The sequence below is a fragment of the Schistocerca americana genome, chromosome 4 (assembly GCF_021461395.2).
Source record: "Schistocerca americana isolate TAMUIC-IGC-003095 chromosome 4, iqSchAmer2.1, whole genome shotgun sequence".
Classification (NCBI taxonomy): domain Eukaryota; kingdom Metazoa; phylum Arthropoda; class Insecta; order Orthoptera; family Acrididae; genus Schistocerca; species Schistocerca americana.
The window spans coordinates 221,193,450-222,324,012 of NC_060122.1; the positions used below are offsets into that span (position 1 = coordinate 221,193,450).

The 1,130,563-nt window shown below is 43.3% G+C and overlaps 4 protein-coding genes across 5 annotated transcripts; 3 read left to right on the forward strand and 1 right to left on the reverse strand.

Moving 5' to 3' along the window:
- Positions 1 to 3,795: 3,795 nt before the first annotated feature.
- Positions 3,796 to 6,260, forward strand: LOC124612693 (serine-threonine kinase receptor-associated protein-like). The gene has a single exon (XM_047141036.1). It carries the CDS (start codon positions 3,835 to 3,837, stop codon positions 4,813 to 4,815), a length of 981 nt encoding a protein of 326 aa, XP_046996992.1. The 5' UTR covers positions 3,796 to 3,834; the 3' UTR covers positions 4,816 to 6,260.
- A 33,456-nt stretch (positions 6,261 to 39,716) lies between these two features.
- On the forward strand, positions 39,717 to 659,899 carry LOC124612248 (hepatic leukemia factor-like). Of its 2 annotated transcripts, XM_047140323.1 has the most exons (7): positions 39,717 to 39,829; positions 39,967 to 40,499; positions 603,568 to 603,695; positions 637,630 to 638,014; positions 645,070 to 645,173; positions 650,847 to 650,984; positions 656,093 to 659,899. In XM_047140323.1, exons 2-7 carry the CDS (start codon positions 40,079 to 40,081, stop codon positions 656,177 to 656,179), a joined length of 1,263 nt encoding a protein of 420 aa, XP_046996279.1. In that variant the 5' UTR covers positions 39,717 to 39,829; positions 39,967 to 40,078; the 3' UTR covers positions 656,180 to 659,899. The 2 variants fall into 2 exon arrangements, with proteins under 2 accessions (XP_046996279.1, XP_046996280.1); XM_047140324.1 differs by lacking the exon at positions 39,717 to 39,829 and having other exon boundaries at positions 39,837 to 40,499.
- Positions 659,900 to 760,473: 100,574 nt separating this feature from the next.
- LOC124612519 (peptidoglycan recognition protein 1-like) lies at positions 760,474 to 892,808 on the forward strand. Its single transcript, XM_047140777.1, has 3 exons — positions 760,474 to 760,575; positions 846,526 to 846,720; positions 890,559 to 892,808. The coding sequence occupies exons 1-3, from the start codon at positions 760,539 to 760,541 to the stop codon at positions 891,134 to 891,136; spliced, it is 810 nt and encodes a 269-aa protein (XP_046996733.1). The 5' UTR covers positions 760,474 to 760,538; the 3' UTR covers positions 891,137 to 892,808.
- Positions 892,809 to 1,043,237: 150,429 nt separating this feature from the next.
- Positions 1,043,238 to 1,106,490, reverse strand: LOC124613360 (peptidoglycan recognition protein 1-like). Its single transcript, XM_047142058.1, has 3 exons — positions 1,106,424 to 1,106,490; positions 1,053,635 to 1,053,834; positions 1,043,238 to 1,043,684 (listed from the first exon to the last, which is right to left on the reverse strand). The coding sequence occupies exons 1-3, from the start codon at positions 1,106,488 to 1,106,490 to the stop codon at positions 1,043,280 to 1,043,282; spliced, it is 672 nt and encodes a 223-aa protein (XP_046998014.1). The 3' UTR covers positions 1,043,238 to 1,043,279.
- Positions 1,106,491 to 1,130,563: the final 24,073 nt, after the last annotated feature.

The following is a 1,130,563-nucleotide window of genomic DNA, read 5'->3' on the forward strand; positions in this document are numbered from 1 at the left end:
AATTTGCATTCTCTTAGTGACGCTACTGGCGCCAAATTTTAATGTGCGTTATCTTTCATATGAAGATACACGCCTACCAACTTTCGTTTATGTCGCACAGTTCCTTCTTGGTATTGCAATTTTCTTTTCTTTTTTGACAGTGTAGATACTATACGGCTCACCTGCGGCAGTGTGATACGCGTTGTACGCCTCAAATTGTTCACTGCTCTAATTCACAATGAGATGCCGCCAATTTGTGGCTCACGGATTTGGATGAAATTTTGCAATTAATTTTCGTCTTTGTAGAAACTATCGAATAGTTTTTGGGCTGAACACTCCCTGGTCTTTGATGGAAATGACATAGAAGTTTTCAGAATTGCCTTGCGTCCTAAAGACTACAAACAACTGATTTGCGAACGGATTCCATGGGCCTGTGGTTCGAAAAAACAGTCAGCATCTAGGTATTACGGAAAAAATTACAGCAGGAAAAAATTGTTCGAAATCGAAACGCCGATTCTGAATCTGAATCCGTGAATTCCGAGAAGAGCGCTTTCACTGATTGCCGCAGGACTGTCTCGAGAAATTGTAATAGCTGTTAAAGAACTTCTGAAAACACTAAAGAACCCTGAGCAAAAAACAAAGGAAGTGTCGTTTTTTCTTCAATAAAGAACTTGTGTACGAAATTTTATTCAAATCCTTGACCCACAACGGGCAACCGATTTCTCTCAGTTCTGCTCATAATAAGTTGATAGATGGATAAAATGTGCACGCGTTTGCTAAATAGCCCATTACCCAATATAGTTACGTCGAGTTTATGTAAATGCTTCACATATCACAGAGTTAAAAAACTTCTTGAGCTGGAAGAAATGCCATACGCATGTGAATATCACTCTGCAGCGGATGGCTTTAAAATACTGCTAGCAATTTCTAAGCTGAGATAGAGGGTTGTGCTGAGTTAGAGGGTTGTGCTGTACAGATTTAAAAATGTGGTATCTATTGCCGAAATTAATGAGTTGTTGTAAGCGCCTGCAGAACAGTGCTCACCTTTCAATACAACCGTTCAGATAATGTTCAGATGTGTGTGAAATCTTATGGGACTTAACTGCTAAGGTCATCAGTCCCCAAGCTTACACACTACTTGACCTAAATTATCCTAAGGACAAACAAACACATCCATGCCCGAGGGAGGACTAGAACCTCTGCCGGGACCAGCCGCACAGTCCATGAATGCCAACAGTTCAGAATCGTTATTGAAGTGTAAACCGTTTTTTCTATCAAATGCTCACGGAGGGAATGCTCTGCAGTTGCTTTTCAGTGTGTCCACATTATTAAACGTAAATCCCGTAAGCAGCTATATGAGATGACATAGTTAAAATTGCAATCCTTTCTCATAGTTAAGTCAGTCATTAGTCACTTTGTATTTATGTAATGCCAGTAGAGGTGTTCATCAAGCGCGTAAAGCTAACACGAAAAGGTGAAAAGGTATTCTGCTAGTTTGGAAGGAAAAAAATACATACCTGACGGATGAACCAAGGAGGACATAAGATGCGGTCTAGAACGGGCAAAGAGGGCATTCCGCTAAGATAAGTCTGTTAGTATCAAACATCGGACTTAATTTGAGGAAGACATTTTTGAGCATATACATCCAGAGCAAAGTACTGTATGGTAATTAATCACGCACTATGGGAAATTCGGGAAGGAAGGGAATCGAAGCGTTTGACATGTAGTCCTATAGAAGAATGCTGAAACTTAAGTGGAATGATAAGGAAAGGAATGAAGAGGTTCTCTGCTGGGTCGGTGAAGAAAGCAACATAAGGAAAACACTGACAAGAAGAAAACTGGACGGGTGGCAAACATACGTTATCAGGGAATAGCTGTCAAGCTGTAGAGGGTAAAAATTGCCGAGGAAGAGAGAGGTTGGAATACATCCAATAAACAATTGAGAACATAGGGTGCAAGGGAGGAATTCGTGGCGGTTCGCACCGGACCAGCCGAAAGACTGATGACTTAAAAAGATTCGGGAAAGGAGGAGAATTCGGGTAAACCCGTTCAGATGAGGATGTTGCCATGATGTACAAGATTGTGGCAGAATAGCGACAGCACGAGCTGCGTCGTTCCTTTAGTTTCTGGTAAAATATTTTACACAATAGAGTAAAAGACACGTGACACTAGTGTAGTATTCTACATTACTTATTTAAGTGACTGATTTTCTGGTGTTAGACCAACAGCAGGTACAAAGATAAATATGTATGGTCAGTACATATTGCACGATATTACAGAACTGTCTGTTTTTCATTCATAAGGTGTATTTTATGTAGCTATGAAAGGAAAACATACAGTCTGAAAAGTTTGCAGATGGCTTCAGCACCTTTACTCACGGGTAGATATAAGCCAGGACTGTGTTCTAAAAGTTCCACTCTAAAGCCCTGAATCGTCCTAGCAGTAAGGATGGTAATGTCTACTAACACGAACATAACACTTCCAGATCTCAGGCATTACACAAACACAAGAAGATCGTTTCAGAACAAAAACAGTCTCTATTGCGAAATTATTTACTGTCGATGATGCGTTTCACCCTATTGGAACATCACTAGATGATGCCTCAAGAGGGTGAAACGCGTCACTGACATTAAATAATTTCGCAACCAAGATCGTTTTTGTCCTGAAACACTTTCAAAGCGGCTACCAAGATGGAAAGGGAAAATTTTTACAAGATGGTCGGTTAAAAGTCAGTTATGAAGTGTATGGATGGAGCGTGGTCTGGAAAATGTTTCTCACTCGAAGTCTCCACTGTGTAGCAAAGAATTTGCAGAACAAAGCAACAAGCTTGATTCTGTCATGTAGGAATTGAGATAGCTAATATTTTCACTGAGATGTGATAGGTCTCGCAGTTGCTAATGCCAGAAGTCCATCAACCTCTAAGAAATCGATTGTGTGCAAAAGAAAAAAAAAATTTAAAAATCAGCTTTAAAAATACCTGAGATCGGTTGGTTATTGGCACGTTTCAGTTTCGAAAATGTTAAACACTGCTGGCAGATGTTGCAGGCTTCTTAGCATGCTCCTAAAGTACAGCTGCCCTGATTTTCGGTGCAGATTGTATTTTTAAAGCATTTTGTGTTTGAGGCCTCTGCGTTAACATGATGAAAGTAATGACGTAAGAAAACCATGTCTCTTCATTAGTCTCGCCGGCGCTCTGCTATGATAATTCACACACAGTAATTTTTCTCGTTGCCACACAAAAATGAAGCAACATCAGAGTGGAGGCTTTGGCTTCCTGCAAACTGAGGACCTGCCCATGCTAGTCCACAAGCGCAAGGTGATCCTTGTAAGCGACCATATTTGCTAGCAGCTACTTTTATCTAGCTCTTATAATTATAAGATTCGTGGGAAGTGTTTTCTGTGCTCTGAACTGTGTGTTTCATTGTTGCAGGTAAGTCTACTAACTACAAGTGGAGGACGCTTCCGTTGGTAGCAGAGAGGTAAGTACCATTCCTCGAGCCACGGAGCAACTGAGGCCCGAGCCTGATGATGCAGTCTCCAGCGTCCGTGGTGGGTTTCGACGTCCATCTAACAAGGGGAGGCCGCCAATTGTGAAATTCAGATTCGATTCATACTGCGCATAATAAAAGCTCATGGCCAGAGGTGTAATGTGGCAAAGCACCAAGATGCACTTCTCAGCCGTTGTCGAGAAAATCGACAGTTAGAAGAAACCGTTGCGGTGAAATACTCTCTACGATTAATAATTGTCTACAGCGTCGTGGCGCAGCGGTAAGCGCACGGCTTCGTAATCCGAAGGTCGCCGGATCGAATCACGGACGAAACACGAGGGTAGTGTGTATAAACGGTTTTGAGAAAATGGCTAATTTGAGACAGACTCCTTTGACTTGCAGTGGACATACTAGACCAGTAGTGCATTTAGCTTTTAGTGATATAACGGAATGTGGATACTTTTTAATATCGGCTTGCAAAGATGGCAAGCCCATGCTACGCCAGGGAGACACAGGTGACTGGATTGGCGCATTTGAGGGTCATAAGGGTGCTGTTTGGGGTGTTGCACTAAACCCGCAGGCATCAAAAGCTGCCACAGGTGCAGCTGATTTCAATGCCAAGGTGTGGGATGCTGTTTCCGGTGAAGAGATTCATTCTTTTCAACATAATCATATCGTAAAGAGTGTTAATTTTTCTTCAGATAGTGAACTTTTTGTAACTGGTAGCAACGAAAAGCTTATCAGAGTCTTTGATCTCAACAAACCAGAAGCAACCCCTTCCACATTTGCTGGACACACTTCGGGAATCAGGCATGTGTTGTTCTTCAGGAATGACTCTCATCTTGTGAGCTGTGCTGACGATCGCTCTCTGAGAGTTTGGGACCGAACATCTGGACAGGAAGTACAGAAACTTGAATTCTCAGCCATTCCCAGTAGTCTGGAGGTGTCACGAGATGGTACAACTATTACTGTGACCCATGGGAATATAGTAAGCTTTTGGGATGCAAACAGCTTGGAGAAGATAAGAGAATTCACCGTCCCTACACAAGTAAATTCTGCATCGTTGCATCCTGATAAGACTATATTTGTTTGTGGTGGAGAAGACTTGAAAATGTATAAATTTGATTACACTACAGGAACTGAAATTGAATCCTTCAAAGGTCACTTTGGACCAGTTCACTGTGTGAGGTTCTCCCCTGATGGTGAGCTGTATGCTTCTGGTTCAGAGGATGGAACTTTACATTTGTGGCAGACAACTGTTGGCAAGACGTATGGCTTGTGGAAATGCATTGAGGGAACACTGGCAGAGCCAATTGCCCCACAAAAGCAGGAAGTTTCAGCCAGCTAGAATTGACTGCTATGGAAGTCTCGTATTTATTTGACTTTATAAATATGTATAAAAAGAATTATCTTCTGACAGCTGAATCTCTCTCGTGTTGTCATGATTTTCAGTGACTGAGGACACTTCGTATGATAGGGTTTCAAGGAAAATGGAGGAGGAGAAAGAAACTTACTGCTTCATTTCATGTTTCTCTGGGAGAGATGTGATTTTTTTTGGATGCATTCATGTGACAATTACCATGAACGAAGACACCACTTGTGGTAGTTCTGAATTGTTTAAACACTTTTTTTTTTTAAGTGAGTCACAAAATATTTAATGGCTCACCAAGTTTTACTTGTGCAATTTTAACCCAAGTCTTTAGAACTCCCTGCATTTAGAACTGTTACTTTCTTTGTGTAGTCAGTTCAGCTCCTATTAGAAATATTTAAGCATTTTTGTTATAAATTGTTTTGCTTTGTAGTAAATATTGATGTGTAGCTTTCTGGGAATCACAGTGAGGAAATGTATTCATCAGATCATTAAATCATTAACTAGTATGTACAAATGGCAGTATTTCCAATTTTGATAGATCTTAGCTATGGTAGTATATATTTTGCAGCTTACTCAATGTGCAGTAGTTTCAACTGTAGAGCCATGTTAGTAATTGAAAAACTTTGCTCCTGTGAATATAGTACCTTTACTCATGGAAATTTCAGATTATAGACTCATAAATTGTCCAGTTGTAAAAATATACATAAATGTGGTTTCATGGAGTATAAAATTTTATGATGATTTATTGACAATCTTTGCTTTGCTTTTTGTGTTGAAACCGTTATATTTTATGGCTTATGTTTTTATTTCTGATTCAGATGTAATTACCTTGGTAAGATTTCTCACAGTAATGTTTTATGGTTTAACCAGAGCAGTTCTAAATGAGTATTGTGGGCCGAATGTAGTAATTTTTCATTGTTGTGTAAAGCTAATTTTTAATTCATGATAAATAGGATAAGGGTATAGAAATAATTCTAGTATAATTGTGCATTTCAATAAATGTAAGTATTCATTGTAGGTGATGGTATATCTTTTTGTACATGTATGACTGTAAGTGGGACAGGTATGCCAAGTTCCTGGGGTCAATGCTAATTTGGAATCAGTTTCCACAGTGCATTTACTAGGGCCATGAATTAGAAATGTGGGAGGGGGCATACCAAATGAATATTTTTCTCGGGCTGTGTTCGTAAAAAGAACACATGGGGTATACGAAGTGGTTTGAGCATAGTGTATTTTATAACATTAATACTTTTTATACCATTAATAAATAGTAGCTTCCATTTTGTACAGTGTATTTATTGTGTGGAAGAACTAAGCCATTATAAGAGTATGTATGCCCTGTATATTATTGACTGTATGAAATTAATTATGTAAAAAGTTCATTGTAAAATGAAATAAATCTGTACATGTTTTGTTCATAAAAAAAAAAAATCTCGCGCCTTGCAATTTTTTTTTATTATTAGTTTTTTGTAATTCAAATATATATATATATATATAAAATTCCCGGCAATCAGTTGCAACAATTATGCATATAATAAGTTGTTGAAAGTCATTCGTCGTGGAAAAACTGGCGACTTCGAACATGATTATGTTTTCCGCAAACAAAGTTGTATTTCACAAATGTTATTAATTGTCTTCGTAATGTTTACACGTGTAGTTAACAGAAGACGTAGAAACGATATTCCGAAACGAATGCGTATAGTGTAAGTCAAACGTTCGAATTAGAGTAGAGATCCCACGATATATATATATATATATATATATATATATATATATATATATATATATATACTCCTGGAAATGGAAAAAAGAACACATTGACACCGGTGTGTCAGACCCACCATACTTGCTCCGGACACTGCGAGAGGGCTGTACAAGCAATGATCACACGCACGGCACAGCGGACACACCAGGAACCGCGGTGTTGGCCGTCGAATGGCGCTAGCTGCGCAGCATTTGTGCACCGCCGCCGTCAGTGTCAGCCAGTTTGCCGTGGCATACGGAGCTCCATCGCAGTCTTTAACACTGGTAGCATGCCGCGACAGCGTGGACGTGAACCGTATGTGCAGTTGCCGGACTTTGAGCGAGGGCGTATAGTGGGCATGCGGGAGGCCGGGTGGACGTACCGCCGAATTGCTCAACACGTGGGGCGTGAGGTCTCCACAGTACATCGATGTTGTCGCCAGTGGTCGGCGGAAGGTGCACGTGCCCGTCGACCTGGGACCGGACCGCAACGACGCACGGATGCACGCCAAGACCGTAGGATCCTACGCAGTGCCGTAGGGGACCGCACCGCCACTTCCCAGCAAATTAGGGACACTGTTGCTCCTGGGGTATCGGCGAGGACCATTCGCAACCGTCTCCATGAAGCTGGGCTACGGTTCTGCACACCGTTAGGCCGTCTTCCGCTCACGCCCCAACATCGTGCAGCCCGCCTCCAGTGGTGTCGCGACAGGCGTGAATGGAGGGACGAATGGAGACGTGTCGTCTTCAGCGATGAGAGTCGCTTCTGCCTTGGTGCCAATGATGGTCGTATGCGTGTTTGGCGCCGTGCAGGTGAGCGCCACAATCAGGACTGCATACGACCGAGGCACACAGGGCCAACACCCGGCATCATGGTGTGGGGAGCGATCTCCTACACTGGCCGTACACCACTGGTGATCGTCGAGGGGACACTGAATAGTGCACGGTACATCCAAACCGTCATCGAAGCCATCGTTCTACCATTCCTAGACCGGCAAGGGAACTTGCTGTTCCAACAGGACAATGCACGTCCGCATGTATCCCGTGCCACCCAACGAGCTCTAGAAGGTGTAAGTAAACTACCCTGGCCAGCAAGATCTCCGGATCTGTCCCCCATTGAGCATGTTTGGGACTGGATGAAGCGTCGTCTCACGCGGTCTGCACGTCCAGCACGAACGCTGGTCCATCTGAGGCGCCAGGTGGAAATGGCATGGCAAGCCGTTCCACAGGACTACATCCAGCATCTCTACGATCGTCTCCATGGGAGAATAGCAGCCTGCATTGCTGCGAAAGGTGGATATACATTGTACTAGTGCCGACATTGTGCATGCTCTGTTGCCTGTGTCTATGTGCCTGTGGTTCTGTCAGTGTGATCATGTGATGTATCTGACCCCAGGAATGTGTCAATAAAGTTTCCCCTTCCTGGGACAATGAATTCACGGTGTTCTTATTTCAATTTCCAGGAGTGTATATATATATATATATATATATATATATATATATATATATTACAAAAACAAATACTAAAGAAAAAGGTTGCATGGCGCGAGATTCGATCCGGCGACCTTCGGATTACGAACCCGAGCTACCGCTGCGCCACGACGCTGTAGGAAAAAATCGTAGAGAGTATTTCACCGCAACGGTTTCTTTTAACTGTCGATTTTCTCGACAACGGCTGAGAAGTGCATCTTGGTGCTTTGCCACATTACACCTCTGGCCATGAGCTTTTATTATGCGCAGTATGAATCGAATCTGAATTTCACAATTGGCGGCCTCCCCTTGTAAGCCTGTACTACTCAAGCCACCTTACAGTATGTGGCAGAGGGTATTTTATGTGCCTCTGTCACTTCCCCCCTTTTCCTGTTTCAGTCGCTAATGGTTCCGCTGGAAGAACAAGTGCTCGTAAGCGGCCGTGTGATCTCGAAATTCTCTAATTATACCTTGATGATTTTTTTCGGGAAATTCAGGTAGGAGGAAACAATTTATTGGTTCATTCCTTTAGGAAAACACACGCTCGAAACACCGTGATGCAGAGGACGCCGCTCTTGCAGTGTCTGCCACTGTAGCTATCTGAGCATATCCGTGACGCTAACGCGCTTGCGAAATGAACCTGTGACGAAACGCGCTTTCCTTTGGATCTCTTCTATTTCCTGTGTCAACCCTATCTGTTACATATCCCAAACCAGATCTCAGACTGACGAGCAGTATTCAAGTACGACGGTTTTGTTAGCTACCTCCTTTCTTGGTGTGCATTTCCTTAGGATCCTTCCAGTGAATGTCTGGCAATTGCCTTAGATGCGATTAGTTTTATATAATCGCTCCGCTTTAAATTGCTCAGTATGCGTACTCCTTGGACATGTTATGGATGTGACTGCTTCCAATGGTTGTTCTGCAGTCGTGTAATCATATAACCCCCGTGCAACGTTGCTTCAGGCTTGTGGTCACAGCTGAAAATAATAAAGTTTAATATAAATTAAGATTGCGAGTGATTTTTTCCGCCAGTGGTACCTGACGGGTATGCGATTCCTGTTACATCGTACTTCTGATACAGCCACAGGAGGAGATTTTACTCGTAGCAACTACGAGAGGAGAACGAGGAGGACACTGAAACGCTGATAATGAATAGTGGCAAGAACACACGAATGCTCAAATTTGTACAAACCGGCTCAGGCAATAGATCCTGAAGTTCGACTACTAATCCATAAGCTAAGGCTTGGTAGTAAACAGTTCTTGTCCCACTAGAAGATTCACTGACGACAGGCTGGTGTGAAGTCGCTAAAAGCAGACGATGCGGTGCGAAGTACACAATTAGAAGGCAGTCTTCTCGGTAATCGAGCTGACGCTGTGGCGCCGGCGCGTATCAGTTCTCTGGTGACGCCACCGCTGCGACTTCTTGGAGCGGCAGTACGGTGTCCCTAGTGTGGGTTGCCGACCTATCGACGCCTGTGGTACTGCCTGATGCTGCGCGTTATGCTTGCGACACCACATTTCCTATTAGGCAGCGGCCTTGGTGTGAACCAGAGTACTGACATGAATAGTCTAGCAGTGGCTGTTTGTACAGGGTGTTTCAAAAATGACCGGTATATTTGAAACGGCAATAAAAACTAAACGAGCAGCGATAGAAATACACCGTTTGTTGCAATATGCTTGGGACAACAGTACATTTTCAGGCAGACAAACTTTCGAAATTACAGTAGTTACAATTTTCAACAACAGATGGCGCTGCGGTCTGGGAAACTCTATAGTACGATATTTTCCACATATCCACCATGCGTAGCAATAATATGGCGTAGTCTCTGAATGAAATTGCCCGAAACCTTTGACAACGTGTCTGGCGGAATGGCTTTACATGCAGATGAGATGTACTGCTTCAGCTGTTCAATTGTTTCTGGATTCTGGCGGTACACCTGGTCTTTCAAGTGTCCCCACAGAAAGAAGTCAAAGGGGTTCATGTCTGGCGAATAGGGAGGCCAATCCACGCCGCCTCCTGTATGTTTCGGATAGCCCAAAGCAATCACACGATCATCGAAATATTCATTCAGGAAATTAAAGACGTCGGCCGTGCGATGTGGCCGGGCACCATCTTGCATAAACCACGAGGTGTTCGCAGTGTCGTCTAAGGCAGTTTGTACCGCCACAAATTCACGAAGAATGTCCAGATAGCGTGATGCAGTAATCGTTTCGGATCTGAAAAATGGGCCAATGATTCCTTTGGAAGAAATGGCGGCCCAGACCAGTACTTTTTGAGGATGAGGATGCAGGGACGATGGGACTGCAACATGGGGCTTTTCGGTTCCCCATATGCGCCAGTTCTGTTTATTGACGAAGCCGTCCAGGTAAAAATAAGCTTCGTCAGTAAACCAAATGCTGCCTACATGCATATCGCCGTCATCAATCCTGTGCACTATATCGTTAGCGAATGTCTCTCGTGCAGCAATGATAGCGGCGCTGAGGGGTTGCCGCGTTTGAATTTTGTATGGATAGAGGTGTAAACTGTGGCGCATGAGACGATATGTGGACGTTGGCGTCATTTGGACCGCAGCTGCAACACGGCGAACGGAAACCCGAGGCCGCTGTTGGATCACCTGCTGCACTAGCTGCGCGTTGCCCTCTGTGGTTGCCGTACGCGGTCGCCCTACCTTTCCAGCACGTTCATCCGTCACGTTCCCAGCCCGTTGAAATTTTTCAAACAGATCCTTTATTGTATCGCTTTTCGGTCCTTTGGTTACATTAAACCTCCGTTGAAAACTTCGTCTTGTTGCAACAACACTGTGTTCTAGGCGGTGGAATTCCAACACCAGAAAAATCCTCTGTTCTAAGGAATAAACCATGTTGTCTACAGCACACTTGCACGTTGTGAACAGCACACGCTTACAGCAGAAAGACGACGTACAGAATGGCGCACCCACAGACTGCGTTGTCTTCTATATCTTTCACATCACTTGCAGCGCCATCTGTTGTTGAAAATTGTAGCTACTGTAATTTCGAAAGTTTGTCCGCCTGAAAATGTACTGTTGTCCCAAGCATATTGCAACAAACGGTGTATTTCTATCGCTGCTCGTTTAGTTTTTATTGCCGTTTCAAATATACCGGTCATTTTTGAAACACCCTGTATAAGCAAGTGTTAATGATGATCTGACTTGCGTCTGATCTCACTTATGATAGCCCCACAGTGGTTGAAGTCTAGATCTCCAATAAACAAATTCTTAGACTGAGTGCTGTACATATCTCGACTTTAAATACTATCTTCATGCCAGCGGCCTTGCCGCAGTAGTGACACTACTTCCCGTCAAATCGCCTGAGTTACGTGCTTTCGGGCTTGGCTAGCACTTGGATGGTCACTGTCCGGTTGTGCCGAGTGGTGTTGGCAAGCGGGGTGTACTCAGCATAGGAGAGGAATTCGTGGTGGGCCGCATGAAACCAGTAAGAAGACTGATGACTCAAATAATAATAATAATAATAATAATAATAATAGCCAAACTCCCTGTATAGTCTTGCGAAACCTTATGAATTTTTTGAAACACTATGCTTAAACGTCATTTAATGGTTACGTCATCATCAACATCTACTGGACGTCCACTTTCTGATAGAGACTCCTCAAGAGTCTTCAGATATATGCATCGATGTAGCTCCTAATGTCATCTACCAGCCATCCATTGCGTTATAATCTCGGTCTTTTTCTTACGAAGTCTAGGAAGGAACTTCTTTGGTGCATCGACCATCAATCTGCATTGGCAAGTATACCGCCCACGTCCATTTTGTTGTCATTACGTTCACAATGACGTTTTCCACTCCAATCTGTTTCCTTATTCATTTAGTTGTAATTCCCTATTTTCTGCTAAATCTCAGCGTGCGTGTCTCTCTAGTGTTTTTAAATGGTTTTCGCGCTCAGAGACCACATTTCATTGCTCGAAAGTCGAATCTAGTGACGCACATTGATTGATTTTAAACGTTTTGTTTCAGACAAATCGCTCCTGTCAGCGCTTGTCGGCACATTCCTTTGGCTGTTTTGAACGGCAGAGGTGGTAAAAACGGTATTTGATGGAAGGGGACTTTGTCCAGCCTTGAGATGACACGTCGCTTTTCCCGCGATTCTTTGTAAATAGGTCGTGGTTGCCAGGACCATGCACTGGCCTAAGGAGGATTGTTTTTCGCATGATGGTAACTGTGTTACGCATCTTTTGGTAATGAACTTCGAAAAGTTGTGGCAAGGAGCAACTCATCGCTGAAGAGTGCTATTAGCATGAGCAAGAAATGGCCAATGGGAATGCTTGAATTCCATTCCTGAGGCAGTTGGGCTGAAAGGGCTGAATGTTAAACTTCGTGAAGTAGCTTGTAGGAAATCCATAGAAGAATCTGATAGTGCAGTCCCATGCAGGGGTGGAATTCTGACTGAGCTATTACCATTTTAAATTTTTTGGAAACATTGTCAGCGATCTTATATTTATATGATATTTGAAAAACAGTCTTGACTGTTCAGTTCAGCGTTGTGGAAGTCCACCTGCCGTTCTGGAGTCTGAAGATGATCCTTAAGGATTGAAACCGGTCACTCCGATTAAAAGAAATTTGCGCGATCAAGATTGTTTTTTAATTATAATATTACCATTTTGCTGGCATTTTGGCACACACTCAGACACGGAATCGATGAGAATTAAGTGAAGCCAGTTAATTACATGTCTGTCCGTGGAATACTAAGACGTGATGTTTTTGTGCGACTTCTACCTATTGACTTTGGACTGAAGAAACCGAGGGAGGATGGAAGGAACGTTCAAAGTTTAGTTGTAAAACCGTGTTTAATTTACCAAATGCACTGCAGGTAATTTTTACGCTTCTCTGTTTTTTCATGCAGTCGTTGTTAACAATTGCGCTAGACACAATCTCATCAACTGTTTCTATGACTTCATTCTTAACCTGTAAAATTGTCATTCGATTTGCTTATAGTACATTATTTTAGCCTCATTGTTGTTAATTTTCAGCCGTGCTTGCGAACTTACGCTATTAAATTTCTCCATTCGCTGCTAAAAGTAAAGTGCATTACAGATGTCAGCACAGTGTTATCGGCAGTACGGAGGTGATCAAGATGTGTGGCAGTAATATCTTCTACATCTTCTTGTCCTTAGTTTGTGGACCCTAAAACTTCTATTCAAGTGTTTATTGGCGGAGAATACGTGCTACTTAGCAGATACAGAGATGCTTCGGTATTGTCAAACAGTGACTCAGGGGAAGCTGTAACATATTCTCTAACGGCAAATATTGTTTTCGGAGGATCTTAAGTGTTTCTTTCTTACAGCTTTGTGCTAACCCTGCATACCCGTCCGATAATCCTAATTACGGACGATTTCTGCGTAAGACCTTTTGTTTCTGAGCAACCATTGGCAGGGTACAACTACCCCAAATTTTTATTACAAAAGAAGCTTGTTGAACAACTGACTACATGGAATGCAGTTTATTTCAACTTAGAGTCCCAGCAATTTATACCATAGACTTGCGAAAACATCTCAGGAAAGTTTCTAACACCGTTATTTGGCTACCAATGCGCCATTAGATTTTTGTTTACAGTGTAAGAAAGACGTTTACAGAAGAACATTGGGTAAAAGAAAACATGCCAGGTTGCATCAGGACTATTAACGTTACATAAAGGAGCGTAAAGATGCATTAAGACTAGCGTCGTAACTTGATCTGTAAGTATAATTGTGCGTTGAAATTCAGGATGGGTATATTTTATGCTGTTCTAAAAAAGAAACCTCTGCATATTCAGATAAGGATCCAGCGCTACATACACAGTCTGATAGCCGCCTCACGGTGAATGAAGAGGCTTTTTCTGGTGCTATCATTTCCTCCGTATCTTGTTCGAGTCACAAGTGATGCGTGGGAAGACTGACTGTCAGTGAACCTCCAGATGAGAACCAATTGGTCCAGAGTCATGGTCATTTCGCCACACGAATGTGAGAAGAGGTAACACGATAGCCGACTCTTCTTTGATCGCCCCTTTAGTAGCAGACATCCCTGTGATGAAATGCGTCTCTCTTGTATCGTCTACTACTGGAAATTGCTGAGGATCTCTGTAATAAAAAATGGCTGTAAGCACTATGGGACTTAACATCTGGGATCATCAGTCCCCTAGACTTAGAACTACTTAAACCTAAGGACATCAGCCATGCCCGAAGCATGATTCGAACCCGCGATCGTAGCAGTAGTGCGTTCCCGGACTGAAGCGCCTAGAACCGCTCGGCCACAGCGGCCGGCGATCTCTGTAATACTCTCGCGCTTACTCAACGAACCTAGACGCTAATAACTACTTCTTGTATATCCTCTATTAATCCTGCGAGAAACGGTACCACGAGCTATACTAAAGAACTGGTCGATGAAAATTTTTTGTTACTTCGTATGAGAACGAATTATGTTTCTGTAGAATTCTACCAATTATTCTCATCTTGGCACCTGTTCTTCCTACATTAAATACTGTACATTATTTGAAACTGTATTGCAGATTTGTTCTAAATTGTGAGACATGTGGTACGAAGTATTCGCTGCGGCATTTCTCGACGTTGTTTCAGATGCAGAGGAACTGTCGCAACTTAACGATGTTATGGATGAAAGGTCACTCTGGAATAACTGACAGTGAACAAGTAGATGCCGCGGCGAAGCAGCCATCTCTTCGTGGAACTATTAACTATGGTAAAGTCCCTCTCGCACATATGACACCCACGCTCTGGGTTCGGTTGTCCTCGGACTGACAAGAGGAACGGTCAAGGACATCTAAAATTAAAGGCACTCACTATGCACTGTTTCACCTCGCATTTCTGAGGAGCTTCACGACAGTTATAGCACAGCTGAAATTTAACCACTGGAATTCAACAAACACCTTCAGCGGCTTCACCGAGGCGCCTCCCCTCTGTATGTTTGCGGATAGATATAAGATCCAAACCATATATTTCTAGGACAGCCTCGTAACAAGTATCAGATAAACGTCCTTGCAATCTTAGGGCTCTTGATTATCAGTTCCCAAGCAGCCACGAAAATGTGTTACCATCCAACGTTATAGGAGAGTATAAGCTACTGTAAGAGTTTGTCAACAGTGCCAACATCTAGTGCTCCTGGTACTTAAGAATGCCAGGGGAAGCCCAAAGCTCAATTAAGTGACTATATCCTCATGTGCTGCTCTGCAGAATATGAAAAGCTCAGCCTTTAGACGTATGTCACTATGTACCTCCTATACGTATATCACTGAATGCTCATGTCGCTGCTACACACAACTTTGGTTAATGTAAACTGTTCTCCTGCTCTGTCTAGATGGTACATCTAGATCTGCACAAATATTGAATTCTCTATCCACAGCTTTTGAAACAATTCTCGCAGAACATACAAAGAACATTTTATTGTTAACTTAGACATATATAGTCATTAATATGGACTGAATTGAGAACATTCCAAATGTGTACCAAATGTGATTTATCGTTTCTTATTGTATTACCAGTAGGATTTTTATTGTATCTGCCTCTGTGCATCCTGTTTTCCATTTTCGTCTTGTTTAATCGTTTTATTCTACTCTGAATTCCTTTGTTAATTCTATGTAACTTCGTACCAGGGTCGACTTAAAATATTGTCTACCATGAATTGTCAAAGCAAATTGTAATGTATCATTTCCTGTGTTGAAATTGCTGTATGGGCAACTTCGGAAAGCCAATAAATTAAAAAAAAGGTATTTGATAATGAATTATAATCCGATATAAAATTTGTAATGTGTATAATTTTTTTTAAAAAAAGCTAACATTCAAATTAAATAATAAAACAGAATAATGTGTGTGAACTTTTTTTACTATAAAGAACTTTTTTATTGCCTTCCAGCATATCACTTTATTTTATCTCCCGTATGTGGGAGGCTGTACAGCTTTTCACTTTTTTCGCGTTGTACTTGACTAACTTTATTAACCTTATTAGATCTTGACACGACGCGCATCCTTCGCGGTTATGACGTCACCAATCGTGACAGCCATCCTACCGCTGAGAGAGAGAGACCACAGAACATCACGTACACGGGGGTCATCCCGATTAAATGCATAGGTATTGAAATCTGCACATTATTAGTTCCTGCCAACACAGCCAGTGGGGCTAACAGATGCTACTTCCCGAAATTATCTACGTGCCGTTTCGCGGTTCTAGGCGCTTCAATCTTGAACCGTGCAACAGCTACGGTCGGAGGTCCGAATTTTGCCTCGGGCATGGATGTGTGTCATGTCATTAGGTTAGTTAGGTTTAAGTAGTTCTAAGTTCTAGGAGACTGTCCCATAGTGCTCAGAGCCATTTGAACCATTTTACATGCCGTTTCATTACATACGGACCTTTCCATATGCTAGTATTCATCGGCCCACAGTGTTCTTATAAGGGCTGTAATAATCTGTTACAACACAAACTGGCGTCATTGGGACTTTCACAGTTTACTGAGTCGCCTAACATGGTAGCAACTTCGTGAACAAGCACTACGTAACAGATACGTAAACAAGTCTTAAATTGATAGGGCAGTGTCCATTCAGCGAACAAGAGTATGTCTTATGTAGGCTATAGGGTGCTAATAATTAGCTTAGTCACTCCAAGGTATTTCGGAAACGTGACTGATTTTGTTGGATACGTAGATATTGTGTTCGACTGATACAGAAGTCTGTGCATATGAGCACAAGTATAGTAGGAATCCACAAATTTTTATAAACAAGTGGCAAGAGGCAAAGTGCGACTATTATGCTATATGCGTAATGAAGTGAAGGTTTTTTTTTGCCCACACTCATATATTGTAGAAAACTTGTTTTCTTATTTATAGAGCTCTCAAAGGGATCGTCTGATAAATGGAAGAGACCAAACTGTCACCAATGTTTACTTTGTAATGGAGGTGAAACAGTGCAATGCTATCAGGCTGGACAAGCGTTATAACACTGTACTTCTCTTGGAGGTACTGAATACGGTTGAAACAACTTCGTTGCACTCACTGCTTTCCATATAATTTCTGACCGGAATCTTCGTTTCTGCATCGTAAACCGCTCATGAAGCATTGACGTTACCTATGTCACTTATTGTTCCCGATGTTCCGTTAGCCTCCTTTCAGTTCTGGCAGGATGCATTTGAGTCTAGCTATAAGAACCTCGTCCTTCAAGTAATGCTAATATTCGACGACAGTCTCGGAAACGCAAACTGCCTTCTCGGCGATAAGGTCGTGGGGGGGGGGGGGGGGGGGGGGCGTTTTGATGCTGCCTTTCTAAAATGTGTTATAAAATCTCGAATGCGTTATTGAACCATGTGGCTGTGGGGAGTGCTTCTACAGTTCAGTATCGTGACTGCGTTGTAGTGGTTGAATATGAAATGGAGATAACTAAGCCTGTGCATGCCTAAGTTATATTGGGATACCTGGTGTTATATTTACTTTGAGTCTATATGACTAACTATAACAAACCGAAGATAGCTGCACTGTTAGCTGAAATCTAGATCTGCGATAAAAAAAGACAGATACTGACCTTCTTTCCGTCCTGGAAATAGAAGGGATACTTGAACCTGGAGCCGACATATAGTCTACTCCTCTCGAATAACACAAAGAGTGTCACCGACTTTAATGTCCGCATCTAAGAGACGGATTACCGTCAGCTGCGTCATACGCCCTTTTATTAAATATTGCGGATAAATTTGAGAGTCCATGAAGACAATGGCTCCGTTTCTGACAAGAAACTGTACGCCACCGCCTCCACTGCCGGTTAAGAGTCTAATCATGAAACTGTCTTTCACCATCAACTTTTTGAACCGGCCACCTGCTGCTCGAATGGTGACTCCAATTTGGTGGTGCTTAAGACATGTGCAAAAGAAGTTACGTGATCGGATTGTATTATTTTACAAAAATGCAACGAAAGCAAAATATACATGATCAGTCACGACAGTAAGATAATGAACAATCGGAAATGACATTTTTGTTTATGTCAAAAGGCTTACGAGTTTTCTGTTTGGTGCTTTTCAACCTTCTATTCAATAGAAGTCTATTATCCATGCTGGTATTCAGACGCAAAGCAACTCGTTGCACACGATGCCATAGACTACGCTGTTATGGTTCTGGAATAAAAAGGCGATGACGGTGAAAAAATATAAGAAATAAATGTAACGTTTGCTCTTTCTGCGGATATCTCTTGAAGATTTTGTAGTAGATGGAAATAGAATTGTGTGTCAATGTTCTAGCACGGTTTGAGATTCCGTGTCCCACTGAATGTGTCACTGCCGGTCTTCACCCGCTGCCCTGTATTCTACAGGTTTCAGGCTATTCCTATTACGGGAACAGTTCGTTGTCTTGTCTATACTTAACTGTGCAGCTATTATGCCGATTATCGTGCTAGGCTTACCTAAAAAACAGGTGGTCTGCGACTTCGACTATCCGGAACCAACTTTTCATCTCTAAGAACATTCTAGTCTTATCACATATCGTTTGTGTGGGTTTCGTGTCAACGTCCACACCGATCACTGCTAGTGATAGCGCACTGAAAAATCGGTCAGTATATTATGAAATTAATGTGTTTTCTTTGGAATACTTTGTAAATATTTTCAAGAAGAGAAAAAAACTAGATAAGTCCGCATAAAATATATCAAATATTAAGCTACGATATGACTTAGATTTACAGCCAATTGATGTAGGAGAAAATTTGATCTCCTAAAGCTGGTGACTTTGTTACATAGCAAAACGGTCGTCAGTTGCTACGATCGAGCCTAGTACACTGCACTTTCGTGGCTGATGCAGGTATTCCGGTCCCTGGTACCTGAAGAGTACCGCGAACAGAAAATAAAACGTCGGAGGGGAAACCTGCATAGTAAGCCAGACACCGTTTGTATAGAGCAACCGAAAGTAGAAAAGAAAGAGTTTAAGACGCTGGAGTTAAGGGTTCCAACTCTTCCCGGACAAATCAGATTTAGGTTTTCCTGGTATGAAGCGAAATCGAAAATGTAACCACATCGGCTGCTAAAGCTACTAATTACTATTCCGTACGTATTCGAGCAGCCAGTTTCAGCCCGCTGCTAAAAAAATGGTTCAAATGGCTCTGAGCACTATGGGACTCAACTGCTGAGGTCATAAGTCCCCTAGAACTTAGAACTACTTAAACCTAACTAACCTAAGGACAACACACACATCCATGCCCGAGGCAGGATTCGAACCTGCGACCGTAGCGGTAGCGCGGTTCCAGACTGTAGCGCCAGAACCGCTCGGCCACCAGCGGCCGGCAGCCCGCTGCTAAATTCAATAATAAATTTATCAGAATACTTCAGCGCAATTGTGTACAAGTCGCTGCTCCAGCTGATCATGGAGTGCGCCGCCGTAAGTATGTGGGAATGCAACGGGTTCAAGCTTTCAGCACACACAGCCGGTGTAGGATCGTGCATTGCGACTGGTACGCCTCCTGCAACGTCAGTAGTGTAGCCACACGAAATGATGTACAGATGCTGCCGTATGAGTACCTGATACATTTGCAGGCGTGTAATACAGCGATTATCACGCTGTGTAGCTGAGGATAAAGACCTTCGTGCTCGGAAATTGATTGCCATTGGTGAAAAATAAAAAAATACAGCTTGTTGGATATAAAATATGAAATTAATGTAAACGCTGACTTTTATTATATTTTCCAAGACATGTTTGGGCATATTATTCCCCCATGGTATCGTGGATTGTGTCAATGAAGGTTCAGAACCTGGAACTTAGAGGTTCAAGCCGCCACCCCAGCTGCCTTCTTCATCACACAGACGGATGTATTACATTTATAAAATCTCGGGTAGCCTGTGCCACTGTCTTTCAGTGGCAACCGACAACTATATCATTCATTCATTCATTCATTCATTCATTCACGCGATCAGGCCCAGAGGACCGCGCGACACCACAGTTAGAGCTCTCCATCCGTCTCTGTCTTCTGCTATCTGTCTCCAGTTTTCCGTGACTCCCAGCTGCAACAGCTCTTCTCTCACTCCATCGATCCACCTGTTTGTAGGTCTTCCCACTGGTCTGCTGCCTGACGGGATCCAGTCCATTGTGATTTTGGGCCATCTTGTTGCCTCCATTCTAACAACATGTCCAGCCCATTGCAGTCTTTTGCTTCTCATCACTCCCAAGATGTTAGGCTCCTTGTACAGCTCTTCTATTTCAGTGTTTGGCGTCTTCTCCATTCTCCAGTAGTCTGATCTCTGACTGGTCCAAATATTTTCCTGAGGACTTTCCTTTCAAATGTTAGCAGTCGCTGAAGGTCTTGTTTTCGAGTGCTCCAGGTTTGGGAAACATAAAGTACTACTGGCATTATTAATAGCTTTAGTTGTTGAGAGACACTTCTACATTTTAATATAGGGTCTAGAGAGTGATAGTATCTGTTTCCCGCCTGCAGTCGTGCTTTTATCTCTGCTTCAGTTGATGTTACTTCTGTAAAAAATGATCCAAGGTATTTGAACTCTTTCACATGTTTATACCTGGTGTTGTTCACAATTAAATCTTGAGAGTTCTGGATCTTTCTTCCTATGGTCATATACTCTGTCTTTTCAGAGCTAATTTGTAGACCGATCCTAGCTGCCAATAACTCCAAGGTCTGGATACTTCTCTTCAGATCTTCTTGTGTGCATGCTAATAGTGCAATGTCGTCTGCATAGGCCAGTGGCAACCGACAACTATTCAAAACTTAATTGTGATATCACATGCACTTCCGTATAACCGTGCACTGATTACCCAAAACATTATGATCACCTGCTTAGTAGCTTGTGTGTCCGTCTTTTAACGAAGCACATCACCGATTCTGCGTATCAGGGCTCAGACAGTTCGTTGGTGTGTTTGTGGAGGTACGTGGCTTTAGGTGTTTGCGCCCAGGTCATGTAATTCGCGTAAATAAAGGACCGTTGATCTCCCACACAGTGATGGCGCCAATAGATGGGTTGTATAGGACTTACATCAGGCGAATTTGGTCGCCGACACATCAATGTGGGTACATTATAACGAACCTCAAATCGCTGTGGCACGACTCTGGCTCTAAGACACAGACAATTATACTGCTGAAAGATTACATGACCGTCGAGGAAGACATCAAGCATGAAGGGATACAGGTGGTTCGCAGCTGTCAGCGTGTCTTCGATTACTACCAAAGGTCCCTTGCAAACGCAGGAGAATGTCTCTCATAGCATAATACTGCTCTCATTAAGGGCAGAGCCCCAAATCCTCCCGCGGTCAGAAAAATGGTACCGAATGCTCCCAAGCCCGCAAGGCTCTGAAAAACGATGGAACCGAATCCTCCCGTTTGAAGCAGTTAGCAGTTATGAACGTTATGAACACTCCAAGCAGGCAAAGGAAAGCATATGAAGTTACAGTAGAAGATGTAAAAAAATTTCGCGTGTATTGTATGTTTAAAAGTTTTATGTTTTATCTTATTTAGATATTTATTTTTAGAAACTGGAATCTGTGCACCGTTCAATCTTTCGACCAACTTTGTTGTATGGGAGCGAAAGCTGGGTGGATTCAGGTTACCTTATCAATAAGGTTGAGGTTACGGATATGAAAGTAGCTAGGATGATTGCAGGTACTAGTAGATGGGAACAATGGCAGGAGGGTGTCCACAATGAGGAAATCAAAGAAAAACTGGGAATGAACTCTATAGATGTAGCAGTCAGGGCGAACAGGCTTAGATGGTGGGGTCATGTTACACGCATGGGAGAAGCAAGGTTACCCAAGAGACTCATGGGTTCAGCAGTAGAGGGTAGGAGGAGTCGGGGCAGACCAAGGAGAAGGTACCTGGATTCGGTTAAGAATGATTTTGAAGTAATAGGTTTAACATCAGAAGAGGCACCAATGTTAGCACTGAATAGGGGATCATGGAGGAATTTTATAAGGGGGGCTATGCTCTAGACTGAACGCTGAAAGGCATAATCAGTCTTAAATGATGATGATGATGATGATGATGATGATTGGAATCATTTATAGCCTTGATTTCTTCATAATTAATTCGTTACAGTAGCAAATCATGATTTCGCAACACATGTTCTATGTCAGAGTTCATTTTATGAATTATAGTTACATTTCCAGCAAATCTATACATTCAACAAATTGATAAGTGTCCGATGCCTGAATATAGGAGATGGTTAAGAAAACTTAATTTGAATGGTCTATAGAAGCGCAATAGACGGCAAAAAATATTTTTATAATTTCTTCTGCGTGCCTGTTTGTACTCGCATTATGCAAAAAGTAATGCGCGAAGTTGGATGCTGTTTTGACACTCATATTGTTGCGGTTCTAATGTAAAATCTGGTACATATTTCTTCTTTATAAGCAGCCTAGAAGCAGAGCTATAACAGTTTTGCCGTAAGACCGTGCGCGGATGCCAGTTTCGTAGCTAGGGGTTGGTCAGAGGGTAGGCACTTGCACCTGCAGCCACCACACCGCTGGGGCGCAGGCACAAAATTATTGTGGATTGAACATGATATTGCAAAAAGCATAAATGTTGACATTGTAGTTGGTAAGTTAGACTCAGAAAAAGCCCGAATACTGTAGGCCTACTTTAATGAAAGCTCCTAGTTCTTGGAAATAAGCTGTAAAGAAGATGCATGTGAAAAATATCAGTTCGTTTAGCGTTACCCGGGCTGCACCACAAGGAGGCGAACTGATTCACACCCCAAAAATATTTACATTTTTAATTTTTTAATTTTTTTGCATTTTTAAGTATATTTACAAAAATATCATTTTATCCTAATATGTTTATGTACATCCAAAAATCACAATTATTTATTGTGTAGCTCTTAGTGTGATTTTGTATAAAACTGAAAACTGGAAATTTTACCAGCTTCGAAATTTACCACTTGCTGTTCCATAAATTTCAACTATGGGCAATTTCTTTCCGTTTTCTGGCGTTTTCGACGAATTTAATGCAATTTTAAAATCGAACTGAATTTGTTTCAGCACTTGAAGAAATCGGTAAATGTCAGGACTTGAGGAGTAGAACTGACTATTATATTTGCTATCGAAACTTACGCAAGCATTAGTTGTTCGCTGTCTGGTACAAATTCGTTCTGCCCACACGGATTGAGGAAAGAGTGCATTCTCTTCTATATAAGTTTCTAGTAAATAGTCACAAAAGGCTCGCAATTTTTCCGATGCAGGTATCTCTGCCATGAAACAGTCGCCAACCATATCAGGAGTCAGCATGGGCAAACCAAATATGTACGACAGAAACCTTCCAATTTCATTTTTTGCGTAGTAGTCATGTGCAAGCCCCAATGGTATTTTTCGCCATGAGCTCTGTGTTAAATGAACTTTGCATCCTTGAATGCGAATGTCGGGCCAGAAGTCACTTCCAGCTTTCATTATGCTCTCTTTAGGTCAGATCTCTTGCCTCTGAATTTTGTTATGAGGCATTTCTTCATGATTTTGCTCTTCTTGACACTCCACAACATCCAGTTCCTCAATAGAAATAGTTTTAACAAAACTTCTGCAGCCATTAATGTGGCACTTCCATCGCGCTACACCACCTTTCAGCAGTTTTTGAAAACCGAAGGTGTTATCTTTCAAAACCAACATTTTCCTTCCCTTCCTACTTATTGAAACTGTATGCTCATCTGAGAACATGTTCACTCTACAACGATTTGCCGCGAACTACGAACTGTTGGCGTCGATGACTGTCTCTGTGGAGACGCCCATGGGCCTAGTGTAGCAAAACTGTGATTCATCCGAAGAGCCGACACGTTCCCATAATCGACGGTAGAATCCCGATGGTCCCGTGACCACTGCAGTGGTAATTGACGATGTTGTTAAGTCACCATGTGAACTCGTAGGGGTGTTCTGCTGCGGAGCTCCGTGTTCAACAATGTACGATGAACAGTGTGCTCAGAAACATTTGTGCGGGCACCAGCATTGTGTTGTTTCGGCAGGGATGCAACAGATCACCATCTATCCTACTTTACAGAGCGGACAAGACTCCGAACCATACGTTCTGTGAAGAGAATACGAGGGTAATCCCAAAAATAAGGCCATGCTGTTCAGAAAGTTATGAACCTCTTCTTTCACCTCGTCGTGGAAGCTGAATCGCTTTTTGGACAAATGTTCTTTTAACCAAGGGAACAGGAACTGAACGCCAAGTCAGAACTACAGGGTGGGTGGGTGATTATGTTCCACTGAAACTGTTGCAGGAGAGCAACGGTTTGCCGAGTGATGTGTGGGCGAGCGTTTTCATGGAGAATCAACATTCCTATTTCCGGTTCTCAATTGCCCGTTTGAGTTTTTTGAGAGTCTCACAGTACCTGTCAGCGTTAATTGTGGTCCCAGCGATTCAGCTCAGACGACGAGGTGAAAGAAGATGGTTCAAATGGCTCTGAGCACTATGCGACTTAACTTCTGAGATCATCAATCGCCTAGAACTTAGAACTAATTAAACCTAACTAACCTAAGGACATCACACATATCCATGCCCGAGGCAGGATTCGAACCTGCGACCGTAGCGGTCGCTCGGTTCCAGACTGTAGCGCCCAGAACCGCACGGCCACTCCGGCCGGCGGTGAAATAAGAGGTTCATAACTTTCTGAACAGCATGGCGGCGAGCTGATATGACATGGGCATATAAAAACTGCCACAGCGTCTACAAAAATGCATCGACAGAAATGGTGATTATGTCGAAAAATAGCGAAATGTTCTAGCTGTAAACTGATGAGAAACAATTGTAGAAATGAACAGGTCTATGTACTTATAAAAATAGGAGACCTTACATTTGTGATTACCCTCGTACATACTTTGACTCTTTCACATCCCAGAGACTCCTCTCCAAGGGATCCATGGCAAACGATAAATGTAATGTAATGGGAAAAATGAATACCTGAATTTTTCTTTTCAGCATCTGATTTATCTTTGATAATCACGAATTGTAGTGTTGCAACCAAGCTTCAGGCGAAATTTGTTGGAATTTCTAAGAAAGCCGCCTTGAAGGGTTGTATTAGCTACCGTGGAAAAAGATCGCGACACGAGCAAGCAATGCTCGGTAAAACTGTTCCGCGCACCGGTAAAGTTGCCGGAGCGGGCAGGTCGATGTCACCACAACAGGGCAAGACCCATGTCGTGAGCTATGTGACGGATGCTGGGTAGTACAGCATCAACATGACGCAAAGGGCCACGCTAGACGACGAGACAAGTGGACACTGCTGGTTACAGCTGTGGGTTTGAGATCGGGTTGAGTCAGCCGCCTCCAGCAGAATTTCTCCTCCGGCGCCAACGAGGTATACAGGCCCTGCAGCGAATTTGTTACGTCACACTAGTAGGCTTGTCCGCCACGCTTCGGGAACTATCTTTTGGTTCAAAAAATCGTTTTTTTTTAAATTGCATTTTTGGACCCATAAAAGTGTTTAGAATCCCCCGCTGAAACGGTTTTTCCGAATACGGAAGGGAAATGTTTGTTATTCGCGGTTGAACAAAAGAAAATGCACTTGCCTGAAATCGGCCTTTTCCAGGCACCAGATTTTCCTTTCGGAGGACGAGTTACTCTACCGGTGCTTGGAAGGACACACATAAAATTCAAATGAAAGTTTGATCGCGTGCGTTTGGAAGTTAGCCGCCAAGCATTTGCATTCTGGTGCGAAGACTGTGGAGATAGCGACTTTTCTGGCAGTGATCAGCTTCAGCGAATGGTATTCAGCAAATTTTAAGACCATGACAACGATAGACGTCACACTGGGACTCTGTTCGACACTGTTCGCCGAGCATTCGGACGACCACCGGATTCAAGCGACCGAAAACCGCTTGTCATCGGCCATACGAGCGGCTCTGGAGCAGCGCAGGATGGCCCAGATCGAGCAGAACGCCTTGTATGAGGAAGAGGAAGGACTAGTTTATGGACCCGGATTATTAGATTGAACGTACGTTGCATAATTTTACTTTTATATGTAGTCAAAACTTCAAACGCTTTTTTTCTCGGAATGACTTTTTTTTATCGCGCAGTATGGTAACTTCAAATCTACTGAACCGATTGGCATGATTCTTCGTTTCCGACGAAGGTAACTAAATTGTCTAGGAGTTGTACCAGTTTTATTTCGATACATCAACTACAAATATTTTTACTTGGCCGACGAAGTCGAAAAATCGATGAAAAATACCCTTTTTTTTTTCAAATGGTCGCCATTTTGATTCCTATGGTCCACTAACTTGAGCGAGGTACAACTTCTAAATAATCTTATATACTTCGGTAACTTCAACTCAATTTTGATTTCAGACGAGCAAGCTGACCTGTGACATACCGCGCGCAGAGGTCTACATCGAAATTTTGTTTCGTTCCGACGGCACTTCCGCCTTTGTCCTTCGACATTTCCGGTCGAAAAAATTCCAGTTTGTAGAGGAAATATCAATAAATATTTTGACCCAATTGGACATTGATATCTGTAAGACATACCGAGAAAGAAATTCTCAAAGAACATGCTTTTTTCGGGCCAATTGAAAAGGTACCCACTAAAGATCTCAATTTTATCGTGTGCTATCGAGAACTTGCATGCATTTCAACGCGCATTTAGTAATTATTGGACTCGTTTGAAATATTTTGCAGTGAACACATGGTGTGTCGTGGGGCGATCACTCTGTTTTTAATATAATTGAAAAGCCACGTTCGCTTCAATATCCTTTAATAGATGACCGGTTTCAGTACAGTGAAGATGCCACGTTGAAGATCCGATGATGGCACCTTCAGACTGATGAAACCGGTCATCTAGTGAACGACATTGAAGCGATCGTGGCTTTTCAGTCATTTGAAATAATTACTCGCTCCCCGCCGTAGGCGGCTGCTGGTACTCGTAAGACCTGGAGTGTCCCGTGCTGTGACGTTCACGCCGCGGCCTTTCTTTCTCGTGGGCTTCGGTTTCCCCTGTGTGACGTGGTGCCACGGCAACGCCGACCTGCCGTTCACCGGCCTCCTGCTGGGGGCCAGGGGATCTTGTCCTGTGTGCGGTGGACGCCAGCCGAGCCTGGGTCACCTGAGTGCAGGCGTCAGCAGAAGGAAGAAACGCGCAGCTGACGTTGGGGCCGCGGCCTGCTGACTGACGGCCGGCCGCTACCCATCCTGACGTCACAGGGGCCGAGGCCCACGAGAAAGACAGGCGGCGGCGCGCACGTCACTCACACAGGTAGGCCAGAACTCGCTCGCCCGCTGAGCTCAGCAGGCAAAATGCGTTTCCGAACCTGTTGACTCGCAGCTGGGCGTGTACGTACTAACGACAATTCCAGCTTCTACTGGAATCTGCTATTATAAAGTCTTACTGATTAACAGTGCTACTACAAAATTTAATTCAAGATCAATACTGGATATAAATGGTATAACGGGTTGTTTATACACTACTGGCCATTAAATTTGCTACACCACGGAAATGACTTGCTACATACGCGAAATTTAACCGACACGAAGAAGATGCTGTGATATATGCAAACGATTAGCTTTTCAGAGCATTCACACAAGTGTGGCGCCGGTGGCGATACCTACAACGTGCTGACATGAGGAAAGTTTCCAACCGATTTCTCATACACAAGCAGCAGTTGACCGGCGTTGCCTGGTGAAACGTTGTTGTGATGCCTCGTGTAAGGAGGAGAAATGCGTACCATCACGTTTCCGACTTTGATAAAGGTCGGATTGTAGCCTATCGCGATTGCGGTTTATCGTATCACGACATTGCTGCTCGCGTTGGTCGAGATCCAATGACTGTTAGCAGAGTATGGAATCGGTGGGTTCAGGAAGGTAGAACGGAACGCCGTGCTGGATCCCAACGGCCTCGTGTCACTAGCATTCGAGATGACAGGCGTCTTATCCGCATGGCTGTAACGGATCGAGCAGCCACGTCTCGATCCCTGAGTCAACAAATGGGGACGTTTGCAAGACAACAACCATCTGCACCAACAGTTCGACGATGTTTGCAGTAGCATGGACTATCAGCTCGGAGACCATGGCTGCGGTTACCCTTGACGCTACATCACAGACAAGAGCGCCTGCGATGGTGTCCTCAACGACGAACCTGGGTGCACGAATGGCAAAACGTCATGTTTTCGGATGAATCCAGATTCTGTTTACAGCAGCATGATGGTCGCATCCGTGTTTGGCGACACCGCGGTGAACGAACATTGGAAGCGTGTATTCGTCATCGCCACACTGGCGTATCACCCGGCGTGATGGAATGGGGTGCCATTGGTTACACGTCTCGGTCACCTCTTGTTCGCACTGACGGCACTTTGAACAGTGGACGTTACATTTCAGATGTGTCACGATCCGTGGCTCTACCCTTCATTCGATCCCTGCGAAACCCTACATTACAGCAGGATAATGTACAACCGCATGTTGCTGGTCCTGTACGGACCTTTCTGGATACAGAAATTGTTCGACTGCTGCCCTGGCCAGCACATTCTCCAGATCTCTCACCAACTGAAAACGTCTGGTCTATGGTGGCCGAGCAACTGGCTCGTCACAATACGCCAGTCACTACACTTGATGAACTGTGGTATCGTGTTGAAGCTGCATGGGCAGCTGTACCTGTACACGCCATCCAAGCTCTGTTTCACTCAATGCCCAGGCGTATCAAGGCCGTTATTACGGCCAGAGGTGGTTATTCTGGGTACTGATTTCCCAGGATCTATGCACCCAAATTGCGTGAAAATGTAATCACATGTCAGTTCCAGTATAATATATTTGTCCAATGAATACCCGTTTATCATCTGCATATCTTCTTGGTGTAGCAATTTTAATGGCCAGTAGTGTAGCATTTAGTGTCTTCTGCTTAACAGTTCTCATTTTCTACAAGAAGTGGTGCCTTATGCAACTGATAATCATTTTGGCATGAGTTTAATTCTATTGCACCCCAGTACAGCCGAAACAAGCTATAAGTAGGCGTATGGTCTTCAGATCATCGTAGGACTAATAACAGTAAGGCACCGTAATGGCGGATTCCAGTAGAAGAAGAAATTCTCGTTTGTACGTACACACCTGGTTACGAGTTAAAAGGCGTAGAAACGTAGTTTGCCTGCTGAGTTGAGTCTGCGAGCGAGCTAAGGCTACCTTTGTGACGTACTCGCCGCGGCCCGTCGTCATCGTAGGCCTCGCGCAGGGCGCTGACGCGTGTTGTTGTGTGCCGAGGCGGAAGCCAGCCATCCACTGGCCATCACCGGCCTTTCGTACCAGAGTGGCGTGTGTCTGCCCCACATTGTCAAAGACGAAATGTGTAATTGAACCGTAATGAAATATTTTTCTCGACCCCTAGTCTGTCACTGGGCCTCACTGGCCAGTCACTCCACCACTCACCCCTCAGAGTGGTGCCAACAACTGCATTATTATTTCTTTCCTTTCTCAGACGTTATGTCCGGTTAAAAATGGTAAGTGACGCGGACCTTGATCAAGCGTGACTTCCTTTCAACTGTACGGTGTATGTTACATTGCATTTAGGAACTTTCAGGTAATTGAACATGTATCAATAATTACAGATTTCTGTAGTTGTATATATGCGTTTGGATGTAGCTGTATTGCGTTGATGTACTGGTGGATATTGTGTGGTATGACTCCTGTAGTTGATAGTATAATTGGTATAATGTCACCTTTATCCTGATGCCACATGTCCTTGACATCCTCAGCCAGTTTTTTCTCCTGTTTCTTTCTGTATATTTGTTGTATTTGTTGTATTGAGTATGGATATTTCGGTTAGTTGTGTTAATTTCTTCTTTTTATTGGTGAGTATGATGTCATGTTTGTTATGTGGTGGTGTTTTATCTGTTATAATGGTTCTGTTCCAGTATAATTTGTATTCATCATTCTCCATTACATTTTGTGGTGCATACTTGTATATGGGAACGTGTTTTTTTATTAGTTTATGTTGTATTATTATTATTATTATTATTAATTGGTTTTGGTAACTAAGGAGCACATGTAATAACTTACGTATTCTTTCATTTCTCCTTTCTTTCTTTCCCGTAATTTTGCATTCTTTCACTGTTTTTCTCTCCTTTCTTGTGTCTCCTGAAACCTCTTTCTTTTGCTCTGAACCTTTGTCTTTCTTCCTCCATTACGCCCATTTCCATCAGGTCTGCTTTAGCTTCTTCAATCTACGTCACTGATGTTTTGGGGTTTCTATCAAAGAAGTTAAAAACTCCTTTTATTTTCTTGTTTTCATCTAGCCTTTTTAGGTGTCCATTGAATGCAACTCTTCTCTTCCTCATCATGTCTGACATTCGCTCTAGTTTTTCATAAACTGCTTGATAACTTCTTAATTTCCATCTCCCACTCTCATATTCCGCAGTGGTAAACCGGTTGCCGTCAGATCACCGAAGTTAAGCGCTGTCGGGCTGGGCTAGCACTTGGATGGGTGACCATCCGGTCTGCCGAGCGCTTTTGGCATGCGGGGTGCACTCAGCCCCTGTGAGGCAAACTGAGGAGCTACTTGATTGAGAAGTAGCGGCTCAGGTCTCGTAAACAGGCATACGGCCGGGAGAGGGGTGTGCTGACCACATGCCACTCCAGTGACGCCTGTGGGCTGAGGATGACACGACGACCGCTCGGTACCGTTGGGCCTTCCAAGGATTGTTCGGACGGACTTTAGTTTTTTTTTTTTAGTCTCATATTGTGGTCCCAAGATTTTCCTGACTATTTTCCTTCCCTTCTTTTCTATTTCACCTGATATTTTGCCTGTATTTAAGGACAGGTATTCTGATGCATAAAGGATTTGTGGTTTAATGGTAGTATTGTAGTGCCGAAGTTTTGCATTTATGGAAATAAATTTCTTGTGATACAGGTTTTTTGTTAGTTGAAAAGCCATCTCCACTTTCCTTGCACTTCCTAGGTTACCTTTTTTGTCTAAGGCATCTGGTTGCGTTATTTCACCTAGATATTTAAATTTTGTAGCCTTTTTTATTCTACCATTGTCAGTTTCCATATGTTTCGGTGCCACCTTCACATCTGCAATATCATCTGTTTTTTCAAAAGTTATATGCATTCTGCTTTTCAAGCTGTCTCCTGTAGGAGGTTTATCTGCATTGCTGCATCTACTACAGATTCAGCAAAGATGCCAAGATCATCTGCTAAAGCCAGACAATCCTCCTTTCACTCAACTGTGATTCTTCCAATTCCTTCTTTTCTTTTCCTTCAGTCCGTGAGTACCTTTACTAGTACACCGTTGAATAGCAGTGGCGAAAGTCCACCTTCCTGCCTTACGTCAGGTGAAACTAAGAGGAAAGAGGTAGGAGTAAGGCTACACAGCGTTTTCGCTTAACCTGCTCTTACGCATGGTTGTGAAAACTTGATTATAAGAAAACGAGAGGAACAAACATTTGTGGCAACTGAGATGCGGTTCCTGAGGTCACTTTCTGGATTAACACTGAGAGACACTGTGCGAAATGATGCTTTGAGGAGTTCAGGCACTGCAAAAAAAAGCACATCAGATGGTTACCCACTGAGCGCCTGTCATGGCGAGCATTTCATTTTAACGATACTGGATGAGGGCTACAGGACGGCCAATGCAGACAACAGTTCTGTTAAAAAAAACGTTTGGTTTCGGAAAGGACTAGCAACTAGTCCAGGAAATGGGAGTAGGAGAAGAAGACCATTATTATTCTCCATCAATTATAAAATCCGATACAGTTGTAAAAATTATTTTTTTCTAAAAAGGAAAGCACAACTGGATCCAGGACCTGTGTCCCATCTTCGGGTGCGTCTGCAAAATTGTAAATCAGCGATAACACCCGTCCACATTGTTAATATAAGAAAACCTAAAAAGAAGCAACAGAAATTCCTAGGGAAATCCTCTATACGTACATGAAAAAAGTGAGTCCATAAAGGATTCATAACCGAGGTTAAAACAGTTTGCAGTATCTCAAAATAGTGCATCCCTGGTGCATGGCATAAAAAACAAGCTGTCCTCTTCGATGAGCCGGCCGCGGTGGCCGTGCGGTTCTGGCGCTGCAGTCCGGAACCGCGAGGCTGCTACGTTCGCAGGTTCGAATCCTGCCTCGGGCATGGGTGTGTGTGTTTATCCTTAGGATGATTTAGGTTAAGTAGCGTGTAACCTTAGGGACTGATGACCTTAGCAGTTAAGTCCCATAAGATTTCACACACATGCGAACATGCCTTTGTTGAAAGTCTTCCTCTGCGAGAGACTTTCTGGCGGGTCTAGTATCGAAGAGGTCGCCCTGTTTTACGCCATGTACCACGGATTCACTATTTCAACACATTGTTATCTGTTTTAATCTCGGTTATGCATTCTTTATGGACTCACTTTTCAAGTTGCGTATAGGGGTGTTTCCTAAGATATTCTGTTGCTCTTGTTTAGCTTTTCTTATGTTAACGTGAATTGGTGTTACTATTGATTTATAATTTTACGGTGCACTTGGAGATGGGCATAGGTCCTGACACGTAGTTGTGCTTTCCTTTGCAGAAATAAATAAGTTTTACAACTGTAGCGTATTTGATCATTGATGATGAATAACAGTTACGGATGCCCCGTCAAGAGAAAACATTATAGTTCCTTCCCGGAGAAACGTGATTTTTTTGCTGCGAAACAAGTGTTTGTTGGAAGACAAGTATAAAAAGTTACACGACGCGAACGCAGTACGCACAGAGCTTGCATAGTTCAATTAAAATTACTTGCCAATTGACGTCTGTCGCTTGCCGCTACAGTGTTGTCACGTCGTCTGCCGGCTACCACTCTCTCATAGGTGACGCACGAACAGGGCAGGTAGAGTGTGACGCAGCGCAATGGTGGAAGCGGTCGCCGCGAGGTACGTCGAAAATGCGAGATGCTCTGTCCCCTACTGGTTTTGAGTGGCCAATGACAGAACTGCGGCAGACGACGCGTTTAATAGCTTCGAATTTAAACTCGTGTCCTAAGCTAACCACGAACTTGTGATGTGCAATGTATACCAGAAAACGGCTGTCAGCGATCTGCGTCGGAACTAAAATCACGACCGCTTTGTTCACGCCGATTAACGGTAACATTTAAGAGCAAACTAAAGACAGAGGAAGTTCATTTTCAGCGGTAATAGCAAACAGTAATTTCTCGCTATTATTGATTATCTGGAAGTACCTTCACACAGGCTACACGAGCTGGCGCGTAACCAACCGATGAGCAGTCCTCGTTGGTATTTTATTGCAGACTATAGCCGACACAGGCGGATTCCCGAAGAAAAAAGAATGAGAGGAAGAAAAATGAGATCAAATAAAAACGCCAGTACGATGATGTAAAATGAGGCGGAATGGAATTAGAAATTAAAAAATGCGTCTAGACCAAATAGTTGAATATAAATAATAATCATACTCTGCGTTAAGATTGTAACTGTTGAAATTCTTCAAAGTTGGGGAGATTACTGAGTAACCTACCAGGAATACGACTAACGTTGTTAGCGTTAGAAGGTTTTCTTGAAACAGCCGCCTCTAACATGAGGAACAGACGCTGCCCACAAGCCGCCCAATCTGGGTACAGACGCTTGCAGTTATAGATTTTTGGTTCCTCCGCTCTCTCAGCCGAAATACGGGAAAATACAGGTATCTAAACATTTTAAATATCTTGGTGAACTAATTCAGCCTGTGGCAAAAGGTCATCCAGCCTGCAGGGCTAGAATACAAAAACTAGAGACAGCAACTCACTACTGCAGACAAATGTATTCAAAAAAATGTATATCCAAATACATTAAACTCAGACACTACCAGACTGTCATTAGACAGCAGATACTATATGCATCAGAAACACTGGCAAATTTTACATACGCAGTACAGATAGAAAATCGTGAAAGAAGAATTGTGAGGACAATTCTTGGACACAGGAAAATAACAGATGATCAAGGCAAGCCTGTATACAGACTAAAAAGCAACAAAGAAGTGTATACGAAGTGCAGCAAAATTACAGACGAAATTAGAAAAAGAAGATGCTCCTTTTATGCTCACATCATGATGATGAACCCGAATAGGCTTACAAAACAAATATTTTCGTACATCGCAAATCTAAAAAATAAAAATTTATGGTTTATCAACACAGAAAGAGATCTAAAAGAAATGGACATAGATCAGGAAACAATATTTAACAGAAACCTTTTTAGAAAAAAACTGAATTCATTCACGGGTTTCGGTGTGAAAATTAAGAAGACTTGTGGAACTAAATGGTCTGAAGAGAGAAAAGCCGCCTTCAGCGCAAGAATGAAAGAAGTGTGGACTGAGAGAAAGAAGACTTCCCAGAAGCGCAAGAAATAACTGTTTTCACGGTCTTTAACGGCCAAATTTGTATAATAATAATAATAATAATAATCATACTCTTTTGGTTAGACATACGAATAAAAAAAAATAGGTCGTATGACGAGATTGGACCCTACGACCTTCTACACGGCAGGTTAATGCGCTACGCCACAATACTGTATCAAATAGTTACATCAACGACTGTGGTCACCCAGTCGCAACGATCAGTTGCAGCCTAGAAAAATCGGCTTCACGCAAAGTCGTGCGAAGCGTAACCGATGTAAACCGATATCTGTGATTATGATAACTGCACATGTGACGCTGAATCGCGTCTTGTGCGAAAGTATCCAGCAGTGTTTGGTTAGCGCTGTGTGGGAAACGTTTATTTAGAATGAGATTTTCACCTTGCAGCGGAGTGTGCGCTGATATGAAACTTCCTGGCAGATTAAAACTGTGTGCCGGACCGAGACTCGAACTCGGTTCCTTTGCCTTACGCGGGGCAAGTGCTCTACCAACTGAGGTCCCGAGTTCGAGTCTAGGTCCGGCACACAGTTTTAATCTGCCAGGAAGTTTCATATCAGCGCACACTTCGCTGCAGAGTGAAAATCTCATTCTGGAAGCATCCCCCAGGCTGTGGCTAAGCCATGTCTCCGCAACATCCTTTCTTTCAGGAGTGCTAGTTCTGCAAGGTTCGCAGGAGAGCTTCTGTAAAGTTTGGAAGGTAGGAGGCGAGGTACTGGCAGAAGTAAAGCAGTGAGGACGGGGCGTGAGTCGTGCTTGGGTAGCTCAATTGGTAGAGCACTAGCCCGCGAGAATCAAAGGTCACGAGTTCGAGTCTCGGTCCGGCACACAGTTTTAATCTGCCAGGAAGTTTCAACGTTTATTTCTTTAGCATCGATGTGTGTGTGTGTGTGTGTGTGTGTGTGTGTGTGTGTGTGTGTGTTTGGTCTGATTGTCATGTGAGATGAAATATGGATGCGAAATACGAAGTAAAAGTTATTTTATTATTTTCATCGTGGCAGCGACAACAGCAACCGTTACGAAATCGTCTTAAATGAAAAACAGCACACAGTTGCACTAAATTATGGTTGCGACAATGCTCCGTTACGAATTTGTCATAAAGAGTCATGAGCTGTTTTTATGTTAACAGTGGTTTGTGTTGAGACAGATATGTTAATGTGCCCTTTGTTATCTTGTACAATGTTACCGCTCTCTTGCACTAGGATGCCAGTCGTAGAACTAATGTCAATCATTGGTAGTGTCGCTATGCACAACGACTACGGTCGGCTGCTAGAATTAGCCCTATAAGCTATTAGAGCGTATAATGTAAGCTGGAGTTATATTTGGAAATGATTGTCTCGTTTCCGAATCCTGCATCAAATAGTGATACGACAGTCTTTGTTGTATGATGTTGTTAATGTTGTAACACTCTAATGATCGTATGTAACAGTGCTTCATCCGTTGGACATTGGTATTAATAAATATATGGTGCTTCATTTGCACATGTATGTTTGTTATTAATTTATTGTCGTATATATTGACTAGTTGCCTGATAAACGGTGCGATGTAGCTCACTGTGGTGAGCGCCACCTATGGTGCGCGGGGTGCAGCACATTTGACGGCATTGCGCCCAGTATAACAGAGGTAGTGGCGGGGGACGTACGGTGCCATATGTAATTTCACTTATGTTCGGAACACGCTCATGTCTGTTGAAGTTATTTTCTTGGTCTTGACGCAACCGCTGGGTTAAGACATTTCTCATGTATTAGTGTGTATGTAAGTAATATGTTATCACTTACGCCGCCCGGGGTGGCCGTGCGGTTCTAGGCGCTACAGTCTGGAGCCGCGCGACCGCTACGGTCGCAGGTTCGAATCCTGCCTCGGGCATGGAAGTGTGTGATGTCCTTAGGTTAGTTAGGTTTAACTAGTTCTAAGTTCTAGGGGACTGATGACCACAGAAGTTAAGTCCCATAGTGCTCAGAGCCTTTTTTTTTTTTTTTTTTTCTATCACTTACGTAATTTTGAAGTTTATGTGTAGATTGTATCACTGGTCTAGATGTTATTTTGATCATTTTTAGGACTTCTGAAGAAGACTATATTATTACGAGGGCGGTTCAGAAAGTAACCTCCGATTGGTCACAGTGCGGGTTGTGGGGGGAGTAGCGACGCCATCTGTGCGTTCACGCACTGAACAGGTCAGTCGGCATCAAGCCGTGGTCGAGTGAACGTCGTACCTGCGCTAGTTTAGTTTTTGTGGCAGTTTGAAATGTGTGCTGCAATAGAAAACCCCGCCAAATGTGAAGTGCGTGCTGTCATAAGGTTTTTTACAGCCAAAGGATATTCTGCAGCAGCTATTCATCGTGAGCTTTGTGCCGTGTACGGACCAAGAGTTATGAGTGAAGGAGTTGTCCGTGAATGGGTACGTTTATTTAAAAGTTAACGAGAAAACGTTCATGATGAAGAGAGGAGTGGTAGACCATCATTGGTGACTGACGAACTCGTTCAGACAGTTGATGCAAAAGTTCGTGAAAATCGACCATCCACCTTACTGCCCAGACCTGGCGCCAAGTGATTATCACCTCTTCATGCATTTGAAGAAATGGCTCGGGTCACAGCGGTTTGATGACGGCGAAGAGCTCAAAGATGCGATCACAGGCTGGCTCCAGGCACAAGCAGGTGATTTTTATGCAGAAGGAATTTCAAAGCTTGTGAAGAGATACGATAAGTGCCTCAATCGCTGTGGAGACTATGTAGAAAAATAGTGCAAAGATGTAGTTGTAAGATGTATATATTAAAATATTTTTATTTAACTTGGTGTATTTTTTTAAATCAACCGGAGGCTACTTTCTGAACGGCCCTCGTATAACTGAAACCATGGTCAAGGTTTAAAATAAATATAATTTATTGCAACTGTGGTCTGTTTTTCATTCAGATACATCGAGAAAGAATGCCGGACAAGGAATTAGAGGCGCACTGACCAACTGCAATAGTTCGTCAACAGCGAACGGTCCGGCTTTGGCGGATTGGAGAAAACTAACTTCAGCGCGTGAAACGTCAATTATGATGTAATTTTCATCGTACCATAGGATGCCTCCTTAGGTTGTTGCTCCAATGCCGCTGTGCGACAGTTCAATAGTCTAGTTGCAGCGTCTAAGCTACCATCAAAGCGGGTAAACTTTTGTTTTGTGTGGTCAGTTATCGAATGTATATTGTAATGTTACTTTAAATCCGTCTTGATTGCAAATTTTTTTTATTATTCATATGACCGGTTTCGGTTCATTCAGAACCATCTTCAGATCTGATATTTAAGTTACAGGAGTAACCCGTCCAATTCAGCAACTTTCACATGCTACATGTGACGTAGCATGTGAAAGTTGCTGAATTGGACGGGTTACTCCTGTAACTTAAATATCAGATCTGAAGATGGTTCTGAATGAACCGAAACCGGTCATATGAATAATAAAAAAAATTTGCAATCAAGACGGATTTAAAGTAACATTATAAAATCACTGATTGCTGTTATCCCATAAGACATTATGTCTGTTTTTGCGAATGTATATTGTTTGTAATGGCGGCTAATGAACCGACACCTGGTCCTTCCAATGTGAAAAGGAGCAGGAAAAGTGTTAAATTGACAGAGGAACAGTTACTTAGTGTTCTAAACGACAGTGATTTTGTGTGCAGTGAGGACGAGGCATACCAAGGAGATTGTCATTCAGAGGGTGCAGAAGAATTGCAGAGTGACGATAGCGTGGAATCACAGCTTTCGAATCTGTTTCGTGACAGTTCCGCTACTAAACTGACGACCTCTAACAGAGTCAATCTTACAAATGCACATTTGAAGTAACTATAATTTCAAATGAATCCAATTTCGTTTTCCCTTTTTTTCCTTCATAAGAATTTGCGCTTTGGAATCCAAATTTTTCCTGAATGCGGTGGATTTGGTGCTTGTTTGAATTGTAGTTTCTGTTACATTATCAACAAATCACGAACATTTGAATGACGCCTGTTACCCCTATAGGTGTCAGACAGCAAACAGTCGAAGCTTATGTGAAGTAATGAATCTAAGGTGTCATCATTAAGTCAGTATAGAACATGATCCCACAGATCTTACAAGGTCTTGACGTCAGCCTGTAGCTCAGGTGTGCTTAGGAGCGTCGGTTACGAGCGGAACCTGCCGTTTCGGAGCGTTACCGGCCCGCACTCGCACGTTGCCGGGCCGCACTGGAGAGTTGCGCGCCTGCACCGATGCCGCAGCGAAAGTGTTAAAACTAGTAAGGTCATCCGAAGACCAGTATCAGTTGCAAAGCGATTTAGAAAAGAATGCTGTATGGTGTGGCAGGTGGCAGTTGACGCTAAATAACAAAAAGTGTGAGGTGAGCCACATGAGTTCCCAAAAGAAATCCGTTGGAATTCGATTACTCGATAAATAGTACAATTCTCAAGGCTGTCAATTCAACTAAGTACCTGGGTGTAAAAATTACGAACAACTTCAGTTGGAAAGACCACATAGATGATATTGCGGGGAAGGCGAGCCAAAGGTTGGTTGGACACTTAGAAGATGCAACAAGTCCACTAAAGAGATAGCTTACACTACACTCGTTCGTCTTCGGTTAGAATATTGCTGCGCGGTGTGGGATCTTTTCCGAGTGGGATTGACGGAGGACATCGAAAGGGTTCAAAAAAGGGCGGCTCGTTTTGTATTATCACGTAATAGGGGAGAGAGTGTGGCAGATATGATACGCGAGTAGGGATGGAAGTCATTAAAGCAAAGACGTTTTTCGTCGCGGCGAGATCTATTTACCAAATTTCAGTCGGCAACTTTCTCTTCCGAATGCGAAAATATTTTGTTGAGCCCAACCTACATAGGTAGGAATGATCATCAAAATAAAATAAGAGAAATCAGAGCTCGAACAGAAAGGTTTAGGTGTTCGTTTTTCCCGCGCGCTGTTCGGGAGTGGAATGGTAGAGAGATAGTATGACTCACTTAAATGTGAATTGCAGAGTAATGATGTAGATGTAGAAATATCCCTCAACTGCCGCTGGTGTGCATTGCGATCGCGTATACCACGTTGGGGCGCACGTACCGTATGCACAAGTCGCATGGTACCTGAGCGTTCAGCAGCACGTGGAACTTAGCACGCTCAACGTTAACGTTCGACAGCACGGTCCGTGTGCCGACGGCTTTACCCTCGTGAGCCAATTACACGTACGTCGCTCTCCGTGGCACAGCTGTTCTTTGCGCGGCGGTCCAGCGGCGGGGCTTCCCCTCCGGCGCGCCCCACTCGCGGCCGCATTAGCGGAATATCGCGCGGGCGGCGGGGCGCATGCGCGGCTGCGCCCCGCGACGTCCAACAAGTGTGTGTGCGCGCGCGCGCGCGGGGGTTGGCGGCTGTGCGGGCGAGGCGGGCAGCCGCGGGCACGTGCGCCGGCCACGTGCGGCCCGCGGCCTCGGCGCCGCCGCCTCCGCCTGGCGCAGTCTGCCGCCGGCCGGGAGCTCACCAGCACCACCGACCACCAGCCGCCCACTGCGCTGAGTATCGTTGCTGCCGCATGTAAACACCTTGTCTGGTTCTCGCTTCTGCCCGCACACCCCGCGCGCGCCTCCCCGCCTAGCGCGAGCGCCTTCCTTCTGTAGGCGAGGGCACCCCCGCCTGCCGCCGGCCCACGGTCCGCTTGTTCTGTCCCGAAGGTGCCCAGAGGCGGAGGCCGAGTAGCGACCGCGCGCCCGCCGACGCCCCGCTGCAGGTATTGCAGGCCCGCTCGACAGCTATGGCGAGGCGCAGTGGCGCCCCCGCACGCCGATGAGTTTCCCGGGCCGGCTGACCGGCCACGTCTGGGACTGCTACTACGACGTGAAGGCGGCGGCGTACGCGCCGCTGGTGGTGGAGCAGCACGACGTCGCGGGTGCCGGCTCTGGCGCCGCCTACGCCCACTGGGGCCCGCCGCAACAACAACAACAACAGCAGCAGCAGCAGCCGCCGCAGCACAACCACAGCCACAACCACCAGCCGCCGCCGCAGCACCACCAGCAGCTGCTCTGGGCCGCTAGGCAGCAGCACCACGTCGAGCAACAACAGCAGCAAGAGCAACAGCAACAGCAACAACAACAACAGCAGCAGCAACAGCAACAACAACAGCACCAACAGCAACAGCAACAACAGCAACAACAGCAGCAACAACAACAACAGCCGCCGCCTCCTCCCAAGAGATTTTTGCTTCAAGGTAACAGTAGCAGTCTTGCTTTTGATGAACTTCTCATGTTTCACAAGCTGCGACATCATCGCGAAAAGCCCGCATCTCGTGGTCGTGCGGTAGCGTCCTCGCTTCCCACGCCCGGGTTCCTGGGTTCGATTCCCGGCGGGGTCAGGGATTTTCTCTGCCTCGTGATGGCTGGGTGTTGTGTGATGTCCTTAGGTTAGTTAGGTTTAAGTAGTTCTAAGTTCTAGGGGACTGATGACCGTAGATGTTAAGTCCCATAGCCGGCCGAAGTGGCCGTGCGGTTAAAGGCGCTGCAGTCTGGAACCGCAAGACCGCTACGGTCGCAGGTTCGAATCCTGCCTCGGGCATGCATGTTTGTAATGTCCTTAGGTTAGTTAGGTTTAACTAGTTCTAAGTTCTAGGGGACTAATGACCTCAGCAGTTGAGTCCCATAGTGCTCAGAGCCATTTGCCATTAAGTCCCATAGTGCTCAGAGCCATTTGAACCATTTTTTTTTTCATCGCGAAAAAACAGTGACCCGTATGTGTAATAAGTTTCCTTTAATTTACGTCTATGGTCACAAACTTTTTTGTTAACAGATTACCTGTTTCGGTCTTTAATGACCACCATCAGATCTGTTTCATGAAACAGGTAATCTGTTAACAAAAAGTTTGTGTGCAGAATGAGATTTTTACTCTGCAGTGGAGTGTGCGCTGACATGAAACTTTCTGGCAGATTAAAACTGTGTGCCGGACCGAGACTCGAACTCGGGACCTTTGCCTTTCGCGGGCAAGTCCTCTGCCAACTGAGCTACCCAAGCACGACTCACGACCCGTCCTCACTGCTTTACTTCTGCCAGTACCTCGCCTTCTTGTGACCATAGACGTAAATTAAAGGAAACTTAGAACTTCTCATGGTCAGGGCTCACAGTCATGTAGAATTTTCTAAAGGACGTCAAATTCGCCGTTGACTGTAGAAATTATTTATTTTACTATTGCAATTTCAGCCTTTGGGCCATTTTCAAGTGGTTCCGAGATTTTCTTCAGCACACGCCAGACTTCAAAATTCTCCGATATTTATGCGCGTCACCGTCAAAAATATGTCTTTTTCACTCAGAATGTTCCGAAGACCGAAATAGTGAAATAAATAATTTCTACAGCCAATGGCGAATATGATGTCCTTAAAAGCCTCGCTTTTCTTCGTATTACTTCCTTCGTACTTGCGCATAGGGCGTTCGCACTTTACAAGAAGTTTGACATTAAGATTTTAAACAAAGCTGCGTTTCAGCAACAATGCATGCAATAACTTCGATGGATTGAAAATAACAGCCATACATTTGCAAAATCTAGGTCTGTTGAACTTCGTCAGTGGTTTCGATAATTTTGAAACTTTTTCATAAGGTATTGTACGCAGAATCACATATTATCTACAGGCTGTTCCACAATTCACGTTACACGCTTCTGCAGGTTGTAGAGGGGACGTAGTAGCTCAAGTTTTAAACAGAAACCCATGTTCGGAAACGTTATCCAGCGACGCTACAGAGCGTCAAAGTTATAAGCGCCGGCGCCCTTAAATGTATGTATATTCTGGGCGATGACGCGATGATGTTACAATCTTTCAGGGATGATGGAGATGGATAAATGTTTCAGTCTGATGCACGGGTCCTTCTACCGAAAGCGAACGAGTCGGATGTTATAAATAAAAGCCGTTCTCATATATCTGACAGTGGAATACACGTACTGGTACTGTTGTTGCTAAGATTGCAGGGTAACCAACTTTCACAGGTGGTAGTATGGACCAAAACAGGAAAAAATGTCCAGTAAACATGGGCGTTAAAATGCATACCTGAGAAGCTATGAGCACTTGTTCATCTTCACTACTATGAAATACATCTCCTCAGTTGAATAAATGCTCATCGCCCATCAGGTATGCATTTTAGATCCCCTTTTTACTAGACATTTTTCTTCTTATGGGCCATACTGCCACTTCCGAAAGTTGCCTAGCCTACAATCTTAGCAACAACAGCACTAGCACCCGTATTCCACCATTAGAGATATCAGAACGGTTTTCACTTATAACTTTCGACTCGTTCGTTTCCAGTACAGGGAGCCTTACCTCAAATTGATAAATTTACCCTTCTGCATCATCCTAGAAATATTGTAGCATCATCACGGAATCATCTTGTATATATATTTAGTCACCGGCGCCTGTATCATTGATGCTCTGTAGCGTCGTTGGATGACGTTTCCGTATAGGCGTTCCTATGTAAAGCTTGATCTAATAAGTCGGCTCTACAACCTCTAGAAGTGTGTAACATGAATTGTGAAACACCCTGTATGTCCCACACGGGAGTCGTTGACTCAGTCTAGTACATATGCCTGTCAACCACTTAATCACCATTTAAAATAAATTATTTCGAAACAGTAGCCTTCTACTGTAGGGCTTTGTCTTAAAACTTTTTAAAATACACACTGTTGACAAAGGATCCAACAACGTGTAGTGTACCACTTGAAAACTTGTATTTATACAAATCTTTCAAGTGGCACACTAAACGTTGTTGACTCCAGTGTCAAATATGTGGTATTTAAAACGTTGTAAGACAAACGCTTAATACGCAGCTACTACTTTTAAGCCACATATTTAAATGGTGATTAAGTGGATGACAATCACATGTACTAATCAACGATTCCCGCACCAGATATAGATAATATGTGATGACACGTACAATGTGTTTTGGAAAAAGTTTTTAAACTGTCGAATTCATGGGCAAAAAAATAGCTCTGAGCTCTACGGGACTTGACTGCTGAGATCGTCAGTCCCCTAGAACTTAGAACTACTTAAACCTAACTAACCTGAGAACATCACACATATCCATGCCCGAGGCAGGATTCGAAATTGCGACCGTAGCGGTCGCGCTTCAGCGCCTAGAACCGCCCGGCCGGCGAACTCATGGGCAAGGTTCAGTATACCTGTATTTTTCAATTGGTTGGCTGTTATTTCCAGTCCATTCAAATCTGACATTTCTTTCCATTTCGGCTGCCACAGACCCGAATTTATTGATAGAAACTCCATTTTTCACGAGCTATTTACTTTACACGATCAGCTAATTTCAGCGGTGTGCCATTTTCAAGTGTTTACTCATGTCCTCAGTCAGGCTGTATGAGTATACACAATTTAAATGACAGGCGTACACTGTACGCACCCAAACAAGACGACTTTAAAATAACTTGAAAATGACACCTGCGAGGTGAGCTGAACGTCTGACGTACGAGGGCATGCTGAAAATGCCTCCGAATTTTTTATGTGAAAACTCGTGCAAAGTAAAACAAACGTTATCGCCATACTGCATCTTTATATGTCTACATATTTGACAGAGCGAGGGGGCGCAGTGGTTACCACACTGGACTCGCATTCGGGAGAACGATGGTTCAAACCCGCGTCCGACCATCCTGATTCAGGTTTTCCGTGATTTCCCTAAATCGCTTCAGGCAAATGCCGGGGTGGCTCCCTTAAAGGGCACGACCGACTTCCTTCCCCATCCTTCCCAAGTCCGATGGGGCCGATGACCTCGCAGTTTGGACTCCTCCCCCAAGTCAACCAATCCACCTTCATATTTGCAGCACTCTGCCGCTAGAGGGGTCTGAATTGTAGCGTGTAACACGGCGGTGTGTAACTATGTCCGTGCGGAGAAACAGCGTGCAACGCTGCTAACCTCGTCGTTGACTGCCCGTAAACTCCAAAACCACACACACACATAGAAACAGTTGCTGTAATCGAGTTTCGAATTCGAGGAGTGGGTTCCCACATCGAGCACACTCTCCTTCGGCGTGACTGCGTCGTATCACACTCGAGCGCTGCGACAACTGCAGCAATCCGATGCCTTGGGTTCATTGGCATCCAGTCATCCTCCATACAGTCCCGACATCACCCCATTCGATTTTCGTCTCTTTCCAAACCTCAGAGAACATTTTCGAGGACTTCGCTTTGATGGCGGTGTAGCGATGCAAGCAGAGGTTGAGGTTATGTCAGCGTCAACAAAGTCAAACATTCTACACTGACGGTATCAGCAAACTGGTCTTTCATTGAGAGAAATATGGTCCTCGCCAGGGTGATTTCCTTGAGAAGTAGATATGTAGACTCGAAAAATAAACATGTAGAATGTTAATAACGCATGTTTTATTTAAAAGCTGTAAGAGTTTACACGTAAAAAATTCGTAGCCGGAACCGGTTAACTGTACTTTATCAAATGCTATCGAGACGTTTATGAATGAAAGTGTTCGTGAGTAATGCTCGCTTACTAAGTACTTTGACCTGCTTCTTAAGCAGCGCTTCAGTGTTCTACTTTCCAGGAAACCTCGTAGTTCGACCATTTCGAGTGGTGTTTACGAGAGGTAGTCAGACTTTTAAATATCACCTCGGAAAAAATCAAGTCTCGACTACGACACTCGGTTGTAGTCATTCTTTACATATTCACCCTTCAATTCGACGCATCTCGTGATGGAAACCATTGTTACGAAGGTTTGCGTTTTGGCTATTCTGGAAACGTTCGATCTGGAAAATCACCACCTCGTCTTTCTCAAATGCGTACCACGTAATGATTTCTCCAGGCGAAGAAAGAAGAATAATTCACTGGCCGCCATACCAGGAGAGCACTGGGGGAGGCAGAATTTGGTGGACCAAAGAAGCAGCAAGTATCTCTCATGAGCAAAATGAGCTAGGGCTCGGTGCAGACTGCTACCTCTCTTATTTTCAAAAGTCGCGCAAGACTTGAAACTAACCCGTGGCTGATTTTCACTTCTTCAGTATCTCCTCGATTGTGCTACTCCGATATTCGAGCAGCAGAACTTCCACTTTTATGCGGTTGCCATTTCTTCCAAGTGCACAATCTGTCACTTCTTCGTCATTGCGGCTTGTAAGGGCACACTGGTAGCGTGTGTGCTACCCAACCGCTGAGCTTTACAATGTGGCATTTCCACCAATTTATCATGGCTTGTCCAACGTTGTTTCCGTTCAAATGAGGAAAACGAGGTACCGCTTGATACTTGACTTCATTACTGGGTAGCGCCACTTTTTTTTTCGCCTCTCTCGCCGTGTGCTACGTTACTGGGCGGTTTTCAACGTATACCAGGACTGCACACATACACCAGGAAACAAACAAAAACAAATTACGTAACTTCATTACCCCGAGTTATTAATCACAAGTTTTCCACTACCGCTAGTGTTGACGTCAACAGTACACTAACTCTCACAATGTAGACTTTCACGGCCATTGTTTACTCCAGCTAAAACTTCCGGGCTGAAAGGTTGTGATCGATATCTCCATCACTGAACGACTACCTTCGAACCCGGAGCACGGTATCCAAATCCATTTGCAGCTTGACTGTTCCACGATGACAAAATATTGATTTACGAAATTTCGCGTAATTATTGAACGGATACAAAAATTTTAAATGCTGTCGTAATCTGATCATTAAGAGGTATAATCTTCTGTTTAAAGTTTAACACAATAAGACACATACGCTCTCAGACAAAAAAAAATGATGCACCTCAATTCAATTATCCGTATGGGGCGGAAATCGACAGATGCGATACACACGTACAGGCAAACAAATTATTACAATTTCAGAAAAATTGGATTACTTATTCAAGAGAAAGAGCTCGACAAATTGAGCAATAACGCAATGGTTCACCTCTTAGCCTTATGCAAGCAGGTATTCGACTTGTCATCTATTGATAAAGTTGTTGGACATCCTCCTGAGAGATAATGCGGCAAATTCTCTCCGGGCATAATTTGACAGGACTTAGCTCTGGAGGAGATCCAACCACTGTATCAATTAATGTCAAGCATAAGGGGCAAAGGTGGACCAACGCGTTGTCGAATACAATTTATGAAGCTCTTTCTCGTGAATAAATCATTCAATTAATCCATTAATTTGTCTGTATATGTACATCACATCTACCAACTTCTGTCCCACTGGAAAAATTTCGTGTTGCGTCTTTTTTTATCTTTTTTTCCCGGACTTTATTCATCCAATATTTGAGAATAAGAGCATTTAGCGACTTCGAAGGAAAATTAAATATAATATTTCAATTCATCTACAAACCTTTGCTCTCTAACTCTCCCCTCAAATTAAATACATAAATAAAGAGCCGGCCGGAGTGGCCAAGCGGCTCTAGGCGCTACAGTCTGGAACCGCGCGACCGCTACGGTCGCAGGTTCGAATCCTGCCTCGGGCATGGATGTGTGTGATGTCCTTAGGTTAGTTAGGATGAAGTAGTTCTAAGTTCTAGGGGACTGAAGACCTCAGAAGTTAAGTCCCATAGTGATTAGAGCCATATGAGCCATAAAGAAAGAACGAAAGGGTACTGCTTACTACATTTCCGCTGTTCACGCAGTTAAGCTGCAGCATAATTTATTACTACTTTGCTAGCTACTACCTCTATTGGGAACACACTTTGCAGACGGTTTCTACATGTATCAGTAAATGTACCTGCCAAATTGTGTCATTGTGCGATACACAGTTCAGGAGATACGATATCATGAGCGTTTAGATGCGTTATAAACTAGCTTATGCTTACAATGCAGCGGGGAAATCCCCTCTTTTTGTTCATCCAGTGTTTCATAATGAGATAACTTAGAGACTTCTAACAAACTTTAACCACAATATCAAACCTTTTGTAAACTTTTTCTCCCTTACATGCTTAAAGCAAATATTAACACATTAAAGCATTTATAATCAGACGTTTGACGCTTTTTGTTATTGGAGTTTGGTTCTTTAAAGAATCTGGGATTTCCAGAATGAGATTTTCACTCTGCAGCGGAGTGTGCGCTGATATGAAACTTCTTGGCAGATTAAAACTGTGTGCCGGACCGAGGAGTGCTAGTTCTGCAGGGTTCACAGGAGAGCTTCTGTAAAGTTTGGAAGGTAGGAGGCGAGGTACTGGCAGAAGTAAAGCTGTGAGGACGGGGCGTGAGTCGTGCTTGGGTAGCTCAGTTGGTAGAGCACTTGCCCGCGAAAGGCAAAGGTCCCGAGTTCGAGTCTCGGTCCGGCACATAGTTTTAATCTGCCAGGAAGTTTCAATCTGGGATTTATTGGTATAAAACTACTCCGTGACGTTTCGTTTCCGTACACACCTGAAGATGGTTCCTGCAGACGGAGACGAAACTTCATGGAGGAGTGTTGTACATCGACCACGGCCTCTCAGACCAGACGGTTTAAGCGAAGAATACTGACTGTGGGAATAGTGGGTGGGAGAACCAGAAGTGGTCTTACAGACGGAAACAACTTTCCATTTTTATTGTTATTTGTAACTCCTTCCCATGCCCTAAGAGTGACAGCCCAGATGCGGCCATTTCGTCGCTATTCCGTTTTCGATTAAATTAATTAAAAATAAAGAAAATAATGTCTGCAGGAAGTGCTCCTCAGCTGTTAAATCAGACATAATATACCGCTAAAAGCCATTAAAACTATAATAGTAATAATTTTCCTTTTCAGTGTTAAATCGTTATCAGGTCGAGAAATGTGATGTGATTCTTTGGCATTTAAAGTGCTCACAGAGGAAGAGAATATGCAGTACGAGGCATCATGGTTTAACAGCATAGTAGTTCACTTCCTTGACATCGGATGAGTAGCCTTGTTGAACTACAATATATAATGGGCACTTATAACTTACTCATCTGATGTCGCGGGCCGCTGTGGCCGAGCGTCAGTACGGCACCGCGCTGTTGCTACAGTCGCAGGTTCGAATCCTGACTCGGGCATGGATGTGTGTGATGTCCTTAGGTTAGTTAGGTTTAGGTAGTTCTAAGTCTCCGATGTTAAGTCACACAGTGCTTAGAGCCCTTTGAACTGTATGATGTCAACAAACTGAACTACATTGTAACACCGCGATACCTGGTACTGCATACTCTCTTCTTAGAATCTGTTCTTTTGATGTCAACGGCCTCCCGTGTTATATTTGTGGACCTGGCGGTGAGCTAAGAACGGACTCAGTTGTTAAAATAATAATTGTAAAAGAGATTACAGCGGTTTCTAGATGTTCTTTCTGAAACTTGGTAATATAATGAGATTATTAAAATCTATTGTCTCACTTCGCTAATGGTGATGCGTATGATCTTGAAACTGAAAGGGTGACGGTGCTTTGGGTTTCTGTTAAAATTCAGTACGGAAATATTTGGGACATGGGTTGAAGAGTAAGCGATATGACAAAGTGGAAGGAACATTGGGACGGGATGTCGATGGTAGGAGGAGGGTAGGATTACACCTCCTTGCCATCTGTTCAGAGTAACATGGAAAAATAACATCGATGGCGAATGTGACCTTGTAGAACTGACCCTCCCGCCAGTCATCAAAATTGATTTGGGGAAAAGTGAATCTACTTGGCCCCACGGTATGTGGAAGCTGCTACCTTCCAAATTTAAGTCCAGTGACTAAACAGTGCGCTCTCAACTAGACCATGGAAAACACTGCCCTGACGGCAGACGAAACACAGTTTCTCCCAAACCTGTGTCCAAAGTCTCAGCCGCTGTGTTACATTTTCATTTCTCTAAAATCTTGGTGTCATCCACAGTTTATCTGCAGAGTCAAAGCCATTGCAGGTCAACGACAGAAAAACTACTCGTGGCTTTCTGTTACAATTTATTTAGGTTTATGCACTATGCCTTTCGATAACAACCCTTATGTTGAAGTGTAAATTATTAGTGGAGTGTATGCGAGAAATATTTTGAAAGTGAGAAAACAGTAAGCGATTAGTTTCTGACATTGGTAACGTTACATTTCTACCGGCTTTCAGTATTTTCCTCGTGAGAGAAAGAATGTTAGGCCTTCCTCACACGGGACGAGGCAGCTAACTTTAATGTGGACGCGGACGGGAAATCCAGCCTCAAGACACGCAGCGCCCGCGTCACATGGGACGTGCTGGTTAACGTGACACGCGACTGTAGCGCTCTCCGGTGTTAGCTTCGGCTGTATGTGGCTGCCAAACCACTCTGTTTGTTCAAGTAAATCGACGCGCTTAAAGTTGCTAACCTAGTGTATTGAAACACGCATTTCCTCCCTTTTCCGTATGCTAATCACGTTGTTCTGTCTTGTACACATAAATAAAATCTTCGATGCCCATGTACATGCTATAAGACGAAAAAGAAAGTTCTAAGCACTCAGTAAGGAAACTTTCTGGCAGATTAAAACTGTGCGCCGGACCGAAACTCGAACTCGGGACCTTTGCTTTTCGCGGGTAAGTGCTCTATCATCTGACCTACCCAAGCACGACTCACGACCCGTCCTCACAGCTTCAATTCTGCCAGTACCTCGTCTCCTACCTTCCAAACTTCACAGAAGCTCTTCTGCGAACCTTGCAGAACTAGCACTCCTGGAAGAAAGGATATTGCGGAGAGATGGCTTAGCCACAGCCTGGGGGATGTTTCCAGAATGTTATTTTCGCTCTGCAGCGGAATGTGCGCTGATATGAAAGGCAAAGGTCCCGAGTTCGAGTCTCGGTCGGGCGCACAGTTTTAATCGGCCAGGAAATTTCATATCAGCGCCCACTCCGCTGCAGAGCGAAAATCTCATTCTGAAGTCAGTAAGGACATTAGCTTATAAAACTGCACAAATTCGGACAAACTGTCCCCTGAGAGGGGTAAATAACATAGATATATTAGAGAAAATATTTCTATTAATTCAATAAGAAAGTCCCACAACTCTTTAGAAAACGTGAAGATGAAAAAAAAGAAAGAAAATAGATACAACAAGCGCGAACCTACTAAACATTGTTTCGGAACTTGGCTCCTGTACCAACTACGTGACGTTGAACTTCACCACGATATCACCTCTATTTCATGTTACGAGTTTTCGAAGGTTTTAATCGTCGGTATGTTGCCGATATTTAACCATAAAAAAACCAGAACGACGCGTTTTTTATGAATCTTCAGTATGTTTCATAATGTGCGAGCTACAACACAAACTTAATGAAATACTAAAAATTTTTAGCCACCAGTATGACGTTTCCCGTCACTTTATTTCAGCAAACTGTACCAATGAAGACGCGTTCTCTATATATTTAATACGCTGGTGCACAGAAACAGCATATATTCATAGGGTGTGAGTTATTACACAAAACTCATTGGGAGAGTCGTTAGAAAATGTAGTCCATCAACAAAGGCGATGGCTTACTGAACACTCGTTCGACCTATACTTGAGTATTGGTCATCAGTGGGGGGTCCGTACCAGGTCGCGATGACGGAGGAGACAGAGAAGATCCAAAGAATAGCGGCGCGTTTCGTCACAGGGTTATTTGGTAAGCGCGAAAGCGTTACGGAGATGTTCAGCAAACTCAGGTGGCAGACTTGCAAGAGAGGCGCTCTGCATCGCGGTGTAGCTTGCTGTCCAGGGCGCGTTTCTGGATGAGGTATCGAATATATTGCTTCCCCCTGCTTATACCTCCCGAGGAGATCACGAATGTAAAATTAGAGAGATTCGAGCGCGCACGGAGGCTTTCCGGCAGTCGTTCTTCCCGCGAACCATACGCGACTGGAACAGGAAAGGGAGGTAATGACAGTGGCACGTAAAGTGCCCTCCGCTACACACCGTTGGGTGTGCCTTGCAGAGTATAAATGTAGATCTAGATGTAGATGTAGAACTCGCCGAATATGGGCTCAAACTGGAAACGACAAATACATTATGCCTCCTTGGAAGTTCTTCTTGTGAGATAGAGACCATTCTTGCTTTTAATTGGTTCAGTATTTAGTAGCACTTGCTGAAATATCGCAGAACTTATTTCGTGTTTCACGCGACGGAATGGCTCCTGACCGTGAAATAGCAGGACGTGCCTTCAGGAAGCTCGTACAACCCAACGTCAACCTTAGCGAACTCTTCAAGTGTGAGGATGGCTTTACTTTTGTTCGATTACTGTCTCGTGCAACAAACAAATTTACGTAGTCTTCCTGTTCTTTCTTCAACATCCACTTGCTGTAACTGAGAGAAGCAACAAGAAAATGTAAGCTACGGCAGCCGTCCCGCAACCTGGGGCTCTCATTTTACAAGCTGTTGTCTTCCCACTGCGTTAGCTCATGTGAACCTGCGTCCTTGTAGACCGACGAGGTCATTGTAAATTATGTCGTCGTCGTCGTCGCCGCCGCTGCCGTCTGCCTGTTCCGTCTTCAGACACTTTTGTCCATCTGCTGGGCGACCTATTCTTGGCGTCCCAGAAACGTTCGAGAGGTTGCAGAGACTGTGTTGAGGAACAAATCGAGGATAGGAACCTGTGTCCGGAATCGCCATGCAGCGACACCACAGGGGGCCACCCTTTCCGGCAGCAAACGTGGCTCGTATAAGGCAGAGGCGGTGATGAAGGGGCGGCGACACCGGTACACCAGTGCTTAAAGACTCGATTCCGAAGTCGCTGCCCACCCCGGCGTCATTTATTGGCTCTGGGCGCGCGCGGCTGAAGGCAAGAACTGACTAAATAACCTGTCCCGCCACACCTGAAGCAACGCCGCGGTTCCCTCTTAGCACCTCCCGCCGATGTCAATTCGGAGTTTTCCGTGACAACGCTAGCGGGCTGAAACTGGCATCCCTCGTCCGCGAGCGGTAACGCAGATATCGCTACAACAGCGGCACGAAGTTCTTCCCAGGTTGAAAGATGATCACGAAAAACAAAGTGCGACTTATCCACGGCGCGCATTCCCCTTAGGACAATAGAAACCAACTCCCTTTCTGGCATATCGACCAACAAGGCCAAGCAGGCGTCTTGACTCTGTCCTCATATTGATGTAACTCCTCTTTATCTTGTTGCATCTTCCAGATATAGAGACACACGAGTTGTTTGCGAAGCCTCATGGTCAATCTTTCATTAATTACCGACCGCCTCAATTGCTGCAAAGAGAACCCCTCTGCCATGGCTCGGGATACGAGGGTCCACAATTCGCCTCTAGCTAGCGGATATAATAGCGACAAAATGCCAAAGGCAGCAGCGTGCTGCTCAAGGCGAACTAACAACCATAATAAGCTTTCAGTTTGCTCGAGTCGATCTGGGATGTCACGAAGGAGGTGCACCAAAGGGTTAGGCAACTTAGCGAAAGCTGCGTGTAACTTCTCGGAAGACACAAAAGCATCACTCCGAGACTGGCTCCCTCGCCCCTTTGGAGATAGCGAGTCCTGTTCCTCAGTCCTTTTTCCATCAAGTTCTAAACATGTAAGCTTAAACTGCAAATCGTTACCCAAGGACCCCAATTCGTCAATTGATTTCTTATAACTCTCCTCCAACCTTAACGCCGCTAAATCGGCTATCCGGTTAGTTAAATGCATAAACTGCGCCCGCACCCTGTTTGATTGCCGCTAGGTTGAGTGCCTTCCAAAAAGTCTATAGTGTCCTCAAGGCACCTAATGGCCTTAAACAAAAACTCAACAGCTGCTTCTGTCTCCCCCACAACATCCAGCGTGACGTCAACCGGCTGAAGAACGGGCCCCTAAAAACACTACCCTCAATAGGCTGATGCCTTATCGCCAGTACATAAATGAGGTGGTCCTTCCTCAACAGCCCGATCCCGGGGCACTGTTGACCGCCATTACAATTAGTCAACTAAAACAACACAATACCAAAATAAATATCCATTTAACACTGACAGAACTACAATTGTACCAAGAGTAACTGAAATGGTCATATGACAATCGTAACCACGCTCTGCTACCACTTGAGAGCTACTTTCTCAGGATGGGGCAGGATAAGGTTGCGATTGTGGGTGGGGCCGCAATCAGTTACTCTCTGTTGCACAACAAATTAAAATTTTAAAACAATCTCTTAAAAGAAACACAATTGACTGTATGACTGCTGAAGGCCTTATCTCAGAAAAAAATTTCACAATTTTAGGGCCAAAGGCGACCAACAATAACCTCAAACAACAAACGGCTGAAGGCCTGAATCAGAAGTCAGAAGAACAATTCCAAATAACACATATCAAGATAAATACTTCGTTTTAAAACAAACTGTAATACGGCTGAAGGCCTTATCACCAAAGAAGTGAAATTATTGCTTGGCTGAAGGCCACACCAACAATAATTAGAAAATTACAAACATCCTTAAAACAAACATCACAATCTAATGAATCTGGACAAGCGGTTCTCAGCAAGAGTTCCTAGGGTCGTCCTGGGAAGGTAACTCAAACATAAGGTAAGGTGAGACAGGCAGCCAAGAGTTGTACTCACGTAACAAGATGGCAACTCAAACTAGGGGCAGCTAAAGCGCCGACCGACGACTAACCAATCCGCCTAACGTGCGATCACCGGTAAAACGATGGAATATTTTTAGGCAAGGGTGAAGAGACAGACAGCACTAAGTCTTCAGAAAACACCCAAGGCCGAAGGAAACACTAGAACCAAGGTAGACCTCCCAAAAAAAAAAAAGAAATGCACAGTACAATACAAGAAGCTGTCGAACTACACGCCGTGTCGGACAGCATCAACACGACGAGGAAAGATACACTGCCGGAAAACTACGCTAACCTCCAGGGAAGGTAACTCGGGCGTTAGCAGCCACAAGGCAGAAAATACCGCTGGTTGCACTTCTGTAATAAGAGTAATACTAAAGTCAATCATGAATAACAAATAGAGAAAGACAGCTGCAATGTTTTATCATCATGAAACACTTCAATCGTTGCCGCCAGGCTCAGCGGTCCTGGGAGCAACGACCCGCCGACCAAAGGCGAAATCTCAGAATAGTCGAGGTTGCATTAGCAGCTAGCTCTTCACTCAACTTAAACGTCCAGGGTTCGGTGTGCAACGAAGTCGTCGCTGTCGCAGTTACCCCACCTTGTTCTGGCAGTGGGAGCACGCCACCAGCGGCCCGGGCTTGCCCCCGCGCTGATCGGACCTGCTCGCTGCTGCGCCCCTAGCCGATCTGATGTTCGTTCGCAGCTTCCCCACTCCACACAACGCGACCCGGAAATAATAGCGGTCGCTCCAAAGATAGTACCACAGTACTCTTATCGATAAGCGCTGCTCCTGTCACTCACGGGCAGGCAAGCCAGCAAATTAGTGACGCCAGTAAATTGAATAAGAAACGAGATGCCATAACCGCAATGACAAGAAGCCAAACAATAAACGGCATGAACACGAGCCGCGCACGGCTCACAGTTATTATTTATTCATCAGATTTACAGTTGTGTTTCTCCTCCTCAGCATCGGCTGACGCCTGGTGCAGGTTACACAGAGGAATTCTGGTGACTCCTTTTGTCGGCTCGGCAGTTGTGGCCAGCAAGGACGCTGCTCCAGCAGTTCAGCCGATGTACGGCGCACTGCCATCCGGCAGGCGTAGCTGTGGTGTGAGGGTATGGCCTCAGACTCGGTTAGAGCGTCCTCGATCCCGCTCCAGAAGAACTGACTTTTAACCACAGTGTCCCATCAGGATCTACTGCGCTGGCGGAAGTCGTGTGTCAGATGATCCTGGCGTCACCATCAGTCCCCTTGGTACCCGGAAGTCGATCAGGAATAGAGGCACCGAACGGCCCTCACACCCAGCAGTAACGATGAGGATAGTGGGAGAAAGACCGCGAGATACGCTGGTGACAGAAGTCCCTCAGTCTCCCCATCAACGATGTGGTGGGCGACCAGTGCAAAGTCCCACGAGTGGGATGTTGTGGTTACTTGGATACTATCATCTCGGGAAGCAGCGTATTCACGAGAAGTGCTCGAACATCTAATAATGGATGTCACTACAGCGTAATGGTAGTTGATTCTAATGCTTCGGTAAGAACTTCGTCGATCCTAGTGACCAACTGAATTCAGATCTGGAGAACTGGGATATTTTTGGTGACTGGCAGCAAGCTATGACGTGTGGCTCTGTTTGTTATGACGTAATGTGCCCCCCCCTTCTTTGTTAGAGGTCGGCGGTCCTCGTTCCTTCGTGTTGGCTTAACAATTTGTTGCAAGCTCCTAATGGCACTGTAAAGTCTACAGTACGTGTTGTTGCTTCCTTTGTATCGCTTGTTGCTTAAAGTAACAAGAGCTGTCTCATTCTTACAGTGGACGTTACGCTGAGGCCGGCCGGTGTGGCCGAGCGGTTCTAGGCGCTTCAGTCTGGAGCCGCGCGACCGCTACGGTCGCAGGTTCGAATCCTGCCTCGGGCATGGATGTGTGTGATGTCCTTAGGTTAGTTAGGTTTAAGTAGTTCTAAGTTCTAGGGGACTGATGACCTCAGATGTTAAGTCCCACAGTGCTCAGAGCCATTTGAACCGTTACGCTGAATGTGTAACTTGCGGCTGGTGGTTGACCCCAGTATAGCAACCTGTGCCAGTTTACGCGACCGACTTTGTGTCGATTGTTTCTGTCTGCTATGTCGCCACCTCTTCCTAGTGTCGACTGTGGATGTGCTAGCGAGAACTTACGAAAATCTTTTATTTATTACCCTCTTGTATCCTGTGGCGTAACATTTGCCTGCCCTTTTGGCCTGAGGCAGGTAATCCTTGCCATTCATTAAGGCCTAGAAGTTATTTCAATCCACTCGACCGCAAGCCTTTTCAGAACATATGGCTTCTATTGCCCTTTTTGAACGGAAAGAACTTTCGTCAAATTCCACCTTCGCCAACACATATTAATAAGCTGTTGGAATCTGTTATTGCACACCCAAAATCGTAACACGTTGCTCTTCTTGTAGATTTCATTAAGAATTTCTACGTTTTAGTTTGGTCAGAGCGTAGCATGCTTTTTAGATAGTTTTCACCTTGTCGTGAATAAAATATTTCATCCTTTTGTTACTTGGCAGTGATGATGTGTCATTTTGACGACGACATTTGTCATGTTGGACGCCTCCACCGTCGTAATGAAGCAGGCCTAAAATTCCAGTTTTTTTATACGTCTGTAGTGTGTCTGAGTCCATTTGTCTCGTTTATTTTTTTGTTTTTGGACTTATTTATAGAAATTTTATAGCTAAAATTATGTTCAAAACTGTTTTTTGTTAACTGGTTTCGACAAGTAAGACTGTCTTCTTCAGGTCTTTAAAAACTTTTGTAGCTGTAAGTCATATTACATTGTGCGTTTATTACTCATGATTTTACATATGTAACACTGCTTTGATGCTTGTCAGTTGGAGTTAGGAGCGTGCTTGTCAATGTAGACATGCCAAGTTCCACAAGGTGCTTTTTCCCAGTGTATATTTTTGTTCTGACAAACCTGTTTGTAATTTTATTTTTACAAACCTGTGTGGAATGTGCAATATCCTTTCCACGAAAATGTTAACATCGCATGAGTAATGAACGCACAATCGAATATGACGTACAACCAAAAAAGTTTTTAAAGACCTGAAGATGACAGTCTTACCTATCGAAACCGGTCAACAATAAACAGTTTTAAACGAGATCTTGGCTGTAAAAGATTTCCGTAAAGGACATACAGATCGCTCCTTCTCGTTTCTCATTACGAGAAACTCCAAACGGATTGTTATTTCTTTTGTGACTCATTATTTTTCTGGTTGTGTTGGTTTGTCTATAGCAGGGACGAGTGTACCCAGGATCTGAGTTGGGGGGGGGGGGGGGGGGAATAGGTGATGACGAAATAGATACCACAGTTCAAGCCAAATTTCCCTTAATATATTTGCTAATAGTAATTATTACGGTTCTGGCTTTCTTGTTGCCAGTACTGGACTGAAATGTCTATCTCTTTGGCGGGCCGCATATGTGTCCGGTGTGCGAAGATGACTTTTTTTTCTGTTTGAGGATGGGAGAAGAGTCGCTGTTGCCCTTTGCTGCGACGGGGACACTTTAATGTGTCTCAGTACATCGGGAATCGACAGTCGAAACTGCTTCAACAAATCTTTAGTTCAGATGCATCATGTTGAGTGGGATACTTACGAGTGTTTTCTTATAATCTATTTCTCTTCACTTGGAGGCCAGTTCTTTTATGACGAACGTCAGCGTCACAGCCTATGTCGTAACAGCTTGCCACCTACATGTCATCGCTTTCTGCTTATGACATTGCGCACTAATTGGATTATTAGGTTAGATGGTAGACAGCTGCAATTTGACCATTGCGAATTTTACCTGCAGGAGGTTTATGTATTCACATACTTTCCATTACGTAAAAGTGCACTTCCTCAAGTGCTCTATTCTAAGAGCATTACAGGGTTTTCACCTAAGAACAAGTCACGGGAAGCGAGATATGGAACTAAGAGGTGAGGGAAGTACCGTGCAAACGCAGTGCCTAGACCTCTTTTTACTTACTAACTGTTGCTATGTGTTTCTTGAAACTTTGGCGGAAATTTTCCCAACAAGCTCCAGGAGTGCGCTTGCGAAGTTGTTTCATCTTCCAATATTTTGGCTACAAACCTTATAGGCATCATGAAGGAATGTCGATGACTAATTTCCGATTGCGATATTTTGTCTAAATATTTCTCAAAGCGTCACATTGTTAAACAGATGAAAAAAAACAGGTGCTAATTGTCTATCAGAGCACAAAAACACAAGGTGGGAAATGGAAATCCGTGGTTGTACATTAGGCGTTTAGTCATTTCACGTTAAAAACAGTGCAGACTCACAATGAGAGTTCCTATGAGAACGTGTATTTAATATGTTGGCCAGACTGACAACTTGTTTGTTTAAGTTTTCTGCTGATCGTAGTTTTCACCGCATCTGTAACCACAGTGTCTGTGATCAGTGTTTGAATGTTGTTGTAATTCGTAGCGGCCAGTAGGGATACTGTGCTAAAAAGTGCAGTACATTTGATCGGCAGAAGTCTGGCCCCGTTTTCGATTCATCGTTCACATACGGTCCATGACATTTGTGCTGTATAATATTTGCAACGTTGACACGGAATCTGAACTCCTTTCGTGGTAGTGGAACGTTTTTAACGTTCGCTGTAACAGATAACGTCTTGATCTGTGAGATAAACAACCCTACCACTCGATACTTTTCCTCTTATCTGCCATAACGGAAACGGTTATACCAAACGTTGCACCGTCAAAAAATTCGGGAACTGATAATTGCCAGTGTCAATGTCACACACACACACACACACACACACACACACCGTACGTACGGTACACGATGTCTCGAATTCGGACGGCGTATCCGTCTTCTTATACCGAACAAACCTGTGGCTAAGTGTTGTACCTCTACTGCCCACAGTTACGTGTGTTTAAGGCTCTGTGCTTAAAGGAAAGGCGGAAATACAATTAGCATATAACTAATTAAGTGTCGAGAGAATTTCAAATTTATGCTCTAGTAGGAAATTTCGTTCTGGCTCTCCACCACCAAGCATTTTGAAAGACCATTGGTTTAACGCTTAATTTCTGTATTTGGCTCTTTCATGCATACCTTTTGTGTCTTAAACGATGCCTTTGGCATTGCTTGTGATTTCTCTGTTTAATCCCGTTGAAGTCTCTACATCTACATCTACATCTACATTGATACTCCGCAAGCCACCCAACGGTGTGTGGCGGAGGGCACTTTACGTGCCACTGTCATTACCTCCCTTTCCTGTTCCAGTCGCGTATGGTTCGCGGGAAGAACGACTGTCTGAAAGCCTCCGTGCGCGCTCTAATCTCTCTAATTTTACATTCGTGATCTCCTCGGGAAGTATAAGTAGGGGGAAGCAATATATTCGATACCTCATCCAGAAACGCACCCTCTCGAAACCCGGCGAGCAAGCTACACCGCGATGCAGAGCGCCTCTCTTGCAGAGTCTGCCACTTGAGTTTATTAAACATCTCCGTAACGCTATCACGGTTACCAAATAACCCAGTGACGAAACGCGCCGCTGTTCTTTGGATTTTCTCTATCTCCTCCGTCAACCCGACCTGGTACGGATCCCACACTGATGAGCAATACTCAAGTATAGGTCGAACGAGTGTTTTGTAAGCCACCTCCTTTGTTGATGGACTACATTTTCTAAGCACTCTCCCAATGAATCTCAAGGAGTAAATAGACATAACATCGCTCCAAACATCAGTGGAGGGAGCTCCTTGAGAATAGCTTTGCTGTTTGTAACCTAGATATAGGATAATATGAAATAATTATGTCCTGGCCGGCCGCGGTGGCCGAGCGGTTCTAGGCACTTCAGTCCGGAACCGCGCGACTGCTACTTTCGCAGGTTCGAATCCTGCCTCGGACATGGATGTGTGTGATGTCCTTAGGTTGGTTAGGTTTAAGTAGTTCTAACTTCTAGGGGACTGATGACATCAGATGTTAACTCCCATAGTGCTCAGAGCCAGTTATGTCGTGCAAGCACTCTGGGCTGTAGTCGGAACAGCTCTCGGTTTATACGTTATATCTGTTGTGGATGACGAACTGCAACTTTCATGTAAATTGCCAGTTTACGTAAGTAGTATACACAAACAGCTGCGTTTTGTCTTTTGTGTGGTTCATTATACCATTAACTATTTTAGAGGTACTACATCAAATAGAGGTGTTACAGGAACGTTACTTTGTGGACCATGGACAGCTAGAGTCTAGGGTCGTGGTGCTGACGAAAATAACGGAAATTTATGAGTTAACGAAGTATGTACGAAATTATACTAAAACGATCAATACATATGCAAAGCCAGAAGCGAAGGAATGAAAGGCACATCTGCAGCAATAAAAAAACGAGAAGGTAACAATAATGATTATACTGCAATTGAAACAGAAGGTGTTAGAAATATAGTAAATGAATGAAGCGAACAAATTAACTACGTACTCGATTTAAATATCGAAGAGAAAAGGACAGGAAGAGATAGACGAGGAATAAGAAATAGAAGAAGAAGAAGATGGGTAAGGGGAAGAGGAATTGCTCCTAGACCCACAATTGGAACACAGAGAAGAGGAATGAAATAATTGTGGTACATCTTAAGCAATCTTTTACGCCAGACGGTTCTAGATCCGTCGCATTACAACATGCAGAACTTGATATCAATTGACTTCCAAATGTTGCTGAACATTGTGCTGTAGAATGTAGCATTACGCCACCCTACCTCCCTTCCACCACCGCGCCCCTTAACCCCAGTGCTCGTCAGTATCCTAGTTCTGTCTCTGATGTCTAAGACAGAATATTAAAACTTAATCTGCCTCCCGTGTTCTAGTATAGTACGGCAGCGTTGCCCTTGTGCGTGACGGGGCATGACAACAGCTACAGTTTCGCACTGTGGGTGATCTCTTCCATAATTCTCACAATTTTTATTTTCGTTGCTTAATGTCTGTTCTAAATATTTATTCGGCGTTCATTGTTCGAAAGTTGCGTTTTCCAGAGATGTACTTTTAACGCCTGCAGCTTTCGTCCTGGCATCTATTCCATACTCAACGCACCCGACAGTTTACAAAGAACCATTCGTGAAGAAGAAACTACCGCTTGATTTCATATTGCTTCCATATGGAAGTGCTCGTATTAAGAAGGGTGTAAGACAAGGCTGTAGCCTTTCGCCCCTACTCTTCAATCTGTACATCGAGGAAGCAATGATGGAAATAAAAGAAAGGTTCAGGAGTGGAATTAAAATACAAGGTGAAAGGATATCAATGACACGATTCGCTGATGACATTGCTATCCTGAGTGAAAGTGAAGAAGAATTAAATGATCTGCTGAACGGAATGGACAGTCTAATGAGTACACAGTATGGTTTGAGAGTAAATCGGAGAAAGACGAAGGTAATGAGAAGTAGTAGAAATGAGAACAGCGAGAAACTTAACATCAGGATTGATGGTCACGAAGTCAATGAAGTTAAGGAATTCTGATACCTAGGCAGTAAAATAACCAATGACGGACGGAGCAAGGAGGACATCAAAAGCAGACTCGCTATGGAAAAAAAGGCATTTCTGGCCAAGAGAAGTCTACTAATATCAAATACCGGCCTTAATTTGAGGAAAAAATTTCTGAGGATGTTCGTCTGGAGTACAGCATTGTATGGTAGTGAAACATGGACTGTGGGAAAACCGGAACAGAAGAGAATCGAACCATTTGAGATGTGGTGCTATAGACGAATGTTGAAAATTAGGTGGACTGATAAGGTAAGGGATGAGGAGGTTCTACGCAGAATCGGAGAGGAAAGGAATATGTGGAAAACACTGATAAGGAGAAGGGACAGGATGATAGGACATCTGCTAAGACATGAGGGAATGACTTCCATGGCACTAGATGGAGCTGTAGAGGGCAAAAACTGTAGAGGAAGACAGAGATTGGAATACGTCAAGCAAATAATTGAGGACGTAGGTTGCAAGTGCTATCTCTGAGATGAAGAGGTTAGCACAGGAAAGGAATTCGTGGCGGGCCGCATCAAACCAGTCAGTAGACTGATGACAAAAAAAAAAAAAAAAAATGGAAATGTATTATTAGAGATGCTACTTTAACTGTAATCGAAAACACAGAGCTAAATAGGTTTTGGGAAAAGTGAGACCCGGAAATCAAAAAAATGGTTCAAATGGCTCTGAGCACTATGGGACTTAACATCTGTGGTCATCCGTCCCCTAGAACTTAGAACTACTTAAACCTAACTAACCTAAGGACATCACACACATCCATGTCCGAGGCAGGATTCGAACCTGCGACCTTAGTAGTCGTGCGGTTCCGGACTGAGCGCCTGAACCGCTAGAACCCGGAAATCGGTTATGGCCTTGTTGAAGTAACCGTTCCAGGATTCGTCCGAAGTGAACGTGGGAAACAAAAAATGCGATGAAGTCCAAAACAACCAAGTCCATATTTTGACGCTTTATGAGTTATGGGTATCGCTGGAATTGTCTTGTGTTAAGCTTTCACTTCGTATTCAGAATAACACACAATGATTATTTTGTGAACATGTATTTCGGGTAGGCTAAAACATCATAAGAGGAGAAACAAATGATGTTCTGGTAAATACTTGCAATGAGCGCGGTTGACGAACAGCACAAGTCCGTATCTCTTCTAGCTCTCGCTCGATATTCTGTGCCCGGTGCAAACAGTTAGAATTACAAATACAGTGTGAAAATATTGCCGTGTGAAGTGGATGTAAGGGAACAGCTTGAATTACGTAGACTTTTTACACTCAAATGAAATGAATAGACAGAGAGAGAGAGAGAGAGGGAGAGAGAGAGAGTAGAGGAATATGGCTAGTCAGAACGTGTGATGAATAATTACTTGCAGATATTCTTTTCCCAATGAAGCCTATAACTGAGATATTCTGTGCAAAGAAGCTTTCGTTATGCGTGATAAGATTCATCTTACATCGAACAGTCAAAACCTCATGTTTCCGTACACAGAACTTACCCGTGGAAAAACATTAAATGTTTTTTTTTTCTCCGTTTCATCCAACATTGCGTTCTACCGAGTGTGCCTGTATATTTTCACGAATGCCTGTACAGCTCAAAACCGAAACAACACTGTTGGTGGAACGATGATAGTCTTTTCCTTCGAAAGAAACATCTTTGTCTTTGGAAGAGTGTACAGGCGAAACATTAACGACAAACAGCGGTACAATGAATTCTATGCATCGTGTTACCGCTCCGAAGTTAAATGATTCTTTTTCTGTTTCTTGTAAAGGCGTGGTAACGCTAGTGGTTGTTTCAGAAAAAGAATTAAGTAAAATGAAAGATATGGAGACGATTGTCAGGCATTTCCTTGGGAGGTGTGTACAGGACTTTAATGCACCAGCACTCTTAAGATGTTATTCACAAAGGAAACTCCCCATCGCAACCCTCTCAGGTTTAGTGGTAAGATGGCCTAGTGGATATCGTGTCAAAAGCTGAACACGGACCAAGCATGAAAACGGAAGAATGTGGAACGATACGAGCTCAACATCGAGCGAATTAGCTTAGCCACGGTGTCGTGGTTCTGTGTTCACTTGTTTGGACTGCAAAGTGGAAGTGGAGATCCGTGGTCAAACCTACCTCGTGCCTCATTTTTTTCACTAAATTATGAACTGTCAATCCGGTGACTGACGTGTCTGTTCGCTGTATCCAAGTCGTGGTTCAACGTCCGTTTGCAACTGCGAGGTGTAAGGAAGGGACCTCCTATTTGTCCTACACAACATGTTATGACTCTTGCGTTCCGTTTTGGAGGTTTTGACTCTTCAATTCCTCTTTGTAACATAATTATTTGTTTCTTTTTTTCCATTTCTGTGGGAGATCTATGCGGCACCTCACCTGCTCTCACTATTCATCAGATTTACTTGCGACGGTAATATATTCTTAGCACATGATTCATTTTCTATAAACAATGTATACTGTCACAATTACCAAGACTACAGAAGGAGAACAGACACGTCAGTGACCGCACGGAATGATCATAATTTTGTGAAAAAAAAAATATAGGGCACGACGGAGTTTTGGATACGTATTTTCCGGTTTGCATTCCAACACTATAACCACACAACTACGACGGCGTGATTCTTGCATATCGCTCGATGTTACGCATCTTGAGTTAAACTGTTCACTGTTTGTATTTTGCTTCTTCTTTCACAGTTCAATACACCTTCTTCTTGTTTTCATGCTTCATTTTTGTCCAGTTTTTAACTGCCATCCACTGGGCCGTTTCACCACTAAATCTGAGGTGGGTGCGATGGGGAGTTTATCTTGTTAGCAACAAATAGCTGATGCGATAAAATTCAGTCAGATTTATTTCTGTTCATAGGGTTCGTATAATAAAAACAGGGTAAGTGGTGAAACGTTTTATTATTCAAATTGATAATGTACACGTTCACTGCCAAGTCCGTGCTAATCTTAACACAGACAGGCACAAACCCTTTGATTCACGTTAGCAAGTTTATGGTAACGTATTTCCCGAAATCTGGACAGCTACTAAGCACGGATTGTTCTTAAATGAATATTCTCGCCATGCTACTAAGTTCATCGGTGTCTAACGCACTCAAGTTTTTAGTCAGTGATCTGCTCAATACGCCACCCGGAATTACTGTCTTTTCTCATACACAAAATTACTTAAAAAGTCGGTACTTTCTAAAAAAACACACAGAACTAAATATGGCTTCATTTTAAAACACTTTTGGAACGTGTTGCACAACTAAAACCGGCAAATTATGACTTCCTTCGGAGCTCATACTACACACGACTGTACCATTGAAAGGTTGGGCTCCGACTACTTTAGACTGTTGTGAGCATTCTATACCTAGAAGCGAAAAGAGGCGCGAAGAATACTCCGTTCTGATTGGTCAGTTTTCTTTAAGGCCAATAGAAAAACATTATTCTCCCACGTTTCATGACTAACCAGCCAACATATGACACATTTTCGAAATGTACGCCGGCTGGGTGGCCGAGCGGTTCTAGGCGCTTCAGTCTGGGACCGCGCGGCCGCTACGGTCGCAGGTTCGAATCCTGCCTCGGGCATGGATGCGTGTGGTGTCCTTAGGTTAGTTAGGTTTAAGTAGTTCTAAGTTCTAGGGGACTGATGACCTCAGATGTTAAGTCCCATAGTGCTCAGAGCCATTTGAACCATTTCGAAATGTACTTTTTCCCGAAATAAATATTTAACATTCTGACATATTTTTTGTACTTTGTTGTTAAGTATTTTCATTTGCATTCGAATTAGCTTTCCCTTTTACCATAAACGTACTTAACATATTATGACATAAAATTCCCCTTCGTACAACGTTCATCAGTAGAACAATGATCTACATATTTACTTTAGACCACTTTCACGCATCATTCACACTACTAAAAGCATATGCAAAACTGTACAAACATAAATAAACAAAAACGCCTTCAACAAACAAACAAACAATTAAAAAAACATTGCCTTGACCAGTTTCTTGAATGTCTCTGTGCGCTACTGTCCTCTAGCCGATGAAAATTAGAACTACGGACTCGACTGATCCCGCTCCAGACCATCTGTCATTGTGCACGCATGAGTCGTTCTCCCGATACACAGTCTCCAAGACAGGAGCGACATAAGGCGCCACGCCACAATCTTGGCTGCTCTGCACTTCCTTTTTTTCCCGTTCCTGAGGGATTCATATTGTTGTATTCCTGTCTTTCCCCGAGCATTTTTTAAATTCTTTCTTTCGTCAGTCAGTTGAAGTATTTCTTCTGTTACCCAAGATTTCTTCGCAGTTACCGTCCTTGTACCTCTGTCTGTCTGCCCAACATCTAGAGATTGCCCATTTTAGAGGTATCCACTATCTTCAACTGAACTGTCTACTCTGGTACTCTCTGATACTCAACAAAAACAGTTCAAATGGTTCAAATGGCTCTGAGCACTATGGGACTCAACTGCTGAGGTCATTAGTCCCCTAGAACTTAGAACTAGTTAAACCTAACTAACCTAAGGACATCACACACATCCATGCCCGAGGCAGGACTCGAACCTGCGACCGTAGCGGTCTCGCGGTTCCAGACTGCAGCGCCAGAACCGCGCGGCCACTTCGGCCGGCACAAAAACAGTAACCATAAGATTCTCTGTATGTTTAACTTCTTTCTTCTCACCAATTATCGTTGTCAGTGTCTTTCAGTGCGAGATTTAGTAGCGTTACTGCTTTGTATATTGAGAGTAGTCGCTAGCGTCTCCCATTCAAACGAGGCCTGTCTGTTTATAGTCGGATCGGTATGTATGACGATGCTATCTGAGGTACATTTCAATATTCTTACAGGTCTGTTGCACTTCGGTGCAAATCGACAACAGAGCAATCGTCTTAGCACTGTTTCTCCTCCTTTGTGTAGCGTTCTGGCAGAGGCCTGCTACCTATCTGTATGTTTCGATATTGAGTATTACTGTATCACAATTCACATTTTGCCTTCCAAATTTTCACTGCCGTTTCAAGATTTCCGTATGAACCGTCCCTGTAGTTGCTTTGTAGTACTGTGATTCTGTTTACACCAGAGGCGTTTACAGGTCTCCAGTTCCGACGCAGGATATCCGTATTGGTGTCATTCCTATATTCAGAATTCACTTATACCGTAACTGTACATTAGCAGTTCACAGACTCTCTCATTTCAGATATGTATCTGATAAAACATTCGTATTTTTTACATAATTTGGATAAACCACTGTCTTAGGAATGGTAAGAACAACTGAACTTGCTGCAGAAGACCTACGTCCTTTCTCTTCCTATACTCGCATCAGGTTGCTAAACACCACGTCTTTATGCCCTATTTAGTCTGCTGTTTAAATTTTTGCGTTGAATGTGACTAAGTACATGAGAATAAGCAACTAACTCCACTACTGTTAAAACATTAGTCAGTTCCAATAAAATTCTTCTGTGCTGAACACCGCGACTTATTGCAAAATAATGAACCAAGTTTTCGGCCACTTTCAGTAGTGGTCCAAACATTGGTTTATTATTTTACAATATGTCGTGATCTCTAACAAAGAATAATTTTATGGAAATTGACTCCAGTCGCAGAAACCAACAAATACACTACTGGCCGTTAAAATTGCTACATTAAGAAGAAATGCAGATGATAAATGGGTATTCATTGGACAAATATATTATACTAGACCTGACATGTGATTACATTTTCACACAATTTGGGGAGCATAGATCCTGAGAAGTACCCAGAACAACCACCTCTGGCCGCAATAACGGCCTTGATATGCCTGGGCATTGAGTCAAACAGCTTGGATGGCGTGTACAGGTACAGCTGCCCATGCAGCTTCAACACGATACCACAGTTCATCAAGAGTAGTGACTGGCGCATTGTGACGAGCCAGTTGCTCTGCCACCATTGACCAGACGTTTTCAGTTGGTGAGAGATCTGGAAAATGTGCTGGCTAGGGCAGCAGCCGAACATTTTCTGTATCCAGAAAGGCCCGTACAGGACCTGCAACATGCGGTCGTGCATTATCCTGCTGAAATGTAGGCTTTCGCAGGGATCGAATGAAGGGTAGAGCGAGGGTTGTAACACATCTGAAATGTAACGTCCACTGTTCAAAGTGCCGTCAATGTGAACAAGAGGTGACCGAGACGTGTAACCAATGGCACCCCATACCATCACGCCGGGTGATACGCCAGTATGGCGATGACGAATACACGCTTCCAATGTGCGTTCACCGCGATGTCGCCAAACACGATTGCTACCATCATGATGCTGCAAACAGAACCTGGATTCATCCGAAAAAATGACGTTTTGCCATTCGTGCACCCAGGTTCGTCGTTGAGGACACCATCGCAGGCGCTCCTGTCTGTGATGCAGCGTCAAGGGTAACCGCAGCCATGGTCTCCGAGCTGATAGTCCATGCTGCTGCAATCGTCGGCCAACTGTTCGTGCAGATGATTGTTGTCTTGCAAACGTCCCCATTTGTTGACTCAGGGATCGAGACGTGGCTGCACGATCCGTTACAGCCATGTGGATACGATGCCTGTCATCTCAATTGCTAGCGATACGAGGCCGTTGGGATCCAGCCCAGCACGGCGTTCCGTATTACCCTCCTGAACCCACCGATTCCATATTCTGCTAACAGTCATTGGATCTCGACCAACGCGAGCAGCAATGTCGCGATACGATAAACCGCAATCGCGATTGGCCACAATCCGAGGCATCACAACAACGTTTCACCAGGCAACGCCGGTCAACTGCTGTTTGTGTATGAAAAATCGGTTGGAAACTTTCCTGATGTCAGCACGTTGTAGGTGTCGCCTCCGGCGCCAACCTTGTGTGAATGCTCTGAAAAGCTAATACTTTGTATATCACGGCATCTTCTTCCTGTCGGTTAAATTTCGCATCTTTAGCACGTCATATTCGTGGTGTAGCAATTTTAATGGCCAGTAGTGTATAAATTATTAGGTGCCGTTACTACGGGAGATAATCAGACCATCAGTATTTAAGTATAAATAAATTATATTCAGCGCTCCACATGAATTCACTCAACGGCAGAATGAATTTCATCATTTACTTTTTAATTTGTAGGAACGTGACTGATCTAGAGTAATATTTGCATTATATAAAGATGCAACATGCCAAATAATTTGTACTTCGCAATACAGATAAAGACATTACGGCAGGCAACTTGCGATGGTGATAACATAAGCAAAGTTCGAAAAGGTAATCGTTCACAGCCTTGTTTAAGAAGCTAAGCGCTGTTGATCAGAAAATAACCTTTTATATATGTAAGCTTTCCGTCATCGTTGATTATGCTGTGGGGAACGAAGTCGTGTTAGATTTTAAAAAAAGGAAATTAGCTCAGATTATAATTGCATGATATTTTAGTATACCAAGAATGATTTCGGGGCTTCTAGACTCATCGTCAGATATACCTGATACAGACAGGCGGTAGATAAAAATACGGAAACCCCAAAAAAGGGACACATTACCACGCCTAATATGGTGTAGGGAAACTGTTGACAGTCAAAAAATTGTCCAATCGTCGCGTAATAGATAAGTGCAGATCCTGTTTGGTTTTCAAAGAAATCTTACACCAATCTTTCTGCAGAATAGTGGCGTGTTTAGATAACGGTGATTGAGGTAAATAGTGCATCGCGATCGTACACCCTTCTCTCCAATATAGGCCACAAAAGGCTGAATAGCACGGAACTCTGTTGACTGTTGTGGCCAGGGCAGATGCGACAGTTCATCGTCGTACTCGCAAAACGAGTCCTGGACGATGAGAGCTTTGTGAACGGGGGCCATGTCGCCTCAAAACGCAGCATCATCATTGAGGGAAAAACATTGCTCCGTGGTATGGACGCGATTTGCCAAAAAGTTCAACGACCGAGGTGGCGCAGTGGTTAGAACACTGGACTCGTATTCGGGAGGACGATGGTTCACACTCGCGCCCTGCCATCCTAACTTAGATTTCCCGTGATTTGCCTAAATCGCATCAGGAATATGCCGGGATGGTTCCTTCAAGAGGGCGCGGCCGATTTCCTACCCAATCTTTCCCCAATCCAAGCTTGCGCTCCGTTTCTAATGCTCTCGTTATCGATGAGACGACTAATCTCCTCCTCCTCCTCCAAAAAGTTCACATAAACCTCGACAGTGGTTCGACGTTGCACAGTAACGATAGTCCCGTGGTATATCACGTTATAGCTACCGAATTCATCACCGAACCTCCACCATATTTCATTCTTGGTTGGTGAACTTGGCCAGAAGTTGGAAACAGGTGTGCACTAGGACTCAGCTAAGCAAATGACAATTTTCCATTGCTCCATAGTGCATGTTTTATGGCTTTTGCACCACTTTTTCTTGTTAGGGGCATATGCATTACAGGTGATTTGTTTTGGAATTGCGGTTAACCCTGCAAGTCCCTGCTTGTGGCGCTACATTCGTGTTGTGCTGAGAGGATTCGCGAGCGCGCTGTTTACGAGGGTCGTCCAATAAGTAATGCCCCACTTTTTTTAAAAAAATATCATTAATGTACACAGACAAAATTCCTTGTTGGTGCTTCACATTTGGTGTTTGTTCTGAGCGCCGGTGAAGTTTCGAACCGTTCGGGCAGATGGCAGAGCCCTAGTACAGCGTCAAAATGGCGTCTACATGCGACTCATGTTACAAGCAGGGTGCTGTTTTTGAATTCTTGTGTGCAGGAAAGAAACCATGGTGAATATCCAGAAACGTTCGTGTGCAGTGTATGTCGATGCTGCAGTTGATAGTAAAGAAAGTTACTGCCTCAGGAAATGCAGAAACAGAGCCCCATGATCAGCCGCGCTCGGGGTGTCCTGTCACAGCCGCTGCTCCTCACGTGCTGAATCGTGCCGACCGGCGCATCACAACTCGACAATTGGTTCTACAGTTGTCGGCCAGCATTGGAAGTGCGTCTGCAATGATCGAGACTCTCGGATATGCAAAGAGGTGCTCACGATGAGTTCCATGAATGCTCACAGCGGACCACGAGATTCAAAGAAAGGCCATTTCATCTGAATTGTTGGAGCGGTTTGAGACCGACGGAGAACCCTTTCTGTCACGGATCGTTACGGAGGACGAAAGCTGAGTGCACCACTTTGCGCCGGAAACAAAAAGGCAGTCCGTGAAGTGGCATCATCTTCATGCATCACAAAAGAAGAAATTCAGGACCACCCACTCTGCTGAAAAAGTCATGGTGGCAGGCTTCTGGAATTGTGATGGCGTCACTCTCGTGGCGGGATGCCAAGAGACATCAATTCAAGGCATACGTGAAGACTCTGAATAAACTCAAGAACCGTTTCCGACGTGTTCGATCGGACAAGAATCCAGCAGAAATCTTGCTCCAACACGATGATGCACGGCCACACACAAGTCTGAGAACTCGGGAACACGGGAACACATCGGCAAATTGGGTTGGACGTAATTGCCTCATCAACCCTACAGTCCAGACCTGACACCCTCGGATTCCATCTCTTTGGGCCGCTTAAAGATTCTCTACGGGGAACACACTTTGAAGATTACGAGAGTGTCGGTCTTGCTGTGAAAACATGGCTACGTCTACAGGACAAGAGTTTTTACCAGCAGGGAATAAATGCTCTTCCACAACGTTGGCGTACAGCCATAGAACGTGAAGAGGACTCCGTAGAAAAATAGGACATGGGCAAGACATGTTGCTGTATATTGTCACCAGATTCTGACTCTTAACAATAAATACGTTATGAGAAAAAAAAAGTGGGGCATTACTTATTGAACGATCCTCGTAGTTCTGCAGTGACTTTTGCAGCCATCGTCCTCTTCTTTTTCGCCACAATCCTGCTCAGTGGCTATCCGTTGCGATCGCTCAACACACGTTGTGACTTAGCGGGTGATGTCTTTCCGCTTTCTCTGTATGCAGTATAAATCTTCAATATGGTGCCGACAACACACACTTCGGGTACCTTGCTTACTGAAGCATCCACTACACGAACACACACAAAAAAAAAAAAAAAATGTTCAAATGGCTCTGAGCTCTATGGGACTTAACTTCTGGGGTCATCAGTCCCCTAGAACTTAGAACTACGTAAACCTAACTAACCTAAGGACACCACACACGTTCATGCCCTAGGTAGGATTCGAACCTGCGACCGTAGCGGTCGCGCGGTTCCAAACTGTAGCGCCTAGAACCGCTCGGCCTCACCGGCCGGCCGAGCACCAACAATTTGCCCACATTCGAACTCACTCATCGCCGAGGCGATGCACTCATAACTACACAGATCACTGTTCTGAGACCACGGCCGACACTTGAAACGTACCGAAGACATTGCAAAAGTGCCGTTCATGGTAAAATACAACAGAGCAACCTGAAGACTTCGCTAGTATCTGCATCTATGTTCAGGCAAGTAGTCTCGCGGTGTTACCGCATTCTTCCAGTCTTGTACATGTCGAAGCGATGTGCAGTATGTTCATCTTTGGATCATGTCTTACTGACACCAGCTGTCCTTCAGTGAAGTCCACTGTCAAGATCTGCAACCGACTGTTGGGGCTATCGCTTCGTCAGTGATGCCATGAGTCCTAGGTTTGAGGGTGCGCTTTGTTGAGGCGATTTCAATTTTTTTTTTTTTTCTAATTGATTCTTCACAAATGAATACCTTTCTTTATTCCACATCATTATATACAGCCAACACTTTCGGGTGGGCGAGCGAGCGAGCGAATCAACCAGTGATATGCATTAATTTCTTTTTAAAAATAAATCGTTGCTTTACTATTCTTCCTTCACAATTTCATTTGGGCGCCCCATATACGTGTGCGAACGGTGAGTGGTAATGATTTAGTAACCTGATTTGTTTCCCGTACTTATTGTCTGGCCCGTGAATTACAACCAAAAAAGGCAACGTGAACACACGACCACGTGGCAATAATAATTCGAGGACGTTGGGATTCAGGCAATAACGTAGCGAGCATTTTGTAAAGTAATGGAGGAATTACTCCCTGTTTCGTGAATGGACGGATCCGGACGGATGGTTAGGTGTTCAGTCCCTCAGATGGCTCCATTTCGGGTTGTTCGACAGCTTAACACCTATCCATCTATATCTACAGGGTGAAAACCATTGAACTATATGAAAAAAACATAAATTAATTACTAACTACGGCGTGCACACATTTCATTCAACATGTAAACGTAGCTACAGATATTCGGATTTAAGTTACTGCATGTCCGATATGCCTGCCATCATTGGCGATGGTGTGGCGCGGACGAATAGCGAAATTCTGCGTGACCTGCTGAAGTGTCAGAACTTCGATACTGTCGATGACGTCCTGAATGGCTGTTTTCAGCTCAGCAATGGTTTTGGGGTTATTGCTGTACACCTTGTCTTTAACATAGCCCCACAAAAGGAAGTTGCATGTTTTGAGATACGGAGAATATGGCGGCCAATCGAGGCCCATGCCAGTCGCCTCTGTGTACCCCAGAGCCAGAATGCGGTCCCCAAAGTGATCCTCCAGGACATCAAACACTCTCCTGCTTCGATGGGGTCGAGCTCCGTCTTGCATGAACCACATCTTGTCGAAATCAGGGTCACTTTGGATACTGGGGATGAAATCATCTTCCAAATACTTCACATACCTTTCGGTGGTCAACGTGCCATCAAGGAATGTCGCCCGATTATTCCGTGACTGGACACTGCACACCACACAGTGACCTGGTGAGGGTGAATAGATTTCTCGATCGCAAAATGCGGATTCTCAGTCCCCCAAATGCGCCAATTTTACTTATTGACGAACCCATCCAAATGAAAGTGGGCTTCGTTGTTAATGCGCATGCGTGTACTAATTTCCATCATGCCCCGCAGCCAACTGTGCAGTTTGAACGTCCTAATGCAAACTGTTCAGGAGTCATGACGATTTTGGTTCATTTAGTTCAATAATAGTCACCTTGTATGTACATCTGTATCGAAGACCATACTCTAAAAGCCAGTGTGAAATGAATAGCAAAAGTTACTTACCATCGTACAGGCTATTAAGATTTCTTCGCGTTCCATTCACATACGGAGAAAGAGATGAACTGCGAGCTAGAATTAGTCCAGTCTTGCCTTCGGCAACCCTACAGTAGGCGTACAATGACAAACGAATGGATTACATTCCTCCTCATTTCAGCAATTTATTTGGTAAAACGGTCATAATCACAATTTACACAGTGATTTCGTGATGCTACTGACCAATTTAGGTTAAATTATTCAAATATTCCTACGAAGATACAAACTGAAAATACGGATTAATTGAGGGTGCGACTTGCTAAACAGAATACTACTGAAAGAATCATATTAGAGATTTGACCTCAGTTCCCGTACTTGCAGAAAATAGTAGTGAATTAAGGATGGGTCCTCCTTTTTGCAAGTACATAACTATTTCGCCATGCGTAAGCTTCACAGTACTTTTACCGATGTCCACAGGTTGATCCCAGATACACAAAAACCCTTTTGGTACATAAAGACAAGTTTGTCACACCTAAGTACTGGCAAAATGCTACACTGCTAAGGCAAAAAAACGATCATATGCCACGAATTTCACCTGAACAAACATTCCAAAGACTGGATAATAAACAAAAAATTCAATACAGATGATTTTCTAACATCCCTAATATTTGAGGATGACATGGTTTAATAATTTAGACCTGTAGGGTATTTGGCTATCAGCCACTAGACACACACGTAAAATAAAGGGTCAAGTGCACATACAGTTTACATTACAAGAATCTAATGTCTCGTATTGCTTAATCTAAAAATAAACTTTATGTATTTCAGGCAAATAATAAAGACCCACCGAGGATGAAAAAACATGTTTCGGTGATGAAACAAAACATTAATATGTGTACTTGCAAAAAGGCGGACCCATCCATAATTCATTACTACCACTGACAGACATTATCATTCCCTCGAGTGTTTCTTTATGAACTTCTTATCAAGTGTTCAGTTATACGAAAACTTAAAAAAGTGAAAGAAAGTGAACTGTTAGCTACTGCCACATCACAGCTGTGATATTCCGTTATTTGACATCTCTCAGAAAAGATCTGTATCGGCGCAAGCGTCGTGTAACAGATATGAGCAGACGATGTAAATGATGCTTCCTGTTACACAGTTCTTCTGCCACAGAGCGCCTTACAAATTCAGCGTCGTTTCGCAGTGAGTTAAGAGTGCCTTTCAGTCTTAAATCAGACTGGCCTCACGGTTCCACGTCTGTTTGCCTATTATCGTTGTTGTCAGATCTAGCACCCTTCCAAAGTGTGGGGGATCTCCGGATTAATAAAACATATTTGAGAGTCCCACTTTTACGGGATCCTGGGTGCAGTCTATTGGAATTGCTGATGGGGCCCGAACCGAGTCGCCCGCATTAAAGCTTAATTAATACCCTGTATCTACGGCTATTACAAATGTAGATATGTGCCGAGATGAGATTTGTCTGATAAACGTGTACCGTGTGCTCTGTGGACGCATTTGTGAGACGCGTTTATGCTAAGCTATACGCTGATATGGCGTATAAGCGATGACTGGAGAATAAATATTCTATAGCTCGGGTCTTTGTATCACTCAGGGCGGACATAACAATGAACGTCCGCAGACAACAACCTTCGGTGACCGGAAGAGCACTGTCCTGTCGTGTTGCAGGACTCAGTGACCTGCTGGCTTCACCAGCATGTCTCAGCCACCTGCTTGCGCTCCGACATGTTGTGTGGCAGATCGAGTCCTCATGTATTGAAATAGACCGTGGTCTATCCCCAGAGACGTCCGCATAGGGGTCAAGAGAGGACGTTTACCCCCTTCTGGAATGTGGCTACAAAAGTGTTACTAATTGCAGAATTCCAACACATGTCTGGGTTACCTGTGATTGTATTATTCTGTATGCTACATATATACAGGGTGTTACAAAAAGGTACGGCCAAACTTTCAGGAAACATTCCTCACACACAAATAAAGAAAAGATGTTATGTGGACATGTGTCCGGAAACGCCTAATTTCCATGTTAGAGCTCATTTTAGTTTCGCCACTATGTACTCTACTTCCTCGATTCACCGCCAGTTGGCCCAATTGAAGGAAGGTAATGTTGACTTCGGTGTTTGTGTTGACATGTGACTCATTGCTCTACAGTACTAGCATCAAGCACATCAGTACGTAGCATCAACAGGTTAGTGTTCATCACGAACGTGGTTTTGCAGTCAGTGCAATGTTTACAAATGCGGAGTTGGCAGACGCCCATTTGATGTATGGATTAGCACGGGGCAATAGCCGTGGCGCGGTACGTTTGCATCGAGACAGATTTCCAGAACGAAGGTGTCCCGACAGGAAGACGTTCGAAGCAATTGATCGGCGTCTTAGGGAGCACGGAACATTCCAGCCTATGACTCGCGACTGGGGAAGACCTAGAACGACGAGGACACCTGCAATGGACGAGGCAATTCGTGCAGTTGACGATAACCCTAATGTCAGCGTCAGAGAAGTTGCTGCTGTACAAGGTAACGTTGACCACGTCACTGTATGGAGAGTACTACGGGAGAACCAGTTGTTTCCGTACCATGTACAGCGTGTGCAGGCACTATCAGCAGCTGATTGGCCTCCACGGGTACACTTCTGCGAATGGTTCATCCAACAATGTGTCAATCCTCATTTCAGTGCAAATGTTCTCTTTACGGATGAGGGTTCATTCCAACGTGATCAAATTGTAAATTTTCACAATCAACGAGAATCCGCACGCAATTGTGCAATCACGTCAACACAGATTTTCTGTGAACGTTTGGGCAGACATTGTTGGTGATGTCTTGACTGTGCCCCATGTTCTTCCACCTACGCTCAGTGGAGCACGTTATCACGATTTCATACGGGATACTCTACCTGTGCCGCTAGAACATGTGCCTTTACAAGTACGACACAACATGTGGTTCATGCACGATGGAGCTCCTGCACATTTCAGTCGAAGTGTTCGTACGCTTCTCAACAACAGATTCGGCGACCGATGGATTGGTAGAGGCGGACCAATTCCATGGCCTCCACACTCTCCTGACCTCAACCCTCTTGACTTTCATTTATGGGGGCATTTGAAAGCTCTTGTCTACACAACCCCGGTACCAAATGTAGAGGCTCTTCGTGCTCGTATTGTGAACGGCTGTGATACAATACGCCATTCTCCAGGGCTGCATCAGCGCATCAGGAATTCCATGCGACGGAGGGTGGATGCATGTATCCTCGCTAACGGAGGACATTTTGAACATTTCCTGTAACAAAGTGTTTGAAGTCACGCTGGTACGTTCTGTTGCTGTGTGTTTCCATTCGATGATTAATGTGATTTGAAGAGAAGTAATAAAATGAGCTCTAACATGGAAAGTAAGCGTTTCCGGACACACTTCCACATAATATGTTTTCTTTCTTTGTGTGTGAGGAATGTTTCCTGAAAGTTTGGCCGTACCTTTTTGTAACACCCTGTATATCTACCATTGTCGAGTGCGACGGGTCATATTGTGGTTTCAGCAATGACTATTAAACTGGATTTGTTTTGTTGTTAGCCTGGTCAAGGAGAGTGATGGCTTATCCTTTGCGCAGTGATCATTGCGGGGCAGTCCGACAGTCACGGCTGATGTGAAGATTTACAGAATATTTTTTCTTTCTTTATTATTACTTTATCCCCCCCTCGCCCCATATGGGCTCCCGGGTTCGATTCCCGGCGGGGTCAGGGATTTTCTCTGCCTCGTGATGACTGGGTGTTGTGTGATGTCCTTAAGTTAGTTAGGTTTAAGTAGTTCTAAGTTCTGGGGGACTGATGACCATAGATGTTAAGTCCCATAGTGCTCAGAGCCATTTGAAGCAACCCATATGGGCGGGGAGGGCAACTCTGTCAGCGGTATTGTACAGAATGGGCGTATGGGTAGGCGGTGGGCGTTATGGAATGAATAGGATAATTTTTAGATAAAGGGCATTTATTGGCGAAAGCAAGTTAAAAAGGGGTCACATGTGTCTAGGGAGGTGAGGGTGAGCCAGAGCGTAGAGTTTGGCGAAACATAGTTCACGAAGCTAACGAAAGTTGTCTGCCGCAGCACCGGGAGAAGCGGGAGATGTTCACTGCTACAGTGCGCGCATCCGACTCGCGGGTGAGCAAGAATACAAGAGAGTGGGCCTGGCGACGGGCGGCCGGGTATATTCGACGCACCACGCGGCTTCCTCCGCCCTGATTGGTCGGGATCGAGAAAACCGTGCGGGCGGCATGGAATTTTCCAGAGCGCCGCCTGCTAAGCGACGCCTGGGGCGGCGTTACCTCGTCAGCATGTGAGTGAGGTGCACGGCCGAGGTGCCCTTCCTCGGTGCTGACTTCCTGTTACTAAACCGTGTGACGACAGAATTTACAGGCAGCCAACGCTGCCGGCTGTGGCTTGGCCGTAATGGAAAAATGAAGTTACTGTTTGAAAGCTCATATAATGAAGTAAAATCCCCTACTGTCTGGCTCATCATTTACAGTACTGTCCACCCGCTCTTCAGCCAATTGCCAATAAAACAAAACGTAAATCTTTGAACATAGCTGCTAAGGTTCAGTGACTGTGTCAGAATTATATTGGAACAAATAAGCCCTCGGTCACAAATATTAAGTCAAAATTGACCTGGTTTCGACGCTACTATTAGCGTCGTCTTCAGGATTAGACTAACTGTTCTAGAACATATTAGGTATATAGTACATTAATAAAATTAAAGTTTGCAATGACTCGAAAACATGCAGTACTTACAAGTCACATATTAAAAAAGGTCTAAGTCGGAAAGGCGACGTCATGAACAGTTTTGAGATGGCGAGCCGCTAAGGGCTGCTCGTACTGTGCCTTTCCGGCTTAGATCTTTTTTAATATGTGACTTGCAAGTACTGCATCTTTTCGAGTCAGTACAAACTTTAATTTTATTAATGTACAATATACCTAATATGTTTCAGAACAGTTAGTCTAATTCTGAAGACGACGCTCATAGTAGCGTCGAAACCAGGTCAATTTTGACTTAATATTTGTGACCGAGGGCTTATTTGTTCCAATATAAAACGTAAATCTCTCACCTTTATGTTAGTGTTTTGTATTCTCAAGTGATTTTACAAAACTTTAAAGGATGAAAGTAGTGGGAAGTATTTCTGTGTGTAAGAAACAGGTCTTTGTTCGTGTTTAGTTCAGTAATTTTGTAAAGGTAAAACGAAAAGCAACAAGGGAACATTTAAAATACGATTTGAAAAGGTTTTGATATTAAAAAGAGGTACTTCGCTTTCACTAAAACTGGAAGGACGTGCCCTGTGACTGGTACACTGTTGTTGAATGGCGAAAAGTCTTTCGTGGAGGAGGGTAGGGTGTGGTGGTGTAAGGATGGAGTACGGGGGCGTGTTATCGATGGGGCACGAGTGGCTCTTAGGAAACAAGAAGGGGGAAGTAGATGGCGGTATCAAATGGTTCAAATGGCTCTGAGCACTATGGGACTTAACTTCTGAGGTCATCAGTCCCGTAGAACTTAGAACTACATGAACCTAACTAACCTAAGGACATCACACACATCCATGTCCGAGGCAGGATTCGAACCTGCGACCGTAGCGGTCGCGCGGTTCCAGACTGTAGCGTCTAGAACCGCTCGGCGACTGGGGGTGGGGGGGTGGGGGGGGGTATCAGTTAGTCTAAAATTTGAAGGGGAAAAGGGTAGTTGGGAAAGAGAAAGCGGAAGGGGAAAAAACGGAGTAGGAAAATGTCAAGAGAGGAAAGAGAGGGACCCCAGATGAGGTGGAACGAATGGGTGGATTTATAGTTCGTAGGGTGGGTACATGTCGGGACGGAGTTCATGATCTGGGAGGGGGAGACGGTTGATATAAGGTTGGCGGGATGTGTTGAGAGAGGCGCAGCAACACATAAGGAATGGAAAGTACGGGAAAAAAATAATTATTGGGGTCGACTTTACGGATGGTTTACGTTGTTCGGAGGTGTTCAGTGTGAGTGAGAATTTGATTGGTTGGTAAAGGATACTTGTCGGGAAAGCGGGACAGATGAGGAAAGTTAGACGGAGTGAATGGTTTTCCAGGATCTGGAAGGACTGATGGAACGTAGCATAGCAAAGGACAGGTCGGATCAAGGCTTTGTGGGTGTAAAGGACTATCGAGCGGTGCAATCCCATTGTTCGGTCAGTTAGCAGTCGTAGTTCGTTATGGGATTTCTGGTGGATGGTTAGTAGGTTAGGGGGCCACTTGTGTTGCCGCTTGATGGTTAGTCCAAGATATTTTAGTGTATTAGTTAACTGCATAGGACAGCTATAAATGGTAAGGTAGAACCCGTAATGTTCGAATAAACCATTACTAATGTCCTGCTTGACGGAGTCACGTGTTTAAATATCTGGGTGTAACGTTGCAAAGCGATATGAAATGGGCGAGCAGTCGAGGATTCTGATAGGGAAGGCGAATGGTCGACTTCAGCTTATTGGGACAATTTTGGGAAACTTTCATCTGTAAAGAAGACCGGGTATGGGACCGTAGTGCTACCTTTTCTTGAGTACTGCTAGAGTGTCCGCGCCAGGTTGGATTAAACGACGACATCGAAGCAATTCAGAGGCGGGCTGCTAGATTTATTACTGGTTGGCACGCAAGTGTTACGGAGATGCTTTCCCTGGAGGGAAGCTCTTTTCGAGGAACACTAGTGAAAAAATTTAGAGAACCGGCGTTTGAAGCTTATTGCAGTACGAGTCTATTGCTGCCAACATACATTTCGCTTAAGGGTCACGAAGATAAGATACGAGAAATTAGAGCCAATATGGAGGCATATGACTATCGATTTTTCCCTCAGTGTATTTTCGAGTAGAACAGGAAAGGAAATGACCAATAGTGGTACAGGGTTCCGTGCGGCACTCACCCAACGATGGACTGCGAAGTTTGTATGTAGTTGTCATGGAGACGAAGGGTAGCAGTTCAAAAATGGCTCTGAGCACTAAGGGACTTAACTTCTGAGGTCATCAGTCCCCTAGAACTTAGAACTACTTAAACCTAACTAACCTAAGGACATCACACACATCCAAGACCGCGGAAGGATTCGAACCTGCGACCGTAGCGGTCGCGCGGTTCCAGACTGTAGCGCTTAGAACCGCTCGGCCACTTCGGCCGGCAAGGTAGGAGTTGTGCGTCCTATAAATATTAAGTGGGTTTTGGAAGGGAGTCATTGGTTACCTCAGAAGATAAACTGATTGAGATCGAAACTTGCTGGCAGATGTAAACTGTGTGCCGGACCGAGACTCGAACTCGGGGCGTTTGCCTTTCGCGGGCAAGTGCTCTACCAACTGAGCTACCCAAGCACGACTCACGCCCCGTCCTCGCAGCTTTACTTCCGCCAGTACCTCGTCTCCTACCTTTCAAACTTTACAGAAGCTCTCCTGCGAACCAGCTTCCGATTCAGAAAAAATACGAACAAAAAAAAACTGTTGATTAGATTTGGGAATCGATCACAGGCTCTGTGCTTCCCAGCCAGATGAGCTGATAGCTACGCCAGCGGCATTTCCGGTGAACAACGTTATCCGCCTTGGTACATAGGCGGCAGTCGAAAAAGTTTCTCTCCTCGATTTCTAGGAAAATATGTGTGAAGATGAACAATTCTCAGTTTTCAGTTTTCTATCATGTCAATTTTGAATCGATTACGCCTCTTGAATTTTTGATGTGGTTTTCTCAGAAATTGAGGGATCTTGAGCCAAAATATCTTAGACTTTCATTTTATGTCGTACAAAAACGAGCTGCCATACATGACACACACAACTTCCTTTGGAGAGCAATCAAGGCTTAGAGATAAGAATAACAATAAAAAACACTCATACTGAATAACCATTTAAATTATCATAAAAATTTTAACGATAAAAAAGTCATGAATGATGAAGTGTTTCCAATAGCCGCATAGCTGTATGAAGGTGATTTTTTTCGCAGCTACTGGTTTCACATTAGTAGAGACACATATTGAGGTTTATAATAGTTATATTTTCATAATGTCGGTGGACAGTTACAGAGCTCGAGCATTCAGGAAGTTATCCACGTTAAGAGTCAAATTACATTGGTGGGTTGTCATAATAATACAAAATAATCTTTACGAACTCCCAGAATGCAGGAGTATATTGGATCAGCAATTTCTTTTAATCAATAGAATGAAAAACTAGTCCAAGTTGCAAATATTTTATTGTTCATTCGATGAATCGTTTCGGGCCGAAACCCATTTTGAAGTCAATATTACAATGTCGAAAGTGACATTTCCGAAGATGTCAACAAAATGTGTAATGTTCAATCACAGTGCATATAGATAACTATGCGCAACAGATAACTATGCGCCGTGAATGTACATCACACATTTTGTTGACATCTTCGGAAATGTCATTTTCAACGTTGTAATGTTGATTTGAAAATGGGTCTCGCCCTAAATTAGTTATCGAATGAAAAATAAAATATTTATGACTTGTATTGGTTTTTCGCTCTATCAAAAGATGTTCGCTAAAAGCATACAAAGCATGACTGCTGAATGAGCCAGGCCGGATATCACCACATAGGATGTAATACAAGACTCGGTATACAGCAGCTATATAGAAAAGACTTAAGTAAAATTTAAAATCCTCAATGATGTGCGTACATCCGCCGTACTGCCAACTGGGCGATGTCCTGAAAGCAGCCCGTGGAGACTGTATAATGTTATTCAGGTTGCCAGGTATGAGTCGAATCTGTTGGCCTTCTCAGAGGCCTTCCACTTGTGAAACAAGAGACTGCGTTTATCGCCACGGGAAGAGGGGGGGGGGGGGGGGGGGAGGCATCTTCTCGCAGGCTGGAAGCAGGAACACGAGAGGTAGGAGAGAAGTCACGTACCCCTCCCGGTTATTTCTTAAGCCGTCTCTCTTGTTTTCTCGATCAGTTCGTACGCCCCCAGTGCGGCTGTACCTGCGCACTTGATGGGGGCCTATTTCGCCACGCCCCCGGCCGAACTCTTGCGGGTTTTAGTCTGACCGCTATGGGAGCTAATTCTGCTAATAATCGTACGTATAGCTACAGAGCAGTTTGTACTGCTGACTTGTACCCACAGCTTGTTTCTCCGGAAATAGGAACATAATTTTAAATGCGTGTGTCGCCGGCGCCTCTATTGATAGCTTGTAGCGGCGGCTGACGCGCGGCAGCGGCCCACGTGACCCGCGGCACGTGGCCCCGCCTGCTGGCTCACCTGCCGGCCCACGTGACGCCTCTCGCTTCCCGCCGCCTCCACCGACACCACCCCCGCCGCCGCCGCCGCCGCCACCCTAATTGCCTGTCCAGCCGCGCGCCCGCTGCCAATTACAACTTATACCTGCGTTTGATCCGCGCCCACCGGCCAATTTCGCAGGCCGACAGCGCGGATTACCGCTCGGCTGCTGCGACCTTCTGTCCGCGCTTCGAGCGCCGGCTGCGCCTACTCGGCCACTGCGCGACGAGTCGAGAGGGGGGGAATACGTGACTCTCCTTTGTTTCACTCACCTAACTGGTTTCTTTTTACTTTATTGGCCCGATAATAAGCCGCCACCGCGTATAAACAGCCCCCCCCCCCCTAAATTTTGAGAAAGAAACACAATATATATTTTGCGCGAGAATAAGTCACACACTGAATGAGACGAGTAATAATATCAGTAATTTATTTCTTGCATATGAGACGTCGGTATGTATCGTAAACATTTGTTGTAACATACGGTACAACACATTGGCACTGTGACGTATAAAAATTTTCGGTGCCCACAGTGTCACGTCTTTCAGTGTCACACAAATTTTTATTTTTAAAGGGGATCAAGTAAGACTATTTCCATGGGTTCGCCCCTCAAATTCCTCCCTCATATCACAAAATTGTCGTCTGATGTATTACAAACTGAAAAAATAAATTCGTTTTAAAGCACAGTTTCGTACATAATTTATATTCAAAACCTTACACCTGTCACACAGAACAAATCCTACATCGAGAATACTTGACACAAGTTTAAGGGAAGAAATGCTCCCGATAATTATTACAGTATTTAAAGAACATCAAAATATGAACAGGCTGAAATGAACAAACAGTACATGAGACTATGTTAATCAACTCAACTGTAAAAAGCTAAGGAGCATATTATTAGCAAAATGAGAAATATGCAAAAGTGAAATGCCAAAATGAGCACTTCTCAATTAGAAGTAAATCAAAACAATCAGAATGGCTGAAAGAGAGCACAATAACATGAGCCATGAATGAATAAGAGCTAAGCAGCTAAGCAAGTAAGAGATGCCAACAAAATGTGAGTTCGCCGAACTCCGTCGGCACTTATATACAGTTGCGCTCGTGGCGGCACCTCGCGGCCCACACGCAACAGGCGCGCCTGCGATCGCAATGCACTCTTAGCGCTCGCGGCGGCGTCTACGCAAGTTGTGCGATTGCTGTCGCAGGTCGACCCTTAATCTATGATGATACAGCACCTAACATACCTGCATCATATTTTGTCTTGGTCACTCTCAAACTATCAGTACGGTACCGGTATTAACTTCATCATTCTCTCTGTCACTCCCATCATTTTCTTCCTTCCGTACCCACCATTCGCCATCCTCGCTGCTATCCAGCACATTCGATATGTAGCATTTCTGGCACCAGTTGATGATGGATTCTGATCATGTAGATGACTATGAAGCAAGAATCAACTTGTACAGGAGGGACTGATGGCTTCTTACACTTAACAGACGGTGTAAAGACGTGGTCTTCTCCCAGGAGCCAATCTGAATGCGTATATCGGAGGTTGTCCTTGAAAGGATTGTTTATTGCCACAGCTAGCTCCTGCATTTTTGAAGTCATTCCTCTGGGTATTACGACAAGGTGGTCTTTTACGCAGTAAGTTTATCTTTTACTTCAGCAGTTGTATGTCCGTTAAAAGCGTCAAAACTAGCATGGCTCTCGTAGCAAAAAAACTAACCTAAGGACATCACACACATCCATGCCCGAGGCAGGATTCGAACCTGCGACCGTAGCGGTCACGCGCCTCCAGACTGTAGTGCCTAGAACCGCACGGCCACTCCGGCCGGTTCTCTTAGCAAGCAGTGCCCCAGAACCGTGATTCAAAACAGTATACAGCCACTCAAGTTTGCATGATTGTGTAATAAAATATCTTGCTGTTTTATCGATTGCAGAGGTAACTGTATTGTTGCAAATAAGCATAAATGTTTAACAGCAACGATATCTAGAAAGAAAGGTAGCGGTTGTAAGGCGCTTGCTAACTTTTCTAGAGTGACATTTCGATAAAAAGTGCGGCTCATTTTCGGGCCGATGCGGTATTTATTGGCCTCCGAGCATACCACGTACAGCCAACGCATAAATAAATCAGAATTACATACAGCTGGTGTAGATAACAAAGCTACATTCATAAAACAAACACTAATGAAGATCACACAGAACAAAGGCAAAAACAACTCGAAATAACATACTGACAGTAGCCGAAGTTATTCACTTTATGTGGGTTTGTTCAGATCTTCCTTTTCGCTTTCGTTAGAGAGGAGTAAAGCTTTTCTACACTGTTCAAGTCTGTGGCTGCTATTAAGGTTCCCACTGGTAATTGGTATTTCTTCCTCACAACATCTCTTAACATCTTCGATGCGAATTCCCACGGTCGTTACATCCAAAATAATTATTCAAATAAAAATAAATTTTTAATATAATACGTTTTCTAAATGGGCCTAAAAATTTTAAAACAATTTCTCCTATTCCCATGCCCGATAGTTCTGCAAATTTATGGTTGTGTATTTTTAATAGCTATGATAATACTTGTAAGATTTAATAACGAAAAACGTGGGCAAATGCAGTAATAAGACTTGGTAGATAAACAAGTCACGCATGAAGTATGTATTCAATGCGCCCCACGTTTTTCCATTATAAATCTTACAAATATTTTCATATCGATTAAAAACTCACAACCGAAAATTTTCAGAAAATCTGGTTTGGGAGATAAGAAGAAATTATTTCTACTTTTTAGTCTGATTTAAAATGTGTTATATAAAAATTTATTTTAAATTTAAATAATTAATTCTGCTTCTTAGTCTTGTTGGCGAATTTTTTCCATCGATTTCAGACATTTTGATGAGAATACGATAGAGACATGTAGTAAATTTTAGGCTTATTTGAGTTTCTCTACACGTGAGTCACCCAGTATATAGCTGCATCCCACCTACATCTCACGAAAAGACTGTAAAGGTAAAAATGAGAGAGATTCGAGCTCACGTGAAGGCTTAGAAGCAACCGTTCTTCACGCGAAACATTCGCTCCTGGAACAGAAAGAGGGGAAATGGCGGTGGCACACAAAGTACCCTCACACGCGAGACGAGACAGCGAGTTAATACTGCACTGTCATCCAATTCTGAAGTAGGTTTAAAATTTTAAGTCTCCCGCTCATCGAGAAATTAGTTTAATCCTCGCAGTACCATAGGGAGGTGGAAAGGGGTTACTTGGGTACTTTTGCCCCCCTCTTGAAAACATTGCAATCTTGTCAGCTACTTTACATCTTAAAATTTTGAAAAAATTGTTTTTAATTACTGTTTTTAATTAATTATTTCACCATATTCCATGACTGTTTTAAATTTTTCAGTTAAACTGAGTCCTAGACGTAATTTTCTGCAATGAATGTCATTCAGTAGTTTCAGGACCTTACATACCCATCAGAATATCTTCAAAAACTATATTTTGAGTAAAAGTCAATAAAAATTAACGAAATTTGTCATTTTTAATTTTTTTGTGGTGATCATATAGTGCCCCATCTTGGCAGTAGACGTTATTCAAAATGCGTTAATATTTCTATCAGTATGGTAAAACATATTTTCACGTTCTGGACCCAACCTATACGTCAGTAATTCTTTAAAGAGTATATTGATAACTCAACAAATAATGATATTTTTTTGCTTTTTTGGAATGGTTTAAAGTGCACGCTCTCCTCTTTCTAATGTACGTTATGGAAAATGCATTGGTATCCATAGGGTTAAAATCAATTGCAAAATTTGTACCGCACAGGCAGAGAGGCAATAGAACAAGTAATAAAAACTGGGTAAAATGAGTTATGTAATTTGGTTGAAATTGCTCTAGAACTCTTGAGCTATGCTTTTATATCACCCTTTTTTTCCCACCACCTTCAGCCATAAGGGTGCAAGGGGTACTGTTGTCACAGTAATTTTTTTCCAGGTGTCAAGTGATACGTGTACACAGTTTGGTAGAAATTGCTTCAAGTGTTGCCGAAGTTTACTTACAAATCGAAGGAGTTGTCGCGAACACTTGGTGCAGCGGGTAAATTACGCACATTGCACGTGTAGGGGCTGTGACGCAATGTGCTAAGCACAGCCATCGTGCAGGAACTCTAAAGGACAGGCGGTGCTCTGCGGTATGCTTCTTTGTCAGCCTGTTGTTACCGCTGGCCCTCTCCTATTGCAGATAATGGTTGTTACCACCACATTACTGCAGTCATCCAGTTCCGAGTTACGTTTAAAATTTCAAGTTTCTAGGTCATCGGGAAGTTAACTTTAAAATAAGTTGCAAAATTGGAAATGAACACACAGACACCCAAGAAAGTGACCTAATAAAAATGTTTTATTGTGTCTTCCACCTCGCCACATTTACCAAGTGGATATGGTGTGTTGTTCTTAGGCGGCGTAAGTGCTGTACAAAGCACCGGTGGTTGAACTTCACCTGCGCTATATGAACTGAAAATTTACTGGTACACGGGGGGAGTCCACGGTGCTAAGGTCTGGTTGGTAGAACTGGTGGCATTTGGCCGTAGTATTTTGCTTCAGTTGAGAAGCTTCTCATTCTTTGCCCCACTCATTCCGAATCCTTTGTCTGTATGTCGGTAATATCCTTTACTGGAGCATTTGTATACTATTGTGTGATGTGTCGCTCACACCGACACAGGGAAAACAATGATCAAAGTTTACAAAAGTTTATCGACCAAGGAAAGAAACGTCTGCTTCAATGATAAAAACAAAATCACAATTATAGTATCTCACAGCTATGGAGATTTGGTAGTGGGATGATTCCAGAATCTGGCAAAGTAACACATGTAGGATTTACATAGAGAAGTACACTTGTATGGAAAATATTCCAAGACTGATGAAGCTGTCCTGAATAACACCGGCATTGGAACAGAAAACTCTATCCCGGATACAGTCTGATTGCACCAAGGGAAACAACGACGAATGCTGAACATAGCGGCGTCGGTCGCTATGGTGGACTTAGAGAGAGCGTCCTAAAACGATGGGGTGAGTAGCACCCATCCGGAGGCTAGGAGATTCTCTCGAAGCTTGAAGAACTGACTTGTGCAGATCTGGCGCCTGCCTTCATAGCGGCCGGCCCTGGAATACTCGCGTCTCTATTTTTTGGTCAGGTATGTGGTAGACGCGAATGGATCCCTTAGAAGTGGCGGCCTCTGCTAGCGCTGGTTCCGCATTGGTGTCCCTCCGTTACTGCTACAGGGAGAGTTCGTGATTCTAAGACGTGCAGAGTCCACATATGCTGCATGTGTGCCAGATGTGCCCGAAGGGTTGCTGATCGCTTTTGCATAGATCTCCGGTATAGCATCCCGTGCCCGAGGTCACCGCTTCCTTAACGTGTCAGCGATCTCGCTGCCCAGTGCGTTGTTGTGAGCCTTAGTCCAATGCATTTCCTTTCCAGATGGCTTACATATGGTACTGTCTCGTGGGCTATTGGGTGATTTTTACGCCCTCAACGAAAATATGTAAGAAGAATGAGCGCAGATTAGGGTGCGAGAGAATACCAAAGTTTTCCTTCATGGCAATATTTTGGGCTTGCAAGAACGCTGCAAGCTTTGCCGTCAGTATTGTAATTTTGTTTCGCAGCTTGTGCTTAAATACTACTCCACATGGCAGCCATCTGCACTGACCACTCAATTACAGAGGCGAGTCTTTCATTTATGAGTGGTAGTCACAACGTTTTGATTAGAAACTTCGGAAAAACAGAACTGCGACCATGAAATGGTATGATGGTGCTGGCCCCTCTCTACATATTCTCGCTTCAGTGCGGTGAATTGGCAGAGACCTTGGTTGTAGAAGTCTGCGTGTTGGCCGTGTAGGAGACGTTCCACGTTCGAAGTCAGCTCGTCATCGTTCTGGAAATGCCTGCCACGAAATAGTTTCTTTAATACGGACATAATCTGTTAACACCACACACATGGCAGTCCCAAAATACACTCACAAGGGCACCGTACGAACCACCAGTTTGATTCATACTGACAAGGTGTGTAGGACGTGACTAGGACTTCAACATATGTAAACAGGAAGACGCAACACTCAACCGTCTTCGAGGAAATCGAGTTTAAAATTTTAGAGGAAATCGAGTTTGAAAATTTTAGGAGTGGTTATAACCTTTGTATAGTCATTCGTCTTCAAGGTGTCCGTAGCTGAGCGGGTGAGTGCTTAGTCTCGTATGCACGAGGCTCAAATGGCTCTGAGCACTATGGGACTTAACATCTGAGGTCATCAGTCCCCTAGAACTTAGAACTACTTAAACCTAACCAATGACATGACACACATCCATGCCCGAGGCAGGATTCGGACCTCCGACCGTAGCTGTTGCACGGTTCCAGACTGAAGTGCCTAGAACCGCTCGGCCACAGCGGCCGGTATGCTCGAAGCCTCTGGATCGAATCTCGCTGCAGGTACTTGTTTTCCTCGTCTTTTTTTTCATTTACAGGTAATTCTAACAACAGATTAGCCGGCCGGAGTGGCCGTGCGGTTCTAGGCGCTCCAGTCTGGAGCCGGGCGACCGCTACGGTCGCAGGTTCGAATCCTGCCTCGGGCATGGATGTGTGTGATGTCCTTAGGTTAGTTAGGTTTAATTAGTTCTATGTTCTAGGCGACTGATGACATCAGAAGTTAAGTCGCATAGTGCTCAGAGCCATTTGAACAACAGATTTGTTATGATTGTACAAATTATCAAATTCTTCTATGGTAGCTCCACCGATAGAATGACGACATAAATCTTGTAATCCTGTGGAACATAATGGCTTTCCATTTTCGCCTGCTTTACTTCGGGATCGTAATCGTCTGTTGAAGACGACTTCTTCGGCCTTCAAACGGACCTCCTTCGTGGATTTTTTTTTTTTATGGTCAATTAGTTCGCCTTGTATCTCGAATTTTTTTTTCGTTAGCATTTCAAAAACATTGCAAAATATTCGTTCTCCAATATCTATGTGTTGTTGTATTGCTAGGAACGACGGAGACGCTTCGTCCCCTCCGTAGCGCTCACAGTGGTACACAACTCCACAACAGACCACAGCAGTCCACTCACCCCACCGCCGCCCCACACCGAACCCAGGATTATTGTGCGGTCCCCATTTCCGGGAACGTTTCATACTAGACGAGTGTAACCCCAGATGTTTGCGTGTTGGAGTAATTATGGTGTACGCATAGGTGGAGACAGTATTTGCCCAGCAATCACCGACATATTGTGTCTGAGACGGAATAAGGGGAACCAGCCCATATTCGCCGAGGCAGATGGAAAACCGCCTTAAAAAACATTGACAGACTCACCGGCACACCGAACCTCGACACTAATCCGCCGGGCGGATTCGTGCCGGGGACCGGCACGCCTTCCCGCCTGGAAAGCAGTACATTCGACCGCACGGCTAACCGGGCGGGCTTGCTGTGTTATTACTGCAGGATTGGAAACTAGAAGATTGTTTGGCGAAAGACCTGTTCGCTGTACACTTCTCAGTTTTTAATCGCACATTTCAAACTACACTACAAAGAGATTCAGCTTCGCAATCAGTTTCACATTCCATTGCTGAAGAAATACCAGGCACATCTCCAAGCGAGGTGGCGCAGTCGTTAGCATACTGGGCTCGCATTCGGGACGACGACGGTTCCAACACCCGTCCGGCCATCCTGATTAAAGTTTCTCGTGATTTCCCTAAGTCACTTCAGGCAAATGCCGGGATGGTTTCTTTGAAAGGGCGCGGCCGACTTCCTTCCCTAACCCGATGTGACCGATGATCTTGCTTTTTGGAGGGTTGGGAGCAACTATGTCGGTAGGTAATAAACGAATGAAATATTGTATGGGTTTTCGAATGCTGTTACCTTCCTCCCTCCACCAACCTAAAGTCTTTTATGCTCATACAGCGGTTTCTGGCGGCGCGAAACTACGTGTATCGTGGAGTATGGGTTCATACGGTGTTTTACAGTGATAATAAACCTGTCGTCAGAATTACATGGGAATGAAAAAAAAAGAACTGAAGTACCGGCAACGGGATTCGATACACAGACCTCGCTCTCGCTCTTGCTCGCTTAACTACGGACTCCTTCTATAGTGGCAACCATACAAAGATTATAACCACGTCTAAAATTTTCAAATTCGATTGCCTCTGAAACAGTTGTGTGTTGCGTCTCCCTGTTTGCATATGTTGAAGCCTTAGTCGTGTTCTACACATCCTGTCAATATGTATCAAAACGGTGAAGGAAAGTTCGTAAGATCCCCTTGTCAGAGTCTCCTTTCCCGACGGTGATTGGCTCTTCGCCTTTTCGGCTGTGGTGAATCCACGTGTTTTCACAGCTTACTTGCTCCTTTGTCTCGGAGTAACAGCTATACAGTCAGCAATCGTCCTTGGCGATTAGGTGGCAAAAGAACTCCTATGCACTGACCCGACACATCTACGACACTCGCACTGTTGCCTGGATCGGCGATCCTCCTGAATCGGTGAGAGCAGTCTCGCGACCCTGCGGTCAACCACGTCTGACGTGTTCAAAATATCGAGAAAGATCTTGAGAATTGATCCACGACAAATTCAAATTTTCACTTTTTCCACCACCGCCTCGACTGATACGCTGGCCTTCGTGCGCCATTGCCCCTACTTCTCTTGCAGTTCCTGCTCTCTCATAATGAGATAGTCTGTCGTTTCATACTTCACCATCCAGTCTTGTCTGACCATACTATGAGCGTGTGCACCACCTGACCACTATGTCGTATGACGGTGCATTGCAACCACACACTACCGCCAGCTCAGCACGGATTTGGGCGGTGTTTTTCCTCTTCAAACGCAGAAAACTAATTACCGCAAGGTGCTCCACTTTATCGTCCACATCCGTATCTGAGCGGCCAGCGCGGCTGGTTGCCCGGCGTGGGGACAACGGTTTCAATTCCCGGCACTACCAGGGATTTTTCCATTGTGGGCGGACTAGGACGGGATGCACTCAGCCTCGTGATTGAAGAGATACTTGACCAAGTAGTAGCTGCTATAGTTCACGAAAACAGACAACGACCGGGAGAGTAGTATGCTGACCGCGCGCCCCTCCATACCGCATCCAATGACGCCATTGGAAGAGGATGACACGGCGGTCGGTCGGACTCCCGGGCCCGCCATGGCCTTTGCACGGAGTTTATGGTTACGTTACTCCACCTCACCAATAGAGGGCGAAATTTTGTTTTGTCCTCTGGTGGCGTGATACGACAAGGAGATTTCAATGTGTAGTAGGACCACAGACATGCACTTGCAAAGAAACAAAATATTATTTACGTGACGCATTAATTTATACTTTGTGATTACACCTCGTACTTCTGGCCACCATCATTCATCGCGCTGTTTTTACTACTACCAAAGTAAAGAAGAATAACTTCTGTGGCTGTTAGACCCACCGTTTTACTGTAATCGCGGCCTCTGCATGCCACAGCAAATAAAGCGAAGACCCAGGTAACAGTGACGTATTCGCGAAGAAATGTTGCTCCAAGAAATTGTAAAACAGCAGTTAACGCTCGTGGAGGTGTAGTACCTGCTCCGTTCACAGCCACCACCTACTGTCATGGTGCAAGGCCTGAAGATGATCTCAAAGAGACCGAAACCGGTAACGTCGTTTGTATAAAAAGTTTGAGGTTGTGACTGTTCGTATTCATTTTAAGTAATAAATAAACCGCTGTACCCCGGACAGAGATGTCCTCAAAAATTACAGACTTCAGCAAGATTCGTGTCCATTTTTTAAATCGGACGTGGCATATCCACTTTGGTACTGGCATGTGTTGATCATGTGTCTTTATATGATTGCTTCCTCGACACAGTCATCGGTCGACCACAAATAGAAATCGTGACAAAGTAACTGTATCATCCTATTGATGATGAACAGAACCAGCCTTTTTTGCCTTTATAATACGCATTTAAATTGTCTGTGTGAAAAAGATGGTAGGCGCTGTTGCACACAGTGTACAACTGCGGCAGCTCCACAGGTTCTGAAACTCCAGAACTTCCGAATCCGTGAGAAGCCGGCCGCTGTGGCCGAGCGGTTCTAGTCGCTTCAGTGCGGAACCGCGCTGCTGCTACGGTCGCAGGTTCGAATCCTGCCTCGGGCATGGATGTGTGTGATGTCCTTAGGTTTAAGTAGTTCTAAATCTAGGGGACTGATGACCGCCGCGCGGGATTAGCCGCGCGGTCTTCGGCGCTGCAGTCATGGACTGTGTGGCTGGTCCCGGCGGAGGTTCGAGTCCTCCCTCGGGCATTGGTGTGTGTGTTTGTCCTTAGGATGATTTAGGTTAAGTAGTAAGTAAGCTTAGGGACTGATGACCTTAGCAGTTATGTTCCATAAGGTTTCACACACATCTGAACATTTTTTTGACTGATAACCTCCGATGTTAAGTCCTATAGTGCTTAGAGCCATTTGAGCCAATCCATGAGAAAACGCTCGTTCGCTTGACATGCTTTACTTTTTGTGTTGATCGGCAAGCATTTTTGCTGTCCACTTGGCATTCAGTTTCCATCACCCAAACTTTTGCATAAGAATCTTGTAAATATTAGTGCACACATCGCATATAAATTCATCAACCAGGCCACCATGCGTCAGTCAGATCGCAGTTTTTGGTCGACTTGTTACTCGATTTCATCACTCTTGATACTGGACTGCCACTCCGCTCATCATCATGCACATTTATAAGGCCCAAAAAAAAAAAAACCTCCTTCCGAACAAGCCTTGGGAGGCCCAAAGGTACCGACCGGCCGCCGTGTCATCCTCAGCCCACAGGCGTCACTGGATGCGGATGTGGAAGGGGATGTGGTCAGCACACCGCTCTCCCAGCCGTATGTCAGTTCACGAGACCGGAGACGCCATTTCTCAGTCAATTAGCTTCTCAGCTTGCCTCACACGGGCTGAGTGCACCCGCTTTGCCAACAGCGTTCGGCAGACCGGATGGTCACCCATCCAAGTGCCAGCCCAGCCCGACACCGCTTAACTTCGGTGATGTGACGGGAACCGGCGTTACCATCGCGGCGAGGCCGCTGGCCTCAGAGTCTCGACATCATTATCTAAACTTTCCTCCAGTCATTGCGGTTGGGACAACTGATGATGAATATCAACACCTGTAGATCCAAATCCTTTTCCAAACGTGATCAGAATTACAGCACGCACTTCGCAACTGTGGTTTCGCAACGATTACTGGTTCAGAATAACGATTCTATGGCTTCGTAAACAATCAGTAGATGGGACTGTATTTGTGTACCTTTATTCTGAGCGCCCAACATTTAAATATAAGCAAATGACTCTTGTTTTTCGAATATTCCTCATACAAAATAACTTTTTATGTAAGTGGTGCTCGTGAATGCGGAGTTATTAGTTTCAATTCAGTGTGATACATAAACATCAGCGGGTCAGCAACCAGTGTCCCGCTAGGCGGATCCAACCGGCGAACGGTTTCTACCCGACCCACGGAAAAAATGCGTGGGGGAGAGAGAGAGAGAGAGAGAGAGAGAGAGAGAGAGAGAGAGAGAGAGAGGGAGAGAGAGGGCAAGTTAAGGGCTCCTCACACGTTCAATATTACTGTCAATACCTCAACATAACGACCGTCTGGGGACGAATAAGGTATTGTCCACACTAGAGATATTGACGAACAGTACTGATGCGAACAGTACGTTATTGAGCGTGTGGGGGTGAGTACTATCGGTTTGATAATTAGCCGTTCTGTTGTTCGCAGTTTTCCAGCTTGGCTTCTATATAATACAGCTGATGTAGGCTAAGTTCAAGCGATTTAAGCGGCCCCTAGACGTTCAATATTATTGCACAATAAAATTGTGTAGTAGGCTCTATTATTGACGTACTCCCTAGACAGCTCAATAATATTGTGCATTAACACTGTTGTTCGAAGTGCTGGGCGATAAAGACGCTGCTGGTGTTTTAACTGCTGTACTTTATTGCTAGCAGAAAAAAAGCGTATGAAAAAGTGGTTCAAGAAGCGCCTAAGATCGCTCACGAAAACCTGTTGACAGATTTGAGTTTGAACGAAAAAAAAGTGTGATATAAAGTTTTGTGTGACGATGGTCCAACAGTTGATATATCAAAACCTTTTGTGTGTTAATGCTCCAACAACTATGCATTATGATACTTTGCTACTGGGAGTCCTTTCGACAACTTAAATTTTACAAGTGCAGTTTAACATTCCAGTATTTCAAACATAGTTATCGAAACGTGTCATGCAATAACACGCTCACTAAATGATTACATTCGGGTGAGTAATGTACACTTTTATTCACAACTTTGAATTAACATTTTTTGAACATCTCTCTTCGTGCCCGTTGCCTACATTTTCTGAGCAATAAATTATACGATTCATCTGTCTTAACATTTCGTTTTTGTACTCATCTCTCCCGACATTGCACGATGACGGAAATGATTTATACATTTCAATGCCCACTAATGGTAAGGCTCTAGAGTTTTTGTTTTGAACACAACAGCGAACCTAAGGTTCTTGGTCTGCGCAGCACGCGAGAGACTGTCGGTGGTATTGTCAACACTACCCACAGACGGCACCATATTTCCAGACAGCGCAATATACGTCCAGAGTTCTTTATGTTCTCAATATTATTGCGCAACCTTTCACTCCCACTCCAGGACGGTCAATATTGTTGCGCAACCAGAAAATATTGTCAGTGTTATTGACCGTCTAGGAGCTTACGACCTTTTAAGATTTTAAAATTAACAAACCATCATCATGCGATCAGCTACCAAAAAACATTTTGCACAAATATTTAAAAAATACTTGCTAATAGTGTTTGCGGATGTTAACATATTCGAATAACGTGCCTCTGGCCAAAAAACGCAAAATTACTCCTTATTGCTTCTCAGCTGGGATTGCCTCTCTCATTGGCGTATTTTGTTTCTCTGTTCTGTCTCGTACTAACATTAGTAAATAATTATTGTTCGTTGTTGATGTATTAGAACACGGCGACTGAAGAAAGGGAAGGTAATTTACAGTATATTGAATTAGGTACAACCCGTTGCTTTCATAAGCGTTTATTTTCCGTTATGACATTTCAAAATGCGTAGCATCTGATCTGCAGATGTTAACATTTATTTACCTTCGTGAACATTTTTCTTTACTTACGGCGTTGCAGAATTTTGCAAAAGGAGTTTTGAAGATAGCTGTTGTAAAATGTCGTGAGTAAAGTAACATTGTTGACGATACGTAAACAACTGTAAACATCTGAAGATGGGTGAACATGAAATGAATGTATCCCTATAAGCTCGCAGTTTAGGCGTAATATGTTGGCGTGACTTGTCGGGAAAGGGGTGCCATTCGTATTAGTACCTTACACCATAAATATTAACGACACGGACGCTACAGTTTTCGACTTCATGCGCTAGGAGCGCTGCTGTCGCTTCACTTGACGAGGCGATCCATGAGTTTAAGCAACTGAATCCGATCGCCGGGTCACCGAAGGTTTCACATGTCTGAATTGAGCGTTATTTCTGAATATCAAAATTTGAGTGTAAATTACTAATCTATAGGAGAGCGCATGGTCCGTGTGAAATACACTGATGAGTCGAGACATTTTGACCAACTACTTAGTAGCTTGTTTGTCTGTCTTTCGAACGAAATACGTCACTGATTCCGCATATCAGGGATCCGAGAGTCTGTTGGTAGGTTTTTGGAGATATGTGGTACTGGATGTCTACTCATAGGTCATTTAATTCGCGTAAATAACGAACCGCTAAACTGCGTACGCGGTGTTGGCGCCAGATAGATGAGTTCTGTAGGATTTACATTAGGCGAGACATCAACGTGAGTTCACTATCACATTCCTCAAACCACAGTAGCACGGTTCTCGCTCCGAGACACGGACAGTTACAATTGAAAGAAAACAGCCCTCGGTCACTATTTTTAACGAATTAACCGGGTTTCAGTACTGCTATGAGTGTCTTCCTCAGAATTTAAATCAAAGAATGCTCTATAAAATGGTCACAGAATTATGACTAAAAACTTATGATAGAGTATAAGTACGGAATGGTCGTGAAAGACTGGCAGTACTTACATGTCATTTATAAAATAATAAATATGCCAAAAGGGCATTAGTCACAAAGGTATTTAAGATAAAGAAAATTGTGATGGCCTTAGTGGCTCGCTCTAAGCTTGTTGATGCCAGTGCCTACCAATTTTAATTGTATATTACAGCACTAAGTGACCGAAAATCGATTTTGCGGATAATAAAACAAAAAAAAATACGACCAATGCTGTTTCTCCTTCCAATTATATCCATTATCTGGTCGTGGTGCACAGAACACTCCATGGAGTCGCCAATCAATTCTTTAATCAGTTACCATCCGAACTCTATCACATCCGTGACACTTTCTCAACTATTTCGCGATAGTACAACACTATCTTCGCTTCTTCAGACTTTTTCGCTGTCCTCCGTGAATCCTATTAGGTACAGATCTCACACCGCACAGCAGTACTTCAACAGAAGACAGGCAAACGTAGTGTAGGCAGCCTCTTTAGTGGATTTGTTGCATCTACTAGCCGGTACGACAATAAAACGCAGTCCTTGTTTCGCCTTGCCCACTGCGTTATCTATGTTATCGTTCTGACTTCTGTTAATCGTCGTCGTAATCCGTAGGTATTTAGCTGAACTGAGAACCGTTACGTCTTTGCGATTTATCGTATAACCGAAATTACGTACAGCATATTAGAAACCCCCACTCCCCCCCCCCCCCCCTCCCCCCCACTAGCCCGCAAACTTATCTCCAAAAAATTAAGTTTCTTATCTACTAGCTAAAACTGACATAATTACATAATTTTATTTAAATTGATTTACCTGCAAGGGGTTCTTCGAGAACCAAGTTGCCTTTCTTCCATAGATACGTAGTAAAGTTACCATAGTATTTTTGCCACACTTTCTTGAGGACTGTAGAGGACTGTTACGACCCCAGCACTACGTCCCTGAACTCATTCGATGTCAGGTATCACGCCCAGTTGATAAGAACTGCAGACGCTGGAACACTAGTCTAGAATTAGTCGCACCTGCGTCTTACAAGCGATTTCTTTTGCCAATGCTCTCGACTTTCCCAAAACCATTCCAGTAAATGTAAGTCTTCCGTTATCCTTTCTCACTACTGATACAGCGTGTGCGTCTCATTTCATATGGCTTGTTGTTATACTTCCGTGATGTGATTCAAGATGTTCACCACTAACATTGTAATCTGAATGTTCACTACTAGGCTCTTATTCGGATGATATTTCGTGTTTTTCTCTGTTGTAGCCGTTATCCAGCATCTATCCTCATTTAAACTTAACTGCCAGCCATTACGCTTTTGGGAAATTTTGTTCAAGTCTTTATGCATTTCCTTAAGATCGTCCAGCGATGACAGGGACCTGTTCTCTATAATTCAGAAGTTTTTAAATTACTACATTTATTATTCTTACTCTTCTGGCTCTGGAAACCGCAGTCGGTTTTTGCCTCGTCAAGTAGCTTTCTCGACAACCTTCTGTCCTTGGCATCTTCTTACCTTGCTCCGCGTATCTGAAGATCCTTGGCCGCCAGGTCTCTCCGTCTTATTTTCGGTCTGCCCAAAGGTCTTCGTCCTTCAGGTCTCTGATGCTTCTCTCAATCTTGATCATTCCTCTCTTCTATAGACCTGACCGATACATTTGTCTCCTTTTCTTGGGTTTCGGAGCATCTGGTTCATAAATGCAGGTCACTCCTTCGGCGGCAAACATGACTTCTACACTGACGGACCGTAGGTGGAATATCTCGGAATGTTGTCTGTTACTCAGTGATGGCGACTGGTTGCCACGAACGGCAGTGGAGAAGTTCTAGCTGCTGCGTAGATAGGCCTTGTCTCCTATGAATGCGACGCTTTGTTGCCTTGTAGGTTGACGGCTACGGACACGAGTTTGCATCTGCAGTTAACTTTCTTCTTTTTACCGAAAAACTTGGATATTTTAGAGGGTTCCAGGAGAAAAATAAACTGCCTATGTAAACCCGTACGAGTGCCGGGATGGTTTCTTTGAGGGCTGGGACAATTTTCTTCCCTGTTCATGAAACAATCAGAGGCAGTGCTCTGCCTCTGATGACCTCGTTGTCGACGGGATTTGAAACCCTAACGTTCCTGCTTTTCATCCTGGAGCTCAAGGGTATGTCTTTCTCTTTCCGTCTAAAGTTGGCTATGCCGAGCGCCCTACACTGACTTAAGGGTTACTGACAACAAAAGTTATCCAGCACTTGTTTCAAAAAAATGGTTCAAATGGCTCTGAGCACTATGCGACTTAACTTCTGAGGTCGTCAGTCGCCTAGAACTTAGAACTAATTAAACCTAACTAACCTAAGGACATCACACACATCCATGCCCGAGGCAGAATTCGAACCTGCGACCGTGGCAGGAAGGAGCACTCTCCATAGGATTGCTAATAGAAGGGGCAGGAGTGACTCCTGAAAAAAGCCCGCATTTAGCTCCTGAGGCTTTTTTGATTGAAAGGGCTGAATGTTAAAACGATTTTGTGTGTGGTTTAGAAACTGGGAAACGGAACAGTTTGCTGGCAGCTATCTTGGATGCAGATTGTGGACCCTCTGGGTCAGAATTGTAGTCTTGAACTCAAATCGATAGTTAATTATTCTTCATGGTCAACAAAGTTATTTGAGTATAGTAAGCGTACAAGAAATCGAAAATGCATTACAGCGCACGGACTAGGAACCCAGATTACTCATTCTTTCTATTCTCTAGACGAGTGTTGCAGCGTAATGAGTGTGCTAGGTAGAGAGACACATCATTTTAGATCAGGAGCCATTAGCTTACTGTAGATGGCGAGTACCAATTGAATTGAGCAAGAAATTCAGTTGTTTCAGTGGAAACTTTAAGTGTGTCATTTTTGTGCGACTTTCGGCCTACGGAATTTGAACTGTTCCCCTGTTTTTTCTCTGGAGATTGTTGGCGTAAGTTGTTCGGAACCAACGAGAATGTAGTGTTTGGATGTCGGAATCTTCCTCATGTAATTACACAGCTACAGGGCATTAGATGTTGCTTTTGGCGCAGTGACAATTTTAATCCTTTCTTTCAGGTCAGTGCCCTGTCGGCGACTGCTATTAAGACTGTTTATTAAGTGTATCACTGTAGATACTGATCCACGTCCATCAGTAAATGTTTCCTAGCTAATATTTGCATCAATTAGTCGTGTAATTTGTTTCGCGCGCTGAGAGCGCGTAGATTCCGCCCGCAGCAGTGAGCGAGGCCTCGGGCGACGTCAGAACGTCCCGGATGGGAGAGAGGATTTGTGACACCTGGATGCCGTCACGCCAACACCTTGTGGCGCCGACTCTGCCCTTGATAATGGCCTCAATTCGGAAGGGTGAAACCTCTTTAGGTATGCCGTATTCAGCTGCAGCGACCATGTTGCGGGGATGTTGACTGCAACATGGCATTCACTGTTCCAAGTAGTGCCATGCGTTTCCTTGGAGATTAAGATCAGTTGATTTAGCGATAGTGTTCGTGAAACGAGGAATATAAGTGTATGACCAACACGATGCAGGAAAAACGGGTCAGCAACTTACTTCTATTACAACTACTTGTAATGAGAAATATCCATTATTTGTCGGGACTAGTTTCGGACACGACGTACTGTATCAGAGCATCGCCTATGAATATATTACTGTAGTTCCCAGAAACGTTCTTTGAGATGAACAATTTCACATACAGAGGACATAGTTTTTCCTCTTTATAAAAAAAAAAATAGTTCTATACATTCATCGTAGGTATTGAGACATACGAGGGCAGTTCAATAAGTAATGCAACACATTTTTTTTCTCGGCCAATTTTGGTTGAAAAAATCGGAAATTTCTTGTGGAATATTTTCAAACATTCCCGCTTCGTCTCGTATAGTTTCATTGACTTCCGACAGGTGGCAGCGCTGTACGGAGCTGTTAAAATGGCGTCTGTAACGGATGTGCGTTGCAGACAACGGGCAGTGATCGAGTTTCTTTTGGCGGAAAACCAGGGCATCTCAGATATTCATAGGCGCTTGCAGAATGTCTACGGTGATCTGGCAGTGGACAAAAGCACTGTGAGTCGTTGGGCAAAGCGTGTGTCATCATCGCCGCAAGGTGAAGCAAGACTGATCTCCCGCGTGCGGGCCGGCCGTGCACAGCTGTGACTCCTGCAATGGCGGAGCGTGCGAACACACTCGTTCAAGATGATCGACGGATCACCATCAAACAACTCAGTGCTCAACTTGACATCTCTGTTGGTAGTGCTGTCACAATTGTTCACCAGTTGGGATATTCAAAGGTTTGTTCCCGCTGGGTCCCTCGTTGTCTAACCGAACACCATAAAGAGCAAAGGAGAACCATCTGTGCGGAATTGCTTGCTCGTCATGTGGCTGAGGGTGACAATTTCTTGTCAAAGATTGTTACAGGCGATGAAACATGGGTTCATCACTTCGAACCTGAAACAAAACGGCAATCAATGGAGTGGCGCCACACCCACTCCCCTACCAAGAAAAAGTTTAAAGCCATGCCCTCAGCCGGTAAAGTCATGGTTACAGTCTTCTGGGACGCTGAAGGGGTTATTCTGTTCAATGTCCTTCCCCATGGTCAAACGATCAACTCTGAAGTGTATTGTGCTACTCTTCAGAAATTGAAGAAACGACTTCAGCGTGTTCGTAGGCTCAAAAATCAGAACGAACTTCTCCTTCTTCATGACAACGCAAGACCTCACACAAGTCTTCGCACCCGAGAGGAGCTCACAAAACTTCAGTGGACTGTTCTTCCTCATGCACCCTACAGCCCCGATCTCGCACCGTCGGATTTCCATATGTTTGGCCCAATGAAGGATGCAATCCGTGGGAGGCACTACGCGGATGATGAAGAAGTTATTGATGCAGTACGACGTTGGCTCCGACATCGACCAGTGGAATGGTACCGTGCAGGCATACAGGCCCTCATTTCAAGGTGGCGTAAGGCCGTAGCATTGAATGGAGATTACGTTGAAAAATAGTGTTGTGTAGCTAAAAGATTGGGGAATAACCTGGTGTATTTCAATGCTGAATAAAAAAACCCTGTTTCAGAAAAAAAAGTGTTGCATTACTTATTGAACTGCCCTCGTAGTACAACCTGTATATCTGCAAATAGCCACAATCGGCAGTCACGAGTAACATTTCAAAATCGTGTACATCAGTGTTTCTTGCCACACGCCACCAGGAGGCCTGATGTGAATTTACAGCAACTTAAAGGAACAACACCACAGGCCGCTAGTTGTAAGAGAACCTATTCGCGCCTTGACCTACGATCTGCCAAACACTTTTACAATGGTGTTACTGCGTAGTGTTAACTGTGTACTAAATTTAGTTCGTATACTAAATTTAGTTCTTACTGCCTACAACTAATTACAGTCTACTAATGGAACGTAAAATGCTCAACACACAAAGTCATAAATAAAGTAACTGGATTAAATATACAGCGTACTACAACGGCGCAGTTCTAATCGCGTAACCGAATTTTTAAAACATACAAGAAAATCGTCACATAGTAAAACAAGAAGCTTATTAACAAAAATGTCATGACGAATGGCAAATAACAATAGGCCGGACCTTATCGACAACGTCAGTATAGAAACGGAGATTAGCGATCATAATGTCATTATAGCGACTATGGTTACGAAAGTTAATAAATCAGTTAAGAAGACTAGGAGTTTATTTCTGCTAGAAAGAGCAGATAATCAGTTGTTAGCATCTGGCTTGGTGATTTGACATCACTTAAGTCAGTAAGATGGACGTAGAGGAATTATGGGCAGACTTTAAGCAGAAAGAATTATGTGCGTAGTAATCCGACTGACGACAGAAAAGATCCACCATGGTTTAATAAAGAGATTCGGAAACCGCCGACGAAGCAGAGGCTGTTGCGCTCTCAGTTCAAAAGAGAACAAGCAAATGACGACAAGAAAGTCCGTTTGACACAGTGCCCCATTCCAGGCTGTTAAAGAAGGTACGAGCATGTTGAATATGTTAACAGATATGTCCACAGATACATATTTTTTAAGTAATAGAACCCAATATGTTATCCTCGAGGGCGAATGTTCATCAGAAACAACGGTATCGTCAGGAGTAACACAGTGAAGTGTGATTGGACCATTCTTGTTTCCTGTATACGTAAATGATTTGGCAGACAGGGTGGGCAGCAATTTGTTTTGCTGATGATGCTGTGGTGTACGGTAAGATGTCGAACTCGAGTGACTGTAGGAGGATATAAGACGACCTAGACAAAATATCTACAAACATCAAAAAAAGTTTTGAATCACCCCGGTTCCCAGAACTCCTGAAGGTAGACGTTGACTGAGGATATTGTATCACAGACACGGTCCCTTTGGCTGTTCAGCGATGTCACTAAACCCGCCCAAAAATGTAAATAACCATGCATGAGCAGCGCCTATTAGACGGAGGGGGTCCGACAGCCGATCAGTTCCAGTCATTCCACCAGGAAGGAGGTACACAACTTGTGTTGTCTGTTGTTCAACCACGTCTAGACGGTCAGTATCGCGGTTCGACCGCATCCGCATTGTTACTTTGTCCCAGGATGGGCTCTCAACAATAGAAGTGCCCAGGCATCTCGGAGTGAAACAAAGCGACGTTGTTCGGACGTGGAGGAGATGCAGAGAGACAGGAACTGTCGATGACATGCCTCGCTCAGGCCGCCCAAGGGCTACTACTGCTGTGGATGACCGCTACCTACGGATTATGGCTCGGAGGACAGCAACGCCTCCATGTTGAATAATGCTTTTCGTGCTGCCACAGGACGTCGTATCACGACTCAAACTGTGCGCAATAGGCTGCATGATGTGCAACTTCACTAACGACGTCCACGGAGAGGTCCATCTTCGCAACTACGACACCATGCAGTGTGGTACAGATGGGCCCAACAACATGCTGAAGGGACCGCTCAGGATTGGTATCACGTTCTCTTCACCGATGACTGTCGCATATGCCTTCAACCAGACAATCGTCGGAGACGTGTTTCAAAGCAACCTGGTCAGGCTGAACGCCTTAGACACATTGTCCAGCGAGTGCAGCAAGGTGGAGGTTTCCTGCTGTTTTTGGGTGGCATTATGTGGGGCCGACTTACGCCACTGGTGGTCATGGAAGGCGCCGTAACGGCTGTATGATACCTGAATGCCATCCTCCGACCGTTATAACCATATCGGCGGCATATTGGCGAGGCATTCGTACTCATGGACGACAATTGGCGCCCCCATCGTGTACCTCCTGTGAATGGCTTCCTCCAGGATAACGACATCGCTCGACTAGAGTGGCCAGCATGTTCTCCAGACATGAACCCTGTCGAACATGTCCGCATCTCGTGGTCTTCCGGTCAAGTTCTCGCTTCCCGTGCACGAAGTCCCGGGTTCGATTTCCGGCGGAGTCAGCGATTTTTACCTGCCTCGAGATGACTGGGTGTTTATGTTGTCCTCATCATTTCATCATCATTCATGAAAGTGGCGAGATTGGACTGAGCAAAGGTTGGGAATTTGTATGGGTGCTACTAACTACGCAGTTGAGCGACCTACAAACCGATCATCATCATCCTATCGAACATGCCTGGGATAGATTGACAAGGGCTGTTTATGGATTACGTGACCCACAAACCACTCCCTCCTGACATGTGGAATCATCGGGTCTACTGCCGGATATTCGTGTCGCTCTGGCACAATATTGCGGCCACGTAACTCGATGCCTTCTTCAGGTGCAACCTGAGATTGCCGTATTGGAGTATCTTGTAAAGTAGTTAAGCCCAGAGGGCGCTGGGCGCTCTTTTTGCCGTCCGCGCCCGCGTGGCGCTGCTTAAAGGTGTTGTCTCTTCTCCCCCGCTCCCTCGGACGTCCGCGCCCGACTTGGTCGCCATCTGTGGCAGCTCTCTGAGGCCCGTCCTGTGTCGGGCGCTCCGTTCGCGGTCCGCGCCCGCCTGGCGCTGCTCCTGCGGTGTCACAACTTCTTGAGGAGTTTCTTGGTTCCTTTCGTTGGGCCCTGATAAGCTCCAGAGCCGGACTCGACGCCGAGCTGAGCTGGTAACCGCTGTCTCGGTTTATTAGGTTGACTGTGACCTTGATCTCGATGGCCTCCTTTATGACACTGTCCCAAAATCTTGGCGTCTGTGTCACAGTTTTGGTGTTGTTGTAGTCCATTGAGTGACCGAGCTCCAGACAGTGCTCCGCTGTGGCAGATTTGGTTGCCTGTCCGAGTCTGGTGTACCCATGGTGTTCTTTGCACCTGACGTCCACCGTCCTCGATGTCTGGCCAATGTATGACTTTCCACACTGGCACGGGAGGTTGTAAATGCCTGGTTTACGTAGCCCCAAGTCGTCCTTCACACTCCCTAGCATTGTCCCAATTTTGAAAGAATTCTGCTGATTTTTGCAGAAATAGGTCCAGCATATGACCCGATTATTCCACATGTCAAGATCTCGCCGGGAAAGCCTGAAGAGTTACAACATTCCCTGCTGTTTGCGGGCTGTGTACTTTCAGACATTAAACGCCGTACGCGCCAACGGCCGTCTGTCCGAGGGAGCATAAAAAGTAATTCACCTGAAAAGGCCACCTGTCACCACTTAGCGGACGCCCAGTTGCCGTACTGGCGTGCAAATACCAGCCTTTGTCGCCAATGAAGAGCTGCCTGCATGGGTGCATTAACCAGGTGTCCTTTGGGGGGCCCATATGTAGCAACATTCGATGACCGCTCGGTAGCCCGCTAGCGCATGTGAGAGGTACCTTTATTCGCCCGCACGCATCTCAACAGCCGTCGTTCACTCCTGTCCTTGCTGTATCACAGTTACAACGACGCCGGTTTTGGATAACGCCATTTTGCCATGCACCGTAGCCTATACTTTAATCGCAGCTGCACACTAACAGTTCACAAACTTCGTAAATGCTTCCAGAATGAGATTTTCACTCTGCAGCGGAGTGTGCGCTGGTATGAAACTTCCTGGCAGATTAAAACTGTGTGCCCGACCGAGACTCGAACTCGGGACCTTTGCCTTTCGCGGGCAAGTGCTTTACCATCTGAACTACCGAAGCACGACTCACGCCCGGTCCTCACAGCTTCACTTCTGCCAGTATCTCGTCTCCTACCTTCCAAACTTTACAGAAGCTCTCCTGCGAACCTTGCAGAACTAGCACTCCTGAAAGAAAGGATACTGCGGAGACATGGCTTAGCCACAGCCTGGGGGATGTTTCCAGAATCAATGGTAGAGCACTTGCCCGCGAAAGGCAAATGTCCCGAGTTTGAGTCTCGGTCGGGCACACAGTTTTAATCTACCAGGAAGTTTCGCGAATGCTTCCACCCTTAGCTTGAAAGTCAATGATAATGCCCTTATGGATGTCAAATGAATCGCTCCGTTTCCGTATTACTACGGTTGCACTGTTTTCCGCATCACCCCCCCCCCCCCCCTCCGCACACATACACCGTTTTTATATGCGCTCCATTGTTAGAGCTGTCACCTTTCGTCTGTGAGTGGTTATTTCACGTTGACGTCGCATTAATGTGATTGTACCGCTTAGTTTTCTGTGGTCTCGATTACACTCCTCTTTGTCTACATCGAAAGCATGTCGGTATATTTGGTACCGTGACTTACCATTTGACCTCTCATGGTTCAAATGGCTCTGAGCACAGTGGGACTTCACTGCTGTGGTCATCAGTCCCCTAGAACTTAACTACTTAAACCTAACCAACCTAAGGACATCACACACATCCATGCCCGAGGCAGGATTCGATCCTGCGACCGTAGCGGTCGCGCGGTTCCAGACTGTGGAGCCTAGAACCGCTCGGCCTGACCTCTCATGTTTGCACGTTTACTAATCAATTAAGAACAAGTCGTGTAGAGCCAGTGGTGGCCCTGACGACGCTCTGATTTCAGTGTGCCATCCCCCTGCATGCTGTCACCTCGCTGTTGAGATATGCAACCATGGGAAGACACGTGGCTAGAAGTGACTGACAGTAAGTCCCTGTAGTAGGGCCCACAACAGGGCCGTGGCATACCTCCTTCCAGCCACACCGACGGGACGCGGCCCTCGTACTCGTCTTCGCATAGGCCACAGCCCTATGACGCATGCCTTCTTACTCCGGTGGGAGGACCCTTCGATGTACGGTACTTGAGGCGTGCAGATCACTGTGCGCCACATTTTTTTGGACTTTTACGGTATATTGATAATGTTTACTTACGGACCGTCTGACAGCAACTGAATAAAACACAATTTTAGTGCCATACGCTTTTGGCCTTTATTTTCCGCAAGGCATCATCAGTGGCAGGTTGCGTGGACAATTTCTTACATATTACGCTCCTGTTGCATTTTTGGTGTTGTTCTTCTTCTTATGAATGCCAATTTGCGGTTTTTTCCCCACATTCCACAGCACTATGAACTGAACTCTTGTTTCAATGCAATATTTTGGTTTTCAATATACCGTAATATTAGACGCAACTGAGGAAGACAGGACTACAAAAGTTTTTTGGACTGTGTTTTATTTGCCGACCGGCTGGCCACGGCGGATTTGCCGACGTATCTGCCCTCTACTTTAACTAACGTTCAAACGAATGTGGATCGTTTTAAAGTTTTGTGAGTTGTCCAGCTTTTTTCTCAAGATATTAGGTAGATGGTTTTAATGAGTTAACAGGGTAACTGGCCCACCCAACGTTTTTGTAAGTGGTCAGCCAGTCACATTTCCCTGCGATTTTCTTTTAGCTCTTCCGTGTTTTGTGTTCTCTGTGTTTCAGTTTCATGCATAGCTACTTCCCCCCCTCCTGTGTTTTAGCACATGCGAGAAAGGGTGGCTGTGTGACCATTTCGAGTGCATGAGAGTGCAACAATTTTGTACTTCTAACAATACCACCACTTGCAAAGTAGGTTATAAATCAGATTAATAATGTTGCTTACGCAGCATATGTTCGCTTTATCGGGCAACAACAAAGTTATTGACTGTGGATGGTATCGTCAGAATGGAGATAATGAAGTCACTGTAAAAAAAAAGTCATTAATTTTGGCACTCATCTTGAATGGATTCCCACGGAGATTTCGTCGAAGTTGTTAGGCTCTGAGCACTATGGGACTCAACTGCTGTGGTCATAAGTCCCCTAGAACTTAGAACTACTTAAACCTAACTAACCTAAGGACAGCACACAACACCCAGCCATCACGAGGCAGAGAAAATCCCTGACCCCCCCGGGAATCGAACCCGGGAACCCGGGCGTGGGAAGCGAGAACGCTACCGCACGAGAAGTTGTTAGGACTCACCTTGTTGATTCTAGGGTGATTCCACTGTTACTGCTAGAAGGTCCAGATCTGTATTTTAGCAATATTTGAAGACCTAACAAATGCGTTTTTTGTAGGAAATTCTTAATGATCAATGACTTGGTGTTCACGATCCACATTTTTATTAAACTTCTTGTAAATTCATATATACTACTTCTTAATTAATGATGACTAACTGAAACCCTCAGATGCCAACAGGTGTTGTTGATATACCTCGATGTGGACAGTTGCAAATGTGTGCCCCGACCGGGACTCGAATCCGGAATCTCCTGCTAACATGGCAGACGCTCTGTCCATCTGAGCCACTGAGGACACAGATGAACAGCGCGACTGCAAGGACTTATGCCTTGCAAGCTTCCCGTGAGACCCACATTTTCAACTGTCCACAATTCTACATATGTAATGTACCTTATAGACATTTGCCCATCCACTCATTACTCGCGCACGCTTTGGCGATTCCCGTAAGAGTTTGGGCAACCTGTGCGCATTCGCACAGACGAAGGTCAATGGCTGGGTAGCCTTTAACTATATATATGAAGACAGTAACTGTTCTCGAAAGAACAGAATACTTTTGATGACCGTGCAGCTTTTCCCTGGAATAAATGATGGCTAACTGAAACCCTCAGCTGCCGACAGGTGTTGTTGGTATACCTCCATGTGGGCAGCTGAAAGTGTGTGCCTCGACCGGGACTCGAACCCGGCATTTTCAACTGTCCACATAGAGGTATATCAACAACACCTGTCGGCAGCTGAGGGTTTCAGTTAGTCATCATTTATTCCAGGGAAAAGCTGCACGGTCATCAACAGTATTCTGTTCTTTCGAGAACAGTTACTGTCTTCACATACACTTCTTAATTGTCACATCATCAAGAAAACAGTTTTGTATCAATCTTCACATATTTAATTTCCACAAGACTTGACTGTTCTTTCACAAAGCGAAATAACAACTTAACTTCTGCAAAGTGAAACAAAGACTGCTCTGTGCGCATTCGCGCCAAAACGGTTGCAAGTAAGTCAAAGATTATGACAGTCTCACAGAAATGAATACACACAAGAACCATATTACTGTAATATATCGATACATCGGAGTGCTTATACATTAATAAATCCAAATGTGAATATTTTCACAAAAATATGTCTGTTACTTCGCAGAAAAGTAGTACGATATTACTGGTATCGAGAACTGGGATTGGAGTGCCGTAATGGTCATGTAAATAAAGAACCATTACATACTTCATCGCTATATTGGTTTGTTTTAAAGACTGTAAGGGCGCTGATGGCCTCACCGTTCAGCGCCTATAATATCCAAAAACAAACACAGACGGGCGCGCGCGACGCTCGCGGAGAGGGTGTCGAGGCTTCTGACAAGGGAACCTCCCCATCGCACCCCCCTCAGATTTAGTTACAAGTTGGCACAGTGGATAGGCCTTGAAAAACTGAACACAGATCAATCGAGAAAACAGGAAGAAGTTGTGTGGGAATATGAAAAAAATAAGCAAAATATACAACCTGAGTAGTCCATGTGCAAGATAGGCAACATCAAGGAGAATCTGAGCTCGGGCACGTCGTGGTCCCGTGGTTAGCGTGAGCAGCTGTGGAACGAGAGGTCCTTGGTTCAAGTCTTCCCTTGTATGAAAAATTTTTCTTTCTTTATTTTCCGAAAGTTATGATCTGTCCGTTCGTTCATTGACGTCTTTGTTCACTGTAATAAGTTTAGTGTCTGTGTTTTGCGACCGCACCGCAAAACCGTGCGATTAGTAGGCGAAAGGACGTGCCTCTCCAATGGGAACCGAAAACATTTGATCGCAAGGTCATAGGTCAACCGATTCCTCCACAGGAAAACACTTCTGATATATTCTATACGACACTGGTGACGGCATGACAGGAATATGTTGTCGACCCACCGAACTTGTACACTTGGCGAATGGGTAAAAAGATTCTTCTACCTTGCCCGATTTAGGTTTTCTTGTGGATGTGATAATCACTCCCAAAAAACTGATGAAAACACAAGAGTTTGTCACATAAACTGCAACAAATGAACGCAACCGTTTCACAGTCGCACACTTTTCCCTGTGCTCTGTCAAAACATATGTTTTTAACGTTTTCAAATTTTTCCGTGCGTAGACCGTCAAATCCTGCATATGTCCAAGCAAATCTGAACATATCCTGGAATTTTGGAGAGCGAAGTTGATTATGTGTGAGTGCCTTTGATAATTGTCTGAAAATAAATAATTAAAATATTCGCGCGAGGGAAGTCTTGAACCAAGGACCTCTGGTTTCGCACGTGCTCACGCGAACCACAAGACCACAACGTTGTCGATCTCTCACGCTCCCGCACATGTACTACTCAGTTTGTATATTTTGCTTATTTTTTCCATAGTTCCACACAACTTCTTCTTGTTTTCTCGATTGATCTGTGTTCAGTTTTTCAAGGCCTATCCACTGTGTCAACATATAACTAAATCTGAGGGGGGTGTGATGGGGAGGTTCCCTTGTGAGTGGCTGGCCCACGTCCGACAGCTAGCCAGTCATCCAGCGCTGCGCGGTGTAATCGCGTCAGCACAGCCCAGCACGGCGCAGCTCTGCGGCGGCCGGAAGACCCGCAGGTGCTGTGGCCTTGCCCCGTGGGAAACCCGGCACGAATAGATACGTGCTGTGGATGCGACGGCCGAGGCCGGAATAGCTGCAGTGGCAGCCGCAGGCGCCGCAAAGAAAGCGCCGGAGCTTACCGGCTACGTAGCGGCAGGCTCAAGGCCGCTAGGGACCTACTCAGCAGGTTCATAACGGAACGAAATCGGCAGATGTAAAGGTAATTTGAGGAGTACCTCAAGGAAGTGTGACACTGTTTATATGACCTATCGGGGGCGGGGGGGTTGATGGTAGTAGGAGGTGCAGACAGCTAAGGAAAAAAGTAGAAGCATGCGGTCAGACAAAAATCTTATATTTTATTACATTACATTAAAATTGCTACACCCGAAGATGACGTGCTACAGACGCCAAATTTAACCGACAGGAAGAAGTTGCTGTGATATGCAAGTGATTAGTTTTTCAGAGCACTCACACAAGGTTGGCGCCGGTGGCGACACCTACAACGTGCTGACGCGAGGAAAGTTTCCAACCGATTTCTCATACATAAACAGCAGTTGACCGGCGTTGCCTGGTGAAACGTTGTTGTGATGCCTCGTGTAAGGATAAGAAATGCGTACCATCACGTTTCCGGCTTTGATAAAGGTCGGATTGTAAGCCTATCGCGATTGCACTGTATCGTATCGCGACATTGCTGCTCGCGTTGGTCGAGTTCCAATGACTGTTAGCAGAATATGGAATCAGTGGGTTCAGGAGGGTAATACGGAACGCCGTGCTGGATCCCAACGGCCTCGAATCATAAGCAGTCGAGATGACAGGCATCTTAACCGCATGGCTGTAACGGACCGTGCAGCCACGTCTCGATCCCTGAGTGAACAGATGGGGACGTTTGCAAGACAACAACCATCTGCACGAACAGTTCGACGACGTTTGCAGCAGCATGGATTATCAGCTCGGAGACCATGGCTGCGGTTACCCTTGACGCTGCATCACAGACAAGAGCGCCTGCGATGGTGTACTCAACGACGAACCTGGGTCCACGAATGGCAAAACATCATTTTTTCGATTGAATCCAGGTTCTGTTTACAGCATCATGATGGACCCATCCGTGTTTGGCGACATCGCGGTGAACGCACATTGGAAGTGTGTATTCGTCATCGCCATACTGGCGTATCACCTGGCGTGATGGTATGGGGTGCCATTGGCTACACGTCTCGGTCACCTCTTGTTCGCATTGAGGGCACTTTGAACTGTGGACGTTCATTTCTACCCTTCATTCGATCCCTGCGAAACCCTACATTTCAGCAGGTTAATGCACGACCGCATGTTGCAGGTCCTGTACCGGTCTTTCTGGATACAGAAAATGTTCGACTGCTGCCCTGGTCAGCACATTCTCCAGATCTCTCATCAATTGAAAACGCCTGGTCGATGGTGGCCGAGCAACTGGCTCGTCACAATACGCCAGTCACTACTCTTGATGAACTGTGGTATCGTGTTGAAGCTGCATGAGCAGCTGTACATGTAAACGCCTTCTAAGCTCTGTTTGACTCAATGCCCAGGCGTATCAAGGCCGTTATTACGGCCAGAGGTGGTTGTTCTGGGTACTGATTTCTCAGGATCTATGCACCCAAATTGCGTGAAAATGTAATCACAAGGCAGTTCTAGTATAATATATTTGTCCAATGAATACCCGTTTATCTTCTGCATTTCTTCTTGGTGTAGCAATTTTAATGGGCAGTAGTGTATACATTATAAATTGACAGTGTCAACTTTGCCTTATTCGTTACCAACGTATTACAGGCACAACACATTCTTCAGTCTGCGCTCTGCATTCTTGGCTCGCCTGTTGTGCTCTGCAGACGTAAATAGTGTTTTTATTGACCGTGCGACGTGGCGTAGTGATTAGCACACTAGATTCGCATTCGGGAGAACGACGATTGAAACCCGCGTCAGGCGTTTAGGTTTTCCGTAATTTCCCTGAATCCCTCCAGGCAAATGCCGGGATGGTTCCTTTGAAAAGTCACGGCCGACGTCCTTCCCCATCCTTCCCTAATTCGATGGGACCGCTGACGTAGCTGTTTGGTCCCCTCCCGCAAATCAACCAACCAACCTGTTTTCATTGGCTTTGTATACTGAGTGAAAGTGTCTGTTAAAAGAAGAGTGTATAATGAAGGATTTATTAAGTATTGATTCACGTTTATTGAAAAAGACAGTGTCAAACTTCGGCAGAGTGTTGTGTGTTATAATGTCGTCACGACTCAACGCGGCGTGTCCGTCTGGAACGTCATTTAACAACATCTCACTCGGTGTAAAAATAAATCGAAAGAGCTTTTTCATTGGAAAAAGGAATTCTACAACCCGCATGAAACTCCACTGGGATTTTTCGGCAGAAAATAAGGAACTTACCAAAGCGTCATAACAAACTTCTCTCTTAGTAGCAAAAAACAAAAAAACGAACACTATTCTGAGACTTTAAGCAAATCATCCTTTCTTAAAGCAACCATAATTGTTTTTGGAGAAGATAGTTAGCGGAAAAGTGGTAAAACACCCTCTTCTTTCATTATTTCTCTAACTTTTTCATTCCTCATCCTCTCTCTCCTTGTTACTCCTATCGTACTTCTGAGGAACTTCATTTCACATGCCTGCAACCTGCTTATATTTTCTTTCTTCATTACACAAGTTGCAGATGCATAGGTCAGCATTAGGATGTAGTAATATCTGTATTTTGCTTCTTTGCAGTTTTATGGGACGTCTTTGTTCCAAACCAGTCTTTGTTCCAAACCAGTCTCCTAACACTTCACAGGAATGAGCCTGCCTGTCTGCCACATTCACCGATCTCTTTCTCAGCTCTTCCATTTTCCGCTGTCACACTTCCCATGTACTTGACATTTTCCACCTTTAATTGTTCACCTCAGCCGCGCGGTAGTAGCCGAGAGGTCTTAGGCGCTGCAGTCATGGACTGTGCGACTGGTCCCAGCGGAGGTTCGAGTCCTCCCCCGAGCATGGGTGTGTGTGTTTTTGTCCTTAGGATAATTTAGGTTAAGTAGTGAGTAAGCTTAGGGACTGATGACCTTAGCAGTTAAGTCCCATAAGATTTCACACACATTTGAACTTTTTTTTTTCCACCTCAAATCTTAATTTCATTAGTTGGTCTGGTCTTCCCTTCTTTCTATTTGTAACCAGGATCGCTTTTTTTTTTACATTAAATTTCGTCCATAATATCTTTCTTCTCAAGCATCAAGCTGATCCTGAACCACCTCCCCCATGTTTCCCAAGGTCATCAAGTCATCTGCGAACACCATTGCTTTCGTCTTGTCGTCAGTTTGTCCTACCACCTTAGTCATTATCTCGTCCAGGACAACAATGAAGAGGAGAAGTGACAGTGCACTGCCTTGTTTCACGCCACTTGTTTGCTGGAACCAATCCGTCCTTTCATTTCCCAGTTTCCTCCAACTCTGATTTACACCGTACATTTCCTCTACTCTGGTTGTCTATTATTTTACACCTTCTTTTCTAGTGATTCCCAGACCGTTCTTCCACCGACGCTATAAAATGCCTTTTGTGTATCGAGAAGGCCATCATAGAGTCTTCCCCAAATCCGAGGAGGAGGAGGAGGAGGAGGAGGAGATTAGTGTTTAACGTCCCGCCGACAACGCGGTCATTAGAGACGAAGCACAGGCTGGAATTAAGGAAGGATAGGAAGGGAAATCGGCCGTGCCCTTTCAAAGAAACCATCCCGGCATTTGCCTGAAGCGATTTAGGGAAATCACGGAAAACTTAAATGAGAATGGCCGGACGCAGGTTTGAACCGTCTTCCTCCCGAATGGGAGGACAGTGTGCTAACCACTGCGCCACCTCGCTCGGTCCCAAATTCGAAGTGATGCTCTTGGAGACGACTCACTGCAAATACGAGATCAACAGTTGACCTGCCAGGTCTGAAATCATGCTGTTCCTCTCTCAATTTGTTCTCGACCCTAGTTCGGATTCTCCTGTCCTGGATCTTTCCATATACGTTGGCACAGTGTAGTATCAGTGTGACTCTCGTGTAGTTTCTACAATCCTTCCTGCGGTCTTCCAGTCTTCTGGAGTCTTCTCCTCATTCCACACCGCCGACCGAAGTGGCCGTGCGGTTAAAGGCGCTGCAGTCCGGAACCGCGCGACTGCTACGGTCGCAGGTTCGAATCCTGCCTCGGGCATGGATGTGTGTGATGTCCTTAGGTTAGTTAGGTTTAACTAGTTCTAAGTTCTAGGGGACTAATGACCTCAGCAGTTGAGTCCCATAGTGCTCAGAGCCATTTGAACCATTTTTTCATTCCACACCTCACGCGATGCAACCACTGTTTCCCAGCCTCCCCTGCTGCCTTCACCATTTCGACATTTACTTCGTTCACATCTGGTGCTTTTTCTCCTTTCACCTTGTCTGGTGCCATTTCCATTTCTTTTCATGTCAGGTCCTTCACAACCCCCCCCTCCCTCTCCCTCGCTATAACTACCCTCATCTCAAAGTCTGTTCGGATTCAGCAAATGCTCAGGGTAGTCCCTTGTCTCATTATTGTTAACCTCTGCCCCATTGTTATTCATTATTGTTGCATCCTCACTCAGACCTGTCCTCTTACTTTTCACCATTCCATATCAGAACTTTCTTATCTCCTCTGCTATCTTCCTCCATCATCTTTGCCCATTATTACATATACTCTCTTCTGCCCTCAGCCACTATCTTATTGCATTTTCAAGAAAACTTTTGAGGAAAAACTCGGTAGCCTCGGGGAATGGTATTTGGGTAATCAGTGGATCATTGGTTTGAATCTCACCATTGTCTAACTCTTTCGTTTTAATTTTTGCTCAACTGGAAAATCTGCATCATTCACATGTAAAATTCACCAAGTATACGCTAATTAACACGTCTAATCTTTTTTTATGAAAAATGCACGACTTCTTGTTTCTAAATTCATATTGCCCAGAAAATGCCCGTTTTTATTGTAAATATAAGTTCTAAATTATCGATACTCATTAAAAGCTACTAAAACAATTGTAATTTTTTCAAAGTTTAAACGAGATTTATTATCAATCTTACGTAACCTATCGATTATTATTCTAATATTTAAATTTCGTGCGAAATGTAATTAGAAACAAGAAGACGCGAGTTTTTCATAAAAATGATGATTATGTAAGTGTTAACTAGCCTATATTACTTTAATGTTATATGTGAATGATGTAAGTATTCGAACTAAACGAAAAAAAAAACGACAAAAAACAGACCATGGCGAGATTCTAACCAATGATCCATTGATTACCAATCTTCCGACTCTAACACGTGAGCCACTTCGAAAAAAGTCACCTTAAGTGTAGTCAATTAAGGTTCCTCGGAAATAAGAGTCGAGGGACATGAAAGGGAAGCAGTGGTTGGGATGGGAGTGAGACAGGGTTGTAGCCTCTCCCCGATGTTATTCAATCTGTATATCGAGCAAGCAATAAAGGAAACAAAATAAAAATTCGGAGTAGGTATTAAAATCCATGGAGAAGAAATAAAAACTTTGAGGTTCGCCGATGACATTGTAATTGTGTCAGAGACAGCAAAGGACCTGGAAGAGCAGCTGAAAGGAATGGATAGAGTCTTGAAAGGAGGGTATAAGATGAACATCAACAAAAGCAAAACGAGGATAATGGAATGTAGTCGAGTTAACTTGAGAGATGCTGAGGGAATTAGATTAAGGAATGAGACACTTAAAGTAGTAAAGGAGTTTTGCTATTTGCGGAGCAAAATAACTGATGATGGTCGAAGTAGAGAGCATATAAAATGTAGACTGGCAATGGCAAGGAAAGCGTTTTTGAAGAAGAGAAATTTGTTAACATCGAGTATGGATTTAGGTTTCAGGATGTCGTTTCTGAGAGCATTTGTATGGAGTGTAGCCATGTATGGAAGTGAAACGTGGACGATAAATAGTTTGGATAAGAAGAGAATAGAAGCTTTCGAAATGTGGTGCTACAGAAGAATGCTGAAGATTAGATGGGTAGATCACATAACTAATGAGGAGGTATTGAATAGAAATGGGGAGAAGAGGAGTTTGTGGCGCAACTCGACTAAAAGAAGGGATCGGTTGGTAGGAGATGCTCTGAGGCATCAATTTAGTACTGGAGGGCAGCGTGGAGGGTAAAACTCGTAGAGGGAGACCAAGAGATGAATACACTAAGCAGATTCAGAAGGATGTAGGCCGCAGTACCTACTGGGAGATGAAGCAGCTTGCACGGGATAGAGTAGCATGGAGAGCTGCATCAAACCAGTCTCAGGACTGAAGACCACAACAACAACAACAACAACGTAAATCTTCAGAGGCGGTTTGCTCGAGAATTTTTTTGAGTTGCATCGGCTTGCTGTGATCGATTGATATTTGTGTTTGAACTTCTCGTACCATAAATATAAAAAAAAAGACGCTTGCCGATTGGTGTCCGCGTTAGTTCTTCGGCGGCGGCTGCGGAGCCGGGGCGAGGTCCGTAAGCGGCCGGGTCCGGAGGTACGTGTGTGTACGCTGTGGACTGCCGCCTCGCCACCTCCAAGGCTGAGAGCGGCGTCCTGCGCGCGCGCCGTAAGAATCTCATTCGGCGCGGGACGCATGCAATATGCATGGTCCCGATACATAGCGTGGGCCGTATTAAAATGGGAGAACTGTGTCGGCCGGCTGACGAACGGCCTTTTACGGTAATGAAATATTGCTGGCTCCCGCGGGACTGCCGGCCGCCAGTCCTCGTGTCTTCTAGCCGGCTGTAGGCGCAGGCGGGGAGAGGAGGCGCATCATTGCCTTAATTACACGGGCCCGGTAGCTGCTCCCAGCAGAGGCTGAGGCTGCCGCCGCATCGGATCAACCCGATAAACCCTGTGTTAACGGTCGTGCGTTTGAAGGCTTATCACACCCGTCCGTGTCGACTCGATCACAGGCTTTTCGTGTTCAGCAGTAATTTAGCGACGTACCTTACTGCCGATTCACATTGTACGTCAAATAAATGGAATAGAACAGAATGCAGGTGACGTCACCGTCAATTGGTGCTTCACACTAGACGGAAAGTCAACACAGCAGCATTTCGCTTTGCCCATAAGCGAACAGTGAAAGTGAGCTATACAACTGAGGCAGCTAAGAAAGGCCGCATCAAATACACTGAAAGGCCAAAGAAACTGGCACATCTACGTAATATCGTGTAGGGCCCCCAGAGCACGCATGAGTGCCGCAACACGACGTGGCTTGGACTCGAATAACGTCGGAGGTAGTGCTGGAGGGAACTGACACCATGAATCGTGCAGGGCTATCCATAAATTCGTAATCCTAGGAGGGTATAGACAACTCTTCTCAACAGCACGTTGCAAGGCATCCCAGATATGCTCAATAATGTTAATGTCTGGAGAGTCTGCTTGGCAGCGGGAGTGTTTAATCTCAGAATACTGTAGGAATTCGGGACGTGTAGGGTGTCGCATTCTCCTGCTGGAATTGCCCAAGTCCGTCAGGACACACAGTGGACATGAATGGATGCAGGTGATCCGACAGAATGCTTAGGTACGTGTCACCTGTCAGAGTCGTATCTAGACGTATCAGCGGTCCCATATCACTCCAGCTGCAGACACCTCACAGCATTACAAAGCCTCCACCAGCTTGACAATCCCCTCCTGACATGCAGGGTCCATGAATTCATGAGAATTTCTCCATACCCGTAGACGTCCATCCGCTCGATACAATTTGCAACGAGACTCGTCCGAAAAGGCAACATGTTTCGAGTCGTCAACAGTCCAAAGTCGGGCCCAGGCGAGGCATAAAGCTTTGTGTCGTCCAGTCATCAAGGGTGTACGAGTGGGCCTTCGGCTCCGAAAGCCCATATCGATATTGTTTCGTTGAATCATTTATACGCTGACACTTGTTGATGGCCCAGCTTTGAAATCGGTAACAATTTGCGGAAGACTTGCACATCTGTCTCGTTGAACGATTCTCTTCAGTCGGCGTCGGTCCCGTTTTTGCAGGATCTTCTTCCGGCCGCAGAGATGTTGTTGGAGATTTGACGTTTTAGCAGATTCCTGATACTCACGGTACACTCGTGAATGAGAAAATCTCCATTCATTGCTACCTCAGAGATACCGTGTCCCATCGTTCGTGCGCCGACTTTAATAACCCGTTAAAACTTACTTGGATCATGATTAGCTGCCATTGTAGCAGCAGTAACCGATCTAACAGCTGCGCCAGATACTTGTTGTCTCACATTGGCGCTGCCGACCGCTGTGCCCTATTCTGCCTGTTTACGTCTCTCTGTATTTGAATACGCTTGCCTATACCGTTCTCTTTGGAGCTTCAGTATATATCCAGAGTAAATAAACACAGGGTGCTTCGCCTGCATCTACTAAGGGTTTCATGCAACCCACACCTTTAAAATCCACGTGCAGGATTTTGATATCCTCTTACTCACTACGCGAAATCTGCTAGTCCTACAAAAAACAAGAACAGGCTCTTTTTGTAGGAAATTCAATGTAGCTAAAGTTTGAACTGGGGTACATTTTCGCTGGAAGCATTTGGATGTCACTTTCGTACGTTTTTCTTGAATAATTCGAAAACAGTCGCCTCCGGGCATCTGTACAATGTTCTCAATACGTCCAAAATGTCAGTTGCCGTCAGAACAGTATCATGTGTAGCTGTGAGTGCATTATCTCGGAGCCGGCCGGAGTGGCCGTGCGGTTCTAGGCGCTACAGTCTGGAACCGAGCGACCGCTACGGTCGCAGGTTCGAATCCTGCCTCGGGCTTGGATGTGTGTGATGTTCTTAGGTTAGTTAGGTTTAATTAGTTTTAAGTTCTAGGCGACTGATGACCTCAGAAGTTAAGTCGCATAGTGCTCAGAGCTATTTTAACCATTTGAACCATTATCGTGGAGCCAAGTGATTTGTAAAGTGATCAGAGTGGTGTTCGTGTGGTAGATACTTCCGTAACCAAGGTAGCTAAAGTGGTTGATGTTTCAGCAAGCACTGCATCGAAGATTTATACTACTTACAAGGAACGCTGGAAACCACCGTCCGCTAAGTTACAACGTGGACGAAATCGTGTGCTGAACTATGGTGACAGTCGATCATTGAAGAGCCCAGCGCCGCGCGGCGTGGCCGCGTGTTTAGAGGCACCACGTCACGAATTGCGCGGCCGCTCCCGCCGGAGGTTCGACTCCCCTTTCGGGCATGGGTGTGTGTGTGTTGTCCTTAGCGTAAGTTAGTGTAAGTAGTGTGTAAGTCTAGGGACCGATGACCTTAGCAGTTTGGTCCCTTAGGAATTCACACCCATTTGAACTTTGAAGAGCCCTGCGATAAAGACAAAGAGTACAACAGCTGCAAAAATCACAGAAGAGCTGAATGTTGCACTCGTGTGCCCTGTCGGCACCAAACAATACGAAGGGGCTCTATAAGCTGCGAATTACATGGCGAGCTGCAGTTGCTATACCACGCATGAGTGATTCAAAGCCCGTTACCGGAAAACGTGTCGCAGCTATAAAACCTACGCTGTGGAAGAAAGTAATTTGGTTGGATGCGTCTTGTATCACACTGTTTCCAACTTCTGGCTGTGTTCAGGTCTGGCGTACGCTGTCCCAAGCGTACAAGGTACACTGCTTGCTGCCAAGAATGAAACATTGTGTGTGTTAAGTGATAATTTGGGCAGACCTATCGTGGTATTCCATGGGCCCCATGGTAACTCTGCAACTTCACATTACTATCAAGGATTGCTGATCAGGCCCATCTCATGGTACAATACTTGTTCCCCAGTGGTGACGTGTGTTCCAAGGCGGCAGGGCCATGTTCACACAGCTCGCGCCATCCAGTACTGGTTTTGTGAGCACGGGGGATAAATTTTCGCATCTCTCCGTACCACCACAGTCAACAAATACCAACATTATTAGGCTTTTTTGGTCTACTTTGCAGAGAAGGGTGCTTGATCGCTGTCCACTTTCATCATCGTTATCAGAACTTGCCACTATTTTTCAAAAAGAATTGCACAATATTCCTTAGAAAACCATACAGAACCTGTATTTGTCCATTCTGAGACGACCAGAAGCTGCTTTGAATGCCATCATTTTCCCTACATCGTATTAAACATAGTAATGTGTTTTCGGTGGTTCTATATTTTTCTCTGGCCCCTTTAATTTATTACTGATACGTACGCTTAGCGTTGGTAGGGCAGTGACTGACGCTGTCACAGAAAGCTTGATCTGGCGAGGATATTGCTTTTTTTATGTAATCGTATAAAGAGAACCAAAATATTGTACATAACAACAAACTAACGAGCTATGTCTAGAGACACTTATAACATATCATGTTACATTGTTAGGAAATTTTAGACCAAAAGCCGACCACATGTAGCGCATTTCGGGTAGCCTTCGTAATCTATTTAACAGTTCAGGTCCTTGGGCACAGTTCACGTATCATAAGGTGGATATATGGTATGACCAGACTTCATCTGACGGTTCCTGCATCTTCGTCTATGTCCGTGGAACATTCAGTTTTACAACGTCTTAACAGTGATATATTAATTCTTGCGTATTACTGTTGTTGTTGTGACCTTCAGTCCGAAGAATACTTTGATGCAGCTGTCCATGCTGCTGTATTCTGTGCAAAGCTCTTCATCTCAGACTAACTTCTGCAACCTACACCCTTCTGAATCTGTTTGCTGTATTCATCTCCTGGTTTCCCTCTACGATTTTTACCCCCTCCTGCACCGCTTCCCTCCGGTACTTAATTGGTGATCCGTTGATGTCTCAGAATGTGTCTTACCAACCGATCCCTTCTTCTAGTTGTGTTGTGCCATAAATTTCTTCTGTCCCTGATTCTATTAGTATCATATTACTATAGCTTGGTAAATGAACAGAATTTTCCGGAGATCTGTATCTTTGTTAGCTTTTGGAAGTTTGGCATCTACATCGTTAACCTCTCCGTTCTTAGCGGAGTCAATTAGCGTTAAAAAATGGAAACTAAACTCGATAACACAAAATGATCTTTTGTATGAAAAGGAAACAAAAGAAGAAGCTGCTAACCTACAGATTCTTGCCATCAGCCTGATCGTTAAGTGAGTGTCCCGGAACAGACGAAAGATTTGCTCACATACCATCAGGGCCTAATGTTAGGGTCAGTAGCGGTGACTGCATCTCTTGCCAACGGTATATTCCACCAAACCCTGGAATTCCCGCTTGCTTTCTGTTGCAGACTATGATCTGTAAATGTGTAACATGCTCTACACTACAGATGTTGTTTTAAAACTAGATTAAGCCGATACATGAGAAATACTACACTGTAATCCACTGCCTAGCAGGAGGGGGAGGTTCAGGCGTCATCTGCTATACCACCTTTGGCTATAGACACGTCAGAGGGCCACGACAGAGGCCCCAGGATACGGTTACGACGTTTTGGGTAGCACAGATGAATGTGACGATCCATCGCGGTTCGTAGAGTTTTACGGCGTTGCTGCAAGTAGCATATAATTAACTGCGTACATCACTCGCATCAAACTTTGTCTTATCACTTGCACTGTTGTGGAAATTTATCATTTATTTTGTAGATAAAAGTGACTCAAGTCGTCGCTAGTAATGGAACAAGCATGTATCCTACTTAGAGAAGAACAAAAATTCGTTCCCATTAGTTACAAGATAAAAGGTCCGCCGAGCACGAGATTCATTTAGACAATTACTCCCCCCCCCCCCCCCCCCCCCGCCAACCCCACCCGGCCTTTGTATACGTTTCACAAACACGGCAGGTACATAAACCTCAAGTAAAAGCTTATACGAGCCACGGGTAAAATACGACCTTGACTTTGTCATCAGTGCTAAACTAATGTGGTCTGTTTTAAAACGAGTCAGCACATGCCATATGTATCAGGAAAATCGTATCAGAAGGAAGACAGAGATCAACATTACAGTATAGAGTAATTCGTGTATCTAGAAGCAAAATTATGGGATATCTGATGCTTGGGATACTCCAAACAACCATATTCTATTCCAAAAGAAGGGTCTTCATACGCTGCTATGTAGAACAACTTCCTTTCTTACAAATAAAAGAAAAATGTGGTTGTTTTACAGTATTGATGTATTTAGTTAACCAGGTTTTGAGTTGATGCCATCATAAGACGATAACTACACTCATCAAAGAGAATACAGTACCAGTGAAAAACTTTGCAGAACATATTACACTTGGAAAGTGAGATCCAAAAACAGAGTAAATGTCATCTTTTCTAATAAACTTGTAACTTAGTTTAAAATATTTAAGATAAACATTAAATGAATGTGAAAGAAACATATCAAAAAACATTAAGAGTAAACACTGAAACATCTTTGCGTGTATGCATGCGAGGATGAGGTGGAAGAGGAGCAAGAGCAGGGTACAGGTAAAAAAAAAAAAAACTTGCTACACCCGAATATAAATTTGTAACCACTACAAGTAGTACACGAATGCCAGGTTAATATACTACAAATAGTATAAATAATAAACTCAACAGAAGAGATAACTTCATATGTATCAAATTAAAATGTGTTGACAATCACAGAAAACCAAATAGATACAGGACAAGAATATTTGAAGAAAAACTTGAATGAATAATTACGTACGGAGGTGACTGAGAAACAGAGGATCAGACATCATTTACAATTGTAACACTGCTGCAAGCACATGAACAAAACTATACTGATGGACCAAAACATTACGACCATTGACCATCACAACACTGAATCTTCGTGGTGGCGTTGCGATTACGCGACGTGATAAGTAAAATATTTAGGAGAAACAGACGCGGATAAGGAATGATTCTAGCGGTGGTACGAGCCACATATGGGGAAATCCACTGATATAAACAACTTTGACAAGGGGCAGAGAGTTATGGCCCGGCGCCTGAGTAAGGCGATACTGGTCGTGTGATGGCGTGCTGCTGCCCTGAGCATCTGTGGAAAGTGGTTGAAGGACAGTGAAACCAAAAGTAGGAGACAAGGTGTCTGACTCTCACGCCTCATCACAGAACGTTGAGGTCTGACGCTTGTCCGCTCTCTAAAGCAGGATAGGTGGTGGTGTGTGGTAAACCTGACAACTGAGCACAATGCTGTTGCAGGCGCAAGCGTATCGGAGCGCTGCCGAGTAGCAGTTCGCAGTTAGACGAAGTGTGGCATGTTTGGTTGTTAGTTTCTTCGTCTACGGTACACACCGAAATCAAAAACGCCTATCACCGATACAACAGTTTTTTAACATCGACCGAAGACGCAGTACACTCGCATTCACGTGGCTCAACAGTTACCTCCCTTCTCGTTCTCCATACTCTTTGTTGGTGTTTCATTATCGATCTATCGATGTATTTCTACAGTTCAACAGATCTCGCTTAGCATTACATTGAGTACAAAATTGACACTTCACATTATTAAGCTCGTGGAAAATAATTTCAAATAACATGTCAATAAACGCACAAACACACGACATTAGGGAAAAAAACATGACAAAAATAGCAATCGCGTGCATAGGAACTCCATTTCAGGTACAGAAACAAAATTGCACAAAGAAGAAAAGTTACAAAATCCGACCTATAATAAATCTTCCAATGTACCATAAAGAAAGCAGAAAACAAGAAAAGAAGAAATCATGGGAAAATAAAAAAAATAATATTGTTACGTAGTATTTTCCTCACAATTTGAATATTTGAACTACTTTCCAAAGTAGTGGGTACTTAATTGAAGTTACTGATACATTTTGCTGAAATAGACTGCACATGGTACGTAATCAGTCTTCTGGCTGGTTTGAAGCGGTCCACCACGAGTTCCTCTCCTGTGCGAACCTCTTCACCTCAGAGTAGCATTTGCAAGCCGTGTCCTCAGTTATGTGCTGGATATATTCAAATCTCTGTCTTCCTCTACAGTTTTTACCTTCTACAGCTCCTACCATTCTACCCCTCTTCTTGTCAGTGTTTTCTATATATTTTTTTCCTCGCCAATTCTGTGAACTTCCTCCTCATTCCTTACCTTATGAGTCCACCTAATTTCCAACATTCGTCTGTAGTACCACATCTTAAATGCTTCGATTCTCTTCTGTTCCGATTTTCCCATACTCCATATCTCACTGACACACTGTACTGTGCTTCAAACGTACATTCTCAGAAATGTTTTCCTCAATTTGAGGCCCCAGTTTGATACTAGCAGGCTCGTCTCGGCCAGGAAAGCCCTTTATGGCGATACTAGTCTGCTTTTGGTGTCCGCCTATCACAGTATAACGTTATATGTTTGGATGTGGGTCCATTATCACGGGATAGTTATATATTTTTATTTTTGTAATTATATATTTTATGGTTTTGGTTGGGGTGGCTATAAATAATGTGGGCTAGCATGAGACTTTTAATTAACGTATACCGCGATAACACTTGAGCCGCCCTGTGTGGCCGAGCGGTTCTCGGCGCTTCAGTCTGGAACCGCGCGACCACTACGGTCGCAGGTTCGAATCCTGCCTCGAGCATGGATGTGTGTGATGTCCTTAGGTTAGTTAGGTTGAAGCAGCTCTAAGTTCTCAGATGTTAAGTCCCATAGTGCTCAGAGCCATTTTTTTTGTAGTTATTAATATGGGTCTCAGGGGCAACTGTTTATTTATGTACCAAACTACACAAGGATTAACTGAGCTGGAGCCGAGCGACCGCTACGGTCGCAGGTTCGAATCCTGCCTCGGGCATGGATGTGTGTGACGTCCTTAGGTTAGTTAGGTTTAACTAGTTCTAAGTTCTAGGTGACTGATGACCTCAGAAGTTAAGTCGCATAGTGCTCAGAGCCATTTTTGATTAACTGAGATATTGCAAAATGTGATGATTTTCAATATTTCTTGTTCATTATTTACAAGGCAAAACTGGAGAGAATGTCATCTGCCGCTAGGCGGCCTAACTTGAAACATACTGAACTCATTCAGTATTCTATATATTAACAAACTAAATCTATTTTTACTCTGTCAACTCTGAAACTATTGTAAGATCAAGGTAGAGAAACCTCTCACATTTACATTTAATATTATGACATGAAATTTTAATTAAATAATACAGTCAGCGTAATGGCCGACTAAACCCTGCTAGGGGAGATGAGCTCCCTGCACTACGAAGTTCTGTGAAAACTTTGTTAATTATAATTAATGGTTGCGATCATGAGAGGTGACAACTAACTCAATAATAAACACTTTCTAATAACAATTTCTATTATATTTTGCAAATTTCAGAAAAACTTCCATTAATTACTATCCAGCGCTACAATGGTGGTTTACTTCTAGACGAAACAAAAACAGGAAAGATGGTTCAATCAAAGCATTGTCTCTTATGTAAATGGCTAATGTTACACAGAGATTATACAAAAAAAACTGTGTTTTCTTAATTACATCGATATTTGTGTTTTGATAATAATAACTTACGTTCTTTACTATTTGTTATACATCGTGCAGACGTACTTAGTCTTTAGATAATTTATGTTTCACACGTCTCATAGCAAAAACTTGTTTTCCCTTTCTCCAAATGTCCATTTATGTGACGTACCGTCACACGCCTTATTCCGTCCGTCATTTTGCTGCCTAGGTAGATTACTTCCTTAACTTCGTTTACATCGTGATCATCAATCTTGATGTTAACTTTTTCGCTGTTTTCATTTCTACTACTTCTCATCACTGTCGTCTTTCTGCGATTTTCTTGCGGTCCGTATTCTGTCCTATTTAGACTGTTCATTCCATTCAGCAGATACTGTAATTCTTCTTCACTTTCACTGAGGAACCAAATGATTCTGGAAACGTAGATCCCGTGAGTGACTGACCTGACCGCCACGACTTTGACACCCACGTCAAACAAACACATGCCGCGTGGGATTAGCTGAGCCGTGTCAGGCGCTGCAGTCATGGACTGTGCGGCTGGTGCCGGCGGAGGTTCGAGTCCTCCCTCGGGCATGGGTGTATGTGTTTGTCCTTAGGATAATTTCGGGTAAGTAGTGTGTAACCTTAGGGACTGATGACCTTAGCAGTTAAGTCCCATAAGATTTCACACACAATTGAACAACAAACGATTGGTCACCGTTTTGCTTCTCGTGTTGTTGCGACTGTCTGACGATATTTCCGTGATCTCATAGTCACACACATTCAAACCATACACGGTGCCTCGGGGCTGGCTGGCAGGTGAGCAGAACCGCGTTGGATGGGGGCCAGGCGTCCTCGCCGGCTGTGGTGAGGGAGCGAGTAGCGACCAGCGACCAGTGAGTAGCGAGTGCCGGAATTAGACGGGGGAAGTCGCCTGCGGGCTCGGCGCCCTTGGCATTTTCCCGCACCCGCCAGAGCCGGCCCGGCACCAGGAGTCGCTTGCCGGTATCGCCTCGGCCCACGCACCGCCAGTCGAAGAGACACACACATTTACAAAAAACGTGTGGTACCCTGATAATAAAAACTTTGAGGTTCGCCGATGACTTTGTAATTCTGTCAGAGAGAGCAAAGGACTTGGAAGAGCAGTTGAACGGAATGGACAGTGTCTTGAAAGGAGGGTATAAGATGAACATCAACAAAAGCAAAACGAGGATAATGGAATGTAGTCGAATTAAGTCGGGTGATGCTGAGGGAATTAGATTAGGAAATGAGACACTTAAAGTAGTAAAGGAGTTTTGCTATTTGGGTACCAAAATAACTTATGATGGTCGAAGTAGAGAGGATATAAAATGTAGACTGGCAATGGCAAGGAAAGCGTTTCTGAAGAAGAAAAATTAGTTAACATCGAGTATAGATTTAAATGTCAGGAAGTCGTTTCTGAAAGTATTTGTATGTAGTGTAGCCGTGTATGGAATTGAAATGTGGACGATAAATAGTTTAGACAAGAAGAGAATAGAAGCTTTCGAAATGTGGTGCTACAGAAGAATGCTGAGGATTAGATGGGTAGATCACATAACTAATGAGGAGGTATTGAATTGAATTGGGGAGAAGAGGAGTTTGTGGCACAACTTGACTAGAAGAAGGGGTCGGTTGGTAGGACATGTTCTGAGAAATCGAGGGATAACCAATTTAGTACTGGAGGGCAGCGTGGAGGGTAAAAATCGTAGAGGGAGACCAAGAGATGAGTACACCAAGCAGATTCAGAAGGATGTAGGCTGCAGTAGGTACCGGGAGATGAAGAAGCTTGCACAGGATAGAGTAACATGGAGAGTTGCATCAAACCAGTCTCAGGACTGAAGACCACAACAACAACAATAACAACAACCCTGATAGTAAAGAATCTGAATCGATAACTTGACGAGAGCACAGTACATAAGACATACTTTGCTACTCTTAAAAAGTTTACTAAGGGTTAGAGACAAGAACTAAAATAGGGAAATAAATCTCTCGAGCAGCAGGACCAACCAAAGCCCTTAGACATTGTCTTGTATAGGATCTACTATGCCCAAATATTATCAGAAGTTCTTAAAGCGTGGATGGGAAAAATTGGTTCAAATGGCTCTGAGCACTATGAGACTTAACATCTTAGATCATCAGTCCTCTACAACTTAGGACTACTTAAACCTAACTAACCTAAGGATATCACACACATCCATGCCCGAGGCAGGATTCGAACCTGCGACCGTAGCGGTCGCGCGGCTCCAGACTGAAGCGCCTAGAACCGCTAGGCCACAGTGACCGGCTGGATGAGAAAGTTCAGAGGATTGGATCTAGGCATAGATGGTGATTACAAATCGAATTTGCTATTAACTGTTGTTGTTGGTATTGTCCTCAGTCCAAAGACTGTTTGATGCAACCCTCCTTGCTGTTCTACCCTGTAAAAGGCTCTTCTTTTACGAATAACTGCTGCAACCTACATTATTTTGAACCTTCTTACTATGTTCGTCTTTGGTCTTCCTCTACAATTTTACTCCCCCCTCCCTCCCCCCTCCACAACCACACTCTTCCGTCAAGTACTAAATTGGTAATGCCTTGACGTCTGACAAGGAACTCCTTGAATGCTACATCGCAAGTCCAATCTTTTGTAAGATTCTTTTGAAAGCGTTGTGTTAACAATTAGGAAAAATTAATGAAGGGCGAGGGCCACAGAAAATGAGTGTCCGGGAGGTGCAAAGATCAACCCTCTACGGATATGTGTATTACACTTTCCAAAATGGAGATAATCGACATTCAAGAAATGATCAAAACAAATCATTAATTTGCTCCATGAACACCGAATGAAAATTGGCACGCCAAAGTGATCACAAAGGTTTGCAGCGTCAAGATCGAAGGCGAACTCCTTAGGAAGCGCAAATCGTGGAGGACGTTCAGCTAGGTATCAACTCTTTAAAAAATGCATACAGAATCGTAACGAGATAATAACTGATGGAATGTGATGGCATGCAACCAAAACCGAAACACGCTACCGTGGAGCTTATCGAGAAACTGGCTATCGTTTAAGACCTAGCTGCAGATAGAGCGGTAATATGTTTTGTAGGCACGAGAAAACAAATACCTAGGGGCTGAATTTGTCCTGTGGTTCCAGGTGGTATGAATTGCAATGTCACACACTTTTCAGGAGGGATGGTTTGCTCTAAAGCAGAAACAAGCTTAGCTGCAGATGATATTCCAAGTACGTAGTTATATCTAGTACCCGTTTCTTGGACAACGATTGTCCTTCACTATATTTCACTGGAGACGGGATTTGTGGCCCCCTGACCGACAAGGATGATTGAACTACGTGCCTCGACGCCTGTTCCAATATTGCTTTCACTTGTTAATCAGTATCGTCGTGCCGGCCGAAGTGGCCGTGCGGTTAAAGGCGCTGCAGTCTGGAACCGCAAGACCGCTACGGTCGCAGGTTCGAATCCTGCCTCGGGCATGGATGTTTGTGATGTCCTTCGGTTAGTTAGGTTTAACTAGTTCTAAGTTCTAGGGGACTAATGACCTCAGCAGTTGAGTCCCATAGTGCTCAGAGCCATTTGAGCCATTTGAGCCATTTGAACCATTTGAACCATTTGAACCAGTATCGTCGTCATTGTACTCCTCATGTACATTGTCTGCACAGTCGAGCGCATACTACATCACACATTCCACTGACTCATCTTGCAGAAAAGCCAATATTTCATTTGCCACTTCTTTCTCACCCTGCGAAATTCCATGAGTTCCTTTCTGACGAAATGCCAACTTCGGAAACTGTTGTATATATAACGCAATGTTTGCTTTGTATATCGTTACCATTGCTCTACTTTGGATCAACGCTACTAGGACTGTAGCACTGTTCGATACCCTATGTTCTCTTCTTGTCAGAACTATTTGCCATCAGGCAGGCCTGTGTGACCGAGCGGTTCTAGGCGCTTCAGTCTGGAACCGCGCGACCGCTAACGTCACAGGTTCGCATCCTGCCTCGGGCATGGATGTGTGTGATGTCCTTAGGTTAATTAGGTTTAAGTAGTTCTAAGTTCTAGGGGATTGATAACCTCAGATGTCAAGCCCCATAGTGCTCAGAGCCATTTGAACCTATATGGCACCCGCCTTCCACTTTCGTATAAGCCTACACTGCAGACAAATACCTTCACAAAAGACTTCCTCAAACTTAAATCTATGTATGACGTTAACAATTTTCTCTTTTCCAGAAACGTTTTTCTTACCACTTCCAGTCTACATTTTATATCGTTCCTTATTCGGCTATCATCAGTTTTTTACTGCCCAAATACTACTACTTTTAGTGTCTTGTTTCCTAATCTAATTCCCTTGGCGTTAATTCGACTACATTCCATTACCCTCGCTTTGCCATTCTTAATCTTCTATAGTCTTTTCAAATGTGTTCACTCCGTTCACCTGTTCTTTCAAGTCCTTTGCTGCCTCTGATAGAATTGCAATGTCATCCGCAGACCTCAAAGTTTTTATTCCTTATCCCCAAACTATAATTCCTACTCCAAATCTCTCTTTGGTTTCCGTTACTGCTTGCTCAGCGTACCGATTGAATAACATTGGGGATAGGCTACAACCCTGTCTCACTCCCATCTCAAACACTGATTCCCTATTATGCCATTCGACTCCTGCAACTGCTGTCTGTTTTCTGTACAAGTTGTTAACAGCCTTTCACTCCGTGTACTTAACGCCCGCTGCCATCACAACTGCAACGAGTGTATTCAAGTCGACGTAGTGAAAAGCTCTAAGTCTACAAATGCTTTAAAATAGGTTTACCTTTCTGTAATGTGTCTCTAAGATGATGGTAAAATAATTTCGATGCAGATGACTGTGGTGTATAGTAAGTGTTGAAGAAAATGATAGAAACGTACAATAAGGCAGGACAGCAATAAATTTTCCCAAAACGTAATGTCTCTATAGGAAGAAAACAAAAAGACATCATAGATGGGAATACTATTGAGTCATGTCATACGTATAAATATCTGGGAGTTATAAACTGAGATCAGGAATCCAAGAAACAAGAAATAAGGTAGAGGACAACCGAAGCTAAAAGGGAAATATTTCAGCTGAATTCCATCGTTTTATCAGATAAAATTAATGAAACACAAAAATGGTTAGTTATACGAATCCGTAATCCAAAGAATTTGTTTCTACGGAGCGGAATCCACAGAAATAACAAAACTTGAAGCCGTACAAATGGATTTTTTGAGAAGTTGTGGAGTTTCAAGGCGAGAAAAAAATCCCAAATAAGGAAATCAGGAAACGAAACATACTACACAGAAGAGGTGGAAAAATGGCACTTAAAATGGTATTGGATTGTGATAAAATTACTGGACGAACATTGGCTGAAGAAGTATTATGTTGGAAACCTCCATAAAAAAAAGACCCTGTGGAGAATGGAAAAAACAAGTGGAGGAAAATATGCAACGAAGACATTTAAAAGATGATCGCGCAAGGATCAGGAGGCTTGGAGACGAGGTTGCGAGAAACGACCTAAAAAGCTGTAAACTACTCCTAATAATAATAATAATAATAACGTAGACTACTACCGATGAAAGTGGGCGAGACCGAGACAACGACAATGTTACATTTCGGATCACCAGTTGAAGTGTCCTCTTCTGGTAACGCTATTTTGTTATTGCACTCAAGGAGGGTGAACCGACGTAACGGTTCGTTTGTAATGAAACTTTTAGCACGCCTGTTTTTGTTCACACAGTTATAGTGTAAAAAAAAAATAGTCGGGAGATAGCGGGTTTTCTTTTTCTGCGTACAACTTTTTAGCTCCTAGCACAAGAAAGGTGAATATGATTACGAGAAAGGCGACTTGCCAGACGTTCGCCTTGAGCTGACAGCAGGCGGAGGATGATTACTTGCAGTGTCCTCACTTACTGTGGGTCAGCTAGAGTTTATTTACTTATATTTAGCGTGTCGCATGTAAATCACTCATTATCATATACGTGAAATACAAACAAATCGCAAGAGTCACAAAAAACAGATTTTTACATATTTTATTTATCTTGGGCAATGATGAAGAAAGCAAATCACTGACAAGAGTAAGAGTACTTTTCTGAAACGTGATAGGTGGTTCGTCTGTTCACACCACACTGACATTCTGATGAAGCTGACATTCACCGGTAAGCTGACATTCACCATCGATGTGTGACTGCTGTGTTCGGACGCAGGAGGAGCTGGCCACTGTTCGCTAACGCTGGACGTGTTGATGGCCGCGGTCAGCCGTCTTCAGGCTGCTGCCTCGGAGTGTAGCGGCAGTAGGGAGTCTGGTGTGTCGCATGATACACCCCAGGTATTACATGCTTCACCCACCGTCCCTGCTACCCCAGGTATTACATGCTTCACCCACCGTCCCTGCTGTCGAGACATCTTCGCGGGTACCGGGGGCGGTTGGGCCACCCTCTCCCCAAGGGGAGTGGCGGGTTCAGCGGCGTTCGCGGCGCACGAGGCGGAGGGTCAATGTGAAGGCTGGCCGTGTGTCATCGCCCGCTCTGCCTGTGAGTGGACATGTGGCCGCTCCTTCAGCAAGGTCCGAGCAGGCACACGGGGGGAGGGGTTTATTAGTTATTGGGAGCTCCAACGTTAGGCGGGTGATGGAGCCCCTTAGGGAAATAGCGGAAAGGTCGGGGAAGAAGGCCAGTGTTCACTCTGTCTGCTTGCCGGGTGGTCTAATCCGAGATGTGGAGGAGGCCCTGCCGGCGGCGATAGAGCACTGGGTGCACCCGAATGACTCCTGCCGTTTGGGTTCAGAGGTCTTCCTCAGTTCGTACAGGCGGTTGGCGGAATTGGTAAAGGCGGAAAGCCTCGCTCGCGGGGTGGAATCTGAGCTAACTATTTGTAGCATCGTTCCCTGAACCGATCGCGGTCCTCTGGTTTGGAGCCGAGTAGAAGGCTTAAACCAGAGGCTCAGACGATTCTGCGGAGATCCGGGGTGCAAATTTCTCGACCTCCGCTATCGGGTGGAGAAATGTCGGGTCCCCCTGAATAGGTCAGGCGTGCACTACACGCCGGAAGCGGCTAGGCCCGACAAGACGCCTCCTGAGACGCGGCAAGGTAGGAGTATGCAAAATGCAACAGGGAATAACAGTATTAATGTGCTAATAGTAAACTGCAGGAGCGTCTATAGAAATGTCCCAGAACTGGTCTCATTAATAAACGGTCACAATTCCCACATAGTACTAGGGACAGAAAGTTGGCTGAAACCAGATGTAAACAGTAATGAAATTCTTAACTCAGATTGGAATGTATACCGCAGAGACAGGCTGGACAGTGAAGGGGGAGGCGTGTTTATAGCGATAAGAAGTGCAATAGTATCGAAGGAAATTGACGGAGATCCGAAATGTGAAATAATTTGGGTGAAGGTCACGGTTAAAGCAGGCTCAGACATGGTAATTGGATGTCTCTATAGGCCCCCTGGCTCAGCAACTGTTGTGGCTGAGCACCTGAAGGATAATTTCGAGTAGATTTCCCCACCATGTTATAGTTCTGCGTGGAGATTTTAATTTGCCGGATATAGACTGGGAGACTCAAACGTTCATAACGTGTGGCAGGGACAAAGAATCCAGTGAAATTTTTTTAAGTGCTTTATCTGAAAACTACCTTGAGCAGTTAAACAGAACCGACTCGTAGCGATAACATATTAGACCTTCTGGTGACAAACAGACCCGAACTATTTGAAACTGTTAACGCAGAACAGGGAATCAGCGATCATAAAGCGCTTACTGCATCGATGATTCAGCCGTAAATAGAAATATTAAAAAAGGCAGGAAGATTTTTTGTTTAGCAAAAGTGACGAAAAGCAGATTATAGAGTACCTGACGGCTCAACACAAAAGCTTTGTCTCAAGTACAGATAGTGTTGAGGATCAGTGGACAAAGTTCAAAACCATCGTACAATATGCGTTAGATGAGTATGTGCCAAGCAAGATCGTAAGAGAAGGAAAAGAGCCACCGTGGTACTACAACCGAGCTACAAAACTGCTGCGGAAGCAAAGGGAACTTCACAGCAAACATAAACATAGCCAAAGCCTTGCAGACAAACAAAAATTACGCGAAGTGAAATGTAGTGTGAGGAGGGCTATGCGAGAGGCGTTCAAAGAATTCGAAAGTAAAGTTCTATGTACTGACTTGGCAAAAAATCCTAAGAAATTTTGGTCTTATGTCAAAGCGGTAGGTGGATCAAAACAAAATGTCCAGACACTCTGTGACCAAAATGATACTGAAACAGAGGATGGCAGACTAAAGGCCGAAATACTAAATGTCTTTTTCCTGAGCTGTTTCACAGAGGAAGACTGCACTGTAGTTTCTTCTCTAGATTGTTGCACAGATGACAAAATGGTAGATATCGAAATAGAAGACAGAGGGATAGAGAAACAATTAAAATCGCTCAAAAGAGGAAAGGCCGCTGGACCTGATGGGATACCAGTTCGATTTTGCACGGAGTACGCGAAGGAACTTGCCCCCCTTCTTGCAGCGGTGTACCGTAGGTCTCTAGAAGAGCGTAGCATTCCAAAGGATTGGAAAAGGGCACAGGTCATCCCCGTTTTCAAGAAGGGACGTCGAACAGATGTGCAGAACTATAGACCTATATCTCTAACGTCTATCAGTTGTAGAATTTTGGAACACGTATTATGTTCGAGTGTAATGACTTTTCTGGAGACTAGAAATCTACTCTGTAGGAATCAGCATGGGTTTCGAAAAAGACGGTCGTGTGAAACCCAGCTCGCGCTATTCGTCCACGAGACTTAGACACGGGTTCACAGGTAGGTGCCGTGTTTCTTGACTTCCGCAAGGCGTTCGATACAGTTTCCCACAGTCGTTTAATGAACAAAGTAAGAGCATATGGACTATCAGAACAATTGTGTGATTGGATTGAAGAGTTCCTAGATAACAGAACGCAGCATGTCATTCTCAATGGAGAGAAGTCTTCCGAAGTAAGAGTGATTTCAGGTGTGCCACGGGGGAGTGTCATAGGACCGTTGCTATTCACAATATACATAAATGACCTTGTGGGTGACATCGGAAGTTCACTGAGGCTTTTTGCGGATGATGCTGTGGTGTATCGAGAGGTTGTAACAATGGAAAACTGTACTGAAATGCAGGAGGATCTGCAGCGAATTGACGCATGGTGCAGGGAATGGCAATTTAATCTCAATGTAGACAAGTGTAATGTGCTGCGAATACATAGAAAGAAAGATCCCTTATCATTTAGCTACAAAATAGGTCAGCAACTGGAAGCAGTTAATTCCATAAATTATCTGGGAGTACGCATTAGGAGTGATTTAAAATGGAATGATCATATAAAGTTGATCGTCGGTAAAGCAGATGCCAGACTGAGATTCATTGGAAGAATCCTAAGGAAATGCAATCCGAAAACAAAGGAAGTAGGTTACAGTACACTTGTTCGCCCACTGCTTGAATACTGCTCAGCAGTGTGGGATCTGTACCAGATAGGGTTGATAGAAGAGATGGAGAAGATCCAACGCAGAGCAGCGCGCTTCGTTACACGATCATTTAGTAATCGCGAAAGCGTTACGGAGATGATAGATAAACTCCGGTGGAAGACTCTGCAGGAGATACGCTCAGTAGCTCGGTACGGGCTTTTGTTGTGAAACGTCCCCTTTCAGCAATTATACATGACTGTGTTTAAACTGACACACAATATTTTTTTTTTTTTTAGCGTAACGCAATCTGACTTTCAGAAATCCCTACAAAAGAATGGCCCTGACTAACATTAACCTATACCTTTCATAAATCACTTACCTCACAAAAATCTTCGTTACTCGAACTACTGCAATACAGCGAGCGCCACTACTGCCAGCTAAACAAAAGATTCAAACTATGGAAGGCACTAACTACTGATAGGCATAGTTAGCAAATGAAAGATTTTAATAGAGAACAAACAATGTATTTACCTTAATAGTGTTGAAAACTCATAATATACATAGCAGTTCATGACATCCAGTCTTACAAATTTCAAAACTCCGCCATTTCTCTCCCCACATCCACCACTGCTGGCGGCTCACCTCCAACTGCCGAACGCTACGCGCTGTTCACTTCCAGCTGCCCAACACTACAATGGTAGACAACAATGCAAACTAGCCACAGACTGCACACAGCACAGCCAGTGATTTTCATACAGAGCGCTATGTAACGTTGCCAATAAGAAAACATAAACAGCGTACTTACAGTTGAAGTTTCGAGACCATACCTTCACCGAGGAGTCAAGCAGTATATTGCTCCCTCCTACATATATCTCGCGAAGAGACCGTGAGGATAAAATCAGAGAGATTAGAGCCCACACAGAGGCATACCGACAATCCTTTAGACGAACAATACGAGACTGGAATAGAAGGGAGAACCGATAGAGGTACTCAAGGTACCCTCCGCCACACACCGTCAGGTGGCTTGCGGAGTGTGGATGTAGATGTAGATGTAGAGGTGTAATGAGTCCCCATGTTTTCCGTGGTTTGTTCTTATCGTGTTGAGGCCGTCCAGTGTGTTTCGGCGTGCATGAAGCCTGTCTTTTTTTTGTTTCTTTTTCTGTGATACAGGGAAGGTGTAAGCACATAATGACGGTGACTCTTCCGACTGTTTTTATTGCAACGCTTCGGTGATATTAAAACTATACGCAAGGAGTTTAGTTCTGATAATATTTCTGCTGTAGCCATAGCACCACAGGGCTTTGCCTGTCTCACATCTAGCATGGCTTTGATGATGACTGAAAATGGGTAGTGCTTATCGGTCTAAATGATTGTATATCACCGTTGTCTGTTATCTGTTGCACCCTGAATTGTAGACACCTGCTTCTTATCTGAAGCATCGGGTTGTTGTGTTCCTAACTGATGGACGAGTTGGTGGGTAGGATGGAAGTCTTCTCACGGAGGTTTTCTGGCTTTCTTTTAATGCAGGTATCGATAGATGGTTCGCGCAAGATGTCCCGTATATACGTGTTTGGCGTTTTTCAGCGTTGACTTTGACGCGAAGGATTTTGTTCTACAATGATCGTAATTTGCTCAGGTGTGTGTCTGGCGCCATGAATCACACCACTGATACGTACAGCATGATAGGAAGGATCACACTACTGTAGATCCTTAGCTTAGCCTCTACCGACACCCCCCACCCCACCCCTCCCCCACCCTTTAGCAGCGGGCACAACTGATAGAATACAGCGCAATTTCTCGCGCTGTTGATTTGTTAAGCGTCTATCTGGCAGCAGGTCAAGACATATCGCCGAGTCGCTCCATTCTGTTACTCTGCCTGTCACAGAAATCTTTCGGTTTGGAGGCGTTACCTTGCTTGTGAATATTATTGCAGCGCTTTTGTCGGGATTAATCTTTATTTTCCAGATCTTGCACCGCTGGGTGATGGGATCTAGATTTTCACGTAGTTCTCGTGCGATGAAGTTGAGATTGCTGCTACTTCTGTAGAGCGCCGTGTCACTACGCGAAAGATAATTTCTCTTCCTACCAATTTAGGAACGTGAATCGTGTAGACCGTGTACAGTTCCGGGCCCCAGAACCGAGCCTTGCAGAACCCGGTCACGGCGTTCCTGGTCGTGCTAACCTGCTTGCCGCACCTGACAGAGTACTGCCTTTCTACCAGGAATGTCGATCATGTGCCTTGAAATGTCTAACAGGGACAGTTTCTAGATTAAGCCAACATGCCAGACCTTGTCGAACGCTTTCTCGGTGTCGAGAAAGACTGCTCCGCTGCAGTGCTGTGGTTTCTATCTCTTGCTCTGCGTATGTTTTCGCCGTGCGGTCAGGGGCGCCTTGTCACGGTTCGCACTGCTCCTCCCGTTGGAGGTTCGAGCCCTCCCTCGGGCATGGGTGTGTGTGTTGTCATTAGCGTAAGTTAGTTAGATTGTGTGTAAGCCTAAGGACCCATGACCTCAGCAGTTTGGTCCCATAGCACCTCAACACAAATTGCCAAACTTTGCGTATGTGTTCCACCATATATAGGGATTCGTGGATAGTACTTTATTCTGGACGGACTACAACTGCTCTGGAGGGGAGAGGTGTGTGATAATGTTGTTATCTCTCAGGAACTAGGTGAGCACTCTGTGGATAAAACACTCCAGCATTTTCCCAAGAAAGCACAGCCGGCCGGTGTGGCCGAGCGGTTCTAGGCGCTTCAGTCTGAAACCGCGCGACGTAGCGGTCGCAGGTTCGAATCCTGCCTCGGGCATGGATGTGTGTGGTGTCCTTAGGTTAGTTATGTTTAAGTAGTTCTAAGTTCTAGGAGACTGATGACCTCAGATGTTGAGTCCCATAGTGCTCAGAGCCATTTGAACCAAGAAAGCACAGCAGTGAAATGGGTCTGTAGTTTTGTGGGAGGATTGGGTTCCTGTTAGGTCTAGGTTGGATTATGACCTGAGCAGTTTTCCAAGTGGTTGGCAAGCAGGTTATGGCGATGCACTACTTGTAGATTGTGGTGAGGTGTGTGACTTCTGAAGATGGTTGGTGCTTTAGGTGGGACACACACACCTTGGGACCGGTTGATTTGTTATTTCCTAGCCGTCTCATGTAGGGACTCAAAAGTGATCGGAAACCGAACTCTGTCTCTGGCCTAATATCTCTCAATTGAGCCTGTCGTTCGACTATTTCTCTCTCCTGTCTTTCACTTTTGTCGTATTCGATGACATGACTTCCGAATTGTGGCACCTGTGACGTCACCGGTACTTCCACTTTCTCCTCACCGTCAAAGACAAGTTCATCTTCCCCTCGGAGTATCCTGTCTTCCCTGCCCTCTACGCTTTCGTGACCTTCCATACTTGGTTCATGTCCTATTCCGTGACTATAAAGCGCTCTCGTCCCTCTCATGTACCGGTAGAGTGACCCACTTGCGCATGCGTTTACGGAAGGTCATAACGGAAGAAATACCATACTGCTAGCAGAGGTATATGCTGCCTTGGCACTCTCTGTGAATGGTGTAGTGTCACAAATATTGGTCGACAAATGAACGGTACTTATGCCTAAGAGAACTAGCTATTGCGTCTCGGACTCCTCATTTTTATGGAGGTTGAAACCAGAATCACAATTACTTAACTCACTCGTAAAACGTATTTCAGTACCTTCTCTGAAACCCGAATCCAGAAGGATGATAAAAGATATTAAAATTGGGACATTCTCGTAGCGTGATCTATCTGGTGTTCCTCGGCGACCAGCAGGCGGGCATAGCGTCGATGGTCCACCCAACGTTCTTCGGTTTATGCATGCGCAATTGGCTCTCCCTTCCGGTATACACTCCTGGAAATTGAAATAAGAACACCGTGAATTCATTGTCCCAGGAAGGGGAAACTTTATTGACACATTCCTGGGGTCAGATACATCACATGATCACACTGACAGAACCACAGGCACATAGACACAGGCAACAGAGCATGCACAATGTCGGCACTAGTACAGTGTATATCCACCTTTCGCAGCAATGCAGGCTGCTATTCTCCCATGGAGACGATCGTAGAGATGCTGGATGTAGTCCTGTGGAACGGCTTGCCATGCCATTTCCACCTGGCGCCTCAGTTGGACCAGCGTTCGTGCTGGACGTGCAGACCGCGTGAGACGACGCTTCATCCAGTCCCAAACATGCTCAATGGGGGACAGATCCGGAGATCTTGCTGGCCAGGGTAGTTGACTTACACCTTCTAGAGCACGTTGGGTGGCACGGGATACATGCGGACGTGCATTGTCCTGTTGGAACAGCAAGTTCCCTTGCTGGTCTAGGAATGGTAGAACGATGGGTTCGATGACGGTTTGGATGTACCGTGCACTATTCAGTGTCCCCTCGACGATCACCAGTGGTGTACGGCCAGTGTAGGAGATCGCTCCCCACACCATGATGCCGGGTGTTGGCCCTGTGTGCCTCGGTCGTATGCAGTCCCGATTGTGGCACTCACCTGCACGGCGCCAAACACGCATACGACCATCATTGGCACCAAGGCAGAAGCGACTCTCATCGCTGAAGACGACACGTCTCCATTCGTCCCTCCATTCACGCCTGTCGCGACACTACTGGCGGCGGGCTGCACGATGTTGGGGCGTGAGCGGAAGACGGCCTAATGGTGTGCGGGACCGTAGCCCAGCTTCATGGAGACGGTTGCGAATGGTCCTCGCCGATACCCCAGGAGCAACAGCGTCCCTAATTTGCTGGGAAGTGGCGGTGCGGTCCCCTACGGCACTGCGTAGGATCCTACGGTCTTGGCGTGCATCCGTGCGTCGCTGCGGTCCGGTCCCAGGTCGACGGGCACGTGCACCTTCCGCCGACCACTGGCGACAACATCGATGTACTGTGGAGACCTCACGCCCCACGTGTTGAGCAATTCGGCGGTACGTCCACCCGGCCTCCCGCATGCCCACTATACGCCCTCGCTCAAAGTCCGTCAACTGCACATACGGTTCACGTCCACGCTGTCGCGGCATGCTACCAGTGTTAAAGACTGCGATGGAGCTCCGTATGCCACGGCAAACTGGCTGACACTGACGGCGGCGGTGCACAAATGCTGCGCAGCTAGCGCCATTCGACGGCCAACACCGCGGTTCCTGGTGTGTCCGCTGTGCCGTGCGTGTGATCATTGCTTGTACAGCCCTCTCGCAGTGTCCGGAGCAAGTATGGTGGGTCTGACACACCGGTGTCAATGTGTTCTTTTTTCCATTTCCAGGAGTGTATAAAGTGAACGGGAGAGCTTTATTTTCAGTCTTTACAGCTTTCTTTTAAGATGTCTGAGCACTTTACAGTGGAAATGTTTGTAGAAGACAAAGTCTGGTTACGGCTGAAATCCCACAGTTTTCTGGATAAAGTAATAGCCGTGACAATATGATTTACAAGTAGTTCATTGTCCTTTAGATACAGAGAGGCTCTGGAGCGAAGTCTATTACCACACCTTCGGACATTTGGTCGATTGGGAACAAAGGATTACTTTGTATCGTTATGTGGCCGCTGACAAGTAAACGGCTCTGCCGTATTTGGGGTGAGTAAATGTGGCGGATCGTTGAGGCCCAATTGCTAAGCATACACATTATCGATTCAGGTATGATTCCAGTGGTGTGTCTCACTTCTCTATCTACCTACGTAACGTGGGCATTATTGAGCCAGATTGCCGCGCTACGTTCTGCAGCAGCAGATACTGGATTCAGGGGTGAAATTCGGAGAGTAGTACCCGAAGATCCCGATGTGCTACTACACAGTTTTGTAAAAGTTGGCCGGCCGCTGTGGCCGAGCGGTTCTAGGCGCTGCGGTCTGGAACCGCGCGACCGCTACGGTTGCAAGTTCGAATCCTGCCTCGGGCATGGATGTGTGTGTGATGTCCTTAGGTTGGTTAGGTTTAAGTAGTTCTAAGTTCTAGGGGACTTATGACCTCAGCAGTTGAGTCTCATAGTCCTCAGAGCCGTTTGAACCATTTGTAAAAGGTGAACAAACGCTTTACGAAATATTGTACCTGACTTTTCTCCCGGTAAGTTATGCATTCTTCTAAGTACGCGCTCACACCCTGCAACACTCCGATTCTTCTTATAAGGGTACTGTGCCCACCGTGCTCCAGATTTTTGCGACATGTACATTACGTATTTGTTGTGTGACGTGTAGCTACTTCAGTAGCACGATGCATAGATGCTCGCTCCTGCCCATGCCGCTCTGCACGCACCACACAGCAGCAACGCAGCGCGTGCGGCTGGGTCATGCCTTGGAACACTTGGGAGGGGATGCGGGGTACGTCACGAACTATGCTTACCCGAACAGGCAGACACATGAGGGCAGCTGACGTTATTGCACGTTCGATAATTGACTCACTATCACTCATTATCAGAAAATCATTGATATGCGAGTGCAGCCATGGGTAACAGCTAGACTTAAAACTCAGTCAGTTGCCGACTCTGTACTGGTATTCGCTCTTTCTCGATATACTGTACTCATGCTTCTTTGTGTGGTTCCAAAAGTGGCGTAACGTCGGCAGTTTCCTATCTTTTATTTACCTAAAGCGTTGGACCCTAGCAGCTTCTAATTGGCCCACTTCACCAATACTGTTCGCCTCTCCATCACAGTTGTCCGCAATTACTAACAAAATTTAGTGTTTATCAGCTGTGTTATAACTTGAGTAGTTCACAGTGTTCAGGTGGACGCAGCGAAGAAATTTGCTTCAGTTGGATACGTTTAGCACTACATGGCGCTTCTCACCTACCCCTCTGTAAAACTGCATAGAAATTACACTTTGTGTAGTTATTTACATATCGGTAGTCAAATTAATTGTATACACCCCTCAGTTTACAGCATCTTCGTGCTCTTCAAGAACACTTTCTATCACCACGTAGCTGTCAACTGACTGTTCTAGTCACCTGTGCTGCAAGAAATGTTTCAGGTTTGTGTTGTTGCTGAGGAAGCAATAGGATGTAACCCAGTGTTAACACGTAGCCCATTCCTCAAAAAAAAAGTCACATACTATTCATGAATAATTCCAGTGATCATTTTGGCAGGAACAGTGCACCACTGCACCACCTCCTTTGCTCCTCTTACTGGCCAAATTCTGCCGATAAAAATTTTAGCTACAATGAGGACACATCTGGCTACCTCAGCGTCAGTGCAGTAGTGGTCGTTTGAAACTTGGAAGATTTGTACTGTTGTAAGGATAACAAGTCTTAGCCAAAACTAAGCCTTAACAGTTTTTCGCTTCTGTCTTAAAAAAGATAGTGGTAGGAACAAATTTGTTGTCGGAATGTTCTTGGAACAGTATACGTCTCTCTGACGCAGAAAGACTCTCTCTCTCTCTCTCTCTCATCATCTGTATTGAAGTCAACTGTGCCTCTCCATAGCGGTGTTGCACGTACTAAACGATCCCGTGAGGAACCCCGCCACCCTTCGTTTGATCTTTTGTGTCTCTTGTGTTAATCCTACATGTTAAGCATCCCAAACTGTATCCTACCTGATAAGGATCTCATAGTGATGAGCAATATTCAAGGATCAGTCCTACAAGTTTTTCAGCGAGCCACTTCTTTTGTGAATGACTTACGTTTCCCTAATATTCTTCAAACGAATCTTATCCTAGTATGTGCCCTCGCTACGATCTTCCCAATGAGATTAATCCACTAAAGGTACTCCTGGATAGTTGCTCTTACGTATCTTACTAGTTTTGCTGTTTCTAGTGCTTTATTATCAACAGCACTATCGAACAGTAGTGAATCTCTTCGCCAATTTGCTCACAACATGTTACATTTATTAACTTCCAGGGTAAACTGTCAGTTGCTGTGCCAGTGGTCAATTGTCTACAGTTCTTCAAATGCAAATAGCTCTGAGCACTATGGAACTTAACTTCTGAGGTCATCAGTCCCCTAGAACTTAGAACTACTTAAACCTAACTAAGCTAAGGATATCACACAGATCTATGTCCGAGGCAGGATTCGAACCTGCGACCGTAGTGGTCGCGCGGTTCCAGACTGTAGCGCCTAGAACCGCTCTGTCACCCAGGCCGGCTACAGTTCTTCCTACATTTTATTGCCTTCTTCCTGCGTTGCCATCTTCGTACAAATGACAGCATTATTCGCCAATAGTTTACTGGAGCTTCCGACGCTATCCGCTGTATCATTTATATATGAGGTGTAGCAAATAATACTGATGGCGGAGACGTCATGCAACTAATCTACACAGCACTGGAAATACAGGCGTTAACGCCAGACGCTAGGCCAGCCTTTTGGCAACAGACGTGACTGTACGCTGTCTTTGTACGCTAACGCTGTGTTAGCGGTCTCTGCAGTGGCGTGAAAGGCGTGGACGTGTTACATGCTACCTAACGACGCACATTACGTGAAGTAGCACGTGAAAACTCAAGTTTTTCGTCGACGAGGCGACCTAGTTTTTTCCGTTCATCCTAGCAAAGTCGACACTAATAGAGGGCATGAGAAACCTTTGTTGCCCCGTGGCGCTGTTTCATATGTTTAATAACTAAGCTTGCGGACCGCCTCGATACGTGACGCGGCGCGGCGCGGGAGCAGCGATCCCAGGGCATAAAGTGAAAACTGTAGCGCCCGTGCGTTATTGTTTTGCGGTTACGCACCGATATGAATGGTAACGTATTCCCGACGCGACACGCCAACAAATTATGCTTCAGAACACAACGTTGTTGAGACCACATTCATTTTATGTTCTCTCCAACTTCATACGTTTACATGTAATTACGCCTCGTGAACTTTGTTTCTTTAGTTACGACGTTGCACAATAGCTGTCTTAAAAGCTTCTGTTGCAGATTCTGCAGCGGCATTAGTGAACAAACGAATGTCACGGCACATAAATAAATGTCTTGAAATACAGTCATGGAAAAATAAAAGCCTACAAAAACAACTGGTTGCCGTTAATTCATTATAAACCGTATATATACAGGGTGGTCCATTGATCGTAGCCGGGACAAATATCTCACGAAATAAGCGTCAAACGAAAAAAAAAATACAAAGAAAGAAACTTGTCTAGATTGAAGAGGGAAACCAGATGGCGCTATGGTTGGCCCACTAGATCGCGCTGCCGTAGGTCAAACGGATATCAACTGCGTTTTTTAAATAGGAACCCCCATTTTTTTATTACATATTCGTGTAGTGCGTAAAGAAATATGAATTTTTTTGTTGGACCACTTTTTTCGCTTTGTTATAGTTGGCGCTATAATAGTCACAAACATATGGCTCACAATTTTAAACGAACAGTTGGTAACAGGTAGCTTTTTAAATTAAAATATAGAACGTAGGTGCGGTCGAACATTTTATTTCGGTTGATCCAATGTGATACATGTAGCTTTGTGAAGTTATCATTTCTGAGAACGCATGCTGTTGCAGCGTGATTACCTTTAAATACCACATTAATGCAATAAATGCTCAAAATGATGTCCGTCAACCTCAATGCATTTGGCAATACGTGTAACGACATTCCTCTCAACAGCGAGTAGTTCGCCTCCCGTAATGTTCGCACATGCATTGGCAATGCTCTGAAGCATGTTGTCAGGCGTTTTCGGTGGATCACGATAGAAAGTATCCTTCAACTTTTCCTACAGAAAGAAATCCGGGGACGTCAGATGGGCGTGCGGGCCATGGTATGGTGCTTCGACGACCAATCCACCTGTCATGAAATATGCTATTCAGTACTGCTTCAACCGCACGCGAGCTATGTGCCGGACATCCATCATGTTCAAAGTACATCGCCATTCTGTCATGCAGTGAAACATCTTGTAGTAACATCGGTAGAACATTACGTAGGAAATCAGCATACATTGCACCATTTAGATTGGCATCGATAAAATGGGGGCCAATTATCCTTCCTCCCATAATGCCGCACCATACATTAATCCGCCAATGTCGCTGATATTCCACTTGTAGCAGCCATCATGGATTTTCCGTTGCTCAATAGTGCATATTATGCCGGTTTACATTACCGCTGTTGGTGAATGACGCTTCGTCGCTAAATAGAACGCGTGCAAAAAATCTGTCATCGTCCCGTAATTTCTCTTGTGCCCAGTGGCAGAACTGTACACGACGTTCAAAGTCGTCGCCATGCAATTCCTGGTGCATATAAATACGGTACGGGTCCAGTCGATGTTGATGTAGCATTCTCAAAACCGACGTTTTTGAGATTGCCGATTCTCGCGCAATTTGTCTGCTACTGATGTGCAGATTAGCCGCGACAGCAGCTAAAACATCTTCTTGGGCGTCATCATTTGTTGCAGGTCGTGGTTGACGTTTCACACGTGGCTGAACACTTCCTGTTTTCTTAAATAACGTAACTATCCGGCGAACGGTCCGGACACTTGGACGATGTCGTACAGGATACCGAGCAGCATACATAGCACACGTCCGTTGGGCATTTTGATCACAATAGCCATACATCAACACGATATCGACCTTCTCCGCAATTGGTAAACGGTCCATTTTAACACGGGTAATGTATCACGAAGCAAGTACCGTCCGTACTGGCGGAATATTACGTGATACCACGTACTTATACGTTTGTGACTATTAAGCACTATCTGTCACAAAGCGATAAAAGTGGTCGAACTAAAATATTTATATTTCTTTACGTACTACACGAATATGTAATAAAAAATTAGGGGTTTCTATTTTAAAAAAGGCAGTTGATATCCGTTTTACCTATGGCAGCGCCATCTAGCGGGCCAACCATAGCGCCATCTGGTTTCCCCCCTTCAATCTAGACGAGTTTCGATTTTTGTCGTTTTTTCGTTTGACGCTTATTTCGTGAGATATTTGGCCCGGTCACTATCAATGGACCACCTTGTATATATGCTGATTTCATCGTCTTAAGACCAACGTGTTGTGTCGCACTATTAGGAAGTCCTGAATCCATTCACAAATGTGGTGCGATGTTCGGTAAGCTCGTATTTTGTTCACTAATCGACAGTACGGATTGTATCAGATGCCTTCCGTCGTCCACTACGCGTGGCTCACAAGATCACCATCTCGCGTGCAGAGCTGGACGGTGTGCGGCTCTGAACCCGCCGGCGTATCGGGCGAAGCGAGCGCCGCATTAGGCCGGCAGCAAACCCGTCACGCTCGGGCGGTAAATGAGAGATGGTTCTCGGTACCGCACCGTCCCCAGGCCGGCGGACGTCTGCGGGGCTCGTGCGTCCACTAGCTACAGGCCTCCGGCCACGGGGGACCCGGGCCCCGGCGCTGCGTGCCGCGGCCATCAGCTTATTGGCCGCTCCTTCATACGGTAAGTGACCGGCGCCGCGGACACGCGAGGAGCGATTGCGTAACGCCGCCTCGCCGGGCCGCATGTAAATCTTGGGACGGCACGGAAGGGCCGCGGGACCGCCTCGCATAAAAATCCGCTCCCGCCTGTTTATCCGCCTCCCGCTACCGCCACCGGCAAAGCGCTCCCCGTGTCGTCCTACCTGCGGGGATGCGCGCCCTTTTCCGCAGGAATTCGAATAGCTCTTCGCTCCGAAAGGGTCGTTTAGGCCCTGTGCGGCAGTCCTCTGTTCTCCACTTCGTTTAGGCTTTCATAAAATTCTAGATGTTGTTCCCGAGTAAACGCGTACCATAAAATATCGCTTATCTTTCGTGAGGGTGAGGGGGAGGGGGACGGCGCTGACGTCGCGAGTTTAAATATTGCATTCCCTCGTGGGCTGCTTACCTCACTGCGACCAGCATTTTATTGGAGCTCACAAAGAGACTGCACACAACTTGGATTTTCGTATTCATTGATGTTCATGGTACGTGAAGTCCAGATCTCAAATATCATAATCCCAAAGCATTTGGATGCAACTCTTGCAAGATATCGCTTCTAAACTGATACTGTTATTACTCAGCTTAGCTGCGAGTCTGTAGAGGGTAGTATATGTCACGTACGGTATAAGTGGTCAACATTTCCACCCGGAATTTGCGAGTGTAAGTCGGACCTTCCTTGATCCGCCTTGGTGGGTCGTGTCGTCGGATTTCCTCCTACCTGTGCGCGGTGCAGCTCTCGTAAATGTCGTCCCGTGCAGATTCTTCATTGGCACATTGGATGTCTCTGTCGGTGGAAGCTAATTATCTGAAATTTCTGTCGATCAACTTTGGGGTACCTATTTACTCGAAATTAACATTTATAATACCGTAATATCACTTTTATTCCTATTAGATCAATAATGAAACACTCATGTCACAAACTACTCTTAACCGAGAGCATGGCTACCATCCAACAAGAAAGGAAGAGCCGGCCGGTGTGGCCGTGCGGTTCTAGTTGCTTCAGTCTGGAACCGCGTGACCACTACGGTCGCAGGTTCGAATCCTGCCTCGGGCATGGATTTGTGTGATGTAATTAGGTTAGTTAGGTTTAAGTAGTTCTAAGTTCTAGAGGACTGATGACCTCAGATGTTAAGTCCCATAGTGCTCAGAGCCATTTGAACCATTTTTAGTTAGGTTTAAGTAGTTCTAAGTTCTTGGGGACTGATGACCACAGATGTTAAGTCCCATAGTTCTCAGAGCCATTTGAAGTCAAGAAAGGAAGAGCTCTTAACGCCGACTGCCGAATTTGACGTGCAGTCCGTATCTCTTACTAGTTTCGTGACAGTTCGTGGATTTCAGATCAAGTTCGTACTTACTAGGATATGCATTTGTTAATGACCGGGTGTGAATTTTAACGAGGCAAAATTATGGTAAATAGTTTTAAACATCCAGGGGCTCCTCCTAGCATTCATGTTGTCATATATGACTTTAATTATTAAATATAAATAAACAAAATCGGTGACTTTGGCGCCAAGATGGCGGTACTCTCCGTCTTGTAAATTTCCCAGGCTAACGCTTATTGCTACGGTCAGCGCCGAGCCCCAACCCACTACGCGCGACATATGGTCGCTTCGTCACCTAGCCAGCCAGCGTGGGAAATGCTCTCCGGCTCATGGCCGGCTACGGACTACAGCACTTCCAAACTATCGTGAATACATCAATAAGAGACAATAATTTATTAAAACTCGTTAAAATGTCTTCCTCACGTAAGAGGCACCTTACACTCTCAAAAATTCTCGAAAAAATCGACTTTGAAATTTCTCGAGCGTCTTCAGTATCCTAAAATAAGCGTGACTTTGGGGTAGAATGCTCGCTTGCCACATCGGAAGCCTGGGTTCGAGTCCTGACCGTAGTAAATCTTTAAACAAAGCTACATGTTCTACGAGAATTTCCATGAATCGTAAAACAGGTAACGATGGAAGAAAATCAGTAGTAGCGCTCGAGACGTAATCGCTGGTTGGTTGGTTGCTTCGTGCCTAGTTTCGGTCATTATGATTTTCTTTTTCTCGTTCAATTCGAATACATACGTTATTTAAATGTTACATTTGTCAAATATATGCTAATTATCAATGTCATTTTCATGAAAGATGTGCATCTTCTTATTTGTAATTTCATATCTGACTCGAAAATCTAGTTTTCATTGCAAATATAAATTATTAATTACCGATCTTTTATTAAAGAATGTAAATAAATATCGTTTAAATTAGAAAATGCGAATTATTCTTTTAATCTTTTTATGTAATTTACGCTGCACGGCAATGCTCGCGTAACATGCGTCTTTGTTCAAAAATTGCCACATCTAGGAATCCATCCCACACCATCCACATGGCAGGCGAGCGTTCTAGCACAGAGCCACAGGAGTAGTTGTTAAAAAAAAAGACTTTACTGTAAGATACTAAAGACACTCGAAAAAGTTCAAAGACGATTTTCTCGAGAATTTTTGAGAGTTCCATCAAACTGCTTTGTGTGCTCCTACCACTTGTCGGTTCTGAAGCGCCGACAGTAACCGTGCTTGCAGACAAAATTGTGGGAATTCAGGTCCGCCTGTTTACGCAGGCAGCTCTTGTTTTTCTGGTTCTTATGTTTCTCTGGAGTATTAGCTGATCGAAGTCCATGGGCGTACTGCCGGTTGATAGTGTCCAGTGAGCACAATATTTCTTTGATGAAACATGTCGCCATCGTCAGGTGCGCTCACGAACTGACCTGCTTAGGGCGTCCCCCCCCCCCCTCTTACCCCGTCCTCATGACGGACGTCCCCCTCCCGCCCCTCACCCCTCCGGGCCACTCGGTACACGGCCAGCACGAGAGGCGATTGCGTCGGCGTGTGTGGGTGTGGCACTGTGGATGTAGGCGCTCCGTCTACGCTGGCCGTCACTTCCTTATGTTTGCTATCTTCTTAATTAGACGCTGAGACTATAGCCGCACTTCTGGTTGATTTCCCCATTTGGATATTTTGATGGCCTGACGACACTGTCCCAGTATTTCGAGGTTTGTGCTAAATTCCTGGTCCGTTAGTATTCCACCGCATGAGTGGAACAAACAGTGCTCTGCGACCGCCGACTTGTTAGGGTAGATCAATCGATTGTGCTGTTAGTCTTCTCAGATGAAGATGATGATGATGATGATGATTGGTTGTGAGGCGCCAACTGTATCAGCGCCCGTACAAATTCCCAATCTTTTCACTGTCCAAACTCGCCACTTTCCCGAATGATGATGAAGACAACTCCCAGTTCTCGTGTAGAGAAATCCCCGACTTTGTTGGGAATCGAACCGGGGACTCTTGATCCAGAGGTAGCAACGCTAACCACTAGACCAAGGGCTGTGGACGGTGTTCTAGGCAGCGATTTTCGATGGTGCACACTGTCCAGTACATGTCTTGCCGTGTTGCCACGCAACCTGGTATACACCGGCCATCCGTAAACCGAGGTTATCTTCGACGCAAAAAAGCTTGTTTCTATTACGAGGGTGGGTCAAATGAAAACCTTAAATATTTTTTGAAATATTTATCGTGCAGAAGTGGCAGAAAGCTGTATCACTTTTCAACATAATCTCACCCACGCTCAACAACTCCTCCCTCCAGCGCTTACCAAGTGCATAAATTCCTTTAGAAAAAAATTCTTTTCGTAGTCCGCGCAACCACTCATCCACCGCGTGGCGTATCTCTTCATCAGAACGGAACTTCTTTCCTCCCATTGCGTCTTCGAGTGTTCTAAACATATAGAAATCACTTGGTGATGAGGAATGGCGCCATTTCTTGCTCGCTCTCTTCGTTTCCGGTTAGTGGAAGTGAACCCATGTTTCGTCCCCAGTAACGATTCTTGCAAGGAAGCCGTCACCCTCTCGTTCAAAGCGCCGAAGCTCTTCACAAGCATCAACACGTCGTTCTCTCATTTCAGGAGTCAGCTGCTGACCCATGACAAATCTGTAAAAATACTGCGGTGTCATTCAGTGTCACTCGGTGGTTTTCCTTCACTACGGCTTCAACTGCTGCAACATTCTGTGGAGTCACAACTCGTTGTGCCTGACCTGGACGAGGAGCATCTTCCACTCAAGTCACACCATTTGTGAACTTCCTACTCCATTCGTAGACTTGCTCCTGTGACAAACATTCATCACAGTACTGAACCTTCATTCGTCGATGAATTTCAATAGGCTTCACACCTGCACTACGCAAAAACCGAATAACAGAACTCTGTTCTTCCCTGGTGCAAGTCGCAAGTGGGGCGGCCATCTTCATACTGATACGGCGACGGTATGTGTGCATCTGCACAATGCTGCCACCTACAGTCAACTCTGCACGCTGTTTGTAGCGCGCTTACCAACTTACAGGATAACGGCGCGAATATTCCGATTTGTTATTACAAATTTAAGGTTTTCATTTGACTCATCGTCATAGGTCCACAAAGAGAGGATGCCATCCCAGAGGGATTTCTATCCACACGACTGTCGTATCTTCGCTTGAGTCGATGTTAAGTGTGAATTTTCTAGTCGATTCATTTGCACCTTTGTTGATCGTGCCGTGAAATCTACGGATATGAAGAATGACATCGTTTCAACCAAAGTGATATTTCAAAATAGTGCTTTACTGAGCACCACTAGCTAGTTTCGAGCTTTCCTCATTCTCAAGTGTACAATAGCGGTGGATACATCATGCATGTAAGTTTTATGAAACAAATGTCGTATGCAATACACAGTTATGCGTAGCATGGTCGGATATGTGGATGAGGATGATGTATCTTCCTCTGTTATGTGCTTGAGAATAACTAAAGCTTAGGTTGGTGCTTAATAAAGTACTATTTTAAAATAGTAGCCTGGTGGAAAAGCTATCACTTCTTCAAAGTTGTCGAGACTGCGGTTCTCATCCAGAAGAAAATCGAACCTATCGATGATAACGTATTCTTTTAACCAATTAATGCTATGGAAATACTTTGTATAGGATGCGGTTTTGTCACACTTAAGTCAATGTCGGATGCACGTTGTCCAGTTGGCAACGTCGAAGGCACATTCCAATGCCGATGCTGTTTCGAATGAGTGGAGTGAGAGAAAAAACTCGGTTTAACTAGGATCAGAGTTTCTAAGAGCCGTAGCCGAACTAGCTAGTCGGGAGCTAGACGCACAGCCATATCCCAAATAAAATTCAGCATGAGATGTATTATATTCTAAGCACAGAAAATTGCACTGACGACTAACCATTTACTTCTGACCCTGGGTGAAACTTAGGTTAGTTTGGCAGCCACTACATGCATTACCGTTTTGAAAGTAATGAACAACTAATCGCCCAAAGGAAAGAGAATCCACATTTTTGAAATGTATCATTTTGGTTTAAAATGGTTCAAAAGACTCTAAGCACTATGGGACTTAACATCTGAGGTCATAAGTCCCCTAGACTTAGAACTACTTAAACCTAACCAACCTAAGGACAACACACACATCCATGCCCGAGTCAGGATTCGAACCTGCGACCGTAGCAGCAGCGCGTTTCCGGACTGAAGCGCCTAGAACCGCTCGGCCACAGCGGCTGGCTTTCATTTTGGCGTGGGCCATATTTAGCACATCAAAACTACGTCGTTCGGATCTCCGTCGTCTTCAGGATGTGTTCCTCACCTGGGAGAATCCATAAATTAGTTTCTATGGAGGTGCGCCAACCACATTCGAATAATTTACACGTTTCTTCGAGAGATTAGTCTGGCTGTGCCTCGGTTTTATCGGTGCGCGGCACTGTATTTAAGCGTACGTTACTCCTTTTCCTGGTACAATGTTTAGCCGCTGCCTTCCCAGTTACCGATACGCTTCTTGTCTCGACCTGTGGAGAAAATCGGAATACAGAAGTAGCCGTTTCCTTTCTTTGATGTTTTTCCTGTGTGTGTGTGTGTGTGTGTGTGTGTGTGTGTGTGTGTGTGTGTGTGTGTGTGTGAGTGTGTTTTTCCACTACTCCTGTAGTATCATGGAAGTTATTCCGAGATGTCTGAACGGATGTCCTACCATCCTGTCCCTTCCTCTTGTCAGTATATTCCATACGCTCTAGTCCTCTCCGATTCTTCGGAGAACCTCATCATTCCTTCTTTATCAGTCCACCTGATTTTCAACATTCTTCTGTAAAATCCACATCTCAAATGCCTTGATTCTCTTCTTTTCCGGTTTTCGTACAGTCAGTGTTTCACTACCATCATCGTGTAAACAGCGTAAAGTTTCGATGGGGAAACTTCCCCATGAGTAATTACTTAGTGCAAATGAAACATTTTTTATGCTAGCTATGTAGCTGAACTGAAGATTGTTATTTAAAAGTGGAAGTAAATTTTCGAAACTCTTTGTGAACATGTAATGTTTCGTGACTGTCTATTTATCTTCGGTTTTAAACGACAGTCGCTGGTGTAGTCTTTAACAACACAATTATGCCCAGAGTGAAAATACATTTTACCTGATTCAACTATGGGTTCTTGGTGAACATCGTATAATGTATTAACTAAATGAAACACTTCTGTAGCCTTGTTTCACAAACTTTATTAGTGCTGTATGACATACGTTTCACATTGTAAGCTCATTCTTAATACATAATTGATCCCAAAGAGGAGAACCAAGCAAAGATAAACATGTCAGTTTCTTAATTATTTACTGTAATGCTGTCGAAATTGTCGACAGAGATAACTTTGACAATGTAAGTAAAGAGCTTTGGCATGTTTCTTTTTGCTTGGTTCTTGTCATTGGGATCATTTATGTCCTAGCAAATGAGCTTATAAACCTAAATCTGGGTTGTACAGGAATAATGAAGCTGTGAAACGTGATCAAAAATGCATGTCAGTTTTTAGAAGTATTGGATATAAAGTTAAAATACTGCGAGAGATACGATTACAAATGTGAACTGCAAATTCACCTTCAGTATGAAAGTGTTGACAGCATCGTATTCCGAGTAACTAGAGTCAGTTGTGCCTTTTGACATTTATTACATTAGGTCTACACCTTTGGTTCCGCCGTTATCTCTAGAAGTTCCAGGTTTATTGCGAAAAACTAACAAAAAATTTACTGTTCAGAGTACTGGACATCGCTGGCACTACTTTCTCCCATCTCGCGGGGCAACATACGAATCACGTGGCGGAAGAGCTGGGCGCCTTTTGAGGAGCTCCATGAATCGATCCAATTTTGCACTTGTTCATATGACCAGAAGCGTTTGTCACTCAGACCGTGTGCCACTGATCAAATAAGGAGGTAGGACTTCCATTTTCAATGTTTCCAAGTACGTTCTGACGGGTTTTGCGAACCGGGGCCGAGCATTGTCCTGCTGCAAAATCGCCTTTTCATGTCTATCGCTGTTTTGTGGCTGTTTGTCTTTCAGTGCTCGCCGCAAGCGCATCAGTTGCTTTAGATAACGATTTCCGTCGGTTTCGGTGGCTTAGAAAACTTCCCTTCCACCATCATGCCGGACTTCATATTTTATGAGCCTTTACCGCAGATCTCTTCCTGTTAAAGCAGAAAATTAAAACTTCCCGTAAATGACGAGAATTGGACTCTTAAGTTGACATATTCGAGAATAAATTTATAATGCACTCACAAATTAACTAATACATTCAGTTCCACTAAAATGTGTACGCCATAATGTTAAATGTAACGTCCGCAACGACATCTCTGTTAGTGGTCTCGAATTTGTACTCGACGCGTTTTTGCACAGTGCATAGATAAACAGTGTGAGAGTTGAATGTTTTGTTCTGTCGATTGTAGTTTTGGCTGTTTGCACTTACAGCCAATTTAAACGCTGAGAAAATGTCCAATGTTTATCGAAAATGAGGTCATTTATGAAGCTATTTGGCTCGAACAAGGTAAGCTGGGTGTTTCAAGGGGATAATGATCTGAAGCATCCGTCTGTGTACCGCGTCGAACCAAGGTGTCCACGATGGATTAGCCTGCAGTGTCTCAGTATGCAAATTCGATGGAAAATGTTTGGTCATATATTAACACTTTTCCGTCCGCACGTCTCGTACAAATTTATTCGCCTGTGGCTAACAGCGCTAGTTCGGATTACTTGGCTTGTCGCCGGCCGCTTCTCACCTTTCCGTTGATAACAAGCTTCAAACACATTGACTTTTGCTAGCTTTAATTTTCCTGAAATCCTCTACTTTGCCGTATCGTTCCACAAACTCGAATTTTCTTTTCAAGTAACTTCTCTGCAAGTTCTGCACTGTTATAATAATCATCCATGCAGAGGTGATGCCACTTTCCATCACAAGGTGTCAATAGCTCCATCACTGTTTTTGCTAAAGCTGTCCAGCGCCGGAATATATCTTGAATGAGGAAATGTATCCCGTACTCGAATCACACAGTATCCGAATGAGTATGCCGTACTTCGTAATTTTGGACGTATTGTAAACTTTAAAATTTAACCGTCCACGCCACGGTATCATTCCTTCAATTTGAGATGTTTTGACTTGGATTAAACGTTTCTTTAAACTTTTTGGAAAAATAATCAATTACGAATTGCCCTTTGACAAGCCGGTTGGCATTATCCGGTTTATTGTTGCTGTCGGAAAAATGTAAAAATGATAGTATTTGTATGAATCGGTTGCGGGACATCGTTTTGCGAAATATCGGCGTGTCTATCAACGGATTCGTTGACCAAAATCATCGATCCATGCTTTTTTTACAGTTCCCATAAGGATAGCAAGCCCAAAGCATTTTCTAAGTTCGGATCCCGTAACGTCGACAAATTAAGCATTTTTTTAATCCAGTTACCTTCTATTGCAATTTTGACTGTACTACTTGTTGGTTTCGTTGCTAATATATTCAGTTAGATCGTTCCCAATATATAATTCTATGATATCCTCGACGCTCTGTGTTTCTTTGGGAAATATGTTTGGACCCGGGGATCTTTCAGATTTATTATTGGTCCTCGGTAAATCAAAGTCAAACCGCTATGCACTATCTTTTTCGTCTGATTCAGCTGAATCAGTTGGCAACCGTAGCGTTCGCCGAAATCTTCTTGGTCGTATTTTACTATCTTCCTACGATTCTGCTTCACTTTCGTTGTTTTTTTTTTTTATATCTAATATCTTCTTTCCAATCGGCGAAGTCGTCCGGAAGTTAGACAAGACGCCCGCCCATTCATCGTAAATAATCCTTTTGTCTCTTTCGTCCGCCATGATGAAAGGGCACAAGTACTTATGAAAACAAAAAACTTGTTGACGTGTGTAACTTATTGTTACCTAAACAAAACACCAACAGTAAAGTGCTGTCGCCGGCCTCTGCGCTATACTGTGCTCACGACACCACTGTGGTGTCGCCGGACGGCATATTGTTAAGATGAAGCTTAAAGGAAAGCCAATATACACTTTGAAGCAGCTGTCATATAAAATCAGGACGATATGGAGATCGTTACTAGAATACGCAGAAAATCTCGTGTAAAGCACCCCGAAAAGGTGCCAAGCTATAGTCGATAATGGCGGCGATCGGATTAACTATTAGATAATTGTGCAACTAGTAGTGACATGTGTTTTCATGTAAACGTATATTTATAATAGTGTCTTTTATTTCGTACAGATGACGGCGTACACTTTGTTGTGGAACTGACTATATTTTGATGGATGGCGCTTTGTTTACAAAATCCTAAGCTTACTGTATAACACTTGCGACCTACCACCTGCATCACCATTTGCCGCTACTGCTATCTACTACAAAACGCCGGAAGCGAAGTTGCAGGCCTAATAAATTATCAACGTAGAAATAAACTACTTACTAAAGTTTTAGGCCATTATATTCATAGTTTTCTTTTTTTCTTTTATCGGAAGCCTTTCAACTATCTTTGACAATATGAAATTGCTGCGTACGGCAGCCTCTGCAATGGAGGTTAAAGTAACCGCACAGATCAATTGAGTGCGTTGTGTATACAATCGTGATCGGCACTAGCCGGCTTGTGTAGGCCGCCGTGTCTATCTTCATACTAGGTTCCTGGGTGTTTCTTGTGTTTTCTTAGTGGGCTACCTAACTAGATTTTCTAAGCGATTTAGAGGCCAGTGGAAGTACGGTGCTGACCTCATAATCTCGGTGTTTTCCCGAGGTCGCAAAAAGTCTGTAGCGTCAAGTCTAGTGCACAAGGGAAACACGTTTCCCGTTCCTAACGCTTGGCGTAAAATTCACCTCTAGAAACAGCTGTCAGGCGTTTTTGTATCCAATTGTTTCTTTCATTTCTTATCATTCCACACACTCTCGAAAGACTTATGTGAGAAAAAGTAGTTTTTATGAAGGCTGTTTGCCAAACAAAACGTGAATCATATCAGCAGTGTGAAGGTTCGTGAACATACCACGCATTGAAGTCTCTAATATGTCTTTTTAAGTTCGCCTCGTCATCTCGGATAATATAAATTTGTATGGCAGTTTGACAAACAAGAAAACAAATTTAGTCCTTTGATAGGTTAAGGTTTCGAAATTAACGCTGTCTAAATGGTTGTATGCTGAATGTCGACAACGCCATTTGGTAACGTGTGGCCGATTTTGGCGGTAAATCTACTCCGCTTAATAGGTTCTAATAAACAGCCTGTGAATTTAAATCTTCGTTTTATGGACATTGCGGGAATATTGTTTACATTTTAATCCCTCAATTTTCTATATAACTGCAAGTTTTTTCATTAAAAATAAAAGTTGCAGTAATCTAAAGCGCTGAGTTCCAGTCACAACATCGACTTCAGAACTCCCGGATGGAATTCAAGTAACTGCTTCTGTGAAGACTTGCAAGTAATGTTGAATTTTTTTCTGTTTATCTTGGATCCTGATGAACTGTTGGTGTTCGGGTTTTGGCTGAGCTGCAGTTGGCATCTGACACTCCGACTTGTACTGATATGTTCATTGAGGCCTAATACCTGGCCTTTCATAGGGTCAATCCAGTAAATCTCCCTTATTTTCCCCCATCCACTGTGCAAAGATCATAGACTCGTCGGAAGTAATGCTGTTTAGCCAATACGGGAATGGGTCAGTTACAACGGTGCAATGTGAGAGGTACGCATTTGTTTAAAATGCTCTCAGAAACACCTGCGTTCATTTGATCACATGCCAAAATTTAAAACTCGGGCAATAGATAATCACTCTACTTTAGTTGTTTGACACTGCCGCCGCTACACTTTCATATAAATAGCTCTGTCCTGGTACCTGCCGAGGATTACACATTAAACTCGGTTAAGATAACTAAAGGATTTATATCACCCGTTTTTATTTACTCCAAATTGAGAAATCAACATTTAAAGAAATCGTGAGAAAATCCTAGGTTCTATTTAATATTAATGAACTCTGATACAGAACGATTTTGGAAAATCAAAATTAACATTGCAAGAATTGAAATACAAAATTAGGAACAGAATTATATCACGGCTTTAAGTAAGAGGACTTGTGTTTCGTGACAGCAAAATATCCTTATGCACAAGATCAGCTAGGGCAACAGCTTAATTGCAAATATTATAAAAAATATCGGCAAGGAGATGAACAAAATTTCGCCAACATAATATTAACGAAAGGAACCGATACTTAAGGCTCCACTGAATCTGGTTACTTTGATAACAACGGAATCAATCAGACCATATCGAATGACCAGAACTGCCAGTAACTGTCACGTGAGGAACACAGCTACTTTTTATTGCCGCATCGTCGGTACATCGACTCGTCAAAGACCTCACACCAGCGCAGTCATGCACATTGTAGCACGCTGCCTGGGTCGTCGCTGGCTCGTCAAACTCCCACGGAAGAAGATTCCAAGGGTGGGACGCATTCTCCCACTTCGGTTAAGACAAGGACAACAGCGCTGCCAACATCGCCCGGTTTCCCCGCTCGGCCCTGCTGCTGGGAAATAAAAGATGGACGGCACCGAATCCATCACGGCACAAATAAAACTGCACAATGCCCATCACGACATATCAAGCTTCCTGTAATTCTTTCACAGAACAATGACAGCGTTCTTCGACGGATCTGTAAACGATCTCTGTATCAGGGTGACAGCTTAAGCACTCTGCAGTTAATTGACGTACTGTATATATGGGAAATGATACACAGTACAATAGCGTGATCTGTATAGTTAGACATACGAGAGAGACGTCGGGTCTAGTACTTTTCCGAAGCTTTCACTTCACGATAACATCACTAATAGCACAAGTGAACTAGTGGTGCCAGTAGAATCTCACGTAATTCTATATGTTAAAAAATGACGTAATTCCTCCAGCTGTATTAAGGTGTTGGTTTTATTGGCAACTAGTTTCGATGTTGTTACATCATCATCATCTTCTTCTTCTTCTTCTTCTTCTTCTTCTGGCCCATACTTGTTGTCAGTAACCGTATGTGTCTAACACTAATAGTCAGTGGTGAGATAGGCATGTTAGACATATACGGTTACTGACAACAAGTATGGGCCTGAAGATGATGATGATGGTGATGATGTAACAACATCGAAACTAGTTGCCAATAAAACCAACACCTTAATACAGCTGGAGGAATTACGTCATTTTTTAACATATATTATACCAGCTGACGTCCCAAGTCGTCCGTTTTAATTATGGATATACGAAGATTATATAATTCTGTCTCACTGCATTCTTCGGTTAATTCTGACGGGAAACACTTCTGGTATTTTGATGCATTACCTGATGGCACACCAATGACGTTCATAGATGTATACAGAGCGTTTACGAAGTCTGTTGCAACTCTTAAACACTCCATTTATAACCCATTACTTTCTTTGTCTTCCAAATTTGATTGATATTAGTAAGATGTCGATAAAAATACTACTTATTTGGTAATAGTTGTTTCTCTACTGTTAGCTTGATAGAGACACTGCAGTCACTATTACATTCAGTGTAGTTCAGTTCTCCGTCCGGGCATCTTGATTTTTTTTCTTCTGTCATGGTCATAAACTATTTCATGTTTGCATGTAACAATAACCGGCCCCATTAATATTCAGTGAGTATCACTTTTCTGCTGCTGCTTCTGAAAGGAGCCCTCAGCCTATGAGCCAGTCGCAAGAAACATCAGCCGAGATCGAACGCTACTAAGTGGTTCGTCAGATGTTGAAACAATGTTGTCACGTCGAAACCACAATCAAGTCCAAATCCGAAGACGGAATCGTCAACGAAGCATAGTACCTAGAAATGAAAGCATGTTTTTTCTGTCACCAACGTACAGCGAGAACAGAACTGATCTCCTGTACAGTGTGTGCACATACTTACACAAACATCGAATGTTCCAAAAAGCTAGTACTTAGACAACCCTCGAATATTACAGATGTATAAACATTACGAGATATTTCAAGAATCTTTTAGAAGCCATAAATATTAAACAACAAATAATTGCTGGTGATCAGGTTTGAACCAGCGATCAGGCAGAAGCCCCAAGAATATTTATCGGGACTTAGTTTCTTTGCTGATACGCCCGCCATTTACCCACTACAGTACTCAGCGACACCTGTCGCCAGGATTTCGACTATTTGCTGTGTTGAATCATTTTCTTTCTTTTGCCTTGATTGCATCAGAGTGTCCAAAACGATGTGCACGCCCATTAGTGAGTAACGTTAAGTATAATGTAGAAAAACTCTGGCAATGATAGAGGTACGAAATTTACAACCAGAGTATAGAAGACATTCAGTTAGTGAAAGTATTGATGTAGTATCAAACAAGTAAGAAAATTTGTTAATCTGCAGAACAACAATTGGAGAAAAAAAAGGCGCTGACTCACTTCCACATCCCTTGTGATCCACCGACCCCTTTGCCCCAGTTGACACGTGAACCATCTTGCGAACTGAGTGATTCAAAAGTAATTCGCCGTTTTAAGAGATGCATTTCATCCTTAGCCTCTACAGAACTTCAAAGTGTGATCTCTTCTTTCTTACCTCTTTGCACTCAAGTTGTCACCATCGTAATTCCATTGTTGTTGCTCCGATCCGATACGATATTAACATAGACGTTTCATACAGTTTCTGTTTGAACGAATTTTTATTAGACTCTTAGATGTCTTAACATTGTATTTCATTTTAATAACCACTGTTCTCCTTTTGTTTCAGGTAAGTTTCCGTGGGAGGACGAAGTCAACCGTAAGTAAACCTTGAAATAAAAAAGCTAGATCATTTTTAGCAAGTGACCAGGATTGAAATCTGTCAGTATGTGCTGACTTTCTCCTTATACTTTCTCCTTATACTTATTTCATTGTATGTAAGCTGCGTTTTAAAATTTTGAGAAAAGACAAACCTGGTAAGGAACTTGTCATTTGTTCCTATTAGTATAAATGTATTTGAGAAGCAAACTCATTAACGTAAGAGAACTATCGTTGCCAGACTGTTACGAAATTCACTATACACTAAGATGACAAAACTCAAGGGATACCTCCTAATATGGAATGTAGTCGAATTAAGTCGGGCGATGCTGAGGGAATTACATTAGGAAATGAGACACTTAAAGTAGTAAAGGAGTTTTGCTATTTGGGGAGCAAAATAACTGATGATGGTCGAAGTAGAGAGGATATAAAATGTAGACTGGCAATGGCAAGGAAAGCGTTTTTGAAGAAAAGAAATTTGTTAACATCAAGTATAGATTTAAGTGTCAGGAAGTCGTTTATGAAAGTATTTGTATGGAGTGTAGCCATGTATGGAAGTGAAACATGGACGATAAATAGTTTAGTCAAGAAGAGAATAGAAGCTTTCGAAATGTGGTTCTATAGAAGAATGCTGAAGATTAGATGGGTAGATCACATAACTAATGAGGAGGTATTGAATAGAATTGAGGAGAAGAAAAATTTGTGGCACAGCTTGACTAGAAGACATGTTCTGAGATCACCAATTTAGGACTAGAGGGCAGTGTGGAGGGTAAAAATCGTAGAGGGAGACCAAGAGATGAATACACTAAGCAGATTCAGAAGGATGTAGGTTGCAGTAGTTACTGGGAGATAAAGAAGCTTGCACAGGCTGGAGTAGCATGGAGAGCTGCATCGAACCAGTCTCAGGACTGAAGACCACAACAACAAACAACAACGATTTCCGAAATGGAATGTCAGTTGCGTCCAGCTCCAACTACCATTCCGTCTACAAAGCGTGTTAACTCCCGTCGTGCGGCGACACTCACGTCGGAAACCTTTTCACGTGAGTCACCTGAGTACAAAAGACAACTCCGCCAATGCCCTGTGCATTTGTACCTGGTTGCGCGATACTGCTGCCGTCTTTGTTGTTGTGGTCTTCAGTCCTGAGACGGGTTTGATGCAGCTCTCCATGCTACTCTATCCTGTGCGAGCTTCTTCATCTCCCAGTACGTACTGCAGCCTACATCCTTCTGAATCTGCTTAGTGTATTCATCTCTTGGTCTCCCTCTACGATTTTTACCCTCCACGCTGCCCTCCAATGCTAAATTTGTGATCCCTTGATGCCTCAAAACATGTCCTACCAACCGATCCCTTCTTCTAGTCAAGTTGTGCCACAAACTTCTCTTCTCCCCAATCCTATTCAATACCTCCTCATTAGTTACGTGATCTACCCACCCAGCATTCTTCTGTAGCACCACATTTCGAAAGCTTCTATTCTCTTCTTGTCCAAACTGGTTATCGTCCATGTTTCACTTCCATACATGGCTACACTCCATACAAATACTTTCAGAAACGAGTTCCTGACACTTAAATCTATACTCGATGTTAACAAAATTCTCTTCTTCAGAAACGCTTTCCTTTCCATTGCCAGCCTACATTTTATATCCTCTCTACTTCGACCATCATCAGTTATTTTACTCCCTAAATAGCAAAACTCCTTTACTACTTTGTCTCATTTCCTAATCTAATCCCCTCAGCATCACCCGATTTAATTTGACTACATTCCATTATCCTCGTTTTGCTTTTGTTGACGTTCATCTTATATCCTCCTTTCAAGACACCGTCCATTCCGTTCAACTGCTCTTCCAAGTCCTTTGCTGTCTCTGACAGAATTACAATGTCATCGGCGAACCTCAAAGTTTTTACTTCTTCTCCATGAATTTTAATACCTACTCCAAATTTTTCTTTTGTTTCCTTTACTGCTTGCTCAATATACAGATTGAATAACATCGGGGAGAGGCTACAACCCTGTCTCACTCCTTTCCCAACCACTGCTTCCCTTTCATGCCCCTCGACTCTTATAACTGCCATCTGGTTTCTGTACAAATTGTAAATAGCCTTTCGCTCCCTGTATTTTACCCCTGCCACCTTCAGAATTTGAAAGAGAGTATTCCAGTTAACGTCGTCAAAAGCTTTCTCTAAGTCTACAAATGCTAGAAACATAGGTTTGCCTTTTATTTATTTATTTATTTATTTATTTATTTATTGTTCCGTGGGACCACATTTAGGAGAAGTCTCCATGGTCATGGAACGAGTCAATACATGAAATTATAACACGATTGTAGAAACAGATAAAATGAAACAAGTCGTTAGTTTAAATAAAGAAAATCAAGAATGTAACACTGGAATTTGCTTAATTTTTTATCTCTTCCAGGAGCTCCTCGACAGAATAGAAGGAGTGAGCCATGAGGAAACTCTTCAGTTTAGACTTAAAAGTGTTTGGGCTACTGCTAAGATTTTTGAGTTCTTGTGGTAGCTTATTGAAAATGGATGCAGCAGAATACTGCACTCCTTTCTGCACAAGAGTCAAGGAAGTGCATTCCACATGCAGATTTGATTTCTGCCTAGTATTAACTGAGTGAAAGCTGCTAACTCTTGGGAATAAGCTAATATTGCTAACAACAAACGACATTAAAGAAAATACATACTGTGAGGGCAATGTCAAAATTCCCAGACTATTGAATAGGGGTCGACAAGAGGTTTTCGAACTTACACCATACATAGCTCGAACAGCCCGTTTTTGAGCCAAAAATACCCTTTTTGAATCAGAAGAATTACCCCAAAAAATAATACCATATGACATAAGCGTATGAAAATATGCGAAGTATACTACTTTTCGTGTTGAAATGTCACTTATTTCAGATACTGTTCTAATGGTAAATAAAGCGGCATTTAGTTTCTGAACAAGATCCTGAACATGGGCTTTCCACAACAGCTTACTATCTATCTGTACGCCTAGGAACTTGAACTGTTCCGTCTCGCTTATAACATGCCCATTCTGTCTGATTAAAATGTCAGTTCTTGTTGAATTGTGGGTTAGAAACTGTAAAAACTGAGTCTTACTGTGATTTAGCATCAAATTATTTTCCACAAGCCACGAACTTACTTCATGAACTACATTATTTGATAATGTTTCAATATTACACACAAGATCCTTCACTACCAAGGTGGTGTCATCAGCAAACAGAAATATTTTTGAATCACCTGTAATACTAGAAGGCATATCATTTACATAAATAAGGAACAGCAGTGGCCCCAGCACCGACCCTTGGGGAACGCCCCATTTAACAGTGCCCCATTGGGACTGAACATCATTACCACTCTCAATATTGCGGAGGATTACCTTCTGCTTTCTGTTCTTAAAGTAGGAGGCGAACCAATTGTAAGCTACTCCCCTTACTCCATAATGTTCCAACTTCTGCAGTAATATTTTGTGGTCAACACAGTCAAAAGCCTTCGTTAAATCAAAGAAAACACCTAACGTTCTCAACCTTTTATTTAATCCGTCCAAAACCTCACAGAGAAAAGAGAATATAGCATTTTCAGTTGTTAAGCCATTTCTAAAACCAAACTGTACATTTGACAGCAAATTATGTGAATTTAAATGCTGCAGTAACCTTGTATATACAAGCCTCTCGATAACTTTAGCAAACACCGATGGCATAGAAATAGGTCTATAATTGTCAACATTATCCCTGTCTCCCTTTTTATAAAGTGGCTTCACTACCGAGTACTTTAATCGGTCAGGAAACCGACCACTGCTAAAGGAAAAGTTACAGATATGGCTAAGTACTGAGCTAATATACGTGGAACAATACTTCAGTATTCTGCTAGATACCCCGTCATATCCATGAGAGTTCTTGGTCTTTAGTGATTTAATTATTAACTCAATCTCCCTCTTGTCAGTATCATGGAGGAGCATTTCAGGTAACAGTCTCGGAACACTTTTTTCTAAGAGCGCTATATGATTCCCTGTTGGGACTAGGTTTCTATTTAGTTCACCTACTATATTCAGAAAGTGATTATTAAGTACTGTACATATATGCGACTTATCAGCAACACGGACATCCCCACTATGCACTGATTCTATATCCTCGACCTGTCTCTGCAGACCAGCCACTTCCTTTACGACTGACCATATGGTTTTAATTTTATCCTGAGACTTAGCTATTCTATCTGCATACCACATACTTTTTGCCTTCCTAATAACTTTTTTAAGCACATTACAATACTGTTTGTAATGGGCTGCTGCATTTAGATTTTGACTGTTTCTAACGTTTTGATATAATTGCCACTTTGTTCTACAAGATATTCTTATCCCTTTAGTCAGCCACCCAGGCTGCCTGTTTGTGCTAGTACCCTGTTTTAAACGTTCTAACGGAAAGCAACTTTCAAAGAGCACGAGAAAAGTCTTGAGGAAAGCATTATATTTATCGTCTACTGTATCAGCACTATAAACATCTTGCCAATCTTGTTCCTTGATAAGGTTTACAAAAGTCTGTACAGCAACTGGATCAGCTTTCCTAAAAAGTTGGTAACTATATTTAACATGTGTTGGAGCACAAAAATCTTTTAGACTTAAAATTTGTGCATCATGATCTGAAAGGCCATTCACTTTTTTGCTAACAGAATGCCCTTCTAATAATGACGAATGAACAAAAATATTGTCTATGGTTGTTCTACTGTTCCCTTGCACTCTCGTTGGAAAGAATACGGTTTGCATAAGATTATATGAATTAAGGAGGTCTACCAGCATCCTTTTCCTTGCACAATCACTTATACAATTAATATTGAAGTCACCACATATAACTAACTTTTTGTATTTCCTATAAAGTGAACCAAGAACCTCCTCTAGCTTTAGCAAAAATGTTGTGAAATCGGAGTCTGGGGATCTATAAATAACAACAGTAAGAAGTTTAGCTCCACTAAATTTAACCACACCTGCACAACATTCAAACACCTTTTCAGTGCAGTACTTTGAAACATCAATTGACTCAAATGGGATACCGTTTTTCACATACATGGCTACTCCCCCACACCGCAAAGAGCTCCTAGAAAAGCTGCCAGCCAACCTGTATCCTGGTAAAGGAAGTCTCTGAATTATCTCCTTATTTAAGAAGTGTTCAGATATACCAATAATTTCAGAGTCAACATCTATAAGCAGTTCACTAACTTTATCTCGAATACCTTGTATATTTTGATGAAATATACTAATTCCCTCATTAATCGGATACCCAAGCTTTGTAGAAAGTGGTTTCTTTGTTAGAGAGACTTCCCTTAAGCAGAAATACCTATCAGCTGACTTCAATCTAAAAAATGTACAGCTCTAACACCCACAACTACCGGAATTTTCCCATGAGTGATCCCACCACCCCCACCTATGCTGTCACCTATAAGTTTTGCCAACCTCCCCTTCCCATACCTGTTGAGGTGCAGGCCATGTCTGGTGAAACCCGTCCTACTGATAGACTCCACCGACACCACTGAAATGTGACTCATGCCTTCTGTCATCAGCGCACCCCCAAGTCTCATGTTATTACGCCTGACGGCTATATTAAGATGAGGCCGATCGTGACGCTGAAACAGTTCCACGAAATGCACATTCGTGTTGCCAGTCTGAGTGGCTATCTTTTCCAGGTCACCATCTATGTCATACTTCCCATCCCTATCAATACTATTACCAGCCCCACCCACAATCACTACCTGATCCTCTTTAGTAAAATCCCTACATAACCCCCCTATGTTAAAAGTCACCTGAGCCAATCCTGCATTAGGCTTCACAATGCTGGTGACCTGGTACTCACTCCCCAAAACTTCCTGCAACTGCTGGCCTACACCTCTACCATGAGAACTACCTAACAGCAGAACCTTCTTCTTTCTCTTAGACTTTGCAACTGTCCTAGCCACCGTAACTGCTGAGGTCTGCTGCATACTTCCTACATCTACAGCTACTAGAGATTCCTCTCCACTAGACTCTGACAGTTGGTCATATCTATTACAAACACCAATAGTAAAACTATCTGAAAATCTCCTTCTCCTAGCAGATCTCTTGCCAACAGCCAGCTCCCATTCCCCAACCCCCTTCTCCCTCCTCATCCTATCTAGCTCCTCCTGTGCGTTTTTCAACTGCACCTGAAGGGCACAGATCTTACGCTCCTGCTCCTCTATCAACTTACTCTTGCTACATAACCTGCAGTTCCAGGAGAGGATCTCACCAGAATGCCCACTGGCTTCCCCACTGCATTCCCCCCAGTGAAAATACTTCGAACAAGTCTCACACCGCAATCCACTACTCACGAACCTACGGCAAAGCCCACACTTCTCACTCATGGTAAAATTTTACAATTATTGAAACAAGAAAACAACTTTATCTAAGTTCCGCTACTACAGTAAGAAGATGTTAAAAACTGACTACAATTATCACAAACTTGCTCTACAAGGGAAGTAACTACTATTATTGACAGTATTAATCAACAACAAATGAGAATATAACAAAATACTAACACAGAAAGAAAATCAAACGTCTAATGACAGTAACGAAACTGAAAGCAGTTCGCAAAAATTTCTTCTGAAGTTATTTCACCGGAAAACACCAAGAACACCGGTTGAAGACTACTAAAGTTCCTAAATAAACTACTATACACAAACAATTAATTAGTACTTAGCTTTCGATGCGCCGCTACAGCTGCAACTGGTCAGCGCGGAATGTAAACACGGGTAAGAGGTTAAGTTGCTCGATACGAAACACTCACAAATATCAGGCCACAACACACGAAATGCAGAGGTGAATGAAGAAACCACTAATAAGTCACTTATATAGTAAATATTATCGCAAAAACAGTTAAAATATATATCTGAAAACTAAAAATAGATGAAAACTTAGAGAGCGATCTCACACGCAGTCACGCGCTTATGACGTCACACCAAAGACACAGATAAGATAAGATAAGATAAGTCGTAAGGTTAGTATTGCCTCACGTGTTCCAACATTTCTACGGAATCCAAAGTGATCTTCCCCGAGGTCCGCTTCTACCAGTTTTTCCATTCATCTGTAAAGAATTCGCGTTAGTACTTTGCAGCTGTGACTTATTAAACTGATAGTTCGGTAATTTTCACATCTGTCAACACCTTCTTTCTTTGGGATTGGAATTATTATATTCTTCTTGAAGTCTGTGGGTATTTCGCCAGTCTCATACATCTTGCTCACCAGATGGTAGAGTTTTGTCATGACTGGCTCTCCCAAGGCCATCAGTAGTTCTAATGGAATGTTGTCTACTCCCGGGGCCTTGTTTCGACTCAGGTCTTTCAGTGCTCTGTCAAACTCTTCACGCAGTATCTTATCTCCCATTTCTTCTTCATCTACATCCTCTTCCATTTCCATAATATTGTCCTCAAGTACATCGCCCTTGTATAAACCCTCTATATACTCCTTCCACCTTTCTGCCTTCCCTTCTTTGCTTAGAACTGGTTTGCCATCTGAGCTCTTGATGTTCATACAAGTGGTTCTCTTCTCTCCAAAGGTCTCTTTAATTTTCCTGTAGGCAGTATCTATCTTACCCCTAGTGAGATAAGCCTCTACATCCTTACGCTTTATATATACATACGTCTTTATATATACATATATCCCGTGAATTTTTTGTCACCTCAGTATACTATGTCAGCGAGAAACAACTGAACTTCTGGGACGAGGTATCGACAGAAAGATGTGGTCTGTACCAACAAACGGATATTCACATAACAGTGCAGAAATTGATGAAACTGCTATATACCACGTTAAATGGCCGAAGATGTTTGCATTTTTCGCATTTTGCGTATCTCTTTAGTTCATAACTGCAGTCCAGCTTAGTGCTAGTTTTTTTTATATACCACTTTCAAAATAAAATCGTAAGGGAGATACCACGCGCTGCTAATTTATCTGTTAGTGAAGATTTTCTATAGCCTGATTATGGCGGGTTCCATGAGATATGAGACATTGTGAGCTTAGGGCTGAGCGATGATATTGACGGTTTAGTGAAAATAAACAAGGAATTCCTAACGCATTCAATCAACACGTGGAAGGCGTCAGAGCAACCCAAACGTAAAACTTCTACTTATTCGGTTGTATGAATAAGAGCAGCAGTAACTTTGTAAAGATGTAAATACTGAAACACTGCCCCAATTACGTATTTTCTCATGGTTTACAGGACGCTTTTGGAGAATTTATTCTCATTATAAACTGCAAATATTTACATATATATTTTGTGTTGTCTTCGCATGTTTGTTGTTCTTCCTCTCTTATACTGTAGTTGTCTTTTTGTGGTTATACTGCAATCGGAAAATCGGACAAAGTAAATCTTGGTATTTTTTACGTGCTGTCATACGAATATTTAAATAAAATAGCCAAGCATGAGAGTCCAATGTGAGATAATTCTTGAATGAATGAATGAATAATCATGTAAGCAGGCGGTATCTTGAAGTGCTCAGCGCATCTTATATTGGAATGAAGAAAGCGGTAAAGAAAACGAAAAGGTTATAGAAGTCATTCTGATCATCTGTGGTGGAAAGAGATTCAATACGGTATTTGTCATTTGCTTCCTTATTTCCTAATTTTTATCCTGTACGGCCGCCGATTAATCATGTGGATTTTTATTTACCTAGACTGGGTGAAGTGTGTTGACCATTTTTATCGCAGTTCTGATTCACGGTTGTCACTAATAGAAAATCGCTACTACTATTTTCAGAGCACATGCTACTTACCAATGTGCTCCGCAAAAGAGTTTCAGGTGTTAGTGGTGTGTGTAACTACGTCAGACGATTAAACGTTACCTTTTAACTTTTTCACCTTATTCCACACGCTTAACTAAATCTGCTGGCAGTATTTTGCATAGGTGTTTCACTTCTGTGTGCTGAAAATTCCCTATCTTGCTGTCTTGCAACTTTGGAAAGAAGCAAAAAACATTGGTCTGTCAGGAAACAGGTAAATTTATTGGAAGCATTCATTGTTTGCACACTCTCGTTCTCTTAAAACAATATAAAAAATAAAATTAATTCTCCATAGGTTAGTTCAGCTATTCTTATAATTAGTTGCTTATAACTCTGTTGTTACTGTGTTGTTTAGATACGTCCTGATGATGTGACTATAAGCGGCGAAACCAGTAGTGCCTTAATAAATTGGTTCAAAGTACAACTATCTGCGGAGTTCTTGCTATAAAAAAAAGTCCTCCTTATGGTCAGAAGTTTTCACTGCGGTGTCCCATTACGCCCCAAGTCGCAACACACTATAAATTTGGTCTTGATTTGCACGGCGCAAAGATCTGTCTCGCTGCTTGACGCAATGGGTTGCTAAAAGAATATCTGAGAAAATTACAAGTTGTTAATGCGGATTTAATGAATTTGTAGCCCTCAAGTGAGCTGCTAGAAACATGGGATCAGTTGGGATGCGAACTTTCGTTGAATGAATATTGTCACGGCATGCAAGCTGGTCCGTCCCACCGAAGTACATGTTGTACCGTTGTTTCTTTTTTACCGTTGATCTCAGCCATAAATCATTATAGTGCAAGTTTCCTGCAATCTGCATTAACAACTGTACGTATTTTTCAACGCCCTCCGATCCAGAATTATTACAGCTTCTGTGGGTTGCATCTGTGAGGATGTTCTGTTTCTTAAATGTTCTGATAACGTTTCTATGAGCTACATCTTTTTTTGTTAATACCGTGACGTACATGACGAAGAAAATCGTGTGTTATGACTCTTAGAAGAAAAGTCGTATAACTCTCAAGAAAAAAGTACACAACTTTCGCAGTTATGTTCAATTGACGTTCTGTTTATAAATAGATACCTGCCCCGAAGGAATCTTCCAAGTAATCCCGAATCTCCTCAGAATTAATAATAATTATCTGGGAAGCTATTCTTTTTTATGAAGCAGTTCTTGGATTGTTCCCTACTGTTTGCTTTCCTATTTCTTCCGCACATTGTCATTCTGGGGAACCACTTGCTTTCAGTAAAACTAAAAATATTTAAAATTTCTAGTGTTTGTTCTATACAGAGGTGTCACGCATCCTTCGATACCAATAATAAAATTTTAAAAAATATTGAAAATTAGCATATGGATCTGTAGGACACTCACCAACTTAAGACTTTAGATAGCTGCAGTTTGTCATCGAATTTATACAATCATGAGTCTATTACCATGTAATAAAAATGTGAGAAAACACAAAATGCCTATGACAAAGAAGAAAAAAAATCAGTGAAAGAACTCGGAAAGAAACCGCGAACAGTCGTAAATTTTATGCAAGATTTGTATCGCCCACGAGACAGATATTGCAGTCACAAATCCACTTCATCTGTGATTTCATAAAAGATCTGTAACATGCACTGCTTCTTTCGTTAATATCACAATAGCATATTTTGATCATCGTATGTCTCTTTAATCCCTTTCATTTCGATCCAGATATATTATGTTGTTCACTTAATAGATCCCTATTTACGCTGTGCGTACCAGCTGATAACATTAGTGCATCGAAAGGCATTGTGCCATGTGTGATTGGGTGCAGCCATCGAATGATACATATCCGAATGAACCGAGAAGTGCGTGAAATAACGCGTTATAAAACCGGTTAAGAAAAAAAATTACTTCCATCGACGCAACTGACGAACAATTACGTTCGTAGATTTATATCTTGTTATATCCTGACAGTTACAATTCAGTTTTCCCCACCTGAGTTTTTAAGGCCCTCATTTGTGAAACACGTTGAATTTAATTGTGGCTCTTTTTAGCTGCTGTCCAAGCAGTGGAACATTAAGGACATTTTTGTCGGATAACAGACAAATGAACCAAGTTTGTTACATCAGCTTTGATCGAATTCCGAGGGCGATTTAGCATGGAAAACTTTTACTTCGAGCAAATAAATACCTCGCTTGGGTTATTTCTCTAACACGCTCCCACAAACATGAACGTATTACAGACTATTAAGGGAAGTAGATCTCAGTAGGAAATTGTCCCACAGTTTATAATTTCAATTAAGTTACTCAATTGTTATTTGATATCACGTAAACGTGTTCATGGCAGAACTTGTACTTCCGAAAAATCTAAATGTGGAATCGAACAAGAGGGCATGCTACGTTACATAATTGATGCTGTGAGCTAAGTGCGGTTCTTTTGGCGTCGTGCATAATATTTCAGGCTTCCCGAAGAAATGGTACGACACTATGGAATGGTTCAGGTGGACACATGGGTACCTGAAGTATAGCAAGGATTGGACAAAATCGTACAGCAGTGGTAGACTTGATCATTTCGGCAGAAAGACTGTAGAGATCCTGTCTGTCTGTTGTACCGTTCGAATGGTAACAGCAGCCTTCTTCACTTGTCACGTCACTTTGCGAGAAATCCTGACAAGAAGCAAGTTGCGGGGAAGTAATCGGTGACCAACGAGAATTTCCACATCTGTTTAACAGGCTTTTCGGCTGGAAGGCGTCAACTTGAAAATATTATTCTGGCAGCTGTTAGGAGCTCGTAAAATCGGGGAGTCAGCCGGCGGCACTCGTGGGTATAGGATGCAAGTCGTGGATCTCGGGGTCCGGAAGTGATGTTTAAATTTTTTTGTTCATTTGGGTCTACAGCATAGTATACGTGAGATGATGACATTATAACAAAGAAGGTCTAGAATAGCTGCAGTGTGATTATGTCTTTATTTCACGGCAGATCTGTTTCGGTTTTCATTGCCCTTTTCAAGCAACCTGCGAATACAGAGTTGGTGAGATCCGTTACATGCAAAGTAAGCCTTGCATACTCGATTGATTATTTATTGGCACGTACGTCTAGTTGAACATGACGTCAATATTACATCGATAGTAAACTGTCACGTAACTGTCAGTGCTCAGTTGTTAGTAAAATTTTATAATTGTAATAGTTATATATTGTACATGTTCTGACAGTAATTTGACACTCCTCTTACTACGATGTTTACACAATATATGCGGATAGAAAGCGCTGATGTTATTTACCACTAGCTGGATTTCGGGGAAGGCTACCTTTGGTTGTTGTGTGGTGTTTGTGATTTGATCCCTTTTGTGTCCCACTATTTCAATGAAGCTTTTTGGGTAGAGATTGTGTTTAAAATCTGTATGGTCATTTAATATTTCTTGCGGATAGTTTCTCATGTGTATATAAATTTCTAATTCGTCAAGAATGTTCATAGTGAGATCTGTGTATTCTATGCAATATTTGTTATGCATTTTCAATTTTATGGTCTGTGTGGTCTTCATTTCTCAGATGGAGAAAAGATCTCAATTGGTTATTGTCGCTGTTTTCATCTAACTTTAAAATTTCGTCCTGTTCGGCCGATGTAGAAGTTACTGCGTTTTTTACACATGATTTTATATACACTTGGGTGAGCATATTCTGAGGATTTAGTGCTACTCGAACGTAGTTTCATTTTGAAGTTTTCGTTACTTCGAAAGGCTAGCTATATATTTGTGGTTTTGAACACTCTATTTATTTTGTTGGATATTGACCTAGGTAAGTTATTGTTACATATTTTGATATGAAATTTCCGAATTTGGGCGTCAGCGCGTCTCATTGGATCCATCAAATTAGACTGTCATTACAGAATGGTTAAGAGAGTTCGTAAGTGCATTCCCTTGCGCAGTAGTTGTATTCTGATTGGTCATTTCCTCAGTTTATCCATGTTAATTATGATTATAGATGGAATTACTCGAAGAAATGCAGCAACGAACCGAATAAGTCATTTTCTGCTTCTTATAGGAGCGAGCCAATAAGTCTTTTTCTGTCTGTATGCGAGTTCTCTTCAGTCTTAGTGAAAAGGGAAGTGACAGATGCCTCCTGGAGCCATTAGCTCGCTAGCAGTTGGTGTTTAAGGAAGGAGACGGTCTTCGTAAGATCTAATTGAAGCCAATAAACCACTTTGATTTTTTATTCTCGTCGTATTTAACTGTGAGGTGCTATCCAGTGTTTGCCCTTGTGGAAATTTCTGCGGAAGTCGCGAGAAACCATTTGGGGCACGTAAAGTGCCCTCCGCCACTCACCGTTGGGTAGCTTGCGGAGTATAAATGTAGATGTAGATGGGGCATACTGACGGTTAAGGGGGTACATCGTCTGTCCAGAAAGCTTGGAGACTGATTTCAATCCTGACTTACAAGCAACGTCAGCGGAGCGTGAACTGTCATCTGTAAACCACAGATGTGCTTTCTACCAATCAGTTGTGAGCAGGCAGTGTTAAGTAGTGGACGTGCGAACGTAGTGTGTCAACGTTGTTGTGTCACAAATCGCAGTGAAGTAACATAATATAAATCAGACGTTGAAGATATTCTCCAGAACCTTTTGAACAAGAGGAAAGGGTTTGGCGCGCACTTCGACTCTCCAACCAAAACAATGATGTGTGGACGCTTGCTACGACTTGACTGTAATGTAAGACGCGCACAGTTCTTTTCTGGTAAAATCATCGCGTGCGACTAGACTTGGTATTGCCAGTACGTGCATATCAAAAAAAAAAACAATAAAATGCAGACAGTCACATGAAGGGTCAACGCATTGACGACGTAACAGAGATTGAAGCCAATATGACGCGCAAGCTGGACAACGTCCCGAAGAAGAATGAACGTTCTGTGAGTTCTACTCAAATGGATGGATACTATGTAAAACAGCTGAAGCGTTAAAGCCACCATCTTAACTTTTCTCTGTTTCTTATTAAACCAGTCTCGAAACATTTTGGTCTGACGGGGTATGTTTTGCACATCAGTGGCCAGATCTGTGAATCTTTCTGATTACAGTTCGCTCCCTCTCTCTCTCTCTCTCTCTCTCTCTCTCTCTCTCTCTCTCTCTCCTTTTCGGAGCTATCTTCTCGCATGGGGGAGATGCAACAGAAGCTCTCAGAGTCTGCCTACACTGCGCTTATCCGTCCTGTGCAAGAGTATTGCTGTGGTCGTATGGGATCCTGACCACATAGGAATGACGGAGGACGTTGAAAACATTCCAAAGGTAGCTCATTTTGTACTATCAGGATACGCAGGAGACTGTGTCGCGAATATAATACGCGATTTGGGATGGTAATCATTAAAACAAAGCCATTTTTTCATCGCGGTGAAATCATTTCACGAAATTTCAATCACCAACTTTGTCCGAAAGCGAAAATATTTTGTTGTGGCCATCTTAAATTGCAATAAATGATCGCTGCGATAAAATAAATAAGAACTCGCATGGAAAGATTTAAGGTTTCGTTTTTCCCTCACGCTATTCGAAAGTGAAAGCACTCAAGTTGCAGAGTAGTCATGTAGATGTTTTAGGAAATTTATTTTGTTTTAACTTTGTGGGCGACCGTCCTTTTCATTTCCACAGTCGTCAGCTAACACTAAGGAGAGATGCCGTGTGTGCCACCTGTCTGTGAATCGTATAAACCAGGAACACACGACCGCGGCCCGCAGGCCACACGCAGCCGGCCATTGATTTGATGGTGACCGACCCCTCACTGCTCGTTCTTGGATTTTTTTTATTCATCTGTCATTCCCTCGCGTGAAGAACAGAGCGGGGTATTGTAGAACTTAACTCTTTTGTACTCTGTCTAGCTAGTGTTGAGGCACGGGAATCCCAGTTCGGAATAATAGGTTGTCTCACGCCACGGTATTTTTGAGGTTGCTGACCTTAGTCACAGTGAGGGATTTGCGGCCCGCGGTAATGAAAAATCTGTAAACATAGGTTTTAAACTTCGTTCTGTGTCTCACCGTGTTTTAATTGTTTGTGCACCGTATTTTCTGAGGGGAGATTGGGGACCAGCCAACCGTTTCCCAAACGAACGTGGAAGATCGCCTAAAAACCACTCGGCGCGTATCAGATCAAATATCTTTCATGCAACCTGTAGATTAGATCATCTCCCAGTTTCGCATGCCAGCGTTCTGCGCTTTCAGCAAAACGAGCAGATCTAACAGTATTCTAAGTCTGCAGGATATTTATCATTAGTGTTAGAGCAATGACCATTTTAACCTTGTTTCGCGGTTCATAGCGAGGCTGGAGACTCTTAAGAAGACTATTTTGTCCGAGTAGCAGTGCAGGAAATAAATCCTCATCAGCTACAAAACGTTATGATGGTAATCAAAGAAGCAACATGTCGAAAAATTTCTCGCATGTTTCACGTCGCTTTAAAAGACGCCGCTGAATTTCCGAGGACAAGACGATGGAGCGTTCCAAAGTTTCAGAACTACGGATTTATTGTACATTCCCAGCAGCAGGTTACGCACGAGGGGAATAACTAATGCAATAGATTTTTCTTTTTCTGAAAGCAGCTTCATTTTGTTCAGGATCCCAATATACCAGCCGGCCGGAGTATCCGAGAGGTTCTAGGTGCTCCAGTCTGGAACCGCGCGACCGCTACGGTCGCGGGTTCGAATCCTGCCTCGGGCATGGATGTGTGTGATGTCCTTGGTTAAGTTTAAGTAGTTCTAAGTTCTATGGGACTGATGACCACAGAAGTTAAGTCCCATAGTGCTCAGAGCCATTTGAACCAATATACCATATTATTCCCCACTCTTTGGCTGCAATGCATTATGCCATCTTACTGGGAGGGTCTATAGGCCCGCAAACTACCATTCGACTGCTCGACATCGGAGCTAACGTGTTGCTGCATCAGTAACGTTTCTATCATCCAAGTACTGCTTCCCACGGATGTGCATCCTATCATTGGGGAAGCAGTTGGAAGTCTGAAGATGCGAAACCCTAGCTGTAGGGTGGATGAGGAAGAACAGTACGGTGAAGTTTTAAGCTCCTCTAGTTGCACAGATGCATGTGAGGCCTTGCGTTGTCATGGAGAAATTCGTCTGCATTTTTTTGGCAACGAACAAGCTGAATTGGTTGCTTCATTTTCCCGAGGGTAGCATAGTACGCTTCAGAGTTGATTGTTGCACTATAAGGGAGGACTTGAAACAGAACAATCCATTCAGAATCCCAGGAGACCGTCACCAGGACTTTGCCGGTTGAGGGTGTGCCTTTGAACTTTTTCTTGGGAGAAGGGGTTGTGTGGCACCAATCCATGGATTGCCTTTTTGTTTCCTATTAGAAATGAGGTTGCACCGCCTGTGGCGACGTTCGACAAGATGTTGTCACCATCAGCCTCGTAACGCGCAAGCAGTTCTGCGCAGATGGTCCTTTGGTTTTTATGATCTTCTGCTAGGCGGCGAGCATCCCAGCGGGCATACACCTTTCAGTACCCCAAGAGGTGAACGAGTGTGTCAGCACTACCAACAAAGACGTCCAGTTGAGTGGCGAGGTGTTTGATTGTCATCCGTTGATCACCTGAATGAGAGCGTCTACAAGTTCCGACATTGCAGGAACACTGTTGTGTGCAGCCGACCGCCACGATGGAGATCGAACTAGTTTGCGCGACCTCGTTGCGATGGTGACAGGCCCCTCGCCCAACGACTCGTCGTGCTTTTGTTCATTGTCAGGTCTCCGTGGACATTCGGCAAGCGCCTATGAATATCTGCGCTTCTCTGGTTTTCCGCTAAAAGAAACCCAATTGCAGGAACACTGTTGTGTTCGGCCGACCGGCACGAGGGAGATCGAACTGGTTTGCGGGACCTCGTTGCGATGATGACAGGCCCCTCGCCCGACGACTCATCGTGCTTTTGTTCATTGTCAGGTCTGCGTGGACATTCTGCAAGCGCCTATGAATATCTGCGCTTCTCTGGTTTTCCGCTAAAAGAAACCCAATTGCAGGAACACTGTTGTGTTCGGCCGACCGGCACGAGGGAGATCGAACTGGTTTGCGGGACCTCGTTGCGATGATGACAGGCCCCTCGCCCGACGACTCATCGTGCTTTTGTTCATTGTCAGGTCTCCGTGGACATTCGGCAAGCGCCTATGAATATCTGCGCTTCTCTGGTTTTCCGCTAAAAGAAACCCAATTGCAGGAACACTGTTGTGTTCGGCCGACCGGCACGAGGGAGATCGAACTGGTTTGCGGGACCTCGTTGCGATGATGACAGGCCCCTCGCCCGACGACTCATCGTGCTTTTGTTCATTGTCAGGTCTCCGTGGACATTCGGCAAGCGCCTATGAATATCTGCGCTTCTCTGGTTTTCCGCTAAAAGAAACCCAATTGCAGGAACACTGTTGTGTTCGGCCGACCGGCACGAGGGAGATCGAACTGGTTTGCGGGACCTCGTTGCGATGATGACAGGCCCCTCGCCCGACGACTCATCGTGCTTTTGTTCATTGTCAGGTCTCCGTGGACATTCGGCAAGCGCCTATGAATATCTGCGCTTCTCTGGTTTTCCGCTAAAAGAAACCCAATTGCAGGAACACTGTTGTGTTCGGCCGACCGGCACGAGGGAGATCGAACTGGTTTGCGGGACCTCGTTGCGATGATGACAGGCCCCTCGCCCGACGACTCATCGTGCTTTTGTTCATTGTCAGGTCTCCGTGGACATTCGGCAAGCGCCTATGAATATCTGCGCTTCTCTGGTTTTCCGCTAAAAGAAACCCAATTGCAGGAACACTGTTGTGTTCGGCCGACCGGCACGAGGGAGATCGAACTGGTTTGCGGGACCTCGTTGCGATGATGACAGGCCCCTCGCCCGACGACTCATCGTGCTTTTGTTCATTGTCAGGTCTGCGTGGACATTCTGCAAGCGCCTATGAATATCTGCGATTCTCTGGTTTCCCCTTACAAGAAACCCAATAATAACTCTCTGCTTTGAACGCACCTCCGTTACAAAAGCTACACTCCTGGAAATGGAAAAAAGAACACATTGACACCGGTGTGTCAGACCCACCATACTTGCTCCGGACACTGCGAGAGGGCTGTACAAGCAATGATCACACGCACGGCACAGCGGACACACCAGGAACCGCGGTGTTGGCCGTCGAATGGCGCTAGCTGCGCAGCATTTGTGCACCGCCGCCGTCAGTGTCAGCCAGTTTGCCGTGGCATACGGAGCTCCATCGCAGTCTTTATCACTGGTAGCATGCCGCGACAGCGTGGACGTGAACCGTATGTGCAGTTGACGGACTTTGAGCGAGGGCGTATAGTGGGCATGCGGGAGGCCGGGTGGACGTACCGCCGAATTGCTCAACACGTGGGGCGTGAGGTCTCCACAGTACATCGATGTTGTCGCCAGTGGTCGGCGGAAGGTGCACGTGCCCGTCGACCTGGGACCGGACCGCAGCGACGCACGGATGCACGCCAAGACCGTAGGATCCTACGCAGTGCCGTAGGGGACCGCACCGCCACTTCCCAGCAAATTAGGGACACTGTTGCTCCTGGGGTATCGGCGAGGACCACTCGCAACCGTCTCCATGAAGCTGGGCTATGGTCCCGCACACCGTTAGGCCGTCTTCCGCTCACGCCCCAACATCGTGCAGCCCGCCTCCAGTGGTGTCGCGACAGGCGTGAATGGAGGGACGAATGGAGACGTGTCGTCTTCAGCGATGAGAGTCGCTTCTGCTTTGGTGCCAATGATGGTCGTATGCGTGTTTGGCGCCGTGCAGGTGAGCGCCACAATCAGGACTGCATACGACCGAGGCACACAGGGCCAACACCCGGCATCATGGTGTGGGGAGCGATCTCCTACACTGGCCGTACACCACTGGTGATCGTCGAGGGGACACTGAATAGTGCACGGTACATCCAAACCGTCATCGAACCCATCGTTCTACCATTCCTAGACCGGCAAGGGAACTTGCTGTTCCAACAGGACAATGCACGTCCGCATGTATCCCGTGCCACCCAACGTGCTCTAGAAGGTGTAAGTCAACTACCCTGGCCAGCAAGATCTCCGGATCTGTCCCCCATTGAGCATGTTTTGGACTGGATGAAGCGTCGTCTCACGCGGTCTGCACGTCCAGCACGAACGCTGGTCCAACTGAGGCGCCAGGTGGAAATGGCATGGCAAGCCGTTCCACAGGACTACATCCAGCATCTCTACGATCGTCTCCATGGGAGAATAGCAGCCTGCATTGCTGCGAAAGGTGGATGTACACTGTACTAGTGCCGACATTGTGCATGCTCTGTTGCCTGTGTCTATGTGCCTGTGGTTCTGTCAGTGTGATCATGTGATGTATCTGACCCCAGGAATGTGTCAATAAAGTTTCCCCTCCCTGGGACAATGAATTCACGGTGTTCTTATTTCAATTTCCAGGAGTGTATTTAGAAGGCTAGCTATGGCGATGCCACCTTTCGGAACTTCATGAAACTATAGGGACTGAGCGGGAATATTCTGCGATGTCCCACAACAAATTACGCATTTTCAACCGAAATTGGCCGAGAAAAAGAGCGTTGCATTACTTACTGAACGCCGCTCGTACTTCGGATGTCTTATAGGATCATTACAGCGAAAAAATATTACTTCGTCCTCACTGGGCACTTCTTTTTTTTCTGCTCTTGGGGAAAGACGGCACATGGACGAATGCAGGAGCCATACCGCTGTGAGTCGCCAAACCACTTTGCCGGAGAAATCGATCGCCATTTTCTGAGAAACAAAAAAAAAAAAAAAAAAAAAGAGGCTGAACGCATTTCTCGGCGGACCCCAGTATCAGTAGGTCGAAGAGGCTAAATATAGTCGACCATATTAACGAGCAGCTTCCGCCGGGCCGTAAGGCGGGAGCGGGAACGCGGATACAACAAAACAGGCCTGCAGAGGGGACTGACAGCGGAAGAACCGGGCTAACGAGCGGGTGGCCAGGCAAATACAGTAAGCGGGGTTGTTAGCGATAATTACCTGCAGGGGTGGCTGGCTGGTGGGTAGCGGCCGTGGCTTGTTACCGCACTGCCCACACACCCCGCGGCGGGACGCGCGCGCCGTCTCCCACCTCACGGTCGCCCTAAGCTGACGCCGGACACATTGTCCGACAGCTGCGTCGCATCCCCTGAATCGGCGCTATCTACGTACTCACCGTGAATCACCGTGTAATCCTAAGACGCAGAAACAAACATCACTCAGGGGAGGTAGTCATAAGTTTTAACAATGACGTGCAAAAATTAAACTGTGGCAATGAAATTTTGTTATTCATTGTCTACATGCACGCTCTGATCAGAAAGTGCCCGATCAGCCCAGTACAGGGTGATTCAAAAAGAATACCACAACTTTAGGAATTGAAAACTCTGCAACGACAAAAGGCAGAGCTAAGCACTATCTGTCGGCGAATTAAGGGAGCTATAAAGTTTCATTTAGTTGTACATTTGTTCGCTTGAGGCGCTGTTGACTAGGCGTCAGCGTCAGTTGATGCTAAGATGGCGACCGCTCAACTGAAAGCTTGTTGTGTTATTGAGTACGGCAGAAGTGAATCGACGACAGTTGTTCAGCGTGCATTTCGAACGAAGTATGGTGTTAGACCTCCTGATAGGTGGTGTATTAAACGTTGGTATAAAGAGTTTACAGAGAATGGGTGTTTGTGCAAAGGGAAGAGTTCTGGACGGCCGAGAACGAGTGATGAAAATGTAGCACGCATCCAGCAAGCATTTGTTCGCAGCCCAGGAAAATCGACTCGCAGAGCTAGCAGAGAGCTGCAAATTCCACAATCAACTGTATGGAGAGTCCTACGAAAAAGGTTAGTTATGAAACCTGAACGTCAACTATCCGAGGCGATGGATCGGCCGCCAGGCAGCCCGTGACAGAGCACTTCATCACTGGCCTCCAAGAAGCCCTGATCTTACCCCCCTGCGATTTTTTCTTATGGGGGTATGTTAAGGATATGGTGTTTCGGCCACCTCTCCCAGCCACCATTGATGATTTGAAACGATAAATAACAGCAGCTATCCAAACTGTTACGCCTGATATGCTACAGAGAGTGTGGAACGAGTTGGAGTATCGGGTTGATATTGCTCGAGTGTCTGGAGGGGGCCATATTGAACATCTCTGAACTTGTTTTTGAGTGAAAAGAAAGCCTTTTTAAATACTCTTTGTAATGATGTATAACAGAAGGTTATATTATGTTTCTTTCATTAAATACACATTTTTAAAGTTGTGGTATTCTTTTTGAATCACCCTGTATATTGGGGAGTGACCATTAAATATAACGAGACGCAGATCCACCAGTACAAAAGGAACCTTGCCGACCGCTGTGGCCGAACGGCTCTAGGCGCTTTATTCTGGAACCGCGCGACCGCTACGGTAGCAGATTTGAATCCTGCCTTGGCCAAGGGTGTGTGTGATGTCCTTAGCTTAGTTAGATTTAAGTAGTTCTAAGTTGTAGGGGACTCTTGACCCCAGATGTTAAGTCCCATAGTGCTCAGAGCCATTTGAACCCCATTTTGGACAAAAGGAACCAAGACACAAGGAAATGACAGAGATTAGCTGCTAGTGGATATTGATTAAATCAGTGAGTGAAGTTGAAAATTTGTGCCGGACGTGGATTCGACCCTGATCTCCTGCTTACTACACAGATGGGCTGACCACTGCGCCATCCGCACACTGCTTATGGCATCTACATCCATACTCCGCAAGTCACCTGACAGTGTGTGGCGGAGGGTACTTTGAGTACCTCTATCGATTCTCCCTTCTATTCCAGTCTCGTATTGTTCGTGGAAAGAAAAATAGTCTTTATGCCTCTGTGTGGGCTCTAATCTCTCTGATTTTATCCTTATGGTCTCGTCGCGAGATATATGTAAGAGGGAGCAATACACTGCTTGACTCCTCTGTGAAGGTATGTTCTCGGAACTTCAGCAAAAGCCCGTACCGAGCTACTGAGCGTCTCTCCTGCAAAGTCTTCCACTGGAGTTTATCTATCATCTCCGTAACGCTTTCGCGGTTACTAAATGATCCTGTAACGAAGCGCGCTGCTCTCCGTCTTCTCTATCTCTTCTATCAACCCTATCTGGTACGGATCCCACACTGGTGTGCAATATTCAAGCAGTGGGCGAACAAGTGTACTGTAACCTACTTCCTTTGTTTTCGGATTGCATTTCCTTAGGATTCTTCCAACGAATCTCAGTCTGACATCTGCTTTACCGACGATCAACTTTATATGATCACTCCATTTTAAATCACTCCTAATGCCTACTCCCAGATAATTTATGGAATTAAATGCTTCCAGTTGCTGACCTGCTATATTGTAGTTAAATGATAAGGGATCTTTCTTTCTGTGTATTCGCAGCACATTACACTTGTCTACATTGAGATTCAATTGCCGTTCACTGCACCATGCGTCAATTCGCTGGAGATCCTTCTGCATTTCAGTACAATTTTCCATTGTTACAATCTCTCCATATACTACAGCATCATCCGCAAAAAGCCTCAGTGAACATCCAATGTTATCCACAAGGTCATTTAAGTATATTACGAATAGCAACGGTCCTACGACACTCCTCTGCGGCACACCTGAAATCACTCTTACTTCGGAAGACTTCTCTCCATTGAGAATGACATGCTGCGCTCTGTTATCTAGGAACTCTTCAATCCAATCACACAATTGGTCTGATAGTCCATATGCTCTTACTTTGTTCAATAAAGGACTGTGGGAACTGTATCGAACGCCTTGCGGAAATCAAGAAACACGGCACCTACCTGGGAATGTAGATCGCAGATGTAAGGACTAGCCTAGCATGGCTCACGCCAGCTCAGATTTTCAACTTACCCACGCACTGACGATGTAGTGCCCGTTGCCCATTATCCTTATTAATCGCATCACTGCGCCGATTCATGTAAGAGTTTGAACGCGGTGTGTATATGCACTGAAGTGACCAACTGGTTGTCCTCACCTTAATTATATATGCAGTGTCTGTTCTTTCGAACATGCCGGGCATGAAGCATTGTGTTGGCAGTAGAGAAGGAGTAATTGCAGAATAGGTCGATTAGGCGAGCTCAGTGACTTCTAACGTGGATTAATCATTTAACTTGAGTAGCAAATTTATCAGGAACATTTAACATTTGAACCCTTCTAAAGTGCGCAGGTATACTGTTGTGATTGTGAAATGGAAATGCGGAGGAATAACCGTACCTAACCCAAGACCAGGCAAACCTCATATACTGACTGAGAGGGACCGGGAGGGTGGCTGGGGAAAAAATCGTAAAGGAATCAGTCGAAAGAATCACTCGTGATTTCGAAGGTGCTAGCAGCAGTCTAGCTGGCACAGTGACTGTGCGTAGGTACATACAAAGAATGGAGTACAGCGGTCGAGCAGCTTGTCATAAGCTACAAATTCTTGTAATCAGTGTCAAGCGATGCTTGAGATGGCGCGTAGAGCGACAACAGTGGACAGTGAATGACTGGATTTGGAGTGACGAATCACGCTATACCCTGTAGCATTCCGACGGAAGGATCTGGATTTGGCGGATGTTTCGAGAACGTTAGCTGCCGTCATACGTAATACCAGCAGTAAATTACAGAAAAATGTTCTGTTTACGGCACAGGGGTTGTGCTTGAGTTCAGGATTAGTTCTCCTTATGGGGCTTAAGAAAACTCTAAATGCCCCAGGATATGAACACATTGGACAACATTGTTTACAACTTACCCAAGAGGAACAATTCGAAGCCGATGCTTGTTTGTATCAGTATGACAGTGGACCTTGTCATAATGCATCATCTGTGAGGTAATGGGCTGTGCGCCATAACGCTTCTGAAATTGTCGAGCCTGCGCAGAGTCCCGAACTGAACCCAGTGGAACATCTTTGGGATGAGCTATAACGTCAACTTCGCTTCAGAATCATGCTTCCAATATCACCACCTTCTCTGGTTTCGCTCTTGAGGAAGAATGGGCTGCCATTCCTCCGAAGACATTCAGAAAGTGTCCCCAGCAGAGATCAAGGCGACATAAACGCGACCGGTTGACACACCCCGTATTAATGTCCACTGACAGATACTTTCGATCAGATACTGTATTGACCCTTCAAAGTGACACATTATTCCAAGCTGTGGATGACTTGGTGGTGACTTTGTGTATAGAATTCTGCCTTTTGGCTGTTCGAGAAACGTTTGTCCTCGAAAATTACCTCGCCAATATTTTGGAAATGCCTGCCATGGTTTCATCATCCGAGGACAGAGGAAGACGTCAGTCAATATGTGTCCAGTGTACAACGAAGTGGGGCGTTGTCGTAGAGCTAATGCAACCCCTTGGACAACTTCCCGCGGCTCTTCCGTCTTGATAGTCTTACTTAACCGCGTGAGGAGATTTCAATAGTACGCTCCTACGAAGGTTTGCCGCTTACGAACATGTCAATAGCACACCGTGGCAGTCCCAATAAATCACACGACTAAACATCTCGTTATCCAGTGATGGGCTTTCGCCTATTTCAACGATGGTGGATACACTTATTTTCACTGCTTGCTGTGTTCCGATGTCTGGGAGTCATAGTGTTATATCCACAACTCGTCCATGGTCTCTCTCATCTCTGACGTTCTGACACAACTCCGATGTTTTCTCAGCTGTTTCTGTTGGCGAGATTCTCGAATGGGTGTGAGCAGTTGTTGAACAAATGGACAGAAATCTTCGTAATGTTCAAAATGCAAGATGATGAAAAGTGACCCACTATTGATTTTCACTTTCTCCTCTATCGTTTCAATTGCGGTACGCTCGTCTGCCTCCACTGGCCTAACGATTCTCGGTTCATTACAGAGAGATACTTTTCCACTTCGTTCTTCATCATTCAGACTTGTTTGGCCCCACTGGAAGCGTCTGCGCCACCTAACCGCTGTGTCGTATGATGGTGTATTGTCGCTGCACACTTCTGGGCTGTTGCACCAAAGTTCCGCTTCAAGTAGAGAAAACGAATTACCGTGCGATACTGAACTTTATCGATAGGCTGTGGCACTTTCTTTTGAATCCTCCAGCGGCGTGCTACGGTACTGTGACGCGGACTCGTTAGATTGTACTAAAACTGTGAGACATATACCTGCAAAAAAGCAAAATATCTTAACTGTTCACGATTATTCTTAAGTCTCTCTTGTATTCATTCAGGTATTCACAGCCAACCATTAGTCATAAAATCTTAAGAGTGCTGCAATGTTGTCTTTTTTTTATTTTATTTAACTAAGATGCTATTTTATCTTGATTTCATCGTTAGATATTTTATTGTTGTTGGTCTCGGGGTTCTAGTAATTTATATAGGCCCAACATGTTGCTTGCTCCAAAACTTCGATCATCACCACATTTTAGGCAAAAGGAAAAATTTAGTAAAGAAAACATGGTCCAAACAGGCTGTAATATATGTATTGTCCGTGCTATTAGCTAATTCCGACTGTTAGTCGTTTTCAAGCACTTTTAGTTGTTTTCAAGCACTTATCACAAGCTTCAAGCTTCACCTCATATATGACTAAATAGCCTGTACATATGTAAAGGCCCATGTCGCTTCCATGCGCGTGTAGCACAAATACAATCCAGTAGTGTACTAGATTACATCCATTAGTAATTACATGAAAATGATGTGTGCCTTTACATATATGTACCGGCCATTTAGTTAAGGTGATGTGGAGCTTGAAGCTTATGATAAGTGCTTGAAAATGACTGACGGTCGAAAATAGCTAATAGCACGGACAATAAACATATTACAGCTTTTTTTTAACCAAAACATATTGAGACTCTGGACGCTCACAAGAACAACATTCTGCAAAAGAAGAAATGTAAATAATGAATTAATAATTAATTAACGAACATGTGGTCACACTGTATGTGGTCTCATGTAAGGAAAATTCTTATTTCTGACAATGAAAGTTATTCTGTAACAGAAGTTGCTACCAATTTGTGGCTGACTGAGATGCGAAAATTCAATGAACAACCTATCCTGCACTCGTTAGCTGGTGTTAACTTTTACTATTCGTTTGTCTGATCTACCCAGTAAATGTGGCTTATGTCAGCGCACTGGATGAAATCAGTGGCTCTCAGTACGTGTGTTGTCAGTGCAGACAGTTTTGCGACGTAATCACCTAGCTCTTAAGAATACGCTGAATATAGACTTTAGATAGGACTTCAAAATAATAACGAAATTTTTTTCTTTCTATACTAGTGCTTCTTTTTCTTGTGCTTTTCTCCCGAATCGGCACGGAGTGGGCATGGTTATGTGAGAACTTGGCACAGTTAATATAAGTGGTGGCCGGATGCTTTTCCTTTCTCCACACCGTTATCTCCTCCCTCCCTGCCGGAACGTGAATATCCCAGTTGTCTGTGTGTAGTGTTATTCATGTGGAAGAGAGCGAAAATGTGTAACTTAGCCCGGTATTCACCTAGTAGGATGTGGGAAGCCACCTAAAAACCACATCCTTGCTGGCTGGCACACTGACCCTTGTCGTTAATCTATCGAGTGGCGCATCTCTCCTGCCAGGAAGGGGCGCACGGCAACCCCTAAGAGAGTTTCTTTCTATACCAGTTGCACTTTATATTTGAAATTTAAAAAAATGTATTTTACACCAAGAAATCAAATCTGAATTCTTTTTCGGCAACTGTTGTCTTATCGATGTGGGCCAATTACATTAAGTCGTGTATTATCGAGTGACACTGTGAGGCTGTCCCGACAGACCTCACTAGGGTTGCTTCCAGTAACGGCATCTCCCTGTTGACATCCTCCACTACAAGCTATTTCATTAAATTGCGTAGATGTTGTGTTATAGTTCTCATAAAACTTTTCTACTTTTTATGCTGATGCTGGTGTTTGTCAAGGTATAGTGTTCGTCACGCCGACCGTGACGCAATAAGCGCCAGAACTCGGCAGCTCACCGCGTTTAATCGTCGTAACTACTCTCGCAATTAACAGTCCCAAAACTGACACCGCCCGCCAACAGACCCATGACTATTGCGTACTTCTTACTTCACGCAGTGTTCTTCACGTCAGTCCGTAGAACGATGTAGTGAATCCTTACCAAATCCATACTTTCTGGAACTATTTGCAAATTTCGGCTGAGCTGCTCGGCATAATACTGGGGAGGCGGGAGCGAGAAATAACGCGGTGATGGCATTTCTATTTCAGTTGTCAGAAAAAAGGGTTCATTATCTGCAGAAAACATTTTATTCATTAATAAGGAAACTATCTAGTATAAAGTCCACGGGAAGTTAATAACTTCTAATGTTTGCATAATGTCCTTTTTTGTTGTTAAGGTTTAGTTATCTTCAGAAGTGTGCATTCGAATAGCGCCCGGTGCTCTATGAAGTGTACTGAGAGGTCGATCTCTGCGATGTTATTGTACTTGATGAAGATGATGATGACGATGACGATTTTAGCGATGATGATGATGATGATGATGATGATGATGATGATGATGGCTACGGAAGAAAACTGATCTTGGAAGTAGAAGACTTTGCCTTCGCCTTCGCTGCCGCGTTCCGCTGCACTTTGATCACTGCTGCAGCGCGGGTAGCATCGTGTAACAACGCAGGCGCTGGCCCTTGAAACGACTATCCAGACATAACCTTGGGCTGTGCACGTCATGAAATGTTATGCTCACGTAGAAGTCTCCTACGTCTTGTGTTTTGCCTGAAGCAGATTTTTTTTTTTTTTTTAGATATTACTGTGAAAGCTTGGCCAGTTATCCTAGATGAGAATTTTTATCTATTTGCTTTTTGTACACGAAGATGCAGGACTTCCAAAAAACTGAGAGGTGGTGACCGTTTATTAGTGTGCATTTGAGGTAAACATTCTAACTGCGTATTTATTTTACTCATTTTAAAGTACTCTCCGTGTATTTTTATAAAATCAGTTGTAGACCGAGATGAAAAATCAGATGTAGAACGTGGCCTACATTGCTATCTAAAAGGTTTATTTCGTAAAAATAATTGATTAATACGGGGGGCTGAAAATACCGCTTCAGTTGTAAAGTTCTTTATTATCACACGACCGGTTTCGGGCTCTTTAAGGTGTCGTAACTTGGTGCTGTGGCCCCCGAGCGACGCGGTGGACACATACTAGGCGCTGTGTGCTACCTATAAACGCAGGTAGCACACTGATGGACTGACATCTGCATTAGAGACGGTATAAACTGAAGCATCGTTTCTCTCACGCTTCCCTCTTTCCCCGTAGAAACTATATGAGTAGACATCTGTCCGAAATTGTTCTTCAGTGTGTCCAATATACGAGATGTGGCTAGAAAAAAACCGGACTAGTACTGGTGAAACAATAAAACGAATGCAATAAGGCTGAAAGTCGCGTGGCCTGTCACGTGACTCTCGCTCCGCCTACTGCTCGAGTTTCATCTGCCTCCTGCACTCAGTCTGCCCGTGGCGTCTGTTTTAAGTAGTTGACGTTTTGTCTGTGCGTCGGAAAATGTTGAGTGTGCAGAAAGAACAGCGTGTTAACATCAAATTTTGTTTCAAACTAGGAAAATCTACAAGTGAAACGTTTTTAATGTTACAACAAGTGTACGGCGATGATTGTTTATCGCGAACACAAGTGTTTGAGTGGTTTAAACGATTTAAAGATGGCCGCGAAGACACCAGTGATGACACTCGCACTGGCAGACCATTGTCAGCAACAACTGATGCAAACATTGAAAAAATCGGTAAACTTGTTCGACAAGATCGCCGTTTAACAATCAGAGCAGTGTCTGAGTTAACAGGAGTTGACAAGGAAAGTGTTAGGCAGATTCTTCATGAAAGTTTCAACATGAACAAAGTGTGTTCAAAAATGGTTCCAAAGTGTCTCACAATTGAACAGAAGGAACGCCGAAGAATGATTTGTTCTGACATCCTGGAAAACATTGAAAGTGATCCCACCTTCTTACAAAATGTTATTACTTGCGATGAATCGTGGTTTTTTTTACGATCCCGAAACTAAACGCCAATCGATGCATTGGAAAACTCCTGGTTCTCCACGACAAAAAAAGCACGAATGTCAAAATCGAAATTCAAGGCAATGATGATTGTTTTTTTTTTTTTTTTTTTTACATCAAAGGGATTGTGCACATTGATTGGGTACCACAGGGGCAAACAGTGAATCAGCATTACTACATTAGCGTCCTGGCTACCCTACGTGAGCGAGTACGGAGAAAACGGAACGATTTGTGGAGAAAAAAGTCGTGGATCCTTCACCAAGACAATGCCCCAGCTCACAGTGCGTTGTCAGTGAAGACGTTTTTGGCAAAACACAACATTCCCATCTTAGATCATCCACCCTACTCACCTGATTTGGCCCCCTGTGACGTTTTTCTTTTCCCTAAAGTCAAGTCAGCTTTGAAAGGAACTAGATTTGAGACTGTTGAAGCAGTAAAAGAAAAAGCGACGGAAGTAATGTATGGACTTACCGAAAATGATCTACAGCATTGCTATGAACAGTGGAAAATTCGTATGGAGCGGTGTAGAGACCGAGGAGGAGACTACATTGAAGGAGATAACATGAAATTGTAAATAATTGTAAATAAATGTTTTTTCCAGCATCAGTCCGGTTTTTTTCTAGCCGCACCTCGTACTTTGCATCCCTGGTTGCGGTCTGAATTTATAGATACAGAAGAAGTAGGAAAGAAGTTCAATAAAGCTCACAGGAACATTGAGTTTACCGTAGAGCGCTAAACTGACAGCAATTTGCAATTGCTCGATCTTAATATTAAAAGATAGGGCAATAAGCACTTGTTTACCGTTTAGAGGATGCCGGCAACAACTGATGCTGTAATTCCAAATTATTCGTGCCATCCACGGGCTTATAAAACGCTGCCTTCCGTAGCACCATAGCAGTTAATAGCGGTTACAGTGTAGATCTTGTAAATAAAGTATGCGCAAAGGTAATAAAAACAGAGAAAAGGTCCACTATGCTGTATTATGGAACAGTCTCGCAAAAGGTACCGGACATCTTTAAAACATGCTGTTAAAATACCGTTCCAGACAATCAATCTAATAGGGTTTAACAATAAGGTTTAACCTGAGACAAGGTATCAGCAAGAAGATGAATAAGTTCGAAAGATCGGCGTTTATAAAATTCAGTGTGAATACTGAGATGAGATTATTTTGGACATAGAAGAAGAACATTTTCGGTCAGGTACAAGAAAGATGTATTCGGACGGGGTAGTTATGACAAATCATCTGTTACGAATCATGTATACGGAACAGGCCATCCCTTTAAGGGAATAAAAAAAGAATTTGAAATCTTGCACATAGGGAAGAAAGGTAGAAAACTCGACTTGCTGGAAGAATTGTCCCTGAAACATGGCAACATTCCGAATGCAGAAGGTAATGACAACGGAATGAGATTTCTTAGTGGAATTACAGAACTAATTTAAGGCAGATACATAATTATAAGCCGGCCGAAGTGGCCGTGCGGTTAAAGGCGCTGCAGTCTGGAACCGCAAGACCGCTACGGTCGCAGGTTCGAATCCTGCCTCGGGCATGGATGTTTGTGATGTCCTTAGGTTCGTTAGGGTTAACTAGTTCTAAGTTCTAGGGGACTAATGCCCTCAGCAGTTGAGTCCCATAGTGCTCAGAGCCATTTGAACCATAATTATAAATTTTCGATGGCGCTCTGTCGATGTAGCTATAAGCGGACTACCATACACTTAGGAAATGGGCTAAGTATAAGCGACCAATAGAACAGCAATATGGTTGAGCCAGTAGTTGCGCTCACGCTGTAATACCGCGCCCACCGGAGCTCTGCATAAGACTCAACGTGTCAATCTCGGAGCCCACAGCAGATCAGCAGGAAACGGCCTGGTGTAGTGATAAGGGGCGGCCACTGACAGAATTCGTCGATTTTAATGTGAGACGACAGCACATAGTCCAGGGTGTTTTCATTCCATTTCATTTTGTGAACGCTGCAACTGTGTTGGTAGACATTTTAGCGTTTTAACCTCATGAGCTAAGATTTACGATCTGATGATGTGAAGATTGTCTCCTGAAACGCGTAGTTGAATTGTATGTAAGACAGAAATTACGGGTGAATGCTACCAGTTATTAATGTCAAAAGATATCAACCGTTGCGTCACATCCACAATGGATAATATTAAATCGGTTACTTCAATATGTATTCTGTAAGATGACGCAGCAGTATACCTAGAAGAATTGTAATGAGTTTTATTTACTTCGTCCACTCTACAATCTCTAGAAGTGAGAAATGCGTATTTTGGAACACCCAGTGTATGTAATATGGAGGACAAGTATCGACATTTATATCTACACTCCGCAAGCCATCTTATGATGTATGGCGAAAAGTACTTTCAGTAACATTATCACTTCCTCCTTTTCCTGTTTCAATCTCGAACAGTCCGCGAGAAGAACAATTGTTAGTGATCCACCGTGTATTTCGATATTTGACATTTTAACGTTCGTACAACAATTTGAAGGAGGAACCGTGATTATGTTCTTCCCCAATGAAATAGTTGTGGAAGAAGTAGTATTTCTGCTTTCTCTCTATCCTCCGTTTCGATGCCATTATGGTCACACAGTTTCTGTACATGGGTTCGATCCGTTTACTAATTCAAAATTCTTAGGATTTTCTGTTCAATAGATAGTTTCACTTCCAATTTCGCTGAATACGTCACTCACAGCTCTCCTTACGCTAATTTCAGCATAGTTTTGTTTTCGTTTGTACAAGGTTGAGTCAAATGAAAACCTTAAATTTGAAATAACAAATCGAAATTTCGCGCCGTTATCCCGTAAATTGGTAAGCGTGCTAAAAACAGCGTGCAGAATGGTCTGTACGTGGCAGCATAGAGCAGATGCACATATACCGTCGCAGTATCAGTATAAAGATGGCCGCTCCACTTGCGACTTGCACCAGGGAAGAACAGCGTTCTGTTACTCGGTTTTTACGTAGTGAAGATGTGAAACCTATTGAAATTCATCGACGAATGAAGGTTCAGTACGGTGATGCATGTTTGTCACAGCAGCAAGTCTACCAATGAAGTAGGAAGTTCACAAATGGTGTGACTTCAGTGGAAGATGCTCCTCGTCCAGGTCAGGCACAACGAGTTGTGACTCCACACAACATTGCAGCAGTTGAAGCCATAATGAAGGAAAACGGCCCAGTGACACTGAATGACATTGCAGCATGATTACAGATTAGTCATGGATATGCACACCACATTGTGCATGATGAGCTCCAGTTTCACAAAGTGTCTGCAAGATGGGTGCCACGGCAGCTGACTCCTGAAATGAGGGAATGACGTGTTGATGCTTGTGAAGAACTTCTTCGGCGCTTTGAAAGAGAAGGTGATGGCTTCCTTGCAAGACTCATTACTGGGGACGAAACCTGGGTTCACTACCACCAACCGGAAACGAAGAGAGCGAGCAAGGAATGGCGCCATTCATCATCACCAAAACCAAAGAGGTTTCGAGCAGAACAATCAGCAGGGAAGGTTATGCTGACTCTCTTTTGGGACGAAAAAGGCGTCATTTTGGAGCATTACATGCCTAGAGGGACAGCTGTCACCATTGCATCATACACATATCTCCTAAAAAATCATCTGCGACCTGCAATCAAATCTAAGTGACGTTGATTGCTGTCAGCAGGTGTGGTGTCCTTTTGCAACATGACAATGCAAGGCCCCACACTGCTCGTACAACAGTTGCAGCAATCACAGATCTGCATTTTGAGTGTCTTCCTTATCCACCATACTCACCAGACCTTGCGCCAAGTAATTTCCATATATTTGGTCCACTCAAAGACGCCATGGGAGGAAATAAGTTCCGTTCTGATGAAGAGGTACTCCACGCGGTGCATGAGTGGTTGTGCAGACTACCAAAAGAATTTTTTTATAAAGGAATTTATACACTTTGCAAGCGCTGGAGGACAAGCATTGAGCGTGGGGGAGATTATGTTGAAATGGAATATTTAAAAAAATATTTATGGTTTTCATTTGACTCACCCTCGTATGATGCTTCGACCACATTTAAATTTGCAGCGAATCTGTCTTTGCTTCCGTAGCAAGTTTCTAACACGTCTGTCGAACCATGGCGGGAGTTAAATGATGAAGTGACAAACTGTAAAACATGGTCAGTAATTTTACCAGTTTTGCGATATATTTCCTTATCGTGTTCACATGTGCAGGCGCTCAATAGCTATAGTGATGTGGGAGAGTTCACCGATAAATTATACCTCGAATGCAGTTTTATCTGCTAAAGGATTTTGTTGAAACGCAGCTGCTGAAGTCACAAGTTGCAAATAAACTGTGCGCTCCAAACCTTGTCTTAATCGGTTACGCAAAGGGCCTTGTTCAGTGAGATAACGATGACTTGCGGTGACACATTATGGTGGCTGCGCAGATCCTTCAGCTTTATTTCGATAACAGTCTTGTGTAATAGTATCAGTCACTACACACACACGAGAGCATAATCGAGAGTGCGCTAATAAGACATTTTCATACGACTGACCACATCAATCAAACCAAGTAAACACACGTCATCCGTACGGCGCGCGAGGGTTATCGTGGGGCGCAGCTTCTTACCACAGCGATAAGCCCTTCAGTATTCGTCTAAAACTTCTTGAAATGTGAGGATATGTTGCAGTCTCCTGGAGCGCTAGAGCACAATTTGGATCAGACAAGCGTGTTAGGATATTCTGCAAAGGGGACTTTCTTCACAGTTAATTTCTCCGATACTCCGCCTTCATTTGTTTCATCACTCTCTGACCAATGACATAAGGGATGTTGAAAATTAATGTCTTTTGAATGTATAGATCAAGAACAGAAGAATAAATCTCTACGACCTTAAAAGCGATCTTTAAACGGGGGGATTTATAAAGTTACATTTCACTCCCTGAGCGCTTCCGGTTAGTGTCGAGTAACTTCATATGGTAACTCGTGTAGACGAAGCGTTTCATTCTGAAGGAACAAACAGGTAAGCAAGTGTATTCGGCTGCTAGGTGACTGCTGGGTAAAAGAACAATACTGGTTCATTATAACAGGAATAACAATACTCAAATGGTTCAAATGGCTCTGAGCACTATGGGACTTAACTACTGTGGACATCGGTCCCGTAGAACTTAGAACTACTTAAACCTAACTAACCTAAGGACATCACACACATCCAAGCCCGAGGCAGGATTCGAACCTGCGACCGTAGCAGGCGCGCGGTTCCGGACTGCGCGCCTAGAACCGCTATACCACCGCGGCCGGCCTAACAACACAAGAAAACTGAAGTTCTCTCTATCCTTTACAAAAATAGTTAATGTCAATTAAATTGAGATTGAAGACTAGCAATATGACACCAGAAATTTTTTGTTAGCTTTTGTTTCAAAGATGTTTATATACATAGTACATGTTTGTATAGTACTACTACCTTTGGTCTCTAAACCGAACGTTTCCGGTTTTTTATCTGCTTCTGGCTCCTCTCATGACATTCCAACAGCCGGCCGGGGTGGCCGAGTGGTTCTAGGCGCTTCAGTTTGGAACCTCGCGACCGCTACGGTCGCAGGTTCGAATCCTGCCTCGGGTATAGATGTATGTGATGTCCTTAGGTTAGTTAGGTATAAGTAGTTCTAAGTTCTAGGGGACTGATGACCTCAGTAGTTAAGTCTCATAGAGCTCAGAGCCATTTGAACCATTTTTGACATTCCAACAATAATCTGCAAGCTTACATGAGTTCCACTTACCCTGATGCCTTCTTGCTGTTGCTAAAGTGTTTTGAAGGAAGGCTCCCCGCGCTCGTCACTAACAGTAAAGCAATTACGTGGAAAGAAGTCGAGATGTGAGTCCAAAAAGTGGATCTTGAGCTACGTATTACAATCTAGCTCTTCGTATATCATCAGAAGTAACAATTAGATTGTAATTTTCTGCTCTTTGATTTCCCAAGAAATTAAACATTTTTGAAGACTTTCCAAGCTGCTCTCTCTTCACCTTCTATGGCCCTATTAAATGTTACATCTTTAAACAGTTTTCGAATTTGCGGTCCAATGAAGATACCTCTTTGAGCTTGACATCACTGAGATGTGGGAATTTTGTTTTTTAAATACTTGAAAGCTTTTCCTTCTTGATTCATTGGTTTCACTAAATTCTTTATAAGTCCTAGCTTTATGTGTGACGGTGGAAATAAGATTTCATCCTGATCGCCACATATCTGCCACTGATGAGCTGTGCAATTTATTTTTTCAAGAAACAATTTTACATATCCATAGCTCTTCGCACGCACAGAACGAAAACTTTAATGTGTTGTCTTTATTAATGGAGCCGTTTCATGTTTCTGAGAAGCAAGTCACTTCACCGCACACACAGCAAAATTTTTTTCTCACTGTTAACACATTTCCATGTCATGTTAAAATAGTTTTAATCTGAAATCTGCTTGGGAAAATTTAGATTATGGATATGTATTTTGCACCCGTGAAGATAAATAAAGGTTTGCGCTTGATTTATTATGTGCCTGTGAAACTTCAAGCACACAAAATTACTGAGAAGGAAGGTCAGATACGGTCTCTATCCACAGCAAAAGATATTTATGTAATCGAAATGGCTTCTGTAGGGACAAAATATGGCATACTCAGTATTGACAGCTTCATTTTTGACAGTAAAAAAGTATCAACACTGCAAAATTTCGCTCCATCATAAAATTAATTTCTGTTTATTCTAGGGACTGAGAGCTAAACAAACATTTTAAACATGACATTAATTTATTTCACATCGAAACGAATAGGCTTTAATTATTTCAAACCTGATAGAAAAATGGTCCAAATGGCTCTGAGCTCTATGGGACTTAACTTCTGAGGTCATCAGTCCCGTAGAACTTAGAACTACTAAAACCTAACTAACCTAAGGACATCACACACATCCATGCCCGCGGCAGGATTCGAACCTGCGACCGTAGCGGTCGCGCGGTTCCAGACTGTAGCGCCTAGAACCGTTCGGCCAACCCGGCCGGCAAACCTGATAGATTTTGAGTGTAGAGCAGTGTAATTAAAACGCTTTTATCCGGCTGATGTGATAAGGACACGCAAGTTCACAGCAGTTGTAGCTGTAGAAATGAAAGCGGACCTTGATTGTAAGAACATGATAATAGGTGAATACCGTATGTGTCTTTATGACAGATTAAAACTGTGTGCTGGAGCGGGACTACTAAGTAAAAGCCTACTTTTCGTGATCAGTTCTCTTGCCGTTTGTACTATGTAAGCGAAGCTCATAGCTTTAATTCTGTCAACACTTCAGTTCTACCAAGCATGGACCCGGAGTTCGAGTCCTGCAATAAGATTCCAGCAGGAGACACTGGGATACAGAGGGAAAGATTAGTTCTCTGCAATATGTTCGTCGTTTAGTGCTGTGCTTTGTTACAATGTTATTTAATTTTTTATTCATGTAATAACCACACCGCCGGCCGGAGTGGCCGTGCGGTTCTGGGCGCTACAGTCTGGAGCCGAGCGACCGCAACGGTCGCAGGTTCGAATCCTGCCTCGGGCACGGATGTGTGTGATGTCCTTAGGTTAGTTAGGTTTAATTAGTTCTAAGTTCTAGGCGACTGATGACCTTAGAAGTTAAGTCGCATAGTGCTCAGAGCCATTGTAATAACCACACCTGAAAAAAGGCCACTCACTATTAACTGATCCCGCAGAGGCACCAAACTGCGGTGGTTGCTACAGTCAGTTCCACAAGAAAGTGTATGCCATTATCTGTATGAAGTAAAAGACACTATTATATGTCTACACGAAAATACATGGTATTACCTGATGCACAATTGCCGCCATCATCGATTATAGTTTGGCACCTTTTCGATATTTTCTGCACATTCTCTCGGTAACGATTTCCATATCGTCCTGATTTGATATGACAGCTGCTTCGAAATTTGCACCCGGAGACATTGTAGGCCAATCCATGTGGACATCTCATTGTCTTGTTACCACTCTGTACAGAGACGGCTGCCATGTTTCGGATCATTATCCTCTTGAAGTACCTAGTTTGCCTCGTTCGAACAAAATAGCTTCTTAACGGACCACAGAAGGCATTTTTGATAAATATATTAATGCAAATAAATGACGTGTCAGATATTTTGCACTCATTTTAAACTGCAGCCGGCAAAATAAAACATTCAGCTCTGACACTGTTTGTCCATACATTGTGCAAAATCGCGTTGGTTACAGATTCGAGACAGCGAGATGTCGCTGCTGGCGTTACATTTAAAATTATGGCGTACACATTTTGTGGAACTTATTGTACGTTTCAACAGATCTTCCATCTTGTGCCGCACGTTTCCTGTGAGAGAAAAAATCGGGTGATTTAGGGGGCGAGTCGCTGTGTTATAGGCCGCCCGAGTGTAGTCAAATCAGGAACATCAGTGTGCAGTCCTATGAAGACGACTGTCCTCATCTTAGAAGACGGGAAGTGCATGTAGTTGACTTTTGGAATCATGTTTCTCGCAAAAGGCAATTGTTCAGCGGCACATAAAGGTGCTCGCCTTTAAAGGGCAAAACAATGAAGAAACTGGCCGGTTGGAGCCTCGATGCGTCCGAGGAGTCGCTATTCTGTCTCTTTGCAGATCATACAAGGCTTCGAGTGGACCGACAACCCAATAGACGTTTAAACCGCTGTGCTTGGAGGGTGTAATTTAGGCCGCAGGTGTTGCTGTGATGTTTTAGTGATGTTTTATATACCAGGAGTTGGGTCGACTAATTCATGTTACCATGATGTTTATTTCTACACTCTCGGAGATCATGTGTTTTCTCTGTCTTCTAAATCTTCATGTGTTGCATGCTATACACTTTTCTGTCTTTCTAAATTAAAAAAGCTGTGTTCACATTGGCGCACGCGTATGTTTGTGGCTTGATGAATATCAGGTCCCCCTGAATCAACCGATTTTCAATCCCGTAGGAAACGACTGGAACTTTTTGAAACAGCAGGTGAAACATAGCATTAAACATCTTCGCAGTTTGGTACTTCTGCGGGATTTAATTATCCGCGGGTGGTTCCAGCTATGGCGCACCTCAAGAAACTTGTGGGTGTTCTACCTCGCCAAACTAAGGCCATTATCAATGCTAGAGGCCGTGGTAAATGGTATTATAGTGACTCCTGCTGCGTTGGCTAATTTTTAGTGCTGTGTACTTACTTGCAGATGTACTTTACTCTGATTCCCAAATTTTTGTGCCTAAAGTTGTGGCCTTTGAGCTTTGAAACTGAAAAACAATAAATATAACTGTTTGGCTATATAAATAAATGGGGACTATATTTTGTTCATCATTATCATTCTTCTAATTGTGTTAATGTGACCGCCACGACTTCCTTTTCATCCGAGAGTAGCACTTAATGTCCTCAAATATTTGTTGACTGTATTGCCAACTCTGTCTTCTCCTAAGTTTGTACCCTTTCTACCTCCCTCTAATACCTTCTTTTATTTCTCTCATTGTTTCTTCGATGTACAAATTGAAAAGTGCGGGAGAAAGTGTGCATCGTCTCTAATCCGACATTTTCTTCTTGTTCTTCCGTTCTTATTGTTCCATTTCAATTAATATACATATTTTATATTAGCTTCCTTTTTCCACATTTCCCTGACAGTTTCGAACATATTGCACAGTCTTATATTCTCGAACGAATTTTCTTGGTCAGCAAATTGTAAGGATACGATTATTCTGAAGTCTTGCAACCATTATCAAGAGCAATGTGGTATTTATCTGTCCTAAAACCAAACTGCGCATATTCTAAGAGCTCTTCAATTTTCTTTTCCAGTCTTCTGTGTATAATTCTTGTGAGCAACTTGGATGCAAAAGAATTCAGTTCGTTCTGTGATTTTTCTGAGATTTATCTTTGCTTGCTGTGTTTGGGATTATGCGGACCATCTTTTTCCAAGAGTTTGATCGTATGTCTCCAAAGTTCTGCTCAGTTGGTCACTATTTCCCTAAGTGTTTACTACTACTATTATTATTATTTCTTTTCTTTCTCAGACATTATTATTATTATTATTATTATTATTATTATGTTCTGCATAGCACGTTAATTACAATCAAAAGCGTCGCCAGGAAACGAAGTAGTTCACTATTCAAACTACGTCCAAATTAGAAGAAATCGTTATTTGTGTATAGTGTTTCTTACCTTTTTTAGTTGAGTCTGTCAGTTTGTGGATAGATGAAGAATTCCCATGGTCAGATCCTATACTTGTTGATGTATTTCCATCAGTGCCTGCTCATTGTGACTTACAAATCAATAGTAATTAAACTGGAAAACATTGAATACAACTATTGCATATACAAAATAAAAAAACTGTATAGTATTCACTTTCCGCCGTGAAAAACTTAGCATATGACTTCCGAACAGTCTTCCATCTCAATGGAAGCTGTAAATTTATGGAAAGAGAGAGGATTATTTTATTCTAGTATAAAACATATATTCATATAGAAAACCCAGCTGCAATATTTCATGCCTTCGGTCTTCTTACTTATTTGACGTGGTCCGCCACGGCCTCCACTCCTTTGCCCATCTCATCGCTCACAAGGGAACCATCAAACCTGTTCAAAAAATGTTCAGATGTGTGTGAAATCTTATGGGACTTAACTGCTAAGGTCATCAGCCCCTAAGCTTACACACTACTTAACCTAAATTATCCTAAGGACAAACACACACACACCCATGCCCAAGGGAGGATTCGAACCTCCGCCGGGATCAGCCGCACAGTCCATGACTGCAGCGCCTAAGACCGTCAGACCTGTTAATTACGGATTTTGACGAGGGATTCAGAGTAGCCGGTTAGGGGCTCTTCATGCAACGGCCCCTAGTTTCCGAGAAAATCGATACTGAATACTTACGCGTGTCTCCCATACCAACACCGTTAATGACGGTTCGACCATACTAGTTCAGCACAGCGGCTGAGGTTCACGGCTAACACGCTGGCGGTCCAGCCACTATGGTATTTTTTCTTTCAGTTTCATCGTAAAGAATATCATTAAATAGTATAAACCATGCAAAATTATTAAAACCTAGTCGTTTTCATCGTAGTAATTTCGTTCAAATGGCTCTGAGCACTATGGGACTTAACTTCTGAGGTCATCAGTACCCTAGAACTTAGAACTACTTAAATCTAACTAACCTAAGGACATCACACACATGCCCGATGTAGGGTTCGAACCTGTGACCTTAGCGGTCGCGCGGGTCCAGACTGAAGCGCCTAGAACCGCTCGGCCACACCGACCGGCCAGTAATTTCGTTACTAACTCGATCACTACATCAAATTTTCTTCAAATGCTATTTCGTTTCCTACATAATAGATTAAAGATTCGTCTTACTCGATGTCGCTTGTATCACTTGCTGTGCTAGAACAGAATTCCGGATGGTATTTGTCGTAGAAGCAAGCGAAACAGAAATTGGTAAAAAAGAACGCACATTTAATGGAAACTACTGTTTTGCAGGTGCAAGGAGTTTTCAGAAGGGATACCTGAAATCAAATTTCGTTTAAATTCAAGAAGTTTGTTGTTTCGTCGATCAATTTCGATAAAAGAAAGAGTATTTGATCATTCACGTGAAAGCAGGTACACAAAATTGATGCAGAATTAAAGGATCTTGCCTCGAAACGATTTCTCTGTTAGTCTTTAACACGTCGGGAGTATTTTGAATGTTTTTCGTGAATAATTTAAACCTGACTGGAAACATAAACATCACAGGCTTGGCAAAGTGGAGTACTTTCGGATGGGATAATTTTTACGGTAAAAGTGTATGTTTTTCTTTCAACTAGAAATATCTGACAGTGAAAGTACTTATCAGTGTGCCTTCCCCTCGAATCGATAATGTAAATAAGTTTTTCTTGTCCTACGTGCGGAAGAAAATATTTAATTTATGAATCAGCTTGTCAACTCTTTCTTGAATATTTCGACCAAATTTCCCGTGTGTTGTATGCATATGTAAGTGAACGTAAAGGTATATTTTTCTGACGCAGCTATAGTTTACTGTGCTGTAAAGGAATGAATAATCTTGTTCAGTTCTTTTTTCTGCACATGGACGGTTTTCGCTCCAAGTTCCGCAAGGAATTTGCTGTACGTCGATTGGTACTGGCAGCCGGTTTGATCGGTATTAATTCCGTAATCGTGATCAAAAATAGGGATGAGTACTTACGTTCATGTCTGGAATCCTTTCGCAGCCGTTGATGTTTCGTTCATAGCTGTGAACTCGTCGGAGCTGTCCAGATATTTGGAATATTAACTACGAACCACAAACGGAAGACACATATGAAGAAAGTGTGCTGTAATGACTAGTTTGTTGATGAAATTACTACGGCGAAAATGACTATTTTTTAATAATATTTCAAGAGATGTGCTGTTCAGCGGTACTCTGTGTGATAAAAATTCCTCAGTTTGGCAGGTACTCAGGACATACCTAAGACAAATGGTTCAAATGGCTCTGAGCACTATGGGACTTAACTGCTGTGGCCATCAGTCCCCTAGAACTTAGAACTACTTAAACGTAACTAACCTAAGGACATCACACACATCCATGCCCGAGGCAGGATTCGAACCTGCGACCGTAGCGGTCACGCGGTTCCAGAGTGTAGCGCCTAGAACCGCACGGCCACTCTGGCCGGCTACCTAAGACACATCAAATCGATAATTAACAGGTCTGATGGTCCCCTCGTCAGTTTAACACTTAAAACCAACCTCCTCGATTATTGTCAATGCCAATGAAATTCACCAACAGCCGTGTAACTTACGATATTATTTTACTTTATTGTGAAGGCTACCAGTTTCAGCATTTCATTATGCCATTTTCAGGTCCATATGCGTGTATCCAAATTAAAATGACGAAAAATGTCATAGAGTCACAAATCTCTGGATATCATGAATTCAGTCGGCACACTATTGCTTAATTCGAAGACTTGATAGCAATTTAACCAGCTGATGTCCCCTGTCCATGATGGACCAACAGAGATCTTCGATTATTTGTTGGATACATAGCTATCTCTGCCTTCCACTACAATTTTCGTCGTCTACATATCTGTGCAGTACCATACAAGTTACTTCCTGATGTTTTAACACATTCCGGTGTTTGTTACATATTCCTTTACTCGCCCATTCTGCTGAAAACCACCTCATTTGTTACCTTTTCCGCCAACCTGACTTTCAACATCCTTCTGTAGCACCACATCTCAGATGCTTCCATTTTTTTTTTCAGTCCATGATTCACTTTCATGCAATGCTGTGCTCCAAATGCGCCTTCTTTGCCTGTGCAAATCTGCTTTACTCGTCACGCGCAATTTTGCTGTCCTTATTGAATACCAGATCATGATTTTCAATCACGCTATTTACGGCTTACACCCTTCACTAGAGAACTGGAACGAAGGGGGACTGGAGGCTGGATAGTGGGCGAGGAGCGTAACAAATCTGTAATCAATCTGGTCGCGGTAGCGGGCAAGGGGACAGGCAGCGCAAGGGGATCCTCCGGAGCACACTTGCGGTCCGGTCCCAGCTTTCCTATCGGCCGGCGGCGATCTGCCTCGCGTCGCGACGCGTCGGGAAAAGTGAAAGCAGGGAGCGGCAGTGCGCAGCCGCGGGCGGCGTGGCGCTCCCCGTTGCCTAGCGACCGCACACCGCCGCCTCAGCCGCCAGGGCACCCTTCACTGCTGGACGCCGCGCCTATCCTGTCCCATCTGTTCCAGGCGCGCCACACTAACCTGTCTACAGCGGGCGGCGCCGCGGTGGCTAAAACGAATTCGCAGAGACGAAATGTCAGGAGAAAGGGGCACACGGCTCTGTGCTTCCGCGTCCGCCACACGCCTCGCTGCCTCGTTGGACGCCGTAAAGTCTCGCCATCTTCTGCTGTAGTTCTTCTGATTGCTGTAACAAAGACGTTGTTTTTCTTTCATTTTTTTACTATAATCTTAGTTATAATGGTTAAATCTTGCCTTGTGTGTGCTACTGGCTGCACTTGAAATTTAGGATACGTTGACGGACGACTTTGGACGACGATAATTCGATTGTGAGTTGGCGGAGCCGACGAAGTCGAATACAAAATAAAGGTTGTACCTACAGATTGATCTGTAGCTCGGTTTGATGTCTGCAATTCATCTACATCTGCAACTACTTACATACTCTGCAAGCCACCGTATCGTGCGTGACGGGGGGTACTCTGTACCATTGCTAGCCATTTCCTTTCCTGATCCATTCGCAAATAAGGCGAGGGAAAAATGACTGTCAGTATGCCTCTGTACATGCCCGAATCTCTCAAATCTTATCTTCGTGGTCCTTGTATTGTATTGTATTGTATGTTAACCGGCGACCTAGAAACGACGGAGAGACTCCGTCCCCGCCGCAGTCGCAGTGCTCCACAACTCCACGACGACTACCGCAGTCCACTTCACCCCTCCGCCGCCCCACACCGAACCCAGTGTTATTGTGCGGTTCGGCCCCCGGTGGACCCCCCAGGGAACGTCTCACACCGTACGAGTGTAACCTCTGTGTTTGCGTGGTAGAGTAATGTTGGCGTACGCGTACGTGGAGAACTTGTTTGCACAGCAATCGCCGACATAGTGTAGCTGAGGCGGAATAAGGGGAACCAGCCCGCATGCGCCGAGGCAGATGGAAAACCGCCTAAAAACCATCCACAGACTGGCCGGCTCACCGGACCTCAACACTAGTCCGCCGGGCTGATTCGTGCCGGGGACCAGGCGCTCCTTCCCGCTCCGGAAAGCCTTGCGTTAGACAACTCGGCTAACCAGACGGGTTTCGTGGTCCTTACGCAGAATGTACTTTGGCCGTAGTAGTATCGTTCTGCAGTCAGCCTCAAACGCCTTTTCTCTAAATTTTCTCAATACCGCTGCCCGAAAAGAACGTCTCCTTCCGGCCAGTGATTCCCATTTGAGTTCCCGAAGCGTCCACGTAACACTTGCATGTTTTTTGGTAGCAAATCTAGCACCCGCCTCTGAAGTGCTTCGATGTCTTCCTTTAATACGATCTGGTGCGGGTCCCAAACACTCGAGTAGCAATCAACAATAGCTCACACTAGTGTCCTATACGCGATCTCCTTTTAGATGAACCACACTTTCCTAAAATTCTCCCAATAAACCGAAGTCGACCATTTGCCTTCCCTACTGCTGTCCCTACATGCTCATTCCATTTCATATCGCTTGGCAGCATTACTCTTAGATATTTAATCGGCGTGATTGTGTCACTTTCCCATATTTTACACGTACACGTATGGGCACTGATTTGGAAAGCATCGTTCGTGGAAAACTCAGGTTGCCCTTTTTTGGCACTATGTGCCGTTATCGAAGGGGCTAAAAGATTTTTTAAATGACAGAACCCACTACGTTATCCTGGACAGCAAGTGTTCCCATAAGGATGTCGTCAGAAGTGCCCCACCGATACGTGATGGGACCGCTCTTGTTCTGTGTATACGTAAATGATCTGAAAGAGTGATCAATAATCCGCTACGGTCGCAGGTTCGAATCCTGCCTCGGGCATGGATGTGTGTGACGTCCTTAGGTTGGTTAGGTTTAAGTAGTTCTAAGTTCTAGGGGACTGATGACCTTAGAAGTTAAGTCCCATAGTGCTCAGAGCCATTTGATCAATAATCTGCGAATTGTTTGCTGTTTGATGTAGCGTACGTGAAAGTGTCATCAGATACAGTATTACTTAGAAAGAATTTCTATCTGGTGTGATGTACGGCTGTTTGGTCTAGTTGTATAAACATGTAAGTTAATGCAAATGAGTAGCAAAAGTAATGATTTAATGTTCGAACACAGTATTAGCAGTGTGCTGCTTGACACAGTCACGTAGATCAAATATCTAGTCGTAACGTTGCAAAGTGATATGAAATGGAACAAACACTTACGGACCGTAGTAAGGTAGGTGAATTGTCGGCTTCGGTTTACTGGGAGAATTTTGGGAAAGTGTGTCTCATCTGTAGCGAAGAACGCGTATACACCCACACTTGAGTACTGCTCGAACGTTTGGGACCCCTGCGGGGTCGGATTAAAGGAAGACATCGAAGGAATTCAGAGGCGTTCTGCTAGATTTGTTACCGTTAGGTTCGAACAACACGCCAGCAATAGCGAGCTGCTTCGTGAACTCACGAGGGAATCTCTGGTCGGAAGACGAAGTTCTTTTCGCGTAACATTCGACATGCACTGTATGACTCTCGAAGACTAGTAAAATATTAGACACTGAACTTGATCAATACTCTGATTTATTCATCAGACTTAAATAACAGCCATAACAGATAATAAATGACATACTTCGTGACCTGTTCGTGCCGAGTCGAAGTCCACCAGAGCCCAAAGCAGAATAGAATAGGTTAACCGCAATGTTTAGGGATCCAAGCCGCCGTACGCATTAGCAAAGTCGTTTGATATCATAATACCGCACGCGCCCGAGTTCACAGGCAATGGTAGGTTTCTGTCAGTTCAGACGATGTCACTTGCTGCTTGATGTTGCGAAGTATTTTTGCACTGTTTCTTCTTCTTTATCGTTATTTGAATTCTCCACGATTCAGCCAGTTCACAGCGAACCAAAGCCGCCCTTCAGCCATAGTTTGTGCATACTAAAAGAAGTTTTGAAATACATCAAGAACGCCGACCTCTGTGACCGAGCGGTTCTAGCCGCTTCAGTCTGGAACCGCGCTGCTGCTACGGTCGCAGGTTCGAATCCTGCCTCGGGCGTGGATGTGTGTGATGTTCTTAAGTTAGTTTAGTTTAAGTTGTTCTAAGTCCCATAGTGCTCAGAGCCATTTGAACATAAAGAACAGATGACTATAAATGATGCTTTAAAAAAAGCCATTGATGTACAATTTTTACGATATTTAAAATTTTCATACTATTTTCAATTACACTTAAAATCGCTATTGATAATGGTAATGTGGTATAATGCTGATGCTGGTGGAGGTTGAGTATGGTCATAGTCATGATAGAGATGGAGGGATGAATATGACTAAGAGGCCCTGTGGAACCATAGGTAACGACTCAAAGTCAGTGAATTGGACGAATGGGCAGGAGTGAAAATGTAAGAATGATGTGGAGAGTTGTGACTAGGGTTGGATTGAAGGATATATCTCGGGATAGAGTTTGTCTTTCGCTAGTAGAAATTGGTTGAAGATCCAACGGGAGATGATGGGTGAGGCACGAAGGTGCATGGAAGGTGGAATAGGGATGTGTTGGTGCAGCAGGGTACATGGATTGGTGATCAGTGGAAAGTGTGTTGGGTGCCGGGATTACGTTTAATGATTACTGCTTTGGACCCGAAGGCGCTCTAGGAAGGGAAGAAAGTGTGAGAAGGGGATAAGTTGGTAAACGATGCGAGTTGGGAAAAGGTAAGCGGATAGAAAAGGCGAGGTGACGAATGTTTTATCATCGATATCCGTAACTTGTTTATCAACATTATCGTCCAGTCTTGAATATCCCTTGAATTAGGCGACATGCGCTACATTGGTGAATAATAAAGAATAATTTCATCATCGCAACTAAGACTGCTTCCTTCTCCTCTTTTTTCTTTTAGCTTTAGGAGTATTACATAATATGATTATAATATTTGCACAATTAGTATGCGAGACATTTACTGATAACTTTTAGTTTGTGTAAGACTCTTTCGTTGTTCTCGTTGTGACGGATGCAAGATGACTCGAGAGCGTGTTTTTGAGCAACCTAAGGAAGCCGCTAAGCAACACACTTGACACGAATGTTTCCTCAGTTCGTTGTTACTGACACTGCCTCATGCTTCGCTGTTGTCATCCCTCACGAGAACCTCGGCTACTTTGCATAGGCGAGTAATGATGCTAGACTACTCTACTTCAGCCTTTTTCCGGCGTTGTAATACTTATTGGTGACTGTTGTATGAAATACAAAATTTACAGACTTTCACGTTTCATTCACTATTTAAATTACGGGATTTCCCGTTTGTTTGGCAGCGGCAAAATTGCTGGTTTCCTTTCTGTCGAGCCTCACATGTCAGCGTGAGCGCACGTCCTTGAGCCGAATCCTGCGCACCGTGAATTGCCGGATTTCATTGTCCTGCGCTGCTGTCGCCGCGAGCGGAAGCCGTACGTCGCCTCCTCTCTGCCTGCCGTTTGCTCTGGTCTTCGTCTTCGCGTTGCCCACAGAGAGACCTGGTGACCTGAACGAAAGCAACATATTCCGTGTATACTGTTAAGATGTCTTTTACACTTTAAACCAAATAAAAAATAACACAAGTCGCATGGAGGATTATAGAAGTGACATTTGTGGTCCCCACGGAAGTTTAATAAGCTCTCTGCTGTTCTTAACCTATATAAACGATTTAGAAAATAATATGAGCAGCCCTCTTAGATAGTGTATAGGCGATGCTGTCGGGTACCTCCAGTAAAGTCTTCAGAATTACAAAACCAACTATCAAATGATGTTTGAATGGTGCAGGCGGCTATCGGCTATTAACAATAAAACGTGTGACGTCTTCCACGTGATTACTAATAAAATTCAATTAATTTTCGGTTACATACCCCAAATTTAAAGGTTGTAGATTCAACTAAATTCCTAGAGATTGCAATTACGAACAACTTCAATTGGATCCATCACGCACAAAATGTTGTGGGGAAGTCGACTTTGTTTTATAGGCAGAACTGCTGGAGCTCTACTGTAGCAGCTGCCTACACTAAGCTTGTCCGTCCTCTTCTGGAGTATGGCTGTGGAGTATGGAGTCATGACAGTCGTGTGGCTAGGGCCTGCCGTCGGGTAGACCGTTCGCCGGGTGCAAGTCTTACGATTTGACGCCACTTCGGCGATTTGCGAGTCGATGGGGATGAAATGATGATAATTAGGTCAACACAACACCCAGTCCCTGAGCAGAGAAAATCTCCGACCCAGCCGGAATCGAACCCGGGCCCTAAGGATTGACATTGCGTCGCGCTGACCACTCAGCTACCGGGGGCAGACTATGGAGTCATTACCAGATACGATTGACAAAGGACAACCAAAAAGCTCAAAGGAGGCCAGCTAGTATCGAATAACAGGGCAGAGTGTGTCACGGATACGATACGCGAATTGGGGTAACAGTCATTAAAAGACAGACGTTTTCTCTGCGGCGAGAACTTGTCACGGATATTCAGTTACCAACTTTCTCTTCCGAATACCAAAATATTTTGTTGAATACATAAAGAGAAATGACTACTGTAATAAAACAGCAAGAACCAGAACTCGGTGGAAAGATTTAGGTCTTCATATTTCCTGAGTGCTGTTCAAGAGTGTAACTACAGTCAACGAGTCTGAATGTGATTCTGTGGACCCTGGTGCCGAACACTTAAGCTGAGTTGCAGTTCTTTGTAAGAGAACCGCGTTTGTCTTTTTAACAAAGGAGCTTGAGTGAGTATCCTGAAACATTACGCAATTTTTTTCATTGTCTTTATCGATTGCAGATATTAAAAAAAACAGCTCATGGAAGTTTTTTATATTTTCGCAGTTCCCGACAGTAGGACTGATGTTTAGGACCGATTGATTAGGTTGCAAATAGCAACATCACTTTGAAAATAGATAACAAATGACAAAACTGTTTTTAGGTGCAAAATTCACTTGAGCTCAAACAATTAAGAACTTGCACACATAGAGTTATACCAAATTTTCTCGTAAATGAACAAGGTAACATCGATCACCCACTGTAAAAACAAAAGCTGACTAGAAATTTCTGAAGAATTTAAAAAGGTTGACAGCTGTTAGAAGACGTTATTTTAAAAAAATCAGAGCAACTTCAGAAGAGCAGCTTAATAATAGAGAAAGCAAGGTGTGAAACAAGACTACAAACTGATTATGACATTAAAAAAACGTTTAGGTACAACTATTCTCTTCAGTCATTCTTCAATGATGCCAGTTTTGAATACCACAATCTTGCTCAACTCGGCCGCTATTAACATCCACCTCGTTCCATTACACATGCGGCCTGGCAAACGATAAACCTTCATCAGCATATATAGTTTTCATCACAAATAACCACAAAAGTGTTCATATAAAACAATTCAGCCTCAGCAACAAGACCCAACATCCTCTTATAACATCAGTTTAAACATGTTTAAATGACAACTGATTTTGAAAAATTGCTCTCATTAACAAAGCAAGGCATGTAATCTGGCCAGTACGTCAAACAAAACAAGTTACACCAGTTTCCATGGAGCTAAAAAAACAGCACAACTACTGCGGCTAAGGTCGAGCAGAGAAGGGAAAACATCAGCACTGCCTCACTAGGCACATGTTAATCACATTTACGTGCAATGATGTACCGTGTCCAACATGCGAGAAATCACAGCCACAAGTGCCCACACTGCACCAGCGAGCCACACGTTCCCTAAAAGGCAGGCCTGTACTCCGACCGACACGACACGTGGCTGCCTCCACTGCCGCTCGCTCTCTGCACTCCGCAGCTCACTACGCCTGCGCGGCTCACAGTCAAGCCCCCTGCCACAGCCGCAGCCGCGAAACATCACCGTTCTCGCCAGACGGAGCAAACATCATCTCTGGCCAGCGACTCGATGAACCATAATCGCACCAAAAATCGTGCCACCCTTGGCACATTATGAAATAGAAAGATACACCAGAAGGTCTAATTTATTACCAAAGCCATACAGCGGTTGAAAGCCTCCTATTTTCTGTGTAGTCACAATAGTTTCACAACATAAATGTGCGTGTGGCCGCTTGGTACAAGTCTTTTTGGAATCCAACCTTTCTGGGAATGGAACCCGGGACCCTGTGATCAAGGGTCAAGAAAGCTAACCAAAGACCACGTATTGTTGAAGCTAGCTTATCAGTGACGATGAGTGATGGTGACTGTACTAATATAAAATGTGGACTTCCTAGAATTATTAAATAGCGTTAAACTGGCGAAGAAAGAAAATAAATAATTTGTAGTTTTGTGTAGCATAAATTTTATAACATTTGCACGTGCAGTAACGTCAGATGCCGTCACGTTTCTTCCTATTACTCACAGCTGCGCTTGCATAGCATAATCAAATGCAGCTTCACTGATAACTTCCCAAGTTGTCTCTCTGTTTGTCGTACAGCATTTAAAGGACGTAGTAGTTGCGAGTCTTCAAGCATCTCAGAAGGTGTAAGAGACACGTGATGCTTAGTAGCTAAAATATGATTGCTTTGTGACTCAAGTTAGAACAGAAGCATGGAGTAAACACATTGAGGATTGTATAAGTACTGTATTCTTTACGTTGAATCATCTTATCTTACCCAACAATAAAAGCATATTCGTAAATATGACAAAGTTCGAAAGTCAAATAGTAAACAGACTTGTCAAAGAGTGATTATTGTTCCATATTTCGCGTTCTATTTTTCTAAATTAGACTATGTTCTTCTGCAGCGATCAAGATATCTCCGTACTTTATAAAATCGGTTCAGCGGTTTAGTCGTGAAAGCGTAACAGACAGACTTACTTTCGCAGTTATAATTTTAGTATGTATTTCTTTTCTGCCTTTGTTTTGTATGTGCCGAATATCAAGGAAAAAGTGCAGTAAATGTGGACTTCAAATTGCGTGTCCAAGAGATATGAGAATTTGTACATCTTCACTACTGTGAAACACGTTTCTTCTATTGAAAAGTATCCCTAGCTCTTAAGGTATGAATTTTAGAGTCTACGTTTAATGGACTTTTTCTTCTTATTTTGGTCCATACCACCTCCACACAAAACATGGAAAGCGAAGAGCTTGCGGTAGAAGAGCCGTCTTTCACGGTATTGAATATGAACCACTGCTTGTAGCTCTTGATGTATGCATTTTAGAGCCCATGTCTATTGGACATTTTTGCTTGTTTTGGTGAATACTACCACATCTTGAAAAATTCTACACCCCATATGTGATAAATGTCCTTTAAAGTTAGCAGATGTCTTCATTCTTTATTCTATTTTCGTGCCATTCTCCCGTGTATTTGGCTTGTGATTCATTTCTTTGAAATGTTCAGCAAAATTTAAATGGCTTATTCCATACTTTGAGGCTCTGATATGTCTTTTGTATCGGATGTCTAGTTAACTCCCAGTTTGTCCTACATGCGTACTATCAGATGTGTTACATAGTAACTGATGGATTTCTGTCTTTTGTTCCCTTTGGGATGTACTTTTGAACAGGACTGGCTGTTTTGAATGCCGTCTTGATATCTTCTCTTTTGATGTGCTTGTAAGTCATTGTGTACCACCTTGAATCTTCTCTCTTGTGACGTATGCTTTGTGTTGTTTTTGTTGTTGTTTTCCTTTCAAGTGGTGTACTTCTTTTTGTGGGGTTTTGTTGCGTTGTTGGCTGTGGCTGTGTGTGTGTGTGTGTGTGTGTGTGTGTGTGTTTATTAACTGCATTTGTTTTCCAACGTTTGTTCCATTTTGGACTAGATTATTAGTACCTATTGTTTGTAACTATTTTTACGATCATGTGTAGTTGTTTTTGGTAGTTTTCGTGCTGAATGGTGCTATTTTGAGTCTACGGAGCATGTATCTGAGTGCTACTTGCTTACTTCGTGAATTTCAGAGTAGTCACATAGATCTAGGTGAAGATGACGTTAATCGCATCAGGACACTAAGCATTGTGATGTTGTTTAGAGAATCCATTTCATATCAGTGACAACTTACCTGCTCGTCGAACTCTACGCCAGATATTCAGCAGTTCGATTTCAAAACACGTTATGTCCATCAGGATCCTAAGTATTTTTTTTTTTTTTTTTTTTTGCATTTACCGGTTTCTGTTTCTGCAACATCTCATTAAGAAGTATACTATGTCAAACTTGACATACAATATTTATCAAACTACAGTAACTAGTAATCACCAAAATGTGTTGCAATTTTCGATAAAACATCGTCTGGAACATTTATTAAGCTTATCATTTCTTTAATTATATGAACAGTGGTATAGTGCTGTGGTTTTATTAAGACGTCATGCCTTCAACTAAATAAATGTCGTGTAGCTAGCGCCTCCCGTCGGGTAGACCGTTCGCGGGGTGCAGGTCTTTCGAGTTGACGCCACTTCGGCGGCCTGCGCGTCAGTGGGGATGAAATGATGGTGATTAGGACAACACAACACCCAGTCCCTGAGCGGAGAAAATCTCCGTTGGGAATCGAACCCTGGCCCTTCGGATTGACATTCTGTCGCGCTGCCCTCTTAGCTACCGGTGTAATATTGATGCATTAATTTTTTCTGAAAGCGGTGCTGATATTCAAGACAATAAAAGCGGGTCAAAAGCTGTGAGCCATCTGGGGAAGTTAACCTTGCATTACTGAGCAACTGTTTCACCAGGTATCCAGTCTAGCTTACCAAATTCCCAACCAGACTAACATTGAAATTTCCTGGCAGATTAAAACTGTGTGCCCGACCGAGACTAGAACTCGGGACCTTTGCCTTTCGCGGGCAAGTGCTCTGCCTGCAAGGTTCGCAGGAGAGCTTCTGTAAAGTTTGGAAGGTAGGAGTCGAGATACTGGCAGAAGTAAACTAGAGAGTACCGGGCGTGAGTCGTGCTTCGGTAGCTCAGTTGGTAGAGCACTTGCCCGCGAAAGGCAAAGGTCCCGAGTTCGAGTCTCGGTCGGGCACACAGTTTTAATCTGCCAGGAAGTTTCATATCAGCGCACACTCCGCTGCAGAGTGAAAATCTCATTCTGCAGACTAACATTAATTATAATCTTTTAGTAGTCATCTTACGATAACCGGTGATTATATATATAAAGACAATTTAAATAAAAAGAAATAAATGAGTTTATATTTGGACATTTATTTTAACATTGATCATTGTTCTGTTAAAATTTCAGCATATTAAACTTGATTCATAACTAAACTGGTGCCTTATTTAGGATTGTGAAAATGTGAGTTTGTAATCTTACAGAACACATCAAATATGGAGCCAAGATTGGGAGACTGCATACAACACTGCATTCATAAAATAACACACGAAGAGCGTTGAAACATGTGCAAGAGGACATTAACCACAACCAACCGATTCAATTTTCACCCAAAGAAGTTACGTTCTTAGCGCAATCCTGTCCGTCATGAAATTACCACACACCAGTATACTAAATTCATACTAACTCTCTGTGAAATTTTCCCGAAAAGAATAGCTGAGGGCTACTTTGATGATTACACTACGTGCTTCACGTGGTCAACTTGGTTTACACAAAGAGTAACTCCACAATAATATTGATAATTAAATAAATTACATCGAAACACAAATTACAAAAGAAAAACCTCGAACTGGTTACTATCGTCTTACTATTAACCTGATGGGTCAAACAATTGTATAAGCAAGTGGTACTGGTCTCACAAAGTACACCCCACGTGGGTTGAACATAAAGAAAAGTTGCTATATTGAAAAATATTGTCAAGACGAGACGTTATAATCTCATGCACATTCGCATTTAAGATTGATGTTCTTAGGTAGAGCTACGGATCATCCACACGTGGTTCCACTTTACTCACAAAGTAGTGACAAAGCAACTACTGGAAGATATTCTGAACTTCACACTTGAATTACACTGCGTTGCAATTTAAGATAACATTAGATATTTTAGATCTAAACCTGAAATAAATGTGATTAAATTTTCAGTTAGGCTGAACTTAAGAAATCCGTTGTCCTACGGACTTAGCGGAGACGCGCTTAGCCGGAGATCTTACCACTTCAGGCGCTCGGACCGACTCCCGTGGACCCCTACCGAGGGTGCTTCACAGATACAAAGCGGAAGTGACCAAAGAGGCAGCTCCCTATACCAACATGACAAGGGACGGACAGGACCATACTAAGAATAGAAACCTCTTTGCTTTTAGAAAGCGGAGCTACCTGTTCCGACGTTGGTCCTAATGTTCTCTAGCAGACAGTCTTGTCTGCTACCATCAAGCACGCAACTAGAAATACATTTGCTCATTCATCCTTTCACACAGAAGGGAAGGGAGATGACAGTATCTTATCATATACAGTATATAAAAGAAAGCGGATGTAGGTTCCGTATGAGACTGTGTGACATGAATTACGTGTAAACTGTGTTTTAAAGTGTAGTAGCGTGACAGATCCTTCTTGATTATGTGTAAAAGTAACACGTTCCACTGCTCACAAGGAAACCTCCCCATCGCACCCCCCTCAGATTTAGTTATAAGTTGGCACAGTGGATAGGCTTTGGAAAACTGAACACAGATCAATCGAGAAAACAGGAAGAAGTTGTGTGGAACTATGAAAAAAATAAGTAAAATATACAAACGGAGTAGTCCATGCGAAGATATGCAACATCAAGGACAATCAGAGTTAAGGAGCGCCGTGGTCCCGTGGTTAGCGGGAGCAGGGAGGTCCTAGGTTCAAGTCTTCCCTCCAGTGAAAAGTTTAATTTTTTATTTTCAGTTTAATTTTTTATTTTCAGTTTATGTGACAAACTCTTATGTTTTCATCACTTTTTTGGGAGTGATTATCACATCCACAAGAAAACCTAAATCGGGCATGGTAGAAGAATCTTTGTACCCATTCGCTAAGCGTACAAGTTAGATGGGTCGACAACATATTCCTGTCATGTGACGCACATGTCGTCACCAGTGTCGTATAGAATATATCAGACGTGTTTTCCTGTGGAGGAATCGGTTGCGATCAAATGTTTTCGGTTCCCATTGGAGAGGCACGTCCTTTCGTCTACTAATCGCACGGTTTTGCGGTGCGGTGGCAAAACACAGACACTAAGCTTATTACAGTGAACAGAGACGTCAATGAACGAACGGACAGACCATAACTTTGCGAAAATAAAGAAAGTAAAATTTGCAGTCGAGGGATGACTTGAACCAAGGACCTCTCGTTCCGCAGCTACTCACGCTAACCACGATACCACGGCGCTCCTGAGCTCATATTCTCCTTGTTGTTGCCCATCTTGCGCGTGGACTACTCAGTTTGTATATTTTGCTTATTTTTTTCATAGTTCCACACAATTTCTTCCTGTTTTCTCGATTGACCTGTGTTCAGTTTTTCAAGGCCTATCCACTGTGCCAACTTATAACTAAAACTGAGGGGGTTGCGATGGGGAGGTTCCCTTGTCAGTCTCCTCCCAGATAGTCAGAAACACCATAGTAAATTTATAAGTGGAATGTATGCCGTAAATGACAACAGTTTTAAAAAAATTAACGTGAAAGGAATCCAACAGAGACCTTTCACCGGGGGCAGACATACCTTCAACTATGGGATAGTAAATAGTTCTATCCCATAGAATGTTCTTGCCTGCACCTCCCGGACACTCCAATTTGTGTCGCCCTCCTGTAACACATGGTGAGTCATCAGTAGAGATGGGCAAACTCGTTCATCCTTGGGAACTAGTTCACTGCTGATCGTTCTTTTTTGGAAACCGTTCATTTTTACTCGTTCACCTTTCATTTGTGCTTGGTATATGGATCTTGTGAAAAACTGAAAACTAGTAGTGTAGGTGACTGAAGGATGGATGGCACAAAGAGGGGGCACACGCCTCCCACCAGTAGTATAGAGTTTTTATTCATTACAGAATTCTTACACACTTTTAGAAGTAATTTCTGTGATTCTGCAGAACCTCTCGTTTAGCCAACTTTATCGTTGTGTGGCTGATCGCAGGGGAATAATATAGGGTGGAAAACCGGCCCCGAGTACAGACTGCTCGCCAATTACGGACGATGTGTGGCCCGTTACCAGCACATACAACAAATAGACAAACATGTATTAATTAGGCAGTGGAGAAATAACAAGCTAATGCAAACAACAATTGCGAAACAATCTATGATGATGTGTAGAGAGCTAGAGATGAGAACATGAAAATCTCACGCGACGCGCAGAGGCTATAGCTCAAGTAGTCTTGTAGACCTGTTGGTGGCTGTTTCCCAATTTTATAGACCGCAAGGGTCTTGTATAAAATTCTTCGACTTCCACGAAATAGCTATGCTACGTTGTAAACAATAATCGTTTACACCCTATATACACTTCACGTATATATACTTATACTGAGTTCGTAGGCGAAGTAGAGACTTTATGGAAGCATAAAATAAAATGTGGTTTTCTCATATTTGCGTCACACGCTTAGTAAAAATTATGTTTTTATGTTGCATTATTAAAGTTAATGCAGCAATAATAATGATAATTAAGTTCGCAGTAATAAAGTTTTTGGTTTGAAAGCTCCTTGTGAACAAATGTTTTTGAGATAATAAGTAAATACGATTTCATGGCAATCTATGTCTTTTCAAATGGAGAGGACCGCTTTTCCTACTGAGCCAAAATGACCCACAACCCACTTTTTTTTTTTTTTCAAAGAAACCAAACTAGCAGGTGATGCAAATTGGAAACAACCAAACTTAAAAATAATTAGAGCCTTCCTAAATGTAATGTTTTGTTTATGAATGATACACGAAAATCGTTTTATATGAATTTTCTTACACTAAAAATTAAGCAAATTATTGAAAGTTAGTTGCTAAATCAAATCGATGAAACCAAAAAAATATGAATAACAAAAAATACTTGCCTTTATATAAGTATGTTTTCTGCTATTCATCGATATAATGAAGTGAGCTGATATGCCCTTTTGTTACCTGAAAAGACGTACCTATTAGATACAACGTAATTTTTATGTAATTAACGTAACTATAAAATACTTTTTGATTACCGGTCGTGGACGCTGAATAGCCAGAACCAATTGCAAGAACAGTTTGGGACACACGTAAAATGGGCGAGCGCAGTGAACGAAACGAGCAATTGGATACTGAACTAACTAGGAGCAGTCGGCAGTGGAACTGAGACAGGCGGTCATGCTAAGAACGACGAGTGCGGCCGAGGGAGACCGATACTGAGACGAGCACGCGACCGAGGCTGGAACGAGAACTGCCGAAGTGACCGCCGCGACCGAGGCTGGAACGAGAACTGCCGAAGTGACCGCCGCGACCGAAGTGAACTAGTGAACTATGAACCTATCGTTCGTCGTTCCCGGGAACTATAAGTAGACCGCCGCGACCGAAGTGAACTATGAACCGATCGTTCCTCGTTCCCGGGAACTATAAGTAGACCGCCGCGACCGAAGTGAACTATGAACCGACCGTTCCTTGGAATTCGTTCCTCGGTCCTCTCGTTCATCATGGTGAACCGTTCCTTTGCACCCGTTCGTTCGCGAACTACCCATCTCTAGTCATCAGCAGCTAATATTTTTCCTGTCATAATTGTTAACACAACACTTCCGACCCCACAATCAAGGGGTTCCTTCCGAGGCGGTAGTGTGGGGGGTTGTGGTACGGAGTCGCGGCGTCGGCGTTCAGCGGCGGGCACGCCTCCTCTGGCCTGGCGGGGAACGCCCCCTCCCCCCTCCCCACCTCTTCACCGCCCGCGGCGCGTGGCCGGCTGCCGCTGTGCCGGCGCCAGTGCAGTGCCGAGAGCGGCGCGAGCAGGCGGCAGCGTGCCGGTGCCGTGCTTGAGCTAGCCGTGTGTCGTGTGCCGCGCCGCGCCTCCGGTCCGCCGCCCCCGCCGCCGCCGCCAGCCATGGACTACCACCCGGTGCCCGTGGCGCCCGGCCCGCCGCCGCTGCTGGGGCTGCCCGCGGCCAGCGCCGCCGCCCACGCCGCCCACCACCCCTCGCTGACGCACGCCGCCGCCCACCACACGCTGCACACCCTGCAGACGCTCGTCGCCGACGACGCCGCCTCCTCCCGCTGGACGCACTACCAGCACTTCTGGCGCCAGCACCACGCCCACCACAACGGTACGTTTAAACCTCCCGCCCCCACGAGGCGCCCCCCTAGCTGTGAGTGCTATGAAAACAATCGCGAGGAATGCGAATGGTCGTTCACCATCAGCACACAGTGACCACCTATTTCCCATGTGCTCTACAGATTCTCGAAAGGATCAGTGTTTTGTCTTCTTTGCAAAACTACATTAATGGTTCGTTCAGTCGCTGCCTTACGCAAAATATTTCGTGCAGTAATAATATATAATATATATGAAGACAGTAACTGTTCTCGAAAGAACAGAATACTGTTGATGACCGTGCAGCTTTTCCCTGGAATAAATGATGACTAACTGAAACCCTAAGCTGCCGACAGGTGTTGTTGATATACCTCGATGTGGACAGCTGAAAATGTGTGCCCCGACTGGGACTCGAACCCGGGATCTCCTGCTTACATGGCAGACGTTCAGTCCATCTTAGCCACCGAGGACACAGATGAATAGCGCGAATGCAGGTACTTATTCCTTGCACGCTTCCCGTGAGACTCACATTCCCAACTGTCCACAACTCTACATATGTAATGTACCTTATAGACATTTTCCCATTCACTCTTTACTCGCGCACGCTTTGGCGATTCCCGTAAGAGTTTGGGCAACCTGTGCGCATTCGCACAGACGAAGGTCAATGGCTGGGTAGCCTTTAACTATATATATATATATATATATATGAAGACAGTAACTGTCGGTCGGGGCACACATTTTCAGCTGTCCACATCGAGGTGTATCAACAACACCTGTCGGCAGCTTAGGGTTTCAGTTAATCATCATTTATTCCAAGGAAAAGCTGCACGGTCATCAACAGTATTATGTTCTTTCGATATGTAACAGGATTTCGAACATTATGTATCACCTCGGAGAAAACTATTGACACACAGTCAACATTGGTTTAGAAAACATCGTTCCTGTGAAACACAACTAGCTCTTTATTCACATCAACTGTTGAGTGTTATTGACAAGGGATTTCAGATCGATTCCGTATTTCTGGATTTCCGGAAGGCTTTTGACACTGTACCACATAAGCGGCTCGTATTGAAATTGCGTGCTTATGGAATATCGTCTCAGATATGTGACTTGTGATTTCCTGTCAGAGAGATCACAGTTCGTAGTAACTGACGTAAAGTCATCGAGTGAAACAGAAGTGATTTCTGGCGTCCCCCAAGGTAGTGTTATAGGCCCTTTTCTGTTCCTTATCTATATAATCTATTTGGGAGACAATCTGAGCAGCCATCTTCGGTTGTTTGCAGATGACGCTGTCGTTTATCGACTAATAAAGTCATCAGAAGATCAAAACAAACTGCAAAACTACTTAGAAAAAATAATCTCAATGTTGCGAAAAGTGGCAGTTGACCCTAAATAACGAAAAGTGTGAGGTCATCCACATGAGTGCTAAAAGGAACTCATTAAACTTCGGTTACACGATAAATCAGGCTAATCTAAAAGCCATAAATTCTACTAAATACCTAGGTATTACAATTACGAACAACTTACAATGGAAGGAACACACAGAAAATGTTGTGGGGAAGGTTACCAAAGACTGCGTTTCATTGGTAGGACACTTAGGAAATGTAACAAACCTACTAAGGAGACTGCCTACACTACGCTTGTCCGTCCTCTTTTAGAATACTGCTGCGCGGTGTGGGATCCTTACCAGATAGGACTGACAGAGTACATCGAAAAAATTCAAAGAATGGCAGCACGCTTTGAATTATCGCGAAATATGGGAGAGAGTGCCACAGAAATGATACAGGATTTGGGCCGGAAATCGTTAAAAGAAAGGCGTTTTACGTTGCGACGGAATCTTCTCACGAAATTCCAATCACCAACTTTCTCCTCCGAATGCGAAAATATTTTGTTGACACCGACCTACATAGGGAGGAACGATCACCACGATAAAATAAGGGAAATCAGAGCTTGACGGAAAGATACAGGTGTTCGTTCTTTCCGCGCGTTGTACGAGACTGGAATAATAGAGAATAGCGAAGGTGGTTCGATGAACCCTCTGCCAGGCACTTAAATGTGGTTTGCAGAGTATCCATGTAGATGTACTTGCTAAGTATCGACGTATTTGATCAACACCGCAATGCGAGTGGGTGATCGGGTATTAAAATAACAGAAAAGTGGACTGTACCCTACCAGAACATGTTAAAGTTCTGATGGGTTTCTTTATGAAATAACTTTTCCTCTGCCATACACCATTTTCTTTCTAGTTACACTTTGCACTACGCGTTTCGGCAAATGATGTTCATTTTCAAGTGCGTTTTCTGTGTTCGATGTCATTTACTCCTGATGTTTTTCGATGAGTGAGGTGCTGTCATGCATTATTGTGTTCACTGTACTACACAAAAGTTGCTAGTAAATCATCGATTGTCACATAGAGTTAGTGGCGAAATTTTGAAGGATCTTTTACTTTCGGTTTTCGTGTGGTCCACTTGAGCAGAAACTCGCACGTATTAAATATCTCACACATTTTTCTATGCACAGTACACATTGAAAATAGCCAACGTACATAAATAAACAGTTAAAAACACGTTCTTACATGTATGCAACAGAGATAACACTATATGCCGTCTACAGAGTGTATGTACTTTCGCATAGAGGGTATTTAGCTTAACCTGGATCGTAATATGCTTATATATATTTACAGTTGTGCGTGGTTTTGTCTGTTACTATTTTCATTTAAGTATACTGTCGAAGCATGTGAAGAAATTCACACAATCACTTTTCAGTTTTTCATTTAATATTTTACCTTTTTTGAGTGAATATATATCCAATTGTTCAGACAGATGCATTCTGAGACATTATTCCTTTAGCCGGTGAAGTACATTGACATTTTCCTCGTGTGTGTGTGTGTGTGTGTGTGTGTGTGTGTGTGTGTGTTTATTTTTTTATAGCAAAGAGAGCAGAACATTGCAGCACCTCACACACTGAAAATATCACAAATACGTGGCATAGCAAACAGAAAACGCTCTTCAAAATCGGAATCATTTCACGTACCCACCCATCATGCAATGCATAAATAAAACAGATCTTGACTGGTAGTAGAAAATTCATTTCATAAACAAAACACATCTTTTTACAGTCGAAGTGTTTCACCAACCCTTTCTGATGGAACAAATTAAGCGATGTTCCAAGTTTGTTATTGTATATTTCAGTTGTTGCAAATGATTCTGTAGACATTTGCACGTATTATTTCGTCTCAAAATGCTGAAAATAACAAGTTTTGAACAGTACCAAAACAAAATAAATATTGTCTTCGAAACAGAGCTGACACAGACTCGGTACAGAAACGAGAAATAGCTCTTCGATGGAGTGACTCAGTTCCCCCTTGTCTTGAAATACACAGAGACGGAGCAACGCTGACATGGGTCATAGTCAGGGGTAAATTGTATTTGTCCACTGTCACGATCGTCTGGTCCTTCAGATAACATTGTTTTGCGTCTGTTAGGTAACTCCACTTTGTACTGTTTTATTCCATCTTTTGCTTACTGTTGGTTGTGAGAACAGTCCTACTAACTATCAGTTTCTTGTAACGAAGAGGTATTACAACGTCACTACGAACGGAATTAGCTTTGATCTGTGGCGAGGCGTTTTATCGCCATACCCTTCCTTCCAAAACAGCCATACATATGGTGTTTTGATATGAGAGGCGGTTAGTGGCAGAATAAATCCAGGCTAATTGTGTTGAGGCGTACATTTAATTACCATACGTGACAATAAGATATCATCGAAATAAACTCGGGTTAAATTGGTTTGCGTGTTCTTTATTTCACTTGTGCAAAGACAATTTTCTGCCACTCATCTATTCGAAACTGACAAAAATGTCGCAATCTGTTGGTGAGCTCTGGAAGCTCATAGGGCTGCTGTGCTGTTCTCCCATATTTGTTAAAGACGTGTGGTAGTAGTCTGACGTTTTACGTAGTAAACTGCCATTACCTTTGGACTTGAAGCACAACTTCTCACCTATACTCACATCTTTTACTTTGAATTTAAATCGATAAATCGCGCTTTTAATCAACGGCCATGTGCTCCATAGCTTCACTAAATACAGCTTTGAACTTGTAAAAGTCAAACTACCAAACATAATAAATACCTCTGTAATCAACGCGACCCAGAATAGTATTTTCACACCTAGAAACCACATGGCATATATGTTTTCGCCCTCTAAGAAACACGTGAAACCATTACTTATCACTGGCTTTCTTATTCAGCTTATCGTCCCAAAGCTTCATCTTTTCACTTTGGCCCTGCCTTCTATCTTGCGTCCATGCGTTTAAAGTTTCAGATTCCTTCCTATTGGGTTTTGGATATGGAGTTGTGTGTGTTCATTTTTTGCCTGTACATGGTCCGTTCAGGTATCAGTGGGTCAATACCGGTTTGTGAGAGTCACTCTGGGTTTTATCAGTATTTTTTGTTGTGTTTTCTCGATGTCTTTGACGTTGGTGGTTAATCATGGCGTCTCCGTCGCATCGTGTGCTTCTGTAGCAACGACTGTGCGGTAGTGACAAAGTTTTTCTTTGGTGGACAGACATTTATTGTTGTACTTATTCCATGTAATCGTGTCGGCTTTACAAATTTTTGTGCACCTACACTGTTAGCTACTGTTTCTTTGCCAGTGTTTCCAGTAATTTCACTTATATACTTAAAGTGTTTAACTTGAGTAAAGATGTCATACTTGGCTGAAATTGATCTCAGGTTCAAGCTATTGGAGTCTACGTAGCGTGTCCTTTCGTAAGAAAGAGTCCGGTCTTAATGGCGATATCACGAAGCTTCTCAGTGGCGTGGCTGGTTTCCTCGAGGGTTCGGGTGATTATTGCTAGGTCGACAGCAAAAGAAAGATACCTAATATTGATTCGTTTATCTTTTGTTCCCATACTTATTCCAGGTATTTCTTTCTCCCCAGTTCAAATGGTTCAAATGGCTCTGAGCACTATGGGACTTAACATCTGTGGTCATCAGTCCCCTAGAACTTAGAACTACTTAAACCTAACTAACCTAAGGACATCACACACATCCATGCCCGAGGCAGGATTCGAACCTGCGACCGTAGCAGTCCCGTTTCTCCCCAGTTTTGGTAGTCTTATCCAGTACTAGGTTGCAGAGGAGTTGGGAGAGCCCGTCACCCTGTTGTCCTCCAGTTCTAATATGGAAATGTTCGGAAATTTCGCCCCCTGAATTTTCCTTTAAAGAATATGTATGTCAAGGTCTGTTCGATTGACGTGGTTGTTTTGTTATCCACACCGTATTCACGAAAGTGACAAAAGTGCGGCTTAACTTTCGGTGTTGCAGTATCATCTTGTGGTTTCGGATACGTTCTGCACATGACTATGAACGTATACACATGATTGTGAACTATTTATTACGTACACCAAAACTGAAGTTTAGCTTTCCTGTGTAATGTTTATGCCTGGAAGCTTTATCCTGTACAAACGAAAGCTTCCACCGACCGTCACAAGGAGAACGTATCCGTGAGCTAAACGGCGCAGAAGCGAAAGCTGAGACACCGCGACGAGGAAGTGAACCCACTGCTTCCAGCCGAGGACAGGATCTACAAACTGTGCGTATCCTGCTCGCGTCTTAACGAGACCGCTACGAGAAGAGGATTTGACGAGAACTATTACTGGTTCAGCTTTGCATATAACGGAAGACCGAGAAGGGATGAATGAATGATAATTATTTCTCCGTCAGCTTAAGGACGTGTCTGGATACATCGAGAAAACGGTATATACAGCTTCCCCGAAATGCCGAATCAAAATTGAACTGTTATCTTCCACACCTTTCCGCACTGGAATCGTCACAAACCTTAGCCTTCTATAACTAAGCTAATCGTGTTAAAACATTTTTTTCTCTAAATTTCCAAACCAGGTAAAAAACTGTTCTTAGTACGGTGTTCTGCATATGTAGTTCAGTGAAGTTCTGATTTTTATAATGTACCGTCAGCGCATTTCCTGTGCCCGTTCAAACCGAATGCTCGCAGTGATTGTTTCGTATGGTCTTGACGCCCGTGCCAAAGCTGCGGTATGGTGTCTTTGTGTGCCGACACTTGTATAGCCAGTGGGAAGTCGAAACACCACGAAGGAAAGTGAAATTTTTAGTTCCCCAAGGGACGAAGGAAGGTCATAGCTAACTGCTCTTCCAAACTCACAACCACAGTTTGCATATTTCAGATATTTGTTGCACATCCGTACAGCGAAGATCTTACTTTATTGTCGTTACGCTTCTTACACACACGGTGAGCAGAATACTGATTACTTAAGAGAAAACATAATATTTTTCTGTTTCACTACTGTAGGATACGTAGGAGTGTATTTTTGAAGAAGAGATGGGTAATTATTGAGCGCTGGAGTGAAAATTGTTGCAAATAGTTCTCTATTTGAACACATTTACGTATCCTTTAGCATGTAAAACATATGCAAGAAAGGGTAAACAAGTGTTACTTTTCTCCTGTCTGCATCTTCACACACAATGGAATGATTTTGATAGACTTGACACTTCTGACAACCTGACCGACAAGGTTTCTCCTCAGTTAATTTTTCCCCCGTGGTGATATGACGAAATCGACCTTGAGTGGTGCATATGAAATGAATCTGCTCAACTTGGAGTCTTTTTCTTCCATTGCTTCATTGCACTCAAAGATATGTGCAATCTTATTCGCAGAATTACTTCGCTTCTCGAGTGGCAGCTCTGGAGAAGAGATCATAATGATAACTTCCAGGAATCCAGCTGAGATCTAAGCAGATACTCTACTGCACGCTTGTGAACGGTTGACTCTACATCGCAGGCCGGACAGCGTATTGTCAGAATAAAAGGAAAATCACTTTTTGTGCAATTAGAACAACTACTGTGTGTTCAGGCTGGCAGCATTTTGTTCTCATAGCCCATTATAATCACTGGTGACTGAATCTGCACTCAGGGCAGTACATAAAATGGCGATGATAGGTGGAACTCGCAACTGATGAGCTGACAAGAAAATATTGTGTATTTAACCCTTTCATCACCAGCAGCGTGCCTTCATTATGAGGCCCGTTCTGTGATAGACCAGGTGAAAGCCGGCCGTCACTGCGAGTCGAAGCAGAATCATTAGTGTCTAGGTCACTTCCTGGCAGATTAAAACTGTTTGCCGGACCGAGACTCGAACTCGGGACCTTTGCCTTTCGCGGGCAAGTGCTCTATCGACTGAGCTGCCCTAGCACGACTCACGCCCCGTCCTCACAGCTTTAATACCGCCAGTACCTCGTCTCCTACCTTCCAAACTTCAGAGAAGCTCTCCTGCGAACCTTGCAGAACTAGCACTCCTGGAAGAAAGGATATTGCGGAGACATGGCTTAGCCACAGCCTGGGGGATGTTTCTAGAATGAAATTTTCACTCTACAGTGTAGTGTGCGCTGATATGAAACTTCCTGGTAGATTAAAGCTGTGAGGACGGGGCGTGAGTCGTGCTTGGATAGCTCAGTCGGTAGAGCACCTGCCCGCGAAAGGCAAAGGTTCCGAGTTCGAGTCTCGGTCCAGCACGCAGTTTTAATCTGCCGGGAAGTTTCATATCAGCCCACACTCCGCTGTAGAGTGAAAATTTCCATTCTAGAATCATTAGTTATTCAGTGTTATCGACGTAGAGTTAGAAAATATAACGCAACCAATGAAAATTGCAGTTGCTTCCAAATTTTGTTTCTTAATTGACTGATGATGTGACTTGAGTGAAGTATTTTTTAGCGTAGTTGGGTGTTCTTTTTCAGAACATATACCCACCTTTGTTGCTTGATGTTAACTGTATAGATCGCGTGAAAAGTAACAACCAACAGGAATACGAACGCCACTGCCAGTCCATAGTCTACATCCAAAAGAAGTATGCGAAATTTTTACTTTATTTCGTCTCATCTAGTCTCGTACCGCGTGGGGCCAAACGGTGCGGCTATCGCCGGCGTTCGGGTCCTGATGGTCAAGAGAACAGCGGTGCGAATTTCAGTTTGTATCGTAGCTCCACAAATAGCGACAGTGTTTTATACAAGACAGTAAGTTCGCCCACAGTACGTAAGTCCTTTTCAGGTAGCAGCGGTTCCCAGGATACGTTATCTATTCCTCCAGTTAGTGAACCTGATAACGATGTTAGCACAGGCACACCCGTCAGCTCTTCAGTCGTCTAAGAGAATGATACGCTTATCTGAGTATGTGCTGCCTCCTCTGTTTCTTTCTGCCTCTCGTTTGAAGCACGAGAGCACCAGGTGATATTCGAGAAAGCGACGAAGATGCCAGAATAACATGGCTTCTGCTCCCCATGCAACTTTGTGAGACCTATCGCCAAAGGTCTGTAACGGAATAGTACAACTGGATATAAGTTTTGAGCTGGAATTACGCTACCTGAAGTATCGAACGAAAGCTTTATTCCGCTACAATATCTCTCTTCCCCTTCCCTTGAATCTCGGAAGTAATGTCGTGGTAATGTCCGCCTGTAGAGAGCAATATCGGACATAGCATACTAATATAGCAGACGTAGAAATCGCCTTCAGGGCAAATACACTACTCGCCATTAAAATTGCGACACCAAGAAGAAATGCAGATGATAATCGGGTATTTATTGGCCAAATATATTATGCTAGAACTGACATGTGATTACATTTTCATGCGATTTGGGTTCATAGATCCTGAGAAATCAGTACCCAGAACAACCACCTCTGGGCGTAATAACGGCCTTGATACGCCTGGGCATCGAGTCAAACAGAGCTTGGATGCCGTGTACAGGTACAGCTGCCCAAGCAGTTTCAACACTATACCACAGTTCATCAAGAGTAGTGACTGGCGTATTGTGACGCGCCAGTTGCTCGGCCACCATTGACCAGACGTCTTCAATTGGTGAGAAATCTGGAGAATGTGCTGGCCAGGGCAGCAGTCGAATATTTTCTGTATCCAGAAAGGCCCGTACACGACCTGCAACATGAGGTCGTGCATTATCCTGCTGAAATGTAGGGTTTCGCAGGGATCGAATGAAGGGTAGAGCCACGGGTTGTAACACATCTGAAATGCAACGTCCACTGTTCAAAGTGCCGTCAATGCGAACGAGAGGTGACCGAGACGTGTAACCAATGGCACCCCATACCATGACGCCGGGTGATACGCCAGTATTGCGATGACGAATACACGCTTCCAATGTGCGTTCACCGCGATGTCGCCAAACACGGATGCGACCATCTAGATGCTGTAAACAGAACCTGGATTCATCAGAAAAAATGACGTTTTGCCATTCGTGCACCCTGGTTCGTCGTTGAGTACAACATCTCAGGCGCTCCTGTTTGTGATGCAGCGTCAGGCGTAACCGCAGCCATGGTCTCCGAGCTGATAGTCCATGCCACTGGAAACGTCGTCGAACTGTTCGTGCAGATGGTTGTTGTCTTGCAAACGTCCCCATCTGTTGACTCAGGGATCGAGACGTGGCTGCACGATCCGTTACAGCCATGCGGATAAGATGCCTGTCATCTCGACTGCCAGTGATACGAGGCCGTTGGGATCCAGCACGGCGTTCCTTATTACCGTACTGAACCCACGGATTCCATATTCTGCTAATAGTCATTGGATCTCGACCAACGCGAGCAGCAATGTCGCGATACGATAAACCGCAATCGCGATAGGCTACAATCCGACCTTTATCAAAGTCGGAAACGTGATGGTACGCATTTCTCCTCCTTACACGAGGCATCACAACGACGTTTCACCAGGCAACGCCGGTCAACTGCTGTTTGTGTATGAGAAATCGGTTGGTAACTTTCCTTTGTCAGCACGTTGTAGGTGTTGCCACCGGCGCCAACCTCGTGTGAAATCTGTGAAAAGCTGATCATTTGCATATCACAGCATCTTCTTCCTGTCGGTTAAATTTCGCGTCTGTAGCACGTCATCTTCGTGGTGTAGCAATTTTAATGGCCAGTAGTGTAGTTGCCGCTAGGAATTAAGTTTTGCTCATAACGTGCGAGCATTTTCACTTACTCATTGCTTTGATGGCAACATGTTAAAGCATCGTCAATACAAAGCAACCAGTACCGAATCAAATAATACGCGACGTGTGGCTGTTTATCTGTACGCCAAACAGTGTATGAATGTCACTAAGGTTGACGGTTCAAAACAGAATCTAAGTACAGAATTCGCATGGTCGTTGCTCATGCACTGTATCGTTGCCTAGTCAAATGGCTCTGAGCATTATGGGACTCAACTGCTGAGGTCATTAGTCCCCTAGAACTTACAACTAGTTAAATCTAACTAACCTAAGGACATCACAAACATCCATGCCCGTGGCAGGATTCGAACCTGCGACCGTAGCGGCCTTGCGGTTCCAGACTGCAGCGCCTTTAACCGCACGGCCACTTCGGCCGGCAGAGCCAATAGGAAATCAATATTTAATTGTAAAGGTTCACCCTATAGGTCTTTATTTTTTCGTGTGCTACCGACAGCGTGCATGCGTTTAAACACGCAGTTGATAATTAATAAACTCGTCTCAAGCAGTTACTCGCTGCCAGCAGAAGACCGCTTCTGGCACTCGTAAGACATGCAAAGTCACGTGCTGTGATGTACGCGCCATTGCCTGCCTTTTTCGTGAGCCTCGTAACAAACGCAGCAGCGTATTTTGCGACCCAGGTTTTTAATTATAGCGTTAACTGTACGGTTACGGCATTGAAACGAATAAGGGCATCCGCTGGATTCTTTAAGACACTGTCGAACCAGCGTCTGACTGGGATGCTCCCCTTGTCGGCAGTATTGAGCTGATCAACTTGATTGCCCTAAGCTGAGTATAATCGGCTTCAGCACAAAGAAAGGAATATTAAGGTTTAACTTGCCGTCAGCTGTGAAGTGAAAAAAGAAGTTTCAGTGAGAATGTTTATAGTTTTACATTTCTCGTTTCCAAATTTTTCAGCTTTTTTTTTGTAGAGTGAAAAGTAAAAGTTTCGAAAATGCTGAGAAATTATAGAAAATATTAAGCTATGTTCAACAGTGAATCATCGTACTAAGAACAAATTTAAACAGTTATTATTATTATTATTATTATTATTATTATTATTATTATTATTACACTGAGGTTACAAATGCCATGGGATAGCAATCTGCAAGTATACAGATGGCGATAGTATCTCTTTCACAAGGTATAGAAGTGTAATGCATTGGCGGAGCTGTCATTTGTACGCAGGTGATTCGTACGAAATGATTTACGACGCGATTATGGCTGCACGACGGCAATTAACAGACTTTGGACGCGGAGTGATAATTGGAGCTAGACGGTTGGGACATTTCATTTCGGAAATCGTTAGGAATTAGTTATTCCGAGATCCACAGTGACAAGAGCGTGCCGAGGATATCAAATTTCAGCCAGCACGTCTCACCACAGAGAACGCAGTGGCCTACTGTTTTCACTTAACGACCAAGGGCAGCGACGTCTTCGTAGACAAGGAACACTGCGTGAAATAACTGTAGAAATCAATGTGGGACGTTCGACGAACGTATCCTTTAGGACAGTGCGGCGAAATGGGAAGTTAATTGGCTATGGCAGCAGACAACTGAAGCGAGTGCCTTTGCTAACAGCACGACATTGCCTGCAGCGCCTCTCCTGGTCTCCGGACCATACCGATTCGATCATAGACTGCTGGAAAATCGCGGCCGTGTCGATTTGTCACGATTTCAGTTGGTAAGAGCCGATGGTAGGGTTAGAGTGTGGTGAAGACCCCACGAAGCCGTGGACAGTAAGTTGTCAACAAGGCACTGTAGAAGCTGGTGGTGGGTCCATAATGGTGTGTACATGGAATGGACTGGGTCCTCTCATCCAACTGAATCGACCATTGACTGGAAATGGTTACGTTTAGCTACTTGGAGACCATTTGCTGCCATTCATGAACTTCATGATCCCAACAACGATATAGTTTTTATGGATGACAATGCGCCGTGTCAGAACATTCTGGACAATTAGAGCGAATGATTTGGCCACGCAAATCGCCCGACGTGTATCCCATCAGACATTTATGGGACATAATCTAGAGATTACTTCGCGCACAAAATCCTGCATCGGCAACACTTCCGCAGTTATCGACGCCTATAGGGGCCGCAGGGCTCTTGTATTTCTGATGTGGTCTTCCAACGAATTGTAGAGTCCATGCTATGTCGAGTTGCTGCAGTTCGCCGAGCAAAAGAAGGTCCGACACGATATTGGAAGGTATCGCATGACTTTTGTTACCTCAGTATAAATGACCTATTACAAAGTTGGGGTGACGGCAAGTTCGAAAAACCAAGGAAATTGTAAATATATGTGGCCGTACGGGGCTTGAACCTTCGCTCTCACGAATGCGAGTGTCTTACCATTGCGCTAAATTGCTCTTGCTACAGGAAATAACACGGACGCAGCTGCAGAAATTTCTTTCGAAAGGGGCAGCTGCATGAGCGTACTTAAAGCCTAGATGCGAACCCAGGGCCTTAAATACAACTCCGCTTCCCTCCTTTGGACACAGTTTTGTCGTAGCAAACAACGTCTGGGCAATGGATAATACACTGAGGCCTCTGTGTCATTGTGTGCATATTAAATGTGACGCAATTATTATCGTAGTCGCGACTTCCAATTGTAGTTGAGCTGGTAGGCAACTGACCCTTAATGCTAAATATCCGCGTCGGCCCCTAGTGTAGCAAGTAGCTTTAATGTCTCTCTACGAGTCCAGAGTACAGACTTATTCGGCAGTCGTGACATACCGGCATTTGCCGGTACCTTATACAACGTACCACAAGAGGCAGTGTTACTTTTAAAATGACTCGAAATGTACTGCGAGCGAGGTGGTTCCGAACTCGTTATTTCTGGGGAGAGGGGCTCAGATTCTCGTCTGTCCAGATATAGAATTTTCGCAAGTATTCCGAAATAAGTAAATGGAAACGGCGAGAGGGTGCATCAAACAAGATCAGAAACAATTTCCTTCCGTATACTTGCCCCTCCTGAGTTTGTGGTTTACTTCTAATATACTTCGACTTCGAGAATTGTTAATCTCTAACTTTGCTTTTAAACATACTTATGGATTCACGGAAAATCTGTGGATGAGCTGTTTAATCTAATACAGCCACTGTCATTCACTGAATTCTAAACAGATTTTTTTGGCCAATGTTATTGGTTCGTATCCTGCCACGTTGAGCACGCAACGAAAAGCTGAAATGGCAGACCGGTGCGCCAGAATGAAAACCACACCGTCGGTATCAGCTTGCGTCATTCGAGTCATTATTCCGCAGGTGTTCCTGAGATGTGACGTCCACCACAGTGTGTTCGTATAGCACCGCTTAATGTCATCAAGCACAATAGCTCGACCGACCACGTGCTTCACAGGTTGAAGCAAAAAATGCACGCGAATGAACTTGTCGAATGTTCGGTGACCCTTTGCTCCGAGAACATATTCGACGTTGAAGATTGCTCGTTGACACCCAGCTCATAAAGTGTTCGCGGCTTCCCAAAATTATACACAGAGAGCGAGCGGGTATGTTGTCTTGTGCGAATCAGAGAAGCTGCGTTGGCTACTCATCGAAGCTGACCTGGCGACTGCGCGCGGCCGGCCACGTGGTCCTCCTCCCTCCCCCCACTCCCTTCCCCACTCCTAGTCGCCCCCTCCTATCCAACGCCGCCGATCACGCCTTCCCAGCTTCTATGCGCACACGCGAGGCTTTCTTTCTTTGTATACGCTTTCCACCTTTCCGAGCTCTTCGTCCAACCTTCTTCAGACACAAAAAATTGTTTACACACATGTGCTAAATGACTAAGCTGTTGATGGCTCTTTTGTTATACCACGCCACTGTCACATATATGCCAACACTGTCTACTGTTTCGGATGATGGATCGGACACCTAGGCATTGTGTTTGAGCTCAATAATACTGCGCTTCGTATTGCGCCGTAGATCTTCGTCTTTTCTCTACAGTCGGTATTCGTTATTTACTGGTAGAGTTTCACACCTTTATTAGTCCATTTTATTGTAATTAAATGAAATCAGTAATTGATGATAAATTTTGTTTCACTGGTATATTCAGTTGAGCTCTAGTTCAAAATGTTCAGCACATTCTTCATATTTCTGTGATTTTAGGAAATTTCAAAAACTGAGGACAAAAAACAAGAAACTGAGGACATTTGTAGTCCTCAGTCAGTTTTAAAGGAATTGAGGGCATAGGATGAAAACTGAAGACTATCACCAGAAAATGGAGACGTCTGGTCACCTTATTTTAATGATTGAAAGTAGAATAGGAGATTTGCATTGTTGTGCTGTTGGATGTTGGTGGTAGTGGATGGGGGAGAGGGGGATATCGGGGAGATCGATAGTACGAGGTGCATTCAAGTTCTAAGGCCTCCGATTTTTTTTCTCCGGACTGGAAAGAGATAGAAACATGCGCATTGTTTTAAAATGAGGACGCGTTCATTGTCAATACGTCCCAGAGATGGCAGCATCGTACGGCAGATGGAATTGTACCGCCAGCGACGAGAATGAGAACTGTTTTAAATACTTAAATTGGCGACGTTTTCCTTACTTGAACAGCGTACAATCATTCGTTTTCTGAATTTGCGTGGTGTGAAACCAATTGAAATTCATCGACAGTTGAAGGAGACATGTGGTGATGGAGTTATGGATGTGTTGAAAGTGCGTTCGTGGGTGTGACAGTTTAATGAAGGCAGAACATCGTGTGACAACAAACCGAAAGAACCTCGGGCTCACACAAGCCGGTCTGACGACATGATCGAGAAACTGGAGAGAACTGTTTTGGGGAATCGCCGAATGACTGTCGAACAGATCGCCTCCAGAGTTGGCATTTCTGTGGGTTCTGTGCACACAATCCTGCATGACGACCTGAAAATGCGATAAGTGTCATCCAGGTGGGTGCCACGAATGCTGACGTACGACCACATGGCTGCCCGTGTGGCATGTTGCCAAGCAATGCTGACGCGCAACGACAGCATGAATGGGACTTTCTTTTCGTCAGTTGTGACAATGGATGAGACGTGTATGCCATTTTTCAATACAGAAACAAAGCGCCAGTCAGCTCAATGGAAGCACACAGATTCACTGCCACCAAAAAAATTTCGGGTAACCGCCAGTGCTGAAAAAATGATGGTGTCCATGTTCTGGGACAGCGAGGGCGTAATCCTTACCCATTGCGTTCCAAAGGGCACTACGATAACAGGTGCATCCTACGAAAATGTTTTGAAGAACAAATTCCTTCCTGCACTGCAACAAAAACGTCCGGGAAGGGCTGCGCGTGTGCTGTTTCACCAAGACAACGCACCCGCACATCGAGCTAACGTTACACAACAGTTTCTTCATGATAACAACTTTGAAGTGATTCCTCATGCTCTCTACTCACCTGACCTGGCTCCTAGTGACTTTTGGCTTTTTCCAACAATGAAAGACACTCTCCGTGGCCGCACATTCACCAGCCGTGCTGCTATTGCCTCAGCGATTTTCCAGTGGTCAAAACAGACTCCTAAAGAAGCCTTCCCCGCTGCCATGGAATCATGGCGTCAGCGTTGTGAAAAATGTGTACGTCTGCAGGGCGATTAACTCGAGAAGTAACGCCAGTTTCATCGATTTCGGGTGAGTAGTTAATTAGTAAAAAAAATCGGAGGCCTTAGAACTTGAATGCACCTCGTAGTAAACCAAGATGGGTCGTCATTTTTCAATTGTCACCTAGGGCGGTAAAATACTTAGCAAGGGACCTGTGCAGGACGATGGGAATAGATTTAAGGCCAGGTAAATGTAGATTGGGGGTCACAAATATTTAGCTGCATTGCTTATATATCTCTGAGCCCCCCCCCCCCCCCCCCCCCCGCCAAGAATTGTTGAAATAAACACAGTTGTCGGGGGGTAACAGGTGATAAGAGCGTTGGCCTTGTTATAGCAGCGACTGTCTTAACAATGAAGGCATTACGTTAAAAAATACGCTTGTTTTGTTTCTGTGTACTGGTGATATGCAAAAATTCGTATCAAGTCCGACAGGATAAATAGGGCCAATTTTCAAAAACAGTGATGTATACGGGAAATTTTATCTGAAAAAGAAATGGGATTCTGGGGAGGCAGAATTCAATACCTAAACCAGTTTCGTCCTGCGAGCAGTCTACCGAAGAAAGGAGAAAAGGAAACAAGACTACGCTTCCGTCTACGAAAGAAGCTCCAGGTGTAGGAAAAGACACTACACGCTCGATATTTTGTCTTAACGGTCAGAACTCGGTAGCGCCACGAGCATCCTTTCCAGAAAAAAATCACGAATCTTCAGTGTACGGCTTTTCTTATTTAAAAGTTGTCACAAATATCAAATATGTCATCCCACGTAAACTTTCACTGGGACTATATCGCCTTCCTCTACAAACACATGCGGCATGCATTGTTTACACGTTTCACGTCATTCATTGTACGTTACATACTAGCGTGTCGCGATATGGTTTGCGTGACGAGAGTACAACACACATTATACAGCAAATGCAAGGTCACTTAACATCCAGACGGTGCTGTGACGCCGTCATCTTATGAAAATTTCATGTACAACATCTTAACAGGGTACCGTCGGGACAGAACGCTTTCGTAACAGCAAACTAGATCTATTCATTTTTCTCCGTAAACAAATGTTCTCAGCCGGCCGGTGTGGCCGAGCGGTTCTAGGCTCTTCAGCTTGGAACCGCGCGACCGCTACGGTCGCAGATTCGAATCCTGCCTCGGCCGTGGATGTGTCTGATGTCCTTAGGTTAGTTAGGTTTAAGTAGTTCTAAGTTCTAGGGGAATAATGATCTCAGATGTTAAGTCCCATAGTGCTCACAGCCATTTGAACCATTTTTGAGTGTTCTCAATTCCTCGTTTCGTCATTTCCCAGACTGAATTCCAAAATATTGTGGAAGCAGGGATGCCACGCGTTTGTTGAGGCGGTTCTCTTCCTTATTTAGAGGATGAACAGTAATGAAACCGACGAATTGCAGGGATGGGTTCTTGACTGAAAATGGAGGGAAAAAGGTCCTATGAACCTGTGCCCGGAAGTGCATCGTTTCCCCGGTAGATGGCACTGACGAATGAAAGTTCCTCTGGCCACGTGCCGTGTCTGTACCTCACACACATGACGATTATTCAGAATGATGACATCAGTTCTGGTAAAGATTGCTTCGTCGGTAAAGAGGACTGATGACAGAAATCTTATAATTACGATGGTCTGGTGCAAAAATCATCAATAAATCCTTCCCATAGAGGGAAATCGCTGCTGATAATCCTTTCAATCGTTGCAGGTGACAGGCATAGTAGCCTCGACGCAAATGGTCGGGGTGGTAGCTGTTGTTATGTAGGATACACATAACCTTACTTTGCTTAGACCATGTCGGCGGACCACTTGCCTGGAGCTTGTACAAGAGTTCGTGTCCATACCCTGCAAAACTCGGTCCTCTAAATCAGCTGTACACATAGTCCGTCGCCTCCCTGCAGTTTCGTCTGCCTGAAAGGACCCGTGAGCACACAAACGTCCAAAAAGGGCTTAAAATGTTGTGTAATGTGGTTGTTGGTTGGTATAGCCGTGCTGCCATGGCCGAACACAGACACCATCTCGGCTAGTTCGCCGGCCAGAGTGGCCGAGCGGTTCTAGGCGCCTCAGTTTGGAACCGCGCTGCTGCTACGGTCGCAGGTTCGAGTCCTACCTCGGGCAGGTTAGTTAGGTTTAAGTAGTTCTAAGTTCTAGGGGCCTGATGACCTCAGCTGTTAAGTCCCATAGTGCTCAGAGCCATTTGAACCATTTGGGATTGTTCCTAACATGAATACTAGACCATCTGGCGGCTTGCAGTACGCTGCATCAATCATGCAGTCTGCAACAGACAAGGAGCACACGGCATGTCGTCAAGAGGAACTTTCGTTCGTCAGCGCCACGTACCGTGGCAACGATGCATTTTTTACTCCTCCATTTCCAGTGAGGATTCCGTCCCTGCAGTTTATCTGTTTTATTAATGTTCACCCTGTATGAACTTGTTGCAGTGTTCCTCGACACTCCACGAAACCTGTGTGATCTCTCTGCGGCGGTGACTTGGCGGAACATCCGCTGCGCTTCTGAACTCGTGGCTTGCGTTCTGACTCACTGTCAGCGGACGCTTGGCGCCTCGTCAGATGCCTCATGCCTGATTCCTGAAGTTCGCTTAGTCAGCCAACATTTTTTTTTTTTTTTTTTTTTTTTTTTTTTTTTTTTTTTTTTACCCACGACCAGTTTACACCACGGAAATACATCCCACATTCCATTACAAGACCAGTAAGTTTTTGATCTATATATGAATCATCTTCAGAACGTTTTCTTATTTACTCGTGACTCGCATTCCTGGCAACTAAATCAACTGATACTCAAAACGTTTTGTACTGTTTCATGAGACTATTTTCTAGTCCAGATGTCGTCGAGTCCCTTCCGACCACGCCCCTCTAAAGGCGTCACGTGTATCTCTCACATATCTCCATTCATTTGTCTAGCATTGTTCATTTTCCTCTTTTTTGTACTTATCAACATAGCCGTTTGTTTGATTCATGATTTTTGTTTTTCTTTTATTGTTGTTACCTGATATTCAATCAGAAAATATGTATAGTTTCACTGTAACTTCCAACTGAGATCCACTGATTCTAGAAATGCTGGATGGTTTCCTCAACGACGCTGCTATTGATTCTTTCGCACTAATGACCTACTGTTTTAAGGCGTCTGTCGCTCGAATAGCACGGTGTTGCTCTCTATCTTTTTCTCTGTTCTCTTAATCTTCTAACACGTACGTAACTCAAAATGGTTCAAATGGCTCTGAGCACTATGGGACTTAACATCTGTGGTCATCAGTCCCCTAGAACTTAGAACTACTTAAACCTAACTAACCTAAGGACATCACAAACATCCATGCCCGAGGCAGGATTCGAACCTGCGACCGTAGCGGTCACGCGGTTCCAGACTGAAGCGCCTAGAACCGCATGGCCACAACGGCCGGCCTGTGCGTAACTACTACACTCCACATCCTATATAATGTGTATTGCATTTTCTACTCTTGGTCTGCACCCACGTAAGGACTTCATACTACAAGTTACTCATGTATTCCCACGCTAAGGCCACTGAGAAACAAGAGGCTGACGTTGTCAGAGGAGGGAACATGTTCCAGTTTCCCGCAGAGACATTCGTACTGCGGTACGGCTAATAGGACCATCACAATGACGACTGAAAAGGCGCGGTAAATGGAAATCCACTCCTTAGTTAAAGTACGCAGAACTTTTTGTGGACAAAACGTCAGAACTGCACGGATTCACCAAGAAATTCAGGCGACATGTGGACAAAATGCAGATTCACGTCCAGACGTAGTGAACTGTGCCAGTAATTTGACCAAGGCCGCACAGACGCCAGTGGTGCTGATTGGGAAATGGATTTTTCAGCGTGCGATTTCCAACTTTTCGGCAAGCTAAAAGACCACCCGTGGCGGGGGAGGGGGGGGGGGGGGAAGAGATTTTTGAACTATGTGGACGTTCACAAAGGGGTTCTCGAATGGCTCCATGATAGAGGAACTGACTTCTGTCGTGTAAGAATTGAACTACTGGTAGAAAACTGCCACCGTTCTTTACAGAGTGACTTGGTGACAATGTTTCCAAAAAGTGTCATGGATCTGTGCCACTTTGAAGTTCTGTGTAGCATTCGATAGAATTGTTACTTGGCCTGCCGCCGGCCGCGTTGGCCGTGCGGTTCTGGCGCTGCAGTCCGGAACCGCGGGGCTGCTACGGTCGCAGGTTCGAATCCTGCCTCGGGCATGGGTGTGTGTGATGTCCTTAGGTTAGTTAGGTTTAAGTAGTTCTAAGTTATATGGGACTTATGACCTAAGCTGTTGAGTCCCATAGTGCTCAGAGCCATTTGAACCCAACTTGGCCTGCCATAATAATAGTCCCCTCGTACTATTTCATCCCTGTGCTTCTCTTCCGAGCGCTTAGTTATTCTTGGATGCCGTACTACATGTCCCATTAACATTCCCATTCTTCTGGTAAGGGTGCTCCATATATTCCTTTCCTTCTCTATTCTACGTAGTACTTACTCAGCAAGCAATCCGTCGCTTTTTGCGTTGAATTCAAATACATATTTAGAGGAATTACAAAATCACTTTGTTAGAATTTCATCCGTTCGAAATTGACACATTGTGGCCACTAATAGAGTCTTTCCTTATTACCCCTTTACCTTGCAAATCGTGTTGCATCAACGACGTACGGACATCTAGCAGGTAATCTGTGAACGTATCATATAATCACTGTTCTGTGAGCGTATTGCGTCTTCCTTCCTTGCCTGATGTGTATTTAATATACAGAAAAAATTACCCTTAAATCATAGACTGACGTATACAATCCAGACAACAATCATTGCTGCGATTGGCATGTAGGGTCTGGCGCTTCTCCAATTTTGGTTCATTCGGCTGCTATCATAAATAATAGCTTTCCACATATACAGGTACACTTGAAACGAATAACTGTCTTTATGAAGCAACAGTTTCAAAGGTCAACGCTTGGCTCTTCTAACGGACTGTTAGTTATTTTGCTACTCTCTCAGGCCAAACCAGAATATATAATTTCTCTCTCTCTCTCTCTCTCTCTCTCTCTCTCTCTCTCTCTCTCTCTCCCCGTGACATTGAGGCTGAGTGAGCGAGTACAAGTACCGGACGAACTTCCTGACTGCACAGTGCTATGTGGGTTATTTTTAGATGTTAGTTTCAGCAACGACGCAGATAGCCCTTGAACGTTTTAACAGGATGCACTAAATTGATAAACATTTGGAGCGTAATCATACGATATTTACAATTCAAGCGTACAAAACTGAGGTACAGATTTGTTATGCAGGAAAGTAAAGGGGTTCGATCTTTGTGCAAGATTCTGCAATTCACAACTATAGCGGCTAAAAGAAGCACGTGAAACTTCCAGTTCCATTCCGAGCTGCAGCTAATTTTGTTCCCCACTCTCCCTCTTCGATCACAGTAAGGACACTGTTGTGAAAGCTATGCATTGCTTCACAGATACGTGTTTGGCGGTGGTAAAGGGTACCTTGGACCACTATTAACCACTAATTGTCTTATTTATGTACTTTTTTGTACTTTCATTTTCATATTCTCGTTATGGATCGACATATTAGTTGCAATTAGGATTTTCTTAGTAAAGTATCACAAATTTGGTCGCTGGATAGAAATATCTCAGCGCGGTAAGTCTATGCCTGAATTCTAAAATCTTGACAGTAGTGAGGAGATGAAATACAACTATGAAAGTATAAATGTTCGAAGTAATATCAAGCTGTCGCATAAGCAAAAGAACAAGTATCTTGCTGTAGCCTCACTAGCTTAAAATACGTAAAATCGAAACGTTATTATTAAAGAGATGAGACACCTAAAACACACTCATTTTCAGAAGAAAAAAAAAACAGCACAGACTAGAGATAGGACGTTCATATTCATAGCACATGTACATTAGTATGTTCTGCGGAAATGATTAGAATTTCAGTCACTTCGGTTGGGCATATGTCCTGTTGCCTGGTAGGCACAGGGTCCGCCATGGGCACTGGTAACTTGTTCCATGCGTGATGGCATCGAGGCGTATAAGGCACGAATGGCGTCCTGTGCCATCTATGCTGCATTCACCTGGTCCCGAAGTTCAACTGTGGTGGCTGGCATTGGCTCACATCGCTGTACTCGTCGTTTCACCCTATCCCACACATTCTCGATTGGCAGCAAATCTGATCATCTGGAGGGCCCGGGGCAAAAGGCTTGACATCGTGTGACACCGAGAAGGCGCATGTTCGTGCAGCAACACGTAGTCGTGCATTGTCTTGCTGAAAAATGGCGTCTAGGGTGTTGTGCAGAAAGGGTATGGCTACAGGTCGCAGGACGGCATTCACGTAGGTCACACCGGTCGCAGTGACCTGCACAAGCAACAACTGTGATTTGTTGTTATACCCAATAGAACCCCATACCTTAAGGACTTGAGTTGGCGCTGCGGTCACTGTGATGCCGCTCCCCCTGTCTGCGGCAAACAAAAAGGCGGCCCTTACTTTCAAATAAACAGAACCTGGATTCATACGAAAACGCTATCTGATGCCATTCCTGTCTCCAGTGACGTCGTTCCACACGCCATTGCCGTCTAGAACGTTTCTGCACATTCGTAAGAGGTGGGTGGAGAAAAGGACGAAGCGCACTTAACTCATGCCGTAATAAACGGCGACGGACTGTCAACCCTGATAGTGCACGATGTGTTACACTGTTCCAGTGTTGCGGCATAGCCGAGCAGGACGCGGATCTGGATGAGGTGTCGATCTTCTCTGGGGGTTTTGTGGGTGGTGCGAGCTGAGCCATCTCCACGTGCTCTAGGGCCTTCCGTGCACCATTGGGCACACACCCGTTGCCCTACGGAAACACGTCGTCCTCATTCCACGCGAGCAGCAATTTACCGGATGGATGCATCACATTCTCTCGTACCAATAATGCGCCCTCTTTCAATTTCTCTGATTTGACGGTACCGTTCGTGCTTACGTCTGCGAGGCATCCTGCACGCCTGCTAAAGTCACATTGTTCCATTACTTTCGGTTGATAGCGACAACGAGAACCGTGGCCACATTTTACCGGTAGATACTGTTGCGCCGCGATATCGATGTTAACCTTGAACACGCGAGCCGACATGGTGAAAATGCTAATCATTTCTGCAGAACGTTCTAATGTACTTGTCCTTTGAATATGAACGTCCTATCTCTAGTCGTTCAAGGTGTTCAGTTTTTTCCTGGACATGAGTATATTTTAAAACTGTTAAATGATGGTTTTCATTGAAAAAAAAACTGTTCACTTTTTAGTTTTAAACTGTATGTATAAGGAATTGCACTGACAAGCGACATGAGAGGGAAGGTCAAACGTTCTTTAGGGTCATAGTGTTAGTATAAACAAAGGTATGCAGTTAGGTTTAAGCTGTGGAGAAGAGGGTAGGCGGGAATATGGATGGTAGCAGACAAAGAGGGTTGGGTTGTTCCGAGGAAGAGACCAAACTGCGAGGTCATCGGTCTCATGGGATTGGGGAAGGACGGGAAAGGAAGTCGGCCGTGCCCTTTTAAAGGAACCATCCCGGAATTTGCCTGGAGCGATTTAGGAAAATCACGGAAAACCTAAATCGGGATGGCCGGACGCGGGATTGAACTGTCGTCCCCCCGAATGCGAGTCCACTGTGCTACAGACAAAGAGGCAAACCAGAACGATTATGAGCAAAACTTTCGCTGTACGTTATATAACCCTAATTTTTGAATGACTTTTCTTCTGGGTATTTCATGAACTCCTTTCACACTACAGTGCGTTCTCCCACTCGCACCGATGTACGCAGCCGTACAAAGCGTGGGAACAGTGACATATATGAAAGTACATCAACAGACGAGCCAAAACATTATTATAGTCTGTTTAGTACTCTTTCGCTCCATCTTTCGAACGCAGTACAGAGGCGATTCGAGGTGCACGGTTTCTAGAAGTCCTTGGTAGGCTTCCGAAGGAACGTAGTATCAAATGTCTACTAATAGGTATCGCAATGCCCGTAAATTACGCGCCTTTAGTTTCTGGGCACGAAGCTGTCACATTATAGCGTGTTATGTCGCGGTCATAACTGGCGAATTTGGCGGGCAAGATAGCAAAGTGAGTTCAGTATCATGGTCTTCAAATCACGGTAGCACGATTCTGGCCTTACGACATAGATGGTGACCCCGGTGGAAGATGTCGTCGCTACCCCCGAAGACATCAAGCTTGAGAGAAGCAGATGATCCGCAATGATTTTCACGTGGTCCATAGCTGTCATAGTGCCTTCAACTGCTAACACAGTTTACATGGAAGCCCAGGTGAATATCCCCGATAATATGTAAAATACTGACGTCGCCAGCCTGCTACTATTTCCCAGTGCATGTTTCGAATAGCCACATACATGGAGACGGCATATCCCAACATGACCATCAACATGGTGTAACAAGAAACGTGATTCGTCCAACCAGGTGACATGTTTCCATTGATCCATGGTCCAATCTGTACTATCAGGTGACCGCTGTAATCGTAATTGTCTATGTCGGTGGCTGAATGTGGAAACATGTAGAGGTTGCATGCTGCGGGGCCCCATGTTGAACAGTGTGCGCTGGACAGTGTGGTCCGAAATATTTGTCCCTGCTGTAGAATTGTATTCTGGTGTCAGATCTGTTACAGATGGTCACTTATCTCGCTTCACAGAAGCGGACAAACTTCCAACCTCCACGTTCTGTGATGAGGTGTGGACTTCCAACACCGTGTCGACTACTCGTGGTTGTACCATCTCTCAATGCTTTTCCATTGGTGTTCACGACAGTAGCATGTGAACAGCTGATGATATGCGTTCGCAGTTGCCAGAGAGAAACAATTTCCCCTTTGTCAAAGTCATTTATGTCAGTGGATTTCACCATTTTCGAATCACATTGTCGCTAAAATTGTTCTCCATTTGTTTCTGCTCGAATAATATACAGCATTATTCATAGATACTCCGTGAACTGCGTGAAAGCTACACAACATATAGAAAATAGACACACACCAATGGAAAGAGCATCTCTTCAACTTTTTAACTGAGGTTACAAATTCTCAGTATGGGGACCGTTTACTATGCGGCAGATGTCAGCACTCAACGAGGTGGCGCAGTCTTCAGCACACTGGACTCGCATTCGGGAGGACGAAGGTTCAAACCCGGTTCCGTCCATCCATATGGCCCTAAATCGCTCCAGGCAAGTGCCGGGACGGTAGCTTGGAAAGGGCACAGCCGATTTCCCTCCCCATTCTTGATACAATCCGAACTTGTCCTCCGTCTCTAATGACCGCGATAATGACGGGACGTTAAATCCTATCTTCCTTCCTCAGTACGGGCAGAACAACACGTACAATCCATTGGATTGCTTGGAAAGGCGTAACGACATCAGCCCACTTTGTGCGTCTGTTCACTGTGTTGCCTATCTGCAGCTGCAACTATTTCGACACCAGAATACGTTCAAAAATCGTTCAAATGGCTCTGAGCGCTATGGGACTTAACATCTGAGGTCATCAGTCCCCTAGAACATAGAATTACTTAAACCTAACCAACCGAAAGACAGCACCCACTTCCATGCCCGAGGCAGGATTCGAGCCTGCGACCGTAGCAGCAGCGTGGTTCCGGACTAAAGGGACTAGAACCACAATACGTAGCAGATGGTTAGTCTGCTTGTCCTGACACGCATGCCCTTAATACTCCACCATAGCGTGTATTAAAGAACAAAACTTGAATAGATGCCCCACTGATATGCGTCGTTATCCTTTATGTCTTGTATTTTTCGCGCTGTCGTCTTTCCGAAACGCTGGAGGTAATTATGAATAATCCTATAATTTCCTTATCACGTCACGTGCCTGCAATGCGATCAGGCTCATCAGTGTACATCAGCAGATACTGATAGCCGTGGCAGTGAAAGTATGTGTTTGATAACAGCTCTGCGTGCAGAGAACTGAAGTTGTGATGGCGCATGCAGAGTCGCCCAGTGTCCTCGCCGAAGCTGGAGAAACGTGAGGTCGCAGTAGTGATCGCGCCAGACCAGCGGATGCCACGCGCTGCCGCTATGGCCGCCGCCGCCGCTGGCTGATGGATGCGGCGCAACTGCACGTCCTCCGAAGCCCCCTAATTGAGATCCCACGGACCCGCCGTCGCTGGTTTTTGCCCTCACCCCACGGACCGCGCCGCCATAGGGAACGTTTTTATGCCGCTGGTAAACCACACGCTGAGACATGCGCCTTTGTCGGCCGCTGCAGACAATGGCTGTCTGTAAATCTGTGGCACCCCACAGTGCTTGTTCAAGTATCCGTTAGCAGCGAGCTCATGACGCTACGGTAGTCGGTCTTGATGAGGCGACGTGCAGAATGGCCACATACGCGAAAGCTCGGAAACCTAAAACTAATGCTTTTTGGGCAGAAATTAAATTTATAACTATCAGTTGAGGATTAAAAATACACACACCAAAAAAAGTTTTGCATAACCTCGGTTCCGAGAGTTCCGGAACCTTTACAGAAAATTGGAATAGAGATCAACATAAACATCATTTCCGCCCATTATATGGCTCATGAAAACCACACATTGCACGTTGTACCACCATACAGCGAGACCTTCAGAGGTGGTGGTCCAGATTGCTGTACACACCGGTACTTCTAATACCCAATAGCACGTCCTCTTGCATTGACGCATGCTTGCATTCGTCGTGGCATATTATCCACAAGTTCATCAAGGCACTGTTGGTCCACATTGTCCCACTCCTCAACGGCGATTCGGTGTAGATCCCTCACGGTGGTTCGTGGGTCATGTCGCCCATAACCAGACCTTTTCAGTTTATCCCAGGCATTTTCGCTAGTGTTCATGTCTGGAGAATATGCTGGCCACTCTAGTCGAGCGATGTCGTTTTCCTGAAGGAAGTCATTCACATGATGTGCACGATGGAGGCACGAATTGTCGTCCATGAAGACTAATGCCTCGCCAATATCTGCCGATATGGTTGCACTATCGGTCGGAGTATGGCATTCCCGTATCGTACAGCCGTTACGGCTCCTTCCATGACCACCAGCAGCGTACGTCGGCCCCCACATAACGCCACCCCAAAACATCAGGGAACCTCCACATTGGTGCAGTCGCTGGACAGTGTGTCTAAGGCGTTCAGCCTGACCGGGTTGCCTCCAAACACGTCTCCGACGATTGTCTGGTTGAAGGCATACGCGACACTCATCGGTGAAGAGAACGTCAGCGGTCCATTCAGCATGTTGTTGGGCCCGTTGTACGTCGCTGCGTGGTGTCGTCGTTGCAAAGATGGACCTCGGACGTCGGGAGTGAAGTTGCGCACCATGCAGCCTATTGCGCACAGTTTGAGTCGTAACACGACGTCCTGTGGCTGCACGAAAAGCATTATTCGACGTGGTGGTGTTGCTGTCAGAGTTCCTCCGAGCCATAATCCATAGGTAGCTCTCATCCACTGCAGTAGTAGCCCATGGGCGGCCTGAGCGAGGCATGTCATCGACAGTTCCTCTCTCTCTCTCTCTCTCTCTCTCTCTCTCTCTCCCCTCTCTATCTCCTCCATGTCCGAACAACATCCCTTTTGTTCACTCCGAGACGCTTGGACAATTCACTTGTCGAGAGCTCTTCCTGGCACTAAGTAACAATGCGGACGCGATCGAACAGCGGTATTGACCGTCTAGGCGTGGCTGAATTACAGACAACACGAACCGTGTGTACCTCGTTCCTGCTGTAACGACTGTAACTGATTGCCTGTCGGACCCCCTTCGTCTAATAGGCGCTCCTTATGCATGGTTATTTACATCTTTGGTTGGGTTTAGTGACATCGCTGAACAGATAAAGGGATCATGTCTGTGATACAATATCCACAGTCAACGTCTATCTTCAGAAGTTCTGGGAACCGGGGTGATGCAAAACTTTTTTTGTGTGTGTGTAACTGCTGTGCACCGTCGGCTACTGCCAAACCATCAAATTGTCGGCAAGTGTGCAGTGAAATGACTGACGTTCATAATTTTCATTTCGAAACGGAGTTTATACAGTTGAAATTTAAAATGATTAAGGAGCGGCAGTTAACGCCGTATGTTGTTACATCGGCAGGTCGGCTTTATAAGTGCCTGAAGGAGATCGAATCGCATTTAAGAGATCCACATGGTAATTATATGTGTCCCGCGTTGATTGGAGGGTGGAAATCTGACGGAAATTATAACATTTACATTAGGGAAACTTGAAGTACCACAGTACCCACCATTTGAAAATGTGTGGCTGGTAACGCCATCAACTAGCATACACTGAGAACTATGCTGTACTGTCCTACCAGTCCAGTCCAGTCTGTTAATATTTATTTGTTCACTCATCCCGTAGCTCTTGCAGTATTTTGCGAAGGAAGCAGCCGCGAGACAATATTTTTTTTATTTTATTTTATTTTATTTTATTTTTTTGTGAAATGTTACAATACAGCATCACCGGCCTATTGCGGTCTAACTGTGTTGGTGAGGCAGTAAATTTCCACAGGGCAGTGACTGCGTCACTGCAATTCACTTTGGAGGTGTGGCGGTGGGACTTGTAGTCCCGTACCACCCTCTGACGGTGACAGTACTACATGAGTCAGGCAGAAAAATTTAGCCTAACATGGGCAGGTATGATTGGAAAGTATCGGACGTAGAATGGGGGCTAGTCCCGCCAAAGGATGCGTCCGTGGTGGGCGTGTGACCATGAGACAATATTCCCGTTTTGTCGGTGGCGACCGACCTTTCCTGCACTTTCGACTGCGAGAAATATCGGATAGTCGGGAAGTCAAAATAAAAGAATATGCCACGATGGAAGGCGTTTAGAAAGTTAAGAAATTATGCAAGCCACTAAATTTGCAACTCTGCAGTCATCACCTAAATTCACTTAAGTTCATGGTATATAATTTGACTTGCGAAGTGTCTCTAGTAGTAGTTAAATTAGAACGAAGGCCCAAGAACTATGATTTTTACTGCTTTGTGGCTTTCCAGCATGCTGGACAGCTTTCAGGACAGCAACTTCTGTTAACCATTTCGAAACGGAATCATGCAACTTTGGCTATTTCTGTATCAGACTAATTTCATGTCTTCCTTGAAGACTGTCTCGACGACATTTTATTTTCTTTCCAAAATCTGTGGTGGTTGTAATACCAAGTCGCCCAAGAAACGTGTTCTCCCATTTCCAGCGCGAACAAAAGCGTGTTATTCTTGATCACTTAATCTTTTTTTAGACCTTGGCTTTTCTGGGCAGAATGTTCTCTCTGAATTTGGCTAATAAGTGAGCATGTAAGCTACCTCCACGGTTACCATTTCGGCGAGAAAACCGAGCTGGTCGTGTAAAGCTAAAAGTGTTGACCTCATCTGAGGGCCAAATTCTAAGACAGAGCATCAGTAGGAGCTTAAATGTCGCTTTACTCGTATTCATACGAGACTCCCAACAGCGAGGGCTATACGGACGATACTGTTTGCCGTGTTCCTGTGACCCGTTACTACGCACGCTATAATTTGAAGGCTGAGCAGTATTCGTCAGATTGAAAATACCATCAAGAGGGGCCAAACGGCCTCCAAGCCCTCCAGCACCGCTGTGTAACAGCTTCCAGTACACGTCCAGTGTCTTCATTGCTGTAATTTCTCAAGCTCGTGTCTTTCCACCACATTTTGAGTGAGTGGTCGTAGTAAAAACATTCTTTGCACATAAACTGAACTTATCGGATAAATACTACGGTTACTTTATGAACTAAACATGGACAGTTTCATAAATGGTACACTTTATTTACGTGATTCTGTGCTATATTATGCATTTCTGTGAAAAACACGACAACTTCTGTTTTTTAATATCCTAATGAAGGTTTTTCTTTTTTACGTCTTGAGGTCTTGAAAGGACGAATGACGTTACCATCAAGTAATACATTAAATTTCTCAGCGAGAATTGTGCATTTGTCTACTGGAGTTTCATGTCGAATTGACCCTGAGGACGTCATAAAATGCAGAACATGCTCGAAATGGACAAGTATGGAAAGAAATCGAGTGACTCCTCGTTTAACGATGCATCGCGGTATTTATTTTATGAACGAAAGGTCAGCGATTCCACCACTCCACAACACGTACTAGAGCAGTAACCAGGGATCCCCTGTAAGTTTTCGCTCACTGCTGGATCTCGCCAACAATTTACAACGAGTAGACTTGTGCCTCTGGCTCCTAATCAATTACGGCAATAAACAAATTAAATAACTTCTCTCTGGTCAGTGTTCGTTGTCGTGCCTTTAATAAATTCAGTGTAACGGAAGAGTCGCGTAGTTGTACCATATCGATTCTCGACGGAATTGCTTCGACTTGTGTTTTATTTTTTATGACTTTGAAAGGAATTACTCAGAGCTTTGTCGGGACTAATCGTTGGTATACAGCCTGGCACTCAGCCTTCTCTTTTCATTTATCTATTGTAAGTGTCTACCTGCAATAGCCCGTACTACCAAGTACAAAATTATGATAACATACAGCAGTATTAAACTGAAGACACTTCGAGAACAGGTTATAGAACATAATGAAAATTTTAAAATGACGTTTCCTTGTTGCAATTGTAACTAAACTGAACGTTTCGTCATTCAAAGATAAACCTTAAACTTCTTTTTTACTGAGTCTTATACACTGCTGGCCACCGTAAATGCAACACCAAGAAAGACAAGAGGTAGCGCAACAAAATTTATTTTGTAGATAACATGTTGACCAAGTATCAAATGATTACGTTTACAGACGTCTGTGACATGTGGTTCCTGCTAGAATCAGTAGCCAGAGTAGCCGCCATTGTTGGAGATCACCGCTGCCACACGTCTCGGCATTGAGTCAAAGAGACGTGGGATGTGTTCCTGGGGTACAGCAGCCCAAGCAGCTTCCACACGTTGCCAAAGATCATCTGGTGTGGCAGCTGGGGATGTAATCTGGGTCACTCGTTGAGCAACCATGGACCACATGTTTTCTATCGGCGAAAGATCCGGAGGGCGAGCCGGCCTGGGAAGCAATTCAATCTGGTTATTGACGAAGAACCTTTGGACAATGCGTGCCACGTGTGGTCGCGCATTATCCTGTTGAAATATGGCTGTGGCCGAGCCCTGAAGGTAAGGAAGGACAACTGGCTCCAGCACCTCGGATGTGTAGCGCCGGCTATTTAAAGTACCGGCAATGCGTACTAGAGGCGTGCGAGAGTAATATCCAATACCGCCCCATACCATAATACCCGGTGCAAGACCAGTGTGGCGGTGCATAATGCAGCTGTCCAGCATCCTCTCTCCACGGTGTCCCCACACTCGAATCCGACCATCGTGGTGCTGCAGACAAAAGCGTGCCTCGTCAGTAAAGACAACGTCATTCCATTCTGCCGTCCACATCCGTCTGTCATCACACAATTGGCGACGGAGACGTCTGTGGTTCTGCGTCAATGGTAGACGAAGCAATGGACGTCTTGCGGACAGACCACTCTGCTGTAAACGGCGTCGAATGGTACGCGCAGACACTGGATGATGCGTTAGAGACGCAATGTGCTGTGCTATGGTTCGGGATGTCACTGAGCGATCCGTCACTGCCATGCGCACAATTTGCCTATCAGCACGTGCAGTGGTGCACCGAGGTGAATGCGATCGACCACGTCGGTCCGTCGTACCCTCCTGCATCCAACGGTCACATATCCGCATTACAGTTGTTTGGTTTCGTCCAACACGACTAGCGATTTCTCTGTATGATAATCCACAATCTCGGTAAGCCACTATCCTTCCTCTGTCGAACTCGGATACTTGATCAAAAGATGTTCGCTGTTCTCTACGAGGCATAACTGATCGTCTTGTGAAACAACCACAAGGTAAACACACGTGCCGAACGTACACTCGTCGTAATCGCCAAGCCTTAAATGGCGCTATGAGGTGGCGCCACAGGCGCGCGTGATGTGCGTCTGCGCTGAAATTCTAATCAGTTGCATATCTCATCGCTGCAAACTCATGGTGTAAATTTCACTCGATTCGGATGCTTCGTTCAGGGTGTTGCATTTACGGTGGCCAGCAGTGTATATATATAGGCTAGTTTGTTCGAAGTATATAAAAGTAAAATGTAGTATTTCTGCGAGTATATTTGTTCTTTCTGCACCTTCTATTAAAAATGCCGTATCCCTTTTTCACCTGCATAGTAATCGCACAAGGAGAGGAAATGGGCTTCAGCAGGTACTTCGTTTTATTGGTAGCTATGTGGCCTGCTCTTAACATGTTAATGGTGTCAGTTGCCTTCCATAATTAAGGAACTATGAGTGATGCAAATTGTGTTGATGGAAAAAAGAATTGTACTCACGATAGTGGGTGTTATGACACTCATGGATACCGTAGCATCACTAAATTTGTAACATACTGAACTAGTTGCAGTGCATGGCGTTGCCCAGGGTGTTTAATATCTGCCGCTCAAAGTAACTGGCTCTGTGCCTTGTTGATACTCATAGCGAATGCAAGCCTCATGGGAAACTGGAATTGCTGTACATCGAAGTGCACTTTCAAATCACTGGGTGTCAACGCAATGCGAGGAATGAATTCGTCTTCGCCTGCGGCATAATCAAATGGCTCTGAGCACTATGGGACTTAACTTCTGAGGTCATCAGTCCCCTAGAACTTAGAACTACTTAAACCTAACTAACCTAAGGACATCACACATATCCGTGCCCGAGGCAGGATTCGAACCTGCGACCATAGCGGTTGCGCGGTTCCGGACTGTAGCGCCTAGAACCGCTCGGCCACTCCGGCCGGCCCCTGCGGCATAATCCGTGATGATGGTGGACTATATTATGTTCGGCAAAAGGTTCTTCACAGCCAGCTTGCATTTGCAACAATGGCAACTAATCAGTAACTGACAGTTTGCGGTCTCGTTTCTGTCAAATTCTCGTCCGGCGATCGAGTGACATTTTGTGGTACTGAGACGGGGTACTAAGACACTGTCGTTTATTCTCGCGATAGGAATTACAGTCAGTATACCACGATATATTTCGTTTGTTAAGCATTTAATCTTCCATTAATTTTCTTCATTCTTTCATATAAATACAGAAATTTGAAGTAAATCGGCCAAGAACTTTTAGAGACTTTTGGTAACAACCTTTTCTCTCTATATATTACATACATATGTCTTTCAAGTCAGATACGAAATCTTTTGCAGACAGTGACCTTCCTCTTGTCTTGAAGGTAAAGTGCGCAAAATTTCATCAAGATCGGAATAAAACAAACTAGTGCTGGTTGGTCTCCGCGTTTTCTCGACCAAAGCAAAATTGACATTGAACTGACAACCATCTTACGTTCTAAGCATGTGGTTCGATGTTAGAAATTTTCGTTTGGGTTTCTTTCGCCCAAAATGCTTTATTCTCCCACAAGATACCGTAATCTGAGACTTTTCGGTGTAAGGAATGAATTCAGTGGCCTAACTAATTTATGGCAGGCGGGGCGCGTGTCGTTGTCGGTTTTTCCGTGAGGGACGCAGTTTCGTGAAGGGAAAAAAAAAAGTGAGAGAAGACGGAAGAAAAATTGTAAGATTGAGGCGAAGTAACAACGGGAAGGAGGAGGAAAATAAAAGGACTGGGGGCTGCCAAAATGGGGAGGGGATGGAGGTGTATGAAAGGGAATCAAAAGGAGGTTCCTAAAGGAATGCTTTGGCCAACAGTTTAACAAGACGCTTGCTTCATGCTTTTGGCTACTAGATGGTGCCGCTCTTGTAAGCCAAGTGGACCAACGAAACGAAAAATTGTAAAGAGAATGTTTTATGTGAATTGTTTTGTTTGTTGCGGTTTCACAGTAGCCAGCAGTGAAACAGTGAGAAGCGAATCGCGATATTGTTGCAAGCAGTGCGACCATGTTGTTCCGTACTCTGAATTCTATCCTACAAAATATTGTTATGGATATGTGTACTGACTTCTTTTAAAATTGTCTTGATCTGGAAAAACGAAGAAACGAGCTAAGCGGAGTTGAGGATTAAAAATAGCGAAGTTCTGATGTCAGCAGAGGGGCGGAAGAGGTAGTCCATTATCGAAATTTAGCCAGTACGCCAGGTACACTAGTTATGGGAATGAATGAACTTGAATCTTGAACTCTGAGGCTTACGTTCCGGGACGAGTGGAATGGTCGCCAGTACAGCACGCGTAATTGGAATAGATGGTATATTCACGTGTCGCAAAGTAAGTTGAGCTGCAGGCTGAGAGTCATTAGTTACTCGCTGCAGCCGTTCAGGGAAACAGCGAACCCATCCTACTGATGCCTGACACGCAGAAGGCAGGTTACGTAGTGGGCTGCTGGTGAGGTCAAATCACTGTCCGACCATTGTGATCTACCCGTCTTTAGCAGCTGAATAACGGTACTGTTTCTTTGACAGGGCCACGGTTGAGTTCTCCGTTGTGGGCAAAAGCAGCCTCTTTTTATTTTCTCTAGTGGCCCCGATTTCGATCGTTCATTGATTTCTAAGTAAAACAATCGTTGCGGAGACGTTTCTCCTCGGCGCTGCTAGAAGGACGGACAGGAGTTAACCGTGGCGGTGTAGGGACGCAGCCAGCGCGCGCCGCCGGTCCGTTCGTAGCTTTCACCTAACTGTGCACCGTTAGGCCTTTCGGTGGCGCCACACGTGTGCCTCGACGCAGGATTCGTGTAGCGGGTGGTGCTTCTCCCACGTCGAGGCAGTCACCAGTCACTCGTCAAAGCAGTGATAAATTTGGCGGTACCCAGGACCTCACACTTTGCTGTCATAATTAAGTCTAAATGGTTCAAATGGCTCTGAGCACTATGCGACTTAACTGCTGAAGTCATCAGTCGCCTAGAACTTAGAACTAATTAAACCTAACTAACCTAAGGACATCACACACATCCATGCCCGAGGCAAGATTCGAACCTGCGACCGTAGCGGTCGCTCGGCTCCAGAGTGCAACTCCTTGAACCGCACGGCCATTCCGGCCAGTTAATTACGTCTGACGTTCTCTTTGTTTATTTGTCGTCAGTGAGGTCTGCCGTCTAGTGGCTATAACTGTATTATACATTCTCTGTTTTTACGTGACTTCTGCCATTTGCAATCGATTTCGAAGAAAGTAAGACTGTGTCTTCTGGCACTTTAACACTGTTTTCGATGTGATACATTACGGCAGGGATACGGGGAGATTTTGATAAATGGGGACATGTCATCTACAGATCTTCAAACATTTTTTGGGTTGTACGTCATGTTCCAGTCTGCGTACATTGCCCATGCGATGTTAGCAGTTTTTAACGCGATCTTGGCTACAAAAAATTTCATTAAATTACGTGCATATCGCCCCTTCTCATTTCTCATTATAAGAAACTTCAATTCAAAATTTCTTTAAAGATTCCTCAGAGACCAAGGAGCAAAAAGGGTCGTACCGATATTTGCCAGGAGAAGCTTTACAACGGAGGTACACCCACATGAAGGAGGACAACTAAATACTTAGGGATTACAATTACAAATAACCTAAATTGGAACGATCACATAGATAATATTGTGGGTAGAGCAAACCAAAGACTGCGATGCATTGGCAGAACACTTAAAAGGTGCAACAGGTCTACTAAAGAGGCTGCATACACCGCACTTGTCCGCCCTATTCTGGAGTATTGCTGTGCGGTGTGGGATCCGCATCAGGTGGGACTGACGGATGACGTTGAAAAAGTACAAAGAAGGGCAGCTCGTTTTGTATTATCGCGAAATAGGGGAGATAGTGACACAGACATGATACGTGAATTGGAGTGGCAATCATTAAAGCAAAGGCGCTTTTCGTTGCGGCAGGATCTTCTCATGAAATTTCAATCACCAGTTTTCTCTTCCGATTGCGAAAACATTCTGTTGGCACCCACCTACATAGGAGAAATGATCATCACGATAAAATAAGAGAAATCAGGGCTCGAACAGAAATATTTAAGTGCTCGTTTTTCCCGCGCGCCATTCGAGAGTGGAAAGGTAGAGACAGCTTGAAGGTGATGATGATGATGATGATGATGATGATGATGTTTGGTTTCTGGGGCGCTCAACTGCGCGGTTATCAGCGCCCGTACAAATTCCGAACATTTGCTCAGCCCAATTTCCCCACTTTCATGATGATGATGAAATGATGAGGACAACACAAACACCCAGTCATCTCGAGGCAGGTGAAAATCCCTGACCCCGCCGGGAATCGAAACCGGGACCCCGTGCTCGGGAAGCGAGAACGTGCCGCGAGACCACGAGCTGCGGACAGCTTGAAGGTGGTTCATTGAACCCTCTGCCACGCACTTTATTGTGAACAGTAGAGTAATCGCGTAGCTAATAGCTGCCTCATTAGAAGATGCTGTGGCGCATTAATAGAATATATTTGTGGTGGTATATACGTCGATAATAGAGTTAAAGTGCCTCAAGATGAAGCCGTATTTTCTTCGAAGTCGGTTGCAAATGAATTAAAACAATAAACACAGCTGAATGGAAAAATACAATGAGAATAGCCTTTGATTTCCTCAATAGGGTACATATACCGCCTCAGTTATCTTCCTAGCTATTGGGAAATTTTTCGTAGAGACTCTTCGTAACCTATTGCATTGATTTGATTGGATTTGATTTGCACAGGAAGACAAAAACAGTAGACCTCACTGTTTCCCGCATCGATACAGAGCTTTCTGTGCGGTTTCGCTCCGCGTAATTCTAATCAAGAGCAGTCACTTGGTCCTAATTAGATCTGGATTTAATGACCCGGATATTTTGTTTCTTTTGCCTACAACGCTTCCCATTGGAAGGTTAGGTGTGGTGTTGTTTCATCCTCCTCACAACCTAACCTTAGGGCTTCTTCCGCTACATGCGCCGTGTGTAGGTGTTTAAAGATCCCATTCTCAATCACAAGTCCTCTATCGTCAGTATAATGTCTCCTGTTCAGATCTGGGATTACAGAGTTTCTCTTGAAACATGGCTTTGGCCACACCTTGTCTTGCCATGTTTTTATTTTTTAGATCACAGTCCAGTATTTTACTTGCTGCCTCCTGATTCAGATACGTAATTTTGATTTTACCATCGCCTTGGTGATGGCTATGGTCCTGATTCCTGAGTGACCAGGGACCCAAACCAGCTTGACCCTGTTGCTCTCCCCTACTTTCCCAAGGGCTTCATGTCAATTTGCAACGATCAGGGGCTGATACAGAGATGCTTGGCTGCCTGAAAAAATGTAAACGCAGCAGCACGAAGGCGTATTGTTCTCAGAGCACACACTGATAGCGTATATTTTCGCCTGGAATACCGTGGCTTCCCCTCCTGGCACCAACGCCATGAATTTGACTGATCTCCAGAACGGTGTCATGGTTCGTTCTTCCACTGCTCGCTTCTTCCAGTTGTTAAACTGCAGCTGCTAGTTACTGTAAGGTATGCCAGTGTTTCTCCGTACATACCTGTATTTACCACACTCATTATAATGGTGTGAGATTCTGGATATCCGAGTGATATCCAATTATTTCCAGTTTTCAAACGTGTACGTGTTCCCTCACTGCCCTTCAGAGTCTGGATGATCCAGAACCAGTCCACTCCATCGTTGGACGGCTCCAGGACTGCCTCCATTTGTTCCCGGATGGGGGAGCCCAGCCGTCTGGGCTGGCCTAGCAGTTCTAGGCGCTACAGTCTGGTACCGCGCGACCGCTACGGTCGCAGGTTCGAATCGTGCCTCGGGCATGGATGTGTGCGATGCCCTTAGGTTAGTTAGGTTTAAGTAGTTCTAAGTTCTAGGGGACTGATGACCTCAGAAGTTGAGTCCCATAGCGCTCAGAGCCATTTGAACCATTTTTTTGGGGGAGCACAAGTGACGTCCATGTGGGTTCCTGGCCATGTTGGTGAGCCTGCGAATGACACTGCAGCCAAGGCCGCTGTCCATCTCGGTCGGCCCGCCTCTCCCTCTGTTCCCTCGCAAAATATTCGCAATTTTCTCTATCGGCGTATCACGTCATATTGGCATGACCATTGGTGCTCTCTTCATGGGAACAAACTCACAGAAGTCAAACCTCTCCCAACAACCTGGTCGACTTCCTCCCGGCCGTCTCGCCGTGAGGGAGTAATGTCGGCTCGGTTGCGAATAGGGCACTGCCGCTTTAGTCACCGCCACTTGTTGAGTGGCGACCCTGCACCCAGCTGTCCTTTCTGTAGCCAGCCATTTAACATTCAGGCATTTCCTGATCACCTGCCCTTATTTTAGCCAGTTACGTCTCAGGCTCGGGCTGCCGCCCGCTTTGCCGGAATTTCAGCGGATGACTTGCCAGCTGTGGCTCGCATTTTAAGTTTTTTTAAGAGCAGTAATATGACAAAAGAGATTTTATTTCTACCTGGTGACTAAGGTGTCTTGTCGACGTCTTTTAGATACTCTTCCGTAACGTCTTGACGTTTTAGATTTGTTTTTTCTTCCTTTCTGTATTGGACCTCGAAACGGTTTTTTTACCCTCGCGGTCCCAGCATTCTATGGTTCTAGACTGGGCTCTTATGACCTTAGATGTTTTGCCCCCTAAAACCCATAAAAACCTGTATGCCCCTACCGCTGCCTCCCTTGTAAACCCAAATGCACACGCAGAAGTTACCTCGTATCGGAGATGGCACGACTAGGAGACACCGTCTACTTCACCAGTCGGCAGTGTATTCCGGAAGCTGGGGGTTCAGGTGAAAGCAGTCTTGGCTTGGGAGCCGATCTGCCGTCCGCTGGCACTGGCTGGCCTCCTCGTGCGGTCGGTGTGTGAGTCAGTATAAACCAGGCGCCGCGGCCGCAGCTTGCCGGCTAGCCAGTGGAAGGCCTTGGACGGCCCGCGGCTGGCAGCGCTGCGCATGCGCGTGCGCGTGCGCTGTTCGCACAGTCGGCGACTCACTGACCTGCCGCGTATACACGGGAGCGCTACGCTGTTTTGCAACTCTAATAGCAGCGACAACACGTGTCCGCGACGTCATTACCTGCCTCGCAAGTCCGCTAATCATTGTTTGCGGGCACTGCCTGATAACTCTCTTCCTGACGGACCAGCGCGAGCACTGCTGTTTCTGCCTCTTTCGTATGCGCGCAATGTTGTCTATACACAGTATTTGTGAAGCATTTTATGTCACAAAGCGGACGTTCATAACGTTGTGCCCAGAATTGTTTTGCAGCAGTGATGCTTTGCTCAAGATGTTTAAAACAGTTCACCGTCTGTGCGACTGCGTAGGTATAAAGTCGGCTCGTGTAGAAATGAGTGTTGTCCTGTCTTGCACCCAGCTTTCACAGCATGCTTGTGTGGTGATATTGTAATCAGGTATGATACAGAAGGGCAAATGTATCGATTTGATGTGCTACAGCGGAAATGAGGGAGTCAAAAGTTGTACCTGAGAAACGGCTCAGTGGTTAACGTAGTAGACTCTCATTTGTTACGACTGGGGTTCACATTCCCGTGAGATCATCCAGATTTAGGTTTCCGTAGTTTCCCTAAAACTCATAAGGAAAATGTTGGAATGATTCCTTCGAGACTGACACGACTGATTTCATTCCATATCGAACCGAAGTTGTGGTCTCTACTCTAAAACGAAGACATACGATTTCTTGTTTTTACGATGCAATAAATTGATACACATTGCTTCTATCACTACGATGCAGATAAATCCGACCAACAGTTAACAATACCGCAAGCACCCCACTGAAGTTACTGCTGACAGCATGAGGCGTATGTAACAGCCGATGTGCGAAATCGGTCAAATCAGGAAATGGCCAGTTTCCATCTTTTCTTCATTTCGGGGCCGGCCGCTGTGGCCGAGCGGTTCTAGGCGCTTCAGTCCGGACCGAGCTGCTGCTACGGTCGCAGCTTCGAATCCTGCCTCGGGGATGGATGTGTGTAATGTCCTTAGGTTAGTTAGGTTTAAGTAGTTCTAAGCCTAGAGGACTGATGACTTCAGATGTTAAGTCCCATAGTGCTCAGAGCCATTTGAGCCATTTTTGCGGTTCGGCGGCGCCCTCAGCGTTGCGTTTACTCGACCCAGCGCACCACTGTGCCGTTCGCTTAGCGACGGGAGCATTATATGTATATATATATATATTTGTATATAAAGTTAAGTTTACGCGGTACCCCCAATGCGCGAGTCTACTCGCTCTTGGCCAGTTCTTTTTTTAAAGTTGGTGTCACACTTTACCTAATAAAATGAGCGATTTACTAGATGTTCATGCGCACTAGCTAATTTCTGCAATGCAGTCTAAATCGGTGCTGTGAGACAAAACGTGTGAAAAATATAACGGTGTATTAGAGACACAGGAAGCACGGAAAGACGTTTTGTGTTGAAGTTTGCAGCGACTTCGATGAATCTGAAGTCACCAAAAATGGGTTTGTGTAAGCATTGAAAAATTCATTTTTGTCTAATAAGAGACGTAGTGCATAAGGGCATTTGTACACTCACCACGTTTTTGAGGTAATTTAAAAGGGAATAATTTGAAAATTAAGAAAGTAACCAATGAAATTTATTTAAAAACATATCGAATTAAAATATCGTACAACTTTTTTCATTCTTCTAAAGAGAACATCTTAAATTCTCTCCATGATCGTTGCTGAGCATGTGTAGAGAAAATACAAAACATAGTATGAACAGTGTATGTCCACCTTTTCACAGATGATTGCGGGACTTCGGCTGTGTGGTACAGCAGGTCAAATGAAACACCTCTCAGCCGTATAAATTTTCAAATTGTCATTTTATTGGGGTACCGGTTTCAGCGAGGTATTACACCATCTTCATGCCCGACTGTTCAGTCGGCAGGTTCTAACAATACCACCACTTGCAAAGTAGGTTAGAAATCAGATTAATAATGTTGCTCACGCAGCATATGTTCGCTTTATCGGGCAACAACAAAGTTATTGACTGTGGGATGGTATCGTCAGAATGGAAAAATGAAGTCACTGTAAAAAAGTCATTAATTTTGGCACTTATCTTGAATGGATTCCCACGTAGATTTCGTCGAAGTTGTTATGGCTCATCTTGTTGATTCTAGGGTGATTCCACTTTGACTGCTAGAAGGTCCAGATCTGTATTTTAGCAATATTTGAAGACCTAACAAACGCGTTTTTCAGGAAATTCTTAATGATCAAACAATCCCAGATCAGAACAGTGGTGTGGTAGAAATAATTTTTGACCTGGTGTTCACGATCCACATTTTTATTAAACTTCTTGTAAATTCACGCCGGCCGGAGTGGCCGAGCGGTTCTAGGCGCTACAGTCTGGAAACTCGCGACCGCTACGGTCGCAGTTTCGAATCCTGCCTCGGGCATGGATGTGTGTGATGTCCTTATGTTAGTTAGGTTTAAGTAGTTCTAAGTTCTATGGGACTGTTGACCTCAGAAGTTAAGTCCCATAGTGCTCAGAGCCATTTTGTAAATTCACATAAACTTCTTCTTAATTGTCACATCATCAAGAAAACAGTTTTTTTATCAATCTTCATATATTTAATGTCCGCTTTAACCAAACACAAGACTTGACTGTTCTTTTACAAAGCGAAATAACAACTTAACTCCTGCAAAGTGAAACAAAGACTGCTCTGTGCGCATTCGCGCCAAAACGGTTACAAGTAAGTCAAAGATTATGACAGTCTCACAGGAATGAATACACACAAGAACCATATCACTGTAATATATCGATACATCGGAGTACCTATACATTAATAAAACCAAATGTGAATAATGTCACAGCCCGCATCTCGTGGTCGTGCGGTAGCGTTCTCGCTTCCCACGCCCGGGTTCCCGGGTTCGATTCCCGGCGGGGTCAGGGATTTTCTCTGCCTCGTGATGGCTGGGTGTTGTGTGATGTCCTTAGGTTAGTTAGGTTTAAGTAGTTCTAAGTTCTAGGGGACTGATGACCTAAGATGTTAAGTCCCATAGTGCTCAGAGCCATTTGAACCAATAATGTCACAAAAATATGTCTGTTACTTCGCAGAAAAGTAGTACGACATTACTGGTATCGAGAACTGGGGTTGGAGTGCCGTAATGGTCACGTAAATAAATAACCATTACAATGTGATGTTTGAAGTGATCGCTGTCTCAAAAATATACGGATACCAGTCACTGAATGCTGGCCCCTATTTTGAGTGGACCAGAGGTGAGAATCTTCCTACACGGCGGCAAGGGGACCTGAAGAAGGCGTAATATATCGCCGAAACTGGAAGACCAATACAATAACAATCTGGAAATTTAGACGGCTGAAAGGAGTTTCATTTGACATTCTCCAATATGAACCGTGTATTCTTGAAAGGGTTTCAATCGTTTTCGGTAGCAAACGGAAGCGAACCGAACCGAATGCAACCACATACGTGTGAAACGGGTGTTTACGCGGGTAGGAACTGCAGGAACTCCGACGCGAAGCGCGTGAGGGAAGGCGGCCAATGGGTGCCGCGCGCTGTCGGGTGTGCGGTGCTGCGCGTGGCAAGGTGGCGGCGCAGCGCGCTGAACAGTCGGAGCCGGCAGCCGGCAGCCGGCAGCTGGGCAAATATTTGGACGCGGCCGCTGTGGCCTCAGCAGGCGGACACTTGCCGAAGGCTCTGCTCTGCGCCGCCAAGGCCGGCCGCACACAACACAGACTGCGGCGGGAGGAGGACCGCACAGCTTCCCGCCCACACCACTGACTTATCCATTGAGGCAGAATAAGGGGAGGTGGCACTACAGACTTAGCTGTACATTGCCTCGAAGCCGGGACCGCCATATTAGTCGGGCCAAACATAAACAGGCAAATGTTTACAATTGCTTCTTGTTCCAAATTTCTGTCGTGTCCAACCAACGCTTCTTTTAAATAGTGAATATTTAAGTGTTTTCGTGAATGATACAGTGTCAGGAAAGCACTTTTAGAAGTTTTTTTCCGGTCTTAAGGACAGAATTGATCCAATAATACGACGGATTTGGCCTCACTATTCTCTTTGTTAACGTTTTGAATAACCGAGAAGCGAAGTATGTCATACGTAAAGGATGTTTTCGTAATCCAGCACATTCCTTACTACGGCTGATGAAACCCCATGTTATGCTATGTCTGGATAGTTTGCAATATTTCCTTCTCAAAGCGTTCAACCAGAGCGTTCTTCGGGTTGTATTGACAGAAAATCTGAAATGAAACTACTACAGTAAAAGAACCCAGTGCAGCTAAAATTCTTGTACATTAAAGAAAATATCGCTTGAATGAGTTTACTTGCAAATGAAAGTGATTCCTTTTACATTGTACTATCATCAGAACGAGTAGTACAACTATAAATGGTGCAAGCTTGCATTTTTTTTTTTTTTTTTATCAAAACGCTTCCACCAGAAGGCGATGTTTGGCCATACTAACATGGCGGACGTCGGCATCAAGTTTGTGACGTCACGACAACTCTCCTCATTGTACCTCCATGGTATCATCGCCCTTCTTCCGATCTCACCGGCAAATGCCGTTCCAGCTATTCGCATCTCTGTACATACTGCGGGATGGTTCCTTTGAAGAGGACCGGACCGAGCTGCTTCTCCGTCCATACCTCACCTTCTACAATGACCACATCGCCAACAAGATGTTAAAGATTAGTTGTCCTCCATTATTCGCCAAGCATTCAGGCCGTCAGACAGCTACACCGACAACGAAACCTGGCCGCCAATGTGCGCTGTCCTTTTTCGCTATTGTAGTCGTCTCGGACAGTTTCAGGCTGAGTGCTGGAAGAGGACTTTCTCTCTGCCTGAAGAACATGGGTCGCTTTCCGTAATCCCCTCAAAATGGGTGGTAGTCTGAGGCGAATATGCCGATCGTGAGGGCGAGTAAATTCACCATGATGGGCGCAATTTTCTGACACCCGTTGCGGAAATAGGTGTAAATGTCCCGTAAGCACGCTTGTAATGTGCCTCTTCAATGCTCTGTTTTCAATGACTTGACGTTTCATCGGACTCGAGTCATTATTGTGAAGTTAGTTACATCGAAGGGCATATTTACGTATTTTATTTTGCTGATTATCTTGGTATCGGTTTCGTCGTCTTCTTTGGAGGCATAGGTCCACAGGTTTTCTTCAAGTATGGAGGAAGTTAACTGATGAACGGATTGTAAAAAATAGGGTAATTCTCTAAATACTAAATGAAGTAAAGTATCTGAACATTAAAACTTTTGTACTCCGCAAAATTTCAGATTTTATCTCGGCACAATTTGAACAAACAAAACAAATAAGTCGTCTGCTTCCTGCAGCCTCACAACACGACTCGACTTCCATTTACAATCCCTGCCGGACGAATCTGAACACAATGAAAATGACCTGAGGTACTATATTAAACAAGGGGTTTACATCTTTGTCAGACATTCACTGGTACATGTTCAGCAAAATTAATAGTTTTATTAAATTTTATGTTAAAGCTTCCACATGGTTTTAAACAGCCTGCATGGAATATAATTATTTAGACGTGAAATTATTAATTTTTATAAAGAGAGTATTTACATAATTTTTCTTTATGTAAACGGAAGTATTGTTGGGTTGATTAAATTGCACGGTGAACCTTACTGAAGCTCTGTTGCTATTAGGCAATGACCGATGAAAATACTCGTGCATAGGGTTCACTGGAAGACCTGAATTTGAAATAATGTTGTTGATCTCGGCGAAATCGACAATTCGGTCGGTAGCCTTCGCGAGGTGTTGTGGTCGTCTGCTCTCTGAAGCGGAGGTGGTGTATTCATTGTGTATTTCTGAAGTCGGTAGCTGATGATCCTTCGTGATCACATTACTTATTGCAATACTGGAGACTGAGAGAATCAGAAGTGCGTTTCGTGGGCGCGGACATGGAATTCTGCTTTGGCACTTTCTTACTATTCTCTGCTAATGTTGCGGATTACTGGGCTTGTACTTTTTCGGTAATAAGAGAGGCCTCAGAGGACAGCTTGGAGCCATTAGCTAGATGGAGGTGGTGTTGAAAAAACTGACAGTCTTGGCCAGGGTTAACTCATACCAATAAATATTTCATGTGTTTTCGTGCGACGGCCGCTGTGGCCGAGAGGTTCTGGGCGTATTTGAAAGCGATGTATGTGACTCTCTCCGTACTGACTTTAAACTGAATGCCTATTTGTTGTTGTGGTTATTATCGGCAGTGTGTTGATCTTTCAGCGGTGACCTTATTCCAGTCCAGTAGTCGAATATTGGAATCTTTCTTGAAAGAAGTTAGATAGCTACAGGGTTTCTAATAATTGACTTTAGAATTGCGAGAGCTTTTAACGGATTAAAACGTGACAGGCGATTCTTAATTTAGACCGAAGGTGTAGCAGAGCAGTGAATTAATCCTGATCCGTCAGTAAACGTTTCCGATGAAATCCGCGGAACAAAAGTTGCGTAATTTGTCTCGCGCGCCGCACATAGACGATGGAGAACGTGTATTCTGGACACGGTCACTAGTGTGACTCGCGTGACGCCACAGAAGTTTAGAGGCACAAACGAAAGGAACGTTTCACGATGACTTGAAGCGCAATTCAAAAATCAAATGGCTCTCAGCACTATGGGACTTAACATCTGAGGTCATCAGTCCCCTAGAACTTAGAACTACTTAAACCTAACTAACATAAGGACATGACACACATCCATGCCCGAGGCAGAATTCGAACCTGCGACCGTAGCGGTCGCACGGTTCCAGACTGAAGCGCCTATAACCGCTCGGCCACAGCGTCCGGCCCAAAGCGCAACTCAGTCATCACGTATTAACTGTAGGAGTGCTGTGGAAGGTCGTACCTGAAGACTCTTTCTTCTTTTACCACTGCAGACTGAGAGGTTCCAAGGCTTAGCCCTCATACAACTACAGGAGGAAAAACAATTCCGTCTTCAACGCTGAGACGAAAAATATCACTTCTGTTCCCGTAAAGGTGGAGTACAGAAGTTAAGTTCACTTGTGGTTTTCCTATTATTGACCTAAATTTCATTTCGTTAAATTTTTTCGTTACTTAAACACTTGGTTCGTTACTCATTTATTCCTGCTTATAACTGTCAATATATCACAAACTGTCAGCAATCGATTAATATTGCTATGTGACATATCTTAATCCGTCTTTGAGAATAAAGGGTAATACCACTGTAAATCCAACATCGAATTACACCCAAATTAACTACCGTGTGCTCGAACCTTCAGCGGCAAAACTGTGAAGAAGATAGAAATTCTAAACCGAGATTATCGGAAATGAATTTTCTAAGAGCTGGAGTGTGCATCGGACTTCCGAAGCAGCTACAAAACCCCCTTGAATAAGTCCTCCACAGGAGGAAACGAAACGTTCGGGTTTAGTAAGGCATTCATCCGAAAACAGCATAATAACCCGGAATATTTTAATAAATGTCTGTAGCATAAATGTTCTAATAGACACTACGTGATAAACTATTGTGATGGTTTCGTAAATATGTTTTCCACGAATGCCGTGCAAACGGGTTGTCACTTCCTTTTCGCAACGACATGCAGCTATATCCTTGAACTTCCAGTTTGTGACCCGTACTTTCGTAACAGCCTTTACTTGGTTTTTATCTCTTTGCAGTCAATACAAAGCCGCTTTCATTTCAGTTTCTAATTCGACAGACATATTTTTCCCCTGCAACATCATATCTGATGCAGAAGCAGAAATATAATTGGACAGCATCCATCTGTGTGCAGAATGATATAGAGCTGTAGTTTTATAGAATAAATAGAAGACTAAAGTTCACTTGTATTTCAAATAATGAAAAACAGAAACAGCTCCGTCAAAATAATTAACCACGACCAGTTTCACATCTTTAGGTAAGGAACTGTTGATCTAAAGAAGATACAAAAATCGTAATTAGAACTATCTTAAAACTGGATTGCCGAATTCGTATAGCTTTGCTTAGCAAGTGAGGTATACGGAACTTTCAATTCATCATCAGCCATTTCGACCACTAGGTGATTTGCCCTTTTCAGTCGGCGTGCAACATAGGATCCTTGCAAATTCTTCCACTTACGCCGATCTTGAGCTTCCCGTTGCCACTTCAGTCCGGCTATGCTTGTTAAGTCTTTCCCTTCTGTCCGGTGCTCTTCCCCGTTGTCTTTTTTGGTAACTTGGGCTCCAGTGAAGTACTTGTTTTGACCACTTGCCATCGTTTCTTCGAGAGACAGGACTGGCTCACTGCCATTGCAATGTACACGCTCTTTCTATTATGTCGCCAACCTTTGTTATCTGTCTGATATCAGCTGCTTTCTTTATGTAGCCGGTATTGATCTTTCCATTCCTCTATGAGCTACTATTAGTTTTTTGACAGTGAGTTCATTTAAAGTCCTTGTCTCACACCCAAAAGTTATTACTGGCACTATAAATTGGTCAAAAACTGTTTCCTTCAGCTCGGCCGACAGCTTGAAGTTCAAAACTGAGGAATAGCTTCCATAAGCTTGCCAGCCTACTTTAATACGTCGAAACATTTCTGGTTTTAGGTCTTCTTTCATATTTAGCAGTTGAGCCAGAAAAACGTATTCTGTAACCATTTGAAGTTGCATACTTCCAACAGATGAATTTCCATTCGGTGTCCGTTCATTCGTCATGACCTTGGTTTTATCATAGTTCATTTTTAGGCTAACTTCAGAGTAGACTAACCATAAGTTCGTCTATACTATTTGAAAACGGTATAATATCACCAGCGGGCCTCACGTTGTTTAATTGGATTCTATTTGTTTTCCAATATAATTTAGAAATGACTTTTTCGAGAAAATTAAAATAATTCGAAGCAGAAGCAGTAGAAAAGATACTGTCACAGCAAGTGAAGAACTGGGTGGCCTGTGCAAATCTCAAAACCAATCAAAGAAACTGACAAACTAAACGATAAGTTTGATGGACAAGAGAAGAAAACTGAAAGTAGAAACAGACAAAAATAAGACAGAATATAGAGAACTGTGCAAGGCTCTGAGAAAGAGTATGAAAGATGACACCAATAAGTATGAAGAAGATACGCTAAAAGCCAGTCTTCAAAATAAATCTAGTATAAAAAGAACCAAGCACAAGCCTATGATTGGAACGAATCAGATTACAGCGTTAGACACAGACCAGGGCCGAATTACAGACAAGAAAGAAATACTCTAATACATTGGAAATTTTTATATTAACCTGTACAATAAAGTCAATGATGATATCTTAATTCTAGACGAATTGGATGCCTCTGATTCCAAAATACCGGAAGTATTCCGCTCAGAAGTCAAAAAATGCTATAGACAAGATGAGAAAATGAACCACTCTAGGTAGTGATTACCTCCCAGTCGATATTTTTCAATACATAATGCCTTTAAAATCTCTGTGTGGGTAAGTAACAGAAGTCCCTTATCTTGATGCACAAAAATGGCGTCGTAGAGCACACAGCCGCCACGTAAAAAATAGCCAGTGGAAGAAGAGAAAGTCGTAACCGTAGATAAAAATTGTTGAATAAAAGCGGGCATGATAAGACGTGGAAAAGGACCCGAATCTACACGAGCTTACCAGACATAGGGGGTAGCTCTTCTCAGTCATTTTCCCTCTGTGGCTTGATATTTTGCATGTTATGTCACATTGTGTTATGATATTGTTATGTCTTCTTGTTATCTGTAAAGCTGTTCAGACCTCCTGTGCTGGTTTTTTGTTGTGTACAGAGGTTTCCCTATCTTCCAATAGTTACCCGTATTTATACATTTTTTTTTTTTAGTTTGGCCCTTTACCGTTGCTCTTCGCGTTTGTTTGTGACCTTTGACCCATTATCTCGAATACGCAGGTTCTGCTCACGCACTGCTGTGCGTCGTTCCTAGGCGTGGGCCTGAATGTTCGGTCTTAATTGTACTCGTGGTGTTGGCCGTCGTATCTTCTTTACGTCAACAGTTCGTTACCTGAAGATGCGACGGTAATGTCATGAAACTAGTCGTGATCTATTAATCACTTTTACGCAGCAGTTGCAGTATTTTTTCATTTGAAGTGAATAGAAGAGATTAAATGAGTTGTGTAAACATGTAATGCAAGTCGCCATAGCAGAGTAGACGATGGCAAAATGGTTTCCTCGATTACCTACGTGGCGTAGTTTGGGACTCAACAGATGCTACACGTGGCAGTCACTTTGTCGGGAGAAGATGGTTGTATCAGTACCATTATCTGTCGGCAGAACTGAAGGGCAGCAGGGAAGGCTGCGAGCCGTCCTCCAGCTACAGATGACATTGCAAGCGACGGAAGGGCGGCCAGGAAGGAGCGTCAGGACGTAGGATCAGACAATAGGCAGGAGAGGCACAGTGGCTGCGCTGTACAGTACAGTATTTGGGGGCTGCCATCCGGAGGATGAAGGACAGTGAGGCCGTGGCGGCTCGTGCGGAACTCGCGGCTGTCCGACATTGTGGCAGTAAACGGTTTCCGTTCCGCACAAGGTCCCCACTGCCCGGCTCCGACAACTGCGATCTTTGCCTCCTGTCGTTCTGACAAGGGACGGCGCGTGGCTGGGGGTTGGAACCGGGGAACGAACTGGATTGTCGTATAGAGGGCAAAGCCCAAATCTACCGGTAAAATTTCGGAGGTGTTTGCAGACAAGCTTTCTATTTCACTACAACAAACACGTTGCCTCTGACGACTCATTAAGGAATGGAAATGTAATTACGATGTATTCGGCCTCTTAGCCCAATTGCTTTTCGAACTGTAATAATATTTTTAAAACAGTGAAAACTGCTGCTTTATACACTGAAGAGCCAAAGAGACTGGTACAGCTGCCTAATATCGTGTAGGGCCCCCGCGAGCATGCTGAAGTGCCGCAACACGGACTGGACCAATGTCCGAAGTAGTGCTGGAGGGAATTGACACCATGAATCCTGCAGGGCTGTCCATAAATCCGTGAGAGTACGAGGAATGGAGATCTCTTCTGAACAGCACGTTGCAAGGTATCCCAGATATGTTCAGTTATGTTCATGTCTGGGGTGTTTGCTGGCTAGCGGAAGTTCCTGGAGCCACTCTGTAGCAATTCCGGACGTGTGTGGAGTCGCATTGTCCTGCTGGAATTTCCCAAGTTCGTCGGAATGCACAATGGACATGAATGGATGCAAGGAATCAGACAGGATGCTTACGTACGTGTCACCTGTCAGAGTCTTATCTAGACGTATCACGGGACCCATATCAGTCCCAACTGCACACGCTCCACACCATAACAGAGCCTCCACCAGCTTGAACAGTCCCCAGCTGACATGTAGGGTCCATGTATTCATTAGGTTGTCTCCATACCCGTTCACATCCATCCGGTCGATACAATCTGAAACGAGACTCGTCCGACCAGCAACATGTTTCCATTCATCAACAGTCCAATTGACGAGCCCAGACGAGACGTAAAGCTCTGCATCGTGCAGACATCAAGGGTACACGGGTGGGCCTTCAACTCCGAAAGCCCGTATCGATGACGTTTCATTGAATGGTTCGCACTCTGACACTTGTTGATGGCCCAGCATTGAAATCTGCAGCAATTTGTGGAAGGGTTACACTTCTGTCACGCTAAACGGTTCTCTTCAGTCGTCGTTGGTCCCGTTCTCGCAGGTTCTTTTTCCTGTCGCAGCGATGTCGGAATCTGATGTTTTACCGGATTCCTGATATTCACGGTACACTCATGAAATGGTTGTACTGGAAAATCCCCACTTCATCGCTAGCTCGGAGATGTTTTGTCCCATCCCTTATGCGCCGACTGTAACAACACGTTCAAATTCACTTAATTCGTGATAACCTGCCATTATAGCAGCGGTAACCGATGTAACAACTGCGCCAGACACTTGTCGCCTTTTGTAGGCGTTGCCGACGACAGCGCCGTATTCTGCCCGTTCACATATCTCTGTATTTGAATACACATGCCTGTACCAATTTATTTGGCGCTTTAGTGTATAATTACCAAAACAAAATGGGATCGGGTTTCTGGTACGGACAAAAGTACTGTGATGTGGTTGCTATCGCTGCGGGAACAGCTCGGAATACGTCGTTGTGGCGTTTTTCCAATGCGTTCAGTGAACACATACACGAGTGGCACGTTTCATCAATAAACCTATCCATATTGCTGTGTATCATGATTAACGTAGAGAAAATGCGAGAGTATTGAGGAACCGCGCGCCCGCTACGGTGGCAGGTTCGAATCCTGCCTCGGGCATGGATGTGTGTGACGTCCTTAGGTTAGTTAGGTTCAAGTACTTCTAAGTTCTAGGGAACTGATGACCTCAGATGTTAAGTCCCATAGTGCTCAGAGCCATTTGAACCATTTTTGATAGTACTGAATGAATGCTTCATGGGGAAAGGTGGAGAGCAAGCAAAGCGAGCGAATCGAAAGTTTCCAAACTAGACACGCAGCGCATACTGTCGACATTTGCACTTTCATGTAGACATTTTCGCTGCTATACGGATAAAAAGATGGAGGTGACAAATCAAACGAAATGCAGTTATGCTGTTAATGAGCCACGGAGACCGCGGGCCTGTTACACCAAATAGCTCAGGGTATATTGCTGAACAAAAATTTTATCGGTGGAATTAGATTTCATCTGTAAATACGTAGGCTTCCCCGATGGGAGTTGTCTAATTAAAATCAATTTGAATGCCCTGCCGCTTCACCTTATAAAATACTTTAAATACTGGAACACTGAAATATCCGACGTTTCGGCCGTGTTGCAGCGACCTTCCTCGTAGTGTTGACAGTTTAAGGCTACAGTGGGACAAACAACACAGAAATTAGATAGTAGTTGTAATTTGGTCCGTCTACTCACTATTTCGCAGCTTTTCAAATGATTCAAGGCGTCGACTGCACCAACGGCTTAGTGAGGCGTTTAACCTCTATGGAAAGTGTTACCAACGGTGGTTCTGTGACGTATTGGGCGGGTTTTGTTTCGTAACATCACTCACTCAGGTAATCGTGAGCATGAGCCAGGATTTTAGTTTCAACATTCTCGTTGTTTTTTTCCTCCACATTTTCACGATGAGTAAGCCGTGGACACTTCCCATCTCGCAAGAGGAGAATAGCTTCGTTCACGCTGCTGAACGCGTACATTCCTGGCATGACGAACACACAGGCGCTCTACCGCTCTTCGGTTGGCCCGCTAAATCGCCCGATCTTAGTCCTATAGAAAATGACTGGCACTGTTTTAGATCAACAGGTGAAATGTAGATTTTAACACGCATGCTACTTGACTTGACAACTCTACGAGATCTGATGCTCAGTGAGTGGAATCAGAAACTTGGGGACGCTCTTCGTCGTCGAAGTGAGGTCGCTACCAAGACTAGAGGCGGAGTTACGTGGTATTAACGTGACGTCCCCAGGAAGTGCTTATATAACGATATTATGTAGCTGTGAAGCGTGGTCGTAAGCCGATGAACAAACCCGTATAACGGATGCTGAGAACGGAAATGCCTCGGACACGGCCAACCGATTTGGGTCATACTAGATTCGTCGATTCTGTAAAACCTAAAATGAAAGACTCTAATATACACTCCTGGAAATGGAAAAAAGAACACATTGACACCGGTGTGTCAGACCCACCATACTTGCTCCGGACACTGCGAGAGGGCTGTACATGCAATGATCACACGCACAGCACAGCGGACACACCAGGAACCGCGGTGTTGGCCGTCGAATGGCGCTAGCTGCGCAGCATTTGTGCACCGCCGCCGTCAGTGTCAGCCAGTTTGCCGTGGCATACGGAGCTCCATCGCAGTCTTTAACACTGGTAGCATGCCGCGACAGCGTGGACGTGAACCGTATGTGCAGTTGACGGACTTTGAGCGAGGGCGTATAGTGGGCATGCGGGAGGCCGGGTGGACGTACCGCCGAATTGCTCAACACGTGGGGCGTGAGGTCTCCACAGTACATCGATGTTGTCGCCAGTGGTCGGCGGAAGGTGCACGTGCCCGTCGACCTGGGACCGGACCGCAGCGACGCACGGATGCACGCCAAGACCGTAGGATCCTACGCAGTGCCGTAGGGGACCGCACCGCCACTTCCCAGCAAATTAGGGACACTGTTGCTCCTGGGGTATCGGCGAGGACCATTCGCAACCGTCTCCATGAAGCTGGGCTACGGTCCCGCACACCGTTAGGCCGTCTTCCGCTCACGCCCCAACATCGTGCAGCCCGCCTCCAGTGGTGTCGCGACAGGCGTGAATGGAGGGACGAATGGAGGCGTGTCGTCTTCAGCGATGAGAGTCGCTTCTGCCTTGGTGCCAATGATGGTCGTATGCGTGTTTGGCGCCGTGCAGGTGAGCGCCACAATCAGGACTGCATACGACCGAGGCACACAGGGCCAACACCCGGCATCATGGTGTGGGGAGCGATCTCCTACACTGGCCGTACACCACTGGTGATCGTCGAGGGGACACTGAATAGTGCACGGTACATCCAAACCGTCATCGAACCCATCGTTCTACCATTCCTAGACCGGCAAGGGAACTTGCTGTTCCAACAGGACAATGCACGTCCGCATGTATCCCGTGCTACCCAACGTGCTCTAGAAGGTGTAAGTCAACTACCCTGGCCAGCAAGATCTCCGGATCTGTCCCCCATTGAGCATGTTTGGGACTGGATGAAGCGTCGTCTCACGCGGTCTGCACGTCCAGCACGAACGCTGGTCCAACTGAGGCGCCAGGTGGAAATGGCATGGCAAGCCGTTCCACAGGACTACATCCAGCATCTCTACGATCGTCTCCATGGGAGAATAGCAGCCTGCATTGCTGCGAAAGGTGGATATACATTGTACTAGTGCCGACATTGTGCATGCTCTGTTGCCTGTGTCTATGTGCCTGTGGTTCTGTCAGTGTGATCATGTGATGTATCTGACCCCAGGAATGTGTCAATAAAGTTTCCCCTTCCTGGGACAATGAATTCACGGTGTTCTTATTTCAATTTCCAGGAGTGTACATTGGGTCATCACCTTCCTGTTTTTGAGAAAACCACTCCTGAAGTTCACGACGCGTTATCGACTCAAAATTGGCGGGATGGATAGATAACTGAAAATTAAGCATTTGTCGTCAGTGTCTGCGGTGTCCACAAACGCATATTTTTCCTATAAATCGAGGAAACAGACTATTATCAATGCCGCTTGTGTACCCATAAGGTAAACATTTTTCAGCGAAAGCGCCGCTGGTTTAGCAGCCAAGGCGTCCGGGTGTGTTCGATTCCCATACGCATTCTGCAGTTGTTTGTAATTGTTTCCGTACTGAAATTGGTAGCAGTAGGAGGGTTCATAATGTAATGAATAGGGAATAATAACATGTTAGGCAAATAAATTTCTCAAACGGCTTTCGTTAGGAAAGAATTAAAATTTTAAGCATTGTTTTGTGAAAACAATTCGTAGTGAGACTGCTGCGAGTTCGTCACGGGATCCACAGACAGCCAGCCTGGCGATATTCGTGTATAGCGAGGCGCGGTACAGAAGTTTATGTGGAGGTTTAAAAATTGAAACGTGCTTCTGGAAACCCAGGGACATTTGCACAACCGCGCACATGCAACAGCGATTCATAGCTTCCAGCAGCGATATTTCAGGCGATATTATAGTATGCGCAGTAAGCGTTAACGTTAATTCCCGAAAAGTAAATAGGTTTCAATGTAAACCAAGTCTGTTTTCCGAAAAATCTTCGGAAGGAACGACGTAGTTGCGCGAGGTTTGCATTAGATGTTCTCGGTACCACGAGTGTTTATTATTATTGTTGTTATTATCGTCATTATTATTATTCCACCTAGTTGTTCGAAGGATAGTGAGAACATGTACCAGAGTGTGTGAAAGCACAATGCAATTCTTTGTTAAGCCAAGTCGTTTGAGTAATTTATTTGCCTACCATGTTATTCTTCCTTATTAATTGCGCTATCTAAGCCATTTCGATACGGACAAAAAAAGAAGCTGCAGAGACATTGTCATGTTGGAATCGAATACATGTTCTGTGCTTCCTACTCGTGTGTCTTGATCGGTACACCAGCGACGCATTCATCAACAGCCGTAAAAGTTCCTGTCCTCAATTTTTACGAAAAAACGTGTTTGCAGACTCCACGTATGATGACGAAGAATGCTCAATCTATCCATCCAGTTAAATTTGAGACGATGACGAGCCATGAATTTCGGGTGTGTTTTTAATGGAATGGTTTTGGCTCAAAATACCTTATTTTAGGTTCTACAAGCAACCTACCAAACACGAGCCGAAACGACTGGCCGTGTTTGAGCCCTTACCTTGTGAATATTTCACAAATCAAAAGTGTGCTTGCCTTTCTCCATTCCTAGAGATTAAGCAAGTACATGCTGCGATTACGGAACATAACGTTTCTACCAAGGCAAGTCGGTTAAACCGGCGTAGATCTGCGACGAATCTGGTGGTGGGCAGAGATCGATAGGCATCAAATCGGAAACTGAGCTGTTGAGAATACGGACAGGAAACAGGACACACGCGCCCCACTGCTTTCTCTCAGCACGTGGCGCCAAAGCTGCTGGGAGCTGGCGCTGGAATCATCAAAGGACGCCGCACCAGCGCCTCGGGTGTTCACGAGCGGGCCTCTTGACAGCGGCGAGAGGAAGGCGCTTGGCGGCTTCATCGGGAGGAGGAGTGAGCGACTGGGCGGCAGGTGGCCGTCCAGTTGGCAGCTCAGCTCAGCTTAGAGATAGTGGCGCCGGCTGCACAGAGCAGGGCCTGCGGGGGCGTGCCGGTTGCTTTGCTTGCTGTTGCCTGCCGGCAGTCTGGTTGTTGGCATGGGCGTACCCAGCGAGGGGAATGGGGGGGGGGCGCAGCTGCCCCCCCCCTCCCCCCCTATAAGATATTTGAACTCGTTCGCGCAGATCCGGGAGTAATTTTTTCGTCTTCGGCACGTTACTGTCGGCAAATCCTAGAAGATTATTACTGAATTAAAAAGTTGTATTTTTAAACCAGTGCATTCTTATATTAAAAATATTTACTGAAAGCAGTTTTTCACTAGTTTACTGTTTTATTTAATAAGAAGTGCTGTATGTTGTTCGAGTCCTTGTTTCCTGAGACTGGTATGACCTGCCCCCCCCCCCCCCCCCCCCAGTTCAGATCCTGGGTACGCCCTTGGTTGTGTCTGTGCCTAGCACTTTGGCCCGGCCCAGTAGTTCAGTCCCAAAGTGGAACACTCCTCTCCAGTTGAAGTTACATTGAATAGACAGTGTGGGATGTTATATACTTTAACTGACGTACAAGCGTGCACTTATTGTGTAGTGATGTTACTGAACTCGTTGCCACCAATTGTTCATTTCTTTGCTTGAAATTTAGCCTGTGTGGATATCATATTCTTATTATACCTCTAAGACAAAAATAAGAAGAAAAAAAAACGACGCACCACTGAGGAGTTATCCGAATGGGGCGGAAATTTGTAGATATAATGCACATGTACAGACAAAGAAAAGATTACAATTTCAGCAAAATTAGATCAGTTAGTCAAGAGAAAGAGCTTCGCAGATTGAGCAAGTCAGCCCTCCTCTGGCCCATGCACGAACAGTTGATTCGGCCTGACATTAATTGATACAGTTGTTGGATGTCCTCCTGTTGAGATATCGTGTCGAATTCTGTCCAATTGACGCGTTAGATCCTCAAATCCGGATATGTTCGGAGGGCCCTGCCCATAATGCTCCAAACGTTCTCAATTGGAGGAGATTCTGCGACCTTGCTGGCCAAGGTAGGGTTTGGCAAGCACGAAAACGAGCAATAGAAAGTGTCGCCGTGTGCGGGCAGGCACTATCCAGCTGCTAAAATAGAAGCCCACGATGGCTTGCCGTGAAAGGCAACAAAACGGTGCGGGGAATATCGTCGACGTACCGCTGTACTGTGAAGATGCCACGCATGACAACCAAGTGAGCAGTGTTCTCAGCACCAGCACGCACAGGCCTGCTCCACGCCGACGATTACTGCTGTCACCGACGAATGTAGACCTGATAATGGTCTCTGTAGTAGATCGAAACCAGTCATCCACAAATGAAAAGTAACAACATATATGCGACCATGTGTTTACTAAATAAATTTTAATATTATTGGAGCGCTGTTCGCTGGAACAGTGTTCCAAAAAATGTTAGACAACCAAACGGGGCCTGCTATGAAAAGAAATGGCGCCCTAGAGCATCACTCCTGGTAGTCGGGTCGTATGGAGGGCGAAAGTTTGGTTGGTACCCCACCACTGCTCAGATCGTCTCCAGACACGTATCCGCTGGCCATCGGGACTCAGTTCGAAGCGGGAGTCGTCACTGAAGACAATTCCACTGCAGTCAAAGACATCCAATGGCCAAATCCATCCGACATTGCCGCAGACTGGCCTTCTGGTGTACAGAGGTCAGTGGTGAGCTCACTCCCCTTTCTGTTAGCTGCCTACTAACGTTCCTGTCAGTAGTTGGGCTAGGCCGCTGTCACCCCAAAATACGTCATTCAAGATGGCTGCCGTGACGTCAGCTGATGACGCGAGTACCATTATCTAAGATGGCCACGCCCCCTGGCGGGAAGTTTGAATTTTGGAGGGAAGATAGGTCAATTGCGCTACCTCTACTAACCTAAGAAAATGGCAGGAAAGAAAGGGCACTTAGGCGATCTCTACTAACCTAAGTAAATGGTGGGAAAGAAAGGACACATGGGCTACCTCCACTAACCTAAGTCACCTCTTCCTAGGAACTGGACATAAGTCTTTATTTAAGCCATTAGAGGCAGTACCGCCATCATATAGGTATGAAAAGGGGGTCGCTTCGCTTTCAACTACCTACTTTCAGCTACTTTTCAAGGTCATCCAACCACCCACTTCCACACCGGAAATCCTAAGACATTTCTTATATATTTCTATGTGCATGTATTTTGCATCTGACGACTGCTCGGTCCTCACCAAACTGTCGTTATGGCAGTTTGGTCTATGAAATTTAAGACAATAAATAACTCATTCTTTCCTATCAATTACGGCTTTGAAATGGTGTCCACTACCATTTCTCTCTGTGAATTGTACAGTCATTTTTCACAAATCATTACGAGAAGCTCAAACAAAGAAGCTTACATACAAAAACAATACTAAATCAGCTCTTCTTCAAGGTTTTTACCCAGAATTGTAGTTCTGCTTATTTTGGTTTTGCTACTTTCCCTGGTGTACCATACTTCATGCTGGACGACCTAAGAAGTGTGGACAATAAAATTTTCTCGGGCTTCGAGCCGCGTCAGGTGGTTAAAATCGTACGAGCTTACGACCGAGCTCTCCTCAGTTACTGTCAAGTGGAAAGAATGAGCTCGGTCGAAAGTTCGTGGGATTTTACCCACCTGATGCGGCTGGAAGCCCAAGAAAATTTTATTAATTCCTATCGCTGCAAAACCATGCATTCATACACAACCTCATAAGTGTTGTTTTTGGATCATTAAAAACGTTACTGACCTTCCTCCAAACTTTCCTTTTTTCTGAACTGCATCAATAGCTTTAGTTCTTTGAGATGAAATCCACATTCTCTGACCGACCTTCTCCATTATTCTCGTGAAAACTGAAATTGGATTCAAAGAGAGTAAGGGTATGTACTAGTAAAGACAGATTTTAAACGCTAAATAGTAAGAGGGCCTTTTTAAACGACAGGGGCCACAGTCTACCATTTGTTAACCAAATAAATTTTTAACCAAAGATGTAAATGAAACCACTTAATCATAAAAATTAACCCTAAATCTTACTGTGCAGGAACACAAATGTTTTGAAAGGTTTCGTGGCGAAGTCTAGGGTAATATCGAAAAATGTAGGCTAGTGCAAAAAAATTTTTCCATTGTCAACACATACTTAACGGCGATCTGATGAGCAACAAATGTAGGTGGCAAATTGTGTACTCCGCTGCAGCGTGGTGGAGGTCTAGTTGGTTCCCTTAGAAATCAGGAGAATGTAGAGCCAAGAACCAGGCGGTCCGCTTTGCGTGGAAGGGGGGGGGGAGGTCAGTGTTTAGGGCACTTTCCTGTACGTATTTGCTCCCAGCCAGTTCACGCTACAGCCTAACCCGGTGCTACGTCATTCCACGAAGCAGTGTTCGTGGATCTTGGCGGCACTGGCTGCGGCATCCTGTAGCTTTAGCGTCACCTGCTGAGCCGAACGGAACCTCAACTGTGACGCAAAAATCACCTTGCAGTACATTATTTACTGAACTCAGTGATCGAAAATACCTCGAGCCAGGCACTGTTACCCACCTCTCGTAGCTTGCTCTTTCAGTAATGACGTCCACATACTGTAGATGGAACATCCAGTTCCCCTTCAGGCTGCAAGTTATTCGTTCTAGTAAGCTGGGCGCACAGCAGTCGCCTGCCGGTGATCACTGTTCTGTGGCTGGGATAATAAGGGCAACTGGAGAGGGGATACTAATGTGCGCGGCAGATGTAGGGCCTGGTGGAGCAGCAGACAGCTTTTTATTCGGGGGAGGTCGCGTGCCCCGCGTTCTCCGCCGTACCCTGTCATGGCAGGGCTCTTCCGCTGCTCCCGTTCCCAACAAAATTCGGCCTTTCGGTACAAGCACAACAGTAGCTCCGCGGCGACCAACTTGCAGCTTCATCTGCTTCGGTATGGAAGAGATATTTAGACGTGTTCTGCATCAATATACAGGGTGATTCAAAAAGAATACCACAACTTCAGGAATTTAAAACTCTGCAACGACAAAAGGCAGAGCTAAGCACTATCTGTCGGCGAATTAAGGGAGCTATAAAGTTTCATTTAGTTGTACATTTGTTCGCTTGAGGCGCTGTTGACTAGGCGTCAGCGTCAGTTGATGCTAAGATGGCGACCGCTCAACAGAAAGCTTTCTGTGTTATTGAGTACGGCAGAAGTGAATCGACGACAGCTGTTCAGCGTGCATTTCGAACGAAGTATGGTGTTAAACCTCCTGATAGGTGGTGTATTAAACGTCGTTATAAACAGTTTACAGAGAATGGGTGTTTGTGCAAAGGGAAAAGTTCTGGACGGCCGAGAACGAGTGATGAAAATGTAGCACGCATCCAGCAAGCATTTGTTCGCAGCCCAGGAAAATCGACTCGCAGAGCTAGCAGAGAGCTGCAAATTCCACAATCAACTGTATGGAGAGTCCACATTGGCACTTATCTGTCCGTAACTACCTGAACGTCAACCACCCGAGGCGATGGATCGGCCGCCAGGCAGCCCGTGACAGAGCACTTCATCACTGGCCTCCAAGAAGCCCTGATCTTAACCCCTGCGATGTTTCTTATGGGGGTATGTTAAGGATATGGTGTTTCGGCCACCTCTCCCAGCCACCACTGATGATTTGAAACGAGAAATAACAGCAGCTATCCAAACTGTTACGCCTGGTATGCTACAGAGAGTGTGGAACGAGTTGGAGTATCGGGTTGATATTGCTCGTGTGTCTGGAGGGGGCCATATTGAACATCTCTGAACTTGTTTTTGAGTGAAAAAAACCTTATTAAATACTCTTTGTAATTATGTATAACATAAGGTTATATTATGTTTCTTTCATTAAATACACATTTTTAAAGTTGTGGTATTCTTTTTGAATCACCCTGTAGTTCGATGTCGGCTCTGCCTATCCGAGGTTCAAATACACTCCTGGAAATTGAAATAAGAACACCGTGAATTCATTGTCCCAGGGAAGGGGAAACTTTATTGACACATTCCTGGGGTCAGATACATCACATGATCACACTGACAGAACCACAGGCACATAGACACAGGCAACAGAGCATGCACAATGTCGGCACTAATACAGTGTATATCCACCTTTCGCAGCAATGCAGGCTGCTATTCTCCCATGGAGACGATCGTAGAGATGCTGGATGTAGTCCTGTGGAACGGCTTGCCATGCCATTTCCACCTGGCGCCTCAGTTGGACCAGCGTTCGTGCTGGACGTGCAGACCGCGTGAGACGACGCTTCATCCAGTCCCAAACATGCTCAATGGGGGACAGATCCGGAGATCTTGCTGGCCAGGGTAGTTGACTTACACCTTCTAGAGCACGTTGGGTGGCACGGGATACATGCGGACGTGCATTGTCCTGTTGGAACAGCAAGTTCCCTTGCCGGTTTAGGAATGGTAGAACGATGGGTTCGATGACGGTTTGGATGTACCGTGCACTATTCAGTGTCCCCTCGACGATCACCAGTGGTGTACGGCCAGTGTAGGAGATCGCTCCCCACACCATGATGCCGGGTGTTGGCCCTATGTGCCTCGGTCGTATGCAGTCCTGATTGTGGCGCTCACCTGCACGGCGCCAAACACGCATACGACCATCATTGGCACCAAGGCAGAAGCGACTCTCATCGCTGAAGACGACACGTCTCCATTCGTCCCTCCATTCACGCCTGTCGCGACACCACTGGAGGCGGGCTGCACGATGTTGGGGCGTGAGCGGAAGACGGCCTAACGGTGTGCGGGACCGTAGCCCAGCTCCATGGAGACGGTTGCGAATGGTCCTCGCCGATACCCCAGGAGCAACAGTGTCCCTAATTTGCTGGGAAGTGGCGGTGCGGTTCCCTACGGCACTGCGTAGGATCCTACGGTCTTGGCGTGCATCCGTGCGTCGCTGCGGTCCGGTCCCAGGTCGACGGGCACGTGCACCTTCCGCCGACCACTGGCGACAACATCAATGTACTGTGGAGACCTCACGCCCCACGTGTTGAGCAATTCGGCGGTACGTCCACCCGGCCTCCCGCATGCCCACTATACGCCCTCGCTCAAAGTCCGTCAACTGCACATACGGTTCACGTCCACGCTGTCGCGGCATGCTACCAGTGTTAAAGACTGCGATGGAGCTCCGTATGCCACGGCAAACTGGCTGACACTGACGGCGGCGGTGCACAAATGCTGCGCAGCTAGCTCCATTCGACGGCCAACACCGCGGTTCCTGGTGTGTCCGCTGTGCCGTGCGTGTGATCATTGCTTGTACAGCCCTCTCGCAGTGTCCGGAGCAAGTATGGTGGGTCTGACACACCGGTGTCAATGTGTTCTTTTTTCCATTTCCAGGAGTGTAGTTCAAATGGCTCTGAGCACTATGGTTATCAGTCCCCTAGAACTTAGAACTACTTAAACCGAACTAACCTAAGGACATCACACACATCCATGCCCCAGGCAGGATTCGAACCTGCGACCGTAGCAGTCGCGCGGATCCGGACTGAGCGCCTAGAACCGCTAGACCACCGCGGCCGGCCCTATCCGAGGCACAGACAGCCACGCAGGGGCAGACAGGCTACGTAATACACCCGGGCGTTCAACCACCAAGGACAACGCATGAGCATGTGCAAAGGATATGTGTTTCTGTGCCAAATTCATCAAAAGGGCCTTTGTGTATGGTGCTGACTTACGCAAGCCAATTAGTTGTACATCAGTGTTAGTTGGCAAGAGGCGAGGGTTTAGCCCCGGAAATTCCAGCAGATACCGCTGGTGCCAGGTGGCAGAGGTCAACCCCTGGAACTTTTCCACTGAAGGGAGCAGCCGCCTCTGGCCGCGAATTGGCTGGGGCGACGCCGATGTGTATTCACTGATCAGTTGTGATGGCAGCACAGTGAATTCCGCCAGGCTGATGGCGCACGAGACGAGTATGCTGCCAGTGTGCTTTTAATTCTGATCTTTATCATAGTTTTGTCTGCGAACAATTCTCCTTATTATAACGAAAAGACTTGTCCCCAGGGCCGAGCGGTTCTAGGCGCTACAGTCTGGAACCGCGCGACCGCTACGGTCGCAGGTTCGAATCCTGCCTCGGGCATGGATGTGTGTGCTGTCCTTAGGTTAGTTAGGTTTAAGTAGTTCTATGTTCTAGGGGACTGATGACCTTAGAAGTTGAGTCCCATAGTGCTCAGAGCCATTTGAACCAATAAAGTTTCTATAGTCGCCACTGGGGTGTTGATAATTCGCGCACTAGATATACGAGAAGCTCCAGGTGAGATTTTCGGTGAACATTTGGGCTGCAATTCTTTGAGATAGCCTTATTGGATACCAGAAGTTCCAGGTGAGGTTTTCGGTGAAAATTTGGGTTGTAATTCTTGGATGTAGCCTTATTGGACCACACATCTTACCGGATCGAGTGAATGTTGCATGATATTTGAATTTCTGGAAAATACCGTGCCTGAACTTCTAGAGAACGTTCCCATGAAACTGCGCACTTGTTTGTGATTTCAAAACGATGGTACTCCACATCACTTTGATTATAAGGCAAGAAGGGTGCACCTCACAGAAAACTTTAGGTAGGGACGAATTGGAAGGGGATGTCCAGTCCCTTGGTCAAGTCCTTGACTTCCACTTTTTACTCTGTCGTCATCTAAATTCTTGTACTCAATAGCAGTAGGGACATCTTTAGAGCGTTTGTTACTATTAGAGGGTAGCGCTGTATCTTACAGAGAATCATACAAATCAAGGTTGCACTTTATGTAACTAAGTTCATGGTCATCACATTAAAAATCTACTCTTACAGTACTGTAGCCACAGGTTTTGTTTGCAGTATTTGATTGTACTGCATTGTTAATAAACGTTTTCCAAACTACAGTTTTCTGGTGTTTCCTTAAGCCTACCGAATGCGGAGAAAGTGCATAGTTGTGTAAAAACCTTATTTCAAATTTCCGGTTTAGGTTCCTTATATCAAAACGTTCAAAATTTCATCCTTTACAATCTCCCAAATTTTTAAAACGTGCTTCTGGTACACCCTTTATAAAACCAATTGTCTTTGCCCCGATGGGGCCAATCCCCTGTTTCTCAAGTTTCCACTCAGTGGTCTGTACTTTACGACTAGGTCCACACAGCGAGCTCTGTGAAGCACGCTTTTCTCCTCAAGAGATCCTATAGCATTCGATTACCAACCCTTACGCGCCACTGCGTTTAAATATTCAAATTTCATAAGTTGTAGCTGATGAAAAGCTGTATATAGCAGGCTATGTCGGACAAACTTCGAGAGCAGAACAGTCTGCAGTCAGTGGTTCTCTGAGCACTGGAAGAGAGGTTTGCTTACCTCCGTTCATTGGATTTCTTCCTCCACCTCCTCCCCCTCCTCCTCTCTCCTGTCTCTATGTAAAGCTGAACACTGACAATAAAAGTGTTGAACAGCGTTGCTGACACGGTTCCAAAGTGAATTCCCACATGTCATTTAACTTAACAATGGATGCCGTCCTAGTTTTTATTCGTCCTTCAGTGCTAAATAAGGGGAACTACACATGTAACTGGAGTTGTAGTAAACGTAATACCGCGTGAAAGCCAGCAACATACATAAATGATTATTTATTTAAGGTCCGCAGTGTCTAACCCTAATTATGAGCCCCGCACCTGTCACGGCTATTGCCACCGTCTTACACTAACAAGAGTCACTTTGTGTAGCGACATCAGTTTGTTAGTGTCAGGCAAGTGGCAGCCAACAGAAAAACTTGCAGTAGCCCAAGGCACTTCTCACAGCTTCTATAGTTCCTTTAATGCAAAATTCTAATACTGTGTATCGGCTATGTCCGCGCAAGGTGTGGTTCGTTGATGATCGGCAATCTCCGCCGACCCTCGTGGTAACGATATTGTGTTAGATTCTGAAGAGTTTTTTAAAAAAATAAAATAGTATTTCAAATAGGAACATCAGTTTGAATAAAGGTTCCTGTGTCGTTGACTTAGCTTTGTATCACGTTCTTTTGTTAATAATTAATATTTAAAGCTAGAAGTGTTAGCGTATATTTGAACGGGAAACCCTGTAGTCTGTCCTAGCCTGTGGATATGTTCTTCCACCAACTCAAGCTTTGCCACACACCGGATACGTGTGCATTGTGTAGAGCGAGTAAACACGCCTGTTGCTACAGCAAACATACCTCTGCATTAAAGAAATTGACTGCCTGCAGTTTGGCCTAGTTTCGATTATGTCCTCAGATAACTTCATTCATAACCTTCTAATGAGGATACTGTTCCAAATCACTTGCTGTTTTATCAGTTCAGAATACTCTGCGTCATCGAGAAAAAGAAAAGAAAATTACATCGTGTCTGTAGCTGTCTGTCTCCAAGCGTCAGACATTGTATTCCATTCATAACCAAGCGTGCAGATTGTTTGCTTTTTCAATTATGTAACTCGATAGAACAAACATTTGGCCCCGAACTCACTGATTAAACTGTTTTATACTTAGTAAAAAAAACATAATTTTGCTGAGATGTCACAACTGAGCCTCATGAGCCAAAATTTATCAGCACGTGTTCTTGAGCTATATCTCACAAATGCTTGAAATATCTTCGGACTAACGCTGACGAGTTGTGACATCACTATCTTTCCCTACTCTTTTTCCGTACTCTCGTTCGTATTTAGATCGTTCTAGCACCTGCTCTCTCGCCTTCCTTTCCCTGCTAGTCCGCGCCCCTTTGTCCTCCATTAAGTAACTGCTGGTTGCGCTTCAGTTACGATTGGCTTCGTTAGGACATACGTTAGAAGATTAATAGCCTTCAGACGTGCGTAAGAAGATATCATACTGTAAACTAAGCACAGTATAGAATTAAGTGGAAGAGAAGAGCCAAAATGTAGTGAAATCTTGTTTTTTTATTTGTTAATTGTGCTACATTAAAGATTAATATGTTACAGGGCAAAAGCTTGTCCTGAATTTGAATTTGCGGCATTTATTTGATGCTAAATTACAGTGGAGTAGGAGAAAACGTTTAGTGACGTTGTCAGTCGGTAAGATGGACACTTTTTAACACGAGAACGTTGTCAGTCGGTAACATGGACACTTTTTAACACGAGATTGATATCTGTGTAAACACACAACTGACCATTTTTCCTGCTCTCCATCTGCTTGTAAGAAAATAACAAGGAGGCTACTACTTGCAAGCCGCTTCACTGCGACACGAATAAAGAAGCATACAGGTGAAGATGTGGACGGATAGTTATCAGCTTCTCAACTTCCTTGGTCACATTCTGTCTATATGCCTGGATTACTTCCCGATCCTCGTAGATTATCATTTTATGGGCATGGAACTCGTTTGATTTCCTACAAGAAGACTATGGGACAAACATAGCTGGCGAAACAAAACAAAAACAAAACACACAAGAAAAAGAGAACCTAAATTTATTAAGCAAATTTTGCTGATTCGCACAAGACACGATGCGCTAGAAATTGTGCAAAGCGTTTGAATATGTTTGTGCAAATTAATTACGTATGCCTAGCGATTTGAATAAATTCGCTTTAAATAGACCCGCGGCGACGAGGGCACTTTCTATGTGGCCGAACTGTAGCCTATACGCCGATGTTAAATCACTGTTACAAAGTTAAATTGTCTTCTGTCCTTTCCTTCTTGTGCATTATGATTGACATGTCGAAGAAATTTAACATTCCGTTAGCTGGTTTCATCCTTCAAATTATCTCCATATATGGATGAAACGTCTCTTCGTTGATGTAATGTTCTGTCGATTCTGATATCCATTGATTCCATGAATGAAGTAAGACAGTAATAACAAGATAGTAGATATAACGGTCTCGTATAGAAAGGTAATTATCGGCACGCGGTGCTAAACTATGAAGGAAGGTACAATGAGCAAGTGGTGCAAACAGCTTACAGTAGCAGCATCTCGAGCATGTGACATATGAAATAACGCACATGTTAATAGCTCGCTTTCAGTGTTTCTTTTGTGTATGGAACAGCGATAAGAAACTAACATTAAATATAAACGGCAAGTAGTTACTGAGAACTGAGTCCGTAAGATAGTAGAGCGGTTAAAAATTACATTGCTATCATTTTCATTTCCACTCTTCTCACTTTTCTTGTGCGAAGTCAAACAGATGCAAGTACTGAAACTTCCTGGTAGATTAAAACTGCCTGCTCGACCGGGACTCGACACTGAGCACTGAGCCTGCTTTCCACGGGAAAGTTCTCTACTGACTGAGCTATACACGCACGAATCACGACCCACCCAGGCGGCTTTACTTCCGGAAGTATCTCTTCTGCTATTTACAAACTCAACAGAGGTTCTTCTGCATATCTTGAGGGACTATCACTTCTGGAAGCAAGGTGCTTGGATAGCTCAATTGCTGCAGCACTTCCCCGCGAGAAGGCAGAAGTCGCAAGTTCGAGTCCCTGTTCGGCACACGTAATCTGCCAAGAAGTTTCAAATCAGCGCACAGCCCACTGCAGATTGAGAGATGTCGTTGAATGACTTCAAGAAGATACAAGGTGACTTAAACAGAATTTGTAGTTCATGCGATGAATGGCAGTTCTAAACATAGAAGAATGTAAATTAATGCGGATGAGTGGGAAAAACAGTCCCGTTCCGTTCGACTACAACATTAGTAGTGCGCTGCCTGACACAGTCACATTGATTAAATATTTATGCGTAGCGTTCCAAGCTATGTGCAATGGAATGAGCACGTCAGGTTGGTATTAGGGAAGGCGAATGCTCGACTTCGTTGTATTGGGAGAATTTTGAGAAAGCATAGCTTATACTTCACTACAAACACATTTCGTTTTGTGTTTTCGTTTCTAATAGAAAATTCGCAAAATGAATACGTGACAGTACCCGGGCTTTTCAGCTAGTAAATTAATAAAAAGCTATATTGCTATGGCAACGGCCTTGCCGCAGTGGATACACCGGTTCCCGTGAGATCACCGAAGTTAAGCGCTATTGGCCGTGGCACTTGGATCGGTGACCATCCAGCCGCCATGAGCTGTTGCCATTTTTCGGGGTGCACTCAGCCTTGTGATGCCAATTGAGGAGCTACTCGACCGAATAGTAGCGGCTTCGGTCAAGAATACCATCATAACGGTCGGGAGAGCGGTGTGCCGACCCCACGCCCCTCCTATCCGTATCCTCCTCTGAGGATGACACGGCGGTCGGATGGTCCCGGTAGACCATTCGTGGCCTGACGACGGAGTGCTTTATATTGCTATATTTTTTTTAAATTTTGGGTACTAGTTTCGTTTTATAACACCCTCCTCAGACCGATTAGACACAGATTTTATTGTTACTGACTGTGAACTTCGTTTTACAAGTTCTGAGTGTTTCTCTCATAATGGCAGTGGCAGAAACGAAGTCATATATAAAGACATGTACATTAAGGGGTCTAGACGATTTTATTCACAAAAGGTCGCATTTGAAAGCTCTTGGCTCTGTACCTGAGCAAGGTTACACTGAGTGTTAACTCCTGATATCGTGTAGGACCTCCTTTTGCCCCGCGTAATGCAGTTACTAGACTTGACATGTGGACTCAACAAGTGGTTGGAAGTTCTCTGCAGAAATATTGAGCCATGCTGCCTCTATAGCCGTCCACATTTCCAGAAGTGTTGCGCGATCAGGATTTTGTGCACAAAGTGACCTCCAAGTTACGTCCCATAAATGATTGATATTCACATCAGTCGATTTGGGTGGTCATATCATTCGCTCAAGTTGTCCAGAATATTCTTCAAACCAATTGCGAGCAATTGTGGCCAGGTGACATCACGCGTTGTCATCCATAAGAATTCCATCGTTGTACGGGAACATGAAATCCATGAATGGCTGCAAATGGTCTCCGAGTAGCCGAACATAGCCTTTTCCAGTCGCTGATCGGTTCAGTTGAACCAGGGGACCTACTCCTTTGCTTGTAAGCACAGCCCACAGCCCCCGCCAGGTTGCACAGCGCCTTGTTGAGAAATTGGATCCATGGATCCGTGGAGTCTGCGCCACACTAGAACCCTATCATCAGCTCACCAACTGAAATCGACTCATGTGACCAGGCCACAGTTTTCCGTTCGTCTAGGGTCCGGTAGACGTCGTGCTATTAGCAAAGGCACTCGCGTCGATCGCCTGCTGCCGTAGCCCGTTAACATCACACTTCATCAAAAAATGGTTCAAATGGCTCCGAGCACTATGGGAATTAACATCTGAGGTCATCAGTCCCCTAGACTTACAACTACTTAAACCTAACTTACTTAAGGACATTACACACTTTCATGCCCGAGGCAGAATTCGAACCTGCGACAGTAGCGGTCGCACGGTTCCAGACTGAAGCGCCTAGATCCGCTCGGCCACACCAGCCGGCCCAAACTTCGTCGCAGTGCCCAAATGAACACGTTCCCACATTGATTTCTGCTGTTGTATCGTGCATTGTTTCTCGTCTGTTTCGCATTCGGGAGGACGACGGTTCAATCCCGTCTCCGGCAATCCTGATTTAGGTTTTCCGTGATTTCCCTAAATCGTTTCAGGCAAATGCCGGGATGGTTCCTTTGAAAGGGCACGGCCGATATCCTTCCCCATCCTTCCCTAACCCGAGCTTGCGCTCCGTCTCTACCAGTGGCTCTGAGCACTATGGGACGTAACATCTATGGTCATCAGTCCCCTAGAACTTAGAACTACTTAAAACTAACTAACCTAAGGACATCACACAACACCCAGTCATCACGAGGCAGAGAAAATCCCTGACCCCGCCGGGAATCGAACCCGGGCGCGGGAAGCGAGAACGCTACCGCACGACCACGAGCTGCGGACGCTCCGTCTCTAATGACCTCGTTGTCGACGGGACGTTAAACAACACTAACCTAACCTAACCTTCTCGTCTGTTAGCACTGTCTGTGGTTAGAGATAATGCGTGGAATCTGCTATTCTCGGCACACTCTCGACACTGTGGATCTCTGAATTTTGAATCCCCTACTGGTTTCCCAAATGGAATGTCCCATGCGTCTAGCTCCAATTACCGTTCCGCGTTCAGAGTCTGTTAATTCCCGGCGTGCTGCCGCAATCACGTCGTAAACGTTTTTTTTTTACACGAGCCACCTGAGTGTGAGCTACAACTCCGCCAATGCACTGACTGCACTTTCACACCTCGTATACGCAATACTACCACTAACCCGCAAGGTTAGCCGAACGCGCTAACGCGCTGCTTCCTGGACTCGGGTAGGCGCGCCGGGCCCGGATCGAATCCGCCCGGCGGTTTAACGACGGAGGCCTGGATGTTGTTTTAGGCGGTTTTGCACACCCCACTAGGTGAATACCGGGCTGGTCCCCACGTCCCGCCTCAGTTACACGGCTCGCAGACATCTGAAAACATTCGCATTATTCCATGGATTACACTAGACACAGACAGTTGGGGTGCACTAATTCCGTCCCGGGGGGTACGGGGTGGCGGCAGGAAGGGCATCCGGCCACCCCTTCAATTAACCTTGCCAAATCCGATTAACCATGCCGACCTTGCGTCATTGCGGGATAGTGGCACAAGCAAAAGAATACGCAATACTACCGCGATCTGCATATGTGCATATCCCTTTTACTTCATTGTATACCTCGCCGATGTGTAGATGGCCTCTCGGAAGGTGGCGCAGTGTTCCGAAGAGCTAGCGGCAGTCGGTACGACGAGTTTTGGGGCGCGCCGAATGCAGAGCGGCAGTTAGCGGCGGCGCGGCGCACGTGGTGGCGGGAGCGTGCGTTATCTCTGGCCGCGGCCACACATGCCTCTGCAAATAGCGCCGGCAAACACGACGCCGACGCTCGCTCACTGGCGCCTTTCTCGTTTTCCCCAAACACCGCCCGCCCCACAGGTGTCCGCGCCGCACGCGCAGAAACCGATCGCTCTCCACTTCAGAGCGCTGCCGAACGAGCGCCGCTCCGGGCGCTGCGCCCGTGTTGTTTAAATTAGGACATTTCCCTCCTCAGAGCCGCCGCCATCGTATCGTAAAGCCTTTACGACCGGCAGCTAGCTCGCGTGCCTTTTGGCTGCGCTGCTCGCGCCAGTAGACGGGTGTCGGGTAGCTGGTGGCGAGGCACGCGGGCTGTTGAGTCGGTTATCTGGCCATCGTAATTGAACGGCTCGTCGCGGGGCCGGCCTGTCCAACGCGGCAGCCGCTGATAACCGCCGCCTTGAGCTTTGCTCCGCCGCCAGGCTCACCAACCACTGCTGTGCTGCGCTCCTAGTGCGACACCAGAAATGCTGCCGCACTGATTTCCAGCCGCACATATCACAATCTGCAGCAATTGCTGCCGAAACGTAGGGACCGCAAGAAAAAGGTACAGGCCTCCTATCTTTCTAATCTGTATATACACTACTGGCCAATTAAAATTGCTACACCAAGAAGAAATGCAGATGATAAACGGGTATTCATTGGACAAATATATTATACTAGAACTGACATGTGATTACCTTTTCACGCAATTTGGGTGCATAGATCCTGAGAAATCAGTACCCAGAACAACCATCTCTGCCCGTAATAACGGCCTTGATACGCCTGGGCATTGAGTCAGAGCTTGGGTGGCGTGTACAGTTACAGCTGCCCATGCAGCTTCAACACGATACCACAGTTCATCAAGAGCAGTCGAACATTTTGTATATCCAGATAGGCCCGTACAGGACCTGCAACATGCAGTCGTGCATTATCCGGCTGAAATGTAGGGTTTCGCCGGGATCGAATGAAGGGTAGAGCCACGGGTCGTAACACATCTGAAATGTAACGTCCACTGTTCAAAGTGCCGTCAATGAGAACAATAGGTGACCGAGACGTGTAACCAATGGTACACCATACCATCACGCCGGGTGATACGCCAGTATGGCGAGACGAATACACGCTTCCAATGTGCGTTCACCGCGATGTCGGCAAACACGGATGCGACCATCATGATGCTGTAAACAGAACCTTGATTCATCCGAAAAAATGACATTTTACCATTCGTGCACCCAGGTTCGCGTTAAGTACACCATCGCAGGCGCTCCTGTCTGTGATGCAGCGTCAAGGGTAACTGCAGCCATGGTCTCTGAGCTGATAGTCCGTGCTGCTGCGAACGTCGTCGAACTGTTCGTGCAGATGGTTGTTGTCTTGCAAACGTCCCCATCTGTTTACTCAGGGATCGAGAGTTGGCTGCACGATCCGTTACAGCCATGCGGATAAGATGCCTGTCATCTCGACTGCTAGTGATACGAGGCCGTTGGGATCCAGCACGGCGTTCCGTTTTACCCTCCTGAACCCACCGATTCCATATTCTGCTAACAGTCATTGGACCTCGACCAACGCGAGCAGCAATGTCGCGATACGATAAACCCCAATCGCGAAAGGCTACAATCCGACCTTTATCGAAGTCGGAAACGTGATGGTAGGCATTTCTCCTCCTTACATGAGGCATCACAACAACGTTCCACCAGGCGACGCCGGTCAACTGGTGTTTGTGTATGAGAAAGAGCTTAGAAAAAATAAGTGGAACATTAAAAAATGAACTAGTGACATGTAGTGGGAGTTCTTCTGAATGGAACACTATGTACTAAATTTTGGTGACAAACTGCAAGGGTTTGACAGATCAAGATAACCTTTTGCTTAGCAGGTCGAAAACAATATTACAGACTATCTTGCCACCGAATTGTACTGTATATTTTTCCAATTACTTTTGTTCTCAGAATAATGGTTGTAAATTTGTCACACAATTCATAATTTAATGTATCATATTTCATCCAAGCCAAATCGTTTTACGCCGTTTTTACTGAAATAATTCCTGTAGTCGAATTGTCGTCTTCGAAAACCAACAGCGACGCTCTGTAGATGCACCTAGTTATAAAAGCTATGATTCCACAAAAAAGTTCACAGCCACACCTATTTATCTACGTATCAGAAGTTCGCGTAATATCGAAAACAGGTTTGAAAAGCAATAAATATTGTAGCATGTTACACCAGTGGCGTGTGGTTTTTCATACAAAAGAAAGATATTCGTTTACTCTCTGAATCACGCAAATTTAAATGTCGTTTCAGCTAAATACCTAGGAAATAAAATTATGAACAACTTATATTGGAGCCATCGCACACAAAATGTGGGGAAGACGAAACAGAGGATGCGTTTTATCGCCTGAACACTTAAAACAGCTGCAACAGATGTTCTGAAGAGACCACCTGCCCAACGCTTTTCTGTCTCTCCAGGAATATTCCTTACCAGATAGGACTGATGGAGCACATCGAAGAGCAAAGAAGAGCAGCTTGTTTTGCATTATCGCGAGATGTGGACCAGTGCCACGGCTAAGCGAATTGGATGCCAGTCATTAAAACAAAGGCCTTTTTCGTTGCGGTTATATCTTTTCATGAAATTTCAACCAACCACTTTGTCCTCAGAACGTAAAGATATTACGTTGACTGCCACCTACATGGGGAGGAAAGACCATCATGATAAAATGAGAGAAATAAGAGCTCGATCTAAGTGTTCATCTTTCCCACGCGCTATTCGAGAGAGGAACGGTAGTTAAATATACTGAAAGTGGTTTCTTTGAACCCTCTGCCAAACCCTTAAGTGCATAGTAATCATGAAGGTGTACTCAGCACTTCATGACATTCCTGTGAGAATTAGGAATCTCTACTTTTCTTGATGTCGGAAATCAGATGGGTATCCTACTGTCTCGGCTAAATCCTGCTGTCTCAGTTAAGTAAACACTGTGTTCCAACAACTTCATTTCTTGCCGGCCGCTGTAGCCGAGCGGTTCTAGGCGCTTCAGTCCGGAACCGCGCTTCTGCTACGGTCGCAGGTTCGAATCCTGCCTCGGGCATGGATGTGTGTGATGTCCTTATGTTAGTTAGGTTTAAGTAGTTCTAAGTCTAAGGGACTGATGGCCTCAGATGTTAAGTCCCATAGTGCTCAGAGCCATTTAAACCAACCTCATGTTTCTTCACAGGATGTGTACTTGCTGCTGTGGCCAACTAGCATAGGCTCAAAACTGCCGCAAAGAAACGGATATACTGAGCAGAACAGAAACTCTATCGTGCTCTATTGTACGGCCACTGCCTCTCTCCAGCTGTGTACGTTAACTTCCGCGCGAAATCTCGTACCTTCTAGGACTTTCCAGAGAAAGCAGCCGCGCGGAATTAGCGTCGTTTTGTGCGTGACTGGCAGGTTTTCCGTGCTCGGACGCTGCCTTCTGTTACCTTTTGATGGTTTCTGTGCTGTACCGTATTAGGATGTGACTTCATAGCGCTTGATAGAACGGCGCAGTGTGATTCCTAATTTCTTGTATACGAAGTTTTGCTTTCTTAAACTGTTTTTATAACTCAGTCTTCGGCACTTGTGTGTCTTCTCTGTGTATCCACAGCCTTGTATAAAAAATATTGTACATGCCTGACTTATTTCCTACATATTACGTCAAATACATTTGTAAGGTAGTTTAACTATACTCCCTCTGATTAACGTGCGCGGCAGACGTGCTGTCTTTCAATTTAACTTGTGCATTTGTACTTATATTAGTTGCACTTGCAGATGGGACTGAAATCCCGAAACCGGGTAGAGTAAGACTTGAGTAATGAAAACTTTGTACATCTGTAGCGGAAGTTTCAGTTATGCACATATTTATTTTAAGCCCAAAATAATGCATTTGTCCATTTATTATGATTGCTCATCGTAAGTTGTATCATTTAAGATTTGTATTTCACGGGACGGCAAATTTCTATGCACTTCATGGTTCTACAGAACATCATATGCAAAGTAATTGGCTATTTCTTTTGATTCTTTTGTAGTTGTCCATATTATGCTTCCTTGGTATGTTTTGTTCGTAAGCACCGACTTCGCCGCATTTTGATATACCCACTATTACTTGAAATAGGGATATCGTCATTCGGCCGTAGCAGTTACAATGCTGTTGATTATATAACAGTTTATTTCCGTCTCGATGGCGAAGTATTTTTGTTTGTTAATGTATGACCTGTTTCAATGGCTTGGCTATAGTAAATCGTCAGCGTGAACTGTGCAGCGTCACAAGCTAGATGCTTCGACTGTCCCTCCAGCTAATAGTGAGCTTTTTTCCTTCATTTTTGTGGGGATGAAAGAAAATTAAATTTGAGAGTAGTTTCTAATGTACGGTGCTGTCGTAGAAGACGGAGTGCAGCTCAACTAGATGAGAAGATGGTGAGGACTGGAGAGGGGGGTTAAATCTGCAGAGAATTGAACTATGCAAGAGTTCACATCTCACACTGTGGTTATTTGGTTAGGGACAGCTTGATTCTGTGCCTCAAGTGAGGATACTACGACCACGTGTGTTCTTCAAACTGTTTGGCTCTAGAGAAACAATTCTAATCGGCTTTGTAATGGAATAAAACGGATAACGTATCGGCAGGTTCTCAAGTTGATATTGTGAAATGAAATAAGATATTTCAGACCGCAACGAGAATGGAAATGAGATACAGACATAGCTGACTGCATATATTTTTTGATGCTGTCGATCTAATGAGGACTTCTTAGTAGTAAAACGTTTTACCTGTCGAAATTGCCCCCGTTATAGGTATGCGTGCTAGGTTGCTAGACTATCTTTGCCTTGACCGTCAGGACTTGAGAACCACTATCTTTTCCTGCTGCTGATAACGGAGCTACTGTGAAAAGTCTGGCTGTTTACTCAGAACGAACAAGAATTAGATACCGTGAAGATTTTAGAAAAGAATAGCCCGCGAGAGTCTTCGTTCTCCAAGCGCTTCTGATTCCAGCCGAAAGAAACTCGCGCCTTCATTCCACTTATCTTACTTCGGACCACTCGCCAAAGCCGTTAGTAGGATACGAATCTCCTTTGCCATTCTTCTTTCTGCTCGATGTTCTTTACAAGGATACGAGACATTTCTGATGCATAATTAGTTTCAGCCATAATGACTATGTTTGTAAACTGTGACTGTGGGAAAATTATTTGAATTTTCTGCTACCAGTCACTTTTTATTTTATGCTTAATCTAACATAATGCAACGCTTTTCGAACATTTTTTGTTGATTTTCAAGCGTTTGTACATGCATACAGCGAGAAATGTTACTTAAAATTAAACAGTTCTAAACTAGATTAATCTAGAACACTTTGTTTTTTGCTGTAGCTGCTGGTGTGGCATTTGGGGGGGGGGGGGGGGGGGGGGGGGAGGCGGGGGCAGTGTATATCTAGAAATCGAAGTCAGTGATGTCTTCTGTTGGTTTTCTTCTTTGTTGTTGACTATGTATATCACAGCCTGTATCGGATACAGACAGATTTGTATCAGTTATGTGTTACGAAAATAGTGTGAAAGGCTTTTATATGACAGTTAATCACTTACAGTTACATCCTCTTGTTGCTTCACTTGTATCACTGGTGTAATGGCGGAGCTGTTGATTCACATTACACTATTGCACATTATATTTTGTCACTGAATGCCACTGCACAAATTGCTTCGATGTTATACACACAACACAAGATGGCGGACTGTAGTATGTGAGTCTGTATCGATTATCGAGGTTGTGTATCGATATTCTTGGTTTTAGTCGATTATTTACATTGACATTTCGTGAATCTATTGAGTTAGAACTGGCTTAAGACTGTTGAAGAATTTTGAGTTTTTGAATACGGTTATTTCATTAAGAATTTTATCTCCATGCTTTGTGTTATGTATGAAAATTTCCGTTTCTTCCATGATATCCATTCTTTTACTTTTTCCTATTTTGTGTAAAATTTCAATGTTGTCTTCGATTTTCAAAGGGTGGCCTGTGTCTTTAATGTGAGTTGCTACTGCTGATCTGTTACATTTATCAAGACTGTAGTAGTCTAAATGTTCTTTGAATCGGGTTCTGAAATTTCTGCCTGTTTGGCCGATATAATATTTATTACATTGTCTGCAGGTAATTTTGTAAATGCCAGATGCATCAAGACTTTTATCTGGTAGTTTTATATTGTGAATAAGCTTCCTACTTAGGTTGTTGTTGGTGCTAAAGCTAATTTTTACTTCTGTGTTTTTGAATAGCCTTGCTAATTTGTCAGATACTATTTACATATTTGACTGCTGGGACACTGTCAGTTGTGAATGTAGTTTGATGTTTGTTCAGTTGATTTTTTATCTGTTGTGACATGGTATTAATTAGAGAAGGCTCAGATCCATTGTTTATTGCAGTATATGTTATGGTTTCTATTTCTTGTTGGAGTTCTGTATGTTGAAGTGGAAATATGTGTGCTCTGTACAGCATTGATCTATAAGCAGCTTTTTTGTGGGAGGAGGGATGTGTTGAGGAGTTTGGTATAGTGGTGTCAATGCTAGTAGGTTTTCCGTAAACATTGAAAGCTACCTTTTGGTTCTGTTTTGATATTTTTATGTCAAGAAAAGGTATTGTGTTGTCTTCTTCCTGTTCAAGGGTGAATTGAATATTTTTATGTAGGCTATTGAATTTGTTGAAAAGTTTGTCACTTCATCCTCTGTGCCATCAAATAGAATGAGGTTGTCTTCTACATATCTCTTGTAGAATTTAACTTTGCTTGTGATGTTATCATTTAGTGTTAGAATTTTATTTTCTGTATGGTTGATAAATATTTCAGCTAATAGGCCACTGAGAGGGCTTCCCATTGATAGTCCTGATGCATGTTCTGAGACATCTGCGAGATTACATCCCACTTCCGCTATCTGCCACGGCTCTACAAATACAGTTCGTGGTAGGCTTTGAAAGCGACGTGACATAGGTTACATTAACCTAATAGCAGGTTGTGAATCGACACGTATACCATTCCCATGTTTTCCTTCTTTTGAGACTATTTTGCGTTTTACGGCACGTTTTTTCTCGTACTGTGTACCTTTGTAATACTGATACAAAACGGTTTTTGCATCCGCAGCGTACCCTTCGATGTTCAGTGAACTTTGAAGCTTTCGCGGAAACGGCATTCAGAATGTGGGACAAGTGGTTGTATTGCCCGTTGGCGTAAGGTCATCGCGAAGGACGACATACTGGGCAGGCAGCAGGGGGGTTGGGCCGGCACCGGTCACACGAGTTCCACTGCGGCGCTTTTGTTGTCAGCGCCGCGATAAACGAAGCCGCCTTCCTTCACATGGACTCTCACACACGCGCACACACACACACGCGCCGCCGCTGAGTAATTGCTGGCTCGGTGCTCAGCCTCGTGCCCACGCAGACGCGGAGTTGGCAGAACTGCTGCTGATAGGACTCCTATCTCCCTCGAGAGTCTCAACACTGAAGGATGCTGTTTCTCAAACATCTTCTGCCGCGGAATATCGCGCCTCGCGAGTAGCTGTGTTACGCGCCGTCGTATGCCGGCGGTCCCGATGAAGAACACCCGGTACTGCGTTTCTTCTGTCTTGGGCAATTTGCGGCGCCTTCGCCACTTGATTTCTTACGTACAGGTGCGGACGGTACCTCGTCAGGATAGCGGGGATCTGGGCACCAAAATGGAGTTTTTCCAATGAAGGAGTAAAGAATAAGCGGCTTACGTCCACGAATCAGCATGGTCTTAGAAAGCATCGCTCGTGCGAAACTCAGCTGGCCCTTTTCTCACATGATATACTGCGAACTATGAATGAAGAGCAACAGGCAGATTCCATATTCTTATATTTCCTGAAAGCATTTGACACGATGAGCCATTGCAGGCTATTAACGAAGGATTCATCGTTTTGATTTGCAGCTCCTTGTGTTGGCCGTGTTTGCAGTTAAAATTGTTGGATGTGAGGTCCGCCAGTTGTAAAACAAACAACAGACACAGCTTCACCGTATTCAGGAAACCGACGACCACAAGCACCACCATTCACAACCTATCAAACCACCCATTGACACATAAGCAAGCAAATTTCAGATTCATACTGCACAGATTAAACAGCATACCCATGAACAAACAGAACTACACACGTGTTTTCACTCCCACGCTTGTAATTGGCTATCCACACCGGTGCATTGTGGCCTTGTCGGCACATGCTACAGGAACAAACAGCCTTCTCGTGTGACTGTCCTACTCTGCACGTTTAGGCCACAATGAATAGGACAGGGTGTAGGCCCTGTAAGTACGAGGGCTATCCACAAAGTACATTACGTTTTGGAATTAAAAATAAATAAAGTATTGGAAATTTTTTTATTATATATAGATGAAAGCCACACTTAAATACTACTTTTCTACATAGTTGCCATTTAAATTAAGGCACTTATCGTAGCGATGGACGAGCTTGGAAATTCCTTCGTCGTAAAATTCGGCCGCCTGCGCCTTCAACCACGTAATGACTGTCTTTTGGGACAGAAAAGGTGTGATTTTTGTGGATTTCCTGGAAAGAGGCACTACAATAAGCTCTCAAAGTTATTGCCAAACTCTGCACAACCTCAGAAGAGCAATACAAAACAAGCGCAGGGGAAAGTTGGGCTCAAAGATCTTGCTGATTCACGACAACGCCCGGGCCCACACGGCAAATCTCGAATCTTTTAAGTGGGAGTTGTTTCCTCATCCACCGTACAGTCCCGACCTGGCACCGAGCGACTTCCACTTATTCCCAGCAATGAAGACGTGGTTGGCTATGCAGCGTTTTGATGACGAGGCACAGCTTCAAGAAGAGGTTACTACGTGGTTGAAGGCGCAGGCGGCCGAATTTTACGACGAAGGAATTTCCAAGCTCGTCCATCGCTACGATAAGTGCCTTAATTTAAATGGAAACTATGTAGAAAAGTAGTATTTAAGTGTGGCTTTCATCTGTATATAATAAAAAAAATTTCCAATACTTTATTTATTTTTAATTCCAAAACGTAATGTACTTTGTGGATAGCCCTCGTATAAAGGAAATGCTGTGAAATTAAAGAAACGAAGAGGTGAGATGTACTTAACATTTATTTACAGCGAAAAATACAGTGAATCGTGAGCCCCTGAAACATCAATACACAGTTCTGTATGTCTAAGCATAATCGGATATAACCGCAGTAAAGTTCGGATATCGATGGCGCCAGCTTCACGGTTGGCATTGTCTTCCAGTTCCTGTATTGTGTGTGGATTTGTTTCATAGACCTTGCTCTTCAAGTGACACCACAGGAAAAAAAATCACATGTTGTTAGGATTCGGCGGACGTGGTGGGCATAAATGTTTGCCGACAGTTCGTTTCTCAGTGAAGACGTTATAGCCTCGTTCCAGGGATACCATAGACGTGAGGCGTGTTGCCTCATCTCGGTGGAAGACGCAGCATTGCCTTTCATATTCAGTGAGTTGAGCACAAAATGTATCAAAAATATCCCTATGCGCAACCGTGTTGAGGGTAGTGTCAAAAAATATCGGTACAGTGATGCGTGCTCCTGTTACATAGCACCAAACACCGATCTCTTCATGACGGAGGGGTTGCGGACACACAATGTTAGGGTTCTCCGGTTACCCAGGTCCTCGTGATTTGCAAATTCACATAATCGGAAAGATGAAACTAATCACTCGTAATGTAATGGAATGGAATGGGTCTAACAAACAATCGTTGACGTCATTCAACACCCACATGCAGTAATCTACACGTTTCTGACCGTCATCCTCCCGTAATTCATGCACAACTGCCACAATTCCCCCTACTTGCATTCTTCTGTTGGGCCAATTCGCGTGTAGGCTTCTTCGAGCTCTGAATAATTTTTCGGAAAATATCTGCGTTAGCTTCTGGTGTGCGAACAGAAGCAATTGTTTGTCGTTTTACGTTTTGCACAGTTCCGTAGGTGCGCTAGTCTTTATACAGACTCTATACTGCACTCTTTGCCGGTAATCCTTTATCCGGATACTTGACCCCGAAACTTTCCCGAGTTTCCTTAATCGAACCTGTTTTCACATATGCTTTCACTATTTCAATTCTTTCCTCTAAAAAAAAATTCGTTTTGCAGACCGCGAAGGCAAACATCTAATTTCACGTATGAAATAAACTGAAATGCTCACAGAAAAATGCTAACAATCGATTATTGCACAAAACTGTCCATCGTTGTAGCTGTTTACTCTATTTCAGAAGTCAAACTTGTAACTGTGCCACCCTTTACTTCAACATTGCACAACGATATTAAAGTGAAAAATTAGAACTAAAACAAAAATTTGAAATACCAATTAGGCAGGCTAGGCGACCAGCACACTTACACCTCGTGTGCAGAGTATAAACAGGAGAAGGCTAACCGGTTTTAACATTGATTGCTCATTTATTGCTGGCGCATTTCCTGACTCATTAATGGTATCTTGCTACGATTACGGTCGGTTGAGTCGGCGCATTAATTAATACACTTCTTAGCATTGAAATTGCAGCGACATGAAGACGATAAACAACAAACGCAACATAGGCTCAAAGGGCACTTCATATTTTAATATACAAAAGTGGGTAGAAGTAACGCGATCTACATTCTGTATACAGAATGTCCCACGAGGAATGCTCAGTGTTCAGTATTATGACAGGAACGATCGTTTCAAACAAAAAGATTCATATGGACGTATGCCTTTTTTCGAATGAGTTCAGAGATAGAACACATTTAACGTACATTATTATTTATTTCCTGTTATTTATTCAACACGTTGTCAGATTTACACATGTGCAAATTTAGTAAACATTCCAACATGCTTTTTAACAAAATACTGCTTGTCTTCAGTGCTTCTGCGCGTTCCCTAATAACAGTAACGGCGTCCATGGTGCGACGAACCAGTTCATCTCAGATATTCACCTTTCGTTTGTACGCGTCAGGCGTTACCCAACGCCATAAACAAAAATGTAACGGCGCAAGGTCTGGCGATCTTGGTGACCAGTTAATTGTATTACCACGACCAACCCAGCGATTAGGGTTCAAATGGCTCTGAGCACTATGGGACTCAACTGCTGAGGTCATTAGTCCCCTAGAACTTAGAACTAGTTAAACCTAACTAACCTAAGGACATCACAAACATCCATGCCCGAGGCAGGATTCGAACCTGCGACCGTAGCGGTCTTGCGGTTCCAGACTGCAGCGCCTTTAACCGCACGGCCACTTCGGCCGGCCAGCGATTAGGGCAGGTGCGTTCAGACGGTTCCCTTGCGCGTGTGGTAAAATGTTGATGGACTCCGCCATGTTGCAAGAATGTTGCAGTCCACGTGGCCAAAGGAACTTCCTCGAGGTGTTCAACAAACGAATTTTCCAAAACAATGCAAATAATTCTGTCCTGTGATTCGCTTTTCTAAAATGACTGACCCTAACAGCGTGTTACTGGTCATGCCGCACCAAACACTGATCGAAAAACGAACTTGGAAATTGCATGTGGATTTTTCGGTAACCATCGATCATTATTACGTGTCTCGTTGATTCCATTCTGTGTAAACAATAGAATTAACAGAAGCAAATGAGGATAGTCATTTAATATTCTGCACATGCTGCATTTGAAGTGGGTACAAGTTTTCTGCACGTAATGTTCGCCATATACGTGTTCTTGGGACACATACATGTAGAAACTCGCCATGTAATGGGACTACACAGCGTCATTGCAGCAGTTTATTGCTGTTACTGCATTGGTTGCTGAGCCACACATTCAGGAGGGAACTGGGAACTCGACAGAGTACATGATTCACGTAGTGTCCTGAAAACGCTGCTAAACGCTCTGCGATTAGTAATTCGACGTGTTGGAAAGCGCCGACTGTAATTTTCGACAGCATCAAGAGCACTACCATCACAGGCACCATAAACATACTACGCCATATTCTTCATTAGTGTAACTTGCCGATTTTAGACAGAGCTTGTAGAAACACAGGTAAACGATGGTTCTCTATGATATACTCTCAACCTGTCACACTTCTTCGCTCGCAGGATACCATGGACAACTGCGCGTTTAACGAAATAGTTTACTGCAGAAAGATATTCCGAGCAAAGAGGCTGAAATCAGCTAGGTCATTAGGCTAGAGTAAAACGACAAAGAGATTGGATGGACAAGAGACATACGTGCTCGCCACTAGCCCTAAACCACATGTGCATGAAGTGTGTTCCGTCTCGGAAACCATTCGAGAAAGCGCGTATGCCCATGTGAAGCTTTTTGCTTCAAATGGGCGTTCCTGTAATATCCCTGAATACTGAATATTCCTCTTGGGACACTCTGTATTAGGAAAAATGACGCATTGGGTTACTCATTCAGACATTTCATTTGACGGTTGTTTGTGAGAAGAGGGTATTACGTCGCATGTAGGAAGCCGAAACGTATCTCATGCTCGTACAGCCACATGACGTTTCTTGACCCAGGAAGTGGGGTTGTTTGCAGCTAGCCAAGTGTCCACAAGGACAGCGCAGAGCATCACGAACGGTTGGTTCAAAATGGCTCTGAGCACTATGGAACTTAACTACTGAGGTCATCGGTCCCCTAGAACTTGGAACTAATTAAACCTAACTAACCTAAGGACATCACACACATCCATGCCCGTGGCAGGATTCGAACCTGCGACCGTAGCAGTGGCGCGGGTCCGGACTGAAGAGCCTAGAACCGCTTTCAAGATTCCAGTGCTGTAATAAGCTCCCTACATATAGGGTAGGCGAAATAAAACCGGCCCGCTAAGTATTTCGTCCACGTTAGATAGGCAACCCAACTCACATCTTCCACCCCGAATGCAGTTGCGTAAGTCGGGTTGTATATCTAAATCGAATGAAACATTTTGTTGGCCAGTTTCACTTTGCCTGCCCCTATAACACACTCAAAGGTGGAGTTAACTCCGCTGTTGACGAGCGCGCTGCAGGGCGTGTGCCGAAGACTGTGGGAATCGCAGCGCATGTCAGACGCTGCGCAGCTGTGCGGCGGCATGAATGGGAGGCAGGCTAGCTCCGCCGTGCGCTCGCCCGTGGCCAGTGGTTGTGAAGGGCCTCCGTCACGGTGTGGTGTGGCGGAGCCCTCTGGGAGTTTCTCAGGGCCCCTGCGGCGGCGGCGGCGACGACGGCCGCCGGAAAGAGCGGCCACCGCTGCTGCTGCTGCTAAGCGAGACCAGGGGCCGCCGCAGCCTTCACAGGCAGGCCGGCTGGTCAGACCGGGCCGCCCTTCACGCTGCCGTGGGAACCCGGCAAGGACGCGCACGCCAGCCAAGCCACGGCCGTTCCTTCCCAGCAGGGCCGACGATATTCCTGCGAATCTTGGGCAACACCGTCGCTAGAACCAACCTAGTGACAGTCGGGCTACGTACGGCAGACTGGTTTGTCGTTGAGGTGCTCAACCATCGTTGAGGCCACGTGGGCTGAATTTTGTAATTTCGACTCTGGGCTCGTGTAATTTCTGTACTAGGTATTAGATGTATGCTATTGTTCCATATGGCAACGACCGTCAGATCACCGAAGTTAAGCGCTGTCGGGTGTGGCCGGCACTTGGATGGGTGACCATCCGGGCCAGCATGCGCTGTTGCCATTTTTCGGATGCACTCAGCCTCGTGATGCCAATTGAGGAGCTACTCGAGCGAATAGTTGCGGCTCCGGTCAAAGAAAACCATCTTAACGACCGGGAGAGCGGTATGCTGACCACACGCCCCTCCTATCCACATCCACATCCTCATCTGAGGATGACACGGCGGTCGGATGGTCCCGATGGGCCACTTGTGGCCTGAAGACGGAGTGCTAATTGTTGCATATAGCATATTGATACGTGTTACAAACCGGACACAATGGGAAGGACCAGGCCCCTTTGCTTTTTTCTTTTATCACTCGCTTATTACATCAGAGAAATGCACATTTTAAGACAAAATTTAACTACATGAAATACTGCTCCCAGTAAATGTTAACATAAGCAGTGACAAAACTTAGTTGTCTAAAGGGTTTTCTGCTGGCAACAAATTTTAAGGAAGCAATGTAAGGTTTATATCAGTTTAGCTCAAACACGTAGCTAGTGATTGAATCACAACACAGAGACTTCAACAATTTCGGTAACAAATAAGTAGCGTGAATTTGTACTCACAGTAACCAACTAATCAACAACCTTGCCATTGAATAAGTAGTCGGCCATTTGGAACGAATTAGCAACACCCCGCAACTAGGGGAGTCTTTAAATGTCTTGCTCCCCATTAAATAAACAAACTTACAGTAATTAAATGAAAAACAAATCAAACACACTACGCTCCACTCAAATTCCTCAGTGGAAGCCAAGCCAAAATGGAGATTCCATTAACTGACTAGCACTAAAGCTCATCTCTGTGTTCCCAGACACACATGGGGCAAACTTATACAAGACAAGATTGTGAAGGGAACACATCGGTAAAACCGGTAGTGGAGCTAACTCGAGCCACTGAAAATTAAGGTACTAGACCGGGGACAAGGTGATATACAATGAGGTTGCCTTAGTGCTATACTGCGCTCCAAAATATTAGTTCAAATGGCCGATTCAAAATTAAGTATACATAAACCAGCATTAATTAACGAGGAGTGACACCAGGTCGCTCGAAGGGATGACAACACTTAATTGAAAAGACAAATGCCGGAAGCGGCAGTAACATCAAACACCTTCGCCGAGTTTTAACCAGGAGTCACTTCCCGCTATACAAGTAAACATTTAACCAAGCTCAAGGAAGGAACCCCCAAAGAGAAAATTCAGATAAAACCCCCAAAAGATTATAAAGCACAGGGAACCGCAACTATTTAAATTTAAAAGAATTAGCTCTCCCCAAAGGCAGTGTAAACGCGAAGGCCACACTTAAGAGGCCACCAAAATTGGTTACAAAAGGTCTTACACATTTGCTCCTTTCCTTTAAAGAAACACAAGGCTGCTTAACTTCTGCTGGACGTCCGGTATGGCCCGTGTAGGATACACCAGGCAGCAACCCAAGCTAGGCGGTCGTAAGGCACGGAGAGCAAAATCAGGAGAGCAGACAGGCAGGCAGCCAACACACATCCCCCATGCTGAACCGGCAGACCGCGTACAACCAACCCCACATATACGTTTCCACCTCGTACCTCGCGGCGTCTCAGCAGGTAGCCCGAGCAAACGTCAACTGCCACTCGCACCGCGAATGCGGAAAATAAAAAGGCAAGCAAAGATAAGAAACATCGAAGGATCGATAACGGACATCCTAGAGACTGGCGCGCCAGTAACGAGCGCCACGGCTCACATATAACGATGTGCGAATTTTGGATTTATGGCGCTCGACATCGTGATCATCAGCGACCTTACCGGGTATCAACATGAAAGTTTGTTTTCGTCCGTCCCTCGGAGGTTCCTCGACATCGGGCGAAATCACATTCGTGTCGCGATCAGAATCAAAGTAGTAGATTTTGATGAACTAGTTTGCGAGTATCTGAATACAGGGTGACATTTATTGATCTATGTGAAAACACACAGATTAGTTACAAAAAAAGGCGTGCACACACTTTATTCAAGATGCCTGTGGCTCCACGCTGTTCTGAGGCCTCTTTCTACCGAACCAGTCCAAGCTGACTATGCGCAACACTCGTCGAGAAAACAGAATTCTATGCCCACGCACGACAAAGCAGTGTGAAATGCTTCGTAGGCTTTCCGAACCGAAAAAGTAACGCCGCCGGCCGCTGTGGCCGAGCGGTTCTAGGCGCTTCATCCCGGAGCTGCGCTGCTGCTACGGTCGCAGGTTCGAATGCTGCCTCGGGAATGGATGTGTGTGATGTCCTTAGGTTAGTTAGGTTTAAGTAGTTCTAAGTCTAGGGGACTGATGACCTCAGATGTTACGTCCCATAGTGCTAAGAGCTATTTGAAGTAACGCCGTTATAACGACGATCCTTAGCAACAGATTCTCGAAATGGTAACCGTCTTAAAACAGAAGCTCTGTCCCTTCAGGGCCCAAGGCATGGCATCGCAATCCTACCAAGACTACCGGTCGACTCCCCGACTTCGCTAGTTTCAAATCGCTGCATGAAAATAACATACAGGTCTTTCAACCAATCAGAATCACGAGCAATGTTTAGGTATTCTCATTGGTCATCCCTGTTCCTGCTTATAGCGCTGCTGCAAGGTGCCGCTTTCTGGCAGGTCTTTGCAACAGATGTTGAAAATATGGGCTGCCATGTGGAAATTAGTAGCCTTAAAATCGGCCTAATCGTCTCCATAAGTCTCCTATTTAGGACGACTAGAGAAAAACCGGCGTATCTTCTTCAGGCCTAATAAAACCCCTCATCCCCCTGCAGCGCCGGCCGCGGTGGTCTCGCGGTTCTAGGCGCTCAGTTCGGAACCGCGCGACTGCTACGGTCGCAGGTTCGAATCCTGCCTCGGTCATGGATGTGTGTGATGTCCTTAGGTTAGTTAGGTTTAAGTAGTTCTAAGTTCTAGGGGACTGATGACCACGGATGTTAAGTCCCATAGTGCTCAGAGCCATTTGAACCATTTGAACCCCCTGCAGCCGGAAACCGGCTGAGGCGACTTCAGTATCCGCTTGCGGGTGGCCAGGAAATGATGTGTTGCAAACACACACGTCCATACTTTGAACGCTGTCTATTCTCATAAACGAAACTGCTGTGACGTTTCCACAAGAACACACATTAGTGGTTTTCTCAGAATGATTATGTCGACACAAACGTGGTTCGTCACTCATCAGTTATTCAGTTACTTCGCCATTAAAATCCACGAATCGTTTGGAGAAAGGTCCTTATCGCTTTTCATCTCATAGTTAATGTTTGCATTTCCAATCAAATTGGCGTCTTCGTAATCCAAGGAAACTGTACTGCACCAGATTCGAGATACTAGTTAATGGAATGAGACTCAAGCGAATACAAATTCTAAAACTATCTGTTCAGTGTGGACGACTGAACACTTAATAAAAATTCAGGATCCGAGTCATCCACTCAAAGCTCATTGCCCCACAACACTTCAGATAAATAACTCTACACTTAATAACATTTTAAAATGCCCGTTACACTGTTCTCACTGCCAAACAGAGAGTTGTCTTATGAAACCCATGTTAAAATACAGGGCGTCTACTGATTTCCAAATGCAGTAGTAACAGTAAACGTTTATCTGAACGTGCTTGAGCAACTTGCTGTTGCTCAGTTTCTTACCCTTCAAGCAAGTGTGACCTTTGATCGGTGTGGTGCACCACCGCACTGCAGTTCACATGTTCGTGGCTTCCTGGACCGAACATTTCCACATCGATGTACAGGACGTAATGGACAAACAAAGTGGCTATCGCGATCTCCAGACATAATCCCTCTGGGTTTCTTTCTCTGGACCCCTCTGGATTTCTTCCTGTGGGGTCATGTGAGAGGCATTATGTATGCCTCACGTGTACGTTATCTTAATGAACTCTGCAGAAGAATTGTGGCTGCAATAGCCTCCATCGCCCGGGACTTGTTTGAGCGCGCATGGGTTAGATAGTGTATCAGAATGAGATTTTCACTCTGCAGCGGAGTGTGCGCTGATATGAAACTTCCTGGCAGATTAAAACTGTGTGCCGGACCGAGATTCGAACTCGGGACCTTTGCCTTTCGCGGGCAAGTGCTCTACCAACTGAGCTACTCAAGCACGACTCACGAACCGTCCTCGCAGCTTTACTTCTGCCAGTACCTCGTCTCCTACCTTCCTACTTTACAGAAGCTCTCCTGCGAACCTTGCAGAACTAGCACTCCTGAAGAAAGGATATTGCGGAGATATGGCTTAGCCATAGCCTGGGGGATGTTTCCAGAATGAGATTTTAGATAGTGTATCGTTTAGACGTTTTACGGGTTTGCAAAACAAGTCCATGTATAAGCGTGTTACTTTTTTGTACAAAAATTTGTGTGTTCCTTTACATAATGTCGCAAACCGCAAGTACCTAGCTTCACTACATTTTAATAACATTTGGAAATCAAGTAGATTTCATGTGGACACACTGTATATCGTCCGGAAAGTGGCATTCCACAAGCTTCGCATATTAGTGGATCATCCCGCATGAGGAGGAAAATGTTATAGCACATAACTTCTGAAGCAACATGGCTACAAATGGCTCTGAGCACTATGCGACTGAACATCTATGGTCATCAGTCCCCTAGAACTTAGAACTCCTTAAACCTAACTAACCTAAGGACATCACACAACACCCATTCATTCTGAAGCACCATGAGGCTCTTTGCGAATGATGATGTTCTGCATACTAGAAGTCGCAACGTGACAAAGTTTTTAGCTGTAACTCTGGGATCTTACCCATAGACCAGACCGTGGCGCGAAATAACTTGGTAAGAGGACTAGTCACAGCCGCGCTCTACTTCACGGTAGAGCGCGCTCGTATCTCGCAGTGCAAGCGCGGCGAGAGATCGCGTGAAACGCCCACGCTGGCAGCCGCAACAGCTTGCTGTTAACGTCGTCAAATTAGCTGACGTTGAGGAGGAGAAAAGTGTGACAGTGGGGACGGTAAATGCGAAGGAACGACCGAGCAAAATGTTAAAGTTAAGTCCAATAGTTAATAGTGCGACAATTACAGCATGACGGACACGGGTGAGCCGAATGGGATTAGAGCATTTGCCGCAAGAAAACAACAACAAAAGCGAACAGAATACTCCGATGACGAAATGTATAAATGTGTTGTTATTAACCAACGATTTTTGTGATATTATGGACAATACAAGGAAATACTAACTTCGTCAAAACTTCATAGCATTTCTCGCTTAGAACTGGACTTAGAGGTTGGCAAGAAAAATCCGATAAAAATTATTCTGGCTGTGAGGTTTGGTTTTAAAAGGCCTACACAATCGCTCTGTATTTTAACATTCCACGACGTATTACAAGATCTTACGCAACCGCTTAGTCAGTTGATCTGCGCAGCTCGCACGTTACGCTACTTTTATTTATTCATTGGGGTAATATAAGGGCCTTCAGGCCCTATCTTACATCTAACAACGCATTCTACACGTTTTATGTTATGTACTGGACGTCATAGGAGGAAAGGTCAATATTCATTGACATGGCAGGAACTGTATTTCTAAGCAAAAGTCAAGTAAACAAGAGCTTTAAAACGGGTACCTTACGAGCTGGGAGCCTTTGATCAGTAGAATAGATGTGTTTCACAGTACTGAACATGAACAAGTCCCTGTTACATCTTTGAATGTTGACCATTCCTCCCGTGACAGCCTGTATATTTAGAAATTAAACATTACGCGTTGAACATAACCGTAGAACAGATAAAAATCACACATTTTGTAGTCGTTCTTGAACGGTACAATCTACATGTCCCTACTGATTGACTGGCTGACTCACTCACTAACTCACTCACTCACTCACTCACTCACTCACTCGCTCACTCACTGACTCATCATCGCCCTACCCAAATCACTAAAGATAGAAATTTGAAATTTGCAAAGGATGTTGATCTTATCACGTAGGCGTTGTGTAAAAAGAGATTTTTCGAAAGTCCACCTATAAGGGGGTGAAATATGGGATGAGAATTTTTATGGAAATATTTCATTATGCAAGCGTTTTTCAACATAAATGCATGAAAATGTGTATTTGGCTTCTCTGTTAGAAGTAAAAGAATTCTCATTTCACTGTTGTTGGATACTCAGCCCCTAAAGGGATGAAATGGGGGGGGGGCGGTCGGTTGAAATGTTTTATGATAATATTTTGTTGTGAAAGGATTTTGAAAGCTAAATCTCCGACTATTGGTATTTGGCTTCTCAGCCAGAAATGAATAAAAAAAAACGTGTTTCGGTGTGTTTGAAAATTCTGTCCCTAAAGGGGTGGAATGGGGGATGGAAATTTTTAAGAAAGTATTTTGCTATGTTAAAAAGTTTAAATGTAAATCTATGAAAAATGGTATTACAGTTCACGCTTGGATATTAAAAAAATATGTGTTACTGGTGAAGTTTCTTTGGAAGTAGCACAGCAAGAGTGCAAAAGGCATAAGTTACAAAAACCTTGGACTCCAGCTAGCAGAATCGGTTTTTGGTCAGTAGTATATTCGGCAAAGAACATGCTTCTATGACCTTACTTAGCATGAAAAATTTAGAAGGTGTTGCATTTTGTGAGCGAAAACAACAAAATGCGATTCAAGAAAAACAAAAAAAAAATCTATGCAGACCATACAGTCTACTCTAGCGAAGCAGCAGACGCTATGTTAGTGTTAAATAGAAGTTACAGAAAGTAGGTTACAACTATGAGCGCGAGCAAAAGTGAGCATCAGAGAAAGAGGTGAAAGAGGAAGAAAAAGAGGACGTGATATCACACAGTTGGTGAATGTAATGGAGAAGAAAGTGGTGTGGCTCTAGAGGATGGAAAACAGGAGGAGTCGGAACTGGAAGAACCTAAGGAGCATTGGCTCCGCTATTTGACAAGGGAGGGGGGGGGGGGGGGGATATTGCCCATAGACGTTAATTTTTGGAGAAACGTTTTGAGGGTGAGTGAAAGAAGTGCTACAGCTGCTTCTTTTTTTTCTAAAAAAAAAATCGGGCATTGAATTGTGTGCAAAGTCAGGGCATCTCGTTCCAGAGGTGGGCAGCAGCAACAGCGAAGCAGTTCGTGACTGTTTTTATTTTACGAATAGGCACAAAGGGGGTAGTTCGAGAGGGACCTTGTGTTTCGATTACGAAGAAATGACAGGTATTTAATCTCTAATGCGAGGTACGGGGGTGCTTGCGCACTGAGGAGCTGGCAAGCACCTAACTTTTCTGACCACAGCCACCATAACTGAGCGTATGATACTCTGGCTTGGTCATATAAAGTGCTGCAAACGTGAAACACAGAAGATTTCGTCATTAGTTCTTAACTGTGTAGTGTTTTGACTGAACGTGCCGCGTTGAATTACGCCACAACAGTGGAGGTTCGGCAGAACGAGTGACTGCACGAGTTTACATTTCACGTCCCGAAACTCACGTTCCTGATCCAGGACGGAAAACCACCCCGTCGGCGCGGCCTATCTTAATATGCGTCCTATCTCGTCGGTCGTTGAGACACGAGGGCAGACAGGCCACCTGCGTTTCCTCGTAACCCCGCTCGGAATGCTGCCGTTATTTAGAGAGGGGAAGTGGAATTTAATGGCGGCGGGCAGTCTCCAGTGGTGGAGAGATGATCACTGCAGTCTGCGGCGGCGGCGGCGGCGCTGTATTTGGACATCCCTGGGCGGCAGAATTAGCATTCGCGGCCGCTGCAAGGTCGTTCGCTGGACCACTCGCCGATGTCTTACTTCCCGCTCTGGCGCGCGCGGCGCTTCCACAACGCGATAACACCGCTCTTCGCCCGCGTACCATCTGCACGACTTCCTATTTGGTCATCGGAGAAATGTGCTCGCGAAATATTTACAGCTAAAATACACTTAACCTATCTTCTCTGTTCACTGTTCCGAGGGTCACTCCAAAAGAAATGCACACTATTTTTGTAAAAATACAGTTTTCATTATGCATGTGTGAAAGTCTTAAAGTGTGTAGATAAATCCTTCCCGCTTGTTTTCAATCTTAGTTCAACCTGTTCCCGTGAGTGGCGCCCTCACAGCATGTCTTCAACATGGCTGCTACACCTGACTTTCGTCAGAAGCAACGTGCTGCCATAGAATTCGTGTGCAGTGGCAGGACTTGTACTGCACACACTGCAGACAATGTGTAGAGAGTTATCGAATTGGTGACTGTGGACACACGCATCACAGTGAACGAATTGTCACGCTACTTTGGGATAGGGGAAGGAAGTGTTTGCAGAATACTGAAAGTGTTGGCGTTAAAAAAGGTTTGTGCCAGGTGGGTTCCCAGGATGTTGACAGTGGCTCACAAAGAAACAAGAAAAACGGTATGCAACGAACTTTTGGGACAGTACGAGAATGGTGGAGATGAATTTCTTGGAAGAATTGTGACAGGTCATGAAACATGGCTCCATAATTTTTCACCAGAGACGAAGAGGCAATCATTGGAATGGCATCATGCAAATTCACCCAAGGAAAAAAAAATCCAAAACCACACCTTCTGCTGGAAAAGTTATGGCTACGGTGTTTTTCGATTCCGAAGGACTCTTGCTTGTGGACATCATGCTAAGTGGAACCACCACAAATTCTGATGCATATGTGACGACACTGAAGAAACTTCAGTCTCGACTGAGTCGTGTTCGACCACATTGGCAAAAGCAGGATGTTTTGCTGTTGCACGACAATGCATGGCCACATGTCAGTCAAAAACTCGGATGGGCAACACTGAAACACTCGCCTTACAGTCCTGACCTGGCTCCATGTGACTGTCATCTCTTTGGGAAACTGAAAGATTCTCTTCGTGGAACATGGTTTGAAGATGATGACCCCATTGTGCACGCTGCCAAACAGTGGCTCCAACAGGTTTGTCCAGAATTTTACCGTGCGGGTATACAGGCGCTGGTTCCAAGATGGCATAAGGCAGTTGAGAGGGATGGAAATTATGTGGAGAAATGAAAATATTGTTCCTAAAGGATGTATCTAAACACTGTAGAACTTTCAAACATGTAGAATAAAAGATGGATTTAAAAAAAATAGTGTTCATTTCTTTTGGAGTGACCCTCGTATTTGCAACTGAAACGCCATTTTTTTATCTGTTTTAAAATCGTTTAGATAGCGAGGCCTCAAAATACGAGGGCTGTTCGGGAAGTCGACTGGGCGCGAAATGGAAACCACAATGAAAATTCACTAAAGCCTTGCACAGATATGTTGGGCAGTGTCTGTAGTATGCGCGTCGATCGCGTCACATCGCTCTTTCCAGTTCTAAGCGTACTGTGAGCACGTAAGGATGTCTAGAAAATAGCGTTTACTGACAAGTATGGGCACTGCCATGAGATTTCGCCTGATTTCATGCAGCCCACATAACGTAACTGTCATGCATTTCCATCTTCATGACAGTTATCGGCAGCACACTGCAGGGGCAATGGAGACCCTTCTGCAGCGTTTTCGATGGGAAGTCTTTGATCACCCATCATACAGCGCGGACTGCTCGCTCCGATTTGCATCTCTCGTCACGTGAACCGCTGGCTGCGAAGACAAGGCACTGACAGCGAGCTATAGACCAGCATGGAGAATTGGCGGAAAGCACAGGCTGGTGCCTTTCATGATGAAGGTATTATAAAGTTGGTACAGCGCTACAACTATTGTGTAAGTCGGAGTGGCGAGTATGTAGAGAAGTAGCTGGAAGGTGTGACCAACTGCTGCCAAGAAAACATTTTCGGTTTCCACAGCGATTTCCATTGCGCGATCGATCGGGCATTATTTTCCGAATAGCCCTCGTAGATCGTTTTCACGTCTGGTCGGAGATGGAAAACCGAAACAGTCTTTAACCCGTTGAAGGAATCATTCCACCATTAATTTAGACAAGTACAATACGAGGGCGTGCTGAAAGTATTGCCTCTGCATTTTTTATTCTCTTCTCAAAGTCGATTGAGGTATTACATGTCATCTATATTACTCGGTCGACCTTCCCCAGTTGCAACCCTCAGCCACTAGAGGGTTCGGAATAGTAGCATGTAACATGGCCGTCGGTGACGTAACTATGCCGGCGAGTGAGAATCAGCGCGCTGCAATAGAGTTTCTAACCGCAGAAAGCGTGCCTCCAATTGAAATCCAGAGAAGAATGAAAGCTTTGTGTGGTGATGATTGTGTCGACATCAGTAATGTGCGACGTTAGGTTGTTCGTGCTCGTAATGAAGGAAACAGTGATGCTAACCTCAACGTGTGTGACGGAGTTAGGAGTGGCGACCGCGTACGGCAATCGATGGCACTCAACAGAATCAGTCTGGTGAACTCATCAAAGATAATCGTCGCGTAACACAGACACAGCTCTCAGATAGGTGTGGTATATATCCGGAGGGCGTGTACAGGCTATCATTGCTGAACTGCGGTACAGAAAACTGTGCACGGTGGGTGCCCGCAGTGCTCACTACTGACAAGAAGCAGAGGAGACTGGACATCTGTCAACAATTCCTTTTGCGTTTTGAGCGTGAGCGTGATAGGGTTCTTAACAGCATTGTGACGGGAGATGAAAACTGGATTCACCGTTTTGATACTGAAAACAAGAGAGCATCGATGAAGTTTCGCCGCAAACGATCACCAACGCCAAAAAAGTTAAACACCATGCCATCAGCGGAAAAAGTCATGCTCACAGTGTTCTGGGATATTCAGGATGTGGTGCATTAGGAATTCATGCCTAGAGGTACCACTATAAACTCCGTACGGTACTGCGAGTCTCAGAAAACTGGAAACACGAATTCGAAGAGTTCGTCCAGACGTGGTGCACAATCTCCTTCAGCATAGTCATGCCAGGCCACACACGACCACTGCAATAATCCACGTGATCATGCTCAATATAGTCGCGAGTTGTTCCCCGTCCGATTTCCATCTGTTTCCAAAACTTAGAGAACACCTTCGAGGAAGTCACTTTGATAGTGATGAAGTGATGCAAGCGGAGGTGAGGTTGTGGATTCGTCAACAAAGTCAAACAATTTACAGTGACGGTATCAACAAACTGGTGTCTCGTTGAGAGAAACCTGCTGGTCGCGCGGGTGACTATGTTGAGAAATAAATATGTGGACTTGAAAAATAAAGGCGTAGAATGGTAGTAACATTTGTTTTATTTAAAAATCATTAAGAGTTTTCACTTTAAAAATTCGGAGGCATCACTTTTCAGCATGCCCTGGTAAAAACAATTACACTACCAAAATCTTGCAACTCCATTTGCGCTCTGAATGGCAACCAGAAGATTTTGGTTTGTGCAAGATGCAGTACTCCATTGATAATCCAGTAGGTGCTCCATTATCTGTGGTTCTCCGCAGTCACAGTTGGTGCTACCCAGAGGAAACTTTCATTTCTGGATCTTACTCCTGGATAAAGAGTTCCTCTTTTGGGTCAGCTGCAACTGTAAAGGCCGTTTAGTGAAATGAAGAAATCGCACAACAGTTGACTAATCCACAATTTTTAATTGTGTACACAATTGGTGTCGAAACACTTAAAAGTTCCATCATCTGATGTAAAAAATAAAACTACTTAACCATATGAAGTCATCCTCACCCCAGTGTTCGCATGGAACGAAAGGTTCCGTGACAAAATGATAAAAGGGACGCACATTCCGTAAGAACAGGTAAACGCCATCGGGGGTACAGTTCTTGGGGAATTTATGTCCATTTTGTGCTTTTGATACAGAATCTTTGCTTCCACGTGAACATTGGGATTTGAATGACTACAGATGGTTAAGTGATTTAATTTTTTCACACCGAAACCGGAGGTGTACAGAATAAAAGATTGTGGATTAAGTGACTATTGTGCGGTCTCTTCGTTTTACGAAATTACTCCTGGATGTTCCAACTCCAGAATGAAGACTCAAAAGTGACCTCCATGGGATCCAGTTCTGATCGTAACCAGTTGTATAGTTTACGCTCTAAAGTCAGTCTGGCAGGCCTACAATGCAACGGGGTCTAATAATGATCGTCGTGCAACACATTCACCTCAGGCGATGTTTGTTGATGTGAAAACCGCTGATGTTCCCCCTATAATTGACTGCGTTATTCAACTGAAAGGAAGGAGGACCAGCACAAAAAAAGCTCTGTGGTGTTCAAACCAGTCTTAGGTGTCATGGCAGCTTTACACTTATGGCGGCGCATATATCCCTATTCGCTGCTTGGAAGCAGAACAGTGTCCACGTCCAATCTAGTGTCCACATTCCTCGTTGGCGAGATAAATAGTAAGAACAGTTTACAGGTGATACATTTTCTCTCTCTCTCTCTCTGTGTGTGTGTGTGTGTGTGTGTGGTGTGTGTGTGTGTGTGTGTGTGTGTGTGTGTGTGACGATTTCCGCGTACAAGCGGGTGTTGGTGTATTCTGGCGGCAGCGTTGCGAGACGCTGCCAGTGGGGCAGAGGTGCGGGGCGGGTCGTTTGCACCAGTGCTAGCTAGTCATTCCGGGTCACCACTTTGTCGTCGCGTGGACGTGCCTTCTGCGGTATCGACGTCCTCGAGACGGTCGTGCGGCCGGCTCCTAAACTATTGATGGCGCTTGACAAACCGCCGTCGGTGGCACCGCAGCGCAGCGTGCTGACGTCTTCGTCGCTTGATTGGAAGGCTCGCGTCGATACGCAGCCGCGGCTGGGCGGGTCGCGGCAGCCAAACTGCAGAACACCCCCACCTGGCTGCGTTCCCACCGCGGGGCGCATCCTGACCCATGCGTCGCGGAAGCCACTGGCATTGAACGCCGTTACTGAAGCTAGGCCACTACCGTTGTCCGAATGCTGATTATTTTGTAAGCAGAAGATTTTGGGCTGTCTAGTCACCACCACCACCACAGTCGTCCCCGTGATCATCGTCGTCCTCGCGATCATGGTCATCCTCGTGATCATGATGATAATAAATAATAATAATAATCACCATCATCAAAATTATCAGGACATGGGAAAAAGAAGTCAAAGGAATCCAAATTGGCATTAGAAAAGATAATAGATTCAATGTGAAGTGTTTAGCTTTTGCGGATGACCTTGCAATCCTCACAAATAATAGAAAAGAAGCCACTAACGCCATAGAGAAGTAACACGAAATTGCACAAAGAACTGGCCTGCAAATCTCATATGAGAAAACCCAGTACATAGAAAGAGTGCCACAAGACAAATTGCCTATTGTGACAACCCATGGGAAAATCGTACAAGTGCCACATTTTAAGTACCTGGGAGAAATCATCCAGCCATCAGGGATCAACCTAAAGGCCAATGAGGAAAGAATAAAAAAACTACAGAAAGCATATAAACTCACGTGGAACTATTATAACAAAAAGTCCATATCCATTAACGCAAAATTGAGGCACTACAACACTGTCGTACTTCCGGAGGCACTGTATGCATCTGGAACAACACAAATAGATGGGCAAACTAAAATCAAAGAAATAGAGAAACAAGAAAGGAAAATTCTCAGGAAAATTTTTGGCCCGATACAAGAGCAAGGAATCTGGAAGAAGAGACCAACATCAGAACTATATAAATACACAGACAAGATTACGGATACAATAAGGAAAAGAAGAATGCAGTTCTACGGACATATCCACAGGATGAATGAAAACAGAATTTCAAAGCGAATTCTTAAAGTCATCAACTCAGGCAGGGGAAAAACAAAATGGATAAAAGAAGTTGAAGTGGACCTCAGACAAGCACACATAACAGTAAACGATGCAGAAAATAGAACTGAATTCAGGAACATCATCAAAAAACATAGATTTGACACCACAACACAGAAGAGACCAGGATGCAAATGGACAGCGGAGCGAAAGAAACAACACAGTGAACACATGAAGAAAATTTGGGCTCAGAAAAACATAAACAATCATCATAAAGGAATTCAAGTTCAAACGCTCTCTTAAATGGGAATAATCGAAAATAATAATAATAATAATAATCACCATCATCACAGTCACCAGCACCACCACCATGTCATGAATTAGGTAGGAACACACCGATTTCGGCATACTACAACTCTAAAGTAGCTCCTGTGAAAAAGAAATCCCCAACCGAAATGCTGTCCCTAGAAATAAGCTACGGGACAAAAGATAGACACCATCTCTACCCTTGACAACAGCCTCAATTTAACGAAGTTACTTCAGTTATATTAACTGCAACGTTTCACCTGCTGCTCCAAAAAGCTCCAGACATTTTCTACTGCATTAGGAGCGGGAGGTTTAGCGGGTCAGGCGAAGGATGACAGATTGTTTGTCAAACTAGCGCCGTATGCGCCCAGTCCTATGAACATGGCTGTCATTATCTTGAGAGTGTCCGTGGCGTGCTAATCGTGAAGATATCGAACCGAGAGCAATACCTGTTCATTGAGAATCTCGAAATAAGCATCCGAGTCATCACCATGGTAACCTGAGTGAGTAGGCCTAAGTCATGGTAGGCAAAAGAGCCCCAAAACATCACAGAACCAACTCCAATCTGAACTACATCCTCCACCTCACATCGTCTACAGCGCTCCAATGCGACCAGTGTGCCGTTGTAAGTGGGTGACGAGTATATTGCCAGTGAACTTCGTTTTATGTGTTATCTCCAATTTACGGCGTTCCGGAAATTTTCCTCCATTTACCTTACGGTTGTTACTGTTTCCAGCTATTTCTCTCTGATACTGTAATCGGACTATAGTCTTCTGCCTACTTAGTCGAAGTTTCTTTGCGGCTCAACTGCCACTTCCTGTATTAAGCGTTGATCATTTTCAGGCCTTGCGCGTTTTCTGTATAGAGCAGTGTTGTTCGCTAAGATGCTGAAACGGCACTTACTTGTTTTGTCTGCTGCTGCTTCAGTTGGTAATACGAGAATAAAAAGGCTTCATCAGTAGATGTTTACTACCGATATTACGACAAACGAATAATTGATGAAGTAATGTACACACATTAAAATTGTCGAAAGGACAAACTACTTTTAACGAAGAAGCATAGGAGTTAGACATCAGAATTATAAAAACATTCGTAAATTTCTGAGGTTCATTACACCTTATGAGTCTCAATTATCAGTGCTGTTCTGGCATCAGTAAGTGGTAGCATCTCCTGTCGAGTCTGTTACAACCAGGCATCTACTTCACATTGACGGAATGGGATGGGAGATCTCACCTTGATCAACGTTCTGCCAGTGATGTGTAAGCTGCACATCTGCCGCAGACTCTGGATGCTATCTGCAGCCTCCAAAACTTTTATTTGAAGGGTATCCCAAAGGTGCTCTGTAGGGTTTAGATTAGGAGAATGAGTAGGCCAGTGTCGCACACTGAATGTTCTACATTTCAAACCATTCAGACACAGCTCCGACAACATATAGTCTGGAATTATCATGCATGTAGAGGAATTCAGGCCAATATTGCAAAATGCTTTGAATATAAATATTTGCGCACTGTGTTCATCTTGCAAAAACGAGGACCTTTTTCATATTGGTCATTATTCTTCCTCAGACTGTGCTAGACGCTCCGAGAAATTTGTGGATCCTCTTTACGTTCCTAAGCCTTTCTGCGTCATCTGGCGCCTTCAGATGTGCACTTCTCTGGAATCTGTGTGGAAACTGACGTGTAACCCACCTGTAAAGAGGACTTTTCCGTACTGATTCAGTTTTCATGTTATTGGCACCACAAAGCACTACGCGCACGATTTCCACGATGAACAGTTGGAAACCTTAAAGGTCGACGGCATGAAGGCCGCTTTCTTGCGGTCTGTTTCTGGTACTTTGAATTGAATCACGTGTTGCAAGACATCTCTGAACATTATGGCTGTTGAAGCTCTTTTCCTCAGAGATCACACACAGGAATAAGTCTTGTCGTGCAGTGGTAGAACTTTGATTTCGTCAGTGCCTTTTTCTAGGCCGCCAAATTGTTGATGACGACTACACATGCTTGAAATTACATCTCTTCCCGTATTTAGAGGCCTTGCAGCATCAACTTGTGTTCCATTATTTTCAGTTATGTCAGTTGCCTTAAACATTTCATCATGATTTAAATGACGACGTTACTGCATCATTAAATCTATTCCTGACCGTTCTTTACGATTTTACCCACTTATTTATTATTTGCGTCCCCTGTTAAAACAGACTTAATTCTTTCCAGTGTAACAACACAAAAAACACTTTTTACTGTGGTAACTTGGTGGAACAACAGATGTCCAGCACTTTAATATTTACATCAACTAAGTTTTGTTATCTGGTTAATTTTCTTTTTAATATTTACAGTTTTTTAGTTATTCCTTAGACAGTTTTGATATACATATTTGGATTAGTTTTTGTTTTCTATTCTACATAATTTTTATCCTGACCACTATAGACACCACCAAACGATCGCTTAATACCGCGTAGCTTCTATTTTACTTGTCTTTTACCCTCGTAGTAGACAAATTTATTGGCACAGCAAAAATAAGTTTCTCGATTGGCTAAGTAGGTATGTGCCGCAACGCAGTCATCAGTGAAGTGTCAACCAGCGAACGCACCTCATCGTTCGTCTCGCAGTCCTAAAAAGCATGCCTTAGAGTGAACTTTTTGTACTAATGTAATGATTAACTAATTAATTACATTTTTGTATGCACAGCCGATTCTGTGCTGATTCCCACAATGCACTTACTCGACATTATCAACAAAATAATTTACAGTAATTGCACTGCAACATTACCTTGAGGGGTTATGACATAAGATGATTTCTCTCCTTCAAGGACGGAACTGCCAGGCAGTTCTCAGCCCAGTCACATTCATTCTCCAGCAGGAGCTGTCGTAAAAGCTTAATGCAAGCAACGTAGTTTTAGATATCACTACACGACACTTGCCCGATGGCAAACTTGTAAATTCGAATTGCTATAAAATTAACTCATTTACGTCTCCCCTGTAACGCCTATACTTGCTCTGGCCTAAACAATACGATCTGTCATCAGCTTGAAGCCTCCAACATCTCTGCGCCTGAAAGTACACGTGTCTGGAATCTCCGAAAGAAACGTAACCTTTCACCTGGCCGTCTCATCGTGCAGCTATGGTTCTTTAGATTATGCGTGGAACACGTTTTGTAGACGCCTCTTACGAGATTAAATGCTCCGAAAAGGCAATCAACTCGTCAGGTTCCGACTGCGCCATCTGTCTGCCGTAACGTGAAGACGTGCATAGTCCGCTGGCGGCAAATGCAGTTCCGTCAATAGTTTATTTCGCCCAACGAAACGTAACTTCACAGGAAGTGGCAAATCTGCAGTCACGAGCGTTGCGGAAACTGCTGTTACAGATTATGAGAGTGTCCGTGTTGCAGAATAGTAACGGTATACTAGATTCTCCATTATGCAAAATAAAAATGCGTATAAAATGGGTAACAGCAACTGTACACTAATAATCTTTTATGTCTTTAGTGCATCATTAACAGACATTTCATTAGTGCATCATTAACAGGCATTACATGTACGCTGTGAATATTTTTGTTTATAATAATTCTATATCTAGATACATACTCCGAAAGCCCACTTACGGTGCGTGGCGGAGGGTACCCTGTTCTACAGGTAGTCGCTTCCTTTCCTGTTCCAATCGCAGAAAGAGCGAGGCAAAAACGACTCTCTATATGCCTCCGTATGAGGCCTAACTTCTCGTATCTTCGTGGTCCCTACGCGAAATGTATGTTGGTGGCAGCATGATCGTTTTGCAGTCAGCTTCAAACGCAGGTTCTGTGAACTTTCTCAGTAGTGTTCTTTGAAATAAATATCGTCTTCCCTCCTGGGACTGCCCCTTGATCTCGCGAAGCGTATCCGTAACACTTGCATGCTGATCGAACCTACCGGTAAGAAATTTATCAGCTCGCATCTGAATTGCTTCGATGTCTTCTTCCAATCCGACCTTTCGCGGATCCCAAACACTCGAGAAATACTAAAGAATATGTCGCACCAACTCCTATATGCGGTCGCGTTTACAGACGAACCACGCTTTCCCATAATTCTCCCAATAAACCGAAGTCGATCATTTGCCATCCCTATAACAATCCTCACATCATCGTTCCATTTCATGTCGCTTCGCAACGTTACGCCCAGATAGTTAAACGACGGGACTCTGTCAAGCAGGACACTAATAGTGCTGTAACCGAACATTAAGGGTTTGTTTTTCCTACTCATCCGCATTAACTTACGTTTTACTGTATAAAGAGCCAGCTGACATTCATCACACCAACTAGAAATTTTGTCTAGGTCACTTCCTGCCAGATTAATAGTGTGTGCCGGACAGAGACTCGAACACAGAACCTTTGCCTTTCGCGGGCAAGTGCTCTACCATCTGAGCTACCCAAGCAAGACTGACGCCCCGTCCTCACAGCTTTACATCTGCTAGTATCTCGTCTCATACCTTCCAAACTTCACAGAAGCTCTTCTGCGAACCTTTCAGTACTAGCACTCCTGGAAGAAAGGATATTGCAAAGACATGCCTTAGTCATAGCCTGGGGGATGTTTCCAGAATGAGATTTTCACTCTGCAGCGGAGTGTGTGTTTGCTGATGTGAAACTTCCCTGGCAGATTAAAACTGTGTGCCGGACCGAAACTAGAACTCGGGATCTTTGCATTTCGCGAGCAAGTGCTCTACCATCTGAGCTACCCAAGCACGACTCGCGCCCCCTCCTCACAGCTTTACATCTGCTAGTATCTCGTCTCCTACCTTCCAAACTTCATGTCAGCGCACACTCCGCTGCAGAGTGAAAATCTCATTCCGGGAACATCCCCCAGGCTGTGGCTAAGCCAAGTCTCTGCAATATTCTTTCTTCCAGGTGTGCTAGTTCTGCAAGTTTCTCAGGAGAGCTTCTGTGAAGTTTGAAAGGTAGGAGACGAGATACTGGCAGATGTAAAGCTGTGAGGACGGGGCGTGAGTCGTGCTTGGGTAGCTCAGATGGTAGAGTACTTGCCCGCGAAAGACAAAGGTCCCGAGTTCGAGTCTCGGTCCGGCACACAGTTTTAAACTACCAGAAAGTTTCATATCAGCGCACACTTCGCTTCAGACTGAAAATCTCATTCTTGTCTAGGTCGTCTTGATCACCTACAGTCACTTATCTTCGACACCTTCCTGTACAAAACAGCATCATCAGCGAACAACTGCAAATTGCTGCCCACTCTGTCTGCCAGATCATTTATCTATATAGAAAATAGCAACTGACCTATCACACTTCCCTGGGGCACACCTGATGTTAGTCTGTCTCCGATAAACACTCGCCGTCGAAGACGACATAATCGGTCTCTATATTTTGCTTTCCTGTAGTAGCCATACACGTTTCGGAACTGCATCTCCATTTTTAAGGACTACACTGACGTTTATTGCTGTTACATGTGCTTCAGCTTATTACCCACCGGTAAGTAATCGATGTAGTAGTTAGTTTCCCGCGAAAAAACACCACCTTGAATTAGAGTTGCTGCTCCTCATTTTTTGCGCGAAAGAGAAGTCGGAATCGGAGATATTTCGCAACATGACGAAATTCGGCGCGCTGTCGTGTGACCGCGGAGGCGTGCTGTGCGTTTATCAGCTGCACGTCTGCACTGTGCAGAGACGCCCCGCGCGCTGCGCAGTAGACGAACGAGGAGAGCCGACACGGACCGGTTAACAGAAGTGCCACAGTCGCAGAATATTTGTAACGTCAAACAGTCAGGAATCTAAATTTATTTAATCGTATGGCTAGGGCCTCCCGTCGGGCAGACCGTTCGCCCGGTGCCGGTCTTTAAATTTAACGCCACTTCGGCGACCTGCAGTCGGTGAGGATGATAGGATGATGATCAGGACAGCACAACACCCAGTCCGTGGATGGGGAAAATTCCCCGATCCAGCCGGGAATCGAACTCGGACCCAGAGGATTGACGATCTGTCATGCTAACCATTCAGCTACCGGGGACGGACGGGAGTATAAATGAAAAAATGAGATGATAGACGTGAGAGCAGAAGCACCACCACACGGGTACAGTAACAAAGTAGGCGGCGAATACTGGTACTACTGTGCAGTGTGTACAACTTCGCTTTCTTTTCAGTCGATTCTCGGATAACATATTTGCGACAAAGGGAGCATCATGTGGAATTTCAGTTTCCTGAAGATTCTGAATTTCACTATATATTCTCAGGTAGAAGTACTCTGTAGTCAAAGAAACCACTGCAACTAGATTGCACGGGAAATGAACTTTCGAGATCGGAGAGTTCCCTCAACCAAGAACTGACGACAAGAATCGTAATGCTTTCCCCTGTAGTTTTAATCTATTGCAGAGGCTTCGTGTTCTAACGCAAATATGGAACGTTAGTAGAAATAGCTTTATTTTTACTCACATAAATGTATAAGTTTCCATTACTTGTTGAGATTAGCAATGTAAGTCCTTTTATGTCAAGCCAGGCATCCTCAGAGACCCACTTTACAATTAATATTGCAATGTCCAAAGCGTATAAGCTGCATAGTAATAACAATAATTTCTTATCTAGCCTGTGGAATATGATGGTGCAGATTACGCTGCTGCAGTACGTAATTAATGAGAATCAGATAACAGCAACAACTGCAGTTGTACTTTCGATCACCACGACCGGTTACGACCATCAAGACATTTTGCAATGGTTATGAGTCTATTTGACGTGGGGAGTACACAGGCAATGTAAGAGCCACTGGTACTCTTATTTGATTCCATATGAGAGAAATAGTAGTAAACAAAAGTATTACGGTAATGTCGCTCGCATAAAGTACTTTACACGTAATAAATCACTGTGTACGGGTAGCTGGGGGTTCTTCTGAATATTTCTCCAGATCTTCAGGAGAGCATCTGATCTTCGTAGAGCTGCAGGTTGGATGTTACTTAAAACTGGTAGCCATGCAGTTTGAATGCTACGTATGCAGTTTGTGATAAGTCGCATTGTCTGGTTGAGTTGCACATCTATCTTGCTACACTGAGCACTGTCGCTGAATGCTGTTGTCCAGCTTGAATGAACAGAGTATGATAGTGCCAAAGCAGTTGAGCTAAGGGTTTGAGCACTGCAACCCCAGGAGGTACCAACGAGCTTCTGAATATATTACGGGTCTTGACTTTTGCGGGCACGTTGGAGGGATGTTCTCAGAAAGTTAGGGACCTATCGAGTGTTATTCCAAGGTACTTCGGTGTGCTGCAGTACTGTAGGGTTTGTCTTCGGAGTTTAACTTATGGTTTATAGTCAGAGTGTCTGTTCCGAAGGTGGAATGCTGAAGTAACAGTTTTCTGAGGGTTTAGGGTGAGGCACCGTTTCCTGAAGTATGTGTCCAGGATTTCCATGTCGGCAGTTAATGTGCTTTCAGCAGTGGTGAAACTGTAGCTCTGGGTTACCAAATGGCTCTGAGCACTATGGGACTTAACATGCATGGTCATCAGTCCCCTAGAACTTAGAACTACTTAAACCTAACTAACCTAAGGACAGCACACAACACCCAGCCATCACGAGGCAGAGAAAATCCCTGACCCCGCCGGGAATCGAACCCGGGAACCCGGCTGGGTTACCAAACAGATGTCATCAGCATATATGAATTTCCTTGAGGTTGTGGCTCGCAGGTCATAAATGTATAAGTTTATGACCTGTCCTGCAAACAATAAATCACATTGTTGGTGAATGCACGAAACGAGCCTTCGGGGATCAATAAATGACATCCACAATTCGTCACCTGAAGGGCTCAACTGGATCAACAGATTGGACTTAGAAATCTAAGAACTTGTGTAACGTGTACATAATTTAGCATAATACTTTGGACATTTGATTCTGTACCTGTATTTCGCTTGTCATTTCTTACACTGTATGCTCCTAAAATAATCTATTTGATCCAAGCTCTGTATCATCATACTATAAATAAATAAATGTAATAAATGGAAGTGTGGCTTAAGAGGTGATCAAAAAGTTTCCGGTTGAGGGCGTCGCTGCAGCGTATATTCAACGTACCGGGAATTCGATGCCGGTATATGAGCACCGACATGTAAGCAGGGATCACTGTGGCATTCGTGTCTTTCTGACATGTGTTTGGTAGATCAAGACCCCGGCCGATCTGGAAGTAGCCTCATCTTCAACTGGAGGACACCCGAACATCCGCCCTACAGTCCTCATCTCTCTTCTTGTTATTATCACGCCTTCGGTCCCTTAAAAAAAGTCTGAAGGGTCGACAACTCCTGTCGGACGAGGATGGGCTACAGGCAATCACGGGCCTCTTCACGCCGTTGGACACGGTGTTTTAGCAAACGGGTATCTTCAGCCTAGTGCATCGATGGGATGATCACCTCAGTGTTCACGTTCACGGCAATTTTGTCTGATAGGCTTACCGATTCTGAACTGTTCGGCCATCGAACGGAAATTTTTTGACCACCCCTTCAATAAACGCATGACAGCAGTGCTGAACGACACAGATTGGGAGAGGAAATAACTGGTTTGGGAAAGAGAATTATCAGAGTACAGCAGGAAGAGAAAATGAAACGGAAGCTTGAAATGGCGCGGAAAGCTGGGAGAGAGCCGGCAATGTGGCAGAGATGGTGATTCGCTGTTAGACGGGAAGAAGGCGGGAGTTTTCATCTGTTCTTCGGCACATTTTAGTGAAAGTAAGCATTTTTTAAGTTAAAACCAACGTGTATTTATTAGTCAATGTAAATATTGACCCATAAGACTTTAAAAAAATAACAGTTTGCGAGAAACATTTCAATTTCAGTGTTAAAAAATTTTCGTAACCTTGCATCGTGGATGTAATTCCTCTCTAATCATAACTTCAACAGAAACTAAAATCTTGATAAGTCTGACATCGCAGTATCATCATGGCAGGCATAATATCGAGTCTGGATGATAGCATCTTTGTGTATACACTCTCTTATGTAGAATACCAATAATTTACGTGATGGGTGTTGTGTGCTGTCCTTAGGTTAGTTAGGTTTAAGTAGTTCTAAGTTATAGGGGACTGATGACCATAGATGTTAAGGCCCATAGTGCTCAGAGCCATTTGAACCATATTTTTGAACTAATAATTTATTTTAAGGCTACAACTACCTATATTATTTTTGCCAGTCTTATCACCCGCTTTTACTATTCTTACTTAGACGACTCGTGGGAAGCTTTACGCTGGTATTAGCCAGTTATGAAACGTGCAGTCTTGCGTCGGCACGTAGCGCGCTGCTCATTGCTTGGAAAACAGACGAGTTCCAGCCCTCATTCTTTCTTCCTCTTTTTGCGCCATCTTCTGCGGTCTGGAACAGAAAACATATTATATTTTTATTTTCTACTTGTAAGTGGATGAGGTTATCTCCATAAACCAGTAACATGCCATACAGCTGCAAAACAGTGAATTACTGTTTGTTTATCGTCTGAACTACTTACGTTTTGCATATTATCGCACCCGCCCACTGGTGTGTTGCGCGCGAGCCATAAAGCCAAGACTCAACGAAGACGAAAAAAAAAAAATAGCCGGCACGTAACTAAAGAATGAATCTTCCATTATATACCAAAGTGTTGTCTGTACTGAAACTCCCTGGAAGATTAAAACCGTGTACTAGACTGAGTTCTGAAATCTCGATGTATTGAAATACGAGCTCTTACTTCTTATGCGAATCGTTTTTATTTGTAATTGAAAGAACTGTAGCTATTCTTAGCTATGTATTGAAACCGGCGCTCGCGATCACGCTGGTCAGCGAAAAAAATTAAACCCATCCATCCATATTAGCGACGCCATTACATATTTTTCTTTCAGTATTGGTGTGTAGATGAAGTGTTGTAAGAATAATTATTGTGTGATGTCGTTTCACAATATGGAAGGGAGGATCAATGCTTACACTGGTTAAATAATGTTGTGAAGGTACGTTAAAAATATAACCGTAACTGTATGCTTTTGCTATTAGGAGGTGAATTTTATCTTTCATTGGTGCCACAACATTATGAAATCAGTGTAACCATTGATCCTTCTCAAGATGACATCGAAAACTAGGTCAAGCAGTTTGAATAAACCTTTCGTTTGACCTACTGACCGCCTGTTCAAATGGCTCTGAGCACTATAGGACTTAACTTCTAAGGTCATCAGTCCCCTAGAACTGAGAACTACTTAAACCTAACTAACATAAGGACATCGCACACATGCATGCCCGAGGCAGGATTCGAACCTGCGACCGTAGCGGCCGCACGGTTACAAACTGTAGCGCCTACAACCGCTCAGTACCCCGGCCGGCCTGACCGCCTGTATTTCGCTTTATCCACACGAATTATTATTATTATTATTATTATTATTATTATTATTATTATTATTATTATTATATCTTCTTGGAAATGTAGTCAGTCTACGGAACTATCTAAATAGCTATTTGCTAGCATGCCATACACGTTTTACTTCTTTTACTGGCGTAGCATCATCTGAAGCACAACAAACGAGCGTCAAAAGCGAACCGGCGGCAGGTCCACACCTCCCTGTGTCACACGGAAGACACTGAGCTGCGGTCTTAGGAAATAGGGCTTCGGCAGTGGTGATGAAATTTGCCAATATGCTGACCTGCAGGATACATGCACCGATTGGATGCGTGTACTATCAGTGACCGTGCTGCAGCTAAAAAAAAAAAAAGCAGCAATCAAAACCCCCGAATAGTGAACTCTCCACAGAAAATGAGGAAAAATATCTCGCTGGTCATTTACTACAAAAACATGTTTAAGATCTGAAGATGACAGCAAAGACTGTCGAAAACGATTGTCTTGAATAAAAAATATTTCGTGCGATCTTGGCTTTTGAGCAGTTAAAACATATCGCCCTTCAATACTGTCATAAGGAGAAAATTCAATGAAGTTGCTTTTCTGCAAACAGCTGATGGTGACATCCCCATGATTTGGCACAGTTTACAGATAGCAGTTGGTCGGAGACAGCCTGTCACAAAGCGTCCAGTCATGTTCAGCTTGTTTGGCGCGTAAAAAATGTTGCCAAAATGGTTCAGAATGATCTGTCGCGGAGAAACATAGTGCCAGAGCAGATGTTCGAAACACTTTCCATTGAGCGCCCTCGGTGGCTCCTGCAACTTTGCGGATAACGTTGTTCCGGTGTTGATATTTCGAGCTTTGTATGGAAACTGGTGACTTGTAAACATGTATATAGGAACCTCGGAGGCTGGTTTAGGAAGAGGCGGCCGGCTCGTGCAGTGGGACGACGCCGGCTGGGTGACAACCACAGGAGACGCCCTGCGTGCGCCGATAGTCAGGTGTCTGGCGTGGCGCGGCGCGGCGGCCTTGCCACTGTGCTCCCGGATGTGTGGCACGGCGCGGCCTTCGCTCGGTGCGCCGCAACTCTGCGCCGTCTCGCGAACCGCCGCGGCACAGACTCGCTTCCACTGTACCGGCGCGCTGTCGACGCAGCCCACTCACATAATGGACAGCGTCAGTGCCAGTCTCCAGGAGCCATGTCCCAAAAACTCTAAATATGTATCGTTCACAGTACCAGAGATAAGATTCACTATCATACACTCCTGGAAATGGAAAAAAGAACACATTGACACCGGTGTGTCAGACCCACCATACTTGCTCCGGACACTGCGAGAGGGCTGTACAAGCAATGATCACACGCACGGCACAGCGGACACACCAGGAACCGCGGTGTTGGCCGTCGAATGGCGCTAGCTGCGCAGCATTTGTGCACCGCCGCCGTCAGTGTCAGCCAGTTTGCCGTGGCATACGGAGCTCCATCGCAGTCTTTAACACTGGTAGCATGCCGCGACAGCGTGGACGTGAACCGTATGTGCAGTTGACGGACTTTGAGCGAGGGCGTATAGTGGGCATGCGGGAGGCCGGGTGGACGTACCGCCGAATTGCTCAACACGTGGGGCGTGAGGTCTCCACAGTACATCGATGTTGTCGCCAGTGGTCGGCGGAAGGTGCACGTGCCCGTCGACCTGGGACCGGACCGCAGCGACGCACGGATGCACGCCAAGACCGTAGGATCCTACGCAGTGCCGTAGGGGACCGCACCGCCACTTCCCAGCAAATTAGGGACACTGTTGCTCCTGGGGTATCGGCGAGGACCATTCGCAACCGTCTCCATGAAGCTGGGCTACGGTCCCGCACACCGTTAGGCCGTCTTCCGCTCACGCCCCAACATCGTGCAGCCCGTCTCCAGTGGTGTCGCGACAGGCGTGAATGGAGGGACAAATGGAGACGTGTCGTCTTCAGCGATGAGAGTCGCTTCTGCCTTGGTGCCAATGATGGTCGTATGCGTGTTTGGCCCCGTGCAGGTGAGCGCCACAATCAGGACTGCATACGACCGGGGCACACAGGGCCAACACCCGGCATCATGGTGTGGGGAGCGATCTCCTACACTGGCCGTACACCACTGGTGGTCGTCGAGGGGACACTGAATAGTGCACGGTACATCCAAACCGTCATCGAACTCGTTCTACCATTCCTAGACCGGCAAGGGAACTTCCTGTTCCAACAGGACAATGCACGTCCGCACATATCCCGTGCCACCCAACGTGCTCTAGAAGGTGTAAGTCAACTACCCTGGCCAGCAAGATCTCCGGATCTGTCCCCCATTGAGCATGTTTGGGACTGGATGAAGCGTCGTCTCACGCGGTCTGCACGTCCAGCACGAACGCTGGTCCAACTGAGGCGCCAGGTGGAAATGGCATGGCAAGCCGTTCCACAGGACTACATCCAGCATCTCTACGATCGTCTCCATGGGAGAATAGCAGCCTGCATTGCTGCGAAAGGTGGATATACACTGTACTAGTGCCGACATTGTGCATGCTCTGTTGCCTGTGTCTATGTGCCTGTGGTTCTGTCAGTGTAATCATGTGATGTATCTGACCCCAGGAATGTGTCAATAAAGTTTCCCCTTCCTGGGACAATGAATTCACGGTGTTCTTATTTCAATTTCCAGGAGTGTATTATTACACTGAAGCGCCGAAGAAACTGGTAAAGGCATGCGTATTCAAATACAGAGATATGTAAACAAGCAGAATACGGCGCTGTGGTCGGAAACACCTGAGTAAAACAACAAATATCTGGCGCATTTTTCAGATCGTTTACTGCTCCTACAATGGCAGATTATCAAGATGTGAGTTTGAACGTGGTGTTATTAGTCGACGCAGGAGCGATGGGACACAGCGCCTCCGAGTTAGCGATGAAGTGGGGATTTTCCCGTACGGCCACTTCGCGAGTGTACTATGAATATCAGGAATCCGGTAAAACGTCAAATCTCTGACATAGCTGCGGCCGGAAAGATCCTGCAAGGACGGGACCAACGACGACCGGAGGGACTAGTTCTTTGTGACAGAAGTGCAACCCTTCCGCAAATTGCTGCAGATTTCAGTGCTGGGCCATCAACAAGTGTCAGCGTGCGAACCATTCAACGAAACATCATCGATATGGACTTTCGGAGCCGTAGGTCCACTCGTGTACCCTTGATGACTGCACGACACAAAGCTTTACGCCTCGCTGGGCCCGTCAACACCGACATTGGACTGTTGATGGCTGGTAACATTTTGTCTGAAGTACAACAAACGATCGTCGAAGACGAACCGGCGGCAGGTTCACACCTACGTGTGTTACGTCGAAGGCACTGAGCTGCAATCTCACGATGAAAACTCAGGATATGGGGCTTCGCCAATGGTGATGAAGTTTGCCAATGTGGTGACCTACATCAGTAACCTTGATGCAGATAAAAAAAGCAGCAATCAAAACCACCGAAAAGTGAGCTCTCCACAGAACATTAAGAAAAATATCTTGCTGTTGATTTTTTATTATCTTCCAGTCTGCAGTCTATAAATTCTTGTATTTTGTTATTACTATATCTGTTTTACGGAACTTTCTCTGCAATAGGTTCTTTGAGTGTATTAAACTGTGTATGTATGTTACTAATAGTCTACCAGTATTGTAATATCGTTCCTGGCCAAATAAGATAAATCAGGTTTCATTGACGCATACAGTATAGGGAGTCCCACATCATTATACTCAAAATGACACAGACGCTACAGTCTCTTAAACTGAGTGTTTTGAGATGAGAAACCAGTATCGAGGTGAATACTTCAACAGATATCATGTCGGGAATGAGCAGTTCTTCTGATGCGCATGCTGGGAAACTCCTTCGTCATGAATTAACCTACACAGAATGTTTCCATCTCTTGCTAGATCTTCCGATGCGTCTCGTCCCATATCGTTAATAATTTACATACGATTCGGAAGGTCTTTCACTATCCAGCATTTGGTGTCTTCATACCAGTTTGTCAGGTACTTGCTTATTTTTTCCAGGTCTGCCTGCACCTCTAATTCTACTGGTATTCTTGCATTTTTTACGAGTGTAATTATGTTCTGTTATAGAATAACTTATTGCCCTTAAAATTTCATTTCTGCATTATCTCGTATACCTTTTTTTCCCCCTCGCAGGTTTCGCTGCCACCGGACTGGAATGGCAGTAGTCCTATAGAACTTGATTCTCGTTTGTTATCGGTCCTCTTTGACGACCCAGACAACTATGAGACACACTTGCTTGAATAGTTTACGGTGTAAAATAAACTTGCTTCGGACTGGACCCTTGGAACGCACGCAGTTAACTTTGCTGTAACTTTAGAAATGTCACCATCTTTTCCCCGTAAGTTATTTAAATTGTAAATGGCGTGCTGTAAACTGTCTTATGTTTCTTCAAGTATTGAGGTACCGTCTGCATATAGTAAAACTTTCAAAACTGTTTCTTTTGATAATCCAGAACCTCTGTAATTAAACTACATCCAGTTACGGATGATGGCATTAATATAAATGTTCGAAAGAATAAGTGATACTGGGTACCTTTGTCTCAAGTATTTATTTATTAAAATTTCAGCTCTCTTTGTCGTTTCTCTGTTTATAATATTCTTTTTACAGGCTTTAACATTGCCTTTACTGATTTTTGAGGATATTCATTATTGCCTATTGTTGATCACAGTTTATTCCTATTATCGTTTTCCAACGCTTTGACGAAGAGAAGATGAAATTCACTTCCTTTCTCTTATACCTGCCGAAAAATAGTCAGTTTTGTCCTTCTCTAGTAAGATCTGAAATTTATGTAAGCCTCATGCCTTTGATTCATCCCGAAATATGTATCTTGAATTCAGGAGACTTATACCATAATACTTAACACCATTTTAAATTTTGCAAACTGCACATTTTGCAAATTGCATGCTATTTGTGCCAACGATGATGGAGGTATCTACAAAAACAGTGCACAATCGTTTGTGGTGTATTCACTACGGATTTTTTTCCAATGCGAGTACATGAAATTGTTTGTGCAGGGTGGTCAAAATAAAACTGCCCGGAAAATATTTCATGAACCGTAAGATAGACAATTCAACTTATATGAACGGTCTGGGCTGCGGAAAATGTAAGTTGGGTTGTCTGCCTTACTTGCATGAAATATTTTCCTTACAGTTATATTTTGACCATGTTGTGTATAAAATCCCAGTAGATACCGAAGTTCGTAGACCCTAGCTGTTCGTGACACTGTACAATGGGAAACCAGGTTGTTGGCTTATTTTATGCGCCGTGGTAGTTCGTGTAATTCATGTATTCAGACTGACGGCCATCACTTTTTGAATGTTTTATGAGCTGAAGTTCTTGCTATTATTATGTTGGTAAAACAATAATACTGTTGGTTAACACACTACCACCGAAAGGCAGGGTTCCAAGTTCGAGTCCTGTTCTATCGCACGGTTTCAATCTGCCACGAAATTCAAAACACTTATACCTCTGAAGAACGAACGTCTCATAATAAAAACAACCACTAGGTTGTGGCAAAGCCATTTCTCCGCATTACGTTTGCTCAGTGAATGCTAATCTTTGAGGGTATGGATAAGACTTTCTATGAAATTTGCGAAATAGTAGAGGGGTACTGTCAGAAATGAAGCTGTGGACTGTGTAGTTCAGTCGGTAGCAGCACTGGCCGAGAAAAGCTAGGTTCCAGTTTCGCGTCCAAGTCTGTCACATGTTCTTAGTGTGCTGAGCTTTTGTCTGTTCTTACTTCTGTCGAGCTACACACACACACGTTAATGTGTATGTATTTGGTAATGATGCTGCGTTTATTACTTGATATATGTGCCGGACAAGAAAAATGATTAAATTTCGTCATATAACGTCACTGGCTCACCCAGAAAATAATACTTGTCACATTTCAGATCAATATACACGCAAATGTAATGCACCTAATGATGGCAGCAGGCTGTCGAAACGGGTCGTGCAAATTGGTGTTGTAGTCTTCAGTCCGAAGACTCCATACAGTGCATGCTTCTTCATCTCCGAATAACTTCTGCAATCTACATCCTTCTGAATCTGCTTAATGTAGTTACTGTCTCTCTCTCTCTCTCTGTCTCTCTCTCTCTCTCTCTCTTTGTCTCTCTCATTTCCCTCCAACACTGAAATGGCATTCTCTTGAAGTCTCAGAATCTGTCCTATCAACCGATCCATTCATTTAGTCAAGTAGTGGTACAAATTTCTTGTTTCCCCAATCGTGTTGAGTACCTCGTAGTTAGTTACGCTTTCTACCCGTCTAATCTTAAGCATTCTTCTGTACCACCACATTCCAAAATGCTCTGTTGCCTTCCTGTTTAACATTCATGTTTCACTTTCATATGTGACTACGCTCCAGAAAAGATTTGAAAACATATATGATGTTAACAAATTCCTCTTCTTCGAGCCGGCCGTGGTGGACGAGCGCTTCTAGGCGCTTCAGTCTGGAACCGCGCGACCGCTACGGTCGCAGGTTCGAATCCTGCCTCGGGTATGGATGTGTGTGATGTCCTTAGGTTAGTTAGGTTTAAGTAGTTCTGAGTTCTAGGGGACTGATGACCTCAGCTGTTAAGTCCCATAGTGCTTAGAGCCATTTGAACCTCTTCTTCGGAATCGCCTTTCTTTCCACTGACGGTTTACTTTTTATGTCCTCTCTGCCTCGGCCATCATCATCAGTTTTTTTGCTGCCCGAATAGTAAAACTCAACCACTACTTTGTCTCGTTTCTAATTCCGTCTTCATCACCTGGTTCAATTCGACTTTATTCCATAATCCTAGTTGTGCTTTTGTTGACGTTCGTCTTATGTACTGCTGTGAAGACACTGTCCATTCCGTTCAATTGCTCTTCTAAGTCCTTTGCATTACAATGTCATCGGCAGTAAATATTAGTAAAAAGTGACTGATTCACAAAAAATTGTTCCATAAATATATGATAAATTCGCTGACATCAAACCGTTCCAAATAACATGGGTAAATTTAAATTCGCTGACTTCAACCCGTTCCAAATAACATGGGTAAATTTCAAGTACACAGGAATGTACTTCTTGTCTCCAGCTGTTGGAGGTAATTTTGAGAGAGCGGGCTGCAGCAAGCAGTGTAGGAGGAGAAAGCATTGTGCAGGTAAAATGCAACGGTGACCGCCGTTGCGGCAGCGAGGACTCCTGCCCGACACAAAGTGGCGGCGTGACCGGCTCGCTGACACCGGTGGACGGGACCCGCAAGACGCTTTCCTGCTCGGACGGTGCCAGTCACGGCGTTTCCCATAAAATCGGCGAGGGCGCGTGGAAAGCGCCCTGTTCTTCTAAGGAGAAATTCTGTCCGCGCCTCTTTGCAGAGACCGGGGATTGCAGACACGTGCGCGTAAAGTGAATCACCAATACGAGGCACGTAAACAGGTAACAGCGAGTTAATTACGTAACCCTCAGCGGAGCTACCTTGGGAAAAAGAGTTAATGAACTACCATTTAGGTTGCAACTATGTTAGTCCGAATGTGTGTTTGAGTGTTGTTACGCTGTCTCATTTAACACTTCGGACACAGCTTGGAGGTTCTTGTTTTGTTCACGTAATAGCTCACTGCTCAGGAGCGAATTACACAACTGCTACTTGATGGGTTTTGCATGAGATAAGTATAGACGGCCATCCCATAGTGTGCGTATCCACTACGTCAAGTCGTGAAGGAAATAAGGATGAATATAGTACTTTTTAAGACTGAACGAGCGAGAGAGAGAGAGGGGGGGGGGGAAGGAGGGAGGGAACCCGATGCTTCAGTATCACTGTAGTACGTGTCGCACATAGGTCAGCCAACAGACTTGTAGTTTTTGATGCTGTTCACTAGCCACAAGAGTGTTGCTTTTGATCGCATCCTTTATAGTGTGGAGTAGGCGAATACTACTACTTTAGTTATGCATACACCTATTCCAAGCAAAACAATCGTTCACAGTTGAGAGCTTGGCCTAATAGCAACACAACAACTTTTTTTTTTGCATCAGCGTGCACTGCAGATAATATAACGCGTGAAGCTCATTAAATATCTTCCCGGGTTCGATTCCCGGCGGGGTCAGGGATTTTCTCTGCCTCGTGGTGACTGGGTGTTGTGTAATGTCCTTAGGTTAGTTAGGTTTAAGTAGTTCTAAGTTCTAGGGGACTGATGACCATATATGTTAAGTCCCATAGTGCACAGAGCCATTTGAACCTCATTAAAAATTAATATCTTCCCCTATTTCCGTTCAAAAATTGTTCAAATGGCTCTGAGCACTATGGGGCTTAACTTCTGAGGTCATCATTCCCCTAGAGCTTAGAACTACTTAAACCTAACTAACCTAAGGACATCACGAGGCAGGATTCGAACCTGCGACCGTAGCGGTCGCGCGGTTCCAGACTGTAGCGCCTAGAACCGCTCGGCCACTCCGGCCGGCCTATTTCCGTTCCATCCATTTTAGTTTTGTCTGTTTAATTTACGACCATGTTCGTTATGTTTAGGAAACGAGCACGTAGCACTTTCTAAGAACGTGTGTTCATCCCTACCTCCACTACCACTGCAACAGCAACAACAACAGTACAGAAAAAATGTTACCGATCAGGATATTATTGCACTTGGCCTCCCGTAGCCGTTATCGGAAGCACGCGGCGACGTTACAGTAAACAAGTACAGCGGTGACTAAGGGGAACGCATCGCATTGTGAATAATTTTAAGACAGTTGCGCATATACTATCAAGAGATACAACATGTCCTCGTGAAATATCACGATAAAAACTCATGATAAGCCGACCGAAACGCCCTCACTCTCAGGTGTAATAACATTGTGGTCTGCTACTAGCATCTTCCAATTTTCTATGCCCAAACGTACCACACCACAAAATGCAGTTGGTAAACTCCTTGAACTTATGCGATTGTAGCTTCATTAAAGAGAAAAATATTTTCAGTTCCAGCGGTAGAACAGTCTTTAGATATTATTTTATGGAGTTCGAAGGTAACGTTAATCTAGATGAAATAAAGGAGCCAGTTAAAGAATACCCCTGCATTTGCCCTAACAATAACCTCTCTTCTTTGAAACGATCTGTGGACGAAAGGAAAATGGAAGGTGTTTTCTAACTGCTGACGCTGCGGGGCTCGTTGTCTTGAGTAGCTCCCTGAGATATTTGGAGGTTTGACATTGCTGACTTCCTGCTACGCAACAGGCCTTGGGAATAACAAAGAAAAATTACCTCCAGATCCATTACTGACATGACAAACTTCCTTTACGAGAATGAATGAATGAATGCGTAGCGCAAAGGGTAGCAATGGATTGCATTACGAAAGAAGCGCCGTGGGAGAATGTTCTTTCATTCAGAAACAGAGTCGAGTTGCTGCATTTGTAAACGAAGAATAGCGAGGAGTCTCCATGTAGTAGACAAACGTAAACACAGCGGGGAAAAGTTGCTGTCGATGGGCCACCTACAGAAAATGTACAATAAAACCCTCAGATACTGTAATAAATATTTTATTTTCAGTATAACTTCAACAGCATCTTTTGGATTTCACTGTAGTAGACACAGAAGTCGTAAATATTCAGTATCAATGAAATATTTGAAAAATGTCATTGACCCAATCAAGGTGACTGGTTTCCTTCATTAGGCCAGGTATGTTCTGTGATTGGGCTGTAGTATGCTAGCTGTTAAGTACTTCATACCTTTAAATACGTGTCAATACATTTCAGATTTTTTTACATCTGAAACCGAATAACATATATACGAAACCAAACAAGCTAGAAGTAGAAATGTCGCCTTCGAAGGCAAAGAAAAACACATTTGACAGATTATCAAAACACAAACTATTAGAAAACATATAATGAAAACCATTCCTTAAATTTTTTCATAGTGGTCTGCTTAGGCCTAAGATTAGACAAAATTCGACGTGGCTCTTTCAAGGTAACTCGCACTGCGTCACTTAACGCTTAGTCGCTGTCAACAGCATGTAACTTTACATTGTAAATATGACAAAATGGTGTAAACTGCTCGTACTTTCCAATTCTATCTGCAAAAATTTAATCACTGTTACCATAACATTATAATGCTTCAATGATTAATACTAGTCAATTACAAGAACATAGTGCAAATCTTACCTTTTTTCACTGTTGCTTTCTGTCTTTGTGGAACACCTCAGTACTAAGATGGCAAATCTTTGTCAACAAGGGTTACGCTTAATGGGTTAAATGGCTCTGAGCACTATGGGACGTAACATCTGAGGTCATCAGTCCCATAGACTTAGAACTACTTAAACCAAACTAACCTAAGGACATCACACAGAAGGGGCCGAGGGGCTGTAGGCGCTTCAGTCCGGAACCGCGCTGCTGCTACGGTCGCAGGTTCGAATCCTGTCTCGGGCATGGATGTGTGTGATGTCCTTAGGTTTGTTAGGTTTAAGTAGTTCTAAGTTCTAGGGGACTGATGACCTCAGAAGTTAAGTCCCATAGTGCTCAGAGCCATTTGAACCATTTGACATCACACACATCCATGCCCGAGGCAGGATTCGAACCTGCGACCGTAGCAGCAGCGCGGTTCCGGACTGAAGTGCCTAGAACCGCTCGGTCACAGCGGCCGGCTACGCTTAATGACCGCTAGTATCTGCGTATTATAAATAGCCACAGAGAAATCTAGTTGGCTCATCGACGGAACCGGCTCATTTATAGGAGCCTTCCCTAAAGTAACTAACGTAGTACATCTTTATTGCGTTCCCTCAGATATTCACTCCTTTGCGACAGTGTCATTTCACTTTCGCATTTCGCTAGCGCAAACGCCGGTATTTTCTTCTCCGCAGAGACTCTCGAAATGGACAAGTTTCTCCGAGCGACTATATTGATACTACGAGAAGTGAACGTCCAGAAAGATAGCCAGCAGCCACACCTGACAGATCGGCAGCAAGCAGCCAATTGGCCCTGCAAGCGGCTAGTCACTTAGCGCCAGTTAGACCCAAGCGTCGTCGGCACATGTGTTGGCAGTACGTGCTTCAATGGCAAGATTTCACTGTGAGGGTTAGACCCCCGCAACTAGTGTAGTGACTTCTAGTGGGCCCCTTTTCGCGCTGTACAACTAATCTACATACACACACACACACACACACACGCACGCACACACACACACAAAGAGAGAGAGAGCGAGAGAGACAGAGAGAGAAAATAATCTTACGGTTGCGAAGTATCCCCTGGCATGTATTGTACAGTGTTTTTGAGTGTTTGTGTGTGTGTGTGTGTGTGTGTGTGTGTGTGTGTGTGTGTGTGCGTGCGTGCGCGCGCCCTTGTGCACAGTTCAGTCAAATTAATGTGACCACCGTATATGTTCGACGCAACGTGCAATACCCACTCACAGATGGCAGCACTGGCAGTGAAGGGGGCAGGGGGGGGGGGGGGAGGATGCAGAAAACAGTGCTGTCATTATCGTAATGCAGAAACGGAGCGATTTATGTGACGTCCAAAAAGGGAATGACCATTGGGTTTCGGGGCAAAGGTAGAAGCATTTCCGAAACGGCTGAGTTTTTTAGCCTTTTGAGCCATTTCGTTTTTCCTCTCCTTCCCCCCCTTTCTTCTTTCCCATCATCTGTCCAGGTTCCCCCCACCTGCCCTCGGCTGTGGTATGTCATATTTGCCAACTTTTTCGTGCAGTGTTCAAGTGTTGTTCAGTGTTGTTCGTCTTTCCAAAGTGTTGCGAACAGAAATAATGCTGTCGCTGGGTGTGAATTTTATGTCTCTTGCGAACAGAAACCAGACTGTCCCCGTGTTTTTTAATTGTCTGTCTATTGTTGTATCTGTCTGCTTCATATGTATTTTATTAGCATCATCATCCCTTTGTTCTACGTTTAAGTTCCAAGATTTTTCCGCCGTGTTACCATTTAAGTCTCCGATTTTATCGCTTGTTTTTATTATTTATTATCTTCATCTTTTTAAAAGAAATTCTGTAGGCTGAAGAGCGGCGTACTAAGCTGCTGCCAAAGCCCATTATCATTGGCAGGAGGCGTATCTCGTCTCCAGTCCCTGGCGGCTAGGATTTTTGTACGATCACTATTATCTCGTCCGCAGCTCGTGGTCGTGCGGTAGCGTTCTCGCTTCCCGCGCCCGGGTTCCCGGGTTCGATTCCCGGCGGGGTCAGGGATTTTCTCTGCCTCGTGATGACTGGGTGTTGTGTGGTGTCCTCAGGTTAGTTAGGTTTAAGTAGTTCTAAGTTCTAGGGGACTGATGACCATAGATGTTAAGTCCCATAGTGCTCAGAGCCATTTTTGAACTATTATCTCGCAGTGTTACGTGGCTGCGTATGGCACACCATTCCTTGGAGACACGTCTGTCACCCGCCTTACTGCGCTGACTCCATAAGGACCTAGCGGCTCGAAAAGCACCACTCCGCTTCAGGAATTACATCAGCGGCGGAGGTACCCGTTCTACCCCATGTACGGTGCTCCAAGGCGAGCAGTGCGCTCCTCCCAGGGCTTCTCTAATATTTTGCTGTGTCACAGGCACCAGTTTATTTGACGAGTGCCGGACGCTAGGTAACACGTTGTCCAACAGAGTTGCTACGCGAGGCGCCTCTCGAGGTGCAGGCAGCCTCGGCGGTCGGCGGCGGCGGCGCGGCGCAGCAGCGGCGACAGGAAGCGGCCAGCTGATTACTGTCATCTGGCCGTCATTAGCGCTCAGCCTGTGGGAGCCGCCGCTTCCGGCCGCGCGGGCTCTCACGCGACGCCACTCGGCGCTGCGCGTCGCGGCGATTGATTTACTACCGGCCAGCCGTGGCTGGCTGCCTCTCGGAAGGCCAGCAGCCTCGTCGTGACGTTCTGCCGTGGAGGGTTGCGTCTTCCGACTGGTTTGACGTGGCCCGTAGCGAATTCGTCTCCTGTGCCATCCTGTTAATCTCATTGTAGCACATGCACCCTACGCTCTGAATTATTTGTTGATTCCCGTCTGTCTGTTCCTCTACAGTTCCTACAATATACAACTGCCTCTACTACCTTGGAAGTTACTCCCTCATGTCTAAACACTTACCGTCACCTGTCCTTTTTCTTGTCAAGATTTCACCGATTCTGCGGAGTTCCAAATTTCTTATCAGTCCATCTAATTTTTAATATTCTTCTGGAACACCACAACTCACATTCTTCGATTCTTTTCTATTCCAGTTTTCTCACACTCCATGTTTCACTACTATACAATGCAGTGCTCCAAACGTCCATTCCCAGTCATTTCTTTCCCAAATTAATGCCGATGTTTGACCACCCAGTTCGGCAATACCATCGGTGCCATCCGCCATTTTTTGTTGAGCATTTTAAAAATCTACAAATATGGAGACAAGTTGTGACAGAGCCCTAGGTGCCTATATATGGCTGCTCTAGATTCGGAGGGGTGTCAGTGGGTTGCCTGCCTGCAGGCGTCAAGAACAGGTAGATTTTTTAAGTGCCCAACAAAGGTGGGCGGGTGGTACAGAGGGTGATGCTGGAAGGGTTGGTCAGATGGACGCCTTGCCGCTTTATTCACGTGTGCGTCAATGTAGCATCCCTCTAGGACCGTGCCACAGGACGGTACTAAACAGGAGAGCTGAAACAGCATAAGCACAATATGCTGCTTCGGATGTCGTTCAAATTTCGTCGAATGGTTTTGAACGATCCCTAGTGGTTCCACGCTGTACACCGAACCAAACATTGTGGTTGCGCAGCACTTCACAAAGGGGAGCTTGCTCACAATGTCCCTAGAGAAGGCCGGCCGCGGTGGCCGAGCGGTTCTAGGCGCTTCAGTCCGGAACCGCGCGACTGCTACGATCGCAGGTTCGAATCCTGCCTCGGGCATAGATGTGTGTGATGTCCTTAGGTTAGTTAGGTGCTATAAATACTAAGTTCTATGGAACTGATGACCTCAGATGTTAAGTCCCATAGTGCTCAGAGCCATTTGAACCAGTTTGAACCCTAGAGAAGGGTTGAACCGTCGCGCGGGTTTCAGCACTGTCAAAGGTTTCCAAGCACTACAGAATTTCGTTTTAGACTGCGAAATGCGAGGGAATCAACACCCCAAAGAAAGGGGTGATTACACTGACGACCGTAATGTCACTGCCTAAAGTTTTAAGTGTCGATTCTGAGCGGCGTTCGTGTGAAATGTTTTCCTCGGTCACAGATAAAGAAACTATGTGATTACAACGCCAGGCGTCGCATTTGTGACATCCGTCGCAGGGAGGTCAAAAGCAGGGGTGAAATGTGGGTAAGAATCGGTGTGACGACCTTCCCATCGTTTGAGACGACCACGGTGGCGTTGGGCAGAATTGTGGTGAAATTTGATGCCAAACTGGCATCATTAACCCATCTATATCAGTCATGAACTTCTAAGCTCTGCCCTTTTTCTTGCTCATGTGTCGACATCTTGGAGTCTAAAGCTGCGCCGAGTTCGAGTGTGACGTCGTAGAGCGCCACGCTTTTGCACAGAGGAATGTTTCAGGCACTTTGAACCACATTTCGAACTTATTCGTCGCAGTGGGAGACAATTACATGGTTTCGAAAAAGTCCTCCTTCAATTGCGTGTCGCGCGGTTAGAAGCGCCATGTCACGGATTGCGCGGCCCCTCCCGCCGGAGGTTCGAGTCCTCCCTCGGGCATGTGTGTGTGTGTGTGTGTGTGTGTGTGTGTGTGTGTGTGTGTGTGTTGCTCTTAGCACAAGTTGGTTTAAGTAGTGTGTAAGTCTAGGGTCCGATGACCTCAGCAGTTTGGTCCCTTAGGAACTAACATACATTTTTCAATTCCGTTGCGTAGTGTACCACTTGCTCGCCAATTTTAGTTTAAGTTGATCGCTAATCTCATGTCTGCTACTCGTAGTTATTTTCCACAGAGACAAAACAGGAATACAGGTCAAAGTCAGTTGGCTAAAGAATTACACAAAAACAAAATATCCTCATGTTTCACGGGAAAACGCCACGTCCAGCTTGATAACGGTTCCACGTTCTGCTATGAGTACCGTTTCTATCAAGTACGTGCGTGTCTAGGAATGGCGTCTAGGAAACCGGAAAATTTCAACGCCCACGGTCAGAAACTCACTTTCGATTCTTTTAGCCTTTCCCTGTGTGAAAAGCAGCTTGATTGTTCACTCTCTTCCGACTCGATATACTCGACTGTCAAAAATATGACCTCTGCCCCACAGGGGCCATTACGTTTCCCTCTGCTCTCGCGACGGCTGCTTCCCCAACGCCTCGATTTCGCCAGCTCCGAACCGCTCCACAAAATTGGTTGCAATAAATCACGTAGCGTGGACCCCAGAATGTCATCGGCATCAGAAGTACTTTGTGTCTTCTCTGTACTGTGCCCGGTAAGATTCTGGATGCGCTGTTTTTGGGATTCGTTGTGGAGAGTTGACGCCGTTGAGCTACTGCGGAATATCCCGCAGGGAAGGAAAAGAACGTAGCCCCTCACATTCATATTCCTTTCTTCTCTGTCAAGGCCTCTCTCTTTCCACATCTGAGAATCGGGGGGCTAGACTCCGAAATGTGACAATCAAATGCCGGAGAAAAATCAAATGAGGACAACATTATCTGTTCGATGAATTATTTTTCCCTGAGTATCTCGTAGGCAGAGACTGTTAGAGATCAGTCTGCGAGAAAAAGAGATTTAAAGTTCCGGTTGCTCATACACCTGTTGATTTTTAACTAAATGCAAATATCTGTAATTATTCTTCACGGTCAGTGGCGTGGTCTGCTTGACGAGCTTTTATGCGATTACCCAAGTCGTTAGGCAGAACAGTCATTATCGGCTGTAGGGTAATTATTTCGAGACCTTTCGCGTTCACCAGACCAAGGGCGGTAGACAAGCCTCTTGTCGCTTACATGCTTCATCCACAAATGGATTCGTGTAGCACAGATGTCCATTGCATACTTCCTTATATATTTATCTCCACATTTTTCATCAAAAATTTCATACATTTCTCTACGGTAGGATTTTTAGAGAGTACGAACACAAGCTCCCCATAAGAAACCTGTGTATGGACTACTCCTAGACAAAGACCTGTGACAAAGCTTCGAAAATTTTAGTGAATGTTGTCCACTGAAAACACTCAGGATCGCTTCTTTGCTAATAAGCATATGTGAACGATAAATATAACTAGCTTCAGTGCAATCCTATGATCTTTATCTGTTACTTATCACGTCTTTCACTTCTGACAGTGATTGTTGATTTGAAAAATGTCCAGTTGCACCGTGGTTCGGAGTCCACGTTAAACTGTAAGCGCCCCCTGTAACACTCTGGGTGAGTCAGTTCAAAGGTCGGAGGGAGGCAACGGCGTACCACCTCCAACAGGAAAAGCATTGTGGCGTTCAGAACAGTCTTCAGACTGGTGACTGCATTTTTTAAAAAAAATTAAGTAAAATGTATAAATATAACAGCATGTTTCGGTTAGGGTGCACAATATCATTTTGTAGGACTTGAAATGCACACATTGGTGTGTATGGTTTAGGAATGTTGTGTGGCTCGATGTCTAAGTAGGACCCAACAAAAAATGGTTCAAATGGTTCTGAGCACCATGGGACTCAACTGCTGTGGTCATCAGTCCCCTAGAACTTAGAACTACTTAAACCTAACTAACCAAAGGACATCACACACATCCATGCCAGAGGCGGGATTCGAACCTGCGACCGTAGCAGTCGCACGGTTCCGGACTGCGCGCCTAGAACCACGAGACCATCGCGGCCGGCAGGACCCAACAGCCCCGGGTTAAATCGTCGATAGGTTATAGGACTTCTTAGTATACTTAACGATTCTTGGATTTGTTAACACGAAAAATGCAGAATTGCATCTTCTGGTGGTCTGCCTATCGCGAGGCGAGTGTTATTACTGGTACTATTAAATTAGTTTGCTTTCCCGAACGTGGACGCGCAATGATTCTAAACCCCGATAAAGGTGCAAGTGCCAGGTCAAGGTGCCTAAAATGAATACACTGATAACGCTCAGTGATTAATAGTCTTAAAAGGCTGTCAAATGATATGGAAATGGCGTGGGGAGAGATCGGGATTGTTTGGAGGATGTGTAAGGTCTTCCCAGCGAAACTTCTTCAGCATACTCGAAACAACCTTCCGAACATGTGGGCGAGCCCTGAGGAAAGACATTTGTGGGCCTCAATTTCCTTCGGACGAAGAGATGCATACCTGGGTACAATGGTGGTTCCGTAGACAACCGCAAACTTTTTTCGATGAAGGAGTTGACCACCTTGTCTCACAGTGGGACAAATGTGTTGACAGTTATGGCGATTACTTTTGAAATAATAAACAGTTTGCTTACTTTTTCCCACCTGTCTCCTTTTCATTCAACTGCCCCTTATACCATGGCCCTGATAGAGGTGTTCTCACCCATCTGTCGTGACGGCTCGCAATGGGTAGAAGTTGTAACTCTCGGAGACTCTAACGTTTCCAAGGAATAATTATCCGCAACTTTCCGCAAACATTTACCAACGGCAAGTATAACTTTTCAATGCTAAACTTCATAAAATAACCACTGCAAAAGTCAATCATTTCGATAAACATCGATCTAAAAGTCAGAACAACACAAATATAGTCATGAAAGCTTCATATATTCTGAATACACACAAAAACAACAAACACCATCCAAACAGGTCTTGAAGGTCCAACCAAGCCTGACAATGCGTAACTTCGGTGATCTGACGGGAACCAGTGTTACCACTGCGGGAAGGCCGGTATCATTTACACATAAAGCGCCGTAATATTTCCTAAGCAGGTAAATTCAGTTACAATCCAAATAATTGTCAGAGACATGGCGCATAAGTCGTCCAGGAATACAGCGCAGTGGTCGTCTCACCCAATAACATTAGTGTTATCATTTTTTTCGTTATTCAGGAATGGCGTTATGAGACTCTTTGACGGTTGGGATTGTGCCCTGCCATCACTGCTTGCCCATTTCGTTACCAAGTACTGTACTTCGCACGGTAGATGGGCTCGTTCCAGTTCGTAACTTCTACAACACCGTCATCCAACTATTTGCATAAAAACATTCACCCACCGTAGCCCGCTTGACCTCTCAGCATCAACGATTATTAAGAATATGATAACCTGACGGTTTGTTTAGGGATTAAAATGGATATTGACGGTCGCAATAAGCGTACCTCGCAACCGTGTGTTGGAGTCCACAACATCAACGTGGATGTTCACGTACAACTACTTGGGTGAGTCCACTGTTCGAGGGAAGGCAGTACGACCGTGCATACAGCGCTGCACAACTGGGAAGGTTGCGTGATGCGTTCTGCCCAGAGGGGGCTGGAGAATACTTTGCGATGTCTCCATTGTTATCATCTCTCTGTCCCACGCCTCACTCGCCAGCCGTTGCCTACCTTGTAACTGGCCACCCTTTTCCTGTGTCTGGCTCTCCCTACAAATATTGGTATGCTCGGAAAACTATCGCTGTCGCTTCCTGACGTAATAGTTATCCTGTTTGCTTTTTGCCACCCATAATGAACACTACAGTGGCCGTGCACTCTCAATGTGCGTAAGCTAACATGAAAAACAGTGTTAAAAGTTTCTACATGCACCCCGATGCATACTCTACAGGCAGACGCTGTAGAGCGACGCCATTGGCTGGAGCATCGGTTGATTCACTTGTCCTTGCGAATCGACCCATCACCCGCCTTCTTTCGTACACCGCACTGTAGTCGAGCGCTGTGGTGTGGACAGCAACCTCTGAGACAGATTTTTTATTTTAGTTCATACAACACATCAAATGTTTATCAATGTCTCATATATTATTGCACTTATAAAAAAAAAATAAAAAAAAAACGCCCTGAGCACTATGGGACTTAGCATCTGAGGTCATCAGTCACCTGGAACTTAGAACTACTTAAACCCAACTAACCTAAGGTCTTCACACACATCCATGCCCGAGGCAGGATTCGAACCTGCGACCGTAGTGGTAGCGCGGTTCCAGACTGAAGCGCCTAGAACCGCTCGGCCACTCCGGCCGGCATTTCACTTGTATTTAAATAACTTCTTAATACACCTGAAAGAGAGAGACTAGCAGTTCTGAAAGTATAATTTATTGTAGGTTTATCTACATCACTACTCCGCAATTTACACTCAAGTGTCTGGCAGAGGGTTCTTCGAACTACCTTCACAGACTATGTCTTTACTGTCCCACACTCTAACAGCGTGTGCGGGAAATGAACATTTAACTTTTTCTGTACGAGCGCTGATTCCTCTTGTTTTATCATGATGATCACTTGTCCTTACGTAGGTTGGCGACAATAAATCATTTTCGCATTCAGAGGAGAAAGTTGATTATTGAAACTTTGTGAAAATATCTCGCCGTTACACAAAACGCCTTTGTTTTAATAATTGCCACTCCAACTCGCTTATCATATCCGTTACATTTTCTCCCCTATTCCGCGATGATACGAAACGAGATACCCTTCGTTGGACGATGTTCTCTATCGGTGACATTTGATAAGGATCCCATAGCGCACAGCAACACTCAGGCGGAGGAAGAATAAGGGCAATGTAGTCTCCTTAATAGATCTGTTGCATTGGTTTGCCCGCCCACAACATTATCTGTGTGCTCCAATTTAAGTTGTTAATAATTGTAATTCCTAGCTATTTAGTTCCACTGAATGCCTTTCAATGTGTGTGATTTATCGTGGACCGAAATTTAACCGATGTCTTTCGTTGCTCATGTGGATGGTCTGACACTTTTCCTCGTTCAGAGACAATTGCCACTTTCCGCACCATATATTTATTGGGTATAAGTCACTTTCTAATTTATTTTGGACTTCTGATGACTTTATATACGCTAAATGACAGCATCATCTTCAGCCAATGTAGGAGGACTGCACGGATTGTCTCCTAAATCTTTTATATAGGTTTGGAACAGAAGAGGGCCTATAACACGACCTGGAGGAGGGGGAGGGGGGGGGGGAGGGCACGCTGTATATCACTTATGTCTTACTTGATCATTTTCCGTCGATATCTACATATAACTACACATTGTGATTGACTTCACAATTACGTACAAAGAAGTTTGACATTGTTGTTGTTGTGGTCTTCAGTCCTGAAACACATTTGATGTAGCTCTCCATGCTACTCTCTCCTGTACAAGCTTCTTCATCTCCCAGTACCTACTGCAACCTACATCCTTCTGAATCTGCTTAGTGTATTCATCTCTTGGTCTCCCTCTACGATTTTTACCCTCCACGCTGCCCTCCAATACTAAATTGGTGAGCCCTTGATGCCTCAGAACATGTCCTACCAACCGATCCCTTCTTCTAGTCAAGTTGTGCCACAAATCTTTCTTCTCCCCAAGCCTATTCAATACCTCCTCATTAGTTATGTGATCTACCCATCTAACCTTCAGCATTCTTCTGTAGCACCATTGTTCTGTAGCACCACATTTCGAAAGCTTCTATTCTCTTCTTGTCCAAACTATTTATCGTCCATGTTTCACTTCCATACATGGCTACACTCCATACAAATACTTTCAGAAACGACTTCCTGACACTTAAATCTATACTCAATGTTAACAAATTTCTCTTCTTCAAAAACTCTTTCCTTGTCATTGCCAGTCTACATTTTATATCCTCTCTACTTCGACCATCATCAGTTATTTTGCTCCCCAAATAGCAAAACTCCTTTACTACTTTAAGTGTCTCAATTCCTAATCTAATTCCCTCAGCATCACCCGATTTAATTCGACTACACTCCATTATCCTAGTTTTGCTTTTGTTGATCTTCATCTTGTATCCTCCTTTCAAGACACTGTCTATTCCGTTCAGCTGCTCTTCCAAGTCCTTTGCTGTCTCTGACAGAATTTCAATGTCATCGGCGAACCTCAAAGCTTTTATTTCTTCTTCATGGATTTTAATACCTACTCCGAACTTTTCTTTTGTTTCCTTTACTGCTAGCTCAATATACAGATTGAATAACATCGGGGATAGGCTACAACCCTGTCTCATTCCCTTCTCAACCACTGCTTCCCTTTCATGCCTCTCGACTCTTATAACTTCCATCTGTTTTCTATACAAATTGTAAATAGCGTTTTTCCCACGTAACACGAATTATTTTGCGATCCTCGGTGTACTCGTACTTATGCATTTGAAAATAGCCCTGCGCCGAAACTGGCTAATACTTCAAGACAAATACTGAAGTTAGGGCTCATCTTGTTTCAATATATTAAGCAGTATGTTGTAGACGAAGTGGGTGTTCCCTTCATAAAATACCCTGAGGCTGTGGGCTCAAGTGTGAGGAAATTAGTGCACTAAACAGACTGCTCCAAATTCTCATGCTGTTTTCAATAAATAATACTTTCACGTGTTTCTTGTGGCGCTCGACTAAACCTGAAACTTCAACGGCGTTGCAATAGTTTGTAGTCAAATGACACTAATCACCGGTTCGCTTCGGTAAGGCTACTGACCTAACAAACTTCAAACGACTTTAGCTTTCAGACGTATGGCGAAAAGTTTATTTTTCCGCGTGGGACAATCACTGACGCCACTCGAGTGACTTCGCTTTAGGTTCACCTGGGAACACGGCTTCAGGGTTGGTTTCCGGCCAGTGCTGGCTGGTGTGCTGGCATCAATTGATGTACCCGTTTGGTGAATCACACAGCGGGTGCTACACGTGTGTGTGTGTGTGTGTGTGTGTGTGTGTGTGTGTGTCGCAGGCAGCCGCTGTACCCGGTCACTGCGAGGGGATTACGGACAGACGCTCATGAATAAAGCTGTCTGGCGTTTGCGTTCGTAATGAGCCATTTGCCGGCGCTGAGCGGCCGGCCGAACGCCAAGCCGGGGCATTTGCCGCTCCTGAAGTCGCTCGCTAGTCTCAGCGTTGATTGGCTCTGCGATAGCAACTGATGGAAAGTTTCCGAGGCTTCTTGTTCTTTTCTAATACTGCCCGCCTATCAGCGCGATAGCTACCACGCGATAAAGCAACCGAACGTATGATTCTCGTTTACGTATTGTGAAGTCTGTGTAGGACGAACATACCAGTGACGAAGGAGCTTACTCATATGCGTATTTATGTCCGCGTTGATTTGTTTGATGAATTCGTATATTACCCAACTCATTGGTCGTCGAATGCAGCCGAGTAACAAGGTCAGATAAGTGGGAGAACTATCGCACAACCAGTTTAACAGCTCATTCATCCAAGCTGCTGACGAGATTGATGTACAGAAGAAAACAAACTTTGGGAGATATTAGACGATGTTCAGTTTGACTTCAGGGAGTTCCAGCAATACCGATGGAGGGCGCCACGAACTTGTAAGTAATTTTCAACCAGGTGTCCAGATACTTTTGGATTACATAGTGTACATAATGAATGTACGAGTATAGGTTGGAGGCACACTGTTGACGACATATGGACGTTTGGACCTGGTCGTGAGTCGTGCTTTGGTAAGGCGACCGCTTGCGATAAGCGGCAAGTCCGGGTTCAAGTACCAGTCGGCCACAACTTTCCATCGTCGTCATTCCATTATACAGATATTGGTTGTCATATTCGCAGCTGCGAATATGTTTCATAACGGCTGTAGTCGCCGCAGTGTCTGAATCGTACTTCGAAACAACACAGGCTCTGCAATATGGTAACTGATGGAAGGTGACAGACCCTGTTAAATGAAAACAAAAACTTGCAGATAACGTCTAAGCTGCATAAACAGGAAAAGCCGGCAGGACTCTAAAATGACTACAGAGAGCACCACCACAAACAAAATTTCAGTAGGAGAAAGGGTCATGTATGACTAGGGTTAAGCAGCGTCAACCCAAAAATAGTACATACACCCGCGTCTGCAGTGAATATCTCAGCAGTTGTGATGGCAGCACAGATGCGTGCAGACTTCGCTTCGGTAGAGCGTAAGCTACAATAAATCTTTGTGACTGAACTGTGCACAGATTTACAGTCACGGGAGAGGCTCTGTGCCTTCTTATATTCAAGCGTTTTGCAGTATTCCGCGTTGTTCTATGAGACCAAGCATTTCGGGATGAAATCGGTGCGTGTTGCTGAAAGATGCTGGCTCGTGATATCCAACCGCAAGTCCCGGCGGGCACAAGTGAGACGATAAGCACTGCATTTTAATGTTCGACCATTCGTAGAGAACAACCGTTTAATTGAGAAAGCGTGTTAGTTGGATGGGATAGTTAGCTGCATCCCCATTACCTATCGGGGCAGCAACAGGTGACGGGGAATGTCGGGTCGCGTACGTGTGTGTGTATTGCTCCGGGTCGCGCGCGTTAGCGAAGCTGCGGTGGCGGCGGCAGCAACAGCGAGGACCTTGGAGCGCCCATTAGCAGAGCCAGCGTCCGTGAGCATCTGCCCTCGCTGTCGTCTCGTGTCCACCTCTGCGTTACAGTACACCACTGAGCGGTTGCTGTCCTCCGGGAACCGTCGTTGTTCTCTCCGCACTAACAGGGATGTCGATAGACTACTACTTCCTGCCATCAGGTCAGTTATGTCCGTCACTTTATATTGTTTAAGCCAGAGTCAGTCGCCGGCCGAAGTGGCCGAGCGGTTCTAGGCGCTACAGTCTGGAACCGCGCGACCGCTACGGTCGCAGTTTCGAATTCTGCCTCGGGCATGGATGTGTGTGATGTCCTTTGGTTAGTTAGGTTTAAGTAGTTCTAAGTTCTAGGGGACTGATGACCTCAGCAGTTAAGTCCCATACTGCTCAGAGCCATTTTTGAACCAGAGTCAGTCTGTCCACGCCTCCTTCTCCATAACCTCTCCGCCTGCAGATTGTCTGCGCAATTGCCCGTACAGTATTTTGTAAATACTTTTGCTATACCGTATCCGTAGTATGTAGCTATATTCGTGATCTGTGCAAATAGCTTAACGCTCAGCTCACCAGCTTCCGAGACAGCAGGTGATTTCATACCTGGATCGAATCTCGCGTCCGTTGGGGCCAGCTTGACTTGTGGTTTTCAGACGGAATTACACGTTGAATTAGGCAAATTCGTGACTGGTCCCCAGTATCCCTCAGACAGACTGAAACAAGTGATACTGGGTCCACAGGCGATTATATTGAGAGAGGAAATCAATAGTCAGAAATGCATATTTATTGTGTTATGGACATACACAGTGCACACCGCGTAACAACAACGTACCTCTTAGTAATTCGGGAGGACGACGGTTCAATCCCGCGTCCGGCCATCCTGATTTAGGTTTCCCGTGATTTCCCTAAATCGCTGCAGGCAAATGCCGGGATGGTTCCTCTGAAAGGGCACGGCCGACTTCCTTCCCCATCCTTCCCTAATCCGATGAGACCGATGACCACGCTGTCTGGTCTCCTTCCCAAAGCCAACCAACCAACCATAGTAATTGTTCAAAGCGACGACCGCCAGTCCTGATGAATGTATTGCATCGGTACTGCAATTCTGCCGCACTCTAACAAAAATTAAATTTTCTCATAATGAGAGTACTGAAGGGCGTTCTGTTACAAACCATTCAAAAGCCAGGATCGTAGAAAATATCTTTTATTTAAGACAACCAGTTTGAACGGTCATAGTTGTCATCTTCAGGTCTTAAACAAGTCTTTTTGTAGTAAAACACCTGTTCCTTTTACACTGATCTCATGCACAGAATGTCAAGTGGATAAAACTCAAGTTATAAAGGTTTGGCATCGCTGAAATCTTTAAAAACACACAGCATCTTGTCCAAAAGACTATGTCATTATACATATTGCTCGCAGATGCTTGTTACATGATACAAATACGGTACGCAATAGCTGTCGTGTACGTAGCAAGCTAGCCGCTGTGGCCGAGCGGTTATAGGCACTTCAGTCCGGAACCGCGCTGCTGCTACGGTCGCAGGTTCCAATCCTGCCTCGGGCATGGACGTGTGTGATGTCCTTAGCTTATTTAGGTTTAAGTAGTTCTAAGTGTAGGGGACTGATGACCTCAGAAGTTAAATCCCATAGTGCTCAGAGCCATTCGAACCATTTTTGTGTGTAGCAAAGATTCCAGGTGTCTGTTGTACACTAGAGGAGGCAGCGGGTGATAAACAGCGTACACCCCCGACCACCAGACAGAAGTACTGTACACAGCTTTGCTCACAGCACGTGTGCCATTTGACGACCGCATGCATCGCACCGACGCATTTACCTGTGCCGCAAGCACGCGGCTATACCTGGTGTCAGCTGTCCATTGCTTCAGACAGCTTGTCACATGTTCATGGTGAGATCTGTTACTGTGAACAGTGCATGACACACAGTCAAAGATTGAACGTCGCGTGAGTTGGCAGACATGCATTTAATGTATGGTGCGGTAGGATGTGGTGGCAGTAAAGCACCACGAACGTACAGAGAACGGTTTCACAACAGACTTCATCCAAATGAGAAGAAGTGTACCTCCGTGGATACTAACTTACGAGAGATGGGATCGTTCGCGGGAATAGAGCTGGCCATTGTTCCCACCATAGTCATATCCGAACACGAGACTTTGAGAAGATGCTGTTGGATCATGTGGCCGACCACTCAGCGATATGCACCCGGCAGCTTAACCGTAAAACGCACACTTCGAAGGAACCGTGTGCAGATTATTGGTGGAACAAGTATTACACTCCTATGATAAACAACGTGTACAAGCGATGGGACCAACGGATTTTGAGACTCGCGTTCACTTCTGTCAGTGGATTATCCACCGCCGTGCCGAACTTGTTCACGGATGCGGCCTCATTCCCCCGTAATCGTGTTTTCAACAGCCACAGCAGCCATGTCTCAAGTGAGCACAATCCCCACGCCGCCCACGTCGATAGCCACCAGCTATAATTCTGTGTCAACGCCTGGGAGGCATTGTCGAAGACCACATAATAGGATCGTATTTGCTGCCTCCCCGTTTGACTGGTCCACTTTACCTGGTGTTCCTGCGAGATGTTCACAGTTCTTGGAGACTGTAGCTATTACTGTCCGCCACAGGATGTGGTTTCGTCATGACGGTGCACCAGCTCACATCGATGTTAATGTCCAGGAGCACCTAATGAAGACGTGCCCTCATCATCGAATGGCAGGCTCTGTTCCACGTCCAGCGCGATCGCCGGATCTAAAGCCTCTGGAATTTTTCCTCTGGAGTTACAAGACTCGGATGCATGAAACAGCCTTAGAAACTGATGGAGACCTGCTTGCCAGGGTCCAAGCTATATGTCTCCTAATACAACAGACACCAGAGATCTTTGAGAGAGTGCGGCAGAACTTCATACGCCGTTGCCATACATGCATTAACTCTGGTGGTCGTCGCTTTGAACATTTACTATGAGCTACGTTGTTTTTACGCGGTTTGCGCTGTGTAAGTCCATAACCCTAAATCTGCATTTGCGACGGCTGGTACCATATCAGTATAATCAGTTGTGGACCCACTATCACCTGTTTCAATTTACAAGCCTCTACATCTCTGTGTAGGTAATGCAACATACATCCGTATGGGTAGACGCTAACTCCGCGACTCAGGAAAGATCGAGAAAGGATCTACTAATCCCCCTACTCGAACTCCGCGTCTTGTCCTATAGGCAGAAAGGCGCGCATAAATTTATATACCCCGAGTTCACAGTCCAACAGCATCGAAGAAGAACTTCTGCGGATTGTGGAAGAATTGGTAAGAGTCCGTGACGAACAGGCTCTCAGATTCAGGTACTGAGGCGTGCTAAGACAGCTCAAACGGTAGAATGTTTTGCTCTCGAAAGTTAAGTATCTACGAAAGGAAATAGACGTAATGCGATGAATTACACACCCATATCACAGACGTCGGTTTGCAATAAGATTCTGGAACATTAACTGTGTTCGAACTTTACAAATTACCCCTGAGATAACGGTCTACTGACAAATAGCCAACTAAGATTCGGAAAATATCGTTTTTATGAAATTAGCTCTTTATTTTCACGAAGTAATGAGTGCTGTCGTCAGGGAATCTCAAACTGATTGCTTATTTCTAGCTTTCTAAAAGGCTTTTGATACCGTTCCTCACAAGCGACTTCCAATTAAGTTGCGCCGATGGAGTATCGTTTCAGTGGTGCGACTAGATTCGTGATTTCCTCTCGGAAACGTCACAATACGTGGTAACTGACGAAAGTAATCGAGTAAAACAGAAGTGGTATCTGGCGTTCCCCAAGGCGGTGTTACAAGCCTTCTGCTTTTCGTAAACTATATAAAGTATTTAGAGAACTGTCTTAGAACCCCTCTTAGATGGTTTGCAGATTATGGTGTTATATACCGCCTAGTAAAGCCATCAGAAAATAAAACACAATTGCAGAATGATTTAAATACGATATCAGTGTGGTACGAAAAGTGGCAGTTTATCCTGAGTAACGAAAATTGTGAAGTATCCACATGAGCCCTAAAATAAATCCGCTAAATTTCGGTTTAGGGCAACTCGTTTTATATTATCGCGTAATAGGGAGAGAGTACCACGGAAATGATTAGGGTGTTGGGGTGGCAGTCATAGTCATTAAAACAAAGGCGTTTACCGTTGCAGCGAGCTCTTTCCACAAAGTTTCAGTCATCAACTTTCTCCTCTGAAGGCAGGAATATTTTACTGTCGCCAGCTTGCATGGAGAGAAATTATTATCGTAATAAAATAAATCGGAGATCGTACGGGAAGATTTAAGAGCCCATTTCTCCAGTGCGCTATTAGAAAGTGGAACTGTGGAACTGCAGAGAAATAGACAAGTTAGTTCGAAGAACCATCTGCCAGGCGCATAATTGTCAGTTGTAGAGCCGTCATGTTGATGTAGATGAGGATGGAGCCACAGTCTGCCACACAAAAGATTTAAATTGTAGTGGGAAACTTGTGACACAAGCAATACAGAGTTTGCGCATTACAGATGTCAAGAGAAACGCGCCTATGTTAATCCGCTGGGTCCTCAGTGTTTTGTATCTCTAATTAAGGTTTTAGGACAGCATTGGAAAGAACAGTATTTTTAGTACCCAATAAGTCAAGTTATAGGCAAAGAGATAGTCAAGATATACTCTTCGCAGTTTTAAAGGTTCCTTGCTAAATGTCACTGTTGACTGTTGAGCTATAGCATGAGAACTTCCACAGCAAGAGTGGTACTGGAAGCTAGACGAACGGGCCACGCGGTAACATCACTGCTCAGGGTTAAAGGTTCGCCTTGGATGCCAGATAAAGTTCCAGGAAATGGAGCCACTGCGGCGTAGCAGCCTCTCATTCCAGGAAATTTACGTGGGCCAACAAACGTTCGTCACCAAATCTCCTGTTTGTGATGTTCAGTGCAAACGGCTTCTCAGTGGTGCTGATTTATATGGTTCATACTGTGATCTGGAAACGGCAAAAATGCGAGCATTTGTATGCGTTTGGAAGTTTTCTGCTTTTCATCATTTCTGTTTGTATGTTCGAAATAGTAATTTACTATTTATTGGCTCATGTGTCGAGTATTCATTGTATGAGGCTCTTCCTGCCTCAATGTTTCAACAACATGCCTGTTGGACAACCCGCTCTCATTGCGCGGGGGAATTCGTCACGCTACCGGAGCGAGTTGACCTAAACATGTTGAAATATAAAAAACAAAACAATTTTATAATTCCTATTTATCAATTACAAATGTTTTAACTAGGAAAAAGTTAACTATATTGCCACACAGCGTACAATAACACCATAACGTTCTCGGAAATGGAACACGAAATTTCACAACGGACTTCGCCATGAAATTCTGATTCAGCTAACACTTGCTTTCGTTAGAAGAAACGAAAATAGGTTAGAGTTCATCAGTCCGCTGGCAGTGAGATGATTAAAAGCGTAGCATGCACTAGGCTGGACCAGGATGAGGAAGAAATCGGTAGCAGATTTGAATTCCGCTCCTCCAAAATATCTTAACTTTGCACCTCTCTACTTAACATTAATCTGCAGTGCTTAAATAGCAATACACACGTTTTTTATATCCCAAAGAATTTCATTTTCGCTAGACACAGTAAGGATTGATTTCTGGAGATTAGTATTAAACCGACATTCGTAGCCTCTTGTAGACAGCGACATATAAAGCTGGATAAAAGTTGAAATGTACTGTTTTCGACGTGACAACGGGTCACACATTGTCGTCGTCGTTTGCGTTACGAATATTAGCTTGTCTATCCTTTGGCTACACCTTTTTTATGTTCTTAGACCCTATGGGTGAGTTTATGTGGCCCGCCACGAATTCCTCTCCTGTGCCAACCTTTTCATCTCAGAACACCACTTGCAACCAAAGTCCTCAGTTATTTTCTGGATGTATTCCAATCTCTGTCTTCCTCCACAGTTTTTACCCTCTACAGCTCCTTCTAGTACTCTGGAAGATTCCCTGATGTCTTAACAGACGTCGTACTAATCTGTCCTTTTTGTCAGTGTAATCTGTATATTCCTTTCACCTCTGATCATTCCTTACCTCATTCTTTCAAATAATTTTCAACATTATTCTGTAGCACCACATCTCAAATGCTTGGACTGTCTTCCGGTATTCCCACAGTCAGTGATTCACTACCATACAATGCTCCAAATGTACGTTCTCAGATTAAGGCTGATAGCAGCATTCTCTCGGCAAGGAATGCTCCTTTTTGGCCATGCTTAGTCTGCTTTTTATGTCCTTGCTTCGTGTGCTGTGGATTATTTTGCTTCAAAAAGAAATGGTTCAAATGGCTCTGACCACTATGGGACTCAACATCTTAGATCACCAGTCCCCTAGAACTTAGAACTACTTAAACCTAACTAACCTAAGGACATCACACACATCCATGCCCGAGGCAGGATTCGAACCTGCGACCGTAGCAGTCCCGCGGGTCCGGACTGAAGCGCCTAGAACCGCACGGCCACCGCGGCCGGCATTTTGCTTCAAGGGTAGCAAAATTCCTTAACTTATATACTTCGTGTTTCCCAGTTCTGATGTTCAGTTTCTCGCTAATCTCATTTCTGCTAGTTCTCGTCACTTTCATCTTTCTTCGGTTTATTTTCAGTCCATACCCTGTACTCATTAGACTGTTGATCCTATCCAACACACGCTGTAATTATACTTCGCCTTCACCGAGAATTGCAATTCCATCAGCGAACCTTATCATGCAGGCTACATGAACATTATTGCAGACCACATGCTACTCTTCGTGCTTCGTTGTGGCCGAGCGGTTCTAGGCGATTCAGTCCGGAACCGCGCTACTGCTACGGTCGCAGGTTCGAATCCTGCCTCGGGCGTGGATGTGTCTGATGTCCTTAGGTTAGTTGGGTTTAAGTAGTTATAAGTCTAGGGGACTGATGACCTCAGATGTTAAGTCCCATAGTGCTCAGAGCCATTTGGACCTTCGTGCTTTATGTCTTCTCCGACGGTGATGCAGTATTTCAGCAGGGTAGCTATCCGTGTCACAAGGCCAGAATCGTGCTGCAGCAGTCTGACGAGTGTGATAGTGAACTCTCACTGATTCAAATGATCGGAACCCAATGGAACTTATCTATGACGGCATCAGGCGGAAGTTACTTGTCCACAAACTCCCGGTCAGTAATTTAAGGTACCTGTCGGTAGACATCTGGTGCCTCTCGATGATTTGAAAATTGGCCCCTACCCGAAAAAAGCCATGAAGTGATAAAAGTGAAATTTGCAACTTTGGCTATTTTCCCGTTGTATTGTGTATGTATGTGTTGTTCGTTCTTCGCCGTTGTGTGCGAATAAAGTATCAGGACAACACATCTATGCCAAGCGTGTCTGCAATCAACTATGTAAATATCGAAAAATATCTCTGCCTCCCAAAACTGTCGTTTGTATTTGATCGGCCTTGACATGTGCATCGAACAGCCTGTGGTTTCAAACGGCCAGAGTGGTTTTCTGGGAGTGTCAGCGTAGCGGAAAGCGGCCCCGGAAGCAGCATCGCAGAGAAAGCGCCCCAGGCAGTACTGGGCCGGGCCGGCTCTGCCCAATTTCTCTCTTATCGCCATTCTGCGCGCCGTTCCGCCCGCCTGCTCGTAACCACTCACGCCACGCGAAACCATCGGCCGGTTTTTCTCTCTTTTGTCTTCGCTACTCTGCAAGGGCAGATATGAGGAAGGCGGTAACAGTGAAAAGTTGTGCCTAGTCGTAAGATTCCATTCTATCCCGCGCGTAGACCGCACGGTCATGGAGATGAATTAAAGATTATAAAACTCAGTCCTCTTGCTCCTATAATATTTTATTAAAAAGTGGTTTCAGCTTGTCAGCCATGATCAGACGCAAAAATCAGAAAAAGAAACAAAAAAGTATCAAAAGATTTACCAAACAAGAAATGGAAATCCGATGTGGGCATGAAATGAATACGTGTCCAAAAATTTGGGTGCGACATGTAGGCACGTAGTCAGTACATAAAGATGCATATTTATAGCTTAAATAAAGCTTACAACGATTAGCGATAGTAAGATAGCTGGCCGCTGTGGCAGACCGGTTCTAGCCGCTTCAGTCTGGTACTGCGCGACTGCTATGACTGCTACGGTTGCAGGTTCGAATCCTGCCTCGGGCATGGATGTGTGTGCTGTCGTTAGGTTAGTTAGGTTTAAGTAGTTCTAAGTCTAGGGGACTGATGACCTCAGATGTTCAGCCCCATAGTATTCAGATTCATTTGAACCATAGTAAGATACCAAATACAGAAAATCGAATATATATAGACTGGAGCGCTAAAGAAAGTGGTATAGAGATGCGTATGCAAATACAGACAGAAGACGGCACTGCAGTCGCCAGGTTATCAAGATTTGAGTGAGTTTGAACGTGGTGCTACAGTCGGCGCACGAGCGATGGGGCAAAGTATCTCCGAAGTAGCGATGAAGTGGGGATTTTCCCGTACGAACATTTCACAAGTGTACCGTGAAAATCAGGAATCCGGAAAAATATCAAATATCCGACATCACTGCGGCTGGAAAATCATCGTATAAGAACGGGACCAACGACGACTGAAGAGAATCGTTCAACGTGAGAGAAGTGCAGCCCTTCGGCACATTGCTGCAGATTTCAATGCTAGGCCATCAACAAGTGTCAGCGTGCGAACCATTCAACGAAAGATCATCCTTACGCGCTTTCGGAGTCGAAGGTCTACTCGTGTATCGTTGATGAATGCTCGACACAAAGCTTTACGCCTCGCCTGGGCCCTTCAACACCGACATTGGACTGTTGATGACTGGAAACATGCTGCCTGGTCGGGCGAGTCTGGTTCCAAATTGTATCGAGTAGATGGACGTGCACGAGTATCGAGACAACCTCATGAATCCATGAGCCCTGCGCATCAGCAGGGAGCTGTTCAAGCAGGTGGTGGTTCTGTAATGGTGTGGGTCGTGTGCAGCTGGAGTGATATGGGACCCCTGATACATCTAGATACGACTCTGACAGGTGACACGTGTGTAAGTATCCTGTCTGATCACCTACATCCATTCATGTCCATGGTGCATTCCGACGGAGTTGGGAAATTCCAGCAGGACAATGCGACACACCACACGTTCAGAGTGGCTCCTGGAACACTCTTCGGGCTGTAAACACTTCCGCTGCCCACCAAGCTCTCCAGACATGAACATTATTGGGCATACATGGGATTCCTTGCAACGTGGTGCTCAGAAGAATCTCCACTCTCTCGTACTCTTACTGATTACTGTACACCCTGCAGGATTCACGGTGTCAGTTCCCTCCAGCACTACTTCAGACATTAGTCCAGTCCATGACACGTCGTGTTGCCACCTGCCACTGTAGCAGAAGTAACCGATCTAAAACTGCGCCATACACTTATATACGCTTTGCCGACTGCAGCGCCGTATTCTGCTTGTTTACATCTCTCTGTATTTGAATACGCATGCCTATACTAGTGTCTTTGGCGCTTCAGTGTAGAACGGCTCTGTGCCAAACTTAAGCTCGCTTCGAATCAGATGGACCCGCCGGGATGTTTTCAAGACTTTTCCTGGAATAGGAAAAGTCCCCGGCGTTTCCATCTGATTCGACACGTGATTCAGTGTAGCACAGAGCCGTACTATTATTTTTAATATGTCGCGAAAGTAAAATTTTAAGGTAATCTGAAGATGAAGATGGCCGACGAAGGCGAAACGCGTTAAAAAAAAAAAAGGTTGCAACGAAGGCTGTTTTTAATTCAGATATTTTACATACAGTTGCTGTACTAGACGTCTAAGGTAGTGGTAGAAATTTTACAGAAGTCTGAACTTGAGACGGACGTTTCCTCCGTCTGGTGAATAGTACTGTTGGTGGTCCGCAGCGCCACGCGCTCGCCGCTGCTGGCTGGTGCGAGCAAATGCAGACGTAACATTCTAAGAGCAATGGCCCGCGACGGGGCGCTGTTAGCACGGCGGCTCACTGAGTTACGAGCAGCGGCCGGCAGCCGGCAGCCTGCGGCCACACGACCGGATCGGGCAGAAGACTGCGTGCTCGCTCATTCACCGAGCGCTCGCGCCCAGTTACGCCTGTCGTAAACGCAGATGCTTTGCCGTCCGGGCGGATAGGCCTGTTATCTTAATGTCCAGCCAGTATATCTCAGGAAGGCGCATCGGCTTCAGGCAAGTCTGTCGCGTCGTAAATAGTATTTGCGACTTTACGACAGGAATGGGGAGATGCTCTTGACCAACGTAATAGGTAGTTTATAAGGCGACTTTCGTATCTAAAAACAAATTTGCGTCTAGTGTTTGAGTTTCATTTCCAATTGAAGTTTCCCAGCATCAGTCACAAACGCCTTTTAATATGAAGAAAAAAAAATAGGCATTACCACATAATTGGTGACACACACACACACACACACACACACACACACACACACACACACACACAGAGAGAGAGAGAGAGAGAGAGAGAGAGAGAGAGAGAGAGAGAGAGGGTGTGTTTGAAATTTTTTGCCTCAAACGTCTAGCGGTGACACATCGCATCGTGGTGATCAACTTTTATTAGAAACAAAACGTTCGATGGCGCTCCCTTGAGAGGTGACATTGCAGCGTGTGTATGCCTTGTGTGTTGCCTATAGTTATATCATGTTCGTCTCGGTAACTGCGGTGTCAGTTCGGCAGATTGCTGCCGAAGGGGCGCGGGTTCGTTTCCCGGTCGGGTCGGAGATTTTCTCCTTACGAGAATGAGATTTTTCACTCTGCAGCGGTGTGTGCGCTGTTATGAAACTTCCTGGCAGATCAAAACTGTGTGCCGGACCGAGATTCGAACTCGGGACCTCTCCGCTGCAGAGTGAAAATCTCATTCTGGAAACTTCCCCCAGGTTGTGGCTAAGCCATGTCTCCGCAATATCCTTTCTTTCAGGAGTGCTAGTTCTGCAAGGTTCGCAGGAGAGCTTCTGTAAAGTATGGAAGGTAGGAGACGAGGTACTGGCAGAAGTAAAGCTGTGAGTACCGGGCGTGTCGTGCTTGGGTAGCTCAGTTGGTAGAGCACTTGCCCGCGAAAGGCAGAGGTCCCGAGTTCGAGTCTCGGTCCGGCACACAGTTTCAAACTGCCAGGAAGTTTCATTTCCTCCTTACATTCGTATAGCCGTTACTGACACGAAACTTGCCTCGAACACGCTGTCTATCATGTTTCCACTATTGAAATGGCTGCAATGACACGAACTGAAAGTCACTAAAACTGAAAAAAAAGTTTGAATTATCTGCTCCGTATGAATGGGGGTAGGTCCAGCAAAATTGAAAACGACAGATCAGCGTAGGGAATTGGTGGAAAGCACAGGCTGCTGCCTTCTGTGACGAGGGTATTGGAAAATTGGTAGCGCGCCACGACAGGTGTAAGTCGGAGCGGCTGCTAAGTAGAGAAAGTACCTGGAAGGTGTAGCTAAATGTTGCAAATAAAACAATTTTAATATTCACTCTATTTCGCGGTTCGTTGGTTGAGAAAAACATAGACCTCGTATTTTGTTTTTGTGTTTGTGGTTGTGAACGCCACGAGAGCATTTATGCTTGTTACAGTGGGAACTAAAAACGTTCTGACGATGTGGTAAACAGGCACAAACTGAGACTGCGGAAAGGTGGAGAAGGAAATGAACCGTGGCCCTTTCAAAGGAACCATCTCGCCATTTGCGTCAAATGATACAGGGAAACAACGGAAAACGAGAATCCGCATTGCCGGACAGATTTGAACTGCCGTCGTTCCAGAAGCGAGTCCAGTGCCTTACCACTGAAACGCATCTTTCTCTCTCTGGAAAGAAATTACTGAAGCCGCCAGACACCACTGTAAAAATACAACAGAGAAATTTCTGTGGTTGGTAAAAAGTGGCTCTTATTACTTTTCGTGTAAAATGGGGAAGACACTACTTTTAACAGTCGATAACTACAGGAATATTCACAAGTGTTGAAGAAGCTGTTCTAGGCGACATGTAATTTTCCCTTCAGAGAGTATCCCCTCCCCCCCCCCCCCTTGAAAACTGCAGTGTTTCTCGGGGTTAAAACTGCACAACAGAGGTGTACGATTATGAAACCATTTATACCGCAGTAGGAACATTATCGTCAACTCTTACTTTTTTGTACTTTTCGAAGGACGCTTTGCGGTGAATTCTATTAGCGATCGTGAGACTTGTGAGTGGTTCTTTTCCCGCTTTGTAAGGAGCTGCTGAGAGCACGTATGGTTCACGGAGAGTCGCCCTTGGCCTTTAGATAAGATACTGCCTCGCCACAAGCTGGCGTGTCGAACGGAACCGTTCCTGTCACATCGCAGGACCGGCCGGCACACACAGAGTTCTCACTTGCTTTACTCGAGTGATCTCACGCTCCATTCAGCGTTGCCTCTCTACAGAACGGGCCGTTTATCGTGTTTGAAGCTGCTCCTCCTCCTCCTCCTCCTCCTCCTCCTCCTCATCATCATCATCATCATCATCATCATCATCATCATGAAGGATAAGGCCTTTTGGCCTGTTACATCTTGGAATTGTTCACGCCGTCTCTTTTAATGGACGTCAACATTTCTCTTTTCTGTTGTCTTATGACACTGATAAGCCAAAACATTAAACCATTGCCCACCGCGGCGTTGGATGCCACCTGGTCACGATGCGGGCACGTAACACGATAACAAAAATGTGAAAGCGGAGCAGACACGGACTGGGGATCACCCAAGCTAAGATACGGGCTGCAGATAGGGAAATCCATTGAGATAAGTGACTTTGACAAAGGGCTGATTACTATTAAGCAGAGCCTTTGAACAAGTATATCGAAAACGGCGAAGCTGGTCGTATGTTCACGTGCTACTGTCGTGAGCATCTACGGAAAGAGGTAGAAGGACAGCGTATACCGCTAGGAGCTAAATGTTTGGACGTCCATGACTCTTCGCAGAACGTCGGATTTGGAGGCTTGTGTGCTCTGATAAAGTAGTGTATTGTGCTGCACTCTTAGCATCATCCACTGTTCAGCAATTTTTTACGTAGTTTTCTTTAAGGCCTCGTGAGACTTGACCTCCTTTGTGCTGCCAATGGAAATTATTCTCCGTAGGAATTTGTTGCTGATCAAAACAACACCTGTCGGCAGCTAAGGGTTTCGATTGAATTATCATTTCGTCCCAAAGAGAGTTGTAGCCGTCATAAAGGCGAAAGATTGACCCACCCCATATTGATGTCCAATAATAGGGGTCCGGACTCTTTAGAGCAAGTAATGTTCTTCAGCGTAGCACATTACGATGATACGTAGCAAGGACATTTAACGTATTCTAGTACTAACCAGTTTATCAGTGAAGATCAGGTATTGTACCAAGTGTGGAAAACAATATATTTTCTGACACAGGTTACAACAGGACTGTATTAAGTGCCTGAAGTCGTCTCGAGTTTCACAGTAGACAATCGATACCTGACCTTTCCAGTCAGAGGCGAGATGGGAGACGCCACAGCAATTAATTTCACTCCACGCTACGCTTAGCTGTATACAAACAACTCTCAACGAACGATGCCGTCGCGGAAAGTCTGACAAAACGATTTTGATGCAGATATGAAACTTCCTGGCAGATTAAAACTGTGTGCCCGACCGAGACTCGAACTCAGGACCTTTGCCTTTCGCGGGCAAGTGCTCTACCATCTGAGCTGCCGAAGCACGACTCACGCCCGGTCCTCACAGCTTTACTTCTGCCAGTATCTCGTCTCCTACCTTCCAAGGAGGTTTCGCAGGAGAGCTTCTGTAAAGTTTGGAAGGTAGGAGACGAGATACTGGCAGAAGTAAAGCTGTGAGGAACGGGCGTGAGTCGTGCTTCGGTAGCTCAGATGGTAGAGCATTTTCCCGCGAAAGGCAAAGGTCCCGAGTTCGAGTCTCGGTCGGGACCCCACAGTTTTAATCTGCCAGGAAGTTTCATATCAGCGCACACTCCGCTGCAGAGTGAAAATCTCATTCTGGATTTTGGTGCAGTTTGCAGATTTAGTACGTATGTACATAAAAAAAAGTGCTGCGAACCAGATCGGCTGTGGAGCAACTTGTAGCGATCGCTGGCGTGTAGCGCGCAGCATCCTCGCCCTCGGCCTGATAACGACCGCCTCCCAGCCAGCCTTGACCAGGGCGGGTCGCGCTGCACCCTGGCTGATAACAAGACCGACGCCTCCTCACGCCACGACAGGAGGCGAGCGAGCGTCTCGGCGCAAGTCTCCGTCTCGCACTTGCCCAGTAGAAGGGCGACGCCGAGTCCACATTGTAGGGACAAGCTCCACCTGGAGGGCTGCGCTCACTGCGTAGTGTCGCAGTCCCCAGATTGTCCAGGAAAAGCCTTTCCGTGAACACAGCGAACGCAAACACGTGAATCATCCCTAGGATTTCGACTGGGCCAGCGCCGGGCGAATAGCAAATACACGTGCTGGGAGCAAATACACATCCTGCTTATTACGGATACAGGTGTTCCGGGAAGCAACTGACGTGCTAAGAACAGGTTCAAAGAAAAGTCTTCTTTTGTCTGTTTCTCCTCAAGAGTGAAATTTGTGGCGATACCTTTAGAAAAATTTATGAATTACTGTGCTGGTAAACCCCTTACGTTATTTGATTTTCAAACAGCTGAGCAGAATTGAACGTACTCAGACATTTCTCTCTTTACTTATTCTTATCAACACATAACTGGCACACAATATTTTTAGCGCAACGCAATATGACTTTCAATAATCCCTACAAAAGAATGGCCCTGACTAACAATAACCTATACCTTTCATGAATCACTTACCTCACAAAAATCTTCGTTACTCGAACTACTGCAAAACAGCGAGCGCCAATACTGCCAGCTAAATAAAAGATTCTAACTACTGAAGGCACTAACTACTGATAGGCATACTTAGCAAATGGAAGATTTTGATAGAGAACAAACAATGTATTTACCTTAATAACATTCAAAACTCATCATATATATCAGTTCATCACATCCAGTATTACACACGTCCAGATCGTCCGCTCCTAAAATTGCTGCCATCTCTCTCCCCACATCCACCACTGCTGGCGGCTCACCTCCAACTGAGCAACGCGCGTGCTCACCTCCAACTGAGCAACGCTACGCGCTCTTCACATCCAACTGCCCAACACTATAATAGCAAAAATTCCAACAATGCAAACCAGCCACAGACTGCACAGCACAGTCAGTGATTTTCATACAGAGCGCTACGTGGCGTTACCAACATAAAAACCTAAACCGCCTACCTACACCTTCGATTTATAGATCCATTTATTTTGTTGCTTCCTTTAAACCTACTCCCTCTCTATTTATACAATATGTAGTGTTTAAATGTTTAATGATGTCGTTGCAAGTTTTGATGAATACAAAGTGCCGTAGTCTCCCGATTATTTGTATTTATAATAATCTCCTTTTCTATACTATCATTTTTTAGACTCATTGGCTAATTTAAAGGCTAATTAACTCGGAAATGGCGCAACGTATGGAATTTTTTTCTGAACAATTATTGCTCAGCAGAATCTATCCCCTAACAAACTTCTAAGATTTTCAGAATGTTTCTGACGGCCCTTTACATAATCTTAATGAACGTTATGTATCTGTAACACTATCCGTCGACAGACTGTTCGTATTTGTATTGGCTAAAGGAATGGAATAAAAAGAATGAATGTGGACAGACGATATTCTATAATAAGAGCCGTATCAAAATAGAGCTACTTTGGGAACTTCCGTGGCAGATTTAAATGGCGTGTCGGACCGGGATTCGAATCTGGACTCTCACTTTTCGCGGACGGTGCTATTGTCTTCTAAGCTATCCAAGCACGACGAACTACCCGAGCTGACAGCTTCATTTCTGCCAGATATTCTCGCCTGCTTTCCAACTGTACTTGTCCCAATGGCATGGAATCATGTGTATAACTGGCATTCTCTCGAGCCACTTTGGATTTCCCATGATTCCTTGACTCCAACTTTTTATCGAGCCCCTTTCACGCTTTATTATGCTTCTTAAATAAATATGTTTATATATCACATAAGACATGAATAAGGCTACGAATTGAGAGATTTGAAGTTTCGTGTGACAGTTAAAAATGATTTTCTGTCAACGAGAAGAGAAAAATGTTAGGAAGCCGAAGGTGTAATGAAACGTTTTAAGGACAGTTAAATATTCTGGCTTCTTTATCAAGATTTGCTCGTTACAGTTAAGCAACGGCGACCAGTTAGCTTCAGTCCGGAACCGCGCTGCTGCTACGGTCGCAGGTTCGAATCCTGCCTCGGGCATGGATGTGTGTGATGTCCTTAGGTTAGTTAGGTTTAAGTAGTTCGAAGTCTAGAGGACTGATGACCTCAGATGTTAAGTCCCATTGTGCTTAGAGCCATTTTTTCGACCAGTTCGGTTCGAATCCTGATTCAAGAACAAAGAAGTGTGTGCATAGATCAGAAATATCATCTTATTAGCGATCGTCCATTGGTCACGGCGTTCACTTAGTCTGGTGATGTATTTTACGATTTGGCAATACATGTGCTCCAACTATGTTGGCGGATGACGCCCATGTCGCTACTGTCAATCTAATGTGTTCAAGTCGGGTGTGCCGTTTGCCTGTCGGTCATATAATGTTTGTTCTGTCGATTATCGACTTTTAGATGTTTACTTCTGGTGCTTCCTGAAGCGCAGGTTGGGACCAGCCCGCCATTTGCCTGCCAAAGGGCGAACCTGTGCCCCGATCTCTGAATCAAAGGCACGCGTGACGTAATTTGGCGTAGAGCCCCAAGTATCACAATAGGGCGTGCCTGCTGCCTGCTTGAATGCCGTGCAATGTCCGCCGTAGCCCGCTCTTTTGGCTCGGCAGTGATGACCACTCAGCCTTCAGCTTCAGATATGCGTTTCGTGATATCGCTGCGCAGGCTGAGGTGGACGCCGATGTGCAGAGCCTGTCGTGAACGCCTTCTGTATGGTGGCGCCTAAACTGACAGTCTTGGCACTCTTCACTGAAGATACAAGACTCAGGACTACGTTGTTTCGTATTGCGAGTCTTTCTCATGTTAGGTGACATGTCGCTGAATTTATTCTGATTGTCGGTTACTTCATAGATCAAGTTTCGAGCGTAAACGCAAGATATGACTCAAATTTCAGTTACTAATTAAGCTGCTATCGTAGTTTGCGAGCTGATATATATCCCCTTCGAATAGATTTTATATAAAAGTACTCTAGTGGAATCCTTATCAGATGTTATTGGTTACACAAATACACATTATCTTACGAAACTTTTTCCGCATTTTGGCAGACGTCGTTCCACGAATACAGTGAGTCCACCACCCATAGAGAGTAGTAGACAGGACGGAAGAAAATCGCAAATGAAAAGATAATTAATATAGAGTAACGAAATTTCGGGTGTACATTTGTCTAGGTAATATATTTATCCGCTGCTCGAGGTCTCGCGGTAGCGTAATCGCTTCCCGAGCACGGGGTCACCGGTTCGATTCCCGGCGGGGTCAGGGATTTTCCCTGCCTCGAGATGACTGGGTGTTGTTGTGTCGTCTTCATCATCATAATCATTCGTCCCCATTACGGCTGGAGGAAGGCAATGACAAACCACCTCCACTAGGACCTTGCCTAGTACGGCGGTGCTGGTCTTCCGCATCGTTCCACTTACGTTAACCTTTAATCTTCCACTGTTAGTTACGTAAATGTATTGATGATGATGATGATGATGATGATGATGATGATGATGATGAAGTCCCATACTCCGTAGCGTAGCTCTGTCACGGTATGGAACTTCATCATCATCATCATCAATACATAAGTAACTAACAGTGGAAGATTACAGGTTAACGTAAATGCGAGACAAGCGTGTGAAATGCTGGTACATAAATAACGTGTGTAACCGCCAGAATGTTGACTGCAAGTATGGAAACCTGCATACATTGTGTTGTACGAGTGCCCGATGTCAGTTTGTGGAATTAAGTTCCATGCTTGTTGCACTTAGTCGGTCAGTACAGGCGCGGTTAATACTGTTAGTAGGTGACGCAGGTGTTATCGTGCGATGGTGCCCCATATGTGCTAGATTGGAGGCAGATTTGCTGATGAAGCAGGCCAAGCCAACGTGTCGAAATACTGCAGAACATGTTGGGTTACAGCAGCGGTATGTGGGCACAGGTATTCTGTTGGAGAACACCGAATAGCACATAAAAATTAAAAAATTACAAAGAAACAATCCAGAGATGTTATAGGTGTCCGTTGTATAGCATTCCATACAAGTAAGCACTGACGTAAAGAATTTTTTGTAAGTTTTAAATACAAGATGCTGAGGACCATCTACTGAAGACTCGGGGCTTTTGTTGATAAGTGGCCGAGCGGATCTAGGCGCTTCAGTCTGGAACCGCTACGGTCGCAGGTTGAATCCTGCCTCGGGCATGGATGTGTGTGATGGCTTTAGGTTAGTTAGGGATTAAGTAGTTCTAAGTTCTAGGGGACTGATGTTAAGTCCCGTAGTGCTCAGAGCCATTTTGATGATAATGACATTGCACTGGCGCCAGTAGTACTATTACCAGCGGTTGTGCCGCTTCAGTGGCGGATGCTAATACGACGAGCGTTGAATGAGTAACGCAACACATTTTTCTGAAAGCAGGTTGATTTTATTCAGGATTAAAATACACCATATTTTCCCCCTCTCTTTTGGCTACAAAACACTATTTTTCAGCGTAATCTCCGTTCAATACTACGGCCTTACGCCACCTTACCTGGAGGACCTGTAGGCCCGCATGGTACTGCTCTTCTGGTCGACGTCGTCGAACCCAACGTCTTGCTGCCTCACTTACATCCCCTTCATCCACGTACAGTTTCCCGCAGTTTGGACCAAAGATATGGAAGTCTTCTGCAAACAGAAGGAAGTCTTCGGTTAGGCGGCGAGGGGCACAGTGGGCACACAGCTTTGAGTGCCCCAAGTGGTGGACGAGTGTGTCAGCACTACCACCAGAGACGTCCAGTTGAGCGCTGAGGTGTTTGATTGCGATCCGTCGACCACCTAAAATGAGAGTGTCCACACGTTCCAACACTGCAAGAGGCTCAGCTTTGTGCGGCCGACAGGAACGCGGGAGACCGGAAAGTTTTGCGCCGCCTTGTTGGGACGATGACAGACGCCTCACCCAACGACTCACCGTGCTTTTGCTCTCTGCCAGGTCCCCGTAGACACTGTGCAAGCGCCTATGAATACCTGCTATGCACTGGTTTTTCCACCAAGAGGAAGTCAATGACAGCTCTCTGCTTGGAACAGATCTCTGTTACAGACGCCATTTTGAATGCTACGTATAGCGCCGACATATATCGGAATTTCGTGAAACTATAGGAACTGACCTTTCTTTATAGTCATTACCGCCATTAGACTGTCGCTTATTTACAGTGTTACATTTACGCTTACACAATCATTATTTCGGCTTCAAAGTGCCATTATGAAGTGTTTTAAGTGTTATAAATTGCCTGAGATGGCATACTACATTTTAATACGATAGTATGCCATCTTAGGCAATTTATAACACTTAAAACACTTGATAGTGGCACTTTGAAGCCGAAATCATGGTTGTGTAAGTGCAAATGTAAAACTGTAAATAAACAACAGTCTAATGGCGGTACTGACTTTAAGGAAATATATTATGACTGTGTCCCCGCATTATGAAAAAATTATTATAGGAGCCGAAGAGGGAATAATTGATTATGTCCCACAACAGATCGCCATTTTTCAACCGTAACTGACCGATTAAAAAAAAGTACTGCATTAGTTAAAACTCTTGGCCGTAAGAAACGTCTTCAACAAACTGGTTAGGCCCTCGTCTCAGTCAGTTTCCAGTTCGTTACTCTCCGCCGGAATCGCTAAATATAATTTTATGTTTAAATTTATCTTTACCCTTGCATTGCAAGTAGGTCAATGGTATTCGTTTTCGTGCCAGTATTTTTCGCACTACGAGTACCGTTCCGGTTACTTTGAAGTGGCGGCAAGAGGCGAATATGAAGTGACGAAAAGGAACGTAGCCCGCCCGGCGAAATGTGCGGATGCGGGCACATGTGAGGCTCGCGCGAGCGCGCGTGTGTGTTTGCAGGAAGAGAGAGCGCCGCCCGCCGTAACTTTCTCCGCGCCGAGCCGGGCGGGCGACCGAGCCGCCGAAAGCTGCCTCCGCCGCCGTCGGGGTCCGAGCGGCGCGCCTGCTAATGAGCGGCGGATGTGCGGATCCGCGAACCACTGACCGCCGACGCAAAATTCCTGCCAGCCGGCCACCGTTTCCACCTGCTTTCTCTCCTCCCGTCTTCCTAATCCCCCCGCCACCACCGGCAGGCGGCTGTCACTTTGAGGGCAACACATGTTGCCAAAAGTGTAGTTTAAATAAAGTTTACGTAAATTTTAGGCGGTAAAGTATGATCGACAAACTGTGACCAATCTTCCTGGGACCAATCACGACATTTACACGTGGAACACGTAATATAGACTTCCCTAACCGTTACAATAATATTTCCGCTTAGATTCGTCAGGAATTAAGTTCTCCTGATCAAACTCAGACTCCGTCCGAAAAGGCCTCGGAAGGCCCATCGGTACAGACCGACCATCATGTCATTCTCAACCGACAGGAATCACTCGATGCGGATATGGAGGAGCACGTGGTCAGCACGCCACTCTCCCGGCCGTTGTCAGCTTTCGTGACCGGAGTCGCTACTTGTCTCTCACGAAGCTCCTCAATTGGTCTCACAAGAGCTGAGTGCACCCCGCTTGCCAATATCGCTCTGCAGACCCCGATGGACACCCAACCAAGTGATAGCCAAGCCCGACAGCGCTTAACTTAGGTGATCTGACGGGAACCGGTTTTACCACTAGGCAAGGCCGTTGGCTTTCCTGGTCAAGGGCCATATAAATCGCCGCTGGCCGCGTCTTCCCCACTTGCCACCTTCCACAAAAATGGTGAAAAGGCGAAAGTGTGTCCATCCTAGGTTCATGACCTGGTTGAATTCATACTATCGAACTGAAAAGTCAAAGTACCTCCGCCAGCCACAGTACAGCTGCCTGCGGAATGTACACAATCTGTTCAAAAGTGTCCGGACGCCTATTAGTAGACCCTTCGCCTCTGTGACAATGTGAACATCGCTGGGGACACTTTCAATGAGGTGTCCGAATGTCTGAGGAAGAATGGCAGCGTATTTATCCTCAAGACCCGATACCATACAAGATAGCGATGTCGAACACTGGGGTCCGGAGTGAAGTTTACTTTCTGACTCATCCCAAAGGAGTTCCATTGGGTCCAGTTTTCAACTCTGGACACGCCAGCCCATTTCAGGAATATTAATGTCCACATACCGTCGCCTCACACCAATGCCGTCTAGTATGTTTCTGCACATTCGTCAAAGGTAGGCGGATAAGTGGTCGACGTGCACGTAACTAATGCCGCAATAAACGGTGGCGGACTGTCACCCTTGATAGTGTGCAATGTCTTAGATTAGATTTACTTTCATTACAGTTGATCCGTAGTGAGGAGGTCCTCCAGGATGTAGAACATGTCAGAAAAACAATACATGACAAATATTTAAAACTCAAACAAATAAGCTAATGTACCATTCCACAGGTCCCAAGTGGAATGATCATTTTTTAATGAACACTATACGAAAGAATCATTTTACAAATGCCGGCCGCGTTGGTCTAGCGGTTCTAGGCGCTCAGTCCGGAACCGCGCGACTGCTACGGTCGCAGGTTCGAATCCTGCCTCGGGCATGGATGTATGTGATGTCCTTAGGTTAGTTAGGTTTAAGTAGTTCTAAGTTCTAAGGGACTGATGACCACAGATGTTGAGTCCCATAGTGCTCAGAGCCATTTGAACCATTTTACAAATACTAATGCACTGAATTTAAAATAGAAAAAGTTTTTTATTTATTTATAAGGTAATAAACGTGTAATACAACTACTATAATACTTATTTACAATGAACACATTACTGCACTGAAATTGTGTAGAAGTTATATTGTTGTTATATACTTATACACACAAATCAGTTGTTTCTACTGAGAAATTCATCAATGGAGTAGGAGTTGGCCACCAATAAATCCTTTAGGCTTCTCTGAAACTGAATTTCACTTTAAGCTTTTTGTGACTGCTGGCAAGTTATTGAAAATGTGTGTTCCTGAATAATGCACACATTTTTGTACAAGACTAAGTGACTTTAATCCTTGTGAAGATTATTCTTATTTCTAGTATTGATTCCATGTGTTCCACTGTTGCGCCAGAGCCAAGGAGGAGCTAGATCTGTCCTGCAGTGCCACTCGGATGAGGTGTCGATTCTCTCGGGGTTGGTCCGTTTGGTGCGACATGACTCATCTCGTGTTCTACGGCCTTCCATGAACCATTCTGCACACACCCATTGCACTGCTGAAACACTTCGTTCCACACGAGCAGCAATTTCCCGGATGGATGAATCACATTCTCCTTACCAGTAATGATCCCTCTTTCAAACTCACTGATTTGATGATATAGTTCGCGCATCCTGCACTTCTGCTCGACAACGAGAGACGTAGGCACGTTTTACCGCCAGGTGGTCTTGCGCCGCGATATCGATGTTGGCCTTGAACCCACTTGTCGACATGCTTCAACTGCTAATCATTTCTGCAGAACGACCGAATGTGTATTGTGCTGTGAATAAGAACGCCCTATTTCCAGTTGTTCAAGGTGTTCTGTTCTTTTCTGAACATTAGTGTAGCTGCGTTGAGATACGCTGAGTGGTGAAGAAGGTGCTGGAGTAGTTCAGCTAGGAGATGAAATTCGAATGCTTTATGAGCATCTGCTGGTAGACAGGTATGTGGAAGGTGCTCATGAGATGTTGCGGACGACGGCAGCAGTGAGACATGGGTGGGAAGCTGTTGCAGCGAGAAAATTTGAAAGGATTATTCCGAGGGTTGGGGCAGTGGGACAGGTTCTGAATGGTTGTATGCTGGGGAACAACGACAGGTATCTAGGCGCTATACATGGCGTAGAAAAACTTTCAGGAAATATTCCTCACACGTAGAGATAGAAAATACGTTTTATGGATATGAGTCCAGAGACTCATTGTTTCCATCTTAGAGCACATTTTCTACTTCTCTTCATAGTCATATTTATTGTGGGAAAACACAGGTAAAGCACGAATCAGGACGGTATGAAACTCTTTCCTTAATGAAACGGCCCTCCGTCAGCAGGGCTGCATGCATCAGCCCGTCGTCGATTGAATCCTGGAGGCCCTGACGTAACCCTGGAGAAGTGCGTACTGTTTCACAGACTTCCACAATAAGGACACGGAGACTCTGTACGTCTTGTATCGGGGTTTCACACACAAGAACTTTAAAATGCCCCCACGAATAAAAGTGGTGGCTTCAGGTCCGAATAGCGCGGAGTCCATGGAATTGGTCCATTTTTACCTATCCGTCTGTCACGGAATCTGTTATACTAGTTGAGGAATGAAGCTAGTCACATGTCAAAGCAAGAAAAAGAGAGTCACATCTGTACATTTGATCTTAGTTCATTTGGAATAACAGACACTGTCGCCGAATCACACCAGTACAACTTATTCAACATTTTAACCAAACATAGCGAAGAGAGTGGTTTGAACATATCATGTAAGAAAACGTTTCACGTAATGCTGGTGCATTCCGCTTCTGTGTGTTTCCCATGTTTAATGTAATTATGAGCAGAAGTAGCAAATGAGCTCTAAATGGAAGTGCAGCGTTTCCAGACCCCAGATATACCACGTATTTTATGGGGAATGTTTCTTGAAAGTCTGCTCGTACCTTTTTTGTTGCACCCTATATTTCACTGTAACACACATTTTCCCGCTGCCTCCACGGATGGAGCAGGGGAGAGCGACAGCTTTTATTATTCCATGCGACCTCTTAGTAGTCTCCATATCATGTTTAATTTTATGTACACACTTATCTAGGGCAACAGCATGTAGAGCCACTACATCTATACAGAGTGCAATAAAACCATGTTGACAGACTTCGATGTCTTGGATTTTTAAAGAAAAAAATTAGGACAGGAACATATGTGCAAATGGTGAGAATGTTACAGTTGGAGACAATGCAGCATTAATGAGTACAGGCAGGCTTTTGATACGGAACCCAGTGTGCCTGGCAGAACAGTAATCGGTGCCGTGGGAGCGTCGAAAGTGAGAGTACGGGAGAAATCCCGTCCGGTGGGCAGCGAGCGCCTAGCCTAACTCCCTCTAACCTCCCCCTCCTCCCCCCTCCCTTCTCGCCCACCCCACCTACACGCTGTCCCCGTGGCTCGTGGCCGGCGCGATCGCGCCTTTCTGTTTGTACTTCACCATAACTCAATAACTGCTTCCTCAGCCTGGGCGACTTTCACTCACAGGAGCCGACACTCCTGACCTCCATTTAGCAGTCACCCCAGAAGAAACACAGTGGACCTCGTTCCTAGCAAACTGAATGGGCTCTTTCTGTATACTGTAAGCGATCTCTCTTAGACGATCGTGATATCTTAGGCGCGGTTCTCCCTAACGCGATACGACGCGTTGCGATACAGGTCGCACAACGGAACACTTACCGGTGCGACACTCGTGTTCCCAAAGGACCGATACCACAAGTAACGAGACACAGCAGGTGGCAATAGCCTAACCTCGCGTGTGGCACATCGCTGCCAGTCTCGTCGCCGACAACCTCCAAATAGTAGGTCACTTTTTTACTCAGGATTTCCAGCGTTAGCCGGCCGCGGTGGTCTAGCGGTTCTAGGCGCTCAGTCCGGAACCGCGCGACTGCTGCGGTCGCAGGTTCGAATCCTGCCTCGGGCATGGATGTGTGCGATGTCCTTAGGTTAGTTAGGTTTAAGTAGTTCTAAGTTCTAGGGGACTGATGACCACAGATGTTAAGTCCCATAGTGCTCAGAGCCATTTGAACCATTTCCAGCGTTATAAACAATTTTGATACTTTGGCGACATTTGGTATGCAGTATTGTGTGACTTAAAATGCATAAAACGTAAACTGGACAGCGACTACATTATTGCTGCAAACTTTTCAAAAGATGCCCTGTGTTCCGAAATATTTATGAAGGAGATTGTACCTGTTCGTCATCACCGATTTCGTCCAAATTTATGCCTTATGCAGGGCTTCGCCTGAAATGAAAGTGACAGAAATGGTAGCTTCAGATGGCCAAGCCTGTAGAAAAAAAGGTATCATTTTTGGCGCGGGACGGATGAGCTATCAGGCTTTTGTCAAATATTGCTCGAAATTTATGCAGCAATGGCAGGACTCCAGATCTCTTTCAAAGGAAACCGAATATATTGCCGACATCAAGTGACCACCCACAGTACCACAGGTATACGACGGAGCAATTAATATCAGTTAATGTCAGGGTACGACATTAAACCCGCCAGGTTAGCCGAGGGCGCTAATGCGCTGTTTCGTAGACTCGGGTAGGCGCGCCGGCCCCGGATCGAATTCGCCCGCCGGGTTAACGACGAGGGCCGGTGTGCCAGCCAGCCTGGATTTGGTTTTTAGGCGGTATTCCACATCCCTCTAGGCGAATACCGGGCTGGTCCCCACGTCCCGCCTCAGTTACACGACTCACAGACATTTGACACGCATCCACACTTTTCCATGATTTACGCTAGACACAGACAGATGGGGTACTCTGATTCCATCCCAGTGGGTATGGAGTGACGGCAGGAAGGGTATCCGACCACCCCTTCAAATTCACGTGCCAAATCCGATTTAACCACGCCAACCCCGCGCACAATGCGGGACAAGGCGCAAGCGATAGAAAATGGAATGTCAGGGTACATTCCTGCACAGTAATTAGTAATAAGAGAAACAAAGATCGTGGAGGGTATATCATAGGCCCTATCGAACAAAATTATGAGTTCAGAGACGGCACAACCATGAACTCTATACACATGTAGAGTTGATAAGTCGAGATTCCAGTACTTTTTCAGTAAGAATGGTTGACCGAGCTAGAAGACGACCTGCCAGAAGTTGGATGATACTGGAGGATATCCATTAACGCATTCTACTCGATCAGTAACTCCAAAGACCAACGTGGTCTCGAAAAAAAGACAAAATTGACAAAACATGGTCTGAAGAGAGGAAGGAACAGCATCTTATTACCAAACTGGCCTAGAACCAAGCAAAAGTTGCAGGTTGGCCACTAAACGGGTTCCAAGTGCAACAAAAATTTGATTTCAGTATTTCGCATGGTTAATGACCGAATTTAAAAATGTTGTAATCCGCTCAATAAGAGGTATAATCTTATGTTAAAAGTGTAATACAGTAAGACAAGTATTATAGTCAGAAACTCTGTTTGTTTTTCTCAAGGCAACGTAACTGACGGCGCGCAAATACCCAGAGTATATTTTTGCAGCATTTGAGAATGAGAGCTCTCAGCGACTTCCAACAAACTTTTACGAATCTTTTTCTCCTAGACACCCCGCACAAAATTGTAAAAGGAAAAAAGTTTATACCGTACTACATTTTCGCTGTTCATGCAGGAAAACTTCAGCGTCATTCATGTCATTTTAATTTCTTTACTACTAAATCTAGCCGCGCGGGGTAGCCGCACGGTCTCAGGCGTCTTGTCACGGTCCGCGCGGCTATCCCCGTCAGAGGTTCGAGTCCTCCCTCGGGCATGGGTATGTGTGTCGTCTTCAGCGTAAGTTAGCTTAAGTTAGATTAAGTAGTGTGTAAGCTTAGGGACCGATGACCTCAGTACTTTGGTCCCATAAGACCTTACCATTAACTCTATTCGCAGCGCACTTTGCGGACAGTCTTTGTATCACTGAGTGTACCTGTGAGCGAGGCATAGTTCAGCAGATACGACGTCATAACAATCGAGATTCGTGAAAAACGAGTTTTGAATAAAATGGAGCGCAAATTACGCTTACTATATTCATCCATTGTTTCATAATGTATCGATTCTGCGGACTCCAACAAACTTGAAGCCTAATTTCAAAGCGTTCTTAAACTTTTTCTCGTAAATGCTTGAAGTCAAATATTTAATACATTTACTCGGTCCGTTAAAGTAAAGTGTTCACTAGTAGGAAACGAATGCGCGAGTACTGGGGTAAAGTCAGGGTCCAGACGTAAGGGAATGCAAAAGTGCAGCTGAAGTAATGCAGTCGGGGGTGCCCAATCCGAAAAGAAGAAGAAACTCTAAATAGGCTGAATATATATTGGCCACGACATCTTGGTAGATGATTGTTGCAGTGTCTGTGTGTTTATGGGTTGCATTTTTTCGTATGACTTGTCAAGCCAATGGCAGCACGGCATCTCTTGCCGCAATTGTCACAAGTGTATCTGGCTACTGAGACAGGAGCAGTGGTAGCATTGCGAAGCTTTTTCTGCCTTAATCTGTCTAACAAGCCTTCATCATGCTTCGACATTCCAGATGATATATCATCACGCCACTCTGGTCTCATGCTAGCCCGTGCCTCCCATCTGTTTGTGTCGATTCCAAAGCTCTCCATATCTCGTTTACAGGAGTCCTTGAACCACAATACAGAACGTCCTACAGGTCTTTTGGCTATAGAGATCTCTCCAAACATCACCTCACTTGGTAATCTGTCAGGATCCATACTGAGGACGTGTCCCAGCCAGCGGAGTCGTCTCTGCTTCAAGATGGCTGAAATACTGTTGCATTTAGTTTTAGATAGCACTGCTTGGTTGGTCACTCGGTCCTTCCACTTTACGATAGCACTGCTTCGTTGGTCACTCGGTCCCTCCACTTTACTCCGAGGATGGATCCTAGGCACCGCATGTGGAAAGCATTAAGGCGACGTTCTTGTTTGGCATAGGTAGTCCTTGTTTCCGATGCATACAAAAGGATGCTGAGAACGCAAGTTTGATATACATGAATTGTGGTGATCAAAGAGAGTTTGTTGTTTTTCCAAACACGTGTAGAGAGTTTGCCAAAAGTTGTCGCAGCCTTCCAACGCGAGCATCAATTTCCTTGTCAACAGACATGTTTGAATCTGTAGTAGATCCGAGATAGCAGAAGTTATCTACGACTTGCAGAGTAGTGCCATCTAGTGTGACGTTCGGCTTTGTGTTGGCACCCTGAACCATAATTACGGTCTTACTGCTGTTTACACTCATCGAGAATAGGTGCCATGCATGACTAAATCTTGATACTAGCTCTTACAGCTCTTCTGCGGAGTTCGCAACAATTGCAGCATCATCAGTAAACAGGAGTTCACGAGCGACAATCTCGTAGTGCTTTGTCTTACTCTTCAGAAGACTGACATTGAAAAGCCTTCCATCTTTCGTAGTATGCAGATGTACTCCAACATTCCAATTCTCGAAAGCCACTTGGAGCAGACCCGAGAGGAAAATTCTAAAAAGTGTAGGTGCCAACACACAGCCTCGTCTTACGCCACAGTTCATACTGAATGGTTTAGATGTACTGCCATCGAAGATTACAGAGCCACGCATATTGTCGTGAAAAGATCTTATGAAAGACAGCAAAGTTGGGGGACATCCAATATTTTCCAATACGCTGTAGAGTCCCTCCCTACTGACGTTGTCAAAGGCTTTGTTGAGGTCAACAAAAGCCACATATAATGGCACTTTGTGTTCGCGGAACTTCTCTTGTAGTTGGTGGATCTGCCAGTTAGAAATCCACACTGTGGCTCAGAGTAGATCCGAGCAGTCAAGGTTTCCAGTCTCTTCAGGATTATCCTTGCACACGCCTTTCCAGCAATTCTCAAGAGAGATATTCCTCTATAGTTGCTACAGTTACCTCTGTCGCCTTTTCCCTTATAGATTGTTACTATACATGGGCTGAATATGCGTACTATTAACGGGGAAGCAACCGTATACAGAGATGGGTGGAAACATGTGAATTCATTGAGAGATGAAAGACTAAGCATGAAAATCCTGACGTGAATGCGAAAGGAAGAAGCGACACAGGTCGTCTGAGAAGACGACAGACGTTAACTCTGTGAAGACGGGTAGACTGACGCCTAATCCGTGTAGTCAAGACGACGGCGCGACGCCTTGCTGGGTTACCGCTGGCAGCTGGCAGCTGGCAGCAGTACACGGCGGGCCCCGGCTGCTAGGTTTAGAACAGTGGCCGGCGCTTCCGAGAAGCCCTCGCAGTGTGGCCCCGTCGATCCGTATCGATTCCATCCAGCCCTCTCGCCACGCCAGGAGCTCCCTGCGTTGGATTTCGTCCGCCGCTTATTATGCCTGCTCAGGGCAGTATTGTGAAGAGAAATAGAACGCATCCTATGATTATCTTGGAACCGAAGGCGACTGTCTACACTGACTCGTTACGCACACACCAGCGTTATACCGTCTGCCCAGGTTTTTCCTTCTACACCTTCTACTTTATACGCGTAAAGCCTACCACCGCTTGACTCGTGCAGGATCCACTGTACGTACGTATTTCGATATTTAAGATCATTTAGAGTAACAGCGAAGATGTATTGCGATTAACCTTTGCAAATTGAAAGATGTATACGTCTTTAGTTTTCCTGTTGTTCATGAAGTTAAAACAAAGCAATTCCTAGCCCTCGGAAGCTAAACATCGGCGACCGGCCTCTTCGGAAGTGTGGTAATGGCATAGTAACAACAACAACAACAACAACAATTACTACTACTACTACTACTACTACTACTATTACCACCGATCATTTTGCACGACAAATTGTAATGATGTGGCACCAGTTGTTTTACATTCACATTTCAAATTCATTTCTAAATATGGCTACACGCTGAACATTAATACGAGGGGCGTTCAGAAAGTAAGCTCCGATCGGTCGCGAAATGGAAACGACTATGAAAATCCGATAAAGCTTTGCACAGATGTGTTGGGTAGTGTCTCTAGTATAACCCCAGTTAGCATCACGTCGCTCTTCTCATTTCTGAGCTCGCAGTGAGTGCGTAAAGATGTCTAGAAAATAGTGTCTGCCGCCAAGTACGAGGGCCTGGTGCGAAATTTCGCCTGAAGCTATGCAGCTAACATTACATAACTGTCGTGCTGTTTCGTCTTCACGACAATTCTCAGCCGCATTCTGCAGGGGCAATGAAGATGCTCCTGCATCGTTTTCAAATGGAAATGTTAGATTACCCACAATACAGTCCGCAATTGTCTCCCCCTGAGTTTCATCTCTGGTCACATGAACCGCTGTCTTTGAAGAGAACATTTTGACACAGACAACGAGGTGTAGGCCAGCGTGGAGAATTGGCGGAAAGCACTGGCGGCTGCCTTCTATGATGAGGCTATTGAAAAGTTGGTACAACGCTATGACAAAAGTCTAAGTCAGAACGGCGACTACGTAGAGAAGTAGCTGAAAGGTGTAGCTAATTGTTACAAGTAAAACATTTCTGATGTTCACTGTGGTTTCAATTTGGCAATCAATCGGAGCTTACTTTCTGAACAGGCCTCGTATACACGAGTTATTTATCCCTACCCATCACAGTATTACAATAATAGAATTTCTTCTATGGAATGCAAGGAGTTGTCAAAGGAAAAACTCTTTCAGTTTATTTTCGAATTTTACTTTGCTGTCTCTGGACAATTGAACAAAAATTTTATTGAAACTTCCTGGCCGATTAAAACTGTGTGCCGGACCGAGTCTCGAACTCGGGACCTTTGCCTTTCGCGGGCAAGTGCTCTACCAACTGAGCTATCCAAGCACGACTCACGCCAGTCCTCACAGCTTCGTCTCCTACCTTCCAAACTTTACATAAGCTCTCCTGCGAACCTCCATTGCGGTGTGAGCTGTTCAGTTAGAACCTTGACGACGTGTATGTCTGCCTTCACTTTCAGATGTAGTTCAACATCGGACCACTGTCACATCCGAATGCCCCATCTATCTGGATATTCAATGGTTTGACAAGCCGGCCAAATGGACACAATTGAGACGACTTTCAGACTATGTCAGGTGCTGATAAGGCTGTCTCAGTTGAGTACGCGGCATCTCCGTGTCCTTCATCTGATGATCGAGTTATTCAAATCTGCAATGTCGCCATAATGGCTTTCATGAAAATGTCAATAGAACGGCGCGTAGTAATCCGCTCCAGAGCGCGTCATAACGCGAGATTGCTTGCCCGTCGTAGCAGAAAGTACGTCAGTCCTACGGCTTAGGCATCGATTAAACCTGTCGTCAGGTAGCTACGGTCTGGAATAAGTACAGGGTGTTTCAAAAATGACCGGTATATTTGAAACGGTAATAAAAACTAAACGAGCAGCGATAGAAATACACCGTTTGTTGCAATATGCTTGGGACAACAGTACATTTTCAGGCAGACAAACTTTCGAAATTACAGTGGTTACAATTGTCAACAACAGATGGCGCTGCGGTCTGGGAAACTCTATTGTACGATATTTTCCACATATCCACCATGCGTAGCAATAATATGACGTAGTCTCTGAATGAAATTACCCGAAACCTTTGACAGCGAGTCTGGCGGAATGGCTTCACATGCAGATGAGATGTACTGCTTCAGCTGTTCAATTGTTTCTGGATTCTGGCGGTGCACCTGGTCTTTCAAGTGTCCCCACAGAAAGAAGTCACAGGGGTTCATGTCTGGCGAATAGGGAGGCCAATCCACGCCGCCTCCTGTATGTTTCGGATAGCCCAAAGCAATCACACGATCATCGAAATATTCATTCAGGAAATTAAAGACGTCGGCCGTGCGATGTGGCCGGGCACCATCTTGCATAAACCACGAGGTGTTCGCAGTGTCATCTAAGGCAGTTTGTACCGCCACAAATTCACGAAGAATGTCCAGATAGCGTGATGCAGTAATCGTTTCGGATCTGAAAAATGGGCCAATGATTCCTTTGGAAGAAATGGCGGCCCAGACCAGTACTTTTTGAGGATGCAGGGACGATGGGACTGCAACATGGGGCTTTTCGGTTCCCCATATGCGCCAGTTCTGTTTATTGACGAAGCCGTCCAGGTAAAAATAAGCTTCGTCAGTAAACCAAATGCTGCCCATATGCATATCGCCGTCATCAATCCTGTGCACTATATCGTTAGCGAATGTCTCTCGTGCAGCAATGGTAGCGGCGCTGAGGGGTTGCCGCGTTTGAATTTTGTATGGATAGAGGTGTAAACTCTGGCGCATGAGACGATACGTGGACGTTGGCGTCATTTGGACCGCAGCTGCAACACGGCGAACGGAAACCCGAGGCCACTGTTGGATCACCTGCTGCACTAGCTGTGCGTTGCCCTCTGTGGTTGCGGTACGCGGTCGCCCTACCTTTCCAGCACGTTCCCAGTCTGTTAAAATTATTCAAACAGATCCTTTATTGTATCGCTTTTCGGTCCTTTGGTTACATTAAACCTCCGTTGAAAACTTCATCTTTTGCAACAACACTGTGTTCTAGGCGGTGGAATTCCAACACCAGAAAAATCCTCTGTTATAAGGAATAAACCATGTTGTCCACAGCACACTTGCACGTTGTGAAAAGCACACGCTTACAGCAGAAAGACGACGTACAGAATGGCGCACCCACAGACTGCGTTGTCTTCTATATCTTTCACATCACTTGCAGCGCCATCTGTTGTTGAAAATTGTAACTACTGTAATTTCGAAAGTTTGTCCGCCTGAAAATGTACTGTTGTCCCAAGCATATTGCAACAAACGGTGTATTTCTATCGCTGCTCGTTTAGTTTTTATTGCCGTTTCAAATATACCGGTCATTTTTGAAACACGCTGTAAATGCTGTACTTTATTTAGAAGGCGAGGGGAGTGAGGTGCGCAGCGAGCACGTGGCCGTTCTCTTTGTTCCGCTGCGGCGATCTGGCGCCTCGTTAGATAAGGCGGCGGCGGCATTACAGCCGAGACGCACTTTCGCTGTCTCCGGCAGTCGCGCTGGGCCGCGCGGAAAGTGAGAGCGCGGTGCGCGACTCAGTGACCCAGTGGCCACAGCGCCGGCGCTGCCGCCTGCCGGAGAAAGTGGAAGCTGCCGCTGCCCCGGGCAACTCGTTACCACTCTGCGACGGACGGCGCGTCTGTTGACGCCACACCTACACCGCAGTCTCCGGCGTCGCCGTGGCTCGGCCGCCAGCGGCAGCTGTAACAGCGGCGTAATGAAAGTATTGCGAAGTACACTTTGTTTATTTCAGTGTGGCAAAATACAAATGAGGTGGTAGTGTGCGACTATGGGAAAAGTTTTTCGTTCATGTTGTAACCTACCCGTTCTCGACTATCTAAGTAAAATTTGAGTGCTCTATACTCCAATTAAACGAATCTTTAGCACATTCTAGAAATGGTCCAGGAGCGAATAACATTCGCGCACTGAGGGTTCCGTACGAACTTAATTATACAGGGTGATCAAAAAATCAGTATAAATTTGAAAACTTAATAAAATGGTTCAAATGGCTCTGAGCACTATGGGACTCAACTGCTGTGGTCATAAGTCCCCTAGAACTTAGAACTACTTAAACCTAACTAACCTAAGGACAGCACACAACACCCAGCCATCACGAGGCAGAGAAAATCCCTGACCCCGCCGGGAATCGAACACGGCAACCCGGGCGTGGGAAGCGAGAACGCTACCGCACGACCACGAGATGCGGGCGAAAAATTAATAAATCACGGAATAATGAAGATAGAGAGGTAAAAATTGACACACATGCTTGGAATGACATGGGCTTTTATTAGCACAAAAAAATAAAGAAACAATGTTCACAAAATGTCCGACGGATGGCGCTGGACAGCAAAACTGCTACCGCGACGGGTGAGAGGTACGCCGATATGTTACAGAATCGCATCATCCCCAGCCTGGCTGATAAACACCTGCTGGATCCGACGTTTATGCAGGATGGGGCTCCACCCCATATTGCTAGACGCGTGAAAGATCCCTTGCGCGCGTCGTTTGGTGATTGTCTTGTGCTCAGCCGCCACTTTCGTCATGGTTGGCCTCCCAGGTCCCCAGACCTCAGTCCGTGCGATTATTGGCTTTGGGGTTACCTGAAGTCACAAGTGTATCATGATCGACCGACATCTCTAGGGATGCTGAAAGACAATATCTGACGCCAATGCCTCACCATAACTCTGGACATTCTTTACAGTGCTGTTCACAACATTATTCCTCGGCTACAGCTATTATTGAGGAATGACGGTGGACATATTGAGCATTTCCTGTAAAGAACATCATCTTTGCTTCATCTTACTTTGTTATGCTAATTATTGCTATTCTGATCAGATGAAGCGCCATCTGTCGAACATTTTTTGAACGTTTATATTTTTTTTTTGTTCTAATAAAACCCCATGTCATTAGAAGCATATGTGTCAATTTGTACCTCTATCTACATTATTCCGTGATTTATTCAGTTTTCAAATTTATACGGACTTTTTGTTCACCCGGTATATACAGTGTGTTCGGAAATTCGCGTTACAAACGTCTAGGACTTGTACCGTTTCCGTGTCACAGCCATACGTCAGATTGGCTGATGACGTTTGACGTCTGCCCTACCCCTCTGGTCTTGTTCGAGCCTCATTGGCGTTTGTGAGTGTGAGGAGAACAATGAAGTACACGTTTTGCAGAATACACCGACATGATCCTTCTGTAAGGCCAAGCTCACGGAAATGGAAGAGCTGCTCGTTGCCTTTATTAAGATCGTTATGCAAAGCGCCCGACTCCATCGCGTACCCTTTCCAGGGGTATCTTGACCGTCAGCAGTGGTGCTCAAAGGAGACGCTGCACGCCCGAACTTAAAAGAGGCCGTACTGCATCACCGCGAAGAGAACCCGTCGACGAGTACACGTGCAATGTTGCTCCCACCACCGTTTGATATGTTGTGGATGACCAACAACTACATCCAACGCTCTATATACCGTCTCTAATGCTCACAGACATGTGAATGAGGCTCGAACCAGGTGAGGTCTCAAGTGACATCAGCCAATCAGACGGAAGCAGCCCCCCTCCCCACGTCCCATCCCGCGACTACCCTGTTGCAGACCTACCTAGCAAACATGTCTACAAACGGCTGTAGCACGGAAACGGTACGTTTCCGCACATGGGTTCAAATGGTTCAAATGGCTCTGAGCACTATGCGACTTAACTTCTGAGGTCATCAGTCGCCTAGAACTTAGAACTAATTAAACCTATCTAACCTAAGGACATCACACACATCCATGCCCTAGGCAGGATTCAAACCTGCGCCCGTAGCGGTGGCTCGGCTCCAGATTGTAGCACCTAGAACCGCACGGCCACTCCGGCCGGCCACAGGGGTCCTATTCAGATATTATGTACTCACTTCCCTAGAATTTACTAACACCGCGTATAGACAGTCCATCCATTCAGGAAATAGAGGATCTCGACGATTTTTGCTTGTCGTCGACATTGTTACTGGCAATATATCTGTGCAAGGGAGTCCAAGACTTTAGAGAGTATTTTAATTTCATATCGCAAAGAGGATAACAAATGACAAAAGAAATAGTTTTTCGTGTGATATGATTACAAAATGATAATTTTCGGTTTTTTACTTTGGTTTTAGCGTGAAACCTTGCTTGTTGTAGAATTTCTTGATTCTAGATCAACAGGAAGTACGCTGTAGAGTTTGCGAGCGTCCGAATGTGTCACATAAGTGGCCGTATCTTTTGATTGCATTGACTTGGACCATAGACCTTAATATGTCATACAAGTTTCAACTTTGTATCTCCACCTTGGTTTGTGAGCAGTGGCACGCACACGCGCGCGCACACGCGCGCGCACACACACACACACACACACACACACACACACACACACACACACAGAAGGTCAAAAAAGTTACCTATAACGGTCCCGTTTTTACCGGCTGAGGCACGGAGCCCTAAAAATGACTTAAAACAAGAAGCACAACAATTTTTTTTTTTTTACCAATTTCGCTGTAGTTATTCTAGTGTTGTAGCCAATTCTCAAGCAGTTTCCTAAGGGTTTCGGGATTATATGCTAAATTCAATTAGCAGAGGTTCTCAACGACGATCATTTCACATCTGTATCTTGCAAGTTATTATTACGCACTCTATTTCACAACCAACTTAATAAATAGATAAATACATGAATAAAACCACGTGATCGCCAAGGACGACATGATAATTCTCTTACAAATCAGAGATATAATAAAATTCTTAAATATTATCGCCGGCTGGGGTGGCCGAGCGGTTCTAGGCTCTACAGTCTGGAACCGCGCGACCGCTACGGTCGCAGGTTCGAGTCCTGCCTCGGGCATGGATATGTGTGATGTCCTTAGGTTAGTTGGGTTTAAGTAGTTCCAAGCTGTAGGGGACTAATGACCTCAGATGTTAAGTCCCATAGTGCTCAGAGCCATTTGAACCATTTAAATATTATTTTCAACATAATTTATTTATGAAAATGTTTTGTATTTTAATATTGTTTCATCGTTGGAAAACATATTAATGTAAATTCTCATTTGACTTTTGAGTAAAATTATAAAATAAAACAGTCTTTGACAAGACAACCAGCAAATATTGCCACTAGAAAAATATAAACGAGCAAGCTAACAGTACATGCTCAACAGCCTTCCGCAGTGATAACACCGGTTTCCGTCAGATCACCGAAGTTAAGCACTGTCGGGCGTGGCTAGCACTTGGATGGGTGACCGTCGGAGCCTGCCAAGTGCTATTGGCAAGTGAGGGCCCTCGTGGGGCCAACTGAGGAGCTACTTAACTGAAAAGTAGCGGCTCCGGTCTCATAAACTGACAACGGACTGGAGAGCATTGTGCTGATACATGCTCCTCCCTATCCGCATCCAGTGACGTCTACCAGCTGAGGATGACACGGCGGGCGGACGGTACCGTTGGGCCTTCCGAGATCTGTTCGGAACGAGTTTAATAGTATGCAAGTCGCAAATCACTCAATGAGCAGACCAATACCGGTCGCGAAAATAAGTTAACACACCTAGACCCGCTGCACGAACGTAGTAATCCTCCTGATGTCATTTTACCCATCTGTGTTCCGTAGAGCAGCTTGCAGTGTGTGGCGGATGGTTGTTCGTGTAGCACTATCATATATCTCCTTTTTGGACCATTCGCGAATGGTGCGCCGATAGAACTATTATCAATAGACGTCTGTACTGCTCTACATCTAGTTTTAGCATCGTGGTCATTTCGTGACATACGTTCAGTAGGAAGTAATACTTGTTTCCGGCTGATCCCGGCGGAGGTGCGAGTCCTCCCTCGGGCATGGGTGTGTATGTTTGTCCTTAGGATAATTTAGGTTAAGTAGTGTGTAAGCTTATGGACTGATGACCTTAGCAGTTAAGTCCCATAAGATTTCACACACATTTGAACAATACTTGTTTCCTTATTCTTGGAAAACATCTCTGTTGCACTTTTTGCTGCTGCAGTTGTTTGAGCTTTAAGGAAACGTGTGAATATAGGTGCGGCCGTTGTTCTAGTTTTTCCTCTCTCTTCCGCTAATCCGGTTTTGTGAAAGTTCAGTTACCTCTTGCGTCGATTGATTACACTTCCTTAAAGTCCCTCAATGAATGCCCAGTGCTACAGTCTGGAACTGCGCGACCGCTACGGTCGCAGGTTCGAATCCTGCCTCGGGCACGGATTTTTGTGATGTCCTTAGGTTAGTTAGGTTTAAGTAGTTCTAAGTTCTAGGGGACTGATGACCTCAGAAGTTAAGTCCCATAGTGCTCAGAGCCATTTTTGAATGCCCAGTATTTATATTTTCGAAAGCTAGTTTTATATGGTCGTTCGAGCTTAAATCACTGTGAATGCATACTTCCTTAAATGTAATTTTTATGACTAATGCCATTCATCACCAGGGACTGACACTGACTAGTTTGACTTGTTTGAGAGAGCTCAATTACTTCAGGGTAACGTTTTACTGGAGTCTGTGTATCCCGCGAGATAAGTTGCTCTCATACGTGTTGATTAGGATTATTAGTATGCTAGTAATCTTGCTGTTGACTGTTGAAAACCCACACGAGAATATTAATGGTCACTGGAATGCAACAAAGCGTGTTCAGAAAACCCACAGGCTGATTAAGTGTACAGCCGTACCGTCACGTATAGCTCCCGTCTTATGGTACGATCATCTAATAATGTCCGCCCCAGTAGCTGAGTGGTCAGCGTGACGGATTGCCGTCCTCTGGGCCCGGGTTCGATTCCCGGCTGGGTCGGAGATTTTCTCCGCTCAGGGACTGGGTGTTGTGTTGTGTTCATCATCATTTCATCCCCATCCGGCGTGCAGGTCGCCCAATGTGGCGCCGAATGTAATAAGACCTGCGATATGGCGGCCGGACCTGCCCCGCGAGGGGCCTCCCGGCCAATGACGCCAAACGCTCATTTCCATTTCCATCTAATAATGTGAGAAAGCAGACTTAAGCGGGCAACGTTAGAACATCCTTCGTCGTACAACTCTGTGCACGACACACGGAGCTTTCGAAATTTGTAGTTCTACGTACACTGCAGTCTGCACTCCGGAAACCAGTGCCGATGCGACAGGTGCATTTGTTGTCATGCCCGCCACGTGTACTGTGTGGTTCACAAGTTGTGTTACGTGGTTCAGACCTCGTAGATCAGGTTAGTAACAGGGGCGTGTAGGAAGGCTCTACGTCTCGCATTGACGTCTGGAGTGGTTAACCTTGCACGCCGAACCTGTTCCCCTGGAACGACTCACCATCTGACGGGCAGCAGCTGCGGAAGATGGATAAGTGTCCCCTCACGCACTGCACGTGGCGTCTTCGAGACACTTGGTCTCTCTTCGTCGTTGTGTGAAGAAAACTCTACCTTAATACTATTTGCCACTCACGCTTTATTGCGGCTACGACAGTAATGTTTGTAAACTATGTTTCGCTCTTGAAGTATTACGACCCACTTGGAGAAGAATTGCTGTTATGTTTTCTTTGATACCATAAAACTCCTTTAAGTTTTTCTGTGATTGAAGTCTACATCACATTGCTTACAGCATAAATACATTCCCAGTTTTGAATGAGATCTGACGCCATCATAGCAGAGCCATAAGGAAGGGAAAGCAATGAACTAAACGAACGTATCGTACGTCAGTGGCGTTTTAATAGCGGATTTGTTACAAGCTGACTAGTATAATCCCGTGAGTGGGTAGTCTGTAATACCACATCTTACGGAAGCGTCGACAAACAGTTAAGTTCATTTGAATGTGTCCGAATCGACAGTTGAAGAGTAGTTATTCTATAGCTTGCGAAATCTCATAGGTAGTGCTTTATAATGCCAGGTTAATACGAAAGGTAGAAATACCTGGCACAGGTACCTTTCACACTCTTCCATTTTGATGATATATTTGGACTTTGTTAATTAGCGTGAGGGCTCTTTTTGTAGAGTTCAACAGCGCCATAAATCGATAAATCGTAGTTATTAAACACTTTTTCAGAAATTCTTTCGGCAAAGAAGATGCAGTAAATGTTTCAGAATTTGAATCGGGAACGTCTGTCCACAATTTGGAATTAGTTACTCATGATGAAGTGCGGCAATTTAAGTCGCTTAATAAGTTCGAGCCTTCGGGACCAGATTGTATACCAACTAGGTTTTCAGTGCCATGCAAACCTACATCACACTGAGATGAGTGATATGAACTGTCCAGTCAGGTTAATGGCACCAGCGACTGTGTTCGACGCTAACGTGCAATAACCACTCGTAGATGACAGGTGGCAGCACAGGAGGGGATTCTTCTAAACTCCATCTATAAACAGATAGGACGTATAGAACGGAGTGAGCAGGCAGTATTTTGATTTGGAACCCATGTCCGGAAACGTACCATTTCCATGCTACAGCCGTTTGAAAACATGTTTGCTAGGTAGGTGTGGAACGGGGTAGTCAGACTGGGGGGGGGGGGGGGGGAGCGTTCTTACGTGGAATTGGCTGATGTCGTTTGACATGACGTAACCTACCTCTCTGACCTATTTCGAGCCTCATTCACGCGTCCGTGTTAAAGCAACGTGATTGAGTACACATCTACAGAACACACCGACATGGTCCTTCTCAATGGCGAACCTCACGGCAATGGAAGAGCTACTCGTCTTTGGTTAGTAATGAGGAAATTGTAAACAAGTGATGTACTAGGCCACGCCTGATAAATTACTTGTAAAAGTGGTCGCGTTATCAACTTGTGCTCAAATGGTTATAGCACGGAAACTGTATGTTTCCGGACATGGGTTCCAATAAAAATATGATCTACTCAGTCCCCTCTACAAAACTTTCAAATTTGTAAGGGAAAATTTTAAAGCACCCTGTATAAACAGTGTCGAATTACACGGAGAACATCGCAGTCGTTGTAGTAATGCGGAAACGTCGGAGGACATGATAAATGGCTTTCGGACCAAGAGTGAAAGCATTTCAGAAACGGCTACTTTTATAAACTGTTTGCGTGCCGTCGTGATCAAAGTATACCATGCATGGCAAAATGGCGCTATCCTACGCCGAGGTAACTGTGATGCACCACGAGCCACTGATTACAGGGTCAAAAATGGCTAATAAGCCGTGTATGGGCGACGAGCCGTACAGCTGTTGAGCAGCTGACGGCCCAGATGAGCCAAGGGCATACCAACAGTGACACCTCAACGACGGCCCAGATGAGCCAAGGGCATACCAACAGTGACATCTCAACGACGGCCCAGATGAGCCAAGGGCATACCAACAGTGACACCTCAACGACGGACCAGATGAGCCAAGGGCATACCAACAGTGACACCTCAACGACGGCCCAGATGAGCCAAGGGCATACCAACAGTGACACCTCAACGACGGACCAGATGAGCCAAGGGCATACCAACAGTGACACCTCGACGACGGACCAGATGAGTCAAGGGCATACTAACAGTGACACCTCAACGACCGTTGCTGCGCATAGACATCCGCAGTAGGCGCTTGGTTCATGCACTTATGCTGACTGCTGTTCTTCGGCGACGAAGGCTGGAGTTTACACGCCGATACCGCAATTGGACGTCCACTGAGTGGCGACAAGTGGCCTTTTCAGATGGATCACGTTTTATGCTCCATAGGACAGATTGGCTGTTGGCGTGTAGAGCGTGAAACGTCTGGGAGTAACTCTGCAATAATCGTCGGAAGGGTCTAGGACGGAGGATTTGGTGTTATGGTCTGGGGAATGTTTTCATGACACCCCCCGAGTGATCTCATCGTTCTGGGAGGCACAATGGATCAACAAAGGTATGCATGTATCCTTGGGGACCATGTCGACCGCCACATGGAGTTCGTTTTTTCGTCTGCATGATGGCATCTAGCAACAGGACAACGCAGAATATCACGCGGCTCGCAATGTGCATGCGTCATTCAAAGAGTATCAGGATGAGTTTCCCCTACTCCCCTGGCCACCAAACCCCCAGATGTAAACGCAATCGAGAACCTGTGAGATCACCTCCGTCGGGCTGTACGCTCCATGGATCCTCATCTGAGAAACCTAGCGCAACTGGCAACGGCATTGGATTGTTCAAATGGCTTTGACCACTATGGGACTTAACATCTATGGTCATCAGTCCCCTAGAACTTAGAACTACTTAAACCTAACTAACCTAAGGACAGCACACAACACCCAGTCATCACGAGGCACAGAAAATCCCTGACCACGCCGGGAATCGAACCCGGGAACCCGGGCGTGGGAAGCGAGAACGCTACCACACGACCACGAGCTGCGGACAACGGCATTGGAGTCAGCGCGGCTCCACGTCCCTGTCGGTATGTTCTAAAACCTCATTGGCCCTCTTCCTGCACGTCTCGCGCGACAAATGGCTTTTGGCAGGTGGTCACATTAATGTGTGCGTATGTTGTATTAACGTATTTAGTTTACTGAAATGATTGTTACTGGTTCATGTAGCTGTTTTAGAATTTATCGTGAGTCTATCTGCAAGCGTGTAAGCACGCCACCTTCAGTACAGTAACTATTTTCCTAGGGTACGGGGTTCGTTTCTGCTGCTTTATGTTGAGCGCCGAACTTGGTGGGTGAGCACATCACTAATCAAGCTATTTCCAATCTCTGCATTACTTTGACAGAGTATCAGTGTTCTGCGTGATGTGGAGAGTTTATGGAGCTATACCGCAGGCTGCACGTGTATCGGCGCCCCACCTGCTTGCACGTGCGGCGTTCCCCACGTGCTGCCACATCCCACGCGCAGCGCGCCCGCGTGGCTGCTTTCTCCAGCACGCGCAGCATCCACCCTTCCCCCCACCCTCCACCACTCCGCTTCCATGCCTCTCCCGCCCCTCGAGTGTACCACAGCCTCCCGCTATCCGCACCCCTCCCCCCACCACTGACTTTCGGCCGCGTCCCGTGGCGCATGCGGCTGCCGCCCACCTCTAAGCCTCACGCGGTTTCTTTACGTCATACCACAGGTGACGACAAGCACTAGATCCAGCTGACACGTGCGACAGCCCGTGCATACGCCTTTGATTAATGTTCTTGATACAGCCCTACAGGCGAGGACGCTAGAATGTTAAACACGGTCCACAGCCACCACAGATCGCACGTTCTGCCACACGGGCTGCCACTGGATCGGCTTAGAATACTTCTTTACGTTTCATCTTTATACATTGCGCAGCCAATAACCCGGTGCATGGTGGACGGTACCCTACACCACTGACAATTATTCCCTTTTTCGAGGGGAAACCACTGGCCGGCCGGTGTGGCCGAGCGGTTCTAGATGCTTCAGTCTGGAACCGCGCGACCGCTACGGCCACAGGTTCGAATCCTGCCTCGGGCATGGATGTGTGTGATGTCTTTAGGTTAGTTAGGTTTAAGTAGTTCTGAGTTCTAGGGGACTGATGACCTCAGATGTTAAATCCCATAGTGCTCAGAGCCATATATATATATGGCGTGTGACGAGGGCCTCCCGTCGGGTGGACCGCTCGCCTGGTGCAAGTCTTTCGATTTGACGCCACTTCGGCGACTTGCGCGTCGATGGGGATGAAATGACGATGATGAGGACAACACAACACCCAGTCCCTGAGCGAAGAAAATCTCCGTCCCATCCGGGAATCGAACCCGGGCCCTTAGGATTGACAGTCTGTCGCGCTGACCACTCACCTAGGGGGGGCGGACAATTGAACCTTTGAAAACTACTGTCTTTATGCTTTCGTGAAATCGGGAAATTTGTGGTAAGAGCCTGTGGGACTAAACTGCTGCGGTCATCGGTCCCTTAGCTTACACACTACTGAATCTGACGTAAACTAACTTACGCTGAGGACAACACACACACCACCTATGCCTGAGGGATGACTCGAACCTCCGACGAGGGAAACCGCACGAACCGTCACAAGGTGCCCAAGACCACGCGACTACCCCGCGCGGATATACTTCCATATGAGTCATTTTTCTGATATTCACTTCGCGGTCCTTACGTGAGATTTGCGGTGGTGCAGTAGGATCATTCTGCAGCGTCTCACAAATGCAAGTTCACTAAACATTCTCAACGGGTTTCGTGTAAAGAGCTTCTCCCTTCCAGGATTCCCACTTGAGTTAACCGAATATTTCCGTGGTACTCGCATGTCGATGGAATCTACCGGTAACAACAGCCAGGCCGCCTGGTGAAAATTTGCAACGAATCTTCTCAGCACGCCCCTGAATTGCTTCGATGTCTTTGTACGTGACGGTCTATTGTTGGACTGACACGTCTCATGTTCCGTTTTCATACTTTATTTAAATTCATTTAGTCTGAATTCGATCGATATCAGTTCATAAATACCCGTGTCTATAGCACCGAAACTCAGCGTTTGGGGAGATCAGGACGGCAGTTAATAATTTAATATATTACTTGTCTCTGTGTGTACTGGTGGAAGTTACATTTAATTCTTTCTGCAACTGTCTTCCAGGTGCTGTTTTTTAGTTGTTAACTCTGTGAACGGCGAAGGTGATGTCCCTTAAGATCCAAGAAGACGTGGGTCCGTTTCAGCTACATGGGGATAGCACTCTTTGAACGCGTGAAAAATAGGTGATTTTTGTGATTTCTTTTAAGTAAGATAAAAATTTATGCTGTACCTGATGGTATAGTTTTATTCCTTACATTTTCTTCTCTAAAAATTCATTTTTGTGTGCACATAGGATACTCCCTGTAATCAATGCATCATGTGGAAGCATCCCTTGCAGCCGAAAAATTTTCATTATTTTTTGTTAGCATACGTAGGATCATTGAAAAATATTGAGTTCCAACTCAAGAATGGGTCTCACTAGTGTTCCATACGCTGTCTCCTTTATAGATCAGCTACACTTTTCTAAATTCCTCCCAATAAACCGAAATCTACCATTCTCCTTTCCTACAACCAACCTTAGATGCTTGCACCATCTGCTATTGCTTTGGAACTTTATGCTTCGATATTTACTCGACCTGATTGTGTCAATGACCCCGTGCTAATACTGATTCTAAAATTACGTGATTATTTTTCCTGCTCATCGGCATTAACTTTTCCGCATTTAGAGGAAGCCGCTATTCGATGTACCAAAAGGAAAAATTCTGCCCACATAATTCTGTGTGCTTCTACCATCTCTCAACAGTGACACTGTCCCATACCCTGCAGCCTTATCAGCAAGCAGTGGCAGATTGTTGGTACTAAAACGCCTTCTTCAGTCGCGATATTTCATTTTCTTGTGCAAGTCCAAAACATTTCGGAGCTACAACTCCATTTTCAACAAGTATATCAACGTTTTTCGTTGTACATGTCCTTCATTTAATTCAGGTGGCATTTAATGAACGTCACAGCTAGTAGTGTTTTCGAGTTAAGCGTCTCAATGGTTGGCTTCATTTAGTCACAAAATGTTTGTCTTTTTCACCAGTGAAAAATTTCCCTATTGACACCTTTTTCAAAGGATTTCTACGGGGTGCTTTCCACATTTCTGCTCATCCAACTACGTGTGTTAATTTCGTCAGGCATCCTCTCACAAAAAGAGATCGTAGTCGGGTTAAGTCTCCTCAGAACATTCAGACAAAATTCAAAAGTTTCGAGGATCTGGATCTGTCAGGCATCAAAATACATAGCCAGAGATGGAACGCATTACCGCCTTGCGTCTTCAGAGGCTCAAAGTGATTTTAAGCTTGGCACAGTACAAGAAAGCTTGTACTCCAGATTATATTTTTACAACTTGGTTTTCGTCCATTTTAAGTGCCTCCCACAGTTTTATTGTTGTTTATACAGATGGATCCCAGCAAGAGAATATCCTCGGTTGTTCTACTGTTTTCCCTGATAGGGTTTTTGAAGTGCATCTTCCGGAACAATTTACAAAATAATGATGCCGAATTATATGGCAGTCTGATGGCACTGGAGAAGGTTCACAGACTTCACCGTACAGGGTTTGTTGTCTGTTCCGACTCGTTTAGTGCATTGCAAGCACTTCACCAAATGTATCCAATAGACCGCTGATTCAGCTCATCGTTGACGCCTTACAGCGGCTCCAACACCGTGGCAAGGAGTTGATCTCTTGCTGGGCACCTGGCCACACCGGGATACAGGGAAACGTCATGGCTGACAAAGCCGCCAAGGAAGCATGTCGGAATGGTTCTGTTCGTCAATGTCCCATCCTGTTGCACGCCATCGTTTCATTTTCTGCGTCAGTGGGAGACGTAATGGTTGAAAGTGACAGGAAACAAACTGCAGTCGCTCAAACCGACCACAAACAGATTTCATGTAAGCTTAACCGCTGGAAGGAGGTTCTGCTTAACTCCTCCGGCGGGAGGATCCACTACCATGTGAAGTTTGGTGCGTGCCACTTTCAGTTCAGCATATTTTGGCAACGTGTGTCCTATATACTGATATTAGGGTAGCCCTCAGTCTCGATGGAGATCTGCCCACCATCCTCGCAGATACTTACTGATTCCAGTGTTGCAAATCTGCTGAAATTTTGTGAACTGTCAGGCCTCATCCTTAAATTGGTGGGGAAGGGAGGCAGACTTCAATGCATTATGAACTCTTCTGCATATGGGGGACAGTTTTCGTCCCCATCCATGGGATTAGCATGCTGACTTCTCGTCAGGGCGCTTATGACCATGATGTCAAGCGCTCAAATCATTATCACGAAAGTTTCGAATGCATACGCGTAACCGTTGCCTGTTCACTATGATATATTCTGAGGTTCTTTTAGGTAGGAACTTCAGAAAGTAAGACCATTGCGCGACAAGAGTTGCCTATTATCAAAAGAAAGTACATGTTCCGGTTTCGTGCAGGCCGTGTTCTTCTGCGGTACGGTTAACAGATGCATCACAGTGCGGAAGTGAAATGGCGCAGCAACTGCAAACGTACTAGAAAGTTGACGTATGCGGGACACTACCATTCTTGTGGGCAGAACGTCTAAATTGCGCACGACTCCTCGTGAAATTCTGGCAGTATATGGACCAGTGCAACATCGCTTCCTGTCGTAGTGAAACGGTGCCCCCAAGTTGACGAAGGCTGCACAGATGTGGTTGATGCTGACGGGGAAGGTAGGCCACCGACGTCAACTACGGAGGACAGTGTGGAGGCAGCCGAGGAGCGGGTTTCTGCCGTCGAGGAATTGAACGATTGATGGAACGTTCCAGCTGCAAAGACGTGGTGACTGTGCTGAAAAACCTGTATCCACATGTATATACGTACTTCGCAAGCCACCATTCAATAAAAGTTTCTTAATCTGCCGTAATAATGTCTAACTAAATGTTTCAAGTCCCTTCGTACATCTCTGACCGGTAGCCATTGTAAAGCACTGGAGAATGTGGAGAAGCCGGAACCAAATCCTCTTCCAGGTATCCGGGTTAGGTCTCCCATAATTTCCCCTAAATTGATTAATCCTTCCTTACAAGTCTTTTCCAACCCGAAACTGTACGTCTTCAATGTCATCGTCGCCGATGGGTCCTTAAATCTTATTTTCCTGCGTAACTCTTTATTATTGTTATTATTATTCTTTCGTTTCTCAGACGTTATGTCTGGTTAAAAATGGAAAGTGACGCGGACCTTGATCAAGCGTGACATCCTTTTAACTGTACGGTATATGTTACATTGCATTTAGGAACTTTCGGGTAATTGAACATGTATCACGCGCGACTGCTACGGTCGCAGGTTCGAATCCTGCCTCGGGCATGGATGTGTGTGATGTCCTTAGGTTAGTTAGGTTTAAGTAGTTCTAAGTTCTAGGGGACTGATGACCACAGATGTTAAGTCCCATAGTGCTCAGAGCCATTTGAACCATTTGAACATGTATCAATAATTACAGATTTCTGTTGTTGTATATATATGTTTGGATGTAGCTGTATTGCGTTGATGTACTGGTGGATATTGTTTGGTATGACTCCTGTAGTTGACAGTATAATTGGTATAATGTCAACTTTATCCTGATGCCACATGTCCTTGACTTCCTCAGCCAGTTGGATGTATTTTTCAATTTTTTCTCATTATCCGGGTGCCGGTCTTTCAATTTGACGCCACTGTGGTGACCTGCAGTCGATGAGGATGATAGAATGATGATGATGACAGCACAACACCCAGTCCCTGGGCGGAGAAAATTCCCCGACCGAACCGGGAATCGAACCCGGGCTCAGAGGATTTACAATCCGTCACGCTGACCACTCAGCTACCGGGGCGGACTGGTGAACAAACGATGAACGCTCACAACGTAATTGGCAGTTTGGTAAAAATTTTTAACGATTTCTAAACGTTCAGGAAGCGTGGGCAACCGCATGATGCGAAACTGCAAATTATACTGGATATTTTCACACCTGGGAGCACACAAAGAAATGTATCAGAAACTATAAATTACAATTTCAAGACGTATTGCTCTTTAATGAAAGACCCAGAACAATGTTTCTTAAACACCGTGAATTGATGTCTTACAGAACTGTTATTTTCATACGTACTTTTGGATATTATTATTAATAATAATAATTATTATAAACAGGGCCGTGTCTACCGGAGCACAGTGATCTTCAGATAAACCTTCGCAGTGATGACTGCCTTACTTTTTTACTTATACATGCCTTCACGCTGCAACTGCGTTCAGGCAAACGAGTCATGAACTCAGTGAACTGTTGTGCCTATACAGATGTTGCAAACCGGCGTAGTTTCAAACCACTGCTTACGACGACATTACACCTTGAGACTCATCACTGAGCACGTTAGCAAAGTCTCTTTCCGCTTTTTATGTTGCTAGTGCGGGTGACAGATGTGAAGGCTGATTGTGTAACGGCCCTTGTTGCTGCTAAAAGCGTTTCTACGCAGTAAATCACTTTGTAGCATTTGGTTTTTTTCTTGTGGCTCCGTTGCGGCTTCTTGTGTTCCTGACGCTACCGTAAGTCCTCCGCTTGGCCTAGGTCATGCTCTGCTACGCTACACTGTCGTCAATGTCTCGCTGGAAACAAGCTCAACCGTGCGTAACAGTCGTCCTACCGACTTCGTTTCACACATGAATGCTTCAAATCGTCATTATTATGGTGCTGCACTCTAGTCTTCCAGATATATCAGCCACGTCACCTACTAAAAAAAGACATAATTATCTGCTATGAGCGCTCTGTCTTCGTATATTTAAGTACATTGTTACTGGTTTTACAAATACTAAATTTGGCATTTGCTCTAAACGGGGATATTTCTCCGGCGATGGTGTCAAGAATATCGCTGTGTTGCATACGTGACAGGCGTGTGACTTGGCGCAATGCGCTGTAGTATTCTGTTCGCGTGCTGTTACGGGTGATGATGGAACTGAAAAGACGTGGAGGAAAACCGATGACGGCACGTAGCCTATTCATACTGAGCAGCATAGCTACGACTGTCAGGAGAAATAATAAGCAGATGTCATCCACTTGCAGCTTTCATACGGTTTTTTCGAAGCGCAGCAAAATCGCTTACAGCACAAATTCGTGAAACTGAAGGTGACCCTTCCAACCAGCGCATCTATTTTGTCACGAACGTACTCAAATATACAAAGCCCTTCTTCGTTTTGTGCGAGATTGGAACGTTTGCATATGAAATTTGGTGTTCTATCTGTGAATGCACAAACACACTAATCTCTGGTGTATGCTTCTCAAACTCTGTTGAGTTCTTTTAATTTTCTATTTTGTTTTACTTAAGAAGTCAGGTTCCCTTAACTACATGTATTGTACCTTTGTGGGCAGCGTAAAATAATTTTAAATCATTGTTCTAACTTGTTGTGTTTTCTCCGTATATATGCACCAAGCTGTTAGCGGTATGGTTCAATAAACCAAAGCCAAATTTTAACGGACAGAATATTATCAACAGTTTCTCATGTCCTCCACTTAGAGACACAATGGAAAGGTTTGAGACATACCCGCTAGTCAGGAACTTAACCCACCAACATTGTGAGGCGAAAAGCTTTTATTGGTACTTACAATTTCCTATTAACATACTTCTCTTTCGTACCTAAGCGCCGTTCGCTTCTAAGCACTTCGCGGAACGTAGCCCAACGCATAAAAATTCCGAGCCTTGTAACTGAATCAGTTGGCAGTAGTGGTCTAGATTGCTTCATTTTCAAATCGTTGCCCACCAAGCCATTGTTTGAACTGCAACAAGTGGTAACAGTCCCTGTGTGCGAGTTCGCGACAGAGACGCGGATGGTCGAAAACTTACCAACGGAAATGCTGAATCTTACCTTTGGAACTGTAAATTATAGTCAAGACTTCGCTACTGTGTACAGTCCTACGCACTGCTTCGAGAAGGAACGTGACTGGAACATGACAAACAGCAAACGTAGTCATGTTTGTGCTTTCGTTGTGGGCAGAATCACAATGCAGTAATACAAAGACACCTTTGGCCATGATGGAAGGGACCGCTGTGTTATGAAGAAGTCTATGGATAACTGTGTTATGAAGAAGTCTATGGATAACTGTGTTATGAAGAAGTCTATGGATACCCGTGACTCTACGCTGGCCCCTACTTGTACAAGATGGGATTCTTCATACAGGTCGTTCCAGGGGCCAGAAGATGTAATGTAACGCTGAAACTGGTAGCAAAAATAAACCAAAACTGGACATTTAGACTGCAGAGGGTGTTTTGATTTGACATTTTAGTATGTTTGAGTTTGGTAGGTACCTCCAAGTACATGTGACAAGAGCAAGCCAGTAATGCTTATCTTCCCCTGGGCAGCAGTCAGGTGCGGAAGTGTGGATGCATGGTTGCCAAACAGTTAGCCTATACTGACAGGCAAAGTCTGCTTAGTGGTGCAGTGACGACCATGTAGGAAACATCAGGTAGTAAATTATGTGTATGTTTGTAGGAAGACTGTTCGACGCAGAGGAAAAACAACCAACACTTAGATGTGTGCATCTTAAAGTTCTGCATGTGAAAATATCTGCACTTACATCAGTTACACCCTGTATTTACAGTTTTTTTACTTATTTTCATTTTGTCAATGCGTAAAATTTTGTTGCCTAGAAGCTTGTCCTTCGTTTACAAAGTAGTTCATGAACTCTCCCCTGACATGTGTGGCATAAAGTGCAATATTTCCGACGATATATCTTTGTAATGGTAACACATTGGAATTTTCTGATGTAAGGCTATCATCGATATGCCTTTTTCTACATCCGCAGTATCTATGGCATCATGTGGAGCATAGGCCTGACGCACTCTGCTCGTTAAATAATGACATAAAGCAGCCGTTAATATGGGAAAAAGTTTTCTGTTCTTAACCACTCTTTGAACCACATATCACGTCTCTTCCATTGTTTTTCCATAATGCAGAGAGAAATCCTGCCGGAGCCAGGCCATCGTCGCCTGATCTTAACAAACACTGTGGTACGAAAAGTCAGGGGGTACTACCTAGTACTGTTTTGGACTCCTTTTGCCCAGTGTAGTGCAGCACTTCGACGTGACATGGCCTCGACAAGTCATTTGAAGTCTCCTGCAGAAATATTGAGCTATATTGCCCCTATAGCCGCCCATAATTCCTAAAGTGCCGCCGGTGCCGAATTTTGTGCACGGATTGACCTCTCTGTTATGTCCTATAAATGTTCGACGGGATTCATGTCGGGTGGCCAAATCAATTCGGTCGAATTGCCCAGAATGTTCTTCAGACTTGTCACGCTGGCTGACATGGCGCATTGTCACCCGTAAAAATACCATAAATGGCTGCTGCAAATGGTCTTAAAGTAGTCGAACCTAACCATTTCGAGTCAATGATCGATTCACTTACACCAGAGGACCCAGTCCTTTCCAACTGAAATCGGGACTAATCTCAACAGGCGACGGTTTTTCACTCGTCTAGGGTCCAAGCGATATGGTCACGAGCCCATGAGAGGCGATGGAGACGATATGGTCCTATTAGCAAACTTACGTCCCGCATTTCACGCAGTGTTGCTTCTCTGTTAGCACTGACACCTCTATAGAAACGCCGCTGCTCTCGTTCGTTAAGTGAAGGCCGACAGCCACAGCGTTGCCCCTGGTAAGAGATAATGCCTGAAATTTGTTCAGGGCAGACTCCTGACATAGAGGATCACGGAATACTGAAGTTCGTAACGAGATCCGAAATGAAACGTCCCATGCTCCTAGGTGCAACTACCTTTCCTGACACTGTGGAGCCGGCCACTGTGGCCGAGCGGTTCGAGGCGCTTCAGTCCGGAACCGCGCTTCTGCTGTGGTCGCAGGTTCGAATCCTGCCTCTGGCATGGATGTGTGTCATGTCCTTAGGTTAGTTAGGTTTAAGTAGTTCTAAGTCTAGGGGACTGATAACCTCAGATGTTAAGTCCCATAGTGCTCAGAGCCATTTGAACCAATTGTTGACATCGTGGATCTCTGAATATTGAATTCCGTAACGATTTCCGAAATGGAACGTCTCATGCGTCAAAGTGCAACTACCATTCCGCGTTCAGGTCTGTTAACTCGGGTCGTGCGGACATAATCACCTAGGAAACCTTTCCGCACGAATCACCTGAGTACAAATAACAGCGCCGCCAATGCACTGCCGTCGTATTCCTTGTGGTGCGATACTACCGCCATCTTTATATCTGCAGATCGCTATCCTACGACTTCTCTGTGTGTTTCTAGTACAAAGTGATGCTTGTGCAAGCGTACTTGATGAATATTTTGCTTGCTTGCATGAAAGGCTTCTCAAGCATGCAGTTAGGTGTGTGGCCACATTTGGAGTGCCAGGGGAGACGGGCGTACGTGAAGTGTGGTTCGATACGAGAGTATGTGCGGGGCACTTGTTGGGAGCCGGTGCGCCACTTTCCCCACTGGCCACTCGCAGGGATGGAGGGCCCTCTCCGGCCCTGAAGGACGGCGTCACTCACGCGCCTCACAAATAGCTGGCCGCAGCCGCAGCACGGAGCGTATTTTTACCGCTCGCCACGCCGCACGTGCGCGCTCATCACGCGTCCAATTACCGCCCACCGTCCAGAAACTCCGGGAAATCTGATACCCCGCCGGCAGCACCGCAATAATGACATTCTGGTAGCGCCGCTTTCGGAAAAAGAGCTCCGCCGACTTGTTACAATATGCTCGGCGCGAGGGAAACATCTCGTCCTGGTAACGTGTTTCCCAGACTCGTAGGGGCGAGTTGTCGGAGCAGTAATATTTCGATCCAGATCTCAAACTCCATAAGTAATTTTCCGTGCAGTGATATGTGCCGTGAAAGTGAATCGTGGACAGTGTGTAAACTGCAAAAACAGTGACTCGAAGCGTACCAGATACGCTATTACAAAAGTATAGAAAAATGAAGAGAAGTGATGAATGAACGAGGAGGTCCCCTTTAGAATCGGCGAGCAAAGAAATGTGTTGAAAACCCTAGAAGAAGGGACAGGATGGAAGGTCATGTGCGGAGGCATGAGCGGGAAAAACTTACGACGCGCGGGATTAGCCGAGCTGTCTCAGGCGCTGCAGTCTTGGACTGTGCGGCTGGTCCCGGCGGAGGTTCGAGTCCTCCCTCGGGCATGGGTGTGTGTCTTTGTCCTTAGGATAATTTAGGTTTAGTAGTGTGCAAGCTTAGGGACTGATGACCTTAGCAGTTAAGTCCCATAAGATTTCACACATACATTTTTGAAAAACTAGCCCTTACGTTGCTGTGAGCGTGTATGCACGTCCTGCAACACCGTTTCCTCAGGTGCTGTGAACACGTATACGTGCGCCGCTTGGGTTTTCGTACAGTGCTGTGGACGTCTGTATGCGTCCTGAACCGCCGACCTCCCCCCGCTGCGGACTAATTTTGTCTCAGTGAATGTAAAAGTTCCTATTATCGTACAACGTATGTGCCTCATTGTATGCTATCGTTTGTAAAAAGAGACTCCGTTCCAATATCTTGAATCGTTTGAGATATGACGATTGTTATGACCACATGCTTCACGTTGCGCAAGGACGTGAATGGGTGCGTCTGTTGCATATGAAACCCGACGAGTTGAGAACAAAAGAGATATCGTTATGCTGTCAGTTTTAAATACAATTTAGATATCTTATCTACATTTGATTCAGAGCAATGTACAAGCTAAAATCGATCGTCCGCAATCCATATTTACCTCTGCGAAGTCTTTAAAATTGTGTGCAATGTTTTAATTAATTTGATGGAAGGAAGTAAATATTATAGACAACGAAAATAAATTGATATCAGACTGTAAGAACTGCCAAAATAATTTTCTTTTCACCTAAGTTTTCTAAAAATCGGATGCCAGCTATTTCATATCGACCGGATCCCGGACTCTCAGCATAGGCACGAGCATTCGGCGAGCAGTACGGCCATAACGAAAGCCGCCCTCTGCGGCACGTCTGTAGCAGCGAAATGGCTAGAGTGGCGTGAATTAAGCAAAATTTGTAGGGCAAGACATTAACATATCCATGAAATAAATCAGAACCAGAATGAGATTTTCACTCTGCAGCGGAGTGTGCGATGATATGAAACTTCCTGGCAGATTAAAACTTTGCGTGCAAGTGGTAGAGCACTTGCCCGCGAAAGGCAAAGGTCCCGAGTTCGAGTCTCGGTCCGGCACACAGTTTTAATCTGCCAGGAAGTTTCAAATCAGAAGCAGATGAAAATGCTCTTTTCGGATGAAGATGTTGGCTGTCGTGGCGGGCTGCATCAAACAAACCAGAAGACGGATGAAAAAAAAGAAAAAAAGATGTATTCATTGAGACGAGCGCTGACATTAACGAGATTTCTGGAATAGGTTTGGAGTTGCAAGGGGATTGGGATACTGCTTTGATCGAAATCTTCATAGGGACAGGTGGATTTTCCAAAATGCGATTATAGCGAAACCGTGAGGGAGAACTTTCAATGCACGGAGAATACTTTCTTGGAGGTTGGGAACCATCCCGTGAACCGACAAGTAGAAGGGTTCTTGTCAGGTCACGAGGACTTTTTAGATCATTAATTCGCGAAGTGAGATTTTGAATGGTTCCACCAAACGGCAGCACGGAGTTAGTCATTATTGCCTGTAAAAGCATTTACAGTTTTGACTATTTAACCTTGATCTCAACTTTCATGCAATTATATCTTACTGTTGAACGTCTGGTGTGTTAGATTGGCAATTTTCCTCACCATAACTGTCTCCTTCAATGGGCTCCACAATCATCGGTCCTACATCCATCATATGTGATGTGTTCGTCTCGCCATTTACTTGGAACAGATGTTAGGACGTGTTAACCATAATCTGTTTGGATGTTTCTAGTATGACGCTGACCACTATATTGACCTTATCACATCACAAAGGCTGGTTAATTAATTTCACTGACATGAAGTAGATGTAATCGACGAGACTGATTCGAATTACATGCAGTGACATAAAAAATTATATCGGGGACGAAAGCTCAGAAGATGCCGAACATCAATGTGATTATGTCGTATCATCTCCGTATCCTTTCCTACGGACCTCGTGTTCAGCACTAACCAGGATGAAACAGAAATAACACTGTCTGGCCATTAGGCGTACTCAGGTCGCCTAATGATTACAGCGACTGCTCGTGAAAAGAGGGAACTATGGGTTCGAGTATCCATAATGGCATAAATTTTCAGTTATCACGATGTATTCATCACAGCGGACAGTCATATAGCAGCCTTGTAAGGATGAAAGATATGATTCTATCAGAGTTCGCCTACGAGCAAACTCGCTTTTCCCCTCCTTTCTGGGTACTGTGTAATGCACATGTGCAACCCAGCCATAACAGTAGTGTCGCAACGAAAACGCCTTCCGGAGATGATCGTCAGCAGCTGTGCATATCGTGCTGTAAAGAACCAGATAATAAGTAATATACAGTAGTCGCGGCCTAGCCTGTTTGTTTCTGGTTGCAGTGACGTGTTATCAGGAAGGCCACAGACTCGTGCTATGCAGAGGCGCCTCGGGGATTTGTCCGTCTGTATATAGCCTTGTACAGGGCTTTATCGTTCGATCAACTGGGAAACGGCTTGTAAGTCGCTTTCAGTGTGACGTCTAAAGTCGTCGATGGCAGACTAGTCAGTCTGCACGACGTTGGAAAAATACGAAATACTGAATCATTCTCAAGCGAAACCCTAAATTTCATTTTGATTTCAAATAAAAATAATCATGGCAATGTTTATTCTAGCTGAAGTGTTACATTCATCAAATACAATTGGCTACAAACACAATATAGGGCCGGCCGGAGTGGCCGTGCGGTTATAGGCGCTACAGTCTAGAGCCGAACGACCGCTACGGTCGCAGGTTCGAATCCTGCCTCGGGCTTGGATGTGTGTGCTGTCCTTAGGTTAGTTAGGTTTAAGTAGTTCTAAGTTCTAGGGGACTGATGACCTCAGATGTTAAGTCCCATAGTGCTCAGAGCCATTTGAACCATTGTGAACCATAATATAGGTAGCACTAAGAAAACGACTTACAACAGAATCTTGTTGTCATTATTGGGTGGCTTGCTCGAACGTAGCAACAACACAGCCTCATCACAGGGCCAAACAAGAGGCTAAAAAATCAGGCAACTAGTTGCAAACAAATGTTTATTAGCCCTTGACCTAGGTTTCAATATTTGTAAAAATATCTTCTTTAACAGTTGGCCTTAGCCTCTGGCAAGATGTACACGTACCTTATGCAAACATTTTATCCTGTGACACCTATTACAATTTTATGTTGGCAAGAGCCTCTACCTGTGTGCAAGTACTAGTGAGCATTCATTCTGAAGTAAGATATATGTAATCTGGCTGCTATCTAAAGCCATACCTTAGGATAATTCTTGTTTTGTCAATTGTATATGTGACAAGAGCCGCTCGGCTTCACCTAATCTAATGTACCATCATGTGATGTAACAAGGCCCAGTCCTTCTGAAAAAGATATTTTTACAAACATTGGAACCTAGGTCAAGGGCTAATAAACCTTTGTTTTGCAACCGGGTGGCTGATTTTTCAGCCTCTTCAGATGTACACAGTTGTTGTTTCGCAGCCATGTTTAAGATTTTGGCAAACAAGGCCAAAAATGGCGGCATCGCAGATTAACAATAATTTACAATGATTTATTAAATGAAGATGCACTTTACGCAACTTGAGTGTTAAAATGATAGCCGGCAATGTAGTCAAATGTTCACTTGCACTGATGACTATTTGAACGCTTGTCAAGTCCTTAATCCAGTGAACGTAGTCTAACGTAACAAGTAGCGTGTCCCGGTGAGCTCTTTTGGACGGCTACTGTAGAAATGTCCTGATAATGTCTTGAAGTCAGTGCTACTACTGCCGAACAAACTGTTGATACATTCAATGGACCCATCCGTCTGCTTATGTTCGTGTTTGGCGGATGGGAACTATTCGCGTAACGTAAGGCGGAAGCATAAAATAGTCTCTGTTGGTGCGCACACTGAGGCGTCTGACCCCAACTATGTTGCACCTCTAAACGCCGGCCTTACCATGTGGCGCCTAGTACGGTTGCATTTCGTATCTCTGTAGCATAAAGGTTTACGATCTTGTTATCTTCGTGCTGTGACCTCCAGAGATAGAACAGAAATGGCAGTTATTTGTGATCTTGTGGTTTTGTCTCCAACAGGGGCTGATAATGTCATTGTGATATCTGCTACTCTGTTGGTTGGATAAATAAAAGATGTACATTGAATCCTATGCACTGACGTCGTACAAAATGGGAAACTGACGCACTCCTTGGTATATCACCTAATGATCCCGGGAACTATCGCGCAAGACCAACTTTTTTGGGAGAGATCTGTAACAGGATCCATTCAGGTTGGTAAAGCTAACAAAGATATTGAGGGAATAAACAAGCAGCGGGACTGGTTAGCAGCCTATCGAAGTGACATCAAGTCGTAAGGCTTGCATCTGTCTGGGTGCGATACGGTATTTTAAATTATTCTCTTAAACCTCTGTCATGTTTAGCATTACGTCATTGTACGCCTACAGGCTGTAAAGTAAGTGGGAAGGAAAAGAAGACTGGGGTCCATTCTACAATGTGATCATCAGATATAAGTAACGGGGGAAGGGGTATCACCGTGTACTTGTCATTGGAGCCATCCCAGAAATCGTGTTAAGGGGTACAGGGAAACATCGTTCTCATACGAGGTGTGGCTAGAAAAAAACCGGACTAGTACTGGTGAAACAATAAAACGAATGCAATAAGGCTGAAAGTCGCGTGGCCTGTCACGTGACTCTCGCTCCGCCTACTGCTCGAGTTTCATCTGCCTCCTGCACTCGGTCTGCCCGTGGCGTCTGTTTTAAGTAGTTGACGTTTTGTCTGTGCGTCGGAAAATGTTGAGTGTACAGAAAGAACAGCATGTTAACATCAAATTTTGTTTCAAACTAGGAAAATCTGCAAGTGAAACGTTTGTAATGTTACAACAAGTGTACGGCGATGATTGTTTATCGCGAACACAAGTGTTTGAGTGGTTTAAACGATTTAAAGATGGCCGCGAAGACACCAGTGATGACACTCGCACTGGCAGACCATTGTCAGCAAAAACTGATGCAAACATTGAAAAAATCGGTAAACTTGTTCAACAAGATCGCCGTTTAACAATCAGAGCAGTGTCTGAGTTAACAAGAGTTGACAAGGAAAGTATTAGGCAGATTCTTCATGAAAGTTTCAACATGAACAAAGTGTGTTCAGAAATGGTTCCAAAGTGTCTCACAATTGAACAGAAGGAACGCCGAAGAATGATTTGTTCTGACATCCTGGAAAACATTGAAAGTGATCCCACCTTCTTACAAAATGTTATTACTTGCGATGAATCGTGGTTTTTTACTTACGATCCCGAAACTAAACGCCAATCGATGCATTGGAAAACTCCTGGTTCTCCACGACAAAAAAAGCACGAATGTCAAAATCGAAATTCAAGGCAATGATGATTGTTTTTTTTGACATCAAAAGGATTGTGCTCATTGATTGGGTACCAGAGGGACAAACAGTAAATCAGCATTACTACATTAGCGTCCTGGCTACCCTACGTGAGCGAGTACGGAGAAAACGGAACGATTTGTGGAGAAAAAAGTCATGGATCCTTCACCAAGATAATGCCCCAGCTCACAGTGCGTTGTCAGTGAAGACGTTTTTGGCAAAACACAACATTCCCTTCTTAGATCATCCACCCTACTCACCTGATTTGGCCCCCTGTGACTTTTTTCTTTTCCCTGAAGTCAAGTCAGCTTTGAAAGGAACTAGATTTGAGACTGTTGAAGCAGTAAAAGAAAAAGCGACGGAAGTAATGTATGGACTTACCGAAAATGATCTGCAGCATTGCTATGAACAGTGGAAAATTCATATGGAGCGGTGTAGAGACCGAGGAGGAGAGTACATTGAAGGAGATAACATGAAATTGTAAATAATTGTAAATAGATGTTTTTTCCAGCATTAGTCCGGTTTTTTTCTAGCCGCACCTCGTATAGCGCGATGGTTAAAGCGACTTCCAGCCAATAGCACAAAATCTACCACAAATTTCCATTACTTGTTTATCACAAATAGAACTGTACGTTTCTGACCGTATGATTACGTCACTGCTTTTAATTCAATTGATGTCCAGATTCCATCCTACTCATGCCTGTGAATGCAATTCAATTGAAAAATATTACTTTCTTCGCTCCGTGCTGCTTGTTAAGACACGTTGAGAATGAAGAAAGCTCCAGTGAAGTAGAAATAAAAAGAGCACCTGCGTTAGAAAGTAGGTGCTAATGCATCATCCAAATTACCGACTGGGCCAGTCGCTCCGACCTTTTGACTGACACGCGCGTGAAGAGAAAGCCACGGACGGCAAAGTGCTTTGCGAACTAGCGAAAGTAATTATTTCGCGCCACGTTCTGCGACTAACTTTTCAGAGCTCGAGATTGGCAGCTAGCATAGCCGAAAACACGCTCTACTTTTTTTTACGCCCTTTTATTGTTTCCGTTCAAATCGACCGCAGTTCGTCAATACCTAGATAGCCTTTTGTTTAGGTAATCGTCTAAACTTCCTAATGGCTGGTAAGCCTGAAGCCACATTCATCGCACAAGGGAGCATACACCATGCGGTTTTCAGGTTCAAATGGTTCAAATGGCTCTGAGCACTATGGGACTCAACATCTTAGGTCATCAGTCCCCTAGAACTTAGAACTACTTAAACCTAACTAACCTAAGGACATCACACACATCCATGCCCGAGGCAGGATTCGAACCTGCGACCGTAGCAGTCCCGCGGTTCCGGACTGCAGCGCTAGAACCGCACGACCACCGCGGCCGGCGCGGTTTTCAGGTTCTCCTCTCTTTTCGCATTATTGTCGTACTCACTTGCTATATAACAATTGCTGCTCTAATACGATACGCTTCTAAATCATTTCCGAGAAATCGAAGTTCAGAGTTCAGTGAGAATGTTGAATCAAAAATGGGAGCGTCAGCCATCAAGCAGCGACATTAGCGCAACCGCCTAAGCCATGAGACTAGATGTCCGGGCTTACTGCTTTCGACTTGCATTGTTTGTTTGTTTATTTTTCATTTTTTATTGTAATTTTCCACCAAATACTCATAAGATGGTTCTTCAGTCGCTCGTAACGGTTACCGACGTCAGCCGCGTGAAGGTACTACAAGGCTTTCGCCTGGATAAAGAAGATCTTCTTGTCAGCTTTGACGTCACCTCACTCTTCACACGAGTACCGCTGGAAGACTCCCTAACGCTGCTCGAAACACGCTTTAGTGAGGACACAATAAAGCTGTTCCGGCATGTGTTAACAAACACCTACTTCAAGTGTGGAGGCAAATTTTATGAACAAGTGGATGGTGTAGCCATGGGGTCCCCCTTAGCTCCAGGCATCGCTAATCTTTACATGGAGCACTTTGAAGACATAGCCCTGGACACCGCCCCATTGAAACCTAAAGCCTTTTACAGATATGTGGATGACACTTTTGTCGTGTGGCCACATGGTAGAGAGAACCTGCAAGACTTCCTGCGACATCTCAACAGCATACACAGTAACATACAATTCACCATGGAGGTGGAAGAAAACGGAAGCTTGCCCTTCCTTGACATTCTAATCAAGAGGCACCCTGATGGCACCTTGGGTCACGCTGTGTTTAGGAAGAAGACACATACGGATTTATACCTTCATGCACAGAGTTGCCACCACCCAGCACAACGCAACTCAGTGCTTAACACACTTGTGCACAGGGCCAAGTCTATCTGTGATGATGACAGCCTACCTGCAGAGTTACAACACCTAAGGAAGACCTTCCGCAGCAACGGTTATAATGAGACGCAAATCTCGCGCGCCCTACACAAGAGCAGGAAGGTAGACACACCAGAAGAAGAAGATGAGACCAGATGCCTGGCATTTCTACCATACGCGGGACCGCCAACAGCCAAGATTGCCCGCATTCTGGAGAAACACAACATCAAGACAATTTTTCATGCCCCAAGTAAAATTAAGGACATACTTGGCTCAGTCAAAGACCACCTAGGACTGCAGACTCCGGGCGTATACAGTATTGAATGTGAATGTGGTACGAAATACATCGGACAAACGCAGCGCTGCATCACGCAGAGGCGCTCGGAACACATTAGAAATGTACGCCTTGGTCAGACAGAAAAATCGGCGGTAGCGGAACATAGCATTAACGAAGGACACACCTTCCTCTTTGAGGGTACGAAGAAGCTGTGTGACGCTAAAGGATTTTGGGATTCAGTTTTCAAAGAGGCTGTAGAAATTCGGTTGAACAGCAACCTGATCAATCGAGACACTGGTTTCCAACTTAGTACAGCTTGGAATCCCGCAATAACTAAAATTAGAAGAGAACGCTCCGGCACGAAGACGGTAGCGGCCACAGACGTATTAGGAACCGGCAGGGACTCGACGCCCGGTCCGCGCCGCGAACCCTCCAGCACTGGCGCGGCGGCCGATTCCGCAGGTACCTGATTGGTCGGCGCCCGGAATCAGTCACTGGTCCAGGAGCCTTTATAGGACCGCGCAACACAGCATCTCGACACTTCGCTTGAAGATGATGGGTACGAAACCCTTCGAAACGTTGCGAGAAGACGACGCCTTTACTCGGCTGATCACCCGAGAAGATTTCACGAATGGAATACGCCGAGAAAGTCTCAAATCACATTTGGCATTGAAATAATTCAGTGGCAACTAGTGAAAATTTGTGCCAGACCAGCACCCGAACTCGGATTCCCTGCTGTAAGAGAGCGGTCGCTCACTTGATTTTGGAGCTACGTTTATTAGGATTATATGCTTGTTTCATTGTCCTTTACTCGACGCTTTCGTTTCTACCTGCAATAGCCAAACACCATGTATATTGGCTACAATCACTTACGTCGTAACATAGTAAAAGTTATCGTTCGCCTGTGTCGGCAAGCTGCAGAAACAGTTGTAACCCTTATCGCAGGACCTTTTGTTGAAAGTGGTTCAAATTTATGGCCGCAAGAAACTGGTGTACTGCTCTAGTGTCATGCGAGCAGTTGTTACTGGCAGTGACTGTAACTGAAGCAGTAGATATATTGCGAGCCACGCAGAGCTCCAGGTAAGACAGTTTACGCCGCGTTAGCAATAATACGGAATTGTAACACGTCGTGGACTGCAGACGATACGGAATTCTAAGACGTCGGCGACAACAGACGGAAGCGAACCAAACTGAACCATGTCGTCTTCAAACTGAATTTTTTTCCTCGCTTTTCCTCGTTAATACATACTGACTTCGTGCTGGTCTAGTGACCATCAGATGCTGCCTATAATTCACACTCATTTACACCTACGGCAACTTAAAGAAAGGGAACATTACGAATTGTAAGCCACATTTTTTTGCACTCTTCATCTAATTTGGAGAGAATGCGTAATGTACGTACCCTGCTCTTCATTAGGGAAATCCTCCAACACTCTTTTCCTGTGCTCGTCTGTTTCTTGCTTCGCAGTACGGTATTTTGCTTTCAAGATAGCAGAATTCCATCACTTCGACTACTTCGTAGTCCCCGAATTTGATGTTGAGTTCACCGCTAACCTCATTTCCGATACTCCTCATTACTTTCGTCTTTCTTTGGTACTGTATAAATCAATATATGTGTTCATTTGACTGTTCGTTCCATTCCTCCTTGATTTCACCGTGAGCACCAATCTCATCAACGAATCTTGTCGTTGAAACGTAGCACTATATAGCACGAACAAGGATGGAGTAAGAAATAGAGCGCCACCTTTTTAAGCATCCGCCCACCAATCGCTTGCGATGACTTAGAGAATCCGCCGAAAAATTCATAGGTGAGTCAAGGTCTTAACCACAATGCCACCTTACTCGATCAGGAAATTAAGACTATTGCGGCGACATAAAATAGTGAAACATACTATTTCACTTTATGAAAGAAATGTAGTCTCACCGGAATTTATGGGACTTAGGTGATTTGTGTGTGCGGATGTGGTCCAGCGACCTATCAAGACCTTGTTGTTTCCACGCCACAACGTGGTGCCGCTGTTATCCGTGCCAAAGGTGGGCATACCGACTATGTGGTAGGTGGTCATAAAGTTTTGGCTGATCAGTGTATATAGCTCCTTTAATATGAGGAGCTGTTTGAGATTTCAGAACACAGTCTAACAAGAAAGCAACCGGGCAATTTTTCTTGCAGTTTATTGTATTTCAAATGAAAAAAGATCGTTTTGGTTTATCAGTAATCACTGTGATAAATAAAAAGGATGAAGAAAACGATATTGACGAAACGTATAACCCAACCCTAAGCTACCCAACCACCCTCCCACACACTCAGGCCTTCCGTCAAGTTAGTAACTGTTTCACGGCATATGAGAAGACTCTACCGTGTAAGAAGAGAAACTGCAGAGAAGTGCTTCCGCGTTCCTACGCCCATGGCTTCGTGCTTGCAGACCGTCGGGATAATCGACCAGTACGCATCGCGCTACCGGTACTGGTGACGCGTCATTAGCAGGTGGGCTGACGTAGACCGAAGGGAGGAGCAAGCGAGCAATCAGGCACACAGTCGCAGGTGTGCCGTATGACACTTCCCGCGAGTTTTCCTTTCGCCTCCTGCCGTGGTGGACCACACTGTTAATTCAAAAGAACCCTCCGCTTCAAACTGTTGGTTACTGGGTGAGTGGGCAATGCCCTTTAGCGTTAGCAAGGGGAGCGCTGGCAGCGGCTCGGCAAACGGGCAGTGAGTAGGACGGAGCCTTCGCGGTGGTGTTTGCGGTGGACCATCGCCTAACTGTTGTCTTTGAAACTTGCTGAGAGTGGTTTTATTTGTTGATGGTTTTCTTGTTCTTTGACGAATTGCATAGTTGGAGATCGTTGATTACTTCGATTATCATGCGGCAGTCAATCTTTGTAATGTCGATTAGGTTGCATTTTTCTGCTGGTGTGAGCTGTTGTTAAGGGAAAACGCGCAGGGTCTAGAAATTTAACCGCTATTGGCGATATGTTGCTGTGCTCGCGTACCTTTCCTCGAGAGGGAGTCATTTAACGTTTGTTAAGTGTGCTTACCATTGCTCGAGTAGCTCCTTAAGAGTTTGCGTGGGTTTAACTGCTGCACTGATTAGCCTGGCACCTATTTAGTCTGCCGTGCTGGTGATACATCGTTGCAATTTTATTCTGTACAAGTCCGTCGGTGTTAGTAATATTCATGAGGAGCGGGTTCGATTCCCGTATAAGCATATCCGTTGAAAGGACTTGCGTTCGGTTTCAAGTATTTCCTTAAACTGCGTGTTAGTAAATAGTAACAGGGTCACGTTGCTCGTGGTTATATGGCAGTGAGTTATCCGGAAGTGAGTGGGCTTGATTCACGGGGTTTTTCTAATACGTCGCTTGACGTGTTATTGTTTTACCGCTAAGTTTGAGTTAAGGGTTACACACAAGTTTACAATATGGGGCGGACAAAGCTTGAAATTCATAACTGCAAAAATCTGTTAGTTCCTGATTTATTCACGGCCGGTTTCGCTGCGTTAAATTAGCATCTTCAGGTGGTTCTACATACGTCTGCAACTACAGGGCTACTAGGAAAATGACACTTAAGTGCCTGGTGGTGTTCATCGAACCACCTTCGCAACAATTCTCTATTATTCCACTCTCGAACAGCGCACGGAAAAGAGGAACACTTTTATCTTTCCGTGTGAACTCTGATTTCCCTTATTTTATTATGATGATCGTTTCTCCCTATGTAGGTCGGCGTCAACAAAATATTTTAGCATTCGGAGGAGAAAGTTGGTGATTGAAATTTTGTGAGAAGATCCCGCAGCTATGTGAAACGCATTTCTTTGAATGATGTCCTTTCCAAATCCTGTATCACGTCCGTGACACTCTCTCCCCTATTTATCGATGATGGAGAACATGCTGCTCTTATTTGAACTTTCTCAGTGTACTCTGTTAATCATATCTGGCAAGGGTCCCACACGCGCAACAGCACTCCAAAAGAGGACGAACAAGCGTATGGCAGGCAGTGTGTTTAGTAGACCTGTTGCTTTTTCTAAATGTTCTGCCAATAAATCGCAGTTTTTGGTTTCCCTTCCCCACAACATTTTCTGTGTGTTCTTTCCAGTTTAAGTTATTCGTAATTGTAATACCTAGGTATTTAGTTGCATTTACGGCTTTTTGATTTGATTGATTCATCGTATAACCGAGGTTTAACGAATTCCTTTTAGCACTCATGGGGGACCACACACTTCTCGCTGTTTAGGGTTAATTCTCAATTTTCGCACCATACAGACATCTTCTGTAAATCGTTCTGCAATTCGATTTGAACTTCTTATGACGGATACGGATCTTCCATCGAGCGGCAAGTGATGATCCAATGCATAGCTATGTTAAGAAGAAACAGACGAATACCAGTGACCAGTGACTGTTTGCTGGCCCCAATTCGACTGTGTAAAATCTGGAACTTTTCCTTCTTGTTGGTCAGAGGGCTGCGGATGGTGTAATGTAATGCTGAGACAGGTTGCACAAATAAAATAAAACTGGAAATTTAGATGGCTAAACGTGCTATGATTTGACATGTACGTTAATGAACCTTTCTACGTAGAACCACCTGAAGATGCAGCTTTAACACAGCGAAACGGGTCGCGAATAAATCATTACTTAACAGCCGTTTACGGTTTTCTAAGTAATTAGTTTGTGCTTCAGTGGATTTCCAGATCAGATTCCCATGTGGCCGAGCGGTTCTAGGCACTTCAGTCCGGGACTGCTGACCTCAGATGATAAGTCCCATAGTGCTCAGAGTCATTTGAACCATTTTCCAGATCAGATCCATCTGATTTTTAGAGTTTATAGGTAGATCAGTCATTGGGGTATCCAGCTGGAGATGAAGTTTGTTGTAGTAGCAATGCTGTTGTGATTGTTTTTTTTTTACTTTTAAACTGTCTGGTTATTTGTAGTGCAAATTTAGGGGCCTTAAGACTTGAATTGGAGGGGAACCAATGTCCGATGTGTCTTACGTCGTTTAAAGCGGCTTACTTGCTGCGTTAGTTGCTACTCTCCATATGAGGTTACTTTTTACTGTACATGAAGTTGGCCAGGGTCGCATTTCTAAGTAAGTTGTGAAACGCATATAACCTTAAGCCTGGCAGATCGGTAATTGGTGTATGGCTTAGTTGCCCTAGTTGGTTGTCGGTTCTGGTCCGTGACTTGGGTGTTGTAGTTAGAGGTAGTGGAAGAGCCAGGACACAGCGCAGCGCGGCGTAGCGGCGGCAGGCAGGCGCTGCGCTGCGCCGTCCTGGAGAAAGTCGGGCCCGAGCAGCACGCCGACTCTGCTCCCACTTTCCCTCGCTGCCGCTGCCCACTTCCGGAACCCGCCGCCGGGCGCCCCCGCGGAACAAAACGAGTCACCGCCAACGTTTCGGGAGTACCTCGGACCTGCCGTACACCCACCCTGAGGAGACCCTCCGTGAGGTGGCTGACGGGATTGATACACTACTGGCCATTAAAATTGCTACACCAAGAAGAAATGCAGATGATAAACGGGTATTCATTGGACAAATATATTATACTAGAACTGACATGTGATGACATTTTACCGCAGTGTGGGTGCGTAGATCCTGAAAAAATCAGTACCCAGAACAACCACCTCTGGCCGTAATAACGGCCTTGATACGCCTGGGCATTGAGTCAAACAGAGCTTGGATGGCATGTACAGGTACAGCTGCCCGTGCAGCTTCAACACGATACCACAGTTCATCAAGAGTAGTGACTGGCGTATTGTGACGAGCCAGTTGCTCGACCACCATTGACCAGACGTTTTTAATTGGTGAGAGATCTGGAGAATGTGCTGGCCAGGGCAGCAGTCGGACATTTTCTGTATCCAGAACGGCCCCTACAGGACCTGCGACATGCGGTCGTGCATTATCCTGCTGAAATGTAGGGTTTCGCAGGGATCGAATGGAGGATAAAGCCACGGGTCGTAACACGTCTGAAATGTAACGTCCACTATTCAGAGTGCCGTCAATGCGAACAAGAGGTGACGGAGACGTGCAACCAATGGCACCCCATACCATCACTCCGGGTGATACGTCAGTAAGGCGATGACGAATACACGCTTCCAATGTGCGTTCACCGTGACGTCGCCAAACACGGATGCGACCATGATGATGCTGTAAACCGAATCTGGATTCATCCGAAAAAACGACGTTTTGTCATTCGTGCACCCAGATTCGTCGTTGAGTACACTATCGCAGGCGCTTCTGTCTGTGATGCAGCGTCGAGGGTAACTGCAGCCATGGTCACTGAGCTGATAGTCCATGTTGCTGTAAACGTCGTCGAACTGTTCGTGCAGATGGTTGTTGTCCTGCAAACGTCCGCATCTGTTGACTCATGGATCGAGACGTGGCTGCATGATCCGTTACAGCCATGCGGATAAGATGCCTGTCATCTCAACTGCCAGTGATACGAGGCCGTTGGGATCCAGCACGGCGTTCCGTATCACCCTCTTGAACCCACCGATTCCGTATTCTGCTAACAGTCATTGGATCTCGACCAACGCGAGCAACAATGTCGCGATGCGATAAACCGCAATCGCGATAGGCTACAATCCGACCTTTATCAAAGTCGGAAACGTGATGGTAAGCATTTCTCCTCCTTACACGAGGCATGACAACAACGTTACATCAGGCAACGCCGGTCAACTGCTGTTTGTGTATGAGAAATCGGTTGGAAACTTTCCTCATGTCAGCACGTTGTAGGTGTCGCCACCGGCGCCAACCTTGTGTGAATGCTCTGAAAAGCTAATCATTTGCATACCACAGCATCTTCTTCCTGTCGGTTAAATTATGCGTCTGTAGCACGTAACCTTCGTGGTGCAGCAATTTTAACAGCCAGTAGTGTAGAAGGCGAATAACGTCGATCAGTGGTTTCCGGTCACTAAGAACTGTGGGTAGCACACAGTGTTAAGAATTTTCACTCTGCACTATGGCAGGCCAGGATACTACCCCAGAACTTTCGCTTTTCGCGGGCAAGTGTTCTGCCGGTTGAGCTGCCCATGAATAGCTCACGGCCCGACATCACAACTTCACTTCTGCCAGTACCTCATCTCTTGCTTTCCATACTTCGCACAAGTTATCCTGCACACCTTGCGGTGCTAGAAGTCCTGGAAAAAGGGATAGAGCATTTATTCGTGCAATACAAATGTTCTGTTCAAATGGCTCTGAGCAATATGAGACTTAACATCGGACGTCATCAGTCCCCTAGAACTTCGAACTACTTAAACCTAACTAACCTAAGGACATCACACACATCCATGCCCGAGGCATGATTCGAACTTGCGACCGTAGCGGTCGCGCGGTTCCAGACTGAAGCGCTTAGACAAAGGTTCTGTATTCGGGTCCCCCTCCAATGCACAGTGTTAACCTGTCAGGGAATTTCAGACAATGCTGTGTTTATTTTCTAATGACAATTATTGTTTTGTTCAAGTCCCTCACACATCAGTACAGAGTTGCACGACGACTGACGGCTGCTCTGTTTTTCGTTTTATTTGGCCTCCACATATTATACTCTACTTAGCCATCTAAAACAAATGTTGATATTGTCTACTTAAGAGAGTTATCTGCAATTCCGGAATCTTTCTGACATCAGCTGCGTTAGGTATGAAATATCACCTATTAATGACACAAGAAAATTTTTGCCAGACCGGGCCTCAGACCCGGATTTCCTGCTTGTCGCGAGCACTCGCCTTGCCACTTTATCAGTTCGAGCCCGCTTCCAGGACCGAATCGAACTTCCCTATCTCATACTGTCTACGACTCCATCGCTCGCAACTTTGCTTGTATCCCTGCCACAGGGTTTCAGTTCTGTGGCAGGAATCCAAGTGAAGTTGCGAGCGATGGGCTCGTAGACAGTATGACGTATGAAAGTTCGATTCGGTCCTGAAAGCGTGCTCAAATAGCCGAAGTGGTTAAGACGACCACTAGCGACTACCGGAAATCTGGGCTCGAGTCCCCATCTGGCACAAATTTTCATGTGTTATCAACAGTTAATGTCTTCATAACAAATGCAAGAATCTCAGAAAGTTTTCGCAATTCTGAATAAATCTCATAAATTTAGTACAGGTGCAAGACCGTCACCAATGTCTGTTTCTTCAGACATTGTTAAAAACAAGTATTAGCTACTTAACAGGGCAGATAAAATACGTACAAGCTCATACACAGGCTTGAAAGCGCAAACTGCCACTGTTTTCTCCGCAGTAAAGTTTTTCACAAATAAACTAGACATCTCTGTCTTACCACTTCGCGTTATTTTTTAAATTTAATTATAAGCGATACGGACAAATGATATTATTAAAACTACATATTTTTCCTATACTCCTAACGTAAATAACAGTCACTTTATAAAGTTGTACGTCTTCACCAACGAAAGTAGAAGAAGCTGACTGAGGGAGGCCGTATCCCATATTCATCTACTTCTTACAAAATTTCGACACTCAGATTTGAGACACAGAAAAAAAATATCCTTTACATTATCTTCTGACAGAATCACGCTCACATGCAGAAGAACTGTAAATGTTGGTTCTGTGTAGATGTAAAGAGGCATCCTTAAAGCGGAGTCGAATGATGGAAATCGATGATCGGCGCAAATGAGCCCCCGTAACCATGGTCTTGTAGGAATTTCAGGTTGAAATGCCGCGTATCCACCTGACACGTTCCTTGTCAATGTTTCCTGTGGCTGTTGACTCCAAGTGAAAAGTCTGCACACTGAAATTTCGAATCCAGGCCAGTTCGTATGGATGACGATAACAGAAAAAGCTTAAGCACACGTTCCTGCTTCGGATCACGTTCCAATTTCGTCGAATGCTTCTGAACCGTCCCTCGTGGTTCCAACCTGTAAACGAGAGATAAAATTGGGGTTGCGCTGCACTCCAAAGGGGCGGGATCACGTTCAATGGGGTGGCAACCCCACAATGCCCTCGGAACGCACAGGCGTCAGAAGAACGGGTGGAATGTGGGTAAGAAGGGATGTGCACGGTGGCGTTCGGCAAGATTGCATCGAAATTTGATGCTAGTGTGACATCTTTAACCTACCTCACACGTCACATGAATGTCTGATCTCTGCCTTTTTTCCTCACATGTCGACACACTGCTATTTGAAGCGTCGCAGGGCGCCACCCTTTAGCGACATTAGTGAGGAAGGTTACAGCCACCTTAGAGCGCCAAATTTCAAACTTCTGCCTTGCAGTGGGAGACATTTATGGGGTTTCGAAAAAGTTATCGTTTGATTGTGTTGCGCATTGTATAAATCGATCGCGTACTATTTGCTGGCGTTGCTTGTCAGGTTTACGAGAAGGCTGGATCGCTGCTGTACGTATTATACGATGTGGAGCATTTGCCTCGAAATGTTTGCGTATTTTGTAATTGAATAACTACACTCCCTGTCACAATTGTGCTCTATAGTTGCAGTAAACAAAGGGAATATAACTTTCCCTGTAAGGTCTGGCCAGTTCCATGCTGGGAATCAAAAGAGAGGAATGGCCAGAAACTGACAAATATTCTGCCAACGGCAAAAACAGACGACTTAGAGAACGAGATGAACGTCCAGGAGAAAAGAATGTAGAGCATCAGTTGTTAAACTCCCTCATCAGTTGTTAAACTCCCTTTGTAAGAGAGTGTTTTCGTATCAACTGCTAATCTCCAGTTAATTCAATGTGGTTCCAGGAATTACGAAGTAACCAAAAATCATCCATAGGGGTCTCAGAATCGTTACATTTACACTAACAGCAGTACCCTCTTCGACCTTAGCTGGTTCGAATATTAATGTAGAACGATACTTCAGTATCGATAGTTTGAGGATTGTATACTATAGTAATCCGTTGCGGAACATTTCTTTCATTTCTCCACTACCTTGTAACAATGCTGCAATTAGGACGTGCTCACTGCAGCCATCTGCACTGAACTGCCACAAACTGCATAAAGCATAAGAACAACAGAAGGAACAGGAATACAACACCTTCCTGTGACCATTCGAAATGGTGACATATTTGACGTAGTGCTCTATTACATGATACCAGAATGCCTTAAAGGGGGGGAAGAATTTCTTAGTGAATGTGGAATGCTACATTTGATATAGGCCCTAATTGGTCATCATGGTTATAACGAGTTTTCGAACCAGGTAATAATTCACAAGCAGTGAAGGGTGAAATGCAGCATTTATTTGAGATTGCGATCCTTTCTATCCATGACTCGTCTCTTACTCGACAGTAAAAGCTTTTGTGCAGCTGTGGAACTGCAAGCGAACAGCAAAACACATGTTTTTTCCGGTGAAAGTCCTTTGTTGTTCCACCGGACTCGCTTTCTAGTTCATGCAAGCTGGGTCTCAACGATTTATTTTGCCGTTTATATTCGTCTCATTGACCACTTCTTCCCCACTAAATGCATTCAATTGTTCGCACCAAAAGCTCGTAGCCACCGTAGTGCCGGAGAAGGGCTTGAATGTTAAAAATACTTGGAGAAAAGTGTCATGGAATATGTTCCAGCGAGATTGCTGCCCGAAGGATCCTCCACTATTGATGGAAATAAGACGCAATTCAACAGCTACAGTTCGTTAACAGTAGCAGCACCAAATGAGACATCAGTAGGGATTGCAGGAACAATGTCTACAAAGCCAGAAATAACATCAGCATTATAATCTTCGGTAAACAGAACGTAAACTTCGCCAGCGCTACAGGTAAACGATATTTCATGGTAGGTGTCTCTCAGTTTCTGCTCCCGTTCTAGCTTTTGTCTACATTATCTTCAGTAAGGGCGCAGCTGTAGTCCGCCTCCAATAATCTGAATATCGGTAATCAGCTATAAACATCCTCATCTCTTCCCTTCCTTCCTTTGACAAACTTCTGATAATCTATAAACTATTTTAAATTTTGAGGAGTGAATCTAGACGCAAGACTGTCTTGCTAGCATCACGTGCCGGATCTTGTATTTAAACTGAATGCTGCTGTTTTCGCTATACGAGTTATCTACGCTACTGCTGACGCTGAAAGGGAAAATCTTGTTTATTTTGCTTGTTTTCAATCTATTACGCTCTGTGGTATAACGTTCTGGGCCAACTCAGTGCGCTAACAAGGAATATTCTTAGTTCAGAAAGGAACAGCCAGAGCGATGTGTCATGTCGGTTCGCGAACTTCGCGCAGACCGTTGATCAACTCTCTCGACATTGCAACCGTGGTATCACTGTAGATAAAATTCTTCATGTGACCCGTTCAATAATACAGACTCATTTAAAACGCAGCAAGGTCTCTAGCGAACGACCGACAGAATAATGTGTTGTTCTTTGATAATAATTCCTTAACTGTATTGTTCTACAAGTTCCATTTTCAATATGCTCCTTGCAGAACTGAGATTTATGAGCAATAAACCCCAGATTTTCAAATCTGGGTTGAAAGGTTTCCCTTCACCCGTTTTCCTCTGTACTGATATTCCTTGCAGTATTATAAATCGTTTCACTGTATTAGTTATCTGTGTGTACTACAGCAGATCTTGCGTTGTGGTGTTGATTAGTTGGCCGGCCGGAGTGGCCGTGCGGTTCTAGGCGCTACAGTCCGGAACCGCGGGACTGCTACGGTCGTAGGTTCGAATCCTGCCTCGGGCATGGATGTGTGTGATGTCCTTAGGTTGGTTAGGTTTAAGTAGTTCTAAGTTCTAGGGGACTGATGACCACAGATGTTAAGTCCCACAGTGCTCAGAGCCATTTGAACCATTTTGTTGATTAGTTTTTAAATTTTGTTTCAGCATTCTGTGAACGACACAGCGACTCGTTCGATGATAATTTAGCCTTATAGTGCCATGGAAACGGAGAAAAATAAATAAGATCAGTAAACACATTTACAAATCGGGAAAAAAGGTCAGAGTGAAACATTCGACTGGCGGTCTACAGAAATATGTACGATTTCGTTTCGTAACAAAGTTTAAGTGTTTCATTATATTGTCAAATGGCAATGGCCTTGGGTGAATTGCGTAACGATTTTTTTAATCGTTCTGTTCATTTTGGTTAAATGAAGACGTGTTTCCACTGAGGCAGGAACTTTAAATCCTCATATTTGCTATTGCTCAATTTTAATCTCTTGGTTAAAAAAAGAAAAAATTAGATCTGCGTGTGTCTTGAGCATTATCAGGCTATTTGCACTAAGGTGCACAATTGAATAACAGCTGTGAAGGCGCATTTCAACAGTGTTACCTGGAACATCTCTCAGCATTATTCCCAATACTTTTTTTTCACGCGTGATTTACAAACATTAGCAATATGGCAACTTACATTCAGATGTTTCCTAATTATCATGACTTTGAAACTGGACAACTGGACTGTATTTGATGGTTGTGCACCCAGTTATGAAAGGAAGCAGTCGTTCCATACTGGTTAACAGCCCTATCTCCAGCGCTGCAGTTCACCACTCAGAATAAACACGGGAAAGTATGGAGTATTAGTATGAGACCAATGACTTCAGGTTCAGTACGGGAGTCTAATAAAAAGAGTTTCCCATATAATTACTCCTGTGCCATTATTCGCGTTTGCGGGCTATCGAATGCGGAAATCGGTACAACGTCACATAGGAGCCACCATATGTTTGGTATCCCCTTTCTGTGCACCGGAGGCACGTGGGAGGACTGCTTTCCAAAAGCAGACTTGGCGCGACGGGTTCCAGTTTGGAAGGCGGCTCAGGTCCCGAGGTCTCGGCTGTAAGGAGGGAAGCTGTCGTGTTTCCGCCTCGAAACCAGTCACAGTCTACCGAGAATATTAATATATCTGCTGTTGCTGCTAATTATATCTACACTACTAGCCATTAAAATTGCTACACCACGAAGATGACGTGCTACAGACGCGAAATTTAACCGACAGGGAGAAGATGCTGTGATACGCAAATTATTAGCTTTTCAGATCATTCACACAAGGTTGGCGCCGGTGGCGACACCTACAACGTACTGACATGAGGAAAGTTTCCAACCGATTTCTCATACACAAACAGCAGTTGACCGGCGTTGCCTGGTGAAACATTGTTGTGATGCCTCGTGTAAGGAGGAGAAATGCGTACCATCACGTTTCCGACTTTGATAAAGGTCGGATTATAGCCTATCGCGATTGCGGTTTATCGTATCGCGTCATTGCTGTTAGCGTTGGTCGAGATCCACTGACTGTTAGCAGAATCTGGAATCGGTGGGTTCAGGAGGGTGATACGGAACGCCGTGCTGGATCCCAACGGCCTCGTATCACTGGCAGTCGAGATGACAGGCATCTTATCCGCATGGCTGTAACGGATCATGCAGCTACGTCTCGATCCCTGAGTCAACAGATGGGGACGTTTGCAAGACAACAACCATCTGCACGAACAGTTCGACGACGTTTGCAGCAGCATGGACTATCAGCTCGGAGATCATGGCTGCGGTTACCCTTGACGCTACATTACAGACAGGAGTGCCTGCGACGAACCTGGGTGCACGAATGGCAAAACGTCATTTTTTCGGATGAATCCAGGTTCTGTTTACAGCATCATGATGGTCGCATCCGTGTTTGGCGACATCGCGGTGAACGCACATTGGAAGCGTGTATTCGTCATCGCCATACTGGCGTATCACCCGGCGTGATGGTATGGGGTGCCATTGGTTACACGTCTCGGTCACCTCTTGTTCGCACTGACGGCACTTTGAACAGTGGACGTTACATTTCAGATGTGTTACGACCCGTGGTTCTACCCTTCATTCCATCCCTGCGAAACCCTACATTTCAGCAGGATAATGCACGACCGCATGTTGCAGGTCCTGTACACGCCTTTCTGGATACAGAAAAGGTCCGACTGCCGCCCTGGCCAGCACATTCTCCAGATCTCTCACCAATGGAAAACGTCTGGTCAATGGTGGCCGAGCAACTGGCTCGTCACAATACGCCAGTCACTACTCTTGATGAACTGTGGTATCGGGTTGAAGCTGCATGGGCAGCTGTACCTGTACACGCCATCCAAGCTCTGTTTGACTCAATGCCCAGGCGTATCAAGGCCGTTATTACGGCCAGAGGTGGTTGTTCTGGGTACTGATTTCTCAGGATCTATGCACCCAAACTGCGTGAAAATGTAATCACATGTCAGTTCTAGTATAATATATTTGTCCAATGAATACCCGTTTATCATCTGCATTTCTTCTTGGTGTAGCAATTTTAATGGCCAGTAGCGTATTTCTAAAAATCGTGTTGGTGATCGTGAGTTATCCTAACCTAACGACGCTTTCGCATTTATGTTCTAGAATACTTAGGTTGCACGACTTCGTGGATATTCATGACAAATTATTACGGATACTACGAGGCAATGCAATGTAAGATCCTAAAAAATAACAACCTCTTCGTTACGTAAGCATTTCGTCAAACTATGCCTAAATTTTCATCATTTTCGCCAGGAACATGGCCCTGGCTTCTAGCTGCACATGGCGCAGGAAACGGTGTTCCTGTATCACCCCACCATACTGATCATGCAGTGTCTCTGCAGCTAGTTAATGGTACAGTAATTCGTATCAAATTCAAGAAAGTGACTCATATTATACTGACATAAATCGGCAATTTGAATCAAAATTGCAATTCATCGTTCACAGTGATATAGAGAAATCCGGAATCATATTTGTGTAGGTCTAGTGAATCCATCATAAGCATTCCGTGAAGATTAATAATAGCATGCCTACTTCATTCAGAAACCATAATCAGAAGGTGTAAAGGAAAAATATCTCGGCCGACCTGTGTGGCCGAGCGGTTCTAGGCGCTTCAGTCTGGAACCGTGCGACCGCTACTGTCGCAGGTTCGAATCCTATCTTGGGCATGGATGTGTGTGATGTCCTTAGTTTGGTAAGGTTTAAATAGTTCTAAGCCTAGGGGACTGATGACCTCAGATGTTAAGTCCCATAGTGCTCAGAGCCTTTTTTTGAAAATATCTCGCCCCCCAAAACTACTGATAGCCCTACAATAACTTCCTGAAAATGTAAGAGGTGCAGTCCAACGGTCCTGGTAGATCGGGTCCCGAATGTATAAAGTTAGCCCTTAAGTCATGGAGGTTTTTCGTAGTAAAACTTACGCGTGAGGAATAAAATGTTTTGGCAGTAGGTTTTGTGTTGAAACTTCCTGGCAGATTAAAACCAAGTCTCTAACTAGTAATTTAGCCTTTCGTGGTCATATGCTTTGCCAACTGAGCTATCCAAGCACGACCCGCCCTCACAGATTTGCTCCCACTAGCATCTCGCTTCTTACCTGCGCTCAGTCCGCTGCGGGGTGAACATTTCATTCAGGTTTTATGCTATTCCGTAGGTAACTATGTGCTCCACAAGACTGTGCTTAGTGTTTTTTTTTTATACTGAAGTACTTTCTGTTCTTTTAAGGTCATAAAAGCGGAGTGCGCCTTTAATCGAGGTGCCAAATCCACAGAACCTACTCGAGAGATTTGAGAAGTGTATGGCGAAGAAGCGATGCCTCTTAGAAGAGCTCAAAATTGCTTTAAGCGATCCAAAGACCGCATTTTGACTTTAAAGACATTCATGATCCACCACGAACTGCTTGATCGGAACCAAACAATGGATGCTGAACGTGACGCCCAACACGTGCAACGATTCAACGACGCTATGCAGGAAAAACGACCTGATCGGCGACACAGCATTGTGCTGCAACACCACAACGCCCTCAGGTCGCCACCGAAGCCATTCAGACACTTTGCGGGAAGTGCTGCCACATTCACCATATTCTCCCGAATCAGCGCTTACGGTTTCCCACCTGCTCCGATCCCTCTTGAACGCAGTGCGTGGCGTTTCGTCCAGTAATGATGTGGAGGTGAAGGCTTGGTTGGACGATTTCTTCGAGTGAAAAACTGGAAAGCAGGTGATTTCTACTGTCCTGGCATTAAATAGCTTGTTGAACGTTGTGAAGAAGTTGTAAACAACAATGGATAATTCACATTGGCTGATATATTGTTCATTTCTTGTTTATTAATGTGGAAACCGAAACTTAAAAAAAGAAAGAAAAAAACGCCAGAGCTTATGGGCCATCCCAAAACTGTCATTTGTGGACGAAGATAACATACGCATACTGAGTCTATTTCTGCTGATTTTTGCTGTTGTGTAAGAGCGTTAAAAAGAAAATAAGTTGGAGCCAGATACTGACTATCACTTCAGTATCATTTGGGGGAACAAGAATGAGGAGGGGGCCATGCTAATGTCCTCTTCCGGTGGACAAATCATCATAAATTGCGGCTTTCTTACTACGTTGCTGAAAACACTGCGGTGTGTATTAATATCTGAAAAAAACTGAAAGGAATGCTGTTTTCGTACATCAGTCCAAAAGTAGTTCAAAGAACGATACGGAGGCGAGTTGGCCAACATCATTCGCGAGATTATGAGCTCGTTTTATGATATCTCCCATCGCTGTTAAGATGATATTATCACTGAACAGAATGAAAAACAACGTAATTAATCTCTACCAGATTAAGCATATGTAATGGAGAATGTTGCCATTTAATCTTAGTGGGGTTCTGAGTGGTTCTGGGTTTATCTCGTGCGTGTGCGATCAGTATCAAGACGGTATTGTCTCATCCCCAGATACTTATTGGTTGTGGTTCATGAGTCGAATGCCGGAGGTACCGTAACTGTCCTACCAAGGAAGCGCCTAAAATGCATCTGCCACACAGTTGGATAATCTGTTTCTAACTTCCTCTGCGTAGAAATGAAAATGACATAGCCGTTTGTTTCTAGAAAAGATCCATTCTAAGAGTGCACCCATAGACGGGAAGTTGCAGTTAAGTACACACTCAGTCTATTTTTAATATTTTTGTGACAGTCCGAATTTTCTTAAGCCACCTCAATGTAAAGTCCAAGAGAAAATAAAATCATTATAAAGAAATATACTCGACTTATTACACCCTTCTCATATACATAGACACACGCGAAGAAAACACTTGGCCGACTGCTGCAAAGAAGCTGTGCGCATTGCACTGCTAAACCGCGTTTTTACGGTCTAGCGAGTTTCCGGTCAAAACCGGCTATTCGTGGTGGTTCTTGCGTGCAAATCAGCCGCCGTCTGCGACGTCAGTGATCAGTTGACTGAAGATGGCGTAGAGTTCTAAAATTTGAGTATGCTGCCGATCGCGCATGAGCAGAAACAGGAGACGTTGGTGTTGTCTGCCGACGTCGAAAGTTCGCCTAGCTCACTCCTGTTGTAAAAGATTTTGTTCTTTATCTCTGTTTCGTTGTTTGCTTTGTTTCCGTGACAAATTATGGAGGTTGCATGACGATCTGGTGTTTTTCCTACTGGTGTTCTCCCACGACATAGACGAAATATGTGGAAAGCAAAACAGTATTTACGTTTTACAGTAGCTGGACAAAAAACTATCCTATGCATAAATAAGAATGTAAATAGATGCACGTTTATTAATGAAAACTAACGTAACCTACAACTCGAGCCACACAACTGACTGCAGACCACCTAACGGTAGGTAGAGTACTGTGAGTAAAACATCTTCATACCCTGCCGACACTTCTGACGGAGCGCCAGTGCAACGACTGTGCTAATATCCCCAACCAAGAGTCGCGCAGCTCTTCCCACAAACACGTATTTACCTCGGAAACTGTGCGTTTCTGGACCCATGTTTATTGGACTTAATTTTCTTGCTTCGATGAGTTCTACTACCTCTCAAAATGCTCCACACTTTAACAGCCTGCATAATTTAATTATCGTTACGTCATACATGACGTCCAGCCGTAGATGCGTAGTACTACCTGTCCGTTGCCGGAGCGGGTCGCTAGTAAATAAACTCGTAAATTTTTTTCTTTTCTCAATTTATCGTACTGACCGACATACATTGCCTCCTCGTGATACCATCAGCATACGATTGTAGCACTGTTGGTGTGAAAGAGTCGCAGAGTGTCAGTCCGAATGAATGTGTTCCCTAACGGCCGCTGTCCTGTCCGGTAATTACGCCGTCTGTGTGGATGTAGTCAGGCTGCAGACGGAATGAACTGCTGGCGGTGACTCACCGCCAGTCGGCATAATGGATTTTAACAGCGAACACGTTGCCACGCCGCCTTTCGGCAGCATGTGGTTCTATAGGCTGTACAACTGTAACACGTGGAACTTCGTATTAGCCTCGACAAGATAATCGCTACCGCTGTTTTAGAGTATTATGATCCAGCCAATGTGTATATGTTGTTTGTTTATTTTTATTTATTCGTTTCGGATCAACAGCCTTTTGTCTGGTTTGATATGGTCCGTCACGATTGCCTTTACTGTGCCAAACTCTTCAGAGTAGGCACTCAGTCCTACAGCATGCCAAAGAGAACTTCACGTTGTACCACTTATTTGGGCTTCTCCCGTTACATTCATACATTAAGTGTTGGAAGAACGACTGGTGAAGCGCCTCCACCAGCATTTTAATCAATCGTCTGTTGGCGACCCCTACGGGAGCGATACGTAAGGAGTTGTAGATCCGTCAAAGCTGGTTCTTGAAACTTTGTAAGTAGGCTTTTACGGGATAGTGAGAGTCTGTCAGTATCTCCCTGGCCACCCCCCCCCCCCCCCACCACATACCTCTCCACCCTTCAACCCTTGTGGGGCTCGAACAAGCCTGTGACCATCCCTGCTGCCGTTCTTTGGATAAGTACAGTATCCCCCGCTAGTCTTATTTGGCATGAGTCCCACAATAATATTCCAGATTAGTTCGCACGGATGCTTTGTAAGCAGTCTCCTTCGTAGACGTTGCATAGTAGTCTGTCACTGACCAAAATGTCGCACATATTTGTGAACGACTGTCTGATCGTTCCCTACCATATCCCTGGAAATCATTACACACAGCTGAATAAGCCGTATTCCAATTGTGGCTTATCGATACTGCAGTCATATTCAAGTGCAAAATTCCGTGTTTCTGAAAATTTCAAGTAATTTGCCAATCTTTGCAACATTTTGAAACTCACCATGTGGCTGAATATTTGTACATTATTTTCAGACAGTGCCTTATTATCTGTATCATCTGTGAAAAGTCATCTCGTTCGTCACAAGGAAGATAAGTGGTAGTATGCAAAACATGCTGTGGAGTTAATTCCTCGCATATGTGCCTGTAGATAATTGCGTAGTCACACACAGAGGAAGGGCATAAACAGCGCAATTCGGGTCTGCGGGTACCACAATTCAGCAAACTTTGCACGCTTGTCAAATTATTTGGCGACCTTCTGCTTTGTCTGACCTATTTTCTAAACACCGTCTTCGAAGTATTTGAGAAAAATTTTGATCAAAGGTCGATTTGACAAAAAATTTGACCACTTACGCAAGTGGTTTGAAAACAAAAGACAGTTGATTACCTTGCTATTATCTGTAACCTTGAGACATCTAGCAATTGGAGCATGAAGCCGGCCGGGGTGGCCGAGCGCTTGTAGGCGCTACAGTCTGGAACTGCACGACCGCTACGGTCGCAGGTTCGAATCCTGCCTCGGGCATGGATGTGTGTGATGTCCTTAGGTTAGTTAGGTTTAAGTAGTTCTAAGTTCTAGGGGACTGATGACCTCAGATGTTAAGTCCCATAGTGCTCAGAGCCATTTGAACCTTTTGAAGAGTTGAATTTGTATCCTGAATTGTACCTCGTACTTTGCCCACTAGTCAAAATACTTCGCCCATAGATACGCGCACGTGTTTGGTGCGGTTGCGCGCTTGTTTGACAAACTAGTTGATGGTAAACAGCGAATTTGGCAAAGAAGTTCGGTCGTTTGCAGGGGTCTTTTACGGTAACCTTGGCCCTCGCGGCAGCGGACAGCTGTTGCGCGCGGCGATACTGTGACGCAGCTTTGGAACGGCTGCGCGGCTTCCCTCTTCCCTGGCCACCCGTGAGGCAGAGGCGAGCCAGTTGGCGGCCGGCCTTGAGGACCGGCGCGGGCCAACCTTGGACGCGTGTCAAAAAAGCCACGCTCGCACGACGCGGGACGGGGCGTCCGCTCTCGGTGACCGGCTTCAGCCGCGACGGGAAACTGCGACCGTACCGCAGCGTACTAGTTTTTGGGCGTATGTCGGGCCCGCAGTAGATCCGACGCGGCAGTCTCTACCGTATTTCCAACGCGTCCGCTTCGAGGCCGGGCCCCCCTAGTAGCTCGCGGAATGGCCGCGCATGCGCAGTTTCGCAGTGTGCTCGGGCGACAGGTGCGGAATACTTACGACGCCGGATGCCAGCGATACTTCCACGTGGGTGCGACCTTAAAGGCTGTCATATACTGAAGGCTGAATACATGAATAGCAATTGTAGTGGTAGAGTGGAAAAGAAAATTGAGGATAGATTAGACGACGATCAGTTTGGCTGTAAGCACCAGGTAGGCACTACTGACGCGGTTGGGATGGAAGCAAGACAAGGACAAATCATGGGATTGTAGACCCGGAAAAAGTGTTCGACAGTGTCAAATGGCTCTGAGCACTATGGGACTTAACATCTGAGGTTGGTTGGTTTTTTGGGGGAAGAGACCAAACAGCGAGGTCATCGGTCTCATCGGATTAGGGAAGGACAGGGAAGGAAGTCGGCCGTGCCCTTTCAGAGGAACCATCCCAGCATTTGCCTGGAGCGATTTAGGGAAATCACGGAAAACCTAAATCAGGATGGCCGGACGCGGGATTGAACCGTCGTCCTCCCGAATGCGAGTCCAGTGTGCTAACCACTGCGCCACCTCGCTCGGTAAACATCTGAGGTCATCAGTCCCCTAGAAAGAACTACTTAAACCTAACAAACCTAAGGACATCACACATCCATGCCCGAGGCAGGATTCGAACCTGCGACCGCAGCAGTCGCGCGGTTCCGGACTGAAGCGCCTAGATCCGCTCGGCCACCGCGGCCGGTCCATCTACAGTGTCAAATGGTGCAAGATGTTCGAAATTCTGAGAAAAATGGGGGTGAGCTGTAGGGAAAGACGGATAATATACAATATGTACAAGAGTCATTAGGGAACAATAAGAGTGGAAGACCAAGAACGAAGTGCTCGGATTAAAAAGGGTGTGGCACAGGGATGTAGTCTTTCGCCGCTACTGTTCAATCTATAGATCGAAGGAGCAGTGAGAGAAATAAAAGAAAGGTTCTAGAGTGGAATTAAAATTCAAGGTGAAAAAATATCTATGATAAGATTCGCTGATGACATTGCTATCTTCATTGAAAGTGAGCAGTTTAGTGAGTACAGAATACGGACTGAGAATATATCTAAAACAGACGAAAACAATGAGAAGTATCGGAAATGAAAACAGCGAGAAACTTAACATCAGGATTGGTGATGAAGTTAAGAAATTCTACTTCCTAGGCAGCGCCGGCCTGTGGGGCCGAGCGGTTCTAGGCGCTTCAGTCTGGAAGGAGCAGTGAGGGAATCTTATCATAGATATTGTTTCACCTTGAATTTTAATTCCACTCTCGAACCTTTCTTTTATTTCTCTCACTGCTCCTGTTTTCAAGGACCCAGGAGAGGAAAACCACAGTGGATACGACAATGAAAAATGCACCACATTGTAGAGCATCTCAAAGAATTTTTATTCCCGCGTCAGGAGGGCCAAGTATCGCCGCCAGAGTGCAGTATGGTCGCATGAAGTGAAAATGGCAACTCCACAGTAGCGCGCGCAGGGAGTAGTGTGGTTTGCAGAAACAAAATCGCCGATTACTGTGCAAAGAAATTATCATCGTGTGTATGAATGTGATCCACCTGATGAGGAAACAATTAAGGAATGGTATAGGAAGTTTCTCGCAACAGGAAGTGTTCTGAAACATTCTGGCGGTGCACGTGGTTTGTCGTTTGGCGTCAGATGTTGCAGAATTTACACTTTGTAAGTACACATACGGAGACGCTGGTGAACTACACGATGCAATATTGATCCAGGTACATCAAGTTGCCTAGATGCTTGACGAATTGACTTACGTGGGCTTCTGAGAAACGTTTGTCTGATGTCCTCCACTGTCTCTTCTGAAACTCCGTAACGTGCACCGCCATAATGTTTCAGAACATTTCCTGTTGTTGCCAGAAACTTCCTATACCATTCCTTGGCACTTCTGACGCGGGAATATAAATTCTTTGAGATGCTCTACAATGTGGTACATTTTTCATTGTCGTATCTACTGCGTTTTTTCTCTCCCGAGTCCTTAAAATCAGGGACGTTTGAGTGGGGCACCCTGTGCTTGGCGGACGGAGTGACTAGGACGTGCAGACTAGCACTGGCAAAAAGGAAATTCCTGGCCGAGAGATGTCTACTAGTAACAAACATAGGCCTTAATTTGGGGATGAAATTTCTGAGAATGTACGTCTGGAGCACAGCATTGTATGGTAGTGAAACATGGACTGTGGGGAAACCGGAACAGACGAGAATCGAAGCATTTGAGATGTGGTGCTACGAAGAACGTTGAAATTTTAGTGGATTGATAAGGTAAGTAATGAGGAGTTTCTCCGAAGAATGGGCGTGGAAAGGGACATGTGGAAAACACTGACAAGAAGAAGGGGTGGGTTGGTAAGATATCTTTTAAGACATCAATGAATAATTTCCATGGTGTTAGAGGGAACTGTAAAGGGTGAAAACTGTAAAGGAAGACGTAGATTGGAATACATACGGCAAATAATTGAGGACAGTGGTTGCAAATGCTACTCTGAGATGAAGAGGTTGGCAAAGGAGAAGAATTCGTCGCGAGCCGCATCTCACTAGTCGGAAGACCGATGACTCAGAAAAAAATTGTGTTGGTGGTGCTTCAAAGGAAGCACGTGAGCTAAGAATTCACAACATCCAGAAATATTTGGCCACAGTACGCCAGTGTCGATTATTTTTGAGAGGTATATATGGGACCAGAAGTTGGCATAATGAATTGCCGAAACTGGTTGATAAAATAAAATAACATAGCAATTGCACGGCTGTTTGGCGAATTTCATTCATAAAAAAACTTACATCATTTGCACCCGGGGTAGTGGATGTAAGTTGGATTGCCTACTTTAAGGTGCAGGAAATTTTTCTCGAGCAATTTTTATTTCGATCACCTTGTTATATGTAAAGTATAAATCTGTTACATCCATGCGTTGTATAAACTTCGATGCGGTTAGTGTAAACGTTCGTCTTGATACAAATGATTATGGTTTGAAGCATCTTCTGTAAATAATATTGTTTTTCTATACCTGATGATGGTCTTTTGTTTTACCGATACTGCTAGATTTAACAAAGTGACATAAATAGTTTGTATCAGATCATGATTTTATTTTTAAATACTGAAATTATAAAATTTATAACTTCTTTAAAAATAATCTAAGAATAGTATTTCTGTTCAAAAACACCATGACCGTTGTGGGAAGCCACTATCTACGAAACGTTGCCCTCGTATGTGCAAGGTCAAGGATATACTGTAACAAATGACGTAGAAGGCTCAAATAATAAGAAAGCAAGAGTACTGCGAAACCAGAAATGATCTTAGATAAGATGGGTGCATGTCAATGTACAGTTAGGAACGGAAAGCGGATCATGTATCTTATTCAAGTTTTCTCTGTTTCAGGTGAGTCCTGGATAGACGGTGCCTTGCCAAGTCGAAGTCCCATATACGGTGAATATTTCTTTTTTCTTTTCTTTATACACATTTTCTTAGTTTAGCGCTCGGATTTGGCTCTCTTACGAGGCAGTCAGACGATCTATGCAGTAAGGGTGTTCTGCAGTGCATAAGGTCTAACGTTTTGAGACTCCAGTATATCTGGTTATAATACAAAGCCTGCAAGGCAGCCAAAACCACGCGTTTATTTTTAAGGCCATTAATATTAGTCACTTTGTTTTTCTTATACACACTGTCTTTCCTTTACAGAATTTTTTTCGTAGTAATTGGTCTGTATGTTAGCAATTCTTAAAATTTGGTTTAATTTGTTTCCTTTGTGTTTCGTTATAGTGTATTCGTTGATACTGATACTGTGTAGTTTTTGGTACTAATCTTGTTTATAATCTTTTGTATAATTCTGTGTAAGATTAACAGTTGGGACGTGTGCCTTTGCACTAGTGTTAAAGTAAAAAGAAATGTTTTGTTTGTTTCTGACAGTAACATTGATGTCGGCACATCTTTTCCTCTTGCTTGAGATTTCACCAGTAGACTTGATGTAAGAGAGCTGCGTGGAAAAACATAGCTGTTACGGAATCTAAACTGTGTATTCAGTTCGAATTTTCAAAAGCTACTGTCCGAGAAATTCTTTAGATCTATATGAGGGCTTTCGTACGAACAGCAGTAAACGCTGTAGCATGAATCATTCCTCTAGCGGAGTATACTCCGTTTTGAAATTAGCCCGGACATTTCAGCAATAAACACTGTTAGTTGGTACTGCTGTTCCAATAACAGTGCCCATTGGCGACCACTCTGTTGATATGATTCAGTCAGTACTTCGAATCACATGTTTGGTAAAGATCTTCCCTGAATACGTCTAATTACACCGTCACACGGATATCTCTGTGAGGAAAACTAGAGCACCATGAAGGAGACGGTAGTGGGGGGACGTACGATGTTTGGTCTGTGTACTGAGCTGGTAGCGCAGAGGAATAAATCGACGTTACAGATACATACCTTAGACCGTATCCCTAAACAACAGTTTCTATCCTAATCCTGAATTCTATTGTACAGCATACCCGAAAAGATTCGCACGCGAATTTGCAGCCAACTAAATGTCCGACATGTTCGATGGGTGGAGAACGTAGCTGAATAATAGTTAGCGAGTTGGAGAGCTGTCATAAGGGACAGATCTCTGTATAATATCTGTCTTCAATTTGCTTATTTTTGCATGCGTTTCGTTTACATATTCACTCTTCGTCCGTGTAATTAGCAAGAGATACCGTCTTGCTTAGTCGTCTTCATCCTCCATTTGACACTCGCCGTCGGCCGGAGTGGCTGAGCGGTTCTAGGCGCTACAGTCTGGAACCGCGCGACCGCTACGGTCGCAGGTTCGAATCCTGCCTCGGGCATGGATGTGTGTGATGTCCTTAGGTTAGTTAGGTTTAAGTAGTTCTAAGTTCTAGGGGACTGATGACCACAGCAGTTAAGTTCCATAGTGCTCAGAGCCATTTGAACCATTTTTGACACTCGCCGTTGAGTATAGGCATCCTACAGACTTCTCAATACATAACGATCTTCAGCGGCAAATAGTCACCCGTGTTTAACTTAAAACCACACAGCTTTTATTAAGTAGTCAACTTGGTCTATTGTTGCCTGTGGGAATTGGAAAAGTGCTGTATTGTCTGCACCATTCATTCGCCTGAAAACATATACCACCTATTTCCTTTTCAGTCAGTTTACATCTTAATTTCAAGTTTATCCAATGATCCTTTATTTTCTCCCTGGCAATCCCTAACATCCATTTTTCCACTTCCCTCTGAGCAACCTACATGTTTTGAGTGGTTTTCGCATTAAATGTCGTCGTCTTACTGTCAGAATTCAAAAAGTAATCTTTCCTTTACAGACATTTGTGAAATTTAGTTTTGAAAACAGTAGTTCTTTCTAGCACGGTTATTGTGCATACAGTTATTGCCGCCAGCTGTCCTAAATATAGGTTCTATAGCTGCTGAGAACAGTTTCGGCAGTATGGGATCTCCTTGCGTGCCGCCTCTTTCAATTCTGAATTTCCTACTGTTCTTATACAATCGAATGAAGCCGCATTAACTGAAGCGATATTCACGCAGTCGATCTTAACAGCTCGACACCTTCACATCACCATCAACAGTGACACATGCCCTCATTTCGCGAGACTCTGCGGAGAGGTTTGGTACTTAAATCAGGATATTGGCGCAAAGACTGGTGATCAGGAACTTAACGCCACAACCGCTCCTGCCCTTGCCGGCCAAATACCGGCAGTGAAATTTTTTTCACCACTAGGATTCGAACCGACTTACCCCCGAGAAGAGCGCCACCGCACGGGAATGCGTTAGCGATCTCAGCTACGGAGGCGGGTGTTACGACACTGTTAAAGACGTATTTTGCACTTGAACGTTCACTGTGTTATTTTCCACGCACTGCACAGCTTCATGCTTTCCGGTCCCTTTACCTGCGCTTACGTCCTCTTGCTCCAAAATAAAAAAAAGAAAGAAAGACAAGCTCCACCCCTCTGCCTCTTGGTCTATCACGGCATCTTTTATCTTAGGTAGCTTCCCAAAAACCACGCAAATAACACAGCCACATTGCCTAACGGCGTGCTTAGCACTAGTACTTACCATTACTCTTCATAAACAGAGACATTAAAAAAAGTCTTCCATTACTCCGTTTCCCAGAACTCCTGAAGATAGACGTTGACTGTGGATACTGCATCACAGACACAGTCCCTTTGACTGTTCAGAGATGTCGCTAAACCCCCCGCCCCCCCCCCCCCCTCCCATGCATGAGCAGCGTCTATTAGACGGAGGGGGTCCGACAGCCGATCAGTTCCAGTCATTCCACCAGGAAGGAGGTACACAGCTCGTCTTGTCCGTAGTTTAACCATGCTTAGACAGTCAATACCGCGGTTCGGTCGCGTTCGCATTGTTACTTTGTGCCAGGAAAGACTCTCAACAAGGGAAGCATCCAGGCGTCTCTGATTGAACCAAAGCGATGTTGTTCGGACATGGAGGAGATATAGAGACAGGAACTGTCGATGACATGCCTCGCTCAAGCCTCCCAAGAGCTTCTACTGCAGTGAATGACCGCTACCTACGGATTACGGTTCGAAGGAAGCCTGACGGCAACGCCACCATGTTGAATAACGCTCTTCGTGCAGCCACAGGACGTCGTGTTACGACTCAAACTGTGCGCAAAAGGCTGCATGATGCGCGACTTCACCCCCGACGTCCACTTTTTCCACGTGCCTTGTTTAGATGTCTCCTATTCTTTGCATTGGGACTGACCCCTAGTCGTTTCCCTTGTCTCTGTGTTTGCGTTCTATAGTTTTGACTTGGGCGCGTATGACCTCACTTGTTTTTCGCACCCCAAAACAAAACAAACAAACGCAGTCTAAAATTAGATTTGGAATCGAAGTCCTTAACGCCAGTGTCCTAATACAAAACTCTGCCCACTGCTCTAGCTGGGCAGCAAGGTTATAGAGTACTCAAGCAAGGTCCTTGTCGTACATGTGATTACAGTGTTGCCAAATTGCCTTTCTTTGACATCCATTCCATACTGAAAATGTCCATTCGACGAATTTTTGTTAGAGACATGTTGTGCTCTTGGTATACAAGCGATAGCGCTGCGGCCTTAGGGTGCGCGAAGTTTAGCTCACTCCGTGTAAAGAACACATTACACTTCCGTAAGCGACAGCGGCGTAAGGTACATTTCAGGCAACTGCTCCCGCGCACGTTGACTGCGATTTATATGAAGGGTATAGGCGGAGAAATGTGCACGTTTCCCTGAAACTGAGGAAAATCTCTCAGATGGGCGCCAGCAGACTACTGAGGTTGGGGTCAGTCGTACGGGAGGCTTGACCGGGGTCATCGTTCGGGGACCGACCTGCCATTAACATGAGTGCATTGGGAGATCGCCTGAAAGGCGTTGTCAATGGCCAGGACGGAAATTGCGTCTGGGCTGGCGTGAATGTGGATCCGGGACGTTGCGATAGCCCGCTCCAGGGCGCAGAACGGCCGAGCGGGTCCGGCAGGCGGCCCGCGGCACGGCTCTTAGGGCATCAGTACTCTGTCAATCGTAACGATTCACGTCAGCGTCCAACTTGAATGGGAGGTACGTTCGCCGGTCCTATCGGAAAGAGAAAGCCAGAAACTGGAGTTCCTAGTTTCCACAACGATGTTGATCTCTTTGTAGAACTATACTCACACGCTGCTTCATACGGTTGCTCCTGTTGCTAGTAAAAACCGCAGCCGTGCGAGAGAAACATAATAAGTAATTAAATTCACTGAGTATACTACGTATAACACTATCCAGTGAAGCCGCTACTCGCTGTGATACGAACGTCGTGGCATCGACTCTCATGAGCTTCGGTTTTTGCCTGAGAAATAAGCTTTTAGTTAACTACATGCTAGACGAGTGTCAAAAGCACGTCACTGGTCGGCGAGATCCCACACTTTGTGAACACTTCATCGTCAGTAAGCAAAGAAGTTACTTCTCCAACGATACCTGCTAAGCCCAGTTTTACCATACTCTGTAATTTACAAATTGACCATTATAGAATATTTCCTTTTTGGGGGCATAATATTTTAATTCTCATCAATATTTTTTTCTATTGTGAATAAAGTTGCCTCTATCAACAGTGAGGTCACAGAAAAATGACCTTTTTTTACTGTTCCGGCCTTAATTGCTAACCTTTTATTTACTCTAGCACCGTTCAGGCCCTGCGATACGTCAACACTGCTGCATTCATGTGCTTTTAGTGTAGATATGTACCGGAGTCACTCACAACTTACGTTAATTTTCTCCTACAGTACCTAGAAGAGTATAAGTCTTGGGTATCTCCAACGCCTGTATATTTAAATCGTAATATGGAGCTAATAATGGAGAAATGTCCTGTAACAATTCAGCGATAAATTTTGCTGATGACGCAGTAGCGATCGCCGACAGTTTTGCTAAAATACAACAACAACTAGGTAGCAGAAAACAAAAGGAGAATAGCGCAAGAAAGAAATAACAAGCATTCTACAAGTTAAAAAGAATTTATTTATAAATAAAGCCTGCCAATATCCAAAAATGTAAATACTGAGAACAGAACAAGATTCACGAAAGCTATATTTCGAGAACAACTCCACGAATCGTGGACAATGGGAAAAAATGGTTCAAATGGCTCTGAGCACTATGCGACTTAACTTCGGCGGTCATCAGTCGCCTAGAACTTAGAACTAATTAAACCTAACTAACCAAAGGACATCACACACATCCATGCCCGAGGCAGGATTCGAACCTGCGACCGTAGCGGTCGCTCGGCTCCAGACTGTAGCGCCTAGAACCGCACGGCCACTCCGGCCGGCCGGACAATGGGGAAGACAGACATGAAACAATTAGAGTAACATTTTAGGAGAAGTGCAACGAGCCAACAAGGAACATTTCGAATGATAACGCAATTAATCGAAGAGACGGAATGTTTCTGCACATGTGAAGACAAAAGTCGTTCCGGGAAATGTTGTGACACGGATGGTCGAAAGACGGAATCCAAAGAGGGGGTTGAGCGCTCACTTAACTATCTCTCAACCATCTCATGCTGGTAATGTGGTTATCTAGGTAAGAAGAAATAAAATGTTTGACCTTTACCAGCGATATAATTTATTCCTCAAATATTCTGGAATGTATCTTCCATCTTCAGGTGTATTTGATTGAAATAATTAGATTATGCCGGTGAACGTATTCGCGAGATATAATTAATTACATACCTCGGCTACGCATTCGTGGAATTCCTCTACATATATCACCTAAAAACCACCTGAAGATAGAAGATACTTGCCGGAAGATGTAGTGTGAGGAATACTTTATTTCACTGACGAAGGTCGAACATTTTATTACCTACTGCTTACGCACGTGGTTCACCGTGCAAGATGCAGAACTTGTGCTAAAGTGAATGGAATAGACAACAGGTGACAGGACTGGAGAACTGCATTAAACCAAACCTTAGGTCTGATGATGGACATAAAACAACTCTCCGAGAAATGGTGCTAGTGACATAAGAAAGTAGTAGTTCACGGCAAGTGTGTCTTTGTAAGAGAAACTCGTCGCCATGAGCCCACGTGAACGATGGAGCTAGGTAATAAATTCCCAGGATGCTAGACTGCCATTTTGGAGAGGGAAGGTTCATATTCCCAGCCAGTCATCCTGATGCACATGCACATGCACTGTGCTTTGCCCAAATCTCTTCAGGCACATGTCGACGTGATTCCTTAAACAGTTCCACCACCAGTCCCTTGTCCACAATGAGCTATCACGTCGTCCTTAACGCGCTTTCCGTCATTTTTAATAGTCTTTCCTCCTTTGGCAAAAGTAACACCCGACTCGGTTATCGCGCGCTGTGAAACAGCTTGTTCTAAACACGATATTGGTCAGAGCTGTTCTCTTTTCAATTGCGTCACATTCTACAGCTGTTCTCCTGGCCAACCACTCCATCAGACACACGATTGTGCCTGTCATAGTATTATTTGATACGCAGAATGAAAGGAAGCGTAGTCGAATAGCTCAATTGCTAGAGCGCCTGTAGTGACATTCGTGGACGCCAGCCTCGCGCTCGGTTTTATTTTGCTACGGCGATTCATTCCGGCGCGCGCACCACAGCAGAGCACGAGATTTCATTTTGGGAACTCTCCGTGTAGCGGTCACGTGGGAATAAACGCTGACGTGTGAACAGCGGTCCATTCCCGCTCACGCTGCGGTGAGTTACGCATAGCTGATTGTTGCTCTTGCTACTCGAGATGTCGGGACGCGGAAGGGGACGCAAAGCTGCTGCCTCGGCGGAGTTGCTGCTCACGCTAGCAGGAACATCCGGCAAGAAGAAGTCTGCAGCGCAGTGCTTTCGCTGCCAAAAGCTTGGCCACGTCGCCAAGCACTGCAGTGGAGCAGTTGCGTGCTTGAAGTGTGCGCAAGCACACGACACACGTGACTGCAAAAAGCAGAAGGACGCCCCCTGCTCCTGCGCCAACTGCGGCGGCGCACATGCGGCCAACGCCCGTTCCTGCGCCTACAGAAGAAACTGGCGCGGACCGGAGAAGAAGACGCAGAAGCAAGTGACCACCACACACGAAGAGGTGGTCACTTGAACGGAAGACGTCGTCACCAGGCGCCTCAACGACGCCGTACAAGAAGTCATGTCCGCCTTCAAATCCGCCATGGCGGAAGAGAGGGCGGCCATGCTGGCGGAACTGGGCGAGGCTCGGCGTCAGATTGCTGTGCTGACGCAGGAGTTTCGCTCAGCCAAAGAAGTTTCCGCCACAACAGAAGACACCGCCACCCAGACGACTCCTCCACGTGAGAAGGAGTTCGCGACGGTGGCCACGCAGGCGGACGAGCCTGCCGAAGGGGAGGCGACACAGCACAAGGAGGACACCGAAGCAGCAGCGCAAGAAGAAGAGTGGGAAGAAGTCCCATTCCTCCCGCTTCCAGACATGTACAGCGCAAGCGCTGTAACGAAGAAGATCGCTGACTCGCTTCGCGATCTACATTTATACTCCGCAAGCCACCCAACGGTGTGTGGCGGAGGGCACTTTACGTGCCACTGTCATTACCTCCCTTTCCTGTTCCAGTCGCGTGTGGTTCGCGGGAAGAACGACTGTCTGAAAGCCTCCGTGAGCGCTCTAATGTGTCTAGTTTTACATTCGTGATCTCCTCGGGAGGTATAAGTAGGGGGAAGCAATGTATTCGATACCTCATCCAGAAACGCACCCTCTCGAAACCTGGCGAGCGAGCTACACCGCGATGCAGAGCGCCTCTCTTGCAGAGTCTGCCACTTGAGTTTATTAAACATCTCCGTAACGCTATCACGGTTACCAAATAACCCTGTGACGAAACGCGCCGCTCTTCTTTGGATCTTCTCTATCTCCTCCGTCAGACCGATCTGGTACGGATCCCACACTGATGAGCAATACTCAAGTATAGGTCGAACGAGTGTTTTGTAAGCCACCTCCTTTGTTGATGGACTACATTTTCTAAGCACTCTCCCAATGAATCTCAACCTGGTACCCGCCTTACCATCAATTAATTTTATATGATAATTCCACTTCAAATCGTTCCGCACGCATACTCCCAAATATTTTACAGAAGTAACTGCTACCAGTGTTTGTTCCGCTATCATATAATCATGCAATAAAGGATCCTTCTTTCTATGTATTCGCAATACATTACATTTGTCTATGTTAAGGGTCAGTTGCCACTCCCTGCACCAAGTGCCTATCCGCTGCAGATCTTCCTGCATTTCGCTACAATTTTCTAATGCTGCAACTTCTCTGTGTACTACAGCATCATCCGCGAAAAGCCGCATGGAACTTCCGACACTATCTACTAGGTCATTTATATATATTGTGAAAAGCAATGGTCCCATAACACTCCCCTGTGGCACGCCAGAGGTTACTTTAACAAAGTCTGTAGACGTCTCTCCATTGATAACAACATGCTGTGTTCTGTTTGCTAAAAACTCTTCAATCCAGCCACACAGCTGGTCTGATATTCTGTAGGCTCTTACTTTGTTTATCAGGCGACAGTGCGGAACTGTATCGAACGCCTTCCGGAAGTCAAGAAAAATAGCATCTACCTGGGAGCCTGTATCTAATATTTTCTGGGTCTCATGAACAAATAAAGCGAGTTGAGTACTTACCCCCACCATGACAACCCTTATCCTTTCGTTCCACCTAACCATCCTAAACCTCCACCCCCACATCACCCACTTGGGTATCCAGAAGGCCTTATTGGTCTTTCTAGGGAGGATTTCAATTTGATTGATTCCCACCCTATCTTCACAGAGTGGCAAATGCGCTACATCATCTTCTCTCTGGTCAACGGAGAGTATGAAAAAGCAGGATACATTACGCAAAGTATCCCAACCGAGGGAGAGCCCTCACCAACACGAAAGAAGAAGAAAAATAGTCATATCGACAAGCCCAAGAAATAGGTCATCGGCACTCCTTGCCAGTCCAGATACAACCACACGTACAGAAAGAAGACTCTACAAGATTCCCAGGGGAGTAAAGGCCAACCGGCCACAAACTTCCACTCGAACCTCCTCACAGCGAGGAAGTCATAATAGGAGAGCCAGCAGAACAGCGGGTCCATAGTACCTTCGTTCATCGGCCAGACACACAAGATTACACTGGCCCGTGGGACAGCGGTTCCAGTGTAAACAGGGCAGGCAGCTGTCCGGGTCCATAAGGGAGACGAAGCGATCACAGCGGGCACTTGCCGGCGCGACAGAAGAAAGTCGGTCCGATCGGCGCGCCCTGCGTTTGTCTGCGCCCGCAATTGGCTCTCGTTGACACTTGCTCCGCATTCCTGCGCGGGACTGCGGCATGCGCCTTAGCCGCCGTGCCACCGTCGCCGCTTCTCGGGCCCAACTTCATTGCGCGCTGCTTCGTCTGCCGTCTTCCTCCACCGCTGCCAAGAGCCCTTGTCACTCCGTCCAATCCCTTAATGGCTTCCAATTGAAGTGTGTCCGACAGTGTCTGGAGAAAGTGCCCGACGTACTACAGCGTGACACGATGGACGTGGGTTTAACACTCCTCGAATCCTTTTCATTGTGGTAGCTAGTCGAATTGTTTTGGAGCTTAAATATCTCCAGTTGACGCAACTGCAGTGGAGGCGATTTTGTTTCCCCAGATGGTATTTCGTCATCCGCGTGTCCACGTGTCTGAGACTCCTTCGAACTGCGCGCCAAGTGCACGATATTTGCGACTGATATCAGTTGATTTTTAAGATGTCGAGATAAGGGAATTAAACCGAAGAAAACTGAAATTGTTCTTGATGGCGGAATATGAAAGGTACACCCTTTCCACGCTGACCTGCTACTTCACTCTCCTATTGGCACAATGTGTTTCTCTTGCAAAAAAATTCAGTATTAATTTATTTGTCAAGTAGTTCTCCAATTAATATAACGTTCCTCAGTACCATTTGACAATGGCTTAAGTGCCGACAGAGGATTTTAGTAGAAAGTGTGACTCAGCTGCCCCTACCAATGGGATACATGCAACCCATAACACCTTCAAATGTCACGCACAAGATTTTCATATTCTCTCACTCATTATGCGCAAACTGTTAGTCTTACGGAAAAAAATGAACATGACATTTTTGTTGGAAATTTAATGTACTTAAATTTTGTAATGGAATATGTTTTCACTAAAGACTATAGTTTTCGAATTAGTCAAGAAAAACGTACAAAAGTGACCTTCAGACACGTTTTTCTTTAATAACTCGACAACTGTGGCCTCCAGCGAAAACGTATCCCAGTAAAAAATACTAACTACTGCAAATTTCCTGAAAAATGTCCCGTTCATTTTTCTGTAGGACTAATAGTTTGCACGTAGCGAGCTAGAGAATATGAAAAATCTCGTGTGTGGTTTTTGAAGATGTTGCAGGTTGCATAAATCCCATAAGTAGGGGCAGCTGAATCACCATGCGTGTTAATAAACGATGGTTTTAACCTTCAACATGTTATTAGCGGCTGTAGAACCAAACTTACAGAATACGACGAAATAGTCCATTGACAGAACTTAGTTTTCAGTTCAAAATTATTTGGCCCTTTGCACGTTGTTTGTCTTTGGGCGTAACTGCTGTGCCACCAGTAAGATCCATCCTGTACTCTGAAAGTGTGCTTTTCGAGGTCAAATTTACGAGTGTTTGTTGACGATTCTTTCCCCACACGATCCAACACCACCTCCCCACAATTCTTTACGAAGACCTTGGACAACTGTATGCGGCTCGAATAACTCAATTTGTCGTTAATTTCTGTGTAAGTCTACCAGCTCCTGTCAACGTAATACTCCATCTTGGAGAATCTGTAAATAGTATTGAACTCAACTTTTGATACATAGCCGACTATTGTGTAATTTTTTTCAAGATAATGCAGCCAATGTTGATGCAGCAAGCATTTATTTGTTGTGAAGCATGTGGAATTTACGGCCACGCCTCAAACTCGTCGCTCGTTCAAATTCTCTATGCAGCGAGCGAGGTGGCGCAGTGGTTAGTACACTGCACTCGCATTTGGGAGGACGACGGTTCAAACCCACGTCCGGCCATCCACTTTTAGGTTTTCCGTGATTTCCCTAAATCGCTTCAGGCAAATACCAGGATGGTTCCTTTGAGAAGCCACGGTCGACTTCCTTTCCCCATCATTCCCTAATCCGATAAGGCTGGATAACATCGCCGTATGGTCTCTCCCCCAAATCAACCAATCGACTAATGAAATTCTCTATCGCTTTAGATAATAATTTTCGAGCCTTGGTTTCTGCTCTCAAAATATTCAGTTTATAATCCTGTACATTAGGCATAATTCGGACCGTGGAGGTTAGGGATTCCCTGCAAATTATTTTTGAGACATATGCCTTTCGCGAACGACTATCTTTCGCACTAACAGCGAAAGGCCGAGTACGGTGTTCTGTAAGACTACGTAAGTGGAGCAGATAGCGTAGTTCCGAAGCGTTAATGTTCGGAATATAATACAGGTATGTTTATATAAAATGTTTGGGTGAAAACCACATTGCAGGAAACCCAAATAAAAATCCTCCCGGAAAATTTTTTTACCAGCACAGAAAACGTTACTCGGACTCTAAATTGGCATGGCTGCATAATGTTACTGTTCCGCCGTTGCGAACAGCCTCTCGTCAAGCAACTGTAATAGAAATAAATGTGTGACTAGGGTCTCCCGTGGGGCAGACCATTCGCTGGTTGCAAGTCTTTCGATTTGACGCCACTACGGCGACTTGCGCGTCGATGGGGATGAGATGATGATGATGATTAGGACAAGACAACACTCAGTCCCTGAACGGAGAAAATGTCCGACCCAGCGGGAATCGAACCCAGGCCCTTAGGATTGACGTTCTGTCGTGCTGACCACTCAGCTACCGGGGGGCGGACGTAATACAAGTTGAAATTCCAGAGAACAAACCACTGCCCTAGCTTGTAAACGTCAATTATGACTCTTCGTTTTAAATCTCAACATCTCTTTAAAGCAAAGGTACATTTTGAAAAAAGCACATCTCGTCAATCCATTCACACTCCTTGATCCTTTCACAAACTTTTTTTTTTGCTGGGTTGAAAGACACTAATATAGGGTTATTTTCATTACTGTCGCATATAGACGAAACAATATGAAAAAAATTCCCGCCATTTCTTTTTCCGATGCACGGATTGGTAGGACATACGAGGTTATTCGTATGTACCTGTGCGGTTCCACAAGACGCCTGCACAGAAGCTGGAAGACATACAGAAAACAGACACACATCAGTGGATGCCACAGCACCTCTTCAAGTTTTTTTGACTCATGTTCCAGGTGCTGATAGGAACAGCTTGTGACGCGGCAGACGTCAGTGCGAGTCCGCAATTCAATGACACGAGTTGTCCAGTAAGGATGCCTATCCGCAGGCACGAGCGAAATCGATGTGACAGTACGGAACGGCTAATTTATCTACATGTTATACCAGCAGGTGCAATTTGTAATAATATAAGAATTCCGCAAACCGTTATCAGGTTTCCCTTTCTCTCTGGGACGTTGTTACAGAGCAATAACGTGCAGTAATTTCCCATTGGTTCTCTGATAACCTACCGCGGGACACATATGTTACAGTAGTAGTATATGAGGTAAAGGGACATAAAGATGCTTATATATAGCTAATGTCAATGATGGAACGGTGTGCATCTGATAACCGCTGTTGCAAACACGCAAATGAAAAACTGAGATGTTCTTTTAAACCGATGATGTTCCGGCCCTACACCGAGATCGATCGTCTCTAGTAAGATGTACCATTACAGCTGTGTATTGCATAATGCAGTTCTTAACATTCATTAAAGCTCCACAACACCATTGCCATAAGGTATTTCCAATAGTGTGTTTCAAGACTTTCATGTCACCATCTTGTATTTTGCTTCTTTCTCTTCCTTTCATTAACCTGGACTCAGAGGCATACTTCAGAATTGGAAGATATTGCGTTCCATATTCAACCGTTTTGCTGCTTAAATTCTGAATAAAAATCACCAACAACGGCGGAAGACACAAGGTGGTGCCATCCGCAATCTACCAACGCTGTCAGAGGAGCGGACAGAGTCTCAGGGCTCGCTCAAGCAACTCATGGCAATAACAACAAATGTAGAAAAGATAGCAGACGAAAGCTCTGTGCACTGGTAGCGCCGTAGCGGAGAGGACGCGAACTTCCTGTGATGGTTCGCTAGAAGACCAGCAACCGGTGAAAGACGAGTGAGTACAAGCGAATAGAAACCGAATGTGCCCTCCGCCACACACCGTTGGGTGGCTTGCGGAGTATAAACGTAGATGTAGATGTAGATGTAGTAGTGAAACGGTTGAAATAGAAAGGCGGTATGAATACAAATATTCGTTATATTTTTAATTACAAATATATATAGTGCAGGAAGTAGTATTACCTAACCTTCATAATACCAGCTGCTTATAATTCAAGTGCAGCTGTCACGGGTGTCCAATGAGGGCTGTAATTATCGTATGGCAGTGAAGCTTGGTAGATATGATAATGTGTTAATGCTGAACTGAAGTACACTGGAAAAAAATAGTTTCTATTTTGGCCACCAGGTGACAGTCTGCTGCTGTGGTTGGAAGAAAGAAGTATAGAAATGTTTTCATGTGTAGTAGATCAGGAACTGGATGTGGGCAGAAAGGGTCGAACAAATGAGAAAGGCGTACTGTTCATTTTATTACTAGCGACCGCTTACACAATTTGTTCAGTATGAGCACGGAAGACGTCGACGAGATGCTGCATTCGTAAAACATAGTGATCAACATTTCCTCGCAGCAGCTCTGGTGGAATCTGAGCAACGTGTTCCTGTATGTTGGCCTTCATATCAGGTAGAGATCGAACCTGTCTGTGGTAAAGCAAGAAGTTATATGCATTCAGGTCAGGTAGTGTTAGAGGCCATGCATCTGGACAACCTCTGGAGGTAAACCGTTCGTGGAAGGTTGCATTAAGTAGATCTTTCACTGGGCGACCGACACGAGGTGCTGCCCCATCTTACATGAAGACAGTGGTTTCCATACAGTTGGGCCCTTCCAAAGCAGGAATCACATGCTGTACAATGAGGTTTCGATAACGTGCAGACGTTACGGTTCACCTGAGAAGCCCTCTGAGTGTATTATCTTCATACAAGAACTGACTGAAAATAAAGATGCTTGTGGCCCACGCCACACAGTCACACAGCGCATTTGGCGAGTGCGGTGGCTCTTCGTGCACAACAAGTGGTTTAACATTACCCCAAATTCGGCAGTTGTGTGTATTCACTGCACCCTGTAGTGTGAACTGCATCTCGTCACTCCATAGAATATTGCCCAATTACATGTCGCCTACTTCGATCCACGTCAGGCAGAGAACGTTACTGCGGATCTTGAGTATATACAGGGCTATTACAAATGATTGAAGCGATTTCATAAATTCACTGTAGCTCCATTCATTGACATATGGTCACGACACACTACAGATACGTAGAAAAACTCATAAAGTTTTGTTCGGCTGAAGCCGCACTTCAGGTTTCTACCGTCAGAGCGCTCGAGAGCGCAGTGAGACAAAATGGCGACAGGAGCCGAGAAAGCGGATGTCGTGCTTGAAATGCACTCACATCAGTCAGTCATAACAGTGCAACGACACTTCAGGACGAAGTTCAACAAAGATCCACCAACTGCTAACTCCATTCGGCGATGGTATGCGCAGTTTAAAGCTTCTGGATGCCTATGTAAGGGGAAATCAATGGGTCGGCCTGCAGTGAGCGAAGAAACTGTTGAACGCGTGCGGGCAAGTTTCACGCGTAGCCCGCGGAAAATTGGCTCATGCCACAACTGGAGACCGACAGCGCCGACTTCATCTTTCAACAGGATGGTGCTCCACCGCACTTCCATCATGATGTTCGGCATTTCTTAAACAGGAGATTGGAAAACCGATGGATCGGTCGTGGTGGAGATCATGATCAGCAATTCATGTCATGGCCTCCACGCTCTCCCGACTTAACCCCATGCGATTTCTTTCTCTGGGGTTATGTGAAAATTTCAGTGTTTAAACCTCCTCTACCAAGAAACGTGCCAGAACTGCGAGCTCGCATCAACGATGCTTTCGAACTCATTGATGGGGACATGCTGCGCCGAGTGTGGGAGGAACTTGATTATCGGCTTGATGTCTGCCGAATCACTAAAGGGGCACATATCGAACATTTATGAATGCTTAAAAAAACTTTTTGAGTTTTTGTATCTCAAATAATAAAGTTATTGTAGAGCTGTGAAATCGCTTCAATCATTTGTAATAACCCTGTAGTTGCTATACTCTCTGGATCTTGTACGGGTACCAGTGGGAAACAGACCGCAAAACTTTTCGTACTGTTGATCGTAGGATGGATAACACCCTTGAACTGCACGAGCACTAGCACGTGCTGCATGGTCAATTACAACAACAACAACCTTGTCAATAACTTGCGCTGGAATAGGACGCCTTCCTCTTCCAGGTGCCACACCAAGCTCCCTAAACCATTTGATGACTTCGGGCCCTCTCCTCAGACCTTTCAGTAGGCGATACTCTCTCAGTGCAGCACCGTAAATGCTGCCGTTCACATAAAACACTTCACTAACAGCGGACAGCCTCTCTTCTCCATTGCCATGGAGATCACTCATGTTATGGCTCGTCAAATGCCAGCGTGGATGTCATGCCGTCATACAACAGTGTTCAGCACCATATTTGCACCTGGTGGCCAAAATTGGAACTAATTTTTGTGCAGAGTAAATCGGTTCCGTATTATCGCTTTGCCATACCTACCTTCGTTGCCATACTGGACCTCCATGAATAGCTGCACTGCGCAGGTATAAAACAGTGTGTGAAACCTGATAGTAAAGGAAGGCAGGATTTGGTTACGATTTTGGACGGGGCCGAAATCAGTTACTATTGGTTCCCTTTTGCAATTACACACATTTATTTTAAAGCGATAATTCCAGATTCAGCAATAAATAAAGATATCACACGTCATTAATGAAAGAGTAAACAATTGTGTAATTAATAGTGCTTTCAGTGCATTACAATTTACCAAATGAGCATAACTTACAGACACAGCAAATAAAGTTTTTAAAACAAGCCAGTGTGACCTCAATTAGAATTTTAAGGCACGTAACCACAGTCACGGCTGAAGGCCTTTAACGCCAATAAAGGCTAAAAAAATTTAACAAACTCACTGTAAAAAGCAATGCAATAGCAAAGGTTAATTTAAAAAGATAGCCAACTGATCACCAAACGGGTGAGACAAAATGATGGTAAACTTGGTAGCACAATCATGTAAACCTCTGTAACGCCAAGAATTGCAATTACAAAAAATTTTAGAAACATACAATAAAACAGCAAATACAATAATAAAACAGAATGGCCAGTCACAGACGGTGCACCAGGAATCGACATCTGAGTAGGTCCGCCAAAACAACATTTTCGCGAGTGATGAGATAGGCAGCCGAGAGTTCCATTCACTTCACAGGATTGTAACTCAGACTAGTGGCACTAACGAATGAGTAATGATAATCTTGGTGGGCTACCTGACGTCCAATAAACCAAAAGCAAAGATCTAAAAATATGCCCAAGCCGGAACTGGCAGTCTGGCCCCTGTTCGCAGAATACTGTGCTTAGAGCGCCCAGAACGAGAAAGGAATCACTGCCACCAGAGCAGAAGAATCGCCAACCAACTTACAATCGAGAAAGCTGTCAAAACTACACCCTCACCAGACAGCAGCGGCAAGGCGAGGAAACGTACACTGCTGTTACATACACCCAGGGCAGGTAACTGCGGCTTTAGCAGCCACGAGGCAGGAAAAATACAGCTGGCTCAACTTAACAAATAATAATAAACTGAACGGAATAAATGATAAATAGAAGTCCAGGAAAGCTAATCAGATCCGCCTTCCCCCAGCACTCCACTCGCTGTTCTTCGCTTCGGCAACATTACAAGCAGCAACACGAACCCAAGTCACTGGGGAATTGCAAGATCTCACAGTGATGGAGGTTTCTCTACTTGAATCCAATGCACTCAAAGCTTGCAGGATTTGGTTTGCGACGAGGTCGTGCACCCTCGTCACCATAGGAGGTTCAATCCGGCAGTCCATGCGCGCCGCCAGCTGTCCCGGCGTGTACTGGCACTGCGCGGACCTCGCTCCTCCTGAGTCCCCAACCGAGCTACACACTCACTCGACCCAGAAGAACCATGACGTCGCCCCAAAGATAAGGCCACAGTTACTACATATCGATAGCCGCCGCTGCTGCCAGTAGCGGACAAGCAACACTTGCAAAACCAAGTGGCGCCAGTCAACACGAGAAGAAGACAAACAGTCGCAACCATGTCCACTAAACGATATGCTCTGGCCTCCAACAGAGGGCGGAAACCTGCAAGCAGCACCAAAGCGAGCCGCAGCATGGCTCAGTGAGTCACTACAGTTCTACGGAAACTCCTCGATCAAGTCCGAATACAAAGCAGCGACTGACTTTATCATATCACAGTGTTAATTTTCATAGTTTAAAAACAACTTTTTTGTTACGGTGGCTGTCTCATCATTTCCATGACCAGTCATCATTAGTATCAGTTTTTCGGGTACTTGGACCCTCCTGGTATGTGAGGCTGGGTGAGAAAATGTTCTTTGCCAACCAGTAACACGAAACACACAGATTTACAAATGGAATTTCCCCTTCGGTTCCCTTTTTCCTACCAGTCAGCAGCGGGTCCTTTTCTCGTTTTAAATTAAGCAGATAAAAATGGATTGTTAGAAAATGTCTGAATTTATAATTTTTTTTATAACGCTCAGTTTTAACCTCTCATGACTGTTCAAGACGAAAGTTAAGTATCACATGAGCAGACAAGTTTATATCACTTCTGTCGACCACGTTGTAAGAGAGGGAATAACAGACAAAATCTCTAGAACAAAGTGAGCAGACGTTGCAGCAAGTAGGGGTTCAAAAATGGTTCAAATGGCTCTGAGCACTATGGAACTTAACATCTGAGGTCATCAGTCCCCTAGAACTTAGACTACTTAAACCTAACTAACCTAAGGACATCACGCACATCCATGCCCGAGGCAGGATTCGAACCTGCGACCGTAGCGGTCACGCGGTTCCAGACTGTAGCACCTAGAACCGCTCGGCCACTCCGGCCGGCTGTAGGGGTAAATACCGGTGGGAGTAGTAACTCGTGCAGCACGTAGCAGCAGGGCGGCCGACTGGGATGCAGGCTTTGTTTTGGACGCGGTAACTGCGCTTTCACGGAAGAACGTGTTTGTCCGCGCCCGGTGAAAGGTATTTGGTCAAGCTGTTCGCTGCGGCGCCGGCACCGGGACGGCTTTTATTTCGAGCGCAGCCCCAGATTGGTATCTTTTTAACGGTTCCGCGGCGTGCAGCCCGCTGGCTGTTATTGTATTCCGCTCTGCCTCCACAGCGGCGGAGATAGCGGGAGGCGGCGTACACGTCAGGTGCAGCCGTTTCTTGAGATCAGAGATGCTCTGTCAAGCCTTTGTTCCCGCCCACAAGCGTGCGTCAACTTCGTAAGCGCCAGGGGTCTTTCTCTTACGATTTCTCTGTCGCCCAATTGCTTTTCCTAGGAGTTTTATGTAACGTTCGTAAATGCACAACGTTTCGGATTGTCTTCTGTGTTAATGGATGACTCTGAGCACTATGGGACTTAACATCTGAGGTCATCAGTCCTCCAGAACTTAGAACTACTTAAACCTAACTAACAAAAGGACACCACACACATTCATGCTCGAGGCAGGATTCGAAACTGCGACCGTAGCGGTCGCGCGGTTCCAGACTGAAGCGCCTAGAACCGCTCGGCCAGACCGGCCGGCTGTTAATGGATAAACACTTATGCACATGTCGTAAAAAAAAAACTGCGACCTATCGATGGTTTATTTTACGTGATGGGCGCTTCTGAAACATCTTTGATTTAATTTTCAATGAGAAACACACACAGCACAAAAACCTCATGAGAAATAAGACGCGTAGTGGAATGAAATCCATAAATACTACTTTTTTATCTAACAATATTGTTCCGTCTGTGCCAGCCTCTTCATCTCACAATAAGACATACACGCACCTTCAAATATTTATTTCAGATATTCCTATCTCCGTTATCCTCCACATTTTACCCTCCACGGTTTGCTCTTAAATCATGCGTTTCCTAAAATCATAAGGTCTATTTGTAATTTTGATCTTTTTTGTCAGTGATTGCCACATATTCCTTTGGTGTGCGGAGAACAACCTCATTTCCAGAATGAGATATTTTCATTCTGTAGCGGAGTGTGCGCCGATATGAAACTTCCTGGTAGATTAAAACTGTGTGCCGGACCGAGACTCGAACTCGGTCCCGAGTCTCCGCTGCAGAGTGAAAATGTCTCATTGTGGAAACATCCCCCAGGCTGTGGCTAAGCCATGTCTCCGCAATATCCTTTCTTCCAGGAGTGCTAGTTCTGCAAGGTTTGCAGGAGAGCTTCTGTGAAGTTTGGAATGTAGGAGAGGAGGTACTGGTGAAAGTAAAGCTGTGAGGACGGGACCCAAGTCGTGCTTGGGTAGCTCAGACGGTAGAGCACTTGCCCGTGAAAGGCACTGGTCCCGAGTTAGTCTCGGCCAGCGCACAGTTTTAATCTGCCAGGAAGTTTCAACCACCTCATTTATTAGTCTGTCATAAAAAAATCCTAAAGAGTTATGCCTTCTCGATGTATCCACTCTCATCTTTCACGGGGTGTTCGTTTCAGTTGAGTGTAATTATGAAGTCCTATCCTTTAATCGACGCCTTCCGAATACTTCATCTTTTGTCCTCCTCTTCCGTTCATTCCCAGCATTTTCCCTCCAACAATATTAATCAAGAAGATGGTGTGTCCAATACATTTTTTTCTCTTTGTCATTTCCTCCAGTAATCTTCTCCCTTCGTTGACGTCTCTAAAGACTTCCAGGTTGGTCTTTCTTCCCGTCCTGCTCATCCTTATCATTTTCGGCCATATCCACATTTCAGCAACACCATGTCGAGTCCTTTCCAGTTTACTGAGAGACCAGGGTACTCCATGCAAATGATTTTGCAAAGGATTTTCTTACATCTATGTTCATACGTTTGCCGCTTAAATTTTTTTTTAGTTGAAAATGCCTCCTCTCTCTATGAAATCCTTCTCTTCACTTCTATTAAGCATCTGTTGTCCTCTGTGACTACCAAGATACCAAAATTGTTGCACCGGATCAATTGTGAAGCCCTCAATTTTTGTATTTCTTTTAATTTCTCCCATAGTTTTCGCACTACAGCTACTTTTGTTTTTAGTTTGTTCACTTTTAATTTCCATAGTTGGACGGTCGCTGATAGGACTAGAAACATTCTATTCATTTATATTTCGAAGTCTGCAGCTGTCACGATGTCATCATCAAATACTATATACCCTTTCACCATTCGATTTTATTCTCTTTGTCTTCTTCACGATCTAAATAGCTTCGTCAGTGAACACGTTAAATAAATTTGGGGACAGAGGACACCCTTGTCTAATTCCTTTTCTACTCCTGGACTTTTCCTCTACCTTATTGATGTTTATCTTTGAGCTTTGGTTCTGATACGTTTGAGTCGCATCATATGTTTTTCATAGTTCTAAATAGTTATTATGTAGTTCGTCCAATTACTTTCTTAGCAACCTTCTGTAACACCACATTTCAAACGTCTCAATTTTTAACCTTTTTCGTACTTCCTCACAGCCCTGGTGGGTACACATATTAAAGTTTACGAACTTAGCGGAACGGTTAAGTTAGAGACCAACTTAGTAGAGTGTACTGATATGTGTTTGTTTCCCTAAATCAGCTACAATGGTTCAAATGGCTCTGAGCACTATGCGACTTAACTTCCGTGGTCATCAGTCGCCTAGAACTTAGAACTAATTAAACCTAACTAACCTAAGGACATCACACACATCCATGCCCGAGGCAGGATTCGAACCTGCGACCGTAGCGGTCGCTCGGCTCCAGACTTTAGCGACTAGAACCGCTCGGCCACTCCGGCCGGCCAGCTACAATGACGGCAGCAAAGTTTTTCTTTAACGATAAGGGCATGAGCGGTTCCACATAGATCCCTGTCTCTGATGTTCTCGATGTCAACGAGTCGTTAGCCTCGTAATTTTGCTCTCTTCCACGTCCTGCCTCCTGTCTTCCTTCGCATATAATTGCTAGGAGCCATTTAATATTTAGTTCGGGAATTCCTTGAGCCCGGCATATCGGCGACGAAAACACTTGAGCCGAAATAATTGCAGCGGTCCTCCTGAAATGAGCCCGTCTTCCGCCTGGCGCTCCACTTAGTCGCGGGCAGACGAGAGCCATACTAGCATGCGTACGGTTCGATCTGTTATAATCCCATTCCAGGCTGCGGCAACATGAATAATTCATAGGGTCGTTACTTCCGTTATGTGATTACGTGTGCTTAATGGAGAGTAATAGCTCTTCCATTATCTCATTGACTTCCAAACGAATTTTCTTATTCACTGTGGAGTAGCGCTGTTTCATATTAAATTTAACTATTCCTCGGTGTGTCTCGAAGGTGGAATAGCTCTCACTTGAAATAAGTTTGTATGTAATTTTTGAAAACGTACTGGAGTGCGTCATATTGAAGTTTCTGTACAGCACAGCTCTCAAAATTTTTCGCAGAAGTCAAAGAACATTTTGGTGAGACTTACTACGTTTTTGTTCTATAATTATCTCTCAACCAATGGAACGATGTGGTAGATCTACATCTTGTGTGGCGGAAAGTACTTCTGCTATCACTCTCTGATTGCGCTTCCTTGTTCCATTCCCGAAAGTCGCGTGTGAAGATTGTTCATAGGTAATATCCCGTATGAGCTCTTAATTTCTACTAAGGCGCTGCAGTCATGGACTGTGCGGCTGGTCCTGGCGGAGGTTCGAGTCCTCCGTCGGGCGTGGGCGTGTTTGTTTGTCCTTAGGATAATGTAAGTTAAGTAGTGTCTAATCTTAGGGACTGATGACCTTAGCAGTTAAGTCCGATAAGATTTCACACACATCTGAACATCTTAATTTCTAGTCGCTTCAGTCCAGAACCGCGCTGCTGCTGCGGTCGCTGGTTTGAATCCTGCCTCCGGCATGGATGTGTGTGATGTCCTGAGGTTAGTTAGGTTTAAGTAGTTCTAAGTCTAGGTGACTGATGATCTCAGATGTTAAGTCCCATAGTGCTTAGAGCCGTTTGACTCGTTTCTTTTCGTAATCATTTCGCGAGACGTATGTGGAGCAAATAATGTTTTAGGACGCTTCCCGGAACGTACTCTTTCTCAATTCCAACAGTAAACCTCTCCCTGAATCACATCGCCTCTCTTGTACCTTCTGCCACTGGAGAAGGTTGAACATCTCCGTAACGCTCTCGCGCCGACTAAACAGTCCTCTGAAAAAATACACCATTCTTCGTTGGGCCGTGTATATTTTTTCTACTTAGTTAGTTAATGTTCAATAGATCTTTTGAACGATTCTTTCATCGAAATGATGCGGAGCGAGGCCGTTTGCAAGGTATTGTGAAACATTTTAACATTAATAGAGACATCATTATTTAATCCTACTCATGCCACTGCACTAAAAAAACTAATCTTTTTTTTACTGGCTGCCAACTTTTTAATAAAAATTCGTCCGTGGAATAGGAGGAATTGTCTACGAGAAATGATTTTATATTAGACTCAGAACTTGCTTTGTTACGTGTCAACCACTTGACAGTGTAGGGCAAATCAAAAAAATTTATCTCCGGTGTTGTAGCTTTGGATATCACAGTTCTTCTCAAATTGTGATGTAAAAACTATAAAGAATCTCGTTAGCGAATGTATGTATTGCGATGATGCAGTTAAAAATGACCAACTCCTTGACGAGGTACCTACACGACGACAGCAGATTAACACCACGTATGATTCTTACTACTCGCTTTTGTGCACTCAAGTGATCAGTTACCGGCAAAACATTATTGCGCAAGACATTACTGAGTGTAAATACGAGTATGCAAAATACGTTAGGTAAATTAGTTTGTTTCCAAGACTAGCGGTTGTACGAAGAACATTAGTAGCTGACCTTAGTTGTCTGAGAAGCTCAGTAATGTACTTATTCCACTTCAAGTTTTCATCAATTAATCCATTAATCAATTGGTAGGGTTCCCAGACTGATACACAATATCCAAGAAACAGGCTAACCGCCGTTTTGTAAGCCACTTCTTTCGTGGTTGAAATTCACTCCTTAATCTACATCTACGTCCACTTCGACAGCTACGGTGTAAGCTTGGCCGAATGCCCAGTTTCGATTGCTAGCCGGTTCGGAGATTTTTCTCCGTTCGGAGATCGTGTGTTGTGTCGACCTCATCATTATTTCATCATCATTTCATCACCACCGACGCGCAACTCGCCTAAATAGCGTCACATAAGAAGATTTGCACCCGGCTGCGTGCCGCCACACGACAGGGAGAGAAAATCTACATCTGCATGATCACTGTGCAGTTCACGTGTAAGTGCCTGGAATCGGATTCATCGAACCACATCAGAGGTATTTCTCTACCGTTCTACTCTCGGAAGAAAGACGAAGTGCGAGCTCTGATTTGTCTTATTTTATTGCCATTCACGTTTCCCCCTACGTAGGGGCGCCAACAAAATATTTTCACTTTCGGAGAAGAAATTTGGTGAATGACATTTAGCGAATTCCTTTTAGTACTCACGTGGGGAACTTCACACTTTCATTATTTAGGGTCAGTTGCCACTTCTCTCACCATATTAACAATTGGTTTTGATCATGTGATGAGGAAACAGCATCGTCCGCGAATAATCTCAGTAGTAGCAAAAATTTATAGGTTGTAAAATGAGACTGTGTCAAGATAATAAACGTGTATACAGAACCCAGCGCAGGTCATTAAGTGAATCGCTTATTTCTGCCAGTTTTTACAGCTTCATTCAATGGTTGATAGGTGCGTTAATAGGAAGTTTATGTTCACCTGTTTCGGACATTCAAGTAGTTTTCTAACTCTGTGTTATTCAGCTAACCTCTCAGTTTAAAAGGAATCTGTAGTTCGCCTTTAAGTACTGCAAAGTAGACGTTTAATATCACTTTCTAGTTGTGAAAAATTTCGGGGCATATGCCTGTAAACATTGGTGAATGGAGTACAGCTTCTGGAAGATATGAAAATATCGGGTTGTAATTAGAATAGGCTCATATACTGCGTAATTTTCTCTTTCACAGGCAGATAGCACAGTTAACTAGACCGCCTAGTTAATTGTACTACTCCTGCTTAAGTGAAAATATATTTCGAATTAATAATAATAATAATAATAATAATAATTAGACACGGCACCTCTTTACGCTTTTATGTCTGATTGGAGGCGGGGATATTCAGCCACCAGATAACTATTAAAATTTATGGTGAAATCTTTAGCTGTCATTTATTTTGCACAATTCGCTACTACTTGCGGTTAATGACCATTATCAAGCTTACTGGCATAAACGGCAGGAATATTAGTATAACTTTCCTGCCGTTTATGCCAGTAAGCTTGATTACGATCATTGACCGAAACTAGTAGCGAATTGTGCAAAATAAATAACAGTTGACGCACTTTACAGAGCGTCGACATATTTGTCTTAGATGATCAACTTACTGACTCCTTATGGATTGTTTAGAACCTTCATTCGATCACATACGTACAGTTTGCAGGAAGTAAACTACTGGAGTCAGTTCAAGGGAAGACGATTTTGCTTCCTTGTCAATGGGTTGTGTGGCACGCGTCCGAAAAAGACATCTGCAATCGACTGCCTGTACCATAGTTCAGAAAATGGAAAAGTGTCACATTAGAGCAGGATTCATGCGAGTTACCACACGTACCGAATCAGTAGCGAGCGCAGAGATCCTAAGAAGTTTGCGAGCAGTATCTCTTCCACCATCCTGAAGGTTTAGGCGAATGCCGAAAGAATTCAACTTTGGGAGGTGCGCTTGTATGAAGTCTCTGCTCGCATGCGACACGGTAAGTTGCGTGACGAAAAGCACAAGTGGGGCTGCAGGTACTTTTCCGTACTTGTGTAAGGGTTTCTCTCGCAAACCGTTTCATTCAGCAACCTAGAGGAAGATGTTCCCATAGTACGCGCAGCCAGCAACAGTTGCGGCTTAATTGCAACTGCCTTGAGAAAACATCAAGGGCAGAAGTGCCTCGAAAAACGTGGAGACGATCTCGGTTCAGCCTCAGGGCTGTAGGAACCTACAGCGAACTGGAGAGACGTAGCAGATGACTCCAGCCACAAGCGCCTACTGTCAGCGATTGACGTTGTCCTTTACTACAAAGTGATGCAACGAGTAAGTACGATAATTGTCCATTCCCTTCTTGATATGTCCGTCATAACATTTTAATGATTTGATACGTTAAGATCGCCTAATTATTACAATATTGACATCATCGGTTTCGTAAATTTATTGGCATCTTCAGACGTGTGAATTAATCCACAGTCAGTTTCGTCATGATATATAAATTTCAAATTATGCATTCTAAAGTTCATTAAATGGTATAAAATACGTTAACATAATTTTTATTCAGGGTATCTGTAGCTTAAGGTTATATATCACTACAAACCTGTTTCTGAGTTAATCATCACATCAGTTTACGAAATCGCTAATGTGAGTGCTGTAATGATTAGGCGGTATTTACGTTATAAATTACTATATAAACATTTATGCGGTCGCATGCTTCCATTTGACAATATATCAGTTCTTAAAAAGCTTTGGTGTCGAGTTTGCCTCAACGATTAGTCTTATTAAAGTCCTGTCGACTGTCAAGTTACCAGAGATGGAATACAGGCTCAGGTTTTGGATAAGTATTGGGAACAAAAGCCCCCATCGCCTTGAAGAAATCATTCTGGCATTTACAAGTGATTTTAGGGAAAACATTAAAAAGAATAGCCTATATGCCCTGAAGGGGCTTCTTATCCCGCTCCCAATACTCCGCCATCTCTTCTCGAACCATATCAATGAACTGTTATCTAATCTTTACTGTGTAGTCTTCGTGACAGCAATCTGTTTCGAACATTTCCGTCGCATTAAATATCTTTTCCACATTTTCTAAGTATTTTATTTTATACGTACCAGTGGTCTCTACACCGGCACATATTCATCCTTTTTATTATAATCACTGCTGAAGGGAATGGCTTGTGTTTTTCGGACCTATACTGTGTCGTCACGGCTTAACAAATTTCATGGAAATCAACTCGACAGCAGCGGACTAGCACTTTACAACAATCGTTGTCTTAGGTTCTGCCGGAAAACGTCGTGTGTGAGGTCTGCCACAAGAGAAATGACGCGGCTGAGACTTGCTGCCAGATTATAGATGTATTTCGGACCGGGACTCGAACTCGATACTTTGCCTTAGGCGGGCAGTGATCTTGCTGACTTAGCTGTCCAGGCGAGATCTGTCCTTACAGCTTCATTTCTGCCACTGTCTCTTTCCTTCTTTCCAAACTTGCTGCTACACGTGCACGACTATGCAGGAGAAGTTTCGTATGGATACTGGCAGAAGTGAAGGTGTGGGAATGCATGTGAGTCGTGACTGAACAGCTCAGACGGTAAGAATATTGCCCGCGAAAGGCAAGGTATCGGACTTGAGTCCCAGTCCAGCAGACAGTTGCAAGGTTCCAGGAAGATTGAAAGCGGCGCACATTCCGTTGGAGAGCGGAAAATTCATTCTGGAAATGACTCTACTGTTGTATATTTGAGTGGTCCTCGCTTTTAAGAAACGACCAACCTCCTAACGCATTTGCACGTTTCCATTCAATAATGTGTATGGAATAAGTTTCTAGGGTAACTCATGTACAGGGGGATCGCTCCTACTCGGCATCACCGATTTCGACCCAGTTTATGGTGTATGCGTGGCTTGTTCAGGTATGAGGGCGACGGAAATGGGAGCTCCAGATGTCCAAGAATTTACAGAAAACAAAAAAGGCATTTTTGACACGGGTCGGGCGAGACACGAGACATTTATCTGAGAGTTGTTTCCAGGAAGCGCTTGGCGCTGTGGAAGGAGCACAGAACGGCAATCCGAATGTTGTGGGATCGAATCCGTATGTGAAACTTTTCTGTCTTTTCTTATTTTCTATTTTTACGTTAGTCGCAGTGGAAATTAAACGGAAATAATGTTCAATATATTGCATTTATTAATATCTTCATATAAGGCATGAAAAGGAGAGGAAAAAAATTGTGATTGCAAACAATTTCCATGAAAGGATTGTGCTTACAGCCTCCACGAGGACGCTGCAAGTAACTGTCCAAGAAGGGACTGCAATTAAAGCATACAGGACCACCGTTAGTTTCATTTGGACCTTCGAGCAGCCCACAGCAGCCGCACGCAAACAGTAGGTCTCCTTGTTTTTACGATGAATATCACCCCAGCACGTGTAAATCAACAACCGTAAAATAATAAGAGTCTAATTTTATATATGAAGTTCTCGTGTACGCCGTACAATCCCTACCCCAAAATGTCCTTTGCCTTTCCTTTTAATGCCTTTCAGTACAATTATATTGCGCATTATTTCGTTTTATTTGCGGTATAAGTAACGCAAAAATTGAAAATAAAAAGAAAGTTTTCGCATAGGGACTGGATCCCACGACCCTCGGATTATTATCATTCTGTGCTGTTCCCGCTGCAACACCCGCTTCCTGGAAACTGCGCCAGGCCCGCGCTCCAAATACTATTTTTTTCTAGACGCTTGGCCATTTTGATGTCCTTGTTCAGTCTAATGTCTGCCCAAGCGTTGCATATACAAAATATTTGGAAAGAATCTGTGATGGCGAGTCGTAGGTATCTGTTCAAGGTGTGTGTGTGTGTATGCGCGTTTAGAGGTACATCAAGATGACTACGGATGAACACACATTTCATTCTTAATATTTCCCTTTGTACAATCAATACTGTGTTTACAACACATGTCTGAACCTGTGATTTTTTTTAATGCCGTACAGCTCAAGAGAGGATGTCTAATTTATCTATGGTGTGGCCTTGCGACATGATCTTTCGTCCTGAAACACGAAATTTATGTTCGATGAATCTTCTTCTTCTTCTTACACCTGCCCATTACGCCTTTCTGTCTTCCACGTGCCTCCTACAGCTCCCTCCTCCCCTTCATCTTTGTCTACTCCCTCATGTCCGTCCGTTCTCGTCTCTCATCTCCATCCATCTCCTCCTCTCCCCTCTCTCTGTTCACCTCTTATGTCACTCTCACACCAGTTGGAGCTGTGTACTTTTTATCCTAACAGGGCTTCTTTTCAGTCAAAAACAGACAAAAAGATTTTTTGTGCCGAATTTGGTTGAAATCTATCCAGGCTTTTGTAACGCATTACAGGTTGTTTCCCTGCTTAATGGACCACAGGTGTCATATGACGAATTGTTCTCCTCGATTTCCTTTATACCATTGTGGCACAATGTGAACAGCACCATTTACATCCTGTATATATAAACAGTAGAAGAAAAAAATGAAGTTTATGAAACATTAGTAAAGCTGTCGGTGGCTCAAAAGGAAAATATTTTTGTTCGTTTGCCCATTAACATATCATTCAGACAGGTAACAAGACTAGTTTCACATCTAACCTAGAATCAGTTCTTCTGGACAGCAACTCCTATTCCACAGACGAATTTTTACTTAAAAACTGATGGCCTGCAAAGAAAGTTGAACAAGTAATACTGAAAAATATCTTTCTTAATGTTAAATTTAAAATTGTGTATACATAGCCTGGAAATGGCTGGGAATGGACTCATTCCATAACATTTCGATAGCAAAAATCGTTCAAATGGCGTATGGAACCTGTAACTAGTTACCTAACTAACTAAATAACTGATCTGTATGAGTCCATACACATTTTTGTATTCCTTCCTTCCACTGCTCGACATAGTTAGATATGTAGTTTTCCATGAGATTGTTCACGAGCGCCATGGTGTTTGCCTTCCGGCGGAGAGCAGAAACACAGCTCTGTAGTAAGTGGCTCGCTACTACCACTGAGTTCATCGATTCGTCGCCTTTGTCACCAAATGAACGTCAGTCCGCGTGGTTGCATGAACCAGCCGTCTGCTGCAGACACCCACACGCAGCAACGTTCGCCGAACGGTCTTCGAGGCGGTATTTGTTCGACAGCTGCATGTCTATTCGCCGTAGACGTCCCTGCAGCAGTCGTTCACCCCTGTCATCTATGGCATCTGGTGCGCCACTGTTACCTGGGGGCCGGTTTTGGATAGCGCCACTTTGCCATGCACGGTATACTCAACCCACTACGGCACGCGAACAGTTTACGAACTAATCCCTTTCGGGAATGCTTCTACCCTCGACCCGAAGGCCAATGACCGTGCCATTTAGGTCGTCAGATAAATCGCCCCGTTTCCGCATTGCAACGACTGCACTGTTTACGGCGTCCCCTGACACGCTTTATATACCCTGTTAGTGCTGTCACCTTCCGTCTGTGAGTGGTTATTGCACGTTGACGTCCAAAATTGGGGTTGGTCATATTAATGTGACTGGACCTTGTAGAGTATGTAGTGCTGGAAGGTCTGCGGGACTTTTTGCAGACGATACTGTTGTCTGTAGAAAGGTTGCAATGCAAGGAGACTACGAAATGCGACAATAAAGTAATGAGACTGATGTGAAAAAAGTGTTGTCTCCTTCAAAGTAGTTCCCTTCTGATAGCACACACTTTTTCCAACGCTCTTGACATTGATAGTAACCTTTCTGGAACTCATCTTCTGTAATATCGTCCAAGACCCTCGTCATAGCTTTTTGGATATCTTGTGTTGTTTGAAAATGGTGTCCCTTGACCGCCATTTTGACTCTTGGAAACAGAAAAAAACTCGCACAGAGCGATATCTGGTGAATAAGGTGGCTGTGGTAGTACTGAAATTTGTTTTGAGGTTAAAAATTGCTGTACTGACGGAGCAGTATGGGATGGCGCATTATCGTGATGCAGAATCCAATTATCAGCAATGTTGGCACGGACACGATGAAGTCTTTTACGAAGTCTTTTTAAAATTTTTGTGTTGTAGTGTTGTAATATTGGTTAGCTGTTTGTCCAGGAGGCACCCACTCTTTATGAACAATTCCCTTGGAATCAAAGAAGCACACAAGCATGCATTTCACTTTTGACTTTGACATGCGAGCTTTTTTTTTTGTCTGGGTGATCCCATTGAGCACCATTGCGAACTTTGGCGTTTTGTCTCTGGATCGTACTGAAAAAAACCAACTTTCATCACCAGTGATAACACGGCTCAACAATTCTGGATTGATTTCCGTTTGCTCTAACAGATCGGCTGCCACATTTTTCCGTGTTGTGGTGTGAGATTTTTGGGGACCATTTTTGCACAAATCTTTCTCATACCAAGATCTTCAGTTATTATTAGACGAACCGTTTCTCGATTGATGTTCAGGTCTTCTGCAGTTTTTTTCACGGATTATCTTCGACCAGATCGTACGAGTCACGCACCCTCGCCAAGCTGACATCCATTCGTGAGGTTGATGGTCGTCCACTGTGGTCTTCATCTTCAACATTCGTTCTGCCTTCACTGAACATTTTATGCCAACGAAAAACTTGAGCTCTTCACATAACCTCGTCTCCAAAAGCCTTCTGAAGCTTACTGTAAGTTTTCGTCCCGTTTTCACCCAATTTAACGCAAAAAGAAATGGCATACCGTTGCGCAATATTATGCGGTTCCATTTCCGTGACGAGAGACAAAAAAAATGGTTCAAATGGCTCTGAGCACTATGGGACTTAACATCTGTGGTCATCAGTCCCCTAGAACTTAGAACTACTTAAACCTAACTAACCTAAGGACATCACACACATCCATGCCCGAGGCAGGATTCGAACCTGCGACCGTAGCAGTCGCGCGGTTCCGGACTGAGCGCCTAGAACCGCTAGACCACCGCGGCCGGCTTGACGAGAGACACAAACACGTGTTAACGTATTACAGCACAACTCACTACTGAGCAGTTGCATCGATGTGCCGCTTGGACTAGAAGCAGCTTATAGGCCAAGGTGAAAAGTAATTGTGCCAGATCTTACAAAGAAAATCAGTCTCATTGTTTTACTGCCGCATCTCGTATAGCGAAATGCAGAACCACCTGCAGAGGATCGATGATCGTTATTTAACCGTAAAATACGCAGATTAACCTCCTGTTCCGAGCTAAAGTGGAATGACCACGTGAAAGAAGTGGTAGTAAAAGCAGATGCCAGGCAGAGATTCACTGGAAGAATCTTAGGGAAATGTAATGCATCCACGAGCCAAGTGGTTGACGAAACACGTGTTCGACCGATTCTTGAATATCCTTCATTAGTCTGTTGCCCTTACTTGGTAGGACTGATAGAAGATACAGAGAAGAGCGGCGCATTTCGTCGCGGAATCGTCTGGCCGGCGCGAGAGCCTTACGGAGATGCTCAACAAACTGAGCTACGAGAGAGGCGTTGTGTATCAGGGGGAAGTCACTATTGAAATTCCGAGAGCGTACGCTCGAAGAGGAGTTACGTAACGTATCATTTCCTCCCATGTATGTCTCCCCTAACAAATACGACCAAAATAATCTGAGATGTTAGAGTTCATACGAATTATTATCGACAGTCGCTGTTCCCAAGTACCATTTGCTAATGAAATAAAAAGGGCGGTTGTAGATGTGGATGTAAATGTAGAGTGAATGAATGAGTGTAGTGGTCTGTGACCAGTCTATGTAAACGACAGAATGAGCATTCCAATGTCAGGACTCATTGCTGCAGATCTAAGATGTTAGCACTTGCTTAGAGTGCGCTACGCAGAAACTGCAAAACAGTGAGAACAAATGTAATGTTTGCTGTGCATCACTATTGCAGAATTACGATTTAGCAAAAATTTTCTGGCTCTTGAATTGGCCATAGCTGTTGGTACCGCCGTCTGGCGCAGTGGTAGGGAGCACGTGTGGCACTTTTCCTGTCCGCCTTGTTAGCATTAACTGGGCGGCAGTGGAGCCGCCGAATTGGCGAGTAATTTGCATCTCGCCGCCGACTCAATAGGGTCAACTTCGATATCGACCGCCGGGTTGAGGCGAATTGACGTCTGCCGGCCGCGGAAGCCACTCTGTGTGCTCGCAGTACGTAGACGCCGCTCAACGCCCCTACGGGGTAAAATAATAATAAAAAATATTGCAGCGCCGTCATGGGAATATTTTGAAATTATTGCTGTATTCGCGACTGTCACTGTGCTCTCTTGCCCGTAAAATAATGCGTAAGCAGCAATCCTGATTACACGTGAAGTCGCTGTTTAGAAGAGGCCAGGCACAGCACACACCATGTTGGTACAGTTTTTGTTGTGAGCTGTTGTAAAACAGCAATAAAGCTGCTCCGTAACCATTAGTGCTCTGATGGCTAGAATATGGTTCAAATGGCTCTAAGCACTATGGGACTTAACAGCTGAGGTCATCAGTCCCCTAGACTTATAACTACTTAAACCTATCTAACCTAAGGGCATCACACACATCCATGCCCGAGGCAGGATTCGAACCTGCGACCGTAGCGGTCGCGCGGTTCCAAACTGAAGTGCCTAGAACCGCTCGGTTTCAGTGGCCGGCGGATAGAATACCTATTCCGGCCAGTCTTGATTAAGAAGCTGACTAAATTTTTGATGCATGTGTGGACCCAAAATGAGAGTGAAAGTCTGGTAAGTAAGCTTTAGTTACTGAGGGATAGAAATAATTCAGTCAGTTTTGTGACTGAAAACTCGTATTTTTTGGATGTAGGTTACATCTTCTATGCAAAACACTGTCTTTTTCTGTTACCCAAACGGGTTTCGGCACCTCTGTGCCAGCCATCATCTGTGGGTTTTGTGTATTGAACAACTATAAAAAGTGAACATATTTTAGTTTGTAACTGATACAACAAAACGAGGCCTAAGGACAGTTTTTCTTCGTCTGTGTTCTTACCTTGTTCTTACATTATAGAGTTTGGCAGGGCCATACGTGTGGTGTTCTGCACTGGTAGATTGTCATCTGCAAACCAAACGATGTAAATGTGAATTCTATCAGCGATTTAACACATCCTTTTATTTTTAAGAACGTAATTTTCGTATGGCAAGATGCTTTGTGTATATATTCGTTATTACTCAAGTTCTGTTGCGACTGATCCTTCTTCGGAGTAATGTATTGATTAATTAGGTTACAATGTGTAACAGTGGAAGTTGGGAGTTGCTTTAATATTTCATAGCTGCATAAGGAACAAGGGCTCGGTAGAACTTCGAGCCAGCCGCACCTGATGCAGCGAAAAAAGAAATTCCACGTCTCTAGATAGTGTTACATGCTATGAAGTGGTGTAACAACCAACTACATAGAGTGTTACATTTTCAGATTGATTCGATTTAGTACTGGAGAAACTCAGCTTGCTTTTGCTATGTTTGTGTGTGTATCTCATTTTCACTGCCTGTTATATACCATCCGAGTCAGTGTCTGTATGTGTCGTTACTATGTACTGCTGATCTGTCCGATGTGGGGCCTGTCTTATTGTAGCTGTCTCTGTGCTGCATGTAATGCTCGTGATACTTCGTCAGCGATGGTATTTACAGAGTTCCAGTCATCTTGAATGGATCCTGGTTCCCTAAACTCGGTTTTGTATATACAACGGCATCGCAGGTGACCACTGGTCTGAATGACGTGTTTTGGCAGTTCTGTGAACGCCGTGTTTTTATTTACGTTTTAATTTTTGCTGCCGTTGAGTGCGGCCTACAGTCTTTTAGTGGACAGCACATTTCGTTTAATGCTGTATCTCGTTTGTTCCTGTTGTGACAACATTTACCTTTGGTGTTAATGAGACACGATTTAAGCTCGTATGAAACACTCGCTTGCCCTTTGCACCAGACAGCATGTTTTACCTTCAATCGTCTCGGAATACGTTTGTCAGAGAGCCACGGGAGCCATGAAGGAGACGTCTCCCCTGGTCTAAAGGACACCTGTGTATAAACGCTTCAGGCTTAGGCTTCCGTCCGTAACACTGGTGTTTCTTCGGATGCGTTTTCAGGCACGGACTGTCTTTCGGTTCCGTGCAACATATAGCACCAGGGTGGAAGTGGTGAATTTACACTGTCTGCGCAACTTGTGATGTAACAAAATAAAAGTGATGTTGTTATTCAATGGAAAAGTTGGAATTTGAGATTTCGCTTACTGTTTTATCAATCACAATTGGCATAAGAATCATGGATTGACCATTGTCATAAGATATTGCATTATGAAATGTGAACAGTCTTTACTTGCAGTTTCTCGTGGCTTGAAGCAGTCACAGCTAGCCTGCTATTGATTAAGATATTGCATTATCGTATTTCTAATTACTTCATGATCGTAGATACGATCGTTCCCGGTCGTGAAGTTATTGTTATGAGAAAACAATTTCCTAAGGAACCAGAAAGTTCTTAAGGGCGCAAAAACAAACTGAACATCACACAAAAGGGAAATTCAGTATTAAAGCTGATGCAAGAAGACGATAAAACAGTTTTCTTTTTGTCAATGTTAGCACATTGGACTGCTGATCTTGGCGTCTGTAATCTTAGCAAAACTGCATAATTAAAATGAAAATAGTACTGAGGAGTTGATAGGAATGAGCACTGGTAAATGATTCAATATTTCCAGAACAAATATTTATTATAACTAAAACATACATCGTAACTTATGCTTAGTGCTACAATGACGGTAATTTTTATGTCCGTTTCATGTCCATTGAGCGCACTTTTATATAGCCATTGTCCTTCTGATTCGCCCGTGCGTCGTCACGATAAGTTAAAACAGTTCTTTTTACACTGCACTCAAACTTGGACGTAACGTTTTTATACATTTAGTAAAAATTAGATCAGACTGCCACAAATATGCGCCCGTCTTACTTGAGAAAAACAGTACAAGTGTTTAGCGCTCAAGGCTTCATTTGTTCTCCAGCGAACAAAATAGTGAAGGAGCGCATACCTATCCGTATCCTTCTGTTTATGTTCCCACCCAAAGACGACGAATTACATTATTTAGGAAATTCCGTCATCGCTATGCGACGCCTTATTATACATTAATCATTCTTTATAAACAAGTATTTGCCTTCTGGCTGTAAGTGTTAACTATTTGCTGTTTTAATGAAGCCAAAAATAGCGAATATCACAAACTCCGCCTACTCTTGTTGTGCGCCGAAAGGAACGTAATGGACCCCCCAGTCTTAGAGAGATCGGCACTAAGCAGGGAATTGGTGCAAGTAATAACTCTGAGCCGATAGGAGTCGCCACCGTGGAGTGAGAGTATGGAGAACTGGACCTAACTAGAGATGGGCAAACTCGTTCATCCTTGGGAACTAGTTCACTGCCGATCGTTCTTTTTTGGGAACCGTTCATTTTTACTCGTTCACCGTTCATTTGTGCTTGGTCTATGGTTCTTATGAAAAACTGAAAACTAGTAGTGTAGTTGAGTGAAGGATGGTGGGCACCAAGAGAGGGCACTTGCCTCCCCCCTGGAGTATAGAGTTTTTAGTCATTACAGAATTCTTACACACTTTTAGAAGTAATTTCCGTGATTCTGCAGAACCTCTCGTTTAGCCATCTGTAGACGTGTAGCTGATCGCAGGGAAAATATAGGGTGGCGCGCGGAAAACCGGCCCCGAGTACAGACTGCTTGACAATTACGGACGATGTGTTGCCCGTTATGAGCAGATACAACAAACAAGCAAACATGTAATAATTAGGCAGCGAAGAAATAACAAGCTAATGCAAGCAACAATTGCGAAACAATCGATGACGATGTATAGAGAGCTGGAGAAGAGAACATGAAAATCTCACGCGACGTGCATGGGCTATAGCTCATGTAGTCTTGTAAACCTGTTGGTGGTTGTTTCCCAACTTCATAGACCACAAGTGTCTTGTATAAAATTCTTCGTTTCGACTTCCACTACATAGCTATGCTACGTTGTAAACGACAATCATTTACACCCTATGTATACTTCACGTTGTCTCTGAGTTCGTAGAGATTTTATGGAAGCATAAAATAAAATGTGGTTTTCTCATACTTGCATCGCACAGTAAAAATTATGTTTTTATGTTGCATTATTAAAGTTAATGCATTAATAATAATAATAATAATAATAAAGCCAATGAAATATCTTAAAGTAAGAGACCAAAAGATCGAAATTGTTAAAGAATTCAAATATCTTGGTGAATGGATTAGCTGGAACGCCCTTGAGAAAAAAGCAATAGAATTAAGAAGAAACAAAGTTGAACTAGCCTTTCAGCTTACTAAAAATACTTATAATAAAAAGTCCCTCTCATGGAATTCAAAAATAAAACATTACAACACTGTCATTAAACCAGAAGCACTATATGCAGCTGAGACATTATCTATCACTAACCATGGCCCAATTGAAAGGCTAGAGATCAAAGAAAGAAAAATATTGAGAAAAATTTTAGGCCGCAAATTTCATAACGACAAACTAATTCATACCAAAAATGAAACACTCTACAAAACCACAGAAAAACTTTCGGATACAATGAGGAAAATAAGAATTGAGTTTTATGGGCACATTCTCAGAATGAACCCAAATAGACTTACAAAAAGAATGTTTGACTACTTCAGGAATAAAAAATCCAAACCAAATTGGTTTATCCAAACAGAGAAAGACTTAAGAGAACTACACATCACAGAAAAAATGCTCACAGACAGGACCGCAAAAATGATAAGCAAAGACAGAAAAGAGGGATTCCAGCTCCAAAATAGAAAGAAAAGAACGATTGTCATCTCTGATGAGGAAAGAAAAGCAAGATCAGAAAGAATGAAGCAGTACTGGGCGAAAAGAAAGGCACAGAACACACAGAAGTGATTGATTCAACGTACCCCAAAGTTGGGTGAAACGAAGAAGAAGAAGAATAATAAAGTTCGCAGTAATAAAGTTTTTGGTTTGAAAGCTCCTCCTGAACAAATGTATTTGAGATAATAAGTAAATACGATTTTACGACAATCTATGTCTTTTAAAATGGAGAGGCACCGCTTTTCCTACTGAGCCAAAATGACCCAGAACCCACTTTTTTTTTTTTTTTTTTTCAAAGAAACCAAACTAGCAGGTAATGCAAATTGGAAACAACCAAACTTAAGAATAATTAGAGCCTTCCTAAATGTAATATTTTGTTCATGAAAGTTAGCTGCTAAATGAAGTTGATGAATCCAAAAAATATATGAATAACAAAAAACACTTGCCTTGTTATAAGTATGTCTTGTGCTGTTCATCGATATAATGAAGTGAGCTGATATGCCCTTTTGTTACCTGAAAAGACGTACCTATTACATACAACGTAATTTTTATGTAATTTACGCAACTATAAATTAATTTTTGATTACCGGTCGTGGACGCTGAATAGCCAGAACCAAGTGCAAGAACAGTTTAGAACAAATGTAAAATAGGAGAGCGCAGTGAACGAAACGAACAACTGGATACTGAACTAACTAGGAGCAGTCGGCAGTGGAACTGAGACAGGTGGTCATGCGAAGAACGACGAGGGTGGCCGAGGGAGACCGAGACTGAGACGAGCTCGCGACCGAGGCTGGAACGAGAACTGCCGAAGTGACCGCCGCGACCGAAGTGAACTAGTGAACTACGAACCGATCGTTCCTCGTTCCCGGGAACTATAAGTAGACCGCCGCGACCGAAGTGAACTATGAACCGATCGTTCCTTGGAATTCGTTCCTCGGTCCTTTCGTTCATCTCGGTGAACCGTTCCTTTGTACCCGTTCGTTCGCGAACTACCCATTTCTAGACCTAACTAGACGGGTGTATGGAGTGGGCGACGTCGGTGTGTTTGGCGAGTGAACAGTGGCCGCTTTCTGGCTCCCAGAAGCGGAGGCTGCGCCTGCCGGGGCCACCTGTTGCTGCGGCAGCGAGCGGCCAGTTAATTGGCGGCGCGTGCTGCGGGCACTTAGCCCCGTCTCGGCCGGTCGATGTCTGTCTGCCTGTGCCACGGCGTAACGTCTCCAGCCGGCAGCCGCCGCCGCCGCCGCCGCCGCTCGTTCAGCCAACGCCTCGCCCACACTTCTCTGCTCCCTGTGAGAAAAACAGAGAAGCCCTCGCCGATAAGTTTTGCGGGAAATATGGCCGATCATGTCTTTCCGGCAGACTGGGCACCTGCGATGGTGTCTCACGTCGAACCCAAAAATGTACATTTTTGCGCAGTTTTCCGCACTCTTTGATTGCTCCCATTCTTGTAGGAAGACCGCGCCTATTCGTCATTACCGATTTCGTTCACATCTATGGTACATGCATGGCTTGGCTACAAATGAAAGTGAAGGAACTGGAAACACCAGATAGCCAAAGGTTTAGAAGAAAATATAGTTTTTGATGCAGATTGGGTACTTCTTGTTCAAATGGCTCTGAGCACTATGGGACTTAACTTCTGTGGTCATCAGTCCCCTAGAACTTAGAACTACTTAAACCTAACTAACCTAAGGACATCACACACATCCATGCCCGAGGCAGGATTCGAACCTGCGACCGTAGCAGTCGCGCAGCTCCGGACTGAGCGCCTAGAACCGCGAGACCACCGCGGCCGGCGGTACTTCTTGTGTTACCATTGTTCCCCAGCAGCGATTGACGCAACGGAAAGAGTACGAAACACTGATTCGAGTGTCGTGGGGTCGAGTCCCTATGCGGAAACTGGCTTTTTTATCTTAAATTTTTACATTACTTACACTGCAAAAGAACCGAAATAATGGTTCAAATGGCTCTGAGCACTATGGGACCTAACTTCGGAAGTCATCAGTCCCCTAGAACTTGGAACTACTTAAACCTAACTAACCTAAGGACATCACACACATCCATGCCCGAGGCAGGATTCGAACCTGCGACCGTAGCGGTCGCGCGGTTCCATACTGTAGCGCCTAGAACTGTTCGGCCACCCTGGCTGCCTCCCGAAATAATATTCAGTGTATTGTATTTATTAATAAATGGCTCTGAGCACTATGGGACTTAACATCTATGGTCATCAGTCCCCTAGAACTTAGAACTACTTAAACCTAACTAACCTAAGGACATCACACAACACCCAGCCATCACGAGGCAGAGAAAATCCCGGACCCCGTATTTATTAATATTTTCATAAATGACATGTAAAGGAAAGGTCAACGAAAATGTTCCATGATGGTTTTGTTCTATAGAGAAACCAAAGGTGATTTACATTCATAAAAGATTCTCTAACATGGCACAGTTTGGCAGCAAACCACAAGTAACGCGTCATTTCGCCAAATATTCTCAGTCGAACTTATTTTGATGCATTCGTTTCGGGATGTGAATTCTTTTGCTCTCACGATGAGGTAGGAACAATTTTGAAACTTTTTGATCAGATTCCTTGCCTGACGATAGAAACAGACGTCGCAGGGTTGCCCTAACGTTTGCATTTTGATGAAGTAATGACGACATTCCTGTATGGCAAACAGCTTGCCATGGACACTTACTTGTTCTGAATGGACGGCGTGATCGCATGTCAAACGCTCAGGTATCCAGTGGTTAACTTACCAAACGCGCAGAAGTTAAGGTGGTTTGACGAATTACGAGTTGAATGATGTACGATGTTTAAATGTAAATACTGTCTTCCTCATACACTGTCGAGTATTACTTATCGAGCCCGCTCTTCCGCTATAACAAAACTGAGGTAGAGCTACACTCTGTCCACATGTTGGGCCGAGCCAAATAGGTCTTCACATGTCGTAGGAGAGGACACAAAATTAAATTACACATTATTATGGCGGCCCATGTAAGTTTTCTTTCAGCTTACTGAGACAGTGGCCTTCATCTGGACACCGAGCCACGTAGGCATTCCAGAAAATGAACTCGCCGACCGTCTAGCTATAGACGCAAATACAGGAGATTATCTTGACTTCGGAATACGTGGCACATACTTACGATTGCAACTTCGACACAATGTTATGAGGCTCTGAGAAATGGAATGGCAGGCTACTACTACCCAAAACAAGAGGGAATAAGGTGTCTACTAAGGTGTGGGATACATCTTTCCAGGACTCTCGGAAAGATGCCATTGTGTTGTGCCGACTGCGCATCGGCCACACGAGACCCCCTAGCTCCTTCTGGAGGATCCTCCTCGCTGCAGCTGGGATAGTCTACTGAAGGTAGCGCATGTTCTTGTTGAATGTGCTGTGCTGGCCTATCCGCCACACGCTCTCAGCTTGCCTACCTCACAACCTCAGATGCTTGCGTATCACGAGGCAGCCACTACCAAAGTGTTGCATTTCCTGACAGAGGGCGGATTTTTCTCGAAACTATAACACTCCCGCATTTCCAGTGTTAGGGGTGGTTGTGTGTGTGCGTGTGGGGTGAGGGGGGGGGGGGGGGAGCCTTCCCCTGCGGCGGGTATCCTCCATGCGATCGCAGGATACCCCCCTCATCTAGTTGTGCCTTTGGAACCTCTCGTGCAAGATGCTGCCTCTCTTGTCTCTCGTTTCTTTCAACTTTCGTGTTAGAACTACTGTCACGCCCTTTTTTAAACTCTTTGACTTCTTTATACGGTTGGAGCAGCCAAGCCCCCAATTTTTTCGCTTTTTATCTTTTTACGTGTTTCTCTCTTGAGATGGAAGGACTGATAACTCAGTAGTTTAAACCCATAATCATCACCACCACCTTGCCGAAAAGGTGGAAATCGTATGTTGAAAGATATAGACTTCTTGATCACCATCACCCACGTCTGTGTGGCTTGGTCAAATTGTAGACACCGTTTCACAGTGGCTGGACACGACTTTGCAAAGCTGTCCAATGTAGACAATTCGCTCATAAGAACTGTAGTGTTCCACCTGCTGCCAACTGTGAAGTACGTTTCCTGTTGCCGCGCGATTTTCCTCGCACACTGTGATGAGCCTGTTACACGTACCGCAGCAGAAACTAACAATATGTACTGTCTTCTGACAATGCGCCATTCTTTTTACGCAGTGAAAGGAAGGGAGATTAGAGTTACCGTCCCGTCGACATCGCGGTCATTAGAGACACAGCACTATCTCAGAAGAACCACATTGCAGTTTGATATTTTTCACGCATACATACGCTAGAGATGCAAGACAAGGTAAGTAAAATTCGAAGGATCGAGCCTCGGACCTTAGTACAATGTCTGAAGCATATCGAATTTACTATGAAAGTAGTAGACATGTATAACACAAACAAATATGCTGGAAATTACAAAGTTTCTTTCATAACACGAGTAACAAAATAAGGTTTTTGCATTTCCTGGATGAAAATTGGGATGAAGGCACTCACTGCCGTGTTGTGTTATTGCATTGTTAGTACTTCGTCCAACCTCCATTCTTCCAAATTACCTCAAAAATTCTTTTCGGGATTGATTTTGTTAGCGTTTGTAGTTTTTGCAGTGAAATTGTGCCTCACTCTTCTCGTATAGCACTTTTCAGCTCACATACGGCCTCAAACTGCCTTCCATTGCTATAAACACGCCTTGCAGGTATTTCTCAGAGATTTTCCACTGGGTTTCAATCCCGACGAAGTGCAGGACAGGGCAAGACATCGATCTCTCTCTCTTCAAACCATACACAGGTCATTATCTTGCTGAAACATTAGGCTTTCGTCCCCTAGATCCTCTTACTTTATAGTCAATTCTGTTCCTAGCACCCAGACTATATATTCAATTTATTCCAGTGTTGAGTCAAGCAGTGCGCGATTTACCTTTAGCCCAGAATGCTGCCCAAGTCATAACACTTCCACCAGCAAAATTTTTCCACATTCTTACATGTCGCTCTGTTCTTAGACCATCGCAGTAATACTGAAATCCACCCCCGGCCCATCCATGTTAAACTTCTTCTCATCACTGAAGATCACTTTATCCCGTTCTGAAATCCATGACATATGCTTTTCAGCAAATTCTAAACTAGTCTGTTTACGTGTTGGTATTAATGCGGGTTTCTGCAACATGTGTGGAACATTTTATGTACAAGGGCATGCTGAAAAGTAATAGGCCACCTCCGATTTTTTGTAGAAACTCTTAGAACTGTCCAAATAAAACAAACTTTATTGACATTTTACATCTTTATTTTTCATCCCTATTTATCTGCAGACCTCTGGCGTCAGAGGGCTCCCAACTGTAGAACTGTGGCATGGAACGTGGAGATGTGTGATGTAACTATGTCCGTGCGTGGGAATCAGCGTGCTGTAATTGAGTTTCTAATTCCAAAAGTTCGTCCACTTCAGCATGACCGTGCCAGACCAAACACGAGCTCGGCGTCATCTGCAACAGTCCGACGCCTCCATACGGTCCCGCCTCTGGTTCATACAATTTTCATTTCTTTGCATATCTTAAGGAACACCTTCGAGGACTTCGCTTCGATAGTGATGACGTGGTGCAAGCGGAGATAAGGTTATGTCTCCGTTAACAAAATCAAACATTTTACAGTGGCTTTATCAACAAACTGGTCTCTCGTAAGGAGAAAAGGGTTCTCGAAAGGGTGACATGTTGAAGATACACATGTTACAATTTTTAGGCATAAAATTTAAAAATAACTGTGAACTTTTTATGATATGAATCTTCAGGTTGCAACAGTCCGACGCCTCCATACGGTCCCGCCTCTGGTTCATACAATTTTCATTTCATTAATTAGACTACATTCCATTATCCTCGTTTTGCTTTTGTTGATGTTAATCTTTTACCCTCCTTTCAAGACACTGTCCATTCCGTTCAACTGGTCTTCCAAGTCCTTTGCTGTCTCTGACAGAATTACAATGTCAAATTTTTATGATATGTTTACAGAAATGACCTTGCCATTGCCAGTCTACATTTTATATTCTCTCTACTTCGACCATCATCAGTTATTTTGCTCCCCAAATAGCAAAACTCCTTTACTACTTTAAGTGTGTCATTTCCTAATCTAATTCCCTCAGCATCACCCGACTTAATTAGACTACATTCAATTATCCTCGTTTTGCTTTTGTTGATGTTAATCTTTTACCCTCCTTTCAAGACACTGTCCATTCCGTTCAACTGGTCTTCCAAGTCCTTTGCTGTCTCTGACAGAATTACAATGTCAAATTTTTATGATATGTTTACAGAAATGACCCGCCATAAACTGCAGCTACAAATGGTCGCTCACTTACGATGAAGGTGATTTTAGCCCGTTGGACACACAGAAGATGACACGCAGGCGTAAATAAAAAAAGGATTTGATTATAAGAACCTTCAACATCGCAGCGCGTCAGCAATCGTTGGTTAATATATTAAAAAACTAAAAACCCGCCTCGATTGCGAAAAAAGCACCTAGTGTTAAGTGTTAAACCAGGTTTCGGCGTAGATAACTACACCTTCTTCAGAACAACAATAAAACCCACAAGTGCCTAAGAAGACCTTTGTGAATGATTAAAAGAACACCATAGCTATACATTTAGAAACGAAAAAGAAAAGGAAGACACAAACAGAACATATGTACAAAGTCAAAACCAATACTTAACTTAGTGGTGTACGCTCCACCTCACACCGGCCTATGTTCGATGGGCCATGACCCGCCATAAACTGCAGCTACAAATGGTCGCTCACTTACGATGAAGGTGATTTTAGCCCGTTGAACACCTCACGTTTTATCCATATATCTTTATTACCACGTCTTGAGATTACGTCCCCTCAGCCTCCCCCCCCCCCTCCCTCCTCCCCAGGCTAACTACTGGCTTTAGGTGTAGTTTTTATAAGAGTTCCTCCTGTTGTCATAGGTAGCTTCATATATAAGTTTCTTTACTAGCATAAGCAACCGTGTGCGGTTATTTTTAGGTTTCATCTCCGATTTAGCTCGTCTCTTGTTCTATCCATTCCATTTTTTGATATACGTTGATCCACGGTTGGGAATATATGGGCTATTTAACCCCGACCCATGTATAAACTTTCTCGCATTCGTATGCGCTTGCGCATTCAAGTAACTTCCCTTGTCTTCCTCATGTGCATAGGTAGCGGGTCAGGCTTGTGAGCGACCATTTGTAGCTGCAGTTTACGGCGGGTCATGGCCCATCGAACATAGGCCAGTGTGAGGTGGAGCGTACACCATTAAGTAGTGGTTTTGACTTTGTTCATATGTACTGTTTGTGTTTTCCTTTTCCTTTTCGTTTATAAATGTATAGCTACGGTGTTCTTTCAATCATTGACAAAGGTCTTCTTAGGCACTTGTGGGTTTTATTGTTGTTCTGAACAAGGTGTAGTTATCTACGCCGAAACCTGGGTTAGCACTTAACACTAGGTGTTTTTTTCGCAATCGAGGCGGGTTTTTAGTTCTTTAATAAAGGATTTGATTATGTTTGGCGGAAATCAGAATTTATGAAACGAAATTTCATTAGCGAACATGAAAAAAACTTTAGCAGGAACCTACGAAGAGGAGTTACATGTGCTGGTCGATATGGGCACAAAGTACTCGTATCCACAAAACCGAGCGAGTTCGCTTCTGTTGCAAATGACGCAAGCACTGCTCCTGGTACTGTGCGAGATAGCCGCCTGACCACCTTACACGTCGGATTTGATAGATGTTGTCTTGACAAACATTACTGGCGTCCAAAGACTGCAGTAGCCGTCAGAGGGGGTGCTGGCAGAATGCTGTAACTCGACTCTAAACACGCACTCGCCGCTGCCAGCAGCAGGCATGTCGAAAGCAGTGCCTGGTGTTTCCCGTCCCGCACTGAATTACGTTTACGACAGCGCTGTCATCCCATTCCTCTTCATTCCCTCCCTCACCAACACACACACACACACACACACACACACACACACACACACACACACCCTTTAAACTGTCAGAAGACTCGGCATCCGCACTAGCGGAAGGTACGCGACGGGAACCAGTCCGCGAGTGCTATTGCTCGGTGAACGAGCTTTCAGTCACTGCGACGCTTCTGAGAAGTGTTTTACTGGATTCAAGACACTCGACGAGCCTCTGGAGAACTGGTGGAGGAGTACGGCCGCTTCATCGAATGTGGCAGTCAGCGTGTTTAACCGGATGTTGGAGTCGTTACAGAAGTATCTGTCGCGACTGACGTGCTACATTCTTTGGACCAAGACTGATTGTCTGATCTCAGGTGAGAAGCAAAAACTGGGAGAGAAAGTAGAAAAATTAAGGTGCGCCTACTGTAGTGGACAGAACGATGTATAGCAGTGGTTAACACTGGTCGGGTATTCAGGACGTAAAACAGTTAAAATTCCCGTCGTCGTTGTTGTTGTTGTGGTCTTCAGTCCTGAGACTGGTTTGATGCAGCTCTCCATGCTACTCTATCCTGTGCAAGCTTCTTCATCTCCCAGTACCTACTGCAGCCTACATCCTTCTGAATCTGCTTAGTGTATTCATCCTTGGTCTCCCTCTACGATTTTTATCCTCCACGCTGACCTCCAGTGCTAAATTGGTGATCCCTTGATGCCTCAGAATATGCCCTACCAACCGATCTCTTCTTCTAGTCAAGTTGTGCCACAAACTCCTCTTCTCCCCAATTCTATTCAATAACTCATTAGTTATGTGATCTACCCATCTAATCTCCAGCATTCTCCTGTAGCATCACATTTCGAAAGCTTCTGTTCTCTTCTTGGACAAACTATTTATCGTCCATGTTTCACTTCCATACATGCCTACACTCCATACAAATACTTTCAGAAACGAATTCCTGACATTTAAATCTATACTCGATGTTAACAAATTTTTCTTCTTCAGAAATGCTTTCCTTGCCATTGCCAGTCTACATTTTATATTCTCTCTACTTCGACCATCATCAGTTATTTTGCTCCCCAAATAGCAAAACTCCTTTACTACTTTAGGTGTGTCATTTCCTAATCTAATTCCCTCAGCATCACCCGACTTAATTAGACTACATTCCATTATCCTCGTTTTGCTTTTGTTGATGTTAATCTTTTACCCTCCTTTCAAGACACTGTCCATTCCGTTCAACTGGTCTTCCAAGTCCTTTGCTGTCTCTGACAGAATTACAATGTCAAATTCCCGTCACACGCCTTATTTGTGGTTTCCCAAAACCAGTTAAGGGAGGGGCGGCCAAACATTCGGCTCGTAAGCCGTGTCCTGACACGGGTTCCACAGCAGCGAACCTGACTGCACATTTCCCCCAACCGCCACGGCACGCTGTCTGAAAGGAAAGAGGGAGAAACTGCAGACGAATTGGTTTTGTGTTTCACATTTCGCAACAACATATAACACAGACTGTGGTGTCACCGCCAGACACCACACTTGCTAGGTGGTAGCCTTTAAATCGGCCGCGGTCCGTTAGTAATCGTCGGAACCGCGTGTCGCCACCGTCAGTGATTGCAGACCGAGCGCCGCCACACGGCAGGTCTAGAGAGACTTCCTAGCACTCGCCCCAGTTGTACAGCCGACTTTGCTAGCGATGGTTCACTGACAAATTACGCTCTCATTTGCCGAGACGATAGTTAGCATAGCCTTCAGCTACGTCATTTGCTACGACCTAGCAAGGCGCCATTATCAATTGCTATTTATCTTGTGATGCATGTACCGTCAGACCGATGTTCACCAATTATGGATTAAAGTTAAGTATTCCAGAAGCTACGTACTTTTTTTACTAGACTCAACTCCTTAACTGTTCCAGACCTCACGCCAGCCTGCGTGAACTTAAACGCGTGCCTTTCGGCTACCTCATAGTGGCTTGGCTGTCTTGCCAAGTCACAACACAGACAAAACATTTTCAGTATTATTTGTTTTTTTTTTTTTTTTCACGCTGAAGACAATTTTCATCTAGTACGAACTGCTGGCATAAGGACAGACGCAGAGAATTTCACAGACTGTCTCACTTAGGTTGCCACGTAATCGTGATCTATTTAGTTTTCGTAATCGAAAAAGCCTTTGCAATGTTTCCCAATTAAATCGTAACCTTCGTTGGACTGGTAGTGTGGGACCGCGCGTTATAGTGCTGCAGGATGAGTCCGCCCGAAGCACTTCTGGGCGTTTTGACTTCACGGCGCGTCGCAGTTTCTGCAAAGTGTCTTCACTGCGCTGAGCGTTGATTGTGGGTGGCTCCACGCTCGAGGAACTCGACGAGATGAGGGCCCCTGCAGTCGGAGCAGGTCACGGTAACGCCCGCTGCCGCACTGCCAGGGCTACGCTTCAGCGATTTAGTCGGGAAGCACTCCAATGTCCTGCGTACAGCCCGGATCTTTCACTGTGTGATTTTCACATCTTTTGCGACTTGAAGAAACACATACGTGGACCCCGGTTTTAATCGGACGTGGATATGAAACAGTGGGTGTGGTTGTGGACCGTCTGCGGCAGATCGCGTTTTACGAAAACGGAATTTATAGTCTCGCCTTCCCTTGAGACAATTGTCTTAACTCCATCGTCCCACACTGGCGGCTGCTCGGTTTTCATTTGACTGTCCCTCACATATGTGCGGAAGTTTGCTGGTCTGAAACGAACAGCCGGCCGGTGTGGCGGAGCGGTTCTAGGCGCTTCAGTCTGGAACCGCGCGACCGCTACCGTCGCAGGTTCGAATCCTGCCTCAGGCATGGATGTGTTGGATGTGTGTGATGTTCTTAGGTTAGTTAGGTTTAAGTAGTTCTAAGTTCTAGGGGATTGATGACCTCAGCTGTTAAGTCCCATAGTGCTCAGACTCTTTTTTTTTATTATTTAACGAACAACAACGGAATGAACTTGAATTAACCTTTTACACTTTTCCTAACACAGATTGCACTCCTGCAACTTTTGGAGAGGGTGCTTAAAAAAAAAAAGTGATATACACTGCTGGCCACCGTAAATGCAACACCAAGAAAGACAAGAGGTAGCACAACAAAATTTATTTTGTAGATAACATGTTGACCAAGTATCAAATGATTACGTTTACAGACGTCTGTGACATGTGGTTCCTGCCAGAATCAGTAGCCAGAGTAGCCGCCATTGTTGGAGATCACCGCTGCCACACGTCTCGGCATTGAGTCAAAGAGACGTTGGATGTGTTCCTGGGGTACAGCAGCCCAAGCAGCTTCCACACGTTGCCAAAGATCATCTGGTGTGGCAGCTGGGGATGTAATCTGGGTCACTCGTTGAGCAACCATGGACCACATGTTTTCTATCGGCGAAAGATCCGGAGATCGAGCCGGCCAGGGAAGCACTTCAATCTCTTTATTGACGAAGAACCTTTGGACAATGCGTGCCACGTGTGGTCGCGCATTATCCTGTTGAAATATGGCTGTGGCCGAGCCCTGAAGGTAAGGAAGGACAACTGGCTCCAGCACCTCGAATATGTAGCGCCGGCTATTTAAAGTACCGGCAATGTGTACTAGAGGCGTGCGAGAGTAATATCCAATACCGCCCCATACCATAATACCCGGTGCAAGACCAGTGTGGCGGTGCATAATGCAGCTGTCCAGCATCCTCTTTCCACGTTGTCTCCACACTCGAATCCGACCATCGTGGTGCTGCAGACAGAAGGGTGCCTCGTCAGTAAAGACAACGTCATTCCATTCTGCCGTCCACATCCGTCTGTCATCACACCATTGGCGACGGAGACGTCTGTGGTTCTGCGTCAGTGGTAAACGAAGCAATGGACGTCTTGCAGACAGACCACTCTGCTGTAAACGGCGTCGAATGGTACGCGCAGACACTGGATGATGCGTTACAGACGCAATGTGCTGTGCTATGGTTCGGGATGTCACTGAGCGATCCGTCACTGCCATGCGCACAATTTGTCTATCAGCACGTGCAGTGGTGCACCGAGGTGAATGCGATCGACCACGTCGGTCCGTCGTACCCTCCTGCATCCAACGGTCACATATCCGTATTACAGTTGTTTGGTTTCGTCCAACACGACTAGCGACTTCTCTGTATGATAATCCACAATCTCGGTAAGCCACTATCCTTCCTCTGTCGAACTCGGATACTTGATCAAACGATGTTCGCTGTTGTCTACGAGGAATAACTGATCGTCTTGTGAAACAACCACAAGGTAAACACACGTGCCGAACGTACACTCGTCGAAATCGCCAAGCCTTAAATGGCGCTATGAGGTGGCGCCACAGGCGCGCGTGATGTGCGTCTGCGCTGAAATTCTAATCAGTTGCATATCTCATCGCTGCAAACCCATGGTGTAAATTTCACTTGATTCGGATGCTTCCTTCAGGGTGTTGCATTTACGGTGGCCAGCAGTGTAGTAAGCTTTTGTAACTTTCTCAGTAAGCTGACTAAACACCAGGATATTTCAGAAAATAAGGAAAGGGAAGAAGCGCCCCTCGGTCTTTGCGGTTTCCACTTTCCGTCCGCCACCCTAACTGGTCTGAGTGTTGACCAACGAGACCTGCAGGTGAAAGGATGACCGTGGCGCACCACTTCCCCGAGGAACTTCCTTGTAGACACAAGCCTTACGCCGCTTGCTTTTAACAGGCGCGTCGCAACTCGTAGCACGTACCGTGAAAGCTGTGTCAATCCAGTCCACATAACTTCCGTAGCCGCGTGGGATTAGCCGAGCGGTCCGGGGCGCTGCAGTCATGGACTGTGCGGCTGATCCCGGCGGAGGTTCGAGTCCTCCCTCGGGCATGGGTGTGTGTGTGTGTGTTCGGCCGTAGGTTAATTTAGGTTAAGCTGTGTAAGCTTAGTGACTGATGACCTTAGCAGTTAAGTCCCATAAGATTTCACCCACATTCCAACATTTTTTTGACTTCCGTAGCCGCGTGCATCGGCCACACACAGCGGCTGCTGAAAACGAATTACTGTATTGATGAATGTTGTGTTGTTCCGTTTAGCGGCGTGTTGTAAGCGCTGTTGCGCGGGAATACCAGTGTGCAGCGGCACTCTAGACAGGCACCTGCAGACAAACAAAATACTAATGAGGTAACTTTATCTTTTCAAGAAGACAGTTAAAACTTCATCCCTCGTATCTTCGTAACTCCAGATGTGAAATTAGCTTCGGCTGTACCCGAACGGTGTGTTACAGAATGGTTGCTTTTCACTATGTAGCCGGCCGCGGTGGTCTAGCGGTTCTAGGTGCTCAGTCCGGAACCGCGCGACTGCTACGGTTGCAGGTTCGAATCCTGCCTCGGGCATGGACGTATGTGATGTCCTTAGGTTAGTTAGGTTTAAGTAGTTCTAAGTTCTAGGGGACTGATGACCTCAGAAGTTAAGTCCCATAGTGCTCAGAGCCATTTGAACCATTTTTTCACTATGTAAGTGTGAACCACGTTAAGTTGGACATCCCGAAAGTCGTAAACGGGTGTAGTTATCAGAAAGAAGTTTCCACAAAGTGATAGCACGCAAATGGTGTCTGCTGTATTCGTAAAGCTTCTATCTTTCCTTATCTGTCGAGATACTGAAGCAACTGTTCTATTAATGGAACGATGCATTTTTAATGGCGCTCTCTTCGGTTGCAAAAGTACTGCTGTAAGTATCTGGCCACCTGTCCTGTCACCCGTATTTAGAAAATAAAGACCAAACCTTATCGAGTGGTGAACACAGAACTCATCTTTCCACGAGGTTTCGAATGCCACTAAAAAATACATCGCTTCCAGTATCGCTGTAGATAAGGAAGACAGAAGTGTTATCAATATAGCAGATTCTCATCCGTATCTACATCATACTGCTCAAGCCACCAAATGGTGTGAGGTGGAGTGTACTTTTGTTACCACTAACTGATCCCCCCTACCCTGTTCTACTAGCGAATGACGCGTGGGAAGAATGATTGTCGGTAATCCTCTTTGTATTGGCTCCAATTTCTCGAATTTTCTTTTCGTGGTCATTTCGCGAGAAGGAATATGTTGTCCGTCTCTTCCTGGAAACCTCTGTCTCTAAATTTAGGCAGTAAACCTCTCCGTGATACAAAACACCGCTCTTGTAACGTATGCCATTGCAGTTTGTTGAGCATCTAGGTAACGCTTTCACTGCGACCGACGAAACGCGCCGCTCTTCGTTCGAAGTTCTTACGGCTGTCTCTTTCATCTAGGTACATGAAATGGTTTGCGAAGTATTCAGTGTGTTCATGTTACGTAGTTGTATCCATTTGATGTTGTAGATGCCGTCTTAGATAGTGCAAAAGCTATGCCAGAGGATCGGTACTCAATATTTTGCGTTCAGAGTGAACAAACACATGAAAAGTTTAAAACAAGGTTCTGCTTAGGAAATGTAACTCATTGAGGAAGGAGGTAGCCTGTAGAACTGTCGTTCTACCGATCCTTGAGTACTGGTTAGCCTGGGACCATTATCAACGTCTATTAACAGCCGAGGTACGAAAGAATCGTAGACGAGCTCCGCAGGTTGTTATATTCGTAACGAAAGCATCATGCAAATGCTCGGTCAACTCCAGTCGTACACGCTAAAAACCAGGTAGTGTACGTGACGGAGCAGTGTACCATTGAAATTCTGATCGAGAATATTCCAAGGCAAGTCAAGCGGCTTATTACGTACTATGTCTTGCAAACTATCCGTGCGGTAGAGCACGAGAAATTCGAGCTTAAGCAGAGGATTATCTTTTTTTTTTAGTTGCCTTTAGTTTGTCCCGAGCTGTACCCGGAAAAATAATTGCTCATAATGGAAAATTAGTACGCTATTTATGTGGTAAAACAGTCTATCAGTAGGCAAGTCAGAGGGTACTCACGAACACATCCATTCACTGCCTCTGAAGTTAGCCAGAAGAAATACACTGTTACGGGTTGAGACTCTCCTAAGAGCTCTACCATTAGGCAACAGCGAGCCGTTGTCAAACCGCAGACCGCTGTCCTCGGGAGAGCACGCGGAGACACTGTGCATGGGGGCTTAATTGAATAAATTTGAAAATCATTTAAATTTTTAGTAGCTGTATGTCCGATTACGCTGTTTCGTAAACGGTTGGCCCTGACTAGTATTAGTACGCAATCTGACTGCATAGAACAACAACAAAGAATGAAATGAAAATTTCCTGTTAACACAATTAATTAATTAAGTCCCCAGCAACTATAAAACCTACGAAGCCAACAAAGCACAAGTGTAGCTGTTCTGTGTGTGGAAGTGTGATACAACGTACACATCTGGCACGGTTCTTCTTCACTAAGACAAGAAATTTTAAATACCATTTATACTGACGTGATAAAAAAAAATTAGAAATACTATAATTCCGCAAGAAACCCAGAATTACACTCTAATACAAGAACACACGCCAGATGCTTTGTTGACTGAACCTGTAATGACGCATTATTCAGGACACTGAAATAATGAGAGAAAAGAATTTTTTTTTTTTTTTAACCTTCATTTATATTGATGAAAAGCACTCTAAACATTACAATCTCTCCACACCGACTCGTTACTATCACATCTCAACAAGAACTTTTCAGTATCACATCTCAGAAAGCACAGACTCCCACGAGTTCTCCCCAAGCACTGACTACTAAGAGTCCTCGACAGGCACTGACTACCACGAGCTCTGCCCAAGCACTGACTACTACGAGTCCTAGACAGGCACTGCCAGTGGAGGCGGCTGAATAATACTCTTTGGCGCAATCTCTGGCGCTGTGGCTCAGTGTACCCACCTTTCAACTGCCGAAAAAGCAACCGTACAGAGAGTGAGCCCAGGGTCCAAGTTGCTTAGCCCTGACCATAGCGCTAACCATTGTTGAGTCCAGGTTCTGTCAGTCAGTTTCCAAGGAACCCATAGCACTCTATCTATAGTATTAGTTTTGGCGACATTCACCTCAGTTGCCAGTGTAAGTCTCTTGCGCTCATATGGGGGACTACATATTCCAAAAAAATCTGTCGAGGTAAAGACCGAGGGAACTCGGCGTGGCCCAAAAGCCTTTGGGTTAGTAATGAATTCCACAGTGTGAGAAGAGGGAAAGGGGGAGGGTGAACGAGAACATGGTACTAAGTATTCGCCATCGTAAGGTGGCTACTTGATCAAATGGAAACCGATAACCGTCCTGCCACTGATTATTTAAAGAATCAAACAGCTTCTCATTACTTAACAAATGAGTTAATTTGTTAAACAGTTGTCGCAAAGCAAGTGAAATGTTTATTGTTGAAAATGCAAAGTATTCAGTAATGTTTCAGGATACTTTATGCAAAATATATTGCGAATGGAGTTAGTCGTAAAGAAGTAATAAAATAAAACATGTCAGATGCTCAAGTTTTACAACTTGAACAGTTGTGGGCCGTGTGCTGGGACAAGTGCCAAAGCGCTAAGCCTCGCTACACACTTCCCCCACCGCCATGCTACGCCGTCTATGAGCGAGGAGAGGGTAGAGGTGGAAACTGGCAGCACAGTCACACTGCGTACGAGTTCGTTGTATATTTCACAATTCTGAACAAGACAAATCACAAACAAAACAAATTTTCAGTCCCATTTAATTATTTTTGACGCAGTGAAGACGTAATATAATTTTTATATGATAGCATTTTGCGACCTTTACCTGAGGAAAACAACACAGATGTCCTGGACAGTTTTAATGTAGAAGGATTTGTCATTAAAACGGGAATAACACTGCAGGTCAGTCAGTTACATCAGCACATGCACAGCGGCGCTTTCAGCTGAAACGGCAAACGATCTCGAAAACAGAGATAAGTTTGTCAGAATTTGTCCCTTCTACAACACGATTTTACCTTTAAATGTATTCCCAACAAATGACAAATAAGTTGTTTCTCTCCTTGCACTGTCATACTGTGGAAAGTGTTCAATCAAGTCCACTTAAAAAGCGGGATGTTCTAATTTTCGTTCCTACACTCCTTTTCTGCTTCATAAATTCAACAACAACGAGTTTTAAATCGAAAAATTGTTCCGCCCGTACCCTTTGACTTAACCAACGTACCTTGCAGTAATACGAGAAGTCCCTGTTGTGGCGTAACAAGACAACCACGCCACTCGGAAGTAGCCGAAAGGCACGCGCTAAGCTCACGCAGAATAGAGATAGGTCTGAAACAGGATACGTAATGAATGCTATAAAGAAAAGTACGCAGCTGCTGGAATACTTAACTTTAATCCATTCTTGTGGTACATCGCTCTTGATGAGACATGCTTCATACGATAACTATCAATTGCTATGTAAGGCTAATGGCCTTGCTAGGTCGTAGCCATTGACTTAGCTGAAGGCCATTCTAACTATCTGCTCTGCAAATGAGCGAGGCTTCGTCAGTGTGCATCGCTACCTAGGTCGTCCGTACAACTGGGGCGAGTGCTAGTAAGTCCCTCGAGACCGGCCGTGTGGTGGCGCTCGGTCTGCGATCACTGACAGTGGCGACACGCGGGTCCGACATGTACTAATGGACCGCGGCCGATTTAAAGCTACCACCTAGCAAGTGTGGTGTCTGGCGGTGACACCACAGTCCCCATACCCTTCATCGAATTCTATTGAAAACTGTTGCAAATGACATTGGAATAATGTGTGCGACTTCTGAAATTTTACTATTCGTACCACCAATTTCTTCACGTACTCCATGCCTGCAAATTTCACACAGAGTACTTCTTGATGTACAGAACAATGAATTAATCTGTCGATCGTTGTAATTATCTCTCTTTCTATTGTGTACATAGTTCCGCGTAGTCAGCGCGTACACAACTTTCCCACTAGAGCGCGCCCCGCTAAGCGCAACAGCGCAGGCGCAGCGCTCGTCCGTCTCCGCACTACGAGATGGCGCTGTCTTAGAGACGGACCAAATGCTGCTTCCGCCGATCCGCGTATTAATATGTAACGCAGCCAATGAGATTGCTGCTAACGTAGAACCTTTTCTCCTCGCGGATCACACTCGCGCAGTGATACCTGAACGCTCGAGGTATTATAAGGAGTGTACAGACCTCCGATTAGTCAGTCTGCATCAGTCTGCATTTGTCTGTAGTCAAGTTTCAGTCTGCGCCTAATAAGATTATCGTATTCCTGTACATAGCCACGAAGATAAATGAAGAGACACTTTGTCAAGTATCAGAGATATGTGAGAATAAGATTAACGTACCAAAACCAAAGGAACTTCAGATTGTCAATTGTAAATAGCGTACAGAACCAAGTTAAGTAATTTTTATGCTTGTTATTATTTAAATAAATGCGTGTGAAAATTCATCAAGTTCTGTTTAGAGTTGGTCACCGTCAATCTGCTACTCTAAGCGTGCAAGTGGCATTTCTATCGTCTGACCTAACGGCAGAAGATAAACACGCCACGATAAGACCACGAGACATATTGCTGACACTCGCCTACTTCGTTAGAGCGACAAGTCAAATAATCCGATGGTGTGTGTACCGAAGGATTTACAATACGCACACCACACTTTCATTGCCAACTAAATCTTTAAATTCTTCGTGCTCGGTACTGTAGTTTCAGTACCTGTCGATCATGTTACCGCACAATAGATAATGAAAATTCTCATTCCTCTCTTCTGTGTTTCCCATTCGGTTTTCAAAGCTTGTGACTATAGATCGCTAGAGTGCCTCTTGGTATGAAAACAGCCAATGGCGGCCTCTTACTGTGTTGCACACCACGAACAAATAGCGAAGAGTAAACAGCGCTGATACTACGATTTTGCCGGAACAGTTGTGCCTACCGAAAAATGTTTCTTTCGGGAAGAAACGACCGAAACTGAGAGAGACCGAGGGTTTGCCCGCAAACACGGCAGCCGTGAAGTTTGGCACGCCATGGCCGGCCGTGTTCTGAGGCGTTTACTAATACAGACGTAGATAAATGATAATTAATTGAAACCCTCAGCTGCCGTCAGGTGTTGTTGATATACCTCGATGGGGACAGCTGAAAATGTGTTCCTCGACTGGGACTCGAACCCGGGATCTCCTGCTTGCATGGCAGACGCTCCATCCATCTTTTTAAATCTCATTTTGTTCACTTTTTGTTCGTTGCATCTGCTCGGGGCGGACGTCGTAAGACATCCAGTTAAGTTCGTTGTTGATCGATCAACTCAGTATTTTTATTACTATTACTACTATTTATTAGTACCCGAACACGTTGAGCTACCGTGCCTGCTGAGCCACCGAGGACACAGATGAATAGCGCGACTGCAGGGACTTATCCCTTGCACGCTTCCCGTGAGACCCACATTCCCAACTGTCCACAACCAACATACGTAATGTACCTAATAGGTATTTGCCCATCCACTCATTACTCGCGCACACTAAGATGACGATTCCCGTAAGAGTTCGAGCAACCTGTGCGCATCCGCACAGACGAAGGTCAATGGCTGGGTAGCCTTTAAGTATATATATGAAGGTAGTAATTGTTCTCTAAAGAACAGATACCATTGGCCGGCCGCGGTGGTCTCGCGGTTCTAGGCGCGCAGTCCGGAACCGTGCGACTGCTACGGTCGCAGGTTCGAATCCTGCCTCGGGCATGGATGTGTGTGCTGTCCTTAGGTTAGTTAGGTTTAAGTAGTTCTAAGTTCTAGGGGACTGATAACCACAGCAGTTGAGTCCCATAGTGCTCAGAGCCATTTGAACCATTTGAACAGATACCATTGATGACCGCGCAGCTTCTCTAGAATAGACAGGCAGCTGAGGGTTTCAATTAATTATCATTTATTCTAGAGAAGCTGCTCGATCATCAGTGGTATCTGTTCTTTCGAGAACAGTTACTATCTTCGTATATATATAGACGAAGGTACGTGAGTTCGTGTAAATACGACTCTGGCAGGTATCTGAATTGACTTTCAGGTCTCATCGCCTCGATGTCCTTAACGGAGGATTTCAGCGGCTGTCAGTGGAGAAATGTAGTGATGAACAGAGGGTCCCGTATGCAAGGCCTGCAGGCAGTCGAAAGTGTGAGCGGTGCGGGCCACGCGTGCGGCTGGGTGCGTGCGTGCGTCGCCCACGCGTCACCCCGGCGCTCGCCGCTCGCCCAGAACAATGGCTCATTTCCATAGCCGCCACAGCCTCGCCTCATGACGGCTCTCGCCGGCCGTGCCGCAGTCGCTGCTTTCCTTGCCCCTGGGGTCAGCGGCGCACTCCCGCTTTCGGTAGTCGACCGGCAGAGACGCTGCTGCCGTAAGTCTGCAAGTACACAGCGGACCAAAATCGTTCGTATCTGAAATTTCATTCTGGAAACATCTCACAGGCTTTGGCTAACCCATGTCTCCGCAATATCCTTTCTTCCAGGACTGCTAGACTTCCAACTTTCCCAGGGGAACTTCTCTGAAGTTGGGAAGGTAGCAGACGAGGTACTGGCGGAAGCCGTGACGACGGGTCGTGAGTCGTGCTTGCGTATAGTCTGTCTGTAAACTCAAGCGCGAACAGCGCTTTTGGTGGAAGAAGTGGCCTTTCCCGGAAGAACGTTGCCACCAGCATACAGGGGCACCCAAACTGTGTTGCCCGTTACCTGTTTAGCGGTGTAGAACGGCGTGCACTGATATACGTCGTTTCTGTTCGTGGGATCTTAGTTGCCATAGTCATTCAGTTAACTTTGTATACTTACTGATCGTGGTGTGCGTACTGTAAGACCTTCAGTCTTATCGTGGCGTGTTTATCTTCTGCCGTTAGGTCAGACGATAGAAATGCCACTTGCACGCTTTGAGTAGCAGATTGACGGTGACCAACTTTAAACAGAACTTGATTAATTTTCACACGCATTTATTAAAATAATAACAAGCATAAAAATTACGTAACTTGTTTCTGGATGCTATTTACAATTGACAATCTGAAGTTCCTTTGGTATTGATACGTTAATCTTATTCTCACATATATCTCTGATACTTGACAAAAGTGTCTCTACATTCATCTTCATGGCTATGTACAGGAATATGGTAATCTTATTGGGCTCTGACTGAAACTTGACTTTAGACTGGTACAGACAAATGTAGAACTCGTACAGACTGGTGCAGACAAGTGCAGACTGACTAATCGGAGGTCTGTACACTCGTTATAATACCTCGCACATTCATGTATCACTGCGCGAGTGTGATCCGCGAGGAGAAAAGGTTCTACGTTAGCAGCAATCTCATTGGCTGCGTTACCTACACTCCTGGAAATGGAAAAAAGAACACATTGACACCGGTGTGTCAGACCCACCATACTTGCTCCGGACACTGCGAGAGGGCTGTACAAGCAATGATCACACGCACGGCACAGCGGACACACCAGGAACCGCGGTGTTGGCCGTCGAATGGCGCTAGCTGCGCAGCATTTGTGCACCGCCGCCGTCAGTGTCAGCCAGTTTGCCGTGGCATACGGAGCTCCATCGCAGTCTTCAACATTGGTAGCATGCCGCGACAGCGTGGACGTGAACCGTATGTGCAGTTGACGGACTTTGAGCGAGGGCGTATAGTGGGCATGCGGGAGGCCGGGTGGACGTACCGCCGAATTGCTCAACACGTGGGGCGTGAGGTCTCCACAGTACATCGATGTTGTCGCCAGTGGTCGGCGGAAGGTGCACGTGCCCGTCGACCTGGGACCGGACCGCAGCGACGCACGGATGCACGCCAAGACCGTAGGATCCTACGCAGTGCCGTAGGGGTCCGCACCGCCACTTCCCAGCAAATTAGGGACACTGTTGCTCCTGGGGTATCGGCGAGGACCATTCGCAACCGTCTCCATGAAGCTGGGCTACGGTCCCGCACACCGTTAGGCCGTCTTCCGCTCACGCCCCAACATCGTGCAGCCCGCCTCCAGTGGTGTCGCGACAGGCGTGAATGGAGGGACGAATGGAGACGTGTCGTCTTCAGCGATGAGACTCGCTTCTGCCTTGGTGCCAATGATGATCGTATGCGTGTTTGGCGCCGTGCAGGTGAGCGCCACAATCAGGACTGCATACGACCGAGGCACACAGGGCCAACACCCGGCATCATGGTGTGGGGAGCGATCTCCTACACTGGCCGTACACCACTGGTGATCGTCGAGGGGACACTGAATAGTGCACGGTACATCCAAACCGTCATCGAACCCATCGTTCTACCATTCCTAGACCGGCAAGGGAACTTGCTGTTCCAACAGGACAATGCACGTCCGCATGTATTCCGTGCCACCCAACGTGCTCTAGAAGGTGTAAGTCAACTACCCTGGCCAGCAAGATCTCCGGATCTGTCCCCCATTGAGCATGTCTGGGACTGGATGAAGCGTCGTCTCACGCAGTCTGCACGTCCAGCACGAACGCTGGTCCAACTGAGGCGCCAAGTGGAAATGGCATGGCAAGCCGTTCCACAGGACTACATCCAGCATCTCTACGATCGTCTCCATGGGAGAATAGCAGCCTGCATTGCTGCGAAAGGTGGATATACACTGTACTAGTGCCGACATTGTGCATGCTCTGTTGCCTGTGTCTATGTGCCTGTGGTTCTGTCAGCGTGATCATGTGATGTATCTGACCCCAGGAATGTGTCAATAAAGTTTCCCCTTCCTGGGACAATGAATTCACGGTGTTCTTATTTCAATTTCCAGGAGTGTATTAATACGCGGATCAGCGGAAGCAGAATTTGGTCCGTCTCTATGGCAGCGCCGTCTCGTAGTGCGGAGACGGACGAGCGCTGCGCCTGCGCTGTTGTGCTTAGCGGGGCGCGCTCATTTGGGAAAGTTGTGTACGTGCTGACTACGCGGAACTATGTACACAACACTGATATACTTCAATGTCCGGAAGTGATGGATAATCGTCTAGCATTGCAAGAAAATGTGCAGAATACGAGGAAGAGGAGGTATTTGCGGAGTAACGATCGTTCGATCGTCTCTGATGTCAGTACAGCGTGTATTAAAGAGGCGACCCAAGAAGAACTGTTGGCTAATATTACCAGTCCCAGTCAAAGGGCTGCCATTTATGCAAACGTCAGCGTCGTCCAATAGGACCCATGAGGAAGGAACGCGAAAATAAGCCGCATGGTTTTGTGGAATCGTCACGAAGGAAAGCTAATAATCTTGGGAGAAAACCGATCATTATACACTCCTGGAAATTGAAATAAGAACACCGTGAATTCATTGTCCCAGGAAGGGGAAACTTTATTGACACATTCCTGGGGTCAGATACAGCACATGATCACACTGACAGAACCACAGGCGCATAGACACAGGCAACAGAGCATGCACAATGTCGGCACTAGTACAGTGTATATCCACCTTTCGCAGCAATGCAGGCTGCTATTCGCCCATGGAGACGATCGTAGAGATGCTGGATGTAGTCCTGTGGAACGGCTTGCCATGCCATTTCCACCTGGCGCCTCAGTTGGACCAGCGTTCGTGCTGGACGTGCAGACCGCGTGAGACGACGCTTCATCCGGTCCCAAACATGCTCAATGGGGGACAGATCCGGAGATCTTGCTGGCCAGGGTAGTTGACTTACACCTTCTAGAGCACGTTGGGTGGCACGGGATACATGCGGACGTGCATTGTCCTGTTGGAACAGCAAGTTCCCTTGCCGGTCTAGGAATGGTAGAACGATGGGTTCGATGACGGTTTGGATGTACCGTGCACTATTCAGTGTCCCCTCGACGATCACCAGTGGTGTACGGCCAGTGTAGGAGATCGCTCCCCACACCATGATGCCGGGTGTTGGCCCTGTGTGCCTCGGTCGTATGCAGTCCTGATTGTGGCGCTCACCTGCACGGCGCCAAACACGCATACGACCATCATTGGCACCAAGGCAGAAGCGACTCTCATCGTTGAAGACGACACGTCTCCATTCGTCCCTCCATTCACGCCTGTCGCGACACCACTGGAGGCGGGCTGCACGATGTTGGGGCGTGAGCGGAAGACGGCCTAACGGCGTGCGGGACCGTAGCCCAGCTTCATGGAGACGGTTGCGAATGGTCCTCGCCGATACCCCAGGAGCAACAGTGTCCCTAATTTGCTGGGAAGTGGCGGTGCGGTCCCCTACGGCACTGCGTAGGATCCTACGGTCTTGGCGTGCATCCGTGCGTCGCTGCGGTCCGGTCCCAGGTCGACGGGCACGTGCACCTTCCGCAGACCACTGGCGACAACGTCGATGTACTGTGGAGACCTCACGCCCCACGCGTTGAGCAATTCGGCGGTACGTCCACCCGGCCTCCCGCATGCCCACTATACGCCCTCGCTCAAAGTCCGTCAACTGCACATACGGTTCACGTCCATGCTGTCGCGGCATGCTACCAGTGTTAAAGACTGCGATGGAGCTCCGTATGCCACGGCAAACTGGCTGACACTGACGGCGGCGGTGCACAAATGCTGCGCAGCTAGCGCCATTCGACGGCCAACACCGCGGTTCCTGGTGTGTCCGCTGTGCCGTGCGTGTGATCATTGCTTGTACAGCCCTCTCGCAGTGTCCGGAGCAAGTATGGTGGGTCTGACACACCGGTGTCAATGTGTTCTTTTTCCATTTCCAGGAGTGTAGGTTCAAAATCACGTAAAACCTTTGATACTTATCGAACACTAAATCTCTATCTCGGTCACTATTCACCTCATTCTGAGACATATTGCTTGAAATATGTGCGCATAAGCTATTCTAAACACTGCTGAAATTTTCTTTGAAGCATGTGCATCGATTCTGGACTTCTAAGCAAAAAGCTTGATATACGAGGTGCGTTCATATATTAATTTTTATTTTTCGGTAAGAACTTTATCTACAGCAATGTTATCCTCTTCAAAATGTTCCTCATTACATACTATACACTCGTGCCAGTGCTTTTTCCAATTTCCGGAATTCTTTAGGAACTATTCCTCGGGATAGTTTATAGGTCTCTTAACTGTGCATTTTTAATCTCATCCATGGTTGGAAAACCGCTGTCCTTTAAGGCCTGCTTTGAAATGTTTATACCAGTTGTATGCCCTTGGTTCACTCATAACAGGCTGACCAAAAGCAATATTTAACATTTCTAAAAATTTCACACACTTTATTCCATTTCTATAACAAAATTTAATACAGATTCTCTGATCTGATCTGATGCTACAAAAACACATGTAACCTTTTTGACAGCTGACAACAGAGTAAATACCCAATATGCATAACATTGTACACATACTTTTGAGACATGTTTACGAAGACAGTGACAAAAAATTAGTGCAAATCGGACTAATCAACATATAAAATTATAAATTTCTGCTTACTTTTTAAAAACTCTTCGTGTTGCAAAAATTATTAAGTTTCAGTGCATTCCTTCAAAGAAAACTGCTACCTTTTAGTAGAAACACAAAGTAAAAACAAGCCTCAAATTCTACAGATTCACTGCATTACGTAGGGTTCGTTTTACTAATAGCAATAGAAGAACATACAATACATTCACATGAATAAGCATTTGGTTCTGTGTTTGTAGTATAATCCTGACTTCCATTCTTATCTTAATATTATTTACTCTATAATTTTGTGTTCCGTAAGAAAGCTGACGTTTTTCGTATTCCTTGTGGGATTAATGCACTTGTCTAAAAATGAACGCAACCGAGACGTATCTGTACACGGCGTCGGCACAGATTTGAAGCGCGCGCCGCGGCGGGGTCGCTACTACGTTGTGAAACACAGCCTGTAGAAGCGCCTTGTGACGTAGCTGGGTTGGCAGAGTGGGGACTCGCGCGCTCGCTCTTCAGTTTACCGACAGACTGTAGCTCAGTCGATAGAGCACTTGACTGCGTAAGGCAAAGGTCTCGAGTTTCAATCTGCGAGGGAGATTCATACAGAGCGTATTCCGCTGTAGAGTGAAATTTAATTCACGTGATCAACCAGTCGCACCACGAGTGCGTTATCTGCCGTGTCCAAGCCTTGGAAGCGCGCACGCTTTATCAACGTCGACATCTGAATACACATTCAAATTCAAATGGCTCTGAGCACTATGGCACTAAACTTCTAAGGTCATCAGTCCCCTAGAACTTAGAACTACTTAAACCTAACTAACCTAAGGACATCACACACATCCATGCCCGAGGCAGGATTCGAACCTGCGACCGTAGCGGTCACGCGGTTCCAGACTGTAGCGCCTTTAACCGCTTGGCCACCACGGCCGGCGAATACACATTCAGCCAAGCCATGTGCATTGCATGGCAGACTACATTTAGCATTGAACCAAACACTACAGTTTCTTCCCTTTAGAATCATGTATTGAGCGCCGAATGAATAACGGCTTAAATGCTTCTGTGCATGTTGTAATTATTATCACCTTCTCTTTACGGACGCTACCGTAATCATACGTTGGGGCCCGGCGTATATTTCTAGATTTTTCAGCTGACAATGCTTCTTGAAATTTGTAAGCAGATTTTTCCGGGCTAATTTGCATATATCCTCGACCAACTGTGACGCTCTTCCGTGAGTCGAATAAACATTCTCCCGTTTGTTCTTTCATTCTCTGTGTACGTTCAGTACGCCATGTTAGTTCCGCACACATGAGCAGTAGTCTAAGATGGAATGTACGATTGTTTTGTATGCGGTTTCCTTTGTAAACTAAGTTTTCCCAGTATCCTGCCAACGAACCGAAGTCTGCAACTTCTCTTGCCTGCGACTAAACCTATGTGATGGATCCATTCCATATCCCTTGAAATTGATACACAAAGATATTTTATTAGCTGACTGTGTACTTGCGCACTTTCTTTAAGTAGCAACGTGTTCCAAAACGCCACGCGTAACAATGGGATAGGGGCCTTTCGTATACCCAACTGAAGGATCATCTTACTGTAACTGTGCTGGGTCAGAGTTATGAACATTAAACACTCTTCCAGCATAGGCAAATGGAGCAAATCAGTTTGTTCTTTTTGTATTAAATGTGGTCTACAGTGACCCGTATGTGGCTTATGGAGGCACCATTTAGTTCATGGGCGCTTCCTGAGACAATTCGTAAAAAGCGTTTTTCACCACTTTTTCGCCGTCAGCAACTGTTAGTATATTTAGGGTAGTTATTTTAATGGTTCAAATGGCTCTGAGCACTATGGGACTTGACTTCTGAGGTCATCAGTCCCCTAGAACTTAGAACTACTTAAACCTAACCGACCTAAGGACATCACACACACCCATGCCCGAGGCAGGATTCGAACCTGCAACCGTAGCGGTCGCGCGGTTCCAACCTGTAGCGCCTAGAACCGCTCGGCCACCCCGGCCGACGTTAGTTATTTAATTAGTTATTAGTTTATTAGGGTAGTTATTTAGTAATTTAGGTTAGTTATTTAACTAACCTCAGCAAACTGCTCGAATTTTAACGGTATATTCTCTACGCATTTATCTAGAAGTGCTATCTTCCCGCTATCAAAAATCTGTATCCTTATCGAGAAACACCGAGAGAAAGTGGTTTTCTAGTACCAAAGCCGTGCGGGGTACCTATTGGTACACGTAAAATACGGAGTGAGGCGAAAACGTAATTTATGAAGTATCGTAGCACGGAGAAATATGCTGTAAGACATGCCAAAACTGCTTGAGTTATTTAACGGCTTCTGCTTGTCAGGCTGGTAGGGTTGCGGCATTTTTTCTTTTATTCTTCAACCTGTGCACATTTTATAGAGAAGACTATTTCATACGCCATGCAGGATCATTCTTCTGTAAGCCAGGTTACGGAAAAGCTGCAAATTTTTGGAAACGTTGTATATACTGTTCTCGGCGTAACACTTGCTATAAAATTGCAAATAATTAGCTCTTGATGCAACCTTTTCTCATGCAGCTGGCTATTGTCCTTCATTATTACCGTCTTCCTGCGAGATTACGGTGTACAACCTGGCTTGCTCGCGGTGATGTTTTCAAGCTACTTACTGTCATTGTCTTCGTATTTACGAATTTGTACCATCGCATGACTACAGCTAATGATGTTTTCCAATGCATAGTCAGCGCTTTTTTACGTTTTGAACGATCAGAATATGATTTTACATAGCAACCGAAACTAGTTATCATAATTTAATTGTAATAGCAAAATTTCATCCTATGCATTAAAAGATTTTTTAAAAATTTCATTTACTGAAAACTGAAGCATAGTATTGTAATTACTCTGGCAATATTTTCTTTTCATTTTCACTCAGAGTAGAAGATTCTAACATAGCAGCTATTCTAGGTCACTAGAAACAAACAATGGCTCAGTTGAATTATATAATGTTGGAGGGTAATGGCCATAGCCTTCTTAAAGGGACCATCCTGACGTTTACCTTAAACAGTTTGACGAAAAGACGATACAGAAATCATGACAGCCGCATGGATGAATGTGAGTTCTGCTCTTCTGCAATGCGAGCTCCGTTTACTAACAAAAGAACCATTTCATTTGTCAAGAACAGAGCAAAGTAAGTTTCTGTATGCCTCTACAGAGGTAGCTACAGTTCAAATGTTCGACCAGTTTCCATATTTTAGATTTGAATATTTTTACTTTAAATTAGTGTAGAGGGCTACCGGTATAGTTTCAAACACATGGAAAAGATGGGCTCTCCTCCCCAAAGCTCTGTTGACATTTGACGTTACGGAATTATTGAGATGCAGGATTTGTATTTAGTTCAAAAATGGCTCTGAGCACTATGGGACTTAACATCTGTGGTCATCAGTCCCCTAGAACTTAGAACTACTTAAACCTAACTAACCTAAGGACATCACACACATCCATGCCCGAGGCAGGATTCGAACCTGCGACCGTCGCAGTCGCGCGGTGCCGGACTGAGCGCCTTAATCGCGAGACCACCGCGGCCGGCTTTGTATTTAGTCATACCGAATTAAAACTTTCTTTTCCAAAAATTCCGCACTGTCTCCTCTCTACTGATCTCTCTCTGCTCACACCAAGAGCACCATATCCAAAAAGGAATTTCTCGCTTTCTCCTTGTTTTGCCTTGTACTGAGTCTACGCGTTATTTGGCTCCAGTACTGCGAAAAACTGCTTGCAAGTTCCAGGCACCCTGGAGCAACTTGGATTTCTGGAGGCCTACGACAGAGACACCTTTGTAGAACTTGCTCACGTCTGATAGGGTGTAACAGGCAGCTAAGGTCTGTAAATATTCACTAATCGATCAAGTAAGATGACAGTGGCAGTATATGACATTCCGCTACTCGGAGGAATGACTGTGTTTATTGTCCCTGCACTGGTCTTACCCAGCTTCACGACGCTACCGCAACGTGTAAGTAAGGGCCCTGGATAAGTATTACTATATTTACTTTCGAAAGAACAGTATAACAACGGCTGGATGATGTTCTCAGGACGCTTTCTAGATAACGAAAAGTAAAAATAATACCTTTCTCAAAGTCTGTGTCCGTAATTTCCATCTCTGTGGATACAGCTGATTTGGTTGGGGAAAGTTATAATTGTACCGTAATTTTTCGCTCTAGTTTTTGTACCTAGCAGAGCTCGATAGTAGTTCAGGCACTCAAATGATCACTTCTGCCTCGTAAATAACAGCTTATCAGTTTCCAATTACCGAAGGAGAAACCGGTACGCGGAATTATGATTGTCCGACCAGGGTTCGCCATAGCTTAAATTCGAATAATTCTTTCTATACAACTGCTAGTACAGTACACCCGTTTTTCGCCAGGTTGTACTCATTCTTCTTCCGAAGTATTTTCCCCTCAATTTTGCAGTCACTCGAAGCACAGTGAATTGCCCCGATCGCTTCATGGATGATTATTGTAATTCTTGGCAGCACCGTTACTTTTCCGATCACATTGTTCGTATTTCCTGTTAAGTTCTCTGCTGCGAATGAGGGGTCGCACTTTTCTCCGTTCCGCTTAAGATTACAGTTGGTAGTTACCTATCGCTAGAATGCACAGCGAGGCATACAACTTTTTTCATTTATAAGTAAATAGATACTTTGTAAATACTGTTTATGTTTGATAAGATTAAATCGGTACTGGGACAGATATATTGATGACTTTGTTGGAGATATATTTCAGCGTTCCATAGGCTGTCCTCGGATAATCGACTTCCTTTTCATAGTGAGGCGCAATAGAAGACACAAATTGCAATATCCATCTCTTTAACATCAACAGTTTGGTGATGGTATTCTGCAACATATATGGAAAGCCTTTATATAAGTTCTTCCATGAGTTTGATGTTACCCTTTGTAGGGCTGACAACTTCCTGCTACGCTGATAAAAGACGTGCTTCGCTCCTACTGGAAGGTACTCTTCGACACTCTAGAGTCTCACTCTCCTGCTGTTTCTGCTTCCAACAACAAATGTAGCAGAGTCCATTGTAATTAGTTATCACTGAATGTACCTAGGGTGAGCACACTTCGTTGTGCACAAAATACTCGGGGCTACATTTTCGCTTTTACACCAATAGCGAAAGATCGCTACCAGTGGAAGCTCAGAAGAGGTGTACGACTCATGTTGAACACAAAGTGCGTGGGAGTAGAGTGTAATCGTTCCACTAATGATGAACATAGCGGTTCTGCGTATGGCGTTTTGAGTATCTGCGATATACAGTTCAACTAGAACGCTTTTTTACAAGTATTTGCCTGAGCAAATCTGTCAAGTACAGGACGTCTGTCATCTCCAACAGTGCCATACGGACTACGAAGTACGATGTTCCAGCTGTTGTGTTTTTCAACTGCTTCTCGAAGAGTATAGAGTAGCCTCTGGGTGCAAACTTTTACCTTGACAGTCTTCAGGAGCCGGTCGCTGTGGACTTTTACTGAAATACGAATTATCTAGGTTGCAGATACACGGACGGATTGCATTAAATGTATGAAATAACATTTGAGTGGTCTGGCTATTTAAAAAAAACATTACAGGCAATAAATATCCTCTGCCGAACTTCATTCAGTGAACTCGGCTGCAACAGCGTATGAAGGTGCTCTCTTCACAGAACTACACTACTGGCCATTAAAATTGCTACACCAAGAACAAATGCAGATGATAAACGGGTATTCATTGGACAAATATTTTGTACTGGAACTGACATGTGCTTGGATGGCGTGTACAGGTACAGCTGCCCATGCAGCTTCAACACGCTACCACAGTTCATCAAGAGTAGTGACTCGCGTATTGTGACGAGCCAGTTGCTCGGCCACCGTTGACCAGACGTTTTGAATTGGTGAGAGATCTGGAGAATGTGCTGGCCAGGGCAGCAGTCGAACATTTTCTGTATCCAGAAAGGCCCGTACAGGACCTCCAACATGCGGTCGTGCACTATCCTGCTGAAATGTTGGGTTTCGCAGGGATTGAATGAAGGCTAGAGCCACGGGTCGTAACACATCTGAGATGTAACGTCCACTGTTCAAAGTGCTGTCAATGCGAACAAAGGTGACCGAGTCGTGTAACCAATGGCACCCCATAGCATCACGCCGGGTGATACGCCAGTATGGCGATGACGAATACACGCTTCCGATGTCGCCAAACACGGATGCGACGATCATGATGCTGTAAACAGAACCTGGATTCATCCGAAAAAATGACGTTGGCCATTCGTGCACCCAGGTTCGTCGTCGAGTACACCATCGCAGGCGCTCCTGTCTGTGATGCAGCGTCAAGGGCAGCCGCAGCCATGTTCTCCGAGGTGATAGTCCATGCTGCTGCAAACGACGTCGAACTGTTCGTGCAGATGTTTGTTGTCTTGCAAACGTCCCCATCTGTTGACTCAGGGATCGAGACGTGGCTGCACGATCCGTTACAGCCATGCAGATAAGATGCCTGTCACCCAGACTGCTAGTGATACGAGGCCGTTGGGATCCAGCACGGCGTTCCGTATTATCCTTCTGAACCCACCGATTCCATATTCTGCTAACAGTCATTGGATCTCGACCAACGCGAGCAGCAACGTCGCGATACGATAAACCGCAATCGCGATAGGCTACAATCCGACCTTTATCAAAGTCGGAAACGTGATGGTACGGATTTCTTCTCCTTACACGAGGCATCACAACAACGTTTCACCAGGCAACGCCGGTCAACTGCAGTTTGTGTACGACAAATCGGTTGGAAACTTTCCTCATGTCAGCACGTTGTAGTGTCGCCACCGGCGCCAACCTTATGTGAATGGTTTGAAAAGCTAATCATTTGCATATCTCAGCATCTTCTTCCTGTCGGTTGAGTTTCGCGTCTGTAGCACGTCATCTTTGTGGTGTAGCAATTTTAATGGGCAGTAGTGTAATATAAGAGCGACAGTGTGTGCTACAATAGTTCAATTAGGCCGCTTCTGAAAGAGTTTCCCTTGATACTAGAGTGGCTGCGTAGGCCGGCTGTTAGATGAGGGAAGGCAGATACACACCGCAAAGTAGTGAGCCGTTTACGCCGGTGAGGACGTTCAGTGGTGGTGGCGAGGAGCGGACGGAACTTGGTGGCGGACGCACGGCGGCAGGATGCGGCGGCTGCGGACGGCTTCCTGTTCCGACGTGCTGCGGTGAAAGTGCCCGACGTGCAACTAGCGAATGACGCTCATCCGCGTGGCGCCCGTTGCGCCACCGACGCGCGTAATATTATCCACAACATAATTGCGGCTGCCTAGTACCACAGTCTGCCTCTATGCCTAGCAATGAAGTACCATATTCCATGTTATTCCTACTATTCGTGCGCGCTTTGAACGGAGCTCATGTTCGTCTTGTAATAGCGGTACAGGAGGTGTGACCAAATGTCACTTAGAAGGGAAGAAATGAGTGAAATGCACTAGAAAGAAATGACATTCTCGGCGAGGATGAAATCAATGTAGATACGGGGGGCGTTCGATAAGTAACAACAATTTTTTTTTATCTCGGCCAGTTTCCGTTAAAACGTGTGAAACTTGAGGCACATCGTGGACATTTCCGCTTCAGCCCCTATGGTTTTATGACGTTCCGACAGGTGGTGAAACTATACCTAGCCATGTGAGACCTTAACTTTTCCCGGCGAACTGAATGTTCAAATAACTTACGGGTTTGCTGCCGGGTGACGTCGTCGACCACCGCCGATATTTCGACAGGAGCACACCCTGCCGTTCTCAAGGCACAAATGCGTTTGAGAATGGCAGGGTGCGCTCCTGTCGAAATATCGGCGGTGGTCGACGACGTCACCCGGCAGCAAACCCGTAAGTTATATGAATATACCTAGCCATCTAAATGGTATCTAAGGGATGTGCGTTCCAAGGAAAGAACTGTCCTTGAGTTTCTTTTAGCGAAAAATCAAAGCAAAGAGTTGGCAGAGAACAAAAGCACGGTGAGACGTTGGTCGAGGCGTCTGTCATCATTGCAACAAGGTCGCGCAAACCTGTCCAATCCCCCGCGTGCCGGCGGACCGCACACAGCAACTCTAAAGTCTATTGTGCTAAATTAAACTCCGCTTGGACAGGCTATGAAGGCCCAACGGAACCGACCGGCCACCGTGTCATCCTCAGCCCACCGGCGTCACTGTTTGCGGGTATGGAGGGGCATGTCGTCAGCACAGCGCTCTCCCCAACAGATGTCAGTTTAGTACTTCTCAATTAAGTAGCTCCTCAGTTTGCCTCACAAGGGTTGAGTCTTGCCAACAGCGATTGGCAATCCGGATGGTCACTCATCCAAGTGCTAGCCCAGCCTGACAGCGCTTAACATCGGTGATCTGACGGGAACTCGTGTTATCAGTGCGGCAAGGCCGTTGGCAAAGTCTATTGTGCTACCGTCAGCAAATTGAAGAAATTACTTCAGTGTGTTCGTCGCCACAAACATGCAAGCTACCTTTTCCTTCTCCGTGGCTACGCAAGGGTTCACACAAGTCTGCGCATCCGAAAGGATCTCGCAAATCTTCATTGGACTGTTCTTCCTTAACCACCCTACAGCCCGTTTCTCGCACCTTCCGACTTCCAATGAAGGTTATACCGCGGAAGATGTTCTCGCGGCTCAAACCAATCTTGTTGTATGCATTTCCACTGAAAAAGACTTGGGTTGCCTGGTGAGAGTTTCAAAGGTTCTAAGGAAACTACTGTTCGAAGTAAACTGTTCCTTGATTTTACCCAAGGCTGAGGTAGTTTCATGACCAAAACAGTGGATGAGCTTCACCGTTTTCAGCCTTCAGGCGTTTATCATCGGTTGTAACGTCTCAACGAATATTTGGTGGTGCGATACCGACGAGACAGTAATTGTCTCAACGCGGGTTGTAATCAGCCTGCAAGCTTCGTTCAGAGCAGTATCCACACCTTTGGCATGAGATGATTTATATGACACAGAGGAGACATTGTCTGTAAAACCAAAGTTGTGGTTCTAAGAACTTATGACTTAGCTCCCTAGTTGTGCCTCTTAACTTTTTCAATATTTTGCTCCGAGTGCTGCTTTTCTGTTAAACGTTGTAGCATTGTTGCATGAAGTTGAGGGAACGGTCCAGTGTTACGCCTGAGTACTTTGGAGTAAGGCAGTATTCCAAGGGGCGCCGTTCCAAGCAAAATTCAATTCTCTTATGGCCTCCCTGCTCGTGAGACTAAAAGCGCAGAGTGGAATTTTAGAGTAGTTGGGCTTTAGCTGTTTAGCGTCAAGACTGATTTCTGTCTCGTCAAGTGTTTCACCTCGGTATGTAAACACTTTTGAAAAGCGTGTTTAAAACTGTGTGAATACGTTTACCATCATTGAACAGTGCCATTTTCAGTATGAGACAAATGGTTTGCGAAAATGCACCGGCAATGAAACAGCTTCGGAGCATTTACGGAAAGATTTGTAATCAAATCCCTAGTCTTGTCTCCGTGAAGATTTAACGCGACGTCAAGTATCCTGGAGCGGAAGCTAAACACTAGTAGCTCCACTTTCCTTTCCTACGAAGACTTTTTTTAAAAAATATGTATTGGCCCCGAATCTGAGACGTGTGTTCCGCATTCCCCGGAATCGCAGACGTCTGCGCTCCGGCGCTGCAACTAGAGCGCAGCCACGCCGTCACGACGCGTGATCGCCATACGCGTTTCCACACACTGAACGGCGTGCTGTGTGGCGTGGCGAGCGGTCGCGGAATGCTGATAGCGCCGCGCCAGAGTTGCTGCTCTTACAGGAATCTGGCTTTCGCTCGATGAAAAGCAACTCGACGGCGGCGCACGTAGTCCACTGTTCGGCGTACGATTTCCCATCTGTACAAAGCTGCAGGATCGGAGCTCGCGTGTCTGTGCGTCGTACAGACGAATATACTGAATGAAACCTTTGTTGATACTGGTTACCATAAAAATCCAGGATGAATTTTCAATCTGCGACGCAGCGTGCGCTCAGATGAAACTTCTTGGCAGGTTATACGTGTGTGTGCCGGATCGAGACTCGAAAACTTGGTATCTTTGCCTTTCTCAGGCAAGTACTCTACCGAGAGAAGTACCCAAGCAAGGCTCACGACCGCACAATGAGCTCTGCTTTTGCTGGTACCTCATCTCCAACTTCCCAAACTTCACAGAATTTCTCCTGCATGTCTCACGGGGCTAGGACTCCTGGAAAGAAGGACATTGCGAAGACTAGGAGACTGTTTTCAAGATTTCTTTTCACTCTGCAGTGGAGTATGCGGTGATCTGAAACTTCCTGGCAGATTAAAACTGTATATTAGACTGGGACTCGATCCTGGGACCTTTGCCTATCGCGGGCAAGTACTCTACCGACTGTGAGGAGCGCTAATCCCGCAAGGTCCAGCACACAGTTTTAATTTACCAAAAAGTTTGATATCTTAAACTTGTTTTGTCGTTTATATTAATTGACTAACAGATAATATTACGCGCCGAACGTCATTAATGATTTACACAAAGTACACCCGACACGGGTGCGTTTTTGTGCTAGGGTTCAAATGGTTCAAATGGCTCTGAGCACTATGGGACTTAACTTCTAAGGTCATCAGTCCCCTAGAACTTAGAACTACTTAAATCTAACTAACCTAAGGACATCACACACATCCATGCCCGAGGCAGGATTCGAACCTGCGACCGTAGCGGTCGCGCGGTTCCAGACTGTAGCGCCTTTAACCGCTTGGCCACCCCGGCCAATTCAGAGCTTGTGTAATCAATGGTGTGCCAAACAGAAGCACTATTTTCAGCTCGTAGTCGTGTACACTATATTACAAGGGTGACACCTTGCATGGGGGCTTAATTAAATAGAATGCAAATATTTTTGATTTTAGTAGCTGTATGTCCGGCTACGAAGTCTCGTAAACGGTTGGCCCTGGCTAGTATTAGTACGCAATCTGACTGCATAGAATAACAACAAACAATTAAAGGAAACTTCCGTTAACACAATTAATTAATTAAGTCCCCAGCAACTATGAAAGCTAGGAAACAACAAGGCACAAGTGTAACTGTTCTGTGTGTGGAAGTGTGATTCAACTTACACATCTGGCACGGTTCTTCCTCAATACGGCAAGATGCTTTAAACGCCATTTACAATGAAGTAGTAAAAAAAACAGAAATACGATGATTGCGCATAGAAACCAGAATTACACTCTAATACATGAACACAAGCCAGATGCTTTGTTGACTGAACCTGTGACAAAGAGGCATTGTTATTTAGGAAATTTTAAATACAAAAAGTTTTTGTTACCTCATATATATTGACGAAAAATACACTCTGATCATTACAACATCCCCAATCGAACAGCATCGGATGTCTAGCCCATCAGAACAACTGCACACGACATGCTCACAACTAGTACTGCTATCGTCATCGTCTCAACAAGCACTGCCCACGGCAACTTCAGAACTACCACTGCCCACGGCAACTTCCGAACAAACACTGCCAGTGGAGGCGGCGGAATAAAACTCTTTGGCGCAATCTCTGGCGCTGTGACTCAGTGTAGCCACCTTTCAACCTTTATTTCGTATTATGAGATTATGTGCATGTTGATTACCAGCAAACAGTCTCAACGAGCTGGGAGGAGAGTCTATGAATAGGGGCTTATAAAGGATTTCAGTTCTTGTACGGTAGGGGATGGGGGGGGGGGGGCGGGGGGGACACCGAAGGAAGGCAACGCAAAGGACTTATCGTCTAAAATACGGGGTGTCCCAGATTTTTTTTTTTAAACCTTATGGGACTTAACTGCTAAGGTCATCAGTCCCTAAGCTTACACACTACTTAACCTAAACTATCCTAAGGACAAACACACACACACATGCCCGAGAGAGGACTCGAACCTCCGCTGGGACCAGCCGCACTGTCTATGACTGCAGCGCCCTACACCGCTCGGCTAATCCCGCGCGGCTGTCCCAGAAATGGTGCAACAAACTTCGTGGAGTTGTAGAGAGTGTCTTGAGGATAGGAATGTGCGTGCGGAACCTTCATCGAACGACGCTACAGTGCGTCGAAGTTACAGCCGCCGTAGCCTGCCATTAGGCCACGTTTCCAGCACCAAACGTGACACTGCACGCTGATGGACCCAGTGGAGAAAATGTAGCTATCTGCTGCGTAGACAGGCCTTGTCTCCTATGAGTGCGATGCTCTGTTGCCTCGGTGGATGATGGTTTCGGACGGGGGTTTCCATCCGCAGATTTTCTCTTGGAACCCTCTAAAGTCTCCATTGTTTTTCGGGATACAGTATGAAAATAAACTGCAGATGGAAACCCGTGTCCGAAACCGTAATCCAACAAGGCAACGATGCATCGTTTTCATAGGAGATAAGACCTGTCTGCGTAACAGCTAGCTTCATCTCCACGGGCGGTCGTGGCAGTCAGTGGCGATCACTGACAATAACAAACAACTTTGCGAGAGTTCCCGCCTGCGGTCCGTCAGCGCACGTTAGCTGCCGAAAGGATAGCCTGGTGGCAGGCGCCGGCGCCTGTAATTACGGCGTTCTGTAGCGTCGTTGGATGAAGTTCCCTGACGCGTTTTCCTGTCCTGGGGCTGTTCCTCTAGACGCCCTCTACAACCCATCAAAGTTTGTCACAACATTTCTGGGACATCCTTTGTACTAGAAGCAGACCTTATGATGTGATCTAGAAAAGACCATAAGATCAAGATATTCTGACATACGATCGAAACCTCTATGCTTACAATATTTTGTGTTCAACAGCCACCCGGAATTTACTGTCATGATCGAAATTTTGAGGGTGTTATAACTAGTCGGTAAAGTAAAGAGCGAGCATGCGAGTGCCTACTCTACGAACTACGTCATAAGGAGCAACTACAGGCTGTTTCACGATGTTATTCCGGCCCTTCCGCAACGCGCCTTTCAAGTGAGTGGCAACGCAGTGCTCGAACATGAACTGGGAGGGAAAGAAGTGGAGGAAGGAGGATTGACGAGAGTATGCTGCGTGAGAGATAGCTGTTGTGATATAAGGTGGGCCATTCCTGTATTCTGAAGGTCGAAAGGGTTTTAATGTGTCTCACATTTTGAGGAAGATTATTCCAAAGATGGGTTCCTGATATAGTGATTAATTTAGAGAACGTGGCATTATTTCTGCTGTGTTGTTCAAATAATACTGTAAGGTTTCAAGATAAATAGGAAGGAGTGCTATTATTGGAAAGCCGATACAGCGAACACAGGGTATAATGAATCTCTTTCGTTTATCGGTAGGTACGCATGATAACTTTTCGTAGGCATGGGTGATATAGTCGCAATAGCATCCATCACGCACTGTATCGCAAACAAGCATTCATCGCCAGTTCCTGCCCATGTGAGCTCGTATACGCAAGTCCTTGGCTAATAGGATCACCATAGTTAAGGACAGGGATATTTAGTGACTCTACGAATGTAGTCGAATTAAATTGGGTGATGCTGCCGGAATTAGATTAGAAAATGAGACGCTTAAAGTAGTCAATGAGTTTTGCGATTTGGGGAGCAAAATAACTGATGATGGTCGAAGTAAAGTGGATATGAAATGTAGACTGGAAATGGCAAGGAAAGCGTTTCTGAACAAGAGAAATTTGTTAATATCGAGTATAGATTAAAGTGTCAGGAAGTCGTTTTTGAAAGTATTTGTACGGGGTGTAGCCATGTATGGAAGTGAAACGTGGACGATAAATAGTTTCGACAAGAAGAGAATAGAAGCTTTCGAAATGTGGTGCTACAGAACAATGGTGCTACAGAAGAATGCTGAAGGTTAGATGGGTAGATCACATAACTAATGAAGAGGTTTTGAATAGGATTGGGGAGAAGAAAGATTTGTGGCACAACTTGACTAGAAGAGGGGATCGGTTGGTAGGACATGTTCTGAGGCATCAAGGGCTCACCAATTTAGTATTGGAGGGCAGCGTGGAGGGTAAAAATCGTAGAGGGAGACCAAGAGATGAATACACTAAACAGATTCAGAAGGATGTAGGTTGCAGTAGGTACTGGGAGATGAAGAAGCTTGCACAGGATAGAGTAGCATGGAGAGCTGCATCAAACCAGTCTCTGGACTGAAGACAACAACAACAACAACAACAACAACAACAACTAGTTTTTTTAAGCTCGAGAGGGAATACTTTCTATATTTATGAAGTGAAGCTGACACCTTGCAGACTACATTAGTATGTTCAGTCCAGTATTATCCGCAAATTCTTTGCACAAGAAATATCCTGTACCACAGGATAAGTAATCGTCGATGGGGCATGGTTGTAACCTAGTACACTAGAATAAATGTTGCAGACACTGTGAACATCTAAACTCGGCTCAATTACTGCCTGGAGAATCAACACTGAGTGCGCAAAGATAGGCCTTTTGAGCGCCATCTGACCTATGATGTTGACGAATGAATCACTAACCCGTCAGTATACACGTACACTACTGGCCATTAAAATTGCTATACCAAGAAGAAATGCAGATGATAGCCGGGTATTCATTGGACAAATATATTATACTAGAACTGACATGTGATTACATTTTCACGCATTTTCGGTGCATAGATCCTGAAAAATCAGTACCCAGAACAACCACCTCTGGCCGTAATAACGGCCTTGATACGCCGGGGCATTGAGTCAAACAGAGTTTGGATGGCGTGTACAGGTACAGCTGCCCATGCAGCTTCAACACGATACCACAGTTCATCAAGAGTAGTGACTGGCGTATTGTGACGAGCCAGTTGCTCGGCCACTGTTGACCAGACGTTTTGAATTGGTGAGAGATCTGGAGAATGTGCTGGCCAGGGCAGCAGTCGAACATTTTCTGTATCCAGAAAGGCCCGTACAGGACCTGCAACATGCGGTCGTGCATTATCCTGCTGAAATGTAGGGTTTCGCAGGGATCGAATGAAGGTAGAGCCACGGGTCGTAACACATCTGAAATGTAACATCCCCTGTTCAAAGTGCAGTCAGTGCAAACAAGAGGTGACCGAGACGTGTAACCAATGGCACCCTATACCATCATGCCGGGTGATACGCTAGTACGGCGATGACGAATACACGCTTCCAATGTACGTTCACCGCGATGTCGCCAAACACGAATGCGACCATCATGATGCTGTAAACAGAACCTGGATTCATCCGAAAAAATGACGTTTTGCAATTCGTGCACCCAGGTTCGTCGTTGAGTGCACCACCGTAGGCGCTCCTGTCTGTGATGCAGCGTCAAGGGTAACCGCAACCACGGTCTCCGAGCTGATAGTCCGTGCTGCTGCAAACGTCGTCGAACTGTTCGTGCAGATGGTTGTTATCTTGCAAACGTCCCCATCTGTTGACTCAGGGATCGAGACGTGGCTGCACGATCCGTTACAGCCATGCGGATAAGATGCCTGTCATCTCGACTGCTAGTGATACGAGACCACTGGGATCCAGCACGGTGTTCCGTATTACCCTCCTGAACCCACCGATTCCATATTCTGCTAACAGTCATTGGATCTCGACCAACGCGAGCAGCAATGTTGCGATACGATAAACCGCAATCGCGATAGGCTACAATCCGACCTTTATCAAAGTCGGAAACGTGATGGTACGCATTTCTCCTCCTTACACGAGGTATCACAACAACGTTTCACCAGGCAACGGCAGTCAACTGCTGTTTGTGTATGAGAAAGCGGTTGGAAACTTTCCTCATGTCAGCACGGTGTGGGTGTCGCCACCGGCGCCAACCTTGTGTGAATGCTCTGAAAAGCCAATCACTTGCATATCACAGCATCTTCTTCCTGTCGGTTAAATTTCGCGTCTGTAGCTCGTCATCTTCGTGGCGTAGCAATGTTAATGGCCAGTAGTGTATTATACCGTGGTGCCACTGGACACAGTCCTTGATGTGTGTATGTGTGTGTGTGTGTGTGTGTCACAGGCTGATTTCTATATCGCCTGATAGCACGTAACATAAACATGCTCAACGAGTGCAGGGACGGGAAAAGCGGACCGCGCACCGAGGCACAGTGGAGGCTGGTAGCAGCAGAGAGGGGTACCCAGCTGGTCCGGTGGGCGGCCATGGCCGCGCTGGCCGGCGCTGGCAGTGGCGTAGATCACGGGGCGGCTATTTTTGCCCGGCCCGGTTATTAATAGCGGCGCCAGGTGCTTCGCCGAGGTCACCCCCATTCTTCGCACGGGACACTCACTGCTCCGCCACTCCCACTGACACGCCTCTGCGCTCTATCCCCAATACGACTTGTCCACACAGTCCGTCAGTCACATGCGCTACGTATCGTAACCGTGTGGAACGAGTCAGTTTTCAGACCTACGAGGGGCCTTCGTAAGTAATGCGAAACATTTTTTTCTCGGGAGGTTTCGATTAAAAATAAGCGGAATTTGTTGTGGGTCATCGTAGAACATTACCGCTTTAGCCGTGTAATTTCGTGTACTTCCGATAGGTGGAGGCGCAATAGGTAGCCTTCGAAATGGCGTCTGTAACGGAGTTTCATTCTGACAAGGGAACCTCCCCATCGCACCCCCCTCAGATTTAGTTACAGTGTGTTAACTGTAAGACGGCCGAGTTGTGAGGGGAGTACCGGGAGAGGAGGAAGCAAGCACTGGCTGGCGAGGGGAAAAATGGTTCAAATGGCTCTGAGCACTATGGGACTTAACATCTATGGTCATCAGTCCCCTAGAACTTAGAACTACTCAAACCTAACTAACCTAAGGACATCACACACACCCATGCCCGAGGCAGGATTCGATCCTGCGACCGTAGCAGTCGCGCGGTTCTGGACTGAACGCCTAGAACCACTAGACCACCGCGGCCGGCTGGCGAGGTGAGAGGAGCCGGGGGGGGGGGGGGGGGGGACAAGGCACGCCTACCAGTTGCAGTGCTGGCACTACAAATTGCGCGTCATGCTTACACGAAAGCAGACGAAAGGCTTGGAAGTAAAACTCGCTTTAAATGTTGTTCGTAAACGAAACTGAAATCGTCATGTACATGAAATATAAGGTAATTCGGACGAAATACGGGGCTCCTCCAACGTGATCGCGAACAAAATATCTGTAATGGAAACTCACCTTTTCTTGCCAAGCGTTTGTGGTGATACGCCAGGATGATTCTTGGAAAACTGTTTCAATCTTCCAATGCTACGCATGCTTTGTCCTGTGTATGTAGCACTGAAGATTTGTAAATGGGGTGAAGCAATTTTTTGTGCTCCCTTTCGCAGAATTCAATCACACGCAATATAATTTTGCGAGCGTTGCTACGTAATACTGGTTTCCTTCTAACCGTAGGCCTACTGGTAGGGATTGTTGCCGACTCCCAAGATGGGCCAGCAACTGCCTCTTCACTCATTTTGATAATGTTTAGCACAACTGCACAACAAAAACACGCAGAACAGTACAGCGCAAAACAATAACGAAGCAGACGTACAACACAGTCGGCTACGTAATGTTGGCAGCAGTCGAAGCCTCCCGACGTTTACCGACTTCTACCGATTCAGGACTAGGGAGAGGTCTGCCATCTAAAAGTTTACACACTGTGTAAGTTGGCACAGTCGATAGGCCTTGAAAAACTGAACACAGATCAATCGAGGAAACAGGAAGAAGTTGTAACTATGAAAAAATAAGCAAAATATACAAACTGAGTAGTCCATGCGCAAGATAGGCAACATGAAGGATAGTGTGAGCTCAGGAGCGCCGTGGTCATGTGGTTATCGTGAGCAGCTGCGGAACGAGAGGTTCTTGGTTCAAGTCTTCCCTCGAGTGAAAAGTTTACTTTCTTTATTTTCGCAAAGTTATGATCTGTCCGTTCGTTCATTGACGTCTCTGTTCACTGTAATAAGTTTAGTGTCTGTGTTTTGCGACCGCACCGCAAAACCGTGCGATTAGTAGACGAAAGGACGTGCCTCTCCAATGCGAACCGAAAACATTTGATCGCAAGGTCATAGGTCAACCGATTCCTCCACAGGAAAATACGTGTGATATATTTGCTGGATTCATATTGCACACGGAATACGTCTCACGTATTTAATGCAGTCTCGTCCAAAGTAGCGAACAGTCAACTGCCAGCCAGGGAGCCTCGTTAGCAGGAATACTCTCTCTTCCGTGCGCTGTAGTCGACTGACGTTCTGTGTTCCGATGTTTCTTTAGGTGTAGCGTCCCCATACTACGGCGCAGTTACCTCGCATCGGAAGGACGGACGGACAGATAATAATTGTCTGAAAATAAAAAATTAAACTTTTCACTCGAGAGAAGACTTGAACCAAGGTCCTCTTGTTCCGCAGCTGCTCACGCTAACCACGGGACCACGGCGCTCCTGGCTCACACTACGCTTGATGTTGCCTATCTTGCGCATGGGCTACCCAGTTCGTATATTTTGCTTATTTTTTTCATAGTTCCACACAGCTTCTTCCTATTTTCTCGATTGATCTGTGTCCAGTTTTTCAAGGCCTATCCACTGTGCCAACTTATAACTAAATCTGAGGGGGGTGATAGGGAGGTTCCCTTGTGAGCAGAGCGCTGTCATTGAGTTCCTTTTGACGGGAAACCAGAGCATCGCAGACACTCTGAGGCGGTTGCAGAATGTCTGCGGAGACCTGACGGTGAACAAAAGCACGGTGAGCCGTTGAGTGAGGCGTCTATCATCATCGAAACAAGGTCACGCAATCCTGTCCGATCGCTCTCGTGCTGGCCGGCAGCACACAGCTCTTAGATTCAAGAAACGACTTCTGCATGTTCGTAGGCACAAAAATGCAAATGAACTCCTTCTCCATGAGAACGCAAGGCCTCACACCAGTCTGCGCACCCGAGAGGAGATCGTACCTGTAGAATTATATCACTGTCACACATACTTCGGCAGATGACGTGATGTCAATTGAGATGCGTAGAAAACTAGTTTTTTGCTTTGAATGGAGCGCAGTTAATGCACATTATATTCATCCAGTGTTTTATTATGAGAGCTCTTAGCGACATCCATCAAACTATAACCATAATTTCAGTCCTTTTCTGAACTTACTCTCGCTTACATGCTTAACTTCAAATATTTAACTCATTACCTCGTCTGTATAATAATCAGACGTTTTAAGCTGTTATATTCAAAGGAGTCTTATTCTTTTAAGGATCGGGAGTTTACTGGTTTAAACTAAATGACACCTCTCGAACATCTACGTCTACGTGATTACTCTGCTATTCACAATAAAGTGCCTGGCAGAGGGTTCAGTGAACCACCTTCAAGCTCTCTCTCTAACGTTCCACCCTCGAACGGCACGCGAGAAAAACGAGCACTTAAATTTTTCTCTGCGAGCCCTGAGTTCTCTTATTTTATCAGGATGATCATTTCTCCCTATGTAGGTGGGTGCCAAGAGAATGTTTTCACAATCGGAGGAGAAAACTGGCGACTGAAATTTCATGAGAACTCGTCGCAGCGAAAAACGCCTTTGTTTCAATGATCGCCAGTCGAATTCACGTATCATCTCTCTGGCAATAATTCAAAATGAGCTGCCCTTCTTTGTACTTTTTCGATGTCATCCGTCAGTCCCACGAGATGCAAATCCCACACTGCACAGCGATACTCCAGAATAGAGCGGACAAGGGTGGTGTAAGCAGTCTGTTTAGTAGATCTGTTGCACCTTCTAAGTGTTCTGCCAATGAATCGCAGTCTTTGGTTTGCTCTACCCACAATATTATCTATGTGATCTTCCAATTTAGCTCATTTGTAATTGTAATCGTTAAGTATTTGGTTCAATTTACAGCCTTCAGATTTGTGTGACTTATCGCGTAATCGAAATTTAGCTGATTTCCTTTAGTACTCATGTGAATAACTTCAAAAAAAATGGTTCAAATGGCTCTGAGCACTATGGGATTGAACATCTGAGGTCATCAGTCCCCTATAACTTAGAACTACTTAAACCTAACTAACCTAAGGACATCACACACATCCATGCCCGAGGCAGGATTCGAGCCTGCGACCGTAGCGGTCGCGCGGTTCCAGACTGAAGCGCCTAGAACCGCTCGGCCACATCGGCCGGCTTGAATAACTTCGCACTTTTCCTTATTCAAGTTCAATTGCCACTTTTCGCACCATACAGATGTCTTATCTAAATCATTTTGCAAGTCGTTTTGTTCATCTGATGACTTTACAAGAGAGTAAATGACAGAATCATCTGCAAACAATGTAATAGGGTTAACGAAATTGTCTCCTATGTCGTTAATATAGATCAGGAACAATAGAGGGCCTATAACACATCCTTGGGGAACGCCGGGTATTACTTCTGTTGTACTTGATAACTTTCCGTCTATTACTACGAACTGTGACGTTTTACAGGAAATTACGAATCCAGTCGCACAACTGAGGCGATACTCCGTAGGTCTGCAGTTTGGTTAGAAGACGCTTGTGAGGAACGGTGTCTAAAGCCTTCATCAGGCTGAAAGAGGAGTGCAGAGCGTGTTGCATTCCTGTGTGTGCCGGGCCCGCGCGGCTTTGGGCGTGGCTGCGGGAGGCCGATGGGAGTTCATCGCATAGCATCGTCGCGCCAAACGTAACGCTACACCCGCTGCCGCGCCGGCGTCACCGATACCCAACACGGCCCGCCCGGCCGGACTTGTCTTACGGTGAGCGCATTTTTACGAGGCGCGGATCGGTTCCGCGTGTTGGCACCCGCTCCCCAGCACACTGAAACGTTCCTCTTTCGTCCGCTCTTCGCAGCTTCCGCCGCGTCCCTAGAACAACAACTCGCGGCCGCGGTATGAATCCACGCATTCTTGGCGATGTAAGGCGCGCGAGGAGACAAATTATGCGACCGACTGTTACGCTTTTATAATTAGAAACGTTTATTAAAGGACCTGGATTAATTGTCTGCATTCCGATACAACTAACTGGCCAGTCTCCGTCTGACCCGAAGACAGTGTCAAGAACGTGTCTTTAGTCCAGTTTTAATACAAAAACCCTGTAGCAATCCAACTGCTTCCAGGAAAATTTCGAAATGCGAACACTGGACTGGAATATGTACACCACTAACAGTTCACACACCACCTTCCAACTCTCGCCGATATTCAACATAACAACAAAACAGGAATACAGACCGAAGTTAGTTGCGAAGTGAGTGTGTGTGTGTGTGTGTGTGTGTGTGTGTGTGTGTGTGTGTGTGTGTGTGTGTGTGTGCGCGCGCGCGCGCGCGCGCGCGCGCGCGCGCGCGCGCGCGCGCGCGCGCGCGCGCGCGCGCGTTTGTGTAGTGTAATGTTTGTGTTGGATGATGACGGTGATGATGATGATGATGATATGATGATGATGATGAGAGAAGGGAGAAGGTGAAGCCCGGGTCCTGCACATCGGCTACCCCTCGCGAATAGCACGGAGGGGCCACCAAGCTTAACGTCACGTCACCATCGGCAGTGTAACATGCCCTCAGTTCGTGAGACATTGCGAAAAGGTTTGGTATTTAAATCTGGACACTGGCGTGAAGTCTGGCGATCAGGAACTTTACAGCACCATCTCTCCTCCCTTTGCCGGCCAAATACTGGTAGCGAAAATTTTGACCACCACCAGGATTCGAACAGGCACAAACGTGCTTTAGCGACCTCGGCCACGGCGTCCCCTGTAAGACAGCTTTAATCCCGTTGTCTGTTCATACCGATTACAAGGGAGATTGGATTGTCTCCGGACGGTTTGTAACTCATCACATAATTATTATATGAGACTAAATATCTCATTGATGCATGTTACATGTCTGTAACACAGTGATTTACATGCACCATGACTAACTCTTCTGTCTGTTAACGGTAGCTTCTGCCGTCAAGGCCAAGATACACTATGCGACCAAAAGTATGCACACACCCCAAAAAACGTACGTTGTTCATATTAGCTGCATTGTGCTGCAACCTACTACCAGATACTCCATATCAACGACATCAGTAGTCATTAGACATCGTAAGAGAGCAGAATGGGACGCTCCGCGTAACGCAAGGAACGTGGTCAGGCGATTGGGTGTCACTTGTGTCATACGTCTGTACGCGAGATTTCCGCACTCCTAAACACCTCTAGATCCACTGTTTCTGATGTGATAGTGAAGCGGAAACGTGAAGGGACACGTAAAGCACAAAAGCGCACTGGCCGACCACGTCTGTTGACTGACAGAGACCGCCGACATTTGAAGAGGGTCGTACTGTGTAATAGGCAAACATCTATCCAGACCATCACACAGGAATTCAACACTGCATCAGGATCCGCTGCAAGTACTACGACAATTAGGCGGGAGATGAGAAAACTTGTATTTCATGGTCGAGCGGCTGCTCGTAAGCCACACATCATGCAGGTAAATGGCAAACGACGCCTCGCTTGGTGTAAGGGCGAAAACATTGGACGATTGAACAGTGGAAAAACGTTGTGTGGAGTGAGGAATCACGGTACACCATGTGGCGATCCGATGGCAGGGTGTGGGTGTGGCGAATGCCCGGTGAACGTCATCTGCCAGCCTGTGCAGTGCCAACAGTAAAATTGGGAGTCGGAGGTGTTATATGGTTCAAATGGCTCTGAGCACTATGCGACTTAACATCTGAGGTCATCAGTCCCCTAGAATTTAGAACTACTTAAACCTAACTAACCTAAGAACATCACACACATCCATGCCCGCGGCAGGATTCGAACCTGCGACCGTAGCGGTCGCGCGGCTCCGGACTGAAGCGCCTAGAACCGCTCGGCCACAACGGCCGGCGGAGGTGTTATAGTGAGGTCGTGTTTCTCATGGAGGGGGCTTGCACACCTTGTTGTTTTGCGTGGAACTATCACAGGACAGGGTTACATTGATGTTTTAAGCACCTTCTTGCTTCCCACTGTTGAAGAGCAATTCGGGGAAAGCGGCTGCATCTTTCAACACGATCGAGCACCTGTTCATAATGCACGGCCTGTGGCGGAGTGGTTACACGACAATAACATCCCTGCAATGGACTGGCCTGCACAGTCATGAGCTGAATCCTATAAAACACCTTTGGGATGTTCTGGAACGTCTACTTCGTGCCAGTACTCACCGACCGACATCGATACCTCTCCTCAGTGCAGTACTTCGTGAATAATGGGCTGCCATTCCCCAAGAAACCTTCCAGCACCTGATTGAACGTTGCCTGTGAGAGTGGAAGCTGTCATCAAGGCTAAGGTTGGGCCATACCATATTGAATTCCAGCATTACCGATGGAGGGCGCCACGAACGTGTAAGTCATTTTCAGCCCGGTGTCCGGATACCTTTGATCACATAGTGTAGAAACGTGAATCTGTCTCCTTTCTTCCGTTCTTCTGAACAGAACGCTGGTAGCGGAAGTTTTCGGCCTCCATAATTCATGACTTTTAATTGAGGTCTTGTCAGAAGCTTGCCCGATATGAAGTACTGAATTGTATTTACAACAGCACAGTGGATAGTACAGCCCGCAGGAAACATGTCACAGTTGTTCGATTGGTCATAACAAGAATAATGGTGTATTTGACCCAGAAGCAGATGCAATTGTTTCGTTCTGCGCTTTGTGTAACTAGGCCAGCATAACATTACCTCACAGTCGTTCGAATGATGTAAAGCGAATACAGCGCTTACAGTATAACAGCGAGCGGAAAGTCCCAGCGCTCTCAACTGCTAGACCAGGGACGCAGAAGAGACTGGGTCGGACAAGGCCGGGGTCATGACCACGAACACCATCTGGAGGCGAGTGGTTTCGCAATGGCAGCTGACGCACAGGTGGTGTCTGCTCATAGAGCCAAGGATGTCTGTTGCGCCCATCGCCCCTGATTCAGCATCTAACAAACAGCGTCTGACCAGGGATCGGCTACGTTACAGAGTTATGTGAGAAAGGCCAGAGATCTTGCCAAATGATAAGCCGGGGTCAGTCGCTCAGTTGATTAAAAGTTTGTCCCGACCGCTACGGTTCTGCAACCAAAGACATACAGTGGTGTTGACAAGCGAGAGAGAAATTTATTTATCAGGTTCTGTGGGACCATGGAAGCCAAAGCTATTTCTTCATGGTATGAACCGGTATATAGTTTACAGAACGATGATTAGAAAATTTATAAAGAAAACACACTAAAGAACTACCACACTTGCACACTTGCAGATAGACGGCGCGCTAAACGGAAGCGGCTGCTCACTAAATACCGAAATCCGATCTTCACCGAGGATGTAGAGCATATATTATTACCACCAACTTTCAAATCGTGCAATGATCACCATTCAAAGATAAGGGGAATAAGAGCTCGTACTGAGGCGTTCAGACAGTCGTTTTTCCCTCGCGCGATCCGCGAATGGAGCAGGGGGGTAGGGGAGGGATGGGGGGGGGGGGGGGGGGGGAATATGACATTGGCGAGATTTCTGCCCTCTGCCACACACCGCTTTGTGGCTAGCGGAGTATATATGTAGATGTACATGTAAAACACGAAAAATTAACTGTGAGAGAGTATACGAATGTGCTCAACTACTGCAAGGTACGCCAGTGTATAACAAAAAATAGTGCCACAAAGAAACCTTTTGGCTTGGATTAGCAGACATAGTGTTTACCACTCATAACTTTTAGTTCTGCTGGAAGTCTACTGAAAATAAAACCCACTGCAATGTGCACACCTTTCTGTATATTTCTTAAAGAAGAGTTGTCAAAAGCATATATTTTTCCAGTCTAGTGTGAATGTTGCAGTTCCTTCTTAATGAGTATTTATATAAACCCCGTGATGGAGTAAATGTAGAGAGACGGCAGAGTTAGAATTCAGGGTCATCTGAACAAGAGCGTACACGTGGTTTGCGAACTGACAACGCAGACCTGCCTGACCGTCCTATTCACGGTTTTAAAAAAATTCTTTGCGAGCACAGAGCTGCTCCTAAATAGACTATAAGACAAACATTAAAAAAAAAGGCGCACCAGGAAAGATCTATCCGAATGGGACGGAAATCGGTGGGTGTGATGTACGTGTACAGACAAACAAATTATTATAATTTCAGAAAAATTGGATGATTTATTCAGGAGAAAAGCTTCACAAACTGAGCAAGTCAGTAACGGGTTGTTCCATCTGTGACCCTTATGCAAGCAGTTCTTCACCCTGGTCTTGTTTGATAAAGTTGTTGGATGTCCTCCTGAGGAATACCTTACCAAATTCTGTCCAATTGGCGCGATAGATGATCAAAATCCGCAGAGGGCTGGAGCGCCCTTTCATAATGTTCCAACCGTTCTCAAGATCTGGCGACCTTCCTGGTCAAGGGAGGGTTTGGCTAGCACGAAGACAAACAGTAGGAACCTGCACCGTGTGCGGACGGGCATTGTCCTGCTGAAATGTAAATCCAGAATTTCTTACCATGAAGGGCAACAAAACCGGCCGTAGAATATCGTCGAATTACTGCTGTACTGTAAGGGGGCCGTGGGCGGCAACCAAAGGGGTCCCGCTATGGAAAGAAATGACACCCCGGACGATCACTCCTGGTTGTCAGACCGTATGGCCGGCGACAGTCAGGTGGTGCCCCACCGCTGTTCTCCAGACACGTCTTCGGCCAGGAATCTCATTGACTGGAGTAGAATTTTCTTCAGTGATGAATACCGCTTCGAACTGAGCCCCAATTACTAGCGAAGATACGTCTGGAGATGCTCCAGACCAACGCGGTGTTGACTTGCTCAATTTCCGAAGCTCTTTCTCGTGAGTAAATGATACAGTTTTTCTGAAATTATCTTCATTTGTCTGTCTGTACATGTACATCACATCTAACGATTTCCGTCCCATTCGGAGAATTCCTTCGTTGGTACGTCGTTATTTTTTCATCACAACTTTACAGGTAGAATAATTTAAAAATTCTATGGGTAAGATTAATAAATTAATTTTGTCTTATACCCGGAGGAAATCATCTGCAGCTGGTGCTGAAAATGATTCATGACAGCAGCCGTTGTGGTTCAGTGTGATTCGCAATTGTAATAATTACTCAGAATATCATATGTATACAATATATGGGCTGGCGAAAGACGGGGGAGCTTCGTCCGCCAACTATGATGCGTTTCAGTATTATGGCAGTTCCTAGCTGGCCTATAACCAGAGCGCCGCGCTGCCACTGAATGAGCAAGTGCTGTAAAGAAAGAAGCAAACCGCTGCCGACTGCAGCGCCTCTCTTGTCACGAACATTATTTTAGAACGCAGAGACAGGAAGAGTTAAGTCATATTATAGCATAGGTACTGAAAGTAGGACGTTCCCTTAGTCACAGATGACGGCACCACATCGCCTTTCTTCCACGTGCTCGACGCCTCAATTACAGACGGACTTTTCCTTCAGGTGGCGGACTGGACAGTGAAAGTGGATGGCCTTGTCACCGTCTCCGAGGGAGAAAGCGCCTATATTTTTATGATACAATGAAACATCCTTGACAGCGCAGCGCCCGTGAACATCAGTGTAGTCGATAGCGTATCTAAATTATACCTCATGCAGGTGACCTTCAGAGTCGCGTCCACAAAGGCGGCGCGACATGCTACGCTGACTAGCTCGTACAAATATTAAGGAAGAGTGTGCTAGCCCTCACACATCGACAGGCTGCCGCCATTTTCTAAAGCAGTGGTGATATTGGAAGGAAACATTTTTTTTTTTTTTTTCGGGTGCGACAGTCAGATGTTTGTGCTGTGGGAGATCTGTAGCATTAAAGTATGACATTTATATTGTAGAGTGTGGGGACGAATGCCATCATTAATATTTGTTAAAATAATTTATTTTATCACGCAGTCACATTTATATTTTTTTACCCGCGGACTTCGGAAAGTGCGTTGCACATGTCTTCCCACGCTAAGAACATTGCGCAACAAGAGTGGCACATTGTGATGATCTAGCTTCCCTGTAGACACAGTTCTGCTGCGTTGCATCACAGTGTCCGAATGAAATGGTGTGACAGCGAGAAACGTACTCCACTGTTGAAGTATAGGGGATAGTAGTATTCTTGTGAGCAAAACGTCTAAATAGCACACAGATGTCACTGTGAGAAAGGTATGGCCAAACTTTCAGGAAACATTCCTCACACACAAAGAAAGAAAATATGTTATGTGGACATGTGTCCGGAAATGCTTACTTTCCATGTTAGGCCTCATTTTATTACTTCTCTTCAAATCACATTAATCATGGAATGGAAACACACAGCAACAGAACGTACCAGCGTGACTTCAAACACTTTGTTACAGGAAATGTTCAAAATGTCCTCCGTTAGCGAGGATACATGCATCCACCCTCCGTCGCATGGAATCCCTGATGCGCTGATGCAGCCCTGGAGAATGGCGTATTGTATCACAGCCGTCCACGATACGAGCACGACGAGTCTCTACATTTGGTACCGGGGTTGCGTAGACAAGAGCTTTCAAATGCCCCCATAAATGAAAGTCAAGAGGGTTGAGGTGAGGAGAGCGTGGAGGCCATGGAATTGGTCCTCCTCTACCAATCCATCGGTCACGGAATCTGTTGTTGAGAAGCGTACGAACACTTCGACTGAAATGTGCAGGAGCTCCATCATGCATGAACCACATGTTGTGTCGTACTTGTAAAGGCACATGTTCTAGCGGCACAGGTAGAGTATCCCGTATGAAGTCATGATAACGTGCTCCATTGAGCGTAGGTGGAAGAACGAAACTAAAATGAGCTCTAACATGGAAATTAAGCGTTTCCGGACACATGTCCACATAACATCTTTTCTTTCTTTGTGTGTGAGGAATGTTTCCTGAAAGTTTGGCAGTACATTTTTGTAACACCCTGTATATGGAGCAAATGCAATGTCGCGTCCAGCCGTAGTGAAATGGTGCCAACAATTTGACCAAGGCAGTACGTACATGGGCGATGCTGATTGGAATTGAAGGCCATCGACATTGACCACAGACGATAATTTTTTTTTTAAATGAAATGCCTCCAGTTGTACTAAAGATTTTATATTTACTTCGCTACTAATTTCGACGTTGCGTCAACGCCACCTTCAGGCCCGCGACACTTCGATGAAATCAGTTTGTGTGTGGCTCAGTCTAGCAGTCCGCGGTGAGACCAACACGTGCTACACATGAAGATGGCGTTGACGCAACTCGAAACTAGTAGTGAAGTAAATATAAAATCTTAAGTACAGCTGGAGGAATTTCATTTTTAATAAAACTTATACCAGCTGCGTCCCACCTTCATCCAGTTTAAATATGGATGAGCGAAGACAGACGACAATGTCCAGGCAATGGTGGGACTATTCGCAGCAGTCACACATTTGCCAACGACGAGGGCGCTCCCACAGCGGTACTTGGATGGCTCCGTGAAGAAGGAGCGGATGTCTAACGCCGAGGAATTGAAAAATTGCATAAATTATAAGTAGACTGTTTAGGTTTTTATGTTGGTAACGTCACGTCGCGCTCTGTATGAAAATCACTGGCTGTGCTGTGTGCAGTCTGAGTCTGGCTGGCTGGCATTGTTGGAATATTCGCTATTGTAGTGTTGGGCAGTTGGATGTGAACAGAGCGTAGCGTTGCGCAGTTGGAGGTGAACCGCCAGCAGTGGTGGATGTGGGATGAGAGATGGCAGAGTTTTGAGAGCGGACGATCTGGACGTGTGTCCGTCAGAAAAACGAAATTTGTAAGACTGGATGTCATGAACAGAGTGTGTTTCTCTTGAAACGATCGATTCCATATTCATATGTCTTGGGGTCCCAAGCTCGCGTCTTGGATTCCCAGCCTACGGGAGCAGCAATATTGTGGAACGATAAAGTTCAGTTGTATCTGGCCACGATCCTGCCACTGTCTAATACCGAGACGTGAATTCTTACACAAGGCGTAATGCGATCTTTTCACAAACAAGCGCCGGCCGGAGTGGCCGAGCGGCTCTAGGCGCTTCAGTCTGGAAGCGCGCGACTGCTACGGTAGCAGGTTCGAATCCTGCCTCGGGCATGGATGTGTGTGATGTCCCTAGGTTAGTTAGGTTTAAGTAGTTCTAAGTTCTAAAGGGCACGATGACCTCAGAAGTTAAGTCCTATTAGTGCTCAGAGCCATTTGAACCATTTTGAACAAACAAGCAACAAAGGAGACCCCTAACTAACAAACTCTAGATTGCGCCACTGCTGCGTGCCTTTTGTGGCTGTACTGAAATGATAATCATTTGCACATCGAAGCATGTAGTACACGTCATACCAATATTGGGTTAGCTCCATGTTGTCTTCATGGAGCTGCAATTTTAATGGCCAGCAGTGTATTAACACTGGTTTCCTGCCAGTAGGCATGTGGACATCTAGTTGTCGACCACAATATTATTGCACTTTGGTGAAGGCTATTCGGTCGGCTAATCGGGATTGATGGTATGCATTTTCCTTAGTCACTCCTGTGCTTGTTTACTGTGGTTCCGGCAGCGGGCAAGTGCAATAATATCGTAGTTGAGTTATACTGCTTCTCACGCATCAGTGATGTGTAGAAACCATATCATGACGAATGCAGGTTCCCTATTGTTAGGTTTATTGCACTAGCTGATACACACACAAACACACACACACACACACGTCTACATCTGCATCTACACGATTACTCTGCAATTCACATTTAAGTGCTTGGCAGAGGGTTCATCGAACCACAATCATACTATCTCTTTACCATTCCACTCCGGAACAGCGCGCGGGAAAAACGTACACCTAAACCTTTCTGTTCGAGCTCTGATTTCTCTTATTTTATTTTGATGATCATTCCTACCTATGTAGGTTGGGCTCAAAAAAATATTTTCGCATTCGGAAGAGAAAGTTGGTGACTGAAATTTCGTAAATAGATCTCGCCGCGACGAAAAACGTCTTTGCTGTAGTGACTTCCATCCCAATTCGCGTATCATATGTGCCACGCTCTCTCCCCTACTACGTGATAATACGAAACGAGCTGCCCTTTTTTTGTTCCTCCGTCAATCCCACCTGCTAAGGATCCCACACCGCACAGCAATATTCTAACAGAGGACGAACGAGTGTAGTGTAAGCTGTCTCTTTAGTGGACTGGTTGCATCTAGTAAGTGTCCTGCCAATGAAACGCAACCTTTGGCTCGCCTTCCCCACAATATTATCTATGTGGTCTTTCCAACTGAAGTTGTTCGTAATTTTAACACCCAGGTACTTAGTTGAATTGACAGCCTTGAGAATTGTACTATTTATCGAGTAATCGAATTCCAACGGATTTCTTTTGGAACTCATGTGGATCACCTCACACTTTTCGTTATTTAGAGTCAACTGCCACCTGCCACACCATACAGCAATCTTTTCTAAATCGCTTTGCAACTGATACTGGTCTTCGGATGACCTTACTAGACGGTAAATTACAGCATCATCTGCGAACAACCTAAGAGAACTGCTCAGATTGTCACCCAGGTCGTTTATACAGATCAGGAACAGCAGAGGTCCCAGGACGCTTCCCTGGGGAACACCTGATATCACTTCAGTTTTACTCGATGATTTGCCGTCTATTACTACGAACTGCGACCTTCCTGACAGGAAATCACGAATCCAGTCGCACAACTGAGACGATACCCCATAGGCCCGCAGCTTGATTAGAAGTCGCTTGTGAGGAACGGTGTCAAAAGCCTTACGGAAATCCAGAAATACGGAATCAACTTGAGATCCCCTGTCGATAGCGGCCATTACTTCGTGCGAATAAAGAGCTAGCTGCGTTCCACAAGAACGATGTTTTCTGAAACCATGCTGATTACGTATCAATAGATCGTTCCCTTCGAGGTGATTCATAATGTTTGAATACAATATATGCTCCAAAACCCTACTGCAAAAACATGGTTCAAATGGCTCTGAGCACTATGGGACTTAACATCTATGGTCATCAGTCCCCTAGAACTTAGAACTACTTAAACCTAACTTAACCTAAGGACATCACACACATCCATGCCCGAGGCAGGATTCGAACCGGCGGCCGTAGCGGTCACGCGGTTCCTGACTGAAGCGCCTAGAACCGCACGGCCACACCGGCCGGCAAACCCTACTGCAAACCGACGTCAATGATATAGGTCTGTAGTTAGATGGATTACTCCTACCACCCTTCTTAAACACTGGTGCGACCTGCGCGCGCGCACACACACACACACACACACACACACACACACACACGCACGCACACGCAAGAACGCTGATGCGGAAGAAGGATATCCACAGCGGGAGCCTTGTGCGTGTGCCTTCGTAAAATAAGAGCAATTACGCTTGCCAGCAGTAGACGTCCGCCGGTGGAGAGCGGTCTTGCTGGTCCGTATCTGATGGCCGCTAACGGACACGTCTTTCTCCGAGCGTGACCAAGCCGCTGCCCGCTGCGCCGTCCGCCGTAAATTCGCTTTCACCGCGCCGAGCCGCTGTCCCAGCGCTAGGCGGCCCCGCACCGCTTAACGACGAGCGCGCGGTAGGGACTTCCCCCCTCCCGCACCACCAGGCGCACCAACTGCTCGGCGGGGTGGTCGCCTCGTCACAACAGACTCGCTTTTCTGTGTGCACTTGCCCAGTCTAAATACTCTGTATCAAAATGTACTAAAATAGTCACAGATAAGGAGAAATCTCTAGGCAACAGAACTTCATGCTTGTCTCAAGCGGTATAATTAAGATTTGTTCCACCTCCGTGGTGCAAAACACTCGTGCGACTCATCCCGGAATATTGCTCAAGTATATGTGAGCCATGTCAAACGTGAAAGTATATAAAGAAGGGTGCCACGACTGGTCACAGCTTTTTTTGACCTAACGCATAGCGTCACGGGGACGCTGGAAAACCTGAACTGTCAGACGCTTGAGTCTAAGACGTCAGCTATCCCGTACCAGCCTCCTTTCAAAGTTTCAAGAACCAGCACTGAGGAATCTATGAATATACTTCCTACAACCACGCTCCCGTAGGGACTGCGAAGACAAGATCTGACTAATTACAACGCGCACAGAGAGACTTAAGTAGTCATTCTTCCAGCGTTCCATTTGCGAATGGTTCAGAAGAAACTCCTAACATGTGGAACTTCCGGAAATACCATCTGCCGTTTGCAGCTTCGTCATCATCAGTTTTCTGCTATATTAGCAGGTCCTTTGCATCTTCATTTTCTGCGATCCATTGCTTCCTTCTTAAGGCTGCTGTATGTTGTACCGTCCATCACGTCATCCAGTATCTGAAATCTCTTCGCTTCCGCTTCCCTTCTACATAACCTTCTAAAACTGTTTTTATCAGTCCATTATTCTTTCTTAAAATGTACCCAATCCAATTTCTTTTTCTTCTATTTATTACATCTAGTAACTGTCTTTTCTCTCCCACTCTTCTCAGTACCTCTTCATTTTTTACTCTGTCCATCCAACTTATTCTTTCCATCCTCCGGCATGTCCACATCCCAAAAGCCTCCAGCCTTTCTCTGTCTTTCTCCCTCAAAGCCCATGTTTCAGCGCCATACAGAAGAACACTCCATACAAGAAATTTTATGAGTCTCTTCCTGACCGCTGCAGAAAATTCTCCTTTTCTTATAAAATGCCTCTTTTGCCATTGCCATCCTTGTTTTAATTTCTATAGTGCACTTCCAGTCGGGGTCTATTCTGCTTCCAAGATACTTAAAATTTTGCACCTGTTGTAATATTTCTCCATTCAGTATAACTTTTGTGTGTTTATTTCCACCTAGTGACAATACTTTTGTTTTCTTCGTGTTAATTTTAATTCCATAATTTTTTCCGTTAGCTTCAATGGTGTCCAACAAATCCAGCAATTCTTTTTCCCTTGTGGCTAGAAGGACCATGTCATCAGCAAACCTCAAACACCCTACTCTCCTTCCTCTAATTTCTACTCCTTTCTCATCTAATGAGTACACTCCGTCAAAATCTCGAATGCTTGCTGCTTCGCGACCTGTTAATATTTGTTTAAGGACGTCTGCACTTAAAATGTTTAATAGGTAAGGATGTATAGCCTACCGTCAGTGGCAACTGTTACAGAGAACAACAATCAATTGTATTTAAACTGATATCTACAATGTGACAGGTATGTACATAACAGCACAAACGTAAGTCTAGTCACATTATGTATCTCTATATCAAAGCCTTTTATATCAGTTATAAATTCATTGATATTGTCAACTTGATATTCATTTAAAAAGCAAACAGCCATGGGGATACCTAGAAACCAATACAACCATGTCTATGGTTCAAATGGCTCTGAGCACTATGGGACTTAACTTCTGAGGTCATCAGTCTCCTAGAACTTAGAACTACTTAAACCTAACTAACCAAAGGACATCACACACATCCATGCCCGAGGCCGGATTCGAACCTGCGATCGTAGCGGTCGCGTGGTTCCAGACTGAAGCGCCTAGAACCGCTCGGCCACCCCGGCCGGCCAACCATGTCTATGTTAACACGTTGGTATATGGATGTCCCACCTCACAGTGCACATATGTATGTTACTGCTGTCACTTGTCGTGCGCTGACAATTATCTATTTTTGTACATGTTTTATACTATTTCTGTATTCGAAGCTTACATACTAATTGTCCAAATATGGTATATTCCGTATACGAATACGTGATCACAGATGCGTATCAATATGGTCCCAGAAATAACAACAGCCCTGTACAGTAGACTCTTTGGCCTATCTGTCAGTTCCATGTTTGCTTTATATGACAGTTATGTCAAATGTGACCAAGAAATGTCACTGCCTAAGAACTGACAGCAGTAACGTACACGACAACATGTGTACTGTGCGGTAGGGTGGCTTCCATATACTAACATATTAACAGTTGGGTTCGAAACGAAAGAAGATTAGCATTTAAAGTCCCGTCAACAACGTGGTCATTAGAAATCCAAATTTGGATGGTCGGACGGAAATCTGAACCGCCGTTTTCTTGAAAGCGTATTCCGTATGTTAACTACTGCGGCACCTTACACGGTTTGACGCATTGAGAGTTGTTATTTAGCTGGGATCTAGGAAGTGCAGCGGCTCCAGGAGGAAAAGTGCGTATATAATTGATTCAGTAGGAAATCGGGAAAAGGAGTCCTTGGAGGAGAGAGAAAGAGAGAGAGAGAGAGAGAGAGGGAGAGAGAGAGGGAGAGGGAGAGGGAGAGGGAGAGAGAGAGAGAGAGAGAGAGAGAGAGAGAGAGGGGGGGGGGAGTGAGAGGGGATCTGCGTGACATAACGTGTGCGCTTGCCTAGAGCCGCGTGACGCTTTCTCCAGCTCGGACGAAAGTGAAATGACGCCGGAAATAAAGAAGTGTGCCGTGGACAGGCAGCTCTCAGGTTTCTGTGTCTGCCGCTCTGTTTACCGACTTCCGAGTTCCCTGTCGACGCAGACACGCTTTCGGGGTTACCGAATGGCGTCTTTGCTCAATAACATAAAAGTGTTCTGGTAATGACGCTTTCGGACGTCAGCGAAACTGCTTTTTCGACCAGGATCCGAATCAAAACATTGGTACAGTATGACAGAGTTGGCGCCGTAATAACACCACAACACGCGTATTTGGCAGGACCTGAGTTAAAGTTGGGCTCCGCTCATTCCGATTTACATTAAATGTATTCGCAAACGTAGGTACGGACAGTCATCAGCTGTAGAATTGAAGGACTAAAATGAAACTTTGTGCCGGACCGGCACTCGAACCCGTGTCTCACGCGTACCGCGGACAGTCGCCTAACCATTTGCCTATTCGTGCACTACTCACGGCCAGACACAAACTATATGTCGTGAAGTAAGTGTCTACAACCTGTACTCGTATATCCGTTATGTATATTCCCATACGGGTGAGATATTGTTTGAAAGTCGATTGCCCGATATCGGCGGATAAAAACATGTTGCAGTGCCTGTGTTATTGCGAATTACGACGCAAAGTTGCTTTGGACATGCAAGCATACTACACATCCAAAGGAACTTTGCATCGTAATTCGGAATAATACAGGCACTGAAACAGTGCATTCCGATTTACGTTTTCCTTCTCTTTTCTGAGGTGAATTGTGTAGATGCCGGGATGGTTCCGATGGCTCTGAGCACTATGGGACTTAACATCTGAGGTCATCAGTCCCCTATAACTTAGAACTACTTAAACCTAACTAACCTAAGGACATCACACACATCCATGCCCGAGGCAGGATTCGAACCTGCGACCGCAGCGGTCGCTCGGTTCCAGACTGTAGCGCCTAGAACCGCACGGCCACCCCGTTCGGCTGTTCATAACAACGAGAGAGAAGGGAGACAGCCTAAGCAGCATTTCTTATTTCTTCTTCATCGGTCCTCTGACCGATTTTGATAAGGTGCGCTACGAATTTCTCTTCTATACCAATTTCCTCGTCTCAGAGTAGCACTTACCCGTAAAGTCCTCAGTTATCATTTTTACTATACCTGGTGTCTTTCGTAAGAGTCATCAGGCGCATTTTCTCTAGTGTGTTGGCAGATGCCAGCATCTGTGGCCAAGCGGTTCTAGGCGCTTCAGTCCGGAACCGCGCTGCTGCTACGGTCGCAGGTTCGAATCCTACTTCGGGCATGAATGTGTGTGGTGTCTTCAGGTTATTTAGGTGTAAGTAGTTCTAAGTCTAGGGGACTGATGACCTCAGATGTTAAGTCCCATAGTGCTTAGAGCTATTTGAACCATTTTGTTGGCAGATACTTGCAGTTTCGTTTTTGAAGTGTGTAGCTGTAGTCAGTCCAAACAAATGCTGCTCTCCACGTCTTTCATGCGACGTCCAGCGTCGACAGAAAGCAGCGGTTTGTTTTCCGTTACAAACAAAATGATTTCTAATGCGGAATTTTACGTACTTAGTTGATAGAGCGGTCCCAGATTACTGCAGTGCGATATTCGTTTCAGCGACATATATTTAGAGGGACAGTAAAGCACGAAGGATAACCAGTATTCCAGCGCGACGTCACCTCCCTGACTGACTGCTACCGCCATACTCAGTCGATGCTCGAGTACTGATTATTCTTCGTGTTTTACTGTCCTTGTTAATATATATCGATGATACGAATATCGCTCCATATTAATTTGGTACCGGTCTATCGAATGGGCATGACAAATGCACTTTCAAAATGATCTTATTTGTAAAGGGAAACAAAGCGACGCTTTCCTCTGACGCTGGGCGTGGCACGAAAGACTATTTGTTTAGGATGACTCCATCTACACATTGCAACAATTAAATTCCAAATACCAGTTGAAACACCAAAAAATGCTCCTGACGACTCTTAGGGAGACAGCCTGTATATTCCAGTCTCTGTCTCCCACCCGCCTCCATCCACGGGTATCTATATTACTAAACAGGTAGCCCGGTTCAGGGATGGTGGTTCGTAGTTCCAGTTGAGGCTGCCTATCTGACGACATCCGCGGTCAACAAACATTTGATTTTGAATATTACGCGTAATTACTGACCGAATTTAAAATTTTAAAACGCTGTCATAAACTACTCATTAAGAGGTATAATCTCACGTTAAAGATTTAACACAATAAGACAAATTTATTTTTCTTTTACTGTAAATCCAGTCACGTACCACAAAGTTTATCAATCACGTTATTATTTTCGGTCGACGATGACCATTTTTAGACCAGAGTTTGAATAAAATAAATTATTGCTTAATAACTTTTGAACACACCGTGGGAGCATACAGTGATCAATGTTATTACTAATAGTTACTATTAAAATCAGTCTTGATCACAAATTCATTTATTCTGGTAACGGGTTTCGACCACGCCTGTGGTCATCTTCAGACCAAAATGATGTATGAGCAGGAGCCTCCTTCTGGTGGTAAATCACTGCTCAACCACCAGAAGGAGCCTCCTGCTCATACAGCATTTTGGCCTGAAGATTACCACAGGCGTGGTCGAAACCGGTTACCAGAATAAATGAATTTGTGATCAAGACTGATTTTCAACAGTAACTAACTGCTTGATAGCTGGACAACCCTACTGCGACTATGTCGCGACTCGTACATAAGACAAATGTTGCAGTTAGAAACATTGTGCATGAGAACACTTAGTGCTTACAATAAACTTAACATATAATTTCAATCCTTTAGCAAATTTTTTTCTCGTTTACAGTACACAAAATGATGAACGGAAAAACACTTGTCGCTTATTACCATTTTCGCTGTTCGTGCAGTAAAACTAAGGTATCAGGCATGACGATTTATTACCTGTTTGCTACGAATTTTTCATTCGCAATACATTTTGCAGATCGTATCCACATTTACTACTGAACGTAGCTGCAAGATTCTATCATTGTACGATACATAGTTCAGGAGATATGATGTAAAAATTTAGCTGTGTGAAAAAGTCGCTATTGCTTGAAACGGAAAGGAAATTAGAATATACTCATCCAGTGTTTGAGAATAAGAGCACTTAGCGACTTCTAACAAACTTTGAACATAATTTCAAATCTTTTTTAATTTTTTCTCGCTTACATGCTTAACGTGAAATAGTTATCAGATTAACTCAGAAGTCTGAAGCTCTTTTATACACGGGAGTTCGATTATTTAGAGAATTTTCTGTTTATTCCGTAACGCCTTAAGGTACGACGGTGAATGAAATATAAACCAGAATTTTTGTTGTATGCGCCTTTTTGTAACCGGCTTCTGCTTTCGTTTCCATTGATTGTTCTCCACACCTAGAACGTTGTACCGTTTCTTTAGCCAGAATCGCAATGTCAGAGCAAGAGGTACCGCCAGCTGTTGTGCAACACATTATAATCAAGTTTCACACAACAAATTTTGAAAAGACGTGCGGCACAGTTCGGGGATAAGCCCTGAGAAAGACTCAAGTGTATGTGTGGCGCAAACAGCTTCTACGAGAACCAGAAACAGCTGAGAATGCAGCTCGCCATCATCACCCGGCGATTAGCATCAGTGAGAAGAATATCTGAATTGTTACCCAGTATTTGGAAGACGATAGCCAGATAACAGTTCCTCAAATTGGTACTGAGGTTGGCATAAACTGCGGTAGTACTCGGGCGATTATTACTGCCAACTTTGGATTTTGGAAAGCGTCCGTAAGGTGGGTGCCTCGTCTTCTCACTGCAGAGCACAGAAAATTCAGGAATTGTTCCGGACCACACTAGAACGTGCTCCCTACAGTCTAGCCTTATCGCCTTGCAATTTTCATTTGTTTGGACCAGGAAAGGAAGTAGGCGGAGGACACAGATTTGATGACGACGGGACTGTCGAAGTGTTTGTACGCAACTTCCTATCTGTCAAAAAAAATGTGTTTCCCGTTCAGGAGACTATACAGAGAGATAAGTTCGTGTGCATGCATTTTTCTGAAGCTTAAAGAAACTGACAATTTTCTCTTTGTGATTCACCCTCATATATCATCCTGTCCCTTCTTTTAGTTTGCATTTTCTACAGATTGCTTTCCTCGCCGCTTTTCCTGATAACCTCCTTACTTAAGAGTTAACTCCACGTAATTTTCATCATCGATTCTCTTCTTCTCTGGTACCGCCACAGTCCATGATTCATTTCTCATACAGTGCTGCCCTCACAGTGTACATTCTCAGTAATTACTTCCTCAAAAAAGACCTACGTCTGATAAGAACAGACTTCTTTACCAGTGTTAATCTGCTTCTTATTGCTTCGTTCGCCGTGCGGTATTTTGCTTCCGAGGCAGCAGAATTCATTCACTTCGTCTCCTTCGTAGTCCCCAGTTTTGATGTTAAGTTCATCGCTAATCTCATTGGTGCTTCTCCTTAATTCGTAGCCTAACGGTCTCGAAAAACTCTGAGGCGCCGCAGACATTAGCGTCCCAGTCTGACGGATAAATTGCTATCAACGATATTTAATGGGCGTACTCCGATGCTCGCCCTCGCTCAAGTGAATGTTGCGATGGGTGGCATTCGATTTACGTCCTACGGCTGCTCCAACTCTACCATTATTTTTATTTATTTTTTTCGATCATGCCACTCCTTTGTTGGAGATGTGACTGCCGTTGTAGAGCGACGTAATCCCGCTCACTCCGTGAAAGAATGTAATGACATTTGACATGTACAACGAACATAAACAGTCTCGACCGCAAGAATCCTTTATTTTTATGGTGACCGGTACGCTCAGTTACTGACCATCTTCAGACCTCATACCATGATGGTCGGCGGTGATGGAGAACGGATCAGGCGCCAACTGATGATCGGTAACCACAAAAATAAAGGTTGCTTGCTGTCGAGGCTGTTTACCTGTACTGTACTAAGAAAAACCGCTGTTCTCCGCGAGCAATTTCAAAAATTGCCGATTTGGCGTTTAGTCAGGACATTAGCGCCCAAACTGGTTATCAGTAACTGAAGCCACATCTCGCTTTGATGGTCAAATAGCGATAGTTGGCGATCATGGCTAAGGTCTCAACTCTTTTAGAAGTTGATTTCTATCCATAAACGAAGTGACAAGAGGAGCCCTGGCCAACTGTCGATAACAGGGAAGAGAAACATATTTTGTTTCTCGTCTATGGCGTAACCATCTCTTCTGTGTTCTGCTATTACTAGTGATCTGTTTTTGTGGTGCTTTTCTTCTTGTTTTCAAAACTTGTTATTCTTCTCTGGCAAAGAAGCAACTCACCGTAGGACTGAATACTTCTCAGTTGCAAATGGCTTCGTAATTCCACATAAACAAGTACTAGAAACTCATTGCTCTCCCGCTGACTATCTGCGAGGACGCAGAATGATAATTGTATCCCCTCGATTGCGTAACGAACCCATCACACTAATCGTCAAATATTACGCGGTTCAAATATTTTAAAATAATTTTTTGTTGCTGACTTTCATAAGGGAGCTGGTCTGCAGCGGTAAAGCGCTGTTGCGCTGAAGTTGGAGTGTTAGTTCGTGTGCAGAACTGGAAGGACTGGGCATTATCTGTCGTTCCTCAAACTGTTGAGCGAAGGTCGACTAATGGGGCCATTGCGTGTACTAAGACCTGCGCTGATTAGTGTCTGTAATTGGCAAGTAGAAATATCACATATTTTGCCTTTTAGTTTGTTCTGAATAGAATTGCGAGGTTGAATGAGGACTACAAAAAATTTGAGCACTTGGGGGAAGACTCTAGTATTATAAAGGAAAGAATGGATGATTGTTTGACATAGTTAACCTCATGTCAACTGTTAACATGGATAGGCATGACAAGCCATTTGATAGATGAATACTCCCCATATCTGTAAAACACACTTTCATTGTGCAACAGTTGCATTTAGGCGATATGTTAGTTCAACAGCAGCACCAACGTAATGAAGGCATTCCAGAATCTTCACATTCCAGGACAGCGGTATTTTGTTACCGTCAGATGCATGTGCATTACTTGTCAGAAAACTTAGCAAGGAATTTTAGCAGCGCACAACACTTATTTAATCTTCACCTTGGACTTAGCGATCATTAGAACTGTTCTCTGTGTTGTGATATTGGGCAAGACTGCCTACACTGGTTAGTACCATATTTCGTATGTTTGCGCGCTACGAGGTAGCACAGTGGTTACATTGAACTAACGGGAGGAAAGAGGTTCCAATCCACGTCTGGGCATCCAGGCTTCGGTTTTCTGTGAGACGTGAAAGTAACTTTGGGAGTACCGATCTGAGTGCTACGAGACCGTTACGTTTTATAATATACATGCATGTTCTAGTGGTTGAACTTGTGGTATTACACACATTTTATTAGGTAATAAAGCTACGAATTAAAATACAGAAATCTGCCCCCCCCCCCCGATTGTCCTGAGACTAGATTGAGAAGAAAATTACTCAGCATCGTTCGCTTTGGGCAGGAGTAATTGTCGGCTAGGTTAGTTTTAAGGCAGCGCCTTTCGTACTATGATCTACATCTACATCTACATTGATACTCCGCAAGCCACCCAACGGTGTGTGGCGGAGGGCACTTTACGTGCCACTGTCATTACCTCCCTTTCCTGTTCCAGTCGCGTATGGTTCGCGGGAAGAACGACTGTCTGAAAGCCTCCGTGCGCGCTCTAATCTCTCTAATTTTACATTCGTGATCTCCTCGGGAAGTATAAGTAGGGGGAAGCAATATATTCGATACCTCATCCAGAAACGCACCCTCTCGAAACCTGGCGAGCAAGCTACACCGCGATGCAGAGCGCCTCTCTTGCAGAGTCTGCCACTTGAGTTTATTAAACATCTCCGTAACGCTATCACGGTTACCAAATAACCCAGTGACGAAACGCGCCGCTCTTCTTTGGATCTTCTCTATCTCCTCCGTCAACCCGACCTGGTACGGATCCCACACTGATGAGCAATACTCAAGTATAGGTCGAACGAGTGTTTTGTAAGCCACCTCCTTTGTTGATGGACTACATTTTCTAAGCACTCTCCCAATGAATCTCAACCTGGTACCCGCCTTACCAACAATTAGTTTTATATGATCATTCCACTTCAAATCGTTCCGTACGCATACTCCCAGATATTTTACAGAAGTAACTGCTACCAGTGTTTGTTCCGCTATCATATAATTATACAATAAAGGATCCTTCTTTCTATGTATTCGCAATACATTACATTTGTCTATGTTAAGGGTCAGTTGCCACTCCCTGCACCAAGTGCCTATCCGCTGCAGATCTTCCTGTATTTCGCTACAATTTTCTAATGCAGCAACTTCTCTGTATACTACAGCATCATCCGCGAAAAGCCGCATGGAACTTCCGACACTATCTACTAAGTCATTTATATATATTGTGAAAAGCAATGGTCCCATAACACTCCCCTGTGGCACGCCAGAGGTTACTTTAACGTCTGTAGACGTCTCTCCATTGATAACAACATGCTGTGTTCTGTTTGCTAAAAACTCTTCAATCCAGCCACACAGCTGGTCTGATATTCCGTAGGCTCTTATTTTGTTTATCAGGCGACAGTGCGGAACTGTATCGAACGCCTTCCGGAAGTCAAGAAAAATAGCATCTACCTGGGAGCCTGTATCTAATATTTTCTGGGTCTCATGAACAAATAAGGCGAGTTGGGTCTCACACGATCGCTGTTTCCGGAATCCATGTTGATTCCTACATAGTAGATTCTGGGTTTCCAGAAATGACATGATACGCGAGCAAAAAACATGTTCTAAAATTCTACAAGAGATCGACGTAAGAGATATAGGTCTATAGTTTTGCGCATCTGCTCGACGACCCTTCTTGAAGACTGGGACTATCTGTGCTCTTTTCCAATCATTTGGAACCCTCCGTTCCTCTAGAGACTTGCGGTACACGGCTGTTAGAAGTGGGGCAAGTTCTTTCGCGTACTCTGTGTAGAATCGAATTGGTATCCCGTCAGGTCCAGTGGACTTTCCTCTATTGAGTGATTCCAGTTGCTTTTCTATTCCTTGGACACTTATTTCGATGTCAGCCATTTTTTCGTTTGTGCGAGGATTTAGAGAAGGAACTGCAGTGCGGTCTTCCTCTGTGAAACAGCTTTGGAAAAAGGTGTTTAGTATTTCAGCTTTACGCGTGTCATCCTCTGTTTCAATGCCATCATCATCCCGTAGTGTCTGGACATGCTGTTTCGAGCCACTTACTGATTTAACGTAAGACCAGAACTTCCTAGGATTTTCTGTCAAGTCGGTACATAGAATTTTACTTTCGAATTCAATGAACGCTTCACGCATAGCCCTCCTTACGCTAACTTTGACATCGTTTAGCTTCAGTTTGTCTGAGAGGTTTTGGCTGCGTTTAAACTTGGAGTGGAGCTCTCTTTGCTTTCGCAGTAGTTTCCTAACTTTGTTGTTGTACCACGGTGGGTTTTTCCCGTCCCTCACAGTTTTACTCGGCACGTACCTGTCTAAAACGCATTTTACGATTGCCTTGAACTTTTTCCATAAACACTCAACATTGTCAGTGTCGGAACAGAAATTTTCGTTTTGATCTGTTAGGTAGTCTGAAATCTGCCTTCTATTACTCTTGCTAAACAGATAAACCTTCCTCCCTTTTTTTATATTCCTATTAACTTCCATATTCAGGGATGCTGCAACGGCCTTATGATCACTGATTCCCTGTTCTGTACATACAGATTCGAAAAGTTCGGGTCTGTTTGTTATCAGTAGGTCCAAGATGTTATCTCCACGAGTCGGTTCTCTGTTTAATTGCTCGAGGTAATTTTCGGATAGTGCACTCAGTATAATGTCACTCGATGCTCTGTCCCTACCACCCGTCCTAAACATCTGAGTGTCCCAGTCTATATCTGGTAAATTGAAATCTCCACCTAAGACTATAACATGCTGAGAAAATTTATGTGAAATGTATTCCAAATTTTCTCTCAGTTGTTCTGCCACTAATGCTGCTGAGTCGGGAGGTCGGTAAAAGGAGCCAATTATTAACCTAGTTCGGTTGTTTAGTGTAACCTCCACCCATAATAATTCACAGGAACTATCCACTTCCACTTCACTACAGGATAAACTACTACTAACAGCGACGAACATTCCACCACCGGTTGCATGCAACCTATCCTTTCTAAACACCGTCTGTACCTTTGTAAAAATTTCGGCAGAATTTATCTCTGGCTTAAGCCAGCTTTCTGTACCTATAACGATTTCAGCTTCGGTGCTTTCTATCAGCGCTTGAAGTTCCGGTACTTTACCAACGCAGCTTCGACAGTTGACAATTACAATACCGATTGCCGCTTGGTCCCCGCATGTCCTGACTTTGCCCCGCACCCGTTGAGGCTGTTGCCCTTTCTGTACTTGCCCAAGGCCATCTAACCTAAAAAACCGCCCAGCCCACGCCACACAACCCCTGCTACCCGTGTAGCCGCTTGTTGCGTGTAGTGGACTCCTGATCTATCCAGCGGAACCCGAAACCCCACCACCCTATGGCGCAAGTCGAGGAATCTGCAGCCCACACGGTCGCAGAACCGTCTCAGCCTCTGATTCAGATGATTATTGGTGGTTACCAAAATGGAGGTGACGGAGAGGCTCTTTGGTTCGAAGAAAGGTGCGAGTAGAGCAGGGATACGTTCCTGGGACGTAGCTGGTGCTTACAACCAGAAACGCAATGGCAACCTGTCAGTTGTGGTTAGTTCCCTCAGTAATCTCCGGTAAGATACGCACAGATTTTTGCAGGGACGGGAATTTAGGGTGGCAATAGAAAATGGCGCCTGCCCTGTTAGTCTGGTGTTTTCGTCCTGAAACTGAGTTTTTAAGCAGCTCACAGCAGGGTCAATCAACCTCAATTTTGTCGGTATCCTGGAGCAGTCGACGTACAGCTTCTATGTACATCACAGAGGACCCCGTGGACAACCGCCAGTCACCGCGCCACAACACGGCGAGATTCTACGGCCTACAGGCTAGGCAACGCGCCATAGTGCTCCACTGCCGCTCCTAATTGTTAGAATTTTTCCTTCTCCCTCATCTCCACCTTATAGGGGCTCCATTGGTTGCATTTTTCTTATTTTATCTCGTGCTGTATAATCTGTGAAGTCGATATTGAACACTAGTCCACTCTGCCCTCCCGATTTGAATGCTTAATATCCGTCTTCTATTGCTTCCTAAATCTTCAATGCGAAGCACATCGCCGTTAAGAAGTGAAATATGGCTTCCAAGGCCACACGGTACGACGCCAGCTTCATGAAGTTCCATTCGTTAGCTGGAGGTCTGGGCAGGCGGGGTGCAACAGCGCATCGTCGGACGCTCCATGAGCGTGTTCGAGTCGATTCTGTTCCTGAGGAAGGTAACAATGCCAGAAGACTGCGGCGGGTCGATACGTAGATGATCGACGACTGGTCTAAGGACTAGTAGTTCACTTTGAACGAACGTAAATGGACGTATTACGCACAAACAGGCGAAGGGAACCATTACCGATCGATTGCGCTGTTGGCGATAATCTACTGGGAAACAGTGATGTTCGTAAAATACCGTACAGTACCCGAGAGCAAATTGGAATGACGGCACAAAAACTTGTTGCACGAAAAGGAGATAAATGCCTGAAATGCATGAAGAAAAGTGTCTGATCCACGAATGAAGTGGTTTACAACACATTCGTTCGATTGTTTCTTGAATATTGCTCATCAATATGACACCGTTACGTGGTTTGATTGCTAGAACTGGTAGAGAAAAGCCAAAGAATTGTCATTCCATTGTTCACTAAGCGCGAGAGCGTCTCAGAGATGCTCTACAAACTGCAATTGCAGATGCTACAAGAGAGGCGTTGTGCACCACGGAGAGGTAGACTGTTGAGATTGCAGTTGTTTCAAAGAAAATGCCTTTTGCATGGTGCACATCGAAATTTTTATTTTTATTTATGCACCCAGACGCGTTTCGCCTTTTTTACAAGGCATCTTCAGTGGGGGTCCTGAAATATTACATGATTTGTCCTTTTTACACATAGGTTATGGTTTCACATGTAGGTTATAGATTTAAAAACCCTTGTTTTTTTTTGTTTTTTTTTTTTTTTTTTACGGAATGGAAAGGTACTTACAGGTAACTTATAGTGCACTGCATCTGAGCAAATTCCTTTTTCTCATCTGGGAACCAGGTGGACATCTTACAGTTCACTATTTTCGTTGCACATCACTGTAACTGCCATCTTTTTAATACAGAAATTCATTTCTTTTCCTATGTGTTACCAACTGTTTGGATTTCGCCTGCAGAATGTTACCTGCCAACATGTGTGGTGCGATTGCTGTACGGAGAGGGTGGTGTTACGGTATGAGAGCTTTTATGTGTTTAAGGTGGAAGGATGTGAAGGCATTTTACCGCAATGTATCCTGTGTACGGTAGAGGGACAGATTGGAGACGGTGATTGTATCAGCATGTCAGTGCATCCTGCCGTGATGCAGCGTCTGCGAGGCAATAATCTGTGCACAAGTAACATTCCTGGAATGGACTGGCCTCCTCAGAGTTCTGACCTGAACCATATCGAACACCTTTGGGATTAGCTAGAACGTCGATTTCGCTCCAAGTCCCAGTGTCCAACATCAGTGCTTTGCCTGGTTTCGGTTGAAATGGACTGCCACGGACATTTGGACAGCTCATTGATAATGTCCGAAACACATTGCAAGCCGTCATGAAGGCGAACGGCAGACACGCTCCATATTAATGTGTACTAGTAGGTGTGCGGATGCCTTTCATCAGATGGTGTACGTCTAGCGAAATGACCGCGACGAGATAATCGGAGAGATTCATACAGAGGCGTACCTATAGGTGTTCTCCCCAGCAACATCGATCGCCGTGAGCAGCAGCAGGGTTTTATAGAAATGTTCGTGCTGTGAGCCGTGGCCGTTTCCAGGCAGCAGAGGCGAAACCAAAGGAGGCGAGCCGGTCGGCTGTCGCGGGGTATCATCCGATATCGGGGAGCGCGCCCGACAAAACAAGGCGCCAGCAGTGGTAGGCCGGGGCTGTGGTCGCTGGCCAGCCAAGGGCGCCACGGCGCGATGCCCGCTGGCCGGCCTCTCCGGTTACCACCTGCTGCTGCTGCTGCTGCTGCTGCCGCCGCCGCCGATCGCTGCTCAGGACGGTCTTGTCTGGTCGCGATGCCGAGGAAAATCCATAGCTCAGCAGTCCAGACGCTAAGTTACGTTCACTTATACACTACTGGCCATTAAAATTGCTACATCACGAAGATGTACTACAGACGCGAAATTTAACCGACAGGAAGATGATGCTGATATATGCAAATGATTACCTTTTCAGAGCATTCACACAAGGTTGGCGCCGGTGGCGACACCTACAACGTGCTGACATCAGGAAAGTTTCCAACCGATTTCTCATACACAAACAGCAGTTGACCGGCGTCGCCTGGTGAAACGTTGTTGTGATGCCTCGTGTAAGGATGAGAAATGCGTACCATCACGTTTCCGACTTTGATAAAGGTCGGATTGTAGCCTATCGCAATGGCGGTTTTTCGTATCGCGACATTGCTGCTCGCGTTGGTCGAGGTCCAATGACTGTTAGCAGAATATGGAATCTGTGGGTTCAGGAGGGTAATACGGAACGCCGTGTTGGATCCCAACGACCTCGTATCACTAGCAGTCGAGATGACAGGCATCTTATCCGCATGGCTGTAACGGATCGTGCAGCCACGTCTCGATCCCTGAGTCAACAGATGGGGACGTTTGCGAGACGACAACCATCTGCACGAACAGTTCGACGACGTTTGCAGTAGCATGGACTATCAGCTCGGAGACCGTGCCTGCGGTTGCCCTTGACGCTGCACCACAGACAGGAGCGCCTGTGATGGTGTACTCAACGACGAATCTGGGTGCACGAACGGCAAAACGTCATTTTTTCGGATGAATCCAGGTTCTGTTTACAGCATCATGATGGTCGCATCAGTGTTTGGTGACATCGCGGTGAACGCACATTGGAAGCGTGTATTCGTCATCGTCATACTGGCGTACCACCCGGCGTGATGGTATGGTGTGCCATTGGTTACAAGTCTCGGTCACCTCTTGTTCGCATTGACGGCACTTTGAACAATGGACGTTACATTTCAGATGTGTTACGACCCGTGACTCTACCCTTCATTCGATCCCTGCGAAAACCTACATTTCAGCAGGATAAAGCACGACCGCATGTTGCAGGTCCTCTGCGGGCCTTTCTGGATACAGAAAATGTTCGACTGCTGCCCTGGCCAGCACATTCTTCAAATCTCTCACCAACTGAACACGTCTGGTCAATGGTGGCCGAGCAATGGGCTCGTCACAGTAACCCAGTCATTACTCTTGGTGAACTGTGGTATTGTGTTGAAGCTGCATGGGCAACTGTACCTGTACACGCCATCCAAGCTCTGTTTGACTCAATGTCCAGGCGTATCAAGGCCGTTTTTACAGCCAGAGGTGGTTGTTCTGGGTACTGATTTCTGAGGATCTATACACCCAAATTGCGTGAAAATGTAATCACATGTCAGTTCTAGTATAATATATTTGTCCAATGAATACCCGTGTATCATCTGCATTTCTTCTTGGTGTAGCAATATTAATGGCCAGTAGTGTAGCTTTCAGAGATTCCCCGTTATTCGTGCAAGTGTGCGGGACACGACTCAATGTTAAAGGGAGTACTTACAACGAAATAAGAAGAGACCAAGGATGGAACGTGCTGGTTGACATGAAGAAACGTGAAGTTCGAGAGGCGTTCAGTAAGCAGTGCAACACACATTTTTCTCGGCTAGTTTCGGTTGCAACAATGCAGAATTAGTTGCGTGGAATATTGCCGGTTCAGCCCCTATAGTTTCGTGAAGTTCCGATAGGTGGCGGCGCTGTACGTTGCCTTCAAACAGTCTTCTGTACTGGAGGGGCGTTCCAAGCAGAGAGCTGTGGCTGAGTTCCTTTTGGCGGAAAACAAGAGCATCGCGGATACTCATGGGCGCTTGCAAAACGTCTACGGAGACCTGGCAGTAAATAAAAACACGGTGAGTCGTTGGGCGAGGCTTTATCGTCGCAACAACGTCGCGAAAACCTGTCAGATCTCACGCGTGCCAACCGGCCGCACATAGCTGTCTCTCCTGCAGTATTGGAACGTACGGACCCTCTCATTCGAGGTGATCGACGCATCACAGTTAATGAAACAAAACGGCAATGCATGAAATAACGCGGTGCCAAATCCGAAGAAAAAGTTCAAAGCTGCACTCTCGGCTTGTAAAATGATGTCGATGGTCTTCTGGGACTGTGAAGCGGTTATTCCACTTGATGTGCAACGATCAACTCTGCGAATTGAGGATGCGACTTAGAGAGTTCGTCGCCGCAAAAACGTAAACGAACTTCGCCTTCTCCATGACAACGCAAGGTGTCTCACCAAGTCTGCGCACACGACAATAGCTCACAAAACTTCATTGTGCTGTTCTCCCTCGTCCACCCTGCAGCCAAGATCTCGCAACGTCCATCTGTTTGGCCCAATGAAGGATGCGTTCTGCGGGAAGCAGTACGGGAATGACAGGGAGGTTACTGATACAGCAAGATGTTGATCCAACATCGACCAGTAGAGTGGTACCATGCGCGGATGCGGTCCCTCCCAGTAAGGTGGCCTAAGGCCGTCTCATTGAACGTAGATTATATTGAAAAACAGGGTTTTGTAGCCAGGGAGTGGGCAATAATATGGTTTAATGGAATCCTGAATAAAACCAACCTTCTTTCAGAAGAAAAAATAGGTTGCATCAGTTACTGAACGTCCCTCGTAGCAGGATGGATGCATATGACTAAAGACCGCAAAGCGTGGAAACGTCTTGATCAGCCATATAAAGCAGTGGAGCTCTAATGGTGATAATGATAATGGTGATATCTACCCAGAGCCACAAAGGGGATGTAGAGAGACGAAAATATATAACTAACAAAGTTAGAAAACTATGTAGGATGGGGCTTTTGGTAATCCCTTGGCTTTATAAAGAAAAATGCTTTTAGAAAAAGCTTATTTACTCAACATACTCCCCTTGAGCTCAACACAGCTCGCGCTATTCGTCCACGAGACTCAGACGGTCACAGACACGGGTTCCCAGGTACATGTCGTGTTTCTTGACTTCCGCAGTGCGTTTGATACAGTTTCCAACAGTCGTTTAATCAACAAAGTAAGAGCATATGGCCTATCAGACCAATTGTGTGATTGGATTGAAGAGTTCCTAGATAACAGAAAGCAGCATGTCATTCTCAATGGAGAGTAGTCTTCCGAATTAAGAGTGATTTCAGGTGTGCCGCAGGGGAGTGTCGCAGGACCTTTGCTATTCACAATATATATAAATGACCTTGTGAATAACATCGGAAGTTCACTGAGGCTTTTTCCGGATGACGGTGTAGTATATCGAGAGGTTGTAACAATGGAAAATTGTACTGAAATGCAGGAGGATGTGCAACGAATTGACGCATGGTGCAGGGAATGGCAATTGAATCTCAATGTAGACAAGTGTAATGTGCTGCGACTACACAGAAAGAAAGATCCTTTATCATTTAGCTACAATATAGCAGGTCAGCAACTGGAAGCAGTTAATTCCATAAATTATCTGGGAGTAGGCATTAGGAGTGATTTAAAATGGAATGACCACATAAAATTAATCGTCCGTAAAGCAGATGCCAGACTGAGATTCATTGGAAGAATCTTAAGGAAATGCAGTCCGAAAACAAAGGAAGTAGGTTACAGTACACTTGTTCGCCCACTGCTTGAATACTGCTCACCGGTGTGGGATCCGTACCAGATAGGGTTGATAGAAGAGATAGAGAAGATCCAACGGAGAGCAGCGCGCTTCGTTACGGGATCATTTAGCAATCGGAAAAAATGTGCAACTAGGACCGAAAGATAGAAGATAGCCTTGAAAAACAAATGCAGGATGATTGAACGCCGAAGGGAATTGCGGTACTCCCGAATACGAATTCAGTATGTTAACCATGACGCAGCTTCGCTACGTTTTAACTTTCTCATAGCCAAGGTTAATCTCCCCTTATATTTCCTTTCTCAACCAATAGGGTTGGTTTTTTTTCTTTTGAGAACAACTACTTCGCTGTTACCAAAAATTGGCATTTAATTTTCTCCCGCTACGGACATAGTTGAAGTGGTGACTGAGCGTGCAGTTTTTTGTAGGTTTGATTTAGCAAACCAGAAATTGATCTTGTACCGAAGGTTTCAGTGCTACAGAATGCTTCGCATGCTTTATTGTCTGTTTCATTATTTATGACGAGTTGCCTGGAAGCGATCATTGTTAATGTTACAATGTTGCAGTGACTGTGTTATTCTAATTGCAATGCAAAGTTTCTTTGGAAATGCACGCATGTCCAAAGGTATTTTGCATCGTAATTAAAATAACACAGGCATTGCAATATCGTATTTATCTGCTGTTACCGGGCAACCGACTTATAAGTACTACGTCTGACCTGTAGGAGAATATACATAATGGATGTACGAGTAAGGGTCGTAGACGCATGGTTGAAATTTGGGTCTGGCAGTGAGTTGTGCACGGATAGTCCAATGGTAAGGAAACCACTCGGTATAAGCAGGATATCTGGGTTCGAGTCCCGTCCGGCACAAATTTTCATTCTACAGTTGATGGTTGGCCTTATTCGCAATTTCGAAATCATTTCATGTATTGTTAATATTTTCCGACTTGGGTCACTAGAGGTAATGTAGCATCGATGCGGGACTCAGTAGGCATACAGTAATACGAGCGAAAGCACACGAGCACACGAAACATGACTGTCTGCTGTAATGAGTAAGGTTTCTGGAAGTATTTACAGTAAAATACGGTCCATTCTTGTATCGTGTTTTCCGCATGCGATCAGGACTGTTCGTTAACTGCAACGGTAAACGCTCTTGCGACCGAACGTCGCAGTTTCGCACTGAATTAATCTCACAGAACGAAACGACTTCGATTGTGTTGCACGAGTAAAACGATGGCTGTACTTTACAACTGTTGCGAAGACATAGATTTTTCACTCAACTGATTCTTCATATCAGAAGTGTTTTTGGGCACTGTCCGCTTGGTACGGCCACATATGAAGGCAGGCAATATGTCGCTGCTATGTGTGTAAACGCTCGAACCTCTGGCTGTGTTCTGCGGCGTAGGAGCAGGGAATTCCCACTGCGCTTGCGCTGTGAGAAACATTGTAATTAGCACTACACAACCGGTTCCGCGCTCTTCGCGACGGCTCTGCCTGCGCAATGCTCGGTTTGCGTTTCTTTAAAGGTATGACAAGTTCCAGCTCGGAATACTGAATTGCAATTACATACTTAAGAAGTAATTGTCTTTTATTATAACACATCATCCTATATTTTTAGCGACTCGTCTGTATTTTCTTTTCTATGCTTTCTAATTGTCTTTGCACGCTGTGTTTCACTGCCTACGTCAGCCTATTTTTGTCTCTTTTGATTCATGATTGAAGGCCAAACTGAAACTATCACCGCCGAATTTTCTGCTAATACGAGAGGACTTCAAAATGCACTCCTGGAAATGGAAAAAAGAACACATTAACACCGGTGTGTCAGACCCACCATACTTGCTCCGGACACTGCGAGAGGGCTGTACAAGCAATGATCACACGCACGGCACAGCGGACACACCAGGAACCGCGGTGTTGGCCGTCGAATGGCACTAGCTGCGCAGCATTTGTGCACCGCCGCCGTCAGTGTCAGCCAGTTTGCCGTGGCATACGGAGCTCCATCGAAGTCTTTAACACTGGTAGCATGCCGCGACAGCGTGGACGTGAACCGTATGTGCAGTTGACGGACTTTGAGCGAGGGCGTATAGTGGGCATGCGAGAGGCCGGGTGGACGTACCGCCGAATTGCTCAACACGTGGGGCGTGAGGTCTCCACAGTACATCGATGTTGTCGCCAGTGGTCGGCGGAAGGTGCACGTGCCCGTTGACCTGGGACCGGACCGCAGCGACGCACGGATGCACGCCAAGACCGTAGGATCCTACGCAGTGCCGTAGGGGACCGCACCGCCACTTCCCAGCAAATTAGGGACACTGTTGCTCCTGGGGTATCGGCGAGGACCATTCGCAACCGTCTCCATAAAGCTGGGCTACGGTCCCGCACACCGTTAGGCCGTCTTCCGCTCACGCCCCAACATCGTGCAGCCCGCCTCCAGTGGTGTCGCGACAGGCGTGAATGGAGGGACGAATGGAGACGTGTCGTCTTCAGCGATGAGAGTCGCTTCTGCCTTGGTGCCAATGATGGTCGTATGCGTGTTTGGCGCCGTGCAGGTGAGCGCCACAATCAGGACTGCATACGACCGAGGCACACAGGGCCAACACCCGGCATCATGGTGTGGGGAGCGATCTCCTACACTGGCCGTACACCACTGGTGATCGTCGAGGGGACACTGAATAGTGCACGGTACATCCAAACCGTCATCGAACCCATCGTTCTACCATTCCTAGACCGGCAAGGGAACTTGCTGTTCCAACAGGACAATGCACGTCCGCATATATCCCGTGCCACCCAACGTGCTCTAGAAGGTGTATGTCAACTACCCTGGCCAGCAAGATCTCCGGATCTGTCCCCCATTGAGCATGTTTGGGACTGGATGAAGCGGCGTCTCACGCTGTCTGCGCGTCCAGCACGAACGCTGGTCCAACTGAGGCGCCAGGTGGAAATGGCATGGCAAGCCGTTCCACAGGACTACATCCAGCATCTCTACGATCGTCTCCATGGGAGAATAGCAGTCTGCATTGCTGCGAAAGGTGGATATACACTGTACTAGTGGCGACATTGTGCATGCTCTGTTGCCTGTGTCTATGTGCCTGTGGTTCTGTCAGTGTGATCATGTGATGTATCTGACCCCAGGAATGTGTCAATAAAGTTTCCCCTTCCTGGGACAATGAATTCACGGTGTTCTTATTTCAATTTCCAGGAGTGTATTACATAGTATTAGGACAGGCAAGCCAAGTAATTGTTATTGAATGCTGCGCCACACTTCAAACTCGCACTGATACATGACACTATTTTTCAACGTAGCCACCTAATCGGTCGGAACGTTCTACTTATCTACACAGCCAGTATAGATTGCCCATCAAGAGGTTCGTTAAAGTATTCACACCGCCCGTATCTCGTGGTCGTGCGGTAGCGTTCTCGCTTCCCACGCCAGGGTTCCCGGGTTCGGTTCCCGGCGGGGTCAGGGATTTTCTCTGCCTCGTGATGGCTGGGTGTTGTGTGATGTCCTTAGGTTAGTTAGTTTTAAGTAGTTCTAAGTTCTAGGGGACTGATGGCCATAGATGTTAAGTCCCATAGTGCTCAGAGCCATTTGAACCATTTGAAAGTATTCACAGCATTATGTTCAGCGAAATATAAAATCGTTAACGCCAGATTATAAAGCGATGGATGAGACATTGTTGTTACATCATAAAATAAATAACGATACACTATCAGTCTATAAAACTGTGCTAGGTAGTGCACTCATGCATGCTATAATTCCAGTCGGTGTTACAACGCTGTGAACAGATTCATATCATGTACATGATACGATTCTGTTCACAGAACGCATTTATCTAGAAGTGACTTTTTCCACATTTGCGTGCAGTTTAACTCAAGAAGTATAGAACCGTTCATTATGAAAATTGATAGATAAAATTAGGAATTATGTGAACCACCTTGTGAGGTGATATCGTGATTTTAAGCGCATTTTCTTTGCATAATTAGAGAAAAAATCTTGAAAATCGAAGTAAATTGCTCCAACGCCTGCAAAATTTTTAATTTTCATTATTTCACCTGCATTGAGGTTCACATTCTTAGAAAATAAGTTATTAATGTGAAATAAAAACCTTTTGATTTCAGATGAAAATCTGAATGGCTACTCTGCACGCAATTGGAGACCTATACTCACAACCTTCAGCGGACACCGCAGCGTAACTTTGTTATTTTTGACTGAAATTATGTAAAACAAAATCACAAAAACTGTTAGAAATACGAATGAAATGATGCCAAAATTTGATTAAATTCTAATTAATCCTTCCCACCCAAAAAAATCCCGAAAAATCAGTATTAAACACCCTGCTAATGTGGTTTTACCTCGAATCGGACAAATAAGGTGTGAGGAATGGGCGACTGCCAAATTCTAGAAATCATCCCGGCATTTGCTTTGCTTGAACCTATTTAGAGGAACAACATAAAATCTAACCTGTATAGGAGGACGGGATTTTGAGAGAATACGAGTCTGTATGTTAAACGCTGCGGCGGCTCGCTCGATGCGAGAAGACATGGTCGACTTCCCGACATAAAGAGCGCCTGTTTGTCACCGCCTCTGGACCGACTACCTTGGTGAGGAAGACAGGAAAATATCTCAAGGCTCTGAGCGACGACAAACAGTGCCTACCATTCACCCGCAGGGCGACTGTGGAGGCAGAATCAGAGAACGTGGAGTACGTATTCAGCGTGTTGACGAAACTGCTCCTGCTGTTGCTCACAAAACTTCTTTTTCATGTTTTTCATGTCTTCGATATTAGAGGTTACAGCCTCTCCAGTACTTGAAAACAGTTCTTTCTTCAGCTATCTCTCTATATTGTAACTGCAGAAACGCCACTGTTTGTTATTACACTTTGTGATCAAAAGTATCCGAACATCGGGCTGAAAATGACTTACACGTCGTGGCGCCCTCCATCGGTAATGATGGGATTCAATATGGTGTTGGCCCACCCTTAGTCTTGACGACAGCTCTCGCAGGCATACGTTTAATCTGGTGCTGGGAAGTTTCTTGGGGAATGGCAGCCCGTTCTTCACAGAGTGCTGCTGCACTGAGGAGAGGTATCGATGTCGGTCGGAGGACCTTGGCACGAAGTCGGCGTTCCAAAAATTCCCAAAGGTGTTCTGTAGGATTCAGGTCAGGACTCTGAGCAGGCCAGTCCATTACAGGGCTGTTGTTGTCATGTAACCACTCCGCCACAGGCGTGCATTATGAACAGGTGCTTGATCATGTTGAAAGATGCAATCGCCATACCTGAATTGCTCTTTAACAGTGGGAAGCAAGAAGGTGCTTAAAATATCAATCTAGTCCTGTGCTGTGATAGTGCCACGCAAAACAACAAGGGGTGCGAGCCCCTTCCATGAAAAACGCGACCACCCTATGATGCCCCCGTCTCCGAATTTTGCTGTTGGCCCTGCATACGCTGGCAGAGGACATTCATCGGGCATTCGCCATACCCACAACCTTCCATCCGAACGCCACATTGTGCACCGTGATTCGTCACTCCACATAACGTTTTCCCACTGTTCAATCGTCCAATGTTGACGCTCGTTACCCCGAGCGAGATGTCGTTTGGCATTTACCAGCGTGATGTGTGGCTTATGAGCAGCCGCCCGACCATGAAATCCAAGTTTTCTCACCTTCCGCCTAACTGTCGTAGTGCTTGCAGTGGATCCTGATGCAGTTTGGAGTTCCTGCGTGATGGTCTGGATAGATGCCTGCATGTTACACACTACGACTCTGTTCAACTGTCGGCGGTCTCTGTCAGTCAGCAGACGAGGTCGGCCTGTATGCTTTTGTGCTGTACGTGTCCCTTCACGTTTTCACTTCACAATCACATTGGAAACAGTGGACCTAGGGAAGTTTAGGAATGTGGAAATCTCGCATACAGACGTATGACACAAGTGATACCCAATCACCTGACCACGTTCGAAGTCCGTGAGTTCCGCGGAGCGCCCCGTTCTACTCTTTCACGATGTCTAATGACTACGGAGGCCGCTGATATGGAGTACCTGGCTGTAGGAGGCAGCACAGTGCACCTAATATGTTTTTGGGGGTATCCGGATACGTTTGATCACATAGTGTATACTAGAAACAAAAACAAATTTTTTGTGTTTGTGTGGTTTTTTCCTTGATGTTTCTCGCTTCTGGCCGTCGTTCGGTCACCACCTTCTTTTTGCTTTGTTTTCTTTCATTTCCATACAGCACAAGACCTGTAACTGCTACAGAAGACATGGGGCGAAGGTTGCCGCTTGGTCTGTTACATTCAGTAACAGTATGCTAAGCAGTTGCACTGAAATTTAAAACGGCGACTCAAAAAGAGAACGATCTTTCTCTGCGTCAGAAATATGGAAACTGATTTAGTGAGCTTTCTCCTTTTTATTAGGAGATGTGATCAAAAATACCTGGTCTACTTTAATTTTTTTTCGTCTTTTCAACTAGTAATTTTAGTCCTTTTCTCCTTTAAAATGCTCGTCTCCTCTATTGTCTGATTTTTTTTCAAGCGGTTTTCGCCAAGTTGTAATGGCAAACTGGTTTTGTAATGTCAGTCAGTACTCGTGACGAATTCCCGTTAATCTCATCTATGATGTCCAGATGGAAAGCTACGATTACTGATTTTAATTTCAAAATACGGAAAAAGATTACAGGAAGCATAGTCTTTCGGGAAGGATGGTTGGATTAGAGGGATAATCTTATTTTTGGCACAAAATCTAATTGAAGTCGAGTAAACTGGTACGTTGTCATGAGGGAGGAACCATTGAGTTGTAGTTCGCGAATTTTCTCGCGCAACCTTTTCAGAATGATATTAACGTTTCACCGTTTAATATAGAGGCAGGACTTTGAAATGCACCGTTCCACAGAATGGAAAGAAATTTTTTGAGCAACGAATCGCGACTATCGTTAATTTGTCTGAGAATGGAGATCCTTGGTCAAACCAATGTGTGTGTTTTAGAGTCTTTGCTATAGCAGCAGGAAGCACCAGAAAATGGTCTCGAATAGTGATGCTTCATCTCGTGTATTTCATCTTAGGTTGTTCTAGGAGATCCTTCCAAACATTCACTCAATGTTTCTCCTGCCTTAATTCATCAAACGAGGCGCAAACTTCGCTGCAGCTCATGAACGCTGATTTTTTTTTGTGTTGTAATATCGTGAGTCGAACCAGTCGAGATGCTAATCTCTCCTTAAAGTTCTCAGGCAGACGACGATTGGTGCGAACCAGGTCCTTGATTTTCTGGATATGAGCGCGACCAGTGGAAATCGCAGACCTTCCTGGTCGAGGGGTGATTTCAATTGATTAACAACCACTGTTGGATCAGGAGAACCATTTGTAGCGCTGCGTTCCAACTAGGGTATAATTTTATTAAATTTGCTTAAAAATATCAAATCTTTCCGTTAATATTTTATCCACCTTTTTCTTTTTAAAGTATTATTTGCATCGTTGCTCCTGTAAATCAATGCAAATATCGTCACTAACCCTGTATCTCGTTCACGCAAATAAGAGCTTCTGAACGAAACGAGAGATCAGATACGTGAAATAACTTGATTGGTCAAAAGGTTATTACGAATAAGAACACTGCTGTCGTCAAGAAGCTAGGACACTTCGTTGGCAAGTGAAGAAAAAATTTCGGTAAGGTTTTTAAAAATTCCCGTTCAAGGATCCCTAGAGTTTCTTATGATTGACGTTTTGCATTTTGATATTCATGTATAAAGATTAAGATTATATGAAGAGACAAAATCCTCAAGAAGTGTGTTATATCTCTCTTAGCAGTTTTCCTTGGACACAAGTGAGTCGCTTTCCAACTTCACTCCCAAAATGGCAGTCCCTGGTTGTTTTGTGAAAGTTCGGCCAACGGAGCGCTGGCCGTTGGGTTTAAATGAAATCGGAACGCAGGAGCAGTGCGGGATATTTAATGCTTAACCGAAAGTAGCTCTGGCGACTTTCAATCCGCATTATCAGAGGCGAACTTCGTCAGATCCTCTTAACGGAACGGCAGTAATCTCACAGACCGGTTCTGATGATCCTCTTGTTCTTGCACGCATCTATATGAAACCTAAATCACTTCTTCCTGTTAGACTGCGTCGCGCCCTAAAAGCATTGTTTCTGATTTGCACAGATCATTTGTATTTCAGTTTATTTTCATTTACGTACAACCAGTTGTCAAGTTCCTAAATCGGACCGTATTTGCGTTAAAATACGATATGAAATATTTCTCACATTTGTGAAAAAGAAAACCATTTTTTTACGATGTTGATTCAGTGAATGTGCGTACGTATTTCATTATCATTCTCTTCAATAGCATTCATCAAAAAGTCACACAAATATTTACTAAACAAAAATTTCACAGGTTCTACTTTTCACTTTTCGGCCACCCCGGCCGGCCACTGAAGAGGACTGTCGGAGAAAAACATGGAGCTGACGCTAGACAAGTGACGTCAGAACTCAATCAGTAACGCGAAGAACCTGTTCCTGCGACCGCAGCCAAATGGATCTGCACGAACTGAATATCGTCGTGACAGCCTCCGTATCTCTAATAGCTACTACGAAAGTATTTAAATGACGTAACTGGTTCCTAAGCAACGCAACGTACACCGAAGATAGTTGGTAGGTTGTAATTCGATCCGACGAGTGAACGTTTTATGTAGTCGCTCATAGAAGACTAAGAGACGAAATGCCTCCTGTCGATTGTTTGAAAATGGAGTAAGTCCCCAGTGCTTAGTAGTTTCATGGTATTTTGTAGGCCTACTGCACAAGTACGAACGATGGACAATAATAATGAGGACATTCTTGCTGACCAATTGCATTCTGTGGCAGAGACATTGTTCGCTAACAAACCCGATTTACTCAGCTTGTTCTATTGTTGCTCGATGTACGTGAGGATGAATTTTATCGCGTTCCCTTGCCATTCCAACCACCGAAGGAAAATACTGAGCCTCTACGATCAATTTCCCTACATATTTTTCTCCTTTTGTCACTGCAAGGTTTAAGTTCAGCATTGCACAATGCATGGTATGAAATCTCTCACGGCATAATTTATGCAAGGTATTTTAAAGTTTCTATTATGGGCTTCTAGGCGCTCTAGAGGGGAGTTATGTCCGGAAATGTACTGTTTGGATATAGAAGTAGTTTGAGCTTCGGATCACTTTAAATCTCCCGCTCCACGATACGCACACAGAGAAGAGGGTCCTGTCGTCAGTCCCTTTTATAATTACATGCAAACTGAAGGCGGTGAGGGGAAGAAGGGAAAGGAAAGGGAGGGGATCACTGTTGTCTCCTGCAGGAGATACCGGGTTCGAATCCGACAACAACATCGGCTGCGAGGAACTGGTACTTTCGCAACTAGGAGGGTTGACTGCCGTGCTCCACGGACGTGCCGCACTCTTGAATTTGGAAAGAGCGGCCTTCCTCGCGCAGAAGAGAACCCCGACGACAAGAGCATGGAACGCAGCCTATGCCATGGGCTCCAGCAAAGCACACAGGGCCATGTCTCATTGTTTCCGCTGTTTGCGCACCGTGAAGCGGGGCATCTGAGAGTGGCTCGATATTCAAATTTAATTTATATCAATACTGTACATTATCAAAACTTAACAGATAAAGGTGCCGGCAGCGGTGGCCGAGCGGTTCTAGGCGCTTCAGTCCGGACCTGCGCGACTGCTACGGTCGCAGGTCGAATCCTGCCTCGGGCATGGATGTATGGATGTGTGTGGTGTCCATAGGCTAGTTAGGTTTAAGTACTTGTAAGTACTTGTAAGTCATTTAAATACTTTCGTAGTAGCTATTAGAGATACGGAGGCTGTCACGACGATATTCAGTTCGTGCACATCCATTTGGCTGCGGTCGCAGGAACAGGTTCTTCGCGTTACTGATTGAATTCTGACGTCACTTGTCTAGCGTCAGCTCCATGTTTTTGTCCGACAGTCCTCTTCAGTGGCCGGCCGGGGTGGCCGAGCGCTTCTAGGCGCTACAGTCTGGAACCGCGCACCGCTACGGTCGCAGGTTCGAATACTGCCTCGGGCATGGCTGTGTGTGATGTCCTTAGGTTAGTCAGGTTTAAGTAGTTCTAAGTTCTAGGGGACTGATAACCTTAGAAGTTAAGTCCCATAGTCCTCAGAGCCATTTGAACCTCTTCAGTGTGGAGCAATCTCAGTCGCTGATGACTTGGGGGCGTCATCTGTTCCTCCATACTGATGGTTTATCATCTCTAGCTTTCGTATCTTCGCATCGCAGTGGACCTTACTGCTGTCAATACACCTAACGTATTCACAAATTTCGAAACACTTCATCCAAGTAATCCAGCTCTAACAATTAGCCACCCTTGAGAGGGAGGTCTGTCATTTTGTGGTTCCTACGAGTTCCGAGGAAAAGTCCGTGTTACATCGTCTAGCATACTGTAAAGGACCATGCTCTTTAGCGATCGTAATCGACAGTAACTTTGCACCAATGGCGGGTAATTGTTCCGTAAATAGATGTCTCACAGATAGACGTCTTATTTATTTTATTTGTTTATCTTTCATACATTCTGTAGCGAACGTAATATTTTAAAAAATTACGAGACTATGATCCCAAAACAATTACAATTATGTATTTATATCTTTCCTTCATTGCGTCGATTGTAGATGTTAGCGAGAGAAAATCTATAACAGTTGTGGTGGGCTTGGCGCGTCTGTTCCGCGAGTCTATCTCGACCAACTATGTCAAGCGATTTTGTGTCGGTTTCCATGTCAACACCTCAATGACGACGTAGCTCTGTAGAAGAGTATTGTTTCGCCAGCAGCAGTTTGCGCTGGGCAGTTGAAAGTCATCAACAGTACTGTCAGCTGCCAGGGATCATCTCTCGCCGACTTTACTACAGTTTCGGGTCGCAACCCCATTGCCAAGCAATCCTGTATAAAAATGTAGATACAAGTAAAAAGTGAAACACGTCGGAAAATTTTGCTGAATTAGATTATAATAGCGTTCTGCTGGTAGTAATTGATGTAATAACATTCAAAGATAAGCCTTTGGAAAAACGTAACATGTAGTACAAGTGACAAACATGCAATCTGCAAGCGGAGAGCCCTACTTCGACATGGGAATAATAATTATAAGACATAGAATCTAACATTCCACACAGCTACTTGCTTGGGGTACGCAACTATTTGTTATCTATACTACATTTTACGCTCTGTAGAGATTAATTTTCGATGGTTTGTTACATGTATTAATGGCGGTATTACGGTGTTATAATCTAAACTGTCTGTCAAAAAAAGGTGAACTATCCAGAAGACATGGTCGGATGTCAACGTAACTTCACTCACGAACACACCATCGGCTTGAATGTGTATGATTAGAGTTGAGGTTCACTGTCAGAGATGGAACGGCCACCACAGTATATTAGTGTAGTTCGTTTTTGGTGTTGTTACCAGGACTGGTACAGTATAAAAAGGGCACGAACAGTGTCAGACGTTGCGATGACTGAAGGAGACGGAGATGATTCATACTTGTGTAAGACAGCATTATCAGCAACTGACATAGTCTGAAAGGGGCATGATTGTCAGTCACAACTTGCGCAGTCGGGCAAATTGTGCAGTATCCAGATTCGAGGGCACTTGTATGTCACAGTGACCAGATGTTGGGCTGCTTGGGAACACGAGGGCATACTCATCGTCCAGGTTCCGGACGACCACATCTTACCACCACAAGGGAGGATCACTGTACTGTCCGCCAAACAACATATTCTGATCTGCCCGTGCTATCCGAGAACAGGTAATGGACCTCCACAACTGTTTTGAGACTAGCAGCAGTCGAAGTGCGGAAATACAATCCCACGCGTAGGCCGTCGTTGACAACTTAACACAAACTGTAGCGTCCGCACGTGGCGTGATGTGGCCGAGCAATGTGAGCAACTAATGAATGGTCGATTGTGTGGAGCGATGATCCGCATTTTGCAGTACTCTAGTACTCCGGACGAGCATCCCCGGCGAGATGGCGGCGCCATGGGGTGAGGTCCCATTCTTCCAATGATTTTGAGCCACATAGCGGTGTTACTCCTGGCGTGACGTCAGGTTAGAGCAAAATTAGTTCGAATGGCTCTGAGCACTATGGGACGTAACATCTGAGGTCATCAGACCCCTAGAAGTTAGAAGTGCTTAAACCTAACCAACCTAAGGGCATCACACACATCCATGCCCGAGGCAGGATTCGAACCTGCTACCGTAGCGGTCGCGCGGTTCGAGACTGAAGCGCCTAGCACCGCTCGGCCACACTAGCCGGTTGAGCAATTAGTGATTGAGGGAAATTGGACGGCACAACGGTGCGTGACGAACATCCTGCGTCCTCATGTGTTATCTGTCATGCGACTGTATCATGGTGCCATTTTTCAACAGAACAACGCTCGTTCACCCATAGCACTTGTCTCTCTGAACTGCCAGCGTAATGTTGAGGTACACCCATGGCCAGCAGGATCCCCAGATCTGTCCCCGCTAGAACACGTGTGGGGCCAGCTCGGACGTAAACTTCGCCCCAGTTCCAGCGTCCAGGATATCAAGAACCAATTACAATAGTTGTGGGCCAGATTTGCTCAGGAGAGGGTGCAATGGCTTTGACACCCTTCCCAAGCATCTAGGCCAGAGAGGGTGCACCGTCACATTGATACGTAGGCTCATACTGCCAAATTCTCTGTAAATATGACTGGACGCCTCATAGCCATACATTGCAGAATCTAAGATTCCACACAGACATATGTTGCGGAGCTGTCACTGGATTCTCCTTCAAAAGCACTGGATATCATCACGACCAATCACCAGTTTTACAACTCCCCGAAGGTTGCGCGTCCCGACACAGGGGTGTTTCCACTGTCCTGGTTAGCCTCACCGCAGCAACCCATCGCTCTCTGTTTGCGGGCAGCTCGGAGCACGGACTGACGTCGTGAACTGCCGAGCCTCCGCGCTCTTCTCGTGGCGGTCCACGTGACTGCCTCCGTCACGTGGGGGCGCCTTGCGGCGTGGCCTCCTCCTTCGCTGCCCCGGCTCTCCAGGGAATCGATACCCCGCTCCTGAGCTTCGCTACCTCCCCCTCCCCCCTCCCCCCACAGCTTCTGCAGCGCCGCTGGCCGTCCCGTGTACTGACGAGGACACGCGCCACTGGTTCCCCCTCCTCTTCTGAGAACGCCGCGTGCCTCCTGCCCCCCCCCCCCCCCATCCGATCCTCATACTTATGACAGCTTTGCTGCATGCTCACGCTGACACCGCAACCACCACCACTACTACCACCACCACCTCCACCTCCTACCTCACCTGGAAGTAGCGCAGACGAGTACGTCCTTCGACGCGAAACGAGTGCATAATTTGCGCCGCTGACGCGATGAATGCCGAGTCGCTCCTGAATGAAAGTCATTGTTCAGTAACGGTGTGCACCTTAACTCGAATCTATTCATTAGCGCCAACAGTTCGAGGCTCTAATGCGTAGCTCCTAATTAAACGACGTAATTGGTTACTAGGCCACGCAGAGTTCACAGAAGATGGTCCGTAGGTGGTAATTCGACCCAACTAGTTTCTTTGCGACAGCAAGTGAAGCTAGGTGACTATTGTTTCAAAATGGAGCGGTGTGGCTTGTAGCTTCATGGTATTCTGGTGGTCTGTTTTCCACGTACGAATGACTGCCAAGAGTCTTGAGGCAATTATTGGTGATCAAGTGTATCCTATTGTAAAGAAGTTGTCCCCGAACAAACCCGATGCATCTACATCTACATGATTACTCTGCAGCTCACAGTTAAGTGCCCGGCAGAGGCTTCATCTAACTATCTTCAAGCTATTTCTCTACCGGTCCAGCGCACGTGAGAAACTAACACTTAATCTTCCAGTGCGAGCTGTGATTTCTCTTATTTTATTCTGAAGGCTGTGCGACTGGATTCGTGATTTCCTGTCGGGAAGGTCGCAGTTCGTAGTAATAGACGGCAAATCATCGAGTAAAACTGAAGTGATATCAGGTGTTCCCCAGGGAAGCGTCCTGGGACCTCTGCTGTTCCTGATCTGTATAAATGACCTGGGTGACAATCTGCGCAGTTCTCTTAGGTTGTCCGCAGATGATTCTGTAATTTACCGTCCAGTAAGGTCATCCGAAGACCAGTATCAGTTGCAAAGAGATTTAGAAAAGATTGCTGTATCGTGTGGCAGGTGGCAGTTGACGCTAAATAACGAAAAGTGTGAGGTGAGCCACATGAGTTCCAAAAGTAATCCGTTGGAATTCGATTACTCGGTAAATAGTACAATTCTCAAGGCTGCCAATTCAACTAAGTACCTGGGTGTAAAAATTACGAACAACTTCAGTTGGAAAGACCACATAGATAATATTGTGGAGAAGGCGAGGCAAAGGTTGCGTTTCATTGGCAGGACACTTACTAGATGCAACAAGTCCACTAAAGAGACAGCTTACACTACACTCTTTCGTCGATGTTAGAATATTGCTGCGCGATGTGGGATCCTTACCAGGTGGTATTGACGGAGGACATCGAAAGGGTGCAAAAAAGGACAGCCCGTTTTGTACTATCCCGTAATAGGGGAGAGAGTGTGGCAGATATGATACGCAAGTTGGGATGGAAGTCATTAAAGCAAAGCGGCGAGATCTATTTACGAAATTTCAGTCACCAACTTTCCCTTCCGAATGCGAAAATATTTTGTTGAGCCCAACCTACATAGGTAGGAATGATCATCAAAATAAAATAAGAGAAATCAGAGCTCGAACAGAAAGGTTTAGGTGTTCGTTTTTCCCGCGCGCTGTTCGGGAGTGGAATGGTAGAGAGATAGTATGATTGTGGTTCGATGAACCCTCTGCCAAGCACTTAAATGTGAATTGCAGAGTAATCGTATAGATGTAGAAGATCATTCCTCCCTAGCTAGGATGGCATCAACAAAATATTTTCGCACTCTGAGGACAAACGCTACGATCGCAGGTTCGAATCCTGCCTCGGGCATAGATGTGTGTGATGTCCTTAGGTTAGTTAGGTTTAAGTAGTTCCAAGCTGTAGGGGACTAATGACCTCAGATGTTAAGTCCCATAGTGCTCAGAGCCATTTGAACCATTTGAGAACAAACTTGGTGATTGAAATTACATTAGAAGATCCTACCACGACGAGAAACGCCTTTAAAAAAAAAAATATAGTACAGAACAACTTTCCCTTCTCTGAACTTTTTCGATATCCTTCGTCAGTCCTATCTGATGCCGATCTCACACCGCACAGCAATACGCCAGATTCCTTTTAGCACTCTTGCTAATGACTTCACATTTTTCATTATTAATACTGAATTGCAGCTTCTCGCACCGTACAGGTATCTTGTCTAAGTCGTTTTGCAATTTGTTTTAATCACCTGTTAATTTTACATGACGCTCAATGGCAGCAACTTCTGCAGACACTCCAAGAGGCCTGCTCAGATTGTCTCCTGAGTCGTTTAGGTAGCTCAGGGACAGCAAAGTGCCTGTAACCCACTTTGGGGAACGCCAAATATCACTTCTGTTTTACGGGATGTTTTCCGTCAGTTACTACGAATTCTGACAGGAACTCACGGACACAGTCGCACATTTGAGGCACACTACGAGGGTTGGAACTTTAATAGAGGCAACTATTTATTTACAGCTCGTACAAAATAGATACGTGTTTCAAAGTTTTACTGACCTGACACCAGCATTGTGTATAACCCGTTGCCAGCGATGTGGAAGTCGTAGAATACTCTTAGCAGTGCCAGTTGTGTTGACAGTTCGAGCGGCGCGTTCTATTGCCCGACGAATTTGTAGCAGTTCTGAAGCGAATACCGTGAAGTGCTTCCTTCAGTTTAGAAATCGAGTTGAACTCACGAGGGCTTAAGTCAGGGGGGGTCCAGTAGGTGTTATAGCACTTGGCAGCTCCATCAGTCAAACAAATCAGTAACAGCTTGCACTGTACGTGCTTGAGCATTGTCCCTCAAAATGATAGTCAGGTCCTCTAGAAAGTGTCATCACTTCTGTCTCTAAGATGGTCGTAGGTTGTGTTTCAAAAATGAACATTGCGACAAGAACTGCACGCAATGAACGTTTGGAGTCGGCCATGTCACGAGAGACCACTGCTCACACAAGCACATAGGACGACAACGACAGAGTTCGTCGGACTGGAAGAATATGTGACAGATTTTCTGAACACACGCCCTCCCTGTTACATCTCGAGTGGCTTGAAAAACCACTTGAACCTCCATAACAGATCTGTTCAGCATCGCCGCAATTTGGTAGATCTGTGTAACCAAAATCTCAGAGAGCGGGTTAACCAGGATGCTACGCACCTGCCTAACCTTCTGGACTCACTGCCTACCCGAAAGCGGGCAGTTATCAAGCCCAGCTCCGGAATTACACGACATTAAATGGTGCTTGCAAGGATTTCTCTTGGGGTGACAAAATTTTTTGTCCGCTAAGCTTACCTGAAAATACATTCCATGTCATCTCCGATCTTGAGAATGACATGAAGCTTCTAGATGTTATAGTATGGCATCAGAGACGATCTGGATATATTCCTGAGGAATCTATCTGCATGCTGTTTGTATACTCGTCTGAGAACAAGTGTCAGTACTAATGTGGAAGAGCTATAATATGTCTTATTTGACTGTCACGAATTATACGCAAGAAGTATGTAGGAGGAAATAACATTTTTCTTCACGGATCATCTTGAAACGTCTGCCATCTGAATTTTAAGAGTAAAACTTTCAGTGATCCAGAATGCTCTTGTAGCCTCTCCTACTGGATGTTTTCGAGTACTGTGTGGCACTTTGGCAGTGTTTTGTCAGAGCGTATGTTATGGCATTCCTTATGATGCATGTTGCAGTTGTCACCTTCCACTCTTATCTTCTTCATAGCCGAGCAGTGAGGCATCAGCCATTCATTACTTGCCCGGTAAAAGATTATAAAAAAAATGGCTATGAGCACTATGGGACCTAAAATCTGAGGTCATCAGTCCCCTAGAACGTAGAACTACTTATACCTAACTAACCTAAGGACATCACACACATTTCATGCCCGAGGCAGGATTCGAACCTGCGACCGTAGCGGTCACGCGGTTCCAGACTGAAGCGCCTAGAACCGCTCGGGCACACCGGCCGGCAAATGGATTATCCCTCCTGACATCATCATCTTCATTGGAGAGGGGGTCGTCCATATCTTTTGTGATGTGTGTGTTACTTGTGTTCTTTGTGATTCTTCGTCTTTTGCGATTTGTTTGTTTTGTCTTTCGCGATTTCTTCGTCTTTCGCGATTTCTTCGTCTTTCGCGATTTCTTCGTCTTTCGCGTATTTTTTGCTTTTTGTGGTGTGAAACTCTTCGCTCTTTCTAGAATTAGTAGGGGGAGGGGGTCGGTTACATTCCACTCGCTTATGTTGGATTTGCAGCAGTAGAAACAGGATCACCTATGTGTACTTCCTAATAAGCACCATTTTTACTGCCCTGAAGAATACTTAAGAGCATCACTTTTTTTTAGTTATCAGTTTTGCAACTGGTTTGGTGCGGTTCTCAAACATTTCCTGTCTCCTGATAATCTTTTAATCCCTACATAACTACTACACGCAACACCCTCTATATTCTAATAATATCTGCCTCTACTATTTCCATTTCTATTGCTCCTTCCACAACCAGAATAGTAGTTGAAAAAAAGCAGACTGTCTTTCAACTTTAAATGTGAAGCTGATCTACTAAGAAGAGATGAAAAATTCTGTAAATATATTCCTGTCTCCTACTGGCAACAGTCTTCCCCGGCCTCTTTCCTCACTTTTTTTTTCGGCGCTTCCTTATTTCGTACTTTGTGTGTCTACTTAATTTTTTAACATTCTTCTATAGCGGCACATCGTAAATGCTTCCATTTTTTTCTGCCTTCATTTTCGATGGTCCACGGTTCACTTCTGTACTATGATTTGTAGCAGCGTACACTGCCAATAATTTGTTCCCCGTTTCCATATGAAGAGTAGAGCTCTTTTACGAGTACTGATGGCAGCTGTCTTTGTCTGTGTCGATCTGCTTCTGTTATTTCAGTAATTCAAATATCCTGAATAACCTTACTTCCTATATGAAAGAATTTCTGTACTTACTCCACTTTGCAAGTTAAATACCATAATCAGTCGCCGGTGAAGCTCGTGCTCGCTTCTTCACTCAGTTCTCCACAGAAAAAAGTCGATACGCAGCGCACCAAACGGAAAACAGCGCCAAACGATACTCCTCTAGCTGATAAAACGCTTTGATGTTGTCAGGTCGCATTGGTTGGCTGCGGAAGAAGCAAACACGACTTGTGCGGAAGGGAACGAAGATTAGGTTTAAATGCCCCGTTGACGACGAGCTTAAGCATTTCTGGAATTCAAAACAGTCTTTGATGGAAAAAATTTTCACATATTTTGCGATAAGTTTCGATCTATGCATTTTTTTGTAGGTTTGGATGTATTAGATCATAATGACATAAACTAGAAAACAAAAAATAAAAAGCTTCTACGCGATATAGGCACAGTCAATAGATTAAAAATATAATAAAACCCTGAGAAACAACGTAATCCCGTGGATCTAAACCGGTCAAAAGAAAAAAAAGAATGCCTTCGAAGACTGTCTTGAATTCCACAAATTCTAAACGCTGTTTCGCCATATACTTCAACGTGCTTATGCTACATCACTAGTATTACTTCACTGTTAAGTGCTCGTCACATTTCACCAAGACGACGACATCACTAGAAGCGATGCACTAGATCGAACCAGGATGGAGAAGGAATTTGGGGACAGACACCTGCTCCGCTATTCAGTAATGATCTAGGAATGATACACTGATCCTCGTACCCGAATTCCACATCTTGGCCTTCAGGCGGATGAACACGCACGCGTATTTGGACAGAGAAGCCGTCTGCGCTTCGGAGGACGTTCATAACATGCTAGAATTTTCATTGTGGTTTCAACTCTCTGTCTGAATTGGCCAGCCCTAGTACTTACATTTTTGTGAGTAATTTGAGAAGGGTATACACACAGACTTCCATTCGGCGAAACAGAGTCGGCTCTAGTTCAGTTCAAAAAATTACGAGGAAACGAAAGAAAGACAAGTATTTATCTAGAACAAATTTATGGAATGCCAGCTGGTGAAGGGGACAGATTGGACTTATTGAGGTACGTTTCGGAAAAAGTTTAAATATCCTGAATTAAAGTACTTGCAGAAAAGAAGTATCCTATGACAACAACATCAGTGAGTCACAGTTGGAATTAGTTGACTCGTACAAGTACCTCGGTGCAACAACTTGTAGGAGTAGGAAATGGAATGATCAGATAGGAACAATCGTAGGTAAAGCAAGTGCTGGACTTCGTTCATTGGCGGGATACTGGGAAAATGCTTTCAGTCTGTTGCTTGCAGATCACTTACACGTTACATCGTAGGACCCACACAAAATACGACTTACAGGCGACAAACCAGCGGCCTTGTCACGTTTCAAACATCGGTTCTCGCCCGATCACCGAAATTAGAAAAGTCGGGTCTGGCTCGTACGTGGATGGGTGACCGCTTGGGAACACCGGGTGCTTTATGTATGTTTAAAAAATTGTATCATTGGCTCAGGTATACGCAAGAAGCCGAAGTGCTGTCCAGCTGATAGACTTACACCAGACCGTTGAGCAATACAGCGTTACTGTAAACAGCGGACATTAAAAGTATACAAAGAAAAGAGGCACGAATGGTCTCAGCTTTGTTTAACTCCCGGAAGAGAGTCACGGAAATTTGAAAAGGCTGAACAGAAAGACTCATGGAGGAGGTACATACAAATTAAATTAACGCGCAAAGGCCTGTTTATCAAATGTAATCAATTTCCAAATAATTATTCCCCTACGTATCGCTTCCGCATGGATCTTGAAGGCGAAATAGACTAATAAGAGCCGCGCGGGATTAGCCGAGCGATCTAGGGCGCTGCAGTCATGGACTGTGCGGCTGGTCCCGGCGGAGGTTCGAGTCCTCCCTCTGGCATGGGTGTGTGTGTGTTTGTCCTTAGGATAATTTAGGTTAAGTAGTGTGTAAGCTTAGGAACTGATGACTTTAGCAGTTAAGTCCCATAAGATTTCACATACATTTTTTTAGACTAATAAGAACATACACAGAGGCATTTAAGCAGTGATTCTTATCTCGATTGAATGGTTCGGATGGCTCTGAGCACTATGGGACGTAACTGCTAAGGTCATCAGTCCCCTAGAACTTAGAACTAACTAAACCTAACTAACCTAAGGACATCACACACATCCATGCCCGATGCGGGATTCGAACCTGCGACCGTAGCGCCTAGAACCGCTTGGCCACCCCGTCCGGCATACCTCGATTGAAACGGGAAGAAACGTTAACATCAGTTACCATGTTAAGTACCTCTGATCTTACAATGAAGGCTTTCACGACAGGGTGTCTTAACTGCTGGTGAACCTTCCGGGCTGTACGGCCGTGGTCCATGAAAGTTTCTAGTTCCATACGTTTCGACTAGAGCTGTGCTGGACATCTTCAGAGGCAATCCTGGTTCCACTGAGTCCTGTTCGACTGTCACCAAGTCGCGAATACTCAGCGGGAACAGGAGCACCTCTGAAGATGTCAAGCACAGTTCTGGACGAAACGTCTGGAACTGAAAACTTTCATGGACCAAGGCCATACAAACCTGGAAGTTCACCAGCAGTTGACTACCGTCTGTCATGCACTTCGCAGTGGTATGGAGAATGTGTATGTAGATGTAGTTGAACTCATTATTATATTTTCTTTTATTTGAACACATTCTCGCCTTCCTTCTGTTAAATAAGGTATTTAAGATAACGAGAGGCGTCCAATAAGTAAGTTTTACGAAAAACATTACCCACGCTTAATCATGTTGAAATACTTTTTTTGACGTAGTACAACGCATCTGTTACTTTCCTACATAGCGGTTATGTTTTTCCAAGCATCTTTGGTATCGCGACACAAGTTTCTCCAAACCAGTATTGTCGAAGGTCGACTCCTGTGCTCATAGCCAGCTATTCGCTGTCGATGTGACTCACCGACAAGATGATCTTTAGATTTGGAGGAACATGTGAAAATCACTCGAGGCAAGATCTGATGAATATGGAGGGTGCGGGTTGAATCTTACGAACCACGCTTGGGTCATTCGATCTGTATGAGGAAGGAAGAGAAGTTCGCGAGATATAAGTCCAGGACATTCTCTTTTTACGACGGCTAGCAGATTCCTCAAGACACAATACAGCGTTTCTCTGCATTCATTGCGGTGTTGCGAGGCAAGTAGTTAACGAGCAAAACCCCCTGGTAGTACCAGAAGAAAGGTGCGACAACTTTCGCTGCCGAATGTGTGATCTTTGGTGTTTTTGGGGCACTCTCTCTCGGTTTCTTCCACCCCGCGCCCTGACGTTTTGTCTCAAGAGTCTCATCCCCAGCGACAAGCCGTCTGAAGAGAAAATCCGCCTCTCTCTGCTGCATTTCCAGAAACATTCTGGCCGAATCCCTCCTTTGTTGTTTGTGAACATCATTTCAGCACACGTGGCACCCATCTTGCGCAAACTTTGCGGCAGTGAAGATGGTCTGTCAGGATCTTTGCGATGGGTGGGCACTCAGTTGGCCATTTGGTCTATACGGTAGTCTGTCGTTGTTGCCGTCGGACATTACTTGTATTAAAGAACGGCACCATACTTACCCTGGAAGTATTTTCCGAAGTGCGGTATCAATGAAGTGCAATGCTCCATTTTCTTTGAAAGATTAAAAACGGGGACAGCCACAACAAATTTGCATCATATGAGGAGAAAACTTAGAACTTAACAATTCATTCGTAGTTTACGAAAAAAATAGATAGTAGCCGATCTGCTGCCCGTGTCAGTATAATTCGCCTTTATCTGCTTGTAGCCCTTGAAAACGAACAAATGAACATGAAAAAGAAAGTTCTTCAGCCTCAGTTTTCACCCTTTAACATTGACTCTTTGTAATGCCCAAATACTGGTATATTCTTAGATTATTTTCGAACAGAGTTTCAAAAAATTAGAATCAATAGGAGAATACTGATGGGCTTTTGTAGTGTTCAACCACTTATCAAGGACTAAGGTTTCATTTATTTGCGTATTTAATTTGATATTTTGTTTCTACAAATATTTTTTCTTGAAACTGTGGGAGTCAAAACTTTTCAATCTCTCTTACGTTTCTACATTTACCACAGGAAATAACAAGAATAAAAAACCGAAAAGCAGTCATTTCAGAAGCCAGTTATTTTGAGCAGTTTTAACTGACAGGTTAAATTGGCGTGGAAAAGAGATATAACGGAAAATCGGTTGTTTCAGCGATGACCGCGGACCATAGTGCACAGCAGGTAAGGACAGTTTTTGGCAAGTAGCCAGGAAATCAGGTGTTTACTTTTCAGAGGAATCATTTGCCGTATGTAATTTAGGAAAACCAAGGAAATGCAAAACCTGGATGTCCGAAAGGAGATTTGAGCGCGAAAGCCAGCCTACTGTGTTAACCACCGGGTCACGTCGTTCGATATACCGGGTGATCAAAAAGTCAGTATAAATTTGAAAACTTAATAAACCACGGAATAATGTAGAGAGAGAGGTAAAAATTGACACACATGCTTGGAATGACATGGTGAACCAAAAAAAAAAAAAAAAACAACAAAGTTCACAAAATGTCCGACAGATGGCGCTGGACAGAAAAACGTCAGTGACTGCGCATGACAATCGTGTATAAAAGGAGCTGCAATGAGAGAGAGAATCAGATGCGCCAGCAGTCGCAGCATGTTGACGTTACCCGAAAAGGCGCTTTTAGTGAAGCTGTGTTATCAGAATGGGGAATGTGCTAGTCCAGCGTTACGATCCTATCGCCATAGGAAGGGGATTCGAACGGGTAAAGGTCCGTTGACAAATGCAGCTGTGGCGAGAATGATTTCGAAGTTCGAAGCCACGGGTTGTTTAGACGATAGACCCCGTAGTGGCCGACCGAGCACAAGGCGTAACGCTGCTGAGACACTTCAGGAAGAAATGGAGACTGTAGCGGGTTCGTCTATGCACGGGGAAGTCAGCGCTCGTGCAGTCGCATGTTGCACGGGCATTCCATACACTACTGTTTGGTTGGCACTTAGGCGTACCCTCTGATGCTATCCGTATAAAATCCATCGGCATCATGAACTGTTACCTGACGATTTAGTGAAGCGGGGGGCATTTGCGGTGTGGGTGTTTTTAAAAGATGGCTGAAGATGACGATTGGTTGAGTAACGTGTTGTGGACCGACGAAGCTCATTTCACGCTCCGAGGGTCTGTCAACGCCCACAACCGCAGAATTTGGGCTACCGAAAATCCTAGAACTGTCGTGGAAACTCCACTGCACGACGAGAAAGTCACGGTATCGGTTGGTTTACTACATCTACCGTTATCGGGCCTTTTTCCTTCGAGGAAACGCGTGACTCTGGTTTTGTAACTGCTACCGTGACGGGTGAGAAGTACGCCGATATGTTACAGAATCGCATCATCCCCAGCCTGGCTGATAAACACCTGCTGGAACGTACGATGCTTATGCAGGATGGCGCTCCACCCCATATTGCTAGACACGTCAAAGATCTCTTGCGTGCTTCGTTTGGTGATGATCGTGTGCTCAGCTGCCACTTTCGTCATGCTTGGCCTCCCAGGTCCCCAGACCTCAGTCCGTGCGATTATTGCTTTTGGGGTTACCTGAAGTCGCAAGTGTATCGTGATCGACCGACATTTCTAGGGATGCTGAAAGACACCATCCGACGCCAGTGCCTCACCATAACTCCGGACATGCTTTACAGTGCTGTTCACAACATTATTCATCGACTACAGCTATTGTTGAGGAATGATGGTGGACATATTGAGCATTTCCTGTAAAGAACATCATCTTTGCTTTGTCTTACTTTGTTATGCTAATTATTGCTATTCTGGTCAGATGAAGCGCCATCGGTCGGACATTTTTTGAAGTTTTGTATTTTTTTGGTTCTAATAAAATCCCATGTCATTCCAAGCATGTGTCTTAATTTGTACCTCTCTATCTACATTATTCCGTGATTTATTTAGTTTTCAAATTTATACTGACTTTTTGATCACCCGGTACTTATCAGAAGTCTTCCGACGTCTGTCGAAAGAATAGGGAGGCGCATGGGAGCTAAGTAACTTTACTTGGCTAGCAATACAGACGCAGAAGGTGCGCCCCGGCTAGCCGAGTTCTCTTAACTGGGTTCGCGTTTCGTTTGTGCACCTGGCGGTTGCACGTTGTCTGGTGAAGAGCAGAGCTGGTGGCGTGCACGTGCAGTGCCGCTAACAGTGTCTGAGCTTGGCAAGTGATCCACCCGTCTCTGGCGTAGCGGTGTGAGCCACGGCCCAATTGGCCGCCAGCCGGCGACACACACCTGTTGACTCTAGCGGCAGCGTTCTCCGCTCTTGTTGACACGAGGACTGTGGGAGGGCCCTATCTCACTCACAGCGTCAATCGTTAGCTCAGCAGCGTTATACCAGCAGCTGAGCCACTTTCAATGTGTGACAGTTCCTACACTACCGAGATCGGGCCCATTACAGCGAGGGAAGTGAGACCGCGCTCACTGGAAACACACTTCGATTCTCGAACTTTTGTCAGTAAATTGTCGAAGTATTCGTAATAAAGTTCAGAATGTACTGCCCCCCAGGAAAGTTCTCGCGCTCGAGTTATTCTTGTGACCGAGAGCTGGGTGAAATCCAAAGCTCTGAAATATTTAGTGAGTCGTGGAACGTATGTCGGAAAGGCAGATTAGAGTCGATAGTAGGGGGAGTGTTCATTGCAGTTGACAAAACTATTGTTTCTATTAAGGTGGAAGTTGAGTGTGATAGTAAAGTTATCTGATCGCGTACAACACGTGCAGGTGAAACCAAGGTATAACTGTTGGATGTTTTACCGGCCACACGATTCCGCTGTTACTCTTTCAGAGTCCGGAATGAAATTTTCACTCTGCAACGGAGTGTGCACAGATACGAAACTTCCTGGCAGATTAAAACAGTGTGCCGGACCGAGACTCGAACTCGGGACCTTTGCCTTTCGCGGGCAAGTGCTCTACCGACTGAGCTACCCAAGCACGACTCACGAGCTGTACTCAAAGCTTTAAATTGGCCAGTACCTCGTCTCCCACCTTCCAAATTTCACATAAGATCCCTTGCAGACTAGCACTCCTGGAAGAAAGCATACTGCGTCGGTAGAGCACTTACCAACGAAAGGCAAAGAAAGGTCCCGAGTACGAGTCTCAGTCCGGCACACAGTTTTAATCCACCGAGAAGTTACACTTCTAGAGTCATTCAAAGAAACTCTAGTGTCAGTAGCGCGTAAATACCTATATCATGTAGTACTAGTTGGAGGCGACTTTAACCTACCTACTTCGAGTATACACTGGGATATCTATGGATTAATTGCGAGGGTTATAGACAGACAGTTGTGCGAAATACTTTTGACCACGTTTTCTGAAAACTGTCTTGAGCAGCTAACTCGACAGCCCAAACGCAATAGAAATATCTTCGACCTTACAGCTACAAACAGACGGGATGTTATCGACAACATAAGTATAGAAACGGCTTTTAGCGATCGTGACGTCATTACAGCAACTGTAGTTTAGGAAGTTAAGAAATCAGTCAAGACGGCTAATAGTGCAGTCTGCTAGAAAGAGTAGATAAGCTGTTGTTTACATGTCACTTAGAGAGTGAATTGACATCTCTTAGTTCCAGTAAGATGGATGTAGAGGATTTATGTGCAAATTCTAAGCAGACTGTAAATCGTGGTCTGGAGAATACGTGCCTGGTAAGTGGATTAAGGATAGGAAAGATCCACCGTACTTTATTAAACGAAATTCGGAAAACGCCGAGGAAGCAGAGACTGTTGCACTCTCGGTTCAAAAGAGAACGCACAAATGACGACATGCGAAGGTTAGTACGGATACGTGAGTCTGCGAAAAGATCTATGGGCGAAGCATACAACAACTACCAGCGTCATAACGTAGCAAAAGATATGGCAGAGAACCCGAGAAAATTCTGGTCCTATGTAAAACCGCTAAGCGAATCTAAGGCTTCCACCGAGTCCCTTGTTGAGTAGTCTGGTGTGACAGTTGAAGAAAGACGAAGTTTGAAGTTTCACGTTCAAAAATCGTTGACGCAGAGTAATCGTACATACATACCGTCATTTGACCAGGGGACAGACTCCCGTATGGACGACGTAGGCCGGCCGGATTGGCCGAGCGGTTCTAGGCGCTACAGTCTGGAACCGCGCGACCGCTACGGTCGCACGTTCGAATCCTGCCTCGGGCATGGATGTGTGTGACGACGTTGTAATAAGCATCCCTGGCGTAGAGAAACAACTGAGATAGCTGAAAACAGATAAGTCGCCAGGTCCGGATGGAATCCCATTTGGTTTTTACAAAGGGTACTCTACGCGTTGGCCCCCTCACCTTGCATTTATGGCGCATCTCACGCCCAGCGCGAAGTTCCAAGCGACTGGAAAAATTCGCAGGTGACTCCTGTATATAAGAAGGGTGAAAGAATAAACGCGCAAAATTACAGATCAATATCCCTAAGTTCGGTTCGCTGCAGAATCCTTGAACGTATTCTCAGTTAGAATATTGTAAATTTTATTGGGACCGAGAAGCTTATGTAGACGAATCGGCATTGTTTTAGAAAGTATCGCTCGTGCGGAACTCCGTTTCACCTATTCTCGCATAATATACTGCGAACTATGGACAACAGGCACATTCCATATTTCTAGATTTCCAGAAAGCATTTGACACCGTGCCCCATTGCAGACTGTTAACGGAGGTACAAGCATAAGGAATAGATTCACAGAGATGTGAATGGGTCGAAGACTCTTAAATATAGAAACCAGTATGTTGTCCTCGACGGTGAGTGCTCATCAGAGACAAGGTTATCATCAGGAGTGCCCCAGGGAAAAATGATAGGACCGCTGTTGTTCTCAATGTACGTAAATGATTTGGTGGACAGGGTGGGCAGCAATGTGCAGTAATTTGCTGAAAGTGCTTTGGTGAACGGTGAAGTGTCGAAGTTGAGTGACTGTAGGAGGATACAAGATGGCTTAGGCAAAATTACTAGTGGGTGTGGTGAATGGCAGCTAGCTCTAAATGTAGAAGAATGTGAGTTGAGTAAGTTAATACAGATGAGTGGGGAAAATAAACTCGTAATGTTGGGATACAGCTCTCTGATGTCCTGCTTGACACTGTCGCGTCGTTTAAATATCTGGGCGTAACGTTGCGAAGCGATATGAAACAGAACGAGCAGGTAAGGACCTGGCAAGGAAGATGAATGGTCAACTTGTTTATTGGGAGAATTTCACGAAAGTGTGTTTCGGTGCAACCTGTTCTTGAATACTACTCAAGCATTTGGGACCCGTAACAGGTCAAATTAAAGGGAGACTTCGTTCGAAGCGGGTTGCTAAATTTGTTACCTGTAGATTCTTTCCGAACGATTCTACTGCCGCCAACATACATTTCGCGTAAGGACCACTAAGATAAGATACGAGAATTTAGGGTCTCATGACGGCCTTGGGAGAGCCAGTCCTGACAAAACTCTACCATTTGGTGAGCAAGATGTATGAAACAGGCGAAATACCCTCAGACTTCAAGAAGAATATAATAATTCCAATCCCAAAGAAAGCAGGTGTTGACAGATGTGAAAATTACCGAACTATCAGCTTAATAAGTCACAGCTGCAAAATACTAACACGAATTCTTTACAGACGAATGGAAAAACTAGTAGAAGCCAACCTCGGGGAAGATCAGTTTGGATTCCGTAGAAACACTGGAACACGTGAGGCAATACTGACCTTACGACTTATCTTAGAAGAAAGATTAAGGAAAGGCAAACCTACGTTTCTAGCATTTGTAGACTTAGAGAAAGCTTTTGACAATGTTGACTGGAATACTCTCTTTCAAATTCTAAAGGTGGCAGGGGTAAAATACAGGGAGCGAAAGGCTATTTACAATTTGTACAGAAACCAGATGGCAGTTATAAGAGTCGAGGGACATGAAAGGGAAGCAGTGGTTGGGAAGGGAGTAAGACAGGGTTGTAGCCTCTCCCCGATGTTGTTCAATCTGTATATTGAGCAAGCAGTAAAGGAAACAAAAGAAAAATTCGGAGTAGGTATTAAAATTCATGGAGAAGAAATAAAAACTTTGAGGTTCGCCGATGACATTGTAATTCTGTCAGAGACAGCAAAGGACTTGGAAGAGCAGTTGAATGGAATGGACAGTGTCTTGAAAGGAGGATATAAGATGAACATCAACAAAAGCAAAACAAGGATAAGGGAATGTAGTTTAATTAAGTCGGGTGATGCTGAGGGAATTAGATTAGGAAATGAGGCACTTAAAGTAGTAAAGGAGTTTTGCTATTTGGGGAGCAAAATAACTGATGATGGTCGAAGTAGAGAGGATATAAAATGTAGGCTGGCAATGGCAAGGAAAGCGTTTCTGAAGAAGAAAAATTTGTTAACATCGAGTATAGATTTAAGTGTCAGGAAGTTATTTCTGAAAGTATTCGTATGGAGTGTAGCCATGTATGGAAGTGAAACATGGACGATAAATAGTTTGGACAAGAAGAGAATAGAAGCTTTCGAAATGTGGTGCTACAGAAGAATGCTGAAGATTACATGGGTAGATCACATAACTAATGAGGAAGTATTGAATAGGATTGGGGAGAAGAGAAGTTTGTGGCACAACTTGACCAGAAGAAGGGATCGGTTGGTAGGACATGTTCTGAGGCATCAAGGGATCACCAATTTGGTATTGGAGGGCAGCGTGGAGGGTAAAAATCGTAGAGGGAGACCAAGAGATGAATACACTAAGCAGATTCAGAAGGATGTAGGTTGCAGTAGGTACTGGGAGATGAAAAAGCTTGCACAGGATAGAGTAGCATGGAGAGCTGCATCAAACCAGTCTCAGGACTGAAGACCACAACAACAACAACAACAAGGAGTTTTTCCCTACCTCTGTTTTCGAGTGGAACAGAAGTGGAGATGACGTTACATGGTACCCTCCGCCACGCTCCGCACCGTGGTTGGCGGAGTATCGATGTAGATGTACATTAGCGCTGTTAGTACCAGTTTTTGGTATACCTTAGTTTGCTGTGTGGCGAGGTGGATGTGTGACCGATTGCAAATCGGGAGGTCCGGGGCTCAACCTTCACTCTGTCTCACTATTATTTTCTGTACAAATGAAATGACACAATTTGGTAGACTTTAGTGGTCTCTCACAGGTATGATTTTGTGTATATAGACTGATGCGGCGAGTGAATCTCTATGTAGACAAGTGTAATGTGCTGCGAATACGCAGAAAGATAGATCCTCTATCATTTAGCTACAAAATAGCAGGTCAGCAACTGGAAGCAGTTAATACCATAAATTATCTGGGAGTACGCATTAGGAGTGATTTAAAATGGAATGATCATATAATGTTGATCGTCGGTAAAGCAGGTGCCAGACTGAGATTCATTGGAAGAATCCTAAGGAAATGCAATCCGAAAACAAAGGAAGTAGGTTACAGTACGCTTGTTCGCCCACTGCTTGAATACTGCTCAGCAGTGTGGGATCCGTACCAGATAGGGTTGATAGAAGAGATAGAGAAGATCCAACGGAGAACAGCGCGCTTCGTTACAGGATCATTTAGTAATCGCGAAAGCTTTACGGAGATGACAGATAAACTCCAGTGGAAGACTCTGCAGGAGAGACGCTCGGTACGGGCTTTTGTCAAAGTTTCGAGAACATACCTTCACCGAAGAGACAAGCAGTATATTGCTCCCTCCTACGTATATCTCGCGAAGAGACCATGAGGATAAAATCAGAGAGATTAGAGCCCACACAGAGGCATACCGACAATCCTTCTTTCCACGAACAATACGAGAGTGGAATAGAGGGGAGAACCGATAGAGGTATTCAAGGTACCCTCCGCCACGCACCGTCGGGTAGATTGCGGAGTATGGATGTAGATGTAGATGTAGATGTAGCCAGTGAAAATTTGTAGTAAGGCCGGGAATCAAACCCGTGTCTCTTGCTTACTAGGCAGATGCGTTAGCCACTAAGCCTTGGCACAGCGGTTCACACAACTGCACCGATTACCCAATCACGCCACCCTCCTGGATCCAAATTCTCACTGCCACCCCAGTCTACTGTAAATTCCAGTACATGGAGAGTCTCGGCATGCCTTTCGTGTAAGGGGGAATTTAAAGCAGAATGGGGCGGCAGTTAGAATTTGGATCGAGGAAGGAGGTGTGCCAGGGTAATCCGTGCAGTTGTGTGAACCGCTGTGCCACGGTGGCTTAGCGGCTAACGCATCTGCCTAGTAAGCAAGAGACCTGGGTTCGATTCCTGGCCTTCGTTCAAATTTTCACTCGCACTTTCGGACTATATGAGTAAAATTAATTTCTGTCACTTCTACACCTACACATACAGCTACATCAACATACTCTGCAAGCCACTCTGTGTGGCGGAGGGTATCCTGCACCACTAGTAATTTCCTTTCCTGCTCCACTAACAAATAGAGCCAGGTTACGCGAAATATATGTTGACGGCAGTAGAAACGTTCTGCAATCAGCTTCAAATGCCGGTCCCGTAAGTTTTCTCAGCAGTGTTCCTCGAAAAGAGCGTCGCCTTCCCTCCAGCGATTCCCATTTGTGTTCCCGAAGCATTTCTGTAATACTTGCATGTTGTTCGAACCTACTGGTAACAAATCTTACCGCCTTCATCTCTGGCTAATATTTGTTAATGTGAAAATTATCGCCGGCCGCTGTGGCCTAGCGGTTCTAGGCGCTTCAGTCCGGAACTGCGCTGCTGCTACGGTCGCAGATTCGAATCCTGCCTCGGGCTTGGATGTGTGTGATGTTCTTAGGTTAGTTAGGTTTAAGTAGTTCTAAGTCTAGGGGTCTGATGGCCTCAGATGTGAAGTCCCATAGTGCTTACAAGGGAACCTCCCCATCGCACCCCCCTCAGATTTAGTTATAAGTTGGCACAGTGGATAGGCCTTGAAAAACTGAACACAGATCAATCGAGAAAACAGGAAGAAGTTGTGTGGACCTATAAAGAAGAAAGCAAAATATACAAACTGAGTAGTCCATGTGCAAGATAGGCAACATCAAGGACAGTGTGAGCCGAGGAGTGCCGTGGTCCCGTGGTTAGCGTGAGCAGCTGCGGAACGAGAGGTCCTTGGTTCAAGTCTTCCCTCGAGTGTAAATTTTACTTTATTTATTTTCGCAAAGTTATGATCTGTCCGTTCGTTCATTGACGTCTCTGTTCACTGTAATAAGTTTAGTGTCTGTGCTTTGCGACCGCACCGCAAAAGCGTCTACTAATCGCACGGTGGCACGCTTTTGCGGTGCGGTCGCAAAGCACAGACACTAAACTTATTACAGTGAACAGAGACGTCAATGAACGAACGGACAGATCATAACTTTGCGAAAATAAATAAAGTAAAATTTTCACTCGAGGGCAGACTTGAACCAAGGACCTCTCGTTCCGCAGCTGCTCACGCTAACCACGGGACCACGGCTTTCCTTGGCTCGTATTGTCCTTAATGTTGCCTATCTTGCACATGGACTACTCAGTTTGTATATTTTGCTTATTTTTTCATAGTTCCACACAACTTCTTCCTGTTTTCTCGATTGATCTGTGTTCAGTTTTTGAAGGCCTATTCACTGTGCCAACTTATAACTAAATCTGAGGGAGGTGCGATGGGGAGGTTCCCTTGTTAGAGCCATTTAAACCGTTTTGAAAATTATTAAGTTTCTCTGTCGTTCGAATTCCACGTTACACTCGAACTCCGGTATAACTGAACGGGCAAGTCAGTTCAAAGGTTGGAAGAAGGTAACGTCGTCTTCGAGAGGAGCAAACGTAGTAACTCACTTCTGTGTTCAGCCATGGGTAAGCTTTATTTAGAGATTATTTTCTGTCGTTGTCTTACCAGTACTGGTGTTTAGTGGTGTAAATACCGTGGCGAAAGTTGTGTTGCAGACCGTCACTCTCTGCTCAGGAAAGCTTATTTGCGTCGATCAGCCGGGAGACTAAATAGGTACTGCTGCGCGGGATTAGCCGAGCGGTCTGAGGCGCTGCAGTCATGGACTGTGCGGCTGGTCCCGGCGGAGGTTCGAGTCCTCCCACGGGCATGGGTGTGTGTGTTTGTCTTTAGGGTAACTTAGATTAAGTAGTGTGTAAGCTTAGGGACTGATGACCTTAGTAGTTAAGTCCCGTAAGATTTCACACACATTTGAACATTTTCTAAATAGGTACTGGTTGATGGCTCAAAATGTCTCACATCAACCGATCCTTTCTTTTCGTCAAGTTGTTCCATAAATTTATTTTCTCCGCATTTCGATTCGGTATCCCTCAGTTTTTCGATCTACCGATCACATCTTCAGCATTCTTCTGTAACACCGCATTTCGAGTACTTCTGTTTTCTTGTGTGGGCTATTTATCATACACGTTACACTATCATATAAGCTTATACTTCGTACAAATACATTCAGAAAAGACTTTCCAACATTTAAATTAAATTCGAAGTTAACAAATTCATCTTTTTCAAAAGTGCTTTCCCTACTACAGCAGTCTGCGTTTTAGAGCCATTCTTTTCTCCATCACCAGTTACTTTGCTACCCAAATAACAAAATTCCTCTGTTACTTTTAGCGTCTCATTTCGTAATCAGTTTGCTCAACATCGCCTGACGTAATTCGATCACATTCCACTGTCTCTCTCTGTACTTTGGTTTATATTCACCTTATCACCTCTTTTCAGCTGTTCTCTGACAGAATGACGTCATTGGCAAACCTCCAACATTTTATTTCTTCTCCTTGAACTTTCATTCCATTTCCATATTTCTCTTTGGTTTCCTTTACTGCTTCCTCAGTGTGTGATTGAAAATATCGAGGGTAACGTACAACTCTGTATCACCGCCAAACAAACGAAAAGAGCCCTGTAGGCGCGCGGCCCATCCGAGTGGCCCGCACGCGACTGCGCCGTGCGAGAGGGAGTGTGAATACACTTCACGTAGCTTGGCGGAAGTTACCGAAGATGACCGAAGCTGCCTCGCCTGATGACACAGCCGAAAGAGCACTGTCCACGGCCACGCGGATGTCACGTGCTCGCGCTCACTTGCACACGAGCTGTGAATTTGCAGTGTGCGCATGCGCGACGTGCTTCCCGTACTGCACCTACATCTTCCCCGTCGCCGCTGATAACATTAACGACTGTAACCAGCCCTCTTAGTTCATTTGCTCGATTTATGCACGGGAGCCTCCCGTGTAACTAGACTGAACTTTCGTTGTTAATTACATACAAAGTTGACACATATAGTCACTTGTCACGTTCTTCAACGTAAATCTTTTTTCATTTCTTCTGTCCAAAATACAGCTGATCGTCTGTGCGATTTTAGCTGCAGACAGAATGCGAGGGTTGTTTCATGAGCTATTCTTTGACACAAATTTACAGTTCCACAGCGAAATTAGTGACCTTCAGTGACGTTCAATGTTCGATTGTCATTGTCACTTTGAAGTCCGTTATGCGTAGTCATAGTCGCTGTAGTAATAACGTGCTAAATCTCAAGTATGCAGCATACACTTTCTCCCAAGAAAACAGGGAATCGACAGACAAAGAGGAATTCTAATTCGAAATGCGTTACAACGCTTGCCGGTCGATCCCATTAGTGCCGCTACGTTGTGACGAAGCTGCGATGTATCAATGTCCACTCACCTCTTGCCGCGTGCTCAGCACGTGCAAAATGAGTGAAGCGGAACGAATGTCGCTTACACGGGTTCGCCACATAGATGCAGCGCTCTACAAACCACCGGTTCCAGTTCACATCTTAGGATTTTTATAAATGTAATCCTGTTTTAGTAAAAGTTATATGTAAGCTTTTGCTCCATGTATTTTATCTCTGCTATCTTAAGAATTTCAGAGTGTATTGTTATATATTCGCATCTAATGTTGTTGGACAAGTCATTAATGTACAATACAAACAACAACGTTCCTATTACAGAGATACACCTCACGTTACTGTAGTGTCTATAGATGACTCTCAAATGGTTCAAATGGCTCTGAGCACTATGGGACATAACATCTGAGGTCATCAGTCCCCTAGAACTTAGAACGACTTAAACCTAACTAACCTAAGGACATCACACACATCCAAGCCCGAGGCTGGATTCGAACCTGCAACCGTAGCGGTTGCGCGGTTCCAGACTGAGGCGCCTAGAACCGCTCGGCCACTGCGGCCGGCAGATGACTCTCCAACTAGGAAACGTGCTGTGTCTACCCGAGCCCGCCCATAATTTAAAACTGTGCACTTCACAAAACGAAAATACGTAGTACAGCACGAAAAAAAGTCAGTGAATTACAACCGAAACCCAGGGTGTCAACGTACGAAGGAGATAGCTTACAGGACACTCGTGTGACCATTCTCAAATATTGTTGAAGTATTTGGGATCTTTACCGAATAACACTATCAGACGATATTGAACATATCCTAAGAAGAGCAACACTTACGTCCATGAGGTTTGATTGACACATGAGAGAACGGCACAGACACGCTGAAAAACGAGAAATGGCAGACAGATGCCTGAAGAAAGACGCCAATATTTCGAAAGATTTCCTACAAAGTTATACGAACAAGTACGAAGTGAGGAGCCTGGGCTAGTGCAGCAACCCTCTAGTCCCCAGCTCCTGGTCTAGTAGCTAGCGTTGCTCCCTCTGGATCACGTGATCCGGGGTTCGATTCCCGGCCCAGTTGGGGGTTTTCTCCGCCCAGGGACTGGGTGTTTGTGTTGACCTCATCATTTCATCGCCATTCGGGAAGGTAGCGAGGCTGTACAGTGAAATGATGGGGAATTTTACGGGCGCTGATTACCGCATGGTTGAGCGCCCCACAAACCAAATATTATCATTATCATTATCACACATCATCATCATCATCATCATCACTATCACTATCAGCAACCCTCTGTGTATCACCCCATTAATATGTGAAAAATATATTAGACTATTACAGCACGCACAGTGGCTTTCAAGTAATCATTCTTCCCGCGCTCTACACGCGAATGGAACGGGAAGAAACTATAATACGTGGTACAATAGGAAATAATCTCCGCCATAGAGTATAGGATGTGGATGTAGAGTTGTGACATGATGCAGCCTTGGAGCATTATTCTGCAGTTTGTAACTGAAAAATAATGGGACATGGCGTGGACAGAAATATAGAAACACTGAGAGAAATCCAGGCTTCACCATAAACGCAGGTGCTAGCCAACAGTGCAGGTTGCTCTGTTGCATTTGACCTCCAAAGGCACCTGTGCAATGTTCTCAATACGTTTCAAGAATCGTGGTCAGAACAGTATTCTCTGTGGTTGTGAGTGTACTATGTCGCAGCGCAGTGCATTCGAAAGTGGACAAATTGTTGGTGCTCGTGTGATGGGTGATTTCGTAAGAAAGGTAGCCGAAGTGTTTGGAGAGGCACCATGAAGCAAGTAAAGTAAAATAAACACCATTCACGGATTAGACCAAAGGATTGTTCCGACTGGCCGCCTGCTGCCTACAAGCTAGAACGAGGAACGATCTATGATCGCGGTACATGGGAGCAGGATATTGCCAATCCCTCTGACCGTTGTTGTCAGTAGATGAATCCTAATGATGCCGCTGCTTCTTCATTCAAGCGGCTCTTCATCTGGCCTCACGTCGGCTGAGTCGACCACGAACCAGGCGTCGCTGGCGAAAAAAAACTGAGGTGCTACCGGGAATTGAACACGGGTATTTCCGTGCCGAAGGCAGCGACGCTAGCCGTTCGGATATGGAGACGGTCGGAGGCAAGCTATCAAAGGGGAAGCGAGAAAATGTAATGCGCCGAGTCACAACATGGACGAAAGTGTGTGTTGAGAGCATGACAGATGGTCATTGAAGGCGATTGTGAAGAAAAGTAAGAGGCCAGCAGCTGCAAAAGTTACTGCCGGACTGAATGTCCTACTCGTGAGCACTGTCAGCACCAAAACAACGCGAAGGCAGCTCCATAACCAGCGGACTGAAGGATGAGCTGAAATTCCAAAACAAATCATCACTGATGCAAATGCCTCTGACAGGAAAATGTGGTGCACACGTCGTTAAAAATCGACTGTGGAGAAGTGGAAGAATGTCATTTCGTCGGACGACTCTTGTTTCATACTGTTTCCCTCTTCTAGACAAGTTTACGTCCCAAGAGTGAAACATGGTGTCGGTTCGGTGATGGTTTTGGCAGCCATATCCTGGTATTACCCTGGTTACTCTGTAATGTCGCATTTCTGCCAAGAAGTACACTCCTGGAAATTGAAATAAGAACACCGTGAATTCATTGTCCCAGGAAGGGGTAACTTTATTGACACATTCCTGGGGTCAGATACATCACATGATCACACTGACAGAACCACAGGCACATAGACACAGGCAACAGAGCATGCACAATGTCGGCACTAGTACAGTGTATATCCACCTTTCGCAGCAATGCAGGCTGCTATTCTCCCATGGAGACGATCGTAGAGATGCTGGATGTAGTCCTGTGGAACGGCTTGCCATGCCATTTCCACCTGGCGCCTCAGTTGGACCGGCGTTCGTGCTGGACGTGCAGACCGCGTGAGACGACGCTTCATCCAGTCCCAGACATGCCCAATGGGGGACAGATCCGGGGATCTTGCTGGCCAGAGTAGTTGACCTTCTAGAGCACGTTGGGTGGCATGGGATACATGCGGACGTGCATTGTCCTGTTGGAACAGCAAGTTCCCTTGCCGGTCTAGGAATGGTAGAACGATGGGTTCGATGACGGTTTGGATGTACCGTGCACTATTCAGTGTCCCCTCGACGATCACCAGTGGTGTACGGCCAGTGTAGGAGATCGCTCCCCACACCATGATGCCGGGTGTTGGCCCTGTGTGCCTCGGTCGTATGCAGTCCTGATTGTGGCGCTCACCTGCACGGCGCCAAACACGCATACGACCATCATTGGCACCAAGGCAGAAGCGACTCTCATCGCTGAAGACGACACGTCTCCATTCGTCCCTCCATTCACGCCTGTCGCGACACCACTGGAGGCGGGCTGCACGATGTTGGGGCGTGAGCGGAAGACGGCCTAACGGTGTGCGGGACCGTAGCCCAGCTTCATGGAGACGGTTGCGAATGGTCCTCGCCGATACCCCAGGAGCAACAGTGTCCCTAATTTGCTGGGAAGTGGCGGTGCGGTCCCCTACGGCACTGCGTAGGATCCTACGGTCTTGGCGTGCATCCGTGCGTCGCTGCGGTCCGGTCCCAGGTCGACGGGCACGTGCACCTTCCGCCGACCACTGGCGACAACATCGATGTACTGTGGAGACCTCACGCCCCACGTGTTGAGCAATTCGGCGGTACGTCCACCCGGCCTCGCGCATGCTCACTATACGCCCTCGCTCAAAGTCCGTCAACTGCACATACGGTTCACGTCCACGCTGTCGCGGCATGCTACCAGTGTTAAAGACTGCGATGGAGCTCCGTATGCCACGGCAAACTGGCTGACACTGACGGCGGCGGTGCACAAATGCTGCGCAGCTAGCGCCATTCGACGGCCAACACCGCGGTTCCTGGTGTGTCCGCTGTGCCGTGCGTGTTATCATTGCTTGTACAGCCCTCTCGCAGTGTCTGGAGCAAGTATGGTGGGTCTGACACACCGGTGTCAATGTGTTCTTTTTTCCATTTCCAGGAGTGTATATGACCATTCTGGCGGAACGGGCCCATCGTAGGTTACAAAGTTTGCTCCCCAGTGGTGATGCTAAGACGTTAGGGCCCCTGTAAACAGTTGACGTCGTCCAGGTAGGTTTTGTCAGTACGACGATGAACTGTAACATCTCCCCTAGCCACGACAGCATATCTGAGTATTACTGAGGCTTTGTGGTCTACTTTGGAGAGAAGGTTGCCTGTTTGCTATCCAGCTCCGTCATAGTTACTTGAACTTGCCACTGTTTTGCAGGAAGAATGGTATAAGAGTCTCCTGGAAACCATGCCGGACCTGGACTCATCCATTCCTAGAGGACTGGAAGTTGTTTTGAACGCCAAAAGTTTTCCTAACCGTGTTTGGCGTGATAAAGTGTTGTGTTTTTGGTGCTTCCACATTTCTACCCACCTCTGTACATCATCGTAGGAGGGCAGGGAAATGAGTATCTGCCTGTAAAGATGTGTCCAGTTTTTACTGCTGAGCTGGCGAGAGGCAAGAAGCCGCGAGTGAGGTTGCACTAGCGCCGCCGCGTCCCGTCACCCATTACGCTCGGAGCGTGCTGAGGCCTTCCTGCCAAGGTCTCCCCGGCGAGGCCTTGGGATCTGTTCACGCCACGGACGGCGCGCTCAGATACGGGCTCGCTCAAGTTTCCCGTGCCGGTGCTGCCTCCTTTAAATAATCTCCGCTCTGTTCCCATGCTCTGCCGGTGTGCTGTGGCCAATAACATCGCAGCAACATCGAAATTAAATACCAATGTTTTGTTCAGTCACCTCCGAAATGAAACATCCTGTCTTTGCACTCACTGAAGGACCCTTTTGCTTAATGCAGTCGTAATGGGAACATTTACAAAGAAATAAGCTGGGAAGATGGTAAGAGAGGGGGAAGGGTGAGAGATTGGGGAAGTACAGCGAGAGGCACAGTGGGAGCGATTAAGACGAGAAATTCATTCTAAGTGTTTCATAAACTTTTCCATTACTTTTAGCAGAGCAGTATTTTCGCCTTTGACTGTCAATTTAGTTCCAGTCAACACAGCTGCAGTTTCCATAGCGGGGTTGTTTTAAAGTGCAAGATTCTATCGACGCCCTTTAAAAAAATAATTAAACTTGTTTTGGCATACACGACCATGGTCATACTGAGAGCAAGCAATGGATTCCAACGTCATCTTCATTATCTTCACAAATCTCAATGTGTATTGCTATGTAGGCATACATTTATAACAGCAGCTGACACAGTTTGCGTGGGGTGTGTATACTGTTGTGTACAATTGCACATCATAGCATGTTTGCGTTGCACGGATCATACAAAAGTACCTTCATGTTATAAAGTAACTGAGTTACTGGTGTAATATGAATATGAACTCAGCTAGTTTTCTGAGTTTTGTGAAGACATGGACTGTTATTTGACTACGACATTCAATGTTTATGTAAACGAAAAATAGTATAAAATTTTTGACATGTGCGTAGGTGCGAAATCTTACATCCGAGAATTAGTAGTACCTTTAAACTACAGTGCCGAGGCAGGATTCGAAACTGCGACCGTAGCAGTCGCGCGGTTCCGGACTGAGGCACCTAGAACTGCTCGGCCACCGCGGCCGGCTTGGTGACTGAAATTAGTGTCATGTGAAGGCAAAAGTGTTGTCCTTCAGAAAGTTCCAGCTGAGTGTGAACACTGCTTAAGAAAAGACGAGATCAGATTTAATAAGCCAATAGCTAGCGTATATAGAAAAATCTTATTATCGGACAGCAATAGGAATTTCGTCCTCTACTCTCTTTCGTGAAAGAATTGGGACAAGAACAGTGAAAGCTCATATTTAACGAAGACACTTCGGCGCCAGCCCACAAAGAATCTTTGGCATTGAGGAGACAAGAATTTGAAGAACCCCCTGAAATGCCCTTGTCCCTTCATCTAATATTTTGAGCACACTGGAGGTTTGGCAGCAGCAGAGGGGTATTCCACAGACTTTTCCCAAAATCACGGCTCAGAAAATGGATGCGAACTGTTAACTGGTGGAAATCGGACAAAAAGTACGTTGACCAAGGATGATGATAGTTCGAAAAACGAGGACAATTTTGAACTAACAGCGTAGTATTTTATTTCCAACCGGATAACCTTTCATCTTGCCCACATAAGTACGAAATTCGCACATTACTATACAGAACTGTACACAACTATTACTATTACTATACTATGACAACTGTACTATGGTAATGAGGTGACCAAGTAGAACTCATCCATATTAAATACAAGAGGCAAAGGCAGACTTCACCAGCTTAGGATCGAATTCACGGTTTTATTGGTGACGAATTTCAGTAATAATCATTATGTCTCGGTCGTTGACTTCGAAGAAACGTAAAATATGTTTTAGGAAGATGGTTTCCCTGAAATTGTCGTGTCGAGACGGAAACGCAGAGCTCGACGCACTATCGTCGTAATTCTTCAGACGTAAAGTAAAATTTTGTTTGATTTACAATTCCAGCACCGCCAAAGTGAAACATTCTAGAGTGAAAAATAACAAAATTACGCTGCACGTCGAGTTTAGTAATTTTAATAGATTTGCGTTAGTGAGATTACAAATATCTTTTTTATTATTTGAGTGATGTCTTGACATAGTAATCTTTTCTCCTTTTTCTTTAAATGTTTAACAAGTAGTAAGTAAGTTGATTTTTTTTCTGATTGTCTTTAATGCGTGATCTGATATTGTCGCCGACATCTGATATAAATTTCCAGTGTTCACTTACACACTTCCGAGTAAACACACATTTTCAGATCACGTTTCCTGTTTTTTGGACAATAGAAAGCTCTTTCCTTGGTTCTGACGTGGTCTCTTCAGGCGTTAAAGCTTTTTTTCGGTTAGCATTTTAATTTAGCTGTATGGAGAGGTTTGTATTACCAATTAAGTTTCCACAAAATCTGTAGATGCTTCTTATCACACAGTAATGAACGTGGAATTCATGAAAGCCGCAAGCAAGTACAGTGCGATACCACGCAAGCCAGAAGCTTCATTTCTGACAAAGCATGACTGGCGAAAAGATAAACACAGATTCCTGTCTCAGTGAGAGTGTTACCAGTTAAATCTTTCAGCCTAGTGCTGATTTCTTGATTGTAGTGCAGCGACCAATTTTCATTCTTTAGGGGCTACAGAACGAAAGTTCCTATTCAACAGAAACGGTTGTCCTCAGTTCCCGTGAGATCACCGAAGTTAAGCGCTGTTGGGCGCGGTCGGCACTCGGATGGCTGACCATCCAGGCCGCCATACGCTGTTTGCGATTTTTGGGGTGTACTCAGCCTCGTGATGCCAATTGAGGAGCTACTCAACCGACTAGTAGCGGCTTCGGTCAAGAATACTATCATAACGACCGGGAGAGCGGTGTGCTGACCCCACGCCCCTCCTATCCGCATCCTCCTCTGAGGATGACACGACGGTCGGATGGTCCCGGTAGGCCACTCGTCGCCTGAAGACGGAGTGCTTCTTTTTTTTTTTTTTTTTTTTACATGTTCGTGCAGTGCTCTTAGCAGCATTTCGCAGTACGGATTCCAATACTACAGTTCCGAAAACAAATATCTGTTTTTCCAGGTGTCTGCTTTCACGAACAGTAAAGCAAGGAATTCCGTCGTGGGTTTGGGGAACAACATCCGAAGGCTGGAAATTAGTGCCAGACGCACCTCTCTATATACCTCACCCTACCGTGATTACAGCAGTTGTCGGCGTCGTCTTCGTCGCTGTCGAGGTTACTGCTGTGCAGTCGCCATCAGACAGACATTTTTTTCGCGGCATTCTCACGGCCATGACAGCATTTCGCGTTATTCGCCGGATGCGTGTGAACACTGCTGCTGGGAAACACAATGGGACAAATAGCAGGAAACGTTTTGTCTTGCGCTGAGTGACGCGGGAATCGTCGTCCACAGAGCCATGCTGACTGCGAGCTGTCACCTCAGAGGCGCCGTCCTTCAGCTCGCTGCAGTGCAAAACACCTCAAGCACATGTTGCCTTTTATTTTCCGAGTTCACGAGCGCTCTCTTTTCTCCTGTACTGTGCGAACTTGGATGCAGATTGCATTCTGATAATTTCGCTGAGTCCGGCACATCATAAACGTTAGCCCTTCTACTTTGGGCGTGTGCCTGCTCTGGTAGTCATCCGCAAGAAGTGTTCAAGAAAATTGCAGGCAGACTTGCAGGTCATTTAGTTAAATCACTGCAGAGCATCTAAGATTTACGTTTAACAATGGCTCGCAGCCTCACTTACACAAGCACTGAATAAAGACCAAACAGGAAGTGCAGTCTAGAAATAACATCCATCGCAAATTGGTTGGAATCAATTGGGTTTCACAACCAGAGCGGTTGGGAACTACTGACTTCGTGCTAGTCTGCCGCAGAGTATGCTTGCCCTAGTCTGCCACAGAGTATGCTAAAGAAATCGACCCTTCTTTGAATGAAACATATAGACCAATTACTGGTTTGCTAAGACCAACACCACATGATAAAGTTTACTTCGCTCCACCAGATATCAGACGTCCATGAACGACAGATCTAAAGCACTTTCTCACACGCGTACCCGTTGTATTGATATCAACCTGCCCACAAACGACTGAGGTCTAGAAGGAATCTCCTCCATAAAACTTAAACTCTAAACGAACCTCGTGAGACTGAAAAGTTAAGATTATGAAGGCCGAGATACACTCAACTTGCTGGTTGGAAGCAACCAATCGAACGTGTCCGCCCCTCCTCCTACCATATGAGGGACACTTGTCTACCCGGAAATCCTTAAACAGACTTCTTAAATTCATATTGGTGCTGACAAATCCAGAATGAGTATGTTATAAAGGGGTACACCTAGCCTGTCTTCGTGAACTCAGGCAATTACCTTATGAGATTCACAATTGAGGATTTGATGACAACGACATCTAATTCCCGTGATTTATTAAAATTCTGAGCAGACACTATTAGATATGTTTTGTCATTAAGTTCTTGTTGTTGTTGTGGTCTTCAGTACAGAGACTGGTTTGATGCAGCTCCCATGCTACTCTATCCTGTGCAAGCTTCTTCATCTCCCAGTACCTACTGCAACCTACATCCTTCTGAATCTGCAAAGTGCATTCACCTCTTGGCCTCCCTCTACGATATTTACGCTCCAAGCTGCCCTCCAATACTAAATTGGTGATCCCTTGTACTACCAACCGATCCCGTCTTCTAGTCAAATTGTGCCACAGATTTCTCTTCTCCCCAATTCTATACAATACCTCCTCATTAATTATGTGATCTACCCATCTAATCTTCAGCATTCTTCTGTAGCACCACACTTGGAAAGCTTCTGTTCTTTTCTTGTCTAAACTGTTTATCGTCCACGTCATTAAGTATCACCATATAATGCAGATTTTATTTTTATTATTGTTTGCTTCTAGTGCGAATAAGTAAGTTAATTAACGTTGTTGCTGCGGATGCGCAGAGTAATATGTCTTGCCAACAGATGCTCCAAATGAACAAACTTATACAGTTTAGTATATAGTACGTCATCGCGATAAGAAGTGAGTACCACTAGTGCTAAAGGGGAACAGGCGCTCTCTTCACGAGCCTGTTGTAATTTTAACCACAATAAATGGTTCAAATGGCTCTGAGCACTATGGGACTTAAAATCTATGGTCATCAGTCCCCTAGAGCTTAGAACTACTTAAACCTAACTAACCTAAGGACATCACACAACACCCAGCCATCACGAGGCAGAGAAAATCCCTGACCCCGCCGGGAATCGAACCCGGGAACCCGGGCGTGGGAAGCGAGAACGCTACCGCAGGACCACGAGATGCGGGCTGAAATTTTAACCACCTCAGCTACATTTATACGCATGTATTGTGTTACTACCGGTTTCGTTTCTTGGAATATCTTTAGGTTGCTTGGTTGTGCTGAAGTGAAGAAATAGAAGATCTTTTTTTCGTACACAGTGTTAAGGACAGCATCCAAGAACCACTGATCATAAAATATTCTGCCTGTTTACCCTCTTCGCCCCTCCCCCCCGCCATCCTCCCGGCGCGGGACAGTACTGTGCTGTCAGTACAAGAGCAGTAACAGTAGAATGGGTTGGTCAGGAGGGTTGAGTGACTTCAAACGTGGACTAGTTGTTTGTTGTCACTTGAGTAACAAATAATCGTAGTTCAACATTTCTAAGGGTGCCAAAGTCGACTGTTGATGTGATGTGATTTTTAAGTGATAACGCGAAGGAACAACCACAGCAGCCGGCCGCGGTGGCCGTGCGGTTCTGGCGCTCCAGTCCGGAGCCGCGCTGCTGCTACGGTCGCAGGTTCGAATCCTGCCTCGGGCATGGATGTGTGTGATGTCTTTAGGTTAGTTGGGTTTAAGTAGTTCTAAGTTCTCGGGGACTGATGACCACAGCAGTTGAGTCCCATAGTGCTCAGAGCCATTTTTGAACAACCACAGCTAAACCCAGACAGACATCTTGTACCGACGGGCAGAGATCGTCGAACATTGTGAAGTGTGGTAACATTGTGAAGTGTGGTCGTGGAAAATTCTCATTAAATCAGCAGCGGGATTTATTCGTCAGTTCCAAAGTGCTGCCAACAGTCTAGCTAGCGCAGCGCGTAGGAAGTTAAGGGGTCCACACCGTGGTTCAGGTCGAAAAAAATAGATTTTCGGTTTTCATCATATTTCGATAGATTAAGGTTTTATTTAAGTACTCTGAAAAGGATTTTGCTGAAAAACAATTTTTTCGAGCATTTAAAAAGCATTTTCCTACCACTTGTGTTTATGTGCCACGCCCACTTTTCAGCATATATTTTAGATCTTTATATCCCCTACATTGCACGTTAGGGATTTAGTTTTTACTCACGAGTGTGTTGGCTATCCTTGGAATGCAACGGTCGGTATTCTTTTGTTTCTGCTATTTGTAAACAACACGCTTCCAAACATGCGGTTACTTTTGTTCGTATGTGATTGCGAGTAGTTGTTATAGAAAACTTGCAGGTATACTATTGGCAAGCAGTTAGGAGAAATAAAGAAAATCTGGAGGCAATGAAGAGAGATGTTTGGGCCATATTCTTCCATAAATCCTCTACTGATGATAAGCCATGTCATGGATTGTGTCCATCAGGAGAAAAATCGTGGTGCAAATACAATAGGGCTCAGGCAACTGGAGAATCTTATTCTCATCAGCATTCTCTTCCTGCTGCTGTTATTACAGCAATTAAATCTATTTTCAGAGACTTGGCTCATCCTGTCATTCTAAGGAAATGTCTGCATGGGCAGACACAGAACCCAAATGAATGTTTCAACAGCATAATTTGGAACCGCCTTCCTAATACTATTTGTAGGCATGCATACAATGAAGCTAGGAATTCATGATACTGTTATTACATTCAATTGTGGTAATATTGCCAAGTGTTGGGTACTGAAAAAGCTTGGAATTAATCCTGGTGAAAATATGATCACTGGGCTGCAACATTGCGATAAAATGAGGATAGCCGATGCAGACAGGTCTGCATCTAATATGACCAAGAAAGCAAGACAAACATCCAGGAAGGTGAAAAAGAAGCTGGAAGACCTGCTAGAGGCCAAAGAAGGGCCATCATATGCAGCAGGACAGTTTTAATTAACTGTAAGTAACAAATTTCAAAAGTTTTTTCTTTGAACGCTATTTCGCGCAAACTAAAATTTTCAGTACATATGCCGCATTATATCAGAAGCTATCATAGATAAGTGAATGAAATTTTCAGGGACTCTGTATAACATAAGAAGCCACCTCTGGTACTGCATTCATTAATATTCCCCAATTAGGAAGTTCACAAAAAATATTTTCTGCAGAAAAATCTTAATTTTTTGTAAATAAATTTAAAAAAGTATTTCTTAAAAACTGTAAAATGGATATCGCAGATTTTAGTACAGTTGACTCTATTAGCATCATGTAACATACAGTAAAAATATTAAGGTCCTGCATCAAATAGCTTTTTTCAGAAATGGGTCAAATACTTGCCTAAATTAACATGGGTTAGATAGGCAGGGTGTGGTCATCAAGAAAGAGGTTCAGTGGCCGAACAGGTCCTCGTAAGCCACACTTTTCTGTACTCGGTATGACTGTAAACGAATGATTTTGAATGATAAGTCACGCTATACCGTATGTGGAACGGATGGGAACGTTTGGGTTTGGCTAATGTCTGGAGAACGTTGTCTGCCATGTGTTGTGCCAACACTGAAGCACAGAGGAGATACGGGTGTAATTTTCGTGGCTAGGCTATGGTCCCCTTGTTGCTCTTAAGAAGATGGTACATGCAGAAGGATATGAACATATTTTACGGCATTATGTACTGTGTGCAGCACAGGATAAGTTCGAAAGACGGTGAATGTTTGTATCAGAAAGACAGTGCATCCCGTCGTATTGCAGCATCTATGAGGCAGTGCTCTGTGGACAATAACAAGCCTGAAACAGACTGGCCTGCTCAGAGTTCCGACCTGAACGCCGTGGAACACCCTTGGGATGAGTTAGAACGTCGTCTTCGTTCCAGATCCCAGCGTCCAACAGCGATACCTTTTCTGGTTGCGGTACTTTAGGAAGAATAGGGTGCCATTCCTCTATATCTCCAGAAAAGTTCAAGCCGCAGTGAATGTGTCTCCAGCAGAGTACAAGTCGTCAAAAAGGCGATGGGTGGTTTTAATGTCCACTAATAGGTTTTCGGCTACTTTTCGAGATATTGTAATGTTGTTACATTAATTTATTCTGCAAGCAGTGCTGCTATTCTAGAGCGTAAAGGTGGGTTAAAAGCTGTGAGCTGTCTGGGGAAGTTAACCTTGCATTACTGAGCAACTGTTTCACCAGGTATCCAGTCTAGCTTACCAAATTCCCAACCAGACTAACATTAATTATAATCTTTTAATAGTCATACGACAACCGGTGATTTATATATACATATAAAAGAGAATTTAAATATAAAGAAATAAATTAGTTTATATTTGGAAATTTATTTTAACATTTATCCTTGAAATTTCAGCATATTAAACTTGATTCATAACTAAACTGGTGCCTTATTTAGGATTGTGAAAATGTGAGTTTGTAATCTTACAGAACACATCAAATATGGAGCCAAGATTGGGAGACTGCATACAACACTGCATTCATAAAATAACACACGAAGAACGTTGAAACATATGGAAGAGGAAATTAACCACTACCAACCGATTCAATTTTCACCCAAAGAAGTTACGTTCGTAGCGCAATCCTGTCCGTCATGTAATTACCACACACTGGTATACTAAATTCATACTAACTCTCTGTGAAATCTTCCCGAAAAGAATAGCTGAGGGCTACTTTGATGCTTACACCACATGCTTCACGTGGTCAACTTGGTTTACAGAAAGAGTATAACTCCACAAAAATTTTGATAATTAAAATAAAGTTACATCGAAACGCAAATTACAAAAGAAAAACCTCGAACTGCTTTCTGTCGTCTTACTATTAACCTGATGGGTCAAACAATTGTATAAGCACGTGGTACTGGTCTCACAAAGTACACCCCACGTGGGTTGAACATAAAGAAAAGTTGCTATATTGAAAAATATTGTCAAGACGAGACGTTATAATCTCACGCACATTCGCATTTAAGATTGATGATCTTAGTTAGAGTTAGTGATCAACAGGTGGTTCCACTTTACTCACAAAGTAGTGACAAAGCAACTACTGGAAGATATTCTGAACTGTACACTCGAATCACACTGCGTTGCAATTTAAGATAACATTAGATATTTTAGAGCTAAACCTGAGATAAAGGTGATTAAATTTTCAGTTAGGCTGAACTTAAGAAATCCATTGTCCTACAGACTTAGCAGACACGCACTTAGCCGGAGATCTTACCACTTCAGACGCTCGCCGCGGCCAGACTGCCGTGGGTCCCTCCTGAGGGGTGCCTCCCAAATACAAACGGAAGTGACCAGAGAGGCAGCTTCCTATACCAACATGCCAAGGGACGGACAGGACCATACCAAGAATAGAAACCTCTCCGCTTTTAGAAAGCGTAGCTACCTGTTCCGACGTTGGTCCTACTGTTCTCTAGCAGACAGGCTTGTCTGATACCTTCAAGCATGCAACTAGAAATACATTTGCTCATTCATCCTCTCACACAGAAGGGAAGGGGGATGACAGTATCTTATCATATACAGTATATAAAAGAAAGTGGATGTAGGTTCCGTATGAGACTGTGTGGCATGAATTACATATAAACTGTGTTTTAAAGTGTAGTAGTGTGACAGATCGTTCTTGTTTATGTGTAAAAGTAACACGTTTCACTGCTCAGTCCCCTCCCAGATAGTCAGAAACACCACAGTAAATTTAGAAGAGGCATTTATGCCGTAAATGACAACAGATTTCAGAAATTAACATGAAAGGAATCCAACAGAGACCTTTCAATATCGAACGGAAGGTACTTCGTTTCTCAAGAAAATGCGGCGCAGACAGAACATCACTGGCGAAAACTGGTCACACAAAGACCAATATGAGGCTCTAGAAGTCCCAAATCCTCGGTGTAGCAGCGAAGAACGGATTCGTAAGACTAACAAGCCACGGAAATGAAATTTCTAAGAAGTTTCAAATGTTGTAGCAGACTGGATCACATTCGCAATGGAGATATAAGAAGATATTTGAATAGTTTCTAAGTAACAAAAAATTGACAAATAGGCACAAATGACTTAAGCCTATACCGACCGATAGGCAAAATGCTTTTTGGGAAATTGAAACTGTGTGCCGGACCGAGACTCGAACTTGGGACCTTTGCCTATCGCGGGCAAGTGCTCTACCATCTGAGCTACCCAAGCACGACTCACGCCCCGTCGTCACAGCTTTACTTCTGCCAATATCTCGTCTCCTACCTTCCAAACTTTACAGAAGCTCTCCTGTTAGTTCTGCAAGGTTCGCAGGAGAACTTCTATAAAGTTTGGAAGGTAGGAGACGAGATATTGGCAGAAGTAAAGCTGTGACGACGGGGCGTGAGTCGTGCTTGGGTAGCTCAGATGGTAGAGCACTTGCCCGCGAAAGACAAAGGTCCCGAGTTCGAGTCTCGGTCCGGCACACAGTTTTAATCTGCCAGGAAGTTTCATATCAGCGCACACTCCGCTGCAGAGTGAAAATCTCATTCTGCTTCTTGGGAAGACTGAGAACTGGTGGACCAAAACTGACGCGCATGACAGTTGTCAGTGTTGATGATACATGCGGGTAAGTTAACAGCTGACGCAGGTCAGTCTACAATGAAAAATTATCTCTTTTAGACTTAGAAAAATAATCGAAGATTTCAAGTACTGACGTTTGCGTAACTACGTGTCACCACCTACGTTCCATTTGCTGCCCTCCATCACCAAATAACCACGAGGAAGAACAACAGCATTACGTCTCGTGGAGCGGACGTCTTTAGCCATTAAAAGGACCATTATGAGTAAATGACGCCGTGCTCTTTTTTAATACCCGCTCCCGGTAGGCGTTACAGTCCTTCAGCCCCAGGAGGCTACCGATGGTGAAAGCCGGTTCTTCAAGAGCAACATATCACTCCCTCCGTCTTCCTTCTCTAATTTCTTCGAATCACCGACTTGAAGGCCACGTCTTCTATTGTCCCGCAGCTTCCTCCTGTCTTCTGCCAGATGTATTGTTAGTACCAAGGTTGTTCCAGTGACTTCCTTCATCATTGTCGTCCCTGTTTGTTTCAGGATCGCCTGGCCCTCTCGATTCCGCCCTTCCGCCCAAGAATTTATACTATTTCTGAGTAACTCCCTAGTAAATTGCATGATGAGAAAATGATCCACCGTCTTGTCCGTTTATTCGTATTACCGGTTCTGACTTTTTTCTGAGGTCATCTTCAGAGCCAAATCTAATTACTGCGAGACCACAGTTTCACAAAGGCTCTGAATAAATACGATCCCGAATAAACACATAATGTGACTTTTTCACTCTATTAAAAGTGCTCGCCATGTCCTCTACTTTGTTTTCAAATATGATGATCCACAGTGACCTCGTACTGCTTTACGTTGAAAAGAGCGGAGCTGAGCTGGAAATGGTGGTCCCGATCAAGAGAATTAATTATAAATTTTAAAAGCGAGAAAATGCAAGAACTATCTGAATGTATCAGGTAAGTGCCGATAACGCTTGCTACTTGCATACTGCGTCTTGCGTGCGGAACGAAGGGCTAGAGAGTGAGAGTCGTGAACAGTTCGCCAGTGACCATTTGCACCTATTCAGGAAACGACTGCAGTGCAGCGGGCGGAACACAACACGAGAGGAGCGGTAACGAAGCAAGCGAGCACTTCCAAGGTTGGGTGGTTCGCATTGGAAGATTTCATTTACTACAGTGCAAAACAGTGGAAACAAAATTATCGGTTCAAAACGCCGTCTAGTCTTCTGCGAGTTGCCTAATCCCTTATGGCGAATGTCGGGATGTTTCCTTCGAAAGGGCGTGAACGATTTCCTTTCCCATCCATCCGTAATTCAACTTTGTACACCGTACTTACCAACTTCGTCGTCGACGCGAGGTGAAACACTAAGCTCCCTTCCTTTCCTTTCTCCCGCGTTTACTCACTGCAGTTGTACGAAAAAATGCAGACCAGGTCACTAACTAAACATAAACAACATCAGCCGAATAAAGACAATTTATTGCCACGTGTATCTTCTTCTTCTTCTTCTCCTCCTTTTCTCCGTCATCGTCGTCGTCGTCGTCGTCGCTTGGCCATACTGAGGGCCAAGTGTCTTTCTTATGGGTAAGCGACATTAGGAAAATTCCCTCGCGGATGGCTTGCCGGAACCAAAGTCGGTCTTGTGTTGTCTCTATCGGGATCTCCAGTTGTTCCAGACCGAGGCGACCCACTTGCCACTGTGTAGATTCTGTTGGTGAGTTTTTCGGGGTTCATGTGGGCCAGCGGGTCAAGTGTTCGTAGAAGGCCAATCGCCTTTTCCACACACGCATGACGATGCCCTCTTGGTGTTTGTGCAGCTCGTCGTTGTGCCAGATTCCGTGTGTGCCTTCCTCTTGTTTTGCTAGTCCTAGTATCCACCTCAGGATCTTTCTCTCTTTGATTTCCAGTTACCTGAGTGGGCCCCTTCTGGCCATTACGATGCATTCGTTATGTCAAGCCTAAATATCTTAAAGTTTCGCATTTTCTGTTGCACTTCAGCCAAATTGCACAATTAAATGTGTCTCCGATATTTCTCGGTAATCATCAAATCTTTCCGTCCAGCTGTTCCACCACTCACAGAACACAGGCGAATACCAGGTGTAGAAGAATTCCCCTATAGATGGTGCTAGCCGTCAGTGTAGGGCCCGTGAGACCGCGTCTGCAGCGCCATCTGCTTCCAGTAAAGGCTGACGACGAATGTCACACACAGTAACCCAATTTCCATACATTGACATCAGTTTCAAACCCGTAAATACGTAGAGTTTTGTGTCTACGAACTACGATCTGCAGACAGCATTGGTTCTCTGTTACCATTTGAAGAAAACTGCTGCAGAATTGCATCGAATGCTTGTCGAAGCTTTCGGAGAACATGCTCTCGGGAGTACACAGTATTTCGAGTGGTTCAAACAATTCAAAAGTGATGATTTTGACGTGAGAAACGACGCGGGAAACCACCGGAGAAGTTCGAAGACAACGAATTGCAGGTGTTATTCATCAAGATGATACTCAAACTCAACAGGAACTCGCGGAACAATTGAATGTGACGCAGAAAGCCGTTTCTCTTCCTTTGAAAACTAAGAGAAAAGTTCAGAAAGTGGGAAAATGGATTCCGTATGAACTGAATGAAAGACATCAAGCAGTTCGAAAGACCACTTGTGAAAGTCGTTTCTCCATCAAACAGTGACAGGTGATGAAAAGTGGATATATTTTGAGAATCCTAAGCGTCTTAAATCATGCGTGAATCCAGGCAAACCATCGACATCCACTACAAGACTAAAGCACGTTGGAAAGATGGCAATGCTCCTTGTTTGTTGGGATCAGAAGTGTGTCACCTATTATGAGCTGTTAAAACCCGGTGAAACCGTTAACACTGATCGCTAACAGCAGCAAATCATCGATTTAAATCGAGCCTTACGTGAAATACGACCGGAGTATGGAAAACGGCAACACACAGTCATTTTGCTCCATGATAACACCCTATGACACACAGGGAAACGATCGAAGAGTTCAGTTGGGGAATACTGGGGCGTGCGGCTTATTCTCCAGACTTGGCTCCTTCCGATTATCATCTGTTTGCATCATTGGGACACGCTCTCGCTGAACTACGCTTCAAATCGTATGAAAATGTACGAAAATGGCTCACTGACTAGTTCGCTTCAAAAGAGGAATTTTTTGCGTGGCATTCATAGCCTGCCGGAGAAGTTGGGAGAAATGTATAATTAGCAATGGTGGAGATTATTTTGAATAAAATATTGTTTATCGGTTTCAAACAACAGACGTACAATTATTGCAACCATATTCCGGTTTCATGCTTCTACACCTGGGGGTAAGTTACAACGACGAAAAATGCTGTTCAAGCGAATGCTCTGTTTTGCTTGTACTGTGGCGAGCGTCGAAGTGGAGAGCGCGGAAATGGTTCATTGGAAGAGAGACAACGGAAGGAACACGAACGAGCAGCTATGAACCGAGCACGACCGAACTTTGTTCGCTAGTGCCCGCTTAGCATTCACACCCGAAAGAATGCTCTTTTCGCTGAAGATCGCTCTGTGTAAAGCATTCTTCACAGAAAGCGGCACCCTGCCAGGCTGCTTTTGTGAGACGAAGCGAATGACGACGAGGGCACACACATAACTAGTTACTTTGAGGATCCTGTGAGAGACTGGTACAAATATCACAGGCGTACGAAAGAAAAATTTTTTAATGAAGTTGCCGATACTTCTGGCTTTTAGTGAACTGAATCCTAAAATTTTAAAGGAAAAGCCATATAACTCACCATTTTTTTTAGAATTAACACTCTATAATTTAAGAAAAATGCAATATTAGCGATTGTAATTATACATATTTTCCATTCCACTTCAATTATGTAGAGTTAAAATTTCGGTAGCCGTGGCTGCACTGACTAGTATATTTGTGTCACAACTACAGGGGGGGGGGGGGATAAAAACTGGCCCTGGAAATATTTTATGCACCATAAGATATAGGCAACGCAACTTGCATCATCTGCCCGAGCTACGGACGACGTAAGTTTGGTTGCCTACCTAAAGGTGCATATAATATTTTATGGGCCGGTTTTATTTCGCCCACCCAATACTGTAATAAACTCTTCGGCTCCTTTTCTCTTCAGATGAACTGCATGGACCGGAAAAAATATATAACACCTCTACACTTACACGTAAAGTTGTGCCTAATGAAAGACTCTGTGAAAGCCTTCCCAAAGTACGGAGAATGCTTAAAGTACCTCTGCGAAATGTTTCCTCATCTAGCAGAACCAAGATTCAAAGAAGGTGTGTGTGTGTGTGTGTGTGTGTGTGTGTGTGTGTGTGTGTGTGTGTGTGTGTGTGTGTATGTGTGTTTTAGTTAGACCTGACAATCAGAAAACGAAGTCCGATTCCAGCGTTGAACAAAAATGACCCTGAGTGAGTGGGAAGCTTCGGCATAATTCAAGCCTGCGTTATATTTCCGTTGTAGCACACACGTTGGATAGATCAAGAAATTAGGTTGTTTGACGAGCCTGGAGGTTCACGTGATAAAAGGATAAATTTGAGTCGATATGGAAGGCGTAGGGAAACTCATATGAGACTCAGAATATAATACAGTTTTGAAAGGCTGGCAATCAAATAACTCAGAAGGGATAGATAATATTCCTTTGGAATTTCTAAAATCACTGGAAGAAGTGACAATAAAACGACTATTCAAGATGGTCTGCAGAAAACTATGAGACTGGAGACTTACCATTAGACTTTCGGAAAAATATCATCCGCACAAATGAGAAGGTAGCGGGAGCAGAAAGTGCGAAAAGTATCGTACTCTAAGTTTAACATCTCAAGGATCAAAGCTGCTGACGCGAGTAACATACGAAAGAATAGAATAGAAAAGAAAATTAAGGATCTTTTAGACGACAATCAGTTGGGGTTTATGAGGGGTAAAGTAACCAAACAGGAAACTCGTCGTTTCGCTTGATAATGGAAGCAAGGCTTAAGAAAAATCAAGACGATTTTCAACCTAGAAAATGCGTTCGACAAAGTGAAATAGTGAAAGACGTTCGGAAATATGGGGAATATAGGAGTAAACTGCAGGGAAAAGGCGTGTAGCATACAAAATGTACAAAAATCAATGGAAACAAAAAGAATTGACGACCAAGAACGAAGTGCTAAGATTAGGAAAGATATATGAGAAAGGCTTCCACGCCCACTGTTCAACGTGTACATCGAAGAAGCAATGACGGAAATAAAATAAAGGTTTCCGTGTGGGATTGAAAATCAGGGTGAAATGATGTCGGTAATAAGATTCGCTGATGATATTACTACCCTCAGTGAAAGTGGAAATGAATTAAAAGACTTATTAAATGGAGTGAACAGTCTCACGAGCATAGAATGTGGACTGACAGTAAACGAAAGTAATGAGGAGTAACAGGAATGAGATTAGCGACAAAAACATCAAAATTGTTGACCAAGAAGTAGAATGCTGCTACCTTGGAAAAAAAATAACACATTACGAAAGAAGCAAGGAGGCTATAAAACGTAGACTAGAACAGGAAAAGGGGGCATTCCTGGACAAAAGAATACTGCTGATACTATAAAGTGAAGCAATTCTGCTACCATGGAAACAAAATAACACATTACGAAAGAAGCAAGGCGACAGGGACTGTGAAAAGAAAGAGACTAGAATCGTTGGAGTTCAGATGCTACAGAAGAATGTTGAAAATTAGGTGGACCGATAAGGAATGAGGTGGTCTCCGCAGAATTGGCGAGGAGACGACGATCTGGAAAACACTGACAAGAAGAAAGGACAGTATGATACGACATGTGTGAGGGAATAACTTACATGGTGCTGGAGGGAGCTGTAGACAGTAAAAACTGTAGGTGAAGACAGAGATTCGAATATATCCAACAACTTAGGTTGTAAGTCCTATCATGAGATGAAGAGATCGGCTCTAGAGAGGCGTTCGTGACAGTGAATCAAAACAAGTCAAAAGATTGATGACAAGAAAAAAAGGCGTATGATAAACTTGTCTAATGCTTGTTCGCTGGCATCTTCAGCACTCTGTGCAGAATATGGAAGATTATGTTAAGATTTTAGAGGTCATCAGAAGCAGGTTCGGACCAAGCAGTTGCAGCCATACATTAACTGTTATCGCTCACATGTGGCTTTTTTTTCTTTAATTGGCTTTCGGTACGTGCCCTTATGACCATTTCAACAGTAGAATGTCAATTATTATAATATGAACGTAAAGGCAACACAATACCCAGTCCGCAGGTGGAGAAAAATCTCCGACCAGGCCGGGAATCGAACCCTGGTCCCTTCGTTTAGCAATCTGCCGCGCTGACGTCGCAGCTGTGGAGGAGGACCGCTCCCACGTTCGCTGTTCAGAACAGAAGGTTGGAACATCAGCTGAGATACCCGCTGTCCAGCACGGGCCGTTTCAGTGTCCGCACTGCGCCCTTGGACGGCCGGCAGTGGTGACGCGGCGCTACGCAGCGGAGATAACGGCGTGTGGCAAGTGCGTCACGCACCGCACCGTGTCTCATATTTTCGGGCGGCGGCAAGGACACTGCTACCGTACAGCGGCGGCGCCCGTCTGCGTTGTAAACGCCTGTCTGCGGCGGGAGAACACATGTTTACGTCGTACCGCCGTAATCCTCAAACCGCACCGTTCGTGCTGGAAACGCATTCATCTACAGCGTCCTCGAATAGGTCGTTAGCGTCGAGACCTTTGCCATTATCAGTTCTCAGCCTGTGGCCAGACGCTACAACCAAAAAGTAGACTTTTATTCTTCCTTCCTGACTCGTCTCCAGCATCTTAACAGCTCTCACGTCCGTATCGTGCACGCAGTCTCTGTTGTTTTCGTGTATTGTCCTAACTGTTCATGTCCAGTAGAGCAGCTCACTCCTTACTTCTATCGCGTGCCCGTACATTAGACATCTTTATGGTGGAAAGAATATAAAGGAATGAGATAATGTCACTTACAGTTCGAGAAAACGCTGATATGCAAAATTTCTCTAGCGTCGTAACCATCTCGTTAAATTTTCCGAATTCATATGTTATTTTTACTTCTGGCTTTGAATTCCGTCAATCGGATTGAAACCTTTATTCACTCAGGAAGTTAAAAAGTAAATATTTAACACTATTTGATACATTACTCATCTGAGCCCAGTCATGAAAGACAGCAGATGCTCCTGATTTCTTTCATATATGTAGCAGATTATTCAAATTAATGTGGTTTTTAAAGAATGCACATAACTAAGGTTTAGTTTCTCAGCTGGTATAGTCTTTTACGTATAATGTATCAGAAACTTAAACCTGTACGCTTGCAAAGAACGCAAGAAACCGTAGACCATTCTTATTCTTCGGGAACCACTTCCAAACCGCGAGAAAACTGACTATCTGAATTACACCATGCTACCAGCGATTATAGTGCTTAATTAGAGTCTCAAGATAACGGCAGGTTATATATATATAAGGTATCCCAAGAAAACACGGACGAGCCTTAGGGACACTTTCCTTACACCGAAACAAGGAAAACGTCTACTAAACATGGGCTCTAAAATGCACTACTTAGAGCTGTGCGCGCTTGTTCATCTTCGATACTATGAAATGGATCTCTTCTACGGCGTGGAGGAGGTAGTACGGACCACACTAAGAACAAACGTCTAGTAAACATAGGGTCTGAAATGCGTACTTTAAGAGCTATGAGCTCCACCTTCTCATCTTCGCTAGTGTGAAACACATCTCTTCTACTGAACAAGCTCTTAAGATATGCATTTTGGAGCTGATGTTTTATTAGACACATTTTTTCTTGTTTGGTGTAAGGAACCTGTCCCTAAAGCTTTTCAGTGGTACCTAGATACCTACACATATCAGTGTGTTCGTTCTTTTTTCTGTGGGTCGAACATTCCCACAAATACATCACGAACTTCACTACCTGATGTTCTCTGCATGGCTCTCAGTAGACTAGCCTGCCAGTTTTGACTAACCATTTTGCGTCGATGTGTCCACACTTCAACACCTAACCCTCTCGGCAGGAGAAAATAAACATTAACAGCTTGCTCTTACCACATGTACTTGGAGGTACTAACCAAGCCAAAAACATACTACTCTTAATAGCCGTCCTCAGTCGCCAACACTATATAAGCGGGGTGTAATGGGTATAAATGCAGATATTTCCACTGGTGATTGAGGATAGTGTACTGAAAAACATTACATAAGTATGTATGTCATTTGTAGACTAATAATTATAGGTATTACAAAAAAAAAAAAAACTCTGCTCGAACAGGCCATGAAGGCTCAACTGTGCCGCCCGGCCGCCGTATCATTCTCAGCCTACAGGCATCACTGGATGCGGAAATGGAGGGGCATGTGGTCAGCACACCGCTCTCCCGGCCATATGTCAGTTTACGAGATCGTATAGCTATTACAAGTCATATGTTTTTAGGTTGGATGGCACCTCCAAGTACATGTGGCAATAATGGTTATTTTCCCCTGGGCAGCAAGTCAAATGTTGCAGTGTGAATGTGTCGATGTAATACAGTTACTCTATAGTGACAGGCGTTGTCCACTCATGATGCAGCTACCGCCATGCAGAATATATCAGGTCGTAAAGTTTGTGATGTGTTTTTGGGAAGACTATTTGCCCCAGAAAAAAAAAAAAACTGACACATATGTGTGTACATATTAAAGTACCACATACAAAAATATCTGAACTTATAAACGTTACACCCAGTTTTTGTGTGTGTGTGTGTGTGTGTGTGTGTGTGTGTGTGTGTGTGTGTGTACTTCTCAATCCAGACTCCTGTGTATGGTGGAGGGTACTTTGTACCAATATTAGTGAATTTTTGTCCTGTTCCTATTGCGTATGTACTGAGGAAACAATGTGAATTCGAATCTTTTGTATAAGAAGGACTTTCTCCTCATGAAATCCTGTTAGGCGGATGGGGAGGAGGAGTACCAACAGGGTTTCGCTCGAGAACAACTTCGCCTTTGTGTCAAATATTGGAATTTACATTTTCATAGCTGTTCAGTTACTCTTTCTCCATGGGCTATGCTGACCTGTTCCTACTTTAGACGTGTCTCTAAATTCGTTCGGTTTCAGATGCCTCTCCTACTGGATAAGCGCTCTATACGCCGGGGCAGCGTTGATCTCACCAGCGTCTTGTAAGCCGTCTCCTTATAGACGAAGCCGAGAGCTACTGTCTTCACGATTCTTACAGTGCTGCGTTTAACTGCTGCTGAAGATTTTTGCGACAGTTAGGAAGGCAAAAGGAAGTAATAAATATTGTATTTTTTTTTTAGGCTGGCGGTAGGCTATAAACCATGTCACATGAAGTATTTCTTGGGTAAGGGTACGCGCAAGAAAGTAAAATTTTCGAGTAGTATTACCTTTCCACATGTCTTATGTAGGATTAGAATACAACGATATGTCTCTGAGTGGAATAGAGACGTAAAGTAACACTCTCTTAGGCCTGGGCGCGCTGTATCTCTCGAGTACATACTCAAAGCTATACTTCGAATTTTATCTAATAGCTGGTAGTGTTTAGAGACTAAAATTTTCTTACAGACGGTGCAGTGAGGCTATTTTGAGGTGAGTGCTGGTTGACAATGTACAATTACAGGCTCCGCGTCTTATCTGTTGGTCGTATATTCGGAGAGACGTCCGTACTGATAGACTGGTTTGATTGCCAGTAAAGACGAGTGCTCTGGTGTGTTACAGGGAAGACCAGCGGCAAGGATGGCCCTGAAGACAAGAAGGACGACGGCGAGCTGTGGTGCAACGTGGAAGCGCAGGCCGCCTTCCTGGGACCCAACCTCTGGGATAAGACGTACGACGCCGACCTGAAGGTGAGTACACCTCCCAACACTATTAAACAACGTCACAAAATGATGCATACTTCCATCATTCCATGCGAAAGCGCTACCCACATTAGCTACAGATTTTACACGGGGATTATGATAAACCGAAACCCAGACAGTTTTTTAATTCAAATGCACTCATGTCAAAAGAAAATGATCCGTTTGGTGTCTTTCAAGTCTCTCTCTCTCTGCTGTGTATTATCATAAACAGCTACTCACATTAAACGGCTGTGTAAAGTAACTATACGTCAGGATAACTACCACTCGGACTGTGTCTCAAGATTCCTCGTTCCTTTGAAGTGGTGCAATGACGTGCCACGGCTGCGACAGTCAACCATAGCACGAGGTAAAGAGGTAGGACGTAGCATCAGCTGCATAAATCATTTACACTACTGGCCATTAAAATCGCTACACCGCGAAATTTAACCGACAGGAAGAAGATGCTGTAATATGCAAATGATTAGCTTTTCAGAGCATTCACACAAGGTTGGCGCCGGTGGCGACACCCACAACGTGCTGACATGAAAGTTTCCAACCGATTTCTCATACACAAACCAACAGCAGTTTACGAAACGTTGCTGTGATGCCTCGTGTAAGGAGGAGAAATGCGTACCATCACGTTTCCGACTTTGATAAAGGTCGGATTGTACCCTACCGCGTTTGCGGTTTATCGTATCGCGACATTGCTGCTCGCGTTGGTCGAGATCCAACGACTGTAAGCCGAATATGGAATCGGTGGGTTCAGGAGGGTAATACGGAACGCCGTGCTGGATCCCAACGGCCTCGTATCACTAGCAGTCGACATGACAGGCATCTTATGCACATGGCTGTAACGGATCGTGCAGCCACGTCTCGGTCCCTGAGTCAACAGATGGGGACGTTTGCAAGACAACAGTAATCTACACGAACAGTTCGACGACGTTTGCAGCAGCATGGACTATCAGCTCGGAGACCATGGCTGCGGTTACCCTTGACGCTGCATCACAGACAGGAGCGCCTGCGACGGCGTACTCAACGACGAACCTGGGTGCACGAATGGCGAAACGTCATTGTTACGGATGAATCCAGGTTCTGTTTACAGCATCGTGATGGTCGCATCCGTGTTTGGCGACATCGCGGTGAACGCACATTGGAAGTGTGTATTCGTCATCGCCATACTGGCGTATCACCCGGCGTGATGGTATGGGGTGCCATTGGTTACACGTCTCGGTCACCTCTTGTTCGCATTGACGGCACTTTGAACAGTGGACGTTACATTTCAGATGTGTTACGATCCGTGGCTCTACCCTTCATTCCATCCCTGCGAAACCCTACATTTCAGCAGGATAATGCACGACCTCATGTTGCAGGTCCCTTGCGGGCCTTTCTGGATACAGAAAATGTTCGACTGCTGCCCTGGCCAGCACATTCTCCAGGTGTCTCACCAATTGAAAACGTCTGGTCAATGGTGGCCGAGCAACTGGCTCGTCACAATACGCCAGTTACTACTCTTGATGAACTGTGGTTTCGTGTTGAACCTGTATGGGCAGCTGTATCTGTACACGCCATCCAAGCTCTGACTCAATGCCCAGGCGTATCAAGGCCGTTATTACGGCCAGAAGTGGTTGTTCTGGGTACTGATTTCTCAGGATCTATGCACCCAAATTGCGTGAAAATGTAATCACATGTCAGTTCTAGTATAATGTACTTGTCCAATGAATGCCCGTTTATCATCTGCATTTCTTCTTGGTGTAGCAATTTTAATGGCCAGTAGTGTAGAACTACAGACCTATCTCACTGACAACAATTTCGTGTATTTTCTTTTTATTTTTTGGAGATGTCTTGAGTCATGTAGCTGGTTTGTTACAGCTCGCCACGACTTCCTCTTCTGTTGCAACCTCTTCATCACACAGTAGCACTTAACACGAAAATTCCTCGATATTTTGTTCGATATATTCCAATCTCTGCCTTCCTCTACAGTTTCTGCTTTCCACGACTCACTCAAGAACCGTGCAAGTTTCTCACTGATGTCTTAACACATGTCCTATTATGTTGTGCCCTCTTTTGTGTTTTCCACATATTCCTTTCCACCAGCTGTATAATGGAATAACGAAAATGAAAATTTGTGCCTGACCGGGACTTGAAACCGGATTTCCCGCTTTTTGCGAGCGGTTGTCTTACCATTAGGCTGTCAGAGCACGCTTCACACCAGCCCCAAACTTCTATATCTCGTCGACCATGTGCCTACAACCTGCAATCTTACAGCCATTATGTTTATTCCCGTACAGGGAAGACATTTTAGTTGAAGGTCGCTAACCCGGTATCGGCGGATAAATTGCCTGTGATGTTCAGAAGTACGATGCATTGTTCCTTTGGTCATCACCCTATTCCTTCAGACATGCACGCATGCATGTTGCTGACGAAAAGCGGGAAATCCGAATTCGAGTTCTGGTCCGGTACAAATTTTCATTGTCGTCATTTCATTACGCAGCTGATGGTTGTCCATATTCGCAACATGTATTTCATAACGGCTGTAATCGCCGCAGAGCCTGTTCCTTCCATGCATGTTCAAAGGAACATTTTGTCGTACTTATGAACAAAATGAGCAATGGAATATCGTACACTCATTCCTTATTCTATAAGCCCATCTACATCAAACGCTTCGATTCTCTTCTTTTCAAAATTTCCACAGTCCACACCGTGCTGTTGTCGAAACGTACATTCTTCCAGAATATGTTTTTGTTTGGAATCGTCAGACCTTTGACTGGTTAGATGTGACCTGTCACGACTTCCTCTCCTGTGCCAGCCTCATTGCCTCACAGTAGCACTTCCAGCCTACACCCTCAATTATTTGTTGAATATATTCCAATCTCTGTCTTCCCTTACAGTTTTTATCCTCCACCATGCCGTGGAAGTTATTCCCTGGTGCCTTAACATATGTCCTATCATCCTGTCCCTTATTCTTGTCCGTATTTCCCATATTTTCCCTTAATCTACGATTCTGTGGTGCTCTTCATTGCTAATCAGGCCACCTTGCTTTTAACATCCATCTGTGGCTCCACATTTCAAACGCTTCGATTCTCTCGTATTGCAGTTTACCCATTATTGTTCAAATGGTTCAAATGGCTCTGAAAACTATGGGACTTAACTTCTGAGGTCATCAGTCCCTTAGAACTTAGAACTACTAAAACCTAACTAACCTACGGACATCACACACATCCATGCCCAAGGCAGGATTCGAACCTGCGACCGTGGCGGTCTCGCGGTTCCAGACTGTAGCGCCTAGAACCGCTCGTCCACCGCGGCCGTCCGAAAATTTCCAACCCGGCCGGGAATAGAACCCGGTTTACCACTCAGCTAAGCAGGCGGATCCCATGCAATATGTCATTATAGCACTGCAGCCCGGCGCATCATTCTAAAGGAATTTCGCCGCACGTCACAGTGATGAGATAGACATCTGTAATATCTCTTTTATTTGCAAAAGCATACCATACTATCCATGCATGGGCGTATTTCTTTGAATCGATGTACGTGCTGGGCATAATAAAACCGCCCTGGAAACTACTTCATGCAACTTAAGATATTCAACCCAACTTAGATCATCCTCCTCAGTTGTGGACGATGCGAGTTGGATGTCCATATTAAGGCGCATGCAATGACCCGCCAGGTTAGCCGAGCGCGCTAACACGCTGCTTCCTGGACTCGGGTAGGCGCGCCGGCCCCGGGTCGAATCCTCCCGGCGGATTAACGACGAGGGCCAGTGGGCTGGCCAGCCTGGATGTGGTTTTTAGGCGCTTTTCCACACCCCCCTAGGTGAATACCGGGCTGGTCCCCACGTCCCGCCTCAGTTACACGGCTCGCAGACATCTGAACACTTTCGCACTATTCCATGGATTACACTAGTCGCAGACAGTTTGGGTACACTAATTCCTCCCCGGGGGGTACGGGGTGGCGGCAGGAAGGGCATCCAGCCACCCCTTCGACTAACATTGCCACATCCGATTAACCATGCCGACCCTGCGTATCCGCGGGAAAAACGGCACAAGCAAAAGAAAGAAAGATTAAGGCGCATGAAATATTTCCCGCAGTACTTACTTCCAGATGAGATAGATTTCCCAGGCATATCTGACAACTGACTGTTTATTCTCAAACCGATCATTTATATTTTAATGAATATAAACAACATCAATAAAACGCAGCCTGAGGAAGACTGTGATGTTTAAGGTACTAGTAAAATATATGGCGGCTGCGAGCCTCTAAGATGTCCTACTGCTTGGCTACATACGAGTTTCAGCAAATCTGAACAGTTTGCACTGATACCATTTCATGTCATTGCTTCTTGATTGATTTAATCGTCATCGATCCATTAACTTCATATGAGTGCACTTAATTCGTTTCATATGCGTGTTGAGGCTTAATGTTGCCCTTACCCATTAGTCTGTGCTCTGCTACTGCTGATGTTTCGAAATTTCTATTCCTGGAGTGGCGTTAGTATTCGGCACTGCGATCCATAATAGTTTGTAGAGATTGTCCCGCATAAATGTTACCGTACTCGCATGGAAATATATAAAAGCCTGACGCACTTAAGCGAGATCGTGTTTTAGAAATCGAATTGTTTCTGTAATTTTTCTGGGTGGCCGGAACGCATCAGTCTTACTTTTTGTTAGGCCGCAGAACGGAACCTGAGCTCTATGTTCGCCCTCCTGGCTTGGTAGAACACTTTAGTGATTTGTTTTTCTATAGGGAGCTGAATAAATGTCATGGTCTGAGTACCCGATGCTTCTAAACACCGTCATTAGATGATTCATCTCGGAGCCGAGATGGCTTTGTCCGAAACTGTTCTGACGCTGTGTATTCAACAAAACTCTTTTCTAAGGTGTAGGATGAAAGCTGCGCCTCGCAGCCAAATATAAAATGTATCTACGTGAAGGAATGTACAGCATGGGCGAAGGTTTTGCTGTACTTGCAATGATCACGAACCAGCAATCCTCCCTTGCGCGCCCACCAGTTGAACATTCGCTTGAATACTGCTGTTATTGGCAGCCACAATGGGAAACATGAGCTTCTCATGGCGTATTAAAAGATCAAGTAACTTACGAGAATTTAGCCGGGTATCATCGTCGACAAACGCCAATATTTCGATAGGTGAACACCCTACCATTTTCAGGGCATAAGTGCAACTATAGATAGATGTGCATGTTAACTTAAACCTTGGTGGGCGGGGATACGTCAACCAGGAACCAAAATGCGGCGTATGCAGAAAAATAGTATTAGTGCCACCATACAATCAATGATCACCATCAGACGCTATCGGCAGTGGGATATTATTAACAACGGGTGCCGAAGTAGCACTAACTCCGCCCCTCTGTTGTTTGACCAGTGCGACAGACAAGGATTCCAGGCAGAATTTAAGCAAAATCCCCGTCCCTTTTTACAATGTCACATGCTAGTTTAACATCATTAGCTCTGCATTGACTCTTGCTGCCTCGCTGGTCGAACAACAGAGGAATACAGTTAGTAATACTTAATCATCCGTTGTTCATATGTTACTAGCGATAAAGTGTAACGTTGATTAACGGTGTGTTTTCTTTCCACATACGCTTTCTTTCGGTTCCCGGTTGGCATACCCCGCCCATCTGTGACTCAAGCTGCCGTACACAGCGATATCTCATCATACTTGTGCCTTGAAATTGACAGTATGCTCTTCTGTCGAAATATCGGTTGTTATCGAGGACATTGCAGGACTGCGTTCCCGTGTCATCTGAACAGAAGCCATGATCTTTGGACATGACGTTACAAATTCTATACGTGGACATTCAACGAGAAAACGTACAGTTTTTGGCTTCCCGCTTGGCTAGAACTCAATTCGCTAGAGCTGCAAGAAGAACACAGTTTTGATTATTATACAGGCTGTCCTAAAAATAGTGTACCCATTTGAGTAATGTTTAGTAATGGTTTCACAACTGAAATGTTCATAAATATTTACAACCTATATTCAGCAGTAAATGTTTGAAAAACAACATTAGGTATATGTCCACCACCCACGTTTTGGCAGTAACAAATCTGTACCACAACATGTTGCATGAACTTTTGCAAAGACTCTTGCGAAAGTTGGCGGCTTACCATGCTAACGTTGTCTTTGACAACAGCAACTGTCCGTGTTTAATTCCTGTAAATACTGTCCTTGAGAAAACCCCAAAGAAAAATCCCCGGGCGCCGAGAGATCCGACGGTATCGGCGGCCAACTGATGTTTCCATTACGAGACATGACCCGACCAGGACACATTTTCTTGAAGAAGTGGCATGGTTTGTCAAGCGCTATCGCAGATGGCGCCGTCTTGCTGAAACCACGGTAATGTTGTTACAAAAATGTGTAACACGTCACGGTATCGTTCCCGTTCACAGTGACAGCCATTCCTTCCGAATTTCCAAAAAAGAAAGGACCAAACACAGGATGCTACCTTATCCCAAACCACACACTATGCCCGTGGAGAAGTATTTCGTGGATACTTTTGGTTGTTCTGCGGCTCAAATGTGCCAGTTCTGTTTATAGGGAAAAACACTGAGATCAAAATGAGCTTCAACGCTCGTTATAAGTTCGTTGCGGAAATTGGTATGCGCTGCCATTAAGATAAATTGATCTGCAAACTGCAGTCTTTTTGGGAAGTCAGTAAGAAATATTCTTTGGAATATCTGAATTTTATAGGGACATGTGTCTAAGTCACCTGTTAAAATTCTACGTAACGAAGATTCCGACCGCGCGACCGCTACGCTCGCAGGTTTGAATCCTGCCTCGGGCATGGATGTGTGTGATGTCCTTAGGTTAGTTAGGTTTAAGTAGTTCTAAGTTCTAGGGGACTGATGACCACAGAAGTTAAGTCCCATAGTGCTCAGAGCCATTTGAACCATTTGAAGATTTCGATATGCAAAGTTGTTGAGACCGGCGGCGAAGTGACTTTCGGTAACTGTTTGTCCTTGATGCGCGGACATTGTCAATTTTCGCAGCATTCCATCAGGATTTTGGACGTCCACGTCTGAGTCTATTGGGAAGATTACCAGTGTCACCTAACTAACTGACTGCATTACGAATAGTGCATTTTCTTTTATGTATTTGCTGGGTTTGTCCAACGCTTTGGCCATGTCTGAAGTACAGTTCACGTATAGCACCACGTGCTTTATTACTTCACTTATTCTTGACTTGACAGAGAAATCCGGCTTTCCTGGGTATTTGATTATAGCCGTGTCCGACACTTCATATGCTTGGAATTTATTTTTGACTGATAAAGCTTCTTTGTATACTGCGTTTCTAATAGTATGGTAGGGAACATAAACGAAGAGCTTGTTTGCTTCATTAATGTGGGAGAAAATCACATAGAGCTGGCCGTGCGAAAAGCAGCTGCCAATAAGTTCCACAGCCGTTCGCGGTGTGTCTGGCCTTGTGCGTCGTTTATGGTCATGGAATAACGTAAGCTCACTGAAAATTGAACACATTTAAAGAGAAATGGTAAATTGTTAAGTATAAGCGGGATATAAAAACTCGCACGCCTACCCCATTTCCCGTCAAAATTTCCGTTTTTGTGGAATTACTTTGGAGAGAAGTAACGTTAAGCCTTTGTGAGTGACGGGTTCTGAGGAGCGATATAATGCAGACGCTTTCGATCAGAGTTACGTTGCACCTCGCTTTCAGAAGGAGTTTCCAAAGAGCGAGTTAAAAACCTGGTGTTCTGGAGCCACAGTCAAGTCTAGCCTCACGATCTTCATCGTATACTTGAGGCCGCGTAGTCCTCACTCTGTTAGTCGTCGCGATGTAATCAGAAATACACGACCGTTTTCTAGACATTCATATTCCTAAGCAAAACGAAATCAAAATTTAATAAGTAGATACCCAAATCATACAAACTCGTTTTTCCTAGAAAAGATATAAATAAAACCTATCGAAAGAAAGACAGCTGTGTCGTTATGTTTTTAATACACTAAGCGAAATCAATAAATCCATATATCCTAGCCAAGTAAATCCGCTGTTCGGTTGTATTTCTAAAGATAAGATTGCGGCGCTTAATTCTGTCACTGACGTAAACTGCCGAAAATACATTTCACTCATCAAGAAAAAAAATAAAATAAAATAAAATAAAATAAAAAAGATCTGCGCAATCTGTTAGTCCTTAGATGTACTACGAATTTAACAGCGCTATCTATTGGTTCTTGATACGTATGTTTTTGGATAGGGTCTGCCTTTAGCAAAACACAATTTTGTTTTTTAACCTAAACATGTTTCACTGTAGTTGCAGCATCTTCAGTGGGCTTTTATTTTTCACCTTTTAAAGATAAAAATGTTCTTTACTGTTTGTATACATGTAACTACTAGTTTTTAAATCGTAATTACAGATATTTGTAATTGCGATTTATATCTGATATCTGTAATTACGATTTAAAATTAATAGTTACATGGATACAAACAGTAAAGAACATTCTTTATGTTTAGCAGATGAAAAATAAAAGCCCACTGAAGATGCTGCAACTACAGTGAAACATGTTTGGGTTAAAAAACAAAATTGTGTTTTGCTAAAGGCAGACCCTATCCAAAAACATACTTATTGTTACAGCAAATACGGAAAAAAAGAGCTTCAACCTCTAGATGATAATTGGTTCTCGGGTGGATTAACCATCCGAACTACTAAGCTGAGCAGACAAGTTTAGATAAAATTTTAAATTACGATATCTTTCATTCCGTGTTCCGATTTTGCTGAAATAATGCCTGGATGTTGTACCAAGCTGCAACAAACAAAAAGTTTATGATGATGTATTAAGCGTTTTATTTGCATTCCAACTGCGTGCACTACTTTTGGGACACACTGTATATCCGTCCGTCAGAACGTTGTGAGAACGTCACTGTAAGCGTGCCCTCTTGTAAGAACGTCGCTGGGTGGGGGGGAGAAGGACTGTGTTGTTTTTGTACGAAGAGGTATCCGTGGCGGATTAGGTTCCGGGTGTTGGCGCATCGAGCTGAGGGCAGCAAGGCCGGCGTCTTCGGAGAATCCTGAGCCGCCGTAGCGCACCTACCAATTACAGCACTTCCGCCGCAAATTGTGCGTTGTCTCCGCAATTACCGGTAGCCGTCCTTCCACAGCCCATCACAGCGTGAAATGGAAACGCCTTCCGCGGCGGCGCGCCGTGCAGCGGCGAGAAAGCTCGCCTCGCGGAAGTCTGATAGGCTCGTCTCGCAGTTATAGGTCTAGAAATAGTCTATAATAGATGAAGAGGTTCCCTGCCGTGCTCGCGTGGCTGTACACCTGTCACTCTTGCACCGTTCTCTGTTCGTCGTCAGTTTTTAGCGCCGAGGCCCATATGGTGCCATTTATTCCTCCACCTTCATACCTATGTCACTGGATTCTCCGACCTGTGGAACGTAAACCGCACCCTGTCGAGTGCAGTGACGTGAGATCAGAAGCGTACTTTTATGCAGCAGTCGTAGGCGGCGTTATTGGCGCATTTAGTCTGCAACTCCTCTGTCCTATACCCCACAGTAGCTGGGATCTATGTCTGTATTAATACTCTGAAAACCGCTGCATAGCACTCATTACTTCCCATTGTACCAAGTATTAAGGTTTCTTCCCTCTGCATTCGCGTTGGAGCGAGGGAAAAATGACTGCTTAAATGCCTCTGTGCTTGCTATAGTTAGTCCAACCTTATCTTCGCTGTCCCTGTGGGATCCATATGTAGAGATTTCTGTGTAAAGTACATCCAGATTTCTCACTTAACCCCCGCAGTACCCACCTTTTGAAAATATTGTAATCTAATTATGAAATGTCGTGTGACTAGGGCCTCCCGTCGGGTAGACCGTTCGCCGGGCGCAAGTCTTTCGATTTGACGCCACTTCGGCGACTTCCGGGTCGTTGGAAATGAAATGATGATGATTAGGACAACACAACATCCAGTCCCTGAGCGGAGAAAATCTCCGGCTCAGCCGGGAATCGAACCCGGGCCCTTAGGTCTTACATTCTGTCGCGCTGACCACTCAGCTACTGAGGGCGGACAATCTAATCATATACGGTATATTTTAAAATTTTGAAAAAAATTATTGTTTTTAATGATTTCTTGTACCAGACTCCATAATCCTTTCGAATTTCTCAGTAAAACGCAAGCCTTACTAGTGAACGTGACTGTTCTCAACAAACGTTATACTTATATTTTCAAGTTTGTAAGGGTGTTTCAAGGTAGTTTGTGTCGAGAAATAATTGTTAAGAAAAAATACGATACGTTGCGCCGTTTCCGAATTAATTAGCATTGAGGTTAGCCAATCAGGCCGTTGCACGCGCAAGTTCATGCGGCCCGCCAGATCAATTAGTGTCAGTTGTTGTCTTAGCGTAGATGATAGTGCTCGAGAGTGCCCAGCATTTGACTCGGGTTCGATCCTTGCTACCGTTCCATGTCCAATTTTTGTATTGCTCTCTCGTTCGGTTTTAGGAAACCAAACGAAGCACACGTTTGGCGACATCTCCTCTGGCGGGCCACTTGAATTTGCGCACGTAACGGCGTGATCGGCTGACTTCAATGCTAATTAAATTGGAAACGGAGTAACGCACTTTTTCTTAACAATTATTTCTCAGCACAGCGTAACCTGCTACACCCTACACCCTTACACGATTTTCATAATGTTTTTGACCGCCCTGCATAATCTTTAAAAACTATGTTGTGAATAAAACTCAGCTACAGTAAACGAAACATGCACTTTTTAAATTTTTCCTGGTGCTCATAAAGTACCCATTCTCCCAGTGTGCACGTTACGGAAAATGCGATGGTACTGCTAAGATTGCGCTAAAAGATATTTTAGGTCCTGGGTCCTCTTTATACATCAGTACCTGTTTAAAAAGGATGTTGTTAATAAAAGTTAACAATTAACGAAATACATATTTTTAAAAAAAATTTTCGTTGTGGTGGGCACAAAGTACTACTGTAGATTTAATTTTCATTGTTGTTCGCCAAAGGCAGATGTCTGGGTGCATGCTTTTAATAGCATTCTGCAGCATTTCCTTCTACGCTCTTCGCCAATCCGAGCTCGTGCTCTCGTCTCTTAAGACTTAAAGAAGTACAATGGGTTCAGAGCGATATTAAACCTTTTCGTGGGCAAAACACAGAATTACACAGGTCAGAAGTAGAGGAAATGATGCGAATGCAGCGTAATCGAGTCTCTCCTGGCTTCTTCGTCCTTCGGCATGCTGTAGAAACAAACTGTGCTATTTTGCGAGCACATTAACGTTGTACACTCAGAATTAAGTGGTTGAATACGAGTTAGTTCCCAACATTGCAGCATTGCCTCCTTCACTTTGCCACTGAAGTGCCTTAGACCCTGAAAGAACCTTATCAGCACAGTCTGCTGATAGTTTCAGGTTGCTGTTTCAAAAAAATGGCTCTGAGCACTATGGGACTCAACTGCTGTGGTCATCAGTCCTCTAGAACTTAGGACTACTTAAACCTAACTAACCTAAGGACATCACATACACCCATGCCCGAGTGCTGTTTCAGCAACCGCCATTTTTCAGACTTGTATAGTCGGACACATTAGCCACCTGCCAACATTCTGCTATGAATTCTTGCTGGCCGACGGCTGTACAGATTATTTGCATTAACGTGTACTTTAGTGACAACCGACTGTGCAGCGATACGGTTTGGAAGTGTAGCCCAGTCTACTTATCTCTTATTTCCAATTCGTACACTAAGTAAGTATGCGTTATTCCTTTTACGTAGCGCATTCCATTAACAAAACACAAACTAGATCGGGTCCTTTCACTGTTTCGATAACCAACATAACAAACTCTTCGCGACAGTACCCACCGCCAAGCACTGTACATCGGCTTGGAGCTTATAAGAGTAGATGTACAAGTAATGACCTCGAGCCACGGCAATAGATGTTTACATCTGGCAACTTCCAACTGCACCCCACCCTACACTAAATCCAGATACCTTCCTCTCAACCAAATGTTTGTTCCAATACTCCTCAGGTACCGACTGAAAGCTTTTATTTGCTGTATTCCTTCCAAACTATAGGGAGGTTCACACACGATACCATGGGACTGGAGAAAAGGGGAGAATGAGCTGTGGCGATGGGATTTGGCTTTTCCAAAGCTTCACGTTTCTAAGGCCGTATTCTTTCACTATTAACGAGCCACGTAGTGTTGACTGTATGTAACGTACATCGGCGTAAACATTTGCATTCGAAGGAGAAAGTTGGTGAGTGAAATTTCGTGAGAAGATTCCGCCGCAATGACAACGCCTTTGTTTTAATGATGTCCATAGCAAATCCTGTATCATTTCGGTGACACTCTCTCCCATATTTCGCGATAATAAAAAAACGTGCTGTTCTTCTTTGAACTTTCTCGAAGTGCTCCGTTAGTCCTATCTGGTAAGGATATCATACGGCGCAGCAGTACTCCAAAAGAGGACGGACAAGCGTAGTGTAGTCAGTCTCTTTAGTAGCTCTGTTACATTTTCTAAGTGTTCTGCCAATAAAACGCAGTCCTTGGTTTGCCTTCTCCGCAACATTTTCTGTGTTTTTTTTTTTTTTTTTTTTTTTTTTTTCAATTTAAGTTGTTTGTAATTCCTAGGTATTTAGTCGAATTTACGGCCTTCAAATTTGACCGATTTATCGTTTAACTGAAGTTCAACGGATTCCTTTTAACAGTCATGTAGATGATCTCATACTTTTCATTATTAAGGGACAACTGCCAATTTTTCGCGCCATACAGATATCTTTTCTAAATTGCTTTGCAGTTTTTTGATCTTGTGATGACTTTACTAGACGATCGATAAACGACAGCGTCATCTGCAAACAACCTAAGACGGCTACTCAGATTGCCACCTAAATCGTTTATATAGATAAGGAACAGCAAAGGGCCTATAACACTACCTTGAGGAACGCCTGAAATAACTTTGTTTTACTCGATGACTTTCCGTCAGTTGCTACGAACTGTGGCTTCTCTGACGGGAAATCACAGTTCCAGTCGCATAACTGAGAAGATATTCCGTAAGCACGCAATTTCACTACAAGCCGCTTGTGTGGTATTGTCAAAAGTCTTCTCGAAAACTAGACATACGGGATCAATTTGAAATCCTTTGTCAATAGCACTCAGTACTTCGTATGAGTAAAGAGATAGTCGTGTTTCAGAAGAACGATGTTTTCTAAAACCGTTTTGACTGTTTATCGATAGATCGTTCTCTTCAAGGTAATTCATCATTTTCGAACGCAATGTATGTTCCAGAATCCTGCTGCATATCGTCGTTAATGATATCGGCCTGTAATTTAGTGGATTACTTCTACTACGTTTCTTGAATAATGGTGTGACCTGTGCAACTTTCCAGTCTTTGGGTAGGATCTTCCATGGAGCGAGCGCTTGTACATAATTGTTAAGTGTAGAGCTGTTGAATCAGCATATTCTTAAAGGAACCTAACTGGTATACAGTATGGACCGGAAGACTTGTTTGTATTCAGTGATTTAGGTTGCTTCACTGCTCCGAGGATATGTACTTCTAAGGTACTTATGTTGGCAGCTGTTCTTGACTCGAATTATGGAACATTTACTTCGTCTTTTTTGGTGTCAAGAAAACTGGAATATACTGTACTTCTGGATCCATTATAGGCAAAAGAATACCGCGAGAACTGATTTGAGGTTACAGTTTTGCGCAACTTCGTTGAAACAATGGGTAGCGATTATTGTAAAAAAAAGTACGGAAAAAATCATGGATTCCTTTTCGTGGGAATCACATTTAATACTGCCAGGACGACTCGATGTGCTATTCAGCAACGTGCTGTCAGGGGGAAGGTCACTAGAAACGACGTCAACGGGGGATTACTCGCAGTTATTGATGTAGCCCCAGCAACCCATAAACAAAGAGCCCGTAAATATTTAAGCTCCGAAGACAACTTGAAATCCGAGCTGTCTAAAGTTCAATTTCATCGGGAGGGTCCGTGCTGGGCGACCTGGAAACGGAATGTAGGTAACCGGCCGCAACCGTACAGGCCATGTCGCGCGAGCCTCCGCACCATCAACCTGCCTTCCCCCCCTCCCCCCTCCTCCCCCCTCCCCACCACGCCACATCAAGATTTGCCAAGTTCGCACAGCGTATCCAAATTTAGTCAACAATAGCAGATTACGACCACATCCATTGTTTCAGCAACATACCTCTTATAAAAGTATCTCAAAATTAGTTGCTTGTAAACCAATGTATTTTGTAAGGAGCTGGATGTTAATTATCAAGTCTTACCATGCCAATGTTTTAGATTTTCTACTGTATGATATCTGAGCTGGTTTTTTCTTCCTAAACCTTCACGATTGGCATTTACACTGGAACATATTGCACAACAAGAAAGTAGGCCTAAGAGAGAATTTTTCTGCAAGTAAAATATTCAAACCATAGTAGGGTATAGAATGAACGGTAGTTGCATGACGGAGATGTACTGAAAGTATTTGACTCTCTCGGTATGTCGTTCAGTAGTGTAACGTAAAAAAATAGGAAATAATGTGTGTCTTTAAGATCTTGACAAGACAGTCGTCGGGAGAACACCAAGAAGCGTACGTACGGCTTTCTCAAAAGGTAGACGAATTCTGTCAAAAAATATATGGTACATGAGACAAATACTAACGCGGAAATCTTTTCTGAAGCATTTAAGTGCTTTTGCCTTCATAATAAATGTTGTGTTGAAAATAGATTACGGTTATTACGAAAGGAGAAAAAACATGTAGGTTCTCTTTATGTAGGTATTTCAACAGATGTTGGGTAGTATACAGTATATCTTCCTCGATGTATTTTTCTTCCAATTTCACCCAGACATGTTTCAGCACTTTTTGTGCTATCTTCTGTGGATTTGTTTATTTTCCTTCTCATATGCTGCTAATGGATATTTATGCTAGTAGCTTCAGGTCTACTACGCAATCTACCATTTTTCATAGTTTTTTTGTGATGTTGCGGTGTTTCTACTGTTTTGTGTTCAGATAACATGCGTGTTTCTTTAGTTTTTTGTCGTTAAATGCTTGGCAAGAAGTCTTATAAAATGAATGTCTAATGACCAAAAGGAGAGAAACACAAAACAGTAAAAACATCGCAGCATAAAAAAAAACTATGACAAGATGTAGGCTGCATAGTAAAGCTAAATGTATTACCATAAATATCCAGTGGTACCATGTGAGAAGGAAAGTAAACAAACCCACTGGAAAACAGCTTCAGATGGTTCAAATGGCTCTAAGCACTATGGGACTTAACATCTGAGGTAATCAGTCACCTAGACTTAGAACTACTTAAACCTAACTAACCTAAGGATAACAGCCACACATCCATCCCCGAGGCAGGATTCGAACCCACGACTGTAGCAGCAGCGCGGTTCCGGACTGAAGCGCCTAGAACCGCTCGGTCACAACGGCCGGCTGGAAGACAGCACAAAAAGTGTTATGGGTGAAAAGAAAATTACAAAGGTGTCTTGCATGATGCGGAATTCGTCTCCAAGAAATACCTGGTTTAGAAAAGTGGAGATACTGACAGGAGCAGGCCACGACGTTGGGATCACAGATTTGCTTCAAACTTTGTATGCCTGTATTAGGCCATTACAACAACATAATGTGAAAGTAGTGAGGTGAACTACTCTGGCAGTTCCGAGAAAGTTTTCCTGAAAATGTCTGCCTCTCGTGATTTGCGAAATGCCTTACACATGCAGCCTGGTAAGGTACTCGGAACCACTTCGCACGTCGACACCTCGAGCTGCAGACGCAGAGGCTGGCCCCATTTTCCAGTTAACCTGCGTAGCGGTGAGACGTTCCTAATGCAGTAGTAACGGATAGCGTAAGTGAAATTTTTTTTGAATATCGCAGAATATACACTTGTACTACAGAAATGAAGTTTTGAGCGGTAGTCGAACCGTCGCTTCATACACGTTCGACTTAACGAAACTCGAACACTAATTACTTGATCCCCATGAATTCTAACGTCCAGCACCTGCAAAGATACCTGCACAGCCTCGTTGTATCATCGCGAGTCTTGTGCAAAATACTTTAATACTTTCACAGTGTTCTAGTGTAGCTGGAATTTTGGTTGGAAGGAGGAAACAAACACGCCAACGTCGAGTTTATAAGAAGATTAGTGCTAGACCACGCGGTCAAGGATCAGGAGGTAACAGGAAGAGTCCAAGTAGTCACATGATGTGCTTGAAGAAAACTACAGAAAACGTTTGATGGCCGGGCAGGTACTTCAAGTTTCCTCCTCCCTTGATATTCCTGGGAAACATCTGTTTTCTGTATGATCAGAACATCTGGCAGAACATATTTATAAATAACTTTTATTTGGCGTTAACCGCTGTACCGTCGTAGGCACGATATTACAGGTGCCTTCAGAGTGCTGAATCAGTAAAAAGATGGCTGCGTGTACTTCATTTCTCGGAGATACGTTCCGGAACAAAGCTGCAAGCTTACTTTTCATATTTAAAATACTTCGTGACTGCTAGATTTAAAAATTTATCGAGATGAAAAAATAACGAATCGTTTATGACTTTAAACGACGGCTTACTTGCTACAGTCTGAAAGGACCGCCTCAGCTATAATTTACTTAATATTAGTTCCTTCGAGAAAACGTTTTGTTTAATATAGAGACAAAAGACTGTAAGTCTTGGCGCGAAAACAGTAGCAATTGTAGACAGTTGACGGACGGGCGCTCTCGCGACACAGACTTGTGGTATTTGCAGACGTTAGCAGTTGACCTCGTTCTAGATTAGCCCCAGAGGAAGTTTGGAGATTTGCACAGGACCGTGAACTGGACCAGAAGCACGCCGCGTTTGCTGGAGCGAGGAGGGCAAGGCTGGCCGCCCTAGTGCGCCAGCCATGCACGTGCCAAGGGCGCTGATAAGCCGTCGAAACAGGAAGCGACGCCCTTAGATCCAGCCCGCGGGACGCAGCGCCCGCTCCTAAAGTCTCTTTCGCCTTCCGCTTGGACTCGCATTCGGGAGGACAACGGTTCAAACCCTCGTCCAGCCATCCTGATTTAGGTTTCCCGTGATTTCCCTAGATCACTTCAGGCAAATGCCGGGATGGTTCCTCTGCAAGGGCACAGCCGATTTCCTTCCCATCCTTCCCTAATCCGAGTTGCTGCTCCATCTCTAATGCCCTCGTTGTCGAGGAAACTTTAAACTCTAAGCTCCTCCTCCTCCTCCTCCTCACGGTAGTATCGCGTACGCAAGGTATAAAAGGGCAGTGCATTGCCGGAGCAGTCATTTCTACTCAGGTGATTCAAGTGAAAAGGTTTCCGACCTGACGGGAATTAACAGACTCTGAACGTGGAATGGTAGTTGGAGCTAGACGCATGGGACATTTCATTTCGGAAATCCATAGCAAATTCACTATTCCGACATCCACAGTGTCAAGAATGTGACGAGAATACTAAATTTCAGGCATTACCTTTCACCATGGACAACGAAGTAGCGGACGGTCTTCTTTTAACGACCGAGAGCAGCGGCGTTTGAGTAGAGTTGTTAGTGCTAACAGACAAGCAACATTGTGTGAAATAAACACAGAAATCAATGTGAGACGCACTACGAACGTGTCCGTTAGGATAGTGCGGCGCAATTTGGGATTAATGGGCTATGGCAGATGACCTAACAGCACGACATCGCCTGTGGCGCCTCTCCTGGCCTCGTGACCGTGTCGGTTGGACCCTACACAACAGGGAAACAGTGGCCTGGTCTGAACAGTCCTGGTAACAGTCGTAAACAGCTGATGGTAGGGTTCGAGTGTGGCGCAGACCCGATGTAGCCATGGACCCAGGTTGTTCAAATGTGTGTGAAATCTTATGGGACTTAACTGCTAAGGTCATCATTCCCTAAGCTTACACATTACTTAATCCACACCCATGCCCGAGGGAGGACTCGAACCTCCGCCGGGACCAGCCGCACAGTCCATGACTGCAGCGCCCGAGACCGCTCGGCTAACCCCGCGCGGCACCCAGGTTGTCAACAACACACTGTGCAAGAAGGTGGTAGCTCCATAATGGCGTGGGCTGCGTTTACATGGAATGGACTGAGAGCTCTGTTATGTTGGGCTACTTGGATATCATATTCAGCCATTCATGGACTTCATCCCAAACAACAATGGAATTTTTATGGGTGACAGTGTCCTATGTCTTTGGGCCACAGTTGTTTGCGATTGGTTTGAGGAACACTTTGGACAATTCGAGCGAATGGTGTGGCGACCCAGATCACCTGACACGAATCCCATAGAACATTTAAGGGACCTAGTCGAGATGTCAGTTCTGGCACAAAAAGCTGCACCGACCCCACTTTCGCAATGATGGACGGCTGTAGAGGCAGCATGATTCAATATTTCTGCAGGGGACTTCCAACGACTTGTTGAGTCCATGCCACGTCGAGTTGTTGCACTACGGCGGGCAAAATGAGGTCCAACACGATATTGGGAGGTGTCCCATGACTTTTGTCACCTCAGGGCACATTTAAATACGATAGAAGTACAGAAAAAACAATTAAGGGAGATATTAATGTTGAATATGTTATATGTGTGAATGCTTTTAAAACTGAACGGATTTCGCGCGGCTTCGTGACTACCTAAACTACACTCCTGGAAATGGAAAAAAGAACACACTGACACCGGTGTGTCAGACCCACCATACTTGCTCCGGACACTGCGAGAGGGCTGTACAAGCAATGATCACATGCACGGCACAGCGGACACACCAGGAACCGCGGTGTTGGCCGTCGAATGGCGCTAGCTGCGCAGCATTTGTGCACCGCCGCCGTCAGTGTCAGCCAGTTTGCCGTGGCATACGGAGCTCCATCGCAGTCTTTAACACTGGTAGCATGCCGCGACAGCGTGGACGTGAACCGTATGTGCAGTTGACGGACTTTGAGCGAGGGCGTATAGTGGGCATGCGGGAGGCCGGGTGGACGTACCGCCGAATTGCTCAACACATGGGGCGTGAGGTCTCCACAGTACATCGATGTTGTCGCCAGTGGTCGGCGGAAGGTGCAAGTGCCCGTCGACCTGGGACCGGACCACAGCGACGCACGGATGCACGCCAAGACCGTAGGATCCTACGCAGTGCCGTAGGGGACCGCACCGCCACTTCCCAGCAAATTAGGGACACTGTTGCTCCTGGGGTATCGGCGAGGACCATTCGCAACCGTCTCCATGAAGCTGGGCTACGGTCCCGCACACCGTTAGGCCGTCTTCCGCTCACGCCCCAACATCGTGCAGCCCGCCTCCAGTGGTGTAGCGACAGGCGTGAATGGAGGGACGAATGGAGACGTGTCGTCTTCAGCGATGAGAGTCGCTTCTGCCTTGGTGCCAATGATGGTCGTATGCGTGTTTGGCGCCGTGCAGGTGAGCGCCACAATCAGGACTGCATACGACCGAGGCACACAGGGCCAACACCCGGCATCATGGTGTGGGGAGCGATCTCCTACACTGGCCGTACACCACTGGTGATCGTCGAGGGGACACTGAATAGTGCACGGTACATCCAAACCGTCATCGAACCCATCGTTCTACCATTCCTAGACCGGCAGGGGAACTTGCTGTTCCAACAGGACAATGCACGTCCGCATGTATCCCGTGCCACCCAACGTGCTCTAGAAGGTGTAAGTCAACTACCCTGGCCAGCAAGATCTCCGGATCTGTCCCCCATTGAGCATGTTTGGGACTGGATGAAGCGTCGTCTCACGCGGTCTGCACGTCCAGCACGAACGCTGGTCCAACTGAGGCGCCAGGTGGAAATGGCATGGCAAGCCGTTCCACAGGACTACATCCAGCATCTCTACGATCGTCTCCATGGGAGAATAGCAGCCTGCATTGCTGCGAAAGGTGGATATACACTGTACTAGCGCCGACATTGTGCATGCTCTGTTGCCTGTGTCTATGTGCCTGTGGTTCTGTCAGTGTGATCATGTGATGTATCTGACCCCAGGAATGTGTCAATAAAGTTTCCCCTTCCTGGGACAATGAATTCACGGTGTTCTTATTTCAATTTCCAGGAGTGTAGCAATACGTTGTTACTTGAGTTGTTGCTGAAAAAGTTCGTGAGATCCAAAAGTACATAAATTAGAATTGCCAACTATTTAACGTTATTAAGCGCTATACCATTATGTATCGCATATGCTGGGGAAAATGGTTCAAATGGCTCTGAGCACTATGCGACTTAACTTCTGAGGTCACCAGTCGCCTAGAACTTAGAACTAATTAAACCTAACTAACCTAAGGACATCACACACATCCATGCCCGAGGCAGGATTCGAACCTGCGACCGTAGCGGTCACTCGGTTCCAGACTGTAGCGCCTAGAACCGCACGGCCACTCCGGCCGGCTATGCAGAGTACATTGACGCTTAGAATCTGAAAATTGTAAGTACTGTACCTACCCATTCGAATTTGAAGATAATGTAGGTGCTTTTGTTGAAGGGCAAAGTATGTGGAAGGTTAGTTTTAAAAAAAAAATCATTTTACTTCGTGAATGTGGTACCACCTTGTTTTTTAGGGTTCCGTGTCTCAAGCTGTAAAAACAGAACCTTTGTAAGTCTGTCTCTCTGTCTGCCTATCCGACTGTTAAGCACACTTTTTCCCAGGAGTGGGTAGACGTCTCAAGTCAAATTTATGTCACAGGTATGGTCCCTTGGCGATGTAAAAAATTTAAGCTTCCAAGTCAATTGAATCAAAATATTCGGTCATTTAAGTCACATATTTTGGTACTACCAAACTCACTCATCAAAACCTATAGGGTAGATCTCAAATGAAACTTCTTGCAGATTAAAAGTGTGTTCCGGACCGAGACTTGAACTCGCGACCTTTGTCTTTCGCGGGCAAGTGCTCTGCCAACTGAGCTACCCAAGCACGACTCACGCCCCCTCCTCTCAACTTCACTTCCGCCAGTACCTCGTCTCCTACCTTCCAAACTTTACAGAAGCTCTCCTAGGCTGTGGCTAAGCCATGACTCCGCAATATCCTTTCTTTCAGGAGTGCTAGTCCTGCGTGGTTCGCAGGAAGCTTCTGTAAGGTTTGGAAGGTAGGAGACGAGGTACTGGCTGAAGTAAAGCTGTGAGGACGGGACGTGAGTCGTGCTTGGGTAGCTCAGTTGGTAGAGCACTTGCCCGCGAAAGACAAAGGTCCCGAGTTCGAGTCTCGATCCGGCACACAGTTTTAATCTTCCAGGAAGTTTCATGTGAGCGTACACTCCGCTGCAGAGTGAAAATCTCCTTCAGGGTAGATCTTGTTGACCTAGAATCATGAAGTTTAGCAAGGTTCCACCAAAAAAAATAAATGAAAAAATCGGGGAATAGGCAAATTGTAATTGTATCACATAAAAATATCTTTTTGCCATTTTAACTGAAGTTTTATTCATTATCCCTCGAAATCATGGCAGAGAAATATTACTGCTTGCAAACATAAAGTGTAAGATGTTGTAATGTTTTAATAAGTAAATAAAAAATTTTGTATTGCATCTTCTCTCGCTATATATATATAAACTGAAGTGTCTCAGAAACTACTATAGATGTTTTCTTACTGTCTGGGAATTCCGGGGACCGATATCTTGACAGTATCGACAACGATAAACGGCAGTAATTATTGAGATTCTACACTACTGGCCATTAAAATTGCTACACGAAGAAGAAATGCAGATGATAAACGGGTATTCATTGGACAAGTATATTATGCTAGGACTGACATGTGATTACATTTTCACGCAATTTGGGTGTATAGATCCTGAGAAATCAGTACCCATAACAACCACCTCTGGCCGTAATAACGACATTGATACGCCTGGGCAGTGAGTATGGCGTGTACAGGTACAGCTGCCCATGCAGCTTCAACACGATATCACAGCTCATCAAGAGTAGTGACTGGCGTATTGTGAAGAGCCAGTTGCTCGGCCATCATTGACCAGACGTTTTCAATTGGTGAGAGATCTGGAAAATGTGCTGGCCAGGGCAGCAGTCGAACATTTTCTGTATCCAGAAAGGCCCGTACAGGACCTGCAACATGTGATCGTGCTTTATCCTGCTGAAATGTAGGGTTTCACTGGGATCGAATGAAGGGTAGAGCCACGGGTCGTAACACATCTGAAATGTAACGTCCACTGTTCGAAGTGCCGTCAGTGCGAACAAGAGGTGACCGAGACGTGTAACCAATGGCACCCCATACTATCATGCCGGGTGATACGCCAGTATGGCGATGACGAATACACACTTCCAATGTGCGTTCACCGCGATGTCGTCAAACACGGATGCGACCATCATGATGCCGTAAACAGAACCTGGATTCATCCGAAAAAATGACGTTTTGCCATTCGTGCACCCAGGTTCGTCGTTGAGTACACCATCACAGACGCTTCTGTCTGTGCTGCAGCGTCAAGGGTAACCGCCGCCTGTCATCTCGACTGCTAGTGATACGGGCCCGTTGGGATCCAGCACGATGTTCCGTATTACCATCCTGAACCCACCGATTCCATATTCTGCTAACAGTCAGTGGATCTCGACCAACGCGAGCAGCAATGTCGCGATACGATAAACCGCAATCGCGATAAGCTACAATCCGACCTTTATCAAAGTCGGAAACTTGATGGTACGCATTTCTCCTCCTTACACGAGGCATCACAATAACGTTTCATCAGGCAACGCCGGTCAGCTGCTGTTTGTGTATGAGAAATCGGTTGGAAACTTTCCTCATGTCAGCACGTTGTAGGGGTCGCCACCGGCGCCAACCTTGTTTGAATGCTCTGAAAAGCTAATCACTTTCATATCACAGCATCTTCTTCCTGTCGGTTAAATTTCGCGTCTGTAGCACGTCATCTTCGTGGTGTAGCAATTTTAATGGCCAGTAGCGTAGATATCCTGGGTGTCTGAATTACGTTTGCACTGAAACCTCAGTGCGCGAATCCTATTCGCACTTGGACAGTTTTTTAAAGTTTTCTGTAAGATTGGATGTTTCGTTTATTGGCGGGTAAAAAATATCTGAAATACGCATTAAAGTATAAAAGATGAATGGCTCGACCGTCAAAGCAAATGAGGACCATTATGGCATAGATGTGTCTTGATCTTAGGGCAAAAGGAAGCTCTTACAAGTAGGGAGAAACGAGCCACAAGGATGGTGTTGCTGGGTGTCGTGTGGCGTACTGGTGCACGTACACGCGAGCCACGTAAAAAGATGAGGAGCTGGCTGGTGGTGGGGTGGCCGTCCCCTCGATAGTGGCCGGCGTCCGTGACCCGCGGGGCGTCGATAGTGCGTCTGCAGACGGAGCGGCGTCGCCCGCATCCAACTTTAACGAGCCGCCGCGGCGCCAGAGCCAGCGCGAGCCGCCCAGGTCGATGGCGGCGTCGCCTCGCCCCGCTCCTCCACCGGTTCTTCGTCGCTCTCCAACCATTTGTGGACGGATCAAGTATTAACTCGACAGCAAACGCCCACTCACTCATCTTAACCAGTCCACGATAAAATCCTCTACACTCGTAAAAATTATTTATTTCTAGAAGGGAGAGCACTAATCGGTTTCAGGACATACGTCCCATTTTCAGGTGCATGTTAAAACGTGAGAACTACAAAGGATGCATAACTTTAGTTAAAATAGTGCGTCCCAGGTAAATGACATGCAAGAGAATATCCTGCATATCATCTACAAGGGAAGCGCTGTCTTAACATATTTTAACGTATTTTAACCTTTGTTGTGCCATCCTTTGCGGTACTCACATTACAATATGCACCTGGAGATGGGACGTATGTCCTGAAACTGGGTATTCCTTTCCTTTTTAGAAATAAATAATTTTTACAACTGTGCCTCGTTGACAGTCGATAACGGCTGTGGATGTCTGGGAAGAGGAAAGTGTAATTTAACCAGGTTTTCTTTACTGTGTTTTATGAACACTAGGTAATGCTGTCTCCAACACAGAGGTTGGTTTGGACACTGCGGTCCTCTACTGAGCGTGGCCTATTCGAGGTTCGAAGGGGTTTTTATAGGGCTATTACTGTTCACAGTACACAAGGGTCAAAAATGTGTGTGAAACCGTGTGGGACTTCACTGCTAAGGTCATCAGTCCCTAAGCTTACACACTACTTAACCTAAATTATCCTAAGGACAAACACACACACCCATGCCCGAGGGAGGACTCGAACCTCCGCCGGGACCAACCGCACAGTCCATGACTGCAGCGCCCTAGACTGCTCGGCTAATCCCGCGCGGCGCACAAGGGTCACCCCAAAAGAAATTCACAACATTTTTTTCAAAAATACAAATTCTATTCCACATCTTTGCTGTTCAAGGACTCCACAGAAACATCCTTCCAACCCCCCCCCCCCCCCCCCCAATGGCTCTGAGCACTATGGGACTCAACTGCTGTGGTCATAAGTCCCCTAGAACTTAGAACTACTTAAACCTAACTAACCTAAGGACAGCACACAACACCCAGCCATCACGAGGCAGAGAAAATCCCTGACCCCGCCGGGAATCGAACCCGGGAACCCGGGCGTGGGAAGTGAGAACGCTACCGCACGACCACGAGATGCGGGCCCCCCCCCCCCCTCCCCTGTCACTCTCTCTCTCTCTCTCTCTCTCTCTCTCTCTCTCTCTCTCTCTCTCTCTCTCTCTCTCCACCTCCCATTTTTTTGAGTCATCAGTCTTCTAGCTGGTTTGATGCGACCTGCCACGAATTCGTCTCCTGCTCCTACCTCTTCGTCTCAGAGTAACACAAGCCCCGTACGTCCTCAGTTATTTGCTGTGCATGTTCTGACTTCTGTCTTCTCCTTCAGTTTTTGCCAACTGCAATTCCACTTACCACGGAGAGAGACAAGATGTAAGACAATGTTAAAAAGACAAAGCCTCACATGTTGTTTTGGTTGTAGGGCACCACCGCTCCATTCCATCGTTTTGGAAAACAAGAATTGAAAGCTAATGTACAGTGTGTTTTAACGTGAACTAGCCGTCTGAAGATGAACTGTAATGTTCGAAACCGGTAACGGCTCTATTTAAATAAAAAATGGCATTGTACAAAGTGGCTGGTTACTGTCATCTTTTATGTAAGAGCCACCCTTTATTTTGTACACAGCCGCGGGCTCAGAATATCAGCATTATTCCATGATGTTTTAACACATCTTCTGTTACCCTGTCCCGTCTTGTTGTCACTGTTTTCCAAATGCTCGTTTCTTCAGCGATTCTGCCGAGAACCTCATTCCTTATCATATCAGTGCCCGCCCCCGGTAGCTGAGTGGTCAGCGCGACAGAATGTCAATCCTAAGGGCCCGGGTTCGGCTGGGTCGTAGATTTTCTCCGCTCGGGGACTGGGTGCTGTGTTGTCCTAATCATCATCATTTCATTCCTATCGACGCGCAAGTCAAATCGAAAGACTCGCACCCGGCGAACGGTCTACGCGACGGGAGGCACTAGTCACACGACATTTATTACTATCGTGTCAGTGCACCTGATTTTCAAAATTTTTCTCGAGCACATCATCTCGAACGCTTCGACTCTATTCTGTTCCGGTTTTCACCACAGTCCACGTTTCAGTACCACACAATGCCCTCCGCTAGCGGTTGGAGGCCGGGGTGAGGGCGAGGGGAGCAGGTAGTCAAAAATCTTGTCTGAGAACTTCCATGGTTATTAGAGACCTCATTCATTATCTCACCGGTGGAACTTCCTTGGGAATTCCTGCGGCTGCACACCCGAAACTTAATGGAACGGGCTAGTCTTGGTTTAGCTCTTGTTGTTGCTTCGTATTCCTGTTTCACAGTCATATTACCAACAGTCGACTTGGTATGCTTTAAAAGGGTTGAAATGTTCCTGATGGATGTGGTAATCACATGGCATTCAGAGCCACTGATCTGTCCTGACAGATCCATTCTGCAGTAACTGCTTCTCTGCTGCCAGCACACACTGGTGCTAAAACTCGAGAGTCCTTCCTTGCGTCGGGGATGGCACAGGTTAAGCATTTTGTTTCTAATCCTGCTTCCCCTGTGTGTTGGAAAACTTGTAGCCTCTCCTGTGTGGACTGCTATCAGGTTGTTTAGTTTATATGTGCTCGTCAGTGACTGAGTGGAGCACTAATCCCTCAGCAAATCAGGCCAGCGTGTAGTCGTCCTGCGATGCGGTTGGTTGAGCCGGTTGTGGGATCGCCCCACTTTTTCGTAAAAGGTGCGAGCCGAAACCCAGGATCTGTGTCTCAGTTGTGTGACTTACTGTCAACACAATACTGCCCGCCTCCTTTTATACTGACGGGTCCTCAACTCCTGACATCTAGTCGTAAATTCCGCATTACATACCTTTGATCGGACTGTGTGGAGAAGATCCAAGGAAAAATAACGCATTTTAGAAGCGCTCCAGTGGCAGGGAAGCGTTATTCATAACAGCATGGTTTACTGTTAAAACTACGAGAACTTATGTTCTAGAAGAGTCAACCAATATTGGTTCAAATGGCTCTGAGCACTATTGGACTCAACTTCTGAGGTCATCAGTCCCCTAGAACTTAGAACTACTTAAACCTAACTAACCTAAGGACGTCACACACATCCTTGCCCGAGGCAGGATTCGAACCTGCGACCGTAGTGGTCGCGCGGTTCCAGACTGAAGCGCCTAGAACAGCACGGCCACTCCGGCCGGCAACCAATATAGTTTCCTCCTTTATAAACGTCAGGAAAATATCACTCAGATAAAATCGAAGAGATTCAGAGTGTTACCAACAGTTGATCTTCCTGCACACTATTTGCGACTGAATTAGCGATGAGAGTAAGGAACAGTGGTACAAAAGTACCCTTCGCCACCCACCTTAAGGATCCCCTCATCTGGCTGCGATCTTTGAACGGATTTAGCCAGTCAATTGTAGGGGGAGCTACAGTTTAACGTGGACTTTTAACCCCCGGTGCAACTTGATGTTTTCAGTGAAACACATGAAAGAAGAACAAATCAGTGAAACACATGAAAGAAGCAATAATTGACAGAAGAAAGCCAGTGACTTACTGCAGACCGAACTATAAGTGCTGTACCCATCCTTTTGGATAATTACTATGTAACATATTATTATTGTTCACTAACAGGTGTCCAGGTACTTTTGATCGGCTGGTATACATTTCTCATTCGAAAACTAAAGCTGCCTGAAATATTCACTTCTGAAAATAATTTAGGGGTTTCTGTAGTCTATAACATTGATCATAGGAGTAAAGATTTGGTTAATCTTTATAGGGAACTAGCGGCGGTCGTAAAGCAGATCGCAGAAAGTCTAGGTGTGTTTGGCCACCAGGTACTGAAAATCTGTTCCTCCCGAACCAGAGGGCAAGTACGTAGGCTTCCTCGGCCGGTGTCTATCTTAGTCTACGCCCTGAAAGGGCTGTTGCAACACGTCCGAAACGTCGGTTATTTTAGTACTCTAGGCTTCTAGTATTTTTTAAGATGACGCGGCAGTAGTCCCAGAAGGCTGTTTAATGAAGCGAGGACAGTCTTTTACCGCTTCGACGCCACCTGCTCAGAGCGTGCGCAGCGCACTCTCTGGCAGCCGTACTTACAAACCGGGAAACACGTCACTGATCAATCGTCCACGTGTAATTTATTAACTGAACGACTGAGCAGAGCCTTCACTTGCAGATAACAAACGTTACTTTATTCCTTCAGAAACGTTCTCGCTCTCGAGTATCTCAAATATTTATCGCCAAGCAGTCGGAAATTATCCTGTACGTGTTATGTTTCGTCGTCACATAATTGTAATTTGTTATTTTAAATATGACTTGCCTTCAGTTACCACTTTAATTCCCTTATTACCTCACTCATGTCGTTACCTACACTGCGTCTACGGTCAATGTCACATCCATTATATACTTACCGATGCAAATGAATAATGTGTTCAAGTTCAAACGCAGCGACAGACGTTCGATAGGGTAGCCGTCTAATTACAAAAGTCACGAACTGATATTTATTTGATATGTAGTTTAACTTGGTCAATAATTCTGTATCTCTTATTGCTTTTCCTGGGACCTTTTGTTTAATAGTAAAAAGCATGTATTAGGGGACACATTACTGCGAAGGGATGGGAAAAACCGACCGGTTAAGACATCGGTTTTCAGTTCAAAATAACCGGTACTTTTCGTTATTTTTTGGTGTAGGTTACAACAGGTGGTTTTTTTATTTTTGGCTTGTGATTGGGCAAAAAAGAAATATCAATTAGGCACAACAATGCTAAATTGTTTTGCTCTTAGACTTTAGTTAAAAAACGAGTAATTTTTATTTGTGAAATTTCCATTGCTTATTGAAATATTGCGTTATTATAGAAAATGGGAACATGGTTCAGTGCTATTTTAATAACAAAAGACAGAAATGAGCAACGAAAAAATGGCATACGGATTGGTACAGCAGTGTTCTGACATGGCCTATTGGATGGTACGCGTGTGCATGCAGTGTGCGAGACTTGGCCCCTCTTTTCTATATGGTAGTTTCTCGCTGTTATCGTCGGACATCAGTTGTATTAGTTGATGGCACCATTCCTAGTCTGGATGTTATTTTACGGAGTGCAATGTCCCATTTTCTTTAAAAGATTAACAGCGGTAGGAGACACAAGAAATTTGCGACATCATATAAGGAGAAAACTAACTTAAAACTTAACAGTTCATTCAAAGATGACAACAAAAGTAGGAAGTAGCTCCTGTGTTGTCTGTGTCTACATTATATGTATTTATCTGGTTGCAGCTTTTGAAAACGCACAAATTAACCCGAAAAATAGAGTACTTCAAACTCAGTTTTCACCCTTTAGCACTAACTGTTCCTAAAGCCCAATTAGCGGTATGATCCTCGATCAAAATATGATTTCTGAGCAGAGTTTCAGAAAATTAGATTCAGTAGGAGAATACTGGTGATTCTTAGTAGTATTCAACCATATATCACTTTTCGAGAAAAGCACCGAAGGGTGGACGCACTGTTTTATTTGCCTACTAAATATTTTGATTCCATGTATCTTGAAATAAAGGGAGCCAAATTATTCGATCTTTATACGATATTCATGTTTGTTACAGGAAATAATAGGAATAAAAAAACGAAAATAAGTTAATTCAGAAGACAGTTATTTTAAGCGGTTTTAACGCTCAGGTTAAACTAGCGTTGGAAAAAAAAAAAACTATATAACTGGAAACCGAATGTTTCATTGATAACCGCCATCCCTATCACTACTTAATATGGAGGTGGTGTATATCAATCATCGTTTAAATAGGTAGCTAAAATATTTAAACAGACAATACAACACAATGTATTAAGTGATTCACGATGACTGCTTTTGACATACGAAGCAGGTGCACCGTAGGGTTACACAGGTTGGATAATGACTTGATCCCAGCAGCATTTGATTGTTTCGCTACGTATGTAATGACTGTGGAGCGTAAGTTCAAGAAAGTATTCTAATAGCTAAAATTAAGAGCTCGACATTGATGCACCAGTCAAACAAGTACTCAAGATAATGTTGACCACTTCAATTTTATTTTCTTAGATAAATTAAATTGCACTTTATAGTAATAAAAATTAGTTGATCGCTTTTATGTAACCAAAGAATTACTTTTGATGCAAGTACAGTTAACATGAACAGATATATATAATTATTGTTGTTACTTTTTGCTCAATAGAACGTTCTTCATCATGATCAGAGGCAAGCGTTTCCTGCTATTACTGATAAATACGAAAGCTGTTTATCAATAAACTCATTTTACGTAAGTTTGGAGAAGTTCTGAAGCGACGTTTTCGGTATATTTTCGTTTTGAGGTTTTTTATTTTAACTTTTTTGTTGTGGAAATTGCACTTCTAGCGTTGTATGATAAAACTGTATTGTTTTCTTTATTTTTACTACAACATCCCTCCGTTTCACGTTACAAATCAACAATTTTCGAATAAAACTCGAAATGAACATCGGCAAGTTCAATTTTGCTATGAATAATGTTTATATTTAAGTAACAGGCAGGAGGACAACGATGTAGAACAAAAGTGTTTCGTAGGTTACGCAGCCGTCCATGCATCCTCACTCAGTTTCTAGAGGCTTACTGCTTCCGGTTTTTAGGGGAATCCGGTAAGACACTGATCGCATACGTAAAACGTATCGTTGGCGCACGTTAACTTAAACACGTAAAGATGCGCGTGTGGACCCCCAAAATCGCACGTCGTCGCAACTGGCGCACTTAGAAATGAAAGTTGAAGCTAGGTCCATTTACTTGCGCATGTTGGATTCCCCGCACAACTTTTTCGTCGTCTTTGCGAGATGGCTCTTCATCCCGAATGGTCTGGTTTCGTCCGTTCGAGAGTTGACATCGTACAGATTCAGTTTCCGAGGTCTGAAATACAATGGCCGTGACAAAAAAGTGGCCATTACAGTATACTGTGCAATTTCTGGAACTCTATGAAGAACTTTTAATGCCTCATACATTGCATCCAGAACTTCGGCCATGAACTTGGAAATTGTAGGTTTAGGGATGTAGTAAGTATGTTGCAGTGAGGCAAATGAATCGCCTGAAGCAAGATACATTTAGGCAACTTTAGACGAGCAGGAGTAGCATCCCGTACTAGAGAATCTTTTCTTTGAGTAGAAGTGTCTATGAGTCTCAGTAAATATTCAAAACGTGTGTTCAATGAAAAATGCTTCATCCTCATTTTCCAACTCAGTAATTAGCATTATAGAAGCTCGCAACTCATTTCTTCTCATCCCTGTTCAAGCGTTCTGTAACTATTTGAATTGCAATTAAAGCCACGGATCGAATGCCTGTACATGCTGTATCAATTCAGTTGGCGCCGTGTCGAAAAGCTAAACTGGACTTTCTTGGATTGAAAATCACGCCCATGTGAACGGTCACTGGCACAGGTTGATGTCAGTTGGTGCACGTAAACATGCCCGCTTAAAGAAAGCGATCTTTATGAGGTAACGCCTGATAGGTACGCAACACACATAACACACAGGTAATGCAGGCATGATCTTAACTGACCAAAGCTACTAGGAATACTACCATAGTATATGCTTCCTTGTAGTCGTTTACGGTAGTTTTACATCACTACATAAAATGCAATAAAAGTGGTCAAGGCATCGTGATGCATTGTTACGATTGACATTTAACCAGACTGTAGACAACTACAGGGTCACAATTATTGAATTGTATGAAATAAAATCGTCATAACTTTTGAAAGATTTGCGTTAGGACGTTCAAACTGCACGGTTGGCCGCGGGGTATGATGGGAATTAGTATGTGAATATCGTTTGGTTTAGCGACGAAGCCCATTTTCATTTTGATAGGTTCGTCAATAAGCAAAACTGGCGCACTTGGGGGACAGAGATTCCGCATTTCGCGATCGAGAAGTCTCTTCATCCTCAATGGGTGGCTCTGTGGTGTGCAGTGTCCAGTCACGGAATATCCGGTGCGTTATTCCTCGATCGTATGGTGACTACCATGCGGTACGTGAAAGTTTTGGAAGATGATTTCATCCCCATTATCCAAAGTGACCCTGATTTCGACAAGATGTGGTTCATGCAAGATGGAGCTCACCCCATCGAAGTGCAGGAGAGTGTTTGATGTCCTGGAGGAGCATTTTGGGGACCGCGTTCTGGCTCTGGGGTACCCAGAGGCCACTGGCATGGACTTCGATTGGCTGGCATATTCTCCGGATTGGAACACATGCGACTACTTTTTGTGGGGCTATATTAGAGACAAGGCGTACAGCAGTAACCCGAAAACCATTGCTGAGCTAAGACAGCCGTTCAGGAGGTCAGCGACAGCATTGATATTCCGACGCTTGAGCAGGTCAAGCAGAATTTCGCTATTCTTGTGCTCCACATTATCGCCAGTGATCAAAGACATATCAAGCTTTTTGTAAAGTGTAAACTTTCACGACAGGAATTCTCAAATAAAATATTCCGGGCAATTAGGCCGTGGTGTATGAGATTTGACTTCAAAAGCCGACGTTTCGTCCACATCTGCGAAGGGCATTTTCAAGGGGGATCGTAGCGTTGTTGAATGTCTGGTTCACACCCTACCTCGCTACAGAATCGGGCGTTCAACAAAGCTACGATCCACCTTGAAAACGTCCTCTGCAGATGGGGACGAAACGTTGGGTTTTAAAGGGAAATCCCTTAGACCACGACAAAATTGCCCGGAATATTTTATTAATTGAGGCACATCAAACGTCATAACCTAAATCCGAATATCTGCAGTGACGTTTACATGTTGGATAAACTGTGTGCACGCCGTAGTTTGCAACTAATTTACATGTTTTTTTATATACTCTACTGGCCATTAAAATTGCTACACCACGAAGATGACGTGCTACAGAGGCGAAATTTAACCGCCAGGAAGAAGATGCTGTAATATGCAAATGATAAGCTTTTCAGAGCATTCACACAAGGTTGGCGCCGGTGGGGGCACCTACAACATGCTGACATGAGGAAAAGCTTCCAACCGATTTCTCATACACAAACAGCAGTTGACCGGCGTTGCCTGGTGAAACGTTGTTGTGATGCCTCGTGTAAGGAGGAGAAATGCGTACCGTCAAGTTTCCGACTTTGATAAAGGTCGGATTGTAGCCTATCGCGATTGCGGTTTATCGTATCGCGACATTGCTGCTCGCGTTGGTCGAGATCCAATGACTGTTAGCAGAATATGGAATCGGTGGGTTCAGGAGGGTAAGCCGGCCGCGGTGGCCGTGCGGTTCTGGCGCTGCAGTCCGGAACCGCGGGACTGCTACGGTCGCAGGTTCGAATCCTGCCTCGGGCATGGGTGTGTGTGTGATGTCTTTAGGTTAGTTAGGTTTAAGTAGTTAGTTCTAAGTTCTAGAGGACTTATGACGTAAGATGTTGAGTCCCATAGTGCTCAGAGCCATTTTTCAGGAGGGTAATACGGAACTCCGTTCTGGATGCCAACGGCCTCGTATCACTAGTAGTGGAGATGACAGGCATCTTATCCGCATGGCTGTAACGGATCGTGCAGCCTCGTCTCGATCCCTGCGTCAACAGATGGGGACGTTTGCAAGACAACAACCATCTGCACGAACAGTTCGACGAAGTTTGCAGCAGCGTGGACCATCAGCTCGAAGACGATGGCTGCGGTTACCGTTGACGCTGCATCACAGACAGGAGCGCCTGCGATGGTGTACTTAACGACGAACCTGGGTGCACGAATGGCAAAACGTCATTTTTTCGGATGAATCCAGGTTCTGTTTACAGCATCATGATGGTCGCATCCGTGTTTGGCGACATCGCGGTGAACGCACATTGGAAGCGTGTATTCGTCATCGCCACACTGGCATATCACCCGGCGTGATGGTATGGGGTGCCGTTGGTTACACGTCTGGGTCATCTCTTGTTCGCATTGACGGCACTTTGAACAGTGGACGTTACATTTCAGATGTGTTACGACCCGTGGCTCTACCTTCATTCGATCCCTGCGAAACCCTACATTTCAGCAGGATAATGCACGACCGCATGCTGCAGGTTCTGTACGGGCCTTTCTGGATAGAGAAAATGTTCGACTGCTGCCCTGGCCAGCACATTTTTCATATCTCTCACCAACTGAAAACGCCTGGTCAATGGCGGCCGAGCAACTGGCTCGTCACAATATGCCAGTCACTACTCTTGATGAAATGTGTTATCATGTTGAAGCTGCATGGGCAGTACGCCATCCAAGCTCTGATTATCTCAATGCCCAGGCGTATCAAGGCCGTTATTACGGCCAGAGGTGGTTGATCTGGGTACTGATTTCTCAGGGTCTATGCACCCAAATTGCGTGAAAATGTAATAACGTGTCGGTTGTAGTATAATATATTTGTCCAATGAATACCCGTTTATCGTGTCATTTCTTCTTGGTGTAGCAACTTTAATGGCCAGTAGTGTAGTTTAATAATTGTTATCCTGTAGGAAAGAGCTAATATAGCAGTTGATAGCCTGAGTAGGTGTTTGACGAGTGTGGACGGTGCGGTGTCGGCAGTACGTGGACCTGGACGAGTTCCTGTCGGAGAACGGCATCCCGGTGGAGGGCCTGCCGGGCACGCAGCACCTGAAGCAGGCGCAGCAGCAGCAGCAGTCGCAGGCGCAGCAGCAGGCGCAGCCGCCGCAGCAGGCGCTGCCGGCGCCGCCCGCCGCGACGCCCGCGCCGCACCACGCGCCGCAGCACCCGCTGGCACACCCGCACCCCCACCCCCACCAGCACGCGCACCCCGCGGCCGCGCCCGTGGTCGCCGTCGCCGTCGCGCCCGGCCCGGGGCCCGCGCCCACGCTCGACCTGGTGGCGAAGCGCGAGCGCTCGCCCAGCCCCTGCGAGCCGCGCACGCCCGACACCGAGCCGCTCAACCCGCCGTCGCCGGCCGACTCAAGTAAGCACCGCACTCTGCTATTCTGCTGCTATCTAGCCCACCTCACGGGGCCTATACACTTTCTTTTAAACTGGCATCACACGAGCGACTTTCTTGTGCCACTACTACACTGACAAGGGGAAGGCCTCAGACACGGCCCACCGATTCGGCTCAAATTTGGCAGGTCGCTTGTGTACAGCCTAAAATGAAGGACTCAATGATATTTTGGGTCAACACCCCCACAATTTTGAGAAAATCACCCCTAAACGTTATGACGAGCAGTCGACTCAAAATTGGAGGGATCGATGGATAATTGTAAACAGAGCATTTTCATCATCAGGTATGGGGTCTGCAAACGCAAACATTTCCAGAAATCGAGGAAAGAAACTTTTACAACAGCCGCCTCTGTACCCACATGGTACAGCGCTTGTCGAAGGGTGTACATCCTCCATTATTCAGATTATGCACCTGAAAGATGTGACACAACAAACAATAAATAGTTACTACGGCATAAACAGACGAGCTAATTACTACAAACTACATACAGTACTCGTCATGTTACTTACGGAAGAACACTGTATTCATTCACAAAACGTATTTCATGATGCACATTAACGATGGAAAAATCACTACACTCTTTCCGATTGACTTCTATAAGGCTCGTGCTGGACACCTTCACTCTTCCAGGTTCACAACTATAATATGACGAAGAGGCAACCAGGACAACATAACTCTCCCCGCGTGAATTCTGTCCCGTGCCTCGCTGTAAACAAGCGACGCGCGGTTGGCTTATAACCCTCCTGTCCCTATCAATTGAGATATCGAAAAATGCAAACGAAAAGAACAACATCCACTAGGTTCCTTCGAGTTTCGAACCCAGGTTCTCCCATTCCCTGCCAGTTACTTTGGCCGTTGCGCTATCGCACGACGGGAATTGACAGACTTTGAACGCGGAATGGTAGCTGGAGCTAGATGCGTGGGACATTCCGTTTCGGAAATAGTTACGGAATTCAGTATTTCAAGAGCCACAGTGTCAAGAGTGTGCCGGGAACACCACGGACAATGCAGTGGCCGACGGCCTTCACACTTAACGACCGACAGCAGCGGCGTTTGCGTTCAGCTGTCAGCGCCAACAGGCAACACTGCGTGAAATAACTGCAGAAATCAATGAGGGACGTATGACGAACGTATCCGCTAGGACAGTGTGGCGAAAGTTTGTGTTGACGGGCTATGGCAGCAGACTACCGACGCGGGTGCCTTTGCTAACAGCACGACATCGCCTACAGCGCCTCTCCTGGGCTCCTGACCATATCGTTTCGACACAAACCGCTTGGAATTTCGTGGCCCGTTCAGATGAGACCCGACTTCAGTTGGTGAGAGCTGAAAGTACGGTTCGATTGTGGCGCAGACCCCACGAAGCCATGGACTCGAGTTGTCAACAAGGCACCTTGAAAGCTGGCTGTGTTTACATGGAATGGACTGTGGTTCAAAATAGTTCAAATGGCTCTGAGCACTATGGGACTCAACTTCTGAGGTCATTAGTTCCCATAGAACTTAGAACTAGTTAAACTTAACTAACCCAAGGACACCACACACATCCATGCCCGAGTCAGGATTCGAACCTGCGACCGTAGCGGTCTCGCGGTTCCAGACTGCAGCGCCTAGAACCGCACAGCCACTTCGGCCGGCGGAATGGACTGTGTTCCGGCCTATCGACAAGCGCCGGCACGAAGATGAAGAACACAAGAGCAGAGAAGGCTGTGAGACAACATCAGCCAATAGCCCGGTGACTAATATAACCGCCGTTCCTGCCAGTCTCTGCGGCACTAGCAGAGCACTATGAAGCTTGTATTCAATCGATTCTGATCTGCGCAGCTGGTTTTGCCCTCATGATGGTATGAGTAAGGGAAACACATCATACCCAAATTACTTCTTAAAAGCGAACAGCCATGAAGGGGCCATACACACATATACAGGGTGTTACAAAAAGGTACGGCCAAACTTTCAGGAAACATTCCTCACACACAAAGAAAGAAAACATGTTATGTGGACATGTGTCCGGAAACGCTTACTTTCCATGTTAGAGCTCATTTTATTGCTTCTCTTAAAATCACATTAATCATGGAATGGAAACACACAGCAACAGAACGTACCAGCGTGACTTCAAACACTTTGTTACAGGAAATGTTCAAAATGTCCTCCGTTAGCGAGGATACATGCATCCACCCTCCGTCGCATGGAATCCCTGATGCGCTGATGCAACCCTGGAGAATGGCGTATTGTATCACAGCCGTCCACAATACGAGCACGAAGAGTCTCTACATTTGGTACCGGGGTTGCGTAGACAAGAGCTTTCAAATGCCCCCGTAAATGAAAGTCAAGAGGGTTGAGGAGAGCGTGGAGGCCATGGAATTGGTCCGCCTCTACCAATCCATGGGTCACCGAATCTGTTGTTGAGAAGCGTACGAACACTTCGACTGAAATGTGCAGGAGCTCCATCGTGCATGAACCACATGTTGTGTCGTACTTGTAAAGGTACATGTTCTAGCAGCACTGGTAGAGTATCCCGTATGAAATCATGATAACGTGCTTCATTGAGCGTACATACTGACGAAACTAAAATGAGCTCTAACATGGAAATTAAGCGTTTCTTTCTTTATTTGTGTGTGAGGAATGTTTCCTGAAAGTTTGGCCGTACCTTTTTGTAACACCCTGTATAATATAATAAATGTATGACACTTATTGTGAGACCCAGTTGAAATTTTACAATTAATACGACGCCCTTGTATCCCCTAATTTGCTAGGAAACATTCGTGCAGTAGCCTTCTACGCACATGAAATGAGGAAGAAAAAAATAAAATGAAAGCAATAATTGGGTTTCGAACACGGGGCGCAAAATTATGAAGCCGCCATGCTACCAACTGTGCCAAAGTTTCAACAAAGCTAGTTACGCCCTGAAAGGCATATAAAATGTCTCAAAAATTTTGCCTGTCATTTTCTCAGAAACGGTCGAGTATCCATGAGTAAGCTGAGACACTTGATCGTTTTTCTTTTTGCCCCTCTTCCACTGAAAGAAGTTTCTGGAAAATAGGGTTGTGGCACCTACCGTATTCGCCTTGTGAGAGTCCGTTGTTACGAGTGGGCAATGTAAAGCCCGTCGTCTCATCCACAACGTAACGAGGATGTGCTAAAAACCGGTTGAAAAGTAAAATCAAATTTTTAAAAAACTACAAAAATTCTGTTAAGGCACACATATATACGACCGCCGAACATGGGGCATGTAGCCAGATACCGGTCCAGGTAAAATAAAAGTAAACAATAAAACAAGCAGCCTTTTCTGTGTGTATACAGACAATGTCATTCACTAAATTTATACAGGCTGCAGGACACCTTGAATAAAAATTTGCATGTTTTGAGAGAGCTGTATGCTGTGCGGTTTGGCACCTGAACAGTGAAAGTGAGTTTATGAGGTACCGTCCTTTTTAGGAAAGTATCTAAATACAACAGTGTAGGAAAAATGATCATAGCGTTTATTAAAGACAAAAACAAAACTCATACTGGATTGTTCCATAAAATTTTGGGTGTGCAGCCGCATAAATTCTTCACAGCTGAACGGTATACAGCCGAAATATTAGAAGAAGTAGAATTTATGCGGCTGCACGACCGAAATTTTGTGGAACAATCTTTGTGCCGCGAAACTATGAAGATGCACACTCGTGGATGTTCTTGACAAATTTCGTATGGTAAATACTCCATGCTACTGAGAAATGAGCGAATAAGAAGCGTGTCGTCCAAAAACTTCGGAACATCGTGTCTCTGCTCGAGAAAACATATACTTACAAACACGTCAAAACATATTGAGAAGGCAGTATGTAGCGCTTTTTTACTTTATCCTGTGTAGCTTTTTTCTCTTTCAAAATGCCAAATAACATAGAAAATTATTTTTCTTGTTAGATTTGTATTTTCCACAGTTGAAACAATTTTCATTAAAACATTTACCTATTTACGTTGTTAGGTATGCATAGTGTATGCCTTTTCTCTGTCCAGGTATTGTAAAACATAAATACTGTTTTGCCTGAGATATTTTATCTGTCTCTTATGTGAGAACAGTAATAGGAAAAATATCAGGCGCTTGTGCAGGGTTTGGTGTTTGTCACGAAAAACAAAGCAAACAACAGACATAAGCATTAAGAAGACACAAAAGCACAGTTCCATTACTATAACAACAGTGAGATGTGAAATTAGTTTAACTTATGATTTTGGGAGACGACGTCTTGGTCCCCTGTTCCTGTGCATGCGCAAGTGTCTCCAGCGTACTCTCGGTACAGTCCATCGAAGCCAGTGTCCCACTCGCAATGTGGCTAGCTGCTGATTTACACATAAATATGCGACGCGCATCCACAACGAGTAAGTCGATTTCCAACAGCAAGTCGCCTGTGTAAAACAGGCTTCACTTGTGAAGTCGTATCTGAGCTATAAACCCTACGAAAACTGCAGTTTTGGAGGGCCTTTTGCCTTGCGAGAGACTCTTGTTATGTGACGATAAACTGTGCAATTCCCTCCAGAAATCTTCCTAAGTTTTCGGATGACGACAATAAAGAGCATGACAGGACCATTGATAAAGTAGTGAAGAAAGTAGACAACCTTCAGGCCAGGTTTCAGCTGTGCTTTTTCTGTCACCGATTGTCACTTGCACTGCACACCGCACGGAGACTTGGGATCGGAATTGACGGTAGACCTGGATGTAGCATACATATCTTCAGTTCAGATAACTTTACAGAGTTTAACTGTGATAAATAATCTCCAGTTAAATCGGAGGTGGTGAGGTCCTATCACAGGAGCTGTGGACCCGAACCTGAACGTGAAATGGTGATGAGATTTGTGACTTCATAACGCTGATTTTCTTGTGCCCCTTTTACACGGTCAGTCGTGTTGCGTCTACTGCACCACCCCCGCCGTTTTATTCCCGTACTGACAGTGAGAAAGTGAGGTTATGAGGGACTATAGTTACAAAATCTAGGAACAATCAATAACGATATAGTTTATTAATGACCGAAGTGGAATTCGTAGTGGAAATTCTTGTCATAGGTCGTGTGGTAAATTGCTCTCACTCCTGAGAACTGAAAGAATAGGAAAAGCGTCATCCAAACATTTCAGAACATATACATTTATTTGCTCAAGAAAATATATACTTGCAAACACATCAGACAATACGTAGACCGCAGTAAATAGCGCCTTTTTGCCGTATCCTTTGTATCTTGTTTTCTCGCAAAGTGGCAAATAACAACGAAAATTATTTCTCTCGTCCAATCTTTCATACTTTTTAACTTTTGCAATAATTTTCGTTAAAATATTTTATCTATTTACGTTCTTATTTTTGTGTAATGTAAGTTTTTTCTTTGTGAAATGCAAATAACTTTTTGCTTCAGATATTCACCTCTCTTTTAGGAAACGCTAGTAGGAATTAACTTTTAAGCGTGCCTCGAAAACAAAGCAAACAACATAATAAAGATTAAGAAGACACGAAACCACAAAATAATTCTACAGTAGGATCGAGCTCGAGGAGAATAGGTTATAACTTCCGATGTTAGACACCGCCATAGTCCCTCGTCTCTGGGCATGCGCAGCTGCACCACCCTCGGAAATTTAAAGATTTCCGCACAATCTATAGATCACAGACGTCGCACTCGCGTCGTGGTTGTTTACTGATTTACATGAAGGTACGATAGGCCCACGCACTTCGAGTAGTCGATTTGGCACACTACTCCTATTTCATTATTATATGAATTTCTCTGGCCCACTATGCTAGTAAATATTTGAAAAAAAGGCAAGTAGTTCTGAAGAGACCAAGATGAACCGTATATTCAAAGTATGGTGTCACTGGTGGGCTAAGAACTTATTTACAGCAACCCTAAATAACTCTTGATCTCTGGCTCCCAACTTCTCTGAGTCCGTTACCCCTAACAGTAACCAGATATTAGCTAGTATCTGCTCCTCCTCCCCCCCCCCCCCCCCCCCAGTCCCCATCAACTTTAGCACCTGACTAAGCTTTAGAATGAAAAAGAATTTCCTTTGAACATTTTTATTTGTAAAAATGATGGAAATAAGTGATATTTATTTTTTGTAGGTGTTTTATTAAATCACGAAATAATGAGTCGATGAGATGACTTCTACTGCTTACTTCTAAGAACCTTTTCTTATACAATGATAGTGCGCATCTACTACCTACAACTCCTTCTTATAAAAGAAAGCTAACTATCCACACTGAGGATAGGCACTTGTTACAGATTATGCTTCCTCTGCACCACTTCCTCCCCCCCCCCCCCCCCCTACACCCCCTTGTAAAATCAACCAAGTTAAAATGAGTGCACTATTTTTATTATTTGTAAATCGTCTCTCAACTGACACAAATTGGGTGATTGCAGACTTGCAATGTTTCGTGTCTGATCATAGCCACCAAGTAATAATAATAATAATAATATGTGGGTCCTACAATAATATAGGACAATTACGTAGTTACTGTTGTGTTGTGCTGTCAGTTAGTTTGTTTAATCGCTTTACAGTTCAGTCATCCTGCACACAGTTTTAATCTACCAAGAAATCTCCCATATGCGCTTGATTAATCACATGCAACAAATTAGCAATGTGTGATGATATGGCTGTGTTACATTTGTCTGTGTGTTAAGTGGAATTGTGTGTAGTTTGTTTCATTTTGCTAAGCTGACCTAGAGTAAGAACTTTACATTAGAATTCGTGGGTATTCAGGGAGCCAAAATAGTCTGAAGAGTGAAATTGAAGCCAGAGGTACCACTTACATTTAGAAGGAATGCAAACATGAAAACAATGACACTCAGATTTTGGTGTAATTAGCATTTTGAAGCTTGTGAGGTGGAAATACAAAATCATGGAAAATTTGTAGAAACAATCGTGGTACACAGGGCAGTCGCCAATTTGGTCACTTACATAACTATCTTCCATAATTTTAGTTTGTTAGTTTAAGATATTATTGTTTAAAAGTTAAGCATCAGCATGTTACTAATATTTTATGCAATTCAAACTTTTAGTTTTGTCCTCAGCACTGTCCCTGGCGTCATCTGGTCGTGATTTCGATCCTCGGACGAGAGCCTTTTCGGACGAAGAGCTGAAACCACAACCAATGATCAAGAAGTCCAGAAAGCAGGTACCTGTAAATATGTGCATTTTTAATAACAAATTACTTTTCCGTTGTGCCAAAACTGTGCACTGTTGTTCGAATGCTCTTAATTTTTAAGACCAAATGAGAAACAGGAAAGTCCTTGTAGGACAATGTTGCAAATTGTTAAACTTTATAAGTTAGCCCCTAGATGCATCTAAGTACAATAGTAATGAAGTCTCTAACAATTGGGAGTTAAACAGAGTTTTGTTTTGTTCCATTAGTTGAAATGAGACTTTTGGTGAGCCAGCAGGTCCTTGTCTCTTTTCTATTCTGTGCCTCAGCCAGATGATGCAGATACGCGGAAACACTACACAAGAAGAAAACAGTGTCATATGAGCTTTATACACTAATCTCTTACCTTTTTTCCAAAATAAAAAAGCACTATAAGAATCTTTTCTCATTGTGCATTATAGATAGATGCACCAGTACACTTGGAGAAAACAAACAGACAAAACTGGCAAATAAAGTGCTAAATAGAATGACATAGACGCTGAGAAAGCTTATAGTAAATAATTCTATTTCTTTTAATAACTTTACTTATGTATTGACCACACTTTTATTTTTCATCAACATTCCACACTATGAAAAATAAGTGGCCAAGACATAAGTAAAGTCATTAAAAGGGCATCCAGATGCCCGTCTCATCTCGTAGCATCTTCGTGCAAATTGCAGCTAATTCTATTTCTCTTCCATCGTAGTTACATTCAACAGAAGTAATTCAAGTGAAAAGCACATTGCAAGTGTAACAATATCAAGACACATGGCAGATCATTTTGGGCACATTGCTAGCATAAAAGTAGAAATGACTAGATGTTATTAATTTTGTGCATCGAAAATTGCGTTAACCGGTATGCACTTGTGGGTGACAGGATTTTTTCTTAATGGTGTCAGAACAAATAACAGTCCATTATTATACTGCTACACTGAATGTTAAAGTGGTATCAAGTGACTGAAAATAGAGCAATAATTCATTTCTAAGCAAATAGTTTTCCAAGGAGAACCTTAATATAAAAAGATTTTTTCATTTGAGAAAACTATTAAATTATGAGACAGAACTTCTGGTGGTTCTTATCTTCAGGAGACAAAATATTGAGTATTAATTACAGATACATACAAAAGAAAAGTGTATGACAGTGTCCTAGCTTTCAGGACTATTAGTTTCTTCCTCAGGGAGGAGAGAGGAACTGGAAGAATAGGTCACTCAGACTTCAAGGAGAGAGAGATTCACCTATAGTGAGGTGAAAGTCTACCTCATAAGTGCACACAGACGCTTTCACAACTAATTCAGGGGATCTACTTTAGCTTGTGTTTGTAAACTTGTGGTTTCTCAAGAACAACCTCCAACTTTTATGGAAAGCCATAGAAACTGTATGTTCCAGAGTGCTGCATATTATGTAAATAGTATTTGAGAGTAAGTTTACAGCACAAAGATAATTTATCTGTCTCGTGTTCACAGAACGGATACTACTGTTCATTATAAAAGTGTGTTATTAACTACAAATCTCATAAGTGAGTAGATGTACCATGATTTTAATGAACTCCTCATCTCTGAGCAACTACTGCATCCAACGTCCTTCTGCATCTGCTTACTGTATAAATATCTTGGTCTCTCTAAAGGATTTTTACCCGCCACACTTCTGTCCAGTACTAATGTCTCAGATTATGTCCTACCAACCGATTCCGTCTTCTAGTCTTGTTGCACCACAAATTTCTTTGCTCCCCAATTCTGTACAATACTTCCTTAATAGTTATTTGATCTTCCCACCTAATCTTCATCATTCTTCTGTAGCACCACATTTCAAAAGCTTCTGTTCTATTCTTGTCTAAACTGTTTATTGCCCATATTTCACTTCTGTACATGGCTACGCTCCATACCAATACTTTCAGAAAAGACTTCGTAAAACTTATACTTGATGAACACATTTCTCTTGTTCAGAAATATTTTTCTTGCCACTGTCACTCTACATTTTATATCCTCTCTACTTTGGCCATTATCAGTTATTTTGCTGCCCAAGTAGCAAAACTCATCTACTACTTTAAGTTTCTTGTTTCCTAACATAATTGCCTCAGCATTGACTGATTTAACTTGACTACATTCCATCATCCTAGTTTTGCTTTTGTTTATGTTCATCTTACAAACTCCTTTCAAGACCCTGTCCATTCCATTCTAATGCTCTTCAATGCCTTTGCTATCTCTGAGAGAATTACAATGTGATCAGCAGACCTCAAAGATTTTATTTCTTCTCTTTGGACTTTAGTTCCTACTACAGATTTTCCTTTTGTTTCCTTTACTGCTTGCTCACTGTACAGATTGAATAACATGGGGGATAGGCTCCAACCCTGTCTCACTCTATTGTCAACCACTGTTTTCCTACCACGCCCTTCGACTCTTGTAACTACCGTCTGGTTTCTGTACAAATTGTAAATTGCCTTCCACTCCCTGTATTTTACCCCTGCTACCCTCATAGTTTTGAAGAGAGTATTCCAGTCAAAAGCTTTCCCTAAGTCTACAAATGCTATCAATGTAGGTTTGCCTTTCCTTAACCTGTCTTCTATGATAAGTCTTAGGGTCAGTATTGCCTCACTTGTTCTACATTTCACCGCATGTCTGTGGAATTGGGATTATTATATTCTTATTGAACTCTGAGGGTATTTTGCCTGTTTCATATACCTTTGAAATTAATAAGTTAGTAGGATGAGTGGCTCACTTTCTGTTGCCCTGGCTTGTCCCAAAATATGGTCCCACATAACATCAAGGAATGAAAGAATGAAAAGTAAACAGGTTTCATGATGCTAGAGGTGTGAACTGTGATGAATATTCTCAAAGTAAATGTAATGTTCAGTTTCTGCAGGAAGTCATAAATATTTGCTTTCCACAGAAGCTTCCCATTCTATCCTCAAGTCCAGAATATGGTGTCTTCTGTTTTACTAATTGTAGGAGAGCAGAATGTTTGTGTGAACATGACTGTGTATAATAAATATAATATATGCATTTTATATCAATTGAAAGTTACCTATTAAATGAGAATTTGGAGCTGTCTCTCTCCTTAAAATACAGTACATTTTCTGTGCAGAGTCTATAAGACTTTGTCCTGTGCTCTTCCTCTCCTCTTCTGACACTGTCTGCCTCCCATTTACTGCTAAGTAGCACAAAGGGTCCACAAAGTCATCAAATAAAGCATACAACTTCCCAGTATTTTACAAAGGCAAGCCTTAGTCATTAGTTTATCCTCTGATGCCTTCTTATTTCCACTACATCTTTTATATATTACCCAGTGTGCAACTCTCAATTATCATATGGTTTGCACTGTAAGTTCCCAGTCTCAGTATGAGAGGTTAGAAGTGGCTGTACAAACTGTTTATATGCTCTTTCCATTTCACCTAGATGATCACAGTGGTTGCCAACTATCATAATTTAAAATGTTCACTGTAAAGACAAGATACATCTACCTTAGTAATCTTTACTTTTTGTGAAAACAGCTATTTACATTTTCAGAAAATTATGCAAGCCATTCAAAGTAATGTATCTTGATGTAAAATCTGTCACCACTACATAACAAATGATTTGGTAGCCACTTATTTCCAACTACAGACTCTCCTCCTTACAACCGGTTCTAAGCCATATTTTCTCTCCTTCATCTCAGACCAATAACACATTTCTCAACCCACCTTACTGTTTGCTTAAAAAGAAAATTCCCTTGTGGCTTACTGGAGTACTTAACATAGCAAGAGCCTTCCACAAAGGAAAATAATTGTTAGCACATGTGTCAGTGATAAATACTATTGTATTCTTGAAGCTTTTTTGACATAAAAACTGCATGAAAGGTTCTCTGACGTTGTGTCAGACATTGTTATGGAAACTGACAATTATTTGAGCAAGATAGCTGCTTGTTATCTTTAGGTACAATTGTAGGAAGACGTAACAGCCAATTCACAGCCATTGGTGAGCCACTACAGCTCTGCACATTTGCATCAGAAGATTACAAGTGGCCACCTCATTAAGATATTGTGGAGTTAAACACCACACCATCCCATCCAAAACCCAAGCACCTCTCAAGCACTATTGTACCTCTTTTAGAAAATATGGATTACTTGACAAATTTTGAGTAGTTTCCATCTCACAGTCACTGCATTCATCCAGAGATCCAAACATTTCTGGGTTTTTGTGATTTACATTCTCAGTATACACATTCTCAGTATACACATCCTGAAGGAACAAATTGTCAGTAGATATTACATAAAGAACTAGAAACATATGAAGATTGAAAGTAAGACCTATTATTAACTACTACTCCTTTGTATATGCTTTCTGACCTCCTGACCAGCCATCCTGATTTAGGTTTTCCGTGATTTCCCTAAATCGTTTCAGGCTAGATGTTTTTGGTCCCAGGTCAGTCTCTCTATCGGCTGGCGTGAAATGACTACGTATAATAAAATTCTCTGTCAGAAATGTTGTATCCCAGATTACATTCACAGGAGCTTCAGTGAGAATCAGTAGAGAAACTTTTAGATGTAAATTTCCAAATCCTGAGCATCAAAGTCCACTGTGCCAAGTGCTACTATCATTATTTTATGCTTTTTGCTGGCACATGTAAGGATAGTACTGACAGTGCTGTAAATTTGACTGCTTGTTCTAACATATGCAAACAAGTAGAGTTCAACTTACGTGGCCAATGAGTTTCTGCAGTGCTGCAGAGGGGATAGTTCAATATGTCATTGCTAACTTCGATTTTTTATTTTTGGTTGTAATGTAAAAATATCTACAATGCACTTTTTAATATTATCGTTTTTGGTCCCAGGCCAACCCCTCTAACGGCTGGCATGAAATAACTACGTATAATAAAATTCTCTGTCAGAAATTTTGTATCCCAGATTACAGGCGGTTAGGTTAGTTTAGTGTTGTGTAACGTCCCATCAACAACGAGGTCATTAGAGACGGAGCGCAAGCTCGTGTTAGGGAAGGATGGGGAAGGAAATCGGCTGTGCCCTTTCAAAGGAACCATCCCGGCATTTGCCTGAAACGATTTAGGGAAATCACGGAAAACCTAAATCAGGATGGCTGGTCAGAAGGTCAGAAAGCATATACAAACGAGTAGTAGTTAATAATAGGTCTTACTTTCAATCTTCATATGTTTGTAGTTCTTTATGTAATATCTACTGACAATTTGTTACTTCAGGATGTGTATACTGTTATAAGAAACCCTGGAGTAAACAGTTCAGGTAAAGAGGAGTGAATACCTCTGAAAAGAGCATATTCAGATGCTAGATATCCACTGATATCAGTGGGTTGGATAAATACTCTCATTTTATAATTTGTCTGATAAGTGGGGTCTTCTGCATACATGATAAAAATTTTTCTTTATTAGTGTGCAGTTAATGATATCCTTGTAACACATCACACTTTGGGCTTCCTCCATTATTCTTCTAATCGTCTTTTTACAGGCTCTGTAGGCCAACCACTAACTGTAGGTGCACAGCACCTGTAAATAGCCCACACAGTTACCAGATTCTAATGATAGTTTAAAATCAATGTTATAATTGAAAAGTTTCTTTAAAAAGAACAGACGCAATCACTTTTTTATTTCTGTTTACAAACACCTCTTATATTGGCAGCTATCAGTTTTGTGTATTTTATAGAATTTTCTGTTTAACTTTCAGTTTGTTCCGGATGATATGAAGGATGAGAAGTACTGGGCACGGCGCCGCAAAAATAACTTGGCAGCGAAGAGGTCTCGTGATGCAAGGCGTGTCAAGGAAAATCAAATAGCACTGCGTGCAGGATTTTTAGAGAAGGAGGTGAGTGTTTACTTAGCTGTGTATGCAAGCTGAAAATAAATTTCAGAAAATCTATGTACATAAAATGAAAGCATTCAGAGTCAGCAGATAATGCCAAATTGTTTAAGGAAAAAGTTAAGACTGTCAGGAATTATACAACTCTGAAATGAAAAATAGCCTTTCCTTCCACTGTACTGTATACCTCAAGAAACATTATAAATTCACTGTAACATGTAAACAGAATATTTGAATGCTTTAGTGTGAACTAGTCATATAGCAGTGTTGTTTTGGCTCTGGATACATATTCAGGAGTAGAGGGCTACAAATCCCCATCCTTGCATTATCTGTGTTGGTCAAGTGCCATATGGTTCTTTCAAAAAAGCTGTGCCGAATCTCCAGACCAGTCTTTGTACCCTGCCCCTAATGGCCTCAATTTTAAATAACACTCTCAACAGCTCTTCTTAAATCTTATTGATGAAAGTATTTTTAGGCCAACATCCATATTTATTCAGCTGTTGTTAGTTACATAAGATGCAACACTGTAATGTTTCTAATGATGTAATCAACACTCAGCTTATAGAAAAATATGAAATTTGAGTATCTTAAGTAAAGGTGAACAGGAGAGACTATTTACATACATCCTGAATGGTTAGTATAATAGCTTTCATGAAAATTGTTTAATGTATCTGTATGGCATGGAAAATATCGGCACAATGGTGGAATTGTTGTCAGCATGTGTTGGGTTTCTTGTTTAGAAAGAAACTTGTTTCTTTCACTCAAAATACTGGCTGCTGGCAGTAATAAGGCCCACTTTACTCTTTGTCATCAAGCTTACATACACTACAGCTCAGTTCCATCTTGGATTTACTTTTCTGGTTGTAAGCTGTATGTTAACAGTGACAGACAGTAATATGGATAAGTTTACTGGTAAGGAGTTGTCAAATATGCACATTGTGTATGGTTTTACTGGATACAATGGAGGAGAGGTGCAACAGCATGATTCTGAGCTGTTCTCATAGTTATGGAAATCCCATCATAGTATTTTTGCATCAGTCTGAGGATTATTCAATTACATTGTGTGTTTTGTGTCATTTTACATTTTAATGATTACATATTACAGGCTTTTTCATTCTTGGTAAAGTGTAATCACAGGAACAAATGTAACTGGGCTGACTAACTGAGTAAGTTGTATTTATGTAATTACTGTGTAGTGAGCTACCAGAGACTATATGACCCTTATACCAAAACATTCAGAAAAATGTGTTGGACAACCTCGGTCCACTGACAGTCTCATATAAGACACTTGTCTTTCTCTTACTATCATTATGACTGTAACTTCATCAAAGCCACTGTTTTTGTCTTTATTGTTCGATATTCTCATGTCCTAATGTAACTATTATAACTCAGTATCTCCATCAACACATTTAACTTGGCTTTACAAATTTCTCACAACATGAAACAATATCAGGTGTAGAATAATAACCACTACCAGTCACAATAAAAGATGATTTTAAATGTGTGACCAGTTTTGGGCTTGTGCCAACCTTCAGGTGATTTACATTCAGTTACATGTTTTAGTGCTCAGAGTTGGAGATTACTGTTTAAATAAAAAATAGTGCTATGATTACTACATAGACCCAACTGAAACAGTTGGAAGTTACTGAGTGACATGTGTTATAATGTATTATAGTGCTTACATACAGCTGGAGTGTGAATGTGATTTCCACATTACATTCAGTTACAAAAATATCTCAATTTTTTACACATTAACTGTATATTATACTTCGTGGTAAATTTTGGTACTTCTATGTTACGCCTTTAATACATTAGATGTTAATAACGTAAGAAGAACATACATTCACAATGTCTAACATGTTTAAATAGGAAAATAGCCATTTTTGTGTGCATGGAAATTATTTCCACCTACAGACTTCCATTGTCCATGTTTCTACATGACTTCCACATGAGAGTGAAAATTTGTCCAGTCACTAATATTATGTAAGTTCAAGATGTTCCAATAATATGCAATTAGTGTTACCCAAATACTACTGATGCCTCATCTCTATACCAGAAATGGGTGATAATTTTGGAAGCCAGCACAAAGATTAAGTGGGTACTTTATGTGCATATACCTGTGCCTCATTGGGTTGTTCTCACTTACTGTAGGCAGGCAATAACACACCATATGCCTTGCTAACTCATGAAAACACATTTTTGGATTTTAATGTATGAACTGAAATTTAAATGGATTAAGGTGAAATAGAATGTATTAAAGAAGCAAGTGCATTTTATGTTAGCAAAATTTCATGTCATTTTCAGTGTAGAAAATTTTAAAATGTGGTGCTGCACACAAAGGGACTTCACATTTTCCACATGAGTATGATGTTTGTTTTTGAAAGCCTCATCTTCTACATCTACATATGATGGTTACTCCATACCCTCTTTTTGGACATTTCTTTGTTGTGCTTGGTAAATAATCTGGAAAATTGCCTGTCTATAAGACAGTAACTTTTGGTCTTCAAAGTGGGCATCCGACTGAGGATGCTTGCATTCTGTAATTTTTGCTACTGTGATTTTTATATGGAACAAATACATAAATATAATGAAACTTACAGTGCCCAATAAATGGTAAAAATTTTGTGGTATTTTTTTGCTGCTGTGGATCATTTGAGTGCTTTGCAACTGGTAATAGCTCCTATCCTCCCACATCCAGGTTGTTATCCATGACAATTAGCTTTTGCATGATGTCATTCTTAGAATTTTCCTCTAGAAATGCGTAGTCATGATACATGATGACCATTATGGCATTTCTCCTGCCCTTACATTTCATCAAACTCTGTATGTTTCTGTACACTTTACATATTCTCACTTCTTCAATCTTTCATTTTTTGTGAAGTAGGACTCCAGCCTTTCACTCTTTCTATCTTGTCACATTGTGTCAAAGACACTAACATTCTCAGTTGCTAGTTTGGATATTGTACTAATTTTTGAGGTAAATTCAGTAACATTTTACAAGTCTATAATGTGCAGGTTCCAAAACAGTGAAATCAGCTGACCTATAACTTGACATTTCCGTTACCTACAAGCCCCTCTGAGAACATGCAGACCATGGATAGAACTATCAGTCATGCCCAGTAAGTTATTTGCTTGTTGGTGGATCATAAAAGCTTACATGATTTCTGAAGTAGATTTTTTTTTCATGCATACCATTATTTGTCCAAAGTCAGTCTCTCTCTCTCTCTCTCTCTCTCTCTCTCTCTCTCTCTCTCGTCCCTCGTCCCTAGAATTGTGACTGTTGCTTTGATTGACTGTTGACAAGACCTTCATAAAGGAATATACTCATTCACAGACTCTGCATAATAATAATAATAATAATAATAATAATCTGCCCTTTGACAAAGTCACTTACCTCAGTGGATTTCCCCATTTGCAATCTTTGCTTGGGTGATCCCTGTCTGTGTCACTCCATTTACATACTTTTGTTACTGCGTCATGTGCCCACAACGCCACCAGGTAGCATCCAATATTGCGGTGTGCACTGGCCACAATGTTTTGGCTTATTGGTGTACATACTGTGAGACTTTTGTCAGTATGCCCATCTGTTTAAAGAGCTGTCTATAAGAGGTTCTAGTTTGAACACACATGCATTATTATATGCTTCTGCGCTTAAGTATACTTAAACAGGTTACACATTTCATACTTGTAGCATAGCTATAACTGAAAAGTTATATCACATTTATCTCGAGTTATGTATGCAGTTTGTAAACTGAAGAGCAATCAGCAGTTGTGGTAGGGGTAGTGGCCTTTCCCGGAAGAACACTATACCTGTTGTAGAGGATGACTAAGAATCAATTTCAGTGCAGCATTCTGTGATTTATGTAGATTCTGTTTATGCACATTTCTGGTATATTTTGTGTAGTTTTAACATGTTAAGCAAAAAATAAACACTCCCTGAGTGAGCCTGCACAATGTGTCACCACTGATACAAAAGGTGCACTTGGAATGGTCTATGTAAGTTTGTGGGAAAGGTTGTAGGTGCTCTTTGTGACACAGCTGGATAGACAGAGTGGGGACTTGCCTATTCACTCTTCGGTTTGCAGAATGACTATACTAGGTTCTGCTTTTCTGACATTACATGTTAATATGCAAGATATCTAAAATTATTTGAAAGCAGTTAAATTCTTCCATTTGATGAAATTAATAAATGGAACTTGTAATCACATCTATACACAACTGCAAAATAGTTGTCAGAATAGAAGTAACTGAAGATAACCACTCGTTCTATTAAATCTAGTCGGCTTTCTTTGATGGGAGAGTGTAGATTTGTGTGTATGTACAGGTCTGTGTGCTCTGAATAAGACCAAACATTTACAACTTAAGCTACGACATTCCAGTTTTTATTTATGTGCCCGTCTAACACATAATGCTTCTGCAATGTAGCAGATAGTCAGACCATTGATCATTTTGTTACTGTTATGTATAATGTAGTAATCAGAACAAATCTTCCATTATCAGTAATAACTGGAAGCAATCAACTTCATGTAGTGTACTTAACACAATTCAACACTACTTTTCAGGAGACAGTGCTCTCATCATCAAGTTGTCAATAGTCAGAACTAAAAGCTCTTAACATCACACCTGCAGTGTTTATAAATAAAATTTTCATAAATTATATTGTGTTTCGGGTCCTCAGTTCTTGGGCAGTTTTAAAGTAAGATGAAGACCTGTAGTCCAACATCTTTTTATTTCATTTTATGAAAGACACAAATGTGTTTTTATAGATTTTTATGCTTTAACCACATTAGCTAAATGTTGCCAACTTGGTGATGAGAGAATTGATTCTCAGTAGCTGATGTTATTGTTTTGTGTTAATACAATTAAAGTGGTTGAATGCTACCAGTAATTCCTGATAAAATATAACAATAGCGACATCACATCTGATAAATGAATAACAGGAAACTATACATGCTGTTTATCATGAAAGCAGCATAACTGTAGCATATATTCTTGGAACTCAAGCATTCAGTTTATTAGGAGAGTCATATATTAAAAATTTATAATGTCATTGACAGCAAACTTCACTTATTACATTTTAACTGTGATTTTAATTTTTATATTTTCTTTTTCAGAACATGAACCTACGACAGGAGCTAGACCGATTGAAGAAAGAGAACATGCTGTTAAGAGACAAACTATCAAAGTTCACAGATGTGTAGTTGGGTACACAAGTCTAACATGGCCACCTTGTCCACAATATTGATGCAGTTCCTAAAACAAAGTAGACTCACACAGCAAATATGTTAATATCATGAGATGGAATGCTTAACTTTTTTAATTCCATTTAATTATACATGCATAACTGGAAGTTGAACCTTATTTCATCTCAATTGTGACCACAATAGTTACTGCTGAATATGTTGAAAACTCATTGTAATTCAGCTGAACTGTTGCAATTAATGTATTATCTCAGTGTTTACAGTATGAGGTGAGGTGGCCACAAGAATGGACTAATATCATTTGTCAAAAGAAACAAAATGACTTTTGGCAGCAATTATTTCATGTGTCATAGCTATCACCATTTTCACATGATGGAGCAATTGGAAATTTATGTGCTTCTGACCTTTAAAGAAGGCAGCTTTTGTCACCAACTGCAGAAGCTATCTAGGAGGTAAATAAGTAACACAGTTCTGGCAGCTATTAACCACCAGCCTCCACATTTAAAAAAATGCAAAATCTTATTCATTAAAGTAGCATCAATTCATACAGGGACAATGTATTTTACTGTCTAAGTACATTAATGTCTGGTGTTAATGAACAGTCAAGACATGAGCACATCTGTACATGAATAATATTATTGTAATTTAGAGTATCATAGTGTAGACTTGTGATTGTTTTAACTGATGACAGGGTATAGGATTTTAGAATGCTCAGAAATATATATATATTTTTAATTCAATATATACGAATAGAACTTTGATTTTGTAAGAGAAAGCCCAACCAGTAACATTTACTCAGATGAAATGATATCAAACTTTTTATGTATTTACACATGAAGCAAACACACACGTGCACACACAGGATTAATTGTGACATTGTTATGCACTGAGGAAGCTAGTTCAAAACTGAGCACTTTACATAGAACAGACAGGGTACTGATTAGACTCTCAGAGTGAAACAAATATACAGAAGGAGAAAATAGACAGTTTGATACATATGTTGAAGACATCTGGGAGTGAATAAAACAAATAAATTAGGATTGTTAAATCACTGTACAAGTGTGAGTAGCAAATCATGAAGTAGACTAACAGAAATTTCTGTTATGAAACCACTGGTGTCCTGGTTACATTGTTAATAAAAAAAAGGCTTATAGCACTTTTATCACATGTGGACAGAGCAACTGTACACAAACTTAATTGACAAGAAAGCTGTGCCTTGATATTACCGGTATCCATTATGAATATAAAAGAATGTTGTCTAAGGGTTTACTTTGTTTAAAAAAATTTATGAAGAAAGGTTTCTCAAGGACACTGAATGTAAACTTGCTAGGTTTTACCATAGTTTCCTCCGTGTTTATCAATTCTGACAAGAACTCACTCTTATTATTCGTAAATATATGTTTTGTTTTCTCTTTCTGGCTGTTTGATATTTTTAATTAAATGTTTGAATAAATGACAAACAATTGTATAAAGTATGTTCTTTTCCTCCATAAATATAAAGCAACTGTTATTGCTGTTTCTGTTTACATATTCCATAAAACTTATTTACCGGCAGGCCGGAAATACTGGTGTCAAGAGATATCTACACTTTATGCATCTACCTATGTGTGTAAGCCGTTGCTGCTGGCAGGAACGCATTCAAATACAATTGAGCAAATAGTAAATAAACCTTTTATAGTAATGTTCAAAGTCAACTATGATAGCACCTAAAGTAATCATGTCATGATTTAAGTGTAACCATGGTATGTGTATGCTTTCATGTAAATACTGGTAAATACATATAGCTTATTGCCCAAATATCAAAATAATCTGGTGTGAATTTTAAGTTTCCTTTCCTTTCTTTCTTTCTCTCTCTCTCTGTGTGTGCTGCTATTACCATATAGTCAAAACCAAATTGGTGTAGCTGATATTTTGTACAAAATATTAGTATAGATGTGTGTATAAAGGGGAATCGTCTCTTTGTTAAAACTTAAATCACTTTGTGTAGTGGGCGCATTGGTCTGTGTTGAACATAGTATAAATGTTCATGTTATTAATTCATGTTGTTGAAAAGTAGTATAAACTTTTTCATGTATGTTGTAAGTAATTGATCACTGACTATTTGTCAGCAAGAAGCTGATACAAAATAAGCATGTTATTGTTTCATTGTATTCTGTAGATAAAGTTCTCGCCTGTAATATTGTTTCCACATTTTTGTTTTAAAACTCGTGAATCATAATTAACAGATAACTTTGTCAATAGAATATCTAGCTTTACTTTTTAAAAGTTGATGTTGGATATGTTGAGGTTGGATTTTGTTTATGTGAATAGCTTCAAAATAAAAATGTATATATGTTAAAATATACTACGCCAAACAGTTCAATTGTTTTAGTGCAGAAATATAGCATGGATTTCTGATAGATGTCTATGAGATAAATATAATATATATATATATATATAATATACAAATATATTTACATCACACACAATATATATATTTTATTAAGCATTTTAATGGGAACTGAATACTGTGTGTCCAAGCTTGTGTTCAGAAAATGCATGCCGCTTGGTCCACGTTGTTGGTTAGAAAGTATTGATTTTATAGTTAGTACTACAAGAAATTTCAGTGGTGAGAAATCAGTCTTGATATAAATGGTGTTGGAATAAATTTATAATGTTATTGTATGATTATATTGTAAAGCTCGGTAAGAATGTGTGAAGAGAAACAGGATACAGATCACTGTTAATGGAGTTATATTTTTATTACACTTCTTCCATAAGGATGTAAATGTTGTTAGTTGTTTAATTTGTGCATATTTCACAGTAATCAAACAAGGAGTGTTTCTGTTTGGTTAGGATGAAACCAAAACTGTATATCAGGCTTTTTATCTGGGGAAAATGTTACATTTGAACTGGGGTTTCCTTTACAGCTTGAAATTCACTCTGGTGCCTTAACAGAACACTACGCATACAATAATAGGAGATTTGCCATGTGAAATCAAGTATACTGACAACTACTGAGTTTAGTAGTTCATAGTTTCAGCAAAACTGATAGTAAATTATGCCTATATGACTCGCTAAAACATTTTCACAGTTTAATGTTAGGGTACTGCTTCAGTGGTGGATACAAGTTCACTAGTAACATGTATACAACTTGCCCCATTAGAAATACCTAAAGTATTGATTTCACTGCTTTTATTTTTATTTCATTATTTTGTTTATTGTGCAACAACAGTTTTGAATATTTTAGTGATTTCTGAAATGTATCACTTTTACCTCAGTGCTGTGACTGGCATGAACTGTGTGACATCATCATTTAGATACAGCTGCGTTATGCAGAAATACGGTTTTTATATTTTACTTTTAATGGAAGTACTTTGCTATACAAATGTGGCTGTGTTGTATCTCCTACATATACAATGCAGAGTGTTAGTTTTTGATGCATCTTATTTGAAGTAATATTTGTTACTTTCATCAAAAAAAATGTTTCCTGTATGTCTCCATTGTCTGGCTCATGCCAGTTGGTCATCAGAGAAGTTTTAAGATAAATGATTAACATGATAGGCAAAAAAAATGGAAACTGAAAAGTGTGACATGAATAGTTAAAATAGTCACTGAAAAACAGAAAGCTAAAATTTGACTTTGTACTAAGAATTGCACTGAATGGACTTTACATGCTTGTTATGTGCTGCTTATGAATAAAAGTTGTACTCCCCATGAAACGCAAGTGTTTGAAAGTAATAATGTGTTTTTTTTTTTCTATTTTAAGTTACCAGTGCCCAGCCCATCCAATAATTTTACATCGTACAACACATTTTTCTAATTATATACTGCAAAAATTCTTAGTCAGAATCACTAAATAACAGATTGCTGATGTTATCCAGAATATATAAATGTGAACCAAAAAGTAAAACACAGTTATCAGAATGGAAATACCTGCCATTTTGAGCCAAGAAAAAAATTCAAGGCATGGGTCATTTCAGAGAAAAGCAAATCGGTTCTTGAGATGTTATGAGTTGGTAACATTTCAGTGTGTGAATGAAAATGGCTAGTTCTCAGTGTAGTGGTTGACTACGGGAGAAAATGAAACCCGCGGTAAGAATAATGTATGAGAAAATGTTTAATAAAATGATGCTGTTGCTTCACAGCTAGAAATGCCTGTGAACAGCATGCACAAAGTGTTATGACACAAACCAGTAGTTTGACACAAATTTAGTAGTAGTAGTAGTAGTAGTAGTAGTAGTAGTGGTGGTGGTGGTGGTGTACGTAGTAGTAATCAGTGTCATCATCATAGATCACTTTTACAAGGATATTGGACATGTCTTGGCATACAGTTTACGAACAACAGCAACGTAAGCATTTACGTACTTACCAGGTCTGGCATGACAAGGATGGAACAGGTAGTCGACCATGGTATTATAGTAAGGACATCACAGTATTTGTTTGAAGTAATTACAGGAAAACAAATGAAACCTAAATTAGGATGGTCAAATGGAGATTGGAGGCCCCCTCCCAAATAAAAGATCAGTCTGTTTAAAACAGTGCTATTTCAATCAATTTATCCCTAGCATACAGTACTTTTTTTACAAAGATAGTTACTTAATAATGCAAAAGGATAGTGCCACACTGTTTTATAACATAACACTACACATGCTATCAACTGATGTCAGGACCATAGCAATGATACCTGCTTTCCATTTTGTGTACCATAACTCCCCATTTGCTAGCCTGAAAAACTGAGCCAGCATCTCTCTAAAATGAGTGAGACTTTGAGCTCAGAATGAGAATAAGGTGTTGTATTACAAATTGCATTGCTTTGGGAGCATTTTTTTTTTTTTTATCAGAAAAGGAAAAAAAAATAGTGTGAAAGTGTTATGTGATGCCGGCCGAAGTGGCCGCGCGGTTCTGGCGCTGCAGTCTGGAACCGCGAGACCGCTACGGTCGCAGGTTCGAATCCTGCCTCGGGCATGGATGTGCGTGATGTCCTTAGGTTAGTTAGGTTTAACTAGTTCTAAGTTCTAGGGGACTAATGACCTCAGCAGTTGAGTCCCATAGTGCTCAGAGCCATTTGAACCATTTGTTATGTGATATGTTAGACATTTTATTATCATTATTATCATCTGCGTTACATTTGTGACACTTCTGCTCCGTTATCTAAGTAGTCCTTCATTGTATAGAGTGTTTGGGTTAACAGGTATTTTTTGACAGCATTTTCAAATAAGTTTGCTTTTTAGAATCTTTATAATATCCTGAGACAATTTGTTGTACAGTTTTATTGCTTGATGGAAAAAGCTGTTTTGAGTTTTAGGTTTATTGGTAAATGTTAAGTTCAGTCTACTTCTTGTTCAATCATCATGGACAGAGCTGTTTGTGCAGCAGTTATAAATGTTATTGTTGATGTGGGCAACTGATTGGTAAATGTACTCATCTGGTGTTGTTAAAATTCTCAGCTGTTTGGAACAGATCTTAGAATGAGCCTGACTGCTCATTGTGAAATGTATCGTTAGGAAGAATATTTGCAGGCTCAGATGTTTGGCAATAGGGATGGCCCAAATATGACTGCTGCTTATAATGATAAACATTTTGGCAGAGAGGATTTTAACATCGACAGACCATTGAACTGATTGTCAGCACTCAAGATACCAGAAGTGGAAAAGAGTACATAAACAGTTAAGTACTCCCACAAATAAATTATCATTAGAGTTCCTTCTACTTGACTACTTCCACTCATATTTTTGAAAAGTTGGAAGTACAGATGAGGCAATATTAATGTAACAACAAGAGTACTCATGACATTCTTTGAATATTTACTTGAGGTTCAGAAAATTAAATTTGTTTCCACTGAAGTTGTGAGGCAAAACTACAGTTCAACAAAGAGTCAACTGATTAATTTTCATTTCTAACTGCCTCTTCAAACAGGTTAACTTCAGGCAGAAAATATCTTGGTACAGTACGAAGATCATGGTTCAGTTCTGTTGCTGCAGCCTCCTCCAAAGTGACCATTTTACACTCTGACAAGATGGTACTATTCCGTCTGAATAAGGAAATTTGATTTTGTGAGAGTTATTAATTAGATACCAGGAATTCTGTTATAACCTTTGTACATAGGTACTTAAAGGAATGGTAGCTGTCAATCTCACACATGGATGACTGATGTGTTGCTTATCACCAGTGCCGGATACATTGGGGGGGGGGGGGGGCACACATTGCCACCAGCTCTGCCCCTGCCAGTCAGCCCGCATGCTATTTATTCGTTTCTTTCATCAGCCGACTCGACTGAATCGAGTTATCGAGTGGTTGTACTTCCCTATATAGCACACCCATCCATGTCGCCATATTTTATACATTTCTGTGTGGCACATTGATAGCTAATACATACCTATGAGGAAAGCCATGGCCATTATAGTGATCTCGATACGTTATTCTGACTGGCATTTGTTCAAGAAAAGTCATGAATATTCTACTGTTTTCTTGTACAGAGAACCTTTGATATGTAGCCTTATAAATACGAACTATTCGCCGAATAAGAAACTAGTTTACATTCAGAAGCAGAAATATTAAACTGTATATCTATATAATCAGTTTAAATAAAACTTTCTTAAACTTTGCATGTGACTTTATTTTTTATTACGATAAATGTAGAGGTAGCTCAAGGTATCTTTAGTGGCCCCTCCTTGAGGTTTTTCTGTATCTGCCACTGTTCATCACACCACAAGTGGCTTGGTCTGCATTTGAATGTTTATGGTAAGAGGTTACTTGAACAACCAGTTTTTAAAACCATTCAGTGTAATCAGAGCACTGTGTCTAATCTCTGCAATTTCCATTACTTTCACTAAGTCCTTTTTGTTTAAATTAAGGTAGGGCAAAACAGAGCTGCCAAATTAAGGCACGCACAGTTGAAACAATTAAAATAGTTTCCAGAACGAAATTTTCAGTCTGCAGTGACGTGTGCTCTGATATGAAACTTCCTGGCAGGTTAAAACTCTGTGCAGGAGTTACAGAAATAGAACATGTTCATCTAGATGGATGGAAGTTGTATTCTTTTAATATAGACATGATTTATAAGGAAAGATGGAGTGGATAAATGCACAGAAAGTGGAATAAAGTCCCACATCACATAAAGAAATGGCACAACAGTCAATACTTTGAGTGTTGTACTTCAATAATAAACTGGGACGTTTGGAGTCATGTATTTTGCAAAAGGCTATTGCTGACATTTGCATATGAAACTGCAGGTCTTCAAGGTGCTAAACAACACAAAAACTGGGCTGTTTTGACAGGAGACATGTAGTATAGGATGGAGATTCAAGATTTCCTCTTTTCCAGTGATGCAAGGTGTTGAACACACTGCAGTGTGTGGAGAGAGTTTTTCAGGTTGGAGGTTGATTTGTGATATTTTGGGAGTGTTTTTTGTGCCGTGAAAGGGTCTCACTCATTCAGGTTACTGTAAATACAAATCATAATGTTTATTCCAACATTATCGGTGACAAGTGTTCCCTTCTTTGGCATCCGCAAGATGTGGACATTTCTGTCTTCCAAGATAACAATGGCCCTTTTCAATGGATTTCCGCATACATTCCTGGTTTGATGAACAATTGGGACCCCTATCACAAGATCTTAATCTCATAGACAATTTCTGGGACCATTAGGAATAGAGTGTGAAACAATGAAGTCAGCTTCCTCACTGTTTGATAATCATCATTGATTAGTTTCAGCTGGATATGGCATTGCTGAAGAAATGTGAGTTTTCAACATCATCAAGCAGCGGCCATTACAAAGGCCAGAAAGTAGTACTAGTGTGATGTTGCCAGGGAGTGACTAATTTGTTTCTTTTTTTGTGCTTGTTACTCAAGGGACTTTTGAAAAGGAAGATAACATTGAATCACAGATCTCCAAATTGCAGCATGAAATTGTTTCTCAGTTTTCAAAACAAAAAAAATTGAGCAACTGCTGTGTGATGCACCCCTCTCTTCCTTTGCTGACACACACTGCTGCTTGTGAGATACAATGTGCAATGAAACTTCTACATGCCTTGTCAGATAATACAAAAAAGTCACCACAAAACTAAAATATGGCTTTGAAATCTATGTGATGTACTTCCTCCCACCAGTTTCAGTCACTATACAGACTTGTTATACAGGCTAAAACAGGTTCAGCCATTTTCAGGTGAAATACTCATAAATCTTGCCATTATTCTGATCATCAAAGAAATTCTTAGTACATAAACTCTGTTGCAGATTAATAAACCTTTGTATTTGGTGTTTATCTCTCCAGATAACACCAGGTACTTAAACAGAACATATTTATTCTTCAAATGAAGACTAAAAAACAGGAACCACAGTTAGAAACTTATTCTACACTTTGTATTAACATTAAATTACCAACATACCACTACATAATACATATTTTCTTTACATAGGCTAATACACAGTAGGTTCAATTAGTTGTGGGAGGGAATCAAAATAAAAAAGAAAATTATGATCAAATTATTATTGTATTTTTTTTTTCAAAATAATACCTTTCGTGGTCCCAGATATGTGGCTCATCCTTGAGGGCAGATTTGCGTTAGAAGAACATGAAGTCTGATGGGGCCAAATTAGATGAGCATGGGCATGAATGTAAACTGATACAGAAGAATGTTACCGTGGTTGGCAACTGCTTGATTTAAAAGAGAGAGAGAGCAGTTATACAGGAAACTTCAGTCTACATAGCTTCGTATTTGTTCAAATAACTGTGCCACATGTTTCTCATGCAGAACTTCAGTCCTGGCATTTAATTAAGTGACCATGTACAAACATGTAGAAATTAGCAAGAATGCTGCTTTAAAAAGACTTCCTGCCCTCTGTTGTATGAAAGAGTTGCTGTTTATTGCCTCGTGCTAGATTAATATTTAAAAAAGAACATCAATTATAATTATTAAAATATCGACACTGTAAGAGTAAAGAGTTTGCTTACAATAAACAATGTTACTTACCATGCACCTGTAAGAAATCATCAATAGTGAAATATAGATTCGTGCAAATTCTCATTAATAATGTGTGTTTTAACTTTTGAATAACTGTGACTCCGAGTTCGAATCTCGGTCCGGCACACAGTTTTAATCTGCCAGGAAGTTTCAAGATTGAATCTGTTGGAGTAATATATGCACTGATTTCTGAAGTCATTTTATCCAGTGTAATATGATATGACCCCTTGCCACCACCCTTGATAAGGGGTATACTTTAAGTAAGAATTAGAGTCCTGTTCTCTTTGACATTAAGAAGCAACAGTCCTTGTTTAAGTCATCAAAAATGGTCAATAGTGTTTGATATCAATTTATTGTTTCTGTGAGATTTCACCACCGGTGTTCTGTTGTGTCTGTCGATAGAGGGCTGTTATGTTCGCTCACGCACAGTGGACCCTCGGTCGGTGTATAAAGGAGCCGCCATGGCATGTTTGATTTCAGTTCTGGCAAAATAGTGCGACAGCCTTCTCACCTGAAGATGGTGGCAAGGTGAACCACCAAAATATTGTGTCTAGATAACAATATGTTCTGGCTGGAGCCCTGACATGAAGACAACCATTAGGACATACACAGGCATTATCCACACAAAAACACAAATATAAGTGGAATAAATGTGAACCAACGTATACAAATACTAGTGAACCAAGTAAGAGCAACAAAAATTATGTTGCAGAATGTTTAGCAAATGAACCAGTGCCCATTGTGTCTGAGGAATTACTTTCTGAGGAACTAGTGAATGCTATTATAGAACAAAGCAAAAATCTATGTATGCCAACAGAACACTGTAAATTTTCTTGTAACCAGATGAGAACCAGAATCCTTTAAAGGCATACTGCTTCTGAGTGGGTTCCATAAGCTTCTCCCCTCAGTACGTACTGAGAATAGCTCAGGATGTTGGTGTTCTTTTACTCTTCAACTCCATGCCAATACACAGCTCCAAATGGCAGCTCCAAAATAGAGACAACTGACAAGATATAAATCTAAGACTGTACTTTGAAACACTGAAGAAGAAATTTTCTAAATTTGGAATATTTTATTCAGAACCCTTAACTGATGAAATGATGGCATGTCATTAAGGCAAACATTCAGCTAAGATGTTTCTAAGGGAAATCCTAACAAACCTGGACATAAAATTCACTGTCTTACACGTTCCAATGGCTTTCTTTACAATTTTGCACAATACTGTGGCAAGACAGACAACAAATAGGAGCCTTGGAGGTGCAAGGGTAATAAAAGAGCCCCAATTAAACTGCAGGTGATATCACTAAGATCCAGCTCACATTATAAAGCAGAACCACTGCTGGATAACTATGCATCACAATGTTTTATACATGGAAGTACCAACTACAGATGTTGAGGGAGTGGTTCCTGTTAGTGTGCATAACCTCAGGATTTATGGATTTGTTAGTTGTCAATGAAATTGTGCTAAACAACCCAAGCATGGATTGTAGCCAGAAGCAATTCATATTTATATGTATTGCAATGGGAACATCCTGGAAATTAGAGGTAATATACAGGTTTATTGACAATGACTCTTTAGGTTTGTTACTAAGTTCTTATTAAAACCTATGGACTAATTATATTTAATGTACATTTGTTTTGATAAAATGGTAAACTACATGGAAATTGATTTATCAACCAACTTACTAAGCTTGTATACTTGTTATGTTGCTGGCAGAACCAAGACTGGGTAAGACGATGACACTAGGAAGCACGTTTATTATGAGTGGTTATGCATTCATAACTATGGCAAAGAAAAGGTCCACTTTCCCAGACGTTTTTGCTTGCTGGTACACCCAATCGTCATTGAGCACCTATTGATGTATAGCCTAGCATATTGTCTGCACTGCTGTGTTTGGGATCAATTAATAGTCACAAATCAGCCCAATCTGTATAGCTGTGAAGCAGACCTAATGTAACCTGTCCTACAGCTTTTGTGGAACAAAATATTAAATATGTTTGTATATCATGTGTTAACAGGTGTTTTGTGATGAGAGAGAGTAATATGTCAGAGGTTACTTGCACACTCCACTAACACAGTAATGACTCAAGGCTGTAGCTGGTTGTATAGAGCAAAGAAAAAAAGTCTGATTCTGCTACCACACAACCCCTCCACAACATAACAGTAACATAATTCATGGTATGCACCTTTATGTCAGAATAATTTTGCACTTCCTGCTTCGGTGACATGGTAAAGCAGCTAGCAGTTTTTTATATTTTATATGAGGAACTGCTTAAGGTAGTAATGCTGGATTGCTTCATGCTTATAAGTTGATTACTTCAGTTCGTGACTTCCTAAATTAGAATACATGTTGACACTACTGATGGAAAAAAGTGAGTTACATGTCTGGCTGCTTGGTTCATAATGACACCTTTCACTTGTATGTCAGAGCCCTTACTGCTTTAACGATACAAACACGAAACAAGAGAATATGCAGTAAATCTTCTAAAAATACACTGCCTTCGTCAATACTCCACAAACCACCTGCCTGTGTGAGGTGGAGGGTGATTCTGGTACACTAACTGATCCCCCCTCCCCTGTTTCATTCATGAATGATGTTGGGGAAGAATGACTGCTAACAAGCCTCCTCAGTAACTCTAATTTTGCCACCCAGCAAATTAAACCTCACGATTTTATTTTAGGAGAGGGAGAGCACTTGGAATGTGAAGATAAGTACAGCTATGTATGAAGACAGTTCACTCGCAATTACAAATTGCTTGCCTGATAAATGTAACAGTATACATTTGAGTTGCACTCCGCTACCCCTACAGGTAATGAGCCACTGCGAGGATATGTTTAACCATCTGGGTCAATCTAATCTGTAATTACTTATCACCTGCATAACATGTTTGGGGAAATAATTCAGATTTCCAAGTGCTTTGGTCAAGGATATGCCACACATAACCATTTATCAATCAGAAACGTAATTATTCTCAGGAGGGGATGTGGAGCATTTCATAATCTCATCGGTCTTTAGGAAATCCTTAGAAAGAGCAAAGTTCAAGGAATATAAGGACGGATGGAGACTGAGGTACACAGATATGAAAAATACATGCTAAATCAGTGAAACGTTTTTGTGATAAAAGAAATATTAAGAATGTGGAAAAATCTAGTGAAAGACATAGTCTCCATGACAGTGTATCTGATATGCTATGAACAGCTACATGTGTCTAAACATCAAGGTATTAATATTTATACCGAATGTCAAAATGTGTGCATCTCCATACTCACTGTGAATATTAAAGACTGCATGGCTGTATCATGATATTCAAACTGATGCCTGCAATTATATCTCTAGCTTTAAAAACTGCCATTTATGTATCTTAACTTGATCACCTGATAATGCCGAGACTTCGAGTTATAACTCATACAACTCTCAAGCACATATTGAAAAAAATGGTGAAATCGTGGATGCTCCCACCATACTGCTACAACTGATAACTGTATATGTGGGTATGTCTTACAGTTACACCACACTACACTTTATATATAGACAGGGTGGTCATAAACAGTCTGAAAAGCCTATAAGGGTGTTGCAGGGTAGGTTGTACTGAGAAATGATTGTTAAGAAAAAAATTCGATACCCTGCACCATTTCTGTGTTAATTAGGACGGAAGTTTGCCTGGCCCCAGTATGGGAGGGGCGAGAGGGGGGGGGGGAGGGGGGAGGGTGCAGATCGGGGTATCTGACCCGGGCAGCAATTTCAGGGCGAGGGGCTAAATTCACATTCTAGAAGAAAAAACCTTGTTTCACAAAACACCTTAGCATCCAGCGTACATTGGTCTATCGATCATTCATATGTTTTTGAAATGCACCCCACTTAGTTATTGAACATTTTTTAACACATCCTAAGTTGGTTTCCAAACGAATCGTGAGTTGATTTTTGAATGCGAGCATAGTGTACGTGATGTCTCTGCCAGGGAAATCCCCGTCACATCTAGAAATAAAGAAGTTCCCAGCAGACTAAAGGGGACGGGGTTACACGAGCTGAGCTGGATGGACCCGAACGGGCGAATGCCAGTCACTGTTGATTGGGTGTGTGGATGGTCAGCGTTGTTATGATTGTTAGCGAAGTCCTTAGATTCCGACTACCGGTCTGAAAATCAATGACTAACAAAAATAATGGATAAGAAAGATTACATATTATCTTCCCGGTGTATTGAAGAAAATGAAATTTTGACAGAAAATTTTTGCTAGATCGCTACAGTACCAGCTGTACACTCACCGGTTGCCAGCCACTTTAAGTTCTGTTCTCGGAATAGAGCGAAAAACGTATTACATCTAACCGGAGAATAAATGCAGAATAATAGAACTTGTGAGTCTGACAGGGTTGGTAAACTTAACCGGAGAATAAGTTTTGACAATGGCAGGAATTGTTACAGAATTACTGACGACAAGATTGTTTGCCAGAACAAGGAAGGAGAAGAAACGAGGGCATCACACAAATTATAAGGAAGAATATGACGAGTCCAAATTTATATAAAAATTTCGTACCACTACTTTTCGGTCTCATGCTTGAGAAACTTGGGCTATGAATGAAATGTGAAACTACATTGAAGAGCCAAAGAAACTCGTAAACCTGCCCAATATCGTGCAGGATCCCCGCGAGCACGCGGAAGTGCCACAACACGACGTGGTATGGACTCGACTAACGTCTGAAGTAGTGCTGGAGGCAACTGACACCATGAATCCTGCAGGGCTGTCCATAAGTCCGTAAGAGTACCAGGGTATGGAGATCTCTTCTGAATAGCACCTTGCAAGTTATCCCAGATATGCTCAATAATGTTCCTGTCTGTGGAGTTCGGTGGCCAACGGAAGTGTTTAAACTCTGAAGAGTGTTCCTGGAGCCAGTCGGTAGCAACTCTGGACGTGTGGGGTGTCGCATTGTCCTGCTGGAATTACCCAAGTCTGTCGGAATGCACAATGGACACGAATGGATGCAGGTGATCAGACAGGATGGTTACCTACCTGTCAGAGTCGTATCTAGACTCCCCACACCAAGAGAGCCTCCACCAGCTTTAACAGACCCCTCCTGACAAGCAGGCTCCATGGATTAATGAGGTTACCTCCATACCCGTACACGTGCACCCACTCAATACAATTTGAAATGAGACTCGTCCGACCAGCAACATGTGTCCAGTCATTAACAGTCCAATGTCGGTGTTGATGGACCCAAGCGAGGCATAAAGCTTTTGTGTTGTGCAGTCATCAATGGTACATGAGTGGGTCTTCGGCTCCAAAAGCCCATATCGATGTTGTTTCATTGAATGGTTTGCACGCTGACATTTGTTGATGACCAGCATTGAAATCTGCAGCTATTTGCAGCAGGGTTGCACTTCTGTTACGTTGAACAATTCTTTGCAGTCGTCGTTGATCCCGTTCTTGTGGGATACTTTTCCAGCCGCAGCAATGTCGGTGATTTGATATTTTACCGGGTTCTTGATATTCACGGAACAGTCGTGAAATGGTCGTACAAGTAAATCCACTCTTCATCTTTACCTCGGGGATGCTGTGCCCCATCACTCGTGCGCTGACTGTAACAACACACTCAAACTCACTTTAATCTTGATGACCTGCCGTTTTAGCAGCAGTAACTGATATAAAACAACTGCGCCAGACACTTGTTGTCTTAATAGGCAGTGCCAACCACAGTTCTGTCTTTCGCCTCTTCACATATATCTGTATTTGAATACGCATGCCTGTACCAGTTTCTTTAGCGCTTCAGAGTATTTCCGAACATAAAACTTTTTGCTTGTAGCCGGCCTAATAGGCAGATGATATTGGTACTTCGTGAATTATGTTCTTTTGTGTTATTAAGTAAATGAAGTACATAAAAATTACCATTTGCGCCAAAACAGTCTCGCTTATTTGGTGTGTGTAATGCAGCAGTATTACAAAGGCCTATTTCGTTTTATGTAGCCGATAGTGACGAAATAGACGTAATCAAACTTAGAAACCACACCAGTCTTGGGTACTATTCGTATCAACAGCTTTTGCGGTATTAGACGACGACGTTTTGGTTTTTCATGTGGTAAAACGTTTTACGAACTTTGACGAGGTGATAGATTCTTTCGCAGAACGATAAGCACGCCGTGTAAAGCTGTACCAAAATTGGAGAAAAATGCTGGGACCTAAGGTTTGAAGAAATTTACACAGCCTTGCTTGTCTCTTATCTTTAATGGTTTTATGTTTCCTATATTTAATTTTAGTCACTCGAAACAGAAAGTTAACAATTACTAGGCAAGAAGCAATGCAAATTTTCTGAAGAGTTGTTTTTCTCCCAGTCACAAATGATCCCACCCATAAAGGGGGTAGGATGTCAAACTACCCGACTGGGAGCAGGAGAGGCACCAAAGGACATTTTAATTTCCAATGTCCTGATTATGTGTTTGATGGCTTCCATTACATAATTTACTAAATACAGTGGCGTGCGATGCCTGCACTTTGGCACACTTAAGACCGAGTAAAATGTCTTACACTTCCTCGAACATGTCTGCTTTGTATATCAAACTCTTCAGGAAGATGAACATGAAATACAATACATCTGGGGCTGAAATCAGACAGTCAGGCAGTTAGGCAGTTGCGCGCACAAATTTAAGCAGCCCGCCAGAGTTGGTATCGCCAAACGTGTGTGCTTTGTTTGGTTTCCTAAAACAGAACAAAGAGAGCAATACCAAAATTGGACATGGGATGATGGTAAGGATCGAACCCGAGACGAAGGCCGAGCAGGATCGTGCGCTATCATCTACGCTATAAGAACAACTGACGCTAAATGTATCGGGCGGGGCACTTGAATTTGCGCACGAAACGATCTTGTTGGCTAACTTCGATGGTGATAAAAACGGAGACAGCGCAACGTATCGAATATATTTCTTAAAAATTATTTCTCAGTGTAACCTACCCTGAAAAACCCTTACAAGCTTTTCGGACTGTTTATAACCATTCTGTCATTACTATTATAATTTTTTCTTAAGCTTGCAATACTGTTTTCGTAAGTACCATTTGTTTTTCAAGTACTATCATTAACGAATGACAATTTTTGTTTTGGAGGATCTCTCATGTTCCACCCACTACACAAATACTTTGTACTTTGGAACATGCACGTATGACAGTATAATTGAAACATATGCATCAAATATACTTGAACATCTCACAAAAAGCCTACTCCGATTTGTAGGTAGTTTCCGCAATAAACCAGAAATTGTTCCATTATTCATCTAGCAACAGTAAACTAAGCGACAGAACAACACTAAGTAATGGCAACTACATTGCTATAGAGTCTAAACTGCATTATTATTATTATTATTGGTGGTGGTAGTTCAGTGGTCAAACACAAAGTATTAGCAACCTGAAGACTTCCGACTTCTTCTAATTCACAAGAATGGAATCCAACAATCAAACTACAACAAACAGAAGGCTAAGTACAGTGCACACATTTTAAGAGACAGTATTTGTTAACCAAAACTAATGGAAAACAGAAATATAAAGACGCTGGCATTTTAATACGTAAGGCACAGTTTTCTGTCGCAGAACCACATAATCACTCGATAATGGCCTAGAAGGCTGAAGTCAATTGTGAACAAATAAAATTAATACAGCAATAGTGTAAAATGCTACCTTGTTTTAGTTTTTTGTAATTCGGACTACCAGACACGAATTTAGTTGGTTCTTTCATGTGTTGAATTATTCCTAGTTTCAATCCTAAAACTAATTTCAAACACCAGCAAAAATTTGTCGTTTGAGTTACATATTGTTTCTCATGAATAGCAAGTCAAAATATACTCTCTGGTCAACTAACAGAATAATAAATACAATTCTGAAGAAAATGTATATCGTAGTGTAGAGCAACAGAAAATGAGCAAAATAGGGCTAGTAAGCAACGAGAGATAATTGCAGTCGTTGTAGAACAACCACAATCTGAGTGAGATTCTGTTGTTAGAAAGAGTAGTGAGATCCATATACAGGATACCGATGTATAGGCTTGAATGAGCGCCTTGCACTGCAGCTTTTTCTTCCACAGATATTCACCGAACTATGTCGGCAAATCGTTATTAAGAAAACACAAAAAATGCTTTTTTATTACTGTATTGCTGTCTCAGTTACTTCAGTGCCAGGTTAATTTCAGACAACTAATCATATCATCTGAGAATAATTACATATCTCTGGCGATCGTTATTATGTATTGCGTGCTCTTTATTACGATCCAGTATTTTCAATTTCCTTATAATAGGTCAAATTGGCAGTGATGTTAAATACGCTGCGCATTGTGAAGCTATCAAAATGATTGCAATTTTTGTTTTTGTTGTGCTTGTCTTGTCGTTATTACTCTTTGCAAACGTAAGTAAAATATATAATTGTATCTGTAACTCTTGATCTGACTTTTCGGTGTGAGAAAAAATGCTGCCGATGTATTTTTGTAACGGAGAACAATATAATTCGCTCAAGGTGCTTATTCTAAGGGAGATGTTCTTTAATCTTCTTCTAGCATTATTATGCGAGTGTTATTATCCTTTCTGAATATAGACTGGGGAAAAAAACGTGGAAGATATCTTCACGAAGTCGTGACATTTTACATCTTACTGTCTGTGGAACCATATGAGCTAAAGTGATCCAGTCAAACAAGGAATCACTTTGTAGCCTACGTACTGCATGGAATGCTTGAAAGAGTGAAAACTAGGTAACAGTATATTGCGATAGGTACTGGTAGTACATGCTTATGAACACGCTGATGAGTACATCGATATTACGAGGACCACCTGCGTAGAATTAAAAGAAAGGTACTAAAAGGAAGGCTTTTGACTTATACTCGAAAGTCAAGCTGTCAAGCTTTGATAGCTGTTGTTATTCCTGTAGTGATTAAAAAAACATTTTAGAATCCACGAAGGATACGTTGGCCGATGCGCAGTGAGCAATTTTCGTCCAAAACACTGGGCGAGTTGATTCGTTTGTTCAGGAGGGGAGGCCAACATTGCCTATTATTTAGTAACCTTGGAACATTGTCGTCAGCACGCGGTGCGGTAGCAGAGTCGAGGCACATGCCCTATAATCTTTCTCATATAATTTTACAAGAACTACTCGGTAAAAAATTTTCACTTTTGCCACACTTATAACTTTATATACCATTTTCATAATGATATGCCCATCATTTCGTTAATGGTCATACCTGTTGTGATATTTTCATTTAAGTAAGACACTGCCAGAAACTTGAAAAAGTTTACAATGAAAAAGAGGTGACGCTATGATTTTACATATTGTGCATGTTATATAATATGACGCTGCGAAGGAAGTTAAGTCAACATTTTTATATTTTCTTTAGACTTGGGTGAAGGTCTTTATCTGTAACCAATTTCGAGAAAGTTAATGATATAGTAAATACGAAATATCCACACCATTTTTCATATTTCATAAACGGTTTGAGATATCTAAATGAGATTTTCATAAATGATAACACGCAAAGAGGAGTGTATTTTTCATACGGTTACTATGCAAAACTTCACTATCTGCTGTGTTATTCCACCAACTACGCACTTTTTCGACGCAAGAATGTAATTTTTTAATGCTGTAGGTTTGAGAACAACGCAAGTGAAGACAATACACGTTTATTTTTGTATCGATGGTGTGGTTTTTCATATTGATCTTACTTTTCTTCAGTTCCTTACTTAATAAATCACTGTTTCAGAATTCTGTCACAGTTACATCTGCACATTTTAATGAGGTGACATTGTGTAAACTACATTGTATTTTGGTAAAAGAAACTAATTTTAATATTGCAACAAGAGAACTGTAGATTTTACTCAAAATTCGCCACTCATGACATTTCCCTGGAAGTTACAACTGGTTAACAAGCTGGGCGAAAATAAATAGCTGCTGTTGCTGCATTTTGAGCAGAATTCCTTTTAGATACCAACCAAAGCAAAGATAACAGTAGAGCACTTTAAATGTTCATCGGCATAAGTGTGGGCATGGAAGGGATCCACGTAATATTTACGAAAAATATGAGCATAGTCTTCAGTTTAGAACGGCAAGGCACTTCTCCTCCAGCGCTCGGCATTTCCCCTACAGCGCCTGCCTGTACCTCCCACCACAACCACTCTCCCCCCCCCCCCCGCGTGCCCTCCCTTCTGCGAATCTATCAGCCACGTTATTCTGGATATTTCCCCTGCAGCAATTGCACGCACCTCCCACCACTACTGCTGTGCATCTATCGGCCACGTTATTCTGTGTTCACTATACCCAAGTGTGATACCAGTGTCTCTGTAGTGTACATTGAGTGATTCCAACAATTCCTGTTGAATGAGAGCCCTAATTGTTAACAAGAAATCGCATGAAATTTTTTCATAGAAAATGCCGCACTGGCTGTATGAATGATTTTTATTAAATCTGCGACTGGTTTTGCACCACATATCGGTGCATCCTCAGGCAATATACACTATTTATAACATCGTAACGTTGAACATTGCCCTGTAGCCACTCCCCACCATTCACGTCCAATATATCATCACCTGGTGAATGCGGTAGTTAAAATTTAAAAATCTTTTTAAAAAAAATTTTTAAATGATGGGAGCGGCAATGACCGTACATGTTGAGAGGAGCCGCATGGCAGCGGACACGGCCTCATGAAAGAACAAAATGCATACTAGTAAAGTGATCGTACTGTCAGAATAACACTATTTAAGAAGTTTCCAGATCAACATCATTGCGATCATACTTCTCTATAGACAAGAATGACCGCTGGAACCAGACAGAGCTACCTCAAAGCAGGACACATCATTTTTCTAATAGTCATCATCCATGTGGCATCCATTAGTGCGTAAAGGCTTTTTAATACCCTAACCACCTTTAACTATATGCACCCACAGCTTGTAGCTTTTGTATTTTTTCTTGTGTGATCTATACATCTTCAGTTAGGTCACCCCCGGGGTCAGTCTACATCAAATCAAACACTTTGATCAATTTTTGGACCTCGATACAGATATCTTAGATTTCTATGATTGTTTTGAGTATTCGGCTGCACCCATGCAGTTAACAAATACAATGCAGCAGATTTCTAACAGCTTTGGACCAAGGCAGTTTTTTGTGTTTCAAATTATGAAAAATTGACAATTTTTTCCAATTTGTACTGGAATTAATTCGACTATTATTCTAAAACCACTGAAGTTACAGAATTGTGTCAGGCAATATTTTGAAGCTCGTAAACTGTGCTTCAATTTAATATGCAATGCAACACTACTATGAGATTAAATTAATCTTGAAAAATATAGCACAACTTTTTCTTAGCAGTTCATATTGCAAAAAATGACCAATAACATTAACAGATACATAGTTTTTGTTGTAGGTTTTACTCTACTGTTAGATGATAAGAGTTTTACAAAATAGTGAATACAGATTTGTGACATGTATAATGGGTGTCCAAAGACATTTATCCAAGGGATGGAGAGGGCAAGACGCCATATAAAGTTTCCTTTTGTATGTGAATGAGTTGGTCAGTTTACAGATGTGCCATGCTACAACAACTAAATTTTATAGGCTACACAAAGAATTTGTTATATCCAAAAGGTTTGATGGTTATCCACTCACTTCTGGAAGTGTATGAAAATTCTGTAATGAATAAAACTCTTTACTCCATATCCCAGGGAATGGGGTCAAGTCCTCCTCCTTCCCCCTGTAGTGTGCACCTATGCATGTGTCATGTACGACAGAGATCCTCTTAACCTCTCATGTGCAATTTAATTCTTGGCATTAGCTGTAACTGAAGCTGCATTCAAGAGCAAAAGGTCTACACTCTGTAAAACCACTGTGAAGTGTGTGGCAGGAAGATCGTCACACTGTACTGGTTATTATGATATTTTTATCATTCCGTTCACATATGGAGTGCCGGAAAAATGATTGTTTAAATGCCTCTGTGTGTGATGTAAGTAATCTGATCGTATCCTCAAGATTTCTATGGAAGTGATATATTACTAGTCATAATTTAAAGCTGGTTCTTGAAAATTTGTTTGCAGATTTTCTTGGAATAGTTTCTGTCTGTCTTTAAGAGTCTGCCAGTTCAGTTCTTTCAACACATCAGTGACACTCTCCCACAGGTCAGACAAACCTGTGACCGTCCATGTTGCCCTTAGCTATAGTTCAACATCCCTTCCAGTACTATTTGGTATGGGTCCCAACACCTGAGCAGTATCCTAGGATTGGTCGCACAAGTGATTTATAAGCAGTCTCCTTTGTAGACTGATTACATTTCCCTAGTATTCTACCAATAAACTGAATTCTGGTATCTGCGTTACCCATGACTGAGAATATGTAATAGTTCCCCTTCATGACCCTACTAAGTGCTACGGTCAAATATTTGTATGAGTTTTCAGATTCCAAGTGTGCCTCACTAATATTATATTCATATGAAACGATGTTTTGTAAAGTGCACGGTTTTACATTTTTGAACTTTTAAAACAAGCTGCCAATCACTGCACCACTTTGAAATCTTATCAAGGTCTGATAAAATATTAGCTTCTGTTGTTAGTTCATACCTGATGTACAAAGTAAAGCAAACCAGTTTTCTAGTTATACCAAATAAACTGAGGAATGCAGAAATACTTATAACCTACGACTGTGATAAAAATATTCATTTGTGCTTAAAAATGAAATTCAGTCCTACCACTGGCCTATCTACCAAGTCACAAAGTATCGTTTCATTGTGGACTTCAGTAAGGAAATTCTGAACTCGGGCATTAAATTATAATCTCATTTTTGAGTGCTTAGAACTTGATACAGTGCCACTTACTGGCTTTTAGTCAAGTTGTTCTTGGCGACAAAGGAAACATTGCCTAACGTAACCAAGATTATCTACTTGTATGATGGTACTGCTGCACAACATAAAAACACGAAAAAATTCTTGACAGTTGCTTCACAAGGTTGAGTACCATAGTGATACAGAATGACTATTTTGTCATAGCATATGATAATAGTGCTTGCAGTGATCTTGGGCTCACTGTCAAGTAAATTACAAGGGCCGTCTGAAAATGAAACGACACTCAAGCACTTGTTTACTGTGTCTGAAGAACCTGTTCGTGACATCCATTGTGATTTATCTACAGCAGAGGAATAATACAAAAGATAAATATGGTTATTGTAATTCTCAGAAGATCTGAGTGTTATTGAAGTTGAATTCACTACAATTGCCTCAATCAGTGGTGTCAGTTCTCAGGGATGGTGGTAGGAAGCGCATATTCTTGAAGAAGATCATCACTCAAAGAAATTTAGATGCATGCTCTTCACCCACTGGGACTTGCTACTTAATTTTTAACCTTATACAACCCCTGAAATCTTAGATGTTGTAACTGGTCCTGACCCAACAAAGGTTGCAGTCAGGATGCCTGAAAAAGAATTCTAAGTGAAAGGTATCATATTAGTGAAATTTCAAGTAACATAGTTCAAGCGACTGTCTTGTGGAGCTTTTTTTATTCAGTGTATCTTTACCCTCTGTATCAGAAGACGATTGCTTGAAGCTCTTTTAACACATTTCTCATCTTGTGTGACAATGATTCACAGAAGAAAAAAAATCTCGGCCACACAAGTCGTAGAAATTTCCTGCAAATATAGTTGTGTTAGGGTCTCCTTGGCAGTTATTTTGTGCTGTGCATCTTGGGAATGCTCCTTCCACTGACTCAAACCTTCACACTGAGCAAAGTGGTGCAGTGGTTAAGACACTGGACTTAAATTTAGTAGAACAGAGGTTCAGTATCCCATTCAGACATCAAGATTTAGGTTTTTTCTGGTTTTCCTAACTGCTTATGACAAATGCTGGAATGACAGAAGATATTTGAAATCTTTCCCTGCTCTTCACTAATCTAAACTTGTGTTCTCATTGAAAGGACATTAAATCCTAAGCTTTCTTCATTTTTTCTTCAAACCTCTGTGTGAATGTTTCATAACTTTCCTCATCACTTCTTCAGAGATGTTGCCACTTTTATGCCAGTGTCTGTTGCACTTCAATGATGTTATCCATTTTTATGCTTATTGATGCTCCAATTGTAGTGTACCGTCAACAGTTTCCTTTACATACTAAGTGACTGAAATAGTTGTAAACATATTTTCTGTTCACTGCTTCAGCACTGTAATCAACATTGCTTACATTTCCATCGCTATTTCTGACTTGCTGCAAATCTTGTTCAGCAGACTGTGTTGACTCTAGAGGACATGTCTTTCCAAGTTCAGGCTTATGTTTTTAACACATATTGATTTAGCTGTTTTTCTGTTCATTGAACAATATGATACACTCTGTTCTACAAGGGATATTAATGTTTGAACAAACACAAATGTCTGTTGGTACTAGAAACAGACACTGATGATAGGACACTGAGTGAAATGCTGTATGATTCGGCGGACAGGATGGGCAGCAATATGTGGTTGTTTGCTGGTGTATGTTAAGATGACGAAGTGTAGGATGATACAAGATGACTTAGACAAAATTTCCAGTTGGTTTGATGAACGGCAGCTAGCCCTAAATATGAAAAATGTAAGTTAATGTGGATGAGTAGGAAAAACAAACCTGTAACATTCAGATACAGTATTACTAGCATCCTGTTTGACACAATCAAGTCATTTAAATACCTGTCACTGTAAAGTGACACAAGGTGGAACAAGTGTGTGAAAACTGGTAGAGAATGCAAACAGTAGACTTTGTTTTATAGGGAGGATTTTAGGAAAGAGTGGTTCACCTGTAAAGGAGACCACATATAGGATAATGGTGTGACCTATTCTTGAGTACTGCTGGAGTGTTTGGGATCTGTACCAGATCAGATTGAAGGAAGACATCGAAGAAATTCAGAGGTGAGCTGGTACATTTGTTACTAATAGCTTCGAACAACATGTAAGTGTTACGGAGACGCTTTGAGAACTCACAAGATGACTGTTAAGGTCCGCCTAGTATGTATTGAGAGGGCCTATGGACAATGAGAATATTGGTGCTAGCAAACGGCCGTGTTTTGACAGTATGGTGTTTACATGTGGCCACAGGTCAGCCATACTGGACCACAGGCAGTAGTGTATACAGCTGGCTACTTACAGACAAAGCACACCTCAGGTGGGAGCAGGAGGACTAGTGCAGTAAATGCAAAAGCACTAAGTCAATCAATGGAATGCATTTCATCATGTAAAAAATTACCAACTGCAGTCAGACATATTTACAATGAAACCATTCATTCCACCACAAATGTAAACACTTATTGAGTGATAAAGAAATTTTATGATGCACAATAAACCATACATCTGCTACTGGCATTGCACAGTAGCCATCATTGTGACAAACAATGAATATTACATTTTCATTAAGTGGTCTACAATATTAAGTTTAAATAGTGTTTGGAGGGTAAGTTAAAAACTATCCAAACTTTCCATAAACACTTCATTTTCTTCAAAAGTACAGTTTTATTCGCACATTATTTTTCAATATACACTAGTTGTCTCCATTCTTTGAAACGTATTTGGCCCAGTGGTCTACAAGCTTGTGTATTCCTGCCAAAAAGAACGTTTTTTCTTTTCATTGCAAAGCCACTTATGCACCGCTTCTTTCACCATTGTGCGTAAGGAAAATCGATGAACTCATAAAGCATCTCCCAGTGGCCAAACATAAAGTCTGCCGGAGCAAGATTTGGAGTGCAACGTGGATGTTCCAGCAGCTTGAAACCCAGTTTCTGGATGGTTTCAAGGGTGATGTGAGCTGTGTGAGGACAAGTGTTTTCGTGTTAACAGCAACACTTCACGTGACAAGACATCTCATCATATGCTGCAACCTGCTGGTTTAAGTTTGTTAGTCAACAGTGCACAGTAACAGTCATTGTTGATGGTATTTCCCCTTATCCATGTAATCTTCTAGTATAGGCCCTTTTTCATCCCAAAACATGTTTAGTGTAATCTTTCCTGCCAATGTCACAGATTTGATTTTTTCTTCATTGGTGATTCAGGGTGCTTCCACTCCATACTCTGGCAATTTGATTCTGGCTCATAGTGATGAACTCTTTCATTTAGAAGTAGTGGTTACTTTGTAAATAGATGACCATACATCTTGTTGACATCTCTTTGACAATCCTGGGATTCTTGCTCTCGATTCCCAATACATTTACTCAAGTATCAAGAATTTTTATTCACCACTGATCATTTTACAATCAAATACTTATTGTCATAGTAGTAAAATACAGGATGTAGGACTACATGCCAGTAAATAATGATAAAATAAATTAATGTTAGTTATGTGTAGTATCATATTAAGCACAGCAATAATAAAATGCACTACAGCAAATTTCTAAGAGCTAGTGTCAGTAAATTATACTACAATATAGAATGGTACACACCTAGTGCAATAAAAATTGAACAGAGTATACACCACATAATTATACAAAACATAGAAACATAATCGTGTAAAACATAAAGGCGGCACATGATAATACAAGAGACTGTAGAAAAAAATTGTTAAAAGCTAATGACCTCCTCAGGCATCCAAAAGAATTATTTAATGTGGTAAAATGGGTGATCTGATAGCCAGCTGTACCACTTTATTTTGAACATTTTTAGATCCATACACCAAAAATAGATTCCTAACTTGTTGAAAATTTTGAGTGGGTTCACCTTGTAAAAATATTCAGTTCTTGCTAACTTGTGGCTTGGTATATCTAAATAACCTTAGCTCTGCTGCTTTGTTCATGGGTTTTCTCTCTAGCAGCAAATTCTGAAATATTAATTTTAATATAGAGCATGGAAACATATAAGTATAAATTTATAAGTGTGAGTATCCTGAGCCTGTAACAAAGAGGGCAACAGTGCTCCATATGAACATTTTACACATTATGCGTAAGACATTTTTGTATTTTTAGAATATTCTTGATGTGATGGGAGTGTCCCATACAACCAGACCATATGACAAATGTGACTTGCATAGTCCAAAGTATGGTACCCTAAGTAATCCAAGTTCACTAAATCCCTAAGTTTCAAAATGAGGCATGACACCTGAGATATTTTTTCATGTGCATGACTGATAAGTTCCTCCCAGCAGTTTATAGTCAATGTAAATATCTAAAAGTCTTACTGGCCTATTTTCTACTACATTTGACATTCCCATTAGGAGCTGTTGGGTTTTATCAGGATTACACAGGAGTTTATTAGCTACAAACCTGTCGAATGCCATATCAAGAGTTTGTTTTGTGATCCTATTCTGATTTGAAATTCTCAGATGTGTTGTAAGTACTGTTGTATCGTCAGCATAGCATATGACAGCATGAGCTATCATTGATTGCTGTAATGGAGAAGAAGGGTCCAAGAATAGATCCTTGTGAAACCCCTGTGCTGATTTTCATTAAGGAGAAATTTACATTTCTGGCTGAGGCAAATTTCTTCTGTAGCTTAAATAAGAACACATCACAGTGAATGTGCTCCAACACCCCATAAAACTCCAGCTTCCTTAGTAGTAAGTCAACAATAATGAAATAGAATGATTTGCTTACATCAAGTAACAGCAATGATACCATGTTTTTGTCTTCAAGAACTGTTTAAGTTTGATCACAATTTCCAAAGATTGTTCCATAGGAGATTGTGTTTGTTTTTAGCTGTTTATTTCTGTGTGTAGCAGCGTCTCACATACCTTTGAAAATATTGGCATAATTAAGACTGCTCTGCAACTTTGGAAAAGTTGTTTTTCCCCTTTTTTAAAGATTGGAAAAGCTTTAGATAGCTTGAGCGATTCTGGAAATACTCCAAATTCTATAAATTTATTAAAATGGTGTTCACTACTGGTAGCAACATCCAGTTTTAGTTGAACTACAGGACAACAGTGTAGGACAGGAAAACAATATTGATATAGGCTTTGACTCCTTACCTAGGATAGAGAGTGGGGTCTTGTACTATAATGTAAAAGTCTTTAACAATATCTCATCTGAGCTTGAGAATGATAAAGCTTATAACTTTAGAAGAAACTACAAAAAATACCTTTATAACTACACTTTAAACTGATTGACTATCAAGATTTGAGGACTGAAGATTCCATTGGTTGTATTATAAGTAGCATTGCTTATTTTAATCAATATCTTTTCTAATGGCACGTTGATAACTGCTACTCTACAATAAATATGGATGAAGATTGAAGATATAAAAGTAGCAATTGGAAATGAACAGCAGCTATTTATTGAGAAGGCAGCAGTTATTTTCAAAATATAGTAGTTTTATTTATGCAGTGGTAAATTTAGCTTGATTAGCCACAATAGCTTATTGCAGTTAGTGACAGTCAGTAATTAAGTGGACATTGTACATGAAATTTGTTGAAATTTGGCACTTTCTCTTTTCTACTCCATAATGTACTTTGGACTTTCCTGAACATTTTGGTATATAATACATTAAAATCTGACAATCATGAGTCCTTCAAATAATATTTTGAATGTTGACGTGTGACTGTCAAATTTTGCAGCTATGCATATACTGCCATGGTTGAGCAGTCATATCTTGGGAACTACACAGTCTAGAAGGCTGTGAATTGCTTTGTCTTGTGCCTACTGCTATGTCTCAGACGTTGGCATTACGTATCAACCTAAAAAACCAAGCTGGGTAACAAAACTGTCTGATGGCAAGACAGTAAAATGTGCTGTAAGACTAACAGACAAAGTAATTGATGAATTACAGGAATATTATGGGAAGGCCATTAGAGATAACTGTGACAATTTAGAGAAGATGAAAAGAGCTGTTTTTGGAGCACTTTCATTGAATATCAACCAATGAAAAGCCATGTCATGCTTTGTCTCCACTTCCACCAAACACTTGGTTTAAATATAGGCAAGCTGAATTTTCTGGCACCCTGCATGAATTTACACATAAACATGCTCTTCCTTTGACAGTAATGGACGCAATCAAACATATTTACACAGATTTGGCAAATCCTGGGCTTCTAAAGAAGTGTTTACATGGGAATACCCAGAATGTGAAGGAGTCCTTCAATAATGTTGTGTGATGCGCTGTGCCTAAAAATGTATTTGTTGGCCTTATGACTCTAACGTTAGCAGTGTCTGATGCTGTAATAACTTTTAATGGTGGGAGCTATGAAAGACTTAAGGTTCTGGAGAAGTTAGGTGTAAGATTTGGACAGAACACAGCTAAAGGACTGCAGGAATTGGATGAGCTTCGTATACCCTGAAGCAGAGTTAGTTGCTCAGCAAATGACAAAAGAAGCAAGAAAGAAAAGGAGGAGGCAAGCACTGGGCTGCTGTGACACTGAAGAAGAGACAGACTATGGGCCAGGGCAATTCTAATGCACAAAAGATGTAGAAATGTAAGTCTGTATAAGAATTTGTAATAAAAAAGTTTTAAACCTCAATATCTCTGAATTACATTTTTTGCAATAAATGACGCGTTTTCTAAAAAAGTACTGATGGTAGAGTCATGAAATTTTCACAGCATGCCAAGTGTGAGATTCAACACATATGGAACAAGAATAATTAAAATATCCTGAGTTGTTTTGTTTTTATGTTCATTTATTTACAAAATTCTGTAAAAAAAATTGAGTTGTTAAGTCTTTCATGGCCACTTGTTGACACACTGCCTACTGGCTTCTGTCTCAGGTTCTTCAGCTGATGTTCATCTGATGATTTTACTGACGTTTCACCAGCACGAGTGGCTGGCATTGTCAAAGCTTTACCCTCCATTGCCGGTGGTGAACTGGCAAAATGTCAGTAAAATCATCAGATGAACGTCAGCCGCAGAACCCAAGACAGAAGCCAATAGGCAGTTTGTAAAAAATTGAATGTTTGAAAAACAAAAAATACCATGCCCCACAATATAATTTTAGTAATAATTGTAGTTCAGTGTATCTAGACAGGTGCATTCAATAATTATGGAAAATTGTAAGTTGGTGTCTTAAAAAGTTTCCAAGATAATGGGTCACAAAATTCAATAATTTAACATTGGCAGCATACGACATACAATGTCCCCTTAATGTGGTTTTCAATAGCTGCTTTACTTTTTTAATGTATGTTGCGACTCATTCCACATTCCTGAAAGTCTTTTTCACTGTAGGATTTATGGAACATGACGAATGAATAAATGAGCTGAGAATATTTGAATAAATCATTTTGTTTGTTAGATTGTACCATTATAAGACACTAAAACAACTACACCACCAAGACAACTGCTATCATGATGGTGATTTAGTTGTTTTAGTTTTTTGTAATGATGCAACATAATGCCCAAATGGTTTTATTCAAACTGACATCAGTTGTTGAAACCTATTAATGTATTGAAATGAATATATATTGACACTAAAGTTCTTAAAAGGAATCTTCAGAAAAGAAATATACTGAAATTGTAGATTTTTATGGAGAGTGGAATAAGAGGACATTGGATGCTGCAGAATAATGTTTGTTGTAAAATAAGCGTACTTTCTTGCAGTGCAATGGGTAATTATTTTGCTGTGGTTTACCTGTACAAAGGTCTGTTTGTAAACCATGTACTGGTAGATAAAGAATGTCCTATTATAATAGGTGGTATGGATTTAAACTTCCCAAAAACATATCAGTCAGCAATGGAGTCATATGATAAGTTGAGATTAGGAATGAATTTGCATCTGCCTGCAAAAATGGTCTTCAATTTCTTGTTATTGTGTTATGAACAGTTTTGGGGCTACCAAATGTTGACATGGCTTTCACAGTGCATGCTACTGCTGGATGGTAATGACAGTAAGCTGTGATCGTAGAAAAAAACATACCTCATATTGATTTTCAAACACACACACACACACACACACACACGGGGTGTTAGAGTATAAGTGCAGATATTGTGATCAATTGTACCTTGATATGTATCCACTTCAACATATTAGTTGTTTTTTCTCTGCATCTAACAGTTTTCCAGCAAACGTATCACATAATTTACTACCTTATGTTTTCTGCATAATCGTAACTGCACCTCTATGTGGACAACCCCTATCAGTATAGACTGACCATTTTGGATCCCCACTTCAATATGACACACTGCCTAGGGGAAAATAAGCATTAATGGCTTGCTCTTGCCGTAATTGGAGGTACTAACCAACCTAAAAACATACTTCTCCTAGCAGCTATAATTATTAGCCTACAAATGAAGTAAATATTGATCTACTGTTGTTCAGTACACTGTCCTCAGTTGCCAATAAAAATATCTGCACTTGTACCCCTAAGGCACATAAATCAGGTGAAGGTGAGGAATGGCATTAAAGGCATTGCCTTTGCATCAGTGGAGCTGTATCATGGCAGTACAAAACAGATGGCCACATTAGCAAATTATATGACAGGGATAATATGAAGTTCAGAGCCAGGAAACATTCAGACTGGTATGATGCGAGGTTTGGTGCTTGGACCACTTCATGGCCTACATAAATGGTTACCCTGGGACACTGAACGTTTCTTAAGAAACTGTGATGTTTGCTGATAAGTCTAGTACAGCAGCAAAAGTTCCAAGCAAGCACAGCAACCAATCACAGCCAGGAGTTTACAGTTGATTCACAACATATATATTATACACAAATGAAAATGAATTTTTGGTGTCAGAAGTAGAGATGAAAGGGCACACATTGGACAAGTCTCCTTGTAGAATGCTCATGGCAACTAGATATATAGTAAACTGTGCTGGTACCAGCATGTGGCTTAAGTTAACTAAAAAGCTCAGTTCTGCTTGCCTCACAGTTAGAAATATCTCTCACTGTGTAGATCAGCAGACAGGACTAACATCATACTTTGTACATTTTAGCTTAATACTAACCTATGGCATGATCTTCTGGGTTTATTTATTTATTTATTTGTCCATATAAATATCTTTTTCAGTATATATATTGTACACAGGATATTGGAAAGAAAACCTTTTTAGCTATTGGTTTTTCAAACATCAAACATACATTTCTTAAATTTTTAGGACAAATTGGATCTATACACTTAATAATTACATATTTTTGAAATACTGTATATTTATAACTTATTTCTACAATTATGTCTTGGTAATCTGTTGTAAAGTTTTGTTCCTGCATGATATACACCTTTTTGGCATAATGTGGTGTTACAATGATTAACATGTGCGCCACTGTCTGTCCTGGTACTGTAATCAAGGACACTTTTGTTTTGAGGAAAAAGGTTGTCTTTTCTCAGTATGCTTTTTTTGACATGCATGATCACTTTCAGTATATAAATGCAGGGAAGGGGTAGGATCTTTAAAGAAAGGTTTGCATGGTTTTCTGCTGCTCACTCATTTCATTATTCTTATAACTGCCTTTTGTTTCCTGAAAACTGTTATGGCCTGGTGTACATTTCCCCAGAAAATGATAATGTACTTCAGTATTGAATGTACACGAGCAAATTATACAGCCCTAACTGTTTCTGCACTAGTATTGTTGCAGGGAATTCTTACTACATAGTTCATTTTTGCTAGTTTTGAATTTAGGGATGTGATATGAGTGCTCAATTTAAGATTTTCCTGGATATGAATCCCAAGAAATTTAGTTTCATTTGCAGCACTAATGTTTCGATTATCTATACATATTACAGGTTGCGCCAGATTTTTATTTTGATTAGTATGGAAATTCATGAGTACCATTTTTTGGAGATTAACTACTAGATTTCTGTTAAACCATTCAGACACTCCTTTTGTAATATCTTTTGCAGATGCAGTAAGATTTTCTTCTTTATTCCCTTCAATCAATAGACTGGTGTCATCTGCAGACAGTACTGGTTCAGAATCCCAAAACAAACGTGTGATGGGAAATCATTAATGTAGACCAAAAAAGAAAGGGTCCTAAAATGGAGCCCTAGGGAACACCATGACTTAGTACACATGGTTCTGAAAGGTGTACCTTGAGTTCTTTTCCTCCCATGTACTTAATTTCAGTTAGCTGAGAGCGATATTCCAAATATGATTTAATCCACTGATTTGGCACACCTCTTACACCATACCATTCAAGCTTCCTCAGGAGTATAGAATGATCAATCACATCAAAAGCTTTTGTTAGGTCCAAGAATAAACCTGAGATATTTCTGTGGTTGTCCACTGCATTTAAGACATGGTTTATCAGATTGAATGTGGCTGTTTCAATTGATCACTGTCGTCTGAAGCCATGTTGACATTTAGAAATAATATTATTCTTGTCAAAGAATGTAATTAGTTTTGAAAGGAACACTTTTTCAATGATTTTCGAAAACCCTGATAATAGAGACACAGGCCTATAGTTACCCATACATTGATTATCACCTTTTTTTATATAGAGGTATTACTTCTGCCATTTTCAGTTGCTGATGGAAGACACCACATGATAAGGATGAATTGCATATGTCCAATAAAGGCGAAAGTATTTGTCTTGCTGTTACTTTTATAATATAATCTGGAATATCATCAATACCAGTTGAATACTTACTCTTCAGTGAATTAACGGTATTTAGGATCTGTGTTGGGCTTGCTGGACTGAGGAACATGGATATATTATTTATTTCGATAGATGAAAGTTCTTTCCATGTTGTTGTTGTAGGTGGATTTCCAAATTTTTTATTCGCTAATTTTCCAGCAACAGTTGCATAATAAGAATTGAAACTGTTTGCAACTGCCCTAGGTTCAGTGACATTCTTGCCATCATGTGATATCACAATATTTTTAAGAGTTGTCTTCTTCCCCGTAAAATCCTGCACAACTTTCCACATGGACTTAGTTTTATTGGATGACTTCATAATATATTTGTCATCTTCCCCAATTTTTGCCTCTTTTATGACACGTTTCAAAACTACCTTGTATTTTTTGAAATAATTAATAAATTCTGAACTGCTGTGAGCTTTTGATTGCAGAAAAATACACTCTAATGCCTGATGTAATCCAGTTTTTGAATCTACCTGTGCTTTTGGAAATCACCTTCCTTTGTGGAAAAGCTATGTCAAAGTAATGCTTGAAAATGTTCAAAAATTTTCCATCTTTTCATTGGTAGTAGAGGTATCTTATACTTCTCCAAGATTGTTCGCTGATCAGGTACTGGAAGTATTCAATATTTTTCCTACTATAAATTCTTTTATGGATGACATTTTCTATACTGGTCAAAATGTGATTTACAGGTATGGTCAGTAATTGCGAAAGGTGGTCACTATAGCCGGTGTTTTTCTGATGTACACTTGTCCATGTTTACACATAACTGATCAAGGAGAGTGACACTAGTTTGTGTTACATGTGTTGGGGAGCTAACAGTCAGACAAAGATTGTAGGCTTCTTTTAATATTTAAAAACGTTTTCCTGTGAGGGCTATGGCTCAGAATGTTAATACTGAAATCACCACATAGTACCACTGTTTTCCCAGTTGTCTTAAGTTTGCCTAAAGCAAGGTCCATTTTTTTTGAAAAAAACACCTATGTTGCTAACAGGATCTCTATACACACATAAAATAATAGTTTTTTCAGACATTAATTCAACAGCTGAGATTTCAAAGTCTCTTTCACAACCAAGTTTGCAAACAGATGCTATACTCTTATAATCTACATTTTCTTTTACATATATACAAGTTCCCCCTGTTTTGATTCCATTCTACAAATGCAGTTTGCAAGGTTAAAATGCAATATTTTTAAGTACTGAAAATACTCATTTTGTAACGAATGCTCACAAAAACATAACACTGAAACATCTTTCCATTCACTGTTGAGGAATACATTTATTTCATCAACTTTGTTTGTTAATGACTATACATTCTGGTGTACAATCTTCAGTGTGTATTTGCAGTTTAATTCTGCATCACATTTTTTTTTTTTTTTTAATACAGTCTACTTAGTGCAGGTCAAGTCAAAAAAGTATTATATAGAAGTGTGCAGTAGAATGTTGCATACATTTGATAACTGGATATCTTACAGACACCTCCTCAGGGACCTGGGGATTCTTGACACTCACATGCCAATACATACACTTGCTAATAGTACTTTTGATTAAAATAAATGCGATTTCAAGATGAACTGCTAGAAGTTTTAATAACTCCCATACAGACTATGCATCGATCTCCAGAGTTCAAAATGGAGTTTTATATTCTGCTGCAAAGGTCTGTAACAGGTAACAGGTTTCTGACAGACATCAGTTGAAAAGTCCCAGATATTCAAAAACAAAGTAACACAAATGCTTTGAAGTATCCAATAGAAACACTGTTGAGCAACAAAAGAGGAGGAGGAGGAGGAGGAGGAGGAGTGGCTATTTCCTAAGTATCTGTTCCTCTAATATACATAATATATGTAAAAAGTAATTTTTAAGTTACTCCAACAATTATCCGTATGAGTAGATTAGTATGTTAGCTATAGACTGTTGTTAGTATAATTTACAGAAGTCTAGTGGCTGTTTCTGCATATTAATATTATAGCTTGACTTGATCCATGTCCCTCAGGGCTGTCCTCCATTATGGGATTTATGGTACATGGTGAGTGAATAAAATGAAAGAGCAAGAACAGAACTTGACATCTTTATAAATCAGTGTTCTAGTCTTGTCCATCTCTCAAGACAAACAATATAGAAGCATTAAACTCAAAATAAAACAAAAAATTACATTTTGAAAAAAACTGTATGTGCAGTGGTTGTCACTTATGAGAGGATAAACATATTGTACATTGGTTTTGGTAATGTATGCTGAATGAAGGAACCTCATTGTACATTGGTTTTGGTAATGTATGCTGAATGAAGGAACCTCAGTTCACTAGGTTCTGTTAAGCATTAACAATTGACAACAACTGTGCTATGATTATTGTAGTGCTGTAAATGGGCTCAGTAGCACAACCATAAAAAAAATACTTTTGCACTTCACAAGAACATCTAATGTAACACTGATGTGCACATAACAGTTAGGTACCTGATGATGACAGCAAGCTGCTGAAATAATTTGTGGCAGTAACTATTGGAAAATAAACATGACTGAAGATGAAGAAGTGTTATTTATGAATTTATTAGTAGTCACAGACCACAACCATTTCCATGCAACATGGACAAATTTGAGCTATAAGATAGTGTTTCTTGCTTTCCATATTTGTCACATTTAATACAATATATTGACTTTTTATTTTGGAGCACATTCTGTTTATAAGTACTAAAGGAGGTACTTGTATGAGGATATATTATTAGTGACTGACATTGCCATGACTACTTAAAACAAAACAGTGTAATATCTGTTGTATTACAATATTTAGTGGCATGGATGGGGATTGTCAGTATTTGTACTGTTTGTATAATTTTCATATAATTTTGACATTTATGTTCTGTGTTTCAGGCAAAACCTGATAATGTAGAAATGATGATGTATAAAAATAATGATAGTTCCAGAGGAGTAAGTCTACGATTACAACCAGAGGAATCACAACTTGAAAATTGTATGAAGATAACATCAAATGTGTATTGACATTAATCTTATAAGTACTAAAAGTAATGAGAAATATATCAAGAAAATTTTGAAAACATATTATTTTGGGATGGCATTATATCAGTGAGTGATTTATGCACTTGGCCTTTATGTTGATCAGTAGTGTCAATAAATTATTGATATGTTGAGCTGAAGACTTGTATTGTTTCCATCTTGACAATGAGTGGAGAAACAGGGTAGAGGATGAAATAGGTTTTAAAACTTTATGCATTTCTTCCTGTGGCTTTGTACTTGATATTTATCAGAGGAAAAATCCTAGTCCACAGAGAAAAATTAATGTCCTAGGTTTTTTTTAAAAGCATTGAACAACAAGTGCCAACTATTTGATCACATAACAAATGAAATTAATTCTCAGAATCAAATCCATTTTCTGCAACTGTGCCAATAGAAAATCTGTCTTTGTGTTTGCACATGCACACATGAGTGTGTTGGGTGGGGGGGGGGGGGGGGGGGGTTTAAAAAGAGAAGATCTGTGCCAGTGTGCCTGCACAGAACACTGGAATCTAATATTTATCCAATACAGCCGCCTCAAAGATAGAAATTTTGGTAGAGATGTACACAAATAAGTGGAAAACACAATAAAAATGGGTGTGTAGAGGTTTGTCAATTAATATTTTGTTACTGATTTTGTGTTAATTTTGTATGTTTGAGTGCCTTCCTTGGAAAACCTTATGGCAGCAACTAATCTGCCAAGATGACCTATTCCCTCCTTCCCAAAGTGCGTATTGCTGGTTAGTGGATCAATAAAAGCCAGAGGAAATATGCCCTTTATCACTGACTTATTACAAAGATACTTATCAAGTCACCACAAAAAATTAAGAATGGTATAAACACCATAATATCCAGAAGAACCACCACTTTTTTGACCTAATGAATTCTGTTATCTCATTAGGGCTTGTATTTTTTGAAACTAATGTCTGTTGATGTAGTGTCTCCGTAAGCAAATCCAAATTATCTGTTACTGCCTGTTTGTTAGTAGGAAGTAAAAAGGTTAGGAAAAGACAAGATCTTATTTTATCTATTTTGGTTGGAGAACACCACAGCAGTTTTTACACACTGAAGAGCCAAAGAAACTGGTACACCTGCCTAATATCGTGTACGACCATGAGAGCAAGCAGAAGTGCTGCAACACAACATGGTCTGGACTTCACTAATGTCTGAAGTGCAGGTGGAGATCTCTTCTGAACAGCAAGTTGCAAGGCATCCCAGGTATGCTCAGTAGTCTTCATGTCTGGGGAGTTTGGTGGCCAGTGGAAGTGTTTAAACTCAGATGGGTGTTCCTGGAGCCACTCTACAGCAATTCTGGACATGTGGGGTGTCGCACTGTCCTGCAGGAATTGCCCAAGTCCATCGGAATGCACAATGGATACAAATTGATGCATGTGATGAGACAGGATGCTTATGTACTTGTCATCTGTCAGAGTCATATCTAGATGTATCATGGGTCCTATATCACTCGAACTGCACACGCCCAACACCATTACATAGCCCCCACCAGCCTGCTGACATGTAGGGTCCATGGATTCATGAGGTTGTCTCCGTACCCACACACATCGACCTGATTGATACAATTTCAAATGAGACTCATCCGACCAAGCAACATGTTTCCAGTCATCAACAGCCCAATTTTGGAATTGACGGGTCCAGGTGAGGCATAAGGCTTTGTGTTGTGCAATCATCAGTGGTACATGAGTAGGTCTTTGGCTCCAAAAGCCCATGTCAATGATGTTTCATTCAATGGTTCACACATTGACATTTGTTGATGGTCCAACATTGAAATCTGCAGCAATTTGTGGAAGGGTTGCAATTCTGTCACATTAAATGATTCTTTTCAGTCATCATTGGTCCCGTTCTTGCAGTACCTTTTTCTGACTGCAGCGATATCGGAGACTTGATTTTTTATCAGATTCCTGATACAGTACACTCATGAAATGGTCATATGCGAAAATCCCCACTTCATCACTACCTTAGTGATGCTGTATCCCATTGCTTGTGCGTTGACTATAACATCACACCCAAACTCACTTAAATCTTGATAACCTGCCATTGTAGCAACAGTAATTGATCTAACAGCTGCGCCAGACACTTGTTGTCTTACATATGTGTTGCCGACTGCAGTGCCATATTCTGCCTTTTTATACATCTATGTATTTGAATACACATGCCTATACCAATTTCTTTGGCGCTTCAGTGTAAATTACACTGTAGGTTATAGGAAATACTGCAAACCGCCACAAGTTTTCTTGAAATGATTTGATTATACCATACTAGTTTTGGGCCTTTGCCCACCGTCAGATGGTAAAGTTGACTTCTTGTAAGTTTCATATTTGTGTCTTTCTGGAAACCCCACCTTTACATACTATAAGACAGAGGTTTGGTTTTCTTTTACAATCCATACTGATCTATGAACTGAACGTAAAACTTGCAAGACGTCGATGCTACCAGCTGCCGAAAGGCTCAGGCCCAAAACTAGTATGGTATGAAAAAATCATTGCAAGAAAACTCGTTGCTGGTCTCAGTATCTTCATCAGTATAATAAAAGGCAAGACTCATTAAAAAAAAATTTCCAGCCTGTGGATAGTGTCTTGTGTTTTACTCAAAGTTGTGGAAATGGGACTTACCTGGTTATTACATCAATGCCGTCAGTTGTAACTTGACATATTGTTATAGTAACACCTGGGTAACTGACCACTATAAGCCAATGGTGCCTAAGAACTAACCAAGGAAATCGAGTTTTATTTGGTTCCAGGGCTGTGCACGTCTGAACCGAAGGTTGAATTTCATGGATGATGCTGTCTGCCGTTATATACGACAGTCACATTTGCACATTAGATGCTCGATATTATTTATGATTCTGGACAAACAGGCATGGCGTCATGTTAGTTCCTACATAAACTGAGTGCTGTGGCATCTGTGAAGAAGATATAGTACTTGTATTAGAGAAGGAAAATTTGCTACTCACTGTATAGTGGAGATGCTGAGTTGTGATAGGCACAACAAAAAGATTCACACAATTATAGCTTTCGGCCATTAAGGCCTTTGTCAGCAATACACACATGCATACACACACACTCAGGCAAACGCGGCTTGCAGACACATCTTCAGTGTCAGACAACTGAAACCACACTGGCTCTAGTACTTGGAATCACGAACTAAGGCAGTGTGGTGTCAGGTTTCTGTGACAAATATGAAAACATCATCTGTCACCAGAGGTTAATAGCATAGGGAAAAAAATGTACTTCTGCCAATGCACATGATCCAATCAATCCTGCTGCATCTAACACTATGCTTTGTACAATGCAGGATCCATACTGGTGATTTCAGGGGTCCATTGATGAAAAATATTAAATGGATTCATCGATCTGTAGGCAAAGAGCTTCTTAGGTATCGAATACCACATCAAGATGCATACCTGGGAAAGAACATAAATGCTTACATGCTGACGTGTGGGATTAGAATGCATTTCATGACTGTGTGTTCTCACAAACAGGTCTCAATGCAGATAATTCTTCCACAATTTTGTCATGCTACTGGCAATGAGGGCCAAATAATGCAGTTAACAGTTTGTGGGCATCTGTTAGATGAAACCTGTGTCCAGAAATTTCAAGGAAAATAGTTTATCATCATAGATGATTTCTAAAGCCTTCTTCTCAATCAGTGAGTAGTTCTTTTCTGCTGCTGACAATTTCCTTAATATAAAAGCTATTGGTTGCCCTGTAGCATAAAACTGCACTGAATCTCACCGGTCCACTAATGTGAGACACCAGTGGCTTGCAGTGATTTTTGCCAGTGGATAAGTCGTTAACCATGAGGAAGACTTCATTAAGAATCTTAAGTTAGAAAACCACTTATAGCATTCCAGAATGAGATTTTCACTCTGCAGCGGAGTGTGCGCTGATATGAAACTTCCTGGCAGATTAAAACTGTGTGCCCGACCGAGACTCGAACTCGGGACCTTTGCCTTTCGCGGGCAAGTGCTCTACCAACTGAGCTACCGAAGCATGACTCACGCCTGGTACTCACAGCTTTACTTCTGCCAGTACCTCGTCTCCTACCTTCCATCCCTCCTTTCTTTCAGGAGTGCTAGTTCTGCAAGGTCCGCAGGAGAGCTTCTGTAAACTTTGGAAGGTAGGAGACGAGGTACTGGCAGAAGTAAAGCTGTGAGTACCGGGCGTGAGTCGTGCTTTGGTAGCTCAGTTGGTAGAGCACTTGCCCGCGAAAGGCAAAGGTCCCGAGTTCGAGTCTCGGTTGGGCACACAATTTTAATCTGCCAGGAAGTTTCACTTATAGCATTGTTTAGACCAACAGAATTTAAGTTGTATATCAAACAAAATAAGTGTAATACTTATTTAAAGAAGAATTTGTAGTGTAAATAATTAAAACCAGGTTGGTAAGTACTCAGAGAGTCCACGGGATAAGGTTATGATTGTGGATGGGGCCGTAAACAGTTACTGTGAGTTGCACAATCAAATACACAACTTTATTTTTCTAAGAACCACTCATTTACACATTGCTTTAAAAGATCACAACCAAACAATATGGCTGAAGGCCTAGTTAAAGAACTTGAGATGCTTTCTGGGCTCAAGACCCACACCAAAACAAGAATGGCTGAGGGCCTGTCTTAGAAATCAAAAGCAATTAAAAATAGTAGGTAAAATTATTTTCTTTAAAAAAACATGCAATTGAAATCAATTAGCGGCTGAAGGCCTACACTACATATCTGAAGGACAACTATAATTAAAACACATCAATAAACAGTTTTTCCAACCAAGAAATTTCTTTTTAAACTTACAACAGAACGGACAAAAGTCTAATTAAAGAAATATTAACTTATTGCATGGCTAAAGGCCACAAATAAATCTTAAACAACGGCTGAAGGCCTGAACAACAAGTCAGACAAACAATTTGAAATAAACCCCTCCCTTCTTATAAAAAATTTTTCTTTAAAGAAAACACATGGCTGAAGGACTTATTAAAATGGGTTCACGTAAATCCTCGGCTGAAGGCCACACATAACACATCGAACAACTAACGGCTTAGGGCCTAGATTACAAGAATTTCAGATAGAACCAATTTTAAGGAAAAAATCTTTTTTCTTTTTGAAAATAAAATTAATCTTCAAAATTTTAATTTAACATGGCGAAGGCCTTTATGTAAAATTAAAAAAAAAACTGAATTAATACACGACCGAAGGCCTCGCACAATACTTCAAACTAAAATGAAAATCACGATCTAAAACAAACAGAACAAGTGGTGCTCAGAAGTGTTCCAAGGCTCGGCCTGAGAAGGTATCTCAAACGTAAGGTAAGGTGAGACAGGCAGCCAAGAGTTGAAGTTAAATAATCGGGTGGCAACCAAAACTAGGGACGGCCCAAGGACTGACCAACAATTTAACCAATGCCCTTCCGTCTAACCAATGGCACAATGATGGAAAATATCGGCTGAAGATGGGGATATGAACAACACTACGTCTTCACAAACTGTCGTTTGAAAACAACCATGGGAACAACCACTCTAAGCAAATATGAACCAAACAACTTAAAAGCCTATCAAAGTACATGCCGGGCTGGACAGCACAGCATCAACACAACAAGGAAAGGCACACTGCTGGAAAAGTACACTAAAGACCAGGGCGGACGTTAATGGCCACAGAGCAGAAAATACCGCTGGTGCACTTAACTGGTAAGTAAAAGTCTGTTTAATAATTAATCACAATATAGGAAGACGGCTGCAAGATTTCGCCAACCCCAACGCATCATTCGTTGCTGCTAGCCCGAACGGCCCAGGGAGCAACAACCCGCAAATGAACCAAGATACGTCACAATAGTTGAGGCTTCGTAAAGGTTAACTGATCACGCAACTTCAGCGTCCAGGTTCAGTGGCCAATGAACTTTTCGCCCTCACAGCTAGCGCCTCACGATCCGACAGCGCGTGCACGCCGCCAGCGGTCCCGGCCTAGCCTAAAGCCACAGGGAATTCCTTGCTGCTCTGTCCCAACTCACTGACTCTCCACACACGCAACCACCGCCTGGAAATACTAGCGGTCACACCAAAGATAGTACTACCGTACTATTAGGTCTGTCCACATTCGTTCACTTTAATGTGTGTCAGGGTGCTGATGACCTCGACGTTGAGCGCCCATAAGCCCCAACACACACACACACACACACACTACTACCGTGCTAGTATCGATAAGCGCTGCTGCTGCCACTCAAGGAGGCAAACTAGCAACTTCCTGACGCCAGTAAGTAACGAAGAAACAAGACGCCACTCAATGTGACAAAATGCCAAAGAAAAAACAGAATGAACGCGAGCCGCACACGGCTCAACCTTCCCCCATTAAACACCAACCCCGGCGGTAACTCAACAACTGGGCTAACCAAATTTAATTTGTCTAAGGTGGACCCTATACTGCTTACCGCTGTGGTTATCCTTAACCAGAAGGTTAACAGGGCCTAAAATAGGCTCAAGGGTACAAGGTCCTACAAAAAGGGGAATGAATTTTTAAGATTTCCGACACGCACCTGTCTCCCGGGAAAATTATGGACGTAGACCTAATCTCCTGGCCTTCCCTTAAAGGCTCCCCGATTACGATTGTAACGCTCAGCTTGCTTTTTATGGGCCCTGAGAATATCACGTCTGGCATCGTTCCAGTTCTCCTTGGCGACCTGAGGAGTAATATCCCCCGGAATTAGATCTTGATTTCCCCAAAGTACGAGAGGGGGGAATTAACAGGATAGGCAAAGATCAAGGACGCTGGGGTAGCTTTCAAAGTATCATGATTGGCGGTATTGAAAGCAAAGCTAAGCCAAGGAAGACTAGAATCCCACTTACTAGGCGTCTTCTGATGGAAAATAATCAATGCGGATTTAGGATTTCGATTGACCTTCGCCGCGAAAGAGCCCTACGGATAAAATGGTGTAGTAGTCACATGCTTGACACCGTTTCGAAAACAGAACACCTTGAAGGGGGCCGAAAGGAAGTCCGACGCGTTATCACTACGATTTATTTGGGGGGGGGGGGAGGTCCAAAAACACTGAAAACATTAGTTAAATGCGAGATAGTGGTAGTAGCAACGACTCAGAAGGAGCCAGATAAATCTCGAAATCGCATCAATAATAACAAATACGTACCGATGACCTCTCTTAGTACGAGGTAAGGGCCCCACATAATCGATATAGCGTTTGTGCATAGGACAGGATTCACGCTCAGAACTCAACAGACACTGTTGAAGAGCGTTCTTAGGTTTGGCCACATTACACAGTTGACAACGAGAAACCATCTCTCTCACGTCACGGTCCATGGAAGGCCAAGTAAAATGCTCCTTAATAATTTTTGCAAGGTTTTATAAGTTCCTAAATGCCCACCAACCAACAAATCATGAAAGCAGTGAAAAACTGGGCGCACCAGAGCTACGGGTAAACAGATCTTGAACTGCTTAGCAGGTCCCATCCTTTTAAACAAAATGCGTTGCTTGATAATGTACTCATCCAATAGTTCCCCAGACAACAGGTATTGCTTAACGTGTGCCCAACTAGGGTCCTGATACTGATGCTGAGCCACATCATCAAATAAATGAGGAATCTCGCCTAACACGATAAAACTAAGACTGCCTCCCTCTGTATCCCGGGTGCCCTCACTAGATGTATGTTTAGTAAACACACGGCCGAGGACGTCCGCAAGGACATTTTCAGTCCCTTTTATGTGTTTGACCTCAAACTGAAATGCGTACTGCCCACCTGGTGATACAGCCAGTTTTACGTGGCCTGGCTAACTTAATGCTTGATTGTCGGTTTCTAGCTGAAATACCCGATGCTCAAGGTAAAAGCGGTACTTCTCCAGCGCGAACAAAACGGCCAATGCCTCACATTCGTAGACAGGATATTTAAGTTCGGCACTGGTTAACCAACAAGACGCGTACATTAATGGTTGCCTCTGACCTTCGAACTCCTGGAGGACGACAGCCCGCATTAGAAGCGTCAGTTTGGACAATGAACTTTTTATTAAAATCTGGCACTCCGAAAACGGGAGGGTTGGCTATAGCTGCCTTAATGTGCTCAAACGTGGCTTCTTGGGCAGGTCCCCATTCAAAACGCACTCATTTCTGGCGCAATTCATTTAACGGAGGCGCAAACGGAGCAAAATTAGGGACAAAACGCCTAAAATAATTCGCCATGCCTATGAACCTGGCAATTCCACGCTTATCAGTAGGCAGAGGCAGAGCTCTTAATGCCTTAGTGCGTTCCTGGTCGATGCGAATACTCTGACCTGATACTAGGTGACCTAAAAAGGACACCTGCGGCCTGGCTAACGTCAATTACTGGGTTTAACACTTAACCCGGCCCCCTGCAATCTCGAAAAAACTTGCTGGATGTGATCCAAATGCTCCTGAAACGAACGGCTATAAATCACCAAGTCGTCCAAATAATTATAAACACAGACTAATTTCAGGTCGCCAAGGATATTATCCAGCAAACGAGTAAGAACGGCTGCACCAGTAGCCAAACCAAAGGGAACCCTGTTAAACTCAGATTCCAATCAGTACAAAATGCTGTAACATGTTTACATTCTTCAGCTAAGGGAACCTGATAATAGGCTTGATTCAAATCTAGTACAGTAAACCAATTAGCGCCGGCAAACCAAGTAAGGGAGTTATGAAGATCAGGTAGTGGAACAGATTCAAGGACAGTCAACAACAGTCCTAAAATCCCGCCCCTGATCCTTAGGGACAAGGAATGTGGGGGAAGCATAGGCAGATGTAGAAAGTCTAGTAACCCCTTGCTCAAGCATTTTGGATATTTTAGCTCTTAGTATCTTCATCTTAGGGGGTGAGAGGGGACTGCCTGACAGGAATATGGTCAGACGGTTATGGTAGCTAAGAATATTAGTAACACCAGACCTATCACACAGAAGCAGAGGAACCTCTGTAACAAATCCTGTAATTGAGAAGCCTGATGTGGCGAGAGATGGGTAAGATCGAACTCATTAGGCACAACCTCAACAGCCAGGGTGCCGGCATTTCGATGCACAGTATGTTTAGCACACTCGCAGAAACCAAACTTCTCTGCAGGAGCAAACTTAAAGAAGAAGGTGTGCCTGGAACAATCCAAGACTAAACCAGTTTTATTGATGAAATCACACCCCAAAATTAAAAAAAAAAGTGCACGTTAAGTATTTCTGAGACACTATGCAATTTACTAGAGGTCGACTTTGTTATTATTTCAGATAGCAGTGTGGCTTCAGCATAACATTGAGAATGTTGTTAAATAAAGACTTATGTCTAGGTCCTGTTTTACCATGAATCTTTAGGAGAAGGTGGCGGTCGGGTGACTGAGGTTAGTACAAGTGTCTTTTCTTTCGCGCCATTTTCTTAACTTCACAGCGAAACCCCAAGTGATCTTTGTTTACTGCCAAAATTCAAACTTGGCATCAGTTCGTAGGAGGAAGTGGCGGTTGGGTGACTTAGGTTAGTGGAGGTAGGCCAAGTGAGCTATCTTCCCGCGATTTTCTTTGCTTAATAGAGATAACCTTGGTGTGATGCATTATCCTGTTGGAATTTGAACTTCTCACCATTTTTTCTGGGGGAGGGGTGTGTGGCACTTTCGCGCCAAAATTCAAAGTTCCCCCCAAAAGCCGCTATTTTGAATGACGTCATGACAGCCATATTGGATGATGTCATGCGCTGTTGCCAAGTCTACACGACGCCAACTTGGATGATGTCATCTTGGATACATCTGGCAACAATGCAGAGTGACCCCGTACAGAGGTTGTCCAAAAACTTACGGCGACTGCGTGGTTATAACAGGATTCTCGATGTACTTTGGTACGCCGGGCACATTTCGTTGCAGTAGTTGCGGTGTCGGCCTACTTTGTACCCAACAAGTCACTGGCTTTTGTAAATCACCCAGTACGCGGCTTTTAAATGACTCGCTCAGTAGCGCTAAAGGCGCTTTGTCCCAATGAAAAAGCCTTTTTAAAAATGATCAGGTAGGACAGTTTTGGCTCCGATGGAATTAGATTAGAAGTCGATAGAACTAATTAGTTAGTTTAGGCATTAAAATCAATTTTCCTTAACCAGCTGAAACCACCAATGATTCGCCTGAGTAAAGGAATGAGAGGTGCAGCTATTTTCATAATCTCCGATCAATTATTTCAGATAATTCACAAGTTGGTGAAAATCTGTAGAAGCTCAGGGCTGTTACTTTCAAATTTGAGGTGCAGCCACTCCGATGTTTAGGAACACCAGTTCCGCCGACTTTCAAAGAACTGGCACTACGACAGGTTCCCCGATTCCCCGATATGAACGGCAGGAACCGAGATGCTCCCCTGTGCGGAACCGTTTTCACTGCCATCCCCAATTAATTTGGCTACAGGAATCTTGTTCTGTCGGAGGACGCACACGAAAGCATCGCGAAACACTCTCCACGCCTCATTACGTTTGCAGTGCTTGGTCGGCTTCACCCATTTATTAATAGTAGTGTGGGAGTTGCTGCCACTTTGTTCTACACGTACTGGCTTCCAATACCTTGGAAGCAGCCTCTTCTAGACTCGATCAGTTATAGTTAAGATGTTTTGCGGTAGAACGCTCGGGGCAGCTTCACTTGTCGTTACTATGCAGATACGCCGTTTGAACCAACAGCAACTATCGTAGCTATTTCATCAATATAAACGAGATAATCTTTACCGTGCTGCCCGTATCTGCATATTCGTATTACGTGACTCATGGCTAACAACCTTCTTTCGTGATTTTCATTTCCCAGTATTCATCTCAGTTTCCCAATTATCACTCTCTCCAGGGACTAGACGAGATATCATTTATTTTTCAGTGTTTTTCAATGCATTTTTCTTGTCCTGCAGCAAAGCGGCAGCTCGCCGAATACCCAAGAAATGTGAGTTGATTAAGTACCAATTTATGTGACAAGACTATCTCGCATTTATCATGTTTTTGTCGTCAATAAATTTGATTTAGTTTGAGTTAACCGTCTGTAGTTTTCCCTCGTCTCCTTCATTAATGAGTTATTAATTCAGGCAATAGAAACACCTGGTGTAGGAGAAGAGGACTGATGTCTCCGAGATCAGAGGACAGAAGATTGGCGTGTGAGAGTACTTTTAACTGCTGATAGGAAAACAGTTACAGGCAGCACATCTCATTTCCACGCAATCAAAAAAAGGTAACTGCTACAATCTGGTTTCTAAAACTCCGCCTTTCCATTATGCAATGTGTGTGAAACCTCCAGGAGTCTCCAAGTTCCGTCCACATGTACAGCCTTTTATGATTATTAAACTAGGTGTTCCCCAGCGTTAAATTATGCTCTGTGCGAACTCGGTACCCCTTTATTCCTCTCCCCCAATCCATGTGCTCCTGCAACTTTTCCTTCTTGTCGTTTTCCTTACACTGAATCACTTTCGTCTCCCTAAACGATCTTTTATCTCGTTTTTCGCTCTGTTCTTCGTCTGCAGAACTAGTGAGAATATATATTGTTCTACTATTGTGGGTGTTGGCTTTGTCTTCATAGTCCATTCAAATGTCTTCGATAAAAATTTTCGTACCCATTTTCTCTTCTCTACATATGTAATCTCTTCATGTACATCTTCCAGTCCAGGGTTGTTGTTGTTGTTGTTGTGGTCTTCAGTCCTGAGACTGGTTTGATGCAGCTCTCCATGCTACTCTATCCTGTGCAAGCTTCTTCATCTCCCAGTACCTACTGCAACCTACATCCTTCTGAATCTGCTTAGTGTATTCATTTCTTGGTCTCCCTCTGCAAATTTTACCCTCCACGCTGCCCTCTAATGCTAAATTTGTGATCCCTTGATGCCTCAAAACATGTCCTACCAACCGATCCCTTCTTCTAGTCAAGTTGTGCCACAAACTTCTCTTCTCCCCAATCCTACTCAATACCTCCTCATTAGTTACGTGATCTACCCACCTTATCTTCAGCATTCTTCTGTAGCACCACATTTCGAAAGCTTCTATTCCCTTCTTCTCCATAATAGTTATTGTCCATGTTTCACTTCCATACATGGCTACACTCCATACAAATACTTTCAGAAACGACTTCCTGACACTTAAATCTATACTCGATGTTAACAAATTTCTCTTCTTGAGAAACGCTTTCCTTGCCATTGCCAGTCTACATTTTATATCCTCTCTACTTTGACCATCATCAGTTATTTTACTCCCTAAATAGCAAAACTCCTTTACTGCTTTAAGTGTCTCATTTCCTAATCTAATTCCCTCAGCATCACCCGATTTAATTTGACTACATTCCATTATCCTCGTTTTGCTTTTGTTGATGTTCATCTTATATCCTCCTTTCAAGACACTGTCCATTCCGTTCAACTGCTCTTCCAAGTCCTTTGCTGTGTCTGACAGAATTACAATGTCATCGGCGAACCTCAAAGTTTTTACTTCTTCTCCATGAATTTTAATACCTACTCCGAATTTTTCTTTTGTTTCCTTTACTGCTTGCTCAATATACAGATTGAATAACATCGGGGAGAGGCTACAACCCTGTCTCACTCCTTTCCCAACCATTGCTTCCCTTTCATGCCCCTCGACTCTTATAACTGCCATCTGGTTTCTGTACAAATTGTAAATAGCCTTTCGCTCCCTGTATTTTACCCCTGTCACCTTTAGAATGTGAAAGAGAGTATTCCAGTCAACATTGTCAAAAGCTTTCTCTAAGTCTACAAGTGCTAGAAACGTAGGTTTGTCTTTTCTTAATCTTTTTTCTAAGATAAGTCGTAAGGTTAGTATTGCCTCACGTGTTCCAACATTTCCACGGAATCCAAACTGATCTTCCCCGAGGTCGGCTTCTACCAGTTTTTCCATTCGTCTGTAAAGAATTTGCGTTAGTATTTTGCAGCTGTGACTTATTAAACTGATAGTTCGGTAATTTTCACATCTGTCAACACCTGCTTTCTTTGGGATTGGAATTATTATATTCTTCTTGAAGTCTGAGGGTATTTCACCTGTCTCATACATCTTGCTCACCAGATGGTAGAGTTTTGTCAGGACTGGCTCTCCCAAGGCCGTCAGTAGTTCTAATGGAATGTTGTCTACTCCCGGGGCCTTGTTTCGACTCAGGTCTTTCAGTGCTCTGTCAAACTCTTCACGCAGTATCGTATCTCCCATTTCATCTTCATCTACATCCTCTTCCGTTTCCATAATATTGTCCTCAAGTACATCGCCCTTGTATAAACCCTCTATATACTCCTTCCACCTTTCTGCCTTCCCTTCTTTGCTTAGAACTGGGTTTCTATCTGAGCTCTTGATATTCATACAAGTGGTTCTCTTCTCTCTATAGGTCTCTTTAATTTTCCTGTAGGCAGTATCTATCTTACCCCTAGTGAGACAAGCCTCTACATCCTTACATTTGTCCTCTAGCCATCCCTGCTTAGCCATTTTGCACTTCCTGTCGATCTCATTTTTGAGACGTTTGTATTCCTTTTTGCCTGCTTCATTTACTGCATTTTTATATTTTCTCCTTTCATCAATTAAATTCAATATTTCTTCTGTTACCCAAGGATTTCTATTAGCCCTCGTCTTATTACCTACTTGATCGTCTTCTGCTTTCACTACTTCATCCCTCAGAGCTACCCATTCTTCTTCTACTGTATTTCTTTCCCCCATTCCTGTCAATTGTTCCCTTATGCTCTCCCTGAAACTCTCTACAACCTCTCGTTCTTTCAGTTTATCCAGGTCCCATCTCCTTAAATTCTCACCTTTTTGCAGTTTCTTCAGTTTCAATCTGCAGTTCATAACCAAGAGATTGTGGTCAGAATCCATATCTGCCACTGGAAATGTCTTACAATTTAAAACCTGGTTTCTAAATCTCTGTCTTACCATTATATAATCTATCTGATACCTTTTAGTATCTCCAGGATTCTTCCAGGTATACAACCTTCTTTTATGATTCTTGAACCAAGTGTTAGCTATGATTAAGTTATGCTCTGTGCAAAACTCTACAAGGCGGCTTCCTCTTTCATTTCTTGCCCCCAATCCATATTCACCTACTATGTTTCCTTCTCTCCCTTTTCCTACTGACGAATTCCAGTCACCCATGACTATTAAATTTTCGTCTCCCTTCACTACCTGAATAATTTGTTTTATCTCGTCATACATTTCATCAATTTCTTCATCATCTGCAGAGCTAGTTGGCATATAAACTTGTACTACTGTAGTAGGCATGGGCTTTGTGTCTATCTTGGCCACAATAATGCGTTCACTATGCTGTTTGTAGTAGCTAACCCTCACTCCTATTTTTTTATTCATTATTAAACCTACTCCTGCATTGCCTCTATTTGATTTTGTATTTATAACCCTGTAATCACCTGACCAAAAGTCTTGTTCCTCCTGCCACCGAACTTCACTAATTCCCACTATATCTAACTTTAACCTATCCATTTCCCTTTTTAAATTTTCTAACCTACCTGCCCGATTAAGGGATCTGACATTCCACGCTCCGATCCGTAGAACGCCAGTTTTCTTTCTCCAGTCCAGGGTAGAATGAGATTTTCACTCTGCAGCGGGGTGTGCGCTGATATGAAACTTCCTGGCAGATTAAAACTGTGTGCCGGACCGAGACTTGAACTCGGGACCTTTGCCTTTCGCGGGCAAGTGCTCAACCAATTGAGCTACCCAAGCACGACTCACGCCCCGTCATCACAGCTTTCCTCCTGCCAGTACCCCGTCTCCTACCTTCCAACCTTTACAGAAGCTCTCCTGCGAACCTTGCAGGACTAGCACTCCTGAAAGAAAGGATATGCGGAGACGTGGCTTAGCCAAAGGCTGGGGGACGTTTCCAGAATGTGATTTTCTTTCAGGAGTGCTAGTCCTGCAAGGTTCGCAGGAGAGCTTCTGTAAAGGTTGGAAGGTAGGAGACGAGGTACTGGTGGAAGTAGAGCTGTGAGGAAGGGGGCGTGAGTCGTGCTTGGGTAGCTCAGTTGGTTGAGCACTTGCCCGCGAAAGGCAAAGAAAGGTCCCCAGTTTTAATCTGCCAGGAAGTTTCATCTTCCAGGGTAATTTTTATTGCAACATGTACGAGTACAGCTTGATTCGCAATCGATCACAGAATTATTTAGCTGTGCACACTACACAGCACTCGACACTTGGCTATAGTTCGTTTTAAATTACTTGATAGTTGACACTTCATGGGCTGGAGCTGGTTCCCTCCAATGAAAGTGCTCAACGTCACGCCCGAGCTGTTTATCTTGCCAGACTGCCACAACAAATGCTCAGCTGCCTTCCATTGTGTGGCTAGTGCTGTGCTTCAAACTTGCGTATTCCGTTACCGTTGAGCGTGTGCTTTTCGTGTGGGTTATCATGTCTGATGAAATCCGAAAGAAAAAGGGCAGATCCAGGAACTGAGATGCAAACACATCAGAAAAGAAAGCCGAGCAAGGAATTACGCTTAAAGAACAATCACAGCTCGTGTGCAATTGGCGGGAATGCTTTGAGAGGGAGGCGAAAAATGGGGGCCCTCTCTTACCGGTTTCCTACGTAGCCGCGCAAATAGCAGCCGCGGTTAAGATTAGTGAGTCGACAGTACTTGGTAACAGCAAGCAGAAATACAAGAATGAAAGAAGCAAAGCAGGACCCTCTTCTCTTCATACACAGGGGTAAGAAAAGAAGTATGCAGAAACGCATAACAAATCTGGATACTTTCGCACAAGACGCGATCCGACGTCACGTACACAAGTATTGTCATAAAAGAGATTAGCCTGCATTTGACAAGCTTCGTACAACACTGCGTGAGGCCGAACTTTTTGAAGGTAGCAGATCGTCGTCGTGACTGGTTCTACAGCGTCTAGGCTTTAAATACAAAAATATTTCATGCTGTAAAATGTGAATGGGACGAGAAGACATTGCTGCATGGCGAAGCAGATTTTTGAGTGAAATGAAAGGTATTAATTTCGAGGACATTGTTTGAATGGATAAAACATGGGTAAATGCAGGTCATACAATTACGGAAGGTTGGAGTGACAACAAAGGAGAAGCTATGGCACTCGCTGCTGGAAAAGGGTGTAGAATTATTCTTTTGCATCCTGGTACCTACCACGGCTTTATTCCCGGCTGCCAACTGCTTTCAGATCCAAGAAAACATCATAGTAACGTAAGTAAATGAATCATGAAACATTTTTAAATTGGTTCGAAAATACGTCGTTACCAAGTTTATAAATCTGTAAGTAATTATTATCGACAATGCCCCATACCACTCAGTTTTATAGGATAAGACTCCAACCCTGTCGTCTCGAAAGGAAGACATTATCCAGTGGTTACGACAACACAGAGTCACTGTGGATGATGCATTGATAAAAGTAGAATTATAAGAAACCGGGTCCCTCACAAACCACAGTTTCCAACCTTTGAGACCGACGAGGTAGCTTATAAATATGAAAACATAGTCATAAGACTACCTACCACCTTACCACTGCCACTTTAACGCTATTGAACTTATTCGGGCGCAAGTGAAAGTATATGTTTCCCGCGAAAATAAAAAAATTACTGTGAGTGAAGTTGAGAAAGCCGGCCGGCGTGGCTGAGCGGTTCTAGGCGCTTCGGTGTGGTACCGCGCAGCCGCTACGGCCGCAGGTTCGAATCCTGCCTCGGGCATGAATGTGTGTGATGTCCTTATGTTAGTTAGGTTTAAGTAGTTCTAAGTTCTAGGTGACTAATGACCCCAGAAGTTAAGTCCCATAGTGCTCAGAGCCATTTGAACCATTTTTTTGAAGTTGAGAAACTGACTATTCAGGGCCTGAAAAATGTCACCGAAATGGACTGGAGGGCTGTTATGATGCAAACGAAGCGAGTAATTGACGAAGCTTGAAATAATGAAAGTCTTCTCGAAGATAGTGTTACGGAACTTATTAATACTCCCAGCTGCACGTCCACTTCGGGAAATTCCAGTGACTCTGACATGAGTGGTATCCACCTTATTTTGGACAGCGCACCTGCTTGCAGCTAGCAATCGGTGGAAGTATGTACACATAAAAGTTTCTTTACTTTTAAACAGTGTACATTATTTCCATGTGCCGTGTCTGTATGGCCTATAAACGTGTCAGCTCCTGAAACCAGTGTGAGGATAGTTCCACGCCGGCAGGAGTGGCCGAGCGGTTAAAGGCGCTACAGTCTGGAACCGCACGACCGCTACGGTCGCAGGTTCGAATCCTGCCTCGGGCATGGATGTGTGTGGTGTCCTTAGGTTAGTTAGGTTTAAGTAGTTCTAAGTTCTAGGGGACTGATGGCCACAACAGTTAAGTCCCATAGTGCTCAGAGCCATTTGAACCATTTGATAGTTCCACGAACCAATGAAAGCGAGAAATTACAGTTTGCTTTTGACACTGATTTCTCTCTTGGGTTTACTCGCAGAGGTCAACATTAATCGGTATGAACAAAGCAAGCGTGATGAATAGTTCTGCCACAAGTTGTTGACCGCCGTCTCTTCGCATATCACGGGGTTGTCGTTATGTTAGCAATTTAGTCACTTAAAATAAGCTGTCGACAGAGCATCTCGGTTTCTCGTCATACATCAAACGGCCACTACCAACATTGCTTCGCATTACACCTAAAAAGGAAGGGGGCCTAACCCGCTCAACAATATTGTCAATGCGTCATATTGACCGCCTGAGTGTGCATATCGACGTATGATCAATAACAGAAATATTGACGAGCAGTACTGATGGCCCCAAAAATATTCTCCGTGCACACTGAGCGTGTGTAGTGTGGAGCATCGACGGTCTGACATTCGCCATTCAGGTGTTCGCAGAGCTTCGTGAACCAGCCACACAACGCTAATGGGCACTCTTCATGTTGACCGTTCGTCTTTGAGCATAACATCTCTCAGATTCAATTTTTGTAGTAATCTTTTAACAGAAAACAGTTTTAAAAGAATTTATGCAATAGTCGTATTTGTCACTTTAAAGTGATCAATCGAGCATTGAAGTTAAAATCGTCTGGGTTATTAGGCCGCGTCATGTTTCTTCTAAAGTCTGTCTCACCCAGAATGTACGGACTACCGAAAATACATAAAGAATCGGTTCCTTTGAGGCCTATAGTCAGTGGGATTAACTCGCCGACTTATTTTTTAGCACGTCATTTATCTGGCAAACTGAGACATCTAGTTGGTGAAACAAATAGTTTTATAAAAGATTCGGAACATTTTTTTAGAAATTATACGCACACTGAGGATATCTGCAGGAGACATTCTTGTTGACTTCTATGTGACATCGTATCAGATACAATAAATAAGAGAGAATGTTGCTCCAGTTGTTTGTGACTTAATTGAATTTGTCTTCATTCGAACTATTTTAAATAAAATGGTGAATTCTATGAACAGGCTGACGACCTTGCTATGGGCTCACCCATTTCGCCAGTTGCAAAAAAATGGCTCTGAGCACTATGGGACTTAACATCTGTGGTCATCAGTCCCCTAGAACTTAGAACTACTTAAACCTAACTAACCTAAGGACATCACATACATCCATGCCCCAGGCAGCATTCGAACCTGCGACCGTAGCGGTCACGCGGTTCCAGACTGAAGCGCCTAGAACCGCACGGCCACACCGGCCGGCCGCCAGTTGCAGCTGACGTTCTTATGGAACATTTTGAGCAACAAGCGTTAAGTAGCGCTCCTTTGAAACCTTCTTGCTGGCTCCGCTATGTGGATGATACATTTGTTATATGGCCACACGGCGAAGAAGAACTTCATGCGTTCCACAATTTCTTAAATGGAATTCACCCCGAAAAAGAATACTTTAGGAGAAACATGACGCGGCCTAATAACCCAGAAGATTTTAACTTCAGTGACAACGGCTACGAAAGTCTGCAGACTTACATACAATCGAGCATACTCTACGGCATTGTTTTCTTATTTAATTTGGAAACATAGTAGGCCTCGTTGTGTACTGTATATGCAACGGCTACGAAATACACATCAGCCTCGTCACAGTATTTACGTCAGTTACCTGAATATATCATTTCAATACAGATATACTTAATTCACAAGTTTCAATAACATTTTTGCTAATTGTGTTTGATGATATTAGAGCACTAAATTTCAAGCATTCGAAGCTCTGCCTGTTGCAAGAAATCTAAGTTAAACGTTATCTCGTCGATTGCGACTGACACTCCCACTGACAAATTTTGCTTTTATGTTTTGCATCGTATCAACATTAATAATTTGTCGTAATATCAAAGACCCATACGAAAATAGTTTGACATCTTTTGTTTCCGTAGTTAAGAATTTAGTCAGTAAATTAACATACGACAAGTGGCTTCTTTTCCAACCATTCTCGGAGGCATTGCCTCATTTTTGTTGTTTTCTGTTGTTTACCAGTTATAGCTAAAATAACTGCGATACACGATGTCTTTTGGGTGTTCGACATCCTAAACTTGTAAAATGATGAAAATAGAAGTAACAAACTTCAAAATGTTACCAGCGCTTTAGCAGTTCATTTATTCACATCATGGCAACATATTTTGCCGAAACCGGTAATCTGAGTAAACGCTCTACTAAAGAGATCGTGGCAGTTTGAAGTTTTTTCTTCTATTTTATAATCAATATAGCTCGCATCCAGGAAGGAATAATGTCAAGCATTTATCACCTTGTAAAATCGCGTTGACCACTGACAATATTACTGACGGTGCGAGGGTCACTTTAATATTTTAAAGGTATGAAAAACTAGTATTGTCAATAAATGTTGGACGTGTGCAGGCCCGTTAACAGTACTTGTGTAGTGACGCGCGTCGTCTGTATCTGCTGGCAGCCAATGCGACAACACTGGTGCTACAAGTGACAGACGTCAACTATGAATTAATTTTAAATGGACTATACAAGCTAAGCCATGTGTGAGCACACATTCGCCCGCTTGACGTTTTCTCGTCTAGCAGATCTACCAAATCACTCACCACAGTACTAATTTCTAGTCTCGTGTGACGCACTATTAAGGACAGGTTTGTGCAGCAGCCTGCAAAACAGTGCTAAGGCTTCACTGTAAACTAGGTGTGACGTAGATTCAGCAGACAGCTGGAAAATAAACTATGACATCTGCAGTCCCTTTTTCCGCATACCATTCGTTCTCACTACCATCTCCATGTCGGCCAAACTCAGGTAGTGGAATCCATTCATCATTAGAATAAACATGATATAAACATTGCACTATGTATTCTTCCGCGTTTGCTGAAAGCTCATTGGATTTCCATTTCACGTGGGACTGCAGCCAAGCTGCCTCGAGTACCGTCAAGTACGATAATAAGGATACGTTTTATGCTGTGTACTAAGGGAATTTCGACTTAGCGATCATAAGGGACAACAGCTTTACCGGCGCATTTAACTTGCACAGCACTGGCCGGTCCGCTGGTACAGCCAGCCTGCAGTGACGTGGCAAGCTGTAGTTCATATGTAAAAAGAGACGAGCAGAGGAGCAATACAGCTTCGAATGTCAATTAATTTTTAAGCAGAATGAAATAATACACTGCAGATCTCCCACAATACGCTCCTTAGACGAATAGACGAAACTCGCAGCATGTTATCAAATGGTTCAAACGGCTCTGAGCACTATGGGACTTAACTTCTGAGGTCATCAGTCCCTACTTCAACGTAACTACCTAAGGACATCACACATATCCATGCCCGAGGCAGGATTCGAACCTGCGACTGTAGCGGTCTCGCGGTTCCAGACTGTAGTGCCTAGCACCGCTCGGCCACTCCAGCCGGCAACATGTTATCGTTTCTAGCTAACGTACTATTGTAATTAAAAAGAAGAATGATGAAAATTCCTGACTTAACCACAGGGTAATTTTTCTGGGTAAACTGTGTGTAATGTAAAAAGGATTTCACCTAAATATTGAAGCCACTGAAGGCATTACTTACAGTCAGTCGTCTGGTAATCTCTTAGCTTCTTCCTTATCCGAATCCCAGAAATACATTTCAATTCTGGAAGTGTCACCTGCTACATTGTTAACGACCCTATCAGCAACAGAATCCACCAAGCCAATCAGGCGCAGCATTTTCTTTTCTTCCTTTATGACGAGCCGTTCTATATCCCGCCAGCGTTCGGCAGTGCCGTGTGAGAAACCTGCGTGCGTTAGTTCCACTACGTCTGTCAGCTTAAAGTCTTGTTACTTCTCGGGCCAAATACCGCAGCTTGGCTCCAGATCAGTTCCATCGGGTTCATATTGTAATGGTACAGTAGCAAATGTAAAAATGAAGCATTTGTATGATGTGCTCGATTCTGTGTAAATTACTGTTTTTGATGTTTCTAAGATACTTACAGTGAGTCCAAAAAGTATTCGTCTAGCTGTATATATTTTAGAAAACAAAGTCTGTGTAACATAAAAAGAAATGTATACAAAATCTAAAGAGCCAGTTATGTAAGACGTACTTCGGTAAGTCATTTTTGTTGGAAAGCAAGGAAAGAAATACATCCAAATCGACAGCAAGGTTAACAAAACAGAAACAAAATAGTATTCGTCCACCAACTGAACATGCTGAAATTCAGCGTGTAGTGATTAAACTGTAACGCTGACCCACGGCACAGACTAAGAGTCAACCGCGCGCGGGCGGCCCCACTCTATCGCCTGTTGCGGCTGAACGCGCCGATACAGTCCAATTAGCGCCATGGGCGGTAAGGATAGTGAGACGACGCTCATCGAAAAGAAACTTATTTTGCGCTTACATAATGAGTGCAAATCTTCTTACGAGATTGATAAAGTAGTCGGCAGACCTAGACCGTCGGTTCAGTCGAAAATAGATCGATTTTGTGCAACAAAATCATTAAGAAACCAACCACGTACTGGACGCCCTCACACTTTGACTGATGCAGACGTGAGATTTATCATCAGGGAAATGAAGAAGAAACCTAAAATCAGCGCTCCTAAGTTGGGTGGGGAGTTATGGAAGACTTCAGAAATAGAGTAATATTTTTTGATGAGAGTAAAGACAACGTATTCGGGTCGGATGGCAGGCAAATGGTGCGGCGTAAGAAGAATGCGGAAATGTTGCCGCGCAATCTTGTGCCAACTGTTAAAAATGGCTCTGAGCACTATGGGACTTAACGTCTGAGGTCGTCAGTCCCCTAGAACTTAGAACTACTGAAACCTAACTAACCTAAGGACATCACACACATCCATGCCCGAGGCAGGATTCGAACCTGCGACCGCAGCGGTCGCGCGGTTCCAGACTGTAGCGCTTAGAACCGCTCGGCCACTCCGGCGGCTGGTTGTGGCTCCCTGATTGTGTGGGGCTGTATGAGTGCTGCAGGTGTTGAAAAATTACATTTCATAAAAGGTACAATGGATGTATATCAACATTTTAAAGGACAATCTGAGTCCTAGCACCGAAAAATTAGGTGTGCAAGGAAATTACATTTTAGCAAGATAACGACCCAAAGCATACAGCTCTAAATACAAGGCCGTGGCTCCTGTACAATACCCCAAAACAACTTAACACCCTCCTCAGAGCCCAGACAGAAATCCTATTGAACACCTTTGGAAAGTACCGGAAGATAGCATCAAGGGAAGACACATGTCTAACAAGAGAGACTTAAAAGAAGCACTTCAAGATGAATGGGACAGAATTCCAGCCTCTCTGACGGCAAACTTGGTCAAGTCGATGCCCAGACGACTACAAGCAGTAATAGCTGCAAAGGGAAACCCCCCTAAATATTAATTTTTGTAATTGAAATCACATTTTCAGATTGCAAATTTAAAAAAAATGGACGAATACTTTTTTAAGTAGCCCTTGAATAAATTCTCCATTTCGTCAAATTTGTTATCGCTATGGATGTACTTAGTCTCTTGCCCATCAATAAAAATGACTTGCCAAGGTTTATTGCATATGACTGGATGTTCACATTTTATGTTCCCTTTCTTTCACGTGACATATACTTAGTTTTTAAACAAAATTACAACTAGACGAATACTTTTCGGACTCATTGTATCTACCTCTGTGGTATAAAACGATGGACATAGTCCAAATAAAGAGGGTTTGGTTTTTCATTTTTGCCTCAAAAAGTTAAATTGTTATGTTTTCTTAATTTATACAACTTTTATGAACAGTCTTTCATAAAAGGTTGATAATTAAGAATTTGTATTTGAAATGGAAACAGAAAATTCGCATCCAATATATAATTAGAAGCAAGAAGGCGTGCATTATTCATAAAAAAAGATGATGAGTTTTATAATTACGAGATATAGGTATTTCAAATTGAACGAGAAAAAAAACGATATTAAGCAGATGAGAACCAACACACGAACAATCTCACTCGGTTCGCATTCCTTTACATTCTTGACTGCGCTACACGTTCAATCTGGGTTTGCATATCACCCGCAGTATATAAACGCAGGAAAACAAAGTCGATTATCTCCGTAAATTTATGGAAAACATTAAGATCAACTAATTCCTCGGCACTTTTTACCGTGTTCCAAGCGCGTGTTTCACTATGGAATAGAAAGCAACTTCAGCCATTTTCATACAGCACATTAACAGCGCGACAATCAGAGCATAACGCTGCAGAGGCTGTGACTGTACACGATTTTTGAAATAAAAACTGCGTAGCTAAAGCGTGATTGAGAAAAATGCTGATGGCCGTTAATACATTTGAGTGTCTTACAGTTTCATTTAACGTAACTCAGTAATAAGATACCTAATATGTAAGCAGGACCTACTTCCAAGAGCGTAACAACACCAGTCTACGTGTGCTAAGGCCTCTGACCAATCAACACGTTTGTGTTTGTTAACATCAGGTTTATTCTTATGCTGAACAGATTATAATTACCTCTCCTCGAGCATTGAGCGTACCTACGACGTCGGTTATTGTGACAGGTAAATAGTTAAGAGTATTGGCACTCATAGTCCTATTTGTTGATATTCAGCACTACTACTGTCGCCTGGTGATGGAGCAAAGTGCACAAGGTTTGCTCCGAATATATTTCGATGGAGACGGGAAAGGGAGAGTTATTTCTTCTTAAATAATCGTCTTTCTGAAGGTAGAAGCTCCTTTTGCCGTTTCTTCATGTGTACGAATTAAATTTGGTTTTTAGAAAAGATTCGCTTTCCACAGAACACAATGTTTTCCTCGGTGAAAACAGAACGCCTATAGGATCACTTTGCTGTCCGTACGCGTCTCTGTCCGCCTGTCGGACTCTTAATAAGCCTTTTTTTCAGGAACCAGTATATGCATCAAGTTGAATGGAAATGAAATGAGAGTATAGTATCCATCGTTGGCCGGTAGGCCCCTGTTGGGGAAGTTCGGCCGTCAAGTGCAAGTCTTATTTCGATCGACGCCACATTGGGCGACTTGCGCGCCGGTGATGAGAATGAAATGATGATGAGGACAACACAACACCCAGTCCCCGAGCGGAGGAAAATCTTCAACCCGGCCTTCACGCCGTGAAGGGATCGTAGCCAACGCAATCAAAAGATACGGTTATTTATGTCGCACGTTTTGATACACGAAAACTCACTCATCAAAACCTGTGTAGGGCGTACGGTACTTCTGTTGACGCAGAACCATGAAAAATTGGCAAGAAGCAAAGTTCCACAGTTAGTAACTGTTAATCTGAGATAAAGAAAAATCCGTTGCTCGCGCAGATGACACTCGTCATCCACATGACTTTCCCGCCCAATTTTGTCTGACAGCGCAGGATTGAATTCGTGCCATTTCAAGTACCTTTCTGTTAACTCGCCGGCTGTTAGCTGCAATCATTGTTGGCTTTCAGTTACGAAAGATACATTGTTTATGAAACATTATTATAGACTGGAGGACACCTGTCATCCGCGCGAGCTCTGCTGCCACAATCTGATACAAAGTAGGTCTGTATTACGATATTGCTTTCCTAGATTCAATCGATCTTCCATGTGCGGAAATTTAGACGTATTGAAACTGATTGGAAAAAATTGATCAAATGGCTCTGAGTACTATGGGACTTAACATCTGAGATCATCAGTCCCCTAGAACTTAGAACTACTTAAATCTAACTAACCTAAGGACATCACACACATCCATGCTCGAGGCAGGATTCGAACCTGCGACCGTAGCGCTCGCGCGGTTCCACATTGAAGCGCCTAGAACTGATTGCAGTTACCTTCCATGTTACCTAGTGTTCTCTTTATTTCTAAATTGTGGAAGAAATGTCAAAGGCAAAAAACCTCGGACAGTGTTTAGTAGAGATCCTAATGTATGATTGGAATGGTTCAATGAGCTGAGTGATGAAGATGCTCACAGTGATAGCGCTGACTCAGAGGCTAAGGATTCTGTTCATGAAAGCGGTCATGATTCAGGAACAGAACATGATGAAAATGATGAATATGAATCACAGGAAGAAATAACTCAAGAGGATGCATTTTTTTAGGGAAAGATGGAATAACTAAACGGAGGAAAAATAAATATCCTATCAGTGTTAGAAGCAGATCTCGTAACTTTATTACGCATTTGCCTGGACCAAAAAATCAAGATCGTATAAAAAAAGACAAATAGAAATTCTGAATTTGTTCTTGGATGAAACATAATAAGCATTATCGCAACATGCACTAATATATACATCAATTAAGTTCGTGGTAACTTCTCTAGAGAAAGGGACGCTAAAGAAACAGATGCGATGGAGATCAGAGCTTTCATTGGTTTGTTATATCTGTGTGGATCTTTGAGATGTTCTAGGAAGAGTATATTGAAATTGTGGGATAACTCAAAGGGAAACGGACTTAAATGATGTTATTTATGCATAAGTGAAAACCGATTCAGGTTTCTGTTGAGATGTCTGAGGTTTGATCTATCCATGTTTGCAGAGACAAGTTGGCTGCTCTCAGAACTATCAGAGAGGTACTTGAACTAATCACGAACAGTTGCCAAAAATATTTTTCACCTACTGAATATCTTACTGTTAACGAACAGCTTTTGGCACTTAAGAGGAAACTGCCCATTCACGTAATATATTCCTAGCAAACCAGCAAAGTATTGGTTAAAAGTGTTTGCTTTGGTTGATGTAAAAACAGGTTGCACTTTGAATTTAGAACCGTCCGTCGGTAAGCAACAAGAGGGACCATGTAATGCCAGCAATCCAGCTGAAGATATTGTTCTTCGAATGGTCAAACTGTTTCAAACATTAGAATATATTATACTGTGTACAAATATTAAATGTATTATATTTAGATTTAATAAAAAAAATCATAAAACCAGTCATAAAGACCGTTAAAAGTATATAAATAGACCGCTTGTTTTGCTGATGACACCAGTCATCCGCGCGAGTGACGATGTCACGAATTTTCGCACGATTAACGGAGGATTAAATGTAGACTGGCAATGGCAAGGAAATCGTTTCTGAAGAAGAGAAATTTGTTAACATCGAGTATAGACTTAAGTGTCAGGAAGTCGTTTCTGAAAGTATTTGTATGGAGTGTAGCCATGTATGGAAGTGAAACATGGACGATAACCAGTTTGGACAAGAAGAGAATAGAAGCTTTCGAAATGTGGTGCTACAGAAGAATGCTGAAGATAAGGTGGGTAGATCACGTAACTAATGAGGAGGTATTGAATAGGATTGGGGAGAAGAGAAGTTTGTGGCACAACTTGACTAGAAGAAGGGATCGGTTGGTAGGACATGTTTTGAGGCATCAAGGGATCACAAATTTAGCATTGGAGGGCAGCGTGGAGGGTAAAAATCGTAGAGGGAGACCAAGAGATCAATACACTAAGCAGATTCAGAAGGATGTAGGTTGCAGTAGGTACTGGGAGATGAAGATGCTTGCACAGGATAGAGTAGCATGGAGAGCTGCATCAAACCAGTCTCAGGACTGAAGACCACAACAACAACAACAAGACCTCTTTCTCTCAGGAACGGCTAGTCGTATCAAGCTGAAATTTATGTTACGTACTGAGGTCTGCGGTCCCTTGACGGTGTGTCTGCGGTCCCTTGATGTAAAACATTTTATGTCACGTATTTTGATACCCGCAAACTCACTTATCGAAACCTATAGAGTACTTTCCGTTGACCTAGAATTATGAACTTTGGCAAGAAGCAAGGTTTCATAGTAAAAGTGAAGAAAAAAATCCGAAAATTGTTAAATGCAATTATATCACATAAAAACGCATTATTGCCGGTGGAACTGTATTGCAATTATCATCCCTGAAAAGCATAATATAAAAATATTGTTGCAGGCAAACTTAACATGTAGGCTGTAGTCATGTTTTAGTAAGTAAATAAAAATATTTTATTACGTCTACACTCGCTGCATGCCGATCAGCTGGTCGATTCGCGAATCCCAAGTAAGGGTCAATGGACATTATAACAGGCGGAATGGCGACAAACAAAACTGAATTGGAAGGTAAATACAGCGGGGTGTTCAAAAAGTCTCTCCGCAGTGCCGTATGATTTTTAGCCGCGGCCGTCCGGCGTGGCCGTGCGGTTCTAGGCGCTGCAGTCTGGAACCACGTGACCGCTACGGTCGCAGGTTTGAATCCTTCCTCGGGCGTGGATGTGTGTGACGTCCTTAGGTTAGTTAGGTTTAAGTAGTTCTAAGTTCTAGGGGACTGATGACCTCAGATGTTAAGTCCCATAGTGCTCAGAGCCATTTGAACCATTTTTTTTGTTAGCCGCGAGTGCTGTATGCTGCAGTGAATATGCCGAAATGAAACTCAGTGAAATACACGTTATTAATTTATTGAATATTCATTTTTACTGAGATAAACGAAACAATGGAATGTTTGGGGGAGTCCACTTGAAGGGAAGTAACCTAGGCAGGCGAACAATCGTACGGCACGCGTGCCTAACGATCATACGGCACTGCGGAGTGACTTTTTGAACACTCCGTATAAACTGAAGTCCCCTACCAGCTTCTTTTTGTATGTCCGGGCTAGTATCAGGAACTACTGCAGAGATTTTGATACGGTTTTGGGATTCCCGCGACCGATATCTTGCCGGTATCGATATCGATAACATGCAGAAACCGTTCAGATTTTCAATTCCTGGGAAGGATAGCTACCCATATACACTGTAAAGAAAAAAAAACGACAACTCTGTTTACATGTACGGAACAGTCAGTACGTGAGTCCTACTCGCCCTTGGCCAGTTTTTTTATACATGTTTCAACACGTTCACTGATGGGCCAAAACATTACGGCCACTGGCCATCAGGAAGCTGAGTGACGTCTGATGACATTCGGAGCACATTATACTGTAAGAAAAGTGTACAAGCGGAGCAAAAACGGATGGGGGAATCATTCTTGTGACGATAGGGGAAATACACTACTGGCCATTAAAATTGCTACACCAAGAAGAAATGCAGATGATAAACTGGTATTTATTGGACCAATATATATTATACTAGAACTGACATGTGATTACATTTTCGCACAATATGGGTGCATAGATCCTGAGAAATCAGTACCCAGAACAACCAACTCTGGCCGTAATAACGGCCTTTATACGCCTGGGCATTGAGTCAAGCATAGCTTGGATGGCGTGTACAGGTACACCTGCCCATGCAGCTAAACACAATACCACAGTTCATCAAGAGAGTGACTGGCGTATTATGACGAGCCAGTTGCTCAGCCGCCATTGACCAGACGTTTTCAATTGGTGATAGATCTGGAGAATGTGCTGGCCAGGGCAGCAGTCGAATATTTTCTGTATCCAGAAAGGCCCGTACAGGACCTGCAACATGCGGTCGTGCATTTTCCTGCTGAAATGTAGGGTTTCGCAGGGATCGAATGAAGGGTAGAGCCACGGGTCGTAACACATCTGAAATGTAACGTCCACTGTTCAAAGTGCCGTCAATGCGAACAAGAGGTGACTGAGACTCGTAACCAATGGCACCCCATACCATCACGCTGGGTGATACACCAGTATGGCGATGACGACACGCTTCGAATGTGCGTTCACCGCGATGTCGCCAAACACGGATGCGACCATCATGATGCTGTAAACAGAGCCTGGATTCATCCGAAAAAATGACGCTTTGCCATTCGCGCGCACCCAGGTTCGTCTTTGAGTACACCATCGCAGGCGCTCCTGTCTGTGATGCAGTGTCAAGGGTAACCGCAGCCATGGTCTCCGAGCTGATAGTCCATGCTGCTGCAAACGTCGTCGAACTGTTCGTGCAGATGGTTGTTGTCTTGCAAACGTCCCCATCTGTTGACTCAGGGATCGAGACGTGGCTACACGATCCGTTACAGCCATGCGGGTTAGATGCCTTTCATCTCGTCTGCTAGTGATACGAGGCCGTTGGGATCCAGCACGGCGTTCCGCATTACCCTCCTGAACCCACCGATCCCATATTCTGCTAACAGTCATCGGATCTCGACCAACGCGAGCAGCAGTGTCGTGATACGATAAACCGCAATCGCGATAGGCTACAATCCGACCCTTATCAAAGTCGGAAACGTGATGGTATGCATTTGTCCTCCTTACACGAGGCATCACAACAACGTTTCACCAGGCCACGCCGGTAAACTGCTGTTTGTGTATGAGAAATCGGTTGGAAAGTTTCCTCATGTCAGCACGTTGTAGGTGTCGCCACCGTCGCCAGACTGGTGTGAATGGTCTGAAAAGCTAATCATTTGCATATCACAGCATCTTCTTCCTATAGCTAAATTTCGCGTCTGTAGCACGTCATTTTCGTGGTGTAGCAATTTTAATGGCCAGTAGTGTATATTGACATAGCGACCTTGACAAAGGATTGACTTTTACCTGGTGCCTAGGTTCGAGCTTCTCGGAAACGCCGAAGCTGGTTGGCTGTTCATGTGATACAGTTTGTGAGCATCTGTGGAAAGTGGTTGAAGGACAAAGAAACCACGAGGAAATGGCAAGGTGAGGACAATGGCCCATTACAAATTTTGTAGGTCGGAGGCTTGCCCACTCTGTAGAAAAGGATAGGCGGCGGCATCTCTAGGAGATCTACAATCCTGATTCAGGCACAAGTGTTTCGATACACACTCTTCAGCATAAATTGTTGAACATGGAGCTCTACGGCAGATGACTCCTACATGTCCCCGTGTTGACTCAATGACATCGTCAGTTACGATTGCAATGGACTAAGGAATATCAACGGGAGATCAGGGTTTAACGTTGCGTCGACATAGAGTATCATTAGAGATGGAGCACAAGCTCCGATTGTTTCGAGGGCGGATGATGGAAATGGGCCGTTCCCAATGAAAGGGACCATTCCGGCAGTTTCTTGGAGCGATTTGGGAAAATCGTGGAAAGCCTCAATCAGAACTGCTGGTCACGGATTTGAACCGTTGTCATTACGAATGCATGTTCAGAGCACTAACCACTGCTTCCCCTCGCTCTGTCCAGGAATATCGAAATTGGACTGCGTATGAATGGAAATGTGTCACCTGGTCGAGTGAATCAGGTTTTTGTGATACAAGGTCGACGGTTGTATCCAGTTACTCCGTCATCCAGGCGAATAATTGCTAAAAACATGCACTGCATCACGAACGAAGCTGGTGGGAAGGACATTCGCCTGGAGTTCCATGGGACTTGGGGTAGTAATGGAAGGCACCTCGACCGGTGTGGACTAAATGAAAATTTGAAGCCATCTTGTCTCTAACCCCAGTAATAGCTTAGAAATATGTAAAATAAATACTTTATAGCATGATGTGTTCAATAATATTGTAACAGGTGCTCAACTTACAATGGATTTTGTCATCCTACATCTGTAATACGATAACAAGACGTGCAGACGACATGTAAACATCTGACACCACATAGATCGACAAATCGATAGTAAAATCTAAACCAGCTGTATTTCGACTGCCATCTTGTCCACTGCACTACAGAACTTAAGAACCTTCAACATCGCAGCGCGTTAGCAATCGTTGGTTAATATATTAAAAAATTAGAAACCCGCCTCGATTGCAAAAAAACACCTAGTGTTAACCTAGGTTTCGGCGTAGATAACTACACCTTCTTCAGAACAATAAAACCCACAAGTGTCTAAGAAGACCTTTGTCAATGATTAAAAGAACACGATAGCTATACATTTCTAAACAAAAAAAGGGGGAAACACAAACAGTACATATGTACGGTCTAAACCGTTACTTAACTTAATGGTGTAACCTCCACCTCACACCGCCATAAACTCATAAGAGAGGACATTTTAAAGCAGAAATATTCCTATGCTTTCGACTTTTAGCACCACTCTTCTCTGTTCCAATTTCTTTAACTGTACTTAGTATGTAGCACGGTTTTAATAAATTTTTATAATAAATTTTATTATCTTGGGTATTTGAGCGAGATGTTTTGTATTTTTTTAAATTATGTCTGTTTGTAAAATGTGCAGGAGTAACTGACGCCACTGGCTAGTTCACGTTGTTACCACCATGTACGTGCAACTATAGAATGGTTTTATGTATGTATGTTTTAAAAAGTGTAAAATAATAAATAAAATGATGGAACTCACGATTTGTAGAGATAAAATTAATTCACGTTGTCAGTGCAACAGTATTTCATGATTTACTTACATTTGAAACTTATGCAACAGCACATATAATAAGGCATACATGTTACGTTATTGTAGCCGGTCTTTCACGTGTATTGTAGCACTGAAGATGGCCACACAGTGACCGAAATCTAGATATGCAGTAAACATCATTGCGACTGATTGCTGTACGCTTTACTACTTGAAAAAATTCTTTTCTCATTTGTTACGCGGCTTCAAACATAAAATTAAAACATTCTCGAAACTTTTGGAATCCGTGGGACTGATATCTTGCCAGTTTCAATGTCAATAACAAGCAAAAATGGTCGATATCCTTGATTTCCAGAATGGATGAACTGTCTATATACGAGGGTTGACTGAAAAGTAATGCCTCCGCCTTCGTATCTCTTCAACAGTTGGCAGCATTGGTACGCGGCAGGTAGTGGTTTGTTCCGTAGCCTCTTCTCTACAGCTCCAGTTGGAGGGAAGCCTTAGCATTGAACGGTTGTGTTGTTACAGTGTAAAGTATGGAACCCTGCGCAGACGCTCAGTCAATGCGATTTAAGCAACGTGGAGTCACTGAATTCTTGACAGCAGAAGTTGTCACTCCAAAGTAGATTCATCAGAGAATGAAAACAGTTTATGGTGATTGTGTTGATGTGAGTACTGTGCGTCGTTGGGTGAGTAAATTTAAAGATGTTGAGGCGGGAATATCTGACCTGCGTGACGAACAATGATTTGGACGTCCTGTGACAGCAACCACTGAGTTTCACAAGCAAAATGTTGACTGATTGATTCAGGACGATCGTCGTATCACTCCGAGAGAAACTACAAGCACAATAGGCATTTCACAAGAACATGTGGGTCACATTATTGCTTAGTTTGGCTATCAGAAGATCTGTGCACGATGGGTACCCCGGATGCTGACTCCTGAAATTAAAGCACACATACTTGAAATTTGCTAGGAACTCCTCTCGCGTTACGTGAATTAAGGTGACGCCTTCCTCCATTCCGTTGTGACAGGAGACGAAACGTGGGTACACCATTACGACCCGAGACGAAACGTCAGTCTACAGAATATCGACACAGAGGCTCGCCCCAGAAAAAGAAATTCAAGACGCAGCCCTCAGCTGGAAAAATCATAGCCACAGTGTTCTGGTGTTATCCATGTCGATTTCCTCGATCGTGGAACAACAATAAATTCAGAGCGTTACATCACAATGCTACCAACTCTGAAACGACAGCTAACAGGTCCGAAATGAAAAGAGAAAATGTTTTCCTGCAGCATGACAATGCCAACCACACACTTCACGTGCCACCACAGCAGAACTTCAGAGACTGAATCACATCACGGTACGGCATCCTCCCTTCAGTCCAGATTTAGCACCGTTTGACTTCCATCTGCTCCCGATAATGATAGACGATCTGCGGGGACATCATTATGCTTCTGCTGAAGACGTTGAGATAACTGTGAGACTGTGGTTACGGAAACAGAGTGTCGACTTCTTCTGTGACGGCTTCAGAAAACTTTCACACTTTGGCAGAAATGTATCCAACTGGCTGGTGATTATGTGGAAAAGTGAATATTGGTAATTAAAGATCACATTCTAAGGATTATTTCTGCGTTTGATTTATTAAAATATTCCCATCCAAACCTAATTAACAAAGGTGGAGGCACTGTTTTGCATTCAACCCTCGTACACAAATAAGTTTGTACGGACCCCTCAGTGCATCCAGAGCAATGGTTGCTTAAATTTTGTACATTTATATGTTTTGAGGATATTGTTTACAGATTGTTATTACTAATATTTCTACTTTATTATCAGTATAATTACACCATTAAAAAGAGTAAAAGTGTCGTTACCAAAACTAGCTCAATTCTGTTCTCCCAAATTATGCATATAAGGTTGTTTAAGATAAATTTGTATTTAGTTTCGAATACCTCTAAGGCAAGGACTATAGTCTCATAAAATTACCTTCCCACAGCTACCAGCGCTTCCACTCCAAAGATTCGACACCGCTGGAAAAGTAACACCATGTGTCACCCACTAGTCTGGCTACGTGCTTCGCCGACACCCATGTCACGTTCACTACGGTCATAATTACGTCTCCCACTCCCCCATTTTTTACATTTCCAGTGTCTGCTAGCAATTCTCATCAAACATCTCTCCATAGTTCACTTAACATTGCTCAATTTTTAGGGTTTTGTACTTCAGTCGATAAAAATGGAACCCTTGTAGGATCACTCTCTTGTCTGTGTGTCTGCCTGTCTGACTGTTGAAAACCTATTTGCTCAGGAACGAGTTGCTGTATCGAGTTCAGATTTAAGTTGTAAGACCTATTATCCCTTAGCGGTCTAAAAGACTGAAGCTTGTAAGCCAATGCAGACAAAAGATAGGACTATTTATGTCAAATATTTTCATACTCGCAAACTCACTTTTCAAACCCAACAGATTACTTCCCATTGACCTAGAAACATGGAATCTGGCCAGAAGCAGGATTTCACAGTACAAGCAAAGGGAAAAAATCCAAAAAAGTGTTATTTTCTAACTACATCACACGAGAAAAATACTTTTTTGTGATTCTCCAAAGTCATGGAATCCCCAGGACAGATATCTTGCGACTATCGATATCTATAACAGGAAAAAATCGACATGATTCTAGGAATGGATGAATTATCTACATACATAATTACGTTTGTTGGGTACCCTCAGTGCGCGAGTCCTACTCCAATTTATTCGAATTTTTTGTTTTCAGTTTTAGTCCTTGTCTCTCTATCGGAATTAAAAATTGTTAATTCACATTGATTGTAAACACTAAGTTTCAGACGGTTTGGAAGCTTTGTGTGAAATCCTGTGAGATCAACGATTAGCAGTCTCTATCAGTCTTCACTGCATTTATTTTATTGCTGTTCATCCAGTATGTTTCCACCTACCTTAAAAAAGGAAACACCAAATGGTTCCATTACTTCATTGATAATCTGTGATGTTCTCTTTTATGTTGGTTGTACAGCGTTATTGTCTTATTATGATTTATTTCAAGCTACTTTCCAAATTGTTAAATTTATTCCATTTGTTGTTGAAGTTTAACTGCACTGCAGGTAAATAGTACATTGTCATCCGCAAAATGAAGGTGATTAGGGTAATATGCGTTAAAAAGTATTCCTTATTCGTTTTCGCAGTTTAAGAATGATAGAACACTTACTAAAGCTGCTGAGAATAGTTCCAGAAATATTGAATCTCTGCTACTGATTCATATTTTTGATTCTAAATTTCTGACTTATCCTGATTAAGTCTGACGGAAGCTATAGAACTGGTGCATACATTCTTGAGTATACACATTTAAATTGAGCCATTGTCTTGTTTCTCTGCGGGTGCTAGTATAGGTTTCGTTGAAACCGAGAGATAAGCTTTCTCAGGATAAATTGTACGGAAAGTAGTATTCATGTTATTGCTGCACCCTACTGTTACGCTTACTACTTGAAAATGGTTTGTGCTAGTACTTCTTCGAAATCCAGGTTGCACTTTTTCAGACTTAGATCTAAAGTATTTTTATAGCCGGTTATAATTTTAGTAACTGTCCGCTCCGATAGCTGAGTGATCAGTGTGATAGAATGTAGTCCTACGGGCCTGGGTTCGATTCCCAGCTGGGTCGGGGATTTTCTCCGCTCACGGACTGGGTGTTGTGCTGTCTTCATCATCCTTTCATCCTCATCCGGCGCGCAGGTTGCCCGATGTGGCGTCGAATGTAATAAGACCTGCACCAAGGCGGCCGGACCTGCCCCACAAGGGGCCTCCCGGTCAATGACGCCAAATGCTCATCATCATTTTAGTAACTATCTTCTGCATTAACTTTAGGAGTCTGATAGATTTGTAGTTCTATGTTATGTCTGTCTACTTTATTCTTAAGGAGATTCTAGGCGCTACAGTCTGGAACCGCGCGACCGCTACGGTCGAAGGTTCGAATCCTGCCTCGGGCATGGATATGTGTGACGTCCTTAGGTTACTTAGGTTTAAGTAGTTCTAAGTTCTAGGGGACTGATGACCTCAGAAGTTACGTCCTATAGTGCTCAGAGCCATTTTCTTAAGGAGAATAACTAAGGAATTACTTTAAGTTTCTGAGAACTGTCCTCTTCCGAAAAGATTCTGTGAACAATTTTCTACTTTCTTATGTTTTTTCCTTCTGAATTAATCCTTTCTACTGAAATACCAATCCCTATCGAAGCCTTTCCTTCATCATACCTAAAGTGACTATATATACTTCATCATGTCATCACCTTCATTATTAATTATCAGTGTTTCTGTTTATGTCTAGTGCTTGGTACGCTTTTAGGCGTTCATCTCTAGTCAGCCCTGTAATAGAAGTTTAATATATTTTCTTATTCCATTTTTAAAAGACGTCAATTACTTTTTGTGTTGTAATCTTCTTCTAAAATTATAAAAATTACTCCGGACAAATAAGGTTTTTTCCAAATGTAAAAACGTGTTCCAAAGTACAACATGGCCATGTAGCTAGTAACGTATATACTGCTGAACTTTAAAAGAGCTACAATCGAGAAACTCTTGTTAATACTGCTTTTAATCGTCTGTCTGTTGCATTATTATTCTGTTACCAGTGGCGGTGGCAAGGGGTGGGGGGCTATGGGGGCTATAGTCCCCTCCCCCCCATGGAGTACCATATTACACTGGATAAAATGACTTCAGAAATCAGTGAATGTATTACTCCAACAGATGGATGAAATGACTTCAGAAATCAGCGAATGTATTACTCCAAAAGATTCAATCATTTTTTTAATAATTATGTAGCAATATAGGTTGCAATGTATTCCAAACACATTTTAACAAAAGAATAAGAGCGGCAAGTAGTTTACTACCCAAACCAATAAATATCATTTAACTTAAAATAGGCGTCTTATTATTTATTAATACACATTTTTTACCCTGAACTCCAAAACAGTTACCAAAAACTACTTTAAGCAACACCAAATTTTATTAATTTCTCGGTAGAGGACCCCAACTCTTCTTTTGTTAAGCCATACTCCATTGCCCCAAACCCCCTCCCCCCATTAGCCCTGCCTCCCTTGACTGACTTCTAGAATCACCCCTGTCTGTTACACAGCAATAATCAGTATGTGAAAATCAATTAAGTAGAAGTGTCATCAAAAACTATTTACAAGTTAAATACATACTGAAATAGAAGCTATTGGAAACTAACGTATATTTAAATTTTCAAGACAGGTAAAATTGTTAAGACTTCAAAGACAGTGTATTTGTAAGTTTCACATATTCCGTGGTAAAAGACCTTCTTTTCCAAGGTACCAGATAGTGTACCATCGACGGAGTATCGCTGAACTGTCCACACGTTGTCCAAATAGTCCCAAAAATATACATCATTTTACTCATCATAAAATTCTGTGACTGGAGAATTAACAATATATTCCGAATAGCTTTAATACATTATACGGCAATTAAATGTGCAGAACGTGAAATATTTACAAATTCTGCAAAAAAAACACGATCTCACGTCTAACAACAACAACAACAAAGTGTAGAAAATTGCAAAACTGCTTATGGTGGCGCCTAGCGCGCCCTTCCTTCGTGTGATACTAAAATCACTCGCTAGACTGACGTAACGACCAAAACATCGTTTGTTCCTGGGTATAATATCCTCTAGCTACAAAATTTTTTCTTGTAAACATAAAAAGAATTCTTGAAACATGGAAAATTTTCTCTATGGTGTTACTTCTTGTACCATCGGCCTTATGGAATGTGGCAACTATCGGCCATTCTGCCTGCTTTATACTCTTATTTCTCTTAACAGAATCAGTAAGGTAGATCCTAATGTTCATACCACTCTCTCACACAGTGTCACGTGACGACAAACTTAATGTTTCTCTCTATGGATAATATTTACGATACGGCTGGTGCGTCAAAGTTACCTGGTCAGTTTAATCGGTACACATGCAGCAGAATGCTTACCGCTACGGCCGCAGGTTCGAATCCTGCCTCGGGCATGGATGTGAGTGATGTCCTTAGGTTAGTTAGGTTTAAGTAGTTCTAAGTTCTAGGGGACTGATGACCTCAGAAGTTAAGTCCCATAGTGCTCAGAGCCATTTGAATCAACATGCGGTGCGTTTGTTGGTGTGGTCACCTTTCTCAACAAGTATATAGATATTCGTTTTATAAAGTGTACGCTTTTTCATGCAGCCATGTAAATTTATTTTCCAGGCGTTTTTGCGTGTTTCGTCTTTTATATTAAGCCATATTCAGTGGATTTACTTTGGAAAAACAAAGTTTTGTTTTTATATGCGACATTTATAGATTAGAAAATACTTCACGATGTTATTTTCGTACGAATAAATGATTACTTGCAGTTTGTCGTCGTTGTGGCCGACATCTGCGCTCCCTCTTGTCTTATCATAGGTGAAGGGTCACACTGTCACTTCACTTATAAAACACCGCCACGTTTTCACGTCACGATCTCTCTGTTTTGCAGGTTTCATATTTCGTTACCTAACATCTGTGGAAGGCCACACTACTCATCTGGCAAGAACTGCAGACTCTCCTTAAGAGTGCGGTTAGAGAGATTTCCGTTGTAACACTGGGGGCACTTGGTGTCGCTTTGTTTATTTGTGTTTGTAAGCGTTGTCAACTGCCGACTGATCACTCTCTCTCTCTCTCTCTCTCCCTCTCTGCGTGCGTACTTGCCTGTGTGTGTTTGTGTGTGTGTGTGTGTGTGTGTGTGTGTGTGTGTGTGTTTGTTATGTGTGTGTGTGTTTTATTATTTTTTATCTTTTATGTCATTCTTTTACTGAAGAGATATTGTCATTATGTTAAGGCATTGGGGGAACGTCTTAACCTAATGTTAAGTTACTTGCAGTAAAAGAAATTAAATAAACAAACGAACACCGTCCGACTAGGCCATGAAGGCCAAACGGTACCGACCGGCCGCAAATTCTGTCCATTTGACACGTTATATTGTCAAAATCCCGCCGTAATTGGAGGGCCCTGCCCATAATAATGCTCCAAACATTCTCAACTTGGGCTTACATTTCAGCAAGATAATGGCCGCCCGCACACGGCGAGCGTTTCTACTGCCTGTCTTCGTGCTTGCCTAACACTACCTTTCCCAAATAGATTGGCAGATCTCTCCACAATTGAGAACGTGTGGAGCATTATGGGCAGGGCCCGCAAACCAGCTCGGGATTTTGACAATCTAAAGCACCCATTGGGCAAAATTTGGCACGGTATCCTATAGAAGGACCTCCAACAACTTTAGCAATCAATGCCATGCCAAAAACTGCTTGCATACGGTCAAGCGGTGGACCGATGCTTTATTGACTTGCTTAACTTGTGAAGATCTTTCTCTTGAATAAAACATCGAATATTTCTGAAATTGTAATCACTTGTTTGTGTGTACATGTACATCATACCTATCAATTTCCATTCATTCGGTTAATTCCTTTCGCAGTGTTTAGTATTTTAGTCTTAGAGTGTATTTGGTTCCTGTGTTTGTTCTAGAGAACTTACTAAACTGCGATGCCTTCAGTGCACAGAGAAACCGAATGCTGATCGCTATACGAGTTGTATTTGTTTTCCACGATGAATATATACAGGACAATCACAGTTCATAAAATGATGTTGTTTTGATGCTGTTTTTTCACACTCCTCTTAAGCCAATACGTCGTTAAAGTCAAAAATGCTCTAATCTTTGCTAGACTGACTGACCTTGTTCCTGATCCTATTGCAAACATAGCATGTTGTGTCTGAAGTGTGATAAGTTTGAATCTGAATAATGAAGCAAATAAGGCGTCGCCTTAAGGTTACACCAAGTTTTGTCGTTTTCCCTGCACAGGTTCAGTTTGGGTGGATTTCAGTTAAACTTCACGGCTTTGATGGTTCGTGAACAACTTAGAATTCGTCACAAACTTTGCACTGCCTGCATCCCGTTTCTAATTCATTCCGCATGGAAACATTTCTGTAGGTTTCTCTTGGATTCACAGCTCCCGATTTGTAGCTAGTGACCAAAATCCGAACTAAATTTTGTCCAGGATAAATCAGTTCCGCATTAACGAAGTAGAATATCTACCAAGCCTCACTGCCGTACGATAACTGCAGCTCACACTGGACTTCCGTGACATAGACGAAGGCCGCTGCAACCGTAGCCGAAACGTTGGTTTTCCCCAGCAGTAGTTTTATACAATATGACGCGGTACCACAGAAAAATTTTACGTCGACTGACTCTTATAACCACCCGGTTCATGGCCACCACCACGTGGATGTAACGCACTTACATCTACATCTACATATACATACTCTGCTAGCCACCAAGCGATGTGTGGCGGAGGGCACAATTCGCGCCAAAGTCATATTCCCCCCCCCCCCCCCCCCCCCCCTTTTTGTGTTCCACTCGCGGATCGCACGAGGGAAAAACGACTGTCTGAACGCCTCATTACGAGCTCTAATTTCCCTTATCTATGAATGGTGATCATAGCGCGATATGAAAGTCGGCGGTAATAATATTTGCTCTACATCCTCAGCGAAGATCGGATTTCGAAATTTAGCGAGCAGCCCCTTCCGTTTAGCGCGTCTTCTATCTGCAAGTGCATCCTACTTCAAGCTTACTAGGAGATTTGTAACGCTCTCGCGATGGCTAAATGTACCAGTCACGAATCTTGCTGCTCTTCTTTGGACCTTCTGAATCTCTTGAATGAGACCCAACTGGTAAGGGTCCCATACAGACGAACAATACTCTAAGACTGGACGAATTAACGTTTTGTAAGCTATTTCATTTGTTGAAGGACTGCATCGTTTCAGGATTCTACCAATAAACCGTAATCTAGAGTTCGTCTTGCCCGTTACTTGTGTAATCTGTTCATTCCATTTGAGATCATTTCGAATAGTCACACCCAGATATTTGACGGATGTTACTGCTTCCGAAGACTGGGCATTTATTTTGTACTCGTACATTAGTGGGGATTTTCGCCTTGGGCATTTATTTTGTACTCGTACATTAATGGGGATTTTCGCCTTGTTATACGCAGTAGGTTACACTTACTAATATTGAGCAAATCGATGACAGTGAAATTGGCAGATAATTACGTGCTTCCGATTTTCTACCCTTTTTTACAGATTGCTGTGACCTGGGCCTTCTTCCAGTCCCGTGGAACTTCCCGCTGTTTCAGTGATCTCCGATAGATGATGGATAAGAATGGTGCTATATTTGTAGCATAGTCAAGATGTAATCTTATAGGGATACCGTCTGGGCCAGATGCCTTCCTAGCGTCTAAGGATCTTAACTGTTTTACAATCCCAGATACACTAAACACTATGCCAGCCATTCTTGCGTTTGTTCGATAATTGAAAGGGGGAATGGTGCTGCAGTCCTCTACCGTAAACGAGTTTTTGAAAGCTAGTTTTAGAATTACGGCCTTGTGTTTATCATCATTCGTTACATTACCCATACTGTCAGCAAGAGAAGGTATTGAGTTATTTGTAGCGTTCATAGATTTTACATACGACCAAAATTTTTTGGGATTATTTTTAAAATCTGCAGATAAAATATCGCTTTCAAATTCATTAAAATAATCTTTCATTGACCTTTTGACAGCTGCTTTCATTTCGCATAGTTTCTGTTCGTCAGCGGAGCAGTGACTACGTTTAAAACGACTGTGCATTTACTTTCATATAGACTGTGGATCTGCAGCGTGCGTACCCTGTATGTGCTTTGCTTGTTCCCTGAGTTGGGTAAAATGCATTCGAATAATGAATGCAGATAGAAATATTATTCGTCATTCGTAAGATAAGTAATATTTTTCGAAAACATTGCTCGCCCACACAAATAAAAAACATTCAAATATTTATGATAAAATGTGAATAAAAAGTGTTAGGAATAACAGATAAAATCCGAAATCAAATGACATTATTGTTCCAGATTTTCGTCATTTGCTAATCGACTGTAGTTTTTGTTGCTTTTAACAGAGTTTCCAGAAACTTTTTCTAAGCATCTCATCAAAAACTTTGATTTTCGAAGATATGCCGTTGTAACACCAAAGAAAATACATCCTTTACACGCAGTGAGGATATTGATGCGTTGTATTTCCTAAAATCATCTTTATTCCATGATACCGATTACATGAATTTCAACTCACAGTCTTCTTAATCAGACATTGAGAACTCTTCAGTCCCCTTGTAGTTTTTGGCAAATAACTCGTTGTGATTCCACGATAGATTCACTTCCCTAATTCCTTTCAAAATAAAATTTTCAATTTTCGTCATACATCGTTCGAAACTCGCGACACGATTTCTTGGATATTTCTTTGGGTATTATATGCCTGTAGTTTCTTGTAAGCTTCTCTTGCTCATGGACAGCAACACAGTTGAACTATTCGTTTTTCAAATCATGGGTAAGACATTGCTGCTATAATTGAAGTTGGTGTAGAAAGGTGAAAAACATCTTCGAAACGTCACTTGACACTTTCTTTACAAAAAAGTTAACAGTGCGCTGCAATTTTACGTACTTTTCATGTAGACGTATTCAAACAGAGATTATATCCCGAAATTTTTGAATCCAAAAGATCTTTGTAACTGCATAGAATCATGTCGGATCGAACATCTATTCCATATTATAACGGGAAGCTTAAACAAGGTTAATCCCAAAACACTTTCAGATAACTCTGGACGTCCAGCAGCAATCCGCAAACGTTTCAGAAGTTCTTCAGGTTTAAAGTCGTTTGCTGATTGTTGTTAGCAACTGAGTTCTTGCTTTGTTTACTAATTCTGTAGTACTACAAAGACGAGAAAACTGGGCAATTACATGAACGAGACACCCACATCCGATAGCAGTTTTGGCGCACTGGAGGAAGGTGCTGCAGGTTACGATTTTCTGTTGACTGCATTCTCATCTTTGGTTACTTACGCAGAGCGCTTCCACGTGCTACTAGGCAGAAAGGGGAGTTCAAGCATGTGCAGAGTTAGGTGAATCTGGTCACATCGATAGTGTAAATGTTAATGTCAGCCGTCTCTGAAGTATTTTTGTGTTGCTTTTGTTGTGGTTAAAATCCTGGAAAATTGTGCTCAACCCGAAGGTATGTTTGAGCACTGCAGTGTGTCCCTGACTTGCTCACACCTCTGAACCATCTTATACAGATAGAGGGGGTCATATAATTCAACATGTGCACTGACACACCGTGCAACAGAACTAGACATTTTTCTCCTTATTAGAGGTGGTTCAAGAATCTTGGTTCAAGAATCATGAAAGAAGGTTGTATACATGCAAGAAGCCTGGAGATACTAGAAGGTTTCAGATAGATTATATAATGGTAAGACAGAGATTCAGGAACCAGGTTTTAAACTGTAAGACATTTCCAGGGGCAGATGTGGATTCTGACCACAATCTATTGGTTGTGAACTGTAGATTAAAACTGAAGAAACTGCAAAAAGATGGGAATTGGAGGAGATGGGACCTGGATAAACTGACTAAACCAGAGGTTGTACAGAGTTTCATGGAGAGCATTAGGGAACGATTGACAAGAATGGAGGAAAGAAATATAGTAGAAGAAGAATGGGTAGCTTTGACAGATGAAATAGTGAAGGCAGCAGAGGATCACGTAGGTAAAAAGACGAGGGCTAATAGAAATCCTTGGGTAACAGAAGAGATATTGAATTTAATTGATGAAAGGAGAAAATACAAAAATGCAGTAAATGAAGCAGGCAAAAAGGAATACAAACGTCTCAAAAACGAGATCGACGGGAAGTGCAAAATGGCTAAGCAGTGATTGCTAGAGGACAAATGTAAGGATGTAGAGGCATATATCACTAGGGGTAAGATAGATACTGCCTACAGGAAAATTAAAGAAACCTTTGGAGAAAAGAGAACCACTTGCATGAATATCGAGAGCTCAGATGGCAACCCAGTTCTAAGCAAAGAAGGGAAAGCAGAAAGGTGGAAGGAGAATATAGAGGGTCTATACAAGGGCGATGTTCTTGAGGACAATGTAATGGAAATTGAAGAGAATGTAGATGAAGATGAAATAGGAGATATGATACTGCGTGAAGAGTTTGACAGAGCACTGAAAGACGCAAGTCGAAACAAGGCCCCGGGAATAGACAATATTCCATTAGAATTACTGACAGCCTTGGGAGAGCCAGGCCTAACAAAACTCTACCATCTAGTGAGCAAGATGTATGAGACAGGTGAAATACCCTCAGACTACAAGAAGAATATAATAATTCCAATCCCAAAGAAAGCAGGTGTTGACAGATGTGAAAATTACCGAACCATCAGTTTAATAAGCCACGGCTGCAAAATACTATCACAAATTCTTTACGGACGAATGGAAAAACTGGTAGAAGCCGACCTAGGGGAAGATCAGTTTGGATTCCGTAGAAATGTTGGAACACATGAAGCAATACTCACCCTATGACTTATCTTAGAAAATAGATTAAGGAAAGGCAAACCTACGTTTCTAGCATTTGTAGACTTAGAGAAAGCTTTTGACAATGTTGACTGGATTACTCTCTTTCGAATTCTGAAGGTGGCAGGGGTAAAATACAGGGAGCGAAAGGCTAATTTGTACAGAAACCAGAAGGCAGTTATAAGAGTCGAAGGGCATGAAAGGGAAGCAGTGGTTGGGAAGGGAGTGAGACAGGGTTGTAGCCTACCCCCATTGTTATTCAATCTGTATATTGGGCAAGCAGTAAAGGAAACAAAAGAAAAATAGGGAGTAGGAATTAAAATCCATGGAGAAGAAAAAAACTCTGAGGTTCGCCGATGACATTGTAATTCTGTCAGAGACAGCAAAGGACCTGGAAGAGCAGCTGAGCGAAATGGACAGTGTCTTGAAAGGAGGATATAAGATGAACATCAACAAAAGCAAAACGAGGATAATGGAATGTAGTCGAATTACATCGGGTGATACTGCGGGAATTAGATTAGGAAATGAGATGCATAAAGTAGTAAATGAGTTTTGCTGTTTGGGGAGCAAAATAACTGATGATGGTCGAAGTAGAGAGGATATAAAATGTAGACTGGCAACGGTAAGGAAAGCGTTTGTGAAGAACATGGTTCAAATGGTTCAAATGGCTCTGAGCACTATGGGACTCAACTGCTAATATCATTAGTCCCCTAGAACTTACAACTAGTTAAACCTAACTAACCTAAGGACATCACAAACATCCATGCCCGAGGCAGGATTCGAACCTGCGACCGTAGCGGTCTTGCGGTTCCAGACTGCAGCGCCTTTAACCGCACGGCCACTTCGGCCGGCTGTGAAGAAGAGAAATTTGTTAACATCGAGTATAGATTTAATTGTCAGGAAGGTGTTTCTGAAAGTATTTGTATGGAGTGAAACGTGGACGATAAGTAGTTTAGACAAGAAGAGAATAGAAGCTTTCGAAATGTGGTGCTACAGAAGAATGCTGAAGATTAGATGGGTAGATCACATAACTAATTAGAAGGTACTGAATAGAATTGGGGAGAAGAGAAATTTTTGGCACAATTTGACCAGAAGAAGGGATCGGTTGGTAGGACATATTCTGAGGCATCAAGGGATCACCAGTTTAGTATTGGAGGGCAGCGTGAAGGGTAAAAATCGTAGAGTGAGACCAAGAGATGAATATACTAAACAGATTCAGAAGGATGTAGGTTGCAGCAGGTACTGAGAGATGAAGAAGCTTGCACAGGATAGAGTAGGATGGAGAGCTGCATCAAATCAGTCTCTGGACTGAAGACCACAACAACAACAGAGATGAAAGAACAAATAAGTAACAGAAAAATCGTAGGACCAGAGGGTGGTCGAAACCAAAGCCTTTGGCATTATAGTTTGGATCTTCAACCATTTCTTTTTATCCTTTTTTTCCAACGCGAGCGTTCGCCTCAAACTACAACAGAGAAAAAGAAATACGAGCTAAATCCGATAGCTTAACCACTTGGGAGCGTATAGCCATGTATTTTGTTACATACAGTAAAAAAGCAACTTTTGTTCTTTAAACATAAATGTAGCCCGGACGTCAAACGCTATGTTGTTTTCCAGCATATTGCTAGTAGGGAAAAAAACGTAAAAATAAGAACCATGAATGGAGAACAAAACAAGCATCGTGCACTTCCAGCAAGCAACACTCATACCGGGACCGGCGACCACCCTCTCCCCCACGCCTCCCTCCCCCCTCTTATCCCGATAAAGCAAAGAACCTGTACTGAGCCACACCACAAGTTTTAACGTTATGAAAAACTCGGTTTCCGTGTGTGGGATCGAAAAAGAAACGCCGTTCGTCTTTACTCCTTGGTCATCTTGCACCCTGTTCACGCCATCTGTCCGGCGGGTCGGAAAATATCAATCGCAGGCAAGTAGCAAACTGTTGTCCGTATGGTTGACGCTGCTGTAGCTGCGCGTGTTCTTCCCCTTGGGCGAGTCGGTATCTAAGTCACTGAGTTTGTCTTAGATACCGGGAGGTAAGTCTCTTGAGGAAAGTAAAAAGTGCCCGGCGATATCGCGTGGGGCGCGACACTAACAGGAAAGCCAGTATCTACGAGTACTGTGCCAGGTGCCACACCTCGGTCATCCCACCGCAGACTAAGCGATGCTCGTCTGTGTCGACCGTCATGCAGTTGAGACATAACGGAGAATCCATCAAACGAATTGCATGGGGCTGTTGTTCGTGGCGTATTTTCGATTAACCACCACGAACCACTATGACCGAATAGCTGTCGGGAGGTAATTATTTCGTAATATACACCACATTTTACTCCAGTTCTTATCTGGGTATTTCTTTCCCATGACATTCCTCAGGCTGGATCGCTGCAGGATAAGGTAAACATCGCACGACATCCGTGATCGAGTTGTTGGGAGGTCTGCCCTGAAATAACTGAGCTGCAAATAGAACGTCTTGTAGTGAGACATCATCGGGGATATATGACCCACAGTTGATGGCACCATTGTTGTTGGCCGGCCGGAGTGGCCATGCGGTTCTAGGCGCTACAGTCTGGAACCGAGCGACCGCTACGGCCGCAGGTTCGAATCCTGCCTCGGGCATGGATGTGTGTGATGTACTTAGGTTAGAGAGGTTTAAGTAGTTCTAACTTCTAGGGGACTTATGACCTCAGAAGTTGAGTCCCATAGTGCTCAGACCCATTTGAACCGTTGTTGTTGCCGCTAGTATTTCGGCCGTCCGTCCAGTAAGACTGTGAAACTGCTCGGGCCACAGGCGGAACATCATCTAGATCCACAACACCAACGCCTTGTACACTTTCAACACTCACATAGGCGCCATACGTCGCTTGCAGTCTCGTCGCCGTCGTGCGCGTTAAGGGTAGATCACGAGCTGCATGTGTGAATCTGTGTGCCAAGTACACGTTTACATTGGCGACCTTGTGCATCATGTCTAACGCTCGTAAACTTTGCAAGTGTACCAAAGTCCATGTCATCTTCAAAATGTGCCAGTAATTGTCAGCCGTCTACATCTACACCTACATCTACATTTATACTCCGCAAAGAGGGCACTTTACTGCCATTGTCATTACCTCCCTTTCCTGTTCCAGTCGCGTATGGTTCGCGGGAAGAACGACTGCCGGAAAGCCTCCGTGCGCGCTCGAATCTCTCTACATTCGTGATCTCCTCGGGAGGTATAAGTAGGGGGAAGCAATATATTCGATATCTCATCCAGAAACGCACCCTCTCGAAACCTGGACAGCAAGCTACACCGCGATGCAGAGCGCCTCTCTTGCAGAGTTTGCTACTTGAGTTGACTAAACATCTCCGTAACGCTATCACGCTTACCAAATAACCCTATGACGAAACGCGCCGCTCTTCTTTGGATCTTCTCTATCTCCCCTGTCAACCCGACCTGGTACGGATCCCACACTGATGAGCAATGCTCAAGTATAGGTGGAACGAGTGTTTTATAAGCCACCTCCTTTGTTGATGGACTACGTTTTCTAAGGACTCTCCCAATGAATCACAACCTGCACCCGCCTTACCAACAATTAATTTTATATGATCATTCCACTTCAAATCGGTCTGTACGCATACTCCCAGATATTTGAGAGAAGTAACTGCTACCAGTGTTTGTTCCGCTATCATATAATCATACAATAAAGGATCCTTCTTTCTATGTATTCGCAATACATTACATTTGTCTATGTTAAGGGTCAGTTGCCGCTCCCTGCACCAAGTGCCTATCCGCTGCAGATCTTCCTGCATTTCGCTGCAATTTTCTAACGCTGCAACTTCTCTGTGTACTACAGCATCATCCGCGAAAAGCCGCATGGAACTTCCGACACTATCTGCTAGGTCATTTATATATAATGTGAAAAGTAATGGTCCCATAACACTCCCCTGTGGAACGCCAGAGGTTACTTTAACGTCTGTAGATGTCTCTCCATTGAGAACAACATGCTGTGTTCTGTTTGCTAAAAACTCTTCTATCCAGCCACACAGCTGGTCTGATATTCCGTAGGCTCTTACTTCATTTATCCAATCCATCGTTTATCGTTTGCTGTATATCTGCATGGAACATCATACCTAGGCGATTAATGGTTGGAGCCGTCTGAAGGTTGAGGACGCTTCCCGCCGCCAGCCTGTATCACTTTATCCAAGCCAGCACGATGCGTACTTTATCCTCCGTTCTCACTAATAACATTACATCGTCAGCATAAGCGCGGCATTGAAAGGTCAAGTGTTGCATAGTCACTCCCACCAGCCGCCTGCAGAGATTATACAGGCAAGGCTCCAAAGCCATCTTGCATAATGACACCAACAGTGGGCAACCCTGTCGTACCGACTGTGATACAACCCCAATAGTCTGCACCCCTCCCACTCACCACCACCTTCGAAAGCATGTTGTATAAAGGATCGCATGATTATCGTAACAAACGTATGTGGGATTCCCAATCTTTCCATTATTGCGTCGAAGAACGTGTGATGCGTTATTAAAATCGAACGAGATCAAGGCTCCCCCCAGTTGGCAGGACGCCTCCAAAATGAGTAACGAAGAAGTAAATATCCTCGGAGTAGTGAAGCAACTTAAATCACTTAATAAAAGCAAGTCTTCTGGTCAAGACTGTATACCAATTAGGTTCCTTTCGGAGTGTGCTGATGCATTAGCTCCATACTTAACAATCATATACAACCATTCGCTCGACGAAAGATCCGAACCCAAAGACTGGAAAGTTGCACAGGTCACACCAATATTCAAGAAAGGTAGTAGGAGTAATCCCACTCAATTTCAGGCCCATATCGTTAACGTCGATATGTAGCAGGATTTTCGAACATATATTGTGTTCGAACATTATGAATTACCTCGAAGAAAACTGTCTATTGACACACAGTCAACATGGGTTTAGAAAACATCGTTCCTGTGAAACACAACTATCTCTTTATTAAGATGAAGTGTTGAGTGCTATTGAAAAGGGATTTCAGATCGATTCCGTATTTCTGGATTTCCGGACGGCTTTTGATACTGTACCACACAAGCGGCTCCTATTGAAATTGCGTTCTTATGGAATATCGTCTCAGTTATGTGACTGGATTTGTGATTGCCTGTCAGAGAGGTCTCTGTTTGTAGTAACTGACGGAAAGTCATCGAGTAAAACAGAAGTGATTTCAGGCGTTCCCCAAGGTAGTGTTATAGGCCCTTTGCTGTTCCTTATCTATATAAACGATTTGGGAGACAATCTGAGTAGCCGTCTTCGGTTGTTTGCAGATGACGCTGTCGTTTATCGACTAATAAAGTCATCAGAAGATGAAAACAAACTGCAAAGCGATCTAGAAGAAATATCGGAATGGTGCGAAAAGTGGCAGTTGACCCTAAATAACGAAAAGTGTGAGGTCATCCACATGAGTGCTAAAAGGAACTCGTTAAACTTCGGTTACACGATAAATCAGTCTAATCCAAAAGCCGTAAATTCAACTAAATACCTAGGTATTACAATTACGAACAACTTAAATTGGAAAGAACACGTAGAAAATGTTGTGGTGAAGGCTAGCCAAAGATTGCGTTTTATTGGCAGGACACTTAGAAAATGTAACAGTCCTACTAAGGAGACTGCCTACACTACGCTTGTCCGTCCTCTTTTAGAATACTGCTGCGCGATGTGGAATCCTTACCAGATAGGACTGACGGAGTACATCGAAAAAGTTCAAAGAAAGGCAGCACGCTTTGTTTTATCGCGAAATATGGGAGAGAGTGTCACAGAAATGATACAGGATTTGGGCTGGAAATCGTTCAAAGAAAGGCGTTTTTCGTTGCGACGGAATCTTGTCACGAAATTCCAATCACCAACTTTCTCCTCAGAATGCGAAAATATTTTGTTGACACCGACCTACATAGGGAGGAACGATCACCACGATAAAATAAGGGAAATCAGAGCTCGTAGCTCGTACGGAAAGATATAGGTGTTCATTCTTTCCGCGCGCTGTACGAGATTGGAATAATAGAGAATTGTGAAGGTGGGTCGATGAACCCTCTGCCAGGCACTTAAGTGAGATTTGCAGAGTATCCATGTAGATATAGCTGTAGATGTAGAAGATTATGACATACTAGTAGTCGTTCAGTTCCGTATAAATGCTACTCCACAGCCGAGGCAAGTATGATCCGTCAGCAGGCGATCTGAAGTCAATGGCTTCATGTAGGGTCTAGGAACGCGCATGAATGTCTTATAGTTCTCCGGCCTCCGCCTACTGCTTTGATTTGGTACAGGTGCGATGATACCGTCCATAAATATAGCAGGTATCTCGAACGCGGGCGACAGATGTTAATTATAAATCGCAATCCATTTGTGGTCCATGAGATAAGGAAAGATACGATAAAATTCCATCTATAAACCGTCCTGCCACGATGATTTATCGGGTGCTCTCGGAGCAACGGCCTCCGTCATTTCGTCCTGCATGGTCACCGTGAGGAAAGGTTCCGCCTCCAGCGGCCAGCAATTCGGAGAGTAACTCGCGCACTATCTCGTGGTCCGTCATTTCGCTGCCAGAAAACTGACGAAAGTGGTCTGTGAACATTCGCGCAATGTCGTGCTGTGTCACGCAGCACGGACCATCTTGAGTGCCTGCCTCCCTGATGAAAGTCCTACTGCGATATCAGTGTTCTCAAACGATATACAGGGTGGTCCATTGATCGTGACCGGGCGAAATAACTCCTGAAATAAGCGTCAAAAGAAAAAACTACAAAGAACGAAACTTGTCTATCTTGAAGGGGGGAAACCAGATGGCCTATGGTTGGCCCGCTACATGGCGCTTCCATAGGTCAAACGGATATCAACCGTTTTTTTTTAAATAGGAACCCCCTTTTTTATTTCATATTCGTGTAGTACGTAAAGAAATATGAATGTTTTAGTTGGACCACTTTTTTCGCTTTGTGATAGATGGCGCTGTAATAGTCACAAAAATATGGCTCACAATTTAGACGAACAGTTGGTAACAGGTAGGTTTTTTAAATTAAAATACAGAGCGTAGGTACGTTTGAACATTTTATTTCGGTTGTTCCAATGTGATACATCTACCTTTGTGAACTTACCATTTCTGAGAACGCATGCTGTTACAGCGTGATTACCTGTAAATACCACATTAATGCAATAAATGCTGAAAGAGATGTCCGTCAACCTCAATGCATTTGACAACACGTGTAACGACATTCCTCTCAACAGCGAGTAGTTCGCCCTCCGTAACGTTCGCACATGCATTGACAATGCGATGACGCATGTTGTCAGGCGTTGTCGGTGGATCACGATAGCAAATATCCTTCAACTTTCCCCACAGAAAGAAATCCGGGGACGTCAGATCCGGTGAAAGTGCAGGCCATGGTATGGTGCTTCGACGACCAATCCACCTGTCATGACATATGCTGTTCAGTACCGCTTCAACCGCACGCGAGCTATGTGCCGGACATCCATCATGTTGGAAGTACATCGCCATTCTGCCATGCAGTGAAACATCTTGTAGTAAAATCGGCAGAACATTACGAAGGAAATCAGCATACATTGCACCATTTAGATAGCCATCGATAAAATGGGGGCCAATTATCCTTCTTCCCATAATGCCGCACCATACATTAACCCGCCAAGGTCGCCGATGTTCTACTTGTCGCAGCCATAGTGGATTTTCCGTTGCCCAATAGTGCATATTATGCCGGTTCACGTTACTGCTGTTGGTGAATGACGCTTCGTTGCTAAATAGAAAGCGTGCAAAAAAATCTGTCATCGTCCCGTAATTTCTCTTGTGCCCAGTGGCAGAACTGTACACAACGTTCAAAGTCGTCGCCATGCAATTCCTGGTGCATAGAAATATGGTACGGGTGCAATCGATGTTGATGTAGCATTCTCAACACCGACGTTTTTGAGATTCCCGATTCTCGCGCAATTTGTCTGCTACTGATGTGCGGATTAGCTGCGACACAGCTAAAACACCTACTTGGGCATTATCATTTGTTGCAGGTCGTGTTTGACGTTTCACATGTGGCTGAACATTTCCTGTTTCCTTAAGCAACGTAACTATCCGGCGAACGGTCCGGACACTTGGACGATGTCGTCCAGGATACCAAGCAGCATACATAGCACACGTCCGTTGGACATTTTGATCACAATAGCCATACATCAACACGATATCGACCTTTCCCGCAATTGGTAAACGGTCCATTTTAACACGGGTAATGTATCACGAAGCAAATGCCGTCCGCACTGGCGGAATGTTACGTGATACCACGTAGTTGTACGTTTGTGACTATTGCAGTGCCATCTATCACAAAGCGAAAAAAGTGGTCCAACTAAAGCGTTCATATTTCTTTACGTACTACACGAATATGTAATAAAGAATGGGGGTTCCTATTTTAAAAAACACAGTTGATATCCATCTGACCTTTGGCAGCGGCATCTAGCGCGCCAACCAGAGCGCCATCTGGTTTCCTCCTTCAAGCTGGACGAGTTTCGTCACGATTTTACAGAAACCGTATGTCAGCTTCATGGTGTGGTGTCCATCGTCTCGCTATAGTCATACTTATTGTAATAGTCTCAAATTTAATTAAGTCACTGCCCGAAATTCGAAAAAATTTGCAATGAAAAATATGGTGCAGTATGACTTTGTGTTTGGTGCACATTACACCATTGGTGCGAATGAAATTCGGCTAAGATACTGAATTTTCCTTTAGACTAGGGAGGAGGTCTCTGTGTATCTCCAATCTCGAGCAAATGGAATTTATGTAGCACGTACTGTTCCGACCGCACACGCTCTAGAATGAAATATTCATAATATACCTCCTAAACCGTGCGAGATATCAATAAAGATTTTGGCAAGTGATACCACGTAAACAAGAGAGTATTTTTGTTATACGTTTACCACACGGAACTCTGCTATCCACGGTGTTATAGCAGAAGCTACAGTTTTTATTTCATTTTTTCTATCCAATACTATAATTTTTTGAAGAGTCTTCGACAGCTATTGATAAGAAATTTCGCTGATATGAAAATAAACACCAAATTTCTTATCTTAGATTACAGCAAACCGACATAGTGACTTTTTCCGGGAGGTACTGACCGCCCTGTTCGTGCTTTGCCAAACTGCGACATAAATATACCTTTTCTTACGCTAAGCTATAAAGCTAAACTACTTTTACTTCGTTTTTTAAAATCTTGACAGAATGCATCAGTTAGATGCTAACAAAGAATAATTTAACTTCAGGTTATTTAGTGCACGAAATGCTTTTGAACGTGCCTTTAATATAATTTATTCTGAATGGAGAATATTAGAGACAGCAATGCACACTTCTCTAGAAGTGCCCGACGGTTGGTTAAACTAATTTACTTTTTATATAATTTAATAGCTGGCCGGCAAGGCACTGAACATTATACTATAGGGAATGTTACAACCAATTTATGTGTCACCTAACCAAGCTTTCAGTAGAACACAAAATCCAACTGGCCGGCCGGTGTGGCCATGCGGTTCTAGGCGCTTCAGTTTGGAACCGCGTGACCGCTACGGTCGCAGGTTCGAATCCTGCCTTGGGCATGGATGTGTGTGATGTCCTTAGGTTAGTTAGGTTTAAGTAGCTCTAAGTTCTAGGGGACTGATGACCATAGATGTTAAGTCCCATAGTGCTCAGAGCCATTTTTCTGAAAATCCAACTGCCGTAAATATTTGCGTTTACTGTTGTGAAAGTAATTTTTTTCCCTCACGGGTTGCTTTCAATTAAACTGTCACTTCATTTCAAAATTTGTGCAAAACGAAACTAATTACAATGCGTTTTGTCTTCCTGGTCTGACAGTGCAGGTCTGGAAAGTACATTGATGTCCAGAAAAAACAGAACACCTTGAACTACTAGAGAGAGGACGTTCATATCCACAGGACATGTACATTAGTATGTTCTATAGACGTCATTAGCATTTGAACCATGTCGGCCCCGGGTTCAAGGTCAACATCGATATCGCGGCGCAACACCACCTATCGGTAAAATGTGTCTGCGGCCCTCGTTGTCGCTATAAGCCGAAGGTAATGGATTAGTGTTACTTGATGTGCAAATGTATGCTCGAACCATACCGTCAAATCAGTGAGTTTGAAAGAGGGCGCATTATTGGCATGAGAGAATGTGATGTATCCATCCGGGAAATTGCTGCTCGTGCAAGGCGAAGTGTTTCGGCAGTGCAACGGTTGTGTGAAGGATTGTTCACTGTAGGCTGTACAACACGACGAGATGGGTCAGGTCGCACCATCCAGACCACCGTTAGAGAAGATCGAAGCGTCATCCGAGTGGCATTGCAGGACAGATCTGCGTTCTCCTCGGCTCTGGCGCAACAGGGGAACAGTGTAACACATCGGACACTATCAGGGGTGACAGTCCGTCACCGGTTATTATGGTATGGGTTAGGTGCATGTCGTCCACTTCTCTGCCTACCTTTGACGAATATGCAGAAACATGCTAGACGACAATGGTGTAAGCAACGACGTCACTGAGGACAGGAATGACATTAGATAGTGTTTTCCGACGAATCCAGGTTCTGTTTGTTTGAAAATGACGGTCGAAGTTTCGTTCGCAGTAGACAGGAGGAGCGGTACCACGGTGACTGCATTCGCACAAGAGATACAGCGCCAATTCAAGGCCTTATGGTGCGGGGTGCTATTGGGTACCACCACAAATCACAGTTGGTCTGGGTCCAGGGCACTGTGACAAGTGTGATCTACGTAAATGACATCCCGCGACCCATGGCCATACCCTTTCTGCACAACACCAGAGATACCATTTTCAGCAAGACAATGCACGATCACGTTTTGCTGCACGAACACGTGCCTTCTTTGTGTCACAGGATGTTAGTTTTATGCCCTGGCCCGCCAGATCACCAGACTTGTCGCCAATCGAAAATGTGTTGGATACGCCGAAACGACGGGTGCAGCATTGTGTCTCATTGCCAACCACCATAGACGAACTTTGGAACCAATGAATGTGGTGTGGATGGTTAAACCACAGGCCGCCATTCGCGCCGCGCCGTATACGCGTCGTTGACATCACACATGGAAAAAGGTATCAGAGACTATGGCGAACCCTGTATCTACTAGGCGGCAGGATACATGCTGAACCGAAGTGACTGAAATGCTAATCATTTCTTTAGAACACAGTAATGTACATGTCCGGTGAATATGGCTCAAATGGCTCTGAACACTATGGGACTCAACTGCTGAGGTCATAAGTCCCCTAGAACTTAGAACTACTTAAACCTAACTAACCTAAGAACAACACACACATCCATGCCCGAGGCAGGATTCGAACCTGCGGCCGTAGCGGTCGCGCGGTTCCAGACTGTAGCGCCAGAACCGCTCGGCCACCAGCGGCCGGCCCCGTGAATATGAACGGTCTATCTCTCGTCGTTCGAGGCGTTCTCTTTCTTTTCGGAACGTGAGTGTATTTCACCAACAAAACTTCCGACATCCTTCCTCCACACTAGCGAAGGAAACCCAAATGGAGTTAATCGGCATTGTTATCACTTCTCAGGGACTGAGCTACAGTATAAACACTGCAACGACAACACTGTTTACATTGCACTAGTGTCGTCGTTTTGGAGTTTATCGCAGCTCCAATGTATACGTACCATTGCATCAGCGAGATGTCAACACATCATCTGCAGGGCCGCCGGGTAGTTCGGGGGGGGGGGGGGGGGGGTCGACAGTTTTTTCAGTTAGAATGCTTGAAAGTTTTTTCACTGCAAAAACCTCCAGGAAGTTTACAAAAAGACTGTGACTCTGAGAATAATTGTTTTCATGACGGCCATTAATTTGATGAAATAAGTCGCCACAATTTAGAAATAAAAACGAGTAGTGAAGGACATTCTTTGGCCATGTTCATTTTAAACCTCGTAGGAAGTACCTCAGAAAATGCAAAGAAGCAGATGAAACTAATGTCGAGGATGGCTCATGTAACACATCGTCTTGAACCAATATTAATTGACAACACCAAACAACCAATTTTTGGAAGGTGTTTTCGTAAAATAAGAATGTAAATATCCGTGTGCCATACCAGTTACGAAGTGAAAGGCTGATATTGAAAAAGATATAGTGTCTTTGGCAAGTGAAGGCCGTTTTAGTTGCCTGGGAGGTTATTGATGGCTTTATTTGTGTTAGGACCTGCGTCATGGTGCTACACTTCAAGAAAGAAATTTTTGCATAGCAATTGACTGAAGAAGAAATGGACTCAAAAAGTTAAGGAGTTGATACATCTAAACAATCGTCTACGTGTATGTCAATTTTATTCGAGCATTATCAATACCCTTGCCCGCAGCTCGAGGTCTTGCGGTAGCGTTCTCGCTTCCCGCGCACGGGGTCCTGGGTTCGGTTCCCGGCGGCGTCAGGGATTTTCTCTGCCTCGTGATGACTGGGTGTTATGTATCATTTATCATTGTTGACTCGCAAGTCGCCGAAGTGGCGTCAACTAAAAACCACTTGTAATACGGCGGCCGAACTGCCCCCGCATGGAGCCTCCCGGCCAACAACGCCATACGATCATTTCATTTCAATACCATTTTTGACAAAGGAAAAAGTTAAGCTTCAGGTTGTTAGAGACACAATAAGTTAACACATTTTCTTGATAGTGCTTAGGTGCAAAAATAAAGTGGCAATGTCAAGTGCCATTTCGTGGTAACAACCTTAGGTATTTAATACGATATTGTAGTGCCTGTGTTATTCCCAAATGCGATGCAATGTTCCTGTAGAAATGCATGCGTGTCCCCAAAGTAACATTCCATAATAATTCGGAATAACACGGGCACTGCAATATAGCATTTATCTGGTGACACTGAGCAAGCGATTTTCAAGTAAAATGTAAGAGAATATACATAATGGATGTACGAGTACAGGTTGCAGACACATGGCTGACGACATATGGAAGTTTGGTTGTAGCGCTGAGTCGTGGTCGGATAGCCTAATGGTAAAGTACCGCTCGCGATAAGAAAGGAATCCGGGTTCGAGTCCCGGTTCGGCACAAATTTTCATTGTTGCCATTCCATTATACAGCTGATGGTTGTCCATGTTCATAAATTTCATGAATAGCAATTTAATATCCAAGAATATCCTCACTGTGTAATCGTGTAAATATATGTGTGTGCTTTATTGTTACAATTCATTCAAAATCCAATCCCAGTCGTCATTTCTGGGCTGAGAGTGAGAGAGATAGAGACAGTTAAAGAAGTAGAAAAGAATATCGTACATAAATAAAGGTCTGAAATTTTCGTAATGTAAAAGGAAGGTACCATCTCCAGTAAGAGCAAAAGATTGAAAACGCCTATATTCGTAGTGTCTCAGCAGTTCTGAAGCTCACAATACTTTTATGGCTAGTCTTTGTGTTTTCATGGTTGCAGGATTATCACCTACATCGTGAAAAGATAACTGAGGAGCTATTAGATGACGATCAATTTGGCATTAGGAAAGGTAAATACATCAGAGAAGGTGTCCTACGTGACTCTTAAAAATAGAAGCAATATCTAAGAAAATCAAGACACTTTCATCGGATTCGTCGACCTAGAAAAAGCGTTGAACAGTGTTAAATGTTCGAATTGTTCAGGAAATAGGAGTAATATACACTATATAAGAATAAAAAACCAAGCACAAAGTGCTCAGATTAAAAAGGGATGGTTTTTCCCCCGCACTGTTCAATCCCACCCCCGTGAACCATGGACCTTGCCGTTAGTGGGGAGGCTTGCGTGCCTCAGCGATACAGATAACCGTACCGTAGGTTCAAAAGGTTCTGAGCACTATGGGACTTAACATCTATGGTCATCAGTCCCCTAGAACTTAGAACTACTTAAACCTAACTAACCTAAGGACATCACACACATCCATGCTCGAGGCAGGATTCGAACCTGCGACCGTAGCAGTCGCGCGGCTCCGGAATGCGCGCCTAGAACCGCGAGACCACCGCGGCCGGCCGTACCGTAGGTGCAACCACAACGGAGGGGTATCTGTTGAGAGGCCAGACAAACGTGTGGTTCCTGAAGAGGGGCAGCAGCCTTTTCAGTAGTTGCAGGGGCAACAGTATGAATGATTGACTGATCTGGCCTTGTAACACTAACCAAAACGGCCTTGCTATGCTGGTACTGGGAACGGCTGAACCCAAGGGGAAACTACAGCCGTAATTGTTTCCGAGGGCATGCAGCTTTACTGCATAGTTAAATGATGATGGCGTACACTTGGGTAAAATATTCTGGAGGTAGGACAGTCCCCCGTTCGGATTTCCGGGCGGGGACCTCGCAGGAAGATGTCGTTATCAGGAGAAACAAAACTGGCATTATGCGGATCGGAGCTTCGAATGTCGGATCCCTTAATCGAGCAGGTAGGTTAGAAAATTTAAAAAGAAAAAGGGATCGGTTAAAGGTAGATATAGTGGGAATTAGTGAAGTTCGGTGGCAGGAGGAAGAAGACTTATGGTCAAGTGAATACAGGCTTATAAACACAAAATCAAATAGAGACAATGCAGGAGTTGGTTTAATAATGGATAAAAAATAGGAGCGTGGATAAGCTACTACGAACAGCATAGTGAACTCATTATTGCAGCCAAGAGAGACACGAAGCCCCCGCCTACCACAGTAGTACAAGTTTATATGCCAACTAGTTCCGCAGATGGTGAAGGGATTGAAGAAATGTACGATGCGATAAAAGAAATTATTCAGATAGGTAAGGGAGACGACAATTTAATAGTCATGGGGGACTGGAATTCGATAGTAGGAAAAGGAAGAGAAGGAAATGTAGTAGGATAGATTATATAATGGTAAGACAGGGATTTAGCAACTGGTTTTTAAGCTGAAAGACATTTCCAGGGGCAGATGTGGACTCTGATTACAATTTATTGGTTATGAACTGAAGAAACTGCAAAAAGGTGGGAATTTAAGGAGGAGATAGGACCTGGATAAACTGAAGGAAACATAGGTTGTAGAGAGTTTCAGGTAGAGTATTAGGGAACGATTGACAAGAACGGGGGAAAGACATACAGTAGAAGAAGAATGGGTAGCTTTGAGGGTAATAGTGAAAGCAGCAGAGGATCAAGTAGGTAAAAAGGGAAGAGCTAGTAGAAATCCTCGGCTAACAGAAGATATAATGAATTTATTTGATGAAAGGAGACAATGTAAAAATGCAGTAAATGAAGCAGGCGAAAAGGAATGCAAACGTCTCAAAAATGAGATCGATAGAAAGTGCAAAATGACTAAGAAAGGATGGCTAGAGGACAAATGCAAGGTGTATAGGCATGTATCACTAGTAGTAAGATACATACTGCCTACAGGAAAATTAAAGAGACCTTTGGAGATAAGAGAACCACCTGCATGAACATCAAGAGCTCAGATGGGAAACCAGTCCTAAGCAAAGCAGAGAAAGCAGAAAGACGGAAGGAGTATATAGACGGTCTATACAAGGGCGATGTTCTTGAGGGCAATATTATGGAAATGGAAGAGGACGTAAGTGAAGATGAAATGTGAGATATGGTATTGAGTGAAGAATTTGACAGAACACTGGAAGACCTTAGTCGAAACAAGGCCCCAGGAGCAGACAACATTCCATTAGAACTACTGATTGTTTTTGGAGAGCCATCCATGACTAAACTCTACCATCTGGTGAACAAGATATATGAGACAGGCGATATACCCCAGACTTCAAAAAGAATATGAAAATTCCAATCCCAAAGAAAGCATGTGTTGATAGATGTGAAAATTACCGAACCACCAGTTTAATAAGACACGGCTGCAAAATACTAACACGAGTTCTTTACAGGCAAAGTGAAGAACTGGTAGAAGCTCACCTCGGGGATTTGGATTCCGTAGAAATGTTGGAACAAGCGAGGGAATACTGACCCTACGACTTATTTTAGAATATGAATGAAGGAAAGGCAAACCTACGTTTCTAGCACCTTTGGACTTAGTGAAAGCTTTTGACAGTATCGACTGGAATAGTCTCTTTCAATTTCTGAAGGTGTCAGGGGTAAAATGTAAGGAGCGAAAGGTTATTCAAATTTGTACAGAAAGTATATGGCAGTTATAAGAGTCGAAGGGCATGAAAGTGAAGCAGTGGTTGGGAAGGGAGTGAGACAGGGTTGTAGCCTATACCCGATGTTATTCAATCTGTATATTGAGCAAGCAGTAAAGGAAACAAAAGAAAAATTCTGGGTAGAAATTAAAATCCATGGAAAAGAAATAAAAACTTTGAGGTTTGCCCATTACATTGTAATTCTGTCAGAGACAGCAAAAAACTTGTAAGAGCAGTTGAACGGAATGGACAGTGTCTTGAAAGGAGGATATAAGATGAACATCAACAAAAGTAAAACGAGGCTAATGCAATGTAATCGAGTTAAATCAGGTGATGCTCAGGGAATTAGATTAGGAAATGAGACACTTGAAATAGATGAGACTGGCTATGGCACGGAAAATGTTTCTGAAGAAGAGAAATTTGTTAACATCGAGTATAGATTAAAATGTCAGGAAGTCTTTCTTGAAAGTACTTGTATGTGTAGCCTTGTATGGAAGTGAAGCACGGACGATAAGCAGTTTAGACAAGAAGAGAGTAGAAGCTTTCGAAACGTATTGCTACAGAAGAATGCTGAAGATTAGATGGGTAGAGCACGCAAATAATGAGGAGGTACTGAATAGAATTGGGGAAAGAGGAATTTGTGGCACAACTTGACTAGAAGAAGGGATCAGTTGGTGGGACACGTTCTGAGGCATCGAGGAATCACCAATCTAGTGTTACAGGGGAGCGTGGAGGGAAAAAACGTAGAGGGCGAACAAGAGATGAATACGCTAAGCAGATACAGAAGGATGTAGGTTGCAGTAGCTACTCAGAGATGAAGCTTGCACTGGATAGAGTAGCATGGAGAGCTGCAGCAAACCTGTCTCTGGACTGAAGACCACAACAATAACAATAACAACACTGTTCAATCTATTCATCGAATAAGCAGTAACGGAAATAAAGGAGTTTGAGTAGAGGGATTAAAATTAAGACTCAAAGGATGTCAAAGATATTCGTAGATGGCATTGCTGTCCTCTGTGAAAGTGAGGAATAATTGCAGGATGTGTTGAATGGAATGAACTGCATACTGAGCACACGGTACAGGTTGAGAGTAGCAGAAATGAGATTAACGATAAACTTAACATCAAAATTGGGGACCACGAAATAGACGAAGTGCAGGAATACTGTTATCTTGAAAGCAACATATGACGGGTGCAGTAAGCGGGACGTAAAAAGCAGACTAGCACAGGAGAAGCCAGAATTCTCGCCCAGAAGAAGTCTACTAGTATTGAACCTAGGCCTTAATTTTAGGTACATATTTATGAGGATGTACGTTTAGAACACAGAATTGTATGGTAGTGAAACACTTGAGTGTGGGAAAACCGCAACAGAAGAGAAACGAACTATTTGAGACGCAGTGCTACAGACGAATGTTGAAAATTAGGTGCACTGATAAAGTAAGGTGTGAGGAGGTTTTCCGCCCTGATAAGAGGAAGAGCAATCGAAATATGTCATTTTCCATCTTTACACCTATACAACATCTGAAATTATGTCGGTGGATTTTGTGTTCACCGTGTAGTCATTGCGAACAAGGGCGGCCCTTTGATACTACAGGGCGTTGCGTTGATCCTCACCTTCTCACGATGCTGTCTCATTAAGAACGGCACGCTATGTTTACAAGCAAGTCTTCAACCCATTCACATGGCCGTTCTGATATTGTGTATGTCGTATTCTGATACTGTGTATGTCGTATTTTGCGGACTAGGCATCAGTGCATTATTGCCTCGAAGGCTTTCTGGAAATCAAGAAACAGCCTCAACGTTATCCCCAGTATGTAGTATTGTCTGGATTTCATCGATGAACAGACCAAGCTCACACACACACACACACACACACACACACACACACACACACACAAAGTCGGTGCTTGTGGAAAACTTGATTCGGACAAAGCAATCAGCACGTAACAAGTGGAGTGGGAAAGAGATCATTCCTGACCAACAGAAGTCTGCTAGTTTCGAGGGTCGACCTTAGTCTGAGGAGAAATTTCTGATCATGTACATTGGGAACACATCACGGTATGGAAGTGAATCATAGATTGTGGGTGCGCTGTCGTCGAGAGCCGATAATGTCGCACTCAGGTCGACCACCGGAAATATGCCTCACGTCGCAGCATCAACGGCGGCGCCAATCCGAACGAGGCTAAAGCCACGCCTCCTGAGTCACCAGGCGCCACAGCACAGCGGAGTGGTCGCGCGGTTTGAGGCGCCATTTCACGGATTGCGCGGCCCCTCCCGTCGGCGGTTCGAGTCCTCCCTCCGCAGTTTGGTCCCTCAGGAATTCACACACATTTGAACATTTGCATTGCACCAGTTATGAAATACGGCCACAAGAGCCACGAGAGAGAGTTCTCTGTGATTTTGGACTTCGGCTACGTCTCCAGTAAGCATTTTGTTTCCACCTTCACAGTACGGAGTCGACATTTCACCACTCTGCTGAGCTATTGACAGACTGGTGTTTAGAGAGTGTGTTAACTTGTATCCTGCAGACAAGTGGTGTTCTAGCTGCGCTCATACAGGGTGTTTCAAAAATGACCGGTATATTTGAAACGGCAATAAAAACTAAACGAGCAGCGATAGAAATACACCGTTTGTTGCAATATGCTTGGGACAACAGTACATTTTCAGGCAGACAAACTTTCGAAATTACAGTAGTTACAATTGCCAACAACAGATGGCGCTGCGGTCTGGGAAACTCTATAGTACGATATTTTCCACATATCCACCATGCGTAGCAATAATATGGCGTAGTCTCTGAATGAAATTACCCGAAACCTTTGACAACGTGTCTGGCGGAATGGCTTCACAAGCAGATGAGATGTACTGCTTCAGCTGTTCAATTGTTTCTGGATTCTGGCGGTACACCTGGTCTTTCAAGTGTCCCCACAGAAAGAAGTCACAGGGGTTCATGTCTGGCGAATAGGGAGGCCAATCCACGCCGCCTCCTGTATGTTTCGGATAGCCCAAAGCAATCACACGATCATCGAAATATTCATTCAGGAAAGTAAAGACGTCGGCCGTGCGATGTGGCCGGGCACCATCTTGCATAAACCACGAGGTGTTCGCAGTGTCGTCTAAGGCAGTTTGTACCGCCACAAATTCACGAAGAATGTCCAGATAGCGTGATGCAGTAATCGTTTCGGATCTGAAAAGTGGGCCAATGATTCCTTAGGAAGAAATGGCGGCCCAGACCAGCACTTTTTGGGGATGCAGGGACGATGGGACTGCAACATGGGGCTTTTCGGTTCCCCATATGCGCCAGTTCTGTTTATTGATGAAGCCGTCCAGGTAAAAATAAGCTTCGTCAGTAAACCAAATGCTGCCCACATGCATATCGCCGTCATCAATCCTGTGCACTATATCGTTAGCGAATGTCTCTCGTGCAGCAATGGTAGCGGCGCTGAGGGGTTGCCGCGTTTGAATTTTGTATGGATAGAGGTGTAAACTCTGGCGCATGAGACGATACGTGGACGTTGGCGTCATTTGGACCGCAGCTGCAACACGGCGAACGGAAACCCGAGGCCACTGTTGGATCACCTGCTGCACTAGCTGCGCGTTGCCCTCTGTGGTTGCCGTACGCGGTCGCCCTACCTTTCCAGCACGTTCATCCGTCACGTTCCCAGTCCGTTGAAATTTTTCAAACAGATCCTTTATTGTATCACTTTTCGGTCCTTTGGTTACATTAAACCTCCGTTGAAAGCTTCGTCTTGTTGCAACAACACTGTGTTCTAGGCGGTGGAATTCCAACACAAGAAAAATCCTCTGTTCTAAGGAATAAATCATGTAGTCTACAGCACACTTGCACGTTGTGAACAGCACACGCTTACAGCAGAAAGACGACGTACAGAATGGCGCACCCACAGACTGCGTTGTCTTCTATATCTTTCACATCACTTGCAGCGCCATCTGTTGTTGAAAATTGTAACTACTGTAATTTCGAAAATTTGTCTGCCTGAAAATGTACTGTTGTCCCAAGCATATTGCAACAAACGGTATATTTCTATCGCTGCTCGTTTAGTTTTTATTGCCGTTTCAAATATACCGGTCATTTTTGAAACACCCTGTATATGCTATACGATACGATATTGCAGTGTCATTCCGACATGCATGCAAATCCAAAGGAACAGGCACTGCGGCGTCTACAGCAGTTATGAAAGACATGAAATATATTCGCAATTGCGAATATTGACAACCATCAGCTATATAGTGAAAATTTGTGCCAGACCGGGACTCGAAACCAGATTTCCCGCTTATCGTTAGCGGTCGCCTTACCATTAGGCTATCCAAGCACCCTTCAGAGCCGCAATCAAAATGCAAGCATTTCCGAAGAAACATTGCATCGTACGTCTGAACAACACAGGCACTCCAGTATCCTATTTATCCGCTGCCTGTACGGGAATATACGTAACAGAAGTACTAGTATAGGTTGCAGACGCATGATTGACGACATATAGAGTTTAGGTCTGGCCGGGAGTCGTGCTCGGATAGCCCAACATAAACCGACTGCTCCCGATAAGCGGGAAATCCGGATTCGAGACCCAGTCTGACACAAATTTTTAGTGTCGTCATTCCATTATACGCGATTGCGAATATATTTCATGTATGCAGACAGTACGATTTCAAGTTTCAGACTGGTCATTTTAAGCACCTCTGGCGCCTACGTCTCTATCTTGTCTATCAAGAGTTGTATTTCTAATTGGGTGGTCCATTGATAGTGACCGGGCCAAATATTTCACGAAATAAGCATCTGAAACGTCCCCTTAGAAAAGTTTATGAATTACTGTGCTGATAAACCCCTTACGTTATTTGATTTTTAAACAGCTGAGCAGAACTGAACGTACTCAGACATTTCGCTCTTTACTTATTCTGATCAACACTGAACTGACACACAATATTTTTAGAGCAACGCAATCTGACTTTCAATAATCTCTACAAAAGAATGGCCCTGACTAACAATAACCTATACCTTTCATGAATCACTTACCTCACAAAAATCTTCGTTACTCGAACTACAAAACAGCGAGCGCCAATACTGTCAGCTAAATAAAAGATTCTAACTACTGAAGGCACTAACTACTGATAGGCATACTTAGCAAATGAGCCCGCATCTCGTGGTCGTGCGGTAACGTTCTCGCTTCGCACGCCCGGGTTCCCGGGTTCGATTCCCGGCGGGGTCAGGGATTTTCTCTGCCTCGTGATGGCTGGGTGTTGTGTGCTGTCCTTAGGTTAGTTAGGTTTAAGTAGTTCTAAGTTCTAGGGGACTGATGACCATAGATGTTAAGTCCCATAGTGCTCAGAGCCATTTGAACTTAGCAAATGAAAGATTTTGATAGAGAACAAACTATGTATTTACCTTAATAGTGTTCAAAAGTCATGATATATATATATCAGTTCATGACATCCAGTCTTACAAATTTACTGTCTCTGATGGGCAGACGTCCAGATCAACCGCTATCAAAACTCCGCCATCTCTCTCCCCACATCCACCACTGCTGGCGGCTCACCTCCAACTGCCCAACATTACAAAAGGGAATATTTGAACAATGCCAACCAGCAAAAAACTGCACACAGCAGTTAGTGATTTTCATACAGAGCGCTACGTGGCGTTACCAACATAAAAACCTAAACAGCCTACTCACACATCAAACGGAAAAACTACAAAGAACGAAACTCGTCTAGCTTGAAGGGGGAAACCAGATGGCGCTCTGGTTGGCCAGCTAGATGGCGCTGCCATAGGCCAAGCGGATATCAACTGCGTTTTTTAAAATGGGAACCTCCATTTTTTATTACATATTCGTGTAGTAGGTAAAGAAATATGAATGTTTTACTTGGACCCTTTTTTCGCTTTGTGATAGATGGCGCTGTAATAGTCGCAAACGTGTAAGTACGTTGTATCACATAACATTGCGCCAGTGCGGACGGTATTTCAAAAAATGGTTCAAATGGCTCTGAGCACTATGGGACTTAACTTCTAAGGTCATCAGTCCCCTAGAATTTAGAACTACTTAAACCTAACTAACCTAAGGACATCACACACATTCCATACCCGAGGCAGGATTCGAACCTGCGGTCGTAGCAGCAGCGCGGTTCCAGACTGTAGCGCCTAGAACCGATCGGCCACCCAGTCCGGCGCGGACGGTATTTGCTTCGTGATACATTACCCGTGTTAAAATGGACCGTTTACCAACTGCAGAAAAGGTCGATATCGTGTTGATGTATGGCTATTGTGATCAAAATTCCCAACGGGCGTGTGCTATGTATGCTGCTCGGCATCCTGGACGACATCATCCAAGTGTCCGGACCGTTCGCCGGATAGTTACGTTATTTAAGGAAACCGGAAGTATCTAGCCACATGTGAAACGTCAACAACGACCTGCAACAAATGATGATGCCCAAGTAGGTGTTCTAGCTGCTGTCGCGGCTAATCCGCACATCAGTAGCAGACAAATTGCGCGAGAATCGGGAATCTCAAAAACGTCGGTGTTGAGAATGCTACATCAACATCAATGGCACCCGTATCATATTTCTATGCACCAGAAATTGCATGGCGACGACTTTGAACGTCGTGTACAGTTCTGCCACTGGGCACAAGAGAAATTACGGGACGATGACAGATTTTTTGCACTCGTTCTATTTAGCGACGAAGCGTCATTAACCAACAGCGGTAACGTAAACAGGCATAATATGCACTATTGGGCAACGGAAAATCCAGGATGGCTGCGACAAGTGGAACATCAGCGGCCTTAGCGGGTTAATGTATGGTGCGGTATTACGGGAGGAAGGATAATTGGCCCCCATTTTATCGATGGGAATCTAAATGGTGCAATGTATGCTGATTTCCTACGTAATGTTCTACCGATGTTACTACAAGATGTTTCACTGCATGACAGAATGGCGATGTACTTCCAACATGATTGATGTCCGGCACATAGCTCGCGTGCGGTTGAAGCGGAACTGAATAGCATATTTCATGAGAGGTGGATTGGTCGTCGAAGCACCATACCGGGGCCCGCACGTTCACCAGATCTGACGTCCCCGGACTTCTTTCTGTGGGGAATGTTGAAGGATATTTGCTATCGTGATCCACCGTCAACGCCTGACAACATGCGTCAGCGCATTGTCAATGCATGTGCGAACATTACGGAAGGCGAACTACTCGCTGTTGAGAGGAATGTTGTTACACGTATTGACAAATGCATTGAGGTTGACGGACATCTTTTTGAGCATTTATTGCATTAATGTGGTATTTACAGGTAATCACGCTGTAACAGCATGCGTTCTCAGAAATGATAATTTCACAAAGGTACATGTATCACATTGGAACAACCGAAAAACAAGGTTCAAACGTACCTACGTTCTGTATTTTAATTTCAAAAACCTACCTGTTACCAACTGTTCGTCTAAAATTGTGAGCCATATGTTTGTGACTATTACAGCGCCATCTATCACAAAGCGAAAAAAGTGGTCCAACTAAAACACGAATATGTAATAAGAAACGGGGGTTCCTATTTTAAAAAAGTGCAATTGATATCCGTTTGCCGGCCGAAGTGGCCGAGCGGTTAAAGGCGCTACAGTCTGGAACCGCACGACCGCTACGGTCGCAGGTTCGAATCCTGCCTCGGGCATGGATGTGTGTGATGTCCTTAGGATAGTTAGGTTTAAGTAGTTCTAAGTTCTAGGGGACTTATGACCACAGCAGTTGAGTCCCATAGTGCTCAGAGCCAGTATTGATATCCGTTTGATCTATGACAGCGCCATGTAGCGGGCCAACCATAGCGCCATCTGGTTTGCCCCTTCAAGCTAGAGAAATTTTCTTTGTAGGTTTTTCATTTGACGCTTATTTCGTGAGATATTTAGCCCGGTCAATATCAATGGACCACCCTGTATACTGTTCCAAGTCTGCTTACTCCAGTCGCAGTAGTGGAGAGAGATAAAGATAAGTTTCATTTTCTAATAAATAAAGCGTTTTGTAATTTGACTGCTGGTGTTGATAAATTGACTATACTCTGTATTCACCTTCGTGTACAAGCAAAGAAACTGAAGTAGGAGAGAATCGAAGAGTTTGAGATGTGGTGCCACAGAAGGATATTAAAAACATGGTCGGCTGATAAGGAATGAAGGTGTTCTCCACAAGATCGTCGCTGAAAGGCAGATACGGGAAACAGTGACAGGATGAAGGCACAGGATGATAGGAAGTGTGTAAGACATCATGTAATAACTTCCACTGTACTCGAGGGTTAAAACGATAGGGGAAGAGATTGAAATGTATCCAATAAATAATTCTGGACGTTGGATGCAAGTGATGGCAACGGCCTTGCCGCAATGGATACACAGGTTCCCGTGAGATCACCGAAGTTAAGCGCTGTTGGGCGTGGCCGGCACTTCGATGGGTGGCCATCCAGCCGCCATGCGCTGTTGCCATTTTTCGGGGTGCACTCAGCCTCGTCATGCCAATTGAAGAGCTACTCGACAGAATAGTAGTGGCTTCGGTCAAGAATACCATCATAACGACCGGGACAGCGGTGTGCTGATCCCATGTCCCTCCTATCCATATCCTCCATGAGGATGACACGGCGGTCGGATGGTCCCAGTAGGCCACTCATGGCCTGAAGACGGAGTGGGTGCAAGTGATACTTTGAAATGAAGAGTTTGACACAGGAGAGGAATTCGTGGCGAACCGCATCAAACCAGTCAAAACACTGATTACCCCCAAAAAAGTGAACTTGCTTCTGGTTATTTGTGTGTGCCGGAGGGCTGATAGCTCCCGCCTGGCATCATGCGCAGACAGACGCAAAATTACTCCGCCAGAGTGACAAGTTTCAGTTTTTTTCCACGAACGCACCATGTTGCAGGACATGAAAGAAATGTGCTTTGGCTCTAGTGCTCGCGTCATACGTGACCTCTGGCGAAATATGAGCCGTCAACACCACGGCCGCGGCGATGTACCGCAGTTTTCCTGCCACTCTCATCCAGCTACGACGCCGGCGACAGCTGCAGTCCGCCGGCAACTTCGTTGCTGCGAGCATGGAGGCTCCAGACGGCGCCAGGAGCATAGGAAAAGGTAAGCTACCGGCTGGTTTTAATTGAACTTTCCCCATTTGACACGTTATAACACGGAAACTAATTACCGTACGAGTACCAAACTTGGCAGCATTGATGTCCAGGATATGGGGTGCACGATTTCCGTGCGTCACAGCGCCACCGTCCAGTTCCAACTGTGGTCACCAGGTGCCGTGATCAGTCATCGTAATTCATAATCTCTCGCACCTAACTAGTCGCAGTGCACTTGTTGACGTGTCAACATGAGCTTGGACAAACGTGTGTGTGTGTGTGTGTGTGTGAAATGTTATGGGACTTAACTGCTAAGGTCATCAGTCTCTAAGCTTACACACTACATAACCTAAATTATTCTAAGGACAAACACACACACCCATGCCCGAGGGAGGACTCGAACCTCCGCCGGGACCAGCCGCGCAGTCCATGACTGCAGCGTCTTAGACCGCTCGGCTAATCCCGCGCGGCGTTGGACAAGCGGAGCAGGGCATTATTGGCGAAGCTCTATTATCAAAACAACAGTAATGCTGCAGCTGCATTTGGAGAATATCGCTGGTTGAAAGGATTACGGGAGGGGTCGCTTTCTCCACCTGCTGTGCGGAGCATGATGAAGTTCGAATCAACTGGACAACTGGGCGTCGCTCCGGGAAGAGGTCGAACAACGGTTGCACCACAGAGGGTTGATGAAATCGCTGTTGCTATGCCAGATAACGCTGCGCGCAATTCCCGATTGTCAAGCAGTGCGCGTGCTGCGTCACAGTAGTGGAACATCCCGTGGTCCACTGGACGGAAGGTGCTACGAACCATTCTCAAATGGTATTTGTACAAGATCCATATCGTACAGCAGCTTGCACAGCAGGACGCACAACGACGTGTTGACTTCGCTCTCTACTTTCTTGCAAGGATTGGAGTTGACAATGGGTGGTTCTGGACCATCCTACGGACAGACGAAATTCATTTTTCGCTGATGGTTGAGATGAACACAGAATTGTCGAGTGTGGGGAGAACTTGGCGTCGCTCCGGGAAGAGTGCAACCACAGGCGGTTGATGAAATCGCTGCTGCTGTGGTAGACAGCGCTTTACACATTTCGCAACCGTCAGGCAGTGCGCTTGCTGTGTCACGACAGTTGAACATCTCGTGGTCTACTGTACAGAAGGTGCTTCGAACCATTCTCAAATGTTATCCGTACAAGATCCATGTAGCTTGCACTACAGGACTCACAACAATAGGTTGTCTGGCAGAAAATCCAAAGAGATTCTGGTCATACATAAAACACACCAGTGGCAAGACGCAATCAGTACCTACACTGTGCGATAACAACGGTGAAGTCACTGATGACAGTGCCACTAAAGCAGAGTTATTAAACACGGTTTTCCGAAACTCTTTCACTAAAGAAGACGAAGTAAATATTCCTGAATTCCAGTCAAGAACAACAGCCAAGATGAGAAACATAAATCACTTGGTCCAGATTGTATTCCAGTCAGGTTCCTTTCAGAGTATGCTGATACAATAGCTCCATATTTAGCAATTATATACAACCGCTCTCTCGCAGAAAGTTCCGTACCTAAAGACTGAAAAATTGCTCAAGTCATACCAATACCTGTGGTGTGCGTACTGTAAGACCTTAGGTACACACACACCATCAGATTATTTGACTTGTCGCTCTAACGAAGTAGGCGAGTGCCAGCAATATGTCTCGTGGTCTTATCGTGGCGTGTTTATCTTCTGCCGTTGGGTCAGACGATAGAAATGCCACTTGCACGCTTAGAGTAGCAGATTGACGGCGACCAACTCTAAACAGAACTTGATGAATTTTCACACGCATTTATTATTTCCATTTAAATAATAACAAGCATAAAAATTACTTAACTTGGTTCTGAGTGCTATTTACAATGGACAATCTGAAGTTCCTTTGGTATTGGTACGCTAATCTTATTCTCACATATATCTCTGATACCTGACAATGTGTCTATACATTTATCTTCATGGCTATGTACAGGAATATGGTAATCTTATTAGGCGCAGACTGAAACTTGACTATAGACTGGTACAGGCAAATGTAGACTGGTGCAGACAAATGCAGATTGACTAATCGGAGGTCTGTACACTCGTTATAATACCTCGCGCATTCATGTATCACTGCGCGAGTGTGATCCGCGAGGAGAAAAGGTTCTACGTTAGCATCAATTTCATTGGCTGCGTTGCATATTAATACGCGGATCGGCGGAAGCAGAATTTGGTCCGCCTCTATGGCAGCGCCATCTCGTAGTGCGGAGACGGACGAGCGCTGCGCCTGCGCTGTTGTGCTTAGCGGGGCGCGCTCTAGTGGGAAAGTTGTGTACGCGCTGACTACGCGGAACTATGTACACAACAATACCCAAAAAGGGAAATAGGAGTAATCCGCTGAATTTAGGCCCATATTACTAACTTCGATTTGCAGCAGGGTTTCGGAAGGTAAGGTCTTATGGCTGAGGTCATCGGTCCCTAAGCCTACACGCTACTGAATCTGACTGAAACTAACCTACGCTATGGACAACACACACACACACACCCATGCCCGAGGGAGGACTCGAACCTCCGACGTGGGGAGCCGCACGGACCGTCTTCTAACCAAACTGCGTGCCTATGGAATACTGCCTCAGTTGTGCGACTGGATTCGTGATTTCCTGTCAGAAAGGTCACAGTTCGTAGTAATAGACGGAAAGTCATCGAGTGAAACAGAAGTAATATCCGGCGTTCCCCAAGGAAGTGTTATAGGCCCTCTATTTTTCCTGATCTATATTAACGACAAATGAGACAATTTGAGTAGTCCTATTACATTGTTTGCACATGATGTTGTCATTTACAATCTTGTAAATTCATCAGATGGCCAAAACGAATTGCAAAATGATTTAGATAAGATACCTGTATGGTGTGAAAAGTGGCAATTGATCATGAATAAAGAAAAGTGTGAAGTTATTCACATGGGTACTGAAAGAAATTCGCTAAATTTCGATTGCGCGATAAGTCACACAAATCTTAAGGCTGTAAATTCAACTAAACACTTAGAGACTACAATTACAAATAACTTAAATTGGAACGATCACATAGATAATGTTGTGGGTAGAGCAAAACAAAGACTGCGATTCATTGGCAGAAAGAACATGCAACAGGTCTACTAAAGAGACTGCTTACACCACGCTTGTCCGCCCTATTCTGGAGTATTGCCGCGCGGTGTGGGACCCGCATCAGGTGGGACTGACGGATGACATTGAAAAAGTTCAAAGAAGGGCGGCTCGCTCCGTACTATCGCGAAATAGGGAAGATAGTGCCACAGACATTATACGTGAATTGGAGTGTCAATCATTAAAACAAAGACGGTGTTCTTTGCGACGAGATCTTCTCATGAAATTTCAATCACCAGTTTTCTTCTCTGATTGCGAAAACATTCTGTTGGCACCGACGTACATAGGGAGAAATGATCATCACGATAAAATAAGAGAAATCAGGGCTCGCACAGAAAAATTTAAGTGCTCATTTTTCCCGCGCGCCGTTCGAGAGTGGAACGGTAGAGAGACAGCTTGAAGGTGGTTCATTGAACCGTCTGCCAGGCACTTTATTGTGAATAGCAGAGTAATCTCGTGGACGTAGACGTAGAAGTTGACTTCACTCTCCACTTTCTCGCGAGGACTGAAGTTCAGGAGGGCTGGCCCTGGACCATCCTATCGACAGACGAAGCTTATTTTTCTCTGGCAGATGAGGTGAACACACACAACTGCCGAGTGTGGGTGTCTTCACCTCCAGTCACTGTGCGTGAAGTTCCTCTTTATGGTGAACATGTCAGAGTACGGTGTGACTTCACGGCTACTTTCATCATTGCCCCCATTCTTTTTGGCGCTCCTCCTACCTGAAGGACAGTGTTTACCACGGGAACATTCAAACATGTGCTGAACAGAAGCGCAGCATATCAAGAGAGGTAGCCAGCACACACACGGACATGCTTCGTTCTGCTGTGCAGAATGCATTCCTGCGCTTTCAGACTCTTCTGATCACTGATGGACGCTATACTGAGCCCCTTTTGCAGCAGTAATGGTACCGGTATGTAATGGTGCGATGTACCGTAGCAGCACATTAAAAGTGTTTCAATTGAATTAGTCTGCGTTATTTCTCTTCCCCATGTCCTTGTTATTAATGCTGCCAAGTCTGGTACTCGTACGATAATTAGCGTTCGTGTTATAATGTGTTAAGTAGGGAAAGTTTATTTATAACCACCCGGTATATGCATACCGGTGTAGCGACTCTGCTTCTTTCCATATTCTCCCAATGCTCATTCAGCTCATATAAAATGGTCCATTCTCAGCAGTAGTGCCGGCCGAAGTGGCCGCGCGGTTCTGGCGCTGCAGTCTGGAACCGCGAGACCGCTACGGTCGCAGGTTCGAATCCTGCCTCGGGCATGGATGTGGGTGATGTCCTTAGGTTAGTTAGGTTTAACTAGTTCTAAGTTCTAGGGGACTAATGACCTCAGCAGTTGAGTCCAATAGTGCTCAGAGCCATGTGAACCATTTTTTTCAGCAGTAGTGCTTCAGCTCTCTTGCCATCAATACTAGGTATACGCTGAGTCGGCAAAGATCGTGTGATACCTCCTAATATCGCGTCGGATCTCATTATGCCCGGCGTAGCACAACATCACGACGTGGCATGGACTCAACAAGTCGTTGGAAGTCCCCTGCAGAAATATAGACGTCCATAATTGCGAAAGTGTTGCCGGTGCGTGATTTTCTGCACGAACTGACCTCCAATTATGTCCATTAAATGTTCGATGGGATTCATGTCGGGTGATCTGGATGGTCAGATCATTCTGTCGAAATGTCTAGAATGTTGGCGACATTCATGGCACTGCCAGCGGCAGCCCCATAACGGGTAATCAATTCGAGGACATCCCGAATCTCAGAGCCGGAGCGCACGAGGAGGAGGAGGTCATCTGCATATGCCCGACAGCGAAAACTGTGTTGGCATAGGGTGAGGCCAGAGAGCTTGGTCGTCAAGCCCCCAATAAGGGGCTCAAGGGCAATAGCTTACAGGAGGGTAGAGAGGGGGCACCCCTGCCGTATCGAACGGCAGATAGGTACCGGCCCTGCTATACGTCCATTGACTAGGACACGTGAACTGGCACTGTCGTAAAGACGCCGGATGACGTCGAGAAACGGAGGGGGGATGCCCATTCGGGCTGCCACCGAAAACAGGAAACGATGTCGCACTTTATCGAAGGCGCTGTCGAAGTCTATAGCGACGACCGCTGCCCGGAGCCTGCAGGCCGCCGCCATCGCAATTAAGTCGCGGCATTCCCCTGTGGCAGTCTGTATGTTAACCTGTCCGCCAGGCGTCGTTTGCTCTGGCGAGAGGATATGAGGGAGTGTAGTTCGGAGCCGCATTGCCAGTAAGCGCGCGAAAATCTTGTAATCGGCATTGAGGAGGGTGAGCGGTCTGTAACTCGTGACCATCGAACCACGGGCTGGTTTGTGGACTGGTATAATGAAGCCCTCAGCAAAGGCGGGTGGGATTGCTTGGTCAAATGTTATCAGTTCTTGATACATAGTCGTCCACCGTGGGGCCATGAGGCCCCGAAAGGTACGGTAAAACTCAATCGGTAAGCCGTCAATGCTGGGCGATCTGTTGACTGCACCCTTGGCGTTTGCGTTGTTGACTTCGTCTAGCGTGACCGCCAATGTCAAAGCATCCGCCTCCGTGTGGGGGAGGGTGCGCGTGACGTAATGCAAAATGGAGTCATCTGTTGCAGTTTCAGCGTCGTCATCACTATAAGTACGACGGTAGTGCTCGACGAATGCGCGGACGATGTCATTCTGAGTGGTCACCTGCGTTCCATGAGGCGTGGTCAGAGTGCTGATGATCTGCCGACGACGCCTTCGTTTGTCGGACACTATATCATGCATGGATGGAATTTCTAAATCCGCGTGATCGTGGCGTCGCGTCCGTATCACGACCCCTTTCAGTTTCCGGCGTGCCAGCGCAATTATATTCGCCATAGTTCTTTGCCGTTCCAACTGATTGTCCGTGGTTGGCGGTTGAGCATCCAGATCTCGGAGAATCGCGTAATAGAAGTCAACAGTGGTGCGATGCCAGTCGGCCATGTCCTTCCCGTATCTCATCAGTGTCCTCCGGATCGCCGGCTTGGCACAGTCCAACCACCATGTCAATGTCGAGTGGTAGGGGGAAGGCGTCGTTCGCAGGCTGTCCACGTTTCAGTGACTTGTTGGCGACACGCCAGGTCATGCAAGTGTGAGGTATTGAGTTTCCATGGCGCACGGCTGTGCCATACTGATTGCGGCGGAAGGAGGACCGTACAGATGTAAGCGCAATGGTCGGAAAAGGCCAGCGGCCAGCGTTCGGCGCCCCGCATCGCAGATCTAAGAGTTTGTGAGACATATATCCTGTCTAGTCGGCTTGCGAAATGACTTGTAAGAAAGGTATGGCCAGAAAGGTCGCCGTGTTGTACTTCCCAGGTATCGTGAAGCAGGAGGCCTCGCACCACTATACGTAGCTCCTGGCATGTAGTATAGTGGGGAATCTGATCTTTAGGATGCAGAACGCAGTTAAAATCACCTCCTAGTAGGCAATGGTCATAACGTCCTAAAAACAGGGGAGCGATTTCCTCGGAATAAGACTGGGCTCTTTCATGCCGTCGGTCGGTGCCTGAGGGAGCGTTGACATTAATGATGCGTGTTCCCATGGCAGTGAGTGCCATGCCCCGAGCTGATGGAAGGAAGGCGACATCGGTCACAGAAATCCCGTGGCGGACGTAGATGGCCACCCCGCGGCCCATAGGATCACTCGCGGGGGTGTGGGCGGTACAGCCATTGATATCCGGGAGACTAGCCAAGTGAACTTCCTGCAGAAGGGCGAAATCAATATCCGAAGCCCAGAACATTTCCTGCATAAGGCGGATTTTCACCCTGGAACGGGTGTTGTTGGTGTTGATGGTTGCTATCCGGTAGGCCTGGTGTCGGGTTGCTGGAGGCTGGTCCACTCCGCCGTCCGCGCAAGGGTGTCGCCCCGGAACATTATCCCGCTGGCCCGCAGGGGAGTCTGGGGAGAGTATGATTAGTGGTGCGGCCGTGACGGCGCAGGGTCCCGTAACGGGTCCTGCTCCGTGACCTCCTCCTCGTGCCACGCCGTGGAAACGGAAACTGGTGTATCGTCCATTTTGTCTGCAGAAGATGTTGTAATTGTGCGTGGTGTAGTGTCGCCTGTGATACGTTCATGATTTAGTTCAGCGTCAGCACGGGGCGCAGGCACACCGATAGATGTCTCCGCGCTCATAGCGTCTTCGTCCGCAGTAGCGGGTTCTGAGGCCTCGTGCTGGTCGACGGTTGCGTCCTCCTCGACTTGTAACGTCTCCTCTTGGCCGGAAACGGTGCGACGTCTTCGCTTGCGACGTTTCGGGGAACGTTGTTTCCTTGTGCGACCCTCCGTGTCCGACGATGGAAGGGAGTCGCGTCGCTCTGGCAGGAAGGCCGCTGTAGGAACGATGAGCGAGTCGATCTCCATCGTGTTTCCGAGATCAGGGTCAGCGTCTGATTGCGCCGGCATCTTCGGAGCGGCGTCAATGGCCGGCCGAGGCGGCGGGTCGTCCGAGGCGCTCTCCGTCGGTGTCTGGTCGGGCTCGTTGGTGGCGTCGTTTGTGGTGACCGGGCGACGTTGCAAAGTGGTAGGAGAAGCCAGAGCAGCGGCATGGGTCACCGGTAGCACTGTAGGTTGCGACGTGGGTGGTTCTTCGGCAGCTGGAAGTTGTGTAATACGCCATTGTAGGCATTCGGATCTAAGGTGGCCTTTTTTGCCGCACCCGGAACAGGTCCGAGGCTGGCCGTCGTATATAATTATTGCACGGCATCCGCCGATCTGTAAGTAGGACGGGACGTGGCTTCGGAGATCTATGGTGACCTGTCGGACCCCGTTTAGGACAGGATACGTCCGAAACTGTGTCCACTTCTCCGCAGTGGGGCCGTGGACTGTGCCGTATGAGCGTAGTGCCGCGTCGACTTCCTCAGCTGGAAGTTCGAATGGCAATTCGAAAATGCGTATCGTTCGCATACCTAAGCCTGCGTGGTCGACGGTTACCTCCCCCACATTGCCATCAGCGTGACAGAAGCGGAGCCCCTGTTTGGTCTCACGTAGTATGCGTTCGCACGCCGCGTCGTTAATGATTTTCACATAGACCGTGCTGCTCACGATGGACAAATGTATGCCGATAATATCGGTCGCCGGGATCTTCACTTCCTCTCGCAGAAAACGCTCCACCTCGAGTGCTTTGGGTCGGGCATAATCGTTGCAGAAAGTAAATCGGAGTGTTGATTTACGGTAACGGTTCGCCATGGATCGTACAAGGTAAGCCGTCAGAAAGTAAACAAGGCGAGCTCGCGCGCCGCACGAAGTCAACACGTACGCGTCCGCTCTGTTGGCCTGCCGAAGGCAGACTGCATCTGGGCCACCGAGGGCACACGTAACAGTGTGACTGCAGGGACTATCTCTCGCACGCCTCCTGCGAGACCCTCATTCTCACCTTATATGTCCACACACTACATTCGTAGTGTCCCTACCCAACATACTCATAACTCGTGGAAGACATTCTTACCAAGTCTCGTAAGAGTTTGGGTAATACGCGTGCATCCGCACAGAAGAGGAAGGTCATGGCCGGTATTACCAGAACCTGTAATATTATTGGGATTTACGTAGTATGAAAGCTGTGAGTACCCTTGGAAAGGCATTCACCTATCTGTATATTAAATGATCAACTTATGAGATGAGACCTATTCTTTGAAAGACGTTTGTTTTATATAATTTACGTAACTGTAAAGATGCGCATCTAGCGCGGACGCTAATACATCGATTGCGCAGTCAAAGTCCGCTTCGATCTAAATAAAAGATGACAGTAAAAAACTTTTGTAGATCTTCAGATTTTAATGTACTTCTGCTTGTAATGGGAAAGCGTAAAGAAGGTCGACTTTAAGCTATAAAAGTGAGCGGCCTTGCCAGCGTGCAGACAACATTATTAATTAATAAAATTCAAGTAATTTATGTTCGAAACTGTAAATCGACAAGTTGTTATTATGAAGGCGTTGAACAGTGCAAGAATTGTCTTTAACGAAGGAGAAAAGTAATGACTGTAATTTGTGACAAAAACGTGAACCAAGGAGACAGCACAGGGCAGGCTGAAATCTGATCGCACCATACAGTTAGAAAAGTACTTACGTACGTAAGTTATACTGTTTATAAATAAGCCCTAATTTGCTAGTGAGAATTGTTTGAATATATTTAGTGTTTACCGGATTTCTTATTCTATTCTTTTCCTTTATTTTTTTTACCTCCATGTCATATTATTTTTGTAAATATCAAACAGCCTTTACAACAGCAGAGAATACTGCGGCATCCTGGTCGTAGACAGAAGGCCGCTCCTTGTCTTCTATACAACTCATAGCTGCCCCATTTATTAATGATTTCATTTACAAATGCAATTTTTTTATTGTTCATTGTGAAAGGCCCCTTAGGTGATTATAAATTTCATACTGATTACGTAAAGAAATCTGGGTTATTCTTTTCCAAATAATAGAAGCCTTTGCGTAATCAAAAACTAGTCTCCTTCTGACAACGATCAGGAGCCGACCAGAAGACGGACGTCTTCGACCGCTTTCGTGTCTCCTGTGGCAAAGCTGTGCCAAACTGGGAACACGACATTCTAGTATGAAACACTATATATATATATATATATATATATATATATATATATATATATATATATATATATATATATATATAAGATTTAAATTGAAAGAATTGAAATATATTTAACTCATTTAGTTTTTTCTTTTATCATACTAGAAACTATGTACTTATGTGGATATGGTGTCTGTTCTTTAGGACATGTCCGACACTACGATTGTAGTATGTGGACATATAAGGTGAGAATGTGGGTCTCGCGGGAGGCGTGCGCGAGATAGTCCCTGCAGTCGCACTGTCCTCTGAGCCTTCGGTGGCTCAGAGGGATAGAACTTGTGCCATGTGAGTAGGAGATCCCGGGTTCGAGTCCCGGTTGGGGAAAACGTTTTCCCCTGTCCCCGTTGATATATATAAACGCCCGCCAGCAGCTTAAGGTATTGATATATAATTCTAATTTCGTTCTAGACGGCTGCACGTCATCAATGGTGTGTGTTCTTTCAGACATGGTGATGGAAAACAGACGAAGAACATTAGATGAAATCAGCAAAACTTTATATATCAGTCATGATTCAGCGTATCCTGTCTTACAAAAAAGTTGAATTTTCGGATAGTGTGTGCAAGATGGATACCGAAAGAACTGTCAGCTCAGCGTAAGGCGCAAAGGATGGACATCTCTCATAAACATTTGCCCCATTATCATAGCGAGGGAGATGGATTTTTACAGGAAATCGTTACTATAGACGAAACGCGGGTGCATAGTCACGAACCGAAAAGTAAGGCTGCGAACATGATGTGGAAACACCCATCATCATCAGACGTTAAGAAATTTAAATTTCAACCAACGGCTGGTAAGATTATCTAACACTATTCTGGTGCATGGAAGGTGTGGTAGCCGTTCATTTCACCCCTAGACCACAAACTATGTACGGTGAGAATTATTGTGATGTGTTGCGAACTAAACTGAATCCAGCAATTAGATCCAAACGTCACGGAAAGCTACGAAAAGGCGTCATCCTGCAGCATGATAACGCTCGGCCACATTCTGCAAACGGACGGCTGAAACAGCAAAGGAGTTGGGATTCAAACTGTTGGAACACCCGTCCGTCCAGACAAGGCTCCAAGCGATTTCCGTATTTTTGGACCATTGATGGAAGAGCCCAGAGGAAGAAGATTTGCAACCGATGCAGAAGTCATTTACGCGGTGCAAAATTGGTTACAGATGCAACCAGAGAACTTTTTCCGACGGAATCGAAAAATTTACGAAACGCCGTATAAATGGCAGATATTCTTCCGACCAGTAGACGTGAACGTTTAATTTGCTGACAGTATAGTTAAAACGTGTTGTCTACTTCATAACTATGTGACGATTGTTGACGATTGCAACTTTGAGGACACTCGACGGACAAGTATTTCTGCATGCGGAACTAGAGGAGACACAAGCGGAAAATTGGTCAGAGACCCCTTTGCAGACTAGTTCTGTTCTAGGAACAGCTGCACAGATTAAATCTTAAGAGGTTGTCCTAAATGAAATTTTAACAGCAACTTTGCTCTAAATACATGTGAAGTAATAAATAAAACATTTTATATAAACGTGAGTGACCGGAGCAACAGCTAACAAGCTATACCTGTGTAACAGTTTTTACTGTTTCTGTTGAGCAAAAAAAAAAAAAAAAAAAAAAAAAAAAAAAAAAAAAAAAAAAAAAAAAAAAAAAAAAAAAAAAAAAAAAAAATTGCTCTGAGCACTATGGGACTTAACATCTGAGGTCATCAGTCCCCTAGAACTTAGAACTATTAAACCTAACTAACCTAAGGACATCACACACATCCATGCCCGAGGCGGGATTCAAACCTGCGACCGTAACGGTCGTGCGGTTCCGGACTGTAGCGCCTAGAACCGCTCGGCCACCCCGGCCCTTTATTCCATATTTTCTACTCTCTGACTTGAGCTCCTTAGCTCATGATGAATGTTTATCATTTTAACGTGATGTAATTTATGTGACTTCATTCTGAAAAAGATACCCTTTGTGGTATTGAAACCTGCTCAACGTTTTACGTTAAACTTATGCAACTAGTCGGCTGTATACTTTGTATATTGAACATTTTATGTAGTGTTCGTGTTTACAAAATGAATTTCTTTCTTCCAGTTCCATTTTTACCCACTACTCCCCAATGCGTGCCATGGTAATTGTTTGCCACGACTCCAAACTTCTGTATTTATAATATGGACACTATATACGATTTCGCAATTCCACAAGGAAGAGCTGTGTCGGCGTAACTCCATGCTGCACGTCATAACAGCGTTGTGGCCGGGAGTGGGCGATAGATTAAACGGTGCATGAAAAGCTGCTTGTGTGGGCACTCAGGCAGTTGGAATTCCAACGGAGATATTGGCCGCGGTGCAGTCTGCTGTCTGCTGCGTGCGAACTTGGAAGCGGGCCGAGCCCGTGCAGCAGCCGTGGGGATCCCACTTACGGATGGCTGTGATCGGTGAAACAACCGGTTTTCGGTTATATCGGTCTATTTCAACGTCACTTTAACTTGAGTGTTAAAACCGCTCAAAACAATCGGTTTCTGAAACAACCAATTTTCGGTTTTTTATTGCTGTTATTTCATGTAGTATACGAAGAAATCGAAAAAAGATTGAAAAATTTTGACTCCCTCACTTTCAAGATACATAAAACTAAAAAACTACATTAAATCGGCAAATAAATGAAAACTTAGTCTGCCCACCGTTCGCTGCTTTGGACGAAAAGCGATAAGTGGTTGATTACTACATTTAAAAAATGCCATTATTCCACTATTGATTCTACTGTTTTCAAACTCTGCTCAAAAATCAGCTTGTATTCGAGAATCATACCACCATTTGGGCATTAGGAATAGTGAATGCTAAAGGGTGAAAACTTAGGTCGAATAACACTGTTTTTCTTGTTAATTTGTCCGTTTTCAAGGGCTACAAGCAAATAAAGGCATATTAGGTAGACACAGAGAACAGATCAGCTACGCTCACTTGAATGAATTATTGAGTTATAAGTTTTCGCCTTATACGATGTCGCAAGATTGTTGTGACTCTTCTCATTCCTAATATTTTAAGGGAAATGGAGCATTTTACTTGATTGGCACCGAACTTCGTAAAATACTTCCAGACTAGCGATGGTGCCATTCTTTAATAGGGCACAACTAGTGTCCAAAGACGAAGGCATGAAACTACCATGCCGGCCGAAGTGACCGTGCGGTTAAAGGCGCTGCAGTCTGGAACCGCAAGACCGCTACGGTCGCAGGTTCGAATCCTGCCTCGGGCATGGATGTTTGTGATGTCCTTAGGTTAGTTAGGTTTAACTAGTTCTAAGTTCTAGGGGACTAATGGCCTCAGCAGTTGAGTCCCATAGCGCTCAGAGCCATTTGAACCATTTGAAACTACCATATAGATCAAATGGGGCAAGTCTCACACACTGCGTGCACACTCATACCCTCCAATTGGCCATGCTAAATGGTAATAGGTTCAGTATTGTCTCAGAAATCCTGTACCACTTCTTATGCTATGCGTTTGTTCCTCGTTTCTGTCGGCATTCTTTTTAAAATAGCACTGATCGCTTTTCCCATTTTCTATAATAACGCAATATTTCAAAGCAATGGTAATTTTACGAATAAAAATTACTGTTTTTTTTAAAAAAAAGTTCATTTAAAAACCAAAAAATGCTCGCGCTGCTGCTACAGCTAATCGATATTTCGCTTTTTACCCGGTTATTAGTAAAAAACGGAAACCGCACGTGGTAACCGAGATCAAACAAAATTGGAATTATATATTAATACATTCAGCTGCTGACGGGCATTGATATATATCAACGGGGACAGATGAAAATGGGTGCTCCAACCGGGACTCGAACCTGGGATCTCCTGCTTACATGGCAGACGCTCTAACCATCTTTTTTTTTTTTTTTTTTTTGCATTTTATTCGTTGTTGATCGTTGTGTTTGATCGTTGCGGACGTCACATGACAGCCTTGAGTTCGTTTGTTGATCTTTCCACTCAGTTTTTTTATTACAGAGGCCAACCAGCTCTCATCCATCTGAGCCACCGAGGGCACAGAGGATAGCGCGACTGCAGGGACTATCTCGTACACGCCTCCCGCGACACCACATTCTCGCCGCATATGCCCACACACTTCATTCGTAGTGTCCCTGCCCCACACACTCATTACGCGTGGAAGACATTCTTACCAAGTCTCGTAAGAGTTCGGGTAGTATGTGTGGATCCGCACAGAAGAAGGTCATGGCCGGTATTGCCAGAACTATATACTTATGTGGATATGGTGTCAGTTCTTTCGGACTGTCCGAAAGAACAGACACCATATCCATACAAGTAAATAGAGATCAAACAAATAACGAAAAACACCGATTATTCAGAACTTAATACCAGTATCGATTTTAATCAGTCGGGTATTCCTATCCCTAATTTCAATTTTGTGTGACCACTTCAAGTGTGGTGAATCTGTAAAGGAAACCGCTTACAAGACGCTAGTGCTACCGATTCTAGAATATTGTTCCAGCGTTTGAACTACGCACGACAACAGACACTGAACGAATATAGAGACGCGTTGCAAGGATCGCAACGGGTCGGTATCGTCTACATGAAAGTTTGACGGAAATGCCAAGGGAACTTTCAGACGCCGTCGGGAAAAATTGCAACACAGTCAAGGACTGTGTTCGGTGGCACCAAGGTATAATATGTGCATGTTGAGAGGGTGTAGTGTTGGCGCTTCATTTGTCACCTTCATCTGTGAGACAAAGCAGCTGAAGAGACCCGTCTGTGGACGCACTGGTTTGGCTCTGCAGGCAGTAACAGTGCTGAGCTTGCAGGCGAACAATGTTTACAGCATTCACTCTAGGCTACAACTGCGCCCCACCGACGTGTACGTACTACTGTTGAACAGTTTCAACCATCTGAATGGGTCCGCATTGTAGGTCTGCGAGAAGCTGGATGTACAGCCGTGGACAAAACGAGCGAGACCTCTCCCCTTTTCGTTATACTGATCCGCACAGCTTTAAAGTCTGCTACACAGCATAACAGGGAAGGCGACGAAGTGCTACCAACATACTCTGCACAGGCGTGAAAATGACGAACTATCCAAAATTTGTCAGACTGTTTTCAATCATATGTAAGACTATACGAGGGTTTGGAACTTAAATAGTGGTAACTATTTATTCACAACCGATACAAAAGAGTTACATGTTTGCACCTGTTACTGTCCTTCAAAGTAGTCACCAGCGTTGTGTAGAACTCGTTGCGTTACTCGCTAATAACAGTATTTTGTTATTTCGATAAACATCCCGCATGGTTGATAGTCACATAAGCGGTGACATAAAGGTAGAAAATTCATGTTTTAGAGTCCAGAAAGCTCTATGCAACAGAACTGCAGATCATTTTGCCATTTTCATTGCGAAATTGCCGGCTTATTCATGTCTGGGGTAATAATAGAAGGCTGTTTGCCTGGGTTGTCTGCTAGCGTAGTGAAAGGTGTTAGCTGCTGCAAGGGAGATCTGGTTTGTTTTCGGTTCTAATCTCGATGGAGGCAGCAATTTTAAAAAAGTCTCGCGCCCCCAATACTTTTTATTGCTACTTTTATTCTGTACTGGCGCCCTGTGGACGTCGATACGAAACTCTTGTAGAATTTCATACTTGTTACTGCCTTCCTAATTGAATTGACTTACGTGTGGCACTGAATGATTTTAAACTGAATTTCGTTATGAATCTTCACGCATTGCTAAATTTGCACACTTTCATGGTAGGTCAGCAACGGTAATCCAGTATGACTGGTCTAAAAGTTGACACAAACCGTTTCGCGGCCGAATGCGCAAAATATTTTGCTAATTCGTAACGATCTGGGCTACTTTGTCTTACTAGAACAGTTGTGTTATCTCGATAAGCTGAAATTCATTTTTATTAGTACAGTTCATACTAATTAGCGTTTCTTCTTTCATTTATATCTTAAATTTACGTGTTGTGTTTAAGACACTAATCAGCATTAATATAGCCTTACACATGATTGAAAGCAGTCTGACAAAGTTCGGATAGTTTGTCAGTTTCACGCCTATGCATAGTATGTTGGTAGCACTTCGTCGCCTTGCCTGTTATGCTGTGTAGCAGACTTTAAAGCTGTGCGGATCAGCATAACGAAAAGGCGAGGGGTCTCGCTCGTTTTGTCCACGACTGTACGTATCGACGGATTGCTGCACATGATGGACACAACGTGTGTTGAAAGGTGGCTACACTGAGCCACAGCGCCAGAGAGTTTTGTTTCGCCGCCTCCACTGGCAGTGATTATTGAGAAGTAGCGGAGTGCAGTGCTTGTTGAGAACTCGTAGCAGAGAGTGCTCGCTGAGATGTCGTAGTGAAAGGTTTTTGTCGAGAAGTTGTAGTGGAGAGTGGTTGTTCCATGTTTTATGCAGTTGTTTGATGGGATAAGATGATATTGTAACGATCAGAGTGCTTTTCGTCAATATATATGAAGGTAAAAGAAAAAAAAATTTCCTTTTCTTTTTATTATTTCAATGTCCTGAATAATGCGTCATTACAGGTTCAGTCAACAAAGCATCTGGCTTGTGTTCTTGTATTAGAGTGTAATTCTGGTTTTCTTGCGCAATTATAGGATTTCTATTTTTCTTAATTACTTCAGTATAAATGGTACTTAAAATTTCTCGTCTTATTGAAGAAGAGCCGTGCCAGATGTGTACGTTGAGTCATACTTCCACACACAGAACAGTTATACTTGTGCTTTGGTTTCGCAGGTTTTATAGTTGCTGGGGACTTAATTGTGTTAACGAAAATTTTCATTTCGTTCTTTGTTTGTTGTTATATGCAGTCAGATTGCGTACAAAAACTAGTCAGGACCAACCGTTTACGAGACACAGCGTAATTGGACATACAGCTACTAAATCAAAAAATTAAAATTATTATACTGAAGTAATTAAAAAAAATAGAAATACTATAATTGCGCAAGAAAACCAGAATTACACTCTAATACAAGAACACAAGCCAGATGCTTTGTTGACTGAACCTGTAATGACGCATTATTTAAGACATTGAGATAATAAAAAGAAAGGAAAATTTTTTTTTCTTTTACCTTCATATATATTGACGAAAAGCACTCTGATCGTTACAATATCATCTTATCCCATCAAACAACTGCATAAAACATGGAACAACCACTCTCCACTACGACTTCTCGACAAAAACCTTTCACTACGACATCTCAGCGAGCACTCTCTACTACGAGTTATCAACAAGCACTGCACTCCGCTACTTCTCAATAATCACTGCCAGCGGAGACGGCGAAACAAAACTCTCTGGCGCTGTGGCTCAGTGTAGCCACCTTTCATATGCCCTTCCTCCACGGGCTAGAATTTGATGGTATTTTTGCCAGCATTGATGGTGAAAATACCACCAAATTCGTCAAAAAAAAAATACAGACAAAAATAAAAGATAATATTAATACGTAAACATCACATAATTAGACAAAATTTTGGCTTTGCACTGACCTTTCAATAACCTAATATATAAAATACAGTAGGCAATACAAATTCTTTCATACATGTGGCTTTACATAATAGTTTACACAATACACAAAAAATCAGTTTATACAAATGTTCACATGAAATACTTTTAATTATTCAAAAAAAAAAAAAAAAAGCAAAAACAAATAGTTGATAGTTCCAGCAGCAGCACCCAGCAATGGTCAACAGGTGCAAACACCAACAAGTGACATCATTTTAGTAAAAGCAGTTCCATCTGTGGCACCCAGTAATGTTGAACAGGTGCAGACAGCAAGAAGCAACATCATTTCAGTAGAAGCAGTCCATCAGTGGCAACCAGCAATGTTGAGCAGGTGCAGACAGCAACAAGTGACATTATTTCAGTAGAAGCAGTTCATCAGTTGCACCCAGTAATGTTCAGCAGGTGCAGACAGCAACAAGTGACATTATTTCAGAAGAAGCAGTTCCATCTGTGGCACCCAGCAATGTTGAACAGGTACACACAGCAACAAGTCACATTTCTCAGCAGAAGCAGTTCCATTAGTGGCACCCAGCAATGTTGAACAGGTGCAGACACCAACAAGTCACATTTCTCAGCAGAAGCAGTTCCATTAGTGGCACCCAGCAATGTTGAACAAGTGCAGACACCAACAAGTGACTTCATTTCGGTAGAAGCAGTCCATCAGTTGCACCTAGCAATGATGAGCAGGTCCAGAGAGCAGTCCATAATATTCACTATCACTGATCACACTGTTCATCAGAGTTTATAAGCAGAAATTAAACATGTCCTAGTGGCACCAATCATGTAGAAAAAGTACAAGTAACAGTCCATAATATTCACTATCCTAATCACACAGTTCATCAGCAGAAATTAATCATTTCTAAGTGGCACCAATTATGCTGAAAAAGTGCAGGTAACAGTCCATAATATTCACTATCACTAATCACACAGTTCATCAGCAGAAATTAAACATTTCTAAGTGTCACACATCAATGTTGAACAAGTGCAGGTAACAGTTCATAATAGTCACCATCACTAATCAGACAGTTCAGGCATGAACAATAGTTTGAATGCACATACAAATGCTTTTACAAAAATTATTCTCAATGCTCTTACACTAAACATACAAATTCTAATAAACACACAAATGATATCAGATAATTGTCATATTAACTATTACAAATACTCAAATATCAGTAAACCTATAATATTTATGGGTGTCAGTGCAAGCCACTACAAACAAATAAAATAATATTTAGGAGATAGGTGGGTAGGATTAGGAAAGGAAAACACACAAAACACACTCACTCATCTTTCATCCACATTAAGTACTACTGTGTAATTGAATAGTGTTAACTGTGTAAATGCACTACAAACAAATAAAATAATATTTAGGAGATAGGTGGGTAGGATTAGGAAAGGAAAACACACAAAACACACTCACTCATCTTTCATCCACATTAAGTACTACTGTGTAATTGAATAGTGTTAACTGTGTAAATGCAATTCTGTCAAAATTTGATGTTCGACATGTGTATCAAGTAGTAGTGGCAGCAATGTATAACAGTCAATAATAGTTAGTCAACTTCATAGTCATCATGTCAAGACCAATGTTTGCCAAGCCAAATCAAAATGTACGGTTGCTGAACAACTGTCAGTGAGCCAAGATATGCAATTACTTCCTCTCTCAAAAAAAAAAAAAAAAATTATGTACTGCTTATTGATTTAACAAAGTGTGTGTAGACAATCTTCCTTCTACTTGAGTGTTCTAGTCTGCTATCTTCATCCTCCTTGTTCCATATAGACCAACAAAAAAATATGCACCTCACTTACTTTACCTCTTATCCACCAAAACTCCAATAATCATCAGCATCACATAATCTCAATACTTCAATAATACCTCTTACGTCGATACATATAAATCTTATCATCAATATCATTTACCTTACCTCATGTCCACAAAAACTCCTATAATCATCAACTTCATGTAATCTCAATACCTCAATAATACCTCTTCAATACGTCGACACATATAAACCTTATCGCCAATATCATTTCACTTCCATAACAACTCTTTCCTCTAGTCAGTCTCCTCGAACAAGTACAGATAAAATCCTAATGCAAACCTCATCATCCCATACAATCCGAATACACACTGTCAACACAAACCTCTGTGTAATCCTTCTGATCCAAATCTTCTACTCATTATAAATTATAAGATGGATTTTGGTTACCTTGTCCATCATTAAATAAAAGAAATGCATACATGACCTCTAACAGACTTAGTTCGAATAACTCTCAGTAATTAAGTACGATTACGGAGTGTGAATGATCATAATATTTCACAGTGTGTACACCACTTTAAGAATTATGGCAAACAGAAGCAAACATGTGGAGTATTTCTTGTGTCAAGTGTCACTTCCTATTTCAATTGCTCACGAAAAATGCAGTGTAATAACTGTCAATGGTCTAAACCTAGTTTTGGTATGTCATGTCGTTAGCTTCCTTCCTATTAGCATAAATTTATACAGCTTCCATAAAACCTCCAGCTCATGTGACTTCTATGAAGTTTCTTGTACTAATGTCGTTTATGTCGAATTAGAGCAGTTCATTTTCTTATCTTAAAAATATAAGGCACTGAGCATAAGCAAAACATGCAATAGCGAGTAAATATACCAGTAGAGAAATGAATGTCAACAAGTGGATGCAGCACAATTCTTGCAACGAGGCTCTGCCAAGCAAACAATCTATAATTAATACAATAGTGTGACCTAAACTCTATGTTTGTACACAGTATATCAGCATTTCTATATACCAAATTAAAGAGTAGTTATGACAACAAACAGAAATGAATAAATATGCAATCCATACGCATAGCAGTAAACATATATCTTACGTAATAAACAGGTCATTAGCATCATATCAGCATAAGCAAATAAATGTTCATATGTCATCTTAATAAGTAAACATGAAGGCGCAAGCAGATAAATCACAAAGTATAACTTACATACATAACCACAGTCAGCACAATTAATCAGGTGACAATTATAATTTAAATAAATAAGCACAGCAGACACATAATAAAAAAATATGACATCAGTGAAAAAGCATTGCATCCAAGCGATGCATAATATATACAAATAACAACCCTGTTCATTAATAAAACATTGACAAAAATCAGCAAATGTACGCAAGCACGTCGCTTCACAAGTAAATTCATAGAACATGAAATTAGCACAAAGTATGAATCACGTAATTGCGAGCAGCAAATTACGTCTAAAGTACGTACCTAAGTGGAAATATGTTACCTGAAAAAAAAAATTCAATTAATAGTTACCTTTTTAGTTTATTAGTTTCTTCTTGGAAATTACATTCTTTCTGAAATTTTCTCGATAGCAAGTCCTCTTAACGTCGGAGACACACAGAATTTACCTGAAATTCTTAAATATTTTATACAACCGTATCCTGAAAAATACTGAACATTAATAACATAATTCATCAAGTCACTATAGCTTTATACTGAATTTAATCGGAGAAATTAGACTGTGTATTTGTTTACGGCTGTCAGTGCATTCGCACTGAGCGCTCGATCAGCTGTAGGCGCGTGACGTAGGAAGCAATTGTTTGCGGTCAACGACTGCTTTGCGCGGCGCGCAGACTTGACTGTTGCTTTGAGTATATGCCGCCGCCAAAACACAGCGCGGTATCCTTGTATTCTCTGCATGTTTACATCTAGCTGTTAGTTTCTCAAAAGTATGTCATTCCACAAAAATTTTAACGTTTGATATATGATGTATTCCCTTAGAGCGTCGTGATTTAAGAGTTTCTGCTTCAACAGTGTTATCATGAATAAACTGACTAGATTTTTAAACGACCAGGACGCTTAGCTGATTTCTCTCTTCTAGCAGCCGCAGATGCAATATTTTGTAGAGCCAGGTTGACAACTTCAGAATGCCGCAGTTTCCGTGAAGGCGGAAAAGGAACGATTTCAGATATGCGATTTGTCGGTGCCTTGTTTTTTAATATCAGGATAGGCGGTAACGAAGTTGACTCATTAGGAAGTTCATTCAGAATGTTTTGAAAAATATGAAGATACTGATCCCACGTTCTGTGATTCTGATGACAATAAAGACGACACAATTTATTGATTTCCTTCATCCATCTCTCTGAAGCGTTAGATTGAGGGTGAAAAAGTGAAATGAAAATTGGTTTAATTTTACGACGCCGTAGAGCACGAAACCAAATTTTAGAACGAAACAGTGATCCATTATCTGATATAACCTTATCAACATAACCCACTTCTTTAAGAAAATGTTTGATGAAAGCATTAGATACTGAACGAGCTGTTGCTTTGCGTAAAGGTGTAAAACACTCATATTTTGATGTCAATTCCACTGCTAGGAAAATGTACGCAAAACCATTAGTAGAACGAACCACTGGACCGAACAAATCGACTGCAGCCATGTCCCTTAATTTCGCTGGAATGATAGGAAACAACGGTGCTCTGTGAGAAATTGTTGGCGGCTTAGCCTTTTGACATAATTTGCATTTGGCAAGAACAGATCGAATACGTTTTTCCATATTACTGAAGTAGCAATTTTCTCATAATTTATGAATGCATTTTCTGGGACCAAAGTGTGCATAACTGAAATGTGTGTACCAAATCAACTTATTAACCCACTCATCAGGAATACAAACTAACCAAACAAAGTTGTCGACCGATTTTCGTTTAAAAAGAATGTCATTGCGAACTAAATAGTGCTGTCTAATCGCTACGCTTTCCTTTCTCCGCCACTCCTCCTTAATGTCCTTCCAGATTGGATCCTTATTTTGCTCCTTAGCGATGTCCTGGAGCGAAGACGAAATAAAGTTCTCAAATATACATCAAACAATAATTGTTTTCTATGCAGTCCTCTTCAGCACTTTGTTTCAAACGCACAGGTGCACGGGATAAAGCATCAGCAACAATATTTGAAGAACCCTGTATGTAAACAATACTAAAATCAAATTCCTGTAGGTACAACGCCCATCGTGACAATCTGCCATGTGTTAATTTTGTCGACATAAGAAATTCCAGAGCTCGATGATCGGTGTAAACCTTAGTATGTCTGCCAAACAAAAATATGCGAAATTTTGTGAAAGCCAATACAACAGCCAAAGCTTCAAGTTCCGTAATCGAATAATTCTTTTCTGATTTAGAGAGAACACGATTTCCAAATGCAATAGTCTTCTGTACTACAACGCCGTTTTCTTCTATCTCTTGAAATAAATGTGCACCTAGGCCTTTGTATGATGAGTCCGTCGCCAAACAAAAATCTTTAGATAAGTCCGGATGTGAAAGAAGTGGAGCAGCAACTAAAGCATCACGAAGTTGTTCAAATTCTGATTGAGCTTCCTCATCCCAACGCCAATTAGAATTCTTTCCGGATAGTTCACATAAACGAGGTGTGGCGAAATCGTCCAATTTAACAAAGCGTCTAAGAAAATGACAGACACCAAGGAAACTACGAACATCGCGTTTTGTGGTAGGAACAGCATAATTACGAACAGCATCTAGTTTTTCTGGATCAGGAAGAATACCTTCTGTAGAAATAATGTGACCGAGAAATTTCACCTGAGAACGACCAAATTCAGATTTTTCCAAGTTCACTATAATGCCAACTCTTGCAAAAATACGTAATAATGAATCCAAAATTTTGTTGTGCTCACTCCAAGAACGTTTAGCAATAAGAATGTCGTCAACATATGAAGTAATATTGTCACGAAGATAAACAGGTAAAATTTCGTTTAAGCTACGAATGAATGCTGCTGAAGATACAGTAAGTCCAAACGGTAATTTCCGAAATCACATTTAGGTAAAATAGTCATATCAGGTTATTGTTTACTTACTCACTAGATAGATTGATAGTCGAAGAGTTGTTTTGACAGATGCAAAGAATAGTAAAAGAGTAGGCAGCGGTGCAGAAAACTAAAAGGGAAATAGCACCACTACAGCTCGGGGCCCTATGTACGCTACGGCACACATTCACTTAGTGTAGTGAATCCCCTGAGGACCTTAATAGCCGCACATAATTTCCAGTTTGTGACTTAGTGGCCAATTTGGCAGAAGCGCGTACGTAAATTGATCTAACCATGCACATGGATGTATGTCATTCTTAGAATTGCGAAAGATCTTAAATTTCCGAACAGTTAAGAAGTGTTTATAGTCGAAGTTTTCTCCTCGTGGCGACAAAGACCTACCGCGCCTGTCCGTGTCCCAATGTCGATTATTGTCAAGTTCGCGCGCCTGGCGCTCTCTTGTTGCTTCTCGTAAATGAAATAAATTACTTTCTTCAAACCCCTCTGCTATCTGTGATTCTAAATTTCTTCTACTGTCTTTTCCTACAATTTCGCCTTCGATTTGTTTGACTTGCTTTCGTAATGCCTCAACTTCCCTTTTAACGCGTTCATTAAATTTTCCCTGATTTTCAACATGCTTATTTATGTTCTGGTACTCTTCGGTTTCTGCAAATGGCAATGGTACTGTATCATCTGAATCTCTGTCCCCATTTAAACTAAGACTTGTCAATTTATCTGAAATCTCCTCAACTCTTTCCGATAAGTCACCTATTTTTTCTTTCTGTTTATTTACGTCTTCCGTAAGTGTCGCGACTCAGGTTTCAGTATTGACACATTTGGTAGTTAACTGTTCATATTGTTGTGTTAGATTATTTAATCTGTCATTTGGTACGGATTCCTCGATTCTCTCAAATATTTCCTCCTTATCGTGTGCACATTGTAAATTTAAATTTTTGTACTATCACGGGAACTTTTTCTTCCCGTTCTCTATCCTGTTCCTCTTGTCTAATTTCTGTTGAAATTAAACTATTATTGTGAGCATTCAAAATCGGTTGTACTTCTTCTCTAATTTCTTTCTTTGATTCATCTTTCATGTTTTTGAAACATGTCCCTATTCGTGAGCCTAACTGTGTTTCCATTGTTTCCATCTCGGTTTTAATTGTTTCTCTTTGTGAGCATAACCGTGTTGCCATTGCTTTCATCTCAGTTCTAATTGTTCCTATACCTGTTTCAATTGTTCCTATTTGTGAACCCAAATTTAATACTGCACTCATTAACTGCTCCATTTCTTCTGTCGTTAACCACGTAATCTGTGAATTTTCTGATTGAGAAAAATTTTGAACTGTTTCCGGACTATTTTCCCTGCTTATTAAATTGTTTTCAACACCATTATTCATCATACTGTTGTCCTGTGTTGGCGAGTTCGCCATGTCAACAATTTCGTTATTCTGACTATTCATCATTTTTGCCTGTTTCATTGACCGCGTAATCATTTACAAAACATAAAAAATTCGTCACTGTACGAAAATTACGCACAATGACTCCTCATCTCCAACAATACCATCCACACGAAATGTTTCCCTCAAACACGATTAACGAACGATTGAAATAATTGCACTAAATTGTCAAACCCGTAGACAAGGCAATAAAAATTAAATTTTGAAAAATATCATTAGAAGAATGCCAATTACCAAATCTACACATGCAAAAAGACTACAATTACTAAACTACAAAAAACTACAACAATACTACTGTCTACTATTTTTACAATCAGAAGATTCCAAGGGACGATCCGAAGCAGCGGTCGCCACGTGCATGGGGGCTTAATTATTTAAATATGAAAATAATTTTAATTTTTTGATTTAGTAGCTGTATGTCCAATTACGCTGTGTCTCGTAAACGGTTGGCCCTGACTAGTATTTGTACGCAATCTGACTGCATAGAATAACAACAAAGAATGAAAGAAAATTTCCGTTAACACAATTAATTAATTAAGTCCCCAGCAACTATAAAACCAACGCAACAACAAGCACAAGAGTAACTGTTCTGTGTGTGGAAGTGTGATTCAACGTACACACCTGGCACGGTTCTTCTTCAATAAGACAAGAAATTTTAAATACCTTTATATTGAAGTAATTAAAAAAAAATAGAAATACTATAATTGCGCAAGAAAACCAGAATTACACTCTAATACAAGAACACAAGCCAGATGCTTTGTTGACTGAACCTGTAATGACGCATCATTTAAGACATTGAGATAACAAAAAGAAAAGGAAATTTTTTTTTTCTTTTACCTTCATATATATTGACGAAAAGCACTCTGATCGTTACAATATCATCTTATCCCATCAAACAACTGCATAAAACATGGAACAACCACTCTCCACTACGACTTCTCGACAAAAACCTTTCACTACGACATCTCAGCGAGCACTCTCTACTACGAGTTCTCAACAAGCACTGCACTCCGCTACTTCTCAATAATCACTGCCAGTGGAGGCGGCGAAACAAAACTCTCTGGCGCTGTGGCTCAGTGTAGCCACCTTTCAGTGTGTCGTTATCAGCAGTGGTCTGGGGAACTTAATAACACCTGTAGACCAGGTTCTGGACGTCCACGTAGTACAGATGTACATCAAAATCGACTCATTGGGCGAGGAGCAATGGTCGACCGAACGTCATCCATTGCACATGCTGCCCCTGTGTGTCATCAGGGACAACTGGGACCTTTCTGTTTGCAGCAGGGTTAAGGTTACGTGTGCCTCTGGCTGGCCACCACTGACAACATCGCCAAGCATTGCTGCTCTGCTGTCCTGAAAGAGTTGACTGTTGAGAGGAATACCGCTGTGTAGTCTTCACTGGTGAGGTTCTGTCTGTATGCCACTGGTGAGCTGCTGGTTCCAGAGTGCACTCGCCCACCGCTCACAGGTCCCATCCCAGGCTCCATGGCGTGGGAGGCCAGTCAGTTACAATCTGCAGTCATACCTGGTGTTTCTACAGGGTTAAGTAACCAGTATCCGCTACAGTGCACCGGATGTTATCCTTGTGCGACTGTCGTTTTGACGACAGAAAATTGATGTTCTTTTCAGGAGGACAATGCACGTCCACATGCGGCTTGAAACGTCCCCTTTGAAAAATTTATACATGATTGTGCTTAACCTGACACACAATATTTTTAGCGCAACGCAATCTGACTTTCAGAAATCCCTACAAAAGAATGGCCCTGACTAACATTAACCTATGCATTTCACAAATCGCTTACCTCACAAAAATCTTGGTTACTCGAACTACTGCAATACAGCGAGCGCCACTACTGCCAGCTAAATAAAAGATTCAAACTATGGAAGGCACTAACTACTGATAGGGATAGTTAGCAAATGAAAGATATTAATAGAGAACAAACAATGTATTTACCTTAATATCATCAAAAGTCATAATATATATAGCAGTTCATCACAAATTACAAAACTCCGCCATCTCGCTCCCCACATCCACCACTGCTAGCGGCTCACCTCCAACTGCGCAACGCTATGCGCTGTTCACATCCTGCTGCCGCTGCCCAACACTACAATGGCAGACAACAATGCAAACTAGACACAGACTGCACACAGCACAGCCAGTGATTTTTATACAGAGGTGGCGTTACCAATAAAAAAACCTAAACAGCCTACTTACATAGCCCCCATGCTCCCCACAAAAAATTTTACAAATTGTTTTGGGCAGTGGCCAATAATGATTTGATAAAATTTTTCATAATTACAATAACAAAGATATCAAATGCACACACTTATTGACACAATGTTGGTCAAAAGCTAAAATTTTCTCACGGTCTATAAAGACAGTCCTGATTCATCACAGTAAAATTAAAGTGTTTTTCTTTTTTTTCAAAGTCTGAACAGTAAAACAGAATGCACACAGAAGTAGTGGATTTCCATGCAGTCTTGAAGAAGTAGTGTTGTCCTTCCAAAGGAAAGACAGTGCTGACTCTTGACATGCAGACAGGTAATGGGCCACAACAGAGCAAACCCACAGCAGAGTCAGTCGAAGTTTTGAAGAATATTGGTAGGTAGGTCATCACAGAGTAGACCCACTGTAGTCCTGGTAGAGAGTATGGTATTGGTGGGCCACCAGAGGTGCAGACCCACTGTAGTCCTTGTAGAAATAATGGTAACGATGGGCCATCAAAGATGCAGACCCACTGCAGTCCTTGTAGAGACGGCCAGCAGCCATCTGTTGCAACTGTGCAGGTACACAATCACCATTGAAGAGTCTTGCGGATAATGTAGCAAGTCCATAACCACCACTTGTGCACTCACAAAAATTTTGGAATTGTCCTCAGAACCAGCAATGGTGTTATCCAGTCCCTTGCTGAATTATTAACACATGTGCAAACACCATCAGTCCCTACTTCTCACATATACTATGACCAACAGAAACGTGTGCAGTGAAATGTAACTTACAACTTACTTAATTTGATGAACTGGTGCCAATTACAATTTTATAACATAAGAATACAATAACAAAGGTACAAAATACATCATTAAAGAACATAACAATACAGATAACATTTTATAGTACAGGCTTTACAAAAAAATCGAAATAACATATACATCAGAGTTACAGGAATTATGACATGAGTACATACAGAAAAGATCAGAATAACTTTTGAAACACCAACTTCACACATGAGCATGAAAAGAAAACAGAATCAATAATGTCTAACATTTTTACAAAGTAAATAAGATATTATTAATGCAAGTTATATTTGAGGATAACAGTATTCCTCATCATAGTGACTGTAGCTTAGTATTAGAAGAGAAAAAAAATTCTATGAAACAGTACACAGAGACAGGAAGAAAACAAATACACAAGGGTACACAAACACATAGCATAATAATACAAAAACAAAGGACAGGGTTTGTTTTACTGCAGTATTTTGCAAACAAAACTTTCTTTACTTCTTGGAGATCTCCCTTCGTTCTTCATTATTTCAAAAAGTGCTATCTATACCTGCTTTCTGTATTCTATTCATATTTCTTTCAAAATAATTATTTCTCAGTGTACAATACTCATTTTGGCCCAAATCTTTTTCATATAACTTCTGAATGAATTTTTTTCCTATTGTCCATAGTCAGTTTCTTATGTAGTCTACCCCCACTTAAGGTAACTTAAATCTACTGAACTCAGATGCTAAACTAAGGGACGAGGCAATGCAGCAGCACAAAACAATTAACACAAACATCAATGACAAAAAATTCAAACTGGCAAAGCAATTGCAATATTACCACTAATATAAGGCACTGTGCAGCAAACAAGAAAAATAAATGCATAGTAAACTGGCTTAACAGCGTAATACAAAGTCAAATTCAGTAACATTATGCCTGGCAAACAGCAGCAGCAAATAAAAAAAACATATATCTAAACATGACATAGCTCAAGCAGAAAAAAATAGTACACTAAAATGGCCATGTCTAATACCTATGTCACATCTTAACACTAGAGTGATGCATCACAATTTATTCTACAAAAGAAATTACCAAGTACTTGAAAAGAAAATTATGAATGCAGTTCCTGTGACGGTAAATGTCTTTTTGTGCTCCCTCATTTCTTTGAAAAAAAATTATTATTTACTCGATCTGTAGACAGAATATATTTATATTAGTACATATATAAAATTTTATTTTAACCAATGCTGCAGTGCAGCTAGGAACTAAATATTAAACAAAATAGGCAAAGCAAGGCGTCAAACGTCATTCACTAGCCATATGGCATTTCATAATGCAGTAAACAATCTTTCAACTAGCAAGACAATAGACATAAAATGTTTCTCATCATTTCATTTCAGTAAATATCATAAATTAAGAGCTCCACAGTGTTATCATATGTTTCCAAGTTTGAGCGCGTCGTATTTGCGATGCTTTCTACAAAGGAATGTCAATAGCGAGGATAATGGCCTCCTTTTTTTTTCACCTGTGCCTCTGAAAGGCTTTTTTCCAGGCGTCTGTCGTGCAGCTGCCCACGTAATGCGTTATGCCCACGATGTATTACGTGAAGGTCACTTTCTTGCCGAAATATTTACGACACCGGTTTCCACTACAGTGACAGTCTCATATAAAAATATTTCACAGGTCGAGAATTTGCATTGCAAATGTGTAGAAACAAAATCCTGTGAATATAACAGTGTTCAAAAAGTTTTCGTCGGCATTGTGATACATTCACGCATTTACACACATTTCATAACTCTTAAAGTACGATTCTTGGTTTCCAACATCCGTTCCACAAATCAGAGTCCCTAAACACTACTCATTATTCCTTACCTTATTACACATATACATATTCGTCGACACTTCTTCAATATTTCATCATAATAAATACGTAGCATAATCAAATTCCTCATATAGCATCAGCTTATTGATCATAAACATACCTCAACAGCATAATACACATCGTTGTCGTAAAAATAACATCATAACACCTCAGTCAAATCTCAAAAACGTCGTAGCTTTCTGCAATAATGTCAAAACCTAAAAAAAATTCTCTGCTCATTTCAATAGTGTCATCTACCTCAAACGTACTTTAAAAATCATGATCTCATACCAAATACATCATTCAAAGCTCTCATAGTATCACAATGGTTCCGAAAAAATATGAACAGTTTACAAAGTACAGACAAAATACAATTTCATAAGTGTGAAGTTACCCAACTGTGTAATTGCGTAAACATGTGTCACAGATGTAGTAAAAAAAGTTTCTTTCTCTGTTAAATGATCAGATAGCTGTGTAATTCTGTGTTAGAGAAATATGGTACCGATGTGTAAAGTTGTATAAGCAAATACCATATTAGCTAGGGCTCCTTGTGCTTGCCAAACACATGATGCACAAAGTAAGCATGTACCCCCCTGAGGATTAATGTAATTATACCCTCAGGTGTTACAGATTACAACAATGGAATGAAATGTATTACGGAAAACCTTTGTATCATTGTACTTCAAATATCTTTAAAAATAAATGATTTAAGTACAAAATTAATCACTCAAATACGTGTCCTGTAGCGCTAAATGTGCATCTTGCTGTAAGATAATCTCTGTGGAAGTGTCGTAGTTATTGTCCTCCGAAAGCGAAGTTCTGCAGAAGCCAATGTACTTACCTCATGATACACCAAATTTCAAGTAAACCAAAATGTTGCATTAAAAATCTCATTAGCAGTACTGGTAAATGTTCTAAGTATGTGAGCCTTATAGTCGTTACGTAATCGTGCAACTAACAAGCAAGAATGTACAAATAACAACATTGTGTCGTCTGTTCACTATAACAATGCATTCGTAATTTCTGTTTAAAAATGTTCCCTAGATTCTAGGGTGGATAGTTAACTTCAAAACATTGTTGCATGTTAACAGTTTCTCAGTGTGACAAATAGTACTAGTAGCATGAAGTGAAAAGTTTTATGGCAAAGACTAAGTAAAAAAACGGATTATCTTTCAATAAACGGTTTTACATGTGAAATGTGGTGTAAACCTTTACTCATCCTAGTACTCACAGTTTGATTTGAATGCAATTATCATGTTGTATACGTCGGTAAGGAATGCTAAAATTTTCCTCAAGGGTAGCGTGTATGCTATTTTTTCCTGAGCCAGCCGGCGCAGGTGGCTGCCTGCGGTGTGAGTCATTGTCTGTTTCATTGTTGGCGCGCGCCGTTATTGGGATTAGGAGACTGAACTTCTACAAATTCACGTTGTCGAAAGGGCCCTGCTCTGTTTGAATCCCGCCAGTTCTGATGCAATTCAGGTCTGTCGTTACGATCATATCGTCTGTCGTCATGTCGGTAGATGCCATAGTTTCTTTCTTGTCGGTCACGTGGTGGAGAATTTCTCCCTGAATCGTAACTGCGCACTGGACCGTTGCGTCTAAAGTTATTCTGTCTCCCTTGATAATAATTATTTTGGTTCCCAAATTGTCTGTTTCTCTGATTGTCTCTGTGATAGTCACTACCGCGGAGAGGTGATCTTTCCCTGTAATTATTACTACTCTGCCAACGGTTGTCATACGGGTGGTGTCTGTTTTGGTGACAATATGTGTTGTGAGAATAGCCTTGTCGTGTCCAGTTATTATTTCTGTCATCGCGGAATTGTGACGGATGTGACCTGTAATTGGTGTGCTCCTGTTTTCGCATTCCGCGAATGTCAGTGTCAATTTCCAGTTCTTGTAAGAGCCCCTGAAAAGCTTCAATGTCGTCATTGCAACGTCCTGCCAAAATAATATGCCGTAAATGTTCAGGTAATTTGATTAAGCAAATGCGGATGAGTTCTGAGGGGCTGTATGGGTTTGAAAGATACTGATTCTTGTGCAACATGTCTTCAAAATATTTCACAAGACTGGAAAATTCAGATTGTTCGAAATTTTTCATCATTATGATGCCATGTTTTACTCGGTCTTGTGTGGCTTGAGACCAATATGCTGAGAGGAAGGCATGGTAAAATTCTCCTTCACTGTGGCAATCGTGAATGACCGATCGCATTCTTACAGCTGGTTCATTCTCTAAGTAGCCACACATAAATTCTAATCTGTGCTCCAATGACCAGTTGGGAGGAAAACAATGAGAGAATTGATGGAGCCATGCTTGTGGATGAATGTCGTTGCCAGAATTCTTAAATGTTTTGAATTTACGTGTAGTAATGAACAGCTTATATTCAAAATCATCGTGTCGGCGAGTCGCATATCGGTCATTGTTACGTCGTGTTGGCGGTTCCATCTCAAAATTCGGTGCACATTGCCAATTTCTTTCATAATTTCCGAAATGCCCTGTGTTATCATTTTGCGGCTTTTCCGTATTTCTAAGTCCCTCTTCCCGCGTTGGAGTGCGAGTGTCCTCTGAAATATGTAGTTCTTGTATTACCTGCGTCAACTGATCTTGTACTTCCCAGATTTCTCTTTTGTACTGTGTATTGATTTGATTTTGATCTTGTTTGAATTTTATAATTTGTTCATACTCTTCTGTGTCAGTGAAGACTACAGGTCTAATGTCATTCAGATCATCATCTACCTTTGTAGATAAGTTAGTGACCTGATCCGAAAGTTCAACTACTTTCTCTGATAATGTACTAATTTCCTCCATGTGTCTTTCTACTGTGTCCTTTAAGTTTTCCTGAGTTTTTGCAAGTTGCGTAACCGGATCGGTAGATGCAACTGAGTCAATTTTAGCTTGCAAGGTCTCATGATTTTCATGAACAATAATTTGCAGTTCTTTTATGGCTGCTTCGTGATTCTGTAATGCATTTTCATGCCGTGAAGAAATAGGTTGAAAATGCTCACAAATTTGTGTTTTTACGTCGTTACAGACTTTTTGACATTTCGATTCGATTTTATGTAACTCAGTAGTTAAATCTTCACGCGTTTGTTCAAGTGTGGTGTCTAACTTTTGAAGATTTTGTTCCATTGTGTCTAACTTTTGAAGCTTTTGCTGTGTTTGTCTCTGATTTTGTTCCATTGTGTCTAACTTTTGAAGATTTTGTTCCATTATGTCTAACTTTTGAAGCTTTTGTACCATTTGTTGCATTAATTGTAATAACAATGCACTGGTGTCTGAAACATGTTCCTCAGTGCTATTCGGCAATGCATTTGAACCGGCAATATTCACATTTTGACAAGCAGAAAATGTGTCTTGACTTATTTGAGAAAACCGTGAGGACGCAAAACCTGAATCTACAGTATTTGCAAGATTGTGTCCTGTCATTTCGAATTTCTGAGGCGAGCTGTTGCCGACCGATCGATCGATAATGCTTCCCTGTTCACTAATTGTTTCACTGCCTATGCCATTGTTTGCCGCCCGCTCCATTTCCTTATGCACAATTACCAAATTACTATGTTGAACATTAGTTAATTCATTACACGGTGGCGCTAACACACTACTTTCGTCTTCACTGTCATTTCTCAGTTTACTTTGAGCCTAGTATTACGTTTTTCACACGCCATTATTGTCACAATATTTCACACGACGACACAGAAAAACACAATTTGAAGAGGAAAAATAGGGGAACACATTAACATAACACTGAAAATAATAACTAGTTAATTGCAAGCGCAGCTGCGAAAAACTTGGTGCAAATCTACATGCATCCCATAACAACAATGAAAGACTGCAACTACAAAGGAGATTCTCTCTACAATTACGTGCTAGCAATAAACAAAATCTACACTAATTACACAAACTACAAGAAAAAATCAGAAGATTCCAGTGAGGTATCCTGGCAGGGTCGCCATATGAAACGTCCCCTTTCAAAAATTTATAGATGACTGTGCTTAGCCTGACACACAATATTTTTAGCGCAACGCAGTCTGACTTTCAGAAATCCCTACAAAAGAATGGCCCTGACTAACATTAACCTATGCATTTCACAAATCGCTTACCTCACAAAAATCTTGGTTACTCGAACTACTGCAATACAGCAAGCGCCACTACTGCCAGCTAAATAAAAGATTCAAACTATGGAAGGCACTAACTACTGATAGGGATAGTTAGCAAATGAAAGATATTAATGGAGACCAAACAACGTATTTCCCTTAATAGTGTTGAAAAATCATAATATACATAGCAGTTCATGACATCCAGTCTTACAAATTTCAAAACTCCGCCATTTCTCTCCCCACATCCACCACTGCTGGCGGCTCACCTCCAACTGCGCAACGCTATGCGCTGTTCACATCCTGCTGCCCCTGCCCAACACTACAATGGCAGACAACAATGCAAACTAGACACAGACTGCGCACAGCACAGCCAGTGATTTTTATACAGAGGTGGCGTTACCAATAAAAAAACCTAAACAGCCTACTTACAGGCTGTTACCACGCGTCGTGCTCTTTCTGGTGTTCAACAACTGCCGTGGCCAACTGAACACATAATGGACACCCTGAAGCGGGAATTTACTCGTTCTCCAAGGCCTACAAGAACCATTGTCGAATTGCAACAAAAAGGAGCAAGATGTTTGGGACGATCTACTGTACCACGCCTTTCGGATTCTTTATGATCGTTTGCATGTGAGAATACGCGCCTGTGCTACCGACAGAGGAGGGTGATGTGTTTTTCTGTTTTTCTTTATGCAACTGTACGGGCACTGTTTACTGTAAAATGGAAATGAGTGTTTGGCGTCATTGGCCGGGAGGTCCCCTGCGGGGCAGGTTCGGCCGCCGTGGTGGAAGTCTTATTACATTCGACGCCACATTGGGCGACCTGCGCGCTGGATGGGGATGAAATGATGATGAAGACACCACAATATCCAGTCCTTGAGCGGAGAAAATCCCTGACCAAGCCGGGAATCGAACCCGGGCCCGTAGGACGGCTGGCCACTCAGCTATCGGGGCGGACACTCTTTACTGTGACATCAGTATTTCACTGCGTCTGAATTTATCATATATTCCTGAAATGATGGGCTGTGTGTCATCTTCGTTGTCAATAAAATTACGTTGTACTGTGGGTGTTGCATTTTTCCTGGCATCGTAAAAATCTTTGGAAGAAAGACGACACATAATATATTGAAAAATGCGCCTCAGTTGCGAAAATTTTCTGGTCTTTACCAGGTTTCGGCTAGAATAATCTAGCCTTCTTCAGGAGTATAAAATTTCTATAACATGCCGGAGTAAGGCACAGTCAACATTAAAAATTAAAACTTATAGTACCGTGGTACCATGTCGAATTAAAACTACGTAACTGAAGTCCAGCCCCGGCATCACTTCAGCGCGCGGTCGGTTGGCAGCGGCAACTACGTTGGCACACCAGAGAATTTTCGCAACTAAGGCGGATTTTTCAATATATTAGTCTTTCACAGTTGCTGACGGGGCTGCAATATGCTAAAAATTCTCTAAGGACGACACAGTTCTTACGACGCCCTGTTGGGTAAATTTGGTGAAAACTTATTCGAAGCTGACTATACGACCATTGCCACCAACGTATATCTCGCGTAGGGATTATGAGGAAATTATGACGCGCACAGAGGCACTTAGAAAGTCATTTTTCCCTCACTATATACATAAATGGAACAGGAAAGAAAACTGACAATACTGATACGATGTACCCTCTGACGTGGACCTGCAGTGACTTGCGGAGCATTGAAGCAGATACAGACGTAGAGTGACGACTGTCGCTCGCGCCGCTGTTTCTAGTCGAGTTCGTTGGACTCGAAAAAAAGTGTCCACTACCTTGCCTCAAAGTGATAGTTAAGAAAAAAATGGAAGCAACCTCGAGTCACAGCCGGGCGATGTGGCCGAGCGGTTCTAGGCGCTTTAGTCTGGAACCGCGCGAACGCTACGGCCGCTGGTTCGAATCCTGCCTCGGACATGGATGTGTGTGATGTCCTTAGGTTCGTTAGGTTTAAGTAGTTCTAAGTTCTAGGGGACTGATGACCTCAGATGTTAAGTCCCATAGTCCTCAGAGCCACTTGAACCATTTGAACCCGGATCACACTGTAGTTAGAAAACTTATGCACACTGACATATATCTCCATGCCTCGAGCCATTACCATCCGTCGCAAGGAAATTCGGTACTAAGACTCTGATCAATAGAGCTCGAACACTTTCAGACAACCATAGCCTTGCCGGATAAATGCGACACTAACGAACAGTGTTCCGAACGAATGGGTACTCAGGCCGTCAAAATGAACGAGTGATGCAATCAAAATTAAGAACGCCTGAGAAAGAGGTTGAGACTGAGACCGTGGGACAGAAACAAAAAAATGGCTTATCTTCCTTATGCTGGCCAAAGGTCTAGAAAAATCGATAGACTCCCAGGGAAATATGGCATCCAGTTGATTTCGCTCCCTTCAGATAAGGTAAAAAGTATTCTTTGTAATAAAAGCCGGCCGAAGTGGCCGAGCGGCTCTAGGCGCTTCAGTTCGGAAGCGTGCTGCTGCTACGGTCGCAGGTTGAGACTGAGACCGTGGGACAGAAACAAAAAAAATGGCTTATCTTCCTTATGCTGGCCAAACGTCTAGAAAAATCGATAGACTCCCAGGGAAATATGGCATCCAGTGTATTTCGCTCCCTTCAGATAAGGTAAAAAGTATTCTTTGTAATGTTAAAAGCTGGCCGAAGTGGCCAAGCGGCTCTAGGCGCTTCAGTCCGGAAGCGTGCTGCTGCTACGGTCGCAGGTCAAATCATGCCTCAGGCATGGATGTGTGTGATGTCCTTCGGTTAGTTAGGTTTAAGTAGTTCTAAGTTTGTAAGGTGTCAGGCAAATCCAACACCTTCCATGAAAACCCTGACATGATAAGCAAATCCAGTAGTATGTCACATAGCTCCGAATAAATCGTGACATTAAATTAACCAAAGTAATACGAGTAACGAGTGAGCAAATGGAATACCACAGACTAACACACGAATGCCTAAATGCATGTCATACCTTCCCACCGTGAGACAGACGCAGTTCCGAGGGGAGAAACGAGAACAGAAGCCGAGAGCAGAACCGTGTTAAGCTAGAAGGCCTTACGATAAGGGACGGACACCCACGTCTCCAGCTAACCGCTAGGACCACCCCCCAGCCCATGTTAAAAGCTAGAGCCCTCCAGAAAAGCAGTATAGATCTTACGATAACACTAAAAGGGCCACCCCAGCTGCAAGTTTTAGCGTGAGACTTTTTCGCGTCTCTGTTACGTCAAGACCACCCCCAGCCCATGTTAAAAGATAGAGCCCTCCAGAAGAACTGTATAGATCTTACGATAACACTAAAAGGACCACACCAGCTGCAAGTTTTAGCGTGAGTCTTTTTCGTGTCTCTGTTACGTTGCAAACTTTAAAAACATTGCCCCACCATGAAAAGTATAACCTTTCTCATTGGATAGACAGAATTTTTGTAGGTGGAGCTTAAGGTTAACATTGAGACCCTGATTGGTCAGATGAAAACACAGCCAGATAGTTTTTTAAAACCAACTTCGGTAAATTGTAGTAAGGAGAAGTTAGGAGAGAGTTGCTTCCGAGACGGCGAGGTGAGCGGAGCTGTGCTGTCCGCCGCCCCCCTGACGAACACCGACAGGGTAATGAACGCACGCTATGCCGCATAACAGCGCATAGAGCTTCACTCAGAACTGCAGAAGTCTCATCTGTTACACCCCGTTTTTGCGTAATACTCGTGTCGATCGTCAATTAAAGCTCATGGTGTTCACATTTGCCACTTGAAGTAAAAATCTGAAATGTTATGATTTTTCTGTTATATAGTTATTGAGAAGCCACATCAGCCACTGTAATTTATGACAAACTAGTCAATTCCCTAAAAAACACGCTCAGAGCGTTGTTGCGCGAAAGTGGTAGGGAGACACGATATGGAACAAACAGACACCACGCAGAATGTTAGAAGTTCTAGGGGACTGATGACCTCAGATGTTAAGTCCCATAGTCCTCAGAGCCATTTGAACCATTTGAACCTGGATCACATTGTAGATAGAAAACTTTTGCACACTGACATATATCTCCATACCTCGAGCCATTACCATCTGTCACAATGAAATTCCGTACTAACACTCTGATCCATAGAGCTCGAACACTTTCAGACAACCATAGCCTTGCCGAATAAATGCGACACTAACGAACAGTGTTCCGAACGAAAGGGTACTCAGGCCGTCAAAATGAACGAGTGATGCAATCAAAATTAAGAACGCCTGAAAAAGAGGTTGAGACTGAGACCGTGGGACAGAAACAAAAAAATGGCTTATCTTCCTTATTCTGGCCAAAGGTCTAGAAAAATCGATAGACTCCCAGGGAAATATGGCATCCAGTTGATTTCGCTCCCTTCAGATAAGGTAAAAAGTATTCTTTGTAATGTTAAAAGCCGGCCGAAGTGGCCGAGCGGCTCTAGGCGCTTCAGTCCGGAAGCGTGCTGCTGCTACGGTCGCAGGTTCAAATCCTACCTCGGGCATGGATGTGTGTGATGTCCTTAGGTTAGTTAGGTTTAAGTAGTTCTAAGTTCTATGGGACTGATGACCTCAGATGTTAAGTCCCATAGTGCTTAGAGCCATTTGAACCATTTTTAGCATATTTCGAAATATAGATATGAGGAGACGTAATAAACGGGAATGGGGGATTCAATGTAAATAATTCTTGGGGGTCCGGTTCTCAATTTATTAAAGTCTCGCTGGCCATCATATCCACCAGAGCTGACAAACACAGACAAGTATAGAGGAATAATAAGGGGAATTCTCATGATGTCACAAACTTGAAAATGACGTCTACCAAGTTCGTATGGCCAAAGACTAGCTTCTGGTGGAAGTGTTTTGATAAAAAATGCCATCTTACATCATTTGTGCTGATTATAATATCAAGTGTAAAGGAATCACATTTCATTTGAATCTGGAGTCATTCAAGCGATTTTTTTGTGCACATGAATTTTCGTTGCGCTGTTTACTTTTAAATAATCGGTTTTATTTCTGTCATCTGACTTTAGATTTCCCATCAGTGCAAAGAGCGCTCTGGTTGAACGCTGCACATATCAAAATATGTTACAGGCATTTTCGGGAAGTGGACATGGACGGAACATCAGTTTCGTCATTCCGTATTAAGAAATATGCTGCATTAAAGAAGTAACCTTTTCATGTCACATACTTCTGATACTTATAATCCGTCTTGATTGCATAAATGTTTATTCATTTGACAGGTTTCGGTTCCTAAACAACCATCTTCAGACCTGCAATTTCGTTACAGGAGTAGCCCGTCCACTCAGCAACCTTGACATGCTGAATGTGACCTAGCATGTGAAGGTTGCTGAGTGTGGTTGGGTTACTCTTGTAACGAAATTTCAGATCTGAAGATGGTTCTAGAGGAACCGAAATCGGTAATATGAATAAACATTTATGCAATCAAGACGGATTATAAGTAACAGTGTATAAAAACTGATTGTGGTATCCCTGCAGATAGTATTTTTGCAAAATCACATACTTCTCTTCTTGGTTATTCGAAACGTATAACAAAAAGATAGTTACATTGATGTGGCGAAATGCACCGTGTTATTTGATCACGTAGGCACTTAAGACCAGAAAATCGGCAGAAAATGCCTTCCTAATGCTGTAACCACTGCAACATTTACTATTTAAAACTACATTTGCGTGCACACGGCAAAAATTAAGAGCAAGAAGCAATCGTCTGCTAATGTTTTGGACATAAAAGTAATATGGCGGCGCTGCCTTCAAAGCAAGATACAGGGGAAGCCTTTTGAGCCATCTTCCCTTACTATACCTCCATGGAAAGAATATCCGTTTCAAGGAATAGCAGTGGGAGCTCTGAAAAACAAAAGAGCATCAAAGGGCGTGGTGGGCGTCAGGCGGAATAGTGCTCATCTCACGGCACTTATGCAGTTTAGCAGGTACGGAAAAAATTTTTCATTCCAAATGTATCTGGCTTGGAGAGCTTTGTGGGTGAATATGTAAAGTTTGTTGGTGATTGTACTTTGTATTTTCATAAATAAAGTGATCTGTAGCGTAGCCCACTTGAGGTTAGGTTGGGAGTTTTTTTTTTGGAATGCGGCCGCGGCAGCGGCCGCCTATGATTTGAAAATACTGATTAGTTAGTGTATTACGCAATGTTGCGTCATCGGCAGCGCCGCGCTTATCGGGCAGAAGATATCGCCGACGGTCAAGGGAAAATGAAAATGGATGTTATATTCGAAATCAGCGCATCAGAATTCACTATATCGACAAAATATTGAAAAATAAAAAAATTTAAAAAAAATTTAAAACAATTTTTTTGATGTAAATAATTGACTGGGGCGAAAATAAATATCGTATTCGTAATCAGCGTATCAAATTTGACTATAATCGATCAAATTTTGAAAAAAATTGATAAATTTTTTCCGTACCTGCTAAACTGCATAAGTGCCCATCTCACAAGACTTCCCGTAAACGTGACGTCACATGCAATATCGACAATCGAAGCGGCAGGCACCATTTTCATCTTGGCGGGTAATTCTCATCTCAGAAGACTTCCTGGAAACGTGATGCCATTTTGATGTCGCACACAATATTGATAATCGATGCAGCAGGTGCCGTATTCAGTTTGGCATATTTAGCTGTTTTGCATTTTAACTTGCATTATTCCATTTCAGGACAGTGGTGCATTAAAGTGTATCACAAACACGTCACCCTTATCATTAAATGTCAGTTACTAACGCACTAACGATATAAGCGTTCAAAAGATATATGATAACTCTGAATGTCCTCTAGCGTAATGGTTAAAATAGTGGTTTAACGTGTAGGGTTCTAGCTATGTTTACAACTTATTAGTTCTGTAAATTATCCTTCTTTTCTGTTGACTTTATTTTTCTTTGTAAACCAATGGTACTTTGATATGCACGGAGCAAGAAGTCTAGGTATAAATTGTTTTGTCTAAGTGTGCGATATTTATTTTGTAACAAATGGAAGTTTCCAGCTCATTTTTTCGAATCTAAAATACTGTGTTTTGTGATAAATTGTACAAGAAGACCAAAAACTTGTGACACCGTTGTGAACTATACAAGAAACAAATATGACGGTAGATAGAGGGAACAGTGTTATCCCAGACAGTGATACGTACTGACAGAATTGGACAAAGTTAGTGTGAAACTTCCTCCGTTCTGTCCGGCTGAAGCAGAATATGCAATCGCAGGAATACAGAATGAAGCAACCAAATTCAGTTACTTGTTAGTACAGCGAGAGCCCCGGTTTTTTCGGATAAAGTTTTAAATGCTCTCTGGCTAGACAAACTTCCCAGTAGCTTCCGAAATATTTTAATTATTTCCTAAGAAAATGTGAGAAAACTAGCGCAAGTGGCTAATCGAATGATGGAGATGCGAAGCACTCAGGAACTTCAATCATCTTCAGCGCAAGTGTCCGCTGTGGCGTGTGATTCTTTTATATCAGTGAAAGATCCAGATCTATGGAGCGACAGTACCAATCGCGACGATGTTTCGCGTAGCAGAGGTCGCAGCTAGCCGAGATACGACAGTTCAAGAAGGTAGTGCTATTTTCATTTTCGATACGGCTCAAACTGCAGACGCGAGAAATGTGTCCACCCTTACCGTTGGAAAAGTGAGGGGACCTCTAATCGGCAGACACGGTAATGGCTGAGTGTTCTACCGCAACAGTTATACCAGGCCGCCAATTTCGATTGTTTTGTAGAGATAAAAACTCAGATTTACGCTTCCTAGTTCACAGCAGTGCTGATTGTTTCTATTATACCAGCGTGTACAGAGGATAAAGTTAAAGAGGCAGACTAAAAACTTTACGCTGCAAATGGATCTGAGATTAAAACTGTGAGTAGGCTGTTTATGTTTTCTCTATGTAAGTAAGCTGTTTATGTTTTCTCTATGTAAGTAGGCTGTTTAGGTTTTTTTATTGGTAACGCCACCTCTGTATGAAAATCACTGGCTGTGCTGTGTGCAGTCTGTGGCTGCTTTGCATTGTTGTAATACTCGCCATTGTAGTGTTAGGCAGCTGGCTGTGAACAGCGCGTAGCGTTGCGCAGTTGGAGGTAAGCCGCCAGCAGTGGTGGATGTGGGGAGAGAGATGGCGGAGTTTTGAAATTTGTCATGAACTGCTATATTTATATATGATGATATCAAGGTAAATACATTGTTTGTTCTCTATTAATATCTTCCATTTGCTAACTATCCCTATCAGTAGTTAGTGCCTTCAGTAGTTTGAATCTTTTATTTAGCTGGCAGTAGTGGCGCTCGCTGTATTGCAGTAGCTTGAGCAGCGAAGATTTTTGTGAGGTAAGTGATTTGTGAAACGTATAGGTTAATGTTAGTCAGGGCCATTCTTTCGTAGGGATTTTTTTGAAAGTCAGATTGCGTTGCGCTAAAAAATATTGTGTGTCAGGTAAAGGACAGTCGTGTATTATTGTTCAAAGGGGACGTTTCATATGGCGACCCTGCCAGGATACCTCACTGGAATCTTCTGATCTTTTGTTGTAGTTTGGGTAATTAGTGTAGATTTTATTTCTAGCACGTAATTGTAGAGAAAATCTCCTTTGTAATTGCAGTCTTTCATTGTTGTACAGTAAAACAGTTGTGGCATGCATGTAGATTTGCACCAAGTATTTCGCAGCTGCTATTAACTAGATATTATTTTCAGTGTTATGTTAATGTGTTCTCTTATTTTTGCTCTTCAAATTGTGCTTTTCTGTGTTGTCGTGTGAAATACTGTGACAATAATTGCGTGTGAAAAACGTAATACTAGGCTCCAAAGTAAACTGAGAAATGACAGTGAAGACGAAAGTAGTGTGTTAGCGCCACCGTGTAATGAATTAACTGATGTTCAAAGTAGTAATTTGATAATTATGCATGGGGAAATGGAGCGGGCGGCAAACAATGGCGTGGACAGTGAAACAATCAGTGAAGAGGGAAGCATTATCGATCGATCGGTCGGCAACAGCTCGCCTCAGGAATCCGAAATGACAGGACACAATTTTGCAAATACTGTAGATTCAGGTTTTGCGTCCTCACCGTTTTCCCAAATGAGTCAAGACACGTTTTCCGCTTGTCAAAATGTGAATGTTGCCGGTGCAAATTCACTGCCGAAAAGCACTGAGGAACATGTTTCAGACACCAGTGCATTGTTATTACAGTTAATGCAACAAATGGGACAAAAGCTACAACAGTTAGACACAACACTTGAACAAAATCAGAAACAAATGGGACAAAAGCTTCAAAAGTTAGACACAATGGAACAAAATCTTCAAAAGTTAGACACCACACTTGAACAAACACGTGAAGATTTAACTACTGAGTTACATAAAATCGAATCGAAATGTCAAAAAGTCTGTAACGACGTAAAAACACAAATTTGTGAGCATTTTCAACCTATTTTTTCGCGGCATGAAAATGCATTACAGAATCACGAAGCAGCCATAAAAGAACTGCAAATTATTGTTCATGAAAATCATGAGACCTTGCAAGCTAAAATTGACTCAGTTGCATCTACCGATTCGGTTACGCAACTTACAAAAACTCAGGAAAACTTAAAGGACACAGTAGAAAGACACATGGAGGAAATTAGTTCATTATCAGAGAAAGTAGTTGAACTTTCGGATCAGCTAAATAATTTATCTACGAAGGTAGATGATAATCTGAATGACACAAAACCGGTAGTCTTTAATAACACAGAAGAGAGCGAACAAATTAGGAAACTGAAACAAAATCTGAATCAAATTGATACGCAACACCAAAGAGAAATCCGGGAAGTACAAGATCAGCTGACACAGGTAATACAAGAATTACGTATTTCAGAGGACACTCGCGCTCCAACACGGGAAGAGGGACTTAGAAATACGGAAAAGCCGCAAAATAATAACACAGGGCATTTCGGAAGTTATGAAAGAAATTGGCAATGTGCACCGAATTTTGAGATGGAACGGCCGACACGACCTAACAATGACCGATATGCGACTCGCCGACATGATGATTTTGACTATAAGCTGTTCATTACTACACGTAAATTCAAAACATTTAAGAATTCTGGCAACGACATTCATCCACAAGCATGGCTCCATCAATTCTCTCATTGTTTTCCTCCCAACTGGTCATTGGAGCACAGATTAGAATTTATGTGTGGCTACTTAGAGAATGAACCAGCTGTAAGAATGCGATCGGTCATTCACGATTGCCACAGTGAAGGGGAATTTTACCATGCCTTCCTCTCAGCATATTGGTCTCAAGCCACACAAGATCGAGTAAAACATAGCATCATAATGATGAAACGTTTCGAACAATCTGAATTTTCCAGTCTTATGAAATATTTTGAAGACATGTTGCATAAGAATCAGTATCTTTCAAACCCATACAGCCCCTCAGAACTCATCCGCATTTGCTTAATCAAATTGCCTGAACATTTACGACATATTATTTTAGCAGGACGTTGCAAAGATAACATTGAAGCTTTTCAGGGTCTGTTACAAGAATTGGAAATTGACACTGACAATCGGGGAACGTGGAAACAGGAGCACAACAATTACAGGTCACATCTGTCACAATTCCACGATGAAAGAAATAATAACTGGACACGACAAGGCTATTCTCACAACACATATCGTGACCAAAACAGACACCACCCGTATGACAACCGTTGGCAGAGTAGTAATAATTACAGGGAAAGATCACCTCTCCGTGGTAATGACTATCACAGAGACAATCAGAGAAACAGACAATATGGGAACCAAAACAATTATTATCAAGGGAGACAGAATAACTTTAGACGCAACGGTCCAGCGCGCAGTTACGATTCAGGGAGAAATTCTCCACCATGTGACCGACGAGAAAGAAACTATGGAATCTACCGACATGACGACAGACGATGTGATCGTAACGACAGACCTGAATTGCATCAGAACTGGCGGGATTTAAACAGGGCAGGGCCCTCTCGTCACAGTGAATTTGTAGAAGTTAGGTCTCCTAATCCCAATAACGACGCACGCCAACAAAGAGACAGACAATGACTCGCGCCGCAGGCACCCACGTGCGCCGGCTGGCTCAGAGAAAAATAACATAGAAGCTAACCTTGAGAAAAATTCCAGTATTCTCTACCGACGTATACTGCATGATAATTGCGTTCAAGCTGAAACTCTGAGTACTTTGAAGAGTAAAAGATTGTACCACATTTCAAATGTAAAACCGTTTATTGAAAGACAATCTGCTTTTTAACTTAGTCTTTGTCATAAAATGTTTCGCTTCACATTACTAATATGCTTTGTCAGACTTAGAATCTATTAACATACAACAATGTTTGAAGTTAAATATCCAATCAAGAATCAAGAGAACTTATTTAAACAGAAATGACGAATGCATTGTTATAGTGAACAGACATCACAGTGTTATTGTGTGTGTACATTCTTGCTTGTTAGTTGCACGATTATGGAACGACTATAAGGCTTACATATTTAGAACATTTACCAGTACTGCTAATGAGATTTTAATACAACATTTTGGTTGACTTGAAAATATATTCTGGATTTAAAGTACTTTCTGTGAGATACCAGATGACACAGTGTTAGTTTATGTGACAGCTACACGATTTTATCACGACGCTACTAATGAGTGACAATTTACAATGTTGCTTTTGCAGTGTATCTGTTTTATATCTGCACAGTTTTCTGAATTCTTCTAGGAAGAAAAACATGTTTTAGTAGTAACTTTTGTGGTATAGCAACAATGAGACAGCCTTTTTCGTGGCATAACAATACGTTACTGTACAGTACTTTCTTCATCACGCCAATAAGCATAATAACTACGATATCTATACGCAAAGCATTTCACTTTTGTTTATCATGAGGTAAGTCTATTGACTTCTGCAGAACTTAGCTTTCGGAGGGCGATAACTACGACACTTCCACAGAGATTATGTTACAAGACGCACAGTTTAGCGCTACAGTACACGTATTTGAGTGATCAATTTTATACTTAAAACATTTATTTTTAAAGATTTTTGAATTACAAAGAAAGTTTTCCGTGATATATTTCATTCCATTGGTGTAATCTGTAACACCTGAGGGTGTAATTACAATAATCCTCAGGGGGTACACGCCTACTTTGTGTACCATGTGTTTGGCAAACACAAGGAACCCTAGCTAATATGGTATTTGCTTATACAACTTTACACATCGGTACCATATTTCTCTAACACACAGATTACACAGCTATCTGATCATTTAATTGAGAGAGACAAACATTTATTTTACTATATCAGTGACAGATGTTTACGTAATTACACAGTTGGATAACTTCACACTTATGAAACTGTATTTTGTCTGTACTTTGTAAACTGTTCATATTTTTTCGGAATCATTGTGATACTATGAGAGCTTTGAATGATATATTTGGTATGGATTCATGATTTTTAAAGTACGTTTGAGGTAGATGACACTATTGAAATGAGCAGAGAATTTTTTTTAGGTTTTGAAATTATTACAGAAAGCTACGACGTTTTTGAGATTTGACTGAGGTGTTATGATGTTATTATTACGACGACGATGTGTACTATGCTGTTGAGATATGTTTATAATCAATAAGATGATGCTACCGTATATGAGGAATAAGAAGTATGTTGGAAACCAAGAATCGTACTTTAAGAGTTATGAAATGTGCGTAAATGCGTGACTGTATCACAATGCTGACGAATATTTTATTTGGACACTTATATATATAGGATTTTCTTTCTACAGATTTGCAACGCTAATTCTTGACCTGTGAAATATTTTTATATGAGACTGCCACTGTAGCGGAAACTGTTGTCGTAAATATTTCCGTAAGAAAATTAAGTGACCACCTGCACGTAATGCGTCGTGGGCACCCAGCTGTGTCAGACGCCTGGAGAAAAAGCCATTAGCGCGTGCCTTTCAGAGCACAGAAAAAAAAGGGAGGTCATTATCCTGGCCATTGTCATTCCTTTAGAGAAAGCATCGCAAATCCGACACGCTGATTACTTGGAAACATATCGTACTTTCTGATATTTACTGAAATGCCTAATGAAATGACAAGAAATAGTTTGTCTACACACCTGACTATGACTACTGTCTTCCTAGATGAGAGATTTTTTTACTACTTATGAAATGCCACATGACTATTGAACGATGTTCTTACGCTTTGCTTTGTACATAGTTGCTTATTTCATTTGATATCTAGTTTCTAGCTGCACTGCAGCATTGGTTAAAATAAAATTTTATAGATGTACTAATATAAATATTTTCTGTCTTCAGATCGAGTATATAATAATTTTTTTCAAAAAAATGAGGGAGCACAAAGCGACATTTACCTTCACAGGAACTGCATTCATAATTTTCTTTTCAAGTACTTGGTAATTTCTTTTGTAGAATAAATTGTGATGCATCACTCTAGTGTTAAGATGTGACGTAGGTATTAGACATGGCCATTTTTAGTGTAATATTTTTTTCTGCTTGAGCTATGTCATGTTTTGTTATAAGTTATTACATTTGCTGCTGCTAGCTTTGCCAATCTGTATTTTTTGTCATTGCTGCTTGTGTTAATTGTTTTGTGCTGCTGCATTGCCTCGTCCCTTAGTTTAGCATCTGAGCTCAGTAGATTTAAGTTAGCTTAAGATGGGGTAAGCTATATGAGAGAACGAGATGTGATGAATTGGAAGAAATGCATTGAGAAGCTATAAGAAAATGGTTTGGCCAAAAAAAGTATTTTGAAAGAGGATATGAGCAAAAAAGTAGGGTTTAGGGACAACAGGTTTACATAGGATTTTCTTGGAAATAAATAATGAGGTAAGAAATATGTGAACATATAAATACAGAAAGCATGCTTTGATAGGATTTTTTTGGTGGAAACAAATTTTGAAATAAGACGAAAGATCTATGGAATGAAGTTTTGGGTTGGACTGCAGTACCAAATGTTACACTGAAAACAAACCCTGCCCGTTCCTCTTGTGTTATTCTGCTATGTGTTTGTGTACTCTTGTATATTTGTGTTTTTCCTGTCTTTATGTGTTTAGCGGATATGAGTTACATTGTAGAATTTTTCTGATACTATGTTATTTACTTTGTAAAGATGTTAGACATTATTAATTCTGTTCTGTTTAATGCTCATGTGTGAAGTTGATGTTTCAAAAATTATTGTGATCTTTTATGTATGTACTCATGTCATAATTCCACTGATGTATATGTTTATTTCTATTCTGTTGTAAAGCCGGTACTACAAATGTTATCTGTATTGTTATGTTTTTAATGATGTATTTTGTACCTTTGTTATTGTATTCTTATGTTATAAAATTGTAATTGTCACCAGTTCATGATATTATTAACTTGTTAGTTACATTTCACTGCACACGTTTCTGTTGGTCATAGTATATGGACAATATGTGAGAAGTAGGGACTGTTAGTGTTTGCACGTGTGTTAATAATTCAGCAAGGGACTGGATAACAGCATTGCTGGTTCTAAGGACAATTCCAAAAACTTTGTGAGTGCACAAGTGGTGGTTTATGGACTTGCTATATTCTCCGCAAGACTCTTCGATGGTGAATGTGCACCTGCACAATCGCAACAGATGGCTGCTGGCCATCTCTACAAGGACTACAGTGGGTCTGCACCTCTGGTGGCCCACCAATACCATTATCTCTACGAGGACTACAGTGGGTCTGCACCTCTGGTGGCCCACCAATACCATTATCTCTACAAGGACTACAGTGGGTCTACATCTTTGATTATCCATCAATACCATTATTTCTACAAGGACTGCAGTGGGTCTGCACCTCTGGTGGCCCACCAATATCGTAATCTCTACCAGGACTACGGTGGGCCTGCTCTGTGATGACCTACCTACCAATATTCATCAAAACTTCGACTGACTCTGCAGTGGGTTTGCTCTGTTGTGACCCAATACTTGTCTGCATGTCGAGAGTCAGCACTGTCTTTCCGTTGGAAGGACAACACTACTTCTTCAAGACTGCATGGAAATCTACTACTTCCGTGTGCATTTTCTTCTACTGCTCAGACTTTGAGAAAAACACTATATTTTACCGTAATGAATGATCAGGACTGTCTTTATGGACTGTGACAAAATTTTAGCTTTTGACCAACGTTGTATCAATAAGTGTGTGCATTTGATATCTTTGTTATTGTAATTATGAAAAAATTTTTCAAATCTGTATTGGGCACTGCCCAAACCAATTTGTAAAATTTTTTGTGGGGAGCATGGGGGCTATGTAAGTAGGCTGTTTATGTTTTCTCTATGTAAGTAAGCTGTTTATGTTTTCTCTATGTAAGTAGGCTGTTTAGGTTTTTTTATTGGTAACGCCACCTCTGTATGAAAATCACTGGCTGTGCTGTGTGCAGTCTGTGGCTGCTTTGCATTGTTGTAATACTCGCCATTGTAGTGTTAGGCAGCTGGCTGTGAACAGCGCGTAGCATTGCGCAGTTGGAGGTGAGCCGCCAGCAGTGGTGGATGTGGGGAGAGAGATGGCGGAGTTTTGAAATTTGTCATGAACTGCTATATTTATATATGATGATATCAAGGTAAATACATTGTTTGTTCTCTATTAATATCTTTCATTTGCTAACTATCCCTATCAGTAGTTAGTGCCTTCAGTAGTTTGAATCTTTTATTTAGCTGGCAGTAGTGGCGCTCGCTGTATTGCAGTAGCTTGAGCAGCGAAGATTTTTGTGAGGTAAGTGATTTGTGAAACGTATAGGTTAATGTTAGTCAGGGCCATTCTTTCGTAGGGATTTTTTTGAAAGTCAGATTGCGTTGCGCTAAAAAATATTGTGTGTCAGGTAAAGGACAGTCGTGTATTATTGTTCAAAGGGGACGTTTCAAAACTTACGGATCAAAGTTATTAAATCTTGATTTAGGTTTATAACGCAGTTTTTAGTGGGCTTCCACCGTAGCTAACACAACGAAAGTTATAGTCACTGCATACTTTCTTCATCAGTTTGGCTTATTAATGGACCTGAACAGACATGTATTAGTTGACAGTAATAATCAGTTACATGTGGCTGCAGTACAGTGTGCAGTTGATCTGATGGAACAGAGAATATCCACAAGTAACCTTGGAACACGTTGCCGGCCGGAGTGGCTGAGCGGTTCTAGGCGCTACAGTCTGGAGCCGCACGACCGCTACGGTCGCAGGTTCGAGTCCTGCCTCGGGCATGGATGTTTGTGATGTCGTTAGGTTAGTTAGGTTTGATTAGTTCTAAGTTCTAGGGGACTGATGACCTCAGAAGTTAAGTCCCATAGTGCTCAGAGCCATTTTTTTTTATTTTTTTTTTTTTTTTTTTTTTTTTTTTTTTTTTTTTTTTTTTGGAACACGTTCGTGACAGCCCCGAAGTTGTGTGTTTTGTGACCTTAGCAAACTGGAATTGTACAATCCTTTCTTTGTCATGGAAGAAACTGTCACTAGTGTTGTGTGCTTGTAGCACGCCTTCGCCAACACACCGGTCGGCACTAAGAAACATTGGAGATGCGAACTGATCTGGAAACCGCCTATCACAAGAGAAGACCAAAACACGTCCCCAGGCTAAGCACCGATAACGCTCCCTGGGTAGCGTGCATATAGACCGCCGGCGCCGACCGAGCTGTCTCAATCTCCAAAGCTCACTACGTCGTATCGGGACTCAGTTCGCATTGCACCTCAATACGCCGCACTGTGCTTTAGTCTTCCAAAGCGATAGCCCTCGCCTCGCAATTTAGCTAGCTGTGAGGGAACATTAATCATTGCATATAGCTGTGCAACTTCAAACTGAACATTATTGAAGTTAAGTACTCAATTGGTTCCTGTAATAAAATGCATTTGAACCACGTGTGCATTTTGTGTTGTAGTGAGAGGAAACCAGCCACCCACCTATCATACCATCCTCTCCTCGTCCAGCCAGGAATCACAAAACACTACATGAAGACACTGTCACAACATGTTGTGTGTCTGGATATGCTTTAAAACTTTTTAATTCCACAGATCGATAAATATGATCGAGATGGGATGGTTTACTACCTCACTGCCTCGTGCAAGTTCGATGTTTCCTCGATAATTACTTCCCAGGTAGGGTTGATTGGCCACAAAGGGCCAATCGCATGGTACCTCGCTCCTCAAATTTGATACCGTTACATTTCCTTCGCTGGTGCTCAATTAAAGACCGTGTGTGTTCCTCCCCTACCAAACAATTTAGCCGACCTGAAAAATGGATTCCACGCTACCGTTGCACAAGTTACGCCCGATTTATTACAACGAGTTTGGGAATAAACTGATTACCGGTGGTGTGTTTGCCGCATCACAAGTGGTATTCAAGATCGAACCAAAATGACACTTGACACTGTTATGTGAAACTTGAGGTTGTTTGCTACATGACACAGTGTGGAGATGCTACTGTAAGACTTTCAGTACACACAACATCAGATTATTTGACTTGTCGCTCTAACGAAGTAGGCGAGTGTCAGCAATATGTCTTGTGGTCTGCTTGTGGTGTGTTTATCTTCTGCAGTTTGGTCAGACGATATAAATTCCACTTGCACGCTTAGAGTAGCAGATTGATGGTGACCTACTTTAAACAGAACTTGATTAATTTTCACACACATTTATTAAAATAATAACAGACATAAAAATTACTTAACTTGGTTCTGGATGCTATTTACAATTGACAATCTGAAGTTCCTTTGGTATTGGTACATTAATCTTATTCTCTCATATATCTCTGATACTTGACAAAAGTGTCTATACATTTATCTTCATAGCTATGTACAGGAATATGGTAATCTTATTAGGTCCAGACTGAAACTTGACTACAGACTGGTACAGACAAATGTAGAACTGGTACAGACTGGTACAGACAAATGTAGAACTGGTACAGACTGGTACAGACTGGTACCTCGTGCGTTCATGTATCACTGTGCGAGTGTGATCCGTGAGGAGAAAAGGTTCTACGTTAGCAGCAATCTCATTGGCTGCGTTACATATTAATACGTGGATCGGCGGAAGCAGAATTTGGTCCGTCTCTATGGCAGCGCCATCTCGTAGTGCGGAAACGGACGAGCGCTGCGCCTGCGCTGTTGTGCTTAGCGGTGCGCGCTCTAGTGGGAAAGTTGTGTACGCGCTGACCACGCGGAGCTATGTACACAACACACAGCTACCGATTCGGTAAGTGATCTCAATAAATTTCCACATCATTCCAAAGTTGTAACATCCTTTTCGATTCACCCTGTATTCTATTCGTTGTTTTTCGACTTTAGGATGCAAAAAAGTGATTGTTCGTTGAGCTCGTCGGTCCAGCGGCACTGCTCTTTGCTATTCACACGCGAGATTAACTGATTTTACGGTTGGTAGCTGCCTCAGCCGCTCTCTCTGTCAGTTGCAATCAACATTGAAATGACATGGCGTGGACGACTGGCGGCAGCGATTCAGGGACATGGCGCAGAGGCGACGTTAGCAGTTCACACTGAAGTGGCGCTGGCAGAGAGGCGCGGGACGGTCGTGCTACGAATGGATCAGAATATGGCGTCTTCATTAGACAAAAATATTGATGCTCTGGATCTTTTGTGACTCGTAAACGTTGAGCAGCGAAGAAGATACCCGGTACATCCGTTACAATTGAAAAAAGGGAAGGAATATGGCACATTCGATGCATTCCAGCACTTTTACAGATAGGCTCAAAAATGTTTCTCTCTTGCGTTAGACAAAGTGAAAGAGATCATTCAGAGAAAAGCTACGAAACTGGATTGTTTTGATCATAATTCCTAGTTTTCACACGATTTTCATTTGAACGAGTGCCTAAATATTGCTGATTTTGCGAGAGATGTTCAAAATATTACTACTCTTTTCCAAAATCGAATCATATGTAAATATTTCATTGCTGTCGCCCAGAAATGGCTCGTTACAGAGCTTACTTTCCTACTATGTGACAGAGATTTTGCCCTTAGAGAGAGAAACAAAATATCCTTTCACCCAGAAAACTGGATTCCAGTCATTACCAACACCAAGGGCAACATATTCCTTCTGTACATGAGAGAACCAGAGGGTTTCAGGGATCTTAGCGCACTACCCAAAACTTGCACAAAGGCTTATTCGAAATAAATGAATATGTCTGGCAAAATATTTCATCCGACACCCTTACTACTTTAAAGGGAAGGAACGCACCAGACATAAACTTACCAGCGACTACTGTTTTCATTGCAAACTTCTCAAAATATGCTCAGTGGTTTACTTATTTTAGAAGTATCACAACAACTGCGGGCAATGACGGAAGTAAAACCCGTTTACTATCAAGCTGCGATATCATACTGAGACATCGAAAAATCATATTAAAAAACTAGAAACCCGCCTCGATTGCGAAAAAAGCACCTAGTGTTAACCTAGGTTTCGGCGTAGATAACTACACCTTCTTCAGAACAATAAAACCAACAAGTGCCTAAGAAGACCTTTGTCAATGATTAAAAGAACACCATGGCTCAAGTTTATGGCGGGTCATGGCCCATCGAATATAGGCCGGTGTGAGGTGGAGCGTACACCATTAAGTTAAGTAGTGGTTTTGACTTTGTACATATGTACTGTTCGAATTTTCCTTTTTTCGTTTATAAATGTATAGCCATGGTGTTCTTTTAATCATTGACAAAGGTCTTCTTAGGCACTTGTTGGTTTTATTGTTCTGAAGAAGGTGTAGTTATCTATGCCTCAACCTAGGTTAACACTAGGTGCTTTTTTCGCAATCGAGTCGGGTTTCTAGTTTTTTAATATATTAACCAACGATTGCTAACGCGCTGCGATGTTGAAGGTTCTTAAAATCGAAAAATCACTTTAGTTTCATCAAAATCGAATGAGAAATACTGCATAGCGGAGAACACACGCGAATCCCAGAACAGCGTTTCTTTTTATCTTTTTACGCGAAAGTAAAAGTTTTACTGAGCAACTATCTATAGACACGAGTGTAGCTTTGCTTCATCGACATAAAACAATTTTTTTGAGGCTTAAAAAATTAATGAAAACAGCATCGCGCCACTTGGACATATCCGCCACGCGTCCCTACGGTGATTAATTCGTTAACATGGAGGTGGTTCGAAACAGCGCCACTTCCCCGGCCAGACGTTCGATCCACGCCACTTCTGCGTGAAATGGGCCTACGAATTGCGACTCTTTCAACGGACGCATAAACAGACTGGAACCACAATCTGATTACGTGTGGTTTCGCCACGAGCACTTCCTATGGGCGACGCGTGCTTTGGCGGACTCTACAGCACTGGCGCTTCCTGTGTGACGTAACTGGTAACTGATGTACTGCACTGCGCCTCACGTAGGAAGGCAGCCAAATATTCAAATGTTCTGCGCATCCCCCTCCATTAACTGCTGGCAGCCAATAACATTCATTCTCTTTCCTAGTGGCTAGCCGAGAGTTACGAGAACATATCTGCTGCAAGCTGCACTGTTACCATACTCCGCGACAATGCAATTTCATTCACAGAGTGGACGAATTATTCATTAAACTGTCGATGTTATTTGCTTATAGCTGTATAGCCGTGAATGTGTATCTTTCAACGAGTTAGTGCGACATCCAAATAAAAAAAACGTCAAGCGCTTCACAAGCAGACCAGGGGAATTATTTACCGCGTTTCCAGTTTCCTTCAAACGTGAATCTGGAAGTGGGACTCCCATCGTTATTGTTTTGAAGACAAAACAACAGACTGCAGAAGCGTGTGGTGAAGACAGGAGAACTATACAGCGAATTATAAAAGAAAGTGTCAGAGCAGTAGGAGCTGTCAGAAGCTGGTTTCGTGTCGCCTGAAGAGCATCGAAATCGCAAGAAACTTTCAAGGCGCCTCCGTCTTCGAAATGTGTATGAAAGGTGAGTATTCGACTTCACAAAAACTCGTTACAATTATACATAAGGAAATTGGCTTCAAAGGAAGCGCTTTGTCAATGCAATTTTTTTTTTAAAAGACATTGGTTTCAAATATGTTAAAAGTAACTATGGAAGGAAGTTTTTAAAGGAAAGATGTGACATAGCCGGCCTCTGTGGCCGAGCGGTTCTAGGCGCTTTAGTCCGGAACCGCGCCGCTGCTACGGTCGCAGGTTCGAATCCTGCCTCGGGCATGGATGTCCTAAGGTTAGTTAGGTTTGAATAGTTCTAAGTCTAGGGGACTGATGACCTCAGATGGCCGGCCGAAGTGGCCGTGCGGTTAAAGGCGCTGCAGTCTGGAACCGCAAGACCGCTACGGTCGCAGGTTCGAATCCTGCCTCGGGCATGGATGTTTGTGATGTCCTTAGGTTAGTTAGGTTTAACTAGTTCTAAGTTCTAGGGGACTAATGACCTCAGCAGTTGAGTCCCATAGTGCTCAGAGCCATTTGAGCCCTCAGATGTTAAGTTCAAATGTGTGTGAAATCTTATGGGACTTAACTACTAAGGTCATCAGCCCCTAAGCTTACACACTACTTAATCTAAATTATCCTAAGGACAAACACACACACCCATGCCCGAGGGAGGACTCGAACCTCCGGCGGGACCAGCCGCACAGTCCGTGACTGCAGCACTAGACCGCTCGGCTAATCCTGCGCGGCTCAGATGTTAAGTCCCATAGTCCTTAGAGCAATTTGAACCATTTGATGTAACATAGCTGTAGCACGTGCCACATTCCTGAGAACGACACAAGAAGTAAGAGAAAGTAGTTCAACAGTGTATTACTTGGATGAAACATGGGTGAATGAAAATCATTCCAGGAAAAGCTGCTGGAAACTGTAAAATGAGTGATGGTACTGGGTATTTTAAAGTTCCGATAGGAGACGGTTCTCGAATTATTATTCTGTATGGTTGCCGTTCTCCTGATTTTGTTTCTGAGAGCAGTGGCTACCAATCGGAAATGAACGCTGTCACTTTCGAGAAGTGGTCCACTGAAAAGTTTTTGTAATGTATAAGCTGTGACAGAGGAAACACCAAGTGCAGACACCAGGAAAGCGGATGTTATGCTCTGGCTTGAAAATAAAAATATTGCGCACTTTATTAGCCAGACCGTTGCAGCACTGCTGCAGCTCGTTGATTGAAACAAGTCGCGTGAGAAAACGTACGAACTTGACTTACTTTCTCGTGAATGTGGTCACGGAGTTTTGCGTTTACCACCATAGCACTGCCAGTATAACCAGATCGAATTAATTTGGGCACACGTCAAAGGCTATGTGACAGAAAGAAACAAAACATTCTAGATAGTAGACATTGAATCGCTTGTGCATGAAGCAATAGACATCATCCCCCCTTCAGTGCGGGCAGACTGTGAGCGGCTCGCTGAAAATCTTCAGGAAGAGGACTTTGTTGGGAGATGAAGATGGATAGAACCTTTGAACCTATCATCGTAAATTTATAGTTAGATGATTCCGACATAGACTCAGATAGCAGTGACGATGGTATTACGATATAGACTCTCGAACAAGGAAAGATAATAATAGTACTTGTTTCTAAAGACTCGTGATTAAAAAAAAAACATTCCTGTGTGACAAAATACCAGTTGCATATGTAGCATATGAAAATGTCCTGACTTTTATTGATTGGGAATCTGCATCCTAAGAAGTACAGAGACATTCACTTTTTATGAGTGACATAACCATAATTTTCGATATATTGCCAAAGGCGAATCAGCAAGTTAGTTTGCTAGTTGTGAACTTTAAGCTTTTCCCAGCATTCAAGATGCACTCGCGAGAATTTAGCCGGATAAAATTGTCAAAACTCCAATATTTCAGATAGGTAACAACTTGTCATTTCCAAGGCACGAACTGAAAATGTCTTAACAGGGAGGATTACCTGTCGAGATCTCGGTCGTTTTCTACGATCTTATCGGGCAATATTCCCTCGAGTTTTTCGAAGAACTTGTTTGCTTGATCTGTGGATAATAAATGCTGTTTCCGACTTTACTGTGGAACGTGTTAGTTTACACTCATAATGGTCTTTTTCAGTGAAAAATATGACAACATATTGACCATTTACAGCTTAGTCTTCTGCATTTAACTTTGCTACCAGTAATTCATTTTTGTACACAGTGGTTAACATTTAACTACATTCAAACACGCCCACAGAAACGCATGTACAATTACATATTTTTAAAAAGTTCTGTGGAGGAGGAGGAATTGTCAAGCAAATATAATGGTTTCAGTTTGTGTCTGAAGTTAATTTTGTTATCCATTTAATTCTTCGCTTTAATGATTATTTTGTGGTTGAATACCTCAGTCATTTCTCTGCCCAAAATTGTGGATCATTGACGATTAGTATAAATTCGTTCATATGTGCGTAAATACCTAAGGGACCAAACTGCTGAGGTCATCGGTTCCTAGGCGTACACACTACTTAAACTAACTTATGCTAAGAACAACACACACACCCGTGCCCGAGGGAGGACTCGAACTTCCGGCAGGAGGGGGGACGCAATCCGTGACATGGCGCCTCTAACCACGCGGCCACTCCGCGCGGCCTAGTGTAAAGATTTTCTCTTCCTCTTACTGTAATGATGAATGTTATTGTTGTTTTCGAATTGCAATCAATCGTTGGAAACAACTGTTTAATGGACTGCCTTCAAGAAGTACTAGATTGGATATTACGTATTATCCATATTACACGTTTCTGTGTGACAAACACTTTCCTCCGTTAGGAAAAGTTGGCGAAAGCTGTGATGCCATAACGAATTAGGGAACGAAAGTAGAAAAAAATAGGCAAGCTTTTTGAAACATTCATCTACAAAATCTGCTGTTATCCATAACGGAAAAGTTGCAGATCTTGGACGCTGAAGATGTGAAACGTGTGAATTTCATTTTTGGCTCTTATCTACAGGGACAGTGTACAAGTACTACAGTTGTACTTATAATCGCACCAAAATGGCAAATATTGTTACAGATTTCGATGACCTTGCCGTTAGACATTCGTATTTTTGAGAAAAATTGTACTTGACGTCTTTACAAAACTGCGTCAGTGGTTCTTGCTTCCGACTTCACAGGGAGTAAAGCCGTGGAAGCCACGCGGAATGGCCGCACGGTTTAAGGCGCCATGTCTCGGATTGCGCAGCCCTCCAGCCGGAGGTTCGAGTCCTCCCTCGGGCATGGCTGTGTGTGTGTTGTTCTTAATATAAGGTAGTTTAAGTAGTGTGTACGTCTAGGGACCCATGACCTCAGCAGTTTGATCCCTTAGGAATTCACACATATTTGAACATTTTTTTTGAAATCCGTGGTGCATCAGACGCAGCGTCTTCAACATTCGAATTCAGATATCTCTCATACAGATGACTGATGGAAATTAGTTATAAAAGTTATTATTCTCCTCGTGGATCTAAAATGTGTAATGCGATGTACAGTACGCAAATGAACCTAATTCTTCTCCGCAGCAACACTGTTTGGAAACGCCGGCTCTGTGCCGCCAGGCTTACGCAAACCTCATCCCCTCCTCGCTCCCCTATCGCTCTACCTTTATGCGGGGAAACGTCATGCTACGTGCCGCAGGCTGTAGTTTAAGAACGTATCAAAAACATACCGATATTTCCTTGCTCAAGTCACCATAATCATCATCTTCCTATCAACCATTAGGCCTCTTGTAATTTTTGAGAACATTTCTCGTGGAGAAAAGCGTTCTGCCAAAAAGTAATTTAAAAATTAAACAAAAATTTTATTTCGTAAGAGATACGTCGATGACACATTGTTGCCATGTAAAGGTTCCAGAGATGATATTGCTATAAAAAGATTCCGTAGACGAGATGGATTCACTCACTGGAACATTTTAAATAACGTTCATCCTAATCTTGTTTTTATGATAGAACACGAAAACAGTAATATTATTAACTTTTTAGATCTAATCATTTTAAATTGCAAGGGTAACAATTGTTTTACCATTTACAGAACGTCTACCGCCACTGGTGTAATTATAATGCAAACTCACGTCATCCTTCTAAATACGAAAAAAGCGTTTTCAAATCTATGATTTACACAATAATTTAAGTACTTCTGGAACCAGATGCAATCCAAAAAGAACTAGACATTTTAAAACAAATTGCGAAAGCTAACTGTTTTAACTCCAATGAAGTTGATTATTTGCTTCGTAAATTGCAGCAATCTGGCAGCATTATTACAGCTCCCAATCAAAAAAAAAAAAAAATGAACTTGTGGCATTGTCGGCTGGGAGGCCCCATCCGGGGAAGTTCGGCTGCCGACTGCAACAGGCGGCGCCACATTGGCGATGGCGATGATGAAATGATGGTGAGGACAAGACAACACCCCGTCCATGAGCGGATAAAATCTCGACCCCGGCCGGGAATCGAACCTTAGGCCCGCATAGCAAATTTACCAAAATGACATACATCGGCTTAATTTCTGACGAAATTAGTAAACTGTTCGAGAATACGATTTGACAATGGCCTTTACTACTAATAACCTTTTGCAGAATAGGTTGAAACGTACAAATGGAGCCGGCCGCGGTGGTCTAGCGGTTCTAGGCGCTCAGTCCGAAACCGCGCGACTGCTACGGTCGCAGGTTCGAATCCAGCCTCGGGCATGGATGTTTGTGATGTCCTTAGGTTAGTTAGGTTTAAGTAGTTCTGAGTTCTAGGGGACTGATGACCTTAGAAGTTAAGTCCCATAGTGCTCAGAGCCCCCCCCCCCCCCCCTTCGTACAACTGGAAACTGCAGTAATATATACAAATATTATGTAAAGATTGCGACAAACAATACACTAGCCAGAGAGGTAGGAACAGTGACTACTCGTTGCTAGGAACATAGTTCTGGTACGATGCGTAATATTATCAGTATTTGGCCAACACCTGGCACATCACAGTCACTCGGCAGGATCTAAAACGAATAACTTAAAACTTCTTCACAATTCACCTTAAGAATTGTTACTTAACACGTTAGGAGAGATAGAAATTTATGCTCACTACAAAAATGAACGTTCGCCCGCACTCAACGAGAAATTAAACTACAGAGAAAAATATTTCTGTGATCTTGTTGAAGACTGACTATAAAATGTTCCCGCTCCGCCGTTCCTCTCTTATTTTTTATGGAATGTTTCCATTATCATAAAAAAGTTTGTTCACTTCCTTTTAAACTCTTGGCTGCTTATGTTTTTAAGTTCTAATCATGACTGCGTTAAAAGGCCCAGTTTGTTTCATGACAATTTCTGTGTCTCCCTTGATGTAATATGTTGATTTTGCTCAAGGCTAACTGAAGAACGCTATTTTACTTCTGTTTGTTTTATTCCTCTTTTATTTCTCCAAATCAAATTTGTAACTTCCTGCTTACTGCTATGTTATAGACTTTTTGTGACTATAAACAACTATATTCGCAATAACTTTTAACTTTTGTCTGCTTATGCGTTTGTTTTACATTTATGACTAGTTAGAAGAGTCCGGCCGCTGTGGCCGAGTGGTTTTAGGCGCTTCAGTCCGGAATCGCGCTGCTTCTACGGTCGCAGGTTCGAATCCTGCCTCGGGCATGAATGTGTGTGATGTCCTTAGGTTAGTTAGGTTTAAGTATTTCTAAGTTCTAGGGGACTGATGACCACAGATGTTAAGCCCCATAGTGCTCAGAGCCAACCTACCAGTACCTCTGACGTTATGCACGCCTGTTTTATGGAACTTACTGTTAGTTCACAGTTCTTCTAACTTCAATTTCTTGTGCTCGATGTTTTATGCTTTTGACTACCGCAATAGGTCAGTGAGACTTTGTGCCGTACTTCTTTTGGTGTAACGTATTTTCCCATGCTTTTGGTATTACGTATCCTACTTTACTTGTTACCTTGTTGGTTATTTGGTCATTGTCAAATGCAGGATCTGACACATCTTACGACATCCGTTTTATTAATACTTGCATGCCAGTATTTTGCAACGAATTCATCTTTTGTTGAAACGTGCACATCGACACCTCCACACCGCTTCTATGGTAAATAACGGCGTCACTCAAGCAGCGTTTTCACTGGCACTACGATGCAGGAGCAATCTACAGTACCTGGTATGCACTCAGACGGCTATCTGTATTCTCACAACCGATTATCCCTCTTTTATATATATATATATATATATATATATATATATATATATATATATATATATATATATATATCGCATACTGACGAAATGCTGTTTGTAGCAGGTACTTTATATAATGTAATGCACATATTTCTTATTTGTTGTTAGTTTTCGTGTAACTATTCTGTATATACATTATAACGGTTTTACGTCCTGTATGCATGACTGGCTATAGGGCCCTACACACAGGTACCAACCGACCGACGTATTGGACGTTCGAAGGCGTTTTGACCCAGAGACCGACGAACATTCCTTGCCGACACCATCCCCCCCCCCCCCCCCCCCCCCCCCACCAACCCTCCGGCAACACCCCACCCAAGAAATCGTGCCGTGTGTAATTTCATATTCACTGGTCTCTACCAACGATGTCCGCCACCGGTAGCTGAGTGATAGCCGCCACGGTAGCTCAGCGTGTTCGGTCAGAGGGTTAGCTGCCGTCTGTAATAAAAAAAAACTGAGTTAATCGATCAACAACGAACTTAAACGGAAGTCTTACGACGTCCGCCCTGAGCAGATAAAAAAAAAATAAAAATAAAAAAAGTGGTCAGCGCGACAGAATGTCAATCCTAAGAGCCCGGATTCGATTCCCGGCTGGCTAAAAGATTTTCTCCGCTCAGGGACTGGGTGTTGTGTTGTCCTGATCTTCATCATTTCATCCCCATGTTTGTAAACACAGAGCGATAATTGGTTGCGTAACAACTAAGGTCAACGCTCACACAGCGTATCTCCCATGTGGCTGATGGAATAATGTACTGAATTTTTTTTGTGGTAAGGAATAGGGAAGGGAGAGTTTTTATTTACTTTCTATAATAATGGGTAAGGTCACTGGCGAGTACAATTTCTTTACAATTATCAGCACCTTTAACCCAGACTGACACAGATTCGGATTCATTTATTTTACGATGATTCCTAGTCCTGAGAACGAAAGGCACTGACGGCAGGTAATATAAACCCCGTTTCTGTTTCCGTGGAAAACCAAACGGGATTTCGTACAACATAAACACAGTGCATTGAAGATAAATAAATCATAACACGGCGGCGCTGTAATCAATGCTGTCGGTCGGGCGTGTATAGGGCCTTATCGCCGACTTAATTCGGTATGCAGTGGGGGGAGTATCCTGTATTTAAGCAACAGCTGCGTTGCTCTCCTTAACAGTTGAGGTTCGTGAAATTACAAAACACGCTCCATTCACAGCCAACGTCTACCATCATGGGTATAATTTTTTCTTTTAGTATTTGTTATATATATGATGTGTTCTATATCTTATTACCCATTATCATGTTTCTCTCTAAATCCATTCTATGTTCATGTTTCAGTATAAGGGTTTGAGGTTGGTCAAAAACCGACCGAAACCGGTTACTATCAAAATTAGTTTTTGCGGTCGACACTGTGTCCACTTTTGAAGTATTAGGCCTCTTGACCTGTTATGGGCTTGCTGACACGTTCTCCTGCCATCTTTTCATTGTTCGACCATCGTCGAGGTAGCAGTGTAGCATTGATTTTGCGATCGGCTTTAGCTCATTAGCTGCAAATTTATCTAGTTTTTTCGGTAGTTCTGAATACAACGTGCGATGGGCTCGATTTTACGTTCCTTTAAAACTTCTTCATTCCTTTTGCGATCCCATGTGGTGTAACCAGCTGTTAGTTGCAAGAATTACATTTCACGGACTGTCTGTCTTTGACTCCGATTGTTTTTGTATGCCAGGTGGCTTTTTCAGCTAGATCTGCCTCTTCCAGAAATTATGGTTTACAGCCTAAATATGTGAATGTGTTCTCTCTTTCGAGGATTTTATTTTTCAGACGGTTTTAACTTGAAACTGGATATTTCCACGTAAAGCCTTTGTTTTCTCAGTTTTGATATCCATGCTGTATTTCTCGGATGTAATAATAAATTTTGTACAAGATGCTGCAGGTCATCCACTTATGGTGTTGCAACGGTTAAATAATTTGCAAAAGGTAAACATCCTGGCTTTATGTTTCTGTTGATTTGAATGCAGCCATATGGCATTTGTCTCCACCTTTGAGTGATTTTATTCATATAAAAAATAAACGAGAGTGATGAAAGATCGCATCCGTGTTGTACTCCTGCTTGGATTCTGGCCAACTCTGTTAATTTGTCCTGTTTCTTGATACAGATTGAATTTGTTCTATAAATGTTATATACAGTATCGATAATTTGGTAGGTTCAAATGGCTCTGAGCACTATGCGACTTAACTTCTGAGGTCACCAGTCGCCTAGAACTTAGAACTAATTAAACCTAACGAAGCTAAGGACATCACACACATCCATGCCCGAGGCAGGATTCGAACCTGCGACCGTAGCGGTCGCTCGGCTCCAGACTGTAGCGCCTAGAACCGCACGGCCACTCCGGCCGGCGATAATTTGATAGGGAACATGATCATCTACCAGAAACTGTAACAATTTGCTTCTGTTGCCTTTATGAAAGCCTTTTTTTGGAGTCTTTCTACATTAAAAGGTTTACGTAGTTTTCTGTTAGTAATGTCAATGAAAAACAGACATCACAGTATGAGCTTTCTATACGAAAACAATTTTGTTCCTCACCCATGATGCGTTCATAGTGTCGGTACAATTCATTTTTGACGATGTTGGCAAAAATTTTATATGCCGAGTTCAGTAAGGTTATACCACGGTAGTTGCCACAGTTTGTCAGTTCTCATTTTTTGAAGACAGGAATGATGATTCAACTCAGCTCCCAGGAGTCCCATCTCCTGACCAGTTCATGTTTAAAAAGTTGAAGAATCTGTCCATTAATGACTTGTTTGCACATTTAAACAGCTGTAGGCTGAACAGCGGGAATTTCACTGTTAAATGCAGAGGAGAGAGCAGATAGGTGGAAAGAGTACATTGAAAGCCTCTATGAGGGTGAAGATTTGTCTGATGTGATAGAAGAAGAAACAGGAGTCGATTTAGAAGAGATAGGGGATCCAGTATTGGAATCAGAATTTAAAAGAGCTTTGGAAGATTTATGATCAAATAACGCGGAAGGAATAGATAACATTCAATCAGAATTTCTAAAATAATTGGGGAAGTGGCAACAAAACGACTGTTCACGTTGGTGTGTAGAATATATGAATCTGGCGATATACTATCTGACTTTTGGAAAAATATCACCCACACAATCCTGAAGACTGCAAGAGCTGACAAGTGCGAGAATTATCGTACAATCAACTTAACAGCTAATGCATCCAAGTTTCTGACAAGAATAACAAACAGAAGAATGGAAAAGAAAATGAGGCTGTGTTACATGACGATCAGCTTGGCTTTAAAAAAGGTAAAGGCACCAGAGAGACAATTCTGACGTTGCGGGTGATAATCGAAGCAAGGATTTGTCGGCCTGGGAAAGGCATTCGGCAATGTAAAATGGTACAAGATGCTCGAAATTATGAGAAAAAATAGGGGTATGACGACAAAGAATGAAGCGCTTGGATTAAAAACTGATCTCTCATTCCTGGCCCCAAGCCATAGTCTCTTGTAACTTTTTCTTCTGCTCCTTCCCTTACAACTGGATTCCAGTCCCCGATATCCTCAAATACTTTTTCTGTCTCTTCATCTTCAGCTTGCGCCGTCTGCTTGTATACCCGAAGTACTGTCGTCGATGTTGGTTTGCTGTCGATTGTGATAAGAAAACCCTATCGCAGAACTGTTCACTGTAACAACACTCTCTCCCCTGCCTTCCTATTCATAACGAGTCCTTCTCCCACTGTACCATTTACTGCTGCTGGTGGTATTACTCTATACTCATCTGACCCCCAATTCTTGTCTTCTTTCCATTCCACTTCACTGATCCCTACTATATCTAAACTAAGCCTTTGCATTTCCCGTTTCAGATTTTCTAGCTTCCTTACATCTACATCTACATCTACATCTACATACATACTCCGCAATCCAACATAGGGTGCGTGGCGGAGGGTACCTCGTACCACAACTAGAATCTTCTCTCCCTGTTCCACTCCCAAACAATATGCGTCTGTACGAGCCCTAATCACTCTTATCTTATATTTGTGGTCTTTCCGCGAAATATAAGTTGGCGGCAGTAAAATTGTACTGCAGTCAGCCTCAAATGCTGGTTCTCTAAATTTCCTCAGTAGCGATTCACGAAAAGAACGCCTCCTTTCCTCCAGAGACTCCCACCCGAGTTCCTGAAGCATTTCCGTAACACTCGCGTGATGACCAAACCTACCGGTAACAAATCTAGCAGCCCGCCTCTAAATTGCTTCTATGTCCTCCCTCAATCCGACGTGATAGGGATCCCAAACGCTCGAGCAGTACTCAAGAATAGGTCGTATCAATGTTTTATAGGCGGTCTCCTTTACAGATGAACCACATCTTCCCAAAATTCTACCAATGAACCGAAGACGACTATCCGCCTTCCCCACAACTGCCATTACATGCTTGTTCCACTTCATATCACTCTGCAATGTTACGCCCAAATATTTAATCGACGTGACTGTGTCAAGCGCTACACTACTAATGGAGTATTCAAACATTACGGGATTCTTTTTCCTATTCATCTGCATTAATTTACATTTATCTATATTTAGAGTTAGCTGCCATTCTTTACAACAATCACAAATCCTGCCCAAGCCTACCACCTTCGAGCTTTTGACATTCCGCGCAATGGCTCATAGAACATTATGCTTCCGTTGATTATTTAATTCCTAGGAAGTTATTCTTTCGTTGGTTATTCAGTCTTTTTCTCATGGTCACCTCCCCCTTGGCAGTCCCCTCCAGGAGTTCCGAATGGGGGACTATTCCGGAATCTTTGACCAATGGAGAAATCATCATGACGCTTTTTCAATTACAGGCCACATGTCCTGTGGATACACGTTACGTGTCTTTAATGCAATGGGTTCCACTGCCTTCTGCATGCTCATGCCGTTGATCATTGCTGATTCTTCCGCCTTTAGGGACAGTTTCCCACCCCAAGAATCTCTGTCTACTCTTCCTCCCTGTTCGACAAGGCCGTTGGCAGAGTGAGGGTGACTTCTTCTGCCGGAAGTCTTCGGCCGCCAATGCTGATTATTAATCAAAATTTGAGCGGTGGCGTGCTTCGAACCCGGGACCGAGTACTTTTTGATTATTAATCAAAGATGCTACCCCTAGATAACGGGTGAACCTCCCTGTCGCTATAGCTGTCCGTAATCGCGGAAGTGTTGCCAGCGCAGGATTTTGTGCACGAACTGATCTCTCAATTATGTCTTATACATGTCTGATGGGATTCATGTCGAGCGATGTGGGTGGCCAAATCATTCGTTCGAACTGCCCAGAATGTTCGTAAAACTAATCGCGAACAATTGTGGCCTTGTGACATTGTGTATTGTTAACCATAAAAAGGCGTCGTTGTTTGGAAACAGGGCGTGGATGAATGGCTGCAATTGGTCTCCAAGAAACGAACATCCGGAGGATCCAGTCCATTCCATGTAAACATTGTACACATCTTTAAGGAACCACGGCCAGCTTGCACAGTGCCTTGTAGACAATTTGGGTCCATGGCTTCGTGGGATCTGCGTCACACTTGAACACTACCATCAGCTCAAACTAACTGAAATCGGTACTCATCTGATCAGGCCGTGGTTTTCCAATCGTCTACGGTCCAACCCAAAGAAAGCATGTGTTGACAGATGTGAAAATTACCGAACTATCAGTTTAATAAGTCGCAGCTGCAAAATACTAACATGAATTCTTTACAGACGAATGGAAAAACTGATAGAAGCCGACCTCGGGGAAGATCAGTTTGGATTCCGTAGAAATATTGGAACACGCGAGGCAATACTGACCTTACGACTTAGAAGAAAGATTAAGGAAAGGCAGACATACGTTTCTAGCATTTGTAGACTTAGAGAAAGCTTTTGACAATGTTGACTGGAATACTCTCTTTCAAATTCTAAAGGTGGCAGGGGTAAAATAGAGGGAGCGGAAGGCTATTTACAATTTGTACAGAAACCAGATGGTAGTTATAAGAGTCGAGGGGCATGAAAGGGAAGCAGTGGTTGGGAAGGGAGTGAGACAGGGTTGTAGCCTATCCCCGATGTTATTCAATCTGTATATTGAGAAGGCAGTAAAGGAAACAAAAGAAAAATTCGGAGTAGGTATTAAAATCCATGGAGAAGAAATAAAAAACTTTGAGGTTTGCCGATGACATTGTAATTCTGTCAGAGACAGCAAAGGACTTGGAAGAGCAGTTGAGCGAAATGGACAGTGTCTTGAAAGGAGGGTATAAGATGAACATCAGCAAAAGCAAAACGAGGATAATGGAATGTAGTCGAATTAAGTCGGGTGATGCTGAGGGAATTAGATTAGGAAATGAGACACTTAAAGTAGTTAAGGAGTTTTGCTATTTGTGGAGTAAAATAGCTGATGATGGTCGAAGTGGAGAGGATATAAAATGTAGACTGGCAATGGCAAGGAAAGCGTTTCTGAAGAAGAGAAATTTGTTAACATCGAGTATTGATTTAAGTGTCAGGAAGTCGTTTCTGAAAGTATTTGTATGGAGTGTAGCCATGTATGAAGGTGAAACATGGACGATAAATAGTTTGGACAAGAAGAGAATAGAAGCTTTCGAAATGTGGTGCTACAGAAGAATGCTGAAGATTAGATGGGTAGATCACATAACTAATGAGGAAGTATTGAATGGAATTGGGAAGAACAGAAGTTTGTGGCACAACTTGACAAGAAGAAGGTACCGGTTGGCAGGACATGTTCTGAGGCATCAAGCGATCACAAATTTAGCATTGGAGGGCAGCGTGGAGGGTAAAAATCGTAGAGGGAGACCAAGAGATGTATACACTAAGCAGATTCAGAAGGATGTAGGCTGCAGTAAGTACTGGGAGATGAAGAAGCTTGCACAGGATAGAGTAGCATGGAGAGCTGCATCAAACCAGTCTCAGGACTGAAGACCACAACAACAACAAACAACAACATAGTCCAACCAATATGAGTCGGACACTAAAGTCTATACCCACCCCCATTTTGTAGCATGTTGCGTGCAGCCTGGATGCACAGAGGTAGACGTGCAACTCTGTGCCTGCGTCCACGAACAATAATAACATAAACCAAGGCTTCAGACCCGCATCGTGAATTGGAAGCGTGATAGATGCAACAGTGTTTGTTTACTGCAATACAGAAGTCAACATACACTTCGAGTCTGTCGTTAGTTGCAAGAGAGACATTGCAGTGAGCACAGTGCAAGTGGTGGGGTTCCTTGATGTAATAGACGTGTATTGCAATACATAATTCGATCGCGTAACATGGATTCAAAAAGAACAGATATACCAGTGGAGGTGAGGAAAAATACGAAGGTTGGAACTTAAATAGTGGCAACTATTTGTTCACAACCGATACAAAAGAGTTACATGTTTGCAGCAGTTACTGTCCTTCAAAGTACTCACCAGCGTTGTGTTCCTCCACGGCAGACCTTCTATGCACAGTATTACTGTTCGTATTTGGAGCATCACCTGCGACGAGCTTTGTGAAAGAAGCGGCGACACTTTCTGCGCAAGCCACCCATCATTTTGCACGACATCGCGCGGGCGCGTACAGCGCAAGTTGTGGCTGCTCTTTTCGGTCGATGGGACTAGGAAGGACTGTTCCATCCACCTTACTCCCTGGACTTTGTGACTTTGCTTTGATTCCGAAGATGAAGGAACCACTTCGTGGCATTCGCTTCACAACTGTTACAGAGATTCTACAGGCAGTAGACCGCTCCATTCGCACCATCAACAGAACCGGCTCTGCTAGCAGTATACTACGCCTTCCACATAGCTAGAAACGGGTTCTACACATCGCTGGTGTCTACTTTGAAAGACAGTAACAGTTGCAAACATGTATCTCTTTCGTATCGGTTGCGAATAAATAGTTGCCACTGTTTAAATTCCAACCCTCGTATAATTGATCTCAGTAAAAAGGGGTTTTCACTGCGGAAAATTGGGGAAATTATTCGAAGGAGCCATGCAAGTGTCAAAACCGTAATAAGAAATTACAGGGATCGAGGAAGTGTAGAAAACAATGCTAGATGTGGACGACCACCAAAATTATCTAGCAGGGAGCGCCGACACATCATTAGAAAAGTGAATGCGAGATCCTAGAATTACAGCTACGGAGTTGGCATTAGATTTCGCAAATACCAGTGGAAATAGTGTTCATCCCATAACAGGACGAAGACTGCTGCACAATCAAGGATTTGAAAATAGAACAGCAAGCAATAAACCGTTCATAATCAGGGTAAATTATCAGAAGCGCATAGAATTTGCAACTGTGCACTGAAATAAAGATTCCGGATTTTGGAATACAGTACTTTTCACGGATTAGAGTAAGTTTAACGACTTCCAGTGTGATGGACAACAAAAGGTGTGGCAAAAAAGGAATGAAAGTTGGAAGAAGAGAAATCTTGTCCCATCAGTGAAGAATGGTGGTGGAAATACTCTGGTGTGTGTGGTTGCATATCTGGAGCTGGAGTTGGGAATTTAGTATTTATTGAAGGTGTTATAGATAAATGGAAGTATCTCACCATCTTAAAGGAGAATCTGAAGCAATCTGCGGAGAAACTGGGACTAACAACAGGCAGGGTGTTTCAGCAAGACAATGATCCCAAGCATACGGCCATTGTCGTAAAATAATGGCTACTTTACAATGTACCAAAACAGTTGCGTTCGCCTCACCAGTCACCAGACATTAACCCAATTGAACATCTTTGAGAGAAATAAAGCATAGGATAAAAAAAATACATCAAAAGCAAAGATGATTTCAAAGCAGCCTTAGTGAAAGAGTGCACAAAAAAATCGGTGGAATCTATGCCTCGACGTTTGAAAGCTGTGAGTGAAGCAGAAGGTGGCAATACAAAATATTAAATTGTGCCTGAAAGTAAAGAACATCACACATTTACTTTTGTACCTGACCGCTGTTTCATTTGTATGCTCTAGATGTCAGTATATCGAATTATTGAGCCGGCCGGAGTGGGCGGCGGGTCTAGGCGCTACAGTCTGGAGCCGAGCGATCGCTACTGTCGCAGGTTCGAATCCTGCCTCGGGCATGGATGTGTGTGATGTCCTTAGGTTAGTTAGGTTTAATTAGTTCTAAGTTCTAGGTGACTGATGACCTCAGAAGTTAAGTCGCATAGTGCTCAGAGCCATTTGAACCCATATCGAATTATTATTAATTATGCAGTGTATATGTTGTTTTTCAGTTCCTAACATGTCTGTTTATGTCACAGACAGTGAATACATAGTATTTCTTGATTGATTTTGCCTTCAAGTGTTATTTTTAGGGTGTGTGTAGACTGTAGTGTCCGACTGCAGGCGACGTCGTGTTGTCAGCAAAGGCACTCGCGTCGGTCGTCTGCTACCAGAGCCCATTAACACCAAATTTCGCCAAAATGTTCTAACGGTACGTTCGTCGAACGTCCCACACTGGTTTCTGCGGTCGTTTCACGTAGTGTTTCTTATCTGTCATCACTAACAATTCTACGCAAACGTCTCTGCCATTGGTTGTTAACACTTTGCCGTCCGCACGTCTCGTACAAATTTATTCGCTTGGCGTCGGCAGCGCTAGTTCGGATTACTTGGCTTGTCGCCGGCCTCTTGTCACCTTTCCGTTGATGACAAGCTTCAAACACATTGACTTCTGCGCGCTTTAATTTTCCTGAAATCCTCTATTTTGCCGTATCACTCCACAAACTCGAATTTTCTTTTCAAGTAATTCTCTGCAAGTTCTACACTTTCCATCACAAGGTGTCAATAGTTCCATCACTGTTTTTGCTAAAGGCAGTGCAGAAATATATCTTGAATGAGGAAATGTATCCCGTACTCGAATCACACAGCATCCGAATGAGTATGCCGTATTTCGTAATTTTCGACGGACTGTAAACTTCAAAATTTAACCGTCCACGCCACGGTATCATTCCTTCATCAATTGAGATGTTTGACTTAGAATAAGCGTTTCTTTCAACTTTTTGGAAAAATAATCAATTACGAATTGCACTTTGACAAGCCGGTCTGCATTATCCGGTTTATTGTTGCTGTCGGAAAAATGTAAAAATAATAATACCTGTCTGACTCGGTTGCGCGACATCGTTTTGCGAAATATCGGTGTGTCTATCAACGGATTCGTTGACCATAATCACCGATTCATGCTTTTTTTACAGTTACCATAAGGATAGCAAGCCCAAACCATTTTCTGAGTTCGGGTCCCGTAACGTCGACAAATTTGGCATTTTTTAATCCAGTTTCCTTCTATTGCAATTTTGACTGTAGTACCTGTTGGTTTCGTTGCTAATATATTCAATCAGACCGTTCCCAATGTATAATTCTACGATATACTCGACGCTCTGCGTGTCTTTGGGAAATATGTTTGGACCCAGGGATCCTTCAAATTTATTATTGGTCCTCCTTAAATCAAAGTCTGACCACTGTGCACTGTCTTCTTCGTCTGATTCAGCCGAATTAGTTGGCAACTGTAGCTTTCGCCGAATTCTTCTTGGTCGTATTTCACTATCCTCCTACGCTTCTGCTTCACTTTCATTTTTTGATATCCAATGTCTTATTCCCAGTCGGCCAAGTCGGCCGGAACGTCATTCATTGTAAATAATCCTATTGTCTCTTTCGTCCGCCATGATGAAAGGGCACAAGTACTTATAAAAACAAAAAACTTGGTGTCGTGTGTAACTTATTGTTACCTAAACAAAACACCAACGGAATGCAAAGGATACTAAAGTGCTGCGCCAGTCATTGCGCGATACTATGCTCACGACACAACTGTGGTGTCGCTGGACGGCATAGTTTTAAGTAAAGGCCGTCGGCCACTGCGTTTTGCGCAGTGAGACAGTACGCACAATTTGATATTCACATCACACTCTTGACAATGTGGGTCTTCGATTATTGAATTATTCCTGAAGTGGAATATCTCAGGCATCTAGCTCCATCTACCATACCGCGTTCAAGGTCTGCTACTTCTCACATGAATCAGTTGACTACAAATAACAGTTCCCTAATTGCACTCTGTATATGCCATACTTCCGCCATCTTTATATGTGCATATCGGTGTGCCATGACTTTAGTTACTTCACTGTATATGACGTTTGCGTATTGAGATTATGAATCAGAGTACTTTGAAACGAATCTGACAGATATGCAATCTTGACTGGAGGACTTGCCTTTATTATGTGATTTAAGCATCTTTGCTACCGAGGATATTTACTTTCTAAGTTAATCCTGTTGGGAGTTGTAGATAAGAATTCTAGAATATATACTTCGTGTACTTTGATGAAGGAGTGTTGGAAAACAGTGTTTAGTAACTCTGTTTTAGTGGCACAGCCACCAATGACATTATCATTGTTGTGGCGCAGTGAAAGTATTGATTGCTTCTTGCCGCTGTTGTACTTTACATGTGACCAAGATCTCTTTGGGTTTTCTGCCAGATTTCGAGAAAGAGTTTCATCGTGAAAACTATTAAAAGCATCCCGCATTGAAGTTCGAGCTAAATTTCGAACTCCCTCAAAATTTTGCCAATATTGGGTGTTTTACGATATTTTAAATTTGGCGTGCTTTTTTCGGTACTTCCGCAACAATGTTCTGACCCGTTTTGAGTACCATGGGGGATCAGTATCATCGCTTATTAATTTATTTGGTATATATCTCTCTATTGCCGTCGATACTACTTCTTTGAATTTAAACCACATCTGGTCTGCGTTTACATAGTCAGATCGGAAGGAGCGATGTCTCTCAATTTTATTTTGGCCACCCTGTAAATGACAGTGGAGTTCGTTACTGATGGAAGGTGTTATCTGCTAACTCCGGATGCACAGCTAATGAAATAAACGGAGGAATACAAATGGCTTGAGACTCTTTTAGTGGCCTAAATGGATTTTTCCAACCGAAGTTTCCCGTGCATGCGAAACAGAAAGTTTGCAAGCAGTGTGCATTTTAACTCAGAGTAGCAGACTTTTAACGTGGGAAGCATTCAAAACAGAGAGTTTCTCACCAAGCAATGGAGAGATGCTTGTAGAGAATCACTGGGAAAGACAGGGAAACTAATAAATGGAAGTGGGACTTTGTGTGACAGCAATAAAAATGAAATTGAGATGGACGGGACGTTTAATCTGGTGAGTGGCTGGTAGTTGGACCAAAGAACTTCGTTCAAGATATAAGAAAAAAGTATGATGGATAGGTGGTCGGGTGTGGGTGGGCAAACACAAATCCAGCAGTGGAAGCAAAATGGCTGATGACAGTGATCCAATAAGTATTATCATCTAACGAAATAAGAACAAAAGAGATAATTTTTAAAAAATGATTTAGTCGTGACGATACCATAATGGGGCACTGTTTTTACCCCTCAGAAAATTACGTTTACGTTTCTCAGGGAGAAGAAATAAAAACTTTCTGGTTTGCTGTTGACATTGTAATTCTGCCGGGGACGATAAAGGGCTCGGAAGAACAGTTGAACGAAATACATAGTGTTTTTGGAAAATGGTATAAGATGAATATCAGCCACAGTATAACAGGGGAATGGAATCTAATCTAATTAAATCAGGTGATGCTGGTAGAATTCGATTACGAAATGAGGCACTAAAAGTAGGCGATGCCTTTTGCTATTCTAGCAGCAAAACAACTGACGATGCTGTAAATAGAGACGATATGAAATGCAGACACACGATAGCAAGAGCAGCTCTTCTGGACAACAGCTATCTATTAACATCTAATAGGAAGTCGATTATTAGAAAATATTTTCTGGTAGATTTGCGTGGCACTTAGCTTTGTGCCCGCATCTCGTGGTCGTGCGGTAGCGTTCTCGCTTCCCACGCCCGGGTTCCCGGGTTCGATTCCCGGCGGGGTCAGGGATTTTCTCTGCCTCGTGATGGCTGGGTGTTGTGTGCTGTCCTTAGGTTAGTTAGGTTTAAGTAGTTGTAAGTTCTAGGGGACTTATGACCACAGCAGTTGAGTCCCATAGTGCTCAGAGCCACTTAGCTTTGTACGATAGTGAAACGAGAGCGATAAGCAGGTCTTACAGGAAGAGAATAGAAACTTTTGAAATGCTGTGTTCATAAGATTGTTAAAAATTAAATGGGTACATCGAATAATCAATGAGAAGGTAATGAATCGAATAGAGGGAAAAAAAATTGCGGCAGTACTTCACCAAAGGAGGGATCGACCGAAAGGACGCATCCTGAGGCATGAAGGGGACATGAGTTTGGTAACAGAAAGAGGTGCGGAGGGTAAAAATCGTAAAAGGAGGCCAAATTTGAATGTAGTTGCTTGTTCAGTACCAGTGTCGCAATAGTTATGCAGAAATGAAGAGGCTTTCACAAGATATACTGGGGTGGAGAGCTGCATAAAACCAGTCTTTGGACTGAAGACCCCGTCCACGTGAACAACAACATCTATCACACACTGAGGTGAAAAGTCTTGGGATACCTCCTGATATCGTGACATCCTTTTGCCAGGCGCAGAGCAGCAATTCAACATGGAATGGACTCAACAATCGTAGGAAGTCCTCTGCAGAAATACTGGCCCATGCTGCTTCTATAACCGTCCACAATCGCGAAATTTTTGCTGATGCAGGATGTTGCGCGCGAATTAATCTCTCAGTTATGTCCCATAAATGTTTGTTGAGATTCAGATGGGATGTTCTGGGTAGCCAAAAATTCGCTCGAATTGTCCAGAACGTACTTCAAATCAGTAGCGAGCAATTGTGACCCCGTGATATGACGTCGTTGTTTTGGAACATGAAGTCCATATATGGCTGCAAGTAGTGTCCAAGTAGCCAAACACAACCATTTCCAGCCAATAATCGGTTAAGTTGCACAAGAGGGCCCATGTCCATTCCACGTAAACAGAGCCTACACCATTATAGGGCCACCACCGCTTGCGCATTGACTTGTTGAGAACCTGAAACCAACCATTAGCTCTTACCAGCTGAAATCGATGAAATCGCGAATCATCTGTAGAGGCCGCGGTTTCCCAGTTGCCTAGGGTTTAAACGGTAAGGTCACGAGCTCAGCAGAGGCGCTGCAGGCAGGGTCGTGCGGTCGTTTGCAGCTATAACCTATTGACGCCAGATTTCACCACACCATCCTAACTGATGTCCCACATTGAGTTTTCCAGTTATTTCACACATTGTTGCTTGTCTGTTAGCACTGACAACTCTGCACAGACGCCGCCGCTCTCGTCGTTAAGTGAAGGCTGTCAGCCGTTGCTTTGTCCAAGGTGAAAGGATATGCCAGAAGTCTGGTGTTCTCTTGCTAATATGTATCTCGGAATATTGAATTCCCTAACGAATTCCGAAATGGAATATCCCATGTGTCCAGCTCCAACTACCGTTGTGCGTTCAAAGTCTGTTACTTCTCGTCGTGTGGAAACCTTTTCACATGAGTCACCCTAGTAGAAATGAAATCTCCGCCAATGCACTGATCTTGTGTAAGTGATACTACCGCCATCGATATCTGTGCATGTCACTATCCCACGGCGTTTATCACCCACAGCGAAAAAAAAGGAGGTGTTTAACGTTCCGTCGAGAAGGAGAGATGGAGCACAAGCTCGGGTTAAGGACAGCAGGGAAAGATACCGGCCATGCGCTTTTTCCCGGAATTTGCGTTAAGAGAATTACGAAAATCACGGGAAACCTAAATCAGTATATCTACATTGGGATTTGAACCATCGTCCTCCCGAATGTGAGTCCGGTGTACTATCCACTGCGCTAGCACGTTCTGCACCTAACTTAGACAGCCCAGAAATGAGAGGACAAACCTTAAACTAATGTGGAAGATGCACATGCTTCAAAGGGGCGAAAATAAGGCGTATTTCGGATAGGAATCAGTGATTTAGTTTTCTTTCCTGTCTATGCGTCAGTAAAAAATCAATCCGTTTAACTCAAATCGTGAGTTTCCTTTCCACACTGGAAGCAACCTACCAACGACGCTGCATTCAAGGCGCTGAAGAAATCGAGACCGGCTGTTTAGCAACGTAATCTGGCGATACGAATGCGGTAGTCAGAAGAGATAAGAAGCTATCGGTATCTGGGAAATTTCATTCCAGTAGCGTTCCTATTAATCCATGGCAAGGAGGAAATGGAGTGTCGTAGTACGTTTGTACGACGGTTTAACGGGATTGGAAGGGATGCAGCTGTTCACTCGGAATAGTAAAATTCCGGACAATGAAAGATCACAAGCAGTGCAACAATAACAGACAGCAGCATAGTAAAATGTGTGTCGCAATAGAGACGAGCACAGCAGATAAATGCTCAAAACTGTCTATTCACAGAGACATTCGTAAAGTAATTTCGTATTCACTGGTCTCTACCAATGATGTCCGCCACCGGTAGCTGAGTGGTCAGCGCGACAGAATGTCAATCCTAAGGGTGGTTCGATTCCCTGCTGGCTCGGAGATTTTCTCCGCTTAGGGACTGGGTGTTACGTTGTCCTAATCATCATCATTTTGTCCTCATCGACGCGCAAGTCGCCGAAGTGGCGTCAAATCGAAAGACTTCCACCCGGCGAACGGTCTACCCGACGGGAGGCCCTAGTCAGACGACATTTCATTTCATCGACGATCATTTCACTGGTTCACTGTGTTATGTGCTGCAAGGAGCACGTTCAGCACAAGGCTGTGCACACTGATGAGCCAAAACATTATGCTTAATAGCTTATTTTTCCGTCTTTGGACGAAATACATCAATGACTCTGCATATCAGGGATCCGACTTTTTTTTTAGCTTGTGGAGGTATGTGACATTACATGTCTACGCACAGGCCATGAAATTTGCTTAAATAACGGGCCGATGATTAGTATACACGGTGATGGTGCCCTATAGCGACCCAGATGCGTTCCACAGGATTTACATAAGGCGAATTTGATCACTGAGACATCAACTTGAGTTCACTATAACGCTCCTCAAACCATTGTAGGACGGTTCTGGCTCTGAGACAGAGACAGTTATACTGCTGAAAGATGACATCGCCGTCGGTGAAGGTATCAGGCATGAAGGGATGCAGGTGGTACGCAGCTGTCAGCGTGCCTTCGATTTCTACCACAGGTTCCATGCAGTCGCGGCATAATGTCTTCCATAGTATAATAATGGCCCCACCAGCTTGCGTTCGTGGTGCCCCGCACGTTTCGAGCCGCCGTTCACCTCGATGATGGTCTTTGTGGAGACGACCAGCGACCTAGTGTAACAGAAATGTGATTCACCCGAAGAACTGACACGTTTCCATTGATCGACGGTCGAATCTCGATAGTGCCGTTCCCACTGAAATTGTAATTGACGATGTCGTTGGGTCAACACGTGAACACACAGGGGTGGTCAGCTGCAGAGCCCCATGTTCAACAGTGTACGATGAACGGTGTGCTCCGAAACACTTGTGCGTGCACCAACATTGTGCTTTTTCGGCAGAGATACCACAGATCACCATCTATCCTACTTTATAGAATAAACAAGCCTCCGAACCCCACGTTCTGTAACGGGTCGTGGACGTCCAACCATTTAGCGTCTAGGGGTAGTTTCGCTGTCCTTGTACCTCTTTCCGTAGGTGCTGACGGCAGTAGCACGTGAATATTCGACCAGTTTCGCCGTTTTCGAGATGTTCGTCCACAGCCTCTGCGTAATAATAATCTGTCCTTGGTCAAAGTCCGTTATCTCGCTGTATTTCTCCTTTGCAGCTCATATCTTCCCTAGGGTGATCCTCCGCCCCTGTCTGTTCCGCTTACATAATCTTGTTAACGCGTCACGTACCCGCAACGCCACCTGGCGTCATCCAACGTTGCTGTGGGCAGTGATCATAGAGTTTTGGCTGATCATTTTATATGCTTTTACAACAAGTTCTGTTCTGAAGTGACCATTTCGCGGTCGAAACCGTTTACAGTCCGAAATTACTTTGTAACTGTGTTGATGAAAAAACAGTTTTGGAAATACCGATTGAGTTCAGGTCATTGGTTTATTTCGTAAGTCATTACGAAATGTGGGATTGTGTTAATAATAGTACTCGGACTTTCAAATAGGGCAATAGGAAGTAGGATTATGAATAGGGTGACAATGTGTAAAGAAAATTAATGGTTTGTAACTATACTATAGTTAGAGAAAACCGTACTCTGAATTTATATCGAGGTCGAAAGGAACTTTGGCAGCTATAACAATAATATCGATTAGTGCTATCGTATGATGAAAGACGGCAGTCTTCTACGAAACCGTCTTTAATTGGTCCCTTCTGTATCATCGCTACGGAAAAATAATTATGAATGAAATTTCATTCCAATGACAATTATTGCTGCTACGACAGTGTGCCAAACACGTACGCGACAACTAGCACATCTTAAACGCGCTCCTCACATGTGTTCGCGAGCACCAAGTTTCCATAAGCAGAACTTTTTTTTTTTTTTTTTTTTTTTTTTTTTTTTTTTTTTTTTTTTTTTGAGTCATCAGTCTTGTCACTGGTATGATGCAGCCCGCCACGAATTCCTCTCCTGTGCCAACGTCTTCACCTCAGAGTAGCAACTGCATCCCCGCCCTCAGTTATCTGCTGGCTGTATTAAAAAATGGTTCAAATGGCTCAGAGCACTATGGGACTTAACATCTGAGGTCATCAGTCCCCTAGAACTTAGAACTACTTAAACCTAACTAACCTAAGGACATCACACACACATCCATGTCCGAGGCAGGATACGAACCTGCGAACGTAGCGGTCGCGCGGTTCCAGACTGAAGCGCCTAGAACCGCTTGGCCACCACGGCCGGCTGGCTGTATTCCAATCTCTGTCTTCCTCTACAGTTATTACCCTCTACACCTCCCTCTACTACATTAGAAGATACCAGCTCCAGTCTCCTCGCCGATTCTGCCCAGAAACTCCTCGTTGCTCATCACTCCACTTAATTTACAACATTGTTCTGTAGCACCACATCACAAATGCTTTGATTCTCTTCTTTTCCGGTTTTCCCACAGTTCATGTATGACTACTATACAATGCTGTGCTCCTAAAGCACACTCTCAGAAATTTCTTCCTCCAATTCAGGCCTGTGTTTGATACTAGTAGACTTCTCTTGGCCAGGAATGCCCTTTTTGCCAGTGCTAGTCTGCTTTTCATGGCCTCCTTGCTCCGTTCGTCATGGGTGATTTTGGTGCCTAGGTATCAGAATTCCTTAACTTCATCCACTTCTTGATCGCCAATCCTGATCTTAAGTTTCTTGGTGCTCTTATTTCTGCTACTTCTCATTACTTTCGTTTTACTTCGATTTACTCTCAATCTATATTCTGTACTCATCAAACTGCTCATTCCTTTCAGGAGATCATGTAATTCTTCTTCACTTTCACTTAGGATAGAAATGTCGTCAGCGAATCGTATCATTGATATCCTTTCACCGTGAATTTTAATTCCACTCTTGAATCTTTCTTTTATTTCCATTGCTTCTTCGATGTGTAGATTGAACAGTAGGGGCGATAGACTACATCTCTGTCTTACACCCTTTTTAATCCGAGCGATTCGTTCTTGGTCTTCCACTCTTATTAGTCCCTCTTGGCTCTTGTAACGGCACTCATAAGCATCATTTTTCCGCATGTGCACCTGACCTGTTGGTTCTGAGAGTTTCCGTGCGTAGATGAGGTAACTGGAGGTTTAATTTTTATTAGCTTTATTTATAAAGTAATCTGCCTTTCAGACCCTCAGGCGATCATCGAGATGTCGTCTTTCAGATGTTTCAAATTTTCTAATGTTGAGCATAAGCGTAGAGGTTATCGTTCAGTATCCTGGTCGAGGTTGGGTAGTACCGATGTCCTAGACATGTGGGAAGCTATGCCTAAACTGGTCTGTGTTTTGAAACAGTTGAATGGCTTTTCTTTAGGATGGGCTGTTTGGTACTTTTGAACTGCTATATGATATCGGAGCTTTTCCAATCGGATACTCTGATTATCTACTTACTAGTCACCCAAAGATAAAATTTACGCTTAGCGACGGACGCCATCGTCAGGTTTCAATCTAAAACGAGAACGGAGAGATGCGATGAGCTATGAGTTCGTCCGAGTCAGTGATAGCAGCGTAGAGGACACAGTTAAGGTGGGAAGATGTGTTCATGGATTTCCACTCTATATTCTAAATATGACGCTATTACATTCGGGAACAGTTATGAACTTGGTTATCATGTTTGTAGCTGTAGTTACATTAAGCTGCTGTTTCTGTTTGTTTTCTCACAACATTATTTTTTCGTCTAACCATTGATAGTGTAGCGGGAGTGAAAATGGCTGATGTAACCAGGTACCTTGCTACAGGTTGCGTTGATAATGTGAGCCGGGTGGCAGCGTTATGAAGCCAAGTGGATGTCCGCTGATGAACCATAGAGATGGAAGAGAAATTTGATGAAACTGTTTTCATTACCTTTTTTTTAAAACTGTGAAAATATTAGCTGTTTGGAAGGAAAAAAAAATAGTTGACTCATATTTGGTACTTCGAAGAAAAGAAAGAAAAACGTGATGAGAATAATATAAGGCTCTATGTAGAATAATGGGCCAAAACATTATGACCTCCAACTTAATACTTAAAACCGTGTTGGTAAACTTCTGGAAAGCAATTCAGCAGTGATTTTACTTGCCATGGATTCGACAAGTACTTAACAGGCTTCCAGAGGATTGTGGCACCAGAAGCCTACGCACAGCTCACAGACTTCTCGCAATTTACGGGCGGTTGGTTTGTAGGCGCGAAGCTGGCGTCCGATAGCTTCCAAGATGGATTTCATCGGATTCAGATAAGCCAGATTTGATGGCGAAGACATGAACGTGAGTTCACTGTCACGCTCCTCAAGCCATTGCAGCACGATTCTGACCTTGAAAAACGGACAGTTATTGGGCTGGAAGGTGCCATTCCCATTGAGGAAGACATCAAGCATCAGGGTGTATAGGTGATCCCTAATAATGTTCACGTAGCCCACAGCTGTCACGGTGCCTTCGATTACTACTGCAGGTCCCATGGAATCTCAGTTGAATGTCCCCCACAACATAATACTGCTCCCACCGGCCTGCGTACGTGGCGAGATGCATGGTTCGAGCAGCCGTTAACCAGGCTGACGACGTGTCTGGACACAGCCATTGACGAGAATTAACAATAAACGGGATTCATCCGATCAGGCGTGACGATTCCATTGATCCACGGTCCAATCTCGATAATATCACGCCCACTGTAATCATAATTGACGATGTTGTTGGATCAACATGGGAAACAAGGGGGTCCTCTGCTGCGGAACACCTTGTTCAACACTGTGCGCCGAAAGGTGAATTCCAAAACACTCGGGCCTGCGCCAGCACTGTGCTCTGTCGTCAGGTCTGCCACAGATCGCGGCCTGTCCTGCTTTAGAGAGCGAGCAAGCCTCCGGTCCCCGTGTTCTGTAATGAGGTATGGGCCTCCAGCTTGTCGCCTACTCGTGGTTTCAGCATTCTTCAACCAGTTTCTATAGATGTTCACGACAATAGCACGCGAACAGACGACCAGTTTCGCCCTTTCCGAGATGCTCGCTCCCAGGCACTGGCCCACAACTGCTTGGCTTCTCTCAAAGTCGGTGAATATCCGCATTTGCACCACTTATCGTCGCTAAAATGATTCTCCAATTGTCTATGCTCCGCTAATATACACTACTGACCATTAAAATTGCTACACCACGAAGATGACGTGCTTCAGAGGCGGAATTTAACCTACAGGAAGAAGATGCTGTGATATGCAAATGATTAGCTTTTCAGAGCATTTGCACAAGGCTGGCGTCGGTGGCGACACCTACAGCGTGCTGACATGAGGAAAGTTTCCAACCGATTTCTCATACACAAACAGCAGTTCCCTGGTGAAACGTTGTTGTGATGCCTCGTGTAAGGAGGAGAAATGCGTACCATCGCGTTTCCGACTTTGATAAAGGTCGGACTGTAGCCTATCGCGATTGCGGTTTATCGTATCGCGAAATTGCTGCTCGCGTTGGTCGAGATTCAATGACTGGTAGCAGAATACGGAATCGGTGGGTTTAGGAGGGTAATACGGAACGCCGTGCTGGATCCCAACGGCAGTCGAGATGACAGGCATGTTATCCGCGTGGCTGTAACGGATCGTGCAGCCACATCTCGATCCCTGAGTCAACAGATGGGGACGTTTGCAAGACAACAACCATCTGCACCAACAGTTCGACTATGTTTGCAGCAGCATGGGCTATCAGCTCGGAGACCATGGCTGCGGTTACCCTTGACACTGCGTCACAGACAGGAGCGCCTGCGATGGTGTACTCAACGACGAACCTGGGTGCACGAATGGCAAAACGTCATTTTTTCGGATGAATCCAGATTCTGTTTACAGCATCATGATGGTAGTATCCGTGTTTGGCGACATCGCGGTGAACGCACATTGGAAGCGTGTATTCGTCATCGCCATACTGGCGTATCACCCGGCGTGATGGTGTGGGGTGCCATTTGTTACACGTCTCGGTCACCTCTTGTTCGCATTCACGGCACTTTGAACAGTGGACGTTACATTTCAGATGTGTTACGACCCGTGGCTCTACCCTTCATTCGATCCCTGCGAAATCCTACGTTACAGCAGGATAATGCACGGCCGCATGTTGTAGGTCCTGTACGGGCCTTTCTGGATACAGAAAATGTTCGACCGCTGCCCTGGCCAGCACATTCTCCAGATCTCTCACCAACTGAAAATGTCTGGTCAATGTTGGCCGAGCAACTGGCTCGTCACAATACGACAGTCAGTACTCTTGATGAACTGTGGTATCGTGTTGAAGATGTATGGGCAGCTGTACCTATACACGCCATCCAAGCTCTGTTTGACTGAATGCCCAGGCGTATCAGGGCCGTTATTACGGCTAGAGGTGGTTGTTCTGGGTACTGATTTCTCAGGATCTATGGACCCAAATTGCGTGGAAATGTAATCACATGTCAGTTGTAGTACAATATATTTGTCCAATGAATACCCGTTTATCATCTGCATTTCTTCTTGGTGTGGCAATTTTAATGGCCAGTAGTGTACTTCTCTTACCGCGTCACGTGCCCTCAGCGCCACCATGCAGCATACAACCGCGCGGTGGGCAGTAGTCACTGCTCGTCAGTGCGTTGTCCTCTAAATATTATTTCATGTTTTTGTATATATTTTCCGTAGCAAATAAATGTCATAGTTTGCAATGTTTGGACGACACTTTTGCTATTGTTTCATTTCTCACCTGTTTATCGTACAAACCTTGTCAAGAACATCCGTCATGAAGTCTAATTTGACCGTTACGTGACGTCGTATTCCATACCCATGGAGCCCAGTCTGAATCGACCTTAGCTCGCAGGGTGCTGACATGTCCACTGCACACCTGCGTGAAACAGAATTATCAGGTGTGTACAATTGGTGCCATACGCCACATCTAGCCTCGACATTCGCGTATCACAAACGACGTGTCTTCAGACGGGACGACCCTTCCCGTGAGATTTGGTCACTCAGTTTATATATGACCAGCGACCCACCCCAGATTCACACAGGCAGCACTTGTAGGAATCCGCGGCCGGACAACTTGTTTGGCCACGCATATCAACGTCCGTACCAAACTCCACAGTTCATCCGCCCATATTGTATGGATGCTCCACCTGAGGGACAGCGTGTGAATCCAACATTAATTTACTGCAGTTTTCACAAATCACGGCCTTTGGTTCATCCTTGGGACACCCAGGTGGGCGAGGGTCCATAGCTTGCACCAGGAACTCGACATGCCGACTGTCCAGGTACTTATCATCTCCCTCAAACGCAAACTTTTGGACAAAGTGGACGCACTGAGCCTTCGGCAGGACACCTGGACTACACGAGGACCTGGCAGCGCCACGGTTAACTCGAGCCATCGTCGAGGCATCACAATAAAACATTAAATAAGTCAAATGAAGTCAACTCACACCTCACACTGCTTCAACCCACATCCCACACCCCACACCCAGGGTACCATAAACCTTCCGAGCACGCAGCCCTTCTTACGTTTACGTAAAGTTTGATTTACCCATTTACCTGTCACCCAGGAAGTCCAGCCGCCGAGGTGGTTGCACTTCAGTACACAACCACACACGCATGCACACACACACACACACACACACACATACACACAACATTCCTCGTGAGTCAGTTTGTCTATCGGTGAAAACCGCATCAAAATTCCCATAGTAGTTACTGAGATTAGCCTTCATGCAGAGACAGAAAACGCGGCGGGGAACTTTAAGTTATACACAAGGTGATTCTTATTAACGTTTAAAAATGTCCGAAGTGACGTAGATCATGCTGAGACGATTAATTTAATATAAGACGCATGGGTCGCAAATGTCGGGAAATACCCCAGAAGTGGACGACAATTGTTGGACACGTGACGTCACCAAATGACGCACCTCGCCGTACGTGCAGCAGTTGAGCGTTTCGGTCTGTCGCGCCTGATCATCCCAAACTACGTCCAGTATTCCCGTCGATGTGGCCCCGGGCTTTAGTGCACGGGCTCGAGGGTTCGAGTATTGCGTCTGGCACGCAGAATTTTTTTCGTTGCGTTAGATAGTTATGTGTTTATATCGACGTAAGATTTGATGTTTTATTTACCAGTCTAGCGATCTCCGCTGGTACACTGCAAAGTACAGTACAGCAAAAACCTACCGTATTGGGTTATAAGTAAATGAGTCTAAGCTCCCGAACTGCGTCGTTACCAGAAAATGAGCCATGTTTTATTTACTAAATAATGTCTCTAAACAAAACCAGAAGGGACAAAAGGAAAGAAACACAAAATAAGAACACGTTCTACTCCGTTACAGCGAGGACTATAATTTTGTAACTTGTACGTTTACAACAGATCACATTTACGAAAGGTGTTCAAAATTTACACCGTTTGCTTGAATGCAAGTATTACATAGCTCAATCATCCTTTCACGCCCAAACCCAACCGCTGCACGTACGGCGAGTACGTCATCTGGTGACGTCACATGTTCAACATTTCTCATCCATTTTTGGGGTATTTCCCGACATTTCCGACCCCAAGTGTCTCATATTAAATTACCTGTCTCACCGTCATCTACGTTGATTCGGGGGTTTCTAACGTTAATAAGAATCACCCTTAGACTGGCAAACGATAATATAAAATGTGACACCTATGATGTTTTAATATGGCCAACTGCTACTGATGAATGAGTAGTTTCCACCTTTCCTTAATTAAAAGTAACGGTAGAATGAGCAGACCATATTAAATACAAAAATAAAATTAATCTTTGCCTCTACAACAAGTCTAAGAGCAATGACTGTAGCGGCTATTCTTCTATTTAAATGAAACACTTAAAATATCAACGTTTTCATTCAGCTTTTATGGAATTATTATAGGCAGTATCAGATAGGTTCATAGTCTGTATGAATTCCAGCGTTTAATAATAATGCGCGACCTCCTGATTGTGAAATGGTATGCCGGCCGGTGTGGCCGAGCGGTTCTAGGCGCTTCAGTCTGGAACCGCGCGACCGTTACGGTCGCAGGTTCGAATCCTGCCTCGGGCATGGATGTGTGTGACGTCCTTAGGTTAGTTAGGTTTAAGTAGTTCTAAGTTCTAGGGGACTGATGACCTCAGAAGTTAAGTCCCATAGTGCTCAGAGCCATTTTTATGAAATGGTATTCTATACACGAAAATATCATTTACTGTAATATTCAGACTTCAGGTGCAATTTTTAAAATCATAGTGAATGAACTGGAGCCAGACGACACTCAACATTATCGCATGTAACGAATCGATTCCGTTTCAGAGAGAGCCACATTTAATGATACCTGATTATTCCTCTCATTAGTTTTTGTGCAAAGTAATTTTGAATAAGTTTTCCGACATAGTTGATCTTAAAATGGGCTATTAGGCCTACTCATTTAGGAGAACATTACAAGTTCAAGTTCAAGTGGCTCTGAGCACTACGGGACTTAACATCTGAGGTCATCAGTCCCCTAGAACTTAGAACTACTTAAACCTAACTAACCTAAGGACAGCACACAACACCCAGCCATCACGAGGCAGAGAAAATCCCTGACCCTGCCGGGAATCGAACCCGGCAACCCGGGCGTGGGAAGCGAGAACGCTGCCGCACGACCACGAGATGCGGGCAGAACATTACATATAACTCACTTTTAATCTAGGCGACATACTACGTTACACTAAGATACGACGCTATATCTACCAAAAAGACAAGGATATAGTCTCATTATTGCGAGTTACATAATCGTTGTTCTTAGACCTCTCTGAATCTTATATTGTCTCTGCTTTTACTTTTCGTCGTAGCACGACGACGGTATGAAACTATAAGTTGTTATTTTATATGGGTCTTTCAATAAAACAATTAAAAAGTAAGGCTGTAATTTGGTGTTACAGAGTGACTCTTGTGTACTGTGCCACTGACAGGTACGCAGACATCGTGCAGTGCCACTGACAAGCACGTACCCTGGTGGCGCCAGAGGGATGCCCTGGTCCTCGCGGCCTGCCTTACCACCCTGGCGATAGTCATTCTCATCGTCATCATCACGCTCACCACTGCCCAGGCATCTGACGCCGCTAGCCAGCACAACCACACAGAAAATTCAACGGAGGTATCTGTCGGTAAGTGTGTGTACGATGTGTGTGAGTTGGGTAGCGACACTATTTTGCATGCTAAAACTTTCATCGTAAGTTCTCAGCGTAGTGTTCGTTCCGTCGAGAATGTTGAAGACTGAAGCACAGTGGGAAATACACTGAAGCGCCAAAGAAACAGGTATAGGCGTGAGTATTCAAATACAGAGGTACGCAAACAGGCAGAATACAGCGCTGCCATCGGCAACGCCTATATAAAACAAGTGTCTGGTGCAGTTGTTAGATACGTTACTGCTGCTACAATGGCAGGTTATCAAGATATAAGTGAGCATGAACGTGGTGTTATAGTTGGCACACGAGCGATGAGACACAGCAAATGGTTCAAATGGCTCTGAGCACTATGGGACTTAACTACTGTGGTCATCAGTCCCCTAGAACTTAGAACTACTTAAACCTAACTAACCTAAGGACATCACACACATCCATGCCCGAGGCAGGATTCGAACCTACGACCGTAGCAGTCGCGCGGTTCCGGACTGCGCGCCTAGAACCGCTAGACCACCGCGGCCGGCGAGACACAGCATCTCCGAGGTAGCGATGAAGTGGGGATTTTCCCGTACGACCATTTTACGAGTGTACCGTGAATATCAGGAATGCGGTAAGACATCAAATCTCCGACATCACGACGCCCGCAACAAAATCCTGCAAGAGCGGGACCAACGACGACTGAAGAGAATCGTTCAACGTGACAGAAGTGCAACACTTCCGCAAACTGCTGCAGATTTCAATGCCGGGCCATCAACAAGTGTCAGCGTGCGAAACATTCAACGAAACATTATCAATATGGGCTTTCGGAGCAGAAGGCCCACTCTTGTACCCTTGATGACTGCACGACACGAAGCTTTACGCCTCCCTTGGGACCGTCAACACCACTGAACTGTTGATAACGTGAAACATGTTGGCTGGTTAGACGAGTCTCATTTCAAATTATATCGATCGGGTGGACATGTACGGGTATGGAGACAACCTCACGAATCCATGGACGCATGTCAACAGGGGACTGTTCAAGCTGGTGGAGGCTCTGTAATGGTGTGCAGTTGAAGTGATATGGGACCCTTGATACGTCTAGATACGAGTCTGACAGGTGACAAATACGTAAGCATCCTGTCTGCTCATCTCCGTCCATTCATGTCCGTTGTGCGTTCCGGTGGACTTGTGCGATTCCAGCAGGACAATGCGACTCCCACACGCCCGTAATTGCTACAGAGTGGACCCAGGAACACTCTTCTGAGTTTGAACACTTCCGCTGGCCACCAAACTCGCCAGATTTGAACATTACAGCGTATATCTGGGATGCGTTGCAACGTGCTGTTCAGAAGTGATATCCACCCCATTGTACTCTTACGGATTTGTGGGCAGTCCTGCAGGATTCATGGTATCAATTGAAAATGGTTCAAATAGCTCTGAGCACTATGCGACTTCACTTCTGAGGTCATCAGTCGCCTAGAACGTAGAACTAATTAAACCTAACTAACCTAAGGACATCACACACATCCATGCCCGAGGCAGGATTCGAACCTGCAACCATGGCGATCGCGCGGTCCCAGACTGTAGCACCTAGAACCGAACGGCCACTCCGACCGGCGGTATCAATTCCCTCCAGCACTACTTCAGGCATTAGTCGAGTCCATGCCACGTCTGTTGCGGCACTTCTGCGTGCTCGCGGAGGCCCTACACGATATTAGGCAGGTGTACCAGTTTCTTTGGTTCTTCAGTGTACATAAGTAGTGCTGTAAATCAGGTAGTTCAGGAGCCATAGAGTAGGTTAAAAATCCCGAAATGATGTGCTTGTATTTTCATTCCTTGTCAGCGGCTGTGTAAGTGTGAGTGAAAGAGAGAGAGAGAGAGAGAGAGCCGGCCGGAGTGGCCGTGCGGTTCTAGGCGCTACAGTCTGGAACCGCGAGACCGCTACGGTCGCAGGTTCGAATCCTGCCTCGGGCATGGATGTATGTGATGTCTTTAGGTTAGTTAGGTTTAAGTAGTTCTAAGTTCTAGGGGACTGATGACCTCAGAAGTTGAGTCCCATAGTGCTCAGAGCCATTTGAACCATTTTTTTGAGAGAGAGAGACTAAAAACTAAGTCATCCACTATTATAGCTGCAAGCTGGACTCGTAGGAACAGGTTGTTTCGAAAATATAATTTCAGAAGATCATATCTTCTCCACGAATGGAGACAGCAATTCGGAGAAAATTTTTAACATATGCAAAGGACTACAAAGTTTTCCGTTCCAAAGAAACCATCCGGTATTACAAAGGTATATCTTTTAGATCTATTCGCGTACTACCTTGCATTACTTTTTACAATTACTTTTCGTTTGTAAGACCTAACATTGTTGGCGAAAGAAGATACAGCTATCTGTATTATTTACTTAAAAAATTTTTCGTCCTGATTCCAATGAATACAAAATTACAAATTTCTGATTACCTGTCTCGGTTGATTAACAACCAATTTCAGATCATACTTACTAAAGAATCAGTATCTATGATCAATGGTCATCACACACATACACATACACGGTCGCGCGGTGTAGCCGCGCTATCTAGGGCGCCTTGCTACGGTTCGCGCGGCTGCCCCCGTCGGCGGTTCGAGTCCTCCCTAGGGCATGGGTGTGTGTGTTGTCCTTAGCGTAATTTAGTTTAAGTTACCTTAAATATTGTGTAAGCCTAGGGACCGATGACCTCAGCAGTTTGGGCCCATAGAAACTTACCACCACCAACGCTCCCACCCACCCACTCACACACACACACACACTAACATGTATGTGTAACTCACTTCGTGCTTACTAAGGAACTTGAAACTAAGTACAATGTTTGTCATATCAACATTGACTTGTTACGCTTGGTTACGATGAAAGATTCAAATGGCTCTGAGCACTATGGGACTCAACTTCTGAGGTCATTAGTCCCCTAGCACTTAGAACTAGTTAAACCTAACTAACCTAAGGACATCACACACATTCATGCCCGAGGCAGGATTCGAACCTGCGACCGTAGCGGTCTCGCGGTTCCAGACTACAGCGCCTAGAACCGCACGGCCACTTCGGCCGGCTACGATGAAAGGCTAATGATGTTTACGGTATTCGACGTCCCACATATTGTCCGCTATCCAACCACAATATTGGCTACTAAAGGCTACAAGTGACGGGACTGGAAGTATCCAGTGGTGAGTACAGGATGAGGGCTACGGAGCATAGGAGAGTTGCTTAGACGACGAGAAACTCACAACAGTGCTACAGTACTAGTGGTGTTCGTACGACGCAGAGCAACGGCAACCATAAACAAAGCAAACATTGCATCTACAACAACAGTGTTACCGAAGTTGACGTTTCGTGAGAAAGGAACCCAAGAAATTTCGCAAAGTGAGAGGGAAGTGGCAGATGAAATATTAAGGTTTTTGCAAAATGGGTCAGTGGAATGTGTGGTGTCCTACACGCTTGGCTGTGCGGGCAACGTACATGAGGAATACAATGATGACGATAAGTGTTTAACAAGTGGAAGTGTTACTGAAAATGGTGTCAAGGCATGTCGTTCATCATTCTTGTCGGGCAGAGTCACATATCCCGTTGTCAGTGAAACGTAGTAAAGGACAATCGTTGTCCAAGGAGCGGGTACTGAGCATAATTTACGTACATGGAAGATCATCCGCAACATAATAAAAAATTAATTGTGAACAGATTTCGAGTGAGTCCGCAGCAACATGACCAGGCAGTGCGTAAGAAAAACGCACTTGTTACAAAAGCTGGTGTTTGCGCGTTTCAAGGATGCTCCATACAATTTTCAAGATGTGCGTGATAGTGACGTACTGCGTAATGTACATCAAATTACTTGTGACATAGATTACAGTGATTTCAAAGGAAGCAGTGCACAGTTGCATAACTTCAGTGCTACGGGATTGGGAGACATAAGGTAACGAAATTTCAAACAAAGCGTCAGCTTGACGGTGCGCAGTGAACTGTGTAATCGGCCCGAAAATTTGTAGATGAGATAAGCAAATATATCCCATCGATCAGTAGGGAGTTTGTTTCAACTCTGACCAATCGGGATTTGAAGAGGAAATGCATATGAAAGAAACACTGAAAATTAGAAATACCACGAGAATTGTATCAAGATAAAGTAACATCAATGCCTTAACGCATTCGTAAAAAATTATTATACCGACTGGCTGAAAAGTTGTTTAGTCTGCTGCAAAAAGTTGGAGGCGCTTTGTCCCCTATACTTCTCTCTCGTGTGTGTAATCTTGCAAGGGCAGTGGGTTATATTTACAACACAGCATGAAGAGTGGAAAAATTGGCGTGAGAGAAGTACAACTATGGTATGAGCACTGCTTTTGGCCAATAGCTGGTCAAAATAACTTGCTGTTGCTTTATTCCTGATCTGTATATAAAGATTGTACCCCTTTAGAGCAAATTATCCCTCCTAAAAAGCGTGCGACATTGCAGTTGACACCAGCTGGAACCACTCGACAAATTCACCTCTGGATTTTTTTTTCGTGCGTACCAAACATAATATAGCACTATCTGGAGCTGCGCCTTAAAGGATAGTCAGTTTCACGACAAGCTCAACGACAAACTGTTTCGCATTCGGTTGCATGCCATCACATTCCACAAGTTCTCATCACCCCGTTACACAAAAACGATGCATTCTTTAAGAGTGGATAACTAGCTGAACGTCCCGCGCCGTTTATAACTTCTAAGGAGTTCGACTTCGATCTTGATGGTGCGAACCTTTGTGATCACTGTGGCGCGCCATTGTTCATTCCAACGTTGTTTTGAACAGTTCTTGAATGTGGACAATGTCGATTTTGTGAAGTGTAATACACACATCCACAGAAGGTTGATCTCTGCACCTTCCGGACACTCGCTTTCCGCCGCCCTTCTGATTCACGTGGTGAATCTTACCAGCTACTATTTTTCTGCCATAATTGTTCATTGGTACTGGCCAGCAGAAAAATGCTCCTATCGTAGCACAAAAATGGCGTATATGCTCGTGTTTAAAAGATTCAGCTGAAAAGTGGGTAGCCCGCATCTCGTGGTCGTGCGGTAGCGTTCTCGCTTCCCACGCCCGGGTTCCCGGGTTCGATTCCCGGCGGGGCCAGGGATTTTCTCTGCCTCGTGATGGCTGGGTGTTGTGTGATGTCCTTAGGTTAGTTAGGTTTAAGTAGTTCTAAGTTCTAGGGGACTGATGACCTAAGATGTTAAGTCGCATAGTGCTCAGAGCCATTTGAACCATTTTGAAAAGTGGGGTATCAGCTGCCTCATTCTACCGTTCTCAGCACCTTTAAAAATCTTTCCAAAATTTTGGCATGTTAACATATTCAAACTCTTTTTGACAAGCAAGTCACCTCTCACTCCCAAAAGATCCCCTAACTGTAACTCTCACCCACTAGTCCTTCGCTTTACCTGCGCATTCTCACTCACTCATTCAACCCAACTCATTGTCATTATTTTTTTGTCTTTCTAACTGTCACTGTCTCCTGGCTCACAGCCACAGTATCCTGTCCTGCCATTTCTGTCTCCTCTTCCTGTCCCTGTTTCCCTCTTACTCTATCTCTTAGTTCTACTATCTCATTCATGTCTTCCCACTGCTGCTGTCTGTTCTCACTGTCTCTCTCTCTCTCTCTCTTTCCCTTTCTCTCTCTCTACTTCGTTGTCATTGCCATAGACTCTGTCTCTAATTATCACTGGCTCTCACTCATTTCCAATTCCTCCGTCTCTTACTTTTCCTCTCCCATTGGCACTGTCCCCTTAACTCTTTTCCTAGCACTGTTATGTCACTATCAACTACGTACCATTGCCAATGTATGCCTTCCTTTCTCTCCATTGCTACTGTCTCCTTCGCTCTTTCTATACCACGACCACTGTCTAGTATCTACCAGTATTAAGTACTTTTCTATCTCTTTCCTACTGCCGCTGTCTCCACCTTCCTCAGCTAAAAAAGTGCGAATATGTTCACATGCCAAAATTTTTTGGAGAATTTTTATATGTCCTGAGGAAAGTAGTATGAGGCAGCTGGTACCCACTTTTCAACTAAAATAAACAGGAGTATTTTAGCCTCCGGCAGGAGCATTTTTCCACTGGTTCCCTTCTTTCCCCTGCCATAGCAGGGTATGTACTCACGTAAAAAGAACTTCATATGTCAAAATAATTTTGATAGTTTACTTACGTGAAATTGAAATAACGCAATGCCAATTTAACACCTCAGACCGGCTTTGAGTGCACAAAAATTTTACATGTGACTCAGTACTAAAACATGAAGTTTACAGAACTGTTCTGTTAATAGCAGAGACACTTTACCGCATATTTCTCCGCGCTACGTCACTTTATAAGCTACGTTTTCAATTCATACCAGATTTTACGTGTGTATTTTACATGTACACCTAGGGTAACTTTGAATCTCTGTATCTCGAAAACAGATAAAGTTATCAAGAAATTTTCAAGGTTATTCGAAATCTGGGTCTTAGCAAAATATCGTAAAAATTACAACCATTTGCTGTCCACAGCTTTGTTGGAATCTACGGCTCGGTTTTGGTACTCAAAAACCGTGGTTTTAGGATATTTCTCGATAACTGGAAGATGACGCTTCTAGATAAATGCCTAGAGAATATACCGTTGAAATTTGAGCAATTTGATGCGGTTATTTACTGTTTAGATTTCGCCTCACATCGTATTTTACTTTCATATTTTCCGTTTACATGTAAGGTAACTCTGAAACTCTTTATATCGGAAATGGATTTCAGTAACATTTTAATGGTTGTTTGGGATCAGAATCTTAAGAATATATCTTAAGAATTTCAGGTATTTACTGCGCATAGCTGTCTTGGAATTCGCGGTTCGGTTTCGGTACGAAGAAATGGTAAAAAGAAAAGCACTTTTGAGGTTTTCGAAGGAGCAGCCCACAACTTATGGTGCCTCCGTAAGCTCTTTGAGGCCTATTCCAAACCACATCAAATGCAAAAAGTACCAACAGATTTTCTCCACTTGCCTAATGAGAAGAACTGTGTAATACTCATGCTTCTACCCTGTACTCTAGGATAGTGACAGTAACGCGGACCTTCTGTTGGGTATACAAATGGTCCTTAGCTCAGGGGCTATCCAAAACACTTGACCTACCATCACCAATATTACCCGAGGAGTCCCGGAAGAATCGCGTTTTCATGCCCTGCGTTTTGGAACATTAGTGTTATTCTACGTCCCGTCGACAACGATGTCATTAGAGACGGAGCGCAAGCTCGGGTTAGGGAAGGATGGGGAAGGAAATCGGCCGTGCCCTTTCAAAGGAACCATCCCGGCATTTGCCTGAAACGATTTAGGGAAATCACGGAAAACCTAAATCAGGATGGCTGGAGACGGGATTGAACCGTCGTCCTCCCGAATGCGAGTCCAATGTGCTAGTCATTGCGCCACCTCGCTCGGTAACATATTTGGTAGCGCATCCTGTTGCACACGTATCGACCTTTTAGTACCCATGATCTGAAGATGGTTGTTAATCAACCGAAATCGGCAATTAGCAAAGTGCAGTTTTATGTTTTATTGCCATCAAGACTACTGAGATTCTTATGGGGGTTTTCCGGTCTAGGAGCCATATTTTCTGCTCATGTTCAACATTTGTTTCTGCAAATTTTTTTCATACAAATCTTTATTAGTAAACAGAAGCGCATGTCTCAAACTATTCAAATAATTTTTGGCGGGAATTGAGCATATGCAGCACAAACTGGCTGCCGAAATACCTCTGCGCGGACTGCACAACTAAATGGTTCGCACGATTGAGGGTGAAGTGTAGGCCTGAAATCAAAATTAAACGTGTGTACATTATCAGTATTAAATACGCTATGGCGTGAACCTCGAAAATCAAATTTCCTGAAGTGCATTTCAAAATGGTGGCCACTTGAAAGTCCTGGAACTGAAACTGGACCTATTTCGTTGCCTTTCAATGCAAAGAAATAATACACATTATGAAAAATGAATGTTTTATTTTTTAGATTCCTGCCAAAAAACAAGCGTCTTTTTTATTAAATACAACACGGCAACCCCTTTTACCACGTAGTTTTTTTAATCATGCGAACCAGTTTTTTCTTCTTTACCTTTTTTGTTAAGATGTAATCTCCAGCAATTTACATTAAAAGTTTTGAGTTCGATTTTTGTGCGTATAACATTAGAATTTTTCAGATTGCCATTCGTTTGGTATTCCTGGGCCATACAGTAACCGTAGCACTTTTTCGAAGGTCTCATTTTCTAAAGTGCGATCCCCCTGGCCGCAATTCTAGGCTCGAGGCTACTCTTGAATGAGAGCCAGTCCGAACGATTGAGGCTTTTCTCGCCCTTTTTCGTGGCGAATGAGCAAGCCTTAGCGCCGGTGACGACTCCCACTACTTTCATGTTTTGCAGTACACCCTTAAATCTGTCGTGAAAATGACGCAAGGCCGATTTTTAGCAATTTGGACAACTTTTAAGCTCAGGAATATATGTTGTGGAGCGTAAGTCCACATTAATGAAGTCAGCGCTTCATTTTTGTTCGACGTATAGTCTCCAAGACATCTCTCCATCAGATTGTCGGCTGTTTGTAGACGTCAGCAGCAGTGTGAATAACTGCACTCCTCAGAGGAGGCTCATGATTAAAAGTGTCCAGTGCCCCGTTCATCTCAGCTTGCTTCAATTTACACCAACTTTCAGTATAGTAATCGTGCTGTGGATTGTCATTCGTTGATGAAGTGTACCCACGACCGCTTTTTTCCGTTACCTTAAGTCGAAAACATATTCTTGTTGGGCAAGTACAACACCTGTGTCGATATGTTCTTCGATCTAGAATTTTACAGTAGCTTTATAGAGAAAGAGATATGAGATATACTGTGAAGCGGTAGTGAGAATGCCCAACTACTTAAACAGATGTCTAAAAGATGATCGTGGGTGAACACCACATATTATTCTTACAGCACGCTTTTGCGCTATGAAGACTTTTTTCCTTAAAATGAGTTACCCCAGAACATTATTTCATATGACATTATCCAATGAAAATATGCAAAATTTGCCATCTTACTAATTTGTCTCTTCCCAAGATTTGCAATGCTTCTAAGTGCAAATGTGGCTGAACTAAGTTGTTTTAGGAATTCCAGAAATGTGTTTTTTCCAATTTAAATTCTCATCAATATGAACCCCTAAGAATATCGAAGTTCCGACCTGATTTATTATTACCTCACCACGTGCTACACTTGTCATTGGTGTAGTACCTCTAGATGTGCAGAACTGAATATGAAGGCTATTTTTAAAGTTGAGGCTGAGATCATCTGCAGAAAACCAGCCAATGATACTTTTAAGAACTTTGTGTAACATTTCTTCTGTTTCTGTACATACGCTTTGATTTATTGCAATATTAGTGTCTTCTGCAAAAAGAACTAATTCTGCTTGATGTATTCTAGACGGATTATCTTTTACATACATGAGGAACAACAGAGGATCCAAGATTGAACCTTGTAACACTTCCTTGGGGAACGCCGGATATTACTCCTGTTTTACTCGATGACTTTCCATCTATTACTACGAACTGTGACCCTTCTAACAGGAAATCACGAATCCAGTCGCAGAACTGAGACAATATTCCATAGGCACGCAGTTTGGTTAGAGGACGCTTGTGAGGAACGGTGTCGAAAGCCTTCTGGAAGTGTAAAAACATGGAATCAGTTTGACATCCCCTGTCGATAGCATTCATTACTTCATGAGTATAAAGAGCTGTTGTGTTTCGCAAGAACGATATTTTCTGAATTCGTGCTGACTTTGTGTCAATAAATCGTTTTCTTCGAGGTACTTCATAATGTTCGAGTACAGTATATGTTCCAAAACCCTACCGCAAATCGACGTTAGTGATACGGGCCTGTAATTCAACGAATTACTCCTACTTCCCTTTCTGGGTATTGGTGTGACTTGAGCAATTTTCCAGTCTTTAAGTACGGATCTTTCTGTGAGCGAATGGTTGTATATAATTGCTAAATATGGAGCTATTGTATCAGCATACTCTGAGAGCCACCTGACTAGTATACGATCTGGACCAGAAGTCTTGCCTTTATTACGTGATTTAAGCTGCTTTGCGACACCGCGGATATCTACTTCTATGTTTCTCATCTTGGCAGTTGTTCTTGATTGGTATTCAGGAAAATTTACTTCGTCTTCTTTGGTGAAAGAGTTTAGGAAAATCGTGTTTAATAACTCTGCTTTAGTGGCACTGTCATCAGTGACTTCACCGATCTTATCGCGCAGTGAAGGTATCGATTGCGTCTTGCCACTGCTGTGCTTTATGTATGACCAGAATCTCTTTGGGTTTTCTGCCAGATTTCGAGACAGAGTTTCGTTATGGAAATTATTAAAAGCATCACGCATTGAAGTACGTGCTAGATTTCGAACTTCCGTAAAACGTTGCCAATCTTGGGGATTTTGCGTTCTTTTAAATTTGGCATGCTTTTTTCGTTGCTTCTGCAACAACGATCTGACCCGTTTTGTGTACCATGGGGATCAGTACCATCACTTATTAATTTATGTGGTATGTATGTCTGGATTGCTGTCGATACTATCTCTCTGAAATCATTCCACAACTTTTCTACGCTTAAATGATCAGATCGGAAGGAGTGGAGAATGTCTCTTAAGACGATGTTAAGAGCATTTTTATAAGCTTTTTTAAACAGATATGCTTGGCGTTTCTTTTTTATGCTTGTAGGCGTTACGGTATTCAGCCTAAAAGAAACTGCCTTGTGGTCGCTAATCCCTGTAATCGTCACGATACTCACTATTTGTCCAGGATTATTTGTTGTTAAGAGGTCAAGTAAGCTTTCGCAACCATTTACGCTTCGAGTGGGCTCATGAACTAACTGTTCAAAATAAGATTCTAAGAAAGCATTCAGAACAATTTCGGACGACGTTTTATGCCTGCCGTCGGCTTTAAACTTATAATTTTTCCAGCATATCGAGGGTAGATTGAAGTCACCACCGACTATAACTGTGTGAGTGGGGTAGTGGGGTACCTATTTGAAATGAGACTCAAGTTTTCTTTGAACTGTTCAGCAACTGTATCTTGTGAGTGGGGGGGGGGGGGGGGGGGGGGGGGAGGGGAGGAGTCGGTAAAGCGATCCAATTAATTGTTTAGTCCGATTGTCAAGTATAACCTCTACCCATACGATTTCGCAGGAACTATCTGGGTGATTTTTTTATGATTTTAAATGCAAGATTTACAGAAAAATATGTGCCCATTTCCAAAACATACTTTGTACACTAGGCTTCATTGTATGGACTAAAATAGCTAATGACGAAATATTCCCTATTGTAATAAATAGTAAAAATGACCATTCAATAATTACCAAGCAAAATAACGATCACAATATTCAATTATACTGTGGGACATTGAGAATCAACCACATCCGAGTATTCTGGTGCTCACAAGCTGCTGCGCACTGCTACACTGACATGCTGATATTTTCATGGTGTTGCCCAACAGCGGGCAGCACTTGCGCGTGATGAGAAAACTGAACATTCACAAAGGTGTAGCTCAGGTTTCCATTGGGAAAAAATATTTCTGTGCTATCTAAGAACCAATAAAATTTAATGTACACTGTTGTAGCCAGAGGGTCTGAAAGGTTAGTCATTCAGGTAAAATATTTTGCGTTATTTAAGTATATCGAAAGGGTACAGCACCGCCCGACATTGAAAATAGGTACAACATTCTTCGTTATTCTTGTCAGAACAACATATTTTTTGTAGTAATAACTCAATTTCACTTAATACACCGAAGCCGAATACCAGTGTAGGAAAGAAGGACAATTTATTTATTTAATTGATCCCATGTGCTCTCCCACAAAATAAATCCCTATATCCAATTTGGTGAGATCTGCGAAATGAATGAACGTATGGTCGTCTGCTAACCGCAGATAGTGAATGGGCAATATATGATCATCTTTTTGACGGTCCTTTGGTCACCTTTGGTGGAACAAAAGAGATGAAATTTACCTGAGCTTTGAGCACCTGAAATGTGGGTGACCAATACGGTAGCAAGATGCTCCCCCACCTTGACGGAGGTGCGAGCTGACCTGAAGGACGCCCATGTTTCAGCACTCTGCCGCTGGATCTTGTGTTGGTAAGACCTGTCTTAGGTGTGCTCTGTAAAGACAAAAGAGTGGAGAGAGTGGTATGCATGTGGAATACTTAATAGTAGTTTAGAAGTACTCGTCCATTTCTCTATTTCAGGAACTTTTGTGGGGAGAATTAAATGTCAGGCAGGTAATATTAAGGGGATCGTAGTAATCTTCGGAAGTGACCAACGGTCACAATGAAACCACGTGTAGAAATAAGTTGAAATACTTCCGAGTGCTAAAGTTAAGCTGAATTACTGGCGTGTGTTCTATAAGTTGGAAATATTTAAGAAATGGCGTGTGCAGGACTTGAAATTAGAGACGAATACTTCCACGTGGTGAGTACTGTGTGAGTCTCAATGGATAAAGAGAAGTACTTGTCCATGGTATCAGTTGAGGACTCGCGTGTGTGACAAATATGTTCTTAATATTACTTTGCGTGTTATGTTTCTGTGTGACGCTTGATTCAAACTATAATACTCTGAGAGTGAAGCAAGGTGAGTCAGCCGTCTATGCAGCAACGCCACTTGGCTTGCATTGCACAGGAAGGCGTGCATATATCCTCCAGAGTTCATAGTAGGAAAGAAAAGTTACGAAGTGGGGCAGTGTCGTGTGAAACTGGGATGAATACTAATTGAAGTGGGAAAGCTGAAAGTGATGTGATTATAACGTTGTGACTATTCCTTGTGTTGTATTCCATGTTGCCAGTGTGGTGTATTTCATGTAACTTAAGTATGTGTGGTTTGCATGGGAGAGTAGCAAGATAGGTTCAGAGACAGTGGGTTATGCATGTTCCTTTTTGTACCACTCGGTTTGGAGGAAAGTTTCGTGATGATGATTGTGAGAGTCGAAGTGTGAGATATAGCAAAAGATCCACCACCCTATCCAGAAAGTGCACTGTAGTGTTAGATAATTACGAGACCATAAGATAGAGAATCACCAATGTAAAGCCATGCCCACTGGGCGGAGTTTCTCATGTGTAATTGTTGTAGAAAATGTAATGGTGTGTTTAGGTTATAGAATTTATCGGAATAAAAAAGATAGTGAAAGGAAAAAGATTGGTGGCCTTAAACTTCGAATAGTATGTTGTCATGATATCCAGAATTTATAATGTGTGCGCCATTCATATTCAGTGTGATGGCCACGTGTTGATCAAAGCCGTTGGGTAAGAAAGAAAATATGGTATTGCCAGTGCGAAGTGAACAGTCAGAGTTGTGTAAATTACTGATAGTCAGAATAGCGTTATCCGTTTCCGTTGCGTAATATTCAAACAGGAGAATAATTTGTAACTTAATTGTGAGTACTAGAGCTCATGTTACTTGATAAATAAGAATGAATCCACTCGCTTGGCAGACCACTCATCTTGGAGGCCTGACTACTTGATGTCACAGTATGAGCAAGGCATGTGGGTGCCTCTCAATATGCAGGGTTATTACAAATGATTGAAGCGATTTCACAGCTCTACAATAACTTTATTATTTGAGATATTTTCACAATGCTTTGCACACACATATAAAAACTCAACAAGTCTTTTTAGGCATTCACAAATGTTCAATATGTGCCCCTTTAGTGATTCGGCAGACATCAAGCCGATAATCAAGTTCCTCCCACACTCGGCACAGCATGTCCCCATCAATGAGTTCGAAAGCATCGTTAAGGTGAGCTCGCAGTTCTGGCACGTTTCTTGGTAGAGGAGGTTTAAACACTGAATCTTTCACATAACCCCACAGAAAGAAATCGCATGGGGTTAATTCGGGAGAGCGTGGAGGCCATGACATGAATTGCTGATCATGATCTCCACCACGACCGATCCATCGGTTTTCCAATCTCCTGTTTAAGAAATGCCGAACATCATGATGGAAGTGCGGTGGAGCACCATCCTGTCGAAAGATGAAGTCGGTGCTGTCAGTCTCCAGTTGTGGCATGAGCCAATTTTCCATCATGTCCAGATACACGTGTCCTGTAACGTTTTTTTTTTTTTTGCAGAAGAAAAAGGGGCCGTAAACTTTAAACCGTGAGATTGCACAAAACACATTAACTTTTGGTGAATTGCGAATTTGCTGCACGAATGTGTGAGGATTCTCTACCGCCCAGATTCGCACATTGTGTCTGTTCACTTCACCATTAAGAAAAAATGTCGCTTCATCACTGAAAACAAGTTTCGCACTGAACGCATCCTCTTCCATGAGCTGTTGCAACCGCGCCGCAAATTCAAAGCGTTTGACTTTGTCATCGGGTGTCAGGGCTTGTAGCAATTGTAAACGGTAAGGCTTCTGCTTTAGCCTTTTCCGTAAGATTTTCCAAACCGTCGGCTGTGGTACGTTTAGCTCCCTGCTTGCTTTATTCGTCGACTTCCGCGGGCTACGCGTGAAACTTGCCCGCACGCGTTCAACCGTTTCTTCGCTCACTGCAGGCCGACCCGTTGATTTCCCCTTACAGAGGCATCCAGAAGCTTTAAACTGCGCATACCATCGCCGAATGGAGTTAGCAGTTGGTGGATCTTTGTTGAACTTCGTCCTGAAGTGTCGTTGCACTGTTATCACTGACTGATGTAAGTGCATTTCAAGCACGACATACGCTTTCTCGGCTCCTGTCGCCATTTTGTCTCACTGCGCTCTCGAGCGCTCTGGCGGCAGAAACCTGAATTGCGGCTTCAGCCGAACAAAACTTTATGAGTTTTTCTACGTATCTGTAGTGTGTCGTGACCATATGTCAATGAATGGAGCTACAGTGAATTTATGAAACCGCTTAAGTCATTTGTAGTAGCCCTCTATTTCACAAATACGTATTTTATGATTGAAAATTGTAATGTATGACAGATGGAATGGAAAAAAAAGAAATGTTCCGGTCTTGAATAAAATTCAGATGAGATCTAACTGCCCATGTGAAATACTTTTGGCTATTAATTTAGCATCCATGTAGGATGCATCTGTTATGGTTGAAACTTAATTGTACTTCGAAATATAACCCAAAACAAACAAGCACTTCTTCCTTTAACAAAATTTCAAAAATGTTAGAGTTTATGCTTACCAATGTGGTATACGTTGCGTTATTAATATAGCATCTACAGATCGCAAACGTAGTCTACGGATGAAAATAACTTAAAAATAACGATGTATGGCGTATAACACATTTTCTCCAGTGAAGAACAGAATTAAATAGCATCTTTGTCAGTCACTGGTTCATCTCTTCTTCTTCATCTTGTTGTTGTCTTCAAGTTAAACTTGCAAGATTCCGGCATTTCTTTGTAAAACTTAAGCTCTGGAGCAGTGTCTCATTCAGTGCCAAAGTGCTTATTCAGCGGCTCAGAACGTCTTTGATGTTTTAAGATTTAGGCTCAATACCTAAAGGTAGCTGTTCAACGACCATCTGCTTAATGTTCTTGCCTTTTCTGTAAACACCTCTTGGCACTCCAAGATCTATAAGACAGCTTGTTTCACTGTGGATTGTTGTTACTTTCCTCAAGCAGATATTGAATCTTTTTGTGGGGGCAAATATGTGACAATTTGCTGGAGGTTTCATCATATCAGTCATTTCCTTTTTTCCAATTACAGAATCCATCCAAATGGATGATAGTTCCACATTCATGAAATATACGACGGTAAGTCAGTTATTATCCGCAAAGTAGTTATAAAATTTTATTGTAATCAAATAGGAAACTTACACGAACATCAAATTTTGACATAGTCTCCTTGCATTTCAACGCACTTGGCCCATCGTTGTAGAAGCTTCCTGATGCCCTCACAAAACAAGGTTCTCGGTTGAGCTGCGAGCCAGGAATGCACCGCTTCTTTCACTGCTTCGTCCAAGGCAAATCGATGGCCCCTTAATGCCTGTTTGAGTGGACCAAACAAGTGATTGTCAGAAGGGGCAAGATCGGGACTATATGGAGGACGACCCAGTACTTAAATTTGAGTTTCTGGAGCGTGTCAGCAGTGTGGGGAGCACTATGCGAACGGCGCATTGTCGTGCAACAACACAACACCATTTGGCAGCAATCCTCGGCGTTTGCTTCGAATTGCAGGCTTTAGCCTGGTAGTGAGCATCTCACTGTAATGTTCACTGTTTTTTGTTGTGCCCCTTTCTCCATAATGTTCCAGTACTGGACCTTGTGCGTCCCAAAAACCCGTAAGCATCAGCTTTCCTGCGGACGGTTGAGTCTTGAACTTTTTTTGCACGGCGAATTTGGGTGTTTTCATTCCATATTCTGCCGTTTACTCTCCGGCTCTTAATGATGGATCTATGTTTCGTCACCAGTAATGATCCTGTCTAAGAAGTTGTCCCCTTCGTTACCATAACGATCCAAATGTTTTTGGCAGATGTCCAAGCGCGTTTGTTTATGCAACTGTGTGAGTTGTTTTTCGACCCATCTTGCACAAACTTTATGAAACCTAAGTCTGTTGTGGATTCTTTCGTACGCAGAACTATGACTAATTTGCAGAAGATGTGCCACTTCGTTAATAGTTGATCGTCTGTCTAAGAGAATCATTTCACGTGAACCCTCAATGGCTTCTTCATTTGTGGCGGTAAACGGTCGTCCGGTTCCTTCATCGTGCGTAACACTTGTGCGACCATTTCGGAATTTTTCAATCCATTCTTAGACTATCCGCTGTGGCGAAACACTGTTCCCGTACTGTACCGAAAGTCTTCGATGAATTTCGGCCCCTGATACGCCTTCCGACCACAAAAAACGGTGAACGTTGCTCTTCTTTGGTGCAAATAGACAGCGGAGCAGCTATGATTAACAGCACGGCAGCGATAACGAAACTAAACTAGCAACTTGAAAATTGCAAAGTTATAACAACAAATAAACAAAGAATGCATCATCAACGTAAAACGGCAGTACTACCAAAATAAACAAAAATATAATGAAATTGCGGATAATAATTGACTTACCCTCGTATCTGTATAGTCGTGTGGATTTAGAATTATTTCCCGTCGTCGAAAATCTTTCTTGATATGACCAGATGCTCGACCTGGTGGCATATGAGTGACCTGGCACTGGAAACATTACCACTACTTTTATTAATTGGATTGGTGCTTCAGTTGCTAACCACTTACCTAGCATATCAGTCATCATTTGATTTTTGTTTTGGCCCCTTCATTCATCCGCAAAAAGACGTAGGGCCTACAGTGCGCACCATTGATGGGAACAATTTGTTCCTTAATTTATGACGCACACACAAAGTTATTTCACTGGAACCTTTGAAACCCCCACTTTCTGTCCAGCAATATATAAATGTATTGCCCTTAGATTGCTTTGTGAAGTTAAACATTTAATGCTGGCAGCTATAATATGTCTCCTGATCCGGTAGTTTAGACAGTAAAGGTTCCTCTTCGCAGTCAAAAGACATAGCTATTTCTCACTCATCCTGAATTTTCAGCAGTTTGAAAAAGTCTTCACACGCAGGTTATGATAACCGTATTTACTGAGCAACTTTTCTTTTAATGCAACATTCTCTTTTATTGTGGCTCTCTGAATGCGTTCTTGCAACTCGAACATTTTGAGCAGTTGTCTGTTATTGGTGTCCTGAAACTTCCATTTAGTCCTAAAAATCTTATAAGAAGGCATATTTCACTTTAATTTCAGGATTTTGTGCTGTATTGTACATCCTCTACAAATTTTTAATGGGCAGTTCATTTTGCAGGTTCTGGTGTTTTGAGTCATCACGGCAGTAATGTGACTCAAACGGTATCAGAGACTGAATTAAGTTCTTTACACCACCCGTTTGTTTGGCATAATGTTTGAACAAGTACCACCCCCTCTTCGTTGTCGTAGTGATAACGCGGCCCTTAACTGATTTTTACCAAGCTTTTGAACTTCAAATTTCGAAATTCCCAAAATGGAAACCAACGTATTTTGACACATTTTGAGCAATTCTGTCTTTCCAGAAATGAATTTAAGTATATAGTATCTCAATGTGACGACTCTGCTTTTATTTCTTAATCTTCTACGCTGTTGTGAGTCTTGCATCACGTAAAGAAGAATGAATCTTGTTATACTTTATTTTGGAACTCGTAGAATGACTGGAATGACTGGTGAACTTTCTGATGTCTTGCATTGCAAGATCATTACATTTATCCCTCCGTCCCTCGCGCGAAAATTCTTGACATCCTCAGTCGCGCGGATGACTGGTGTCACCCATAAAGCAAGCGGTCTGTTTGTACACTTTGAACAGTCTTTATGACTGGTTTTATGATTTTTTATGAAGTCTAAATATAATACATTTAATATTTGTGCACAGTATAATATATTCTAAAGTCTGAAACAGTTTGACCATTCGAAGAACAATATCTTCAGCTGAATTACTGACGTTACATGGTCCCTCTTGTTGCTTACCGACGTACGTTTCTAAATTCAAAGTGTAAGCTGTTTTTACATCAGCCAGAGCAAACACTTTTAACCCGTACTTTGCTGGTTTGCTAGGAATGTATTGCCTGAATGGGCAGTTTCCTCTAAATGCCAAAAGCTGCTCGTCAACAGTAGGTGAAAAATATTTTTGGCAATTGTTCGTGAATAGTTCAAGCACCTCTCTGATAGCTATGATAGCAGCCTACTTGTCAATCTCTCTGCGAACATCTCTATCACGGATATTATCAAACCTCAGACATGTCAACAGAAACCTGAATCGGTTTTCACTTATGCATAAATAACATGATTCAAGTCCGCTTTCCTTTGAGTTATCCCACAATTTCGATGTACTCTGTCGGAGAACATCTCAAAATCCACATAGATATAACAAACCAATGTAAGCTCTGATCTCTATCGCATCTGTTTCTTTAGCGTCCCTTTCTGTAGAGAAGTTACCACGAACTTAATTGATGTATATATTAGTGCATGTTACGATAATGCTTATTGTGTTTTCATCCAAGAACAAATTCAATATTTCTATTTCTTTTTTGTACGAGCTTGATTTTTTGGTCCAGGCAAATGGGTAATAAAATTACATCGGCTTCTAACACTGGTTGTATATTTATTTTTCCTCCGTTTAGTTATTCCATCTTTCCCTAAAAAATGCATCCTCTTGAGTTACTTCTCCCTGTGATTCATATTCATCATTTTCTGACCCTTCTTGTTCTGCTCCTGAATCATGACCGCTTTCATGAACAGAATCCTCAGTCTCTGAGTCAGCGCTATCACTGTGAGCATCTTCATCACTCAGCTCATTGAAACATTCCAGTCATACATTAGGATCTCTACTAAGCTTTGTCCGAAGTTTTTTGCTTTTGACATTTCTTTAAAAATAAAGAGAATACTAGGTAACACCGAAGGTAATTGCAATAAGTTTCAATACGTCTAAATTTACGCACATGAAAGATCGATTCAATCTAGGGAAGCAGTAAAGTAATACAGAGTTGTTAGATTGTGGCAGTAGAGTTCGTGCGGATGACAAGTGTCCTCCAAACTATAATAATGTTAATAAACAATGTATTTTCGTAACTGAAAGACAACAATGATTGGAGCTAACAGCCGGATTGTTAACAGAAAGGTACTGAAAATGGCGCGAACTCAGTCCAGCCCTGTCACACAAAACTCAGCGGGAAAGTCATGTGGATGTCGAGTGTCATCCGCGCGAGCAACGGAGGGTTAAAGCTAAACCTTTGGCGGTGATTGAAATGTCGTTTCTTTGGAAGATAGTTGGGCAAGTGTCTGAAATACTGAAAAAATTGGAGCTGTATTTTTTGAATGTTTAGTGTCATTGAAAAGATATATCTATAGTTTACAAACTCAAAGAGCAGTGGTATTAATAACATTCAGTCAAGGTTAACTCATAACATCACGAGGAGCCATGATTTAACTCGAAATAACGGGAGACTAAGTACAGACAACAGGTAATTTTTGTAGAAATAAACTAAGAAATGTTTCAGAATCATTCTTACCTTGCTCGTTTCTGTTGGTTTTTCTTCCATGTAGAGGCAATCATTTCCTTTTCCTACTGTGTCCTAATTCTGTGGCAGTAATAATACTTTCACAAAATCCAACACTGGCTTCTTCCCCATACTGTTTACTCTTCGTCATTACAGTTACTGCGCTCCATAATGCTGAACGTTGTCAATTGCGCAAAAACCATTCCAGAAGTACATCGTTGTCAAATTATTTGAATTGTTTATAGTAATTGTTGCCAGATATTTATGTTGTTTTGCCGTTATAAACATCTTAAATAAAACTCCATCTCGTCCTGCAGCATGCTTTTAAAGGAAGACAGTTCCGTTTCAGTCTTATAAGAGTTAAAAAAAATGATGAATCATTTAACTGAGTGTAATACGACTGCTTGTGCGTATTTTCTTTTAGTACATTATAGCAAACATAACAGATGAACATCTGTTTGAGAAACTTTGAAATTCACAATGGACATACGAAGTTTCGGAACGCAGGAGGCATTGGACACACAAAGTTTTGGAACAGAATGGAATTTTCAGTGCTTAATACCCAGGGGATGTGGGAAGTTACGGACATAACTCTTCTATCACATTACAAAAAATGCTACAAAGATTCTGGAACGTGCGATATCCCGATTTTCAATTTTCTTTTGGATATGTTGAGTTTTGGAACTGACCGCCTCATATAAGCCGATGAGCCAAGGCATTACGACCGCCGGCTTAATAGCATGTTGCTCCGGCTTTGGAATGTAATACAACAGCGAATCTGCATGACAAGGATTCGACTTGGTAGGTGTCTTGAACTACGTGGCCTCAGAAGTCTACACAGAGGTTACGTAATTCCCGTAAAGGGCCAGTGGCTAATTAGGCGCGGAGTTGGCAACCGACAGCGTTCCAGATCTATTGCATCGGGTTCAGATCAGGCGAATATGGTGGCCAAGACGTAAACATGCGTTCACTATCGTGGTCCTCAAACCACTGTAGTAATATTATGGCCTTGTGACACAGACAGTTATCCCACTTTAAGAGCTGTCGCCCTCGGGAAAGTGGTTGAAAGTTATCAGTTTAAATTTATTATAGTCGAAGTGGATCTGTTATGTTGGTTGTGATTTTAATGTCATATTGTCTATTAGATGCTAAATTTCAGGCTTCATGTTTTGCATGGTTTTCATATCAGACCTTCAAGCTGATAACGTACGCAAGCCAACTACTGGTGACAAAATTCAACTGCAAGAATGCCTAACTGCGAGAATTCTAAAAAAATCATGCTCTGTCTGAAACTTTTTGGTATCATAAAATCTTATTATGAACTTTGATGAAAAACTGAGTACTTTGAAATTAAAGAAAGAATCTGTTTTTTACACTATTTGGCTTACCTGCGTCGCACTAGATAAAGCCTTGCAAACTGCTCTCGTAGCTACAGCGTGTTTTGATAATAGAGCCAGAGCTGTAAACTCTAACTGCTGAGATAAGCGAACGTGCAATGCGTTCTCTTAAAAACATTGCCATCGATCTTGGTTCATAACTTTTGATGATGTTTTTGAATAAATTGAAGACTAATTGACTCTTGGGATATGGGCAGTGACTCTGGGTTAAATGAACCCAATAGCAATTTCAGATCATTTGACTTAATGGTATTTAATGAAACTTAAATAACAGTTAAGCTATCTCAGGAATCACTTAACTATAATCCAAGAAATAAGAAATTAAACTTCATATTTATAATCTTTCCTTAACCTAAATTCCAAAATCTAATTCTTAAATACAATTCTCTCACAATGATCGATAAATGCCAACAAAAAAATTAAAAGCAAAAATATTCCTGATCTGGATGTCTGACGAACCAAGAGTGCTGCATTATCAACCCGCTGCAGCAAATTAAACGGACTTAATCATTACCTGTAATCCATTCTTCACACAGAGTATAATCATACCAACGTAAAAATCAATTCTTTTTCTCTCCACAATAAATCTTCTATTAATACAAAATATAATTCCCAATAAATCTCCATTGTTGCTGCTTACTGCTGCTAAACTAGAACTCTAGTGTTCACGTCTAACACGAAAGTTCAACTGTCTGTCTCCACTCCTCTCTTCGCGATCGACACATAAATCTGGTGCGCATATTTGCAGATCCTCTGCCGAGGCTGCGCGCATGTCTATGAAATACAAACCTTACAAGTGCGATTCCAGACATCCAAAACAAGAAAAGTTTCTACGAAAATTTACGTAAAAACCTTTCAACGTAATGTGTGAGGGAGAGCAGGTGATCCTTAATTAAGCAAGTGGTCAGCAACTGCCACGGTGCCTTCCATTACAACCACAGTTCCCCTGGAAGCCCGTGTGAGCGTCCCCCATAGCATAATACTGCCCCCATTGGCCTGTGTCCGTAGCGCTGTTCTGTTTTAGAGTGAATTAGCACTGAATTTAGCCAATCTGACCGTTGCGCATGCAAATAAAAGCGGCCCACCAGAGATGGTGTCGCCAAACGTGTTTTCCGTTTAGTTTCCTGAACAAGAGAGCAATACAAAAGTTGGATATGGGACGTTAGTAAGGGCCGAACCTGAGCCAAAGGCTGAGGCGTCTCGTGCGCTATCATCTACACAATGAGAACAACTAATACTGATTGTATATTGCGGCAGCTTGAATTTGCGCATAAAACGGCCTGATTGGCTAACCACGATGCTAGTTAAAACGAAGATGGCGCCTTGTATCGAATATTTTCCTGAACAGTTATTTCGCAGCGCATCCTACCCTGAAACACTCCTACAAGCTTTTCAGATTGTTTCTCACCATCATGTGTATAAGGAGCAGTCAAATAAAATGAGGCAGCTGAAAAAAAGAAAGGGTGATTTCATCTCAAATCATTCAAGTCATGTCAGATCTTGTTCCTGAAGTTCTCTGGGAAATATACATATTAGACCTCTATATCATAAATGTTAAGAAATAAAGCATTTTTATTTATCTCAATTTTAGGAAATGGTACAATCCTTTGAAAAATGTACATTTTGTAAATAACTCTTAAAACAGTAGACAAGAAAAAAAGAAATGCAACTAATAAACCAAAACTACTGGAGACCTGGTAAATGCTTTGCGTTAAAGCTTCCTCTTAGTGTGTTGAAATTTAGTTGGTACCCGCACACTTATGAACTTTCTTTAACATACAAATTTAAGATGAAAATACGAAATTTAAATTAATTTTCCACTTAAATAGTTTTTTTCCTAATTTGGAAAGTCACAGAACGTTATCTTTTCTTCGTATTGCCAGGTACTGCTGATATAATTATAAACAGTATCTTCTCTGCTCCAGCTATCTGTATTATGCAAATATTTATTACTACGAATGTAAAAAATTGCATTCTTACGAGTTTTCACGAATTATTTACTCGAAAACCCCCATCCGAATACTTTTGAGAATTACACAAAATATATTCTGGTTAATATGTTAGTAGTCAGTGCAAACACCATGGGCAATATTTTTCTGTCTAAATGTTAAAAATTTTTCAACATTCTTCATATTTCACACCACTGAATTTCTGGTGTAAACTATGCATATTGGCAACACTGTTTCCAGCGCTGAGAAGGGAGAGTGAGAACTTGCACGTAAAATGAGTGATAACTTGCACATAAACCATTCTGCGTAGAGTTTTGTGCTTGGTTTGAACTTCTTGTTGGATACGATGTCAGTGAGGAAATGCAGTAGTGACAAAGTGAGGTGTGTGGACCATGAAAAAAGACACAAGAAGTTGGTGTTTAAGAAAAGTGAAAAACACTTCATAGTTGTCGGAAATCAGCCAGAGATATTGCAGAAATATCGTCGTCCTCAAGTAGCGATATTAGCATCACATCCATTGTGCAGGAATTTCTACACTCACTACAAGAAGAAATTTAGTGACAACTCACCTGAACGATCACCATCACCCGGGTATGAAACTGAAGAAGACAGTGCAGTTGTTTATATTCCTGGGTGTGAAGTTGTTGATGCGTTGAATGTTAACATTTCTGCTGTAGCCCCTATTATATCCTCCCTTCAACATCCAGGGAAGGCAAAAAGCACAAGAAAAAAGCAGTATGTAAAAAGAAAAATGGAAGAAATTGAAACAAGTTTTATACAAGCAACATCTTCTAAACTTTGTGAAATGTATAATGTAGAGGCACTTGGTGCAGAACATAGCCGAGCGGTTCTAGGCGCTTCCGTCCCGAACCGCACTGCTGCTACGGTCGCAGGTTCGAATCCTGCCTCGGGCATGGATGTGTGTGATGTCCTTAGGTGAGTTAGGTTTAAGTAGTTTTAAGTCTAGGGGACTGATGACCACAGATGTTAAGCCCCATACTGCTTAGTGCCATTTTTTATTTATTTATTTTTTTTAAATTTTTTTTCCAGAACATAAAGATAGTGATATATGCACGAAATGTGATGTGTTGTTTCAGAACCTAAATACTGCTATGTCAACACCTACTTGCACTGAGAAGGTACAGTTACTGACACTGATACCCAGTAGCTACTCTAAGCAGCAGATATAGAAATACATACACACTTTCTCCCATTATTTGATTTCAAAAGCTCGTAAAACAAGGAATGGGAAAGATATTTGGGCATGCCCAGATTCTTACTGTGAGCATCCGTTGCCAGATGATATGCTTACTGTTGATCTGGAATATTACTTAAGTGGCGACAAAGGCCGGCCAGAGTGGCCGAGCGGTTCTAGGCGCTACAGTCTGGAACCGCGCGACCGCTACGGTCGCAGGTTCGAATCCTGCCTCGGGCATGGATGTGTGTGATGTCCTTAGGTTAGTTAGGTTTAAGTAGTTCTAAGTTCTAGGGGACTGATGACCTCAGAAGTTAAGTCCCATAGTGCTCAGAGCCATTTGAACCATTTTGACGACAAAGATTGCAGCAGGCAAAGTCCTAACCAGGCTGATGTTATTTCTGTTAGTGAAAATGGTGAAAAAGTTAACAAGATAAAAAGGTATATGACAGGATCAATAAGAGAAGCATATCTCCTAATGAGAAAGGAGAAACCGAATTGGTCTCACAAAATTCTGCTTCTTATGACCAGATTAGATATAATTCCAGCCAGTGAAGGTAGTATGCATATGTATTTACTGCACTAATTTGAAACTTGTTTGTTTCGCCATAAGCAATGTCACAGGGAAGAAGTAAACAGAAATGAACCGGTTGCCTTTCTGTATATGTCAAGAGCTGCAAGATAAATGTTGGTTGCAGGACCATGCAAAGTGTCCTGGTGCTGACATGATGACTGCTGAGTCATTACACCTTCAGGTTACTGACAATGACATAACCTATGCATTGTGGAATGGAGGAGAGTTGGTGAAGAAGACACAGTGCCAGAGAAGTTTATTACCGAGGTTAGGCAATGGGTCATGAAAGGAATAGCTCACTATCATATCTCGAGGATTCAGACAGGCCATAGCCGAAATAAAATCAGCCACGTCCCAGAATACTGACGCATTAGTTCTTCATTTCGACTTTGCTGGGAACTGATCTGTTGCTTTGCACAACGAAATTCAAAGTTAGCATGGGCACACATCGCTTCCTTAGAACATCAGTCTGTTTTGTTATTGTCAGTGATGATCTCATTCATGACAGTGCACATATATGCTACGCTATCAGCGTGATAATTGCTGACATAGCGTATAGAGGCCATGCATTTCGTAAACATATGTATCTGACTGATGATGCAGCATCTCATTTTAAAAACCGCTTTCAGCTTTATGAGCTTGGTCAACACTGTAGTACATGAATTAAGAAAAAATAGAGGTTTTCAGAAAAAGGTCATGGGAAAAGTACACTTGTTGGGGTAAGAGGTCTCTGTAAACATCTTGCAACAAGATTTAATCTCCAGCATGAAGCTGATGATGTTATAAGAGATGCTGCTGGATCTGTACACACCATGTCAACATTAGCAACAAACATGAAACTCTTAATTCTAAATGAAAGTACGTTAAGGGAATTCCATTTAAAAAAGAGAGGAGAGTGGTCTGCTACGAAGCCTGTGGTAGGAATTCAGTCAAGTCACTACTGGGTTGCATCCCGGAGTGGCACATACAGTGCAAGACGGTTCTCCACGAAATGCAGCCTGTTACTGTGTGTGAAACGATGAGACCACAGTATACATTAGAAGACTTCGTAGTGAGCCACTTCATTTCTTGCATGTACAACAATCAGTGGGGGATGGGACAGATAAAAGTGCTCTCATGAGCTGCAAGACAGAAGCGTCTCCTTTATGACATCTCATGGTCCCGCTAATGCTTTCAAATGGCCATCACCAGAAGATCAGTGAGCAGTTCCCATTTTCCAAGGACTGTTCTTGTTGGATCATCGTTGCCCGTGTGCATATTAGCTCGGCTATACAAGTTGAATGAGAGGTATATGAAAAAAAAAACAAATGAACTCTTTTCAACAGTGCAGTGTTGATTGCTACATTGTAGGCAATTTTAATCGATGGATAGTCATGAAGAAGTAAAATCATGACAGAAGGCAATAATAATTTCTGAATAATATCATAAAAAGAGAAATGGGTATTAATATTCTATATCTCATTTTTTGTTATAAAATGCTTTCAAACAAGATTATGAATTGTTTTCCCACTCACTACCAATATTGTAAAGTAAATGTTTTAATTCAGAAATACCATTTTTACATAACATTTACTTAAAATCAGCGACCAAGGTAAATATTAAAGTGTCCATGATTTTTTGACCTTGAGAGTAGAGATAGGTCTAACTAAAACATTTCTCACGTTTTGTCCAGACAAGTATTGCCCACTCTGATTGTACATTCGCTAAGCAGAATGACCAACTGACGTTCCATGAAATTTTGAGAACATTTAGGATGGGGTGTTTGAGAAAATAATTTCAAAATAACAAAAAAATTTCATTCTTTCATCTTTATGTACAAGTATTTTGACAATTTAAGAATTACATGCACTAATGTCGTAGCTGACGGTTAGCAGTCCTTCCACTTTATCATTCCTGAAGACAGTTAACATCCTGGACTATTCATATTTTCAAAATATAATTTTGCAATTCGCAAAAAGTTACAAATTTTCAGAGCTTTTTTTTTTAAAAAAAAAGAAAAGAGAAAACAAACCCTCAGAAGTGTGTATGTATTAATCATATCTCATAGTATTGGGAACAAAGTAGTTATTGAAAATAAATTCACATCTCTACCACTTTTGGTTTCTTTCTTACAATTTGCAATGTACCATTTCATTACGACTTTTCGCAAATGCTCTCATTTAGAGAGATATGTAGCATTTTAACAAATCATCATAAAATCAAAATATTTTGGTCTGGTGAGGTATCATTTGGAACTTCAACATATATTTTTTTCAGTAAACTTTGCAATAGTGATGTGACACAGTAACTCTTAATCTGTATGATTTGAGATGACGTCGCCCGTAAGTAGACTGTTTATCATTTCCAAAGCAAGCATCATAACTGTTAATACATGTATCCCACAGTGAGACAAGACAGTCAGTGCCGACATGGAAAAGATGTTGCCCCCTATAATACAAATCCTTACTACTTATATGTTCATATATTATGAAGCACTATTCCATATACTGTAAGAACAAATGTATTATCTTTCCAGATAAATAGTACTCATCTTGCAAAGTGAGGGCTGGTTCCTTTGTTCTTGTATAACCTATTGAAAAGATTTTGTCCAGGGTCGTTTAAAGTCGCTGAAGTATTATATTCCTTTTAACCATTTTCTTCTTTTATTTGCATGTTGTTGAAACAATTTACCATAACATATTTGACACTTTTCAAATATTGAACCATATGAATAACATAATCGATCAGAGAACAACATGGACCAAACTCAGTAGATGCTAAACCCACTCTCTCCCCATCTTAACGCTACCTAATCTATAGCAACTGTGAAGCTGTCTGATGTACTTGGGTCCAATAATCCTATAGGCGCTACAAACACAGCTTCCAGTACCTTCTAGAACAAGATATAGTCCAAATTATTATTAACGTAAATGTATTCATTGAATTTTTTCAGATTTAATTGACATATTGTTTTCTGAAAATAATTATTTAACTAAAGATTTGTAGCCTTTTCTTTAAGTCATCAGTCTTCTGACTGATTTGATGCAGCCTGCCACGATTTCCTTTCATGTGCCAACAGCTTCATTTCGAAGTAGCACTTGCAACCTACTTTCTCAGATATTTGCTGGATGTATTCCAGTCTCCGTCTTCCTCTACAGCCCCCTCTAGTACCATGGAAGTTAATCCCTCATATCTTAACTGGTGTCCTACCATCCTGTCCCTTCTTCTTGTCATTTTTTTCCATGTATTTCTTTCCTTACCAATCCTGTGGAGAACGTCGTCTTTCCTTATCGCAGCAGTCCACCTAATTTTCAATATTATTCTGTAGCAGCACATCGTAAATGTTTCGAGTCGCTTCTTTTCGGTTTTCCCTCAGTCCATGTTTCACTACCATACAGCGCTGTGTTCCAAATTTACGTTCTCAGAAATTTCTTCAAATTAAGGTCTATGTCTGATACAGGAACACTTTTCTGGGCCAGGAATGCCTTTTTTGGTAGTGCTAGTCTGCTTTTTATGTCCTCCTTGCTCCCTCAGTTATGGGTTATTTTGGTGCCTAAGTAACAGAATTCCTTAACTTACCTACTTCGTGATCACCAATCCTGATGTTAGTTTCTCACTTTTTTCATTTCTGCTACCTCCCATTACTTTCGACTTTCTTCGATTTACTCTCAGTCCATATTTTGTACTCATACGATTGTTCATTCCATTTCAGCGGATCCTGTAACCCTTCTTCACTTTCACTGAGGACAGCAATGTCATCAGCGTATATTATCATTGATATCCTTCCACCATAAATTTTAATTCTACTGTTGAACCCTTCTTTTTCCGTCATTGCTTCTTCGTTGTATGTAGGGGCGAGAGACTACATCCCCATCTTTCATCCTTTTTAATGCGAGCACTTCGTACTTGTTCTTCCACTCTTATTGTTCCCTCTTGGTTCTTGTACACGTTGTATATTACCCGTCTTTCCCTATACCTTACCCATAATTTTCTCAGGATTTCGAATATCTTGCACATCGTTTATCTGGGAAGACAGTGGTCCTACTTTGTTTTGAGACCATAAAGGCGTTTATATTTACTGTAGACTACAATATCAATCGGCCAGAGAGAAACATTTTGTTATTATTACTGTTTTACAAACACTGTGCATCACATCTTAATGAAAAGAAGAAAAACATAATTTAATTGAAAATAAAGAAGCCTTTTTTTTGTTTTTATTTAGACTAAAACATTTTACCTGCAATTTCCAAATGCAATTTTCCTTTGACAGTTCTGGAAAAAAATTCTTTCATGACATCCATTAGATTTATTTTTCCAGCCGTTTCTTGATGAACATGGAGGAAGAGTGGATGGGTGAGTCTCGACCGAGTTATTGTTGATCAGAGGCAAGTTTTAAGTCGTTTCAAGGCGCTGAATGACCTCTCAGAGGATGCTGACGATTCTGGGACTGTCAGAATCAGAATGATGAGGCGAATAACTTCCTGAAAGAGTTCTTTAACCCTAGCAGGTAGAGCAATAAGTTTCCTTCCAGTAGAGGATGCATTACGTGTTGTATACCAGTTGTAATGGTTCGCAGCATTTCGAGCTGTGAATGAAGCCTGTCCAGGTTAAAGTCTGTTGTATGTACTCCAAGCAATTCTTCCGTACGTCGTGTAGATGGAGGATGTGTTTGGAAGGACTTAATAAGATTTCTTAAAGATGGAATAGTCGCTTTAGATCTTCTTAGTTGAACCTTCGACCAGTCTCATACAGAAGAAGATCAGGAATTTCAAACAAATCTTTCCTAAATTTTCGTTCTGGAGACAATTCTTGGGGAACAGATGGTGTTACTGTGTATTGCAATTTCGCTGGTATTTTTCTTGGGCGAGAGATATTTGAGTCTTTGATATTTAGGTTTTTAGAATAATCTTTGGATTTCTCTAACAGAATATCAAACACTTCTGTAGTTTTAAGATTTGCAAGAACTATTTTTAGAACCTCTACAGAATGTTTCACTCCGACTGAATTAAATTTTGGAGTCTGTAGGGATCTGGCCTGTTCCTCACACAGTCAAAACACTTCAGTTGCTATTGTTATATAAAAGATAGTTTCAAACATTTTTAGCCACTTCGCATATCCCGTCTCTAACTGAGCTCGGTACATTCAACATTTCAGTCACCGTTTTCTGGACCCACTCACAGTTTTTCCTGAAACGTGTCAAAGATTTTACTCTTAATGCCTATCGGGTGGGACACATTGGAATCAGTCGTTGAGCATTTGGGTTTGGATTCGTCTCATCGACACGATATGGTAGCACAACATCTGTGGACAAGTTTTTCGTTTTTCTGTGTTCTAGAATTATATATGAGACGTCTTTCACACTTACAAGTACATCACACAATGGATCACAGCTTCTTGAAACTTCCTTTTGTGCCAGATCAAAACAATGATTGATGCAGTGGGTGAAACAACTCTTTTGCTGGTCTTGAAGAATTTCCTTCACACCTTTGCTCCGCGCAGATATATTAGCTGCACCATCGAAACAGTGGGCGCGTAGAAACTCAATTTCTAGTGACAGTCTTAGAAGGATGTCTTTAATGGTAGTTGCCGGCGTTTGAGCCTGGGGGGCGGGGGGGGGGGGGGGGGGGTGGTGGTCCGGTGGACTATATGAACCCAGAAAAAGTTCTTTTATTTTGAGTGTCTCTGGGTCAACACAACGTGCACAAAGAGTGAACTGCAACTGGCCAGCCACGTCCGTCGTTGAATCTGCCATAATTCTGTAAGATGAGGAATTTTTTATTTCTCGCTGGATCATGTGAGCCATAATTTCCAGTTCTTCGTTTTGTATCGTTGGCGCCAATCAAGCGCCCCGGCGTTTCAACCATATCTTCAGTTCTGGCACATCATTCTTCCTTTCGTCGAGAAGTATCAAGATTTTCCCAGAGACCGTTTCATGAGCTCTCAGTGCATTTCCTGTTCGACCCAGGTGCCAGAGTAAACTGACAATTGCTAGTAAAGCGATTTTAGCTTTTCCTGATCGGTCAGCAGATATCGCGCGATTGGGCAATCACAAGTGTGCTATTTTGACGATGCTGAATAACTGCGAGAGACTAGATGAAAAAGATTCTTCTCGTGTATCTTGAACTTTTCCGTAGTATTTTTCCAGTTACAGAAACCTTCTTTAAGAAAAGCCGTCTCTTTCTGTGGTCTTCTATTGTTCACTGACTGGATGGTCCGAATGCAGTGATAGCAGAAAAACACTGCCGCTCTTTCCTTCCTAATGTAGCCACGGATAAGACACAAACCATTCCGATTTGTTAGATCTTCCATTCGTTCGTGGAAACTTATGATTCTCTAATGTGCGAAATTTTGTTTCAAAGACAGGTATACTTGCAGTAGACCCCATTGTGTTTTCACGTGAGAATGGGGTGTCTGCACGCTTTGATAGCCCTGTGCCACAACTCTTATGTCTATCGCCTCTATCTGAAAACTGTAAGGATAAAAACGTGCATCTCACACACATCACACTAACATAAAAAGAGCTTTCAGCAAGCAAAGTATGTTAACGGTGAGCACATAGTATAATACCACAAGCATAGGAAGAAACACTCATAGTTGACCATAAAATATTTAGCTTACGTGTCAATGCTTGTGCTTTCTTGTAAGTGTCTTCGCCTAGAATTACTACTACCAGACTGAGACTGGCCACTGTCATGGGTAATGCTAATACAAACGATCTAAGATTTTTTAGTGCTACTACCACCTCCGAAAAATAAATTCCTTAATAGATTTTTGTGACATTGTCAACACCACACATAAAACAACAAAATAGTAATAATCACATATAAATATCGTTCATGACCCATGGATCTATGTACACATATAAATGGAACTAAAAGTTAGCTACTGAAATTTAAAGGGAGGCTTTACCTCAGTAATTGTATGTGTCGCAAGTAAAAGGAATCACTGTAAACATTATTGAACATCCATGTAGTGAATTACAAAAGAGGGTGCAAATCAGACCATAAAGCAATACTGCAGTGTAAATGGAACAACAATAACATGTCATAACAAAAAAAACTTGCACAGTTCATACCAAATCGATTGCAACCGATGATTTATTAGAAGGAAACTCACACGGCAAATAAAATATTTTCAGCTGTAAAGATAATGCGTGCTACCATATTTGTTCGATGATGAACTGCTGTGTAAGGCACTGTGTTTTTGTGTTTATTTGACATTCAAGTTTCAGTTGTTAAATCAATTTAAGTAAACTGAACAATGTTTGTACTGTTACATGTAACATTTGTGATGAAATTGGAACGAAATATAGAAAACTCAAATCTCGTTTTCTGTGTATGTATGCTTTTCTCAGTGGCTGTATAACAGGCAAGAAAGAAGCTGCATTTGCAGTATGTTCAAAGTTCTTTCCCACAGCGACTGTATATTCTTACTTGCAGCTGTTTTTGCGACAACATGGACTTGCATTGTAGCATTGTACTTTTCCTTTCATAACCTAACGAATGGTATTAATATACTTCCGCGTTATGACAGATAAAAACATCTCAGTATTTATCGTACAGAGAACTACTCATCCCTTTTCGTACTGTTATTTGCTGAAAACCTTGTTTCAGTATATTGAAACGTTTATGTGTAGTGACTTGTCACGCTGCACTCTGAATAGAGTGCAGAAATTTATCATGTGCGGCGTAACACCAACACCTACAATCCATTTACTCGTCACTGGAAAGTTACAGCTTTCCTACCACTATAAAAAAATTACTTTGGTACGTTAGCTTCAGTTGGTACGCTGCAATACATGAACTAAAATGCACAAAACGTGAAATAGCCAGTGAGGTCATTCTTCTCTTCATATTCTCCAAATTACGTTCAATGAGTTATTTTACTCAATTTTTAAACATCGTAAAAACTCTAATAATGGATAGGTAGCCACTTCACTGCCTAGCACGAATGTTCAGCTATAATATATCTTTTTTTTATGAAATCACTTGACAAACGTTGCATAACGAAAAGAAGAACCCCGCGAAAATCCAAAAACAGTATTTTCGTAATTTTTGTGTGCAAATAGTTCAACGTTTTCCGAACAAACTAATTTCAGAAAAGGATGTAGCTTTGCCGCATTTATATAAAACAATGACCTAACTGAATGAAAATTCGCTTTCCGCTTCGGTTCTTTTGTATTGCAGAGCGAGAAAGGGTTTTCCACAATCAGTCCGCAACAATAACACCGCGTCTATGTGCCAGAGATAACGAATTGAGATAGTGAGTCTGGTAATAAACCAGTGCGTATTAGACTTCACGATAAAATTATCGATAATGCCTTAGTAAACTGAGGGCTGTTTTTAGCATCAAAGACATTATCTAAGCAATAATTGCCACGACTGATTGAGTGCATTGCTTAACTACTATCGCAGGATTGACTATGATAAATGTTGCCCCTAAACAAAACATAGTGTGTCAAATCATGAATGCATTGTCCTACGAGACATAAATGGGGGATATTTGTAAATATCTAATTAATTAAAATTTTTATAGTGAAATGTGAATGTAGTGTGTGTCATGAACTATGAACTTCATGATAACTTACTATATAGTAATGTTTCGGAACATGCGCCTCATTTTTCTGATCCTGCAACAAAAGTGAACTTTCTCTTGCTGTGAAATAAAAGGATGATCTGAGTTCATAGTTATGATACCTAATTTCAGAACAAGCTGCCAATGGCTTATGGAGCGATTTTCATACAATACTACACCTAGCTATGACTAATGCGTCAAATACTAGTTTTTTTGCAACTTTCAAAAGTTATCCCATCTTAGTTCTAGATACGATGTTATATGTAAGTAATCTGCGCCTTTATGTACGAGTTACATAGTGATTACCGGCACCTTTGTTGACTGAACCTCTACTTGGTCTGCTGCAGCTGGGGCTAACCTTTTGCCACTGATACGGATAGTCAAGCGATTTCTGAGTATTCCAACGTAGATCCAGGAATTGTTTATCGCTTTGCATTGAGATTTGGTGCCCCCTTGAACTCGAAAGCATTTCCGCTGTATCGGAAATAACCGATATGTTTTTGCAGATATCTGGTACTCCGTAGCTCCCCCCCCCCCCTCCCCCCGCTTCCCTTAAAAGTCTCACTGGCAAGTGAATTTACGTCCTTCAGTAAACTACTGAGAACAATCGATATTGAGTTAGGAGGTTCATAACAAATAAATGACGTAAAAAAAATTACATACTTTTCACCACAAAGGATCACTCATATCGCCTCGAAACTGCAAATCAAATGTGTGTGTCTTTATCTCTGTAAAGAAAACTGGAGAAAAGTCACACGTTTCACGTTCGTTACCAGAGCAACAATCCATAGCGATGTAGCTACGGTGTGAAGTCACGGTGGTCGTGAAGGGAGATAAAATTTTGAGGTTATCACGTTGCGTTTATTTTCTTAAATATTGGATTGTTCGTAGAGTGTGGCGGAAACTGTCGTAGCGGCCAGTCAGTTCAGGCATACCGACTGCTGTTTGGGCATTGTTGGCCGGTGTTTGTCATTTTCGATAGGACCGCACGTGGCTTGTGCCCGCCTGACCGCGAGACTAAACTGATCAAAAAAAGTTTTGCACCACCTGCAGATCTGCAAACGTGTGGACTTGCATCGATGGGAACCGAACAGTAAGTAATGAGGGGGTGGCAATCCTTGTTTTGAACACTATATTATTACACAGGTGCAGTGGATAACTGTTAACAACGTAAAGGGACAGCAAATCCAGTTTTTTACAGTCAAGATTTCTGCCTTAGGTCTACCGCTCCTCCCCAAAGCTGGCGCAGTGGCCCCTCATTCACCTATACGACACAGCCGACCCTGAGGGCTCGATCAGTCACAAGTACTGTTCGAAAGTGCTATGCAGAATTTGTTACATATGCATACAGAGACTGTACCCCATTAGGAGTCACACACGGAAAAATGGGACGAAGGGAGAGGCGGAATGTGTTAGACTGGCCAGCGCAAAAGTAGTCCTCAAGGTCACGGCCACTGCCTGCCGCCAACAGGGGCTGCGGGCTGTGATTCGCCCGCCTCCCGGCTTTGTTGCCATGTAGGTAAGGTACCGTTAGCAGTGCGGTAGGTCAGGACAGCTGAAAGCTCTACATCTGCATCTACATCTACATGATTACTCTGCAATTCACACTTACGTGCCTGGCAGAGGGTTCATCGAACCATTTTCGTACTACTTCTCTACCATTCCACTCTCGAATGGCGCGTGGGAAAAAGGAACACCTAAATCTTTCCGTTCAAGCTCTGATTTCTCTTATTTTATTATGATGATCATTTCTCCCTACGTAATTGGGTGTCAACAAAATATGTTCGCATTCGGAAGAGAAAGTTGGTGATGGAAATTTCGTAAATAGATCTCGCCGCAAAGAAAACCGCCTTTTTTTCAGTGACTGACACCCCAACTCGCGTACCATATCAGTGAAATTCCCACCCCCTATTGCGCGATAACAGGAAACGAGCTGCCCTTCTTTGCACTTTTTCGATGTCCTCCGTCAATCCTACCTGGTAAGGATGCCACACCGCGCAGCAATATTCCAGCAGAGGATGGACAAGTGTAATGTAGGCTGTCTCTTTAGTGGGTTTGTCGCATCTTCTAAGTGTTCTGCCAACAAAGCGCAGTCTTTGTTTCGCCTTCCCCACAATATTATCTATGTGGTCTTTCCAATTTAAGTTGCTCGTAATTGTAATTCCTAGGTATTTAGTCTAATTAACAGCCCATAGATTTGTGCCATTTATCGTATACCCAAAATTTATCGGATTTCTTTTAGTACCCATGTGGATGACCTCGCACTTTTCTTTGTTTAGTGCCAATTGCCACTTTTCGCACCAAACAGAAATTCTTTCTAGATCGTTTTGTAATTGGAATTGACCGTCTGATGATTTTACTAGCGTCATCTGTAAACAATCTAAGGGGGCTGCTCAGATTATCACCTAACTCATTTACGTAAACCAGGAACAGCAGAGGGCCTATGACACTACCTTGCGGAACGCCAGATGTCACTTCTGTTCTACTCGATGATTTACTATCACTACGAACTGTGACCTCTCTGAGAGGAAATCACGAATAATCACGAATCCAGTCACACAACTGAGACGATACTCCATATGCACACAATTGGATTAATAGTCGCTTGTGGGAACGGTATCAAAAGCCTTATGTAAATCTAGATGTATAGACTCGATCTGAGATCCCTTGCTGACAGCACACATTGCTTCTTGGGAATAAAGAGCTAGCACAAGAACGATATTTTCTGAATCCGCGTGGTTATGTATCAATAAGTCATTTTCTTCAAGGTGATTCATAATGTTCGAGTACAGTATATGCTCCGAAATCCTACTGCAAATTGAGATCAGTGATATGGGACTGTAGTTCAATGGGTTACTCCTATTTCCTTTCCTGAATACTGGTGTGACATGTGCTACTTTCCAGTCTTTAGGGACAGACCATGCGCCAAGTGAGCTGTTGTATATGATTGCTAAGAAAGCTGCTATTGCGTCTGCATACTCTGAAAGGAACCTGATTGGTATTCCATCTGGACCGGAAGACTTGCCTTTCTTAAGTGATTTTAGTTATTTCGCAACATCTAAGATATCTTTTATGTCACTCATGCTAACAGCTGTTCTGGTTTCGAATTCTGGAATATTTACTTCGTCTATCTTTCGTGCTGAAGATTAGATGGGTAGATCACGTAACTAATGAGGAAGTATTGAATAGGATTGGGGAGAAGAGAAGTTTGTGGCACAACTTGACCAGAAGAAGGGATCGGTTGGTAGGACATGTTCTGAGACATCAAGGGATCACCAATTTAGTATTGGAGGGCAGCGTGGAGGGTAAAAATCGTAGGGGGAGACCAAGAGATGAATACACTAAGCAGATTCAGAAGGATGTAGGTTGCAGTAGGTACTGGGAGATGAAGAAGCTTGCACAGGATAGAGTAGCATGGAGAGCTGCATCAAACCAGTCTCAGGACTGATGACCACAACAACAACAACATCTTTCGTGAAGGAATTACGGAAAACTGTATTTAGTAACTCAGTGTCACTGTGCTATATCAAGTGTTCACGCCTGATCTCAGCGGCTTACTGTGTTTAGAAAGGTGCTGACGTGTTTTCGGTGGTGAACAACAATGCAGGAGCAACGGCCTGCTTGTAGTACTCCTTCCGTCGGTGTGCGTAAAGGGCGGAAAGACATTCGTAAACAATCGAAAATCATCATATCGAATGTACTCAAGTTTTTTACTGATCTGGCCGACAATGAAGAAGCGAGGAATAAATTTCGCGCAAATTCATAAACTTACTGCTTAAGTGTGTAGTGCCTCCAAGTAAACTGTAGGCCGTATTAGCAAATCTGTGTCATTGGCAGACTCTCCACACATGAATAAATATTTCGATTATCCAAGAAAGAGATACGAACGTGAACGGAAATCAATCGATTTTGACGATTTTAACAAAGAGCTCGTGCGTGGAACTGCACTTAAGACAGAAGAGAGTATCCAACGGCTAAGAAAATACAGGCTGACGTCCATGAAAAAATTAATTACTCGGGTCCAGAGTCCTCCGCTCTTCATCTTCTCCGCTCCCTTGGTTTCAGATTCAAGAAGTGTAATGACGGACGGTAATTCTTAATCGAACGCAGAGACATTGCAGCAGCAAGAGCGAAATTTTTGCGTACAATGCACTTCTTGCGTGCTGAAGACACCAGGCCTGTAGTGTACTTGGATGAAACTTGCGTTTCACAGAACCACACCAACAAGTATCTATTGCACGACTCTAAAGGAAACGGCAGTTTGAAAGTGCGTACTGGTAGAGGTGGCCAATTAATCATCGCCCACGCTGGTTCATTCAAAATGGTTCAAATGGCTCTGAGCACTATGGGACTTAACTTCTAAGGTCACCAGTCCCCTAGAACTTAGAACTACTTAAACCTAACTAACCTAAGAACATCACACACATCCATGCCCAAGGCAGGATTCGAACCTGCGACAGTAGCGGTCGCGCGGTTCCAGACTGTAGCGCCTAGAACCGTTCGGCCACGCCGGCCGGCGCTGGTTCATTAAACACAGGCTTCATACCAGAGGCGAAATTTGTGTGTCGTGGTGGGAAAAGTTCTTGCCAACCCGATTACCGTTCAGGAATGAATGTAGAAGTTTTTAAGTATTGGTTTATTCGACTGTTGTTTGCGCTTGAAGAAGGGTCAGTTATCGCGAGTGATAACGCCGGCTACCACTCCATTGAGACAGAAAAGCTGCCACGTTCAAATTGGCGCAAGGCGGATATGGAGTGGTTAAAGAAAAAGAATGTTTCTTTCAGACGATGAAACGAAGGCCGAACTCCTGTCTAAGGAAGAAATTGTTGGTGCCAAAAAGAATTACGAATTAGATCAACTGGCAAACGAAATGGGACACCAAGTGGTACATCTACTCCCGTATCACTGCCAGTATAATCCCATTGAATTGGTATGGGCCCATGTAAAGTGAGAAGTAGCGAAGAGAAATACTACTTTCAAACTTGCTGATGTCGAGAAGCTAACACACGAAGCTCTTGACAATGGCACTCAGCAGGACTGGGAGAGATGCGTAAAACACGCAGAAGCATTGCAAGAAACTGATTTCTTGAACCAGGGTTTAAAAGACACCGAAGTAGTATCTGTGATGATACACCTGGCTGAAAGAAGCGACAGTGAATCTGAAGACACAGAGCCAGAAGATGCAGTTTGGGTAGTGCCGTCTGTGTAAAAAGCTGACTTGATTTAAATGTTTGTCAGTTCATTTCAGTTATAGAGGACGTACTGCGAATGTTTTTCCCTTACAGTAGACGTCTGATAAATTTAACATAAGTGGTGGCAATTAGTTTACTCGACAGTAACTGTGAATTAAAGGAAGATTGTCAATTCTGCATTATTTAACAACAGTTTTCATAAAAACCTTTATCGAATGTCTTTACATTCGGATATAATCTTACTGCATTCGGTTTACTTGTACATTCGAAATTTAACTCCTTTTTTTCGTAGGAGGATGTACTGGCTATTTCGTAATAAGGGTAATGCAGTTCATAAAATGACAAAACGTTGTGGTGCTTCTGTATCGACTGTACATATAAACAGTGGAGTAACATCAGAACAGTCCCAGCAATTATTCTGATTCTCCGAGAAGAGCATAGAAATCTATGATATTTGACGACTTTCACAAAAAGCTAGAATGTGGAATTGTATTACTTTGGTATGACAGGATAGTATCCGATGGCGAGAGAAATACAGGGTAATGTCCGTGACAAAACTGATTATTCTGGCCAGTCACTTCAGTGCACTGTCTTCTCCGCCCACTTGGTTTTTAATTCAGAAACTGTAATGATGGACGAAATTTGTAACACAAGACAGGGACATTGCAATAGTAAGAGCGAGGTTTTTGTGTACCAAGCACGTATTGCGTGCTGAGAATAATAGGCTTACAGCAAATTTAGATAAAACTTGGGTTTCACAAAACCTTTCGAACAAATATTTTGCTCGACTTCGGTGAAAATGTTGACTTCAAAATAACTACAGTTACTTTTGCGTAGCGTACATTGGCGTTTTGAGTGATGGATGCAATGACGAAGGATATGTATTAGCAGCCAGTAAAATATTTTCGGGAAGTAGGGAATATTCTCGGCCATATTAAAGAGAGCCATCCGAAGAAAACTCTTGGCGACGGCCTACAACGACACGCGCGCCGCTGCGCACGGAGTATCGCGGAAGTAATTTGTCTCTGTACATGACACGATACATTAATGATGTCTGAAATGTTACCAAAAATTATTTGGGGTAGTTTTCTTAACAACTTTCTCGCGGGAAGTTTCGTTGCAGTCCTACATAATGAAAATTCATCAGCATTTTTCGCTACGCGGTCGGCACAACTTCACATCTCTTTTAATATTTTATTTTTTTATCTTAGAATACATTTATGTTTCCGAATTAAAAGACGCAGAATAAGCGTCTGTAAGCTTTGAGGATGTTCAAATTTTTTTCACTCCAATTACGTTAATGATTTTTAGAATACTACCACATGTTGAAGTAAAAAATTATTTTCCTCCAAAATTTCTTGTAACGTAATTTATCATTTTTTTTCCTAGCAGCTAGTGAGAATTTTCTTTTGGAAAGTACTCCATCATATTCTAGACTAAAAATAGAGTTGTCCAATATTTTTTTAATTTTTACAAACATTTGAAATTATCTCTATAAAAAAACTGGCAATGCTGTAAGACGGCAAGATGATCTTGAAGCCCTATTTTCGTGCCGACCACTTTATGGGTGTTACATGATGCTGCCGCCAAAAACACAAATCGCTGCCAACAAAAATCATGTTCCCATACTTCTTGACGGCAGCATAGTTTATTTACTGGCTCTGATACAGATCAAATAAAACGCCAAGTGTATTTGGAGGAGGAGACCAGTAACCGTATCCCCCCCCCCCCCCCCCGAGTTTGAAGGGTGTGTAGGGGGGGGGGGGGGGAGCGACTGCCTATCCCACCCTCCACCCCGCCCTCCCCCAGTTGATGCGCCGTTGACCATGATGTTATCTAAGTGAAATCTTCCCATATCTCCTGGCCCCTTCCAAGAATACCTCCTCCTCTTGTGATTTTTGACCAAATATTCGCTATTATTAGCTGAAATTTATTGCAGAACTCAATTAATCCTTCTCCCCCTCATTCCTAGTATCAAGCCGATATTTTTCCGTAATCCTTTCTTCTACTGCTTCCCCAAGAACCACATATCAGTCCACCATGACTATTAGTATTTTCATCTCCATCTGCGTAGTGCGGGATTCGCCGAGCGGACTAAGGGGCTGCAGTCATGGACTGTGCGGCTGGTCCCGGCAGAGGTTCGAGTCCTCCCTCAGGCATGGGTGTGTGTGTTTGTCCTTAGGATAATTTAGGGTAAGTAGCGTGGAAGCTTAGGAACTGATGACCTTAGCAGTTAAGTCCCATAAGATTTCACACACATTTGGACTTCCCTCTGCGTACTGAATTATCTGTTAAATACTCTCATATCCTTTCCTCATCTCTTCATCTTCGGCTTGCGATGTCGTCATGTATATTCGAACTTACATTGTCGTTGTTGGTTTGTTGTCTATTCTGATGAGAACAACACTACCACTGTACTGTTTACAGTAACTCACTCTCTGCTGTACCTTCCTATTCATAACGAATCCTACACCTGTTATACCATTTTCTGCCGCTCCTGATGTTACCCTGTACTCATCTGACCAGAAATCCTTGTCTTCCTTCCACTTCACTTCACTGACCCCCACTATATCTAGACTGAGCTTCATTTCCCTTTTCAGATATTCTAGCTTCTCTATCACGTTCAAACGTCTGACATCACATGCCCTGTCGCGTAGAAAGTTATTCTTTCGTTGGTTATTCAATCTTTTTCTCGTGGTCACCTCCACCTTGGCAGTCGCCTACCTGAGATCCGAATGGGGGACTATTCGGGAATCTTTTGCCAGTGGAGAGATCATCATGACAATGTTTCAATTACAGGCCAAATGTCCTGTCTTTAATACCCCAAGTTGCCATTGCCTTCTGGAGCCTCACCTCGTCGATCATTGCTGATTCTTCTGTCTTGTAGCCTTAATCGCTAATAATAACGGCTGCAGGTTTGAACAATATGAAAAATAGTAGCATTGTGTTATTTTATAAAATCGATTCCATTGTCAATAGCAAGATTAGAAAAATTATAAATGAAGATAGAAATATCGTTTGCATGAAAACTGAAGCATATCAATTTTGTATTAACTGTAAATTTGTTTTTAGATTGTTTCAGTTGACAATTGTGATTAATGATTTTCATAGTAGAAGACTGATATTATGTCATTGATTGATATAAGTAATACAAACATATTATCAGAAAAGTAGTTTTTTGGCATCAAACATGTTCAGAAATATCTAAAGATGAGAACTATGTAATTTAAGTAAGAAAATTAAACGAAGTCATGCCAAAATTTGTACGGAAATGAACATTTCGGTTAACATGTGGTACTTCATTACACTACGGAACATTGATTTTACCGCCGTCCGGTGTGGCCGAGCGGTTCTAGGCGCTTCAGTCGCAGGTTCGAATCCTGCCTCGGGTATAGATGCGTGTGATGTCTATAGGTTGGTTAGGTTTAAGTTGTTCTGAGTTCTAGGGGACTGATGACCTCAGATATTAAGTCCCATAGTGCTCAGAGCCATTTGAACCATTGAGCCTTGATTTTACGCAGGCGTGCGCATCTTCGTCCGAAGCAAATCAGTAGCCACGAATGTCTTTTATTCAGCGCTCCACAAATATGGAAATCGCATGGGGAGACATCGGGACTGTACGGAGTATGTGTAAAAGCTTCCCAGTCGAAACAACTTTGACAACATGTGGGCAGGTATTATTCTGCAACAGAATGGTGCCGTCCCTCAACATTCCTAGGTATTTGGACTTCATGGTGCACTTCAATTTTTGTGAAGTGCCCACGTACGGCTGTGCATTAATTCTGGCGCCGTGTTGCAGGAAGTAAATGCGCAGCGGGCCCTTGCAGTCAAAGAAAAATGCATCGTGTCTTTGCGAGAGGTGGCGTGCCTGTTGTTTCGATTGCACTGCAGAAGTTTCGCTGGGAAGCCCTTAGACAACATCCATACAGTACCGGTGTCTCCCTATGCGATGTCCATATTTTTAGAGCCCTGAAGAAAGACATTCGTGACAGCCAATTTGCTTCAGACGAAGAGGTGGTCGCCTGGGTGCAACTATGATTTCGTAGGCAATCACAAATATTTTTCCATGAAGGCATTGTCTTGTCTCACAGTGGGATAAATGTATTGACATTTATGGCGATTACTTTTGAAATAATAAACCGTTTTCTTACTTTTTTCGCATCTGTCTCGTTCTCATTTGACTGCTTCTTATACATGGTGGTTTCAAAAAGGACCTTACAAATTTGGAATGATGTAGAAATTTATTGAGGAAACTAACAGAATCGGCAAACGTGTCATTTTGTAACAAACAACCTCAAGTTTCACATACATATGTCAAATGTCGCTTTGGTTCGATGTGACTACCATTTGTGATGCGACAAACAACCCACTGGTAACAAATTTCTTCCCACGCTCTTTGCAGCAAATCGGGAATAACTTGTACAACAACCTGCCTCAACCAAGTTTTTGTGCCAAATGTAAACTATAGGCCAGATTGGAGGTTCTTTAGCATGTTCGAAGCGAAATTTACTCTGAACGGGTGTTGCTGTGTTCGCTTCATGAAACCAAAACACACAGCGAGCACACTCTGCACCAGTGAAAGTAGCCATTTTATCTATGTACTACACTGGCGCTCATGGTGGCAGAAATGGACACTGATGCACCACTTGAATCAAAGTTGAGGTTATTTGCTACCAAATGACATATCTACCAGTTCTGTAAGGATCTAAATACATTTGTGTATCATTTCAGAGTTGCAAAGTCCTTTTTGACCCACCTTGTACTTTCTCTACTGCGTCACGCGCCCACAAGGCCGTCAGCAGACTTTCAGTCTCACGGCCGGCAGTGGTGGTAATGTTTTGGCTAATCGGAGTGATTGAAATAAAATTTAGAGTCCCATCACACAGCAGCTCACTCAGTTACTGATTTAGAGATACAACTTTTAGAAAAGACAGCCAGTTGTAATGCAAGAAAGAGGACTTTTTTCTGTTGCAGATGCAGAGTTTATTCTGCCGGATGGGCGACCAATTATACGCAGGTCGGAGTGGAGTTCCGTGCCGCCAGATTTTCGGAGAACGCTGAGACACCCCACGCCGTATGTGATCATCGGGCACACCGCGGATAAGGTTTGTAGGGGCAAAGACGAGTGCTTCGTCCTGTTGCGCATCTACCGCGATGAACACCGTGCAAAGTGGTTGCAGCCGGACATCTCGTACAACTTTCTCATAGACGTGGAGGGCAACGTCTATGAGGGCCGTGGCTGGGACTCCACCAATAACTACCAATCCTGGGCGAAGCGTTGCAACCTTGGTGTGACTCTGATGGGTGACTTTAGGACGGACAACGTCACGACAACGATGATGCAGACGCTACTACAGCTGCTGGACCTGGGACTGAGCTTGGGCAAACTGGACCCGAACTACCGGTTGGTGGCGCAAAGCCAGGTGCACGCTTCACTTAGCCCCGGAAATAACGTACTAAAAGTCATCGATACGTGGCCACATCGGTGTCTTTATGATTGCAACGTGGGTGTCCAGTGTATCTACGAAGATAACGACGAAATTGACGCGTAAACTTTCAGCAGATCTGGAGCGCATCGTTCTTAAACGATATTGTTAACCCTTTAGTTTTTTAGGCACTAGGCCATACGACGAACCAACGTCAGGCTGACTTCGCTACAAGAACCGTCATATGACGGACCAGTGGAAGTTGCCCTCACTGCAAGTGAAACAAATATTTTAGGCTATTCAGTGTTTATGAAGAGGCACTTATTAAATGTAACCCAGCCTGTCAAAGTCTCAGTTTTTTCCTTCTTTTAAAACTTCATTTTCTGACGATCTATTTTTTGGTCATATTTATATTAAAGTATCTTCTTGTGTTTCTAAACTGTCGATTAATAGTGAAATGAAATAGTATGACCTTAACAGAACGAAATTTACTAACACGTACACGCATTTGTCAATCAAAATTAATATTATATTGCATATTAAAAGTAATAATAAGTACCAGTAATCTGCAGGTTAAAACCTAACACTCAACATATATAGGTACTTCTTTCGTAGCCAATACCGGTCTGAATTGCGGATCCAAAAAAAAAAAAGGATGGGAAATATGTAATTTGTTTCGTCGCGTCTAGTCTCGTGCCTGTTGTCTGTTACATTTCCGTTCTACAGCGGAGCTCGCTCGGGTGGACGATTCCGAACCACATATGACGTCACACTGGACGTCTGTCGCTGTCGTTGAACGGTTAAATATTAAATAACATACTGATGTAACGTCTCGAAGGTAGGGTTCCTAGTAGTGTAAAATTTTGTAAAAGGTGCCATGGTCACTGTTAATTGTGGAATTTGTCGTCTGAACAACTCACTATTGAAATTTCTGTCGTGTGACCATTATCAAGTGGAAATAATAGTGCTTTAGCACATGTCAGACCCTAAAAAATCATCCTAGTGGCTTTGCGCTCGACTAATATAGATTCTTTGTTACAGTTGAATAACAAATAGAACAATAAGACGACATGCACGTATGTCGCACGATTTTTAGTTAGCGACCTGGCCTCAAACACAATTACTTCCATTTGTTAAATTTCAATAGCTAGTTGTTCAGATAAATAATTACACAGTCAAAGGGATCATTATGTCCTTTGCAAAACACGGATTTAAATTCTGACTACCCATGCTACTAATGGATTGAATCTCTAATATTTTATCTGTGATATTTATATAAAACAGTGAAATCAGTCATCGTTAAATAAACGGACACAAAATAATACGACAACGTGATCAGTTTCGCAACACAGGGCGTTTCCGTGATGATGGAACAAATTTTCAGAAACGAAGAAGAAAGGCAGGTATACAAAACTGAAACACTGGACCGAAATCGACCGAGCTGAAAATGGGAAAATTTAACGTTTATTGTTCTTCTGCTGTTTCTGACGAAAAAATCCACGTAGAAACATTTCCACACTACATTTGTTTCTAAAATTTATACAAAATGCGAAATTCGCAGTTATTCGAAGTGGCACCTCGCAACTTTTACGCAGTCAACTTTTATGCATACATAGCTCTTTCGTTTCAACTGAGCATCTTCGTGTTGTACTGTATTGAATGGGACTGGGGATCTAGAAACAACGGAGAGGCTTCGTCACCACCGTAGCCTCAGTGGTACACGACCCCACAACAGGCTACGGCAGTCCACTCATCCCTCTGCCGCCCCACACCGAACCTAGGGTTATTGAGCGGTTCGGCCCCCAGTAGACCCCTCCCCCCCTCGAGAATGTCTCACACCAGACGAGTGTAACCCCAATGTTTGCATGGTAATGACGGTGTACGCGTACGTGGAGAAAGTGTTTGCGCAGCAATCGCCGACATAGGGCAACTGAGGCGGAATAGGGGGAACCAGGCTGCATTCGCCGAGATAGATGGAAAACCGCCTAAAAACCATCCACAGACTGGCCGGCACACCGGACCTCAACACTAATCCGCCGGGCGGATTCGTGCCGGGGACCGGCGCGCCTTCCCGCCCGGAAAGCAGAGCGTTAGACTGCACGGCTAACCGCGTGGGCATCTTCGTGTTACTCAAGCAGTATTACACTCAGTGAGCGTTTCTGTAAGGAGGTGTCTCGTGTACAAGACTTTTCACGGGGATGTTAAATAAAAAACACTGCAGTTGTTGTATATCCTATATAAAAGGCACAATCGGTTTTGTAATTTAAATTACATTACCAAGTGCAAATCTGAATAACAATAAAGGAAGAGACTGTAAACAGTATCACGTAAAGACCATATCACAGTGATAAAATATTTCTTCCGACATGATGTTTCTGATATGGGATCATATGAGAGCATTATGTCACAACTGTTATAATTAATTACTATGGGATTTGATATGAAAAAATAAGTGACTGATGAGAGAAAACAGTGTTTTGTAATTGAGTGGTTATGGTATGGTGTCACCAGACTCCTCATCCTGTCGCGTTAATTTCTTCCTTGACTCTCAGGGTAGCCGTATGCATGCAGTCAACGCCTAGAGGAAATCTCGTCCGATGGCCCATCGCCCATAACAAACTAACTCTTCACTTTAAACATTAAAATTACCTCGATAACTTCTCGTAAATATTAAAATAACGTTGCGTTTAAATTTATTACATTGATTTTGTATTACTATATGAGTTTTCATTTTAGTATCACAAATTTCGTTTTTTTCAAGTTGTAGTTGTAGTGGCACTTATTATCCATATAAAATTTTTGAAATTTTGCCTCAAGTTCGTAATGAAATACTGCCCTGCCAGCATGTGTATGCACATATATGTACTTTTTAAATAATATTACTGTTGTTTGTCATATTCACTATGTGTAATTTGTATTACAATTCTAACGTATTTTTCATTGAATATCTGATATTTTTTTATGTTAGTCTTAAACGAACAACTATCAATTTTGTCGGAATCATATCCATTCCATGCCATAGTTGTGTATTTTTTTCTTGTTGTTGATCTCCATTAAACAACGAATGCTAATTTATTGCTCAATTTCCCCTTTTTCGAATTTTGTACACAAATTTGTAACAACTAACATTATGTATCCATTTATCACTGCTAGGTGTTTCAGAGTGTTGAGCTGTATATTATTTCTTGTTCATGTACGTTTAATTACAATATCCATTTTAAAATGACATTAAAATGTGCCTGTTTGTATTGTGTTGTTCTGTGATAATGTCTGTACAAATAAATTTTATATAAAAAAGCTCTGAACACGTATTCTCCATTCTTTCAAGCAACAATGAATTGTAAGAGATTTGTGCTACTAATTTTTCCAGATTTACCTGTCAGTTTTATGTTTGAAGATAGTGAGCCCTTGTTTTGTGTAGAGTTCTTATTGTAGTCTTCACCTCCGTTGTGTTACAATATGCAGTTACCTTTGTTTCTTCTGCAGCTTAATGTACGTCGTTTAATACATGAGCAAAAAAACTGATTTTTCTAAATTATAAAGGAGCAGATTTATTTTTAAAAGGATCATGTTGCTATCCTCATCAGGCACATTTTCAGGAAAAACATGAGTTTGGAAGGAAGTCTTCGTGCTTGCCACAACAGTTTGATGCTTTGCGTTCTGAAGTATTGTAATTAATTAAATGTATAATTCATGCTGGACATTCACACTACGTCACATCAGTATCAGGTAAAATAATTATACGAGTGGCGTACAATAAATAATGCAACAATTTTTTTCTTAAAGCAGGTTGGTTTTATTTAGGATTCCAATACGCCATATTATCTCCATTCTTTTGGCTACAAAACCCTGTTTTTCAACATAATCGCTGTTCAATGCGATGGCCTTACCCCACCATATTGGGAGGGCCTGTATGGCTGCACAGTACGACTCCAGTGGTTGTAGTCGAAGCCAACGTATTGCGCCATCAATAACATCCCCATCATCCACGGGCTGCTTCCTGCAGGGTGCATCTTTCATTCGTGAGAGTGTCCGAACGTTTCAACATTGCAGGAGTCACAGATGTGTTCGGCCGGTCAGCACGTGGGAGATCGGACAGTTTTACGGCACCTTGTCGCGACGATGACAGACGCCTCAACCAGCGACTCACTGCCTGATCTCCGTAGACATTCTGCAAGCGCCTATACCTGCAATGCTCTGGTTTTCTGCGAAAAGAAAATCAGTGACAGCTCTCTGCTTGGAATGCACCTCCGTTACAGACGCCATTTTGAAGGCTACATAAAGCACAGCCACCTGTCGGAACTTCATGAAACTACTGGGGCTGAAGCAGGAATAATCAGCGAATCCCACTACAAATTCCGAATTTTTTCAACTGAATCTGGCCGATAAAAAAAAAACATGTTTCTTTACTTATTGAATGCCCCTCGTCATAAGAAATGACACAATTAAATTCCTTTCCTTTACCTTCCATTTTATTCGTTACATCTCTGCTTTCCATCATTTCAAATATTTCGGTAATGCCGTGAACGTTGTATATGGCATACGCACCACGTGGCGCGATAAGCAAATCTCTAACAAACGCGCCAAAGCGTAGACATCTCGAAGAGGTAGCAGCTCACCGCTACTTTCCTCGGCAAACTGCTACACGCTGCCAAACCTGAAAGCTGCCCATGTGTAGGATCTTTGCGGCAGGCGGCTGTGACCACACCAATACCCAGACAATGGCCGCAAGACGTGGTCTTGCTTTCCTTTCATTGAAACTGAATCTGCATCTTGCGTACGATACGGTTCTAAAGGCTCACCTCGTCACATCTACCTTATTTTGTAACTTGGCAAGCTGAACCGCAAATTGTATAACCGGTTACTCACTGAAGTTGATTTGAAAAAGAGAAGGAAAAAAAAAAAGAAAAACTAAAAGGAAGGAAGCTTAGAGATTGTCTCGTTGATGACGACGTTGTTACAAACGAAGCACGAACCCCAAATTGAGGAAGAACTGGGAACGAGTTCGGTCTTGACGTTTCACAAGAGGCCATCCTGACATTGCGCTTATGTGGTTAAAGAAGAGGACGGAAAATCTAAATCTGATTGACCGGACAGAGATTTGAAATGCAGTCCTTCCGGATGCGAGTCGCTTGTATTAAGACATTGTGTAGGTGAACTGGTGATTTTCTACATCTACATCTACATGACTACTCCGCAATTCACATTTAAGTGCTTGGCAGAGGGTTCGTCGAACCACAATCAATTTTCTTGAAAATTTAAAGGCTAATTACAAAACAGTGAAGCATTTCACAGCCACATGTCTAGCATGACTTTCAAATGGTTCAAATGGCTCCAAGCACTATGGGACTTAACATCTGAGGTCATCAGTCCCCTAGACTTAGAGCTACTTAAGCCTAGCTAATCTGAGGACATCACACACATCCATCCCCGAGGCAGGATTCGAACCTGCGACCGCAGCAGCAGCGCGGTTCCGGACTGAAGCGCCTAGAACTGCTCGGTCACAGCGGCCGACAGCATGACTTTGAACCCCATACATTACAGATTAGGAAATACGCTTGCTTATATACACTGAGGTGACGGAGATCTCGCCGCAGCGATATGCAAATGTACAAATGGCAGTAGTATCGCGTGCACATGTCATAGAAGGGCAGTGCTTTGCTGCAGCTGTCATTTGTACTAATGAAATTCGTGTTAAAAGTTTCCAACGTGACTACGGCCACACGACGCGAATAACAGACTCCGAAAGCGGTGTGGTAGTGGGAGCTAGACGCATGGGACATGCTATTTCAGAAATCGTTAGGAAACTCAATATCCGAGTTGGATGAGTCCCGATTTCAACTGTTAAGAGCCGATGGTAGGGTTCGAGTGTAGCGCAGACCGCATCAAGCCGTGGACCCAAGTTGTCAACAAGGCACCAGTGGTGGCTCCATAATGGTGTGGGCTGTGTTTACATGGAATGGAGTGGGTCATATGGCCCAGTCGAACCATTTGCAGCCATTCATGGACTTCATGTTCCCAAACAACGATGGAACTTCTATGGATGACAGTGAGCTGTGTCACCAAAACACAATTGTTCGTGATTGGTTTGATGAGCAATTACTGACAGTTTGAGCGAATGATTTGGCCACCCAGATCACCCGGCGTGAATACCATCGAACATTTATGGGACATTACTGAGAGGTCAGTTCGCCCACAACGTTCTGCACCGGCAGCAATTTCGCATTTATGGACGGGTGTAGAAGCAGCATGGCTCAGGATTTCTGGAGGAGACTTCCAGCGACTTGTTGAGTCCACGCCACGTCGAGTTGCTGCACTACGGCAGACACAAGGAGATGCGAGATGATATTGGTAGGTATCCCGTGACTTTACTCACCTGCGTATATATGTTCGCATCAGTACTGGTGTACAAGCGCTGCCAAGAACATGAAAAAAACTCCCTCCCCCTCAATCCCGCCGAAGAAAGGTTTGCATTCCATCAGAAATAAAAACAAATAACTTAGTTCACAAGTACATACTTATTTCATATTTTTTGACAACAAATGATTACAAGTACGAGGGTCACTCCAAAAGAAATACACACTATTTTTGTAAAAATACAGTTTTCATTCTGTATGTGTGAAAGTTTTACAGTGTGTAAATACATCCTTCCAGCTTGTTTTCAAACTTAGTTCAGTCTGTTCCCGTGAGTGGCGCCATCACAGCATGTCTTCAAGATGGCTGCTACCCTTGACGTTCGTCAGAAGCAACGTGCTGTCATAGAATTCCTGTGCTGTGAAAACGAGACACTGGGAAACCTCCACAAGAGGTTGAAAAAGGTGTATGGAGATGCTGCTGTCGGTCGCAGTACAGTTAGTCGGTGGGCAAGCAGGTTATGTGATGAAAGCGGGCGCGGCAATATTGAGGATTGTCCTCGCAGCGGCAGGCCTCGTACTGCACACACTCCACACAATGTGCAGAGAGTTAACGAATTGGTGACTGCTGACAAACGCATCACAGTTGAACGAATTGTCACGCTTTGTTGGGAAGTGTTTGCAGAATACTGAAAATGTTGGCGTTAAAAAAGGTTTGTGGCAGGTGGGTTCCCAGGATGTTGACAGTGGCTCACAAGGAAACAAGAAAAATGGTATGCAGCTAACTTTTGGAACAGTGCGAGAATGAGAATGGTGGAGATGAATTTCTTGGAAGAATTGTGACAGGTGATGAAACATGGCTCCATTATTTTTCACCACAGACGAAGAGGCAATCAGTGGAGTGGCATCATGCAAATTCACCCAAGAAAAAAAAATTCAAAATCACACCTTCTGCTGGAAAAGTTATGGCTACAGTGTTTTTCGATTCCGAAGGACTCTTGCTTGTGGACATCATGTCAGGTGGAACCACCTTAAATTCTGATGCATATGTGACGACACTGAAGTAACTTCAAGCTCGACTGAGTCGTGTTCGACCACATCGGCAAAAGCAGGATGTTTTGCTGTTGCACGACAATGCACGGTCACATGTCAGTCAAAAAACTATGGAAGCGATCAAAAAACTCGGATGGATAATACTGAAACACCCGCCTTACAGTCCTGACTTGGCTCCATGTGACTATCATCTCTTTGGGAAACTGAAAGACTCTCTTCGTGGAACAAGGTTTGAAGATGATGACTCCCTAGTGCACACTGCCAAACAGTGGCTCCAACAGATTGGTCCAGAATTTTACCGTGCGGGTATACAGGCGCTGGTTCCAACATGGTGTAGAGCAGTTGAGAGGGATGGAAATTATGTGGAGAAATGAAAATATTGTTCCTAAAGGATGTACCTACACTGTAAAACTTTCAAACATGTAGAATAAAAGATGGATTAAAAAAAATAGTGTGCATTTCTTTTGGAGTGACCCTCGTAATTTATACATAATTTATCTCCAAATGGTAGTCTTAAAACAGTGGTATGTCAAGTTCAACATTGCAGTCTTTGTAAACCAGTCTTTCCAGACCCGCTTACCAGTCACTTGCTTGTTTTTATCGGAGCAAACCTTACAACAGCGCGTAGCGTTTACTTGATTGCCAACGGGTAGTACATTTCTGAAAAATAGCGACCAGAATTTCTTTCTGGGCTAGTGGCTGATATTGGTTCCAATGATCAAATACCTCCTCCTACAGCTACCACGTCCACGCTTAACTTTTTTATAAATTCCACTAGCCCATTCACGGTAGAGATTTGGAAAACTTGAACGAAAAGTCTTTTCCACCACTTCATTGTTTTCTGGCGAATGCGTATTAGCTGTATAGCTGATTGTCACGGTCTATACCAGTCTTGTTCATATTACTTTATGAGTGTTAATTTAAAACCTTATTCGTGGTTGTCTCATGTTTTGCAGAAAGGCAATAGACATTAGGTTCATTTTTCCATTATGCATTATATATAAGCCCTTTCTGTTCTTCTGGACAGTTTCGACAGCTAGTGTCTCTTGATGTTCTCAAAACCTGTTCAGTAAAGGTAGACTTGTAAATCGACTCCTGCTGCATCTAGTGCACAAAATATGAACTAACGAGTGTCCGGGAAGTAAGGACGAATTTGAATTTTACGCCATTTTACATATGACAGTTGGCAGCCGTGGTTTCTTACGTTTGTTGCCTGCGATCATTCTCATTAGTAACCTGATAGCTTTTGTGTGGTGAGCATTGTTGTTTGTTGTTTATTTTTCGTCATAGAGCAGATGACAACTGAGTAACGTATCTAAGTGATAATAAGTTATTACAAGAACAGTAAACACTCGGACGTAATGCTGCTCCAACCGAATCATCATTTCGGAAGTTGATCCGGAATTCTGAGTCCACGGTTTCTGCTTGAAACGCTAAGAAAAGAGGACGATCGCGTTCGCTTCTAACACAAGAAAACCTGATGTGTGTGACAATGTGACCGTAAGCTCCAGAAAATCGGTTAGCCGACGAGCTCGACAGTTGAATTTATCACCAAGTTCATCCCATGAAATCCTTTCAAATATCTGAAACTACAGGGTGTTTCAAAAATGACCCGTATATTTGAAACGGCAATAAAAATTAAACGAGTAGCGATAGAAATACACCGTTTGTTGCAATATGCTTGGGACAACAGTACATTTTCAGGCAGACGAACTTTCGAAATTACAGTAGTTACAATTTTCAACAACAGATGGCACTGCAAGTGATGTGAAAGATACAGAAGACAACGCAGTCTGTGGGTGCGTCATTCTGTATGTCGTCCTTCTGCTGTAAGCGTGTGCTGTTCACAACGTGCAAGTGTGCTGTAGACAACATGGTTTATTCCTTAGAACAGAGGATTTTTCTGGTGTTGGAATTCCACCGCCTAGAACACAGTGTTGTTGCAACAAGACGAAGTTTTCAACGGAGGTTTAATGTAACCAAAGGACCGAAAAGCGATACAATAAAGGATCTGTTTGAAAAATTTCAACGGACTGGGAACGTGACGGATGAACGTGCTGGAAAGGTAGGGCGACCGCGTACGGCAACCACAGAGGCCAACGCGCAGGTAGTGCAGCAGGTGATCCAACAGCGGCCTCGGGTTTCCGTTCGCCGTGTTGCAGCTGCGGTCCAAATTACGCCAACGTCCACGTATCGTCTCATGCGCCAGAGTTTACACCTCTATCCATACAAAATTCAAACGCGGCAACCCCTCAGCGCCGCTACCATTGCTGCACGAGAGACATTCGCTAACGATATAGTGCACAGGATTGATGACGGCGATATGCATGTGGGCAGCATTTGGTTTACTGACGAAGCTTATTTTTACCTGGACGGCTTCGTCAATAAACAGAACTGGCGCATATGGGGAACCGAAAAGCCCCATGTTGCAGTCCCATCGTCCCTGCATCCTCGAAAAGTACTGGTCTGGGCCGCCATTTCTTCCAAAGGAATCATTGGCCCATTTTTCAGATCCGAAACGATTACTGCATCACGCTATCTGGACATTCTTCGTGAATTTGTGGCGGTACAAACTGCCTTAGACGACACTGCGAACACCTCGTGGTTTATGCAAGATGGTGCCCGGCCACATCGCACACGGCCGACGTCTTTAATTTCCTGAATGAATATTTCGATGATCGTGTGATTGCTTTGGGCTATCCGAAACATACAGGAGGCGGCGTGGATTGGCCTCCCTATTCGCCAGACATGAACCCCTGTGACTTCTTTCTGTGGGGACACTTGAAAGACCAGGTGTACCGCCAGAATCCAGAAACAATTGAACAGCTGAAGCAGTACATCTCATCTGCATGTGAAGCCATTCCGCCAGACACGTTGTCTAAGGTTTCGGGTAATTTCATTCAGAGACTACGCCATATTATTGCTACGCATGGTGGATATGTGGAAAATATCGTACTATAGAGTTTCCCAGACCGCAGCGCCATCTGTTGTTGAAAATTGTAACTACTGTAATTTCGAAAGTTTGTCTGCCTGAAAATGTACTGTTGTCCCAAGCATATTGCAACAAACGGTGTATTTCTGTCGCTGCTCGTTTAGTTTTTATTGCCGTTTCAAATATACCGGTCATTTTTGAAACACCCTGTATATGCGTACGAGAGTCGATTACACAAGAATTGAAGCCTGTAGATCATAGAAACAGGCATAAATTTCCTCAATGGGTTTTCGCTCGACAAGTGGAGAACGAGAAATTCACAAAAAAAAATTTTCAGGTTAGGCAAACTTCCATCTCAGTTGGTACGTCAAAAAGAGAACTGCAGAATTTGTGGTAACGAAAACCTGACAGTGACTGTGGAAGATGAGATGCATCAACAACGCACGACTGTGATGTGGATTCTGGGCAGGAGGAGTGATCGGCCCGTAGTGTTTTGAAAATGATGAGGGAGCTGCCGTCACAGTGAACGGCGACTGTTACCGAAGCATGCTTTCTGATTGGTTTTTTCCTCTTATTGATGAAAATGATTTTTGGTTTTAACAAGATGGTGCGACATGTCACACATCCCGTGAAACGATTGCTCTGCTGAATGAAAAGTTCCTCAAAAAATTATCTCTTTGCGTGGCAACCAGAAATAGCCTGCCAGATCGTGCGATCGTACGCCGTCTGACCTTTTTTGTGGGGATTTGTGAAATCAAAACTGCACGTAAACAAATCACAGACAACACACAAATTGAAGGATGAAATTAAAAGGGTTGTTAACGGTATCCCACCAGATGTTTGTGAACGCGTTAGCGAGAACTTCAATGAACGCATGCTCGTTGCCGCGTGGCCTGGGGCGGTTATATGGAGGATACAATTTTTCATACATAAATGGGAGAAGTTACTTAATACGTTTGTCAAAAAAAAAATGCAAAAAATAAATCAAATGGCTCTGAGCCCTGTGGGACTTAACATCTGAGGTGATCAGTCCCCTAGAACTTAGAACTACTTAAACCTAAGGACATCACACACACCCATGCCCGGGGCAGGATTCGAACCTGCGAAAGTAGCGGTCGCGCGGTTCCAGACTGTAGCGCCTAGAACCACGCGGCCACCCCGGCCGGAAAAAAAACTGAATAAATTTTGTGTGTTCTATAGCAGTTTAATATTCGTCCTACTTCCTGAGCACTCTGTACTGTGGCAATCCCACGGCCAGTGGCCCTGTAGCATGCGGGAAAACACATTTCAGCGAATGGAAAAGCTACGCCGGTATTCCACTTCGCTCTGTTGAAATAAATAAAGAAGGGAATAAACAGCCCTTAATCTTTTGCGCTATTGATTCGTAATTACGTGAACTTTGTCATCTGTGCGTACTGCAAACAGACGAAGAATGGAAGTGGGAAAAGGTAAACATAGCTGACTGGAGGTCAATTTTGACGTTAGTTCGGAAACTGAACTCTGTCCAGAACACCTCTGTATCGCTTAACACTAAACTTAAATCCACCAAGGGAGGTTCAGCGCTGATCTAAGCGCTAAACATGCTTAGCAACACTGCTAAAATCGGCTGTCGACACAATTATCGCACTAGTAACGTATACATTAATTGTACATCGTAGATACACAGTATATAAGCTCTGGTGTCGTGATATAAACATGGAGGAACGGATACAGGAACAGGAGCGTTCTTCGAGTTTCTCCTCATACAAAAAAGATTTGTCGCTGGAAATCATACTGGATCAACATACAGAAACAATAGAAAAAAAAAAACAATTCTCTGTGGGCTGATTTTCGTACCGCAGTTGTGTAATTCACACTGCGTAAGCATAGAGAGTGCTGCTCTACACAGTGGTACGTACGGAGAATGGAAAGTATAGTACGGTTTCAAAACGGAGTAGAATTATAATTACCTTTATAAGTGCTATAGAGAAAGTAGTATCAAATGAGAAAAACTCTCAGAAGTGTCCTCGGGTCGAACCTGTGACCCTCTACTCTGTACAGGAGAATGTGACGTCTCAGTTACCGAAAAAATAACAAAAACAACCCCTGAAACACGATGCTAAAGAATTTACTAATACTTGCTTATGTTTCACTCATCAACACACGTGCAGCTGTCATAGTGAAACGTCCCCTTAGAAAAATTTATACAAGACTGTGCTTAAACTGACACACAATATTTTTGGCGCAACGCAATCTGACTTTCAAAATACCCTACAAAAGAATGGCCCTGACTAACATTAAACTATACGTTTCACAAATCACTTACCTCACAAAAATCTTGGTTACTCGAACTACTGCAATACAGCGAGCGCCACTAATGCCAGCTAAATAAAAGATTCAAACTACGGAAGGCACTAGCTACTGATAGGCATAGATAGCAAATGAAAGATTTTGATAGAGAACAAACAATGTATTTACCTTACTAGTGTTCAAAGGTCATAATATATATAGCAGTTCATGACAAATTTCAAAACTCCGCCATCTCTCTCCCCACATCCACCACTGCTGGCGGCTCACCTCCAACTGCGCAACGCTACGCGCTGTTCACATCCAGCTGCCGCTGCCCAACACTACAACGGCAGACAACAATGCAAACTAGCCACAGACTGCACACAGCACAGCCAGTGATTTTCATACAGAGGTGGCGTTACCAATAAAAAAAACCTAAACAGCCTACTTACAATAGCAGTTTACGCACGTGTTCGATGATTACGCAAAATTGATGTGCATTTTATAGTTACTACTACTGTGGCTGAGAGAGTACATTTAAGAGATATTCAATCATTATTGCCGCTGTCAAAATCAACATACTTCACTGTTCACGGCAACCACTTGGAATTTTCCTTTTTGGCTACGCCGCTCAGTGTCTGTAAAATTACGAGACGTTTACAAGAATTGTTATGAGATCAGTTGTTATCTACATTCATGACCTACATACGAGATAATTTCCTTAACCTAACGTTACACAGCGAAATATGTATTTCGAGCTTCAGCAGTGGTGGAGTGCCATAGTCACACATAGTGATCAGCCATAACACTATGATCACCACCTATCTAAAAACCAGTATGTCTACCTTTGGGCCGAGTAGCAGTAGCGACGCGTCGTGGCGTGGAAGCAATGAGGACTTGGTAGATCGCTGGAGAGTGTTGGAACCACATTTTCGCACACAAGGCATCTAATTCCCGTAAATTCCACGGAGAAGGGGGGGGGGGTGATGATCCCTGACGCCACGTTCAATCACATCCCAGAATAAACGATGACTGACAACCTCAGCTGCCGACAGGTGTTGTTGATATACCTCGATGTGGACAGCTGAAAATGTGTGCCCCGACCGGGACCCGAACCCGGGATCTCCTGCTCACATGGCAGACGCTCTATCCATCTGAGCCACCGAGGACACAGACGAAGGAGGAGATCCCGGGTTCGGATTCCGGTCGGGGCACACATTTTCAGCTGTCCACATCGAGGTATATCAACAACACCTGTTGGCAGCTGAGGTTGTCAGTTAGTCATCGTTTATTCCAGGGAAAAGCTGCACGGTCATCAACAGTAACTGTTCTTTCGAGAACAAGTTACTGTCTTCGCATATATAGTTAAAGGCTACCCAGCCATTGACCTTCGTCTGTGCGAATGCGCACAGGTTGCCCAAACTCTTACGGGAATCGCCAAAGCGTGCGCGAGTAATGAGTGGTTGGGCAAATGTCTATAAGGTACAATACATATGTAGAATTGTGAACAGTTGGGAATGTGAGTCTCATGGGAAGCGTGCAAGGGATAAGTCCCTGCAGTCGCGCTATTCGTCTGTGTCCTCGGTGGCTCAGATGGATAGAGCGTCTGCCATGTAAGCAGAAGATCCCGGGTTCGGGTCCCGGTCGGGGCACACGTTTTCAGCTGTCCACATCGAGGTATATCAACAACACCTGTCGGCAGCTGAGGTTGTCGGTTAGTCATCGTTTATTCCAGGGAAAAGCTGCACGGTCATCAACAGTAACTGTTCTTTCGAGAACAAGTTACTGTCTTCGTACACATCCCTGATGTTTTCGATCGGATTCAGATCTGGCGAGTTGGGGGTCCAGCACATCAGCTGGAACTCACCACTGTGTTCCTCGAACCACTCTGTCATACTACTGGCTTTGTGACATGGCGCATTATCTTGTTGAAAATGCCACTGACGTTTGGATACATGATCGTCATGAACGGGTGTACGTGGTCTGTAACCAGTGCACGATACTCCTTGACCGTCATGGTGCCTTGCACGAGTACTGGTTCAAATGGCTCTTAGCGTCCCGTAGACTTAGAACTACTTAAACCTAAGGACATTACACACATCCATACCCGAGGCAGGATTCGAACTTGCGACCGTAGCAGCAGCACGGTTCCGGAGTGAAGCGCCTAGAACCGCTCGGTCACAGTGGCCGGCTTGCACGAGTTCTATTGGAGCCTTGGTTGGCTACTTGAATATTCCCCAGTCCATAACGCAGCTGCGCCAGCTTGTCTCGGCCCCGCAGTATAGGTGTCAAGGAGCTGTTCCCGTGAAACATGATAGATTCGCGCCCTTCCGTCGGCATGATGAAGTATTGGGATTCAGCAGACGAAGCAACGCTCTATCACTGCGCCAACATCCAGTGCCGATGGTCACGTAGTTGCCGATGTTGTGGTGTTTACATTGGCACATGAATGGGCCATGCCTGTGGAGGCCCATCGTTAGGAGTCTTCGGTGCACTGTGTGTTCAGACACACCTGTACTCTGCCCAGCTTTAAAGTCTGATGTTAGTTCCGCCACAGTTCGCCGTCTGTTCTGTTTTACCAGAGCATCCAGCCAAATCTGTGTAACCACCACCACGACATCTGGACGTGGTTTCACCTTGGTTTCGCAGAGTGTTGACGACGCTCACCACAGCACTCCTCGAACACCCAAGAAGTCGGACAGTTTCCGAAATGCTCGTGCCGAGTCTCCGAGCCATCACAGTCTGCCCTCGGTCAAACTCAGATAGGTCGCGCGCTTTCCCCATTCTATATGTGGACAGTACGCTCACTGATACTATATGCACCGTGCGTGTGTCTGACTAGCAGTCATTCCTCGCCAGGTGACGTTGCTTTAGCCTGGACGGATCTATATCGATAATGGGTCGATGCTCATAATGTTCTGGCTGATCAGTGTATTTACCTGTTTATAAAAAATTCTTTATTATTTAAATTTGTATTTGCACAAAACAAAATCGTTTCTTTGTGTTGTCACTGAACCCAACTCTGAACCGAGAATTTTATCCGCTCAAAGTTGATCATGATTAAGGGCAATGTTATCTACGATTATCGTTTACACGACGCAGATTTCAGAGTTGAACTTGATCTGAGTTCATTTTCTGTGTTAATTCAAGGTCAAATGCTTTATACAATCATCCCCAACTGTCAACCCAGGAACTGACTGGTTGTAAGTGCCCATAAAAATGTTTATGTTCCAGTGCCATTAATATAGAGGCACTACATTCTATTTGTTATAACACAAGCACAGAAATACAACAACAAATTTTTTAACTAGTGGAACTGCCGTCAACAGAAATCATGTCTCATTACATTTAATTTTTTTTTACAGGAGAATAACAAAATTAAATCCAAGAGAACAATTTCTTGCTATTTCTGTTTTTTGTATAAATTCGTTTTCTGGATAAGATTTGCACGTTTTACTGTAAAACTCCTTGTACTGTTGAGGAAGAAATGGCAACATCGTCAACAAATGGGACTTAACATCTGAGGTCATCAGTTCCCTAGACTTAGAACTACTTAAACCTAACTAACTTAAGGACATCACACAGATCCATGCCCGAGGCAGGATTCGAACCTGCGACCGCAGCAGCAGCGGGGTTCCGGACTGAAGCGCCTAGAACCGCTCGGTCACAGAGGATGACCATCGTCAACAGGTCTTTCTGTTTTGTAGCTGGTGAGTATGGGTGGTCTTTCAGATGAAGTACGGAACAGCATATATCTGCCAAGATTTTTCCTCTTTTGAATACATCCACATTTTTCCATTCTTCTGCTGCAGGGTAACAATTTTTAATAGTTATTTGAGATGGACGAGTATGAGATACTTTCATTATGTTACAGAGTTTCAGCAGCATCTTTAAAAATCTAAGACTTCAGTTGAATCCATTGGATTTACATAGAATGTGTTTATAGTTTTAGGTGACTTAACAATCATTGGAAATCTTGCGGAATATAGTTTTCGACACATTGCGCTTGGAACTCCTGAAGGATGTAATGCTTGACACAAAGAAAATGCACTTTCTAGTAGTTTGAAACCTTCTGCCCATGATTTGACACTTGGACCAAACCTAGGTACCTGAGACACAGTACCGAGACACAATATCACCTGAAAATGCGTTTTGTGCAAAAACTGGCACTTAACGATTTTCATTTCTTCAAATGTATTACACTCTGTGGAAAGAAAGAAAACGAAGCACCACGAGGGACTTGCGCGAATGGGTTGGAAATTAGTAGACGTGATGCAAATGTGCCGACAAACAGATGATTACAATTTCAGAAAAACAAGATGATTTATTCAAGAGACGAATCTTCACAAGTCGAGTAAGTCAATAACGCATTGGTCGGTCTCTGGCCGTTATGCAAACAGGTACTGCGTCTTGGCAGTGATTAATAGAGTAATTGGGGTCCGCCTGAGGGATATCGTAGCAAATTATGTCTAACTAGCGCGTTAGATTGTCAAAATCACGAGCTGGTTGGAGGGCTCTACCATAATGCTCCAAACGCTCTCAATTGGGGAGAGATCCGGCGACCTTGCTGTCCAAAGAAGGGTTTGGCAAGCACGAAGGCAAGCAATAGAAACTTTCACCCTGTGTGGAGGGCATTATTTTGCTGTGATGTAAGCCCAGAATGTCATACAACGCCGGCCGCTGTGGCCGAGTGGTTCTAGGCGCTTCAGTCTGGAACAACGCTGCTGCTCAAATCCTGCCCCGGCCATGGATGTGTGTCATGTCCATAGGTTAGTTAGGTTTAAGTAGTTCTAAGTCTTGGGGACTGATGACCTCAGATGTTAAGTCCCATAGTGCTTAGAGCCATTTGAACCATTTTGAAGCTTACAACGAAGGACAACAAAACTAGGCGTAGCATATCGTCAACGTATCTCTGTGCTGTACGGTTGTCGCGGATAACAACCAAAGCGGTATGAAAAGAAATGGTGTCCCATACCGTAACTCTGGGTTGTCAGGGCGTATTGCGGACGACAGTGAGGTTGGTACCCCGCTGCTGTCTGGGCGTCGACAGACACGTCTTTGCTGGTCATCGGGGCTCAGTTCGAATTGAGACTCACCACTGAAGACAGTTATGATCCAGTCAATGAGATTCCAGGCCGAGGACGTGTCGGACATCGGTGCGATACCAGCCTGGGTCTCGCCTGCTGTGTGGCCCGACAAGCAGGAGTGATGATCTGGGATGCCACTTCTTTTCATAGCAGGACCACTTTGGTTGTTATCCGCGACAACCATACAGCACAGAGATACGTTGTCGATATTCTACGCCTAGTTTTGTTGCCCTTCATGGCAAGCCATCCTGAGCTTACATTTCAGTAAGGCGTCTTCGTGCTTTCCAAACTCTACCTTGGTCAGTAAGGTCGCTGGAACTCTGCCCAATTGACGACGTTTGGAGCATTATGGACAGGGCCCACCAACCAGTTCTCTCTCTATTGAATAAATCATCCAATTTTCCTGAAACTGTACCTGTTTTTCTGCACATATCCATCATATCTACTGATTTCCGTTCTCTTTGGATAATTCCTTCGTGGTGCGACGTCTTTCTGATTAGATCGTATTTATGTGCTGTTGCTTAAATGAACTAAATTCGACAACACATTTCCTACTTGTATCACAAAGAGCAACATATCGCATGCTACAAATTACATCCATGCAGAGATATAATTCATATTCTGTTTTCGGTCCAGTATATCTAATTACATAATCAGTAGAAGGTAAGGCGGTTTGTGGCACATTTTGTTAGTGCAGATTGCCTGCATCATGGGCAGGTATTCACTCAGGGACAAACCTATTGTTCTCCTTTCATTGACAGGTACTTAACCTATTGTTCTTCTTTGATTGACAGGTACTGAACCTATTGTTCTTTTAAGTGGTTTTCCATATCATCCCGTTTTCCTTTTGGTTGACAGGCATATATCCTATTGTCCCCCGCCTCCCCTCCTCCCCTCGCTGCTACAGGTGCACTTTCAGGTCTGAGTTACTGGAATAACTGCTCTCACTCTTATGAATTTGATTCACTACTTAATAAAATTGATTAATTAATTAACCTCCTCACTCTCTGGTAAACCCCCCTCCCCACCCAGAAAATGGTGGGAAGTTCAAATTCCATCAGGACAATGCAACACAGCATGGGTGCCTCTACTAACCTAAGAAAATGGCGGGAAAGAAAGGGCAGTTGGGCTACCTCCACTAACCTAAGTCATACGACCACCACCTCATTCTAGGAATGGCGGGAAAAGGACTCGACCTGTGCTGGACACGTCTTTGTTTTCAGTCTTTATGTAAACAATTAGAGGCAGTACCACCATCAAGTCTGTTCACCCCAAGGTCCAGAGTCCAACTGTCCTAGTACACAGTATTGCCACCGGAGGACACTGTTGTCCCTTCCATGACGTAATCCAAGATGGCGGTCTAGTGGTGGTGGAGAGGATGGATCTCATAACAGGAAATTCAAGGGTATATTGTTTATTTACAGAAAATTCAGTTTGTGGAGTTGGATTTCACTTGCTCATCATTCTCTGCTGTTTGGAAACATGCAGGTCTTGTAACAAGCAGTTGTATGGGGCAAACATGTTGCATAACCCAGGTGTCTTAACCTAATGTTTGGGCCTTTGTTGGCGCTTAACCTATTGTTCTGTTAAGTGGTTTACCATGTCACCCCCATTTCCTTAAACTATTGTACTGCCTTTGATACCAAATTAAGTAATTAGTTATGTCCTCCCACCATTTTCTGGTACACTTTTCGAATTTCACATGCTTTTGAACGCCATTTCTATCGCATTCTTCTTTGTCACCAACTCCCTTAAAGTATTGTACTTGTTTTACATAAAAATTATGCAAATTAACCTATTGTTCTGCACTTAACCTGCTGTTCTGATCCAAATCACACGCTCACACACATTCTCCCCTTAACTATTGTACCGCTACCACCACTTCCCATACTTGCGTTTTTCTCATACTTGCGTTTTTCCCCTATTTGCGTATTCCTCCTATTTGCGTTTTTCCCCTATTTGCGTTTTTCCCCTATTTGCATTTTTCCCCTATTTGCGTTTTTCCCTATTTGCGTTTTTCCCCTATTTGCGTTTTTCCCCTATTTGCGTTTTTCCCCTATTTGCGTTTTTATTTGAGTTTCTCCCATATTCGCGTTTTCCCCATATTTTCATTTGTCCCATATTTGCGTTTTTCTGCTATTTGCGTTGTTCCCCTATTTGCGTTGTTCCCCTATTTGCGTTGTTCCCCTATTTGCGTTGTCCCCCTATTTGCATTGGTCCCCTATTTGTGATGTTCCCCTATTTGCGTTGTTCCCCTATTTGCATTGTTTCAGTATTTGCGTTGTTCCCCTATTTGCGTTGTTCCCCTATTTGTGTTGTTCCCCTATTTGCGTTGTTCCCCTATTTGCGTTTTTCCCCTATTTGCGTTTTTCCCCTATTTGCATTTTTCCCCCATTTGCCTTTTTCCCCTATTCGCGTTTTTCCCCTATTTGCGTTTTTCCCCTATTTGCGTTTTTCCCCAATATTAGCAATTTTCCCCAATATTTGCGTTTTTCCCCAATATTTGCGTTTTCCCCCAATATTTACGTTTTTCCCCAATATCTGCCTTTTTCACCAAAATTTGCATCGTTACCAATATTTGCGTTGTTCCCAATATTTCCATTGTTCCCAATATTTGCGTTGTTCCCAATATTTGCGTTGTTCCCAATATTTGTGTTGTTCCCATATTTGCGTTCTTCCCATATTTGCGTTTTTCCCATATTTGCGTTTTTCCCACACTTGCGTTTTTCCAACACTTGCGTTTTTCCCACACTTGCATTTTTACCCCACTTGAGTTTTTACCACACTTGCGTTTTTCCCACATTTGCGTTTTTCCAACATTTGCATTATTCCAACATTTGCGTTATTCCCACATTTGGATTTTTCCAACATTTGGGTTTTTCCCACATTTGGGTTTTTCCCACATATGGGTTTTTCCCACAATTGGGTTTTTCCCACAATTGGGTTTTTCCCACAATTGGGTTTTTCCCGCATTTGGGTTTTTCCCACATTTGGGTTTCTCCCTTAAATGCGTTTTAACCTTATTTGCGTTTTTCCATTTGCGTTTTTCCCTTATTTGCGTTTTTCCCATATTTGTGTTTTTCCCTTATTTGCGTTTTTCCCTCATTTGCGTTTTTCCCTCATTTGCGTTTTTCCCATATTTCGTGAACCCTTGATGCCTCAGACGATGTCCTACCAGCCACTTCTGTCCTCTTGTCAAGTTGTGCCACATATTTCTCTTCTCCCATATTTGCGTTTTTCCCATATTTGCGTTTTTCCCATATTTGCATTTTTCCCATATTTGCGTTTTTCACATATTTGCATTTTTCCCACACTTGCGTTTTTCCCACATTTGCGTTTTTCCCACATTTGCGTTTTTGCCACATTTGCGTTTCTCCCACATTTGCGTTTTTCCCACATTTGCGTTTTTACCATATTTGTGTTTTTCCCATATTTCCGTTTTTCCCTTATTTGCGTTGTTCCCCTATTTGCGTTGTTCCCCTATTTGTGTTGTTCCCCTATTTCCGTTGTTCCCCTATTTGCGTTGTTCCCCTATTTGCGTTTTACCCCAACATTTGCGTTTTTCCCCAACATTTGCGTTTTTTCCCAACATTTGCGTTTTTTCCCAACATTTGCGTTTTTTCCCAATATTTGCGTTGTTCCCAATATTTGCGTTGTCCCAAATATTTGCGTTTTTCCCTTATTTGCGTTTTTCCCATATTTGCGTTTTTCCCCTACTTGCGTTTTTCCCATATGTCCGTTTTTCCCATATTTGCGTTTCTCCCATATTTGCGTTTTTCCCATACTTGCGATTTTCCCATATTTGCGTTTTTCCCCTATTTGCGTTTTTCCCTATTTGCCTTTTTCCCCTATTTGCGTTTTTCCCGTTTTTCCCCAATATTTGCGTTTTTCCCCAATATTTATGTTTTTCCCCAATATTTGCGTTTTTCCCCAATATTTGCGTCCTTACCAATATTTGCGTTGTTCCCAATATTTGTGTTGTTCCCAATATTTGCGTTGTTCCCAATATTTGCGTTGTTCCCAACATTTACGTTGTTCCCATATTTGTGTTCTTCCCATATTTGCGTTTTTCCCACATTTGCGTTTTTCCCACTCTTGCGTTTTTCCACACTTGCGTTATTCCCACATTTGCGTTTTTCTCACATTTGCGTTTTCCCCACTTTTGCATTATTCCAACATTTGCATTATTCCCACATTTGGGTTTTTCCCACATTTGGGTTTTTCCCACATTTGGGTTTTTCCTCACATTTGGGTTTTTCCCACATTTGGGTTTTTCCCACATTTGGGTTTTTCCCACATTTGGGTTTTTCACACATCTTGGTTTTTCCCACATTTGGGTTTTTCCCATATTTGGGTTTTTCCCACATTTGGGTTTATCCCACATTTGAGTTTTTTCTACATTTGGGTTTTTCCCACATTTGGGTTTTTCCCTTATTTGCGTTTTTCCCTTAATTGCGTTTTTCCATTTGCGTTTTTCCCTTATTTGCGTTTTTCAATTATTTGCATTTTTCCCTCATTTGCGTTTCTCCCTCATTTGCGTTTTTCGCATATTTCGTGAACCCTTGATGCCTCAGACGATGTCCTACCAGCCACTTCTGTCCTCTTGTCAAGTTGTGCCACATATTTCTCTTCTCCCATATTTGCGTTTTTCCCATACTTGCGTTTTTCCCATATTTGCATTTTTCCCATATTTGCGTTTTTCACATATTTGCTTTTTTCCCACATTTGCGTTTTTCCCACATTTGCGTTTTTGCCACATTTGCGTTTCTCCCACATTTGCGTTTTTCCCACATTTGCGTTTTTACCATATTTGTGTTTTTCCCATATTTCCGTTTTTCCCTTATTTGCGTTGTTCCCCTATTTGCGTTGTTCCCCTATTTGCGTTGTTCCCCTATTTGCGTTGTTCCCCTATTTGTGTTGTTTCCCTATTTCCGTTGTTCCCCTATTAGCGTTGTTCCCCTATTTGCGTTTTACCCCAACATTTGCGTTTTTCCCCAACATTTGCGTTTTTTCCCAACATTTGCGTTTTTTCCCAATATTTGCGTTCTTTCCCAATATTTGCGTTGTTCCCAATATTTGCGTTGTCCCAAATATTTGCGTTTTTCCCTTATTTGCGTTTTTCCCATATTTGCGTTTTTCCCCTACTTGCGTTTTTCCCATATGTCCGTTTTTCCCATATTTGCGTTTCTCCCATATTTGCGTTTTTCCCATACTTGCGATTTTCCCATATTTGCGTTTTTCCCCTGTTTGCGTTTTTCCCTATTTGCCTTTTTCCCCTATTTGCGTTTTTCCCGTTTTTCCCCAATATGTGCGTTTTTCCCCAATATTTATGTTTTTCCCCAATATTTGCGTTTTTCCCCAATATTTGCGTCCTTACCAATATTTGCGTTGTTCCCAATATTTGTGTTGTTCCCAATATTTGCGTTGTTCCCAATATCTGCGTTGTTCCCAACATTTACGTTGTTCCCATATTTGTGTTTTTCCCATATTTGCGTTTTTCCCACATTTGCGTTTTTCCCACACTTGCGTTTTTCCCACACTTGCGTTTTTCCCACACTTGCCTTTTTCCCACACTTGCGTTTTTCCCACACTTGCGTTTTTCCACACTTGCGTTTTTCCCACATTTGCGTTTTTCTCACATTTGCGTTTTCCCCGCATTTGCATTATTCCAACATTTGCATTATTCCCACATTTGGGTTTTTCCCACATTTGGGTTTTTCCCACATTTGGGTTTTTCCTCACATTTGGGTTTTTCCCACATTTGGGTTTTTCCCACATTTGGGTTTTTCCCACATTTGGGTTTTTCCCACATTTGGGTTTTTCCCACATTTGGGTATTTCCCACATTTGGGTTTTTCCCATATTTGGGTTTTTCCCACATTTGGGTTTATCCCACATTTGAGTTTTTTCTACATTTGGGTTTTTCCCACATTTGGGTTTTTCCCTTATCTGCGTTTTTCCCTTAATTGCGTTTTTCCATTTGCGTTTCTCCCTCATTTGCGTTTTTCGCATATTTCGTGAACCATTGATGCCTCAGACGATGTCCTACCAGCCACTTCTTTCCTCTTGTCAAGTTGTGCCACATATTTCTCTTCTCCCATATTTGCGTTTTTCACATATTTGCATCTTTCTCACATTTGCGTTTATCAAACATTTGCATTTATCAAACATTTGAGATTTTCAACCATTTGCGTTTTCCTACATTTTTTCCCCATATTTTCGTTTTTCCCATATCGTCATTTGTCCAATATTTGCGTTTTTCCCATATTTGCGTTTTCCCCATATTTGCGTTTTTCCCATATTTGCGTTTTCTTCCATATTTGCGTTTCTCCCATATTTGCGTTTTTCCCACATTTGCGATTTTTCCCACTTTTGCGTTTTCCTACATTTGCGTTTTTCCCACATTTGCGTTTTTCCAACATTTGCGTTATTGCCACATTTGCGTTTTTGCCACATTTGCGTTTGTCCCACATTTGCGTTTGTCCCACGTTTGCGATTTTGCCACGTTTGGGTTTTTCCCAGTTTTGCGCTTTTCCCATATTTGTGTTTTTTCCCATATTTGCGTTATTCCCATATTTGCGTTTGTCCCACATTTGCGTTTGTCCACATTAGCGTTTTTCTCACATTAGCGTTTTCCCCACATTATCGTTGTTGCCACATTAGCGTTTTTGCCACATTGGCGTTTTTGCCACATTGGTGTTTTTGCCACATTGAGTTTTTGCCACATTGGCGTTTTTGCCACCTTGGCATTTTTCCCACCTTAGCGTTTTTGCCACCTTAGCGTTTTTGCCACCTTAGCGTTTATGCCACCTTAGCGTTTTTGCCACATTAGTGTGTTTGCCACCTTAGCGTAATTGCCACCTTAGCATTTTTGCCGATATTTGCATTTTTCCGATATTTGCGTTTTGCCGCATTTGCGTTTTTCCCACATTTGCGTTTTTCACAGATTTGCATCTTTCTCACATTTGCATTTACCAGACATTTGCAGTTATCAAACATTGCGATTTTCAACCATTTGCGTTTTCCTACAATTTTTCCCCATATTTTCGTTTTTCCTATATTTTCATTTGTCCCATATTTGCGTTTTTCTCATACTTGCGTTTTCCCCATATTTGCGTTTTCCCCATATTTGCGTTTTTTCCCATATTTGTGGTTTTCTCACATTTGCGTTTTTTCCCACATTTGCGTTTTTCCCACATTTGCGTTTTAACCACGTTTGCGTTTGTCCCGCGTTTGCGTTTGTCTCGCGTTTGCGTTTGTCTCGCGTTTGCGTTTGTCCCACGTTTGGGTTTTTCCCACGTTTGGGTTTTTCCTACATTTTCGTTTTTCCATTTTTGCGTATTTTCCATTTTTGCGTGTTCTCCATTTTTGCGTTTGTCCCATATTTGCGTTTGTCCCAAATTTGCGTTCGTCCCATATTTCGTGAACCCTTGATGCCTCACACTATGTCCTACCAGACACTTCTTTCCTCATGTCAAGTTGTCCCATAAATTTCTCTTCTCCCATATTTTCGTTTTTTCCATATTAGCGATTTTCCCACATTTGCGTTTTCCCACATTTGCGCTTTCCCACATTTGCGTTTTCCCACATTTGCGTTTTCCCACATTGGCGTTTTTCCCACATTTGCGTTTTTCCGACATTTGTGTTTTCCCCACATTTGCGTTTTTCCCATATTTGCGTTTCTCCCACATTTGCGATCCTCCCACATTTGTGTTTCTCCCAGATTTGCGTTTCTCCCTCATTTGCATTTTTCTCGCATTAGCGTTTTTCCCGCATTAGCGTTTTTCCCGCATTAGCGTTTTCCCCACATTAGCGTTTTCCCCACATTACCGCTTTCCCCACGTTAGCGTTTTCCCCACATTGGCGTTTTTGCCACCTAAGCGTTTTTGCCACTTTAACGTTTTAACCACCTTAGCGTTTTTGCCACCCTAGCGTTTTTGCCACCTTAGCGTTTTTGCCCCCTTAGCGTGTTTGCCACACTAGCGTTTTTGCCACATTAGCGTTTTTGCCACGTTAGCGTTTTTGCAACATTAGCGTTCTTGCCACCTTAGCTTTTTTGCCGATATTTGCATTTTTCCGATATTTGCGTTTCGCCGTATTTGCGTTTTTCAAACATTTGCGTTTTCCACAGATTTGCATCTTTCTAACATTTGCATTTACCAGACATTTGCATTTATCAAACATTTGCGATTTTCAACCATTTGCGTTTTCCTACATTTTTTCCCCATATTTTCGTTTCTTCTATATTTTCATTTGTCCCATATTTGCGTTTTTCCCATATTTGCATTTTTCCCCATATTTGCGTTTTTCCCAAATTTGCGATTTTCCCACATTGGCGTTTTTTCCCACATTTGCGTTTTTCCCACATTTGCGTTTTTCCCACATTTGCGTTTTTCCCACATTTGCGTTTTTGCCACATTTGCGTTTGTCATACATTTGTGTTTGTCCCACATTTGCGTTTGTCCCACATTTGCATGTGTCCCACATTTGTGTTTGTCCCACATTTGCGTTTGTCCCACGTTTGCGTTTATCCCACGTTTGCGTTTGTCCCACGTTTGCAATTTTGCCACCTTTGGGTCTTTCCCATTTTTGCGTTTTTCCCATATTTGCATTTTTCCCATATTTGCATTTTTCCCATATTTGCATGTTTCCCATATTTGCGTTTTTCCCATATTTGCGTTTTTCAGACATTTGCGCTTTTCCCAGAGTTGCATCTTTCTCACATTTGCGTTTGTCAAACATTTGCGTTTTTCAACCATTTGCGTTTTCCTACATTTTTCCCCATATTTTCGTTTTTCCCATGTTTTCATTTTTCCCATATTTGCGTTTTTACCATATTTGCGTTTTTCCCATATTTGCGTGTTTTCCATATTTGCGTTCTTCCCATATTTGCGTCCTTCCCATATTTGCAATCTTCCCATATTTCTGTTTTTCCCGTTTTTGCATTATTCCCATATTTGCGTTTTTCCCATATTTGCGTTTTTTCCATATTTGCGTTTTTTCCATATTTGCATTTTTCCCGTATTTGCGTTTTTCCCATATTTGCGTTTTTCCCCGTATTTGCGTTTTTCCCTGTCTTTGCGTTTTTCACCCTATTTGTGTTGTTCCCTGTATTTGCGTTTTCCCCCGTATTTGCGTTTACCCCCGCATTTGCGTTATCCCCCTATTTGCGTTTTTCCCCGTATTTGCGTGTTTCCCTGTATTTGTGTTTTTCCCCTATTTTCGTTTTTCCCCGTATTTGCGTACTTCCCATATTTGTGTACTTCCCATATATGCATTCTTCCCATACTTGCGTTCTTCCCATATTTGCGTTCTTCCAATATTTGCATCTTTCCCATATTTGCGTTTTTCCCATATTTCCATTTTTCTCATATATTCATTTGTTCCGTATATGCTTGTTTCCCATATTTGCGCTTTTCCTATATTTGCGCTTTTCCCATATTTGCGCTTTTCCCATATTTGCGCTTTTCCCATATTCGCACTTTTCCCATGTTCGCACTTCTCCCATATTCGTGCTTTTCCAATATTCGCGCTTTTCCCACATCGCGCTTTTCCCTAATTCGCGCTTTTCCCACATTTGTGCTTTTCCCACATTTGCGCTTTCCCCACATTTGCGCTTTCCCCACATTTGCGTTCTTCCCACATTTGCTTTCTTCTCACATTTGCTTTCTTCCCACATTTGCGTTCTTCCCACATTTGCATTCTTCCCACTTTTGCGTTTTTCCCACATTGTCGTTCTTGCCACATTTGCGTTCTTCCCACATTTGCGTTCTTCTTACATTTGCATTCTTCCCAAATTTGCATTCTTCCCACATTTGCATTCTTCCCACATTTGCGTACTTCCCCATTTGCGTTCTTCTCACATTTGCTTTCTTCCCACATTTGCGTTCTTCCCACATTTGCGTTCTTCCCACTTTTGCGTTTTTCCCACATTGGCGTTCTTGCCACATTTGCGTTCTTCCCACATTTGCGTTCTTCTTACATTTGCATTCTTCCCAAATTTGCATTCTTCCCACATTTGCATTCTTCCCACATTTGCGTACTTCCCCATTTGCGTTCTTCCCACTTTTGCGTTTTTCCCACATTTGCGTTTTTCCCACATTTGTGTTTTTCCCACATTTGCGTTTCCCCCGCATTAGCGTTTTCCCCACGTTAGCGTTTTTCCCACATTAGCGTTTTTTCCACATTAGCGTTTTTGCCACATTAACATTTTCCCACATTAGCGTTTCTCCCACATTTGCGTTTATCAGACATTTGCGTTTTTCCCAGATTTGCATCTTTCTCACATTAGCGTTTTTCCCATATTTGCGTTTTTCCCATATTTGCGTTTTTCCCCTATTTGCGTTTTTCCCATATTTCGTGAACCCTTGATGTCTCAGACTATGTCCTACCAGCCGCTTCTTTCCTCTTGTCAAGTTGTCCCACAAATTTCTCTTCTCCCATATTTTCGTTTTTCCCATATTTGCAATGTTCCCATATTTGCGTTTTCCCATATTTGCATTTTCCCACATTTGTGTTTTTCCACATTTGCGTTTTTCCCACATTTGCGTTTTTCCCACATTTGCGTTTTTCCCACATTAGCGTTTTTCCCACATTTGCGTTTTTCCCACATTTGCGTTTTTCCCACATTTGCGTTTTTCCCACTTTTGCGTTTTTCCCATTTTTGCGTTTATCCAATTTTTGCGTTTTTCCCATATTTGCGTTTTTCGCATATTTGGGTTTTTCCCATATTTGCGTTTTTCCCATATTTGAGTTTATCCCATATTCGCGTTTTTCCCATATTTTGTGTAGCCCTGATGCTTCAGACTATGTTCTACCAACCAATTCTTTCCTCTTGTCAAGTTATGCCACTAATTTCTCTCCTCCCATATTTGAGTTTTTTCCATATTTGCATTATTCTCGTATATTAATTTGTCACATATTTGCGTGGTCCCATATTTGCGATTTTCCTATATTTGTGTTTTGCCCATATTTACGCTTTTCCCATATTTGCGCCTATCCCACATTTGCGTTTACCCACGTTTTCATTTTCCCATATTTGCGTTTTCCCACATTTGCGTTTTCGCGCACTTGTGTTTTCCCACACTTGCGTTTTCCCACACTTGCGTTTTCCCACATTTGCGTTTTCCCACATTTGCGTTTTCCCACATTTGCGTTTTCCCACATTTGCGTTTTTCCCACATTTGCGTTTTTCCCTCATTTGCGTTTTTCCCACATTTGCGTTTTTCCCAAATTGCGTTTTTCCCACATTTGCGTTTTTGCACATTTGCGTTTTTTACACATATGCGTTTTTCCCGCATTTGCGGTTTTCTTGCATTTGCGTTTTTCCCACATTTGCGTTTTTCGCAGATTTGCTTTTTTCCCACATTTGCGTTTTTCCCAAAAAAAATGGTTCAAATTGCTCTGACCACTATGGGACTCAACTGCTGTGGTCATCAGACCACTAGAACTTAGAACTACTTAAACCTAACTAACCTAGGGACATAACACACATCCATGCCCGAGGCAGGATTCGAACCTGCGACCGTAGCAGTCGCACGGTTCCGGACTGCGCGCCTAGAACCACGAGACCACCGCGGCCGGCCGTTTTCCCCACATTAGCGTTTTCCCCACATTAGCGTTTTTCCCACATTAGCGTTTCCCACATTAGCGTTTTCCCACATTAGCATTTTTGCCACATTAGCGTATCCTCACATTTGCGTTTTCCCACATTTGCGTTTTTCCCAAATTTGCGTTTTTCCAACATTTGCGTGTTTCCCTCATCTGCGTTTTTCCCCGCATTTGCGTTTTTCCCGCATTTGCGTTTTTCCCGCATTTGCGTTTTCCCCACATTAGCGTTTTCCCCACATTAGCGTGTTCCCCACATTAGCGTATTCCCCACATTAGCGTTTTTACCACATTAGCGTTTTCCGACATTAGCGTTTTTCCCTCATTAGGGTTTCTCCCACATTAGCGTTTTTCCCACATTGGCGTTTTTCCCACATTAGTGGTTTTCCCACATTAGCATTTGTCCCACATTAGCGTTTTCCCCACATTAGCGTTTTTCCCACATTACCATTTTTCCCACATTAACGTTTTTCCCACATTAACGTTTTTCCCACATTAGCGTTTTTCCCACATTAGCGTTTTTCCCACATTTGCGTATTACCCACATTAGCGTTTTTCCCACATAGCGTTTTTCCCACATTAGCGTTTTTCCCACATTTGCGTTTTTCCCATATTTGGGTTTTCCCACTTTTGCGTTTTTCTCACTTTTGCGTTTTTCCCACCTATGCGTTTTTGCCACATTTGCGTTTTTCCCCCTTTCGCGTTTCTCCCATTTTTGCGTTTTTCCCATATTTGCGTTTTTCCCATATTTGCGTTTTTCTAATCTTTGCATTTTTCCCATATTTGCGTTTTTCCCACATGTGCGTTTATCCCATATTTGCGGTCTTCCCATATTTGCGTTTTTCACATATTTGCGGTTTTCCCATATTTGCGTTTTTCCCATAATTGCGTTTTTCCCATATTCGCGTTTTTCCCATATTTTGTGAAGCCCTGATGCTTCAGACTATGTTCTAACAACCGATTCTTTCCTCTTGTCAAGTTGTGCCACTAATTTCTCTTCTCCCATTTTTGAGTTTTTTCCATAATCGCATTTTTCTCATATATTAATTTGTCCCACATTTTCGTGATCCCATATTTGCGTTTTTTCTATATTTGTGTTTTTCCCATATTTACGCGTTTCCCATATTTGCGCTTTTCCAATATTTGCGCTTTTCCCATATTTGCATTTTTCCAATATTTGCGTTTTTCCCATTTTTGCGTTTTTCCCTTTTTTGCGTTTTTCCCCTTTTTGCGTTTTTCGAATTTTTGTGTTTTTCCCATTTTTGCGTTTTTCCCATATTTGCTTTTTTCCCATATTTGCGTTTTTCCCATGTTTGCGATTTTCCCATATTTTGTGATGCCCTGATGCTTCAGACTATGTTCTATCAACCGATTCTTTCCTCTTGTCAAGTTGTGCCACTAACTTCTCTTCTCCCATATTTGCGTTTTTCCCATATTTGCATTTCTCTCATATATTAATTTGTCCCATATTTGCGCTTTTCCCGTATTTGCGCTATTCCCATATTTGCCCTTTTCCCGTATTTGACCTTTTCCCATATTTGCGTTTTTGCCATATTTGCGTTTTTGCCATATTTGCGCTTTTCCCGCATTTGCGTTTTTGCCACATTTGCACTTTTCCCACATTTGCACTTTTCCCACACTTGCGTTTTTCCCATCTTAGCGTTTTTGCCACCTTAGCGTTTTTGCCACCTTAGCGATTTTGCCAGCTTAGTGTTTTTGCCACCTTGGCGTTTTTGCCAGCTTAGCGTTTTTGCCACCTTAGTATTTTTGTCACGTTAGCGTTTTTGCCACCTTAGCATTTTTGCCACCTTAGCATTTTTGCCACCTTAGCATTTTTGCCACCTTAGCATTTTTGCCACATTTGCTTTTTTCCGATTATTGCGTTTGTCCCACATTTTCGTTTTTCCCACATTTTCGTTTTTCCCACACTTACGTTTTTCCCAGATTTGCAACTTTCTCACATCTGCGTTGGTCAAACATTTGCGTTTTTCAACCATTTGCGTTTACCTACATTTTTCCTCGTATTTGCGTTTTTCCCATATTTGCGTTTTTCCCATAATATCGTTTTTCCCATATTTTGTGAACTCTTGATACCTCATTCTATGTCCTACCAGCCACTTCTTTCTTCTTGTCAAGGTGTCCCACAAATTACTCTTCTCCCATATCTTGGTTCTTCCCATATTTGCGATTTTCCCATATTTGCGTTTACTCACATTTGCGTTTTCCCACATTTGCGTTTTTCCCACATTTGCGGTTTTCTTACATTTGCGTTTTTCCCACATTTGAGTTTTTCACACATTTGCGTTTTTCCCACATTTGCGTTTTTCCGACATTTGCATTTTTACCAAAAAAATGGTTCAAATGGCTCTGACCAGTATGGGACTCAACTGCTGTGGTCCTCAGACCACTAGAACTTAGAACTACTTAAACCTAACTAACCTAGGGACATCACACACATCCATGCCCGAGGCAGGATTCTAACCTGCTACCGTAGCAGTCGCACGGTTCCGGACTGCACGCCTAGAACCGCTAGACCACCGCGGTCGGCCGTTTTTCCCACATTTGCGTTTTCCCCACATTAGCGTTTTTCCCACATTAGCGTTTACCCACATTAGCGTTTTCCCACATTGGCACTTTTGCCACATTAGCGTTTTCTCACATTTGCGTTTTCCCACATTTGCGTTTTTCCCAAATTTGCGTTTTTCCAACATTTGCCATTTTCCCTCATCTGCGTTTTTCCCCGCATTTGCGTTTTTCCCGCATTTGCGTTTTTCCTGCATTTGCGTTTTTCTCACATTTCCGTTTTTCCCACATTAGCATTTACCATACATTAGCGTTTTCCCCACATTAACATTTTTCCCAAATTGGCGTTTTTCCCACATCAGCGTTTTTCCCACATTAGCATTTTTTTCACATTAACGTTTTCCTCACATTAGCGTTTTCCCCACATTAGCGATTTTCCCACATTACCGTTTTCCCCACATTACCGTTTTTACCACATTATTGTTTTCCCCACATTAGCGTTTTTCACACATTAGCGTTTTTCCCACATTAGCGTATTTCCCACATTAGCGTTTTTCTCACGTTTGCGTTTTTCCCACTTTAGCGTTTTTCCCACATTAGCGTTTTTCCACATTAGCGTTTTTCCCACATTAGCGTTTTTCCCACATTAGCGGTTATCCCACATTACCGTTTTTCTTGTGGTGTCACCGCCAGACACCACACTTGCTAGGTGGTAGCCTTTAAATCGACCGCGGTCCATTAGTATACGCCGGACCCGCGTGAAGCCACTGTTAGTGATAGTAGACCGAGCGCCACCACACGGCAGGTCTAGAGAGACGTCCTGGCACTCGCCCCAGTTGTACAGCCGACTTTGCCAGCGAAGCTACACTGACCGATACGCTCTCATTTGCCGAGACGATAGTTAGCATAGCCTTCAGCTACATTTGCTACGACCTAGCAAGGTGCCGTATTCTATTGATATTTATTATGTGAAGCATGTATCATCAAGAGCGATGTTCTACAATTGTGGATTAATGTTAAGTATTATGTCAACGACTTACTTTATTTGCAATTCTCCAGATATTGTCCTGTTCCATACCTCACGCCAGCCAGCGTGTAATTAAACGCGTGAATTTGGCCTACTGTAGAAACACAGTGTTGGCTCTTCTGCCAACATTACATTTCCCACATTTGCGGTTTTCCCACATTTGCGGTTTTCCCACATTTGCGGTTTCCCACATTTGCGTTTTTCCCACATTTGCGTTTTTCCCACATTTGCGTTTTTCCCAGATTTGCATCTTTCTCACATTTGCGTTTATCAAACATTTGCGTTTTTCAACCGTTTGCATTTACATACATTTTTCCCCATATTTTCGTTTTTCCCATATTTGCGTTTTTCCCATATTTGCGTTTTTCCGATAATTGTGTTTTTCCCATATTTGCGTTGCTCCCCGATTTGCGTTTTTCCCATATTTGTGTGTTTCCCATATTTACATTTTTCCTATATTTGGGTTTCTCCCATACTTACGCTTTTCCCATATTTGCGCTTTTCCCACATTTGCGTTTTCCCACATTTGCGTTTTTCCCAAATTTGCGTTTTTCCAACATTTGCGTGTTTCCCTCATCTGCGTTTTTCCCCGCATTTGCGTTTTTCCCGCATTTGCGTTTTTCCCGCATTTGCGTTTTCCCCACATTAGCGTTTTCCCCACATTAGCGTGTTCCCCACATTAGCGTATTCCCCACATTAGCGTTTTTACCACATTAGCGTTTTCCGACATTAGCGTTTTTCCCTCATTAGGGTTTCTCCCACATTAGCGTTTTTCCCACATTGGCGTTTTTCCCACATTAGTGGTTTTCCCACATTAGCATTTGTCCCACATTAGCGTTTTCCCCACATTAGCGTTTTTCCCACATTACCATTTTTCCCACATTAACGTTTTTCCCACATTAACGTTTTTCCCACATTAGCGTTTTTCCCACATTAGCGTTTTTCCCACATTTGCGTATTACCCACATTAGCGTTTTTCCCACATAGCGTTTTTCCCACATTAGCGTTTTTCCCACATTTGCGTTTTTCCCATATTTGGGTTTTCCCACTTTTGCGTTTTTCTCACTTTTGCGTTTTTCCCACCTATGCGTTTTTGCCACATTTGCGTTTTTCCCCCTTTCGCGTTTCTCCCATTTTTGCGTTTTTCCCATATTTGCTTTTTTCCCATATTTGCGTTTTTCCCATGTTTGCGTTTTTCCCATATTTTGTGATGCCCTGATGCTTCAGACTATGTTCTATCAACCGATTCTTTCCTCTTGTCAAGTTGTGCCACTAATTTCTCTTCTCCCATATTTGCGTTTTTCCCATATTTGCATTTCTCTCATATATTAATTTGTCCCATATTTGCGCTTTTCCCGTATTTGCGCTATTCCCATATTTGCGCTTTTCCCGTATTTGACCTTTTCCCATATTTGCGTTTTTGCCATATTTGCGTTTTTGCCATATTTGCGCTTTTCCCGCATTTGCGTTTTTGCCACATTTGCACTTTTCCCACATTTGCACTTTTCCCACACTTGCGTTTTTCCCATCTTAGCGTTTTTGCCACCTTAGCGTTTTTGCCACCTTAGCGATTTTGCCAGCTTAGTGTTTTTGCCACCTTGGCGTTTTTGCCAGCTTAGCGTTTTTGCCACCTTAGTATTTTTGTCACGTTAGCGTTTTTGCCACCTTAGCATTTTTGCCACCTTAGCATTTTTGCCACCTTAGCATTTTTGCCACCTTAGCATTTTTGCCACATTTGCTTTTTTCCGATTATTGCATTTGTCCCACATTTTCGTTTTTCCCACATTTTCGTTTTTCCCACACTTACGTTTTTCCCAGATTTGCAACTTTCTCACATCTGCGTTGGTCAAACATTTGCGTTTTTCAACCATTTGCGTTTACCTACATTTTTCCTCATATTTGCGTTTTTCCCATATTTGCGTTTTTCCCATAATATCGTTTTTCCCATATTTTGTGAACTCTTGATACCTCATTCTATGTCCTACCAGCCACTTCTTTCTTCTTGTCAAGGTGTCCCACAAATTACTCTTCTCCCATATCTTGGTTCTTCCCATATTTGCGATTTTCCCATATTTGCGTTTACTCACATTTGCGTTTTCCCACATTTGCGTTTTTCCCACATTTGCGGTTTTCTTACATTTGCGTTTTTCCCACATTTGAGTTTTTCACACATTTGCGTTTTTCCCACATTTGCGTTTTTCCGACATTTGCATTTTTACCAAAAAAATGGTTCAAATGGCTCTGACCAGTATGGGACTCAACTGCTGTGGTCCTCAGACCACTAGAACTTAGAACTACTTAAACCTAACTAACCTAGGGACATCACACACATCCATGCCCGAGGCAGGATTCTAACCTGCTACCGTAGCAGTCGCACGGTTCCGGACTGCACGCCTAGAACCGCTAGACCACCGCGGTCGGCCGTTTTTCCCACATTTGCGTTTTCCCCACATTAGCGTTTTTCCCACATTAGCGTTTACCCACATTAGCGTTTTCCCACATTGGCACTTTTGCCACATTAGCGTTTTCTCACATTTGCGTTTTCCCACATTTGCGTTTTTCCCAAATTTGCGTTTTTCCAACATTTGCCATTTTCCCTCATCTGCGTTTTTCCCCGCATTTGCGTTTTTCCCGCATTTGCGTTTTTCCTGCATTTGCGTTTTTCCCACATTTCCGTTTTTCCCACATTAGCATTTACCATACATTAGCGTTTTCCTCACATTAACATTTTTCCCAAATTGGCGTTTTTCCCACATCAGCGTTTTTCCCACATTAGCATTTTTCCCACATTAACGTTTTCCTCACATTAGCGTTTTCCCCACATTAGCGATTTTCCCACATTACCGTTTTCCCCACATTACCGTTTTTACCACATTATTGTTTTCCCCACATTAGCGTTTTTCACACATTAGCGTTTTTCCCACATTAGCGTATTTCCCACATTAGCGTTTTTCTCACGTTTGCGTTTTTCCCACTTTAGCGTTTTTCCCACATTAGCGTTTTTCCACATTAGCGTTTTTCCCACATTAGCGTTTTTCCCACATTAGCGGTTATCCCACATTACCGTTTTTCTTGTGGTGTCACCGCCAGACACCACACTTGCTAGGTGGTAGCCTTTAAATCGACCGCGGTCCATTAGTATACGCCGGACCCGCGTGAAGCCACTGTTAGTGATAGCAGACCGAGCGCCACCACACGGCAGGTCTAGAGAGACGTCCTGGCACTCGCCCCAGTTGTACAGCCGACTTTGCCAGCGAAGCTACACTGACCGATACGCTCTCATTTGCCGAGACGATAGTTAGCATAGCCTTCAGCTACATTTGCTACGACCTAGCAAGGTGCCGTATTCTATTGATATTTATTATGTGAAGCATGTATCATCAAGAGCGATGTTCTACAATTGTGGATTAATGTTAAGTATTATGTCAACTACTTACTTTATTTGCAATTCTCCAGATATTGTCCTGTTCCATACCTCACGCCAGTCAGCGTGTAATTAAACGCGTGAATTTGGCCTACTGTAGAAACACAGTGTTGGCTCTTCTGCCAACATTACATTTCCGACATTTGCGGTTTTCCCACATTTGCGGTTTTCCCACATTTGCGGTTTCCCACATTTGCGTTTTTCCCACATTTGCGTTTTTCCCACATTTGCGTTTTTCCCAGATTTGCATCTTTCTCACATTTGCATTTATCAAACATTTGCGTTTTTCAACCGTTTGCATTTACATACATTTTTCCCCATATTTTCGTTTTTCCCATATTTGCGTTTTTCCCATATTTGCGTTTTTCCGATAATTGTGTTTTTCCCATATTTGCGTTGCTCCCCGATTTGCGTTTTTCCCATATTTGTGTGTTTCCCATATTTACATTTTTCCTATATTTGGGTTTCTCCCATACTTACGCTTTTCCCATATTTGCGCTTTTCCCACATTTGCGTTTACTCACATTTGCGTTTTCCCACATTTGCGTTTTTCCCACATTTGCGGTTTTCTTACATTTGCGTTTTTCCCACATTTGAGTTTTTCACACATTTGCGTTTTTCCCACATTTGCGTTTTTCCGACATTTGCATTTTTACCAAAAAAATGGTTCAAATGGCTCTGACCAGTATGGGACTCAACTGCTGTGGTCCTCAGACCACTAGAACTTAGAACTACTTAAACCTAACTAACCTAGGGACATCACACACATCCATGCCCGAGGCAGGATTCTAACCTGCTACCGTAGCAGTCGCACGGTTCCGGACTGCACGCCTAGAACCGCTAGACCACCGCGGTCGGCCGTTTTTCCCACATTTGCGTTTTCCCCACATTAGCGTTTTTCCCACATTAGCGTTTACCCACATTAGCGTTTTCCCACATTGGCACTTTTGCCACATTAGCGTTTTCTCACATTTGCGTTTTCCCACATTTGCGTTTTTCCCAAATTTGCGTTTTTCCAACATTTGCCATTTTCCCTCATCTGCGTTTTTCCCCGCATTTGCGTTTTTCCCGCATTTGCGTTTTTCCTGCATTTGCGTTTTTCCCACATTTCCGTTTTTCCCACATTAGCATTTACCATACATTAGCGTTTTCCCCACATTAACATTTTTCCCAAATTGGCGTTTTTCCCACATCAGCGTTTTTCCCACATTAGCATTTTTCCCACATTAACGTTTTCCTCACATTAGCGTTTTCCCCACATTAGCGATTTTCCCACATTACCGTTTTCCCCACATTACCGTTTTTACCACATTATTGTTTTCCCCACATTAGCGTTTTTCACACATTAGCGTTTTTCCCACATTAGCGTATTTCCCACATTAGCGTTTTTCTCACGTTTGCGTTTTTCCCACTTTAGCGTTTTTCCCACATTAGCGTTTTTCCACATTAGCGTTTTTCCCACATTAGCGTTTTTCCCACATTAGCGGTTATCCCACATTACCGTTTTTCTTGTGGTGTCACCGCCAGACACCACACTTGCTAGGTGGTAGCCTTTAAATCGACCGCGGTCCATTAGTATACGCCGGACCCGCGTGAAGCCACTGTTAGTGATAGTAGACCGAGCGCCACCACACGGCAGGTCTAGAGAGACGTCCTGGCACTCGTCCCAGTTGTACAGCCGACTTTGCCAGCGAAGCTACACTGACCGATACGCTCTCATTTGCCGAGACGATAGTTAGCATAGCCTTCAGCTACATTTGCTACGACCTAGCAAGCTGCCGTATTCTATTGATATTTATTATGTGAAGCATGTATCATCAAGAGCGATGTTCTACAATTGTGGATTAATGTTAAGTATTATGTCAACGACTTACTTTATTTGCAATTCTCCAGATATTGTCCTGTTCCATACCTCACGCCAGCCAGCGTGTAATTAAACGCGTGAATTTGGCCTACTGTAGAAACACAGTGTTGGCTCTTCTGCCAACATTACATTTCCCACATTTGCGGTTTTCCCACATTTGCGGTTTTCCCACATTTGCGGTTTCCCACATTTGCGTTTTTCCCACATTTGCGTTTTTCCCACATTTGCGTTTTTCCCAGATTTGCATCTTTCTCACATTTGCGTTTATCAAACATTTGCGTTTTTCAACCGTTTGCATTTACATACATTTTTCCCCATATTTTCGTTTTTCCCATATTTGCGTTTTTCCCATATTTGCGTTTTTCCGATAATTGTGTTTTTCCCATATTTGCGTTGCTCCCCGATTTGCGTTTTTCCCATATTTGTGTGTTTCCCATATTTACATTTTTCCTATATTTGGGTTTCTCCCATACTTACGCTTTTCCCATATTTGCGCTTTTCCCACATTTGCGTTTTCCCACATTTGCGTTTTTCCCAAATTTGCGTTTTTCCAACATTTGCGTGTTTCCCTCATCTGCGTTTTTCCCCGCATTTGCGTTTTTCCCGCATTTGCGTTTTTCCCGCATTTGCGTTTTCCCCACATTAGCGTTTTCCCCACATTAGCGTGTTCCCCACATTAGCGTATTCCCCACATTAGCGTTTTTACCACATTAGCGTTTTCCGACATTAGCGTTTTTCCCTCATTAGGGTTTCTCCCACATTAGCGTTTTTCCCACATTACCATTTTTCCCACATTAACGTTTTTCCCACATTAACGTTTTTCCCACATTAGCGTTTTTCCCACATTAGCGTTTTTCCCACATTTGCGTATTACCCACATTAGCGTTTTTCCCACATAGCGTTTTTCCCACATTAGCGTTTTTCCCACATTTGCGTTTTTCCCATATTTGGGTTTTCCCACTTTTGCGTTTTTCTCACTTTTGCGTTTTTCCCACCTATGCGTTTTTGCCACATTTGCGTTTTTCCCCCTTTCGCGTTTCTCCCATTTTTGCGTTTTTCCCATATTTGCGTTTTTCCCATATTTGCGTTTTTCTAATCTTTGCATTTTTCCCATATTTGCGTTTTTCCCACATGTGCGTTTATCCCATATTTGCGGTCTTCCCATATTTGCGTTTTTCACATATTTGCGGTTTTCCCATATTTGCGTTTTTCCCATAATTGCGTTTTTCCCATATTCGCGTTTTTCCCATATTTTGTGAAGCCCTGATGCTTCAGACTATGTTCTAACAACCGATTCTTTCCTCTTGTCAAGTTGTGCCACTAATTTCTCTTCTCCCATTTTTGAGTTTTTTCCATAATCGCATTTTTCTCATATATTAATTTGTCCCACATTTTCGTGATCCCATATTTGCGTTTTTTCTATATTTGTGTTTTTCCCATATTTACGCGTTTCCCATATTTGCGCTTTTCCAATATTTGCGCTTTTCCCATATTTGCATTTTTCCAATATTTGCGTTTTTCCCATTTTTGCGTTTTTCCCTTTTTTGCGTTTTTCCCCTTTTTGCGTTTTTCGAATTTTTGTGTTTTTCCCATTTTTGCGTTTTTCCCATATTTGCTTTTTTCCCATATTTGCGTTTTTCCCATGTTTGCGTTTTTCCCATATTTTGTGATGCCCTGATGCTTCAGACTATGTTCTATCAACCGATTCTTTCCTCTTGTCAAGTTGTGCCACTAATTTCTCTTCTCCCATATTTGCGTTTTTCCCATATTTGCATTTCTCTCATATATTAATTTGTCCCATATTTGCGCTTTTCCCGTATTTGCGCTATTCCCATATTTGCGCTTTTCCCGTATTTGACCTTTTCCCATATTTGCGTTTTTGCCATATTTGCGTTTTTGCCATATTTGCGCTTTTCCCGCATTTGCGTTTTTGCCACATTTGCACTTTTCCCACATTTGCACTTTTCCCACACTTGCGTTTTTCCCATCTTAGCGTTTTTGCCACCTTAGCGTTTTTGCCACCTTAGCGATTTTGCCAGCTTAGTGTTTTTGCCACCTTGGCGTTTTTGCCAGCTTAGCGTTTTTGCCACCTTAGTATTTTTGTCACGTTAGCGTTTTTGCCACCTTAGCATTTTTGCCACCTTAGCATTTTTGCCACCTTAGCATTTTTGCCACCTTAGCATTTTTGCCACATTTGCTTTTTTCCGATTATTGCGTTTGTCCCACATTTTCGTTTTTCTCACATTTTCGTTTTTCCCACACTTACGTTTTTCCCAGATTTGCAACTTTCTCACATCTGCGTTGGTCAAACATTTGCGTTTTTCAACCATTTGCGTTTACCTACATTTTTCCTCATATTTGCGTTTTTCCCATATTTGCGTTTTTCCCATAATATCGTTTTTCCCATATTTTGTGAACTCTTGATACCTCATTCTATGTCCTACCAGCCACTTCTTTCTTCTTGTCAAGGTGTCCCACAAATTACTCTTCTCCCATATGTTGGTTCTTCCCATATTTGCGATTTTCCCATATTTGCGTTTACTCACATTTGCGTTTTCCCACATTTGCGTTTTTCCCACATTTGCGGTTTTCTTACATTTGCGTTTTTCCCACATTTGAGTTTTTCACACATTTGCGTTTTTCCCACATTTGCGTTTTTCCGACATTTGCATTTTTACCAAAAAAATGGTTCAAATGGCTCTGACCAGTATGGGACTCAACTGCTGTGGTCCTCAGACCACTAGAACTTAGAACTACTTAAACCTAACTAACCTAGGGACATCACACACATCCATGCCCGAGGCAGGATTCTAACCTGCTACCGTAGCAGTCGCACGGTTCCGGACTGCACGCCTAGAACCGCTAGACCACCGCGGTCGGCCGTTTTTCCCACATTTGCGTTTTCCCCACATTAGCGTTTTTCCCACATTAGCGTTTACCCACATTAGCGTTTTCCCACATTGGCACTTTTGCCACATTAGCGTTTTCTCACATTTGCGTTTTCCCACATTTGCGTTTTTCCCAAATTTGCGTTTTTCCAACATTTGCCATTTTCCCTCATCTGCGTTTTTCCCCGCATTTGCGTTTTTCCCGCATTTGCGTTTTTCCTGCATTTGCGTTTTTCCCACATTTCCGTTTTTCCCACATTAGCATTTACCATACATTAGCGTTTTCCCCACATTAACATTTTTCCCAAATTGGCGTTTTTCCCACATCAGCGTTTTTCCCACATTAGCATTTTTCCCACATTAACGTTTTCCTCACATTAGCGTTTTCCCCACATTAGCGATTTTCCCACATTACCGTTTTCCCCACATTACCGTTTTTACCACATTATTGTTTTCCCCACATTAGCGTTTTTCACACATTAGCGTTTTTCCCACATTAGCGTATTTCCCACATTAGCGTTTTTCTCACGTTTGCGTTTTTCCCACTTTAGCGTTTTTCCCACATTAGCGTTTTTCCACATTAGCGTTTTTCCCACATTAGCGTTTTTCCCACATTAGCGGTTATCCCACATTACCGTTTTTCTTGTGGTGTCACCGCCAGACACCACACTTGCTAGGTGGTAGCCTTTAAATCGACCGCGGTCCATTAGTATACGCCGGACCCGCGTGAAGCCACTGTTAGTGATAGCAGACCGAGCGCCACCACACGGCAGGTCTAGAGAGACGTCCTGGCACTCGCCCCAGTTGTACAGCCGACTTTGCCAGCGAAGCTACACTGACCGATACGCTCTCATTTGCCGAGACGATAGTTAGCATAGCCTTCAGCTACATTTGCTACGACCTAGCAAGGTGCCGTATTCTATTGATATTTATTATGTGAAGCATGTATCATCAAGAGCGATGTTCTACAATTGTGGATTAATGTTAAGTATTATGTCAACTACTTACTTTATTTGCAATTCTCCAGATATTGTCCTGTTCCATACCTCACGCCAGTCAGCGTGTAATTAAACGCGTGAATTTGGCCTACTGTAGAAACACAGTGTTGGCTCTTCTGCCAACATTACATTTCCCACATTTGCGGTTTTCCCACATTTGCGGTTTTCCCACATTTGCGGTTTCCCACATTTGCGTTTTTCCCACATTTGCGTTTTTCCCACATTTGCGTTTTTCCCAGATTTGCATCTTTCTCACATTTGCATTTATCAAACATTTGCGTTTTTCAACCGTTTGCATTTACATACATTTTTCCCCATATTTTCGTTTTTCCCATATTTGCGTTTTTCCCATATTTGCGTTTTTCCGATAATTGTGTTTTTCCCATATTTGCGTTGCTCCCCGATTTGCGTTTTTCCCATATTTGTGTGTTTCCCATATTTACATTTTTCCTATATTTGGGTTTCTCCCATACTTACGCTTTTCCCATATTTGCGCTTTTCCCACATTTGCGTTTTCCCACATTTGCGTTTTTCCACATTTGCGTTTTTCCCACATTTGCGTTTTTGCCACATTTGCGTTTTTCCCACATTTGCGTTTTTGCCACATTTGCGTTTGTCCCACATTTGCGTTTGCCCCACATTTGCGTTTGTCCCACACTTGCATTTGTACCACATTTGCATTTGTCCCACGTTTGTGTTTGTCCCACGTTTCGATTTTGCCACGTATGGTTTTTGCCGATTTTTGCGTTTTTCCCATATTTGCGTTTTTCACATAATTGCGTTTTTCTCATATTTGCGTTTTTCCCACATTTGCATTTGTCCCACATTTGCGTCTGTCCCACATTTGCGTTTGTCCCACATTTGCGTTTGTCCCACATTTGCGTTTGTCCCACATTTGCGTGTGTCCCACATTTGCGTTTCTCCCACATTTGTGTTCTTCCCACATTAGCGTTATTCCTACATTAGCGATTTTGCCACATTTGTGTTTTTGCCACATTAGCGTTTTTGGCACATTAGCGTTTTTGCCACATTGGCGTTTTTGCCACCTTGGCGTTTTTGCCACCTTGGCATTTTTGCCACCTTGGCGTTTTGCCACCTTGGCGTTTTTGCCACCTTGGCGTTTTTACCATCTTAGCGTTTATGCCACATTAGCGTTATTGTCACAATAGCGTTTTTGCCACATTAGCGTTTTTGCCGCATTAGCGTTTTTGCCACCTTATCATCTTTGCTGATATTTTCACTTTTCCGATATTTGCGTTTTCCCGCATTTGCGTTCTTCCCACATTGGCGTTTTTCCCAGATTTGCATCTTTCACACATTTACGTTTATCAAACATTTGCATTTATCAAACAATTGCGGTTTTCAACCATTTGGGTTTTCCCACATTTTTTCCCCATATTTTCGTTTTTCCCATATTTTGATATGTCCCATATTTGCGTTTTTCCAATATTTGCGTTTTCCCCATATTTGCGTTTTTTCCATATTTGCGTTTTTCCCATATTTGCCCTTTTTTCCGCATTTGCGTTTTTCCCACATTCGCGTTTTTCCCACATTTGCGTTTTTGTCACATTTGCATTTTTGCCACATTTGCGTTTTTGCCACATTTGCATTTTACCCACATTTGCGGTTTTCCCAAATTTGCGTTTTTCGCACATTTGCGTTTTTCCGCGTTTGCGTTTTTCCCGCATTTGCTTTTTCCCACATTTGCGTTTGCCCACATTTGCGTTTGTCCCACGTTTGTTTTTGTGCCACTTTTGCGTTTTTCCTGCGCTTGCGTTTTTCCCGCGTTTGCGTTTTCCCCATGTTTGCGTTTTTCCCGCATTTGCGTTTGTCCCGCGAATGAGTTTGTCCTGCGTTTGCCTTTGTCTCACTTTTTCGTTTGTTCCACGTTTGCGATTTTGCCGTGCTTGTGATTTACCTATTTTTGCGTTTTTCCCATATTTGCGAGTTTCCCATATTTGCGATTTTCACATATTTGCGTTTTTCTCGTGTTTGCGTTTTTCCATGTTTGCGTTTTTCCCATGTTTGCGTTTTTCCCATATTTTCGTTTTTCCCATATTTGCGTTTTTCCCATATTTGAGATTTTCCCATATTTGCGATTTTCCCATATTTGCGTTTTTCCCATATTAGCGTTTTTCCCATATTTGCGTTTTTGAAATTTTTGCGTTTTTCCCATAATTGCGTTTTTCTCATATTTGCGTTTTTCCCATATTTGCGTTATTCCCATATTTGCGCATTTCCCATATTTGCGTTTGTCCCATATTTCGTGAACCTTTGATGTCATAGACTATGTCATACCAGCCACTTCTTTCCTCTTGTCAAGTTGTCCCACAAATTTCTCCTCCCCCATATTTTCGTATTTCCCATATTTTCGAGTTTCCTATATTTGCATTTTCCCATATTTGCGTTTTCCAACATTTGCGTTTTCCCACATTTGCGTGTTTCCCACATTTGTGTTTTTCCCACATTTGCGTTTTTCCCACATTTGCGTTTTTCCCACATTTGCGTTTTTCCCACTTTTACGTATTTCCCACTTTTACGTTTTTCCCACATTTTCCCGCGTTAGCGTTATTCCCGCGTTTGCGTTTTTCCCGCGTTTGCGTTTGTCCCGCGAATGCGTTTGTCCCGAGTTTGTGTTGGTCCCGCGTTTGCGTTTGTCCCATGTTTGGGTTTTTCCTGCATTTTCCTATTTTCCATTAATGCGATTTTCCATTTTTGCGTTTTTCCCATTTTTGCGTTTGTCCGATATTTGCGTTTGTCCTATATTTGCATTTGTCCCATATTTCGTGAACCCTTGATGCCTCAGACTATGTCGTACCAGCCACTTCTTTCCTCTTGTCAAGTTGTCCCACAAATTTCACTTCTCCCATATTTTCGTTTTTCCCATATTTGCGATGTTCCCATATTTGCGTTTTCACATATTTGCGTTTTCCCACATTTGTGTTTTTCCACATTTGCGTTTTTCCCACATTTGCGTTTTTCCCACTTTTACGTATTTCCAACTTTTACATTTTTCCCACATTTGCGTTTTTCCCTCTTTTGCGTTTTTCCCAGTTTTTCGTCTTTCCCACTTTTGCGTTCTTCCCACTTTTGCGTTTCCCCCACTTTTGCGTTTATCCCACTTAAGCGTTTATCCTACTTTTGCGTTTTTCTACTTTTGCGTTTTTCCTACTTTTTCGTTTTTGCTACTTTTGCGTTTTTCCTATTTTTGCGTTTTTCCCATTTTTTCGTTTTTCCCATTTTTTCGTTTTCCCATTTTTGCGTTTTTCCCAAATTTGCGCTTTTCCCATATTTGCGATTTTCCCATATTGCGTTTTTCCCATATTTGCGTTTTTCGCATATTTGAGTTTCTCCCATATTTCGTGAAGCTTTGATGCCTCAGACTATGTCCTACCAGCCACTTCTTTCCACTTGTCTAGTTGTCCGACAAATTTCTCTTCTCCCATATTTTCGTTTTTCCCATATTTGCGATTTTCCCATATTTGCGTTTTCCCATATTTGCGTTTTCCGACATTTGTGTTCTCCCACATTTGTGTTCTCCCACATTTGCGTTTTTCCCACATTTTCGTTATTCCCACAATTGCGTTTTTCCCGCGTTTGCGTTTTTCCTGGGTTTGCGTTTGTCCCGCTTATGCGTTTGTCCTGCATTTGCGTTTGTCCCGCGTTTGCATTTGTCCCACGTTTGGGTTTGTCCCATGTTTGGGTTTTTCTTACATTTTCGTTTTTCCCACTTTTGCGTTTTTTCCATTTTTGCGTTTTTCCCATTTTTGCGTTTTTTCATTTTTGCGTGTTTTCCATCTTTGCGTTTGTCCCACCTTTGCGTTTGTCCCATCTTTGCGTTTGTCCCATATTTGCGTTCGACCCATATTTCGTGAACCCTTGATGCCTCAGACTGTGTCCTACCAGCTACTTCTTTCCTCTTGTCAAGTTGTCCCACAAATTTCTCTTCTCGCATGTTTTCGTTTTTCCCATATTTGCGTTTTTCACATATTTGCGTTTTTCACATATTGCGTTTTTCCCACATTTGCGTTTTTCCCGCGTTTGCGTTTTTCCCGCTTTTGCGTTTGTCCCGCGAATGCGTTTGTCCCGCGTTTGCATTTGTCCCGCGTTTGCGTTTGTCTCACGTTTGCGTTTATCCCATGTTTGGGTTTTTCCTGCATTTTCGTATTTTCCATTTTGGCGATTTTCCATTTTTGCGTTTTTTCCATTTTTGCGTTTTTTCCATTTTTGCGTTTGTCCCATATTTGCGTTTGTCTATATTTGTATTTGTCCCATATTTCGTGAACCCTTGATGCCTCAGACTATGTCCTACCAGCCACTTCTTTCCTCTTGTCAAGTTGTCCCACAAATTTCTCTTCTCCCATATTTTCGTTTTTCCCATATTTGCGATGTTCCCATATTTGCGTTTTCCCATATTTGCGTTTTCCCACATTTGTGTTTTTCCACATTTGCGTTTTTCCCACATTTGCGTTTCTCCCACTTTTGCGTTTATCCCACTTTTGCGTTTTTCCCACATTTGCGTTTTTCTCTCTTTTGCGTTTTTCCCAGTTTTGCGTCTTTCCCACATTTGCGTTTTTCCCACATTTGCGTTTCTCCCACTTTTGTATTTATCCCACTTAAGCGTTTATCCTACTTTTGCGTTATTCTACTTTTGCGTTTTTCCTACATTTGCGTTTTTCCCCTTTTTTGCGTTTTTCCCATTTTTGCGTTTTTCCCATATTTCGTGAACCTTTGATGTCATAGACTATGTCATACCAGCCACTTCTTTCCTCTTGTCAAGTTGTAAGTAGGCTGTTTATGTTTTCTCTATGTAAGTAGGCTGTTTATGTTTTCTTATTGGCAACGTTACGTAGCGCTCAATATGAAAATCACTGGCTGTGCTGTGTGCAGTCTGTGGCTAGTTTGCATTGTTGTCTGCCATTGTAGTGTTGGGCAGCAGCAGCTGGATGTGAACAGCGCGTAGCGTTGCGCAGTTGGAGGTGAGCCGTCAGCAGTGGTGGATGTGGGGAGAGAGATGGCGGAGATTTGTGATTTGTCATGAACTGCTATATTTATATATGATGATATCAAGGTAAATACATTGTTTGTTCTCTATTAATATCTTTCATTTGCTAACTATCCCTATCAGTAGTTAGTGCCTTTAGTAGTTTGAATCTTTTATTTAGCTGGCAGTAGTGGCGCTTGCTGTATTGCAGTAGTGGGAGAAACGAAGATTATTGTGAGGTAAGTGATTTAGTGATTTGTGAAAGGTATAGTTTAATGTTAGTCAGGGCCATTCTTTTGTAGGGATTTTTGAAAGTCAGATTGCGTTGCGCTAAAAACATTGTGTGTCAGGTTAAGCACAGTCTTGTATAACTGTTCAAAGGGGACGTTTCATATGTCGACCCTTAGCCTAGGATACCTCACTGGAATCTTCTGATTTTTTGTAGTAGTTTGTGTAATTAGTGTAGATTTTGTTTATTGCTAGCGCGTAATTGTAGAGAAAATCTCCTTTGTAGTTGCAGTCTTTCATTGTTGTACAGTAAAACAGTTGTGGCATGCATGTAGATTTGCACCAAGTATTTCACAGCTGCAATTAACTAGATATTATTTTCAGTGCTATTTTAATGTGTTCTCTTATTTTTTATCTTCAAATTGTGTTTTTCTGTGTTGTCGTGTGAAATACTGTAACAATAATGGCGTGTGAAAAACGTAATACTAGGCTCCAAAGTAAACTGAGAAATGACAGTGAAAATGAAAGCAGTGTGTTAGCGCCACAGAGTAATGAATTAACTGATGTTCAAAGTAGTAATTTGGTAATTGTGCATAGGGAAATGGAGCGGGCGGCAAACAATGGTGTAGACAGTGAAACAATTAGAGAACAGGGAAGTATTATCGATCGATCGGTCGGCAACAGCTCGCCTCAGGAATCCGAAATGACAGGAAACAATCTCGCAAATACTGTAGATTCAGGTTTTGGTTCCTCACCGTTTTCTCAAATAAGTCAAGACACATTTTCTGCTTGTCAAAATGTGAATGTTGCCGGTGCAAATTCACTGCCGAAAAGCACTGAGGAACATGTTCCAGACACCAGTGCATTGTTATTACAATTAATACAGCAAATGGGACAAACACAGCAAAAGCTTCAAAAGTTAGACACAATGGAACAAAATCTTCAAAAGTTAGACACAATGGAACAAAATCTTCGAAAGTTAGACACAATGGAACAAAATCTTAAAAAGTTAGACACAATGGAACAACATCAGAGACAAACACAGCAACAGTTAGACACAATGGAACAAAATCTTCAAAAGTTAGACACCACACTTGAACAAACACGTGAAGATTTAACTACTGAGTTACATAACATTGAATCTAAATGTCAAAAAGTCTGTAATGACGTAAAAACACAAATTTGTGAGCATTTTCAACCTATTTTTTCGCGGCATGAAAATGCATTACAGAATCACGAAGCAGCCATAAAAGAACTGCAAATTATTGTTCATGAAAATCATGAGACCTTGCAAGCTAAATTTGACTCAGTTGCATCTACCGATTCGGTTACGCAACTTGCAAAAACTCAGGATAACTTAAAGGACACAGTACATTCGATTTCAACACAAATGGACACTCTGAAACTTGGTTCAGAAAAACACACTGAGGAAATGTGTTCATTATCAGAGAAAGTAGTTGAACTTTCGGATCAGCTAAATAATTTATCTACGAAGGTAGATGATAATCTGAATGGCGCAAAACCGGTAGTCTTTAATGACACAGAACAGAGCGAACAAATTAGGAAACTGAAACAAAATCTGAATCAAATTGATACGCAACACCAAAGAGAAATCCGGGAAGTACAAGATCAGCTGACACAGGTAATACAAGAATTACGTATTTCAGAAGACACTCGCGCTCCAACACGGGAAGAGGAACTTAGAAATACGCAAAAGCCACAAAATAATAACACAGGGCATTTCGGTAATTATGAAAGAAATTGGCAAGGTACACCGAATTTTGAGATGGAACCGCCGACACGACGTAACTATGACCGAGATGCTACTCGCCGACACGATGATTTTGACTATAAGCTGTTCATTACTACACGTAAATTCAAAACGTTTAAGAATTCTGCCAACGACATTCATCCACAAGCGTGGCTCCATCAATTCTCTCATTGTTTCCCTCCCAACTGGTCATTGGAGCACAGGTTAGAATTTATGTGTGGCTACTTAGAGAATGAACCAGGTGTAAGAATGCGATCGGTCATTCACGATTGTCACAGTGAAGGAGATTTTTATCATGCCTTCCTCTCAGCGTATTGGTCTCAAGCTACACAAGACCGTGTAAAACATAACATCATAATGATGAAACACTTCGAACAATCTGAATTTTCCAGTCTTGTGAAATATTTTGAAGACATGTTGCACAAGAATCAATACCTGTCAAACCCATACAGCCCCTCAGAACTCATCCGCATTTGCTTAATCAAACTGCCTGAACATTTACGACATATTATTTTGGCAGGACGTTGCAAAGACGACATTGAAGCATTTCAGGGACTCTTACAAGAATTAGAAATTGACACTGACAATCGCGGAACGCGAAACCAGGAGCACAACAATTACAGGTCACATCCATCGCAATTCCGCGATGAAAGAAGTAATAACTTGACACGACAAGGCTATTCTCACAACACAAATCGTGACCAAAACAGACACCACCCGTATGACAAACGTTGGCAGAGTAGTAATAACTACAGGGAAAGATCACCTCTCCGTGGTAATGACTATCACAGAGACAATAAGAGAAACAGACAATATGGGAACCAAAATAATTATTATCAAGGGAGACAGAATAACTTCAGACGCAACGGTCCAGCGCGCAGTTACGATTCAGGGAGAAATTCTCCACCACGTGACCGACAAGAAAGATACTATCAAATCTACCGACATGACGACAGACGATATGATCGTAACGACAGACCTGAATTGCATCAGAACTGGCGAGATTTAAACAGAGCAGAGCACTCTCGTCAAAGTGAATTTGTAGAAGTTAGGTCTCCTAATCCCAATAACGACGCGCGCCAACAAAGGAGCAGACAATGACTCGCACCGCAAGCAGCCGCGTGCGCCGGCTGCCTCAGAGAAAAACAACATAGGCGCTAACCTTGAAAAAAAAATTCCAGTATTCTTTACCGACGAATACCATATGACAATTGCATTCAAGTTCAAACTCTGAGTACTAGGAAGAGTAAAGGTTTACACCACATTTCACATGTAAAACCGTTTATTGAAAAATGATCTGCTTTTTAACTTTGTCTTTGCCATAAAACTTTTCACTTCACATTTCTAGTATGCTTTGTCAGATTTAGAATCTGTTAACATGTAACAATGTTTGAAGTGAAATATCCAGTCAAGAACCAAGAAAACTTATTGAAACAGAAATGACGAATGCATTGTTATAGTGAACAGACGTCACAGTGGTATTGTGTGTGTACATTCTTGCTTGTTAGTTGCACGATTATGGAACGACTATAAGGCTTACATACTTAGAACATTTACCAGTACTGTTAATGAGATTTTAATGCAACATTTTGGTTTACTTGAAAATACATTCTGGGTTTAAAGTACTTTCTGTGAGATACCAGACGGCACAGTGGTTAGTTTATGTGACAGCTACACGATTTTATCATGACGCTACTAATGAGTGACAATTTACAATGTTGCTTGTGCGGTGTTTCTGTTTTATATCTGCACAGTTTTTCTGTTTTATTCTGGAAAGTAAAACATGTTTTAGTAGTAACTTTTGTAGTATAGCTACAATGAGACAGGGTTTTCCATAGCACAACAATACGTTACAGCACAGTACGTTCTTCAACACAACAATAAGCGTAATAACTAAGATATCTATACGCAAAGCATTTCACTTTCGTTTATCATGAGGTAAGTACATTGTCTTCTGCAGAACTTAGCTTTCGGAGGACGATAACTACGACAGTTCCACAGAATTATCTTACAGCAAGACGCGCATTTAGCGCTACAGGACACGCATTTGAGTGATTAATCTTATACTTAAAACACTTATTTTCAAAGATTTTTTAATTACAAAGAAAGTTTTCCGTGATTTATTTCATTCCATTGCCGTAATTTGTAACACCTGAGGGTATAATTACATTTATCCTCAGGGGGGTACACGCTTACTTTGTGTACCATGTGTGTGGCAACCACAAGGAACCCTAGCTAATATGGTATTTGCTTATACAACTTTACACATCGGTACCATATTTCTCTAACACACAAATTACACAGCTATCTGATCATTTAACTGAGAGATAAACATTTTTTTACTACATCAGTGACACATGTTTACGCAATACACAGTTGGGTAACTTCACACTTATGAAACTGTATTTTGTCTGTACTTTGTAAACTGTTCATATTTTTTCGGAATCATTGTGATACTATGAGAGCTTTGAATGATGTATTTGGTAAGGGAGCATGATTTTAAAGTACGTTTGAGGTAGATGACACTATTGAAATGAGCAGAGAATTTTTTTTAGGTTTTGAAATTATTGCAGAAAGCTACGACGTTTTTGAGATTTGACTGAAGTGTTATGATGTTATTATTACGACGACGATGTGTACTATGCTATTGAGATATGTTTATGATCAATAAGATGATGCTACCGTATATGAGGAATAAGAAGTATGTTGAAAACCAAGAATCGTACTTTAAGAGTTATGAAATGTGCGTAAATTCGTGACTGTATCACAATGCTGACGAATATTTTATTTGGACACTTATATTTATAGGATTTTCTTTCTACAGAATTGCAACGCTAATTCTTGACCTGTGAAATATTTTTATGTGAGACTGTCACTGTAGCGGAAACTGCTGTCGTAAACATTTCCGTAAGAAAGTTAAGTGGCCACCTGCACGTAATGCGTCGCGGGCACCCACCTGGGCGACAGCCGCCCGAAAAAAAGCCATTAGCCTTACAGCGGCAAAAAAAAAAAAAAAAAAAGGGGGGGGGCCATTATACTCGCTATTGACATATCCTTGTCGAAAGCATACTGTGGAGCTCGTAATTTATGATATTTACTGAAATGCTTATAAACTGATGGGAAATATTCTTACATCTGCAAACCTGATTATGACAAGTGTCTTTCTACGAGAGTTGAGAGCTACTGACTTACGAAATGCCACATGACTATTGAATGATATTTTGATGCTTTGGTTTGCGTAATTGCTTATTTCATTTGACATCTGTTTTCCAGCTGTGTGGCAGCATTGGTTTCATAAAATAAAATTAAATGCATTTGCTAATGTGAACACTTTCTGTCAACAGATCTATTAAATAATTATTTTATGATCCACATTCTTTAAAAAAGGAGCACTTGGAAAGGAAAGAAGAATAAGAAGGAACTAGTAACAGTAACACATAATTTTCTTTTCAAGTACATGGTAATATTTTTTTTACAATAAGTTGTTGTGGTGCACCACTTTAATTACATAGACATTAAGATGTGAATATACACTTCCCTTATCTGCATTGTTGTTTTTACTGTAATATCTTTTCTGCTTGAGCTATGTCATGTTTAGATATAAGTTATTTCTGCTGCTATTTGCCAGGCATAATGCTACTAAATTTCACTTTGTATTACTCTGTTAAGCTAGTTTTACTATTGATTTATTTTTATTTTTGCTGCTCATTGCATTATATCAGTTGTAATTTATGCTGCTTGCTTTGCCTTTTGTATTTTTTATCATTGCTGTTTGTGTTACTTATTTTGTGCTGCTGCATTGCCTCGTCCCTTAGTTTAGCATCTGAGCTCAGTAGATTTAAGTTAGCTTAAGAGGGGTAGACTATATAAGAAACTAACTATGATGAATTGGAAGAAATGCATTTAGACGCTATAAGAAAATGGTTTAGCCAAAAAAACAAAAAAAAGGTAGTTTAGGTAGGATTTTCTTGGAAATAAATGATGAGGTAAGATAATGGAAAATAAAAATGAGGTAAGAAATGTGTAAACATATAAACACAGAAAGCATGCTTAGTTAGAATTTTTTTTTGTGGAAACAAAGGATGAAATAAGAGGAAAGATATATGAAGTTTTGGGTTGGACTGCAGTACCAAATGTTACACTGAAAACGAACCCTGTCCTTTCCTGTTGGTGTTATCCCACTATATGTTTGTGTACCCTTGTGTATTTGTTTTCTTCCTGTCTCTGTGTAGTTTCATAGAATTTTTTCTTCTTTTAATATTACGCTACATTCACTATGATGAGGAATACTGTTATCCTCGAATATAATTAGCATTAATAATATGTTATTTACTTTGTAAAGATGTTAGACATTATTAATTCCGTTCTGTTTAATACTTATGTGTAAAGTTGATGTTCCAAAAGTTATTCTGATCTTTTATGTATGTACTCATGTCATAATTCCTGTAACACTGATGTATATGTTTATTTCTATTCTTTTGTAAAGCCTGTACTACAAATGTTATCTATATTGTTATGTTTTTAATGATGTATTTTGTACCTTTATTGTATTCTTATGTTATAAAATTGTAATTGTCACTAGTTCATGATATTATTAACTTGTTAGTTACATTTCACTGCACACGTTTCTGTTGGTCGTAGTATATGGACAGTATGTGAGAAGTTGGGACTGTTAGTGTTTGCACGTGTGTTACTAATTCAGCAAGGGACTGGATAACAGCATTGCTGGTTCTAAGGACAATTCCAAAAACTTTGTGAGCGCACAAGTGGTGGTTTACGGACTTGCTACATTATCCGCAAGACTCTTCAGTGGTGATTGTGCACCTGCACAGTCACAACAGATGGCTGCTGGCCATCTCTTCAAGGACTACAGTGGGTCTACATCTTTGATGATCCATCAATACCATTATTTCTACAAGGACTGCAGTGGGTCTGCACCTCTGGTGGCCCACCAATACCATTATCTCTACAAGGACTACTGTGGGTCTGCACCTCTGGTGGCCCACCAATACCATTATCTCTACAAGGACTGCAGTGGGTCTGCACCTCTGGTGGCCCACCAGTATCGTAATCTCTACCAGGACTACGGTGGGTCTGCTCTGTGATAACCTACCTACCAATATTCATCAAAACTTCGACTGACTCTGCAGTGCTCCATTGTGGCCCATTACCTGTCAGCATGTCAAGAGTCAGCACTGTCTTTCCGTTGGAAGGACAACGCTACTTCTTCAAGACTGCATGGAAATCCACTACTTCCGTGTGCATTTTCTTTTACTGCTCAGACTTTGAGAAAAACACTGCTATTCTACTGTTATGTAGAATTAGGACTGTCTTTATGGACTGTGAGAAAATTTTAGCTTTTGACCAACATTGTATCAATAAGTGTGTGCATTTGATTTCTTTGTTATTGTAATTACGAAAAATTTTATCAAATCATTATTGGCCACTGCCCAAAAAAAAAAATTTGTAAAATTTTTGTGGGGAGCATGGGGGCTATGTAAGTAGGCTGTTTATGTTTTCTCTATGTAAGTAGGCTGTTTATGTTTTCTTATTGGCAACGTTACGTAGCGCTCAATATGAAAATCACTGGCTGTGCTGTGTGCAGTCTGTGGCTAGTTTGCATTGTTGTCTGCCATTGTAGTGTTGGGCAGCAGCAGCTGGATGTGAACAGCGCGTAGCGTTGCGCATTCGGAGGTGAGCCGCCAGCAGTGGTGGATGTGGGGAGAGAGATGGCGGAGATTTGTAATTTGTCATGAACTGCTATATTTATATATGATGATATCAAGGTAAATACATTGTTTGTTCTCTATTAATATCTTTCATTTGCTAACTATCCCTATCAGTAGTTAGTGCCTTTAGTAGTTTGAATCTTTTATTTAGCTGGCAGTAGTGGCACCTGCTGTATTGCAGTAGTGGGAGAAACGAAGATTATTGTGAGGTAAGTGATTTAGTGATTTGTGAAAGGTATAGTTTAATGTTAGTCAGGGCCATTCTTTTGTAGGGATTTTTGAAAGTCAGATTGCGTTGCGCTAAAAATATTGTGTGTCAGGTAAAGGACAGTCACGTATAATAATTCTAAGGGGAAGTTTCAAAGTTGTCCCACAAATTTCTCCTCTCCCATATTTTCGTATTTCCCATATTTTCGAGTTTCCTATATTTGCATTTTCCCATATTTCCGTTTTCCAACATTTGCGTTTTACCACATTTGCATGTTTCCCACATTTGTGTTTTTTCCACATTTGCGTTTTTCCCACATTTGCGTTTTTCACACATTTGCGTTTTTCCCACTTTTACGTATTTCCCACTTTTACGTTTTTCCCACATTTTCCCGCGTTAGCGTTATTCCCGCGTTTGTGTTTTTCCCGCGGTTGCGTTTGTCCCGCGAATGCGTTTGTCCCGCGTTTGTGTTTGTCCCGCGTTTGCGTTTGTCCCATGTTTGGGTTTTTCCTGCATTTTCCTATTTTCCATTTTTGCGATTTTCCAATTTTGCGTTTTTCCCATTTTTGCGTTTGTCCCATATTTGCGTTTGTCCTATATTTGATTTGTCCCATATTTCGTGAACCCTTGATGCCTCAGACTATGTCCTACCAGCCACTTCTTTCCTCTTGTCAAGTTGTCCCACAAATTTCTCTTCTCCCATATTTTCGTTTTTCCCATATTTGCGATGTTCCCATATTTGCGTTTTCACATATTTGCGTTTTCCCACATTTGTGTTTTTCCACATTTGCGTTTTTCCCACATTTGCGTTTTTCCCACATTTTCGTTATTCCCACAATTGCGTTTTTCCCGCATTTGAGTTTTTCCTGGGTTTGCGTATGTCCCGCTTATGCGTTTGTCCCGCATTTGCGTTTGTCCCGCGTTTGCGTTTGTCCCACGTTTGGGTTTGTCCCACGTTTGGGTTTTTCTTACATTTTCGTTTTTCCCACTTTTCCGTTTTTTCCATTTTTGCGTTTTTCCCATTTTTGCGTTTTTTCATTTTTGCGTGTTTTCCATCTTTGCGTTTGTCCCACCTTTGCGTTTGTCCCATCTTTGCGTTTGTCCCATATTTGCGTTCGACCCATATTTCGTGAACCCTTGATGCCTCAGACTGTGTCCTACCAGCTACTTCTTTCCTTTTGTCAAGTTGTCCCACAAATTTCTCTTCTCGCATGTTTTCGTTTTTCCCATATTTGCGTTTTTCACATATTTGCGTTTTTCACATATGGCGTTTTTCCCCACATTTGCGTTTTTCCTGCGTTTGCGTTTTTCCCGCGTTTGCGTTTTTCCCGTTTTTGCGTTTTTCTCGCGTTTGCGTTTTTCCCGCGAATGAGTTTGTCCCGCGTTTGCCTTTGTCTCACTTTTTCGTTTGTCCCACGTTTGCGATTTTGCCGTGGTTGGGATTTACCCATTTTTGCGTATTTCCCATATTTGCGAGTTTCCCATATTTGCGATTTTCCCATGTTTGCGTTTTTCCCATGTTTGCGTTTTTCCCATGTTTGCGTTTCTCCCATGTTTGCGTTTTTCCCATATTTGCGAGTTTCCCATATTAGCGATTTTCCCATGTTTGCGTTTTCCCATGTTTGCATTTTTCCCATGTTTGCGTTTTTCCCATGTTTGCGTTTTTCCCATGTTTGCGTTTTTCCCATGTTTGCTTTTTCCCATATTTGCGTTTCTCCCATATTTGCGTTTTTCCCATATTTGCGATTTTCCCATATTTGCGATTATCCCATATTTGCGTTTTTCCCATATTAGCGTTTTTCCCATATTTGCGTTTTTGAAATTTTTGCGATTTTCCCATAATTGCGTTTTTCTCATATTCGCGTTTTTCCCATATTTGCGTGATTCCCATATTTGCGCATTTCCCATATTTGCGTTTGTCTCATATTTTGTGAACCTTTGATGTCATAGACTATGTCATACCAGCCACTTCTTTCCTCTTGTCAAGTTGTCCCACAAATTTCTCTTCTCCCATATTTTCTTTTTTCCCATATTTTCAAGTTTTCTATATTTGCGTTTTCCCATATTTGCGTTTTCCAACATTTGCGTTTTCCCAAATTTGCGTTTTTCCCATATTTGTGTTTTTCCCACATTTGCGTTTTCCCCACATTTGCGTTTTTCCCACATTTGCACTATTCCCGCTTTGGCGTTATTCCCGCGATTGCGTTTTTCCCGCTTTTGCGTTTGTCCCACGAATGCGTTTGTCCCGCGTTTGCATTTGTCCCGCGTTTGCGTTTGTCTCACGTTTGCGTTTATCCCATGTTTGGGTTTTTCCTGCATTTTCGTATTTTCCATTTTTGCGATTTTCCATTTTTGCGTTTTTTCCATTTTTGCGTTTGTCCCATATTTGCGTTTGCCCTATATTTGCATTTGTCCCATATTTCGTGAACCCTTGATGCCTCAGACTATGTCCTACCAGCCACTTCTTTCCTCTTGTCAAGTTGTCCCACAAATTTCTCTTCTCCCATATTTTCGTTTTTCCCATATTTGCGATGTTCCCATATTTGCGTTTACCCATATTTGCGTTTTCCCACATTTGTGTTTTTCCACATTTGCGTTTTTCCCACATTTGCGTTTCTCCCACTTTGGCGTTTTTCCCACTTTTGCGTTTTTCCCACATTTGCGTTTTTCTCTCTCTTGCGTTTTTCCCAGTTTTGCGTCTTTCCCACATTTGCGTTTTTCTCTCTTTTGCGTTTTTCCCAGTTTTGCGTCTTTCCCACATTTGCGTTTTTCCCACATTTGCGTTTCTCCCACTTTTGCGTTTATCCCACTTAAGCGTTTATCCTACTTTTGCGTTATTCTACTTTTGCGTTTTTCCTACATTTGCGTTTTTCCCATTATTTCGTTTTTCCCATTTTTGCGTTTTTCCTATTATTCGTTTTTCCCAAATTTGCGCTTTTCCCATATTCGCGTTTTTCCCATATTTGCGTTTTTCGCATATTTGAGTTTCTCCCATATTTCGTGAACCCTTGATGCCTCAGACTATGTCCTACCAGCCACTTCTTTCCTCTTGTCTAGTTGTCCCACAAATTTCTCTTCTCCCATATTTTCGTTTCTCCCATATTTCCAAGTTTCCCATATTTGCGTTTTCCCATATTTGCGTTTTTCCCTTGTTTGCGTTTTTCCCATGTTTGCGTTTTTCCCATATTTGCGTTTTTCCCAAATTTGCGTTTTCCACATATTTGCGTTTTCCCCATATTTGCGTTTTCCCCATATTTGCGTTTTTCTCATATTTGCATTTTTCCCATATTTGCGTTTTTCCCATATTTGCGTTTTGCCCATATTTGCGTTTTTCCCATATTTGCGAATTTCCCATATTTCCTATTTTCCCATTTTTGCGTTTTTCCCATATTAGCGTTATTCCCATATTTGCGTGTTTGAAATTTTTGCGTTTTTCCCACATTTGCGTTTTTCACATTTTCGTTTTTCCCAGATTTGCATCTTTCTCACATTTGCGTTTATCAAACATTTGCGTTTTTCAACCGTTTGCATTTACATACATTTTTCCCCATATTTTCGTTTTTCCCATATTTGCGTTTTTCCCATATATGCGTTTTTCCCTTATTTGCGTTTTTCCCATAATTGTGTTTTTCCCATATTTGCGTTGCTCCCCGATTTGCGTTTTTACCATATATGCGTGTTTCCCATATTTACGTTTTTCCTATATTTGGGTTTCTCCCATACTTGCGCTTTTCCCAAATTTGCGCTTTTCCCACATTTGCGTTTTCCCACATTTGCGTTTTTCCACATTTGCGTTTTTCCCTCATTTGCGTTTTTGCCACATTCGCGTTTGTCTCACATTTGCGTTTGTCCCACATTTGCATTTGTCCAACACTTGCGTTTGTACCACGTTTGCATTTGTCACACATTTGTGTTTGTCCCACGTTTGCGATTTTGCCACATATGGTTTTTGCCGATTTTTGCGTTTTTCCCTTATTTGCGTTTTTCACATAATTGCGTTTTTCTCATATTTGCGTTTTTCCCACATTCGCATTTGTCCCACATTTGCGTCTGTCCCACATTTGCGTTTGTCCCACATTTGCGTTTGTCCCACATTTGCGTTTGTCCCACATTTGCGTCTGTCCCACATTTGCGTTTCTCCCACATTTGTGTTCTCCCCACATTAGCGTTTTCCTCACATTGGCGTTTTTGCCACATTAGCGTTTTTGCCACTGTAAGTAGACTGTTTATGTTTTCTCTATGTAAGTAGGCTGTTTATGTTTTCTTGTTGGCAACGTTACGTAGCGCTCGATATGAAAATCACTGGCTGTGCTGTGTGCAGTCTGTGGCTAGTTTGCATTGTTGTCTGCCATTGTAGTGTTGGGCAGCAGCAGCTGGATGATAGTAGCGCGTAGCGTTGCGCAGTTGGAGGTGAGCCGCTAGCAGTGGTGGATGTGGGGAGAGAGATGGCGGAGTTTTGAAATTTGTCATGAACTGCTATATTTATACATGATGATATCAAGGTAAATACATTGTTTGTTCTCTATTAATATCTTTCATTTGCTAACCATCCCTATCAGTAGTTAGTGCCTTCCATAGTTTGAATCTTTTATTTAGCTGGCAGTAGTGGCGCTCGCTGTATTGCAGTAGCTTGAGCAGCGAAGATTTTTGTGAGGTAAGTGATTTGTGAAAGGTATAGTTTAATGTTAGTCAGGGCCATTCTTTTGTAGGGAATTTTGAAAGTCAGATTGCGTTGCGCTAACAAAATATTGTGTGTCAGTTTAAGCACAGTCGTATATAAATTGTTCAAAGGGGACATTTCACCACATTAGCGTTTTTGCCTCATTGGCGTTTTTGACACATTGGCGTTTTAGCCACCTTGGCGTTTTTGCCACCTTGGCATTTTTGCCACCTTGGCGTTTTTGCCACCTTGGCATTTTTGCCACCTTGGCGTTTTTGCCACAATAGTGTTTTTGCCACATTAGCGTTTTTGCCTCATTAGCGTTTTTGCCACCTTAGCATCTTTGCTGATATTTTCACTTTTCCGATATTTGCGTTTTCCCGCATTTGCGTTCTTCCCACATTGGCGTTTCTCCAAATTTGCATCTTTCTCACATTTACGTTTATCAAACATTTGCATTTATCAAAGAAATGCGGTTTTCAACCATTTGGGTTTTCCCACATTTTTTCCCCATATTTTCGTTTTTCCCATATTTTGATATGTCCCATATTTGCGTTTTCCCAAAGTTTGCGTTTTCCCCATATTTGCGTTTTTTCCATATTTGCGTTTTTCCCATATTTGCGTTTTTCCCATATTTGCGTTTTTCCAACATTTGCGTTTTTTTTCCGCATTTGCATTTTTCCCACATTTGCGTTTTCCCACATCTGCGTTTTTGCCACATTTGCGTTTGTGCCACATTTGCGTTTTTACCACATTTGCGTTTTTGCCACATTTGCATTTTACCCACATTTGCAGTTTTCCCACATTTGCGTTTTTCGCACATTTACGTTTTTCCCGCGTTTGCGTTTTTCCCGCATTTGCTTTTTTCCCACATTTGCGTTTTCGCACATTTGAGTTTTCCCACATTTGCGTTTTCCCACATTTGCGTTTGTGCCACATTTGCGTTTGTCCCACAATTGCAGTTGTCCCACATTTGCGTTTGTCCCACGTTTGCGTTTGTCCCACGTTTTTGTTTGTCCCACGTTTGCGATTTTGCCATGCTTGGTTTATTCCCATTTTTGCGTTTTTCCGATTTTTGCGTTTTTCCCATATTTGCGTTTTTCCCATGTTTGTATTTTTTCCACAATTGCGTTATCCCATATTTGCGTTTTTTCCGTATTTGCGTTTACCCCTATGTGCATCTTTCCCATATTTGCGATTTTCCCATATTTGCGATTGTCCCATATTTGTGTTTTTCCCATGTTTGCATTTTTCCCATGTTTGGTTTTTCCCATGTTTGCGTTTTTCCCATATTTTGGTTTTTCCCATATTTGCTTTTTTCACATTTTTGCGTTTTTCCCATATTTGCGTTTTTCCCTTATTTGCATTTTTCGCATATTTGCGTTTTTCCCATATTTGCGTTATTTCCATATTTGCGTTTTTCCCATATTTGCGTTTTTCCCATATTTGCGTGTTTGAAATTTTTGCGTTTTTCCCATAATTGCGTTTTTCTCATATTTGCGTTTTTCCCATATTTGCGTTATTCCCATATTTGCGCATTTCCCATATTTGCGTTTGTCCCATATTTCGTGAACCTTTGTTCTCATAGACTATGTCATACCAGCCACTTCTTTCCTCTTGTCAAGTTGTCCCACAAATTTCTCTTCTCCCATATTTCCGTTTTTCCCATATTTTCGAGTTCCTATATTTGCGTTTTCCCATATATGCGTTTTCCCACATTTGCGGTTTCCCACATTTGCGTTTTTCCCACATTTGCGTTTTTCCCACATTTGCGTTTTTCCCAGATTTGCATCTTTCTCACATTTGCGTTTATCAAACATTTGCGTTTTTCAACCGTTTGCATTTACATACATTTTTCCCCATATTTTCGTTTTTCCCATATTTGCGTTTTTCCCTTATTTGCGTTTTTCCCATAATTGTGTTTTTCCCATATTTGCGTTGCTCCCCGATTTGCGTTTTTCCCATATATGTGTGTTTCCCATATTTACGTTTTTCCTATATTTGGGTTTCTCCCATACTTGCACTTTTCCCATATTTGCGCTTTTCCCACATTTGCGTTTTCCCACATTTGCGTTTTTCCACATTTGCGTTTTTGCCACATTTGCGTTTTTGCCACATTTGCGTTTGTCCCACATTTGCGTTTGTCCCACATTTGCGTTTGTCCCACACTTGCGTTTGTACCACGTTTGCATTTGTACCACGTTTGTGTTTGTTCCACGTTTGCGATTTTGCCACGTATGGTTTTTACCGATTTTTGCGTTTTTCCCATATTTGCGTTTTTCACATAATTGCGTTTTTCTCATATTTGCGTTTTTCCCACATTTGCATTTGTCCCACATTTGCATCTGTCCCACATTTGCGTTTGTCCCACATTTGCGTTTGTCCCACATTTGCGTTTGTCCCACATTTGCATGTGTCCCACATTTGCGTTTCTGCCACATTTGCGTTCTCCCCACATTAGCGTTTTCCCCACATTAGCGTTTTTGCCACATTAGTGTTTTTGGCACATTAGCGTTTTTGCCACATTGGCGTTTTTGCCACATTGGCGTTCTTGCCACCTTGGCGTTTTTGCCACCTCGGCATTTTTGCCACCTTGGCGTTTTTGCCACCTTGCCGTTTTTGCCACCTTGGCATTTTTGCCACCTTGGCGTTTTTGCCACCTTGGCGTTTTTACCACCTTAGCGTTTATGCCACATTAGCGTTTTTGTCACAATAGCATTTTTGCCACATTAGCGTTTTTGCCTAATTAGCGTTTTTGCCACCTTAGCATCTTTGCTGATATTTTCACTTTTCCGATATTTGCGTTTTCCTGCATTTGCGTTCTTCGCACATTGGCGTTTTTCCCAGATTTGCATCTTTCTCACATTTATGTTTATCAAACATTTGCATTTATCAAACAATTGCGGTTTTCAACCATTTGGGTTTTCCCACATATTCCCCCCATATTTTCGTTTTTCCCATATTTTGATATGTCCCATTTTTGCGTTTTTCCAAAATTTGCGTTTTCCCCATATTTGCGTTTTTTCCATATTTGCGTTTTTCCCATATTTGCGTTTTTCCAACATTTGCGTTTTTTTCCGCATTTGCGTTTTTCCCACATTTGCGTTTTTCCCGCATTTGCTTTTTTCCCACGTTTGTGTTTTCCCACATTTGTGTTTTCCCACATTTGTGTTTTCCCACATTTGCATTTTCCCACATTTGCATTTGTGCAATTTTTGCGTTTGTCCCACAATTGCGTTTGTCCCACATTTGCGTTTGTCCCACGTTTACGTTTGTCCCACGTTTTTGTTTGGCCCACGTTTGCGATTTTGCCATGCTTGGTTTGTTCCCTTTTTTGCGTTTTTCCCATTTTTGCGTTTTTCCCATATTTGCGAGTTTCCCACACTTGCGATTTTCCCATGTTTGCGTTTTTGCCATGTTTGCGTTTTTCCCAGGTTTGCGTTTTCCCCATATTTGCGTTTACCCCATATTTGCGTTTTCCCCATATTTGCGTTTTTTCCACATTTGCGTTTTTCCCACATTTGCACTATTCCCGTGTTAGCGTTATTCCCGCGTTTGCCTTTTTCCCGCGTTTGCGTTTGTCCCGCGAATGTGTTTGTCCCCCGTTTGTGTTTGTCCTGCGTTTGCGTTTGTCCCACGTTTGCGTTTGTCCCATGTTTGGGTTTTTCCTGCATTTTCGTATTTTCCATTTTTGCGATTTTCCATTTTTGTGTTTTTTCCATTTTTGCGTTTGTCCCATATTTGCGTTTGTCCTATATTTGCATTTGTCCCATATTTCGTGAACCCTTGATGCCTCAGACTATGTCCTACCAGCCACTTCTTTCCTCTTGTCAAGGTGTGCCACAGATTTCTCTTCTCCCATATTTTCGTTTTTCCTATATTTGCGATGTTCCCATATTTGCGTTTTCCCACATTTGCGTTTTCCCACATTTGTGTTTTTCCACATTTGCGTTTTTCCCACATTTGCGTTTTTCCCACTTTTGCGTTTCTCCCACTTTTACGTTTTTCCCACATTTGCGTTTTTCCCTCTTTTGCGTTTTTCCCAGTTTTGCGTCTTTCCCACTTTTGCGTTCTTCCCACTTTTGCGTTTCTCCCACTTTTGCGTTTATCCCACTTTAGCGTTTATCCTACTTTTGCGTTTTTCTACTATAGCGTTTTTCCTACTTTTGCGATTTTCCTACTTTTGCGTTTTTCCTACTTTTGCGTTTTTCCCATTTTTGCGTTTTTCCCATTTTTGCATTTTTCCCATTTTTTCGTTTTTCCCATTTGTTTGTTTTTCCCATTTTTGCGTTTTTGCCGAATTTGCGCTTTTCCCATATTTGCGATTTTCCCATATTTGCGTTTTTTCCATATTGCGTTTTTCCCATATTTGCGTTTTTCGCATATTTGAGTTTCTCCCATATTTCGTGAACCCTTGATGCCTTAGACTATGTCCTACCAACCACTTCTTTCCTCTTGTCTAGTTGTCCCACAAATTTCTCTTCTCCCATATTTTCGTTTATCCCATATTTGCGATTTTCCTATATTTGCGTTTTCCCATATTTGCGTTGTCTGACATTTGTGTTCTCCCACATTTGTGTTCTCCCACATTTGCGTTTTTCCCACATTTTCGTTTTTCCCACAATTGCGTTTTTCCCGCTTTTGCGTTTTTCTCGGATTTGCGTTTGTCCCGCTTATGCGTTTGTCCCGCATTTGCGTTTGTCCCGCGTTTGGGTTTGTCCCACGTTTGGGTTTTTCCTACATTTTCGTTTTTCCCACTTTTGCGTCTTTTCCATTTTTGCGTTTTTCCCATTTTTGCGTTTTTTCATTTTTGCGTTTGTCCCATCTTTGCGTTTGTCCCATCTTTGCGTTAGTCCCATATTTGCGTTCATCCCATATTTTGTGAACCCTTGATGCCTCAGACTGTGTCCTACCAGCTACTTCTTTCCTCTTGTCAAGTTGTCCCACAAATTTCTCTTCGCCCATGATTTCGTTTTTCCCATACTTGCGTTTTTCACATATTTTTGTTTTTCACATATTTGCGTTTTTCCCACATTTGCGTTTTTCCTGCGTTTGCGTTTTTTCCGCGTTTGCGTTTTTCCCGTTTTTGCGTTTTTCCCGCGTTTGCGTTTTTCCCGTGAATGAGTTTGTCCTGCATTTGCCTTTGTCTCATTTTTTCGTTTGTCCCACGTTTGCGATTTTGCCGTGCTTGGGACTTACCCATTTTTGCGTTTTTCCCATATTTGCGAGTTTCTCATATTTGCGATTTTCCCATATTTGCATTTTCCCCATGTATGCGTTTTTCCCATGTATGCGTTTTTCCCATGTTTGCGTTTTTCCCATATTTACGTTTTTTCCAAATTTGCGTTTTCCCCATATTAGCGTTTTTCCCAATTTGCGTTTTTCCCATATTTGCAATTTTCCCATATTTGCGATTTTCCCGTATTTACGTTTTTCCCATATTTGCGTTTTTCCCATATTTGCGTTTTTGAAATTTTTGCGTTTTTCCCATAATTGCGTTTTTCTCATATTTGCGTTTTTCCCATATTTGTGTTATTCCCATATTTGCGCATTTCCCATATTTGCGTTTGTCCCATATTTCGTGAACCCTTGATGTCATAGACTATGTCATACCAGCCACTTCTTTCCTCTTGTCAAGTTGTCCCACAAATTTCTCTTCTCCCATATTTTCGTTTTTCCCATATTTGCGATGTTCCCATAATTGCGTTTTCCCATATTTGCGTTTTCCCACATTTGTGTTTTTCCACATTTGCGTTTTTCCCACATTTGCGTTTTTCCCACTTTTGCGTTTTTCCCACTTTTCCGTTTTTCCCACATTTGCGTTTCTCCCACTTTTGCGTTTATCCCACTTTAACGTTTATCCTACTTTTGCGTTTTTCTACTTTTGCGTTTTTCCTACTTTTGCGTTTTTACCATTTTTTCGTTTTTCCCATTTTTTCGTTTTTCCCATTTTCGCGTTTTTCCCATTTTTGCGTTTTTCCCAAATTTGCGTTTGTCCCATCTTTGCGTTTGTCCCATCTTTGCATTAGTCCCATATTTGCGTTCATCCCATATTTCGTGAACCCTTGATGCTTCAGACTACGTCCTACCAGCCACTTCTTTCCTCTTGTCTAGTTGTCCCACAAATTTCTCTTCTCCCATATTTTCGTTTTTCCCATATTTGCGATTTTCCCATATTTGCGTTTTCCCATATTTGCGTTTTCCGACATTTGTGTTCTCCCACATTTCGGTTTTTCCCACATTTTCGTTTTTCCCACAATTGCGTTTTTCCAGCATTTGCGTTTGTCCCGCATTTGCGTTTGTCCCACGTTTGGGTTGGTCCCATGTTTGGGTTTTTCCTACATTTTCGTTTTTCCCACTTTTGCTATATTTCCATTATTGCGTTTTTCCCATTTTTGCGTTTTTTCATTTTTGCGTGTTTTCCATCTTTGCGTTTGTCCCATCTTTGCGTTTGTCCCATATATCGTGAACCCTTGATGCCTCAGACTGTGTCCTACCAGCCACTTCTTTCCTCTTGTCAAGTTGTCCCACAAATTTGTCTTCTCCCATGTTTTCGTTTTTCGCATATTTGCTTTTTTCACATATTTGCGTTTTTCACATATTTGCGTTTTCCCCATATTTACGTTTTTCGCATATTTGCGTTTTTCCCATATTTGCGTTTTTCCCATATTCGCGTGTTTCCCATATTTTGTGAAGCCCTGATGCTTCAGACTATGTTCTACCAACCGATTCTTTCCTCTTGTCAAGTTGTGCCACTAATTTCTCTTCTCCCATATTTGAGTTTTTCCCATATTTGCTTTTTTTCTCATATATTAATTTGTCCCATATTTGCGTGATCCCATATTTGCGATTTTCCTATATTTGTGTTTTTCCCATATTTACGCTTTTCCCATATTTGCGCTTTTCCCACATTTCCACTTTTCCCATATTTGCGTTTTTCCCATATTAGTGTTTTTCCTATAATTGCGTTTTTCCCATATTTCTGTTTTTCCCATTTTTGCGTTTTTCCCATTTTTACGTTTTTCCCTATTTTGCGTATTTCCCATTTTTTCGTCTTCCCATTTTTCTGTTTTTCCCATTTTTGCGTTTTTCCCATTTTTGCGTATTTCCCATTTTTTCGTTTTTCCCATTTTTGCGTTTTTCCCATATTTGCGTTTTTCCCATATTTTGTGATGCCCTGATGCCTCAGACTATGTTCTATCAACCGATGCTTTCCCCTTGTCAAGTTGTGCCACTAATTTCTCTTCTCCCAAATTTGCGTTTTTCCCATATTTGCATTTCTCTCATATATTAATTTGTTCCATATTTGCGCTTTTCCCGTATTTGCGCTTTTCCCGTATGTGCACTTTTCCCATATTTGCGCTTTTTCCGTATTTACGCTTTTCCCATATTTGCGCTTTTCCCATATTTGACCTTTTCCCATATTTGCGTTTTTCCCGAATTTGCGCTTTTCCCACATGTTGCGTTTTTCCCACATTTGCGTTTTTCCCACATTTGCGTTTTTCCCATATTTGCACTTTTCCAACATTTGCATTTTTCCCACACTTGCGTTTTTCCCATCTTAGCGTTTTTGCCACCTTAGCGTTTTTGCCACCTTAGTGTTTTTGCCACCTTTCCGTTTTTGCCACCTTGGCGATTTTGGCAGCTTAGCGTTTTTGCCACCTTAGTATTTTTGCCACCTTAGCATTTTTGCCACCTTAGCATTTTTGCCACCTTAGCATTATTGCCACCTTAGCATTTTTGCCACATTTGCTTTTTTCCGATTTTTGCGTTTGTCCCACATATGTGTTTGTCCCACATTTGCGTTTTCCCACATTAGCGTTTTTCACACATTAGCGATTTTCCCACATTTACGTTTTTCCCAAATTTGCGTTTTTCCCATATTTGCGTTCTTCCAATATTTGCGTTCTTCCCACACTTGCGATTTCCCCATATTTGCGATTTTCTTATAATTGAGATTTTCCCATATTTGTGTTTTTGCCTTATTTGCGTTTTTCCCATATTTTCGTCTTCCACATATTTGCTTTTTTCCCATATTTGCTTTTTTCCCATATTTGCGTTTTTCCCATATTTGCGTTTATCCCATATTCGCGTTTGTCCCGTATTTCGTGAACCCATGATGCCTCAGACGATGTCCTACCAGTCACTTCTTTCCTCTTGTCAAGATGTCCCACAAATTTCTCTTCTCCCATATTTTCCTTTTTCCCATATTAGCGATGTTCCCATATTTGCGTTTTTCCCACAATTGCGTTTTTCCCACTTTTGCGTTTTTCCCCTTTTGCGTTTTTCCCACATTTGCGTTTTTCCCATATTTGCGTTTTTCCTATCTTTCTGTTTTTCCCATATTTAAGCTTTTCCCATATTTGCACTTTTCCCATATTTGCGGTTTTCCTGTATTTGCGCTTTCCCCATATTTGCGCTTTCCCCGTATTTGCGTTTTCCCCGTATTTGCCTTTTCCCATATTTGCGTTTTCCCATATTTGCGTTTTCCCATATTTGCGTTTTCCCATATTTGCGTTTTCCCATATTTGCGTTTTCGCATATTTGCGTTTTCCCATATTTGCATTTTCCCATATTTACGTTTTCCCATATTTGCACTCATCCCATATTTGCGCTCATCCCATATTTGCACTCATCCCATATTTGCGCTCATCCCATATTTGCGCTCATCCCATATTTGCGCTCATCCTATATTTGCGCTTATCCTATATTTGCGCTTATCCCATATTTGCGCTTATCCCATATTTGCGTTATCCCATATTTGCGCTTATCCCATATTTGCACTTATCCCATATTTGCGCTTATGCCATATTTGCGCTTATCCCATGTTTGCGCTTATCCCATGTTTGCGCTTATCCCATGTTTGCGCTTATCCCATATTTGCGCTTATCCCATGTTTGCGCTTATCCAATTTTTGCGCTTATCCCATTTTTGCGCTTATCCCATATTTGCGCTTATCCCATGTTTGCGCTTATCCCATATTTGCGCTTATCCCATATTTGCGCTTATCCCATATTTGCGGTTAATCCATATTTGCGTTATTCCCATATTTGCATTATTCCTATATTTGCGTTATTCCCGTATTTGCGTTATTCCCGTATTTGCGTTATTCCCGTATTTGCGTTATTCCCGTATTTGCGTTATTCCCGTATTTGCGTTATTCCCGTATTTGCGCTTATCCCGTATTTGCGCTTATCCCGTATTTGCGCTTATCCCATATTTGCGCTTGTCCCATATTTGCGTTTTTCCCATATTTGCGTTTTTCCCATATTTGCGTTTTTCCCATATTTGCGTTTTTCCCATATTTGCGTTTTTCCCATATTTGCGTTTCTCCCATATTTGCGTTTCTCCCATATTTGCGTTTTTCCCATATTTGCGATTTTCCAATATTTGCGATTTTGCCATATTTGCGATTTTGCCATATACGCGTTTCTCCCATATACGCGTTTTTCCCATATACGCGTTTTTCCCATATTTTGTGATGCCCTGATGCTTCAGACAACTGTTCTTTCCTCTTGCAAAGTTGTACCACTAATTTCTCTTCTCCCGTATTTGCGCTTCTCCCGTATTTGCGCTTCTCCCGTATTTGCGCTTTTCCCGTATTTGCGCTTTTCCCGAATTTGCGCTTTTCCCATATTTGCGCTTTTCCCGTATTTGCGCTTTTCCCGTATTTGCGCTTTTCCCGCATTTGCGCTTTTCCCGCATTTGCGCTTTTCACGCATTTGCGCTTTTCCCGCATTTGCGCTTTTCCGGCATTTGCGCTTTTCCCGCATTTGCGCTTTTACCGTATTTGCGCTTTTCCCGCATTTGCGTTTTTCCCATATTTGCGTTTTTCCTATCTTTCTGTTTTTCCCATATTTAAGCTTTTCCCATATTTGCACTTTTCCCATATTTGCGGTTTTCCTGTATTTGCGCTTTCCCCATATTTGCGCTTTCCCCGTATTTGCGTTTTCCCCGTATTTGCCTTTTCCCATATTTGCGTTTTCCCATATTTGCGTTTTCCCATATTTGCGTTTTCCCATATTTGCGTTTTCCCATATTTGCGTTTTCGCATATTTGCATTTTCCCATATTTGCATTTTCCCATATTTACGTTTTCCCATATTTGCGCTCATCCCATATTTGCGCTCATCCCATATTTGCGCTCATCCCATATTTGCGCTCATCCCATATTTGCGCTCATCCCATATTTGCGCTCATCCTATATTTGCGCTTATCCTATATTTGCGCTTATCCCATATTTGCGCTTATCCCATATTTGCGTTATCCCATATTTGCGCTTATCCCATATTTGCACTTATCCCATATTTGCGCTTATCCCATATTTGCGCTTATCCCATGTTTGCGCTTATCCCATGTTTGCGCTTATCCCATGTTTGCGCTTATCCCATATTTGCGCTTATCCCATGTTTGCGCTTATCCAATTTTTGCGCTTATCCCATTTTTGCGCTTATCCCATATTTGCGCTTATCCCATGTTTGCGCTTATCCCATATTTGCGCTTATCCCATATTTGCGCTTATCCCATATTTGCGGTTAATCCATATTTGCGTTATTCCCATATTTGCATTATTCCTATATTTGCATTATTCCCGTATTTGCGTTATTCCCGTATTTGCGTTATTCCCGTATTTGCGTTATTCCCGTATTTGCGTTATTCCCGTATTTGCGTTATTCCCGTATTTGCGCTTATCCCGTATTTGCGCTTATCCCGTATTTGCGCTTATCCCATATTTGCGCTTGTCCCATATTTGCGTTTTTCCCATATTTGCGTTTTTCCCATATTTGCGTTTTTCCCATATTTGCGTTTTTCCCATATTTGCGTTTTTCCCATATTTGCGTTTCTCCCATATTTGCGTTTCTCCCATATTTGCGTTTTTCCCATATTTGCGATTTTCCAATATTTGCGATTTTGCCATATTTGCGATTTTGCCATATACGCGTTTCTCCCATATACGCGTTTTTCCCATATACGCGTTTTTCCCATATTTTGTGATGCCCTGATGCTTCAGACAACTGTTCTTTCCTCTTGCAAAGTTGTACCACTAATTTCTCTTCTCCCATATTTGCGCTGTTGCCATATTTGCGTTGTTCCCATATTTGCGCTGTTCCCATATTTGCGCTCTTCCCATATTTGCGCTCTTCCCATATTTGCGCTCTTCCCATATTTGCGCTCTTCCCATATTTGCGCTCTTCCCATATTTGCACTCTTCCCATATTTGCGCTGTTCCCATATTTGCGTTGTTCCCATATTTGCGCTCTTCCCATATTTGCGCTCTTCCCATATTTGCGCTCTTCCTATATTTGCGCTCTTCCCATATTTGCGCTCTTCCCATATTTGCGCTCTTCCCCTATTTGCGCTCTTCCCATATTTGCGCTCTTCCCATATTTGCGTACTTCCCATATTTGCGCTCTTCCCATATTTGCGCTCTTCCCATATTTGCGCTCTTCCCATATTTGCGCTCTTCCCATATTTGCGCTCTTCCCATATTTGCGCTCTTCCCATATTTTCGCTCTTCCCATATTTGCGCTCTTCCCATATTTGCGCTCTTCCCATATTTGCGTTCTTCCCATATTTGCGCTCCTCCCATATTTGCGCTCTTCCCATATTTGCGCTCTTCCCATATTTGCGCTCTTCCCATACTTGCGCTTATCCCATATTTGCGCTTATCCCATATTTGCGCTTATCCCATATTTGCGCTTATCCCATGTTTGCGCTTATCCCATGTTTGCGCTTATCCCATGTTTGCGCTTATCCCATATTTGCGCTTATCCCATGTTTGCGCTTATCCAATTTTTGCGCTTATCCCATTTTTGCGCTTATCCCATATTTGCGCTTATCCCATGTTTGCGCTTATCCCATATTTGCGCTTATCCCATATTTGCGCTTATCCCATATTTGCGGTTAATCCATATTTGCGTTATTCCCATATTTGCGTTATTCCTATATTTGCGTTATTCCCGTATTTGCGTTATTCCCGTATTTGCGTTATTCCCGTATTTGCGTTATTCCTGTATTTGCGTTATTCCCGTATTTGCGTTATTCCCGTATTTGCGGTATTCCCGTATTTGTGTTATTCCCGTATTTGCGTTATTCTCGTATTTGCGTTATTCCCGTATTTGCGCTTATCCCGTATTTGCGCTTATCCCGTATTTGCGCTTGTCCCATATTTGCGCTTGTCCCATATTTGCGTTTTTCCCATATTTGCGTTTTTCCCATATTTGCGTTTTTCCCATATTTGCGTTTTTCCCATATTTGCGTTTTTCCCATATTTGCGTTTTCCCATATTTGCGTTTCTCCCATATTTGCGTTTCTCCCATATTTTCGTTTTTCCCATATTTGCGATTTTCCATTATTTGCGATTTTGCCATATTTGCGATTTTGCCATATACGCGTTTCTCCCATATACGCGTTTTTCCCATATACGCGTTTCCCCCATATTTTGTGATGCCCTGATGCTTCAGACAACTGTTCTTTCCTCTTGCAAAGTTGTACCACTAATTTCTCTTCTCCCGTATTTGTGCTTCTCTGGTATTTGCGCTTCTCCCGTATTTGCGCTTTTCCCGTATTTGCGCTTTTCCCGTATTTGCGCTTTTCCCGCATTTGCGCTTTTCCCGCATTTGCGCTTTTCACGCATTTGCGCTTTTCCCGCATTGCACTTTTCCGCATTTGCGCTTTTCCCGCATTTGCGCTCTTCCCGTATTTGCGCTCTTCCCATATTTGCGCTCTTCCCATATTTTGCTCTCCCCATATTTGCGCTCTTCCCATATTTGCGCTCTTCCCATATTTGCGCCCTTCCCATAATCTCGCTCTTCCCATATTTGCGCTCTTCCCATATTTGCGCACTTCCCATATTTGCGCTCTTCCCATATTTGCACTCTTCCCGTATTTGCGCTCTTCCCATATTTGCGCTGTTCCCATATTTGCGCTGTTCCCATATTTGCGCTCTTCCCATATTTGCACTCTTCCCATATTTGCACTCTTCCCGTATTTGCGCTCTTCCCATATTTGCGCTGTTCCCATATTTGCGCTGTTCCCATATTTGCGCTCTTCCCATATTTGCACTCTTCCCATATTTGCGCTCTTCCCATATTTGCGCTCTTCCCATATTTGCGCTCTTCCCATATTTGCGCGCTTCCCATATTTGTGCTCTTCCCATATTTGCGCTCTTCCCATATTTGCGCTCTTCCCATATTTGCGCTCTTCCCATATTTGCGCCCTTCCCATATTTGCGCCCTTCCCATATTTGCGCCCTTCCCATATTTGCGCCCTTCCCATATTTGCGCCCTTCCCATATTTGCGCCCTTCCCATATTTGCGCCTTTCCCATATTTGCGCACTTCCCATATTTGCGCTCTTCCCATATTTGCGCTCTTCCCATATTTTGCTCTCCCCATATTTGCGCTCTTCCCATATTTGCGCTCTTCCCATATTTGCGCCCTTCCCATAATCTCGCTCTTCCCATATTTGCGCTCTTCCCATATTTGCGCACTTCCCATATTTGCGCTCTTCCCATATTTGCACTCTTCCCGTATTTGCGCTCTTCCCATATTTGCGCTGTTCCCATATTTGCGCTGTTCCCATATTTGCGCTCTTCCCATATTTGCACTCTTCCCATATTTGCGCTCTTCCCATATTTGCGCTCTTCCCATATTTGCGCTCTTCCCATATTTGCGCGCTTCCCATATTTGTGCTCTTCCCATATTTGCGCTCTTCCCATATTTGCGCTCTTCCCATATTTGCGCTCTTCCCATATTTGCGCCCTTCCCATATTTGCGCCCTTCCCATATTTGCGCCCTTCCCATATTTGCGCCCTTCCCATATTTGCGCCCTTCCCATATTTGCGCCTTTCCCATATTTGCGCCTTTCCCATATTTGCGCACTTCCCATATTTGCGCTCTTCCCATATTTGCGCTCTTCCCATATTTGCGCTCTTGCCATATTTGCGCTCTTCCCATATTTGCGCTTATCCCATATTTGCGCTTATCCCATATTTGCGCTTATCCCATATTTGCGCTTATCCCATGTTTGCGCTTATCCCATATTTGCGCTTATCCCATGTTTCCGCTTATCCAATTTTTGCGCTTATCCAATTTTTGCGCTTATCCCATATTTGCGCTTATCCCATGTTTGCACTTATCCCACATTTGCGCTTATCCCATATTTGCGCTTATCCCATATTTGCGGTTAATCCATATTTGCGTTATTCCCATATTTGCGTTATTCCTATATTTGCGTTATTCCCGTATTTGCGTTATTCCCGTATTTGCGTTATTCCCGTATTTGCATTATTCCCGTATTTGCGTTATTCCCGTATTTGCGTTATTCCCGTATTTGCGTTATTCCCGTATTTGCGCTTATCCCGTATTTGCGCTTATCCCGTATTTGCGCTTATCCCATATTTGCGCTTGTCCCATATTTGCGTTTTTCCCATATTTGCGTTTTTCCCATATTTGCGTTTTTCCCATATTTGCGTTTTTCCCATATTTGCGTTTCTCCCATATTTGCGTTTCTCCCATATTTCCGTTTCTCCCATATTTGCGTTTTTCCCATATTTGCGATTTTCCAATATTTGCGATTTTGCCATATTTGCGATTTTGCCATATGCGCGTTTCTCCCATATACGCGTTTTTCCCATATACGCGTTTTCCCCATATTTTGTGATGCCCTGATGCTTCAGACAACTGTTCTTTCCTCTTGCAAAGTTGTACCACTAATTTCTCTTCTCCCGTATTTGCGCTTCTCTCGTATTTGCGCTTCTCCCGTATTTGCGCTTTTCCCGTATTTGCGCTTTTCCCGTATTTGCGCTTTTCCCGTATTTGCGCTTTTCCCGTATTTGCGCTTTTTCCGTATTTGCGCTTTTCCGTATTTGCGCTTTTCCCGCATTTGCGCTTTTCACGCATTTGCGCTTTTCCGGCATTTGCGCCTGTTGTGGTGGGGTTGTCATGTACCCTCTAGGTTCTAGCCCCCTGACAACACAGGGATCGTACTGCCGATACCTGGGCTGCACCCCCCCACGTCGGCCAAGGAGTAGATGCCCGTCTCCTTGGGGCATCAGGACTCCCGGCAATGGTCATCCTGCCAGGTGGCCCTTGCTGCGGCTGGGTGGCGCCCGTGGGGAGAGCCCCTGATCGGAGTGGGTGGTATCGGGGCGGACGTTTCGCAGATGAAACGTCAACACGTATCAGGTCGCTCTGCGGCCGAGTCTTTCAAAAGAAAAGGTACCGTTTCTAGTCCTGGTTCTCCTGCCCTTTCCCCCTTGGCCACTCCATGGGAGGAGGGACAGGACCGCCGGCTTGGGACGAAGTACTTCCCCCGCTATTTGGTCTGTTCTCGAACCGATGGGGGGACATTCGCCACCTCCAAGCCCATGTTCTTTGTTCAGCACATTGAGGACATCTTCAGGGAAATCGAGGCTCTCAGCAAGATGCGTTCAGGGTCCGTACTTATCAAGACCACCTCCGCCACACAGTCGGCGGCGCTCCAGGCGTGCGACCGCCTAGGGGACATCCCAGTATCCATTGTCCCACATCTGGCACTAAATATGACGCAGGGGGTTATTTTTCATCGTGACCTCCTGCTACAATCTGATGAGGAGCTCAGGGCCAACCTGGAGCGCCGAGGCGTGCATTTCGTCCGGCGAGTCCAGCGCGGCCCTAAAGACCGTCGCATCGACACCGGGGCCTTCATCCTCGCCTTCGAGGGGGACGTTCTCCCGGAGAAGGTAAAGGTGATGTGCTACTGGTGTGATGTGCGACTGTACGTCCCGCCTCCTATGCGCTGTTTTAGGTGTTTGCGCTTTGGGCACATGTCGTCACGGTGTGAGGCTGAGCCCATTTGTGGCGATTGTGGCCATCCTCTTCGTGGGGAACATACATGCACCCCACCACCTCGGTGCATTAATTGTCCTGGCGTCCACTCGCCTAGATCCTCAGACTGCCCCGCCTATCAGAAGGAGAAGAAGATACAAGAAATCAGAACTTTGGATCGGCTCTCTTATTCTGAGGCCAGGAAGAAGTATGACCGCCTTCATCCCGTGCCATTGACCACTTCGTTTGCCTCAGTTGTGTCCACTCCTTCCGCGGTATCCTCACCCCTATCCTGACCCCCCTCCGCCTCCTCCGCCCATCAGGGGGCTCTGCCCCCGCCTCCCAAATCCCTCCCTTCCAAATCCTCCTCCCCTGTGGCCCCCACCCCCTCTGCCCCAGGGGTCACCCTTCCTCCTCCTCCTCCCCCCACGCCACCTGAGAAGTGATCCTCTTCTCAGGCGTCCATCATGGAAACGTTCCGGACCCCAATTTCCGAGGTCCGGCGTTCCAAAACGGACCCAGCGCGTGAGGACCTTCTTCAGGTACAGCCCACCATCCCTGTGCCTCCTCGGCCTTCCAAGAAGGCCTCCAAGAAGTAGTCTCTATCCCCCTCTCCTCCCCGGCGCGTTTCGTCTGACGCTTCATCCGTGAGTCGCTGCTCACGGCCGTCCTCAGTTTCGCCGGGACGCTCTGCTGCCAGGCGCTCCGCCGGCCTTTCGTCGGCGAATGATGCGGCCCCTTCTACACAACCAGGGACAGTGGCCGCAGCTGGCGACGAGTCGATGGAACCGGATCCGCCTCCCATCGGTTGTAGCGTTGTTCCCTCGCAACCTTGCCCTCCGCGGCCGTCGAGGTGACCAGCTCTTCCCGCGTCTCGTTCCCCCAACTTTTTGACTAGCGATGGCATTGTTTCATTGGAACGTAAGAGGTATTCGATCTAATCGGGAGGAATTACGACTGCTCCTCCGCCTGCACTGTCCACTCGTCCTTGGTCTCCAGGAAACCAAGTTGCGCCCGACTGACCGTATTGCCTTTACCCACTATACCTCGGAGCGGTATGACCTCACCCCTGTGGACGGTATCCCAGCTCATGGTGGGGTCATGTTGCTCGTTCAGGACGATGTCTATTACCGTCCCATCCTATTGACCACCCCACTCCAAGCAATAGCTATCCGCATTACTCTTTCTGCTTTTACTTTTTCTGTTTGTACCATCTACACTCCACCGTCATCTGCTGTTAGTCGGGCTGACATGATGCACCTGATCGATCAGCTTCCCCCGCCGTTCTTATTGTTTGGCGACTTCAATGCCCATCATCCCCTTTGGGGCTCTCCTGCATCCTGTCAAAGAGGCTCACTCTTGGCGGATGTCTTCAACCATCTCAATCTTGTCTACCTCAATACCGGCGCCTCGACTTTCCTCTCAGACTCTACTCATACCTACTCCCACTTGGACCTCTCGATCTGTTCTACCACTCTTGCCCGTCGGTTCGAGTGGTATGTCCTTTCTGACACCTATTCGAGCGACCATTTCCCCTGTGTCGTTCCTGCACCACACCCCATCCCAACGTCCTTCGAGCTGGAACATCCTGAAAGCTGACTGGGGACTTTACTCCTCCCTGGCGACCTTTCTGGACCACGAATTTTCCCAGATGTGACAGTCAGGTCGAATACCTCATGGCTGTTATCATCAATGCTGCCGAACGTTCCATTCCTAGTACTACTTCTTCTTCACGTCGCGTTTCCATCCCCTGGTGGAACGAGGCTTGTAGGGACGCTATCCGTGCTCGACGACGTGCTTAATGCACCTTTCGCTGCCATCCTACATTGGCGAATTGTATTGAATACAAACGACTCCGAGCGCAATGCCGTAGAATCATCAAAGACAGCAAAAAAGCTTGTTGGGCCTCTTTCACCAGCTCCTTTAACAGTTTTACTCCCTCTTCCGTCGTTTGGGGTAGCCTGCGCCGGCTGTCGGGCATTAAGGCCCACTCCTCGGTACCTGGCCTGACCTCAGGTAATGAGGTCCTTGTTGATCCTGTGGCTGTCTCCAACGCCTTTGGCCGCTTTTTCGCGGAGGTTTCAAGCTCCGCCCATTACCACCCTGCCTTCCTTCCCAGGAAAGAGGCAGAAGAGGCTCGGCGACCTTCCTTCCACTCGCTGAATCTGGAAACTTATAATGCCCCCTTTACTATGCGGGAACTCGAATGTGCTCTTGCACTGTCCCGATCCTCTGCTCGGGGCCAGATGCCATTCACGTTCAGATGCTGGCACACCTTTCTCCGGCGGGCAAAAGCTTCCTTCTTCGTACCTCCAATCGCGTCTGGACCGAAGGTCAAGTCCCCAGGCGTTGGCGTGACGCCGTCGTTGTTCCTATACCCAAACCCGGGAAGGATAGACACCTTCCTTCTAGTTACTGCCCCATTTCTCTTACAAGCTGTGTCTGTAAGGTGATGGAGCGCATGGTTAATGCTCGGTTAGTCTGGATTCTTGAATCTCGACGACTACTTACTAATGTCCAATGCGGCTTTCGTCGCCGCCGCTCCGCTGTTGACCACCTTGTGACCTTGTCGACATTCATCATGAACAACTTTTTGCGAAGGCGCCAAATGGTGGCCGTGTTCTTCGACTTGGAGAAGGCTTATGATACCTGTTGGAGAGGAGGTATCCTCCGCACTATGCACAGGTGGGGCCTACGCGGTCGCCTGCCCCTTTTTATTGATTCCTTTTTAACGGATCGAAAGTTTAGGGTACGTGTGGGTTCCGTATTGTCCGACGTCTTCCTCCAGGAGAACGGAGTGCCTCAGGGCTCCGTCTTGAGCGTAGCCCTTTTTGCCATCGCGATCAATCCAATTATGGATTGCATTCCACCTAATGTCTCAGGCTCTCTCTTTGTCGATGACTTCGCGATCTACTGCAGTGCCCAGCGAACATGCCTCCTGGAGCGCTGCCTTCAGCGTTGTCTAGACAGCCTCTACTCATGGAGCGTTGCAAATGGCTTCCGGTTCTCTGAAGGGAAGACGGGTTGTATCAACTTTTGGCGATATAATGCGTTCCTTCCGCCATCCTTACATCTCGGTCCCGTTGTTCTCCCATTCGTGGACACAACTAAGTCTGTAGGGCTCACGTTGGACAGGAAACTGTGTTGGTCTCCACATGTCTCTTATTTGGCGGCCCGTTGTACACGTTCCCTTAATGTCCTCAGAGTCCTTAGCGGTTCATCCTGGGGAGCGGATCGCACTGTCCTGCTTCGCTTGTATCGGTCCATAGTCCGATCGATGCTGGATTATGGGAGCTTCGTTTACTCGTCCGCTCGGCCATCCCTCTTACGCCGGCTCAACTCCATCCACCATCGGGGGATACGTCTTGCGACCGGAGCCATCTACACTAGTCCTGTCGAGAGTCTTTATGCTGAAGCTGCAGAGTTACCATTGACCTACCGGCGCGACGTACTGCTGTGTCGGTATGCCTGCAGGCTGTTGTCTATGCCCGACCACCCCTCTTACCAGTCCTTCTTTGCCGATTCTCTCGACCGTCAGTACGGGTTGTATGTGTCTGCCCTGCTGCCCCCCGGAGTCCACTTCCGTCGCCTGCTTCGACAATTGGATTTTGCCCTCCCTACCACCTTCAGAGAGGGTGAGAGCCCGACACCACCTTGGCTCCAGGCTCCGGTTCATATTTATCTCGACCTCAGCTCACTCCCGAAGGAGGGTACTCCGGCTGCAGTGTATTGCTCACGGTTTGTCGAACTTCGTGCTCGCCTTGCCGGTCACACCTTTATTTACACCGATGGCTCCAAAACTGACGATGGTGTCGGCTGTGCCTTTGTCGTCGGGGCCGCCACCTTTAAATACCGGCTCCTCGACCAATGTTCCAGCTTTACAGCCGAGCTTTTTGCTCTCCATCAGGCCGTTCAGTATGCCCGCCGCCACTGCCATTCATCGTACGTACTCTGCTCTGACTCACTCAGTGCTCTTCAGAGCCTTGGAGCTCCCTATACGGTCCATCCCTTGATTCAACGGATACAGCAGTCCCTCCATTCTTTCGCTGATAATGGTGGTTCTGTCAGGTTTTTGTGGGTTCCCGGACATGTAGGAGTGCCTGGGAATGAGGCTGCAGATGCTGCAGCCAAGGCTGCAGTTCTCCTGCCTCGGCCAGCCTCCCATTGTGTCCCGTCATCTGACGTTCGTGGGGATGTATGTAAGAGGCTTGTGTCGTTGTGGTGGGATGCTTGGTCATCCCTCCAAGGAAACAAGCTCGGGCAGTAAAACCGCTTCCAACTATATGGACAACATCCTCCCGACCATCTCGGCGCGAGGAGGTCCTTCTGACCAGGTTGCGGATTGGGCATTGCCGGTTTAGCCACCGCTACCTGCTCTCCGGTGACCCAGCCCCCCAGTGCCATTGTGGTCAGGCATTAACAGTGCGCCATGTTTTATTGTCGTGTCCCCGTTTTAGTCAATTTCGTGTTGTCCTGTCCCTGTCATCTACTTTACCGGATGTTTTAGCTGATGACGCTCGAGCAGCTGCTCGTATTCTGCGTTTTATAACTTTAACTGGCTTGTCCAAAGACATTTAACCTTTTTACTTATTTTATCTGCATCTTTGTCAGGTCCTTCTGGTGTCCCCCCCATCCCCTTGAGTTGTAACAGATTCCATGTGCTCTAACTACAGTGACTGGGCGCTAATGACCTCAGCAGTTGAGCGCCCTTAAACCCAACCCAAAAAAAAAAAATTCCCATATTTGCGCTTTGCCCATATTTGCGTTTTTCCCGTATTTGCGTTTTTCCCGTATTTGCGTTTTTCCCGTATTTGCGTTTTTCCCGTATTTGCGTTTTTCCCGTATTTGCGTTTTTCCCGTATTTGCGTTTTTCCCGTATTTCGTTTTTCCCGTATTTCGTTTTTCCCATATTTCGTTTTTCCCGTATTTCGTTTTCCCCATATTGCGTTTTCCCCATATTTGCGTGTTTCACACATTTGCGTTTTTCCCATATACGTGTTTTTCACATATACGCGTTTTTCCCATATTTTGTGATGCCCTGATGCTTCAGACTATGTTCTTCCAACCGATTCTTTCCTCTTGTCAAGTTGTACCACTAATTTCTCTTCTCCCATATTTGCGTTTTTCCCATATTTGAATTTTCCTCATATATTAATTTGTCCCATATTTGCGAATTTCTAAAATTTGTGCTGGTCTCATATTTGCGCTTGTCCCATATTTGCGCTTGTCCCATATTTGCGCTTGTCCCATATTTGCGCTTGTCCCGTATTTGCGCTTGTCCCGTATTTGCGCTTGTCCCGTATTTGCGCTTGTCCCGTATTTGCACTTGTCCCATATTTGCGCTTGTCCCATATTTGCACTTGTCCCATATTTGCGCTAGTCCCATATTTGCGCTAGTCCCATATTTGCGCTTGTCCCATATTTGCCCTTGTCCCATATTTGCGCTTGTCCCGTATTTGCGCTTGTCCCGTATTTGCGCTTGTCCCGTATTTGCGCTTGTCCCTTATTTGCGCTTGTCCCGTATTTGCGCTTGTCCCGTATTTGCTCTTGTCCCGTATTTGCGCTTGTCCCGTATTTGCGCTTGTCCCGTATTTGCGCTTGTCCCATATTCGCGCTTGTCCCATATTTGCGCTTGTCCCATATTTGCACTTGTCCCATATTTGCGCTAGTCCCATATTTGCGCTAGTCCCATATTTGCGCTTGTCCCATATTTGCCCTTGTCCCATATTTGCGCTTGTCCCATATTTTCGCTTGTCCCATATTTTCGCTTGTCCCATATTTGCGCTTGTCCCACAATTGCGATTTTCCCACAATTGCGATTTTCCCACAATTGCGATTTTCCCACATTTGCGATTTTCCCACATTTGCGATTTTCCCACATTTGCGATTTTCCCACATTTGCGATTTTCCCACATTTGCGATTTTCCCACATTTGCGATTTTCCCACATTTGCGATTTTCGCACATTTGCGATTTTCGCACATTTGTGATTTTCGCATATTTGCGATTTTCCCATATTTGCAATTTTCCCATATTTGCGATTTTCCCATATTTGCAATTTTCCCATATTTGCGATTTTCCCACATTTGCGATTTTCCCACATTTGCGATTTTCCCATATTCGCGTTTTTCTCACATACGCGTTTTTCCCATATTTTGTGATGGCCTGATGCTTCAGACTATGTTCTACCAACCGATTCTTTCCTCTTGTCATGTTGTGCCACTAATTTCTCTTCTCCCATATTTGCGTTTTTCCCATATTTGCATTTTTCTCATATATTAATTTGTCCCGTATTTTCGCTTTTCCCATATTTTCGCTTTTCCCATATTTTCGCTTTTCCCATTTTTTCGCTTTTCCCGTATTTTCACTTTTCCCGTATTTTCGCTTTTCCCGTATTTTCGCTTTCCCATATTTGCGCTTTTCCCGTATTTGCGCTTTTCCCGTATTTGCTCTTTTCCCGTATTTGCGCTTTTCCCGTATTTGCGCTTTTCCCGTATTTGCGCTTTTTCCGTATTTGCGCTTTTTCCGTATTTGCGCTTTTTCCGTATTTGCGCTTTTCCGTATTTGCGCTTTTCCCGTATTTGCGCTTTTCCCGTATTTGCGCTATTCCCGTATTTGCGCTTTTCCCGTATTTGCGCTTTTCCCGTATTTGCGCATTTCCCGTATTTGCGCTTTTCCCGTATTTGCGCTTTTCCAGTATTTGCGTTTTCCCGTATTTGCGTTTTCCCGTATTTGCGTTTTCCCGTATTTGCGTTTTCCCGTATTTGCGTTTTTCCCGTATTTGCGTTTTTCCCGTATTTGCGTTTTTCCCGTATTTCGTTTTTCCCGTATTTCGTTTTTCCCGTATTTCGTTTTTCCCGTATTTCGTGTTTCCCGTATTTCGTGTTTCCCGTATTTCGTGTTTCCCGTATTTCGTTTTTCCCCTATTTCATTTTTCCCCTATTTTGTTTTTCCCCTATTTCGTTTTTCCCCTATTTCGTTTTTCCCCTATTTCGTTTTTCCCCTATTTCGTTTTTCCCCTATTTCGATTTTCCCCTATTTCGATTTTCCCCTATTTCGGCTTTTCCCGTATCTCGTTTTTCCAGTATCTCGTTTTTCCCGTATCTCGTTTTTCCCCTATCTCGTTTTTCCCGTATCTCGTTTTTCCCGTATCTCGTTTTTCCCGTATCTCGTTTTTCCCGTATCTCGTTTTTCCCGTATCTGGTTTTTCCCGTATCTCGTTTTTCCCGTATCTCGTTTTTCCCGTATCTCGTTTTTCCCGTATCTCGTTTTTCCCGTATTTGCGTGTTTCAAACATTTCTATTTCTCCCATATACGCGTTTTTCCCATATAGGTGTTTTTCCCATATACGCGTTTTTCCCATATTTTGTGATGCCCTGATGCTTCAGACTATGTTCTTCCAACCGATTCTTTCCTCTTGTCAAGTTGTGCCACTAATTTCTCTTCTCCCATATTTGCGTTTTCCCGTATTTGCGTTTTTCCCGTATTTGCGTTTTTCCCGTATTTGCGTTTTTCCCATATTTGCGTTTTTCCCATATTTGCGTTTTTCCCATTTACGCGTTTTCCCATATACGCGTTTTTCCCACATTTTGTGATACTCTGATGCTTCAGACTATGTTCTACCAATGGATTTCTTCTTCTTGTCAAGTTGCGCCACTAATTTCTCTTCTCCCATATTAGCGTTTTTCCCATATTTGCATTTTTCTTATATATTAATTTGTACCACATTTGCGCTTTCCCCATATTTGTGCTTTCCCCATTTTTGCGCTTTCCCCATATTTGCGCTTTCCCCATATTTGCGCTTTCCCCATATTTGCGCTTTCCCCATATTTGCGCTTTCCCCATATTTGCGCTTTCCCCATATATGCGCTTTCCCCATATTTGCGCTTTCCCCATATTTGCGCTTTCCCCATATTTGCGCTTTTGCCATATTTGCGCTTTCCCCATATTTGCGATTTCCCCGTATTTGCGCTTTCCCCGTAGTTGCGCTTTCCTCGTAGTTGCGCTTTCCCCGTATTTGCGCTTTCGCCGTATTTGCGCTTTCCCCGTATTTGCGCTTTCCCCGTATTTGCGCTTTCCCCGTATTTGCGCTTTCCCCGTATTTGCGCTTTCCCCGTATTTGCACTTTCCCCGTATTTGCGCTTTCCCCGTATTTGCGCTTTCCCCGTATTTGCGCTTTCCCCCTATTTGCGCTTTCCCCATATTTGCGCTTTCCCCATATTTGCGCTTTCCCCATATTTGCGCTTTCCCCATGTTTGCGCTTTCCCCATATTTGCGCTTTCCCCATATTTGAGCTTTTCCCATATTTGCGCTTTTCCCATATTAGCGCTTTTCCCATATTTGCGCTTTTCCCATATTTGCGCTTTTCCCATATTTGCACTTTTCCCATATTTGCGCTTTTCCCATATTTGCGCTCTTCCCATATATGCTTTTTCCCATATTTGCTTTTTCCGATATTTGCTTTTTCCCATATTTGCTTTATCCCATATTTGCTTTTTCCCATATTTGCTTTTTCCCATATTTGCTTTTTCCCATATTTGCTTTTTCCCATATTTGCTTTTTCCCATATTTGCGTTTGTCCCATATTTGCGTTTGTCCCATATTTGCGTTTGTCCCATATTTGCGTTTGTCGCATATTTGCGTTTGTCCCTTATTTGCGTTTGTCCCATATTTGCGTTTGTCCCATATTTGCGTTTGTCCCATATTTGCGTTTGTCCCATATTTGCGTTTGTCCCATATTTGCGTTTGTCCCAAATTTGCGTTTGTCCCACATTTGCATTTGTCCCACATTTGCGTTTGTCCCAAATTTGCGTTTGTCCCATATTTGCGTTTGTCCCATATTTGCGTTTGTCCCATATTTGCGTTTGTCCCATATTTGCGTGTGTCCCATATTTGCGTTTGTCCCATATTTGCGTTTGTCCCATATTTGCGTTTGTCCCATATTTGCGTTTGTCCCATATTTGCGTTTTTCCCATTTACGCGTTTTTCCAATTTACGCGTTTTTCCCATTTACGCGTTTATCCCATTTACGCGTTTTTCCCATTTACGCGTTTTCCCCATTTACGCGTTTTCCCCATTTACGCGTTTTCCCCATTTACGCGTTTTCCCCATTTAAGCGTTTTCCCCATTTACGCGTTTTCCCCATTTACGCGTTTTCCCCATTTACGCGTTTTCCCCATTTACACGTTTTTCCCATTTATGCGTTTTTCCCATTTACGCGTTTTTCCCATACACGCGAATTTCCCACATTTTGTGATACTCTGATGCTTATGACTATGTTCTACCAATGGATTTTTTCTTCTTGTCAAGTTGCGCCACTAATTTCTCTTCTCTCATATTTGCGTTTTTCCCATATTTGCATTTTTCTTATATATTAATTTGTCCCGTATTTCCGCTTTCCCCATATTTGCGCTTTTCGCATATTTGCGCTTTTCGCATATTTGCGCTTTTCGCGTATTTGCGCTTTTCCCATATTTGCGTTTTTCCCATATTTGCGCTTTTCCCATACTTGCGTTTTTCCCATATTTGCGATTTTCCCATATTTGCGTTTTTCCCATATTTGCGTTTATCCCATATTTGCGTTTTTGCCATATTTGCGCTTTTCCCATATTTGCGCTTTTCCCATATTTGCGCTTTTCCCATATTTGCTCTTTTCCCATATTTGCGTTTGTCCCATTTACGCGTTTTTCCCATTTACGCGTTTTTCCCATTTACGCGTTTTTCCCATTTACGCGTTTTTCCCATTTACTCGTTTTTCCCATTTACGCGTTTTTCCCATTTACACGTTTTTCCCATTTACACGTTTTCCCCATTTACGCGTTTTTCCCATTTACGCGTTTTTCCCATTTACGCGTTTTTCCCATTTACGCGATTTCCCCATTTACGCGAATTTCCCACATTTTGTGATACTCTGATGCTTCTGACTAGGTCCTACCAATGGATTTTTTCTTCTTGTCAAGTTGCGCCACTAATTTCTCTTCTCCCATATTTGCGTTTTTCCCATATTTGCATTTTTCTTATATATTAATTTGTCCCGTATTTCCGCTTTCCCCATATTTGCGCTTTCCCCATATTTGCGCTTTTCGCATATTTGCGCTTTTCGCATATTTGCGCTTTTCGCATATTTGCGCTTTTCCCATATTTGCGCTTTTCCCATATTTGCGCTTTTCCCATATTTGCGCTTTTCCCATATTAGCGCTTTTCCCAAATTTGCGTTTTTCCCATATTTGCGTTTTTCCAATATTTGGGTTTTTCCAATATTTGGGTTTTTCCCAAATTTGCGTTTTTCCAATATTTGGGTTTTTCCAATACTTGGGTTTTTCACATATTTGGATTTTTCCTATATTTGCGTTTTTCCAAAATTTGGGTTTTTCCCATATTTGCGTTTTTCCCATATTTGCGTTTATCCCATATTTGCGTTTTTCCCATTTACGCGTTCGCCTATGCACGCGTTTTTCCCACATTTTGTGATACTCTGATGCTTCAGACTATGTTCTACCAATGGATTTTTTCTTCTTGTCAAGTTCCGCCACTAATTTTTCTTCTCCCATATTTGCGTTTTTCCCATATTTGCATTTTTCTTATATATTAATTTGTCCCGTATTTGCGCATACCCCATATTTGCGCTTTCCCAATATTTGCGCTTTCCCCATATTTGCGCTTTCCCCATATTTGCGCTTCCCCATATTTGCGCTTTCCCCATATTTGCGGTTTCCCCATATTTGCGCTTTTCCCATATTTGCGCTTTTCCCATATTTGCGCTTTTCCCATATTTGCACTTTTCCCATATTTGCGCTTTTCCCATATTTGCGCTTTCCCCATATTTGCGCTTTTCCCATATTTGCGCTTTCCCCATATTTGCGCTTTCCACATATTTGCGCTTTCCCCATATTTGCGCTTTCCCCATATTTGCGCTTTCCCCATATTTGCGCTTTCCCCGTATTTGCGCTTTCCCCATATTTGTGCTTTCCCCATATTTGCGCTTTCCCCATATTTGCGCTTTCCTCATATTTGCACTTTCCCCATATTTGCACTTTCCCCATATTTGCGATTTCCCCATATTTGCGTTTTCCCCATATTTGCACTTTCCCCATATTTGCGCTTTCCCATATGTGCGATTTCCCCATATTTGCGCTTTCCCCAAATTTGCGCTTTCCCCATATTTGCACTTTCCCCATATTTGCGCTTTCCCCATATTTCCGCTTTCCCCTCATTTGCGCTTTCCCCTCGTTTGCGCTTTCCCCATATTTGCGTTTTCCCCATACTTGCTTTTTCCCATACTTGCTTTTTCCCATACTTGCTTTTTCCCATACTTGCTTTTTCCTATATTTGGTTTTTCCCATATTTGCTTTTTCCCATATTTGCTTTTTCCCATATTTGCTTTTTTCCCATATTTTCGTTTTTCCCATATTTTCGTTTTTCCCATATTTTCGTGTTTCCCATATTTTCGTTTTTCCCATATTTTCGTTTTTCCCATATTTTCGTTTTTCCCATATTTTTGTTTTTCCCATATTTTCGTTTTTCTCATAATTTTGATTTTCCCATATTTTCGTTTTTCCCATATTTTCGTTTTTCCCATACATGCGTTTTTCCCATACATGCGTTTTTCCATAGTTGCGTTTTTCCCATATTTGCGTTTTTCCCATATTTGCGTTTTTCCCATTTACGCGTTTTTCCCATTTACGCGTTTTTCCCATTTACGCGTTTTTCCCATTTACGCGATTTTCCCATTTACGCGTTTTTCCCATTTACGCGTTTTTCCCATTTACGCGTTTTTCCCATTTACGCGTTTTTCCCATTTACGCGTTTTTCCCATATACGCGATTTTCCCACATGTTGTGATACTCTGATGCTTCTGACTATGTTCTACCAATGGATTTTTTCTTCTTGTCAAGATGCGCCACTAATTTCTCTTCTCCCATATTAGCGTTTTTCCCATATTTGCATTTTTCTTATATATTAATTTGTCCCATATTTCCGCTTTCCCCATATTTGCGCTTGCCCCATATTTGGCCTTTTCGCATATTTGCGCTTTTCGCATATTTGCGCTTTTCGTGTGTTTGTGCTTTTCCCATATTTGCGCTTTTCCCATATTTGCCCTTTTCCCATATTTGCGCTTTTCCCATATTTTAGCGTTTCCCGTATTTTAGCTTTTCCCATATTTGCGCTTTTCCCATATTTTAGCTTTTCCCATATTTGCGCTTTTCCCGTAATTGCGTTTTTCCCAATTTTGGCTTTTCCAATCTTCGCTTTTTCCCATATTTGCTTTTTCCCATATATGCGTTTTTCCCATATATGCATCTGTCCCATATTTGCGTTTTTCCCATTTTTGCGTTTTTCCTCAATTTGCGTTTATACCATATTTTCGTTTTTACCATATTTTCGATTTTACCATATTTTCGTTTTTACCATAATTTCGTTTTTACCATATTTTCGTTTTTACCATATTTTCGTTTTTCCCATATTTGCGTTTTTCCCATATTTGCGTTTTTCCCATATTTGCGTTTTTCCCATATTTGCGTTTTTCCCATATTTGCGTTTTTCCCATATTTGCGTTTTTCCCATATTTGCGTTTTTCCCATATTTGCGTTTTTCCAATATTTGGGTTTTTCCAATATTTGGGTTTTTCCCATATTTGGGTTTGTCCGATATTTGCGTTTTTCCAAAACTTGGGGTTTTCCCATATTTGGGTTTTTCCCATATTTGGGTTTTTCAAATATTTGCGTTTTTCCAAAATTTGGGTTTTTCCAATATTTGGATTTTTCCCATATTTGGGTTTTTCCCATATTTGCGTTTTTCCCATATTTGCGTTTTTCCCATATTTGCTTTTTTCCCATATTTGCGTTTTTCCCATATTTGCGTTTTTCCCATACTTGCGTTTTTCCCATACTTGCGTTTTTCCCATACTTGCGTTTTTCCCATATTTGCGTTTTTCCTACATTTGCGTTTTTCCCATATTTGCGTTTTTCCCATATTTGCGTTTTTCCCATATTCGCGTTTTTCCCATATTATTATTTTTCTCATATATTAATTTGTCCCGTATTTGCGCTTTCCCCATATATGCGCTTTCCCCATATATGCGCTTTCCCCATATATGCACTTTCCCCATATATGCGCTTTCCCCATATATGCGCTTTCCCCATAAATGCGCTTTCCCCATATATGCGCATTCCCCATATTTGCGCTTTCCCCATATTTGCGCTTTCCCCATATTTGAGCTTTCCCCATATTTGCGCTTTCCCCATATTTGCGCTTTCCCCATATTTGCACTTTCCCAATATTTGCGCTTTCCCCATATTTGCGCTTTCCCCATATTTGCGCTTTCCCCATATTTGCGCTTTCCCCATATTTGCGCTTTCCCCATATTTGCCCTTTCCCCATAATTGCGCTTGTCCCATATTTGCGTTACCCCATATTTGCGCTTTCCCCATATTTGCCCTTTCCCCATATTTGCCCTTTGCCCATATTTGCCCTTTCCGCATATTTGCCCTTTCCCCATATTTGCCCTTTCCCCATATTTGGGCTTTTCCCATATTTGCGTTTTTCCCATATTTGCGTTTTTCCCATATTTGCGTTTTTCCCATATTTGGGTTTTTCCCATATTTGCGTTTTTCCCATACTTGCGTTTTTCCCATATTTGCGTTTTTCCCATATTTGCGTTTTTCCCATATTCGCGTTTTTCCCATATTATTATTTTTCTCATATATTAGTTTTGTCCCGTATTTGCGCTTTCCCCACATATGCGCTTTCCCCATATATGCACTTTCCCCATATGACCTTTCCCCATATGCGCTTTCCCCATATTTGCGCTTTCCCTATATTTGCGCTTTCCCCATATTTGCGTTTGTCCTATATTTGCGTTTGTCCCATATTTGCGTGTGTCCCATATTTGCGTTTGTCCCATATTTGCGTTTGTCCCATATTTGCGTTTCTCCCATATTTGCGTTTGTCCCATATTTGCGTTTTTCCCATTTACGCATTTTTCCAATTTACGCGTTTTTCCCATTTACGCGTTTTTCCCATTTACGCGTTTTTCCCATTTACGCGTTTTTCCCATTTACGCGTTTTCCCCATTTACGCGTTTTCCCCATTTACGCGTTTTCCCCATTTACGCGTTTTCCCCATTTACACGTTTTCCCCAGTTACGCGTTTTTCCCATTTATGCGTTTTTCCCATTTACGCGTTTTTCCCATACACGCGAATTTCCCACATTTTGTGATACTCTGATGCTTATGACTATGTTCTACCAATGGATTTTTTCTTCTTGTCAAGTTGCGCCACTAATTTCTCTTCTCTCATATTTGCGTTTTTCCCATATTTGCATTTTTCTTATATATTAATTTGTCCCGTATTTCCGCTTTCCCCATATTTGCGCTTTTCGCATATTTGCGCTTTTCGCATATTTGCGCTTTTCGCGTATTTGCGCTTTTCCCATATTTGCGTTTTTCCCATATTTGCGCTTTTCCCATATTTGCGTTTTTCCCATATTTGCGATTTTCCCATATTTGCGTTTTCCCATATTTGCGTTTATCCCATATTTGCGTTTTTGCCATATTTGCGCTTTTCCCATATTTGCGCTTTTCCCATATTTGCGCTTTTCCCATATTTGCTCTTTTCCCATATTTGCGTTTGTCCCATTTACGCGTTTTTCCCATTTACGCGTTTTTCCCATTTACGCGTTTTTCCCATTTACGCGTTTTTCCCATTTACTCGTTTTTCCCATTTACGCGTTTTTCCCATTTACTCGTTTTTCCCATTTACGCAATTTCCCCATTTACGCGTTTTTCCCATTTACGCGTTTTTCCCATTTACGCGCTTTTCCCATTTACGCGATTTCCCCATTTACGCGAATTTCCCACATTTTGTGATACTCTGATGCTTCTGACTAGGTCCTACCAATGGATTTTTTCTTCTTTTCAAGTTGCGCCACTAATTTCTCTTCTCCCATATTTGCGTTTTTCCCATATTTGCATTTTTCTTATATATTAATTTGTCCCGTATTTCCGCTTTCCCCATATTTGCGCTTTCCCCATATTTGCGCTTTTCGCATATTTGCGCTTTTCGCATATTTGCGCTTTTCCCATATTTGCGCTTTTCCCATATTTGCGCTTTTCCCATATTTGCGCTTTTCCCATATTTGCGCTTTTCCCAAATTTGCGTTTTTCCCATATTTGCGTTTTTCCAATATTTGGGTTTTTCCAATATTTGGGTTTTTCCCAAATTTGCGTTTTTCCAATATTTGGGTTTTTCCAATACTTGGGTTTTTCACATATTTGGATTTTTCCTATATTTGCGTTTTTCCAAAATTTGGGTTTTTCCCATATTTGCGTTTTTCCCATATTTGCGTTTATCCTATATTTGCGTTTTTCCCATTTACGCGTTCGCCTATGCACGTGTTTTTCCCACATTTTGTGATACTCTGATGCTTCAGACTATTTTCTACCAATGGATTTTTTCTTCTTGTCAAGTTCTGCCACTAATTTTTCTTCTCCCATATTTGCGTTTTTCCCATATTTGCATTTTTCTTATATATTAATTTGTCCCGTATTTGCGCTTTCCCCATATTTGCCCTTTCCCCATATTTCCCTTTGCCCATATTTGCCCTTTCCGCATATTTGCCCTTTCCCCATATTTGCCCTTTCCCCATATTTGCGTTTTTCCCATATTTGCGTTTTTCCCATATTTGCGTTTTTCCCATATTTGCGTTTTTCCCATATTTGGGTTTTTCCCATATTTGCGTTTTTCCCATACTTGCGTTTTTCCCATATTTGCGTTTTTCCCATATTTGCGTTTTTGCCATATTCGCATTTTTCCCATATTATTATTTTTCTCATATATTAGTTTTGTCCCGTATTTGCGCTTTCCCCACATATGCGCTTTCCCCATATATGCACTTTCCCCATATGACCTTTCCCCATATGCGCTTTCCCCATATTTGCGCTTTCCCTATATTTGCGCTTTCCCCATATTTGCGTTTGTCCCATATTTGCGTTTGTCCCATATTTGCGTGTGTCCCATATTTGCGTTTGTCCCATATTTGCGTTTGTCCCATATTTGCGTTTCTCCCATATTTGCGTTTGTCCCATATTTGCGTTTTTCCCATTTACGCATTTTTCCAATTTACGCGTTTTTCCCATTTACGCGTTTTTCCCATTTACGCGTTTTTCCCATTTACGCGTTTTTCCCATTTACGCGTTTTCCCCATTTACGCGTTTTCCCCATTTACGCGTTTTCCCCATTTACGCGTTTTCCCCATTTACGCGTTTTCCCCAGTTACGCGTTTTTCCCATTTACGCGTTTTTCCCATACACGCGAATTTCCCACATTTTGTGATACTCTGATGCTTATGACTATGTTCTACCAATGGATTTTTTCTTCTTGTCAAGTTGCGCCACTAATTTCTCTTCTCTCATATTTGCGTTTTTCCCATATTTGCATTTTTCTTATATATTAATTTGTCCCGTATTTCCGCTTTCCCCATATTTGCGCTTTTCGCATATTTGCGCTTTTCGCATATTTGCGCTTTTCGCGTATTTGCGCTTTTCCCATATTTGCGTTTTTCCCATATTTGCGCTTTTCCCATATTTGCGTTTTTCCCATATTTGCGATTTTCCCATATTTGCGTTTTCCCATATTTGCGTTTATCCCATATTTGCGTTTATGCCATATTTGCGCTTTTCCCATATTTGCGCTTTTCCCATATTTGCGCCTTTCCCATATTTGCTCTTTTCCCATATTTGCGTTTGTCCCATTTACGCGTTTTTCCCATTTATGCGTTTTTCCCATTTACGCGTTTTTCCCATTTACGCGTTTTTCCCATTTACTCGTTTTTCCCATTTACGCGTTTTTCCCATTTACTCGTTTTTCCCATTTACGCATTTTCCCCATTTACGCGTTTTTCCCATTTACGCGTTTTTCCCATTTACGCGCTTTTCCCATTTACGCGATTTCCCCATTTACGCGAATTTCCCACATTTTGTGATACTCTGATGCTTCTGACTAGGTCCTACCAATGGATTTTTTCTTCTTGTCAAGTTGCGCCACTAATTTCTCTTCTCCCATATTTGCGTTTTTCCCATATTTGCATTTTTCTTATATATTAATTTGTCCCGTATTTCCGCTTTCCCCATATTTGCGCTTTCCCCATATTTGCGCTTTTCGCATATTTGCGCTTTTCGCATATTTGCGCTTTTCCCATATTTGCGCTTTTCCCATATTTGCGCTTTTCCCATATTTGCGCTTTTCCCATATTAGCGCTTTTCCCAAATTTGCGTTTTTCCCATATTTGCGTTTTTCCAATATTTGGGTTTTTCCAATATTTGGGTTTTTCCCAAATTTGCGTTTTTCCAATATTTGGGTTTTTCCAATACTTGGGTTTTTCACATATTTGGATTTATCCTATATTTGCGTTTTTCCAAAATTTGGGTTTTTCCCATATTTGCGTTTTTCCCATATTTGCGTTTATCCCATATTTGCGTTTTTCCCATTTACGCGTTCGCCTATGCACGTGTTTTTCCCACATTTTGTGATACTCTGATGCTTCAGACTATGATCTACCAATGGATTTTTTCTTCTTGTCAAGTTCCGCCACTAATTTTTCTTCTCCCATATTTGCGTTTTTCCCATATTTGCATTTTTCTTATATATTAATTTGTCCCGTATTTGCGCATACCCCATATTTGCGCTTTCCCCATATTTGCGCTTTACCCATATTTGCGCTTTACCCATATTTGCGCTTTCCCCATATTTGCGCTTCCCCATATTTGCGCTTTCCCCATATTTGCGGTTTCCCCATATTTGCGCTTTTCCCATATTTGCACTTTTCCCATATTTGCGCTTTTCCCATATTTGCACTTTTCCCATATTTGCGCTTTTCCCATATTTGCGCTTTCCCCATATTTGCGCTTTTCCCATATTTGCGCTTTCCCCATATTTGCGCTTTCCACATATTTGCGCTTTCCCCATATTTGCGCTTTCCCCATATTTGCGCTTTCCCCGTATTTGCGCTTTCCCCGTATTTGCGCTTTCCCCATATTTGTGCTTTCCCCATATTTGCGCTTTCCCCATATTTGCGCTTTCCTCATATTTGCACTTTCCCCATATTTGCGCTTTCCCCATATTTGCGCTTTCCCCATATTTGCGCTTTCCCCATATTTGCGATTTCCCCATATTTGCGCTTTCCCCATATTTGCGCTTTCCCCATATTTGCACTTTCCCCATATTTGCGCATTCCCCATATTTCCGCTTTCCCCTCATTTGCGCTTTCCCCTCGTTTGCGCTTTCCCCATATTTGCGCTTTCCCCATACTTGCTTTATCCCATACTTGCTTTTTCCCATACTTGCTTTTTCCCATACTTGCTTTTTCCTATATTTTGTTTTTCCCATATTTGCTCTTCCCCATATTTGCTTTTTCACATATTTGCTTTTTTCCCATATTTTCGTTTTTCCCATATTTTCGTTTTTCCCATATTTTCGTTTTTACCATATTTTCGTTTTTCCCATATTTTTGTTTTTCCCATATTTTTGTTTTTCCCATATTTTCGTTTTTCTCATAATTTTGATTTTCCCATATTTTCGTTTTTCCCATATTTTCGTTTTTCCCATACATGCGTTTTTCCCATACATGCGTTTTTCCATACTTGCGTTTTTCCCATATTTGCGTTTTTCCCATATTTGCGTTTTTCCCATTTACGCGTTTTTCCCATTTACGCGTTTTTCCCATTTACGCGTTTTTCCCCTTACGCGATTTTCCCATTTACGCGTTTTTCCCATTTACGCGTTTTTCCCATTTACGCGTTTTTCCCATTTACGCGTTTTCCCATATACGCGATTTTCCCACATGTTGTGATACTCTGATGCTTCTGACTATGTTCTACCAATGGATATTTTCTTCTTGTCAAGATGCGCCACTAATTTCTCTTCTCCCATATTTGCGTTTTTCCCATATTTGCATTTTTCTTATATATTAATTTGTCCCATATTTCCGCTTTCCCCATATTTGCGCTTGCCCCATATTTGGCCTTTTCGCATATTTGCGCTTTTCGCATATTTACGCTTTTCGTGTGTTTGTGCTTTTCCCATATTTGCGCTTTTCCCATATTTGCCCTTTTCCCATATTTGCGCTTTTCCCATATTTTAGCTTTTCCCGTATTTTAGCTTTTCCCATATTTGCGCTTTTCCCATATTTTAGCTTTTCCCATATTTGCGCTTTTTTCGTAATTGCGTTTTTCCCAATTTTGGCTTTTCCCATCTTCGCTTTTTCCCATATTTGCTTTTTCCCATATATGCGTTTTTCCCATATATGCATCTGTCCCATATTTGCGTTTTTCCCATTTTTGCGTTTTTCCTCAATTTGCGTTTTTACTATATTTTCGTTTTTACCATATTTTCGATTTTACCATATTTTCGTTTTTACCATAATTTCGTTTTTACCATATTTTCGTTTTGTACCATATTTTCGTTTTTACCATATTTTCGTTTTTCCCATATTTGCGTTTTTCCCATATTTGCGTTTTTCCCATATTTGCGTTTTTCCCATATTTGCGTTTTTCCCATATTTGCGTTTTTCCCATATTTGCGTTTTTCCCATATTTGCGTTTTTCCCATATTTGCGTTTTTCCAATATTTGGGTTTTTCCAATATTTGGGTTTTTCCCATATTTGGGTTTGTCCGATATTTGCGTTTTTCCAAAACTTGGGGTTTTCCCATATTTGGGTTTTTCCCATATTTGGGTTTTTCACATATTTGCGTTTTTCCAAAATTTGGGTTTTTCCAATATTTGGGTTTTTCCAATATTTGGGTTTTTCCCATATTTGGGTTTTTCCCATATTTGCGTTTTTCCCATACTTGCGTTTTTCCCATACTTTCGTTTTTCCCATACTTGCGTTTTTCCCATATTTGCGTTTTTCCTATATTTGCGTTTTTCCCATATTTGCGTTTTTCCCATATTTGCGTTTTTCCCATATTTGCGTTTTTCCCATATTTGCGTTTTTCCCATATTATCATTTTTCTCATATATTAATTTGTCCCGTATTTGCGCTTTCCCCATATATGCGCTTTCCCCATATATGCGCTTTCCCCATATATGCACTTTCCCCATATATGCGCTTTCCCCATATATGCGCTTTCCCCATAAATGCGCTTTCCCAATAAATGCGCTTTCCCCATATATGCGCTTTCCCCATATTTGCGCTTTCCCCATATTTGCGCTTTCCCCATATTTGAGCTTTCCCCATATTTGCGCTTTCCCCATATTTGCGCTTTCCCCATATTTGCGCTTTCCCAGTATTTGCGCTTTCCCCATATTTGCGCTTTCCCCATATTTGCGCTTTCCCCATATTTGCGCTTTCCCCATATTTGCGCTTTCCCCATATTTGCCCTTTCCCCATAATTGCGCTTGTCCCATATTTGCGTTACCCCATATTTGCGCTTTCCCCATATTTGCCCTTTCCCCATATTTGCCCTTTGCCCATATTTGCCCTTTCCGCATATTTGCCCTTTCCCCATATTTGCCCTTTCCCCATATTTGCGTTTTTCCCATATTTGCGTTTTTCCCATATTTGCGTTTTTCCCATATTTGGGTTTTTCCCATATTTGCGTTTTTCCCATACTTGCGTTTTTCCCATATTTGCGTATTCCCATATTTGCGTTTTTCCTAAATTCGCGTTTTTCCCATATTATTATTTTTCTCATATATTAGTTTTGTCCCGTATTTGCGCTTTCCCCACATATGCGCTTTCCCCATATATGCACTTTCCCCATATGACCTTTCCCCATATGCGCTTTCCCCATATTTGCGCTTTCCCTATATTTGCGCTTTCCCCATATTTGCGCTTTCCCCATATTTGCGCTTTCCCCATATTTGCGCTTTCCCCATATTTGTGCTTTCCCCATATTTGCGCTTTCCCCATATTTGCGCTTTCCCCATATTTGCGCTTTCCCCATATTTGCGCTTTCCCCATATTTGCCCTTTCCCCATATTTGCCCTTTCCCCATATTTGCCCTTTCCGCATATTTGCCCTTTCCCCATATTTGCCCTTTCTCCATATTTGCGCTTTCCCCATATTTGCGCTTTCTCCATATTTGCGCTTATCCCATATTTGCGTTTTTCCCATATTTGCGTTTTTCCCATATTTGCGTTTTTCCCATATTTTGTGATGCCCTGATGCTTCAGACAACCGATTCTTTCCTCTTGCCAAGGTGTGCCAATAATTTCTCTTCTCCCATATTTGCGTTTTTCCCACATTTGCGTTTTTCCCGTATTTGCGTTTTTCCCGTATTTGCGTTTTCCAATATTTGGTTTTTTCCAATTTTTGGGTTTTTCCAATATTTGGGTTTTTCCAATATTTGGGTTTTTCCAAAATTTGGGTTGTTCCCATATTTGCGTTTTTCCCATATTTTCGTTTTTCCCATATGTTCGTTTTTCCCATGTTTTCGTTTTTCCCATGTTTTCGTTTTTCCCATTTTTTCGTTTTACCCATTTTTTCGTTTTTCCCATAGATGCATTTTTCCCATACATGCGTTTTTCCCATATTTGCGTTTTTCCCATATTTGCGTTTTTCCCATATTTGCGTTTTTCCCATATTTGCGTTTTTCCCATATTTACGTTTTTCCCATATTTGCGTTTTTCTCATATTTGCGTTTTTCCCATATTTGCGTTTTTCCCATATTTGCGTTTTTCCCATATTTGCGTCTTTCCCATATTTACGTCTTTCCCATATTTGCGTCTTTCCCATATTTGCGTCTTTCCCATATTTGCGTCTTTCCCATATTTGCGTCTTTCCTATATTTGCGTTTTTCCCATATTTGCGTTTTTCCCATATTTGCGTCTTTCCCATATTTGCGTTTATCCCATTTACGCGTTTTTCCCATTTACGCGTTTTTCCCATTTACGCGTTTTTCCCATTTACGCGTTTTTCCCATTTACGCGTTTTTCCGTTTTCCCGTTTTCTCATATACGCGATTTTCCCACATTTTGTGATACTCTGATGCTTCTGACTATGTTCTACCAATGGATTTTTTCTTCTTGTCAAGTTGCGCCACTAATTTCTCTTCTCCATATTTGCGTTTTTCCCATATTTGCATTTTTCTTATATATTAATTTGTCCCGTATTTCCGCTTTCCTCATATTTGCGCTTTCCCCATGTTTGCGCTTTTCGCATATTTGCGCTTTTCGCGTATTTGTGCTTTTCCCATATTTGTGCTTTTCCCATATTTGCGCTTTTCCCATATTTGCGCTTTTCCCATATTTGCGCTTTTCCCATATTTGCGCTTTTCCCATACTTGCGTTTTTCCCACATTTGCGTTTTTCCCACATTTGCGTTTTTCCCACAATTGCGTTTTTCCCACATTTGCGTTTTTCCCACATTTGCGTTTTTCCCACATTTGCGTTTTTCCCACATTTGCGTTTTTCCCACATTTGCGTTTTTCCCATATTTGCGCTTTCCCCATATTTGCGCTTTCCCCATATTTGAGCTTTCCCCATATTTGCGCTTTCCCCATATTTGCGCTTTCCCCTATATTTGCGCTTTCCCCATATTTGCGCTTTCCCCATATTTGCGCTTTCCCCATATTTGCGCTTTCCCCATATTTGCGCTTTCCCCATATTTGCCCTTTCCCCATAATTGCGCTTGTCCCATATTTGCGTTACCCCATATTTGCGCTTTCCCCATATTTGCCCTTTCCCCATATTTGCCCTTTGCCCATATTTGCCCTTTCCGCATATTTGCCCTTTCCCCATATTTGCCCTTTCCCCATATTTGCGTTTTTCCCATATTTGCGTTTTTCCCATATTTGCGTTTTTCCCATATTTGGGTTTTTCCCATATTTGCGTTTTTCCCATACTTGCGTTTTTCCCATATTTGCGTTTTCCCATATTTGCGTTTTTCCTAAATTCGCGTTTTTCCCATATTATTATTTTTCTCATATATTAGTTTTGTCCCGTATTTGCGCTTTCCCCACATATGCGCTTTCCCCATATATGCACTTTCCCCATATGACCTTTCCCCATATGCGCTTTCCCCATATTTGCGCTTTCCCTATATTTGCGCTTTCCCCATATTTGCGCTTTCCCCATATTTGCGCTTTCCCCATATTTGCGCTTTCCCCATATTTGCGCTTTCCCCATATTTGCGCTTTCCCCATATTTGCGCTTTCCCCATATTTGCGCTTTCCCCATATTTGCGCTTTCTCCATATTTGCGCTTATCCCATATTTGCGTTTTTCCCATATTTGCGTTTTTCCCATATTTGCGTTTTTCCCATATTTTGTGATGCCCTGATGCTTCAGACAACCGATTCTTTCCTCTTGCCAAGGTGTGCCAATAATTTCTCTTCTCCCATATTTGCGTTTTTCCCACATTTGCGTTTTTCCCGTATTTGCGTTTTTCCCGTATTTGCGTTTTCCAATATTTGGTTTTTTCCAATTTTTGGGTTTTTCCAATATTTGGGTTTTTCCAATATTTGGGTTTTTCCAATATTTGGGTTGTTCCCATATTTGCGTTTTTCCCATATTTTCGTTTTTCCCATATGTTCGTTTTTCCCATGTTTTCGTTTTTCCCATGTTTTCGTTTTTCCCATTTTTTCGTTTTACCCATTTTTTCGTTTTTCCCATACATGCGTTTTTCCCATACATGCGTTTTTCCCATATTTGCGTTTTTCCCATATTTGCGTTTTTCCCATATTTGCGTTTTTCCCATATTTGCGTTTTTCCCATATTTGCGTTTTTCCCATATTTGCGTTTTTCCCATATTTGCGTTTTTCCCATATTTGCGTTTTTCCCATATTTGCGTCTTTCCCATATTTACGTCTTTCCCATATTTGCGTCTTTCCCATATTTGCGTCTTTCCCATATTTGCGTCTTTCCTATATTTGCGTTTTTCCCATATTTGCGTTTTTCCCATATTTGCGTCTTTCCCATATTTGCGTTTATCCCATTTACGCGTTTTTCCCATTTACGCGTTTTTCCCATTTACGCGTTTTTCCCATTTACGCGTTTTTCCCATTTACGCGTTTTTCCATTTTCCCGTTTTCTCATATACGCGATTTTCCCACATTTTGTGATACTCTGATGCTTCTGACTATGTTCTACCAATGGATTTTTTCTTCTTGTCAAGTTGCGCCACTAATTTCTCTTCTCCATATTTGCGTTTTTCCCATATTTGCATTTTTCTTATATATTAATTTGTCCCGTATTTCCGCTTTCCTCATATTTGCGCTTTCCCCATGTTTGCGCTTTTCGCATATTTGCGCTTTTCGCGTATTTGTGCTTTTCCCATATTTGTGCTTTTCCCATATTTGCGCTTTTCCCATATTTGCGCTTTTCCCATATTTGCGCTTTTCCCATATTTGCGCTTTTCCCATATTTGCGCTTTTCCCATACTTGCGTTTTTCCCAATTTGCGCTTTTCCCGTCTTGGCTTTTTCCCATATTTGCTTTTTCCCATATATGGGTTTTTCCCATATATGCATCTGTCCCATATTTGCGTTGTTCCCATTTTTGCGTTGTTCCCATTTTTGCGTTTTTCCCCAATTTGCGTTTTTCCCATATTTGCGTTTTTCCCATATTTGCGTTTTTCCCATATTTGCGTTTTTCCCATATTTGCGTTTTTCCCATATTTGCGTTTTTTCCATATTTGCGTTTTTCCCATAATTGCGTTTTTCCCATAATTGCGTTTTTCCCACATTTGCGTTTTTCCCACATTTGCGTTTTTCCCACAATTGCGTTTTTCCCACATTTGCGTTTTTCCCACATTTGCGTTTTTCCCACATTTGCGTTTTTCCCACATTTGCGTTTTTCCCACATTTGCGTTTTTCCCACATTTGCGTTTTTCCCATATTTGCGTTTTTCCCATATTCGCGTTTTTCCCATATTCGCGTTTTTCCCATATTTTGTGATGCCCTGATGCTTCAGACAACCGATTCTTTCCTCTTGCCAAGGTGTACCACTAATTTCTCTTCTCCCATATTTGCGTTTTTCCCATATTTGCGTTTTTCCAATATTTGGGTTTTTCCAATATTTGGGTTTTTCCAATATTTGGGTTTTTCCCATATTTGGCTTGAGAGGCACCCACATGCCTTTCTCATACTGTGGCATCAAGCACTCAGGCCTGCAAGATGAGTGGTTTGCCAAGCGAGTGGTTTCTTCCTTAATTTATCGAGTAACGTGAATTCTCGTATCTTACTATTTAGTTACAAATTACTCTCCTGTATGAGTAATACGCAACGGAAACACGCATCTGACTATCAGTGATTTATAGAACTCTGACTGTACACTACGCACTGGCAATACCACATTTACTTTTTGTCTTTTATTTAACGGCTTTTATTAACACGTGGCCATCCCACTGAATACGAATGGTGCACACATTATAAATTCGGGACTTTATGACAACATACAATTCAATGAAAAAGGCAACCAATCTCTTTCTTTTCACTATCTGATTTATTCCTAAACACACAAATTCTACAACCTACAACAATATCACATGAGAAATTCCGCCCAGTGGGCATGGCTTTACAATGGTGAATCTCTATATTATGGTCTCGTAATTTATTTTTAACGCTACAGTGCACTTTCTGGATAGGATGGTGGATCTTTTATTATACCTCACACTTCGACTCTCACAATCATCATCACTAAACTTCCCTCCAGACCGAGCGGTACCGAAGGAACAAGCATAACCCACTAATCTTTTGAAACTACCTTGCTACTCTCCCATGCAAACCACACATACCCAAATTACATGACATACATCACACTGCAATAAGAAATATAAAACACTAAATAGTCACAACACTATCACTTTCAGCTTTCTCACCTCAATTAATATTTATCCCAGTTTCACACGACACTGCCCCATTTTGTAATTCTACTTTCCTACTGTGAACTCTGGAGATATACGCACGTCTTCCTGTGCAATGCAAGCCAAGTGGCGTTGCTGGATAGACGGCCGACTCACCTTGATTCTCTCTCAGAGTTTAAATTTAGCGTCACACGGAATCATTTCACACAATTTAATATTAAGCACACACGCGAGTCCTCAACTGATACCATGGACGAGTACTTCCCTTTATCTGTTGTCTCATACACAGTTTGAGACTCACACAGTACTCACCACGTGGAAGTACTCGTCTCTAATTTCAAGTCCTGCACACGCCATTTCTTAAATATTTCAACTTATGGTACACACGCTATTTCTTAAATATTTCAACTTAATGTACACACGCTAGTAATTCAGCTTAACTTAAGCACACGGAAGTATTTCAACTTATTGCTACACGTGGTTTCATTGTGACCGTTGGTCACTTCTGAAGATTCCTACAATCCCATTAATATTACCTGCCTGACATTTAATTTTCCCCACAAAAGCTCCTGAAATAGAGAAATTATTATTTCAAACTACTCTTAAATATTCCACATGCATACCATGTCTCCACTCTTTCATCATTACGAAGCACAACCAAAAGAAGTCTTAACAGCACAAGATTCAGCGGCAGAGTACCTGAAACATGGCCGTATTCCGATTCTCTCGTACCTCTCTCGAAGTGGGAGAAGCACCTTGCTACCTTATTGGTCAGCCACATTTCAGACGCTCAAAGCTCTGGTAACTTCCATCTCTTTGGTCTCACCAAAGGTAGCCAAAGGATCGACTCAAAGATGATCATATATTCCGATTCACTATCTGTGGTTAGCAGACAACCATACATTCATTCCTTTCACAGATCTCACCAAACTGGATGTAGGGATTTATTTTGAGGGAGTGCACATGTGATCAATTAAATAAATAAATTGTCATTCTTTCCCACACTGGTATCCGGCTTCGCTGTATTAGTTGAAATTGAGTTACATCTACACAAAAAATGTGTTGTTCTGACAAGAATTTCGTACCTATTTTCAATGTTGGGCGGTACTGTACCCTTTCAGGCTTTTTCCCATATTTGCGTTTTTCCAATATTTGCGTTTTTCCAATATTTGGGTTTTTCCCATATTTGGGTTTTTCCCATATTTGCGTTTTTCCCATATTTGCGTTTTTCCCATATTTGCGTTTTTCCCATATTGGCGTTTTTCCCATATTGGCGTTTTTCCCATATTGGCGTTTTTCCCATATTTGCGTTTTTCCCATATTTGCGTTTTTCCCATATTTGCGTTTTTCCCATATTTTGTGATGCCCTGATGCTTCAGACAACCGAGTCTTTCCTCTTGCCAAGGTGTACCACTAATTTCTCTTCCCCCATATTTGCGTTTTTCCCATATTTGCGTTTTTCCCATATTTGCGTTTTTCCCATAGTTGCGTTTTTCCCATATTTGCGTTTTTCCAATATTTGGGTTTTTCCCATATTTGGGTTTTTCCAATATTTGGGTTTTTCAGATATTTGCGTTTTTCCCATATTTGCGTTGTTCCCATATTTGCGTTCTTTCCATATTTGCGTTTTTCCCATATTTGCGTTTTTCCCATATTTGCGTTTTTCCCATATTTGGGTTTTTCCAATATTTGGGTTTTTCCCATATTTGCGTTTTTCCCATATTTGCGTTTTCCAATATTTGGGTTTTTCCCATATTTGCGTTTTTCCCATATATGCGTTTTTCCCATATATGCGTTTTTCCCATATTTGCGTTTTTCCCATATTTGCGTTTTTCCCATATTTGCGTTTTTCCCATATTTGCGTTTTTCCCTTACTTGCGTTTTTCCCATATATGCGCTTTCCCCATATATGCGCTTTCCCCATATATGTGCTTTCCCCATATATGCGCTCTCCCTATATATGCGCTCTCCCCATATATGCACTCTCCCCATATATGCGTTCTCCTAATATTTGCGCTCTCCCAATATTTGCGCTCTCCCCATATTTGCACTCTCCCCATATTTGCGCTCTCCCCATATTTGCGCTCTCCCCATATTTGCGCTTTCCCCATATTTGGGATTTCCCCATATTTGCACTTTCCCCGTTCATGCGCCTTCCCCGTTTTTGCGCCTTCCCCGTTTTTGGGCCTTCCCCGTTTTTGGGCCTTCCCCGTATTTGGGCCTTCCCCGTATTTGCGCTTTCCCCGTATTTGCGCTTTCCCCGTATTTGCGCTTTCCCCGTATTTGCGATTTCCCCGAATTTGCGCTTTCCCCGTATTTGCGCTTTCCCCGTATTTGCGCTTTCCCCGTATTTGCGCTTTCCCCGTATTTGCGCTTTCCCCGTATTTGGGCTTTCCCCGTATTTGCGCTTTCCCCATATATGCGCTCTCCCCATATATGCGCTCTCCCCATATATGCACTCTCCCCATATATGCGCTCTCCTAATATTTGCGCTCTCCCAGTATTTGCGCTCTCCCCATATTTGCGCTCTCCCCATATTTGCGCTCTCCCCATATTTGCGCTCTCCCCATATTTGCGCTCTCCCCATATTTGCGCTCTCCCCATATTTGCGCTCTCCCCATATTTGCGCCCTCCCCATACTTGCGCTCTCCCCATACTTGCACTCTCCCCATATTTGCGCTCTCCCCATATTTGCGCTCTCCCCATATTTGCGCTCTCCCCATATTTGCGCTCTCCCCATATTTGCGCTCTCCCCATATTTGCGCTCTCCCCATATTTGCGCTCTCCCCATATTTGCGCTCTCCCCATATTTGCGCTCTGCCCATATCAGCGCTCTCCCCATATTTGCACTCTCCCCATCTTTGCGCTCTCCCTATATTTGCACTCTCCCCATATTTGCACTCTCCCCATATTTGCGCTCTCCCCATATTTGCGCTCTCCCCATATTTGCGCTCTCCCCATATTTGAGCTCTCCCCATTTTTGCGCTCTCCCCATATTTGCGCTCTCCCCATATTTGCGCTCTCCCCATATTTGCGCTCTCGCCATATTTGCGCTCTGCCCATATCAGCGCACTCCCCATATTTGCACTCTCCCCATCTTTGCGCTCTCCCTATATTTGCGCTCTCCCCATATTTGCGCTCTCCCCATATTTGCGCTCTCCCCATATTTCCGCTCTCCCCATATTTCCGCTCTCCGCATATTTCCGCTCTCCCCATATTTGCGCTCTCCCCATATTTGCATCCTCCCCATATTTGCGCTTTCCCCATATTTGCGCTTTCCCCATATTTGGGCTTTCCCCATATTTGCACTTTCCCCGTTCATGCGCCTTCCCCGTTTTTGCGCCTTCCCCGTTTTTGGGCCTTCCCCGTCTTTGGGCCTTCCCCGTTTTTGGGCCTTCCCCGTATTTGGGCCTTCCCCGTATTTGGGCCTTCCCCGTATTTGGGCCTTCCCCGTATTTGCGCTTTCCCCGTATTTGCGCTTTCCCCGTATTTGCGCTTTCCCCGTATTTGCGCTTTCCCCGTATTTGCGCTTTCCCCGTATTTGCGCTTTCCCCGTATTTGCGCTTTCCCCGTATTTGCGCTTTCCCCGTATTTGCGCTTTCCCCGTATTTGCGCTTTCCCCGTATTTGCGCTTTACCCGTATTTGCGCTTTTCCCGTATTTGCGCTTTCCCCGTATTTGCGCTTTTCGCATATTTGCGCTTTTCGCATATTTGCGCATTTCGCATATTTGCGCTTTTCGCGTATTTGTGCTTTTCCCATATTTGCGCTTTTCGCATATTTGCGCTTTTCGCATATTTGCGCTTTTCCCATATTTGCGCTTTTCCCATATTTGCATTTTTCCCATTTATGCGTTTTTCCCATTTATGCGTTTTTCCCATTTACGCGTTTTTCCCATTTACGCGTTTTTCCCATTTACGCGTTTTTCCCATTAACGCGTTTTTCCCATTAACGCGTTTTTCCCATTAACGCGTTTTCCCATTTACGCGTTTTCCCATATACGCGATTTTCCCACATTTTGTGACACTCTGACTATGTTCTACCAATGGATTATTTCTTCTTGTCAAGTTGCGCCACTAATTTCTCTTCTCCCATATTTGCGTTTTTCCCATATTTGCATTTTTCTTATATATTAATTTGTCCCGTATTTCCTCTTTCCCCATATTTGCGATTTCCCCATATTTGCGCTTCCCCTTATTTGCGCTTTCCACATATTTGCGCTTTTCGCATATTTGCGCGTTTCACATATTTGCACTTTTCGCATATTTGCGCTTTTCGCATATTTGTGATTTTCCCATATTTGCGCTTTTCGCATATTTGCGCTTTTCGCATATTTGCGCTTTTCCCATATTTGCGCTCTCCCCATATTTGCGCTTTCCCCATATTTGGGATTTCCCCATATTTGCACTTTCCCCGTTCATGCGCCTTCCCCGTTTTTGCGCCTTCCCCGTTTTTGGGCCTTCCCCGTTTTTGGGCCTTCCCCGTATTTGGGCCTTCCCCGTATTTGCGCTTTCCCCGTATTTGCGCTTTCCCCGTATTTGCGCTTTCCCCGTATTTGCGATTTCCCCGAATTTGCGCTTTCCCCGTATTTGCGCTTTCCCCGTATTTGCGCTTTCCCCGTATTTGCGCTTTCCCCGTATTTGCGCTTTCCCCGTATTTGGGCTTTCCCCGTATTTGCGCTTTCCCCATATATGCGCTCTCCCCATATATGCGCTCTCCCCATATATGAACTCTCCCCATATATGCGCTCTCCTAATATTTGCGCTCTCCCAGTATTTGCGCTCTCCCCATATTTGCGCTCTCCCCATATTTGCGCTCTCCCCATATTTGCGCTCTCCCCATATTTGCGCTCTCCCCATATTTGCGCTCTCCCCATATTTGCGCTCTCCCCATATTTGCGCCCTCCCCATACTTGCGCTCTCCCCATACTTGCACTCTCCCCATATTTGCGCTCTCCCCATATTTGCGCTCTCCCCATATTTGCGCTCTCCCCATATTTGCGCTCTCCCCATATTTGCGCTCTCCCCATATTTGCGCTCTCCCCATATTTGCGCTCTCCCCATATTTGCGCTCTCCCCATATTTGCGCTCTGCCCATATCAGCGCTCTCCCCATATTTGCACTCTCCCCATCTTTGCGCTCTCCCTATATTTGCACTCTCCCCATATTTGCACTCTCCCCATATTTGCGCTCTCCCCATATTTGCGCTCTCCCCATATTTGCGCTCTCCCCATATTTGAGCTCTCCCCATATTTGCGCTCTCCCCATATTTGCGCTCTCCCCATATTTGCGCTCTGCCCATATCAGCGCACTCCCCATATTTGCACTCTCCCCATCTTTGCGCTCTCCCTATATTTGCGCTCTCCCCATATTTGCGCTCTCCCCATATTTGCGCTCTCCCCATATTTCCGCTCTCCCCATATTTCCGCTCTCCGCATATTTCCGCTCTCCCCATATTTGCGCTCTCCCCATATTTGCATCCTCCCCATATTTGCGCTTTCCCCATATTTGCGCTTTCCCCATATTTGGGCTTTCCCCATATTTGCACTTTCCCCGTTCATGCGCCTTCCCCGTTTTTGCGCCTTCCCCGTTTTTGGGCCTTCCCCGTCTTTGGGCCTTCCCCGTTTTTGGGCCTTCCCCGTATTTGGGCCTTCCCCGTATTTGGGCCTTCCCCGTATTTGGGCCTTCCCCGTATTTGCGCTTTCCCCGTATTTGCGCTTTCCCCGTATTTGCGCTTTCCCCGTATTTGCGCTTTCCCCGTATTTGCGCTTTCCCCGTATTTGCGCTTTCCCCGTATTTGCGCTTTCCCCGTATTTGCGCTTTCCCCGTATTTGCGCTTTCCCCGTATTTGCGCTTTCCCCGTATTTGCGCTTTACCCGTATTTGCGCTTTTCCCGTATTTGCGCTTTCCCCGTATTTGCGCTTTTCGCATATTTGCGCTTTTCGCATATTTGCGCATTTCGCATATTTGCGCTTTTCGCGTATTTGTGCTTTTCCCATATTTGCGCTTTTCGCATATTTGCGCTTTTCGCATATTTGCGCTTTTCCCATATTTGCGCTTTTCCCATATTTGCATTTTTCCCATTTATGCGTTTTTCCCATTTATGCGTTTTTCCCATTTACGCGTTTTTCCCATTTACGCGTTTTTCCCATTTACGCGTTTTTCCCATTAACGCGTTTTTCCCATTAACGCGTTTTTCCCATTAACGCGTTTTCCCATTTACGCGTTTTCCCATATACGCGATTTTCCCACATTTTGTGACACTCTGACTATGTTCTACCAATGGATTTTTTCTTCTTGTCAAGTTGCGCCACTAATTTCTCTTCTCCCATATTTGCGTTTTTCCCATATTTGCATTTTTCTTATATATTAATTTGTCCCGTATTTCCTCTTTCCCCATATTTGCGATTTCCCCATATTTGCGCTTCCCCTTATTTGCGCTTTCCACATATTTGCGCTTTTCGCATATTTGCGCGTATCACATATTTGCACTTTTCGCATATTTGCGCTTTTCGCATATTTGTGATTTTCCCATATTTGCGCTTTTCGCATATTTGCGCTTTTCGCATATTTGCGCTTTTCCCATATTTGCGCTTTTCCCATATTTGCGCTTTTCCCATATTTGCGCTTTTCCCATATTTGCGCTTTTCCCATATTTCCGCTTTTCCCATATTTGCACTTTTCCCATATTTGCGCTTTTCCCATCTTTTAGCTTTTCCCATAATTGCGCTTTTCCCATACTTGCGTTTTTCCCAATTTGCGCTTTTCCCATCTTTGCTTTTTCCCATGTTTGCTTATTCCCATATGTGCGTTTTTCCCATATATGTATCTGTCCCATATTTGCGTTTTTCCCATTTTTGCGTTTTTCCCCAATTTGCGTTTTTCCCCAATTTGCGTTTTCCCATATTTTCGTTTTTCCCATATTTTCTTTTTTCCCATATTTGCGTTTTTCCCATATTTGCGTTTTTCCCATATTTGCGTTTTTCCCCAATTTGCGTTTTTCCCATATTTGCGTTATTCCCATATTTGCGTTTTCCCCATATTTGCGTTTTTCCCATATTTGCGTTTTTCCCATATTGCCGTTTTTCCCATATTGGCGTTTTTCCCATATATGCATGTGTCCCATATTTGCGTTTATCGCATATTTGTGTTTATTCCATGTTTGGTTTTATCCCATTTTTGCGTTTTTCCCATTTTTGCGTTTTTCCCATTTTTGCGTTTTTCCCATTTTTGCGATTTTCCCATTTTTGCGATTTCCCCATTTTTGCGTTTTCCCCACATTTGCGTTTTCACCACATTTGCATTTTCCCCACATTTGCATTTTCCCCACATTTGCATTTTCCCCACATTTGCGTTTTCCCCACATTTGCGTTTCCCCCACGTTTGCGTTTCCCCCACATTTGCGTTTCCCTCACGTTTGCGTTTCCCCCACATTTGCGTTTCCCCCACATTTGCATTTCCCCCACATTTGCGTTTTCCCCACATTTGGTTTTCCCCACATTTGCGTATCCCCCACATTTGCGTTTCCCCCACATTTGCGTTTCCCCCACATTTGCGTTTTCCCCACATTTGCGTTTCCCCCACGTTTGCGTTTCCAACACGTTTGCGTTTCCCTCACGTTTGCGTTTCCCCCACATTTGCGTTTCCCCCACATTTGCGTTTCCCCCACATTTGCGTTTCCCCCACATTTGCGTTTTCCCCACATTTGCGTTTTCCCCGTATTTGCGTTTTCCCCCGTATTTGGGTTTTCCCCCGTATTTGAGTTTTTCCCCGTATTTGGGTTTTTCCCCGTATTTGGGTTTTTCCCCGTATTTGGGTTTTTCCCATATTTGCGTTTTTCCCATATTTGCGTTTTTCCCATATTTGTGTTTTTCCCATATTTGCGTTTTTCCCATATTTGCGTTTTTCCCGTATTTGCGCTTTTCCCATATTTGCGCTTTTCCCATATTTGCACTTTTCCCAAATTCGACTTTTCCCAATATTTGCGCTTATCCCAATATTTGCGCTTATTCCAATATTTGCGCTTTTCCCACATTTGCGTTTTTCCCACATTTGCGCTTTTCCCATATTTGCGCTTTTCCCATATTTGCGCTTTTCCCATATTTGCGCTTTTCCCATATTTGCGCTTTTCCCATATTTGCGCTTTGCCCATATTTGCGCTTTTCCCATGTTTGTGCTTTCCCCATATTTGCGCTTTTCCCATATTTGCGCTTTTCCCATATTTGCGCTTTTCCCATATTTGCGCTTTTCGCATATTTGCGCTTTTCACATATTTGTGTTTTCCCCATATTTGCGTTTTTCCCGTATTTGCGTTTTTCCCGTATTTGCGTTTTTCCCGTATTTGCGTTTTTCCCGTATTTGCGTTTTTCCCGTATTTGCGTTTTTCCCGTATTTGCGTTTTTCCCATATTGGCGTTTTTCCCATATTGGCGTTTTTCCCATATTGGCGTTTTTCCCATATTGGCGTTTTCCCATATCGGCGTTTTTCCCATATTGGCGTTTTTCCCATATTGGCGTTTTTCCCATATTTGCGTTTATCCCATATTTGCCTTTTTCCCGTATTTGCGATTTTCCTGTATTTGCGTTTTTCCCATATTTGCGTTTTACCCATATTTGCGTTTTACCCATATTGGCGTTTTTCCCATATTGGCGTTTATCCCATATTGGCGTTTTTCCCATATTGGCGTTTTTCCCATATTGGAGTTTTTCCCATATTGGCGTTTTTCCCATATATGCGTTTTTCCCATATATGTATGTGTCCCATATTTGCGTTTATCGCATATTTGTGTTTATCCCATGTTTGCTTTTATCCCATGTTTGCGTTTTCATCACATTTGCGTTTTCGCTACATTTTCGTTTTCCCCACATTTGCGTTTACCCCACATTTGCGTTTTCCCCACATTTGCGTTTTTCCCACACTTGCGTTTTCCCCACATTTGCGTTTTCCCCACATTTGCGTTTTCCCCACATTTGCGTTTTCAACACATTTGCGATTACCCCACATTTGCGTTTCCCCCACATTTGCGTTTCCCCCACATTTGCGTTTCCCCCACATTTGCGTTTCCCCCACATTTGCGTTTCCCCCACATTTGCGTTTCCCCCACATTTGCGTTTCCCCCACATTTGCGTTTCCCCCACATTTGCGTTTTCCCCACGTTTGCGTTTTCCCCACGTTTGCGTTTTCCCCACGTTTGCGTTTTCCCCACATTTGCGTTTTCCCCACGTTTGCGTTTTCCCCACGTTTGCGTTTTCCCCACGTTTGCGTTTTACCCACGTTTGCGTTTTCCCCACGTTTGCGTTTTCCCCACGTTTGCGTTTTCCCCACGTTTGCGTTTGCCCCACGTTTGCGTTTTTCCCATGTTTGCGTTTTCCCCACGGTTGCGTTTTCGCCACATTTGCGTTTTCGCCACATTTGCGTTTTCCCCACATTTGCGTTTTCCCCACATTTGCGTTTTCCCCACATTTGCGTTTTCCCCACTTTTGCGTTTTCCCCACATTTGCGTTTTCCCCATACTTGCGTTTTTCCCATAATTGCGATTTTCCAACATATGCGTTTTTCCCACATATGCGTTTTTCCCACATTTGCACTTTTCCCACATTTGCGCTTTTCCCACATTTGCGCTTTTCCCATATTTGCGCTTTTCCCAAATTTGCGCTTTTCCCAAATTTGCGCTTATCCCAATATTTGCGCTTATCCCAATATTTGCGGTTTTCCCACATTTGCGCTTTTCCCATATATGCGCTTTTCCCATATTTGCGATTTTCCCATATTTGCGCCTTTCCCATATTTGCGCTTTTCCCATATTTGCTCTTTTCCCATATTTGCGCTTTTCCCATATTTGCGCTTTTCCCATATTTGGGCTTTTCCCATATTTGCGCTTTTCCCATATTTGCGCTTTTCCCATATTTGCGCTTTTCCCATATTTGCGCTTTTCCCATATTTGCGCTTTTCCCATATTTGGGCTTTTCCCATATTTGCGCTTTTCCCATATTTGCGCTTTTCCCATATTTGCGCTTTTCCCATATTTGCGCTTTTCCCATATTTGCGCTTTTCCCGTATTTGCGCTTTTCCCATATTTGCGCTTTTCCCACATTTGCGCTTTTCCCATATTTGCGCTTTTCCCATATTTGCGCTTTTCCCAAATTTGCGCTTTTCCCAAATTTGCGCTTTTCCCAAATTTGCGCTTTCCCAAATTTGCGCTTTTCCCAAATTTGCGCTTTTCCCATATTTGCGCTTTTCCCATGTTTGCGCTTTTCCCATATTTGCGCTTATCCCATATTTGCGCTTTTCCCATATTTGCGCTTTTCCCATATTTGCGCTTTTCCCATATTTGCGCTTTTCCCTTATTGGCGTTTTTCCCATATTGGCGTTTTTCCCATATTGGCGTTTTTCCCATATTGGCGTTTTTCCCTAATATGCGTTTTTCCCATATTGGCGTTTTTCCCATATATGCGTTTTTCCCAAATATGCATGTGTCCCATATTTGCGTTTATCGCATATTTGTGTTTATCCCATTTTTGCCTTTATCCCATTTTTGCGTTTTTCCCATTATTGCGATTTTCCCATTTTTGCGATTTTCCCATTTTTGCGATTTTCCCATATTGGCGTTTTTCCCACATTTGCATTTTTCCCATATTTGCGTTTTCGCCACATTTGCGTTTTCGCCACATTTGCGTTTTCGCCACATTAGCGCTTTCGCCACATTTGCGTTTTCCCCACATTTGCGTTTTCCCCACATTTGCGTTTTCCCCACATTTGCGTTTTCCCCACATTTGCGTTTTCCCCACGTTTGCGTTTTCCCCACGTTTGCGTTTCCCCCTCGTCTGCGTTTCCCCCTCGTCTGCGTTTTCCCCAAGTTTGCGTTTTCCCCACGTTTGCGTTTTCCCCACGTTTGCGTTTTCCCCACGTTTGCGTTTTCCCCACGTTTGCGTTTTCCCCACATTTGCGTTTTCCCCACATTTGCGTTTTCCCCACATTTGCGTTTTCCCCACTTTTGCGTTTTCCCCACTTTTGCGTTTTCCCCACTTTTGCGTTTTCCCCACTTTGGCGTTTTTCCCCACATTTGCGTTTTACCCCGTATTTGCGTTTTTCCCCGTATTTGCGTTTTTCCCCGTATTTGCGTTTTTCCCCGCATTTGGGTTTTTCCCCGTATTTGGGTTTTTCCCCGTATTTGGGGTTTTCCCATATTTTTTGATGCCCCGATGCTTCAGACTATGTTCTAATAACCGATTCTTTCCTCTTGTCAAGTTGTGCCACTAATTTCTCTTCTCCCATATTTGCGCTTTTCCCAAATTTGCGCTTTTCCCAAATTTGCGCTTTTCCCAAATTTGCGCTTTTCCCATATTTGCGCTTTTCCCATATTTGCGCTTTTCCCATATTTGTGCTTTTCCCAAATTTGCGCTTTTCCCATATTTGCGCTTTTCCCATATTTGCACTTATCCCATATTTGCGCTTTTACCAAATTTGCGCTTATCCCAATATTTGCACTTTTCCAATATTTGCGCTTATCCCAATATTTGCGCTTATCCCAATATTTGCGCTTTTCCAATATTTGCGCTTTTCCCACTTTTGCGTTTTTCCCATATTTGCGTTTTTCCCATATTTGCGCTTTTCACATATTTGCGCTTTTCCCATATTTGCGCTTTTCCCATATTTGCGCTTTTCCCATATTTGCGGTTTTCCCATATTTGCGCTTTTCCCATATTTGCGCTTTTCCCATATTTGCGCTTTTCCCATATTTGCGCTTTTCCCATATTTGCGCTTTTCCCATATTTGCGCTTTTCCCTTATTGGCGTTTTTCCCATATTGGCGTTTTTCCCATATTGGCGTTTTTCCCATATTGGCGTCTTTCCCTAATATGCGTTTTTCCCATATTGGCGTTTTTCCCATATATGCGTTTTTCCCAAATATGCATGTGTCCCATATTTGCGTTTATCGCATATTTGTGTTTATCCCATTTTTGCTTTTATCCCATTTTTGCGTTTTTCCCATTTTTGCGATTTTCCCATTTTTGCGATTTTCCCATTTTTGCGATTTTCCCATATTGGCGTTTTTCCCACATTTGGATTTTTCCCATATTTGCGTTTTCGCCACATTTGCGTTTTCGCCACATTTGCGTTTTCGCCACATTAGCGCTTTCGCCACATTTGCGTTTTCCCCACTTTTGCGTTTTCCCCACTTTTGCGTTTTCCCCACTTTTGCGTTTTCCCCACTTTGGCGTTTTTCCCCACATTTGCGTTTTACCCCGTATTTGCGTTTTTCCCCGTTTTGCGTTTTTCCCCGTATTTGCGTTTTTCCCCGTATTTGTGTTTTTCCCCGCATTTGGGTTTTTCCCCGTATTTGGGGTTTTCCCATATTTTTTGAGGCCCCGATGCTTCAGACTATGTTCTAATAACCGATTCTTTCCTCTTGTCAAGTTGTGCCACTAATTTCTCTTCTCCCATATTTGCGCTTTTGCCAAATTTGCGCTTTTCCCACATTTGCGCTTTTCCCATATTTGCGCTTTTCCCATATTTGCGCTTTTCCCTTATTGGCGTTTTTCCCATATTGGCGTTTTTCCCATATTGGCGTTTTTCCCATATTGGCGTCTTTCCCTAATATGCGTTTTTCCCATATTGGCGTTTTTCCCATATATGCGTTTTTCCCAAATATGCATGTGTCCCATATTTGCGTTTATCGCATATTTGTGTTTATCCCATTTTTGCTTTTATCCCATTTTTGCGTTTTTCCCATTTTTGCGATTTTCCCATTTTTGCGATTTTCCCATTTTTGCGATTTTCCCATATTGGCGTTTTTCCCACATTTGGATTTTTCCCATATTTGCGTTTTCGCCACATTTGCGTTTTCGCCACATTTGCGTTTTCGCCACATTAGCGCTTTCGCCACATTTGCGTTTTCCCCACTTTTGCGTTTTCCCCACTTTTGCGTTTTCCCCACTTTTGCGTTTTCCCCACTTTGGCGTTTTTCCCCACATTTGCGTTTTACCCCGTATTTGCGTTTTTCCCCGTTTTGCGTTTTTCCCCGTATTTGCGTTTTTCCCCGTATTTGTGTTTTTCCCCGCATTTGGGTTTTTCCCCGTATTTGGGGTTTTCCCATATTTTTTGAGGCCCCGATGCTTCAGACTATGTTCTAATAACCGATTCTTTCCTCTTGTCAAGTTGTGCCACTAATTTCTCTTCTCCCATATTTGCGCTTTTGCCAAATTTGCGCTTTTCCCACATTTGCGCTTTTCCCAAATTTGCGCTTTTCCCAAATTTGCGCTTTTCCCATATTTGCGCTTTTCCCATATTTGCGCTTTTCCCATATTTGTGCTTTTCCCAAATTTGCGCTTTTCCCATATTTGCGCTTTTCCCATATTTGCGCTTATCCCATATTTGCGCTTTTACCAAATTTGCGCTTATCCCAATATTTGCACTTTTCCAATATTTGCGCTTATCCCAATATTTACGCTTATCCCAATATTTGCGCTTTTCCAATATTTGCGCTTTTCCCACTTTTGCGTTTTTCCCATATTTGCGTTTTTCCCATATTTGCGCTTTTCCCATATTTGCGCTTTTCGCATATTGGCGTTTTTCCCACATTTGCATTTTTCCCATATTTGCGTTTTCGCCACATTTGCGTTTTCGCCACATTTGCGTTTTCGCCACATTAGCGCTTTCGCCACATTTGCGTTTTCCCCACATTTGCGTTTTCCCCACATTTGCGTTTTCCCCACATTTGCGTTTTCCCCACATTTGCGTTTTCCCCACGTTTGCGTTTTCCCCACGTTTGCGTTTTCCCCACGTTTGCGTTTCCCCCTCGTCTGCGTTTTCCCCACGTTTGCGTTTTCCCCACGTTTGCGTTTTCCCCACGTTTGCGTTTTCCCCACGTTTGCGTTTTCCCCACGTTTGCGTTTTCCCCACGTTTGCGTTTTCCCCACATTTGCGGTTTCCCCACATTTGCGTTTTCCCCACATTTGCGTCTTCCCCACATTTGCGTTTTCCCCACATTTGCGTTTTCCCCACATTTGCGTTTTCCCCACATTTGCGTTTTCCCCACATTTGCGTTTTCCCCACTTTTGCGTTTTCCCCACTTTTGCGTTTTCCCCACTTTTGCGTTTTCCCCACTTTGGCGTTTTTCCCCACATTTGCGTTTTACCCCGTATTTGCGTTTTTCCCCGTATTTGCGTTTTTCCCCGTATTTGCGTTTTTCCCCGTATTTGTGTTTTTCCCCGCATTTGGGTTTTTCCCCGTATTTGGGTTTTTCCCCGTATTTGGGGTTTTCCCATATTTTTTGATGCCCCGATGCTTCAGACTATGTTCTAATAACCGATTCTTTCCTCTTGTCAAGTTGTGCCACTAATTTCTCTTCTCCCATATTTGCGCTTTTCCCAAATTTGCGCTTTTCCCAAATTTGCGCTTTTCCCAAATTTGCGCTTTTCCCAAATTTGCGCTTTTCCCATATTTGCGCTTTTCCCATATTGGCGTTTTTCCCATATTGGCGTTTTTCCCATATTGGCGTTTTTCCCTAATATGCGTTTTTCCCATATTGGCGTTTTTCCCATATATGCGTTTTTCCCAAATATGCATGTGTCCCATATTTGCGTTTATCGCATATTTGTGTTTATCCCATTTTTGCTTTTATCCCATTTTTGCGTTTTTCCCATTATTGCGATTTTCCCATTTTTGCGATTTTCCCATTTTTGCGATTTTCCCATATTGGTGTTTTTCCCACATTTGCATTTTTCCCATATTTGCGTTTTCGCCACATTTGCGTTTTCGCCACATTTGCGTTTTCGCCACATTAGCGCTTTCGCCACATTTGCGTTTTCCCCACATTTGCGTTTTCCCCACATTTGCGTTTTCCCCACATTTGCGTTTTCCCCACATTTGCGTTTTCCCCACGTTTGCGTTTTCCCCACGTTTGCGTTTCCCCCTCGTCTGCGTTTTCCCCACGTTTGCGTTTTCCCCACGTTTGCGTTTTCCCCACGTTTGCGTTTTCCCCACGTTTGCGTTTTCCCCACGTTTGCGTTTTCCCCACGTTTGCGTTTTCCCCACATTTGCGTTTTCCCCACATTTGCGTTTTCCCCACATTTGCGTCTTCCCCACATTTGCGTTTTCCCCACATTTGCGTTTTCCCCACATTTGCGTTTTCCCCACATTTGCGTTTTCCCCACATTTGCGTTTTCCCCAGTTTTGCGTTTTCCCCACTTTTGCGTTTTCCCCACTTTGGCGTTTTTCCCCACATTTGCGTTTTACCCCGTATTTGCGTTTTTCCCCGTATTTGCGTTTTTCCCCGTATTTGCGTTTTTCCCCGTATTTGTGTTTTTCCCCGCATTTGTGTTTTTCCCCGTATTTGGGTTTTTCCCCGTATTTGGGGTTTTCCCATATTTTTTGATGCCCCGATGCTTCAGACTATGTTCTAATAACCGATTCTTTCCTCTTGTCAAGTTGTGCCACTAATTTCTCTTCTCCCATATTTGCGCTTTTCCCAAATTTGCGCTTTTCCCAAATTTGCGCTTTTCCCAAATTTGCGCTTTTCCCAAATTTGCGCTTTTCCCATATTTGCGCTTTTCCCATATTTGCGCTTTTCCCATATTTGTGCTTTTCCCAAATTTGCGCTTTTCCCATATTTGCGCTTTTCCCATATTTGCGCTTTTCCCATATTTGCGGTTTTCCCATATTTGCGGTTTTCCCATATTTGCGCTTTTCCCATATTTGCGCTTTTCCCATATTTGCGCTTTTCCCATATTTGCGCTTTTCCCATATTTGCGCTTTTCCCTTATTGGCGTTTTTCCCATATTGGCGTTTTTCCCATATTGGCGTTTTTCCCATATGGGCGTTTTTCCCATATTGGCGTTTTTCCCTAATATGCGTTTTTCCCATATTGGCGTTTTTCCCATATATGCGTTTTTCCCAAATATGCATGTGTCCCATATTTGCGTTTATCGCATATTTGTGTTTATCCCATTTTTGCTTTTATCCCATTTTTGCGTTTTTCCCATTTTTGCGATTTTCCCATTTTTGCGATTTTCCCATTTTTGCGATTTTCCCATATTGGCGTTTTTCCCACATTTGCATTTTTCCCATATTTGCGTTTTCGCCACATTTGCGTTTTCGCCACATTTGCGTTTTCGCCACATTAGCGCTTTCGCCACATTTGCGTTTTCCCCACTTTTGCGTTTTCCCCACTTTTTCGTTTTCCCCACTTTTGCGTTTTCCCCACTTTGGCGTTTTTCCCCACATTTGCGTTTTACCCCGTATTTGCGTTTTTCCCCGTATTTGCGTTTTTCCCCGTATTTGCGTTTTTCCCCGTATTTGTGTTTTTCCCCGCATTTGGGTTTTTCCCCGTATTTGGGGTTTTCCCATATTTTTTGAGGCCCCGATGCTTCAGACTATGTTCTAATAACCGATTCTTTCCTCTTGTCAAGTTGTGCCACTAATTTCTCTTCTCCCATATTTGCGCTTTGCCCAAATTTGCGCTTTTCCCAAATTTGCGCTTTTCCCAAATTTGCGCTTTTCCCATATTTGCGCTTTTCCCATATTTGTGCTTTTCCCAAATTTGCGCTTTTCCCATATTTGCGCTTTTCCCATATTTGCGCTTATTCCATATTTGCGCTTTTACCAAATTTGCGCTTATCCCAATATTTGCACTTTTCCAATATTTGCGCTTATCCCAATATTTACGCTTATCCCAATATTTGCGCTTTTCCAATATTTGCGCTTTTCCCACTTTTGCGTTTTTCCCATATTTGCGTTTTTCCCATATTTGCGCTTTTCCCATATTTGCGCTTTTCGCATATTTGCGCTTTTCCCATATTTGCGCTTTTCCCATATTTGCGCTTTTCCCATATTTGCGGTTTTCCCATATTTGCGCTTTTCACATATTTGCGCTTTTCCCATATTTGCGCTATTCCCATATTTGCGCTTTTCCCATATTTGCTTTTTCCCATATTTGCTTTTTCCCATATTTGCTTTTTCCCATATTTGCTTTTTCCCATATTTGCTTTTTCCCATATATGCGTTTTTCCCATATACGCATCTGTCCCTTATTTGCGTTTATCCCATATTTGCGTTTTTCCCATTTTTGCGTTTTTCCCATTTTTTCGTTTTTCCCATTTTTGCGTTTTTCCCATTTTTGGGCTTTTCCCATTTTTTCGTTTTTCCCATTTTTGCGTTTTCCCCACATTTGCGTTTTCCCCACATTTGCGTTTTCCCCACATTTGCGTTTTCCCCACATTTGCGTTTTCCCCACGTTTGCGTTTTCCCCACGTTTGCGTTTCCCCCTCGTCTGCGTTTCCCCCTCGTCTGCGTTTTCCCCACGTTTGCGTTTTCCCCACGTTTGCGTTTTCCCCACGTTTGCGTTTTCCCCACGTTAGCGTTTTCCCCACGTTTGCGTTTTCCCCACATTTGCGTTTTCCCCACATTTGCGTCTTCCCCACATTTGCGTTTTCCCCACATTTGCGTTTTCCCCACATTTGCGTTTTCCCCACATTTGCGTTTTCCCCACTTTTGCGTTTTCCCCAGTTTTGCGTTTTCCCCACTTTTGCGTTTTCCCCACTTTGGCGTTTTTCCCCACATTTGCGTTTTACCCCGTATTTGCGTTTTTCCCCGTATTTGCGTTTTTCCCCGTATTTGCGTTTTTCCCCGCATTTGGGTTTTTCCCCGTATTTGGGTTTTTCCCCGTATTTGGGGTTTTCCCATATTTTTTGATGCCCCGATGCTTCAGACTATGTTCTAATAACCGATTCTTTCCTCTTGTCAAGTTGTGCCACTAATTTCTCTTCTCCCATATTTGCGCTTTTCCCAAATTTGCGCTTTTCCCAAATTTGCGCTTTTCCCAAATTTGCGCTTTTCCCAAATTTGCGCTTTTCCCATATTTGCGCTTTTCCCATATTTGCGCTTTTCCCATATTTGTGCTTTTCCCAAATTTGCGCTTTTCCCATATTTGCGCTTTTCCCATATTTGCGCTTATCCCATATTTGCGCTTTTACCAAATTTGCGCTTATCCCAATATTTGCACTTTTCCAATATTTGCGCTTATCCCAATATTTGCGCTTATCCCAATATTTGCGCTTTTCCAATATTTGCGCTTTTCCCACTTTTGCGTTTTTCCCATATTTGCGTTTTTCCCATATTTGCGCTTTTCGCATATTTGCGCTTTTCCCATATTTGCGCTTTTCCCATATTTGCGCTTTTCCCATATTTGCGGTTTTCCCATATTTGCGCTTTTCCCATATTTGCGCTTTTCCCATATTTGCGCTTTTCCCATATTTGCGCTTTTCCCATATTTGCGCTTTTCCCATATTTGCGCTTTTCCCTTATTGGCGTTTTTCCCATATTGGCGTTTTTCCCATATTGGCGTTTTTCCCATATTGGCGTTTTTCCCATATTGGCGTTTTTCCCTAATATGCGTTTTTCCCATATTGGCGTTTTTCCCATATATGCGTTTTTCCCAAATATGCATGTGTCCCATATTTGCGTTTATCGCATATTTGTGTTTATCCCATTTTTGCTTTTATCCCATTTTTGCGTTTTTCCCATTTTTGCGATTTTCCCATTTTTGCGATTTTCCCATTTTTGCGATTTTCCCATATTGGCGTTTTTCCCACATTTGGATTTTTCCCATATTTGCGTTTTCGCCACATTTGCGTTTTCGCCACATTTGCGTTTTCGCCACATTAGCGCTTTCGCCACATTTGCGTTTTCCCCACTTTTGCGTTTTCCCCACTTTTGCGTTTTCCCCACTTTTGCGTTTTCCCCACTTTGGCGTTTTTCCCCACATTTGCGTTTTACCCCGTATTTGCGTTTTTCCCCGTATTTGCGTTTTTCCCCGTATTTGCGTTTTTCCCCGTATTTGTGTTTTTCCCCGCATTTGGGTTTTTCCCCGTATTTGGGGTTTTCCCATATTTTTTGAGGCCCCGATGCTTCAGACTATGTTCTAATAACCGATTCTTTCCTCTTGTCAAGTTGTGCCACTAATTTCTCTTCTCCCATATTTGCGTTTTTCCCATATTTGCATGTTGTCATTTATTAAAAGTGTTCCGTATTTGCGCTTGTCCCATATTTGCGCTTTTCCCAAATTTGCGCTTTTCCCAAATTTGCGCTTTTCCCAAATTTGCGCTTTTCCCAAATTTGCGCTTTTCCCAAATTTGCGCTTTTCCCAAATTTGCGCTTTTCCCATATTTGCGCTTTTCCCATATTTGCGCTTTTCCCATATTTGTGCTTTTCCCAAATTTGCGCTTTTCCCATATTTGCGCTTTTCCCATATTTACGCTTTTCCCATATTTGCGCTTTTCCCAAATTTGCGCTTATCCCAATATTTGCACTTTTCCAATATTTGCGCTTATCCCAATATTTGCGCTTATCCCAATATTTGCGCTTTTCCAATATTTGCGCTTTTCCCACTTTTGCGTTTTTCCCATATTTGCGTTTTTCCCATATTTGCGCTTTTCCCATATTTGCGCTTTTCGCATATTTGCGCTTTTCCCATATTTGCGCTTTTCCCATATTTGCGCTTTTCCCATATTTGCGGTTTTCCCATATTTGCGCTTTTCCCATATTTGCGCTTTTCCCATATTTGCGCTTTTCCCATATTTGCTTTTTCCCATATTTGCTTTTTCCCATATTTGCTTTTTCCCATATTTGTTTTTTCCCATATTTGCTTTTTCCCATATTTGCTTTTTCCCATATTTGCTTTTTCCCATATATGCGTTTTTCCCATATACGCATCTGTCCCTTATTTGCGTTTATCCCATATTTGCGTTTTTCCCATTTTTGCGTTTTTCCCATTTTTGCGTTTTTCCCATTTTTGCGTTTTTCCCATTTTTGCGTTTTTCCCATTCTTGCGTTTTTCCCATTTTTGCGTTTTTCCCATTTTTGCGATTTTGCCATTTTTGCGTTTTTCCCATTTTTGCGTTTTTCCCATATTTTCGTTTTTCCCCTTTTGCGCTTTTCCCATATTTGCGCTTTTCCCATATTTGCGCTTTTCCCATATTTGCACTTTTCCCATATTTGCGCCTTTCCCATATTTGCGCCTTTCCCATATTTGCGCCTTTCCCATATTTGCGCCTTTCCCATATTTGCGCCTATCCCATATTTGCGCCTATCCCATATTTGCGCCTATCCCATATTTGCGCCTATCCCATATTTGCGCCTTTCCCATATTTGCGCCTTTCCCATATTTGCGCCTTTCCCATATTTGCGCCTTTCCCATATTTGCGCCTTTCCTATATTTGCGCCTTTCCCATATTTGCGCCTTTCCCATATTTGCGCCTTTCCCATATTTGCGCCTTTCCCATATTTGCGCCTTTCCCATATTTGCGCCTTTCCCATATTTGCACCTTTCCCATATTTGCGCTTTTTCCATATCTTCGTTTTTTACATGTTTGGTGATGTCCTGATGCCTCTGACTATGTTGTACCAAAATATTTATTCCTCTTTTCAAGTTGTGCCGCTAATTTCTCTTCTCCCATATTTGAGTTTTTCCCATATTTGCATTTCTCTCATATATTAATTTGTCCCATATTTGCGTGTTTCCCATAATTGCGTTTTACCTATATTTGGGTTTATATCATATTTACACTTTTCCCATATTTGCGCTTTTCCAATATTTGCGCTTTTCCCATATTTGCACTTTTCCCATATTTGCACTTTTCCCATATTTGCACTTTTCCCATATTTGCACTTTTCCCATATTTGCATTTTTCCCATATTTGCGCTTTTCCCATATTTGCGCTTTTCCCATATTTGCGCTTTTCCCATATTTGCGCTTTTCCCGTATTTGCGCTTTTGCCGTATTTGCGCTTTTCCCACATTTGCGCTTTTCCCACATTTGCGCCTATCCCACATTTGCGCTTTTCCCACATTTGCGCTTTTCCCACATTTGCGTTTTCCCCACATTTGCGTTTTCCCCACATTTGCGTTTCCCGCACATTTGCGTTTCCCGCACATTTGCGTTTCCCGCACATTTGCGTTTCCCGCACATTTGCGTTTCCCACACATTTGCGTTTCCCATACATTTGCGTTTTCGACACATGTGCGTTTTCCACATATTTGCGTTTTCCACATATTTGCGATTTCACTTATTCGAATTTTTCCCATATTTGCGTTTGTCCCATATCTCGTCAACCCTTTGTCCTTCAGTCTATGTGCTACCTACCGATTATTTCCTTGTGCCACAAATTTCTCTTCTCCCATATTTTCGTTTATCCCACATTTGTGTTTTTCCCACATTTGTGTTTTTTCCCACATTTGTGTTTTTCCCACATTTGTGTTTTTCCCACATTTGTGTTTTTCCCACATTTGTGTTTTTCCCACATTTGTGTTTTTCCTACATTTGTGTTTCTCCCACATGTGTGTTTCTCCCACATTTGTGTTTTTCCCACATTTGTGTTTCTCCCACATTTGTGTTTTTCCCACATTTGTGTTTTTCCCACATTTGTGTTTTTCCCACACTTGCGTTTTTCCCACACTTGCGTTTTTCCTCACATTTGCGTTTTTCCTCACATTTGCGTTTTTCCTCACATTTGCGTTTTTCCTCACATTTGCGTTTTTCCTCACATTTGCGTTTTTTTCACACATTTGCGTTTTTTTCACACATTTGCGTTTTTTTCGCACATTTGCGTTTTTTTCGCACATTTGCGTTGTTTTCGCACATTTGGTTTTTTTTCGCACATTTGCGTTTTTTTCGCACATTTGCGTTTTTTCGCACATTTGCGTTTTTTCGCACATTTGCGTTTTTTCGCACATTTGCGTTTTTTTCGCACATTTGCGTTTTTTTCGCACATTTGCGTTTTTTTCGCACATTTGCGTTTTTTTCACACATTTGCGTTTTTTTCACACATTTGCGTTTTTTTCACACATTTGCGTTTTTTTCACACACTTGCGTTTTTTTCACACATTTGCGTTTTTTTCACACATTTGCGTTTTTTTCACACATTTGCGTTTTTTTCACACATTTGCGTTTTTTTCACACATTCGCGTTTTTCACACATTTATGCTTTGGAAGGTAGGAGACGAGGTACTGGCAAAAGTGAAGCTGTGAGGACGGGGCGTCAGTCGTGTTTGGGTAGCTCAGTCGGTAGAGCAGTTGCCCGCGAAAGGCAAAGGTCCCGAGTTCGAGTCTCGGTCCGGCACACAGTTTTAATCTTCCAGGAAGTGTCATATCAGCGCACACTCCGCTGCTGAGTGAAAATCTCATTCAAAATTAAGGTTTATCTGTTTAATCGATTGACCCCAGCTCAAAACAAGAATAACGCATTGGATGGACTTTGATGGGTTTGTTCTACGTAGAAATTACACTATGTTGGTGCAGCTAAGAACAAGTGGCGAGACTGTGATTCTGTTTGCACTAACAAGTGGGGGCAGCAATACAATACCCCTTTCTCGATGCACAGTGCTGTCTCAGGTGAACGTCGTGGCGCAATCGTTAGCAGAGTAGCGACATGTGGCGCCTGTAATTCGTTATCCTGGGCGCGAAATGTGCGAAGTCGTGGGCAGGCGATCTGTCAGATGGATCGCAAGTATTCCCTAATGGAGCTCTGAAACCTCGGCAGATCCCATCGTGTGACGCTCCTGTTCGCTAGTCACACCAGGGACCAATTTGACTCACTTATACAGCAGTGCACAGAAGATCAAACATCAAGGCGCAGCCCTGTTGCGAATAAGATTGTCCTCGGCACAACGAGTTGTCCAAGATGGTTGAAGTCCAAACTGTTTTGAGCACAGGCGCCCTAGTCTAGACCAGTGCCAGTCAAGAACCACGCTCAGAATGAGTGTCCCAAATGCAACCCACTCATAATAAGAGTCAAGATCAGCATTTCCTCTACAGACCGGATTCTGAATCAGACCATTTCTCCCCTCATTGTCTTTCCATCAAAACTCGATAAACTGGAAAAGTGCACCAATGAAAATGTCCCACAAGGGTTTCATGCCACTCACAAGACTTCAAGAGCGCCACATCTTCCTTCCAGCTCATCTCCTCAACCTCCTAGCCAGTGTTAACCAAAGTCAATAATATTCTTTTCGCTGCTGGAGAAGCAGGCAAACCCTGACCCGTAAATTTCCACTCAGGAAGAAAAAGACGTTACTCTCCCGAATTGTGTTTCCCATGGCCACTTTAGGCAGCATATTTTGAGACTTTTCATTTAGGCCTAAAGTGAACAATACATTTACCACAGATTATTATCTTCTTGGGCCAAACATTACAGCATCTCCAATCAGGGGCCTTGCCTAAACTAAGAGATGTGCTTTTGTATCCCAACATAGACCGTTTCAAAGCCACCATAAATGTTGCGATCCATCCTGAAATTCTTTGAAGGACTGAGGCTTGCCAAAAAACTCGGCAGGCAGAGGGACAACAGCTGATGGCTGGTCCAAGGTAAACATGGAAACTCGCAGATTTTTATGGAGGCTTGCTCTGTACACAATGGGCGTTTATGACACTGTCTAAACGCCTCGGCTGGGCGACCTACTTTCTCTCCTGAGTCCCTGTCCCTGCTGTGGGCAGAAACGCCTATAGGTAGACCTAGGTAGGCTGTTTTTCGCCTCTTCGCCCGAAAGCATTGTCTGCATACCAGTGCGAGAAATTCTTAGGACCAGCATTCTGTCCCCAGAAAGTGTTTTGAGATGTTCCTAACAGCTGCATCTGTCTTCCAAGCCCAAATGTCCACTGAAGATATAGTGTTAAAAGAGAGCTATCATAAAGAACCCGCATATGCGTTAACAATGTACATGCTCCCATCAGTGCCAACTTATGTTGATAACCTCCTGTCGTATCACAGAAAATGATGTCTGGGATGTGATAACGACACTAAAGAATGGTTCAAATGGCTCTGAGCACCATGGGACTTAACATCTGAGGTCATCAGTCCCCTAGGCTTAGAACTACTTAAACCTAACTAACCTAAGGACATCACACACATCCATGCCCGAGGCAGGATTCGAACCTGCGACCGTAGCGGTCACGTGGTTCCAGAATGAAGCGCCTAGAACTACTCGGCCACATCGGCCGGCCACTAAAGAATAGCCTTGAATATGAAAATAATTGAAATAGTGACATGTCCTCTTTCAGCTTTATTAGTTGATCTGAAGATGGCTGATTTCTCAGCCGAAAGCGGTAATCAATGACTGTTAAGATATTGCGATCTGGAGTATTAAAGGATTTTATATAAAATGTCCTTAACGTACAAATAAATTTAACCAAGATTTGTCTTCTGATAAAACACAAGTCACTCACTGTGGGCCACCAAACAGCCGAAAGCGAGTGTTTTAACAGGCTTCTCACCAAATAATTGTCTTCAGTGGTCTACTGACAGTGCAGTGGATGAAATCGCCAACAGCTAGTTCCTTAGTCGCAGCTGGCGCTGGTCAGCTACCAGCCTCATCCTAAGGACTACACAATGTCTTCTCAAAATGCAAAAAAATGTGTGTGAAATCTTATGGGACTTAACTGCTATGGTCATCAGTCCCTAAGCTTACACACATCTTAACCTAAATTACCGTAAGGACAAACACACACACCCATGCCCGAGGGAGGACTCGAACCTCCGCCGGGACCAGCCGCACAGTCCATGACTGCAGCGCCTAAGACCGCTCGGCTAATCCCGCGCGGCTTTCAAAATGCAGTACAGCGAGATCGCTTTATGCAACAGGCGTGAGGAAGTCTGTGGCGCACTGTAGATGCCTGCGTACATCGTGCAGCCGTCTCCATTGGTGAACTGCACCACGAAGCAGTTGAGGAGGAACATAGACTGAGTCCAAGGCTGAACGGACAGTGCTCTAAAAACCTAAGGACGAAAGTAACTTTCGTATGATGTGTCACTGCCAGGGAACATAGCTCGATGAAATTTGGACTACAGAAAGAACTGCTATAGTGTAGTATAGAACGTAACCGAAAGCAATACGCAGTGAGACGTAATGGAATGAAACTTTTATTCGAAGACAATAATCACACTGAAGTCACCTCTATTTGTTTTGGTGCCACGGACATTACAAAAGGCGGGACATGGTTCTCAATAGGGTGCGTCAACACCACTGACGACAATGCACGCTGTGTGACGTGCTCCTAGGCTGGCCACGAGATTGGGTTGGTTGGTTGGTTTTGGGGTTTGATGCCACAAGATTGGGACGAAGTTGTTCTTGTGACAGGTCGATCCGTTCCTCCACCAGCGCTGTTGACACCTGCTGGATGTTCATTGATGATGTGGACGTGCTGCAGTACGTGTCCCCAACGCGTTCAACACGAGCACGATGGGTCCGCGGACGTGCCTTCCACTCCATCCACCGATATCCTCTCGCTCCAGGCGCTTGGGCGTCTGGACTCTCCCTGACTCGCGAACTGTAACACGTGGGTGTAGGACAGGGCGCATTTTGAACCGAATTTTTTAACATGTGATTTAGAGAAGAATATAAGTTGGACTTCCCAGAATTTTTGAGGTGCCTAGGTATGGTGGAGACAGTATCAGTGGGAAGAAAGAAAAAATGCGGCAGTGTAACTGAGAGAGGAGACAGCGGCAGCGGCATATACTGGAAATCAGTGGAAGAAAAAAGGTGATAATGGAACAGAGACTTTTATAGACAGTAGTAGTGAGAGAGAGATGCTGAGTATGAATCCTTCATTACAAACACGAATTGGGTGAATTATAAAAAGAATGTTCTTTGTTAATAGAACCCGAAACCAGAATAGCTGTTAGCATGAGTGACATAAAAGTAGATACCTTAGGTGTTGCGAAACAACTCAAATCATTTAAGGAAGGCAAGTCTTCCGGTCCAGATGGTATACCAGTCAGGTTCGTCTCAGAGTATGCAGACACAATAGCGCCTTTCTTAGCAATGATATACAACCGCTCACTTGACGAAAGGTCTGTTCCTAAAGACTGGAAAGTAGCACAGGTCACACCAATATTCAAGAAAGGAAACAGGAGTAACCCATTGAATTACAGACCCATATCACTGACCTCAATTTGCAGTAGGATTTTGGAGCATATACTCTACTCGAACATAATGAATCACCTTGAAGAAAATGAATTATTGATACATAACCAACACATTCAGAAAATATCGTTCTTGTGCAACACAGCTAGCTCTTTAGTCCCATGAAGTAATGAGTGCTGTCGACAAGGGATCTCAGATCGATTCCATATTCCTGGATTTCCAGAAGGCTTTTGATGCCGTTCCTCAAAAACGACTGTTAATATGGAGTATCGTCTCAGTTGTGTGACTGGATTCGTGATTTTCTTTCGGTTCGTAGTGATAGACGGTAAATAATTGAGTAGAACAGAGGTGAAATCTGGCGTTCCGCAAGGTAGTGTCATAGGCCCTCTGCTGTTCCTTATTTATATAAATGATTTAGGTGATAATCTGAGCAGCCCCCTTAGATTGTTTGCAGATGACTCTGTAGTTTACCGTCTAGTAAAATCATCAGACGATCAATTCCAATTACAAAATGATCTAGAGAGAATTTCTGTATGGTGCGAACAGTGGCAATTGGCACTAAACGAAGAAAAGTGCGAGGTCATCCACATGGGTACTAAAAGAAATCCGATAAATTTTGGGTATACGACAAATCGCACAAATCTTGTTCGACTAAATACCTAGGAATTACAATTACGAGTAACTTAAATTGGAAAGACCGCATAGATAATATTGTGGGGAAGGCGAAACAAAGACTGCGCTTTGTTGGCAGAACACGTAGAAGATGCGACAAACCCACTAAAAAGACAGCCTACAATACACTTGTCCGTCCTCTGCTGGAATATTGCTGCGCGGTATGGGATCCTTACCAGGTGGGATCGACGGAGGACTTCGAAAAAGTGGAATTAGGGCAGCTAGTTTCGTGTTATCGCGCAATAGGGGTGGGAGTGTCACTGATATGATACGCGAGTTGGGGTGGCAGTCACTGAAACAAAGGCGGTTTTCTTTGCGGCGAGATCTATTTACGAAATTTCAATCACCAACTTTCTCTAAATACATTGTTGACATCAACCTACATAAGGAGAAATGATCATCATAATAAAATAAGAGAAATCAGAGCTCGAACGGAAAGATTTAGGTGTTCCTTTTTCCCTCGCGCCATTCGAGAGTGGAATGGTAGAGAAGTAGTATGAAAATGGTTCGATGAACCCTCTGCCAGGCACTTAAGTGTGAATTGCAGAGTAACCATGTAGATGTAGATGTAGATGTAGAGCGAAAGTTTTGGTGAGGAAGGCGGAATGAGGATTGAAGCAGTTGGTTTCCTACTTTTCTGCCGCAAGAGACCTTTATTTTTATGGTTACCTGTTTCGGTCAGTTCCTGACCATCTTCAGACCTCATACCACGTTGGTAGGCGGCGGTGGTGAACGGAACAGGCGAACTCCAGAAACGTCAACTGCTCATGTTATGAGGTCTGAAGATGGTCAGTAACTCACCGAAACCGGTAACCACAAAAATAAAGATTTCTTGCTGTTGAGGCTGTTTATGTTCATTTTAAGGTACTAGATGCACATTATCTAAATGTTTTAAAAAGGCAACTGTAAATGGCACCATACATCTGAGATTTTCAGCGTATTTTAATTTCGGGATTCGCAAATGGTCATTGTGAGAATTCGGTGTGATAGATTTCTGTATAAGTTATTCTGTTGTAAATTTTTCTTATAATCACTGTGTTCTGATGTCGCTATTGTATTCTACGGTTAATTGTAAGGGGAGTCTCTCTGTTTTGATTTGTCACTTAGGACTTAATGTGATTAAGAAAAATGTTTCCTGAATGTTGTTGCACACCTCTCAATCGGGCACCACCATTCACCACCTTAGTAACAGAATTTTCAGCAGACGCAACCTCTGTTCGAATTTTAAATGTTTTTGAAACAGTTTATGACCTTTCAGCTGATGATATTTTGCCATACTTATCTGAATGAATATCTTACTCTTCGACAGAACTCAACACCCTTCCCTCCCACCAGAAGAACAAATTATCTGCACCCCTGATTCCGTCGCCAGATGTACAGCCACCCACTTCGCCTTCTGTCCGCACGGTTCGCATAGGCAATGTGCACCCGACCAGGTGCTGTTCCAGAGGCGCGCACTCCGTTTTCCTCTCGGAATGGACTCGGCGCTCCTGTTTCCAGCTGGAACCTTCCTTTTCGAGACGTCTCTCCGCGAGCCGGGTGCGGCTGTAAAAGGCTCGGAACTCGCCGCGCTCGCGCCACATGCGAAGCCGTCGCTCGGCAATGGCCAAAGAGCGTAATCACTCGCAATATCGATAAGAGCCGGCACGGCTCACTATCCTGTTATGATGTATTGCGATGTTTGCTCATCTGCTTGCCTCCCTCAGATGTTGTCTGCCAACGCGTGATTAGTGCCTTCTGCTACATTGGCAGTACGCAGTGTTGACTTACCGATTCGCACACTTGATAACACAAAATCGTTTGTTTCACATTTTTTCTAGATACTTTGCTCATCGAACGCAATTCATCGAAAACGCTCAGCTTATGATTTGTGTTTTAAAAGAATGAAAGCGTTATTAGAAATATTTCACTGAATTCGCAGTGTTTCGGGTTTCACAAAATATTTCGCAGTCATTTTAAGTTCTTTTCAGACATGTTGAGACCCTTTTTAGCCCATTGTTTATCACTGCAGTACTTCTGTGAGCATATTTTCATAGACATGAAGTGCCCACTATATACTTAAGTCAAAAAATGCTGACTATAAACGTATTTAGGCGATCTCAGATCTTTGTTATAATTCATTGTGAAACCTTCAGCTGTCATTTGTTTTGTACAATTCGGTACTAGTTTCGGTCAATGACTATTATTAAGCTTAGCTGACATAAACGCATGGAAACTTATACCTTAATTTGAACAAAAGTAGTTTGCTCTTCTGTTTAGATTATGGTATAACTTTTTGCCGTTTATGCCAGTTAAGCTCGATAATGGTCATTGACATACTAGTAGCGAACTGTGCAAAATAAATGACAGCTGAAGGTTTCATCATGAATTTTAACAATTGTTTGGAGCTTGAATATTCCCACCTGCAAACACACACGCATCTCAGATCCCTTGCGATGACCCTAGAACACTTGCCATGTGTTCGTCACTCAGTTAAAACTAAGTTTACGCCACAGATCCAATATTACGTGCGTATTTTACGTGTATAAGTATGGTAACTTTGAACCACTGGATATCGGTAACGGATAATGATATCGAAAAAGTTTCAGGATTCATCGAGAACAACTGAACAAGATATGGTGAAAATTTCGACGTTTTGCCAGAAATAAGTCATAGAAATTGCCATCTGCGCAGATGGTACTTTTGGTACGCAAAAATCAACGAATACAGATTTACGAAAACGGTAAAATGGCGTTTCTAGGTGATGTCTAAAGAAAGTTAGTTAAAATAGCAGTCATTTGTTATGCTTATTTAATTAGATAATTGCAACCCATGGTGCAAAAACGGCTAAGAACCAGTTTTGCGGTTTCTCCAAAAGTACAATAACTTAAAACCTCTGGATCGCGGTAACAGGTAATTATATCGAAAACGTATCGATGTTCCCTGAGAACTTGACTTTAACAACATGTGGTAAGATTTCGACGATGTGCAATGACTAGAAATAATAGAAGTGGCCGTTACCACAATTGGTACTTTCTGAATCAAAAGATCATGTATTTTCGATGTGTTCTCAGAAGCTACCCATGAACAAATGGTGCTTTTATAAGCTGCCTAAGCTCCAACCTAGACCACACGTAATATACACTGAAGCCCCAAAGGCATGCCAAAGGTATGCGTATTGAAATGCAGAGATACGTAAACAGCCAGAATACGGCGTGCTGTCGGCAACGCCTATATGAGACAAGTGTCTGGCGCAAATTACTGCGTCTACAATGACAGGTTATCAAGATTTCAATGAGTTTGAACGTGGTGTTATAGTTGGCGCACGAGCGATGGAACACAGCATCTCCGAGGTAGCGATGAAGTGGGGATTTTCCCGTACGACCATTCCACGAGTGTACCGTGAATATCAGGAATCCGGTACAAGATCAAATCTTCGACATCGCTGCGACCGGAAAAAGATCTGCAAGAACAGGACTAACGACGCCTGAAGATAATCGTTCAACGTGACAAAAGTGCAACCCTTCCGCAAATTGCTGTAGATTTCAATGCTGGGCCATCAACAAGTGTCAGTGTGTGAACCATTCAACGAAGCATCATCGATATGGGCTTTCTGAGCCGAAGGCCCACTCCTGGATCCTTGATGACTGCACGAAACAAAGGTTTATGCCTCGCATGGGCCCGTCAACACCGACATTGGACTGTTGATGTCTGGAAACATGTTGCCTGGTCGAACAAGTCTCGTTTCAAATTATATCGAGCGGAAGGACGTCTACGGATATGGAGACAACCTCATGAACCCATGGACCCTGCGTGTCAACAGGGGATTGTTCAAGCTGGTGGAGGGTCTATAATGGTGTGGGGCGTGTGCAGTTGAAGTGATGTGGGGAACCACTGATACGTTTAGATACGACTCTGACACGTGACACGTACGTAACCATCCTGTCTGATCATCTGCATCCGTTCATGCCCATTGTGCATTCCGACGGACTTGGACAATTCCAGCAGAACAATGCGACACTCCACAAGTACAGAATTGCTACAGAGTGGTCCAAAAGTACTTCCGCTGGCCACCAATCTGCCCAGACATAAACATTATTGAGTATATCTGGGATCCCTTGCAACGTGCTGTTCAGAAGAGATCTCCATTTCCTCGTACTCTTACGGATTTGCGGACAGCCCTGCAGGATTCATGGTGTCAGTTCCATCCAGCACTACTTCAGACATTAGTGGAGTCATGCCACGTCGTGCTGCGGCACTTCTGCGTGCTCGCGGGGGCAGGGGTACCAGTTTCCTTGGGTCTTCTCTGTAATAGGCTTTTCTGTGCAAAAGATCAAAAGATCCTGATTGCTCAGTTTGCCTGGACTGGGGGACAAGTATGTTTAAATTTTGACTCAGTTCTGTTGGATAGCTAGAGTATGCTCGTTCTTCCAATAGTTGTCAAACTATCGCTAGACCGAAGGAAATCCAAAATACTTAACCTCTTATCTCTGTGATCCACAGAACCGGAGGTATGACCTCCTGAAAAACCACATTTTGGCGCGCAGCTTTTTAGAACATGTTGGTACCGCGCACTGTCTTACGTGGACCGATACACTTGAGCTCCATTTGATACAAACCAGACTGTGCCGACTCCGGTTCAAGTTAATATGTCGGCTGCAAATCTTTTTGGTAAGTGCAACTTGTCGGCAGGTCGAGGCACATGGCATACTCGACCCATGGATCGCCGGTGTGATGACAGACGATATTTTCTTGTTGACAGCTCGACGGGGAGAGCCTCCCGGAAAGCCAGGCCTCCGTAACTGTCCCCGGAGAGGCCTTTCACAAAGGAAACTCCCCATCGCATCCCCGTCAGATTTAGTGGTAAGAAGGTCCAGTGAGAAGTCCGTCAAAGACTGAACACAGATCAAGCATGAAAACAGGAAGAAAGTGTACTGAACTGTGAAAAAAATAGCAAAATAGAAACAGTGAACCGTCAAAGAACAGAAGTGCAACATCAAGTGGAATGGCAGAAGCAAGGGGTCGAGGTTAAGTGGTCACGATGTTGGACCGCAACGCGGACGAGATCTCTTTAAAACTGCCCGGTGCCATTTTTTTTTTCGCACTACATTATGAACTATCCGTGCGGTCATTGAAATGTTACTTCTCCTTCTGTACTCTGTGCAATTGTTATACTATACATTGGCTACAGAATGTAAGTCTTGTGGTAAGAATACATTGCTGGCGCAAGTAAATGTGATTAATAGTGAGAGCAGGCGATGTACTACACAGACGTCTCACAGAAATGAAAACAACAAATAAACGGGAATGAAATTTGTTACAACACAGGAATTCCAGAGTCAAAACTCCCAAAACGGAACGCAACGTCTAAAACATTAAAAACACATCTTTTGACAGAGCACACAGTGTGGCTGTGAAACTGTTGTTTTCATTTGTTGCAGCTTATGTGACAAACTACTATGTTTTCATCATTTCCTTGGAGTGATCACATTCATTTGAATACCTAAGTCTGGCATGGAGGCATATCTCACTCACTCGCTATGCGTACAAATTAGGTGCTTCAATAAGAGATACACACTTACTGTCATTAATGCCGTGTATGACACGCTAGATGTGTTTTCCGATGGAGGATTCGGTTAACTTGTCGCCTTGTCATTAAACCTTTGCTGTTCCCATTCGAGAGCCACTTCCTTCTGGCTGGCAATAGAGTAGTTGTGCAGAATCGACTTTCATTACAGGTCTCTTCCTTATACCTTACTATTGCAAACGAACGCTATACCACGACACAAACACTAATTTGTATACGCTGAACAGTCTAAACAAAACAAAAACAGGCAGGAGGGAACTTTGAACATGGTTCGCCCGCTACGTAATCCAACACCCTAACCACTTGACGCGTATTGACCACCATTCTGAACTTCCGCAACGCAGCGTTGCTCTATGTTGCACTGCTTGTGCTTGGACCGTTCGCTGTTTCTATTTCACTTTTTTTATACTTCAGTACACCATCTTCCTGTTGTCATGCTTGGTATGTGTTCAGTTTGTGACAGGTTGTCCACTGAGCCCTATTACCACTAAATCTGAGGGGCGTGCCCCTTGTCAGTAGTTGCGGCTGGCGTTTGTACTTCTGCAGCGACGCGTGAGGGACGCACCGCAACCGTTCGACAGGTGTTCAGAACGGCTTGGGCCCGTGACAGAATTAAACAGTCACAGATAAAAATGAGTGAAGATGATAGCACTGTAGTAGAAAAATAACGACGGGTATTGATGTTGACGTTGACATTAAATAGCGCGTATTTAGCTTCTATGAACTGCGTGTTGCGCCAAAGCTCACTTCAAATGCTTTCTTTCTCAGTACAGTTGATCTGGAAAGAAAACACTTTACAAATCACGGCACGCATCTGAAAACAGGGGCAAATAATTAGTCAGCCTGAGGATTAGTGTTTCTGAAAAGTGGTTCAGGACTAAATATAAGAAGCATTGTGCGATTTATTGACGAGGTACATATCGAGAATGTTATTCTGCAAATGAATAAGCAAGTAAATTCTGGCTTCAAATATTAAAAGTAAAACAAAGGCACTAGAATATAGTATTCATCTTCCCTGTAATGACAATCCAGTTTTTTCTTCCTCTTGGCGAGGTTGTCTATCATCTCCGATGGTGTAATAGAAACTGAACGATGAATAGACAAGGAAGCTAATCTATTTAGTCTTTTCTGAGAGGATGAAACGCAATTATAAACCTAATTCAGCCGATACAGAAGCATATATTATTTATATTTAGAACTTGTAACTATTGATAAATGATAATCTAAAGCGGAGATGGCCTTTCTGCTGTAGCTGTCTTCAGGTTGTTAATTATTGGATACATGTCTTTGTTGTACAATTACAGCACTTCCATGACACTAAGGTCTGGAATCTCCTTTCCCATATTTCCTTTTCCATAAATGCAATTCAGCAAGAAGGTCTTCAATTCCACATTCCATATCTTCGATGTAGAATTCAATTAAAGCCTTGAACTCTTTTCGTTCTGCACTATTTAAGAGTACTTCACTGGCTGAAACTGGGAAGACCGAAAAAATGCAGACAGCTCTTTCTTACCTTCTGTTAACCTAAACATGGAATAAAGACCACCCCTCGGTAGCACTGTTGAGGCTTACACATCAAACAGTTTGGTCTCTTCTTTTGTATCTTAGCCATCTGGGAACTCAAGATTGAAGTGTATGGCTGTTGACAAATTTCAGTTGCTCTCTCAGAAACAGTTCCAAATGTTTTTTTTGGCATCATATCCCAGGATTTCCAGTTCTTCTGTAGTGTCTTCATCTGCTTCCATAGCTTCTCTCAAACATTGTGTTGCTTTCTGAAGTCACATTTACACTCCCCAAGTGTTTTTTTCCTAATGGGTCTGTCGTATGGTACATTATCCTTATTTTTAATGCATTTAGAAGGCCACTAGAAACGAACGACTTAGTGTTTATTTAAATTGTAACACCTAAACCTTAATGTAGAATGGCTGATACAAGAGTTACATTGTTTTGTCATGTAAGGTTAGTGTGATCAAATTAACACAATTATTTAATAACACATCATTCTTCCAAAACATAAACATAAAAACTTACCCTGGAATATCAGTTCAGGTAAGCTGGACAAACAATACAATCTGAGTCGCACTAAGTAGTTTAACTCCCTTCTTGCTATCAGTGTTACGAAGCGTTTTAAAACTTCCATAGACTCCATTCATCTTTTTAACCTGCATGCAAACACACACACACACACACACATACACACACACACACACACACACACACACACACACACATTCACAATCTCAGTCGTTGGTCGCTGACCCTAGGACAAAACAACTCAGTGTCGTTATGTGGAAATAGATCTAACTTATGTTCTACATGTATCACTGTTACTTCACTATGAATGAACGTCTGAAACACACTTAAGTCTAAAGAATTAAAAGTCTTCTAGTTTTTGATAACCACTTTGTTGCTGCAGCCATTATCTTTTTTTCAAATTTTAGTGATCTCAGGCATCATAGTTTCACTCTATGATACTGACAGAGTTTGGTATTAGTTGTCGGTACTAGTACTCATAGATTGTCTAACAGCATTCTGGCTCAAAGAGCATTTCTGAATCAAATTTCCAGGATGCCATCCAAAAATCAAATTTCCCAGTTCCCCCCAACAAAAGAACTCATTTCCCTATATCCAAAAAATAAATTCTACATAAATACAATGGAAACAAAAATTACAAACAAATCTGAGCTTTTTTAAAAAAATTGGAAATTGTAGCAAAGGAAATATTAATTTAAGTACAAGAAAAAACAAAAATACTTAAAATTTACCCAATCACAGTAACATGACTAGGTCAATCGTGATTTACTTTTTAACCTTGGTAAACAAAATGTAAATTTACAATGTTATCAAATTTATCATCATCATTTTTAAAGATTTTAGTATATCGATCTGAAAGAGTAATTTTATATTCTTCATCTAAAAGTAATAACATTTTATCTCCAAATTTAGCACATTAAAGTTCAACTTTTGAAATTACATAAAATTTATGTTTTTTAATTTCTGATAATTTAGTGAACATTTCTGAACAACCATTACTATAATTGTTAAGTTCACTTAATAAATTTTCAGTGCTACCATTCACAAACTTTTTTATTTATATAGAAATTTTTTTTTGAAGAAACTAAAGTTTTCAATTTCTATCTTCTCTAGTTTTCCGAAAATATTTCAAAAAGAAATGAAAATAAGAAGTTAAAAGTTCTTAATTTTTTCTAATTTTTCACTCATTTAATTAATTAAAAATTTTCAGTAAGTATCCAGTGTTGAGAATCATAAGTTTAATTCTTCTTACCACACATAATAACATATACAGTAGTATCATTTGGAATATTCTTGTTAAAGAATGCACCTAATTCGATTGTTTTTCTGAGTAGTAAAAACATTCATTCTTCTAGTCATATTAATTATATAAATTGGATCAGATTATATACAAAATTGAAAGGACTTACATTTACATCATTATTTAATTGAGTGGTTCTTTTAAAATCTCTAAAAGAATCATAAGCTTTTAAGAAGTTATTTGATGGATAGAGATTCTGTAATGCTTGTGGAAAAACTTCATTTCTTCCATTTTTAACATAGATATTTTGTAATTTAACATGACCAAATAAATAAGAATCAGGTAACTGCTTATTCTTTCGATTAGTTTGGAAAACAATGAAAATAATGTAAGGCATGTCAAATTCTGTAGAATTATAATAATTAGTAATATCTAGACCAAAACTTTCTTTTCCCTGTAAACCAGCAAATTCAATTATTTAAAGTTGAAAACAGAAATTGGAATTTTTGGATTTTGTATTCTTTCCTATTCTATTTCAAAAGAGTAGTCAGCTTCATATTTATCAACAGGAGCACGAATTTCCATACTTTTAACAACAGTTTCACCTTATTTTGGAAGAGTAGAATTATCATTATTAGTATTCCAATAAAGAACAGAATCTTCTTGATCAAGCAAAAATAACACTTAAATCACCTACGAAAATAATTTCTTTATAATCTCTAAAAAATCCACTAAATAATTCTAATGGATAAGGAACTTTATATTTGTTTAGTTTTAATTTTTCCATTGTCAAGAATATGATCTTCCATATTTAGTTCATTTCAAAAGGGAAAACGTTAATCAAATAAGAGTTGAAGAAGAAATAAAAGGATGGTCAATTCTAGATAAAATATTATTTTCTTTTTTAATTGTAATTACACCAAACAATTTCAAAGCATAATTATCAATCGGCTCAGTATTGATTTACCATCATATGTAGAAAAATCAGTTCCATCTGTATGAATAATATCAAAAGTGATATAAAGTTGCGAAAAATTTGGATAATTTCAACTACCACCAATATTAATACATATTTCAGTTTCCTTGTTGGGAAGATTTAAATTATTTTTTGTTTCTCATTAATAGGAAATGAGTCAACTTGACAAACTTTCGATTTGGTTCATGCTTTATTAAGAGAAAAATTCATTAATTTATTTTTAAAATTACTGTTACATTAGCACCATAAAAGTCAACTAAATAATCATTCTCATCAGTTAACAGTTATATCTAAATTTTGAATATTAGTGACAACTGGAATTATTATAGGATCATTTGGTTCATAAATTATTAGACCATCAAATTTATGGTTATAGATAACTTAGCAAGTTCCAAACATCTATGATGTATACATACAGACTGAAGCAATGATTGAAAACTTGTAGCAAGGCCAGGATTCAAACTCAGGTCTCCTGCTCACAAGGCAGATGCACTAACCACGATGCCACACTGGCACAATGGCTATGTACAACTGCATGTACTACCCCAGCATGCCTCCCTCTTCAGTCCAAATTTCCATTCACACCTCAACCCACCTGATATCCCTCCTGCACTCGAACAGCATTGCAGAGGCTCTCCAACCGAACTGGAATAGCAACTCAGCATCGATCAAAATGGTCGATTGTGCCTAAAAGCAAGGCATAGGTGCTTTAATCAAATGAAACTATATAGTTCCAGAGACCTTTCAAAGTCTCAAACATCTGTATTTCCAGACTGAAGCGACACTACAAATTTTCATTTGTTGCTTCAGTCTGTATAAATATGACATCTGAATTTGCAGTTCCTAAGAAATTTCATTTCATTTATTGCATATTTCAAGACTTGCTGCCTATTTTAAGAATTTTAAGGAGCAGATAGTACATTTTACAATGTTACATGTTACAATATGTTGTTCCATATTTCTAACAAAGTTTGTTTACAGCAATAAAACAAGAGTGTCAATAATGAGTTAATTCTGGTATAAAATTAACATAATTTGAGGAAACAAAACAGAAACAATTTGTTTATTTAAGAAGAAGCTAACAAATGATAGCAGAGATTTTTAATAGAAGAAAGTGTCCCACCACCTGGCTGTTCCAGGTAGGAGGGCATCGGAATAACTTTGAGCCAGTCCCAGGAGGAGCAGCAGTTTGCTTAGATCTAATTACAAATTATTTTGAATTATGTTATTTACAATGTTTTCATCGTATATAATACATCAGTATACATTTCTCATATTAATTTCACTGTTGTAGTGCAGTTTTTAGTAATCCATTATGGAAAATGATCTATTATGGGAAATTTACAGATTGGATGGCATTTGGCAGTAGTATGACGTTCTTGAATAATTACTGGCAATGAAGTGGCTTTTCCTGTGGGAAGGGAGCATCGGAAGTTCTTCGATCCTCACCTCCCCAGGAAGTTTTAGCTCAGTGTATTTCTGTAATGTCTGCCATTATGAAATTGAAATTAGCAAATTACATGTTACTTATCAATAGTTGGAATCCTTATACTTTTCTGTTGTTGGTTAGTGTTCTGCATATACTTTTAGTTTTTCATTGTTTTATTATTTACGCTTACATTGTTCTATGTATCCAGATTGTCTTGTTCTGAGTTTGTTGAGGCACGCGAGTCAACGGTCGTGTTGTTGTCGGAATCGTTCTGTGTGCTGTGTGGTCTTGTTGGGCGATTCCCTGTTATCCGTCTCATCTATGGTCGTTTTTGTGTGCATGCTGTGTGGAGTGCTTCTGAAATTTTGTCTGTGATGGTGTTTAATTCTAACCAGTCATTCAGCTGTCTTATCCTTTCTTGTATGCCGTTGTTGTGCTGTTGTGGTCATATGTGTCTAAAAATGTCACAGTGTGATGTGTTTCGCTGTACAGACTTCTCCACATGTGCATATGTCTGTCACTTAGTCCAACATGACAGAGAGGTTGTGGGTATGGTCCACGTCTGCAAGAAAGTGGACCATACCATGTGTTGGACTTATATATTTCATATTCATTCGTTCTTTGACGTTTCGGAAGAATATGTGTACTCTGAATCTTTTGTCTTTTGTGTCCCATTTGGTCTGCCAGATGCCATTTCGCCCTTCATTAAGTGGTTTCATGTCAGTTATTTGTTGGCCTGTAATTTCCTGTACATTGTCCTGTCGTCCCTTTTTCATCCAGTATGCTGCAGCTCTGAAACATATGGGAATGTCTATTGCATACACACCCAGGACGACGCATAACGCCTCAATAGATATTGTACGAAACACTTCTGACGATCTTAAAATGATGTCTGATTGTAATGACCGTTTTGTAGGCTGCTATTTGAAATTTGTTGTTGTTGCACCAATTATTCACTTTTTCCAGTACCTTTCTTGCCTTTAGTTCAAGATTTGTTGAGTTGGCCGATGTAATTACCATTATGTCGTCTGCATACGTAATTATTCCTGTCACCCCGCTGGCCTTGTCAACAGTGTTTGAAAGAGGTTCTTTAGTGCTGTCTCAGAATATGGGACCGCATATAGTCCCCTGTGGGCAGCCTTTTGTAGTTCTTTTGATGACCCTCTGAGGGCTTGTGCGCCATTATCAATTATTGCAGTAGTCTAGGAGACTGTAATATAACGATGTGGGTACCTGCATTTCTCTAAATGCTTCAAATATTGCCGGCCTCCAACGGTTATCATAGGCGAGAAATATATCAATTAGTTTCGCAGTTACATACTTGTCTTGTGTCGTTTGCACTGTCTGCAGTGCATTATTAATGGTGTCATCTATAGATCTAAACCCGAAATGGTGGGGGTTAAAACCGAAGAGCTGTCTGAGCTCTGTCGCACAGGAATATCTCGTGAACCTTAGCAGACGTGTTTATTAAGCAAATTGGTTTGTATGTCTCCGGATCCGTCGCGTCTCTGTCCTCATTCTCCTTGATGATTACTGCATCTGCAGATTTCCATGCTGTGGTGTCTTGTGTTGTTGCAGGGCGTCATTCAGTAATTGAGACACGGTATAATCTGCGGTGCTGTATTCCTGATAGTTTCTATATGAATTTCGGCGAGGCCTGGGGCTTTTTTTGGTTTTAGTTTGTTAATATCCTCCTTAGCGAAGGGGATGACTACTTGGTCAGTAGCGTAGCTAATTTCTACTAGTCGGCGAATGATATATTGTTAGTCCTCAGTTGGGTCATTGTTTGGGAAAAGCCTTTGCAGATAGTATTCTGCCGAACTCCTCCAGCCTTGCGTACTGGAGCCGTTTCCACGTCTCAGTATGTACAGTACAAATGGTGATTTGATTTTGTCAGTCTGCACTTTGTACGATTTTCCCCACTTATTATTTGCTAACCGAATCCGCACAAAGTTGTCCCAGTAGTCCTGTCTTGTCAAGTTCGGTTTTATCCCTGTTTTTGGCATTGCGATAGATTTAGAGCCTAATTTTCCGTTCTTGTGCCGTTTGGACCTTCGATAGTGTCGTCTTTTGTCTCGTGCGTATTTTCGGAGTCTAGTCACCATTGTGGACCATGGCATTCCCTGTTTGTGTTTATCATTTGCTACTGGTATGGCACATGTATCAGTGTGTAAACTCCGAAAGCAACACTATGGTGTGTAATGTTGAGCCGTGAGGTATTGTATTCGTAAGACATGGCGTCACTTACGTGGTAGTATGGGTTGTCATCGGGATCCAACAAATTTACCTCTGGATTTCATAGGCAGTGTTTTGAACAGCAGCCGTTATTTTTTCTGGCTTGTTAATTGTCGTTGCTGTGACCTATCTTCGAGGTCTTCGCAACGTTATCTTTTAACAAGACAACTCAAGAACATTTGTTGCCCGTGCTGTAATGACCCACATCCATATACGAGTAGAAGGCATTCGACTGTTACTCTGGCCACGAGAGTCTTCCAAATCTCCCACCCACTGAAAACATCTGGAACTCTGCACACGTGTGCACGCCACTACGTTTGAAGTGGGATGGAATGTCATTCCTGTCTCTGTCATCCAAATCCATTCCGCCTTGATGCCCAGTCTGACTGGAACCATTGTTTCTCTCATAGGCGGCAGGTCTGGGTGGTGACAATTAAAGTTCGGCTACACACAGAGGTCCAGTGTGGGCTGTCATTATCGTATGGGAGGCAAACTTGGTAGATATGCTAATGGCTTAGGGTGGAACCGATTTACGCTGGAAAAATTTAGTTTCAGGTGCAAACCTGGTGCTGTACACTGTTTATGTGACGGTATGACAACCAGACTGTTATTTAACAAGCCATAGCGTGAGTGAACAGTATGGTTATAGAGAAGAAAGACCGTGCACTGTTAGTGACCACATTGAGAGAGCATCGCTGACTGAAAGTTTGGAGGAGTGGTCCTGTGTCATTGAATTTGTTTACTGAAGACGATAAAGGAATTCGTAAATTAATTTAAATTTTAATAATCAACAGCCTCAGTTGCACCGTTTACCTAGAATTCACCTAGGTTTCAGTCAGGATAACCCAACCTTCTTCAGAATAACAGTAACTACCGCTTGTCCATAGGGGACGTCGTCAAGCTAAAACTACAAATCCATAAATTATCGTCAGACAGTAAAAATTATCTAGAACTGCCTAAGCCCCACTAGGAACTCAGTACAGCACTCGTGGCTGCCACAACGCGGTCGCGAAGTGGGGCCCAGGCAGTTCCAGATAATTTTTACTGTCTGACGACAATTTATGGATTTGTAGTTTTAGCTTGACGACGTCCACCATGGACAAGCGGTAGTTACTGTTATTCTGAAGAAGGTTGGGTTATCCCGACTGAAACGTAGGTAAATTCTAGGTAAACGGTGCAACTGAAGCTGTTGATTATAAAAATTAAAATAAATATTTATACAGTTGCTGACAGGGCCGGTGAAAGCTGTTAACGGGGTTGCTGTTGCTGTAACTGACCACGCTGCACATACTCCGGGCAGTGTTCGTGCTCGTGCAGTTTCACGACAATTCTCCATCCCATGGGCAACAGTGCAATAAGTGTTCCGGTCTATTTTACACTGGTACCCATACAAGATTCAGACAGCGTTGCAACTGAAACCTCATGATCCGCAGCAACGTTCTGAATTTGCTCTTTGGTTTATGGCAAGGATCGAAGTTTATAACATGTGGTCGGGCAATACTGTATGGAGTTCAAATGGTTCAAATGGCTCTAAGCACTATTGGACTTAACATCTGAGGTCATCAGTCCCCTAGACTTAGAATTGCTGTAACTTAACTAACCTAAGGACATCACACACATCCATGCCCGATGCAGTATTCGAACCTGCGACCTTAGCAGCAGCGCGATTCCGGAATGAAGTGCCTAGGACCGCTCGTCGACAGTTGCCGGCCTCTATGGAGTGATGCACACTTTGCCGAATGTTTGGTACTGTTAAACCGCGTGTTGTGCACGAAGAGCCATTGCACTCGCCGTAAGTGACTGTGTGGTGTGGATTCACAAGCACCTTTAATGTCTGTCCGTTCTTCCTTGAAGAGAATATAGGATCTGTCTGCTGTACTGTGACGTCTGCACGTTATTGAGACCTCCTTGTACAACGTGTGATTCCTGCCTTGGTAAGAACTACAGTGTGGAAACTAAAATTTTCATGCAAGATGGGTGAACACCTAGTGTCGCTCGCCCAGTGAATGATCTGTTCAATGCAACCTTCCACGAAAGCGTTATCTTCAGAGATTTTCCAAATATATCTATGACTTCCAAGATCTCTTGGTCTGAATACATGTGACTTTTGGCTCTGGCGATGTCTAAACGAATACATTTGCCAGGGACACGTTTAGTCTCTACCTGATCTGAAGGCCAGTATACAGGAACACCTTGCTCAGATTCCACCAGAACTGCTATGAGCAACTGTTGATCACGTCCTTTTACAGACGCAGTATCTCGTTGACGTCTCTGGTGCTAATACTGAACAAACTGTGTAAGCGGCAGTTAATAATAAAATCAACATTATGCCATTCTCACTTGTTTGACCTTTTCTGCCCCAGTCCCGTTCCTAATCCATCACACATGGAAAATTTCTATACATCTTTCTTGCATTCACCGCGCCAGATTTGCGCCTGGTAGCCAAAATTGGAACTAATTTTTTCCCAGTATAAACCCATTCACAATTAACGCATTAGTATATCCAAGAAGCTTCGCTGCCATACGATACCTACACCCCACACTAGACTTCTGTGACTACATGCAGTCAACAGAAGCACATAGCAATGACACAGACGTCCGAGACATGGTGAAGCACTTCCAGAACAAGATAATGACACAGGCATAACACCAGTACAATTGGACACACTGAAACAATATAAACGGAAATTAATTCTTCCCTCACCAGAGCATAGGTTACCATATAATGAAACATCTTCGGAGAAATATGAATATGACACATCAAAATGTAAATCATACATGCAAGCTGTACGTTTCGTCTTAGGTGGCAATACATACGAAAAGACAACTCAGGTACAAGGAACAATTATGTATGAGAAACAAACTCAAACAGAAAACTTCAAACAACAAAACATTATCACACACCATATTATTTATATCTGTGGACCATTCTGTACAGTAGTTTTGGACAAATGTATATGAGTTTTGAAAAATTGCAAGTTTCAAAGATATATGACTACACACACACACACACACACACACACACACACATATATATATATATATATATATATATATATATATATATATATATATATATATATATATATATATATATATATATAGGGTGAGTCACCTAACGTTACCGCTGGATATATTTCGTAAACCACATCAAATACTGACGAACCGATACCACAGACCGAACGTGAGGAGAGGGGCTAGTGTAATTGTTTAATACAAACCATACAAAAATTCACGGAAGTATGTTTTTTAACACAAACCTATGTTTTTTTAAATGGCACCACGTTAGTTTTGTTGGCACATCTGAACATATAAACAAATACGTAATCAGTGCCGTTTGTTGCACATCCGGAGATATTGTAACCTAAAGTTGACGCTTGAAACCTCCGACGTTCAGTTGCGTGTTGTAACAAACACGGGCCACGGTCGGCGAGCAGCATCCGCAGGGACATGTTCACGATGACGACCGTGTTTACGAGTGTGGCTGTAGTGCACTGTTGTGGTTTGCTCTAGCTTCGCAGTGTACGCATGTAGCGCTTGCTGCTATTGTTATTCTACATTCGTCTCCGCACGCAGACCAACTGTAGTACACCGTGTTACCAGACGTCTGTGATAGTGTAATGTTGTAGGAACTGTGACCATGGTGTATTCGAACTCTGAAAAGGCGGAGATGATACTCATCTATGGCGAGCGTCGACGAAATGCAGCTGAAGCCTGCAGGGTGTATGCAGAACGGTACCCGGATAGAGAGCATCCAACATGCCACACATTGCAAAACATCTACCGCCAACTGTATGCAACAGGTATGGTCGTAGCACGCAAACGGGTCCGTAACAGGCCCGTCACAGGAGAAGCGGGTGCAGTTGGTGTGTTAGCTGCTGTTGCCATGAACCCACACATGAGTACACGGGACATTGCGAGAGCCGGTGGACTGAGTCAAAGTACTGTCATGCGCATACTGCATCGTCACCGCTTTCACACGTTTCATGTGTCGCTACATCAGCAATTACATGGTGATGACTTTAATCATCGAGTGCAATTTTGTCAATGGGCATTAACAGAGAATGCGTTGCAGTTCTACCTGTTTACCGATGAAGCGGGTTTCGCAAACCACGGGGCAGTGAATCTACGGAACATGCATTACTGGTCCGTGGACAATCCTCGCTGGCTCAGACAGGTAGAGCGACAGCGACGTGGACTGTAAATGTATGGTGCGGAATCATTGGCGACCACCTCATTGGTCCTCACTTCATTGCAGGGGCCCAAACAGCTGCAACATACAACGCATTTCTACAGAATGATCTGCCAACGTTGCTCGAAAATGTCCCACTGGAAACGCGTCGACGTATGTGGTATCAGCATGATGGTGCACCTGCACATTCCGCAATTAACACTAGGCTGACCCTTGACAGGATGTTCGACGGGCGTTTCATAGGACGTGGAGGACGCATAAATTGGCCAGACTGTTCTCCTGATCATACACCTCTGGACTTCTTTCTGTGGGGTACGTTAAAGGAGAATGTGTACCGTGATGTGCCTACAACCCCAGAGGATATGAAACAACGTATTGTGGCAGCCTGCAGCGACATTACACCAGATGTACTGCGGCGTGTACGACATTCATTACGCCGGAGATTGCAATTGTGTGCAGCAAATGATAGCCATCACATTGAACATCTATTGGCCTAACATGTCGGGACACACTCTATTCCACTCCGTAATTGAAAACGGAAACCACGTGTGTACGCGTACCTCACCCCTCATGGTAATGTACATGTGCGTCAGTAAAAAGACCAATAAAAAGGTGTTAGCATGTGGACGTAATGTGCTGTTCCAGTCTCTTCTGTACTTAAGGTCCATCACCGTTCCCTTTGGATCCCCACGTAATTCGGTGCTCTCCGATACACACGATCGAACAGCGGAGGAGTGGTAGGTACTCAAGCGTCAACTTTAGGTTACAATATCTCCGGATGTAATTAACATTTTGCAATGCAACAAACGGCACTGATTACGTATTTGTTTATATGTTCAGATGTGCTAACAAAACTAACGGGGTTCCATTTTAAAAAACGTAGGTTTGTGTTAAAAAACATACTTCCGTGCATTTTTGTATGGTTTGTATTAAACAATTACACTAGCCCCTCTCCTCACGTTCGGTCTGTGGAATCGATTCGTCAGTATTTGATGTGGTTTACGAAATACATCCAGCGGTAATGTTAGGTGACTCACCCTGTACTTCTTCAAAAATATCCTCTAAAATACAATCATCTAAGAAAAATGTTGATGTACACACACAGTTACCAGAGAGTAAAATCACTCTATGCTTTCTGAAAGTTTTTTACACATTTGTACAGTTACAAATGAAGCATTACGTTCATTTTTTGCTTCAGGGTATTCTTTGACACTGCACAGACAACTTTTAACCAAATGAGATGTTAGTTTATTTTTTTAAAACAGACATGTTTTCTATTATCTTTATATATTTCTTGAAAGAATAAACCCCCATTCGACTGTGCATTAATGTATTTATCTTCTATACTATCTAGATGTCCCATTTTATGCCATCATCGAGTACAATGCTAAATGTTCTTGGACCATTAACGCGCTATATCTGTTAGGGACTGCGTTAACAGATATCAAATGGCGGTTTATTCCTTCGAAAAACATTGCTTTACTGCAGATCAGCACCATCGAAAACTTTTCATCTTTATATAGTTTTGCAAACTGTTCTGTAGAAGGCATTCTTCTTTTACACGCTCTTTTTCAGTTAATTTGAGCCGATATCCTTCATTATAATAATGACTTTTATTTCTTGTGTTATAGTTATGGATATCTCTTTTAACAATGCAGCACGGTTACTTTTTACATAAGTAATTGTTTCCTCTATGCGTAGTGACGCTACTGTTAATTTGTTTATTTCCCTGAATTTATTTCTGCAGGAATATCTAGGGGATAATTTTGTTATGCATATTCTAGCGTCTTTTGTAGCTTTAGTACTCCTTGCATGTGCACATTTGCAGAAATTCCCCAGACCAGGATACCATATGAAATTTGGGAATGAACTAACCCATAGTACATCGTTAGGAATGTTAGTGTGTTTATCGTCCTTGACATGTTCTCATTAGAAATATAATTGAACTCACTTTACGACAAATACTATTTATGTGCTTCTCTCACGTCAAGTACCTATCCACTATCACACCCAGCAATTTGTAAGTTTCTGCCTCTTTTAGCTCCAAGTCTCCAAACTTAACAGTAGTATTTTTCAAGTTAGGTGTTTTGTTTGCATGTATTTGCATATAAGCGATTTTATTTGTGTTTAAAAAGGATTATTTCCTGTAATACAATATTTTTCATTTTCCATATTTAGAGAAGCTTACTTTTGTAATCCATCTGTTGAAAGACTAATTATAACAAATGAAGTGTCACCTGCATGCATGATAGCGTTTCCACATGCTATTTTGGGCGTATCATTTACAAATAAAATAAAAAGTAGTGGGCCCAGCTCTGATCCTTGAACCACTCCACACTTAACAAATTCAGAATTTGAGTAGACATTTGTAATAGAATTGTTAACATTTTGTTTTATATCTAAACACTGTTCCCAATTTTACATGAAGGATTTTATGATAACGGCTGCTTCTCCCTGATACCATAATAATTAAGCTTTTCTAATAATATGTTGTGGCACACACAATTAAACATTTTTGAAAGCTCAAGAAACATACGACAAACTTTCTTTTGTTCGTCTAGTGCCTCAGATACACACGCTAAACCTATGCTGTGCCTCATTCAAAGTAATGCATTTTTCTATAAAATTCACTATTCTGTGTTTAATTGCACATTCTATTGTTTTAGAAAGGACAGGTGCAATAATTATTCATGAGTAATTTCCTGGATATTCTTTGGTGCCTCTTTCGAAAATAGGGATCAGTTTACTCTTTGTTAAACATGTCGGGAATATTCCTTCTTCCACAGCTAAGTTTTCAAGAAAAGTCAGAGACTTTGCCACCCACTGCAGGCAGCATTTAATTAGTCTAGCAATTATATGTACCTCAGTATTTTTTGTGTTCATTTGTTGGGAGATAGAACAAACGTTTTGTCTCATGAGGAGTATTTTGTGTGCATTTTGTATCAGGAGAGTTTAGCTCCATTATTTTATCCACTGACTCAACATAGTGTTGATTTAAAATATTAGTGCCTTCTTCAGGGTCCCTGATTTCCTCGTTGTTTTTCTTTATAGTTCGATACCACTGCTTTTCGTGTCTACACTGTCCCTCTCGTTCTTTATGTGTGACCATATTGTCTTTGTGACATTGTTAGAAGCTGTAATTTTGTTTATGTAACTGGTTTGGCTTCTGGATTTGGTTTCTTTTATCAGTTTCTTATTTGATCGCTTCTTTTCCCTACAGGCATCACAGTTCTGCTAGTGTTGGAATTAGCTGAGATTGTTCATGCATAGCTTTTAGCTCTTCCCTCTTCCTTTTTACATTTGCTGTGCCCAATTATTATTGCACTTAACGACTGTATTCCTACATGCTAGTGGACATGCAAGATGTATGTAATAGGATTACGTTTTGGAGAGTGGTTCCCATCCTTTATTTACGTTAGTTGTTTGGTATATAACACTCCAATCTTTAGATTGCATTAATCTTTTTAGCCTCCGGAGGTTTGCTTACTTTGTTTGTCGCTATTCTTTAAAGATATTTTCTGAAAACTGACAGAAATAAGACCATCGCTACAGTTTAAGTGAACAACAACACAAAAGGTTTCCGGGCGGGAAGGAGCGCCTGGTCCCCGGCACGAATCCGCCAGGCGGATTGGTGTCGAGGTCTGGTGAACCGTCCAGTCTGTGGATGGTTTTTAGGCGGTTTTCCATCTGACTCGGCGAATGCGGGCTGGTTCCCCCTATTTCGCCTCAGTTACACTATGTCGGCGATTGCTACGCAAACAAGTTCTCCACGTACGCGTACACCACTATTATGCTACCACGCAAATTCGTCTGGTGTGAGACGTTCCCTGGGGGGTCCACCGGGGGCCGAACCGCACAATAACCCTGGGTTCGGTGTGGAGCGGCAGAGGGGTGAAGTGGACTGCGGTAGTCGTCGTGGGGTTGTGGACCACTGCGGCTGCAGCGGAGACGGAGACTCTCCGTCGTTTCTAGGTCCCGGTTAACATACAATACAATACATACTGTGGTGTCACCGCCAGACACCACACTTGCTGGGTGGTAGCCTTTAAATCGGCCGCGGTCCGTTAGCATTCGTCGGATCCGCGTGTCGCCACTATCAGTGATTGCAGACCGAGCGCCGCCACACGGCAGGCCTAGTCTAGAGAGACTCACTAGCACTCGGCCCAGTTGTACAGCCGACTTTGCTAGCGATGGTTCACTGTCCACATACGCTCTCATTTGCAGAGACGACAGTTTAGCATAGCCTACAGCTACGTCATTTGCTACGAGCTAGCAAGGCGCCATATTCAGTTACTATAATGATATTGTGTATCATGTACCGTCAAGAGAGACGTTCATCATTAAGGGATTAAAGTTAAGCATCAAACTAATTACGTCCGCTTTCTGAATTCTAATTCCTTGTCATGTTCCAGACCTCACGTCAGTATAGTCCTTCCCTCCTCACGCCAGCCTGCGTGAGCTAAAACGCTTTCATTCCGGCCTCCACTAGTAACAAGGTATTGGCTCTTCTGCCAACACAACACATACAATGCACCAAAAGTCGTGTACGTAATATAAAATAGTCCCTAAACGAGTCCACTTACAAGTGAAATGTAATTCCTTTGCATTTTAAACTATAATGAGAATTATTAGCACACCTGTAAATGACACATGCTGGCATTTTTTATCAAAACACTTCCACCAGAAGTTAACGTTTAGGACAACTAACATGGCGGACGTTGGCTTCAAGTCTTGACGTCATGAAAACTACTCTCATTATACCCCTACAGCTGAATTTCTGTTTAAACAGCATCATTAGTTATCTGAGCGAGAGAGGAAATTAGTAACTGAATTTTACAACAATTTATGAAAATGAGTATAGAATATAATGCTCCTTTTTTTTCGTATTCTTCCTCGAGTGAGGTTAACCTGCAGTTACCGACGAAATTACCGTACACAGTCAAACTGCATCAATAATGAGACGATGTTATTCAAGAAATTAACGGTACACAGTCAAACTGCATCCATTAATTATCAGACGAAGCGATGTTGGTAACAGGATGGCCACGGTCGAACATCATAAACTGTATTCTTTTCCAAAGAATCGTAATCGATAGCGACATATCTCAATACACCAGTTGAGCTACGATAGGATACATCAGAATTCAACAAACCAGGAGCCCTGAGAAAACAGCTACTGTCATGTAGAGCAGCGGCAGTGTCCACAGCATACGCATGTGTAGATGCATAAGAAAAGGCAAGACTTGGTCACAGTTGAAATAAACGTCCTAGTTCATGTTCGTCATGCTGGCCTGCATTACTCCGTGCACACACCGCACGTAAAGTGCTTCACTGGGCCAACAGTTCATTCGACTTGTCGCATCATTTGAAAGGCGATTTCCAGTCAAATTTTGACCAGTTTCTGTGTTGTTTGGCCCATTAATAACTTCCAGCTTTGTGTGGCACTGAGAGCAATGGCCTTTTGCAAGGAGTTCAACTCCATTTGTCCATTGAAGGCAGTTTCCTTCATAAAGTTTCAAGAAATTGATTGAGATGGACCTGCATTCACTGACAGCAACTGTTCCTGTCAGACGGCAAACATTTTTCTTTACGAGGAGTAACACTCGTCCCGGTACCGGTCGGTTAGGATCTTTATAGGGACATTGCTCTTACATTGTATTACGTGGCTATGGATGGTATATTATCCCTTGTAGACACGTGGGACAGTGCGCATTCATATCAGGACTGTTGATACTTTTGAAAATGTCGGGAATCCGATATATCGATTATTGTGTCTCACTGTTTTGAGGCACAAAACGCGTGGGTGTCAACATTCCATTCTACAGCTGATTATTGTCCACATTCACAACTGCAAATACCTTTAATGTGTTACTGATGATATTTGAGTTACTGATGATACCTGAATATTTGAGCAGTTTTCTTTTTTTTTACTTCGTGGCAATAAGAGCCACAGTGAAGTTATGCAGGTTCGTTACTACAATACAGTAATTAATCATTTGTCAGTCTATTAATCCCCTTATTACATAACTCAAAATTTTATTGTTCAAAATGTTGACTGAATTAAGTTTTACTAACTTGTTGGTACGAAATTTGCTTTCGCACAGGTAGTGACTCAAGTCATCAGAACGAGTAGAACTGACTCCTTTGTGAACAGTTTTAATAAAATTAATTAGTTCAAGAACAGGATTGGCGACTAGGTTCTGCTATTATTTTATTTATATTTTAGTGAAGTAAGAATTACAATCAACCATACTTTTAGCGACCATTCTAACTTGAGCTTTATAGTTGCGATTCCTTTTAATCTTCAGTGACACTGTGTAGAAAATTGAGATTCTGGTCATTAGCTGTCTAATTTCAAATATTTTTTGATCAAAATACTTCGGATTTGATGCCTCACCAAATTACTATATATATAATCACAGTCAAGGTTACATAACCTGTGTAAAGTGGAGCTGGGTTACAACACCACTTCACTGCTATGATATATCAGTGGTGGATTGCGACATTGCCACCTGGTACCAATTCTACGCTGTCTACAGCGCCTAAAGATGATCAGTGCGCTCTTTTATGGAGGTTGACCAATATTTTATCTGGTGAGCTCTGTTGAGAATTGAAATGGAAGACGATGGGTTTTGCTGTCGTATAACAATATTTTATGTTTTCTTGTCTGGAATTATAGCAATTTGTAATAGAGCAATAAACAGTGGATTTATCACGAAAGTTTGCATTTATTCACTCATCTGTTGTCAACTGCTCTACATAAAGATATTTTATGATTAAATGGTAGGATTCTTGACCAAACAGATCTAGTGGCCGAAGCTGTCGTCGCTGTCAGCAGGTTGGGTGCAGACGACGCCCTGGTCACAGTGCTCTAGGCAGCGGTGTGGCCAGTCTGCAATCTCCAGGAGGGCCCAGCGCCCTGGGCTGAGCGTGTTCTTCACCTGGTTGTGTGCCAGCAGGCGGTAGTCGGGCGCCAGCATACCCGTGCTCACACCCTTCTCCAGCAACCAGCGCAGTGCTGATGACATCTCTTTAGTCATGTTGCGCTCGACGTAGTTGCCGATGAGTGCCACATCAACATTGCAGTGCAGAGCAATACCCTTACTGGGGTTCGTGCTGTTCCAACCTCGGCCTTCATAGATATTGCCATCGCTGTCGATCAAGAAGTTGTAGGAGATCTCTGGTTGATCATACATCTGCCAGTGCAGCTCCTGTAAACAGGGCAGACAATTCTGGAGTCTACCAAATATCAATTCTAGAGCCACTGTTGTTTTGGATTTATGTAAGTTTCTTTTCACTCAATACACAAAATGCAGAATGTTTTCTTTTATGTGTGTTCAATGAAAACACAAAATAAAAAATGTTTTCACTCTGCAGTGGACTCTGACGTGATAAAACATTACAGCAAATTTTAATGGAACACTAATCTTAACAAAACCATTAATAAATCTCTACACTTAAAGAAAAAGCATATGTGATGACAAAATGAACCAAAACATAACATATATACATCAATTTAATAATTAAAAAAAACTCCAGTTATGCAAAGCAAATATAAGACTATGCACCACTTTTAAAACTTCAGTGGTAGGGAAATATTCTATCCTTGGTCCCCAAAACCAATATTTTAATAAACTAATCCCTGAAATGATTACAATAATAATTATAATAATTAGAACATTCTATATCAATAAAATGGTTATTTTACAAATTTTCTTTATTGGTTTAATAAAATGTATGAAAATGCGAAAGTTTTTCATTATCATATATTTTATTTTTAACATTTCTAGATGGTATCTATTTATTTCTATTACCAGAACTGCATCAAATGAAATATTTCACCCAAAATCAAGTGCTATAATATTCGCTTCAACATTATACATCATTATTATACTAACATTAATTTTTATAGATAAAAGAAAGTTGTTTATATTCTATAAACATATGGGCACTATAAATAATTCAACTGATTATTGAGAAATAACAATATGTGCAGATTTCCCATATTGTGACCCTACTTTCAGTATTACAATAGTAATTATACTTTATCTATTTTTTGTATTATTAGTAGTGGTTTATATAAAGCAAGAACCTATTTGGAAAACATAGAAACAGTAAATATTAATAATGTAATTAATTATGAAGAAATGAAATGAAATGATCATATGGCATTGTTGGCCGGGAGGCCACCATATTGCAAGTCCTTTTTAGTTGACGCCACTTTGGCAACTTGCGAGTCAATGATGATGAAATGATGATGAAGAACACACACAACACCCAGTCATCACGAGGCACAGAAAAATCCCTGACCCCGCCGGGAATCGAACCCGGGACCTCGAGCGCAGGAAGCGAGAACACTACCGCAAGACCACTATGAAGAAATAATACCTGTAGGAAAGGTATATAATAATACAAAATTTATTATTGCAGTAATAATAAATTATCTATTACTAGCATATTAGCAGTAGTGGAAATTACTAATATTAATGAAGAACCTATTTGTAAACTATGATAATTATACTACTCAAGAAATTCTCATGGATAACACACCTGTTAATTAAAATTCTTAATATCTCTTTGATTGATTTATAAGTGTATGTCACATGTAAACAATGGTGTAATCATCTGAACTTTATATGGTAATTGTGTGTCTACAATTTTTATCCATATTTCGTTGCACATAAGTGAGGGGCCTTTATGGTTTACACACACACACACACACACACACACACACACACACACACACACACTGCAGCAAATCCCTCTCAGACCCACTGAACTTAACCTACTTTTAAAAATGGAAATGCTGATAATAGGTTTGTAATTACTGTTACTCACCAAAGAGGTACTTGATCACAAGGTAAAACATACACAACAAATGTATTTGCTATAACTAAGACAAGAATAATTGTCCCAATTATCCCAATTATTCTCTCTCTCTCTCTCTCTCTCTCTCTCTCTCTCACACACACACACACACACACACACACACACACACACACACAATGCGTGTGTGTGTGTGTGTGTGTGTGTGTGTGTGTGTGTGTGTGTGTGTGTGTGAGAGAGAGAGAGAGAGAGAGAGAGAGAGAGAGAGAGAGAGAGAGACAGAGAGAGAGAATAATTGGGATAATTGGGACAATTATTCTTTTCTTAGTTATAGCAAATACATTTGTTGTGTATGTTTTACCTTGTGATCAAGTACCTCTTTGGTGAGTAACAGTAATTACAAACCTATTATCAGCATTTCCATTTTTAAAAGTAGGTTAAGTTCAGTGGGTCTGAGAGGGATTTGCTGCATATAATGCCACATTAATTCACTTTTTCACATTTCATTTTCTATTATTATTTATCATTAAATATGCAGGTGCAATTCCTTTTTTATTAGCTAAACAGGATCAAGTAACCCTTTGGAATTTATGGACACACTTAAAAAATTTCATTTCCTCTCACTTTGTATCTAAGTATTCAATTACAATTGTATTAATAAGTTATTATTACTTATATCATGGTTAATTAATCTTTACCGTTTTAGGAAATCCAGATACTTTTGTAATAGCAAATCGTCTTCTAACACCAGTATATATTCAATAAAATGATACATCTTATTTGCCTGTGCACTTCTATGGTCAATTCCATACAAGCTAGCAGGAGTTACTGTTTTATTCTTATCCATTAGAAATGCAATAATTTTACCATTTTATAATAAATAATAAAAAACACCATTTTCAGGAATTCAATTTTATCCTGTTAACCACGTTCTATTTTGAATTATAGTAGTTATTGTGTAGTAATATTAACCCTTAACTCACAAGGCATGGTTTCTCAAACTGCTCAAAAAATTTTGGAACTTGAGCTCGAAAGTCACTTCTGGCGGAATGCTTCTATACTACCACTATATCTATCTATCTATCTATATCCGAATCCCGCTCCAGCTACTGCCGGGTCTGGGTGCTGATAAGTCCTCTCCATTTGGCTTTCTCCTCCCACCACTTTTCTTCCTGCAATTGCTGCCAGGTCACACTTCTCCTTTCTACAGATATTCTCACTCCCATTTTCCACTGTGTTCTTGGGCACCCTCTAGGTCTTTTCCCATCCATCTTTAGTTCTTCCATAATTTTGGGGAGTCTGCCCATGCATCCTCTTAACATGCCCATACCATCTTAATCTCTTTATTTCAATTTCTTCTCTCATACTTTCTTCTTTAAGGTCTTTAAGGTCTTTTCTAATCTCTACATTCCTTACTCTGTCCATTCTTGTTTTTCCCTTAACTGCTCTGAGAAATTTCATTTCCCCTGCTTGCAGTTTGCTCCAGTCCCTTTCTGTCATTGTCCATGTTTCTCCACCTTCTTACATAGCGATCCCTAGAACGTTCTGTTGCAGTTTGCATTATCACTTCCTTTGTTTGATGTTGACATTTGTTATTGACAGATGTTGGGGTCTTCTAGACCCCACCTCACGAACTACATACCTTTTTTTCTCCAGTCGAGTACAAAATTTGTTCACAGGAATGTGTCAGTTTTAATAATCCTAAATTGGATGGAACTGTTAATCGGTGGATGAAGAAAGATTGTAGTGAGACATATAAAAAATAAACAAAAAAGACTATGATGTTACAATAGCCAGTGATTACAGTTCTGTCAGTGGAGGATCATTCAGGGGAAGAATTTCAGGAAAATTGTGATGGTAACTATTCTCTTTTTCCAATAAAATACTTAGAGTGTTAGTTAAAAATAAATGCGGTCCAAGTGGTAATAAAGAAAAATGTAGAACCCACCTCTGAATGTCAATTTTTCAGACTCTTTTTGTGCATATCCATAGCAATTTTTATATGCAAGTTTAAAGCCTGGAATTCAGTTTTGTGTTAAAATTTGCAATTCTCTAACAGTCGATTTATGTGTTCTGTTTAAAAAACTGATCAAAATTATGTTGTTCTATGTGATGAAAAGTAAAATACCGGAGAGTCTATTTCACACAACGAAATCAAAAAATGCATCTGAACAGCACTTAAGTAAACATAAAAATAAATGCTCTATAACTTAAATTATAAATTTCAAGCGATTGCCATCTTAAATCTTGGTTTAAACATGGGGATCCTACAGACCCTAATCCCTATGTTATAGTGTACGTTCCAGAAAATTCATGTCTTTAGGTAAGTGTTAACATGAACTAGAAATCAATCAGTAGCAGAACCTAACTTTATAACGAGACAAATTCTAACAGTCACTTACTTTACCAATTTCTTAATTAATGTTCTTGTAGCAAATGCACGAGATAAATTAATTGTGGAAGACATTTTAATGTAGTTTACTAGCTTAGGAAAATCATACGTTTTGAAAATATAAAACTAGAATTTATCTTTCCTTTCAACTACTTAATTTGCAAAAAAGTCCACTAAATAAAGGAAATGAATAACATCTTTAAAATAATAAACAAAATAAAAAATTTAAAGGTAAAGATGAAAAATTGTTTCAAGTGAAGCATATTAACATATTATAAAGCGACCACTGCAAAGTTCCACTAATACAAATAAAATCAAAAGATACCACCACAGGTTTAATAACAAAATAGAAAGGAATAAAAATCACCCCTAAAAATTAAAGCCATTTATGAAGGCAATTCTAGTATATTCTGCCAAAGAAATAAACCACAGTGAAGTACAATACAGATGGCGGTTAATATTTTACTATATTTTACGGTTTCTTCCTGTTCCAGTTGTATATAGAGTCTGGGAAGAATATATGGTATCTATGCCCGCCCTAATTAGCCTTATCTTGTGTTCATAATTCCTATGACAGTGATATGTAGCGGGCTGGAGAATATTTCTAGACTGTTTGTTAAATTGGGTCTTGATATATTGTAAACAGGCTTTCACAGGATAATAAGTGTCTATCTTCAAAAACTGACAATTCTGTTTTTTCAATATCTCTGTGACGCTCTTCCATGATTCAAGCTTGTGACCATTTGAGCAACCCTTCTTTTCATACGTTCAATATGCCCTATTATTCCTATTTGGTCTGGGTCCCATGTACTTCAGCTATATTTTAAGAAATTTTTAAGCAGTCTCCTTTGTACGCTGACAGCATTTTCCCGGTATCCTGCCAATGACCTGAAGTCTGCCTGCTGCCTTATTTACGACTGTGTCTACATTTTGCGAGTAATTTGAGAACACTATTCGGCTAAATAGTATCGACTCTGGCGACGCACAAAAAACTGATAAGGAAAATGAAAAAACAGTTATTTACTGGGGACAAAATTGACCAATGGTGACATGAACAGACTTCATTTATAATAATAGATTTATTGCAGCCAAACTGGCTATTTGGTACGTGAAGTACAGGAATTATTCTCTGTTCACTATTGTTATTCTTAGTCATTACAGAATTTCACCAGCGATTCTGTTCTCATCCTACAAATCAACACATGAAATTTCTCACACTGGTCATCGGGCCTCGCACATATACAGCTGGTGCTGGGCTCGTGAATGCTCTGGGTGTTGCAATGTTTGTGGTGAAATCCATGCACGGAGAGTCTTGTCACAACGTGGCGGAGTTCGTATCCTACCTGCGTCCATTCACGGTTTGTCATGGCGACAGTAGCATAGAAATCCTCCCATATCTTGCGTTTCTTCTAATGTAGTTCTGTCAGTAAGTCCTGGTAGGCTGCCGTCACTGGGAATAAGTGTTTCAGTCGCAGCTCATCGATGAAGAAGAGCTCTCTGGCCAGTTCATACACAAGCCCTGAGAGTGTGTATTTGGAGAGACATAGCGCCATTTTTAAGTAAGTAGCCTTCACCTTTTCTATTTTTCGAGATCTGTCTTCTTCAGATGAATCCATATGTATTCCAATCCGTAAATTGCAACAGGTTCAACTTTGTGTTCAGACAGTCGTAGGGTTGTTTTCAGGGAGAGGTTGTCTATCGTCTTGATACCATTTATGGCTCTCGTTGCGGCGCTGGATCTGTAGTTTATGTGGCATTTGAATACAGTTTCCTGTGACTGAAGGGTAACTCCTAGGTACGTAAAACTGGCGACTGACTTTAGCGGTGTCTCTTCAACGTAGAAAGTGCCGGGTATTCCTCCTCTTCTGAAGGTCATGGAGACTTTCATTCAAGGATAGGTCGTTTTTTCGTGCCCAGTGCACTAACTGGTTGAACGTCTTCTGCAGATGATCCTCAGAAACTGAGATTAATGCCATATCGTCTGCATACATGAGTAGATTTACATTGTCGGGTTTTATTGTCTCAATGATGTCTGCCGTACCTAAGATGAAGAATAAGGGCTCAGTGGGTCACCTTGCAACACTCCAACTGTTTGCTGCATCAGGCTGGACTTATCTATACCGTCATTTATTTCCACCCAGTTGTTAGTGATAAGATCTCTAATGACTGGCAACAGGTAATGTCTTGGACCTAAGGCCGTTTCCAGATTCTTCATTAGAATGGATCTATTGATTGTGTCGAACGCCTTGGTGAAGTCTATGAAAATTGCATGAAGCTTTCCCCCTCGGTTCGCTAAGCCCATTTGTATATCGGTTTGGAGACAGACTGCATTTATTGGCGTGGGTTACGTACAAAGCTGAAATGTTATAATTAGCTCATAATTATTTTCAGAATAAAAGCTCTTGCAACAGCAGCTCATTATTACACACTTTCTTTTCTTCAAACACCTTTTCGTTATGATTCAATCAGATAGGATTTTCTGAGGTAATAATTTTTCTTTTTTTAGTTTTGTAATAAATACACCAACGGAAAAGAAATCGGCACACCAAGAAGAAGCTGCTGGACATAAATAAAATTCGTAGGCCTTTTTTTGAAGTCTGAAAGATGATGATGTCTGTAGCGCCACTATGAGGATCGAAATCAGGTTTACTATAAATACACTTTAATGACCACTGAAAATTTTCGAGAGGTGGCTATCTACAGCCGTCAAGTAATGTATAAAATGCATTTTTAACCATCAACCACTTTTATTTTAAACCCAAATATCGACTGGTTTCAGTCATGGACCATCTTCACAGATACGGGTTAAAATGGTTTAAGCCACAACATTACATTTGTCATTACTTAAATAATGCCTAGAGCATGTCATGAATATCAGTATGTATACAGACCAGTACTCTGTACACATTTGTTATTATTATGTTTGCTTCTAAAAGTTCTGTCATATATTGATATTCATGAAATGCTCTACACATTATTTAAATAATGACAAATGTAATGTTGTGGCTTAAACCATTTTAACCCTATCCATGAAGCTGGTCCTCGACTGAAACCAGTCGATATTTGGGTTTAAAATAAAAGCGGCTGAGGGTTAAACATGCATTTTATCCATATAAGATACCATTGAGACTGGACATGGTGAGTTGATGTTAACCAAGAATGCCTTTAAGGCGACAAAAACGCCATATCAGCATCAAAATGAATTTGAACGCGGTCGTGTGACAAGGATACGAGAAGCTTATCGTTCCTTCTGCGATACTGCAGAAAGACTTAGCAAGAATGTAGCTACTCTACATGACTGCTGGCAGTGGTAACTACGTATGGTAGTAAAAAGACTGGGCACCATTTCGACTTCAGTGGTGTCAAACGAGAGCTCATTGGAGGGCTGGGTGGAGATCCGTTCTCCCTCGGCGCCTCTGATGGTCGTATGTTGGTTAGATGGCCAGTCGAGGGCCTGCAACCAACTTGTCTGTGTGCTAGATACACTCCTGGAAATTGAAATAAGAACACCGTGAATTCATTGTCCCAGGAAGGGGAAACTTTATTGACACATTCCTGGGGTCAGATACATCACATGATCACACTGACAGAACCACAGGCACATAGACACAGGCAACAGAGCATGCACAATGTCGGCACTAGTACAGTGTATATCCACCTTTCGCAGCAATGCAGGCTGCTATTCTCCCATGGAGACGATCGTAGAGATGCTGGATGTAGTCCTGTGGAACGGCTTGCCATGCCATTTCCACCTGGCGCCTCAGTTGGACCAGCGTTCGTGCTGGTCGTGCAGACCGCGTGAGACGACGCTTCATCCAGTCCCAAACATGCTCAATGGGGGACAGATCCGGAGATCTTGCTGGCCAGGGTAGTTGACTTACACCTTCTAGAGCACGTTGGGTGGCACGGGATACATGCGGACGTGCATTGTCCTGTTGGAACAGCAAGTTCCCTTGCCGGTCTAGGAATGGTAGAACGATGGGTTCGATGACGGTTTGGATGTACCGTGCACTATTCAGTGTCCCCTCGACGATCACCAGTGGTGTACGGCCAGTGTAGGAGATCGCTCCCCACACCATGATGCCGGGTGTTGGCCATGTGTGCCTCGGTCGTATGCAGTCCTGATTGTGGCGCTCACCTGCACGGCGCCAAACACGCATACGACCATCATTGGCACCAAGGCAGAAGCGACTCTCATCGCTGAAGACGACACGTCTCCATTCGTCCCTCCATTCACGCCTGTCGCGACACCACTGGAGGCGGGCTGCACGATGTTGGGGCGTGAGCGGAAGACGGCCTAACGGTGTGCGGGACCGTAGCCCAGCTTCATGGAGACGGTTGCGAATGGTCCTCGCCGATACCCCAGGAGCAACAGTGTCCCTAATTTGCTGGGAAGTGGCGGTGCGGTCCCCTACGGCACTGCGTAGGATCCTACGGTCTTGGCGTGCATTCGTGCGTCGCTGCGGTCTGGTCCCAGGTCGACGGGCACGTGCACCTTCCGCCGACCGCTGGCGACAACATCGATGTACTGTGGAGACCTCACGTCCCACGTGTTGAGCAATTCGGCGGTACGTCCACCCGGCCTCCCGCATGCCCACTATACGTCCTCGCTCAAAGTCCGTCAACTGCACATACGGTTCACGTCCACGCTGTCGCGGCATGCTACCAGTGTTAAAGACTGCGATGGAGCTCCGTATGCCACGGCAAACTGGCTGACACTGACGGCGGCGGTGCACAAATGCTGCGCAGCTAGCGCCATTCGACGGCCAACACCGCGGTTCCTGGTGTGTCCGCTGTGCCGTGCGTGTGATCATTGCTTGTACAGCCCTCTCGCAGTGTCCGGAGCAAGTATGGTGGGTCTGACACACCGGTGTCAATGTGTTCTTTTTTCCATTTCCAGGAGTGTACATTGGATCTGCACTTGGAGCTATGCTCTGATGTGCGATATCGTATGAGACCACGAACGCTCTCGTGGATATCCCACGCACAATGACTGCAGAGTGGTACATCAGTCTGGTGATTCGACCTGTTGTGCTTCCATTCATTAGTAGCATTCCAGGAGGTGTTTTACAGCAGGATAACGCTCACCCACATACCTGTGTTGTAAACCAACATGCTCTAGAGAGCGTCCTCATGTTGCCTTGGCCTGCTCGGTCACCAGATCCGTCTCCAATCGAGCTCATATGGGACATCATCGGACGACAACTCCAGCGTCATCCCCAACCAGCATTAACCATCGCTGTATTGACCGACCAAGTGCAACAGCAATGGAATGGCGCCTGTGTGATACAATGCATGCACGTTTGCATTCAACATTCTGGCTGCTACACTGGTGATGAATGTACCAGTGCTTCACATTTGCAATGGCATACCTCTCGAATACATTAACCTGTGACTTTGTTATGGTTCAAATGACTCTGACCACTATGGGACTTAACATCTGAGGTCATCAGTCCCCTAGAACTTAGAACTACTTAAACCTAACTATCCTAAGGACATCACACACATCCATGCCTGAGGCAGGATTCGAGCCTGCGACCGTAGCGGTCGCGCAGTTCCAGACTGAAGCGCCTATAACCGCTCGGCCACACCGGCCGGTGACTTTGTTATGTTAATCACTTAAACATGCTACCTAGCCAAATGTATTTCCGAAATTTCACTACTTAGTCTACATTAATTATTTTTTGGTGTCGTAATTTTTTTTCGGTCAGTGTACGTAATTAGGTTAACATTGTCACACTCCTACAATATGACTTACTGAGGAGTTGTGGAGAGTAGTCAAGAGAAAATAACAGGTCTCCTACTAGTCGTCGAGTTCACGTACTGGCAGCAAGGGTGCTTTTGGACAAATTGAGGAGTTCGTGTGTGGAGCAGGTAAAAGTAGCGCTGTTAGTGAGAGCTGGTGTCGAAGCTTGAAAACATGCTGAAGTAGAACAGACATACCTGTATGGCCCGCAGTACGGAAGTGCAGCTGTGCAGGCCGAAGCACTCCGGTCCCGCTGTGTGCTTCACCACAGCATACGGCGTCGGATGCGCCAACTGAGTAGTGTGGGTCTGTTGCCGCAAGCTCCACGACGAGTGTGGTACGATGCGCCGCTCTGAGCTGTACACCGGAAGTGACGTCGTGTGGCCGCTCCCGCAAACTGCACGTGGCAACAGTGCGACATTACCTTTCACATATAATCTAACCTCGACAGCATCAAACCATGCGTAACGTACGAGAGAGTATCCACTAACTTATCTAGAATATGTATCTATAACGACTGCTGCGAGCGATGATGGGTACTGGCGGAGTGGCGCCTGATTTTCAGCATCCAACGGTGTTTCGAAGGATTCATTTCCTATCGAACTCTTACCTTCACATGGTCACAGTAGTCGTTTCCTTTGTATCAAATGGAACTATCACCTTTCGTCCTAACTTGACATCAAACAGCACCATAAATCGGTCTCTCACCACAATCTGATTTCGAAATTCAAATTCTTTGACCTCACCAACTAAAAACCAATCCGTTACCTTCCAAACTAACCACCTACATGAAAGATTCTTCCGTCAGCACAATCACGAATTAATTATGATCCGCATCGCCATAACAAACATATAAACTCTCCAGTCACATTAATGTCACCATCTCTCAAAAGCCAGAGTAACCACCTTTTGCAGTGTAGACCTGCAATGGTCTGCGGCACAATAAAGATCCAGATCGGATTTGCTATAAATATACGCTGTAGCGGTCGTGAGCTTTAGTTACCATTGAGACTTGACGTGGTGCGTTGATGCCAGGAAAGCGTTTAAGGCAACAAAGACTCCATATCAACATCTTACTGAGTTTGAACGAGGTCGTGTGATAGGGCTACGAAGCTGAACGACCCTTCTTCGATACTGCAGAAAGACTTAGCAGGAATGTAGCCACTGCACATGACTGCTCGCAGCGGTGTTCACGGGTAGGCACTTGGTGCAGGGAGTGGCAACTGTCCCTTAACATAGACAAATGTAATGTATTGCGAATACATAGAAAGAAGGATCCTTTATTGTATGATTATATGATAGCGGAACAAACACTGGTAGCAGTTACTTCTGTTAAATATCTGGGAGTATGCGTGCGGAACGATTTGAAGTGGAATGATCATATAAAATTAATTGTTGGTAAGGCGGGTACCAGGTTGAGATTCATTGGGAGAGTCCTTAGAAAATGTAGTCCATCAACAAAGGAGGTGGCTTACAAAACACTCATTCGACCTATAGTTGAGTATTGCTCATCAGTGTGGGATCCGTACCAGATCGGCTTGACAGAGGAGATACAGAGGATCCAAAGAAGAGCGGCGCGTTTCGTCACAGGGTTATTTGGTAACCGTGATATCGTTACGGAGATGTTTAGCAAACTCAAGTGGCAGACCCTGCAAGAGGGGCGCTGTGCATCGCGTTGTAGCTTGCTGTCCAGGTTTCGAGAGGGTGCGTTTCTGGATGAGGTATCGAATATATTGCTTCCCCCTACTTATACCTCCCGAGGAGATCACGAATGTAAAATTAGAGAGATTAGAGCGCGCACGGAGGCTTTCCGGCAATCGTTCTTCCCGCGAACCATACGCGACTGGAACAGAAAATAGGGGTAATGGCAGTGGCACGTAAAGTGCCCTCCGCCACACACCGTTGGGTGGCTTGCGGAATATAAATGTAGATGTAGATGTAGATGTATGGTCGCAGAATGACTGGGCGCCATTGCGACTTCAGTGGTGTCAAATGAGAGCTCATTGGAGCACTGGGTGAAGGCCCATTCTGTCTCGACGCCAGTGATGGTCCTGTGTTGGTTAGAAGGAGACAGCTGAGAGCCTGCTACCACTCGTTTGCTCTACATACTGGATCTACACTTGGAGCTATGTTCTGGGGTGCGATATCGTATGGCAGCAGGAGCACTCTCGTGGTTATACCATGCATAACGACTGCAGACGGATACATCAATCTGATGATTCGAGCTGTTGTGCTCCTATTCATGAACAGAGTTCCAGGGAATGTTTTCCAATAGAATAAAGCTCGCCCACATACCGCTGTTGTAACCCAACATGCACTAGAGAGCGTCCCCTCAAGTTGCCTTGGCCTGCTCGGCCACAGCATACGTCTCCAATCGAGCTCATATAAGACATCATCGGACGATAACTCCAGCGTCATCCACAACCACCATTAATCATGTCTGTATTGACCGATCAAGTGCAACAGGCGTTACTAAACCACAATATAACCTAACCTCGACAGCACCATGCCAGGTTTAATGTACGAGGGAGTAGCCACTGACTTACGTAGAATGTGTTTCGATAACGACTGCTGCGAGCGATGACGAGAACTGGCGGAGTGGTGCCTGCTTTTCAGTACCGAAAGCCGTCCCGACGGGTTCATTTCTTATTGATCACGTGACGAACTCTTACACAGTAGTCGTTCCCTTTGCAGCTTTCGACCTAAACTTGACATCAAATCGCACCACAAATTGGTCTCTCGCCGCAATCTGATTTTGAATTTGAAATTCTTTGGCCTCACCAACTAATAATCAATCTGTTACCTTCCAACTAACCAGCTACATTAAAGATTCGTCCGTCAGCACAACCACGAATTATTATCATCCACATAGCCATCTACACTGTCCAGTCACAGTAATGTACCACCTGTCGAAAGCCAGAATAACCACCTTTAGCAGCGCAGACCACTGAAGGACGTGCAGGAAGAGAGTCAGTGAGGTTCTGGAAGGAACCGTCAGGGGTGTGGAGCCTTGCTAAAGGTCGGTTCCCACTAGGGCTGCCGCCCGTCAAAACCGCGCGGCAGTGGCGTGGTTGCCATGGAAACTCCATCAGCTGCGCGGCGCGGTGGGGTCTGCATCGCGGTTTGCTCATGTCGAACCGCTGCCGCTGCCGCGTGCCGCGCTCCAGGTCCGTGTCGCCAATCACAGAATGCGTTGAGCGTGACGTCAGGTACGGAACCTCGGGCCACATGAACTTTCGCCGAACCGCTGGCGTGGACGCGCCGGCAGCTATGAAGTACTTATCATCTGATTTCAAGGAAACTATTCGGATAAATTCTAGTGTCCGATACCACCCGTCGGCTTTGACCAATGACGTCATACGTAAGGCAAAGATGCTGCAATGGACAATCTATGAATGGAACGGATCATACTCTTAAACAAACGAATGTAGCATGCCATAAAATAATGCATTTAACGCGACTATTATTTAGCGCGAATTTCATTTAAACGAGTTGAAGATGACTGAAATAAGAACACGAGAGCAATTACGAGTGCTATTGTATTATATTTTCCACACGTACTGCAAAAGCGGTCTAAATAATGAACCGTCGAATAGCTGGAGCCGGCCGCGGTGGTCTAGCGGTTCTAGGCGCGCAGTCCCGAACCGCGCGACTGCTACGGTCGCAGGTTCGAATCCTGCCTCGGGCATGGATGTGTGTGATGTCCTTAGGTTAGTTAGGTTTAAGTAGTTCTAAGTTCTAGGGGACTGATGACCACAGTAGTTAAGTCCCATAGTGCTCAGAGCCATTTGAACCATTTTTTTTTAATAGTTGGAATCGGTAACTAGAAGCAACCTATGTAGGACGTCATTTCTAGTTACCGATTCCAATATTGCTGTTTGTTGCGCAAAAATCTTATAACATATCAGAAACGTGCTTAAAAAATGATGTTGTTAGTTAACTACAGAATACGACTAGACTTTCAAAAAATGAAAATCTTTACGCACATTACTGCACGCAAAGAAATAAAACTAAAAATTACCAAACCTTGCAACCAGTAACTATACTACACGAAAGTCACACCAACTACAGTAGCTCCAAATAACACTCAGTAAGGATACTCCAGGAATGACCGTAAAAATAAGAGAAGTGTAGCAGAAACATCGAAAAGGAAAACATAAAAGTGGCTACATAAAAAGAAACTCACCGCATATGAACTTCCAGAGGAGTCAGAGATCGAGGGTGACAAGAAGGAAATAAGGACATAACAAGAAATAATACTGTTAGAAGGTCAAAATGTAACGAAAGAAGCAAAATCCAAAATAACTAATGAAAAAAATAACAAGGAACACAAACTACCAGGCACGAACGAGGTGCCACCCAAATCAGTTTTTCCCTAGCACCCATCCTCAATCAGATGAAAAATTTTAAAATGGTAAAAAGAATGAAACCACGAGTTAATAACATAAACCCTCCGGCAAAGACACACCGTGCCCTTCGGCCCACCATTGTAACCAGAAAAAAACGGCAGATAACCCTCCCTCCAGAGAAACCAAAAAAGTATGACTGGCACAATACAGTAACATAAAAAAACGCAAAGTAAAACAAGAAAAAAGTATCAGACCCACCAAAACCTAACTAACCAAACGAGGCTTGTACATTTTGCTGACTACTTTCATAAATGCAAGAAATAAACAATAACCTTTAGGAATACTCTTCCTACAACAGTATTCATCTAAATGGCCTTGCAACACAGAAGTCCTTCTCCTTCCCTGCCCGACAACAGATTTTACAGCCCCCCAATACCCCTCGATAGTATTAGTACATGTTCCCTTCTTATAATCTTTAAACTGAATATTGTTGATTCACGACCAAATGATGATAAACCCCTTTCACTCAACTCCTTGTACGAAGCAAACGCATCCGACATGACTACAGAACCTTCTTCCACATATTCTTCTATTAAATATGTCAAGACTTCCTTTGTCCGATTCGGTACAACCCTAAGTACAATATCACCACAATCTCCTCCAGAAACTACTACTTCAAAAACCCAAAGCCCAACAACCTCGTGCCTCCTTTCGCACTTTCTCTTTCCAAAATGTGACTCATCTGACCCTCGCAATGACCCCCTATACTTTCCCCGCAGACCTCTCTACAAAACGAGAACCAGTCGATTACAGCGCCACACGAAACCCCTGCTTCGTGCATGACAGATTTGCAAGAATATTATAGCAAAAATAGTAGGTTAGCATGACAATTACTTCTAAATTCAACCTCGATCTTTCGAACCACGTCCCCCAGAGTATGGTACTTCATATGTTATTTTTTCTGCACCTCCACATGAATTCGTCGGAAGTTCGTGATAAGGCAACCTTCATCAAAACCGTATAATTTCCACAGACACTGCACTTGCAAAATTCAGCAATGACGCCCAATGATTGCAAAAGTTTTATAGATGATTTACGGACACTCATTTTTTGAAGCAGAATTTTCGCAGTAAAAACGACTGACTCGTCCATAACGAACAGCGTCAGAAATCAAGACCTTATAAATCACGACTACTTTCATTAACAAAAGATGCCGAAAACAAATTACGAGATGAAAACGAAACAATCTACATCGAATTTTTAATATACGCGCGTAACGAGGAAATCCAGAGAAATCATTTAACGTTCATCGACAGCAATCTGCGGCACAAACAAAATAACATCACACATTACGTCATTGGTCAACGACGACGGGTGGTATCGGACACTAGAATTGACCCAACTATTCGGTAGAAAAACTTGATTCTTGTGCGTTTTACAGCCTGATATCTTCTCTCGATAAAGAACCGAATTTCTTTTCGTAATTCATCTTGGTTACTTGCTGTATCGCATTTACATAAACCATTACACGAAATTTTAATGAGTGTGCAGAGGTAAAAACGCATTGCGTAGACTTTGCGTACAGTTCATTTTAGGTAATACATTATTGCGTATGAAATTTAGTCAGCATATCGAAGTTGTTTTTAAAGCTGAGAGCAGAACGATAGCTATCACCGTTCTCGAGATGTGTCGGCGGACGGGCTGTGCGGTGACCGCACGCGGGTCGTTCGCGATGCGACCGATACTTCGTCCTGCTCGTCGTAAACCATGCGGTTGTATCAACCGCAAATTTCATAAACGGTTCAAGAAATCGAAACGTGTTTTTTTGCAAACGATAACTTGTAAAAAGTCATGTATTTCGTCGCATGATAAATATTCAAAATCTATTTATCTTCCGAGATATGAAAGTAACTACAGTTTTTCAGAATGGATAGACGAATTTTTTTAAACGGCATTTAATAGCATGTGGAATGAGAAGTTAAACCGAAACTAATTTGCTGGTATGTCATAAGATGTAATTTGCTAAGTATCTACAGCTATTGATTATTCCTTTGGTAAGTAACAAACGTTTTTTTCGTGATCCAGTTGAAACGTCCCCTTTGAACAATTTATACATGACTGTGCTTAACCTGACACACAATATTTTGTTAGCGCAACGCAATCTGACTTTCAAAATTCCCTACAAAAGAATGGCCCTGACTAACATTAAACTATACCTTTCACAAATCACTTACCTCACAAAAATCTTCGCTGCTCAAGCTACTGCAATACAGCGAGCGCCACTACTGCCAGCTAAATAAAAGATTCAAACTACTGAAGGCACTAACTACTGATAGGGATAGTTAGCAAATGAAAGATATTAATAGAGAACAAACAATGTATTTACCTTGATATCATCATATATAAATATAGCAGTTCATGACAAATTTCAAAACTCCGCCATCTCTCTCTCCACATCCACCACTGCTGGCGGCTCACCTCCAACTGCGCAACGCTACGCGCTGTTCACAGCCAGCTGCCGCTGCCCAACACTACAATGGCAGACAACAATGCAAACTAGCCACAGACTGCACACAGCACAGCCAGTGATTTTCATATTGAGCGCTACGTAACGTTGCCAATAAGAAAACATAAACAGCCTACTTACATAGAGAAAACATAAACAGCCTACTTACATAGCCCCCATGCTCCTCACACAAAATTTTACAAATTTTTTTTTAGGCAGTGGCCAATAATGATTTGATAAAATTTTTCATAATTACAATAACAAAGAAATCAAATGCACACACTTATTGATACAATGTTGGTCAAAAGCTAAAAATTTCTCACAGTCTGAGCAGTAAAAGAAAATGCACACGGAAGTAGTGGATTTCCATGCAGTCTTGAAGAAGTAGTGTTGTCCTTCCAATGGAAAGACAGTGCTGACTCTCGACATGCAGACAGGTAATGGGCCACAACAGAGCAAACCCACAGCAGAGTCAGTCGAAATTTTGAAGAGTATTGGTAGGTAGGTCATCACAGAGCAGACCCACTGTAGTCCTGGTAGAGATTGTGGTATTGGTGGGCCACCAGAGGTGCAGACCCACTGCAGTCCTTGTAGAAATAATGGTATTGGTGGATCATCAAAGATGTAGACCCACTGTAGTCCTTGTAGAGATAATGGTACTGGTGAGTCATCAAAGACGCAGACCCACTGTAGTCCTTGTAGAGATAGCCAGCAGCCATCTGGTGTGACTGTGCAGGTGCACAATCACCATTGAAGAGTCTTGCGGATAATATAGCAAGTCCATAACCACCACTTGTGCCCTCACAAAGTTTTTGGAATTGTCTTTAGAACCAGCAATGCTGTTATCCAGTCCCTTGCTGAATTATTAACACACGTGCAAACACTAACAGTCCCAACTTCTCACATATTGTCCATATACTATGACCAACAGAAACGTGTGCAGTGAAATGTAACTAACAAGTTAATAATATCATGAACTGGTGACAATTACAATTTTATAACATAAGAATACAATAAAGGTACAAAATACATCATTAAAAACATAACAATATAGATAACATTTGTAGTACAGGCTTTACAAAACAATAGAAATAGACATATACGTCAGTGTTACAGGAATTATGACATGAGTACATACATAGAAGATCAGAATAACTTGCGAAACATCAACTTCACACATGAGCATTTAAACAGAATGAATAATGTCAAATATCTTTACAAAGTAAATAACATATTATTAATGCCAATTATATTTGAGGATAACAGTATTCCTCATCATAGTGAATGTAGCTTAATATTAAAAGAGGAAAAAATTCTATGAAACTACACAGAGACAGGAAGAAAACAAATACACAAGGGTACACAAACACATAGTGGGATAACACCAATAGGAAAGGACAGGGTTCGTTTTCAGTGTAACATGTGGTACTGCAGTCCAACCCAAAACTTTATATATCTTTCCTCTTATTTCATCCTTTGTTTCCACCAAAAAAAAATTCTATCTAAGCATGCTTTCTGTATTTATATGTTCACACATTTCTTACCTCAACATTTATTTCCAAGAAAATCCTACCTAAACCTGTTTTCTCAATGCATTTCTTCCAATTCATCGCAACTCATTCTCTTAGAGGCTACCCCCTCTTAAGCTAACTTAAATCTACTGAGCTCAGATGCTAAACTAAGGGACGAGGCAATGCAGCAGCACATAAAACAATTAATATAAACAGCAATTACCAAAAAATTGGAAAATTGCAAAGCAAGCTACAGTAAATCTAAATTAACAGATAAAATGCAAAATTACAACTAATATGAGCCAATGTGCAGCAAAAAAAAATAAATCTGGCTTAGCAGAGTAACACAAATTAAAGTTCAGTAGCACTATGCCTGGCAAATAGCAGCAGAAATAACTTATATCTAAACATGACATAGCTCAAGCAGAAAAGATATTACAGTAAAAACAACAATGCAGATAAGGGAAGTGTATATTCACATCTTAATGTCTATGTAATTAAAGTGGTGCACCACAACAACTTATTGTAAAAAAAAAATATTACCATGTACTTGAAAAGAAAATTATGTGTTACTGTTACTAGTTCCTTCTTATTGTTCTTTCCTTTCCAAGTGCTCCTTTTTTTAAAGAATGTGGATCATAAAATAATTATTTAATAGATCTGTTGACAGAAAGTGTTCACATTAGCAAATGCATTTCATTTTATAAAAGCAATGCTGCAACAGAGCTAGAAACCAGATATCAAGTGAAATAAGCAACTACGAAAAGCAAAGTATAAAAATATCATTCAGTAGTCATGTGACATTTCATAAGTTAGTAGAAATTCTCTCAACTCTTGTAGAAAGACGCTTGTCATAATCAGGTGTGCAGATGTAAAATATTTCTCGTCATTTCATTAGGCATTTCAGTAAATATCAGAAAGTACGATATGTTTCCAAGTAATCAGCGTGTCGGATTTGCGATGCTTTCTCTAAAGGAATGACAATGGCCAGGATAATGGCATCCTTTTTTTTTCTTCCTGTGCTCTGAAAGGCACGCGCTAATGGCTTTTTCTCCAGGCGTCTGACACAGCTGGGTGCCCACGACGCATTACGTGCAGGTGGTCACTTAATTTTCTTACGGAAATATTTACGACAGCAGTTTCCACTACAGTGACAGTCTCACATAAAAATATTTCACAGGTCAAGAATTAGCGTTGCAAATCTGTAGAAACAAAATCCTATGAATATAACAGTGTCCAAAAAAATTTTCAGTGGCATTGTGATACATTCACACATGATTCACACATGTCATAACTCTTAAAGTACGATTCTTGGTTTCCAACATCCTTTTTCACAAGTCAAGAGTCCCTACCCACTATTCATTACTCCTTACCTTATTACACATATACGTATCCATCGACACTCGTCAATATTTCGTCATTATAAATATGAAGCATAATCAAATAACTCATATAGCCTCAGCCTATTAATCATAAACATACCTCAGCAGCATAATACACATCGTCGTCGTAAAAATAACATCATAACACCTCAGTCAAATCTCAAAATCGTCGTAGCTTCCTCCAATAATTAAAAAAATTCTCTGCTCATGTCAAAAGTGTCATCTGCCTCAAACGTACTTTAAAAATCATAATCCCTTTACCAAATACATCATTCAAAGCTCTCATAGTATCACAATGATTCCGAAAAAATATGAACAGTTTACAAAGTACAGACAAAATACAGTTTCATAAGTGTGAAGTTACCCAACTGTGTATTGCGTAAACATGTGTCACTGTTGTAGTAAAAAACATGTTTATCTCTCAGTTAAATGATCAGATAGCTGTGTAATTTGTGTGTTAGAGAAATATGGTACCGATGTGTAAAGTTGTATAAGCAAATACCATATTAGCTAGGGTTCCTTGTGGTTGCCACACACATGGTACACAAAGTAAGCGTGTACCCCCCTGAGGATTAATGTAATTATACCCTCAGGTGTTACAGATTACAGCAATGGAATGAAATGTATCACGGAAAACTTTCTTTGTAATTCAAAAATCTTTAAAAATAAATGTTTTAAGTACAAAATTAATCACTCAAGTGCATGTCCTGTAGCGCTAAATGTGCGTCTTGCTGTAAGATAATTCTGTGGAAGTGTCGTAATTATCGTCCTCCGAAAGCTAAGTTCTGCAGAAGTCAATGTACTTACCCCATCAGAAACGAAAGTGAAATGCTTTGTGTATAGATATCATAATTATTATGCACATTACTGTGATCAAGAAAATACTATACTGTAAAGTATTGTTGTGCTAAGAAAAGGGCCTCACATTGTAGCTTACTACTAAAACATGTTTTGCTTTCCAGAAGAATTCAGAAAAACTGTGCGGATATAAAACAGAAACACTGCAAAAGCAACATTGTAAATTGTCACTCATTAGTAGCGTCGTGATAAAATCGTGTAACTGTCACATAAACTAACACTGTGTCATCTGGTATCTCACAGAAAGTACTTTAAATCCAGAATATATTTTCAGGTCAACCAAAATGTTGCCTTAAAATCTCATTAGCAGTACTGGTAAATGTTCTAAGTATGTGAGCCTTATAGTCGTTACGTAATCGTGCAACAAACAAGCAAGAATGTACAAATACAATACTGTGTCGTCTGTTCACTATAACAATGCATTCGTAATTTCTGTTTAAAAATGTTCCCTAGGTTCTAGACTGGATATTTCACTTCAAACATTGTTGTATGTTAACAGATTCTAAGTCTGACAAAGCATACTAGTAGCGTCAATTGAAAAGTTTTATGGCAAAGAAAAAGTTAAAAAAGCAGATTATCTTTCAATAATCGGTTTTACATGTGAAATGTGGTACAATCTTTTACTCTTCAAGGTACTCAGAATTTCAGCTTGAACGCAATTATCATGCAGTATACGTCGGTAAAGAATACTGGAATTTTTCACAAGGTTAGCGTCTATGTTATTTTTCTCTGAGCCAGCCGGCGCACGTGGGTGCCTGCGGCGCGAGTCATTGTCTGTCTCTTTGTTGGCGCGCGTTGTTATTGGGATTAGGAGACCTAACGTCTACAAATTCGCCTTGCCGAGAGGGCCCAGCTCTGTTAGAATCCCGCCAGTTCTGATGAAATTCACGTCTGTCGTTTTGTCGGTAGTTTACATAGTTTCTTGTTTGTCGGTCATGTGGTGGAGAATTTCGCCCTGAGTCGTAACTGCGCGCTGGACCGTTGCGTCTAAAGTTATTCTGTCTCCCTTGATAATAATTGTTTTGGTTTCCATATTGTCTGTTTCTAAGGTAATCTCTGTCATATTCTTTACTACGGAAATGCGATCTTTCTCTGTAACTATTATTACTCTGCCAGTGGTTGTCATATGGGTGGTGTCTGTTTTGGTCACGATTTGCGTTGTAAGAATAGGCTTGTCGTGTCCAGTTATTGCTTCTGTCTTCACGGAATTGTGACGTATGTGACCTGTAGTGATTGTTTTCCTGTTTTCGCATCCGGCGACTGTCTGTCTCAATTTCTAATTCTTGTAACAGTTCCTGAAAAGCTTCAATGTCGTCTTTGCAACGTCCTGCTAAAATAATATGTCGTAAATGTTCAGGCAATTTGAGTAAGCAAATGCGGATGAGTTCTGAGGGGCTGTATGGGTTTGAAAGATATTGATTCTTATGCAACATGTCTTCAAAATATTTGACAAGACTGGAAAATTCAGATTGTTCAAAGTGTTTCATCATCATGATGCTATGTTTTACACGGTCTTGTGTAGCTTGAGACCAATATGCTGAGAGGAAGGCATGGTAAAACTCTCCTTCACTGTGGCAATCGTGAATTACCGATCGCATTCTTACAGCTGGTTCATTCTCTAAGTAGCCACACATAAATTCTAATCTGTGTTCCAACGACCAGTTGGGAGGAAAACAATGAGAGAATTGATGGAGCCATGCTTGTGGATGAATGTCGTTGCCAGAATTCTTAAATGTTTTGAATTTACGGGTAGTAATGAACAGCTTATAGTCGGCGAGTCGCATATCGGTCATTATTAGGTCGTGTCGGCCGTTCCATCTCAAAATTCGGTGCACATTGCCAATTTCTTTCATAACTTCCGAAATGCCCTGTGTTATTATTTTGCGGCTTTTCCGTATTTCTAAGTCCCTCTTCCCGTGTTGGAGCGCGAGTGTCCTCTGAAATACGTAATTCTTGTATTACCTGTGTCAGCTGATCTTGTACTTCCCGGATTTCTCTTTGGTGTTGCGTATTAATTTGATTCTGATTTTGTTTGAATTTCCTAATTTGTTCATACTCTTCTGTGTCAGTGAAGGCTACAGGTGTTGTGTCATTCAGATCATCATCTACCTTTGTAGATAAGTTAGTGAACTGATCTGAAAGTTCGGCTACTTTATCCGATAGTGTACTTATTTCCTCAGTGTGTTTTTCTGAACCAAGTTTCAGAGTATCTACTGTGTCCTTTAAGTTTTCCTGAGTTTTTGCAAGTTGCGTAACCGAATCGGTAGATGCAACTGAGTCAAATTTAGCTTGCAAGGTCTCATGATTTTCATGAACAATAGTGTGCAGTACTTTTATGGCTGCTTCGTGATTCCGTAATGCATTTTCATGCCGCGAAAAAATAGGTTGAAAATGCTCACAAATTTGTGTTTTTACGTCATTACAGACTTTTTGACATTTCGATTCAATGTTATGTAACTCAGTAGTTAAGTCTTCACGTGTTTGTTCAAGAGTTTGTTCCAATGAGTCTAACTTTTTAAGATTTTGTTCCACTGTGTCCAACTTTTTGAGATTTTGTTCCACTGTGTCTAACTTTTTGAGATTTTGTTCCACTGTGTCTAACTTTTTGAGATTTTGTTCCACTGTGTCTAACTGTTGCTGTGTTTGTCTCTGGTGTTGTTCCATTGTGTCTAACTTTTCAAGCTTTTGTCCCATTTGTTGCATTAATTGTAATAACAATGCACTGGTGTCTGAAACATGTTCCTCAGTGCTTTTCGGGAGTGAAGTTGCACCGGCAACATTCACATTTTGACAAGCGGAAAATGTGTCTTGACTCATTTGAGAAAACGGTGAGAATCCAAAACCTGAATCTACAGTATTTGCGAGATCGTGTCGTGTCATTTCGGCTTCCTGAGGCGAGCTATTGCCGACCGATCGGTCGATAATGCTTCCCTCTTCACTAATTGTTTCACTGTCCGTGCCATTGTTTGCCGCCCGCTCCATTTCCCTATGCACGATTATCAAATTACTACTTTGAACATCAGTTAATTCATTACTCGGTGGCGCTAACACACTGCTTTCATTTTCACTGTCATTTCTCAGTTTACTTTGGAGCCTAGTATTACGTTTTTCACACGCCATTATTGTCACAGTATTTCACACGACAACACAGAAAAACACAATTTGAAGATCAAAAATAAGAGAACACATTAACATAGCACTGAAAATAATATCTAGTTAATTGCAAGCGCAGCTGCGAAATACTTGGTGCAAATCTACATGCATGCCACAACTGTTTTACTATACAACAATGAAAGACTGCAACTACAAAGGAAATTCTCTCTATAATTACGCGCTAGCAATAAACAAAATCTACACTAATTACACAAACTACAAGAAAAAAATCAGAAGATTCCAGTGAGGTATCCTAGGCTAAGGGTCGACATATGAAACGTCCCCTTTGAACAATTTATACACGACTGTGCTTAACCTGACACACAATATTTTGTTAGCGCAACGCAATCTGACTTTCAAAATTCCCTACAAAAGAATGGCCCTGACTAACATTAAACTATACCTTTCACAAATCACTTACCTCACAAAAATCTTCGCTGCTCAAGCTACTGCAATACAGCGAGCGCCACTACTGCCAGCTAAATAAAAGATTCAAACTACTGAAGGCACTAACTACTGATAGGGATAGTTAGCAAATGAAAGATATTAATAGAGAACAAACAATGTATTTACCTTGATATCATCATATATAAATATAGCAGTTCATGACAAATTTCAAAACTCCGCCATCTCTCTCTCCACATCCACCACTGCTGGCGGCTCACCTCCAACTGCGCAACGCTACGCGCTGTTCACAGCCAGCTGCCGCTGCCCAACACTACAATGGCAGACAACAATGCAAACTAGCCACAGACTGCACACAGCACAGCCAGTGATTTTCATATTGAGCGCTACGTAACGTTGCCAATAAGAAAACATAAACAGCCTACTTACATAGAGAAAACATAAACAGCCTACTTACACAGTGTACTTTTTACTTGTTCCAGATGCGTTTCGCCTTTTACTTTAAGGCATCTTCGGTGGAGTCTAGAATGATTCAGTTTTGTTTTGATATGTGATACTTGCAGATTATAAAACAGTTCACATCTTTTTTTTTACATGAATAACTGATTACTTACAGTTAATCGGGATTTTGGCGGACATCTGCGTTTCCCCTCACATGGTCACATGCTGGAGGCTGAACTAAAACTTAGCTTATGGAACATAAGCACATTTTCATGTTCCTCTTTTTTCTTCTGTCGCTAACTGTTGACATTTTACCGAAAACTCTGATTTAAAGTCGTAACTACAGTGTGTTCACGTCATGTCCCTTCCTGTTTGGCGTATTTCCCATGGCCTACTTTATTTGCTGCATTTTTATATTTTTCCCTCTTGTCAATTAAATTTAATATATCACGTTTTATGTAACGAGTGCAAAAAAACCAGATAAAGTCACAGTGGCTAACAAGGTAAAGGCATGGAGACAAATTGCTGTTGACTTTAATTCTCTCGTAAGGCCGATACCTTATGGACAGCTCTGCAAGCTGTTGCTGTGTCTGCTTTCAACAGATCACCAACCACTATTTGAAAGGTTCCTGTGGCGTAAAATCTGAAGGTTAACAGTAACATCCACATTGCAATCAGTGGTTGGTTTCATCAGATAGTGTCTGAGCCTTATTTCCAACTGCTCTATAGTACTTTCCTCCAAAATAAACCTCAACTTACATAACTTGTTATGTAAGTTCAAGACTGAGTTCACCCTTTCAAGCAACGTGCGGGGAGATCGTTGTGTCTCGTCATCGTCAGTGAACACATCTGAATGCTCAGATACTTCTAAAGTAAACGGAAGGAAATAATGTAATTCACATTGCGTAGGTTTATTGCACATAGAATGGTTATGTTGTCAATATTATCTTTACGATCAATAATGTAGAGAAAATAGTAACAAATGGAAAAAAATTTCAAGAATTGACATGGGTTCGAACATGCGATCTCTTACTCTGCAGTCCACAACGCAACGTTCCTTTCTTTAATCTCACATCTCATTTCATTCCTCATTAATCAGGGCGGACGTCCAATGACATCCGTTCAAGTTCATCATTCATCCATTCACTCAGTTTTTTTTAAATTTTAATTACAGATGGCAGCTAACCCTATAACCGAAAACGCACACTTACTGTGCCGGCATCGAATTTTCCTTCTTACTCTGCTGCTAACTTCCTTTGAACTAACCACATAAATTACGAATCGTCTCCCAAGAGCTGTTATGAGACTGATTGTTAGGTACAGACAGTAGCCGGTGATTTCCTTAATCTAACTTTCCAGATTAAAAAAAAAGTATTTTGAGCATCAACAGAGTGGGAATTGTGTAGTCACATATTTACTTGCCATTTTTTGTGTTGCTAACACCTTTTTTGTTATTTCAATTGGTATCTGCTAAAAACAAAAGCAATGAATCGTAGTGTCACTATACTATAAACTGGCAATTATAGATGAACCTGACTTTGAACCACGAATTGTAGCCACTCAAATATGATGCGACTTCACAGCGTTACGACCTAGAATTCACGTTTATACAACGCAGATTTCCATGTTAAGCATGATCTGAGGTCATTTTCCGTCTTAATCTAAGGTGAAACATATGCAGTCGGCCCAGTGTATTGAAGTTGGCGGTATTACGTTTAAACACGTACTCTAGTCGGAAAAGTAGAGTAGCGTTCGCCTCGAGCCGCGGCCACGGTGGCATGCCGAGTAGTTCGATATGTCGAAGGAATACAACGTAGCTAATGGGGTTTTCAATTAGAAATTATGAAATACTGGTTTGTCGTGCCTGTTCCGGAGTAACGACAAGCGGCGGCACGAAGATGAAGAAAGCAAGACCAGAGAGGGCTGTGAGACGACGTCGGCCAATCGCTCCTGCCAGTCTCTGCCGGACAGTAGAAGAGGGGCAGTAATAGACCCGGCCTAAAAGAGAGCACTCGAAGAGGTGTTACTTGTGATCCATATCCATTACTTGCATGGAAATTCTATACAGGGTGAAAAGTATTTAAACCGGCAAACTCTGGGAGGTTGTAGGGGACATCAAAACAAATATTTTTCCCTAATGTCATTTTTTCCTATGAGGATTATTTAAACCGGTGGAGGCCGTATTACGATCTTCAGTTGTTAGAGGGCGTATTATGCTCTTCAGCTGTAGGCAACTGCTGTCCACCAGTAGTAGTACATTGTCTCTGTTTACTAATGGAGCGATACACCTGGAGTGAGTACACTGACATGATTGGTGCGTACTACGTAGCGCACCACAACGGACGAGCTGCACAGCGGGTTTATCATCAACAATATCCTAATCGCCGTATCCCGCATCATACGACCTTTGCTGCTATGTACCAACGTCTGCGTGAGACCAGGTCCTTTAACAGATTATCTGGACAGGGACGCCGTCACACGGTAAGAACGCTGCAATTTGAGGAAGCTGTCTTGCAGCATGTGGAGCGGGATCCTTCAATCAGCGTGTCGACAACCTGGAACCAGTTGATTATCCACCCAGAGCACAGTTTTCGCAGTGGTACCTGGAACAGCGTCAACTGCATCTTACATTTCCATCCTCTGTGTTGTTTACCGATGAAGCAACGTTCGGGCGCAATGGAGTCTTCAACATGCACACTTCGCATGTTTGGAGTGAGGATAACCCACATGCCACAGTTACTAGCGCTCATCAAGTGCGGCTCTTCGTTAACGTGTGTGTGTCGGTGTTGTTGGGGACTGTTTAACTGGGCCGTATCTGCTACCTACGCCATTAAATGGCAGGCAATATTGCAATTTTCTCGCCAGAGCATTGCCAGAATTGCTGAAAGACGTCCCGCTCCCTACAAGACAGCTCATGTGGTTCCAACATGACGGGGCGCCGGGACATTTCAGACGTCGTGAACCGACGGTTCCCAGAAACGTGGATTGGCAGAGGTGGTCCTGTACCATGGCCCGCTCGATCCCCAGATGTGTCCCCTCTGGACTTTTATGTATGGAGAGAGATGCGCAACCTTGTTTACGCAACTCCTGTTGCATCAGAAGAGGATCTGGTTGCCCGGATAGTAGCAGCAGCAGGAACGATTCAGGATACTCTTGGGGATTTTACCCGTGTCAGACAGAACATGATCCGACGGTGTAACCTTTGTTTACGTGTCAATTGAAGCATTTTTGAAAATCTACTGTAATTGAAATTGGGTTGTGTTAATGTGTTCTCTTTTGGTCATAAAAAAATGGAAAAGTGTTTGTTGGTTTAATTAATTTGTCGCCAGAGAAATCTTCCTCTACCGCTTTAAATACTCCTCATAGGAAAAAATGACATTAGGGAAAAATATTTGTTTTGATGTCCCCTACAACCTCCCAGAGTTTGTCGGTTTAAATACTTTTAACCCTGTATAGCGAAAGACATTGATTATTTGCATGTTGCCAATAGCTTGCGACACGACATTGTAAACCAGAATTAAGTATTGTCAATATATTTTATTGTAATAAAAACCATTAACGTCATTTGCTTGAATTGTTGTATAGTTATCGGAGAAGGCAGCATCCTTTAGGCACCCTGTTCCAGTTTACCGCATTGTATTCACCTATGTATTTCGACAATCTCCTGACAAATGTATTAAGTATTATACTCAAATGTTTTATGTTTTTATGTTATACTTTCTGAAATGTTCCACGCCCACGAGAATCATCTCCTTTCTTGGGTCTGTGGAACTAAAACTGAATCTAATCTAGTCTAATCTAAGAGACGAGTAGGAAGAACCCCATACTACCCTGGCAACATGGAGGTGAGGTATCACATCCCCATTCGAGACAAACCGAATTGTAACCTTTTTGCATCGAATTTGTAGTTTACGACATATTTCAATGTCTTTAACGCAAATGAACACCTCGTATAGTGATGTTAGCATTCACCATGAAAAACGCATGTTACAGTTGAGGTATTACACTTGTTTATGCCGAAAGAGGAACGTTGTGTCATTAGTGAAGAGTGAACTAAAGAAATGAAAGCAGTTTAGCTAACCCCGGAAACCTGAGCAACTCTGTGGAAGATTGGGTACTCAGCCTCAGTGGGAAACAGCGTTAGGGCAGATGAGATGGGAGAAATTGTCCTCCAAAGAATAGGTGGCCGAGCGCAGAGCCAAAATCGCTGCCTTGTACAAAATTATTTTTGCTAATAACTTAACAGATAAAGCCGGATTGACCTCACGAAGGCGAACTAAGCTAAGGAACAAGGCTACGAGTAGGAAAATATCTAAGCCCTAGGAATCAGAGAGAACAGAATGGAGGGAAATTGTTAAGGGGGCGAATACCCTCTGTGGGTTGTGAAGCCACAAGGAGAAGAAAAAATTAATTTACCTCTCTGTTTATCTTACAAACTTACCTATTGGTAAGTCTGCGAAATACGCCACTCCTTCAAAGATGACCAAAATGATGGCAATGGAGGCATTCAGCATAATTGTCGCCACCCGCGCAGGTCGTCGACGTCCTGCAAACACATCACAAAAAAATGGTTCAGCTCTTTACAGTCACTCTTGTCTGCCTTACTATTCTCATTCTCGAAACATCCCACAGGTTGTGGCTAAGCCATGTCTCAGCAATATCGTTTCTTCCAGGAGTGCTAGTTCTGCAAGGTTCGCAGAAGAGCTTCTGTCAAGTTTGGAAAGTAGGAGACGAGGTACTGGCGGAAGTAAAGCTGTGAGGAGGAGGCGTGAGTAGTGCTTGGGTAGCTCAGATGGCAGAGCACTTGCCCGCGAAAGGCAAAGGTCCCGAGCTCGAGTCTCGGTCCGGCACACAGTTTTAATCTACCAGGAAGTTTCTTACTATTCTCGTCATTAAACACAACTGACGTATAGGTATGTTTTCAGTTTAAAGGTGCCAGTATTTCGGAAGGAAAAATGTCGTGCCTAGCCGTGGCTAGTGGTCAGCATGTTTATGGGTATCCGCGGTTATTTCTGCTGATATCTGCACCAATAACTACTTTGCGGATAAAAGCTTGTGTCACTGAGGATATTCTCAGTTATTTCTATTAATCTACATCTACATCTACATCTATACTCCACGAGCCACCTTACGGTGTGTGGCGGAGGGTACTTATTGTACCACTATCTGATCCCCCCTTCCCTGTTCCATTCACGAATTGTGCGTGGGAAGAACGACTGCTTGTAAGTCTCCGTATTTGCTCTAATTTCTCGGATCTTTTCGTTGTGATCATTACGCGAGATATATGTGGGCGGTAGTAATATGTTGCCCATCTCTTCCCGGAATGTGCTCTCTCGTAATTTCGATAATAAACCTCTCCGTATTGCGTAACGCCTTTCTTGAAGTGTCCGCCACTGGAGCTTATTCAGCATCTCCGTAACGCTCTCGCGCTGACTGAATGTCCCCATGACGAATCGCGCTGCTTTTCGCTGGATCATGTCTATCTCTTCTATTAATCCAACCTGGTAAGGGTCCCATACTGATGAGCAATACTCAAGAATCGGACGAACAAGCGTTTTGTAAGCTACTTCTTTCGTCGATGAGTCACATTTTCTTAGAATTCTTCCTATGAATCTCAACCTGGCGCCTGCTTTTCCCACTATTTGTTTTATGTGATCATTCCACTTCAGATCGCTCCGGATAGTAACTCCTAAGTATTTTACGGTCGTTACCGCTTCCAATGATTTACCACCTATGGCATAATCGTACTGGAATGGATTTCCGCCCCTATGTATGCGCATTATATTACATTTATCTACGTTTAGGGAAAGCTGCCAGCTGTCGCACCATGCATTAATCCTCTGCAGGTCCTCCTGGAGTACGTACGAGTCTTCTGATGTTGCTACTTTCTTGTAGACAACCGTGTCATCTGCAAATAGCCTCACGGAGCTACCGATGTTGTCAACTAAGTCATTTATGTATATTGTAAACAATAAAGGTCCTATCACGCTTCCCTGCGGTACTCCCGAAATTACCTCTACATCTGCGGATTTTGAACCGTTAAGAATGACATGTTGTGTTCTTTCTTCTAGGAAATCCTGAATCCAATCACAAACCTGGTCCGATATTCCGTAAGCTCGTATTTTTTTCACTAAACGTAAGTGCGGAACCGTATCAAATGCCTTCCTGAAGTCCAGGAATACGGCATCAATCTGCTCGCCAGTGTCTACGGCACTGTGAATTTCTTGGGCAAATAGGGCGAGCTGAGTTTCACATGATCTCTGTTTGCGGAATCCATGTTGGTTATGATGAAGGAGATTTGTATTATCTAAGAACGTCATAATACGAGAACACAAAACATGTTCCATTATTCTACAACAGATTGACGTAAGCGAAATAGGCCTATAATTATTCGCATCTGATTTATGACCCTTCTTGAAAATGGGAACGACCTGCGCTTTCTTCCAGTCGCTAGGTACTTTACGTTCTTCCAGCGATCTACGATAAATTGCTGATAGAAAGGGGGCAAGTTCTTTAGCATAATCACTGTAGAATCTTAAGGGTATCTCGTCTGGTCCGGATGCTTTTCCGCTACTAAGTGATAGCAGTTGTTTTTCAATTCCGATATCGTTTATTTCAATATTTTCCATTTTGGCGTCCGTGCGACGGCTGAAGTCAGGGACCGTGTTACGATTTTCCGCAGTGAAACAGTTTCGGAACACTAAATTCAGTATTTCTGCCTTTCTTCGGTCGTCCTCTGTTTCGGTGCCATCGTGGTCAACGAGTGACTGAATAGGGGATTTAGATCCGCTTACCGATTTTACATATGACCAAAACTTTTTAGGGTTCTTGTTTAGATTGTTTGCCAATGTTTTATGTTCGAATTCGTTGAATGCTTCTCTCATTGCTCTCTTTACGCTCTTTTTCGCTTCGTTCAGCTTTTCCTTATCAGCTATGATTCGACTACTCTTAAACCTATGATGAAGCTTTCTTTGTTTCCGTAGTACCTTTCGTACATGATTGTTATACCACGGTGGATCTTTCCCCTCGCTTTGGACCTTAGTCGGTACGAACTTATCTAAGGCGTACTGGACGATGTTTCTGAATTTTTTCCATTTTTGTTCCACATCCTCTTCCTCAGAAATGAACGTTTGATGGTGGTCACTCAGATATTCTGCGATTTGTGCCCTATCACTCTTGTTAAGCAAATATATTTTCCTTCCTTTCTTGGCATTTCTTATTACACTTGTAGTCATTGATGCAACCACTGACTTATGATCACTGATACCCTCTTCTACATTCACGGAGTCGAAAAGTTCCGGTCTATTTGTTGCTATGAGGTCTAAAACGTTAGCTTCACGAGTTGGTTCTCTAACTATCTGCTCGAAGTAATTCTCGGACAAGGCAGTCAGGATAATGTCACAAGAGTCTCTGTCCCTGGCTCCAGTTCTGATTGTGTGACTATCCCATTCTATACCTGGTAGATTGAAGTCTCCCCCTATTACAATAGTATGATCACGAAACTTCTTCACGACGTTCTGCAGGTTCTCTCTGAGGCGCTCAACTACTACGGTTGCTGATGCAGGTGGTCTATAGAAGCATCCGACTATCATATCTGACCCACCTTTGATACTTAACTTAACCCAGATTATTTCACATTCGCATTCGCTAATAACTTCACTGGATATTATTGAATTCTTTACTGCTATAAATACTCCTCCACCATTGGCGTTTATCCTATCCTTGCGGTATATATTCCATTCTGTGTCTAGGATTTCGTTACTGTTCACTTCCGGTTTTAACCAACTTTCCGTTCCTAATACTATATGCGCACTATTTCCTTCAATAAGAGATACTAATTCAGGAACCTTGCCCTGGATACTCCTGCAGTTTACCAATATTACGTTAACTTTTCCTGTTTTTGGTCTCTGAGGACGGACGTTCTTTATCAACGATGATAATGTCCTCTCTGGTAAGCCGTCAGGTATTTTATCGTTTCGCCCAAGGAGGGGTCCCTCTAACCTAAAAAACCCCCGTGTGCACGCCACACGTACTCTGCTACCCTAGTAGCTGCTTCCGGTGTGTAGTGCACGCCTGACATGTCTAGGGGGGCCCTACAGTTCTCCACCCAATAACGGAGGTCGATGAATTTGCAACCATTATAGTCGCAGAGTCGTCTGAGCCTCTGGTTTAGACCCTCCACACGGCTCCAAACCAGAGGACCGCGATCGACTCTGGGCACTATGCTGCAGATATTAAGCTCAGCTTGCACTCCGTGTGCGATGCTGGTTGTCTTCACCAAATCAGCCAGCCGCCGGAAGGAACCAAGGATGGCCTCAGAACCCAAGCGGCAGGCGTCATTCGTTCCGACATGTGCTACTATCTGCAGCCGGTCACACCCAGTGCGTTCAATAGCTGCCGGAAGGGCCTCCTCCACATTACGGACGAGACCCCCTGGCAAGCACACGGAGTGCACACTGGCATTCTTCCCCGACCTACCCGCTATTTTCCTGAGGGGCTCCATAACCCGCCTAACGTTGGAGCTCCCTATAACTAATAGGCCCGCCCTCTGTGACTGTCGGGACCTTGCCGGAGAATCGGCCACTGGCCCAATAGGCGAGGCATCCTGTGGTGGCTCGGAAACGATGTCATCACCACTAGGAAGCACCCCGTACCTGTTGGAAAGGGGTAAGGCAGCTGCCACGCGGCCAGATCCCACCTTCGCCTTTCGGCCAGGCACGCGCGAGCCCACCACTGTCCGCCATTCACCCTGGAGTGATGGCTGACCGGTAAGATGCTCACTGCCGGAAGACGCAGCGACATCAGGGGTTCCATGTGATTCCGAGGCCACCGAAGTAGGCATAGGTCTCACCACAGTTGCCCCAACGCCACTACGAGCCGACGCCTGCGCCTCGAGCTCGATGAGCCTAACAGACAAAGCCTCCACCTGCCCCCGAAGAGTGGCCAATTCTCCTTGCGTCCGCTCACAACAACCACAGTCCCTACACATGACTATGTTTACCCTACTCTATACGGTGACAAATTCCCAAGATAATCTTCTGATGAGCTACTCTGATAATCAAGAAACACTCACTGAAATACGAGACGCGAAAACTACGCTAGGTTTTCCCAGAAAAACTATTTAAAAGCTAAGCGCAGCAAATAAGTACAAAAACGCTTTATACAAACAGTACTCGCTGCTGCTGGTGCTCTCGCTCTGGCTGTCACAAGACAACTGCTGATTCAAGTGACTAGTGGCTAACGGCCGCGAAACAAACAAAAGACGGTTTTAGGGCGCTTTCTGTTCTAAACGATCAAGAAAACACTAAGAAATATAACACGAAAACTACGTAAAGTTTTATCAAGAACTGTTAGTTACTATGCAGAGCAGATAAACACAAATAGAATCCCTTCCTTAGTGGAAGGTCGTAAACAAAATGCAAAATAAACGCTTTATACAAACAGTACTCGCTGCTGCTGGTGCTCTCGCTCTGGCTGTCACAAGACAATTCGCAATAATAATAACATTGCGATTAAAAGATAAAGACGAGTGTCGCATTCACACAGTCCAGTCACATTAATGTGAGAACCGCCTATCTTCGACGTCAACGTGCAAGAGCCACTCACACACGGCAGATGGCAGCACTAGCAGTGGAGGGTATATGAGCGTGTCGGGGGTACGTGGACAACAGCACAGTCATCGTAACGTAGAAATCGAGCGATTTATCTGGCGTCGAAAATGGCATGATCACTGGCTTTTTGGTCAAGGGTGGAAGCATATCCGAAACGACTAAGTTGGTAAACCGTTTGCGTGCCACCGTGGTTGAAGTATACCTTGCATGGCAAAATAGCGCTAAGCAGAACCGGCGTGGAGACAGCTGTGGTGCCGGCCGGAGGGGCCGTGCGGTTCCAGGCGCTACAGTCTGGAACCGAGCGACCGCTACGGTCGCAGGTTCGAATCCTGCCTCGGGCATGGATGTGTGTGATGTCCTTAGGTTAGTTAGGTTTAATTAGTTCTAAGTTCTAGGCGAGTGATGACCTCAGAAGTTAAGACGCATAGTGCTCAGAGCCATTTGAACCATTTGAACAGCTGTGGTGCACAACGGGCCATAGATAATAGAGGTGAACGACGGTTACAGAGGTGTGTACGGAGGAATAGACGTGTAACTGTCGAACAGCTGAATACGCAGATGATGGGCTATCAACAGTGTCTCCTCAACGATCGTTCAGTAAACATTGCTGTGCATGAGCCTCTGAAGCAAAATGTTCAAATGAGTGTGAAATCTTATGGGACTTAACTGCTAAGGTCAGCAGTCCCTAAGCTTACACACTACTTAACCTAAATTATCCTAATGACAAACACACACACCCATGCCCGAGGGAGGACTCGTACCTCCGCCGGGACCAGCCGCACAGTCCATGACTGAAGCGCCTTAGACTACTCGGCTAATCCCTCGCGGCAGCCTCTGCAGCAGTCGCTTGATTCATGCACCATGCTGACTGTTGCTCATTAGCAACGAAGGTTGAAATTTACACTCCAATACGGCAACTGGACGTGTACTGGTTGGCGACAGGTGGCTTTTTCAGATGAATCACGTTTTGTGCTCCATTGGACTGAAAGGAAACACGCCGCAACAACCTTTGGAAGGGTCCACTCTGGAGGAGAGAGCGTTACAGTCTGGGGAATTTCCTTTAATTTACGTCTATGTTCCAAGCAAAGAAGGGAAAGCAGAAAGGTGGAAGGAGTATATAGAGGGTCTATACAGGGGCGATGTTCTTGAGGACAGTATTATGGAAATGGAAGAGGATGTAGATGAAGGTGAAATGGGAGATAAGATACTGCGTGAAGAGTTTCACAGAGCATTGGAAGACCTGAGTCGAAACAAGGCCCCGGGAGTAGACAACATCCCATTAGAACTACTGACAGCCTTGGGAGAGCTAGGCCTGACAAAACTCTACCATCTGGTGAGCAAGATGTATGAGACAGGCGAAATACCCTCAGACTTCAAGAAGAATATAATAATTCCAATCCGAAAGAAAGCAGGTGTTGACAGATGTGAAAATTACCGAACTATCAGTTTAATAAGTCACAGCTGCAAACTACTAACGCGAATTATTTACAGACGAATGGAAAGACTGATAGAAGCCGACCTCGGGCAAGATCAGTTTGGATTCCGTAGAAATATTGGAACACGTGAGGCAATACTGACCCTACGACTAATCTTAGAAAATAGATTAAGGAAAGGCAACCTACATTTCTCGCATTTGTAGACTTAAAGAAAGCTTTTGACAATGTTCACTGGAATACTCTCTTTCAAATTCTGAAGGTGGCAGGGGTCAAATACAGGGAGCGAAAGGCTATTTACAATTTGTACAGAAACCAGATGGCAGTTATAAGAGTCGAGGGGTATGAAAGGGAAACAATGAAGGGAAGGGAGTGAGAAAGGGTTGTAGCCTATCCCCGATGTTTCTGTATATTGAGCAAGCAATAAAGGAAACAAAAGAAAAGTTCGGAGCAGGTATTAAAATTCATGGAGAAGAAATAAAAACTTTGAGGTTCGCCGATGACATTGTAATTCTCTCAGAGACAGCAAAGGACGTGGAAGAGCAGGTGAACAGAATGGACAGTGTCTTGAAAGGACGGTACAAGATGAATTAAGTCGGGTGATGCTGAGGGAATTAGATTAGGAAATGAGGCACTTAAAGTAGTAAAGGAGTTTTGCTATTTGGGGAGCAAAATAACTGATGATGGTCGAAGTAGACAGGAAATCAAATGTAGAATGGCAACGGCAAGGAAAGCGTTTCTGAAGAAGAAAAATTTGTTAACATCGAGTATAGATTTAAATGTCAGGAAGTCGTTTCTGAATGTATTTGTATGGAGTGTAGCCATGTATGGAAGTGAAACGTGGACGATAAATAGTTTAGACGAGAAAAGAATAGAAGCTTTCGAAATGTGGTGCTACAGAAGAATGCTGAAGATTAGATGGGTAGATCACATAATTAATGAGGAGGTATTGAATAGAATTGGGGAAAAGAGGAGCTTGTGGCACAACTTGACTAGAAGAAGGGATCGGTTGGTGGGACATGTTCTGAGACATCGAGGGATCACCAATTTAGTATTGGAGAACAGCGTGGAGGGTAAAACTCGTAGAGGTAGAGCAAGAGATGAATACACTAAGCAGATTCAGAAGGATGTAGGTTGCAGTAGGTACTGGGAGATGAAGAAGCTTGCACAGGGTAGAGTAGCATGGAGAGCTGCATCAAACCAGTCTCAGTACTGAAGACCACAACAACATGGTCACAAACTTTTTTTGTTCACAGATTACCAGTTTCGGTCGATAATAACTATCTTCAGATCAGTGTTTTATAAAAACAATGTCCTAATGTACTGCAGCCATAGTGGGCTAGTCGAATGTTAAATGCAGATGTGCTGAATCTGCATTTAACATTCGACGATGCCTCTATGGCTGCATCACATTAGGACATTGTTTTTATAAAACACAGATATGAAGATGGTTATTATAGACCGAAACCAGTAATCCGTGAACAAAACGTTTGTGACCATAGACGTAAATTAAAGGAAATTTATTCTATATGCAGGTCGCTTTTTTATTCGCGACAATGTCGCAGCTTGTGAGTCTGGGGAATGTTTTCGTGGTATTCCCTGGGTGGTCTCGTCATTCTGGAAGGAACAATGGATCAACTCAAGTATGCATATATCCTCTGGGACCATGTCCTGCCTAGGCGAGATTGCATCTACCAACAGGACAACGCAACGTGCCACAGTGCTCGCAGTGTACGTGTGTGGTTTGAAGAGTACAAGAATGAGTTTACCGTACTCTTCTGGCCACCAAACTCTCTTGATTTGAACCCAATCCAAAATCTGTGGGACCATCTCGATCAGGCTGTTCGCGCCATGAATCGTCAACAGAGAAACGGCAGAGAAACGGCACTGCAATCGGAACGGATTCATATTCCTGTCGATATCTTACGGAACCTCGCTGAATCTCTTTCTGCACGTCTTGCAGCTGTTCGCTATTCAAGCCTTTGACATTAGGTGACAGGTGTGGCTGGGCAGTGTAATATCTCTGGCAACAGACGTGACTGATAGCGAATCAGAGGCGCTACGGTTAGACTCAGTCAGGCGTCACCAGATGCACGATCGTCGGGTAACTTGGTCTCCGTCGACAGCAGGGTGGTTCTAGGCGAATGGCCTTGGCCGCAGGAACAACGCCTACCTTTGCAACCGCTGCGTCGTCTTTTGGGGAAGTTTCGAATGGGGACCGAATAGCGAAATGAGGGGATTGTGATTGGTAATCGAGTGAGACTTGGAATAACAGTGATACACATGAAAATTCCTGACGCCGTTTATGATAGCCAACGCCTCTTCTTGAAGTTTCATATAATTCCTCTGTGCAGCATTTAATGTTTTAGGTGCAAATGCAACGGGCTGTTCCATGCTGTGAGTGTGTTTGTGGGACAGCATGCCGCCAATGCTGACTCATCGGCAGCAAGTGTTAAATATTTGCCGAGACTGAATATTACTAAAAAAGAGGCTGACATGTGCACTTTTTAAGTTGCATGAATGCTTTCTGGCAAGCCTCTGAACACACAGCTTTAACACTTTATTCACGTAACAGATTAAGATGATGGAGAATATGGACCGCTCTAAAAGCTCTAAGCACTATGGGGCTTAACAGCTGAGGTCATCAGTCCCCTAAACTTAGAACTACTTAAACCTAACTAACCTAAGGACATCACACACATCCATGCCCGAGGCAGGATTCGAACCTGTGACCGTAGCAGCCGCATTGGTTCCGGACTGAAGCGCCTAGAACCGCTCGGACACCGCGACCGGCATCTGGACCGCATTTGGAATAAATTTCACATAGTAATTTATTTTTCCCAGGAACGACTGTAGTTCACTGAGGTTCTTCGGAGGTGGTAAGTTAGTGATTGCGTCCGCATGATTCTGTTTAGGTGTGAGGTCTTCTTTGTTTAATATTGCCCCATGTACTTTACACTTCGATCAAAGAAACTAGATCTGTCGAGTCGACAATGCAGACCTTTGGCTTGGAGCCGCTCAAACATCATCTGTAGATAGTGCAGGTGCTGTTTCCATATGGCCCCGGTAATTAGCATGCCGTCTAAATAATTAACACTGTTGGGCATGTCTTCGATGAGTTGCTCATGGAATCTCTGAAATATCACAGAGCGCCGAAATGAGCCCCCTAATGGCAATTTTTCCCGAGAAAATGCAGCTTTACTGTATGATTAAATGATGATGGCGTCCTCTTGGGTAAAATATTCCGGAGGTAAAATAGTCCCCCACTCGGATCTCCTGGCGGGGACTACTCAAGTGGACGTCGTTATCAGGAGAAAGAAAACTGGCGTTCTACGGATCGGAGCGTGGAATGTCAGATCCCTTAATCGGGCAGGTAGGTTAGAAAATTTAAAAAGGGAAATGGATAGGTTAAAGTTAGATATAGTGGGAATTAGTGAAGTTCGGTGGCAGGAGGAACAAGACTTTTGGTCAGGTGATTACAGGGTTATAAATACAAAATCAAATAGGGGTAATGCAGGAGTAGGTTTAATAATGAATAAAAAAATAGGAGTGCGGGTTAGCTACTACAAACAGCATAGTGAACGCATTATTGTGGCCAAGATAGACACAAACCCCATGCCTACTACAGTAGTACAAGTTTATATCCCAACCGGCTCTGCAGATGATGAAGAAATAGATGAAATGTATGACGAGATAAAAGAAATTATTCAGGTAGTGAAGGGAGACGAAAATTTAATAGTCATGGGTGACTGGAATTCGTCAGTAGGAAAAGGGAGAGAAGGAAACATAGTAGGTGAATATGGATTGGGGGGAAGAAATGAAAGAGAAAGCCGCCTTGTAGAATTTTGCACAGAGCATGGCTTAATCATAGCTAACACTTGGTTCAAGAATCATAAAAGAAGGTTGTATACCTGGAAGAATCCAGGAGATACTAAAAGGTATCAGATAGATTATATAACGGTAAGACAGAGATTTAGGAACCAGCTTTTAAATTGTAAGACTTTTCCAGGGGCATATGTGGATTCTGACTACAATCTATTGGTTATGAACTGCAGATTGAAACTGAAGAAACTGCAAAAAGGTGGGAATTTAAGGAGATGGGACCTGGATAAACTGAAAGAACCGAGGCTGTAGAGTGTTTCAGGGAGAGCATAAGGGAACAATTGACAGGACTGGGGGAAAGAAATACAGTAGAAGAAGAATGGGTAGCTCTGAGGGATGAAGTAGTGAAGGCAGCAGACGATCAAGTAGGTAAAAAGGCGAGGGCTAATAGAAATCCTTGGGTAACAGAAGAAATATTGAATTTAATTGATGAAAGGAGAAAATATAAAAATGCAGTAAATGAAGCAGGCAAAAAGGAATACAAACGTCTCAAAAATGAGATCGACAGGAAGTGCAAAATGGCTAAGCAGGGATGGCTAGAGGACAAATCTAAGGATGTAGAGGCTTGTCTCACTAGGGGTAAGATAGATACTGCCTACAGGAAAATTAAAGAGACCTTTGGAGAGAAGAGAACCACTTGTATGAATACCAAGAACTCATATGGCAACCCTGTTCTAAGCAAAGAAGGGAAGGCAGAAAGGTGGAAGGAGTATATAGAGGGTTTATACAAGGGCGATGTGCTTGAGGACAATATTATGGAAATGGAAGAGGATGTAGATGAAGACGAAATGAGAGATAAGATACTGCGTGAAGAGTTTCACAGAGCATTGGAAGACCTGAGTCGAAACAAGGCCCCGGGAGTAGACAACATTCCATTAGAACTACTGGCGGCCTTGGGAGAGCCAGTCATGACAAAACTCTACCATCTGGTGAGCAAGATGTATGAGACAGGCGAAATACCCTCAGACTTCAAGAAGAATATAATAATTCCAATCCCAAAGAAAGCAGGTGTTGACAGATGTGAAAATTACCGAACTATCAGTTTAATAAGTCACAGCTGCAAAATACTAACGCGAATTATTTACAGACGAATGGAAAAACTGGTAGAAGCGGAACTCGGGGAAGATCAGTTTGGATTCCGTAGAAATGGTGGAACACGTGAGGCAATACTAACCTTACGACTTATCTTAGAAGAAAGATTAAGAAAAGGCAAATCTACGTTTTTAGCATTTGTAGACTTAGAGAAAGCTTTTGACAATGTTAACTGGAATACTCTCTTTCAAATTCTGAAGGCGGCAGGGGTAAAATACAGGGAGCGAAAGGCTATTTACAATTTGTACAGAAACCAGATGGCAGTTATAAGAGTCGAGGGGCATGAAAGGGAAGCAGTGGTTGGGAAAGGAGTGAGACAGGGTTGTAGCCTCTCCCCGATGTTATTCAATCTGTATATTGAGCAAGCAGTAAAGGAAATGAAAGAAAAATTCTGAGTAGGTATTAAAATTCATGGAGAAGAAGTACAAACTTTGAGGTTCGCCGATGACATTGTAATTCTGTCAGAGACAGCAAAGGACTTGGAAGAGCAGTTGAACGGAATGGACAGTGTCTTGAAAGGAGGATATAAGATGAACATCAACAAAAGCAAAACGAGAATAATGGAATGTAGTCAAATTAAATCGGGTGATGCTGAGGGAATTAGATTAGGGAATGAGACACTTAAAGTAGTGAAGGAGTTTTGCTATTTAGGGAGTAAAATAACTGATGATGGTCGAAGTAGAGAGGATATAAAATGTAGACTGGCAATGGCAAGGAAATCGTTTCTGAAGAGGAGAAATTTGTTAACGTCGAGTATAGATTTAAGTGTCAGGAAGTCGTTTCTGAAAATATTTGTATGGAGTGTAGCCATGTATGGAAGTGAAACATGGACGATAACTAGTTTGGACAAGAAGAGAATAGAAGCTTTCGAAATGTGGTGCTACAGAAGAATGCTGAAGATAAGGTGGGTAGATCACGTAACTAATGAGGAGGTATTGAATAGGATTGGGGAGAAGAGAAGTTTGTGGCACAACTTGACTAGAAGAAGGGATCGGTTGGTAGGCATGTTTTGAGGCATCAAGGGATCACAAATTTAGCATTGGAGGGCAGCGTGGAGGGTAAAAATCGTAGAGGAAGTCCAAGAGATGAATACACTAAGCAGATTCAGAAGGATGTAGGTTGCAGTAGGTACTGGGAGATGAAGAAGCTTGCACAGGATAGAGTAGCATGGAGAGCTGCATGAAACCAGTCTCAGGACTGAAGACCACAACAACAAAATGGCAACCTGTTGTAAAAATACTTGCCAAATGGCGTATTAATCACTAAAAATTGTCTCCTTTGATCAGCTGAAGGGAGATGTCAGTGAGTTCTATCTCTGTAAAACAATTGCAAATGGTTCAAATGGCTCTAATCACTATGGGACGTAACAGCTGAGGTCATCAGTCCCATAGACTTAGAAATACTTAAACCTAACTAACCTAATGACATCACACACAGCTATGTCTGAGGCAGGATTCGAACCTGCGACCGTCGCAGCAGCGCTGTTCCGGACTAAAGCGCCTAGAACCGCTCGGCCACAGCGGCTGGCTAAAACAATTGCCTCCAGTCAATTTTACAAATATTTCCTCCGGCATAGAAACTGGATACAGATCGACATTTGCTCGAGGATTAATGGCAGTCTTCAATTCACCACAAATCGAAAGTGATCCATACAGCTTCTTAATTATGATTATGGGTGCTGCCCACTGGCTAGACGATAATCAGTATGTTACACCCATACTTTCCAATCTATCTAGTTGTGCTTCAATTTGATCAACTCTACAAAAATTGGGCACTGCTGATTGCTTGGAGGATACGTGGGCTAGGAAAATCAGTTGGACAGGGTAAGGTGGGTTCAAATAGTTGCTTGTATTGGGGACATAAGGCATCACGTTCTGTAAATGGTATACTATATGAAACTAGATTAACTTGGTCTTGAATTTGGGAACCAAAAAGCATAAAAAATTTTGTTGGCGTCCAGAAATTGATTACTAGCATGGTTGCTCGAACAGCCCACGGGTATACTGACGCCCGCCCGCCCTCAGGAGCTCAGTTCGTCAGCGCACCTGACGATGGCGACATGTCTGATCGTCGAAATATTGTGCCCGTTGGACGCTATGAACCGGCAGTATAGCCGTGGACTGTTCGAGCAACAAATACGCCGGGATAAACTGAAGAATCACTAGCAGGGTTAGTTGTCGAACTACATTTTTGTACATAGCTTGGACTAGGATGTGAATCCTCCAGTTATATGAAGAGTCAGAGGAAAAAACCAGGTAAGTCACTTTTCTAAAAAATTGAGTTATTGCTACAGTTCGATTCAGACTGATCATATGCATGTGCTGAAAGTCTAAAACTGAAAAAAAACGAGTCCAGAGATACTAGCATTCAAAGTTTTCCAGTGAGGGGAAAGAACCAGGTAAGTCAATTTTTCAGGGGAAAGAAACAGGCAAGTCACTGGTGACTCATCCAGCTACGAGAGGGCAGTGCAAACAGAATTCTGATGTAATCGATCCACCCAGTAAATGAGAGCCAAGGAAGAACAAAATGAAGTTGGCTAACTGCATAGAGTTCGCAAAAAATATATCTGTGCTAAATATAGAAACCAATGACCATTACTTAAGGCGGAGACTTTCGGTGTATTCGTTCAGTATCCACGTTCTTGCAATAGGCCAATCGTTTCTACATATTTATCCTGAATTCACTGCGGAAATGAGCGCTAATAGATGTCATTTCTTCATACTTCATCACTCATGCCTTGGATGAGGGCACTGTTCCTGCTGGTGGTTAAAATAAAAACTTCAACTTTTTCCGCTATAAGCAAATTGGTGACCTGTAGAAGATACAAAGCACATTTCCTGAGAGTGGCTAATTGGATTATGGAATGCAAAGACACTGATGGAAACACCTACGGACTTCAAGGAAATGATCGAAGCATCCAGATGCAATCCATCTTCTTTGACTGTGGTTAGTGTCAGCCGAAAAGTAGAAAACACTGTTGGACTCAAAGGACACTACAAAATACCATTTCAAAACTCAGTCTATTAAAATATCATCTGATTCCAACTGCCATCGTATGCTGAAATACGAAAAGACCTATCATAGAGGAATTCAGGTTGACTTTATAAGGGCACCATGTCAATGTCAACGAATGGATGGTCTGTTTGAATTGCCGTTACCTGCTGATGCTGGTATGTGTCTTCAGAATTCCGTATTTGTCGAGTTTCACAGATTTGACTTTTTATTGTTTTGAAATGATAATTAAATCAAGACTCTAAGCTGTCGACAGGCGTTGACATACATCAACGGGGACAGTTGCAAATGTGTGCCGCGACCAGGACTCGAACCCGTGATCTCCTGCTTAGAGGGCAGACGCTTTATCCATCTGAGCCACCGAGGGCACAGAGGATAGTGCGACTGCAGGGATTTATCCCTTGCACGCTCTCCGTGAGACCCACATTCCCAACTTAATGTCCACACACTACATTCGTAGTGCCCCTGCCCATTACACTCATTACTGGCGGCAGGCAATCTTACCAAGCCCCGTAAGAGTTTGGGCAATGCGTGTGCATCCAACACAGAAGAAGAAGGTCAATGGCCGGTTAGCCTTAACTGTATGAAGATGGGATCTGTTCTTTCGGACATGTCTATTTGGCCTGCCGGCCGCGGTGGCCGTGCGGTTCTAGGCACTTCAGTCCGGAACCGCGTGACTGCTACGGTCGCAGGTTCGAATCCTGCCTCGGGCATGGATGTGTGTGATGTCCTTAGGTTAGTTCGGTTTAATTAGTTCTAAGTTCTAGGGGACTGATGACCTCAGATGTTAAGTCCCATAGTGCTCAGAGCCATTTGAACCATTTCTATTTGGCCGTACACATTTCCACATCCGTCATTCATCCCTGTCATCTATGGCCCATGGTGCACCACAATTGCTTCGACGCCGGTTTTGGATAGCGCCATTTTACCATACACGCTATACTTCAACCACAGCAGCACGCGGACAGTTTACAAACTTAGTTGCTTGCGATGTGCTTCCACCCTCGGCCCGAAAGCCAATGATCGTGGACATAAGATAAATCGCTCCGTTTTCGCCTCACGACAACGACTGTACTGTTTTCCAAATCCCCCCCCCCCACGACTATTAGTGCTGCCACCTGCCGTTTGTGTGTTGTTACTGCACGTTGACGTCCAACATGGCGGCGGTCACGTTAATGAGGCTGGGCTGTGTATTTGGCCCGTGAAAAAGCATCTTGAAAACGTGTGTTGTCTCAGATGACACCAATGCGCCGATCACTACCGAAACAAGAAAAAAAAAACCGCAGCGTTTTTAGAACAGGCAAGGTATGCTCATCCTCTGGTGTTGTCTTCCCCCCCCCCCCCCCTCCCCCCCCCCCCCGGCACCAAGTGCAAACGATTGCTCACGACCAAGGGGAGGGGAGCAGGTTAGGTGTCATAGGCGTCATGATCGCCCTATGTGCTGCAAGAAATTCTGGTTGGTCACAAGAGCGCTGACCGGCTACAGAGAGCGTTCCAGCTGAATAAAGGCGGTCATTCATTCACAGGCTGTCTACACGTACTGCCAACAACAAATCGGATACAGTCCTTGAGTGTACAGGTAGAACTGGCAAAAGCACAGGGAGTTGAGTACGGCAACAGAAACTGACAGGCCCAACTCGGAGGAAACAATAAAAAAAAAACATTGGCCATAGATGGGAACAACTAAAAGAAACAGTAGTCCTGCCTTTCACATGCTCGCATAGTTATAGATTGCAGACTGGGGGATGAGTTCTACTCGTACGACACAAAATTAATCATAGGTGATTTTAATGCGAAGATAGGGAAGGAGGAACCATTCCGGCCTACAATTGGGAAAGAAAGTTTGCATAACATTTCGAATGATAATGGCACAAGGGTGGTTAATTTTGCTGTTTCAAAAGACATGATTGTTGAGAGCACATATTTCAAAAGGAAGGACATTCATAAAGCAACTAGAGTCGCTCTGGATGGACACACCCGAAACCAAATTGATCATGTTCTTGTAGCTTGGAGATGGCACACTAGTATAGAAAATGTTAGGACTTTCAGGGGAGCAGACTGCAATTCTGATCATTTTCTTGTAGTTGCCAAAGTTCACCAACGGCTATCTACAGCAACATCAAGGTGTCACAATGCAGAACTTGTTAGGTTCGACACTGACATGCTAAATGATGAAAACTTTAGAAGAAGGTACATGATAGAAATTTCAAATAGGTTTGATGCTCTCAGGACACACGAAGATCAAGACGAGGATGTAAATAAACAGTGGATCACTGTGAGGAATAATATCAAAGAGGCAACGAAGGTCACAATAGGTACAATTAAGAAGAATAGGAGGAAACCGTGGTTTGATGAGGAATCCAAAATTTGGTAGAGGAAAGGAGAAAAGCGCGATTAGATTGGGATAGAATGGGAGACTGAAAACAAGAGGAGTTCTTGAACATGAGAAGGGAAGTTGGTCGTAGGCTACGGGCAAAGAAGAGGGATTATTTGAACAATCAAACAAAAAAAATGGAAACAAACAGTAAAACAAGAAACATTAGGGCAATTTATCTAGACATAAATAGGTATAGGAAGGGGCTCAAGGCTAGGACAAATGCACTTCGAGGGGATGCCGAGGGAATACTGACAGACCCCCAGTGCTATATTAAGTAAATGGAGGGCGTATTTTGAGCATCTATTAAATGTACACCAGGAAGCAGGAAATGAGCAGGCGTACGAAATACATACAGCAGAACCCCAGATACCTGAGCCAACGTTAAAGGAAGTAAGAGATGAAATCAACAAATTGAAAAACTATAAAGCCGCAGGATCAGACTGCATAACTGCAGAATTAATTAAAAATGGGGGACAGAAATTGATGTAAGTAGTTCACAAAGTGATAACTAATATATGGAACTCGGAGATGCTACCTGAAGAGTGGCAGGAGTCGATTCTGATCCCAATTTTTAAGAAGGGCGACAAAATGGATTGTAGTAATTATAGAGGGATATCGCTATTACCAGTATGTTCCAAAATTGTCTCGACTATTCTGCTAAGCAGGCTTACACCATATGCAGATGAAATTGTGGGGGATTAACAAGCCGGCTTTCGGAGGAACAGATCAACTATAGTCCAAATATTCACCCTGCGTCAAATTTTGGAAAAGAAATGGGAATACAACAAACCATTTCATAATCTTTTCATAGATTTTACAAAAGCATATGATTCAGTATTGCAATAAAAATTGTACAGAATTCTTTTGGAACTTGGAATACCAAAGCAGTATGTTAGACTTACAGAAGCGAGTTTGAAAAACACAAAAGGTAGAGTAGAAATTGGAGTCAGAAATTGGAGTCAGAAGAATTTGTAATAAAGAACGGACTTAAGCAGGGAGATGCCCTGTCTCCGCTACGTTTTTAATTTAGTCCTAGAATATATTGTACGAATGGCAGCAGATAATTCAGAGGGTGTGGAGTTAAATGGAAATATTAAGATATTAGGGTTTGCAGATGATCTAAATATCATTAGCGATAGGAAAGAATCTGTAACAGCAAATGCGAATGCGTTAATCAAGGCTAGTGAAGATGTAGGTCTAAGGATAAGTGAAGACAAAACTAAATACCTGGTTACTACTAGAATGCCAACAGCAGTAGATCAGGAAATGTTAAGAGTCGGAGACATGCAGTTTGAAAAAGTGAACACATTCAAGTGCCTAGGAGTGGACATCTCTTCGAGAAATGAGATTGAATCCGAACTGAAGAAGAGATTACGGGCAGGAAATGCATGCTACTTCTCACTGAACAGATTACTTTCATCGCGGATATTGTCTAGGAATTTAAAGATTAGAATATACAAAACTATTATTCTACCAGTTATGCTGTATGGGTGTGAGACTTGGTCTCTCACTGTGCAAAATGAAAAGCCGTTTCGAGTATTTGAAAACAAAATTTTGAGGAAAATTTTTGGAGCAAAAAGGGATGACATTAGCCGATAGTGGCGAAAACCGCATAACGAAGAAGTTCACTAACTCTATTCAAGCCCTGACATGATCAGTATTATTAAATCACGTAGGCTGCGATGGACGGGTCACGTAGCTCGAATGGATGAGGGCAGGGCAGCGCGCAGAGTACTGGTAGGGCACCTAGAGGGAAAACGTCCGAGGCGTAGATGGGAGGACAATGTGAAGGCTGATTTGAGGAGCCTAGGTATTGAAGGGGAATGGAAGGAAATAGCCCAAGACAGGGACAGATGACGAAAATACGTTGCTGCGGTAATGGACTCTCGAGTCCGGTATGACCAGTGTGTGTGAGAGAGAGAGAGAGAGAGAGAGAGAGAGAGAGAGAGACTGGTGTTCATAGTCGCACTGCTAAGTGAAATATTGATAATGTGTAGCGCCTTCTTCTAGTTATATCGTGTAAATAATAATAATTATTATTATTATTAGTCGTAAAGCTCCCAACATGGAAGACGCTAAGTAAATATGGTTCACTTCTGGGGCTTCTTATTCTTCTTGTTTGCCCACCAGGTCTTCATTCTTTGCGAGAATTCAGCTTTTCTTTCTTCGCTCCATTTTGTTCCAGTTCTCGGCGCTTTTGTCTCTGGTTTGACCTCCCATTTGTCAACTTTAAGTTTGAAATTGTTTCTTTTGTTCATGTCTTCAGTAGTAATGTTGGCTAATTCCAGATCTTTCTTTACATTTTTGATCCATTCTCCTCCATTAACAAGGGATGCTACGTATCTTACTATTTTTTTTTTTGTAAGTCTGTGATCGGGAAGTCTCATTATGTGGCCATAGAATTTTAGACGCCTCTTCCTCATGTCTATCTCTATGTTAGAATATTCTTCAATTTTAGAATTTTTCTGTAATCTATACCCCTCTTTGGTCCATCTTGGTCCCAGAATTTTCCTAATGATTTTCCTTTCCTCTTTCTTCAGGTTTTACATATCTGTTTTCCTTTTAAGTGTCAAGGTTTCGCTGGCATATAGCATTATTGGTTTAATTACCGACTTATAATGTTTAATTTTTGTATTTATAGATAGACATTTTTTATTGTAAATGTTTTGGACCAGCCCTAGACCCCTACGAGCTTTTAATATTCTTTCTTGTTGTGAGTATTTTTCAGAAATTATCTTTCCTAAAAATTTAAAGTATGGTACCCTCTTAATTTCTCCATATTTGGTTTGTAACTTAGAAATTTCTAGATTTGTTGTTGTAAACACCGTTTTCTCAAAAGATATTTGTAGGCCAACTTTTCCTGCACACTCTTTTAAGGTTTCTATCTGTTTGACTGCCATTTCACTAGAATCTGCCATTATTGCAAGATCGTCTGCGTAGGCTAAGTAGGGGATTTGTAGGTCATCTTTTTTGGTTCCCAGTGATATTGGTTTCCAGTACTTTTCTTTTTGAGTTCTTTTTCCCATTCTGCCATGACTCTATCCAGAACTAAGTTAAATAACAGAGGTGATAATCCATCACCTTGTCTAACCCCAGTTATTATCTCAAATGATTTTGAAAGTTTTCCCATGAATTTCACTTTGCATTTTGTATTTGTTAATGTCTGCTCTATGATGTTCCGTGTCTTCTTATCCAGTCCTTGTTCTTCAAGAATTTTAAATAGTGTGGGTCTGTGAATTGAATCATATGCCTTTTTAAAGTCGACAAAGACATATACTGTAGGCTTCCTTCGCATTTGTCTCATCCTTGTAATCAATTTCAAGTTTAAAATTTGTTCTGGACATGATCTGTTTGGTCTGAAACAAGCTTGGAAATCTGAGATTTTGGGTTCTAGCAGTTTTTGTGTTCTTTCAAGAAGACAAGCTGATAATATCTTGTATGTGACGGCAAGTAAGGAGATTCCTCTATAGTTGTTCACATCCGATTTATCCCCTTTTTTATGTAACGGATGTATTAGGGCACATTTCCAATCTTCTGGTATTTCTTCAGTAACCCATATGTTTTGAAAAATTTTAACTAGCTCATTTCTTGAGTTAGACCTTAGACTTTTGAGAAATTCGGCTACAATTCCATCTTCTCCTGATGCTTTGTTATTTTTGAGTTTGTTTATGTGTTTGATAATTTCTTCTTCAGTTGGCGGTACAGAGTCTTGCTGTTGCGGGGCTTTAGTGCTGGATATTGGAAGAGCCTCTGTTGGTTCTGGACAGTTTAGTAGTGTTTCAAAATATTTGGCTAATTCTTCACAGTTTTCTTCGTCGCTTAGTGCCAGATTCCCATCTGATTTCCGAAAACAGACATTTTGAGGGATATACCCTTTAATTTGGTTTGCAAAAGTTTTGTAGAATCCATGCGTATTATAATTTTTAAAATCTGCTTCTATTGATTCCAGTTGCTGAGTTACATACTTTCTCTTCTCTTGTCTAATAAGTTTATTTGAAAGTTTCCGTGTTTCTAAAAAGTTTTGAAGAGTTTGAAACGTCCCCTTTGAACAATTATACATGACTGTGCTTAAACTGACACACAATATTTTGTTAGCGCAACGCAATCTGACTTTCAAAATTCCCTACAAAAGAATGGCCCTGACTAACATTAAACTATACCTTTCACAAATCACTTACCTCACAAAAATCTTCGCTGCTCAAGCTATTGCAATACAGCGAGCGCCACTACTGCCAGCTAAATAAAAGATTCAAACTATGGAAGGCACTAACTACTGATAGGGATAGTTAGCAAATGAAAGATATTAATAGAGAACAAACAATGTATTTACCTTAATATCATCACAAGTCATAATATATATATCAGTTCATGACAAATTACAAAACTCCGCCATCTCTCTCCCCACATCCACCACTGCTGGCGGCTCACCTCCAACTGCGCAACGCTACGCGCTGTTCACATCCAGCTGCTGCTGCCCAACACTACAATGGCAGACAACAATGCAAACTAGCCACAGACTGCACACAGCACAGCCAGTGATTTCATTTTCATACAGAGAGCGCTACGTGGCGGCGGCGTTACCAATATAAGAACCTAAACAGCCTACTTACATAAAGAAAACATAAACAGCCTACTTACATAGCCCCCATGCTCCCCACAAAAATTTTACAAATTTTTTTTTTGGGCAGTGGCCAATAATGATTTGATAAAATTTTTCATAATTACAATAACAAAGAAATCAAATGCACACACTTATTGATACAATGTTGGTCAAAAGCTAAAATTTTCTCACAGTCCATAAAGATAGTCCTGATCATTCATCATAACAGTAATTACAGGTTTTTTTTCACAAAGTCTCATTAGTAAAAGAAATTGCACACAGAAGTAGTGGATTTCCATGCAGTCTTGAAGAAGTAGTGTTGTCCTTCCAACGGAAAGACAGTGCTGACTCTTGACATGCTGACAGGTAATGGGCCACAATGGAGCAAACCCACAGCAGAGTCATTCGAAGTTTTGAAAAGTATTGGTAGGTAAGTCATCACAGAGCAGACCCACTGTAGTCCTGGTAGAGATTACGGTACTGGTGGGCCACCAGAGGTGCAGACCCACTGTAGTCCTTGTAGAGATAATGGTAATGGTGGGCCATCAAAGATGCAGACCCACTGTAGTCCTTGTAGAGATGATGGTACTGGTGGGTCATCAAAGATGCAGACCCACTGTAGTCCTTGGAGAGATAGCCAGCAGCCATCTGTTGTGACTGTGCAGGTGCACAATCACCGTTGAAGAGTCTTGCGGATAATATAGCAAGTCCATAACCACCACTTGTGCACTCACAAAGTTTTTGAAATTGTCCTTAGAACCAGCAATGCTGTTATCCAGTCCCTTGCTGAATTAGTAACACACGTGCAAACACTAACAGTCCCTACTTCTCACATATTGTCCATATACTATGACCAACAGAAACGTGTGCAGTGAAATGTAACTAACAAGTTAATAATATCATGAACTGGTGACAATTACAATTTTATAACATAAGAATACAATAACAAAGGTACAAAATACATCATTAAAAACATCACAATACAGATAACATTTGTAGTACAGGCTTTACAAAAGAATAGAATTAGACATATACATCAGTGTTACAGGAATTATGACATGAGTACATACATAGAAGATCAGAATAACTTGCGAAACATCAACTTCACACATGAGCATTTAAACAGAATGAATAATGTCTAACATCTTTACAAAGTAAATAACATATTATTAACGCCAATTATATTGGAGGATAACAGTATTCCTCATCATAGTGAATGTAGCTTAATATTAAAAGAGGAAAAAATTCTATGAAACTACACAGAGACAGGAAGAAAACAACTACACAAGGGTACACAAACACATAGTGGGATAACACCAATAGGAAAGGACAGGGTTCGTTTTCAGTGTAACATTTGGTACTGCAGTCCAACCCAAAACTTCATATATCTTTCCTCTTATTTCATCCTTTGTTTCCACCAAAAAAATTCTATCTAAGCATGCTTTCTGTATTTATATGTTCACACATTTCTTACCTCAACATTTATTTCCAAGAAAATCCTACCTAAACCTGTTTTCTCAATGCATTTCTTCCAATTCATCGCAACTCATTCTCTTAGAGGCTACCCCCTCTTAAGCTAACTTAAATCTACTGAGCTCAGATGCTAAACTAAGGGACGAGGCAATGCAGCATCACATAACAAATCAACACAAACAGCAATGCGAAAAATGCAAATTGGCAAAGCTAGCAGCATAAATGAGCAAAAGTCAAATTCAATAACAATACGCCTGGCAAACAGCAACAACTTATACCTAAACATGACATAGCTCAAGCAGAAAAAATAGTACACTAAAGATAACAATGCAGATAAGGCAAATGTATAATCACATCTTAATGTCTAAGTAATTAAAGTGGTGCACCACAACAACTTGTTGCTACTCTATCCTGTGCAAGCTTTTTCATCTCCCAGTACCTACTGCAACCTACATCCTTCTGAATCTGCTTAGTGTATTCATCTCTTGGTCTCCCTCTACGATTTTTACCCTCCACACTCCCCTCCATTACTAAATTGGTGATCCCTTGATGCCTCAGAACATGTCCTACCAACCGATCCCTTCTTCTGGTCAAGTTGTGCCACAAACTTCTCTTCTCCCCAATCCTATTCAATACTTCCTCATTAGTTATGTGATCCACCCATCTAATCTTCAGCATTCTTCTGTAGCACCACATTTCGAAAGCTTCTATTCTCTTCTTGTCCAAACTACTTATCGTCCATGTTTCACTTCCATACATGGCTACACTCCATACGAATACTTTCAGAAACGACTTCCTGACACTTAAATCAGTACTGGATGTTAACAAATTTCTCTTCTTCAGAAACGCTTTCCTTGCCATTGCCAGCCTACATTTTATATCCTCTCTACTTCGACCATCATCAGTTATTTTGCTCCCCAAATAGCAAAACTCCTTTACTACTTTAAGTGCCTCATTTCCTAATCTAATTCCCTCAGCATCACCCGACTTAATTAGACTACATTCCATTATCCTTGTTTTGCTTTTGTTGATGTTCATCTTATATCCTCCTTTCAAGACACTGTCCATTCCATTCAACTGCTCTTCCAAGTCCTTTGCTGTCTCTGACAGAATTACAATGTCATCGGCGAACCTCAAAGTTTTTATTTCTTCTCCATGAATTTTTATACCTACTCCGAATTTTTCTTTTGTTTCCTTTACTGCTTGCTCAATATACAGATTGAACAACATCGGGGAGAGGCTACAACCCTGTCTTACTCCCTTCCCAACCACTGCTTCCCTTTCATGTCCCTCGACTCTTATAACTGCCATCTGGTTTCTGTACAAATTGTAAATAGCCTTTCGCTCCCTGTATTTTACCCCTGCCACCTTTAGAATTTTAAAGAGAGTATTCCAGTCAACATTGTCAAAAGCTTTCTCTAAGTCTACAAATGCTAGAAACGTAGGTTTGCCTTTCCTTAATCTTTCTTCTAAGATAAGTCGTAAGGTCAGTATTGCCTCACGTGTTCCAGTGTTTCTACGGAATCCAAACTGATCTTCCCCGAGGTTGGCTTCTACTAGTTTTTCCATTCGTCTGTAAAGAATTCGTGTTAGTATTTTGCAGCTGTGACTTATTAAGCTGATAGTTCGGTAATTTTCACATCTGTCAACACCTGCTTTCTTTGGGATTGGAATTATTATATTCTTCTTGAAGTCTGAGGGTATTTCGCCTGTTTCATACATCTTGCTCACCAGATGGTAGAGTTTTGTCAGGACTGGCTCTCCCACGGCCGTCAGTAGTTCCAATGGAATATTGTCTACTCCGGGGGCCTTGTTTCGACTCAGGTCTTTCAGTGCTCTGTCAAACTCTTCACGCAGTATCATATCTCCCATTTCATCTTCATCTACATCCTCTTCCATTTCCATAATATTGTCCTCAAGTACATCGCCCTTGTATAGACCCTCTATATACTCCTTCCACCTTTCTGCTTTCCCTTCTTTGCTTAGAATTGGGTTTCCATCTGAGCTCTTGATATTCATACAAGTCGTTCTCTTATCTCCAAAGGTCTCTTTAATTTTCCTGTAGGCGGTATCTATCTTACCCCTAGTGAGATAGGCCTCTACATCCTTACATTTGTCCTCTAGCCATCCCTGCTTAGCCATTTTGCACTTCCTGTCGATCTCATTTTTGAGACGTTTGTATTCCTTTTTGCCTGTTTCACATACTGCATTTTTATATTTTCTCCTTTCATCAATTAAATTCAATATTTCTTCTGTTACCCAAGGATTTCTACTAGCCCTCGTCTTTTTACCTACTTGATCCACTGCTGCCTTCACTACTTCATCCCTCAAAGCTACCCATTCTTCTTCTACTGTATTTATTTCCCCCATTCCTGTCAATTGCTCCCTTATGCTCTCCCTGAATCTCTGTACAACCTCTGGTTCTTTTAGTTTATCCAGGTCCCATCTCCTTAAATTCCCACCTTTTTGCAGTTTCTTCAGTTTTAATCTACAGGTCATAACCAATAGATTGTGGTCAGAGTCCACATCTGCCCCTGGAAATGTCTTACAATTTAAAACCTGGTTCCTAAATCTCTGTCTTACCATTATATAATCTATCTGATACCTTTTAGTATCTCCAGGGTTCTTCCATGTATACAACCTTCTTTCATGATTCTTAAACCAAGTGTTAGTTATGATTATGTTGTGCTCTGTGCAAAATTCTACCAGGCGACTTCCTCTTTCATTTCTGTCCCCCAATCCATATTCACCTACTATGTTTCCTTCTCTCCCTTTTCCTACACTCGAATTCCAGTCACCCATGACTATTAAATTTTCGTCTCCCTTCACAATCTGAATAATTTCTTTTATTTCATCATACATTTCTTCAATTTCTTCGTCATCTGCAGAGCTAGTTGGCATATAAACTTGTACTACTGTAGTAGGTGTGGGCTTCGTATCTATCTTGGCCACAATAATGCGTTCACTATGCTGTTTGTAGTAGCTTACCCGCATTCCTATTTTCCTATTCATTATTAAACCTACTCCTGCATTACCCCTGCATTACTTATTGTAAAAAAAATATTACCATGTACTTGAAAAGAAAATTATGTGTTACTGTTACTAGTTCCTTCTTATTGTTCTTTCCTTTCCAAGTGCTCCTTTTTTAAAGAATGTGGATCATAAAATAATTATTTAATAGATCTGTTGACAGAAAGTGTTCACATTAGCAAATGCATTTTATTTTATAAAAGCAATGCTGCAACACAGCTGGAAAACAGATGTCAAATGAAATAAGCAACTATGAAAAGCAAAGCATAAAAATATCATTCAATAGTCATGTGGCATTTCGTAAGTCAGTAGCACTCAACTCTCGGAGAAAGACACTTGTCATAATCAGGTGTGCAGATGTACGAATATTTCCCATCAATTCATAAGCATTTCAGTAATTAGCACAAAGTGCGAGTAATCATATGTTTTCAAGTAACGAGGGTGTCGCATTAGCGATGAAAGGCACACCCTAATGGCTTGTTCTGCAGGTGTTTGACACAGCTGTGTGCCCACAACGCATTACAAAAATCATATGTTTTCAAGTTCGACCGTGTCGTTTCTGCGATGCTTTCTACAAAGGAATGTCAGAAGCGAGGTTAATGGCGTCCCTTTTTTTTTTCTTTTTTTTCTCCACCTAATGGCTTTTTCTCCGGGCGGCTGGCCCACCTGGGCGCCACAACGCATTACGTGCAGGTGGTCACTTAACTTTCGTACGGAAATATTTACGACAGCAGTTTCCGCTACAGTGACAGTCTCACATAGAAATATTTCACAGGTCAAGAATTAGCGTTGCAAATCTGTAGAAACAAAATGCTATTGATATAACAGTGTCAAAAAATTTTCGTCTGCATTGTAATACATTCATGCATATACACACACATTTCATAACTCTTAAAGTACGATTCTTGGTTTCCAACAACCTTTTCATAAATTAGAGTCCCTAACCCCTACTCCTTATTCCTTACCTTATTACACATATACATATTCATATTCATCAACACGTCTTCAATATTTCATCATAATAACTGCATAGCATAATCAGATTCCTCATATAGCATCAGCTTATTTATCATAAACATACCTCAACAGCATAATGCACATTGTCGTCGTAAAAATAACATCATTACACCTCAGTCAAATCTCAAAAACGTCGTAGCTTTCTGCAATAATTTCAAACCCTAAAAAATATTCTCTGCTCATTTCAATAGTGTCATCTACCTCAAACGTACTTTAAAAATCATAATCTCATACCAAATACATCATTCAAAGCTCTCATAGTATCACAATGGTTCCGAAAAATATGAACAGTTTACAAAGTACAGACAAAATACAGTTTCATAAGTGTGAAGTTATCCAACTGTGTAATTGCGTAAACATGTGTCACTGATGTAGTAAAATAAATGTTTGTCTCTCTCAGTTAAATGATCAGATAGCTGTGTAATTTGTGTGTTAGAGAAATATGGTACCGATGTGTAAAGTTGTATAAGCAAATACCATATTAGCTAGGGTTCCTTGTGGTTGCCACACACATGGTACACAAAGTAAGCGTGTACCCCCCTGAGGATTAATGTAATTATACCCTCAGGTGTTACAGATTACAACAATGGAATGAAATGTATCACGGAAAACTTTCTTTGTAATTCAAAAATCTTTAAAAATAAATGTTTTAAGTATAAAATTGATCACTGAAATGCGTGTCCTGTAGCGCTAAATGTGCATCTTGTTGTAAGATAATCTCTGTGGAAGTGTCGTAGTTATTTTCCTCCGAAAGCTAAGTTCTGCAGAAGCCAATGTACTTACCTCATGATAAACAAAAGTGAAATGCTTTGCGTATAGATATCGTAGTTATTATGCTTATTGCCATGATGAAGAAAGTACTGTGCTGTAACGTATTGTTGTGCTATGGAAAAGGCAGTCTCATTGTAGCTATACCACAAAAGTTACTACTAAAACTTGTTTTTCTTTCCAGAAGAATTCAGAAAACTGTGCAGATATAAAACAGATACACCGCAAAAGCAACATTCTAAATTGTCACTCATTAGTAGCGTCGTGATAAAAATCGTGTAGCTGTCACATAAACTAACCTCTGTGTCATCTGGTATCTCTCAGAAAGCACTTTAAATACAGAATGTATTTTCAGGTAACCAAAATGTTGCATTAAAATCTCATTAGCAGTACTGGTAAATGTTCTAAGTATGTGAGCCTTATAGTCGTTACGTAATCGTACAACTAACAAGCAAGAATGTACACACACAATAACACTGTGACGTCTGTTTACTATAACAATGCATTCGTCATTTCTGTTTAAATAAGTTCTCTTGGTTCTTGATTGGATATTTAATTTCAAACATTGTTGTATGTTAACAGATTCTAAGTCTGACAAAGCATATTAGTAATGTGAAGCGAAAAATTTTATGGCAAAGACTAAGTTAAAAAGCAGATTATCTTTCAATAAACGGTTTTACATGTGAAATGTGGTGTAAACCTTTACTCTTCCTAGTACGCAGAGTTTGAACTTGAATGCAATTGTCATATGGTATACGTCGGGAAAGAATACTGGAATTTTTTTTTTTCAAGGTTAGCGTCTATGTTGTTTTTCTCTGAGCCAGCCGGCGCACGCGGCTGCCTGCGGTGCGAGTCATTGTCTGTTCCTTTGTTGGCGCGCGTCGTTATTGGGATTAGGAGACCTAACTTCTACAAATTCACGTTGTCGAAAGTGCCCTGCTCTGTTTGAATCCCGCCAGTTCTGATGCAATTCAGGTCTGTCGTTACGATCACATCGTCTGTCGTCATGTCGGTAGTTCCTGTAGTTACTTTCTTGTCGGTTAAGTGGTGGAGAATTTCTCCCTGAATCGTAACTGCGCGCTGGTCCGTTGCGTCTAAAGTTATTCTGTCTCCCTTGATAGTATTTATTTTGGTTCCCGTATTGTCTGTTTATCTTATTGTCTCTGTGATAGTCATTACCACGGAGAGGTGATCTTTCCCTGTAGTTATTACTACTCTGCCAACGGTTGTCATACGGGTGGTGTCTGTTTTGGTCACGATTTGTGTTGTGAGAATAGCCTTGTCGTGTAAAGTTATTACTTCTTTCATCGCGGAATTGCGACGGATGTGACCTGTAATTGCTGTGTTCCTGGTTTCGCGTTCCGCGATTGTCAGTGTCAATTTCTAATTCTTGTAAGAGTCCCTGAAATGCTTCAATGTCGTCTTTGCAACGTCCTGCCAAAATAATATGTCGTAAATGTTCAGGCAGTTTGATTAAGCAAATGCGGATGAGTTCTGAGGGGCTGTATGGGTTTGAAAGATACTGATTCTTATGCAACATGTCTTCAAAATATTTCATAAGACTGGAAAATTCAGATTGTTCGAAACGTTTCATCATTATGATGCTATGTTTTACACGGTCTTGTGTGGCTTGAGACCAATATGCTGAGAGGAAGGCATGGTAAAACTCTCCTTCACTGTGGCAATCGTGAATTACCGATCGCATTCTTACAGCTGGTTCATTCTCCAAGTAGCCACACATAAATTCTAATCTGTGTTCTAACGACCAGTTGGGAGGAAAACAATGAGAGAATTGATGGAGCCATGCTTGTGGATGAATGTCGTTGCCAGAATTCTTAAATGTTTTGAATTTACGTGTTGTAATGAACAGCTTATAGTCAAAATCGTCATGTCGGCGAGTCGCATGTCGGTCATTGTTACTTCGTTTCAGCGGTTCCATCTCAAAATCCAATGCGCCTTGCCAATTTCTTTCATAATTTCCGAAGTGTCCTGTGTTATTATTTTGTGGTTGTTCCGTATTTCTATGTCCCTCTTCCCGTATTGGAGCGCGAGTGTCCTCTGAAATACGTAATTCTTGTATTACCTGTGTCAGCTGATCTTGTACTTCCCGGATTTCTCTTTTGTACTGTGTATTGATTTGATTTTGATTCTGTTTGAATTTTCTTATTTGTTCATACTCTTCTGTGTCAGTGAAGGCTACGGGTCTTGTGTCATTCAGATCATCATCTACCTTTGTAGATAAGTTAGTGACCTGATCCGAAAGTTCGGCTTCTTTCTCCGATAGTGTACTTATTTCCTCCATGTGTCTTTCTGAACCAATTTTCAGGGTATCTACTGTGTTCTTTAAGTTTTCCTGAGTTCTTGCAAGTTGCGTAACCGAATCGGTAGATGCAACTGAGTCAATTTTAGCTTGCAGGGTCTCATGATTTTCATGAACAATAGTTTGCAGTTCTTTTATGGCTGCTTCGTGCTTCTGTAATACATTTTCATGACGCGAAAAAATAGGTTGGAAATGCTCACAAATTTGTGTTTTTACGTCATTACAGACTTTTTGACATTTCGATTCAATGTGATGTAACTCAGTAGTTAAATCTTCACGCGTTTGTTCAAGAGTTTGTTCCAATGAGTCTAACTTTTGAAGCTGTTCCTGTGTTTGTCTCTGATTTTGTTCCATTGTGTCTAACTTTTTGAGATTTTGTTCCACTGTGTCTAACTGTTGCTGTGTTTGTCTCTGGTGTTGTTCCATTGTGTCTAACTTTTCAAGCTTTTGCTGTGTTTGTCTCTGATTTTGTTCCATTTGTTGCATTAATTGCAATAATAATGTATTAGTGTCTGGAATCTGTTTCTCTACGCTTTTCGGCAGTGCATTTGCACCGGCAACATTCACATTTTGACAAGCAGAAAATGTGTCTTGACTTATTTGAGAAAACGGTGATGACCCAAAACCTGAATCTACAGTATTTGCGAAATTGTGTCCTGTCATTTCGGATTCCTGAGGCGAGCTGTTGCCGACCGATCGATCGATAATGCTTCCCTGTTCACTACCTGTTTCACTGTCTACACCATTGTTTGCAGCCCGCTCCATTTCCCTATGCGCAATTACCAAATTACTACTTTGAACATTAGTTAATTCATTACTCTGCGGCGCTAACACACTGCCTTCGTCTTCACTGACATTTCTCAGTTTACTTTGGAGCCTAGTATTACGTTTTTCACACGCCATAATTGTCACAATATTTCACACGATAACACAGAAAAGCACAATTTGAAGAGCAAAATAAAATAACATAGCAATGGAAATAATGTCTACTTAATTGCCAGCGCAGCTGCGAAATACTTGGTGCAAATCTACATGCATGCCACAACTGTTTTACTGTACAACAATGAAAGTCTGCAACTACAAAGGAGATTTTCTCTACAATTACGCGCTAGCAATAAACAAAATCTACACTAATTACACAAACTACAACAAAAAATCAGAAGATTCCAGTGAGGTATCCTTGGCTAAGGGTCGACATATGAAACGTCCCCTTTGAACAATTATACATGACTGTGCTTAAACTGACACACAATATTTTGTTAGCGCAACGCAATCTGACTTTCAAAATTCCCTACAAAAGAATGGCCCTGACTAACATTAAACTATACCTTTCACAAATCACTTACCTCACAAAAATCTTCGCTGCTCAAGCTATTGCAATACAGCGAGCGCCACTACTGCCAGCTAAATAAAAGATTCAAACTATGGAAGGCACTAACTACTGATAGGGATAGTTAGCAAATGAAAGATATTAATAGAGAACAAACAATGTATTTACCTTAATATCATCACAAGTCATAATATATATATCAGTTCATGACAAATTACAAAACTCCGCCATCTCTCTCCCCACATCCACCACTGCTGGCGGCTCACCTCCAACTGCGCAACGCTACGCGCTGTTCACATCCAGCTGCTGCTGCCCAACACTACAATGGCAGACAACAATGCAAACTAGCCACAGACTGCACACAGCACAGCCAGTGATTTCATTTTCATACAGAGAGCGCTACGTGGCGGCGGCGTTACCAATATAAGAACCTAAACAGCCTACTTACATAAAGAAAACATAAACAGCCTACTTACAAGTTTTCTCATTTTTATTTGAACTGTACTTCGCAAAGGCTTCTGTACGAACTTGAATTGCCTTTTCGCATTCCATATCGTGTAAATTATTATTATTATTATTGTTGTTGTTGTTGTTGTCACTTATGCTAAAGTGATGTGCTAAGTACTAAACTAAACAAATTATTATTACAAAACAGTAGTTAAAATAAATGTTGCATATTCCTTTACTGTCAATCTTGGATATAACAGGAAACAAAACTATTTTGTTCTGCCAAGTACAGACATAAGAAAGGAAAAAGTAAGAAGATAGGCACTTTTCCGCTTGATAAACACCAACAAAAAACAAAAACAAAAGCTCACAAAAGATTCCACTACAAACGCTACCGTTTCTTTTCACTGTCTCCTTGCGGAACACATTGTTTATGGACCAATCGACCCTCCTCGTAATTGAAGAAACTTTGGAATGCAGTTTAGGCAAACTCCTTACCAAACTATCCAGAGAAGCCTGTGGGATATTGACCCATTCCTCCATAGCGGCCTCTTTGATGCCCTGTAAGGTCGGTGGTGGGACAGGACGATTGCAAACCGCTCGTTTAACATGGCCCATGCATTCTCATTACAGCTGAGATCTGGAGAATATGGAAGCTGGTCCATCCAACTGATTCAATACGGGAGCCTTTCCATCCAACTGATTGTATGCTCCACTAGGGAAACGTTCATAAGGCTGTGACGATTGGGGCGTCCGTTCTCATCCATCAGCGTGAATCCCGCTCCAGTATGTTGCCCAAATGGAGTCACAATGGGTGGAAAGATGTCCCGTTACTTTACACCAGTCATCCTCCCATGTATTGGCACAAGGGCTGTCAGCGGCCACACATGATTCCACACCAAAACATGATGGAATCGCCATTATAACGGTAGCGGTCTGCAATACAGTTAGATTGTAAAAGTTGTTCTCATTGCCTCCACGCAGGAGTATTAATACTGTCTGGCACGTAATCCCAACTCACGGATCTTATTTCGTATCGTCTTAGTTGACACCTGCGCTCCTATAGCTGTTTGGAACTGCCGCCGTAGACGCGTTCCATTGTATTGAAGGTTTGTGCCTGCCGCTATACGCAGATATCGGTCCTGCGCTCTTGTTGTTTTTCATCTGCGGCCACTTGAAGATCCTTAACTGATCTTGTTGCTAGAAACTTGTTCGAATGACTCACATGAAGATTCGCTGCAACACCCATCTGTCTCATTCCCTCCTCCGTTAGAGTGCCTATATGGAGCCTCTGACCGTTATTGTTCTCCGAAACATCCCGAAGCAACTCAAATATCCTGATTACAAAAAAAATGGTTCAAATGGCTCTGAGCACTATGGGACTTAACATCTGAGGTCATCAGTCCCCTAGAACTTAGAACTACTTAAACCTAACTAACCTAAGAACGACACACACATTCATGCCCGATGCAGGATCCGAACCTGCGACCGTAGCGGTCGCGCGGTTCCAGACTGAATCGCCTAGAACCGATCGGTCACTCCGGTCGGCCTCCTGATTACACATAGCTCAAGTACTACCATGTTTACAAGTGAAATGGTTAGCATAGCCTGGACATAATGCTCCCTCACGATAGAAAAATGAACTGTTTCTGCTACACTTGCATTACAAAACAAACCAATGTAGATATCGTAACGCATTTCTGCATCGCAACATTCGATATTAAAGTTTCAGGAAAGTGCGACATTTATTTTGACCATTGTATTAAAATATGTTACTTGTTATATTGTTTTTATTAAAATCTAGGCAGCTGTGGTATGTTAAAAGGTGGGGTAACAAGATACTATATTAAGAGGAGGTTGAGGAGGTTGAGGAGGCAGCGGAAGAGAAGTAAGAAACTGTGACCCCAATTCCCGCTTGTGTTTAGGTGTAAACAATGCTTATAACACTCGCCAAGTCCGGCTGACTATTAAACTACTGTGTGTACTTGCCGCCATCCTGCTGGATCTCAACGGACCCAAGTTTCTGCGAGCCGCTCACCGCCTTGGAAACGCGCATCTTGCGGACTGACGACATGTACTCAATGGAGACAGTTCTGCTCGCGCCTCTTTATTCCCCATACGCCGATCTAGTGGCGGGGATGTTCTCCGTAGTGCTCGCTGATTTGCTCAGCACAAACAATACGGAACAGTACTTCCCCTTCCTTGCCTGCAGCGTGACTCAGCGCGGGCAACTGCAAGGCTGAAGAGTCGAAGCTGCAGAACCATGACGACGCAGTACTTCGATGACGTCACCGGAAAAAATACCACTCACTCACTCAAAAGAGGACATAATTTGGAGTGTTGCAGATGGTGTAGGACTGGTACGAGGCGTTCACGTGACCCTCAGCAGCTGAAGTAAGTCGTGGCACTGAAGTGGTGCGTATGTGCCAGTCACCATCATCATCTTCACTTTGTGGAGTAAGCCGCACAGTTTGTACCGGAAAAATCTCGTACTGGGACGTCCGACAGACACATCGCTGTCTAGTTCAAGGCGATTCTACGCAGTGCAGTTTTGCTGCATTCTATCTAAATGGTTACACTAGTTGACACTATAATTTTTAATTTTGCTTACCAAATCGCAAATCTGTACCTCTTGTCTTGTTTCTGTGTTTCGTATTTTGCTTTTAACTGCCCTGAGGAGTTTCGTACCGCTGTTGCCTTATAAAGCTTCAGTATAGTCTCCTTTCTGGTTTCCAGAGTTCTGTAAATTGAGCAGACATATTATATTATATATTATTTGTATTATATATATTTTTTTATTATATGTCTAAAGTTTACGAAGTATTGTTTCTACGTCACGATCTACCGTTGGCGACATTTCACATCTAAGTTAGTTAAAGCTTGATTCCCTCTCCAATATTTTGCCATTTTTCTCAACTTTGGATCATCTCGTTTTTTTCCATAAACATGCCATTGCTTTTGATATATATGGAGAAATTTTCAGTCCATTTTCTTCTGCTATATTTCTTAAGAATATAGCCCCCTTTGTAAATTATCCTCGCTGTCATTCGATAACAACGTCTTTTCCCATTTGTGTTAATAGTCATGTAGCACGGGGAAACGGTTCTTACGGAATTTATGTCTCTTTTATCCTTTTGACACGAAATGTTTGGTTACATGACAACATTGAGTCGAGTATAGCCTCAGATAGTTAAGTGTTTTTATCTTTTACACCAGATTATGTAACTTTAAGCGTTCTGGAAACGGTCGTGTACAAAATAAAATATTTTGGGTTAAGCAACTGTTGTACTGTTTTTTCAGTTTACAAAATTTTAAAAAATAACAACGTCGTCTGCACATCAAATACTGCTCAATCTATAACGCGGTTAAAAGCATTATACCACACGTGAAAATTTGTTTCCATCTTACCAGGAATGCGGCCATATAGTTGTGCAAATGCCAATCATTGATATGGAATCGTTGCTGAAGGATGTGTCGACGTAGGGGCGTGACGATGGCAAAAAGGAAGTTGGACATGCCTGTGAGTAACAGGGAACGAAGTTGCCCGATTTATTTATGTATAGTGCTGAGAGACCAACGTGTCTACAAGGATTGCGGTATCGCTTTCAACCAAATAACATGTCGTAAGAAAAGTGGTCGTACAAAAATCATATCTGACAGAGACCAGAGACGGGTGTTGTGACTTGTTACTGACAATTGATTACAGTTGCTGCTGTCAGTAAATGCAACACCATGTCAACTAATTAGCGATCGAACATTACAAAGGGAATAATAAAAATTGCAGAAGTAGAAAACTTTTACCAAAGTGATTCTTTGCTTTTTCGTTGATTATCTCCATTTTGTGGCCTCAGAGTGAGATAAACAGAAGCGAACACATGTGTGATCTTCACTAGGCGTGAGGTAAACGGAAAGGAATACGCAACCCTGAACTAAGAACTTTTTTACGAGACCAGGCCGCAATGAAAACAGATACAATACGACTACACAGAACTTTTAAGCGTGCAGCCAGAAACAGCACTCGAGAAAAGAGGCTATCTTTTAAAACAACCAAGAGCTGCTGGTAACATCATTATTTACACTGAAGTAACAAAAGTCATGGGATAGCTCCTAATGTCATGTCGGACCACCTTTTCATAGTGCCGCAACTCGACTTGGCATGGACTCAAGAAGTCGTTGGAACTCTCCTGCAGAAGTACTAAGCCATGCAGCCTCTATAAATGTCCGTAACTGCGAAAGTGTTGCCGGTTCAGGATTTTGTGCGCAAGCTGACCTCTCGGTTATGTCCCATAAATGTTCGATGGATCACGTGACTGGCGATCTGGGTGGCCAAATCATTCTCTCGAACTGTCCAGAATGTTCTTCAAACCAATCGCGAACAATCGTGGCCCAGTGATATGGCGCATTGTCATCCACAAAAATTCCATCGTTGTTTGGGAACATGACGTCCAAGAATGGCTGCAATTGCTCTTCAAGTAACCGTACACAACCATTTTCAGTCAATGATCCATGTGAACACAGTCTCACACCATCTGTTTGCACAATGACTTGTTGACAAATTGGGTCCATGGCTTCGTGGGATCAGCCCCATAATCGAACCCTATCATTAGCTCTCAGCAACTGAAATCGGTTTTCCGGCGCCTAGGGTCCAAGTGATATGGTCACGGCCCCATGGGAGGAGCTACAGGCGATGTCGTACCGTTGGCAAATGCGCTCGCTCGGTCGTCTGTTGCCACAGCCCATTAACGCACATTTCGCCGCACTCTCCTATCGGCTACGTTTTTCGTACGATCCACGTTGATCTATGTGGTTATTTCACGTAGTGCTGCTTTTCTGTTAGCACTGAGAACGCTACGCAAATGTTGCTGCTCTCGGTCGTTAAGTGAAGGCCGTCGGCCACTGCGTTGTTCATTCCGAGAGGTAATGCCTGAAATTTGGTAAACTCGGTACACTCTTGACACTGTGGTTATCGGAATATTGAATTTCCTAACGATTTACGAAATGGAATGTCCCATACGTCTAGCTCCAGCTACCATTCCGCGTTCAAAGTTTTAATTCCTGTCGTGCAGCCATAATCACGTCAGAAGCCTTTTCACATGAATCACCCAAGTACAAATGAAAGCTCTGCCCTTTTGTACCTTGTGCACGCGATACTATCGCCATTTATGTATTTTCATATTGCTATCCAATGACTTCTGTCACCGCTGCGTGTGTTCTATTGGTTTCTGTCTTCTGATCATCTTCTGGTATCCTGTACAACAATGTTGGTGTACTCCTGTAATGTATAATATACATTAGGTTTATAGAGCGTAAGTTTTTTTATATTTGACTGTTAAAAATTTTCGTAGCTAATACATGATTGTGCAGCATGTGTATTTGAAGAAAAGGGTAAGCATACTAGTTGTATGTATGTATGTATGTTGTTGTTGTTGTTGTTGTTGTTGTGGTCTTCAGTCCCGAGACTGGTTTGATGCAGCTCTCCATGCTACTCTATCCTGTACAAGCGTCTTCATCTCCCAGTACCTACTGCAACCTACATCCTTCTGAATCTGTTTAGTGTATTCATCTCTTGGTCTCCCTCTACGATTTTTACCCTCCACGCTGCCTTCCAATGCTAAATTGATTATCCCTCGATGCCTCAAAACATGTCCTACCAACCTATCCCTTCTTCTAGTCAAGTTGTGCCACAAACTTCTCTTCTCCCCAATCCTATTCAATACCTCCTCATTAGTTATGTGATCCACCCATCTAATCTTCAGCATTCTTCTGTAGCACCACATTTCGAAAGCTTCCATTCTCTTCTTGTCCAAACTACACTCCTGGAAATTGAAATAAGAACACCATGAATTCATTGTCCCAGTAAGGGGAAACTTTATTGACACATTCCTGGGGTCATACACATCACATGATCACACTGACAGAACCACAGGCACATAGACACAGGCAACAGAGCATGCACAATGTCGGCACTAGTACAGTGTATATCCACCTTTCGCAGCAATGCAGGCTGCTATTCTCCCATCGAGACGATCGTAGAGATGCTGGATGTAGTCCTGTGGAACGGCTTGCCATGCCATTTCCACCTGGCGCCTCAGTTGGACCAGCGTTCGTGCTGGACGTGCAGACCGCGTGAGACGACGCTTCATCCAGTCCCAAACATGCTCAATGGGGGACAGATCCGGAGAACTTGCTGGCCAGGGTAGTTGACTTACACCTTCTAGAGCACGTTGGGTGGCACGGGATACATGCGGACGTGCATTGTCCTGTTGGAACAGCAAGTTCCCTTGCCGGTCTAGGAATGGTAGAACGATGGGTTCGATGACGGTTTGGATGTACCGTGCACTATTCAGTGTCCCCTCGACGATCACCAGTGGTGTACGGCCAGTGTAGGAGATCGCTCCCCACACCATGATGCCGGGTGTTGGCCCTGTGTGCCTCGGTCGTATGCAGTCCTGATTGTGGCGCTCACCTGCACGGCGCCAAACACGCATACGACCATCATTGGCACCAAGGCAGAAGCGACTCTCATCGCTGAAGACGACACGTCTCCATTCGTCCCTCCATTCACGCCTGTCGCGACACCACTGGAGGCGGGCTGCACGATGTTGGGGCGTGAGCGGAAGACGGCCTAACGGTGTGCGGGACCGTAGCCGAGCTTCATGGAGACGGTTGCGAATGGTCCTCGCCGATACCCCAGGAGCAACAGTGTCCCTAACTTGCTGGGAAGTGGCGGTGCGGTCCCCTACGGCACTGCGTAGGATCCTACGGTCTTGGCGTGCATCCGTGCGTCGCTGCGGTCCGGTCCCAGGTCGACGAGCACGTGCACCTTCCGCCGACCACTGGCGACAACATCGATGTACTGTGGAGACCTCACGCCCCACGTGTTGAGCAATTCGGCGGTACGTCCACCCGGCCTCCCGCATGCCCACTATACGCCCTCGCTCAAAGTCCGTCAACTGCACATACGGTTCACGTCCACGCTGTCGCGGCATGCTACCAGTGTTAAAGACTGCGATGGAGCTCCGTATGCCACGGCAAACTGGCTGACACTGACGGCGGCGGTGCACAAATGCTGCGCAGCTAGCGCCATTTGACGGCCAACAACGCGGTTCCTGGTGTGTCCGCTGTGCCGTGCGTGTGATCATTGCTTGTACAGCCCTCTCGCAGTGTCCGGAGCAAGTATGGTGGGTCTGACACACCGGTGTCAATGTGTTCTTTTTTCCATTTCCAGGAGTGTATTTATCGTCCATGTTTCACTTCCATACATGGCTACACTCCATACAAATACTTTCAGAAACGACTTCCTGTCATTTGAATCTATACTCAAATTTCTCTTCTTCAGAAACGATTTCCTTGCCATTGCCAGTCTACATTTTATATCATCTCTACTTCGACCATCATCAGTTATTTTGCTCCTCAAATAGCAAAACTCCTTTACTACTCTGTGTCTCATTTCCTAACCTAATTCCCTCAGCATCACCCGACTTAATTCGACTACATTCCATTATCCTCGTATGTATGTGTGGCCTAGAAACGACGGAGAAGCTTCGTCCCGCCGGAGCCATCAATGGTTCACAACCCCACAACAGTCCACAGCAGTCCACCTATCCCATCGCCGCCCCACACCGAACCCAGGGTTATCGTGCAATTTGGCCCCCAGTGGACCCCCACCGGGAACGTCTCATACCAGATGAGTGTAATCCCAAATGTCTGCGTGGTAGAATAATTGTGGTGTACACGTACGTGGAAACGGTGTTCTCGCAGCAATCGCCGATACAGTGTAACTGAGGCGGAGTAAGGGGAACCAGCCCGCATTCGCCGAGGTAGATGGAAAACCGCCTTAAAAGCCATCCATAGGCTCGCCGTCACACCGGACCTCGACACTAATCCGCCTGAGGGATTCGTGCCAGGGACTGGCACGTTTTCCCTCCCGGGAAGAAGCGCGTTAGACCACGCAGCTAGCCGGGCGGCTCAGGCGTAGTAATTAATGGAATCTCAGCGTAAATACCAGTTCAGTGTATCATTTTTACATCGACCTGAACACAGAAATAAGCTGTGCAGTCCTTTGTAGAGTGCCTCTACACGAAAAGATGGTTCTTACTGAAATAGACGCATATGAAGATCCATTAAAGATCTTAGTACAGGACCTAATGTCGGCTGGTACGGTGGTCCAGCGGCTCCCAGGCTATTTTTTTTTTTATTTTAACTCAATGAAACATACCGGCACCGGAAGAGGAAATAGTAAACGCGTATTAAATCGCAGCGTAACTATGATTTGCTGCTGCACGGGCCCTAGTCAACGTGATAATTAGCTGGCCATACACGAGCGGATTTCCACGACGGGTCACGGATATTCTAGGCTGATTCTTGAATACCCACAGGCATCGCCAGTGCGTTAGTGGAGAACGACCTTCAGACTCTTACCTCCAGTCCTGGGAACTGCCGATCCGGCATGTCAGCAAGTACATACACGGACGGTTTTAATGGTGGGCATCGTTCAGCCAAGTCAGTCATTTTTCGGCGAGCAGGTGGCCGGTGCGAAGCTACAGTATAACGACGCGCTCACATCTGCTACCCCTCAATCTTCTCAAACGATTTTAAAAGAAACTGGTCGGTAGAAAAAAAAATTCACATCAGTTGTAGCGTTATATGTCAGTTTGACGATGAAGTGCTTATCATTTCACTAATGCTCATGGTTACTGTGATATTTCCCATATCATTAACACACTGCGTAAAATTTGAAAGGTCGCTACGAATTTGCGTTTGATGCATAAACTGAGGTGACAAAAGTCATGGGATACCTCCTAATATCGTGTCGCACCTGCTTTTGCCCCACGTAGTGCCGCCAGCTCGACGTTGCAGCCGGCCGTGTGGCCGAGCGGTTCTAGGCGCTTCAGTCCGGAACCGCGCTGCTGCTACGGTCGCAGGTTCGAATCCTGCCTCGGGAATGGATGTGTGTGATGTCCTTAGGTTCGTTAGGTTTAAGTAGTTCTAAGTTCTAGGCGACTGATGACCTCAGGTGTTAAGTCCATAAGTACTTAGAGCCATTTGAACCATTTTTCGGCGTTTCATGGACTCAACAAGTCGTTGGAAGTACCCTGCATAAATATTGACCCATGTTGCCTCTACAGCCGTCCGACATTGTGAAAGTCTTGCTGGCATCGGATTTTGTGCAAGAGCTGACCTCACGATTATGTCCCATAAATGTTCGATGGGATTCGTATCAGGCGATCTGGGTGGCCTAATCATTCGCTCGCATTGTCCAGAATGTTCTTCAAACCACTCAAGGACAGCTGTGGCCCAGTGACGTGGCGCACTGTCATCCATAAAAATTCCATCGTTGTTTGGAAACATGACGACCATGAATGTCTGCATAGGGTCTCCAAGTATCCAAATATAACCATTTCCAGTCAACGATTGGTTCAGGTTGACCAGAGGACTCAGTCCTGCTCATAAATGCTCATAAATTAAGGATAATTGCAGAATGTGGTGCCACACAACGTGGCACTATACAAAACTGGAGCCAATAGCATAGGCACATAGGGAACACACACGACACAAATCTGTAAGTCCACGGTATTGGTGACAAGTTGAGAAAACCGTCCCGAAACACTTGTGGTACAAAACGCCACTGTTTCCTGCCCATGTACTGCAATATGGGATATGATCACCATGCACACGTACACAGGCCGCACAACGGGTTGGCATACTCTGGATCAGGTGGTCGAGCAGCTGCTGGGGTATAGCCTCCCATTCTTGCATCAGTGCCTGTCGGAGCTCCTGAAGTGTTCTAGGGGTTTGAAGACGTGCAGCGATACGTCGACCGAGAGCATCCGAGACGTGATCGATGGGGTTTAGGTCTGGAAAACAGGCAGGCCACTCCATTCGCCTGATATCTCCTGTTTCAAGGTACTCCTCCACGATGGCAGCTCGGTGGGGCCGTGCGTTATAATCCATCAGGAGGAAGGTGGGACCCACTACACCCATGAAAAGGTGGACATACTGGTGCAAAATGACGTCCCAGTGCACGTGACCTGTTACAGTTCCTCTGTCAAAGACATGCAGGGGTGTACGTGCACCAATTATAATCCCACCCCACACCATCAAACTACGACCTCCATACAAGTCCCTATAAGGAAAAAAATACGTTCAAATGTGTGTGAAATCTTATGGGACTTAACTGCCAAGGTCATCAGTCCCTAAGCTTACACACTAATTAATCTAAATTATCCTAAGAACAAACACAAAGACCAATGCCCGAGGGAGGACTCGAACCTCCGCCGTGACCAGCCGCACAGTCCATGACTGCAACACCTAAGACCGCTCAGATAATCCCACGTGACCCTTTCAAGGACATTAAGGGGCTGGTATCTGGTTCCTGTTTCACGCCAGATGAAAACCCGGCGAGAATCACTGTTCAGACTAAATCTGGACTCGTCTGTGAACATAACCTGGGACCACTGTTCCAATGACCATGTACTGTGTTCTTGACACTAGGCTTTAAGGGCTCTCCTGTGACCAGGGGTCAGTGGATTGCACCTTGCAGGTCTCCAGGTGAATAAACTGTCTGTTCAGTCGTCTGTAGACTGTGTGTCTGTAGACAACTGTTACAGTGGCTGCGATAAGGTCCCGAGCAAGGCTAACTGCAGTACTCCGTGGCCGTCTGCGGGCACTGATGGTGAGATAGCGGTCTTCTTGTGGTGTTGTACACTGTGGACGTCCCGTACTGTAGGGCCTGGACACGTTTCCTGTCTGCTGGAATCGTTGCCATAATCTTGAGATCACACTTTGTGGAACACGGAGGGCCCATGCTATGACCTGCTGTGTTTGACCAGCCTCCAGACGACCTGGTCCCCTCATAACGTCATCAATATGTGTTCTTTGAGCCATTTTCAACACACGTTCACCATTAGCACGTCTGAAAACGTCTGCACACTTACTAGTTGCACCATACTCTGACATGCACCAACACACCTCTGCGTATGTGGACTGCTGCCAGTGCCACCGTGCGACGACCGCAGTTCAAATCAACCGCATGCTCATACCCCGAGGTGATTTAAATCCACAAATCACCCACCAAAGCGTTGTTTCATTATGTATCAGCATTATCCTTAATTTATGAGCATGAGTGTATATAAACACAGCCCACACCATTATGGAACCATCGGTTTCCTGACCGATTAAAGTACTCGGTAGTGAAGACACTTTATAAAAAGGGAGACAGGGATAATATTGACAATTATAGACCTATTTCTACGCCATCGGTGTTTGCTAAAGTTATCGAGAAGGTTGTATATACAAGGTTACTGGAGCATTTAGATTCACATAATTTGCTGTCAAATGTTCAGTTTGGGTTTAGAAATGGTTTAACAACTGAAAATGCTATATTCTCTTTTCTCTGTGAGGTTTTAGACGGATTAAATAAAAGGTTGCGAACGCTAGGAGTTTTCTTTGATTTAACGAAGGCTTTTGACTGTGTTGACCACAAAATATTACTGCAGAAGTTGGACCATTATGGAGTAAGGGGAGTAGCTTACAATTGGTTCGCCTCTTACTTTAAGGACAGAAAGCAGAAGGTAATTCTCCGCAATATTGAGAGTGGTAGTAATGTTCAGTCCCAATGGGGCACTGTTAAGTGGGGCGTTCCTCAAGGGTCGGTGCTGGGGCCACTGCTATTTCTTATTTATATAAATGATATGCCTTCTAGTAGTACAGGTGATTCAAAAATACTTCTGTTTGCTGACGACACCAGCTTGGTAGTGAAGGATCTTGTGTGTAATATTGAAACAGTATCAAATAATGTAGTTCATGAAATAAGTTCGTGGCTTGTGGAAAATAATTTGATGCTAAATCACAGTAAGACTCAGTTTTTACAGTTTCTAACTCACAATTCAACAAGAACCGATATTTTGATCAGACAGAATGGGCATATTAAAAGCGAGACGGAACAGTTCAAGTTCCTAGGCGTTGGGATAGATAGTAAGCTGTTGTGGAAAGCCCATGTCCAGGATCTTGTTCAGAAACTAAATGCTGCTTTATTTACCATTAGAACAGTATCTGAAATAAGTGACACTTCAACACGAAAAGTAGTCTACATCGCATATTTTCATACGCTTATGTCGTATGGTATTATTTTTTGGGGTAATTCTTCTGATTCAAAAAGGGTATTTTTGGCTCAAAAGCGTGCCGTTCGAGCTATATATGGTGTAAGTTCGAGATCGTCTCGTCGACCCCTATTCAATAGTCTGGGAATTCTGACATTGCCCTCACAGTATATATTTTCTTTAATGTCGTTTGTTGTTTGCAATATTAGCCTATTCCCAAGAGTTAGCAGCTTTCACTCAGTTAATACTAGGCAGAAATCCAATCTGCATGTGGAATGCACTTCCTTGACTCTTGTTCAGAAAGGAGTGCAGTATTCTGCTGCATCCATTTTCAATAAGCTACCACAAGAACTCAAAAATTTTGTTTAATAAACCACTATTTCAGAATTATGGCGCATTCGCAACTTCATTACGAGTCGCGAGATGGCACTGTCTAAAATTCACTTTGTTCTGACAACAGAAGCAAATTTTAACATCGCAAGAAGAGTAATATAGGTGATACTCGAAATTAGCCGTTGATGAATGTGTGGTGTTCACGTTACAACAAGTATTAGTTGCTACAAGTATAGTAAAAATGACCACTTTGAAAAACTTATATAACTGTACCGGGAAACACCCATGGATATTACAGAAACAAGAATGTAAAAAATAGAGCATACAAAGAGATGATTGAAATATTTCTGGACAGTATTCCAGCTGTGGATCAATGTGTTACAAAAACTACCGTTTCCTGATGAGAATAAAAATCGGGCATAATATATAGTAAGTAGCTTCAACATCTAATGTAGTGAACTGTTTTTAGATGCAGAAAGTGGCCAGATCGTAAAAAAGTTTCACAGACCACTGATAATGCTTTATTTCAATAAAACGAAACGCATTTGGTGACAAAAATACGCATTTTTCTGTAGCTGTAAAGAATGATTTAAAATACGTCCAATAATTACTGAAACAATTTCAGAAAAGTGTAGTCTCTTGAAATGGCTGACAAGCTTGATGGGAAGAGAAGGTGTGTGTATGTGTGTGTGTGTGTGTGTGTGTGTGTGTGTGTGTGTGTGTGTGTGTGTATACAGTATACCGAAGATAAGTTGAGCTACGTTCCAAAATTGTGATCGGTACATATCGGTAACTGTTTGAACGTTGCAGCTGGCAACAGTTGAAAACATGACGTCATAGTCAGGAAAACCACCGACTCGTGCCGATGGGCATCGAGCAGAACTACGGAACAAAGTGACAGTGCTACAGAAACAGACGATAACACCTGTTGTTTATATTAAATCTTGTGGTTTTCGTGTTGTAATTATAAGAACTTACGTTTTAAAAACCTGAGCTTCAGAATAGTGCCTTGCAAAATATAATTTCTTATTGTTAAGCATCATCATACGTTTTCAAAAATAGAAACTTTTGGTTTTTATTGGTTGGAGGGCGGAGTAAAAGGGAGGGGCAGGGGGGTAGTATGGTTGAAGAAGTGCATCCTGGCGACTGGGCTAGTATGTTGTACTGTTGATAGTATACCGTACTGTACTAGGGACGGCAAGTAAGACATTACAAATGAAACGTAATCAAGTATTTATGTATGAACACTAACGGTTAGATTACTTTATAGTTTGTGTCTTAATTTTCGTGACACAGGACGGGCTTTACGTTATTTGACGACACAGTTTTAATATTGCAATGTAAGTTACTGCAAATAACTATCAGTGTGTTTTATGACATAGCGTTATAACACTTTTCTTGAACATGTACAGCACACAAGTGTTGCATTGACACTTAAATAGTAAATGAATCTCATGTGTTCTGTCTGTTACAGCCAAGTTACATCCGTGTACAGGTGCTGCTCATTTTCTTAGACTTTCTTCGTTTGCATATACTCCACCAACACCTAAGCTGAAATCTACAAACAACGAAACATCTTTGAGAGTACAGTAATAAATGGTAGCATTCAATCGTATTTCTGTCCTACACACAGCTCAGCAACGCGTTTCGAGAGACAATGCTCTATCATGTTGTAAGACTTAGCTCTTGAAGTTAACCTGATGATCAGAACATTGTCTCTCGAAACGCACTGTTGAGCTGTGTGTAGGGCAGAAATGAGGTTGAATGCTACAGATTACAGTTGTAAAAACTTAGCAACCGTTACCTAATTTTCGTAACGGATAATATTAAATCTGCGTGGATGTCCATGTTGTCCTGATTCTTGCAACGAGCCGAAGCTGCTCAAGGCACAATAAAATGCTGTAGTCTGTTATATTAACACTTTGCCGTCCACACGTCTCGTGCAAATTGATTCGCTTGGCGGCAGCGGCGCTAATTCGGATTACTTGGTTTGTCGCCGGCCGATCTTGATATTACCGGGGGATTATAAATTGTTAAGTGTTACTAATCTCATCGTTAGTTCTCTTCAGTTCTCAACCCTGTTCCCCTACTTTCAAGAAATTTCGAAAATATACATACGTAAATAAATATAAAATTTGTTTGTTTCAAATATTTGTTTATTTAAACTTCTTGGAAAAATAATGAATTACGAATTGCACTTTGAAAAGCCGGACGGCATTATCCGGTTTATTGTTGTTGATGGAAAAATGTAAAAATGATAATATTTGTCTGAATCGGTTGCGGGACATCGTTTTGCGAAATATCGGTGTGTCTATCAAAGGATTCGTCGACCAATAATCGTCGATCCTTGCTGTTTTTATAACTTCCGTAAGGATAGAAAGCCAAACCATTTTCTAAGTTCGGAACCCGCAAAGTCGACAAATTTGGCATTTTTATACAATTTTCTTCTATTGCAATTTTGACTATAGTACTTGTCGGTTTCGTTGCTAATATATTCAAATAGATCGTTTCCAATATGTAATTCGACGATATCCTCGACGCTATGTGTATCTTTGGGAAATATATTTGGACCCGGAGATCCTTCATATTTATTATTGGTCCTCTGTAAATCAAAGTCTGACCACTGTGCACTGTCTTCTTCGTCTGATTTATCCGAATCAGTTGGTAACCGTAGCGTCCGCCGAATTCCTCTTGGACGTATTTCACTGCCTTCCGACCATTCTGCTTAACTCTCATTTTTTCGATATCCAATGTCTTCTTCCCGATCGGACAAGTCGTCCGGAACGTCAGACAAACGTCCGCGCATTCATCGTAAATAATCGTATCGTCTCTTTCAAAATGGCTCTGAGCACTATGGGACTTAACTGCTGAGGTCATCAGTCCCCTAGAACTTAGAACTACTTAAACCTAACTAACCTAAGGACATCACACACATCCATGCCTGAGGCAGGATTCGAACCTGCGACCGCAGCGGTCGTGCGGTTCCAGAATATAGCACCTAGAACCGCTCTGCCACCCCGGCCGGCTCGTCTCTTTCGTTTACCATGATGAAAGAGCGTAAGTAGTTATAAAAACAAAAAGCTTGTTGACGTGTGTAACTTATTGCTACCTAAACAAAAGACCAACAGAATGCAAAAGATAGTTTAGCGCTGTCGCCGGCCACTGCGCGATACCACGCCCACGACACCACTGTGGTGTCGCCGGCCGTTGACCGCTATGTCGTGCACATCACATGGTGTCGCCGGACGGCAAAGTGTTAAGACCAGTAGTCGCTCTGGTCTCGAGCTTTGTCAATAAGTGCCGATCCACAGCGCAAAATGGGCGGCTGTGTTCTCTGCAGTAATATTCCAGTACTTGGAACCATTTCTCGAGAACATTGAATAAATATTGGAAACGACACGTTTATGGTCTCGGATTGCCTTCCATTCATTTGCGCACCAATGATTTGGATCAAGTCTTCTCTTCAGTTCGATGTGAGGGACAGTGAACAGATTTTGGGTGAGAATGGAGGCAGAAAGGCGGGGAGAGGAGTCTACATGGTGGTCCACTGATAGGGACCGGGCCAAATATCTCACGAAATAAGCGTCAAACGAGAAAACTACAAAGAACGAAACTTGTCTAGCTTGAAGGGGGAAACCAGATGGCGCTATGGTTAGCCCGCTAGATGGCGCTGCCATAGGTCAAATGGATATCAACTGCGTTTTTTTAAATAGGAACCCCCATTTTTTATTACATATTCGTGTAGTAAGTAAAGAAATATGAATGTTTTAGTTGGACCACTTTTTTCGCTTTGTGATAGATGGCGCTGTAATAGTCACAAACATATGGCTCATAAATTTTAGACGAACAGTTGATAACAGGTAGGATTTTTAAATTAAAATACAGGACGTAGGTACATTTGAACATTTTATTTCGGTTGTTCCAATGCGATACATGTACCTTTGTGAACTTATCTTTTCTGAGAACGCATGCTGTTACAGCGTGATTACCTGTAAATACCACATTAATGGAATAAATGATCAGAATGATGTCTGTCAACCTCAACGCATTTGGCAATACGTGTAACGACATTCCTCTCAACAGCGAGTAGTTCGCCTTCCGTAATGTTCGCACATGCATTGACAATGCGCTGACGCATGTTGTCAGGCGTTGTCGGTGGATCACGATAGCAAATATCCTTCAACTTTCCCCACAGAAAGAAATCCGGGGACGTCAGATCCGGCGAACGTGCGGGCCATGGTATGGTGCTTCGATGACCAATCCACCTGTTCAATACCGATTCAACCGCACGCGAGCTATGTGCCGGTCATCCATCATGTTGGAAGTACATCGCCATTCTGTCATGCAGTGAAACGTTTTGTAGCAACGTCGGTAGAACATTAGGTAGGAAATCAGCATTCATTGCACCATTTGGATTGCCATCGGTAAAATGGGGGCCAATTTCCTTCCTCCCATAATGCCGCACCATACATTAACCCGCCAAGGTCGCTGATGTTCCACTTGTCGCAGCCATCGTGGATTTTTATTTTTGTGAAATTTTTGCATGAACTTCGCAATTATAAGAATATCATCTTAAAACTGCCATTTGCATTGCTGCAGTATCCCACTGCTGCTTAACAGTCTCTCTAAAGTTAAGTTCACACTATTAGGAAAAGCAAAAGAAAAAAGAAATAGACAATATGAAATCTTCTTACATCAAAAAATGACCCAAGAGCACATTTCAGGTTAACAACTGGAGCATAATAATTGAAGCATATAAATGCATTATATAACTACACTCCTGGAAATGGAAAAAAGAACACATTGACACCGGTGTGTCAGACCCACCATACTTGCTCCGGACACTGCGAGAGGGCTGTACAAGCAATGATCACACGCACGGCACAGCGGACACACCAGGAACCGCGGTGTTGGCCGTCGAATGGCGCTAGCTGCGCAGCATTTGTGCACCGCCGCCGTCAGTGTCAGCCAGTTTGCCGTGGCATACGGAGCTCCATCGCAGTCTTTAACACTGGTAGCATGCCGCGACAGCGTGGACGTGAACCGTATGTGCAGTTGACGGACTTTGAGCGAGGGCGTATAGTGGGCATGCGGGAGGCCGGGTGGACGTACCGCCGAATTGTTCAACACGTGGGGCGTGAGGTCTCCACAGTACATCGATGTTGTCGCCAGTGGTCGGCGGAAGGTGCACGTGCCCGTCGACCTGGGACCGGACCGCAGCGACGACCGGATGCACGCCAAGACCGTAGGATCCTACGCAGTGCCGTAGGGGACCGCACCGCCACTTCCCAGCAAATTAGGGACACTGTTGCTCCAGGGGGATCGGCGAGGACCATTCGCAACCGTCTCCATGAAGCTGGGCTACGGTCCCGCACACCGTTAGGCCGTCTTCCGCTCACGCCCCAACATCGTGCAGCCCGCCTCCAGTGGTGTCGCGACAGGCGTGAATGGAGGGACGAATGGAGACGTGTCGACTTCAGCGATGAGAGTCGCTTCTGCCTTGGTGCCAATGATGGTCGTGTGCGTGTTTGGCGCCGTGCAGGTGAGCGCCACAATCAGGACTGCATACGACCGAGGCACACAGGGCCAACACCCGGCATCATGGTGTGGGGAGCGATCTCCTATACTGGCCGTACACCACTGGTGATCGTCGAGGGGACACTGAATAGTGCACGGTACATCCAAACCGTCATCGAACCCATCGTTCTACCATTCCTAGACCGGCAAGGGAACTTGCTGTTCCAACAGGACAATGCACGTCCGCATGTATCCCGTGCCACCCAACGTGCTCTAGAAGGTGTAAGTCAACTACCCTGGCCACCAAGATCTCCGGATCTGTCCCCCATTGAGCATGTTTGGGACTGGATGAAGCGTCGTCTCACGCGGTCTGCACGTCCAGCACGAACGCTGGTCCAACTGAGGCGCCAGGTGGAAATGGCATGGCAAGCCGTTCCACAGGACTACATCCAGCATCTCTACGATCGTCTCCATGGGAGAATAGCAGCCTGCATTGCTGCGAAAGGTGGATATACACTGTACTAGTGCCGACATTGTGCATGCTCTGTTGCCTGTGTCTATGTGCCTGTGGTTCTGTCAGTGTGATCATGTGATGTATCTGACCCCAGGAATGTGTCAATAAAGTTTCCCCTTCCTGGGACAATGAATTCACGGTGTTCTTATTTCAATTTCCAGGAGTGTAACATATAGTGAATGGAATGCACTTTAAATTACATGTCATTTAAGGGCGTACAATTAACGGCGTATCTTGCGTTGAAAATCACCAAAAATTATAAAAAACACAACTGAAAACATGAAGGCCAACAGTCGCACTCCAAATCAACTCAAAATGGCTGTCGCACCTTCCCTTCCATTCAGAGACATAGTTACATGTCACTATACTAGCTTTCGAAAACAGCCACAAGCCCATGGTGCTCTGCTATCGTTTTCCGCTCCGAATTCCCCTACTAATCTGTGGCATTTTAATGGTTAGTTTTATTAATAATCAGCAAGAATTTCGCAAGTTTTCTGATACAAAAAATGACAGTTTGACAGTTTTAGAATATGCCCCCCCCCCTCCCTTTGCATAAATTTCTGTGGACGCCTCCAGGGCCGTTGGACACACGATATGTGTAAACTACCTGGTGTATGCGCGGCAAGGTTAGCAAGGCTGCTGTACATATGAAAGTTGCCACTGCTGAAAATTGTAGAGAAATACAGAAAGAACTGCAGAGGATCGACGCTTGGTGCTGGTCGTCAATATGCAAGCTGAACGCAGTATCGAATTTCGATAAATTTGTTTAAACAATACCATCACCAAAGAACTTGGGTAGTTACCGCCCTGAAGCGACTAAAGAAGTACTACCACAGAAAACATATTATGGAGAAATCTGGTGCCAGGGTGAGATTAACTGGAAAAATTCAAAGGGAATATAACTTACTCGCGTATTACGAGGGCAATCCCAAAAGTAAGGTCTCCTATTTTTTTATAAGTGCAAAACTGTTTGTGTGGCAGTTGCCACACTGTTATGAAGAGTGCTTCACGCGCTGTGTGTAAAGATGCGGACGCTGTGCTGAGGCGCTCAGTCTTAGCTCGGCAGCCGTTGAGAATGGAGCTCTCGTTGGATGTTACCGCCAAGTGCGAATTGCGCGCAGTTATTCGGTTTTTGAACGCAAAGGGCACTGCGCCGATTGAAATCCATCGCCATTTGACGGAAGTGTATGATGAGTCCTGCATGTATGTCAGAAATATTCGTAAGTGGTGTAGAGAGTTTGCAACTGGTCGGACCGAAATTCACGCCGAACAATGGAGCGGGAAACCGTCAATTTTTGGCGAGACAGTGTTGAAGGATGAGCAAAGCATGCGTGAAGATCGGCGGTTCACCCTGGATGATCTCTTCACGTTGGTTCCCGAGGTTTCCCGAAGCACTGCTCACAGAATTTTAACGGAAACATTGAACTACCGGAAGGTGCGCGCAAGATGGTTGCCACGCACGCTGACTGAGGACCACGCCAACGAGTTGAAGCTTCCCGTTCATTTCTTCACCACTTTGTAGCCGAACAGGACAACTTTCTGGACTCAATTGTCACGGGTGACGAAACCTGGACATACCACTTTACACCGAGACCAAGCAACAACCACGCCACTGGCAGCATCCTTCTTCGCCAAAGCTGCTTCACAAACACAGTCTGCCGGTTAAGTCATGACAACCGTTTTTTGGGATCGGAAAGGGGTATCGTTGGTCGACTTTATGCCCACTGGGACCACAATTAACGCTGACAGGTACTGTGAGACTCTGAAAAAACTCAAACGAGCAATTCAGAACCGGAGAAGAGGAATGTTGAGCAAGGGGATACACATTCTCCATGACAACGCTCGCCCACTCATCGCTCGGCAAACCGTTGCTCTCCTGCAACAGTTTCAGTGGAACGTAAACACCCACCCATACTATAGTCCTGACTTGGCGCCCAGTCACTATCACCTGTTCCCTAAGTTAAAAGAACGTTTGGCCGGAAAGCGATTCAGCTCCGACAACGAGGTAAAAGAAGAACTTCATAAGTTTCTGAACAGCATGGCGGCGAGCTGGTATGACATGGGCATACAAAAACTGCCACAGCGTCTACAAAAATACATCTACAGGAATTGTGATTATGTATAAAAATAGCAAAATGTTCAAGCTGTAAACTGATTGTAGAAATAAATAGGTCTATGTACTTATAAAAAAATAGAAGACTTTACTTTTGGGACTACCCTCATATGTGGCGAACAAAACGGCGTTGACCGATACTTCAGTATTGTTCGTCAGTTGTATTAATAATGGAGAAAGAGAAGATCCAAAGAAATGCTCCACGCTTCGCCATGAGTTTGTTAACTTAGTGCGAGAGCGTTATGTCTATCAGTCCCAGGCGGCAGACGCCCCAGGGGTGGGGTAGTGTATTACGGAGATGTTTACTGTTAAGATTCCGAAGGCGTATGGTCCAAGCAGTCATGCAAGATATTATTTCCATATATAGCTGACGAAATGAACATAACGGGAAAAGCATAGTTATTAGACTTCAAGCGGAAGCTTGCTGTCATTCGTTATTCTCGTGCATCATTCACAGACTACAGAGTATACGGCGGGTGGCATGGTGTAAGTGCGGGGGGAGGGGGGGGGGATGCTTGATAGTGATGCACTCGCTACGTTCGAATGTTGCAGCAGACCATTCCGCTTCGGTTTAGTGTATGTAATCTACACTCCTGGAAATGGAAAAAAGAACACATTGACACCGGTGTGTCAGACCCACCATACTTGCTCCGGACACTGCGAGAGGGCTGTACAAGCAATGATCACACGCACGGCACAGCGGACACACCAGGAACCGCGGTGTTGGCCGTCGAATGGCGCTAGCTGCGCAGCATTTGTGCACCGCCGCCGTCAGTGTCAGCCAGTTTGCCGCGGCATACGGAGCTCCATCGCAGTCTTTAACACTGGTAGCATGCCGCGACAGCGTGGACGTGAACCGTATGTGCAGTTGACGGACTTTGAGCGAGGGCGTATAGTGGGCATGCGGGAGGCCGGGTGGACGTACCGCCGAATTGCTCAACACGTGGGGCGTGAGGTCTCCACAGTACATCGATGTTGTCGCCAGTGGTCGGCGGAAGGTGCACGTGCCCGTCGACCTGGGACCGGACCGCAGCGACGCACGGATGCACGCCAAGACCGTAGGATCCTACGCAGTGCCGTAGGGGACCGCACCGCCACTTCCCAGCAAATTAGGGACACTGTTGCTCCAGGGGGATCGGCGAGGACCATTCGCAACCGTCTCCATGAAGCTGGGCTACGGTCCCGCACACCGTTAGGCCGTCTTCCGCTCACGCCCCAACATCGTGCAGCCCGCCTCCAGTGGTGTCGCGACAGGCGTGAATGGAGGGACGAATGGAGACGTGTCGACTTCAGCGATGAGAGTCGCTTCTGCCTTGGTGCCAATGATGGTCGTGTGCGTGTTTGGCGCCGTGCAGGTGAGCGCCACAATCAGGACTGCATACGACCGAGGCACACAGGGCCAACACCCGGCATCATGGTGTGGGGAGCGATCTCCTATACTGGCCGTACACCACTGGTGATCGTCGAGGGGACACTGAATAGTGCACGGTACATCCAAACCGTCATCGAACCCATCGTTCTACCATTCCTAGACCGGCAAGGGAACTTGCTGTTCCAACAGGACAATGCACGTCCGCATGTATCCCGTGCCACCCAACGTGCTCTAGAAGGTGTAAGTCAACTACCCTGGCCACCAAGATCTCCGGATCTGTCCCCCATTGAGCATGTTTGGGACTGGATGAAGCGTCGTCTCACGCGGTCTGCACGTCCAGCACGAACGCTGGTCCAACTGAGGCGCCAGGTGGAAATGGCATGGCAAGCCGTTCCACAGGACTACATCCAGCATCTCTACGATCGTCTCGATGGGAGAATAGCAGCCTGCATTGCTGCGAAAGGTGGATATACACTGTACTAGTGCCGACATTGTGCATGCTCTGTTGCCTCTGTCTATGTGCCTGTGGTTCTGTCAGTGTGATCATGTGATGTATCTGACCCCAGGAATGTGTCAATAAAGTTTCCCCTTCCTGGGACAATGAATTCACGGTGTTCTTATTTCAATTTCCAGGAGTGTATAATTGTTTCTGTATTTTAGAGCTGTGGTTATACCGAAATGTACGTCTACATAGGCTTAAACATGCTGACGCACGCTTCTTTTTACGCACGTTCCCATCTACAGGGGTTAGACAAAATAGTGTGAACACCTATACTTACTTGGGAATGCTTTATTAATAAGGGATTGGAGCCCTATTTGCCTGTAATACAGCTGCGATTCTTCTTGTAATACTGGCATATAATGACTGTATAGTCTCCAGTGGAATGTTATGCCACTCTTCGATCAGTATCTCTTCTAATTACTTTAGTGACGAGGGAGGCGGAAATCTGCACCTGAGTCTGCGCTCCAATACCGCCCACAAGATTTTGAAAATGTTTACGTCTGGGGACTGTGCTGGCCAGGGAAGACGCTGCAGTTCAGCTGCATGCTCCTCATACCACTTGTACTGTCCTGGCTGTGTGAATAGGTGCGTTATCGTCCTGAATTACGGCATCATCGTTGGGGAACAGCATTTGAATCATTAGATGCACCTGATCACCTAAAATGTTCTCATAATCGTTGGCTGTAACACTGTCTTTGAGAGTAATGATGGAACCAGCAGAACACCACGATATGGCTGCCCACACCATCACACTTTCACCTCCATACTTAAACGTTGGAATCAAAAATCAGGATTGTAGTCTTCTTTTGGCGTTCTGCAGACGTAAACCAGTCCCTATGTTGGAAGTAATGAAAATGTTGGCTCGTTAGACCTTACGACCTGTTTCCACTGATCAACCGTCCAGGATTTATACTCCTGACAGCATGTTACACGCTTCTTTGCGTTGGTTGTCACCACTAATGGTTTTGGTATAGCAGCTCGTCCATGAAAATTCGTTTTATGGAGTTCTCGGAGGACAGTGTCGATAGATACGGGGTTTCGAAGGCGGCCATTGAGCTCTGCAGTCACTTTAGCCGCCGTAGTTTTGTGCTGTTTTGATACAATTCGTGTTAGCGTACGACGATCTCTGTCATTTAGCTTTGTTTTGCGCCCACTATTACATTTACACGATGATGTATTTCCAAGTTTTGTGCAGGCTGTCATGACTGTTGGAACAGTTACTCTTGAAACATTCAATAAGTTGGCTGACTTGCTTACTGATGCTCCAACTAATCGGGCCCCCACAATCTGTCCTCTTTGGAACTCTATTAGGTCGTTCTTTGCACCTCGGCCTCTGAATGCAAATGCGAACTGTGCACTACTCGTAAACAACCTGCACTGATGCCTAGCCCGTACTGAACACGCACAGTCCAGCACAAAAAGTGCCTTACCTACGTTATTGACTATCAAAGACAACCATCCCATTACTACCACTGTTTACACTTTTTTCTTATTCCCTGTATATCCACACAATTCACCGGGCATCTCAGAAGTATCTACTGTATCGTCTGTCATTAGCAACATGTTTTAAAACATTTATTGTATCATCAGTTTTCGGTGGTGTCGCAGCATTGTTATTACGCAGTTCGTGGGACAAAGTGAGCACCGAAAATTTAACCACGAACGTGGGTGTAGCATTTTTGAAACACAGTAAATTATAAATTTATATCTCTCAAACCCTAGAAATTGCGAAAAAATTAAAATTATTCTCCAGAATGAAATTTTCACTCTGCAGTGGAGTGTGCGGTGATACGAAACTTCATTGCAGATTAAAACGGTGTGCCGGATCGAGACTCGAACTCGGGACCTTCCGCCTTTCGCAAGCAAATGTTTGGTGGAGTACCTCTCCGTGAAACACAAAAGGTCCCGAGTTCGATTCTCGGTCCGGCAAACAGCTTCAGTCTGCCAGTAAGTTACAATATTACTCTTCATGTTCATCCAAGAGTTCCCTGTTGCGTTGTAGAATGGTTAATTTTAAAGTATACGTGTAATTTCTTTCCCAGGCTTGCACAGCCCGAATGTAAACTATTTCTCTTACATCGTTCGTTAGCGATCTGTAAAGAACGTAGTACGTAGACTAAAGGTGTAAGTTTTTCATATGTTTTCTGGCACTGTGAATATTTCACCTTTACTCTACTGGGAAAAAGATTCATGAGCGCGTTGCACAGGTAGTGGATAAGAACCTTGGGGGATACGCTTGGTCGCTAGTCAGTTGTGGACCGCTAGGGCATTCTTACTTATATTTGTGAGTCTTTGAGAAATTATCTGGAATATTTTATTTCGAAAGGAAAACTTGTTTGTAAAAATATTTTCTTAACTGCATTGATGAAGAGGATTTTTCGAGCAACATTTCAAGGTAAACAATGCATGCACAAGAATGAAATGCTTGTTAGTCAGAAGGACTAACTGAAGGAAACCTTTATGCCTTACATAATTAATATTCATCATTAGTGTTAATTTGATCTCTTTGTTTTCATTAAATCATTAATAACGCAATTGGTTTAAATGTCTGTAATTTTTGTAACGAGAGAACTTCATAATTGTTAAGAGCCGTATTATGTTGTACAGTCCTCTTTGACAATAATCAGAATTTAATTTTTCACGGACGCTTTTCTACACAGTAGAAGCCTCCTCCATCATTCCCAGTAAAGATTTAAATATTTTGTCGTGTGAGCATGTAGCCACAGATTGTTTCTGACAAATAAAGAAAAATTTACGCTGAGCAAGAGGTAAGTTACTTTTCTTTCAGGGTAGATCTCGCTTTGCGTTCTTGTGAGCAAACAGTATGTAGTCAGAATTTTCAGGTGTTGTGCTAAGTAAGCAGATTAATTCACAGTGAACACTGAAGGTAATCTTAAACAGTTACATTCTCCCGAGTGAAGTAGTATTTTATTTTGTGCATATTTCAAGTCAGACATCACACTCCATGTTACGTAAGTTTCATAACGTGCTTCAGTACTGAGTTTCAGCTAAATAGTGTTCACTGAGTACACGATTAGATTCTTTTGGGATTTAATCAGATTCATTTTCATTACTTCAAATTCAGCATTTCCCTGATAAAAGTTTTGATTCACGACACTGTCCACAAGCCTAATACAGGATTCTCAGCAGTTGAATACGATACCTGGAAGACACGTTACGCGAAGAGAAAGTTTATGAAAAAGAATATTCCGTATTTCGTGCATAGCTAAATTACATAGAAAGCTTGAAAAAGCAACACTTTTAGAATGTGCGTGCCCTACGCATCATCTGTTGCGTTTAAATCCGAGAGTGAGAAAGTCACACATTCCAGGTATACTTCGGTACTCTATTGTCCCGTGTTACTTCGAGTAAATGACTGAAATGATCGTTAACTTGCTACGACAATACGAACATTTATCAATCTAATAAGCATCTTATAACGAATTCATAATTTTATGATTTACTGTGTTTACTTACCCAAATTTTACTATTCGTTAAGAGCAGACTTTGCATCCATGCAAGTCGTGACTCCAGTCATCAAAATAAATAGGACAAACTGCTAAGTGAACATAATATTAACTAAAATTAATCGGTTCAAAAGCCCTAACTGCATTTATTACTTTTTAGTAGTATTTCAGTGATAACTAATAGTACTCAACCGTATTTTCAGTTGACCA

Excerpts from the sequence above, each read along its gene's own strand:
- LOC124612248 (XM_047140323.1), top strand. The coding sequence starts at position 40,079 with ATGAGTTTCCCGGGCCGGCTGACCGGCCACGTCTGGGACTGCTACTAC. Across the intron at positions 638,015-645,069 it reads GCCGTCGCCGGCCGACTCAA|CACTGTCCCTGGCGTCATCT; the intron begins GTAAGCACCGCA and ends TTTTGTCCTCAG. Across the intron at positions 650,985-656,092 it reads CAGGATTTTTAGAGAAGGAG|AACATGAACCTACGACAGGA; the intron begins GTGAGTGTTTAC and ends TTTCTTTTTCAG.
- LOC124613360 (XM_047142058.1), bottom strand. The coding sequence starts at position 1,106,490 with ATGCGCGTTTCCAAGGCGGTGAGCGGCTCGCAGAAACTTGGGTCCGTT. Across the intron at positions 1,053,835-1,106,423 it reads TGAGATCCAGCAGGATGGCG|TTTGCGGGAGCGGCCACACG; the intron begins GCAAGTACACAC and ends TGCCACGTGCAG. Across the intron at positions 1,043,685-1,053,634 it reads CCGTACTGCGGGCCATACAG|GAGCTGCACTGGCAGATGTA; the intron begins GTATGTCTGTTC and ends CCCTGTTTACAG.
- LOC124612693 (XM_047141036.1), top strand. The coding sequence starts at position 3,835 with ATGGCTAATTTGAGACAGACTCCTTTGACTTGCAGTGGACATACTAGA.
- LOC124612519 (XM_047140777.1), top strand. The coding sequence starts at position 760,539 with ATGGAGGCTCCAGACGGCGCCAGGAGCATAGGAAAAG. Across the intron at positions 760,576-846,525 it reads CGCCAGGAGCATAGGAAAAG|GTACGCAGACATCGTGCAGT; the intron begins GTAAGCTACCGG and ends TGCCACTGACAG. Across the intron at positions 846,721-890,558 it reads TTCAACGGAGGTATCTGTCG|ATGCAGAGTTTATTCTGCCG; the intron begins GTAAGTGTGTGT and ends TTTCTGTTGCAG.